The sequence below is a fragment of the Myotis yumanensis genome, unplaced genomic scaffold (genome assembly GCF_028538775.1).
Source record: "Myotis yumanensis isolate MYYU_CA2020_CCGP unplaced genomic scaffold, mMyoYum1.0.hap1 SCAF_4, whole genome shotgun sequence".
NCBI classification, from domain to species: Eukaryota; Metazoa; Chordata; class Mammalia; order Chiroptera; family Vespertilionidae; genus Myotis; species Myotis yumanensis.
In genome coordinates this window covers 24,367,871-25,500,527 of record NW_027223755.1, presented here as the reverse complement: position 1 = coordinate 25,500,527, position 1,132,657 = coordinate 24,367,871, and the positions used below count along the sequence as shown (strand labels likewise).

The 1,132,657-nt window shown below is 42.8% G+C and overlaps 7 protein-coding genes, 1 long non-coding RNA gene, 1 other non-coding gene and 3 pseudogenes across 17 annotated transcripts; 9 read left to right on the top strand and 3 right to left on the bottom strand.

The window, feature by feature from the left end:
- The first annotated feature begins 35,148 nt into the window (after positions 1 to 35,148).
- TENT4A (terminal nucleotidyltransferase 4A) lies at positions 35,149 to 77,922 on the top strand. 2 transcript variants are annotated; one of them, XM_070411959.1, is made up of 13 exons: positions 35,149 to 36,095; positions 57,462 to 57,585; positions 58,623 to 58,669; positions 60,044 to 60,164; positions 62,860 to 62,967; positions 64,006 to 64,134; positions 67,997 to 68,210; positions 70,636 to 70,762; positions 71,756 to 71,856; positions 72,518 to 72,690; positions 73,136 to 73,294; positions 74,331 to 74,495; positions 75,652 to 77,922. In XM_070411959.1, the coding sequence occupies exons 1-13, from the start codon at positions 35,383 to 35,385 to the stop codon at positions 75,841 to 75,843; spliced, it is 2,373 nt and encodes a 790-aa protein (XP_070268060.1). In that variant the 5' UTR covers positions 35,149 to 35,382; the 3' UTR covers positions 75,844 to 77,922. The 2 variants fall into 2 exon arrangements, with proteins under 2 accessions (XP_070268060.1, XP_070268059.1); XM_070411958.1 differs by having other exon boundaries at positions 75,649 to 77,922.
- A 244,075-nt stretch (positions 77,923 to 321,997) lies between these two features.
- Positions 321,998 to 322,896, top strand: LOC139008042 (ADP/ATP translocase 2 pseudogene; annotated as a pseudogene).
- A 31,896-nt stretch (positions 322,897 to 354,792) lies between these two features.
- On the top strand, positions 354,793 to 638,547 carry ADCY2 (adenylate cyclase 2). Of its 2 annotated transcripts, XM_070411955.1 has the most exons (25): positions 354,793 to 355,023; positions 374,436 to 374,633; positions 436,058 to 436,219; positions 497,778 to 497,927; positions 543,455 to 543,603; positions 547,322 to 547,433; positions 549,540 to 549,667; positions 552,504 to 552,662; positions 553,457 to 553,589; positions 554,927 to 555,103; positions 558,713 to 558,756; positions 562,282 to 562,362; positions 567,299 to 567,368; positions 569,662 to 569,759; positions 578,628 to 578,712; positions 591,855 to 591,992; positions 598,071 to 598,190; positions 603,995 to 604,164; positions 617,098 to 617,182; positions 620,317 to 620,475; positions 623,651 to 623,797; positions 625,226 to 625,333; positions 631,104 to 631,218; positions 633,131 to 633,255; positions 637,738 to 638,547. In XM_070411955.1, exons 1-25 carry the CDS (start codon positions 354,793 to 354,795, stop codon positions 637,888 to 637,890), a joined length of 3,297 nt encoding a protein of 1,098 aa, XP_070268056.1. In that variant the 3' UTR covers positions 637,891 to 638,547. The 2 variants fall into 2 exon arrangements, with proteins under 2 accessions (XP_070268056.1, XP_070268057.1); XM_070411956.1 differs by lacking the exons at positions 620,317 to 620,475; positions 623,651 to 623,797; positions 625,226 to 625,333.
- LOC139008041 (histone H1.8 pseudogene) lies at positions 474,600 to 475,514 on the top strand (annotated as a pseudogene).
- On the top strand, positions 611,949 to 612,699 carry LOC139008574 (large ribosomal subunit protein uL30 pseudogene; annotated as a pseudogene).
- A 4,819-nt stretch (positions 638,548 to 643,366) lies between the features above and the next one.
- On the bottom strand, positions 643,367 to 650,375 carry CFAP90 (cilia and flagella associated protein 90). Its single transcript, XM_070411437.1, has 3 exons — positions 650,154 to 650,375; positions 645,702 to 645,818; positions 643,367 to 643,634 (listed from the first exon to the last, which is right to left on the bottom strand). The coding sequence occupies exons 1-3, from the start codon at positions 650,328 to 650,330 to the stop codon at positions 643,455 to 643,457; spliced, it is 474 nt and encodes a 157-aa protein (XP_070267538.1). The 5' UTR covers positions 650,331 to 650,375; the 3' UTR covers positions 643,367 to 643,454.
- A 10,961-nt stretch (positions 650,376 to 661,336) lies between these two features.
- Positions 661,337 to 670,954, bottom strand: FASTKD3 (FAST kinase domains 3). 2 transcript variants are annotated; one of them, XM_070411435.1, is made up of 7 exons: positions 670,889 to 670,954; positions 668,136 to 669,606; positions 667,054 to 667,139; positions 665,135 to 665,309; positions 663,910 to 663,979; positions 663,489 to 663,603; positions 661,337 to 661,649 (listed from the first exon to the last, which is right to left on the bottom strand). In XM_070411435.1, the coding sequence occupies exons 2-7, from the start codon at positions 669,574 to 669,576 to the stop codon at positions 661,551 to 661,553; spliced, it is 1,986 nt and encodes a 661-aa protein (XP_070267536.1). In that variant the 5' UTR covers positions 669,577 to 669,606; positions 670,889 to 670,954; the 3' UTR covers positions 661,337 to 661,550. The 2 variants fall into 2 exon arrangements, with proteins under 2 accessions (XP_070267536.1, XP_070267537.1); XM_070411436.1 differs by lacking the exon at positions 663,489 to 663,603.
- A 138-nt stretch (positions 670,955 to 671,092) lies between these two features.
- On the top strand, positions 671,093 to 700,277 carry MTRR (5-methyltetrahydrofolate-homocysteine methyltransferase reductase). The gene is made up of 15 exons (XM_070411954.1): positions 671,093 to 671,142; positions 673,622 to 673,787; positions 675,409 to 675,562; positions 676,441 to 676,558; positions 679,450 to 679,828; positions 683,574 to 683,696; positions 685,702 to 685,855; positions 687,059 to 687,147; positions 690,356 to 690,536; positions 693,045 to 693,087; positions 693,988 to 694,174; positions 696,953 to 697,071; positions 698,158 to 698,250; positions 698,350 to 698,532; positions 699,480 to 700,277. Exons 2-15 carry the CDS (start codon positions 673,659 to 673,661, stop codon positions 699,622 to 699,624), a joined length of 2,097 nt encoding a protein of 698 aa, XP_070268055.1. The 5' UTR covers positions 671,093 to 671,142; positions 673,622 to 673,658; the 3' UTR covers positions 699,625 to 700,277.
- A 12,196-nt stretch (positions 700,278 to 712,473) lies between these two features.
- GOLPH3 (golgi phosphoprotein 3) lies at positions 712,474 to 750,728 on the top strand. Its single transcript, XM_070411953.1, has 4 exons — positions 712,474 to 712,987; positions 731,789 to 731,920; positions 741,675 to 741,789; positions 748,862 to 750,728. Exons 1-4 carry the CDS (start codon positions 712,763 to 712,765, stop codon positions 749,284 to 749,286), a joined length of 897 nt encoding a protein of 298 aa, XP_070268054.1. The 5' UTR covers positions 712,474 to 712,762; the 3' UTR covers positions 749,287 to 750,728.
- A 2,161-nt stretch (positions 750,729 to 752,889) lies between these two features.
- LOC139008571 (uncharacterized) lies at positions 752,890 to 769,857 on the top strand. The gene is made up of 3 exons (XR_011471161.1): positions 752,890 to 753,028; positions 766,621 to 766,891; positions 768,109 to 769,857. It is a non-coding gene; the product is annotated as an uncharacterized lncRNA (long non-coding RNA).
- On the bottom strand, positions 759,438 to 1,085,752 carry PDZD2 (PDZ domain containing 2). Of its 6 annotated transcripts, none has more exons than XM_070411946.1 (26): positions 1,085,687 to 1,085,752; positions 991,972 to 992,048; positions 964,350 to 965,177; positions 839,875 to 840,376; positions 827,832 to 827,974; positions 825,044 to 825,176; positions 823,418 to 823,573; positions 802,700 to 802,802; positions 795,873 to 796,015; positions 792,833 to 792,952; positions 792,403 to 792,517; positions 789,850 to 789,923; positions 789,478 to 789,703; positions 788,599 to 788,716; positions 786,878 to 787,010; positions 782,713 to 782,794; positions 781,220 to 781,254; positions 780,345 to 780,471; positions 778,359 to 779,155; positions 774,630 to 774,738; positions 770,329 to 774,253; positions 769,541 to 769,658; positions 766,737 to 766,838; positions 765,815 to 766,091; positions 764,690 to 764,824; positions 759,438 to 762,284 (listed from the first exon to the last, which is right to left on the bottom strand). In XM_070411946.1, exons 3-26 carry the CDS (start codon positions 964,823 to 964,825, stop codon positions 762,103 to 762,105), a joined length of 8,331 nt encoding a protein of 2,776 aa, XP_070268047.1. In that variant the 5' UTR covers positions 964,826 to 965,177; positions 991,972 to 992,048; positions 1,085,687 to 1,085,752; the 3' UTR covers positions 759,438 to 762,102. The 6 variants fall into 6 exon arrangements, with proteins under 6 accessions (XP_070268047.1, XP_070268048.1, XP_070268049.1 ...); XM_070411947.1 differs by lacking the exon at positions 1,085,687 to 1,085,752 and adding an exon at positions 1,037,982 to 1,038,026; XM_070411948.1 differs by lacking the exons at positions 991,972 to 992,048; positions 1,085,687 to 1,085,752 and adding an exon at positions 978,375 to 978,397.
- Positions 1,085,753 to 1,113,897: 28,145 nt separating this feature from the next.
- Positions 1,113,898 to 1,113,975, top strand: TRNAI-GAU (transfer RNA isoleucine (anticodon GAU)). Its single transcript has one exon. It is a non-coding gene; the product is annotated as a tRNA-Ile (tRNA).
- The last annotated feature ends 18,682 nt before the right edge of the window (positions 1,113,976 to 1,132,657 follow it).

Sequence of the window (1,132,657 nt, the reverse complement as noted above, 5' to 3'; positions counted from 1 at the left end):
AAGCTCTCAACTTTTTTGTTGTTATTGTTATTCTTAGGTTCTCCAGCTTTGCAGTCATAACATTTGCAAATATCTTTTTATAAACATTTTTAAAATATCTTTTATTGCCGAACCGGTTTGACTCAGTGGATAGAGCGTCGGCCTGTGGACTCAAGGGTCCCGGGTTCGATTCCGGTCAAGGGCATGTACCTTGGTTGCGGGCACATCCCCACTGGGGGGCGTGCAGGAGGCAGCTGATCTCTCTCATCAATGTTTCTGGCTCTCTATCCCTCTCCCTTCTCTGTAAAAAATCAATAAAATATATTTTTAAAAAATATCTTTTATTGATTTTTAGAGAAAGAGAAACATTGATGTGACAATGAAACATCGATTGGCTGCCTCCTCCATGCCCCCTACCAGGGATTGGCTGATAACCTGAGCATGTGCCATGTCAGTGGAATCAAACCCACAACCTTTTGGTGCATGGGATAATGCCCAACCAACTGATCCACACTGTCCAGGGCATCATTTGAAGCTATTCCTTTTGTTTTTGCTTAAATTAGCAAGAAATTTAAGAACAATTTTGATAACAGAGATGATTGTCAGGATTCTCGTCATTTTAACAGGAATGCCTTTTTTTTGAGATTACTATTTTAAGCATTCTTTTCTTTTTCTACATGGTTATTTCTACTTTAGCCATTGGGATTATTTCTTTACTTTTAAAAAAAATTCTCTTTTTTGAGATTTTCAAATGTGTTTCATACAGATCAGAAATGAGAAAGAGGGTTTGCCAACAGACGTAGAGAAGTTAGCAAACTAGAACATGTCCATGTTGACATTCTAATCTTGTAGGTTATTCATTATCTGTTCTCAAAGGTTTTTTTTATTGTTATTCTACTCTAAACTACCTTTTATTATGGTATTTTCCTTATTAACTAGAGGCCTACCACATGACATTCGTGTGCGAGTATGGTCCCTAGGCCTGGCCTGTGATCAAGGCTATCTTCCCCAGCTGCCCACAGCTGGTCCCACCCCCCACTGCCACCCACCCCCAGTTCCCCTTCCGTCATCAGGTGATCAGTGCCTGACAGCCGGGGGAAGGGACTGAGAGTGTTCCTGCCCACTTGCTGGCCCTGCCCCCGCTGCGGGTCACCCTCTGTGTGTGGGGCAACCAGTGGTGCGGGGCCTTGGCCTGGCACCGCCCACATCCATCCACCCCCAGTTCCCTGTTCACCATCAAGCGATCGGAGCCTGCCGGCTGGGAAAAGGAACCAAGAGGTGGTCAGTGCGCCTCATAGTGAATGGTCCAGCGGTTGTTCTGGTCGTTCTGCCTTTAGGGTCAATTTGCATATTACCCTTTTATTATATAGGATAGAGGCCTGGTGCACAGATGGGGGTCGGCTGGCCTACCCTGATGGGGGCCCCAGACCCGGGTGGGGGATCCTGGCTGGGGGTGGGGCCAGCATGGGCAAGGAGCAGCAGGTGGTTTGCAGGCTGGCCACGTCTCCAATCAGGGTGGGGGTCCCCACTGAGGGGCAAGATCAGCCTGGGCCAGGGGCTGCAGTATTCTGGTCTCTGGTCATTAAGGCGTTACGGTCACTGGCTTTTTACCTATACTAATAATATGTAAATTGTCCATCCCTCCGCGGCACCCACAACGAATCAGGAGCAAGTATGCAAATTAACCTGGCAAAGATAGCGGACCTGTGGGGCAGCGCACACATGCTCAGGTGCTGAGCAGCCAGCCGGGTGTGGGGCGGGATGCCTGCCGTTCACAGTGGCGACACAGGGCCTGCTTGGCCATCACCAGCAGTGACTCCAGAGCGGTCAAGCGGGCCCCACAGACAGCAGAGAACCACGGGGAGCAGGCCTACGCCATCAGTAGGACATCCCCTGAGGGCTCCCAGATTTGATAGGGTGCAGGTCGGGCTGAGGGGCCCCTCCCTGCCTCCCTGCATGAATTTCGTGCACTGGGCCTCTAGTATAGATAGATGATAGATAGATAGATAGATGATAGATAGATAGATAGATAGATAGATAGATGTCTGCAAATATATCAAATCTTTTTTTCAAGTAATATTTAAGCTGGGTGATTATGTTATACTTTGTAGTTTTATGTATTTTAAAAATTTTTAAACAGAGATGGGCCATGAAGTGTAGATTGTGAGGAAAGGAAAGCTAGGATGTTATAAATAGAACAGGAGAAAATGGGCAATGAGGAAGGCCAGTCTCTGGAATCTGCGCTGTGCACAGCGGCACTTGCAGGACCATGGAGAGCTCTCAGCAAGCACCAAAGGCCTGTGTTCCCAGGGCAGGGTCTTCCACACTTCTCTGCCAACATTGCTGGGGGGTGGGGGGCTGCACAAGGAGTTCATGAGCCCCGCTGAGATCTGATGACTATCTTCACACTGAATGGGGCAGTTGAACAGAGAATGGGTACTAAATCCAGAGTTGCCTTACCCCAAGGGAGAAGGCTGGGTGGTTATGTTATACTTTGTAGTTTTATGTATTTTTAAAATTTTAAAACAATACAGAGATGGGCCATGGGCTAGGTTCTTTTACTCAGGACAGAGATCCCATAGGTCTGCTTGGGAAATAACAACCTGGGTAGAGGCCATTCATACCTGTAGAGGCCACAGGAGTGAAAGAACAGGGAGGCTTCCTGGGTCTTCATTTAGTCCCCTGTTGGTGAAAAACAAACAAATTAAACAAAAGGGGGAATGGGCGGCACTGGAATAAAACAGGTGAGAAGCACATGAAGAAGTCACCCTCGGGGAGGTTGGAGAGCCTGTCAGGGCCCACTGCACTTGTCTGAGCAGGAGAATGACACATCAGCACATCTAGACATTGGAAGATTTCTCTGGTAGCACTGTGGCAGAGGCAGGGAGGTGGCAGGATAAAGGGCTGGGAGACAGGGAGTCTAGATCAGATAAAATGAGAATTAACTAGAGAAGAGTTCCCAGGGGTAGGGGAAGGAGGCAGATATGAAAACTAGGAGTGTTTTGAAGGCTCTATTTTTTAATGGGCAAAAGATTTGAACAGATGCTCCACTGAAGATGTACCTGTGACAAATAAGCACATGAAAAGATGTTTGCCATCTTTAGTAATTAGGAAAACACATTAAAACCATAAGCATATCACCACACATGTTATGGAACAGTTCCAACCTAAAAAGCCTAAGTGTTGGTTAGGACATGAAGCAACTGAAACTCCCACACATACATCGCTGGTGAGAATGGAAAACAAAGACCAACTTTGGAAAACTAGCAATGTCCTTCCCTTGTTTCCCTTTTTTTTCTTTCTCTTCCTTCCCACCTTTCTTCCTTTCCCTCTTTTATTCTCTCTCTTCCTTTTTTTTTAATTGTCAAATATTTAATGCTAATTAAAGGCCAGATAACTCATGCTCTTGCAATTTTATCACCATTTAATCATAAATAGCAAACACTGTAGGTCTGAATATCATAACATTTTCTCAATCTCTTAACTCTGAGTTTGAAAATTTAGCTTAATGTCTGTTGAAACTTGGGAAATTTTAACTACAAACAATGAAGGAATTTCTTAATTTTGGGCTTGTTCTTTGAAGATTTTTCACAGTGTGAATTTAACAAGTGTACCATTACAAACTTTAGAAATTATATTCCTAACAATCATCTTTTCTGCACTTGAAATTGGTGAAAGCTTTCCTTCATTGTCAAAGCTCAGAAGTGTTTATCACATGGTATACTGTATTACAAATGTGGCATTAGGAGATTTGGAAACAGTTTATCACAGCACTAAATATAGACCATGCCACAAGAAATTCCAGTTCAAGTTGGAGGTCAAAACACAATTTAGACTTCAAGTGCTGTATTTTAAAAGGACATAACTTTTGAATTTGAGTAAAAAAAAGTCATTTCATTTTTCAAAGGCTTGGCACTGCAAAGAATGGAATGCACATACAAGAATTATTACTGTACAATTGTCCTACTTTTCTAGGACAAGTCAAGAAATGATTTGATTTATAATGCAAGAGTTCCCAGGCTTCTACCTCAGTCAACTTTTCACATAGCTCTCTGATGTTCAGTGTTGAAATCTATAAAAATTTCTTCTCAAATTGATAGTCCCCCAAATATGAGCATTATCCCATTAACACTAGTAAGTCATAACTTATTTACTTCCCTCCATTAAATATTGTTACATTTATTTCAAAGTTTAAAAACTACAGGTTTGCTCATAGTGGAGTTTCTCCAGGCACAACTGGTTTGACCAGAAAAAGCAACCATTGACTAATAATGCAATCTTTATTAAAAAAATTTAACCCAATTTTGTCATTTAAAAAAAGTTAGTGAAAAAAAAAAAGGCTGTATAAAGATGTATCTTTTCCAAATCATTGGGAAAGAGACATTAGTAATTATATTTTTATTTTTACTCTATGCCTTAGAATTCCTTACAAAGTCTCTCTGATACACCAGAACAGCATTTGCAAAGCATTATGATAAAGGCAGTCCATGTATGAGGCTGTCAGATACATACTCAACAAAATCAGGAGGCTTATTGTTAATATGTTGCATTGTTCAGGTAGTAAACAGTTATGTGCTCATTATTTGCATAGAACATTGATTTCTATACAAAATAAGAACAGCCAGGAGACTACATCCAATGTTCAGCTGTGCTTCTCACTTTCTGCAGGCAAGTCCTCTTATAGACAGAAATCTTGGGGCCATTCTCTGGCACCTCCCTGAGTTATTGCCTGACAGCATGCTAGCCCCTGTCATAACAGTAGACTTCAACCCCGAGGTTCCTTTCACCCAAATTGATCAGTGCCCAGGAGCTGGGTGCCAAGAATTAGCTGTGGCCTTCATGGCTCGCGTTACAACCCACTGGGCAATGCTTCCCTGGGCTCTGGGGGTTGCCAGAAGTTAAAGCCCCTGTCTGGGTCAGTTTGCCACCACCAGCCCCCGTTCCCCCCGCCCCGTGTCTGCCTCTCCACTCTGATATTTGACCTCATTCTCCAAGTGCTGACACAGCCCTGATAGCTTCACCAGGGAGGAGATGTGGGGATGACCTTGGGCTATGATGGAGTAGGTCCAAGATTGCCAAACAAGTCATGACTTTAGAACCTGCGGTTTAAGCTGATTCAGTAGTTCCTGCTCCCTGTAGCTTCTTCTATGCCCCTGGGGAAGGCCCGCCTGCACCGTGACTAGCTCTCTACTAAGATTCTATGTGGGACCCTGGCACTGACCCCCCAGTGCGGGGCAGAAGGCTGCTCCAAAGGGAAATGGCCCTACTGCTGCTGGGGGCTGCAGCCTCTCCTCGGGGACCCTGGGTCCAACCTCTATCTGCTCAGGGCCAGTGGCCCCTCACTTGCTCCTGTGGTGCGGGGTCCTCGGGCACCAGGTGCGTCCAGGGGCCTAGCCCACAGCTCATCACCTAGCAAAGGGAGCCCTTGGCCACCCTGCCCACTGCTCTGTTTCCTCTTGGCCATCCCCCGCCCCCGCTCCTCCCCCCACAAGTCTGCAGCCTCCTAGGAGCTTGCTGCTCCCCCACACCTGGCCTCCCCTGACAAATGTACTTTGCTGTGGCCAAAAGCCCTTCCTATTGTGCTCTCCTGGCTCATCTGGGCCTCACCCTACCCCTTCGCCGGGCCTCACTGTCCTCTCACTGTCCCCAGGTTCGAAGGGACAGGCTTCCTCCTCTCACTGTCCCTGGCTTCCATCTTGACCTCTGTTGCCTGCTGGGCCTTCTTTCTGACCTCAACCTGTGGTTACACTTGAATGTTGCACAAGGCACAGGATAGAGGGAGGGACTGGCTTAGTGTGAAGGGGTAAGGTCAGGTCATGGTCCAGAAGTGGCCACCTTCTTACCATTGCCAGCTGCCTGGCTTGTTTTAACCCCAAGTGGTTTTCCCTCAGCCCACCAGTCCCTTTCCATTATAGACGCAGAATCCCTGGCTTCTCCCTGTTTAACCTATTAGCATTTTAGCTTCTCCCTGGCAGGGACTTCGTTCCTTACTTTTTACCTGCTTCTCACCGAAACTATCTGCGTGCCAGGCTCCTCCCTCACCTGTTGTCTGCTCTCTGCTCAGTTTGCCACTGTCTGTGGGAAGATCACACCCACCCCTGCCTGGACAAAGGTGAAATCCAGCAAGGCAGAAACGTACTGTACCTGTGTCCTCTTCAGTGGATGCATCTTCGGGGCAAGGTGTCCATTCAACACGATTTACTGAGCACTGAGTATGTGTGTGCCAAGCACAGTCAGAGGTGCTGGGGCAGAGGGCAGATGAAATACTCCCTGCCTAGGCACAGTGACGGGCAAGAAACAGATAAGTAGCTAAAACAATGGCCGGGAGGAAAACGTGACAAAAATAAACACAAGGCCTCGTAGGGGATTATGACCCTCTGTGTTGTCTGAACTTCCACCCAAGGCCACTGTGGTGGTCAAACGCTGCCACCCTTGTCCAGACACGAACCAGCGTGCTCCAGGCTGTCTCCCACTGCCGGTCTCTGGAGATGCAGAAGCCACCTCCACTTCCCTGTCCCCTTGTCCTTTGGCAGCAGGCACAGGCTTCATCATGATAATCCTTTCTTAAACTCCTCCAGCCACTTCCATCTGAAAAGGAATTTTTGGACTGGAACCCGGATTCTTTGTCCGCCAGAGTCAAAGAATGAATCCACGGACAGAGAGTAGTATAGCAAAGGTGGCAATTTATTAAAGAACAAGTACAGACTCCCACGTGGGGAGAGGGAAAGAGCCCCACAGAATGGACTCCCACATGGGGAGGAGGAAAGGGAACCACCCCATCCCTTCTTTCACAGTTTGTAAAGGCTGCAAGTCCCTGTGTCTGGATATCCCCTCTGATTGGCCACTATAGCAACTCCTGAACTCAAAGGTCAAACACCACATGGGACATGTGATGCCCTCCTCCCTCATTGTTTTTTCTTTCTGGCTTTCTTCCTTCTTGTTTATTTTGTAAATATAGATTTTTTTTGGCTACTTCCAGCTCCCTTGTCTTATGTAAATGCACCTGTTGCTGCCCCCTGCACCTGGCTTCCTTGTGTTATGGAGATGTACCTGTTGCTGCTTCCTTGTCTTATGGAAATGTCCCTTCTCCTATCTGTAGCCCTGTGTTTTTCCATGGACCCCAATTCTAAAAATTCCCTAAGCTTGCCTATATTCCCCTAAAATTCCTGTTTCACATCTCTGCTGCCCCCAGGGGAGATTTCTGCTCTGGGTTTCAAGGCACTGCAGTTTGGATCGCTCTGCCCCACTGATTCCATGTCCAGACCCCCTGTCCTGTTGGTAGGACCCCTGTGCATTATGGCTCAAAAAGAGAAATGCCAGAGAGTCTGGACACCCATTGGATTGTTGTATCACAAATCAGCAAGCTGGACAAGACCCCTAATGATCCATTTAGTTAGGAGTCATCTTTATTGCATGCAGGTTCAGAGCAGATTACCTCTGTCAAATTCTGAACAAACACAGGAGGGAGTATTTCCTTTTTATATCCTTCTAGCTCTTTGTGTAAGACAGCTTGTAACCTTGAATACATATCATATCTAACAAACACCTGTCAGACAACTTGTAACTTTGAGTACATATCATATCTATATAGACACCTGTAACCTTGGATGAACAAACACTCGGCAGAATATGTGAATTAATATCAGTATCAGTGTATCAGCCCCTTTAGATGGCTAGCTTGCAAGGTCAGACGGTTAAGTTTATCTTTTCTATTCAAGCAAAAAACAAAGGTATTTTACAGTCTAAAGATAACAGAGTTGTCCTACAGAATAAGAGACTAAGAATAACAGAGTAGTTCAAACAGCAGTTTTCCAAAGAAGGGACTACTATGCTTAAGCATCAGCTTGTGTGGGAAAGCCATCTCCAGTGGCAGCCTCCCTCACCTGGCCAGGCAGGAGAGGATAGGACTACTGTGGATCAAGCCCACCTCTAAAGCAGGCTTGCAACCCGAGTTCTGAGATTTGCAGATACTGTTGGGAATCAGAGAAAGGATTTTCAGCTCTAAAATACTCATTTGAATCAAGTTTTCACAATCTTAAAATAAAATTTAAATCCATAGTTTAGAAATCCAATTATATTTTAGAACAATTGGGGAGGGGGGAGAAGACATCAGATATGACTTCAATAAAAGGAGAATTTATGAGAGATAAACTCACATCCTGCTGTTTTCTAGAGACATTCGGGGGCTGTTTTGAGGACCAGGTGAGTTGGCCCTCTGAGGTCACACCCCTCAGAGGCTTTAGCGCAATTCATCACAAGGAAAGGCACCTTGTGATTCTGCCCCAGCCATCCTGCTGGAGCTTTGTTCTGCGAGTTGCTGCTGCTGCAGCCAGGCACTCTGGTGATCTGCCCTTTGGTCACATGGCTGGCACTGACTTATCATTCTGACGGAGCCACTAGGGTCTCCATCCCAGCTTCTTGGTCACACCTCCTTACTTTGTTTCTCCTTGGGGCTCAGCTGCCTCTCTCCCAGCCCTGATGCAACTCCTTTCTTATCACCAAATCACTATCTTGATCTTCTATCGAGTCCCAACCTGCCCAGCGATTCCGAGCTTCGGTAGCATAAGTTAACATTCACTAGAAGACACTCTTTACCCCTCATGGCTCCAACTTAGGTGAACAGCAGTGGGACACGCAGAGCAGTTAAAAGCACTGGGCTGAATCCTGACTCCACTGTTTCCTACTCACATGACCTTGAGCAAGTCACCTTTGAATTCTGTGCCTCAGTTTTCTCATTTGTGAATCAAAGATAATATAGCCATGCACCACAAAATGATGTTTTGGTCAATGAAGGACCCCGTGTACCATGGTGGTCCCATAAGATAATAATGGAGTTGAAAAATTCCTACCACCCAACACCATAGCCATCCTAATGTCATAGCACAATGCACTATTCATGTGTTTGTGGTGATACTGGTGTAAACAAAAGTACTATGTTGCCAATCGTATAAAAGTATAGCACAGTAGGTCCCCACATATAAAGGTCCCCATATGTGACTTTCTTCCCAAAATTAATAGAATAATTCTCCAAATGGAAGAGTTTCATGCAGTTCTCCTGTCCTGGTCCACCACTGTATTTTGGAGATCGGGAAAGTGGGGTGGCAGATCTTATCCCTCAGATCACAGAAGATCAGACCAAAAAGAACTGCTGCTGTTTTCATGAGGAGGCCTGAACCATGCAGAGATCCTAGGCTCCAAGTTGCCTGCTACAGCTGGGTGGGTGTCTGAGTTCTCTCTCTTGGGAAGAGGGTGAGCAAGTTGTATTATGTGGGAAGAAATACAAAGCAATTTGTTCACTGGAGGGTGGCCAGTGACATAGAAATGCCATAACTTTATTGAACTGCTTCATTTTCTACCTGGGATCCAGGAAACTACACTTCCCTAACCTCTTGCATATGACTGTGACCATATGATTAGTCTTGACCAATGTAATATGGGCAGAAATGACGTGAACACGTATTAGCGTGTGACATATATACAAACTTCTTTTTCTTCCATCCCATGGTGATCTTAGAGGCTATTTGTTGAGGATGGCAGTGCCACGAGATGTTTCCACCACTTGGAGGAGAGCTTCCCAGGGGAACCACCCAAGCAGGAACATCCACATGAGACCTTGCATGAATGAGAAATGAACTGTTATTATGTTCAGCCACTAAGATGTGGGTGTTTTGTAGCTTCTAACATCACTTGCCTGAATAATAGTGTCTTGAATAATACTAGGAGTTCACCTGGATAAGGGGGAAGGAAAAACGGATTTTAGGTGTAGTGAGGATGAAGATGCTGGAGCATATTTATTAGAGTAGGTTTGGAATGGCTGCAGAACTGGGTGATTCTATGAGCCATAAAGAGAATGAAATGATAGCAAGATCAAATGACCAAGAGTCCACTTGTCCAGATGGGAAGTTTAAGATATTATTCTGTAAGTGACATGGAAATAGGAATTTTAAGTTAGATGTAATATGATGCAATATTACCTTTAAAAATACTTCACATGACACAAATTGAGAGACTTTCTGAAATACCTAACTGGTATTCTTCAAATATGTCAGGGTCATGAAAGATAAGGAAAGACTGAGGAACTGTGATAGACTGAAGAAGGCTAAAGAGACAACACAACTAAATAAGAGATGGGATCCTGGGATAATAAAAGCACACTCATGGAAAAAAACAACGAAATTTCAATAAGATCCATGGTTTAGTGATGTGTGCTCTATCGTGGTTAATTTCCTGCTTTGATCATTGCAGGAAGGGCATATGGGAACTCTGTACTATTTTGTAACTTTTCTGTGTTTATCTACACCTATTACAAAATAAAAGTAAGAGAATGTTAAAATATGTTGCGAAGCATGGTATCAGATCGAATACCTAAGGAAGTATCAAAAAGGGCCTCTGGCAAGAGGTGGGAGGGGCCTGGCAAGATAAGTGGGGCAGAAGAAGGAGAGGCAAGTGGGATCTTAGCCAGCAAACAACAAGCTAGAGTCAAGTCCTCAGATTCTAAGGCACCCGATGCCCATGCACTTGTATGGGGCATGAGTCCAGAATCAGATGGATGTCAAAGGTGATTTGATATTCATTCTCAGAAAATGATCTGGTGCTTCTGTAATCCTTTTTTTTAAAAAATATATTTTATTGATTTTTTATAGAGAGTTAGAAACATCGATGAGAGAGAAACATTGATCAGCTGCCTCCTGCACATCTCCTACTGGGGATGTGCCCGCAACCAAGGTACATGCCCTTGACTGGAATCGAACCTGGGACCTTTCAGTCCGCAGGCCGACGCTCTATCCACTGAGCCAGACTGGTTTCGGCTGTAATCCTTTTTGTATTCAATCAAGATTCATCCTTGGAACTAAGACTTGGGTAAACCTGGAGGTGGAGACCTGTGAGGTAAGTAGGGGGAAAGAGGCTGTCTTTGCCAAAAGAGGTTGAAAGTGGCTGAGATTCAGGATTCTGGATACCTAGGCTCTGGTTCCATTGAGTTGTCATCAATGGAGAGCTCCAGGAATACAGATGCACCCTTGTGTACTGGGCACTCTTTATGACCAGTCTTTTTTTTTTTTTTTAATATTTGTATTGATTTCAGGGAGGAAGGGAGAGGGAGGGAGAGATAGAAACTTCAACGATGAGAGAGAATCATTGATCAGCTGCCTCCTGCATGCCCCCCACTGGGGTTCCAGCCCAAAACCCAGGCATGTGCCCTTGACTGGAATCAAACCCAGGACCCTTTAGTCTGCAGGCCGACACTCTATCCACTGAGCCAAACAGGCCACGGCTATGACCAATCTTGATGGTCTTTGTTTCCAAACCTGTATGAGAGCTGGGCCCAGAGCTGAGTATGTTCCTTTCCCACACGCTTCCCTGCTTCATTCATTCAGAAACTACTCATGTGCTCCCTTTTGTGTCAGGCACTATGCTTGGTTCTGGGAATATGAGGGTGAGCCAAGTAACATGATTCCTGTGTTTATGGAGCTAGAGTCCAAGGCCCCACTGTCACTAAACAAATATTGCACAACTTGCCCTAACCAGTTTGGCTCAGTGGATAGAGCGTCGGCCTGAGGACTGAAGGGTCCCGGGTTCGATTCTGGTCAAAGGCAGGTACCTGGGTTGTGGTCACATCCCCAGTAGGGGGTGTGCAGGAGGCAGCTGATCAATGTTTCTCTCTCATGGATGTTTCTAACTCTCTATCCCTCTCCCTTCCCCTCTGTAAAAAATCAATAAAATATATTTTTAAAAAAATATTGCACAACTGGAAACCCTGAGATTTTGCTACAAGTATATTCTGTAAATCACCCTCTAAGCCAGGGGTGGGCAAACTTTTTGACTCAAGGGCCACAATGGGTTCTTAAACTGGACCGGAGGGCCGGAACAAAAGCATGGATGGAGTGTTTGTGTGAACTAATATAAATTCAAAGTAAATATCATTACATAAAAGGGTATGGTCTTTTTTTTTTTTAGTTTTATTCATTTCAAACGGGTCGGATCCGGCCCGCGGGCCGTAGTTTGCCCACGGCTGCTCTAAGCCTTCCCCAAAATGGCCAGCATCCAGTTAGTAGGATGGAAGTGCCGTGGAGAAAGGGAAACTCTCTGATTTTTGTGGGTCACTAGACACTGGCTCTGAATTGATGTTAATCACTGTGTTTCACCAAAGTGAAGACTTATGTTGGTTAAATAATAAATGGGTTGTAATCCAAATCCCACAGTGGGTCCTGTTGGCTGTGGACCCATTTTGTTGTTATTTTTCCAGTGCCTGACAGTAGTGATTGGAATATACACTAGAGTGCTCTTCACTCTGCACATTGGGTCCCTAATGCTCGGACGATAGGAGGCAACAAGTGGAAGTCCCTCAAACGCTTCCTTTCTTCTAGTCCAATAAACAACAAAATACCATGTCTCTGGGTGGACTGCAGAGCTCAGTATGATTACCAAAGACTTGAAAGATACAGGGTGGTGGTCATATAGTATTTCTGCAGAAGTTTTGACCAGAGTACTCTTTTTTTTTATAAGTTGAAAGTATTATATTTTTATTTAACTTACTTCTTGCATCATTTCAAAGGTAATGGAACTATGGACACCATAAATTTAGTTACACAGAGACTTCAATAGCAGCTGCTCTTCCAGATGTGGTACCTTTACTGGAAAATATCAACACAGCTCCTGGCATTTGATATATAGCTATTAATCTCACAAATGCACCCCTTTCTTTCTTTCTTTCTTTCTTTCTTTCTTTCTTTCTTTCTTTCTTTCTTTCTTTCACAAAGAAGTTTGCTCTCACTTGGCAGAGCCAACAATATGCCTTTACAATCTTGCCTCAGAGTTTGTCCACCTTCCTTCTCTGCCATAATCCAGTCTGTGGAGAACTTGATTATTATGATATCCTACCAAATATTACACTCACCCTCTACATTCCTGGAATTGTTCAGATTGAATCTGATGATTAGTAGGTAACAAGTACCTTAGGTGCTATCTTAGTCAGCTTGGGCTGCCATAACAAAATACCACATTAAGTGTGTTAAATAAGATAAATTTACTTTCTCACAGTTTTGGAGGCTAGACGTCTAAGTTTAAAATGCCAGCAGGGTTGGTTTCTGGCAAGACCTCTCTTCATGGTTTGAAGTTGGCTGCCTTCTCTCTATGTCCTCATACAGCCAGCCGTCTGTTTGTGCATGCATGGAGAGAGTTCTAATATCTCCTTCTCGTCTTATAAGGACACCAGTCTTATAGGATTAGGGCCCCACCTTATGATCTTATTTACCCTTAATGACCCCTTTAAAGGCCCTCTCTCAAATACAGTCATATTTGGGGGTTAGATCTTCAATATACTAAGAATTGGGGTGCGAAGACAAACACAACTCAGTCCATAATAGATGCCTTACTAAGATCCATGACAGCCAGAGGGCAAGAGATAAATGCAAGGACAATTCATGGAACCAAAACCTGAATAAAATTCCTAGGCATGTAGTGGTCTGAAGCATGTCAGAAAATTCTTTTCCAGGATAAAGAAAAGTTGCTGCACATTATTCCACCCACAACTAAAGAGGTGCTTCACACTTAGGGGGCCTTCAGGATTTTGGAGGCAGCATATATCACATTTGACTGTGCTTCTCCAACCCATTTACTGAATAACCTGAAAGGTACCAGAGCAAGAGAAGATTCTGTATCAAGTCCAGGTTGCAATGCAATTGCACTGGCACTTGAGCCTTATGATAGAGCAGATCAAATGATACTTTAAGTAAGGGGCATCTCTGGCAAGTCCCAACAATAAAATCATAGGACAGAGCCAGAGGTTTTGAAGCAAAGACCTCTCTTCTGCAGAACAATATTCTCCATTTTGAATAAAAGTTTCTTGCTTGTTACTTGGCCCTGAAAAATACGGATCAAGCTGTCTGATCAAGCGAGTTCATCACCAGGTGGGTGTTGCATCTATGTAACTGGCCTCCAGCAGTTATAGGAGACACAAATAAATTGCATAAGCATGTGTTTCAGACTCTGACACCTGTCCCCACACATTGTGACCTTTTCCTTAAGGAGTTCTTTCTGTGTAGTAGTTGACTGGGAAGGAAAAGCCCTCATGCCTGCTTTATGCTTGGTGCTGCACATCATGGAGGAACCAACTAGAAGTGGACAGCTGCCGCATGTCAACCCAGTCAGGAAAATCCCAGGAAGGCCATGCTGGAGGGAGATCTTCTCAAAAGGCAGAATTTTAGGCAGTTCATTTGCTTATCCATTTTGTATAGACAAGAATGGCAAGAAGGACAGATCTACCCTCAGTTATAGGTGCCAGCCACTGATTTGTGCGGATGCTCAGAGACTTATAAGGCAAAAGATTGAAAGGTTGGTCACAAGGAGTTGTGAGGAAGAGTAATATGCCTGATCCTTTCAAAATTTTATATGAAATCTTTGGGTTTTTAAATGAGACCAACTAATTCAAAAATATCAAAAATGCTGCACAGGCCAAACAATAGATGTCCTTAACTTGGGTCTTGGGACACTTGTAGGTTATAAAAACTAAATTAAACAAAACAAAAATAAGTATTAGAGAGAGAGCTGACATGTGCCCAAGCCTACCAATAATCAAGACAAATAAAAGAGATAAAAGGGTAAACAAGTGAAACTTTTCATCTTATCCCCCAAAAGTTGAGGCTGGGAATTCAGGTGAACAAGTGGTGCTGTGGAAGGGCTATGACACCATCTATGACATGATACACGTCATATTTCTATGGCATTAAATACAGTCAGCTCTTATTCACATTAGCGAGACTCTATAAAGCTGCCACCAACACCAAATTATCAAATACTGAACCATTGCTCCTAAATGAAATGAAGAGCTTCTGTCACAACATTTTTACCAACCAATCAATACATAGCTTTGTTTCATTGTTAAGTAATTATTTATTAAAGACATCTATTTCATATGTATTGTTGATCAATTAATGTTGAATTCATAGCCAGTAGCATTATAATTTATGCTTGAATGCAGCTTATCTAACAAACACATTTGGTTTTCCCAGCATATCTTTTTCTATCCCTTCACATTCAAACTTCCTGTGTCCTGATAGCTAAAGGCTGTCTCTTGTAAGCAGCACATATTTGGATTTTAAAAACTTTGACTGACAGTCTTAATCGTTTTCATGGAATATTTAGACCATTTACATTTAATATACTTACTGACATAGTTGTATTTATATCTACCATCTTATTACTTGCTTTTTATTTGACCCACCTGCCTTATTTTCCTTTCTTCTCTTTTCATGACTTATGTATTAATCAAATATTTGCATCATTTTATTTTTCCTATATTTACATGTTGGATTATTTCACTTAGCATAATAATCCCAGGTCTATTCATGCTGTTGCAAAGGGTATGACATCCTTTATTTTTATGATAGAGTGGTATTTCATTGTGTAAATCTATCACAGCTAACCCTACACCTAAAAGAACTAGAAAAAGAATAACAAATGAAGCACAATGTAAGTAGAAGAAAGAAAAATAAAAACCAGAGCAGTAATAAATGACAGACTAAAAAGCAATACAAAAGATCAATAAAATCACGAGATAAATAAGATTGATGGACCTCTAACTAGATTCATCAAGAAACAAAGAGTACCCAAATAAGTAAAAGCAGAAATAAAAGAGAAGTAATAACTGACACCACAGAAGTACAAAAGAATAGTAAGAAAACACTATGAACAACTATCTGCCAACAAATTGGACAACCTGGGCGAGATGGACAAATTCTTAGAAACATACAATCTTCCAAAACTGAATTAGGAAGAAGCAGAAACTCTGAATAGACTGATTACAACTAATGAAATTGAAGCAGCAATACCTGCCCTCCCCCCCAAAAAAGTCCTGCACTGGCCTCACAAGGCAAATTTTACCAAACATTCAAAGAAGAACTAACACATATCCTTTCCAAACTATTTTTAAAAATTCAAGAGGAGGGAAGATACCCAAGCTCATTTTATGAGCCCAGCATTATCCTAATTCCAAAAGCAATTAAATACATTACAAAGAAAGAAAATTATGGCAAATATCCCTGATGATGTTAAAATCTCCAACAAAATGCTAACAAACAAGATCCAGCAATACATTAAAAACACCATACACCATAATCAAGTGGGATTTGTTCTGGACATGCACGATTGGTACGATATTCGCAGATCAATAAGTGTGATACATCACATAAACAAAATGAAAGATAAAAGTCACATAATCACATCAATGGATGCAGAAAAAACATTTGATGAAATCCAGAACCCATTTATGATAAAAACTCTCAGCAAAGTGGGAATAGAGGGATCACACCTCAACATAATAAAGGCCATATATGACAAACCCACAGCCAACATCAAACCCACTGGGCAAAAAGTAAAAATGTTCCCCTTAAGATCAGGAACTAAACAGGGATGCCTTTTTAACTACTCTTATTCAACATAGTACTGGAAGTATAGCCACAGCAGTCAAACAAGAAGAAGAAATAAAAGGCATGCAAGTTGGAGTGGAGGAAGTAAAACTGTCATTATTTGCAGATGACATGATATTGTACATAGAAAACCCCAAAAATTCTACTAAAAATTCTACTAGATCTAATAAATCAATTTGGCAAAGCAGCAGAATGCAAAATTAATATTCAGAAATGGGTGAGAAAATTCTAAGCATGACTCATAATAAGAAAAAGTAGTCTGTGAGTAGTTCTTTTCTCTTTTGTTCATTATTCTTAAAATATTATACTAACCCACTGGGCCTATTTGAACCATTATTTTATGTTTTGTTACCCACCAAGGTGAAAACAGTATACATGTTTTTCCCTCAAATAATTCTCTCATAAAAACTCACAAACATAAAATATATTTTTCTAGTGTTGGGTTTATATTTACCATACATTCCCCCCCCCCCCCCCATGAACTTATATGACATGAAAAGACTGGGTCCTGAGTCACCACAATTTGAATTTAAACTTGTCTAGCATTTGAAACTTTAACTAGCAGAATATAAATAACTAGAGGCCCAGTGGATGAAATTCGTTCATGGGTAGGGTCTCTAGGCCTACAATTAGGGCCGATCTGTGGGGTGATCAGTGGGGCAATCAGGGCCCCCACTTGCACCCACCTTCGCCTGGTGCTGTCCGCTCACCCGATCCACCATCCTACCATGGTCCCACTCTCGTTGGGGCCCATGGGGGCCGGCAGCGCCTCCACTGCTGCCCGCTGCCAGCACCTTTACTGCTGCCCACTGCCAGCACCTCCACTGCTGCCCGCTGCCAGCACCTTTACTGCTGCCCACTGCCAGCACCTCCACTGCTGCCCGCTGCCAGCACCACATTGCTGATGCCCGCCATGTTTCTGCATCGCCCCCTGGTGGCCAGTGCACGTCTAAGTCCCGGTTGGTCAAACTTCTGCCAGTGGGGACAATTTGCATATTCGCCTTTTATTATATAGGATTTTATAGGATGTGTCAGTGTTGGCAATGATGGCTCACGGCTCTTTTAATATTTTGAATTCTGGAAATGCCTTTGCCTCCACAGCATGCTTTTTTCATTTTAGGCATTTTGCAAATAGGATGATGCTTTTGAAACAGAATTTTCTGTCTCACCCTGAAATAATGTGAAAAACACACCCATGATTTTTCTTTGTCATTTTATTGTTTAGACATGAAATGGATTTATGTCTGTCACTAATCAAGCCTTTATTAACTAATAACATAACTACAGCATTTATGCATATATGTTCTATGACACATCTATTTCACAAACTCATTCTTAGAAATTGGTGGCAAAAGAACAAAGTGAATGTTTCTCCCATCCCACCTCCCACAGTTCTGTGTCTTGTACAAAACATGTGTGATAACCTATGTCTCTAAAATATGCTACGTGCATTGTCTGAAAAAGAGCCAGCTTCTTTTGGGAAAAACAAAAAATAAAAAACAAGATCATTCTCTCTTACTGGACGATAAAATATAGTGTTCCAATTAAAAAGCACATATTCTATTTAAAAAGAAATGGAAATGATTTTATAAATATTATTTGATTGAGCCACAGATGAAGACAAATAAATTAAATATCTTCTTTGCCTCTAAGCGACATTTTCCTTATACGTTTTAGCACCCAGATGTCAGCAATTGTGTTGAGTTCATGAATACTACTTTAATAACTGACTCATTTCGATCTTTTAATTTTTACTTATGTGCTACATTTTTCAAACCAGTGTGAAAAAGCTCTGTGTCTTGCTCTTTCTTTAGTTCCTAAGTTGAGGTCATTGGGAAGGTACTGGCTCAGAGGCTCACACCCTTGGAATGCAGTGGTTACTCCTTAAATCCTTAGACTCAAATGCATGCCTGTCCTCAGACTCCTCCTTTTGCTGGACCGGAGCACTTGGAGGTGAATCGTGTCTGTCTCATGTTAGTTTGGGACTTCGTAATTCTTTTAAAAGATCTATACCCAATTGCTGTTAGGCACATTTCTTCCCCCTTGATTCAGGGCTGCCTGTTGTAGTGCCAGGACCACCCTAGCCCCGCCTTGCGAATTACAAAGGAGCAGAGAGGCGGGCAGGCAAATACAAGTCGCACCCACTGGTATAGAGCGCCTCCTGCCTGCAGGACTCCTGCTATGACACAGCCTGCCGTCCAGTTGGGACACTGAGTAAAATGAATGAAATTTTAAGTAGAGCAAGAGTTACCTAGTTCCAGGCAATGAGAGCAGCCCATCACTCATTTATTTTCCAAATCAGTATGGTAATTTTCCCAATGATTGTAAATCTCTACGTGTGGAGGAAGGACTGTTCTATGAGGTGACCATTGTCTGTCCCAGGAACTAGACACAGGCAAAAATGAAGGTTGCTTTTCACAGCCCCCCTTACAGACTGTCCGATGGTAACTGATGTTCATTCTGACATAAATCAGCACCCGTGCCCTGCCTCCTGCTATGTGCTGGTTCCTGGAACAGGCTGTTGTCTTGACCTGGACAAGCATGTAAAGTAATTTCTGTAGGTGGTAGCCTTCATGTACTAGTTAGTACTTGTAACTGTCCCTTTCCCCTGTATAATTCTCTAGTACCTGCCAAGCAGTGTGGGAAACTATTTTATCTTGCAGCCCTCCAAGATGTGCCTCATATACAGTAGAACCTCGTTTCTCAAACTTAATTCGTTCCATTTCCCATTATTTCTAATGGGAAAAAAATTGTTTTTTTCTCATTAGAAATAATGTAAATTGAATTAATTCATTCCAGACTCCCAAATTCCAGATTCCCTATTTTAACCTTTCTTATATACAGTACATATCTATTATATTGTTGAATCTATAAATAAATACTTTAAAAACAAAAAGGACATGAAATGTAAATGAAAATTTAACAAAAAGGAAAGGAAATGTACAGTAAAAATGAAAATTTAACAATAATTATAAGCAGCAACGAAGGCAAACAACCCAAAAATATTCACAGCATAATATCCTGAGATTTTAACAGTGGTAAAGGAACTCATATTTGTGCATTATCTCCTTTGTTTGTCACCTGAGAGATGTGTGACTGATCACACAGGTATCAGCATGAAAGGGTTGCCAGGTTGAGAAGCGAATTGTTCGAGATGAGAAACATTGGAGAAACGAGGTTCCACTGTATAAGTTTTCCTTAATAATGTCCCAGAGTGAAGTGGCCATCCTCTTTCTTTGGTCTTTCCCTGCCCTCCTGCACAGAGGTAGAGTTTCAGTCTCTGCATATACTAAGACTACCTCCTAATCCTATCACTTTAGGTTGATGTGACCGAGAAAGCTTTGTAAAGGTTTACATTGGACCTCTTCCTGGAAGGTTTGGGCTGCACTGGGAGAGGTAAAGACCCTACTGAGAAAATCTTCCAAAAAACTGGTGCACCCTCAACCAAAGGTCAGAGACAGGAAAGCCAGTGGCTCGCTGAGCAAAGAGTTCTGAGGCCTCAGGCTTCAGCAAACCGTGAGTGGTTGGAAGGAAGGCTGGTCTGGAGACCGAGGCCTGGCAGGGAAGATCTCAAATGTCAGACCTGTTATTCAGCTGACACTGTGTATGGGACACAGCTCTCAGCCAGGCCTTGCTGAGCTCTGTCATATAGAGTGGACCCGGTTGGCACTCTCTCTAACTCCCACGGGGGTTTGCTTATACAGGAACATACGTGTGTAAACCTACAGTGAAAACCAGCATATTAGCGCCATTCAAATAACAGTGTGTGCCAATGGCACGGCTTCTCTGCTGCTTCTGTCCCTTAGAAACTCTGTCCTCAGGACGACTGGTCGAAACACCAACTTCGCGTCCCTCTGAGATGGCTCATATTCCATCCGGTGTGCACGTTGTTCGTCACACTGAGGTTTTCTTCACCCAGAGCATTTAGCACCTGCTCTGAAGGATCTGCCTTTTGCTCAGGGGGGCAGGACCTAGGTTGGTGTCTGACTTCCATCCGGGTGACACTGAGACTCCTTCCATCACACACCTTAAGGCAGGGGTGGGCAAACTTTTTGACTCGAGGGCCACAATGGGTTCTTAAACTGGACCGGAGGGCCAGAACAAAAGCATGGATGGAGTGTTTGTGTGAACTAATATAAATTCAAAGTAAACATCATTACATAAAAGGGTACGGTCTTTTTTTTTTTTTTTAGTTTTTATTCATTTTTTTTATTCATTTCAAACGGGCCTGATCCGGCCGGCGGGTCTGGTTTGCCCACGGCTGCCTTAAGGCAGCCTCCTTCTTCAAAGCGTCTATGTGAGGTCAGGTGTGTATAGTCCCCAGGCAGGAGCAGACCTCCTCATCCCCTTTGTGCAAGGGATTTGCTCACCCAGCCCACCCCCTTTGAACAGCAAACTCCAGTCCAATCAGGAGTCGGGCCCTCAAACTCCATGGAATGACCATATTCTCTGAGCTGCTCTGAGGCACTTCATCGCTGAAATTCAACACTCCTCCCCTTCCAGGAAGTAAATAAATGGGCAATAGCAAGGAAGAACAACCTCTCCTATGTTTTCTTCTTAAATGTTGGCACTTGTCGATTATGTTCTTTGCTGGTAGTGAAAGCCGTGCCTTTTTCACAACTACTGTGTTCTGTTAAGAAGTACTGTAGCATCATTTACTAAATCAAAACGTAGAAATGGACTCCCTCAGTCACAAGTCACACACGCCCTGCCCTGTGCTTTTCCAACCCACCATCTCATTTCTGCTGTGGCTGCCCTTCGAGTTGGGGACCTCCAGCCATTGTCCCTTCATGGCTCGAATTCAGAAAGAAGGCAGCATTATGATGAGCACCTTTTCTCAACAAATAGCCGACTGCTGGACTAGCGAGAGTCCAGCCATCGCCTGCATCTGTTTCACTGGCTGCACAGAATTCACTGGAAAGGTCTCTGCCAGCGAGTCTCTGTGTCCAGCCTCTGTCGGCGCCTCTAAGGGGGGGCTGCCCCTTCCAGCTGCCTGGCTGGGACTTCGAGGCTTCACTGTCATGAGAAAAGAATCCACAGGTCTGTAAACTCGCTATTTTTAGGCCTTGGTGGATTTGAGCCAGTTTACCAAGTGCAGTAATTACCCAAACATTTTATTGAACGGGGCCTTGAACAATGACAACACATCTTAAACCTACTCAGAAATTTAAACAGGCTTAGATGGCCACACAGCTAATTCACAAAGACACACGACAAGCCTCCTGGTCCTGGTCCCACTCACCCTGCTCCTCTGCTCTTGTCACCCCCCCCCCTCGCCCCCGCCCCAACCCAATGGGCGAGCTCATGCAGAGCTGCCAATTGCAGGCCAGCAAGGAAGCGTTCACTCCCAGACACGCCTTTCCAGACCGTCTCTTCCAAACGTAGGACTTGCGTGTCTAATTGCCTCCTGGACATCTCTCCAGGACGTCAAGGGATGTCTCAAATCTAATGTTCCTGAAAGGGACTGCTTCCACTCCCCTCAGCACACTGTGGCCACTAACCAGAGACAGACCCCTTGTTCTCTTTGCCTCACTCCGAAGTCGATCCTGATAACTCTACCTTCAAACTCCATGCTGAATCTGCCTATTGGTCACCCTCAACCTCCATCACCAGGTACCCACACCTGTCTCTTCCCCAAACTGGCTTACTGTCTCTATTCTTCCCTGCCCAGTTAATTAGCTTTCACATAGCCCGATGGTAATCTGTTTGAGAATATAAATTCCATCTTGATTGATAGGCTCAGATCCTCCAGTTTTTCACCTCTTGCCCTGGCCTGTGATGAAAGACACACATGTTTGTGGGTCTCGAGTCTGTGGTTGTCAAATGTCAGGTATAGAAGCTTATGACTTGAGTGATGGTTTAGCAATGATAGGAACTAGAGATGCCTCCCGCTTCCTCTTCATGTCCCGGTTTGCACAACAGAACAAAACAGATGCCAAAAGGGTTCAGCAGGGAGCAGGGAATAGTTAGAGAAATAGAAAAATTAATTAGTTCATTAGACCTGGGGAGCAGTACAATATTCAATTCAATTAACATGGAATTTGGAGCCTGACCAAGAGCAGAAAGTAGGCAGCAGTGCCCTCAACCGTGTCTTCCCCTCAGAGGAGGAGATAAGGAGGACCCAAAAGAAACCAGGGGAATTCCAGCTTTTTTAAAGAACCTCTGAAGGACAGTTGCTGTGTGCTGGTCACTCTGGTAAGTCCCTCATGCCTTTATACAATGCTAAGCATAATTTACAACTATTGTCCCCATTCTGCAGATAAGGAAACTGAGGCCTTTGAGGTTAATCAGCTTGTGCAAGGCCTCACAGTGAGGAAAGGCAGAGTGACTGCAAAGCAAACTGGGTCTGCAGTCCCTGTTCTTAACCAAAGAAACCAATCTGAGTTTGAGATTGGGCTGTGTGCCCTGATTCAAGCCCTAGAACAGGAAAATTTTAGCAAACTCCGTAAGACAGAGAGCCAGGTTTTGTTTACCTAGAACTGCTTCCCTGCACAGAGCCACAGCTTACTAATACCTTGGGCTATGGCAGAAAGGTTTGGATTGGCTGCCAATGAGCTCAGTGGGAGCGGGGCACAGCAGCCCACGGACGACTCCATCTGCAGGTGGTGTCTGGGATGGCAGTGGCAGCTGCGGAGCTGGTGTATAAACAGTCAGTGCTTCTTGCTGTAAATATTAACACCAGGGATCAAGGAGAAATAACGGAGTGAAGGGGTCTTTACTAGATAGAACGAAATACTGAAAAATGAGAATTTTCCTGTTTCACAAAGTCTTTTTACATCGTAGATTTATATTCATTTACATAAAATCCCTACCTTCAACCATGTCCATCACAATTCCATCTGCTATGGCAGAGTAAGCCTCTGAAATATATATATTTGTTTATATGAGAACATTTCTCCTATAAATGGAACACAGGTTGCTCAGTAAAACAGGCAGTCAATGCTAAGTGCCTGTGGTGCTTTAAAAATAGACCTACTGTCCTCCTTGCTAAGGCAGTGGCTCCCGTGCTCACCATCCAGGACGTCCTGCCCCAAGCTCCTCGGTGGAAACCTGGATGCTCTCTGATTCTCCCTCTCCTGTTCCTCCATGTGGAATCAATTATGGGGCCCTGATGATTTTACCCCCGAAACATTTTGTGGCAGAGTCAGTGTTATGTTAGCCAGACCCATTTCCTTTCCGTTCTGAGCGCTCAGCTCAACTATGCTTGCTAGATTCCCTCGTACCAGGGTGGGGCCATGAGTCTGAGTTCTGACAACCAGGATGTGGGCCGAAGGTCCATGTTGGCCACTCCCAGGCCTGGCCTCTAAGCTTCCTACAGGGTCCTCCATCCTATTTCTTCCCTCTCCTGCTGGCCTTCTGCAGAGAACCAAGAGGACTGACAGGCAGGCCCTAGGGAATGGCAGAATTCCTAAACGGAAGAGCCCACATCCCTGCATGACTGCATGGACGGGACCCTCCTTCCTCACACCCAGGCTCCATCACAGACCCACACTGGACTGGGATGGAAGTAGGAAATAAACTCTGACTATACCATGTTCACTGAGCTTTTAGGCTCCTTACCTTAATTGACCTTTTCCTAAATAATTCTTTCTAAACCTAATACTCTACCCATGACTGACTTTCTACTTCTCTCAACAGGCCACATCCTCCCAACCTCTGATCCCAACCTTCAACCTTGTCCATCACAATTCCACCTGCTAAGGCAGAGGGAGCCTCTTGGTGTAAACCTTTTAATAATGACTTCGGATATGGCCTCCAACTGCTATAACGTGACAGATGGTCTCCTCATGCCTGGCTTTGGTCTACAGTGTAACCCTCACATTAGATTTCTGTTGCCACCCACAGGGCCTGGCCACAGGAAGTGCTGGGCATTTCTGTCTCAGGACTGTTTCTCTCACCATGCCTCCTCGGGAACATCCTTCATCTGCCTGCCTTCTACTGCCTTCTGTCGACTTAACCTCTCTGGGCAACACTTCTTCCAGGCTCCCTTCCACTTTAACTCCCGAATCACCCGCACACCATGCGTGCCCCTGTGTATTCTACATTGAGAGCACTTGGGACAGAGATTGTGTTGGTCGTCTAGGCTCCTGACACACAGAAGGTGCTCAAAAGCTACCCCCAGATGTGCCAATCAAAAATGTCTTTAGACATTGCCAAATGCCCCCTGGGAGACAAAATCAGCCCTTGAGAAGCCCTGCTCTGGGTCACGTGGGAGAAGGGACGATCTGTTAACCCTGAAAAGAAAGCACAAGGCACATTATTTTGGTGGAGTCAACCTTGTCAATGCTGACCTGGAACTGGATTTTGTCAAAAAAGGCTCCTGGAAGCAGACTTGTAGGGACCAAATTCAGAAGAGATTGGGCGTGGCAGACATTGGGCTTACACAAACCCACCATCTGCTTTTGGCTAATGACCCCAGTCTTTTACAACATGGCCATATGCCCAGCACAAGCACGTCTTGTGATTGGTCTAAGCCAGGGGTGGGGAATGTCCTGACTCTGGGCCATATAAGGCCTGCAAAATCATTTGGCCTGGCCCTGCCAAGGCATTAGGGGTGTGTTAATTAACTGTTTGACCAAATGTAGCAAATGTATTTTTTTGGTCTATAGCAACTAGATCAAATAATTTTTAAGTTGATAATTTTGTATGGCCTGTAAATGAGGTCAAAATATCCAAATGGCCCTTGACAGAAAAAAGGTTCCCCACCCCAAGTCATTCACAATCATTCTGTGTACCAATATCCCAGCCTCTCTTGCAGGTAGGGGTGGTCTTATAATCAGTTATAGTCAATGTGATATAAGGAGAAATCCAGTGTGAGGGTTTCTTGAAATTTTTGATTTTCTGATAAAAGTGGCCACAAGCAGCAGACACCCCCTCTTCTCCCCTTCCATCCTTGACTGTGGGCATATGGCTAGGGCTGGGACAGCCATGGTGCCAAGCCAGGGGAGTCACAGTGGGTCAGCTCAGACATCCTGAGTGGTGCTTCACCCTGACAAGAGCCCTCTATCTCTTGATTTCTTATTTTGGTAGAAAAAGAACTCTGCTTTGTATAATCCCCTGAAGTGGGTTGAATAGTGCTTCCTCCTTCCCCATTCATGTCTACCTATAACCTCAGAATATGGCGTTATAGTCTACCCAGAACCTCAGAATATGACCTTATAGTATTTGGGAATAAGGTCTTTGCAAGGGTAATTGGTTAAGGATCTTGAGATGAAATCATCCTGGGTTTAGGGTGGGCCCTAAATCCAATGACTGGTGTCCTTATAAGAAGAGGAGAGAACACAAGGAGTCTTGTGAAGAGAAGGCCACTATTATTTTTATTATGTATCATCTAGACATTTAAAATGGAAAATAGCATGCATGCATAACACTCCATTTACCTTATTGTGAAGTAATAAGAATTTCACACGAATTACTATTACAGATACCCGAGGCTTACCATTTTTTATGTTCACAAACTTCTACTATTTTCTAATATATATCTATTTAACATTAACTTTTAAATTATATTTTTTACTTCTCAAAACCCAGATTGTTTTTAACATGATTTAACTTATGTATAAATTTTAAAAAATATTTCATTTATTTATTTCTTTTTCTCTAATTAAATTTGTACACATTTAAGGTATTCAGCATGGTAATTTGATATGACTATACACAGTGAAATGATTATTAGTCAAGCTAATGTATCCATCTCCTCACAAATTTTTTTTTTTTTTTTTTAGGTGGCGCTTTTTGAAAATCTTCCCTGTCCCCCTAGAGTTCACCTTCTGGTGAAGGATCATGTGCTTCCTTGGATAAAGAGAATCAAAGCATAATTGGGGGCTCCCTGTTTATAGATCTCCTACAGACCATCTCCCCAGTTCTGTTACATATTCCTTCCACTGGAATATTCCTTCCACTGGAATATACCTTCCATATTCTGTGTGACTGAATGAAGTTAATTTTTTATGGGGTCTAACTCATAATATGTGCTCTGCTGAGGTCCCCACTCTCGTCATCCTGACTGGGCTATGGTTTCAGACAAACCTCAGAACCCTCACCTAGAAAGTAAGGCGTTAGATCGGAGGATTTGCAGGGTGCTCTGCTTTTCAGATTAGGTGGGTGGAGCAGTCTTGGGATCCTGTGCTGGTTGGATGTGATGACTCAGCTCTGAGGAAACAGTGGACTAGTGTTTTAGGCAATGCTCACCCAAGGCATTAACGTCACCACAAGAGAACACCAGATGCTGGAGCCTCCAGGTGGGACACAGCACCACCTTTGCAGTCGTATTGCCAAAACTAAAAAGACCAAACTGAAATTCCATCAAGACTCCAGATCCAGAGACCAATTCACAGAGAATAGAGATGACAGAAAACATGTTAAATGATACTACATGGAGATATAATTGCAAAATACAGACTGTGGGAAAACAACAACAGACTAAAAAAAAAAGATTAGGCAGAAATCACAGATTAAAAGCCTTAGAAGATATAAATCAACCAATTGTAATGTATAGCTCTTTTTTGAAAAAAACAACAACAACCAATTAAAAATTTTATAAGATACTCAGATATTTATTGTTGGTCAGATATTTGATTAGATTAAGTAAGACAGTAATTATACTTGGATGAGATAATATAGTTATGTTTTAAAACAAGAATGCTTAGAACTTAGAAATATGTACTAAAATATATATGGATGAATCCAGGATTTGCTTCAAAATTGTTGAAGAGGGAGGAAGTGGGTGAGGATTCTGATGAACAAGTATGGCCATGAGTTGATAATTATGAAAGCTGGGTAATGGGTACATAGGGGCTCGTTACATATGTTCTCTCTACTGTTATATAAATTTGAAACTTTCCATAATTAAAAAAAGAGAGAGCATTCATTTTACAGAAAAACTCACTCCAAAGATTTCCTTTAATTGAGTGGCACCACTGCTTGAAACTTCCAAAAATTTCAGCATTCACGTTTGCAGAAAACCTCTCTTCGTGAACACAAAATCAAAATTGCTAGGTGCAGATCTCTTTCTTTCTCTCTCTACCTCCCTTTCTCCCCATCAGTGACAAGAGATTACCCACAAGCTAGACATAACCCATTGACTGTTCTAGTCTGGGTTTCACAGTACATTAGCATTTTCTTTATTTTTTTAAAAAAACAAACAATTTAATTTAAAAATAGGCAGAGGATCTAAAAAGACATTTTTCCAAATATAAATATAACTAGCAGGCACATGAAAATGTACTCAACATCACTAATAATCTGGAAAATGAAAATAAAAAACACCATTTCCCCTAATAAGAGGAACAAGACAGGGATACCTTCTTTCACCATTCTTGTTCAGCACAGTACTGGAAGTCCTAACCATAGCGATAAGACAAGAAGGAGAAATAAAAGGCATCCAAATAAGAAAGGAGGAAGTAAAACTCTCATTATTAGCAGATGACATGATATTGTACATAGAAAACTCTAAAGACTCCACCAAAACACTAGATTTAATACATGAACTTGGCAACATAGCAGGATATAAAATTAATACCCAGAAATCAATGGCATTTGTATACACCAATGATGAACTCTCAGAAAGAGAAACTAAACAAACAATCCCATTTATCATTGCAACAAAAAGTTTAACATATTTAGGAATAAATTTAACCAAGGAGATGAAAGACCTGTACTCAGAAAACTACAGGATGTTGAAAAAAGAAATAGAGGAAGATAAAACAAGTGGAAGAATATACCGTGTTCATGCATTAGTAGAACTAACATCATTAAAATTTCCATACCCAAAGCAATCTATAGATTCTATGTAACCCCTATGAAAATACCAATGGCATATTTCACAGATCTAGAGCAAAAACTCCAAAAAAGTATACGGAACTAAAAAAGACCCCAAATAGCCACAGCAATCTTGATAAAGAAGAACAAAGTTGAAGGGATCACAATACCAGATATTAGTTATACTACAAAGTCACTATACTTAAAACAGCCTGGTTCTGGTGCATAATCAGGAATAAAGATCAATGGGACAGAGCAGAGAACCCAGAAATCGACCCAAGCCATTATACTTAATTAATATTTGACAAAGGAGACAAGAGCATACAATGGAGTCAAAACAGTCTTTTCAATAAATGGTGTTGGGAAATTTGGACAGGTACATGCAAAAAAAATGAAACTAGACCACCAACTTACACCATACACAAAAATAAACTCAAAATGGATAAAATACTTAAATGTAAGATGTGAAACCATAAAAATCTTAGAAGAAACCATGTACAGCAAAGTTTCAGACATCTCGCATAGCTATATGCTTACTGATACATCTCCTAGGGTAAAAGAAACTAAGGAGAAAATAAACAAATGGGATTTCATCAAAATAATTATCAACAAAATAACAAGAAAGTCCACTGCATGGAGAACATATTTGCCAATGTGACATCCGATAAGGGTTTAATCTCCAAAATTTATAGGGAACTCATACAACTTAACAAACGGAAGATAAACAATCCAATAAAAAAAAATGGGCAAAGGACCTAAATAGACACTTTTCAAAAGAAGATATTCGGAAGACATATGAAAACATGCTCAAAGTCACTACTCATCTGAGAGATGCAAATCAAAACAACAATGAGAAAACATCTCACAACTGTCACAATGGCTATCATCAACAAATCGACAAACGACAAGTGCTGGCAAGGATGTGGAGAAAAAGGAACCCTCATGCCTTGCTGGTGGGAATGCAGACTGCTGGAGTCCAACCCCAGCAGGTCCAGGGGTCCCCAAAGGTGTGGACGGAGTCGGCGAAGAAGGAATGACATGAAGACAGCCTTCAGTTGATCAGCAGCCTAGTCAGGACCTCTAACCAGGATCTCCAGCCAAAGTTCTGGTTAGGAACTCCAGCCAAGCTCTGGTTAAGATCTGATCAGGATCTGATGAGGATCTGATGAGGATCTGATCTAGCATTTTCTTAATTAACTGCTATATATCGTGGTGCTTTCGGCAGCAAATCAAAGTGTGACCTGTCCAGAAAATACTTCAACTAGTAAGGAATGTTATCACATCAGATGCCAAAGGGTCTGGGAGCCATGGTGTGGTTAAATCTGCTGCTTGCAGGCAATTGAGAGCATCTTCTTTCCATCATTCGGCCCATCCCCCAAAGGGTTGGTCACGTCTCTCTTCTGGCCTCTAGATGGCTACAGCATTGTGAGGTGTCCTATGCAGATATAAGTATGTTCAGTGGTGAAGAAGGGAGTTTCCTCCTATAAGTCTTTTTTATTCAACTGGGAGACTCCCAGGAGTGTCTTGGCAGCTTTTCCTGAAAGTCTTTTCCTCTAGGATTTAGTTACCTCAGCGCTGGCAGGAAGGATCTGACCACCCGGAACAACACAGACTGTGGTGTGAGGAATGTGGCATCTTCCTTTGTACCTGGCCATGAAGACACCTGGGAAGAATCAGGGCCCTTCCAGCTAGAGCAGAGTAGGGTCAAAAGACTTGGGTGGGCAACCAGCTGCATCTACTTAGGGGATGACATTTCAGATTAGGCGATTTCAGGCTCACAACTGCATTTTCCAGTTGGGTGGGGCCTGCATTCTGGCAGCCTGGAGAGGAGCAGCTTTGGACCCTTTCCACTAGGGTCCCCACCACTCTTCATTCATGTCACTCTGGGGCCCAAATTATTGCCCTTCAGTATCCCACACCCCTTGCAGTAGGAAGCTCCTTGCATCAAGAAGTGAAAGCTATTTCTCTACCACTTGAATCTTGTCAAGGCCTCATCACTTGCTTTGGTGAGGAAGTGAAGGCGTGACAGTTCTGACCTTGTGCATGTCCACTTGCTTTCCCTTTCAGCTATCTTGAGAACAAGCTGGGTCTAGCCTGCTAGATAGTGAGAGGCACGTGGGCCAGTCCGTGGTGCCCCAACTGCCAGCCAGCCAATTGTCGGCCATGTGAGTGTGGCTACTTTAGACCACCAGCCTTCAGCTCACCTGCCAGCTGACTGCAGCATATAAGTGATCTGTAAGCCAAGTTTGGCTGTATCTGACTTAGATCAGCAGAACCACACAGTTGGTCTGTAGACTTGTGAGCAATGGTAAATACCTATTTTAAGTCACTGAGTTTGGGGGTAGCTTACTACTCAGCAGTAGCTGACTAACACACACACACATCCCTGATTTTTTCAGTTACTTACATTACCTATTCAGTTCCTGTGAACAGTTGAGTTTGGGGACCCTATATTAGGCAGAGGTTTCAAACTTTACTGTGTTTAAGAACTGCTCAGGAACTTACTTAAAATACAGATTCCCGGGCCCCACTCCTAGAAAGTCAGGTGAGCGCCAGATATCTGCATTAAACTAATCAGCATATCTAATTCTGGTGCAAGAAGTCCGTTGTAGGCCACACTTTGGAAACCATTTATTTGTGAGAACAAACCATAATGTGATGTCTACTATTACCCCTCCCCTAATATCAGGAGAGAGAGACAAGAGTGGGTTTTGGCCAAAAAGGGAAAATGCTGTGAAACTAGGTAAGCAATGAGAAAGACCTCCCTTGCCCAGAGTCTCAGGAACTGCATTTTACTCTCAGCAGTGCTTCTTGATTTACATTAAGAAATATATTGCTTCTAATTTACATAAAAAGATTTATGACCAAATACACAAGTAATAAAATCCCAGGTCTAATTATAAGAAGTTGAATGGTGGCTGATGAATCAAACTAAGGGAATTAGCTAGAGGCAAACAGCAAAGATGGAGCATCAGGCTATAGAGGGGAAAAGCTTAAAATGTTGAAAAGAAGTAAACAATGGCAATCTATATAATAGATCCTGGAAGCTGGCAAGGTAAGTGCCTGCTTTCATTCCTATTCGGTTGGTCAGTAGACCCTTTGTCATTCCACCAGTGTTCACTGAGGACCTACCATGTGGCAGACACAGTCCTTGAGCTGGCCCACAGCATGGAAAAGGACAAATAAGAATTCTTCTCCTTGTGGATCTTACATTCTACTGGGGTGAGGGAGCACAGCTGATGAAAAAGATAAACAAAATTTATATTAGATGGTGTAGAGGAGTTAAATTGTGTGTCTGCCCAAAAGATATGTTTAAGTCCTAAACTTTGGTACCAGTAGAATGTAACCTCATTTAGAAATAGGCCCTTTGCAGATATAGTCAAGTTAAGATGAGATCATTAGGGTGAGCCCTAATCCAATATGACTTCTGTCCTTATAACAAGAGGAGAAGAGACCCAGGCACAGGGAGAATTCCTTGCCCTGATGGAGGAGGCAGTGATTGGAGATTGGAGTGATGCACCTATAAGCAAGGAATGCCAACTCACTAGAAGCTAAGAGAAAGTAGGAACAGATTCTCTCCTACAGCCCTTAGAGACAGTGGTCCTGACATCTCAGTTTTAGACTTTTAAAAAAAATATATATTTTGCCGAAACCGGTTTGGCTCAGTGGATGGAGCATCAGCCTGTGGACTCAAGGGTCCCAGGTTCAATTCCGGTCAAGGGCATGTACCTGGGTTGCGGGCACATCCCCAGTAGATTTTTTAGGCAGAGGTTTCAAACTTTACCATGTTTAAGAACTCTCAGGAATTTACTTAAAATACAGATTTATTGATTGTAAAAAATCAATAAAATATATTTAAAAATATTTTATTGATTTTTTTACAGAGAGGAAGGGAGAGGGATAGAGAGTTAGAAACATCGATGAGAGAGAAACATCGATCAGCTGCCTCCTGCACACTCCCTACTGGTACATGCCCTTGACCGGAATCGAACCTGGGACCTTTCAGTCTGCAGGCTGACACTCTAGCCACTGAGCCAAACCGGTTAGGGCTCAGTTTTAGACTTTTAGCCTCTAGAACTGTGAGAGAATTTCTGTTGTTTTAAGCCGTCCAATTTGTGGTATTTTGTTTCATGGCTCTAGGAAACTAATGAAGATAAATGCTAAGAGAAAAATAAAGCAAGGGAAGTAGGGAGTGTTGAAGGTTAGGTGGCAGTTTAAGAAGAGTCACTTGGAAGTCCTCACCAAGACCTGAGACTGGAGTGGGGAGCCATGTGGACATCTGGGGGAGGAGCATCCCAAGCATGTAACAGTAAGTGCAAAGGCTCCGAGGGAGTGTGCCAGCTGTGCTGTGGCTGGAGCAGCCTGGGTTAGAGAAAGGCTGGGAAAGGAGGTGGGAGGAAGAGGGAGGACCAGGTAATATAGGGACTTGCAGGTTACAGTAAGGCTGATTGAAAAAGAAAGCCATGGAAGGTTTTGAGTACAAGAGTGATATAATCTGAATTTTTGAAGAGTAGTACTTTTTTTTTTTTTTTTTTTTTTAAGATCTCTCAAGCTGCTGTGTTGAGAAAATGGCAAAAGGGACAAGAATGGAATGTGGGAAACTAGCTAGGAGGCACCGTTTTAAAAAAGGCTAGAAAAAGTGGTGACTTGAAGGGGGTAAAGGTGGGGGAATGAATGAAGCAGGGGATAGCAGTTGGGTTTTGCTGTTTCTTGCAGGTGAAGCCAAGAGGATGTGTTGGTTATGGAGAGGGGAGCCTGGTATGACTGCAAGGATTTTGGTCTGAGTCACTGGAAGCAAAGGGTCCCAGAATAACGATTATTTTTTTTCACTTTTGTGTGATATTTCTGACTTTTGTGTGATTTTTATAGTTTAACACATGTTCTAATCCTTATCATAATTTGCACATGTACAATATACAAGGACTGAAAAATGTATGAACCAAAATGTTCAGTTTTTACATTAACACCATTTGCCAAAAAGCCTTAGTAAGCAACACATGATCTTTCATGTTGGTAAAATGTTTGAAATGTCAAGCATTTAGTAATATGTACTCATCTCTGGTATAGATGAAAAGAGCATCCTATAAAATAAAACCCTAATATGCAAATCCACAGAACAGCAGAAGGACCCATTGTTATGATGCGCACTGACCACCAGGGGGCAGACGCTCAATGCAGGAGCTGCCCTCTAGTGGTCAGTGGGCCACTCAGCCAGAAGCCAGGCTCACACTGCGAGGCTGGAGAGCACAGCAGAGGTGGCCAGGGGAGTCTCTGCCATGGCCTCCGCTGCAGGTGGTAAGGAGCCAGGGGTCCTGGACTGCAGGGTGCAGGCTGGGCTGACACCCCCCCCCCCCCCGCACTAAATTTCGTGCACTGGGCCTCTAGTTTAAAATATAATGCTCTTAAAAAGACCTTGCTCAGGTTATGTTAAAAAGCGGTGGTGCCCTGGTGCTGCTGTGGGAGCAAGGGAAACACCTTTAGGGCCCTGGCTTGGGTTTCTCGAAACTGCCAGCGGGGAGTGAGTGCACTCATTGGGCTTAGACCAGGAAGGGCGGGAGTCCCTCTGAGGCCGGGGAGTGGAGTGGGGCCAGTGATGTCCAGTCAAGCCTTCTGGGCTTGCATGGCACTGCAGGTTTATGTGACACTGGCGTTTGCTGTGGATGTCACAGAATGTGTGGTTAGCCTTGCCTTCCCAACAACACCATTGTCAAACCGGGCTCATAGCCTCCTCTGGACACCGGGAACTCAAACAGCAGACAGCTGGGCGACTCTCTAATAAGTCCTGCCAACACCATGTCAGCTTGAAAAATCAAGGCCACGAGGCCTTACACACAAGTACACGGACTGTTTCTCCCGTGGGCAGCTGGGTAGCACAGCCAGGTTTGCCTCCGGAAATCGCACCAGTGAGCTGACTTGGAAGACTGAACCTCGTTTTCTGCACACGAAACCATTAACAAAAGGAAACAAATTTAAAAACCCGGTAAGGTGGCCCTCAGAGAAGGGTACTGCCAGCCCCCCGCCCTCCTGCTCTGGCACAGCACCGCCCAGGCCGCAGGGGAGCACGTGGGCGGGCGCAGACACCAGTGACTGTAGCGTGACCGACCGGCTGCACAAGGAGCGCTGATGATGGACGGGAGGGGACTTGGGCATTTTTGTCTTCTCCTCGAAGCAGCGGGCGCAGCGCAGTTAGGCTGCTCCGGCCTTTATATAAGGCGGGGGGACGGGCGGACTGCACAGCTCGGGGCGCCCGAGACCCCCACCGGGCTGCGCGGAAACTTCCACGCAGCGGCGGCGACCTCCTGCCGTTGCGCACGCGCAGCGCGGCCTGTTGGCTGACAGGGACCCTCGCCCCAACGCGCACGTCTCCACGCCTCCGCCTCCGCACAGAGGCCGGAGGTGGGACTGGCGGAAGCAGCCGGGCCGAGGACGGCGCACTGGCCTCCCCGTTACTTTCTTTCTCGCCGCAGCCAAGTTTAGGCTGGAAGGGCCCACGCTGCCGCCGCCACCCTTGAGACAGCCCTCCCAGTCGCGTATCCTTCCGACGCCGGCTCTCCCCACCCGCGCGGAGGAGTGCCCAGCGCAGGCGCGGTAACCCGGGCGGCGGTGTCCACTGAGGATTTAAAATTGGCCGCGCGTGCGCACTGGTGCCCCGGCCCACGACGAGAAAGGCCGTGCTTCCTCCGCGCCCGCCCCGCCCCCCTCCCTCTCCGCCCCTCATTGGAGCGGAGGCGGCGGCGCCCCCTCCTTCCCCCGCGCCCTGTCGCCACTGAGAGTGTCTTTTCGCCGCCGCCGCTGCAGGAGCACGGAGCCAGCGGCGCGAGCGTGACCGAGGGCCCGGCGCACGGCGACGGCCCTCCCTCGGGTCCCGGGCCGCGGCGCCGGGGCCCGCCCCCTCAGCCCGCCCCTCTCCCATGGCCTCTCCCCGCGGCCCCTGTGGAACGCCGCCGCCGCGGCCCCCGCGCCCGCCCCGCGCCGCCTGAAGGAGCCCGACAGGCCCGAGCCGACCCGCGGCCTGCTCGGGCCGGCCCGCGCCGCTCCGGGACCCCGCGACCCGCCGCCGCGACCCGGCCGGAGCCGCGGCGCAGGCTCGTCCGCCCGCCCGTCTGTCCACCCGCAGCCCGTCCGTCGGTCCGTGCACGGCGCGGCCGGGTTCGGGGCGCGGCGGGGGCGGGGCCGCGGCGGGGCGGGCGGGCGCGCGGGCCCGCGGGGCGGTGCGTGGATGGATCCGCGCGTGGCCTGGATCCAGCCGGAGCAGAAGGGACCGGCCAATGCCCTGTGGATGCAGATCTGGGAGACCTCGCAGGGCGTGGGCCGCGGAGGCTCGGGCTTCGCGTCCTACTTCTGCCTCAATTCGCCCGCGCTGGACACGGCGGCCGCGGCGGGGGCGGCCGGGCTGGGCGGCGGCAGCCTGGCCGGGCCCGTGCCGCCCGCCGCGTCGCCCCCGCCGCCCGCACCGGGCCCCGCCGCGCTGCCCCCCGCGCTGCTGACGGCGCTCGGGCCCGCGGCCGAGGGTGCTCGGCGCCTGCACAAGTCCCCGTCGCTCTCGTCCTCGTCCTCGTCCTCGTCCAACGCCGAGTCGGGCACCGAGAGCCCGGGCTGCTCGTCGTCGTCCTCGAGCAGCGCCTCCGTGGGACGGGCGGGCGGCGGCCGCGGCGATGCCTTCTTCCACTTCGCCGACGGCCCGCCCAGCACCCCCGGCGCGGCCAACGGGCACCCCGGGGCGCGCGGCCCGGCGCCCGCCGGCTCCCCGCCGCAGCACCAGTTCCACCCGGGCCGCCGGAAACGCGAGAACAAGGCCAGCACGTACGGCCTCAACTACCTGCTGTCGGGCAGCCGCGCGGCCGCGCTGAGCGGAGGGGGCGGCCCGGGGCCCCAGGCGCCGCGGCCCGGCACGCCGTGGAAGAGCCGGGCGTACAGCCCAGGCATCCAGGGGTGAGTGCGCGCGGGCGGCGGCGGGCGCGCCGGCGGGGGAGGGGCCGGGCCCCGGCGGGGTGAGGGCGGTGGGCACCCGGCCTGGCCGGCCAGCGCTCCTGCGGTGGGTGCTACGGGCGCTCAGACATCTCCGTCTGGGCTCCCGTTTTATTTCTGGGGTGGATGTTGGAGGCTCAGGTCCGACTATGCTAGAAGGTTTCCATTTATTTTTTTTAAAATACTAGTCTGAAGGCTCTGGCTATTGCCTAGTTGTGTTTCCATATTTGCAAACCCTTGAGTAAGTCTTTGTTTCTAAAGAAATATTAAGCTCCTTTTATAAACGAGCGATCAATTCGGCTTGTGCAGATGTGTGCTGTTTTTGTCTCTTGAGACTGGAAAGGAGGATCAGATACCCCTTTCCTTCCCCCAGAATGCTTAGGGGCAGACCTTCTGTCAAAGTGAGGTGCAGGTAGGTATGGCGCTTTATGTAAGCTAAGTTGCAGAATGTAGTGTTGCCAGGAACTTGAATCAAGTTGAAGGTAAATATTGTTAATATATATATATATTTTTTGGCAAAGCCCTTCTAAAAGATGACTTTTTTGGGGGGTAGTAAAACAATTTGAGAGGGCTTGTATGTTATGATTTAATTTTGTGCTGAAATTAACAGCATCAACTGCATTTTTTTAAAAACCAATAGTGTTCAAAGAAAATAAAAACGTGTATTGCACACACTTACTTTTTGGAAGATGCCACCTTTATTTTAAATGTTTCCACAACAGGCTCGCTAGAGGGACTTAGAAGTTCTACTTAAGTTTAGGGCAATTACAGATGGCCAGGCCAGATAAAAACGCGTGTGGTTGGATGGAGCTGTCCTAGGTGAGCCTGCTCAGGAACCAGTGTTACTTAGCCAGTCCCTGTGATTTTCTGTGCTTTTCTAAGCATCTAGAAATAACATTTGCACATACGTTTTATTTCAGTATTTCAAGACTTAAATCATAAACTTTCCTTGCACAATTGCATGCTCATTTAAAAGGCACCTAAGGATTTCCCAGGTGTCAGGGTTGTCACAAATATTAGAGTCCTACTAATTTTACAATTGCTAAGTATTGGGATTACTTCTTAAAGGAACTTTCTTATAGGTCTGTTTATTCTCATTGGAAGTGAGAATAAATTGATTCTACTCCAAAGCATGTGTGATACACGTTAAAGCTGCATGTTCTGCAACTTATTTCACCTGATTTGAGTTAAAGGTGTTACTTTCCTAATTACCTGAAGCCTGAGGATGCACTTTGGACCCAAGTAGGAGACCTGTCTCCTTTCCCTCTCTCCTTTCAGTTCTCACTTGTAGAACTTGTTGAAAAGAGGTGGTGGGAGCGCTCTCTTGATGTATGACATTATATCTAAGGGCTCTTTGGGGAATCTTCAGGTTTCCAAACCTGTCATGTAACTGGAGTTGGCTCTGTGTCTTAGTACTAGGAAATGGGAAGATACGTGATCTTCACTGCAGAGCAGTGATGGCGAACCTATGACACGCATGTCAGAGGTGACATGCGAACTCATTTTTTTGGTTGATTTTTCTTTGTTAAATGGCATTTAAATATATAAAATAAATATCAAAAATATAAGTCTTTGTTTTACTATGGTTGCAAATATCAAAACATTTCTAAATGTGACACGGCACCAGAGTTAAGTTAGGGTTTTTCAAAATGCTGACACGCCGAGCTCAAAAGGTTCGCCATCATGGCTGTAGAGCATTTTTGGACCCAGACAGCTGGGAATCCTGTTTCTGCCCTTCATGAGCTTCTAGCAGTGGCAGCATCATGCCTTGTGCAAATCACTTGGACTCTGAACACTGCTTCCTCACTCTTAGGTTTCTATATAGTAAGCCTCAGAAGGTGCCTTGCTGTTGCTTTTCTTAATGAATGAGCCCACCACATGCCAGGTACTTTGCTAGGATCTGGGGCAGTGTTTGGCACAGCCTCATGATCCTGACCCCGGACGCTGGCCCTCCTGAGAGTGACTCTGCCTAGCACACATGAGCACTGTTTGTCCAGGTATGTAGATCTCACGCCCATCACTCTCTCGTATCCAGTGTTTCATCACTGTCCTGTTCAATCTGTCTGTACCTCATCTTCCTTATCCTTCCACAGAACTATTGTTACCTCTAGTGGAGAATGCTCAAGTAGTCCCACGTGGTTGTCTTGCCCCCTCTCTGGGGCCTTTCCCAGCACTGCCAATGGGGTGATATCCTGCTAGGTTTCATCAGGCCCCACCCTCTTGTAACTCTATGATGGCACCTCCCCTGTCTCCCTTAGGTTAAAGACTAAAGCCTTAAGCTTTCAGCAGGCCACAAGGCACTGCTGCTCTGGGCCCAGCCAGGGGGCCCGGCTTGGTTGGCTTCCCCGTTGGCTTTCACCCTGCCCCACCTCCCAGCTTGCCTGTTAGAACTCAGCTCACAGGCCATGTGGTATAGAACTAAGAGTGGGCACTGAAGCAACCAGGTCGTCTGTGTTTTAACCCACCTAGGGGTGATGGGAGCCCTTCCTTGATGGATGACATTATATCTAAGGGGCAGTAATATGCTTTTTCCCCCTCTCTCTTTTATTGGCCATATTTCCTTGCCTGCCTTAGGGGTGGGGGGAAGTGGGGAGAGGCATGTACCTCACCCCCAGTACTGACCTCAGTGTATCTACTTCCTGCTATCTATGCCTGGAGGAGAGCCTGCTAGGTTAGCCGACCATGTTCATGGAAGGGTAGGGTACCCTCTGCTTGGTTTGCTACTCCCAATCCTTCTATCAGACTAACCTTTCAGAGGGGACAAGGGGGAGGAATAGTACAGCCAGTGGTTGAATGGTGCCTATGATTAAAGGAGGAAGGCAACGCTGATGATCATTAACATGGGACCCGCTGGGCTTAAGGGAACTAACCTTTTGATATCAAGAAATAGCTCTGTCTAGAACAGCCGTGGGTAAACTATGGCCCGTGGGCCGGATCCGGCCCGTTTGAAATGAATAAAACTAAAAAAAAAAAAAGACTGTACCCTTTTATGTAATGATGTTTACTTTGAATTTATATTAGTTCACACAAACACTCCATCCATGCTTTTGTTCCGGCCCTCCGATCCAGTTTAAGAACCCATTGTGGCCCTCGAGTCAAAAAGTTTGCCCACCTCTGGTCTAGAACTTGCCCCTGGCTGCTAGCTTACCCAGAATGATGGGGAGGCCACCAAAAACTCTTTTACTTGTGGCTTAGAAAGGGAAAGAGCTGAGATAAGAGAGTCCCTGGCCTGGCCAATAGAAAAAAACCTTGTTGATGAGAAGCTGCTCAGACTTACCTACGCCCAGGACAGGTGTTTCTGGAAAGACAGTGTCTGCAGTCCTCAAGGGATGATAAGCAGTTGCCTGGTGTGGTGGAAGTTTGAGTAGCATTAACTGAACCCAGTTGGGCCTTTGCCTGGTAGTCCATGTAGCAACCTGCACTGTTTGTTCTTTTCTGGAGAGGAGGTTTCTGCCCTTGGAAACCTTGCCTGGTGACCTGGCTTTGTGGGCTTGCCATTCTGCTTTCATCCTTGACTAAGATAAAGAAAAAGCACGTAAGAGGAGAAGGGTTAATGCAAGAACTTTCAGAGTAGTGAAGGTAAAATGCTTGTTTTGGAGTTGCCATTGGCTCTAGATCTTATTCCATCGTTTGGTTGAACTCTCACACTTTTGGGAACAATGTGGACAGTATGAGATATACTCTCTACCTGGGCTTCTGACATAGAGATGTGGACAGGTGTGTGGATAGGTTCCTGGGTCTGTGCATCCTGGCCTCTGGTTGCTGCCATTCTCTCATGCCCTCAACTCCTGACCCCTAACCTTCTGACCCAGAAGTGCTTTGTTACTTTGTTTTTAATTTCTTTCTTTCTTTCTTTCTTTCTTTCTTTCTTTCTTTCTTTCTTTCTTTCTTTCTTTCTTTCTTTCTTTCTTTCATTTCTTTATTGATTTCAAAGAGGAAGGGAGAGGGAGAGAGAGATAGAAACATCATTGATTAGAGAGAATCATTGATCGGCTGCCTCCTGCACACCCCCTACTGGAGATCGAGCCCACAACCTGGGCATGTGCCCTTGGCCAGAATCGAACCTGGGACCCTTCAGTCTACAGACTGACGCTCTATCCACAGAACCAAACCGGCTAGGGCTTGTTACTTTGCTTTTAATAGCTTCGGAAACCTCATCAGTTTATAGGCAAAGAAAAGTCCTGCACAACTAAGGGGGGGAGCATAGACCTCAGATACTTTGCCACAGACTGACTGGTGCCCTTAAAGTCTCAGGAAGAGCATAATGCAACAAGTGAAGTCCTCCAGCCCTTTGGCAGACCCCTACAGGACTGGTCTCTGACAAGGTTGTCCTCTCAGGCATGCTTGCAGTGCAGCATGCTTGCAGTGCAGCAGTCATATGCAGTATTCTCTCTGCAGGTCCCTTGACGATGTTTAATTTTTGACATCTTCCATTCCTCCAAAGAAAATTTTGTTCTTTGTGTGAACTTTATGAGAAATCGGTAGATGCCATTCATAGGACATGGTCAGCCACACCACTCAGGGCCCTGGGCATGGGTTCTTTCTAATTTCAAGTGTGTTCTCTTTCCTCTGTTCTCCTGAGGGAGTCAGAGCTTGGAGGAGCAACCAGGATCCCTTCTCTCTGTGGCTCCAGTCTGACTTGGCACTATCTAAAGTAGAGCCAGTATGACCTCCCCCAGCATATCCTTGGGGATACCATGTGGGAGGGCCCACCTCAGACCACAGCCATCATCACTATAGTTGTCTTTCTTTCACTCTGATCTCTTCCTATAAACATCACAGGATCCAGGGGATAGATTATTGCAAGATCTGCCTCAAAATGTGGAGGTGGCACACTTGGGTCTTGTTTTCTGAGTGTTCATCCTGTCCTGGGCATATAAGTTAAACCAGAAGTATAAGGTTGTAGGGGGAAGCAAAAATGATCACACTTCGCACATATTTGCTGCTGTACTGACCATTTATGAAATGAGCTCAAACACTCCTTCCTACCTAATAATAGCATCACTCATTCCTGCCCATTGTATTACAGCCAGTCTCTCTGCAAAGTGAAATTGAAAATCTAGCACAAGAGGCTGGCTGTGATGAAATTGAGGAAAGTGATACCTGGTTACTGATAAAAGAGATTGGATGAAGATAGGACAGCTAATACTTGGGGAAGGGGCTGCTCATGTGGAGGAAGAGGAGGGTGAGGGCAGGATAGATGCTTTGGAAAAGGAAGATTGGAATATCAAACAGGTTGGGCAGTGTCCTTTGGGAAAATGGAGGTTTTGAATATTTCTGCAAAAAATAGCCTTAATGCTCAGCCCCTAGAAGTCAGAGTGGGGTAAGATGGAGCCTGTCTTGGTGCCACACCAGTTGCTTCCGAGAAAAAAGACATGAATGTGACTTACTGCTTTTGTAAGTAAATATTTTAAGTTAAAAAATTAGTTTTTCATAATTTTAATTTCAAGGTAAAGTTTCAGAGCTTCTTCTGGTCACTAATATGAAATTTTGGTCCCCATTGTAAATGGATTTCTGTAAGTGACGTATGGGAGGAAAGAGAACAGTTATCCCTGGAAAGTGAGAACCTTCTGTGCCTTGGTTAGGTCCTTACAGTTTAGGATCTGGTTTTTCAGTTGTGAAGTAAAAGAGGGCTGTAGTAAATACAACAAAACCCTTGATTTTGATGATGCAGCCAGAATCAGGCTAACAGGAGAGGGATGACTGAATCATACTAACCAGATTCACAGGAAATTGTGTAAGCCACAGCATTACCTAGAAATTGCCACTGGCCAGTGTGACTGAAGAGGCCTATCTAGAAGGCTCTGGCCAGCTTGTTAGTATTTTCTCTTCTCAGAAGGCTGCTGAGTGAGCGTGGCACCTGAGTTAGGGCAGGTAGGAGATGACAATGATGGAGACAGATGCTCAAGATACCTGCCCCCATTGCAAATGTGCCTCCCAAGTAAGGTGGTCAGGGTACATCTCCCCTGACAATTTGGGATTTGCAGTACAAAGTAAGTGTCTTACTCTAAGATTTTTATGCTACGCTAGTTTTCTGTGGCTGTGTAACAAATGGCCACAAATTCAGTGCCTTAAAACAATACTCCTTTTTTGTCTCTCAGTTTCTGTGGGTAGGAAGTCAGGGATGGCTGGATTGAAGTCAAGGTTTTGGCTGCTGTGTTCTCAGCTGGAGCTCAGGGTCCTTTTGCAAGCTCATTCCTGTTATTGGCAGAATTCAGTTCCTTGTACTTGTGTTAGGTCGGATATTTCTCATTCCTTCCTGGCTGCCAGCTGGGGGCCTCTCTCGGCTGCTTTAGGCTATTTGCATTCCTTGGCTTGTGGGCCCTCCTCCCTCTTTAAACTGGCAACAGCTCCCTGAACGCCTGATCATGTCTTCTCCAGCTGGAGGAAGCCCTCTGCATTAAGGGCTCATGTAATTGGGTCAGGCCTACTAGGTACCTTCTCTCCATCTTAAAGGCATGTCACATGAGTGATGATATCATCATAGTCACAGGTTTCAAAGATTAAGGCATAGAATTTTCTGGGGCTGCTTGCCACATGCACGTGTTCTCCTATAGGTAGACTTCCCCTACTGTGGGAAAATGGGTGGTGAGGAGGTGGTAGTTTTCTTCTCCAACACTTTTGTCCCTTGACTGGACTCCAGCTCATAAGGATGACTCTTGCAGATTGCAGGTTTTGTCTTCTGGCTTGGTTGTCACCATTGAACTCAGATAACCAGAGTGACCATTGCTATAAGTGCTTTCCTGTGCCTCTCTCATGTGGACTATTCTTAAAATATGTTATCTAAGAAAAGTTTGCATTAAAGCCATTTAAATAAGCACATTAAAATTATAGTGATTGAAAAGTCCTGTTCACGAGGTATTGTGCATTGGTCATTCCTATGCTGGGAGAAAGGGTGGTTGGTGACTAACCCAAGTCATCTCTTTTTTTAAAAAAATGCCTTTATTGATTTCAGAGAGGAAGGGAGAGGGAAAGAGAGATAGAAACATCAACGATGAGAGAGAATCACTGATCAACTGCCTCCCGCACATCCTCCACTGAGGACCAAGCTCGAAACCCAGGCATGTGCCCTTGACCAGAATTGAACCCGGGACCCTTCAATCCGCAGGCCGATACTCCATCCACTGAGCCAAACCAGCCAGGGCCCAAGTCACCTCTGTAATCTAGTTCTAAGTACATAACAGTCTATCTTTGCAGAAGACCCCATACCACCTGTTTTTCAGCCCAGGGCAGTGTGAGTGAGGGCTTTCTGATAGCCCCGTTCAAAACCCCGTGCTTCCTTCAGGAGAAGGACAAAGAATACCCCTACATGGTTTTCCCATGGTCTCTTCCTGTGGAGTTACTGCTGCTCTTAAAATACTGACCACTGCTCTCCTGCGGCCGCTCAGGGAATGTGGGGCTGTGTCTCAGCCTGCCTTTTCAGAGACAAGCACATGTTATCCACTACCTGTGAATAAGTGTCGGATGGATGGATGGAAGAAGGAAAGGAGGATCTGCCATCTTAGATGAGCAGGTCAGGGGTTGCAAATCTACATAGTTTAAATAAACCAAATTGTTGTTTGTCTTAGATTTCTAAAGATTTGATTGTCATCTCTGAAGTTATTTAAATGCAGAATATTTAGATCTATTGGGGTTTATTGACCTGTCTTTCTAAAGAGAGTGTGTGATGAAGGCAGTTTTATCCCTTCTGATGTGGAATATAAAACAGAAAACAGGAGAGTGGGAGGGGAGACCAAGATGGCGGCATAGGTAAACACCGGAGACCGCTGCCGCAAACAACCATTTCAAAAATACAACTAAAAGACTGAACGGACATCACCCAGAACCACAGGAAGGCTGGCTGAAGAGAGACTCTACAACTAGAAGGAAAAGAGAACAGCAAATCGAGGCTCAGAGGCGGCGCAGTGTGGAAAATACAAAGGTACCGAGGTGCGCGCGCAAAGCGGGCTGGTGGCTGAAGGCGCGGTTGTCGTTTTCTGTCGGGAGTGAGTCTCAGACTCTGGGCTCCAGATCCGGGCGAGTCTCTAGGGACCCAGACTCAAACGGGAGAAGCGGGATTATCCGGCATCAGTTGGAACCTGAGGGCAGCTTTCTCTCCGAAGTTTGCAGCGGCTGCCGGGGTTCTGAGAAGCAGAGCCTCTGGGAACGGGACTGAGCGTGGCCATAACTGCTCCCTCCGCCCGCCCTGTTGAGCCCGCCCTGCCCAAACCCTGCGCACAGCCATTTGCCGATCGCCTCAGGCAAAGGCTGGATTAGCGCCTCCCCAGAAGGCAGACGTTTTCCATACAGCTGATTCCTATAGCCAGTCGGCCTGGTGGTCAAACCCCTCTAGTGTTAACTACAACAATTAAGGCTTGGCTAGAACAAGACTGCGCACAGAGACCACAAGGGGGTGCACCAAGAAAGCATAAAAGATGCGGAGACAAAAAAACATGACAGAAATGGAGGATATGGAGCTAAGAATCGCAATTTTGAGGGCTTGCCATAAATTTGTGCAGAACCTCACGAAAACTAATGAGACCCTCGATGCTACGATAAAGAAATTAGAAAGTAAGCATACACGGACTGAAATAAAGAATATTATACCCAATAGCAGACCAGAGGAGCACAATAATCAAACAAAAGATTCGACAAAAAACACCCAATTGGAAAAGCAAAATGAAAAAAGAATCCGAAAGTGTGAAGATAGTGTAAGGAGCCTCTGGGACAGCTTTAAGCGGTCTAATATCAGAATTATTGGAGTGCCAGAAGATGAGAGACAGCAAGATATTGAAAACCTATTTCAAGAAATAATGGCAGAAAACTTCCCCCATCTGGAGAAAGAAATGGACTTACAGGTCCAAGAAGCGCAGAGAACCCCAAACAAAAGGAATCCAAAGAGGACCACACCAAGACACATCATCATTAAAATGCCAAGAGCAAAAGACAAAGAGAAAATCTTAAAAGCAGCAAGAGAAAGAGGCTCAATTACCTACAAGGGAATACCCATACGACTGTCAGCTGATTTCTCAACAGAAACTTTGCAGGCCAGAAGGGAATGGCAAGAAATATTCAAAGTGCTGAATACCAAGAACCTACAACCAAGATTACTTTATCCAGCAAAGCTATCATTCAGAATTGAAGGTCAGATAAAGAGCTTCACAGATAAGGAAAAGCTAAAGGAGTTCATCACCGCCAAACCAGTATTATATGAAATGCTGAAAGGTATCCTTTAAGAAGAGGAAGAAGAAGAAAAAGGTAAAGATACAAATTATGAACAACAAACATGCATCTATCAACAAATGAATCTAAGAATCAAGTGAATAAATAACCTGATGTACAGAATGAACTGGTGATTATAATAGAATCAGGGACATAGAAAGGGAATAGACTGACTATTCTTGGGGGGAAAAGGGGTGTGGGAGATGCGGGAAGTGACTGGACAAAAATCATGCACCTATGGATGAACACAGTGGGTGGGGAGTGAGGGTGGAGGGTGGGGTGGGAGCTGGAAGGAGGGGAGTTATGGGGGGAAAAAAGAGGAACAAATGTAATAATCTGAACAATAAAGATTTAATAAAAAAAAAATCCTTATTGGAAAAAAAAAAAAAATAAAAAAATAAAACAGAAAACATTCAAAAAATTATACTGAATTTGAGGCATCCCAATTTAGTTTTTTGAATTTTTAAAATTGATCTTGGAGGAAGGGAGGGAGGAAAAAGGGAAGGAGGGGGAGAGAGAGAAAGAACATCGATATGAGTGCCTCAACTGGGGATCGAACCCCCTCCACATTGGCCAGGGCCTCATTTAGTTTTTTTTTTAATATATATTTTATTGATTTCAGAGAGGGAAGGAGAGGGAGAGAGAGAGATAAACGCCAATGATGAGAATCGTTGATTGGCTGCCTCCTGCATTGAGCCCGAAACCCTGACTAGGAATTGAACCGTGACTTCCTGGTTCATAGGTTGATGCTCAATCACTGAGCCACACCGGCCAGGCCTCATTTAATTTTAATTGGTCTGTCTTTATTATTATAAAAGTAATACCTAACATCAGAAGTTAAAAACTTGGCTACCTGGTATGTGTCCTGTGTCCAGTTCATGTGTGTCCTGGGCTTCAGAGGCGTGTGTTCCTTATGCTGGTGACAAGGAGGAGGAGGCAGGGACTGGGCCTGGGCCAGGTGGGTCTCTGCAGAGATTTATCCCTATCCCATTGACAGGTGGACTATATGGAAGCAGTGCAGTGGTTCCCATTGGCAGGGAATGTCTTTGATTAGCATCAAATCAGCTGCTCTGCACAACCCTTAGGCTCTTCTGTAGGTTAAGATCGGAGTTAATTTCCTAAGTGATAAAGTGAATATAGGTCGTTTGTATCTTTTCATGTTTGAAAGAGATTTCAGACTATGGTAATGTTTCTGGAATCCTGTGGATCTGAAGGAATGGCTAGATGCAGGGCTAGAAGGGCAATGAAAAATCAAATTCTATCTTTTTGCTTTGAACCCTATGGCTGGCATTTGTTTCCCAGCATTGGGAAGCATGACCATGGCCTTGTGCTTGCTAGGTTAGCCTGCATCGTGCACTCGAGTAGCCTGGCTGACAAGGCTGGTTTTGGCTGGCTTCATCCTGGCTTCTTACTTCTGAGCCTCAGTTTCCCCATCTGTGAAGCAGGGTCTAGGGCATCCTCCTCATAGGGCATATTATATTTAGAAGATTTGGAAGTGCTATGTGTGTGACTTGTCACATGAGGGATTAGAAAGGCCTCTGCTTTCCTTTCCTTCTTTTTTCGCTGAGGAAATTGAAACCAAAAATTAGATGTTTCTTGTTGCCAGCTGGATAGAAAAAACCTTTTGCTTGGTTTTTGAAAAAATGGACAACTTTCCCTCTCAGACCAAAACATTTCTCTTGGATAAACTGTTAAAGACTGAAGTTCTGAGTCTTCAGGGAAAGCTGTGGACACAGCTGGAGGCCAACATGAAGCTTTGGAAATACTTTTCTCCTTTTGAGTCAAGAGATACTTTTCTATTTTTAAAAATCGAATGTGTTCTCTAGTTTGTAAGGAAGAGCTTTAAGGGTACTCCTGAAGTGTTTTATCAGGTATGTGTGTGTTGCTTGTTTAGTGCACATAGTAGAAGTGCATGTTGTGTTCTTTGAGCTCTTTGCAGCTCTAACATGTTCTGTGTACAGTGGAGAAAACAAAAGTAAGGGATAGGGAAGGTTAGACAGAAGCTAGAGCAGCACTATCTGGGAGATGGTCTGTGAAGATGGGAGAGCTCTAGTTTTGTGTGGTCCAATACAGTAGTCACTGAGCACTTGAAATGTGACCAATGCAACTGAGGAACTGAATTTTAATTGTATTTAACTGAAATTAAAATTTAAATAGCCGTATGTTTGGACAGCATGGAACTGGAGTAATTTTAGACTATTCAAAACAGTGTTTGATTCAGTAACTGTTGCCTAAATAAATTGAAACTCAGACAACAGCAAAAGCTGTGCTACCCAGCAACACCACTAAAAATCTCTAGAAATTGTGTTTCTGAGTTTCTAGAGTAAATCTTTTCAAAGGGCTGCTGGTTCAATAACACATAAAGGATAAAAATAGGTTCACAGCAGAATACGACCTGGCACAACTTTTATGGCTTGGAGTGCCTAGTCCAAGGATGCAGGTGATAGGTACTTTTGCACTCTGGGTTAATGATAGTGTCTGACAGACACTACCTGGTCCTCAGCAACAGCAGTGCACAGTGCGTGGGGCTCTGCCTAAGTGTCCTCCCTGAGTTCTTTGAGCAGGCTTATGAAATGGGTAATGTTACTCCTGTCTTTAGACAGAAAACCAAAGCCTAGACAGGCTAATGTGATTTGGCAAAAAGTGCTGCACTTGGAAATGCCAGTCCAGCGCTAAAGTCAGGGAGCTCCAAGCAGTGTTAAGTGAAGCATATATCCCCAAGATGGGGGTGTTGGAAGCTAGCAACTAACGTGTCCTGCAAACCTGGTTTAAATGTGTTTGTAGAGCCCAGATTTAAGGTGGGTGTGGGCTAGCTCCTCTTGTGAGGACTCTGACAGTCAAGTGCAGAATGAAGATGGGAAGCATTGGTATTGCAGGAGGATTCCAGGGACAGGAAGCCAGTCCTGCACTGCAGTACACTAGAACCTCCTGCTTACCGGGGCATTCCAGAACTGGCCTGGAGGGAAGTTGAGATAGAGGGAGCAGGACTCCCACCATCTGGATTATTCTTAGATATTGCATCCTACCAAAAAAGGAGCATTTGCTGAGTTGCCGTTGTACCTGAAGACAATTGAAAGACCAAAAGCAGGACCAGCGAGCATTCGCTGACCTCCTCCTTGGTGTCCGGTGCTGCATTGTGTGGAACCTGCATTCTCCCTATTCTTCTAGCAATAACTCATTTTAAGGAGAGACAGATTAAGCCTCAGTAAATGTGTCTTGAGTGAGGTGTAGCCAGAAACCAGAAGGAATGGAGGCCTGCTTGATGAGAAAGCCCATGCACTTCACCATTGCCTCCGCAGGGAGTGAATTGGTACACTTGAGTTAAGAGCGAAGCAAGAACCTGGTGAATTGGCGGGAGCCGTGGTGCAGCACCCTAAAAAGTATTTCTGTTATGGGCATCTTCTCTAAATTTAAGCAAACAGATTTTTAAGAATTGAAGGTTAACTCTGAAATGATGGCTGAAAATATTAAAGAGGATAGATAACCTTGCATGGCCTATGAAATGTAAAGAAATTCAAAAGTATTGTTCTAAGTTATCTCATGGAAAAAAGCAGAAAATGAATCTGTCTAAAGAGTTTGTGGCTCTGTCAAAGACTCACAAGAGACTGATGTACTAACCTAAGTAGAAGCATGAAGGATAGAAATGAGAATATAGAACTGAGACCAATGTCCAAAGAATGGGAACTTGTGAGAATTGTCACAGGGTAAGGCTTGGAATGAATTGAAGCTTGCAAAATTGTTGAGTCAAAAGGGCCTTTTAAGGTAGGCCTTAGAGTAAGACCAGAAGAAGTAAAAGCTCTGTGGATGCTGAAGAGGACTCACTGTGCTCTGGGCAGCCATCTGGCTCCAGCCCTTGCATTTGTCATTATCTTTTAGTTGTGTGTGTTGATTGGCCAACTTTCTAGAGGAGCTAATTGGTGCCATATTCTCTGAAGCCTGCAGTGTGCCTGAGTGACAGGTTTCTCTGCCTCCGAGCCTCTGCATATCCCCAGTGTTGCTGGCTTTGAATGTTGTGGAGAAATCTGATGCAAGTCTGATTCCCGCTTTGGGAATGCCTACTGTGTGCATGTCCACAGGCGTATAGAACTGGACATGGTCAGACTTTACCAAGTGCTTTTTTTCAGTCTTGGTGACGTGGAGATGATTGTCAAGTCCTCTACCAGGTGTGTTCCCTGCATGGGCTTTGCTGCTCTGAGGGACTTTGGGACGACTTATCCTATGAGGACAGCAGCACTGGGGAGAGGCTGTGCATGTCTGATGTTACTACTAAATGGTCAAGGCCAGGCCAGTAGATGGTGGGGAAGAAGCAGCTCAATGTGGTGGAGGTAGAATGGGGTTTGGAGATCCCAGAGGTCTGCAGGAAGCAGACAGGGAGGCTTCAGAGCAGTGGTTCTCAACCTTGGCTGCACATTAGAATCACCTGGGAATCTTTTTAAAATCCTGATTTCTGGGCCTCATCCTCCAGAAATTCTGTTTCTTTGTTATGGGGTGGGGCCACAACATTAGTAACAAAGAAACAGAATTTCCGGAGGATGAGGCCCAGAAATCAGGATTTTAAAAAGATTCCCAGGTGATTCTAATGTGCAGCCAAGGTTGAGAACCACTGCTTCAGACAGTGCTTTGAGCAGCAGAGACACCTGCTGTAGAGGTGCTGTCCAGCTCCAGACGTGCTGCTCGGCAGGTTGTTTAACCTCCGCTCCTTCTGTAATCTGGCGATAATGGTGGTTATCAGGTTCATACTTGGTGAAGTGTGTCCAGCGCCTGGACAGAGTAAGCAAGTGGTAAATCTCAGCTAATAATAAGAATATTGATATGATAATATCACTAATGAATTTTAAGTTTTCTTCTAAGTCTGAATGCAGCCTCAGAATTCTGCCCAGCTCAGGCCTCTGGCAGCAGTGCCTTTGGTGAGAGCTGGCACAGGAGAGAAAGCCTGTTAGTTGTAGCTGGTGTGACAAGACCAGAGAGGTGGGGTACTAGAGAGAACCCCCTCTCCCTTGCTCACACGCATCTCCTCTGGGTATGGTCTTCCACAGCTGCAGAAGTTTTACTGGGATTGTGGGGCAGCTTCTTCAGGAGCCCCGTCTTTTTTTTTTTTGAGAGGGGATGTGTATGTTGCAGTGAGGGGTAGCTTCCTAAACAGTGACTGAGAGTGGCACTAGAACCAGAGCCATAGCACTGAGGGGGGCCTATTAGCCTCCTGGGCCTTGGAGCTGAGCAGTCATAGGAGTAGTTCCCAGACCTTCAGGATGCCTGGCCTCACTCACTGTGAGCTGCAACAGAGCCAGAAAGGAAAGTCCTCACTGGTTTGTCCTTACTCTAAAGGCTGAAGGAGGCCAGATTCTTTAAGAAGACCTGAGCACAGTGATATCTGCTCTTTGACCTTTGGAGGTAAAGTCTGTCAGTAAAGCTGAAGTGGTAATACTTTGTTTTGGTTATTATTATAAAATCAATAACATACTTATTGAAGAAATCTGGAAAGTACAGAAAAGAAATTACCCATGATGTTCCTGCTTGAGCATATTTCATTCTGTTATTTTTAATGTGATATCACTGGCTTTTTAAAGCTTTTAAGAAGAATTGGAGGGAGGGAGACAGTAACAGTTGAAGACAATTTCTAGTATTTTCTATTGCATTTTATATCATAACTAGAGGCCTGGTGCACAAAAATTTGTGCATTCAGTGAGGGGGGGCGGTCCCTCAGCCCGGCCTATGCCCTCTTGCAGTCTGGGACCCCTCGGAGGATGTCCACCTGCTGGCTTAGGCCCGCTCCCTGGGGAATCGGGCCCAAGCTGGCAGTCAGACATACCTCTGGCAGCCCGGCAGCCCTCGGGGGATGTCCACTTGCCAGCGGGGAGCAGGCCTAAGCTGCAGTCGGACATCCTTAGCGCTGCTGAGGAGGCAGGAGAGGCGGGAGAGGCTCCCACCACCACTGCTGTACTGGCAGCAGTCAGCCTGGCTTGTGGCTGAGCAGGGCTCCCCCTGTGGGAGCGCACTGACCACCAGGGGGCAGCTCCTGCAGTGAGTGTCTGCCCCCTGGTGGTCAGTGTGTATCATAGTGACCAGTCATTCCCAGTAGTTCTGCTCTTAGGGTCAGTTTGTATATTACCCTTTTATTATATAAGATAGAGGCCTGGTGCATGGGTGGGGGCCGGCTGGTTTGCCCTGAAGGGTGTCCCGGATCAGGGTGGGGGTCCTGCTGGGGTGCCTGGCCAGCCTGGGGGAGGGGCTGATGGGTGTTTGCAGGCTGGTCACACCCCCTTCAGGGTGGGGGTCCCCACTGGGGTGCCTGGCCAATCTGGGTGAGGGGCTGAGGGCCGTTTTCAGGTGACGGAAGCTCCCAGCCTCTCCTTTTTTTCTTTTCTTTTTTTTAATTTTGGGGTTTATTTACCTTCTATAATTGAAACTTTGTAGCCTTGAGAGGAGCTTAGAGCCGGCCAGGGCAAGTGGGAGGAAAGCCTCCTGCTCGCTCCAGCTCCGTGGCCACAGCCGGCTGAAAGCAGGTGTCTGGGGTTTATTTACCTTCTATAATTGAAACTTTGTTGTTTTGAGTGGAGCTTAGAGCCGCTGCGGCAGGCGAGAAGCTTGGCTTCCTTCATCATTGGGGCAACCAAGCCTCCTGCTTGCTCCAGCTCCGTGGCTGCCGGCTGCCATCTTGGTTGGGTTAATTTGCGTATAGTTGCTCTGATTGGCTGGTGGGCGTGGCTTAAGGCATAGCAAAGGTATCGTCAATTTGCATGTTTGTCTTTTATTAGTATAGATGGAAAAGCCTGGTTTTCCTCAAGCATTTAGAATTGACCAGGTTCATGGGGGATGTTAAAGGTAAACTACCAGTAGAATGACACGTGGTTAACACTGGGGACAGGGACTTTGGGGACCAGTGTGGAGAGTTCTAAGAGTTCAATGAGGTGGGAAGATTGGACATTTTCACACGTTAGTGGGTTCCGGTGCTGAAACTTCTTGTAAGTAAACCAGAGGATGGTACGTTCATTCATCTGGCTTTTCTCTTTCCTTAACAAAATGATGAATAAATATCTGAACTCTGACCATAGCTTTTCTCAGAAGTAGCCATGGGATTTACAATTGAGGGGAGCAGGCAAACCCCATCCATCCCTCCTTCACCTCAAAGTGCAGACAACATTCCTAACAGATTGGAGTGTTTTCTTTGCCCCCTTTGTTTCCATACTTTTATTTTAAACACATGTTGTTGTCCTTCTTGGTCAAGCATGAAGAGGTCACCTCTAAACAACTTACAGATTTGGGGAGGGGAGCTAGAAGGTAGGGGCAGGGAGCCAGCTCTGTCTGGGGCTGGATACCAAGTCTCTGGGCTCGGGGAGTCACAGCAACAGGGAGGAATAGGGCTGCTCCCCCTCCCTGCACCCCTTCAGAGCCAGCCAGCCTTCCCTGGCTTTGATTCAAATTTAGACACAGTTGAGAACCTTGAACCCTGCCAGCTGAGCTTCTAAAATAAAAAATAATCCCCTGAAATGGTCATCTGTTTTCATCAGTAGCTTCATTAGCTGTGAAATGAGGTAGTTTGCTTCTCTAACCGGGTAATTCATCTTGTGCTCTTTAAAACAGCTCTTTGAGGTGGGTTTTATAAATATTTACTGCAACCATATACCAGGTACTAAGATAGATACTAAAACATTGCTGATCTTATATTTGGTACTAAGAACAAATTAATTTAGGAAATATACTAAAAATTGAGAAGTCAGTCATTACCTTTTGAATGGGTCTGTACTCTTATAAGAGAGCCATTGTAGATGAGAATGTTTAGTTTAAAAGTACCCTAGAAAATAATGCTTCAGAAGTGGTTCACCAGTAGTTTTGTGAGGATTGTGTTTCTGGAGCTCGGCCACAGGTCAGTGCTCCAATACTGAGAAAGGGGAAGGTAAAAGGGCTGTGGGAACTAACCCCCTTAGGAAACTTCGAGAAATCTCCTGGTAGCTTCGGCCTGGAGCTGCTGGAGAGGATGGTCCATGTGTCCTTTTAGCACACCAGGCAGGCAGCCAGCAGCTTCTGCCACTGAAGCAGGCTTGGAACCGGTCCCAGGGCCCCCTGATAGATGTTCATAGTTTCCTGCTGGTTTTAAGATACCACCTCTGATTCATTTTAGAAATTTTTCTATAATGGTCACAGCCTAAAAGCTTGGAAGATTTGGAGACTGAATTCTAGTGGACTGACATTGAGCTGTAAGAGATAACAATGACTAAATTGTCTTTGGGTTAGGAGATTTAGTGCGGTTTTTATGTAGCTATCTTGTCAGCTGTGAAATGCCTTTGAGGTTTTGTTATTGAGAAGAGTGAACTTCCTCATTTTGGTTTTTGAGGAGAAATGATCAAAATTTTTGTGGACTTAATTCTGTGAAACTGGAGAATTAAGTGTGTGCATATGGGAAGTAATAGATGAAAAAAATGACCTGTGTTATATCTGATGCTGGCAGTTGGACTTGTGGCTGATAGTACCTAATAGTGAAAGTGTTTTGTCCCTACCCATATATGCAGTTTCTTAAAGGGATGAAAACTACTTGTAATGTTAGTATTGAATAAAGTAATCCAAATGCTTTTATTTAGCACTGTTTACATTTCTAAAAGGACAGTTGGCTATTTAAATGGGTTCTGTTAACAAGTTAGGTTAGTCACTACAGGGGTAAAATATTACTTCTTGGAATGCTGATTTTTGATGTCTTTTTGTAGGGAATGTAAATTTTAAATGACAAGGTCATAGCAATATTTATCAAAACTTGATATGATTCATTCCACACGTATTTATTGAATGCTTGCCATAAGCAAACACTGTTCTGGTGCTGGAGATCAGGCAGTGAGCAGGTGAGCCCTTTGAGGTTGATAGGTTCCAACCTGGGTGGAGACAGACTGTAGTCCATTGATACTTGCCCTGAAGAATGCAGGGCGTAGGGGAACAGTGCGTGCTGGGTTTGGCCAGGGAGAGGGTGCTGCCTCACCGTCCTGTGGCTTCTGATGATTGCTGCGATGCCACAGTTCTTCTGGGGCTGAACGGGGGTTCTATCTCACTGCCTAATCCCCTGCCGATCCTTGGTGCTTCCTCTCTCTTTGAGGTTTCAACCTAGAGACCCAGCAGAGGAGGCAGCTGCTGTAGCTTTTCCAGTAGATCCAGAGGTTATGATGGTTGTTAGACCTTCCTATGTCTTTCTGTGCCGAAGGTGTAATCATAGTCCAGAGCCACACAGTCCTCTGGTGGTTCCAGGAGTCACACAGTGCCTTCAGGGCCCCTGCTTGCCTCAACACTTGGCCAGAGAGAGCACCTTCTCGTCCAGCCAATTCGCCAGCAGTATCCCTTCATTCCCAGAAGGCAAAGTCAGAATACTCTTACTATGTAATATTTGTTAGGACAGTTGCAGACTTTGAGATCCAAGTTAATACCTATTTCAGATAGGTGTACTATCAGTGTATCTTACTGGTGGAAGATGCCACTGCCATCAGGAGGCCTGTGTGTTCCACTTGGCACCTTCCTGCTCTGGAAATGTGGGCACGCTGCACCCCCATCATTAATTTCTCCTAAAATATGGGAAGGAGGGAGTGCTAGACAACCTCTCTTATGTCATGAGCCAGTCTACAGACATGTGAGAAAACGGACACTGTCATGCGGATTGGGTAGCGTCTGCAGACAGGCAGCACAGGCTCCCTTCACACCTTTCCTTTTCCTGGTACATCCAGGGTGCTGAGGGTAGGGGTCCTGGGAAGCTGAGGAGGGACTGTCTTATGTTGTTATTTCAGATACATACAACTTAAGAAAACAGTTCTGCTCTGCAAGTGCACACTTACATGACATTTGGAATGCCTGTTAACAAGATGACTTAATATATTATATTTGTGGGATATGGATATTTTAGCATATTAGCTTTGGTATTCTTCTTCCATGACTCTGGGCCAATTGTTTAATTATTCTAGGCTCATATTTTATTTTTGTCTCTAAATTTCTATACTACTGTTGTTATCAGACCAGGACTAAGAGGTGTAGGAGAGCATGTGCCCTTAGTGCATTGATGGCGAACCTATGACACGCATGTCAGAGGTGACACGCGAACTCATTTTTTTGGTTGATTTTTCTTTGTTAAATGGCATTTAAATATACAAAATAAATACCAAAAATATAAGTCTTTGTTTTACTATGGTTGCAAATATCAAAAAATTTCTATATGTGACACGGCACCAGAGTTAAGTTAGGGTTTTTCAAAATGCTGACACGCTGAGCTCAAAAGGTTCGCCATCACTGCGTTAGTGCTTTAAGTGCACTAACTTCTCACCCAGGGTGGCAGCTGGTCCCCCAGCACAAGATGTTCTCAGAGCCCAGTGCTTCTCCCAGGTAGCTCTCTCCAGTGATGTCCTAATAACAGGGAAGGAGTCACCTGTGGCTCTCTTAGCTGGTGTGGGCACTAGCCTGCTAACCAGACACATCTTAGTCATGCTAACCACATTGCCCAGTGGTAAGAAGTTTTAGGTCACACTTCAGACTTTAATGTGTCTGTTGAGCTGTTGAAAGAGATGTGATTGGTGCTCAGTAACTGTTAAAATAATAGAAGCTTTACCCTCACTATCTTGGACTTCAATGATATTTTGGAAAACGTAGTGCATTTTAGTGTTACATGACTCTCTACCTTTTTGTTTTTATTAAAAGACTGATCCTGGCTGGCTGAACTGGCAGCATGCTTGGGTGAGGTTAGCTTTTTTTGATTAAAAAAAAAATTAAACATGGTGAACAAATTGGATTCCAGTGATGGACTGAGATTGATGGCTTAACGAGGGTGTTGAGGATTTATTTCCTACTGGAGGATTTATTTCCCCTGCTTTTAGGGCCTTGAGTAGTCTTCAGACTTGCTGCCGAGTGTCAGGAATGGCCACTCCAAATGAATTTTGGGAGTAGGGAGGCAGTACTTCAGGTAAGAAAGATGACGTCGACTTTAAGCAAGAGCCTATGTAAGATAACATGTAAGATAATATGGTGCTCCTTACCTTCATAACTTGATGTTAAAGATCCTGTTGAGAAGTATTGCCTGCTGTTATGTGGACTATTTTGTTAGCTATTCAGCTGACTTTACTATTATATTATTATTGAGATAATTTTGTTTTGTCTTTTATTTGTTTTTCTAAACAAACTTGGAATGGAAGCAGGTGAATCTGATTTGTTATAACTTCTAGGATTGGACCATCTCCCATCTTCCACCCCAACCCCCATCTTTAATTAATCTAAAGGAAATGGAGAATGACCATCTTTCCTTCCTCCAGAAGGACTTGTTTGCAGAAAAGGTCTTTGGCCCTAAAACTTAACTCCACTGTTGCCACCCCCACAGGGCTGGCTTTTTGCCCATGGCTGACAGTGACAGAAGTGTCTTTTGAGGCAGAGGTGAGATATGAAGTGGCTTTCGGGACTTCTCTCTCCTGAAGACCTCTGTTAGGAAAGAAAGGACGGGCCATACTTCTGCCCACATGGATTTGGTTGTTGACCTCCTTGCCTCTGAGTCATAAGGAGAGGACACATAAGGAGTGTTGAGATAAATAGGGCTGTTCTGCCTCCAGGGACAATGTTTCTGTAACAGGTTGGGAGGCACTGGACACTGGATCCAGCATGTTGTTAACAGTGGGAGGGCAGAGCCTTACTGCTGAGACAACCCTCAGGCCTCCTAAGCACACGTGTCTTTGTCTCTTATGTCCCTGTCTCACTTTGGCCTGTCTTAGACCATCCATGCATAGTATGAGCACCAAAGGTGCCCAGTGGACCTCGGAGCACATCAGAACTGGGGTGACTGTGTTTTAAAAGAAAAACATAGTGACACATCAACCGGAATTATCTTTCATAAATGGAATTCTCTGTACCTTAATGTAAGATCACTGAAATGAATTTCTTTTGAATAAGTCTTAAAGTGCCAGTCAAAAGTTTTGGTATATGGTATTGACAAAAGTCACTCGTGTTAATCTTTGGTGCTATACAATATTGTGTAATTGGTCCATCACAGAGTGTTCAGAGGAGGAGAGAAACTGGTTTATAAGTGGCCAGAAATATATTGTAGTGTCATGCAGATCTAATACCAAAGTGTAACGTGGTTAAGTTTAATTGTAACTCTAGTATGTTTTCTCTTTTGTTTACTAGACTTCATGAGGAAATAATTGACTTCTATAACTTCATGTCCCCTTGTCCTGAAGAAGCAGCCATGAGAAGAGAGGTGGTGAAACGGATCGAAACTGTGGTTAAAGATCTTTGGCCAACAGCTGATGTGGGTATAGTCTTTGTACTTCTTTGTCACATACAAGTAAATGTGAGCACCCAACATTGTAACGTGTCAGTCCTGTCTGTGCAGACCTATGTCTCCCTTATTGGCCCAAGGCAGGGATTTTCCAGATGTGGTCCTGGGCCAGGCAGCAGCATATCTATCACCTGAGAGCTTGTTAGAAATGCACCTGCTGAGTCAGACACCTTGAGAGGAGGGGCAGGAATCTGTGTTTAACATGCCTTCCTGGTGGTCCTGACATATTCAAGTGTGAGAACCACTGGCCTAACAGAAGGTTTTTTGGAATGATGTGATTATTTTTCTTTTAAATTCACCTTAAGGTTAGAAATTTTACCCCTTCCCCACCACTCATCGTAGCATAAGTTCATTTTTGTGAAAATTGAAAGTGCTTCCTCACCTACCACTTTTACAGTAAATGAACTAGAGTCCATTGAGTTGAGGGCCACTGATATTTCTAGTGCTTAGCGCAGGCAGCATGAACATGTCATCTGACCAAGTTATGATGGTCCGCCCACAGGCTCCTGTCCTAATCGGTCAGCCTCTCCTACCAGTGACCAGGGACCATGACTGGTGGCCCACAGTGATAGAGATGAGCTGGCAGCTGAAGAGCATGTGAGCTCCCAATGAGCCAGGCAGCAGCTTGATTCCCCTCCACTTTTGAAGTGACTTATTACAATATCCTTGGCTTTAACTTTAGTGCCCTGGCATAGTGCCCTGCCTCTGTGTCCCAGCTGTGGGTTTGAAAGTTTTTGGAGAGTTTGAACCAGGCTCTAAAAAGTCCTTGGCTTTGGCAGGTGTGGGCAAGGCCAATAATTATTTTGTCTCTTAATTTTGAGTTTTTAAAAATTCCTTTTTGGGGAAGGTCTTTGACTAGATTTCATTGGATTGTTTTTGGATCCTCCCAATGTGCAGGGCAATTTAAATTTTACCCCAAAGTAGGAGTGAGGCCTTTCTTTCAGTGAGAAGTAATCAAAGGATGACTGAATTGTCACCAGTTCTAAGACAATCATTCTTTCTTTCAGGTCCAGATATTTGGCAGCTTTAGTACTGGTCTCTATCTTCCGACAAGGTGAGTGCTGGGTTAGTGTTTATGTTTATTGGAAGCAGGGGGATGGCGGTGTCTCTGACTGTTTTCAGGGCTCATAGTAGGTTTCAAGCCTAAGGCTAGAAGTACGAGCTAAAGGAAAAGACTAGAGAGCACAGAGGGAACATAGGAAATAAAATTTAAATTACTATTGTAATTGATTGCTTTGTATTTTTTTCTTGTATTTAATTTGATGGGGTATGAAAGTGCTGGACACTAGAAACATTAAGAAAATGAGTAAGAGGACCAGGGGAGGAAAATGCAATAGAAAACATTCCGCTTATATTTTTGGATATGTTTTGAAAAATTGATCTTATGTTTTAATGAAGATTCAAGCAAAATTTTAATTAAATAATACTCATTAAGCTGTGTATTTGACAGAAAATTGTCAAACAAATTTACATGCTAAAGTCATTCTTCAGTGTTTCCCTATCTGCTGGAAGCCAATTCCAGCATGACAGCAGGGCGGAATCTGGAGTGGCTGAAGGGCATTTCCCCAAACCTGAAAAGGATGCAAAAATGATTGCTTGCTGCCAGACAGCTAAGGGCATCTCAATCTACATGTTATTGCCTCCTACTGGCCAAACACCTGAACAGCCGAAGGCAATTTCTCCAAAACCTGATAATCTGACAATGGACTCTGTATAGAAACCTGACCCTTTGATATGTATATCTCCACATTGCCTTAGGACAATTTGTGTTAATAAAAAGCAAGGGGTCCTGAGACAAGATCATCTTAGTTTCTTTAGCTAGGCTCCTCTGACTCCCTATAATGCCTTTCAAAATTATGCTTCATCTCTGGACTCTTTATTAAGTTATACACAGCTCTTCTCCAGATGGCTGAACCCTTCTAGATGCTGGAACAAGAACCCCGGCACCTATCAAGGACTCTTTTAATATCCAAATCAATTTATGTACATTGTTTCATTTAAAGTCTATTTTTTTGTTAACCCCCTGTTAGTATTTTGAGACTAAAGAGGCAGTAATCTCAGGGTTTGGAGTTGGCATTGGCAGGGCCAATGGGGAATTGAATAGCTTCAAGGAGTCCAGGAGTCCCGGGTCAGCATGAGTGATATACAGCACAGAGTGAGGGCCCAGAAACCTCAGAGGGGCAGACACTTTGTTTCAGTCCCTTATTACCTCGTGATGTTGGGAGATTCTGTCAGCCTTTTTGTTTTCAGTGTTTATGTTACAAATACTACTTCATAAGCTACATTTTCTCTCCCTGAAAGGGATATCGGTAATAGGGTTACCTTGAGGGAGATGGGAGTGCAGGCTGTGGCACCAGCCCATCCCAGATGTCTGTATAAACGCATGGTGATGTGAGCAGCGGTTTATGGCCACTTTCCTTTTGTCCAGTGACATCGACTTAGTGGTCTTTGGAAAATGGGAGCGTCCTCCTCTCCAACTGTTGGAGCAGGCCCTGAGGAAGCACAACGTGGCTGAGCCAGGCTCCATCAAAGTTCTGGACAAAGCTACGGTAAGTGGAGGCCTGCTCCGATGCCGGGGTGATTAACGGGTTGTCTGCAGCAGGTATTGGTTATGTTTCTGAAGACTTCTCTACTTTTGGTGTAAATATGCTTTCTAGTTGTTGTCACCAGCTGAGAACCGGTTCAGTGACAGTCTGAATCACAAGTTGTGAGAGCATCCAACTGTTCCCGGCACTAAGATACATGACTGTCGACTTCTCTTAGGGCAGTGGTTCTCAACCTTCCTAATGCTGCGACCCTTCCTCATGTTGTGACCCCCAATTTCATTGTTACAAATTGAACATAATTAATGCATAGTGATTAATCACAAAAACAATATGTAATTACATATGTGTTTTCCGATGGTCTTAGGCAACCCCCGTGAAAGGGTCGTTCGACCCCCAAAGGGGTCTCGACCCACAGGTTGAGAACCACTGTCTTAGAGTGTGTGAGGAAAGGATGTTAGTACCTGAAACGAGACGTGTTCAGTTGCTGACCTTTCTGGAGTATGTAACTGAATGATTAAACCATGGCTTTTATTACATAGAAAAAGATTACTATTTGCCAAGTTATACTTCAGAAAGAAATACTTACCTGTTTCATTCTAAAAGTACACATTTATGAAAAACCTCTTATCTTGGGAGGAGTTGGAAGATGAGACTGATTTTGAAGCATGAGTGTCAATGTTTCTCTAAGTCCAAGATTAGAAACAGTGTAGGAACTGTAAGTTACTTGCCTGTTGTGTGATAGTTATTAGCTCACCTAGACTACAGGCTAACATTTCATTTTTAAATGGTTTCAACCTGTATGAAGCCAGACTAAGTCCTTTTAGTTTTAAGAAAGTTGTCAGAAATTAAGCTGTATCTTGCTTATGTAGTGGAGCCATTTGCTCACCTGCCTTCTAGCACCATGGATAAGTTTGGGCCATTTTTAAAACCACTTACAGGCATTATCTCAGTTAATCCTCCAAGGCATTCTCATTGGCAGAAGCTATTATTTTTCACATTTGACAGGTGAGGAAACTGAGGCACAGAGAGGTTAGGTAATTAGCCCAGGGTGGGCTCAACAGCCACGCTTTTTCCTCTGCTGCCAGAGGTCCACTGTCACCAGGTGTCCTTGGCAGTTGGCCTAGGGGAGCATTTTAGATGAGGTTGTGCACTGAAAAGCCTGTGCCTCTATTGACTTCTGGACATTTTAAACCTTTAGCTAGATCCCATTTGTTTTGGTGAAGGGAATGCAGCCTTTTTAGTCCTTAAGGCTGAATGAATAAAACATTGCCTTTTCTTCTGGAAAAACACAATTTTGGGGGTGGGGATGATTTAAATGATTGTTTGGGTATCTTTTATGAGGCCAGTTTTTTTAAAAAAAATGTCTTTTTATTGATTTCAGAGAGGAAGGGAGAGGGAGAGAGAGATGAAACATCAATGCTGAGAGAATCATTGATTGGCTGCCTCCTGTACACCTCCTACTGGGGATCAAGCCTGCAACCCAGGCATGTGTCCTGACTAGGAATTGAACCATGACCTCCTGGTTCATAGGTTGACCTTTAATCATAGAGCCACACTGGCCAGTCTTGAGGCCAGTTTTGAGTGCCTTTTGGTGATAATTTCTATTGATGAGTATTTTCAAAATGGCCTTTTATATTCTGACTAGAAGCCTAGCGCACGATTGAAATCGCATGAGGAGGCACCCCACAGGCTGCCGTGGGAGTCAGGCCGGACTCACACCATGGGCAGCTGGGACCCAGGCCTGACTCGCGCAGCGCCAGCCGCCGCGGGAGTCAGGCCTGACTGGTGCTGCGGGTGGCCGGGACCCGCGCCTGATTTTCGCCCCAGGCCCCCTTGCCCCCTTGCCTGTGTCCACTCTGGGGCTGCCTGAGCCGACGCGGTGGCTCGGCCAGCCCCAGGCCTCCCCGGCCCCCATGCCTGTGTCCGCTCAGGGCCGGCGGAGCCCCTGCGCCGGCTCGGGCAGGCCCCCCTGTGTCTGTCTCCGTCTCCGCTCCGGGCCTCACCTGAACGCACAACCTCCCCCTGTCTAGTCATGACCCATTACGGTGTCCCCGCCTAATTTGCATATTGCCTCTTTATATAAATAGATTTTTAGGGGGGGATTTTTTTTTTTTAGTTTGTTTTAAAGATTGAAACCCATAGTTCAATTGTTTGGAGAAACAACATCAGTACAAATTATAATTCCAAAAATGGCTTTGAAGTTCTCTTGAATGTTTTCAGAAATTCTAGCAAACATAATTTGGGGACAGGAGTTCCTGCTGATAATCAGGCACTTGTGGTGGAACCGGGACTTAGCTGGCCTCTCCATGTGGTAGACAGGTGTGTGGAGCCCAGGCCTTCCACCCCTCTTTCTCCTTCCCTCAGCACCTGTTCCCCTTTGCCCAGAAGCAGATAGTGGCCATGATTGATGCTTGATCACTGGCAAGATGCTGAGTCATGCCAGCAGGGCTGGGCAGAGGTGTTGTTGGGGTGGGGGGGTGTGGGGGGGGGGGTTCTTGGGTTCTAGGAACTAGAGGTTTTAACTCTGGCAAAAAGTCCCTTTTCTTCTCATCTTTAAAATTTTGGGTTTATGATCTCTAAGCCCATTTTGTAAATAATTTTTTAAAAGCCTCTCTGTACAACTTTGGAAACATTTTGATGCCTGACTGTGGAGAATGTTGCATATTGAATCACAATTTTTCAAATTAAACTTTTGCAGGTACCAATAATAAAACTCACAGACCAGGAGACTGAAGTTAAAGTTGACATCAGCTTCAACATGGAGACTGGAGTCCGGGCAGCAGAGTTCATCAAGAATTATATGAAGGTACTGCCATTAGCAAGTTAACACAATAAAAATCAGGGACTTAAGATGTTATGTTGGGTATTGTTTCTCTTACAAATGTTAAAAACTTTAAACTGATTGTTCATAATAATAGAGCCTGTACAGTTGCGTTATTTATCCTCAACTGAAAAACAGCTATGTAGTTTCAATTGCCTGTAGTCTGGGTGTTGCTGCTTCCCACAGTTTCAGGGACCTTGCTCCTTCCGTTTCTCTTTTCCTTTACATCATGTCTTGTCTGAGAGCTCATTTCTACCCCACAGACATGAAAACAACAGAAGTTTCCTCTGTCTCCCACCCCTTCTCCCGCCTGTGCATTTCCTTGTTACCTTCACCCTACTCTCCCCTTGGGAGGTCTGGACACTCATCCTGTTGTTGTCCCCTGCCTCATAAGCGTTCCCCCCTCCAACCTCCTCTGCTTTTCTCTGGGTGCCTCTGAGTGTTGGAGGTTCTTGCATTGGTTCCAGGACCTTCCCTTGATCACTGTCGCATCCTTCCTTCCCTTCACCTGCACAGTCCTCTGCCTGGCAGCAAGCCCTGGGAAGTATTTGAAGGGATGTACTCATTTATTCCCTGAGTTTTTCTTTGTGCAAGTTTCCCCATCTTGTAACTGGGGAGGAGCTCCCCAATGGGATCTTAATGAGCCCTTTGAGGATGAGCCTAGAGCAGTGATGGCGAACCTATGACACGTGTGTCAGAGGTGACACGTGAACTCATTTTTTTGGTTGATTTTTCTTTGTTAAATGGCATTTAAATATATAAAATAAATATCAAAATATTTACTTTGTTTTACTATGGTTGCAAATATCAAAAAATTTCTGGTGACACGGCACCAGAGTTAAGTTAGGGTTTTTCAAAATGCTGACATGCCAAGCTCAAAAGGTTCGCCATCACTGGCCTAGAGCTTTCCAAGGGGCAGGAGGACTGAGGAAGCTTTCTTTGCTACCATGTAAAATTTGCTATATGATAAGTCTTCAAGGTATATAAACTAACCAGTAAATATTTCTCTTTTGGAATTTACAGAAATATTCATTGCTGCCTTACTTGATTTTAGTATTGAAACAGTTCCTCCTGCAGAGGGACCTGAATGAAGTTTTTACCGGTGGAATTAGCTCATATAGCCTAATTTTAATGGCCATTAGCTTTCTACAGGTGAGTGGGCTTTCTCCTCAGTAGGACTAGGTTCTTCCACGGTGGGTGTTCTGACCAGTTGCTGGGTGGGTCCCAGCTGTCCTCTTCTCCCTCCACTACTCTGTTTTGGTTTAGAAGAGATTGACTTCTAATTTTCATAATAAAACCCCATTTTGATGAATACTTCTTTCCTCCTGTTCTTTATAGTTTATTTTGTAGCTGATTTAACAACTGTTAGAGAAGGGAGGGCTTATCTGGTTGTCAGTTAAGTGTATATCAGTCTAAACTCGAGGAAATACCTATACATTTAGAAAACTTTCATACCTTGATATACAATAAAAACATTTTTCTTGGTGCTTGACTATGATTTATACTGAAAACTATCTCAGAAAAAAGTTTGATACCGTATATGGTAAAAAATGTTAAAAAGAGGCTTTTTTTTTCCAGATTGACAGAACTTCAATATTTTGTTGTGCATTATATATTGATAGAACTTCAATATTTTATTGAGTACCAGGGGAACATTTTTCAGTAGAAAACCTACCTAAGGGTTAAATGCTGTGATGTACTGATACACTATACTATAAAATAGTTTCTAAGTTAATTGAAACGTTATTTTATTTATATTTTATTGAATGAAAGGTTCTGTGCTTTACAAAATCTTGCCTATGTATTTTAGCTGCACAACACATTTTCTCCAGGTTTATTATTAATTTTGTATTTGTGTTTGTGCTTAGTGAGGGTTTTATGTCCAGAATTTGGTCATTTTCTCATCAGGAAAATTGCTAGTAGTCAGTACAACTCCTGGTTGCACTGCCTTCAGTTACTTTGACTTCTTTGGTCTGTCTGTGCAGAGATGCTATTCAAAGAGGGAAAATGGAATTTTTCTACAGTTTTAATCCCATTGACGTCTTTCACTCTCGCCTCCACAATGCTGCCCTTATGGCCACTCTTCCCTAGTTTTCGAACATAATTTTGAAGTAACACAACCATCTCTTCTTAGCTTAACTTTGTCATATACAGTACGTCCTCGGGTTACATCGGAGACCCGTTCCTATGGTGTGATGTAACGTGATTTTTGCAGTAAGTCCGAACCCACCTACATAACCACCTACGTCACTCACATGGAGCACATACACAGCAGTAATGAAGTGAAACAGTAAAACAAATTTAAAAGAAAGATAACAATTCCTGACCTTTACTTGTGGTAAATAAATAATAAAAAACAAAGCACATATGTACATACATCAAAATGACGAAACGTTTTTTTTTTTTTATAAATAAATGGGAGATGGCGATGTAACCATGAAATGACATATGTCGAGTCCGATGTAACCCCAGGACTGTCTGTATTCCTGATGTGAACTATTTTAGTAGCCATGTAATAATGACAACTCCTTACTTTTATTGCCCTTGGCTAAGTGCCTTTTGTTGAATTACCCCATGGGATTCTTGCAGCTCTCCTGTGACCTAGGAGCCTTGCCTAGCATGGATGGGATTGTCTTTGTCATCTCCACTTTCTTTAGTGCAGTGGTCCTCAACCTTCCTAATGCTGCGACCCTTTAATACAGTTGCTCATGTTGTGGTGACCCCCAACCATAAAATTATTTTCATTGCTACTTCATAACTGTAATTTTGCTACTATTATGAATCGTAATGTAAATATCTGATATGCAGGATGTATTGTCATTGTTACAAATTGAACATAATTAAAGCATAGTGATTAATCACAAAAACAATATGTAATTATATATGTGTTTTCCGATGGTCTTAGGCGACCCCTGTGAAAGGGTCATTCGACCCCCAAAGGGGTCGCAACCCACAGGTTGAGAACCGCTGCTTTAGTGTCTTGCCCCTCCTGCCTCAAAACTGAATTGTAGCACCTGAGTTCATTTCATGGCTAAGTGAGATAAGAAAACCCAGCCTTGCCCTGGGTAATCCTCAGGTATTTTATTTTGACTAGAAGGCAAGGAATAAGAAAGAGAGTAAGGCAAGGAAAAATAAGAATGCTACACTTGTGCCTTTGGAATATGCAGATCCTCAGAAGTCAAAGTTATGAACCCTAAAAATACTTTTAGGATTCCTCATGGAGCTCTGTGTTGTAAATTGTGCTTCTATCAGGATTTTTATTTTTGTGTGCTATCCAGTATAACTCTATGCAGTTGGCAGTGTTCTCTCTGCCCTTGCAGTCCAGCATGGGCCAATGGGCCAGATGCCTACTGAGCACTGGCCATGTTGCTAGCAAGACCGACAAATGGAATTTTTAATTAATCGGTCTTAATTTATCCTGTATAATAAAAGGTTAATATGCAAATCTACTGTACAGTGGAATATGCAATCTACTGGTTGCTATGACGTGCACTGACACCAGGGGGCAGACGCTCAACACAGGAGCTGCCCCGTGGTGGTCAGTGTGCTCCCATGGGGGGAGCGCCACTTAGCCAGAAGCTGGGCTCACGGCTGGCGAGTGCAGCAGTGGTGGTGGGAGCCTCTCCTGCCTCTGGAGCAGCACTAATGATGTCTGACTGCTAGCTTAGACCTGCTCCCCCTAAGCGGCCTAAGCCAGCAGTTGGGTATCCCCTGAGGGCTCCCAGAATGTGAAAAAAGGCACAGGCCAAGCTGAGGAAACCCCGCGCCCCCCCCCCCCCCCCCCCCCCCCCCCAGTGCATGAATGTCGTGCACCGGGCCTCTAGTTTAAATATAAATAGCCATATGTGGCTCGTGGCTTTCCTTATGGGCAGCACAGGTCTGCATTGCTCAGATTTGGGTCTCTTAAATCAGTTACTCAGGAAGGTGTTAGTAGACAGTGACTTAGGTTAAAAAAAAGTCCATTACCCACTTAAAGAAATTGTGGCGCCAAACTGAGGCTAATGCTAATCTCTATGACAAGTTTGCTATAAATATTATGATAGAATACTAAATTACTATACACAGTTAATGTTAATCCTTTCACATTCTGGTTTTCTGTGATACTGTTTAATCTAATACTGCCCCCTTTTGGTTGTATTTTGGAACAATGAAATTAAGATTAGAATCTGTAAAATCACTTCCACCATCTAGACTAGCAATTTTCAACTTCTTTCATCTCATGGTACACATAAACTAGTTACTAAGTTCTGCAACACACCAAAAATGTTATATTTTTTTGCCAATCTGACAAAAAAAGATAGGTATAATTTTGATTCATTCACATAGGATGACTATTGTTGTGTTGGCTGTTGTAATTTTTTTTTTTTCATTTGACAATCTAAGGCAGGGGTGGGGAACATCGGCCTGTAGGCCATAGAAGGCCTGAGAAATCATTTGATGTGGCCCTGCCAAGGTTTTAGGGGTAAGTTAATTAAATGTTTGACCAAATATAGCAGACTAATTTTTAGGTTGATAATTTTGTATGGCCTACAAATGCTGTTATAAATATCCAAATGGCCTTTGGCAGAAAAAAGGTTCCCCTCCCCTGATCTAAGGGAGAAGAGATCAATGCCCCTGACTGAATAGTTAGGTATTGCATGTTTTAAAAATTCTGTGGCACACCAGTTGAAAATTGCTGATTTAGATGACCCTAAATTGTGCAGAATATGGCCCACTCATCAGTGATTGGGAACTTGTGGTTAATCAGATGTCTGTGTTTGTAGGAAGTTGCTGTATAGATTACCAGTTTCAAAGAATTCAAGTATAATAAAAACATTCAGCTAGAAGGTTTTATTTCTTTTGAATTTTCTTTATTGACCAGGCTCTGTTACTGACTTTTGCAACTGCTCTGAGCGTCCCAATGCCTGTGGGTGAGTGGGTGCTGCTGAGGGCGGTCCTAGAAGAGATCACTAGATAGCAGATTTCATCACATGCAGTCTTCTTTAGAAATGACTTGAATCCATTGCTTTTACAGTTGCATCCAAGAATTGATGCCCGGAGAGCTGATGAAAACCTTGGAATGCTTCTTGTAGAATTTTTTGAACTCTATGGAAGAAATTTTAATTACTTGAAAACTGGTATTAGAATAAAAGAAGGAGGTGCCTATATTGCCAAAGAAGAGATCATGAAAGCCATGACAAGCGGGTATAGACCTTCGATGCTGTGCATTGAGGACCCCTTGCTGCCTGGTAATGGCACTTTGCTCTGAACTTGCCCCAAGCATGCGGGGGCATCCCTTCCCCGGTGTACCGGTGTGGTGGTGGTGGTGGTGGTGGTGGTGTATCCTCAGGCCCTGGCAGCCAAGGGCAGTTCATTAGGACTCCTACTGTCCTAATAGTTAATAGTGACAATTTACAATTCCTTACTTAATGCTTCTAATTACTTATTGCAAAGTTGCAATTTTATTTACATTCTCTAGTCAACCAGAAAGATGTAGAATGTGAAAATTAAGAAAAAAAAGTCTATATTTTATTATAAAACTATTACATATTTATCATAAACCATTTAATTCCCAGAAGAATGTAGTAGAGAAAGAGCAAAGTATGCTATACTCGCCTCCCATTTTGGTGTATATTTCTCCCCTTTTTTTTTTTACATATATTGCAGCATTATCAAAAATGGCATAATATAATACAAACAGATTTGCAATTTGTTTTTTACTTAACAGTGTATCCAAGACCCCCATTTTTTATGTGTGTAGGGTCTGTTCAGTAACAAAGATTGCCAGCCACCTTGAAGAACCCGAACGAAGCAGGTCTCCAGTTTTCCAGTTTTATTCCTTTTATTGTTTTTAAGGGTGCTCATATTCCCAACCTTTGTGACAGTCTTTTAAGTTTTTGCCAATCTGATAAAATCATGCAATATAAATTTTCATTTAATTTACATTTCTTTAATGATAGTGAGGTTAAGCACATTGTTATTTATCAATTCCACAAATGTTTATTGAGCATCTATTAGGTGAGACACTGTTCTTACTGTTGGTGATAAAGTCAGTGACGGACAGGTGACAGAAAAGGTGGTGGAGATGTCAGCTCCAGGTACACTGCCCCTTTGTATGTCTTCTGTGTGAGTTCATGTGCTTTGTCATGTGTCTGCTGGACTGTTCCCTTACCGATTTTGTGAGACTGTTAAGTTAGGGAAGCCTTTCTTTGTTGTACATGCTGTACTTTTATCTCCCAGTTTGTCATTTGCACCTGGATTTATCTTTATTGTTGAAAATGTTACATATGTTCCCCTTTTTTTCCCTATTGACCCCCTCCACCCCACACCTGCCCTCCCCCCAGACCTTCACCCCATTACTGTTTGTGTCCATGGGCTATGCATATACGTTCTTTGGGTTTGGTATTTTTCATTGTTTAGCTTCTATATATTTATTTAATGTCCTCATATTTAATGATTTTTATTTTATGGCTTTTGGGGTACAAAATTTATTTCTTAAAGTTTTTTTAAAGAAAACATACTGACTCTTCTGTTGTTCGTAAATGCCATGATTTATGCCATGCCTAGTGATTTTCCTGGCAGCATGGTGTGGCAGGTTTTCATCATCTGTCCATGTTTGTAAGTTAAACACAGAATAAGTTGAACATTGTCTTGAGTGTTTGCTAAAATGTACTTAAAAAACAAAAACTCCACTATATCACTAGACTATCCTATATAATAAAAGGGTAATATGCAAATTGACCTTAAGGGCTGAACGACCTGGAACGAGCAGTCACTATGATGCGCACTGACCACCAGGGGCCAGACGCTCAACTCAGGAGCTTCCCCCTGGTGGTCAGTGCGCTCCCACAGGGGGAGCTCCTCTCAGCCACAAGCCGGGCTGACAGCTGTGAGCGCATTGGCGATGGTGGGAGCCTCTCCCACCTCCTCGGCAGTTGGACATCCCCCTGAGGGCTCTTAGACTGCAAGAGGGCACAGGCTGGGCTGAGGGAACTTCTCCCCCCCTCTGCCCCCTACCCGGTGCCTGAATTTCATGCACCTGGCCTCTAGTATTATATAATTAAGTATGGAAAAGATACTATTTCAATACTCAGAATACAGTTTCTAAAAAAAAATCCTTATCTGACTTGTGAAGAAATTTCATGTAAATTAAAATTAAGGTTAAGCTCCTTGACTATGACTTGCTTGGTGACTTCAGTGGCAGCTTTATTTGATTTACTACCCAACACCCAGAGTCCAGACCTGAACATTCTATCCGAGAGGATTTGCTCTGTGGGCCTCAGGTTAACTGCCTGCTGCAGTCAGTGTGCTCTCAGTGTGATGGCAGCCTGATTCAGGTTGCTGCTTTGGCCCACTTGTGTTTTTTGCCTCCTGGGGAGTTACTTGACTTTTTCATAAATGGTCACTCTGTCTCTGTGAGTGACATCTCTGTTCATGGAGGTAGACTCTGATCTGATGATGCAGATCAGGCCCCTCAGCTCAAGAACAACGTGGGATGCCATGTGGTGATTAACTAATGTGTGTTTGCAGGTGCGTGATCTGGCTTAGCTCTGGGGGTCTGGATATGTTTGAGTGGTGAGGGCCTGATTCAGAATAACTTTATATGAGAAAATAAAAAACATCGATAATGGCTCAAATGTTTGGTAGAGTTTTACAGCTGCCTTTCTGTTTCAGGAAATGATGTTGGCCGGAGCTCCTATGGGGCCATGCAGGTGAAGCAGGTTTTTGATTACGCGTACATTGTACTCAGTCATGCTGTGTCACCGCTTGCAAGGTCCTATCCAAACAGAGATTCGGAAAGGTAACAGAAGTCATTCGACACCTTTGTTGGGTTCACAGCTGAGGGGCATGGTCCTTGCACCCTTATTAGCCTCTGTCATTTGTTTCCATGAAGTTTTCTAATGTATGTGCCATCAAATTTTAGTAAAACTTGAAAATATCAGAAAAGGAAGACCTTTTAGGAATTCAGGATGGCTCTATTTGATTCATCCAAGGATAAGAGTTGAAAATTTCTTATTTGAGGAGCTAGCATTCCCCCGCCCCCTGGAATATTTTGTTTTGGGGAGGTGATTCTTGGTTTTTAAAACTTTGGAACTTGATGCTTTTTTCTGAGGGAGTCTTCAAAATGTTGGGTAGTCAGCTCTACATGAATGTATATCCCAGTCCGCATGCCCCATCCCATCTCTCTTAGGCACAACTATCCATCATTCTCCATTCTGGAACACTTATAATATACATTTGTTTCTAGTGAGAAATATTTATATTTGCCTGCAGATTATGGTGTTGTGGAGGTGGTGGGATTGGGGGACAGAGGGAGGGAAGTGAGAGCAGGGAATGAAAAGAATAGTGTGATTGTCACAAGTGGTAGTTGGAAGTGCCATTGGCTCTGTTCCTTGGGCAGGTTATGGAATACGTAGGTTTGGAGACCCAGCGCTGGTGGTGGTAGATCTGTCATGGGTTTTGTGCCTCAGTGGGAATTTCAGACCTTTGTGATCATGGCGGGTGAGGAGGGTGGACTTCCCTACTTAGGCATAGGATTTAAATAGTCTTTTGCAGATCATTTAGGTTCAAGAACTTCTACATAAGTGAATCCGCTTTTACTTTACTGTGATCTCAAAGTACATTTGGGCTCAAACATCAGAAGTCATGTATTTTTAAAAATTATTTTAGCTTTTTTCCTGTATTTCACTTAGCAAAGCAATATTTTGTTAAAAGTGTAAGTAGCCAGTGAAAAGGGTTCATGGCTTCCCAGTCCTGTTGTGCTATGTTGATGTCCCTCCTTGTCCTTTTGTAGTACTTTAGGAAGAATCGTCAAGGTAACTCAGGAAGTGATTGACTACCGGCGGTGGATCAAGGAGAAGTGGGGCAGCAAGGTCCACCCAGCTCCCGACCTTGGTGAGAAATTAACTTAGTCAGTCACCTTTCACCTTCTGACCATTCATGCAGGAGTATCCCTTTGTTCCTTCCTGGGACATTGTTCACACTAAGAAAAATACCTAGTTTTTCTTTAAGAGTTTAATTTAAAACTATAAGACTTAGGTCAGCACTACGCAGAAGAAATATAATGTGTGCCACATGGAATTTTAAAGTTTCTAGTAACTGCCTAAAAAATGTAAAACATGATAATATGATTTATTCAATTTAGTGTTCAAATATTAACATTTCAAAATGTAATCAATATAAAAATTATTGAGATATTTTGGAACCTTCTTTCATACAAAATCTGAAATCCAGTGCATATTTATACTTATAGCATATCCCAATTAACATGTTAAATTTCCACCAGAAATATTTGATCTGTATTTAGATTTCATAAAATGTATAGTTGAAAACTCTTTACATAGCAAGTTTCAAGTATATTTAAATGTTTTCTAATAACTAGAATATAATTTTAAAAATTAATTAAAATTAAATAGAATTAGAAATTCAATTTGTCAGCCTCATTAGCATCATTTTAAGGCTCAGTCACATCTGTGGCTGGTGGCTATCCCATCAGGCCCATATGTCTGCGCTCCTAGAAAAATGACTCACCTAGGCTGTGTTTTTCCTTCCACAGACAATAGAATTAAGATAAAAGAGCGAATAAACGCATGTGATGGGGAGCAGCCCCAGCGCCGAGACTCGGAGCCACCCTACACCCAGCACCTGACCTTGTCTCTGCCCTGCCCCCAGCTTCTCTCCTCGGGCTCCTCTGCGTCTTCCGTGTCTTCACTTTCTGGAAGTGACATTGTGAGTATGTCAGCTGGGAGGGCTGTGTCTGTGGAAAGCATCCATAGCAGGGAGTTTTTATCACTCTCTCTGTGTATGTGAGACCCCCCTAGGTCTGCAGTGAGTGGTCCCCACTCTGCTGTGAGCCTCATTCTCAGTGGCCCATGTGGCCCCTTGTAAATGGTAATGCTACTGACGGTAGAATTACAGTGGACTTCCTTGAATAGTTTTTTAAAAACTTATTTGGAAATAAAACAATTAAGTCTAGGCATCCTTTCTGTATTTCCTTTACATTTTCCTTCAGTTTTGAAATGAAGCAAATGTGAGCAGCTTTGGGCTGCCTGTTGTTGAGCAGCAGTAATGGACAGAGTCTAGCAACCTTGCATAGCAAGCATGCTGCAGGCATTTCTTTCGTGACCTTAAGAAGTCGCCTCTGTACAGCCCTCCCTGTTCTTTCTGCTCACAGGATTCTGACACCCCGCCCTGCACAACGCCCAGCGTTTACCAGTTCAGTCTACAAGCACCCACTCCCCTGCTCGCCAGCTTGCCGACCGCCTTGCCCATGCCGAGTGGCAAGCCTCAGTCCACTACTTCCAGAACATTGGTCATGACAACTAACACTCAGGTATGTGGCCACTGGTGCCCATCCTGTGATAGGTCCTTAGGAACTCTGTAGGAGTGGCTGACGCTTTGATTTAGGAAAAGAACTTTAAAGGTCTTTGGAAAGTGCATTTCTGTCTCGTAGGAAATTATCCTCATTTGTGGGTCTCATAGAATATAATTCCTGTCATTCTTTACATTGATACCAGCGTGAGACCACTGTCCTGGGTTGTGTCAGAGAGAGGGACTGATGCTTTCCTCAGGCAGAAATGGACACTTGTCCCTGTTTCCCCTGAGGATCACAGAGTTTACACTCTTACCAAGTGTAATAGACACTTTGACCTTTTCACATTGTTTTCACACAGGCAATATTTATATTGGCTATTGGAATATGTTCTCTCTTTTTTAAATTTAGACAAAGTTAAAAGTCTGAAAGACAATATCCAAAATACAAAATTTTGTTTCAACTTCCCAATTATATATCACTTGAATATGTATGTATAAAAAACCCATCACATTAATTTACTTTAAAGAGTAAAGCCAGTTTCTCCAATGTGGTTATAATTGAGTGTACTAGTAAAGTGACATAGATACATGCAAGGAAGGTCGCACTCATCAGAGGTCGGTGGGGCAAAGGACTAAGACGTGAGTAGTGCAGTTTTGGAAAGTCTGAGGCTTCACGCCAGCACCCTGTGCTGTGACGGAATGGTGATGCAGAAATAGGAGCAGTCCTCAACTACGGAGGAGGGCAGGGATCGCCTGCCTCGGTGCTGGCTGTGGGCTGTTGCTGCTATGGACTGTTTCCAGAGACTCAAGGGACAGTTACTCTGATGGCTGTAGTTTTTGAATTGTTATTTGGTCTTAATAAATATTGAAACGTTCTGACTTGGGTTACTAGCTATATTTCATATTGTGATTGCTGTTTCAGAACATAAAATGTTTCTGATTTAGAACAAAATCTTGTGAGGTTCCAGTCAAACACAAACCGGGCCTCAGACCTGGAATGGTTGACCTGTATTGGCTCTGCGCCTTATGGGTGTCTCTGTTGGTTTTTTCCCTAGACTAGGTTTACTATACCTCCACCGACCCTGGGGGTGGCCCCCATTCCTTGCAGACAAGTTGGTGTTGAAGGAACTTCAGCACTGAAGGCCGTGCACCACATGTCTACCCCGGCCATTCCATCCGCGTCTCCTAACCCGCTCTCCAGCCCTCATCTGTATCATAAGGTAGGTCTCCCATCCAGCCCAGGCCCCTGGCACCCACCACAGCAGGTTCATGATAGGTGTTGCTTAATTGCTACCTCTGCCAAAGAGAGAATTCCAGAGATTTAAATACATACACACACACACACACACACACACACACACACACGTATATATATATTTTTAAAATATATTTTTATTGATTTCAGAAAGGAAGGGAGAGGGAGAGAGAGATAGAAACATCAATGATGAGAGAGAATCATTGATCTGCTGCCTCCTGCACACCTTCTACTGAGGATCGAGCCTGCAGCCTGAGCATGTGCCCTTGACCGGAATCGAACCTGGGACCCTTCAGTCCACGGGCTGATGCTCTATCCACTGAGCCAAACCAGCTAGGGCTAAGTATATTTTTATTGATTTCAGAGAGGAAAGGAGAGGGAGAGAGAGATCTCCTGGGGATCGAGCCCTTAACCCAGGCCATGTGCCCTTGACTGGGATCGAACCCGGGACTCTTCAGTCTGCAGGCGGACACTCGATCCACTAATCCAAACTGGCCAGGGCTCTAGAGACTTTTTAAAAGGGAATTTGTTTTCTGGTCATTCAGCTTCATGTTTGCTTTCCCTTGTAACAAATAAGACTTTAAAAGTGTTAAGAAATTATTTTAAAATTTAATATAGCTTAATTCCTTTCCAAATATATTTCTCTTAATTTGTCTAGTGAAATTTTTAGCATAAAACTGAAATAAATGAAGACTATTTTGTTTTCCCATGTATCAATTTACGTGCTAAAAACTTTGGTTTTCAAGAAGCAAATAGAATTTCCCTGTGGCTCATCTAAGTCCAGATCCCACACATTAGAAACTGTTGCATAATAAGATAACGGGCCATTGTGAAGTTCCTGTGCTCATGAAGTGCCAAGGTGTTTGAAAGAGCTGTGACTGGCATCTTCCAGTAGGAACAGGGTATAGTGTCTGAGGCCAGTGTTCCGCTGGGCTCTCATGGGCTGTATTTGCTACATTTATCACTGACCCTCATCACTCCAGCCAGGTCCTTCGTTGCTTAGGCTCACTGCCCTGAGGCTGAGCTCACAGGAGCTGGGATGGGCGAGTCTTCCATGGCAGTGGTGTTTCTTGTTCCCAAGCCACTCTTCATCGTGCTGTTTCTCTTTATCTCTTCAGCAGCACAGTGGCATGAAGCTGGCCATGAAAGGCTCTCACAACCACAGCCAAGGCGGCAGCTACAGCTCTGTGGGCAGTGGAGGTGTGCGACCCCCTGTGGGCAACCGAGGACACCACCAGTATAACCGTACCAGCTGGAGGAGGAAAAAACACACGCACACGAGGGACAGCCTGCCTGTCAGTCTCAGCAGATAATAGCTCCTGGTGGTGCCTCCTGGCCACCACCCTTCCGAGACTGACCCGGGTGGCCTCGGCGCCTGGCCGGAACTGAGACCAGCATCCAGCACATCAGCCGGGCCCCTCAAACGCCTGCCGCTGATCACTCTGCATGTTCCTTGTGTGGTGGTCACGTCCATCTTAAAGAACAGCTCCTTGTGCTCATCTGTGAAGCCTTATTCCACGTGGATGCTGTTTTCTGCCTTCCCAGGATCCTTCCAGAAGCAGGTCTGGACCTGGAGCTGCAGGGGGTGAAGTCGGCTTGGGCGTTTGTTTCTCAGCTGTGTCTGTTCCTTCGAGGTTGGGTGTTTTCATCTTATGTTTGTCAGAGCCACAGAGATCAACCCTATATCGGCTCTTCCTCGGCGGATGGATAGAGGTCACATTGTTTTACTGCCCTCACGTTTTGTTTCAAGTTTCAGAACTTTTTTCTATGTAAATATTGAAAACTTATCATTTGTGCAATAACTCAGATATTTTTTATTTAATTTCCTATTTTCACATAAGTTATATTTAAGGGAAGAGGGAATTTTTTTTAAACAAGCTTAGGTCCTTTCCCGAGTTGCTTTTCTAAGTTGGGTTCATAGAGTCGGCTGGTTGTCTGGTGAGCACCATTGCAAACACCATGAGTGAGGGGCTTGGGTTTATTTTTATTTTAATTCTTTGGGTCAGAGGGGAAGCCTCTCAATTTATGATGAAGGAGCCGAGTTGCCCCCTAGTTTTCTGAAGGGGTTTGGCCCCCGAGTCTTCTGACCAGCTGCCTGCCGGTTCTGCCGTCCAGCCTGTCTATTGTCTCGCTCTGACCATGGAGTTTTAACGTTTTGGTTTTTGGTTCTTTTAAACTAGACAACAAATCCAGCATTTAAAGTGCCAGAAGTATAACTTTCTAAGGGGAGAAGAGGTTATCACATTATAAAATCCAAAAAAAAAAAAAATGTGAACTACATGCTTCAGTCAGCTTTAGTAATAACAGCCTGTAATGATGGGGCTGGTGAGGATCATGACGGACAATGGTGCCCAGTTTAGGAATGTGGAGAAAGGAATTATGTTGATTCCATTGAGGAATCTGTATAGCAGTATGCATTCGTTCTGTTAAGAGCAAATATAGGAAAAGTACTTCAGCTGCTCAGCAAATATAGGAAAAACGCTTCAGCTGCTCAGCTCGCTGTGGGGAGTATTCCTAATGCTTGCAGGAGAGCACAGCCCAGTGTCGGGCTGGGAGGGCTGGCGCCCAACTTGAGAAGCATACAGGTATACTATGCAAGTGTATTCTGCCATGACAACCACTGTCTTTGTTACCTTTTTTTGAACAAGAATATATCCATCCTGCCTAACCCTGAGTTTCTGGAGCACTACAATTGTCCTGGGATTTAGCTGCATCTCATAGGTCTGACTTCCCATTTCTAACATGGGGTATTGGCCCCGCTGAACACTACAGGGAGGTTGGCCTTTGGAGTCCACTAGTGGAGTATGTTGAGACAAGAAACTTATTACCATGACACCTGATTGATATGCTGAGTGATGTCTGAATGTGATGGACACCCAGCAAGGACAAGCTTTAAAATGTCTACGGTCTGTTTGGTTTTAAGCAGGACTGGCCCACATTATCACTGAGAGCTGCCAGCTGTGACTGCAGCTTCCCTAGGAGGCATTCCAGAATAGAGTAGCACATTTTGTCTACAGTTCTTAATGATCGAAAGTTATCAGAATATTTAAAAATATTTAAATTGTAAACCTATTGATAAAGAGATATTTATAAAACTGATATGTAGGTCTGTACTAATCTCTACATATTAGCAATATTGACTGTAACCCTATACACTAAGGACACTGCAGGGATGGCGGCCAGTGTCCCGTGGGTGCCCATTTTAAAGCTCGATTCACACACACAGGTGCCATGCTCCACCCCGTCATGGTGAAGGAATGAATTGGCCTGGCTACCACTGTGGTCACAAAGGATATCATGTTTCAATTTTTTTTGTGTGCAAACAAAATGGACATATTTTTATGTAAAGTTTTTCTATTCTTTGATTTTTAATAAACTTTGGAAATCATGTAGTGTTTGTGTGTGAACTTTCAAGGGGAAAGGTGCTTTCTACAGTTTCACATTCTGGGATTTTCTAAATTTAGGCAATGGAAAATGATTTCATCCATTGGTTCAGCAAATTCAGAACTTAGTTGAGGTTCCAAGTTATGGATGAGAGAATCGGAATTGAAGAGAGTCTGCTCTCATGCTGTGCTGATGCGGGCTCAGTCAGACCATTCAAATGATACTATGTCTGCGATTTCTGACGCTGATACTGGGATACTATGTACTTAGACTCCCAAATGAAATGTGTTTCTTCTTTTATATTACTTAAACATATGACACATTTTAAGCTGTCAAATAACATTATGTATCTTGAAATGTAACTTACGTGTAGACTTTAAAAAGCAAGTTTATAAAAATTCTTACAAACCAGTGAGTGACACAACTACTTGTCTCAGGCTACACGGCCCCTTTGTGTGTCCAGAGTGATTGACAGTGTGGTGAAGGCAGGTGTCCTTGGCACACTGCACATTCAGTCCGTCCTTCCAGAGGTTTCCGGGGGTGCTCCGAGCAGGTGCGGCTGGAGACCACTGAGGCCCCTCACAGCACTGCATTTCGCAAGGTCGCAGGAAATCTCAGTGTGCCCCAGAAAGTGCGGTGACCTGTGCTGATGTGTGCATGGATGATAGCCCCACTGGGCTCAGGAAATGGGTGATTTCCTGTTGGACTGGGGTTTCATGGTCAGTGTTTATAAGATGCTGGCCCTCATCAAGATGGGACCTGGAAAAGTGTGCTGTGATTGTTTCAAATGCACCAACCTCAGCATCTGGTCACTTGACCTCATTCTTCACTCACCCACGTAAGGCTGTTAGGCCTCCTGTTCGGTCCTCCCTGTCCCCCTGCTGCCTCCTCATCCAGCTATGTGGCCCATGCTTCACAAACCTGCAGCCCCTCATGGTAAAGCCTCTCACCTGCTATCTTTCAATTGATTCTCCTGGCAAAACCCCAATCCTGGGTTCTCGCCCCTGCTACTCCCCTCAGCCCGTGTGCAGGGTAAGGCAGGCTAAGGAATACTGGGGACTTGAGCCAAGACCCTGTAGGTGGCACTGCTGAGATGAGGCTGACATTGGTGAGTGCTTAATGGCTGCCCGGTCCCATGGCACAGGTATGGTTCCCATCTCCAGGTGAGTAAACTGAGGCACAGGGAGGTTAAGAAACTGGGCCTAGGTAATGCAGTGAGTGTCAGCAGAGACAGGACACATATCCTCTGTGCCCCTTTTACACTGACTGCTTTTATCTCCCACGTTGTCCAAACTCCCTCATCCCCCGTTCTCGTTTCCTCTTGGCCATTGGCCTTGGCTCCCTGTCAGCAAGAAAGCTCCTCTGAGCCGCTGCCTCCTCTCAGCTTGAAATCTTCGAACTCCCCCTCATGAATGAGGGCTGTGTGCCCCTCCTCATCTGTGTAGACCTGGACTTGTCCCAGTCACCCCATCCTCACCTCTCCAGGACACCACACTGCCACCCAGCCAGCCTTCAGTCCTCACCTCAGGGTAGCACTGGCCTCGGGGGGGGGGGGGGGGGGGGGGGGGCGGGGGGAGGGTGCAGGGGAGGGGATTCATCACACCCAGGCTGCACCTTCAACCCTCAGACAGCTGTGGCTGCAGCATGGAGATGGCAGTGGCAACCTGTGGGTGGGCCATGTGTCCTCCCATGCATGGAGAAGGCCATGGTTTCCCTTGCCCTCTAAATGCTTGCCTCAAATGCTCAATTGAGAGGCAGCAGGACTTACTTTGTAACATACTATTGGTCATGCGTGAACCAATACTCATGTAAAATATAATAAAATGAATCCACTCGAAAAGTGAAATGAAAACCCTGGAGATACAGCCTGTGTTGTTACCGGATTCGACAGACCCCAGCCGTGCTGTGGGTTACAAGTCTCTGTGCTTCCCATCAGCACCCACGTCCCTGAGCGGCTGGGGTTCTGGAGCCCACCTGGCCCCTCACTCTGAGCAGCAGCTTCCACAGGCTCAGGCCTCTCCAGGCCCTCCCTCTCGGGGAGCATTCCTCCTGCGCCCTGGGAACTAATGACCAGTGGGTCTCAGGCCCCAGCACAGCCCCTAACCACCACACTATCTGTGCTGATTCCTTCCCGTGGGTGGCTAGTGGGAACCCACACTGCGCCACCGTGCTTGACAGAGTAATTCTAAGACCTGTGTGCGTGTCTCCAAGGAGGTATGGCTGCCCGGGCTCCACCTCCGGAGATGTGAATTCATTGGTGCAGACAGAGCTGCATCCAGGGAACTTTACGCCTTGATTCTCTTGCTGAGAGCCTCTGCCAGAAAGCACCATTTTTCCTATTTCTGTGACGCCTCAGCAAAAGGGATGTTTTCCTTTGCTACCGTGTGCATGTAACCGTGCCACTCTTAGGTATAGTGCCTCCTCTGCTCTCTTCTATTTAACTAAACGATGATGAGGGACAGGGAGAGTTGCCTGGGAGAGACGTTAGAGACTGGCAGAGCCTGCCTCCTTCCTCCAGGTCTCCCAGCAGGGCCAGCCGCCTCCGCTGCTTTTCCAGAGGCCCTGAGGGTGGGGTCCATGTGCCCTTTGATGGGAGTGTCTCACTGGCGGGAGGTGACATTGCGTGGTCTGGTCTATATGGTGCTGCACTCTGTCCTGGGTGCAGCACAAAGAGCAGCTGGGACGTGTTTGGGGCTGGTCTCCCTCTCTTCATGCCCTGAGTTTCCAGTTCATCGTGAAGTTTGAGAAGCCCAGGGGTAGGACTGGTGCAGGCAAGGGGGTCCTGCCTAAGTGTGGGAGGTCTCCACCCGTGCGACCCGTCCCTCGAGGGGCACAAGGTGAGTGTTGGCAGGTATTGGGGGGGGCAACCCCTGTTTTTTTGTCCATCTTTTCTAGGGCTGGCTCCTTTGTCCACGTCCATGGGGTCCCTCCTCCCCTCAGAGCCACATGGAAGGGTCTAGATGGTTGTTTTTCTCTTATCTAGTGTTGTGCCCAGAATCTTCAATGGCCAAATAATTTTTTTTTTTACAATATCATAATGAGAAAGTATTTTTCTGTGAGCTTTCTGAGGTGTGTGTGTGTGTGTGTGTGTGTATTTGTGTGTGTGCATGTGTGGGTCCCTCACAGGCTCAGCACCATGCTGGCCACCCAGACCTTGCTGGACAAAGGTTTAAGGGAGGAATCCTGCTCCCCCTGCTCTGGTGTCACATGCCAGATAAAGTCTGGAGCAAATGAACTGCAAAGCTTCAGTGAATAATAATAATAATAATAATAATAATAATAATAATAATAAATGTGTAGAAAAGCAGCAGGAAACAGAGTCAAGACTCCAGTTTTATTTTTTAGAGAATCTAGATGTGTACTAACATTTTTAAAAAAGTGTTTTGTCCTTTCAGCTGAAGCATAGCCTATTCGAGTGTCCCCACCCCAGAGGGGTGTTTGTTTGTTGGTTTGTTTTGACAGAGCGCCTGCCAATCAATCAGCATTGGAGGAAGAAAAGTTGGAGCCAGGAGGAAGCCAGATCATTGCCAAGAATTTGTTTTGTTGTTCTGCTTCGTTTCATTTCATTTCACCTCAAGTTCCTGGATGGGTGTGTCTGCTGCCCCGTCGGTCTCCCTGGCAGATACACAGGCCTCCATCCTTTCCTGCTGCTGACTGTTCAGGGAATCTGCCTTGACACCCCCCTTCAGGACGTCCTGGCTGCTCGGAGCCCAACCGAGAGAAGACAGGGGGCGCTCTCGTCTCACGAGCAGATTTTCTCATCCTGGGAACCTTCTTGGCTGGTGGGTCCCCCCTTCCCGCAGGGGTTGCAGGCCTGCACATCACCAAGGGGCAGGAGGGTCCCTTCCCGGGAGAGGAGGCCCCTGAGGTAGGCTGCGGATTAAGTTAGTATTTGAAAAACCTTGTGCTTGGGTTTAAAAAATAACAGAGAAATAAGGCTGCATTTTTTCTATGAAAAAAAAAAAAAAGAAATAGCTGTAAAATCCCAACAGTGACGATGAGGCTGCATGGTGGGGGACTGAGCCACTCCTGCTGCCCCAGGAGGTGCCCATCAGCTCCATTGGGGGGGGGGGGAGGGGGTTACCCAAATGGGTGAAATCAGACTTCCACCCTCCCCGCCGAACCTGCAGGCAGACGGTCATCAGGATCCCCGTGTGCTGGGAGGGACCTGCAGGACCTGCCTTTAGGGTGCCCTTCTTCCACAGAAGGACTCAGTCTGGGAGCTGGAACAGGAGCTGCTTGTGGGTTGAGGACCGTGTCCTGTCCCATCGCCCTCCCTCATTGGCTGTGTGAGCTCCAGCAAGGCCACGACTGTTAGGTCGGAGGGAGCCCGGGATCGGATACATGCGGACATGGGATGAGACAATGGACTTCCTCTGGAATTTCTCACAGATCTGGAATCTCTCACGGGTCAGCGTGCCAGACACAGATACCTGCTTCTCCTTGAAGTTCACAGAGGTCCCCGCACAAGATACTGACCCATTCCTGAATGTGCCGCCCACCCCCTGCGGCCGAGACTCCCTCAGTTGAATGTGTGATGATCCCTGCTGCGGGCACTTCCTCAGTTCAGGCCCCCGCCCTCACCAAACACCTGAATAAAGAGATGTCCCTCCCTCCCTGAAGTCGCGAAATTCACTGGCCCCACCTTTTGGGCCGGTGGGTCTCGCCCGAGAACGCAAATAAACTTTTCCTTTTTCTTTCTGATTCTCTCGATTCTCTTTGCTTTCCTCGCCGCCGCTTTCCTGGGTCACCTAACAACGACCACCTTTCTCAGCACCTTATCCCTGGACCCGGAACTGGGGGAGCAAAAGCACTTTGTAAACGGCCAGCTGCTCTGCAGGTGCCATCACAGCCACCTTCTCCTCTGACCGCAGCCTTCAGGGTGCAGGCTTCCTCACCTTCGCTTCCTTCTCTCTCCTCGCCCCTCCCCGGGCCTCTCTGTCAGCCGCATTGGCACTGGCTTGCTGGACAGGCCTCTGCTTCTGGGAGCTGCACACCAGCACGCGTGCGTTTACTTAACGGGCACACACACAAGAAAACACCTGGTTAGACTCCACGGAGAACCCGTCACACAGTCCCCTAGGGGCTGGTAATGGGGCTGTTGACTTTAATTACATTTTCCCCTGAAACAATTTTCAGTTAAATGTCTGTTTGGCAAGGTACCGAGTGAAAGCTGATCTGACCTAGAAAATGACAGGAACACTTTTAATCCTTCCAACTTAACCTTTTCATCCTGACTTAACCTTTCCCTTCTGACATAAATGAAGAAATGTTATGGTTTCAGGGGATTACAGGTGTGGCTGTGAAAAATTTAGGAGAGTTTAGCTGAGCCTCAGCCTTGTTCTTGGCCCCGTTAGAGCACACAGACTCCACAACACAGGCTGGACCTCCTCTTGACTGCTGTTAGGGCCGGGCCAGTCTTTATGCTGGTTCACCGGGTGCCCGGCCCCCACTGGGCACTTGGCACATTTGTGGGGTTTTGTTAGGTGACCCTTGTTTACCTGGGCCATTCACTCGCCCTTCATCAAGCTGACCCAGTGCCAGCTTGGGCGGGCAGCACCCCTCCCCATGGTGGTGCCGTGCTGAAGGAACAGGGCATTTGGATGGCCACAGGGAGCAGAGTGCAGGGGCCGGGCTGCTGAGCTGGAGCCCCACGCTGCCCGGCTAATGGGGTCTCAATGGGGGTGGGGGGTGGGTGGTGCCTACACATCTCCTGCCTCCGTCACCCACAGCTGCTGACACCAGGGCCCCTTTCCTGGGATCTCGGGGGCATTAAATAAACCAGTGCTTTATTCAGTGCTGTGCGCACTGAAACAGATGTGGTGAGGAGAATGCATTCCAGTCTGCCTTGTTTTTTCATCCCTATTGAGTGTGTAGTGTAAGAAATAAAAGTACTTTCTTTGACTTCCACACCGCCATGAGATGAGAAAGTCATTTGGGAAACGTACTGGAAAAGAGAATTTCATCCACTCCCCCCGCCCAAATCTGCGTGTGTGTGTGTGTGTGTGTGTGTGTGTGTGTGTGAGTATGTGAGCCTGCACCCAAGTGCCTGCACAGATTAAGGACAAGAAGTAAAGTGAATAAAAATCTCTGTTGGAGCCTCAAAGAAGCCCAGTGGTACCCATTCAATTCCAGGCTCCTTGTAAACAGTGTTTGGTCCACAAGGATCTTTCTCTCCACTGGGGAGTAAACCTCAATCAATAGAGATGATCAGGGCACCAGCCACTAATCACTGCCACTAGCTTAAATCATTTTTCTGATCACAAATACAATGTTCATGTTCATATTAGCACACTTAGAAAATATAGGACAATATAAGGAGTATCAGAACCACCTCGAATTCCAACAGGCATAGATAACCACTGTGATCCATTGGTGTATTTTCAGGCATGGCTTAGTAACTGATGGCCCCTTGGTCAAATCTAGCCCGCTGCCTGGTTTTATAAAAGTTCTGTGAAGGTGTATTAGAACGCGTCCACATTCATCTGCTTACTTATCATCTAGACCAGCCATGGGCAAACTACGGCCCGCGGGCTGGATCCGGCCCGTTTGAAATGAATAAAACTAAAAAAAAAAAGGAGGGAGACCAAGATGGCGGCGTAGGTAAACACCGGAGACCACTGCCGCAAACAACCATTTCAAAAATACAACTAAAAGACTGAACGGACATCACCCAGAACCACAGGAAGGCTGGCTGAAGAGAGACTCTACAACTAGAAGGAAAGAGAACAGCAAATCGAGGCTCAGAGGCGGCGCAGTGTGGAAAATACAAAGGTACCGAGGTGCGCGCGCAAAGCGGGCTGGTGGCTGAGGGCACGGTTGTCGTTTTCGGTCGGGAGTGAGTCTCAGACTCTGGGCTCCAGATCCGGGTGAGTCTCTAGGGACCCAGACTCAAACGGGAGAAGCGGGATTATCCGGCATCAGTTGGAACCTGAGGGCAGCTTTCTCTCCGAGGTTTGCAGCGGCTGCCGGGGTTCTGAGAAGCAGAGCCTCTGGGAACGGGACTGAGCGTGGCCATAACTGCTCCCTCCGCCCGCCCTGTTGATCCCGCCCCGCCCAAACTCTGCGCACAGCCATTTGCCGATCACCTCAGGCAAAGGCTGGATTAGCGCCTCCCCAGAAGGCAGACGTTTTCCACACAGCTGATTTCCACAGCCAGTCGACCTGGGGGTCAAATCCCTCTAGTGTTAACTACAACAATTAAGGCTTGGCTAGAACAAGACTGCGCACAGAGACCACAAGGGGGTGCACCAAGAAAGCATAAAAGATGCGGAGACAAAAAAACATGACAGAAATGGAGGATATGGAGCTAAGAATCGCAATTTTGAGGGCTTGCCATAAATTTGTGCAGAGCCTCACGAAAACTAATGAGACCCTCGATGCTACGATAAAGAAATTAGAAAGTAAGCATACACGGACTGAAATAAAGAATATTATACCCAATAGCAGACCAGAGGAGTACAATAATCAAACCAAAGATTCGACAAAAAACACCCAATTGGAAAAGCAAAATGAAAAAAGAATCCGAAAGTGTGAAGATAGTGTAAGGAGCCTCAGGGACAGTTTTAAGCGGTCTAATATCAGAGTCATTGGAGTCCCAGAAGATGAGAGACAGCAAGATATTGAAAACCTATTTCAAGAAATAATGGCAGAAAACTTCCCCCACCTGGTGAAAGAAATGGACTTACAGGTCCAAGAAGCGCAGAGAACCCCAAACAAAAGGAATCCAAAGAGGACCACACCAAGACACATCATCATTAAAATGCCAAGAGCAAAAGACAAAGAGAAAATCTTAAAAGCAGCAAGAGAAAGAGGCTCAATTACCTACAAGGGAATACCCATACGACTGTCAGCTGATTTCTCAACAGAAACTTTGCAGGCCAGAAGGGAATGGCAAGAAATATTCAAAGTGCTGAATACCAAGAACCTACAACCAAGATTACTTTATCCAGCAAAGCTATCATTCAGAATTGAAGGTCAGATAAAGAGCTTCACAGATAAGGAAAAGCTAAAGGAGTTCATCACCACTAAACCAGTATTATATGAAATGCTGAAAGGTATCCTTTAAGAAGAGGAAGAAGAAGAAAAAGGTAAAGATACAAATTATGAACAACAAACATGCATCTATCAACAAATGAATCTAAGAATCAAGTGAATAAATAACCTGATGTACAGAATGAACTGGTGATTATAATAGAATCAGGGACATAGAAAGGGAATAGACTGACTATTCTTGGGGGGAAAAAGGGGTGTGGGAGATGCGGGAAGTGACTGGACAAAAATCATGCACCTATGGATGAACACAGTGGGTGGGGAGTGAGGGTGGAGGGTGGGGTGGGAGCTGGAAGGAGGGGAGTTATGGGGGGAAAAAAGAGGAACAAATGTAATAATCTGAACAATAAAGATTTAATTTAAAAAAAAAAAAAAAAAAAAAAAAAAAAAAAAAAAAAAAAGACCGTACCCTTTTATGTAATGATGTTTACTTTGAATTTATATTAGTTCACACAAACACTCCATCCATGCTTTTGTTCCGGCCCTCCGGTCCAGTTTAAGAACCCATTGTGGCCCTCGAGTCAAAAAGTTTGCCCACCCCTGGTAGACTCTTGGGCCATGTTCTGGCTTCAGTGGTGGAGCTGAGTCATGACAGGCACTGCACAGCAACCCCAGCTTTGGACAGTTTTTAGTGTGTGTGTGTGTATGTGTGTGTGCACCCATGAGTGTGCATGCCTATGGCAGACCCATTGAGTTGATAGATTCAGTGTGTTTTAGCAAGGGGACTCTGGGAAGAACCCGTTTCAGAGTTTCTGGGGACATAATGAGCTGCGTTTGGCCATGCTGAGTGTGAGGCAGGAGCCTGGGAGAGAGCAGGGGTAGAGATGGGGGCGTGAGGAGGGTGGTCTGGGTGGAAGAGGGTCTTGGTAACCTTGGAAGCTGTGGGCATGAAGTTCAGAGTGAAAGCAAAGACCAGCGATGAGCTATGGGGAGCTATGGTGTGATGCGCTGTTCTTTGTGTGGGACGGGGAGGACTAGAGAGAAAAGAAATGAAGGTCCCACGTCTCCGGAGGAGAGTGTTACCAGCAGTGACAAATGCTTCACAGAAGGCGACGGAGCTGAGGAGTGTGAAGGGGCCACTGGATTGGAAAGTTGGCAGGTGGTTGGTGAGTTGTGTGATCCCACAGGCTATAGAGAAACACAGGCCAGAGAGGGGTGGGGAGGAGGCACACAGATGTTCTGGAAGATAATGGGTGTTTCCTGTAATGAAAAGTGACCTAACAATTTTGTGCACATATGCAACACTAGTTAATGGTAAGTTCTTTTTTCCCCCATTATTTAAATATAAGTCCAAGTAAAATCTTTTCTGTGATTTATAGATTTTTTTTTGAATAAAGATACTGCTTCATATGTATAAGAAATTTTAACATGGTATTACTCATTAATTTATGTAAATGTTATGTTGCCTCAGTGTTCATATAAATAAAATCTATATTTTTAATTGCCACAATGAATCACAGATCCTGGGGAGAGGAATTATAATATGAATAATTTTTAAAGTCAATAATTGCAACCCAATTTTATCTGATTTGTATTGTCAGCTGGCTTGAAGAGATGCATATATTAAGCATCTTAAAGTTTAGGTAGCAAATGCTTACTTTTAAAAAAGCTTAGAAAATAACTTAGTTTAAAATTTAATGAAACATTTCTCTCCATTTAAAATAAACTAGAACTGGATGCCAATATTTTGGATGTCTTGTGGTTTAGAGCCACCTAGTCAGGTAGTTGTGTGATTTTTAACTGTCCCATCATTTTTCTTAGGTCAAGTGTTAGAGGACTAATAGGTTTTTATTAATCATGCCCAACCTCACCCGGCCAAGTAGAGTGGTCTCGGGGGTGATTCTGAGAGAAGAGGAGTGTGAGGGGACAAATGTCTCTACTTGTGGAAAGAGCTTTGTGGGGATGGGAGGTGGGGGGCAAAGCTATGCTGCCCCATCACCCCACCCCACCCCATCCCACCCCAGGCTTCCAGGGAGTGAGGATGTGCAGGAGGGAGCTGGACCACTCCTCCAGGCTCTGCTCCCTCCTGGCTCCACAGAAGAGCCTAGAGAAGATGCTGGGTGGGCCTGTAGGGCTGGGTCCCCTGGAGCAGTAGGGGTGCTCTCAGGACCCCAGAGGCAGAGAGGCTTTGCAGGAGGGGGGAGCCCATGCGGTCTCCAGCCCAGCCCAGAGACCAGCCTTCACAGGAGTGTCATGGCAGAGTCTCCCACACCACCTGCTGAGAATGTTGAGGCTGCCAAGAGCTGACCCTGGCCCAGCCTGCTGCCTTATGCGCGGAGCTGCCCAGCCCTGGAATCATTAGAGGCAGAGAAAACCCAAAGACAGTGTGTGGTGACAGCCCTAGCCCTCCCGTCCCAGAGCAGTGGAAATGGCCCAGACGCTGCCTAACTTGTTTTTGGCTGCGGTGGGATATTTGGGTGTGAATCTCCAGCCCAGGAATCTGTGTGTCAGGATGCATAGCGCCCGCCAGGCGGAGTCGTGCCTCTGCCGGAGCTGTGATCCTGACTAAATTTATCCTGAGTTTCCTGCTGTGCCAGATCCATCTCGACTTTGAACTTTAAGAACAGCTCCTTGGGTTATGCAACTGCACCTCGCGGGATGTGAGCTGAAGGCAGTGGCGGAAATCATGCACGCGGACAGAAGAGCTTTCTTCCTGCTCCAGGCAGCTGGTGTCTGGCTGCAGGCAGGGTAGGGGCGTGTGGGGCGGGGGGCCCCTCTCCCCGCTCCAGCCTCTCTCTGAGGCAGGCCCCACACTATGGGCTGTTCCTCTTCCCACATCCCCTCCACCCCAACAGAATTTACCCCTCTGGGGCCATCGCTGCAGGGCTCTGCAAGGGGCTGGCGGTAGGTTGATGGGAATGAATTGCAGGTAAGATGTGAGCCATGTGAGAAAGCCAGGTGGTCAGCGTTCCACCCTGGCCGCTAATTTCACTCACCTGGGACACTCAGAAAACATCGCTGCTGGGCCCATGCCCACAGATTAGGATTTGGTTGGGTGGAGTCTAGCCTGGATGCCAATATTTTAAAGCTCTCTTGGCATTTTTGAGGTGGGGCCGGAGCTGATGGGAGGCATTACTTTCCCAGGTAACATTTGTGCATGCACAGAGCCTCGGAGCCTTCAATGCAGTGGACACAGATGGTAACTGGAAACTCAATGCAACTGCCGGATGCCCTGTGTTTGCACCGCCCTCTGAGGCTGGTGAGTGGAGGAAACCGAGCTTCCTGTTTCACCTTCCATGTGACCCATCACTGATGCTCAAAGTGCATCTGCTGGATAAATGAATGGCCATCTCAGGCTGCGAGGGGTCGGCCCTTCCCTGACTACGGCAAACCCAGATGAGCCTCTCTTGTTGCTTGCCCTCGATTGAGGGTGGTCTCAGGCAGAAACCCGAGGGTAGTGGCAGTGCCAGGCCAGATGGCAGAGCCTGGCTGTGAGCATGACACGCTGCCCGGAGGCAGCGTCGGCCGCAGGACAGCTGTCCTCATGCCAAGGAATTGAGTTTCCACAGTGAGATAAACCGAGTTACGGAGAACGATGTGATTAGAAGAAAGACATCATCTGTCTTGCAGTTCCCAGGACATGATAGGCTCACGGGTCAGGACTTTTTAAACAAAGAAATAATAATAAAATCCTTAATAAAAACAAATAAACTTACAAATGTTTATAAAATATTTATAAGATGAAGGGCCTTTTCATATGCTAGGATTTATTAACAATTTTTATTCCAGGAAGGGCTATTTTTGGAACCAATAAAATTATTCTGGAGGATTAATTATTGCGATTTAATTATATTTTTTTTGGAGGGGGGCTTACAAAAAGCTATTTGCACTTTAAAAAATATATATAGAGAGATAGAAACATCAGTGATGAGAGAGAATCATTGATTGGCTGCCTCCTGCCCCACACTGGGCACTGAGTCCACAACCCAGGCATGTGCCCTGACCAGGAATTAAACGGTGACCTCGTGGTTTGTAGGTCAATGCTCAACCACTGAGCAGCTCCAGCTGGGCTACATTTAATGAGTTTTTAAAAAAATGGAGACATAAAACATTACAAAAGTAATCATGGTCAGCACAGACAACATAATGAAGGACAAGAGCTGGGGATCTGTCCATTTGTGGATGGTTGTATGTCTGTCCACTCATCCTGAGACCAGCTGGGTCTCAATAACCACCTAAGAACATACATCAGGTAACCTGAAAAGATTATTTATGTAATCCTCACCTAAGGATATGTTTATTGATTTTAGAGAGAGAGAGGAAGAGAAAGAGAGAGAGAGAGAAGCATTGATGTGAGAGAGAAACTTTGACCTCAGATCTAACCCACAGCCTGGGTGTGCCCTGTTCAGGAATCAAACCTGTAACCTTTTGGTGTATGGGGCAACACTCCAACCAACTGAGCCACACCAGCCAGGGCAGAGTGAAAAGATTTTAACATAAAATTGTACAATCTTAGTGTGTGAAGGGCTTTCAGATGACTTAGTCTGACACCAAGAATTACCCATGGGGAAACTGAGGCTCAGAAGAAATGATGCTAACAAGGTCTTATTGTTCTAGTGACACAGATTTGTTCCCCCAAAAGTCACTGCCTGGATACATTGAAAATTATAGGGATGGGTCAGGAAAAAGTTCTGAGAAATGAGGAATACTTGGGAGTGTGGGATAAATGGGAGCTTTGAGACAATTTATTTTCTAAATAACAACATTGAAACTGCTCAGCTGTAGCCTTCCAAATGCTAAGCCAGAGACCAAAATCACTCTTGGCTGGCGCTTCTCAACGTCCTCGCTGGGAACTTTTGGGGACGTAGGGATCTAGGTTATTAATAAGTGATAGCATTGCCTCCAGCAAAAAGGGAGTGGCATGGGATCGGTAGTCAATTAATTTCTGCACACACTAAGTTAAGTACGTTAATTATTTTAAGCCGTGGGACTTTCAGATTCTTTAGTGTGCCAGTGTGCAGTGTTTCCCAAAGTCATTTAAACAGGGTGCCCTTCCCGGACTGTTAGAGAGCAGTGCCCCACAGAATATAGGTCAGGTGGTAAGAAGATATCAGGAGCGGGATCGTACAGGCGTTAAATGAAATAATCGCGTTGCATATAATATACAGCAGAACATTGGATCTTTGCAACAGATCCTCCAGATACCAGATTACAGGTGAGGGAACAGAGCTACAGAAGTCCCCGAGGGCTCATCAATGGTGGCTGCCCCTAAGTGGGGGTCAGGCTCAGCTCCAGAGCCCAAGCTGCTAAGTCCTGGCCTCTGTGGACGCCATCGGCTCCCAGGCCTGCCTCTCTCATTCTGGAGGTCAGTGTTTTCCTCACCTCCCGTCTCTGCATCTTCATTCTCTCCACTCTGAACATTGCAGTTTCTCCAGTGACTCACACAGCAGCCACCTCATGCTAGTCCCTCTTCCTTCTGTTCCCGGTTAATACCCTCTCACTCTTTAGATGTCAGTGGAAGGTCACTTCCTTGGGACGCCTTTCCCTTTTCCATCAGACTAAGTCACCGTCTTCTGTGCTCACCACTATGCCACTCCTCATAGGGCTCATGCACTTCCCTCCACTGCAGGCAGGGGGCAATGTACACACACACGGTGCCAAAGGCAGGGGCTCAGCACAGCAAAGATGAGTCTCCCTGCTCCTGGCTAGTCTCTCACATTTACCGCAGTGCAGAAGACTGGCCAATGCACTTGCTGGGTGCTGGCTCTGTATGTTGACTAGTTAACACATGCTTCATGTTTATGATGGTGTGTGGCCTTCCAGTCTATCTCTTCAAAATGGAGAACACACACACATGTACATTTCTCTGTTTTCAAATAACAAAGCTATGTCCCAAAGTACCAATTCCAGCAGTGGCTTGCCTGGATCTTTACTGTTGATTGTATTTTTAGATACATATTTTGATTATCTGGCTCTCATATAGTCAGAAGAAAAACAAACACCAGCACTCTCTTATTAACACAGCTGACGAAATTTACTTCTCTCTATTAACAACTTTTAAAAGTGGCATTCTTATAGAATGAAAGGGTTGTCACTTATTGCTCGCTTTAGTTGCTGCTATGCTATCTTTCTCTAAGGAGTGTCAAGTTGCTATTTTACCTGCTTCTCTGAGAAAGCCAAAATAATCACATTGACCCCTACCTGCAGCGAGAGTGAGCCATAACGAGCAAAGCTGAGCGACAAGCAAGTTGCAGGTGCCAGATGTTTCCTAGATGCTAAATTATTAACTGCTACCATACACCCCTCCTCCATTGTGAACTCTCTCTGGCAATGGTAATTTTAAGGTGGGAGCTTTTCTTCATATGGCATAGGGAAAGCTCAAAATCAAAATCGAGATTACAAATAGTTTTATATTTGAAAAGGGTCTTTTTAGGATAAGATGGCAAGTTGTTTTGCTCACACATTGAAACCAGAACTATGAGGTTATCAAATGTCCACATTCTTTGCCAGTGTTGACACTTTTGTCTGTCATTTTGCAATGATGGACTCCCTCATTGCTAGTCACTGACCAATGATCAGAACCTAACGGAAAGTGCATTGATGATGCATGTCTATTGGGGGAATAGACCCAAGATTCCTGAATGGGGATCTTCTAGAAGAATGGGATCCATCCTTGGCCTTGGGGAGTGGAGATGGGCATCTTATAAAACTCACCCCTGAGAAAGAGGTTGTCTATACTCTTAGACTTGCCAGTCCTCGACATGTCTTGGAGACTGGAAACCTTCCCTCACCACTAAGCAGGTGAGCAGTATGTGAATTGCTGACCCCGTATCAGCAACAGCTACATTTGGCCCCAACCCATTCACTCTTGCTCTTGGCTGCAGGCCAAGCCCGTGCCCACATGTGTCCCTGGCTCAAGGAGCTGAGATGAGGTCTTTTGGAGCCACTTCAGATGGTTCCTCCTGAGGACATGAACTGGGCACCAACCTTGGAGAACTGATGACTCCTTGGCTAGTCAATCCATTGTAACTGAGTGAGGACCTTAACAACAGAGTTTCTGTCTGGTAGAATGCTGGGGTTCTTGATCCAGCATCTAGAAGGGTTCAGCAATCTGGAGAAGGGCTGTGTGTAACTTAATAAGGAGTTCAGAGATGAAACATAATTTTGAAAGGCATTAGGGAGTCAGAGAAGACTTAGTTAAAGGAACTAGGTTCTCCTTGTCTCAGGACCCCTTGCTTTTTATTAACACAAATTGTCCTAAGGCAGTAGTTGGCAAACTGCGGCCCCTTGAGTGTGGCTCTTCCACAAAATACCACATGGGGGCGCGCACATACAGTGTGATTGAAACTTCGTGGCCACACTCAAGGGGCCAAAGAGCTGCATGTGGCTCAGGAGCTGCAGTTTGCTGGCCACTGTCCTAAGGCAAGGTGGAGATATACACTTCAAAGGGTAGGGTTAGGTACAGAATCCATTGTCAGATTGGAAGAATTTGCCTACGGCTGTTCAGGTGTTTGGCCAGTAGGAGGCAATAACATGTAGATTAAGCTGCCCTGAGCTGTCTGGCAGCAAGCAATCATCCCTTTTCGGGTTTGGGGAAATGCCCTTGCCACTCCAGATGATTCAACCCTTGCTGACATGCTGGAATTGGCTTCCAGCAGTAGAAGGGTCAACTAAAGAACCTTGGAACTGCAAGAACCTTGGGTTAGGCCTCAGGACTTCTGAGATTAACATTGGGCTCATTTAGGTATATAGGAATGTATCCAGGTACACACACACACACTTTTTATATATATTTGTGTGTATATATATATATATATATATATATATATATGTATATGTTTGTGATGTGTGTGTCTATGTATACTAGTATATAACACATATCTATGTAAATGACCCTATTAAAAATTTGCAGATAGAACACCTAAATGCAGAGAAACTATAAAATTAGCAATTTATTAATTTTGAATGTTTAAAATTTATTTCAACTGTTAAGTAAAAAAAATTATATGGCTTTACTCTCACATTCTAGGTCTTGATTAAAGGTTTAATAAAAAATTGTAATTTTGTGCTCTGACCCAGGCACAGGTGTGCTGGAGCCAGCTCCCGTTAGGTAGTTCACCAGAGCCACTGTGACCACCTTCCCAACTCCATGCTCAGTAACAGCAAGTCAGTAAGTAGCTTGACATCTGATATGGTTAGCAGTATTTACACCATGGCAGTCAGCAAAAGCTACAAACCAGGTCCTTTCCAATCCCAGGAGAGCTCTTTGTTCAACATTTACCAGCAACCACTGCTTCTAACTTCCAGCATGGAGGCTATAACTTCTCTATGTAAAACCTGGAAATCTCATTGAGGAAGATGGTGGTGATCATCAAGTGGTATTAGGAGCACCTGCAGCCGAAGGAGCCATTCTAACCAATGGGACACCTTGTCTGAGATCCAGAAGAGGCTGCTGGCATAGACCTTTCTTTCCACAGGTCCAGCAGGGCCGGGCCAATGCTGGGGACATTTGGAACACATAAGTGTGTTATCTTGTGTTTCCAAGCCCCTTTTCAGAGCCCGAATGACAGTGTGAAAGCACATGTTTTAGTACCTGATGAGAACAGGAAATAGGAAATTGGAAAATATAACCTTCTATGCTCTTTGAGCATCACAGGGGCTGTGGCATGTAACCTTCCTGTCTCACTCTGTGGCTGAGCTGCCGATGCAGGTACAAGCTATCTGATAAATAAAATGGAGCCACACCTCTAGAGGCACACATCTGGGATGCAGGGCTGTCTTGGGAGTGCATTTACCGATGGGTACATAGACACTTCCTTTTCCTAACATCAGAATTCAGTAGTACAAACAAGTGAGAGTTAATTTGTTTAAGGAGGAACTCACTAATGCATCTTAAAAGGATTTTATAATGCACTCTTGACTGCATAACCATTGTTTGCAGCATTTGTTTTACAGCTTTATTGAAGTACAGTTTACGTAACACACTTCATCACTGTAAGGATGTAAGTTCAATGGTTTTTAGTAATGTATAATTGTGCAACCATCACCACAACCAGTACACTTTTCGTCACTCTATAGCATCTCCTCCTGAGCATTTGCAGTGACCCCTGCTCCACTCCTAGCCAGTCAGCTCCCGATCTTTCCGTTTCCATGTTTTTTTTTGTCTTTTCTAGAAATTTCTGCATAAATGAAGCAATGTACAATGTACTCTCTCATGTCTAGCTTTATTCACTTTGCATAATGGTTTGAGATTAATCCAGGTTGTTGCCTGTAACTTTGTCCGTTTCTTTTAGCTGCTGAGTAGAATTCCATTGCACGGATATAACCCTTTTTGCTAATTTGCCTATTAATGGGCATTTAGATGGTTTCCAGTTTAGGGGTATAAAGAATGCTGCTGCTGTGAACATTTGTGCAAAAGTCTTTGTGCGGACATGTGTTTTCATTTAGATACCTAGGAGTAGAATGTCTGGGCATAAGTAGATGAGTATAAGTTTAATTTTTAAAGAAACTGCTAAACTGCTTTCCAAAGTAGCCACACCATTTTACATCCCCCAGCACTCTCCCCCCGCCCCCTCCCGCAAGGGATGAGGGTTCCCAGTTCTCCACATCCTTGCTTACACTGGTACTGTTAGTCTTTTTTTTTATTGAAGTCACTCTACTGGGGATATAGCAGCATCTCTCTTCAATTAGGATGGTTTCATTCCTGTGTCAGTGCTTTTCAGCCTAAGGCCACCAGGAGTGCACTATCGGTTAACAAGTTGGATTAATTATTCATGATGGTGAGGGAGACTCGCTCCATGAGAAACAATAGGCAGCTCAGTGTGAGGGTGCTCGAAAGAACTTGGTGTAGGATTCGGGATTTGGGTGGTGATCTGGGGGAGGATGTAAGGAAGCAGGTGTTTGCTCTGGATTGGATGCTGTCACAAAGCAGGGAAGTTCTATGGCTGTGTGTCTCCATACATGTTATCTATGAGCAAGGCAGACTGGCGTGAGGACAAAGCTGTAATTGGTAGAAGAGTGATTACTCATTTTGGCTGAGGGGGGAGAGTTAGGTATTCTGTGGGTGTCATAGGGACCTCTGGTCTGTGCCTAAACAAAATTATGCAGGGGGCTTTCTTGGTTTCACTTTCTTGCTGTCAGAGTAACCTTGTCTGAGGTTACTATTCTGAGAGATTATGTCCAAAAGGAAAATGACATACTTTGATGACAGGGGCTGCTGTCAGTTTTTTCCTTTTTCACCTGCCCACCTCCTCACTGAACCCAATGGTTAGTCATATTCTTGACTCCGTGTGTGTGTGTGTGTGTGTGTGTGTGTGTGTACATGAATGTCTGCAGGGGCTGCAAAAGGGAAAGAAAGTAGGATTTGTTTCATGTCTCATGCAAACTACCAGGAAACAAAACTTCACACCTCTCCCCATTCCACAGACATGTGATCACTCTTTTATGCCATCAGCTCTGGATATATGCAATTTTCTTGTGTGCTATCTCCACAAATCATGTTTTCTTATTCCCTCATCACCTACTTTCCCTCTTCTGTCCTGTTTTGCTGCCTCCCGTGTGGGATATCTCAACAGGAAGGAATGTTACTTGGTTTCAATGCATCTTTCTTAGGGGCACTGATTAGCTCCAAATGTGACTTAAAAATCATCTGTGATAGACGGTTATGTAAGATCATGGCTCCCCAGTTCTTTTGGAAGCAACTTAAAATGCCCAGAAGCACATGAGAGTTCAACTGAGGTGATGAAGCCTGGGAGGGAATTGGAGATATATGAGGAGGCATCACTGGGAGGTGCTATTTCTCCATCAAGGCTATAAGTGGCCGAGCCATCAGACTCTTAGTTCTAGTTAATTTTTCTTCTCTCTGTTCATAAATGTGCTACATTGTTTATGCTCCATGAAGAATTATTGCAACGCTCGCCTGGTGGCTTATTACTGCCTGTTATGTTTTCTTCTTCATCATACCTTGCTTCAGATGTCTGAGCCGATCTCTTTATCTCAGCAGTGGTACCTCGCTAATGTTATTCCTCCAGGAGTTTATTTTGAAGGAAGCTGCTTTCTCCTTATCTTTTTGTATTTATTAAAGTAATACCACAGTTTATAACTGGCTAAGATTGCATTTTCTCATGGATAGTGGCATAAGTGGGGTTGAAATTCTGGGTTAGACCCACTTGTTCCTCAACAACATCAAACTTAAAATATCTTTGAAATATATTGCGTGGCAAGGCATGTACTGCTCAGTGAATACCCCTATGACACTCAATTTTCCCAGCCCCTTGGATTTAGGTAGAGTTATGTGACAGGTTCTGGACCGTGGCCAAGATTACAAGCATCCCTTCTGGACTTTTAAGCACTTAAGAGAGGGTGCATGAGCCTACACTGTCTCTTCCACTGAGGCTGTGAGCTGAAAACCCTGGGACTCAGATGGTGTAGCTCTAAGAAGAAATTCACCTGGACCTCTGAGCCACTGTTTGAAAGTAGGAAGACAAGTAACCCTTATATGCAAAACCACTGAGATTTCTAGATTACTTTGTTACTATAGCATAACCTACCCTATTCTGACTTCTACACAAAGCATTCAAATGCTAGCAAATGCTACACTTACAATAAATAATAAGGATCTAATATACAATCAAAAGAGGTAATCAACAATTTAATAGCTTTTTAAAAAGCCAGAATTCTGGTGCTTAAAAAAAAGGAATTTGTGAAGTTTCTAGGAAGGAACCTTTTAGGGAGAATCAAGGGCTAGCAGTGAGTGATGTTGTTTGATTTTGTGTCAAAAGCCTCCATTTTTGTTACATTGATACAGTTTCCAAACATAATTATAGTAATGTTTATATTTTCACCCATAAGTAGAAATGACAGAGGAAAAATTATTCTCCGTAGACAAGAACACTAAAACAGGAAAAGGAAGTCATTTTCCACTAACGTATGAGAAAAAGATTACCTTAGGAGGAAATACTGTGGGTGTGAGTAGTACCCGAAGAGAAAAGAAAACCTCCGTCCATTCATGATTCTATCCATGATTCATGAATTTTCCAAGTGCGTAGAGATGCTGAAGGGAGTTTAAATCAAACATTTCTCTTTATTAACCTCTAGGGGTCGCCACCACGCACTGCAGCTTGGTTGTTGAGTGTGGTAACAGGTGAGGATGACTGCGAAGACTGGCTGCTATGTATTTTCTTTAGATATTCTGTAACTTTTACAGATATTTCTATAGTTCTTGCACATTTTTTTTGTTAGATGCATACCTGTTTTTTCTCCTGCTGTTGTGACTGGGACCTTCTTTTCCCGATCATGCTTTCTAATAGCTTATGACTAGTACATAGAAAATTGTCTTGGGGAATTTGTGCTAGCTGCTGTATGAAACAGCTAGCATTTCAGTACTTTAACACTAGGACGTTTTGTTTCTTGTTGTTGGACAATGGATGCAAGTTGGTCCATCTTCATTTGAGCCTTGATTTTAAGTCAAGTTCTTTCCATTCCAATCATGCGAGGCTGAGGGTTTTTGGACTCTGTTGCCTAAGATTACTGCTTGCACACTCGGCCCTCCTTTTCTGCACTCATCTCTTTATTATAATTGCTTTCCAAGAGAAGCTATAGCCAGTACACTCTCCTAACATCCTTTGTTCATCTTCCTCTTTAGAACTAAGATACACTGGCATGTGGCCTGCCTTCCAACAAATAAAAGCCAAGGTTTTTATTAAATATATTGCCACAAGATAACATTGATCCACTTTTCCAGCCTTAAGTATCAATGTTCTTGCCATTCAACAGCTATCATAATGCTACATATTTTAGGTTTTATTTTTTTTTAGATTGTAAATACTCTCTTTCAAGTTATTAAGTTTTGTCCTAGGGTAATTAATGAAAGTGAGCTGACGCAACAAACAATTTAAAAATCTCAGTGGTCTCCACATTGAAGCTGTACTTCTTTCTCATATCATAAACCTAATGAATTTGTTCTGTTTTTAAATGTGTTTTTCCTTTGTCATTGGAGCAACATTGAGGGGAGAGAGCAGTATTGTGTTCTGTGTGGTACCTTGAACCAATGCTCTCCTGTGAATTGGATTTGATCACCTTTAAAGTGTGATTCCCAGAATGGAACTCTGTGCTCCTGGCCCCACCAGCATTTGAGTCCTTGGACATAGAGTATGAGGCAGGTAGTGTATCCGCAGCTCCAACCTTACCAGGGTGAGCCTGAAATCACTATGCCTGGATGCCTGTGCCCTTGGTAACTGGCCTTCCCAGCTTAAATGGGAAGCCTTGGGAAACTTGACAGTACAGCTTCCTCTTCCTCGCAAACAACATTGCTTTAGTTGAAAAAACGAGACTGCTCTAATCTTGGCTTCTCAATCCAGTTCTGTGGTGCGAGAAGAGCCTGAGAGTGACCCCAGCTGCCCCCACTGGGAGTGTGGCCGTGGCCTTGTCTCCTAGGTGGAAGCAGCCCCTGACCCCAGGCTCCTGCCAATTCCCCAGGGTATCCCGTGCTCCTGTGGCCTCTCACTGCATATCCTATCCCACTGCCTTGTGGCTCCTGCCCTCCTGCGCTGCTCACATCCTGTCCTTTGCAGACAGGGGCTCAGTATGGCTTTCTGGGGGCATATTGGCTGCAGCTCTTTCTTTTCCTCAGAGGGAGGCATCTTAGAAGAGCTGCTGCTCCCTGGCCTCATGGCTGCTCCTGCTCCTCCTTCAGCTCACTCCTCTGGAGGCCTTGAAACTGAGGTGTGGGGTTCTGTCCCCTCTGGACTCTCTGGGCTGATAATCATCCAGGATGTTGAAGCTCTTGTTAAAGGGCAATGTTCCTGGAGGAGGAGGGAGACAGGTGAAGTCATTCCTTCCCATTAGCACATCAGCTCATATTCATTCTCTCCTATGAATAATGTGATGATGTAAATTGGTACTGATTAAGCTGGGCACACAGGGAGGCCTCCTTTATGCATGGAGAGGATTCCCTTAATTGAATTTTGCATATAACCCAAGGTTACTCCTTCAGTGACTGACTTGTGGAGGCCTTCAGGGTAAGGCTCTGAAATAACAAGAACTCCTGGGATGGAGAGGTGGGTGTTGAGGGACTGTGCCAAAGGGGTTGACTCCAGAGCACACCACGGAGATATCTTGGTTGCTTCTGAGTTTTATTTCCAAGGGCCATCGAGACAATGATGATGTGCCCTCTGATAACACATCCCTCTTGCAGGTACTCTGGGTGAGGGGCATCCGCAATTGATTGTATATCATGTCAAAGCCTTAAGACACCATTCAACACAACGGCATTAGACAGTCTTCATGGGGCTACCTACGATTCTTTTCCACAAGAGGAAATAGCACAGCGTCACCACCGCTGACATGATTGCTCCAGCTGAGTTTCCGGATGCTAACTGGCAACATGAGGCGGGGTCTGCTCCGTCACCTCTCCCTCCCGTGTACTGTAGGAGGTGCTGTCTGTGTGTCACCTGGGAGGGGCGAGCCTCTGCATCCCCAATCACAGAACAAACCGAAACGCAGGCTAGCTCTCAGAAGATTGTGATAGAATGTTCCTTCTCACCTTTTCAGAGCCCTGGAAGTTTACTATGGTAAAGACTAACACTTCATGGAAGACAGTGTATAAAAACGCAGGCACGGAGTATATTTTTATGTAAATCAGCAGAGGATGGAGAGCTTGTCTTGCTTTCACCTGGTTCCTCCAAGAGATGTTTGGAAAAAAGAAAAGCAAAAGACCAGTCAGAAGAGTGAGGGCTGTCAGTAAAAGTGAAAAGAAAAATTAAAACAACCTGCTAACTGTTGGGCTTGAAAAAAAAAGAGTAACAAATCCAAGGAACATTTTTATGTGTTATTTTACATTTGACTGTTTTTCCTCCTGAATTTCATGAATATATATATATATCAGATGGGAGGAATTAAAATCCCAAATATGTGCAGAGTAGATGAGGAGGTAGGAAAGAGGGCTCTTTGGTTTCATGTCTTTTTTTTTTTTTCTCAGAACAATTTATAGTTTAACATTTTTCTCTATTATTTCCACTGGAAATCGGTTTTCCTTAGAAATTAAATGAGTGAGAACTGTGCATTTGCTGAGTGTCTTTTTTAAAACCAGTACTTTGCTGTCTTCTCACTTTCAAACCTGTGTCTTCTGTGATCGTTCGCCTTTCGGTTCTTCAGTCTGTGAATGTTACCAGTTGGCACAGATGGATAAAAGGAAATTAAGAATCAAGTTAGAAAGAAACCGAATCGGGGTTCAGCAAACTTCTCTGTTTTGTGAGTGAGACTGTGTATTGCGGCTCAACTCTGCCCTTAGATGAGATGAAATGAGTGCATATGGCCGAGTTCCAATAAAATTTCATTTGAGGACACTGACATTTCAATGTCATGTAAGTTTTACATGTCACAAAATATTAATCGTGGTTTGAGCTTTTAAAAATCATTTCAAAATGTAAGAAACATTCTCAGCTTATGGGTCATATTACAACGAATGATGGGCTAGATTGACCTTTGGGTTGTTTGCTGACTTACAGACAAAATCCTACATTTGACTTTTAAGGGTTCTAGCAAACATTTAAATATTCAAAAGTAGGAAGTAAATTTATTTGTTTTACTGGATACTTTTACCTTTGATTGCTGACCTCTGTCTTAGCTAAAGATGCCAAGAACTTAGGCGTAACTCCCAGGACTCCTGACTATGGCTGCATGTCCCAGATAAGCAAGGACCACTTACATGAGGGTCAGATGGTGAGTTTGGAGGTAACCATGATAATAACTAATAATGAGGCAGCACTCACTGTGTCACTGGAACTAATTTCCAATGTCAGCCCAGTGAGCCATCACAATAAACCCACAGGAAAGGCCCCAGCACCATCACTGTGGAGATGAGGCCACCCACTGACTGCATGAGGCCACACAGTCTGGTGGTGGCACCTGAGGGCCAGATCCAAGGGCTGTGCCCACCACTGCTTTACAGACGGGAGGACACACGCCTGCAATGGTTCATCTAGGAATAGGAAGCAACTGAATGAAAATCTGAGGAAGGCACCCAGATGTAGCTGCTTCATCAAAGAGCAACCCATGGTTGGTTTTGTGTAGAATTTTACATTTTATAAAATTATTGTCCAATACTCCAAAAGGAACTGTACATTTTGCTTTTAACTCCTCCATGCCCCCCCCCCCCCCCCAATATGTGGCACATGGCAGGGACATCCTACCTATAAGTCCCACATCCTTTTGCCCCTCCTTTGTTGGAAGAATCCTTCCTGAATTTGGTGGGTTCTACCAACTTCCTCGAGCCATGCTGACATTCAGGGTCAACAGCTGGCTTTCTTTATTGGAAATATTCTTGCAAGACTGCCTGCCTAGTGTGGCTATTGACAACCGTGGTCCTCTATAGACAGCTTTCTAATATACAAAGAGGTGTGGCCCTGACATATGAGCATCTGTGTCACTGACATCTAAGCAGACAACAGACAGAGCTCGATGGAGCAGCCAGCCCACAATACTTACGAAATTCTACTAGCAGGTAAATAGCCAGGTCTTCTTTCTCAGGTTCCATTTGTGTCTCCGGGACAGAAATGTCATGGATTAGTGAGTCTCCCTCCCTTCCTCCCTCCCTTCCTCCCTCTCCTTCCTTCCTTCCTTCCTTCCTTCCTTCCTTCCTTCCTTCCTTCCTTCCTTCCTTCCTTCCTTCCTTCCACCAGCATTCTCTCTGCAATATAAAATTTAGAAGTCAGTGTGGACCTTTAGAGTTACTTTGGTTCAAATGCTCCTTTTGAGCTGGGGTGCTAGGTGTCCCAGAGACCTCCAGGTGTGACAGCAGGGTAGCCCCCGCCAGGAGAGAACAGGTGAATCCTCCTCACTGGAATTTGTGGCCCAGGGCATGAGGAGAGTTGAAACTCTCGTGGGCTCTCACTACTACTTGCCTTGATGGATCTGTTTTATTACACATACCAATGAATGGCTCTGCTACCTGTTTCTTGTGAGCCAGGGACAGGAAATGATAAAATCACCATCTTGAGAACAAATAAGTGAGTAATAACAATTACAAATTATTTCACTCAAACTGCATAAACAGGAACATGTATATCCACATGTCTACTTTTTATGGAGTGTCTGTTCTCTCCTCTCAGACAGGACATAATTGATTAGAACAGATTTATAATGTTTCTGTGCAATTAATCAATGCTATGGGTCCATGATCATCATGGTTATTTTAATTTGTATGTGTAATGATCGTATCAGCTAAATACTTACATAGGGCTTACTGTGTGCCAGGAGTTATTCTAGGCTCCTTACATCAGCTAACTTAGTCCAAACAATCATCCAATGCACAGATGTAATTTTCATTCCCATTTTATAGATGAGGACACCTAGGCACAGACTGAGTAAAGAATTTGCCTGAGCTCATACAGCTGGTAATTGGCAGAGTAACGACCGTCTGCTGCTGGATGAGTATTACCTGGTCTCTTCAGGTGCAGACAGAAAATGGGAGACAGGGAGCTCTATGCTTCAGCTGGCCTGACCATTTGGCTGGAGTTAGCTCTGGGCGTATCTTCCCATCAGGAGATGGAGCCGTTTGGGGCTAGGGACATGAAGGTTAAGCTTTTACAAGAAGCAGAATGGATTTCCTTGGGCCTCACTCCTCTACCTGTCTGACTCCCCTGGGCACACAGTGTCACATATGCAGACCCGGGCCATCAGGCAGGACCAGCCCAGAGCTCGGAATCTCACCCGGGTCTGGGTGGAAGTGGGGATACCATCCTCCCTGGGCCATCATAACAGGAGTGAGCCCTCTTCCTGGGAGGGGGTGTAGAGCAGGAGACCTCCCCCTTCACCCCCTAGCTCAGCTCCTCTCAGACCACCCCATCTGTAAGCACACATTGGAGCTGCAGCCTTCATCCAGCGGCCATCAGGAATGTCCCCTCCTCCAGCTCACAGAGAAGCGCTCTGTGTCCACATTCACCTTAAATATGAGTAAACTCATCCTCATTCACCGTTTAGAAATATGCATATGACTTAAAGGACGTGAAACACCCATGGAATCTCCACCAGTGGCTTTGTACTCACTGACCTGGAACGAGAACCCACCAGAGACACCCCAACCTGATTCCTTTGGCTGGAGCCGGCCTTCCCTTCAGAAGGGCAGGCCCTGTGCTGATCTGTGCCATTCCGGCTGCGAGCCCCCGGGGCAGTCTTCCAATCCTTACCCAGTGGAGTGTGCTTTCATTAAAATGAAGTAATTAAAAATAAGGGGAAAGCCTTTCTATTTATAGATGGTTTTACAGGCGTTCTTTAAAAAAACCTGAATTTGGCTCCAGTGATTAGGCATGGTTCTTCTAGGTCTTATATGGGTTTTATTTTTAGCGGCGCAGGACCATTTCTAAAAGCATTCAGCTGTAATAACAGAAGAGGGCAATGGGCGGCCTTTGCAAAACACCGGGCTCCTTATTTCAACTGCAAGTAGAACGAAGGCTGCTTTAGTTATGCTGCTAATTCTCTCAGACGTAACTTGTTCATCAATTTTATATTGTGTGTTAACACACTTTCCACATCATGATTGTTTTTGTCATTGCCTACACTAATCCTCACAGGAAATTGGAGGACATTTTTGTTTTCTTATTTTTATGTTACAGATGGGGAAACTGAGTCACAGCAGGCGAGGATAGAAATGAAAGCTGTGTTGAGAGTTGGTGTCAATATCTGTTCTCCATGGGGCACTACAGGGTCATGAATAATGGTCTGAGAGGAGAAAGCTGGATCTTGGCAGCATTTGCTTCTGTGCTCTTGGCGTCTAATTCTCTGGGAGTTTGGAGGATTCTTGGCTGGTTTATTCACCAGAGAGAACCAGGGTTAGTTTTGGTGTTTGTTTGTTTTTTTTTGGTGGTGAACTGTGCCAGTTAGAGCAGAATAGAAATCTTTCCTTTCTTAGAGCTGTGTTGGTTGGCATATATGTTACATAAACCAATGCCCCCATTTTAGAAGACTAACTTGGGGTTAACTGTTTTCATGGCAATGCACTCAGAGGAGTAAGTGTGGGAGAGGGCTAAAAGGACAGGCTTTTGTTTCAACTTTTTTTTTTCTTGGAGAAGCCCAGGTTAGACAATGGTCAATGTTGTTCTGTGTGGAGCATTAAAGAAATGATCCAATGAGAAAAGTGGTGCCTATGCTGGCTTTGCTCAGGTGGTCTTTGGGCTCATTCAGGCCGTGAAGGCGAGATGGTTCCAAGAGAGGAAAGGAAAGGCTGTTCATTGTCAGGGTCTTAAATACCAAGTAGATGCTAACCACAGCTTGACAGCTTTGGGAAAACGTGCTCTTACTTTCTCTCCTCTTACAAAAAGTCTTTGAGCAAATGTGCTTTCCAAACTTACCTTGGTATCAGGCAGGTCCTCCAGAGAAACAGCATTAGCTGTGTGTGTGTGTGTGTGTGTGTGTGGCAAGAGATTCAGACACAGAGAGATTTACTTTAAGGAATTGACTCACATGGTGTGGAGGCTTGGAGAGTCTAAAATCTGATGGACGAGATCATTAGGTTGGAGACTTAGGGAAGAGTTGCAGCTTAGCATTTCAAGTCCATAGGCCGTCTGCTGCAGAATTTCCTTTTCAAGGAAGGTCAGCCTTTATTCTATCAGGCCTTTGACTGATTTGACAAGGCCCGCCCACAATATGTAGGGTAACCTGCTTTACTCAAAGTTCACTGATTTAAATGTTAATCTCATCCAAAGAACACCTTCATGAAAATATCCAGAATAATATCGGATCTTGGCCCAGTCAACAAAATTAATAAAATGAATCATCACATTTTTACTTGGAAGCACAGAACATATTCATGGACATTGTGGCACAGACACTGCTCACGCAATATCTATGGGCTCCCCCATATTTTCCAGCCCCATTGCTGGTCAGTGAGCTTCTTTTCTGTGTGAAGCATTTCAGTGTCAGAACTCTTCCTCAGTTTATTATTTTTTTGCTTTGGAGATCAAAGCAGAGTTATAGGATTGAAAGTCCTAGTATCTTTAGCCTATCTGAGTGAGAAATAAATTGTTTTTGTATTAAGTCACTGAGATTTTAGGGCACAGCCTGTCCTAGTCTGACCCAGATACTTTCTAAGCTTGTGTGTGTGTGTGTGTGTGTGTGTGTGTGGAAAGTAGATTTGAAGAGCTGTATGCTATAGCTCAGCCAGAGCCACCTCAAAAAATGATTCTTATGCTGAGTAAAAACCTATTTGCCATGTCTTTACTAGCAGATTCTGATTTCTAGAGTTATTTTTTGATGTGTTGTGTGTTTTTTTTCTTATGAGCTGAATGTTATGAGTATTATTACAGGCTCTTCCTGGGTCTTTTGGAAGGCATCAAAAATCCTTTCTTACTCTGCTCTCTGGAGGTTGATCACACCAGTTGTGGAGCCCTCTTTTGCTTTAATCTGCCTCGGATTCCTTCTTTGGAGAAGTGTCATCCTAACCCTTGTGTCCTGTGGACCTGGCAGTCACACCCTCTCCCCCCAGGTATTGAGTTGAGTATTTGATAGGATGGGAAAATACAATGATAGCATCCACAGTGTTTACTCTGGGTGGATATTTTATTAAAGCCAGGCTGCTTGGAGCACCTCACTAGACTTTCCCTGGAATTGGATAGAAAGGAGTGTTTTGTTTTGTTTTTTTCTGAAACTTTTATTTCTTCCCTAGTATTTTTTATTCTTTTTTCTTTATTGATTAAGGTATTACATATTTGTCCTTACCCCCCCCCCCCCCATCCTCCCCCACTCATGCCCTCAACCCCCTGTTGTCTGTGTCCACTGGTTAGGCTTATATGCATGCATACAAATCCTTGGGTTGATCTCTCTCCCTTACCCCCGCCCTCCTCTACCTTCCCTCTTAGGTTTGATGGTCTGATTGATGCTTCTCTGTCTCTGGATCTGTTTTTGTTCATCAGTTTATGTTGTTCATTATATTCCATAAATGAGTAAGATCATGTGATATTTATCTTTCTCTGACTGGCTTATTTCACTTAGCGTAATGCTCTCCAGTGAAAGGAGTGGTTCTTAATCTAGTCATGTAGCCTATAAACATGTGGCCTCACTGTCAGAAGCAATTTTCCCAACCATGTGGACATTGTTTCATTGTAGTGAGAGCCAATAGGATCAACACACAGGGTGGAACAGAGACAGAAAAGATGGGCAGGGTGTCCTGACGGCACTGCTTTAGCCTCTGGATCCGGCCTCTTGGAAATTCACCATAGACTTCCCCCCTTAGGACATTTCTGTCCGTTGCCAGGAATCCTGACATTTATGGCAATATTCCAGGGTGTCGGTGTACAAGTTCTCCCTACCATTGGCTGCTATCAAGGCGGTTACCAAGAGTCAGGTAAAGAGGAAGCCAATTCTAAACAAAAGAGAAGAGAAAAATGGTTCTTTTGAGAAGAGAACAGAAAACATGCAGAAGAGAAAAATGGATTTTTTTGGTCACTTAATCTCCTTTTAATATTTTGAGGGTATTTAGTCAGCACATCTTGGCTTTTGCACTGATTGCATCTGTTGGGTATTGAGTGCAGGTGATATTTGCTTGCCTTTGAGTCTTCGTAAGCAAAGACCTGGCGTAAGTAGCTTAAACATCTTATTTCTATTTAGATCTTATTTCTCAAATTTGTTCCAAAAATAGCCTTCTGGGGCTGTTTTTCTTCTGTTTGGACTATTTGTGGATCCCTTGTGATGGATGGAGATGCTTCCACATTGTCACGTGATGAGGAAATTGTAGCATGTGGCCTCATGCAGATGCTATGAGCTCCTGAAACTCTCTGACCATCTCAGAGAAACTTGGCACCTGCCCAGTAACTGGTCCCTGGGCTGTTCCAGTGCTAAACAATCTTCTTCAAGGGGATGTTGCAAAATCCTTTTTACGAATTGCCAAAGCCCCAGAGACATTGCCTTCTCTGAGCAGTCTCATTGGTAGCTAATATTTTACGGTGACAGTACACTAGGTCTAAAATTCAATTTTCTGGTTCTCAGATGCAAGAGTATAAAGACACAGGTGCTGCTAGGTGAGACCCAGATGCATTTGGCCACGAGCAAGTCTTTGATGGGTTAAAAAGGATGGTCTGAACAGGTGTCATGTAAAGAAAGCTGAAGTGCACGGAGCTAGTGAGCTGTCTCTTCTAAAAGGTGATACTGTCGAACACACTGTTACTAAAGACTTTTAAAACACAATAACTTGATGTTCCTTAGATTTTTAAGTGCTTTGCATGGTTACATTTGCTTGTAATCCGAAGAGAGATTTGTCCATGACCACTTGACAATCCTGGTGTCCCATCTGTCTTGACCGGATTCTATGTCTCATTTTTAAATTATTGCAAACCTTCATGACATCACTGGCATATTTTACGCTGCTCACTGGGTGGCTCTTTGCCCCCACTGCCTGCCAAGGGGAGGTTTTTTAGACACATAAATCATTAACTCCTCGCTCTACATGGAATCGTAGCATTTAGAACTTGAAAGGGTCTTAAGGAATAGTGTCAGAGCTGCTTCCTTATTCACAGGTGACAGAATGAACACCCCGAAAAGGGAAGACATTTGTTGAAGGCCTGTGTTTCCCCAGGCAGAGGATGCAAAGAAACAGAAAAATGAAGAGGGCAGGTATGTGCACCAGTGTTTACAGTGAGGCAGGGACAACAGTGGCAGGCGGTTGGCCTGTCTCTGTCTGTCCCGGGCCTTGGCTGAGCGGTACTGTGAGGTGGCAGGACTGGGGTCCTTCTCACCCCCTTGTCAGTGTGCCCTGATGAGTGAGCATCAGCTGGCTGAAGTCAGGATGGGCTGGCGTCGCTAATGTAGGTTTAGGGGCCTCGGATCCCAAAGCAGCAATGCTCATGCACCTCCACCCACCTCAGCTTTCAGCTGCTTATGGGGGTGGGTGCTGCACAAACAAAAGCTGGGACCCAAAGTCTGAGTGTAAAAGAAAAGTATCCAGTTTCATAGTTGAGGGCACAGGTGGTGGCTGCTCATGTCCAACCATTAAATAAATATGGAAATATTTCAATAAAAATAAAGATGTGCTTTCTTCACCCTCAGTTGTACTCCTCTCCTCAGTATTAACAAATATTAATGGTTATACCTACATTTGCAAAGCAGTTGTTTTTCTGAGGTGACTTTCCTCAGTGTACAGGTTCCCAGGACAGTGCCCAGTTGGCTCTGTGTGGTTTGCCCCGGTCATTTCTCCATGGCCGAGTCAGAGTGTGAAAATGGTGTGAGATATGGAAATGCATTGGAGTTCAGCAATGTATTAACTCGTGCCACAGCTAGTTTAGTGCGGGGTAACTAAGCCTGCCCCCAAGGAACTTGCATTGTCCCAGAGGAGAGTGTAAACATGACAAATAAGGGAACACACGTGTGTGAGTGGTGATGAATGCTTAGAAGAAACATATACCACGGAGGGGTCAGGAGTGTGTATATGGAGAGTTCCATGTATATTCCTGTGGAGGTCAGGGAAAAATTCATGGAAAAAAAAGACCTGATAGGATGGGGGGATGGGGAGACACATGTACAAAGGCCTTGAGGTGGACATACGGCTGGAATCTGAAGGAAAGCAAGAAGGCCAGTGTGATCTCTATGCAGTGAACACAGCAGAGAGGGGGGCAAAGAGATAGCATGTGTGAAGGTATGCAAGTATACCTGTGTGTACATGTGAGTACATGCATGTGTGAGTGTGCAGGTATGGGAATGTGCATGTTCATGCATATGTTTGCATGTGTTGTAGACAGGATTTAAGGGCCTTGCAGACTATTAGAGGGACATTAACTTTTCCTCTGAGGAATATGAGAAGCGTCTGTGGAAGATGTGAGTAGAGGAGCAGCAGAATCTCTCGACATTTTGACAGGCTCCACCAGCTGCTATGAGGAGAACTGGCTGTGAAGGGTGAGCTGTGAGCAGGGAACCAGTCTGGAGGAATCTGAGGGCGATGGTGGCATGCACATTAGAGGCAGCAGTGCAGATGCTGAGAGGTGGGCAGATGCTGAGAGGTGGGCAGACACTGGATGACTTTAAAGGTGGAGCCACCTGGATTTGCTGAGGATAAGAATGAAGATGACAATTGGCTGAGAGTTTCTAATGGACGGATTGTCTGAATTGGCTGTTTTTTTAAAGGGGTAGGAAATGGGGCTGAATCTGCAGGTTAAGATAAGAAAGAGGCAATGAATCACTTTTCAGAATCACACATCTACTCTGTTATCTGCTCGGAGATGCATCGGGAGAAGGCAGAGCGGTCCCTGGCAGCTAAGTGAGGAGTGGGGCTCACCAGAGACACTTTGCTTATCCAGGTTTTTCTCTCTTGAACTTGGCCATGTGACCTTGACTCCAGCTGGACATGGACATTTGATTTGGGTGCTCACCCTCTGAAAGCAAACGTTCTTACTCATGAGCTAAGCTGTCCTCTGAACAAGAGAAGTCTTGCCCCCTATGTACTTGAAGAATAAACTCAGGCAAATCAAGATCTCTGTACTCTCAGAAAATAGTTGTTGTCTTTCTACCAACTTGGAATGTGCTGAAGGTCAAAGGAATGGTGTCTACAGAAGCCTGTAACCACTTACTGATGCCTGTAAATCACTGGATCAGAAGTGTGTCAGATATAAGACCCTGCTCAGGGGTCAAGGACCAAAGGCAGGATCTCTATATGGTGCACTTTAACTAAAGCAAATTCTCTGAGCAGACTTTTGGGAAAAAATTGAGAGAAGTAAGAGCATTTCCTGGGGTTTGGGGATGGGGGTGGCTCACTCAAATGCATGGCTGTTAGCTGCAGACTTCCTTAGTTCTACATAAACAAGCATCATCTTCCCTCCTGTTCTGCTGTCTCCTCAATTGCTCCCAGCTCAGTGCTGAGCCAATACAGGGATATTCAGGATCGTAAGGTCACTTCAGGGCAGATGCTGTCTAGCTTAGGAGGGAACACAATTCATCTTCAGTATCATGTGTGAAAGGTGGGAAGGCAATACAGCCTGTCCTCCTTCAATAAGGACATTACTCACCATTTTACCAGAACTACTGAACAGCTTCAGAAGGTATGACTTGCTCTCATTGAAATGTAGATGCAAATTGCCTTTCCAGGCTAAAAACAATCTTTTGGCATCCTCTCCTTTGAAATATCCATGCCTCTCTTCACCAGCATTAGCGGAGCTAATTGAGAATTGGCAGCACTTAAAGTCATGGTTTCAAGAATGGCTCAGAAAGCCTGTGAATGTCTCAAGACCACTAGAGCACCATTTATTCCTGCCCAGAGGAGTCTTCCAAGCTCTTTCACCAAATGTAGGATCCCAAAATATCTGCCTCCTGGCCCCCAAGTAAGAGACTTCACTCATTTTGTTTTGGATGTGTCTGGAGGTGATTTGCATCCCTCTGTGATCATGAGAGGTTTTCTTTGCATGAGGCCTTTGGGGGCACATTTGAATGACAGGTGGCATTGGATCCACCCCAGGAGTTCTGGTCACCAGTGCTGGTGCCCAGAGGATGCAATGTGCTCCTGCACTGTGGGGGCCTCGCCTCAGTGTGTTCATTCTCTCGCTGGTTCAGCTCAGTGCAGACTGGCAGAGTCAGGCTGGCTTTGAGGCTGGTTTGAGAGAGGAGCATTGGACTACCCTGCCTTTTGAAGGTTTGTCATGTGTTAAGACTCTAAATCACTGAAGCCAAGAACTGCTATTAATTAGAGCTGATAACCGCATTAAAGAAATATTTAGTCCTCCTGATCTGGGAGCTGGAGATTTTCACAGCTTAACATTTGTGCACCGAAACCAGTAGACTTAATAGGTTTAGCATGGCTGCAACTGGTAATTATTAAAGGCACTGCTTGCAGTTCCCAGGGAGCCGTGCTCCCATCCGAGATATCGTTTGGGCTGTTGTTCGAGGACTATCTCTGGCTGTTTTGGGCTGGCTTTTAATGAACACAAACACTCCTGAGAACTTATTGTTCAGAAGGATTTTTCTGAAAACTTGCCCCTGAGCTTTTATTTTTCTGAGGAATAAGAGGTCAGAATTAGTAGTGAACACAGAGCCCAATTCTTAGACTCTTTTCATCATTAAATCTGTTTTCTATGGGTTGATTTTTATTTTTCTCCCTTTCAAACAATTGCCTTTTTATATTACACCATGTTATCAGGTTTTGTAAAATGACTTTCCTTATCAAGTAATTTGCCTGATGTGCTTTTTAAAGTCTGATTTTTTTTTCATAAAGAGTTTTTGAAAAACATTTCATGAATTCAGATTACATTCATCAGTAGATTTGCAGCTAAACCTGCATCTTTAACACTAAGTAAGCATTTGCATGACCTGTATGTGGTGTGAATTCTTAAAGTCAGGAAAAATCAATGTAGCCAGCTGTTGGCTAAGGGATTCAGAGCATGTTCATATCCACGGGGACGTTGGCGAAGACAGTAGGTAGAGGTGGTAATGCATTTTAATGCATGTGCCCGAAGTATGCTCTTCGTTGAGATTGGCTGTGACTCTGGACTTTTGATCACAAGTGCAGTGACACTTTGCCTGGAGAGTCCCCAAGGCTGCACCCTCCCAGCATGAGTGGACTAAGATTTTGGGTCTCTCATTCCTACTTCTTCCCAGCACTCTAGCACCCCACAAATCACAACCCAGGGCTTCAGAAAGAGAAATTCTTCCTTACTCTCTTGTGATGAATGTATAGATGTCATCACCAAGATTGCCTGATAAAAGTCTATTTGGCCAGTCGTTGGTGTTTTTTCATTAGCTGTTACAATTTCTCATGGAATCATTGTAAATGATAGTGCTTATGTTTCATTGTAAGTACTTCAACAAATCTCTTGAGCAGAGTGAGAGAGATCCATCACAACAGGTGCCTGTGTGCCTCTCTGCAACACTGACTTTCCAGAGGCCCATTGTTCCTTAGATTTTTTTGTTAATCCTCATCTAAGGATATTTTTTCCATTAATTTTTAGAGAGAGGGAGAAATGGAGAGAGAGAGAGAGAGAGAGAGAGAGAGAGAGAGAGAGAGGTGAGAGACACACCAATTGGTTGTCTCCAGCACACATGCCTGGACCAAGGCCAGAGATTGAACCTGCAACCCAGGTATGTGCCCTTGACCCGGAATTGAAACCTCAACTCTTTGGTCTAAGGGTCATCACACTAACCACTGAGTAAAACTGGCCAGGGCTGTTTCCTAGCTTTCCAATTTTGTTCACAGATCCTTTAGCAGATCATATAGCATATGACATTCCAGTGGTCTAAGATATTTTAAGAGAAAGACTTAGCAAGAGAGTAAGGCTGGAAATGTTTCATTTCCCCTGGGTCTTTGTTCCTTCTGTTTCTTGCTCTCATCCTTGTTGGTAAGGTGAAGATGCTAAATGGCCAGGAGTGGGAGCTTCCTGACCACAGGAGAAGACTTCACTCAGCCAGAAGAAGGAAACCAGGCATTTCTTTGGTGCTATAACATACGTAATAATGGTGCTTTTTGGACAACTGCTAATGTGCGAGTTTGCCTCAGGGGATAACAGTTTCTATTATTTTCAGCACTAGCAATGCCAGCTGTCTGTCAATCTATCTATCATTTTCTTCTTTGACTCTTGGTCTTTTTATATTTTTAAAGTAATGTCAGATCATTCTTTTAAAACATTTTAAAGGCCTAATTTCTTATCATATTGGGCTTGTTGCCAATTTTCTTCTAGAAAGTTTGGTCTCCCAGCCACCCCCCTCCCCCATTCCCCTCCAAGACCTCTTCTGTTGATGCCCGAGATGTCCGCACACAGTGTCCCTCCAACACACACATCTCTTTTCCTAGTCCCCTGGGGACAAAGGTAGGCAGGGGAGTCCTTCAATAGAAATACTGTGTCTACTGGTGACCTCCTGGAATAAGGAGACAGGTCACCACGGCCCGTGCCTTGAAACTGGCTGTCTGAGTGCTTGTCGCAGCTGCTGGGAGGGCCAGGCGGGATGAAAGGCCCCTTTGAGTTGTCCATCCATTCACAGAGTCAGCTCCCAGCACGGAAGCTGAGCAGTAATCCAAAATTAGATACTGTTGTTCTCACTTGTTAGTTAAAAATAGCTGTTCTGCATCCTTCATGCAATCAGCCCCGGGCTGTTTTCAGCAAATGTTTATGATAGAGAAAGGCATTTGCTAATTCACTGCTTATCCAAGGAGAATAGCACTTATTTGTTGTTCTTAAGCAAACAGACAACCAGGGCTGCTGGTGGCAATTCACTTGCATTTTCTTCAGATTTACAGGGTCATTTTGTTTTGGGAGAATGGCTAGTGAGGAGAGAGGGAAAGCAGGGCACACATTTAACATGATTCTATAAAAGAGGCAATTTACTGGGCTCACCCATCAGGCACATAGTGCTGGGTAGTTTTGATACAAAGGAAAGGACGGGAGCTTTCATTTAGATGGCAGTAAGCCCAAAGAGCTGGCCTCCTTGGAGATTTGCAACCCGCCCCCTCCCCTCCCCGAGTGCCCATGTCCTTCTGTCCTCAGTGCATGCACAGCCTCTGATGGCGGAGCAGGCAGGGAGTTTCTGCCGTTCAGATGCATGCTTTCCCTTTATCTCTGTTCTGAGCCAGCTCTGCCTGCACATCCAAGTGTGAAACCACCCCTTCTGTGCCTGTCAGGTCCCTTTCCTTTCTTGTATTCTCCTCTCCCCTCTCTCATCTTCGCTCTCTCGCTCTCTCCTGCTTCCTACAAGCCTGATTGATGGGGAGAGGCCAGAGGCCTCCAAGCTGAGGATGAACTAGTCATGGTGACCTTACCTGGGAATTTGGATTCTTTCCATCCCTGGCAATAGTAGCATAAAACTATTGCAGGGAAGTCCAAGTCTCAGGAATTTTAAAGTTCAATTTGCTAGGAATAGAGTCTGAAGACATTTATGTTCAAGGCAGCGAGAACACTGCACTTTCAAAAGCCCCCCACAGAGAAAGGCCTCCATAAAACATGGCTCTCGGATCTCAGGGATGGGAAGGGAGCCATTCAGGGCCAAGAGTCTAAGTCTGAGGATGAAAAACAGGGAGGAGTGGACACAACTCCAAGCAGAGGTTTTGGCGAAACATCTGGAATCATCAAAGGTTCTTGCAGGCCTCCTTCTCAGTCTCCATTCAGCAAGTTGTTTTGTTTTACTGAGATAGGATAGAATAGGCTACTGAAAAGCTAAGGTATGTCTGAAAGCATGATGGACCATAGACAGTAATGTGTCATCCTTTAGCCAGTGTCCTGGGGGAAACGTGTTCTCCCCTGAGGAGCGACTACGCTGATTCCGGGCCCCCCGGTGCCTGGTTGGAAGGGCAGAGAATCATGTGCTGCTGGTAAATGACACTTCTGTTTCTTATCTTGTCAGGGCTTGGTCAGCAGCAGGCAGTGTGAGTGACGAAGTCTCCTGAAGCAGGGGGCAGTGATGCAGACCATGGCTGCGGCAGGAGGTGCTGCAGGCAGGGCTGGATTCCTGGGAGGTGCCCTGTGCAGTCACACGGGGCCCCAGGCTCCGTGCAGTCTCTGCTGTCACTGTATTGACATTGCTAAAACTTTTGAAGAAGGAGTTCCACCTTGTCGCTTTGCAGTAGGACCCAAAAATGTTGTGGCAGGTCCTGACTCTAAGAACAGTAGGAAGGAAAGCAGGGAGGAAGGGAAAACAGAGGCAGGTGAAAGTGGACTGGAAAGAAACGGAATATTTAAGGAGGAAGATGACCTGACTGAGAGAGAGAAATGGAGAGAGGGGAGAAGAGAGAGCAAGAGTGGGAGAGGGAATGACTATGTGGTTTTGAATTAGAAAAATGAAAGTCCTCCTATTATGTAGCTTCCAAGGTAATTGCAGTAAAAAAAATGAGTTGAAACTGGTGATTCTTATATCCCGGTGTTGCTTGGGTGGCTGCTCCATTAGAATCGTCTGGAAGTAAAATAAACATGAGAGTGTTTGCATGACTGTCTCTCTTTATTTTCAGTACCAGCCGATTAGGAAATGATTTTCCTCAAACATACCAGCATCTTGGTTTTCTCTTGGGAAAGATTTGGTGGCTAAATGGAAGGGGAGGGTGATGACCAAATCATGTCCCCATTATGTTTAATTCAGGAGCTTTGCATGCTTCAGGTCTCCTTGCAAAAGAGCTTCAGTTACATTTCCCCTTTATTCTCCAGTGGGAGTTGCACAGTCTTCTGATTTACGCTGAGGTCACGAGAGGGTCTGCAAGCTGCTGCAGAGCATAAATTACACAACCTTCTGACGTAATTGTGGGGTCACAAAGGGAACGTGGAAGACATTAGTGAAGGGCGAGATTAATATGCCTTAAAGTGCTCATTTATTTCTCAAATGTACAGCCTGAAGTCTCTCTCTCTTACTGCTTATTAGGCCCAAGGCTAATTTTCCATATTCATCTCTGAGCCGCTGCGGGATCGGGACTCCGAGCCTCCGGGAGAAGTGACTCACTGCTGGTGGGAATTATTCAGCAAAGTGGTTGGGAGGAATGACTGAGCTTCCCCTCTGAGGAAGTGAGTGATGCAATGACAAGGAGCCCATGCGTGGAGCTGCGAGGCTGGCACTCTGTGGTGTGCTCTGTGTAGCCTGGTGAGGTGTGCCCGGAGCTCCAGGGTGTGCAGTCCCATGTTGCAGCGAGTGCCAGCTCTGTCCACTTACCGGATCTGTTTTATTAGTTTGTCTTTATGCCACCTGGTAGACATGGCTGCTGCTGACTATGTCCCCAGGTGCGGGGCAACTGTGAGCAGGATGACAGCCGCAGTGGCAGGGTGCCAGGCCCTGCCAGACTCCAGCGTTTGGTCTTTTGAGCTCATGTTCTGTTTGCATCAAGAAACTGAGAATACCGTCCACCTGATCCAGGCTCAGTGGGCCTCAGGAGGTATAGTTACCCATGGAGATAAACTCTCAGGAGAGATGAGCCAATGACTTTACTGGCACTGGGACCCCAGAAAGCAACAAGGACTTCCAGTAGGCACCCAGGGCACAGAGATGCTGGGGACTGAATATGATGAGGGGAGATAAGTACCCTCCCCTCCTTAGACTTTCTCCTCTGCCTGTCCTCAAGTCCACATTAGCCATCAAGACAGAAATTCTGGAATGGCAGAACCCAAGTTCCTGTTGGGGTGAGCCATGGCCATGAGACCAGTGAACTCCATTGTCCAATTTCAAGCCTCTCACCACCATCTCAGGCACTTGGCCTAATCTCCTACCTGCCTACCCACCTGTCTGACAAGTCATCCTATTCCTCTGAAATTCCTTAATTTCTCTTCAAGCCTTGCAGAACAAACTCAAAGAGTGTCACAGAGACCCCTCCCATCCTGCCTTGCCCACCTCCTCAGAGGCGACCCACATGCACTTCCACACCCCACAGTCATTTATTCAGCCCATATTTCCTGAGCACCATCCTACTACAGGCCTTTGGTGGTACCGAGGATATCAAGGTCAGCCAAAAACAGGCAACGTCTCAGGTTCCTGTGGCTGTTGTAGCAACTTGGTGACTTAACACGACATATTTACTGTCTCACAGGTCTGGAGGCCAGCAGTCCAGGTATGGGCAGGGTGGGTTCCTTCGGGAGGCTCTGATTCAGGTGTGTCCCTTGGCTGGTATCTGCACCCTTGCATCTCTGCCTTTTTCTTCATGTGGGCTTTCCTGGGGAGACTCTCCCACTCCTTCCTCTTCTTAGAGGGACACAGGCCATTGGATTGAGGGCCCACCTGAATCAAGGATGATCTCATCCTGAGAGGATCCTGAACTTAATCACATTTATAGATATACTAGAGGCCCAGTGCACAAATTTGTGCACCAGTGGGGTCTCTCGACCTGGCCTGAGGATTGGCTGAAACTGGCTCTCTGACATCCCCTGAGGGGTCCTGGATTGCGAGAGGGCACAGGCCAGGCCAAGGGACCCCACTGATGCATGATCGGGGCTGGGGAGGACCGTGGGAGGGCTCCAGGGCATGTCCGGCCCATCTCACTCAGTCCTGATTGGTTGGATCCCAGCAGCAAGCTAACCTATGGGTCGGAGTGTCTACCCCCTGGTGATCAGTGCAACAGTCATAGTGACTGGTTGACTGGTCGACTGTCTGCCTCCTGGAGGCTCTGATTCAGGTGGTGTCCCTTGAATCAGAGGGAGCTGTTGAGTGGCCTTAGCATATTATTACACTTTGATTGGTTGAACAAATGATCGGATGACTGGACACTTAGCATATTAGGCTTTTATTATATAGGATTTGGATTTAGAATTCTAAATATGCCGTTTCAATGCTAGTTAAAAACAGTTGCATGAATGACACTATTAACTGTCTTAGCCCTGAAGGTGTCTGAGAAAGATAAAGACATACAATAGTTTGTTACCAAGTAACACGTCATGTTTCCTTTTTAAAGCTTTGTTCTTAAAAACAGTTATTCAAGTTCGTCGATTAAAAAAGTGATGAATGTAATGCATTTTAAATCGGTCTTCTTTATCCAGCCTCACAATGTTGATGAAGAAAAGCCCCAGGGGGAATATAAATGAGAATTTATTTTGGTTCACGCTTCTCCCTGCCCCACTTCTATTTATTGAAGTAACCATCTGTAGGTGGAATGACCCACATGCTGTCATGATGTGTAAACATACGCAGCAGTTTGTCCCATAATTTCTTCTATAGGGAAAGTTTCCTGCAGTCCTGTAGGCTGCATCTGTTGCTATAAATTTTACTGAGGCATTTATAGCTTATTCATGGATTACTAAGTCCTGGGCATTGGTGAGGGTGGCTGTGAGCATTTATGTGCCTCTCTCTGGAGAAACAGCCAAAGTTCTCCCTTCCTCCCATTTGTCCACAAGATGTCGATGCTGTTTCACCTGTCTGTCCCAGAGACAAGCAGAAGAGAAACAAGAGCTCATGCGATTGCTGTTTGTGGAAGAGAGTGAAGAGGAAATGCTTCAAGCTTATTGTATTTGTTTTTAAAAATAGATGCATATTTCCTTTCAATAGTTTCTAAATGCACATAGTGCAACATGCCTGTTACTCAATCATCTTCTATCCTTCTGGAGATAGTCTACACCCCATATCTAAATTGGTGACAAAACCACACACTATTGTGAACTTAGCTCTATTGTCTAACACTATACCTTGGAGCTTAGTCTAAGTTCTGTTTAAGTATAGAATGGCCATATCTTCTTTTACACCCATCTAAGCCTCCTAGCAGGAATATCCCAATGTGTATTAAACAGTTACATGCTAAAGAACATTTGGGTTTTGAATCTTTTGTTCACAGAAATGTGTGCTCTCATGAATGTCCTTGTAGACAGGCCATCTCAAATATGTCTGAGCATTTCTGTAGAATATATGCTAAGAAACAATTTGCTGAGTTAAATTGATGTGCACCTCACATTTTGGATTATGTTGCTAAATTATTCTCTGAAGGATTTGCACGAGTTTATGCTCTCCATCAGCAAAGTGTGACAGTGTCTGTCTTCCCACCTGCTCACCAGCATAGTGTATTACCAAATGGTTAGATTTTTGTCAGTCTGGTAGAGAAAACATTGTATATCACGGAAGTCTTGATTTACAGCTCTATTGGTGAGGTTTGTGCATCCATTCACTTGTTTATCCATTCTGTAATATTAGCTGAGCACCTACTGTGTGCAGGCACCATTCTAGCTGCTCATGATGCAGCACAGGACAGAGCGAACCCCCAATTCAGCTATTCTTATGGAGCAAACGTTTTAGTCAGAGGAGCTAGGCAAAGGAAAGTAAATAAGTAAAATAGCCTCTAAGGTGGTGATAAGTTCTATGAAGACAGAAAAAGCAGGAGAAAAAACTAAAGAGCACAGGGCAGAGGGTTGTAGTTTAAAATGGGGTGAGGGAAGCCCTCTGAGTGACTGAAATTTGTGTAAGGCCCGATGGGATGAGGAAGAGAGCTGGGCAGCGTCAGGGAGGGTGTCCAGGAAGATGGTGCAATGTGGCATCGACCTAATCTCAGAATTCTTTTTTAAAAATATATTTTTATTGATTTCAGGGAGGAAGGGAGAAAGAGAGTTAGAAACATCAATGATAAAAGAGAATCATTGATCAGCTGCCTCCTGCATGCCCCCTACTGGGAGTTGAGCCAGCAACCTGGGCATGCGCCCTTGACCAGAATTGAGCCTGGGACCCTTCAGTCCACAGGCCAGTACTCTATCCACTGAGTCAAACTGGCTAGGACTCAGAATTCTTATTGTTTTTTTAAAAAATACATTTTATTGATTTTTTACAGAGAGGAAGGGAGAGGGATAGAGAGTTAGAAACATCAATAAGAGAGAAACATCAATCAGCTGCCTCCTGCACGCCCTTTTCTGGGGATGTGCCCGCAACCAAGGTACATGTCCTTGACTGGAATCAAACCCAGGACCCTTCAGTCCGCAGGCTGACGCTCTATCCACTGAGCCAAACAGGTTAGAGCAGAATTCTTATTGTTAATCAGACTTGGTTCACACCTAGGGGAGGGCCATGGACTCCACCTCTTTATGGGACGAATGAGAAGGTTATGTTATTGGGCAATGCATTAATGGGGGTTTTCCAGAGAACAGAACCAATAGGCTGTATCTCTCTCAATATATATGCAGATTGTATATCACTCATATATTTATGTATCTATCCACCCCTCCACCTATCTATATATCTACATCCATCTTTGTATATCTCTATTTCTACATCTCATGTCTATATCTATATCTCTAATAAGAAAGAGAGGAGGAAACAGAAATTTATTTTAATAAACTGGCTCAGACAATTGTGGGGGCCAACAAGTCTGAAATTTGCAGGATAGGCCAGAAGGCTTGAGACTCAGGGAAGTGTGGATGTTCCAGCTCAGGTCTGAAGGCTTTCGGGAGGCAGGATTCTGTCTTCCTGTGGGGAGCTCAGTCTTTTTTTCTCTTAAGGTCTTCAAGTGATTGGATGAGGCCCACCCACATTATGAAGGGTAATCTACTTTACTCAGAGCCCACTGATTTAAAGATTAATCCCATCTAAAAAATACTAGTATGTTCACAGCAACATCTAGACCGGTGTTTGACCAACTATCTGTGTACTGGGGTCTAGCCACATTCATACATAAATTTAGCCATGACAGGCAATATTGTTGTTATCATCTTTGGAAAATGCAATCATCCACATCACACTGAAGGAGAATGAAAAGGCCAGGATGAGTGTGAGCATGATAAGGAAAGATAGAGAGGTCATAGGGACCAAATGGATGATGTCCTTGGAGCCACTGGACTTTGGCTTTAACTCTGAGATGGGAAATCAACGTAATGTTACATTTTAAAGGGGTTACCCTGAAAGCCCTCTGGAGAACAGTAAAGGGGAACAGTGTGGAAACAGGGAGCTCAGTGAGGAATTGCAATAACCCAAATTGAGGGGATGGTGGGGAGAAATGGGTAAGATTCTGCATCCTTTCCGAAGACAGAGCCAATAGGATGTGTTGACATATTAGATATGGGGGAGAGAGAAAGAGAAGAATCAGGGTGATTCCAAGTTTGGAGAGAAAGAGGACAGATTCAAGAATCATTTTATATGTTTTAGAGCCATTTTCATTTTTTTTCTGTAAACTCTCTTGTTATTACTGTGCCCTTTTTCTCTATTGTGTTGGCCTGTTTCTTAAAGATTTATGGGAGGTCATTATGTGTTAAGAAGATAAGCTCCTGTTTGTGAAATATTTTTTTCTAGTTCTCCATTTGCTTTATAACTTTGGATAATTTATTTTTCTACTGCTTAGATTTTTTTTTTATTTTCTGCAATCTAATTTATTTATCCACCTTTTATGGCTTCTGGGTTGAGGTTCTTTTATATTTTTATGAGAATGAACAAGATACGATGGCAATTTCTTTGCATAAAAACATTTTCTTTTTTCAGTAAGCTTGGAAAACAGAATTTGTGTAAACCAGGATTTAGGAGTAATAAAGATTTGTATTTCACAAGTTTATGGTCACAATTTAAATCACTACCTTTACTGCTTCTGTTGAAGCCCCATAAACAGAACAAAGCTATCTTAATTGGATTTTTATTCCTACCTTTACTCTTTAATATCACTTTTGATAGTGATTTGGAAAATAAATGAAGTAGGCTAAAGAGAGCCTGAATGACAGAGAAGATAATCTAGAAATGTTTGTTAGTTCTTAAATAACTAGGTTGAAATAATATTTATCTCTCCACCTTATGATTCTTAATATCCTAATAATAATATCCATAATAATTGATTAAACTGTAGTGGATTATACTTTACATAAAACAACCGATGTTAAATATTTATGAATTCAGCTTTATAAGAAAAATAAAGTATTCATTTGGGAATGTGTACTTCTTAAAAACACAGGTACAGACTTTTACCCTTGAAGAACCAAACATTATTTACAAAGGAATTGCCGAATTCTTTCTGGTTTTGAATTGCATAAGACAAGCTGTACTTTTTCTATCAGTTTGATAGGAATTAAGCTCAACTTTTATTCCCAATTAAGAATTTCCATTAACAGCACTTAAGGCACATGATAATGAATCTTGGAAGTTAGGAGGTTCCTCCTGCATCTTATTAACAGTGTTCTAATTCAATAACACAGTTTAGAGTTTGATGAATAATAAACATATGCTTCTCTGTACCATATACTTCATAATTGTGGTTCTTCACACGATACTCACAGTCTACCTCAGTCATTCTCCAGCGTGCATGGACTCTTTTCCCACAATAGGGTCATTGACACAGCTGCTTACAACCCACTCCTGTTTTCTCCTGGACTGACCTTTTGCGAGAAGATTGGGTTCCCAAGAACCATGACTTCCATCTTCTCTTCTTGACTCTTACTTTCATTATTTCTTCAAATAGGTTTTCAATATCTTGCTGTCTCTCATCTTCTGGCACCCCTATAATTCTGATATTGGTGCACTTGAAGCTGTCCCAGAGGCTCCTTACACTATCTTCATATTTTCGGATTCTTTTTTCATTTTGCTTTTCCGTTTGGGTGTTTTTTGCTTCTTCGCATTTCAAATCTTTGACTTGATTCTTGTGCTCCTCTGGTCTGCTATTGGGTGTCTGTATAATATTCTTTATTTCAGTCCATGTATGCTTAATTTCTAGTTGGTTCTTTATTATAGCATCAAGGGTCTCATTAGTTTTCGTGAGGCTCTCATCAAGTTTATTGGCAGCTTCTAGCACATTATTGCAAGCCCTCAAAATTGCGTTTTTTAGCTCTATATCCTCCATTTCTGTCATGTTTTTTATGCTTTCTTGGTGCACCCCCTTGTGGTCTTTGTGCGCAGTCTTGTTCTAGTTGAGCCTTGATTGTTGTAGTTAATACTAGAGGGATTTGACCACCAGGCCGACTGGCTGTGAGAATCAGCTGCGTCTGCCTTGGGAAAACTTCTGTCCTCTGGAGAGGTGCCAATCTAGCCTTTGCCTGAGGCTATCTGGCAAATGGCTCTGTGCAGGGCTTGGGTGGGGCGGGATCAACAGGGCGGGCGGAGGGAGCGGTTATGGCTGTTCTCAGTCCCGTTCCCAGAGGCTCTGCTTCTCAGAACCCCAGCAATGGCTGCAAACCTCGGAGAGAAAGCTGCCCTCACGTTCCAACTGATGCCAGACAATCCCGCTTCTCCTGTTTGAGTCTGAGTCCCTAGAGACTCGCCCGGATCTGGAGCTCAGAGTCTGAGACTCCCTCCTGATCGAAAATGACAACCGCGCCCTTAGCCACCAGCCCGCTTTGCACGCGCACCACCGCACCTTTATATTTTCCACACTGCGCCTCCTCTGAGCCTCGGTATGCTGTTGTCTTTCCTTCTAGTTGAAGAGTCTCTCCTCAGCCAGCCTTCCTGTGGTTCTGGGTGATGTCCGTTCCGTCTTTTAGTTGTATTTTTGAAGTGGTTGTTTGCGGCAGCAATCTCCGGTGTTTACCTATGCCGCCATCTTGGTCTTTCTCAAATGTTGTGGCTTTAAGTAGTTAGGTTTTGGAGTAATTGGTTATACAGTAATAAGTAATTAATACACCTCCATCACCCAATGTACAGTCATGCATCCCGTTGCTGCATGACTCTCTGTGCCCTGAAGCTCAGGTGGGCCATCCTTGGGGAGCCTCCTGTCCAAGTCTTGGTCAGGGGTGTCTACCTGTGTCCCGGTACCTATGCTGAGTGCTTCGGGATGCTCCTCACAGTGAAGTTGCCTGTTCACTTGTTTGTCCCCAGGGCCACAGGCCTCATGAATGGGGTCTCTTCCCTCCTGTTGCTTATTCTGCCTCCTTCTCTTCACCAATACAAATACTGGAGACCACTGTGCTCAGTGAAATAAGCCAGTAAGAGAAAGACAAGGACCCTATGATTTCACTCATGTGGAATTTAATGAACAAAATAAGCTAACAAACAAAATAGAAACAGACTCAGATAGAGAACAGATTGACAGCTGTCAGAGAAGAGGGGGTTTGGGGGGTTGGGTGAAAAAGGTGAAGGGATTAAGCAAAACAAACAAACCCCACAGCAATAAAAACTCAGACACAGACAATGGCATGGTGATTACTAGAGGGGAAGGGGGATGGGGAGAAGTAGAAGACAGTAAAGGGGATAAATGGTGATGAAAGGATACTTGACTTGGGGTGGTGAACACACAATACAATATACAGGTAATTTATTATAGAACTGTACACATGAAACCTATATAATTTTATTAACCAACTAGAGGCCCGGTGCATGAAATTCATGTGGGGGGGGGGGGGTGGTGTCCCCTCAGCCCAGCCAGCACCCTCTCCAATCCAGGACATCCCTCTCACAATCCTAGACTGCTGGCTCCTATTCACTCACCTGCCTGCCTGCCTGGTTGCCCCTAACAGCCCCCTGCTGCCTGCCAGGTCACCCCAACTGCCCCCTCCCTGCCGACCTGGTCGCTCCTAACTGCCCCCCCTTCCCCGCTGGCCTGGTCTCCCCCAACTGGCAATCCCCCTTGCCAGCCTGGTCATAGGCAACCATCTTGTGAGGGTGTGAGTGTTAATTTGCATATTACCTCTTTATTATATAGAATGTCACCCCAATAAATTCAATGAAAAAACCAAATACTAAAAAACAGATGTCAGCTTCGTTAAGAAAACACTGCCACTATGTTCTATGTTTATAGTTGCATCTTTAAAGATGTAACTATCACTGCAGAGCTTCCCAGAAGTGTAGTTGGGGGTGCATGAAAACTTTTGTGAATGTAACCCCCAGAATACCTTCTCTAAATTTGAGACTTCTCACCAGGGTTATTAGGAAACACGAGAACATGGAAAATTGAAAAAGACTATGATTTGTTTATTCAAAGATGTTAGGGGCCCTAGCCAGTTTGGCTCAGTGGGTAAAGTATTGGCCTGCAGACTGAATGGTCTCTGGTTCAATTCTGGTCCAGGGCACATGCCTGGGTTGTGGGCTTGATCCCCGGTAGGGGGGTGCAGGAGGCAGCCAATCAATGATTCTCTCTTATCATTGATGTTTCTATATCTCTCCCTCTCCCTTCCTTTCTGAAATCAATAAAAATATTAAAAAATATATATATCCAAAGATGTTAGGGAAGTAAATGGGAAAGACCTTGCAGAAATACTAGTGGTTAGTTATGAAAAGTTGTCTGAGGGTGACACTTTCTAACTTTCTACACATTTGTTCTCCAACCCCCTGTGGTGCAGGCTCTGTGTCCATTGCTCCCACACCCCTCCTTCTCACCAACACATCCCGCCTCTGTCTGTGATATATGACCCTGGCCCACAGTCACAGCTGATTTATTACAGGCACACTGCAGTGATAATGAGGTTTTCTCAAGAGGAAATTTGTAATTTTGAATGTTGGATCTATAAACAATAATATAAACGAAGCCACTTTAAAATGGAGTTGGAGCTGTTATGCCAGAGGAGCTGCCGTGCACGTCGTATTCCTCAAATCTTGGAATATTAAAAATGGCAAAATAACCTTTGGACTGGGCCTAAGCAATCTTGTGCCTTGCCAAAGAACTGTTTGCAAAGATAACAAGAAAACACTTATTATGACTATTGAACTGATGAGTAGCAGACTGAAAATTTGAAACATTGTTTAGAATTAGCATCACTATGATATCGGCACCAATAGAAATGCCTTCATTCTATTGATGTCATCGTTCCCTTTCCCTTGCTCATGAATACTCATTGCTTTTGTCTCCTAATCGAAACTCTATTTGGGCTTCTGCCTGATTCGGTGTGTGCTGAGTAGCTATGCTTTTTGATTTCAGTAAATGCTGGTTGCCTTTCACTTTGAAAGGCCTTTTATTTTGGGGGCTAACAAAGCTCAGGGATATGGAGGCCCTGGGGCTGAGTCAGTGCATGACACAGGGACACCCCTTTCTCTAGCTGATATGTAGAGCGACTCTACTAAGTTCTTCCACAAAAACTTATGTCTTGGGATTTGGGTGTGGGGATATGCTGGAGACATTCGTCATGGGCAGGTATAGCCAGAGAGCTAAGCTTTGTGTTGAACTCTGTTCTTGAGCACAGTGATGCCAGAATGGAATTAATCCACTGGCAGTTTGAGATCTTGATAAGCCTACAACGTGGTTCCTGCTACTGGAGGTCTTCCCAACCCCTGGGTCTTGTCTGTCTGTTTCTCTGGAATTTTCTTTGACATTGTTAGCCTCTCTACATTCTCTCCACTCCAACCTGTTGTGCTGTCTCCAGGAGGCCATTATTTATTTGAGAGAAGGTGGATTCCATTGGACCTTCTCCATCTTGATGGGGGCAATTCTCTCTCTGAACTGAATGGACACCAATTCTGGGTTTTTAATTGTTTTCTGCCCAGAATGGCTCTGATAGCATGGCTATTGCTGGCCTCACTGAATGCCCTCTCTGGTAGCCAGCAACCTATGTCTGGAGTTTCTCTGGCTGCATGAGGCAGACAGCTGAGTACAAAGCTTAACCAAAAAGGATTCTATTTTCCTCCATGTAATAAGAAGCCTGGAGGGAGGCAGTCTGAGCTGGTGCCATGGTCTCCATGTCCTCAGCTCCTTCCATCTTTCGGCTCCTCTGTCCTTAGTATGTGGCTTTCTTCTTTCTGGTCTCAGATGATATTACAGTCATATTCCAGGCAGGAAGAAGGGGAAAGTTGAGAGGCAAAAGGCATTTATTTGCCAGCTGGGTCTGTCCCTTTTGTTAGGAAAACCATTGGTTTCCTGTCTGTTACAGCTTTACAGCGATAGTTCAGTGATGTCTGTGTCCTGCACTGGAAGGGAAGAGACCGTGCTGGTGTTATCTCTTGTGTGTTCACTACTGACCACAGAGCCTAGTACCCAGAAGGTACTCAATTCATGGGTGGAACGGATGAGGGGCCAGTGACTTCTTTGTTATGATGCCTCTGTGATCTGGCACCAGAGCCCTGGATGGAAGTCTGGAAACATGGGCTTTCATCTTGATTTCATGCCAAGAGCTGGATCCTCCCTGGATCTAGTCTCCGTGTGTGTGTGTGTGTGTGTGTGTGTGTGTGAGAGAGAGAGAGAGAGAGAGAGAGAAAGAGAGAGAGAGAGAGAGAGAGAGACTATTAAGATGTGCATGCATGAGTGTGTGCACATGTGAGTATGTGTGAATGTGTAAGCATATGCACATGTGCGTGTGGGTGCTTGTATGAGTGGTATATGAATTTGTGTAAGCATGGGTGAGTGTGTGTATGTAGATATGTGAGTATCTATTTGTGTGTGTATGCTGTATGTGTATGAGTGTGTGTGCATGCATGTGTTTGGGCATGCATGTGAGTGTGTGCGTGCATGGTTTGTGTATATGCATGAGAGTGTCTGAGTGTACGTCAGCTCTCTGGCTCTGCTTGAATTGTCAAGTGATGATAAGTTAATCATCCTTAAAATGCTTACTAGTAAGTAGCTTATACAGGTTCTAGCCCAGGGAACTTGTTTTTCAGTTTTATTTTGTTGTGCAGAAAAAGGAAAAATGAGAACTAAACTGCAGATGCACAGAATATGCATTGGTGGTGTGGACAGAGCACTTTGGCTGTGGAGGCTGCACACTGCAGTGTCCCTCTGCCCACCCTGTACTCTCAGGCCCAGGCAACAGTGCATCTGCCTGGTCGGCCGCCCCTGTGTCCAGTCCCGCTGACCTCGGCTTCCTGGCCGAGGTGGCCACCAGGGCCTGCCCCACTTGGAGGACTGATTTCTGCCTGCCTGCGAGGCTGGCACAGCGATAGCACCTGACGGAGCTGACCTACTTCTGGTGACGGATCAGCAGGCAGGCCTGGGCTGTGTATTTCCTCCCCGCCTCCACGGCAGCTCGCTGGCCTCTTATTCTTGTCTGGCCACACAAGGGCGGCTGCCATGGGTGTGCTAAGGTTCTGATTGCTGTGGCCACAGCAGGACTGTCCTGACTCAGACCCCAAGGTGTGTGAGTGTGTGTGTGAGCACACATAAATGTGGTTTTTTTTGTTGTTTTAATTCTGGAGCCTGGCCAGTCACTCACTGGTAGCCTGTGAGGGCAGGTAGAAGGTGGTTGTCTTTCCTTCCACAGGGTCATACCCACCTGCTCCCCGACCCCCCGACCCCAATCCTATGGTGGTGCCACAGCCTCTCAGGCAGTAGAGAGGGGCTTTTTCCTTTCTGGCTGAGGGGTGGCCCCTGGAACTGACCAGCCCTCTTGTGTTTCAGGGAAGGCTGCCAGGAGAGCTGGCCAGGGCCCAGAAGTGGCAGCCAGCATGCTGAGCTCTGATGGGAGAGTGGCATGGAGGATTGGTGGCTTTGCAGACTGTCACCAGTGTCTCCATGGCTGATAGGATGGATCTGTTATTGGTGGGGTGCCCTCTATGTCCCCACCCATTGCTGGTGGAAGTGGGCTTCATGTGGTGCCATGGAAACAAGAATTTCCTGAGGCCCCCACGGAGGATGAGGCATTGTGGAAAGCTTTATTGCTGAGATAACATTAAGGGAGTTCCCTGCCAAGGTCCTATCTCTCTCTGTCTACCATGGAAAAGTCCCATTTTGTCCTCAGCAGGCCTAAGTTCAAAGCCACTGACCAGAGTCTTTGCTCCATGTTACAGTCCAGTCCAGTCCAGTCCAGCATCTGACCAGATAGCTGTGTTCCCAGCTGCAGTCCAGTGTGTGTGGGGTACACACCTTCTCTACATCATCCCTCCTTCGTGCACTTAGAGGGGGATCCCTCCGCCCGGCCTGTGCAGTCTCGTAGTCCCAGAGCCCTTGGGGATGTCCGACTGCCAGCTTAGGCCTGCTCCCCATGGAGGTGGAAGAGGCTTCCGCCACTGCCACTGTGCTCGCCAGCCATGAGCCCAGCACTGACCACCAGGGGGCAGCTCCTACATTGAGTGTCTGCCCTCTGGTGGTCAGTGCATATCATGGCGACTGGTTGTTCCTCCATTTGGTTGATTTGCCCATTAGCCTTTTATTACATAGGATTAGTATTATTTACTGCTGCATTTTAGAAAAGTCATTCAAAGTTAGTGTTTACCTAAAACAACAACACTAAAGGACACAAGGAAATTCTGGGGGGAGTTGGATATGTCTATTCCCTTGATTGTGGTAATGGTCCCCCAGGTGTGTGTATATGTCCAAACTCATCAATTTCTACACATGGAATATGTGCAATTCTTTGTCTATTAATCACATGTCAAAGCTGTTAAAATATAAGAAGTAATTTCCAAAGTTAGTGATGGCAAAGGCTATCCCTGGACCTTAAATTATGTTTGTATGTTAGATTCCTTTTTCCTTTTAGAAGTGTATTAATGGTTCAGGAACTATTCCTCAATTCTTTGAATTTGGAATTGAACAAGTGCTACTTACATAGAAATACATCACCTTTTGGAAAAGTGTTGACTGGTGGTTTTGGTGCAAGTCAGATTTCTGAAAAATAAATTGATTTCTTAAAATCATTAGCCGAGATGCATGTCAGCAGGGGATCTGCTGCTAATGGAATATCGAGCACATCAGAAAAAGTTGTTTTCTTGCAGGAAACTTTCTGGACTGCCTGCTTTTTCCTGGTCATGAGTGACCTATTGGACAAACAGGCTGTGTTTTCCTGGAATACTGATTTACACTTTTTGGAAGAATTGAATGATCAAATGGAAGTGGTCAAAACTATTGGGCATGTCTTAGACTTAAAATGTAGCTTTTTATGGAAGAATCTTCAAAAGTTTTCTATTATTTACTCTTTTTATGACCTCAGTGCATGTGCTCACACATGATCACAGAGGTTTCAGTAAGCTGAATAGTGATAGAAGGCTAACAGCCCAGTCCAACAGGCTCCTTGCTCACTGCCCTTTACAATTCTTCCATAGTACATGCTGTGTTATCACTCCTTCTTGGTGTGGCTTCTTTTGCCCTGGTCTATTTCTAACTCCTGCTATTGACTGAATTCCTCTGTTTCTCTTTGCCCCTTTGCCATCTTCACAGAGTCTAATCTCACTCATTTCTTTTTAGACAGGTATTTTATGTTTTCTGTTGATAATTTTTTTCTAGAGTACTTTCTAACAGGTTATTTACTGCTAATATAAAGTTTCATCATTTTATATTTATACTAGAAGCCCAGTGCACGAAATTCGTACACTTGGCTGGGCGGGGGGAGTGTCCTTCAGCCTGGCCTGTGCCCTCTTGCAGTCTGGGAGCCCTTGGGGGATATCTTAAGCCATCAGTCAGACATCCTTAGTGCTGCTGTGGAGGCAGGAGAGGCTCCCGCCATCACTGCTGTGCTTGCCAGTCATGAGCCCAGTCATGAGCCCAGTCATGAGCCCTGTGGGACTGCACTGACCACCATGGGGCAGCTCCTGCATTGAGCGTCTGCCCCCTAGTGGTCAGTGCACTTCATAGCGACAAGTTGTTGCAACTGGTTGTTCTGCCATTTGGTCAATTTGCATATTAGCCTTTTATTATATAGGATTAAACCTGACAAACTTTCTTCACTCCCTCATTAATTCTGCTGCCTTTTTAGAAATAAGTTCTTTCATTTTCCTTAGAAGTATAATATCTTTCACAAATATGATGCTTTTGCCTCTTTTCCAATGTTCCCCGCCCCCCCCCTCTTCTTTCTGATTCTCACCTTTTAATATCTTATGTTCAACTTCTAGGAACATGGTAAACACTAGTGAACTTATCAGGCAAATGGTTTCATTTCTGATTTCAGTGGGAATACTGGTTGAATTTTAGATATAATTTTGCCTATTAATTTAAGATAGACATTCTTCATCATGTTAACCATCTATTATTTTTTAAGTTTCCATTATGCTAAGAATTTAAATCTGTAATAAATATTAAAGTATAAAAAAGCCTTTTAAAGCATTCTGAAATTTTTTTCCTATTTGACCTTTGAAGTGATAGATTAATTTTACAGTAAGATATCAATCTTAAATTCCATATTTTTTGAAATGCTCTTTTGATACAGTTTAATTCAATTTGACAATATTTTTGGATTTTATATCTTTCTATCTATCTATCTATCTATCTATCATCTATCTATCTTCAACCTCTATCAAATTTGGTATCAGATAATTTTAGCTACTTAAAGTGAATATAAAATCTTTTTATCTTTTCTTGTGCTCTATGGCATTGTCATCAGTGATCATTTCCTTGAAATTATAAAAAATCACTTGAAGATTTATTAACATATATTTGTAGTCTTTTCAAAAACCAACTTTTAATTTTAGACGTTTTAGATTTGCAGAAAAACATCACAGATAACAGAGTGTTCCCATATTGTTAGCATCTTACATTGCAATGGTATCTTTTCTCAAGTTGATTTTGATAACTTAAATTTTTTTGAAAACCATAATTTTTTTAACATTTTACATTTAAACAACATACTTTTGTATGAAGTATTTAAAATTACTTGTAAAATGCTATTTCTATATTATTTCTAGCTGTTTTAAAAATCAGCCAGTGGAATAATTTGGCAATTCTACTGATTTCTTCTTTTCAGTTCATTAACTTCTGATTTGATCTATGCTATTTCTTTCCTTCTACTTCCTTGGGATTTCATTTCTCCAACTTTTTAAGTTTATAATTTTTTTTTTAGTAAATGCTTAGTTAACATAGATTTTATTCTTTCTCTTTTAATAGCAAAAGCATTTAGAGAAATAAAATTTGCTTTTAAATATAGCGTTGACTCCATACCTTGAGGTTTGATGTGCCAAAGCCCTAATTAAAATGACAGACATTAGAAAATTTAGTTTTGTTCACTCTTTAACCAAGAGTTATTTGTGAGGATGTTTTAAAGTCTCTGGACTTGTTTAATTTAAGCTGTTATCAAGGTCTAATTCTTCTCCTATCTTAAGATAAGGTCATTTTTTGGTAACAGTATTGTGGGTACGTGTAAGTAATTTGTCTTTTCTTTGTAGAGTCCACAGGATAGATTACATCAGTGAATTCACAATTACATTATTTACATTTCCTGCATCCTTGCTTTTGTATACTTGATCTGTTTGGCACTGAGTCATGTGTCTTTTTCTTTTTAATCAAATAGTCGTTCTATTTCAATCTCCTTTTCTGTACTGGTCTTGAGGATACACTATTTGTGTCTTGGAGATTTTATGATTTTTTCCTTTTATTATGGAATACCCCTTAAATTGATATTATGCTCCTCAGTGTCACATTTAATGTATTTTGTCTTGTATCCTGGTCTGGTGTTAATTGTGTTCTAATTTCTTTTTATATGTGTTTTCCTAACTGATCTTCATTCATATTTTTATTTTTAACTTGTATGCATTATTTTATTCTTTTGTCTGTCTTTTTAAAGCAGCACATAGATTGATATTGCTTATTAATCTGATTGAGAGTTTTTGTCCTGTATTAGGTAAGGGGAGTTGCCTGGTTAAATATATGGTTGCTAAGAATATGGTTAAATTATCTTCAACTTCCTCCTTCTCCTCTTTCTTTTTTGAAAGAGGTCACACTCCCACAAAATAAATGTGGTAGATATATGCTATATTTTCAATCCCAACTTCATTGGAAGCCAACAATCATGTTCCCAGCCTCGCTCAGGCTACGATGCAGGCACATGACCTGGCTCTGCCAATCAGATGTGCCTATGTGATGTTGACTCCAAGGAAGGGGGGAACTTTATGAACTCTACCTTTATGAACTCGACCTCTTTTATTTGGGCAGCAACAGTGGCAGAGGGTCTGGGTCTGAGGCACCTGTGCTCAGCATCATGGGGTCTACACCCAGTGGGTAGCACTGATATTCAGAGCGGCTGACACTTACTGTGGCCTCAGATATTGTCTTGGCTGCCAAGACCTATGCCTGACTCTCTAGCTAGACCCCTGATATCCTTTTACAAATTCCTACCTAAATTAAACTGGCTAGTGGGATGGGGGGTAGGGGTGTGGGAGGTTCTTACTATTAAGAACCTGGATGCTAGCAGAAGCAAAGAGTTAAAGCTCTTAAAGCTTGTAACACATGATGCGTAGTCTGAGCAGGGGAGGGTGTGGGTCTTTCTGCTAGTGAATCCCAGTGCCAGGGACTTCAGCTAGTACAATGGCATCAGCTGCCAATATGTATGAGGGTGTGAGTGCCTCTGCTTTGAATACCAGGAGACAAGTTATGGTGGTTTTCTTCTTGGGTTTTCTGGGTGTATTCATGACTCTCTTGTGAGGCCAAAAACAGAGGCCATCCACTGGCCATCCACTTGTCCCTTAAAAAGAGAACACAAAAGCCAATGACACATTTACATTTCAATTATTGCATTCAAATCAAGTTGTATCAGCCTTTTATTTGCTTAATGCCTCCAGACTTCATTGAAGTTATGGTACCACCTGGTGAATGAAGGGTGAAGGTCTCCTCAAGAAGTGTCAGGATTGGGGTGAGAACATTTTCCTGAGCACAGTCACCCAGGTGCACTAGAGTTGGAAGTGACTGCCCATTTCTGGTTGGTGCAAATGCCTACATTCCAGAATAAGGCAGTCTTTCTTTGGAACTATCCATTTTGTTCTGGAGAGAGGGTGGAACATGTGGTGTGTTCTCTGAGAATCTGCTTTAAATCTATTTCCGTGTTTGCTGTAGGTAGAGAAAATTTTCCCAGACATCAACATATGGCTGTGGTGCTGTTGCCAGTTTTAGTCTCTGTTTTTCTCAAATCCATTGCATCACTCCATTCCAGGGGCACCACTGTACTTTGTATTAGTTTCTTATGGTTGTTCTAACAAATGAGCACACATGTAGTGTCTGAACATAGTACACATCGTTTTATCCAACAGTTCTATAGGTCAGAAGTCTGATGCAGGTCTCACTGGGTTAAAATCCAGGTGTTGGTAGGGTCGCATTCCTTTCTAGAAATCCTTGCCTTTCCCAGCTCCAAGAAGCTGCCCACGTTCCTAGGATCATGGCCCCTCCTTCCATCTTCATAGCTAGAGACTTGGACTTGCCATCTCCCTGGTTTTCTCTTCTAATTTCCTCTTCCACTCTTTGTTCTTGCGATTACATTGGGCCTGTCTGGAAAACCCAGGATAATTTCTTCATCTCAAAGTCAACAGATTAGCAACTTTAATTCCAGCTGCAACCTTAATTCCCCTTTGCCATGTGACATAACATACTCAGAGTTTATGTTAAAATCTAGGGATTAGGATGTGATCATCTTTGGAGAGTTCTTATTCTCCTTCCCACATATGCAATGCTTCATGCAGTTGTGAAACATGGTGGCCTTGCTGAAGCTGGGAGGAGTTACCTTGGTTTTGGTTAGCATGTGACCATAAAACTGTAAAATTTCCTAATTTGATTTTGAAGTGGCACAATTTTTTGGTACTATGCAGTGCTCACAGTGGCTCCACCGAGGCTCCTTGTTGCAATGTTGTCTGCTTCAGAGTGGAATTTGTGTAAGAGGCTTCATCATAGACCCGAGTGAGATCATTTAGGTATGGAAGGACCAGAAGTGTCTGCACTTCTCTAAGACAGCTCACTTCGCACTCATCTTGGTTTTCAATTTTACAATAATTTTGACTTACAGAAAAGTTTCAGAGATAATACAGAGATCTCGTATAACCTTCACCTAACATCTTCTCTTGGATGACCGTAGTACAATAGCAAAACTAGGAAACTGACTTTGGTACATTACTACTAGCTAAATTATAGAATCCAGCCGGATTTCACCAGTTTTTCTCTGTTAATATCCTGTTCTGTTCTGGGATTGAACCCGGGATCCACATTGCACATCTTCTTAGTTTATTCAGTGTGGGACAGAGGCTCAGTCTTTCAGTATCTTATGCTCTTGACATGTTTGAAGATTACTGGTCAGATATTTTATAGAATAGCTTTCAATTTGGGTTTGTCTGATATTTTCTTGTGATTAGATTGAAGTTTTGCATTTTGGAGAATAATACCACACCTATCTTTAACCTGATTTGTATGACTATTTAGATGTTTACTTAGCCTTTCTCATTAATGCTCCTTTGGATTAGCTCCCAACCTTTGCCTGTAGTAGGATCTAACTATTCATAATCTTCCCAACTCAAATGATCCCTTCCTCAACTTCATTTCATTGACACATGCACAAGGCTTGGTTGCCACTCAAAACATCATTCCCCAATGAAGTCTCTTACTCTGATACTTCTATGTTTGCACTCAGCCTAAACTTGGTCTCTTTTCGTCATTCTGACTCTGGTCTCATGTCTTTCCATTTTCTTCCTCCTGCCTCCCCTCCTAAGGTTGTTACAAAGATGACATTAGATGATGAAGGAAGCACATGGTACGGAGCGTAGCCAGCAATCTCTAGACATGAGGTAGCAGTGGTAATGCCAGTCTCTTTCTGGCTTTGTTGGTCTCCTTTTCAGTTCGTCCCTTAATTATCTCTCTTCCATGCTGTCATTGGCAAAGATTTGACCTTTTCCCTCCCATTCTCATTTTCCCTGAGTGAATTCAACCACCCCTTTATTCTTTGGCAATATTATGCAAAAAAAAAAATGTTGTTCTTGCTAATTGGCCCCACTGAAATCAGAAACAAATTGTCTTACCTCAGCTGAGATGCAATCCTGCATGACTCTCCTTTATTTATTTGTAGGCAGATTTTCATTCTGAATACTTTCTCCTTGTTCAAGCCTCTAAATGGATCTCTTTGCTACACATCCAACCAAAAGGTCAAGTAGCATTTTTAAGTCCTCTGGCCCTTGTCTTTTTTCTTCCCTTTTCTGCAGACTTGCAACCACAAATATACGAACGTCTCCTCTATTCCAAAGAGATTCTCTAGCCTGCCATCCACCTCCCTTCTCACCCAAGTTCTCAAAAGAATAAACTCATGGTTTGCCTCCCAGTCCTCATTTCCTTTCACTCCTTATATTAAATCTGACTTTCTTCTCTCCAAGCTACCAGAACTCTGCAACCCAATTGATTGCTGCATGTAATAAAATTTTAAGTTCTGCATGGGTTGACTGTGGCATCTGTCACACTCACCAGACATTCCTTCCCAAGGCTTGTTCTTCCTCCCATTCCCATGGCAGTCTCAGTTTCTGGCAATTTCTCAGCTCTTACTGTTAATTCTCTGCTTCCATTGGAAGCTCAAACTCCATGTCTTCCATTTAAATGCTGTCTGTGGTTCTCTTCTCCTCTCCTTTCCTCTCTCCGTGAGTCCCCTCATTGCTTGTATGGCTCTGACTGTTGCTTCCATGCAAAGGATTCAGAATCTGTATTTCTAGTCCTGGCTCAGTCCTGGGATCCCCAGCTCTCAGCTCCAAACCCATGTATCCCAGAAGCAGATTCATCACCGTCCAGTTGTTTTTCCTGCTCCTACTGCAGGAAGAAGCTGAGCACAGGACAGTGCTCAAGGTTTATGAGACCATCTTTCTACCACAGATACAATGATTAATGGGAGCTTTGAAGCTCTCGAATCTTTCCCAGCATTTTTGCATGGCATTTGGCTCTATTTATTTCCTCTGTAATCTGTTCCTTCCTTGTCTTTTTGTTTCCATTTTTCACGTGGAGGCCGCCTGGTTTCCAATCTCGGTCCCCTCCCTTCATTCTTGTTCCTTTGTCTGGTATCAATACTTCAATGCAGTAAAGCTTTCCAAACGTTAGCTCTGCTGCAGAACTCTCTGTTGTGCTCCAGATCCCCCCACCTGGCCCCTGTCCAGCTCTTTAAGGAGCTGTGTGATTTGGTCGCATCCTGTATTGCCAGCCTGGGGTCAGAATGCTCCCGCCAGGCTGGCTTTCTTGCCTCAGGACTTGAACACCTGCTACCTGTGGTGGAGCAAATCTGCCACACTTTTTCATCTTCATACATCCCACTCATTATCCAAGGATCTGCTGAATCCTCAGGCACCAGTGTCCACCTGTTCATGGAGCAAAGGAAGCTCCTATGGGGCAAGACCTACTCTGAGCACTGGCCATACTGTGTGGGGAAAACAAAGTCCTTGCTCTTGTGATATGTCTATTCTCTAAACACATGTAGAAATCACTTTTTAATGCGCCAGAGGGATGCTTCTGGAGGAAAAGTGAGGCTCATGCCACCACATGCCTGCAGGGCCGGGATGGACCCTTGGCAAGAGCAGACCATCCTTATGATTATATTGAATTGTGATGTAGTTAGATCCAGGCCCCTCTGTACTTCTGGACCCCATGTCCTTCCTCCATCTTTTCTTGCTCATTCTGAAAAAGGTAATAGGAATAGAGGGCAATGGGATGGGAGTTCCATTTAGATAAGGTATCCATGGAAAGCTTATAGACAAAGTGACCTTTGAGTGTGGGGCCTGAAGAAAGGGAAGGAATGAGCCTTGTGTGTGGCTGGAAAGAGTGTTCCAGGCTGAGCGCACAGTTGTGCACAGACCCTGAGGTTGGCACTTGACTGGCATATCCAGGGAACAGGAAGAGACCAGTGTGCCTGGAACAGTGAGTTAAAGATGGTGGGTTGTAGAAGATGAGGTCTGGTGATGGAATCTGATCACACAGGGCCTTGAGGTCTGGTATAAGGACTTTAAGTAAAATGGGAGGCTTTGTCTTTTACCATGAATTGAGTTTCAGCATGAAATCACCAGAAATAGAACCCTTAAATGACTGGGTTTTAGAAATTCCCACTAGAAGTTCAAGGAAGGATTGGGGCACTGCTTTTCTTTAACATCCTTTTCCCTGGTCCCTGGATCCCTCTGCCACGCCCTGCACATGCAGGAAGGGTCACTGTGGACTCTCATGCAAGTCAACTTCATGAGTAGTTTCCCCACTTCTGTTTCTATTAACTCCTATCTCTCTGTTGTCCACTCCTGTGCCAGTCAGCATGTAATTTCCCAAGGTGGCCATTGGGTGAATTATGAATCACTTATCTAAATAGGTGAGTGAATAAGGATTTCCCCCACCCCATTTTGGCAGCATGTAATTGTAGGAGTTTTGGCAAGAGGTTTACTCCACATGAAAGATTTTAATGTTTGCCATTTCAGCTCAATTGTAGACAGGATTTTAGTAGGCACTTTAAATCAGTGTATCCTAATTAATTCACAGACTCCTTGTATTGGAGAAGGTGATCAAGTGGTCTCTGAATTATTTTACAGGTGTTTCCAATGATTAAAACACATTTGCTTGGACAAGAGGCATAGAAATCATTAAAATGTGAAGTTTCATTGCTGGAGTTCTTGATCCAGCATTTAGAAGTGTTCAGGAATCTGGAGAAGCGCTGTGTGTAAATTAATCAAGAGTCCAGAGACAAAACATAATTTTGAAAGGCATTTAGGGGACTAGAGGAGCTTGGCTAAAGAAACCACGTTTTTTTTGTGTGTGTGTGGTTTTTTTGTTTTGTTTTTTGTTCTCAGGACCCCTTGCTTTTTATTAACACAAATTGTCCAAAGGCAAGGTAGATATACACATCAAAGGGTAGGGTTAAGTATATAGAATCCATTGTCAGATTGGGGGAAATTGCCTATGGCTGTTCAGGTGTTTGGCCAGTAGGAGGCAATAACATGTAGATTAAGATGCCCTCAGCTGTCTGGCAGCAAGCAATCATAATGCATTCTTTTCAGGTTTGGGGAAATGCCCTCAGCCATTTCCAGATGATTCAGCCGCACTGACATGCTGGAATTGGCTTTCAGCATTTCATTGTTGACTAGAATTAGAGCAGTTGGATGGGCTTAAACTGGTTTTTCTATATAGATTGGGGACTTGATATCTAACTATGATAAATACAAATGAGCAAAGAAATTTTCATTAATAAAGTTTTGATAAAAGTCTTTTTATAAACTGGAGGATTTGTGTTTCCCTAGATGGTGAGAAGACTGAGTGAGACCCTGATGTGAAAAACTCCTCTGCACAGAGTCAGCCTGAGATGTTCCCAAACATCTTTTTAGAAAAAACTTCTCGCTCTATGGACTCTTTATCCTTCCAAAGACTTTATTTTAAAGTTGCAAAGTATAGCTAGAGATGGAAACATTGGCCAAAGCCTAGAAAATTGAAAGTAACAACTAGCAGTTCATTAATTAAGGTCCTTCCCACTTCAATTATCAACTGTCTTCATGTGCCTTTTTCAGAGCTTTTATGGTTCATTACTCTTATTAGCCCTCTCGGCAAGAGGCAGTGTTTTGAATTTCCAAAGTATGTCTCAATGGCAGGCATTTTTCATCTTTAGCAGACGATTTAGTCTCATTAACATTTGAGAATCATCGATAGGTCTCTTCAAGGTCCAAACTATTATTTATGCTAAAATTGATCAGTGTTCCAACATGAAAGGGCAAATAGCCACACATCTAATTGAATTAAGGTTGTTTTCTAGAGCTTAGCTTGTTTCACATCCTGACATGGAAGTCTCTTTACCAAAGGGTCCCAGAGACGGTGACCCATGCTGGTCTCAGCGGGCAGGGCATGAATACAGAAAGACACTTCTTGCTGACCCCTTCATGGATCTCAGATTCAAATCCAGCAATTTCCTTCCTGCATACATGATCTTTACACTAATCTATATTATGTTACAGGAAATTATTTTAGTTTGACACTTTAGTCATTAATTTCCTTAATAAATTTAGTCCCTTGATTTCCTGCCTGAATTAGGAACCAGTTGAGAAATAAAATAGGTGTCAGGCCGCTGGGGAGCCAACCTTTATTATCAATAACCTTTAGTGTGTGTGTGTGTGTGTGGGTGTGTGTGTTAAATTCTAAATGTCATTATGTGTGTGAGCAGGTAGAATTCTACTTATGCGCGCACCCAGGGACTAAGTGCTCCTTTCTGGGAAAACCTCCCTCTGGCATGGTAGAGAACAGACCACCAGATTGTGTGCTCTGTGTCATGAAAGAAGAGAAAAGGGGCTTCTCAGGTTTGTCCAGTTTCTTCTCTCAGATTCGCCAATAAGAGAAGCCATCCCACTTCCCCTGGGGTGGAATGTATAATGGTGGGATGTGGAGCTCCCTCTGTATGTAAACACAAGGTCAAGGATAAAGGCCTTTCTGACAGTCTCTGAGGGGATTTATGGACCAGCCAGTTATTGGTGTTTTTTTTTTTTAAAAAGCATTTTTGGAAACTTTTGCTTATAAACTCAGATTTCAATCAAAGTTGATCTAAGTCTAGTGGGTCTTCTAATATCACAACATTTTTATCTTTCTTGTTTCCCTGCAGATCCTGTGGATACATTTCATTCTTTACCAGGAACACCAAAACACAGCAGAGTGTATTGGTCAGGTTTTGCTATTGGTCAGGTTTCAAACAAACCCCCAAATCAGTGCTTCTAAGAGCAAATACTTTTTCTTGCTTAAGGATCTGTGGGTTGCCCAGAACTCCCAGGGCTTGGCTGTATTGGGCCCCAGACTATGTTGAATTCAAGTCTTTGTGTGATTTCTCATTCTGGACCAATGAGCACTGGGGACATGTGTTTTTTTCTCCTGGTGGAAGACAGGATATCAAGAGCTGAGCAAAGTTATGCAGTGGCATCTGAACCTTCCACTTGCATCATGCCTGCTCAGATTTCATCAACCAAAACAACTCGAGTGTCCAGACCCTACGTCATGAAGAGGGGATGGGAGGACGAATATTTGCCAAACAATTCAATCTGCCGGAACAAAGGTGAAAAGGAAGTCAGCAAGGACCATGTTTAGTGACCACTTCCTTGTTCTGGTGTCTCCCCTCTTGCTTTGAAATCAGGTAGAACTGTGTTTGAATTCTGGCTGCAGACCTAAGCTTTGGATAAGGTGATTCTTGAGCTGTGACTGAGAGAACCAGCACAGAAAAGCAGGTGTGGGGAGAGAGGGAGAGGGAGCCTGGCACAGGAGAGGCGCTGCTGGCTTTCTAATTAATGAAAGCTGAGAGTATATTACTAAACCATAGTCTGCGGGTTTATCTCTGGGGAAATGAGCTAATGTCGTCTGGCTGAGCTGCTTCCCTACCTTCTAGCTCAGTGCAAAGCCAGAGCTTTGAAAGCCTCATGGGAGGAAGGGTGCACGTCCCGGAGAAGTCCTCTGCCTCCCTCACATCAGTGTTGACAGATGCAGGGACTTTTGTCAGGAGTTGGATGGTGGTGAATTTAGTAGCTCAGAGGGGATGTGTTCTGAGTTGTTAACTAAAGGGCATCCAAGGGCTTGGACTTCAGAAGTATAAGTAATGGTGTTTATTGTTATGTAAATTAAATGGATACACTCCTCCACCCCATCAAGGGTCAACCCACTAGATATGAGGGTCAACCCTCATATGATGATATGAGGAATGGGGTGAGGTGAGTAGCTTTGTAGGGTGCCCACAGGCAAAAGTGGCATCTCCAGGTAAGGCACCCAAAGGATGAAAATGAAACTGTTTTCATGAATAGATTCCAAGGACCATTAAGTGCTTTCCTCTCAAACACAGAGAATGATCTAGAGTAAAGCTAAGCAAAGGCATACGTTCATACTTTAAAACATGTAAGAGGTTAAGCATGCAACTGTTTGTGACGGAAGCAACACAGAATAAACCAGTGAGAAATCGCAGCAGGCATCTTTGAAATAGTAAATATATGGGAACTTTCTTTGGTTGTGTTAAAACACACCTGAAAATACATATATGTATATGTAATGAAATAAATAATATATAACATGTACTATTATAATATGACATTATGTTGATGTAATATTATATATCTTTGAAATATATATGAAAAATATATCTTTACAAGGTAAATCCTAGTGGATTTAAAGGATCTGAAGTAAATCATAGACAGTTCCAGCACCTTCGGGCAGGCGGGGTCTGCCATGGTAACAATCAGGCAACCAAGCAGCACAGAGGAGTGGACAGAACTTCAAGCATTCCCCCCTTTCAGTCTCATGTCCTCCTCTTGTTAGTCTGGTGACCTTGAGTAACTTACGTAACTGTGCCCCATTACTTTTGAAACTGAAGTGGGGATTATAATGTCACTAATCTAACAGGCTGGGAAAGCCCCAGTGGGTTGTCCACAGGAGGCCGATAGAACTGTGCCTGCTACAAGGTCAGCTCCTCAGATTGTTAGCTGCTAAAGCTATATTTAAATCAGTGCTGGGAACCTGTCTGCACACTTAGAAACAAAGCTGTCTACAGAATCCATTTATTTAAAATGCATCTCTGCTTTATAACCTGGTTGAAAATACATTATTGCATTTGGATTTTGAGATAGATATACATTGAAAAAGGCATTGTCTGACTCCTTATAAGTGAACTCGAGGCCCGGTGCATGAATTCATGCATGGTGGGGCTGGAGGGACCATGGCGGGAGGTTGGCTGGGTGGGTAGGGACCCCAGGAGGTTGGCCGCCGGCCCCAAGAAGGGAGCTGGCCCCAAGGAGGGAGCTGGCCCTCGGGCCCCTTGGGAAAGGGGCTGCATCCGCTGTCACCCGCCCCTGGTTCCCTGTCCCAGCCTGGGCCTGATGGCTCCATTGGGGTCGGGAGAGGAGGCAATGATTGCTGGGCCAGGCACAGAAGGAACAGATGCTGGATGCTGCTGCTGCCATTGGTGCCCCACCACTGCGGGTTCCCCGCCTCTTCCCCTCCTCCTTTCCTCACCGCTGTGCCACCACCATGGCAGTATCCTGGGGAAGGGAGAGGATGGAAGCAAGACCCTTGTGTCAAGGGCTGACTTTCAATAGATCACAGCAAGGGAGCTGTTCTACTACTTATAAAACCCTGACCCAGAAGCAGGTCTCTACGAATGGTTTTGCACCAGGGGCCAATGGGGGCTGGCTGGCTGGGGGGAGGGGTCTCAGGAGGTTGGCTATGAGAGCACACTGACCACCAGGGGGCAGCTCCTGCATTGAGCATCTTCCCCCTGGTGATCAGTGCACATCATAGTGACTGGTCATTCTGGTCGTTCGGTCATAATGGTCGCTTAGGCTTTTATATATATAGACTAGAGGCCTGGTGCACAAAAATTTGTGCACTCAGAAGTGGGGGTGGTCCCTCACAGTCTGGGACCCCTCGGGGGATGACCCCTGCTGGTTTGGATCCACTCCCCGGGGGATTGGGCCTAAGCTGGCAATCAGACATCCCTCTGGCAGCCCGGGAGCCGTTGGGGGATGTCCACTTGCCAGCGGGGAGCAGACCTAAGCTGCAGTCGGACATTCTTAGTGCTGCTGAGGAGGCGGGAGAGGCTCCCACCACCACCAATGTGCTGGCAGCCGTCAGCCTGGCTTGTGGCTGAGCAGAGCTCCTTCTGTGGGAGCGCACTGACCACCAGGGGGCAGCTCCTGCATTGAGCGTCTGCCCCCTGGTGGTCAGTGTGTGTCATAGTGACCAGTCATTCCCAGTCTTTCTGCTGTTAGGGTCAGCTTGCATATTACCCTTTTACTATATAGGATAGAGGCCTGGTGCATGGTGGGGGCCAGTTGGTTTGCCCTGAAGGGTGTCCTGGATCAGGGTGGGGGTCCCGCTGGGGTGCCTGGCCAGCCTGGGTGAGGGGCTGATGGCTGTTTTCAGGCTGGCCACACCCCCTTTAGGGTGGGGGTCCCCACTGGGGTGCCTGGCCAGTCTGGATGAGGGGCTGAGGGTTTTCAGGCTGGCCAAGACTCCCCAGCGACAGAAGCTCCCAGCCTCTTCTTTCTTTCTTTCCTTCTTTCTTTCTTTCTTTCTTTCTTTCTTTCTTTCTTTCTCTCTCTCTCTCTCTCTCTCTCTCTCTCTCTCTCTTTCTTTCTTTCTTTCTTTCTTTCTTTCTTTCTTTTTTTCTGGGATTTATTTACCTTCTATAATTGAAACTTTGTAGCTTGGGGCCAGGACTTGGCTTCCTCCATTGCCAAGGGCAACCCAAGGCTCCAGCTCCATGGCCACGGCCGGCTGAAAGCAGGTATCTGGGTTTGTTTAGTTTCTATAATTGCAACATTGTTGCTTAGATTGGAGCTCAGAGCTGGGCTATGTCAGGCAGGGAACCTTGGCTTCCTCCATCACTGGAGCAAGCAAGCCTCCTGCTCGCTTCAGCTGTGTGGCTGAGGGCCACCATCTTTGTTGGCAGTTAATTTGCATATCGCCCTGATTAGGCAATGAGAATCGTAGCGGAGGTATGGTCAATTACCATGTTTGTCTATTATTAGGTAAGATGGGATATATGATTAGTTAGCAAGTTGTGGGGAATTATTAGCCTATATAATAAAGAGGAAATATGCTAATTGACCCTCATGCTGTTGCAAAGATGGCAGCACCTACAGCCAATAAGGAGGGAATATGCTAATTGACCCTCATGCTGTTGCAAATATGGCAGCGCCCACAGCCACAAGATGGCGGCGCCCAGTACCCTCTGCCCCCCAGCTGCCCAGGGCCAGCCCGAGGCACAGGCAAGCCTCGGATGGTGGCTGCCCAGCTGTCCCGGGCCGCCCAAGGTGCAGGCAACCAAGGCTAGCCAAGGCTTGCACTGCCGGCAGTGGCAGCAGCAGAGGTGTGATGGGGCTTTGCCTTCCCCTGATCGCCGGGTTGCCTCCTGCCCCTGAGGGCTCCCAGACTGTGAGAGGGGGCAGGCCAGGTTGAGGGATCCCCTCTCCAGTGCATGAATTTTCATGCACTGGGCCTCTAGTATATACATATTTAGGAAGAAATATCCTGGGTCCATTTTAGTAGACTCAGGTAAAACAATGTAAGGAAAGAAAATTTTGAGAATTGATATGACTGCTTTTGGAATGGAGGAATTGTCGCTGAACAGAGTAAGCTTTAGCTGCAAGCAAGCCTATTTATAGATGCTGCTTCTTCCTGATGCTGAGAGTTATGTGATTATTTTGAGGTTAGAGAATAGATTATCAATTGAACTGAAAAGAAAATTCAATGTAATTTAATAGGCTCAAGTCTTGCTGCTGTTGGTTTTCTTTCTTTCTTTTTTTTTTGTAAAAAAACTACTATATGCAGCTGGCTTTATAACCATCTGTTTGGGGCAGTTTGTCAGCAGAGATGCTAATTAAAGGGGAACAGGATTTGTCATCTTAAGGAATGCTGACAGCTCTTACAATTCTCAAGGGAAGAAAACCTCATGAGAAGACTTTTTTTTATTGCTGTTTATGTGATGTCTAACTTATTCTCTTTTTGATGTGCAAGCTGGATATTTACTTGCTTATTCTTGAAAGGAATGCATATCTTTCTCAGAAAGGAGCAACTCATTCTAAGAGTTTTATTTTTTAATTCTTGTAATTTTTCTTAATTTGCTCAATAGACCATCCTATTGCTGTGGCTTATTTTTTTAAAAACATTTTTATTGTGATTATATTTACATATGTTGTGGTTATACTTATACTAGTAATTATATGTAATATATAATAATATATTATACATAATGTACATTACATGTGTATATATAACTTACATAGTATATCTATACTAATAAAAGGATAATATGCTAATTAGACCAGATGTCCTTCCTAACAAAGCCGAGCACAGGCAAATCCACCCGTGGTCCCGCGTGCCTGAGGCTGCGTCTGGCCCAGGCTAAGCTGTCCGCGGTCCCGGGTGCCTGCGGCCAGTGCAGGCAAAGCTGGCCTGGGTCCCAGGTGCCTGCAGCAGGCCAGAGGGAGGGAAGCCTGGGTCCCCGGTGCAGGGCTGAGGCAGATGTGGTTAGGGGCAATCAGGCTGGCAGGGAGCAGTTAGGGGTGATCAGGCAGGCAGACAGAGGTGGTTAGGGGTGATCAGGCAGGGAGGAAGAAGGGTTAGGAGCCAGCAGTCCCAGATTGTGAGAGGGATGTCACAGGGATCGGGGTCCCCGATTGGAGAGGGTGCAGGCTGGGCTGAGGAACCCCACCTCCCATGTATGAATTTCATGCACTGGGCCTCTAGTATAATAATAATAATAATAATAATAATATGTATAATAGTCCCCCCCTTATTTGCAGTGTCACTTTTCATGGTTTCAGTTACCCTTGGTCAACTGTGGGCCAAAAATATTAAACAGAAAATTCCAGAAATAAACAATTCATACATTTAAAATTGCATGCCATTCTGAGTAGTGTGATGAAATCTTGTGCCGTCCCACATCCCACCCTGTCCCCCCAGAGCAGTGAGTCATCCCGGAGAGCTGTCTTCACAGTGTGTGCTCCCTCTCGCTAGTCACTTAGTCGCTGTCTAGGTTATCAGACTGTTTCCGTATGGCAGAGATTGAGTCCGAGTCACCCTTAATGCACTTAACAGTGGCCCTGATGCAACAGATTAATGGTGCTGACAATTCAGATACACCAAAGAGAATCTGAAAGTGCTTCCTTTAAGTGAAAAGGTGAACGTTCTCCACTTAATAACAAAAGAAAATAATTGTGTGCTGAGGTTGCAAAGATCTATGGTTAGAACAAATCCATCTGTGACACTGGGAAGAAGGAAAAAGAAATTCGAGTTAGTTTTGCTGTCACACCTCAAACTGGAAACGCATCTCATCACATAGTCATTGTATCATCTCACATCATCACAGGAAGAAGGGTGAGTGCAGGACAGTAAGATATTTCGAGAGAAAGAGAGAGACCACATTCACTCACTTTCATCACAGTATATTGTTGTTTTATTAATAGAATAGTAAAATTCCTCTATTTTATCATTATTGTTGTTAATTTCTTACTGTGCCCAGTTTATAAATTTAACTTTATCATAGGTATGTGAGGAAAAAACATACTACATATAGAATTTGGTACTCTTAACGATTTCAGGCATCCACTGGGGTCTTGGAATCTGTCCCCCCATGGATAGGGGAGTCACTGCAACTTTAGTGGGTTAGATGTATATGATTTGCCATTGTAACCATTTTCAAGTATACAATTCAGTGGCGTAAGTTCCATTCACAGTGTTGTGCAACCATCACTATCTATTACTGACACCCTTTAATCACCCCAGCTATGGCCTGTTTTTGCACCATGATCAGTGCACAGGGCCTACTCTGAGCATTTTCAGTGGAGAAGGACCATCCAAGAAGCAGAAGAGGAGGCCTTTGTCCTGAGACAGTGAGCTACTGAGAGATTGACAGGGCGGGCCTGAGCAAGGTCTGAGAGCGGAAGGCTCTGAGCACCAGAGAAGGACCCATTTGTCTGCCATGAGAGGCCCTAGGGGGCCATAGTGGTGTTTCTCTGCTAATTTTTTAGAAAACCAAGTCAGCTTTTTAACCTAGAGTAACCTAATTGTCGTTTCCCGTGCCTTCTCTCCCCCACCAAACAAAGCAAAACACAGCTTTCCTTTGTCGGTTTGGCAAACGGGAGCCAGAGAGCTGAGAAGTGTTGTCAGCTTCCTTTCCAGTTGTACCCCTAGAAGTCTCCACAGTCCTTTAAGGGACCAGGGAGGAAGTTCCTGCCTTAGCATCGTGTGCACATCACGGTGACAGAGAGGAGGCTAAAAGAAGAGGCCTTGCTCTTTAAGGCCTGTTGTTTGCTTTTCATCCAAACGTGGTTAAATTATAACCTACCCCTTCCTCAGGGAAGCTGTGAAGTTTCTAACAGAAATTGTAGGAGACCATCTGCTTCTATTTCATCAGTAAACAAACCGATTAAAAGTGCATTTCTCTCCTCAGGCCTCTAGAATTGGAAATGAACACTAAATAAGTAAAAATTAAAATTATTTTAAAAATAATTTGACCTTATTTGGTCAAACATTTGGCCTATTTGAATTCATTTAAAAATAAAAACAAGGCTTCATAATTATTAGACATAATTGATGTTCAACTTTGATAAGCTCATTTGATGCTAATTAAAATAGAGCTTATAATATCTCTTGCTAGGAGTCTTTTCTTCCCAGAAATCATCTACCATTTATAAATTTTATTAATATTTATTTAGTGATAATTACTTAACCCAATCTTGGAAATCTGATTAAAATAAATGCCTTTAAAAAGAAAAACGAAGAAAGATCTTTTCTGCTCCCAGAGAACTGACCTCCTGGGCTCTTGACATCAACACGGGTAAACATCTGTAGCATGATTCCGGGCTGGAGCTTGTCAACCAGGTGCACCGTCTGTAGAGGAGATGTTCACGAGCGACTGTTGCTGTGGTGCTACATTTGAAATAACCTATGAGAACTTAGATGCACTATAAATTCATAAATGGTAAAGAGAGGATGCATGTGAAATTATGATGCTGTACTGTTTGGCTTCTGTTGTAATTTTTCTGTCTTTTTCTCTGTATCACTAGGATGGAGGTACTATTATAGAGAAGTGTATTTTGAGCTCAAGGATTTAGAAAACATACTGTTAGCATTACAAGACAGAGGAGGAACAAGGGACAAAGGACATGGTAGACACTTGGGACGGGAAAGGAGAAGGTTGGCACACAGGTGGAGCTGTCATCCACAGATGGTCCCATGTGGTGTCAGTCCTCATAGCAATCCCCAGACACCACCACACCACCCCTTGTGAACAAAGACCAACATGTTGGGCAAAGGCCAAATTATTTAAAAAATAATTTTAATTTTGACTTATTCAGTGTTCCTTTCCAATTCTAGAGGCCCGAAGGGAGAAATGCACTTTTAATCGGCTTGTTTACTGATGAAATAGAAACAGATGGTCAGGGATCCTTCTCTGGCTGAGTCTTGGTCCTGAGCTGTCCTGTCTGTCACTTGCCTCAGGTGATGAGGAAAAGGGAAGGACTCAGTGAGCAGGTATCTTGGGCAACAGCAGAGCAGAGACACAAAGACTTGAAACAAACATTTTTTTTGAAGAATACAATACTTAGAATTTAAAAAAATCAATGAGATTTTTTTTTAATCACAGAAGGAATCTGTCAGAGTTGGTATTTTTTAGCTCATGGTTTAGTATTATTTTTATCACCACATGTGTTAGTCAAAATAAGAATAGTATTAAACCGTGAGCTAAAGAAAACCAAGACCAATCACCATCATGACGTCAGTGCTTTGGGCTCTGCAGGTCGCTATCTGGAGCTAGAAGGAACGCGGGTGCCAGCTGCCCCGCAGGCTTTGTGAAGTGCGGTGTTTTGGATGCAGTGCTACAGCGGCTCCATCTGCCAACGTGGCCAATCAGCCGGCCCGGAGAGATACTCCTTGCCCGTCTGTCCTCAGTGGTGATGGGGCATGTCGCCAGCGCCACTCTGTTATATGGTCAATCATGTCACAATGGTATCCTGAGAGTCGCACTGGGCCCCTGTCAGTGGCTGTGGGGGCCTGGTGGAGGGGCTTGTCCCTGCTGTAACTCCATACACATTGGTGGTGTGAAAACAAACACAGCATCAAGGGCCAGTGCAGGGGAGATGACTGAGGATGTGGGGTCTGGATGGATGCCATTGCCTAGGCCTTTTGTGAGCTAACTTTGCACCAACATTGGAAGTAGGAGGTGCAGGAGAGCAGAGAGGAGAGCTGCTGATGGAAGACAAAGAGCCTCCCAGGTTTCCCTAGGAAACTGAAACCGGAAGGAGCAGAGCCTTAGATTCCTAAGTTCCACTAGGGGGCATTATTCTGTGCTTGTCTCCATCCCTGGACCACATTCTGGCTGGAGGGCCTGGGCACCTCAGTCATGTACAAAAGTGTTTCTCAAAGCTGAGGCCCTCTAGTTCTTGTCACATTTTATAATATTTGTGGTGTGTGTGTGTGTGTGTGTGTGTGTGTGTAGAGATATGCACTGAATCTTTCAAAACACCAAAATAAGGTACTCTCAATACCTTTATTGATCCCATTGTAGTTTTCAGATTCTCCCAGCTATGGCACACATTGCACCCGAAATGGAATTTTTAAGCAGGCAGTCATAACACCAAGCCTTTGTTAACAAAGACTTTCAGAACTGGTGAGAGACAGTTGCTAGAGAAGAACAAACATATTTTGCTACTGAAGTCAAGTTGCAGCAAGTTGGCTTGGTGACTGGGAACATTTGAGCATACTTTTGTGTGGGGGCAGTGAATGGTTCTGGGGGTGAGGGTGAACTAGGGGAGTTAATAATTGACAATAAATTATGCACACAAATCTGAGCACTTTGAGGTAGAACTAGTAAGCTAATTCTTTCCCAAAGCCTTGAAGGAAGAAGGTAGAATAGAAATGAGCAAGCAAAGATAGTTACCTTCCCTGGAAGGCTTTCCAGCTGTCAAAGAATACAGTTAACATAGGACATTAAAGAAACATAAAATTAACATTTCATAACTGTAGTGACAGATGTAATTGGTTTAGTGTCTTTCAACACAGATACTTGAATTCAGTGGGAATTGAATAGTTTCTGGATTTAAAACCAGGAGATGGTTCCCAAGTGTAACAGACTCATTTTCCCTGTCCCCCCAATTCTGTCCCTTCGTCTCCGGTGGGGTGTGGCCAAGATGCCGTCACTGGTTCATGGGAACTGGTCATTATGAGTGCTGGGAGATTTGTTCCTGCCAGGTGCTAAGCTGTGCCATCTTGGCTCTCATTTAATTTCTGTGCCTGGGCCTTGCCCTCTCACCAGGAGGGCATCTCAGTGGGCATCCTGGGTAGCCTGGTGGGTGATGTAGCAACACCCTGAGTGGCCCTATCTGGCCCTTCGCCGAGATGACCCAGCACCGACCCCATGCGTCCTAGCCTTTAGAACTCATGGACCACACCAGGTCCTACCTGGAACGAGCCAGGGGGCAAGTCCTGGAAGCTCAGAGGCAGCTGGAGATGGTGACACAGCACTTTTGTCTGTCCTGGATTCCGCATAGATTACCCTCCATCTCAGGGAGGCATCTTTCTTTGTGCGAGGTGGAGGACCATCCTGACAAGCACAGCAATGAGGATGTTTCTGGCATGTCTCCAGGCTGCTACACAGGCGGGCTCCAGAGGAAATGCAGCAACACGCTCTGAGCAATTTCAGCAAAGCCTACCCCGGAGATGCTGCTTTTCATAATAAGACAAAACCTAAATGAAAGTTCCGCAGCAGCAGAAATGAGGGAGGACCAGATCCCTCTGCCGAGGAGCTGTCACCTTTGTTGCCTGGGCCCACGGCCCCTCCAACCTTCTTGCCTCTCACCTTCTGGGTGACATGCAGACCCCGCAATGGGGGCGGGTGGGACCCATCTCCTCCGACCACATCCAACTTGCCCCATTCTCCCCCCTCCTCAGGTTCTCTCTATGAAAAGACTGAAGAAGACTCTTGCCTATAAAAGAGATATTCCTTCAGAACCAGCTACGTCCTCAGAAACAAAATTTTCCCTCTGCCTCAAGTGCCACTTCTGCTTCCATGCCAGTTTTCTTTCCTGTAGGAATCCGCATTCTCTTCACAGTGTCACACATATTCATTTTACAGACTGTCTCTCAGATTATGTGTGGTTGTATCCCGGTGGGAAGTGCAGGGCCTGGCACATGCTGTGTGTCTTTAAATAAGTGTTCAGATGAACCAAATCATTGCCTTCACATCGGAATGGCTCCCACTGTGTGTAGCGCCTGCACAGTCTACCACACAGAGAAGTCTGGAACCATCTCTAATTATGACCTTGATTTGTATATAGTTGAGGTTTTACTATGTTTGCACCTCTTTGGCTCTGAAAAATATCAAACTGAGACACTTTTGAATACCTGTGAATCCAACTGAGTCTCCTCTGTGAATCAAAAGGTGCAACACCTGCCTGAACCCAGGTGGACACGGCCGTGCCAGTCTGTCTCCCCCAAGGTGTGGTTACATGGGAAAGCCAGCAGCCTTCACCTTTGTCCTGCCCTTACTGCCTTTCCCAGGCCCTACTGGGTGACCTGCTCACAGGTGATGATTTTGAAGTCTCCTCAAGAGAAATCACTTGAAACCAGAGTCTAATCTTCCATCATACTTGGGGGAAACATCCTCATTGCTGTGCTTGTCAGGATGGCCTTCCACCTCGCACAAAGAAAGATGCCTCCCTGAGATGGAGGGTAATCTATGCGGAATCCAGGACAGACAAAAGCGCCATGTCACCATCTCCAGCTGCCTCTGAGCTTCCAGGACTTGCCCCCTGGCTCGTTCTAGGAAGGACCTGGTGTGGTCCATGAGTTCTAAAGGCTAGATATCCTTTTGATTCACAGAGGAGACTCAGTTGGATTCACAGGTATTCAAAAGTGTCCCTTTAGATATCCCCAGCTCTGGCCCTGTGTGGATATCAGGGAGGGAACTCACTGGGGCGTCTTCCAAAGGTGCCGTCAGTCTACTTGTTAGGTAGGTAGGAGTGTACACTTAATAGTATGATGGAAGATTAGACTCTGATTTCAAGTGATTTCTCTTGAGGAGACTTCAAAATCATCACCTGTGAGCAGGTCACCCAGTAGAGCCTGGGAAAGGCAGTAAGGGCAGGACAAAGGTGAAGGCTGCTGGCTTTCCCATGTAACCACACCTTGGGGGAGACAGACTGGCACGGCCGTGTCCACCTGGGTTCAGACAGGTGCTGCACCGGGTGCCTGCCTGCCAAGCCTGGGGCTCAGGGTACACTTGTCTGGTTTCCCCCCAAAGCAAAGTCATGCTGAATCCAATACAAACGCTGGGTGCTGCCTGCCTCCCACTTGCTCTCTCTTGGTCACAAGGATGCTCAGGCTGCAGACGTCTGTGTGGGTAGGAGGTGACACCTTGCAAATTCCCTAATAGGTTCTTCTGGATGTTTGCCAAGCAATTTCAGGTTTCTAGGATTCTGTTAAGAGAGTAGATGATTCTGTTAGGTCCAGCAACATTTTTCTAGTACGTTCCAATTCACCAACCTCCCAAACTAAATACAGGAAAGCAATAGTGCTGGGGACCCCTGTGGGCACCTCCCATGTTGTGACTTAGTCTCTGCTCTCTCCTGCAGGCCTTAGAAATCCTCAGAGCGTGGTTTTGAGAACCTTGCTCCCCAGGAAGCTGCTTGGGGGCCTGGGAGCTGAGTCCTTGTCACACAATTGTATGTCTCCCAGTCTCTGTGAGAAATTGAGCACATGCAATCTTTCTCCATCTTTTCCACTGAATTTTAGATTTTGTTAGATGTTTCCTTTCTTTCCTTTTCTTCTTTTTCTTAAATGACAAGCAAAAGGGAATGATTTAGGAGGCCCATGAAAAATGTCTTTCAAAGTTGTCCAACAACAGAAACGTGTTTGAAATACATGGGTTTACAGAAAAGGTTTTATAACAGTGAAGAAATAGACCCTTTAGGCCGGGCTTTGATGAAAACTGGGCTGTTCACTAGGAATTGGGTAGAGGAGAGATCTGTAGCAAGCACACCGCTGTGCTCTCCAGTTGTGCTAATATACCCGCAGCATTTTTTCAGAGTGATTGCGTGCAGAGCAGCAAGGGCACTGCTGTGGTTTGGGATTATCCCATTTCATGGCCCAGTGCTTGGGCCTTCAGTGTGTCTATGGTATTTTTAAAAATGACCTCATGACCTTGTGGAACTTATTCTGACCCCTAAGAAGATGAGGCTGATGGGGCGGGGAAAAGATTCATAGTGAAGGGCCATCTGCCTGTGTACAACCAACCGTTATGGGCTTCCTTTAACATTTGCTGAGATTCTCAGGAATTCAACATCCTTATGTCTCCCTCACAGATAATATTCACCACATACATTCATACAATTTCTAATAAATGCATATTGTTCAATCCAACTTAAAGAATTCAAAGTTCATTGGAAGAATTTGGGCTCTAGCTCATGTGCACAAGATGCACAAGACATGGCTGCCCAAGTGACTGGTGGATCTCAAGCATGTTCATCTCCTAAGGGCTGCAGCCTCCCCAATGGGCTGCTGGAAGCAGATAGCAAGTGGGGAGCAAATAGCAAAAGAGTGTCAATCTCTTGAGTGCTTTTGTTTAATCAGGCACTTCCTGAGCGGAACTTTGCTGTGAGGAATGGTGTTCTCCATTGAGTTGGCTCCAGGGCCCAGTCCAGAGTCTGACAGTATTTATTGAATTGAACTTATTTAAGATCCTTCCTAAGGGGAACCAGCACACATGCTTTCGAATCTGTTAATTCACATCCTTTCCTTGATTAGTACCTAGCACTCTGGGTTCTCCAACAATGGTTTCAGTACACAGGGTACCCTAAGGGGATTGAACCATCTTTAGTACCTTCCCTTCATTGTACCATAAGGAATCACTTCCCTCCAACCTCTACTCCAGTGATGGCGAACCTATGACACGCATGTCAGAGGTGACACACAAACTCATTTTTTTGGTTGATTTTTCTTTGTTAAATGGCATTTAAATATATAAAATAAATATCAAAAATATGTCTTTGTTTTACTATGATTGCAAATATCAAAAAATTTCTGTATGTGACACGGCACCAGAGTTAAGTTAGGGTTTTTCAAAATGCTGACACACGGAGCTCAAAAGGTTCGCCATCACTGCTCTACGCCCCCTCCCCACCCCAGCCTTGTTTCTTCGGCTCTGCCTCTCTCAGATTTTCTGTGGAAATGAGAGTCCTCTCACTTGAAATTTTCCACCTTGAAAGGGTCCCTAGTCAGTGAATTAGCTACACTTTTTAAGGAGTTTCATTGCTTATTGACACTCAAGTGTGAGAACATGTGTTATTTTGGACATAGGAATTGAGAGAAAACTCTCAAGTACTTTTTAAAATTAAATCATTTATTGAGGATCTTTGGGTCATTTCCAGTTTGGACGATTACAAACTAAGCCACAGTAAACATTCATGTACAGGTTTTGTTGTGAACTTCAGCTGATGAATGGATAAGCAAACTGTGGTATATCCACAAAATGGAATACCTCTCAGCAATTTCTTCACAAATTAATCACTGATACATGCAATCCCATGGGTGAATCTCAAGTGCATTATGCTAAATGAAAGAAAGTGAACTCAAAAGACTATATACTGTGTAACTCAACTTTTCATTTACATGCCAGGAAAGGCAAAACTATAAGGAAAGAAAACAGATTGGTGATTGTCAGGAGTGATGGTGGGTGGAGGGGAAAGTGGCATGAGAAAACTTTAGGGTGATGGGATTGTCCTATATTTTAATTGTGGTGGAGGTTTCACAGCCGTGTTTGTAGAGCTGACAAAACTGAAGCACTTTTCTAATAGTCACACATTTCAAGTGAGATAAATAAAAATCAACAGAAGAATACAGCATCAAAGTAAAATCCTAAATCAGTTTGAGAATGGTGTTTTCAGTACAACTGATTTTTTATGATCACCAACAGGATAAGAAGAAGTTTAAAGGGACTAATGTGGGTGCAATATTCTTAGAAATTCATGAGTCTGGCTTACTTGCCAAGATACCAAGTGGCTTGAGGGGAATTTATACTCTGATTAGTGTAAGACTTCAAAAGATAAATCTGTAACGGCTGCAGAGAAGCAACAGAATTAATGGCTGGCCATCTGGCTTGGTTTTATTAACCTATTTGTTCCAACTGTGCTTGTTGGCTTTGGTAGATAGGGCAGATGAAGATGAACTAGCTACAAGAAATTTTTAAAGGACTTCTGAAATTTTTCTCTCTCCTTTCTTAAAATTCTTTGTATAAAACCATAGTGTTGTGTAAGGTGTTTATTTAACAAACATTGGTTCCCTCTATCATGCACCAGGCACTGCTGACCACCAAGCAGGAAACACATGAGAAAGGCGCAACCCTTGTGTCCAAGGGTCTCTATGAGATGAGATTACTCTTGTTTGGGTACTGGGCATGCTCCATGCTGCCGCTTTCTTTGTTTCCAAATCCTTATCCATGTATGGCAAATTCTGTGAGAGCTAAACAAAAATCTTTCATGGGACATGAGTAGGGTTTTCTTTTGAATTTTCTTTCTCTCTCCCCTCTTTTCTTTCTGTCTTTTTTCTTTCTTTTTTCCTTCCTCCTTTCTTTTCTTTTTCCTTTCCTTTCCTTTCCTTTCCTTTCCTTTCCTTTCCTTTCCTTTCTCTCCTTTCTTGTTTACTCCTCTCTTCTCCTCTCCTTTCCTCTCCTCTCTTCTCCTCTCCTTTTCTCTTTTTTCTCCCTCTCCTCCCTCCCTCCCTCTTTCCCTGTCTTCCTTCCTCCCTCCCTTCCTTGTTTCCTTCCTTCCTTCCTTCCTTCCTTCCTTCCTGCCTGCCTGCCTGCCTGCCTTTCCTCCCTCCTTCCTTCCTTCCTTCAAGATGTATTCCTATAATGGCTCCTTCTATGATAAAATAATTTAGGAAAAAGTCCCTAGGTCTGAGGCAGCAGAAGAAAGCACCATGGTACCCTTCAGATTTCCCATCCTGCATTCTGAATTACTTGGCTGGCAAGCAGGGAATTGCAGGTGGAGATTCAGGAAGAGGAAATCAACCAGTTATCAAGATGAGGAGAAAGGTAAGGAGACAAAGTAGACTATACCTGCTACTGTTCTCACATAATTTTAAAACTCTTCCCTTAATCAGGCCTTTGAGATCTGATATTTAACTTCAAAGGATGTCCATAAGCACCCCATCCCATTCTCAGCTATAATTGGAGGCCAGGTAGCCAGCAGGTGGAAAGCAGGATGAATGAAAGGAGGTCAGACTAACATTAAGAGCTTTAGGGTGGGAGGTAAGCACCACGAGTTGGGTAGTGTGAGCAGCATGCAGGGCCATGGAGTTGGGACATTGCGGGGAGGGGTGTGGTGGGAGAAGTTCTTGATTTGCATTTGGAAGCACCAGATTGAGTCTTACCTCTTTCACTTACCAGATGTCTGATAGGGCAAGTCAACTGACTTGGGCCTGTTTCTTTGCCTGTCTAATTTATAGTACTGTGCGTAGATTAAACACTTTCAGCTAAGTAACAGACCTCTTTAGGAAGTGGAGATGACACAGCCATATGGGGTTGGCCTCCCAACAGTTAACTTACCATCTAGGTCACTGGACTTGAGAGACTCATTCCGAAGGGCCTTTCATTTATTTAGGAAAGGAGTGGTTGTAGTTCTTCTTGCTTTTACTGCTGGGCTCCTAGAAGAAATAGGGTGGTGCTTACAGGCTTTATCTCTAGGAGACTGTGGATGAGGTTTGGACTTTTATCTGGACTTCCTCAGGTCTATTTTCTTTTTTCCTTTTCTCTTTCGAACACTGTTCTTGAGAAGATGAATACAATGAAGAAAGGTAGGACAAGGACAGGGAGATATCATTAATGAAACGAGTATTTCCTTTGGCTTCTACTATCTATAAGGGACATAATGGTGGGAAGACATGGGCTTCAAGGAAGGAAGGATGGTGGCTAAATGCGAAAACCAGTAGGTAAGCAGGGAGTTGCAGGTGGAGATTCATGGCATGAAGAATGTGTTAGCTGAGGATTTCCTTTTCTCTACTGCCTTTAATGCTGTGCTTTGTTCATTTCCCAATGGACATGAACTTGTGTAACAATAATAGTGACTACCATCTTTGTCATTCTTTTCTAAAAATATATATATTTTATTGATTTTTTACAGAGAGGAAGGGAGAGGGATAGAGAGTTAGAAACATCAATGAGAGAGAAACATCGATCAGCTGCCTCCTGCACACCTCCTACTGGGGATGTGCCCACAACCAAGGTACATGCCCTTGACCGGAATAGAACCCGGGACCTCTCGGTCCGCAGGCCGATGCTCTATCCACTGAGCCAAACCGGTCAGGGCCATCTTTGTCATTCTTAATGTGTACCTAGAACTGTATGTGCATTTGCCCCTTTACTCCTCACATAATCATATAAGGCAGGTAACATCATTATTCCCATCAGGAAACGGACACATTAGCTAACTTGGGCCATGCTACTAGTGATTAACTAAGCAAGAATTCAAATCTAAGCTTGTCCCCACAGACTGTGTTCCACACAGAGATGAGTTGCACAGAAGTGGGTTTTGGAATCAGTGCATTGAGTGCATGAGGTGAGAGGTCCTCTTCAATTCTGTGAACATGGCCAAGGTTGCTGCATCAGCACATGAGGAGTCTGATGGGAACCCCCAGAAAAACTTAACTGCAAATGATGCCAGGCTTCCTCCCTAGTACCCATGCTTAATGTTCCCTGTGGCTGTATGTTTTATACAGTTGTTTTAGTCAATCATGCTTCCGGTTATAATGTTGCGCTAAGACAGATTACAAAGAATAGTCCATAGTCCTGCTTCTGTATAATTACTATTCTGTGTGTGTCTGTGCCTGTTGTGCTGGGAGGTAGCTTTGGGGAACCCAGGGATCACCCACTTCTTCTCTGAGGCATTGACAGATGGGAGAAGAGTTTCAGTTTTTATTTTTGGCACAGATCTCCATATTTATGTACACGCCTTTGTATGTGTATGTTGTTTACTAAGTATGCATCAGCTGCTAGCCTCAAATAACCCCCTTCTTGACTAATGAGGCCACATTTTGTTTTCTCTGTGAATAAATGAGATCCAAAATTATCCAACATCTGCAGAGCTTGAGTTGACATGATGCTGCCTTCCCCTCCCTTGTCTTTTCCAGAACAAAAACATGTTTGCAATTTACTTTGTTGATTGTACTTTCTGAAATGTCTATAGGACTGCTTTTCTTTCCTAGAGAGTGAATTTTATGCTTTGATGTATCTTTTCTTCAAACTTTTAAGTGGTTTGATAAAAGTGATTGAATCCAATTGAATTTAACAAGTATTTACTGGGGTTCTTCTGAGGCCAGGCTCTGAGGATGGAGAATGACTCCCACATTCCCTTGGCCTTTGGAGCTACTGGAGCCCCAGACCTAATATTTATGCTAATGGGGTGGACAAATATAATTTTCTAAAAAATTAGAAAGTTTGGAAGCACTGTGATAGCCAGATGACCAAATGTATCCACAGTCTTTCCTCAAAGACCATAATTTTAGAGAGAAATTCAGAAGGACCTCAGAAAGATGATAAATATATTTTAACCTCTCATAAAGTGCAAACTCATACATGATTGTGTTTATGCTTCTAAGCATAATGTCAATGTTGACCATGAATGTAGAAGGAATGTCTCATTATATTAAAATGTTATGCAAATATTTAGAAAGAAAATACAGCATATACAAAAGGAAATGTTCAACAGGGAGTGACATTGGTCATTGGCAGTTTTCATGTTATATCTGTGATAAATCTCAGACTCACATGTGTACAATATTTTTAACTGAGTCTATGGACATGAGACTGAGATCAATAGTAACTCTACAGAATAGGGGGCACACAAAATGAGGTGACTTTGTGGGAGCATACATGCCCCAGAGCAGTGATTGAAAGACCATGATCAAAGTGGACCTGGGGGCTATCTGCCAGGACTAGAGAAATGACTCAACTGGACTCACATCACTGGTACTAAGGGTAAGACGAAGCTAATGGCCAAGAGAACAGGCTGGTAGTCTTGTTCAGATTCATCCAACATATGTTCTAGGCACTTGGTGCTTTAACATATCTTAACTCTTAACTCTTACAGCAACCCTGAGAGGTACATATTAGCCTTGTCCCAATTTTGTTAGGTGGAATGGAGTCAGGATTGAATAGATTCCAGGGATCAAAATCTATAGTCCCACTGAAGAATACACTGAAAATGAATAATCTTTTCAGTCAAAGCATTCCTATATTTAACACCTGATCATAGGTACCTCTCACTCTGAGATGGGACAAAAGAGAGATAACACTTATGCCTCCACCTTTGTCAATAGATGGTTCTTCCAGTGGCCCCTTTCTCATATCTGGACCAAGTGTGTCTTCACATAAAGTCCAAAATTTAAAGCATAGGTAACAAATGTTTCTGGGATAAATTCAGAAGTGGTTTAACACCTAATATTTTATTCAGGTGTCCAATTTATCACTCTCCTTTTATCAAATACATGAATATCCTGGTGGATGAAGTGGAAGGGTGCATAATGCCTTTTGAAACTCCTCTTGGAAGCCACACCTTAAAGGCTCAGTGTAGAAATCTATAAAGCTGCCTTGATTGGAAATGGCAAGTATATATGGGGCCTAGTGGGTTTTGTGGAGGAGAAGGTCACTGTCTTAGAAGGAATCAACTTTCCAGCAAGGAGGCTGGCTCCAGGCCTTCTGCATCAACAGGGACTGTTTGGATGTGGTAGGAATTCATTTACATGGGCAAAGGTGGTATCTTCTAGGTTTTGAAGCATCCTGAATATATTGTCATTTATGCAAAAAAGGTTATCCTTAAGGTAGGTTTAGGTAGCTATATCTGTATGTTCTTCAACAATGACAGTGTGGAAGGTAGAGGTGGCCACACATTCTTTGTTATTCTTCCCCTTGAGAGGTGGAATAAATTTATCCTCCCCTTGAATCTGAGCTGGTCTTAACGACTTGCTTGACCAACAGACTGTAGTGAAGTGATGTATTGGAACTCTTGAAGCTAGGTCAGAAGAGATTGTATGGATTCCATGTTTATCCTTCTGGAATGCTTAGGACACTACCTCTTGGAATGTAGCCACCATGATTTGAGAAAGTCCAAAAAGTTCCATGGAGAGGAACTGAGGTTCCTGATTTATGGTCACCTGAGTGAGCATCTTGACATCCAGTACAGTAGAACCATAAGATGACTATAGCCCTGCCAACATCTTATTGCTATTGCCTGGGAAACTCCAATAAAGGCAACCTAGCTGAATGCTTCCTGAATTCCTGACCCACATAAATGTTTTAAACTATAACATTTTGGAGTCATTTGTTACATAGCAATAGATAACCAGAACATATGGCAAAATGTGTTGTCCTATAACAAGGGCCACAGGCACAGAGAGAGGAATTTGAACTAATTCTTCACCATCACTATGGACTGGTCTCAGGCCTGGTGACCTATGATTTCGGTCATGGTTTAGAGGACAACCTTAGGATAATATCAAATTTAGTTATGAGTGGCTTGGGTTAGGTCAAACCAGAATAGAAAACTAGCAGGAATGTTGTGTTGAGCAACTGGCAAGCTACCCAGACTTCCAATTGTGAGGTCATATTCTTCACAACCCATCTGGTCTACTCACCTCATTTCTTTTTTTTAAACTATGTTTTTATTTACTTTGGAGACAGAGAGGAAGGGAGAGGGAGAGAGTGATAGAAACACCAATGAGAGAGAAACATAAACATCGATCAGCTGCCTCCTGCAGGCCCCCTACTGGGGATCTAGCCCACAACCCAGGCATGTGCCCTGACCAGGAATCGATGGTAATCTCTTGATGCATGGGTCTACACTCAACCACTAAGCCACACAGGCTGGGTTCACCTCATTTCTTGAGGGAAGAAACTGAAGCCACAGAAGTAGAAGCCTTGTTCAAGGTTACATACAAGGTTAAGTAGCAAAATCAGATTCATCAACTTCAGATTCAAAGATCTTTCTATAAGCCTTAGCTTTCTTCAAAATGGAGGGAGGGCACAGGTTGTCAGACTAAACCACGGACATAGCCCAAATTAGAAGTCCAAGTTTAAAAATAAACAGTGTAGTGGAAGGAGCACCGGACTAGGAGATGGATATGGGGCTCAAGTTCAGGACCTTATATTTGCCAGATGTGTGACGTGAAATGAGCCACATGCTATCTATTCATTTCTAATTAGCAAAACAAGATAAAGATAACTTACTGAGAGCCTCATTTAAAGGATTAAGATAGTGAACAGAAAGCATCTGGCAGAGAGCTTGGGATATAGGAGGTGATCATGAGTACCTGCTGACACTGCATTGGTTGAGCACCTCTTTATTCCAGCACTGTACACACCCATAACCCCCACAATCATCTTCAATGGATAATAACTTTCTGTTTTTGAGATGAAGAGGCTGAAACTTAATTACATTAGACACTTGGCTCAGGTCCCACAGAGAGTAACTGGCTAGAATTCAAATGTAGGACTCCTCGACTGAAAGCTGAGGTCTCCCACTGCACTGCATGGCCCCTGTCAGACTCAGGGTGAGGAAAGAAAGGTTTGGGTCAAACAGACTGAATTCCATGAAGCATGGCAGGAAGTCACAGGCAGAGTGCAGGGGACTTAAACTTGACCTAAAGATGACTTGCAGAAAGGGATATGAAATCAGAGAATAGAGTTTCAAGGTGCAGGGTGGGTGCTGAGGGCAGAGTAGCATGGCAGCTTTTAGAGTCCTCCTGAGCACTCAGTGCTGGCTCTCAGCAGACTTTCTGGCTTGGAAATGGCTGACTCGCATGTGTTGCCACTAAAAGGAGGGTAGTCATGGTGTATCTGAAGGATAGAAACACACCTAGTCCTCATGGTTCAAGTTCTGCCGTGGTGGATTGAAGAAGGCAGCTGAGGGGTTGGGGACTGTGTAACAGACAAGTCACAGTTATTTCTTGTCTTATCATGGCCATATTAATTTGAATAAAGTCAGTTGCTATTAATAAACCTTCAATTTAAGCATATTAACACAGTAAATACTTATTCCGTATTCCCCAATAGTCCAATGCATTGTTCCTAATATAAAGGCAGTGTTCCTCTCCGTAGTGGTTCAGGGTTCCAAGACTCATCTATCTGTAGTTAGTTCTCCATTCCATGTTGATGAAGGGGGAAAGGAGAGTGAAGGAGGGGCCTCTGCTTCTCACCTTGGGCAGAAAGGGCCATGCAGGGCTTCCCTCACTTTCCATTGGCAAATGCTACCCATGTGGCTCCTTCTGGATACAAAAGAGACTGGAAGACATAGTCCCTTGTCAAGAAGCTATTTCTCAGTGACATAAGTTTGGAGGCCAGTCAGCTATTTCTGCCATAAAGACATTTGCACCTAGATTGACAACCTAATTCAGACACCAAGATCTAAGCCTTCTTCATGCTCATGGTTTGACAGCAGCCATAGTTGTTAAACCTGAGTTTATGGCTTTTTCAACTAACTTATGTAGTACTCAGGGTCCTTTCCTGTTGAAGCCCAGTCATTTACTACCGAGTGTTCTGAGGATCTGCAGTCTCTGTGTCTAAGTATTTCCCTGCATGGCATTTTGTCAGCCACATTCCATATCAGAATGACCCTTTCTGCTGATAGCTTGCTTGGACTCTGATCTGCTGTTTCCTTTCACAGTGGAAATTGTGCTTGGTTGACTAGATAGGATCTTTCTTCTGCAGCCCCTCTCCCCCCATGGCCCCACCTAGCCGAGTGCGTCCCTAGGTCTTTTCTGCATCAGAAGAGGGGTCAGTCCAGGTCCCAGATGCCCTTGATGAGCTCAGCCTCTGTCTTGTTTTTAAGTAGTCAGTCCAGGCTGTAGTCCGGGCCAGGTTCGGGCAGTAGGTCCCCGCAACATTAGCATTGAACATTAGATGTTTTGCCATCTTGGTGACCCACATTACCTCATGGCTACTAATCAATTTCATGACTCTTGCTGCAGTTCAAAAAGAGGATGACCCTTGTCAAAGATCACAATTCTTTGTTTTAAGGCTATGTTGTTAGGGAATCATTACTGTAATTCAACCCAAATAATTGAATAGTAAAATTCAGAAAACAGAGCAAGAATGCCACCCCCACAGAGCTGCTTTGTGGTCTATGCTCAGGACATTCTGAAGCACCTGCTGGACACAGCCACATGAATTTTAGAGACAGTGTTCACAACCACCACCCCACCCAGTAATCCCTTGATTTTCTTGGGCCCCTCCAGTAACTCCGTCAATAATTTTGGATTCTAGCATTTCCTTTGGTCATTTTCCTCTGTCAAAAGAGAGATGGTTCTCACATAGGGTCATCTTGAAAGCTAATGAAATTAATGCATGTGAAAGATGAATATGTAACTACTTTGCAAAGTGTGATTGCCTTTACATTGTAATTTAAATCTTTTTGTATTACTGGCAGGGAAACTCCTTATTGACTACATCAAGTGACTGAGAAGGGCCATTATATACACAATCTAGATTTAAAAAGCCCAGAAATTTGAATTTCCCCAATTCACTTTCCGTGTCCCTCCTGACAGATGTCTCTCATGTTCTCATTGCCCGTGGTGGCTGAGAAGATGGCTCTAGCCCAGTGATGGTGAACCTTTTGAGCTCGGCATGTCAGCATTTTGAAAAACCCTAACTTAACTCTGGTGCCGTGTCACATATAGAAATTTTTTGATATTTGCAATCATAGTAAAACATTTATATTTTTGATTTTTATTTTATATATTTAAATACCATTTAACAAAGAAAAATCAACCAAAAAAATGAGTTCGTGTGTCACCTCTGACACGCGTGTCATAGGTTCACCATCACTGCTCTAGCCCATAAACTAGCTTTCTTTTTCCATCAGAAGCAGGGACAATGGCTACTTGATTCTGGCTCTTGGGCAGGAGTAGAGGTTGTTTCCACTGGAGTAGCACATCAATTTTTAATTGTGACTCTTGGAGCCTCCCCCTTGAGGAAGTTGAGGGGAAGCTGAATTGGTCTGGTTTTCAGCAAATGAGTTGCTGAAAGGAGCTTGATTGGGTGATGTTGACTGCGTGTGCGGCAAGTCCAAGAGGACTGTTCTTCTGCAGCCCTGGCTGTCTGGTGTCTAGGGAGGAGCAGGCTCTTCCTCTCTAGGTTAATAAAGACTGCACTCCCAGAAGTTGCATGACTTGCCTTATTGGACTGAGCTATGATTTCCCCGAATTGGTTCATCCAGATTTATGATGGATATGTTGTGGGGAAATAGAAGTCTATTGCCAATTCATTTACAAAATTGCTCTCCCAGTGTGCCTGGCTGCCGCTGTCTTGAATAAGGAAGCTGATTTGGCTGCAAGTTTTGAGTGAGCAAAGTTAATTCATTTCATGGAAGATTTCAGACAAGAAAGAGCTTTCAGAGCAGCAGTCCCTGAAGTTTTGGAGAAGGCTTATTTTTAGATTAAAACTTGCTTTACTGAATTTCATGCAATGTGTGCATAGCATATTCACAGGTGCCACAAGAAACCTATGAAAATGCCCTTGTCTCTAGGAAGTTCACAAGTTTTAGACCCAAGCAATCTGATGACCTATAGGTAAGAATGGCAGTTAATATTGTAAGGTAATAATTTGTCTTATCTCAATGTATTTGCCTGTCTTTCTTCTCTTTCACTCATCATTTGAGGTCTGTTTCCCCTCCATACACTCACAAGGACCAGAAACAAAGAGTCACAGAACCCACAGATCTAGGGGAAGATTTCTCTCTAGGTGGGAGTAACACAAGAATCTTCTGATATTAAGTTCTGGAAGCAAAGGGCAAGAGACTCAGATAAGTTGCCTTCGTGCATGGGCTCTCTCTCTCTCTCTCTCTCTCTCTCTCTCTTTCTCTCTCCTTTGTATTTCTATCCTCAAGGAGAGTTTACAATCATATGATATTTTGATTGTAACAAGATATTTTCCAAAAAAATTCATCTTGTTTGAAGTTAAGAATATTAAATACTAGAAATTAGCTGGTTTGCATTACTCAAAGGCAGAGAGCAGAGTAGATTCTTAAACGTCTTTCCCCAGAGGATTCCTTTTGTTAGTACAGCTGCCCCTGTATCCAGGGTTATGCTCTTTTGACACTAAACTATTTTTTCCTCAGTTTGTCAACTGGACGGTTGTGTCTTCAGTGGTGACAACTGAGCCCCTTATGTCAGAGCCCAGAGTTTGGCCAACGCCCTAATCTGAAGTACGTGCTTAGTGATGATGGTTGTTGATGATGTTTAGTAAAATTTTCCAAAGGTGTTATTTCTTTGTTCCAGAATATATTTATGAGCAACGTGACTGAGTCTTCAGAAATCCTGAGGAATCTTATAATTTTAAAGTAGAGATATGTTTGAGTGTAGGGAAAGTCAAACGGAAAGCTCCAAGTACTTTCAAACACTGGAAGACAATTTAAAAATCCCAAAGCATTGAACAAGCAGTTTCAGCATCACAGGTAACAAGCAGTGTCTTCTCAGCTCTCGTGCATGAAGCAGACTAGAACAAAGTTCACGTCCCTGTAAGTTCTTTGTAACAAAATTGCAGTGTTTAGATACAAAAATAACTGACCATGACCACCACGGAAAACAATTTTTGACAGCTACTGTAATTGAAATGAAAGTCAGCAGAACTCTCCAAATAATGTGGTCTAGATCACAGAAATCTCATCAAAAACTAGGCCCTTGAGTTAGCAAAGGAGGCAGCTTAGAGCTGGAGCTCACTGTCCTATAGAGTCATTTGAATGGGAAAATTAGTCATTGCAGAAAGAAGTTATTGTTTCAGATGGTCTAACAATATTCCCACATTTACTGATTTAATGCATTTGGAAGCCCAGGAGAGGGGGTGGAGGGCTGCTGTGTGAATGGGTTTTATCAGGTTTCTTTTAATCAGGGACTTGCTCTAAGGACCTGTCAGGTACGTGGTCATTGGCACTTGTCCCCACATGGTGCCTGGTTCATCGTCATGAATGGCAGATTGTGGCCTGATTATCAACATACTGGAAACAATAAAAATGTTCTGAGTTTTCCACTTATTGTTCTTCACCATGGAGTCCATTATGGTGAAGTAAGAATTCAATAACTAAATTAGGTTAGGTTTAAAAAAATGTTTTAATTTTTATCGTTGGTATATAATATTATATTAGTTATTTTAGTTTCTGGTGTACAATATAGTGACTTGACATTTTTGTATCTTACAATGTGATCACCCCACTAATTCTAGTAATCATCTGTCACATGCAAACTTATCACTGTTGTTGACTATATCTCCCTCCCCTTCTTTTAAAGCAGGTTATTCTTACAGTAGGTTATGTGTTAATAGTATTATATGTTATTTAACATATATTTTAAACATTTTAATTAAAAAGATGTGACTTCCTATTTAACTTTATTTTTGAACCCAGGAGCAAATCATTCTTAGTTTGTACTAAAAACCGGAGGTCTACACGTTCAGGTTGCAGTCAGGGTCTCACCAGTGAGGGCTCGAAAGCTTTGGGGACCCATCACTAAACTGATAAGTCAAATGATCTTGTTCTCAAGACTTTACAAATGCTTGCTACAGCATTTTAAATCATCTTTCTGGGCATGTCTTGAAATGTAAAGCATGAGGCTACTATTGTGGAGATCAATACCCATGGGTCCTTGGTCCCTGTTGTCATTTATCTTTCTGGGGTGCCCAATTTCTGTCCAAGTAAAGCTGGACCCACTGGCTGTTTGACCCTGTGCCAGTTATTAAGTTATTGACTCTTAGTTCCAAACTCATCCTTCTGAGCTGTGCTGTGTCCTGGAAACCATGTTCTTTGCCAGATAGACTGCTGATAGGCTTTGCCTATAGGATGTAGAGAAACAGAGACTGGAAGAGGAAGACAAGACCTGCTCCTTTCTGTTTGTTTTCTTTAACCCATCAAATGTCTTTACTCAGGCAGTGGCAGCTTGTTCCCATAGAAAGCGTGGGATCCAGTTTGTGGTATATTTTCAAGACTTGCTGAGTGTATCTTACTGCATCTTCCTTAGCAACACCAGCACCAGCCAACAGGTGACCCTTCTTTGTATGTCTGATTCCCAGGCCAATGGAGCACTCCCTCCAAGCTGAGACACTCGGAGATGTGAGTTTTAGCTCCACAGGGCCCTTTCTCCAAGCTTCCGAGCTCTAATAAATTCCAACCTCTTCCTGGCCCCCCCCCAATCCCCCCCCCGCCCCCCAACCTCACCCACAGCCTTAATGATGATAGCTGCTTTTTTCAGTGTCTACCTGCAGGCCACCTTAGTGATCTCTTTTTGCCTTTTTAGTAACCTAGTTAACAGTTCTTTGTACCTAACTAACAATTCCTTATAATAAATTCTGTTACATTAAGTGTATGATATCTGGATCCTGACTGATTTGGATGACTTCATTAAGTAATATTCCTTTTTCACTAATTTCATAGGCAATAACAAATTAATCCAGTAGAATTTTTTATACTGCATGAAATCATATTCTCAATTTGCTACAAAAGGATAAAAATATTGGCTGTTGTCCAATCCACCATAGCTATTGTTGAAAATAGGTATATCAATCAAAACTCATGGTGGCAAATGACAGAAAATCTAACATAAAAATAAAAGAGGAGACATTGACTCATTGATTAAAGAATCACAATAAATCCCACATTCAGGCATGGCTGGACCAAGGAGCTCAACAGAAATCACCCTGAACCTTTGGCAGTGACAGACACTGTAATGAAAAATTTGTATGCTTTGCTATTTAATAGAAAGTATAAATAGTTGGTAACACCTGTGTGGCTGCTCAAGAAGTCAGAGGCTCCATAAATTCTTGGCTCTGTCCTCACTAGCAGATACAAACCTGATTAAGGCAACAATTCCTGAATCTTTGGTTCCCAACTTTGTTCTCTGTTATATTGTGGTTATTATTACCTAATTAGTACAATTTGCATTCCCATGAACATTTGTGATACACGGTGTATTCCTTAGTGTTGACCTTATTTTTTCTAAACATGAATTAGTCAAGATTTTAAGCAACAATCTGAAATCTGATCATTGAAACTGCCCTAAATAGGAAAAGAACTTGAATAGACATTTCTTCAAAGAAGACATAAAAATGTCCAACAGGCATATGAAAAGTTGCTCATCATCACTAATCATCAGGGGAGTGACAATCAACACCACAATGAGATATCACATCACATTGGTTAGGATGGCTATTATAAAAAAAATGACAAAGGTAACAATTGTTGGTGAGGATGTGGAGAAATTGGAACCTTTGTACACAGTTGGTAGAAATGTAAAATGGTGCAGCTACTCTGGAAACCAGTATAAAAGGCCTTAAAAAATTAAAATAGAACTACCATGTGATCCAGTGATCCCGCTTTGGGGTATATATTCAATGAAATCAGTATCTTAAAGTGATATTTCCACTATCATGTTCATCGCAACATTATTCACAAAGGCCAAGATGAGGAAACAACCTAAGTGTTTGACTATGGGTGAATGGATAAAGAAAATAGGGTGTATACATACAAGGGAATATTATTAAGCCTTTAAAAAAAGGAAATACTGCAATATTTGACAACGTGGATAAAACTTGAGGACATTATGTTAAGCGAAATGAGTCAGTCATAGAAAGACAGATATGACACGGTTCCACTTACAAGAGCTATATAGAGTAGTTACATTTAGAGAAACAGAGACTAGAATGGGGGTTGCCAGGGGCTGGGAGAGGGGGAAGGGGACTGCATTTCAACTCCCCACATTGGTTTATATAAAGTTTAGCTGCACAAGATGAGTTCAAGGGATCTGCTGTACAATAGTGTGCTATAGTTAAGAATATGGCAGTGTACTCATAAATATTTGATAAGAAGGTAGATTTTAATTTAAGTATTTTTACCACAATAGAAAAAAGAAAGAAAAAGAAATGAAGCAAATTCTTGGAAGCTCTCTGTGGGTCACAGTCCCATTTTCTCTTAATTGATGAAAATTTAGCTTTTTGTTTTAGATGATTTTTGTCTTAGCTCTATCTAATGAGGCTCAGTCCATTAGGAAGAGTAATGGGAGAGACTGGAGAAATGAATTCCCATGTATTCTAATGGAAAAACTCTCTCTCTAGGCTAAGAAGGGTTTTTCCTATTTAAGAAGGAGAACATTTCTCCTCTGGGGCCATGAAGCTGTGTCTACTGAAACCCCTGGGGCACTTATGAGGGAAAAATAGAGCATCGGTGATTTAGTAAGAATTCAGAAAACAAAACTTTCTGTCTGAGCCAACAATGGCATTTCTGTTTGTTTGTGTCCTTCCCAAGACTGATTACTTCTGAGGATTATTCAATATTGCATTCTATTGTATTTATTGATTGATTTGAGAGAAAGAGGAAGTTGGGAGGAGAGAGAGAGAGAGAGAGAGAGAGAGAAATATTAATTTGTTTTTCCACTTATTTATTAATTCCTTGGTTGCTTCTTGTATGTGCCCTGATCAGAGATCGAACCCAAAACCTTGACATATCGAGATGACACTCTTACCAACTGACTGAGCTACCTGACCAGGGCCTGTTGCATTTTGTTTTTATTGGTCCAAAATATTTTTGATGATGGTAAAAAATATGTTGTAATAAGTCAGAGAATTCTGTGATATTGTTATTTATCACCACAAACATGGAAAAAAAATCCTAACAGAGTGTGCCAAATGTTGTGTGTGTGTGTGTGTGTGTGTGTGTGTGTGTGTGTGTGTGAGACGGTCAAGGCTCCAATGAGCATAAAAAGTAAAATGATGGTCAATCTGCATATTTTAACTTAAAGCAGCTTTAAATTTTTTATGATTTCACATACTATTTTTTCACATATTGAAAATATAGTCCTGGAAATTAGATTTCTAAAGAAAACAAAGACATCTCTCTCATTGCTAAATTATGATTGTCTTAAACAATTCCTCATCTTCCCAATGTGGAAAAGAAAAATTGACACAATATTTAATTTGAATTCCCTTATCTTTGTCCTTTTTTCATCAATCTTACTTGCAGCTTTCTGATGAGCACGAGTTTTATAATGTGGATATGCTGAGTACAAATAATCTGGAATTAATTTCCTGTTCAAAAATTGCTGGAGTAATTTGATATCCTTGAGGTTCTCTTACTACTGTCTGTAAATAAATTGTTCATCTGTACAGGTTTTTCAAGTACGTATTTTTAATATTATCCTCATAAATGCACTCAGACAATGGCTCAAAATTTTGTGTTTAAAAATTATGGTCAATGCAATAATGGAGAGTCCTTAGTATTGAATAAAGTAGAAATCACAAAAAATTAAAGAGTAAACCCACCTTACCCAGTAATTAGGCATTATTACATAACTTGTCCTAACATTTTACTAGTTCTACTCTGCTTTGTTTATTGCAGTTATATACTCACTATTAATATTCAATAGGGAAAGTTTCCTTCATTAATCTTACAGTATCTTTTAAATTATCTACCTTAGTTTATTTTTTCAAAAGAGCTTCAAGTTCATTTTTTGGTGCTATAAAAATACTCTTGGGATTTTAATTTAATTTTTAAGAACCTTATAAATAACTTCATAGTAGTTATTAACTTTGCAACAGCGATCACTTCCAAAATTTGTCAGTGCATTATTATAGACTTCAAGGAGTATTGTCGGGGGAAATAAATAATAGTTTCCTCAGTTCAACAAATCTCTGAACTCACCACTAGCAGGCTGAATCTGACATCAGTAACATTTTGTGACGAAGTACGGTGTGGATGTGGTGACTGTATATGCATGTGTGCAATGTGTGTGTGTTAAGATAAGTATGCCATATTTATTTAAATAGTTTTGGGACAAGACTTTATGCCGATTTTTAATATATATATTAAATATATATTTTTATTGATTTCAGAGAGGAAGTGAGAAGGAGAGAGAGATAGAAATATCAATGATGAGAAAGAATCATTGATTGGCTGCCTCCTGCCCACCCCTAACTAGGGATTGAGCCCACAACCCCGGGCATCTGCCCTGACTGGGAATCAAACTGTGACCTTCCGGTTCCTAGGTCGATGCTCAACCACTGAGCCATGCCAGCCTTGCTAAAATATATTTTTAATTGATTTAAGAGAGGAAGGGAGAGGGAGAGAGAGATAGAAACATCAATGATGAGAGAGAACCATCAATCGGCTGCCTCCCACACGTCCCCCAATGGGGACCGAACCTACAACTCATACATGTGGCCTGACTGGGAATGGAACCACAACCTCCTGGTTCATAGGTCTATGCTCAACCACTGAACCATGCCGGCCGGGCTATGCTGATTTTATATAAAACACCAACAGCAATTTTCCACGAAACTTCGATAAGCAGGGAAACGGAAAGCAAATATTGATGACTGTCTTTAGGAGAAGGCAGTAACTATATGTGTTGAATAAAATGTGTTATATTAAACAAGTGACTCTGATATTGCTTCTATTTGGACAACTAAATCTTAATCAATTAATATGTATAGATCCACACTACTAGGCTGCACGCATGACTTTTCTCAACTCTGGCTTCTATTCACTAACTAGCATCTTCATTTTTATGCCTCTCTTCAGTTTACAGAACAATACCACATGTACCAGAGGAGGAAACCAAAGACCAGACAGGTCAGGTGACTCATTCGAGGTCATCTCGCTAGAAAACATTACAGCTGGATTTAAACTCAGATTTTCTGCTACTTCTCTAGATATTTAGCAGTATCGATTATGTTAGAGATGCTGGCAATGAGCCTAATTCAGGAAGGTACATTACGTCATGTTTTTAAAATGTGGAGGTTGTTTTACTTGACTTGATTCACATTTTACAGAAGGTAAACCCAGGGCAAAAATCTATTAGAAAAACATTCTATTGATTGCAAGGTACTTAAATGAAAAGGCTGCTTATTAAGCCAGCATTCAGCTGAAGTATCTCAGTGTGGGACTGACACCCAGGCTCCACATTCCTCATCAATGGCCTCCTGAGATTGCAAAATTGGGTTATAAAAAAGCCCTTCAGTTTTACTCAAATGAATCCTTGGGAATTCTTGAAAATGAGTTCATGCATATGAAAGAGTTGTTTCTGATTGACACACTCTAATGAACAACATCTGTGATCTAGGAGTGAAAACAATCGCTCATTATCTCCTTATTCTAAATAAATGTTTGTTTGAAGCTGCTCTAAACTGGAAAGCTCTCATTGTCATATGCCTACTTCTTGAGGCCCTTTGCGCCATCCTGAAAGTGAAGCTGTCAGGCCACAGGGCCACACTGGGAGCCACTCCCTGGGGCTCTGCAGTGCCGGGGCTCCCAGGATAAATTGCTCTACATTCTAAGTCAAACCCAGATGCCAGCTACAGTTCCTCAGTTCCACAGGGTGAGAGAATGTGCCTTGGAGCTACTGGTCCACCCACTGTGCCTCAGCAATTGTATAGCACGTGGGAGGCCAACATCTCCATGCATTTCAATGAAACCTGACAGGCTCACAGGGTCTCCTTGACTCCTGGAGTTGGCTTCTTCTTGCACAGTGTCTGTTCTTAACGTGCACCCAGCCCTTCCTGGGGAGATTTCCTCTACCTGCCTCATCTTTTAACACCTCTCGAACATTCTCTCCCCTGGTTCTTAATGTCCTGGCCTTTGTAGTGGCTGTTCTTTGATAACATCATTCTCCCCCCACCCCACATCCTGCCCTTTGATGGATGCCCTGCCTTTCCTTCTCTGAGATTATTAGTGTGTGGGAAATGTGTTATGTTCCCTGTACCAGGTCAGCTTTCCTTAGTTCCCATTATTGGCTCTTCCTCACCTATTTTTTTTTTAATTCTTTTCTCACATGTTGGATGCTTTCCTCAAATGACTGGTGATGTGGTTGCCCACTTTTATTTGAAAGGGAATTGATGAAAACCTGATTAAACACACCATGTGAGTGCATTTCTCAATGGGGCCATCCTGCAGGTGATCTTTAAATTTAAATTTTATTTATTTATAAAAATCTTTATTATTGAGAGTATTACAGATATCCTGGCTTTTCCCCCATTGCCCCCTCCACCCTGTTCCCACCCGGCCTAATAGAGGCCTCAGTGTTTTGCTGGAGAACCCACAAATGTCTGTCTCTAGATGTTTCTTCTTGAGCTGGTCAATTTTCCCAGGAGGAATTTGCAGTTCTCTCCTGGGTGGGTCACAAGCTGGCTGCTGTCACTGTAGACTCTGGGTGAGGATAAGGGCACGGAACACCAACCTACAGTTTCTAGACCTGTGCTGCCCTGTTTTATTTTTATTTTATTTTTATTTTTTAAATCTTTATTGTTTAGATTATTACATTAGTTACTCTTTTTTCCCACCATAACTCCCCTTCACCCAGTTCCAACCCCACCCTCTGCCCTCACTCCCCACCCACTGTCCTCATCCATAGGTGCACGATTGTTGTCTAATCTCTTCACTCACCCCCACACCCCTTTCTCCGCCCCCCCCCCCCCAAGAATAGTCAGTCCATTCCCTTTCTATGTCCCTGATTCTATTACAATCACCAGTTCATCAGATTATTTATTCACTTGATTTTTAGATTCACTTGTTGATAGATGTGTATTTGTTGTTCATAATTTGTATCTTTACCTTTTTCTTCTTCTTCCTCTTCTTACAGGATACCTTTCAGCATTTCATATAATACTGGTTTGGTGGTGATGAACGCCTTTAGCTTTTTCTTATCTGTGAAGCTCTTTATCTGGCCTTCACTTCTGAATGATAGCTTTGCTGGATAAAGTAGTCTTGGTTGTAGGTTCTTGCTATTCATTTCTTTGAATATTTCTTGCCATTCCCTTCTGGCCTGCAAAGTTTCTGTTGAGAAATCAGCTGACAGTCGTATGGGTACTCCCTTGTAGGTAACTGATTTTCTTTCTCCTGCTGCTTTTAGGATTCTCTCTTTGTCTTTTGCTCTTGGAAATTTAATTATGATGTGTCTTGGTGTGGTCCTCTTTGGATTCCTTTTGTTTGGGGTTCTCTGCGCTTTCTGGACTTGGAAGTCTATTCCTTTCACCAGGTAGGGGAAGTTTTCTGTCATTATTTCTTCAAATATGTTTTCAATATCTTGCTCTCTCTCATCTTCTGGCATCCCTATAATTCGGATGTTGGTACGCTTGAAGCTGTCCCAGAGGCTCCTTACACTATCTTCATTTTGCTTTTCCGGTTGGGTGTTTTTTGCTTCTTCGTATTTCAAATCTTTGACTTGATCCTTGCGACCCTCTGGTCTGCTGTTGGGAGTCTGTATAATATTCTTTATTTCAGTCAGTGTATGCTTAATTTCTAGTTGGTCCTTTATCACAACATCGAGGGTCTCATTAGATTTCTTGAGGATCTCACTACATTTATCGGCGGTCTCACCAGTCTTTTCGAGGGCCTTACTCAATTTACCGGCGGCTTCTAAACAGTTCTTTAAAGACCTTAAAAGTGTGGTTTTGAACTCTATATCCAACAGTTTGCTTTCCTCCAATTCTGTCGTTTGTGTCCTGTTTCTTTGTCTGGGCATTTTTTATGCTTCGCTGTGTCGATAGAGTGCCTTTCTGTGCTAAGTGTCCCAATTACCTGAGGTAGACACTCTTGGTGCACCCCCTTATGGGCTTTGTGCGCAGTCTTGTTGTGGTTAAGCCTTGATTGTTGCAGTTATCACTGTGAGGAATTGACCTCAAGGCCAATTGGCTGTGAGAATCAGCTGTGTCTGCGGTGGGAGAACTTCTGTGCTGGAGACACCCCTCTGGGGCTAGACTTGCTTTGATGGGGCTTTGGTGCTCACTGAGTCTGCCCCCTGAGTGTGTCTTTTATGGTTCCAAGGAGCTGCAAGCTGGATGGTCCCACTCTGACCTCTGGGCTTCCTGGCTCCTGGATCTCTAGGGAGGTGCTAATCTAGCCTTTGCCTGAGGCTATCCAGCAAAAGCCTCCCTGCAGGGCTTGGGCGGGGCGGGTCCCACGGGATCAACAGGGCGGGGTTAGCAATTATGGCTGCTCTAAGTCTTGCCCTCAGAGGCTCTGCTTCTCAGTGTCCCAGTAGTCGCTGCAAGCCCCTCGGAGAGAAAGCTGCCCTCGGGTTCCGACCAATGCCAGACAGTCCCGCTTCTCCCATATGAGTCTGGGTCCCTAGAGACTCGCCCAGAATTGGAGCTCAGAGCCTGAGACTCCCACCCAATTGAAAACAACAACCGCACCCTCAGCCGCCAGCCCTCTCCGCATGCACTCCGCACCTTAGTATTTTACTTCTGCGCCTCCTCTGAGTCTCGGTATGCTGTTCTCTTTCCTTCTAGTTGTAGAATTTCCACTCAGCCAGCCTTCCTGTGGTTCTGGATGATGTCCGTTCCGTCTTTTAGTTGTATTTTTGAAGTGGTTGTGTGAGGCAGCAATCTCCGGTGTTTACCTATGCCGCCATCTTGGTTTCTCTGTGATATCTTTTTAAAAAATACATTTTATTGATTTTTTTATAGAGAGAAAGGGAGAGGGATAGAGCATCAGAAACATTGATGAGAGAGAAACATCAATCAGCTGCCTCCTGCACATCCTCTACTGCCGGGATGTGCCTGCAACCAAGGTACATATTCTTGACTGAAAATGAACCCAGGACCCTTCAGTCTGCAGGCCAATGCTCTATCTACTGAGCCAAACCAGTCAGGGTGGGTTTGTGATATCTTGAAGTTTCTATTTTCAGATGTGAAGAATTTACAAGTGATAACATGACTTGTGAATCAATCACTGTGGTAAAATAGAAAACAAGACCATTGGAGCCAAAAACCAAAAAACTTTGAGGCAAACATATTGGATGGGCTTTCCAAGTGGCATTGAAAAGTGACTCAGGAAGATGATAGTCCTGAGGGAGAAGAAATGATTATGAGCTACACATGGAAGTCTGCACTGACTTTGAAGTGAATCGGAAAGATGGAGAGGTGATTGGGAAAGGATGGTAGTGAATAATAGACCCTGATGTTGATCTGGGAATTTTTCAATGTGGTTAAAGAGAAAGAGTCAAGAGTAGGTATAATTCTTTAGATAACACTAGTTTAATATAAGTAGTTTGGTTACTTATTAGAATTTGCTTCTGTTATTAAATGTTACTTTGAAAGATTGGATCACAGGAAATTTAAGAATTTTTGTCTTTAATTTTTTTTTTCCTTTCTAACCACTCAATTGAGCTAGATCCTCTTTGGACATTTCCAGTGCAGATAAATGGGCATAAAATTGATTGAAACAATGGCAGTCAGATAACAGAATGGGATTTTTGATACACAGGAAAATGTGTTAAAACTTAGAAAAGGAGAATGGAGGAGAATAGAAAGAAATTACTCTTTTCTCCCCATTGCCTGGAGTTAGCAGGTGATCTTTACCACTGGGTACAAAATGCTCTATCATAAACCTGCATTTCAAGTTCTTCCTGGGAAATTTAAAATAAATAAATGCCATAATACTTTGGTCAAACTATTATCAGAGAAATGCATGGGTAGTCTTTCTCTGTTGCCAGTCTGTGGGGTTCTTGGGGTACCACTGGAATAAGCATTTCCGGAGTCCCCCACGGGAGGATAAGATGTGGTAGAAAGCTTTATTTGCATGTAATTACATCCCTTGGTTTTCAAAGTCCCTTTTCTTTTAAACAATTTCTAGAGGAGCTGCAGCTGGAGATTCAGTGGAGCTAGAAGCAAAGTCAGCATCCAAAGTTTCTGTTCCATGGTGAAGTTGAGTACGGTACAGCATTACAGTAGTTGCAATCCATTAGTCCATTGTGTGCGGGGTCCACGTAGCTGTGTGCCATGTGGGCCAATGCAGGGGAGACAGAAGAACAGGCCCCTGCAACAAGAGTCCCAAGAGAGCAAGAGTGCCAAGCATGGGAACTCCTTTGTTTAGGAGCTCATGTAACTCAAATCTTCTGATGCTTGCAGTGGCCACGCCTATTCTGGCCAATGAGACTTATTCCCAGGTGAGACCCTATGTCACCCAGACTTCAGTGGGCATGCGTCTATTATTCCTTTGTGCAGTCCCTTCCCCCAGGATCTTCAGGGAATAGATCAGTGGCTTTGCAGCTTCTTGGCAAAGCTACACAGATGGCAGGCCTATATTTGGCCTTCCCTTTGCTCTTTATCTGTTATTAATAACTGGGTTAATCACAACGGTATCCAAGTCACAAACAAAGTACTCTTAAAACACAAAGCCTAATTTTAACATTTTAATGTTCTCTTTTCAAAAGATTCTTCTATATTTGGCTTAGTCATATATCCATTTAGGAAAGGAATGTACAATTTTATTTTTTGTTTCAGTAATTTTTGAAAAATCAGTTTATAAGTACAAAATTTTGTCTTAGGGAGGAAAAAAAACACACCTTTCCTTATACTTGGCCAGCCTCTTTGTCTTATACTTGATTTTTTTTACAGTAATTTTCTGAGCTTATAATTTGCTAATTATAAAATGGTCCAATTGGAAGTCTAAATTGGATGTTGGTTTTACTGCTTAGTATAACATGGTCAGGATTGGGCAGTAGAAAAGGGAATAATTCTTATATTAATTGCTTATAAGAGCACACTGAGTTTATTTCCAGTATTGATGCAGACATAGACAAGTCTGGAAAATGACTTTGGCCTGTAAAGTACTTCAACAGGCAATTTTTGTTTTATTTATTTTGAATTTTTTTTGAAAAACTCTGAATAATCTACAAGTTAACACTTTGCCTGACCATGATATTTTCTTAGACCTCTAGCCTATAGGACTTGACCTTTTCTTAAGAGTTAAGTGTCTTTCTATAAATGCTATGTCAGGAAATAAAAGAGCAACAGGTTTTATTTTAGACTGTGGGGAAAGTTGACATTCAAGGAACAAAATGCCATTGTGGAGGCCCGGTGAGCCGACTCACTGTCATGCATTAGCTATGACTCCAGATGGGCTCTCTGAAGCTAACCTCAGAGATGACCATGGACTTTTAGACTCATGGGATCTCACTGGGAGGAAATCACTTGGGTCAGTCTTTAATTGCTTTTTTTTTTTGGGGGGGGGGGGGGGAGTTAGATTCTGACCATCCTGTGCAGATTAATCTTTCCTTTAAGATGCCCAATGAAGGAAAACATTTCTGTGTAATGTACTTTTAATAGTTCTTGTCTGGAATGTTGATCAGTTCTGTCTCTATGAGTGGACGGTCCAGCTGCTCCTTTAATGTACATGGTTTCTGCATGTATACAAGATTTATGTACGTATGTGTATATATATATATATATTCCCTGAAGGTCCTGGGGGAAGGATCTTCATATATATATATATACATATATGATATGTATTGTCAATAAAAAAGGTCCAGCCTAAGAAAAGTCTTAGAAGAGTTTATTTGAAGCAAACTGAGGACAATTTCTGGGAAGCAAAATCTCAATGGTTTGAGGAAATTCTCTTGAGAATAACAGTTTTGCAGCTTATTTTGTACATTAGAATATAAGGAGGGTTAAATAAAATGTACTGGTTGTAAATGAAGGGGGTGGGAAAAGCAATGTGGGCAAATCTCTGGGATTGGATTAAAAAATGGAGAGACACATATTTTTACTTTGGTGGGTACAGGATAGTTAACATTTACAGCACATGGGGATAGTGTTCTGGCAACGAGATAACAATGAGGGGTTCTGTGGTCTCCTGTTCTGGTGCTGGCATTGTGCCTGAGAGGTCTGGAAAAGAAGGTTACTCTGACATTTCGAAGGTATGTTGTCTTAAATGCACAAAGACAATAGACAGGCTCACTTAAGGTAAAGATCCACCTTTGTCAAGGAAGCTACAGGCCTAGGGCGTGACTACCCATCATGGTCAGTGTTTGGTTAGAAATTTGTATGCTCAGACCAGTATGTGTGTGTGTGTGTGTGTGTGTGTGTGTGTGTGTGTGTGTGTTTTCAGTTTCTAAGTTTGTAAGGCCCACCATGAGGGCCACCCCTGAGCTAGTCGGCTTTAGTATGTGGCTTCCCATTTTTTATCCATAACATACTTTCAAACTATATGCAATGTAAGAAACCTTAATTTATGTTAATTTCTCAATATTTGCTTTCAGCTCCTGATCTGCAATACATTCATGAATAGCAGAATACATAAATGATAACCCTTAGGTATACAATTAAATTTTCCCTGTTCTAGAACAGGAAAACAGAGCCTAGTTTCCATCTCCCTTAATGTCTCACTGCTGAATAACAATGCACTACATTCCACATAAAACACAGGAAATGACAGTGACAACACTTCAGAGATGACAGGTACCTCCCTGGAGAAGACAGGTGCAGTGGGTGTGGAATGAATATGTATGAAAACTTGGGGTGTATTTATTGCAAGTAATAGAGGAAAACAATAGCGTGGGATGGAAATGCTAAAAACAAGAATGAAGAAACAGGCTGCAAAAGAAAGAAAGAGAAAAAAGTTTAAAAAAAGAAGAAACACAGGCTGATCATAACAAATGCACATGGTATAAGAGAAAGCAGGTATTCAGAAAAAAATTTGTGTGGGTCTGGGGCTGCCTGGTTAAATGGCCTCCAAAGTTCTCTCTCTGAGGACCACCTCAGACCAAAAAAAGAAAAAAAAAATTACACATTTGTAGAGTCTTATGAGCTCCTATCCTCTCTAAATCTTGGAGAATTTTTACTCAGGTATATAACCATGTGTGGCTTCATATTTTCAATATGTGTATGTTTGCCTTTCCCCAGAACATATTAATGAGCCCAAGGAGTCAAAACTACACTCTATATCTCACTCATACAACTGAAGCTCTCTCCCTCCTCTTGTTTCCAGAGGGCCATTCTTCCAAAGGTTGCAGAAGTATGATGGTGGCATTGAATGTTGTTATTGTCCCCTTCCGTGTTTGACCAGTAGATAGACATGGACCAATGATGTGCAGGGTCAGCCACACTGGAAGGTATGAGTGGTTTCAAGGTTTCAGGGTGTTACTCTGATTGTCAGGATGTGTTTTAGGCTCTGCACCAGGTACAATTTATTATGTGACCAGACAAGGTGCTTCCTACTTCTGAATGATTTTCCCGTTGCCTAAACTCAATCTGTAATGATGAAATCCACTTCTTAGCCTAGTTATAAGGAAAGAGAGAACCCTGCTTCAGCCATCTCTTTGTTGGGAAATTGTTATTGAGCTGCTTCCTCAGGCTTCTCTTCTGTTGAGTCTGCCATCCACCACTGTCGAGTGCCCACTATGCCTGACTCAGTGATCGGGCACAGGAGGGTGATACAGAGAAGAGTTGTGGGCATCCAAATAATAAGCATTACACACCAGCTAGGACCCAGAACTATAATGAACCACACAGTATTTTTGTGCAAAAGGAATGTGTGAATGTCGGCACAGAATGGAGGTGCTACTGATGTCTGAGTGGAGACCATCTTTCTTCATCCTCAACCTTACCTCAAGTGAACCTGCTTTATTTCTAGTGTCTCTTGAGGAGTCAAAACAAAAGGATGGGCTTTTCCCTAGATTTCTTTTGCACTTGACAAGCAATAGTCAAATCCTATTGAATCTAGTTCATATATATTCCCTGACAAACTGTATTTCCACTATCATAACATTCATTGCCCTGAATTTAATTTCCTCTTTAGTGGTCCCAATTGCACTGCTGACTATGTTTTTTTAAAAAATATATTTTATTGATTTTTTACAGAGAAGAAGAGAGAGGGATAGAGAGTTAGAAACATCGATGAGAGAGAAACATCAGTCAGCCGCCTCCTGCACACCCCCCACTAGGGATGTGCCCACAACCAAGGTACATGCCCTTGACAGGAATCGAACCCGGGACCCTTCAGTCCACAGGCTGACGCTCTATCCACTGAGCCAAACCGGTTAGGGATGCACTGCTGACTATGGATAAATTCCATCCAGATCATTTCTGGCTCGTCATTTTTTTAAACTTTTTTTTTTTTTTACCTCAGTGCTTGGTATCTACTGGGCACTCAGAAAATAGTGTTTTAAACATTAGGTAATGTTCTTATGTTGTTTGCTATAAATCCTGACACAAACTATCTCTAAACAAACTTAGCAAAACAAAAGTGAGGCTAGTAGAATTTTTAGGGAACAGCTAGATATGAAATTAGCTGTCAATTTACATTCCAAGAAGACTGTTCAGTTTTCCTTTTCATGCTGAAGTCTGAACAGACCTTGTTGTAAATGGGTTGCTCAGAAAGGTGTTCTTTACCTTATGGAATCACTCCTATGGCTGATGCTGAGCCAAGCTAACAGGCTCCCTGAAGGAAAGCAGATTGGGCTTACTTGAAAATTATGAATTTGTGGTCGGAGGATTAAGTAAAACACTTGTTCTTGATACTTTCATGGAGTCGAAGCCAATAACCCAATGATGTGGTCATCTTTCCACTGATATCATTGTGACAGTGTGTGAATGACTTCTAACTGCCCTATGGAAGTTATATATATATATATATATATGTTGACAGCATTACAGAGGTCCCATTCCCCCCCCCTTTACCCTCCTCCCCCCCATCCCTCCCCTTCCCAGGCCTTTACCACCCTATTGCTTGTGTCCATGAGCTATGCATATAAGTATATAAGTTATCTGGTTTATCTCTTCTCACCCCCCATCCCCACCACACACACATACACACATGCCAGTCTGTTTGTTCCATGCCTCCATGTCTTGGGTTTTATTTTGTTGGTCATTTCATTTTGTTCATTAGTTTCCACAAATAAGTGAGATCATCTGATATTTGTCTTTCTCTGATTGGCTTATTTCACTTCTATAGCAGTTATTATTTTTTTAATGCTGGAGGCTAAGAACAGTAGTTAGCGTAATAAATGCGAGAAGTTCCTCAGAAGGCTGATGGGCATTTTCAGTAGGGCTGAAAATCTGCGTATTATTACCTGCTGCTGAACAGCTGTAGGCATTTCCCCTAACCTGATCTTTTCCTGTTTACCAAACTTTACCTTTGATATGCCTGTTTGCATTCCTAAAGGGCCAATGTGTTTTCCAGTAAATAAAAAGCCATGGGTCTGGAGATTTGGGAGCCACCCCTCTAGAGGGTAAAGCCTCTGCCTGGTTCCCCCAAATGCCTTCCAAATTTATATTTCTTGTCTAGTCTCTGTCCATTTATGCACAGCCCGTCTCCAAATTCCTGAACCCTAGCTGCGGAAAGACTGCAGCATTTAAATAATATAATATTATTTATTTCAGAGAAGAAGGGAGAGGAACAGACAGAAACATCAATGATGTGAGAGAATCATTGATCGGTTGCCTCCTGCATGTCTTCTACTGGGGATTGAGCCCCAAACCCCAGGAATGTGCCCTGATGGGGAATGGAACTGTGAACTCCTGATTCACCTGGTTCATAGGTTGACACTCAACCATTGAGCCATACCAGATGGGCTAGCACTTATTCTTGATGGCAGTATGGGATGTAGCCACCTCAACAAACATTTAATAACATGAAAGGCACAATGCTAGACACTTTGGTGGGGGAGGAAAGAAAGATGTAAAGTGGTGGGAATAATATTTGAACTCAAGTTGCTGACAGTCTAACAAGGAAAGGGGAGTGCTAATGCACACACAGGCATTATTATATAGTATGTGAGAACTATTATAAAATACAGATTTCTGGCCATTCATGGCAGGGGAAATTGCATATGGTGGTAGATTCAAGAAAGTCCTCACAGAAAATTGGAAGTTTTGTTGTTCTTGAAGAGGGGCTGGATTTCCATGGGTGGCCACCCTGGTAGGAGGTAGTTGTCACTGGCAAAGATGATAAAAATCACAGATATAAGAAAATGTGGGATAATGCCAGAAAACTGAGTGGCAGTCTTGCATTGTAGCCTGAGGAGTCAGCTGCAGGAGGTAAATCTTTTAAAAGCTCATATTTTATCTTAAAATGTCTACTTCATAATGCACCTGTCTTTAGTTAAAAGCAAATAAATATCTATTACTTATCATTGACTAAAATCAGTACATCAGGAGGATTCTGGAGAGTATCCTGTGGTGCCGAGTTCCCCGTGGCACGTTGCCATGTACACATGGGATAGTAGTCACTAATGTGATAAACATGTCCTTTCATTTACTCATCAAATTCATATGTAAAATTTACTGTAGTAACTCAAAACAAACTTATCCACCTTTTAAAGAAAATCAAACTGAGGCTCAGAGTTGATAAGGTGCTTTCCCGAGATCATATGTCTAGAAGAGAGAGTCCTGGGGTTCAAAACTGGGCAACAGAGCTCCAGGGACTGTGCACTGACTAGAAAGCCTCTAATAAAATTATACAAACTTCGAACTTTTTTGGAAATTAAAATGAGCCATATAGCTAGATTAGTACATACTTATTGAGTCTAGATTTGCCCCTGATATGCAAAGGATATTTTCCCTAATACTGTTTGTACATACTGCCTGTGCAGGTACATATGTGATATGTTTGTATGCCCACATAAGTTGCAGTTTTAAATCGTTCGACTTATCAGTAATTATGATTTTCACTCCAACAATGTAAATTCTGACTATAAATACCATCTGACCAGATGTTTTAGGGTGAGCAGTTGGCTTCAAACACAGGATGTGCCCAAGGCAATCTAACTCTAACTTGCAGCAGAGATGCTCAGAATGTGCGAAGTCAGGGCATGAAATGCGTTCCCTGAGGCTCGTCAGCATCTGCGATAAAACCCTTGGTTAGAATGCTGCTGGAGATGACCTGTCCGGTCACAGTCCCTGAGGAGAAACCACACTGGTTTGCCTGGGGAAGGCGTCAGCAGACAGAGTGTGGTCTTTATAGTCCTGTCTTTTGTTGGACAAGAATCTTGTGAAACTCAGGTATTCTAGTCCCAAAATTTGTCTAGATATAAAGCCAGAAAATGATGCTGCTGACAACCCCTAATGGCCTAACATGTGACTGGCAGAGATCTAAGCCCTACAGAGTGGCCAATAATTGGTTCCTAGATTTTCTTTTCATACTTCTATTGATGACTCTGAAAATATTATCAGTCTCCATGGGTTTTAGTTATTATATTTATGCTTTTGAATATGACTTTCTAAGTTAATTTTGCCAAAACATTTAAAAAGCCATCAAAAAACCCTTGGTCATTTTCCTAATTTTTATCAGTAATTAGGCTATAACAGAACCTCACTTTTGCCTGTTTTGTAGAACGGTTACATTGATTTTCTAGTTCCTTTGAAAATTAAGAATGATTGTTTTCAAATAAGTGGCAAAGATTATTAAAGTTACCCCAGAGAGTGTTTCACATTTGAGAAGAGTGACAAGAACAATCCAATTTTCCTTAACTGAGATGGAGAAAAAAGTAAGGTCAAGTTCAATATTAATTATCACGTGTGAAAATATAGGGCTCAAGAGGTGAATCTTGGTTTGAAGGCCAGGCTGCACAGGTGAAGGAGAGGTTGAGCCTTAGAAATCATTCATGACCAGACTTAAGGTCCTAGGATATGGGATTCTACTTCCCGGAATATTTCCTAAAAACCCTGAAACACCAATCAGAAAGAATATACGTACCCCTATGTTCATAGCAGTGCCATTTGCAATAGCTAGGATCTGAAAATAGCCCAAGTGCCCATCAGTAGATGAGTGAATAAAAAAGCTGTGCTACATTTACACAATGAATGGAATACTATACAGCGATAAAAAAGAAGGATCTCTTACCCCTTGAGGCAGCATGGATAGAGGTGGAGAGTATCATGCTAAGTTAAATAACCAGTCAGAGAAGGACAAATATCACATGATCTCAATAATATGTAGAATCTAATGAACAAAATAAACTGATGAACAAAAATAGGTTCAGAGACATGGAAGCATGGAACAGACTGACATATCTCACAGGGAAGGTGGGGGGAGAGATTCACCAAAGAACTTATATGCATATATACATGGCCTACTAGTATAGACACAAACAATAGTGCAGTGAAGGTCTAGGGTGGGGCCAGAGCCAGATGGAGGAGAGCCAAGAGGGGAAATTGGGGGACATTTAGTAATATTCTCAACAATAAAAAAAAAAAACAAATAAACTCCATGTTTTGCGTACTCACAACTATAGACCTATATTTGCCTACCTTTGTATTTAAATTGTTAATAGGTCAAGGATTTGAAAGCTTCTAGTTTACAATGTCATCCAATCAGGTACTATCCAATGAAAGTTGCACATTGAAGACCATTACATTCTGTCATGTTTCTCTCAGTTTTGTTATTAGTGTATTATCATTATTGTTAATGTCCTCACTGTGAATATGTCTTTCGGACAACATGATTAGAGAAAATAATCTTGGTTCGGCTATATGCTTAACATGACTAATGTTAGAATAATTCTAAACTTAAATGTAATGACTTTCCACTAGGAAATATTAGATTTTCAGAAGCAAATGGATATGTATATACACTTGATATTTCCATAGAGGCTTTTTCTTTAATGGCTTTTTTATATTCTCTGGCTTTGACTAATCGATTTTCATCAGGGAGTGAAATTGAAGAATATATGCTATTATCAATTTAGTCCATATGAATAGTGTAATTTAGGTTTTGAGAACACTCCAATGAGCACATTTATATGGAACATTATGTGGTAAAAATGCTGGGAGGCAAATGAGTCAACCCACAGGAAATGAACATCTCAAACTCTGTGTAGTGCATCTAAAATGTCTTGGAGAGTTGGGATAATTGCTAAATATAATGATTTTTTGATTATTATTTAACCATTGATTAACTATACAGCAATATGGAGACAACCAACAACCACCACATAAGATGAAGGCTGGCAAAACTTAAAAGACATGGAGAAAAGAGTAATTTAAAATGTCAATTGGTACACGTGCACTTTCCAAAAGGGAAGACATGCTATACTTGACTATTTACAGATTTGAGTTATGCTTTTTTTTTTTTTTAATGTATCTTTGGAAGGAAAGAGCTGTATAGGGAGATTTTATTTATTTTCTAGCTTTTTTGATTTCATGAAGAAATAAGAAGAATGAAAAATCACCAGGACTCCTTTTTCTGGTTCAGTGATTTTCCCTTTGTTGATGAAGACAAAAGGCATGTGTGTTTGCGTGCTTGTGTGTGTGCGTGTGTGGATGTGTGTGCATGCACATGCATCAGGTTAGGTAGAGGACGTGGGGGTAGACAGCAGTAGAATGGGGGATTTTCCTCTCTGTGCCCATTTCTCTTACCTTTAACAATGTTTTCTTTCTTTTTTTAATTTTTTTTATTGATTAAGTTATTACATATGTGTTCTTATCCCCACCTTACCCCCTATCCCCCCTGCTCATGCCCTCACCCTCCTGTTGTCTGTGTCCATTTTTTAGGCCTATATGCTTGCATATAAGTCCTTTGGTTGATCTCTCTCCCTTACCCCCACCCTCCCCTACCTTCCCTCTGAGGTTTGACGGTCTATTTGATGCTTCTCTGTCTTTGGATCTGTTTTTGTTCATCAGTTTATGTTGTTCATTATATTCCATAAATGAGTGAGATCATGTGGTATTTATCTTTCTCTGACTGGCTTATTTCACTTAGCATAATGCTCTCCAGTTCCATCCATGCTGTTGGAAATGGTAAGAACTCCTTCTTTTTTACTACAGCAACAATGTTTTCTTAAAGGAATTGAAAATAAAAGGAATTGGACCATGTTTGGAATTGGGGGGGCCTACAATGGTTAATGGAGTAAAGTGGGAAAAAAGAAACCTTGGTGTCCTCAGATGGGACTGGGAGTTGACTGCAAATGCCCCTAGAGGGAAGCTACAAAAGAGAAGCTTCATATTGGGCCTGAAGAGCTCCATGGCCTACCTGTCATGAATAGTTTGGAATCTGTTTTCCCAAGGAGTCAGCCTATTTGCCTTTCTCAGCTCCCCACCTAGAGAGGGAAGAGGCAGCACCCACAACCAATTCACATCCATGTCAGGACTAAAATTAGGGACCCTGGGCAGGGAGCTGCCAGCCATCTGGCTGCACCATCCCATCTGGCCTGGGCCACTTGGGAGGTTTCTGAAGCAAGAGGAGTAGATGGCCAGCACCTCCCTCAGGTCTGCCATTAGAATCATGGGGGGCTGATTAGTTTTCTGGTCTTCAGAGGCTGATCATCACACAACTCAGGAGCCAAAAGAAAAATCCCCTTGGTGGGGGCATAGGCATTAGGAACCGCCTCCCTTCCCAGCAATCTCTTCAAGGACAGGATGAACAGGTAAATACCTCTTACTGGGAAAGAGCAGATGAGCATAAATTATTTTCTTGAATTGCACTTAAATATTCATGGCCCTGTGAATCCTAGTTTGCCACAGGGCAAATTAGATTTATCTGCCTTCTCTGGGAAGAACTTTATGAAAAATGACAACGTGCATGTACAGTGGTTTTAAAATATTGTGGGTAAGAAATCCTGTTTATATTTTACTTTTCCAATATATGATATTGTGAGAGAAGGAAACTCTATCCTTCTAGCTCTGTTTTAAATATGAACCAGCAAAGTGGCCTTGTGTAAGTGGAAAAGTACCAATGTGGAGAGTTGGAAGTTTTCCCTGAAAAAGAGAGGCCATGACCTAATTGTGAAGTATTACATCTTAAAATTATTTTTTCATATTCCTCTAACTCTTGTCTAAAAATTTTATACTACGTCTTCATAAATCTTACTTAAAATGCATGGATACTAAAATCAAACATAAGTTTTTTGATTTTCACATAAAAAACTTATTGTAGCAAGGTAAAAAACATGTAAAAAGGAAAGTGTGCACTAAATGAATGAGAATTTTATCTATTTTGGATCTACAGAGGTATTAGCAATAAATGCATCGTAGCCCAAATCCTCACTGAAACATGATATTAAATTTTAGCTCTTTTGGGAGATAGAGTTTTAGTTCATTGTAGATTTAATTGGCATCTCCCTGATTGTAATGTATCTGGATAACATAAATTACAATATGTTTATTTGAAATTTGATTTCCTCTTTTGCATATGTCTGGTCAATTTGCTTGCCTGTTCTGTATTGAGATACATATCGTTTTGCATATTGATGGGTAGGAGGTCCTTTATTTGAAATAAACACCTTTTCTGATTATATATGTTGCAAATATCTTGTCTTACTCTTTGGATTGTCTTTTCACCTTCTAAAATTTGTGATTTTTATTAATAGAAACTATTAAATTTAGCTGAAATTACCCATCTTTACCTTTACAGTCAGTGAATTTTGTATTCTATTTCGAGATATGTTTCTATTCTGAAGTCATACTGACATTCCTCTCTAGCAATTTCTAAGAGCATACTTGTTTTTGTTCACATCTGGTTCTACAATCCTCTTGAAATTGAGTTTTTTATTCAATTTGAGGTAGGAGTCAGGTTTCATTTTCAGATGGTTGTTCAGCTGACTGAGCACCATTTATTAAAAAGACTCCCTCTTCTCCACTGCATTGCTTCTGTGCCTTGGTCAAAAATCAATTGTCCATGTTTTTGTGGCCTGTTTATGGACTCTATTCTCTTCTATGTATCCATATGTCTATCTTTGCACCAATACAGTACTGTATTTCCTATTGTGGCTTTGTTTGGTTTTCCAGTAAAATAAGTTCCCCCACTTGTGCATTTTTTTCTTCTTCAAGAGTGTCTTTGATATTCTTAGTCCTATGCTTTTCTATAAAAATTTTAAATTGGCTTTTTGGCTCACACACATGCATCCAAAACCTAATTTTTACTTATTTGGGATTGCATTGACTCTATACATTAACTGTGGAAAGTTTTCACTATAAAAATTTATTTTATAACTAGAGGCCTGGTGCACAAAAATTTGTACATTCGGGGAGGCGGGGGTCCCTCAGCCTGGCCTGTGCCCTCTCGCAGTCTGGGACCCCTTGGGGGATGACCACCTGCTTGCTTAGGCCCACTCCCCGGGGGATCGGGCTTAAGCTGGCAGTCAGACATCCCTCTGGCAGCCCAGCAGCCCTCGGGGGATGTCCACTTGCCAGCGGGGAGCAGGCCTAAGCTGCAGTTGGACATCCTTAGTGCTGCTGAGGAGGCGGGAGAAGCTCCTGCCACTATCGCGGTACTGGCAGCCATCAGCCTGGCTTGTGGCTGAACAGAGCTCCCCCTGTGGGAGTGCACTGACCACCAGGGGGCAGCTCCTGCATTGAACGTCTGCCCCCTGGTGGTCAGTGTGTGTCATAGTGACTAGTCATTCCCAGTTGTTCTGCTGTTAGGGTCAATTTGCATATTATCCTTTTATTATATAGGATTGTTAAACATGGAATATATTTTTCATATAATTTTGTGCTCTTTAATTTCTTTAAATAATGTTTTCTTCAAATAAGTCTTACATATATTTTGTTAGATTTGTTTCTTGGCATTAGATTAGATACTTTCATAATGTAGTTAATGACACACACACACACACACACACACATTATTTAAGACATTCAATTCTGCTTATTGCTAGCATATAGAAAGAAATAGGAAGTCTGAACAGGCCTATAAGAAGTAAAAAAAAAATTAAATCAGTAATTTAAAACTCTCCACAAAGTCTAGGCCCACATGGTTTAACTGGTGAATTCAAGCAAACTAGAAGAATTAAAACCAAGTATCCACAAAATCTTCCAACAAAAAGAAAAGGCTGGAGCACTTCCCAACTTATTCTCTGAGGCTGGTTTTACCTTGATACTGAAAGGAGACTATGGCATTGTAAGAAAAGAAAACTACAGGCCAATGCCAAGCAATATCACTTATGAATGTAGATGTAAACATCCTCAAGAAAATACTATCAAACTGAATCCAATAACATATAAAAATAATTATACAGTATGACCAATTGGTATTAATCTCAGGAATGCAATGTTGGAGTAACATCTGGACATCAACAAATATATCATATCAATGGAATGAAATATAAACACCACATTAAAAATAACCTCCCTCAGTAGACATAGAAAATGCATTTAAAACCCCAATATTTCTCCAGGATGAAAACATTCAAGAAAGTAGGTATAAAAGAGAACTTCCTCTTCTGGTAAAGGACACCTACAAAATTCCCACAGATAGCATCAGACGTAATGATGAAAGACAGTGCTTTCCCATATGATCAGGACCAAGACAAGGATTTCTGCTCTCACCACTTATATTTAACATTGTAGTGGAGATTCAAGCTAGAACAATTAGGAAAAAAATGAAAGAAAAGGCATACAGTTTGAAGAAAAAGTAAAATGATCTATATTCAGAGATTACATGATCATGCAGATAAAATAACCTACTGAATCCACTAAAATACTATTATGACTAGTGAATGCCTAAATGAGGCCTGCAAGGTTTCAGGGCACAAGAAAATATGCAAAAACTAATTACATTTCTATATTTAGAAGCAAACAATTTTAAAATAAAATTTTAAGAAATCCCATTTACAGTAGCATCAATAATAATAAAATATTTAAGAATAAGTTTAACGAAGGAAATGCAAAGCATATACTCTGAAAACTACAAATTATTGTTGAAAGAAATTAAAGAAGTTCTATGTAAATAAAAAGATACGCCATACGTACGTATTGCAAAACAATGTTAAGATGATAGCACTCCTGCAGTGGATCTACAGATCCATTGCAATCACTTCCAGAATTCTAGCTCACTCCTTTGCGAAAATTGGAAGACTGACCTAAAATTTATATGAAAATTTAAGAGGACCATATTAACGTAAAAGAAATCTTAAAAAATAAAAAAATAAAAAAATTTGGAAGACTGACATTTCTGGATTTTAAAACTTACCACAAAGTCACAGCAATCAAGTCAGTGTGTTACTGGCATCAGATTGACACGTTGACATACAGAACAATGGAATAGAGTTCAAAGTCCACCCACAAACCTTCACATTTATGACCAATTGATGTTTTACAAGTGTATCAAAACCATTCAATGGGGAAAAATAGTTTTTTCCCACAAATGGTGTTGGAACAAAAACATATCCACATGCAAAAAAAGGAATTGGGCAGCAACTTTACACCATACATAAACACTAACTTGAAATGAGTCTTAGACCTAAATGTAGGAGCTAAAACTTGAAAACTCAAAAGAAAATGTAAAGTATATCAATAAAGTTCTTATATAAAATTAGTAGGACATAAAGAATCACATACGAGTGAACTTTTTTGAAAAGCAAACCATTTGTCAAATACATCATGCATCTGTTGTGCAGCTGGCCATGAGGGGCTTTGTTACTAAATTCAATTACACTAGCCCTTGTTCATTGATATGGATAGGTGCAATTGGCTTTACTGCGTCTCAGCTACACTTTAGGCCCTAAAGTTTAGGGCATTGATAATGGGTTCTGTTTAAGGTATAATGAATGATAATTTCCGGTTAAAAATAATTGGTAGTAGGCTTCTCATTAACATTTTTGTAAAGAGCTTCTGATTATTAGGGACATATTACTGTTACTAAGTCGGTGATAGTTGGATTTTATATGTCCCTCTATAAGTGCAGAAATTATATACAATTTTACTATTTTATTTTTAGTTGTTTCCTCAGAGATTGCAACCTTCAACCTTGATTCATTAATGTCTGACATTCATTGGTGTCTCACCCTCTTGCTTGATGATGCAAAGACCTTAGAATGCTTTATCTCTAACTCATTTTCTTATAAATTTAATTCCATTGCCCTTTGTGTTTCAATTGTACACACGTTAAAAAACTTAAATGTTGTTATTATTTATTATTAAATATTTCTTCAGTTTTACCCATATGTTTGCTCTTTTTATTGATTTGCATTTCTATTCTTTCTTGCATCTTTAACTTTCTACTGAAAACACTTTTCTTCTACCGGAAGGCATTTTAAATATTCCTTGTCCTGCAGATCTGTTAGTAATAAGTTATATATTTTTGTTGTTGTTATAGTTCAAACTGGGAGGAATTTATTTTTTGGATGTAGACTTCTAGTCTGTTGTCTTATTTTTCTTTACACAGCATGAACATATCATTGCATTTTCATCTAGTTTTGTTTGTTATGAAGTGAGTTCCAAGTCTTAGTGCTTCTTCTTTGAAGGTCATCTCTTTTTTCCTAGTATATTTTTTAAAAATGTTTTTGTTCAATTTTCTTTAGCTTTTCTCTGAAATTGTGGCTTTCTTTTTATTTGTCTGGCTTGGGAATTCAGAGGCTTTTTCATTAATTTTTTAAAATCCTCAACCATTCTCTCCTTAAATTTTGTTTCTGCATTATGTTAGGTCTTCTTTCTCTGTGGGACAATTATACATATGTTAGATATTTTCACTTATCCTCTTTCTGTTTTTAATTCCCTCCTTAAAATTATTTGCTTAATTCTGGAGTTTTTTCTATCTTGTCTTTCAGTTCACTGATTTTTCTCTTTATATGTGTCAAATGCTGATAATCCATCTAACGAGTTCTTAATTTAGTCATTTTAGTATTTATATTTTATAGTTTATATTTTCTACTTCTTTTCTCTAGTTCTCATTCTTATTTGAAAATGCAGGTCTGCTTTTATTGTTTGTTTGTTTCTTCATTTTAATTCATGTTATTGGTCTGATTGCATGCTGGTCATTTTTAATTGAGTATAAAGCATTGTATACAGAATTGTTTAAATACTCTTGAGGCCCAAAATAATGGCTCTGTACTCTAGAGAGTACTTAATTTTTTTAAATTTAATTCTGCTTTTGACAGGCATTAGCACTAGATTCTAGCATCACTTTAATTAATCTCAGGGTGTGAGACTTTAAAATTATTCAAAGCTTGGCTAAATTATTCCTAAGGCTAGTTCATGTCTTTTTAAGCATCACAACTTAGGTCATGGATAGCTTGTCAGAACCTCTCTCCACTGTTTGTACTACTCACGATCGATTTTTTCCCCCCATAGTCCTATAAGGTTGTCAGAAGTACTACTTATATTTTCAGTCTCCCCCCCCCCCCACCCACTCCCTAGACTTTCCTTAATTTGGAAGATGCCATTAAGTGAAAGTAGAGTCCAAATCCTCTCCTCCTGAATATGTCACAACCTTATCATCTTTCTCTAATCTCTTCCATCAGACTTTTAAAATTATGTCTAAATTCTCTGGTTGTCCTTAGCAGAAGTGTTGGTCCAAATTTTCTAGTCCACCCTCTATTAATATTAAATCCACAACATTCTGAAATTTTGTTCAATTAACAAATACTCTTGCCTGCTCAAACCACTGGGCTGGATACTGTGAGAGATTCACAGTAGAATCTGTCTGGATTTGACCAGGTCTAGATGAAGTGATTCAACTTGGGCCTGAAAGGGTATAACACAGAGCACATCATCATACATGCCAGTTGAGAGACCCTCAGCATCTATACTTCATCATACCCCTTCATGTCTGAAGTTTCCTGTTTTCCAAACCAGAGGAGTACAGAGGAATGGCCAGTTTTACTGTTCATACTACTGCCTTATAGTATGTTAAAGCAATTTTTAAAATCTATCCAATTAAAATCCAAACTCAATTTCAGATATATTTTTATACAGGTTTTCAATACAAACCTAACTACATTTAGGCCAAAAAGTTTATCTTTTATTTTTAATAAAAGACTAGGTTTAGAATTGAAGAAAATCAGGGTTTCTTTCTTCTTCATCAGGATGCACTTATTGTTCTCACAGATGAAAAACAACTATAAATTTACAGTGTGTGTGTGGGCTTATTCAGTCTAAAAACACTGTGTCATTATTTATATCTTAATGTAAGAAAGACCTTGTCTGGGGAGAAGAAAAACAGCCTTAGGCTGCCAAACCTGGTTGATATAATTATTAGCAAAAAAAAAGAGACAGGTTTTGTTCCTGCTAAACCATAAATATAAATTTATTACTCCACACTTTCAGCATCTCAAAGTCTCTGAACAGTGTTTGTGATGTGTAGAAAAACAGACATTTACCTCTCTTACTGTCACCAAGCTTGCTAGGAGCTTGTCATTTCACTGGACCCAAGGCCTAAGCATGGAGGCCATAAAAAGCACCACCAAGGTCAGTCTTGTCACTTTTTTTTGAAGACAAATCCCTTTGACCTTAAATGTTATTTTCAAGAATTGTGTGGTTTTTCTCTTATTTCAAAGTAAGAAGCAGAAGTAAATAGAACAATAAAGCAACAACCGAAAGTAGGTACTGAATGAATAACGACCCTCACTGTTTCCATGAACATATAGAGTCCCTCCTATGTACTACATATAGTGCATAGTACCTGGCATACAAAGATCAATCATTGTGTAGAGTTCCCGCCCTTTAGAAGCTCAGAGTCTGCAGGACTCTATTGTGATTTAAGCCAATGACAAAGGCTTGTTGATATCAACTGGCTGAGTCATTTTGCCTACTAGGTTGCTAAGAACATCTTCTGTGCTAGATGAATTTATTCTACTTTGTGTCCATTCACTCTTGTTTGCCCTTCCACATTCCTCTATCCAGACTTCCATTATCCTATCTTCTTCTTTCTAGCTAGCTGGTCAGGCGATTCATCTCTGTCCCACTAGTCTTGAATATATATTCCACACTATAGTCACTTTCCTTTCTATATAGAGGATGGCCAAGTACATTGCCCAAAGCTCTGCCCACTGGGTGGATTTCCCTCTTCACTGTCTTCCAAGGTCACACAAAGATGAGACCAAAGAGGGGCTGGGGCCATGGTGAAGAGCTCTGCTCGGGGATTGCAGCTCAAGTGCAATGACCAGCCCTTGACAGTTGGTCAGTAGGTGAGAAATGGCCAGTCTGGTTGTTCATGGAGCTCTCAGCACCTACACATTGCCTGGGCAGGCTAGCAATGTGAAATATTTGATACAAAGGTTGAACACTAGCTTTTCTTCTCTTCACTAATGCAACCTTGGAGATGCTCTTCAAATGATTTGAGTCACTGTTTTTTAAATTTTAAAATATTGAATTGATAATATTTTAAATTATAAAAATTCTGTTGAGAAGTGAAAAAATCTGTAAGAGTTATAGGAACTAGAATTTGGGAGGAGACTTGAAGCATAAACACACTAAATGTGTGTTGGAATGCCCTGATGGCTTTATGAGAGATGGGACTAAACGCTAATTTAAATCAGTTCTTTACAAGTGACTTCTTTTCAAGGGAGCTTTTAACTTGATTGATGCTTAATGGTTCTATGAAACTATAACTTTACTAGGTCCTCTTGATATATATATATATATATCCATAAACATAAAGCTTTATAGTTATAGATATGTAACCATAAAAATAAAGTTCTTGAGGATTTTTATTGGTGCACACACTTGATTTTAAACAGTGATTTTAATGAAGTTTTAAAAGAACACTAATAATCTATTCTGTCTGTCTAATTTTATTCCTATTCCCACTCATTTAGGGAGGTTGGTAATTCTACTGGATAGTTTCAGGCAAAGTACTTGCCCAAGGCCACACAGATACTAAGGGAAAGATCTTGGCTTTACAAATAACAGGAGAGTGTTAGTTTTAAGGCTGGCAAAGGTCCCCATAGCAAAGACAGCTCCATGAGCTGCATGAACAAAGCCCAGCGTCTGTTGACCTGGTATTGATGTTGGTCATCACATAAACACCATGTGCTAGTTGCTGTGACAGCCTCTGACTTTCCTCCTGGAATATGATTCTCAGTTTCATGAGTTAACCCCATTTGAATATTTTCGCTCCATTTGCTTTGCATGAAGCATCTGTGGTAGAAATCCAAATGTTCATTTAGGTTATGTGAAGCAGACATTCTTTTAATTATGAACTGCTCTGTTGCATAATATTTGGAAATGGGCGTTTGAGTTCACATAGCCTTGTTCATTTAAATAAGCACTGCCCTCAGGGGTATAGTTACATTAAATTATTCTGAGGTAGGGAGCTGAATCTTTGCTTAATTAAAAACTCTGGAATCATCAATTGGATCAGGACTCATTTGAACACAGTCAGACACCCACGAAGTAGAAGGAGTTTACAAAGCAAATGAGAGCAGTGCTACTTGGGGATGGTGGGGCTGCTCTTTGCTCAACCAGAACAAAACACCCTGGTTTTCTAATCTAGACCTTTTAAGAATCCAGATAAAGTAAGAAATTTCCTCTCAGCAGTGGTGCCAGGTAAATCTAAGGCAGCATACGCAATCCTCCATTTAGTAGCTGGTGTTTCCAATATTAATAATCTGAGTGACTTGCATTGTTGCCCTGTACCTGCCCACCTCCCTCCCTATGCAGAACTAGGTCTCCCTGGGCGAAAAACAAGTCTCAAAGATGCAAAAGTTGGTACTACTGACATTGTACAAACATCATTTTTTTAAAAATATATTTTATTGATTTTTTACAGAAAGGAAGGGAGAGAGATAGAGAGTTAGAAACATCGATGAGAGAGAAACATCGACCAGCTGCCTCCTGCACATCTCCCACTGGGGATGTGCCCGCAACCCAGGTACATGCCCTTGACCGGAATCGAACCCGGGACCCTTCAGTCCGCAGGCCGACACTCTATCCACTGAGCCAAACCGGTTTCGGCATGTACAAACATCATTTTATCATCTGCTCAGATTCCTGTTCTTTTTTTTTTTTTTAAATATATTTTATTGATTTTTTACAGAGAGGAAGGAAGAGAGATAGAGAGTCAGAAACATCGATGAGAGAGAAACATCGATCAGCTGCCTCCTGCACCACCCCTACTGGGGATGTGCCCGCAACCCAGGTACATGCCCTTGACCGGAATCGAACCTGGGACCCTTCAGTCCGCAGGCCGACGCTCCATCCACTGAGCCAAACCGGTTTCGGCAGATTCCTGTTCTTGAAAATCCATAGAGCACACACTTAGCAAAATGGAAATGTATTTGCATATAGAAAAACATTCCTTTCATATAAAGAAACACTGATATTAAAATGTAAGGAGACTCAAAAATGCAAGTCAGAATATTTTTGAAATTTCTGTCTCCTTTATCTGGCAGGCTCCTTATGGAAGAACAGCTTTTAATAAAAGGCTTGTGCAAAATGACTTTCTCACTGATGTTTTCTGCTCTCTGTTGTTATGAAGCTAATTACTTTAGAATATCAATAATTCTTTCCCAGTGTCTCAGATGGAAGCCAACTCTACTAACGCTCATCCTGCTGGTGGTGGCAAGAATCTGAAACAGCCCTTGGCAGGGGTGGTGGCAGGAACTTCTGCCTCTGCACTTGCTATCATATGATCCTGAGAGGGTGTAGAATGGGAGGGGACGAGATGCACTACAATATTTACTTCTGAAGTATTGGGGGAAATGCCTTACCTTGGACTTGGTTTGTACCCAGTCTCCCCGCCCCCCCGCCCAATATATATTTTTATTGATTTCAGAGAGAAAGGGAGAGCGAGAGAGATAGAAACATCAAAGATGAAAGAGAATCATTCATCAGCTGACTCCTGCACACCTCCTACTGGGGATCGAGCCCTCAACCTGGGCATGTGCTGTGACTGGGAATCGAACTGGGATCTCCTGGTTCATAGGTTGATGCTCATCCACTGAGCCACACCAGCCATGCTGTACCAGTCTTACCGGACTCCTGTGTTTTGGGGTGTATCAGGTTGCTAATAAATTTCTCTCTATTCTTCCAGCACAGATATCGCTACTCTTTTAAATCTACCAGCTGCCTCAGGCACTCACCAGGTTCCAGGCAAAGCTGTGAGCACTTTCTGGAAGGCCTCATTTAAATCACCCCAAAGAACCGCCACTACGCAACACAAGAAACAGGCCCTAAGAGCTTAGCAATTTGTTGGCCAAAATTGCTCCAAAGAATGCTCTCATCTTAATGGGGTTAATGTCTCCTATTTCCAGCTGCAGGCAAAGGGTCTTTAAATACGTGGATTTCTGTCATTACTTACACATCTTTTGAGTCAGTTGCCGCATGAGGGATGGCCTATGTTGCTCTAATTATCATTTGCATTCTACTGAAAACAAAATTGACAGACAGAAACGTAAACGTTTTCTTCTGCGTAGGCCATTTCAGAAATGGGGTGAGCTATTTATCGACCTGCCAATAGCGATCTTTTAAATGAAGGATTCCACTCTTCAGTGAAGGAGACATTTCAAAATTGAGTTAGAGGTTGTGTAGTAACATCAGAATGATGAGGGCAGCCTTTACAGCCACAGGGAAAGAGGGCCCAGTGCAAATAAAAAGCGAGAGGAGAATACTGATCTTCTGCTGTGAAGATGTTGGGTGCAGTGGGGTCACGGACAGGCTGTCAGGTTGGGCTTTCTGCCCAGTGTCCTTCTTCTTTCTAATCCCGACTGAGAAGAAAGGGCGATCTTGGCTGCCTGCCCAGTAGGCGTTGTCATTCACCCAGGACCTACCCTGGGGCCAGAAGAGGCTGACTGTGTGTTCAAATAAGACCTGGGGTATAAAGCCGTATCCTTTGCTTGTCTCGGGGTCCCATGTCTTTAACAATGACCAGAATAAACTTCTGGTTCTAAGAAGGAAATGGAAGCAGATTGTGGCAAATGTCTCAGTTCCCAGTCAATGGCATGAGTGAGACTGCACACCAGAGCGTCTGTACAGATGAAGGGACAGGGGCAGAACAAACCAACCAAGCACTTTGCCCCTTGAAGACTTTCCCCATTAAACACGGAGACGGCTCAGTCTAGCAAGCACAGTTTAAGGATGTTTGAATGCAGAATCACGCTTCTCGAACCTGTATCTCTCCAGAGCGCGCTGGGCAGCATCTCCACATCAGTTCTGCAGGGTCATGAAGAAAGGCTTTAATTTATTACACATTTTATTTATTTTCATCACAAGGATGCTGTATACCTGGCACACTAAAGAGGGAAATTGGGTCCTTTTTAATGAGAGGAAAAGCAGAAAGACTTTCGTGTGAGAACACAGTAGCCAAGGATATGTCATCTTTGCTACTCAGGAGCTGTAATTGCTTCTCTGCCAGACCGCCTGCCGATTTGAGAGCACCAGTCTACTTAATTCAACACAGAGCAATTGAGGATGCTGTTTTGGTCCTTGACTAGAGAGAGAAACTACCTTCAGAACAAAGTTAACTTAACTTCTTAAGACTCCCTTCTAAAATGAGTCCATTGTTTTCTTTTTTGGCAATAGGCTTCTCTACTCTTGCCTCCATTTCTCTCCTATTATGCTCTTTACCAGGTTATTGTTTTTAACTTGGTGTTTTCCTTCATCTCTCTTAAACACAAGTGGTCATGACTGGGTTTCGGTTTACCTGTGAGGCTATGCTTATATGAATCGTATATTTATTTATTTATGGCACAAAACTTCTTGGAATCCATTTATGGGCCAGGAATGGTGATGAAGATGGACAGATAAGCCCCCCAGCAAGGTCTCAGTGGGGGAAACAAAAATAAAACCAGAGGTGTCTATGCAGGGTGGGGCAGGCTGCAATGAGGGTCATAGTCAGTGCGCTGAGACTGGAGAGAAGGGGCGGTCCCTCAGCAAGAGGGCTTCAGAAAGGGCTTCTCTGAGACTTCGTGAGAGTGGAGAAATAGAGGAAGGTGGGATTCACTGGGCAGAGTGGCGGGGGAAGAACATTTCTGACCAAGGAAATAGGAATGTCTTGGTCCCAAACCGGAAGGCAGGAGAGGGCATGCCTCACTCAGGGAATTATAGCTGGGCTGTGTAGTGATGCCAAATGCCTGTCAGGGATGAGGAAAGATAGGGAAAGATCCTGACCAGAGTATTTGTATGGGAACAAAGAAATCTCATTGAAGGACATTAGATTTTGTTTTGGTAAAATTACAAAAGATGAACTGAAGTAGAAGGTGGGGTTGAAACTAGAGAGGGCCCCAGGGGAGCAGGCAAGATGACATCGCAACAACACTGACCCATGGTCAATCACCAGGGCAGGAGAAAAAGCAAGGGCCTGGAGGGAGGTAACTGCCAGCATTTCCTGGCTAATGACCGCATCACTCCAATCTCTGTCTCTGTGGTCAGATTATCTCTTCCTCTTTTTATACATGTGTGAAAATTCACTCTCTCTCTCTTTCTCTCTCTCTTTATCTCTCTCTTTATTATATTTTTATTGATTTCAGAGAGTAAGGGAGAGGAAGAGAGAGATAGAAACATCAATGATGAGAGAGAATCATTGATCGGCTGCCTCCAGCATGCCCCCTACTGGGGATCGAACCTGCAACCTGGGCATGTGCCCTTGACTGGAATCGAACCTGGGACCTTTCAGTCCACAGGCCAATGCTCTAACCACTGAGCAAAACCGGCTAGGGCCACTCTGTCTCTCTTTTATAAGGTTACATGTGATTGCATTTAGGGCCTACATAGATAATCATGGATAATCTTTCCATCCCAAGTTCCTTAATCATATCTGCAAAGTCACTGCCATATAAGGGAACATTTACAGGGGTCAGAGATCAGGATGTTTATATCTTTTGGGGGACATTTCCAGTCTACCACATGACCTCTAGCTGGGTCTCTTATGACCCCTGGTGAGCCCCCCACATGCAGTCCTACTGTCTGCTCAGACCTTTGCTTTCTGCTTTCCAGGACCCAGTCTGTGTCCCCAATGGTCCTCTTCTGTATGTTCTGCTACATTTTTTGGCCTAGAGCTGTAATATAACGTACAGAAAACTGGTTATAGATCCAAGTGCTGTCATTCAGGCTTTAAATGAAGCTCTCACCAGCAGTTTCTCTTGCTCTGCCTACTTTTTCTTTGTAACTGCACAAAACCCACAATTGTGTCTTCCTTCATGCACTTGTGAAGTCCTCTCAGCTCCATGTCCATTCCTAGCCGCTCACCTGGGCACAGCCAAGTCCTCAGAAACTGTAGCAAATTATGACCGGTTTAGTGATGAGCACATCACACTGTCTAGAGACAGATGTGACTATATCAGGAACAGGGTTAGTTAGTCATTTTGTTGCTCTTGCCATTAATTTTCAGCAAATTTGGGATATAAGAGGAAATGGATCCATAAATTATAAAAACCACAAGAAAAATATCAATAGGCACTTTTATTGTCTCTTTGTTTCTGAGCTAAAATGATAGATTCTTGTATAACCTTTAGCCAGGATTAACTTCTCCACAAATCTTCTCTAGCATGGTCAATACTGTTGCAGGTAAACTTGTTCATAATTAACATTTATACATTTGTAAAACTATTGGTACAATATTTCTGATTTGATGCTCTTTTTATCATGTGCAAGGAGTGCTAAATTGCTAAAAAACTGCATTTCATGAATTGTGTGATTTATGAACATTTGCAAATGAGAATGAGTTTGACTCATATGGTGGTTTTATTTGTAAATGTATTTTGTATCTAAGGGAAAGGTGTTGTTGAGGCCTAGTATCGCAGATCTAGTTATGAGCCCACTCAGTGTTTCTTGCCTTCATTTATTGTGACTTGTTGCCCACATGAGCCTTTCCTATCACCTTTCTTCATTTCTGCTGCTTCTGGGACCTTCCACTATCACTGTCCTGCTTCAGGAACAAGTAAGGAGAAGGGGCGTCAGAGTGTGCACCATCACAGTGGGTGACATTGACACTGGCCATCGCTGACAAAAGGACTCCCTTACTTTTCACTCAGGAGGTGATTATAAAACATTCACCCAACATATTCAATGAGAAAAACCTGTGCATCAAAATGCTGCTGTTGAGCTTAGGGACTTCCTTCCAGAGAGAACCATGACATCACCTGTTCTGAAGACCCATGGGGAGAATGTTGAGAGGGGCCTATGAAATGATTGCTTTTGGAAGTGAACCTAATTTCTGCTGAAATGCCAACTACACCAGATTAAAAAATAAGGGAAGAGGACATACAGAAGGCCGAAAGACATATGAAAACATGCTCAAAGTCACTAATTATACGAGAGATGCAAATCAAAACAACAATGCGGTATCATCTCACACCTGCCAGAATGGCTATCATCAACAAATCAACAAACAACAAGTGTTGGAGAGGATGTGAAGAAAAAGGAACCCTTCTGCACTGCTGGTGGGAATGCAGACTCGTGCAGCCACTGTGAAAAACAGTATGGAGTTTCCTCAAAAAACTAAAAATGGAACTTCCATTTGACCCAGTGATCCCACTTCTAGGAATATATCCCGAGAAACCAGAAACACCAATCAGAAAGGATATATGCACCCCTATGTTCATAGCAGCACAATTCACCATAGCTAAGATTTGGAAACAGCCTAAGTGCTCATCAGCAGATGAGTGGATTAGAAAACTGTGGTACATCTACACAATGGAATACTACGCTGCGGTAAAAAAGAAGGAACTCTTGCCATTTGCAACAGCATGGATGGAACTGGAGAGCATTAAGCTAAGTGAAATTAGCCAGTCAGAGAAAGATAAATACCACATGATCTCACTCATTTGTGGAATTTAGAGAACTACATAGACTGATGAACAGGGACAGATGCAAAGCGATCAGACTATCAATCCCCAGAGGGAAAGTAGGGGAGGGTAGGGGTAAGGGGAAGAGATCAACCAAAGGACTTGTATGCATGCATATAAGCTAAACCAATGGACATGGACAACAGGGGGATGAGAACATGAGTGGGGGGGGGGGGAGGTTGGGGGTTAATGGGGGGATGAGGACACATTTGTGATACCTTAACCAATAAAGAAATTTAAAAAAAGACATAAATAAAAAATAAGGGAAAGACACCAAGTTAATATAAGCAAGCAGATAGATTTATTGGTGCTATGCTATGACTGCATATGTGGGCAGCTTCATCTCTTCTCAAATAATTTATTTTGGGGATAGCATGCTGCACACAGTTCTGGGTTATGTTAATTAATTGCCCCAGAAATTAGGTGTGGCTTATGTGATTTGCTAAATTTTCTTAAAAACTAGGATATTAGCACTGGTTTTAGATTTCACTGGGCCTATAATTTGGTCTATAAATTCTATAGTTATTCAGTCTTCAGTAAGTATATTTTATTTTTTTATTATTCCACTAATAAAAGAAATAAATTATGTTTTGAAAAATGAGATTTATTTCTAAGCAGTGTAGATTTCTTAATAATAATAATAATAATAATAATAATAAAACACCAACAGGGGGATAAGGACACATATGTAATACCTTAATCAATAAAGAAATTAAAAAAAAAAATCAACAGAAACGTCCAGATTTTTACCAACGACTCCCTTCAGAAGAAGGCAGAGCATCTTAGAGAAAAGCAGACATTGCACTGTCAATACAAATAAACTGACTTCCCATATAGACTTTGGCATTTTTTAAAATACGGACAAAATAGTGCTAAAATCAGCTAGAGTTTTAGTATACTACACAAAAGTATTGGGATGTTTATATTTTGTTGGGGTTTCTCATGACATTTTAGTAAGTTTTTTTTCTAATTATAAAAAAGAATCATGTTCACTCTAGAAAAAGTGGAAAATTCAGAGGAATATAAGGAAAAAGATAGCCCTAGCTGGTTTGGCTCAGTGGATAGAGCGTTGGCCTGCAGACTGAAGGGTCCCAGGTTTGATTCCAGTAAAGGGCACATGCCCAGGTTGCTGGCTCCATCCCCAGTAGGGGGCATGCAGGAGGCAGCTGGTCAGTGATTTTCTCTCATCATTGATGTTTCTATCTCTCTCTCTCCTTCTCCTACCTCTCTGAAATAAATAGAAACATATTAAAAAAGAAAAGAAAAATACACAAGTCATTCAAAATTCTTCCACTGGATACAAACCATAATGCATATGCAGACTTTTAGGCCTTTGGCTGTATATTTTGAGTTTAGTGTTTTGTTTTATTTATTTTTTGATACATAACACATTTCCAATGATTTGGGAAATGTGACACAATTGCCCAATCTGTATAGTGATATAATTGACATGCCTAAATAATCAAATTCTTCTCCTGTGTCCATCAAGAATGTAGCTGATTTTCTTAGCTATTATTAATAACACGCAATGAACAGTCTTAGCCACACATCTTTTCATCAACTTTTCTAATTAGTCTCCCAGGATAATGGTAATATAAATTTTAAAAAGACCCTGAAACTTTCAGTTCAATTACAGACTCTACTAGAGTTATGGGTTAATTTTACTTCCAGCCATGTGGGGAAGGGATGTGTGCCAATGAGCCTCTGTGGCTTCATAGAGAAACGCATTTGATCCTTTCAGAAAACAGATATGCCAGTTTATGTCTTATTATGAGGACACATGTAAGCTACACAAACAGAGCTTCTGACTCCAAGGTTATCGGTCACGTTTCACAAGATGTAGCAACAATTGCTAAAGTCTTTGTGTCCCTGTTTCATAAACACATTTTCAAGGGCAGTTTTCATAACAGAAACAGAATAGGATTACATATTTTAGCATAAGGCATCACATTGGACAAGAGAATGAGAACTGAATACTTTCTAGATGTTGTCCATTGTTTCTGCTTTATAAAAACCAGACTGTGCATTAGCACGCTCACAGCTCAGTGTTAGTTTTGCTCCAGTCATAGGGAAAAGGGGACATTTTTGTCCTCTTCTTTTTTTCCTGAGATTTTTTCAGCAGCAGCACTTAAGGAGGCCATTGGTTTCCAGGGACATGTAAGGGCATCCCAGTATTTGTTCCTAAAAGAGAGAAAACAATTCAGAGACACTCCAAACTTACAATATGCAAAGGAAATGAAAAATTTTGCAGCTATAATGCAATCTTAAAAATAAAATTCAGGATCAAAATGTATGGAATTGCTTAAAAGCTTTTGCCTCAAAAGCCAAATTAATCTCAAATCATTGCATCAACTTACATTTCCATTAGCAGCCTGTGTGAATTTTCATTTCATTGTATCAGGCTTTTAAAAAATCTTATAATCCCTTGTACTTATTTCTAGCAAAATAATGTTGCATATTTCTGAAAATACTCAGTCTGGGCTGATATGGAGAACCAGAGAAACACATTTAGTTGAGATATTAAATTCTACTTAAGTTTGAAAGACACTGGTTAGCGGCTTCTCTCAGTAGCTTTCACTTCCTCATTAGGTTTGACCCAGGTCATTTAAGAGTTGGTCTCTGTGGGCAAAAACAAGATGTGAAAGTTGGTAGAGTTATTGCCGAAAAAAAAAAAAATCCAGCCCTGACCGGTTTGGCTCAGTGGATAAAGCATCGGCCTACGGACTAAGGGGTCCCGGGTTTGATTCCAGTCAAGGCCATGTACCTTGGTTGCGGGCACATCTCCAGTCGGGGGTGTGCAGGAGGCAGCTGATCGATGTTTCTCTCTCATTGATGTTTCTAAATCTCTATCCCTCTCCCTTCCTCTCTGTAAAAAAACAATAAAATATATTTTTAAAAATCCAATACAAGAAGTTCATGTTATAAATTGTCCATGGAAAAAGCCCAAAGACATCATTCTTACTTTTGATGTTGTTGGTAATGCCAGCTCTGCAGAGCTTTCCTTCCCTGTCTTCCTGTATCCTCCACGGCCATGGTCATCAAGCCAGAATGTGGTGCATCACTTATGTCTGCTACAGTTGAGGAAGTCAGCTTGATTGATTTGCTCTTCCTAGGTGATAAGGGCACTTTCTACACTCTGCCATCACTGGACAATGTATGATGGGACAGCCATCAAGCCTTCGAGCTGCTCTGACAGCCTCTGCCTCCTGCCAAGACTAATATTTGACACTGTCAGACGGGTTGTGGAAAAGCAAAATGGGCTCCCAGAAGGCATTATAAATCTTCAATTCTTTGGCTTCTGGGATCTATTTTACTGCTAATAAAAGTTAACAGGAGAAACACATTTTGAAGGAGATCCAAGCACTTAATTTAAACAAATTAAATGAAAAATAACAACATAATTCAGGAAAGTTGAATGCCAGTATCTCCCTAATCTATATCCCATGTGCCCTGGCTATTCTGTTTTCAAGGGGACATTACAGAATCTGCACCAAAACTTAATCATTGTAAAAAGGGAGCATTTTTTGCAGGAAATGTGCTGCATTGGAAATGTTACATAATGGTCAGATTGTGTTAGATTTTTCTTCTTGAAGTCTATCAGAAAAAAATAAGTGTTATAATATCAGAAAAAAATCACCTTTAAAAAAAAGAATATTTACATGTTAACAAACACTACATATAATGGCTATTTATGTGAGATAATTTTAAGGACTGAACAGTTGAAGGAAGTATTGCTGGGATTAAATTTTAGATCTTTGGCTTTAAGACACAAACCCACAGAACAATAAAAGTGGTGGTTCAAAGTTGAGATAATAACCCCAAATATGAATTTGGCTTCCATTGATATTCTATAAGCCAAAAGTCACTAAAAGGAAAAACATAATAGGTTGTATTATCATTATTATTGGTACTGATGATATGTGGAAGTGGCCAAAGGACTCGGAATGGAAGAAAACCATAAAAGGCTTTAGTGTTATGAGGATGGAAACTGTTTTGTTCCCAACCCTATCAGAATTTTCTACCCTGAGTCTGCTGGATGCTCAGTAAAGATTTACTGGATGAGTGTGTTGAGTGAATAATTGAGTGAATGAATAGATGAATGAATGAATGAGTGGATAATGCCTGGCATGTGTGGGAAAAGCAAAGGACCACAGGAAATATTAGGTCTTCCAAATCCATACTTGAAGGATGACAGTAAGAGCTATATATGATCAGTTGAGATGGACCCCTTGAGGGGCATGGGCCAGATGTTGTAATTAATCATGAAAATCCCTCAGCCCACCTATAATATTTCTCTGCTCTAGTAGAGACCATAACAATATACATACCCCAATACATAGTTACATGTATCACAATATAAGCTGAAATACACTGTGGCAAGTAATTTTAAAACATATAGACTATATCAAGGGTCCTCAAACTATGGCCTGCGGGCCACATGCAAATACAAATATTGTATTTGTTCCCATTTTGTTTTTTTACTTCAAAATAAGATATGTGCAATGTACATAGGAATTTGTTCATAGTTGTTTTTTTTTAAACTATAGTACGGCCCTCCATCGGTCTGAGGGACAGTGAACTGGCCCCCTGTTTAAAAAGTTTAAGGACCCCTGGACTATATGTAAAGTATATGGTCATAGACATTTATCAATATTTGAAATAGTTACCAAGAAACTAAATAGAAATACATATTCACACACAAAGCACAGGAAACTTCTGGTTCTTTGTATCATTTGAACTACTAGCCACAAACATTAGCTACTTACTTTAGCATTGTTTTTGACAATTTAACTTTCGGAGTGTGGCCCTGTAGAAGCATTCACTAGAATGACCAAGATAACTAAGCAGGTAAACTATGGAAGCAAGTGAAATGGGCCTTAGCTCCTTCAGTGCTTTGGTATTATCAACTTTGGAATTCAAGTTGCTGAGCAATTCCTTTTATAAATAGCACTGTTTAGAAATGTGCTGTTGTCTTATTCTCTTTCATCCTGAACAGTTAGGAGGGCCTGTTTCAACCTATAGCCTGGAAGTGGAGCCTGAACATCCATTCACCCTTAGGCTACTTGAGGCCAGACTATTCTCCAGGGTGTTCCTCCAATGAATAAAATTACCCTCTGAAAATGACAGAGGGGACATAGAAATATGAATGTCCCAGTATATTCACTCTCCTCAAGAGCAAAAAATCATATGCCTCAAAGAGAAAGCATACACATTTCTAAAGGCTTCTGTCATTTTTTTCCTTTAGACATCCCACTGTCATCATTGTCAAAACAGATGTCCCTGAGCTTCTGCGACTATCCAATAGGAGCTGATTTATTTCTAAATTGATTTTGCTACATGAAAAACAAGCTCGATAATACCGTCATGTTTGTCTATCTCCCACCCAGGTGCACACTGTTTATACAGATATCTGGGATCAACTTGACAATCTTCCAACTACATATGTTCTCTAGGACTGAGAGCTCAAATAATTTCTGCTAGAGATCTAAATTTTAAGGCTAATAGTGAAGTTATCACCTTACCTGTAATACCCCTGGGTTATTTTTTTTAGAAATTGCGATGTAGATTTAATCAACAGTGCTTCAAGAAATAACCCTATGTGCATCTTCATCCTCAAAAAATATGTTCATATCAAATTGGAATATCCTGTCATGAAAGTGGAACCTGCAAAACCAGAATAAGCAACTCTGAAGTAAATGAAAATCAACATGCCTTGCACCATCGTTGTAGTGTTTGAACTAGCCTACTGGCTTTGACAATTCAGTGGGCTCCACAGAATCCTAAAATGATGCTCAATTTACAAGGTTCAATTCTATTTTTAAACCAAAGAGGAAGATGAGGTTTTAAAGAGAAGAACAAATCTCCCATAAGCACTGACAGTAACTTTCCACATCTTGCTATTCCAATTTGATAGCTAAATCCCAACTGCCTAAGGCAGAAAAAATGCTAACAGCAGAGGAGGGAAGGTTCAAAGCTGGCCCTTGTTTCTGAGCTTTTGAGTTGCAGAAGTCGATCTCTCTGCTAGTTAATGTTTCAGGTCTAGTGACTGAGGACACAGAGGGTCTCGCTGGAGAAAGGCTGGAGAATCACTGGAGGCTTCTTCAAAGGGCTTCTGAAAGCTGCTTTGAGTAGCTGCTGTCACAAGAAAATTGGTAGCAGAGGGTGAAGGGACCATTTTCCTTAAGTTTTAGAATGTGAGTGGGTCCCGAGCTGCATCGCAAAACATTTCAGATATTGGAACTGATCAAAAAGTTTCAAGCCCTGTTCAAAACCCAACAGGTGGGAAAATCAGGAAATACATTAGTGTTGTGTTGGGTAAGCACCTACAATGGAACAACACAAAAAAAGGATGAGCTGATGTTGGTAAGAAATTCTTCACCACTGTGAATGCCAGTTGTGTCAGGGAGTGGTAGCAGAGCTTCCAAATGCCTGCATAGGCAGGAGAGTTGGTGTAAGTCATTGATAGTATCTGTCATTCCCTTCTCGCTAACATCCCGAGAAAATCATTGCCAAGGCTCCTGTGTGATCCCGGTGGATACAGAAACATTTGTGATGGCTGGAGAAGTGTAGCTCCCTCTATTTTAAGACACTGAAGTTATCCTGGAGCCCAGTGACAACTGTGGACTGGTCAACTTTGAGATGCTGCAGGACCCCAGAAAGGCTCAGGACACAGGGACTAGGTGACAGGTTTATTTATTTTTTCTTACAAAACTCTTCTATTACACAAATGTGAGTAGAATAAATAGCATAGAATTTCCTCAAATCCAAAGTCTTTACTGTAGATGAATGAAGAGAGTGGCAAGTATGAGTGGAGACTGAGATCTCTCTCTCTCTCTCTCTCTCTCTCTCTCTCTCTCTCTCTCTCGTCCTGTTTCTCTGGAGAACCCTGACCGATTTAAGCAGTTTATCATACAGATTAAAACTCAAACCAGGTAAGTTATTTGTTATCTTTGAATCCCATCTCCACTGCTGAGGTACAGGAAACATAGAGCAGTTACATAACATCTCTCTACCTCAATTTCTTTGTTTATACAATGGAGGTGATGTTAGCCCCTACCTCACAATTTTTTTTGTGAAGATTAAGTAAGGTCCCACATTTAAAATGTGTATACCAGTTGGGGCCCCATAGTAAACATTTAATATCTGTTAGGTGCCTGTATTAGTGTTGGTACATGCAATCACTCATTAATAACTCAGCAAGAATAACATATGGTGTTGACTATTCTGTGAAATAAGATCAATCTCCTTAACAAATCTGCTTCAGGGATTCCTAGCAGGCTCCAGTACTCCCTAAGACTGACAATTTGTATGCATTACTTTAAAGTGTCAGTCCACACTTTTTTTTTCACTCTTCTGTGAGAAAATTCAGGTGCTGGAAGTCCTGCATAGTGAAATCCCTGTGCAGCCTTGTGACGGTGGAGACAGAGGTTTCCGGATGGGTCTGAGAGCCACACAACCATTTGGAAAAGAAGTCGGTCATGATTTAAAATGTTGTCACCCTTGCCCGGCCAGAGTGGCTCAGTGGTTGAGCGTCGACCTGTGAACCACGAAATCACAGTTCGAATCCCGGTCAGGGCACATGCCCAGGTTTCGGTCTCCATACCCCTTGTGGGGAATGCAGGAGGCAGCTGGTCAATGATACTCTCTCTTCATTGATGTTTCTATCTCTCTGTCCCTCTCCTTTCTGCTCTGAAATCAATAAAAATATATAAAAAATAAAAGAAAATGTTGCCACCCTAAAATTTTTCACCACAATAAAATGATCCCTGCTTACTCACGCATCATTGCTCACTCGTGGAGAAGTAGAAGTCTTTGACAGTTTATCCATATCTTGTCCGATGTTCCACTCCCCTGTATTTTTTTTTATCCAAACCCAAATTTCAGATATGCTTTGAAATGAGGTTTCCTTTTCCAACTTAATTTATAAAAATCATACATGCTTATTATAGAAAAATTAGTAAATGTAGAAAACTTGAAGGTAGAGATATTACAAAGAATTCCAGCCTTTTTCTGTACCTATTAGTAAACACAATTGTATGGTGTTCTCAGGCTAGTACATTTTATTACATTTTAACTTGAATGTTTGTTTTTCTGATTGTAATATATGCCATTGTAGAAAAATGGAAAACCATAGAAAAATATATTAAAAATTACTCAGAAGCTCATTCAACAATAGAAGACCCAGTTTAAATTGGTGTGGAGTTTTAGTTTTTCCCAAGCATTTAAAACTTTTAGAGGTCATAATCAATATTCTGACTGTAAGGGAAGGTTAGCACAGAAAGAAGCACTGGTTTCTGATGAGAGGAGCTGTACAGGGGAGGTATATTCCAGAGGGTAAGTCCTTTTAATCTCAGTAAAAACATTTATTCAACCCGGTAAAATAGTTTTGAATTATGTCTGTGCTCCTCGTCTCTGTTGTAATTGTTCCAGTTCCTTCTATGAAAACAATTTACAATTGTTAGCTTGGATGAAGCCTTCCTTGTCTTTCATCTCTGCCACTTTCTCCATTATTTCTCAACACTTCCTTTTCCTGTTCCTATTCATATAAGATCGCTTGCCAAGTCGGACTCCCCTTCCACTGATTTAACTGCAGCAAACCTTGCCTCAGTCACTCCTCCAGTCCATCTGCACCACTGTTGAGCTTTCGGCTTATCTGAGCCCTTTCTTCTGTGGCTCCCCTGGTCGCCTTTTGCTCTTGAAGGCTTTCCCCTCCTCTAACAGGGCACATATCAACTTGGGTTTTAGTGAGTGCACTCTCCACAGTTCTTGATTATCATCTGTTTATGGTACTAATATTTCTAAGAGACATGCTCTTTCTCTGAGTTTTCATAATACTGCTCTCATTTCATTTCTTTCTTGCAATATTTATTTTCCCTAGGTTCTATTTTTGCAGTCTTTTTTTTTTTCACAAGTTCTATTTTTTTGCAGTATTTTTTTCATATGTTCTACTTTTCCCCAATTACTCTCTGACTCTCTTATACTCCAAAGTCTAAACAGATGATGTTCATTATAATATCCAGCCTCCATTGGCACCAGGATACTTTCTACTCTTGTTCCCACCTACACTCAGGGGACTCAGTCTCTCAGACACAATGTGCTACTTCCTGTCCCCTTTGCTTGCACTGTGCGCATGGCTGTCACCTCTGGGTGGGTGTTGGCAGTGATGGAAATCAGAATCTCAGCCGCTTCTAGGACAAATAACCAAGTTGAAGAGAGACAACTAAATAGTTTTCTGATTGGTAAAAATATTGTATTTTTAAATCCCAGAGCACAGGAGTCCAAAGTGCTTCATGCTATCCTATATAATAAAAGGCCAGCAACTGTAATGGCATAACGACCGGAACGACCGATCGACCAGTTGCCATGAGGTGCATTGACCACCTCTCGGTCCCTCCCCGCAACCCCCGCCCCCCGCACTGCTGCAGGCTCCGATTGCTGAATGGCCAACAAGGAACCACGGGTAACCGGGGGTGGCAGCGGGGTGGGACTGGGGACTGGCGAGTGGGCGGAACGCTGACCTCTTGGTCCTTCCCCCAGCCTGCAGGCTCAGATTGATTGCCCGGCCAACAGGAAACCAGAGTGGGTGGAGGAGGCCGGGTGGGACTGGGGACTGGCAAGCGGGCGGAAGATGGCCCTGATAGCAGGCTAGGCCTAGGACCCTACCCACACACGATTTTGTGCACTGGGCCTCTAGTAGAATTATAAACCCATTTTAAAATGTAGCTAAAAGAATTTTTAACAGAAATAATGCACATTTTGGTAAACATGTTCCTGATATAGTAAGAACAAAATATTGACACAAAGCCTTGACAGAAACATACTCCACAAATTATTACTTTGTTTTATAAATCAGAGTGGTTTTTATTGTGCTATAACATCACAAATGTAGTGGTCTAAACAATATAAATATAATATCTTCAGTTCTTTAAGTTAGAGGTCTGACAAGGATCTTACTGGACTACAATTATGGTATAGACAGCACTGTGTTTCTCTCTGAAGATTTTCTCTTGGGGAGAATTTGTGTGCTTGCCTTTTCCAGCTTCTAGAAGCCCTGCCATCCTTGGTTCTTGGGCCTTCCCTCCATTCAAAGCCAGCAATGACAGTTTAATTTTACATCAAGATGTGTCTGACATCACATTGGCCTGGCCTTTCTTCAGTCAGCATACCTCTCTCTAACCACAGCTGAGACTGGTAAGGACTCATGTGATTACATTGGATCTACCCACATAATCAAGAATAATCCTTTCCTCTCAATGTCCCTTGTCTTAATTGCATCTGCCAAGTCCTTTTTGCCACGTAGGGTAATATACTCATAGATTTGGGGATTAAGCAGTTAACATCTTTGGGTGGCCATTATTCTGTTTATCACAAAGAGTAAAGCTGGAAAACATTAACAACGTAAGAACGACCATGACATTGAAAGGTGAAGAACTCCCCATCAGATTTGTAATTATTCAGTGTCTTGTCTTCATACAAGAGAATTATTTGTTTGTAGGAAGCTCTTCTACAATGGTTGTTATATAACCTCTACCCTGAGTTACTGTGATCTTGCTTACTAGTTTGTTGTTGGAAAGTGTATTTTTTTTCTTCAAAAAAGTTTTAAGCACTTTATTGAGGTATGATTGACATGTAAAAGCTGTATGTATTTAATGTATACAACTCCATGAGATTGGAGATAGGTATATACTCATGCAACTATCTCCATCATCAAATTTCCTCTTGCCTCCCATTTTATTATTATCATTTTGAGTGTGTGTATTAAGAACACTTAACATAAAATCTGCACTCTTAGAAAAGTTTAGGTATACAATATAGTCTTGCTAGGTGTAGGCCTTATGCTATATAGTACATGTCTAGAACATATTTATCTTGCATAACTGAAATGTTATACCTTTTTGCCATTACTACTCCATTATCCCTTCTTTTCAGTCCCTGGCAACCACCTTTCTGTTCCTTGCTTTTATTAATCTTGCATTCTAGTCATTAGTATTCAGTATTTTTTATTTGTTAAAATATATGGAAAAAAATACACACACACACACACAGGATGGGGCAAAAGTAGGTTTACAGTTATTTTTTTTTTAGAAAATAATATAAAAATGAATAATTAATAATACAAGAATAAACTGTTTCGTAACTGTAAAGCTACTTTTTCCCATCCTATATATAATGTAAATTATCTCTCTATATAAAAGCCTAAGCGACCGTCCAACATTCGACAGTTCAACCTATAACACACACTGACCACCAGGGGGCAGATGCTCAATGCACAGGCATGGAAACATGGAACAGACCGATGAATCTCAGAGGGAAAGGGGAGGGTGGAAGGTGGAAAGAGATTAACCAAAGATCTTACATGTATACTAGAGGCCTGGTGCATCGGTGGGGTCCTTCGGTCTGGCCTGCGGGGATCAGGTCAAAACCAGCAGTTCAACATCCCCCGAGATGCAACTGGGGGGTGTGAGAGGGTGCAGGCCAGGCTGAGGGACCCCACTGGTGCACGAATCTGTACACTGGTCCTCTAGTGATATCTATAATTAATTAAATGAAAAATAAATATATATGTAAAAAAAACAGGTAACAAAATAGTATATATAATATATCCCCATGTAAAATATATTAATGTATGAATATTCACAAAATAAATTTACAAATAATCCTCTCAGATGTTTAATAATGGTAGTCTTTGGAAGGGAAGTTATAGGTGACTTTCTTTTCTTTTCCTTCAATTATATTTGTGACTTGGATGGAAAAATATTAGCACAATAGTTACACTTAAAAAGGTTTCTGAAACAAACTTACAGATGGTATAAGTTGTAAAAAAAATACTAGAGGTATTTTAAGGTTAAGGTACTTGTTCTCTGAGATAAGTAGAAATTTAAAAATTTTAAACTTGTTTTTTTAATTGATATTGTTCTGAAAAATAAGCTTTGTCGCTATCTGGCATTTCTAATAAAGATAGATAAAGTATAAAGAATAAATAACTCCAAAATTTTCCATACATTTTAATAATTTGCTAGCATAAATTCAGATATGAATCCATGGCCTTTTGGGTCACACCCATAGCTAGAGAATTCAGCACTATGGGTTGCATTTTGTAACTGATATTGGGGTTATGCAGCACTCCACCCTGTGGAGGAAAATATCAGAAGTCCTATTGGAGGAGATGGTGGAGTGAGACCTCATCTTGGGTGGTGGTAAGCCAGAGGTGTTGATGTGCCAGGTAGGCAAGTTACGTATTTCACATCTCCTTCTCTCTTTTTGATGTACCAAAAACACAGGAATTTCTAGAATTTGATTTTCTAGTGATCTCATGAGAGAGGACTGGAATTATTATGCCAAACAAAACCTCTACCAAAAACTCCCTACCACCTTCCCCATGAGATCCAAAAAAGTCTCGTGAAATGCTGAATCCCAATTTTGAGTGTCTGCAGGGCATCATCCATAGTCAATTGGAACTGTAGTCAAGGCCAAGTTCAGAAAGGCTCTTCCCCCAGGAAAACCACCCAGGAGAGGCACAGTGCATGTGGGTTTTACTCATATGTCACAAAGGCCGTGATAATCCCCTGAAAATATCAATTATTTGGGGGGCTTTGGAAGAAATTACTGAATGAACAAGTTCCCTTTTATATATATTTAAAGAAACGTTTATAACTTTCAAATGACTTGGTGGGTGTTTAGATTCATATAGTCTTATGATTATTGGTTGATTCTTTAAAGTAACTCCATTCTTGTGAGAATCACCAGAGAAATTCCAAGATATATTATCATATGGGGGCTGGTCTCCATGGATGGGTGCTTGTCTGGGGTGTCAGGTCACTATGGGGTGAACCAGATATTTGAAAGGAGATTTAGCACTATGCCTCTCATTAACAAACAAATTTTCAGATGCATTTCACAACTCAACTTCAATCATGATACTTATAATCATGTTGAATACCTTTTGACATCAATAGATTGGGAAAATGCCCTTGTGGAAAAAAATATTACAGAAGGCATCAGTACTAAGATCACTCTTGTGGTCAACTTGACATTCCTTTTTATCCTGAGGATTTTTAACCCTGTATCTTGGTAATAGAACAAGAATTCAATATTTCATTTTTACTTGATAGTGAAGACCATGTGATGCTAAAGAACGATCACTCAGATCACAGTTCCTGGACTTCATCCTAGTGAATCAGATAGGACTTATTTTCTTAAGGAATTCTCTCTTCCTGAAAATAGTCTACATTCTAAAAGTCTGGAGCATGTGTGGGTATACAACTCCATAGATAGACAAGGTTCGGAAAGTCTGAAATGACATTCAAGTATTTCAAATTCAAGTTTGTTCTACAAGCTCCTTCATGTTCTTTCAATATCAAGGGCATTTCATTAGAGGCTGCTACTTTAATTTCTATGACATGTTTGAACCATTTCACTGGCAGTAGCTTCCCTTGAGCCACAATTCATGTCAATCAAGCTGCCTTGAGGAGACATCAATGAATTTATTAATCACTGCTGAATCTACAAGGCAATTCTGACACAGTTCATCACAAAGAACCTAATTTTCAAAACTGAGCATATCATTTAAGATAGGCTAGATTATGCTAAAGTGAAAAATGACATCAAAGTCTCTGTTGAGCAGCATAAGAGTTTCTGCATTGCCACGTGTCTTAGCGCCTGACCAGGGTGTCTTACCTCCGTGCTGTGACTCAGGTTTACAGGCTGTTTGCTTGGATAGTGCGGCATCTCATTTTGACTTGTGCTCCCACAGCCATGGCAATAGGAGAAGAGAGAAACAGGGAGGTAGTACCAGCAACGGTAAGCATCAGCCTGGAAAGAGACACATGTTACTCTTCGCTCTTCACAAGCCAGAAACAGTCACACGGCCAAGACTCACTTTGCAGATGGGGAATTTACTCCCCTGTAAACTTGGAAATAGAAAAGAAAGGTGTGCAAGTCAGTTGAAGAATCTCACCCATCCTGAGAAATAGAATAACGTCTCTGTAAGACACAAGGCAATGACTTCTGCCTTGGATTTGGTGCCCGTAGACTGTGCCTTCAATATCTACGTAAATCTCCCTTTGATGAGATTTTTCAGTGGCAAATACTTTTCCTTAAGAACAAATAAACTTCAATTTAGGATCCTGTCTCAGATATTATAAAAAGCTTCTCAGCATATAAATTCCAGTAAACATGCTGATTAACACGTATTTCTTAAATATAACACCCCCCCCCCCCATGTCAAACAGCAGCTTTGTGTGGTCTACATTGAGCTATTTTTCGAAGTAGATAAAACAGCATTTTATTTACTAGGCTTTAATAAGTTTCTTTGTAGTCTCTAGCCATGTTGTTGTGGGACTTTTTCTTTCTGATTATTAAATAGCTTGTGTTCATTATTGACTTCAAATAAAGAGAAATGTGAAAAATGAAGTAAAAAGCACCCGTGGTTTCACATCTCAGAAATAACCATAGTATTTTGGGCTCTTACAGCATAAATAGGGTGATACTGACCCACCAGTGGTGTAGAAGCCCACACAATAGGTGCTGGGAGTCACAGAACTAACTGCTTTTCAGAATCACAGAAGAGGCATGTATGTTACAAATAGGTCCCTGGGTCACTCGCCAGGTTTAATACACCAAAATTACCAGGTGTGAGACTCAAGAATATGCAATTTTAACAAGCTCCCTAAACATTTCTCATAAAGCCAACTCAGTTCAATTCCAAAAACAGGTATTGGGAAGCCACTGGTATATATCATGATTATTGCTTCTTTATAATTCATTTCTCTCTTTCCCTCACATGCAATATTGGACCCAACTACAAGCTCTGTAGATTCTACCAACATCACATATCTCAAAAAACTGACCAATAACACCACTTGCCCACTCTGTAACCATCATGGGCAAAGCAACCATCATCTCTTGACTGGCCAACAAAAACAGCTTCCTCAGTGGCTTTCGTGGGTTCAGTACTGCCTGGAATCATTGTTGAAGTACAGATGGGCAACATCACCATACTGTCCATTACCATCTACTGGTTCCACTGCAGTGACAATGACCTATAAATCCATTTTCCAGGCTTGTAATATTCTACAATAGTGGTTCTCAAACACCCCCTTTCAGTTTTGCACCCTGGGAGAGCCAGGGATGCTACTAACCATCCTACAAAGCACAGAGCAGCAATGAGAGTGAAAGCTTGCTCTACACAGCCTGGTTCTTCTAACAATCTTGTGTTTATTCACCATTATTGCCATCTTTTTCATTTTCCCATCTGTAGAATTTGCCAAGCTCATTTCCCTATCAGAAATGTCCTAATTTCTTGTAGAAGAGCCAGAGTGGAAAGACACTCCCTGCTCCAGCATGCATTTAGGGTTTGTATGAGCATGAAATAAGCTTTGAGTGTGCAGACCCACTGAGATGCAGGGGCTGTTTGCATACACTGTCCTAACCAAACTCCTACTATTGCACACTTAGTGAAACATAACTTTTAGATGCACTGGGAAAACCTAAAGTTTGTGTGATTCACTTTACTGCACTATTTGCTTTATCATGATGGTCTGGGACCAAACCTGCAGTGTGTCTGAGGTATGCATATATACTGATGCAAATATGTCCGCATACATTTGTCCCAACCCATAGATGTACAGCACCAAGTGTGAACCGTAATATCAACTATGGACTTTGGGGGGATCCTGATGTATGGATGTAGGTCCCTCAACTGTAACAAATGTACCACTCAGGTGGAGGATGTTGATAGTGGGTGGGGTGGGAGGCTGTGCATGTGTGGAGGTGGGGGGGGTGTATGGGAAATCTTTGCCTTTTACTGAATTTTGCTGTGAACCTAACACTACTCTAAAAAAATTAAGTCTTAAAAAAAAGAAAGTCATAGAAGAAGTCGTATTTTCCGCCTGTCTGATCCCTGCGGGGTTAAGGCATATTTTCTTTGTCTCCCAGGTTTGACAGGGAGTTTCCAAAGGCTGGTCTCCTGGGATTTAGTAAACAAACCCATGTTTATATTCCCCATAAATTTCACTGTTTGTAATGTTTGAGCATGAGACAAGGAATGGCCCCGAGCTGCCTGTAATAACATTTCTTAATATTTCTAACCCAAACTGGTAAAAGAGTGTGTTGTCCCTTGCTTCAGTGGGTGGCTGAGGTTAATTGTAGCCAGAGTGCCCAGAGGATTCGTCCCCCGCATCTTGCCCTCGCATATAGCAGCCTCTCTGTAAGTCTCCTGACTTGTGGTCGCTGTGTTTGCAGCTTGGTCTGGTCGGGGCACAGATCAGATTTTCAAGTGCTGAGCAATTGTGGGGAACCAGGGAAGGGAGCCCCCTTTGCTGAGATTTTCTATAGAAAAGGAAAGAGAGAGACAGAATGAAACCCACAAAAACAGAGGGCAAGGAGAAAAGGCTGTGTATTCATTTTGCCTTAGGCAGATGTCAACTGTTTTGAAACCCCCTGAGAGTAATTCAGTCACCCGACTTACTGGTAGATGTTGATGCTGGTGTCCACTTTGTGAGGATTTGAGGTTTTTGGCTACTATCCCAGGAGATTGGAGGGCATGACCATTCAGGTGAGCAGAAATGATACAAATGTTTCAGATGGTGTCCTGCTCTCTCTGTGACCCAGCAGACACCAGCAAGAAATATTTTAAGGCCAATTTCAAAGCAGGACCCTATATCCAATCTCTTCTTTTGCCAATCAAGTGAGCATGACTCGTCTGTAATACTATCTGATGTCAGATAGTTTTATAAAAGGACAAAGTTAAACTAAAATCCTCAGCAAGACAAAGCGACACTTATGATCTAAATTGAAGTGGTTTGCAAGTCATCGGTCATGAACCTTTTTGCAGCTGTAAATTAGAATTTTGTTTGTCTAGGGCATCACAGGAAACTATAAATTGTGTTATGTTCTCCAGCGAGGCAGTTAAACTTAGATGGCTGTGTTGGTTTCAGAGGAGAAAATTGGAGCCATCTAGAAGTTTCAATCAAGTCAAGCTTAAAAGTTTGGCAGAAGTAGACGTGTAATTTGGAATTATACTAACAGAAACCTAAAGTGCACTGAAATCTAAAATGGACATATTTTCAAATTTTCTCCACAAAGGTTTATAAAGTGTTTTGGGCATCTGTCATGTCTATTGCCATGTACAATAAATTTGATAGTTTTGGTTTGGCAATTTGATGGAAAGAAAGCAAATAAATCAGAATAATGTGGGGGGTTTTTTGGTATTCCGTGGGTTGCATTTCTGATACTCCTTCCAGGGGTTTGATTTTGCAACATTTAAGCATCCTAATGAGCTATGAAGAAAGCCTAGAAAACAAGTGAATTTCCATACTGGCACAGAGAATGTCAGCCGAGAGGATGTTGCAAGGGCTCTCAGCCTCGCTGGGTTTTTCCTGACCCAGCATTTTAAAGTGTCCTTATTTTAAAGCATCTAATTGCAGACTATTAGAAAGTTGGCATGGTGCACCTTCTGGAGTGGAATCAGCACCGTGACCTCAGGGCTACCAATGTAAAGAACTTGCTTAACTTCAATCAAAGCATACTGTGGTTTCTTCGTTTTTGTTTTTGTTTTTTGTTTTTGATGGTTTTAAACATTCAGAAAGACATAAGAAGACGTTTTGTAGAACAAAGTAATCTTTGTCACGTTGGTTGAAAAAGGCAAGGCAAGAGAATTAGGTAATGGTGTTAGTCCAGGGACAAAGAAAGCACATGTTTACTTTGAGTGAGTTCAAAAAATTAAAACAGCATAGATAAATAGCCCGTGCATGGATGCTATGATTTATGGCGGTATTTTTTTTTTTCTGGCGAAGGGCAGAAGAGCTCACAGTTTTCATCTCATATAGGATGCACAGCCTCTTGCATATCCTGGGGGTCCAACAGCTCTTAAAATCCCTGTAATAAAGCATGTGCCCCTACTTTTTATAGATGAAGCAACTGAGTTGCTGAGAGGCTGAGGAGTGTGCTGGACCATGCCTCCAGTCGTGCTGGGGACGATCTCTGCTGGGACCCCCTCTTTGTTAGACAGCAGCTTTTTAAGGGACTGGCACCCTCGGGTTGTTGGGGGTCAGGGTTAGTTCAGGCGGCTAATGCACCATTTGTGCAGTGGTCCTCCAAGGCACAGGCCTGGAGGCCATCTGGGAGGGGTTAACAAGGTCATTTTAAAATTCTGCTAATCTTAAGAGCCTCCTTTTTGAAAAGACAGATATTTTTCACCCTATCTCCCAGGACATTTTGGTTCAAGAGGAAAATCAAAATTGTGATCTAGGAATCTGTAATTTTGAATGCCTTCTAGAGACGACCTCCAGTGAGCAGAACATCTCTGGCCTTCATTATGTTTTACTGCTGTGACTTACATCTGGCACCTGTGCCAATGGTTGTCATAGTTCCCTAATCTCCTTTATCCTCTTCATCTTTGCCTTCTCAATCTCTCTCTCAAGTTAATAAATACAAAAATTAAAGAGAATGACAGAACCAACAGTTACCCACACATGACTAGAAATATCACTGTTTCCTCTCCGCATTGCCTAAGACCAGGACAGCATTGGCCACAGAGTTGAAGTGCTGCTGCAATTTGCTCCCCATTTTGGCCCTTTCTCGGCCACAGTTGTCTTCTCAGCGTTATCATACAACCATTGCAAATGAAAAACCAGTCACATGGTTTGCTTAAAAATCAATTTCACTCCTCAAGCCTCATTTGATCGAGGCTTCACCTGCAAAGAAATAGAAGCAACCACAAAAACTCTCACTTCACCCAAACTAGTCCCCACCAAGAATCAGCTGACCACTGAACAATCAGACCCTCCTTCCTGCTGCTCAGAGGAGCCGGAGGGCAAACAGACACCCCAGGAATGATTCAGCCTTTCTACCTGGGGAGAAGATTTCCTAATTGATGGGAGACCAACATAGTTTTGCAATCTCAGCTCTTTGAAAATTTATTTTTGTGGTCTGCTGTTAAATGCACATGTAAACACATACACTCTTCAATTAGCATGGCACAACTCAGGCTGAAGTTTCAAGTCCCTCAAAATATACCTTTGATCAAATCAGCACAAATTTGTGTTACCTCCTGTGGTCAGCCTGAATTCACAGAAATTGCATTTCATGATACCCTGTGGTCACTGAAAATTGCCCACCATTAACCTTCCTTACCAATAAATCACTAAAATTGCTGAAAGTAATTTTAGAGACCTGTGGGTGGGCTAAAGCAATAAAGGTTGAACCAAGGGCCAGCATTTTGCAAGAGGCCCCTTAATGCAGATTTCTTCTAGGGACGCTAAAGAGATCCCATTTTTAAAATCTGAAGCTTGTCACCACCTAACTTACAAGGAAGTGCTGAGCGCTGCCTTCAGAGATGCTTAATACCATGCTTTTCATTTTTCAATGTAAATCTCATGTTACTTATGACACCCGTGCAGATGGAGCAAGGGGAACATTTCCATCCCTTCCATGCCCATAAGGAAGGTAAAGTACAGAGAAGGGACATGACTCAGCTGAGACCACAGTTAATAAATGATAAAAGTCTAAACGTTCTCAAGCTAGTGTTTTTTTTTCCTCCTGGATTGTTATACTTTACTAGAAACTCTCCTTAGATTATCACTATCTGAAAATAGACAAAGATAAAAATTGAGGGACTTTAGCAAGATCGTTCTGAAAAGTTCACTCGATTGTTACTAGAGAACATAGTCGCTGATATCTTACTGTTGCCAGGAAGGACTAAGAATAACCCTTGTAAACACACATTCTTGGTGTTTGCTTTTCTATCTTTGAACTCCTATATGGATAATGATGGGGCAAAGTACCTCATCTGCTTAGCTTTGGTGTGTGTTCCAGGAAGTTGACTATACAGTCCTCACACACGAACACACATATTTACACTCAGATATGCACTCATAGTCATGTACATACATATGCATACCCACATGAACCCACACTCATGCACACACTCTTGCACATTCATGTATCACACACATTCAATACACACATGCACACCATACACACTCAAGGACATATATATGCTCACACCTCACACATACACGTACACTGACACATATACTCACACCATACATAAACATAGTAACACACGCACACAGCATTGGTCATAATAAATGGCATCATCCCAGGGCCATGAGCCTGTTCTGAGGCCTTCATAAGAAAAGGCCTGATGCCCACTGTGGTGCCCACCATGGGGCACCTGAGGCCATTGTGAAGGCATGGATGATGATACGAAGACATGGTACAGAACATCTCTTTCTGATTTCAGTGCCAAGGGTTGATGCCAATCCTCAGGGCTCAGATTGATCTAGATTTACATAATTTATTTATTTGTTTGTTTCTCTTTTATACCTTTGACCCCTTTTACCCATTTCTCCCACCTTCTACCTCCAACCTCTGAAAATCACCAATCTGCTCTCTGTATCTGTAAGTTGTTTTTTGTTTGTTTTTTATTCCAAATAAGAGAGATCATACGTATTAGCCTCTGGGCTTCGGTGAATATTCTTTTTGAGATAAGCCTGAAGCAGATAGCTACACAAATTTAAATATCAAATTTTGACAGGTTTTGGGAAATCTTCTTCCGAGTTATAATATGAGAAGAGATCACCTGTTGAGCAGTAGTTACAAGACTAGATGTTATGATGGCAAATGATGTGCGTTTTCCATAGGAGATCAGTTACCGAGACATAAATATTTCTAACAAGGCAAATCTTGTGTCCTTCTTCTGGCTTCCACTATGGTGAGTGAGGGAAGGAGGCGGGTCAGAGTGGGCTCCCCCTTGTGGACAGGGCTCACCCTTCGAGCCAAGTTCCTCCCTGATCTCTTAGTGCCTTCAGAGTTTTTTCAGTTTAATTTGCTTTGGGATAAGCAAGCCTAAAAACTTTGGTTGTGTGTCCATTGATAGTATTTCTGGGTGTGAACTTGCAGCCAAAGTATGTGTAGCCCCTGTCTATTTTGTAGCTTTCTGCTTTGAGTGTAGGGGTGGCAATGGAGGCCACTGCCTTTGTTTCCAGTGGTCTGCATTGTGTTAGAAAAAAATTGAAACCTTTTGTTTGGATAATTAATCTACTAGGGCCCCAGGGCATTCAAACAGAAGAGGAGGAACCAGGCAGTAGGGATTCTCAGGAGACATTCTTGATTTAACCAGCAGGGGTGGCAGGCAGATCTAGACAGGGTGCTGACAAGGGTAACTGGGCCCCACAGACAAGCTGGTGTAAGCAAAAGGTAATCTGCCTAATGCCTCTCCCCTGGTATGCTCTCCTAAATCATGTCTAATGTCACGAATATCCTTTGAGGGGGCAATGTCCTTTCTCCAAGAAGTTTTTCCTGACTGACTTCACCTGACACTGGCCCCTTCTCTCCTTTTTATTTTATTTTTGCTCATTCTTCTGTATAAATTTCTCATGTCCCACTTTGTGCATATTTTCTAGTCATTTCTTTCACATCAGACATATCCTTCCTACCAGACTGAAAGCTCCTTTGTGCCCCAATTACATCGTATATGTTCTGATTTTCCCCTAACACATTTGCCAGTCCTGCCAGATGTTCTTAGTGTTCATGTTCAATGGCGTTGACTCCCTTCCCTTGCTTTGGCTCCATGGGGAGAGAGGGGGATCCTGTCTGCTTGGCTCAGTACTATATACACAATTCAAGGCACAGGTCAGCACTCAACGGCTTTTCGTTGAATGAGTGATTGACTGACTGAATGAGTAAGTGCATGTCTGTGTGAATGAATGAATGAATGAATGAATGAAAAACTGCAGATTAACTAAACAACACCAGAGTTATCACCAGAGGGCATTAGAGTTTTATGCTTTCCTGGTGATTTCACATCTTCCATTTTAACCATCATTGAAAATCCAGCTCACCTGGGTGGCACCTAACTTTTAATAATTAAAATGGATTATTGTGGCTTATCCAGAAAAGATGGGACTGCACCTTGCAATTTTTGAAAACCAACATCTGTAGCCTGATTTTTTATTTTTTCCTTTGATATATTAATGAATGCTCATTGTTTCTTTGTCTATATTCATTTACACTGTGTGTGCCATTCTTCAGACACATCCTTGGATTCTATTTCTACTCACCAGGTGCTCTTCCAAACCGTTGTATTAGTTAAAATGTTAGATTAATACCAACATGTCAATGCGCCCATTGCTTTAATTTTATTTGGAATCTCAAAGAACTCTGAAAGGTGTGAGCATGCCCAAGAGGCTGCCATCTTCCCTAAAGACAACTTCTCAAAACCTTACAGCCAAAGATTCTTGTGTGGACCAGCGTGGCCACCCCAGTGACCAAGCAGGTTCTGCCACCTGAAGTTCAGAAAATGTGCTTAACCACTGAAATACTAATTTTCTCATCTGCTATTTTTCTGGCAACAGAAATAAATAGTACTCTCCCTTCTAACCAGTCTGCACACTGGAGAACACACATCTGTAATATCTATCCACTTCCCTGACTAGCCTCTAGTTGTTTACTAGGGGAGACTGCAATTCCATGGGAATTGTATAGGGAGAACGTCTCTTCCCAAGCATGAAGAGAAACACCGTCTTTCATCCCTCTTCCTGTTGTTCTGGGAGGTGTTTGTTGTTTATACCCACAATTAGACAGCCTTGTTTTAAACACTGTGTCCTATTTTATAACAACGCTAGACTACATCCCAGAAACATCCATTATAATATTATGGTGGCAGTCCCGTTGGGTACATTTTCTGCATATTTGGGGAAAATGATCCTGGCCAAGTAATTTCATTTATAGCAAAGGCTCTTCGTTAAAATATGATGTAATCTCTTGTATAAACTCTGCTGACAAGTGTGGTTTAATTTTTTCTCTTCTCCTTGGCTTTCCTTTCTTAAAAAAGAAGACACTGCTTTTTTTTTTTCTTCCAATGTTGCTTTCTCTTCAATCTTGTTTTTGGAAAACAACATATTCACATGAGAGCTAAAGGTAATCACAGCAGGAAAACTAACAAGGGGACTAGAGTAGGGAGAAGGGAGTAGGAATAATTTATGGCTCTTTGGGGGTGCATATGAAGAAGTTTAAGCAATAAAGAGTTTATAAGCAAAACATAAAACATCAGTTGCAGAACGCAAGTCCTGGCCTGTGGGTATTCAACTCAGAGGAGGAGCTGCGGTCTCAGAGGTCACAGCCATCATGGTCTTTGCCCAGCTGAGCAACAGTTCCACTCAGAACAGAGAAGTGAAGTCATCCCCCTCTTGCTATTTTAGGTTTGCCAACACCTAGAGTGAATGCTCCTTCATGAGACTGACTGCAAAATAAGCACTTTCTTCATATTCATTAATTCAACAAGGAATCTCTTGAGTGTTATGTACTGTGCTGGGGAAAGGGGACAATGACACCCCCAACTCTGTGGAACTCAAGGAGTAGAGGAGGGCAGTACCTATGCTGCTCAGATTCAACATGGTAAAGACTTTTGCAAGAATGGGAGCAAAATGCCCAAATGACACAGAGGAGAGAGGCGGATCTGGTGAATTCTGACCCTTAAATTCTCAAAGAAAAAATTGATCTCTCCTTATTTGGTTCTCATGATTAGAACTGGGCCTGAGGACCATGAATTTGGAGAAGAGGATGAACAAGTCAACTTAATACTCTAATGATACTGATACTAACACATGAGCCCCCGTCCACTGCTCTAACTCTTGTGTTTTGGTTCAAAAAGGTCTTTGTTCTCCTTTCTTGCTGCTGTGGCTCAAGGCCAGTTTCTCCAGATGCTGGTGAACAGAGAGGACCAGGAAATTTGCTGGGCCCCAGACATCTTTTCCTTCACCTATAAGATGATTCAAACTCAGCTCAACAACTAGCTCCTTTTCCCAGTGTTTTCATCTGCAAAGTGTCAGTTTTCCATTCTGCTGCCCAAGGGTATATGTTTAAATTTAAAGATAATCTATACATAGGCAAAATAAGTTAGATTTACATAGTTTTCCATTACAGTAAATTCCTGTGTTACATATTGACATTCTTAACACAAGCCTATTATTTTCCATTTCATTTTGAAGATTTTTTTAATAAGAATATTTTGGTAATAGGCTTATTGGTAATCAGCATAAGGCCTATGAAAATTTTATTATGCTTTTTTTTTAGTTGACAAAACAAACTTCTTTTCACTCTGATTCAGTTTTATGATCCACGTGGTACAATAGCCAGGGTCCTGCCTGTGTTTCATGCCCACATTCCTCATGGGTTGTGTGAGTTCTTTTCTGAGCTGCTGTGGGGATAAGCATTGGAAGGCTTTGTCGAGTCTTTATATGTAGTAATTTTCTGCAGTGGAGAGGTTGTAATTACTTTCTGAATTTAAATAGTGATTGGTGCCTGTCCCTTGTCCCCACCCCAACATGGCACCCTTGAAACAATGGTGCCACATTTGTCCACATGCTCAGCTGCTCTGTGCATTATTCTTAGTAGGCAGCTGGTGACAATCTAACTCAAATACTGCTTCATTAGCATCATCTGAAATCACAGAAGCACTATCTCACCAACATAAGTGCTGGATGCAGCTGGTCATTACTTCCCTGAAGATGCCTGATAACCAAATACTAATGAAGAATGAGAAATACAGCCAGGGGTTTCAAATTCCATTGGTGCTAAAAATTGAAATTCTCTTTGATGTCTCTATGTCTCTCTCCATCTCCCTTCCTCTCTGAAATCAATAAAAGTAATTTTTTAAAGAAAAAAATAAACAAAAAATGAAGTACGTGCAAATCAATAACATGGGTATTGGGTATTGGTTTTTGACTTTGGAGTTTTGTTTGTTTGTTTTTTAAAACAACCACTCATTTGCCTCCCCAAACCAATACCCAATACCCATGTTATTGATTTGCACATACTTTATTTTTTTGTTTATTTTTTCTTTAAAAAAATGCTTTTATTGATTTCAGAGAGGAAGGGAGGAGAGAGAGATAGAGACATCAACGATGACAGAGAATCATTAATCGGCTGCCTCATGCATACACCACATGGGGGATCGAGTCCACAACCTGGGCATATGCCCTGACCGAGAATTGAACCATGACCTCCTGGTTCATAGGTTGATGCTCAACCAGTGAGCCACACAGGCTGGGAGTGTTTTCTTTGTTTTTATACTATTTCCTGTTTGTGTTTAGTTATATTTATAGACTATTGTTTAAAGTTTTAAAATTCTGATTTTTTTTCTCCAAAAAGCTAACAGGCTCTGAGATTGCAGACATATGTCTTGTTGTGCACATCCCTGTTGTGTCATCTTAGTAACATTTCTTTGGCAGAACCTGACAGTGCTTTAATTGGCATTGCTTGTCATTCAAGTTTCAGTGGTTTGCACAGAATGTCCTGTGGCTAATGTTACTAGGTCCTCTTTCATTTCCACTTCAAAGCCTTTTACTACAAGGATAAAACAAGTCTTTTAGGCAAACCAAACAAGGAGGTGGAGCCCAGATAAAAATCACTCTAGCCACCTGGGCGGTGACATAAATCCCCCTGTTCAAGAACACTTAGGTCAAAGAGACAATCACATTACCAATGTGGATGTTTTCCCTAAATTGCAGGGCCCCTAAATAGACATTGTTCAATATCTGAAATTCAGAGGGATTATTCAGGCTAGCCTTTATTTTGTTCTCCTGAGAAATGTTAGCAATGCTGGTAAATGTTGGACCATTGTTATGTCAAATAAAAGCAAAGGAAAGCAAATCATCAAATCACTCACTTATTCATTCATTAATTCATTCATTTGTTCATGTAATATAACCTGTGCACCTATTCTGTTCCAGGCATTGTTATAGGCTCAGGGGATAAGGTAGAGAATAATAAAGTCTTGGCCTTCATGGCTATGGTACGAAGAGGAGGAAAAATTAAAAATACAGGCATACTTCATTTCACTGAGCTCCATTTTATTGCACTTACAGATACTGTGGTTTTGTTTTGCTTTTTGTTTTTACAAATTAAAGTTTTGTGGCAAGCCTGTGCAGTAATCATGCAGAAACTTCATTTTTTAAATATGATCCATTCTCCTTTTTTGTCTGTCTACTCCCTTCCTTAATTATTAACCCATTAGGACATCAGATTCTGGTCAGCATCAAACTGTCTAAAGAGCAAAGCCTCAGGTCTGTTGACCACAGAAACAGAGTTTTAGTTAAGCTGAAGATAACATCTTCCCTTCAGTTGTGCTTCAGTCCCAGACCCATGAAAACAGAACAACCCTACAGACCACACTCTCAAGAAACTGGACAGAACAATGCCACGGCTGACATCAGGACCTGATACAATGATCCACTTCCTGGGCACCATCCAATCAGCAGAGCCCATGACTCCAACTCCTTTAGTTACCCGGATTAATGATTTTTCCCCTATAAAACTCATCCCCTGGAAGCTATTGGAAAGCACAAATAAATGTCACCCCGGGCTTGACACTATTTCCTCACTAGTGAACCCTTAACTTTCATGGCTACAATCTCCTGTTTGCATTTGTTTGGGCTTTGGTGCATGCAGGCAAAGCGACACCTTTAGCCCAGTAACAGTGTGAAGCAAATCTATTGATGTCATTTTTCCAACAACATCTGCTCACTTACTATCTCTGTGTCACATTTTATCACATATTCTTATAATATTTCAAACTCTTTCATTATTATTATATTTGTTGTGGGGATATGCGATCAATGATTTTTGATGTTACTGTTGTAATTGATTTGGAGCTCCACAGACTGCTGCCAAAACAACTTGGTTGACAAGAGTGATGTATGTTCTGACTCCTCCAACCAACCAAATATTTCCTATCTCTCTCCCTCTCCTCAGGCCTCCCTATTCTTTGAGGCACAATGATATTAAAATTAGGCCAATTAATAACCCCACGATGGCCTCTGAGTGTTCTGTGAAAGGAAGGGTCACATGCTTCTCACTTTAAATAAAAAGTTGGAAATGATTAATCTTAGTAAGGAAGGCATGCTGAAAGCCCAGATAGGCTCTTGCACCAAAGAGCCAAGTTGTCAATGCAAAGAAAAAGGAAATTAAAGGCGTTGTTCCAATAAACACACAAATGATAAAAAAAATAGCCTATTGCTGATATGAAGAAAGTTTTGATCATCTAGAAATATCAAACCAGCCACAACATTCCCTGAAGCCAAAGCCTAATTCAGAGCAGGGTCCTAACCTTTCAATCCTATGAAGTCCAAGAGGTTGGTTCAAGGTAAAGCATCAAGTACGAATGTGGAAGCTGTAGCAAGTTACCCAGAGGACTAGCTAAGATCATTAATGAAGATAGATAAATACAGATGTTACTTAATGATGGGCCTGTATAGAAAATCAAGCCAGTGATCAGAAACTTCAAATTCCACATGCCAGCGTAGAACAGAGGGCTTTGCCACTCAAGAGTCCCTCTCTCAGTGGGGAAAGGCATGTTAGAGGTGGAAAGAAGGACTGGTATTTCTACTAGAATGTCTGTGAGGTATATTGGGAACCCCTGTTCAGGTATTAGGTGGGTTTTTATTTGTAATATTCATGGCAGTATATCATATTGTGGAGGAATGTGTTTTTAAAGCAAGGTCCTCTAATAAAAAAAATTATAAAGAAATATAAAACACTAGTTGATAAAATACATGCTAAAGGATTTAGGCATAACACATATCAATACCAACAATTTACTTTGTAATGCAGAAAAATTAGGGTAGATTGAATAATGGATTAAGAGATGAATAGATAGATAGACAAATGATGAAGAAAATATAGTGAAAAATAAAAAATAGAACTTAGTTGATGGTTATATGGATGTTTCCTATGCAATTCTTTCAACTTGTCTTTGAATATTTTCTAAATAAATATTGGAGAAAATATTAAAAAGACACTTTATATTATAGTTAGGATAAATCAAAATTTTTTTCCACATGGGGTAGAAATCTCATGGCTTAAAATCCAGTAAAGTTGCAAAGAACAATCGTTTCTATTAGAAAATGTATGTGAATAAAATATTCTTTGGACCAGTAAGCTAAGCTATGCTCAGCACCAAGGACAGTAACCAACTCCAAAGATAAAGTTGCCTTCAGCCATTAGTGTAACACTGGAAGCCTGCTACCTTTACAGAAGAAAATACCCAATCTTTAGATTGGATTTTATTTTCAATTCTAATAGAAATATTCTAAGAGCTATTTGTCCAGATTGCCCATTTGCTATACATCTAATGGGAATTGTGATCAGATATTATTTAGTTCCAAAGAACAATAGGACTTGATCCTAAAGGAGCATATAATGAAAAAGAAGAATGAATACATATTAATCAAATGCTCAAGTGCTCAAGGCCCTGTGGGAGACTGGAGCTCTGGACTTACTATGAAGTACAACCTTGTTGTCACTTTGCAAAGCTCATTGCCTGAACATCCCTCTACATGTTAAATGCAAAGTGCATATGGTAGGTCCTCGTATGTGTTTCTGACTGATTTTTATTATATAATAATAATAATAATAATAATAATAATATATACAATAGACATATAATAAGTAATAATATATAATTAATATAATTTATACATATATTACATATAACAGTGTTTGTATTATACACTTGTATTATATATGACAAAATATATATATATTAATAATGTTCAATAATATAGTATAATCTAACAACCAAATTGTATGTTACTCTAGGTATATTATTATATGATTTATAATATTGACATAAATAGATAATATGTAATATACATTATTATGATATAATGTTGTATATGTATAATAAATAACAATGACTATATTTTTGAAAGGTAATCTTGCCAAATAGTTGAGTGTAAACTTTTTAAAAATATTCATTTAATTACAAAGTTCTATATGTTTATGTCATTTTGGTTCTTTGGTCTATGAATGCCAAAAATTGCCTTGAGAGCTCCTTATGTAATTATTTTAAAATGATATGATGTGATTTGGATGAAAAATCTTGAAGTTCAGACCAGGATTTAGTGTTTTTGTTAACAACTAAGAGAATTACAATGTTATAAAATTCTTGTTACTGGAATCAATTTTTTAATTATCACTAAGATTAATGTTTTGATAAATTAATGGGAAATAGATTTGCTTTTAATTTAAATGAAGTGGTATTGTTATTAGAGATGTAATATATATTACACATTATCTATGTTTTGCTATTATATATATACTAGTGGCCTGGTGCACAAAATTCATGCATGGGGGGGAGGGGATCCCCTCAGCCCAGCCTGCACTCTCTCCAACCCAGGACCCCTCAGAGGATGGCCGACTGCCAGTTTTGGCCGATCCCACAGGATCGGCAGTCAGACATCCCTCTTGCAATCTGGGACCGCTGGCTTCTAACTGCTCACCTGCCTGCCTGATCACCCCTAACTGCCTCTGCCTGCCTGCCTGCCTGATAGCCCCTAATTGCCCTCCTCTGCTGGCCTGATCTCGCCCCCAACTGCCTCTGCCTGCCTGATCTCTCCTAACTGCCCTCCCCTGCCGGCCTGATCTCGCCCCAACAGCCCTCCCCTGCCAGCCTGATCTCGCCCCCAACTGCTCTCCCTTGCTGGCCTGATCGCCCCTAACTGCCCTCCCCTTGTGGCCTGATCACCCGTAACTGCCTCTGCCTCGGCCCCCACCACCATGGCTTTGTCTGGAAGGAAGTCGGACATCCAGAAGATGGCCGGTCGACCCGGTCTAATTAGCATATTACCCTTTTATTAGTGTGTGTGTGTGTGTGTGTGTGTGTATATATATATATTATATATGTTATTCATTGACTTTTTCCTTTCAGATTGCCTTTGAGGGAGCTCTCACCTACTGAACTCACAGAAAGGAGAAACCAAAGTTTATTTTATTAGAACAAAGGAAAAGAACAACAAAGTAAATGAATTACCTTCTTCAGTTTGCTAGAAGGTCACCATGTCCCACTTTGATGTTCCCTTAATGTTTAATTCGTCTGGATGCCAAGCAAAGTCTGGCTGAAACTCTTTATCAACAAGATTCAAGCCAGTGAGGTGGGCCAAACAGGATGGTTAAAATTAAATCTGAGTCGGAGAACATTTAGTGGTTGCCAGGGGATAGGGACTGGGTGGAGTGGGTATCATGAGAGAGTGTCTTCTCAGTGACAGCCAGTTCTGCATCTTGACTGTGGTGGTGTCACACATGGGATCAGATGATACAGAACTGCACGTATACACACACACACACACACACACACACACACACATTTGAGTGCATGTAAAATCTGCTGGAAACTGAATATGGTCCCTAGTCTAGTTAATGGGGTTATACTTATACTGAGGTCAATTTCTTGCTTTTGATACTGTCTGACATTAATATAAGATGTTACTTTTCGAAGATCCTGAATAATGGGTTCATGTACTGTTTTTATAAATGCCTGTGAGTCTATAATTAGTTTTTGAAAATTCATAAGTTAATATTCAAAGAAAGTAATGGTATTTAATCCTAAAAATATTACTTTTAATGAAAGAGTGGCAGCCTCCCATCCAATTTTATTTTATTTTAAATATATTTTTATTGATTTCAGAGAGGAAGGGAGAGGGAGAGAGAGAGATAGAAACATCAATGATAAGAGAGAATCATTGATCAGCTGCCTCCGGCACTCCCCCCACCCCAGGGACCAAGCTCGCAACCCAGGCATGTGCCTCCGACTGGAATCAAACCCAGGACCCTTCAGTTCACAGGCCAACACTCCATCCACTGAGCCAAACCAACGAGGGCCTCCCGTCCAATTTTAAAAACTCTGACCATGGAAATTGCTGTGAGGTGAAAATACTTATAACTAGGTGAAGTGTTTTTAAATGATTGCCTAAGCTCATTTGTTTTCTTCTTTAGTTCTTTAGACCTTATTTATCTATTTTAGTTTTTTTATTGCTAAGGTTATCAGTAGCTAAAAAGTTATTTATTTATGATCCAATAAGGAAATATTCTGTTTTAAAACAGAGTTGACAATTTCAATAGCTTATGTAGAAACTTCATGAGTATGTGTGTTTAAAATGATATTCTAAGAAGTGAAAGGTAGATTTATAGTGGCAGTATAAAATATTCTAAGGATGGCATAATAGAATTTCAACATTCAGTTGTCTTTTAATGCAAACAGAACTTCTCAGGTCAAAATTCCTTGTTCTTCACCCTAGCAGGTTTTGCTCAGTGGATAGATCGTTGGCCTGTGGACTGAAGGGTTCCAGGTTTGATTCCCAGGTTCGGTTCCCAAGTTCCATTCCCAGGTTCCATTCCAGTCAAGGGCACGTACCTCAGTTGTAGGCTCTTCCCCAGCTGGGGCCCTTGTCAGAGATCCGTGCAAGAGGCAACCAATCGATGTGTTTCTCTCACATCAATATTTCTCTCTGTCTTTCCCTCTCTCTAAAATTCAGTGGGAAAATATCCTTGGTTGAGGATTAAAACAAAAATTCTTTGTTCTTCATCATTTGTAGTTACCTTGAATAATCTTCACCTGCTAAGTGGTGCAGGCCCTAAAAGTAAGGACACTCAAGTTGTATTTTCATTTTGATGCTCAGTCCCTGGCATAGGACCAGGCACACGATACCGGATCTAAGTGGCATGTTTGCTGAATCCATCCTAGCTTGTGTGAAAGCTCTAGAAGGGAGGCTTTTCTGATTGCTCAGAGGTAACAGTGTTAGAAATTGTCCATCCCCAAATTGCATCAGGCACTAAGAGTGACTTATGTGAAAAATGAGTTTTATAAATAACACAGTACAGGTGACCTGGCTCTCCAGGCAGAGAGCAAGGACTCCCAGTCACTTGAGCCTGACTGTTATTTCTGTGTCTGATCCTGTATTTTCCACCCAAATTTTCCTTCTGAAGCTGATTTCCTGCTGGCAAGTGAAGACTATTTGATTTCTTCAAACATGAGAACTGAAAATAATTTCATGTGAACTTCAAATAATTTCATCCAATCTCTTGGTGCCGGCAGAGAAGGGAGGTGATCCCCTTTTCTCCCCATTTGAGTCCTCTGAGGTCAAGGCACACCCGTCTAACATGGTTTACAGAGACAAAACTCTACAAGAGGAAAATGCCTGTCAATAGGAGAAGAACAAAGGAGGACTTTTTCCGTGGGGATTCCCAACCAGCTGTTCAATTAGACCAGGATTCTTGATCTCATCTCTGTGGTAGGTCACTCTCTCTAGCAAAACTGACAAGCTGATTCCTACTTGGAACAAGGGCGACTCTCAGAGACTGAAGCTCTCCCACTCCTCTGGGGGTCAGACCTGAGCAGGAAAGGACCTGGCCTGGGCTGGACCCCAAAAGGAACAGTTACAAACACCCCAAACAGCCACAAAGCAACCATTAACATTTCTTTCCCAGGTAGCAGTAAGATGCTCCTGCAAAGAAATGCAGACTACAAGAGCAGCAAAACGTGTGCTTTGTTTCTAAAGGTTTTTATAGTAAATATACATGGAGATCTGTTCTAGAAGAGTGGCTAACTCACCTGCTTCCCACACTGGGGAGTTCAGAGCGAGATGGATAAATGGGGCAGTGGGTTGTGCTGAACTGTAGGTTGGAACATTTTCTTCTGTGGCCACAGAACCTTCAAGAATTCAAACTCCAACCACCCACACTATTCCTGAGTGGTCAGGGGTAGAGTTTCAGAAGTGAGCCACAATCAGAGCAATGGGCCACCATGGCTTCTCCTCTGCTTGTCACCCTCTCTTCATTATCTGGGTAGGATCACTTGAGTCTGACAAGACATGGGGAGGTCGGGGTGGATCTGAATGTGTCACTGTGAGATGGGCACAGCCACTGGGATGTCCGTGGTTGGAGGGTCCTCAGAGTGATCACCTCAGTGGGAAGAGCTAGCTGGCGTAGAAGTATAGGGCTGGCAGGACCGCAGGGGAGATCATGAGCCAGGAGAACTGAAAGGCTCTTGAGTCAGAGTTGGGCTTAGGGGCAGAGTGCAGGTGCTAGATGAGAACCTGAGTGCTAAGCAGGAAGCGGGGGCTGAGGACCAGTCCTGCAGACTAGACTGACAAGGTAGCAGTTGCAGATTGCCGGGGTTCTTGTCCCAGCATCAAGAAGGGTTCAGGAATTTGGAAAAGGCTGCGCGTAGATGACATAAGAATCCAGAGACTAATAAAGAGTCCGGAGATGAGATATAATTTTGAAAGGCATTGGGGGTCAGAGGACCTTCAGCTAAAGGAACTGACGACTCCCTCCTTGTCTAGGACCCTTGCTTTTATTAACACAATTTGTCCTAAGCCAAGGTGGAGATAATACACTTCAGAGGGTAAGGTTTCAAAGGGTACAGAAGCATTGTCAGTTTGGGGAATAGCCTACGGCTGTTCAGGTGTTTGGCCAGTAGGAGGCAATAACATGTAGATTAAGATGTCCTTTACCTGCCTGGCAGCCACAATCAGTTTCCTATTCAGGTTTGGGGAAATGCCTTTAGCCATTCCCAACAGATGACTCCATGTGTGACTCAACCCTGTTGAGTCCCCAAGTTTCATCAACCTTTTGATGAAACTCTTGAAATTATGACATGCTGGAATTGGTTCCCGGCAGCAGAACATTTCAAATTAGATCAAAGCCAGCTATAAACAATAGCCCCTAATTGGTTCCTGGCTGGCAGGTGATGAGGAGAATAACATGTGGGTGAAGCAGATTGTCCCCAGAGGGATTACTCCAGCCAGGGTGGTGAGGGGGGCTCTCTGAGAAGGGGCCAAGGAGCAGCTGCTGGAGAGCTGGAGTAGAAAAAAGGAGGGAGAGAGAAGGACCGGAGGCAAAGCTGGGATCTGGGAAAGGCTGTGGCAGTTTTGAGGAGCAGTGAGGAGGCCTGTGTGTTTAAGAAGTCACACACCATCACATATGCAACATTCCGTTTGTAAAAAGCACTAATCTGAATCACAAAGTCCAGCCCAAACTCCAGTGAAGAGGAATAGGCTTGGCCTTTTGAAGGGAGAGTATTAAAGACTTTGCAGACAGATTTTAAGAATACCATGTATTAAATCCAATATTCAGGTTAGACAACAGAAGCTCAGAAATTTGCCCTATCTGCCTAGAGTCACATTGTAGCATCAGAACTTCTTGTCTTTGCTCCTTCCACTCTGGCATGCTTACCATCATCGGTAGAGACACATCGCCTCTCCCTCCATGCCAAACAATCCAGTGTTCATCCTCTGGATAGCATTTAGGGAAGATTCTCCTCTGACTGTTTCTTCTTCAACATTGCCATGCCTTTAAAAAAGTTTCTACTCTAATATAAATATAAGAATTAAAAGTTCAAAATTGTCACTTAATACTTTTTGCAACTGTCTATTGCAAACTTTCCCCCCATGAATAAAAGATTTTTCCATTTCTTCTCTTTTCTGATCCTTCCAGGTTAGCTTTTAAGAAGATTATAATGCCAATAAATTGTTCTTATTGCTAAAGATATCTGAGTTTCTTTTTAGAAGACTTTAAATACACTTTCTGTTGCATGCATTCAGGATTGAGATCAGGGGTTTTATTTTTTATCCTCACCTGAGAACATGTTTGTTTGTTTATTTATTTAGAAAGAAAGAGAGGAAGAAAGGGAGGGAGGGAGAGAGAGATAAAAGATAGACAGACAGATACATAATTGATAGATGATAGATGATAGATAGATAGATGATAGATAGATAGATAGATAGATAGATAGATAGATAGAAACATCAAGGTGAGAAACATCAATCAGTTGCCTCCTATACCTGCCCTGACTGGGGCTCGAACCCAAAACCTAGATATGTGTATTGACTGGAAATTGAACCTGCAACTTTTTGGTGTACAAGGCAACACTTTACCCAACTGAGCCACCAGGCCAGGGCAAAATTCGTTTTTTATACCAGAGAGAAAGCAGAATTAGGATGCCAAGGAAGAAGAATTAGAATATCCAGCTGGAACCTGGACAGTTCCTACTTCAGAGAGATATTAATTGACATGAAATAATGCAAAAGAAAATTCCAGACCCTTGGCTGGAGAAGCTCTCCAAAGGCCCCATCTTTCCTCACTCCAGCCCTGAATGGCGGCCCTAACTACTGACAGAGGGATGCGCTTGAGCAGGGTCTCCAAGGGGCTCTTCAACATGTGCTTGCCTCTGCCCTGCCTCTTTCTTTCTCCTGTGAGTCCTCTACTTTTTCTCATGGCCTGTGTTTAATATGTGAAGGGAGAGGCAGGTAATCACTACCATTTCCTCGCTTTATACTCTAGTATAACCTGATTTTATATAAATTTTATGAACTGGAAAGTGCAATTGATATTGAAAAAACATTGCCATCAACAAGTTGCTTACTATACAGTATTGTCCAGAGTTAAAGTAGAATATTCTCACTCATATATTAGATGGGCTGGGTAAAGAAAACCTAGGATGTATGCAGATATAAACAATAGCCCCGCTTCCATTTTTCTGGCTTTGATCTAATTTGAAATGTTCTGAGTGGTAGAATGATTCATTCTCCTGAGAGCCTTTCTATTAATCAAATACTTCCTATTATCAGGAAACATTTCCTGACATTCAGTCTAAATTTTTATCTTTTTTATGGCATTATATAATCTAGTTAATTATATCATCCTATTAGCAGATCAAAAATGATATTCATCTTGTTGCGCATTTTCTTGTTGTTGCACCATGATTATGTGGATCTAAAGCAAATTGGAAGTGAAGTTACCATCACTGATTTATATTCTTCTTCTGACTCACATATATAGCAAGCCAGACCAATGGAACATCGACTTCAATGTGGTATGTGCCAATGTAAAACTGGTCACTATCAATATCTATGAAGAGGAAATGTGTTTGCCTAGAAAGATTGTTTTCTGCTTCAACAAGCAAACTGTTTGGTTATCTACTCCCATTTGACCAGCTTTCTCCCACTGGCTATTAGTAACTGCCGTAGGGGAGGAACACTGAGAGAAAATCGTAAGAATCAGCCTTAAGATCCTAAAATTAATAACAAAAAGTTCATTTCAGATTGCTTGCATGTACTGCAATGGACCACATAACAATACTTCAGTCAATGACAGGCTGCTTATATGAGGGTGGTCCCATAAGATTATAGTGGAACTAAAAATGTTTTATCACCTAGTGTACTGTGGTACTCTCATAGTGCAACGTGTTATTTATGTGTTTGTGGTGATGCTGGAGGAAACAAACCTACAGTGCCACCAGTCCTGAAAAGATATAGCATGTACAATCGCAGTAGTAGGCTATATACCATCCAGGTTTGTGTAAGTACACTCTGTGTTGTACACACAATGACGAAATCAGTTAAGTATGCATTGCTCAGAACTTATCCCTGTCATTAAGTGGCCCATAACCGGAACACTAATCTAAAGCTTGCTTAGACACCAGTAAACGGTGAGGCTCTGAAAGGACAGGGGTAAGCTGTAAGTTCTCTTATTGTGCTGAATAGGAAAGAAAAGCCCGCCGGCAGAGTCACATGGGCTGTTTCTGTGGCTGGTGCCTGCAGCCACCATTTTCCAAGGGGTGGTTGATAAAAACAGGAGGTGGGAAAAATCAATGCTCGTCACAGCTCATTAAGACAGCAAGCTTGGGACAAGCAAAGGAAAAATATACCTTGTATCCGAAGCATCTGAGTCAGGTTGTCCAGGCTTCTATCTTCTCTTCTAAATCACCGAGTCTCAAAAGTCTCAGACACCTAATAACTGGAGAGTTGGCATCACTTAATGCACTTCTGGGCATATTTAACTTGATGAAATAATAAAATCTCAAGGTATCCCATAAGGCTACTCCATTGCTGCTGTAGACAACCCCACACTCCCCCTTACACATTTAAACATGCCCCTTTTCTTAAAATAGGAATCACAAAAACTTGTTTTAAAATATTTGTAGTAATATTTAGCAGGAATACATTGATATAAATATAATAATCTTGAATTTTAAGGGATGGGTTATTTTTTAAATATATTTTTATTGATTTCAGAGAGGAAGGAAGAGGGAGAGAAATAGAAACATCAATGATGAGAGAAAATCATTGATCAGCTGAATAGGAAATAAGATCCTGCATGCCCCACACTTGGGATCAAGCCTGCAGCCCAGGCATGTGCCCTGACCTGGAATCGAACCATGACATCCTAGTTTATAGGTTAATGCTTAACTACTGAACCATGCCGGCCAGGCAGGGATGGGTTAATTTAATAAAAATCACATTGCGGGTGAGGGAGTAAGAGATCAATCAAAGGACTCGTATGCATGCATATGAGCAAAACCAATGGATACAGACAGTAGCTGGGGTGAGGGCTTGTGCTTGGGTAAGGGGGTGGCGGGGAAGAAGTCAATGGGGGAAAAAAGGAGACTCATGTAATATTTTAAACCAGCGGTTCTCAACCTGTGGGTCTCTACCCCTTTGGGGGTCGAATGACCCTTTCACAGGGGTCGCCTAAGACCATCAGAAAACACATATATAATTACATATTGTTTTTGTGATTAACCACTATGCTTTAATTATGTTCAATTTGTAACAATGAAAATACATCCTGCATATCAGATATTTACATTACAATTCATAACGGTAGCAAAATTACAGTTATGAAGTATTAACGAAAATAATTTTATGGTTTGGGGTCACCACAACATGAGGAACTGTATTAAAGGGTCGCAGCATTAGGAAGGTTGAGAACCACTGCTTTAAACAATAAAGAATTTTTTTAAAAATCACATTGAGTTCATTTTAAAAACTACTTTAACACATGTCTTCTTTATCTTAGTAATTAATTTAACTTTACTAAAAATTCAGAAAAAATGACTTAGCCTATGGTATGAGATGACTCAAACTAGGATAACTTTTGGTTGAACAGAACTCCACTAGTATCCATTTCTGAACACAGGAAATGATGAATATATGAGTATAGTACCATTTACTATATTTGGTGCATAAAACAAAGCATGGCAAACACATTGAATGATGACAAAAGAAATGCCTCAATAGTATGTTTCAGGAGTCTTAGAATCTATGTCAGAGACTTGGTATACTAAGGACTAAATCATAAAAGGAAAGCCCAGGGCAATTTTGTATTTCCTTTTGTAATCATCATTAAAGACATTTTAAAAAGTATTAACTTTAGAGAGCTTAGGTTATTACTCAAGTCCCTCTAATCTCCTATCTTCCCACCTCCCATTGCCTTTTCTGGCACATCCAATGGTAAGGATAATTCCCTTTAAATTAATTTATCTCTGGGAAGCATTTCCTTCCTTGATAAGACTGCATCCTGCTCAATGAGCTGTTCAGACTTCAGAACATTGTAATCTAACAAAAGGCAGAATCATCTCCACCAAATGCAGAAATCTAATTATGTAGTGGGGGAAGGAAGACTTAGCCCCATAGAGTTGTGCTCATCAATATCAACTCCCCTTCTAAGTCCAGTGAGGATGCGTCTAAAGCCCTAAGAGGTGAGACTCCAATTAAGGGAAGACCGTGAGGAGGCTCCAGTAGACCTTTCCTGGGAGGGCCACAGCACCAGGTGGCATCTCAGTCCTGGAGTCATCAGGGAGTCTTCAGAGTGAAGTGCTGATGGGGACAGAACAGCATCATTAGAGGGATCCCACCGTCGGTGTGGAGGGGCCACCCTTCTAGAGTTCTCAAATCATTGGGGAGCATTTCCAACATGTCTCAGTGTCCAACTCCTGGCCCTCACGGTCTAATTTTCTCCTTGAAATGCATTTTCTGGGGTTCTGGAATCTTAAATCAAGGACATTCAGTAAATCATAGAGGCCTGTCCAGTACCTTTTCAGAGCAGACATTTCTAAATTATTTTTCTCTTGGCATACAACTCTTCCATCTTCCAGGGGTTATTTCTGAGGTTTCTAGGTCTCTGATCTTTGGTGACATTAAACCCAGTAAAAAATTTTCTAAGATCATTTTGCCCAACCCAGTTTTTCATTTTTCTTAGAAAAGAAATCAGTATAATGTGATTAGATAAACAGAACTTTCATCCATGTCTTGTGAGATGATGTCACCCTTTTAAAAGAAAACATCAAAGAAGCAACTGACAAAGGCTTGCACTCTGCCTTAAAAAGCAGTTCTGAATCCCCGTCTCTCTAGGCTCTAACAGCTCTGTATTGTTAGACTGCCCTTCTCCTAGTGACCGTCCTCTAGATCTTCTATCTGCTGCCCATCCACCAACCTTTCACTCCCTTCCCTTATCCCACCCTTTATTAAGTGGCAAGAGCCAACTGTATCCATAAAAATACAACACACGTCAGACACAGTCTTTTCTAGTTTAACCATTACTGCCACTAGAACACTCCAAAAATGTTAAAGGCCAGCCCAACCTGATGATTTTTGGAAACTCAATTCAAACACAAACTTTTTTTTCTGGAGAAATAGGAAATGTATCCTGTGAAAACAAATTCAGCTCTTTCACTGGTAAAAAAAATAAAAGGATTCGTGACAATTAAAGTACCAATTGTTGGAGATGGTTATATCTGTTTCAAACATTGGACTGACACCCTCTACAAACTTTAATTGCTTTCACAGCATTCTACTTGGTATTGAGTTTCCTGTTTGTCTTACCAAAGCAGTAAGGAACACCATGTAGTCTCACAGGACATATTCCATTTCACCCACTAATTGTCAAGATTTGCAAAAGGTTAACTAAGATGATCTAAACACCTACTACAAGTAAAAACACTTTTTGAGTGATTATCTTTTCTTTTTTTAAAATATATTTTTATTGATTTCAGAGAGGAAGGGAGAGGGAGAGAGATAGAAACATCAATGATGAGAGAGAATCACTGATCAGCTGCCTCCTGCACACCCCCCATTGGGGATCTAGCCTGCAACCTGGGCATGTGCCCTGAGTGGGAATCGAACCTTGACCTCCTGGTTCATAGGTCCACACTCAACCACCAAGTCACGCCGGCCAGGCTGAATGATCATCTTTTCTAAAAGATAACAAATCAAAGCACATACTAATTATAAAATGTCTTAATAATTTTAGCTAAGAAATTTACATTTCAACAACAATATTAATATACTTGTGGCATTTTAAAACTGTATTTCTGATTAAAAAGTGTATATATGTAACCTTATTTACTCTTAAAACAGCACTTGGAGATAGGTAATATTATTTTTCTTTCATATATATATATATATATATTATTGATTTTTTTTACAGAGAGGAAGGGAGAGGAATAGAGAGTTAGAAACATCGATGAGAGAGAAACATCGATCAGCTGCCTCCTGCACACTCCCTACTGGGTATGTGCCCGCAACCAAGGTACATGCCCTTGACCAGAATCGAACCTGGGACCCTTGAGTCCGCAGGCCGACGCTCTATCCACTGAGCCAAACCGGTTAGGGCTTCTTGTTTTATTATGGGTGACAAAATTATAGTTCAAACAATGTACATAATTGACCCACAAACATCTAGCCAAAGTGGTAAACTGAAGTTTTCATGATATACAACATTATCTCTCATGAAATCTTAGACTGAAGAATGATAGCTCATGGACTTATAAGTAGTGATAAACAGAAGGCTATTGAATCTGAAGCTTGACCCCTCCCTCTTCTTTCCAGAGTGGGGCAGCATTACATCATACCTACCCATCAGGAGCTGATGAGTGGCACAAAATGATGACCACAAGTTGCCCTTCCCACTCTAGTTTCATGGCACATAAGACACAATGGTACATACAGTTTTTAGTATCACAGTAGATAAAAATACAAGGGAGATTCTTAACCTTGTCATCTAGTTGTTTTATTGCTAAAAGTTTAACAGATATAGAATTTAAAGGCATCTAATGCTGGGATTAGAGAGGATCTTCTTTACTTTTTTCTGAAGCAATATTATTCTCCTGTCCCTAAAGCTGTCCCTAAAGCTGCATGTGTCAGAGGGCAAGATATTCTGATTGGCCCTGGAATTGTAGGTGATTCAAGCTCAGCATTTTCCTGTTTGAAGCTATGATCTTCACCCTCCCCTCCACACCTGCTCCTCCTCCATTTCTCACGTTGATAAATCCACTGTAATAGTCTCAGTGACCTGAGCCAGAAACCTGGAAGTTATCCAAGACTGTGTTCCATATTCACTTGGTCACCAGCTCCTCAATGCCGACTCACATGCTTGCTTTTCATTCTTTCAGCTACTACCTTATTTAATTTCTTATCACTTCTTGCCTGAACTTTATCAAGAGTCTTCAAACTGCTTCCAATCCCAGCCTACTTCAGCTTACTCTGCACCTGAAATCAATATTTATCTACAATGGAAGCCTGGACAGATTGCTCTCCTCTCAGCTCCTAAGCTGAGCAGTCTGAGCAGAGGACCTGGACACTGACCAGCTCTTTTGCCTTATCTATTAGCCTTCCTTTTCCTTCTTACATTTTTTCTTTGCAGAAGTTTGAAGTCTGAGACAGTTTTGGGGACAGGCTTTGAGCTCAGATCTGCACCCATCTCCATTGTCTCATTTTCCTCTGAACAGTCTTTGCAATTCAGCAGAACTGCACACCCTGGGAAACTCTCTTGACCCCTAACATTGGAAAGGGGTCAAGTCTTACCATGTGGAATCTATTTGACCAGATTGTGAGCAGTTTAATAGCGGATTCTATCAGCTGCCTCCTACCTCCAGCCTCAAGTATGGAAATTCACATCAAGTGGGTTCTTGAAAGTTAGTTGCTTAAATGAATGTGTAAACTTCCATTTGAATTACCCGTGCCCCTTAGAGAGAGCCATAGTTGGTCAGAATAGGCTTGTTTCTCTCCATTCTCTACCTATTTTCATACTTCAGAAAAAAATGGTAAATGCACGTAGATTTAACACCTTTCTATAGAGAAGTTTCTTTTTTTAAACACATAGTTCCGCAAGTTCTACCTAATTTCTTCTCCCAAAACATGGAACAAAAGCAACATCTCAATCAGGTTCTTTTAAATCTCTATTTTATTTTTAGAGCTCTGGCTTTGTTGATAGACACCTCACAGATGATTAAAAATCAGTGGGAACTGAACATTAAAAATTTTATCTCTTATGAGGCATTCATGCTTGGCATGGCCAACATTATTTGTAATGGTTGACCAAGTACTTATACTGGTAGTCTAAACAAAAAACAGAGCATGGATACACAACTATGAAAACAAACTCACACTCTTTTCAGTGCCCCAGACAACAAGAGTTATCATTATAATCTGTGGGAATCCCTGGCATTAAACCATTAGAGCATGCTTTAGGTTGAAAATGATCATGAACATGTTTTTCTTTACTCCCACTAACTAATCCACTTGTTTGCCTTTAATCACACAGCTTTTTTAAAAAAATAACATTTTTCTTTCAGAAGAGCTTTAGATTTACAGAAAAATTATGGAGTTAGTAGAGAGAAATCTCATATGTCCTACACTTAGCTTCTATTAACATTTTACATTAGTGAGATAGATTTGTCACAATTGATGAACTAATAAGGATGCATTATTATTAACTGAAGTTCGTACTTTATTCAGATTTTCTTAGTTTTTGCCTGATGTCATTTTGCTGTTCTCGGATCCCATCCAGGACACACTACATTTAGTGGTCATATCTCCTTAGGCTCCTCTTGGTTGTAACAGTTTCTCAGACTTTCCTTGATTTGATGACCTTGACAGTTCTGGTCAGGTCAGAATTTCCCTCAAATTGTATTTGTCTGATGTTTTTCAAGTAGGTTTTTTGTCAATGAAATGTGAAGATTGAACTAAGCTATGAAATGAGCATCTCGGATTTCCCCCAATGCTCGCGTTATGATCTACTTAGGAGGCTCCGGGAAATCTTTCTGTAACCCATGTAAAACATTAAAGAGAGATGTGTAATGTACAAGGGACTCTTGTAGCTTGAATCACTAAAGCAACATTTCAGATAGAGCCTGAGCAAGGTGGCATGGGCAGTCACAAGCCTTTTCTTATATTAGGGCATGATATATGGACAGATATACCGTATTAACATAAGTTAATACCTCTCAGCTGTCAGCAATTCAAACATACACCTGGGTTGTTAGACCTTTCATTTCCCATTCTTATAACATGTCTTTCTGCTATTGAACTTCAATGGGTAATTACTGAGTAAAATAACTCTTTTAATATTAAACCGTTCCCAGTCTTAATTCATAATTTTTTAGCACTGACAACTGCATTTTGGATATGAAATCCCCAGAGATAAATGTTGGTAAGGATAGAGCTTAAACAAATGTTAAGATAATGTGGTAATGAACATTATATCCTACCTATCCTAAGGGTTTATAGGACTCTGTGGCTAGAACTCAGAAAAAATTTAAGTAAACAGGTGTCATATATGCTAATGAATAAACGCTAACTCACTAGCTTTCTAAATGATAGAAACCTTTCAATAAATGTTTGCTGAATTGAATTGGACTAAAAAGGAGAAGAGACTATTGCAATGACAATATTGATATTGATATAGATTCTATAATAATAAAAGTGTAGTATGCTAATTAGACCAGATGTCCTTCCAGATGACCTTCCAGATAAAGCTGGGGCTGCAAGGGAAGCCCGGGTGCCTGCCAGTGGCCAAAGGGAAGCCCGGGTCCTGGGTGCTAGAGGGAAACCAGTGCCGGCAGCCAAGGGAAGGAAGGCCTACTCTTGCATAAATTTCATGCATCGGGCCTCTGGAATAGATAATTGTGATCTGGCAATTTTTATAGAAAATGTACTATGTTTGGTCTCTGTACCAATCAAGTGCTTGTCAAGCATGGTTTTATTTAATCATCATGAAAGTCATATGTCTCAGGAACTGTAATTATTCCCATTTCAAGATGAGGAAATAGAGGCTAAGAGGAGTAACTTTCCTGGTCACACAACCGGAATGAAGGACGCAGTCTGAGAGTTCCCTTCCTTCTCAGAGCAGCATTCCTTGCTTCCCTGCTAAGGAACAAATACCTGGATCAAAGGGAAAAAGCCATGAGCAAAATGATGTTCCTTGGGAAATCTCACGGCACCAAGGTAAATCCTTCACCCCAGCTCTGAGTCTAAGGAGCCAGGCCGTTACATAAATGTGGCTACAGAATTTTTCTCAAGTTCCAACATCACAGTTTGAAGACCCAACTAAAGCTCCTAAAACAGAACACATGCCTCCCTCCACCTCTGCCCCAAACTCTCTGTATGCAGAGTTTTGGGATTTAGCTGTTTTCAATTTTTGTGAACAAAAAACTAAACTTCTGCTAGCATTTCTTTAGCTGAGTGTTCCCTCACCCATTTAAAAGTCTGATGTAAGATGGTCAGACATCTGGCAGGTTAGCCCAAGGCTTTGAGGGATCAAAATCATTCATTTCTGAGACTACAATCCAACCCTCGTTTGCTTGTTACACAGAAAATCATATTTGCCATTTCCTGCTTACTTAGGATAAAATGTTGGCTGGTTCCTACATTCCACTAGGGTTGATGAATATTATGAAACTGGCTGCACAGTCTCATGTGGAATAAAGTGGTTGTAATTCTTACTACCATCGACACTGAATTGATGGCCTTTGAATCCGGGCTGGTTCAGTAAAGGCACCCTCCACCCATCCACACCACTCTTACAGCATTTTGCACAGGGTGACAAGTGAGCTTTGATATATCTGGTCTCCAAATCTGCACATTCTGTGATGTTCCCAAGCACATTTGAAAACATCATGCAAATTTTAATAGCCAGCACAATCATTTGTAATAAACTTTGCAAAACAAGATGCTCTTTGTTTAATACTTGAGTGCATTAAAAACCTGGCATCAAGAAGAATGTTTGCTCTCTTGAGATTCACTGTCACATAATCATTCCAGAAATTTTTAAATGGCTTCTTTGTATCCAGTGCCAAGCAGTACCAAGCTCTAAAACCTTTCTTTAAAGCTGATGTTCCTCTAAATTATTTTAAATATCTCACTCAACTATATTTTCTGGATGATAGCTGTAGTTCAAAATTGTTTCCTTTGAACCACTATCCAATTGCCCCTGTAGTTTTAGAGTTCTCAGTATGTTCCAGTTTTTGCCAAATACGACTATTGTTAAAGGAAAAGTAAAAGATTGAGCTTAGTTTTATAGTTCAGGGTTTAGCAACACTGAATGTAGGCTTTCTTTCCCCAAACATACATTTTTTATTTGTTTTTCTTCCTCCTGTCCTCACCCACCCCACTATCCCTCATCCTCAGAGCAGCCCCCATCGTGGATGTGGATGATATAACACAGTCAAATGTGAGATAATGCTCTTCACTCCATTTACAGCTACACATACACACACACACACACACACACACACACAGGCACTAATAAGCAATTTGCATTACAATCCAAAAGTGTGTTGGATTTAATTACACATACTGCTCTTTTTATGTGCTTCTAAGTATATTCAGATATTATATGGGCTAGGGGAGTAAACTGTAGTTAGAGTTGGGTGTATCTTCATTCCCATTGCCTGAGTAATTCACAATGCCCAGAAGAGCCAGTGGGTCTAGATTATCAGGATTCACTCTGCTCCTAGTATTTAACCGCTGTCTGTTTTGTGCTCTATTAATCTAGATCCAACAGCAATAACTTCACCAGTTTCATAAGAAACCCACTTATGCCATTGACTTCATGAGTTTGGCTGACTTTGATGAAACTTTTAGACTTTGTAAGAGGCTCACAGTGGTGGCTTTCCACAGCCTTGCTCTTTCTTCCCTTCGTCATTCACCTCTCCCAGCTCCCTTTAAAGATGACTCTATGAACATCCCTTTCTTTTATCTCTATTATTGAGAATTAGGTCTTCACCCCAAACATGTATATACTAACCCATCAAGAGGCTCTGAAGAATAGAGAGCCTCCATTTATCTGCATGTCTATGAAAGAAGTTGGTAATTTTGCTCTTTACCTGTACAAGTGTGCTTGGGCTGACATAACAAAGTACAACAGACTGGGGGTGCATAGACCACAGACATTTATTGTCTCACAGTTCTGGAAGCTGGAAGTCTGAAATCAAGGTGTCAGCAGATTGGTTTCTCCTGAGGCTTCTGTTCTAGGCTTGCAGATGGTTGCTTTTCCCTTGTATCTTCACATGATGGTTCCTCTGTACATGTCTGTGTCCTAATCTCCTCTTCTTAGAAGGAAACCAGTCTTATTGGATTAGAACTCACCCTAAAGACCTCATTTGGACTGAATCACCTCTTTAAAGACCCTATTTCTAAATACTGTGCAGTTACATTCTGAAGTACTGGGGGTTGGGAGTTTGGGAGGACACAATTCTTCCCATCATACTCTCCTTATATAAGTTGCTGATATAATTTAACAGAGGCCTGGTCTATCTTCTTCACTCTTGTATTCTCCATGCTTATGAGAGTGACTCAAATATGGTAGATACTGAATAAATAGTAACTTTATTGTCATTGATTAAGTTAGAAGTAGGAGGATATGTTTAGCATGAAACAAATAAATCACACCCTATCTTCTGAATTTTCCAAACAGAATTAACATGATGTTTCTTAGTTATGTTTTAGGAAGAAGCGGAGAAGAGCAGGCAAACCACAAACACATATATGTCACTAGAATTAGAAGCTAAAATTAATTTTCTGTTGTTGTTTATTTCTGAAACACTTGCCTCATCTCCCCCAGGCCATGTTCCTAGCAGCACCAATAATCAGCAACAATATTTTCTTGGCATCCATTGCAGAAGACCAGCTTTTCATTTAAATAAACATACTTTTTAAAAGGATATTTGTTTTAGAATTTTGGGTATTTAAGAAATAATGAACCATGATTTATATTGTTAAATTAAAGTTCTTATTTTTTAAAGTTCTGAGTTGCATAAAGATGGCCCTTATGCAATGAGATATTATTAATCAGTTAGGTTAGGCTAAGCAGGTTTGAGAAATTATTACTAATACCAGTATAAGAATTCTTTTTGGTTGATCTGTCTACTTTAGAAATCATTGTGGATGTTATGGTTTTTGACCCATAGGATTAGAAAAACAGCACACTCATGTCTTTGAGAAAAAAATATAAATTACAAGGAAATTGAAAACCCTTCTCATTACAATGTTTGTGATTCTTTCTAAATTTCAGTCCATCACTATAACAACTAAATTTGCTATTGGGTTGTGTCACTTGTCACTTGAACCTTCACCAAAGATGTTTGTTTTCAGAGTTCATGGCATCATCTAGTGTTTAGCATCAGGTGGTTTGGAGTGGTTGGTATGGGTGTGTTCTGGGATCAGTGCCATCCTGGCATGGGATAGAGGCAGGGCCATGTCAGAGGGTGGAGAATTTTTTTTTTTTTTAATTAAATCTTTATTGTTCAGATTATTACATTTGTTCCTCTTTTTTCCCCCCATAACTCCCCTCCTTCCAGCTCCCACCCCACCCTCCACCCTCACTCCCCACCCACTGTGTTCATCCATAGGTGCATGATTTTTGTCCAGTCACTTCCCGCATCTCCCACACCCCTTTTCCCCCCAAGAATAGTCAGTCTATTCCCTTTCTATGTCCCTGATTCTATTATAATCACCAGTTCATTCTGTACATCAGGTTATTTATTCACTTGATTCTTAGATTCATTTGTTGATAGATGCATGTTTGTTGTTCATAATTTGTATCTTTACCTTTTTCTTCTTCTTCCTCTTCTTAAAGGATACCTTTCAGCATTTCATATAATACTGGTTTGGCGGTGATGAACTCCTTTAGCTTTTCCTTATCTGTGAAGCTCTTTATCTGACCTTCAATTCTGAATGATAGCTTTGCTGGATAAAGTAATCTTGGTTGTAGGTTCTTGGTATTCAGCACTTTGAATATTTCTTGCCATTCCCTTCTGGCCTGCAAAGTTTCTGTTGAGAAATCAGCTGACAGTCGTATGGGTATTCCCTTGTAGGTAATTGAGCCTCTTTCTCTTGCTGCTTTTAAGATTTTCTCTTTGTCTTTTGCTCTTGGCATTTTAATGATGATGTGTCTTGGTGTGGTCCTCTTTGGATTCCTTTTGTTTGGGGTTCTCTGCGCTTCTTGGACCTGTAAGTCCATTTCTTTCACCAGGTGGGGGAAGTTTTCTGCCATTATTTCTTCAAATAGGTTTTCAATATCTTGCTGTCTCTCATCTTCTGGCACTCCAATGACTCTGATATTAGACCGCTTAAAGCTGTCCCTGAGGCTCCTTACACTATCTTCACACTTTCGGATTCTTTTTTCATTTTGCTTTTCCAATTGGGTGTTTTTTGTTGAATCTTTGGTTTGATTATTGTACTCCTCTGGTCTGCTATTGGGTATAATATTCTTTATTTCAGTCCGTGTATGCTTACTTTCTAATTTCTTTATCGTAGCATCAAGGGTCTCATTAGTTTTCGTGAGGCTCTGCACAAATTTATGGCAAGCCCTCAAAATTGCGATTCTTAGCTCCATATCCTCCATTTCTGTCATGTTTTTTTGTCTCCGCATCTTTTATGCTTTCTTGGTGCACCCCCTTGTGGTCTCTGTGCGCAGTCTTGTTCTAGCCAAGCCTTAATTGTTGTAGTTAACACTAGAGGGATTTGACCACCAGGCCGACTGGCTATAGGAATCAGCTGTATGGAAAACGTCTGCCTTCTGGGGAGGCGCTAATCCAGCCTTTGCCTGAGGCGATCGGCAAATGGCTGTGCGCAGGGTTTGGGCGGGGCGGGCTCAACAGGGCGGGCGGAGGGAGCAGTTATGGCCGCTCTCAGTCCCGTTCCCAGAGGCTCTGCTTCTCAGAACCCCGGCAGCCGCTGCAAACCTCGGAGAGAAAGCTGCCCTCAGGTTCCAACTGATGCCGGATAATCCCGCTTCTCCCGTTTGAGTCTGGGTCCCTAGAGACTCGCCCGGATCTGGAGCCCAGAGTCTGAGACTCACTCCCGACAGAAAACGACAACCGCGCCCTCAGCCACCAGCCCACTTTGCACGCGCACACCTCGGTACCTTTGTATTTTCCACACTGCGCCGCCTCTGAGCCTCGATTTGCTGTTCTCTTTCCTTCTAGTTGTAGAGTCTCTCTTCAGCCAGCCTTCCTGTGGTTCTGGGTGATGTCCGTTCAGTCTTTTAGTTGTATTTTTGAAATGGTTGTTTGCGGCAGCGGTCTCCGGTGTTTACCTACGCCGCCATCAAGGGTGGAGAATTTTACCAAGAACTTGGGGTATTCTGAGGGCTCCCTACTGTGGACTGAATCAAAGCTGGGAATAAAGGGCACATTAAATTCTGTGAATGAGGGAGGCCATGCTTAAACCCTCACTTTAGTGGACATGAAGTTCCAACTTAGAATTTAATGGTGAGAAAGACTATGAGATATAAGTAAAAAAGAGTTAGCTGCTCATTATTTTTTTCTCTCTCAAAGCAGGGCTTATAATAATCAGATTTTTGTAATGTATTTTCATCATAAATAGTTTTGCCTCTCTCTCTGCTTTTTGCTAACCCTTAGATTTCACGTTGTCACCAGATAATGATCAGGATTTGAGTCCTAAGCAGATATCACTTTTTTTTAACACAATGTCGTTAGGCAGTTATACTCAGGAGAAACTCATGTCTAAATATCAATTTCTGGCTCTAATTAAACCAAAGCATTTAGGATTCAACAACTATAATGGGTACATAACTTCCTGGAGGCTGAGATCCTCCATACCCTTGTCCTGATGGAGCTCAAATATATGATAATGAGAAAGATGTTTGCAACCCTTGGCAGGGTGTGGTTTAGTTATTTGATTTTTCAGAGATTATTTAACTAATCTCTGTGAGTACCCATTCACAGAGATAAATGGAAATGTCATGTGATTTAAAGAGCTGTGTATGGGGCTGGGTGGGGGGGGAAGGGTAGAGGGCAGTGCCCCTGACCTGAAATGTTCTTTTCTAACAGTCTACCAGTGAACCAGAAACACTCACATTGAGATAAATTTAATGGATTAAGGTCGTGAATATCAATCTTTCTTTTTGTCTCTTCAATAGTTCATCCTTATCTTCAAAGAAAATTCTACATGAAAGCCTAATTCAAAATACAAGGGGAAAATGCATTTTTCTCTTCAGCAGGCATTGCATTAGACAGCATGCTTTCCTATTTGATCTTCACAGCAGCCTTGAGCATCAGGAATCATTCACTTTCATGATATACATGAGGAAACTGAAGCTTCAAGTGGATAAGTTTTCTCAGGCCCCACAGCAACTAGATGGCATGTATTTCAGCTCAGGTCTCTTTGGCTCCAAAGAAAGCATGAAAAATCTGTTCAAAAACCTGCAGCAACTCACAGGCTTTCCTGCCAAGCTCTATAGGCTTCATGCTGACCCAGCTCACCTCCACTTGACCAGGACTCCCTAAACCCCTGTGTTTACTCTCATCACATCAATGGAGAGAGAGAGACCAGCCCACACCAGGCTGCCAGGCTTGTTGATCCTTCTACAGCACCCGTGAGGCAGGGGCTCTTGGGTGTGCCCCCTTCCTAGGGTCCAAGTGCAATCTCACCACAGCCACCAATCTTCAGTCCTGAGAGGAGGGGGCTCCACAGGACATACACTCACAATCCCACCCCATCTAGTTTTGCTCATAAAGAGCAGCGGAAGCATGCTTTTGTAGGGGAAAGAAAGAGCTTTATATAATTAAATGCCTGAATGACAGGAGAAAGAAAAAAGTGGATGAAAAGTGGAGCCCAAGCTTGGTTTCTTTCTGGAGCTCTATTTTTAGATTTTAGTTACTTATTAAGGGGCCGGTGTCAGGTAAGCAGGCACCTTGTTGGCGCCCATTTCCTGCTCCATTGACCTCTCCCCAGTCTGACAGTGGCTGACACATCTCCAAAGAGCCTGGTTGACTTCCTGTTCCAGATGGATTTCTGGGACTAAGTGTCCTTTTCCTGACAAACACAAGTTATTTGAGCTTTACTAGCTACGTGGAACTGCCATTTCTTTTACAAAATAAATTACCTAAAATTGGCTTTGACCAGGAAGCTGGAACCAAGCAGTGTTTTCTTCCCTCCTCCTTCCTCTTGGAGCCCAAGTGTACTATCATCAAGGCCATTATCAGCCACTTGGGTTGGGCTGGGCACATTTAATAAGCAGTGAATGGAGTGGCTGAAATTTCAGAATTGCTCCATTAGCAGACAAAGTTGGGGACATAATCGCCATTTTCTAGGATATTTTACTAACACATTCCTCTTGAACATATGGCAAATTTCTTCCTCAGGGACCCATATCTGGTTTTCATAGATTTTAGAACGTTATGAATACACCCAGTTTCCAAAATCAGCCCTTATGCTCTACTCAAGTTTACAGGAAAATCATCTGGAATAGTATAAAATTCACATTTTCAATAGAGTAATGGTTAAGATAGGGAGACACTGGCCTTTGGTCACCAGGGGAGAAGTCCATCCATAGGTCCTTTGCTTGCCCATTTTCCTTACCCAGCTTTGGTAAATGTTTCAATAATGTCTAGTGGGCAGAGTTCATTAACAGTGATCAGTGCCAGCAACTAATTGCAGAAATTCAGAGACCTGAGCTATGGTGTTCAGAATTCATAGAAATAAAATATATACAAAGGCTTGGGAACAAGGGAAATCTAAGACCTGCCAGCCATCTGAGGAGTTGTTAGAACTGCTTATGTTAGCAGGTGTGCAACCACATATTAAACATAATTAACATTATAAAATGCCTCTTTCTTTTTCAATAATATTTCCAAGTTTGAAAGGTAACTTTATTTAATCTTAGTACCCTACTATTCTCATTTCATTAGGTAATCAAATAGAAAAATTGTTGAATACATGAATGTGCATTCCACTGTACATTTTTGAGTGGCTACCTATTTTATACAGCAAGCCATGCATTGAAAAGGGCAATTCCATAATCACCTGCATTGACTTCCAGTAAACCTAGAAAAGACATAATGAAGTCACAGAACTGGTCCTTCTGAAATCAGAGGGTGAGTCAACACCCCTACAATTTTTCTGTATGATGTGGGGGTGATAATAAATTAGTTGTCTGTGTCTAGGTGCAGCTTTGTCTTTCATATTACATGATAAAGTTGAGAGGAAAATGTATTCCCCTTTGTGATACCTGCAGTGCCAGTCCGCTAGAGAAATGGTATCGAGAAAGTGGATCAAAATAGGATCAGAGCGCCTCAGCCTCTGTTAATATTCACCATACAGTGATATTTTGTACATGTGCTCAGCTCACACAGACTGACCACTCCAGGAACGTTCTCACCAAGAGCAATGAGACATTGGATGCCTTCAGATTGTCTCTGGAAGTTCCCACTGTCTGAGGCAGCAAACTTTAGACTCCCGGTGAGGCTGGGGCAGGGGGAGGGTACTGCTCAGGTGAGGGCACAACCTCCTGCCTGGAATAACCACTGGTGTTAGCTCTTCCCTTGAGCAACTGCCCATGTTCTTCTAGTTTCCCTCTTGAATAACTGAAGCTGAGTTGCCTCCCTCCGCTAGCTTTTTTTTTTTTAGTACCTTTAGATATTTGACTGAGCTCTCTGCTTCCCTTAATGGCAGTAGTAGGAAAAGCATGAGTTTATTACTTGGTTTGATTTCCAACTTTCAACGGCTGTATAATCATGAACAATTCTCTTAATTTCTCTGAAACTCGTTTATTTATTTTGTAAAATGGAGATAATAACAGTTATCTTAATAGATAATTGTAAGAATTGAATTGGACAAAATATGGAAAGCACCCAATAATAGCAGGATTTCAGTATATGTATTTCCCCCGTTTTCTATTATCTTATCTAACTTGACACCTGCATTAGTTCCTTGGGTTGATGTAGTAAAGTACCACAAACTTGGTTGGCAAAAACAAAGGTATTATCTAACAATTCTGGAGGCTAAAAGCCCAAAGGCAAGGTATTGGCAGAGCCATGCTCTCTCTGAAGACTCTAGAGAAGACTCTTTCCTTGTCTCTTTCAACTTATGGTGTTGCCAGACATCCTTGGTGTTCCTCGGCTTGTAGCTGTGTCACCCCAATCTCTGCCTCCATCTTCCCTTGGCCTTCTTCCCTGTGTAAATCTGTGGGTCCTCCCTTGTGTTTAGAGGGCTACCAGTTATTAGATTTGGAACCTAACCTCATCTTAACATCACTAATTGCATCTGCAAAAATGCCATTTCCAATTAAGTTCACATTCTGAGGTTCTAGGTGGATGTAAATATTGGGAACCACTATTTAAATTATAATACTGTAAATTTCTATAATTTTTTGGAAGGATGTGACTTTAATCTTCCTTAAAATCCCCACAACACAGCCAAAACATATACATTTTATAAATACCTACTAAAATACTTATTGCTTGTTTTCTGCTTAACTTAGGAAATGTACAATTTGGCATTTCCATCGTTATTAAGGTGCAAAGACCTACTGTTGTGTTTACAATGGCACAGAATGTTTTTTCGCACCTCTATGCAATCCATCTGACATACTGGACAGGTTTCCACTGGGTGTGGATGCCACTATCAGGTTACAGATCTGTGGGGAGGTTTTGAAACAATTCAAATCCTGTGGTCTGTGATACGTTACCATCACTTTCAAAAGATACTTCATGTTCAAATGGTGTTCTAGGAACAGAATTGAAAGTTTTATCATTCCCTATTTGACTCAAAGATGGTACTCCTTTAAAGTAAGCTTTTGGACAGTATCTAACAAGGAAGAGACCAAGATGGCGGCGTAGGTAAACACCGGAGACCGCTGCCGCAAACAACCATTTCAAAAATACAACTAAAAGACGGAACGGACATCACCCAGAACCACAGGAAGGCTGGCTGAAGAGAGACTCTACAACTAGAAGGAAAGAGAACAGCAAACCGAGGCTCAGAGGAGGCGCAGTGTGGAAAATACAAAGGTACCGAGGTGCACGCGAAAGCGGGCTGGTGGCTGAGGGCGCGGTTGTCGTTTTTGGTCAGGAGTGAGTCTCAGACTCTGGGCTCCAGATCCGGGCGAGTCTCTAGGGACCCAGACTCAAACGGGAGAAGCGGGATCTGGCATCAGTTGGAACCTGAGGGCAGCTTTCTCTCCGAGGTTTGCAGCGGCTGCCGGGGTTCTGAGAAGCAGAGCCTCTGGGAACGGGACTGAGAGCAGCCATAACTGCTCCCTCCGCCCGCCCTGTTGAGCCCGCCCCGCCCAAACCCTGCGCACAGCCTTTTGCCGATCGCCTCAGGCAAAGGCTGGATTAGCGCCTCCCCAGAAGGCAGACGTTTTCTGCACAGCTGATTCCTACAGCCAGTCGGCCTGGTGGTCAAATCCCTCTAGTGTTAACTACAACAATTAAGGCTTGGCTAGAACAAGACTGCGCACAAAGACCACAAGGGGGTGCACCAAGAAAGCATAAAAGATGCGGAGACAAAAAAACATGACAGAAATGGAGGATATGGAGCTAAGAATCGCAATTTTGAGGGCTTGCTATAAACTTGTGCAGAGCCTCATGAAAACTAATGAGACCCTCGATGCTACGATAAAGAAATTAGAAAGTAAGCATACACGGACTGAAATAAAGAATATTATACCAAATAGCAGACCAGAGGAGCACAATAATCAAACCAAAGATTTGACAAAAAACACCCAACTGGAAAAGCAAAATGAAAAAAGAATCCGAAAGTGTGAAGATAGTGTAAGGAGCCTCTGGGACAGCTTCAAGCGCACTAATATCAGAATAATAGGGGTGCCAGAAGATGAGAGACAGCAAGATATTGAAAACCTATTTGAAGAAATAATGGCAGAAAACTTCCCCCACCTGGTGAAAAAAATGGACTTACAGGTCCAAGAAGCGAAGAGAACCCCAAACAAAAGGAATCCAAAGAGGACCACACCAAGACACATCATCATTAAAATGCCAAGAGCAAAAGACAAAGAGAGAATCTTAAAAGCAGCAAGAGAAAGAGACTCAATTACCTACAAGGGAATACCCATACGACTGTCAGCTGATTTCTCAACAGAAACTTTGCAGGCCAGAAGGGAATGGCAAGAAATATTCAAAGTACTGAATACCAAGAACCTACAACCAAGATTACTTTATCCAGCAAAGCTATCATTCAGAATTGAAGGTCAGATAAAGAGCTTCACAGATAAGGAAAAGCTAAAGGACTTCATCACCACTAAACCAGTACTATACGAAATGCTGAAAGGTTTCCTTTAAAAGGAGGAAGAAGAAAAAGGTAAAGATACAAATTGTGAACAACAAACATGCATCTATCAACAAGTGAATCTAAGAATCAAGTGAATAAATAATCTGATGTACAGAATGAACTGGTGATTACAATGAATCAGGGACATAGAAGGGGAATGGACTGACTATTCTTGGGGGGGGGGGGGGAAGGGGAATGGGAGATGCGGGAAGAGAATGGACAAAAATCGTGCACCTATGGATGAGGACAGTGGGTGGGGAGTGACGGCGGAGGGTGGGGCGGGAACTGGGAGAAGGGGAGTTATGGGAAAAAAAGAGGAACAAATGTAATCAGAACAATAAAGATTTAATTAAAAAAAAATAATAAAGTAAGCTTTTGAAAAAATTCAGCAGTTAAGCCATTGTCTCAATAGCTAAGCAAGAATTAGTCATTATGACTATCTTTATAAACTTTAAAAAATCTTAATCAATGTTAGATTATGAAATTAGCAGACAACGTGCATCCCTTAAGGCTTAGCCTGTTCATAGCTTATTTAATTCAAAAGGCTTTTATTGGAGTTTCCTCTGGTCTAGGTGCTATCAAGCACAAGGTATAAGACAAATAAGACACTGTATCTGTCATCAAATGGACTATATAACTCAACCCCAGGATTTAGAATTTGATTGGCTTACAAGAACTCATAGTCCAACTCCATTCATTAGCCACCTACAATGGGGAGACCACCACCTGAGTCTCTATCTGGGGAATATCTGTGGGCTGCAGGATCCATGAGAAGTAAATCTGTGCAGATGGGAGAGGAAGAATGTGGAAGGGGCCTTTGGGCATGTGACTGATGAAAACAGAACCCCTGCCACATATGTAGCTGATAATTTTGGTGATGATGATATTTCTTAAATTCCCTTCAGGGCTAATTTAGATGTACCAAGACCCAAATTCTAAAGAGTTCTTTAAGAATAGAAACTACTAAAATAAGATGCAATATTTAAAGAAACTATTTTCCCATTCACAAATACATTAATTTTCTATTGCAGATTACCACAAACTTAGCAGCTTACCACAGCACAAATTAATTACCACTTCCCTTTGGTAGTGTTTGCTAGGACAACTGGAAAGATTACCTAATGACTTGTTCTGTGGGGCAACGACCTCCAAACTTGTGTCAGCATCAGTAAAATTCTAATATCCACACCAGCGATATTGAAGATAAACAGAACTTCTCTCCTCTCATGATAAGTCAAGGTCATTATACATAAAGGTTAATTTCTAGAGGTCTGCCAATAATATAATGCCTACAGTTAACACTATTTCTGTGTGCAACTTTCAAATATACAATACAGTATTATTAAGTATATCCATCAAGCTGTAGATTATATCCCCTGGCTGATTACATCTCACAACTTATTTATTTTACAACCGAAGTTGTACCTTTGACCCCCTTCATCTATTTCAGCCACCCCCCCACCCCGCCAGCCTCTGTTCTCTCTATCTGTGAGCTTGATTTTCCAGGTCCATCCATGTTGTCACAAATGGCAGGGTTTCATTGTTTGTTTTTTATGGCTGAATAATACTTCATTGTGTATGTATATATATACCACATTTTCTTTATGATCATTTTTTTTTTAATTAAACAAGGTTGGCAACTTCTTAAAAACAATTATATTAAACCCCTATTAAGTCTAAAATTATTCAATAAAAACTGTAACAATATCAAAGAGTCAATTCTCTGGCCCGAGTGTTCAGTTATTAGTGCTTGTTCTTTGTACTGGGACTTGGCCTTTAACATTAGATCATTTTGAGCTATGAGCTCTGTATCTGTGTGTCTTCCCATTTATCCTCTATCTATATATCTACCTCCAACCATCCACCTATCCACACAACTACCTATTTTTAACTTTAACCTTTAAAGCACTTGAATCAGCAGGTCTGGATAAATGCAAATGTCATTTACACTCTGTTTACTTGTCTTCTCTGTTATTATCCTGCTTCCCCCTCCTTCAGGCTTCATCTGGATTATCACTATGCACATTCTTCAAAAACTTGCACTTAATTGGATGCTAAAGGTCATTCACCTCCACATTTGACAGCAGAGACTTTAGCAAAGTCAATGTTTATGCTCTTGGAGTTCCTAGGAAGACTTGACCCATGATCCAACATTTCTGCCACATTCGAGTTTACGAACATGGTAGAAATGACATTTTTAATTTAAATATTTAAACACTCACAGAGCCTTCAGTCAATCAGTGACCCATTCAGATGAGAAACTATATTTTAAGCAACATAAGCTTAATAATAATAGAAACTGATTGTTTTAGTTATATAGCCTATTTTTGATGGTCATGATTTTTTGAGTCCTGGCAGAAATTTTATAAAACAAAAGACACAATTCCATCACTGAAGATCTAGAACACATGAAGCAATTGAAGATTTACTGCAGAGGAACAAAGCAGAATAAAAATAGGTTAATTAATACTCAATGGAATTAAGAGGAAGAAAAAGCATAATAGAGGAACCTGAAAACATTTTTTTGCAGAGTAAATTTTCTATCATCCAGGATAAAAAATATCCTTATTCATATTATTTCAATGTTATCTTTTATAATTCATGATAATGTAATATTTCAGGAGATACATGTTTCTATGACCAGTATTGTGGCTCATACCAGATAGGATATAATTTTTATAGTTTAAAATGAATCCTTTAACTTTCTGTTATCACAACCACCTCTCCTAAACTTCTTGATGCTTTAGGAAACAGACTGAGTTCTAAAAAAATGTAGTTGCTCAAAATATACATGTGTGTATGTGTTGTTTTTTCTAGGTTCAAAGCTAGACTATGTTAAACCGAGACATATATAGAGCATTCTTTTCCCAGAGAATTCAGAAATACTTAGATGGCTTCTAACTTAAAAACATTATTTTAAAACTAGTAACTCTTTAATATTCAGAGATTATACACAGACTCTTCTCAAATGTTTTATTATAAACTTATGACCACTTATCAAATAAGCTGTTCAAATATAAGATGAATCATTTTAGTAAAGAAACTTACCCTGCAACTGCACCCACACTACAGCACAAGATTTGGAATAGAGTCACGAGAGACAGACAGGTAGGACAAATAATTTCTGTGTGTTGGCTGGCAGGGTGTCACTAATTTTGGTTTCTAATTCCCCCTCACAGAACTACAACTGACAGAAGGTACTAAGCTCATATCTGTTGAGTAGAGCCAGCATGAACTGGCAGAAACAAGCAGTCATTAGAGGCAGGCAGGCATACAGAAATGACTACAAGTAGATCAGAAGTCTTTTTTTATATATATATATTTTATTGATTTTTCACAGAGAGGAAGGGAGAGAGATAGAGAGTTAGAAACATCGATGGGAGAGAAACATCGATCAGCTGCCTCCTGCACATCTCCTACTGGGGATGTGCCCGCAACCCAGGTACATGCCCTTGACCGGAATCGAACCTGGGACCTTTCAGTCCGCAGGCTGATGCTCTATCCACTGAGCCAAACCGGTTTCGGCTAGATCAGAAGTCTTTAAGTACCAGAAGATGAATGCAAAGTGGTAGAGCATTCGTGGAAGGTAGAAACAAATGATTGGAAAGGGTCAGGAAGAGTTTGATGGAGGAAGTGTTATTATTGCCTAATTTTTATTGTGTTCTGAAAGATAAGACAATAGGCCCTGACAGCATTGGATGGAAGGATTAGGGAAGAGAATGCTTCAATATTGACTCCATTTGAGATGAAGTTATTAGAGGGCCAAGAGCCAGGAGAACCAAGCCATGAAGGGGGGCAATAATAAAAGGCAACTAGATTCAGAAACGTTGAAATGGAATCTCCAAAGAGAACTGGTGGTCAAAATTAATTTGATAGCAAAAGTTCTCTATTTTTACTTCCAAGTTATGTTTCTTGAGCACCTACCACACATCAATCCCTGGGAATAGGACCGAGAAAGAAAACATTCTGTTCTGCCCATAGCAACTCAGACAAGGTGCGAGTGGTGGAGAGGGTGGATACTTGGTGTAGTGGAGGTATGTTTTAGAAACAATTGGCAGATCTTAGAAATAATATAAATGAGAGGGTAGAAGGGGTTTTGGGTGTGGGGCCTGAGCAGCTGGGGGTGCCATTTGCTGAGGAGGAAAAGTCTGAAAAAGAACCAATGAGGGGCAGGAGAAGAGAATAACAACAATACTGAACATAGCCAGCATATCACTTAAGACCTGCCTGTCAGGACTGTTCTAAGCACTCTACATGTATTATCTTCCTACAGCTTCAGTGCCACCTCCATGTTACAAAAGAAAAATACTGAAGCATAATGTGAATAAACAATTTGCCTAAAACCCACAGCCAATGAATAGCAGAGCCAGGTGTCCTTCCAGGATAGCTGGATTTTGAAATGGCCACTTTGAGAAGTATGTGGGACATGAAATTGGAGGGGACAACTTGACACTTAGAGATGATATCATAAACTTTATGGACAGCCTCCATTGAAACGTGCATGTAGATATATATGCACACACATGCACAAATACACACCCTTGCACAGAATCTCAGGGAGGTCACAAGCCCATAGGCAATCCACTCATGGGCTTCCTAGGGGCCCCTGTACTTAGAGGAGGACCCTGAATCTGTTCCCCCATCAATATATGGATGGAGATGTTAGGGAGGGTTACAAAATAGTGCATGGCGCCATCAGAATATTATTTAGATAATTCCTACTTAGAATAGGTATTTGGTTACATGGGTATAGTACGTTTGGAAATATGCACAGGACAAGAATATATTTTATAGAGGCTATATTTAAAAGCCCAGAGTTACTCGCCTTCCAAATTGCTCATGAAACAAAAAACTTGGCCAATGAAACAAAAAATTTGGCTGATGTTGGAATTTAATGTATTCTAATGGAACAAGATTTTTAGCTATCAATTCAAATGCAATATCTGATAAAATAATAAAACACACTAAATATCATGACACATAAAAATGTCTACTATTTTATATAAAAATAGTCATGAATCAATCATTCTATTATGGATGCTCATCATAAATTCTTCAAGTACAAAAAAAAAAATCTTTTCTAACATACTGCACATTAAACACCCATGATTTTTATTTGTTTCTTATTCAGCAAGGTCAGTCAGTGTTCATTTCTTCTTTTAGCTATTAAGTGCTAGCAACCTAACTCACTCTGGTCAGTCAAAAGCAAAACAAAATACAAAGCAAAACAGAAAAAAATAGAAGCCAAGCATCTGAAAAGTAGGGAGCCAGTCTGGACTGGGTCTGGGCCTCACACGTCCGCACCAGAGTCGGGTCTCATTTCTGTATGACTTAGCTCTAGGTTCTCACATGTGGGCTTCTAGAGGCTCCAAGTTTATAACTCAATGTCATTCTGTCTGTTTTCAATCTCAATGTAAGGACAGAGTCAGTTTTCCTGAAAGTTCCACAAAAGTCTAGAAGGAGTCTCTTTTCCTCTGATTAAGCTGGGGATCTTCTTTCAGCAAAACTAGCTAAGAGCATGTGCTGTTGACTGGCTGTGGGTGCCCCACATCTGCCCTTTCTCCAGGCCCCCTCCAGATCCTGGAGGAAAACTGGCTCCACCCTGAAGACATGGAATGAGCTTGGAGATGCTTAGAAGGTACAAATGGTGGCAACTTCTATACAACTTCGGGATGTGTCCATGATTGCCTCCCTGAAGAGGGGCTGTCCAAGTGGAGGCAAGATCAGCATACGATGCTCTGCTCCCGGCTGCTGCTCTCTCACGCTACTTCGCTCTCAGCAGTCTTGGCAACCATGCTGTTTTCTGCCGCATGTAAGGGGACCATGAAGACTATTAAAGTTTTTAATGCAGCCTGAGCCTATTTATGTATATTGACGCAAACATGTAACATTTTATGTTATCAAGCTTAGGAGTGTTCAAATAAATTCAAACTGAAGTTCCATTTTAAGGTGCATTTAAGATACACGAACAGTGTCTTTTAAAAGCTACACATATTCATGACTAATATTTCCACTGGGTTAAAACACAACTGCTAACTTAGGTCTGCAGTCTCCCTCAACTATGAATTTCTTATAGTGTGGGTTAATTGCTACAGAGGATCATATGCTACACACACACACACACACACACACACACACACCCCTCACTCCCCAGGCAGTTTTCTGGGAAATATATATTCTAAATGGTCATAAGAGAATAGAGGATGTCAGAAGAGATTGAGCAGACTGTGGGTACTTGCTGCCTCTTTGAAGTGAGGTCTAATAGTCACTAGCATTGAAACTTGCTGTGCTCTAAAGTTTTGACCCTATTTCTAATAAACAGCCATTTGGATATGGGAATAATTTCCTTCAGCACAAGTAAAATGCCATCGTTTGAGCAATCTCCACCAAACTCATATTATGTCTTACTCCCATTATGGCAGAGTGGAGGAGAAGGGATGCTACTGAAATATTGGGAATAAATATCTAATGTAACTTAGGGTTTGCAGATTTACTTTGTGCTCCACCTGTTTATTAGGTGAGTTGGATATTGAGTTTCCAGGAGGAGCAATGGCCTCTCCAATGTATATGCTGGGAATGGGCCCCACATCCGCAGGGATCCGCAGACCAGAGCAGGGTCAGTGGGCACAGAGGCATTGCATAGTGGAATTCTTCTGGGGTTTTGCTCCAGAGCTTCACTGGCATGCTGGGTTCTCTGACCCTATGCTGCAGAGTCAGGCGAGATTACATTTCCATTCCCATTTATTTCCTCCTCTGGGAGCACATTCCCAGCTGCCCCGGCAGCTCGCTGGAGCTCTCTGTGAGGGGCTTGTGGACAACAGAAGCTGGGGGAACCAATACAAGTGAATTTGAGGCATTTTTGACAGACTGCTCTGCCAGCGCTGAAGGTAAGCGCGAAGGCAGACAAACTCAGAGGCAAAAAGACCCGCGTGAGGTTGCCTATGTAGGGCCAGGGGGCTGCAGAGTGAGAAGGCTTGAAAATTCCAGAGAAGGGCACATCCGTGGGAAATGCAGCTTGAAGAATGCGGGCACACCGGAGTGTCTCTCAGGGTTCTTGATGTGGAACATTAATTGTTTTCTCTTTATAAAAGGAATCCTAACTTGTTAAGAGTCTGGAAAATAATAAAGAAAAAAAGGATATTAACATAATTGATTACAACATTATCAGCATTGCCATTATGAATATTTGGTGGTAGGATGTGCTTCCAACACACATGAGCTTCGGGAGCACTCCTGGGTCGGTTTGCAATAAGCTGTATCATAGTCCTAAACCTAAACCAACACTTGCTTCCTGCTACTAACACTGCGTGTTCTTAGCACAGTGCCCATGAGCCTTAATAACTTCCCAGCAAATTGGTGGGTAATAACCTGAACATTTTTAGGAGGACCTGCTCTTTGCCGAATGATCTTTAATAAGCCAGGTAGAGGGATATCTACAAAGTACTTTAGTAGCTACCAGACTCAGACTCCCTGGCTGTGTAACTCTACCATCCTGAGAATTATTGCTGACTGTTCATTACTCCTTTTATTATATCTAAGACACAAGAAATTGTTTGAAGTGACTTATTGTTCATAATTAGAAGCTATGATTAAAACTGCACTAACGTTACTCTGGGGCGCTCTATTCAATGTGGAATTATTTCAATAAAAGTGTCAGTGGGTGGTTACGTTGGCCTCCTCCCTGGAAAATACTCCATTTATAGAACATCTCAGATTTAATAGGGAGATTCCCTCAAGACCCAGCTCTGTTAATTAAATGAAATGAAACCATCTTATAACTCAACTATTGGGCATTTATTTACAGAACATTCAAAGGAGACAAGAGTGAGAAGAACCCACAGTCAGTTGCATTTTGGGATCCACAATTAAAAGGATTTTTTTATATTATGTAATTTCCTGAATATAAATCTTGGGAATTTTTCTAAATTTTTACTTACTGTATATAAAAATGAGCCTATGATCTTAAAAATGAAGCTGTTGTATATGTTATAAAACTTTTAATTAAAAAATTATCTTTATTGTTGAAAGTTACAGATGTCCCCCCCTTTTTTCTCCATTGACCCCCTACACTCCTCACTAGCCCCTCTCAGGCCTTTACTGTACACTATTGTCTGTGTCCATTGGCTATGCATATACTCATACAAGTTCCCCAGTTAATCTCTCCCCATCCACCACCCACCCCCACCTTCCCTCTGAGATTTCACAGTCTGTTCCATGCTTCTATGTCTCTGGATCTATTTTGTTCATCAGTTTATTTTGTCCATTAGATTCCACATATGAGTGAGATCATGTGACACTTATCTTTCTCTGACTGGCTTATTCTACTTAGCACAATACTCTCCAGGTCCCTGCACGCTGTCTCAAAGGGTAAGAGATCCTTCTTTTTTAAATGAGCACAGGCCAATGCTATAATGCAAGGGTCCTCAAACTTTTTAAACAGGGGGCCAGTTCACTGTCCCTCAGACCGTTGGAGGGCCGGACTATAGTTTAAAAAAAACTATGAACAAATTCCTATGCACACTGCACATATCTTATTTTGAAGTAAAAAAACAAAACAGGAACAAATACAATATTTGTATTTGCATGTGGCCCACGGGCCGTAGTTTGAGGACCCCTGCATAATCCTTATAGTGCTTCAATGATTTCCCAAAAGAGTATAAGAAAAATGTCATCTCCCAAACTAATACGGTCTTACATCTTTCTAATGGTTCACGTGAAAGAATGAAAGGAAATGAAAACAGGTAAGAGAAAGTTCTGGCTATTTGGACTAGTTTTGTATTTGATCTGATTGTTTAGTCCTATAATTGATATTTTTATTCTTCAGGATCAAGAAAAACAATGTTCAAAAGGGGAACTGTGGGGCACTTCCCTTTTGTGCACAGATAAGTCATCGTTCTTGTCTTATCACCACTGTCCTTAGTCAGTGGCACGACACTGGTGGTGGAATCAATGGAGTGACTCTCCCAGGGGCTGGAGCATTGCTCTCATGGGGATAGTGGAGGGAGTGAGATGGAACGTGAAGTGATTGTTTCAGAAGGAGAATAATTGAAATTGCTCTTGTAAACCTTCCTTAGCCTTCTGTCTGAGAAAGCATCTCTCCCAATAACTGGGCAGTTTATTACTCCATTTGTACAAAAAATAGGGGACCTGTGTCTCATCAAATATGCAAATACATGAAAACGTATTTGTACAAGAAAAAAAAAACAAGAAAAAATTCACCAAGATTATTTGTAACCTGAAGAATTCACCACCAAGAGAAAGTATTTATAGGGATGGCTTATATTTCCTTAACTTCCCTCCTACAACTCTGCAGACTCTGCAAATATTTCTTGCCTGCAATTTCATCTCTGTCTAGAGACTCGCCACAGGCAGCAAACCCCTTGTACAGACCAAGGCTCTGAGCAGGCTCTGGGGCCCTCGCCAGCCTCTCTCCTATGCATTTCCCCTCCAGCCATCTGAGAGCAGGTCCCAAATGGACAGAATAAACTTGGTGTGCTCATTGTTTGAAGATTGGGAATTTACCAGAGTCACTGGCATAGTTATTTTAAAGGATAAGAGATGAAAACAGGATGGTCCAAGACCCTTAGGTCTAACAACAAAAAAAGTGGAGGTTTTTTCCACTTTTCAGAATTAATGACATCAATTTAAATGCTGGTACCCATGGTGACCAATTCCGAGAATAAGTCCTAAGAGACTTAATGGTGTAATTCTATAAGAGATACATTAAAGCTCTGAAATTCAGATATCCAAATGGGTTTTTACAAACTTTCCTTGATGAAGTAATTATGTGCAGGCCAGGATTTCTGTGGTTATTAGATACAGAAAAGAATTGTGCTCTTCTAATTTTTTTTCTGACTTCAGTTTTTAAAATAAAGCCTCCTGAATGGCTTTACTGCTTAGCGTTTGATCTTCTGCATCAATAGACCTGTCCTTGTCTGTCCAGAGTTCCGCCCACCAAACTGGGAGGATTAATTTTTTCAAGACTGAGAACACACTGCCAGCATAGGTTAGAACTATGTTATAACGTATGACCTAGTGAGAATAACATGCTAAGCAAAATAAGTCAGGCAGAAAGAGCTAAGACCCATATGATTTCACTTAGGTGTGGGATAGAAAAATGAAAGCCACAAATGAACAAACAAGAAAAACAAACAAAAGCTCATAGACACAGACAACATTATGGTGGTTACCAGAAGGAATGGGGTCTGGGGAGTGGTAAAGGGTAGAAAAGGTCAAGTATATGATGACAGAAGACGACCTGACTCTGGGTAGTGGGCACACAATGCAATATACAGATCATGTATTATAGAAATGTACACTTGAAACCTATATAATCTTATTAACCAATGTAACCCCAACAAATTTAATAGAATTACATTCTTAATATTAATTTTACCTGTTTTTAACAATTTCTTAATGTGGCTACTAGAAAAATTTAAATGACATATGTGGCTCATGTTTTCTTCCTAATAGAGCTTTTAGACTTTCAGGGAAGAGAGATTGGCTTCTAGGACACTGCAATGGCCTCTTTGTCATGCTAACAATGTCAGATTGGCTACTGTTATGAACTGTGTTTAAGTCTGACGATTTTTTTCTCAAGATTATTTTTGTTTTTCCCCCCATAATTTCTGGTTAAAAATGTTCATTCATAAATATCTAAAAAGTTTTCATTTTATACACACACACACACACACACACACACACACACACACACTACTGCAATTCTAAGACTTGAAGAAATAGGAGTTGTATGCATGCATATAAGCATAACCAATGGACACAGACACTAGGGGGGTGAGGGTATGTGCTGGGGGGTGGGAGTGGCTAGGGAGAGGTCAATGGGGGAAAAAGAGACAGATGTAATACTTTGAACAATAAAGAATTTAAAAAAAAAAAGACTGAAGAAATAAGATTTCCAGTACTTGGTAGGATCTCCTTGTATATCTTTCAACTCTATAGCCACAAAGATAACCACTATTTTAACTTCTATAAACATCAGTTCATTTGATGTTTTATTTCTTTTGCAATGATTTTGTTTTGTTTTTATTTCATGTGAATAGAATCATGGAGCCTGCAATTTTGTGCATCTGGTCTTTTTCATTCCATTAATGTATTTAAGAGATTTCTATATTTTTGCATCTACTAGTAGTTTATTTTTATTTTCTACTGCTGCATAATATTCCATTGTGTATTAATTTTGATCTACCTCCCTGTTGGTGAGAGTCTGAGGTTTTTCTTCTTTTTGACTGTTATGGACAGAGCTGCTATGAACATTCCAGTAAATGACTTTTAGACTCTATTTACATTGACTTCTATATACTGGTATATTGAAGAGTAGGATCCCTGAGTCAATTAATTTTAATATTATTTTTAACGGAAACTTCCAGGTAGAGTCTTTCAAAGAGCTCATTCATTTCTCAATTCTAATAGCACTAGAGAGAACTCTCGTGTCCTGTATCCCTGCCACTGCTTGTCTTTGTAATCATGGACTCTGGTGGCTGTGGGTTGTGACTTACTGTGACCTTAGGTCTGCATTTCTCTTGTGAGTATTAAAGCTCCACACCTTTTAATTTTATTTATTGATTTATCCCAACATTGAATTAGGTCTTCTTTAATTTCTTTCAGTAATATTCTGTAGTTTTCAGTAAGGATATCTAGCATGTTCTTGTTAAGTTAGTTCCTATGGTTTTGTATTTTGGGATACTATTAAAAGTGTTGTTTGAAATTTAAAAAACTTTATTACTTTTTCAATTATTTATTGTGACCCTCAGAATATACATTATTTTTGTATATTGACCTTGTATCTTATGGCTTTCCTAAATTACTTATTAGTTCTAATTTTGTTTTTAGCTCATTTTGGATTTTATATGCACAGTCATGTTATCTGAAAATAAAAGGAGTTTGATTTCTTTCTTTCTAATATTAAAAAATGTATTCATTTTTTTCCTATTTCATTCTACTGGCTAAGACCTCCCATACAATGTTGAAGAAACAATGCTAATAAAGAATCTCATCTTCTCCACACCTTAAAAGAAATTATTGAATATTTTATAGTGAACTGTGATGTTAACTCTACATTTCTCGGACATATTCTTTATCAAACTGAGTAATTTCCATTCTTATCCTTATTTTTTTCTGAAAGGTTTCATTATGATTGGATAGTAAATTCTAGCACCTTCTTTTTCTACACATATTGAAATAAATATATGTCTCCCTTATGTGTTCATGAGGCGATTTACAATGATTGAATTTCAAATGTGAAACCAACCTTCTATTTATGGAACATTCCCTGACTGACCATAAAGTATTATCCTTTTAATTTATCCCTGGATTTGATTTGCTAATATTTTCTTATGGACTATTGCATCTGTTCATAGGATATTAATCTGTAACTTTCTTTATTTGCCATGTTCTTATCATTATAACAGATTCTACAGATATTAAAATGATAGAAAAAATACCTTCCGCTTATAAATTCATCAACTTAGGTAAAATATACAAGTTCTTTCCTTAAAAGATAAACTGCAGAAGTTTACTTGAAAGGAAATAAATAATTCAAATAGCCCTATATCTTTTGAAGAAATGGAATTTTTCCTTAAAAAACCTTCCTCAAAAGAAATTTACATCTCAGATGGCTTCAAATGGTGAAATCTATCAAACATTAGAAAATATGGAAAATATTATGTGATCTAGTGATAAAGTTAATAGGAATATACTATGTGAGTTCAGCAAGGTAGCAGGATAGAAAATGAATACACAAAAATCATTAATATTTTTATATCCTAGCAAAATATAAAAATACTAGAGTCCCAAGTGCATGAAATTCGTGCACGGGTGCAGTCCCTAGGCCTTGCCAGTGATTGAAGTGCGAGCATCTGGCATGGAAGGGCAGGTCCCAGCTGACCTCTGAGCCCTGGACAGCACCTGGGCTCCCGGGCCCCCACATGCTCCTCTCTGCCTGAGTCATGATGCCCAAGTCCCCACGCAAAGATGTGGTAAGCATGGCTGAATGCCATGGGCCAGGGCACAACATGAGCCTCTGTGCTGCCCAGCAGTGCCACACAAAAGCCAGGTGGGTAGTGCACTCTCTCCTGGCTGGCCTCACAGACCAGCTCCTGCGTGAAACCATGGGGAACCCGACCGGCCCCTGCGGTCCCTGTGGCTGCGGCCGGCTCACCTGGAAGAGGCCGTGCAGGGAGGATTCCTCACAGCATCCGTTTCCTGAGCGCTGGGAGCTTCCCTGGTGAGCCCTGTCATCCCAGGGGAGGGTAACAGGAGGAGTGAGAGAGAGATCAGTGGACACCCCACATTCTCATGTACCTCCATCCCTGTTATCCCCACCCCCAGGTAGCTGGCTAGAGGTTGCAGTCCCCCACCCAGGCACCACATCACCAATGCCCGCCATGTTCCACACCACCCTCTGGTGGTCAGCACACATCATAGCGAGCTGTCGAACCCCTGGTCCCCCGGTTGAACTCCTGGTCGAATGACTGCCTGAGGGAACAATTTGCATATTAGGCTTTTGTTACATAGGATAAATTAAAATAAGCTTTAAAATACCATTTATAGTAGTGTTGAAAATATGAAATACCTGGGAATGGATTTGACTAAAGTAATATAAGACTTGTACAATGAAAACTACAATATGTTGTTGAGAGAAGTTATAGAAGTCCTAAATAAAAGTATATACCATAGGCATTGGTGGACACCTGCAGGTGATGTGGGAGTTGATCCAGGAAAAAGATATTACCATGAGAGGGCAGTAACACACAACAAGCTTTATTGTGTAGTGTTTGGACAGGGTTGTATGAGGGGAAGTCCCTCTCAGCATGAGACCATCCAGAGGCTTGAGGTTACTGGGACCACCATCCTGAATGCAAGGTGGGCAAGGGAATTCCCAGCAGACAGGGATCCAAGAGGTGGCTAACATGTCTAGGTGACTTCACCCAGCATCACAGCAGGGAGTTTCTGGTTTGGAGAGACTTGAAAGATTCTAGGTGCTTGGAGTCTAAAAACTGCAAGACTCTATCTCATCAATGCCCAACATATGTAAGGTGAGGTTTCATTGGATATGCAAAACAGGCTGGCTCTAAAAGGCTTGTTTGCTATTTGGGGCTATCTATATTATAAAAAGCCAGTGACTATAACACTGGAACACTGTAACGACCAAATGACTGGTCACCAGGAGGTGCATTGATGGGTCCCGTGGCACAGCAGGTCTGGGTCCTCAAGTTGCGGTGGGTCTGGGTCTGCATGATTTCGCCCTCTGGGCCTCTAGTTTTCAAATAACAGGCTCTGTAAAAATTTGAGTCTGGTGCTTGGTGCAGGGGTTTGAGCTAAGAGGTATCAGTCTTCAGTTAAGAAATAAACAACCTAGGGACCAATACTGAGAGGTCATCTTTGGCTCATTTATATAAAAAAGATGATATGATGAAGATCTCCATTTGCTCACATTATTCTATAGATTTGGCATAATCCCTATAACAATTCCAACACGCTTATTGTAGGTATGAAATTCATGTAGAAATGCAAAGGATCTAGAACAGTTATAATAAACATGAAAAAGAAGAACAAGTTAGAAGGCTTGAACCACCTGACTTCAAGTCTTATGATAAAGCTAAGGTAATTAGGATGATATGGTATTTGATTAAATATTAAGAAATAGATAAATAGTACAGGATGGAGTCCAGAAATAGATTTACATATGCATAATATATGCATAAGATATAAAGCCTATTTAAATAACAGTGGTGAAATAATTTGACATCTATATGCCAAAAAACTGATTTCAATTCATCCCTCACTATATACACACAAATGAACTAACAATGGATCATAGACCTATCTAAAATGTAAAACCTTAAACTCTAAAACTTCCAAAAGAAAATGTTAGAGAAAATCTCTGTGGCCTTAAGAGATTTTTAAAAGTCAACACCAAAAATATGATCATTAGAAGAAAAAGAATAAATGAACAATTTCTGCCTTTGAAAGATATTTTTAAGATAAATAAAATATAAGAATCAAATGGGAAGAAAATATGTGCAAATCACATATCCAAAAAAGTTTTCTATATCCTATCTAATAATAGACAAACATGGTAATTGACCATACCTTCGCTATGCCTCCCATTGGCTAATCAGTGCGATATGCAAATTAACCGCCAACAAAGATGGCAGCTAATTTGCATATGCCGGCAGGGAGCGAAGACTGAAGACACCGTAGAAAGAAGCCAAGCAATGGAGTCTAGGTAGTGGAGACGGGTGGGAGAGAAGCGGCAGAGACGGGCAGGGTAGGAGCCGCAGAGACGGGCAGAGTAGGAGCAGCAGAGATGGGAGCAAAGCCCTATTCTTGCAGTAATCCTCCTGCAACGGGCCTCTAGTAGGATATATAAAGATCTCTCAAAACTCAATAATAAAATAAATAATTCAAATGGGTTATAGTATTAAATAAACACTTCACCAAAGAACACATACAGATGTAAAATAAGTACATAAAGAGAAGTTCAATATCATTAGTCATTAAGAAAATGCCAATTAAAATCATAACATGCCATTGTAAACCTATTCGTTAGAATGATAAAATACCATTCCAAGTGTAACTAAGGAGGTGGAGAAATGTAAACTTCCACATGTTGCTGTTTGGGATGGACGGTATAACCACTTTGGAAAACAGTTACTCAATTCCTTCAACTGTTAAACATGATCCTATCCCATGATCCAGACATTTCACTCCCAGCTGTTTCTTCAAGCAAAATAAAAGTACATATCCATAAAGACTTATATATAACTAGAGGCCCGGTGCACAAAAATTTGTGCACTCGGGGGGGGGGGGGTCCCCCAGCCCGGCCTGTGCCCTCTCACAGTCTGGGACCCCTCGGGAGATAACGACCTGCTGGCTTAGGCCTGCTCCTGGGTGGCCGAGGGCAGGCCCAATCCCTAAGTGCAGCCCCTGGTCAGGCTCAGAGCAGGGCCGATTGGGGAGTTGGGGCTCTGCCCTGTCATGCACAGAGCAGGGCGGATCAGGAGGTTGCAATGCCGCCCTCAGTCACGCTCAGGGTAGATTGATTGGGGGGTTGGGGCACCGCCCCGTTACACTCAAGGCAGGGTCGATGGGGAGGTTGCGGTGCCACCCCCATCACGCACAGAGCAGGGCCAATCAGGAGGTTGGGGCGCTGCCCCCTGTCACTCACAGAGCAGGGCCCATCAGGGGGTTGAGGAGCTCCCCCCTGTCACTCACAGAGTAGGGCCGATAGGGGAGTTGGGGCGCTGCACCCTGTCACACTCAGGGCAGGGCCAATGGGGAGGTTATGGCTCTACCCTGTCACACACAGAGCAAGGCCCGTGGAGGGGGGTTGGGGCGCCACCCTCTATCACCCACAGTGCAGGGCCAATCAGGGGGTTGGGGCACCGCCACTGTCACACTCAGGGCAGGGCCGATGGAGAGGTTATGGTTCTACCCTGTCACACACAGAGCAGGGCCCGTGGGGGGTGGGGGGTTGGGTCACCGCACCCTGTCACACACAGAGCAGGGCCGATCAGGGGGTTGGTGCGCTGCACCCTGTCACACACAGAGCCTCAGGGCAATCGGGGGATTGGGGAGCTCCCCCCCCATCAGGCACAGAGCAGGGCTGATCAAGGGGTTTGGGTGCTGCCCCCTGTCACACTGATCCCAGTGCCGGGAGCCTCGCTGCTCCACTGATCCCGGTGCTGGGAGGCATATTACCCTTTTACTATATAGGATAGAGGCCTGGTGCACGGGTGGGGGCCGGCTGGTTTGCCCTGAAGGGTGTCCTGGATCAGGGTGGGGGTCCCCACTGGGGTGCCCGGCCAGGCTGGCTGAGGGGCTGAGGGCTGTTTTCCCGCTGGCAGTTGACTAAAAGCTCCCAAGCGCTCCTTGTTTTCTTTTTTTTTTTTTTTATTCTGGGCCAGCTTTACCTCTGAGGCCTCGCTGCTGAAAACATGGATACAATGTTGCGGTCCGGGGCTGACTGACAGCCGGTTTTGTTTAGCTTCTTATTTGCAACATAGTAATAGTTGCTTAGAGTTGCAGTTGAGAGGTCGGCAAGTGAGGCGGGGAACGTTGGAGTCTGCAGTCCCTGGAGGAAGCAAGCCTCCCTGCTCGCTTCAGTGCATGGCTGCCGGCCGCCATCTTGGCTGACAGTTAATTTGCATAAGGATACGCTGATTAGCCAATGGGGAGGGTAGCGGTCGTACGCCAATTACCATGTTTCTCTTTTATTAGTGTAGATGCTTATAGCAGTTTTGTTTGACATAGTTCTAAATTGAAAACCATTAAAATGTCTACCAACAGGTGAGTGGATAAAAAAAATTGTGCTTTCGCCCTAACTGGTTTGGCTCAGTGGCTAGAGCGTCGGCCTGCAGACTGAAAGGTCTCAGGTTCGATTCCGGTCAAGGGCATGTACCTTGGTTGCAGGCACATCCTCAGTAGAAGGTGTGCAGGAGGCAGCTGATCGATGTCTCTCTCTCTCTCATCGATGTTTCTAACTCTCTATCCTTCTCCCTTCCTCTCTGTAAAAAATCAATAAAATATATATTTTTAAAAAATTGTGCTTTATTCATATAATAGAATACTACTCATCAAATTTAAAAAATTGATTATTGATACATGTATTACATGGATGAATCTCACAACAATTATGCTGAATTAAAGAAGTTGACAAAAAAGTTATACAGTGTATCATTTAACTTGTATAAGATTATAGAAAATACAAACCAGTTGCTATAGTCTGAATGTTCATGCCTCTCCCCAGAACCCATCCTCCACCCCCGCAAAATTTCATATGTTGGAAACCTAATGCCCACAGATTGGATTAGGAAGTGGGCTTTTGAAGGTGATTAGATCATGGGGGTGGAGCCCTCATGACTGGGATTAGTGCCCTCATAAAAGCACTCCAGAGCAGCTCCTTGCCCCTTCTGCCCCATGAGAAATCTGCAACCCAGAAAAGAGCACTTATCTGGCCATGCTTGTACCCTGATCTTAGACCTCCAGCTTCCAGAACAGGGAAGAATACATTCTTATGGCATAAGCTATCCAGTGTGTGGTCTTTTGTTTTAGCAGCTTGAATGAATGAACTGAGACACCAATATAAACTGACAGAAAATAGACCAGTGGTTGTCAGTAGACAGGGGCTGGAGAGGAAGTATATGGGAAAGGAACTACAAAGGGGAGTGAGGAAGCCTGGGGCAGGGGACAGGCTCATTATATTAATTGTAGTGATAATTTCATGGGTGTCAAAACTTATCAAAGGTACACTTTAGATATGTGCAGTTATTGTATGTCAATTATGCTTCAATAAAACTGTTTTTAAAAATTCTATACCTTTATTAGTTTTGTTTCATTATTTTATAAACACACATAAATATATTTGTAAGTAGTACATTAAAATCTTCAATTATGACTGCTTATGTTTCTATTCCTTCATTATATCACCATTTTCATATATGCTTGAAGCTATGCATGAAATCCATGCATATTTACAAATATTATATTTTCCAGTTGCCTGGACTGCTTTCTCATTATGAAATGTTCCTCTTTTATACTCCTTGTCTTAAAGTCTTTGTCTGCTAATAACATAACTTGAATAGCTAGCTAAGGATACTTTTCATTTCTTTGAATCACAGCCCAATTATGTTCTTATATATAAAATGCATCTCCTGTGAACACCACATAGTGTGATCAGCATTTTGTTATCCAGTCTAAAATGTGTGCCATTTAATTGGAACTTTAAGCCATTTGCATTAAGGTTAATTCCTAATGCTATTAGGTTTCAGTTTGCTACCTTGCTATTGTTTCTTAATTGTCACATCTTTTTGTTCTTTTGTTTTTCTTTCCAATTAATGAAACATTTTAAAAATTATATTTTATTTTTTATTTTGCCTTTTAGTTACTTATTTTTTGCATTGTTTTAGTGGATAACTTAGAGGTGACATATTCACCCTCAACTCATCATATCTTTCTTGAATTAGTATTTTACCTCTTAGTGACAATGTAAAAAACTTATAGCAGTATTACTCAATTAATATCTCCTAAACCTATCACAAGTGGTTTCATATATTTATTTCTATGTATGCTTTAAATCTCAAATATGTACAGGCACACCTCAGAGATATTGTGGGTTCAATACCAGACCTCCACTATTAAGCAAATAGTGGAATAAAGAGAGTCACTTTTTTTTGGTTTCCCAGTGCATATAAAGTTATGCTTATACTATATTTTAGACCATTAAGTGTGCCATAACATTATGTCTAAAACCACAATGCACATACCTTAATTAAAAATAATCCATTGCTAAAAAAAATTGCTAACCATCCTCTGAGCCTTCATTGAGTATTAATCTTTTTGTTGGCTGAGGGTCTTGCCTTGATATTGATGTCTGCTGTCTGATTGGGGTAATTGCTGAAGGTTCAGGTGACTGTGGCAATTTTTGAAGATATGACAACAATGAAGTTTGCCACATTGGCTGTTTTTAAACAAACAATTTCTCTGCAGTACGTAATGCTACTGGGCAGCATTTTCAAGATTGGAATCAATCCTCTCAAGCCCTGTTGCTACTTTATCAACTAAGTTTACTTAATATCCTAAACCTTTTGTTGTCATTTCAACAATCTTCACGTTGACTTCTTAAGGGAGTAGGTTCTATCTCAGGACCTTCTTTGCCCATCATAAAAAGCAACTCCTCACCTGTTAAAGCTTTATCATGAGATTTCATCAATTCTTCAGTCACATCTTCAGGCTCCATTTCTAATTCTAGTACTTGTGCTGTTTCCACCACACCTGCAGTTACTTCCCCCACTGAAGTCTCGAACCCCTCAAAGTCATTCATGAGGGTTGAAATAATCCTTTTTCAAATTTATTTTAATATTGATATTTGACCTCTTCCCATACGTCACAAATGTTCCTAATGGCATAAAAATGTATATATGATTTTGTAACATACATGTTTTCTATATTTATGGTGAGTAAAATGGTCAGCCATCGTTATTTGGTTATTCTACTCTATAACCCAAACTGAAAACCCCTTTTTTACCAAACTGAAATATAAGTCTTATCATATCTGACTTACTTTCCTAAATGCCCTAATTGAGTAGAGAAGCTTGGATAATCCCTTTAACATGCCAACTTTTAGGGCTATTTAATTGTACTTTTGAGAAAATTTCTAAGGTCAGCAGAATAATACCAAGTGCCTCCCCATCTATTCTGGAATGTATTAAAAAAAAAATAAGTAAAGTTCTTTGAACATATTTTTAAGTTTAGCACTGTTCAAATAATTTTAAAATATACTTCAAATTTCTAAGTAGTGAACAAAATATTGTTAATTATAAGTTTCATAGCCAGTAAAGTTGGCATGTTTGTATCTGTAATGTGCAATTATTAAAAATAGTATATGCTTTTGATGCCATAAAATGAAAACTGCCCGAAAATATTTCAAGTAAGCTCTGGTAATACTGTTTTTGGAGATGTCATTGTGTTTCTATTTCCTCTGTAACAAAATAGTCCATTACGTCATTGTTATTGAACTTCTTAGATACTAGTAAAATCTCTTTTGTAAATAGAACATTCAAGCAACACTATCAAGGCAGGAAAAATAACATATAGTGCAAAGTCTCATTTTTAGGAAATAGTACCATTAAAACTTGTCCATTTCTCATTGTATTTTAATGTGTTTTCCCCTGTAACTATATATTGCTTTTAGAGACAAAAAACAATAGCAGCTTCCCCTACCCCCCAGTGGCTTCTGTCCATTGGTTATGCTTATATGCATGCATACAAGTCCTTCGGTTGATCTCTTACCCCCACTCCCACCCCCAAACCCTCCCCGGTCTTCCCACTGTAGTTTGACAGTCTGTTCAAGGCTGCTCTGCCTCTGCATCTATTTTTGTTTATCAGTTTATAATGGTCTTTATTATCCATAAATGAGTGAGATCATGTGGTATTTTTCTTTCATTGACTGGCTTATTTCACTTAGCATAATGCTCTCCAGGGCGGGGGGGAAAAAAAGGAGACATATGTAATACTCTTTGTAATACTTTAAACAATAAAAAAAAAAAAACTGAGAAAAACGGAAAAAAAAAAACAATAGCAGGCTTTTTTCTTTGTCAATTTAGCAACTGTGTTTTTCCCCATAATCACATACAAAAATGGTAGTCCCATGAGATAAGAGCTAAGAATTCAAAAGTTCTCTTTACTTTAAATTATTACTTTTGAGTTTTTAGTGTGGTTAGGTTGATGCATGTCTTTACCACAATGAACATCCTTTGAACTGTGTGCAGCTGGGTGTGATTTATAGAAATGTAATAGTGATTTCATAAGTAAGTAGATATTGAATACAAAATACAAGACATTCTCAAATTTGATCATTTTTTTTTAAATTAAATCTTTATTGTTCAGATTATTACATTTGTTCCTCTTTCCACCCCCCATAACTCCCCTCCTCTCAGTTCCCACCCCACCCTCCGCCCTCACTCCCCACCCACTGTCCTCATCCATAGGTGCACGATTATTGTCCAGTCTCTTCCCGCATCCCCCACACCCCTCTCCCCGCCAAGAATAGTCAGTCCATTCCCTTTCTATGTCCCTGATTCTATTATAATCACCAGTTCATTCTGTACATCAGATTATTTATTCACTTGATTCTTAGATTCACTTGTTGATAGATGCATGTTTGTTGTTCATAATTTGTATCTTTACCTTTTTCTTCTTCTTCCTCTTCTTAAAGGATACCTTTCAGCATTTCGTATAATACTGGTTTGGTGGTGATGAACTCCTTTAGCTTTTTCTTATCTGTGAAGCTCTTTATCTGACCTTCAATTCTGAATGATAGCTTTGCTGGATAAAGTAATCTTGGTTGTAGGTTCTTGGTATTCATCACTTTGAATATTTCTTGTCACTCCTTTCAGGCCTGCAAAGTTTCTGTTGAGAAATCAGCTGACAGTCGTATGGGTATTCCCTTGTAGGTAACTGAGTTTCTTTCTCTTGCTACTTTTAAGATTCTCTCTTTGTCTTTTGCTCTTGGCATTTTAATTATGATGTGTCTTGGTGTGGTCCTCTTTGGATTCCTTTTGTTTGGGGTTCTCTGCGCTTCCTGGACCTGTAAGTCTATTTCTTTCACCAGGTGGGGGAAGTTTTCTGTCATTATTTCTTCAAATAGGTTTTCAATATCTTGCTGTCTCTCATCTTCTGGCACCCCTATAATTCTGATGTTTGTACGCTTGAAGCTGTCCCAGAGACTCCTTACACTATCTTCATATTTTGGAATTCTTTTTTCATTTTGCTTTTCTGTTTGGGTGTTTTTTGCTTCTTCGCATTTCAAATCTTTGACTTGATTTTTGAGCTCCTCTGGTCTGCTATTGGGTGTCTGTATAATATTCTTTATTTCAGCCAGTGTATGCTTAATTTCTAGTTGGTCCTTTATCACAACATGGAGGGTCTCATGAGATTTCTTGTAGATCTCATTAAGCTTATTGGCAGTTTCTAGAAAATTATTGAAAGACGTTAAAAGTGCAGTTTTGAGCTCTATATCCTCCATTTCTGTCATGTTTCTTTGTCTCCACATTTTTTTTATGCTTTCTTGGTGCACCCACTTGTGGTCTTTGTGCGCAGTCTTGTTGTAGTTAAGCCTTGATTGTTGTCGGTAATACTGGGGGTGATTTGTCCTCCAGGCTAACTGGCTATGAGAATCAGCTGTGTCTGCAGTGGAAGAACTTCTGTGCTGGATCTCTAGGGCGGTGCTAATCTAGCGTTTGCCTAAGGCTATCCGGCAAATGCCTCTGTGCAGGGCTTGGGCGGGGAGGGTCCCTGGGGATCTACAGGGAGGGCAGAGCAAGCAGTTATGGCTGCTCTCAGTTCCGTCCCCAGGTGCTCTGCCTCTCAGAGTCCCGGCAAACCACGGAGAGAAAGCTGCATTCGGGTTCCGACCGAAGCCAGACAGTCTGGCTTCTCCTGTTTGAGTCTGGGTTCCTAGAGACTCGCCTGGATCTGGAGCTCAGAGTCTGAAACTCCCTCCCGATTGAAAACAACAACCGCGCCCTCTGCCGCCGGCCCACTCCACATGCACTCTGCACCTTAGTATTTCACTTTCACACTGCGCCTCCTCTGAGTCTCAGTATGGATTTCTCTTTCCTTCTAGTTGTAGGATTTTCACTCAGCCAGCCTTCCTGTGGTTCTGGGTGATGTCCGTTCCGTCTTTTAGTTGTATTTTTGAAATGGTTGTTCGAGGCAGCAAACTCTGGTGTTAACCTATGCCGCCATCTTGGTTTCTCCTCTCAAATTTGATCATTTTAAAGAACAACATTTATGGTTTGCTTTTTAAAAAATCATTGCCAATATAATACAATCTAATGCAAGAAAGTTGGAAAACACAGAGAGACACAATATATACATATATAAATGACAAAAATAATATGTAATTCCACCATCCAAAGATAATCTCCCATAATATTAAAGTATATACCTTTGTAGGATATATATATATATATATATATATATATATATATATATACACACACATATATATACACACACACACATTTGGAGTCATACATATGTATGTATATATATATATACTAGTATATATATATTTGGTATCATTCTCTACATATCACTTTATAGTTGCTTTCCCCCTCCTTTTGCAGTTTATTGGGCATATTTTTACATTTCAACAGGTCTTTTTCTCACTTATAAGGACTATTTTGAAATACATAATATGCACAGTAGCACATTTGTTGAACCAATTATTTATTTTGGAATACTACATTTTTCCTATTATGGAATCAAGCATTCCATTATTTAGGTAAAAAAAAACACAAAAATTGTTGATTAGAGAAAGTTAATACAATATTTAAAATAATAGTCATCTCTGTCAAAATTCCAATAAAAAACATAACAAAGACGGAAATAATAAAAAGTTAATTTTAAAGTCTAACCCAGTGATTCTCAGTCAGGGATACTTTTGATTTCCAGGGGAGATGGCAGTAAATGGAGATATTTTCGATTGTCACAACTGAAGGGGTGTTATTGCATCCAGGGGTAGAGGACAGGAATTGTGCTAACCATCGACAATGCACAGGGCAGAATCCACAACCAAGAATGACCTTGTTCATAATGTCAATAGGCTGTGAAACTCTGACACAAGCAGTTCTTGAGCACACAACACTGCTAGCAATGCCCCATGGATGTAATCAACCCTGATCCATACCAGTGGGGGTGGAGGGTAGTTAAGAGTGGTGGTGAAAGGGATGGATTTCTAAAAAGAAAGATAAGCCCATAGAAGCAGCTTATCAGATTGCAGCTGAGAGAGAATGTCCCTCACCCAGTACAACATTTGAAAGGAAGATGAGATAGAAAACCAAAGTAATATCAACTGTAGCTCTGATTTAGGCTCAATGAGATTTTATTACTGCAGCTTTTGAATTTAATGTATAAGTATTTACAGCCTCCATTTACAGATCACTGTATTTGCTTGAAACAGCCTGTTTTCCCTGAAGTGGGGGTATTCAAACTAAGACTTTTAAAGATTTCAATTTTGTCAAAATGTTGCTGCCTTTTTTCTGGCTCTCTGACCAGCCCACATTTCTGATTTTATCCTCAATCTCCAAAATCTTCATTGGCATGGACTTTGTACCTGTAATCTTACAAACGCAGCTTGTACTATTCTCCCTTGTCTTTTAGAGCAGGAATAACTCACTCTTATTGCTTGCCTTCCCATGTAATGCTCCACACAAAACCAGAATAATCATTTTCAGATGTAAACAAGGAGATGTCATCTTTCTGCCTAAAATACACTGATATTCCACTCATTGCTCCTGTGGAATATCAATTAAAACCCTCGGGGTGGCCGGCAGGTCCTGGTGCTCTGCCCTCTGCACACTTCTGCAGTATCACATTCTATTATTTTCCCTCTGAGCGTCTGCCACACAGGTCCTCATTCAGCTCCTCAAAAACGATGTCACTCCTTTCTGCCACCGGATATTCACACACACTCTTGGTCCCGATACACTTGGCTTGCTGCTCACTTACTAGTAACTCCTATATTCCAATTTTCAGATGAGCCATCTCTGACAAGCTGCCCCACAAAGGTATGGTTCTCTGTTATATGCACTTACATAACAAACTTTGTTTCTTCAGGGCAGATATCTGTATTTTTAATATACACTCAATCAGAGTGATCAGAAGCATTTATATAGTTTAGAAAGCTAATGTTTTTTGACTGATAATGGTTGACTGTGATGTTTCTAGATAAAATGGTTTTTCCATGCTGCAAAATCCTGGGTGTCTACTAAAAATTTATCTGCATTCTCAGTATGCTAGATTGGTTCATTTTGAACTGGCCTTTCCGAGTTTGTTTTACATACTTTCAATGAAGGTATTACAAAACAAATAGGAAGTGAGTATCTAGGAGAACAGTGAGATACTAATACGTTTAGCCTTTTAGACTTTATTCCTATATTAGTATAGAGAATCAGAAAATAATATAACTGAAGTTTTATAACACTACCTTAGTAAAAACATTTAATGAGTTATGCTTTAATATTATCCCTGTGACTTTTAAGTTTGGTATCAAAGGGCTTTCAGCTAACTGTCCCAGTCTACCATGAAGAACTAAACACCATGGGCCAAAATACATATAGAGGCCATCTTTAACTTGTTTATTTAAAAGCTCTACAATTTTGTTCTTCCTCTTTTTTCTTTCCTCTTCTTCTTTAAAAGACAGAAAGTTACATAGCAATTAGTATAATAATAGATTATTAATACCTAGGATGTAATACATATAATAGTAATAGCAGCCAAAAAAGGGAAGAACATACACACACACACACACACACACACACATACACACACACACATCTTCCTGGAATGAACTCACTATAAATCTGAAGTAGATTTTGATGAGTAAGCCCTACATTAATCACTAAGAAAATAACTAAAAATATAGTAAAAAATTCATTAAACAATTAAATTATTGCCCTAAAATTATTCACTTAGTTATGAAGAAAACAGTAAATAAGAAATAGAGGAACGGTCACATATGTAATACCTTAATCAATAAAGAAACTAAAGATTGAAAAAAAAGAAATAGAGGAACAAAAAAAGTACTTTATATGTAGAAAACAAAAGGTAAAATGGCAAATGTAAAGCCAATAATATCAATAACAACATTAAACATGAATGGATGAAACCATCAGATCAAAAGGCAGAGATTATAATATTAAGCTAGATTAAAAAAATAAAGTCCAGCTATATGGTGTCTACAGGAGACATGCTTTAATTTACAGATACAAGTAGGTTGAAAGTAGAAGAGATGGAAAAAACTATACCATGCAAACAGCAACAAGAAATTAGGTATATTAGACAAAATAAATATTAAAACAAACAAAAAAATTACTAGAGATAAAGAAGGACATTTTATAACGATAAAGAGTCAAATCTAACAGGAAGATGTGACCATGATAAACATATGTGCATATTACAGCAGAGCCATCAAAATATATAAAGCAAAAGTTGACAAAATTAAAGTAAGAAAGGCAATTTAACAGTAATAGTTGTAAACATTGATAGCTCACTTCCAAAGCTGGATAGAAAAAACTTGTCAGAAGATCACCAAGGAAATAGAAGAACACTATAAGTAAATGCATCTATCAAATATGTATGGAACATTCCACCCAAATACAGAAAAATATGTATTTTTAAAAGAGCACATGGAATATTCTCCAAGGTAGATTATCTTAAGCCATAAAATAAGCTAAACACATTTATAAGCTGGAATTCATTCAAACTATTTTCTCCAAGTGCAACTTAATGATATTAGAAATCAGTAACAGAAAGGTATTTGGGAAATTCATAATGATGTGGAAATTTAAACAACACACAGTTAACCAATGGAAACAAAAAGAAATCCAAAATAAATTAGAAAATACTTTAATATAAATGAAGACACAACATACCAAAATGTAGGGAGTGCTGTTTAAAGTGGTTCTTAGAGGAAAATTTAGAGCTGGAAACCTCTGTATTTTAAAAAAGAAGAAAGATATTAACTAAAAAACAAATATTCTACCTATGACACTAGAAAAAGGAGAGGAACTATACCTAAAGCAAATAATAAAAAAGAAAATAAGAAATGAGTGAAACAGAGAATATTTAAAAAACAAAATTAATAAAAGAAAGAGTAAGCTGACTCTTTGAAAAAAAAATAACAATTTGACAAAGCCTTTAGTTAGATTGACTAGGAAAAAAGAGAGAGAAGATTCAAATACTAAAATCAAGGATGAAAGAGGAACATCGTTACTGACCCTACAGAAATAAAAGATTTAGAAGGAAAAAGTATGATCAACAGAATGTCAACAAATTAAATTTAACTAGATAAAGTGGACAAATTAGAAAGACACAAACTATCAAGGAAGATTTTAAAATGTGAATAGACCTATAGAAAGAGATTGAAATAATCATTCTCTACTACCCTGTTTTCCAAAACTCACTCACTCTCTACTATGCCTCTTGTTTATTTCAGTGTTTTTTTAAAATCTACTCTCTTGCTTTAATAAATGTAGGTTTCAATAAAATTTTATATCACTACCAAAAATAAAAAGCCAACATCATTTGACATATAAATACAGCAAATGTAAAAATAAGTGAAACAGAAGTAAAGAAGTGTGACTAAATTCCCTCAAGTGCTCCTGCCTACTGGAGACAGAGCCTACATTCTATTACAACACACACAGGTGCAGAAGCCAGACTAGCCATGTTCCCTCAACAATCCATTTCAACCATCTCTGGGGCCTGAGTGTAAGAGTCCGTAAAGATAACATGGTTGCTCCTTTTTAAGCACATGACTTGAAGAAAGAATCTCAGATCAAAGGGTCTTTTCTTGGAATAGTTAGGCATGATGAGAAGGTAAATCTGATGATGCCTATTGGAAAAACTAAACACTGCAGATAAAATGGTGAGCCATGGTAATTCCTCTGTTGGCTTCTGTTCAGCTTCCTCGTGGTGCCCGGGCTTCCATAAAGTCTGAACTTAGACTTGGGTGGGTCTCTGCTGTTGTTTGACTTGACAGATTTAGAGACAGAGGCTGCTGTTACTGGGGCAGCAGAGAATAAACTTGGTCGGTCATGGCTGAGTCAAGTGCTGAAGATCTCATCTGTCTCCTAGTGATGCAATTAGATAAGAATAATGAAGGGGGAAAAAAGTTCATAGGGGTAAAGAGTTGTACTTTGTACATTCTCCTCATAAACTGACATTTATTGATATTGCAGAGTAGTAGGTTAATGAGGAGATTCTTTAAAAGAATAATAGGCCAATATGATGAAAACCAGGAGACAAAACTGAGACTAGTTTCTATCAGACTGATGGAGACAGTCCCTCTGAGGTAGCCTTATTTTACACTCAGCTAATGGATTCTGGAGCACTCATTGGTATGTAAGCAAGGTGAAAAGGTTTCGGGTATATTCCCAACAGTTCTGCATGGTAAAAGCAGAGTTCCCTTTATTAGGGGTTGATTGATATCTCCCCAAAAGACAGTTTGAAGTTTTAATCTCTAATACCTATGAATATAATCTGATTTGTTGTTGTTTTAGGTCATCCAGTTTGTGGTACTTTGTTATGGCAAGAACAGGAAACTAATATGGACGCCCATGTCCAATTTCTCATTGTCTTCTACTTGCTTGGGGGCCTGATGACTTCTAGGAGAGTGTTTTCTTGGAGAAGTTGAAATAAGGTTTTTTTAAAAATGTATTTATAGGTCATTATTTAATTTTATATGATTGATTCTTCTTTGCAATTTGTTTTTATTTTCATAATAGCTATAATTAACATGACCTACTAATTAACAGAAAAGAATTATATTTTAAAGCCTAGGTATGCTTCACATAAATAAGATTAAAAATCTTAACAAAAAGAGTTTTAAAAATTAATGGCCAGTCTTAATGAAAAAGTATAAGAAAGACCCCCAAATGTTAGCACATAGAAGTGATAATATGATAGATCTTCTTAAATAAGGGAAAGTGCTTTCTTAATATGTTATTAATATGAATAATAATGAAAATAAGGATGTTGTTTTATAATTTTCAAAGAGTATGCATATATATTACATATTGCATTACATATTGTACTTCATATTTCATAGATAATGGTGTAACTCATGTTATTATCATAGATATGTTATTTATTATACTACTGAAAATTTTGTCAAATAGTAATTGAACCATTCAACTTGGTCCTTGCCCAATAAACTCTACATTTTAAAAATTCTCCTAAATCATTAAAAATTCTGCACTTCTGGAATGAATAAGTTATGCACTTTGGAGAAAATACTAGAATTTACCATTTAAATAAATTAGAGATTAGAAAGCCTAATTTTATATTGTCCTGGAAACACACACACTTTAGGTGAAACACTGTTATTCTGAAGGAAAGGCTCTGGAGGTCTGAGTCTAGTCTGAAAAACCCAGGTCTAAATCCTGACTCCGCTGTGTCCTGGTGGGTGACCTTAAACCCAGCTGCACCTAGATGTCCCATCTGTAAAGTGAGAATAATACTCCTTTCACAATGCATGAGGATTAACCATAATAATTATTGAACTTAAACTGTCTTGTTTCCAGAGCTGAGAAAATAATGTTTTATTATAATTTGTTGTTCTTGTTTTAGGTCATCCAGTTTGTGGCACTTTGTTATGGCAACAACAGGAAACTAATATAGACTCCCATGTCCAATTTCTCATTGTCTTCTACTTGCTTGGGGGCCTTGTCATAGGAGAGAAAAGTTATTGAAACATGATAGATTTTAAATTATTTTAATAACAATTTCTGAAAACAAAATTTCCTCTCCTGATTCTTCAGCTTTTGTTTTGCACTATCCCGGCATCTTTTACACCTTCATTTTGAATAAAAATAGGACAGCTTGATCCTGCATTTTGGAGATTTTTTTTGCCACTCCTTTGTGTAGATTATCTCACCAAGACTCTGAAGAGGTAGTAAGCATAGACATCAAATTCCTTCCCTTAGATTGGTCAGATGTTTTAAATTCATCTTTTATTTATGCCATTTTTCTTTATCTAAGAAACCAAGCTATTCTCTACACACCTATATGTCACTTGATCCTGAGTCTGATCTTTCACCAATTGGATGTATGTTGACAGTATTGCTTTCTCTGTTGGGTACCAGAGGCAATAAGTCACATTTTATTTTGTCTCTTGCTTTCTACTGCTTGGACACCAAGATGAATGACAAACCACAGGTTTCTGCATGTTAGCAGACTCTTAACAATGATTCCCACCAGCTCCAGGGAAAAGAGACCTTATATTGACTCCTGAATTTTTCAAAACAATAAGCATGATTGGATGGGTTTCAGAAAATGTTTAAAGAGGAGTATTAAAACCCTAACCTTTAATGAATAGAAGGTGAAAATTATCTCCATTGTTTTCTCTGGTATTAATGGTTTTGGAATAAATCCTATTTTAAAGACAATACTAGAGGCCTGGCACACGAAATTTGTGTGCAGGCATGGTCTCTAGGCCTGGCCTGTGATCAGGGCCATCTTCCCTGGCTGCCCACAGCCGGCCCCGCCCCCAGCCATCACCCACCCCAGGTTCCTCATTCGCCATCAGGCGATGGGAGCCTGCATGCTGGGGGAAAGGGACAAGAGGTGGTCAGTGTGCCTCATAGTGACTGGTTGAGCAGTCATTCTGGTCATTCTGCCATTAGGGTCAATTTGCATATTACCCTTTTATTATATAGGATTATTTAAAAATTAAACAAGAGTGTCTAATTACCATTGATTCTGTGAATAACCAAAAAAATATTTATTGAGGTAAAACAGTAAGGAGAACAGCTTCTCTGACAACCCAGAACACCCACCTTCAGATTATTATGAGAATAAAATAAAGCTATTCCTTTTTAAGCCATTAAGAGGGTCTACCTATTATAGCAACTTAACATCTATATATAAAAAAGTCTAAGTGACTGACCATACGATCAGCCAGTTCATATGATGCACACTGGCAATTTAAAAATAAACTCTGACTTGCACATGCACGATACATATAAAGCTCTCGCTGGCACCAATCACACGCATTTGTCTCGATCTGTCATTGTCAATCGTGAATTTGGTTGTTTTTGTTGACATTCTGAAAGAAAGTGGAGTCTTCCACAGAATATGTCTGAAGACCATCTATTGGCACAAAAGATTGTGACCTAACATAATCAAAGCTGAAGTATTAACAGGATCTGCAGAAGGAGAGGTTGTTCTGATTCCAAGAATTGATTTGTCTCTGTCTGACACTGGCCTCCCATTTAAATTAATTTGAAGACAGTTTCCTGTGATGCCAGCATTTGCGATGACTATTAATAAATCACAAGGACAAACTCTACAGAGCAGGAATATTCCTACCTGAACCCGTTTTTGGACATGGTCAGTTATATGTAGCTTTCTCTCAAGTTCGAAGAGCGTGTGACATTAAAGTTAAAGTTGTAAATACTTCATCACAAGGGAAATTAGTCAAGCACTCTGAAAGTGTTTTTACTCTTAATATGATATACAGGGAGATATTAGAATAAGTTTAATAAATTTATCAATGATTGTTTTTATCAATGTTGTTTTTATATCATGTTTTTGTTGTTGTTATATCATGCTGTTATTGTTTATTTATTAATCAATTTATATATTACTAGGAAACTAATTAGAAGGTGGCCAGTGGGGCAGGACTGGGCAAGATGGGCTGGAGATACCCTGGAGCCAATCTCAGTGGTCCCTCCCTAGCCGGCCGCACCTGGGTGTCTGCAGAGTGAGCCGGGTCCCTCCAGCAGGTGGGGTCCCTCAGCCTGGCCTGTGGGGATTGTGTGAAACTGGCTCTCTGACATCCTCCAAGGGTTCCCAGATTGCGAGAGGGAAGTTCTCGGGTGACACACCCCAGAATCAGACTCTCTCCTCTCTGGTTCTGGGGTGTGTCACCCAAGAACTGCTGCTGCCAAGTCACCACAGCTCAGTAGCTCCTGTGTTGAGCATCTGCTCCCTAGTGGTCAGTGAATGTCATACCTACCAGCCAGTTGGACAGTCAGATGGTCACTTAGTCTGTTATATATAGAGATTTTCATATACATTTTACTAATTTTCTTTCATCTCTGACACTTCTATTATAGAGAAATGGTGAATAGCGATATTAAAATATTTCTTCTAATTAATTTTCTTTCAATGTGCATGAACCCATGCACCGGGCTACTAGTATCCTAATAAAAACATATATTATAAGATTATATGTGTATTTGGGAACAGAAAAAAGACTTGGTATAGGTATCATTAGAAGGTGTATTTGGTAAAATGCAGTCTTGGTGAAAATTTCATAGAAAAAAATAAACTGTTTATATTTCTAACATTATATTGGTACTAGAGGCCCGGTACACAAAATTCATGCACTGGGGCGGGGGGTGGGGGGGGTGTCCCTCAGCCCAGCCTGCACCCTCTCCAATCTGGGCCCCCTCGGGGAATGTCCCACAGGGATTGAGCCTAAACTGGCAGTTGGACATCCCCCTCACAATCCGGGACTGCTGGCTCACCTGCCTGCCTGCCTGATTGCCCCTAACTGCTTCTGCCTGCCAGCCTGATCACCTCCTAACTACTCCCTTGTCAACCTGATTGACACCTAATTGCTCCCCTGCCAGCCTGATCACCCCTACCTGCCCTCCCCTACTGGCTTGGTTGGCCCCAACTGCCCTCCCCTGCCAGCCCAATAAACCCCAACTGCCCTCCTCTGCAAGCCCGGTAGCCCCCAACTGCCCTGCCTGCTGGCCTGATCACCCACAAATGCCCTCCCCTGCCAGCCATCTTGTGGCTGTGGGTGCCGCCATCTTTGAGGGCATGGCAGTCAATTAGCATATTCCTTCCTTATTGGCTGTGGGCGCCGCCAGCTTTGCAATGGTGTGAGGATCAATTAGCATATTTCCTCTTTATTAGATAGGATAATTATATCTATAGTAGACCTATACTGTAATTCATTGTTATCTTATTTTAGAAGTCCTCTCCCCCCTTGCAATGTATGTTTTCACTTGTATCTCAAGCGTTGATATTCTTTTCTCTCAATTGGCTACCTTTCTAATCTTATGATTGTCCTTATGAAGGAATATAGTTCAGAACAAAGTAGAGTTAATTATCAAATAGGTGAATCTTGAAATCTATGCACTGTTAATAATTTCACATCCCATAGAATTGTTCTTTAACCAATATACAGGTGAATGTTTGAGTACATTTTAATTGAGAAAGGTTGCTCAAAGAGCCCAGTGCTATCAGGGAGTTTTCTGAAGGAGACAGGAAGGCAGGTTTATCTACAGAGGATAAACAGTTACCTGGCGATAACTTGGTGAGGAAATGAGGCTACAATAACTTACTGCAGAGACGGAGGTTTCCTGGTTGATATGATAAAATGGCAACACAGATGTTATAATGCACCAGCACTTCCCTGGAGCACAGAGTAAACACAGATTAGTCACCAATGTGCCATATGTCTTGTAGAACCTCTGTGTAACTAATGGACATGGCAGATTTAGGTAACAATGGTGTAGAATGTGAATTTCAAGGCAGAAATGGGTGCACCCCATACACAATCTCATTTATTCTCTGTGCCTAATTTTTCTTGTTCCAAAGAGAGCAGTATATTTGCATTTGCACAGGAAATAGACCTGTAGAATCTTGATAAAGTCAGGGGATTAACTCCACTAATGAGCGCTTTGTGTTCCTTTCCCCTTTTACCCTGGAGAAGTGATATCTGTGTGCCTCCACATTAGGGATTATGGAGAACATGCAATCCTACTGCTACCTCCTGAACCAGCAGGCCTTCAGGACGTTCCCAAAAGCATATACCAAGGAAGTCGTTTTTCTCCTACAATTAGTTGAGGTGTTTTACACTAGTCAAAAGAGTATTTTTCTTCTTTAAAAAATATTTATTGTTGAGAGTATTACAGATGTTCTCTTTTTCCCCCATTACCCACTGCCACCCGATTCCTGCCCTACCCCTCCTCACTCCCAAATCTCTGTGTTAGCAAAGGAGGCTGAGTGTGTGATAATACTGAAATTTATGTAGGCTCAGGTGGTCAGATGGGCAAAAAAAAATGTTAAACACTGTAGAAGTGATGCCAGTTAGAATGGGCTTTGTCGGCACTGTTTATTATGGAAAGGAGAGTACATGATTGATGTGCATCTGCTAGGGAGACAGCAGCGAATAAAATAGAAAGGAAATCAGAATCTGAAGGTTGGGGTTTCTGACAGTGTTGACATTCAGTTCCAGATACACAGGTTGTCTTCTAGAAAATCCCATTATTATTAAAGTTAGCCCCTGTACAAACTATGTGGAGTTGTTGCTGGCTTTTGGTATCCTAGAACATAAGACACTATACAACCTGCAAAATAAACCCTCTCATTCAAAATGCACCCAGAGCACCTCCATCTCGCTGAACACCAGAGACTCTAGTAGTCAATCCACTTTAACATAGACTATTGGATGTAGACTAGGGGGAAATGTCATTACTTGTCCAATTATGGAAATTGGTTCTGTGATTTCATCATTATCATTAATTATAAGCAATAATTTAGAAAAAAAATCTCAAATGCCAAAGAAAACATCTATTATTCTATTCTAATTGGATGTTGCTTCAGACCTGTATCACTACATCTGTCTCCACTCTTACTCTTTCAATTCTTCTGGCATATTTCCTAATATTCTTTGAATTACATGATTTTTATAGCATCATCTAGCTCAAAGACCTTGATGGCTTCTTATATCTGAGCCAAATTTCTCTGCCTGGCTTTCAGAGCATTTAGGGAAGTCAGTCTTCTCAGCCAGCCTCATATTAATACCTTCCCAAAGAGGATTAGCCACTCAGCCAGGACAGACTCCTCACTAGCTCATAAAATCCTTTTCTTCTTGTGTCTTACCTTGATGATGCTTCTTTCCCTATTACGTGACACATGTCCTTTCTTTCTCTCTGCTGTTCAAATTATACCAATCTTTGAAGAAGTAATTTCTTCCTCTTCTTTAAGACAGTACATGATATGCTTAAGAGCCTGAACTTCAAAAGCAGACAATCTAAAAATCTGTCTTACCTCCTACTAAAAATTACTTAATCCTTTTTATGCTCAGTTTCCTCATCTATAAAGTAGTGGGTAATCAGCCTATCTCATACTATTATTAAAGTTATTAAGTAAGATATATAATATCTGTTTAGTGTAGTGCCTGGTGTATGATAAGTTCCTAAACAAGGAATGAGGTTGGTGAGAGTCCATCCAGAATTGCTAATTGCTTTATAAAGTTCTCAAATGTTCTATATATTTTAATAGTTTGTTTTAATTTCAACGCAGAAAACATTAACATGTTATAATTAATTGATAAATGTCTTACATCACTTTGTGTCAGTAGAATTTTCTCTCCGTGTCATTTTTTTCTTTATTAAATATTTGCAAGAGAAATAAGATCAATTTGTCTTGTAGCATTTTCCACAGACTGGATTTTGTTGTTTTCATCACATGCTACTTAGTCCTCTGTATTTCCTTTACAGAGATCATTACATCTATATGAAGCCAATCAGATTCAGGTTCAATTTTTATGGCAAGAGTGTTTTGATGGTGATACTATGGACCTCTCAGAGGAGGCTGACAGCATCTGACTATCTCTCTTTATGATGTTAGCTGCTGTTGATGTTCATTGACTGAATTCACTAATTATTGGGATAGTGAAATGGTCATATTCTAATTCTACCATAATTTCTTCATTTATTGGCTGGAATACTTCTATAAATAAAAACTTCTCTTCATCCACTATTTGGTTAGCCAGTGGTATCATTCAATTAATGGTGGAGGGGGAAAATAAATGTTTGTTTCTTCTTCTTTAATTACTTGTTTTCAAAATAAGCTGGTCACCAGAATCCTCCAACAACCACTAATTCCTACTAAAGAAAGACTGTTTACAAGTTTCCATTGTGATTTGTGAAGAGAGGTGAAGTAATAGTGCTCAAAACATTTTATGCATCTGCCTCAGCACAGAGACTAGCAATCCTTTCTAAATGACATGACATGTTATAGGCATATTTTAGAAAACCTCGTCTGCTCTACTGGATGATTTTCTTCCAGAACATTACTATTTACAAGAAGATGAATAGCACAGAACTTTATCCGATGTGGCCTTGGAAATTACCTCATCCATATGCCTCACTCATTATAAACTTAGGGAAATGAGGCCAGTTGAAAGAAAGCCACCTGCCCAAAATGACCCCAGTAATTGGTAGAAGGCCTGCTTCCAGAATTCATATTTTCTATTCCAGGAATCTTCCCCACACTCTGACTAAAAGGATGACTCTGTCAGGAATTCTAGTCAAATTCATTAGTAAGTAGGAAGAAACAAATCTCTCACAGACGGTCTTCAAATTAAAATAAGGCATTATTCAAAAGCTCATTTCAAGTCAGACATTTCTGACTCAAAGAATTTTCTCAAAGTAACTCAAATTTCACTGCTGGTGAAAACCCAGGCTGGACTGATAAACTGTACTTTGTTGTAATTCAATATAAATACAGAGCCCTACATGTGAGGCACCATTAGCAATTGCTCCCTTATAGAAATGATGAGTATAAGAAATCTTTCATTTAAAACTTCCTACCATGTTCTGGGAACTTTCTATGGGGTTTCCTTCTTTTCATTTGCCCAACAATCCTGAGAGGTGGGTGCCATCAGTCCCACCCTACCAGGAAGAAGTTGAGGGTCAGAAAAACAAACTTAGCCCTAGCCAGTTTGACTGAGTGGATAGAGCTCAAAAAAGACTCAGAGGATTCATTAACAGAGTTGCCCTTTATTTATTTATTTATTTTTCCACACAAGGTTGTTTTTTAATTTAAATTGTGGTAAAATACACATAACATAAAATTTACCATCTTACCCATTTTTAAGTGTACAGTTCAGTGGCATTAAACGCAGGGTTGTTTTTGAGGATTAAATGAAATAACATATATAAAGCGCCTAGCACATACACTAGACTAGAGCATAGTGGATACGCAGTGAATGTCAGTGCTTTTCTCTCCCTACTTCTCCCACTCAACGTGGGCCACTGCATTGTGAGGCTGCATACGAATTCCTGGGTTGGTTTGCTTTTAAGTTCAAAACCTACGATAAGGGTTTCTCATCCTTATCATAGCCCCCAGCTGTGGCTGCCGCTTATCACTGAGTTGAGTTGGTTCTATGTGGAATCCTTGTCTGGTGAGGAAGTCAAAGCAGCTGGGCCACCTCAGTTTCCCGGGAGATCTGCCTCACATACATGATGACCTGGGACCAGCATGGGAGGGGGAGCTGTTCCTGGACTTGCCACACAGCTGCACCAGGCCAATGGGTGACAGTCACAGAGGGCCAGACTTTAGTCAAATAGGAGGTCATCCCTGTCGTCATTGCCTAAGAAACTAGGACCTGAAGTTTTTCTGTCTTGTCAAAGCAATATGGCACGTGGCTGTTAAGAGTACTTTATCCTGCCCTGACCAGGTGGCCTGGTTGGTTGGAGTGTTGTCCTATGCACCAGAAGGTTGTGGGTTCAATTCCTGATTGGGGCACATATCTAGGTTGGTTTTTTTGTTTGTTTGTTTGTTTGTTTTTTATTATTAGTTAAGGTATTACAAATGTGTCAGAGTTGCCCTTTAAATGGTGGCCCGTAGAAGGAGTGTTAACTCAGATGAGAAAAGGGTTCCAAGCCCTGGAATCAGTTATCAGCAAAGTAAAGTTGAGTCCTGATACTCATTTAAAAAATAAGCTACTGTTTCTATGAAAGAGACCATGGTAAGCAGCTCTTTGATGGTTCCCATGGTCCCTACCTTCTGGTATAATCTCTTCCCACCAAGTGTGGGCAGGTCATGGCCATTCACTTCCATTCAATATAACAGGAGTGATAGACATCACTTCTGAAATCAGATTATGAAAAGTATGTGGTTTCCATCTCTGGTATGCATTCTCTGGCTCTCAGTTCATCACATGCTAGATGAAGTCAGCACCATCTTGTGGGAACAGCCCTAAAAGAATCAATCATGGCTTGGTGAAGCACTGGGGCCTCCATCCAACAGCTCAGCAGGAGCTGAAGTTTTCCCACCCCACGTGAGTGTCTCAGAAGAGAATCCTTTAACGCCAGGCAAGTCCGGAGATGACTGGCGCCTTGGCTGACATCTTGACCATAACCTTGTGAGAGATCTAAGAGCTAGAACTCCTCAACCAGCTAGGCCACTTCTTGAATCCTAGCACAGAAATTGAAAAAATAGCTCTGTTTTTACACTGCTAAGTTTTGGGTAATTTGTTAAACAGCAGAAACAACTAACTCAGCATTATTCCTGAATCAAGGATCTATTCTTTATTAATATAGTTTTGTGTATACATGTGTAGTATATATTTTTTACCTTAAAGAAGATATTAGAGTTTATTTTTTCCAGTTATAATTTTATATCCCCAAAAAAACACCAAAGTCAAAAACTGCATATATAAAATGTATATATCAGTGGTTGTGAGCTGGGGGATATTTTGTCTCCTAAGGGCATTTAGCAATGGCAATGTCTGGAGACATTTTTGTTGTCACACTGGAACTTGTTACTGGAATCTAGTGGGTAGAGGGCAGATATCCTGTCAAACATTCTACGGTGTACAGGACAATCTCCCCACCCCCCGCCCAACACACACCAAAGAATCCTTCTGCCAAAATGTAAATAGGACATTTACATTTACATGGAAATGTAATTCAGAGACAAAGAAATCTTAATATAAAACCATTTAAAGGTATGTACTCAGAAAATGATTGTATTTACAAAATTAAAACTTTAAGATATTACATTGTAACCATAAGAGATGAATGTAAATTTTCTATTAACATTTTTGTTGAATTGAAATGAAAAGCTTTTAATTAAATAAGAGCAATTTTATTTCCATTAGCATAAATAGCTTTCATTTTAATGTGTAAAATAGTGAATAATATAGTGGTATATTCAAATTATTGATTGTTTTTGCTGTTCTAGGAACATGTAAATTAATATTTTGGAAAAGTAATTGTTTGACATTAAATTTGGAACATCGTGTATCACAAAACCCAACACTGACTGATGAAAACAACACTGACTACCCCAGTGTGTGGGTGACTCTAAGTAAATTGAGAACAGATATTTATAGAGAGCCTACAGACAAAACACATTTATTATTGGCAAGTGGCTCCTATCATTCTTTCCTAAATGATGGATTTCCCTTGAGGACTGAAGATGCAATCAGGCTGTAAAGAAGTTGGAAAAATCACAGATTTTTTTCACAACTCTTACAACTGGGAAACAGACCAGTCACAAATTCAGAATGAATGAGGTTGCTGGGATGAGCCATGTAAGGGCCATAGTATCGGGTTTACCCCCAGAAAAAGGCTTTCAGAGATCTAAGCAAGTCATATACCGGAAATAGATAATCTTAGAAAAATTAGTGAATATAGTAGAACTATCAAAATAAGCAGAAGAAGCTAAAATCAAAACAATTTAAAATAATAATGCTGTCTGAGGTGTGATTACCTAGCAAGAATACTGAATTTTTCTTTTATCAGAAGCAATGGCAACATCACACATTATCTGTAAGAACTTAGGGGAACTGTGGTAATAAGGAAATGGTAGCCTTGAGCTGATAAATCACAGATCTGAGTTCAAGTTTTATTTCTGACATATCTAGCTAGTGAAATTAGGTTAAAAATGAAGATTAAATTAGACATAGCATAAAATATTAGTGGTCAAACATAGAAAGAATTCAAAATCTTGTTACCTAATATTGTTATGAATAAAAAATCTGGTATATAATGCTATTTCCATTCTTTATACAGGATTCTCTTCCATTGAAACAAATAATACTCAACCCCTAGCTCACTGAAGTTTGGTGTCTTCTAGGTTCCATTTCTATACATGGACTGATGTTAGGCTTGAGGTGGGTGGAGGCCAGGACAAGTTTTGGCCCAGTGATGGAAGCATGCTGAAAGACACTGGGCCTATTTGCTGAATGTATTAACGCCATCAACAACCCTACAAGTCCACACACAAAACCATTTTCACTTCTTCTACATGATGCTTTTTTAATTTGCAAAGTTGTATTTGTGATATTACACCTACACCTTTGGTATTTATGATGGGATTTATAAGGTGTGAACTTTTCTCTAACAGTCTAGTCCAGATCATTTACCTTTAGCTGTACCCACCACACTTTTATTTCTTACTCTAGTAGCTTGATGCTTACTCTTTATGAGCCTGGATTATTTTCCCAAACAATTGTAGTACATTTTTTAGGGCAAAAAGTGTCTTGAAAATTTGAATTCAAATCTGAACCATCTTCACATCAGTGCTCTAGGTTTTTTCCAGAAGTAGAATGGATTTAGCAATGAAAGAGAAGCTCTTACATTTAAATTCTGCCCCCAGATATTTCATATGGGTTATTGGCTTTCTTTTCTTTGGAGGCATGTTTCTTTCATTTTAAAACTTATATAAAGACCAATATTCTTGTATATGGATATTCCACATGTCATAAAGCAAATTCATTATCTAGCTACTCTGAATAATGGACAAAACGTTAGGGATGTTAGCCTTGCCATTACTTTCCTCTTTGAAGCCTTATCAGAAACTAGGAGAAATTAATGAATAATGAAGTCTCAGAAAGTAGTGTAGATCACAGCATTAGCAGTGTTGAATGGAAAATAACCTCCCAGCACAGGCAACAGATACTTTCCTATACAAAAGAAAGACTATTAAAACAATTGGGCTAAGTTGGAAGTTTTTTCTTAAAGATACACTAAAATGTTATTCTCACAAAAATAAAGTATAAAATATTATAGGCATTTAGTAAACTTTTATTGAGTAAATCAAAATTACTCTTCTATATCAATATTGATAGTGATGAAAATTCTAGGTATTTAATTTCCAGGGACAGATTTAATTTCTAGGTTATCTTTATCACACTTCTTACAGATAACCCAACTACTAAAACATAATTAGGGTCCATACATATTTGCACAAGAATAAATTGAGTATCTACACATAAATGATTCTGATGTCATTCTCTTCTGGGACTGGAGGAATTGGACTGGATCCAAGGGGTGAACATGAAGTGACTGGACACACAAGTCATCAGATTGCCCATGGCATTGAGCAGAGGTTGGCTGAGGGATTTTCTGATTTTGCTCATATTTTGTTCTCTGTGGAATCCTTACTTTCTTGTCAACTCTCTGATTCACTCAAAACACTTTCTGTAGAATGCCTAGACCAATTTGGGAACTGAGGTTGGAGAAAACCCATGTCTCAGTATCTGGAGCCCAGGAAAGTCCCTTTGACACTCAGCATGGTGTCCAATAAAAAAACATTGGGTGAGGGATACTATAGGCTGTAAAGAAGGAAGAGCCTCAAAACTTGTTGCATGACCCAGTGCTGTGTAGAGATTATTGTATAAATTGGCCAAATATGGCCCCTGTGTATTCACCCCAATAAGATTTACTTCTTCATAGCCAGCTATGATCATTAGATCAAAGCCAGAGGGCACCAAACTCAATTTTTTTTAATATATTTTATTGATTTTTTACAGAGAGGAAGGGAGAGGGATAGAGAGTTAGAAACATCGATGAGAGAGAAACATTGATCAGCTGCCTTCTGCACACTCCCTACTGGGGATGTGCCCACAACCAAGGTGCATGCCCTTGACCGGAATTGAACCTAGGACCCTTGAGTCCGAAGGCTGACGCTCTATCCACTGAGCCAAACCGGTTAGGGCCAAACTCAAATATTTACACATCTAGTTGCTTTCAGTAGAATCCAAATAGGCAGATTCTTAGTCATTTAGAGTCTTCTTGTTTTCCATACCCCATGAAACTACTAGTATACCCAGCATCTTCTAGCTATAGGTATGACAAACCCTGTGGCTATGAAAAACACAAACTACTGCTGCCATTTGGAGCTCTCTGACCCAGAGACTCCTCACCTAGCTGCTGAGCAGCAGCATCTAGACATGACCCCCTCCCCACCCCGCCATGATCCCTCCCCCAGGAAGTTTTCTCGCCCTTGTTCTTTTCTGGCCAGTGACCTCATGCGACAGTCTCTGAAAGTTCTCCTGATGGATAGGACTTCTCCTCTCATTCAATCCTGTCCAAATGCTACTCTATACATCTTGTTGTTCAATACCGTCATCTAATAGTCTTGTCTTTTCCTTAATCAGCCCCCTAATTCTCAGACTAATCAAAGAGAGGATCAGAGCTTGATCCTGAAAAAAATCACACCTGGCCAAGCCTTGCCGCTGGACCAAGGACTAGCAGCCAGGAACAGGCAAGGAGACATACCTCTCCCAGGATGCTCGTGTGGAACAAGGACAATCCTTGAAGTGCATCCAAGGAAAGCCAGTGCTGAGAGTTAATAACCTATGACCAAATATTATCTCCCCTTTCTGTCAATCCCCACCATTAGGCTGCAATTTAGACAAGATACTATGGAGGGTTGGAGAGGGAACTATAAAAAGCCTGCATTTGTCCAAGACTGACTAAGATTAAGTTGTGATTATTGATGGAAGAAGACGCTCAAGCTAAAAATAAATTCAGTATAATAAAATTAATTTAAGTGTAGTCAAGTGTTTTATTGTTTGCTCAGCTGAGTTGGTAGCCTGGTAAAATGTACCTACTAGGTCTGTTCTGTATTTTGATCTAATTAAAATTAGATATTCTGTGGCTTCCCCACATGCTGAGCCATGACAATCTACAAATCAGTTCACTGCCTCCAACTGGCTTCAGTCTGTCTGGTCTTACAGATTTCTCCACACAGTCAATGGCTAACATTTTCTTGTTTACAGAAAAGTGTTAAAAAGATCAATGGTGTAAAAACAAAACAAAACAAAAAACAAAAAACCCCACGTTGACTCTATTTAATGAATCTCTATTAAAATTTTCTCAAAATATCTATTGATATTGTTCAAAGAAAAATAAGTACAAATAGCATGAGAAATGAATATATTGTAAAGCTAAGGTCACTTCATTTCATGGCCCTTACTTACAAAGTCCTCTTTCAGAGGTCTGCAATGGGCCCTAGTAATTTCATATTAATAACTGTACGGTCTTTATAACAATGAATAAGGCCTTAATCCAAAAAAACTTGAATTTTCCTCAAATAGCATATTCCAATCAAAGTTAGATTGTTATCAGGTAGAGTTGTGATTCTGTGTCATATGAGATTGACCCCTGAAGAAATGACCTCTTTGTAGCCGCCTCTGTGTCTGATGACCAGAAGTCTCCAAGGGGTTGGAACCTGAGACCATACTTGACTTTCAGGCCTCAGAGAGCATATGACAAGCAGGGTTTTTCTATCTTAAACAATGACTGGAAATCCCTGCCTAATCTGATAAGTTAGCATACTTATGTTGGTTCATTTGGGTTCATAGTTTAATTGTATATGTTGCTTATATGCAACGAGACAAATAAGAAGGTAGGCCTTCCAAATCTACTCAAAATTCAAATAAACGCAGACAATCACTTAACCTTCCAGCTTCAATTTTTCCTCTATGAAATGGAGATAGGTGCCCATTTCATAAGGATGTAGTGAGGATTAAAGGATATAACGTGTGCATAGCCCAAAATATGCCTCCAATTCACCTACTTCTGATTCTTACCTGTGTATTGGATGAGGTCTGGATCAATGATGATACAATGATAGCTTATTCCCTGTCATTACATGCAAGCCCTCAGGTGAAGGAATGACAGTAGTTAACCTCCAACTGCCAAAAGGTTTATTGTGACGAAATCCAAATGCCCATCAAGTGGTGAATGGATAAATAAATGGTGGTACTTCGATGCAATGGAATATGACTCAACAATAAACAGGAATGATCTCTATGCATGAACCATGTGGATGAACCTCAACGGCATTGCATCCAGTGATAGATGCCAGACTCCAAAGGTTATATATTGTGTGATTCTATTTACATGACCTGCTGGAAAAAGACAAAACTACAGAGACAAAAACAAAAACAAAAACATAGATCGGTTGCTGACTACAGAGCTGCACAAGGGACGTTTGTGGGGTGATAGAACTGTTCCATATCTTAATTATGGTAATGTTACATGATTGTAAGCTTTTATCAAATATTCATAGAAATGTACCCTAATGTGAAGAAGTGAAATTTACCCTATGTAAATATTGAGGTATAATTATGCAAATTATACCTCAATGACTCTGACCCAAACAGAAAACACAAGTGAAAAGAAAAGTGATGCCCTGCAGAGAAGCCCATGCAGAGATGGCCTGAGGTTGCCCCAGGCCTCTATTCCTTGACAGCATTCCAGGGTGAGGCCACCTCCCTGCCTGGATGCCTGCTTAGGATCCACCAGTACTGCTGAACCTGCCTCTGTGGGACAGGGCCTAAGAGTAACTCTTCATGTGTCACCCATCTTCCCCATGGGAATGTGAGGCTGGTGAGAATAAATTTGCCTCACATACAGCTCACATCGCCCTTCTGAGCAAGAGTTTCAAGACCACTTTCTATAATTTATACTCTTCATGTGTGTCTCACTCATTCTACCTTAAGCCGTGTTAGGAAGGTGAGAACTCGTTTTTTAGGTCCTATAGTGCCATGCTTAGATGCAGGTACAAAGTCGGCATTCAATTATTTGTGAAAATAAAAGAGTACATAACATCCATTGTCCTGAGGATCACACAGTGTTAAAGCGACCACAGGTTCAGACACCTTTTAGTGTGATTGGGACATCCCCCAACTAACCATTGATTTTGGAGACAAGCTAAGTGGGTATGAATTACACAATGTATGAATCTCCATATCACATTGGAGAAAGGTTCTTCTAGTTCTAAGGGAGACTTAAAAGGAGGCAGTACCCTAACATGAGCTATGAACTTAGAGTGATGATGATGTGTCAATGCAGGTTCATCCTTGGTAAAATATGTACCATTCTGGAGATATTGAGGTATAATTATGCAAATGGAGGAGGCTGTGCATGTGGGGGCAAGGGTATATGGGAAATATCTGTACCTCCTTCTCAATTTTGTTGTAAACATAAAACTGTGAAATCTAATGAACAAAACAAACTGATGAACAAAATGGATCCAGTGACATTGAAGTATGGTACAGACTGACAAATCTCAGAGGGAAGGGGTGGGGCAGGAAGAGATTAATTAAAGGACTTAATATGCATAACCCATGGACAGATAATAGTGCAGTGAAGGCCAGGGAGGGGGTAGAAGGGGGTGGAGGAGGTCAATAGGGATAAAAGGGAGATGTTTATAATACTTTCAACAATAAAAATAAATTTTTAAAAACTGCTCTAAAACAAGATTTTAAGAGAGAAAAAAAGAGGCCGTGATCTAAATCCCTGGAAGAAGTTAGTTCTGGTCTGTACCACCATGGGTCTGACTGTAAGAGAGGGTCCTTCCTCATCCAAAACCAGCTGCAAGAGCCCATGTCTGGTCTATATTGGTTTCTAATGTCTTGGAGTGTGTAGACCCTTAAGAAGGGCCTAAGAACATGTAAACTTAGGCAGCATAAATATTCGATTCTAGGACTGAATTGAATTTATGTGAGGAAAGTATACTTCAGCAAAGAAAGAAGAGGCCATTTACAAAATTGAACTTCACGTGTTTGGCAGAATTGTGGATGTGACTGAAGCAGTCATAGTTTCATGGTGGATGGCAATAGTCATGATGTAGAAATCTGTTGTGAGCAGGTGCAGTACAAAGCTATATATAAATGGCCTTCTTTTGGACTCTAGGTTCAAGAATTGGATTATCCATAAATTCTGCCCCATGACACACTCTCTACATTCACCTATGCATGGTTGGCTTTTCTTTCTCTTTATTTAGTTAGTTATTTTAACAATGCCACCCCCCCACCCCCAAATCTAAGGCTTTAACAATAATTTTTATCTAACATCTATAGGCCTCCAGTTTCCCCACCCAGAATAAGCATATCTTAAATCCTATATTTAATCTTCCCTTCATCACCTTTTCCTAGTTTTCTTGTGATTGTACTAGTATGTATTTTTAAAGTTTATATATATATATATATAATTTTATCTGTTTTGCCTTATTAAAAATACATTCTTACCATTTGCAACAGCATGGATGGAACTGGAGAGCATTATGTTAAGTGAAATAAGCCAGTCAGAGAAGGATAAATACCACATGATCTCACTCATTTGTGGAATATAATGAACAACAAAAACTGATGAACAAGGACAGATCCAGAGACAGAGAGGCATCAGTTGGACTGTCGGGCCTCGGAGGGAAGGCAGGGGAAGGTGGGGGTAAGGGGGAGAGAGCAATCAAAGGACTTACATGCAAGCATATAGGCCTAACCAATGGACACGGACAACAGGGGGGTGAGGGCATGAGTGGGGGGGATAGGGGTAATGTGGGGATAAGGACACATATGTAATAACTTAATCAATAAAAAAAATTAAAAAATAAATAAATAAATAAGTAAACATATTTTCTGTACATAAAAAATACGTTTTATGTAAACTTGGGTACTTACTTTTTTAAACTTCCTATCACTGTGTGCAATTGTGGCTTATTCATTTTGACTGTTGTAGTATGTTCCACTGTAGGTAGTTTATGTTCATCCAGTCTTTTGTGTGTGTGCTGGGGCTGCAGCAAACCTTCTGAAGAAAGGAAGTGGCTCCTCCCCCACCAAGCTATTCATGGAGAAGCCTGGAGATTTCCATCCTTATTCAGCTGTGACCATAATTGCTTGTGTGTCACCAAGGTCTGTGAACAAGTGTGCCCCTAGTACCTCTAAACAAGGTCTGTGCTTCTTATGATCTGCCTCCTCTGTACAGAGAAATATGTGTGTGCACCAAGAGTGGCAAATCTTTCAGTCTTTTGGAATTCATTTCTGGCCAACTCCTTACTTGTGCTCTGATTAGATTCGAGTTGCATGCAGTAATAGCCACTCCGGTCGGTGTAAGTAAAAAGGGACTTAGTATGAAGAAGCATATGTTACAAAATCATTTGAGAAGCTGGGGAAGCAGGCTCTAGTGATGCTCCTAGGAGCAACTCTTAGTCACCAAACCGTACTCTTCTGTAGTAATCAAGGAATTGTCAGCACTGCTGCTGATTGCACAAAGGCACCATCTCTGCCAGAATCAGGGAAATTCCTACCACTGTTGCTGGAGCATCTGGAAGCCACTAGAAGCCACCTACTGAATAATAATTTTTTAAAAAGCAGCTATATTTTCAGGCTACAAATTCCTGCCTTCTGTCCCCAGCTAACACCAACGAACAGGAAATCTTTTCCTTGCTTCCCCCCATGTAACTCAGTTCCAGGTCAGAGTTTCCCACAAGGGCATCAGATTTGCAGAACGGAGGGACAAAGGAGCCAAGGAAATAGAAATCTTAGTTTAGTTCTCAATCTCTGGACTCTAGACGTGTGCTGAGAGCCTGTCCATGGTGTCCACCATAACTGAACCACACATTTTGAAACCCTCCCAGCTGTATTGGGAGTTACTCTCCTCTTCTGTAAGGACAAGAGGTCCTTTATCGAGGGGTTAAAGGTTAAAAACATGACTTCTGACTGTCTCACAGTTGACTCTCATTAAGTCCTGCTCACTATGCAAATTTAAAGTATATTCAAATAAAGCAAAAATTCCACTAAATCATTACAGTGGTGAAATTTAAAACCCACTTAAAAATGAATTCATAAAAGAAACTCCCTAATTTATTGATCTTCACTATATTTTCATAGTGGAAACAACAATTTTCTACATGTGTGTTTTCCTTGCACATTGCCCCAAAATGTAAAAGCTATAATGTGCCACTAGTTTCCCAGAGTGAAAAATGTTTTCTACTCCTACTTTTCCCGAATGCTTTTTAAAAATTCCTTTTCCAATTGCCTTTCAAAATACATGATAAATATCTTTAGCAGGCTAATTATTGTGATTCTGTATTTCCATACAAAAGTTGTTATTGGAATGGGAAAAATATTTTTTAGACTTCTATCCTGAAAGTTTTGCATTTAGTTTGCATCTGAGATTAGATGATGTGTAATTTTGTTCTTTACAAAGCCAGTATGCAATGTCGCTGTTGGCTTTTCTTTAATGGAAGAAACAAAAGGCAATTTGTGAAATATGTGGAGCCATGTTTCTCCATTTCCACAGGAGGATTCATAGAGTCATGGGCACTCTCTCTCTCTGCTGGGCTCTCATCTTCCAGGAACCTTTGCAGTGTTCTCCGCGAGCCCCTCCCGTGAACTCAGGCTGCCCTGGACTGAATTACTGCTGATGGAGCAAAAGCATCTTCAAATTATCATTCTGATGAGTCTGGCTGGCCTCATTATAAAGCATAATGTAGGCTCAGTTTCGAAGTTATTATGCTTGGTTTCATGGGGGCTTTATGACAACGCTTCCTCCAAAGACATAGGGAGAGGGGACTGTGAAGGGTATGCTGTCACTCTTCTTTTCAAAAGATGCTCTCTCCCTGATGTGGTTAACCCGATATTGTGTGCGATAAACGACTGGTCTAATTAAGTGAGCTTAGTGGGAAACAGGCCTGAGAAACTAGAACATGGAATTGCAGGACTCTTGCTACCACTGATTTTGTAGGACTCTGAGTAATTTATCCTTAACTGAGGGGGGAAAAAAACTTCTGATGTGTTTACATTAAAGCTAAACTTATAAAATATAATACTCAAATAAAGATTTATAAACCAATGAACATTCATTAACTGTATGTTGTCTCAAGTCTATTTCTTTCTTCCTCTCCTGCCTCCTGTCCCCTTTCTTCTAACCATATCTTATTTTGCCATCTGTGTTTTGTTGCTTCAGATACTGAGTCCATCTCCCATACCCCTGGAAGAAGAAGGACATTGCATACGCATATTCAAGTGGCCATAATCAGCTGGATTCAGCTTAATAAAAAGCATCCAGCTTGATAAGCCATCCTATTGATACACTTGCCAGCTAAAGTCTCTCTTCTTGGCAAAGCTAGGTTTGTTTGTATGTTTCAACTTGTTTCTTTTGGCAAGTTGTTTTGTCTATCCTGACCCGCCTGCAAACATCTTCAAGAAAATGACACACTTTCTTTCTTTTCTTTTTCTTTTTTAATCCTCACCCGAAGATATTTTCCCATTGATTTTTAAAGAGAATGGAAGATAGAGGGAAAGACAGAGAGAAATTTCGATATGAGAAAAACACATCAATTGGTTGCTTTATGCATGCGCCCCGACCAGGTCCTAGACAGGGAGGAGCCTGTAACCAAAGTACATGCCCTTGACTGGAATTGAACCCAGGACCCTTCAGTCTGAGGCCGACGCTCTATCAAACCAAACCAGTTAGGGCCACACTTTCTTTCTTAATAATAACTTAGCAGGACCCAATACTTAGTAGATACCAGGCACTTAATAAAATGTTGGTGGGATAAATACTTGCAGTTTTGGGAAATGAAGAGTTATAAAAGATGAACCCTAGAGTGTGGAACTGGCAGCAGCAGGATGGGTGGAAGCCAGAAGTTGCTGGTCATCATTACCTCACGAGAGGAAATGGGCTCTATCTGGCCTATGGGTCTGCCCTGCTGGGACTGTAGGGACTTTATTAAAAAATCACTGGATACTGAGTTGTATCAGCTACAGATCCATATTCCAGCTTCTGACTTAACAAGCCCAGTAGCAAAAGGACTTCTCCATGTAAGCAGAAAAAGGCAAGCAAACAAGTGCCTGCAAATTCACACTGATTCCCTGGTTCAATCCCACGTCAACAAGATACTCCACTCCCCCCTCACTGATGGTGAGCTGTCACTGGCCATGAATTCAGGGCAATCAAAGCACAGAAAGTCTCCTGTAATTCCAAGTCTCAGCAATTCTCCTATATTTGAAAAGAGCAAAGGCATCTTTTATCTTAGTCCCTCACACATGGGAGCTCTTGGCAGTTCCCTGATAGTTCCTCATGATAAGTTAGTGCTTTGCCGTAGGGATAATAAGCTTTAGATTCAATGGTGTGGGTGTTTGTGGAACATCCTCTGTGTGTGTGATATTTGCTTGTCCTGAAGGTAAAAACTCAGATGAGGTCCCTCATCCTCCTGGAGATCACAGACCAATCTAAGCAGATTGCCATGTGTCTTAAAGAGAAAGAGCTATGAGGTAGGAATCATAATCACCAAGTTATCAATAAATAAACTGAGGCTGTGAGTGGACACAGGACTTTTCAAAGTCAGGTGGTTTATTGGAAATACCAAGTGCCATTCAGACTCCTCTTTGGCAGAGACTTTCCCCAGCTCATGGGCATACTGCCACGCAGACAGCTCTTCATTGTCAGTCTTCTTTGGGGATTACCTGGGCTGAAAAAATGCCTACTTCCAAAGACCACCACATCCCATGACTGATCAATGTGGGAGGATAATAGTATGGCCCTCTTTCCCCATGTATGGACAACTATAAGGGCTAGTCCATCCTTAGAGCATCCTATAGGGTCTGCCAAGTACATTGTTAGGACTGCATCTCAGTTCAGCCTCCTCCCTCTCCTTTCCATAGGTGTCAATCCCAAGAACAAGTTCCTAATAAGTGTTCTATGCACAAATCTCCATCTCAGAGTCACTTCCAAGAGAACCCAACCTGCAACACACAGCCAACAAATGTTTCTTGCATGAGTAATGGAGTTAGGATTCTGCACCAACACCTATACCCTTTCTGCTTTATTCTCATGTCCCCTGATGGCAGACAATGCATACCTCTATAAGATAGGGCCTTCATCTTTTATGTGAACCAGCAGAGAGAGCTGCTAGTGACAGAGCCTGTGCTAGAGAAAAAAGTTTGCAAGCTCCTCTAGAAAATAGACAACACATCTTCCAGCTCCTTTCTCTGGTGATGAATATTTGTTACTTGAAGCCTGGCTCTCAGATGATATTACAATTGTTCTGAATAGACAGCACATGCTGTCAGAAGAGAAATGCTCATCTGTTCCACTAACTACCTCATTTGCCTGCTGGTGGAGGAACGAGATAGGCTGCACAGCTCACTTACTGGTGGCAGCAATTGACCCCAAGGCTTATCCATCAGGAGAGAGTGGCTTCTTGGAGCCAACAGCAGATTTTTCTTCTTCTTCTTCTTCTCCCCCACCTTCTCCCCCCGCCCCTCCTCCTCCTCCTCCTCTTTCTTCTTCTTCTTAGCTGAAAAATGCCTCTGTAGCCATTTACATTTAATGAAGCTTCACTTCTAATTCTGGGCTTGTTCATTGGCATGACTTCAGTGCACAAAAGTACTGGCTTTAAAGACATAAAACCTTCATCCAGCACTTACCAATCAGGATTGATGATTAGTGATTCATTATTGCATTATTTCCCAAAAAGCTGTGGCAGGTCTTTCTTTTACTCTGTGGAAGATGATTAGTTCTCAAAGAACCAGAGGTTTCCTTACCAGTAAATTGAAAGTTTGGAGTGATCTCTGACCCACCTTGTTTCCAGGGGACAGAATCCCTCCCTCCTGACAGCAATGAGCACTGTGGTCTTACTCTTTCCTGGGTTCTGCAGTAACAAGCTGTAACAGTCATATGCCCAGGCCAACAAAATGGCCTAGAAGATGCAGCTCTGTCAAGAGACTGCGCTATCTCTCAAGTAGGCAACGCCACTCAATTCTTTGCTTCCTAGATATAAATTTGATTTTGATAATATTGTCAACATAAAAATGTAGGGGAGAAAGGTTTTTAGCATTAAATCTTCTACAGAAGTAATTACTACGGACTAATAATACAAATTCCATTAAAGAACAAAATTATTCCATGCCTTAATTTTTCTTTGCTCTGCGTGTATAGATTGATACTGCTGCTAATTGCATCCAGGTGTTCTAAACACTGAAGCCCAGTCCTGCCTTATCAGCCAGAAAAGAACGAGTAGGAACATATCAAAATGTCAAGGTTGGTTAGGGTAAAATTGATTGAACATTTTCTATTGTTATTGGCTTACACGATGCTGTCTTCAATTCTGAGTGTTCTTTAATGTTGATCGCTAAACATTGTTTTCTTTTCTCATTGTAATCCTGAGATTTCCAAAAAATAGGTTGTGATTTTGCAGCTCTTGATAAAGAATACAGTTGAATCAGAAAAAATAAACTAAGCAAGAACTGGCACAGAGAGTAAAAAAAAAAAAGAAAGAAAGAAAGAAAGAAAAATAAAAATGGTGTTCTTTGCTGCAGAGCTAATAGAATGGTTTATTTTGAAGATTTATATCCCTTACCTCATCACTGACAGGTTAGCCAAATTTTCAAGGCACTCACTAGGGGTTGAATTATGTTCCTCAAAAACATATATTCAAGTCCCAACCCCAATACCTGTGGATCTGATCTTTCTTGGAAATTGAATCTATTAGATGTAATCAAATTAAGGTGAGGTTTTTAGAGTGGCTCAAATCCAGTATGACTGGTGTCCTTAACAGAGGGAGAGAAGATGCACAGAGACACAGGGAAGAAGGCTGTGTGAAAAGAGAGGCAGAGACTGGAGTGATGCAGCTACTAGCCAAGGAACACCTAAGATGCCCAGCAACGCAAGGAGCTTGGAGAGAAGCAAGGAACAGAGTGTCCCCTAGAGCCATCAGATTTTGCTCTGATTTTGGACTTCTCACCTCCAGAACTGAGCACGAATAAATTCCTGTTGTATAAGCCACCCCATGTGTGGTACTTTGTTAGGGCAGCCCTGAGAGATTAATATAGCACTTGTCCCTGATTTCATTGTCAAAATTGCTCCAAGGAAAAAAGTTTTTGGTAAAATTTAAATAACTGTCTTAGCTTGATCATTTTTTAGGGCAATCCTATCTAATAATAGATAAACATGGTAATTGACCATACCTTCGCTACGCCTCCCATTGGCTAATCAGCACAATATGCAAATTAACTGCCAACAAAGATGGCAGCTAATTTGCATACTTCAGGCAGGGTGGGACACCGGGAGCCGCCATCAAGGCCCCCATGTGCGACCCCACGAATCCCCGGAAAGCCGGGCCGCAGGCAAGGCGGCCCCTCGGGACCCAGGCGCCTCCTTGTCTGTGGCCCGTGATCCTGATCGCGACCGGAAAGCCGGCCGCAGGCACCCTGGGACCCAGGGACCCAGGAGCACCCCAGGAGCAAGGCGGCCCCCTGGAACCCAGGAGCCCATCTGCGAGGTCTGCAGGCGAAGCAGCGATCAAGCTATGAGGGGGAGGGTGGAAGGTGGAAGGAGCTACAGGAGCAGCTCTGGTCAGAGACTGAAGACTCCCACTGGAGAGAGGAGCAAAGATTGAAGGCTCCAGCAGCAGCGAAGACTGTGTCCAGAGCAAAGATGGAAGGCAGTGGCCAGAGTGAAGGTCTGGGTCCCAGGTGCCAGAGGAAAACTGGTGCTGGCAGCCAGGGGAAAGAAGACCTATTGCATGAATCTTAAAAATATTAAAAAATTAAAAATTAATAAAATATTAATTGAAATGTATCTGCATTACATGAAAAATCTCCAATTGCTTCTAGCATAATTTATTAAATTGTGCTAAAATTTACAAGGGTTCAATTAAAAAATATCTTAATTCTAAATGATATAATAGAAAATATATAATAGTGCAGTTATAAGCGCTTATCTGAAAATAAAAAGTTAAAGAAGTGAATTTAAAGAAGGGATTAGCCAAAGAAAATATATGCACAACCCATGGACACTGACAACAGTATGGTGATGGTCAGAGAGTAGTGGGGGGCAAGAGCTGGGTATAGGGGGTAAAAGGGGGGAAATAGGGACATCCTATATAATAATAATAAAAGGCTAATATGCATATTGACTAAACGGCAGAATGACCGGTTGCTATGATGTGCACTGGCCACCAGGGGGCAGACGCTCAATGCAGGAGCTGCCCCCTGGTGGTCAGTGCACTTCCATATGGGGAGTGTCACTCAGCCAGAAGCTGGCTTATGGCTGGCCAGTGCAGTGGTGGTGGCAGGAGCCTCTCCCACCTCCGTGGCAGCACTAAGAATGTCCAACTAACAGTTTAGACCTGATCCCTTGGGGGCCTAAGCCTTTAGTCAGACATCCCCCGACGGCTCCCTGGCTGCCAGAAGGATGTCTGACTGCAAGCTTAGGCCTGATCCCCCCAGGGAGTGGGCCTAAGTCGACAGGTGGACATCCCCCAAGGGGTCCTGGACTGTGAACGGGCGCAGGCCGGGCTGAGGCCCCCCTCCCCCGCGAGTGCACAAATTTTTGTGCACCAGGCCTCTAGTCCAGATAATAACAATGCCTCCAATTTATTGCCAGGAACTGTGTGATCACATTCCCTGCGCTGTTGCATGTAATCCACATGCAATCACAGGGGCTATCAGTATTGTCACATGCAGGGCAGGAGGTGGGAGCTGAGATTCAGAGACATGCTCTGGCCCATGGTCATCCTATTAGTCAATGGTGACATCCAGACCTATACTGAGGCCAGATGACCACATATTTTGCTTTGGGGAAAATGGGGATAACTTTGAGAATTCTGTAAGATTATAAAATAATCATAAAATGGCAGTATGAATCAAACTTTCCTAAGGCCAGATTGAATGAGCTACCACATGTAAGGACACACAACAGCCTGGATGCAGTTCGTGTCATGTAATGATTAGTTATTGAGGTCACTGTGTTGTTCTATTTTTATTATAGTTGTCTTCTTATTGCTTCTCCCTGTTCCTGAAATTACACTTAAGTGGGCACCCAAAGGTTCTGCTTTATTCCAAAGCCCACCCCACCATTTTTACCCCTTGGGTGGTAGCAATGCAATGCTCTGTGGTTAGACTTTTGCAATCAAAGATACAATTAAGGAAAGTAATAGATTTTTCTTTGTTGCACAACATGACTAATTTCAATGGGATTTATTTGCCAGTGAACAAATTGCTGAAAAATAATGACCAATAAACCTAACTGAAAGCTTATTTTGCTTGAAAATAAAGTCAACAGTGCTTAATATACTTGCTTTTCAAATAAAGTCATAAGCGCTTTTTGCTGAGACTGTTAATGGCAAACGGCACCATATGTAACCAGTGACAATTAGATCTTGGTCCTTGAATTTGACTGAGAAAGAATTCAGAGCCAAGAACTCGAATTATAGAAGAAAATTCATTCAGAATGTCACAGAAGTGAGCCTGCTGGGCTGTGTGGACTCTGCTGATTGATCAATGCTAGGGTAGAGGGTCATTACTCCTTGCAGCTGGTGCTGATGTCAGCCATGGTGTTTCTTCATTTGGTTTTGCTGCTTTTCTGGGCCTGGAACAAAAACACAATGAAGGCCCAAATGTTATTTCTAGTTTGACCTTAACTGTTTCTCTGGTCAACAGACTTGAGGCTTTATTCCTAAGACTAGAGGCCTGGTGCATGAATTTGTGCAAGGGTGGGATCCCTCTGGGTGGCCTGCAGGGATCGGGCCAAAACCCACAGTCCAACACTGCCTGCAGCTCCTACCTGCCACTCCTGCTCATCCTGGCCCCACTGTGTCTGCTGAAGGCTCACGCCCAATCAGTCCCGATCTGCTGCCGCAGCAGCACTTGCCAGCCATGAGCCCTGCATCTGGCACCCTCCCAAGGGGAGTGGCCTGCAGGATTGGGCTGAAACTGGCTCTCCAACATCCCCCAAGGAGTCCTGGATTTCAAGAGGGTGCAGGCCAGGCTGAGGGATCCCACCAGTGCACGATTGGGCCGAGGAGGGACTGCAGGAGGGCTCCAGGGTGTGTCCATCCCATCTTGCTCAGTCCCGATCGGGCCGGACCCCAGCAGCAAGCTAACCTACCAGTTTGGAGCATCTGCCCCCTGGTGGTCAGTGCAGGTCATAGCAAGCATTTGCGTAGCCTTAGCATATCATTAGCATGTTATGCTTTGATTGGTTTGGTTGTTCTGTCATTCAATATATTTGCATATTACCCTTTTATTATATAGGATTATTTTATGTTGGTCAGAACCTTATTGTCCTGAAGTCTTAATGCTTAAGGGAGTGGTCATTCAAGGGCTTGGATGGGAGTCCTATGAGGCTAGTCTCTGGCTTGCATGGACCTCCTCTAAGGGGAACACATGACTAGCAACATGCCAAGGGAGGGAGGTCAGGGGAGGATCTGAACCTGCAGGACTAGTGCTATGAAAGGTCAGGGAGTCAAAACCACATGACCAACAATATTCTAGGGGGGGAAATGTCACCCTGGGAGAGAGGTCCCACACTATAACACTTGTTTTCTTTATTGCTGGGCACCTGGGGCTTTTTATCCTGGTGACATTCTGTACCAGCCTGTCGTTCTTACTCTGCTCATGTCTGTCTAACTTTAACAAAACTACTGCAGTTACTTAATACCCTGCACCAACACTGAACTAATAACTCTAAGGGTTTAAGCTTGGGATTAGGAAAGGGTTGTTCTCTGAGCGAGAAAACTATACAAACTGTTGCTAGTAGAAACAGGACTCTTCCATGAAGTAGCAAGTGAAGCATTTTGGGGACCCACGCATAGGAGGATGTGAGCAATTCTGGTAAGTTTTGTTGAAATGAAAACAAAGGACTGTCCCCAGACGCCCAATGTCTCATCCAGGACCAGGTGGCTCAGCTCTGTCTCAGCCCCTGAAGCAGTAGGCCCACACCCACACCTATTGGCCCCAGAAGGGCCAGGACCCAGAGATGCAGAACTGCTCTGTGTCTCATTTCCCCTCATGTATGTCTGCTGTCAAGGCCTAAGGGCATCCCATCTGTGGCCAGTGCTGCACTTGGGCCTGCACAGCTGTTACGGAGAGAGAACACACAAATGAATGATTAAACAAACGAACCCTGGGCCTTAGTTAAGCTCTGATTATATTATCTTGCACTTGGGAAAGAGTAGGCTCCCTTTCAAACTAAACAATTGCTTTCCAGGCTCTTCGTGGGCTTGTGCTGGGCTTTCCCCTTATCTAATACCCTCCTTTTCTCAGGCTAGACACCTTCCCTTTAAGGTCACCATCTTGGCTCCTACTACGTATGAGGGAATTCCCTTTACTGGTTCTCTCCCCGCAACCCCGTAATCTGGGGGACCGCCCAGGTGATTGTCCTCTTGGGAGATTGGAAAGTCAGTTCTTCCTGCCAGCTCAGGGAATGGGGGGATGTTAATCCCCTTGGCAGGGCAATGCGGTCCTAGAGTGTCTGAAAACTATAGCTTCCTGGTTAATCCAGTTTAAATAGAAGTCTGAAGTCTGGTTCCCTTCTCTTTTGTTAATATCTAACTATCTGCCTACGCTAAAAAAAATAGATCTATATGACATCAATCAATGAAACAGGTTAACAGTGTCTAGCCCAGACTGGGAGTTAGTCTGCCTTGGACCTAAACACTCACCATTAACTCTGAGATCATGAACAATTCACTGATTCATGGGCCTGAGCTTCCTAATCCCTAAAGTGAGGCAGATGGTGTGAGTTTATATATATAACACTAGTGGCCTGGTGCACGAAATTCGTGTGTGTGGGGGGGTATCCCTCAGCCCAGCCTGCACCCTCTCCAATCTGGGGCCCCTTGCGGGATGTCCAACTGCCCACAGGATCAGGCCTAAATTGGCAGTCAGACATCCCTCTCACAATCTGGGACTGCTGGCTCCTAACCGCTCACCTGCCTGCCAGCCTGCTCGCCCCCAACTGCCCCCCCACCAGCCTTCTCACCCCCAACTGCCTCCCCTTGCTGGCCTGATTGCCCCCAACTGCCCCCCTACCAACCTGATCAACCCCACTGCCCCCCCCCCTCCCCCGCCAACCTGATTGCCCCCAACTGCCTCCCCTGCTGGCCTGCTGGCCTGCTGGCTTGCAACCCCCCCCCCCACCTCAGTAGCTTGCTCGCCCCCTACTTCCCCCCTTGCTGGCCTGCTTGGCCCCAACTGACACTCCCCTGCTAGCCTGCTCACCCCCAACTGCCCCCCCCCCCCCCGCTGGCCTGATTGCCCCCAATTGCCCCCCCCCCCCGCCAACCTACCCACTCCCAACTGCCCTCCCCTCCTGACCTGATCACCCCTAACTGCCTCTGCCTCGGCCCTGCCACTATGGCTTTGTCTGGGCATCGGCCACAGAGCCGGCTGGGGCGACCAAGGAAGCCAAGCCTCGGCAACCAAGGAAGTCAAGCCAGTGGGAGAGGAAGCCAAGCCTCCCGCACCTGCTCTCTGGCTGGCTTGGCTCCATGGCCCCAGCCAGCGTTGCCATCTTTGTTGCATCAATTTGCATATTTCCTCCTTATTGGCTGTGGGTGCCGCCATCTTTATCATGAAGTGATGGTTAATTTGCATATTACTATTTTATTAGATAGTATGTTTAGAACAGTGCCTAACACATGGTCAGCAGTAGATAAGTATTGATGTTATCATTATTCAGGTATTTTGGCAAATTATTAATTTTGTTTTTTCAAATGTCTTTTTATAAACATTTTTTGTTTTGTATACTCCTTCCTAGAGGGAACTGAAGTGTGAGCTGGGTAAGACTCTACAGGGAGTTGGTTGCATCCTCACTTCATCCGTGCATATCAGCCTCCTCATGCCCACTCAGGCCCTTCCTAGAGAAGCAGAAAGGACAGGAGAGGGATAGTTCTACTCACTCCAACTTTCTCAGGAGGCCAGCTCACCCATGGCTGAAGCCTCATGGCTCCTCTGTGCTCTGTGCTGAATAATTAAATCAAGGTCCCTGAGGGGAAAAATTCCAGAATTGGGCACCCAAAGATAAAAACGGGGATTGGTTGGTGCATTCCCTTTAGTCAACTTTCTAATGTAAAGTTCATCAGGAAGTCTAGGTTTACATGCCCTTAATGAGTGCTCACTCAATTTTCCAATAAGAATGTAAAGTATACACTAAGTTCTTTCTAAAATAGAAAGTATTTCTAGATACTAGAAATATGAGTTAATGAAACATTGATTTATGTGATGGGGTGTATGCTAAAGAAACAGGTCTAGGGAAGAGATTCATATTTATCAATCACCACCACGTGCTGGGCATTTTATAGTCCTTTTTAATTAATTTCCACGTCAACTTAGTAGAGTAGTTTTCATATCCATTATAAGGAAAGGGCACAGATGCTCAGAGTAGTCAAATAATTTAGCCTGTATTACACAGTCAAATCAGGGAGTCCAGATGACAGTCCAGGGTCTACTGCCCCATCCCTGGCTCTCTTGCCCTCAGAGAAGCCCGACGCCCCACATCCCATACCTCTGAGTAGCTGCAGCCCAGCCTCAGGGGCAGCAGGCCTCCTACATAATCTTTTTGCAACCCACTTATATTAGCTCTCTTGAATCTGCATCAGATTAACATTGAGTCTCTGCAGGACCTCTCTGGTTCCAAATAGATCCCTCCTTTCAGCAGCTCTGCTGTGCTTGGGGCAGTGCCAACATCCTTGGAGCTGAGTTTCAACATCTTCCTCCTACTGTGCAATCAAAATTCTCTGCACACCTTGTAAGCTTATTAGTGTTCTCTGTGACTCCAGAGATGGGAACAAAGTGGATAAAACCACATATGAGTTTAGCTGTTTTTTGTTTTTTGTTTTCTAAACAGTAGGGGGATCTACTCATTTGTCCCAATTTATCCCACATTTTAATCCTGCTTTGTCTTTTTAAATTTTAGACAATAAGCAGCTAACACCTCGTGCTTTCTTTTTTGGACCCAGATTTCCTTAAAGCTGCTCCTTCCCCCACTCTGTGCAGCCTCCTTCTAAAGCTTAGAGGGTGGGCAGGCCTGATTTTTCTTTCTGAGCGGAATGCTGGAATCTGCCCAGCTGTATCATGTTTGAAAGCTTCATTATTCCTTTTTGGCATAATAAGCGCCTTAGATTGAAACAGAATATCTAATTACATTGGAAGGGGAAATATCGATATCCATTTATAAAATATCTTCCTGGTAGTTTCATATACACACATCTGTTTAATGAACCAGAGAAATTGTATAGACAAGACGTTAGGGTCAGCAGAGTTAGGAGGTGGCAGTTATGCAGGGTTTTTGTTCTAGTTTCCTTACATACTGGAGTTATGTTAGAATGAAAGTCTGGAGGACTCGCCCTGGCGGCCACAGGGGTCAGCTCCCAGGAACCCACTGGGACTTACAGGCTAGAAAGTTCACTAGAGAGGCAGCCGGGACCAGAGAAATACCCTACCAAGAAATTGCAAAGCACTAAAGCTCCCCCACTCCCCAAGTTTTAGGATCAAAGCTTAGGTATCTGAACTTCAGTAAAAGGCCAAAAAACAGGGCCACATTGGAGGAGATGAAAAATTCCAGATGATCATCAGAGCATAGTAAATGCTGATCAGGGAATGGTGAGGTGGTCTTAGTTCTCCCCACTTGAGTTGGTGATAAGTCAGGAGGTGTTGGCATCACCACTAGCTTAGTTTTCAGCCTGCCCTATGGAGGACACTTCATCCAACATTATAACAGGAGCTCTCAAGGCAAAGAAGTCTGCCTAATTGCTGAACTGCCTGATATCCTTGAAGCCCTGGAGGAACCTCTGGGGGCAGCCACGCCACTGCTTCTAAATGGGAAGAATAGAACATTACTCAAGGAAATATTATTTTTTTATTTTTCTTCATGAGATAAGAGAAAAAAGAAGAGTGTTGAGGGCTGTGGAATAGAAGTATGTGTAACGAGATACACTAATTGCATTATTCAGGGGAGGCTTACTCTGCAGTTGTATTTATTACTGCAGGAAATTTTTTCTAAACATTTCAAAGTCTATATTGTAGGATCAAATACAAGGATTTTTAAAATTATTATCATGAAAGTGTTGAGAATAGGCTTGCACTTATTATGGTTTTAAAAGTACAAACTGTACTCTGATTTGGGATGAAATTAATGGGCTCAGACACTCATGGACTCTTGAAAACACACTCAAGTGTTCATATACTTTTAAAAAGAAATGTAGTGCTAATACTGAGACAGTTCAATCAAAACATGGGCCTGGTGAGACAGTCAGGGCTTAGGGATTGGCCTACAGAGAGAGAGGAAGCTCTTCACAGGATCTATTTGGGAACCTGGCAGAAAAAGAAAGATTTGGAAACAGCCTAAGTGCCCATCAGCAGAGTGGATTAAAAAACTGTGGTACATCTACACAATGGAATACTATGCAGCTATAAAAAAGAAGGGACTTTTACCATTTGCAACAGCATGGATGGAACTGGAGAGCATTATGCTAAGTGAAATAAGCCAGTCGGGGAAAGACAAATATTACATGATCTCACTCATATGTGGGATATAATGATCAACATAATTTGATGAACAAGAATAGATCCAGAGACAAGTGGTAGGGGATGGGGGAGGGTGGTTAGAGAGCAACCAAAGGACTTGTATGCATGCCTATTAGCATAACCAATGGACACAGACACTAAGACCATGGGAATGGCTGCGGGGTGGGGTCAATTGGGGAAAAAGGAGACATATGTAAAACTTTAGACAATAAAAAAAAACCCTATAAACACATCTGTATACTTCTCCTGAGTGGCTAGCTTCAAGAGGATGATGTCAAGGCTAGGCTGTGATCAATGGGCAGGTTACAGTCAGCATGTGACCACAGCCCTACTGTAAAATCTAACCAAAGACTAAGGGCCAGCCTTGACCAACGGCAACCATTTCCTTCTACTCAATGGAAACACCAACTGAAAATGGCACCTCTCAAGGAAATCAACAATAACAAAAGGATTTTTAAATAATCGAAACATTTATTGAGATAATTGTGCATTCACAGCATCTGTAAGTAATAATACTGAAAGGTCCTATGCATCCTTTTCCCAATCTCCCAGTGGTAGCATATTAGGAAACTATAGTGCAATATTGCCATGAGGCAATAACAGGGTGCAAAGGAAATGTTATCATGTACACAGGCACGCTTACATATTAACATTGATACAAACCACCAATCTTGCTGGGATTTCCCCAGGTTTACTGTGCTCATTCGTGTGTCTGTGCATTCAGTTCTGTTCAATTTTGTCATGTGTATAGGTTTTATATTTACCTTCACAATCTAGTTCTGTGCCCTTGACTTTCTCTTTGAAAACCACACACACCTTTTTGTCAACCCCACTCCACTCCTCCCTCCTCCCAGCTCCTACGCCATGATGACAACTAAGATGTTCTGCATTTCTAATTTTTTGTTATTTCAAAATTGTTACATGAATTTTTGTTTAACATTTTCCTATTGAAGGTGAACATCTGGGTTGTTTCTAGTTTGGAGTTATTATGAATAAAGCTGTGATGAACACTTGTGTTAGTCCTTGGTATAAATCTGGTTTTCATTTCTCTGGGGCAAATGCCCATGGCTGCAGTCATTTAGTTGTCTTGTATTGCAATTGCATGTTTAGTTTTATAAGAAGCCGCTAAAATACTTTCCATAATGTACCATTTTACATCCTCACCAACAGTGTGTGAGCAATCCAGTTTTTCCCTATCCTGGCAGCATTTAATGTTTCTATTTTTTTTTTTTCTGTCATTCTAATAGATGTGTAGTAATAGTTCATTGAAGTTTTAATTTGCCTTTATCTGATAAGTAATGATGTTGAACATATTTCCAGGTTCTCATTTTCCATTCATATGTCCCCTTTGGCAGAATGTATATTAGTGTCATTTTTAAAAATATATATTTTATTGATTTTTTACAGAGAGGAAGGGAGAGGGATAGAGAGTTAGAAACATCAATGAGAGAGAAACATTGATCAGCTGCCTCCTGCACACCTCCTACTGGGGATGTGCCCGCAACCAAGGTACATGCCCTTGACCGGAATCAAACCTGGGACCCTTCAGTCCGCAGGCCGACACTCTGTCCACTGAGCCAAACCGGTTAGGGCTGTATGTTAGTGTCTTACCCATTTTATTTGAATGATGTTTTCCCACTTTTGAGTTCAAGAGTTCTTTCTATATTCTAGGTATCAGTCCTTTGTTGGATATGCAATTTGCAAATATCTTCTCCAAATCTATATCTTGTCTCCCCCCCGCCCCCCTTTATATGGTCTCAGAGCATGTTTTTAATTTTGATAAAGTCTAATTTAGCTGTTTTTCTTTTTATGGATTGTATTTTGGCAGCGGGTCTATGAACTCTTTGCCTAGTCCCCAAATTTTTCTCCTAAAAGTTTTATAGTTTTAGGGTTTATGATAAAGCCCACAACTCATTTTGAATTAATTTTTGTATAAGGTGCACAATTTTGTCAAAGTTCCATTTTTTGCCCATGGATGTCCAGTTTCTCGAGCACCGTTTGTTGAAAAGGCCTCATTCTGCTCCCCCACCACCACTAAGTTGCTTTTGAAACTCAGAAGTCAGTCAAAAGTCAGTCAAATATGTTTGTATCTATTTCTAAGTACTGTGTTCTGTTCCATTGATCTATAAAAGGAGAATCTTAAAAATTTTTTTTAGACTTAAAAAGTCTGCTCAGTTTTATTGTTTATTTGGAGACTTTTGAATAAGCATACTCTGCAGTTTTAGTTTCTCATGTATACTAATTGCAACATGAGTTTGGAAAATAAAGGCACATGTACATACTTCTCTCTGTACATACATATAAATATGTATATATTCAGGTATTTGATAGACATATATTATGATATGCATATATTTTTAAAAAGTTATTTTACATAGAGTAAGAACTCACCATATCACAAGTAATTATTTCAGTTTATGACTTGACATAGTAGAAATAAACTTCCCTACATTATTCTTAAAGTAACAAAATCCAAGTTAGATGTGGTAAATTTGCTGTTACTATTTCCTTTTTTTTTTACTGTCCTAATATTAATAATTAGCAATTGGGGCATAATAGTTTTCTTAATTATATAATTATACATATGTAAAACAAGCTGAGCACCTATTAATCACATTTTATGTCAGAGCAATAAAATTTTTCTTTCTTTTTACAAAATCAAGTTGAAATTTGCAATCTGATAGCAAGTTGACTATGAGCAGTGGAGAATAAGGCTCATATTTTGTGCTGAAAATCATAAGAATATTTATAATCATACAATATAAGGACCTAGATACACACAAATGCACACATTTCTTTAAAAAATGAAATAATCATGCTACCAACATTTTTGAAGTCTGCAAAGAACTTGGGAACAATCAATATTGTCCTCTGAGAACCAAATTAGTGAAATTCATACTTACTGTGTAGAGATTATCTCACTGCACAATTTGTTAAATGACAGAATATTTTCAAAGTCAAAGAATGCTTACTAAATTTTTAACTAAATGTTAAAGACAAATATAACCAATTCAATGTCATTAACAAGGTCTAAGAATGAGTTATCAACGTGAGATTCCAAAGAGAGAGTGAAACTTATCAGCATGTCTCTGGAATTTCCAATAGCACAAACATCCTGATGTGAGTGTGTGTATGTGTGTGTGTCTGTGCACATGCACGGGGAGGGGGGAAATGAATGCATTAAATATTTATATTATTTATAGGTCGAGAACACTGGACATTCCATTTTCTAATGTTCCAATATCATGCTCATGAACTCCCTTCCAATTTCTGTTGGTTTTCCCTACAGCATATCCATCAGAAGAAAATGTACCCACTGGCTTACACAAAATTGGCAGTTTATTGACCATTCAATTCCCCTTTAATTAATAACCTGGCCTTCTGGCTAGGGCCCTGGAGTTCAGCCGGTTACAGTCCCAGGCCTGCAGTCACCCTCTTCTTCTTTCAACATGACAGATGCCACTGTGTCCTTTGCCAAGGACTTCCTGGCAGGTGAAGTGGCCGCAGCCATCTCCAAGACAGCAGTAGCACCCATTGAGCAGGTCAAGCTGCTGCTGTAGGTGCAGCATGCCAGCAAGCAAATCACTGCAGATAAGCAATACAAGGGCATTATAGACTGTGTGGTTCGTATCCCCAAGGAGCAGGGAGTCCTGTCCTTCTGGCATGGTAACCTGGCCAATATCATCAGATACTTCCCCACCCAGACTCTCAACTTTGCCTTCAAAGATAAATACAAGCAGATCTTCCTGGGTGGTGTGAACAAAAGAGCCCAGTTTTGGCGATACTTTGCAGGGAATCTGGCATCAGGTGGTGCCACTGGGGCCACCTCCTTGTGTTTTGTGTGTCCTCTTGATTTTGCCTGTACCTGTCTAGCAGTTGATGTGGGCAAAGCCAGAGTTGAAAGGGAATTCAAAGGCCTTGGTGACTGCCTGGTTAAGATCTACAAATCTGATGGGATTAGAAACCTATACCAAGGTTTTAATGTGTTGGTACAGGATATTGTCATCTATCGAACTGCCTACTTTGGTGTCTATGACACTGCAAAGGGAATGCTTCCAGATCCCAAGAATACTCACGTCTTCATCAGCTGGATGATCGCACAGTCCATCACAGTGGTGGCTGGGTTGACTTCCTATTCATTTGACACTGTTTGTCGCCGCGTGATGATGCACTCAGGGCGCAAAGGAACTGTTATCATGTACACAGGCACACTCAACTGTTGGAGGAAGATTGCTGGTGATGAAGGAGGCAAAGCTTTTTTCAAGGGTGCATGGTCCAATGTTCTCAGAGGCATAGGTGGTGCTTTTGTGCTTGTCTTGTATGATGAAATCAAGAAGTTCACATAAATTATGTCCTAGTCCTCCCTCCCCCAGCCTCCGTGAACAGGCATGTTGTATTATGTAACATATCTTGAGCATTCTTGACAGACTTTTGGTTGTCTGTTTATCAGTGGCAACTATTTACTGGTTGAAAATGGGAAGCAATAATATTCATCTGACCAGTTTTCTCTTAAAGCCATTTCCATGATGATGATGATGATGATGATGATGGGACTCAATTATATTTTTCATTTCAGTCACTCCTGATAAACAACAGATTTGAAGAAATAAAAAATATCTGAAATGTAAATAAATAAAAAAATAAATAAATAAATAAAAATAACCTGGCCTTCTGGTCTGCAAATCAGTTCTTTTTTAATGCTACATAGTTGTTAGTGTGAACCAGTGTCCTTCAACCCTAAGTAAACTCACAAAAATTGCTTTCTGTATCTGCAAAGCTGTGGTAAATGTTTTCCTCCATGTCCCGCGTGGTTCAGGGTTCAGGATCTGGGAGAGGAGCCGCACACAAATGGAAGAGAAAAGACAAGAGATAATTTGGAAATATTGGGAGGCCAGGCAGGTAAGTTCAACTCAAGAGGAAGGACTTCCACTGGTGCTCAGGCTGCGCCAACCTTTTATTGGTTTGGGATACACCCATAGCCCTTAGGCAGGCAATTTCCAGTAACAGGCAGACTAGCCCATCAGCAAGGATTTACATAATAATAAATGGGGAAGTTGCTTCAGCTACCATTGTCTGGACTAACAATGGGTGCACACCCTGACCTTTGCAAGGGCTTCAAGGATCACCAGCCTTCTGGGTTCCTTGTCCACACCTCTCTGCTAGTGAAGACAATAGGTGGTTTCCCACACAAAGCTGAGGATCAGACACCCTGGGTTCTGACTACACCCCAAAGTGGCCATCCTGGGATACCTGCCCTGACATTAGTTCATCTCTGTCCCCTAGTTACCATCTAATTTTATGCCCTCGGTCACCATCACAGGATGTATAATGAGAGTGAAGAAAAGAATGAAAGGCTGTAGAAAGGGGCTCAAACCCTTTAGTCACCACCAATGGATGTTTAGAATTATGGACTTATATAACTGAATTCTATATGCTGTTGACTAGTCAGCTTAACCTGGCTTATTTATCCACTGTCTTGAAAAATTACTTGTCACAAGAAAAACTGGCAGAATCTTCTAGACTTCTTGATCCATTTCATTTTGCACTGAGTGAATTGAATTTGCTACTCGAAACATTTGCATTGACTACTGCTAAGGAACTGTGTCTTCTATAGGTTCCCAACTATCCCACCTTCATTGCCAAGTGCTTCTTTACTAAAGTTTTGCTTTAACAAAATACAATTATTACAGTTTTCCTTATTCCTACTTGTAAGCCGACATAGCAGCTACTTTTCTTGTGCAATTCTTTTGTTACAGTGAAGTCCGTGACTCTGCTGTTCAAAGCATGGCCCAGACATTGTTCGCACCCATGATGCCTGTGTTGTCACTCACCCATGAAATAAGTAGAGAGAGAGGGTAAGCATTTGGGACATTGTATAGCAATTTAACATTACCATGGTATCCATGAGCATGGTTTTGTATTTTATAACAGCATCAGTCCATGATCAATAGAAAATAAAAATTCTGGTCTTTTCAAACACAGATGGTTAAGAAGCATGGTTCTATGACATTTTAAAATTAATTTTTTATAAGACTAGAGGCCCGGTGCATGGATTTGTGCACTGGTGGGGTCCCTCGGCCTGGCCTGCGGACATCCCCTGAGAGGTCCCAGATTGTGAGAGGGCACAGACCAGGCCAAGAGATTCCACCGGTGTACAATTGGGACTGGGAGGGACGCAGGAGGTTGGCCAGCTGGGGAGGGACTGCAGGAAGGCTCCAGAGCATGTCTGGCCCATCTCACGCAGTCCTGATTGGCCAAACCCTAGCAGCAAGCTAACCTACCAGTCGAAGCATCTGCCCCTGGTGGTCAGTGTGTCTTAGCAACTAGTCCAACGGTCAAACCAATGGTCGGACACTTAGCATATTAGGCTTTTATTATATAGGATATCCTCATACAGGTTTGTATTTCCTTTGTGCTAATGTCTATGAATACAAATTTAATGTTATTTTAATTTATACACAATTTTTATCCAATAAAATTTCCTTTGATTTGAACTCTCAATATGTAAATACTTAGATAAAAATAATGATAAAGATATAAGAGGCTTAAAATGAAAAGTCTTCTTTGTCCCCAATCATAGCTAAATATCTCAGTTCCATGTATTCATTTGTTTTCATTAATACTGCTGAGAAACAATATTTGGGTAAGATCTGGCTTTACTCTCAATGCTGGTTCTTTCCATTGAGTACAAATGATGTATCTAATACTAGGGAATTTCCTAGAAACTGAAGTTTTTATACATCATCTTTATTACTTTGCTCACTTTCAGATTAATACTAAAAATTCAGTAAAAAGTTATGTTTGTGAGAGTTATAAAAGGGTAATAAAAATGTCATTCACTGGACAGTCTTTTTTCATGGTATGATGAAAATCCGTTCAATGAGAATGCTCTGAACTCATAGTTTACCAAAGATTTCTACTAGGTGTTGTGAGAGATGCAAAAAAAAAATAAAATAGGTGTGAAGATCCTCCCCTGCAGAAACAAATACACACACAAAAGAAACCAGGTACCAATGAAGAGTCAAATCAATGATAAAGCCCTGCAAGCATGGTGCATAGTGTGTGCACTGATATTGGAAGGTTTCAGCTACAGGAAAGGTGATTCTGAAACTGGATGAATATGATAAGTATGTTTATACAGTCAGAATGCTAAGCTTGGCTTTAAAAGTACCTGCAGGATTTGAACAGGCAGAGGGAGAACAGTTGACAGCCATCCAAAATAGATTTTGGAAGGAGGAGATAGGCTGAGGCTGGAGTTTGGGGATTTGAAGGACACATAATGGAATAAGAGACCAGTTTGATTAGAACTGAAGGTGGAATGGAGAGAATTCGTAAAGGAAAGATTGGATAGTTGTAAGATGAGTTGTTCAATGATAACCTGGATGTCAGAACTGGAGATTTTTAGCATTAAGCCAAAAAGCAAACAGGACACCCTTTTATCAGGAGAGTAGTATAATAAAGGCAGTAAGTAATACACACTCTGTGTGTGCTTCTCACTCAAATCTTCAAATGTAGGTGGTGGTTACTGTAGATTTAAATTCTAAAGTTCTTGAATATGAACCAAGAGTCACTGTCAAAGACCCACTTCTAAATTAAATTATGTTCTGGCAGAATATAAGCATAATCATCAGAACTGTTAGGAGGTATAATTGTTCTCTAGAAAAAGCAGTCAGCTATATAATTATCTTTGCCACATTTTATCATTTGGCAGTAAGGTTATGTATGCTTGACATGACTGGAAAAAAAGAAAGGAAAGGGAAAATAGTCTGGAAGTGAAAAGAAATTGCTAAAATGTCTAATAGAGATCTAACCCCTAGCAGTGAACCTGAGAAGCTTGCTAGAGAATATAAGACAGACCTATTGGAAACTACTAAGAATTCCACTAGCTCAAATAAGACATTGATTCCCCAATGCATACAGTATGTCATATGAATTCCGGGGGTCTTGAAGTGAGGCTACCTCTTAGGTACATATAGAAACTAAAATTGCAGATCCCTGTAAAGTATACTGCCGCAACCTTCGCAGTAGGGTTCAGGATCTGAAGGAGCGGCCGACACACAAATAAAAATGCCATACAATATGAATTTAGAAGGCATGGGGAGGGGCCAGGTGGAGACCTCTTGGAGAGGCACACTGACCTCTGGGTCCCATTTGCATTTTATTCACTTGAATACACATTTGCCCTTTAGCAATGCATACAAGCATATCAAAGGTGAAGTTTGGTAAGCAGTAAAAGGATTATCAGTTAGGGAATTGCCTTGAGCCACCACTATCTCAACACAAACAAAGGGTGCTTAGCATCAGCCCTACTAAAGCCCAAGGTCCATCAGCCTTCCACGTTCCTTGGTGTACTCTCATGACAGTATCACAAGCAGTGGCTTCCCGCAGTATACTAAAAAAACTTCTAACATGCAAGCTCTAGTTTCAAGAGAGGAAAAATTCAGGTAATACATTGGGTTCAAAATCAACTAAGATTAATATAAGTAGTACAGTGGGGCCTTGACTTACGAGTTTAATTCATTCTGTGATGGAGCTCTTAACTCAAATTACTCGTATGTCAAATCTTAAAGTGAACGAGTGAGACATGTGATGCTGGGCTGATGTTGTGGTGTTCACTGTGATGTTCGCTGCGCCAACTAGCAGTGGGGTATCTGAAGCTGGCTCGTAACCCGAATTTTAGCTCACAACTCAAAGCAAAAAATCGGCTGAGAGACGGCTTGTATCTCGAAAAACTCTTTAGTCGGGACACTCGTAAGTCAAGGCCCCACTGTATAGTATATTCATTCCCTGTTACAAGTGTACAAATCATTCTCCAAAATTTTAACAAATTTTCCAATATCCATCTGTGATATAACTACCTTACATTATAGATATAGAAGCTATTTTCAAGAATAAGAAGTTATCTCCATGTCATCTACACTGAAGCCAAGAGAGATCTCAGGACCAAGATTCTTTCTCCAGTTGTTTTTTTTTTGGAAGGTCAGGCTTGGGTCTCTGGAGAAGAGCAGGGAATGCGAATGGAATTACTAGTTGCTGAATGGCACAGTGAAACCAAGGTCCATCCACCAAGCCAGCCACCACTGCTGGAGGGGAGCACTGTGAGTAGAGGGGGAATAGTCAATTCATATTTGAAGGATTAAGAACCGCTGTTCCAACTATTGGTCCATTATAATGTTGCATTAAATAAATATGTGAGCCACCCCAGGTTAATTAACTGCTTCCTAAGCCATTTTCATCAGAATAAACATGTGACTACTTTTACTACATCATAGAATGTACTCACCTTCAGAGTCAGAATTTTATGCCCCCTGTGCAAACCTTGGTGCTCTGCAGCACTACCTGGTACTGGCCACAAAGTTGTCCACATTAGGATACTGCTCTATAAATTCAACCTTTCTGCAGAAACTCTGTTCCCCATGCAACTGAAAAAGGTTTTTTAGTCTCAAAGCATCTGTTGGGTGTTTTCTCTAAAAAGAAAAAAAAAGAGCAAATTTTCACACCTCCTCCTCAAATTCCTCTTCAAATCACACAATTTGTCTGTAGAATGGTGCATAATCCTTGTTCTCTCCTTATACCTGCTTTTAGCTGAGGCGATTTTTAGCACCCTGCTTTTGTGCTTATAGATCATATTAACTACACAGTTTGGGGAGAATTTATAAGTTAAAAAGTGGCAAGTATATTTGTTTCTCTTTTAATATTTCCCATATTGATAGCAAAGATGCCATACACTACAGTTAATGAAAGTACTTTAAATGACAAACTCACTGAAAGACTGACAAGATGAGGACAGTGCTGGAGGAGGTCTTACTATTTCCCTCTCAAGCTGTAAATAAGGTTTTACAAGACATATTTTCTCTCTTTGATGGGGACTCAAATAATTTATCAATTGCTTAATTTAGTTACTGCGGGGCCTACTCTGCTCTTCTGTCTCATGGCAATTGCCATATATGCAAGATGTGAGCAGCAAGCCCTTTTAACTTCCTAGCAAGGAATGATGCATGTGAAGGACCCACCTTATCATCTGGGCATATAGCGGGCACTTTATCTTTCCTTCTCATTTCTTCTTACCTTGGCACTATAAGACTTTCAGCATTGGCATTGTCTAAGAAATTTGAAAGTCTTTCACATAAAATAAAGAGAAAACAATTATTTCCACAGGGGTAGGTAGTTTGGCTTTACTTTATAATGCAAGCACGTCATTCTTGTTTTATTTGCAAATGTTGAAAAGGCATTGTACTAAGTAAGAAATCAAGGCTAAGCATCAACTCAATAGAATTTCCTGAGAGGGATTCCTGGAAAAGCTTCTGAGAGGATAAGAAAAAAAAAAGAGGCATTTGAAGAAATATCATTTGATAGATGTGACACATTAGATACTGGGAAATAAACATGAAAAAAATTCAGCATATCATTTCAAAGTCAAGGGTAAAGTCTGTGTCTGATAAAGCACACAAATCTATAGCCATGTTTCTCTCTCTCTCTCTCCCTCTCTCTCTCTCTCTCTCTCTCTCTCTCCCTGCATCAAGAGAATTCTATTAAAAATGAAGGTATTAACAAGTATCATATTTATTAGTATAATGACTCTCATATATCTTCCATTCATACATTCTTATTTCTTTTTACAATCAAACTAAATTCTTCCTATGAACTTGAATCAGTACTTCAGCTTGAGGGAAAAATGTATTAAATTACTATACAGCACATTGCTTCTGTGGTCAGCCTCTATCTTATCAAATTATTATGCACCCTAGGCTTAAAAGAATGCAAGTTTAAACAAATTTAATAAACTCTGTTTTAAGTTATATTTGGTAAAATTGCTGGCAATATTACAGGTATGGTCTGAGCTGGAACTGAGAAAGGGAGTTAACCATGTATTTTCAAAGGTCTAAGAAAGATATGGAAAGTGAAAGATTGTTCTTAAAAAATAATAATGTAGGTGAGTGCAGCAAGCATGTCTCATTTGTTGAGTGTCAGCCTATGAACCAGGAGGTCACGGTTTAATGCCTGGTCAGGGCACATGCCCGAGTTGCAGGCTCATTCCCCAGTGTGGGACATGCAGGAGGCAGCTGATCAATAATTCTCTCTCATAATTGATGATTCTATCTCTCTCTCTCCCTTCCTCTCTGAAATTAATTTAAAAATATCTATATATAAAAGGCTAAGGGACCACCTGACTGGCCCACCGGCCAGTAGGTATGACTTGCACTGACGACCAGGGGGCAGACGCTCAATGCAGGAGCTGCTGTGACTTACCATCACCCAAGAACCACCCTCTCACAATCCAGGAGCCCTCAGGGGATGTCAGAGAGCCGGTTTTGGCCCAATTCCTGCAGGCCAGGTCAAGGGATCCCACCTGCTGGAAAGACCCCACTCACACTGCAGACACCCTTTGAGCCACAGCGCCACCCTAGGGAGGGACTGCGGAGGTTGGCTCCAGGGTGTGTCCAGCCCGTCTCACCCAGTCCCGCCCCAGTGGCCACCTTCTAATTAATTTCCTTTCAGTGTGCATGAATCCATACACCGGGACACTAGTAAAAAATAATAATGTAGGTGATGCTAGGACATATCCATGGAAAAGTAGGTGTATACATGGAATCCAAGAACCTGAAGCCAATTGTGATAGACAGAAAAATGGTTTCTCAAAGATATCCATGTCGCATTGCCCAGCACCTATGAATATGTTATCTTACACGGCAACGGGACTTTGCAGATATGATTAAGTTAGGTGTTTTGAAATGGGAACTTTATTCTGAATTATCCAGGTGGGTCCAATGCAATCACAAGGTCTTTATAATAGGAAGGCAGGATTATTACATTGAGAGGCAGAGATTTCAAGACGCTACACTACTGGCTTTGAAGATGGAGAAAGGGCCCTTGAACCAAGGAATGCAGGTTGCTTGGACTAGATAAGGGACTTGATTCCCCCTCCCTCAAGACTCCAGAGGGAATTCAGCCTGCTGACTCATTGGTTTTAGCCATGTAAGACCCATGTCAGACTTCCAACCTCCAGAACTGTGGGGTAATAATATGTCTATGATGTTTTAAGCTACTTGAGTTGGTGGTAATTTGTTACAGCAACCATAGGAAACTAAAACATCAATCAAAATGAAAACATGCAGCCCTAGCTGGTTTGGCTCAGTAGCATCAGCCTACAGACCAAAGGGTCCTGGGTTTGGTTTTGATGAGGGCTACGTACCTTGGTTGTCGGCTCTTCCCTTGCCCAGGCTCTGGTCATGGTTTGTGCAGGAGGCAACCAAACTATGTGTTTCTCTCACATGGATGTTTCTCTCTGCCTTTCCCTCTCCCTTCCACCCTTCCTAAAAATCAATGGAGAAATATCCTCGGGTGAGGATTAATAACAAAAAACAAATAAAATAAAAACATGCAAAGTTTGAAAAGCAAATTACTGCTTTACTGTCTTTGTTTGAAGAAATATGCTTTCTACTGAATAGCTAAAGAAAGAAACTTTTTGAAAAATTTCTATTGAATTCTTTCTGTCACAAGTTCTAAGCTTCATTTTAGGAAGAAAAGAGACTAAGGTAGCATCTTCTAATGAGACAGGGAGCCACCATGTTGCTCCAGATGGGGCATTCACAGGGCCACAGTGAACATCAGCTTGGTGGTCTACACAAGAGTAAACTTTGGACTTTAGGAAAGTGGACCTGTGTTGATTTTATGTGTTCAGAATTCTTCTGTTGATAGCACCCTGGTTTTTCTTGAGACAGACTCAGGCTCTTTTTACTGTCCATGTTTACAAACTTGAGACAATCAGAGTCCTGCACTGACCCTGGTCACCATGCTTGGTGTGGGGTATGGTGTGGGATCTAAGCCAGTAGACCGTCCAAGCCCATGACACTTAATTGCCACACTTTTATTGGTGTCATCAGAAAGAGACCTTTTCTTTGTTGTTGAATAGCTAATAAGATAGTACTGAATGTTTATGTCTCCCTAACATTCATGTGTTGAAACCCTAATCCTAAGGTGATGGTTATTGGAAGTGGGCACTTTGGGAGATGATTAGGTCATCAGGGTAGAGCTTTCATGAACGGGATTAGTGCCCTTATAAACGAGGCTCCAGTGAGTGTCCTGGCCCTTTTTACCATGTGAGGATACAGGGAGAAGTCTGTGACCTGGCAGAGGATCCTCACCCTACCATGCGGGCACCCTGATCTCAGACTTCCAGCCTCCTGAACTGTGAGACATAAATCTTCATTGCTTCTAAGCCATGAAGCCTGTGGTGCTTTGTTATAGCAGCCTGAGCTGAGTAAGACAGATTGTAATTCTGGAGCTGGGAGCAGTCATCCTGAGACTATTAGGGAAGATCTTAAATTTGTCTGAAAATGAAGCCAGTGCCAAAGACAGCAGAGCTGCAGAGGAAGAAAGTGAGACAGATGATTCTGATGATGCCCTCTGAGCCCTGGGTCCTGCACAGCAGACCCTGACTCTCAGCTTGTGGTCTGAGATAGCTGTTTGGGTTTTACTTGTGATGAAGAATTCTGTATGAGAAGGAAACAATATGTTTTCTCTTTTCCAATTATACACAGGCAAACACACTCTGTTCCAGGCAGAACGGACATTCACACTTACAAATGAGGCATTCAAAAGGACGAGATAAAAGTCTCTAAAAGAACAAGGGTCAGCAATAGCTCTCTAAATAAATACATAATGAGAAGGCTCTGGAATTTAAGAGTATGAAAGTAAGCCGATTGATGAGGCTAACACAAATCCAGACCCATCACCAGCCTCAGAGAAAAGCTGAGAAATAGTGGCAAATAGGCATGGCAACCACAGGTACGGTCTTTTTTTTTTTTTAGTTTTATTCATTTCAAACGGGCCGGCCGGATCCTGCCCGCGGGCCCTAGTTTGCCCACGGCTGCTCTAGGTTCACAGAGCTCTTACAGCTTCAAAAGTGTTTTCTTCTTATTTTCCAATTTGCTGGAAGGTTCCCGTGGGTTATAGACAGGACAGGATATCATTATCCTCATTTTACAGACAAGGAAGTCTGGAGCTATTACAGGTCCAGGCTATTGATCTAGGCTGTTTGAGGTTTAGCCTTCACACCAAGAACCATCTTCATGATACTCAATCCTTTCCAACACCTAAACTTGTACTCTAAACTGGTGACAGTTCTTTGCATTACAACTGGTACCACCCAAATTATTGTTTTTTAGCTCTGTAATTTTTTTCACGGAGTTCCTCTGGAATATTTGGACACTAAAGTTACTCTGTGTTGGAGATTTTGCAATCAACATTTAGAATGATATAGTTCAGAATCAAATAAAATGTCTTCTGTTCAGTGTTTCCTTAACTCAATAAGTGCTAAATTGCAAATCAATAGAGAGGTGGCTTGTTTCAAAATGGGAAAGAAAGGCATTCGGTTTGTTTTATGCCTACCTCACCATGGAATAGCATGTGGACCCATCAAAACCATGTATTGCTATTATTCACCTTGACTCCATCCAGATCATCCACCTGCTACCTGGCCAGGATCACTGTGTCAGATGGATGATTTAAATGCAGAGACTCCTCGCTGCATCGAAAACTGAGAGTGGACTCTGTAGGTTTTGCAAGAAGTAAGGGAAGCTCAATTTAGAGAGCTTCGGGAACAAGGGCAAATTTTATTTTTGTTTACAACAGACATAAAACATGACCCAAATGTATTAATATAACAATAAATGAGCCTAAATGTCATGAACTTTAATTAATTTCCTTGTAGAATGGGGGCAATGACACCTCCCCTATCTTCTTCCCAGATGTTTGCTTTGTGCATAATGATTCATAAACTGAAAGGAATTATATATGTTATTGCCATTGATGGTGTTGATATTTTGTAAAAACAGAAGAGAGAGACAAATGAGTTTTTACAGCATTCCATAGCATCATTGATCCTTTTTGAACAGGAATGTCATATGTCCTCTGCATTGGGGGCATGATTGTATTGATGGGGGCACTGAAAAAGGACTGTACCTTCTAGACAGATGACCTGTCAGTTAAATATGAATATAAAGAAAACTTCCTAACATGATGAATAAAATGCACAGAAGTTGATTAAAGTCTTGGATTCTTTCCCTGGCAGAAGTTAGAATAATTTATGCATTTTCCATCTAAAGTTTCCTGTCTGATTACACTGTGGAGAACAAAGTCATTAAAGGCAATTACCATGTTAATAGACAAGAGATTGAAAACTGAAATACTTGAAGGATGGGTATGTCCATCTTCCTGTCACACATGGTAGTTTTGTTTCTGCCTCTAGGTTTCCAAATGAATATGAATTGGTAATCAACATGTTTCATATTCATAATGCAATCAAGATGCATATTTGATTTACAGTCTCATTTAATAAACCAAGAAAATATTCCTAACAGTGGTGATGACACCTAGGGTATTTTTATACTTCTTTTGAGGTATAATTACATATAGTAAAATGTGAATATCTTAACTGTACTCTGTGATGGGTTTTTAGAAATGTATGTACCCATGGAACCAAATCCAATCAAGACATAGATCATTGGCTTTAGCCTAGAAAGTTCCTTTATGGCTTTGAATAGTATATTTCCCTCCCTGCACCAAGACTGCCATGCTGAGTTATAGTCCAACAAATTAGTTCTTGAACATCATAAAAATGAGTATATATAGTTCATATTCATGTCTGGTTTCCTTCACACAGCATGATAATTTTTACATTCATCTATGTATGTGCATCAATAGCCCATTTCTACTTCTGAGTAATATTCCATTGTATGAATACACCACAATTTATTCATTCTTTTGTTGATAGACATATGGATTGCTTAAAATTATGAATAAAGCTACAGTAAACACTATTGTACAAATATGTGTGTGGATATATATTTTTATTTCTGCTGGAAAAATATCTTGGAGTGTAATTGCTGGATCATAAAGTAGGTGTACATTTAATTTTTATAAGAAAAGACCTCATAGTTTTGCATACTGGTTGTACCATTTGGCACTCCTACCTGAAAGGGTCAGATATCCAGTCACACTTCTCATTGTCTCCAGCATTTGTTGTTGGAATCATTTAAGTTTAAATTGCTCTAGTGGCTGTTTAGTGATAACCTCACTCTGGTTTTAATTTGCATTTCCCTAATAACCAACACTAGTAAACATTTCCCCACATCTTTTATTGGCCATTCTTATGTTCTTATCTGTGAAGTATCTATCCAAGTCTTTGACAATTTTTAATTGGATTACTTGTCTTTTGTTTTTGATATATATTAGTTCTTTATATAAATTGGATTCAAGTTTTTGTTATATATATTGAGATTGGTAATATTTCTCTAGACAGTGATTTGCCTTTTTTATTTTTTATTTATTTTTAAAATATATTTTATTGATTTTTTACAGAGAGGAAGGGAGAGGGACAGAGAGTTAGAAACATCGATGAGAGAGAAACATCGATCAGCTGCCTCCTGCACACCTCCTATTGGGGATGTGCCCGCAACCAAGGTACATGCCCTTGAGCGGAATCGAACCTGGGACCCTTCAGTCCACAGGCCGACGCTCTATCCACTGAGCCAAACCGGTTAGGGCTGCCTTTTTTATTTTTTAAAAGTCTTTTAAAGAGTAGATATTTCAACTTTGATGAAATCCAGTTTATGTTTTTGTTTTGTTTTATATTTCTGTTAGGGTTGTGCTTTTGCAATCTCTCTAAGAAATATTTGACTATGCAGGTCACAAAGATATTCCATTTTTTTTTAAAAAAAAACAACACAGGCTTTATAATTTTAGCTTTTAAAGTTTGTCTGAAATCTATCAGTGTCTATTAACTTTTATGATAAGTATAAATTAAGGTTCAATATTTTGCATACAGATATGTAGTTGTCCAGCATCATTTGTTGAAAAGACTTTTCTTTCCCATTTAATTTCATCAGCACATTTGCCAAAATGAATTTTGGGGAATATATGCAGATCTAATTATGGGCTCTATTCAATTGCATAGATCTGTTTATCCTTATGCCTGAATCATATTGTCTTGATTATAGGATAGTTTTATAGTAAGCCTTAAAATGAAGAGTATATGTCTCTAAACTTACTCTTCTTTTTCAAGGTTGCCTTGGTTATTCTGAATTTGTTATTTTTCTATATCAATTTTGGTATTTTTTATTATGTCAAAAAAAAAACCTGCTGGGATTGGCAAGCTATTTATGATTTTTAAAAATCTCTCTTTCCTAGACATACCTTCCAAACAACTATACCAAAATGGTAAAACAACAATTCTCTAAGTGCAATATGGGAAAAGCCTTCTGGGATATCTGCAAGGTCAAAACTTTTCTAATACAGAATCCCAAATCAGAGTGTGACATCATCAAGATGGGAACACGGGTCATTTTAAAATTCAGCTCCCTCACAAGAAGACCAACTAACATTTATCCATATTCAGACATCATTGAAAAAATCTCAGCACCTGGGGGAGATGATGAGGCTGAAGCACCCTGTGGACCACAGAGATGGAGAAGGACCACATGAGAAGGGTAAGGGGGTGGGTCTACCCTGACCACATCACCCTTGCACCAGGCAAGGCACTGAGAAACACCCCCTAAACCTATAGTTTCTGCAGAAAGACAAATACTGTATGATCTCACTTATATATAGAATCTAAAAAGCAAACTCATAGAAACATAAAGTAGATTGATGGTTATCAGGGGCAGAGAGTGAGGAAATGAGTGAAGGTGGTCAAAAAATACAAACTTCTAGCCATAAAATGAATAACTTCTGGGGATGTCATGTACAACATGATGACTATAGCTAACAGTACTATATTGTGTGTTTGAAAGCTGCTAAGACAGTAGATCTTAAAATTTCTCATCACAATAAAACCGGCAATTGTAATGATGTGAGGTGATGAAGGTGTTAACTAACCTTATTGAGGCGATCATTCCACAATATATATATTCACCATCACATTGTACCTTAAAGTTACATGCTATATATTGATCATCTATATATGTAAAATCTGAAGCGACCATTCGACCGGTCGACTGTTTAACCGGTCGCTATGATGCATACTGACCACCAGGGGGCAGACGCTCAATGCAGGAGCTGCCCCCTGGTGGTCCACTCCTGGTGGTCCCACAGCAGGAGTGCTGCTCAGCTGACCAGTGGGCGCCAGACGCCAGGCTCACAGCTGGATACGGATGCGGAGGCTGCAGGTGCAGCGGGGCCTGAATGAGCAGGAGCGGCACCTGGCCAGGGCTCTTTCTCCTCACTGGCCGTCTGCCCTCAGGGGATGTTGGACTGCCAGATCCCCCGAGAGGTCCCTGATTGGGAGAGGGCGCAGGCCAGGCTGAGGGACCCCGGGCCTCTAGTAACTCAATAAACCGGGAGGTGGGGGGTGGGGATCCAAAATCATTACTTATTATTTGCCTTCTCATTCTTATTTTCTCATGAGTGTGCCGAGCACAGGAATTTCATTGTTATGGCTTGGTATCACATTACAGTTAACCTCCAAGGAACTACCACTCTTTTAGTTTGGTGCAATAACAAAGAGTATACACAAATACCAGAGAAGACTACTCAAACATTTCTCCCTTTTCCAGCTGTATATCTATATTAAGCCAGATTATCTTTATGTATTTCACCAAAAATGACATGTCATAACAGACTGAGTGTTGAAGCAGATGAAAATCCAGTTGTCTTTCATTAAAAAAGGCATTAAATAAACTTGCAAGAGTGTAAAACAATGCCACTCATCCCACTATTTTATTTTGCTTTGGGAACATAAACTTTTCATGAAATGTTATTTATATACACATGCAATGAACTTAATGTCATATAGAAATACATATTTTAAAATTTTCTGTTTTCATTTCTTATGTGCTAAAAATTGATAGATATAAACCATATCAACCAATGCTCAAGTAGTTTTAACCATATTTGGACAATTATTTAGCATCTTCTAAAATTAACTTGCACAGAAACCAATTTCTGTGTCGATTCTGAGGAGGGTGCTATATCAAGTTGAACAATAACAACAACTCCTTCTTTAGATACTCAGAATCATCATTTTCTCTATTCATTTATTTAACATATAGATTTGTTGCCTCCTGCATTAGCCCTGACTGGGGCCCAGACCCAGGAGGAGTCTGCAACCAAGGTACATGTCCTTAACCAGAATCAAACCTGGGCTCTTTAGTCTGCAGGCCAACGTTCTATCCACTGAGCCAGACTGGCTAAGGCCAAAATAACATGTTAGTGTAACTCTGAGTAGATAAAAACAGACAAGACTGAAAATTTTCCTCTCTCAAATATCTGCTCTCAGAAGAAAACAGTTTTATTTTTTCTTCTTTCATTCTCTTCTCTGACAATCTTTTTTTTAAAAAGAAAAATCAAATAAGATTCAAATTAACTCATGGGTTCTAAAATAGTTTGAATATTTTAAGGAAGATTTACAAATTCATGTCAATCATCCATCCATCTTTCCCATTCTCCAAAAATTTAAAAATAGAGACAACAATATTCTCATTATGGATTTATTTATTAAACAAATACTGAATGACTTATGAAATTTGCTTATAGACTGTATCTGTATTCAATGAAATAAATGTATATTTTATTTTTTAAAACTTGTTTGTTTTTCTCAGTGCATGGGAAACTTGAAAAAAGTAAACCAGCTAGCATACACATGGGTTTCTATGAAGTAAATGCCACTCCTACATAAAATAACTACTTTACCTTTTCATTTGAAATCACCATCTTGCAAAAATTATATGCTTTTCCCAGACTCACATGTTCAAAGTCATATTCTTCATACCTCTGAAAATCTTTTAAAATGCTCCTAACACTTTGTGAAATTCAACTTTAACTTCATTCTAAAAAGAAAAACCTAAGATATAATAATTATTCCCACACAACATGGTAGTGGCCACTCTGGTATATAAGCATATTGTAAGCTCATGTTTCCATGTGCCCTGAAAAGCTGGTATATTTCAATATCCCTAGCCATTTTCTTCCCTAGAACTGAAATGGACAGGTACATTCTCACATATTGATGAGTAAAGAAAGCCTAGAACTGTGGACCCAAGAGATAGATAAAATGCAATGATGCATCAGATTAAAGACACAGTAATGGGAAGAAACCTATGCCTGCAAGGTGATGGCCTATGTCAAGATGAGGACAGTGACATTGCTGAGAACTGTGAGGAGAGAGGAACTTCAGAATCCCAGTCTCTGTGGAAACCCCTGACACAAATCTTACTGATGGAAATGGTCACCTGGCCATCAGCTGAATACCTTAGGCGATGGATATCCAACACTCTGTGAGACAGCCTACTTCATAGTTATAGCTTTCATGGGCTAGCTCAACTTCCTTAAATCTGCCTTCATGCAACTTCTGTCAGCCCTTTCTTTACATATAAAGGAAGCAACGCCAATAACATGGCGTAGGGTCCCTATCCTTTGAGCTGGCCTGGGAACAAAGCTGGGTGTTACATGTGAGTGATCATCCCTGGGTCAGCCACAGTCAAAACAGGAAATAAACCATTAAGCTATTTTCAGTGATAATGGAATCAGAACAGTACTCTTGTCTTTGGAAGAGTAGACATTTAATATGTCCTTCTGAATTAGAGTGTCTGATAGCGTGCTAATAGTTCACACCACCCTCACTTAGGTCCCTCTTTAATTAGCTGAGGAAGATTTTTGGAATAAGACAAACAATTCAGTTATGCCCAGTTCAGGCACATTGGCAACTCCTGCAGCTGCCAGTGGTTTGGCCTCAAAAGAAGCATTGCTCTGAAGAAAAAAAAAAAAAAAGATGAGGAAATGTTTGGGTATTGCTGGATTTCATTTGTGAGTAAAGATGTTCCCACTCATTGCCTTAGGTTCCTCTTACTTATGTAATACTTAGAGATTGCCAAACACATAAATAAATAGATACTGGCCCAGAGTGGCCTTCAGTAAGACGCAGTGTGGTGAAGCAGTAAGAATGAGAGCTTTTCTGGCAGTAAAAGACCCTGAGAACCTCTCTGGCACTCACTAACAAAAATGTGCTGAATCCCCACAAGCCTCGTTCCCACACCTGTAAGTAGATATAAGATGGCTTATGACACAGAGTCCTTGCTGTTTACTCAACCAATAATGGTTGAAAGTTAGGTTGTTTCAGACACATATTAGTTACCGAGGTTAAAGTATTGAACAAAACATATAATTGCAAATAAACAGAATACTGCATAACACTCAGGCAGTACTTCCAAGGGCACCAGGCATTTGTCCAAGCACTTAAACCTCGCAATTACTCCACAAGGAAGACATTTTGGCAGAGACAAAGATTGTGCCTAAGGTTACACATCCAGTAAAAGATGGAGTCTAGCCCTAACTGGTCTGGCTCAGTGGATAGAGCATCGGCCTGTGGACTGAAAGGTCCCAGGTTTGATTCCGGTTAAGGGCATGTACCTTAGTTGCGGGCACATCCCCAGTAAGGGGTGTACAGGAGGCAGCTGATCGATGTTTCTCTCTCATCGATGTTTCTAACTTTCTATCCCTCTCCCTTCCTCTCTGTAAAAAAATCAATAAAATATTTTTTTTAAAAGATGGAGTCTACAACTTAGTAGAATGGCTTTCAAATTTATTTGCTCTCCAATGCAGAATCAGAAATACCTTTTACATCACAACACAACACACACACACACACACACACACACACACACACACGAATAGACACACAGACCACACTTATATATAAAAACAGGGGCTAACATTGTACAAAACAATACTTATTTTTACAAAGTGTAATGCACTCCTAAGCTTTCTATTCTCTTTTAGTGTATTCTAATGTTATTAAAAGTGTCTGTCACCATTCACTGAATTCATTTTATGTGTACCTCCCTAATAGGTCATAAAAGTTTAAGAATCACTGGTTTTGTGGCAGGCATTTGGGAGGATATTAAAGGAATAATTGCAAAATAACTGTAAGATTTGCAGTGTGATATGAAAGACCTAAGGATGAGGGTGGGAAGTCACTGAAGGACAACCTGGGACTGTGGAACAGTTAATTCTCCATGGAGTGAATCCTGAAAGAAGAGAAAAGGGAAGTGGGAAGAACTTTCTCTGGTTAATCCCTCCGGCAGCACCCCACCGGCAGCACCACCACCACCACTTTCTTCCTTCTGTGGACAACTTGAGGTCTGGTTTTTCCTTATAACTAGTTCAGTGATGTCCTTCCAGTGACCATACCTATATTGCATTGCTTCATTGCTTTCCTTACCTCACTTTTTCTTCTCACTCTCCCGCTTGGGCTTGCCCCTCCGCCCTATTCCCCTAGCATCTGGCTCTCTTTGTAGGAAATCTGGGTTACGTTATTTGCCATTGGAAGTTGTTGGAGATTTTTATTCCCAGATCTAAGCCAGTTCCCACAGAGTACACTGATTGACAGGCAGACTATGTCTCCTCAGCAAAGTCTCTGATAACTTCACTGAGGATGATTTATCTACAAGTGCTGCTGGATGTCAAACCAGCAAGAGGAGGTGACTAATGGTGAGCTCTGCCTACAGCAGCATCCCTTGGGAAAACCAGCCACACACTTGATACCCAGGTCCTTTCCACCTTGGAGGGGCAATGGTTGCTTCTCTAAATTACTTTGGAGAAGTGTCTTGTGCCAAGAGTTCTCACCTGCTGAGGAAGCTGCTCTCTCACTTTGTGGAAAACATAAATGAATGACATAGACCAAAGAAGGAGCAGAGAACAAGAATAGTCTAATACATGCGGAAGAAAGGTATTAAAAATGTAGCTGGTGAATTGTTCAAATTTTCAACAAATATATAATTCCTTATTTTATAAATAATGCAACAGAAATTCATTGTACAAAACTAAAATTTACTAAATTATTTAGTAAAATTCTAAAAAAATAATAGTATAAAAATCATCAAAATGCTACTTGCACAAATATCAAAAACTGTGCTGACTTTTAGTATATATTTATGATGTAAAGGCCAGTTATATCTTTATCAAGCAAAAAAGATGTGCCTTTGCCATTTCCCACTTCCCAGGATACCCACACCCAACATAACTCATCCATTGTCCGCTCCCACTAAGTCTCTAAACCTCCCCAAACTCAGATTCCGATGAAAGTCCCATCAAATGGTGGGAGAAATGGAAGGATGAATTAAAGATTTTCCACCTGCTTCCTGAGCTTTTTTAAATCCAATTCCTCATTCATTTTGATGCAGTCAATTCTTTCAATGCTTGGAACTGCATTAATTTATGTGGCTTACTTATTCAGGAAAGCACATCCAATTCTGTGTCTACTTCAGGAAATACACAAAATGTATACATTTTTTGCCTTGTAGACATAGCTCAAATGTGTTTCCTTCTCATTTTATTATAGTAGCATTTTACCATTTCCTTTCAGCAGGAAATGACAGTATACTTTTAAAATAACTTTTATGTGTTAAAAGGATTTGGGTTGCCTTACATGACTGAGATAATTTAAAAGTAGAAAGGAATAAACATATTTGTAATGTAATGTGCTAAAAGCCATCTTTGAATTGCAGACTAAAAGGCCCCGATTCTTATCACACACATTCTTTTTTCTTTCATTTCCAAGGTGATGCATTTCCATCTTGGTGGCAGGTTCCAACAAGTTTAGAAACGAGGATCCGTGTGGCCGTTGGCTCTAAATACTCATGGCAATGACCCTGGGTCCTCCTCACTCTGCAGAGGATGTGGTGGGTGCATTAGAACAGTAGCCTCAAAGTCTTGTGCATGCCTAATGCATTCTCTATGTTCCCCTGATGAAAAGAGGCAAGAGAGGAGGTCAGAGAAGCAAACAACCTTCAAGTACACGTTAACTTATTTAAATCATCTCAACCAGGGACATGGTGTGACCAAGCATATCCTTTTACCACTGAGTCCAGAGAGATGAAGGCATTGCCCAAGCCTGCACAAAGAGTCAAGTAGCCAGTATGGTGTCTAGGTTTGCCTAACTCCAGCGCCCATGATCTTCCACTGATCATCCTTCTTCTCCAGAGTCGCAGGAACCCACGTCTGCCACCTCCCACTGTCATTGCCACAGCCTCCACATTGCCACAAAGGAGATCACACACGATTCTTCATCACTTGAGCTGTTCTCTTGCAGCTCTCCAGCTTGGGCCATCTCTTCTTGGGAACACACATTCTCTGTACCATTGCCACTTTTAATTTTGTCACCTCTTTCAGTTCTAACCAGTTTTCTCAGGATATCTCCACTCTCTCCTTTCTTTCTATTTTCTATTCTTTCTCTTTTTTTCTTATTCTTTCTTTATAACACCACTTTCCCAAGTATGTATTATTTTTGTCATAAAAGAAATGCTGAAAAAAAGTGTTCTTAAATTTAAAATAGTAAGGTCAAATCCAAATAATTAAACAATTAATGATGGCTTACATATAAAGAGACTGTTCATTGTCTAATATGTAGTGATTTTTATTGCCTTACTTGAGCACTAAGTTCCCTGTGTTTCTTCTAATTTGGGTTATAAAACTAGACACACCATTCCAAGAAGATGAATTATGATCATTTTAGTGGTTGTAGAGTATATGCTGACCTTGGAGTTCTCTAAATCACATGAAGTGAACTGAGTGATTATAATGGGCCACACAGCTATTCTCAGGTGACCTAGAACAGGCTGTTAAAAATCTCATACGATAGCTGTTATAAGATCAATTGCTCGGTCTTTCAAATTTCAAACTTCTATGACATTCACAAATCATATTATTTAAAGACAAAGGGTCAGAGGTATATTTCATGTATGATTTAGGTTGACATGAAATGCATGTGCACATAAACACGAAAAGAATTGTCACAGGGTATAGGATGAGTACATAGACCCCAAAGTAGTTATACCTCCAGGCTCACCGGTGCATTTCTGAAAAGGTCTTCAATAAAATCGACCATAGAAGAATGATCTGGAAGAGCCATGATAAACCTGTACCTTTTTTTAAGAATGAGTGGGGGAAGATCACTCCTGTGTGTGTGTCTTCCAGGAAAGCATCATGAATGGACAGTCATGGGTAATTATGCCAATTTATTATATGTTTATATTCTGCTTAAGAATCCAAAGGCAGCATGGGCTCCTGGGTGCACTCTGGATGCAATTGTTAGCTCCTCCGGATTAGCTGCTGCCTGAGGTTTCTGTGAAAAGGATGTTCTCCCACTCATTTCTTTAACTGAATCAGGTGCCTGAGGCTCTCAAGAAGCAAACCTCTGGGAAGAAGAGGGTCCCTATATTCAGGCCTCTGTGTTTTTGCACAGTGACTTTGCTGAAGTAAGGAATGAGAAACAGCATGGGAAAGATTTAGAACAGATCAGAAAGTGAGAGATAAATCTACAGGACTTGAAGTCTAATTACTTGAGGTGTGCACTTCTTAGAGAGACCTACGACTTCATTTTTTAAAATTTTTTAAAATATTTTTTTATTGATTTCAGAGAAGAAAGGAGAGGAAAAGAGAGATAGAAACATCAATGATGAGAGAGAATCATTGATTGGTTACCTCCTGCAAGCCCCACACTGAGGATTGAGCCTAAAACCCAGGCATGTGGCCTGGCCGGGAATTGAACTGTGATTTCCTGATTCATAGGTTGATTGACCACGTTGGCTGGGCCAACTTCATTATTTGAATATATTCATACTTTAGGCCATTACCTAGATCAGGGGTCCTCAAACTTTTTAAACAGGGGGCCAGTTCACTGTCCCTCAGACCGTTGGAGGGCCGGACTATAGTTTAAAAAAAACTATGAACAAATTCCTATGCACACTGCACATATCTTATTTTGAAGTAAAAAAACAAAATGGGAACAAATACAATATTTGTATTTGCATGTGGCCCACAGGCCGTAGTTTGAGGACCCCTGACCTAGATCAAATAAATTAAATATTTACTTCCACATAGACTTATTAAATGAATTTTGAATATGATAAGAGCTTTATTACTAAAAATTGTTACTATTGCATGTTTTAGCATCATATCTATTACATTTCCCCCATTTATTTTGGTATCTATAAGTACAAGAAAATTACTTATATTCTTACTTTTATACATCATATATTAATTGGAGTGGTTTTACTATTATTTTCCTACCTATCCAATTTATCAATATTTTACTTTTATGTCGAATACTTTTGTCACTTCAAAATCATTGCCTACATCAGAGCCTTAAAAGTATCTTCCCATAATTTCTTCCAGCAGCTCCATAGTTTTAACTTTTACATTTAGGTCTCAGATTAATCTTAAACTAAATTTAGTCTTACTTATATGTTATTGATAAAATTAATCTTTTAATATTTAAAAAATATCCTTTATTATCACTGGTAGTACTCCTAATCTTGATATTAACATGATTACACCAACTTCTTCTTTTCTTACTTTTGCATGGTATATATTTTTCCATCCTTATACATTCCTTCATCTGTGACTTAATATTTAAAGGGATGTTTGTCTTCAGCATATAGTTGCATCTTGCTTTTTTATATGGTCTCCCAATCTAGACTTTTAATTGGAGTATTTATTTATATTGAAGGCAATTATTGATACAGTTGGATATAGTTCTACAGCTTTTCAATTTATTTTCTTTTTGTCTCATCTGGTTTTTATTCCTATGTTCATCTCTTCCTGTCTTCTTTCACTATTAGAATTAGTCTATTGCCATTAATATTCCAGTTCAATACCTCTACTGGCTTTTTAGCTTTACCTTGATTTTTAATGGTTATTGTAAGAATTAAAATATGCAATGGTGATTTATCAATGCCTATTTAAACCTAATAAGTATTATTTCAGATAGACTATAAAATCTTGCAAGTTATAATTTAATATACCCACTTATTTTTTGCTACTGTCATGATTTTACCTACCTATTTTTTCTTTTGTTATAAAGTATATGCTATAAACTCCATATTTTAATATAAACACTTTGCTTTAAATATTTAATTTATTTTAGATAACTAAGATCTGCATTTCCATCTGATGTCATTTTCCTTCAGCTTGAAAAACTTCCATTATCATTTCTTATAGTGAAGTTCTGCTGGCAATGAAATTTTTAGACTTTGCCTTAAAAGTCTGTATTTCAAAATCATATTTTGCTTTATGTATAATTCTCAATTAATGTGTAATATTTTCCTCCACTTTAACGACACATCCTACTATCCTATTATCTTCTCAACTCCACTGTTTCTCATGAGTAGTCAGCCATAATTCATGCTTCCCCTGGATATTGTGTGTGCGTGTGTGTGAAAATGTGTATATATATATATATATATATATATCCAAAAATATATATATATATATATCCAGAGTTGTTTGTTATTATCTGCAGAGGGTTGTTCCAATATAGCCATTCTTCCTTTGCAGAAATCAGAAATTTTAGACTACTATTTTAAAATATAATTGAAGATACTGTCAATGAACCTTTATCATTTCCCAAATTTATCTACAAAATATACTAAGCAGATAATACTAACAGATTTAAATATAATTTTAAAGTAAAAATATTTTTTAAATCATCAATATAGATAGGTTCAATTATAGTGCCAATAATTTTGTAGGAGATTGTTTTTATTAACCCTATGGTAAAGTTGGTGTCAGGCCCTTCAGTTAAAGATTGGTGACTGCATTGCATTCAATCTGCTTTCTCTCCTCCTGGCCTGGAGGAATGGGGCTGGGGAAAAAGCTCAAAGCACTTATAGGGAAACAAAGAAGCTACATTGCCTCCTAGCTGAGTGCCAGAGGACCAAACATGTGACTGTGTTGCACCCCAGGGAAGTGTCACTTTTCCAGGTTAAGCTCTGCCAATAGGGCTGCACAGAGCAAACTGTGCAGCATAGCATGATGGTTCTGACTCCCCGGTCCTGCGATGGGTACCATCCTCACTGTGGTCTTAGTTTCTCAGTGCCATTTTGAAAATGTAGCCTTAAAGACTAAATATACACTTCTGGTAATTAAGTCTAGATTTCTCATATGCTCATCAATCATTTAAAATTAGCTATATTTTAATTATTTTTAGTTTCTGTCTCCCACTAACTATTAGATAATTGAAACTGATATCCCACCCATTTCCCAAATAGTTGGAATTAACTTTTTAATTAAGCACGATTTAAAATAGAGCAATCAGAAGACTGTCACTAATTCAATAATCCTTCTTAAGAAGTGGGTAGTTTTTCAATCAATCATCAGACAATTACAAAACAGAAAAGCTTCCAGCTGGTTAAAGAAACAGGGCAACTGAAATAACTACAGGACTACATACGTATTTCAGTAAGTAATAATAATAAAAAAATAAAATAAGATCATGACTATGGGTTTTTATCTTGATCTGAACAGCTTAAGCAGGGGGGATTTCTTCCCCAAAGGTCTTATAGTATAAAGTGTGAGAATTTACTTATGAATCTGGGCCTATGATCAAAAAGAAGATAAACAAGCACAAGTAATCATCCTTTAAATGTTGGATAAAAAATGTTAAACATCCCTAGAGTTTACTCATTCCACAATCACTAAGTTAAAAGATTGGGTGGAACCAATACTAGCTCCTGCTTTGGAGTGTTTCAATGTATTTGATAAGAATTTCACATGGCTGTTCAGTGTTTCTCCATGCAAATCCCTGTTGATGGGCTTTTTAGCACCCAGGGCCCATTCTTAAACTCTGGGCCCTGAAAGGAATCTATGTACCGGATTAACTACAAAAATTATTTTATAATCAATTTTGCACTTTTGATTAGTTGCAATTCAGTGAAAGACTGAATAGACCCCAAAGAAGGAAAGTGCTGACTATTGTTTGGGTCAAGAATAGTTTACTCAGGAAGAATCCAAATAAAAGAAGACATCTGTTGGGTAATGTGTGAGTCATTGCAATGATCTGGTTTTCTTAGGTGCTCACACTTGTGATTCCTAATGTCACACTTCACAATTCCTTTATCTCTTAAATTTTCCTACAAAATGCCATTAAAAGAGGGTAAGAAGGCTAGTGGATATTTTTCTATACCATTAATATAGAAAGTTAGCAAAAGGGACCTATAATTTAGATTTGTAAAATTTTGTCCAGGACGGACATAACTGTATTCATTGTTTGCAAATTTAAAAAGACTAAATATAACTACATATTTTTATCTCTATATAGAAAAGCATATACATTACCATAACTGGATAGCTAATTGCAAACTTCAGATCTTAAGAAAAGTGGCTGCATAATGCTCTAATGAGACTCGCTATAAAGCAAATTGAATCAACATTGAGCAACCTCCATGCCTGACACCCACTTTCTATATTTTAGTCCAAATAGTTTCATATCAACATCTTTAACATTTCTAATTTTTTTTAGATGAACCTTCCATTTGTTGGCTCTCTGGAAGAATATACTTAGAAGTGAAGAGCAACTCTACCCCAGCAGGGAAGACAGATACTTTTTTTTATGTGTTAGTTATCAGACTGTAATGTAATAATGAGTGTCTAGGTTGAAGATTGCCTTTTTATTCCTTTAGCCTGCTGAGCGTGAAAATGTCTTCAACGTTTCCCAGTAACAATGTAAATACAGCCTGTCTAGATAGAGTTGGCACGTTAACCGTATCTGGCCATTTGGAGGTTATTTAATCTAAGGCAATTGGCCCCATGAACTCAGCAACCTCCCCCCAGCTCTTTCCCACGCAGCACCTGGCTCTGAGGGGGGAGCTGGGGACGTGCAGCTCAGGGGGCTGCTGAGCAAGACAAAGCAGATTTTATTGCCTTTGGCAGGACCGATCAATCTCCATTTGAAATATCATTTGTTACCGTGACAGTATTTTCCTTATCAAGTTTTATATTAAAATGCAGTCGCTATATATCTGTATATTTAAACTTGCTATTGAAAAACAATACCGTGTTTAGAAATGCTTGTCTATATTGATAGAAATTATCATGCTTTTATAAAAACAGACTACAAAATAAGCCGGGATGCTTGCCTTTTTAGGATTTGAAAACATGGTGAGATTTTTAGGAATGTGAATATAGTGCCAATAGAAAACATTTATATACATATAACCTCCTCAGGACCTGGGCAACGTTTCTAGCAAATGAAGTTCTGATTAAAATAATCTACTGACATTATTTGCCAATTGTACTCTTTTTTAAAAAGGATGACATTGCCATATATCTTCAGCCATGCAGTCATTCATTCATCGAGCACACATTTGTTAAGCACTTACTATGGGTTTTGCAAATTTCAGGAATGGAGATACCTAACAGTGAAAAAAAGAAACAAAAATCTCCTGCCCTTCATGAGTTTACCTTCTAATGAGGGAAGACAGACCAGCTTCACACAGAAAGAAGGTTGTACCTGTCCACTGAAGCATTCTCTTTCTTGCATTTATCTATAAGGAAATAGAACTTGCTCTCAAATGCTCACATACAACCTAACAAACTTTTTTTGGGGGAGGGGATACAGTTCACTTATTTTTATTGAGTATAATTTCCTCTCCTTTGCCTAAAAATGTTGAATAAAATCCATCCCTTTTCCCAGCCCAGGGTAATATTAACATGTTAGAAAGTTGCTTAAACTAATTGGTCTATTCTTCTTACTTTACAGATAAATAAACTGCATCCCAGTGGTCTTTATGACTTCTGGAAGAATTTGCAGTTGGTATCAGAGCTAAAGCAAAAATCCAGCACTTTAAGAAAGTTATTATAGTTAATAACTTATTTTAACAGTATGGAATAATACAAGAGCAAGTTTTACTTATTTTCAAATATAAAATCATGACTCAAACAGTAGTAGAATGGCTTAAAATCTTAAGCTAAGTTAGCTGAATTGAATGAATTCGGAATTAGGTAAAAATATTGATGAAGTATATCTCAGCTTTGCTTTTTATAGAGACTATTTCTTTTCCTCAAAGTACTTTATCAGTTTCACTGTGTAATTAACCTATTCTTCCATTGACTAGTTGAAGGGACACCTAAAAGGTTATAAAAGTAAAAGTCACAGTATCTGAATGATCCACTTAAGCTTGCTCACTAGGCGCCCTCTTCCTGTGCCTCCCCTAGCAACAGATCCGGAGCACACACCTCTGCTCCATGAGTCATTGCTTTCAGATCCCCTTCTCTGAGCAAGAGCAGGGAAATCGATATTTCTCACAAGTTTGCAGGCATGCTGGAGACTGATTAGTCATTAACGTCTCCTCCCTCCTCCCAGTGCTCATAGAAGGAATTCCAGTGTCTCAGTGGATTTTGAAAAAAAGTACTAGTTATAAGCTTTGGAATGGCAGTGGGGATCCAAAACATTTGTACCATCTTCTCACATATTCAGGACTCTATATCCCAATAAGTCACCTGAACTCATATCTGAAAGATGATTCTGTGAAATATTTATTCCAATTTTGCCACTTGAGAAATAATTTATCAAATCAGTCAAGCAAGTAGGCTCTTTCAAAGATACATAGAGATCATTCCACACTGGATGGGAGAGAAAATGAAAGATGTTAATGTTACATTCAGCCACTTTTTTTTTTTTTATGTTCTAAAAACTGAACTGCAAAAGAGCTCCTTAGTGAGCTCAAAGAGTTAATGAGACTTCTTGGAGCCATAAGCTGACTATGGTTGTGTGGTTTCTGTATCCACAGAGTCTGGTACAATAAAAATGTAAATGTTATCTGGGTACACAAGACATATTTCATGGTGATAATGAATCTGTTGACATACTATTCATACTTTATTATATAAATTTCGGTGATGTATTTGCCAGAGAGGAAAACGAATACACAGGGAAATACTCTGTGCTCAGCCCTTACAATACGCTTGGTGTTGGCACATGTCTGCGTCTGTCCTTGGCACAGTTTGCCTGCCTGCCTTTATTTAATCAAAGCACTGTGACATTGGGAGGAGCATAACAGCTCCCTTATTGACTGAGCTAATCTAACTGGATTTGGAATAGAAACTAGAAGATGAGTCCTTTTAAAGCCCAAAACACTAATTTAAAAACCTGTCCTGCCACATAATCATTTATCGGATTTATCATCCTTCATGTGTGACCCAGTGTGTGTGAAAGATGTCCAGATTGGGAGGGTCCCTGCCTGCTTGTCCTCAAGCCTGCATCCCAGAGGTTCTGAATTCAGGCAGAGATGGGAGGACTGTTTAGTGTCACCAACTGGCAGGATCGGCTCTCTAATTTGCAGGGCCCAGGGCAAAATGAAAATGTGTAACTTCTTGGTAAAAAATTACCAAGAATTTCTGGATGGTGACAGCAGACCCTTAAACCAAGTGTGGAGCCCTGTGCAACAGCACAAGTCACACACCCATATATATATATACCTGCCTGCCTGCTGGGTTCCCAGGATGAAGGGCTGCCCTCTAGTGTTGCAGGAAAAAAAATGAAGTCTTCTTCCCAATGCTTTATTTTGTTTGTTTTTTCTCCCTTAGGCCCAGTTAGAGCTTCCACAGTTGGTGTCTTTGTGCATTTTGTCACAAGTTGATATGGAATACATTTATGGGAACCCCTTTGCTCTCCATGCCTCACCATTGGCATACATCCCTGCTACCCCAAAGACATGGAAATGAAGTAGATGGCACCTTGGGGGCCCCTTTAGTTGCAGGGGTCTGCATTTCACACTCCTGGCTTTGTACCAAAGGACATTATTTTCATTCTACCTCATGCTGCTTCTGGGTTATTACTTTTTTCTTTCATATAGAAACTTTTTTGGTATTTTAAAAAGGCATACTTGATACAGTTAGTTAAAACACACTGATAGAATAATTGTAATGATGGTGCTGATTCACATTTTATTTTGTATTAAACATAATGTAACAATAGAGGTCCCTATAAAAATAAGCACTAAAGCTAAAACCAACAACCAACAAAACCTTAGGGAAGCCTGACATATCCTTGATTTTTACATTATATCCCTCCCATGAACTTTTTTTTTATGACGGTGAGATTTCCATTGTTGGAGGAAGATGGGAATGAATGTTGATTTTTGTTTGTTTTGTTTTTTTGTAGAATTCTTTTTCAAAGTGGTACATTGGAAATTCCTACGAGGGTCCCAGGATAGGCACTTTTTTCCCCCTCAACATCTGGCACATGATAGCAAAAAATAAATATTTGTTGAATGAACTAATGAAAGAATAAGTGATAAAAGGCCATAAGGGTTAAATTATCTCTGTTCAGAGTCTCTCTAATTATGGGTTGCCCCTGCATTTACAAAATTCCCTGAAAGTCTTACAACAACCCCTTTAATATGTGGTGCGTATACATATGGTATAGATACTGGTTGTTAAAAATACCCAACTTCCCCACTAGAACAAAAGAGCAAATAATTAATTAAACCTTTACTTTTCCCTCACAAGTCTTTCATTTCTTTTTTCCAGGCACTTAAATTACAGATTATTTACTTTTTCTTCCTTCTTGACTAGGAGAAAGCAGACATTTATCAATACAAGGGGTGAAGAAGCAGCAAGAATTGGAGAGGAGAAGAAGAAGAAGTATGTTGTTCCAACAGGAAAGGACTGGAAATGTTCAGTTCTGCCCAAACTATGGACTCCGAGAAGAAAGATTCATTTGTTGTGCACCAGGAGAAGGAATTTATCCAGATAGTCTACCCAGGACCCAAATGTTATGAATAATAAAAGTAGCAGCCATTTACTGACAGGATCTTCTCCCACACTCCAGGAAAGAACTTCTGACTGAACTCCTGACTTCTGTACCATGCCCTGCTCATTTTCCCTCACTGAAAACTATTATACTAGTAAAGGGCTTTCTGGTTTCCTCTTTGGACCAATGACTAAGACCTGCCTGCCCAATCAGAACTGTCCCATAACAACCAAATATAATGCTGACCAGTCAGGACTGTGAGAGTCAGACCAATCAGAAGTACAAATTTGGACACCTCATTTCATAAAATGGACCTAATTGGAAACCTGGGCCAGCAGAAGCCAGCTTCCCCTTTGTCTGGGGAAACACAATTTAGGTTGTTGCCTGAATCTGAGCCTCCTGAATTGGAGCTCTATTTCCTCAAATAAGCAGTTTCTTAATATTCTTTATTTCAGTCTAAAATTAATGTTGGTTTACCAAACCCAGAAAGACCTTGGGCAGAGCTGAAGAAAAAAAGAGAATCCACACTATAGAAACTATGGCCAACTTCCCACTCAACTGTGTCTTCTTAGGTGGGATTAGATTCTGGAAGTTTCTAAGTGTGATTTGTCTTTGCATCTTGCTCTCAGAACCACCAAACTCCTAGAATCCCCTGGCCCAAAAGAAAGAACTGAGCCCAGCGGGTGAGTTTAGACCAGCAGGAAAGGCTGAGATTAGATTTCCTGGTTACAGTTGACAGTCTGGGATGGTGTAAAAGGAAAGGCAGGCAAGGTTGTCAGGGAGCTTCAGCCAACCCAACAGATTAGTTTCGGTGAGGGGTGGGAACATGGGCTGTGGGAGGCATTGGGGGGACCTTCTGCCACCTATTTCCTCCTCTCATTTCTCCTTCTCTCCAGGTCTTGGGCAGGAGGGAAGGTCTTGGACCAGGTGGGGCAAGAACCTGGCATGCCCCTGAGCACAGACAGCTCTCTTCTGTTTCCGCCCTACTCTCCCTCACCTCCACGGGTGTGCCTTTCTCTGGTCATAACCCATGGACAGAACAGACATTAACTGCTGCTAAAAATACCCCCCTGGAAGGCTCGCAGTCCCCTCTCCCCGAGTGGCCTGGGTGCTGGCCAGGGGCATACAGCTACCCAGATCAGATATCCCTGCTCGGTGAGAAAGACAGGACAACCTGGGCGGGCACCGGACAGCTCTGGAATAGGTGGCAATAGGTGTGCTAGCGCTCAGAGCCCTGAGCGCCGGGGGCCTGCAGGGGGCAACCACGGGTGCCTAGGAACTCCCCCTGGGCTGTTTGCCGGTGGCAGGAAAGGGGAGGGTCGCTGTGCCTTGCATTCCTTAGGCTTTGGGAGGAGGCGAGATTGGCGGGTCTTCGGGTCAGACAACACATCCTCCAGAAGGACGGGCTCCTTCGGAAGAGCAGCGATGAGATCCCCTGCCACCCGCGCTCGGTGCCAGTGGTCTCCATCCCAGGAGTGTGCAGAGGGGATGCTGCCCCCCCCCCCCCCCGCCCCCAGCTCCAGTCGCTCCAGGTGGTGTGGACCGGGCGAATCCCAGAGCCACGCTCCGAGCCGTTCCCGCCGGTCCGAAGGGGTTCCACGGGACCGTGGCGGCCAGAGAGCTCCCCCTATGCCTCCGATACAGAAAACCCTAGCCCACCGGGCACCTCCAAAGTGTGACTTTAGCTGAAAAGTGCAGGACGCGAGTGTGGCTGCCTCCCCAGGACGCGGCGGGGTCCTGCGCTCCCTCACCGCTGCCTCACCTCTCCATGGCGCATTTGGGGGCTGTTCTCCTAGGACTCCTAGGGCCCCAGCCCCTTTCCTTCCCCGCAGGGAAGTCCCCTGCCCTCTGTGGTAGCGCGGGAAGCCCACCCCACAGTGTTGAGACAGAAGAGGTGGGTGGGGAATTCCTGCCCACTAGGAGAGCGGGGGCGAGGGTAGTAGAACCCCCTTCCAGTGCCCCCAGATAGTGAAAAGGAGGAGTCCCCGCGCTCCTCTGAGTAGGGGCTATTCTAGGATGGGGGGTCTCCTCCCTGATGGCGGGGAAGATTGGGAGCACCTCTCCACCCCCCGCAGCCTGCCCAGAGGCTGGGGCACCGGCGGGTGGGAACACCCCGCCCCGTGGTGCTGGGAGCTAGTGGAGAGGAGGCCAGGCGCCCCCGCAGTGCTCTGAGCGCAGTGGAGAGTGGGGGGGGGGGGGGGGCGGGGGGAGGGGGCAGGGAGAGGGAACCCCCAGGCTGAGCTCTGAGGTCGTGGAGAGGAGGTGGACCGCGCTGTGGCTGAGTGTGGGAGGGCGGAAGGAGGGGACACCCGGGTGGGGCGCGGCCGGTGCCAACCTCCTCCCGGCTCCCCGCACTCCTCCCCTCCGCCGGCCCCCGGCCTCCCCTACACACTGCCGGGCCGTCGGGGGGCGGTGCGCGGAGGCCAGGCTGCGCCGCGCGGAGTGAGGAGAGGCGGGCCGAGGGCCCCGGGTCGCACCCGCTCCCTCCCGCGCGGTGGCGGCAGCGGCGGCGTCGGGAGCTGCCCCCGAGGCCGCCACCCGGCCCTCGCCCGCACGCCAGCGCCCAACCCGGGGCGCTGAGCTCCGCCCGCGCCGAGGCTCCGGCGCGCAGCTCGGGGCGCGGGCGGCGGCGCGGGAGTGGGAAGCGGGCGGCGGCGGGAGAGCGGGCGGCGCAGCCCGGGCCGGGCTCGCTCGGCCGGCGCCCCGCGAGCCGCCCCGATGTGGCAGGAGGCGATGCGGCGCCGCCGCTACCTGCGGGACCGCGCCGAGGCGGTGGCGGCGGCGGCCGCGGGCGGCGGCGGCGACGGCGACGGGCTGCAGCGGTCCCGGGACTGGCTGTATGAGTCCTACTACTGCATGAGCCAGCAGCACCCGCTCATCGTCTTCCTGCTGCTCATCGTCATGGGCGCCTGTGTCGCCCTGCTCGCCGTCTTCTTCTCGCTCCAGCTGGTGAGTGGCTTCCCCCGGGACCTGCCCGGCGCATTCCCGGTCCGGAGAGGAGAGGGACCCAGCCCGCCCAGCCGCGTCCCGCCCGGGGCGGCCCTTCCCTCTCAGCTCCCTGCCCCTCCTGCCTGCCCGCGGCCGGCCTGGCTCTGGCTCGGGCTGCGGGCACGAGAAAAGTTTCCTTGGACGGATCTGCCCAAAATAAAGTTGCCGGGGTGTTCCCCGGGTGGTCCGCGGGCGCGTGCGTTTCCCCTCCCCGCGAACCCGCAGGCAAACTCCGCGGCACTCCGCGCCCGGGCTGCTGCCTGCCACCCCCGCTCCGATGCGTCCCTCTCCGAATCAGCCCGCGGCTTCCGTGGCCACTGCCTGCCTCCTGAGCTGGGGTTTCAGTTTGAATTGGTGTTACTTAACTTTGTAAAAAGCCTGCCTTGAGAAAGTGGTTAATAAGGAGGAAAGTGTTTTGTTTTTAAATATATTATCGTACATCTTTGCCTTTAAATCTGTATGTATTTAGTCCCCTAGACAGAAAGGGATGGGGTGTTGACCGGTTGTGACTCTGCATCCTCTGAGCCTGTAAGTATCAGGCGAGCTGCATTCCCGTTTCTAGAGCGGTAGGTAGTTGACTGTGTGCACTAGCGCTTGTTAAAGTGGATTTCATTACGAGGAGCACCATGCGGCCCAACGGCTGATGTCAATTTTGCCAATTTGTCTTTTTCAAGCAGAAAGCCTTGGCTCACTCCCTTGAGCATCGAGGGGAAAATCTGTAGATGGCAGTAAACTTCCTGTCACCGATCCTTCTGTTTGTGTGGTTCAAACTTTTGCACCTCCTATGATATGTTTGTGCTAGGCATCGATTACCCAGTGAGATATTTTGGGAGCGGTGGTTGATCTGGGGATGTCTTCACTAAGTGTTTATATATATATACACATACATATATACAGTATATAGCTTAGACTATAAATATGCACCACATTTGTGTCCACTGAGCAAAGAAGTAGATGTTTGTGCATGTTTCACCCAGTGTGCAAAATAGCTGTCTTTGGTACTTGGCAGTTTGCTTCTGATATCCTGAGCCAGATGGTGCTCAAACGTTATGCATTGGAAAACTTGCCATCATAGGGTTCTTTCAAAACTAGAGTTTCCTTTTTCCCCCCACACTGGTGAAGGGGTGCTGTCTTCTGCTGAAATCCAGGGAGGTCAAAATTAAAAAGAGTGTAGGAGAGAGCATGATGCCACATATCACACCTGGCTAGTACGTACACGTACATGTAAAGCAGAGAACAGGGAGCGCCCTTTGATCCTGCCTCCTGGGTGTGGGTTCAAGCAGGTCTCACACCCTTATAACCAGCACAGCCTCCAGTGCTCCCTGGAGTGGCATCATTATCTCTCTTCACCACTTTTAGGGCCAAAAAGGACTCTGAGAGAGACAACCTCATTGGCAAGCAGCATTTCTAAAAGCATCTCCTTTTTGTTCCAGAACTTTCAGGGAAGAAAACACGTCAGATTTCCTCTGGAAATCTGTTTTGCCAGGACATAGCTGCTGGTGATTCTGTTGAAGCTGTAATGCAAACCTGTTCTGGCTTGTTCTCTTCTAAGTGGAAAAGGAGGAGCAGGTGATGGCCTATTTATAGCAGCGTTAATATATTTAAAGACAACTGGGGAGTTCATACTTCCCCTACACACACGGCCTTTTTTTTTTTTTGTCTGTCTGTTTGTTTGTTTGTTTTTGCTATGACATAGATCTCTAATTTATTTGACCTCCTTCGTATAGATGTTCCTGAATGGGTCAGTCAGAGATTCGGTGGAGTCGAGCTGAAAGCACCCTTCTCTGACCTCTTGATCTTTGTATTTGTGGTTCTTTACACGATTCCGTCATGTTCCGTTTTAAGTGGTGCAAATGCTTGAGTGGTCTCCTTTTGCAAAGTTTACACAGGCGATTTTACTTTTCCTTGATCAATCAATTATTTTCGCACTTTCCTGCCATTCAGCTAAATCATTTTCAGCACAAAATGGGCACTTCCCATGGCATGGCTGTAGCCCAGGCTGAGGTCCAGATGGATCCCATCCTTTTGCTGTACCTGGTCCATGGTCTGACTACTGTGTAAATCCTTCGAGGTGACAAACTGCACAGAAACATTCCAGATTTTGGGAGGGTGGTGGGAAGGCTAACTTCAGGTGGGAACTCGGGCTGCAGGCCAAGGGAGGAGTGGGAAACCCTGGAGGAATGGGCACATCCTCTGAAACTGGACCTCAGGAGGGACTGGGATAGTTCTAAGCTCCTAACAGTTTATTTCTCTTTTGCTTTTAGTGATGTCATAAACAGCAGTTTCTCTTTCCAAAAATATGTTCTCCATCCAGATAGTCAAAGATGGTTGGGATAGGACCATTGGAAGATGGGACGGTGTTAACATAGAGCAGTGTTTGCATGGATAGGGTTGAGTTAACTTTTGCAGGCTGATCAGAGCCTGACTTCTGAGAGATCTATTCAGGAGATGGGAACAGCTGCTTGGGGCTGGCCCAGGTGTCCACCTTCCAGCACTGTACTAGAATAGCTAGGCTGTGATGTAATTCAGGAGTTCAGCAGATCTATTTTTGCTGCCTGAAATCTTGGATAGATTCCTTCTTTCCCATGAATCTGCCTGATTTTGATTTCCATCAGTTCTTGTAGTAGAAAAAGTCTGGCAGTATTCTTGATGCACATCCATAGATCTGAGAACATTTGGATTGCAAAATGATCTTAGCATCATTCCAATACACAGTGATTTTTTTTTGCTATATTTAATTGCCTTTGTACAAAGCGGTTGGAAATATCTACTAAAAAGGAAAACGTAGGCATTGCCTTGATTTTGTATTTCTCTAACTGACATTATTCAGAACCTAGTTTCACTTAAATTCAATCTACGGTCAATCCATGATTCTGCATCATGAAGTTAATCCTCAAAGTATTTGTATTATACTGTAAAAATAAGTTCTGAATTGAAACTTCACCATCTTGCTTAATTATTTGCTACATAAAAAGCTATTAAGTAGGTTTAACTCCATATTTGTTAAGAATTATCTAGACATGAAACAAAGTTAATAGAACCCATGATAGCATGTCTAGAATTTTAATATTCTGTTTAATAATATGAGAATATTTTCCATTGCTTATCATGGAAATTTTTAATGGTAGTACTGGATATGATGAGCAAAATAAACTTTGCCCCTAGCCTTGGAAAACTGGGAATTAATATGACCAAACCTTAAGTAGTCTAAGTCTTATGATGTCACTTTATTTTCTATGGCTGGTTCTCATTATGAAATGTAAGAAAATCCTTTCTCAGAATTAAATCTTCCCTCTTTTATTATGTCCCGAGTCAGATAGGTTTTCTCAAAATTTGCCTGTCATTGATAGGAAAGGTTTAATTTTTTATTTGTTTGTTTGTCACAATACCAGGTGACTCTAGCCAGGTTTGTTTTGGCTAAAATTTGTAACTAGAAATAGTCAATATTTCAACTGGAATGGAAAAATTTTATTCCCATAAGTTTTAAGAGGCCAGATACTGCAATACAATAGATTTCTGGGTGGTTTTTTTTTTTTTTTTTTTTTGGTATGATGCTGAAAGCCATATGGGTATACTAGTATACTTTTATGAAATATGTATGTACTTTGAATAAATAATGATTTTCACTGAGAAGTGATCTGCTTTCTTCGCTTTTACTGTGATTCAGTGTAAAATCTTTACAATGATAACCATAAGTACTTTTTATTACAAATAAAATTTCCAGTATCTGGTGTTTTCCTAGAGGCTGATAAATCAGTGTTTCTTTTGTCTATACGTAGAGAAAGAATCATAATTCTTCCCAAACCAACCAACCAACCAACCAACCCAATCACTGTAGGATGAACTTGGCTTTATTATTGCAGACAACATTTCAGTAGCCTCAGTTGAAGGATGCCAATGGGAAGAAGTCAATCCTTCAGCCCTTTTGTGGGAGGTGGAACACTGGAGAAGGCAGGTAAATATGCCTGTCATCTCTCCTAAGGAGCAGGAGAGTCAATGCATACTTTCTCTGGTCCTGTAATTCTGGGGATGAAGGCAATAGTGCTTGTTCTTAGGGATTGGAGTAGAGGTAGCTAAAGATACCTCTTTTTGAGCATTTCTATACTTTCAGGAAAATCTTAGTTGACAGGTATTTCTAATTTACAACCAGTAATTCACTAGTTTTTATTTTTACTTTAACTTTGGTATAAACAAAAGAAAAGGAAAACTGTAACTTTCTGCAGAAAGGTGATTACAATTTAGAGGGCTAGCAAGAAAGGACTTTGGAAGCATCCTGTGGATATTAAAGTGCATAATTAAAGTACCTTGCTTTCTTCATTTAACAAAGGCAGAAACTGTAATGGTTAAGAGCATCTATCTGCGTGGCATTTTGGCTTTGTCCCTTTCTGTGATCTTGGAGAAATTGTTTAAGCTCTGTATGCCCCAGTTGTCTTGTTTGTAAATGCAATGATACCTGTCTTCTAATGTGATGGTCCAAATTAGTACATGTGAGGCACTTTGAATAATGTCTGACACAGAATATGCCCCCAGGAACTATTGTTCTTAGTGGGTCTTCTGTATCTGCATTTCCCTTATTGCTATGAAAGAACACATAGCCACATAGTGTTAGGGCTAGAATGGCTCTCATTCTACAGAAGAGGAAACTGACACCAAAAGAGGTGAGCTCATTTCTTCATGGTCATGCCATGGCGGTGGCAGTGATGGCACCAGTGATGATGGCACCCGGTGTAGCACGTTTGACTTTTCCTGGGTGAACTTTTCTAGAGCTCACTGCAGGTCTAGAATGCCCATATCTGGCCCTGGCACAAAATCAGTTTTCTTGTTGAAATTTCATAATGATGTGGACATCCTCAACCTTCATTCTGTGTAAGGGAGTCATTGTCCATTTTATTCTCTTGAATGTTAAAAAAAATCTGGGTAGAGATGCTTCCTCACAATGAACTCACTGAGGTGGGGCATCATTTGTTTTCATTTTGCTGAATATTCCCAGTGTCTTCCCCATTAAGCAGAGTATCCGTTTGTGGCTTTGCCTCTATTGTCTGAGCAGTCCCTGGCATTAAGACTGCGGCATGTAAAATCCATTTCAATTGAACTGTTTGTGCAACTCACTGATATTTTTAAATCAAACATTCTATTTAAGAGATAACAACACAGTTAGAGCTGATCTATTGCTCCATTAAAGGTGTTTATGGTTGTACTAATTGGTATGTTTGATCAGTAACTGTTGGCCAAAGCCAGGTATTTGTATCCAACCTACTGGTACACTCATCCTTTCTAGAACTTGATGTTGGCATGGGCACAAGATCAAGTTCTAGAGCTGACACAGTCCAGCCTTGGCTGAGCACCCTGTCTGCATTGGTTTCTGCCTCTGACATCTGCAAAGCTTATGAACTATACGGAATCAACCACTACATTACTGTCATCTGACGTGCAGGGTAGTTTTGTAAATCCGTCTCGTCTCCTCAACTAATTGTTAGTTCTTAAGGGGAGAAGTGTAGCACTCCCCATATTTAACACAGCACTAACCATTTCACAGGTGCTTAATTAACATTTGTAATTTATGGTGTAGGTATGTTTTCCCCAGCAGCTGTCTTTTCCAGCATGTGGCCTACTGGTTAAGAGCACAAAACTTTGCTGATAGACCTGGATCCAAGTCTCAATTTTGCCACTTAATGTGTGTTCCTGACATATTAATGTATCTGCCCTAGCCTCAGCTGCTTCACCTGTGAAATAAAATGAATAAGATCACTAGGATCAGGGAGCTCTGTTGAGAATTGAGATAGATCATGGAAGCACTTAGCACAGTGATGGACACCTACTGTACCCCCAAAATGTAGGTTATTCTTCTTATATTTGTACCTTGGGGGTTTTCCTGTCAAGGTCTCCTGTAGCTGTGTTTCTCATTGAAAACTAATTGAGTACTAGGATTTTTAAATCTGGGTATGAAAGCACAGGGGATGTGTTTCTATTTATATGATATATGTTGTGCATATAACTGAGTTTTTAAAAAAAAGAGACAGAAGCATAGATTGTTTAACTAAAAGTCACATTTTGACATAATTTAACATTCTCCAGGAGTAAAATTCTTGCCAAGTTGACACTCATATGGATGTTCATATTTTTCAATTTTGTTAGTTTTGATGTTATATAAGATATTTACCATGTGATTCCTCAGTGTCAAACTAGAGAAGTGACACATACCTAGCAGTTCTGGTTTGCACCACCAGGTGCATTTGGGGGGAGAGAAAGGGTTGTTGAATTAGCTCATGTGTTTGGTCCATTTGACCAAATTAAAACTTCACTGATGTTGCTTCAATGCCCTCTTTGTATAAGGATATAATAAAAATCACAAGGAAGGGATCTGAGGAGAGATTCGAATGAAGCCTTCATTAGTCCAACTGTTGCTGGCAATGTTACAAATAATTAATTTAGTTCTTTTGTTTTACTTGGGTTTATACTTTCATTCCCAGGAGTCAGATCTGGGTGACAGAGTGATGGACACAGTAATAGGAGTCTCAGCCTGAAAAACCACTGGGAGCAGCTTTGCCAACCAGTTTTTTGACTTTGCCCGGGGTCCTAGAATGAATGCTGATGCCAATACAAGAGAGAATGCAGACCTGGGCCATGACTATGAGGGATGCATACGGCCAATTTTATCTTAGAGTCAAACCAAGTCACTTAAAAAGACTTTGTTATTGAAATGGGAATCTTCAATGATTAGCACAATTCAATATATTATATGAACAATTTATTGCATTTGAAACATCAAACATAAAGTATAATAACTCGTTTTTAGGTCATTGAAGTTCCTGAGATTTCTCAAGATGGTTATTGTTGTCTGAAAGAGCCTATAAATAAGTCAAGGTTCTAGGGTCACTGTCCTACAGAAGATAGTGCATCAACACTATTGTAAGTGGACCCCTGACTACATGATCTTCGAATTAGAACCTCTGCCTATTTCTACCAACATCCTTTATTATCTACCAGACACAATGAAGTTGAGATATTAGAGCTAGGGCCAGCCAGAGATCAAAGATGCTGGCTCCCATTCCTATGTGCTTATCCTCAAAGACCAATGAAGTATTAGTATGTGTATGTGTTTTTATTTATTTATTTATTTATTTATTTATTTATTTAGAGATTTGTTGTTCCACTTATTTATGCATTCATTAATTGCTTCTTATATGTACCCTGACTGGGAATTGAATTGACAACTTTGGCATATCAGGACTATGCTCCAACCAACTGAGCTGCCTAGCCAGGATTGTATGTGTGTGTTAAATGTCCTGTATTATTTTTTTACAGTTATATAAAAATAGAGGGCAAAATTATTAAGATTTAAAGCTACTAGTGACCCATAAACATTATAAAGGACACAACATTTTAGGCTAGTTTATTACTAGGACCAATAAAAAGCTATTGATGTTTAGTATTAAGAGACCAAAGAGATCAGGTGAATGCAAATGAAAGAGATAATGAAGAAATGTTAACAGAGTTCAAACATATGGCAGATCTAGTGTCTAATTCTTTCCTATCATTGACTTGCAGTTAGTTCAAACATACATAACATCTGTTCTTCGGAATTGGACTTTTAGGTAAACAGAATGGAAGTTATCATTTGATTAATGTGTTTAATTTTTTATTCTTGAGCACAATCCTCATTCATCTCTATCTGGCTCATATATATATTTGTGCTGAAATAAACACTCATGAGACCAGTCCAGCCTAGAGAACTTCCAGTAATGTATTTCTATCTACACGCTGCACCTATCCCATTCCCCTGCCCACCCTCAGAAGTCAGCTTCATATCACACTTGCTGTTTATTATTCTCTTTTTTGTTCATTTTATCACACACATATATCATATATATATACATATCACATATGTCCGATATATATGTGGTGTGAGATTGTGATCAAGATCAATTTCCATATTTTTTCTTTGTGGAGAATGAATTTTTACTGGTCCATTTTAGTTATTCCTTTTTCCACACCAAATTCCCACATATCAATGGTTTTTTATGGACTGTCTATTCTGTTTCATTGCTCAAGTTTTGTCTTGTTTTTTTTTCCCCTTGGTAAAACTGCACACTTGCACACACAAACACACAGATTATAATTACTAAAGCTTTATGATAAGTATTTATATTAATCAGGGCAAATAACATGCACTCCTTTAAATGTTTCTTGATTATTCTTTTGTTCTTCCATATAAACTTTGCAATCACCTATGTCAATCTCCATATAAGACAACTCTATTGGGATCGTAATAGTATCTATGTTGAATATATTGATTCATTGTTGAGAATTTATACTTTATATTGTTTTTCTATCCATGAGCGTGGGCTGTGGGAGGATAGTGACATGCATTGGTTGCGGTTCTAGAGCCTCTACTGCATCCTGGAGGTCATTCTCCCAGCTCCATCAGGTGTTGTCCACAGGCAGGCCTTGTAACTGAGTCTTCAGAAGGTCATTCCCACCTTCAATCAAGGAAGCTGCTTTAGGGTGATGCAGAAAAGGGTAAGACCAGTGAATTCCCATGGTGGTTTGGACAGAAGCATTGTGGACAGGAAATTTCAATTCAAGTGAGAACAAAGTGCTGTACCTTCCATAATGGAAGAAGTCAATTGTAATCAGCTTGCTAGGGATTGTTGCTGGTTCTCCAGAAGATGACACATGTAAGGGGCTCTGAGTTATGGTGCTTTAATTGCCTCCTTGTAGGTGGCCCTAGTGTGTTCTGCAGAACCAGCTGTAATCCAGAACTGGATTTTTATTTCCTCAGGCCTAGGCAATTTTCTACAAGGACTAGGTGCAAGTTTAGAAAGAGGAGACGGTATAGCAGGAGTACAGACTACGTACTATGTGCTCATTCGATTTACTTGTGCTTTCAGACCTATCTGAGCCCTAATTCTTTCATTCCACCTCCACTTGTGTATGAGATGCCTCTGTGCATACCCAGCTTTATTGCCTAGAGGGCTACATAACATTCTGTTAATGACTGACATCTCAGATGGCCTAGGGACTTGGTATCCATGGTCAATATTCAGTCCCTGCTGGGGTTTAGTAACAAGCCAGCTACTGTTTCTCAAATGGAGAATAATTATTTGCAGAATCACTAACAAGTCTTCACAACGTGCTGGTTTGAGTGAAAAAGTGAGAGCAATCTGTGAAGACAAACATGGCTAGGCACTCAAAGGGGGCTCAATAGAAAGGGCTTTGAGAATCTGTGCTTCTGTGTAGCTACTACTTCTGAGCTTCTGCCATCAAGAGTCTGCTGGGCCTCTGTTCACCAGTGGCAGCATTTGGATAGAAGAGCAGGATATGGGGCAGGGGCGAGTGAGGGCCAGCTGGAGCCTGCCTGGAGCTCTGTGCATGCCCATATCGGACTGTGAAGACCTTAGGTGAGAACCACACAAATTCCTCATCTGTTCAACTCTAAGAGCCATACAGAGAAAGGGCTTCTGAGAAATGTAACTCCAAGCAAAACCAAATTGAGCATAGATAATTCAGCTCAACTTTAAAAATGACCAATTTCCCTCCAAGATCCATTTTTTCTTCAAGTACATGACAAGTGTTGATAGGTATTGTTTTAATTATATTTTTCAAATTTATGTAATGATTTATTTTTCAATCCAAAAGTTAAAGTTGTCTTTTTATCCAACAAATAAGTGGTGATTTTGATTTATGCTTTTGTTATATAACCTTCTAATTTAAAATCACCATGATCCAAGAACATGGGTCTTTATGATATCTCTTCTTGGAAAATTCTTGGTACATAATTAAAAATATTCCATGTGCACTTGAGATGAATATTGTTTTTCCTTAGATTAGCTTGGAATTTTGTATTTGTCAATTGGGTCAAGCTTGCTAAATTGTGACATTTAAATCTTTTGCATTATTTGCTTTGTTTTGTTTGCTCAACCTATCAATAGCTGGATGGAGATGTTGAACTCTTCTATTCTTGGTACATTAGTTTACTCTCCCTCTTGTTATATACATTTTAGATTTATACATTTTGAGGCTGTTTTATTGGGTTTTTAGATGTTTAAAATTGTTATAATTGCCCAGGAATTGAGCATTTTATTATTTTACTTTATCCTTAATTTTATTTTTCTTTAATGCATATTTTGTAAGATATTAAACTAGCATATTTTCATCTTTTTATTTTCAATCTTTCTGTCTTTTTAAAATATATTTTTATTGATTTCAGAGAGGAAGGGAAAGGGATAGAGAGATAGAAACACAAGGATGAGAGACGATCATTGATCAGCTAGCTACCTTCTGCACACCCTGCACTGGGAATGGAGCCTGCAACCTGGGCATGCATGTCTGGAAATCAAACCATGACCTCTAGGTTCATAGGTTGACGCTCAACCACTGAGCCATGCCAGCAGGGCATGTGTCTTTTTGCTTAATTCTGTCTGTTCTAAATAGCACATAGTTGGGCTTTGTTTTATAATCCAGTTTTGGAAGGTAGGGGAAGGTGGGGGAGGGTGGGGGTAAGGGGGAGAGATCAACCAAAGGACTTGTATGCATGCATATGAGCCTAACCAATGGACACAGACACCAGGGGGGTGAGGGCATTGAGTGGGGGAGGGGGGCGGAGGGACAATGGGGAGATAAGGATACATATGTAATACCTTAATCAATAAAGAAAAATAATAAATAAATATATATTTTTTTAAAAAAGGAATCTGCCTTTTAATTGGCAAGTTCAAACTACTTATTTCATTGTGATAATTGATAAATTTGCATTTGTTTGTACCATTTTACTTCTTTGATATCTATTTGTCCCAATTCTTTCTTCTCTTTTATTGCTGTTTTGTTTGGCTTGATTTTGTTTACTTCTTTCTCGCTCTCATTTTTTTTTCTCTGATCATTTGGGATTTATATATTAAAAAGTTCATTAAATGACTTTGAAACACTTTATCTGTATTTTTATTTTCCTGACTTTATTATTGTTATTGTTAAATATTTTAATTTTGTTTTTTTAAGCTTAGAAATTATACACTTATTATTATTCTTTCAGATAGACAGTGTGTGTTTGGTTGTACCAAGGTGTTTACCACTATATTTGTTCACTTTCATCTTTCATACTACATGGTCTTTTTAGAATTACTTAAATTTCTTAAAAGTTCTTTTAGAGAAGATTTCGTTTTTAGAAATTTTATTTTTCAATTACAGTTGACATTCAATATTATTTTATATTCATTTCAGGTGTACAGCATAGTGGCTAAACAATAATATAATTTTAAAAATGATCCCCCCAATATTTGCAGTACCCACCTGGCACCATACATAGTTATTACAATACTAGAGGCCCAGTGCACAAAAATTTGTGCACTCGGGGAGGGGGGGGGGAAGAGGGGGACCCTCAGCCCGGCCTGTGCCCTCTCGCAGTCTGGGACCCCTCGGGAGATAACGACCTGCTGGCTTAGGCCTGCTCCCAGGTGGCAGAGGGCAGGCCCAATCCCTAGGTGCAGCCCCTGGTCAGGCTCAGAGCAGGGCTGATTGGGGAGTTGGGGCGCCGCCCCCTGTCATGCACAGAGCAGGGCATATTGGGAGGTTGCGATGCCACCCTCAGTCATGCTCAGGGTATGGCGATTGGGGGGTTGGGGCACCGCCCCCTACCACACTCAAGGCAGGGTCGATGGGGAGGTTGCGGCGCCACCCCCTGTCACTCACAGAGCAGGGACCATCAGGGGGTTGGGCGCTGCCCCCTGTCATGCACAGAACAGGGCCAATCAGGGGGTTGGGGAGCTCCCCCCTGTCACGCACAGAGTAGGGCCGATCAGGGGGTTGGGGCGCAGCCACTGTCACACTCAGGGCAGGGCCGATGGGGAGGTTATGGCTCTACCCTGTCACACACAGAGCAGGGCCTGTGGGGGAGGGGGGATTGGGGCGCCGCCCCCTGTCACACACAGAGCAGGGCTGATCAGGGGGTTGGGGCGCCGCACCCTGTCACACACAGAGCAGGGCCGATCAGGGGGTTGGGACGCCGCACCCTGTCACACACAGAGTCACAGGACGATCAGGGGGTTTGGGCGCTGCCCCCTGTCACGCTGATTCGGTGCCAGGAGGCCTCATGGCTCCGCTGATCCCAGTGCTGGGAGGCATATTACCCTTTTACTATATAGGATAGAGGCCTGGGGGCCAGCTGGTTTTCCCTGAAGGGTGTCCTGGATCAGGGTGGGGGTCCCCACTGGGGTGCCTGGCCAGCCTGGATGAGGTGATGATGGCTGTTTGCAGCTGGTCACACACCCTTCAGGGTGGGGGTCCCCACTGGGGTGCCTGGCCAGTCTGGGTGAGGGGCTGAGGGCTGCTTTCAGGCTGGCGATTGACTGAAGCTCCCAACCGCTCCTTTTTTTCTTTTTTTTAAATTTATTCTGGGCCAGCTTTAGCTCTGGCTCTAGCTCTGAGAGCAGGTATCTGGTTTGTTTAGGTTCTATAATCGAAACAATGTATAACTCCAGCTCTGAGATCCAGGCCTATATTTGTTAGAATGTTTCAAACTGCCAGCTCAGAGGTCAGCAAGTCAGGCGGGGAACATTGGAGTCTGCAGTCACTGGAGCAAGCAGGCCTCATGTTCGCTTCCAGCTGCCTGGCTGCCGGCCGCCATCTTGGCTGACAGTTAATTTGCATAAGGATACGCTGATTAGCCAATGGGAAGGGTAGCGGTCGTACGCCAATTACCATGTTTCTCTTTTATTAGTGTAGATAACTAACTATATTCCCCATGCTGTACTTTACCTCACCGTAACTATTTTGTAACTACCAATTTGAATTTCTTAATCTACTCACATTTTTCACTCAGTCCTCCAAACCCCCTTCCCTCTGGGAACTATCAGTCTTGTTTTCTGTATCTATGGGTTTGTTTTAATTTTGTTTGTTCATTAATTTTGTTCTTTAGATTCCACATATAAGTGAAATCATATGGTATTTGTCTTTCTGTCTGACTTATTTCACTTAGCATAATACCCTGTCGATCCATCCATGCTGTTGCAAATGATAAGATTTTATTCTTTTTCTTTGGCTAAGTAATATTTTGTTGTATATATGTATCACAGCTTTTTTATTCACTCGTCTATTGATGGGCACTTGGATTGTTTCCAGAGCTTGGTTATCTATACTAATAAAAGGGTAATATGCTAATTAGGGTGGACGTCTTCCAGACGTCCTTCTGGACAAAGCCGCAGTGGCTGTCTGAGGCTCAGGCAAGCTGTGGATGGCAGATAGCGGATGGCAGCTGCTGCTGCGAGGGCCAGCCCGAGGCTTAGACAAGCCGCGGTGGCTGCGAGGGCCAAGGCTCAGGCAGCTGCAGTGGCTGGCAGTGGCAGCAGCAGAAGTGTGATGGGGGTGTAGCCTTCCCTTGATCAGCTGGTCGCCTCCCACAGAGGGAGGCCAGACTGCAGCTTCGCGAGCTCCCGTGGGGAGCGAGCCTAAGCCATCAGTAGGACATCCCATGAGGGCTCTTGGACTGTGAGAGGGGTCAGGCCGGACTGAGGGATACCCCACTCCCAGTGCACAAATTTCCATGCACCGGGCCTCTAATTATAAATAATGCTGCAAAGAACATAATAGGAGTGCATATATCATTTTCAAATAGTATTTTGGGTTTCTTCAGATATATACACAGAAGTGGAATTGCTGGAGTACAGGTACTTCTGTTTTTAATTTTTTGAGGATTCTTTATACTGTTTTTGAGAGTGGCAGCACCAATCTGCATTCCTACCAACAGTGTAGGAGGGTTCCCTTTTTTTTCAGATCCTCATCAACACTTCTTGTGGATTTATTGGTGATAGCCATTTTAGCAAGCATGAGGTGATATCTCATTGTGGTTTTAATTTGCCTTTCTCTGATATTGAGCATCTTTTCATATGTCCCTTGGCCACCTTTATGTCATCTTTGGAGAAGTGTCTATTCAGGTCCTCTCCCATTTTTTAATTGGATTCTTTGGTTTTTGGTATTCAGTTTTATGTGTTCTTTATAAATTTTGCATATTAACCTCATTGGCAAATACGTTCTCCCATTCAGTAGGTAGTCTTTTCATTTTGTTGATGGTTTTCTTTGTTGTGCAAAAACTTTTAGTTTGATGTCATTCCATTCTTTATTTTTTCTTTTGTTTCCCTTGCCTGAGGAGATATGTCAGAAAAAAAGTATTTCTAAGAGAAGTGTTAGAATTTACTGCCTATATTTTCTTCTAGGAGGTTTATGGTTTTGAGTCTTACATTTAAATCTTTAATTCATTTTGAGTTTATTCTTGTATATGGTGTAAGAAGGTTTATTTTCACTCTTTTGCATATATCTATCCAATATTCTCAATGCAGTTTATGAAATAGACTATCTTTCCTCCATTGTATGTTCTTGCCTCCTTTGTCATATAATAATTGTCCACATAAGTAGGTTTATTTCTGGGCTCTCTTTTTTTAAAATATGTTTTTATTGATTTTAGAGAGAGAGGAAGGGAAAGGAATACAGAGATAGAAACATTGATGAGAGAGAAACATCAATCACCTGTCCCTGGCATGCCTCCTACTGGGGATTGAGTCTGAAACCCGGACCAGGAATTAAACCGGTGATCGCCTTATTCATGGGCGGACAACCATTGAGCAACACTAGTGGGCTGGGCTCTCTATTTTGTTCCATTGATCTATGTGTCTGTTTTAATTACTATAGGCCTTATAGTATAGTTTAATATCAGGTAGTGTGATGCCTCCAACTTTGTCCTTCTTCCTCAAGATTGTTGTGGCTATTCTTAGTCTTTGTGTTTCTAAAAACTTTTTGGGTTATTTGTTCTAGTTCTATGAAAAATGCAAACGGTATTTTGATAGGGATTGAGTTGAATCTAGCGATGCAATGTTCATACTGCTGTTCACGTGAAAACGTAGGCTAGAGGCTCAGAGCTCCCCCTGAGACACAGCAGTAAGTAATGGGTTGCTACCCGCAGTCTTGGGACTTCAAAGCACTTCACTAAACATCTTTTTATAGAAAAGCAGTGTTTTACATTACAGTGCTCTTTACTATCTAAATGAAAAATAGTTCTGTTTAACAAAAAGCAAAAAAGGCACATGGAAAAGAATGAAAATACAGATAATCCCTTGATCCATGAAAAAGCCTCTAAGAAACAAAGAGGCTGTCACGTAATAAATAAAAGCAATGGGTATTTAATAGGCCTAGCAATTAGAAGCCATCCAAAAGTAACAGAAAATGCATTGAAAAAGAAAGGATAAAATGATCAAAGAGAGTAATAGGAACCTATTATCATTACAGAAGTTTATACTTGACATCTCCCTTTTAAAGGCATTTTAATACATTTCATTCAGTATGTGTTATATGGTAATTTTTTATCTTTTTAAAGGCATATTTTAAAGGCATTTTAGTACTAATAAAAGCAATTTAGCACATTTCATTTAGTTTTTGAATGAAGGGAGAAGGGATTAGGGTACATAAACATATTTATTTAGATTGACAATGTTTTGAATGTTTTAGTTCATTTTATTTTAAGTAACTCTGTTTGCTTTGTATTCTGAATTTTGAAAACTCAACTACTCCAGAAGAAAACAGCCACGGGGTGTGCCTTGTGGCTTCATCCACCTTTCAGTCCACAGGGAATGGAATAGGAGAGGGAGGAGGGCTGTGTCATTCAAGGTCTGAGGGCATTCCTTTATTCAATTTATTTAGCCTTAAGAAAAATGCATGATGCCAACAGTGAGACTAGGAAAGAATGTAGTTTATAAGCTTATACATTTTTTAATGAATACTCTCCTTGACACTCTTATAAAAGATTCTATTTTGTGGAGAAGTCTATATTAAAACTTGCTCAGAGTTAGAGTTCAAAGGCAAATGAAGAATAAATTGATGGCTGTTCTATTTCTAGAAGAGCCCCTGTCTCTCTGTGGGCTCAGGGTTTACGGTGGTTAGGGCCACAGCCTCATGAGCAGCTGCTGACTATCTGAAGCCGTTGGCCATCTCACAATCCTATCACCTGCCTAGGTGGGGGCACTGAAGCTGAAGGAAGGCCGTCCTCTGGGGTGTGGGATTCACCTGGTGACGCCAGGCATCTGGTGAGCAGGAGTATGACACAAGCCCCTAGGATGGCATTGTGACTCAGAGGCTTTCCTATGCTCCTGCCTCCCTAAAAATATGTTCACAATGATAGTTTACAAATGTGTTAGCATGAAGATGTATGTAACCGTTGACCCTAAAAGCTTGGATGTTTTAATTTTTCAAGAAATCAAGGTACTTTTATGGGTCTTTGAAAAGATTTTGGGACTTACGCCCCGGGTACATTGTGTCTAACAGAGGTCTTCTCAGTGATGAAGACCCTGACATTAAAAAAAAAAGTGAGGCAAAGACTGCCATGTTTCAAGCCAGCACAATATCAAGTCTTACCCTATATTGCCCTATACCAGGGGTGGGCAACCTTTTTGTGAGTGCGTGCCAAAAACAGCAAAATCTCTGACTCAAAATTCTTCTGCATGTTAACCCTAATTTTTTGAGAACGTGTTATGCCTACTTGATATCTCTTAAGGTGTACGTATGTGAAGAACCTTGAAGAAATAATAAAATTCACTCAAGCGACAAAAACACAGTATATGATGATGAAAAATACATTTATTTTTTAATGTATACATGTACCATGATAGTCCGACAGAAAACTTTATGACTCTGTTTGATATTATCAGTGGGACTTTTGCTGCTGCATCACTGATGACAGAGATTTTACATCAGGTTTATATTTCGTGACCTTCAGAGATATGCACGAGCTACTACTTTCATCCGTCAGGCTACTCCTATTACGAGACTTAACAAAATTCATCACTGAGAACAAAGATTCACAAGCGTATGTGGATAAAACCAAAACACTGGTCGGATCTAGGAAGGCAGGGAGAGTTAAGGCAGAGGCATAGAAATTGCTCTTCCCCTCTCTCGTCAATCCATGTCTATGGTCTTTAAGATAACTTGTTATGTAAAATTATTTATTTATCTAAGATGCACCTACACTGAATTTATCTGAAAAACAAAAAAAGTCGATATTAAGAAAAAAAAATTGTAAATGGAAGATTATAAGAGAGGGTTTCTCGTGCCAGGAAAAGTTACTGGTGTGCCATATTTGGCACACATGCCAGGGGTTGCCCACCCCTGCCCTATACTGTACCCAATGTAATAGGCCATTGGGTCTTTGTCATGTTCACAGATCTTTTAAGAGAAGTGCAGGGAAAGTGCCTATAGGTATGTCCTCCACTTCCTGGGAGGACTCTATCACAATCTTTCAGTTCCTTTGCCTACTAATTTTCACTTTACAGTTATGCATATTTTTGTACCATTTTCTGGAGAAATAAGAGGCAATAAAATCCACGATGGTTTCTCCCCTACTGGGTTAATGAAGTAAGTGCAAAGTCTTACTGGGAAAACAGCTGTCCTGGCTATTCCCCAGTTAGCTTTCTGCCCATAGCTCAGTTAAGCTCATTTAGGGAGGTTTAAAATAAAACAGGTTTTCAGAGCTCCATGTGTGTAGCGATCACAATCTCAAATTTGATATCCCCAGAGGGCATGCTGTCATGTCCATGCTTACATTGGTTCGCCGTGTCTGAGTGCAGGGGAGCCCTGGCAGCCTGGTGGATATCTGATACCCTTTTGCAATGGTTGTAACATGTGTCTGAGGGGAAGAGTACAACTTAGACACTTAATCATGGACAAAAATAGCAATGGGGGAGAGAATAAGAACATCACATTTAATCCTCTTGTCTCCTGCCAGTTCTGGAAACATACATTCTTTTGGCCACGCTAGGGCTGGCTCCACTTGGTGTGGCTCATCATCTCTGCAAAACTAGAGGGCAGAGTACTGCGGTGGTGACTGGCACAGACCCCCAGCCAGATCCCTGTCCTGAGCTCTGGTTCTCTCTCCCTCATCTGTTTGCTCAACCCATGGCAACTCATTTTCATTCTTGGTGCCTCAGTTTTCCTCCTGCAGAGTATTGCTAACACCAGTGCCCCATCATAGGGTTGTTGTAGTTACTAAAGAGGTTACTATATGTAAGAGTGCTTAGCACGAAAATCTATCTATTAGTATTTCCTATGGTTGTTATACTTGCCAAGTTCCCGGGTATCACTTGACGCATATATAATTGTGAGAAAGAAAGGGACATAAAGTCATCAAGGGTGCCTTTCTTCCTCCTCCATGTCTATCTGGACTCTGGACTTGTGTGGTTAATTGGCTGATCTGCTCCGTGGTTAATGGCTTGATATCTGGATGGGGACATACCTAATGTGAAGCTTCATGGGAGGAGTGAACCTGGGAGCAACCAGAAGACGGGAGGGGCTCACTAGGCTCAAGGAGCTGCTCCATAAGTCTCAGCTTTTACTTTAACTTTAAAAATTCTAAAACCTCAATGGAAGTTCTTAGGGTCCCAGCCATAGGGTGTTTTTTTTTTTTAAATTGAAACTCCTTTGGGTGTTTTGGTAACTAAACATGTTGGGTGAGGATTTAAGATCTTGAACTGTGTTCTCTCCAGAGTACACACTTTTCCTAGCAAGTTCCAGCATGGTGGTTTGCAGAAGCTAAGGCCTACACCCTTGCTTGCATAATCAAAGGAAACATGCTATCTCTTACATTGTGTTGAATTGTGTAGAATTGAAATAGTGTGCCCTGGGAAGGAGCTAGAAAGAGATGTATAGAAAATGAGGATTATTGAGTAAATGTGGATTCTAAAATCATGAATTAGTAAGAGGCTATTAATAAATGCCCATTTTCTTTTTGCTACTAAAGCCCAAGAGAGGTGGGGAAGGAAACCAGCAAAACAGCACAGTCTTCGAAGTATTTCCCGCTCTCTCATCTTCTATATTTAGCACTTTCTGTCCCTATTCTATTAACCTATGATCCTGTTGAAACATTAATCACCATGCATTAAAATAAGAGCTCATCATTTTAGAGACTGAGATCATTTTTAGATTTTTAAAAATAAAAGATTTCAAATCCTTTGCAAGCCTTCATTTTCTATGGTCAGGCCATTTCTTACATCCTGTAATGCAGGCAGTCAAGTTGGTTGTCTTATTTTATCCGGGGATTATGTATTCTTGCATTCACTTCTTAATAAAATTCATTTCTCCATTTTTTCAGGGAAATTTTATTTTTAATGACATAGTTCTTTTGCATACTTTAAATATCGAATACTGGGATATTTCTATAGAAAAACATGGCTATTTAAGAGGAAAATTACATTTTCAAAAGTTCAAACTGTTCTACTTATGAAATAATTTTTAAAACCCAATATATTTTGACACTGATGAATGTTGATGAGATTTTGATAACATAAATCATCGCTTCCACAGTTTTACTAAAGTGCACCTTGCAATATTTTTCTTCCTGTTAGGAAGTGGAAGACCACGTGGCGTTTTTAATAACAGTTCCCACTGCCCTGGCAATTTTCTTTGCGATATTCATCCTCGCCTGCATCGAGTCTGTGTTTAAGAAGCTGCTCCGCCTCTTCTCTGTGGTCATCTGGATCTGTCTTGTGGCCATGGCCTACCTGTTCATGTGTTTCGGAGGCACCGTCTCTCCCTGGGACCAGGTAAGGTGTTAAAATGGCTTTTACATTTTCTTTATGTGCTCTGATTGGTGACATACTTAGTTCTGTAAATTTGGCCCTGGACTGCAAATAAGAGACCTTTAGAAGAAAGTCTTTTGAAATAATTCTCTTCATGGTGACTTCATGCCTGAAGTCATTCGATGCCCATTTTAAGTCATCAGACCTGCTGGCAGCCAGGGCACGGGCCTGGGTCTCACTTGTCGCTGGTTGTAGATGGCCAGGTCTGGGTTTACACCTCACACCATCTTCTCCTGCTTCTCTGAGTTTTCTGTTTTTCCAGGATCCCTCTGGGGTGGGAGCCTTACCTTGTGCCTCTAATTCTCAAACACTAGTAGTTGCCCTTGAACTATTTCTTAATAACTGGACCTTTGTTCTTACAGACAGACTTCTGTGATACTGATTTTGCATCAACATGAACACATCATATCAATAAGGTTGCTTCCTTACCTGTTAGGTAACTCACGGTTCTTTGTGTTGAACCTAGTAATGCTCTCGGCTTAGAAAATGGCTCCACTGGAGGATGTTTTGTCTTTAGGAGAGTGTATTCTGACTAATGGGCTGCCACGTGGGGGAATCCTGCTGACTACTAAATTAGATGGTATATGGTCCAGAGCACAGACAAGTCCGGGCTGCAGATATGGATGTACAAGTTACTAGCTTCAAGCTTGTCATTGAAGCCATGGGGTTCTGTAGCCACCCTAGAGAGAGTGAATTGAGCACCAACAGGGTTATCACAGACTTGGTGGGGACTCAAGAGTTGGGGTAGGAGAGAAATAGGAGCCAGGAATGGAAAGAGGAAAAACCATTTGTGGGAGCAGAGAACCAGTGAGCGAGAATTGCTGTAGAGACCAAAAGAAAAGGGAGACTCAACATGGGAACAGACTAAAGGGTTCAAGTGCCAGGGCGAGGGAAAGAGCATCACGGGTGTGCTTTAGCTGGAGAGAGCCCAGGATGAGGTTTCCAGTGGGTTCTGTTATCCCATGATCTCAGCTAACCACCACCATGTTTGGGCCTCAGTTTCTTCTGCAAAGGGTGAAGACTGGAGTAAGTGAACTCAGGTTGGTCTCTCTGGTTCTAAAGAACACTGTCATAGTGGACACAAGAATCCATGCTTGCATCTTTCCTCTCCTGCAGTTCCCTGAAGAGGCTTTAGGGGTCAGTCTCCTTATCACTCTCACCTTTGGAGGGATGGGCACCCACTTTCATGCCCAGGCCAGTGCCTTCCCTGCCTCAGCACTGCCTCTCTTCATCATGTACCCTGTTCTCTGGCCTCCCCTCCTGCCTTAAGTGGTGCACATGGTCCACGGTCCCTCCCACCTTCACATTGGCGCACACAGAACAGAAGGAGATGGATTAAGAGCCTTGGTTTGCTGGCCTGTGGCATGGACCCACTGGTCTCTCCTCAAACCAATGCTACTTTGGTATAAGGCTATCTATGCTAATAAAAGGGTAATATGCAAATTAACCATCACTCCACAACAAAGATGGTGGCGCCCTTCGCCACACAGATGGTGGCGTCAGCTGGACCCACGGAGCCCGCCGGAGTGGGCAGGACGCTTGGCTTCCTTCGTCACCCCAGCGATGAAGGAAGCCAAGCTTCCCACAAGCCCCAGCCGGCTGCCGAGGGCCAGCCTCTGGGCAGCAGCCACAGAGCCAGCCAGAGCAGGCGGGAGGTGGCTCAGACCCAGAGTGAAGGCAGGGGGCAGCTTGGGCCTGGAGCGAAGGCGGGAAGTGGCAGCCAGAGCGAAGGCCGGGGTCCCGGCTGCCAGAGGGAAGCCGGTGCTGGCAGCCAGGGGAAGGAAGGCCTATTCTTGCACGAATCTTCGTGTATCCGGCCTCTAGTTACTTTATAAGAAGCCTGCTTTCTGGAAGAGCAAGTAGCCCCTCCATGTTCTTCTGTTTTCCTATTCTTTAGACTTTTCTTAGCTTACTTTCTATATAAATTTCAGAATCAGCTTGTTATGTTCAGTGCAAACTCCACCAAGATCTGGATTTAAATTATATGGCATTTCCTATTTTTTGCTCTGAAAGATATTTAACAACTAGGAAATAATAAAAGGACACTATGAAAAACATCCAGAGATATGTTCTTTATAATTTTGTATCTAGTCCTTCCATAGAATGACATGGCATGTCTCTCCAATGATTCTGGGTCTCCTTCCGAGACTTTTTTACTTCCTAAAATCAGTAGTAATGTTCCTTAGACTTGTTCTTAGGTACCTATATTTTTTTGGTGGTTTTATTAAAGGCATTTTTTTCTTATTCCCTTTTCTATTTAATATCTTTGCATAAGGGTACTGCTGCTTTTTATGTTGATCTGTTATGTTGGACTCTTATTATTAGCTCTGTTCATTTGTCTGAGGGTCTCAGTTTATTTATATAGACAGTATCATCATCTCCAGATAATTAACATTTTCTCCCTTTCAAATCCTGAATTCACTCTATTTGCAGGCATTGTGTTGTCTACATGTATTAGCCAGGATTCCTGATACAGAATGGATTAGCATAGTGCAAGTGGCATCAGACCTGTTGTCAACATAATTAGAACATCCATAATTTCACGGGAAATAAAATGTTTGCTCTATGATTAGTAGTTTAATAGAATCAGTTTGTCAGGATAAGGACCTCCATCTGTCTGGATTGCTCTTCTTCCTCACGCAGCTTGGCTCCTGTGTTATCTTCATTGACCTCATGGGTCCCTGTCTCAGAGCAGCATTTCCCGACCTTCAGATGCCACCCCATTGGGCAACACCTCAGCCTACTCCAGTTTTCCATAGCATTGACAAGGATTTATAGCATCTCAAATCATATTCTCTCTTTTTGTCTGTTGACTGTATCTTCTGCAAGAATATAAACTCCTGGGCAGTGATATTCTTTTCACTGTCGTGTCTTTGCACCTATGAGAGTAGACTACAATAAAGGCACCCATGGCTGCTCACTCAGTGTCTCCCTAATGGATGACTTTATTTTGTCATCTCCGTATTTATTGTTGTTGAATTTCTTTTGTATCTGCTTTTTCTGTTTTTGCCCATCTTTAGGTTTTATGACATATATTTTGCTTATATTGATGCTTTTAAAAATGCCTGTAAGCATATTAAACATACCTTTTCCATAGTCATTTTATTTTCATTTTCTTAAGATTGATTTCTCGCAGGATTTGAGTTTGTTGGCTAAATGTCTCAGCGTTAATTGCTCCTGTGAGCTTTGGCATTGCTACTTCCAGGCTCCTATTGAGTGGGATTTTCTTCCTCTGCCCACAGCCATAATCCTACCCATGATGTTGCCTTCCTTATGCAGCCAGGGCCCTGGGCAAAACTAGACTACATGTGGAGCCTCAGCCCAGATGACATTGCAGGTGGGGTGACCAGCCCTGCTTGTGCCTTGGGCCAGCTGTGTCTGCTTGATGCTCAGGAGTGCCATAGCCAGGCAGGTTGCAGCTATTTTTGGCCACTTTTTCTATGTTGGGGATTTGGGCAGGGGTCTGCCTCACACTGTGGACCTGCTCACACATCCGTCCAGAAGAGGGCTACTTTGGGCCCCATTCCTCCACCGGAGCTTCAAATCCTGCCCAAGCCTCTGGCCACAGCTGCTCCATTCCATAGGCAAGCAGATTTAAAATGAAATTATATGCAAACATTAGCAAAAAGCCTGGCATCTTTTAATATTGGCACCACAGATGTAGGCCCCTCAGTGAACACTTCCAGAAGTGTTATAATAGGTTCACTGTGCTTAAGGGATTGTGCTCAAGGGGTGGTTCCCTGTAGGGGATGGTTAAACTAACACTATTATGATAAGGAAATGCAGGAGTGAGCCCACTGCTCAGAAAGAGGGGCCATCCACACGTGACCACCCTCACTGCTGACTCCAATGGCAAGTTTGGGGTTCCCAGGACCACCCTGAGGTTAGGTAACTTCATAAAAGGACTCACAGAACTCACTGAACACCATTATCCTCCCAGTTATGGGTTATTACAAGGAAAAAATAGAGATGAACATCAGCCAAAGGAAGGGGCAGGAAAACTAGCAAGTGTGGAGCTTTCATTGTCTTCTCTGTGCAGTCACGCACAGCGCTGCTCTCTCGACAATGTTACATGTCACCATGCAGGGAGTACTGCCTACCCGGGAAGCTCAGCGGCCCTTCTCTGCCCGGAGATTTTTTCGGGGCTCAATCACCTACTGCCTGCGTGGCTGACCTTTAGTCTCCAGCCTCACAGACGCTGGTCTGACACCTGCAGTCTCCAGCCCTCTGGAGGCAGAACAGATCCTGCATGGCCCTAAGACCCCATCATAAATCATATTTAGACTGCCTCTGACCAAACAAAGGCACTCCTGTCAGGCAGAGCATTCCAGGGGCCTAGAGATGACGTCCCAGGAGCACAGGGCAAGCCCAGACCTCTGTCTGGGTCAGGTTAATTCTTCGCTGCCCAGGTGGCTTCAGTGTAGATCCCAGCCGTTAACATCTCTGGTGCAGAACATACTAGTAGAGTATAAGCAACCAGCACGTGCATCATCTGTTCCGTGCCCGGCCCTGTCCTGAGCACTTTCCCCATGGAACCTCATTGATCCCCACATAAACGCCAAGAGGTGGGCACCATCACACTTATCTTAGTGACACTGAGTAAGTCTTTCCTGCCTGGCACATTGTTGTAATGTCCTTCATTCATCTGTGAAGCCTAAGCTTTTCGATGCCATTTTATTTAATGAATTTATAACAAGACAAATCCATTTCCTCTTAGTTAATAACTACTGACTGGTGACCCTCGATCTGAGATGGGAATGCCGTTCGGAAGGTAGCAGGACAGGAGGGCAAGTGTCTGGATGGGGTGAGGCTTACACACAAGAGATGCTGGATTGGCTGAGTGAGGACAAGAGGGCTTAATTGTATCTGCATTTGATTCCAGTCTTCTGCTTCCCTCACACTGAGAGCTCATTGAATGGAGTTAAATAAACACTTCCATTCCTGACAACCCCATTTCAGGCTTGGCGGGGAGACCATGCTGAAGTTATTGTATAGATTTGTTAAGTTACCTACTCGAAAGGCTAACATTTTGCTCCAGGAAGAAGAGACTTTCTTTGTTCTATTTCCTAACAAGATGCCAGGCATTCAGCATGTGCCTATCTGTGTTTTCTTACAAAAATAGGACATAAGTGTGCAAATATCATTTTCATATTGAAAGTGGGTGAAATGTAAGAAAATAAAGAGCTCTCATAGGCTTTGAAATGATACAGAATTGGTTTGCTTTTCCTTTAGTGCAGTCACCTGGAATGCTATTAAACAATGGGTTTACCATGCGAAGAACCTAGTAGCATATACATGAAAGGAGACAAATCCAGCCTGTCCCTGAGTATCCAAGAAACCATTGCTGTCTGCTTTTGTGTACCAGGTTGATTTCTCAGAGGGTATTTTGGAGTTAATATGAAGAGGCACACACAACTCAGAAAAATAAAAAAGCAATATAAAAATTATTGTAACTAACAACAAAGATGAGAGTTTTTAATATTTTTTGTTGTTTTTAAAAGCAAATAATATACTAACAAAGTGTGAATTTTAAGGAAGTGCAGCAACACAGACCAGCCTGAAGTGTTGTTATTTTGAGATTCCCCCACATTTCTGCTCTTCAGAGCGGAGGTGGCATTTCTGTATTCTCCTTCCTCTCAGTTCCCAGCCAGAGCATGTGAAAGTCATACTGGCTATGCGATGAACTGGGAATTTACCACAACCCTCCCTGGGCCTTCCAGTCCTGACCTTGTTCGAATAGACAGTTCAGTCGGTGTTTCTGGAACAATCTCTCTGCTTCTCTTCCTTCTCTCCTCCTGTGCTTTCCTTTAGAGCAGCGGTTGTCAACCTGTGGGTCGCGCCCCCTTTGGCGGTCGAACGACCCTTTCACAGGGGTCGCCTAAGACCATCCTGCATATCAGATATTTACATTACGATTCATAACAGTAGCAACATTACAGTTATGAAGTAGCAATGAAAATAATTTTATGGTTGGGTCACAACATGAGGAACTGTATTTAAAGGGCCAGAAGGTTGAGAACCACTGCTTTAGGGGCACACAGGCCCTGGTGCTGAGATGGACATTGCAATTAACTGTCATCTGTTCCTTAAATAGGCACAGCCATTTTCACCTTGGCACTTTTGTTGTCCTCCTCAACCTCACATCAAGGTACATTTGAAAGACGGGTGGCTTTGGAGGCATTTTTATTGGCTTCTCTTTTCCCAGTGTCTAGCACAGTGTCACATAGGTAGGATCACACCACAAATACTTATGGAAATACTGAATGAGTGTACACATAGCATATTGGTTTGCTTGCCTCTTCCACCGTAATAGTGATAGAAAACACTTCCATTGCCCTGGTTCTTCCCTTTATATACATCATTCAGTTACTTTATATACATCATTCAGGCATCATTCAGTTACTTTATATACATAAGTTATTTGACCTGTACAACTCTGTGAAGTAAGTACTATTATTACTTGCAATTCCTCAGAGGAGAAAACTGAAGCCCAGAGTGGTTAATCAAGTTCCCCAAAGTCACACAGCAAGAAGAGAGCCAGAATTTGAACGTGGCATTTTGGCACAGTGATCATTGTCCATCATCTTCATATATCCATTATGGTTGACAGCTGTGTGGTGTTTCCTGTTGTGACTTGGAAAATGACAGATTATTGTGTGATGAGGGAGATATTTAGGAATTTTGGATTGTTCTATCTGAACTACTTTGGCTTAGTTGTTATTTGGAAAAACTTCATGAAGAGGTAGCTGTTACTTCAGAGATGACAAAAAATCAATCATGTTGCTGGTTTTGTCAGCACATAATCCTTGTTGGAGATATTTTCACTTCTCAGATGCATCACTAAGAGAAATGACACATATTTGACCCAAGGAATAAATGTTTATGTATCTACTGGTTGCTTTTATAATGAAATTAACATCAATTCTTTATAAACAGATTCCTTATCATTTTATTCCTTTCTGCTGGCATTGTCATCTGGTTCTGTCTTAGCTCCTGACACCTATAATCTACCACTTTCCTCCTCATAGGAAAACCCCATCAGATTCCAAGGGCCCTCGGAAGGCATTCTCTGGGATGCCAGCTCAGGGTGCAGTCCAGCCCAGTACCGGCTTCTCCTTGTGTTGGGAGAAGCTGTGCCGGTTTTGGGTCCTGTCCAATACCTTGCTTGATGTCTGGATAACATGGCTCCTGGGGCTGCCACTGTTGAGAGAGGGGCGGAGGGGGTCGGGGGCGCGGAGACTGGGGATGCTGGCCCTGTTTGTGTTGCTCTCAGGGCATCTGGAAGCACCTCGGGGGAGGTCAGCCTGAAGTTGAAAGATGTTGTGACTGTGATCTGGAATTCGGCGTGTTTTCCTGAAGAAGTTAGAATTATATTTTACAAGGGAGGGAAAATGTTCTGTAGGCTTTCCAAACAAACATCTGTTGTTGACACAGTTTTAATGCAGACATTTTTGATGGTGGTTGTCTTAGGGCTTCCTGCCTTCAGTGTCCCTACTGTTTGCCAGATGATTTTATGAAAGGTTGTGTTTGTAATAGAATTCCAGCTACCTTGGCCTTGAATCCTGGAAGCCGTTGTTATATCCAAAGAAACATACTTATTGGGAACTGGTAAATAGCACAACCTGTCACCGTCACGTTTGGACTGTGTGTGTGTACCCAGGCGAGCATGCAGGCGAGCTGCCGTGAAAGGGAGTGAATTCTAGATTCCGGGCTAGAGCAGCAAGTTCGCAGGAAAAAATAAATCCAGAGTTTAAATTATTTGCTATTAAGAGTTGCTAAGCAACACCTCACTGAGCTTCTCCAATATTCAGAATTTCAAATTTCCTTTTCTCAGCAGCCACTAATAACATCCTCACCCAGCAATTTCACAGAGTTGAAAAATCAGAGTTCAGAGTTTGGAAAGGTGCTGAAATTCTCAGGACAGAAAACCAAAATGGAGAGAGGGGAGAGGACACAAGCTCAGGGATTTGTAAAGGAATCTGTCCAGTATCCACCTGGGACCGATGAGCACTTGCCTGGAAGGAACGTACCACAGATGTGGAAGAACCTCCAAGAAACAGTAGATGGAATAATTCTTGGTCCTGGGCCTGGAGAGCAGGCACCAGAGACAAAGGACATTTCACAATGCGAAAGGCAAGAAGAAAAAATAAAAGGCAGGCAGACTAGAAAATAAGAATTTAGGCTGGCTTTATCTGTCTGCGTGTGGACTGTCCATTATAGTAGCCACTAGCCATATGAGGTTACTGAGCACGTCAGATGTGGCTGTTTTGAATCCAGATGTGCTCCAAGTGTAAACACTGACTTTTAAAGACAAAGTATGAAAAAAGTAAACCATTCCATTCGTAATTGTTTTACTCATAACATGAAACTAGAGGCCCAGTGCATGAAATTCGTGCACGGGTAGAGTCCCTAAGCCTAGCCAGCAATCAGGGCCAATCAGATTCTCTGCTTCCCTGCCTCCCCACCTCCCTGCCTCCTCCTTCCCTCACTCCCTCAGCGCCCCGCTACCGTGGCTGGTCGCCTGCCATGTTCCATGCCACCCCCTGGTGGTCAGCACACATCATAGCGAGCAATCGAAGTTCTGGTCGAACTGGGGGGGGGGCACTTTGCATATTAGCCTTTTATATATAGAAATTATATTTTGGATAAATTGGCTATGTATGATATGTTATTAAAATCAAAATTTAACTACTTTTAATGTGGTTACTAGAAATTGTTTTTTTATGAGAGCTGAACTCATTCAGGTATGAAGAAAGGGGCACATCCTCCCTCCAGCCCAATTTGGGTATTCTTAGGTGACTAAGAATCTTTGGGGGTGTGCAGGAGCCCCATAGGGAAGTCCAAACTCAACTGTAATTAACTAACTAGCTCCTCCAGGGAGCCAGCACAGTCTTGGTCTACCTGGGCCCCAAACCCTTCCAGTTGTTTTTAGACAGCCAGGAGAGAAACTGATGCCACATTTGACCCACTACACAACATGTCTAGAAAATTTGCTGCCGAAACCGGTTTGGCTCAGTGGATAGAGCGTCGGCCTGCGGACTGAAAGGTCCCAGGTTCGATTCCAGTCAAGGGCATGTACTTGAGTTGCGGGCACATCCCCAGTAGGAGATGTGCAGGAGGCAGCTGATCAATGTTTCTCTCTCATCGATGTTTCTAACTCTCTCTCTCTCTCCCTTCCTCCCTGTAAAAAATCAATAAAATATATTTTTTTTTAAAAAAAGAAAGAAAATTTGCTCAGATAACAGATATCCAGAAATAAATAAAAAATTAATATGGGAAATTGTTCTTCCAAGGCCAGAAACTCCCAATTCCCAGCCCTCATTTAATACTCCTGATAGAAAGCCTTTACTTGCAAGTGCTTTATAGAAATGGGAAGATTTAATTAGAAAATATCAACTTAAGAATGGCCAAAATGCAGTTGTCTTTGGGCACCTATATTAATATTTTGCATGTAGAAATCAGAAAAATGCCAGCTCTAAAATTAAACTGAATGACTATATGGGAAGCATATCTTGATTTGGAAATTAGAAGCTTCTAAGGAGAAGCATGGAAAAAAATATTCTTCAAAAAAAAGATGGAAATTAATAAGAAATTTTAGAGACTGTCTCGGAACTATCACTACTAGAAAATTCAATATTATACATGTGGCTTGTGTTGTTTTTCCTTTGTATTGAACAATTGTAGTCTATGTTAAAAATCCTATGAAACCTAAAAAATGCTATCAGAAATGGGTTTACTGAGTTTGAAGTTTACAAAGTTGAGATACAGAAATAAACTGTGTTCTTTTTTTTTAAATATATTTTATTGATTTTTTACAGAGAGGAAGAGAGAGAGATAGAGAGTTAGAAACATCGATGAGAGAGAAACATCGATCAGCTGCCTCCCGCACACCTCCCACTGGGGATGTGCCCGCAACCCAGGCACATGCCCTTGATCGGAATCGAACCTGGGACCCTTCAGTCTGCAGGCGGACGCTCTATCCACTGAGCCAAACCGATTTTGGCAAACTGTGTTCTTATATATTAGAATCTTCCGATCAGAAATAGAAAAAATACCATTTACTATTGCATCAAAAATATAAAACACTTAGGAGTAAATTTGAATAAATGTGTGTAACTCTTCTTTCTACATGGAAAACTATAAAACATTGCTGGCAGAAATGAAGAAATAAGCAGAGGGATAGACTATGTTCATGGACCCACAGACACAATGTGGTTGTCAGTTCCCTTCAAATTCATCCTCTAGATGTAACTCAATTGCAATAAAAATTCCAGCTCTCTTCTAGCATAACAAATGAATTCTAAAATGTATATGGACTTTGCATTTGGTCATTCTTGTGATTTTATATGCTGTATTCTTCAAGAAATAAAATTCTGATATGTTTTATAAAAATAAATAAAAAAATACCTAGAACAGCCAAAACAAATTTGAGAAAGCAGATATTACTCTACTGGATTTCAAGATTTATTATATAACTATGGTACAGTAATCACATATTATGGGATTCATGAAAAATAAATATTTAAGCCACTGGTATACAATTGACTGTCCAAAATTAGTCCCACACGTATGGTCAGTTTATTTTCAACTATGTTCTAAGCCAATTCAGTGGGAAAGTATAAACTTTTCAAAAATAGCTGCTGAAAATATTGGACAGCTGAGTGCAAAAAAACAAACTTCCACCCTCAGCTCATGCAATATACCAAAATTAACTCTAAATGGATCAAAGACTTTAAAAATGTAGTTCCCAAACTGTTAAACTTATAGAAGAAAACATGAGAGACAATTTTTGGCATTCTTGGGTTGAAAGCTTTTTCTGAAATAGAACACACCAAACCTGAACTATTAAAGAAAAAGACCTGATCAATAGGATTGTCCAAAATGAAAAAACTTTTACTATTCAAAGGCACTATTATGAAAGTGAAAAGGCACACCGCAGAGTGGGAAAACTAGTTAAAAAACATATACCTGACAAAAAGTCTATACTTAGAATATATAATAATAGACTCTTACAACTCAATTGTACTCGATGAAGGTGTGAAAATAGTGTATGAGATTTTGTAGCACACAAATAATTTTCACATACTCCATTTCAAATTATTGATATAGTATCCTCAAAGGGGAGGCATAATTTCCATTTTAAACATCGGGGGAAATCCCAAAAACCTGAGATACAAAAAGAGATTTTGTGACTTTCCAAAAACGTGGCGGGTCTCCAGCTGGAACTGACTGTTTCTTCCGTCCTGGTTCTGGCATTCAGATGTGCTGACTCATCAGCTCTTGGCTGTGACCCGCCATGCCTTTATAATGGCTCAAAGGAAGGAGGGATCTATAAGGAGAATAAAGTGACTGAGATGTAAGAGAATGGCAGTATTTCTGTTTTTATCAAGTCTGAGATGATTCTTTAAGCATAGTTTTATTGCATATTAAACTTTCTAAAAGGTTGGCAAATGGATTGCTGAGTTGTTTGAAATTCAATTTCCGTTTAGCCTGTTTTTTAAGACTTTTTTTCATTGAACATGGGAAAAACATACATGCCTGCAAAATGCCTAGGTCACCAGCCTACATTTTCTTTAATGCTCTTGATGTGTAAAAATTATCTTTATTGCTATTTTTACCTCCTGATGGGGGATATAACTAAAGAACCAAATATTCTAAGAAGCATTAAAACACAGATACATTACTCTAAAAATCATGCAGCAATGAAATAAATTTTGGAGTTTGTTTTTGTTGAAAGCTGAATTTCCTGTAGAAGGGAAATAAATAGGGGTTTGTTATAATAAAATAGAAAAATAACCAAATCTAATTTTACTGGATTGGCCCAGCTATAGATAAGTAGACCAAGGGGAAAGAGGGAGCTCAGAAGCACACCTGTCTTGTCTGGCAGAGGTGGAATTAAAACATAGTGGGGCAGGATGGACTATTCAGTAAGTGAAAAATAAATAAATGAAATAATAAATAAATAAGAAAAAATTGGCTATATTATGGTAAAAATCAAATTTCTTCTTCATTCCATATAAAAATACAAATTCAAGGTGGTTTTAAATCTAAATTAGGAAAGCAGACCAAATATGTAGAGGGAAATCTCTTTGTAACAGCAGTATAAGAAAGGGTTTCTTCCTCACTGTGTGTGTGTGTGTGTGTGTGTGTGTGTGTGTGATATGTATCAAAAGCTAGTATGGCATAATGTTCAGTGTATGATGTGTGCTCATGGGTTGTTGTCATATTTGTTGTACTTTTACAAATTTGGGTTTTGGTAGTTTTAGTGTTTTGCATCTTATAGTAGAATAAAAAATGTGAAAAGAACATCAGCTATGCCAAATATAACGTTGCCTTTGAACTGCATTTGCCATTCTGTGCTGTCTGTCCCCAGCCCAGCTTTTAGCCCAGCTTTTAGAATCCGACCTCCTTATCTGCCTCTCAGCCATGTCTCCTTGCGCTCCTTCCCCCATGGCCTTGGTAACAACAGATTGTTGTTCACTGGGGTGAAAAGAAAACCACTTTCCTTTTCCCCTAAATGTGTGTTATTGTCACTAGTTTTAATAAGTGTTCCATTTTCGAAACAAAAAAAAAAATTGTATAGCACTACACAAATGCCAGGGGATGTAATACTGAATGATGGTAAGATTTAGTCACTGGGATCTGTATTTAACAATTAATGAACCTCAATCAAAACATTAAAAGAATATTCTCTTTTAAAAGAAATAGCTAGGCCCAGGCCATACCTCAATTGGTTAGAGCTTAGTCCCAAAATGCCAAGGTTTTGGGTTCGAACCCCAGTCAGGGCACATGCAAGAAACAACTGATGAATGCATAATAAATGGAACAATAAATCAATACTTCTTTCTCTTTTTATCTTTTCCCCTCTCTCTCTAAAAATCAGTCAATAAAATTTTTTAAAAAAATAAAAGAATTAGCTAAAAGGTGATATCATTACATTTACTTGGCATACTTGAGGGATTAATTAGTGGCATATTCCTTAGGCATAAAGTAATTATAATTGAATATTATTGCCGAAACCGGTTTGGCTCAGTGGATAGAGCGTCGGCCTGCGGACCGAAAGGTCCCAGGTTCGATTCCGGTCAAGGGCATGTACCTTGGTTGCGGGCATATCCCCAGTAGGAGATGTGCAGGAGGCAGCTGATCTATGTTTATCTCTCATCGATGTTTCTAACTCTCTATCTCTCTCCCTTCCTCTCTGCAAAAAATCAATAAAATATATTTTTTTTAAAAAATTGAATATTATTGCTTTTCTTCGTTCCCAACTATTCCCCCTCACCCCAAAACTATTGACAAAATATGAGAAATGAAGGATTGAAATGAATGCATCTGATCCTTTTCGCTTTATGGAGGCATGCTGTTAATTATGATATCAATGTATTTTTGACATTTTTATTATGATAATAGCTATTACATTAGCAGACAACTAAATAAAATAATTGCAGATAGATTAAAATTCTGCCACTCTCTTTCTTTTCATTGTCTTCTACATATAAGGCCTGTGCTTTCATTTAACTGCAGAAACTCTAAGTGTGATGCCCACAGGGGCGTGGTCAACACTTACTGCTTGTCAGATTCACGCTACATACATCTTTGAAGAAAATGAAACTCAGAATATAGATATGACAGCCAATAGTTCTTTCTTTCCCTATTGAAAATGTAAAGCCACCAAGACTAAGTAAGTAGGGGATATGTGGATGCTGCACACTCTAAGGATATGAGCACAAATTTGTGAACTAAAAGTGGAATCAGGCCTTTATAATTTGGAGGGCATTGGTCCACTGGTCTCTGGTATAGTCTCTGAAAGCTTTAGTCTGGTTATGTGTGAGTTTCAGGGGGAGCAGAGACCCTAGACTACAGCGAGGAAGTGGGGTCCTGCAAAGGTGTGCTGCACATATTGTGATAATAAAGGGCCAAGGGTTTCAGCCTAGATATCCTGTGGGAGGTCTCCGCGGGTCCAGAATCTGTTTTGTAGCTTTATAGGATGATCTGATTGTGGGGAATTAATTCACTTTTACCCAGAATGCCAATTTATGATTTCATTGCTGTTCAGAGAATGCTCCTGTCTGCTAAACAAAATGCCTTCTTTCTGGTGTTAGGTTACCTGGGAAACCTATTCAATTGGGTGCATGTTGAAGATCAGATCAGAACAAAGAGGGTGATGAGCTCTTCTTGGTATTTTATTCAGGCTTCCACAGAGTCTGAGGAATATCACAATTGCACAAGGGGGACTTTGCTTTTGACAGGTTATATTGGGTAAAAGTTTTGGACTATGTTGCTTGGAGATCCCAGGAGATCAGGATCAACGTCTTGCACATAATCTCAAGTGAACCAATCAAAGATCTCCTATATAGAGTGTGGCCCAGAGAAGAGGATGAGTGACTTTGGAATAAGAGCATTTTTCCCTTCAATTGGAGGAAAACCTAGGCTTGGTTTTCTTTGACATCATCTCTTTTGGATTCCCCTTCGCTTATTATTTAACACTTGTCCCCATATGAGACTGTGTTCTTTGGTCATGTGACATAATCAGAATCTTCAGCAGACCTGGGGTTTGTGGCCATCAGGACTTGCTCAGCAGGGACAGTTCAGGGCATACGACTGCTCATTTGTAAGCACTGGAAAGATTCCCATTGACTATAAGCTATTACTTAGTTACTAGTAAATGAATGCACATTTCCTTAAGAGTCTAAAAGGACTTCTAATCATTTCCAATTAAATAAAGGGTTCCTATGAGTGGCTAGAGAATGTGTCAACTACTAAAAGCACAGCTAAAGTTTCTTTCTCATTTTGAATAGAGGATATTGTGCATGTGTGGTCAGTGATAGGGCCTTTGCCATCTAAACATGGTAGCCAGGCATCTTTAGCTTTACTTGTAACTCTGAGATGTTTATGCCCAACATAATTAAACAGCACAGACTTGAACACCTATAACGATTGGCCAATATTTTCCCCCCAACAGATAGTAAATTGACTTAATGATGATGATTTTTTACAGATAAAAGGCAACTGTTAAAAACTTTAGAAGCCCTTGGATATCTCAGTGTTCTTACCTTGTTTTTTTTTTAGCAGAGTCAGAGTCAGCATGAAACAATTACAGTCAACCCCCATTACTTGTTTATCACAAGTTTGCGATTTTGCCTGCGTGTTAATATTTATTTGTAATCCCCAAATCAATATTCAAGGTCATTTGTGGACATGAGCAGAGCGGGGTCAAATTTGAGTTGCCCAATGTGCATCTTCCCAGCTGAGGTGGATCAAGGTGACACTCTGCCTTCTTGCAGCTCTCACACTGTAAACAAGTGTCCCTTGCATGGTCTATTTCTTGCCACAGTTTTTGCATTTTTGTTGATTTCACTGCTTAAAATGGCCCCCATGCATCAAGCTGAAATACTGTCTAATGTCCTAAGATCAGGGAGGCTATGGTGGGCCCCACAGAGAAAATAATGTGCTGGGTAGGTAAACTTTCTTCAGGTATGAGTTACAGTGCTGTTGGCTGGGAGTTGAATATAATGAATTAACAGTATATAGTGAATGAGGCATCTTTAACAGAAACACAAGAAAACAAGGTTATGTACTGATCGGTTGATAAAAATGTTGTGACCCGTGATGCACAAGAACCTAGCCCTATATTTAATGGCTCAGTATTGGCTGATTCAGTATTTATAGTGATGTTATACACACAACTACCGTGAGTAAGGAGAATGGACTGTACCTTATCTTGGGAGAAGTCAATAACAACATTAATGCGATAACCTATGGAGATGAAATTGCAACCGCTGGTTTCAAGTCTGTCTCTTCCTTTGCCTTTTCCGTTTTCATATTTGAATGCTAAAATTATATATGCCTTGGCCTTGATATTTCCGTGAGCTGTATTTTGGTCCCACTCAATTTCAGCCCATCTTAGAAGTATTGACAACCGGTAATATTATTAGAGAACCAGAAAAACAGGTCCGTGCGAAGGATTAAAGAATTCCAGGATTAACATTCCAAAACAAACGTCCTTAAGTCAGAATGTGCCTGCTCTTCAGCAGCTGGTGCTCTTGGCAACAGCTTGGCTGCAGGTGCCGCCTGGGTGATGCTGTCCCCGGGGCTCTCCTGGGCTCCTGAAAAACAACCTGTGATGAGGAGCAGCAGCAGCGTAAGGACAGCACAACAGGCGTGGGCAGTTTGTCGGGGATGCTTCCAGATAAAACAACTGCCACTTCCTCAGGGAGTATCCTGGGAAACCCAGTGGCTGGCCTGTGAGTCATTTCAGAGCCACTCTGCCTTCACAAGGGGCTGTTTCTGTCCCTTGAGTGGCATTTAGGTGGGAGATTGATCTTCTAAAGAGGCCACGGGGATCAGACACAGCCCACTTCTCAGGTACCAGCTGTGGGACCGGTGCTCACCTCTGACACGCTCACCCTGACAGATTTTCTACAGTAACAATGGTACTATGATTGATATCAGTGAATTCAGAGGGTGACAAACTGATCCCTCCACTGTGGTTTCCCATCTGTTGATGACACTGGCCTGGAGCCATTATTTTGTTTATATTCTTAATTCTAACTTTCTTAAAGGAATTTAAGAAATTTTACTTATGAACCAGGGCTATTTATTTTATTTGAGATAAAACTGTAATAGAAAAGGAAGAATAAATTAACTTTTCTGCTGTAACTGATAGTTTTCAGAGTAAAGAATTTATGCCCTATTATAATTTTGGGGGGATACTTCCTCTTTTGGGATATCATTTGAACTCTTGGATTTATATTCCTGAATATTATTATAAACAATTTTATGTGTTTCAATCAGTTGTAGTCATTATTATTTTTGATGTTCTAATATAGTTATTTAGTTAGTTAAAGCCCCATAATATTTGCTTTTGTGTCAATATTTTTATTGACTTCAGAGAGGAGGTGAGAGGGAGAGAGAGATATCGACATCAATGATGAGACTCATTGATCAGCTGCCTCCTGCATGCCCTCTATTGGGCACTGAGTCTACAACCCAGGCATGTGCCCTGACTGGGAATCAAACTGTGACCTCCTGGTTCATAGGTCAATGCTCAACCATTGAGCCACACTGGCTGGGCTGCTTACGTGTCTGTGACATAAACCCATTTGTCCTTTATAGCTCCACTAGAGGCCCGGTGCATGACATTCATGCACTTGTGTGTGTGGGGGGGGGGGGGCGGGGGAGGGGGTGATCCCTCAGCCCAGCCTGTGTCCTTTCACAGACTGGGAGCCCTCAGGGATGTCTGACTGACAGCTTAGGCCCGCTCTCTGCAATATAATTTTGAAAAGAAAGAAACCATGACTTTACAGTGATATTTCTTATTTAAATTTAGTTCTTTTCTGTTAGAAATAATGCCACAATGAATGGTTTTGTACATTTTTTTGCCTGTATATTGTTTGTAAGCACAGTTTGGCTAGAAATGGTCGCATCTCCCTGTTCTGGACTTGGACCACACTGCCTCCCCAGTCATGCATATGCCACCTGCTAATCAACAGGATATGCTGTTCTCTAGATGGAGGAATCATTTCTCAGTGCATTCCTTTTGTTAGGAGTGTGCTCCTGTTTTCAAAGGACATTTTAATTTCTTCTTCTCTCAACTATTTCTTCATAGTTTTGCCCATTTTTGCATTAGATTATTCTCTTTTATAAGAATTATTTGCTTATTAATAATTTGCCTTTGAAAGAAGTTGCAAATATTTTCCCCACTTTGTCCTTTGTGCTTTTGAGTTTTCTTGTAGTATACTCTGCATGCAAAAGCTTGATTTTATTTTTTTATGTAGTTGAATTAATGTAGCCTTTTAGTTTATAGCTTGTAGATTTTGAGGTACATTGAGGAAGTTTCTCCCAACTTCTGGATCATAAAGATTATGAGTTCATCTTTATGTGGCTCACTGACTCATGTGGCATCATTCATCTTGATAGAAAGTGTGACATGATTTATCTTTTTCCAAATGGCTTCCCAGTTGGCCCAATGCCATTAGTTCATAAGATGCCACTATTTCCTTTCTGCGGGGCCTTTTATTTTTTTTTCACTCTTTTCTCTTCTTTCAGTCTCTTTGTGTGCCAGACCACTTTGTTTTAATTTGGGAGGTCTTACAATATGTTTTATTATTTGGTAGGTCTTTTATGGTATTATATACTTCATAATGTACTTTTCTAGCTCTTCAGAAAAACAAACAAACAAACATGTGCTATTACTATCTAAACTGCACCAAATTTATAACTAACCCTATGGAGAATTGATAGCTCTGTGATCCAAGGACAGATATATTTTCTTTTTATTCATGTCTACTTTTTTTTCCTTTTTCTTTTAGAGGAATTTCACTGACTTATACAGGTGTGGCACCTGTCTCATTTATTTGCCGAGGTGTTGTGTTGTTGTGTTTTGTCATTCAGTTATTTTTCTGTATGAATGAGGTATTTTTCCATTGTCATCTGTCTTTTTATATTTGTGTTATAAATAAGGTTTATTGATTTTTCTTTGTTAAATTTGCATCCTTTTGAATAAATTCTCTTTTTACAAAAGTCTGTAATTCACTTTTGAAGTTTCAGTAAGTTTTATCTGCATATAAAGATTATTTTCTGTCTTTTATTCACCCAATTCTTATGCCTCTGATTGCTTTCTCTTTTTTTCATTGCATTGTCTAATATACCATTACCATTTTTAACAGTAGTGGTGACAGTTGGCATCTGTGTCATTTTTCTCACTTTAGTAGGAATGTCTCCAGTGTTTCCTCATTAAGTAAGATCCTGGCATTTGGACTCATATTTTTATTTACATAGTCACATTCAACGTTAAGTAAGCATCTATCAATTCCTTTTTACTGAGTGTTTTTATAAAGAAAAGTTGTTGGGTACTGTTAACATTGGGTACTGTTAACATTGGGTACTCTTGACATTTTTAGAAATGAATTCTATAGATCTTTAATATAATCACTTATATTTAAGGATTTTGATTGCTCACTATACTCACCAGCATTATAAGGTGCCTGCATTTGTCTGCTTTTAAATAATTTTTGTCCTGAATTCCACCATGTCTGACACCAAAGTTGTAACACTAGATTAAATGTTATTGCTTTTGCTCATCCTTTTGTATATCCTTTCACATCCTTTTATTTTTAATCTTTCTGGGTTATTTTAAGAATTTCTTATCCTCCTATATAATATGCAAATTGGGTAATATGCAAATTGACCCTAACAGCAGAACGACCAGGAAGGACCAATCACTATGAAGCACACTGACCACCAGGGGGCAGATGCTCAATGCAAGAGCTGCGCCCTGGTGGTCAGTGTGCTCCCACAGGGTGAGCTCCACTCAGCCACAAGCTAGGTTGACAGCTGCGAGTGCAGCAGGGGTGGCGGGAGCCTCTCCCGCGTCCTTGGCAGCACTAAGGATGTCCGACTGATGGCTTAGGCCCACTCCCTGCGGGGAGTGGGCCTAAGCCATCAGTCGGACATCCCCCGAGGGCTCCCAGGCTGTCAGAGGGATGTCTGACTGCCAGCTTAGGCCTGATCCCCTGGGGAGCAAGCCTAAGTGGGCAGGTAGACATACCCTAAGACAGTGGTTCTCAATCTTCTGGCCCTTTAAATACAGTTCCTCATGTTGTGACCCAACCATAAAATTATTTTCGTTGCTACTTCATAACTGTAATGTTGCTACTGTTATGAATCATAATGTAAATATCTGATATGTAGGATGGTCTTAGGCGACCCCTGTAAAAGGGTTGTTCGACCGCCAACGGGGTCATGACCCACAGATTGAGAACCACTGCCCTAAGGGGTCCTGGACTGCGAGAGGGCACAGGCCAGGCTGAGGGGAACTCCCCCCCCCCCCCCCACCCCCCCGCATGTGCACGAATTTTCATGTACCGGGACTTTAGTTATAGAATAAAATCATTGTTTTATATCATGGAACTATGTTTTGAAATAGGTAGTTAGGCCGTTTGGATTTATTGATAGCTTTAATATTCTTGGCCTTAGTTCTGCCATATGTAAGCACATGTGTGGACCCATGCACATATGTGTGCATAGCATGTATATACGGGTTTTCCTGTGTGGTCTGTTTGCTTTGCTTTTGTTTTACCCTTCCTTCCTTCCTTCCTTCCTTCCTTGAGGGGATATAGTTTTTCTTCTGGATTTGTGTGTTGTTAGGGTTTGTTGTCCACTGATGAGCTTTTAAATGCATAGGTTTAAGGAGACTGGAAGGAAATAGTATTTATGTGCCTGAGAAGTCAGGAATATCTGCCAATAAAACTCAGAGCTTCAGAGAATGCAAATATATTTCACTTACGGAAAGAAGACATTGAAATGAAAGTGAATACCCTCCATAAGCCATGATGGCATCAGCAACATGAATAATGTCTGAAATATTATTGCGATCAGGCTCAAAGAGATAAATATTCAGAGTGCTGTTATTTTTAAAATTTAAATATTAATAGTATATTGCAACACTTTATTCTGGCTGTTATTTTAAATGTGATTCATATTCTTTACACTATAAGAAAAAAAACTCAGTCTTAAATACAACCATAAATTGTTGCATTGGGGGTAATTCATGAAGTGTGGGTGGCCCTGGATGCAATAATCTATTGTTTTTTATTCTAATGTTCATATTGCCCAGCATGTCTGAATAATAAATATAATTTTTTTCTCTTTATGTTCAAAACTAATACAACTTATTCTTTTAGTTTAGTGAGATAAGTATTCTCTTCAGGAATCTTTTATTTGAAGTATAAGTGATCCTGTAAAAGAATGATCTCAGTGTGTGGTACCCACATCAATAACATTAGCAAAACCTGGAAAATTGTTGGAAAAACAGATTCCCAGGCCTCATCCCTGAACAATTGAATCAGCAACCTTTTAGGTACATTCAGAGTAGCATAATAATTCAATTTAATATTTTGCCTTCCTATAGCTTTTATTTATTTTATAAGCTGCCTTGAAACTATGATTATGTTTCTATATATGTGCTTTTGGCACATCTTAGAATTGGATGTGGCTTCCAAGTTAATCAAACCATATTTTAAAAAAGACCTGGGAATTTAGTTGAATGATACCTTACGTGTGACTTTTTATGGAAAAATTAAATTTGAATTAAAAAAAAAATCCTCATCATTTTGGAGTGGGAATTTATTAGGTAAAACTTTGAGTTTATCTTTGTTGTGGCCTTTTTAAAGTAATGAATGTTGGTTATACTGTTCAAGCAACTTAAACAATGTTTTGGTGTTATATGTAAATTCACATTTGAAACATCGTTTGCTTGCTAATTTAAAAAGTTATTTATGTGAAGATCTTACATGTTGGCATCTATGATAGGAAAGCACTTTAAATGGAAATCATTATTCTTGAATATTTGCCATATATTCAAAATCTCCCAGAGAAGAAAATGCAGTGAAGGGCGAGGTTACTTTCTGACATATGATTTGAACTGTTAACAAGAAGTAAGTGTGGATAGTTTGGTAAAGATACTTTTCCTTTTTATTGGCTTATGGTGTCTGCATATTTTTATGGCAGTGTGTCTACATTCACTGTTTCTCCTTTAAATAGAGCAAGTTGACGAGTAGATGGGATTGTCTACAAAATGCTGCTGAGTATTCGATTATGTCTAATGTGTTTTAATTAACAACATAAGAACCCAAACACTGCATCTTAGTAAGTCTAACCTTATTATTTTCAAGTAGCAGTTGAATAGCACTTGGAAGAGAGTCATAAATCTCTCAGACTAATTAATGGAAATGTTTTAAAAATACTGGCAGATGAAAGTGATAAACATGTCAATCCCAAAATTGTATTTCTCAGCTACTGGTTGATAATACTAGGTCAATCGCCAAGTTTTAATTTCTTGATTAAGTGGCATTCCCAATATTGCTGTGTCATTCAAATTTACTGAAGTTAATTGCTAATGTATCTGACACTTCAAATCTCTCATAGGAAATTTTTTTATTATTAAAAATGCAGACCATCAAAGGTAGCTACAAAAAAATCAAATTATTTGACATTTTTATTAATGACAACTTAGAACTATACTAGTAACTGATGGCCGTTCTTACCAAGAATACCTAAGCATTCTGAAGTTCCTTTTAAATAAACAACTTGGCAAAATTATATTTGGTGTATTTTTAATACTTCCTTTGTTTCGTTTTAGTTTTTTGTGTTTTCTTTTTATCATCAGGTGGGCCTTTGTTATTTAAATGATAATATTCTATTCAGTAGGCTTCTCTATTTGATCCCATGTGTAGGTCAGATTGGAAAATAAATATTAAAAACTTTTTTGTCCCTGGGGCCCTGCTCACTGGCGAAGTGGATGCCAGCTGAAAGGCTGATGCAGTGGTCCAGGTAGCAAAGGGGGCAGATGGAGCCTGCCCTGCAGTGTGCAGTAAATCTGGGAGGGGAGGCCTGGCCTCCAGAGACCTATGGGGCGGGGGGGCGAGGGGGTGGGCAAGCAGAGGACTTAGTGATGCCTATATGGGGTTTGGCAGTCAATGAATCGGAGATTAAAAAAATTTTGATTAAATATCTACACTAATAAAAGAGAAACATGGTAATTGGCGTACGACTGCTACCCTTCCCATTGGCTAATCAGCATATCCTTATGCAAATTAACTGTCAGCCAAGATGGAGGCCGGCAGCCAGGCAGCTGGAAGCGAACATGAGGCCTGCTTGCTCCAGGGACTGCAGACTCCAACGTTCCCCGCCTGACTTGCAGGCCTCTGAGTTGCAACTCTAAGCAACTATATACTATGTTGCAACTAAGAAGGTAAACAAAACCCCAGAAACCAGCTTTCAGCCAGCCGGGATCTCAGAGCTGAAGTCATACATTGTTTCGATTATAGAACAGCAAACAAACCAGATACGAAGCTTCAGAGCTAGAGCCAGAGCTAAAGCTGGCCCAGAATAAAATAAAAAAAAGAGAAAAAAAAGGGGCGGTTGGGAGCTTCAGTCAGTCTGAAAGCAGCCCTCAGCCCCTCACCCAGACTGGCCAGGCACCCCAGTGGAGACCCCCACCCTGATCCAGGACACCATTCAGGGCAAACCAGCCGGCCCCCAGGCCTCTATCCTATATAGTAAAAGGGTAATATGCCTCCCAGGACCGAGATCAATGTGACAGGGGGCAGCGCCCAAACCCCCTGATCGCCCTGCAGCTCTGTGTGTGACAGGGGGCGGGGCCACAACCTCCCTATCCGCCCTGCTCTGTTCATGACAGGGGAAGGCGCCCCAACCCCCTGATCAGCCCTGCTCTGTGTGTGACAGGGTGCGGCGCCCCAACCCCTCCCCCCACGGGCCCTGCTCTGTGTGTGACGGGGTAGAGCCATAACCTCCCCATCGGCCTTGCCCTGAGTTTGACAGTGGCGGTGCCCCAACCCCCTGTTCGGCCCTGCTCTGTGGGTGATAGAGGGCGGTGACCCAACCCCCTGATTGGCCCTGCTCTGTGTGTGACAGGGGGCGGTGCCCTAACTCCCCTATCGGCTCTACTCTGTGCGTGACAGGGGGGAGCTCCTCAACCCCCTGATCGTCCCTGCTCTGTGCATGACAGGGGGGAGCTCCCAACCCCCTGATGGGCCCTGCTCTGTGCGTGACAGGGGGCAGCGCCCCAACCCCTTGATTGGCCCTGCTCTGTGCGTGACAAGGGGTGGCGCCGCAACCTCCCCATCGACCCTGCCTTGAGTGTGACAGGGGGCGGTGCCCCAACCCCCCAATTGGCCCTACCCTGAGCCTGACTGAAGGTGGCATCACAACCTCCTGATCCGCCCTGCTCTGTGCATGACAGGGGGTGGCGCCCCAACTCCCCAATCATCCCTGCTCTGAGCCTGACCATGGGCTGCACCTAGGGATTGGGCCTGCCCTCTGCCGTCCAGGAGCAGGCCTAAGCCAGCAGGTCATTATCTCCCGAGGGGTCCCAGACTGCGAGAGGGCACAGGCCGGACTGAGGTACCCCCCCCCCCACCCCAGTGCACAAATTTTTGTGCACCGGGCCTCTAGTGCATATATAATTGGCTTTAGCTACCAAGTATAGTACTTATATGTGTGCCTATTCTGTGCCATGTTTTGGTTTACCCTCATCATATGGATTTAATCTTGATGCTATCATCACATTCCTACTAATACTGTCCATCAATTCCACGAGGATCTGTTCAGGGTCCACTGCATTGAAATGAAGATGTAGAAGATAGCGATCATTTCCTGGTGGTTTGGTGTGGTGAGCACCATTCCCTGTGCCTTGTGTCAACTGATGGTCATTGGCATCAATTCAATGACAACAGGAATCCCCATTTTGGGGCGTGGTGAAGAAGGAAATGTTACTCAGTGCAAAACAGCTCAACCTTGATACATTAAGTCTATGAAAACAGCACAGCTGTGAGGCAGCCCTGGGGCAAGGGCCCTCTTGGCTAGACAGCTCTGCTCTGCTTCTTACTAGACTGCTTTGTGCTGCACTGGTCTGCTCCCCTCTGCTCTGGTCTAGTCCATTCTGTGCCATTCTGCTCTGGCTGTGCTGGCCTGCTCCATGCTGCTCAGGTGAGACATCTCCTGTGGTTTAGCCTAGCCAGAGAAACTCAGTCATCAGTCCTTGGTGGGAAGGGAAAGTGCACTCCCAGAGCCAGAGGGGAGTTGGCTAATATTCTAGTAGACAGAAGTCCCAGTCCCTGGTTGGTCTGTCTCGTGCAAATGAAGATTCTAAATCCTTGCAGTTTGATTGGTCCAAAAGGCATTGTCTTGATTGGTCAGAATGGAGCTGCTCTGATTAGTTGGTGGAGAAGCTGATGGGGATGTACTAGTAGCTGTGCAGCTCAGAGTGGATGGGGAAAGCCTCAGTCCTGTTGGTTGAAATGGGATTCCAGGAACTCCTTTATAAGGGCTGGTTCAGATGGCAGAAACACATAAAGGCAGGCAGTACAGTGTAGAGGCAGGTAGGTCAGTGCAGGCTTTTCTGTGAAGTGCAGTTTACATGAGAGCCCCTGTACATAAATGGCTGCTAGGATCAGTTTTATCTAATTAATTTACCCATTTATTTATTTTTAAAATTTGAGCCCAGTTAGTAACCACCAGGAGCCCTTCTTAGTACTTTCTTCTTTCTCAGGGTCCACACTTGCCCTTATGAAGGATTTACCAAGCCTCCCCCCCCCCCCCCCACCCCCCAACACACACACACATTTTACAACTAAAATGACTGAGGTCCAAAGAGGTTAACATTCCCAGTGACCAGTGGTCTTTGTTGATGGGGCCCAAATATAGACTTAGAGCTACATCTGAGTCCAGTCCCAGAACTCTACCTGTCAACTTGAAGCTATACTGTCACACTCCATCCATCACGTGGATGTCCTTATGCCCCATACAAAAAGAATGAGACACAGCCTGGAAAAGGAATCGGCTAAGTACATAAACATCTCTATTTTAACCTTCTAAATAAAGGAAATTTCCCTAAATTCTCTTCCCCAGAAATCCATGGAAATTCAAAGGAAGAAGCGGTCAAATTAGGTTGAAGAACTAAGATTGTTTCCTGGAGACAATGCTTTCAAAGGCAGAGCAGGATTACAGGAAGGAAGGGCAAATGGTGTAAGAATAGCAACAGCAAAGCCAAAGAAAAGCAATGGTGGTGACCCTAGGGGAGGGGTTCTGAGTTCCCCATTTTAGCTGCTATTCTAACTATACTAAGAGAGAAGTCAGGTAAGAATGAACATAGATTAACCCAAATATTGTTGCTTAATGAGAATAGAGAAGAAGAGGAAGAAAAAAATTACTACAGTTCTGTAAACCATAATTCTATTAAAAAGAACAGTTGAACGAACTTCTCATTTTCTTTAAATACTCTAAAAATATCCCTGAGTGATTTGTGTATGCTGAGGATTATGATTGTTCTTCAGGAGAATAATAAAAAATATCAATTAGCTATATACAAAATTATACTTACTTATATGGCCCCAGTTTGATCAGAAATAGACCTAAACTTGAATACAAACAAATTAGTCAACAGCCTTTTGAAGAATGTACTGGGGAAGGATCAAATTTTGATGGGATAGGGTAATACCAGAATTAAATAAAGAGATAGGACATAAGAAACTTACAGGAAATGATGTATAAAAATCTGAATAAATAATTCCTTGTGAGGCTTTCTGTCTGAGGACAATGAGGATATAGAGCCTGGGTAGACCAGGGCATACCTAGAGAAAAGATGCTCAGTAGAAGTGAAGAAAAAACATTCTTAAAGAATTTTTCCATATTTTATATTAATTTGACAAATCAAATATATTCATTTGTATGGCCTTTGCAAGTATGATTTTGTGCTTGATTTTTAAATTTTATATATGATGTTATTATTTTTCTATTTTTGCTGTTCTAAAATATGCATCTTTTAGAAAACAATATTATGTCGTCAGTAACAAAAGATTGTTAATTGAAAATGAAAAGGCTAACAGAAAAGGAGGCAGAAAATTATTGCTCTGGATTTATAGCTTGTTGCTCAGCTAAAAATATTTTATTTATCTGCCATGTTTGGCAGTTAGCATACAAAACAAGGACCCAGTAGCTGTGAATTCAGGCTCTATTATAGGAACCCAATTACTTTGTGACTTAAGGCCATTTAACTTCATGTCTTAAACAAATTCATTGGACTCCAAATGCTAAAACCACTGCTTAAATAAATAACACCTTCAAAAAATGTCTGGGTAGTTCATGTCCAGGAAAGGTTACCTACATTTTACACAGCCTTCTAATAAGTACCAGAGCTGAATCAGCCCATAGACTTAACTATCCCATATTATCTCCACAAAGTGAGTGGCCCTTTCATAACTAAACTTGCATTTTCTGGTTATTTTAACAAATAGAATTATTTCCCAATTACAAAAGTAATCTATGAGTTCTTGCAGAGAAGTTGGAACCCAACCAAAAGAGATTAAAAAAGACCAATTAGCCAACCATCCATTCATAACTACTATCATTTTTTGAACATAAGACCCTGCGTGTCTGCTTTATACTTGATACATATAGGGTGAGCCAAAAGTAGGTTACAGTTGTGAGTATGCGAAATACGTAATTTATTGTTGTATTATTATTTGTTGTATTACTACAGGCCCGGTGCATGGATTCGTGCCCAGAGGCCCATCAGCGGCCTCTCCCTACCGCCCCCCTGCTTCCCCCGGCCGCTCCCCGTGCTCGCTGCCCAGAGGCCCTCTGCGGCCGGGATGGAACGCTTGCCTTTCGCCATAGCGACGAAGCAAGCATTCCGCCAGGCCGCTCACGCTGCCCACTCTCAGCAGCTGCCCCCCTGGGACTGGGGGACTCCGGTGGGGCTGAGAGGACGGGGCGCTGCCATCTTGTGGCTATGGGCACCACCATCTTTGTGATGGAGTGACAGTTAATTTGCATATTACCCTTTTATTAGATAGGATTATATCATTCTATTATTTTCCATGCGAGCAACTGTAAACCCACTTTTGCCCCGTTCTTTATGTGTGTGTGTATATACACACATACTTTTTATATTTTTACAAAAACAGAGTAGGAGCAATAGCCAGATATATAAGATCACCAGGGTGAAAAGCCCTGGATGCCTAGCTACAGGTAAAACTGGGAAAACAAGTATTATAGTGTGGGACCTCACACCCAGGGTGACCTTTGCTCTCCAGCATATTGCTGGTTATGCGGTTTGAACCCCCTGACCTTTCATATGGCTGGTCATGCGGTTTGAACCCTCTCCTGACCTTTCCTCCCCGGCATGTCTCTAGTCATGTGGTAGACCACCCTGTTCTCCCTGTAGGGGAACAATGTGGCCAGAGAATGCCCAATAGGTCTCCCATACAAGCCCTTGCACAACCACTCCCTTAAGCATTAAGCCCCACTACAAGGGGGTTCTGGCCTCCATCAATTAATTGTAGGAGCAAAGCCCAGAGTCTGTTGACCACAGAGACAGAGTTTTGGTCAAACTGGAGATAACATCCAGGCCTCAGTTGTGTTTCAGGCCATAGCAAAACCAAAGGAAGCAACACAATGGCTGACATTAGAACCAGCTGCAATGACTAATGACCCCCTACCTAGCATGGACCAATCAGTAGAAACCACAACTCTCAAAGGACACACCTAGAAAGCTGATGAATATTCTATTGAGACCCTCCTCTAAGGAATTCCCTAAAATCCTGCCTTTGGAAAACAGATAAAACCCCTTAAGACAAAGGACCCAGCACACACACTCTGTCTCTCTAGAGCCCTACCCTGCCTTTCCTTCCCCCTTTCTTCCCTCATGGTGTATACTTGGGTTTCTTCCCCTAAGCTCCAAGGGACCTTCTTGTGCCTCTGTAACTTGTTTCCTGAGTCAAGGCAGCCCAGTTGGCTCACTTCTTCTACCTCTGTGACTTTCTAAATAAACTTTCTCTTATATTTGAGTTCTTGGCTCTGAATTCTTTTCTTAGCCAAATGCAAGGACTGAGGTCTAAAATCTGTGGCTGTTCATTGTTAACAGTTCTATTTATAATAGATGATAAGGTTAATGATATTCTTCTAACAATAATGGCTGCATATTGTTCTATCCTATGTCATAACTTAATATTTCCTTATTGTGGATCATCTGAATAGTTTTCAATCTTTTATTGTTTTATTGATTTCTTCATAGAATAAAATCCTCTAAGTGCCATTTCTAGGAGGAAGAGGTTGTATGTATTTTAAGTTCTGGCTTTAGTTTAGGTTCATTTTTCCTGTTCTGATTTTTTACAATTCAAATTATTTCTCATTATTCTATTATTACATGTTTTAAAGCCTTTTAATTTCAGTTTATTATTCCTGAGTCACTTAAGAAATATTTTTCCTAAATTTCTTTATAAATTTTCGTGGCATTGCATAACAGTTACAAATTAATTTGAAAATAATAACAGAATCATCATAATAATCTTTCCTGTATAAGAACACAGTGTTTCTCTTTATTTATTAAGGTCATTGTTTTTCTGACCCTTGGTAAGCCTTTGAGTTTTCTACACATAATTCCTTTATATATATTTATATTTTGCTTCTAGGCATATCTTGAAGAAATCTGCATGAGGAAATTTTAATCAGCTTTTTATATCATTAATTATATGTATGACAGCTATTAATTTTGTGCATAGTTTAATTGGCTAACTTAGCTCTATGGATTCTAATTTTGTTTACTTATTTTGATAGGTCATCTACACACAAGGATACTTTCTTATCCACTTTTTCATAACTTTTCATCTAGTTGCTTTGTCTAGACCTTGGAAAACAATATAAGCAACACTATAACTACTGGTTTTAAGTTCTTGGTGTTAAGACCTGGTAGTGCTGTTAAAGCCTTTAATGGGTGCTCCTCTAGAATATACCTGAAAGTGATTTGATAGTAGTTGTTGATTGTAATTTTATGTAGATACTCTTTTAGTGCAGGGGTGGGCAAACTTTTTGACTCGAGGGCCACAATGGGTTCTTAAACTGACCAGAGGGCTGGAACAAAAGCATGGATGGAGTATTTGTGTGAACTAATATAAATTCAAAGTATACATCATTACATGAAAGGGTACAGTCTTTATTCTTTTTAGTTTTATTCATTTCAAATGGGCCGGATCCGGCCCGCGGGCCGTAGTTTGCCCACGGCTGTTTTAGTGTGTATTTCCTTTCTTATGGCTCACTTTTTACTTCTGCTTGCTTCTCAGCTTCCATTTACATTTGTTTTGCCATATTTTATCATTTTATCTATTGTTTTATAAACTGCATATTCTTAAGAATTATCCTGAAAGCACAAAGTAAATGTGGTTTTATATGTATTTTTTTCAACAATTGGCTTCTCCATTCTTATTGTCACATTTCTTTCTCTTTGTACAGTATTCTAGATAATTTTCACAAGTTACACAATTATTTTTTATGTTTTTATATATTTTGTAGCTTTGTTATTGATTTCTAGTTTATTTGTTTTATGGCCAGGGAACCTACTTTATATGATTTCAATTTACATAAAAATTTTTAATGTATTTTTATTGATTTCAGAGAGGCAGGGAGAGGGAGAGGGAGAGAGAGATGAAACATCAATGATGAGAGAGAATCATGGATCAGCTGCCTCCTGCATGCCCCACACTGGGCATCAAGCCCACAACCTAGGCATGTGCCCTGACCAGGAATAGAACCATGACCTCCTGGTTCATAGGTTGACGCTCAACCACTGAGCCATGCTGGCTGGGCAATTTACTTAAATTTTTGAGGTTTGTTTTATGGCCCAGAATAGAGGAGAAGGAGCAGGTGGTGAGGTAGGTAGGAAACAGGGCCAGTGCCAGGGAAGGGTAGAGAGTGTCAGAATACTGGGAGGATCAACAGGGTCAGAGGCTTCCCAGAGATCCAGGAAGAACAGGATCAAAACGTAGTCCTGTGTTGTTTGCTACAAGCCAGGCTGGCTTCTTCTAGGCCCCCCCCCCTGCCCCCGCTTTTTTTTTGGTGCTATCAGAATGTTCTCAGCTAGTCTGCTCATGGATTTGGTTACTCGGTGACCTCTAGTTGGTACAAACTCCATAGAACCTTCCAAACTCCCAGCAGTGGTTCTCAGCACTGGCTCTCTCTGTGTCGTGCCTGGTGAGGAATAGACATCAAATGGACTATCTCCAGAAAGCTCTTCATTTCCAAAATATTGGGAATTTCCTTTCCTCACATTGCTTCCCTACATAGAAACCAATATCTTATCTTCTAATATATAGATATCGAGTCTAAGGAGAACATGTTTTTAAAGTTTGCTGTCTTTATATTTTTGTAAGCCAGTGTTAGTATCAGAGTGGACTAGACAGAACATGGAGCAACATGAAAAGAAATATCACGTAATTTATTTAATATTACTATACATCCAGGAAATTGAAAAGTGCTTCTTAAAAACCACAAAAGTTTTGTTCTGCCAATGATTTCTCCAGATTTGATTTATCTGTTAAAGCTTGTTCAGCATTTAACATCACTTCTCCCGTTCTTACCCCCACTTCCTTCTATGTTTCCTTGTGTAGGATAATGGCTTATTAAAACAATAGGATCTTTTCACCTTAAAAACTGTGTTCCTCCAGAAAAGGCTCCATGAAAAAAGACAGCCCAAGGCAAGAGGCATTGGATACTGAATTATTTTCAAATGAATCGCAAAGCAATTTTGATATCCTTAACCCCAGCCTAATTTCTCACATGCCCTCACTCTATGTATCAGAGTATTATCTGCGTGATTCTGGAACTGTTATCTTTCAAGAAATAAATATATGCAACTGTGCATTTGTTTATGTCCTACTTGCTGAGATTTTGAGGTTGAGTTGTGGGTAATCTAGACATCATCTGGGGTTCTCTGTCCCGTGTGCTGTCAGTTACCCCTGCAGGTGCCAGAGAGCCCTGCTCCTGACTGCATATCTATTTTGCTCCCACCCAGCGCGCCAACCTTGTGCCAGAGACAACATTGGCTGTTTCTAAAGGCACTGGTGTATGTTTCTTTGGAGAGCTTTTAAAGATTTAATCTTCAGTTTACCTGAATTTCTGTGTTTTCAGGTAAAATGCCTTTGTCTAATACATTGTTTGAGGCCTCATTAGAGCTAAGGGCACAATCTGCAGAGCTGAAACCAGTTTCTGTGTGAAAGTAACTGACCCGTATGGGGACTGAGCCCATCGTCTTCGATGTAAATGATCCATTCTTAACATCCATTTAAATGATGCACCAAAATATTTAGTTGTATCAATTATATGCTTGTACTTTGCCAAGCAGTGATTATTTTTGTGTGTGAATGTACCCACATGTTAATTTAAGGGCATTTAGTTTGCTTTATTTAATTTTTTACCCTACATGACACCTGGGAGATTAAAAATAACAAAGAATTTCTTGACTGACTGACTGACTGAGTGAATGAATAAATATAAAACAATAGCTGGGCCCTAACCAGTTTGGCTCAGTGGATAGAGCGTCAGCCTGTGGACTGAAGGGTCCCAGGTTCGATTCCGGTCAAGGGCATGTACCTTGGTTGTGGGCACATCCCCAGTAGGAGGTGTGCAGAAGGCAGCTGATCGATGTTTTTCTCTCATCAGTGTTTCTAACTCTCTATCCCTCTCCGGTCAAGGGCATGTACCTTGGTTGTGGGCACATCCCCAGTACGGGGTGTGCAGGAGGCAGCTGATCGATGTTTCTTTTTCATCGATGTTTCTAACTCTCTATCCCTCTCTGTAAAAAATCAATAAAATATTTTTAAAAAACAATAGCTGATATAAGTGATGGTGGTGTGGTATTTCTGTAACTTTCTGTGGCAGCTTTATCAATATCACAAGCCCAGGATCCTCTCATTTCTCCTGGTGTGGTCATAACCTACTCAGTAATAACCTGTAAGCATTTCTATAACCTCTCACGTCCAGGTGAGTAGGGTTGTCCTGATGATGGGTTCACTCTCTGAGCGGTTGGGCTCACTATAGGCCTAATTGACTGACAATAAAATTATTAACAACTATCTTGTTTCTACCAAAGGAGAGAACACCAACCAAACATAAAAACTAACATTAGTGAGGCCATCAACCAGCATAAACAATTTGAGTGGAATTAAGAAAATATGCATCCATGTAAAAATAATGCTACTCTTTCTATTAGTTTCTTACACATGTTCTTATATGTGTATATGTTTATACCTATAAATATGTATGTATAATATTAATAAACACAGAATATGTTTGAACATACTGGGCATTCCAATATTTGTTGAATGAATGGTGTGTCTTTGTTGCTCAATAAATATTTATTGAACTGTTTGAGAGAAAATAAAGACAGATGATAAGGTGCAATTGTTTCGTCATCTAATATTTTGTAGGAAGGCTAATCTTTGCAAGCAAACAAAGTTACCTCTATTTGTACAGGATTATTAGACATAATATACTCTGATAGTGTTCTTTTTTTAGAGGTAAAGTTCCTGGCCTGAAATAAATTTTATTCCAAAAATATGTTTATTTTTCACTGATGACACCGTAGAGTAAACCAAAGGGATAATATATTTTTATTATGTATTGTGTGGGGGAAGAAGTTTTCAGTAAAACACTCAGCTTTCTATATGTCCACAGCTGCCATCTACTTCAAGAGTGTTTTTAATTTTAACTTTATATTTAAGGGTGTCATTCAAATTAGAAAAATGCTACCTTATTTTATAACTAATAGGATCTTATAATTAAGTCAGCATTTATCTTTTATTTTGTAAATTCACATTTTTTTCAAACATACTATATAATTATAAGGGTTTGGATGATTAAAACCCAGCAGGAACCATCATTTCCGATGTATTATTGGTGACATCCTTGAAATCTAAAGGAGTTTCTTATATTTAGTATATTGGTCCAAATTCAGCATGAGGACAGACAGAACCAAAGTACATCAATAAGACTCACCTTGTTTATTTCTAAGATGGTGCAATCACTCTAGGAAGCTACTTTTAATGAAGTTCTAAGAGTCATGATTTAATGTGAATTATCATGGTTTCTCGGCCTGTCCGTATGTGTATTTCCCTGCTGATTCAGTAATGGTATAAGACTTGCATTTTCAAAAAGCCCTGCTATCGTGGAAGGCTGTGATAGAAGAACATATTACTTAGGCAATCCCTCAGATGAGAACCCTCCAGCTTTTCTGTGACTAAAAGCTGCAGTACATTTCACGAAGGGATGCATTCCATCTCAGGAAGACCAGTTGCGTTTTGTTTTAAGTTATTATTAACCAGAACACTGAAAACATTTCATTTCATGAGCATCATACAAAAATGTAATAGGGTCTTCCACTACTTAAGGTCATGGGTGGTGAAAGCTCCTTTGCATTAGGTAGTTCTATGCTGCCCAGACAAGACCATGGTTCTGATGTACATGGAGCCCAGACAGGCAACACAGGGTAAGGGTGCCAGGCAGAAGGTACAGGAAGGGGGCAGCAAGCAGGCATTTCAGACTTAGGGGCCTCATGCATCTCCACCCAGGTCACACCTTCTCCTCTGCATCCCCCCCTCCCCGCCCCCTGAGTGGCTTCCTGCCCCATCTTCCCCACTCACCATCCTGATCAATGTGCAAGGTGCAGTTCAGTCATCTTTTACTCTAGAGGCCTTACTCACCTACAGTGTTCTCTCTCTTTACTAATCATAATTGCCATTTGCGTATAACTGCACAATTTACAAATATTTTTATACAAAACTTACATTATTGACATCATTAAAATGCTGATAGAGCAGATTTTATCTTTTCTAGGTCAGGAAGCGAGGGTGAATGATATTTCTGTAGGGCATCAATATCTACTTTTCACCCATCTGTTCATGTATAAGATATTCTTCTCTTTGACAAAATATAGTTCTAAATAAATTATAATTGCCCAAACTTTTATTCCATGTATACGCTACTAAACCGAAAACATGAAATTTAATTCTTGAAAAGTCTTCTAAGTGACCAGTTAAAAAGTAAATATACAGCTTTCAAGGTTTATTTATAATAGAATAACACCGAATTTGAAATGAATTAGGGAGACATGATCCAATTTACAAGATTTATAAAATTGCAAAGTTCTTGGGAAGAACTCCATAAAAATGTGCATAACCTTTGTCAAAACTGTGAAATAGTTTCATTGTACTGACTGAGCTGAAGGAGTGAGGATAGGAAGGAGTTTGAGTGGATAAAGAGCTGTAGCATCCTGCTCGGGGGACTCCATCCTACCCCTGTCCCTGAACTTCATGGAAACTAACTTCTTTCAGATGATGTTTCCAAGCCTTCTCTCCTCTCCCTCCCCACCCTCACTCTCAGCTGGTAACCTTGTACCTTCTATTTTACTGGAAGTTTTAAGCAACCCGAAAAGCTCCCTACACCATATCCACCTCCACACACTTCTGTGCTGAGCCTCCCTGCCCATCATGGCCTTTGACCTGCTGGTGGGTCTCCTATGTGGGCTGACTCTTCCTCTTGGATAGTTTTGGGGTATTTTCAACTACCCAGGGGTGTGCTTTCCTTCTCCTGCATCCTAAAAATCCCCCTCCTTCAACCACTGACATGCTGTCTCTTCCTTCTTACAAAACAACACCCTTGATCCCATTTCCCATTGACTACCATCCCGTTCCTCTGTCTCCATTTATAACAAACTCCTTGAAAGAGTTGTCTGTTCTCTCTGATCACAATTTTCCCTGGACCAAGGTCACACCAGTCCCAGTGGATGAAGTCAGTAATGCAGGAGGAGCAACAAGAGGAGGACAGAGGTCACAGAGTTAATCCATTAGGTGGTAACTGCTCTTGTTAAGGTCACTTCCTCAAGGTCATTGGTTAGTTTCCATGTTGTTAAACCTAGCGGTCAGTTTTCAACCTACCTTTTACCAGGTCTACACAGTGCATCCCTTTTTCTCTCTCTGAAACTTGGATAGATGTGGCTACACACACACATTTAAAATGCTTCTAAGTCTAGAAAGAATGCACAATCATAAACAATCCTAAAAATAAACTATTAATGGAAGAAAATACTCAAAACATCTAAAAGGCAAAAGATTAATGTTCTTGAAATATAGAGAGCTTTTCAGGTTAATAAAAAAAAGATTGAAATCACAAAAGAGGAATTGACAAAGGCATGAATATAAAAATCACAGATAAAATGCTGTGAACATAAAAATTTAAGTTCAGTCTCACCAATAATAAATTCAAACCAACATGCCAATGATTTGTCATTTTCAAAACAGAAAGAATAATACGAAACAAAGCAGGCATGCTTATATCCTGCCAGGGGAGTGTGGGCTGTTACACATCTATGAAAGAGATTTTTGCAGATTTTTCCTTAATTCTTAAAACGTGCATATTCTTTAACACATCAGTTCCACATCTGGTAAATTACCCTAAGAACATAATTGCACAAATATGCAAAAGATGTAACAATCTTCATGGGAACCTAGAGAAATGCTAAGTTATAAAAGATCTATTGGTACAGTCATAAAAAATTTAATATGAACATTTATTAATGCCCTACTTGAGATGTCACTCTGAAATAGTATGTATGGTTCAATCCCAACTTTGTTCTTTATTTTACTTTAGAAAAAATAATGAGGATAAATATCCACCCTCCGCGCCAGACCCTCATTGCCCCATTGTCTGTGTCCATGGGCCAATGCATATATGCATACAAGGTCCTTATTTGATTACCTCCCACCCACCCATCCTCCCCCACCTTCCTTCCGAGATCCCACATTCTGTTCCATGCTTCCATGTCTCTGGATCCACTCCGTTCATCAGTTTATTTTGTTACTTAGGTTCCACATATGAGTGAGATCATGTGATACTTGTCTTTTTCTGACTGACTTATTTCACTTAGCATGATACTCTCCAGGTCCCTCCATGCTATCTCAAAGGGTAAGAGAGTATTCTTTTTTACTGCTGTATAGTATTCCATGATATAAATGTACCACAGCTTTTTTATCCACTTATGTCCTGATGGGCACTTGGGCTGTTTCCAGATCTTGGATATTGTAAATTGTGCTACTATGAACATAGGGGTGCATACATTCTTTCTGATTGGTGTTTCAGGTTTCTTAGGATATATTCCTAGAAGTGGGATCACTGGGTCAAATGGCAGTTCCATATTTAATTTTTTTAGGAAACTCCATACTGTTTTTCATAATGGCTGCACCAGTCTGCATCCCCACTAGCAGTGTACATAGCTGGAGTTTTACTAGTAGATTGTTCTTCTGTTATTTTTGGTTTCTGTGATTTTTTTTATTGAATTTTAAAGACAGGTTTAACATTTCATTTAATGCAGAAGTGAAAACTTTAGGGACTGGAGTGGAAAATTTTTATCATTTGTAGTGGGAAGGTATTTTACTTTTGAAAGAAGGATATTTGATATGTGATTGGAGGTTCATTATTGCTGTTGAGTAAGTAGGTGTTTTCATAGACTAAAATATACATAATTGATGTTAGCTTTTCCCCCCTTATAACTGGTAGGAGTTGTATAATATGAATAGTTTCTAAAAGAGCTGTCATTCAGTTAATGCTATTGTTTATATCTTTCAGAAGTTCTTTTATCATACGTTAAGTGGAATTAGTTTCAAATGGGAATATTTAACGGCTTACAGTTCACTTCAAGCTGACTCCAGTCTGTTCCCATTCACATCCACCTGTAGGGTGAACAGGAAACAGTACACACACAGGGCTCTCTCTGCCTGTTGCTCAGAGGTAAATGGGGTTGACTAGGTGAATTTAGCTTAGATGACAGGAACAATGAGGTATATATAGGGTGCCCCCCAAAATGCGTACACATTTTGAATGATTATAAAGTCAGTGTTTCTTAACATACAGTTCATCTTCAAAATTTAAAAGAATCTACAGAAATGAATATTTTTTTTGTTATCAGTGTCTGTTTTCAAACTGATGACCATTCTGGTCCAGGTGCTGCTGACAACACGGAGCAATGGAATCACAAACATCAAGAATCATTTCATTCGGTATTTTTCCCCCCTCAGTTTGTGACTCTTACAGTTTTGTACCGTAAACTTTATCTTTTATGTATCCCCATAAAAAAAGTTTAGTGGCATTTTGGGATGCATTTTCTTTGTTCAAAGCTTAGAATCACTTCACCCATTATTTCAAATCAGTTGAACCTGAAAAGGAGTGAACATTAAGTGAGTTATCAGCTGTTATAAGTGTATACATTTTGGGGGGAAATCCTATATACACACACACACAAAAATTCTCCTCTGCTGACTTTGTTGACTCCATCTAAAACAAAATCAAGGAAAAAAAATGGAAAGAACAGAAATGTACCTTATAGGGAATTATCACATGCCCTTGAAAGGTTTTATACAACAACAAAATCAGTATGCACATTTACTTATCTACACTTTATAAATATAAATGGCATCACCTTGAGGATGGAATTGCATTGTAATGGCTGCCTGAAATTTGTATGGTCCTGAACAGCTATGTTGCCTCAGCAGCAGTTTAGAGAAGGCACATTATTAATAATGCTATGAATCCCAGTCACCCTACATCAGACATCTGTTGAATAATAGGGCCATTAAATATAATAAATATGATACAAGAAAGAAATGGAGACTTTTCAGGTGAAATAAACATAATTGAGGACATGACCTGGAGGGAAGAGGTGATGCTATTGCATTAAGAAATGCCCTCTACAATCGAAAGGGTAGTACAATAATTACAAAATGAGATTATGTTAAGCAGGAGCACAAGAAGTACACAATTTATATAAAGGGAAACACCTTAAGATGGGTTAACACAGGGCAGCTAAGGGATTTACTTGGTTTATCAACAAATTATAATTTTATCTCATTCATAACTATGGCCATACAATATTCAAGATGTAGTCTCACATATCCATGCTTGGCTGTGAAAATAATTCAATTTGAAAAGGTATTTTGTATCACCTTACTTACTTTCTTCCCTTTATCTTTGTGTTTGTAAGAGGACCTAGAAAACAGTAAAAGCAATAGTTACATAAAACTGATTTCTGGTGAATCTCACAAGGAAAAAACTTTGCTCAATATTACTTTTACTTTGTGCTACCATTTTTTGTTTTTCTTTATGTACATTACATACAGAAGAATATTTCAATAATTTTGCTATATAGTTTAAAAAGTCCATTGATATCTCGATCTAAAGTAAATATTAAATCACTAATTTATTAGTATATATAAAAGAAGTTGTAGCTACTAACAGCATTGTTGACATACTTTTGATTAAAATTAACTTTCTATGTTAGTAATTTTTGTCTTCCTTTAATTATTAGTAATTCCCAGTTGGGACCATTTAGAATATGCTTTTTTATAAGCACAAAAATAACTGAACAATTAATTTTGTTTTCTTCACCTATCCACCCTGTCTCCATGTTCCTCATTGCAGTTATTTATTAAATTTTAAAAAGGACTAATGAGCTGTTGAGGATATGCCCCACTGAGTAAGAAGTAGGCTCTGCCTTGAAGGAGCACAGGTGTCCTGGGAGAGACGAGACGACACATTGCATAGTGTGGCATGTACTGTACAGGGAAAGGTGTAGAAATGTGAATGTCCCCAGTACCAGGAGCTGTCTGCACCTCAGCAGGATGGATCCAGTCCTCACATTGGACCGGGTTTGAGAGTGAGTAAGAAATCTTTGTCCAGGGTTGAGGGCGTGGGGGGCATAGGGAGGGATGGTTCCAAGCCTGGAGGCGAGAAAAATACAGAGCAGTTATGTTATGTGAATTTTACCAGACATTTTTGAAAGAAATATTTCCAATCTGACTAAAACTTTTTCAGAAATTGAGGAAGATGGAATATCACCCAACTCTTTTGAGACTGGCATGACTGACACCAGAACCTGACAATATACTAAAACCATCGAGAGAGACCAGTGCCTCTTAGGATATGTAGGTACACATAGGGACATAGATGCAGAAATCCCAAAGGAAAGAGAAAGGATGAAATGCCAGAGGAACTTACCCGCTCTTAGTGGCCCTTTGAGTGTGATGGCCCATGTCACGTGTGTAGACAACCCTGGTCTCGGTTTCAGTGGGAATGCATCTCCTGTAGGGAGGGCTTCTTGTCACAGGATCCAGTTTCTCTACCAGGCACAAGGCAGTTTCTCCTAGTTCTCTAAGATGATCTCGTTCTTCAGAGGCCCTGGTCTACCTGTAAGGGAACTTGTTCAAGGTCAATTGGACAGCTTCCAGACCAATTCCTCTAATGTCAGGTCCTGCAAATTCAACAGTGAGAAGGTTAGTGCTGTGTCTTAGTCCCCTATCTTATCCGGATGGGGGTCAAAGCACATTTCCTATTTGCTGAAGGGCTGGGCTTCTTAGGAGAGTCACAGAGGCAGTAGGTCTCTCCTTAGCTCATTATCTACAAATAGGATCTACTATTACTGAAAAAGAAGACACTGGTTATGAAGGGAAATCCTGGAGGCCAGCACTGGGGAGGCTGAGAGAACAGGATGGTTTCCCCAGCTGTTTCTTCCAGACTCTGGCAAGACAGGGCTCCATATCTTTCCAGAACACGGAGTATTCTGCTAGTGTTAGTGGATCCCATCCTACCAAGGGCTGTATGTACCACACTGTGTAACTCCTCCTTCCTGAATGGTTAGCCTTTGCCTTTGATTCTGTTGTGGACATATTTCTTTTGTTTTCTCTCTGGTAAAACCCTTATTTTTCTGTATATGTTTTGTGCATATATGTGGAATCATGCCTTACTTATTGAAGGCCACTTTCAGTCCCTTGATATGTATTTCCAACTTCTCAAGTTATAATATGTTCACTATATTACCTGAAACATATATATTATAGCCTATTAGTAAAACTCACAAGTTACATCAATTTTGGGGAAGTATGTGATTTGTTTCCGATTGCCTGTTGAGAACTGTTACTGATCCTTGTGCCTGACCTTGAGACCATACTCTGGGCCCTTTGTGATGCCCTGTGCTTCTCCAATGCTCAGTATTCCCCTTTTCACTGATGCTGTGCCGATTGTACTCCAGGGATCAAGGTTAATATGCAGGAGTTTAATGGGTGGCTCCTGAGATGGACACTGTGGGGAAAGAAAGGAGGCCACTTGGGCTGAGGGAGAGGGTCACTTGTACTGAGGTTCCAGCAAGGACTCAGTTCACCCTGCACAGGGCTTGGAAGCTAGACTCACCCTTCCAAGCTGGGGTGAGAGGACTGGGTCTCATACCCCAGTGGCCACTGGTCATTGATTGGGTCAGTGGCACCAGGAAGAAACAACCCTGGGCAGGTGGTTCTGTTCACGTGAGGCCATTTCAGGAGAGGCAGTGAATCCCAGGTCCTGAAGGGGGGGGAGGGGGGGGGGCGGGCGGGGCGGGGCGGTGTGTGGTTTGCAGGCAGCAATCAGCACAGTTGGGAATCTGCTCTGTACTCATAATAAATCACAGTTGTTTCTGTGATTCTGCCCATTTGCCCAAACCATATGCCAGATAAATCTGTATCCTTGTATCTTTCTTTCAGTGGCTGCCTTAGATCAAAATGAAATACGGCACAGGCTCTCGGCTGCCTTCCCCTCAGGTCTCTGCAGCCCAGTCTGACCAGGGCAGGGTGATCTTCCTGAAGTTCAGGTGTGATTAAATCATCCTTTTGCTTGAAGCCCGTCAGTAGCTTCCCGTACCCCTCATACATGCCTCTGTGAGTTGGCTCTTCTTGTAATTGTTCCTGCTCTTCAAAACTGAGACAGGAGACTCTCACATGAGCTCAAATTCCCCAAGGCAACCCATCCTAGTGAGCAAGGCCTGGAGCCTATGCCCAAGGACTCCTCCAGGCCCTGCAGATGGCGCAGGCTCCTGAGGCAAAGGAGGGCAGCGATGTTGACACGTTTAAACAATTACCTGAGCACTGAGAACCTCTAAGGCTCCATTTTCAAGTCACAATGAGCACTTGAGAGGCACTCTCATAGGCTTCCTGTGAAGTGTAAATTATCTGGAGAGCTACCAAGGTGTCAAGTGACAGAACTCAGCAGAGACTGTTAAGACCAAGAAAAAGAAAGCAACAGAGTTCATTTTGACTAGTTGTACTAGTAGCTTTGACTAAACCTTAGGCAGCAAGAAAAGGTGATGGATGAAAATGTTGACTCCATCCTTGTCAACCATGCTTTTCTGGACCCAAGGCCATACTGTTGCTGCACAGGCCTGAATGGAAGACCCACTCTGCGGACAAGATCAAGGCCACTGTGTGGGCTGCCCCACCTGAGACCCCCACACTCCTGTAGGGGAAATGTCCAGCTGTTTCTTCTCTGCCTTCCCTTCTTTTTTTACTTTTTCTTGCTCAAATCTTCTCTTCCCCACCCTTAAAATAAAACAAAATGCAGGTAACTCATATTTTATTTCTGATGGCCATTTTTAGTTTGGTCTGGTCTGTGGCATATACACACATATGTTAGTTCCAATTGCCCTTGGCATCACACCTGCCTGTTAACTGAATATGCTCTGAATAAAAGGAATCACATCTGCTATGTGGGGACTTTACCACTCTTTCATGATGTGCCAGGAAGCTCATATATCTCTGTGTCAGGCGGCTCAGATTCACTTGTTTGGAAGATCTAGCATGCTCTTGTGAACTCTGAAGATGGGTGAATTAATTACTTTTGGAAATTAATACTCTAGCAGCCCTTCATACTTGAAATTCTATTTTATTCCCAGGAATTTAACTAAATACATTGACAAAGGAGGATAGTTGCTTTTAAATAAAATGGCCTAAACTGAATATATGTATGATTTTTTTTTTTAGGATAATGTACTTCATCTATTGGTAATAAAAAGATTCTTCTTAAATACTATTCTGTTTCCAGTGCAGTTAGGCCCATTTTAAGTAAACCCGGAGCCATCATTCTGTACCTTTTAAATTTCTCTGGAGCTTTGCATGAGTGTGCTAAAACTGAAGATTTTGACATCCTTACCTAAAAATAGATCATGAAATAGTTATTATTTCTTCAATTTAAGTATAGAGTTAGAAGCAGTTGCAATGAATTATTTAGCCAGTCAGTGGGAAGTTTTCACTCATTTCAGAAAAAGGACTAATCACACAAAAGATGACTGAACTGATCAAATTTTTTTTTCTTACTTCTACCAAAATGTGCGTTTCTTCTCTGTAGGGTAACCTGTGGTAGATACTAGGAGTCCTGTGGAAAAAAATAAAGGAGTGTAGTTATTGTTGACCAAAGATAGACTCCAAGGTTAAAATAGGGATGAGATGTTTAAAATTTAGAAATGAAATATTATAACTATCAGGGGTTTTCTCATTAAATTTATGATTGAGTACAAAAAATGCAAAAGAACATGCTTTTAAAAGAGAAGAAATAAAATCATTAAGATATAGATGATGACAACTTAAAAGTTATTTTTTCAGTGCATTTATATATTAATTCACTGAAAAATAAATAGATGAGATAGATGATAAATGATAGAAATATAGATAGATGGATGAGGTAGGTAGGTAGGTAGGTGAGATAGATATGTAGATAGATAGGTAGATATGTAGATGAGTGTTGATCAATGGATTCTTGTTACAACTCTGCAGACAACACACAAATATAGTTGCTGCCCAGATCATCAACACACATCAGAGGACCAAGGATCCCCATAGAGTCTCACCATTTCTGCTTTACAGGTTTTGTTTCCACGTTGGTACTTGAGTGGTATAATTTGACTTGAACTTATGAGATTGTCAGTTTAAAATGATGAGTAGTATATGCATACTCCTGATGATTCATTTATATTTCCTTGGTTTCAAAACTCCCATCAGAGGGATGGGGGAGGATAGAAGGGTACCTTATTTTCCCTTCATGCCTTCTCTACGGCCTTTTATTTCCTTCTTTCACTGTTAACAATACACAACTAGTAGGAAATTGCAAAGCAGACTAAGTACCAATCTATGCTGATAGATCTAAAAATCTAAATGAAATAGATGGATTTTTAATTAAATATATGTTGTCTAAGCAGAATCAAGGCAACTGAAAGAGTAAAATAACCATTTGAGAAATTTAGAAAGAACTTATTTTTTAAAGGGCTCTAGTATCAGAAGAGTTTATTCTAGGACTGGATGGTTTCTGTAATGTTGCACATATTGCGAGTAGGGAAAGAAAAGTTTTCCAATTCATTTTTATGACTCTGGCATTAGCCTACTATCCTAACCTCATAAATACAACAGAAAATAATATTTCTGACAAATCTCATGGCAGTAGAGGCAAAATATTATGAAAAATACTGGCAAATTTAGTCCAATAGTATACAAAATCTATAGTATTAACAGCAGCTAACATTTGCATAGTTCAAGTGCCGGCTTCAACTTCTTACGGATGTGACATTAGAGGAATTTCCACTAAGATGAAGACCAAAGAAGGGTGTATGCTCTCAATTCTGTTGTACTTAACCAAACTTTAGTTGAATGAGAGAAAATTGAAGTATACATATAAGAAAGGATAAGGAAAAGTTATCATTAACTGTAGCTATTATCCATTGACCTTGAAATATAATAGCCTGGTGATCATGGCCAGGTTATTCAACCCCTCCAATCTTAATATCTCAGGTGAGATTATTAATACCATATACTTCACAACTTCGCTATTAAAATAAAGTAGATAATGCATGTAAGGTACCTCTTTTACAGTAGTCAGCAAATAGTAAGCAGCCAGCAAATGTTACTCATTTTTATTATTACTTCCTGAGAAACCAAAGAGACACAATTGAACATCTTTAGCATTAATGAAGAGATTCCATATGTGTGTTATAAGTTCATATATGAGGTTTAAGTGCTTTGCAGTATACAAGTTTGTTTGTTTTTTTAATATATTTTTATTGATTTCACAGAGGAAGGGAGAGGAAGAGAGATAGAAACATCAATGATGAGAGAGAATCATTGATTGTCTGCCTCTTGCACACCCCTCACTGGAGATCGAGCCTGCAACCTGGGCATGTGCCCTTGACCAGAATCGAACCTGGGACCCTTCGGTCCACAGCTGATGCTCTATCCACTAAGCCAAACTGGCCAGGGCTGCAGTATGCAAGTTTTAAAAGTTGGCAAAAAATGGGCAATAACCCTAGTTATAGTAACACTAGTATATCTATGAATATGTTATTGTATTAACATAAAATGTCTAAAGATAGACATGAGAAGAAATGTTCACAACCTCTTGGAAGAAAACAATGAAACTTTAAGGAGTGTCATAGGAGAAGATATTAATGAATCAAGAGGCAGTATATTCTTACATATGAAGCTTCAGTAGTCTAAAAAATATATGTCAAATTTATGCAATCTTTAATCTCACCTAAAATGCACTAAGTCTGGGGAAATTAAGAGCATGTTGCTAATTTAAATATGAAAAAGTAATACACAAACAATAATAACTAGGGAAGTTATATAAATAAGATCCAGAGACAGTTACTTGAATTGTTGTGGTATTAGAATGTGTGAAAGTTACAATAATTAAAAGATTAGGGCCCTGACCGGTTTGGCTCAGTGGATAGAGCATCAGCCTGTGGACTCAAGGGTCCCAGGTTCGATTCCAGTCAAGGGCATGTACCTTGGTTGCGGGCACATCCCCAGTAGGAAGTGTGCAGGAGGCAGCTGATCGATGTTTCTCTCTCATCGATGTTTCTAACTCTCTATCCCTCTCCCTTCCTCTCTGTAAAAAATCAATAAAATATATATATTTAAAAAAGATTAGGTTTCTGCAATAAAAATAGACAGATGGATAGAACAGAAATAGTCATAAGTATATATGTGTCATTTCAAATCAATGGGAAATGAATTGAGCCTTCAAAAATGTTTTATCTTACCATTTGGGGATAAAAACAGAAAATTACAATTTCTGGTATCACTCTTTCTATTTAGATAGCCACATAATCTAAATTTCTCCACACATCACTCCAAAGGCATTCACATTAGTAAAGATGTCAAATTCCAAAAGCACAACTATAATACTGAAATTAACAAATGCTATGTAATCTGTATGCTAGGAAATAAACTTTCATATACCAACTCCCAGCACAGCCAGATGTGGAAACCATGCCTACACAGAATCAGGAAGAAATTACACATAAAATAGTGGCAGTCAGGAAAAAAAAAGATTAAAATTATACCCAGATAGAGGAAAATCCACATATAGAACACTGACTGACTTGTGAACTTTAAGATAAGATAGGCTTAATCCTTAAGTCATGTCAGTTCAATAATCGCATGGTAGTGTGGGGCTGAACTCTGAGGCAGGCCAGGGGTGTGTTAGGGTACAGACTCTGGCACAAACTTTTAGAGTTTCAATCCACATGCTACCACCTGCTGTTAGGGTAGACCTGGGACAGGCACTTCCTGTCTCTGGAACTTGGTTTCCTTATCCATCAGATAATGCTACCTCAGGTTTGTTGGCTGTTTGATGATTATTAACACAAAGAGGAAGGGAGCACCATCCCCTCATGCCGTGAGGATGAGGGTGGAATGGAGAGCATTTCAGTACAGGGATGGGTGCCCATGTGTATGTGGGCATTGCCACAGGAACATGTGCCGCCCAACCAGTGATGGCGAACCTATGACATGCGTGTCAGAGGTGACACGTGAACTCATTTTTTTGGTTGATTTTTCTTTGTTAAATGGCATTTAAATACATAAAATAAATATCAAAAATATAAGTCTTTGTTTTACTATGGTTGCAAATATCAAAAAATTTCTATATGTGACACGGCACCAGAGTTAAGTTAGGGTTTTTCAAAATGCTGACACGCCGAGCTCAAAAGGTTCGCCATCACTGCACCCAACAGTGGAATACAGACATCTTGTAGAATGAGTATAATTTAATCATTTTAAAAGTATGGTATTTCAAGGAGAGAAAACAGCCTGAAGAAAAAGATGTGTGTGTGTGTGTGTGTGTGTGTGTGTGTGTGTGTGTTTTAAAGCAGCATGAACCCACGTCTACTTTCCCTGTGTTTGCCCTTCACAGGAGTTTACAAGCCATGAAAAAAGCTAATAAATGACAAGTCTGACCAAAGTTTTGGCTGGACCCTGATGTAGATGTGCTTTTATGGGAAAATCCATCTCAGTTCCCTGGCTTCTTGGATTGAGATAAACACCTGGCAGGTTTCTGGAGACAATATCAGTCTGGGACATGACATGCTGACTCAGTGTCCTTTACCTTCCTCCATCTTCATGGTGTTCCAGGGGTACTAAACGTGTGTCTTTGGTACCTTTTAGATCAAGGAGCCCATTTATTAAATGACAGAGCAAAAGTCAGTTATGAACCGGAAAGAACACACAAAACAGATTTAACCCTAAATCCAAATATCAAATATTACTGAATCTAGAATCAAATATTTTAAATAACACCTATTGAGTATAATTTCAGCATATTGGTTTTCAATGTGGTAGAATTGTGAAAATACCCAGAGTGTGCAATTTTTCCTTTTTTGTTTAGTTAGCTTGCTCTCGGGAACATATTGCCCATGTACACAAGAATTTACATACACTTATTAATCCTTAGGTAGTACTAGGGCACTTATCACTTCAAAAGTAAATATGTTCAGCCAGAAATAAGTGCAGTGCTCTCTTGTTTTTTTAAGTGACTTTGAGGTCATTCAAAGCCTATTCAAATGTGTAGTTTGCTACTGGTTGTTAGGACACTGGTGATGGAATCACGTTTTATTGGATAGCATGGTACATGCCATAGAGGTGCGATGTAAGCCCCAAATTTAATACCACCAAGACCGTTAAATAATACTTGGAAAAACCATGTTCTGTGGCAAGAATGATGTCCCACGTAAATGAGAGAGCTATTGTTACAATAGGTGGTGGTGGTTTGAACCTTTTACTTCTGTTAAACATATCATTAAAGGAGCCAAATAAAGTAGCTCTGGTGTTCCAGAATGGAATTATTTCTGTGGAACAGACCTGCTCTGAAGACCGTCCAGTTTTCGCTAACAAATAGATGAGAACGTAAGGAATTTGGGCGGCCATCATGCTGATGGGTTGGAGTTGAATACTGTGGCAGGAAGGTGGGTAATTCAAGTGTTGAAAGCCTCACTCAGCCAATGCAGATGCCAAAATAATTCATTTTTAGAGTTCAAGGATATTCATTCTCCCTTTTGAGATTTTTCTCTTTTAGAATGAGAAAATAAAAGCAAACAAAGGCTTTTAGACTTTTTTTTTTTTTTTGGTGTTAAGAGCCCATTGTAGGAACACACTGCCCCACCGGAGGCTGATTTATGTAGATGTTGAATACACAAGTATAAAACGGAGTCTCAAAACAATATTTGTTTTTAGATGAATAATTCACTCATTTTCCCTGCATGAGTTTTTCTCTTCTGAAGCACTGGCCTTTTGAATTAAATAAATATAATGTTTCAAAAGAATATAGGCATGAATATTCATAAAGACCAAAACAGTGAGTATAAATAAAAGTCTTTTTACATAACATTTTTTGAGGACTTTACTTTTTTTTTTTTTTTTTTAAGACTTCTAAACCGGTGTTCTTCAAAGTGACTTTTCAGGACACAATTTCTTCCACCTGTTATTGAGGTGGTGATACTTCTTTTCCAAATGGTTCCATACAGCAGTATTTTCCTTTACATAAATAGATGTAAAGTGGTGCTTGATGCAGCACAGCCCATTAGCCATACATTCAGCCTAGCATGGTGTCAAGCCCTCAATGAAGTGTTTGTCTAATTGGAGGAATATTTTTAAAAATCCAACAAAAGAAAATAAGATCATGTACCTTCAAAATGTAGCTAGTTCATATGCATAAAGTATGGCAGAATATTTTTAGGTGTTTCTATATATAAGCCAATAATGTAAAGTTTACAAACACAGACATGCAAAATGTGTTATTAGATACTGGAAACAGGTAGTGAACATCCTTATCTCAGCTCCATAAGGGCGGGTGGAGCCAAGAGTAGAATGAAATGGCTGACATTTCTCAGAAAGAGAAAGACAAATAAAAATTAAGGGTGTGGTTATTTTTTGCCCAAACAATTGGTTTAAAAGGAGCCAGTATACTGTGATATTTAATTAATTCTTTCAATGGCGTTGTCAGGGTGTCCTTATTTTAAGTAATCTCTGAGATTACTGACAGTTGGAGAGCTTTGTTGTCTGTTGTATGACACTAGCTACCCAAGGCTGTACCTGTTTGTCTTTGAACACGTGACCTCATAATAAATGCTGATTAAATGTCGGTGTATTGTATAATGTAGATCTGAATGTTCAGTTGCAGTAGGAAAGGTTAGATGTGTGATGCCTTGTTATTTTCTGTCCAATATTCACTTGTCAATTCTCCACTTGGATGGGAGGTTCTTTACATGAAAGGTGGGTTTGTGTCATTCTGGGACACACAGAAAGGTGGCCATGAGTGGTGAAAAGGTTCAGGGGGTCACTTTTGTAGAAATCTAATGTCAGGAAGTAGAAAACTATTTACCACTTTTGGAAAAAAAATGATCCAAAAATCATCACAGTGCACATTATTTTTTCCTAATCATGTAACTAGAAAACATGATAAGTAGACATTTTCTAATAAACATTATTTTGCCTGATTGCTTCCATTTAAATGAACTTGGTTTTTTTTGTTTTGTTTTTGCATTTGATGGAAAAAAGATTTTAAGGAAGAGGACTTCCTGGTGTTAGAAGAAGCTGTTTTGAAAGGGCAGATGGATTCTCACGGGTTTTTTTTTATTATTTTGAATAATTTGGACCCCATGCACTGAGAAATGCTCATCTCCTGCAGCTCCGTTAACCTTCAGGGATTATGGCAAATTAATGTGTTAGCTTTAGCAGTACATCAGACCTTGTTTTTATGCTGCTTTATGACTTAAAAAAACACATGCCTTAGCTCCTGGCTTTTCCCTCTTATAAAATAAGGAAATACGTGTCAATGAATCTGGTGTATAATGTATTTTGATATAGACAAAATAGCAATTTTAGGTTGGTGACATTGTTCCTATATCCTGAGAGATGTTTCTGGGAACTCTCTACTTTTTCTCAGTTCTTCTATTGTTTCTAAAGACTATATCATGCAATTCAAAGACCTTATGAAGCCTGAACATTTTCGTAAATGGCTCTCTTAGAAGCCATGCTTATTGGTTTTTTTGCCAGTGGGTTAACATTGTACTGGAGCCCTTCCTTGCCAGTCCCAAAGGCAGTGATTTATGTTAGATTTTCATTACAGAAGCACATCACTTCTGATACCAATTGCTATATTAGTCAGGTTTATGCTCTAATGAGTGGCTTATAATAATAATAGCACATTTCATATTTCATACTCACTAGTCTACAGGTTGGCCAAATTTCTCTGTCAGCCCTACCTTGGCTCAGCGGGTAGTGCAAATTCCAGACTTCATGTTGGATTCAGGTTTGTTTTTATACATACAGTAAAAAGAGGTGTGTCTTTCTGGACCATAGTTTTCTCAATCTGGAATACCAAAACTCTAAGAGGGCAGGCAGAAATGTAATTTGGGCCTCTTAAATCCTCATTCTGAGCTAGCATGCTGTCACTTCAGCCTATGTTCCATGGCTCAAGTCAGTCTCCTGGCCGAGTACAAGTGGGGTAAGGACACATAATGCCATCTGCTGATTTTCTTGACAAGGGCAAGGAGACAAGAAAGAATTGTGGACAGATACGGTATTCCACTGTATCTTCTTTCTACATTAGGAAACTACCCCTACCTGAGTAAAATTTAAAGAATTCTGTTGTATTCTCATTTTAATTTTGTCCACATGACCACCATCAAAACCAAGTCTTTCAAATCTGAATAGATACTCTGGGAAACAGGATTATAAGGTGGGAACACTCTATTATTTTGCCAGGCCCAAGGAATACAGCTTAAATGCTTTAACAATAAAGACAGTTAGACCACATTGAGACATAGTAGTTTGCTAATTACTGGTGGGAAGTTTACAGAGTTTTAACTCTAAACAAATCAGACTTATAGACAGACCCTGCAGTCATTATGTGAGTATGTGGGAAAAAGGAGGTAAGGGTAATAAATTGACAAGTTTGGAAATTGACCTTTACTCCAAATGATTTCAAGTGTCTTAAGAAGAGGGACCTTGTATTATCCATGATAGCTAATAAAGTGCCTTATATATGTTTTGTAGAGATAAAATAAACACTGGTAGATACATGGATACATGAATGGTGACTGAAAAAAGGAAGATGACACATAGAGGCAGTTGGATACCCACAACCAAATGAGGAATCAGGAGGAAGAGAAGGAACTGTGGAAAGAAACAAGGGACATATCCATCATCACCTGGCTCAAAGCAGGGCCGAGAGCTTGGGATAGACAGGGCTGGGAAGACAGCAAGCTGCCTTTGTTCCCTATATCAGGGTTTTTTAAATTCTACTTTTTTTCAAGATTTTAAACATTTATGACATACCTCCTACCCATTTTAGATTTTTAAAAGGAACAGGGAACATTATTGTCTTCTTATTTCATCATTAATCTCTCTAACTCTGAATAACATTTTCAGAAGAATGAAAGGTACCCAGTGATTCATGATTTCATCATTACTCTTCTGAAGCTCAGGCTTTTCATCAGAGAATATAATATGTATTTTTTTACTTAATAATATAAAATTTTTAAAAAATTATAGTTGATACCTTGACCAAAGATAATGATAAAAGAGAAATAAAATCTTTTCAATCATCGAGTCATCATGGTGTCCCTGAGTTTATATCCTGAATTATGTTCATAGAGGTTGTTTTGAAATAGTATAGAGTTCACTTCTGAGAATTTCTAAGTGTATTTTTCATAGTAAGAAAGGTATGGTTCCACTTGAACCATTCAGATATTGAATAAGAGATGGTACTTGATAATTCAATTGGCAATTTAGTTCCCTCCTCTGAAGCAAATGCTCCTGGTCAGTAAAATGGAAAAAGCAGATGGAGGACAGCGTGTGAACAGCCCAGACATCACATGTAATCAGTAATTGTTGGTCTGGCCCTTTTGCTTACTTAGTGGGAATGAAGTTGTGGCGGTGGGGATTGCACACATGTGCAGAGCCAAGCTCATGCCCTTGAGTTACACATCACTGAGCGTAATCACACCTGAAATGTTTCATTCCTTCAGCAAATATTTGTTGAGGTCTTTTAGGTACCATGCTAGTCTCAGATCCATACATGGTCCTTGTCCCCATGGAACCTACATTTGTGTGGGGAAAGATAGAAACTACAAAATTAAAAAATATATAAAATAAACAATCTAATTCCTATAAGGATCTGAAAAATTTAAAGCATAGTGACTAGCTAGAAAGAATGGGGGATCAGTGGGATTCTCTCTGGGGAAGTGGTGTTTGAGTTGTGGGCCCTGAATGACAAGAAGCCAGCCCTGGAAAGATTGGAGGAAGAGTATTTAGACAGAAGAATAGCCAATGCAAATGCTCTGATGTTGTTCAAGGAACAGCAAGAAGGTCCATATGGAAGATATATGAACAGGGTAATGGAAGATGATAAGATATGAAATTAGAGACAATGACAGCCAGACCAGATCATGAGGGACCCTTATCAGCATAATAAAGACTGAATTTTTTCTCAGTGTTATAGGAAGCTCAATCAGTTAAATACATTCAATAATTCTACTTTTTTCTTTGGGCAATTTTTACTACATTTTGGCATTTCTAATTATATTCTAAAACAACAATGAAATACAATGTTAAAAGCGCTGCACTTCGTACTTTAGTTGGGGAGACATAATGTCTATAATTTTTAGTAAAATTTATGTCTTTGAAAATTAAGCCACTACTTTAAATACTATATTTATGATTTCTCAGAGGTTTGTTGGAGAGAAAAATGATTTGAGTAGCTCTGCTTTTGGCTATAAAATAATCTCATATGTTCACTGGGGTGTTATTTCCCTTAACATTATTAGCATAAAAATAGGAGATGTTTCTCTGATGTACATGTATATTTCTCAAGAGCACTGCAGCAATTTACATAACTAATCCTGATTATCTTGCTGATTATGCTTGTTTATGCATTGTAGGAGAGGGTGGACTAGACAGTAAGTCTAGATATAAAGATATTAGAATTGAGGTACCTCTCAAAAGAAAAAACTAAAAGCTCTGTCTTTAAAGCTACTGTTGGCATGTCTGGGAACCTTTTGCTTCTCATTGAACTCTGAAAAAAATGTGAGCCATGACCTGAAAATCGTGGGCTTTGCACCAGATGCCTGAGACAAAAGTGGGACACTGATAGACCCGATTTGTGTCCAGTTAAGACCCATTTCTATGTCTTTCTTACCCTTGCTTAAGCTGTACCTCATCTCTTCTCCTTGTTCATAATGATTTTCTGTTTAAAAATGTATTTTTTTTATTAAATTCTGTTGGAGTCATAACCTAAATAACATGGATATAGGAGTCACATAGTTTTCATTTCTCATGTGGGAATGGAGCATGGTGTGAGGTAGACAGAAAGTACTTGGAATCTAAATTCTGGTTTGAGCTATAGCACAAATTTGATATTGTGGGTTGAATTACTTTACCCCCAAATATGTTGAAGTTTGAACCCCCAGTCCTTGTAAATGTGATCTTATTTGGAAATAGGTCTTTGGAGTTACTAGTAAAGATGAGATCAAATCGAGTTAGGATAGGTCATTAATCCAATGATAGTGTCCTTATAAGAGGGACATTTGTACAGAGAGACACAGACAGGAGCAGGTCATGTGAAGGCACAGACACAAGGGGAACAAGGCCAGGTGAAGATGGAGGCAGAGAATGATGCACCTAAAAGTCAAAGGATGACTGAGATTACAGGAAGCTACTAGAATCTGCTAGAAGAGAAGCATGTAGCAGGCTCTCCCTCAGAGCTGCCAGAAGGAACCAACCCTCCTGACACCTCCATTTCAAATTTTAAGCTTTTGGAACTGTGAGAGAATAAATTTGTGTTGGCTTGTGTCATCCAATTTGTGGTACTTAGTTACAGCAACCACAAGAAACTCATACACTTGACATGATATTCTGAAGAAGTCAGGAAGTCATTGAAGCATCTGGCCCTCCCTGTCCTCTGCTCTTTCTAGCCTACCTCTGAAGGGATGGATCACATGGACCCTTCAGTGCATTCTTGTTCAATTGCACAGTTCTGATCCTATTTCTAAAAATACAGCTCAGGATCTCATTAGCACAATGAGACTGCAGCCCAGGGAATCTCCCTTACTCTCTGCTAACCAAGGAGGGGCGACCACTTTCTGTGAAGATGAGCTTTTCCCTGCAAAAGAGCTACTTCTATGGGAAAGCAGTGACAAAATTGCCACCTCCTTTTTGCTTAGTGAGTTTTCATTGTACCAACATCTCAAGTGGCCACCGTGGGAAGAGCTTGTGTTGTTGGGAAAACAGAATGAGCATCCTTTTTGTCAGCTGCCATATTGGGTGAAGGATAAGTTATGTATGGGAATTGAAAGGCACCAGCTCCTCTGAGCTGACCTCTCAGAAGCCAGAGCAGAGGAGCAGCCTAGGAAATCCAGCTGCTTCAATAAACATCCTTAGCCTGGGTCACCCTTTTCTTCTGTAGATTAACACTGGCTTTATGCCTTCAGTACTAAAAGATGTATTTGTTTGTTTGCTTTCTTGTTTGTGTGTTTTTTGCAGGACACAAGGGCTCCCAGAGTCAGACAACATAGAAGATTCCCTGAGAACAAGAATGTTTCCTATTTAATGCAGTATCTGCTGCTGCCTGCCATAGACATTAACAAATGTCTGTTCACTTGGGTTTTTTAGTGTAATTAGTCTACTAAATAGACAAATGATCATTCAAAACTCATCATGGCTATGGTTTATGGCAAGGCTAATTAGACCAAAGAGGATGACAGAATATTTTTAGAGATGCATTTAATGAGTAGATGCTAATAGAGTGGATATGACTTGGTTCATATTGGGACATGTAATAGAGTTTTTCATGCAGACAGCAAACATTTGTAAAGCACCTACTATGCAAAAGTATTTTCCTAGGCATTGAGATTTTGGCTATGAGTGAATCAAGTCTCTGCCCTCAAAGGTCATTGACCTTTACAATGTGGGGAAAGAAAATTAACAAATCTAGAACTGTAATTTTTGTGAATAAGTAAAGCAGGTCATGAGTACTAGCAAAAAATGAGAGGAAATTCTGGTGGTGGAGAATTTCAGACCTATAGGTGAGCACCCCCATGCTCAAGGCATGGGAATAATCTAGATTTGCTGGAACAGAGGATCCTTCCAGAGCATCATGGAGAAGGATGGAGAGTTTAGTTTGGGGAGATCTTGACTTCCAGGCCATATGGTTTCCACTTTACTCTGTGATCATAATAACCCTCTGATAGATGTATTCAGAGCACAGGGTAAGCCAGAGCAAATGCTCATCCAAGGAAGGAACCAATTTGACCTTTGCATTCAGAATCATGAAGCTGGCAGCTACCTGTTGGCTGGATTGGAGAAAGGAAATGTTGGAGGAAGGGAAATTAGTGAGAGTATGACTGCAGCAGTTGGATATGGGATTCCTATCATGCTATGAATCTCCATAAGTAAGGAAATGCTGGAGTAATTAGTGCATTCATTACTATGGAATATTTTCAACTGATAACATTTTTCACCTAGGTTGTTTGCAGATAGAGACATTGTGGGCAGACTTGGAATGAAGCCCATGATATATAATTCAGTGGTAAGAGCAAATTGTAGAGTTATGCACATAAAAGCATCCTATTTATTTTATCAATAAAACCTCTCTCGTGTGTGTGTGTGTGTGTGTGTGTGTGTGTGTGTGTGTGTGAGCTTGGTATCCCTCAGGATCATCTGAGCTGTGCTTTGGAACTCAGGAGCTTCTCACCACAAAGGATTATGGCTCACTCATGACCACCGGGCTATGTAGATCAGCCGAGGAACTTTGCTCCTCACTTGACCCCAAGGCTCAGAGGAGCTCCAATGTTGTGTCTCCATGACTGCCAGGGAGGGAAGAGGATTTGGCAAGTTGTGCACTAGCTTTGAAAATTCCCACCCACTTCTGCTTACACTTCATTGTCAAAGCAAGTCAACTGGCCTGACTTCACTGAAAAAATGCTGATTGTACCATGTGCCCAGAAGGAGGGAAGCTAGAAATGTTTGCTTATGAGTCCTAATGATTAGCAAAAGCATGGGGAATGGAATGAGCCAAAACAATGACGAGAAAGGACACACACCTTGATATCCATGTTGAGGGATCAGGAGAAGAAGTGAGAGAAAGTATGGAAGCATAGAAGCATGCTTTCTGGCAGTGGGGGAGGGGGGGGCTGGCAGAATGGTGGGAGTAACAAGGTAAAGAAGCATGTTGGAAGCATACATTTTAAACAAATTGAAAGGTAATGGACCAGCCTGGTGGAAGTAGGGTGGACAGGTGCAGTACAGTGGAGTCCTAAAGTAAGAAGACATTATTTTTTAGTGTGGACATAAAGGAGAATTGTCACAGGAGATTCTGAAGTTTTCATCTGGGTTGTCGGAGGACAGAGACATCATGGGCAGAATGACCTGAAAGACAAACAGGTTTAAGAACATAAAGGAGAGGTTCTTGGTTTGAAACCTGTGGAGCTAAGGTTCAAGTAGATCTGATAAATATGCCCTGCAAAATGCAAATGCAGGACGGACGAGAGTGAAGAGAAACACTTGAAACCATCTTATTGGACTGAGTGCTCCCTTTTCAGGTATTCTGTTAATCTGAGTTTCTCTGCAGGTCCCAGTAATCTGACCAATGGCCACTCCTTCTCAGTCCTCCACAGAGATTCATCCTCGAGGAATCTCAGTCACGGAAATGTCCCCATGGTAACATGGAAACCCAAGCGACTGCATTAGACTTCTTGGAGATTTTTACCCACACATTCTTTAGATGTGCCAAATTCATTTTGGTTTACATATGGCCCTATTTGAAGTTTCTTTGGGAAGCAATCTGAAAAAAAAAATTAGAAACCTCTGGGGTTAGTAAGAAGTGAAGAACATTTCCCTGTGAGACTTGGACTGCACTTGACTTTCTTCCTCCCCTTCCAGCCTGTAGATGCTACTCAGGCACCACGAGCTGTGCTCCCAAGATGCTTCCGTGGACATCCAAAACTTAATTTAATGAGACTTATTTAATTGACCTTTAAAAATTCATTTTGTCCTTTAAAAAGGAACACTTAACAGGAGCAATGGTATTTGGAAAACTTAATGTCTATTCTCCATTTGGTTACTGTAGATAAGCCTTCCACATGCTTCCATTTTAAAGCTCACGATGTTTGCAAAATTGTATGCTAATTGAAATAATGTTAGAGGTTTAAAGCTGTCCAAAATTAAGCTGTTCAAAGTACTGATAATTTCAAAGAAGTGTTAACGTTTTTTATATTAGGAGAAAAGTATGTACTTATAAAACAGATACTTTCTTTGGTTCTTGATTATAAATTCTTATACCTGAAAGTATTAATTTAATATCTCTTATAGGATATAAGGGTTTTGCATAAATGCTATGTGTAAAAAATAACAATAAGTTCATTGGAAATATTTCCTGTATATTTGTTGGAGATTGGGGATTCCAAAGAAAATTTAATTTTCTCAGTAAGCCATGACTGTGCAACAGTTGTTTTTCTCGTCTTAACAGAATCTTTTTCTATAGCCTAGTGGTTCTCAACCAGAGGTGATATTACCCCCTGGAAGACATTGTCACAACTTTAAAGGGGGGCAGTGCTACCTGGCATCTAGTGGGTAGGAGCCAGGGATGCTACTATACACCTTGCAATGCACAGAAAGGTGCCCACCACCAAGAGTTACCCAACCCCAAATGTCAGTAGTGCTGCTGCTGAGGCATCCTGCTGCACAGAATCTCGGCACCAGTCCTTTTCCATTGTAGTATGTGATACAGAGTCCTATAACTACGCACGAGGGTAGACAAGCCTAATGCCTACCCACAAGTCCCTCTCATTACATCCATCAGGAGCAGGGCCCTTGGCTTGTCGTCTCATGAACACATATCCCAGCTCTCAGAGCAGCTGGCATGGTGTCTCCAGTCCTTCCTGCAGTGCTAGGATGCAGAATCCTTAAATATGGGTCACGCTGTGAATGTGAGGCACGCTCTGCCCTTAGCTTCCCTTTTGCTTTTTTTTTTTTTTTAAATAAATCGTTATTGTTCAGATTATTACAGATGTTCCTCTTTTTTTCCCCCATAGCTCCCTTCCACCTGGTTCCCACCCTACCCCATACCCTTACCCCCCCACCATTGTCCTCATCCTAGGTGTAAGATTTTTGTCCAATCTCTTCCTGCAGCCCTCACTCCCCCTTACCCTTGAGAATTGTCAGTCCACTCCCTTTCTATGCCCCTGCTTCTATTATATTCACCAGTTTATTTTGTTCATCAGATTTTTTTATTGACTTAATTTTTAGATTCACTCGTTGATAGATATGTATTTGTTGACGCTTTGTTGTTCATAATTTTTATCTTTACCTTTTTCTTCTTCTTCCTCTTCTCAAAGAATACCCTTCAGCATTTCATATAATCCCGGTTTGGTGGTGATGAACTCCTTTAGCTTTCTCTTGTCTGTGAAGCTCTTTATCTGGCCTTCAATTCTGAATGATAGCTTTGCTGGATAAAGTAATCTTGGTTGTAGGTTCTTGCTATTCATCACTTTGAATATTTCTTGCCACTCTCTTCTGGCCTGCATAGTTTCTGTTGAGAAATCAGCTGACAGTCGTATGGGTACTCCCTTGTAGGTAACTGTTTTTCTCTTGCTGCTTTTAAGATTCTCTCTTTATCTTTTTCCTTGGCATTTTAATTATAATGTGTCTTGGTGTGGTCCTCTTTGGATTTCTCCTATTTGGGGTTCTCTTCACTTCCTGGACTTGTAAATCTATTTCTTTCATCAGGTAGGGGAAGTTTTCTGTCATTATTTCTTCTAATAGGCTTTCAATGTCTTGCTCTCTCTCTTCTTCTGGCACCCCCATAATTCAGATGTTGGTACATTTGAAGTTGTCCCAGAGGCTCCTTACAGTATCTTCATATTTTTGGATTCTTTTTTCTTTTTGCTTTTCAGGATGGGTGTTTTTTGCTTCCTCGTATTTCAAATCTTTGACTTGATTCTTGTGATCCTCTAATCTGCTGTTGGATCTCTGTATATTATTCTTTATTTCAGTCAGTGTATGCTTAATTTCTGACTGGTCCTTTTCCATTTTTTTTGGCATTCTCATTAAGATCCTTGAAGGTCTCACTAAGTTCCTTGGAGATCTCACTAAGTTTTTCAGAGGTTTGTAGAAGATTCTTGAGTAACCTTATAACTGTGGTTTTAAACTCTATATCCAGTAGTTTACTTTCCTCCATTTCTTTCATTTGTGACATGTTTCTTTGTCTCCGCATTTTGGCTGCTTCCTTGTGTTGATAGAGTGGCTTTGTGTGGTAGGTGTCCTATTGGGCCCAGTGGCTCAGCCTCCCCAATCACCTGAGGTAGACACTCTTGGTGCACCCCTTTGTGGGCTGGGTGCACAGTCTTGTAGTTAAGCCTTGATTGCTGTTGGTATCCCTGGGAGGAAATGACCTCCAGGACAATTAACTGTGAGGACCCGCTGTGTCTATAGTGGAAGAACTGCTGTGCTGGAGACACCCTTATGGGGCAGGACTTGCTTCAGTGGGGCTTTGATGCTCACTGAGTCTGCCTCTTGAGTGTGTCACTTATAGATGTGAGGAGTTGAAATCTGGTATCTGACCACTGGGTACACTGGCTCCTGGATCTCCAAGGAGGTGGAAAGTCAGCCACTGTGTGAGTCCACCCAGCAGGAGCTACAGTGAGATCTGCATATTTCTCCTCTTTGTTTGGGGTTTGGAAGTTTTGGAGCTCTCTGACCCAGCAGCAGTTTGTTAGGTTAGGCTGCGAAAGGACAGGCAATTCATTTGCACCACTGTGCACAGCTTGGGTGGGGTTGTAAATTGGGTGGGGCAGGGTCTCAGGGAATCACCAGGGCAGAGCAAACAGCAATGGCTGTCAGTCAGCTGTCTCCACATCTCCCGTCTCCGCTTATAGGCATCTCTGCATCCCGGAGTCCCCAAGTCCCGCGCCCCCACAGTAACAATGATCCCTGCAAGCAGCTCTGCGGGAAAGCCACCCTCACTTTCCGACCCACTGCCAGACAGTTGTTTCTCCCCATAGGAGTCTGGGTCCCCAGATTCTCGCCGGAAATGAGTTCAGTGCAGTCAGGAGCTAGTCTCTCACTTCTGATTGAAAAAAACCACGCACCCAGGTGCAGTCATTTCGCGTGCCTCCGTACCTCTGCTCTTGGCGCCTCCACCCAGTCTCAATGCACTTTTTTCTTCCCTTCTAGTTGTAGAACTTCCACTCAACCAGCTTTCCCGTGGTTCTGGCTGATAGCCGTTTTGTCTTTTAGTAGTAGTTTTAATGTGGTTGTGGGGGACTGTACAGGTATACACCTTATGCCGCCATCTTGGTTCTCTCCTCCCTTTCGTTTTTGAGTGAAGAGCTGTGTGGCGAGGCTCACCAAATGCTACTTTCCAAATTTCCCTGTTGTCTGTCCTTTTTCTGCTTTACTTACAACCTTTTTATCCATTTTGATGTTCTTCTGTTTCTACTTCTTTTGTAATGAAATTGGCCTGTTTTATTGCCTATTAATCTATTTTCTATTTCATTACAAACCTTTTTTTAAGCTGTTTCATATTGGTTTTTTAGATAACATTCACATAACAAAAATTAGTCATTTTAAAGGGAAGTATTTAGTAGCCTTTAGTACATCCACAGAGCTGTGCAGCTACCCCCTCTATCTAGTTCCAAATGTTTGTCATCGCCCTAAAATGAATCCCTGTACCTATTAAGCACTTACTTCCCATCCCCTCTTCTCCAGCCTCTGGAAATGACTAATCTGCTTTCTTTCTCTATACATTTACTTATTCTGGATATTTCATATAAATGGAATCATACAATATGGGGTCTCTTGCCCTGGCTTTGACCATGTAGCATAATGTTTTTGAGATCCATCCACATTGTAGCAGGTATCAGTATGCTCTTCCTCTTCATGGCTGAATAGTATTCCATTGTGTGGATATACCACTTGCAGCTTATCCATGAATCTCTTGTTGGACATTTGTGTTGTTCCCACTTTTAGCTATTATGAATAGTGCTATTTTGAGTATGTATGTACATGTATTGGTTTGAGTACCTGTTTTCAGTTCTGTAGGGTATATGCTGAGGAATGGAATTGGTGAGTCACATGGTAATTCCATGTTTAAATTTTTGAGAAACTGCCAAACTGTTTTCATAACAGCTAAACCACCTCTATGCTGTTTTTTTTGTTGTTTGTTTTTTTTTACATGTGCATACTCATTGCAGCCATCTACTTTCACTAACTCCCCCAGAAGGTATCTATTTCCCTTCTTGGGTCTCCTGAAATCATGCCATAGATAACTTAAAGGTTCCAGATGTGCATTCCAAAGCTCAGGTAGCCATCCTTGAGGGTGGAGAACCAGCCTTGCACCCATACCAATGAAGTACTTTGACTAACCTAATGTTTGCCATGGTTTGGATACCAAAACTAAAAATCCCCAAATTTGGAAAAAGGATGATTTTTTTTTACCATTGCAATAGTTATTCCTTTATTGTAATCCAGAGGTGTTTTTGGGTTTTTTTACTGCGCTATTTGGCTTTGTCATAACAGTATTTTCTCTTTTTTTGTATTTTATTGATATTTTTACAGAGAGGAAGGGAGAGGGACAGAGAGTTAGAAACATCGATGAGAGAGAAACATTAATCAGCTGCCTCCTGCACACTCCCTACTGGGGATGTACCCACAACCAAGGTACATGCCCTTGACTGGAATCGAACCTGTGACCCTTCAGTCTGTAGGCCGATGCTCTATCCACTGAGCCAAAACCGGTCAGGGCAACAGTATTTTCTTAAACAAGTGCAGTTCATGATGTTTTACACAGCCTGTAATGGGAAGGACACTGGAAGCACTTGGGAATGGGGATTCTCTGTGACTCTTGCTGTTCTTCTCCACCCACAGGTGTCCTTCTTCCTCTTCATCATCTTTGTGGTCTACACCATGCTGCCCTTCAACATGCGAGATGCCATCATTGCCAGCGTGCTCACCTCCTCCTCCCACACCATTGTGCTGAGCGTCTGCCTGTCTGTGACACCCGGGGCCAAGGAGCACCTGGTCTGGCAGGTAGGTAACCTTCCCCATCCTGCTGGGGGTGCCTGAGGTGCCACACGCCTGCTCAGAGTGTGGCTCTTCATACCTGGCAGGTGCTCAAGTTTTACTCTCTGACCTTGACTCTGAGTATTGTTAATGAGTATCCAGCCACACACACCCCTTCATCAGTGGAACCAACAGTCACTTAGCAATTAGAAACAGTGAAAGTTGGAAATGGCAATTCCATTTTGCTGATTGCTGAATGGCGGTGTGATTTTGATGGTTAAAAGCTATTCTCATTATACATTATAATTTAGTGCTCTTATTTTTAGAGTGAACTGACTTCTGCAATTAAATTCATAATTCTCTCCTACCTGTCTTTACAGAGGACAAAAGATTTATCCATTTCTAATCTTCTGGCAGGTCCATGGACATTTTAAAAAAGTTTTTTAAAAACGTGAGAACAGCAAATTTAGCTTTACTAATAAATGGTATTTCAAAGAAGCCACCCATTTAGTTAGTTAAAAGCATTTGAAAGGCAATTTGATTTTTTGTTATGTGCATCTGTAGACACGAGGGTCAGGAGTTTAGAGTTATTTCTAACAGTCTTTTTATTTTTACCTGTAAAAGGTGTATTTTATTTTGCTCTACTGGAATCAAATGTAAGAGATGCAGCCATGGTGCAAAGTGCATCAGGGAGAGAAGTAGTGACGAACAGTACTATCATCGTAAAGGGGATTTAAGATGTGGGTCACCTGAGCTCTATGGGGTCTTAGGAACTAATTGTCATGTGCTTGATGGAGTTTTTTATTTGGTAACATGAGACAGACCTGGAGGCTGACCTTTGGGTCTGTAGTAATCTCTCTTAGTTGGAAAGCTTTCTAGGGATCGATTTCTTTTCCCAGTACTTCTCTCCCATCATTTAAAACACAATGTTCATGAAGAGCAGCCTGTGTTTGTGAAACTTCCTCTGGGCGCTGAGCCCCTGTGAAGGCGACGGCCCTGATTTTGCACAGTAGGCTCCAGGTTCATGGTGACTTGTTCAGATATTGCTAAGAAGAGTCCACCCCCAGGAAGCAGAGGAAAGCCACGTTTTTCATCAGTGCAATCCCACTGACCGAGCAGAGTAGACACATGCCTGTAACCTGCACGCCTGACACAGATGGAGGCCAGTCAGTAGCTAATCAAATGAAAGAATGAAGGTGGGTGTTTTAAAAGAAGAAACAACCCAGCCGTGCCTGGAGGAGGTGGGAGACGCTCCTCTGCCCCAGGTTTTGCTTCCTTTTTCTGCATTTCTGAGCCTCCCTTGAGGTTATTTATGGGACATTTTTCTTTCTCCCATAAATTCCACTCTTCCACCCACCCTTTACTGGGGTCATTACGCTCAGCCTGAGGTGGTCCCATGCAGGGCCAGGTAGCGGTTGTATTTTTGCCTGTTGACATTATGAAATCATGGCAGGAAAGTCTTCCTCACATTGCAACAAGCGCTCAAACATGTCTCCTGGCCCCCAGCACCTTCCTGGTTTGGGTTACCATGGAATGCATCCCTTGAACATTTTATACCTGCCTTTTCTGCCCCTTGTTGGAGCAGATGTCATAGGAAAATATCTGGGAGATGAAGATTATAATGCCTGTCTACTTACATTTTCAGTGACTATTGATGTATGATTAAATAGGATTTTTTTAAAGGAAAAAGTAAGTTGCTTTGCAAAGAACCTGGCATATTCTAGCTCATAAAGAACCATATGGAGTTTTTTTAAAGCACTTTGATTTTCTTTTATTAGTGAAAATATAATGAAGGGAAAGAATGTAATCTTACATTTTTATTTATTAACTTTCCAAAGCCAACAACAAAAAATACTTGTCACTAGACAGCCAGATAATATAATCCTGAAATAATAAAAAGATTAATACTTCTTCATTTTATAGTATTTCATATAAGAATACCATTGAAAGGAACGGAAGAACATAAGGTCAGTCTTCCATCCTTCTAGGAATACTTTCACTGGGAAAGGCAAAATATGTCAGCAGACTTAAAATGGAAGGTTCCTGGGTAGACATCAAAATAATGAAGAAAAGAGCTGAAACTATAACTGAAAAATAGCACTGGTTTGTGTTGCAGGAAAAACACTTTATTGAATTGTTTTAATGAAAATGTGTGTAAGAATGCTACAGATTGCTGTGGTGTAATTGTTCAGAGAATATTGGTTTGATAGAAGAGCTAACCCATCAGTGATGATCAATATCACCCTGCCTTCTAAACCATCAATGAAAGAGTGTATTTTATTGAGCATGGACCCATACTAAAGAGTTTTGTTTCATTTTATTTTTTGAACATTGTCAGCCCATTGATAACATGTAGTACTTATCTGTTAACCAAAATACTGACTTAATAGGAAATCTAACCTTAGTCCCCTTTCCTGTTGAGTAGCGGAGTTTGCTATTCTAGGGAAATTCATCTTACCAGCATTTGTCCTGAAGTAAAATTCATCCTAAGACTATGATATATCATCTAATTGAGGAAACGTAGTTAATAACTAAAAATTATGAATGATATTTCCTAACATATTTAAATATGATGTTTAATTTTTAGTTTTGTGTCCCAACATACGGTCTATCCTTGAAATGTTCCATGTGCCCTAGAGAATGTATAACCTGGTGTTCTGGGATAAAAGGCTCTGTAAATGTCAATTATGTCCATTTGGTCTAATGTGTCATTTAAGGCCATTATTTCTTTATTGATTTTCTGTCTGAATGATAAATCTATGCCTGTTAATTGGGTATAATTGTTTTTTGTCAGTTTTTCCTTTTAGTTCTGTTAGTAGTTGTTTTATATATTTTGATGCTCCCTGATTGGGTGCATATATATTGAAAAGTGTTATGTCTTCTTGATGTATTATTATAAAATGTCCATCTTTGTTTCTTGTTTTTTATCTTGAAGTCTATTTTGTCAGATATAAGTATGGCTACACTCACTTTTCTCTGGATGCCTTTTGCTTGGAAAATCTTTTTCCATTTTGAATCTATATTTGTCCTTTCAGCTGAAATGTGTCTCCTGAAGGTAGTATGCAGTTGGGGTTTTTTGTTTTTTTTTATCTGCTCTGTGCCTTTTTATTGCTGAATTCAATCCACTTACATTTATGGTGATTATTGATGTATGAGGATTTCCTATAGCCTTTTTATCGCTTGTTTTTCTGATATAATCCTAGTACCTTTTTTACTTTTACTTTGAAACAATCATAGGTCTTCCAATAAGTTGCCAATCCAGTACAGAGAGTGTTTTCTTCCCCGTAAGCCATTTCAAGGTAAGCTGCCAATCTGATATCCCATCACCCAAATGCCTTAGTGTATATTTCCTACAGTGCCATGCTCTACATAACCATACAAAATCCAGAAATTCACATTGTCTATTACTATCACTCAGGTTCCTTCATCTTTCCCATTAATGTCCTTTGAAGCAAAAGACAGAGCAGAAACACACTGCACTGTGATCTCAGGTCTCTTTGGTCTCTTTCAGTCTGGGACGATTGCTTAGTCTTCCTTAGCTTTCATGATCTTACCACTTTTGAAGATTGCAGACCAGCTATTTTGTACAATGTACTTCAGTTTGGAGTGTCTGATGTCTCCTCCCCAAGAGGGGGAGGTCATGCCTTGTTGGCAGGAATCACAGACATGATGGTGTGTCCACATCACATTCTATCAGGGCTGCATAATTCCATTTTGTCCCATTACTTATGGGGGTCATTAGGATGATGGTGCTGTCCATCAGGCATTTCTTCTTTGACATGACTCTTTTCCTCTTTGTAATTAATATATGTGGAGAGGTACTTTGAAACTAGGCAGATGCCGTTTTCTTTACTTATTTATATCTACGCTGTTTTGTGTTTTCTATTTTAGTCAATACATTATAAACCATGGTGAATGTTGATTTTGTTGTCCATATGGTCTCAGATTTGTCCTCTGGGCACCCCTTTAAGCTGGTTTCAGTGTCCTTTTGTTGTGTCCCCATCCTTGCTTTCTGGCATAATACGATGTTGCAGGTTCATCTTGTGCTTTCCCTGCCCTGGCCCTAAAGTCAGCCTCTCTCCAAGGAGTCCTGGTTCTTTTTAGTGAAGAATGACATTTGGAGGCAAGATCTGAACTTTGTGTCTTATCACTGGGTTGTCAATACTCCAAGGCCCAGAGTACATTTACATCTGTGTGTGTGTGTGTGTGTGTGTGTGTGTGTGTATATATATATATATATATATATATATATATATATATATATATATTCATATTCCATTTGGTATAATGTGTCATTTAAGGCTGATATTTCCTTATTGATTTTCTGTTTGAATGATCCATTCTTACCTGTCAATGGGTTAGTTAGTCCCCCATATAAAAGTATATACTGATTTATTAAACACAAGACTTCACACAGATATTTCCATTTTCAGCTCACCATACATTTCACGACAGTTTTCTCCCTTTTTAATATGGCTACCTTGACCAATAGTGAAAAAAAAATGTAGCTCCCTTGATCCTTAATATATTGACTTATCTGATGAATCCAGGTGTATAACCAGTCTCTTATTTCAGTTTCCACCCCTCCATCTGCACTGGTGCCTTGTCACTGGCCCAGCTTCCCATCCCCCAGCCACATCCCACTCCCCCAGCTCAGGCTCTGTTCCCTGTGCTTGGCTCTCCCCTCTGTAGACACTCTGACACCCAGCCCACTTTGTCACTGTGGGTGAATTTGGTTTCCCGTGTCCTGTGGGTACAAATGCTGTGCATTGGCTGAGCAGTGAGTTCTTTGGGAGGGAAGGAAAAGGACAAGAAGGGCAGGGAGAGAGGATGGGACAAGCAAGAGGAAGTGAAGGAGCACATTTTAAACAGGGGTTATTTATTAAAGAGAAAGAGATTCTTTTTAGTTACTTTCTATGATTCCCTTTGTACAGGTTGCAACAACTTTTCTTCTAATTGTTTTCTATTTTTTTTCCCAACTTGGTTTCAAAGAAAAGATTTCTGGAATCTGCATTTATTAAGGGAATCTGGAATCCCTTAATAATAAAGGTTAGAAAATATTTAAGTATCAGGAAACATAAATAAAAGCATTTTTATATTATTTGTGTAAGAACATTTTATCTATCATAAATTTAGCATAAGAATGAAAAGCTCTTACCAATTTATAATTAACTAGGAAATAAGTTTGCTTATATTAGTAGCATAACATGCATTTGACTAAAAGTTCCACAAGAGTAGTGAAGAGTCATTTCTTGTTATTATATCAATGCAAAAGGAGAGGGAGGCTAGGAAAACCCAGTGAAACCTCTCACCCGATGCCCTGGTGGCTGCTCCCTGGTTGAGCCCTTGGAGGTGTCAGTTATGCAGCCCTTAAACCAGTGATGGCGAACCTATGACACGCGTGTCAGAGGTAACATGCGAACTCATTTTTTTGGTTGATTTTTCTTTGTTAAATGGCATTTAAATATATAAAATAAATATCAAAAATATAAGTCTTTGTTTTACTATGGTTGCAAATATCAAAACATTTCTATATGTGACATGGCACCAGAGTTAAGTTAGAGTTTTTCAAAATGCTGACACGCCGAGCTCAAAAGGTTCGCCATCACTGCCTTAAACAATAGTAGGAACCTGGCCAGGAATCTTGCCTCCCAGACAGAGGCAGTGGGTCCATTGATTAGTTGCTTGGTCTGGCCTGCAGCCTGTGCCTGTATAACACTAATTTCATTTTAAATATACATTTTTTTCTATTCTCCATTTGCTAAACTTCTGTACATCAGCATGGCTGTCAGCAGGATGCTGACCCATCCTCAGGAATTTTCAGATATTCCTGTTTATATATCACAGTTGCATTTTATATTTGAAACCGACTTACCCTTCTTAATTTTTATTTCCTTGGTATTTATATGTAATGAGTTTTCATTTCATATAAGTTTTATTTTCCCATGAGAGATGGAGGAATTTGAATATAGATTTAGTGAAGCAAGCCAGTTAAATGAAAATCCATAGTTATTAAAGAAGATAAACTAAGCTGTGTTTATTGATTTTCTAACAGGATTACTCACTCAATTTTACAGAAATTATATGGGATTCTTTTACACGGTGGATACTTTAATATCTTTAAGTTGTGATATAATTGGAAAAATTTAGGTAAGACCTAAAATAGAAAAGATAGCCTCTCGTCTATGGCAGGCGTGTAATCAGTAGTAATGCGGATTTGTTACATAACTGATTCTTTTTCAGTATAATTCAGGAACTGTATATTGGAGTCTGGAATTAAATTGCATTTAGCATCTAATCTGAGAAGCTCAAAGGGAAAACAACAGGTTACCAGCTGCCTGGTTCCTGGCTGTGGAAGAGACTAATCGTTAGGAATTTTGATCTCTGTTCCTACTGTTTTGTTTTTAGAGAAACACAAGATATTAATATGTTCTGCCGGGGGGGAAGGAGACTGTGCCACTGTTCATTCTGTGTAGCATCAAGCTATTGATTGAGTATGATCAACCTTCTATTTTATAAGTTAGCATTTATCTTTTCTAAAAACTATCTTTTATCTGTTCTAAGGATTATTATTTAGAACAGTGGTTCTCAACTTTCCTAATGCCACGACCCTTTAATACAGTTCCTCATGTTGTGGTGACCCCAAACCATAAAATTATTTTCGTTACTACTTCATAACTGTAATTTTGCTACTGTTATGAATTGTAATGTAAATATCTGATATGCAGGATGTATTTTCATTGTTAAAAATTGAACATAATTAAAGCATAGTGATTAATCACAAAAACAATATGTAATTATATATTCAATATGTGTTTTCTGATGGTCTTAGTCGACCCCTGTGAAAGGGTCATTTGACCCCCAAAGGGGTTGCGACCCACAGGTTGAGAACCGTTGATTTAGAAGGAGTGGGAATAAGCATGGAGAAGAGGTAAAAACAAGCAAGTGCTTAATGTGTCTAAATCCTAAAGCAAATCTAAATGCATCTCAGAGTCCTCTCCTTTCTCCTTCCTTATCCTTCCCAAGCCCAGCAGATGAAACCCCTTCTCCTCTAAATGGCAGGAACTGGGTCCCATCGTCCCACCAGGGAAAGTTCAGTTGGCTGGGCAAGTGAACAACAACAAACATTAGTGCTTCCCTGCAGGACACCAAATTACTTTTAAAATGCTCTGGCAATTTTTAGAATGAAACTATCAGAATGTTGGAGACAGAAAATTTTCATGTCATTCATGGACTATTTTACTCTCATGGTGGAATAGTGGAAGTTTATATTCCAGCATTTATGGGGCTGCTTGTGGGAGAGGATAGAAGGATCAGAGGTAAAGGGAAGCCCTATCAGACCATAAGTTTTGTTTTGAAAATATTTGATCAAAGGAGCATCAAAAAGAAAGGTTTCTTGAAAAAATGAACAATGATGGTTTGTCCCCTATCAGCTGCCTCTACTTTTTGTTCAAAGCAATAGTTTCATGTCAAATATGATACATTATTACAGATTTATTAAATGTTCTATCCATCTTGGCCCAATGCAGGGCAGTTCTGATGGGTCATTTTAGCTCTAGAGCTTTTGTTTTTGTCTGAAGTTGTCAAGTCTGCATCACAGCTCAGTGTTTCCCTCTGACCAGATTGGCTTCCTTTCCTTCCCACGGGCATTGAGCCAAAGAGCACTTCCGACTCAATGGTGAACTGTTTCAGAATGTGCTTCATGGAGGACCATATGGCCACATTGCCCGCACTTGGGCTGATTCTTTAGTCAGTTTTCTCATCTGTAAAATGGCAAGGGTAATGCCAGACTCCCTCGATTGTTGCTGGCCTTGGTGCTGAATCAGTGAACTCACATGTGGGAAGAACCTGTTACCAAGCTGGGCTGATCCTTAGCCCTCAGTGAACAGTAGGCAGTGGCAGCAGTCATGTATTTTGCTAGATGTAAATGACTTTTGCAGAAGCTAAGAGAAGTGGAACATAAAATGCTTTGGAGTTGAATTCCAAATGGTCTATAGAGTTGAGTAGGGCAGGAATTGCACATGTAAGTCCCTTAGGGACCACGTCTGGTGTGGTTGACCATCCTGCAGTGTGCCCCACCCAGACTCAAGGCAGTGAGCTTCATCCTCGTGAGGCACTGGAAGCCCACATTCCACTAATGAGTGGAGTTGGAAAGTTTTACTAATGCCCGAAAGTCTGAGCTCCTGTAGGTTAATAGAACACCTGGTATTAAAAACCCTGGAGACACAGTTCGTCTCTTGTCAGAAGTGAGAAGGAGAAATAAAAAATGGGGGATTAACCGAGTCAGTTGCCACTGGGACATCTTGGACTATTTTCGGAAGTGTTCCCCAGAGAAGCCGGATGCTGTTCCCCAGCCTACTTTGGGGTTGCACATTTCTCCTCACTCAGACCAGCACATGGCACCTTTATAGGATGGATCTGACCATCCTATGTCTCAGATTTCTGGTCATGGAGACATGCACGGATACACCTACTTGTCCCCTAGAGGCCTCCCACCAACATTCCCTCAATTGAAGACCAGGGACGTGGCTTTCACACCTCTTGGTGGGCCCTCAGCTTGAAGTGGTCCCCCTCTGCTTCCTTTCTGATGTCTCCAGCCTCCACTGGGAGAGTAGTCAACATGTCTTTTCTCTGCTTCCTGCCACTGGGCCCTACTTACATATGGAGGCCCCCACACCCACTCTGGAGTCTGGTGGTTCTATTGATTTTATAATTTTGTTGAAAATATAAATTACATATGGATATTCCAGGCCCTTTAGTATTCTGGATAAATTGTAGGTAAAGAAGAAATGTTACCTTTGTCTGTCAAGCTGGAAATATTTAGTCTTTAATAATTTCTTTGGTTTCTTACAATTTCACCTTCTATGCCATGTCTGAGCCTCAAACTCTAGGTCAAGATATGGACCAAGAATGGGATGGGAAAGAAAGAAAGGACATATAAAGAGACAAAACAGAGTTTTATTACATGGGTTGGTGTCTTAGAAGGTCAGGTTCCCATAACAAGTTTCCATAGACAGGTTGGCTTAAATAACAGAAATTTTTTCTCACAGTTTTGGAGACTGGAAATCTGAGATTAGGATCCTAACATGGCCAGGTTCAGGTGAGAACTCTTGCTGGGTGGCTGAAAGCTGCTTTCTCATTGTGTCCTCACATGGTGTGTGGGGAGGGGGGGTGGTGTTTCTTTTTATAAGGACAATAGTCCTGTTGGGTCAGAGCTCCACCCTTGTAACCTCATTTTACCTTAATTACTCTGTTACTCCTAATATAGTCCCATAGTCACATCAGGGGTTAGGACTTGAACCATTCAGTCCAAAGCAGTGGGTTTGTCTGTTTTTCTCAACATTTAGCAGGCCTGTCTCAGCGTTATCTGAAGAACTCATGCTACAGTCTTACGTTTGATTCTGCAGCATTCTCACTCTCCTTTCTTCTTTTGATTTGTTATGCCAGGAGACAGACCTGAGTAGACCAGGAGCAGAGCTAAGGTGGTGAAGGGATCAGTACCCTTGGCCCTCAGTGTCCAGGGGGAATCACTGATCTGGAGATGAGGGTTGAGGTGGTGGGAGCCCTCTCCTCACTCCCCATGCTCCCAGAGCACCTGCCCTTTGTTCTTCTTATTATTTTCTACAGGAATTATCACATCATATGTCAACATGCTCATTTGTCTGTATGTCCTCCTACCACACATTCCCTGGGCCTTGAATCTGTGACAGGGTTCAGAGCTTTTTAATATTTGTATTTGTCCCAGCACCAAGAGTACATAATGTTAAATGGATGTGTGCATGAATAAACCCATGAGGGATTGAGTGAATGGGTGCAAAAATGCATGGCCCAGCATAGGGACATTGTAAACATCCAGGTACCTTGGATATCACCAAACAAGGGACAGAATGGACGCTTCCTTCTTGTTGCACCATCTCTGAGCATGATGGCTGTCTGTAAAGAAGGTGAGGTTGTGATGTCTTAAAGAGAATCCAAAAGAGTGACAACAATCCCAATGTCCTTAAACCTTTATGTCATTCTCTGTTTTCAAGGCAAATCAGATCCTGACATGGATTTTAAATCCCTTTCTGAGCTCTTCAAATGTGTACTGTTATAGAGGAATCAGAGAGAAAATGCTAAGATGATTAAAGAACTAGGAGCAGGATATACAAAGAGAAATTCAAGGATCTGGGGTTGCTTGTCATGGGCAGAGAAATGAGATGAAAATTGAACTGGCTCCTGTCTTAGGAGCCCATGTTTGGGCTCTTGGAGCACAGTCATCACGCGTTGTTCTGTGAGCCTCATAAGATGCCCCACTTTTGTCATATCCATAGTGGAGGTGAGGTTAATTTTACCTAGTTGGTCTCAATTCCTCCACTCTGGTGTAAGAATTAGGTTTTTATCCTCTTTCCATCTCTAATTTCTGTGGTGCCCTGGCTGTGTCTAACATCCTCTTCTGGATTTTAAGCAGATGCTTTGAATTTCATGAAACAGTTACATTTTCTGACACTGTTTGATTGGCTGGGCCATTCTGGCACACACCCCATTCATTTTTCACCTCGGGGGGCGAGGGCACTGCTAAACATTTCCCCCCCAAGTCTCCAAAGGAGAGAATGAACAGATTCCAGGATCTGCTGGTCAGAGCCTCTCAAGCCAGTATCCTCACTGGGGTCTGCTTGAAACAGATAGCTGGTGAAGTAAGAACTCCCATTTTACTAAAAGATTATTGATTCGTGACACTCCTGCTTCTCACTCTTACATTTAGTCTAAATGGAAAGAGGGATCAAGGGAAGATTAGAACCTTCTTAGGTGAAAAGGCACTTAAGGATTTTTATCCTGTCCTCTGGGGTCCTCTCAGCTATCTGCCTTTCAACTGTCAGGTTTTGCTGTCTTTGCTGAAAATGTCCCCCAATCTTGTGTTTCACATGTGATTGCCTGTTTACAGTCAACTCTCCTGACCAGTGTGCATGATACAGTTACATAAACAGCAGTTATTTGATCCTTTTCCATTTGCAGCTGCTTTGTTTCTCTTTTTGTGAAATAACCACCAAGTAATTCTCAGCAATTTCAGCTTCTGACACAATTCACTCTCACAGGGTCCAAAAAGACCATTGAGATATTTTGTTTAGAATGTCTAAAAATTTAGCCTGCAGAGTTTTCATGGTCTGCCCAAAGCTGGCATCTAAAAATAAAATTTAAGCTGACTGGCAGCATGAGAAGTACCCAGATTAGCAGATGGTGTGAAATGCAAGACTTGTAAAATGAAAATATGTTCAGGAAAATACAAAACCCTTTCCCATCGAAGATCTGAAGGGAACACATGCTCCTGGTAGACACAGTGGGCTGTGAGATTGGAGACAGAGGGTGTCTGTATTTTTCCTGGGCACTTGATGATATCCTGAAGGAGGGCTTGAGGACAAGATGGAGCAATGTGGCCTGGGAAAGCAATGTCACCTGGAGGGTCCACCCCAATGGAGCAGGCAGATCCAGTGTACCCAGTGATGCCAAGGTCAAGGTGAAAGAAAGTCTTCAGGTAAACCATGCAGGGTCATCTCTGCCTCTACCTATCCTACATTTTAAATCAAAGGCTTGTTTGGTGACAGAGGAGATGCTGAGAGCAGCCCTACAGCAATTTTCATGAGATACTGAATATGATGGAAATAGAATAAACAGCCAAATGTGGTGTTGTCCCATTAGTACATGTGACAGATTACTTAAGATTAGTTTTATTTTGAATGGATGAAAGTCAGACGGTGAGCTCCATAGCCCAAGAAGGGAGAAGCATGATGTTAGAATTTCTCATGGAACAGAATTTAAGATTTTTTAGTTTAATGCACAATGTATGTGATTCATTTAGACTAAAACAGAATTATCAGGGCATGTGCTGTGTGTCCACATGAAATAAAACAAAATGATATCAACAGAAACATGTCGTCATGTCTTTTATAGAGCAGTATATTTTCAGAACATGGGTTGATAATAGCTAATAGATGAACGTTTACTAATTAATTGTCATTGAGTTAACTAAAAATTGCTTTTCCAAGCACTTTATACACCTTGACTAGTTCATCATCCCACACCTGTCCTACTGCAGAGAGGGACCCAATGCAGGGATTGGCAGCAGGTGACTCAGAGTTGCCCATTTTGCAAGTGGTAGGCGTAGGAATCCAACCCATTCAGTCTGACTGCAGACCCCACCCTGTGGAATTCTCTAGGCAAACTCCCCTACTTAATGCTATTGTAAAGCATTAACTAGAAGACTTAGCTTTCCCAGAAGTCACATAATGAAAGCAGAATCTTACATGATTTTCTTTATTTTAATGGTAGACTGAGAAGGAATTAAGTTTTTGACACAGGGCACATAGCTAGACATGATGGATTATAATTTAAAGAAAAGACAGGGAGCCCTAGCCAGGTTTGCTCAGTGCATAGAATGTTGGCCTGCAGACTGAAGGGTCCCAGGTTCAATTCCGGTCAAAGGAACATGCCTGGGTTGTGGGCTCGATCCCCAGTAGGGAGCATGCAGGAGGCAGCCGATCAATAATTCTTTCTCATCATTGATGTTTCTATCTCTCTCTCCCTCTACCTTCCTCTCTGAAATCAATAAAAAAAATATTTTTCTTTAAAAATTTAAAAAATATAAAGGAAAGAAAGGGTAAATATTATAGAAAGAATAGGTCTCTTCAAAGCCTAAAGTGGAACCATTCCCACTTCTGTGATTGATTATGTGTGTGAAGCAGAAATATGGGTATTCAGTCATTTTTCGTGACCGGGACAGTGGGAAGACACCAGCAGGGACACAGGAGAGAGTACTGACCTGGTTGTCTGGGGGTGGACCAGTGCCCACAGCCCTTCGCTGCCCTCCCATGCCAATGACCTAATCTGTAAAATAAGGGGTTTGGAGAAAATGATCCTGAGGACTCTTCCAGCTCTATCCAGTTCTGTTTATATAAAGAAAATGCAGAGCACCCATGTGAAAACAGTACTATAAAATAATGGCAGGGGAAAGAGCATGGCTCACTGAGAAGTAAAGGGAGGTTCCTGGTGGTGGTGTGGTTATGACATTGTTATGGAACTGTGCTGAGAAAATTCAGTTAGAGAAATATAGATGGTAACTAGGAAGACATCAACACACATTCATTTCCCAGAACCAGGTGAAAATCACTTGGAGTTCTCTTTCTTCTTGCCTTCTGTATTTATTTTTTAATGAGAAAAAAAGCAAAAAATTCCTCAAGAACCACAATAAGTTTACTCTGAACAACGCTTGGAAAATCAGAAATCCTTTATGTGAAGTGAATGTGACTAGCTAAAGGCAAAGGACTGATGTGCAAGAAACAGACTAATGCCACACAGGCCACCAATTTAAGGACTTCCTCCTGGATCCCACCATAAAACGGTCCTGAGCTCTTCATCTAACAGCAGTACACAGATCTGTAGGTTTGCTGAGTATATGGCATTTAGCGATATATTTATTTTCACTGTGCTGCTTTAGACCCTGATTCAGTAATCAAACTGGGAAGCAGAGGAGAGTAATTCTTTTAAATTATGAGATATTTGACTCAATAAAACATATGTTTTAAATCCCTCCAGTTATTCTAAGATTGTTAGTTAGCTCAGAGAGAAGTTTATTGATTTTAGATCTTTTCAAAGAACCAGATTTTATTTTTCTTGATTTTCTCTATCATTTTCTTGACTTTAATTTCATTAAGTTCTGCTCTAGTTTTATTATTCCTTCCTTCTGCCTGCTTTATGTTTAATTTGCTCTTCTTTCTATACATTCCTGAGATAGAAGCTTATGTTATAGATATTAGATCTTTACCCTTTACTAACTTGTGAAATTGTTGTCAATTTCCCTCTAAGTACCACGTTTGCTACATCTCACAAATTTTGATAGGTGGAATTTTTATTTTCATTTTGTTCAAAATGTTTTTAAATTTCCCTTGAGACTTCTTTTTTTAACTGATGGAGTACCTAGAAGTATATTGTTTAATTTCCAAATATTTGGGGGATCTTCCAATGACTTTCCTGCTACTAATTTCTAGTATAATTCTTTTATGCTCTAAAAACATACTTTATATGGTTTCTATACTGCCAAATTTAAGGTTGGTTTTATGGCTCAAAATGTGGTTGATTGTGGTGAATTTTTCCTTGTATTTTTTAGAAAAATCTATATACTCCTGTTGTGAGATGGAGTGTTTTCTAAATGTCAATCAGGTCAAGTTGATTGATCATGCTATTCAGATCCTTTCAACCCTTACTGATTTTCTGCCTGCTTGATTTATCAATTCCTAAGAGAGGAATATGAAGTCACCAAGTATAAGAATGGGTTTGTCTGTTCTTTAAGTCTATCAGGTTTTGCCTCATGTGTTTTGACTCACGGTTGTTAGGTGCATACACATTTGAGATTATTATGTATTCTTGCAGAATTTATCCTTCTGCATTATGTAATGTCACTCTCTGTCCTTGATAGTCTTTGTTGTCCTGAAGTCTGCTTTATTGAAATTAGTATGGCTATGACAGCTTTCTTTTGATTAGCATTAACAGGTGTTTCCATCAGTGTTATCCATAAAAACAGAACCAATAGCAGAGATATATATAGTGTGTATACCTCCAGACAGTTACCAGTCCTCTTCACACATAAGAAACTAATTAAGGTTTCAGGAGCACATGCCATATTAGATTCCTCTTTTTTCAGAATCAACTGAGAGATACACTTATGACTCAGAGAGACAGAGATAGAAATATCTCCATTGGACCTGAGAGGAAGTGGCTTATTGGCACTTTACCTAGTCCTTCTGCTTGCCCCACCCATGTTGGGCCCCTTCCCCATGAAAAACAGCTCGCCCATCAGAATCCATGTTCCCTATGGAAGGAAGATCCCACAGAGCCAGCAATGACTGCCTGAGGTGAGCAGGTATTATTGGTTTCCTGTGGCTACTATAAAAATGTACCACAAATTTGACAGCTTACAACACAAATTTATTCTCTTACAATGTGGGGGCCCAAAAGTATAAAATCCGTTTCACTGGGGTAAAGTCAAGATATTGGCAGGGTGGTTCCTTATGTGGGTTCTAGAGAATAATTCTATTTTTTTTTTTTTGCCTTTTCCAGCTTCCAGAAGCCACCCAATTCCTGTCTCATTTCAACCTCTTGCTTTCACCATCACATCTCCTAGACCCTCTTATAAAAATCCCTGTTTAATTCAGCCCACTAAGACAGTTCAGGATGACCTTCCCATCTCAAGATCCTTACCTTAAATCACATCTGCAAAGTCCGTTAGCCAGTTCTAAGGATTCAGATGTGGACATCTTTGGGCCATGGTTCAGTTCCCACACAAGGATTAGGATGTGGAAGTTTGGGGTAAGGGCAGTGCCCAGCCCACCACCCAGGCCAGTCCCTTCTCCAGTCTCACCCACCACATCACTGTCTTCTGTTAATGAAAGAGCTGGCTGTGGGAGAGTATGTGTGCCTGTGAAGCAGAGGGATAAGTGCTCATTCCATTCTGGCGGCTCACAAAAGCTCTAGCAGCTGTGCCCAGATCATCCTACCCAACCCCAACAGTCACACAATTCGGAGCTTAGAAAAGTGGTGCTTGTCTACTAGTATATTTACTTTAATTATCCAAGATTCTGTGCTTGAAGAGCTTGGCTTGACCTTTAGAAGGGCAGTTGCTTCTCCCTGAAGGTCATATTGATTGTGAAATGGCGTCATAATCCTTCAGCCCACAACCCATGGGGTCTGTTCCAGCTGATAAGTGGCCTTCTTGCACATTCACTGTTCTGTACAATTGCTTTTCCTAGAAATCCCACCCTCTGTGTAGTTCAGCCACGGGCACTGAAGGCCTGGAGATTTGATTGGCTTGTGTTATCAGAGCCACCACAGCTGTCTCAAGTGAGGTCTCTGCCCTTCGTCTTTTCAGAGGGGATCATTGCAAAAGCTTGAGGATATTTGCACTTCCAAATTATCAGTTTCCAGAACCACCTGTAGAAACTTACTTTTTCTGCCTTAGGAAGCTATTCATTAAAGATAGGCTTCCTCTTTCCTCTTACTGCTATCTTTCATCTAGAAAATAATAGTACCATAGAGCCCCCCATCAGTAGGTGTGAAATGCCTTAAATGTACACTAAGTAAGCTCTTTTCCCTCTACTGATCCCTGTGGTCTTCCCTACACAAGACAGAGCAGAAATCCAGTTCATCTAACATTTTCTCATAGATCTTCATTTTCACAGTGCCAGGCCCTGAGTAGGCCTTGGATGAGTGATAATGTATGAATAAATATGACAGTAATAGACACAATGATTGATATCAGCATATTTATTTGGGGCTTACTGTGTTTAACATGTTTCATTTTACTTAATCCTGCTAATAATATTCCTCCTTCCTTTTTCCTGATGTGAAAACTGAGCCATGGAGAGAGAAGCAACTTGCCCACAGCCAGACAGCATGTAGGTGGCAGAGCTGGGATGCCAGTGCAGGCACGCTGCCTCCGGCTCCTGTGCCCACGGCCATGCTGCCCCTGCCCTCATTCCCAAGCAGTCCGGCTCCAAGTCCGGGTCAGTTTACATTACATCTAGAAGCCCTACACCTGCTTCCTTCCCTCAGCCCCTTCTCCTATTAGGAGTGATCTTGTAAATCAGACTGCATTTTGCATGCATTATAATGCATACCCACTAGACTGAATTCAAATCTTTGCAAAGCCTTCAGCTGTCTTTGGTGTCCTCCCTGCATACCTGACCTCCTTTAGTTCACAGAATGCACCAAGCCTTGTCCACCTGGAGTGTCCCCGGCTCTTTCTTGTCCCTCGGGTCCCAGCTCAAATTGTTTCTCTTTTTAGAGAAACCTGACTCCTCCGCAACCCAAGTAGGCCCCCATTATCCCTTCTCCCAACCCCTTTATGCATTCGCCATAAAGGACTTTGCATAATTTCAAGGACATATTTCCTTTTTTATCTGTTCAGTGTCTGTTACCTCCTGAACCTTAAGCTCCATGGGCTTAGGATATGATCTATGCTTTCAGCACATGTTAGTTCTGCACACTCTCAAATGCTAACAACCCCACGCTACTGCTACTCGTGGAGAAGCTGCACAGAAGTAGGATGTCTCCTCCAGGAAAGGGATGCTGTGTCACTCTCCCCGGCTTCCTTATTGTGTTCATTCTCTCATCAAATGTCCCTTTGATAAAGACTTGGGTCAGGAACTATTCAGTGTCCTCAATGAACTCGAACCTACTGGACTAGATAGACACTCAGATATTTACATAATTACCAGGTATCAGATAACTATGGTAGTGTGATTTCTGTGCTGCTGGAATTGAGCATAGGGGCTGGGTGGCATGAGTGGGGAGGCCCTCTCTCACTCTAGGAGGTCCCAGAAAGTTTTACTAAAGCAGATCCTGGTCTGAGTCTTGCATCTGTGTCTCTCCTGTGTGAGGGCATCCGCTGGCATGAAGATGTGCCTGGGGAGGTCCAGAGTCTGCCAGGTGCCCGTGGTTCTGCAGCATAAGCAGGAAAGGGTGCTTTCTAGGAATTTCTAACAAGACTCCAAAACTAGACAACTTCTGATCTCATTTGCATTCGTGTTCCTCTTATTATCAGTGACACACCTGGCGTCCACCCCCCCACCCCAGCAGATTGTTCTTAAGCCGTACCCCCTTATAGCTAACACAGCATTTTGCCCTGAGCAAGTGTGTCAGCTGGTGCTTACCTGTTTTCTACTTTAATTTGCTTTAGTTTTTGAAAATAGACTCAATTCCCCTGTCCTCACCACATCTAACTGCTGGCCTTTCACCCCCTCACTGTTGTCTCTGATGAAGCTCATGGACAAGGGTCTACCATTTCCGTATGCTCTGAAATGCATGCTCTTTGTTATGGGAATGGCCACACCAAGTTTCTCCATCATCAATTCCATGGGAGGGAGTTTCTCAAAGTCCCAGCTTCTCCCTCTGAGATTCATGCACTGGTTGGATTGGAACATGCCCATTTTGTGGCTGAACCTAGCAACAAGGAGCAGCATTTGTGAAACTATTTTCATTTCTTCTATGACCAATTAAATAAACATATCACCTTGGGCATGCATCAAAGTAGTGTTTCTAAATTAGGAGGACAGTTTTGCAAGGAAATCTCAATATTAGTAATTGAAGTTTTTCTATATTAATGATTTCTTCATAAAGTGATTTTGTTATCTACTTAAAGTAAAGATAATAAATCTACTTTGTAAAATATATTTATATAATGTTTTATAAATATAGATGCCAATAATTGAAAATTGGGTTAAAAATAAAATCCTGCATAGAAATAATTATGGCAGAAAGAAGATTTGCTATGGATTGGTTTTGCTCAGCTGGCGGAGTACCTACACCATGTACCTGTGGGCCACTGGGGCTGAATGTGTGTTTACAGAAACTGCTTGTACTTCGGTCTTGCGTCAGTGGCTCCTAATTATTCTGTCCCTTCAAGAACAAGCTATTAGAGTCTTAGCTTTTACCAGTAACTTTAATATTTCTTAATAGCAGTGGATCAGAAATCTTTCTTCAGACTCAAGCACTTTAATCATTGAAATATTTTGAAAGTATAGTCAAGACTATATGCTTAGACGTTAGGCCCTACAGAATCTTCTTGGCAACTTGCCCAAAATCCTAAAGCCATCTTTGTTTTACATGTAATGAACTTTGTGAAATTAAAAATAAAGAGGCAGCCATGCTATTTACTCGTCTGAGTTTTTTGCTCGCCCTGGGAGGAGAGGCGGCAGCTGATTGCATTCATGTGCAGTGAAAGCCTGTGCTTGAGCAGCTCTCCTGCCTCTGCAGTCAGCAGCGCACAATGACAAGTGGCGATTTTGTGGGCGAGGATAATGATACTAAAAAAATAAAAGTTAGAAAGGCACTCATAAAACCAACAGTGTTATGTAACAGCGATGGGCTCTGTCCTGCTGGGATTATTTTATAGTTTCTATAAAGGACAATAGATGCTATGAACCTGGCATATTTATCAAGATAGGTAAGGCCCTGCAGGACATCTGGTTTTGTCCAAAACATCCATGGAGACATTTGGTCCGTGCCATAAGGTCCTTGACATCTGGCCCTATCGTTTACAGGAGACAGCACAGCTTCCAGCGTGCCGTCACAGGCCCACCATCGTCACCTACCATTCCACTCACGCTCAGCATCTCAGCCACAAACATCTGCTTAAAAATGCTCCCTGGGGCCCCTGGAACTTTTTGGTTGATACTCTGTGGCGTTCTCTCTTTTCTCTGTCCCTCTTTTTTCTCTCTACCTACAAAATTTCTCTTGATGTTTTGAGTCATCTCAAGAGTTACCTGCTTTAAGAAGTATTTCTTGGCCCCCTCACAGGTAGAATTAAGTCTTTATTTTTGTTTAAACTTATAGATACCGTCAAATTCAAAATCTGCAAAGTTTGTTCTCCAAGATCAGTCTTCCTTACATCACATTTCACTCTATCAGTGCCTCTAAGAATACTGTTCGGCAATGGGGCAAGCAAGGAAGGGAAACTACTCTGAGTTCATGACAGGATTCAGGGATGATTTCATTTACATTCCTAGTTCTTTTAGTCCTCCTGATGGTTGTACAAAATAAATATTATTATCCCATTTTGAATATTGGAAAACTGAGGTTCAGAGAGTTGAAATGACTTGACCGCGTTGAATTGACAGAAGTGTCCAAGTCCGTGTTATTATTTTGCATCGCACTGTCAGTGGGATCAGGCTTCCATCCACAGACCCAAAATGCATGTCATAATGTCCATGATTTTCTTTTAAGCATACATGAATAGGTATGCATCTTCATGTGTTTTTTAAACTATTTAAAATGTTTAAGAAAGCCTGTCATGTGCCAGACACAGGTAATCTCCCAGAGGTTCAGTGATCACTGAGCGTTGCCAATGCTGGTATTTGAACACAAGTAGTCAGTGTTCTCATTAACTCTGGAATATCATATTTTTGGAGGAAGCTTGCTTCAAGAGATTTTGCAGGGAACAGAAAACTCCCATTGCATACTACTATGTATGTACCTTTGAGTGTTCAGAATGTAAGTATCAGGTATGGTTGAAAAAGAGTTGGAGAGTCCTACAGAGGTCATTTACCTTTGAAAACCAGTCCGTAAGTAGACTGTGTCTAAAATTATGCCTAGTATCTTTTATTATTTTTCTGGTTTAAGCCTGTCAGGGATGTATTATTTTTGTTTGCTGTATAAACTTAATTTTATTACCTGAACAGTATGTTAGCTGACATAATGAAATCAGTACAAAGTTGTACCATTTAACTAAAATGTTACTATCAATGGCCTAATGAGAATCTTATAATGCTTTAATAGCAATATTTTAATAGATTTTAATAGAGCTATTGATTAGAAGGAGCAATAACCTTGTCATAATTGCTCTCCTGAATACAGCATCCTATTAGACTTCCAAGAGGCTGTTTCTTATGAAACCAGCTGAAGTACTGGTGTAAACCATTTCCAATAAACTGACTTGTTAAGACAGAGAAAACGAAACTTTTCTCCTTAACCCACATTTTAATTACATTGTTTTTAAAAATGTAATGAGAGTCTGGATTCAGAGTCTTTCATCAGTGAAAATCAGTATTTTGATGGTTGACAGACTTTCTTCCAACGTCTTTGCATGTGCCAGGACTCACAGGAGTGAATCACTGTTTGTTGCAGACCTTTGTATTTCCCTTTCAAAGGGAATAAAATTATCCAAATATCATTTTTTTAAGAATTTTTAACCAAAGTTGGATGTGCTATCTCACATACTTGAAAGCCTTTGAATATAACACAATTTAGTCTCCTAACAAATATTTTCTTGAACATAACACATTTTATAAATGTTGTTTTATAACTTTTTCCAGTCCCCAGAAATCCCCTTTCGATCTGGTCATTAAAATCAGATGGTAGAAAGATGTGTTTATACATAGGTTCTCTTTTATAAAATGTTTTATTGTTTATTATTTTGAACCATAAATAGACCATAATAGATTGGCCTTCTTACTTACTTTTAGGAGATCTCAGAAGCTAAAGAATTTGTAAAGGAAGTTATGTATTTTTTCTATTAATAACCCATATATAATGTTTTTAAATACTTTAATTAAAATACACTATTTATTATTATTCTTTTTTAATGAGAAGAAATTCTATGGCCCACCTTCATTCTACTGAAGAAAAGGGCCAGTGCAGTGCTGGTCAAGCCTCAGGCCATTGGCCACTCCTGGGGTGGTCCTTCCTTGGGACCTAGTTTGAAGGCTATGGAAGAGCATCCGAAATGGCTCTTTTCACAAGGTGAGCAGCCCCATAACCTGTGTTCCTCTAAGACTTCAGGTGAACTTTATTGAGGTAAAGCATACATAGAATGTATATACTATCTCAAATATACATTTTTTATGAACATGTTTTTATTGATTTTTTTAGAAAGAGAGGAAGGGAGAGGGAGAGAGAGATAGAAACATTAATGAGAGAGAAACATCCACTGGCTGCCTCATGCACCCCTCACTGAGGTTCGAGCCCCAAGAAGCAAACCAGCAACCTCTTGGGGCATGGGTCAACCCTCAATCACTGAGCCACACCAGCCAGCCTCAAGTGTACATTTCAGTGAGTTTTGACAAAATTGCTGATCCCTATATAGACACCAGAACATTTAAGACATAGAGCATTTTTCCCTTAATGTATTTTGAAGCTCATAGATTTTGCGTGAAATGCAATAGGGTTCTCTCATCATATTCTTTCAATGGCAGGTTCTTTGTGTATAATTGTGGAAAATTCTCAACCTGGGTTAGGAAAGTTCTAGGTCTTATTAGTAGGCCTTCCAGAAAGGAAAAAGAAAGAAAACAAAATAAAAAGTTAGAATACAAAGCAGTTAGCTTATCTGACCTCTCACCTTCATCTGGTCTAAAATACACCTAACTCATTTGGGCCTGGATACATCAAGAGGCATTGTGAAGGCCTTTCAGACAAGGAGCGCATCCCTTCAGATAGCTCCCTCCTTCAGAGGGAGCACGGTGAGCATGCAATCAGAGCCAGAGAGTATAGAGCAGTTGTTAACTGTGGGGTGGACCAGGGCTTGGGGAGGTGGGGCCCTCCAGGCACATGGACCCCTTAATCATACTGATGGCTGTACTTTCCCGGCCAGCACAGGGGAGCTCTGCAGACCCACAAGAGTGGCACAGAGAACTGTTAACCAAGGGTACTCACCGTGGTGCCCCGACATAGAAGCACGAGAGTAAGCCTCCATTTCTTTCTCAAAACGTGACAAAGTGCAACAAATGATGAGTCCGCTAGTGTTACTATGAAAATCCCACCAAGGCATAAACTATTTAAGAAACAGGGAGGGCTTAGAAGTCAGCCAGTAAAAACAAGTCATTCGAGCATTCTGTGTCTGCAAAGAAAAATAGCATCACATTAAAAAGGTCAGGCTTAAATAAATAAATATGAATTTGCTTATTAGTGATTTTAGTGCTGAAACGAGTTATGACAAGGCTATTTATAGAAAAGAAAATGATTAGTCAAATCACAAATATGCTTAATTTGCATTTTTCTTCTTTCGAATTAAAAATAAATAAATAATAAAGGGATTTGCCTGGCTTTGTAGATAAAAAGCATTAATTAACCCGGGTCCTTTTGCCTCGGGTGAGAGAACTAGAGTGTTCCAATGACATTCTGAAGTGTGAGCATACTTTTGTATTCGACTATAATGAAGACAATGTGCTATTCTTAATGAAGAAGTGGTTCTTTAGGGATGAAGTACATATTTGAATATAATTACAATCATCAAATGTTTACTGGCTGTACATAAGGCTATGGGTGAGGGTTGGTTAACATGTGTATTTCCATAATGTTGTTCCTTCAAAAAAGTGTAATGTGCAAAGCTCTATGAAGCCCACGGAGACTTCAGATGGATCCCTTAAGGCTGAAAACTATGTCAGCTGGGTAACCCTACCAACTTTAATCCTCAGTTTTAGAAAGTCCCAGAAAAGAGGGTCTTGATTCAACCTCCCCCCACCTTGTTCAGCTACTTAAGGCTTCCAATAGGTATCAGACTCTCGCTGGACATTAACGCCTAGAGCAGAGGTTCATAGTAGATGTCATGGGGTCTCAGCAGTCTTCTTAATAATATTTTTGTTTGTATTCAAAAGTTTGAACAGTTTTCATTAGATATTCAAAGAGGTTAATGATTATCCCCAAAGTGTGAAGAAATTGGGTCTGTGGCTAAAAATCATCCATCTGTTTCCTTCTGACCTGGTTCTCCTTCAGCTTCCCAGGTATCACCCTAGTTTCACCTCCCGCAGGTCTCCTCCCAAGATGCTGTAATTAATGGAAGGAAGTGGGGCTTTTATAATCAGTTCATCATCAAATTATAAATCAGGCCTCTTTGTAGGTAATGGGGGTGTGCATTGTATTCCCTGTGTGTCTTTCTGTTCTTGAACTTTTTTAAAAAATACATCTTTCGCCCTAGCTGGTTTGGCTTAGTGGATAGAGCATCAGCCTGTGGACTGAAGGGTTCCTGGTTCGGTTTCAGTTAAGGGCATGTAACTCAGTTGCAGGCTTGATCCTTGGCCCTGGTTGAGGCTAGTGTGGGAGGGAACCAGTCAATGCGTCTTTCTCACATCAATGTTTCTCTCTATATATCTCTCCCTCTCCCTTCTACTCTCTCTAAAAATCAATGGAAAAATATCCCTGGGTGAGAATTAACACAACAACAAAAAATACATCTTTCTAGTCATGTCCAACTCATTGTTATGTGATGGCCCTGTTGAACCCTCCTGTAGCCTGTATGCATCTCTTCCTTGAAAGTTTGTTGTATGCGGAGGGAGATGCCTTTTGTACTGTAACAATGTTTTTATCAATCAACAGATATTGTTGAATGCCTATGATTGCTTTCAAGTACGTTTTCTATTAAAAGTTATGAAAATTTACATAGCACTTGATATTCAGCTTGTTTGTATTTTGAGGGTAGGGCTGTATTTTTGGCAAATTGTTAAGAACTTTTGCTTTTAAATTGGTAAAAGTTGGTTCCTTGCCTAAATTCATGTAGAAAAGATATGCTTCATACACCTGTTTGTATGTCATAGCTATTTATTTAAACATAGTTTTTATATGTGCATAGACAAAAACCATTTTAAATTTAAATAAATAGGAAGTTAATTTAAAAGATGCATTTAAAATAGGGGGGTTAGATACTTTCCAAGCATGTATAATTTATTTCAGGAATATTGTATTTCTCACACTTTAGGCAGCATTTGTATCTTGTGAATATATGTGACTGTATGATTTTCATATACCTTTGCACAGTGGGACTTAATGTTTGTTTGTTTGCTTTATTTTCATTGTTGACACTATTGCAGATGTCCCCATTCCTCCCCTTTATCCCCATTCACCCACCTCCACCCATCTCCCGCCCCTCACCCCCTTCCCTCTGGCCACCACCACACTGTTGTCTGTGTACATGGGCTATGCATATGTGTTCGTTGGCTAATCCCTTCACCTTCTTTCATCCAGTCCCCCTCTCTGCTCTCCTCTGTCAGTTCTGGGTCTGTTCCATGTGTCCATGCCTATGTTTCTATTTTGATCATTATTATGGTCATAAATATGTGCTCCCAGTGTATTATGTAGAAGGTTTTAACATTCTGAGCTTCAGTTTTTTTCTAGTTTTTTTTTCCAGTTTCATTCAGATATCATTGACATATAGCACTTGTAAATTTAATGTATATAACATCATGATTTGACTTACAAATGCTGTGATCACCACAATAAGCTCAGTTAACATTGCTCATCTTATATAGAGAAAAAAGAAAAATAAAAAATGTATTTTTTCTTGTAATGAGAACTCTTAGGATTTACTCTCTTAACAACTCTCATATATATCATACAGCAGTGTTAACGGTAGTCATCATGTCATACAATTCCAGTACTTACTTATAACAGGAAGCATATACCTCTTGACTACCCTCTTTCAATTTCCCTTCCCCACGCCCCCATCTCTGGTAACCACAAATCTGATATCATTTTCTATAAATTGGTTTTTATATTCCACATAAAAGTGAGATCATACAGTATTTGTCTTTCTCTGTCTGACTCATTTCACTTACCATAAGGCCTTCAAGACCATTGATATTTTAACAAATGACAAGGTTTTCTTCTTTATTATGAATGAGTAATATTTTATTGTATGTGTGTGTGTGACATTCTCTTGATTCATCCATTCATTAATGGACACTTAAGTTGTTTCCATGTCTTGGTCGTTGTGAATAATACTGCAGTGAACATGGGGATGCAGCTATGTCTTCAACATAGTGTTTTGCTGGATGATATGGTGGTTCTATCTTTTTAATTTTTTGAAGAAACTTCATACTGTTTTCCATAGTGTTCTCACCAATTTACATTCTCACAACAGTTGTGCTTCAATTTTTAAATCTTTTTCTTTATGGCTCCTGCTTTTGTGAGAACTTTAGACTCCAAAAGCACTAACTAAAAAGGCATGGTTGGTAATTTTAGAACATTGAAATTGAAATTTTCAGTTGTACAAAAACACCATTCAAAAAGTGAAGAGCCCTAGCCAGTTTTGCTCAGTAGCTAGAACGTTGGCTTGCAGACTGAAAGGTCCCACGTTCATTTCTGGTCAAGGGCACGTACCTCAGTTGCAGGTTCCCTGGCCCTGGTTGGGGTGTGTGCAGGAGGCAACCAATTAATGTATCTCTCTCACATCGATGTTTCTCTCTGTCTCTCCCTCTCCCTTCCATTCTCTAAAAATCAATGGGAAAATATTCTCGGCTGAGGATTAACAATAACAACAACAAAAATGAAGAAACACTCAGGTCCAAGAGAAGATGTCTGTCATGAAGAGAGCTGGTAAAAGTTCTCCATTCTACAAATCATGAAATATATACGTTCCATGTATATATGGAAAAGATATAAAAAATGGGAATTGATATTCAGCTTCCCTAGTAATCAGAAGAATACATATTATATAAGCAGTTTCCATTGCACAACCACCAGACTAGTAACATTTTGAGAGTCTCAGATACTTGAAACAAGATTGCATATAAAAGAAGAACTGCTGTACTGCTGCTGGGAGTGAAAATTAAATAACTACTTTAGGAAGATATAATTATACCTACTTTGATGCAGAAATCCCACTGCTTATTCTACTTAGAGAGACTTTAGTGAGTATCCCCAAGGCGACAGGTTCCAGAATGCTTATTTCAGCATCATTTATTCGAGTGAACAATTGAGAACAGCTTACAAATGTCTATGGGTAGGAAAATAAATAATTCACTGAAGCTATATTTAGAGACAAGAAGATTAATCAGAAATTAAGAAAATGAACTGGGTTTGGATATTCTAGCAGAGATGAACATCCCAAACATCAAATTGAATAAAGACTAGCAAATGGCCGAATACAGATGCCATTTCATATGGTTAAAACAGAGAGAGCAACACTGCTTTTGTTTATGGTGACATGTAGACGTGGTGGAAGTATAGAAGACTGGGTGCCAGTTGCCTCTGTGAAGAGAGGAAGAGAGTTTCTTAGAATTGTTGACGTTTGTTTCTGTAGGTGTGGATGGCAGGTTCACTGGTGATTTTACAGTATTATTTTGTATTTTTCTTATCTTTAAAGTGTTTCATTTTTTAAAGTAGTTAAAATGAGTACTAAAATATATCTAGTTTAAGGGGATGTAAAATTATCTAGTATAAAAATGGCCACTTCAAAAATTCTTTATGTATTTCCATTCTGAAGAAACTGCCCGAGTTTCTTTCCATGGTGTTCAGCCTTTATGCACACACTCAACATTCAGATGTCATTTTGAATGTTATGTTTTGAGATTTATGGCCTTGAGACTTCGGAATGAGCCTGAATGGGAGGTATTCAAGTATATTTCTTATGCGCTACAGTGATGTGAAGAAAGGTCTGTCTGAATTCACTGATATTTTTCTAATATTAAACTCTTATCATTTGTTTTATTCTTTCTTTTTAAATATACATATGAGCATTGTGTTCCCATTATTGATACTTTTATTCTCTTGGACTTGTATTCTCTTGGATTTTCAACAGTACATAAGGGAAGTTCTAATTATAATTAAGCATGGCCTAAAAACACATACTTGGCCTCTTTCTGCAATGAGGTACTATATAGTATTTGTTTGTTTGTTTGTTTGTTTGTTTGCTTTCTCAATGACTTGTAAGGCATTTTTCAAGTATAAGATGAAATGTGAATTTTTAAAATGTGACGGCAACTAATAAATGTCTCTTTGCAGAACCATTAGAATGCATACATAATTCAAAGCCCAGATTTCCTTAGCCTTTACATATGGTTATTGTAACGTCATGGGGAATATCCACAGGCTTTAGACAGTGCACATGGTATGTATTTGGCAGCTACATGGCCTTGTGGTGGGCACTCATCCTCTTTCAGGATGAAACTGCATTTTGTTACCATGATCCTGTAGCAGCCACCTTTATGGCGTGCTCTCTTCTTTCCAACCTCCCTGAGTTACTCAGTTTCTCCAAAGTACCGATTTTGATTAGCTCTTCACTAATTCTGATTCTCTGCAGCACCAAGCCTTTATGCCCAAGAATATTATTTTGTACCTTTAGCAACACATCCACGTGCTTTTTTCCCTATACAGCAAGGAAATCCTATAGTTTTGTTTATAGAGGCCTCGTACAGTTCTTGTCAATTTCTAAGTATTTTATATATTTTTAACTCTGTGAATGGGTTTTTAATTTTTACAAATTATACGTACTAATGAATTATTCTGACATATAGGAAAAACTCCCAATTTTAATATTTGCAGCTTCTAACAGGCCAACTAATTGAACACTCTTAATCCTATTTTTTGTTCTATTTCTTCCCCATATGGATGATCATATCAGTGAATAATACTAATTTATAATTACACTAGAACCTGGTGCATGAAATTTGTGCACTCAGGTGGGGGGAGGGGGTCCCTCAGCCCAGATTTCGAGAGGGCACAGGCCAGGCTGAGGGACCCCACTGGTGCATGATTGGGGTCAGGGAGGGACGCAGGAGGTTGGCCAGCTGTGGAGGGATCGCGGGAGGGCTCCAGGGCATGTCTGGCCCATCTCTCTCAGTCCTGATCAGCCAGATCCCAGCAGCAAGCTAACCTACCAGACAGAGCATCTGCCCCCTGATGGTCATAGAGACTGGTCAACCAGTTGACTGTCTGCCCCCTGGTTGTCAGTGCATGTCATAGCAAGCAGTTGAGCAACCTTAGCATATCATTAGCATATTACCCTTTGATTGGCTGAACAGATGACCAGACACAGCATATTAGGCTTTTATTATATAGAACTAGAGGCCCGGTGCACAAAAATTTGTGCACTGGGGGGGGGGGGGGTCCCCCAGCCCGGCCCGTGCCTTCTCACAGTCTGGGACCCCTCGGGAGATAACGACCTGCTGGCTTAGGCCTGCTCCCGGGTGGCAGAGGGCAGGCCCAATCCCTAAGTGCAGCCCCTGGTCAGGCTCAAGAGCAGGGCCAATTGGGGAGTTGGGGCACCGCCCCGTCATGCACAGAGCAGGGCAGATCGGGAGGTTGCAATGCCTCCCTCAGTGTAGACTGATTGGGGGGTTGGGGCACCGCCCCCTGTTACACTCAAGGCAGGGTCGATGGGGAGGTTGCGGCACCACCCCCTGTCACTAACAGAGCAGGGTCCATCAGGGGGGTTGGGGCGCTGCCCCCTGTCACTCACAGAGCAGGGCCCATCAGGGGGTTGAGGAGCTCCCCGCTGTCACTCACAGAGTAGGGCTGATAGGGGAGCTGGGACACCACCCCCTGTCACACACAGAGCAGGGCGGATCAGGGGGTTGGGGCGCTGCACCCTGTCACACTCAGGGCAGGGCCAATGGGGAGGTTATGGCTCTACCCTGTCACACACAGAGCAAGGCCCGTGGAGGGGGGTTGGGGCGCCACCCTCTATCACCCACAGAGCAGGGCCGATCAGGGGATTGGGGCACTGCCACTGTCACACTCAGGGCAGGGCCGATGGAGAAGTTATGGCTCTACCCTGTCACACACAGAGCAGGGCCGATCAGGGGGTTGGTGCACTGCACCCTGTCACACACAGAGCCGCAGGGCAATCGGGGGATTGGGGAGCTCCCCCCCTATCAGGCACAGAGCAGGGCTGATCAGGGGGTTTGGGCGCTGCCCCCTGTCACGCTGATCCTGGTGCCGGGAGCCTCGCTGCTCCACTGATCCCAGTGCCGGGAGCCTCATTGCTTCGCTGATCCCGGTGCCGGGAGGCATATTACCCTTTTACTATATAGAATAGAGGCCTGGTACACGGGTAGGGGCCGGCTGGTTTGCCCTGAAGGGTGTCCTGGATCAGGGTGGGGGTCCCCACTGGGGTGCCTGGCCAGGCTGGCTGAGGGGCTGAGGGCTGTTTTCCCGCTGTCAGTTGACTAAAAGCTCCCAATCGCTCCTTGTTTTCTTTTTTTTTCTTTTTTTAATTCTGGGCCAGCTTTAGCTCTGAGGCCTCGCTGCTGAAAACATGGATACAATGTTGCGGTCCGGGGCTGACTGAAAGCCGGTTTTGTTTAGCTTCTTATTTGCAACATAGTAATAGTTGCTTAGAGTTGCAGTTGAGAGTCCGGCAAGTGAGGTGGGGAACGTTGGAGTCTGCAGTCCCTGGAGGAAGCAAGGCTCCCTGCTCGCTTCAGTGCATGGCTGCCGGCTGCCATCTTGGCTGACAGTTAATTTGCATAAGGATACGCTGATTAGCCAATGGGAAGGGTAGCGGTCGTACGCCAATTACCATGTTTCTCTTTTATTAGTGTAGATTGATGGTACTTTATAATAATTTCAGTATTTATAACTTTTACCTTATTTTCTTTTTATTCAATGAAGTTATTTGTTTTTATTTGATGAGGTTAACTTCTGGAAAGGCACTAAATAAAACGGGGGAGTGTGGACATTCTGTGTCATCTGGTTGTAATGGACAAGCCTGTCTTGCTCACTATCATTATATTCCTTGTGGCATTTTATTTACTGTGATAATTCAGTGTTTAATGTCATTGTTGTTCCCAATGCTGAGCTGTAAATATCTTAGTCTTTCCTATACCACTGAAAGAGTTTCCAAAAGTAATAAATTCCCAAATTCCCTGGGATCATCGCTATCCAGAACACACACACACACACACACACACACACACACAATGAAATTGATTAAAACATGTTTCAAATAGTAGAACCTGTTGGCTGAAAATCTAAGAAACCCCTAAGGCTTTAAATTTTTATAAAATTATTCCCTTTCCTTACATTCTCAGTAGATTTATGAATTATTTTCTCTACTCACCGTAGGAATTCATTAATAAGTCATTAACTTTTCTTTTTTTGTGTTTTACAGAACTGTCTTTATAGGACATTATCAGACACTCAGTTCAGCTAAGAAAAATAATGAGGCATTCGCATTCACTGCATCTCCTTTTATTTTCACTTTATCTTTTGAAATTCTGGGTCTTGGATTTAGTCAGCTTATATTGCTATCCTGCAGATTGCTTTAAATGCATTGTATTGTTCTCATTCTCTTTCCTGACATTTTGGGGACAGATTTAACCTTTGATCTCATCATATTTGGATTCTATTCATAAAAGATGTGATCTGTGATACTTATTTTTTAAGTAAAGTTAAAAATTGATTAGCAAACATACCATTTAAATAGGAACCAATATGAACTAGCTAAATATTTATGAATGCCATTTTGTAAATGTTCTCTGCATTTATGATTGACAGAAATCCTCCATTCTCCACACTTCTCCAGGGTCCAGTGACACAGAACTTCATGTAAGGTAAACAAAAAGTAAAGGATGCAGGTGAGACTTAGAGATGAACCCCAGAAAAGAGGGCCCCACTTTCGCCTTGAGCATCCCTGAATCCAGAGGGCAGCTGCCTGTGCACCCTTCAGGCTCAGGACTCTTTTTTATTAGATCTACTTCAAAGTAGCCCATTTTTTGAAATCTCCTGTTTGATTCTTAAACTTAAAATGTGCAGACTTCTTGTGTTGTGGTCCTCTTGATAGTATATTTATACTATCTGTCTTAATATATGGAGGCTTTTTAAAAACCATAAATGTGACGTAGAATGGCTCTCGTTATGACCTTATATAATCCAGACGAAAAGCAACACCTCCCCCGTGAGCGTGCTTCCTGGGTCAGGGTAAGAAGCACAACTCACGGACATTGTAAATGAGAACGGGGAGCTTCATAGCTTCTTAAGGTCTCCAGTGCTGCCTGGGGGAATACCTGACTTCATTTTCACTGTGTATCTTACAACGTAGAGCACCTAACTCTCTCCATGTTCTAAGGCTTTGGGGAGTGAGGACCCTTGTGTTTTCAACTTCGTGTCTCCACAAGCACCTTACCGATTGTTTATGGTCAGTAAATGTTGGTTGGTTGAGTGAATAATCAAATAGTGCGGGTGTTATCATTTAACAAAGACTCCTCTTGCTCTTATCATAAGTACCACCCCAAGCACAAGCAAAGCAAAAGGGTGTTTTGTTTTGTTTTTTGTTTTTATGACATTGCACCTCAGACAAATTCTGATCACATGCAATTCTTATGGCCACATTTCTATTTGAGTTGAAAGTGAATTTAATTAGATTGTTAAGGATTGATTCTATAAAAGATAGTCTTTGTAGGCACTTTTAAGATGTTCTTTTTCCACCGAAATACCATAGCTTTAGCTACTTACTCAACACTTTTTTTCTAAACACAGTTTAATAAGGTTATCTGTTGATCTGGTGACATTTCTTCCTGAGCCAAGAATCATCGTAAAAATACAACATATGGACACATTTCCAGACTAGGTTAAGGAAATAATGGATTGAAGATTCACTTCTCATTGCAACAGGGAAGGTATTATAATCTGAGTAACATAACTATAGAGAAAGCCAAGGAATTCATTGTAACCTAAGTGAAAAAAGTAAGGATAACACACCCACAAGTTTCACAATATGCCTGGCACTGTTTTAATTCCTCTCTGTACACTAACCCATTTACTCCTTATTGCCTGTGAGGCACAGAGAGGGTAACTGATTTGCCCAAGGCCACCCAGCTGGCACGTGGGAGAGCTGGGGAGCCCCCCTGTGTGGGGTCTTCTGAATGTCATCTTTATGGTGTCATCATGTGGCCTTCATGAGCCACTCTCTGATCATGGTCACTGTTTCTCTGCTGTTATGGACTGCTTTCGTGGGCCCTGACCACGGTACCTGCCAAAGGCCCTGGCTTGGAGGGAGGGTCCATTGTAAGTCATTTCATTGGATTTCATGCACAGCTTCCACCCAACGAAGCTCAAATAAACCACAGTGGCGATCACCCAAAAGAAATGGGAAATTCATTATGAAGATTTACAAAAACAAAACGTAAAGGTATGTAGGACTATTACCAAGAGACATTCAGTAAACATGAACTGATACCACGACTGGTGGTGAATTCAAGAAAGTGCAATATTGAATAAAGGTCTCTCCAGGTTTTAGAGAAAGTGAATTTCCTAGCAGGCATTCGGATGAGAAAATCAACACTTTATTTGCCTTTTTCCAGTGAACGAAGGGAAATGCTGAAGCAGGGGAAGTGAACTTGCTCCTAATGAGGGCAGATACTCAGAACTGGGAATTAACACACAGGGGCGGTACTACCCCACGGGCCAGTGGGTGGACTGGCTCTCATGCTGGACCCAGAGGAAAAGTCCTTCCCTTCTTCTTGCTGGTCTGTGGACACTCTGAAATGAATTGTGAAGTCATACCATTCATGAGCCTGTCAGAGCACACGGAAATGAAATGCTGGGCAACCCATTCAGACTTTTATCAAAAGTGCTTTCAGTTGCTTTTCAACGCCTGAGAAATAAATGCAGAATTGGGGAATTTTCACCAGACTTATCTCAGAACTTGTGCATTCCCTTGATTGTGATCAATGCTTTATGACACCCACTTTATTTACTATTAATAGGGAAATTAGTAATGCCTGGGTTAAAACTATTTTAAAGCCATGTATTTTCTCCAGCCTCAGTTTGCTGCACAAGTTTTGAAAAGAACAGTTTCTTCTCTTCCAGAATATAAAAGTTATTCTCACAGAGTTGTTGGAGCTATAAAATAAAAAAAATGTATATTCCGGGCCAATGGTCTGCCTTAGCATGAGTACAGGGGTCACCTGGATATATAACAACACGGACCAGAGTCTTCCAGATGTCTGTGCACACCCATATCTTCCAAGATGTTCCCCAAAGAAGAAAGGTCTTATGTGCAAATGCACGCTTACATACTGCCTGCTCACCTATGAAATCTCATTCCCAATGAACATCAACAGCTCTGGGAATGCCTGCCACACCGAGCCCTGAGCTTTTCCCAATGTACTTGACCATAGAAACTTATCCATATAACACCTATGAACGTACCTAGTCTGCATGCCTTGGGAAATATAACTGAGCTTTTTTCAAATGAGTGGAAATAATGAATCTAGAAAGTTCTTACATGTCTAATGAGTAAAAAGGAGTTTTCTTCCAGAGGGAAGGGAAGCATTGGCACGAGTGTCTGTGAGTGAAGAAGAATTGAGGTCCAGCAAGGAGTGAGCCGCATTGGGTCAGCACTTCTAAAGGCAGCAGTAAATAGTCACTGAGCAGCAATAAGAGAAAGGGCTGCTTTTCTTATGATTCACTGAACACCCCAAACTCCATGTTCTTCTCACAGTGATTTTGCAGAAATGAGCCTCACTTCGTACATGTGAAATCTGCAGCACCCAGAGCCTCGGTGTATCATGGAAGGCACTAGATTGAGGGACACCCTTCCTGGTCAGGAGCTAAATGTGTCACTGTGTGAACCTCAGATTCCTCAGTGAGGGATTTGGTCATGCATGATCTCGTCTAATATTCTAGAATCTTGGCAGTGAAGTTGCATAGTACCAAATTTGGAAGTTTCCAAGTATTTTAATATGATGATTCTTGCCAAAAAAAAAAAAAAAAATTTAAAATGGTTAAGTCTAGCAGTGGTTCTCAACCTTCCTAATGCCGCAACCCTTTAATATAGTTCCTCATGTTGTGGTGACCCCCAACCATAAAATTATTTTCGTTGCTACTTCATAACTGTAATTTTGCTACTGTTATGAATCGTAATGTAAATATCTGATATGCAGGATGTATTTTTCAGGGGTCGTGACCCACAGGTTGAGAACCACTGGAGGTAACTTTTCATTATAGTTTAGTCTCAAAAATATGTTGATTAGTCTCAGTAAGTTTTTGGTATAATTTACCTTTAAATAATTTTTAATAGTTTATATGAATAATTCTGTCACTTAGCCAACATTTATGTCTGTGAGGTTCTTTTCCATTTGTGTCCATCTGTGGCCACAGCACTTTCTTAGGGGTCATCATGGTCTATAGATAAATTTTTCTCTACTTTTTTGGATAACAACTTAGATAAATTTTTCTGCATGATATGAGTGTCATCTTTATCGAAGAAGACTTTGATTTTTAAAAGTGTTGCTACTGTACTGTCTTTGGACATACAGGGTAGTTAGTGTTGCTGCTGATGTTCTGAATTACTCCCTTGGAAGAATAGGATTATCTCATAAAATTCTTCCCTAGTTTCCATTGTTTCAAGCACAGCAAATTTGGCTGCAATGGATTTTGGCATTTCCTTTTTTTCATCCCTAAAGGAATAGAAAAATGAAACCTCAGGAATTTGTGTCCTTTTTACTTTGATTATCAATGCAACTGACATGTTTTTTCAAAGACTATTCATATCTTTGTGGTCTATATTGTGTAAACCTGGAACTTTGTGCCTTTTAAGGAATGGTTTTGTTAATGAAATTAGTTCTTATTGCAGCTTATATATTCAGCCTCAGCAGTTATATTTATCTCTGGTGTTTTCTAATTCCTTTTTTAATCCTAGTTTTGTTGGATTTCATTGTACAAAAGTATCCAATGTTTATAGTAGTATATTGTTTCATTTCTAAATTTAGTCAATATGCATTTTCTTATTGATGAGTAGCCATGAAATGTCGTTCACTCTGTCAGATAACTGAAACACAAAGACAAGTCTGACCTGGACCTGCCTCTCACAAAACCTGGGACATGTCAATCTCTGTCAAAGGAAGAGCTACCTTTTCTCTTATAATTGACCCTGTTCCTTTAAGAGAGAACAGCATTCTGGATTTTGTTTTTAATATTTTGTGATCTGATCTGATTTTTTAAAATATTCTTTCTTGTCCATTGGGCACTTAATGTAATATGTGATGAGAGCTCAAAATCAAAGTTTTTCTTTTATTAATATGCATTTATCCTAGCACCATTTATTTTATAATTAGTTCATCTCTACAGTATCATAGCAGACTTACTTTATATTCACTGTTTTATGTAACTCAATGTGATCTTTGAATCTTTGGGTTTCGATGGAGTTTAGTTATAGGCATAGCTCTTCATTAAGCTTACAGTAAGATAAATCTGAAGGAAAGTTACAGGACTGCGAATGGTGTTATCCTTGTGGCTGGTAGAATAATTAGCACGTTGAGAGCCCTTTCATTTTTTTAAAGTTCTTTCTATCAGTTTATAGAAATTATTGTTATCTTAGTGCCTAGTCTCACTTCTGAAGGTGTTCTGTAGTTGTTGTTTATATATATATATATATATATATATATATATATATGATTGATTTTTCACAGAGAGGAAGGGAGAGGGATAGAGAGTTAGAAACATCGATGAGAGAGAAATATCGATCAGCTGCCTCCTGCACACCCTCCTACTGGGGATGTGCCCACAACCAAGGTACATGCCCCTGGCCGAATCGAACCTGGGACCTTTCAGTCTGCAGGCTAAAGCTCTATCCACTGAGTCAAACCGGTTAGGGCAGTTCTCTAGTTTTATGGTGGGATTTTTATTAGGATTGAAAAGAAATTCCAAGGTCCATGTGTTGATGTGTGACCTTGGTTTTGCAACTAAGAGCAAGAATTCTTCACCAGAGAGGTCCATGTTGGCTGCTGCTGCCAGAGCTGGAATCAGAGAACATTCACTATCTCTGTTCACAGCACAGTTCATGATCGAGGTGAACTTTTACTTAATTCTATTCAAGTGAGACTGTCCTAGAAAATGGCTTATTTCTTCCAGCTACATAGCTTCCTTTTGTGTGTGTGAAGCCATGATTCATTGGAACAGCATGCAACTAAGTTAACATCTGTAGACTTCCATCCTTTCAAGTTGAATTGGGGCAATAAAACCTGCCATGTCTCCTCATGTGCTGTTGTCAGATGGGCTAGTGATTATGATAGAGCTTTGACTGTAACGTGCTACTAACGCATAAGCTATTTTGCATTAGGAGATTATAGATAAGAGTGTATCTATCATATGCAGGCCACATGGTCTATTGGATGGGTAGACATGGGAACAAGCAATCCCAGGCAGTGTGGTGAGTGCCATGTAGCACCAAAGGGAGAGCTCCTCAATGCTTAGAGTGGGCGAGGAAGGCTTCAGAGAAGAGGGCAGACCAGAACTATATCTGGAAGACTGACACAACCACACACATGAGTCCAGGCATGTTCAAGGATCCTACACCTACTACTAGTGGTTTGACCTGGCTCAGAGGTGTAGGTGAGCACTTAGAGATGATGCTTGAGAAGGGCTCAGAACATATCATTAAAATCATATGTAGTCTATGACAAATAATCTGGCCTTCATTAGATAAGCACTAAAAAGACAAGTAATTTTGAACAATGGAAGGGCATTACCCAAGAGTCCTGGGAAACATAGCCAAGCATCTGTCATTCAGATGCACCACAGCTCCCGTCCTCCCCGCCCCCTCCTACTCTGTGCAGTGAGGTTTCTTCTGTCTCCAAGCTATGTCTTAGCTGACTCCCTAGCATTTCTCTTTTCCTTAGTCACCAAGCTGCTTGGAATGAACAACTTTAGAAGCTTGGTTTTTCATATCTGATTTATTTTCCTAACTTCTCATCTAATTGTTCCTCTGAATTGCTGTCTCAAAGTGGCTCTGGTTTCCCAGACACCAAGCTCATAGTTAAAATGGAGGACATCTCAGATTTAAGGAGAAAATAAAGATTGGTTTCCTGCCTTGGGAGAAGCAAAGAAGATTGGTGCTAATGACCCAAGATACGTTACTGAGAATTAAATCTCCATTTAATTTAGCTATGCTGTTTTAGTCCTCTATTCATTTACAGAAATATAGGAAAGTTTATTCTGGTTTGAACATGAAGATTTTCAATAGGTAAAAATTAATAGAACCATTAATAATTTTGGCAATATAAACCTTGCATATTTTCTAAACCAATATCATTGATTTTATAAAAGAGGAAATAAATTAAGTGACTTTCCCAAGGTCACATGACCTGTTTTCCCCTATAGATATAACTATCTGGCTTCTGCTTGAATACTTCATTTAAGCTTTTCCCTAAAGATTGGATTCCAAACCAGATCAAAATCATGATTTATTAAAGGCTGTGACCACAATGTCTGGCTGCCATATGTTTTTCAGGGACAGAATGAAAACACAGAGAAATACAGATCAAAACTGGTTGGTTTCCTTGACTTTTTGAGCAAAACAACTGAACTGTGGGTTAAATATTACCATAAAGAACTTTAATGGACCTGCTAAAATATTTTAATGGCCTGTAACTTTGTTGTAATAAATATAGTTTGACATAACATTTTTTATTCTATAGCATTTGATGTAACCGTTGCAACTTGGACTTGTGTAGTACTAGGAAGCATGCAATGGAGGCTCCCTCCTAATTCAGTATGCCAGGGCAGTGAAGCAGTGTCTTGTGAGGTTTGGAACATGAAGCAATTGGAGGTGGGCTGTAATGAGGATGAGCTGAAATAGAAATGCAGAAGAAAAAGAAAATAGAGAATCAACAAATAGCTGTGTAAGTTGAGGCATTTAAAAAGTGCTTGTGATTAGAAATCAAAAATTAAGCCACAAAGGGATATATAATATTTTTAACCTCCACACTATAGAATTCACCCTCTCTTCTAGAATGTGAACTTCTTCTCTTCTGGAAACTTTCTTTTAAATCTTAATATGTTAGTCTCAATTCAATATTGTATTATGTCAACTCAGTTTTATGGGAATAATACTGTGAAAACAGGTCATGTGACCTTGGGCAAGTCACTTTTTTTTAAGGTAAGATTTCCTTCTCTTTTTTAAAATATATTTTTATTGATTTCAGAGAGGAAAGGAGAGGGGGAGAGAGAGAGAGAAATATCGATGATGAGAGAGAATCATTGATCGGCTGCCTCCTGAACACCCCACACTGGGGAATGAGCCCACAACCCAGGCATGTGCCCTGACCAGGAATCAAACCATGACCTCCTGGTTCATAGGTCGACGCTCACCCACTGAGCCAAGCTGGCCAGGCTGATGCTACTTTTTTATGTTTAAAAATTATTCTCTGCGTCTGTGCCAGCCTGCGCAATGGCTCCCGGGAGCTTGGCCTCCGGTGACACCTTGATCTCTTCAGCGTCGCTACCCTCCATGACCTCCACCTCCGGATGGTCTGGGACTCTCAAGCCAGGCCCGCGCCAACATGCTGTCCCACCACCACGCCGCAACCCCCCAATGCTGCACATGGTGCTGGAGGTGCTGCAGGCTGGTGAGCAGCGCCGGGGCACCTCGGTGATGGCCATCAAGCTGTACATCCTGCAGAAGTACCCTACGGTGGACGCCATCTGGCTCAAGTACCTGCTGAAGCGGGCCCTGGACACGGGCATGCAGTGCAGCCTCCTCATCAGGCCCATCAACTCCAGGGCCAGGGGGACCACTGGCAGCTTCAAGTTAGTTCCCAAGCAAAAGAAAAAAGTCCAGCCCAGGAAGACAGCCACCGTGTCAGCCCCCCGGAGACCTGGTGAGGCCAAGGAGGAGGCCCCCAAGAAAGATGGCCAGACCAAGGGCGAAGAGGCAAGAGGGGACAAGGCCAGGAAGGCCCCCCAACAGCCAGACAAGGCCACAGAGGCCCCTCCTGGTGCCAGTGGGCCCCATGGGAAGTTAAAGATTAAAGGCAAGGACAGCCCAGCAGATGCCAAGGCCCACAGGAAAACCAAGGCTGGGACTCAGAGCTCAAAACCCACAGTCCCCAAGAGTGAAAATGGTGTGACTTCCCCGGCCAAAAAGAAGACAGGGAACAAGGTTCTTAAAGAGGTCACTGCCCAGGGGGCCAGGAAAGGGTCGAAAGCCAAAGCTGCTGCTACTCCTATGGACAGCGAGTCCAAGATGGTACCTGAACCACTGACCAGGAAGACAGAGGTCCCCAGGGGCCCAAGAAGGCCTGGCATGTCCACCACGGCCTCATCATCCAAAGAGACCAGGGTGAAGGCAGAAGCCAAGAGCTAGAGGCAGGGTAGAGAGACACTAAGACTCAGAGTTTTTATTTCCCCCAAAAAACACATCACTTTATTTTACTGTAACCTATTTATCAATAAGGAATTTTTTCTCCCTCAAAAAAAAAATTATGACATAGAAGGGAAGCAGACTCTGTCCTTGACTGTTGTAATATACTTTCATTAGTCAGCCCTCATCCTTCAGCCTTACAGGGTCCCAGAAACACTCTCTGTGCCCATGCATTCATTGGTTTTTGATTCTATAGAAATTTTCTCAGCTGATATGTCACTAGAGATTTATTACAAAAGGTAAGAAGCAATAACTTGTACTTTGGAAGATACATACTATATGAATCATTTTATTTTATGGAATCTAAAGCTTAGGTTCCATCTGTGAAAAGTAATTTTGCTAGCATTTTCACAAATAGCCAACATATGAGAATATCATATTCACAATATTTAAATATAACTCTTTCTTATAGTTGGTTTTTATTAACCAAAAGGAAAAATATTCAATTTTTTAATATATTTATAAATTTTCTGGGAAACACCTGTGCTGTGGGAGCTTTGAGAGTGGCCCTTTGACTTATGGACCATTGATTCCCAGCTCACTCAAGAGCACATGATCAGAAGAAACTATATTTCTAATAATTCGTAAACACGAACGTTATAAATTACCTTTTTAGGCCTGTGCCAAGACTTTCTCTGTAAAAGTCTATCCACAAAAGTTGTCTTGGAGTTTCTCCTGGAACTGAGGCCCACTGCCAGTCTCCATGACATTGGTGTCAGGGACAGACTCTGAGAGGAGAGGCAAGCCCTGGGAGGAAGTCCAGAAGAGATATCCCTTGCAGAGAAAAATTTTGTGACTGTCTGTTGAACAAGAAAATGAACAAATTGAAATGACTTGGATGGAAGAAAAAGCAGGACTTGGATCTTTTATGACAAAAATATTTTTAAATATACAAGTATGTCAGCAATTAGAAAACTAACATTAAACTAATTCATAAATATAATTCTGAAATAAAAGATTTTTAATAGCTTAAAATTCAAATTAAAAAGTTATTATTCAGTTTTTAAAATCTCTATTTAATTCTGCCTTGCACCATCAGTTTCTTTCCTAAGACATTCTATCATTATATTTATTTCAAAAGTATTTGCCCTTATTTGTTAGATGTTTGTTACAGTAGCCAGTCTAAAGTCTTTGATAATTCTAATATCTGTGACAAAACAGGATTAGTATTTGCTGATTTTACTTTTACTTGTGAGTTTAGAAAATCCTAGCCTTAGTATGCTGAGGAATTTTGGATTGATTTTGGACGTTTTGAGTATTATGTTACTGGATCCTGGGTTTGTTTAAATTCCAGGGAGAATGTTGATGGCTTGTTTTTAGCAAACAATTGAACAGATTATTTATAGGCTTCTGGTCTTTAGAATTTTATTTAATTCATTCTTGGTATTAAGGATTGTGTTAATAATCACTGTTATGGGCTGAATCATGTCCCCCCAGAATTCATATGTTGAAGTTCTAACACCCAGTGCATCGCAGTGTGACTGGATTTGGAGATAAAGTTTTTAAAGAGGTAATTAAGGTTAAATGAGGTCATGTGGGTGGTCCCTAATCCAATATGACTTGATGTCTTTATATGAGAAGAGGATATGAGGGAACAGACACACACACAGAGGAAAATTCATGTGAAGGCCCAAAAGAAGTAGTTTATATACAAGCTAAGGAGAGAGACCTCAGAGGAAACCAACCCTGCTGACTTCTTATCTCAGACATCCAGCCTCCAGAAATATGAGAAAATAACTTTCTACTGTTTAAGCCACCCAGTCTGTAGTAGTTTTTATGGGAGTCTAGAAAATGAATACATTTAGGCTTGATATTAACTATTATTTGATGAAATAATTCTTGTTTTCTTTAAAATCCACCTTATGACATTAGTGGCATGATATTATAATGAATCTATATATATAAAAGCCAAGCGACCAGAATGACCAGAACAGCCAACCTCCCATGGCCCCTCTTGCCAGCCAGCCCAGCCCCAATCGGCCCTGATCGGGGTGGACTGGCCAAACCCCACCCGTGCATGATTTCGTGCACCTGGCCTCTAGTATATAATAAACATGCCAACTCATGTTCACATAAGATACAATAAAATATTGAATGTGTTTCCTGGGGAGGGGAACTAGACGGGGGTTGTAAGGATTATACTCACAGTAGTGACATATTGTAGAGGAAATGGATGATTGATTCTAAAAAGAGAGACATGAGGGAAAAGACATATTTTACTGTATGATTTTTAAATGTCTTTAAGTGAAAGTTATCTTAAGCAATAACATGATCATATAAAAACTGGGAAAGCATTTGAGCATCTAAGTTGATTTCCTTCATGGATAAAGGCATGTTTTCAAATGAATTCAGAAAAGCATAGTAGGCTAAAGGAGGTGGACCCAGAGGCTATGGATATGGAGTAGTTTTTTCTCTCACACACAAACACACAAATAGCCAACAGATGAGAATATCATATTCACAATGATTAAAGCATCTGCCAGCAAAGTGGCCAAGTTTCCAAATACATGTAACACCCATGGTTGGTGAGAACCTGTGCCAATGGACCCTCTCCTACTCTATCCATGACCTTTAAATCTGATCGCATATTTGGAGGGCAATCTGGTAAATATAGCAAAGATTTTCACACATAGAATGCCCTTTGACCCAGCAATGACTCTTGTCATTATGGATCCTAAAAAAGTGCCAATGGACATGTACAAAAATTTAGCTTCCAAAAATGTTCATCACAGTATGTTTTATAATGGAAAAAAAGTGAAGAAAAATAAATATTTGACCATAGGGAATGAGTTAAATAAATTTTGTTACATTTAAGTAAAACAATAAAAAATTTGAAGGTTAAAAATATGGAAAATTATTTATTTACCTTATATGAAAAAAAGTTCCAAAATTATACGAATATTACAATTCCACTTTTGTAAAGAGAAATGACTACATATAAATACAAACCATTGGAAAGATACACATAAAAATACTGAAATGGATTATTTTGAATGATATGTGTTTATAGGTGATTTTTAACATGTTTTTGAATTATCTTTTTTCCATGATTTGAAATAAACATTCAATACTGTTTTTAAAAACTCAGTATAATTAAAAACACAATATAACTTATGTAAACAGAAGAAAGATACCTTGATAAGATATAGTGATGTAATTGCTTCCATTTACAAACATGATGATGTAAAATTTCTGAAATGTTGAGTGCTTTTATATTTATTTCTTAGTGGTTAATGTCTTGCTCTTGTTAACTGATAATTATCATTTATTTTAACTATTCCTAAAACTTAGGATTTCTAGAGTCAGACTAATAGATATTCTGTTGTTATGCATACCTTTGATAAAGCTATTTATTTTATATTAATCTTTTGGAATGAGACTAACTTCTACATACCCAATTCTTTTAAGAAAATTAGATCAATTTGGAGATAATAGACATCTTTGCAATATTGAATCTTTTCATCCATGAATATGATCTATCCCTTCATTTATTAATATAACTAGAGGCCTGGTGCACAAAAATTTGTGCACTTGGGGGAGGGGGGGTCCCTCAGCCCGACCTGTGCCCTCTCGCATTCTGGGACCCCTCGGGGGATGACCACTTGCTGGCTTAGGCCTGCTCCCCAGGGTATTGGGCCTAAGATGGCAATCAGACATCCATCTGGCAGCCCGGCAGCCCTCAGGGGATGTCCACTTGCCAGCGGGGAGCAGACCTAAGCTGCAGTCAGACATTCTTAGCGCTGCTGAGGAGGCAGGAGAGGCTCCCACCACCACCACTGTACTGGAGGCATCAGCCTGGCTTGTGGCTGAGCAGAGCTCCCCCATGTGGGAGTGCACTGACCACCAGAGAGCAGCTCCTACATTGAGCATCTGCCCCCTGGTGGTCAGTGTGTGTCATAGTGACCAGTCATTCCCAGTCTTTCTGCTGTTAGGGTCAGTTTGCATATTACCCTTTTACTATATAAGATAGAGGCCTGGTGCACAGGTGGGGGCTGGCTGGTTTGCCTTGAAGGGTGTCCTGGATCAGGGTGGGGGTCCTGTTGGGTGCCTGGCCAGCCTGGGTGAGGGGCTGATGGCTCTTTTCAGGCTGGCCACACCCCCTTTAGGGTGGGGGTCCCAACTGGGGTGCCTGGCCAGCCTGGATGAGGGGCTGATGGCTGTTTCCAGGCTGGCCACATCCCCTTTAGGGTGGGGGTCCCCACTGGGGGGCCTGGCCAGTCTGGGTGAGGGGCTGAGGGCCATTTTCAGGCTAGCGGGCAACTGAAGCTCCCAGCCTCTCCTTTTTTTCTTGTTTTTTTTTATTCTGAGATTTATTTACCTTCTATAATTGAAACATTGTTGCCTTCACTGATGCTCCCAGCTCTGAGGCCGTGGCCGGCTGAAAGCAGGTATCTGGGGTTTGTTTAGCTTCTATAATTGAAACATTGTTGCTTTCGGGCTCAGAGCCGGGCCATGGCAGGCGGGGAACCTTGGCTTCCTCCATCACTGGAGCAAGCAAGCCTCCTGCTTGCTTCAGCTCCCTGGCTGCTGGCCACCATCTTGGTTGGCAGTTAATTTGCATATCGCCCTGATTAGCCAATGGGAAGCGTAGCGGAGGTATGGTTAATTACCCTTTTTGTCTTTTATTAGATAGGATTATCAATATAATATTAAAAACAAGGCTTTGTAAAAAAATAAATTTCAACTTTATTTTTATAATCAAATAAGTACCATGGACCATCTTTCCCAAAATGTTCTATTTTAAAACCAAGGCTAAAAAGAAATTCCAATGTACTATAAATAATCAAATCTATTGGAAAACAAAATTACTACCTTTAAAATGAACTACCTCTATAATATTGGTGTTTTTTTTAAGAATTCAGTAACATTGAGTCTGTTCATGCAGGTGTGCCCATGTGTCTGCGTGTGCATGCCTGGCTATTTTTGGCACATGGATCTATTCTCTTTCTATTTATGAAAGCAACAAGGAAGTATGATTTAGATTGAAGTGTGTTGGAATTGATCCTCTGGGTACGGTGTCCTGGGGTTAGACTCTACCAGAAGCCGGCCAGGCTGAGCATCCTCTGCCTGCCCTTCTCCGGCCCCCATGGAAGTGGAGCCAGAAATGTTTCTCTCTGGTTCACTGTGCTGTACACAGGCCCTCCCAGGAGAGGGATGGCAGTAACAGAGCTGTCACGGGGCTGCCACAGATGGTTCTGTGCTAAATCTGCAGCCTCAGATGGACCCAGTGAATGCCTCCTTGGGAGAGGGGTGAGGTGGCTGGCAACTGTGTTCATGTCACTCCAGAGACAGCCTTTGTGGGTCAGTGAGCAGAAGGAGGCCCATTAATTACAGATGGCAAAGTCCTCCCTTTCTCCCTCTTGCGTCTGCATTTCTAGATTTGCATCTGGAATCAACAGGACAGTGACATGCTAGATGGTTTAGGTAAAGCAGGATTACCAAAACTAAGGAATCCTCTCATGATGCCTTGCATAAAAGCCTGAAATAAAATCCAATAATTCCATGGGTTCTTGGGTAAATAAAAATAATAGCTACCAGAGAGTTTGCTGTGTGCCAGACACTGTACAAAGCAATATTATTCAGCATATTATTTTGTTTTAAATGTAATATACAAAACTGCAGCATTCCTGCTTTATGGGACATGCAGCTGAGACTCAGATAGTTTAAGGTACTTGCTAAAGGTCACACAATTTAAGTGAAGGCAGAAATTGAACCGTTTTATTCACAAGCACATATATCATCATCATCATCATCATCATTGTTAAGGACTTTCTTAACTAGGGAAATAATTTTAAGCACATCCTGAAATATAAAACAGATTTCATTTACCAAGTAGAAGTAGCAAACCTATTTAAAATGGACAGTCTCTATTTAGGAACTTTGTGTGCAGGTGTGGTTTGCCTGAATAGATTCATCTTCACTGAAAATGCAACTTCTTCATTCCATGGCGCCTCTCAGTGTATGTCTTCATTAAGAAGTTCCCCCTTCTCAGGATGCCCAGTTCCTTTCTCATTAATTTTTATTGAAAATTATTCCCTTTTCCTTTGGTTCATGATAGAGATGTTGTTATTCTCTGTCTCTCGTTTTTTCTTCATAAACTATCTCATTCTCTCGGAACCAGATAAATGGGATCACTGAAGTGTTCAGTGTGGCCAGGGAAAGCCAATCTGGTCACATTTTAGGGCAGACCTCTGGGATTAGGATGGTTATAATACATTAAAGTAAATGAGCGTTTTTCTATTTTAATTTAATATTAGATCTATGATTAAAAAAAACCAAGACAAGACAGCCCTTAGAGCATGTGTGTGAAGCTACCCCGTGATCTGTGGAACACATTAAGCTAGATTAACCCTGCATTTGGGATATTTCAAAGCAATTTACCCTCCATCAAATTGGTTATCACACATATATGTGGTTTTGATATGCATATCACTGGGATGGAGGCTTTTTCTAAAAGGAAAGGGTGTCTGTGATTTGAACTCAAGGAATAAAGTAATATGATGAATTTGGCACATTGTGGGTGGAGCCAGCAGGTGTGAAAACTGTTGACTCTTGGCTTTACCAAGTATCAGAGAACACCCTCCAGCTGGGCTCTTTTCCCCTTGACTTATACTTTCTTATCACTACCAGTATTAAGATAATACAGTGAAAATAATAAATAAGTTAAAGCAAAGCTTAGAAAAATTAAGGAACAGTTTGCCTCCCAAAAAGGAGGGACAAGGAAACTTTGGGAATCTGTAACCAGACTCCAGTGCACCAGAGAAAAGAGAGTGAAAAGCACTTCAATTTTGATGGCTGACAAGAGTGAGAGGAAGGTGGATCCCCAGGGGGTCTGCAGAGAAAGAAGGTAGGAGATATGTAGCTAAGGGCTGGGACAGAGGGCAGGTGTGGACCCACCTACACGTGTCAAAGAAGGAACCTTCCTTGGTTCTCAGCAAAGGCCTCCCACTTTCAGCAGTGCTTTCTCAGCTAACAAGCTGAGGGCTCTCGCTGTGTACTTCTTGCCATCCTGGACAATTTATCCACAAAACACACAGATCAAGACTTCTGAAATAAGAATGCTTCTAATGTGGGTCACTGGCATTTTATTTCCTGGCACGCAGTGTCTCCAAGAGCACTCTGAAGTGTTAGCTTGTGCAGTGTGGTGCCTGTGGTCACAAGGAAAGAAAAGTCTGGAGTCAGCTCCCAGCACTTTTTTATTTAGGAAATTCTATAAATACGGCATTGAGGTCTCCCCAGCGTAACACTTAGCTGTTTATGCTCACCTTTTCCATACACTGAAATATTTTCACGTGTTCCTACATCCTGCCTGGGCATACTATTTTAAAGAGAAGTTACTCCCTTTAGCGAGTTTTTTGTTTTGTCTGGTTGTTTGAGTATTTTTGCAATAACTGTGTTCTTAATTTACCTAATTTCTCTGAAGTCACTATTTTAGAATTGTGGGTGTGTTATTTTCAGAGCTTGCTTTTACATAACTCTACAGTGTGAGCAGTCTTAATTCTGGGGACTCCCCTTCGTGTCCAGGTTTCATATTTGGTGTGCCAGCCTCGGTGCTTGCCCCTCCCCATTCCTTCCACTCCTCCAGGCTCCCCACAGGGTAGAGCTCCTTGGAAACTAATGGTGGAAGGTGATGGGGTACAAAGTCACTATGAGAACCTTGTGGTCTGTCCTAGTGGCCTAGTAGGAGTGTTGGGAGTAAAAGCAGACAGTGGCAACTAGAAGTGGCCCAGACATATTTCCTATCAAAGTGATAAATGCATTGTCTTTTGCTGTAACAATATCCCCTTGGATTGGTGAGTCTTAAAAAAGTTACTTAACCTCAGTGCCTCAGTTTTCTCGTCTGTTCAGTGGGGTAATAGAGAGCCACAGAGGGAGAGCTCCTGATACTAAATATAAACACGGAGACTTCAGGCCCACCCAGTGGTGTTTGGTGCTCATGTGACATTAGGAAGAAAAGTTAGGGATGCATATTGTCATCACTACATCAATCACTCAAGTAGTAAGTCGAAGTGTTATAGCTAAGAATCTATAGATTAACTGAAATGGAATGCACAAGAAGAAAAATCAATTGGCCCAAAAGAAAGAAGAAAAGAGGAAGAGAGGAATATAAAGCAGATGGGACAAGCATAAAACAACTGGTAAGACAGTAGACCTAAACCCACTCCCGTTATTAAAATGAATGGAGGAAACACACTAAGTAAGAGGTAAGTATTATCAGAATAGATAAAAATCAAGATCCAATTATATGCTATTTTCAAGAGATGCACTTTAAATATAAAGACGTACAGGGTAAAGATAAAAGGTAGAACGTACATCATATGAACAAGCACTATAAGGCTGGAGTGGTCATATTAAGGGAGGTTGGAGAGGGCAATGGGGGAAAAAGGGACATATATATAATTAATTATATAGAGATTTATTAAATATATTATTCAAGACCCAGAGAATTACCAGACATTTCAATCATATAATGCTGCTTTCATTAGGAAGACATACACCAACATGTATGTACTTCAAGTAGTTGAAAATAAAACAATAAAATTAAAAAGAGTAGAAGACAAATCCTCTTAGAATGAATTGGTCATACTTAGGGAGGAAATAACATCCATCTTACATAAACCAATTTTTTAAAAGAAATGGAAAGAATACTTCTCAACTCTTTTTTTAAAGTTTATTTTTTTATTGTTGAGGACAGCATAACCCAGATACCAAAACCTGATAAAGATATTCAAAAGAAAGAGACTGATCTGTATGCCTAATGAATTTATATGCAAAATCTTTATTAAAATTTTAGCAATCAAATCCACTAATATATACAAAACATAATATATCTTGACAACCTTGGGTTTATTCCAAGAACATAGGGTTGGTTTAACTTTTGAAAGTAATCAATTTAGTCGACCACATTTACAAAATAAAGGAAAACAACTATTGCAGTGAATGGAAAAAGCACTTGGCAAAATACATTACCATTCTATAATAAAAACGCTCAGCGATTTAGAAGAGAAGGAACACTTTCAAACCATTAGCAGGCATAGGTGAAATACATACAGTTAACATGTTACTCAATGGTCAAGTATTAAAGACTTGCCCTTTCAGATCTGGAACAAGGCACCTCTGTTCAATATTTTACTGCAGGTCATACAAGTGAAATGGGGCAAGAAAAAGAAATAAAAGGCAGAAAATATAGAAAGTAACAAGGAAAACTGTGTCTCTTCATAGAGAACTAATTATTTACATTGAAAAACTGAAAGAAATCAGTTAAACACCTAGGAGAACTAATATGCAAATATACCAAGGTTAAAGAGTGCAAAGAAATATACAAAGAGTAATTGTATTTTTATATAATTGGCAGGAAAAGGTAAAAAAGAGAAGTAAAAATATAATTCCCTTTTTAGTTAAGTTAAAAACCAAAATATTTAATAATAAATTTCAAAAAAGACAAGTGAGATCTCTAAATTTAAAACTACAGTTTTCAAAAGACATTTTAAAACTTTAGTAAATGAAGTAATATATTGTGTTCATAGCTTGGGAACCTCAAAATTATTATAATGTAAATTTTCTCGATTATTGTTTATATTCACTTAATCCCAAGTATAAATTCAGCAGACTTTTTTGTAGAAATACCTAAATATATTATAAAACTTATGTTGAAATATAAAGGACTTAGGATAGTTCAAGTACTTACTTTGGTTAGCTTTAGTATTCAAGACAGGGTGGTGTTACATACAGACCAAGGGGTCAGATAATGGGACAGTATAGGGAATTCCTAAACAGACCTGTATATACACACGGGGAAAAACAAAAAACCCTCTCACTCACCATATAAAGATGTTAAATCCACATGAATCATCTAATTGTAGGTAAATACAAAAATTAAAACTGTAAAGTTTCTAAATGAAAACAAAAATCCATCTTTGTTGGGGGCTAAAATAGATGAGTTTTGAGGGTAAGCCATGGAAAATAATTACTTTGAAGAACCAAAATGTTCTCATCAAAAACACTGTTTAGATCATGAACAAGAAAACCAAAGATAGGAAAACAAACATAGGTCTGACAAAAATCTTTTACCCGGAATATATAAAGAATTTCTATAATTCAATAGGAAAAACGACCAAAATAAAAACAAAGGACAAAAGATCTGAACAGACATCTCACAAAAGATGACATAAGCCCATGAAAGGGGGCTCAGATTCATTAAATTAAAGTCAAAATGATGTAATAGCACCCTCAGACCAAAATGGCTTAGTTTAAAAAAATGACAACACCAACCATTGGTAAGATTGTCCTATGTGACCAGCACCTACTTACTGCCTACAATCACCATGTCTAACATTGGTTCTTCTGGAGTGAAAATATATTCTTCATTTTGTTGTTTTCTAAATACCCACCTTATATTTCAGTAGCTCTAGGATAGAGCAATAATCATAAAGGTGGGCTTTATATATGAAGTGAGGAAATGCAGGCCTCCTTATGAAAGAAAAATACTGTACTCAATTGTGTGTTAGACAAGAATAAGCTTGCCCCCAAAATCAGCCACCTTTATATTTTTTTTCTGTCTCAAGACTGAACAAGAAAACCAAAGATAGGAAAACAAACATAGGTCTGACTGTGATTATATGGCTGTGATTATATTTTGAAAGAAAATGATGTATTGATTTTATCTTATTTTTTGTGGCAAAGCAGCATTGTAAGTTTGGACTGATCCGTAACAAGATGATAGATGAAGTTTCAGGGTTGAGAATAACAATTCTATTAAATTATTGGTGGGGAAATTCACATCAGAATTGTAATTTTAAAAAGCAGTGAGTTTTAAGGTCTCAGATGAGTTTGCAGACCTGCCTGTTTTGTCAGCTTCTCTCCGTCATCTATCTTTATCCTCACTATCTTTTTTTCCCCAGGGTTTCCTCAGCATAGGCATATGTGTGTACCGGGTGATTCTAAGTCAATCCCTGAATTCTGACAAACGTGATAGAAAGAAAAGGCACAGTTAATTCAATTCTGTCATATTTGCTATAGGGCTTGATTTAGGCAAAGAAAACAAACTAATCTAATAAGCAGCAGATAGGGACCTTGAGGGTTCATTTAATTTGCCCCAACTGTCTATATGCACGACCATCAGATAAAGGCCTATAGCCAGGTGGCTCTGTGTCTGCAGACAGCGGTAGGTGATCTGTTATCACACCACACATGTGAATGAAGAGAAATCTTGAAATGATGGCAATGGGCTGTCAGTCTGTTCTCTGTATCTAGAGTCTGTTTCTATTTTGTTTGGTAGTTCATTTTTGTTCATTAGATTCCACATATGAGTGAAATCATATGGTGCTTGTCTCTCTCTGGCTGACTTATTTCACTGAGCATGAGAACTCTGGTGTGGACCTCTCTACAGCACTTCCCTTGTTTGCACTCTGCAGTCTGTAATTAATTATTGACTTAATGAGTTTACACATCCATTGTCCTTGTCCCCACACAGAATTTAATTTGCACAAGAGCATTTTTCCATCTTGTCCTCAATAAAATATTTGCTGCATAAATGACCCCATGAACAGACCTTCACCAGGAAAGTGGGATTTTCTATATTTGGGAAGTATTCACCTAAAAAAACCTGAATTTATTAAAGAAAACAATCAAACTCTTATAAAAAGAACTGGCCTCTTTACCGTCTTCGATCAATAGATCAATATCATGAACCTTGTTTCATAGTAGGAGGAAAGATTATGTCTAAGAAAGAATGGAGCCTCGAGGTCAGTATCTAAGGATGGAATCCAGAGTCTGCTAAATGCTATCTATTTGTGCCCTAACTGCTTCTCTAAGCCAATTATTTGAGACATTGATATATCCTTCTAAATTTATTTGCCTTTATTCCCCTTCTTTTTAATGTTTTCTTTGTCCTTTAAGGCAAAGTAGCTTACAAGCAGATAGTGGTTTTGTTAATCACTTCATTACAATTGTGCTCTTATAATGAATACATGGCAGCCGGCACCCAAACACCTGCCCACACCCAGTGTCAGCTCATGGAAATAAAGTAGGAATCCATTCATGAACAACAGTGTTTTTATTAAAAAGTGGTCAACACTGGAGTTACTTTCTATATTGAACAAGCACATTTCTTACCGACCATTGTCATCACTAACTTCCAATCATTATTTTAATATGTATATGTTAATATTTTAAGGAACCATTTCCCATAAATCTTTATTTATGTTGTTTCTGTTAATCTCATAAGCCTCAGAAATATTTAGGATCATTTCAGTCGTCTTTTTCCAAACCTACGTGAAGTGTTTTTGGTTTCTGGCTTTGTGAAATGGTGAGAACCCTCAAGGAAAGAGCAATCTGTTATTTTTTTTCTCACATATCTTCTGGTTGGAGATAAAAATTTCTCTCTGATGTTCAAAAACAGAAGTACAAGTGTTTGACATCTCCTGAGTTCTGAGTGTCTGCAAGTTACAAACGACTTAAATACTACCAAATTATGTAGGCATGCCAGATATTTTATATAGTGATGCTTTTAAAGCAATACTTTGTCACTTTTCTCAGAGTCTGAGGAGCACAATCTCTCTGGAGGCCTCCCCAGCAGGAAGTCTCTGCAAGGGCCTTGCCCTGTTTTTGAAGTCCCCTCTCCTGCAGAGGGGAGGTGGGGCAAGCCCTGCCTCTACAGGGTGAGAGAGAGAGAGAGAGAGAGAGAGAGAGAGAGAGAAAGAGAGAGATACACCTCCATAAAATTCTCAGTAGGTGTCATTCTGCCACCATATATTTCTTTACATGCTGAGGAATTGATATATTTTTTCTTCCTTCCAGCCTTTCACAGTTGGCAAGCTATATGTCATAGTTGCTTTCGCAAGAAAGTAGAAAGTAATTCTTTAAATGTCCATTTCTCGGATAGATAACCTGAGGCACAAATTTACAGCCTTGCTAGGAGGTATGTTTCCATGATAATCAAGTGCCCTATCATTTGATTTAGCCTATGGTGGGGCATTGGAACCCAAGTCAACACAAAACTTCAAGTTCATGCTCATAAGTAGCTTCTTGTTCCCTCACTAAAGACACAATTGGTATTTATAAGAGGGATCCAATTACCAAGTGAGTAGTTTCTGGAACTGTCTACTAGTTTCTTGAAAACATGTGAACAATGAGAAAAAACCTAAAATGTTGTCCTAAAACTTCATTCTGAGATTTCCTCATCTGTGGGTGGCAGAGAAGTGGAGAGGCTGAGCCTGTGAGCTCTGCATTCTGACCGCCTGGATTCCCAGGGTACCCAGGAGTCAGTCTCTTCCCTCTCTTACCCCACATCTCCATCTATAAAATGGGCCATTAAAGCAATTAAATGGATTAATAAATGGCTTTTACTTGAAACAATGCTTGGTCCGATGTAAATGCCGTGTATACCTGAGCTGGCATTTTAGCTGCTGCTATTATTAATTTTGTTTTTTGTTTTTGTTTTTGTGGTTTTTTTTTAATATATTTTATTGATTTTTTACAGAGAGGAAGGGAGAGAGATAGAGAGTTAGAAATATCGATGAGAGAAAAACATCGATCAGCTGCCTCCTGCACATCTCCCACCGGGGATATGCCCGCAACCCAGGTACTTGCCCTTGCCCAGAATTAAACCTGGGACCTTTCAGTCCGCAGGCCGACGCTCTATCCACTGAGCCAAACCGGTTTCGGCAATTATTAATTTTGTTGTTGTTATTATTATTATTATTTTTAACTAGTGTTCACATAATTATCACAGATGATGTATCCCTGAGGTTATGGTCTCTATTTTGTTGATGAATTGAAGTCATTAATATTTTAAAATCAGTCCTCTCTTTATTTCAAACAGCAATTAAGATGGGCTACATACAAACGATACAGCCATATTATTCTGATTCCACATAGGCCAGGAGAGTGAGGCAAAGGAAAACCAAGGGACTGAGGGAAAGCAAATCAGCTCTATGAGCAGTTTTTGGAGCTCCCTTAACAGCCAAGCTCAAAATACTTGTTTCAGGCCAGAGCTGTACCAGGAGAAAAACCCAGAAATCTCTCTCTTGATCATTTATTTTTTAACTGTCTGAAGGGCAAGGAAATAAAATTCAGCTTTTGCTGTTCCTCCCTTTCTCTGTCAATTGCTATTTCTGGTGTCTGCCTGAAGGTAAGGGAGCAGGATGCAGGGGCCAGGTTAAGGCTGGGATGGTGGTTTGGGCAGGATTCAAAGCAAATGTTCAGGCAGTTTCTGGTGGAAACCACACAGAGCCCTCTTTGAGAAGTAGGTACCCCCAGACTCCATCCTCTAAAGCTCCTTAGCAATTGGGAAGATTCAGAGCTGCTATGAGTAGCTCATGGACCATTAGGGGTCCCAGCACTGCTCCTTGCTGCCCCCTGCACTCAAGTCTCCCTAGTAGAGACTTTCTTTTCCTAATAGTGAAACAAGATAGGATGACATATGCAATAGGAGCATCGAGTTGGTATAGACCATTCATTCATTCATTCATTCATTCTCATTGATTCCTTCAAGGACCATGTATGGGACATCTGTGTGCCTTGCATCATGCTTGATGATGGAAAAGTCACTGCTCTTAATTGCAAAGTCTAATGAAGGAACACCCTGCCTTTCTGCAGAACTCTCATCTTTCCTTAGAAGCAATGATACTGCGCACCAGTGTGTCAGTTTCTCAGGGCTGCTGTAACACATTTCTACAAACTCAATGACTTAAAATTGACTTACTCTCTCACAGTTCAGATGGCCAGAGCCAAAAATCAAAGTGTCCTCAGCATTCCCTTCGAAAGCTGTGGGTGGGAGGAATCCTTTCTCTCTTCCTGCCCCCCCACAACACACACAGCTCCTGGTGGCCCCAGCTGTCCTATCTCACACTACTAATTTCTGCCTCAGTCTTTATACTACTAATTTCTGCCTCAGTCTCCACACTACTTTCCCTGTCTTCTCTCCTTATAAGGACACTTGCCATAGGAGTTAGATTTACCCTAATCCAGGATGATCTCATCTCCTGTCCTTTCTGAGTAGAGTTACATTCACAGATTCTAGGTGGACATACCTTTTTTTTTAAACAGGAGAGTACCATTCAATCCAGTACCATCAAAAAAATAGTACCTGAAAAACTGTGGTACATCTGCACAATGGAATACTATGCTGCTGTAAAAAAGAAAGAACGCTTACCATTTGCAACAGAATGGATGGACATGGAGAACATTATGCTAAGCAAAATAAGCCAGTCGGAGAAAGATAAATATCACATGATTTCACTCATTTGTGGAATATAATGACCAACAAAAACTGATGAACAAAAATAGATCCAGAGACAGAGAAGCATCAAACAGACCGTTAAACCTCAGAGGGAAGGCAGGGGAGGTGGGCGGGGGGTGGGGGGTAAGATCAACCAAAGGACTTGTATGCATGCATATAAGCATAACCTATGGATACAGACAATAGGGGGGTGAGGGCATGTGCTGGGCGGGGTCAATGGAGGGAAAAAGAGACATATGTAATACTTTAAACAATAAAGAATTTTTTAAAATAGTACCTGAGCAAAATCTGCTTTGACATTATTTATTATATTCTCATAACTATACAGTCAGTTCCTTGAGGGAAAGAACATGTCACCTTGTTCATAATGCTCTCTCTTAATCCCTCTAGCTAGTACACTCTGGATGTCTTCCCAGTGTGGCTGGATTTGCTTCTCTCAACTTACAGACCTTCACACATGGAGCAACCTCATTCCCACCTTTTAGTAGTTATTTCAAGGCCAACCTTCTAGAAGTTGCTCCCACACATAACTCAATCTACTTCCCCAACTCAAACCTCTCCTGACATTATTATCTCCATAAAGAGGTTAATTTTTCTCAGATTGGTTTGAACTTCTCCTCTTATTGGTTTGCCAGCGTCGTTACGGTACATTCCATACATAGCTTTTATGTATAATCTTAAGTCATTGGCAGTATACCAAACACACACAGAAAACTACAGGTAACAGAAGCTTATGCCACAACATAGGGAAGGCCATGTTTGCTGACTCAATCGGGATACCCCAGTCACATGAGTCATGCTTACATTTGGCTGCAGGAAACAGAAAACCAGATTACAGAGGTTTAAACAAATGTGAATTTATTTGCCTCAAGTAAAATGAAATATGAAGGTAGAGGACTACTGATGTAGGTCCAGCGGATTAATGAAATCAGTATTGATGCTTCCAGGAGTCCGTTGGCTTTTCTCTCACAGTCATGTGGGAGCTCCTGAAGATCTAGCCATTTCATCTACATTCAGAGCAAGTAGAATGAGTAGGAAAGTGGAAATTTCCCATGAATTACATCTGCTCCTTTTTACTAGGAAATTAAAGCTGGCACAGGGATTCTTCCTCTTCTAAAGCCAATTTCATTCACATCTGCTTTTACTCCTAGTTATATAAAAACTTGGAAACACGAAAGTTTGAATTTCCACCCTTTGTAGTGGGAGGTGTCAGGGGATAAAGAGTGGGAAAGGTCTCGACTAGTTGATCAGAAAGCTCCAGCACAGTCATCCATAAGCTCTTGTTAAACATGAGGAGGATGTATTTAGACAGGGTACACACCATATTTCTGACGGTACCCCCAGGTGTTTTACTACCATATGTTCTGCTACAGCCCCTGCTACAGTGTTCTCCTGTGATCCTGCATCCAGTGATGATGTGGGGTGAAAATGATGGAGAAACCTGAAAAAATTATGCAGATTATATTTTCTGTGCATTCGTTAACTAATCAATTATTAAGCAAAATTTAATAAAAGTAAAAATATTTAATTATTTATATAATTTAATAAAATTTAATATTGTTTATGAAAGATAGAGTTTAACATTTAAATCTAAATTTGGTCAATGATCATGTAAATGCAATGGTTTTTTATTAGTGAAGGCTACACCTGTAAACGCTGAAGTGTTACCCTTAATATTAATCCCATCTTAATCAGGTTTGTTAATCTAAATGCTATCAGATTTAGGATGCTGATTTTCTCTAACAAAGGAACAAAAGAATGAATTATAACTTCAGAATGTTCATTTATTAACTGGTTTCAACTTGCTGATTTCTGTTTTCCAGTTGTCTTAGAAACTACTGAATGTTTGCTATTTGCTTTCAAAATTAAACGTATGCTCACATGAGAGGTAAAAGCCCCATCACTCTGAATGTGCATTTGAGAATATTCCTTTAGAAGTTGCAGGGGAACCTGCCCTTCCTAGAAGTGATGTTACCCTATGCACATAGTCTTCAATCCCTACCTCTGGTCTTAATTCATCCGTTATTACAGGTTGTCTGAGATTCCCTTTGACTATTTAGATGGGAGTAAGTGAGGTTGGCCTTGGCTCATCTCTTACTAATCTCATTCTGTCTCTTTCCCCCCACCATACCCTATCACTTAGTCTCAGCTTTATCTAAGTTAATTTTTTAGCTCTCTTTCTACAGCCTTCACCTCCCTCCCAAATCAGTGTAAGAACCCTCCTAAAAGAGTGGAAGGCTCACTTTCTTTTGGTTTTAAGAATTACACCATACCTCACATTGTTAGTTTGAATAGCAAGGCCCACCTCCTTTGGGAGAAGCTCATCCTCCTTAGCATTATCCATAATTCCCTCTGTTATTAAATCCTCAGCTCTTTCCTAACCTGAATTCTTTCATTGTTCTGGCAGTATTGAAGTTTAGTAGTCTACTTTTTCATCTGAGTTAGTTTCTTCAATGGTAGTACACAGTGTATACACTTGGGGAGATTTATGTTAAAAAAAATAATACCCTACTGACTCTCCAGGAATGGGCTCTGGGCACATATTTTTTAAACTGCCAAGTGATTGTAATGCATAGCCTGTTTCAGAACCATGGTACTGTGAGCCCTTGTGAGGAAAAGACCTTGACGAAGCTTTATCTTTCCAATTGCTAAAAGTGAATCAGAAGATGTATTTGTAAGGCACCTACAATTGACAGCATGCTTTTAAAAGATAAGTCTTTGATTCTCTAAATAAAACACAGTTTGTGCATGAAATTTATATTTGCATATTATGGTGATGTTTTCATTAGATTCATTATAGTTCTAAACAATGGCAAAGGTCATGTGCAGAATTGGATGTAATTTATGTATATTACCAAATAGGAAAGATAAGCAGGTTATGAAAGGTATATTTAAATCCGTGGCTGGTGGAGTTATAAATAAATTGCTCTTAATATAAAGAATGATGTAATCAGACAGAAGACCTGTCTCCTGGGGAAGCCTGTCCACACAGGTAGTGTCTGTCCACCTGGGAGTGTTTACTCCGCAGGGAGTGGCCCTCAGTCAGGGAAGCTCTGAAGTGTGATGTTGTTAGTAATCCAAACTTTACCAGATTTGAAAGGCTGACTTGCTCTAACAAAAGCAAAGAAGAATGATATTTAAACCTAGAATGCTAACTGCTTAATTTATCATGAAGAATAGACCATCAGGTAGACCGGATAGCTGTATGAAACTACCTCCTGGCTTTTCTCTTTGAAGCAAAAATCTACTCTATCTGAAAGTTACCCGTGAGCATGGAGACAGCACAGGTGGCACGAGAACTAAATGTTTAAGGCAATGTTTCTCCACCTACCTCCATTACTATTCCCCTAAGGGGCCTCTTTTAGATATTTTTCTCTACCTCACCGCCGCCCCTGAAATTCTATTGCATATTTATTTATGTGATGTATGCATTTCTGTGTTTTATATATTTAGTACATTTTCTTTTTTTATTTTTCTCTCCCCAAGAACCAATATTTGCCCCCTTGGGAGTGAGATGGCCCATATTGAGAATGCACTGTTTAAGACATCAATTTTCAAAAGCCTAAAGCAGGGGTCCTCAAACTTTTTAAACAGTGGGCCAGTTCACTGTCCCTCAGACCGTTGGAGGGCCAGACTAAAGTTTAAAAATAAACTATGAACAAATTCCTATGCACACTGCACATATCTTATTTTGAAGTAAAAAAACAAAACGGGAACAAATACAATATTTGTATTTACATGTGGCCCTCGGGCCGTAATTTAAGGACCCCTGGCCTAAAGTATAATTCCACTAGAGCAGCGATTCTCAACCGATGGGTCGAGACCCCTATGGGGGTTGAATGACCCTTTCATAGGGGTCGCCTAAGACCATCCTGCATATCAGATATTTACATTACGATTCATAACAGTAGCAAAATTACAGTTACAAAGTAGCAATGAAAATAATTTTATGGTTGGGGGTTACAACATGAGGAACTGTATTTAAAGGGCCAGAAGGTTGAGAACCACTGCACTAGAGGAATGCACCAACCAGATGGGCCAGGTGGGCAATGGCTTTGAGCCTGGAGAGATGGAACCCCAAAAGGGATGAGTGGAGCTGGAGGTAGGACATGCGGTAAAGTTGAATATGCAGATGGGGTGGGATGTATAAAGAGTTCAATGTAAGATAAATCTGTGAGACATTAAAGTGGGGATGCCAGCTCCTCTCAGTCCAGACATCAGAAGGAGGATCTGGGTTAAAGGTCTACCTTTAGGAATTTGTGCTATTTAGATAGTGTTGAAAAAGCCAGGTGTACAGATGACTCTGTGTGAAAGAAATTGGGTGGGGGGGTTTAAAGGGAAGGGGTCATACACAGAAGCCTGGAGAGTAAAGCATTTGAGTCACAGAAGGTGGAGTCACCTAGGCATACTCTAGGGAAAGCAGAGCCTAGGTTGCCAAGAGAGGTCGGTATTCTCGGCCAGAGAAAGGGACCGGCTGCTGCTGAGGGTGTTTGCTCAGGAGTCACGGTAGTGAGGGCACAAAGAAGTTAATGAGTTTGGCAAAATTAAAGGTGATCAGTGACCTTGACAAGAGGAGAGGTGGTATCTTGAGATTGCTACATCATTTGAAGTGAGATATGGACAGTCAGAGGTCACAAAAGTAGAAAGAGCTTAAGTAGACAACCTTTGAGGTTTGGCTTTAAAGAGAAAATGAGAAGTGGAGAAGTAGGAAAGATTGTATGTGTTAAGGGAGGGTACTGCTTGGTTAGGAGCAGGCTTACTTGCTGCTTGGACTGATATAATGAGGGAGAGATTGATGACATAGAAGTTGTCGGGAATGAACTAGAGCCTGGAATCCCTGTTGCCTGGTGACAACTGATTAATCAAGGTCATGGGCCAGGGCTGTGTGTTTTTCTTATGCATGGAAGTTAACAAGTGTTCTTCTTGCAATTGGTGGAATTTGGTGGTCAAATTTCAACTATAAAAAGCAACTTCTAAATGCATATTCTAAAATCTAACTGTTTCCTCCATTCCAATTCTCCCATGTGGTTCTGATGCCTGGCACGTTTTTCCCCATCAGCATCTTTCAGTGCAGTGATTGCCTATAGAAATTTTTGAGGTGTGAAACTATTCCCTAGAGCAAGCCCAGCATTTCAAATGTTCTGCTCAGCGAAACACAACCATCAGGACCCAGGACTATAGGAAGCTCTGCGTCTGCCTGCCTTTTCTTTCTAGTGTTAACGATTATTTATCAGACTACTTTCTCTTTTAGATACTCATTCAACTTTTCTGCTGCTTCTATTTAACTTCATATCTCACATGGTCTTGTTAAATCATAAAGACAGAATTTTCCTCAAATAGCTAAAATGCACAGTGAGATAGTAAATATTGCTCTAATTGGTTAAGCCTGATTTACATATAATACAAAATAAAAAGAACTTCGTTAATTGTTAAGTAGGATTTCCACTCTTTATTATGCTCCTTAAAATTAGTACTTCTGGATTGGTCATCTAATAATTTTGCTCTCGATTTTTTTTTAGTGGACAGGTTTATTACCTAATAATAAACCTGGCCACTAAATGGAAGTGAGTGTTTTTAACTTCTTATACATGTTCTCTGGAATTCTAGTAGCCTTGGGATTTGTTTCATTCCTGGAGTAAAATATGTCTTCACACCATCAGGAAGCATGTTAATTCATCGCAGAAATAACATTTAGACTTGGAATCACTAGAGGGTTTTAAAATATGATTAAGATGGTCCCGGATGAGGGATGGAACTATGTCTCTTATTTTATTTATAGGCTGAAAAAGTGTGTGTGAAGCCCCATCTGGAAGCCTTTGTAAATTATCATTTCATGTGACTTTTTACCTCTCAGGAGGTAAAATGTATACTCCATTTTTGGGGGACGAGACCTTGAATGGAACTGAACTCATGTGGTATGTTAGATTGCTGCTTCTTGTCTCTCAGGAAGACAAGTAGACTGGAAGAGGAAGCTCCTGCTATCGATAATGCCCAGGCAGGACTTTAACCCAGAAGGTTAAACCCATAGCTACTCTGAGATGTGTCTTCTAAAAATTCACACAATACTCCTTTCAGATCAGATTTACTTTGCAGAAACAAACACCTCTGTAGAAGCTGCAAGCAAGTCTCATATATTTTTGATCTAATCAAACATACCTTCTCTGGGTTTACAAAGGTGAAAATAGGTAGTGTGCCCATTATGATTTGAATAGCTTTCTATTCTGTTTAATTAATTAATATATTTATTGACTTTGTTGAAACTGTACTTCTTTGTGATGTGGTTTCCAAACTGTTTCCAAACTGAGGCACCCAGGGTGCCTCATCATATTATAAATGCTCAGGGGAAACACAGCGGCACTTGACATCTGCCAGACATCATAAACCACAAGCTCAAGGTAGCTCATGGTTTCAACATTAGATGACACTGCATTCCTTTTGTTCAAAAGCTGGGTTTTTGGCAGTTGTTGTGACAAAAACCAGTACATGCAGAAATCAGGACAAGAATAAGAAATGTGAGTGGTGATGTCAAATTGGAATCTAAGTCTTGTGATGTTATGCAGTACTCAACAAGCACATATCTACTGAGGGCCCATAATAAGTCACTGGTTATTAAAGAGTGAATTAAAGTATTTTATTTTATTTCAGTATATGTGTTGGCTTCTCCCCCAGCACCCCCAATAACCACAGAGTTGTCATGTCATCAGCAAATCACATGGCTGAGCCCACAGATAAGGGAGGGACTGCCAAGCCAACTATCAAAGGGCATGGATCCCAGAAGGGGATAGAATCCCTAAAGGCAATAGCTGTTCCTGTTAAGTAAATAAGAATGTTCCTTTGGACATAGAAATGAAATTAACTTCCCACAGAGACATCTCTTGGGAGACTGTTGCTAATGTGCATTTTGTTATTGCTGTATCCAAGAGTTAAACACTCACCCTATTGAGTGACTCTTTCTGTGTCCTTAGATCCTGGCCAACGTGATCATCTTCATCTGTGGGAACCTGGCGGGAGCATACCACAAGCACCTCATGGAACTTGCTCTGCAGCAAACATATCAGGACACGTGCAATTGCATTAAGTCCCGGATCAAATTGGAGTTTGAAAAACGTCAGCAGGTAAAATACATTTCAATCTTAATTCCACATTTTTTAGGTATTCTATGGTGATATTGTTACTGTTAATATCAAGTATGCAGTTCACTCATTCACAGGCATCAGAAAGAACCCAGAGTAGCCCATGCCCAGAGTGGCTGTGCACTGAGCAGAGTTATAAAATAAAGAGCAAATTCCAAGCAACAAAAATATATTTTTTTTAAAAAGGCAGAAAGCAAAAAAGGGATATTCTGAAGAAAAATAAGACTTACATTAAAGATGTTTAATAATACTGGGTGTACCAGTTAATAATGGCGGATTTTGTAATAAAAGAAAACACTATAATTTCAAGAGAAACATCAAAAGTGCTTTATTCAAAGTAATGTCCATCGCTAGCTACACATATCCGCCATCTTTCAGGTAATTTGTGGATACCGTCCCAATATAACTTTTCTTGTTTTGAGGCAAACCATTCAGAGACCCAATTTTCCACTTCTTCCTATGTTTTGAAGTGCTGCTCATAAAGTGTGTGTGCCATCGATCAGAACAAGTGGTAATCTGAAGGAGAAAGGTCTGGTGAATATAGCAGATGGGTTAATACTTCCCAGACAAGATCTTTTAACATGTCTTTAACTGGTTTTGAAGTGTGTGATGGTGCGTCATCATGAAGCAAAATTACTTTGCCATGTCTTCTGACACATTCTGGTCATTTCACGATCAAAGCGTGGTTCAAATTGATTATTTGTTGTCAGTAGCGATCAGTATTAACGGTTTCACCTGGTTTTAGAAGCTCATAATACACCACACCTTCCTGATGCCACCAAACGCAGAGCATTGTCTTCTTTCTGAAGCCATTTGGCCTTTCAGTCGATGTTGATGGTTGACCTGGATTAGCCCATATATTGTGCATTTGGGATTCTCAAAATAAATCCACTTTTCATCACCGGTCACAATGCAAAAAAAAGACTTTCATGCCATTGAAGCAACATTTTACTGATGACTTTTCGGTTTTCCATTTGTCTTTGTTCAGTTGATGTGGCACCCATTTTCCTTCCTTTGAAATCTTTCCCATTGCTTGTAAATTATTAGAAATTGTTTGCTAAGCGATGTTTAATTTTTCTGCAAGTTGTTTTTGAGTGTGATACACATCTTCGTCCAATAATGCTTGTAATTGTTGGTCTTCAAACTTTTTCAGTTGACATGGACGTTCTTCACCTTTCACATTGAAATCATCACTTTTAAAGCATTTAAACCAGCATTCACAAGTATCTTGATATGGAGCGTGTTCACCATAAGCTTCCCAAAGTATACGATAACTTTTTCTTCAAAATAATGAATTAAAACTTCCTGCAAATGCTTTTTTTTGGCACGAAATTCAACATTTTTAAGCATAAAAATATCTATGTTAATACCTTCAGAAAATTTGACATATGAAGTTTTGAAGCTTCCTGTCAATACAACAAAATAGCATACATATCAAATCGCATATATATCAATAAATGTGTAACTCCATCTATTGAAAAAATCCGCATTATTAACCGGTACACGTAGTATATAATTTTATACCACCAATGTATTTTATTATCAATATTAGGAGTCAACTCCCAGGGTCTGGTGCCTAGAATGTAGTACTTTTCTTGTTAGGGCTACAGGAAATATGTTTCTAGAATTATAATGAATGCTTGTACTTTTTTCAGACCAACGTTGATGTAAATAAATAGGAATGAAAATTTATCTTAATAAATCTATAATATATGATCTGATAGATATAAGGAGACCAATAAAAATTGACCAGTGGCAATCTGTGTCTTTCATACAAAGGAGCAGGCCCTGAGACCATGAGGAGGACTGGTCCCTCCATAGACCAGTTTAAGCATCTCACAAACCAAATTAATGCCCAAGGGTTCTGAGTGTCACTCCCAGCCCAACGCTTTGCCACATGCCATCTTTGCTTCATCTACAGTCACATGACAAACAGCAGTGCCCTTAAAAGTGCTGCCTTCAGGGGTAGGATGGATTCTAAGCAAAATAATTTGTTTCAGCCTCAATTTGGATAAAATTACTACCATTCATTTTAATATTATATAATCCATTGATTAGAGAAATAAAAGTACATTGGAGTGAAACACAAACGTGCTTAGCATAAGGCAGGGTGCCAGGTGATGGTGCCTTGCCATAGTCTTAGCCCTAACAGCCGCCTACCTAGCTGCCTGAGAGCTCACTGCCACACTAAGGGTCTCAGGGGTCCATTTCCCAGGGTCCTCATCTCTCTAGCATTATCCTGAAACTAGACTGTGAATTGTTTGGTGACAAGGGCCGTCTATTAAATTATTATTTTTCTTTATATTCTTAGAACCTAGTCCAGATCCTTGCATGGAGTAGGCAAGGAGACATGCTTTTAAACACCAAGTGACAAAATGCCTAAATATATTCTACACTGGCTTGCTCTCTTTTTCTCTCTCTATGGTCAATCTTCACAATGCAACCATTAATATAAATGTAGTTATCCATCATCCTACAACTATATCCTTTGACACTTTGGATTCCTCATAGTTTATAGCAATCCCTGGAGTACTACTCACACCCTCACGATGCACTATTCATAATCTCTCCTGACTTCTCTGCAAGTTAAATGTAATCTCTGAACACTCCACCCCTTGTGATTGCTCTGAACAAACTCAGATACTATCTTCCCCTCATGAAGCTCACTTATATCATCATTCACTAAAGTAACACTGGTCATGTTAAATCTGCAAAGAATAAAACAAAGATAAAGAGCAAAAATGTGCACCTCCTTATTCTCCCAGGCCTGTATTCCTCTCTCCAAAAGTTTCAACTATGATTTTGGCTGAAGTATTTGTATGAACTTTTAGGCTTGTTGTCATGGAAGTGATCAATATCCTTCCAGTAGGGAGTGTAGAGACAGAATTTTGAGTGTGTGTGTTATGAATGACACAATTTTAATGTCAAATATAAGATGCAAGCTTGAAATCGCCTGGCCTGTTAACTTGATCCAGATCTGCTAAGACCATACATTTAAACCAGCCTGTATTAAGATGATTGGTTCATGGGTACAGCTGTGATGACAGTCTTCAGGGTAATGGATCTTTAAAGCAGTGCTAGATTTTAACATTGATGAGTATAGCACTTAACATAATTTCTCTTTCATTCTTTTCCAGTAAATTTTATTAACAAGTTGAGGGGGAATATGTTAAGGGGGGTTATTTAGGAGTGAATGTTCCATAAGGTGGGTCAGAACAAAGAGACAAATGTCCACAGCAGATTCTACTCTTTCAAAGGGGGCAGATAGGTCCATAAACACTCAAAACTTGGACTCTGAGGACAAAACTTTCAAATGAGTGCACTTTCTGAAAAGTTATGAGTGGGATTTTGAATGTCTTATTGAAAAACAAAGGGAAATCCTTTCATTAGAGAGCAACATGCTTCATCAGCTGACATAAATGAACAAAAAATATGGCAACTTCCATATGAGAGAGAATTGATGGATCTCTCAAAGTTGGTTGCTAATGAATAATTTAAAACTTAAATTATTTAAAACTTGCCTTTAAATAAAGTTTGCTTTTTATATGCCTTCCTGAAATATGTTCCTATCATTTCCACTGTAAATTAGAATTTTAGCTACTATCTTCTGCCTTTAGTGACATCATGATTTAATTTGATTGGATTGGAAAATGAATAAGAGAATGAAGATTATAGAGGCCAAATAAAGAATATTATTGTGCAAAAAATAGAAAGACACCAATTTTATGGAATTTTGTGGGTATTTTCTCTAGAGAATGATGAGTTTAATTATTTCATCACTTACTATCTTTTTTTTACTGGTGAAGTAGAGCGATGGGCTGGATTTCCTTCTAAATCTAATGAAATAATGGCTAATACAAACTTCCAGCTGAGAGTGCATTTGGAGAACTTGCTTTTCTGTGGCTTCAGAGAAAGTTCTGTACTTGCTCCCTATTTAGCCTTTCTTTACTGGAACACTCCTGGGTAGAGAGAAGAGGAATTTGAAAATCAGATGCTAACATGTATGTCTCCAGTGTCACTTGGACCCTGCAAGGCAGGACCCAGGCCTGATCCTGTCACACCCCCTCTCCCAGGGGAGTGCTCGGGCTTCTGGAAGGCAGGGAACCCGCACACTTCTCTGAACCCCAGAGCCCTTTACATGTGTGCAAGTGGGAGGTTCGGCGCCTGTCAGGGATGTGGTTAGAGCAGTGGTCAGCAAACTGCGGCCCCTTGAGTGTGGCTCTTCCACAAAATACCACGTGCGGGTGCGCACGTACAGTGCGATTGAAACTTCATGGCCACACTCAAGGGGCCAAAGAACTGCATGTGGCTCGCGAGCCACAGTTTGCCGACTGGGTTAGAGGGTTTATATGTTATGAGGGAGCCTAATTGTCCATTACACCTGCCCCAGGATTCTCGAGTTCTATGAATGTTAATGAATTCTGCTGAGATTAGATTTGCAAAAAAAAAATGCAGATGAAAAACACAGACTCCCCAGCACCCCAAGCTTAAAGAAAAACGGTGTAAGATACAAACTTGTTTTTTGTTTTCTTGCTGACAAGATCACAGCGTGAGATGCGAATGTGCCTTTTTCCTTCTTAATGAATTGTCTGTGTTCTGGTATAGAATGATGTTTCCTTTGTTATATGTTTTATAACTTTTTATGCAAAATCTATTTTACCATGATTTTGTCACTATGTCCTTGTCCCGGTAACTTTATGATTGTAATTGCTGTATTTTGCAGTACTTTTGTACCTTAAAAGACTACTGCCACTCTTCTTTTATATATTTTTATATCTTTTTTTTCCTACACAGTTCTCACAGAGTTTTAATATGGGTTTTTTTCTGAAATATTTTTCAATCTTTTTCTGCTCTTATGCAGAGGTTATCTTCTTTTCAACTTGGCTTATATCTGACTATAAATCGTGTTATAAATGCAGGGACACTGTTGGGATAGATGCGGATCTTGTTTCCAGACACTCAGGGAATTCTCTGTTCACTCTAGTCGTGCTTGCTTCCTGAGCCATGTGCATTAATCACCTGCAGACGACATTTTATGTTTTTTTACCTTTAAGTTTTCACGTTGTCTGGTATCAGAAGGCTTCAAAGCTGCACTGAATGACATTATCCTGTTGGGCAGCTTTATTGGTGCCTGTGTTTACAGAAATGGCCAGTGTTTTGTTCAAATGTACATTAAATACATCTTTCAACACTATTTCGATGACTCTTTTCTAGCTTCTTTAAACATTCTTTTCTCTGAGCCACGCCACTTTGATTTTTCTCTTAAACCTAGACTTACCTTGTTGTTGAGAGAGATAAAGCTAGACCATTTGCATTGTTGTCAAAGTCATGATTCCATATCTAGCATCTCTTATTCTGTTTCCTGATACATAGTGTTGTTTCTTAATTTTTTATAGCAATGTCATTCTAGTTTGTATTTCCTTTTTATTTTAAGTAAGATTTGTAAGTCCTCTATTCTATTTCTAACATATCTTATAAGCACTTTATAATATCCACCAGCATTTTAACATTATCATTATTTATCCAAATGGTTCCAATAATGCTATCTATGTTCTTCCTTGCTAATAAATATTCCAGTTTATCTTATTTTAAAATTAATAAACTAAGAAAAAAGTTATCTTCTCTTAGGTATCTCATAATGAGTGTCTTTATTTTTGCTTTTTTTTCCCACTCACCACCAAATTTCTTGAAAAAGTACCTACAATTCTCTTTCTCTCTCCTTACCCGCTTCATAACTTCACTATTCAACTGCTATCACAATTCACCATTCAACTTGCTAAATTTAAAAGCATTTTCCATCCTAGATTTGTGCAGTATTGATGTTTTTGCCCTCATTTTTGTCTATTTGGGGGAAAGTATTCTTGGAGGGAAAAGCCAAACCTCCTTTCCCAGTTCCCACCATCTGGAACCATTCTGGTCTCTGGCAATTTTCTCTCCACATTCTTCAGAGACGCTTTTCTATTCCTACCCACCAGCACACACATGTGTTGCTCAGGGCTTGGCAGAAGCGTCTTTTCTCCATCCTTGTGTTGGTCAGCTTTCAGCTCCTCACATATTTCCAATCGTCCTGTCTGGACTAATCGCTCTCAATGCACTCATCTGCTCTCCACCTTTTCTGGAGTTCAAAACTTATTTTCATTAGCATCACAAACTCAGAGTGTTCAAACTCCATCTTTCCTCACACCACATTCAACTGCCATCCTCTCTATTTCTATTAGTGAGTCCATCCTCTCTCCCTCACCCTAACTCTGAATCTTCTCTCTTGGTGCTTTCTCCTTTATTTCCCCCATAAAATCAATTGCTCTGCAGTAGTTTTTATTTGCCATTCTTAACTGTTGTGGCCTTAGGATTTCACTGCACCTTGTCCTTATCAAATTCATGCCATACAATAGTGTCAGATTAATCTTTCCAAGGTTAGTATCAGGGTGAAGCTAGGCTTGTAAACACCGTGGCTTGATTTATAATGCAGGACCTTTAACAGGTGCTTTTTGAGTTGTTTACTGAGGGGCAGTATTGTGTAATTGTTATGAGCATGCCTCTGGTTCCTCATTGTTTGGTTTTGAGTTCTTTCTGGTCCTCAGTTTCTTCATCTGTAAAATGGAAGTGTTATCCATTCAGGCTGGTATAACAAAATACTATGAACTGAGTGGTTTGTAAATAGGTGATATTTATTGCTTAGAGTTTTTGGAGGCTGGAAATCCAAGGTCAGGGTGCCAGCATGATCAGGTTCTGGTGAGAACCCTCTTCCCGGTTGTAGATGGCTGACTTCTCCTTCTATCTTCACATGGAAGAAGGGGGAGCTCTGTAAGGCCTCCTTTCTAAGAATATTGGTCCCATTTATGCGGGTTCAGCCCTCATGACATAATCACTTCTCAAAGATCTCACTTCCTCAGACTTTCACATTAAGGGGTAGGATTTCAACATATAAATTTTTGGGGGAGGGAACAACATTCACTCCATAGCAATGGAGTAAGGACATTACCTACCTCAGTAGAGTTTTCGGTATCTTATACATTTTTATTATCACTCAAGGAGCAAGTGCTCACTAAAATATAAATATGTGCATATATACAAACATATTTTTATTATTCTCATATATGTGCTTGCTAAAGATATATGTGTGCCCACTATATAAATAAACATATGTGTTTGCTAAATATATATTTATATATTTGCTTATACATTTACTAGAGGCCTGGTGCATGACATTCATGCACCTGGGGTGGAGGGGGTGGCGATCCCTCAGCCCGGCCTGTGCCCTCTCACAGTCCAGGAGCCCTCGGGAGATGTCCAACTGATGGCTTAGGCCCGCTCCCCCTGGGACATCTTTAGCGCTGCCACAGAGGTAAGAGAGGCTCCCGCCACTGCCGCTGTGCTCACCAGCCATGAACCCAGCTCAGGGCTTCTGGCTGAGTGACACTCCCCCTGTGGAAGTGCACTGACCACCAGGGGGCAGCTCCTGCATTGAGTATCTGCCCCCTGGTGGTCAGTGTGTGTCACAGTGACCAATCGTTCCACTGTTTGGTCGATTTGCATATTAGCCTTTTATTATATAGGATTTATAAATATATATTTAGTAGATATGTTTTATGTATTATATTTACCAGTCAACAAATTTCTGACTATGCATGTTATCTTCTTTTTTAATATATATAATATTTAATATATAATAATATATTTAATTCATAATAATATAATATATATCACATATATATGTATGTGTATATATTATATATAGCATGTGTGTATATAATATACATCCTGAATTCCAAGTGGCCTAAAGAGAGTCCACAGAAAGTAGCTGACACTTTATATCAGGGCAGGACAGCTGGCTTCATTTGGAAACTATTAAGAATGATAATAAAGGAGAGCCAGCATCTGCAAATTTAAAGTCCTGAGAAAAGAAAAGCTAGTCCAACCCCTGAAAGTTAGGAGTTACTTTTGCAGACAACAATTATGAAGAAGGGAATGTCAAAAACTGAGAGGATTCAAGGATGTCTCAGTGAGTGTCCAGAGTTCTTAAGCCTTTTGAGAAGGAAGATGCCGCGTTTGAATCACCAAGTTACCAGTCAACAAATTCCTAACTACATGCATTACCTTCTTTTTTAGTAATGTCTTAATCCCCAACTCTTTTAAGTCATTATTTAGAAACATTTTTATACTGAAAAAATAGGAGGAAATGATAAGACACTCAAGTTAAGGCCTGCATCTTCATTTTTTCAACAGATACTCCAAATCTCCTCACTGGACTCATTCTCATGCTGCTAACATTTCAGTATTAAGGATAAAGAGAGAAATCCTGAAAGTTTCCAGAAAGAAATTTTAAAAAACTAGATTAACTGCTGTGGAACAAAAGTCAGATTTGCATTTCTCACAAACACCACCAGATGTTAAAAAACAGTAGAAGAAAATCTTAAAAGTATCCTAAAAATGTATTCCACACTTTGATTTATGCACCAAGTCAAACTATTATTCATAAATGAGGTTTGAGTAAAGACTTTCAGGCATACATGGACTTAAAGTGCAACCCACACACATATTTTATGACATTGGAATTTGAAGATTTTTTTCCCAAGTAAAACACACAAAAATGAATTCAAACAAAAAAGAGAAAAAGTTAAAGGAATAAAGAAATGTTGTGAGCCATGAAACTGGTAAAGCTTGAGAGTTAAGACAAAATAATTGTTATATAATATAAAATAGCACTATTCATTAAAATAGAAAAAAGAATAAAAGTCTTATATTTTAAAAATCAAGTCAGTTCTTGGCAGTTATTGAGTTGATGGCTCTCTTGTCTAGAAGAACCAATTCCTTCTAGGCCATCAGCAACAACATAAGGAATTATTTACCCCACTGCTTTTAGTCATGGTGACTATATTAATTTCAAACACAAAAGAGAGTATTATATTGTTTTGTATATATCAAAATAAATTAAGTTATAAGTTTGAAAACTATCTCAGTGCTATTCGAAATTCAGTGCAGGAGGAAAAAGACATTGCTTATATAAGGACTAACTATCTTGAATTATGCAGTTTGGTACATTGAATCTTTAATATTTTTCTTCCATCATATGCAATAAAATCTCAGCTTAAGGACCAGATAAAATAGTGCTTATTATACTTAAGCTATGGAAGTCAGAATCCTCTGAAGCACATTCTACATTTCAGCATTATTGGTATTTGCATTTACATAACATTTTTCATCTAAGGGAACTGAGTTCTTTAGAAACATCATAAATACCACGTTGCATAGAAATGTCTCATATGGTGGTGCTATTGCCATAACTGCATAGGGTGGGGAATTACTGAGATATAGCAAAAGCTTGTGCTGGTGGGCCATTCACACAGTTTCCTGCACGCAAGGCTCAAGTGTAACTTTTATTTGGGAATAATTAGCTCCTGGGACCATCTATCTTCACCTCATCCTACTGATGCATTCAGTCTAATGCTTTTCCCCTGTAAACAGTTGCTCTAGGAAAGATTGGTGCCCTCAGAAAGGGTGAGGGCCTTCATTCCCCCACCAAGCAGACCCCTCTGCCCTTCTTAGGAATGTATGGGTGTGTCTTTCAACCCCTAACTTAAGGAGCTCTGCCAGGTAATGTGACTGACCCTGGACAGGTGTTGTTTTCTGTTTTAGTTGGTGTTTTAACTTCTCTGTGCCTCTGTTTTGAGGTCTGTAACACGTAAGCAGTCATGGTGTCTGCCCATAGAGATATTCTGGAGATGAAGAGTATATGACCGAGTCTGAAGCAGCCTGACACAGTGAAGTGTGCAGTACACATGGGCCCTTAGCCACTAAGTGGAAATTATATGGAGATTGAAGGTCACAGGCTTTTAGTTTCCAGGAGCTGTAAATCCAAGGCTTTGTACAGAGATCCCATATATTATATGCACACTCAGAAATGCTCTAAATATTACAGGAAAAAAGTAACCACAAACATGCACTTTTGGAAATTTGCAATGCTTTTGACACATTTTAAAAATTAAAGAAATAACAACTCTACTAGTATGAAGGTAAAGAGGTACTGAGAATGAAGGCACTAAACCTGCTAGTGTGTTGCTCAATATTTGGCCTCCTAATTGTGCCTTCTCTTTCCTCTCCACCATCATTTGACAAAATTTTAGAAAAATTTAGGACATCAATTCTAGCTGCTGCAGGTCATGCTGTGCTTGACTTTTGCTGTTTCCTGATGTTCTCTTTCTGTCTGCGTTGAAGTATGTCAGACCTGAAGTGCAAAGCAACGGAATAAATCAGATTCTCTGCCTTCCTTCCCTTGGAGGAACCCTTCCAAAGGCAAGGGTAAAATGCTAAGAGTGATGTCCGTGCTCAATGGGCTTCAGTTTCTTCGTGTGTAAAATAAAGGCTCTGTCTGGCTTATTTTATCTTTTTTAAAGGCTGAGTAGTATTCCATTGTATGTATAAAAAAGATAACTTGTCTGATTTCACTCAGATGTGGGATATAAAACAAACAGTTACAAATGAACAAACAAAATAAACATACAAACCAAATAAACTCGTAGATACAGATAACAAAATGGTAGCTATGAGAGGGGAATGTTGGTGGGGAGGACAAAAAATGTAAAGGGGTTAAGTACATGGTAACAAAAGGAAACTAGACTTTGGGTTGTGAGCACATAATTCAATACAGATGTCATATTATAAAATTGTACCCTGAAATTTATGTAATGTTATTAAACAATGTTACACCAATAAATTTAATAAGGAAATGAGGGCTTTAGCCCCCAATAGATTTACATGAATTATCTTTTCTAATATTACTTTCAGTCTCTCAGAAACTTTCAAAGGAAAACTCTATGACTGGTTTCCTTTTCTTCATTTTTTACTGCATCTCAAATTTTGGCTATGATTTTGTAGTGTTTCCATTAAGCTTTTCACTCCTTGCTCTCTGTGGACCTTCATTTGTATTCTGTGAGCATAGCGCTCATTTCTCATGGCATATTACTCCTATTTTAGCTAATTATCTTCATGAATTATAAATATTCATGCATGCTGGTTACAAGAAACTCTTCAGAGCAAAGCTTAAAGATAAAATAGATTTTAAGTGAACAGTTAGTGTTGTATTTACAATGAAGAGCACTACTATGATATATGAATATCAACAACTGGTGATCCAAAAATATCAATATTCTCCATTCTAGTGGTTTCATTTGCCATTCAGGTTATGTTTCATGGCAATAGAAAAAGGCAGAGTTGTCTAATATTGGTCAAGCAATATGCCTAATTTCAGAAAAACTGACTTATTGTGAGAATTGAAATATATGAAAATACATACAATGAACTAGCCTCAAGTCATTAAACTTAGAAAATTTTAATTATAGATAAAATTAATACAGAGCATTTTGTGTCATTTAATAGAATTTTGATGAGCAAAATGATATTATTTGAAATCTTCAAAGTGAGCTCTTTCTGCCATTGTAAGCAAACTAGATTTCCTGTCAAGTTCTTAAAATTAATGGAATTGGATAAAGGTCTTTTTCTCACAGCTATGGTTGAAACAAACAGTGATGGTTCAGAAGATAAAGCTACTAGACATTACTAAACATAAAACTAGTCTAATAAATTTGAGCGATCTGCTATAAATGCTATCATTTTTACGTCTTCAGAATAATACAAGTGAGATCTACTTAAACTTAGAGATATATCCTAACTGAAGGAATTTCTTTGTTCGTTTATCAAACAATATGATAATAGTGAAGTATGAAAGCAGAGGTAATGTTATTTTCCTGTTTCAATCCTCATTTGCATAACAACTGAGTAAAATGTTTTCCCCAATCTCTTAGAAGTATATATATATATATATTGTGTTGATGTGGAATAGAACATTGATATGAAAATAATTTCCATTATTGACATTATGATCTCATATGGGATTAAGCATGGAAATTTGGGTTCTCCAGACACTGTATGTCTTTCTGGATGTACTGTTAGTTTAGAGCAAGAACCACTAAAATCTGTGTTCTTCATCAAACATGGTAAATATATCAACTTCTGAGTATGGAGAATCTAAGTGTAGCCTTTACTAAACTACTACTATTATATATAAATGCATACATGCAGAGAAAGGGGGGAGATGGAACTATGTATTTTTCTGTTATTCACTTTTTATCTGTGAAGGAATATGAGCTGAAGAACTATAATGTGCAGTACTTCAAGGGAGGGGGACTCGCAGGAAGGCTTGATTACTTGACACCTCTGCATGCTGTGTGTGCCAGGGTTTGGGTCTCCAATTGTTATTTTTCACTTGCTACCTTGGGTTCTCAACCTTTCTCATGGCTTTAAAACTATCCACACACTGAGGACTCTACAACTCTGATCAGTCCCCTGAAATCCAGACTCAAAGTTCAATAACCAAGTCCATGTTTCCATTGGAATGTTTAATGAGCATCTTGAACATAACATGACCAAAATGGAACCTTTGATTTCTCCCAAACCTAGTTTTCTTCTGTAAATGATACCCCATTCACCCAGTTGCTCAGGCCAGACCATAGGAGGAACCATCATGGACTCTGACTTTCAGTACACCCAAACCCAAAGACTGTCACCTTCTCCCTTACCACCCTCATTCATGCTACCTGTCTGCTCCCTGGACTACAGCATTAGAAAATTTTCCTTGATCAAAGTATTGTCCCCTACATTTAACACAACACAAAAACCACACCATCAGATGATGTTGCTCCTCACCTTAACTCCAGAGAATAAAATCTAAATCCCTATCCTTGGTCTATAAGGTCTCAAAAGATCTGGCACTGACTGAGACTTCAACCTTATATTCTACCATTTTTTCAAAGTACTTAAAGGATAAGAAATGGTCAACCAAGAAACTTAAGAAGATAAATAAAACAAACTCTGTAAATATACACTTGTTCTTCTTTCTTCTCTCAGCTTCTTTAATAAACATAAAATTATCCTATATAATAAAGAGCTAATATGCAAATGACCATTGTGCCCTCTCACTGGGGCTGGGGGACCTGAGGCCAGGCCAGGAAACCTGAGGCCACACCCCCCGCCCAGCGGGGCTTGACGGGGGACCTGAGGCTGCACCCCCCACCCGGCGCCAGGCTGGGGAACCTGAGGCTGTGCCCCCACCCTGCAGGGCTTGACGGGGGTGGGGCCAGCCGGGTCTGGTCTCCTGCGATTTCGAGGCACACGTGGTGGGTGGGGACTTGACTCTGGGTCCCACAGCGTGCCCCAGACTCTGACAGGAGGGAGATTTTCATATACATTTTACTAATTTTCTTTCACTTCTGACACTTCTATTATAAAGGGCAAATAGAAATATTAAAATGTTTCCTTTAATTAATTCCCTTTTAATGTGCATGAATTTCATGGACCAGGCCACTAGTATATAATAATAATTATTACAGGGTGTTGTTGACATTTTAACATTTACAGATTTATATGTATACTATGCTATAATATCAATAATTGTATGCAGAAATTATTATTGTGTGCAACAATAATAGCACACAAGGGTAAATAATAAGGGAAAATTGAGAATGTGATCCTAAATTTCATATGCAAACATAAGTGGTCCAGAACAGCCAAAATAATACTGAAAAAGAAAAACAAATTTAAGGATTCACACTTCCTAATTTCAAAACTTCCTACAAAGCAGTAGTAATCAAAAAAGTGTGATGGTGGCATAAGGATAGAAATATTGATCAATGTAATATAATTGAAAGTCCACACATAAACCATCACACTTATAGCCAATTGATTTTTGACAAGAGTGCCAAGTTAATTCAATGAGAAAGAATAGTCTTCAATAAATGGTTCTGTGACAATTGAATATCCACATTTAAAATAACACAATTGCACCTGACCAGTGTGGCTCAGTGGTTGAGAGTTGATCTATGAACCAGGAGGTCGTGGTTAGATTCCTGGTATGGAAACATGCCTGGATTGTGGGCTAGATCCCTAGTGAGGGGGCTTGCAGGAGGCAGCCAATGATCCTTGCTCATCATTGATGTTTTTCTCTCTCTCTCCCTCTCTCTTCCTCTCTGAAATCAATAAAATATAATTTAAAATAAATAAAATAACATAGCTGAACCCTTACCTCACACCATATGCAGAAAATAACTCAAAATTGTTTTTTAAAAAAACTAAATGTAGGAGCTAAAACTATAAAACTCTTGATAGAAAGCATTGCATAAGTCTTCATGACAGGAGTTAAGCAAGGTTTCTCAGATATGAAACCAAAACCATAACAACAATAGGAAAAATAGATAAATTAGACTTCACTAAAATTGAAATCTTTCGTACTTCACATAACCATCATGAAATGAGAAGGGACTTGTATCTATAATATATAGAGAACCCTTACAAATCAATAATTAAAAACCCAAATACTCCAATTAAAAACAGCGAAAAGGATCTTAATACACATTTCTCCAAATATAGTACACAAATGGTCAATGCACACATAAAAAGATGCTTATCATTTACAATCTTGTTTCTAGTGATCTGTGAGTATAAAAACTTCTTCCTCAATGACAATCATTTCTGTATCTCTGTGTCTTACCCCACCTGATTAAAACAACTCTCTCAGATACATTTTAAAACTGACCTTCAGTAAGTGGCAGCTGCCATCACTGTTAAGTTGTGGTCTTTTATCATTTGCACAAAGTGGAAAAGTATGAAGGTAAATTGATTAACTTAAATTCAGGGATAATAATGCTAGAAATAATGTTTTACAGCATTAACTATATAAGTGGAAAATTAGATTAAAGTAGTTCAAGGGCATTTCCAAAAACATGAAACCCAAAGGTGTCCCCCAAGTGTAAACCCAGAGTCTGGGCATCCCCTGGCCTGCCTCTCCATGCCCTTGCCCCTTGTCCACTCTCCAGTACAGCTGCTGCTGCTCTAGGTTAAATGATGACTAGAGACTGAAAAACTTCTTTCCCTAAAAATATTCAATTCTGTAGAGCCTTGTGGAATAAGAGTCCATATAAAAAGAAAACTGAGAGGACTGCGAAGACATGTTCCCATCCTATATAGTAAAAGGCTAATATGCAAATAGACCAAACAGCGGAACTACCAGTGGCTATGGCACACACTGACCACCAGGGAGCAGTAGCTCAATGCAGGAGCTGCCCCCTGGTGGTCATTGCACTCCCACAGAGGGAGTGCCACTCAGCCAGAAGCCCTGACCTGGGCTCATGGCTGGCGAGCACAGCAGTGGTGGCAGGAGCCTCTCCCGCCTCTGTGGCAGCGCTAAAGATGCCTGAAGGCTTAGGCCTGCTCCCCAGGGGGCCTAAGCCATCAGTTGGACAACCCCTGAGGGCTCCTGGACTGTAAGAGGGCGCAGACCAGGCTGAGGGACCCCCCTCCGAGTGCACGAATTTTGTGCACTGGACCTCTAGTATATTAATAAAATACTATTGAGCACCTCCCTGAGAACAGAAATAATTCTCTTTTGTCTGGGGGACAGTTGACCAGGGAGAAATGTTTTCATAAAAAATGCTGACAAAGAGTTGCTCTGTGAATAGTGGACCATTCCTTGGTGACATGGCAAAGACAAGACCTGTAGAGGGTAATGGTGTGTAGGCTTCGTCCAGCATCTTTGCAGCCTCATCCCCATTCTGGATCATGGACCTGTCTGGGTGACCAGCATGGGGGCGTCAGCCCAGGCCCCCAGAGTCCTGATTTGAAACCCAACATCAAAGGGTTCTTCTTTAAAGCCATTTTTCTGGCAAGAATATAGAGGGAATGATGTAAAAAGTGCAATTCCTTTAATGACTGCCTCATCTAGTAAATAAATTGCATGTCCATTAATACCCTACCACCTCCACCTCTCATTTCAACCTGCTGAGGTTTCCAGCTCTGAGCAGAAGATATACAAACATTTATCACAGACATAAAAGCTGATCAACAGAACTATAAGAGGTAAAAGTTTTAAATCATTCTCTGATTATAGCTGTGGGCATTTCCATTACCTTTTTCATTAAGTAGTGACATGTATAAAAATATTGAGCTATTTACATTACTGGAGAGGGAAAAATACAGAAAAAGACAGACTGACTAAAATTGTTATTTCTCCCACAAAATGAAAATCCAGCTTTCAAGTATTAACCATAAATGTTTTTCTGCCCTCGATTATTTTTAAGATGTGGAGATGTGATGAACATTGTAACAATAATATAGATAAATATTCCTTTTATCTACCCTTGAAGGTCGGATACATTTTGGGTATGCTATTCAAAAATTCACATTATGTTTTTTATGTCATTTTTATCAGTGTTGATGGTGAAAAGAAACCTTTGCAGAATGCTCTGCATAACTTCATCTGTTTCTAATACTTTCTTTTATCAGACTAAACCCATTGTTCATATGAAAATATCAAAGAGGTTGTGTCTGGGTCTCAGGGGCTGATGTGAAGGTAGCTCTTGGGACCCTGATGTTATTCTGTTAAGCAAGTGCATGTTACATGAGGAGGCTGAGGCTTGCAGCAGCTTCTTTAGGAATACCTTGGAATTGTTGCTTCCCTTCCTTTCTAGGAAAAGATCTTCCTTCTTCCCGTAATGTGCCCTGACCACGACCTGCCAACCTTCATTGTTATATAAGCTCTGAAGTGAACTTTGTAGTCAAAGCAATAAACTATTACCCAGCGGGAAAAAATTTTTTTTAAAAAAAGGAAAGGAAAATAAACAAGAAGGAAAGAGATTTTAGAAGTGACAGAAAGGAACTTCCAAGATTCTGGGTCCTTTCCATGTGCCTCTGTGTTGGAACTGATACTGTTTTAATTCCTTTGAGCCCACTGTTGCTGTGGATGTAAACAGGGGAGGGCTGGCATTCGAGTGCAGAGTAGTGGTAGCTCTGTTAACAAGGTTTATTTTTTAAACTAAGTATAATTACTAAGAAATTTGGATTTCAAACCATTTCTCTCTCTCTCTCTCCCTCTCTCTCTCTCTCTCTCTCTTTCCCTCCCTCCCTCCCTCCCTCTCTCTCATTTCTGTTTCCCACGACATTTCCCATAAGCCAGGCCTGGAGTGTAGATTCTGGAGCCGGCCAGCTAGGTTTGGGTTTGGCTCTTTTCTGATATATCAGGCAAGTTACTTTTTGTTGAAACATCCAAGATGTAAAAAATGGGGATGGTAATCATCTCCATCCCATGTTTCAGCGTTGCATGAGGATTAAATTAGCAAAAGGTATTAGGATTTCACTCTTGTCCTGGCACGTAGAGCTCAATAAAAATTGGGGAGTTTATTATTCCTTAGATATTCTAAACCTGCCTGATTATTTAGAACACTTAGATGCCATCAGAAATATTTGCTGATCAATTCAAGCAAAAATTACCTTAGATAATCTTCTGCAATTGAGACTGATTATTTTCATATGGCTAATGAGTATAAAATATTCTCATGTGGATATTTTCCCATCATGAGAGACATGAGGTTTCAAAAATGACCAATTCTCACCATCACTCAGGATGAATAGATCTTGATTCCTGGGAGAGGAGCCATTTGTGGGGCAGATTAGGAGTTCAGTTTTGAAGTGTGAGGGTTTGTTATAAATCCAAGGAAAAGTGTTGAGAAGGCAATTGGAGCTATAAGTCTGGAGTTTAGGGTCATGGGCTTGGCCAAGGATGTGCATTTGAGAGTAGTTGGCAGATCGATACTATTTAAGGTCCTGAGATTGGAGTCAACCATCAAGGGAGCCTGACAATTAGAGTCCAGGGAACAAGGAGGCATCAACAAAGGGCATGGAGAAGCTTGTTTCCTGCAGCAGGAGTGTGGTCTCAGAAAGGCAACTGTGTCCATAGTTTCACGAGGAAGGGAAGCAACGAACCATATCCTTACCAACAGCGGTTCTCATGGGGTGGTAGGTTCAACACAAATGAGAGGCGAGGCATCGGGAAAGGGTGCAGAGTTACTCTTTGGGGGAGCTTTGCTGCATAGAGGGCCAAGGAGAAGAAATGGTGTCCAGGAGGGTTATTGTAAGCATGGAGAAAGAGCTGCACATGAGTACCCTGTTGAATGATCCAGTAGAGAAGGGAGTATGGATATTGTAAGAGAGACATGTGTATTGCTGGAGCCATATCTTTGCAGGAAGGAAGTCATGGCTTCTATTGTGCATGAGGGTGGAGCTTACACAGGACAGGACCGTTCTGGACTTACAGGGGGGTGGGGGATGTCAAGTTCATGGTGATAGGTGCTGGCATGTGGTTATCCTTTCCACTTTTATTGCTTCCTTATGCTGTTTGATTTACACATCTTTGTGCCCCTACACACCCCTGCCACTCACACAGGCTAGAGCAGCCGTGGGCAAACTACGGCCCGCGGGCCGGATCCAGCCCGTTTGAAATGAATAAAACTAAAAAAAAAAAAAGACCGTACCTTTTATGTAATGATGTTTACTTTGAATTTATATTAGTTCACACAAACACTCCATCCATGCTTTTGTTCCGGCCCTCGGGTCCAGTTTAAGAACCCATTGTGGCCCTCGAGTCAAAAAGTTTGCCCACCCCTGGGCTAGAGGGTGCAAGATGTGGGCAATCAGTAAACGCTCCTGGGACTGAAAATGTTAATGGTGAGAGAAATGTGATTGCCCAGATACTGACATCAGTAGTATCTTGAGTAACCTGTGAAGTTTTGAAATAGTGAAAAGTGGCTCCAAACCTAGACACATAGAAATGGTCATTTAGGAAAAGAATCCAAATAAGTGTTGCTTATTGACAGTTGTACTGGGAATATGTGCTGATGAGACATTAATGGCCAAAACATACATGATTCCCTCAAGTTTTAAAGATCTTGATTCCTGGGAGAGGAGCCCATTTGTGGGGCAGATTAGGAGTTCAGTTTTGAAGTGTGAGGGCTTGTTATAAACCCAAGGAAAAGTGATTTCTAGATCCCTCTTAGGCTTTGAGACTAAGATATGTAGAGACACACCCCTGGGGATTGATACGCCCTGAGAACGCCCCTTGCTGCCGGGTTGCAGGAGTCCCAGCCATGTCTCCTGTGTCTCAGGGTGGAACCCAGTGATCCAACAGTAACTGAAAATTGATTGTGTCTAGGGGAGATTCCCCTTTGATGGTGGCTTATTGGGTTGTGTTTCTTTGTTGCTTCTATTATTTTTCTGAGTATTTTAGGACCAATTAATATAACTATAAGAAAGTTCAGGTCTTAGTTCCAAGAAGTAACTACATGCTATTTATAATGATGTTTATTAGGGGTTGGGAATTGTAGAAAAGCAGAGGGAAGCCCCACCCACCTGTATCTGAACCCCACTTGGGAGCTGGGAAGTCTGAGTCCAAGGCTTCCCTCGACCCCCATGAGCTGTGTCCTGTACACGAAGGATATCTGTGATGTTACTATGGACAGCACTTAGAACAGCACCTGACCCAGAGAAAGCTCTCTGCAGGTGTGAGTTGCTATCTTTTGAAAGGCTTTCTTAAATATTTTGCATTGATTAGGTACCAATTCTAAGCTCTTACGATGTCCAGGCATGTTTAAAGCAAGAGCCATCAGTGGACTCAGAGGAATAAGCACACTGAGAGAATTAATTGGGGAATATAGATAGTTTTGCTCACTAAATAGTAAGACAGTTGAATGAAGGACTATAGGTGGTTGCCAACATTGTTCATCTGTCACATCAAAGTGAATCTGGGATCCACATCATCTAAATAGCCAGGCAGTCAAGCATCCTTTCCCACCTCACAGCGCCTGGAGGGCCGGCGTGCCCACTTCCAGATGGCAGCATTTCGTTACTTCATGACAAAAGCAGGATGGTGCCAGATGTGATGCAGTTCCTTGTGACTCAGCAAGGTGTGATAGGAATCCTTCAGGAGGAGGAATAACAGAGTTCATGGGTCCATGTATAGTGAGGAGGAAGACAAGCACCTTGTTGTATGGTCTGCAGCCTTCTGTGATGGATCTGTCAAATCTGGGACATGTAATAATGACATACACCCAGGGAAGTTGCGGAGGGAGCAGGAGCCCACAGTAGGACTGGATGGGCAAGGCTAGTGGAGAGTTAAAAATCAGTGAGGCTAATTGAGTTTCTGCCTCCTTTGTCGTGTGCCCTTCACTACAGATGCGTGGAGTAAGGTGGAGCCTTCAGGAAAAACAGGAGGAGCTGTGTGCTAGGAGACTCTGCTTTGAATACTCAGTAACGAGGAGGATTAGGCAGGGTTCAGTAAGTCACAGGATGGTGGGCAGTGGTTCCCCATGCCTCCTGTGCCTTCCACCTGTTCCTGTGCTCTGTCTTTACCCCATCTCCCCCATGCACACACGTATACACACACAGCACTTTTTTTTAAACCAATAAGCAAAGTGCTCAATAGAACTATGTTCTTTTTTTAATTTAACTTTATTGTTGAAAGTGTTATATATGCTCTTTTATTCATTTTTTTCCTAAGAAAGAGGATTAATGACCTAAGTTATTGACTCAAGGACCAAACAGAGGCCCACCCTGTGTCTCTGAAAAGACCCCTTGGTGTGAAGCATCCAGGCAGGGCTCAGAGCAAATGTCCAGATGTGCACAACCAGACCTTTGCTCCCTCAGCTAAAAATCAGATGCCAAAATTCCCAACAAATATATTTTCTGCAAAGTCATACGACCCTGCAAAAGGGGCAGCTGTGATTATGGTGTGATATAGCTGCCTACAGCCCGCAAGGCCAATAGGAAGAATTGCACATTGTGACATTCAGGGCCCCCAACTCCAGGTTCAGTGACCACCCTGCCTTCCTAGGGTTTCCAGTGGTGAATGTGGGGGTCTCTCACCTTACACATGAGCCCTCCTCCAGGTTTAAAGAGGCAGACTTCAAAGCCTGTCCACCAAGACTTTTCTCAACATAGTGATTTTCAGTTGACCAGCAAATGCACTGGCCCCACCCCTGGAGGCAAGGCAGAGAGTAGCAGCATTACTTTTTCTCAGGCCCTCTTTCTGTCTGTCTCCAGACTTTCCTCATGAGCAGGTTCCTGTGACCTCTCTTTGTGAAATTTCTCCACTCTTGGACTGTGATGTTCTTCGCCATGTTTACATTGTTCTTTCTAGGACAAGTTTAATTTGCCTTTTTACCCATGAAGAAAACTGTATTAACTGCAACACTTCTGCTGAGAATACAAAGCTAAGGAACAGAACCATTAGTTATTGTTGATCCTACACATATGAGGCAGGGTTCTCCAGAGAAACAGAACCAATTGAATGTGTGTACATATAGAAAGATTGTTTTGAAAGGAGTGGTACACATGATTATGGAGGCTGGTGAGTCCAAAATCTGCAAGGTGGGCCAGTGTTGTGGTTCAGGTCCAAAGGTTGCTGCTGCAGAATCCCTCCTGCTTGGGGAGATCGGTCTTTGTTCTATGTAGGCCATCAACTGATTGGATGAGGCCCACCCACATTATGAAAGGTACTCCGCTTTACTCAAAGTCTACTGACTTCCATGTAAATCTCATCCATAAACACCCTCACAGAAGTTGACATATACAATGAACTATCACACTGAGTTTTTTTGGTGCTTCAGTTTAAACACTAAGATGCATTTTACACAAAGAATCTTTGGAAAATTAGATATTTCAACATGCTAATCACTCAGATTCTGAGATGAAAGAAAGAAGAAATGCCATTGGCATTAACTTTGCAAGGGTTTGCTTGTCAAAATAGGTACCGTTTTCTTCATTCTGCAGCTATTCACCCTGTTCCATTCAGCCAGTCCCAGTTAAATAATGTGTAATTATGTAGCTCTCTCCAACGCAGTGTAATTTAAGATGTGATTTGACATAAACAAAAGTGTCTTCTTTGTGTGTGTGTGTGTGTGTGTGTGTGTGTGTGTGTGTGTGTGTCCTATTCAAGAACTTTATAATACCCAGATTACCATACTGTGTTGGGTATGTCATCACTTGCCGCTAGCATGGGAATGGAAATGAAAGCAGTCTGGTAAAATTGATACCAAAATCATTGTCATTGCTCTGTAAACGTGCTGAAAACCTCTAGCCATTGGCCTTGAAACCCTCAGCTGTGTGAATTCCAAGAGTTAATCCTCAAGTGTCCAGGGCTTGTAACAGGACCCTTGTGGGAGCAGGACACTGAGTTCTAAGGATAAATAAGGCCTCTGCTGTGAACCAGCTCCACCAGAGTGACCCAATGCGCAGGAAACAGTTTCATTCATCTGATCGGCATGCACGAGAACAGGACTTTCTTCGAGTGCTTGGGAGAGTCCCCTTTATATTTAGAATGGTGGCCCCGCTGCTCACACTGCTCGGGTGCTCACAGGGAGCCTTCATCCACACCCCCCTGGCTTTCCATTCTGAGGTGGGAAGTTAATTGGATCCAATAGGCCTGCGTAAGCACGGCCCTCAAATATGGAGCTATTATATAAATGTGAACACTTAACTTCCGTGCCTCTTGTCCTCACTACCCTGTGCTTTTGTGCTCCCAAATCTAGGCTTTTCAACTTGGGCTATGGTAGCTATGGCAACGCAGGAGCAGGTTACAGGGAGAATGGGAGTAGGGTAAGACCCTCTTCAGTATGTGAACCTCCATCATTAGCCACCACTGCTACCCACAGAGCCCAAATACCTGCAGCTCCCAATGCACAGATGTCTCCCTCACACCTCTGTGCCTGTCATCTCTCTTTCTGCTTCCCTCTACCCGTCCCCGACTTCCCATCAACCTGGCTGACACTGTTAGCCTCAACCGAGGTGGCACTGCCAGGGAAGCCACCCCAAGAACAACAGCAGTCCGTAGCTCTGAGGAAGGAGCAGCTTGTACTGTCTCTCACAGCATTGCCTGTGAAACCCCATGCTTACATTTCACGCCGATATCAACTTCCTGCATGTCGGCCATTCCCAGTGACCTGTGTACTCCGTGCAACATGAGGGGCCCCAGACACAGCCCCTTCATTGTATTGCCTGTGATCAGAATGAACTGATATGTAGACAGAGGTCAAACAGACGGAGATTCAGAATTCCACCTTTATTATTGATGATGCGCTCTGGGAAAGCTTGGCTCAGATGTGACCCCATATGTTATAAGTCAGTTAGCTCCAGTCCCTGGTGGAGCTGAACAGTTGCAGGCACCCCTGCTGGAAAACGTTAGGAGACTGAGGAGCAGATCAAAAGAGATGTGTGGTACCTGAAAGGAAAAGGAGACCAGGGCCTGTACCGAGCATGCTCACATCCTACCCCTCTAAAGAGTGAGAGGCATGGCTGGGGAAAGGTTGTTAACCTCTAGCTTTGGTCCCTCCTATGTGGGTTAGTCAGGGCTCTTCAGGAAAACACAATCAATAAGGTACGTGCCTACAGAGCTATGTGCATTATGGAGGTCAATCTGCTTTACTTAAAATAAACCAATTGTAAATGTTAATAACATCTTTAAAAATACCTTTATGGCAATAGCTAGATTGGTGTTTGGGCAAACAACTGGTCGCCATATTCTTGCCAAGTTGACATATAAAATTAACTGTCACAGCATGGACACAGGCGAGGGAAGTGGGGTGCAAGGTGAGGAGGCACCCTTCCACATGCTCTTACTAATAGAGCCAGAATTCAGCACCATAGGTCCTCATAAATATTCACTGCATGAACAACTTTCCCAGATCCCAAAGAAACATATTTTTTAATTTTTTTCTGCTATTTGGGAGCCAGTGCAGGGTAATTTGGGTAGGGAGGTGTAGCTGTAAGCAGCGGGCATTCAAGTAGTTTTAATTATAAATACCTAAGGGTAAAAGAATTTAACCATGTACCTTGATATATATATTTATATTCTTAAAATATGTTTATTTATGTGTATAATAAAACACATATTAGAATTAAAGGCCAACAACAATGAAAATAATCTTTTAAATTATTTACTTTTTATTAGTTCAAAAATACATTAGGCTTTTTTATTTCATTTTTTTGGTAAGAGCATTATGATGGCATATGCTTCGTTGCTTAAGAAATTTTTGGTTAATACTTTGCAATCTAATGCTCTTAAGCTTAAGCTCAGTTTATCCTGTCACTTGGTTTAATAGCCAAATTATTCCAATGAGAAAATGTTCCAGTGTGGGCCTCTAAATCATGACGCTCATTTTCAATCCTATCTCTACTCATGGAGAGGTTTTTTTATGAAATTCAGCTGTAAACTCTCCAACTTTTTCCTGATGTCAGTCAGTTCTTGCAAATCAACTGGAAGCTACTGCATTCTTATTTTTTAGCAGATGGGTTCAATCTGTACTGAATCTTCATTTGGGAGATTTTTCACTGGATTTTAAAATTCCATTTCTAAGAATCATAAGTACACATATATGAGAGTTTTTATATTGTTTTAGCAAGAAGATCACAAGGGAGATTTCTAAATACCTGCTTTTCAAGTGGTTTCTCTATAGCATGTCTTCTTATAAAAAAAAATTATTTCTCTCTCATGGTGAAAACAACAATCTTACTTTGAAAAAGATTTGTGAGTGTGTGTGTATTCAAAAATATCGCTTAGCTAGTATGATATTAGAAGTTCTTTGTCATGTTAGGAAATATCAATAAATTTGGACTCCATTAATTTTGGACAAAATAGAACAAAGAAACAACACCCCTCTTTACGTTTAATGACGTCATTACTGTGCACAGGATAACCAGAAACTACTGTGTGGTGTGGAAGTGCATCACATTCTGGAGTTTTGTACAGATTTACTCTCTATAGAATTAACCACACAGAGAACATTCTAGAGCATGTGCACACCACATGTTGCAATATGCTATGAGTTAACATACCAGAGAGAGTGCCAGTGCTAGACCTCTGCTCAGGAAGTCTTCTCTTCCAGCCGGTGTGCCCTCTATTGTAGGTGATACAGTCGCCTAAAGAGGGTGCTGTTGCCAATCAAGATATTAAAGAGCTGGATGTCTTTCTTACTTTTAATTTTAAAAGATAGACATAAATAGAAGTTTTAATTTTTTCTTTACACACCCTGTACTGGAGAAAGCCTTGTTCCTAACCCAACCCAGAAATTATCACAGTACCCTCATTAGGAGCATAGTGTGTCCCTCTTTTATCTAGTTTGGTAAATTTTATTAAATTAATCACATTATAAATAAGTGTTAGTAGAAGCAAGATGAGTAGATGTCAAGCTAATAATTTCCCCTGGAAACTTATCCTGGGTCTGAAGTTCATGCTCTGTAACTCAAGGCTGCATCTGATTAATGTAGCCCAGGATGAGGGCTGAAGAGCAGCACTGTCAGCTGAGAAAACCTGCTCACATGCCCACAGCAGCAACATAAGCTGCATCCCACTTTTGTTCAATGACCCTTCCACAGCCCCAACCCTACCATTGGTGCAAAGTTCATGTCAACACCCATCCTTTCCAAGAAGTTCTAGTCCACTGGTTCCATATCCATGTCTTTATACATAGGTATTAGTTTCCTGTTGTTGCTATAACAAATCACTATAGACTTTATGGTTCAAAACAACCCAAATTTATCATCTTACAGTTTTGAAGACTAGATGTCTAAAATGGGTTGGCAGGTCTTATTCCCTTTGAAAGCTGTAGAGGAGGATCTGTTTCCTTGCCCATCCTAGTGTTACACACACACACACACACACACACACACACACACATAAAAGAAGATAATTTATGGCAGACAGTCTCCATTTGGAGAACTGCTAAATGGAGAAGACAGGAAGATATTATAGGATAGAAAACAAGGAAGAGAAATATAGAAAACATCTGATTGACAGGGGCAACATAGTCAACCTTGTTTGGGGTGAGAAGGAACAAGGAAGTAGGTATAGAGCCCAGAGTTGGCTTGGCATTTGAGGAACAGCTGACTGGTTAGACTATGTTTCTGGTCAAGTAGAGCATTTACAGGGACATGAAAGTTGTCTAAGTTTTGGTCTGCTGAGATGGCACCTCAGGCAGGAGTGGCTCCATTTTGGGCCAAGAAATTTATTTCAAAACTAACGTCTACAGGCTGCCCACAAACATTGGCTCATGGCCCCTCCTCCTGCTTCAAAGCCAGCAATGTGCCATCTTCCAGTCCCTCTCTCTCTGCTTCCATCGTCACATCACCTTTTCTCTGTCTTTGCACTTGGCTCCTTCTTTTGAGTCATGTGATTATACTGGGCCCAACTGAATAATCAAAGATAATAACCTCATCCCAAAACTCTTATCTTCATCAGATCTACAAAGTTCCTTTCTCCAAGCAAGTTATTCTTTTCACATGTTCTGAGGATTAGGATGTGGCTGTCTCAGGGAGACCATTATTAAGTCTACCACACGTGGCCTCATAACTTTTATGAATAACTATCAATCAAGTGGTAATATAAAAGTTGCTGGTCCAGCACACACATACACCAAAAGCAAAAGAAAGTGATTGCAGATTTTAGGGATACAATGATGAGGTCAGAAAGATAATAGAACTCCTTAGGCTAGGATATAATTATTTCCCAATCAAGCAAATGTTCAAATTTAATCACAATAAGTCTTCTGGAAGCAAGGGGCCATTGGCAAAGATAACTCTCCCATTCCAAGGCAGAATCACAGCTGAGACTCCTTCCTCCAGCTGTTGCAAGTGCAGAGAACAGCTGCTGCCACCCTACCCCTACCCCGGCCTCCAAGAAGCCTGGTCCCTCCCTTTCCTGCCCTCCCAGCAGACAGATGCCTTATTGCCTCCTGGTGCCCAGCCATCTAGCTGGCAGCCCTGAACCACAGCTGTAGGGCTTTCTGTTCTATTTTTAATTTATTGTTCTGAGGCCATGGTTGTTTTAATAGCATTTCACATGATTTGGAACACACTTTGCATGAGGTCCAGAAGAGCTTTGCCAAGAATGCTATTCCCTTACCTCCAAAAGCCACTCTGGTTGGACTTGTCTTCCCCAAGACCCCACTTACCTGGATGACCTTGCTCACTGATCACCTAATAGACAGTGCTTCCTGGTTGTCAGGTCTGAGTAAGGAATCTCCTAGAAATGAAGATTTGAGATTAAGGGCTTCTCAACAACAAAGAGGACAGAAAAGTTCTGAGTACTCTGCCATCCTCAGAAACATAGTCATAAATTTAGCAAGAGAAGGAACATCATGAATCAGGAGGATGATCACAGATTGTTCATACCTTCTTCTATTTGATGAGTGGTCTCCACATGGACCTTGCTTCTTAGGTCTGCAGTGAAATTTAGGGCAACAGTTCAACACATTCACATATTCAGTTTGAATTAGCAAAATATAACCAAACAGTCTTTAGTATATTAACATATCACACTGGATTAAGTAGATGTTAGAGGCCTAATCGAGTAATCCAAAAGAGTTAAAATCTATAAATATGTCAGTCTGTTCATCTCTTGATTTTTAGAATCACTAGCAGAATTACTAATGCTACTACTGATAGGCATCTATTAAATGGCTATAAAAGACAGAGTTATATACATAACTTTTAGATTGATACAAATTGAGCCATGACAAATAAAGATATGCTGTATACCAGCACCAACCCATTGCCCAGGTTTTTCATGTGGCAGGACACATTGTGGGCCTGTGAAAGCACTTTCTGCAAAAGACCCCAGCGCTATCACCATTCACTCTGATGTCAGAGTTGGCTCATGTCCTTGGGTGCTCTCCCTGTGTTTGGCATCCTGCCATTGCAGTGCCTCATTGTGGAGCTTCTAGACTGGTGCCTGAGGTCCTGGTACCTACCAGGAGACCTCAGGACTGTGCCTTTTAACTGAGAACCTTTGAAAACATCCATGGTTTCGGCATTGGTGGGCCAATGAAATCCCAAGTTGGGGAAGCAAATTAAGGCTCCTTATGAAGTGCCTGGAGTGGTGATCATTTATGAGCCACTTTCATATTCTTGATTCTTAAACATTGGTTCTTCTGGAAGACCAATAGGAACCGCCCATGGGACAGAGCCTGATCCAAGGCTGGTGGAAGGAAGACAGTCAGAGCAGGCCCAAATACCTTGGGTCAGGATTCTGGCAACAGGGAACTTGACACACCCTAAATGTGGTTTTGCATATCCCAGATCTCTTAGAAAGAGATTTGTGTTCCATGTGATCTTGGAACTCTTTAGTGTAAACTGAGAATTGCAAGGGTCAGGGAGGCATCTGAAGGAACTCAGCAAGTTGGGCTAGAGCAGCAGTTCTCAACCTGTGGGCTGTGGGTCTCGACCCCTTTGGCAGTCGAATGACCCTTTCACAGGGGTCGCCTAAGACCATCTCCTGCATATCAGATATTTACATTACAATTCATAACAGTAGCAACATTACAGTTATGAAGTAGCGACGAAAATAATTTTATGGTTGGGTCACAACATGAGGAACTGTATTTAAAGGGCCAGAAGGTTGAGAACCACTGGGCTCGAGGGTGGTTTCCAACGAGTGACTCTTTGGAGAGGCCTCTGTCTGGATCTCTGAGGTTTGAAGTAGCCAGTCCATTCCGGTGAGCTCCAGCTGCAAGCTTCCAGGTTTAATGTGCCAAAGCTCTATAAAGTAGAAATGGTTTTTCAAGGTAACACTAGCAGTTTCTGTTTATGGGAACCATCAAAATTGAAGTTATATGACCATTTGAAAAGAATCTTTTCATAAAGCTTCTAATAAAAACATTTAATACCAACAGAATGGGGCAAAAGAGACATAGCCACAAATTGTTCAATCTGAAAAACAGATGAGTTTTATTTTTCCCTCACTGCTGAATTGAAAAGTCATTTTTAAAATTCCACTTCTATTGTAAAGAACAATTTCTGCTCTCCAGTAAGATTTTTACTTTCAGAGGGGGGATAGCAAAGGCTCTCTTTTTAAACCATTGAGAGGAGACACTCTGAGCCCAGGAGTACTGCCCTCCCATCTGTTCTTCTCTTCCTTTTGCTGCATTTAAATGTACCATGTGATTGCAGCTGTCCCCTGGATGTCCCAGGTGTCTATCTGAATGTCCTCCAAACTAGGTTCCCACATGGTGGCCGATACTTTCTCTCCCACCAGGGTTGACCTCTCACTTTGGAGGCTCAGGGACCTGACCTGTCAGCACCTCAAGCATGTGCTCCACTCCTGTGAGGAATTTCATATGCACTGGGCATCAAAAGCAGAGAACAGATGAATATACCACTATGCCAAGAAATCCCACTGTCACTAAATAAGATACTCATATCTGCAGATCAGCTCATGCTCCATGTGGTGGAGGTCCAGTTATAGTTGTTTATTGTGCCTCCGGAGATAATAGTGCATCAGAATGAGCAGATGAGAGGGGTGGAGGTAGTGGCTGGTCACAATGCTCCCTTGCTGCCTCCATCTCCTCTGTAGAAGCCAAGCGGTCTAGACACTGTGGTCCTGAGCCTGCCTGGCCTCTCCCTGGACGGAGACCATCCCCACTTGCCTCTTTTAATGCCCTCTTCCTTCTGCATCCTGGTTGGTTCTGAAAGGACATTCTGCAGTGTATTATTCTTTAAGATGTCTGTTTGGGTTTATTTGTGTTTGATTTGTGGTATAATTTTTAGAGAAAAATATTGTATCACTTTTTCTGGGCTCCAGGAGAGAAAGGAACCACCTCTCCATGTGCTCATATGCCGCCTACACATTAAAGGCTGCCTGAGAGGATGGCAACTGTGTTTATTTAGTGCCCACATCATGCCAAAAACATTTCATGTTTTTATCAGTAACTTCAATGAAACCATGCAGGGTGGGTGGAAATTTTTTATATTGTTGATGATGAAACTAAAATTTCAAATGCGAAGTCCAGGTTACACAGCAGTGTATAGGGATGGGGATTTTAGCCTGGTTGTCTGGATCTACTTGCCTGGCCATCTCCCCCATATCACAGATCTCAGCGCTGGGGCTCACCCTGCCACTCCTGGCTTCTGCCCCATCCTCTCACACTGTGCATCATGTTCGCTGATTCCATTTCCTGAACTTGTCTTCCAGTGTCTCGCTTGTACTTTGGAACAGAACCCTAGTAAAACAGCCAGCAGAGTCCATTACTGGGATCTATTTCATGCCCGAGCTTCTCTACCCAGACCTAGAACTCCTGCGGCAGGGTCTGTGTTGTAGGCACCTTTCCATCCGCAATAGCTATGGTGTTTGATGAGATAATCAAGTGTATATCAAGAGATGTATTAGACCAACCAAAGGACTTGTATGCATGCATATAAGCCTAACCAATGGACACAGACACCAGGGGGGTGAGGGCATAAGTGGGGGGGGGCGGGCAATGGGGGGGATAAGGACACATATGTAATACCTTAATCAATAAAGAAAAAAAATTTTTAAAAGAGACGTATGGAAGGAGTAAAATACTAATGCCAGGATAAATAAAAGAACTGTTCAAATAAACTGTCTCCGAAGTTGTCTAAGGGGAAGAAGTTTAATTCTCAGATTCCTAGGCTTTTGCATTTCCCTAATGAGCAGCAAAAGAGTAAACCCAAATTAAAGATGGTGTAATGGCAGGGATGCACATGGCTAAGAAAGAAAGGCTTAAGCCCTCTCCATAATAGTCCCACCTTCCAGTTCTAATATGTACAAGATGTTTGGGCAAGAACCACATGATCCGCTGTCAAACCACCCAGGAATACGAGTCCTAATGAGATCACAAAGGTGAGCCAGTGTTCTTGGTAACTATTCATCCGCTTCCAAATCTAAAACATACTACTTTTTTCACTACTTCTCACTATTTACTGCGATTCATTAACTTTTCTTAATACTTTTAACAAAATAATATCCTCTTCTAAAATAATAAAATAACTTGCTAAAGTCTTGTTCAGGAGGAGAGAAACCATTCTCTTGATTTAAATGAATACATTCTATACTGATGTGGATAGAGCAATAAAATGATGTCTTTGGTGTGGAATAATTTTGTGTTTTACTTTTCACTAACTAAAATTAACTAAATTTTTATTACCTTAAAAAAAACTAAAGTATTCAATTGGTATAAAGGTTATAAAAAGTGAAATCACTGCTTGCTAACTTCCCTCCCTTCATTGTAAATGAAATGTTCGAAGTGTTGACCAGGTAGATATGGGGCAGGTCAGCTACAGATGACATCAGGGATGCAGGATGATACATTGGTGATTAGTTTGAATTCTCCAAATTGAGAATTCCCTCTTTGCTTGTGCCATTTCCCAATGATTGTGCAACTTCTCTGGAGAAAAAGAAAGGAAAAATCAAATGTATAATATCTCCCTAGTTTCTACAGAAATACTTCTAATGAAAAGTTGATATAAAGAAAATTAAATACTTTTAATAGCATATTGTGTTTTATATTTAAGTTGTCTAAAACCATGGTGCAATAGTTAATTTTGTGTTAGCTTGGCAAGAACATGGTACCCAGATGTGTGGTCAAACACCTGTGTAGATTTTGTTGTGAAGATATTTTTAAGAGATTAGCATTTTAATGAGTAGCCTTTCAGTAAAGCAGTTAAGCCTCCATAATGTGAGTGAACTTCATGCAATCAGTTGAAGACCTTAAGAGAAAAGACAGATATTCCCAAGAAAGAGATTGCCTTCAAACTGCAGTTGCAACATAATTTCTTCCCTAGGCCTTCAGTCTCCTGGCCTTCCTTTCAGAATTAGGACTTGACAGCCCCCACATTCATGTGATCCAATTCCTTAAAATAAAGATGATTATGATAGATAGATAGATAGATAGATAGATAGATAGATAGATAGAAATGTAGATATAGAGATCTATAAAACTTACAGATCTAGATACACATATCTATTGGTTCTGTTTTCTCTGGAAAAACTTGATTAATGCACACATTTGAAAGTAAACAAAGGTATTTTCTAATTGTAGAAAGAAAAGATACATGACATTGTGTTACAACTGAGAATTTCAGCAGCCAGAGCCCTTCTTATTTTATTCCCCTGGAAGAAGCCAAGTGGTCTGAAATTCTGACCCAAGATGTGAACTGTGATGAGAGAGATGATATTTATCAATGTTCTGTTCAGTCTTTACTAATTCTGGAGAAGCCTAGAATCCATCACATATCTGCTAGTTTTCTAAAACATATTGAAATATACCTGACTCTAACTTCAGCCCAGAATTTGGAGGCAGAGTAAAGAGACATCATGGGTCTCTATTTGCTTGTGCCCTTTTTCAATGATTGTGCAAATAGTGTGTCATGATTTTTGTGGAATCACCTGAACTAGTGGTACATCCTAGAGGGGAAATGACAGAGAATTGGAGGGAATAAACACAGGAAGAGCCAAAGGAATAAAGCATAGCTGAGTCAAACCTAAGCTGTACAAAAGCACTGCCACCTCCAGGTGATGTGAGCTTGGGTCATTTTCGATAATAACATCCCTAATGCACAGGCTTCCTGTGGGAGTAAACAATTAACTTATAGTTAATGCATAGTGCCTGGCACACAGAACCCACTCCAGACAGATGAAGTTGTTAGTATTGTTTTGTCATGTACTGAATGTCCTGGTTTTAAATACATTTAATTCAGAGCCTAGTACATGAGAAACTGCATAGTTAACCTAAAAGCAGGCCTTGTATCCTATGAGATGTGTAGGAGAGAGGGAAGAAAGGTCACATGGCACTTGGGAAGCTGTGGGCTTCCATCCCAGAGTAACAGCTATATGAATAACAGAGAGCCTCAATTTCCCTTGATTCGCATTCCACCTTTCTTGAGCACTCCTCTTCTTTCTAATCTGTTCTATGTGTAACCTATGTAAGAGAGTGCTATAAACCCAAGTAGATGGGACTAAGCTGATGTCTCAAAAATAACATTTATTCTTTCAACATTTATTGAGTGCGTATTATTGGCAAGACATTTGATAATATTTTTAAAAGAAGTTATACAATCATTGTGTGACAAATTATGCGTGTACTGAATGGATTTACTGAAGGCCTATACTATTATACTGTCATTTAACATTATTAGAAAACAAAAGCATGCTTTATATACCAAGAGTATATTTCCCAATGGTATATGAAATGTGTGTACACACCTTCACATTTTCTAAAATGTGCTCCCTCTGTCCCATAGAATAAGTTCTCTAAGATTGGATCTAGTTCTTTTTGCTTGCTGATGAAATCAGCCCTCATATGATTTTAATTATTAACTATCAAATAAGACAGAGAGATGATCAGCAAAGAAGGAACTTTGCAACCAGAAATGAAGTCATAATTAACACTAATTTTCAACTATTAACAGCATATCCATTCTTATTTTAAATCCAGTATTGCAGCACCTTGATTTCTAAGTCAAACATTGGAAAACACTTTGATTCATCTGCTTTTTGATAGAATGACATTATTTTAAAATTTGCTATGTGTTAAGAAGTATTGGGGAAAATGGAAGAAAAAGCTAAGGCATTTTATATTTTGTTCTTTATTTTGCATATTTTACTGCTACTTACTGTGGCAATTTCCCAAGCATAGAATGTTGCAGAGCAAAACACAGTAAAAATGCATGTATTCAGTGGTTTTCCCCCTTAATGATCCACTCACGGAAGTTGCTGCTCGAGTGGGCATGGGGTATTCAAGAAGAAAATGGAGGAGGATTTATGTTTAGTATGAATTACACAACTGAGGACTAGTTCTCTCCATCAAAGAGCTGCCTTGAAAACGTCGTATTGTTCACTGTGTGTGCAGTGGAGACATCCGTGACAGCGTGTGAATCAAGCTAATTGTAAGTCTTACTTGGTTATGAAAAAAAGATGACATGTGCGTTCTTCTAAATTAAGTCTTTCTCACACAAATTACTGGTTGCCACTGAAAATCAAGCAACATGCATTATGAATTCTGACTGCTGGAGTATTAGCTATTGAGTGAGGAAATGAGATACTTTGTTTGCAGCTAAACGCAAGTTGACTTTTACTTTATCTACAAGTAAGTGTTATAGAACGATTGCTTCACCAGCTTCTAGAGCAAGCACACTGGGATGGTTAGTCCAGGCCCTTCATTCAAGGGTGAGGAAAATGAGGCCCAGAGAGGTCAGAGGTGGCCCGAGGTCTCACTCCAAGTAATGACCAGCTCAGGCTTGAATTTCAACCTTCTGGTTCGTGTGCCGTGGTCTTGCTGGCCCACCATCATTCTGAATCATGATGCCAAACAGCCACCTCCAAGCCACCAGCTACGGAAACCCAGGATGTGGCCAGACCCTTGCACAAGTCAGTACCATCAAGACATGAGGAGGTGGAGGAGCTGGGATTTGCTCCCAGACTTGTGATAATCCAAGCCCATGCTCTGAGCCGCTGCACCCTCCTCCTCAGCTGACAACTCAGTAATAACTTGGAAATTATTATTTTCCAAGAAGAGCCATTTGATGGCTTTTATTGTAAAGCCCAGCATGTTAAATAACAGATGAGGGACAGATTCTGGAAATTATAATAACAGTGCCCTTTGGAGGAAGGATATGCCCTCTATTGTTCTTACTTCCATTGTCAAGTGACAGTTGCAATGTGTCTGCAGTACCCTTAAGTGTGGTTTTCCATCAAACTTTCTCTACACCAGGAGTCACCCAACTACAGCCCAAGGGCCAAGTCTGGCCCACCATCTGATTCTGTACAGCCTCCTGAGCTAAGAATGTTGGTTTCTTTTCCCATTGTTAAGTTTAAAAATCAAAAGAGAAATAATATTTCATGAAAATTATATAAAATTAAAGTTTCAGTTGTCACAAATAAAGTATTGGCACACAACGCCCATTCATTTGCTCCTCGCCTATGGCTGTTTCCCTAGTAGGATGGCAGAAGTGAGTAGCTGTGACAGAGGGGGTATAGTGCACAAAGCCTGGGCTATTCATTTCCTGGCCTTTTGCAGAAGGAGTTTGCCCAGCCCTGCTAGAGGCTCTATGTCATGTGCTGGTCCCTCCCAATGGTATAACTCCACTTATTGACTGTGAGGCTACACGACCCTAGAATCACGCAGCTCTCCAGAGAAAATGGCTCCTTGAAACGGTGAGCCTCAGAGCTGTCCAGCAGCCTCTCCTGGTGCATAGGGACTCGAGAAGGCAACAATGCAGGGGCAGGACAGTTAGAGGAGAGATAAGAGAACATTTAAGGATCCTTGAGGGTATTTGAATAAGTGAGGCACTGGCGATGAAGAAGCGGAGGGGAGAAGTCTGCACAAGGCAGGGCAGGAAAAAGTCAGCTCATGAGTCTGCAGCAGCCTGTGGATTGCCTGCCTCCTTCTCTGCCCTACAGACGAAGATTCTGTTTGGGGTGAACTATATCTTCACAAATGCATATGTGGAGGCTCTAACCCACAGTAGCTCAGAGTGTGACAATATTAGAGATGCAGCATTTAAAGAGGGATTTAAGTTAGAAGAGATCAGTAAGCTGGGTGCTAATACAATCTGACTGGGGTGAATATAAAAGGAGACTAGGACACAGAGAAAAGGCCATGTGAAGAAGACACAGGGGAAAGAAGCCATCTACAAGCCAAGGAGAGAGGGCCTGTAGATGTTATTTAACCCTTGGCTCCTCCACGCCTGTGGAACCATGAATGCTGGAAGCAGCTCTCGCTTAGTTTGCATCCGATGGGGACAGTCATTTTTGAATCGGAGGCAGGCTTGTTTCTCACTGTGACTAATGGAAGTTCGGAAGTGGGGCTGTGTGAATTCCAGAGCCCACGCCTTATGAGTCCCTGAAGATCCCTTCTCAACTTTTGGGGACTGCTGCCTTGAGATTGCCATTAGGAAGCCAGTCCTGCCTGAAGGAGGATGAATGGCCATGTGGAGGAGACCAGGGTTCAGCCGCCTGCCAGCAGCTACTGCCAAACGGACATGTAACTGGGGCCACATTGGGCCTTCCAGCCAGGCCACCCGCCTCCAGGTGAATGCATTCAGGTGACTGGCCCACAGCAAAACCAGCGAAGGAACCACCCAGCCGATCCACAGAATCATGAGTGTTCTGAACCACTGGGGATATGTTTTGCAGCAATAAAGTCCTGAAACATTCCTAATCCAAACCAGGCCTGAGCTCAAGTCAGCATGAGCCCAGGAGCTGGTGAGAATAATGTGCTATTTTCCTTAGAAATCATTGCGTCAGATTCAGAGACCAGGCTTTCGTGTGTCAGTTTAGAGCTCTTAAAAATCTTCTTACTATTTGATAAATATTTTTATTGGTATGACAAAGTTGAGAATTCCCAAGCTTATATATGCTGATGTAGTTATTTCAAAGAATAAGTATTTTTAATGCAGTGTGGCCATGGCATTCATTCCCATACTGATCCCAGTTTCTGCTTCTTGGCAGAAACCGTGCCCTCTTTTCACTTTGGCAGGGCTGCAGCTCATAACTTATTCATTCATTCCCTCTTCACTCCTCCACACCGCATCCTGGGCTGTGTGACTTCCATCAGGCCCAGGGCTCGAGTTGGTGACAGGAGGAGCCTGCACCAACATGATTTACATGAACACTTGGATTTGTACCTGCAGAATAATGAAGAGGAGAGTGACAGTTCTTCAGCTCTAGAACGATCAGATATCAGAAAACCTTTAAGAAAAAAATATATAAAAGAATGTAAAGGCCCTTTATTCTCTACAGTTGCCCTAGAAATCCATGCATGCATGCCTACTTAATGCATATGGTGACAAAATTCAAAGATAACTATTTATATGTCTATAGTACATAGATATCTGTAGATATGGATATTATATATTCCACACATATATAATATATACCTATATTTATTATATATATTCTTTCATCTTTTCTTTTAATGGAGAAATCACAGGGTTTTAAAAGTTACCAATAAAATAATTTCTAAAAGTATTTCATTTCTGCTGCCACACTCAAGGATGTCTTCCCATTTCCGCCTGATACCTAACAGAATGGAAGAAACCTGGAAGTGGAACAGGCAGCAGAAATATACTCAGACACCTCCCAGGCCCCAGGGAGGACACTGGGAGCAGAAAGAAGTTACATGACTAAGTCATGTAACCCACTGTCCACTCATTGAGTGGCAGAGCAAGGCCAGAATGTTCTACTGGATAATCATTGAAAATCAAGCTTTTAAATGAGCTGCCCAGTGGAAATCTTATTCAAAGTGTAATGAGGCATTAGTCACACATTCAAGTGTTTCTTCCTGTATTCACTGGACAAATGTTTATTGGGTGTCTTTCTTCTCTGTGCCAGGTTCTGTGTTCCGTACCCAGGACATAATGTTGAAGAAGGCACAGCCTGGGCACACTGGCACCTACAACCTTGGGCAGGAAAGGAAACAGCTGGTTTCAGTAGAGTTTGAGGGTGACAGTGGGTGCCAGAACAGCACTCAGGACCTAACCCCATTGGGGTGGGAAGGCCATGCAGGACAGCTGTCAGGAGGAGGTGATGGAGGAGGCAGTATGTGATTAGAAGTTTGAGGAAGAATTGGCGGGACAGCCTTAGGGAAGGAAGGTGAGCATGAGTGGGAACAGTATGATGGAGCCAGCAGTCCAGGTCCAAGGGTAGCAGGCTTTCCAGCAAGGAGGTGAACACAGTGCCCAGCTGGGGCTCCACAGGATTCAGAAGAGCTGGGCCATGGGCTCAGGAGGCGGGCAGCAAAGTAAAGGAGGTGGAGTTCCCAGGAGTAATTCGAATTTTGTAACATACTGGCAAGCCTCAGATTTGTCAGTAGAAGCAGTCAGCTGGGACTGACCTGATTTGTCTACTTCACCTTTTAGAAAGACCTCTGCTACAGAAGAGAAAGGGTGAGCAAGGGGGTGGACAGCAGGTAGGAAGTCCGGTAGGAAGCGATCAATCATCAGAGGGTGGCACAGGTGGCCAAGACCGGGATAGTGGCAGTAGGTTGGTAGAAGGTGCAGTTTCCTAGCGTGAGGGACAGGAACTGCTGCTTCATTGGATGGGGGAAGGCAAGAGGGAAAGAGCAGTCAAGGATGAGAGCAGGTGGCAGCTGCAGGTCGACTTTTAACTGGATTTAAGTTGGGAGGGAAGGGGCAGCTCTGGGAAGGAAATTGATGGTTTCCTCTTGGAAATGCTGCTTTGCTCGCTCTGCATGGGACAGAGACCACTGCTTGTTTGTTTTTCCAATGTTTACTTTCTTCTTCTTCTTCTTCTTCTTCTTCTTCTTCTTCTTCTTCTTCTTCTCCTTCTCCTTCTCCTTCTCCTTCTCCTTCTCCTTCTCCTTCTCCTTCTCCTTCTCCTTCTCCTTCTCCTTCTCCTTCTCCTTCTCCTTCTCCTTCTCCTTCTCCTTCTCCTTCTCCTTCTCCTTCTCCTTCTCCTTCTCCTTCTCCTTCTCCTTCTCCTTCTCCTTCTCCTTCTCCTTCTCCTTCTCCTTCTCCTTCTCCTTCTCCTTCTCCTTCTCCTTCTCCTTCTCCTTCTCCTTCTCCTTCTCCTCCTTCTCCTTCTCCTTCTCCTTCTCCTTCTCCTTCTCCTTCTCCTTCTCCTTCTCCTTCTCCTTCTCCTTCTTCTTCCTCCTCCTCCTCCTCCTTCTTCTTCCTCCTCCTCCTCCTCCTCCTCCTCCTCCTCCTCCTCCTCCTTCGGATCGTCTTAGCTGGGCACATGACCAGCATCCTTAGAGGTGAGTGTATCCTTGTGACCTCTGGCCAATGGCAGGTGAGCAGAAGTCACAGTGCACTTCTGAGAGATGCCCTAGCTAGTTGTGCTCTTTTATTCTGGAAAACTGGGGGCAAGAGAGTGGTTAAATTATGGACCACATGTAGCTGTTCAGTGCATGACCTACCTAAGGATAATTCGTTTAACTTGCACACACACAAGCATGCTTGTGTTCTCTCTGCAAGCCAATCAGAGCTCAGTCCACAGAGCCTGCCATTTGCTTCCTCTGAACTTAACATTTTCACAGGTCATAAGAACTTACATGCTCAGAGTAAACAAATGAGTTGGGAAATACACCAAATCAAGGCTCCCTTCTACATATATGTATGATTAAACTTGAGTTATCATCATTTGTAACTTGCAATAAAATCTGTTAGAAGGGTTATTTTTTAATTATAGAAGCGCCAAGTCACAACTTATTTATTTCTGTAAGTAGAGGTGCATAGGAGATACTGAACAAGAATTATATTTTTTAACTATTTTGATATGATTCTCTCAAAGCAGACATATTAGTGGAATTTAGATGGGTGAATCCTGGAAGAATATCTATAGTCTGATTACCAAGAAGGTGTTTTCCAAAAGCAGATAAAGCTTTAAAAATACTTCGTGCCAACAATATTAACGCAATCAGGTGTGCAGCAAGTTTACAGTCTGGCAACCTGTAGCAGACAGGCACCTTTGTACTTGAGTGTGAGCCATGGTCATCCCATTTGAGTTACTTTTTAAAAAATATATTTTTATTATTTATTTCAGAGAGGAAGGGAGAGGGAGAGAGGGATAGAAACATCAATGATGAAAATCATTGATTGGCTGCCTTCTGCACACCCCACACTGGGGATTGAGCCTACAACCCCTGGCATATGCCCTGACCAGGAATTGAATCATGACCTGGTTCATAGGTCAACAGTCAACCACTGAGCCACACCAGCTGGGTTCATTTGAGTTACTTTTACAAAAATTCTAGGAATGTGATGGCCCTTGAGCTTTCTGCTGTGCTGATTTTGCTATACAGTTTGCTGCTTGCATCCTTACTTTTTATCTGAGAGAGTTCGGGACATTGCTTGATTAGGGGAATGAGAATGAGTGCTGTTCTGCCGATTCCCTTTCCTCATGTATTATTCTTTCCGTAGAAAGTTGATGTTATGCAGAAATGATGGGTCCCTCTCGCTCTATCAACTACATCGGTGCCCCTGGGGACAATTAGTGTTTGAAGGCAGGCACAATATTTGACCAGTGTTACCTGCGGGATTGTGTCTTGGAAGGCTCTGCTCTGGAGGATGGCATCTGGCACTTCAGGTGTCAGGACAGATAAGCAGAGCTTTAAAGTTCACCTCCGCACTGCAGTGTCCTTGGATCACCCCACCCCTGCCCGCCAGCATTCAGCTTCACATTCCCAGCAATGTAAATGCCCACTTCAGGACTCAGTCATGTGCTCAGGAGAGAAATGTCACTGAGTTTCTTTTAGAAATTGCCTCAATTCACCCCTTCTCAGAGAAAGCCTTATGATATCGCCTGTGATTCAAACTGTGCCCCAATGGTGCCCTGGGAGCACCCTGTCAGGGGTTTGGACAGGATGGGTGGGAAGAGGCTGAGGTCTGCTGAGAGTGGGAGCTGTGAGACTCGCCCTAAGAGCAGTTTTGCTCTGGGGTTCAAGTGTCCCAATTCAGCACAGTTAGGAAAAAGGATCATTCTCCCTCCCAAAAAAAGTTGAGAAGTTTCAATATGCCATCATCCATCACTATGGACATAATTTATAATTGGACTTGATTAGCGCATTGTTCTCTAAGGTCTCTTTAACTGCAGAGTCATCAAAGATGAGTGATAATTTCATTCTTTCACCTTCTATTAATGATTTACTCTCTAAAAGCATCCCTGTCATCTCATTGAGCTTATAAATCAGAGTGAGTGGAAAGAGCCACCAGTGGCTGTGAAGTCCGAAGACACCATTCTATCAGGTCTTAACTCCCTAGTGTCAACCACTCCACTTTACCCTCTCTGAGCCACTCCTATACCTTTTTTTTGCCAAAAATGTTTGAATTTAAATGAAACTATATGTGACCAGGGTTTGTAATATGAGAAAAGAATATATGCATGCAGTGAAAGGACTCAATCTTTTGTAAAAGGGAGTAGTGATTGGTTGAAGTGCATATTGATTTTTACTTGCACAAAGCACTCCAGTTTTCCTAGACTATAAAATAAACAAGCTGATTTTCACTCGCATGCCTACACTGGCCATTAATATGGCACCCCAAACTCTTGGCCATCCTTCTTCATCCTCCTCCCACTCATGGAAGCCACTCTTCAAGAAGATGAACTCAGTCTTCTTTGTCAAGATCCCAATGGTCTCTCCTTACCCACAGTCCTTCTTATAGTTTTGGCATCATGTTCGGATCTGAACACTTGGATTCTTTCCTCTGTGTCACTAATTGTTTGACTCCAAAAGAGTGAGTTTCCCTGCCCGGTTTCTTAGTGGTTAGAGCATCAGCCTGTGGACTGAAGGATCCTGGGTTTGATTCTGGTCAAGGGCACCTACCTTGGTTGCAGGCTCGGTCTCTGGCCAGGTTGGAGTGCATGTGGGAGGCAACCAATTGATGTGTCTCTCTCACATTGATGTTTCTCTCTCTCTGTTTCTCTAAGAAATCAATGGAAAAATATTCTCAGTTGGGAATTAACAACAACAAAAAAAAGGAGAGAGAGGTAACATCTAAAAAGGGCCTCTTGTGGTTCCATAAAATGCTTCGAACTTACACAGACATGGAGACCTTCAACTCACCTGGGTCAATGGATGTAGTTTTTATACAAACAAACTGGGACTCAAAGGCCAGAATGATTTGGTGGAGGTTTTCTAGATGGTGGCAGAGAATGGGTAGGAACCCACATCTCCCATTTCAGTGCTGTTTCTACCACAAAGTGCTGCTGCTCTCCATCATCCATAAATATGAAGACTTTATCTTTTATAAAAGTCAAAGAAAGATAAAGCAAGAATTTCCAAATAATAAGAGTATTCAGTGCCTTCTGATTGAGTGATGAGGAGCAAGATTTCTAAGGAGGGATCTGAGAGAAACAAACTAAATATTATAATGGGAAACAGCACCAATAGCTGTTGTCCCTAGAACTTAAGTTTGGGTACATGCTGGTGATGGAGGTTGGTGCCAACGGAGATGCTTCTTCTCTGAGACCTGCAGACATGAAGCTGGCTGCAGCAGGAGATATGAGAAGGCGTTGACATATTTTCATGTTCCTGGCAGGTATTTTCTAAGAGCAGCGTTTTCAGGTTTGATTCCGAATGGACACCTGGTATTTTCATCCTTCAGGACACTATTGAAGGACATCATCTGTTTCCTCAGCACCACGTGTAACCCATTGGCTGCTCTGGGACCTGGCGTCTGTCCATTCTGCTAGCTACTTTCTATTGGAAGGAGGAACATTTTTTTATTTTTTATTTTTTAATATATTTTATTGATTTTTTACAGAGAGGAAGGGAGAGAGATAGAGAGTCAGAAACATCGATGAGAGAGAAACATTGATCAGCCGCCTCCTGCACATCCCCCACCGGGGATGTGCCCACAACCCAGGTACATGCCCTTGACCGGAATCGAACCTGGGACCTTTCAGTCCGCAGGCCGACGCTCTATCCACTGAGCCAAACCAGTTTCGGCAGAAGGAGGAACATTTATAACAATATGCCTTCTGTTCATGCGTTGGTTTGATATCCTGATGTATTTGAATTGCATTTAAAATAAGAACTAAATAGAAATTTTGAAGGAGAAAAAAAAAGTTTAAATTCTTATGGAAGGAGCATGTCACTGTCATCCTGCCTTTTGTAAAGTGGATTTAAATATTTATTACATGCATGGTTTATTGAAGGGATAAGATAGAATATGCATTACTGAATCTTAGTTCAAAATTTAAATAGAAGTCTTCTTTGCTTAAATTGGATTTTCCTTTCCACCAAAATAATCACAAAAATAGCATACAAATATAAAGTTATAATATCTGCTGTTTTATATTAAAAACACTTCTGAGCTCAGTGTGTCCTGAACTTGGATCAATAGTACAATGAAAAATACTAACTCTGTAGCTCTTTTATGAGGCATAATTGAAAAGAACAAATTCTAGGAAAACTATTGCTAATGAATAATAATTACAGGTTTAATAAAGGGATGTGTTGAAATGGAACCTTCAAACCAAGGCCAAGTTATTCATCAGATAACCTTTGAATATGCCAGAATTAGCCGAATTCTCTGTAATTATACAATTTTTTCTAGCAAGAGAAAGAAGTAATGGTATGCATCAATCAGTCTAATGACAACTTGATTTTCCAAAAGTCCCCTTAAGGAAGGCTTCCAATGTGCTTGGAGAGGTGATGTAAGTAGGCCATATCTGGTATGGAAAGCACTTAGGTTTGTATATTATTTTCAGATAATTTGGCAGCTCACACAGCTAAATTAACAAAAAGTTAAAATATTCATGGGAATATTAACCTTGTCAGATTATGAATTGAGTCAAAATTTAGCATATGTGCCAAAATATTGGGCTTTACTTTCGAAGTATAGCACTTTGTAAAAGAAGAAAGACAAAAATAAAAGTGTCTTGATTCACCACATTTGAGTGTAGGCTTCTATTTGAGGCTCACCCCATTGTCCAAGGCTGTGATCACCGAGTGGACACGTGCTGACCCCATCACACAGATTCTGCTCGTGAGCTCTATAAGAGGTCTCACGGCCTACCAGTGCACCAGAATCACATGGTAATGGGGAACTTTGGGTTCTTTTATTTCTCTAGTTGGCTGTTACCAAAATCTTTATTCCAGTCTAAATTCACACAGATTCATGAACAGTTTTAGAAAGGAAAATCTTAGCACAGTTTAGTTTATTCAACATATATTTTTCAAGCTAGCTTAAAAAAAAACAGCCAGTCATCCATCTACATTTTGGTGTAAAGTATCATAATTTACAGTTGGTCATTAAATGATGCTACAGCCAGGGAGAAGAATTACTATATTTGATTCTTCTTTTTTGTTCATGAAATCTGTCTTTGGGGATTGGCATATTCTTAATATAAAATCCAGGAGGAAGAGAGAAGAAATTTCTTTGTTAGGTTTACCCAAAGAAGACCCTAAGAGAAGGCTCTGAGTTTAGACACTAGGTTGGGAAGTGGTTTCAGGTAGGAGAGTAAGGGAGGGAGATCAGCTATTGAAAGGGGCTGCTGGTGGCAACAGGGGCTCAGTGCTACTAGAGACCCTGGGGAAATGTGTAACATGCTCAAATCTCCCCAAGGAGGGTGATGGGTGTAGAAGGTGGGGACAGTTCCATCAAATTACTTTCTTATTGGTTGGGACACAGGAAACCAGATTTATAAAGAAACAGGCTGCAAGCGACCTCTAAGGAAGGCAGAGGGATTGTGGGTAGGACACTGGCAACGTTGACTACAAGAAGCATAAGTGGAAATGTAAGTAAATGTTGGGAAAGTCTACTGGTTGCTTTAAATTCAACAGAAGACTGCACTGAATCTTCATGCACACACAGGTTATCGTCATAAGATAGCAAAGTAGAACTAGGTCAGCTGAGCATTGTGGCCTGGTGCATTTTATTTTCCTTAGCCCTGGGCTCATCTGTCACCCATCAGAAAGAGGACAAAATTGGTTTTAATCTAGTTGAGCTGATTGTTAGACATCTCTGCAAACACATAGAATCCTCTGGGATTTCTAAATAGATAGGCTAGGTCCAGATTCATAATCTGTGTTCTACATGCTTACATTCCTTATCACCCTTTTAGAAGTTAACAAATTTATATTCAGTGTCTATTTGCTTTGATAACGACAGAGATTTGATGGCATCTCAGAGCAACGGAAGAAAGATCAACACTCAGTTATGCCAGTTCATGGAGAACTGAGGTCCCTCTACAGGCACGTACTCTGTCTCCTGTTGACTTTGCATCTAACTGTACCTGGACCAGGCTGGCATGGGCTTTGGTGAGAGTCATCCCATCTCCATCAAGATGCACTCCTGGACTACCCTCTGCTCCTCAGGGGTAGTTCCCAACAGCCACCTAAGTGGTGTGTATAGGAGATGGACCCCTGGCCCTGTAAACCTGGGAGCAAAGCCCAGTTTCCCCTAAGCCCCTACTCTCTCACCACTTTGTTCATAAACACACACACAAAAGAGAGAGAGAAAATGTGGAAGATGGAGACATATTTCATTCAAAAATGTTTATCAACATGGAATACCACAATAAATATTAAATCTACAATACCTGAAAAACATGGTGTTTTCTACAGTAAATTAACATTTAAAATACTCTAGGATGAATATAAACAGAAAGGTTGCCCATCTGTAATACAGTGTATATATATATATATATATATATATATATCACATTTTTCTTGGAGAAAATGGAAAAGTACAACTCTAAATAAAATAAGTACTTATTAAAATAAGTGTAGTATTGCATGCTATTGTGTACTGAATTTACTGAATTTACAAACCAAACATACAAGAAAAGCTCATAGCAGCTTTTTGCCTTCCACCAGTAGTTTTTTATAGATGACATTTTACAGAAGCCAATATTCCTGATAGTCTGTCTTTATAATAGTTCAAAATCACTAAAGGAGATTGAATGTTCATCATAGAGGAAATGAAATAGTTGAAAATATTTATCTTATTTAGGAAATGTGGAGTATTGGTTGACTTTCTAAAGTGCAATAAAGCTTGTACCTTATCTCTCATATGGGCAAGCCAGCAAAAATGAGTGTTTTCTATCTTAAACCACTGGTTTCTGGCATTCTAAACTTATTTCTGCTTTACTACATTAGAATCAAAGTGGATAAATAATATCCTTGGGGAAATAACTTTGCCTTCCTTTTTTTCTCCACACTGAAGAACACATGATTATAACTCAATAAATAAAATAACACACTCTGACCATAAATATTTTGATTTTTTTCAACATGTAGTCCTAGAATCTGTATTTTTAACTCGTTGAAAATAGTCCTCAAATTGGCTGCGCTACAACTCAGTGATGTTTTTGAATATTACTTGGATGCTCCCTTCGTTATTTGAACTCTCGGCCTTCCTTCCACACCTTGTTTCAGGAGCGGCTGCTACTGTCCCTGCTGCCAGCTCACATAGCCATGGAAATGAAAGCTGAGATTATCCAGAGGCTGCAGGGCCCCAAAGCCGGCCAGATGGAAAACACAAACAACTTTCACAACCTGTACGTCAAGCGCCACACCAACGTCAGGTAAACTGCTCTGTTCTTTCTCAGCAAGTCCGGGGAGCCTGGTCGCTGCAGCAGCGACATTTTTAACTGGAAGCCCATGTCTTGCAATAGCATGTCTCCTTTGCAATCGTTAAACCTTGGCACGTAGAGTAGTTACCCCTTCACCCACCCTTGTGCTGCCTCTTGGAGCCTTCACATTAAGAAAATAGGATCCTCTACTTTATTGTGTTGTCCCTCTTAGCCCTGATTTCTATGCTGACCATCATAACAGGGGGATAGGTGGACAGTGGTCCTCATTCTGGGAACTCCATGGTCTGATCTCATGTTCCCCGAGGCCCAGGACACTCAGCCTTGCAGGGAAATGGAGGATGGGTCGGTGGGCTCTCAGCACCAGAACGAGTTCTCACAGTGGGCTTGACAGACAGGCCTCAGAGAAGCCAGCACTTTCTAGGGAATCTAGATGTTCATCAGGAATGTAGGGTTTCCGGGATGTGGTCAATCAGTGACCAACATCCCAGGAGACTGATGTGCAGCTTAATTATAGTCAAAGTTATTGCTTTTCAAAGTCTGTCGCAGTCATATCTCCTTGGGAACCATTCCTGGAATCACAGTCCCTGGAATCAGATGGGATTGGGGTCAGGAAGGAAAACCCTGTGGGGCGGCTTGTTCTCATCCATGTCTTTGGCCTCATTCATTATGTTTTGATGTTAATACTTAAGCTGTCAGAGTTACCCACCACCCTCTTCAATAGTTCAATCATAACAACTACAAACAACCAAAATTTGTTGAGCATTGACTAGAATTGGGATAATTGGGATCAACCTGTTCTGCCCCACATCCAGACTCTTTCCAATGCATGATGCTGCCTTCTGGTGTGGTTGCTTCTGGTCAAGGATTTTTGAAACTCATTAATAAGAAATAAATTTAATTGCAAAATAAATACATTGCTGAAACAAATCTCACTTTGACAACAGATTTTAGAAAAGGTGCATGGAGCTAGTGATATACATAGAAATGCTTATTGAGAAGGAGATAATTGAAAAATGGTTGCATATTAAGTAAGAACCGTGAAAGCACCTTTGGATAAATGAAAAATCGGGAGTGATTTTTTTTTAAGTCCCACCATTTGGGGAGATAGATTAAAAATTAAAGAACATTTATAGATGTTAAGGAGTAAAATTATTTAAAATACTATCTTCAGGTTCTTAAGTGTTTTACATACATAACTAAAGAAAAAAAACATTTGCAGTATCTGACAAGGTATATTATACTAGAATGAACCTCTTCCAACCTTGACTGTCTGAGAGTCAACGATGCCCTTCCCATTTCAGAAAATACTTTTAAGTCACATATCAGTTATTCAAAACATGTGAAGATACATGCAACTATATCTAACCAGGATCACAAGAATATCTATAAGTAGTTATGACACAATGCAGGAACCACAGACCTATAAAAATGACTAAAGATAATCACCAACTTCAGGTTTCTCCTGCTATGAATTATCAGTTTCTGTGTAATGAATTACCCCCAAAATGTAGTGACTTAAAACAAGAATAAATATTGTCTCCCCCCAGTTTCTATGGGTGGGAATTTGGGAGCATTTTAGCCGGATGATCAGCAGTTGTTGGTCATTTCTGTGGTACCCCACCTGGTGTGAGAGGGGACAGGTCAGGTGTGAGCAGCAGGAGGTGAGGATCCCTGGGGCCACCTTGGAAACTGACTGCCTCACTGGCTAAGACAAAGGGTTGGGGAAGCAGCTTCAATCCCCTTAATTTCCCTCACACATTGTCTGGAATATGTCTGCAGTATTGAATTAAATTTAAATTCATAAAATATATTTGGAATCCAAAAGTAACTTAAATACTTAAAAATGTAAAACCTTAAATGGCATGAAATAGCAATTTTAAAAAAAAAAAATATGAAGACCTGGCTTTTTCGTCCTGCAACAGAACATGTACAAGCAAAGAAGCAGGTCACACAGATAATACCTGAGTGTTTTGGGGTTTTCTTTTAATGAGGATTATTAGGTTGTAGACAGTACCAAAGAGATCAGTTACTTGCTTTTAGTACTGCTTTGACTATTCATTCAACAAAACATTTATTCTCCATTAATAATAATTACTAGCTCTTTGTTATACAATGATAATAACAACAATAATGATGATAAGGAAATGGCAAGGAGGGGGAGGAAAGGACAATTTATAGCCATAAAGGTAAGAACTACCAGCTGCTTCCTGAATCTTCCTGGTCTTCCTCCAAGACCCTCTCACTGGTGCTGAAACATCACAAACCCATCAGACCTTTGAAAATAGACAGACATGGCTCCTAGCCCAATGCCACCATCCTCCTCTGAAATGACCTTTCTGCCTTTCAGAGCTCAGATTCTAGAGATTTTTCCACTCTCTCTGACTAATCTTTATTTCCTCACTCTCCTCAAATCAACACTCTCTGCCTTTAACCTCCCCATGTCACAGAACGCATTCTTGCTAAATTCACCAACTGTCTTGTCCCAGATCTGTGTTTGTCATACTTCCACACCCTTCTCTCAATGATTGCTCAGGTTTCGTGGTCCCTGTCCCTTGCCCTTGAACTCACAGAATTCCCCCATCCCTCATTTTCCAGACATCCTATCCCCTTTGTTTTATTTCTACAGTTTCCTTGGTGGTTTTCTCTTCCCTAAATCTAACTCTCCTGTAAAATTAGTGTCTTCAGAGCTCTCCCCTCACTCTTTGTGTTCTCTCCAGCTCTCTCCCAGGATTTAATTACCATCCACGTGGTGCTGAGACACAGAACGCAACCATAGTTTTCCGTACTCATCTACCTAATGGGCGTCTTCCTCTTGGGTGTTCTGCAGACACCACCATCCAACTCTGTACAACCAAAGCTGAGTTAGACATCTTCCCCTGCTTTGATTTGTCCCACTGGCATGAAGGGAGGCTGCACTGTCATTCCCTAAGAGTGACTTTCCTGGACTCTCACCATCTAATGCCCACCTCCTGCCCAACCCCTCCTCCTCCCCCCCCCACCCCCCCACCCCCCCAGCCCCACACACACACACCACACACACTATTCCTTCTTATAGCAGCCTGTTGTTTTCTTTTATAGAACTTATTATCATTGTATTTGGACATTTTAGGTATCTTTATTTGTTTAATTCACCACCCAACTAAACTCTGAGCTTTAGGAAGATGTACCCTAACTGTTTCATCCCGCAGGTAGTAAGTAATCCAGAATCTTTTGGTAAGAAGACTTTCTTTAAGAAGATTATTATTCCAGGAATTTTTAAATGAATACAAACAGGATTTTGGCTTTTATTATTTTACTGTTTCTACTTTTAGGAATTCTTATAGTACAAATTTATGTAACAGATGGAAGCATACCTATTTGATATCAGGATTAGGACAGTGTAATGGACTGTCAGGATGACTACTAAATAAACAAGAGGGAGAGAAGGGCTGAACCTGAAAGAGACAGGTGATCAGTAAGAATAGACTAGAATAGGAAAAGTGCATCATGTGACTTATTTTCTCTCATTTTAATTATAAAAATTTAACATAAAAATGTACCGGGAACGTTTAGCAAAGTGTTTTTGTATTCCCTTTCCAGGGAAATTACATTTTTCTTCTGAAAATAAAAAATGAAAAAAGAGTATATACTCTTTGAATAGAAAAATCTAGCATTACCTTCTTAATGAATATAAACTTGCAAACACTGCCCCCTTTGTTCATTCCCACAGTATCCTCTATGCTGACATTGTTGGGTTCACCCGGCTGGCCAGTGACTGCTCCCCAGGAGAACTGGTCCACATGCTGAACGAACTTTTTGGGAAGTTTGATCAAATTGCAAAGGTAAGTATTAGTGATTCCCTTTCCCTTTGAAGATATATAAAAATTTGGCTTTCTTTCCCTCCGGCCCCTTATCAACTTTTTGCTGTTTTACAGAAAGCCTCCTTTAGGAATGTTGTTTGTAAATGTGTTGGATTTATTTGCCATTGAGCCCTCCTGATAAGTCTCAAGCCTAACTCAAGGGTGAGAAATGCCATAGCATGTAATTAACACATTTTCATCTATTTTTAAAACTTCTACTTATATATAATTCAGCACACATATAATAAATACATTTTGAATTATGAGATTTAAGTTGCATATCTCTGTGCACTATGCTACTTGAAGGTCCTTTTTTAGGCATTTTGATGTCAAGGAGCTGGAAACATGATTTCCTCTCATCCAGTTATAACTATCATGTTGTAACTGTCATGTATTCTCATTGTTAAGAAACATCCTAAAAGACCCTCTAAAGTAGGATGCATAACTTCTCCCTACGCCCGTTGTTTACTATTGTCTCACTTTTATTCATTGATCCTTGTGCCATTCAAGAAAAAAACAAGTTCAGTAGTTGCTATTTATATGTTCATTTATAAGAAGTTTTATAGAGAAGGAATGGTGACAAGTGATCTAAAACCATATTAAACCTTATTTATTGGAACTGTTAGAGTTTGTGGTGGGAATATTGATAAAACATTTTCTCTCTCCTTTCCTCTCTCTGAAATCGATAACGATAATAATAATAAACTATAGAAAAACAGAGCTAAAGGCAGCACACTTTTTTACTTCAAAACATATTACAAAGCTAAAGCAATCAAAACAGTGTGATACTGGCATAAAAACACACATATAGGCCAATAAAATAGAATAGAGGGCTTAGAAATAAACCCAGGCATATATGGTCAACTAATCTTCGATAAGTGTGTCAAGAATTCACTATGCTTAATATTTCAGATTTCTGTATTCTAGATTGAGAATATCTATGCAGGAAATATGAGAGGGTAGCCTTATCAAAAAATATTTGTTTGCCTTTTTATTACTTAGGATGCTGTTATCAGGAATTACTAGCACACCATCTATAGTTCTGTAGATAAGCATCAAAGTACACCCACTCTCCATCAGACAAGGAAGGAATTATGAAAAATCTTCTACAAACCTATAATATGCTTCAGAACAAAAAAAATTTTATATTCGTTTTATTATTTCAAATGTGTTCAATTTACACATAAGTCTGAGTTGGTGTTAGGAAGGAAAAGAAAATATGTGTTTGGTTTTGGTTTTGGACTTTTTTATTTTAGTGAAGAGTCTATAAGCTAGATGCAAAAATTAAAAGTAAGTGTAAGATTGATGCATATGAATGAAGTTGATCTCCATATTATAAAAACAACCCAGACAAGAAAAATGATGAGTTAGTCTAACTTTATAGTTAACTGGTTGAATCTGTCAGAATTGTTTTATTTATTTTTTATTGGTTGATTTTAGAGAGAAAGAAAAGAGTTGGGAGAGAGAGAGATTTATTATCCTATTTATTTATGCATTCATTGGTTGATCCTTGTATATGCCCTGACCCGGGATCTAACCTGCAACCTTAGCGTACTGGGACAATGCTCTAACCAACTGAGTTACCCAGCCAGGGCAGAATTGTTTTAAATTACTTGACAGTAATGAATGGTGCTTTATTATATGATGGAAATGTATATCAGAAGCTACATGTTTGCAGGTAAGAACCTTTAATATAAACAAAGACTGTGAGCATAGTAGGGAATGACATCGATTCTAATTCCAGTGACGTTCTGGTCATCGTTTTCTGCCCTGGAAGATTCTATTCTGCATAGAATGTTTCATTTTAGCATCAATGTTTGGGGATGTTTACACTAAGGAGAATGACCTGTCTGTATATTCCTCTGCTGGTATTAAGTAGAAATATTTCCAGAACATTCTCTGTTTCCCCTTTCATTCCCTTTCCCTTCTTCTCCTACTTTGGCAAATGGGCAAACTTGTTCTCATTTCTCTCCCCATGAATCCTACTCACTCTGTCAGTAGGATTAGCTCTTGATGATATTCTGCAAATTTAAATTCTCATATAAGTGCTTTAATGCAACTGAAATTCTGTGATTTTTTTTCTTCCAGGAGAATGAATGTATGAGAATAAAAATTTTGGGAGATTGCTACTACTGTGTGTCTGGACTCCCAATATCACTCCCCAACCATGCCAAAAATTGTGTGAAAATGGGACTGGATATGTGTGAAGCCATAAAGTAAGTGTAATGCTTAGTAAGATCTTCTTTAAACAGTTTAATAATTTTAGCTGCAGTTCTCAGATGCCACTATCTGTATTTATCAGTCTACTGGCATTAAATGCATTATTGTACATTTAAATGTAAACATGCAGGGATGGGGGGGGGCGGTAATGTGGGAAAAGGACACATATGTAATAACTTAATCAATAAAGAGATTAAAAATAAATAAATAATAAATAAATAAATAAAAATAAAATAAATATAAACATGCAAAGACCCATTTACTGGTATGTGAGTAACTTGATCCAAAGTATGACTTCTCTGAGTATTTTGTATTATTATTTTTAGTCTTAGATTTTTTGCAAAACTGAGTTAGAAATCTATGGAAAAGGACAACTCTGGGTTTTTTCAAAAGTGATTTTTAAAAATTTAAATATCTTCTCTGATCTTAGGGAAACTGCACTCTTAGGATCCCTCATGATTTCTGACAGATAATATGGCTACATACAAATTGTAAGAAAGAAAGTAGTTTTATCACCAGGCAGCAATTAATATACAAACACAGCCCAAAACTACTTCAGCTAGTCAGCAATTCTCAGCTCTGTGTCGTTTCAGTTATATGTCACCTATTTGGCTCCTTATACAGCTCACAAAGTGATCCTTAATAGGTTGTTTTGTTACACCCCCCAATAAAGGGCATCACAGCCAATTTCAGGAATTCTTTGTTCTCTCTCACATGCCAGGGCAAGCATTTCATTCCTATTTATTAAAGCATAAGGTGAGGATGAATAAAGGAATTTTAAATTTTTAAGATGGTGAGGAGAAAGCACACACTTGGCATCGGAATTTTGCCAGATCATCTCAGGGTTTGTCACAGGAACCAGAAACATGGGTCTGTGAACGTTTGCCTGTGTTTTCCCCTCCGTGTGTGGATCCACACTCACTTACTCAGCTCCTCTCCCCGGTTTGCCGAGGCCCCATGGCGGAAGCACTTCAGCTGCAGTTTTGGAATGTTCCCAAGGCTTAGAGAGCGGTGGTTTTTTTTTTCCTGTCATGAGAATGCAAACTGTTCTTAATCAAGGAAGTGATATTCAGGATCCTGATGTTGTAAGTCATTAAGGTTCCTCTTAAACTAGAAAATGTGTCTACTGCTGTTGCAAGTTTTAAGCAATTGCTTCAACATTTTTCTATAGATCGCATAGATTGCATCTGCATGCATTAAAACACTTGGTCAGTGAATTCATTTGAACCTTTGACCAACTCATTTTTTCTACAAAAGATACATAGGACTTGGAGACTATTTTAAAGAGTCAAATCATCAACCAGTCAATTCTGTCACAATGGCCATTGTAGAGCGCCTCGCCTTCCCTTTTTATGCCCCCCTCGCTCTCTGCTGACCATGTTTCGGTTCAGAAATGCCGCGTGGTTGGAACTGTTCTCTCTCCACGAGGTAAAATCTTAAGAACAATTATGGGTTTTACAACAAATTATTTATCTCCCAAAGATGAAACAAAGTAAATTCTTCCAAGATGACCCAGGTCAAGTAATAAACTTGTATCTTGTATTGAGTGTCTACATTGCCCCAGGCCCTGAACCCACTCATGGGTATACAAACCATTTGGACAAGGTCTGTGTCTTCCCGGGGCTGGCACTCTGAGAGCAGATGTGAACACAAACGGGGGTGTTAGCTGAGCTCTGGGAGGTTGGAGGACCTAGGGAGGGTTCCTATATCAACCAGAAAGCCTTCCTGGATGAGGAGAAGGTCATGCCTAAGCCACAGATGGAAGAACAATGCAAACTGGCCCTGTGACACACACACCCTGTCAGAGAAAGGAGCCTCAGGGGAGTGGGGAGCAGAGAGAGGAATCATCATGAGCAAAGACCCAGAGGTGAGGACCATACAGGGGGCCTGGGCTGCCATAGCACTCTTTGCTGATGGAGGGCAGAGTGTCAGGGGCAGATCTTCTACATTATGTAAATGTTCTGGCTCTCCCTGTGGGCAGGAATGAAGGATTTGGATGGCCTGCATTGTTTGTTGTCTTTGGTGGGGGGCGGTGTACCATAAAAGAAGATAGAGTGAGAGGAAGGGCAGGGAAAGAAAGGAAGAGAAAGGATGGGAAGGGAATAACTTGCTATTTTTTTTTTTAGGAGGCCATTTATTTTTACATTGTAGGTTTGTTTCTTTTTATCTTTTTTAGCATACACCAATGGTGTCATTTTACCATTTAAGCATGACATCTATGCCTAGTCTTTTTGAGCCATTTAAGTTTCATTTACTGCAGCCACACCTGGTAACCCTTCCTCTTTGCTGTGTTGCAACCAACATCATTGTTTCTTTTCACATAGCCTCTGGGGGTGATTCTCTCCGGGTAACTAGGGATACCTTCCTGTATGCTTCTTTTACAATAACATTTTAATTGATTAATGTACTTAGCTGGCAGAAATAAATAAGCATTGCCAAGCATTTTCCCTTAAAGGAAATTTTTCATTTGTCTCTGTTAATGAGTTGAAGACAGTGTCCTAAGGTATTTTTAACAGCTGTTAGAAGAAAAGCGTTGGGGGGATTGGGTGACAAAGTTGAAGGGATTAAATAAAAACCTCATAGACACAGACAACAGTATGATGATTACCAGAGGGCAAGTTGGGGGGGAAGGGGTTGGAAGAGGGTGAAGAAGGATAATCAGAAAGAAAAACCATTTTCTGGCTCAAGGCAGTAATCTGCTACAGAAGAATTCGTGACAATATTTCCAACAGTCTGAGAAATTCTGAGTAATAACATGCCCTGAAAATTGGCCAAGAGTTAAAGGAAGGGGAGGCTGTTCCTGGACGGTGATGTAAGTTTCCTTCTTTTTAGGAAAGTGAGAGATGCTACTGGCGTTGATATCAACATGCGCGTGGGAGTGCACTCCGGGAATGTCCTTTGCGGAGTGATTGGCCTGCAGAAGTGGCAGTACGATGTGTGGTCACATGACGTTACCTTGGCCAATCACATGGAAGCTGGAGGGGTCCCAGGGTATGGCCTGCCGTTGGATTTCTCTCTTTAAGTTGGCTGCATGGTTAGAAATGATAGGTCAGAAGGTTAATAACTTACTTCTCAGTGTTGGATGATTTCTATGGTATTTATGTCCTACAACCTCTTACATTAATCAGATAAACATGACCTGTCAAGTCCCAATTCCACCACCCCCCCCCCCCCGCCCCGCCCCCGTGACCCATGGTTAAGGACTGTGGATATCAGATTCTAATTATAGACTTTTGCTTATTTGCAAATGTATGAATAGGGACGTAAGTTGAAGATGTTTTATACTGCAGTGCAGACATGGCATTTCTCTATTATTGGTGACCTCTGAAACCAGTACTATTAAAATGAGAAAACTGTGGCATCCGTCTCTGGTTAGAGCATATTTCAGACAAGAGGTTTGCAATGCAAATACTTTAATTTAGAGAAAAATGAGAGCAAACTTTGAGAAAGAAAACTCCTATTTGTATACAGATCAGCATGCTTTCTAAAATGCCTCTGGCAGGCATTTCAGAAAATATCCTTATATCCAAAAATTCTTTATGCTACAGCTTTCTTTGCTGTTATTCACCACACCCACCAGACAAAGTTCTGTGAGTGCAGAGACCGCCAAGTAGGAGTAGCTCCTGACCTCCAGAAGCATCTTTCTAAAGCCCTGGTTAATAGGCTGTCAGCCTTATCACAGTCCATTTTCCCAAGAACATACAGCCTTCCCTTCATTTCTGAAGTCACAGAAATAATCTCCCTCCTTATCTATCTTGACTGTGGTTTTAAATGGAATTTTTCAGACGTGTCCATATTTCTTCTGTCACCCTGGAGCATCTGAATGGAGCTTACAAAGTGGAGGAAGGGGACGGTGACATCAGGGACCCATATTTAAAGCAGCACCTGGTGAAAACCTACTTTGTAATCAACCCCAAGGTCAGTATTGTAAAGAGTCTATACTGTAATTGGCCTATGACTTCTGTGATTAAAAGGCAGAGGAGCAAATTACTTGTATAAGTACGTGTTTCAGTTAAGTAAGTCTTTGCCTCTAAAATAGCTTTAAATGCATATGGCATTTTAATTATGGAACGAACGTGTTTTAAAATAATGCATTTAAATGTATTTATTAAAGAAACAATTGAACTAATTGCTCTCTGTGACAGGGTTGTATTGTTAGTCAATGTATATGTTAATTTGTGGTGCTTCTGGGAGCAGCCTGACAGATGGGAAATTAAAGAGAAATATTTTGCTAAGGACCTCAGATGATAAAAAAATCTAATGAGATGAAATAGGATAAACATATAAGAAAAGGGAAAAGAAGGAATTTCTAAAATATTAACAATAAAGTATCACATATATATTTGTGTGAGGACAGGGGTATACAGACACGTTTAACTTTCATACAGTACCACCCTCTGTTACTGGAAGACCTTCCCACCCATCCAGAAGGCTGGGACCCGACTCCTCTGTTCACGCCACATGTCCTCCAGAATGAGGGCCTTAGAGTCCTCATGTCCTTTAGCCTCTCAACTCCTGACAAATGAGTGTTATTGCTATTTAAAGATTCAGATTCCAAGACTCTGAGTGTTTATGTAACTTATCCTAAATCACACAGCTTTAAATGGTGCAAATATAAGCAAGAAACACTCCTAAACTGTCAAAACCAGTATCATAAAGTCAACAGGATCAAGTGTGTGGATGTGTGGATATCTACTCATGGTGGTCTCCTTCAGACCCTAGGTTTACCTTTGGTGGCAAACTTTAGTTCACTGTGACAAGCAGGAAAAACTGTGGGATGATGGGGGGCGGATGGGGTACCATAAGGAAAAGGCAAAAAATAGAACATGAAAACATTGTGTTCAGGCAAAGAACACCAAATCATGGGTAGGTAAGACCATTTAGCATTAGAAAATAGCTTCAATCTCTATTCCCGGCACTTTAGTGAAACTCACCATCAAGAAAAAGTTAGAACAGATCAGCATATCTGTTTAAAAATTTACTTTATAAAAAATGTTTATTAAAATGACTATTTTTCCTAAGTTTAAATTACAGGTAACTTTTGCTGCCTGGGGAAAAAAAATGACTCAGCTCAAACAGCTTATAACACTGCCTGCCAGTAGCACAGAAGGAGTGAGGGCAGAAGCCATAGAGGTGAAGGGGTGATGTTAGAGGAAGATGCTTAGTCAAGGGAAACTTCCTGATGGGGTGGAGCAGGAAGGAGAGGTTGTGCAGCTTTCCCATGCCAAGTGTAATGATTAGTTCCTCACCCCAAGGGAGAACGACGGAGTCCCCAGCACCTCTTCAGAACTCGTCACACCCTCGATGGAGCCAAGATGAGGGCCTCTGTGCGCATGACCCGGTACCTGGAGTCCTGGGGGGCGGCCAAGCCCTTTGCACACCTGCACCACAGAGACAGCATGACCACAGAGAACGGCAAGATCAGCACCACGGTATGTCCTCCACGTTCCAAAGCATCTTAGCGCTAAATGAAGGCTTGTTCCCCAAACCAAAAGGCATCGCCTGCCAAAATAACTTAAAATGAAGCAAGTTTACCATCTCTGACTTCTTGGAGAGGCCCCTTAAAAAATAGCTATTAGGATATGAATGAGTGCCAACCCCACATTGCTAGGGCTTTTAACCCAGAGCGATTTTGCATCAGAACTTTATAACCCTAAGACTGCATTATTGACAACTGACTGTAGCAACTGAATACAGTTGAACTTTTTTGAAAATCCAGGTTTGTGTTTTGTGCTTTGTTTTTGCCATCATTCAGTAGAAAACCTGAGCATCTTAATAAAAGAACAAGTGGAGGCATAATGTCCTTGGAGTTTGAGCAGCATTATTAAGATGGTCTTTTCATCACCCAAATATTCAGGCTGTGGCGGCAGCAATGTACATTCTATTGTTGTAGTTCCTTGTTTATATCACTCCAACTTCCATCAGAGAATAAAGTCTCAAGGTTCTTTACAACAGGGACATTTTCAATAAGATGGCTGCAATGCAGATAGAAAATAGAAAGAACCATAGAGGAGAGAGAAATAAATATAATTAAGCACTTAGACTAATCTCAATGGTATCATTAGATTTTAACATGATCTCTGAGTAAAATTAACTCTAATAGCGATGGAGTTGGGGTAAATAAAGGAAATGGAATGTTATGTATTTTCCATTACTTCTGAGAAGAAACATACCAGGTTGTCAGGTGAAAGTGGGCATTTCCAGTCTTCCTGTGTCCCAAACCTCCCAGCATGTCACGACACACCAACATTTATCTTCCAAAGACAATGGAAGAACAATGCAAACTGGCCCTGCAGGTACTACAGGCACTACAGGTATGGTTCAACATTCTTGTTTGACTTAGTTATGTTTCTCCTCTCAACTTCCCTTGTTCTTTTTCAAACTAAAAAATGAATATGGCTTGACAGAAGACCATGACCTACCAGACCATCAGTAAAGGAGACCACCAGCACAAGTCCTAGAGGAATTTGTATTCTATTGGGAAGAGAGAGAATATAAGTAGGAAACAAAGAAACATGATCATCTTAGGAGCTGCAGAAGGCCATGATAAAGATAAAATGGAGTGATGTTCATGAGAGTGCATGGGTGATTACTCTCGGTAGGATGGCTGGGGACGTCTCAGAGAAGGAGAGGAGGAAATTAGGAAAGGAGGTGGCAGAACAATAAATTCAGTGGTTCTAAGATGGAAATGAATGTGGTCAGAGAGGATCCTGTGTGGCTGTAGTGTCATCAACAATGAGCAAACAATCAGGCTGAGATGCACTAAGGTAACTGTGTTTAATTCACTCTACTAGTAAGTATAGTGGGAGGTCACTAGAGGATCTTAAGTAAGGAACGGGCATGGTAGAATGTGCTTTGCAATAACGGAGCAAGAGTGCAGGGGACCAAGTGAGAATTATGCTCACTTATGCTAATATTTTAGTAGTGTATACAGTGAGAAGCAAATTGAGGGTCTACTTTGAATGTAGAGCAAATCAGACTGTGGTGGAGTGGATATGTGTGAAAACGAGGATCAAAGATGAATTCACACTTCTTTTAGCAGCACAGCTGGAAGAATGATGATGACATTAACTGAGATGACAAATGCTATAGGGAAATCAAAAGATTTAAAATGGAAAAACCAAAACTTTGCTAATGGACATCTTCAAATCAATGTGCCTTTTAGAATCTAAGTGCAGCTAGGAAGTTGGCAGCTGGATGTGCAAGTCTAGAACTCAGGGAAGAGCCCCACGCTGGAGATGTGAATGTGAGAGGGGTCAGGTTTTAGATGGTATTTAAAGCCATGGAGCTGGATGGAATTATCAAGAAGAGAAGAGATCAAAAGAGGAGGGCCTGGAGCATCTGGGACCTTTTAGCATTCAGAGCTGTTAGAGGAAAAGCATCCTAAGATGCTAGTATCAAGTTGTCAGTGAGAGTCGATGCTTTTATCACTCTAATGAAAAATAATAATTTGGATAATTTTATCTCAATGCTACATCTATTATTAATGCTAATGGCTAATAACCATATTTCTCATTGTGTTTGTTGTTCATCAGAAGTTGGTTGGTTGGTTGGTTTTCAAGAAATTAGAACCATGTATAAATATTAGAACATGATTTTCTGTGCTGTTTCTTATGTATACCTGTGAAAACATTATTGTCCAGGTGTTATTGATATTGTTATGGTTGTTTATTTCTCATCAGTCTTATTGTCCCAGGACTCAACAGTGCCTGTCTCCCTCATTATCTCATGGGACCACAGGAAATATTTCACCTGACTTTAATCTGTTATGTTAATGAAGATGCCTCCTTCAAGGGAATGTTGCAAGGTCTAGTGCTTTAAGTTTCCGGAAGTTGTTTATGAAATCAGAGGGACCTCTTGAACAAACTCAATTTTCTTCACTGGCTGGTTTCACTAGTCACAGATACAGAGCCTAGGGGCTGCTTTAGCAGCAAGATAGGATATCTTAAGAAAATTCCAAGGCTTTGTTTAACACATGAAGCCCATATGATGGTTACTTAGCTGTGTTCCTACTCACTTTCAGAAATGATTAATAATCATTCTTATTAATACATCCCAGGATTGAACAGTTGTCATTGCCAGAAGTTAATTCTCTTATCCAATCCCCTATGCAGACCTCCATTGATTCTTGGTTCAACATTTATAGAGCTGGTGAATGATGTGTTATTTTACTTTACATAAGAAAACTTGGAGTTTAGTTTTGTGTTTTTTTTAATGCTTTACCTTTTCCTAGGTAAATGTATTCCCTTAACACATTTCTTACACTAACCTTGGAAATAAATCAGCAAAGAGAAGTTTCTTTAGAACCATTTTGTTTTGATTTTAATTTCCACTATAACTGTATGACGATGAATCTTGTGGTTTTTTAGGTCTACTATTGAACATTAACAGGGGGTGTCCCATTGATAAACCCTGACTGGTGTCTTCCTCTCATTCTGTTTTCAGGAACTCCAGGCACTCATACGTCAAATCTTTATTTTTCAATTACAGTTTACATTCAATAAGATCCTGTATTAGTTTCAGGTATACAGCATAGTGGTTAGACAGTCATATACTTTACAAAGTGGTCCCCCCAATACACATTCTTAACCAATGGCACCATTTCTTCACAGTTTAATGATAAGGATTGACAATAGACTTTGTGGTTATGTTTCTGTTGTAAAGCACTTTTAAATATTTTTCTGATGCCAAACGACAATTTCAAATGATTGTAAGCTGTTTACATAACTCTAATAATGATTTTTCTGTAGGCCATTGTTTGAAATCATATCGTTGAATATTAAGATGTAAATGTTAAAAATCCCGACAACCAGTCTGATACTTTTGACATCCACAGTTTATAGACGACACCAACATTTTAAATATAAACTGAGTTTTTAATCTTGCTTTACATTTATAGTTAAGTCTTTGTTCCACATGGGTAATTATATGTTACCTAACTGAAATTTCTCATGATAAAAGAAGAAATATGTTTTACATAGTTATCATCGCAATGCTATTTTAAAAGTATATTTTTGGCAACTAATATCTTTTTTTTATAGGATGTACCAATGGGCCAGCACAATTTTCAAAATCGCACCTTAAGGTATGGTATATGTTCCATTTTCTAATTTTTAAAAGCTCACTTTTTATTTATTTCTGAAAGTAATTGTCATCAATTATAGTAATTTTGAAGGCTACTTCTTCTAAAATAGCAGCTACTTGTGAAGAGCCCAATTAAATTGCTCTCAAGCTTCTAAAAATAGGATTATTAGTATCATGTTATTAGAATTAAGAGAGGGGGAAAAAGAAAACACCACCTGGTAATCACTGTAGAACTTGAAATTATTTTCTTAAAATGATTCTTCCTGATATTAATATGTAGCAAAAAATGGAATTTTCTTAAAATGAGTATGGTCCTTAAAATTACATTTTTCTGTTTTGAATCTTAGAGATAAAAGCAAAAGAAGTCTAGCTTTTCTATGGTAAAAAGTAGGGCTGCCCAACCTCTCTAAAAAGAAAAAAAAAAACTTCCCACACATGTCTCCAGGCCCCAGTCACCACCCATGGTAGAACTACAGGCACTAATATCTTTTATTTCCACGTTCCTCTAGCTTTGGGAGTTGGAATTATACTGTAGTATTGATTTGGGGATGAAGTATTTCTTATTGAAGTAAGTAGGATAATTCATGGAAGGCCCAAAACTCAAGCCAGTCTTTTTTTTCCCCACAAAGAAGTGGGTTTATTCTTACAGAAAACACATTGTATCCAAGTAAAAAGTAAACACAATTAGGTAGATCATTCCCTGCAAAGCATGGCAAGGAGTGCACATCACCCCAGAATCCCTCTAGGTGACTTTGTTGTAATGAGCTCTACTTTATATTTTGTGTAAAATTTGAAATTTTAACATTGAGATAGAACACCCATAGCCCTCTGTTACAGGGATAATTGGGTTCTTGGGCCTTTGAGGCGTTATGTTTGAAGTGACAAGTGCCACATTAAAGAGAACCCCAGCCAATTTAAGGAATATCATGGACCCCATAGCATACCTTGAGAGTGTGTGACTCTTCCGGCCACGCAGGCACTAGCAGGCCTGCAAGCAACTGTGCACAGAAATTTTGTGACCATCCTTTCACTTTATTCTCGATGTCTCTTCTGTTGTCTATCTGCCCCTCCCTAAAATTGTGCTGCAAGAACCTGTTTTCAGAAATGACAGCAGGAAATGCCTAGTGGACCACCAGGGTTATGTGGGCAGTATCTTCTGGGATGAGTGCTATCTGGAAGACAGTGATCAAAAGCTATCATTTGTATCTGGACTAAGCATGTGGAAAATCTGATTTCGTCCTTAGTATTCTTCCAAGACAGACCCTATGGCCATTATCCTTTAAGAAGGGAAGACACTGAGATGCAGGGGGTTAAGCGAATGCCCAGAGTCAGGCAGCTGGCAGAGGTGAGGCCAGGATGTGTGTCCTGACTCTGTGGTGCCAAAGCCTGTGCTCCTCACTGCTCTCCTGTCCTGTCTGCCTTCTCAAGGGTCCCCTCCATGTCTGTTCCCCTTGCCTCTGTGGTGGGTGATCTCTGGTGACCCTAAGGGCCTCATGGAGATAGACTTTCAAACCAGCCTTACCTGGGCTTCCCTCGAACACCCTGACTTTGTCACATGGCCAACATCATAAAACCTCTCTGAGCCTACAGCCTGGCCATGAGGCAATGTCACATGCTATTGAGGCATCATCTGAGCTAACACACAACCTCCTCCATGTCTCCTTAGATATAAAAGCCCTAGTGTGAGCGTGGGACAGGTTAGAGAAGGAGCTCGGGAGAAAAAATGGAGAGAAATTGGAAAGAAAGAGGGGTTGGGGACAGTGAGCAATGGGGAGGCCATCGGTAAGGACCAGAGGCAGAAGCAAGGACTGGAAGATCAGAAATGCTGAAAGTCAAAGGAACAAAGCCCTGGTTGGCAAGTTAAGAACTCCTGGTGGGTAGATTATGAGACCTAGCGGTATTATTATTTCCCTAGCAGAAGTCACCAAATTACAGAAACAAGAACACTGTCTGTGGGTTAATAATTTTTGTCCAGATAATTAGTGAATACAAAGGTGAAAAATCATATGCATTTATTGACCACTGCATGTGCCATGCTTACTGCATTGACCGCTGTACAGGCATTGCCCAAGCTAATCCCAAAACAGATTCACGAAGGCAATGCCATTGTTAGCCACAGGCATAACATTGAAGGGTTTTGTTTTTCTGTGAATTCAAGGACCTACAACTGTTTCTTCTTAGATTTAGAGAGATTTTGAGAAAAAGAAAGCCACCAAATTGAAGTCAAGAAGCTCAAGTCCAGTGAAGGGCTGATTAAAAACAAAACGAAAAGTCTAAAGTGAAGATAGCTCCTCCCTGTAAATGAGAATTAGCCAGACTAGATGATTGCTAAGTTCCTGGCTTTAAAAAAAAAGAAAAGATAAATAATTTGTCTTCTTCAAGCAGTTTGGAATATGACATGTCAATACCTCTTGACTCTGTATCTGCATCTGGGTCACTTAATATTATTCTGGTTTTGAACCAAGACTGTCCTTGGCCTGTTTAAAGAAGACAGGACTTGAAGACACAAATCCACAGATGCTGATGGAATTGCAATGCTCATCATCTCATTAATGATGATTCCATGAGATTAATTACAGATAACTCTGACATTGCATATTGATTGGCTTTTCTTGTCTATATCTAGAGGCAGTTCTGAACTCATAAAAGTGTTATTTTTATTACAGAATAGAAAGTCTATTCAATCGGTAATTTAACCAACCGGAACACAGAGAAGCCATGTGCTCACTGCACATCCCACTCAGGGACCTGTCACACCTAGACTTAGGCACAGGCTGGTGCAGGCCAGTTGGCGAGGGCCAGCCTGTGTTTTCGTTCTTTGCAGGTGCTTAACTTTTTAAAACATTTATTGTTTTGGTTTTCTCATGCTAATTGTCAAATTAACCTTGTGAAACTCACTATGATTTTGGCTTAATTTATTTACAAAGCATATTACAGCTGAAGGTTATTTGCTTCCACCACCAAGTGAGTGGTCTGCAAATATAAGTGAGGTTTTCTGTGAATTGCGCTTTCAAACACTGAGGGACATTTAAATACATACAAATAAGCTTTGATATGCCTAAAAAAGACTGTAGTTCTTCAAATTCTTGAAAACAGACCAACGAAAACATGAACAAGGAATAACTATTTTGTCAACTAAACTGAATTTTTGCAGGGGAATTTCCAAGCCAGTGTGTTCTGTCATAAACTAAAGTTTATAAAGGCAACCAGTCAAGGGCTAATGTGTCTTGTAGGACAAAAAGTTCTTTCATCTCCAACACCAAGCACCTATCCTTCAGTGTTGCTTTTGATTACCAAGAAAAATTTCACTCTAAGTGAAGTAAGGCCACATTTTACTGCACCAAAAACTCAAGTCAGTTCTGTCGATTCATAGAGTGGCTGCTGTTAATAAAGAAAAGGCTATTCATGGATTCATTCTTTTTACTTGTTTAAGAGAATTAAACAGGTTTTGGCATCATAGAAAAATTGGGTTAATGTTTAGTTTAGTAATAAGATTCTTACCCATTGCATTTCCTTTTTCATGTAGAACCAAGTCACAAAAGAAACGATTTGAAGAAGAATTGAATGAAAGGATGATTCAAGCAATTGATGGCATTAATGCACAAAAGTGAGTTCTTCTTAATCTTTAATTATCATTCATCCTGATAATTTCAGAGATGATATTTCAAACCCTATTATTTAAAAAGATTGTTATTTCCTGCCTAATAAACACTCTCCAAGTAAATTACTAATAAAAAGCATGAGATGTAAACATGGAGAGAAAAATCATAGCAAAATGTGTTCAGGAGGTCATATGAAAGATCAATAGGAATTCCTTGTGGGAAAAACTTTAAGTTATAGTAAGTAGCACTATTCATTCAGAATGCATTTATTCCCATGCAAAACCAGAGAACATGGAGCTACCCATGTTCCAAATTGTGGAAGAGTGTTATGCATTAGAATCTGAATTCATGAGGGCAATGGGAAGAAGACCAGGTTTTTCTGAGGTGGGGGCACAATATTGTTCAGTCTATGAAGTCTATAAATTCTATGAATGTCTATTCAGTCTATGAATTGCTGTTGTAGTTTTAAATAGTCCTAGAAATGCCTTAAAAAATTAAAGAAAGTAGTGGCATTCATGGCCTGGACAGAACAGTCACATCCATTAGCCTCTGAAACCACACCAGGTGCATGTGCATTCAATAAATGTTTGTTGAATTAAGTTGTAGTGTAAACATCAGGAGGTCCAAATGAAAAGCTCCATGGAAAAGTTTCCATCCTTATGGAAACCGGACTAATTTTTATCATGAAAGTTGACTCTTGAAAAATGTAAATGATTTTCACCTAGAACTCTGCCTCCAAAATTAAGCTGCATGTCTTTTCAAACTGTGTGCTTCTTCTACATTGTTCATTTTAAGTATTTGTTTTAAAATATTTATAGGGTTTATGAGAAAATTATATGATTGTGCTTGTGTGTGTGTGTGTGTGTGTGTGTGTGTGTGTGTGTAATTGACTATATACCCAATAAACTATCTTGGTCGGGCTACAGTTGTAATTCAGATATACTGGCACAATGAATTAACACCTGCCTAAAGATCCTTTATGTGCCCTAAATGCAACATGTGGCTTGAATTAAGTCATTTCCTCAAGTATCAGTCCAGTGTTCATGGCTTACAAAACTCAGTGTTAGGTGCTAGGGACACAAGGAAAGAGAAACCTGGTCTTGAGCACTTCCTGCTACCTACAGGACACAGACAGATAGGTAACTGAAATCTGGACTGGAATTAGGGGGCTTTGCAACTTAGGGATGAGCTGGTTTTATTTCCCCTTTATAAATTTCACTCATTTTATTTCCAAGCTTATATAATTCAGGACTATTTTTAAGTTAGATGTTTCTCAATAAAGAAAAAACTTTTAATAAGCTACCTGTATACATGATTCATAGTTTCATAAGTACACAGTTCTGGAAATGAGTATAGTAAAAATATATCTAAATTTTATTTTCTGTCCTTTTTCTATATTAACCAACCTTTGATTCCTACAATTAGTCTCATAAAAGAGGGCAATTACATATTTCTGCAGCTAATGTAATAATAAGAATTGCCAAATATGTCTGTTTCCCTGAATCTAAAGATTATACCCTTGAATCAAAAATTATTATTGCCTGGTCAGCATAGTTCAGTGGTTGAGCATCAACCTATGGACCAGGAGGTCACAGTTCTATTCCCCGTCGGGGCACGTGCCCGGTTATGGGCTCGATCCCCAGTGAGGGGCACACGGAAGGCAGCCGATCGATGATTCTCCCTCATCTTTGATTTTCTATTTCTCTCTCCCTTTCTCCCTTCATCTCTAAAACCAATAAAAATACATATTTTTTAAGTATTGTTATATATAGTTCCCAGTTTTAATGGTGATGGTTCTGGGACACATTACTGACTTCTGTGCCCCGACTGAAAGTGCAAGGCTTGTCGTTGAGTCTTGTGGGACATTCACACTCATCATGGTCGGCACCATGAGAGTCTTCCTAACTCTCCAGGGGTTCCAGGCACAGCATATCCACATAGACCTGGAGATGTCCCTCCTCAGACATGCTGGTCTCCAGGGGTAACTTGTCGTTAACGCAAATCTGAGACCTCATGTACACTTAGGGGCCCTAACCTGAAATCAGTAAGTGACTGATTACTGGATAAAGTGTAACAGTTCACCTGGCTTTTCTCCTGGATCCTCAAAGGCCTTCGCCCTTTATTTCCCGAATGCCTCTCAAGGAGTCCAAATCCATAGGCAGATGCACAATGGATTGGAAAGTTCTATATTAATAAATTCGTGTGAATTGATTTTTGTTTGAACAGATGTAATTTTTTTGGAATTTTATGTAAAATACTAGAGGCCCAGTGCACAAAATTTGTGCATGGGGTGGGGGGTGCGTCCCTCAGCCCAGCCTACACCCTCTCCAATCGGGGATTCCTCAGGGGATGTCCAACTGCCTCTCACAATCCGGGACTGCTGGCTCCTAACTGCTCACCTGCCTGCCTGATCGCCCCTAACCCCTCTGCCTGCCTGCCTGATCGCCCCTAACTGCTCCCATACCTGCCTAATCGCCCCTAACTGCTCCCCTGCTGGCCTGATCACCCCTAAGTGCCTCTGCCTCGCCCCACACCCGGGACCCAGGATTCCCTCCTCCAGCCAGTCACAGGCACCCGGGACCCGGGCTTCCCTCCCTCTGGCCAGCTGCAGGCACCCAGGACCTGGGCCAGTCACAGCTGCAGGAGACCGTGGACAGGCAGCTTTGCCTGGGCCACTTCTGGGCCACAGCCACAGGTGCCCGGGACTGCAGGTCGGGCAGCTTGTCCCTTTCTTGGGCTGCATCCACAGGTGCTGGCACCCAGGACTGCAGGGTGGGCGGCTTGTCCCTCTTCTAGGCCGCAGGCGCAGCCATTGGCACCCAGGACAACAGGGCGGGCGGCTTGTTTCTCCCCTGGGCCACAGGTGCAGATGCAGCTGCTGGTACTCAGGACCACAGGGCAGGCAGCTTGTCCCTCTCCCAGGCCACAGGTGCTGGTGCAGCCACTGGCACCCGGGACCATGGGGCGGGCAGCTTATCCCTCTCCCGGGCCACATCTGCAGACTCAGCTGCTGGTTCTCGGGACCACAGGACTGGCAGCTTGTCCCTCTCCTGGGCCGCAGGCGCTGGCACCTGGGACAACGAGGCGGGTGGCTTGTCCCTCTCCCGGGCCACAGGCATAGGTGCAGCCACTGGCGCTCGGGACCATGGGGCAGGCGACTTGTTCCTCTCCCAGGCTGCAGGCACAGGCACAGCCGCTGGCGCCCGGGCGGGGTGTGCGGCTTGTCCCTCTCCCAGGCCGCAGCCTGGCTGGTCCCCATTCCTCTCTCTCAAGCTCATTTGTGCCTGACTGGTCCCCCTTCCTCTCTCCCCAGTGTTGAGTGTCTGAGCCATTAAGGCATGACAGCATGAGGGTATGGCAACCATTTGCATATTAGCTCTTTATTATATAGGATTTTATCTCTAATGTTTTCATATATGTATATGTTCTCTCTTCCTATATATAGATATAGATGTAGACCTAAGGTTATATATACTTGTAGAAATATACATATCTATGCATATTCATTATAATTCAGATTATTATATTTGTAATTATTAACATACTTAAGAGAAGTTAGGAAAGAAGAAATATAAATTCATCAGTTAATGACTCAAGCCAGTTGGTCATTATTGGTGTTTATTTTTAGATATTTTTCTTGATGCACACATTTCAATTTTTTTATTACTTAACTTTTTTTCAGAAAATATATGTTAATTTTATGGCCAAATGCATTATTATATCAGGCACTGCACACCCGGCTTGCTTGGTCATATGTCTGGTGTCTCCGCTTAGCTTGTGATTATATAGAGCATTCCAATGAAAAGTTCTTTCATTAAACTCTTTCTCTATTTCAACTAATTTCTTAAGATAGATTTTTGTGAGTCAATCAATGAGTAAGCATGCATACTTCCATATAATTTTTATTCTTTTAACATCTGAGTGACATGTATGTATTTATTCACATGTGTTTATGTTAACATAATATTAGTGATCTGAACTGCTTGATTCTTATATTAGTATTTTCAACTGATATTTTGGTAAAACATCTTCAAATACTATTTTTATTTTATAGAAATAAAAAAACATAACGATGATTTTACTTATATGTGAAATCTAAAAAATGAAATAAATGAACAAACAGAACAGAAACAGACTCATAGATACAGAGAACACTTTGATGGTTGCCAAATGGAAGAGGGTTTGAGGGATGAGTGAAAAAGGTGTAGGGATTAAGAAGTACAACTTGGTAGTTACAATAGTCAAGGGGATGTGAAGTACATCATAGGGAATATAGTCAATAATATGTTAATAACTATGTGTGGTGTCAGATGGGTACTAGATTTATCATAGGGACCACTTTATAAGTTATGTAAATGTCTAATCACTAGTCGCACACCTGAAACTAATATAATATTGTATGTCAACTGTAATTATATGTATTTAATTGAAAAAAATATTATAAAGAAAACAAAACATAGCATAACAATGAAAGGATTTTCAGTAAGGGTAAAAAGCAAAATCTCCTTGCCCAGAACTTGAAGGGACTCTAAATGGGTTTGACGTTCTGTGATGTGTTGCTTGGTATAAACGCAGAAATACAGTGCTTCTCTGTGGACCAAATGCTTCAGGACATGACACTACCATGTGATTTCAGTAAAACATCAGGGAACACATTTAATAATGTACTTGAATCCCTAGTTATTTAGTTAGGATAACTTGAGTTTCAAGCTGGTACAACAGATGGTTGCTAATATCAAATTTTCCAAGGAGGGCAGTGTGAATAGGAATATTATATTTGTGGATTCCATATCCAGTTATTTGGCATTGTACCTTTTTTAAAATATTCAATTTTGGATGATTTACAATAAAGAAAGAAGAATGCAAGTCACTTTTTTAAAAGTAGTTCCAGATGTTTGGTTGGAGGTTTGGTTTTATGATGTCTGCCCTTTTTATTTCTAGGCAATGGCTCAAGTCCGAAGACATTCAGAGAATCTCATTGCTTTTCTACAATAAAATACTGGAAAAAGAGGTAAGCTATATTTTTCTTTAAAATCAATCATTTTTTATGACATTTTAGTTTTTCAAATTTCTTCATGAAATTATACTCGTGTTTTTTCTTACTTGTGACATTTAAACTGCCTCTAGCTATATCCAACTCTTTCTACCTTTTCTATAATTCTTCCATGCATATATTGTTTTGTCATAGTTCTTGGAACCAAGCTTCATTTCTGGCTAGTCATCATTCTCAATACTCCTGGTGGTATATGATGTCTGGAACACATCTGAGATTGGGAGCTTAAAGAAAGGAGCGTGATCTAAACAAATTCTTCCTGATAAATTTACAGTGACTTTGCACAAATACTTTTAACTTTTTGACAAAAATATGAGATTTACAGTCAACGTGTTTGGGAGAATTAGAAACCTCAAACTTTTAGGTTTTGTTGCATCTCAATTCTTTCACATTATGAATCATAAAATAAGAGCTATTTCAGGCACACATAATAAGCAGACATTTAATTTTTACATGTCAAGTTTAACATGGATTTTCTAAAATGAATTAAATAATTGTTATAGAAAGGACAACTGCTCTAGGTCAACTTTATTTGATTTGCCTTTTGTTTTGTGTTGATACAAAAAAGGAACAAGTTAGAGGCGATTTTTATTATCCAACCATGTAATTACAGTCTTAGTTTGAACAAAAGCTACTGTATTTAAAATGCTATTAAGGGAATTCAGTTCATTGTTTTATGGATATTGAACAGAAAAAAATCAAATACCAAAATTTCTCCCAAAATTCATCAGGGTTGGATTATGCAGTTACACCAAAATTTTCTTTTTTTACTAGTGGTCAAGAAGATCAATTGTCTGCTTCTAAGTCAACATATTGACTACAGATGGTTTACCATAATGATGTTTTATATAATTCATTACTATTATTTTGACCATTTTTTCCTTGAATAACTTTAACACATACTGATGGTTACTTAATGTGTAAATGGTAAAGTAGTCCCTTCCTGGTAGAAGTCCATCTCCTTTATTAATTCTATAACTCATAGCTCTGCACAAAGCCCAGCAGAAGGGAAAAGATAAGGATGTAATTGAATGCGTAGAATGTAATCACATTTCTGCGCTTTTGCTAATGTAGCTCCTTCATCAACATGTAAATTATCCCGGCTAGTAAGTCACAAAATTCATCAGAAAAACATTCTAGCAAATAGAAGGTGATCGTTGTTTTAAAATGCCACTTTTGCTGACATTGCCCATGAGGACATATTTGCAGAGGCCAACTTTCAGGCGAGGTTGAGAGAGCATTGAGATTTAAGCTTGCTTTTTGTCCATCTATCACCAGCCTGCTCTTCAGCCCTGCAGGAAGGATACAAGGTAGCAAGGAAGAGAAACTTCAATTCAGCACCCAGAGATCCAGCATCCCTCACTAAAACCCCAGTGGCTAAAACCCCAGCAATTCATACTATAACTTCCCATAACTTGGGGAGCAGTCTGTGCAGATACAGCTAATGCAGCCTGCCAGTATTGTCCGGGGGTCTCAATAGCATTGCCACAGAAACTTTATTTCCTTTCATTTTATTATAAAACTCTTTTGAGAAGCAGTATAGTCTCAGCTGCAACTTTGGCTGTCGTTTTTCCTGCATAACTCAGGCAGGGGCAGTCCCAGGTGGGCAGCTACACTGGTCAGTGTACAGTCCTGGGTGGGATCGAAAGCTGCGTGGACAAGTAGAAGGAATGTCCATCAGCCAGGCTCAGACAAGCAAACAGAATGAATGTGGACCTAGACAAAGCCTGCCGGGCTTCCCTAGCTTGTAAATTTACACATTACCTCTAAGTAGCACTAAAATAAATAACAAAATAAACTACTAAAACTAGTAAATTGAAGGAGGAAATTACATTTTCTCAGTAGCATTCAAAAGTGAAATATTAAGTGAAAATTTATTTGCTTTCCCCAAATAACTGTGGGCAACAAGGGAACCAGGGCTCCCGCACAGTTCACTCAGTTCACTGGTCCATCAGTCACTCACTTGTCAGGTGCTCTCTCTCGTTGATGGAGTGATTGATTCAGTTACCTTTAAATGGGTTTCTGAACATGCCGGCTTATATAAGTCACGGTCTTTGGAAGTTACAGCTCATTTGGAGGGAGGAAGTACTCATTGCCGGGGATGAACAGCCATCGTCCTCAGCTCATTTGTGCCACCGTCTATAATGTAGGAGTGTGATGCATGAACTGGGTAGAGTTAGGCTGCTAGATGACTGCTTCAGCCCTTCTCTTACTGAACTGCCACTCACAGTTTCCTCCTTCTCCCCCTTAGTACCGAGCCACGGCACTGCCAGCGTTCAAATATTACGTGACCTGTGCTTGCCTCATTTTCTTCTGCATCTTTATCGTGCAGATTCTCGTGTTACCAAAGTAAGTGCATGTGGTTCTCCATTGGGATTCTCATCTGGTACCATCCTGCTGGCCCATGATGCTTAAGGGTGTGAGGAGATGGTAGTTTCTAAACAGAGGGGTTATGTACCATACCACAGTGATGGTGGAAGGGGTAGACCTCAGGACCTGTGAAGTTAAGTGGTCTCCATGCATCATGTTTAGTTATAGAAATATTGGATTTTCAAAGTGGACATGTGGATTCATGTTCCAGTGTTTCCTTCTGCTTTGATTTTCATATTACTCTGATGCCCAGTTTCAGAAATATCGCCCAGGAAAACTTTACCAAAAAAGGCAAAATTGCCCGATGTTGTTTCTAATATACAAACAACATCATGTATATTGAAAGGACAAAACCTGCTCTGGGCACACTTAGCCCACCCATTCATTCTGATTTCACAGTCTTCTCCATGAAGTCCAGGCCCTGCCCCCATCTCTGATTGTTACAAGTCACTGTCCAACTGGCCTCTCCCAGGACAGACCTGAAACAGACAGGAGAAACTGGGTAAGCTGGATTTCACAGGTTCACACTTTGGGGCGGACTCCTGCTAGTCCCACCTATTGGTGAAAATCCAGTCACTCTGTGATTCCTGGATTGTCTTTCTCCCTCATCTTCTTAATGAATGAAGTGTACACCAACTGACTTCCTTTAAAGAAACAGATGTTTCCCATTCTACAGCCTAAAAGAAAAAGAAAACAAATCTCTTGTCTTTTGATAACTGGGGATATAGAAATAAATTTTAAGATAAATGTTCTTTCCCCTTGTTGTTACCTACTCTGTTAAGGCAAAACAATCATTTTTAATTTAGTATAATTTAGAGCATTTGCGTTTAACTTCTGGGGCACAGCCAGCATTTGTGGGCAACTTGAATTGCTAAGGCTGGGTTACATTTTGTCTCATTGATAGAAAGCAAACTAGAAATGAAAAGTCTGTCTTTCTCTCTGTACTCGAGAGGATATTCTTCTGAACACTGAGCCCATTCTAAGGCTTTATAGAAATATAACAAATCAAAATATTACTCATATATGTACAATCCAAAGCTATCAGACCCCTTTTAGGAAAGTGTTCCCACTAGATTTCCCCTCCCCCATAAGTTAGCATTAAAATGTGTGGGCCAATTGAGTTCTTCTAAAACTTAAGTGAAATTTGCTAATGTCAACTTACAAGTTTTTTACTTTAAAAAAAGTTAACAAATTAAGTTCCTTCTAAGTGCCAGGCCTGTGCTACATGGTTCAAGAGAGAAACAATGGTCCCAGCATGCACAAGGCTTACAGGCTGGGCATTGCCCTGGCCGGGTGGCTCAGTTGGTAAGAGCATCATCCCATACAACAAAAAGGTTGTGAGTTTGATTCCGGTCAGGGCACATACCTAGATTGAAAGTTCAATTCCTGGTCTGGGCATGTGCAGGAGGTGACTGATTGATGTTTCACTCTCCCCCTCTTCCTTTCTCTTTCTCTGAAATCAATGGAAGCATATCCTCAGGTGAGGAAAAAAAAAAAAAGTTCTTACATCTCTGTCATGTATTTGGATTAATAATTTATATAATCTTCTCAAAGAGCAAAATAATAAAACATTCTCTTTTTTAAAAAAGTTACATAGACGATACAAGTACTACCAAGGGAAATGGATCCTTATTATTACTCTCAAGTAGATAAATTCATTCATTTTCTGTATCTTCCTAATAAGTATTTTTTATATTTTCTACATCATAATTAAGATAGTTTATCACCCACGAGAAGGAGTTGGAAGAGAGGAAAGTGAGTCAGCATTTTAAAAGATGATGTCAAAGATGGCCTAGCTGGTTTGGCTCAGTGGATAGAGCATCGGCTTCCAGACCAAAGGGTCCTGGGTTTGATTCAGGTCACAGGCATATATATACCTTGGTTATAGGCTCCTCCCCAGCCCAGGCTCTGGTGGGGACTTATGTAGGAGGCAACCAATCAATGTGTTTCTCTCACATTGATGTTTCTCTGTCTTTCACTCTTTCTTCCACTCTCCCTAAAGATCAATGGAAAAATATCCTCAGGTGAGGATTAACAACAACAAAAAAAAGATGAAGTCAAAGATGACAGACTTCCAGGGACCAAGAAGAACATTTCATGACATTATACTTTTAAAAGGAGATGTCTGTTCTGTCGTTGCTTTTATTTTCGTGTCTCTCTTTTATTGAATTGTTTATTTATGAGGACCCATACATATGTTATTTAATTATGGCAGTCCATTCTCTCCAGTATCATCACCAGTTATTATGTGTTTCTTGAGCAACAAGTTAGACTTCGAGTGTGAACATTGTGAAATCTGTGCTGGTTGCATTTCCCTCTTTGTGTTGGCAGTCAGAAAGTTCAGAGGAAGGCCTGTGGGCTCCTCAAATAAAAAGAGTTGAAACTTGAGTGTGTGTGTGTGTGTGTGTGTGTGTAACTCACTGAATGAGTTATTACAGGGAAAGGATACATTAAAATTAGCCTAAGGAAGAGACACATAGGGCAGAGTCTAGAAGGGGCCCAAATGCAGAGCTTCTGGCTGTTCTCTCCCAGGGGAGCATAGAGGGATTACCTTCTCCCAGCCACCATGTGTGGCAATACCCACCAAGTGTCGTCAACCAGGGAAGCTCACCCAAGCCTTTGGTGTTCAGAATTTTTATTGAGGCTCAATCACATTCTGCCCATGTGACTGCCTGTTGGTCTCCAGCCTCCTCCTGTTATGGGGCTAACATATTGAGTCTCCAGTCCCTTCATAGTTGAGAGCTGCACCTCTTGTACCAGCTTTATGTTGTATTATATTATATTATACTAGAGGCCCGGTACACAAAAATTTGTGCACTCGGGGGGGGTCCCTCAGCCCAGCCTGTGCCCTCTCGCAGGCTCGGACCCCTTGTGGGATGTCCATCTGCTGGCTTAGGCCTGCTCACTGGGGGGATTGGGCCTAAGCTGGCAGTCAGACATCCCTCTGGCAGCCCAGGAGCTCTCAGGGGATGTCCACTTGCCAGTGAGGAGCAGGCCTAGCTGCAGTCGGACATCCTTAGTGCTGCTGAGGAGGCGAGAGAGGCTCCCACCACCACCACTATACTGGCAGCCATCAGCCTGGCTTGTGGCTGAGCAGAGCTCCCCCTGTGGGAGTGCACTGACCACCTGGGGGAAGCTCCTGCATTAAGCGTCTGCCCCCTGGTGGTCAGTATGTATCATAGTGACCAGTCATTCCCAGTCATTCTGCTGTTAGGGTCAATTTGCATATTACCCCTTTATTATATAGGATAGAGGCCTGGTGCATGGGTGGGGGCCAGCTGGTTTGCCCTGAAGGGTGTCCCGGATCAGGGTGGGGGTTCTGCTGAGGTATCTGGCCAGTCTGGGTGAGGGGCTGATGGCTGTTTGCAGGCTGGCAAAGGCCCCCAGCAGGGACCCTCACCCCATGAGGCTGTGGCCATCCTGGGTGAGGGGCTCTTGGCTGTTTGCAGGCTGGCCAAGGCCCCCAGCGGGGACCCTCATCCCATGAGGGTGTGGCCAGCCTGGGTGAGAGGGGCTGGGGGCTGGGACCTGCACCTGACTCGCTCAGCACTGGCCCCCCTGCCTGGGTCTGCTCCGGGACAACCTGAGCCACCACGCCAGCTCGGGCAGGCCCCCCTGCCTCTGTCTTCGTCTCCGTTCCAGGCCTCACCTGCACGCGCAACCTCCTCCTGTCTGGTCGTGACCCATTACAGAGTCCCAGCCTAATTTGCATATTACTATATATATATATATATATATATATATATGCTTTATTTTATTTGTATTTTGATTTTTTCTTTGATATATATAGACCCGCTTTACCCTCTTATTTTCATTTACCTTGCTTTTCTTCCCTTCCTAACTTATTTTTTTCTTTATTAAGTTAAAAGAAAATATATGTATTCTTAACTTAATTAATTTTAAAGGTAATCGTTATATTTCTTCTATAATTATTTCTTATCATTTTAGGTCCAGATAGTAATTATAGTCAATATTTATTTAGATTTACCCATATTGTTTACCAATTCTTTGCTCATTGATGCTTTTTAAAAATTCCTTTCTTCATTTTTCTTCTTACTGATGTATATTATTTATTACTTCTTTTATTGAGGGTCTGTGAGTTCCCTCAGTTCTCATCATCTTTGCTAAATAAATGTGTCAGAGGTTCACAGAGCATTGATGGAGGGACCCATATCACTACTTGGGGGAGGAGAAGTGAGAGCACAGAGGGAAGAGAGCCATGGCACTAACTAGAATTCCAAAGAAAGGCTTTGTTTACCCATTTAAATGGTTTATAACTAATATAACTTTCAGACTTTTTTGGTGGGGGAGGAGTCTGTAATCTCTGCTGGTTTCTTTCTCAGCAAACATGCTTCCTTGCCCCTGTCAGAACCATCTTTAAGCAATGAACTGGCTGGGAAAAACCAGAGAGGAGAAAGGACCTAGTCCTGAATCAGCCTTTTCCATTTACTGTAACAATATACTTGATTAAAGTGCCAAAGTCGAAAATCCTCACTAAAAAAAATGCGACTTTCCTTGCCTCATGACAGGGAGGAGTCAGCTTTGCTTTTCAGTAAGTACATAAATCAGTTATACTTGGGTTTTAAAAAGAAACAGCTTTGCAACCAGAATGTTAATTAAAATTGCTTATGTTATATAACATCATGGTATGCTTAATGGGCCTGAACATGCTTTTGATAGAACAGGCATGATAAATGGTTATAATTAAGAGCTTTTGAGCAGCCATTACTTTGCTTGGTGGTATTTCTGTTCCCTGAGATAAAGGGTACCTCCAACTGAACAAGAGGGTCTGTGCGCCATGGACAGGAACACGGGACAGCCTCAGGTTGAGCATGTCAGTGAGAATTCGAGCCACTCTGGGTCTGAATGCCAGGTTGTGACATCGTATTCTAAATACAAGATCGTATCATCTACAAGTAGAGATAGTTTTACTTGTTTGTTTCCAATCTGATGCCTTTATTTTATTTTTGTGCCTAATTTCCCTGGCTAGCTCTTCCGGTATAATGTTCAATAGGAGTAGCCCCAGCATACATATATTCTTGGAACAATGAGCAAGATTTTTATTGTTTCCATCTTTATTAATAAATCTTTTCAAAATTTATTTCAATCTTTTTATTGTTAAATTATATACATTTGAATACACTAGTCAAATAAGAAATCACAAGAGAAATAGAAAGTGCTTTGTATATCAAAACATAACATCAAATTATCTGGTATGTACTTAAAGCAGTCATTTTAGAGAGGAATTTGTAGCTTTCAAATGCTAAAAAAAAAAGAAAAGAAAAAGAAAGAAAGAAAATGAAACAGTTAAAATAAAAAGTCTCAGTTTCCAATTTAGGAAGCCAGGAAACAAAGAGCAAATCAAGAATGTAGAAGGGAATAATTGGTAAAGGAGGAAGAAAAAATCGATAAAATAGAAGCCAATCAATACAGAAATAGTAAAGCCAAAAGTTGATTTTTTGAAAAAGTTTAATTATTGCTAAACCATTACCAAACTGATCAAGAAAGAAAAAGAGATAATCACAAAGCATCCAAACTAATAATATAGGGAATGCAAGGGAATCCACTACAGAGCCTACAGACATTGGCAGGATAAATATGGAATGTTATAAGTTACTCAAGGCCAGCAAGATTTAAAATTAGATGAAATGGAAAAATTCATTGTAAGGAGAGTCTATCAAACCTGACACATATAGAATAGACCATTTAAATGTGTATGTACATATTAAATTTGATTTTTTTTAAATCTTCACACAAAACTTCACATGCAGGTGATTTTCTGTATGAATCCTACTATACATTTTAAGAAAATAAGATGGAAGGAACTGCTCAAATATTAACGAATTTTATAAGTGTAAATGGATAAAAATATCCTATTCATGGACAGAAGCTCAAAGATTGAGGCTACAAATCAAAGGCCACACTTTTGTATTATATATGGGAGATCAACCTAAAATTAAAAGAGAAAGTTTGGAAATAAAGATGGAAAATAGTTATTTTGAGAAACAGCTTACAGAAAAAAGAAAGCAGCAGTAATATAAATTTCTGACAATACAGAATTCAAATGCAAGGCATTCAACATGACAAAAGACCTATTATGGTACAGTCACCAAGAAAGTTTAACAATCATAAATCTTTGTGCACTCCAGCATCTCTTTGAAGTAAATAAAGAGAAACTATTAAAATGTTCAGATATATTGACAAATCCACAATCCTATTTAGAAATCTTAATGCATTCTAAAATTGACAGACCAAATTGAGTCAATAAGTCAGCCCACTGGGGATTTGAATAGATATATTTAGGCCCTCTGAATAGATATATTTAGAGAACATGCTTTGTTTCCAGAAAAATAGAAAATACATATCATTTTTAAAAAGCCATAAACCATCATAGAAGTAAAGCCTGTTGATCACAGCCTAGAAGAAAAATAAACTGTCAAAGTATAAATAATAAGCACAATCTCTAATCAAATCTGTTGAAATTAGAAATAACAAGAACAGACCAAAAATAGCCTCTTTGTAGAATTTATAAATTAGACTTCTGAATTACTCTTGTATTAAAAGGAAATTGAAATTGAAATTACAGGCCTTTTAGAAAAGAATGACAATTGAGTAGCTATAAATCAAAGCTATGGGATTTGGCTAAAGTGGTAATAATGGGAATATTTATGTGCTTAAATACATTTATTAGAAAATACAAAAGATTAGCAACAAGTAACAATTAAGCAAAAGAACAATTTAAGTTTAAATGAAGACGGATTTTTTTGAAGTTAAATCAGAAACTAATAATCTAAAAAACTATCAGAATGCATAGACTTTAATAATATTCCAAAAGCTTTGAGAAAATCAACAAACATGCAAAGTTTCAAAAGTCTGATTTAAAGAAAAAAGATAAAAATAAGATTTAGTACAAAAAGAAATTACTTCAAATATGGAGACTTTAAAATTTTCAAGAGAATAATATAATATTTTATATTTGAACATCTAAATAAAATGGATAATTTTCTAGGAAAATTTTCCAAATTGACTTAAAAAATAGAACCAGTAAACATGACAGAAATGTGACATATCTACTTCTAATCATGGATCAGGAATACAATTTCATGAACACAAATGTCATCCACACAACTTAATAGAGAAATAGCTTTTAGGCAAGTCTCCTAAGATATCTGGGTTTCAGTTTCTCATCAGTAAAATGAGGTGATAATATTAACTTCTATCCAGGAGTAAATTAACTATACATATGAAGTCCTTAGAAGAGTGCTTGGCATGTAGTAAATGATCTATGGATGTTAATTTGTGTCATCGTATCATCATATCATCACCATCACCTCATCAGATGGTTTTATAGTTGAGATTTACCAAACCTTCAATAAACGATTACTCGTTTGTTATCTAAACAGTTTCGGACCTAAGAAAAAGAAATAATGTTTCTGAACTCAACCTTTTGAGTCTGGCATTACCTTGATATTCAAAAGGAACCAGGTGAACATAGAGTCAAATGAAACTCCTGAGAGCTTATTTTATAAGAATAAAATGGATGAGAAAGGTGGCAAACAAAAGTTCAGCAGAGGAGTTACCGTGTTCCTCTTTAGTCCACCCCTCTGAGGTGTGCACTGCTTCACAGTCCCCTCCTTCCTCACTGTCTTGTCTGAGCAGGAGGCTCTGAGACTGTGTAGGGGAGATGATGAAGCTAGGGCAACTGGTGGAAGCCAGGGCCTCTGTGGCCTCAACCAGGGTCTGAGGACTGGAGTGATGTCTTAAGGAAGGATGTTCTAGAAGGTAAGGAGACAAACAGTGCTTATCTCTACTAGACTGTAAGCAGCTGAAAATATGGTTGACATCTTAATCATCTTTGTGACATTGCAGCCTAACATAGGCCTGGTGCATGAGCTGAGTCAATACTATAGGTGTATTTGGTATATAAACACCTTCCCACTAGAGATTTATTTCAACTTGTTGCTGACTTGCATCTAGATCTTCCATCTGTCTATTGACATTCGGAGTGTTGCTGCTCTTCTCTCTCTCTTCAGTTTCTCTAGCCAGTGTCATTGGCATGAGTTTTATTATGGTCTCAGACACACCTGACCTCTCCTTGGATGTTCCATTTGAATTTCTTCATCTTTGATTATTCATTATAGTTCTGCTCTTTTGATACCCCCCAACCCCTTTTATCTTTGGAATAAATGAAGGCTTACGAGGCTTTCATTTTTTAATTTTTTAAAGGACTGCTCAGAAATGTATATAATTCTTATAAATACTTGTAACCTGTTGGTAGCACAATCTGTAACTCAGTGGGCACATTGTTCACATGATCATAGAAAGCTTGTGTGTTCATTGACTCGTGCAAGAATGTAAAAGCCAAGGCCTGTGAAACCTTGGGAGAACTTCAGAAAAACACTTAGATGCATTTATTTTTTAAGGAAGTTGAATCTGGTTGGATTGTAGTGGGGAGGGTGAAGACTCAGTGTTACCTAAGTGAACAGGAGTAAGAATGCTCTGGAGGCAGCAGCTGCCAAAACATCAACAGCAGGGAAGAGGACACGGTGACGGAAAGTGCTAGTTGCATAGGTGAGTCCAAAAAAAGATAATTTTTTAATAAAGGACTGTGTATAGGGTGGTTTTAATGAGCCATCATCACAAGTCAACCAGACACAACTGTGGACGTAGTTTTCTATGGACATATTTTCAGTTTTGTTTTACGTCCATTTTCATTTCTCAAAAAATTTAGTGAGGATTGAAGTCCTCATTTAATTAAGTCCTAATTAAGATGAAGATATGGCTGACGGCTTTCCAGGATGAGAGAAACTCTCCCCACACTAACCCATTCTTTTCTCTTTCCTGTAGAACCTCCATCCTCGGGATCTCCTTTGGAGCTGCGTTCCTCCTGCTTGCCTTTATCCTTTTTGTCTGCTTTGCTGGACAGCTTTTGGTAGGTACTTCAAATATTGAACTTCTTTGAAAACTGTGCTCATTGAATGAAAACTGATTTCTTACCTAAAACAGGGAGGTTATTGACTTACCATTTCAAGACATACAGATCCCAGTAAAGAAACATGTGTCCTTCCTGTCATCTGCCAAAAATACAAACTGACGCAGCTCACACACAACCAAGACACTAATTTGAAGATTATTTGAGATGTTGGATGTCACATCATAAAATTGTAGTTAGGTCCACTTGCTTCTGTCAGCAACTTTTATCATCTTCTCAACATTTTCAGAATATTTATAACTGTGACCATATAAGTATAATGGGAGACTTTGAGTATACAGGAGAATTAAAACTCAAACCAAATATATCTTTTATATCAACTTTCCAGATATAAAATCTTAGAACATCAAAATGGCAAATGCAAAAATTTTTTTAGTGTTTTAATTTAAGGCAATCATTGCAAGCTCTTATGGTAGATGCTAGTTCTGGATATAAAAAGTAAATCTACTTGAGTCTAAAGCAGTGGTTCTCAACCTTCCTAATGCCGCAACCCTTTAATACAGTTTCTCATGTTGTGGTGACCCCCAATTTCATTGTTACAAATTGAACATAATTAAAGCATAGTGATTAATCACAAAAACAATATGTAATTATATATGTGTTTTCCGATGGTCTCAGGGGACCCCTGTGAAAGGGTCATTCGACCCCCAAAAGGGTTGTGACCCACAGGTTGAGAACCACTGGTCCAAAGCAATGAGAGTATCCTAAGAAGGCCAGCAATGGGATAGAAGTCACAAAAGAGAGCTGATGTTCTATTTTGTTCATTGGAGATGGGTTGAAAGAGGAGAGGCCACTTTTGAGCAGAGTTCATAGGCATCCTCTGTGGAGACACTTCCCTTATTTTTGTTAACCAAAATTTTAATGTCACAAAAAGTTTGTTACACAAAATAAATAGGAATAATCCTTAAAATATCTGCCAATGAATGAATGCATTTTATGAGATGTGTAAGGTTAAGGAAATTTCATATTTTTCATATTTCTGAAGTCATGATTTCTTCTTCCAATTAGACTTTGACAAGAGCAAGTAGATGACACAACCAAGGAAGCAGACCTAGAGTGTGCAGGGCTTCTGGTCACTTCTCAAGGTTGTGCTACACCCATAGGATGCACTGTAGCTTCTAGGAGAGCACTTTTCTCATTCTACCTGGTTTTACCCTTTTCATGTGTTTCTTCATTGTAATGTCATTTTTCTTTTTTAAAACATATGGTAGTATTACCTCCAGCAACATCAGTACAGTGACAGAATAGCCTCTTAATGGTTTGGAGCCCCGGGTGTCCATTGTATTCTAGTCTGTGTTGAAATCTTTTGCCCGAAAAGTGCTAAGATTCCAAAGCATGTCTTTGTCTCCATGTCGCCCTCCTCTTCCTTGTACCTTTACAAACGTGTGTGGGTTTCTATTTGCTGGATCATAGTTTAGATTATTTAAATTGGATTGGAAACTCTCCCACAAGTGAAACTAAGGTTTCTGATTTCCTGGCATGCACACAGCATCTCTTGAAAATCCCCTGAAGATACCATAGGTTGTAGAGAAGAGAGGACTGGGTAAATATTGACCCATGGGAATCCTTGTCAAGTTCTAAAATGCTTCATACACAAAGAAGCCTGATTTTCTACGTTGAAATTTTCCTTAGGTGGAAAGCATTTAGCTCCACCCTCTGTCTTCCTGGCCTCCAGAAGGATGTGGAAGCCCATTTCTCAAGTTTTTAGAACAGGAACTATCATTTGTGCTTCTTTTGAAATCCAAACCTCATTGTAAAGCACCTTAAATCATTTTGCCTCAGGAGCCATAGTTGTCATTTTCTAGTCCAAGGCATCCAGTTGTGGGGTGAGGGGATCATAGTGTATATTTAGGGTTTCAAGTTCATTTTTTTTCCCTTCCCACTAAGTTTCTGTAAAAAAGGAACACAGGGCTGGAGGCTGAAAAATGAATCTGCAGAGCAACTTTGCTGTCTGTGTGGGAATGCTCTGCTCTCATGAAAAGTCTCCCCTCTCGGCCTCAGTATAATCCATCCTCACCATGGAACTTTTCATGGCTCTTGATTCCTCCTGTACCCGCCCTATGGTCCTTCAGGGCAATGGAGAGAGAGCCCACACACACAGTGCCTGCTTCCTCCAGTTCCTGGGGGGGGCTTTTCAGACCTGACATCCACACACCTGATGCTCAGGGGTTCTTTTTAACTCTTTTTTGTCTCAGAGAAAAATTTCAAGGCTACAGAATGAACTGGTGCCTGCCTCAGCCTCACAAGAAGAGCCTATATTTTGACAAAATGGTCAGGAAGGCTAGACTTAAAGACAGCTTGGTCTTTCTAAACTTGAATCAGTAGGACCCGTGAATGAGTCTCCCCCCAGTGGCCAGCTGGAATCCTTGATCCAGAGGTAATCCTGGTAAAATTCAAAAAGGAATTCTTCTCATTCCAATAAGAGGTTCCTTTTACTATTTATGTGATTCTGTAAGGATTTTTTTTTAACTGTAAACATCAAACATTAATGCATAGCCAATCTAAGAAGGCTTTCTGTATGCTTTCTAGTCTACCCTCCAAATTCAAGCAAAATCTATGCATAGCACAAATACTCCTTAATGATCTTGGAAAATACATTGCTACATCCTAACTGCCCATTCCCTGGCCTCCTGAAAACTACCAAGTTGTATGAGGTTTTATTATGCTTTGCATTTAATTACGGATGAAATACTGAGTTTATGAAAAAGTACTTAATAACCCGACTCACCTTCTATTAACTTGTGTTAACTTTCTGAAAACGTAAATGCCAAAGGCAGAATTCATACTAATATTGATATTAAATTCTCTGTGTGAAGAATTAAAGTAAAATACTTTCATATAAAGGAGGTTGATAAAAGGTGAGCCTAACTGATATTTTTCCACCAAGAGCTTTACCTTTGTTACCCTATGTTACACAAAACATACATGGCAAGTAAATAAAATTGATTGGTCATTGTAAGACTGGGTTTGATTTTTTTTAAACAGGTGGAGAAACATCAAAATGGGCACAAAAGTAAGAGTGCTAATGAAATGCAATTCTTTCCTGTTGATTAAAAAATCACACAGGTGTTCATTCAGTGACACATTCTGAAAAAATTTTTCAGGAAAGTATTTGTTAGTGTCAGTATTGCAGTGAGAAGCCCAGACTGCCCCCCACTCACACCCCTGCCTTAGGGGCTAAGGCAGCCGTGCTCCCCCTGCCCTGCCCCCGTGGCCCACTCCTCAGTTCTTGCCCATGCGGGTGCCCTCCATGCTTGCTGGCCTTCCTAGAAAACTTTTCAGAAACGGCCCCGGCCCTTGTAAGGTGTCCTTTTTTGAGCTCCTGAGACTTAGGGTCTGTACCACATAATTTGGCACTTGATTACATGGCAGCTCATTCAACCCCCTTTTTGTGAGTGTGAATGCTTTCTCCCCTGATATATAGCAGGTTCCTTACGACAAGAATTGTTTCCTACACTTGCTTCCTCTCTCCCAGTGAACCCAGCAGAATGCTGACCACGGAACTGTGTTGAATAGCATGTGCTAAGTCCCTGCTGCTGGACTCCTATCATTTCTATCTTCCTTCCTCCCATCCCCCAGCAAGCTCTGTGTAGCATCCCCTTGTCTCACCAACGCCATCATTCCCAGGGGCTCCGAGAGCCCATGTTAATCTTTTCTCAAGACATCCTTGCAAGGGGCAGGTTCTGTGTGTACAAGAATGTGTGAACGAGAGAGCAGTGGTGACAGTGGCCCCATCTTGCTGCTTTGGAACTCTTCCTTACATGCGCCATGATTCCTTGACTCCGACATGCTTCCGGCTGACTCCTCAGTTGGAAATGATCCTCTCACCTTCCTAACCCAGCCCTGTGGAGCCCACGGCCAGCTTTCCCAGTGCCTGCTGACTGGGCTTCCTCTTTGGTATTCTTATTTGTATTATTTTAGATGAAATGATCCTCAGTGAGTTTGCGTCAGCCCTGTTTTGTTCATTGTCGTACTTTAGGCACTTGAACCACAAGATAAATATTTAATATCAGTTAGCTTGAAGGAATGTTGGGTTGCACCCAAATGCAGCCTCCTGGCACCACTGCTCAGAAAATGTCCCACCATGTCCTCACACACCCTCAGTTCTTCCTTGCTGGCAGCTCTGAATTCAGCTACCATCGCTGCATCCCTGCTCCTAATTCTGGCAGGCTGCTGGCCAGGGACATCCTGGCCCATCACCCTGGAGTCCTCTCATGTCATATCTCATTAGGCACCTTGGCATCAGTGCCTCCAGAGGTACTTAGCTTCCAATGGCAGAGGCTGGTTGGCATTTCAGAGTTGGAAGCTCGAGAGCTGAAACAGAACCCAGGACTCTGGGGTGCCATGGGCTTCAGTGAGTTTCCTATTCTGATCATTCAGAAGCTTCCCCCCATGGAAAATAATGCAGAAGGAGTTGTGAGCAGATCTCTTGAGGATGGAAATGGAGACTGGAGCAGGCTCATAATTATCAGTGTGATAATTATAAGACCTGCAAAGGTTTCCTACCCTCGGTTAAGATTCTTTAACAGTGGTTCTCAACCTTCTGGCAGTTCCTCATGTTGTGACCCAACCATAAAATTATTTTCGTTGCTACTTCATAACTGTAATGTTGCTACTGTTATGAATCATAATGTAAATATCTGATATGCAGGATGGTCTTAGGCAACCCCTGTGAAAGGGTCATTCAACTGCCAAAGGAGTCGCGACCCACAGGTTGAGAACCGCTGCCTTAGAAGAAACACACATACTACAGTTAATGAGATAGAACCTTGCATTTGCTACAAACTTGCCCTGCAATGTAGAACAAGTAGGTGTTAGAGCCAGAATCTGAATCTAGCCTGAGAATTCTTAAAATTAATTGGAGACAGGTTCTAGGGGGCTAGTCTATATGTGGAGTCGCCAACAAACAAGTGCCCACCACTAGACAGTGATGTCTATGTTCATGGTCACTGGCCAGCACAGCACTGAGGGTGCCTTGTGTTGACTGCTGAGCACCCATTGATAAAAATCCTATATAATAAAAGCCTAATATGCTAAGTGGCCAGTCATCTGGTCGTCTGTTCAACCAATCAAAGCATAATGTGCTAATGATATGCTAAGGCCACTTAACCACTCACTATGACATGCACTGACCACCAGGGGCAGACAGTCAACCAGTCGACCAGTCGCTATGACATACACTGACCACTAGGTGGCAGACGCTCTGACTGGTAGGTGACCTTGCTGCTGGGGTCCGGACATGCCCTGGAGTCCTCCCTTATCCCTCCCTAGCCCTGATAGTGCACCAGTGGGGTCCCTCAGCCTGGCCTGCACCCTCTTGTAATCCAGGACTCCTCGGGGAATGTCAGAAAGCCGGTTTCGGCCCGATCCTGCAGGCTAGGCCTAGGGACCCCACTGGTGCACAAATTCGTGCACCTGGCCTCTAGTTACATTCATAAGTCAAGATAACCTCACATAGAACCTCATTTGTATTCTCCTCCTCTAGTCTAATTTACTAAAATACATTTTTTCAGATGTTGTCCCATTTGATTTAAAACTGGATTCTGGGGAAAGTATAACTCCATTAAAAGACTTTTGGTAAAATGGAAATAAAATATTAACTTATAAATATATGTAGACTCTAAAATATTCTAGTAAGAAAGTACCTTTAATATTAATACTTTGCAAAACGTTTTCACATATATGAGCCCTTCAAAGGGTTTTCATATATATTATTTGGTAAAACAATCCATTTTATCTAAGAAACTAAGACATAGAATAAGAGATTCAAGTTCATGTTTTCATTACAATCAGCAATTTAAAAAAAACTGTTATAGTAGTAATAATAATAATGTGTACATTTTCTGCCAGGTTTAACTTTCTAAACTACATTAAGTGGGCTTACATCTCGGTAACAAATAGAGCACAGTGATTATAATAAAAAATACTACCCCCAAACACACACACACACACACACACACACACGGAAACAACAACAAAGCACCTTTTAGAACAAGTACGCCAGATACACCAAATGAAAATGTTAGAAAATGTCAGAAGACCTTTTCCTCTCGACATGGTCGTCTTGTGCTTTGTACAGCGGAGATAATATGATGCCAGCCTCCAACCTTGCTGCAGGCAGAGATGAAAGCACAAGTACGAGGTCTCCTGGGGAAGAAAAGTCGGTCACACACCGGCTGGTGGAAAAGCTTTCTGCCCCACAGGAGTGTTTTTCCTTCAAGTCTATTTTCTCTAATGTCAATATAACTACCAGCTTTCTCTTGGTTCGTATTTTCCAAGAGAAAGTGTCCCTTTTCCATCTTTTTTTTCAGCTTGTCCTTGTCCTTATGCAGGTTTAGTTGTGCATGTGATAAGCAACATGCAGCTTTATGTTATTGGCTCAGACACAAAATCCCCCTCTGTTACCTGACAGGTGTCATACACTTCAGTGTATTATAATTACTGCTACAAACTCATTTTGCTTTTTTTTATCCCTCATGTATCTTCTTTGTTTCTACTTCTTTTTTTTCTCCTTTCCTGCCTTCTCTTGAACCAATTGGATTTATTTATTCTCCTATAGTCCCTCTAGCAACTTGGAAATTATAAATTCTGTTTTCTTTTGGTGATTAACTTAAAACATGTAACTGTGCACTTGACTCACAGAATCTATTACTATCTCCATCTTCTTGTTGAAGAATACAGAGACTAAGCTCTAAATCTCTAAATCTAATCCTTCTTTTCCATCTTTCATCTTCTTGAAATTAAAAACTCAATAGAAGCATAACCAATGTATACAGACAGAAGGAGGGTGAGGGCATGTGCTGGGGGTAGAAGTGGCCAGGGAAAGGTCAATTGAGGAGGAAAGGAAACATATGTAATACTTTAAACAATGAAGAAATTATATTTTTTTAAAAACCTCAATAGCTATACTGAAGGAGTGATAAGAGCTGAAGAAATAATGCATAAAATAACACAGAAAGACAAAGAGTACTGTTTAAATTTTTCTAAATTTAAACTGGTTTTATTATTCGTTGTTATTTATTCTTGTTGTTTGCCGATTTCTCACCATTCTCCATGAATATCGTTCCTTCCTCCAGGATTCGGTGTCCATATTCTCAAAGGATTATTCCTTTTCTAATCCTTTCAGAGACAGCCTGTGCATAAAATATCCACTTACCTTTTGTCTTGGAAAATCGTCTGTTTTTGATAGTTTTTATAATAATTTGAAAGCATGAGTCTGTATTTTCCTGGACAATAAATATGCTCAGGAGAAAGCTACAGTCTAGTGGCTGTTCCTTGGTAGATAATGTCTTTTCTTTCTGGTTGTTTTTGTAGTATTTGTTATTTGTCTATCATGGGCAATAGATTTCTTTTGTTAAAGTGTAGGTAGACTTTTATTTTTCCTGTTTGCGACTCAGTGTGTTGCCTCGATCACAGAGCTCATATTCTATCCAGGCCCACAAAATGTTTGTCCATATCTCCTTGTATTTTGCCTCTTTCCCAGTCTTTCTGTCCTGTTTTTCTCAAACATTCATTACAAGTATGTTGAAACTTTTTATTGTAGCTTCCGTGCATCAGTATCTTTTTTATATTTTTCATCTCTTCACCTTTCTGTGCAGTTTTATGTGTAACTCCTCACAGCCATCTTATCCTCTTTAGAATAACTCTCTTGAGTTTTTAATGTCAGTATCCACATTTTAATCTCCAGAGATTCTATAAGGCTCATTTTTTAAAACACCTATTATTTTCTCTTAACTGCTCATTTATTAAAGACTCTAACTCATCCTTATTCCTTCAATCTTATTTTATAGGCTATTTCAGATTGGTATAATATCTACAGATCTTCTTGTGCTAATTCCATAATCTGTTATATCTGTTGAGTATTTCTTGTGAGGTCCATTGTCTTAGGTAGTTTGTAATTTTTTTTTTATTGTGAGGTCATTTTCAGTGGGAATGGCTTCCCCACGACTGGGACATGCCCTGCACCCAGTAAAGTAAAGTATCCTATATAATAAAAGGCTAATATGCAAATTGACCGAATGGCAGAACAACTAATTGCTATGACGTGCACTTACCACCAGAAGGCAGATGCTCAATGCAAGGCTGCCCCCTGGTGGTCAGTGCGGTCCCACAGGGGGAGCACCACTCAGCCAGAAGCTGGGCTCACGGCTGGCAAACCGCTCAGGGGTCCCGGATTGTGAGAGGGCACAGGCCGGGCTGAGGGACCCTCCCCCACCACCCCCGCCCTGCACAAATGTGCACCAGGCGTCATTTATAAGCAGTGTTGTTCTTTCTTCTGCCACAGCCCCAAAGACTTCTTCTGGTTTTTGAACTGATTAACAACCCCTCGACTTGAAATGCTCATTATGAAGCAGATCATGTAATTTCAAATCCAACACCTCCATTTAGAGTTTGAATTTGTCATTAAAGTTTATTAGTGCTTCCCTCAACCAATTCATGGAGTTCTTCTAGACTTGTTTACAGGGAGGGAACAGCCTTTTGAGGCCTCTGGTTTTATTCAGGGGTCTTGGTTCCAGCTGCCCACCATTTGCAGACCCAAGGCAACATCTTCCTCCCTGTGTTCAGTCCCAGGACACTGTTTCTCTAGTACTGAGCTGCTTCTTTGTTTCTGGCCCTTGGGAATTTCCTTTAGGGTTCATCATGAAGACAATGAATATATTGAGTAATCATCTATTGAGTTTCTACTAGCCGCTGAACACAGTGCTGGCCTGTGGGTGTACAAAGACCCGGGTGATGTGGTCACTGTTCTCAACCAGCTCTTCCTGTGGCCAGAGATAAGCATTTCAGCAAAGACAATGCGATGTGGACAGGCTGTGAGTGCCACGAAGTGGGTGAATGACGGAGGAATGTGGCTCACTCAGGAAGTACAAAAGAAACGGGTTGATTTTGTAAAATATGATTGATTGAAATAAAGCATTCTTTCTGAAAGAAATTCAAGTACAATTAAGTAATCAAAGCACACATGGCAGTCTCTGTGACATTAACTGTTACAAGTAATTATCGCTGCCATTCAAAAATACAGTCCTTGGCCAACTAAATGCCAAAGAAGGTGTTCCTTTAGGCAAATACACAAAAGTACATGTTTATCTGATAAATTTCACCATATTTGTCAGGCAAGATTTTAAGATAAGTTTTGTGTTTCTAATAATGCAAGCTTGTTACTCAGCCACTATGACATAGTTATAATTTTTCTGAATGTTGTTCTGAATTAAAACTTCACTTGATATAAGCACCTACTTATTTCCAGGTACTTAGTTTTATTTTTTTTAAATGGACACTAATGAAACCTCAAAAGCTTTTACAATTACTGCATTAAATTATACGGTATTTTAGAGTGAGAGACTACCAATTGTTTCCAGTACAAAACATTAAAAAACAAAAAATAAGAAGAAAGGAAGGGAAACATTTTTGGTGGGAATATTTTTTTAACCCAAATACAGTGCATGAACACTTTATTGTATTTTTCTGTGGAGAATATTTTGCCTTTACTGAATGAAGAACATTGACATTCACCCTATACCCTTTCTAGCAAACCACACTGCTCCTTTTCCCCAGCACCATCTCTATGATAGGGTTTTCATATAAATTTATATTCTTTTTCCTTTACATCTCCCACTGCATTTAGTACTAATACCAAATTTGTCAGTGGGTGTGGCATTGACAACCAAGAGCATTGCTAGAAGGCCCACAGTGAGCTCACTGTAAGTAAGAGGCAAACACAGGATACAGTGAGACCCACTGATGATCAGGAGAGGGAGGAAACAGAGTTGGGTAAAATTATGCCAGTAATTAAGCCAAAGATCAACTAGAGTGACTAACCTGGGCTCATTTCCATAAGTAGCATCTTCTGAATAAATACTGAAATGTTCTTTGAGATATTATTATTTACTAGGGGCCCAGTGCATGAATTTGTGCACCTTTAAAGTAACTGTGGGCCGCAAGGCTGCAGTGTGCATACGGCTGGATCTTGGTCCAACCTCCGTGCCCCCATCCGGACCCTCCCATGCAGCCCCCAGTCCCCTCTCTGCCGGCAGCCCCACTCCCGCTGCTGCTGCTCCCACACACTGATAGTGCCAGCCCCACTCGCACCCACTGATGGTGCAGAGCAATTGGGTTCGGCTCCAGCAGCGGGTGCAAGTGGGGCAGCACCATCAGTGGATGTGAGTGGTGGCTGCCGGCCCCGATCGCCCCTCAGGAGCAGGGGGAGGTGGAGAAGCCCTGAGGGACGATCAGGGCCAGCAGCTGCTGCTTACACCCACTGATGGCGCTGAGCAATCGGGACCAGCATCAGGCGCCAGCAGTGGGTGCAAGTGGCAACTCTGGCACTGGCTGTGGGTGCGAGTGGGGCCGGCGCTGACAGTGGGTGCGAGCGGCGGCTCCAGCGCCAGCAGCAGGTGCAAGCACTGGGCAGGACCTAGGCACGTGGGAGCAAAGAATTTTCAGTAACCAGAGGCTCAACCCGATGACAGCGACCAGTGCCCCACCTTGGTCTGGCGCTCCCGCTCACCTGCTCCACCATCCCACCACGGCTGATGCCCGCCATGTTCCACGCACGCCCCCTGGTGGTCAGCGCACATCATAGCGACCAGTTGTTCGGTTGTTCCACCATTCAGTCTATTTGCATATTAGCCTTTTATTATATAGGATGTTTCATTAGGATGGTATAAATTTTGATAAACTTATTTTTGCACCCAGAACTTTATTTGCATACTTAACCCAAAACAGAATAAACTGAAGTAAATGACCATGTCAAGATCCAATTGTAATTTTTATTCAGGACTTCAAATTGAATCAATGTTCCCATTTTTCCTTAGTCGGATCTTTTCTATTTTAAGATCTTGGTCTTTTTTTCTCCTCTTTTCTTCATTATTGGTTCCTTCTGCTTCCATAATCTTTATCTCCCTCCTCTTCTTCCCCAAATGTCCCTATAGTTCAGCGTACTCATCTCTTATCTTCTGTTTCTTTGTCCTTGCCACCAGCAATGCTTACCAATCTTTATATTTCAGTTCTATTCACTCTGCCTGAACTCGGTCACAGGAGTGAAAAGACTGGGGTGGCTGCCTGCCTCCCTGACCTTAAAAGCAATGAATATTTCTCATAAGTTTAAAAATGCTTGCATGGGGGTACTTTGAGGCATACATGAAGACTGAACAGGAGACTGAATTGAACCTACTACATCCTAAATTCATTATCCTGAACCCAGTGCGTGCCAATCCCATGGTCTTTAGTGAGGTGCCCCAAGTGTTTTCTTTCTAGGGGTAAATAGGAGCGTGAAGGTGTTCCTGGACACCCTGCCACATGTTCAGAAGGCACACGTGGACCCCGATTTGTAATTCTGCCCAGCATGTTGCAGGAACAGAAACAATTTCACGTGTGTCTGCCCACATCTGTCTCAGTAAGCAACTAATCTCATATTCCTATTAGCTCATTTGGCAAGATTATCATCATATATAATTCTAAAATTTAAACAAAGTAATTTAATTTCAAAAATAAGTCTGTGCAATAACTACATAATATTTTACCTAAGAGTGATATGGAATCTGAGCTGGCTTTAAATTTTTCCTAGAGTAATACAATTTTTCATTTCTGCCCTTAAACATATTTATTATCAAATTTTTTGATAACTTCTGTGTACAGACGCAAAATCATTGATTTTAACAATTCTTTCTTAAACAAAAACACTAATTCTAGTTGATTAAGATGCAGATACATATTAATTTACCAAAATCAAACCAAATGCCATCATCTTCTAATAGATGACTACGACATTTTACTGAATCTCTGCTTTTTACACTTTGTTATAGCTTCTCCTCCAGAATATAAGTCTGATTAAGGTCTGTGCTAGTAAATTGTTAAAAGTGGCATGCATTAAATGATAATGATATAAGTAAGCATCCTCGGGTGGGTGTCCTCCAGCTCTGTGACCCTCCAGGACACTGCATGTTCAGAGCATGAAAGTGCATCTTATTGGATGACATATTTAATGCCACCACCAAATCCTGCTCTTTAGAAGCCTGAGGTACAAATCTGGCTCCTCCCCTGGTGCTGGTGGGAAAATGCCCTCCAGAGCCCCACTGTGTGTGCCTTCTGCCACCAGCCAGAGATTCGGCTGCTGGCAGCCCCTGCAGTGCAGGGCAGCTCATGCTTCCAGACAGGCTGTAGGAGAAATCAGAGAAGGACCTGGGAGAATTAGAGGGAAATTAACTTGCAGAAAGTCTCACAACAATGGGGGTGTGATGCTGGGCCGCTGGGCTTGTTCTTTAAGCTCACCTATCGATCTCTCACTTTTTATTATAGAATCTCATTTAATTCTTACATTGGCATTTAACATATTGCAATGCTTATGTTTTTAAGAAATATATATGTACATATGCATATATGTGTGTATATGTGTGTGTGTATATATATATATATATATATATAGAGAGAGAGAGAGAGAGAGAGAGAGAAAGCAGAAAGAAGATGTGAAAAATGTAGAGAAATAAAAGTGCTGCTTATTATAGCTGTCAAGGAGTATTCTCTGTTTGAGTTTTATGGAGCTCACACCAGTTTTACCATTGTATTAACTTAGTAGTATTTGACAGTTGTATTTCTATGATTAGCTACATGTTGGTCTGTTTTCTTTTTTTTTTTTTTTTTTTTTTTTTTTTTTTTTTTTTTTTTTTTTCAAGCCACATGTTGGTCTGTTTTCTACATAGATTGGCTAAATTTATGACAACTGCTTCATCATAGCTGTGATCTGAGCCCCAACACATCCCACAGAATGGTTTAATTAACTGACATATTTGTTTCTTTACCAGATTTTTTTAAAATATAATTTTAGATATATTTTAAAGGACAGATAGTCACAACTTACATTTATTATACAAATTTAATTAACCTATTCTTACTTTGTAACAGTGATGCCAACATAACGTAACAAGGTGTGTGATCTGGTCTGAGCCCCCAGCAGAGGACAGAGCCTACTTGTCTACTCTTGGAAGAATATTGGTGCATCTTGTGGTTTTAAATATCGTTAACAAACTTGAGAGAATACATAAAATAGCAATGCTTTTTCTTTATTTCTTTCTCTCTCTTCCTAGCAATGCAGCAAAAAGGCATCTGCCTCTCTTCTGTGGCTTTTAAAGTCATCAGGCATCATCGCGAACCGCCCCTGGCCGCGGATCTCCCTCACGGTCATCACCACGGCCATCATTTTAACCATGGCCGTTTTCAACATGGTGAGTCACAGCTCCTACCAGGCAGGGACTTCTTTGCTTCCAGGGCCTGTCTTAGTGGGATTTTGAAACCTTGCTTGTAGCTGCTTTGGCAGCACCAATCACTGCCTATTAAATTCAACATCCATCCACAGCAACTGCAGCCTCTGTAAGAAAAAGGATGATCTCTGTTATAGCCACGGAGAGAGGGGCTCCTCCCAGCAGCTCCCAACTTCTTGCTCTGTGGGGCTCTCGGGTATGGAAATGACACTAAATGTCAGCAGATAATCACTGAGGGGTAACAGAACCATCAAATTAAGGAAAGTGCAGTGGCAGAGGCGTCGTGCTCTGGAGTTTAAAAGGACTAATTTCAAACATCAGCTCCCACCTTATCAGCTGTGTGATTTTGGAGAGTTTTCTTAAACTTCCATAGGTTGCATTTCCATTTTTCAAAAATGAGAACTGATACTTCACTGCCAAGGTGGTTGTAGGGTACATGAGCTGATGTTTCTACCACACTTAGGATGGTACCGGGCATTTAGTAAATATTTAACCAATGGTGGCTCTTACTATATTGATATAATCATGACTGCTGTATTCTTAAAATAGGCAGGTGGGTAATCAGTGCACATTGAGACACATCCTTATCATTATCCTGACGTCACCATCATTAACCATAAAGCATAATGTATTTCAAATGTTGGATGCTTTGCTAGTTATTGGAACTGCAGGGTCTTGTGAGGTACAGTCCTCGCCTTTCAGAAGCATAAAATCCGGTTGAGAAGATAGAGTTTATGTATTACACGATAAGACATAGTTTTCATAAGTGAGACAGCATTCATTCAACCAAAAATATTCATTAAGCATAAATTTGTGCCTGATACATTGCTAGATGCTCAGCAGCCAAAGAGAGTTCTGTGCATTCCAGACATTCATGGTGGAGCCTAGGAGAAGGGCAGCAGGTAAACCCGCTATAAAGAGTCTGAGGGCCACAGAGGTGTATAGAGAGGAGACAAGGGGAAGGGACAGCAGGGCCTGCTGGACTGAATTATAAAGGATGGGTAGAAGGAGTTTGTGAGATGGTGCATGAGAGATGAGAAGGAGGGAAGACATTTGCCATCTAGGACTAGAAATAGGGCAGCCATTTGTATTAAGAAGTAGTAGAATATAAAGCTGAGGAAATAGATAAGGATCTTGAATGTTGACTTGGGCTCAATTCTCAACATTAAACTACAGAGCCAATAGCTTCTCCTGACACACACCTGGAGATTCCAATGAGGGTGATGCTAACTGGAAGCCAGATGGACTGGGGTGCCAGCCACAAGTCAGGATAGCCTCTTCATGTGCTTCGAAGATGATCTTAAGGACACCTGCAAAGGGGGAGTCAGAGAGACGCCATAGCTTTCCCTCTTCTGGCTACTTCCAGTGCTATCAGGAGGTGGGTGTATGGATTCCTACGTGTTCAGATTCCTGTATTTTCTCCACATGGTCAACTATAGGACAGGCATGCTAGCTCTCCACACCTCACCTGACCACATGCCCCCCAACTCTATCTGGGAGCTCCCCTGAGAAAGGACATGAGGTCCAGACCTAATGTGGGCCTCCCCAGTCACGGGTTAGTGAGAGGTGTGACTTCTGCCCCCTGCATAGTCTTGGAGATCAGCTCATGGAAGAGGCTTGCCTCTGTAGGCAGTTAGAACTAATGGTGCCTATGGCTCAGCAGTCAAGCCCACACAGCCTCAGGTTCCTCAAGGAATGTGGATTTTCTTGATGTGTCAAGTTCACCTTGGGAACTCCACCATCCTGGGAACTCCACCATAAAATGAGTGAATGGCACTAAGCTCTTCTCCCCTCCTCCTGGACATACACAGCAGCTGAGGCCTATCTTTCTACTGCAGGCATCATGAGACCTCCCTTAAGGAGTGGGGCCTCGTCTTCTAGGTCTCAGGCACACCTGGACCATGACATTTATTTCCAACAAGAGCTTGATCCAGACTGACTAGCAGACAACTGGAAAACTGTGCCATGTCGGGACCTCCAGTAATTCCCTCTAGAATTACCCTGCTTTAGAGGGACTTTAAAATGCAAGGACCTAAGTAGTCAGGCAACCTGAGGCATGTGCTTATGAGGAACCCAGACCTACAGGCTTTCTGTGAGAGGACCCGAGGGGATTGAGATGGTGGCTCCAGAGCTGTCCTCAGAGCACTGGGTGGAGAACGTGAGATGAGGGACTCAAGACTGAGACAAGAGGTATTTCCTGGAGCCTGTCTGCTTATGTATTAGTAGCCATTAGGATACTTAAGCTTTCTGCACAGGCAACGTTATGGTTATTGCAAGGGTGTGAAAGCATCACAGGGGAGAAAGAAGAACAGAGAGGCCAAGGGCAGGGAGGAGTGAGAGCCTGTAGAAACATGAGTGTGTTTCCTAAAATGTCCTCAGGCTCCACTTGGTAGCATGCAAGTGTGCATTAGCCCCGCTGCTCCCAGTTCCAGGAGAGTGACCAACACATTCCAAGGGGAGTTTTGGAAATAAAACTGCAGGAGACAGCTGGGTCAGAATTACTAGTAAATTCCACCATGAGGGACTGGGACAGAACACTACGACCACAGGGCCCACTAGCTAGAGTTCTCAGTAATTCTAACAGACACATGGTGTTCGCTCTGCAAGGGGTGATTGCCGCAATCCCCTTATCATCCCTCTCGTCCCCCAAGAGTGTGTTCACTCACCTGGGCAGGCACAGAGCCGATAAAACACACTTCCTGAGAGTTGACCTTCTCCATTGGCTTCCCATACAAGTTATGAGAACAAGACCTTTAACACACCATCATACACCTAGAAAAGTGCCTTCCATATAAGGGGTGGCTACTTAATAGTTACTGAATAAAAGAATGAGTGAATGAACAGGTAAGCACACAACCCTTCCAGAAAGCAACCATTTATTTTGGTAAAATCCAGTTTGACCTTATAAAATCAAGATGTATCACCTAATTTTTTGATGACAAAATCTACGTGGGAAACAAATCAGTTTTAGAAGCTAATTGTATTTCACAAAGGATAAGTAGTAATGGTTGACAGGTAGTTCGGTCAATGTCTAAATGTTTGATGAGCTGAGCATTTGGGAGATTGGTTTCACAGTAACTATGATCCCTTTGGAAAGAAGAGATACATCTTCCGTACCAGAAATACATCTTCCAGGGCCACTTTTTCCTCACAAAGAAAGGAATTTATTGCCAAGTGAGATAGAGAAGTTTTTAGAAGACATGCTAAAACTATGATGGATGATGTGTGAGAGAGAAAGGAAATAAGGTTTTGCTACACATACTGAGCTCCCTTCTTTGGCAGCCCAGGCTGTGGGGCGAGGAATAAACAAGAGTACTTTTTCTCTGCCCAGTGGAGAGGGAGAGGAAGTCAGAACCACTCAAGCAGGTGCTGTCCCCATCCATGCAGGAGAAACAGCATTTTCCTTGATACCTGGGGCCCTGAAATGAGTGGTTCTTCTCCATCTGAGCTCCTCATATATTTATTTCAAAGAATCATCATAAAACACTATGAAAGCAGACATTTGGTACAGAAAGGAACTAATTTTTCTCTTACTAGAGAATAACTATGGAGCTTACTGATCACAGAAGGGGAAGGGTTTATTCATACGAGGGCTGGCTTTCGTCACAGCTGCAGATTTATAGGGAATGTTGTCCAGCTACCCGGATCCGCGCCTTCTTGAATTAGGACTACATGAAGCAGACGTAGGGTCCTGTCCCCGGCCACACTGTAAGGTGATGTGACTACTCTGGGTCATGCTCGTCACCCAGTGGTGCTGATGCAGATTCAGACACTGGCCAATCAGAACTGAGAACAGTGAGGTGACATGCAAAGGAAGTGGGCTCCCAGGTCACTCACTCATATCCGGGGACATGGCACCTGCATTTTAACAGCACTTAGGGGGTCAGTAGGAACGGTGTCTCAGCGGGGCTGGCTTTTAAAATCTCAACACACAGTGATATAAATGACAAAACACCCAGGTCAGTTGTATTGAAAATGAACTGTAAGGTGTTAACAGGATATTTTAAACACCTGAAACTCATCTATGTAACACCATACACCCCAATAAAAAGTGGAGGAAACAGTTATCCAGGTTTTTATCAAATACAGAGTTTCATCAAACTGCCAGTGACCTGCGTGTTTTGTTCCATTTTAGTTCCAGCTGGCTTAACCTGTATGAGAAGCTCAAATCCTCTGCCATTCTTTTCTGACATTTTGACAGTGTCATCCTGTGACTTCCCCGTCATTTTGCAATCTCTTCTGAGAAACTTCCCAGAGAATGCAATCAATAACAGCTTTATGAACCACCGAGCCCAGGATTAGCCTTAGTCAACTGGTAGTCTAGCCAGACTTCTAATTCCAACCAAATGACAAGCAAAGCACAATGATGTCATCAGGCATAAAATAATATTACATTGCATGTTCATGATTTAATATTGCTTGGAAGACATAATCCTGAGAGGTTTTAAATTTTCTGAAAATTGTAAAATTTGGAAGTGAAGGTAAAAATATGTAGTGTTCATAGGCCCTTTATGAGGACATCTTGTCCAGGATGAAGATATTATTTTCCTAATGACGACAAAGTTTGATGAATGTTAAAATTGATCTAGAGAGGAGTTCCTCAAATAATTATGATTATTAGAAATTCATTCTGTGGAGAACTTTGTGACAGTTTAACCTGGAATGGAGAGAAACGTGGGATTAATAACAATCGAGGTTTTGCCTGGCTATATAGAGGATGACATGAGTTTGTTATTTTAAAGTGACTAAGAAGACAGACTGGGGAAATTGACTCAAAATTGCAGTGTGATGTCATATAGACACAATGAAGAGTTTCTTGATTTGGGGGTAGTTAATAAATACTAGAGAGAGTGTGTGCAAAAAGGGGCTTAATGGAGCATTGTTAGGCATAGTGATTGAAGTTCTCTATTGAATTTCTCTATTGGCTTTCAAATTTAAACCATCATGTTTATTGTAGAACCTCCTTGAAAGACTGCGTTTTCACAGGATGTACTTCTACCCATTGTACAGCAAGAATTTATTTTCTTCTCTATAGAGTGATATAATCAAGATATTTTTGTTAATAATTTTAAGATCCCAGCTCCTTGAGACTAGTAACCTACAAGCTAAACTACCTCCTTCTATTTTTTATTTTTTTTATTCTTTGGTATTTGAATAAATTTTATTTGGGATCTGTCAAATATAAATTTGTAACATTTTGAAGCCCAATGTTTACCTTTGCTGTTCAAACTTTTTTTCTGATATAAGTTTTCCCAAAGAATTAGCACATTTATAGTTCAACGATGGGTTGTGACATTTTTGACAAATTCTTTGGTAGTAAATAAAGAAATCTACAACATTTGAGTTTTCAAATCAGCATTTTGATTTTACCAAATGATATCATGGGTAGAAACACTGTATCTAGTATCATTTTCTCAGAATTACCTTTTTTAAAAAAAAGAAAATAGGATCCTTTTTCCAACAGTGCTAAGACTATGCATCCTCTGAATTTTAATCCCCTGTAACCCTGAGCTGCCAAGCATTCACAAGTAATAGATAAGATGTTGATACCAGTTATTGCATTTTGCTCATAAAATTAATTTTTTTTCTTAAATCAAAAACTCATAAACTTCATTGACTCATTTAATGTTTGAAGCAAGATGGTGAAGAGGCTGCAAACACATCCCAAAGGCTTTCATTTCAGGACAGGGAGTTGGGTGTCTGTATGCGTGGTGATGTCAACCTCAAATGTAATTCTAACCGAGCCAGTTTTAATATAATATTTAACAGAGGTGCTTGTGTGTTCTTTAACATCAATCCTGCAGTTCTATACTTCACTATTAAGTGTATAGCACAACAATGAATAGTCACTTACTTATTCAGTAGAAATTCTCACAGTTTGAAAAGCGGATGGAGCTACTGGCATCTGAAGCATAGGTGCTGGGCTGCCCACATAGTCCTGCTGACTGTGGGTGACACACAGGCACCAATAAACAGCACCGCCTACTAACCCTTCCGTCTCCTTTGCACTGATTCATTGAAAAACAAACATTTTCTTTGCAGTTTTTCCTGAGTGACCCAGAGGAAACAGTCCCTCCAACTACCAACACATCAAACACAAGTCTTTCTGCCTCAAATAATCAGGCAGCCATTCTGCGTGCGCAAAGCTTGTTTTTTCTTCCGGTAAGAGCATTTTCCTCCTTAGTATGGCTTTTATTGCTTTCCTGGGTGGCTTTTATTGTTTTTCACCTATGTGTTGATATGGCCTCCGATTTCTCACCTGTACTGGACTTCACTTTGCTTCTTTGGTGTCAGTACCTGAGTAGATCCAGACCGCTTAAGAACCACCAGCCTTTCTTTTTTATCTTTTTTTTCTTTTTTTTCTTTTTTTTGAAATATATCTTTATTGATTTCAGAGAGGAAGGGAGAGAGAGAGAGAGATAGAAACATCAATGATGAGAGAGAACCACTGATCGGCTGCCTCCTGCAGGCCCCACACTGGGGATGGAGCCCACAACCCTGGCATGTGCCCTTGACCGGAATCAAACCCGGGACCCTTCAGTCCACAGGCCGACACTCTATCTACTGAGCCAAACCGGCTAGGGCCCACCAGCCTTTCTTAAGAGAGGTCCTGGCTGGCTGGCACCGCCAGGCACAAAACCAAAGTCGCAATGTCATTCTGCTGCTCTCACAGGTGACTTGCCTTTATTCTCTAAACTGGTGCATTTCATGGCATGGATCCCAGCATTTGGCATTCAATTACATGTCACTGAATTCCTGGGTTCCTTGCTCATAGATTTTGTGAATTGTTCCAGTGAATTCTTGTTGGCTCCCGGATGCTGTGATCACAGGACCACATCTCCTCTCTCTGCCTCTGCTGCAATACCGTCCAGTGATTATAGCCTCAGATAACCCTTACAAACTGACTCATTTTAACCAATGTCCAAAATGGCTTAGACTGGAATTTTAAAACTGACTAACACGTCAGTGTTTTAAGTAAAAAGAGGTAAATCAGTTATTTACTGCTTAATAGGCCTTACCCATGAATTATTTGTGGGGGGGAAAAAAGTCTCCTTTTCATTTTATGAATAATCATCTGAAAGTAGTATAAATTATTAACAGTTACTTTCTGTGTTGAGGGTGCTGAATGAACTAGTTTGGAGACTGAAATAGGTCATTTAATATGTGCACTTTTAAAATGTCCTGCCAATTTTTAAAACTCCACTAGCACTGGCAATAAAGGTGATTTACTTGCCTCATTCTCTTTTAGCTGATTTGTTCTGTTGACGTTTGGCTTGGATACTTTTTGCCATTTCAGTTTCCTGGGAAGCTCACTGCTCTGCCTACAGAGAGTGGGGGTGTCTGGTGTTCTTTTGAGGCCATGGCTGTTTCAGAGGCAAGGTGACCAGGGTCCCTAGGAATGTCCCTGTGGGCTCGGGAAGAGAGGATAGCATAAGCTTTGTCCCTTATCCAAAGGGTCCTGGCCTTCGCTTTAGGCATTAAACCCCCATGAGGATTAGACACCATCTTTTCTATATTCGTTATGTGACCGGTGAGAGATGGGTCTCATAATGATTTATTGGCTGTGTCCTCACTGGGCATCCTTGAGTGGATGGCATTAGTACACATGGTCCATAGGACAGTGGAGGGAGAGTGACTCCAAGCCGTCCTCATGTGACATTCACAGGGCACTTTAAGTTTAACATTTTAAAGATGCATTTTCATAGGAAGGAAAAGCATAGCCAGCAAAGCACTTTTTTAAATCTCTCCATCCAATATTTTTGGGTAGAATAACTCATCATGCTTGGCACCATGAACTGCAATTGGGTGATCATTCTGAATTTCATTTAGGTAAGTCTATATGACATCTTATTTTCAAAAGGAGAAAATCATTAGAAACCCAAGATGGGGAAAGATAATATTTACTCAACCTTAAAAGGTCCTGAAAAAATACACAATAGGCTCTTTAAAATCTAGGCCCCAATTAGTCAGCAGGCCACTGTTGTTCCAACAGCAAGTCCTCAGGAAGAGGTTTATGGTGAGCTTCGCCCAGGAAGCCCCGCGTGCTCATGGGCTGTCTGTATAGAAACTGCTTTATTAACTGGCAGGTTTAGGTGTTCCAGGGGAGCCGGGAAACACCCCATCTGCCCCCTTAAAAGATTTTTAGAAATAGTAGGAAAGCCATTTTGTGGAAAGGCACAAAGTGTGCCTTATTCCTCTCAAGCCCCATCTTCCTTGATATCTGAGGCTGACAACGGATGGGGAGAGTCCCCTTCATGCTGTGGGTGGTACAAAGTGATACAACCTCTTGGTGGTGATTTAATAGTTCTCGAAAAGCACAACACAGACATACTTTTTATTCTGCAGTACTAATTCTGGAAATTAACTTTAAAGATGCACAGACTTAGCTACAAAGCATTCATTCAAGTGTTTATGTAACATCAACAATAAACAAGAAAGTAAAAGAGCCTTAACTGGTTTGGCTCAGTGGATAGAGCATCAGCCTGTGGACTGAAGGGTCCAGGTTCAATTGCGGTCAAAGGCACATGCCCGGGTTGCGGGTTCAATTCCCAGTAGGAGGGGTGCAAGAGGCAGCCAATCAATGATTCTCTCTCGATGTTTCTATCTCTCCCTGTCCCTTCCTCTCTGAAATCAATAAAAATATATTTGTTTAAAAAAAAAGTAAAAGAAAGAAAGCAACCTGAAATATAAAATAAATGTATTTAAGTAAATTGTTATTTAGTTACATCCGGCCATTACAAAAGATGTTGAAAAATATTTAATGACACAGAAATATATATTTATGATGCTATTAATTGAAAAGTATCATTTAAAAACAACCAAAACAGTATAATCCCAATTTTATAAAATAATTGTACCAATAATAAGTAGAAAAAAAGCTGGAAAGATATAGACAAAATAATTAATAGGCTCAAGTTGGATGTTGGGGATAATAGGAGACCCTTATTTTTATATGTGCGCTTTGTATATTTCCTAATTTTTAACATCAGTTTATAATTGCTGTAGCAGAAAAAAAGCTAGTTGTTAAATACCCAACGAAATCATTCATCAAGGATCTTTGCCATGTAGGCACTCTGTGCTTTACCAGGCATCTATAGCATTTCATTGGGAAACTATCCTTGAGGTAGATATTATTGGAATTTCCATTTTCCAGGTGAGGGAACTGAGGCCAAAGGCATCTTAAGTAGAAGGCCAAGATGCCAGTGGCTGTTCCCTAGGTATTAAAATACAAGTTAATGTCATTGATTAACTATATTAAAAGTGCTTATAACTATATAATCTTAGTTAACTTAATATCAACTAATATTTTTATTTACTTTATGAAATAACCAAAAACTCATAGACACAGACAACAGTATGGTGGTTGCCAGAAGGAAGAGAGTTGTAGGGGGGTAGTAAAGGGTAAAAAGGGTAAAATATTAACTAGTATTAATAAATTATATTATTCAGTAATTAAAATATTAATGATTGCTAATTTAAATATTAATAAACAACAATACAACTATTAACTAATAGTAATATTTTTTTATAAACAAATCCTCAGATGAGGACTTTTATTTTATTTTTTTAAATATATTTCTTTATTGGTTTCAGAGGGGAAGGTAGAAGGAGAGAAAGATAGAAACATCAATGATGAGAAAGAATCATTGATCGGCTGCCTCCTGCACGCCCGGCACTGGGGATCGAGCCCACAACCCAGGCATGTGCCCTTGAGCCAGAATCGAACCTGGGACCCTTCAGTCTGCTGGCTGACTCTCTATCCACTGAGCCAAGCTGGCCAGGGCACTAATAGTAATATTAACTGTACCCAGACTCTATAAAAATAAAGTTACTAGGATAGACCCTAGCAGCAGTCAGCTCACGAGCTACAGCTGGAACTCCTGGCCACCCGGCGCCTCCCTGGCCACTGCCTGATACAGCAGTGGTGGCTGATCTTCAGGCCTCCCACCTGGCCTCCCGGAGCCATTGCCCCTCATTCGCACACGTTTCTGTGGCTAGATTCAGGGTCCCAACTTACCTTTCATTAACTCCCAGCATACCTTGTGCATGGCCTTCAAGACTTCTAGAAAGGTGTTTTAATGAAAATGGACCCAGAGCCTCCTTTCCATTTACATATGTATTTTTGTAGCCATCCCCAAAATGTGAAAGCTTTTTAAAAGCCTACAAATGAATTTTAAAATATGAAACCATAGGCAGGTTTGCATAGGTATTATCTCAAATTAGGGGTGCTCCAGAAAACCTTTACAATCCTATCTGCACCCAAAAAAATACCCATGCACACATTGATACACGTGTTCATATAAGTGGCTCCTTATTCTGCTTGTCATTCCATTAGGCAGAACTGGTCGATCACTTTCATTCTGATAATGGTTTTCAACCTAATTTTCTCAGCCGAATCCTTTTGAAAACCAAACCTTACAGAGAGCCCCAGTTTATCATCCTAACAGCAGAATCGGTACAGAGAAGGAAACATGGGATGACCATGACCCCTGCAGCTCATTTTCAACTTTCCTTTCATCCCCAAGAACAGGACTGATGAGCATCGAGTATCAGTAGCCTCCAGACAGCTCACTGTGGATGACCTCAGCTGGGGAAATAAAAGCAAGAGCTAGAATGACAACAATAAGCAGATTATACATGGCTCTGTTCACACAATGAAACTGGGGTGGAGTAGCTTACAAAGTGGGCTGTTTTATACAGACAGGGTTTATCAGACATCAGTCAGATCTGTGTGTTATTAAAGTTACTAACTTTTCTAGTGCTGTGTCTGTTCCGAGAATGCTGATATAGTAGCAAAACTGCTTGTTCCTAAAAACACCATATTAACAAAAAATAAAACAAGGCTTTGTGAGAATGACAACTGTTTCCAGGGCTCTGGGCTCCAAGCTTTTACTTGTTCTTCTCCATGACCTGCAAGGAGGACACGATTACCCCCATTTCACAGATGACGACGCTGTGCCACAGGCAGGCGAGGTCACTGACCTCACCTGAGTCAGCTGATGAGTGAGGCAGGATGGAATCCGGGGGTGTCCTGACTCAGCAACGTCCACTGTGGTCAGTAGTGAGAACAGTGCTAACAGGCCGGCCTGAGCTGCTTCCAATGGACTAAATGGGTGGCAGGTGCCCGCTTCTCCCTCCCACTTGGTTCTTCCCATTTTTTCCGGTGCCTGTCTGCTTCCAGGATATTCATGGCTCACCCTGGTCAAAGATTCGAGTTTTAAAAATCCTTTCTGTTTTAAATAGTCCTTCTGACAAACAATGTCTCTTTTAGTAAAATGTCTACACTTTCTTAACCTTTTAACAGAACTACCAGCAACGACTTATATCCACTTAAAGAATTAAAGAATTGAAAGGCCAACAAAGAGTCTACGTATTAAAATTTTTAAAAAGATCTGTTCATTTTTTTTTTCACTTTCAAGAAGATGACGCCCTAACCGGTTTGGCTCAGTGGATAGAGCGTCAGCCTGCGGACTGAAAGGTCCCAGGTTCGATTCCGGTCAAGGGCATGTACCTAGGTTGTGGGCATATCCCCAGTAGGGAGTGTGCAGGAGGCAGCTGATCGATGTTTCTCTCTCATCGATGTTTCTAACTCTCTATCCCTCTCCCTTCCTCTCTGTAAAAAAATCAATAAAAATATATTTTTAAAAAAAGAAGATGACACTGGCTTATAATTATATGTCTTCAGTATAGATTTTTAAAGAATTATGTCTGTTTGGCAATATGCCTGATTATTTGTATTAAACATGCTAAGCTGGGTCAGCAAGCCATGTAATGAGTAATCCTTTTCCAAATCAAATATGTGCAGGCATTGACCACTGCATCAAAGAGGAGAAAAAGGCATTTGCTTTCCCATGAAATTTGTAAGATGACCAGTGAGCTTGGTGGTGGTCCCCAATCTTAATCCTTATTTCAGCATTTCTCAAAAGAGATTCTAAGTGTTGATTCAACGCATTTTCCTGTCCCAGTACTTTATATACAGCTGCATTCTGGGGCTGATATCCTGCTCGGTTTTCCTGCGGGTGAACTACGAGTTGAAGATGTTGATCATGCTGGCGGCGTTGGTGGGCTACAACATCATCTTTCTCCACACTCACGCCCATGTCCTAGACGACTACAGCCAGGTCTTATTTGAGAGGTAACCGGCTTCCTCCTTTTTCTCCTTACTTTAGTATGGGATGTCGATAATGTGAGTGTGTTGAGTAAATGCAAATTAACAATAACATTGGAATTGGAATTCATTGTGTGAGAGTTTCTTTGAAGTGATGGTTCAGAAGGGTGATGTGTGGTTTTATTATACATTACACAGAATATGTATTATCATAAAAGGAAGGTATGAAGTGGTTTAGAGATGATTTTGTTATAATCTGTACTATATTACTATATTGATAAGAATAAGCTAGGATTTATCACCCTCAGCGTTATTGATATTTTTCTGAATAATATCAATAGTGTACGGTTGGGTGTGGCTGAATAATTTTCTAATAAGGGGGTTGTCCTGTGCATTGTGGGATATTTAGCAGCATTCCTGGCCTCTTCCCACTAGACACCAGACACAATCCCCTCCCCCAAAGCCATGAAAACCAAAAATGCCTCCAGACATATGTACCCTGCAAGGCAAAATGCCCCCCCTCCCCAGTCCAGAACAACTGAATCAACACACATAAAAATACTGGAAACTAAGTGGATACATTCACAAGTTACAGTACTACATTCCTAAAATACCCTGGTATGGAGGGAGTACTCCTATCACTGTGTCAATTTTCTGTTCTATGAAGAAACTGACTTTCAAGAAAAGATATGACTGTTTACTCTCCCTGCCTTAGGACTGGATGCTGAGAGAATGGTCCTCTCACGGACACTCAGTCGGGTTTATACATGGTTACCTGTGACCAAATTACTTCCATAAGCTTATAATGAATATTTATTCCCTGCTTGAAAAACAATGTTTTAATCATTATGATATCCTCCCTCTCACATTTTAATAGCAAGACAATGTTTTATAGCAAGTGTTCGGTTTATTTCTGGACCCACCAGACTTCACGTGTCTTCTATGAGCAGGTTGTATAATCCTCCATAATATTTCTATGTTCCTTTTAATATAAAGTAAATGCCTTAAGTATTTGCATGGATTTGTTGCTCCAGAAAGATGGTAGTTGCTGACAGTGCATGGCCATGTACGTCTTCGGAGGCCCAGAGCCAGGGACACTGTGTGAACCTTTCGTGCCGATAAGAATGCTTTCAGAAACACAGCCGCACAGCATTCTCTTCACCTAATTTAATTTTCATCATCCTCCACACCATGAAATCCAAATAATCTGTAATCAAGCTCAGGGTAGTGGAGTTGCAAAAAATGTATAATTGTATTAAGGAAATTTTTATGATTCCTTAGCCAAGATGAGAATGAAATCAGAAGTTAATTTTCCAATAAATTCTCAAAAGCGCCCGGCAAACATGCTTCAATATTTCTGTACTGTATCCAGAAAGCCTGTATCAAATCCCTAAGTAAATGCGGCATTACTGATTTTTATGCGCAGCTGATGACGCTACTAAATTCCCTTTATTAAATTTAAAGCTCCCGAATGAGCGACACAGCCGAGGCAGAGGAAGAAATTAGATTAGCAGGTTTCTGATGGGAGAGATTTCCGTGTGGGGTCTGAGAGAGACACCACCGGCCGCAATGGAGCAGGGCTCGGGCTGAAGAAGAGGAGCTTTTACCCTCAGCTTTTACCCCCTTTTGTTTAATTCAAGCTCCTTTGTGTCTGCTCCTTGGTTCTGTCTTTCTATTAGCCTTAAAGCTAGGGAGGGCTGGCAGGAGAGGCCCAGGGGCCTGCCTTCTCTCCCAACAGTAAGCCCGCATCCTCTCCCGGGGGGATGCACCTGTCTCCCTGTTCCTAAACTTGACCTCAAGGTTCTGCCACCTCCAGACCCGATTGCTGAAGGAGCTGCCACAGCACTCCCAGAGCATCCCTCTGCCAAAAGATAAATCTTGCTGACATAACAGCAAATTTTCTCTAATGTCAGCTTAAAACTAACCCCATCTGAGAAACTCCTAAGAGGGCAAGTTTAGAAATCCCTCCTGGTCTCTCAGCCTCTGTGTGTGTTTGATTCAACCCTTCGATTCATGCCAGAGCCCAAATCCACCCATCCCAATGTTTTCTTTCTCTGCTGAGATTCCAGAGATCCCCCATCAAATGACTGATAAAGTTGCCTCATCCTTTGGTTTGTTGATGCTGACACAACGCCTGCAGATAGGAAACTAGGACTAGGATCCTGACATGGATTGGTGCCTTGAGAGTGGATATCCCAAGTCCCAAGCCACAGGTATCCTTCAAGGAGGCAGCTGGCTTAACGAGTGCCAGGCGGCACCTCCTTTAATGACCAAGGGAGTGTGTGTCATTGAAGTCACATCTTGGTCCTTTTCCTCTTCTGACCTGTTTCTGGTCACCGCATCTCTGCCCCCCACACACGCTTTTCATTCCTGGTGTCCTGGTCTTCTTTCTGGGACAGGTGCTTGCCTGTGTGGCAGTCACTGTCCTTGATGCCCACCTCGGCCTCTGGGCTGGCCCCTCATTGGCATTGAAGGTTCCCAGTAGGCCTACTGCAAGCTTTCGGCTTTCACCCCTGGGTGTGCCTGAGGACTGCGCCACACTCCCATCCTGGAAGGGTAGGGAGTATCCCCATGGACAAATCTGTTGCCTCTGATGTCTGCCCATCCCTTTTCTATGGTACATACACTGAAAAGTTTAATAGAAACTCTTGATTTAAGGAAAGAGCAGATCTGAACCAGGTACCACGGTGGTGTCCACAGTGCCTGAAAGTGTGCCTGGCACCTTGTAAACGGGTGCTCAGTGAATATCGACTGAATGAATGAATAAAAACAGGCTGTGCTCCTGAATATCCTGGCTCTAATGACACGTTCACCTCACCTGCTTCCCCGGAGGAAGAGGCTCCTTGGAGATGTGTCTTTCCAGGATCAGCATCCGTTTTGTTTATACCTTAAATGTCAAGAGAAAATATGGGAGGGCATCTCTGTTTATAAGGCAGTGCCCAGCCATCATCTCAATACACAGTTTGGATAGTGTTGTTGTCCTGTACGTGAGTTCACCATGACCCACGTTTCAGAGGGCTTTTTCAAACCAAATTTGACGTGGATAATGGACAAGCCAACAACATGGTACAAACCAACAGGGCAGTTTTTGCCAGCAGGGCTAGCAAAGAAAACAGAGGTATGCACTACAAAGTATACAAGTATGCAACTCCAGATCAATGAGAAATTTAGAAAGTGATATCAAACATATTCTTACAGATTCATGAATGTGGAAAATCAACTTTTCAGGAGAAAAAAAGAAAACTACTTTGAGAGAGTATGACATTAAAAATTCGAAATCTTGCCATTCACGACAACATGAATAGACCTAAAGTATATTATGCTAGGTGAAATAAGCCAGAAAGAGAAAGACAAATACCATATGATTTCAGTTATATGTGGAATCTAAAAAATATAAAACAAATGAACAAGCAAAACCAAACAGAAACAGACCCACAGATAAAGAGAACAAGCCGATGGTTGCCAAAGGGACGGCGGGGGAGAGGAGAGGACTAAAAAGGAAAAGTAAATAAATAAGCAAAAAATGCAAAGTATGAAATGAACATGACAAAAATAGTTTCAACGCTAATGTAGTAGTTTAATTGAATTTAATAGTTTTAACTCATTTTGCCTTAATGACTTGACAGCAAAATAGTAATTACAGATTCTTTTTTTTTCTTTGTAAAGGAATACAGACCTCTAAAATATGTTTTAACAGTTTTGATGTACATTTCAGTTATTGATGATCAGTCATATAAAAATTTGAAAACTAAATCTAGAATGGAGGCCAGCAGCGTCTCCGTATTTAACATTACCTGCCATTCTGTGATTCTGCTAAGTCACCGCAGAAGTTTCTGGTATTTAGAAGAGCCAGAACGAGATATATCTTAATTCTTTGGCATTTACAACACTCCTCCATCTTGTCTGTGAAGACAAGATATTTTGCTGTATCGATCGATAAGGATTCTGGTTCCTGTCCATGACACTGTCTCCCTCAGCCCTCAGCCCTCAGCCCTCAGCCAGGGCCTTCAAGGACACTGAGTGCTCTTCTTGGTGATGGATGGTGATGAGCATTGATATTGCTGGAAGCTGTTTTTGTGTCAGAGACACTTCCCATGACAAATGCTTCTTACAGTGTCTGCAAGACAGTGTCCGGTTTTTCTTGGAAGCTTTTTCCTTGCAGAACTGAAAAATCTCAAGGGATGGATGTTACCATTTCATATCGACCCAGAAATGTGCCATTAAATTCAAAGAGGTGTCAGGCATGGAGAACAGAGGGGATGACCAGGGGCCTGGTAGACTAACCAGCTCTGTTTAAGCACTTAAGCCTCATAAAATAGATACTTTGTGGACAGAGTATAAATAAAGTATATAAATCAGCAGCAGCCATACTGGTGCCTGGCATCATTCAGAGGCTCTGGATTGTTGTTGGTAGAAATGTCTATATAATTTTAACTTCCAGATCAGCAACAGCTTGGTATCAAGGGTAGTGATGCAGATGCTCAAGCAGACATATACCGCTGAGAGCTGTGAGTTAGGCACCTTCGATGTGGAATTGCTCTTCTTTCCGTGTGTCTCATGGAAAATCCAACAGCTAGAATTCAAGATATTGTGACATATTTTGACAATGCCCTGACTTGGGGTCAACTGGTGATGAGCCCACTGAGAGCCTGGAGGAAGAACTGCAGAATTAACCACTAAGGAGACAGGCCAGGGAGCAGGGCAAACTCCCTCTGCGGTAGACAGTCTGGGCGTATTCCAGAGCACCTGAAATTTCCTTGAAGTCTTTTCCTTTAAATTAAAACTGTATTTCAAATTTGCATTCAAACCCATCATATGTCCAAGTTAATGTTGAAATAATATTATTTTCACATTTCCTATCTCAGTTTCTCTTCCCCTTTTGAGTTCCCCCACCCTGTGCCATCTCCAGAAAGCAAGGAACACACATATCTCCCTGTGACTGGCAGTGGGGTTGGAGGTAGGTATATCTGAGATGCCTAATTTAACAAAAAAGCAAGTCATCCTAGGACAACTCAAGCTTTCTTTTCTTCTCCAGAAAGCAGCCATCAGTGCGCAATTTTGTTGTCTAACCTAAAACAGAAAATTTCCTGTGATTTGGACCCACCTGCAAGAAGATACTCAGTTCTGGGCTGTTTTGTTTGATTTTAGAATGAGGGGAGGGAGAAGATTTCCCAGAGCCTGTGCCCACAGACTGTACAGAATTCATACTTCTTATCACCAACTCTCCCATCGGTGGTGCTGAAGCTGTGCACATCCCTTACCGTGTTAGTCTGTTTCAGCCCCTGCATGTTCCGCTGGCCAAGTTTGAACACCACTCTGAAAAGGCATGAGGCTTTGAGCTGTCTGTCTTTGGATGACACTGGCCCATCGTCTCCAGAAGCTTGCACAGGATTTCGGCAAATCTGTGTCCAGCCAGAGGGAGGAAGATTGTCTGGAAATGAAACCACTTAGGTTTCAAACGAGCATGATTATTTGTCCGCTCATTCATTTGTTTCTACAACACACTTGTATTGAACATTCTCCATATGCCCGCCCCAACTCCTGGAGTCGGAGCACACAGAGATGGATAACATATAGTCTCTGTTGTCAAGAAAGTCACACAAACCTGCTATAAGAAAACCATGGTTCAGCAGAAGGCCAAAAGGAGGTTGCCAGGGAGTCGTGGTTACGTTTGTACAGCACACCTAGGAAATGAGTGGCATGCAGGCTGGGAGCTACCTCAGGTAGCCCAGAGTTGACTGCAATATTGGAAAGACTTTGAAGAACCATGGAGATTGAAAAGCACAGGACAAAGCACAGCATCATGGCAGAATAAGATATCTCTCATTTCTGCCCTCCCCCCTCCCCACCTTAATAATTTGAAATCTGTCCACAGACAAAAGTACCTTTGTGAGAGTTGTGGGGTCCAGCAACGATACCAAGGGATCTGGGTGGAGTCTCACCCACCTGTGCATCAGGTAATGTCATATAGACCTTGGTCTTAGCTGTGGGCCCTGCGGTGGCCCAGGCACCTGCTCCAGCCCCTCTCAGCCATGATCTGGGAGGCCGGGAAAACACTCTCAGCCAGTCGCCAGTGGATTAGAGAGCCTTAGGAAAGCCCAGGTTTCCAGAGGAAAGTCCCAGCACATTATGGGAAGAAAAATTAGAATTTGAATGCTTTGAAGTAGGCAATAAGAACAGTTTGACCCTACCCACAGAGCCCCTCCCCCATGATGGCACAGCTTAGGCTCAAGAGACATCCCCTCACCCATGGTCCTGAAGGGGAAACAAGAGCGTGTAAGTGAGCGCAAAGCTTTCTCAGCTGTGCAGGGCACTACAAAGAAGCCCCTGTCCAATTGACCCACCCTGAATACTACATCGGGAGCTGTATGACTGGGGGTCAGGTAGAGGCTGGAAGAGTGGCAGATGGGACTCTCCATGGGCATTAAAGGGATTCCACTAACTGCACTGAGGCCTCCATCAAGCAGCCTGCCCACCATCCATGGGGAACACTTTGCCCGCAGATCCCCCACCTGGCCCACGGGTACCTCCACTGTTCCCTGTGCCTCCCCCACCTCCCACCCCTGCTCTGTGGCCGGCTCCCTGTGTGCATTCCCTATGGCAGCAGAGAGAGTGAGCTTTGGCACACAGCTAGTGAGCACACACAGAAAACTGGTCCAAATATGGGGACATGAACCTTAGTAGGTTTTGTTGGGAAAACTAAAGGGAGGCAGTCAGCACTTGGCCCGATGCATTGTAGAATGGAGAGAAGGAATACAAGCTTAAGAATTCTGCCATTAGAGGGAGCAAGAAGCATGGAGCATTTTTTCATTGAAGCCTTAACAAATGGTCAACATGTACATGAAAAGATGCTCAACATCACTAATCAGGGAGATCAAAACCACAATGAGCCCTAGCTGGGTTGGCTCAGTGGATAGAGCATCAGCCTCCAGACTGAAGGGTCCCAGGTTCAATTCCAGTCAAGGGCACATACCCGGGTTGCAGACCCAATCCCCAGTAGGGGGCGTGCAGGGGGCAACCAATCAATGATTTTTCTCTCTCAGCATTGATGTTTCTCTCTCTCCCTCTCTTAAATCAATAAAAATATACCTTAAAAAAACACAATGAGATATCACCTCACACCTGTTAAAATGGCTATTAGCAAAAAGACAAGCAATAACAAGTGCTGACAAGGGAGTGGAGAAAGGGAACCCTGTGCACTGTTGATGAACGTGTAAATTGCTTCGGCCACTATGGAAAACAGTATGAAAGTCCCTCTAAAAAAATAAAAACAGAACTGCCATATGATCCAGTAATCCCACTACTGGTATACTAGTATAGCTACAGAAATTGAAATCAGGATCTCAAAGAGATATCTGCACTCCCATGTTCATTGCAGCTTATTCACAGTAGCCATGACATGGAAATGACCTAAGTCTGTCAATGTATGAATAGGTAAAGGACATGTCAGATATATAAACATGTGTCGCCGTAACTGGTTTGGCTCAGTGGATAGAACATCGGCCTGTGGACTGAAAGGTCCCTGGTTCGATTCTGGTCAAGGGCATGTACCTTAGTTGCAGACACATCCCCAGTAGGGGGTGTGCAGGAGGCAGCTGATCGATGTTTGTCTCTCATTGATGTTTCTAACTCTCTGTCCCTCTCCCTCCCTTTCTGTAAAAAATCTATAAAATATATTTTTAGAAAAAATAAAAAAATAAACATGTGTCACACTTTTACTTCAGTTTATCAACTATTACCAAAATAACAGATAACTAGATTTCTTGAGATGCTTTTTTTATTTAAAAATAGAGGCTCGCTCTTTTCCGGCTGGAACCATGGAGGGTGCAGAAGAGAAGAAGAAGAAGGTTCCTGTTGTGCCAGAAACTATCAAGAAAAAGCGAAGGAATTTCGCAGAACTGAAGATCAAGCACCTGAGAAAAAAGTTTGCCCAAAAGATGCTTCGAAAGCAAGAAGGAAGCTCATCTATGAAAAAGCTAAGCACTATCACAAGGAATACAGGCTGATGTACAGAACTGAGCTTTGAATGACCAGGATGGCAAGAAAAGCTGGCAACTTCTCTGTACCTGCCGAACCCAAATTGGCATTTGTCATCAGGATCAAAGGTATCAATGGTGTGAGCCCAAAGGTCCAAAAGGTGCTGCATCTTCTTTGTCTTTGCCAAATCTTCAGTGGCACCTTTGTTAAGCTCAGCAAGGCTTCCATGAACGTGCTGAGGACTGTGGAACCATATATTGCATGGGGGTACCCAAACCTGAAGTCGGTAAATGAATTGATCTACAAGCGTGGTTATGGCACAATCAACAAAAAACGAACTGCCCTGACAGATAACTCATTGATTGCTTGATCTCTTGGTAATTATGGCATCACCTGCATGGAAGATCTGACTCATGAGATCTATATTGTTGGAAAGCGCTTCAAAGAAGTAACAACTTCCTGTGGCCCTTCAAGTTATCTTCTCCAGGAGCTGGGGTGAAGAGAAAGACCAACCACTGTGTAGAAGGTAGAGATGCTGGGAACAGGGAAGACCAGATCAATAGGCTTATTAGGAGGATGAGCTAAGGTATCTACCATGGTTATTTTTGTAATCTGGACAATTAATCAACTGAGTCCTTTAAAATTGAAAAAAAAATTAAAAATAGAGGCTCATTTCACCAAGAAAAAAAAATTTAAGGATTATATTTGTGTCCATATGCCTGGGCTGCTTTCTCTCCTCAGAGAATGAAAATGTCATTTTTACCTCACCAGAACTGTTTGCCTTTAGGTTAGAAACTGGTTCGCCAAGTAATCCCTCCATATCTGCCACCCAGTTTGTTAGGTTTCTTTGTTCTTTTGGACTCTCAAAACTTGAGGGCCAGAATGAGTACCCCGTGAACAGCCTCAGGGCGAAAGCCAACTGCAAATTAGTGTGTGGCTGCAGGCGTACTTGGATATCTACATCTCCAGAGTCCAATTTTGAGCTATTAAAGAAAACATATTTGGTCACATTTTGACTGAAACTGTCATCAAGGTAAGAATCATCGAGTTAGAAACTTTCTCAATTATATCAGCTCTGTCTCCCCTACTGTATAACTCGGTGATAGCACAACCCTCACACATGAAAGTCTGAAATGGACCTTATCCTTAAAACTCAAAGGGGGAGAGAGAAAAAGAGGCCTCATACCCAACTAGCTGTCATTTTTTATATAAATGGCTAACATAATCGTTATGGGTAGAACTGTGTCCCCCAAAAGAAGACCTGCTGAAGTCCTAACCCCCCACACCTCACAACATGAATCTACTTGGAATCAGGGTTATTGCAGACATGATTAGTTAAGATGAGGTCCTACTGGAGCAGGGTGGGTGCTAATCCAACATGGTTGGTGTCCTTATAAGAAGATGGCCATGTGAAGAAGGAGACACACTGGGAGGACACATGTGATGATGAAAACAGAGATTGGGGTGATGCAGGAGTGAGCCAAGGAGCGCCAGAGAGTGGTGGCCAACCACCAGAAGCCAGGACGAGGCAAGAAGGATTTCTCAGCAAGTGTCAGAGGGAGCATCGCCCTGCCAGCGCCTGGGTTTCAGACTTCTGGCCTCCAGGACTGTGAGACAATAAATTCCTATTGCGTTAAGCCACCCAGTGTGTGGTACTATGTTTCGGCAGCCCTGTGAAACTAATACAGTGATCCACACAGTTGACTAGACTCTGCCAGGAGGACATCCTACCCTTTTATTCCATCTCTTCCGATGCTCCCTCCACATTACACATTCCTTTTCCTCCCCTCCACCCCACATACAGACAAAGAGCAAGGTAACCAGGAATGGATCTGTGGATGGAGAAGTTCATCATTCAAACTACAGGAGCCCTGGCAGCATGCATCCCTGAGAGGCCCCCATGGAAGAGAAGGGCTCTGGTGGGAGAAGGCAACTCTTTTTTGGCTGGATGAATAAAAGAAGTTTTAAAGACATCTAAATGAAACTCAAGAAAGCAAGGTGCAGTTCTTCCTAGTACAGAGATTTTCAAAAGTGAAAAGGGCATCCATAGGGGGGAAAAAAGGACACATATGTAATACCCTTTGTAGTACTTTAAGCAATAAAACAATTTAAAAAAAAAGAAGAAAAGGGCATCCAGGTGTCGGTACACGAGTCTGCTCTACATCTGGGTTGTGCCTTCTTATGTCTGAGGTCCATTTTTGTCTGTACTTTCAAACCCACTGCCAAGTTCAGCATGAGAGCCCCCCTTACCTTGCTTCCTCCAAGTACCTACGTCCAGCCACCACTATTCCTCACTGAGGCTCAAGATGTGGGAGTGGGGAGCAGGATACTTCCACCCCTAAACCAATGCTCAAGTGCATCGATGTGAGGCGTTCTGGGAAAGGATTGTTCCCATAGGTTGCTTACATATATTTTCTGTGTGAGTAACTGCAAACCCAGGCAGGACCTGGATTACATTAAGAGGGACCTCCTCCCATTCTCCCGCAGTGACAGGGACCTGAGCTGGCATATTTGGGTCATCAGGTCCCTTTCCTTGGCATACCAATGAGACCTGAGTTCTGATTGGTTATGCCAATGATGCTAATGCAAGATCTTGACCTGGGAGTCAACATTTCACTCTTAGTTTGGGGCTTACAGAGGTGGTGAGTGGAAGAGGGGGTGGCATAGCTGCTTTCTCAGACCCCTGGTTCAAAGTAATAAGGTGTTCAAAACACAATATGAAAATTCAAAACTCAGCCTGTGCCAGCTTCTTAGGCTTTTTGGCTGTATTGTACCACTTTTACTAACTGGTCAAGATCATGTCAATATAGTCAGTATAGAAAAAAGATGAGCTTAACATTCATTGCAGTCAGCATTGTTTATAAACAACTGCTCCCCTGAGTCCCTTCAACTGTGCTGTTAGACACAGCTGCCACTGGCTCAAAATGGAGCTTCATTTCTTAAAATCAATATGAGTGAGACAGGAAAATGGCACTTTTCAGCTTACTTCATTCTCAGAGAGAAACTGCTGACCTGCTGGCTGAAGAGCTCAGATTCTTCCAGACATAGCTGGCTTGGTAGGGAGGAGAGAGCCCTGAATGCAACTACTGCCAGTTTCTGGCGAGTTCTCTGCAGTCCTGAGTCTTAAACCACAGGGACTGGGCAACTGTGTCTCATTTATGCAGGAATCCACTTCTCCTTTACACTTGGACCTTTTATTCTGTTAATGATATTCTCCAATCAGCATTGTGTATCCTTCCCAGTCCCATCGCCCACCCCATCTCCCTGTAGTTAATACCTAAAGTCATGAGTGCCCTTTAGGAAGTGCTTCCTCGGTGTCAGGCTCTCTGCCAGGTATAGAACTATTTGATTTAGTTATGGAAGCAGCCCATAAGGTAGGTATTGGTACCCCCTTTGGCTGATGAGGAAAGTGTGGTTTCAAGGGGTTAATCCCAGGGCCCACAGCTTGCCAAAGAAGGAGGAGTCAAGATTATATCCTGGTCCCTAACCGATTTGGCTCAGTGGATAGAGCATCGGCCTGCGGACTGAAGGGTCCCAGGTTCGATTCTGGTCAAGGGCATGTACCTTGGTTGCGGGCACATCCCCAGTAGGCCACTGATAGATGTTTCTCTGTAATCTATGTTTCTAACTCTCTATCCCTCTCCCTTCCTCTCTCTGAAATCAATTTTTTAAAAAAAGAAAAAATCAATAAAATATATTTTAAAAAAGAAAAACTATTGAAAAAATAAAATATTTTTTTAAAAAAAGATTACATGAACCTTCCATAGAGAAACAGAAAAATCTCAAAGCAACTTCAACTCACAAACAGAAAGTGATTACGTGATATTTATACTTGATTAAATACAACCTATGATGCTTATGCGACACGGTGTCATACTAAATCAACTGTTTTTTCAGGTCTTACAGACTATGTGGGAAATTATTCTTTGTCAGCTTATGCAGGACTATCCTGGGATGGCAGTAGATTTTCCTTTGCATGCTGTATTTCTCATTGTTTTCAGGAAAAACAGAACCTATAGGAGGTATAGATATGATTACCACAAGGAATTGGCTCATGTGATTAAGGGGGTTGGCAAATCCAAAATCTGCAAAGCCAGTGTCTTGGTTTGAGTCTGAAGGCCAGGAGCTGCTGTAGAACCAGGAGGAATTGATGTTCCAGTTCAAAGGTAGTCAGGCCAGAGAGAATTCTCTCTTGCTCAAAAGAAGATCAGCCTTTTCTATTGTTGATGCCTTCAACTGTTTGGATGAGGCCCACCCGTATTGCGGAGGACAATGGCTTTACTCAACCTACCAATTTCAATGTTGATCTTACCCAAAAAATATTCTCACAGAAACACCCAGAGTAGTATTTGACTAACTAGCTGGGCACCCTGTGGCCCACTGAAGTTGACACATAAAATTGACCAACCCACATGCCAACTTGGATGTGTGGAAGGTTGCTGCCTGGAATGTTGTGGTAAGGATGTGAGAACTTGAGCAGGGATAATTTACTGATATCTCTCTGGACCTGAGGGGAAGTAGGCCGGTGGATGAAGGGTTTCCATCTTCATTACACTTTTGTGATACAAAGTCATATAAAAAAGGGTCTAAGAATGGGTGCTTTTGAGAAAGGGATAGCGTGTAGAAATGAAGTTCTTTCTAAGAAAAACTTGAAAATTTGAAAAAGTTATATATGAAATTATCCATAATGATCCCCGAACTATAAAGAAAATAAGATTAACATTCCTTCCCCTGATATTTGTTAGAGCTTGGTATAAAATAAGAAACCTTTACCAATTTGGAAGAATGTTTTATGAAGCTCTTAAAATAGGATTGTTTTGTTTTAATGTAATCTGAGTTTGAAAATATATTTGATGTGTGTGTGTGTGTGTGGCCAGAATGGAATGCAGACACAACTAGAATTTCTGAAGTTTGCCGATTCACAGATTCTAAGTCCTGTGTGTATGTTGTTTTGATTTGTTTTTGTCTGTTTGTTTTTAATAGACCAGGCATTTGGAAAGACCTGAAGACCATGGGCTCTGTGTCTCTCTTTATATTCTTCATCACACTGCTTGTTCTGGGTAGACAGGTAAGAAGTCTGGTTTTTTTTACACAATTTCTCTAATGTGTCATATTAATAACACTCTGAGGATGTGCATTGTAGTTACCTTCATGCAAACATCTTATCACAGGAGAAACTGGGTGGCACAGGGTATGTGGGCTTAGATACAGACAGAAGGAAGAAAGTTACTATTTTCCACTAGTGGCAAACTTTGTAAATGATAAAGATGTGAATCAATTCATTTCCTTTAAGTCTCAAAATATATTTTATAGGTTTCCTAAGCCTAAAAACGCTGACACTACTTGGAAAAAACTCCCCTTGGCTGGGTTTTCATTTGCTTTTCAGAATGTGTAATATGCTTCCTTTTCTTTGAAGTGGGTATGAAGACCTGTGCTGTCACTTGTAATCACTCCTAGAAATAGAGTCTTTTGTTCAAAATTTTACTTTATGATGCAAATGAAACTGTGCTTCCTTCCTTGGGCCCTGTACTCCTTCCTGGCCTCCCCGTAGAGGCTGTGGGCGCAGGATTTTTAGGGGCAATACCCTTCCGCTGCCTGGTACCAGGACACTCACTCAAAGAATAAACTCATCTCATTCATCTCATGCCTGGTGGCTCTGCCTCAACCAAAGTTTGCTTTGAGTTCTTTGATGGATAACGTGAAACCAAGTAGTGATTAATGTGGAAATAACCAACTCAGATGCAAATCCATTTACATTATGTACACATCCCGAAACTGTGAACCAATAGGAAGCTGTTAATGGCCAGGGCAGAGACCAGATCTGTGATTGCCAGCCCAGTGGCCGAGGGACACCGTAGTCTCCATCTCCCGGAGCAGTGCTAGTGGCAGCCTGCCCCAGGAGCTCACAGGGCAGCCCTCAGCACTCTGCCTGGAGCTGAGCTGTGGTCCTGCTGCAGAGCCTCGGAGATCCCGGTCTGCCTGCTGCCCTTCCCTGCCTCTGTCCCCGGCACCTGCTTGGTTCTGTTTTCTTTGGCTTGCCTTTTTGACAACCGCACGTTTCTGTAAGCCTTGTTATACCGTGTTGTTCTTTTTCTTGGTTTCATTTGTTTCTCTACTACCCTATTTCCAGTGGAGGTCACAGTCACAGATAGTAGAGATTAGGACTTGGGACTGTCTTTTGGGGCACACCGTTAAATCCATGACAAGTCGTTTGGGGTGGGAACATTTGTCTTCCTTTGGGGGCCTCCCCTCAAGTTTCTAAGGTACCTGCACATAAGGACAGGAATCTGCAGCAGAAAGCACTGGGGAGGGGAGATGTGAAGATTGGGCAAAATGTCACTTTTAGTCCAATGTAGCTGGTCCCAAATCCGGTTCCTTTTATTAAACAACTTGTAAAATGCCCCCCTGTGCTGCAAGAGCGATCACTCGGAAAACCTGAGCAGCCTCTTTGTACAGTTTTCAGAAACCTTTCAAACCTGCATGAATTGGGCTTGCTGCCTGCTCTTCTGGCTCCTTGGTTTCATCTCATGTTCCATTTCTGTCTCACCATTGATTGCTCTGTCATTTTAATTCAAAACCAGCCACATCACTGGATTATTCCCCAAAAGGCCCAAATGAATAATCTATTCTCTAAATGAGAGGTCATTTCTAGTAAGTGCCCAGCATGATTGCCATAAAATAGAATGTGGAAAATTGGCATTAATGTAAAAAGTTAATATAAATAAACTTAAAAATATCCTTTGCAATCTTTTTTTTTTTAATGTCTGGCTATATGAGGCAAAAAATAAATGCCACACCAGAGAAGGAATAACTTTTTAGTGGATCAAACATAATTCGATCAGTTATAATAGATAAGTGGTTCTCAACCTTCCTAATGCCGAAAACCTTTAATACAGTTCCTCATGTTGTGGTGACCCCCAACCATAAAATTATTTTTGTTGCTACTTCATAACTGTAAGTTTGCTACTGTTATGAATCGTAATGTAAATATCTGATATGCAGGATGTATTTTCATTGTTACAAATTGAACATAATTAAAGCATAGTGATTAATCACAAAAACAATATGTAATTATATATGTGTTTTCTGATGGTCTTAGGCGACACCTGTGAAAGGGTCATTCGACCCCCAAAGGGGTCGCGACCCACAGGTTGAGAACCGCTGTAATAGATGAATGATCATTGTCTGTTGGATTCAGGATGTGGATTTATTTTTCATTGTTATTTGTTCATTAGAGGTGTGTGTGTGTGTGTGTGTTGTTGTTGTTGTTGTTGTTGTTTTACATCACTGGCATAATTAACCAAACCATAAAACAAACAAACCCCCTGCATCCAGTTCTTCTTTGCATTTGTTTGTCTATAAATTACTCTCTGTGCTGAAATATACCCTGTGTACTAGGCCCCTCTGCCATAGGAGGATCTACTCAAGTCTATTTTATTCTATTAAGTTATTTACATCACAGCTGGCACAGAATGATGCCAAAACCAGCAAGACCCTTTGACAGTAAACAAGTCTCTCCATTTCTACAATGTTCATAACTTAAAAAACAACATTAAGTTTTAATACATTATAAAGCATTTGCACATGTTTTTATTACCAGGCACCATCTTAATTAAATGATATCAAAATGAACTTTTGTCTAAATATGTCACTCTCTCAGTACAATGAAACACCAAATAAAAAATGCATATTTTTCAATGAATACTTAATTATATAATTTGTGCTAGGGGAAAACGGATTTTTAAATATTAAAGGCAAGTTGCCACAAATGAACACCATTATTTCTCAAATGCAAATCATCAAACAAAGCACTCTCTCTACTAATGTTTTCCATTTTTAGTCATTTAGTCATTATTTACATTCTATTATGCCTCTTTTCAAAAAATAATTCAAGCCACCTTTTATTAACAAAACCGAGCAAGGAGCTTTCCTGTCTTTTTTCCTTGCAAGCCTCCAACATAACTGTTTTCTCTGTTCCTGAGGCTGGTCCTTTCCTGATCTTGCTTTTTGCAAATCCGTGTTAGAGGCTGAGTGAGCGGCATTGGTGGGGAACAGTGGGCTTTGCAGGGAAGGTGACAGTTCTGTTTGGGGGTTCTTTTTTCGGTTTTGTTTTTCGTTCTTTTTATTTTCTCTTTAAAACCTCCACTCTCTGGCAGGACAAGATGCCTATTGTTTCTTTACCTCTGTGTCCTCTTGTAACAGAATGAATATTACTGTAGGTTAGACTTCTTATGGAAGAACAAGTTCAATAAAGAGCGGGAGGAGATAGAAACCATGGAGAACCTGAACCGAGTGCTGCTGGAGAACGTGCTTCCGGCGCACGTGGCCGAGCACTTCCTGGCCAGGAGCCTGAAGAACGAGGTGAGATGAGGTGGGACTGATGGCCAGGACTGGATGGTGGGCCAGGTGAGGGCTGGAAGCTCCAGGCAATCACCTAGATGCCTGTGGTACTACAAACACCTTAGTGTTCAAGTCCAACATTCGAGAGGATGTTGATTAGATGCAAAATGTCAGTCGAGAAGAGTGAGCTAGAATCACCTGTGAACGTCTTAGCATGGAACTGATTCATTATTCCTCATTTTCCCCCAATCACATAACGTTCTGAGGATACACTATGAGGCTCTAGGGTTCCAAATGTGTAGGTCACGGAAGTGGCCAGCACCCTCTCCCTGGCGCCAGAGGAGGCCTTGAGTACCGGCATGTACTAGAGACCCAAGTCCAGAGGCAGAGTCAAACCACACATCCCACATATCCACTCTTTCACTTCTCACAGCTTTCCTGAGAGCCTTTTAAGGGTTTTAGAATCTCAAAGATACGAGATAAAATTTGGAAGTTATCCATACAGGACCAGATCAAAGTCTTGAGTCCATTAATTTAATGGAATTAAATGGAAATTTCACAGAAAATATAAAGGTGTGGATATTTAACTCGCATTAGAAAGGTTGTGGAGATATATCTGCTGACTCTTGTCATGCAGAAATATTTTTTTTAAATCACATTTTATTCCATATGCCGTTTCAACACTGAATTTCAACCTTTCTAAAAATCAGTGTTGAAATGGCATATGGAATAAAATGTGAATTTTTTAAATATTTCTGCTTGACAAGAGTCAGCAGATATATCTCTAATGGGACTATATTAATTGAAGAAACATTAGTTGAGCACCCACTGTGTGCAAAGGCCTGGATTGAGAACAGTGGAGTTCCAATGACGTGTGAGGTACAATCCTGTTCTTAGGAAATTTTTAATGAGGTTAGGAATAGATGAGGGATCAGGGAACCTATATAGATAGATGAACTCCTTAATAAACACGCTCAATTGTGGTGGTGCTAGAGTACAAAGCAACCTCGAGAGAAAAGGCTTGGAACAGTGTTTTTCTGAAGTGCCAGGTGGAGGGGTGAGATGCTGGACACTGTCACTGTCATTTTACTGGAAGTGTGCTGGGCATGTGAGCCAGCCCAGGGTCCCACAGCAGGTATGACTGACCACAGACCATTCACTTTCCTATTTCTCTTGATGTTTTCTACACTCAGTAGGTTACTCAGCAACCAAGTTAGATATTGGTCATAGATGACGGTGTCACTACATCTATCAGGAAGGAACCATCAGTTTTCATTAACGATGTAAGAGCACTCATCCTGTCATACAGCAAGCAGTCAGTGCTGGTGATTTTCATGCTTATTCTTGTCATCATCATTAGCATTCCTCAGAGAGTTACTCTGGTTGATGTCAGCAGACGACAGGGAAATTCAGGATATAAAAAATATACCCTTGCCTTCCTAGACATACCCCTTTTAAGAGCAGGGAGGTAAGTTGAATTTATACTATTTTTTTTAATATGAGTTTATTGATTTCAGAGAGAGAAAGGGAGAGGGAGAGAGGGGTAGAAACATCAATGATGAGACTCATTGATCGGTTGCTTCCTGCATGCCCCCTACTGGGGATCTATCCCACAACCTGGGCATGTGCCCTGATTGGGAATCAAACTGTGACCTCCTGGTTCATGGGTCAATACCACCCACTGCGCCCCATAAGCTGGGCTACCCTGTGTTTATAAAAATTGGTATTTTTAACTAAAACAGGCTCCTAGGGGGTTATCTGTTACCCTGACTCCTTAGCTTAGTCAGCATTACTGGAACCTAAGCTTGGTAATCACATATGCCACCAGTTGTCTTCCCAGGATATGAACGTTCACAAAAACAATTTTAAAGAGGGAGAAAGTACGGGTCTGCACAATAAGCCAGCTCAACCATATTCAGAGCAGAGTAGAAAAGGGAAACCTTGATTCTATCGTCTGTGTATTGTGTGCAGAATTGTGAGGCAGTAACAGAAGGCATTACGAGGTGGTTGGCCCTGAGAACAGGAAGATTACATGAGTCTAGCTTTTCCAGGGAGTAGTTGGGACCTTCAGTGGGTCACCACTGCCCTCATGTATTTGTTATGAGACCTCAGTGGGGGAAGAACGTTCTTCTGAGAGGCCACCTTGGAGCTATGGTGCTGTTGGAGTGCTCACTCTCTACCAGGGATTCATCTGGGTGCCCCAGAGGACAGAACTCACTGATAGCATACATACAGAGTGGATTTCCTCACCCTTCCAGGCACACCGGAAGCACCGGCTGCTAGCATTCTTTCCTCACTCAGATGATGGTCATCTTGTTTTTCAGAACTGGTCTCACATTCCCTAGAGTAAGGAGCGTTTCCCATGATGTGCTACACCACCAAGGCACCTGGCCATCCTGCCTTTGTTGGTTATCCGAGTGCCCTGATGAGCCAGCACTATGGGAAGGGCAGATCCTCATTCCTAGGATTAGCCCCCACACCCTCATAACAACCCTCCCTTTCTGAAACTTTCACTGAACTTGGAGGATTAACTATATGTTGGGAAAATTACAGAAATACCTTGTGTTAACAAGACATTGTAATTTTATTTGTGTCCATGGACAAAGAACTATGAGCCTCTTTCTATTTAAAAACAGATATCTGCATTAAATATTGCTGGTGTCTAATGCAATATGAGACATAGCCTGAGGAGTTTCACTGGTTCCATCTGATCAACTAAGGAGTAACTTGATGAGTTTCATTTGCTCCTTTCAGGAGACCCTAAAAAGAAAAATGCATCAGGACCTCAATACAAAGAATGAAGCCATAAGAGTCATTTTAGGACAATGTAGTGGTTTGGGAAATCATTTTGTTTCCCTTCAGTTGCTTAAAGGAAACTTTTTCCTAAACCAGAAGTCTGTGGTCTCTTGTAAGAGAGAGACCTAAGGTAGAGATGGCAGAGAGCCTGAACTGGAAGGGTTCTTCAAATTAGCTGGTGGTGTCAGCAGATGGAGATTCTGAGCCTACATCCAGCTCATTAGAACCCTTCACCTGTGATCAATGGCCAGTGTCTGGAATGGGCCTGGCATTGGGTGGGACAGGTGGTGTGGGGCACTGGGTGACTTTTTTACCAATCCTAGTGAAAAGAAACACTTTCATTAGGAGCATGTGTTTGAAAGGTTTTCTGGTGCTGAGCTCTTCCTTCTCTCCTGGGCAGGAGTTATACCACCAATCCTATGAATGCGTCTGCGTTATGTTTGCTTCCATTCCGGATTTCAAAGAATTCTACACAGAATCAGATGTCAACAAGGAGGGTTTGGAATGCCTACGGCTCCTGAATGAGATTATTGCTGACTTTGATGATGTAGGTATTTGAGAGCGACCCCTGAAGGACAAGGGTAGCCCTAGTACCACCCTTGGGCAATCCCAAGGCCAGTACATCTGAAGTTGCTCATCATAGTACATCTTAAAACTTTTCCTTTGGTGTAATTTCTCATGGCTGGAGTTAAAGCCTATTGCTCTCTTTAGCTCCTTGAAAAGTTTGGAGTGACAAATGTATTTTATCTGTGAGATGGTATGATTGCTAGGAACAACTACAAAATCTGTTCAATAAAATACCTATCTCGTGTGCTCATGAATTTTCTCAAAAGGCTTTGACTCCAAAGAAAATATTTGTCCATCAATTTTATATAAAATTATAATTAATCTATTAATCATAGATTATTGGCCTGTCTGTGCATATTCCAAGATCTTTGTCAGATATCAACTTGAACTGTGCATGGATGACATGTTTTGTTATTGAAAAAGCAATATGTACCTGGGATAATATATTTTAGAAGGGACAAAGTATACGTTTTAGAATTTGAAATAGATGTCATTTTTCAATTTTTAATATTCTGCCTACATAAAGAATAATGTGTTTTGTTTTCTGGTAAGAACAAACACAACTCTGGTTTTAAGAATGTTGCTGCTACATTATTCTGATAAATATTATGAAAAATATAGGAAAATTGACATCCATGAACATGTTTATCATGATTCATGAAACTTTGAAATACAGTAATGATTTCAGGCCAACTTTCTAAATGTCATGTGGGACATATACATTTCTCTACTACCATCACCTTCTCCATGAGGTTGACTCAAGACTCATGATAAAGTAATGATAACTAGAAATTTCCACTATTATGCCGAGTTCTTAGTGAAAAATGGTGGCATATTTCCTTCAGTTCCCCTCAGCAAAATAAATGTTCCCCAGTACCAGCAGATGAGCGACGGTGGTCTTTTAGATTGGACTGTCTTTTAGATAAATGATATGAGGATTGGCTCACTTACCTTAAATTCTCTTATATGTAATCTTGAAGGAAACTTCTTTGAAAGCAGGAGTACCAAAGAAGGGTCAGAAAGATGTCTCAGACTTTGGTTGATCCCATTGTCCTCCTGAGCAGAGATACATGACCCTCCAGAATTTCTTTCACTTGTTCCCTTATTTAAAGCCACTATCACATGCATCATAATTAATATTGGTTCCTTCACTGGAAAATTTTGAAAGATAATTCATATTAATTAGAAGTAAATCATTATACTGCATTTCCTTCCAAGGACAAGCTCTTTGTGAAATTCATGAAATGTTATTTCCTGGCAAAGCCCAAGATGGAAGGATGAATAAGCAGTGGTTGAAACATCTCATATTACTATTACTGTGAACTAGAATTTGAGGATGTCTCTTGAAAGCACTAGACCTTGGGTAAGCACTCGACTGAATAACTAAATGATTGTCATTGCCTCACAGCTGCTGTCCAAGCCAAAATTCAGTGGAGTTGAAAAGATCAAGACCATCGGCAGCACATATATGGCAGCGACAGGTCTGAGCGCTGTGCCCAGCCAGGAGCATGCCCAGGTACAGACATGTCAGCCACACAGGGCATACGTGAGTCTCAGCTCCGCCCATAGGTCATCCATGAAGCCAAAACAGTCATGCAATGACTATAAACTGTTCTGTGTGGACATGTAAATCTCAATGATTAAGGTCTTATGAGAAAAGATGAGAATTCTGGAGACTTCTGAGGATCTGTCCACTGAACTTTTTCTGGTGGACAGGGAGAGAAAAATCTAACCAATCCAGTAGTTGCTTGATACCAGATAAATATACAAAACCAGGATTAGAGCTGTTTACTTAAAGGTGACTCATCACAGGATGATTGCTGATCTTTTGATTAAAAACATGTGGTCAAAAACAAGGCTGGCCATGAGAAATTTGATTTAAAAGCTGATTGGACAAAATTGAGTATCTTCAGTCATTTAGGATTTTTTAGGGGGTTTTCCATTATGTTGTGTTTTGTTTCTGTGTGTGTGTATGTGTGTATATAGATATGTGTATGTAACTTTTGGGTTCATAAACCAGACCCCCTTTCCCCATAGGACAGTGGGCTCCCTGATGGGACAGAGGTAGTGGGTGCAACACAGACAAGACCTTACCAGAGAACAGCTTACTGAAGGCAGGTGGGGTCCTCCAAAGGGCTGAGCCACATATGCTCAGCTTCCTCTCTCAGACCCACCTCCCATGGGTGGAGTGAGAGAGGGACAGAGGGGCAGCAGTGCTAAAACAGCTCCCTTCTCCAGGAACATCAGTACAGGGTCCTCTTTTCCCTCTTCTCATTCATGGGCAGAGAATAGAGTGTGAAATGTATGTTAGCATTTTTCCAGGTGAACAAGTGGAAATAGTCTAACTTTCAAGTGAGACTACTCATTACTACTATAATAGCTAAGCTTTCTGCACTTTGGTGTCCTTATATATAAAATGAGGATCATACCCATTTCAAAAGACTTAGGAAGACTACATTAACATGCAAAACACTCAGTAGACTCATGAACAGAGTGGTAACGTTAATGCTAATAGCAACAATAATACAGTTGTGGTTTGTGCACTGTTTCTCATGTTGATACCATTGTCTCCTCCAAGAGACCAGTTATAAGGGGCTTTTGGACATAAGTGAAATGTGGTGTGTCATCCTGTCCATGCAGGGAGTTTTTACTCAATCTGAGCTACTTTTGTTTAGAGCATTTAAGTGGAATCTTGTAAGGTCATCCTACAAGTAATTTGAAGTTCAGCAAACATCTTCTAAAAGGGGGACACAATATGCTTGATAAATATTAATATGGATATTAGTTATTTTTATAAGGAATGAAAGTCATTTGTGCATTTTGTAACACATCTACTTGTTTCTCTAGTTGTAAACAAAACATATTCGACTTGATTTTTATAAATGAAACAACTTTCTGTTTGTTGCTTAGCCAAATATTTCATTTGGCAACAAATGACATTTTTTTTTAACAAATGACATTTAATTTGCAAAACACATTGGGTTTCTCGAGGATTGATGTGTTTTCCTTAAATCCCAAGAGAGGCAAAGTTATCTGGATGAAAGCCTTTTGAAATTTCTCTTTATTTGTGACACCTCTGCATTTTCTCCTGTGGTTGCAGCACCCGTATCCACCGGGAGAAGAAATGCAGGGAGCCTATTGCCACCTAGTTGGGTGGGGCTTCCATGCCTGCCTTTGTTTTGCTGCCTTTGTTTTGCTGCCTTTGTTTGTGTTTCTCAGATGAAAAAAAAAAAATGTGTTCTAGTTCTAAGCTTAAACACAGCATGACTACATGTTGGTTGCATAATGTGTAACAAGTGACTGCTGTTTTCACTGGTCAAGAAATGGAATATTAACTTGAGAATGGGCCTGCATTCTAAGCCCGCTCTCATAATTCCACAAATGAACACTTGGTCAGTAGATGTTCTGTGATGAAGTCAGCGGTGGGAAGCAGTGGGGACCCTGCCCATTGTCTGCCCTTCGCTTTACTGTCACTCTCCTCCAGTCCCCACACTGCAGCCCCTGCTTGACCCTTGCTATGACCTTTAGACTTCTGGCAATGATAGCACATGTGTGCTTACAAGTGTTTTCCTTGACTTGAAGACTTTTTTTGTTTTTTTTTAGAAAAGGACATTTCATTTAAAAATATCATTTTCAGCTTCTCCTGAAAATTGGTAGATGAAACCATTAATATATTTGAAAACCAGGCCAAGTCAGGCTAGAGTTGGAAGCTCCACTGGACCCCATTCCAAGTACAAACAGAGGCCCTTGTAACCATGACGATGGGTCTGTGGTGAGCCGTGTGCTCAGTACCTCCCTCATGGAAAATGCTTTAAAATGTTGGGGGCAGAGATGCTTGCCCGTACATCCCTTAATGTGTATTTTAATAAAGCATGTTCTCTGTAGAGTGACATTAGGTGGAGAACAGTGAAAGTCTGATTTAATCCAAGTTGAGTGAATCTAGAGGGATCCATGATGGCATAACAATTGGGCTGCATTGCACAAATGTTATGCAGTGCCTCTGAGTTTTGATAAACACTGGGAAGGTGTTGAGTCCTGTTCTCTGACAGGTGCCTGAATCTCTGGTGTTCAGAGCCACTGAGCGGGCTGATCTCTGTGCTGCAGTCATCAGCTTACCTGGGAGAGGGCTGATGTCCTTTGGAGGACAGAGAGGTCTGGTCAGATCAGCCCAGGAGCCCCAGGCACAGAACATGGTGCTCCTTAGACAGCAATTCTCAATCTTCAGAGTCAGACAAATGCCAGTTTACTTTAAGCAGTTGTGCTTGCTTAAAGCAACTTCCAAAACACACAGCTCACAAAATGTGTTCCACAAAAGCAAACATGTTGTCTCACCGTGCACTGTGCGCCTAGAAGTCATTAAAATATTCCAAGATGGCTAACAAATTGTTTAGATCATGGGAGAAAGGGCTGCTTCTCACTGCCATCCAAGTTTTATCAAAAGCTCAGGTATAGCGACGTCTTGAAATGAACTGAGCTCTTCCAGAGACTGAGCATAATTTTCTCTATTACTAAGCCCAAATGAGTTATTGACGTTGGATTTAAACCCCGCTCCCAGAACACAGTCTCTTCATTTACTACTTGGGTCATGTCAAACCTCCAGTGTAAGGCAGGAAAACAGACCGGGCGATAATTTATCGGGGAGTGGGGCTGCTTTGCTAGCCCTTGGTTGGGAAAAAGCAAATCGGTTGTCCTTGCTAAACTGGTGGCGATTTTTACTGCACAGGGCTCTGCCTGTTGGTTTAACAGTTTGTCCTTCATTAAGGAGCAAGATGTTTTCCAAGTAACTGCATAAACTTCCAAACTGTCTTCTTATAAGTCCTGAGAAAAGAAACATTAGCAAGCCCTGATGGAAAACTGTTCTTAAGAAATGACTGCACTTCCATCAAAGTTAGCTGGCAGTCTGCTTCGTAGCTCCAGTGTTTTAAATTGTTTGGTTTTTCTTCCACAGTTTTAAGTTGTGGTTTTATGGCAACAGTAGGATTTCATTTGACTTTTTGTAGATATATATAATTCACCAAAGGGAAGGAAGAAATCTTCCTGAACGAGAATATTCCTATTTCCTTTATTCAGTGCAATGGTCTCAACTGGGAGCAATTTTGCCTGCCAGGGGCACTTGGCAATGTCTAGAAACACGTTTGGTTGTCACAGCAGGAAGGGTAGAGGCCAGGGATGCTGCTCAACATCCTATAAGGCCCAGGACAGAGAACTATCCCTCCTGAATGTCAGCGGTGGGAACCCTGCCTTCGTGTTCTCTCTTCACTCTTGTTATTAAAATGCTGTGTGGATTCTATGAATAATCCTGTCATTTTCCTTAACTGTTACCTTGGTTTTCTTTATCTCCCTGTCATCTTAAATAGCAGGCTATGTTCAGGGTCCCTGTTTTCTTCTTACACATCCCTATTGGAATCCTCAAAGTCAGTTTTGTCTTTGTTCCCATAGAGAATGCTCCCCCAAGACCACCAGGTGCCTCCTCTTTGGACTCATCTCAAAAGTCATGTGTGACACCCTGGATGCTTGGTGGTCTGTTTCTGCTACTCTTCTCTCAAGCATTTCCAGTGTCCCTTACTGATGCCTGTCCCAACTGAGGGGACTCCCCAGTCTACCCCAGTAATATTCCCTTTCCTTTGCTTCTTCTAGAGCCCTCATCCACCTCAGTGGACTTGTGAATGATCCCTCCTGGGTGTATGCTCCCCAGATGAACATTAGTTGGCTTTGACCTCCCACCAAAGCTTGATGACTTTCTCTGATCCTCCTAGTCACTTCCTCTGCTACCCCATGGCCCACCTAAGTGTAGCTATTCATTGAGCATGTACCAAATGCTTCTTGAATACCAGATACTTTATCCTGGTGTGCAGGCACAAATTACCAGAACATCGTCTCTGCCCTTGTGGAGCCTACAAATGAGTGAATAAGACAGGCTTAAGGGAAAGGCCACATTGATTTTAGGGCTAAGATGGACACATGTCCCATAACCCTGCCACCAGCACTGGGACTTCATTTCATCAGCCAGGCTATGAATGGAAGCTATGCTCCAAACTATCTTAGTGCACCCAACCATTCAACACTGGGGGAGTGGGAACATAAAGGACATGTACATTAAAACATTTTATGGAAGAAAAAAAAAAAAAATATATATATATATATATATATATATATATGATCTATTAACCCAAAATAGACATTTTTAAAAGATGAACTTCAAAAGTAAATATAAATATAATAAGTGTTACAAATTAATGGTAAATATAAACTAGCAGCAGGAATAATAAACATATGTTCAGAGTAAGTGAAATTGAAATTTTCCCCACTGGAAACCTTGGACTTCCCTTCTTTTTCAGCTTTATACATATGATCACTCTCCATTGCCCAAAGCATGAGATGCCACCCAGGGACAGTAAAGGCAGGAAATTGTTGTATTCGTTTGCTGGGGCTACCATAACACAGTAATGCAGACTGGGGGACTCCAACAACAGAAGTCTACTTTCTGACAGTCTGGAGGCCAGAAGTCCAAGATCAAGGTGTCAACAGGACTGGTTTCTCCTGAGGCCTCTCTCCTTGATTTGTAGATGGCTGTCTTCTCCCTATGTCTTCACATGGCCTTTTCTCTGTGTTTGGTTGTGTCCTAATTTCCTCTTTTTATAAGGATATCTGTCATACTGGGTCAGCATACTAATGACCTAATTTGAGCATAATTACTTCTGAAGGCCCTGTCTATAAATACAGACACATTCTGAGGTACTAGGGGCTCATGACTTCTACACATAAGTTTTGTGGGGGGGACACATTTCAGCCCATAACACCCACTCCCCCAAAAGGACAGAGAAGGGAGTGGTGTTTGCAGACTCAGGGAGAACTGTAGCAGGTGTGGAGGGTGTGCCCACCCTCTGTTCTCTCCCTGGCCCTCCCATGGGTCAGTCCAACAGAAAACTAGGGGACAAGGAAGGGGCAGTTCCTACAGGGCAGCATCCCCGTGCCAGAGCCCAGCAGAGAAGGGGGATGACTAGGTGTGAGGATCAAATAGAGAACCAGGAGCCAGCCCCTCCCCAAAATTAAAACAATGTGGGCCTGTGTCTTAGAGTGTTTCACATTTCCTTGTGGCCACAAAACTGAATTCGCACACAATCCTTCCTAGAGATGAGATTTAATTCTCACCAGTATCTGCAGTGCATTGCAGGGCCATAATTTGTATGTGTCTCTTTCTAAGTGGAGCCCCGGTGTGTGACTGGAGGGAATATTCCCCAGCTTGTGAAGCCCTAACCCGCCTGCACGTGTCTCCTTTCCCTCAGGAGCCCGACAGGCAGTACATGCACATCGGCACCATGGTGGAGTTCGCCTTCGCGCTGGTGGCCAAGCTGGACGCCATCAACAAGCACTCCTTCAATGACTTCAAGCTGCGAGTGGGTACGTTGAGCAGAGACTGGGTTTCAGCTGTGGTGGAGGCGTGGCGTAAGGACGAGTTCCCAGGAAATGTGGATATTCCCTGCGTTGAAGTAGGACCGTGACAAATGTGCTTTTAGAGCAGCAGGACTGGGTTGCAGCTGGGAGGGCTCAGGGAAGCTGAGAGCCCCTGAGGCATTTTGGCATAAATTATTAGAACAACAAAAAAATATACTGCCTTAGGTTGGACCCAGGTTTAACAACTGGACCATGAGGTGGATTACATGAGCTCCTCAGGGAGGCTAAGCCACTTTATTATTTCGTAGGCCTCTGCCTGTAAAACTAGGACCCGTCATAAGCTAGAAAATGCCTCTAGACCTCAGAGTTTTAAAAACACTTTTTTTATTTTAATTTTCTAAATTGTTTTTAAGTGCATCTTAGAATTGTTAAAATAGCCACACACCCCTGGAGCTACAACCTACAAGAACGCCAAACATGTGTCCTAGACTCTGAAGTAGCTATAGCTTTTCAGGTTGGATGTTCAAATTTAAGAGAAAAGTCCAACTTTCTTTCAAATAAAATAAAAAATTCTAATAAGTTCTTTCCTTACTTTAAGTTGATTCTTTAGCATGTCTCATGATTATTTGCCTTTTACAAATGTTTATTTAAAAAAAAAATGTGTTCAGCCCTGAGGTTAGCACAGCTGCTTTGTGAGGTTGCCATTACTTCCAGCCGTTCAGGGTTTGTAAGAACTTCTTTGACTATTTTATGTTTTTCTTGGCAATATATTTTATTCCTTCTGAAAGCAAGTCCACATAAGAGTAGATCTTTTAACACATTCCATCTGAATGGCTTTTCACTTCCTTTGCACAGATTTCAGCTATTTAAAAAAATCCTGATATTTAGAGCTATTTTTTCCTTTGCTCTGCATATATCCTTTTCAACTCAAAAATATTTCACATTTTTTGTGTGTCCTATTAATTGTCAGCATCTGGACACACTTCTCTTTATACTTTCTCACCTCCCTGCACAGTGGACTTTACCCAGGCTCTGCTATATACAGAGGTGAGAAGGGCTGCCCATCACGCTGCTGACCACATCAAACTCCAGGTGTCTCTTGCACCCTGGGAATTCTTTATTGTTTGGCAACTTGGAAAATGGGCTCCTCAAACTTTCACACTACCCGCCTTTAAAAGAAAATCTATCACCTTGCAGAATGACCCCTCTATTGTCAGACATTTATGGACCAAAATCACATTGCCCTTCACTGGGAGGGGGAACAGGGACAATTGTTTGCTGGTCCCCTGTGCTACATCAAAGCACAGTGAATTTGGTCTGGACCTTAGCAATGTTTCCAAATTACCGTGAGCAACAGAATGGACCCTCCTTCAGTAGGTATTTATTGCCTACTTCACACTGATTATTGATGAACTAATGAAACATTCACCCCACATGCCAGCTCTTTTGGGTTTCTAGGGTAACCTAAGCTCAGTGTTTCTCTTGGACTTTGCATCTGCGTTTGCCCAAACCCTCAGCCTCTCCTGGGTCAGCTTTCCTGCTCTACCTCTGTGCATGGTGCCATCCAGTGGCAGGTCACAGTAGGAAATCGGAAGGGTAATATTACCCACCCGCCCCCCCAAAAAAGTGATGAAACAAATAGGAGCCAAACTCACTCATAATGCCCTTTTCTGAATGTTAAGCTTCAGTCATTTAATGGGGATCACAAATTGAGCATACGCTTGCAGTTAGGTAGAGATCACCCATTGCCAGCAATAATCCACCCAGGCTCCCTGCTCCCTCCCCCACCCCCTCCAGTTTTAGAGTTATATGGGGTAATGTTCATTTAATAATGATGATTCAAGATGGTCCTGTAAAACTTTTGTGTTTAAGACAGTTGTGATAATGTGAATCTTAATCCAGTTCTGATGCATCACAGGTATGAACCATGGACCTGTAATAGCTGGTGTAATTGGAGCTCAGAAGCCACAGTATGATATCTGGGGCAACACCGTAAACGTGGCCAGTAGGATGGACAGCACTGGAGTCCTGGACAAAATACAGGTAGCTCAGCCTGCACAGTCATCATAGGTCATGTCTGTCCTCTGGGAAACCATGGATAATATAAGAATAATTATACTACTATGTTAAAACAAAGGAAAGAACCTTGAAATTTACTTCAAACTTGACCCAAAAAAAAACTTGAAAAACCTTGAGAATCTTGGAAAAAAGCTTGAAATTTACTTTAAACTTTTTATTGGGGAAATGTTCATTTGTTTCTGCATTCACTGTTAACAACAATAAAAAGTTATGTGATATAAAGATCATGGCTGTTGTGAACGTAGTGATCACAACAACCAGCACGCAGTAGGACAGCCCTAGTGGGACGTGCAGGACTAGAGCCCTTCTTTCCTCTTCCTTCTCTCCACCAACATCTTGAAAGCGTTTTGCAAGGGAGAAGGGCTGTGTGTAACCAAAACTAGACCTAATCAGCCTTTCTTTCCCTGGGTGCTGATGGAGGGGGGAAAGGGAGGGGTCGCCAGGGTAGAGAGATGGAATCGCAGGTGATATGATACGATGGTGGTAAATTGGACTAGAATGGGATTTGGAGATCTGGAAATGACTAGAAAGCTCTGGAATCCACTCAAGGGAGAGAAAGGGAAGACCTAGCCAGTGAAAAGCAGTGGTGAGTGTGTGCACCTGTTTGGGCACCAGACCAGACACCCAGAACAGTGATTTTCAACCGACGTGCTGTGGCAGGCACACTGGGGTGCTGAAAGAGTTTTTAAAACATACAATACCTGACTATTTAGTCAGGGGCACTGACCTCTTTTCCCTTAGATTTTCAAATTTAAAAGTGACAACAACCAACACAACAGTAGCCATCTTGTGTGCATGAATCAAAATGATACCTATTTTTTGTCAAATTGGCAAAAAATGTATTTTTTGTTGTGCCGCAGAATTTTAGGAATTAGTTTATGTGTGTCATGAGATGAAAAGGGTTGAAAAATCGCTGACCTAGAATAATCAGGGGACTAAGTTCTCCCAATGAGAAGGATGCGTGTGTGTGCTGAACTTTCTATTTCCCTCGCCCTCAAATAGCAGTGGTTCCACATTTCACCCCAACTCTGTTGTATTTGGCTAAATAAATCCCTGCCGGATGGCAAATCTGTGTGAAAACCCCTGGACACAAATGAGAGGCTTTATTGGTTTTTAGTCCTCTTCAGAGAAATCCATGAGTCCCTGTTCTGTGTACCTCAAGTTGGCCACAAATAACCTTGCTTCTTAAAATCGTGATAGAGATGTAGAAACTTGATAGATCTGGGTGGAAGTCCACCAGCTCCAGGATCACCAACAATGGGCTTGTGGGCTCTGCCCTCTCACGTGCCTGCCATGCTACTCCACCTCATTCACCCAAGACAATTTTACTGCTGTGGCCTTTTATAAGATGTATTTTTAATTTTTATATGAAATGGCACAAACATTACTTTTAAGTGTCTACCTTCTTAGTCAACAGGTGTTGAAAAGTAAGCAACATCCAACAAAGAGAAGGGAGAGAGAAGATAGTGATGGGGGAGGAGAGGAGGTATTTGGACTTCCCAGACAAATTGGCCAAATGGGGCTCGTCTGACAGCGGGTAGGAGTGGTGCTCAGTGACTGTGCAGACAGCCCAGCGGCTCACCCTTGACAGGAATGGCCTGCCACCTTGGCAGCCTAATCTAATAGTGCCCGGATGGCACCACAGAGTATAAGGCTTTCGGCATGTTCATCAGTAGCCACTCCCAGTGCCCAGGGAGGCGCCAGCATCCTGGACCACCGAGGATCCTCCTTTGAGGAAAGAGGCAAGCTCCTACCCAGGATACACTCTCCCACCTGTAGGCTGACCTGTGTCCCCACCTGGAACCTTCCGAAGGTGGATGGTAGATTTAATAACCTTCACAACTCTCCAAGTGGCCTTCAAGCACTTGGGATAAGTATCAAAAGCCATTTAAGAGAAGCTGGTCAGAGAGACTGCTCCTTCCTGGAGGTCGTAAATCCCCTGCAGGTCAATGTTTAAATGAGTTTGTGCCCATGTGTTACTCTGAGAGGATATCGGGCATCATAAAACTGCATGTGATTTAGTGCAGAGCGGCGACCTGGAAGGTCTCCTCGGAGCCCCAGGGAGGGAGAAAGACAGGCTCTGGCTGTGTAGAGTGAGAGACCTCCGCAGGCCCTTGTGTGTTCATTTCCCCAGCAGGTGGCACGTTTGCATCTGGGTAGATGTCCTTCTGCTGAAGGTGTGGCTCGCTGTAGCTCCAGTAGCCTCTTATTTCCACTTAAGTGCAAAGAAAAAAAATGTAGTGAGATGCCAGGAAACATAAAAATGGATGCAGAGACTATTAAATGCTTCTCTTGGGCCTCAGAAACAGGTTGTTTTTATTAAAGGGCATGAACTCCCACATGCTGTCTAGACTGGGAGCACAAACAGCATAGAGAGCCTGCTGGCACCCAGTAAGGTCTCCCAGGCATGGAGGAATCAGAGCTGGTGTCAATCAGGTGGACGGCTCCCTCCTCCCCGCATCCCTATAATTGTATGCCTGGTGCTACAAATACCAATGGGATAGCTTGAGAATGCTGGTGGTGCTACCCAGCACCAAGAAATATGTCAATTCCAAAATTAAGCTCCAGGGCTCCAGAACATGGGTGTGTTCTCTGTGGAAGGTCAGAAGACAAATCCTATGGGATTCTCTCATCCTAATGGCCCCTGAGAACTCTGAGCATGAGAACATATTTGTCATCTGAGTTTCTTGACTGTGTACTTGCTCTTTTGGTTCTTATCCAGAATCCAAAGTCTTTTCTGTGCCGCTGGCTTCATCCCCAAGCTACACCTGTCCTCCCCGAGGACTTGGGCCCTGCTAGGCATGAGCGCCTGCTTCCCCTTTTCCTTCCTGCTCTCTGTGGGGTGGCGAGGACCCACATGTTGGCCCCTGAGCTAGAAACTGCCACGGGGTCTCATTGCAGGAAGACAGGACAGCGCTGCTGGCTCTTTTGAACAGCGTGCCCTTGGGATCTTTACAGGGAACACTTCAGCCTTACTTCTGGGAGGCCTGATGCTGTCCTGGGTCTCCTGTGGTTTAGATGTCTTTCTGCCTCTGCCCCAAGACAGTGCCTGCTCCTGAGGCCTCTCCAGCCACCAAGCCCAAGGAGGCTGGCTCATTGCTGCCACCACTGTCCCCACCACCGCACCATCCCCGACAGTGCCCATGCCACGGACACCATGGTGTGATAGCATTGCGGTGTTGTCCACAAGCCTACCCTTCACATGGGTGTGTCACCCACATGCGAGGTGGCGGGGGCACAGGTGTCATGTCCATTTTCTCTGATGCAGTGGGAGGAAACCCCTCCTCCTCTGCTTTTCTACATGGTTCCAAAGATGCAGCAGTGTTACCGGGCTTCCTGAGCAAACAGCTCCCTCCCTCTCTGCTCAAAGCCCAGGTCCCTTGTGGGGGGTGGGGTGCTGGTTAGGGAACCATGTACCCCACAGGGGATCTTCCCTCACCTCAGAAGCTGAAATCTCATTCTTGGCCAAGCCTCTGCATGTCACCAATTCTCTGCTTGAGAAAATGTCTCTTGCAGGAGGCTCTTAGGACACTCAAGCAGCCAAACCCAGGCAGGCCTGGGTCTCCTTCCCCAGACATGGGCCCCCCAAGGGAGCACAGGCAGGCCCTAGCTGAAACCGTGTACAGCTCAATGCAGGGCAGGGCATCTCCCCTTGGAGAGAGAAGCTGTCCTACCCAGCAGATGCCTCTGCCCTCTGACCCAGCAGGACCTATGACAGGTCACATGACAGGCTGCAAGGGCGGGGCTCACTCCATTTAGCATTTCATGTCAATCAGTGAACTGAGGAAACTCTCCACACCTGACTCAGTGTTGTGCCCATGCTAAGGACACTGAACATTCCTAGTGTCTTTATTTTCAGGTCATTTTATTCAGATGCATTAAACCAGACACTCATGGCCATTTGCAGGAGTTGCCTCTTCATCTTCTCAGGGTGTCTTCTTCCATTTTTATTAAAATCTACTTTTAACATTTCTTTTTTCCTGAAATGACATTCATGACAACTTGAAAACATCATCAAAAATCCCTCCAGTCCGGCGTGTTTTGATTTGCTTTTTTTTTTCAGGTGTCTTATATGTGCATAGTTAATCCTCAGCTGGTGGAAATTATAGCAGGTACCAGGCTTAACATTTTTGAGAGGGTAACATGGTTCGACATTATCCCATCCTCTTATCCATGATATTGAGCATGATTGCATCATGATTTACTTAACCCTGAAGATTACTGGTGTTTCCAGTTTTTCACTATCACACCACTGAATTAAACCTTGTCCTTAATTTTTTTTTCTCATGGATTTCTCTCTCCTGTACTCATTTCTCAGGAGTAGAATTAATGGAGCAAAGAACACAAACATGTCTCGGCTCTTTATCCTTGAAGGCAAAAGGCCTTTCAAAAGGGTTGTGTTAATATCCTGGCTAAACACTTTTTCATTTGTCGACGTGCTTGTAGGTCACGGAGGAGACGAGCCTCGTCCTGCAGACCCTGGGGTACACGTGCACGTGTCGAGGCATCATCAACGTGAAGGGGAAGGGGGACCTGAAGACGTACTTTGTGAACACGGAAATGTCAAGGTCCCTTTCCCAGAGCAACCTGGCTTCCTGAAGATCGTCTTCGTTTTGGCAAGAAGAATATGTTTTTAGGAAGGTACGATGCACTTTCTGACTGCAACATTTGTCCCTCGTTTTTGATGGCGTGCTCTGTTCTGTCCTCTGGAGCCTCTGCAGACTCGTTCCTGTGACCCGGGGGCACACCGTTTGGGGTGCCAAGATCGTTCTGCCACTCGCACTGTGCTTACTCAGAAGGAAGAGGAAAAAGAGTGTGTGATGGAGAAGAGAAATGCATTCAAAGAACTAACATGGATGATGGAGGTGAAACAAACAAAAATTCTTAAGGCAATAAAACTAGGGGGTGTATATTATCTTCTGGTGCATGTTCTTTTCTGGAAAATATGGTAGCTCGCCAACCGCATCCGCTAGTCTGATATTACAACACACAGTATTCGTGACTAAGTTGAGTCTGTCATCCCACATGGAATTTGACTGTGTTCACCCACGTGTCTCATTGCCAGGGTCTGTCCACGGGCGCCGTTGGGATCCCTGGCTCTGTCCCCTTGCTCTGTTGTGCCGTGCCAGCAGCACGGAGTCATCCATCACCAGAATTAGTTCTCACCACCTAGGACCAGTTTTGTACCAAACGTGTCTGATGTTTTGATGCCATTGTCTTTTGTAAGGTTAACTCATTAAATTTTATGTACTTTGATTTGTGGTGCCTTCTCTCCTCCCTCTCCTCCCCCCTCCCCCCCCTTCTTCTTTCTCTGGTTTGCTCCAGAATGGAGGTTTGTTTCCCATTTATCTCCCTGTTTTGGAAAATGTTCTCCGGAAGCCAGGGATTGGGTCCTTTCAGATCAGGACAAAGACTGTAATGCAGATAATTGATTAGGCAGCTCCCTGGGAAGAAAGGAAGCATGCTGCATGTGTCCTGGGGTCTGCTTTTGATTTTGGCCTCTCTAGAGAGCATTTGCATGGGAAATATTTTAATAGTAAGAAGATTCTCTACTGACAACAGCACCCCTCTGTCCTCACACTCTGGTCTACTCTACCTTTAGTCATCTACCAGACACAGGATGCATACAAGTAACTTGCAACTGACTGTGTAGGTTAGCAACCCCAACGGCTTGAACAAACACGAGAAACTGCCAAGCCACCTATGATGTCTTAGGTGGCGTAAGAAGGCCCAGAGCCTTGAAGATGGAAGACCTGGCAAATTTGGTAGCAGTCAATTCAACTCTAAAGTTTTGGGGGTTTTCTTCACATAAAGAAGTCATACTCTGCCAAAGGATGAAAAATAGTGTAATCATGTGTAGTCTGACGTTTGAAAGCAAACCTGCACATGCCTGTTTGGGCAACCCTGTAAGAGGTAGAAGACCCTGCGACCTATTAGGGAGCAGCCCCTTCCTGGGAGCTGGGACTTAGAGCCTGAGCTTCTGGCCTGACTGCCGACTCTGACCTGTCACCAACTGTGTGACTTTGAACCATCTCTCACTTTCTCTGAGGAGTGTTTTCCTGGTGGGTAGTTTGCCGCAACCTGCACGGCGAGGTTCAGGATCTGAAGGAAGGGCGGACACACAAATGACAATGCTATACAAGAAATATGAATTTAGAAGGCATTGGGGGGCCAGGTGGAACCTCTTTCCTGAAGAGGCTCACTGAGTCCTGGCCTTGTCTGCTTTTTATTCAGTTTTAGATACGCATCTTGCCCTCAGTAAAGCACAGCAAACAGGTAGCAGACAGACAGTCTCAAAGGTCAGTAAAGATCAGTAAAGTCCATTAAACATTTACTTGGAGGCTAACAGGTCAGGAAATTGCTTCAAGCCATCACTATCTCAACACGAACAATCGGTGCCTCGCATAAGCCCTGCTAACGCTCAAGGTCCTTGGTGCACGCTCATGACAGTGTTGGCATGCAGTGGCTCCCCACCGTAGTTCATGGGATCAGGTCTGGTTAAATGAGCTAATGACTGAGTCCTCCTAGCAGGTATGGGGCTTGCTCCTACCAGCACATTCGCAGCATAGACACGGCGGCCCTATGGGGGCCTGGACTCACACTTAGTCAATGTGCTCATGGAAACTAACTACTGGCCCTCATCACCAGAGGAGGTGGGGCTTCAGCTCAGCTTATCAATTGTCTGCCTCCATCAGGAATTTTTTTATTCTGTAATTGTAACTCAGCCTTGGCCTTGATACATCCAAAAAGAAGAAAAAGAGTATAAGGGCATCTCTCGTCACTCTAACCAAAATCTGGATTAGGATGCCCTGGGTTTCAGTGACTTCCATCTGGCCTTGTGAAGCACCTGTGACAACGACCCGCAGCTGCAACTATGGGTCCTTCCTCCCATAGAGCCCATGGCGCCCATCCCAGGGCACTTTATGTCACCTGCCCTTAGCGGACACCCACAGCTGGTGATTCACCAAGCACTCTTAAACGTGCTCCCCCCAGGTGCTGAGTTTGGTGAAAAGAACTCAAAGGAGAATGCTTTTACTCAAAGTCATATCACCACGTCTTCTTAACAAACAATAAACTAAAATAATCAAAGTCATTACCAGAGTTTGCCTTGCAAAGGTCTGTGCATACATGGATCTCTCAAAGTGTGTTCCCCAATCAGCAGCATCAGAATCACCTGGGAACTTGTCAGCAATGCAGATTCTCAGGCCAGGCCCAGATCTACCAGGTCAGAAATCCTGGCAGCAGGGCCTCGCATGCTGCCCATGTTTCAGATACCAAATTCTCTGGGTGATTCTGATCCTAATCCAGCCTGATACCCCCTGCACTTTACAAACAGGTACAGAGAGGTCCATAGGATAATTTGAAGTTTTCCAGGTGATCTGTGACTAAGACTAGACTAGAATGGGAAAGTGCCAGTTCCCAGAAAACTGATAGTGTAGCTTCTGGTCAAAGCCCCTTCATCTCTGGCAACTACAAACCTTCCTATGAGCAAATCATGCAAACAAGACCTGCAGGTCACACCCAGCAGCCCATTGGCCTTGCATCATCAGTAGTAGGTAAGACTCTTCTCAAAGCCTCCTCAACCTCTCATCCAGTCAGAAGCCCTCTCTCTTAAAAAACCCTCAGTTGAGTGCCCTTAAATCTGCAGTGCTTTTAACCCATCTACTTAGAAATGTCTTCATTGTTGTGAATCATCCTTGTTCTTTTTACTAAAGACAACAACTACCCTGCTTTGAAATAACATTGACTAAGGGTGGAAATGTAATCATCTATGTTTCTCTTTGAAAAGATGACTAATGGGCATTTATGGGTCGGTTTTAAGTTGCAAAACTTGACATGCCAAGAGATAGGCATTTATGCAGCCGTGGGCAAACTATGGCCCGTTTGAAATGAATAAAACTAAAAAAAAAAAAAAGACCGTACCCTTTTATGTAATGATGTTTACTTTGAATTTATATTAGTTCACACAAACACTCCATCCATGCTTTGGTTCCAGCCCTCCAGTCCAGTTTAAGAACCCATTGTGGCCCTCGAGTCAAAAAGTTTGCCCACCCCTGCATTTATGTCCAACAAAAGTGAGATCTGAAACCTGGTCTGATTCAAGCCCTGCTTTTTAAAAGTAGTAGAAGTCAAGGGAGTAGAATTTGACTTAAATTAACTGAAAATGATTTAACTTGCCACTAATTTATGGCAGTTACTTTCAGATGAAGGCATTTCATAGAGAAGCCTTGTCTTTCTTAGTAATCAAAACTGAAGAAAGAGTAATTTTACAAATTTCCATAACCCTAACTTTATATATTTTCTATTATGTTATTATAAATACTAGAGGCCTGATGCACGAAGATTCATCCAAGAACAGGCCTTCCTTCCCCTGGCTGCCGACACCGGCTTCCCTCTGGCACCCAGAACCGGGGCCTTGGCTCTGGCCACCACCTCCCACCTTCGCTCCAGCCCTGCAGCCCTCCTGTAGCTCCTCCACCCCCCCGTGCCCCTCATAGCAAGTGCCCTGCCCCGCCCAGCCGCTCCACACCTGCACAAGTATCCTGGCCCGGCCACCGCCATCTTTGTTGTGTCAATTTGCATATTCCCTCCTGATTGGCTGTGGCCACCACCATCTTTGTTGTGAAGTGATGGTCAATTTGCATATTCCATCTTTATTAGATAGACTGGTTTAATGCACCCAAGGGCATTCCAAATAAACTGCTATTTGTTTGGAAAAAATGAAAAACAAAAAGGTGCCTATAGTGAGAAAAAAAAACATTTTCAACAAATAAAGAAATATTTAGGAGTCACTCGGCCTTGAAATTACCAGCAACTTAGTGTCATGTGTCCTTAGAGAATCAAAATAATAAAGCCAGCAACAGAGGAATCAACATTGAAACACATTAGATCACCTTCCCATTAAATGCTCAGCTGTGGGAAATTTAATCATGATAGATGAGGGATGATTTCCTCCAAGGGATCCATTCATTAAAAATACAGCACTATCTGCCGAAACCGGTTTGGCTCAGTGGATAGAGCGTCGGCCTGCGGACTCAAGGGTCCCGGGTTCGATTCCGGTCAAGGGCATGTATCTGGGTTGCGGGCACATCCCCAGTGGGAGATGTGCAGGAGGCAGCTGATCGATGTTTCTCTCTCATCGAGGTTTCTAACTCTCTATCTCTCTCCCTTCCCTTCCTCTCTGTAAAAAATCAATAAAATATATTTAAAAAAAAAAAATACAGCACTATCTTAATACTTGAAAAAGTTCCAAGTTATCTGCAAAGCACACATTTCCAATGTAGCTGCTTCTAAAAAGAAGGCTATTCAAAGGAACAATCCTGGCCCCTGTGGTGCTTGTGTTCCAACCACACTGCAGTGGCTCCTGGACTCCCACACCCACTCCTCAAGCTTGGGAGCCCCTGCTTTGATGCTGAGCTGATGTGGACTCAAACGGGTGAAATCATTTGCCTTACACCAGTGGTCGGCAAACTCATTAGTCAACAGAGCCAAATATCAACAGTACAACGATTGAAATTTCTTTTGAGAGCCAAATTTTTTAAACTTAAACTATATAGGTAGGTACACTGTTATTAACTTAATTAGGGTACTCCTAAGGCTTAGGAAGAGCCACACTCAAGGGGCCAAAGAGCCGCATGTGGTTCACGAGCCGCAGTTTGCCGACCACGGCCCTACACCATGCAGCTAGAAAATTTGAAGCCAGAATTGTACCCAAGTCTGTTAAAGACTCAGGTCCAGTCTCTCCCTGGGACCTGGGACTGCTTCTCCCCTGAGGAGAGACCTGGGCATTGCCAGCCACCAAGGCCACCCATCCCTACTTTTGTCCTCCGCTGTGCAAAATTCTGTTTGCGGTGGCTCAGACCTCTGTGGGGAAAAGTGTTGTGGCATCTAGAGTTCAATTGTGCCAAAAGGCTGTTTCATGATCCCTCCTGGTGGAGAAAGGGAAAATGGAAGAATCAGGCAGTAGTAGTTTCCATGGGTGTTAAGAAAAGTAACTGCACATTGCTCCTGTGAGCGCCTCCCCCAGGAAGACTTGTGAACACCACGAACAAAACTCAACCCAACCACTATCAAGTAAGAACCAAGTTTTCATTTTATTCAGGTGCTCCCAGTGGGTCAGTCCCCAGCGTCATTTCATCTGAAATAATTTCACAGGAGAACTGTCACACTGGAGAAATGTACCCAAAGCCAGGATCCTTGAAGCTGGGGATCTCATTCTTCCTGTAGAAGTCGGCCTTCAAATGGTTGGCACGGCCGTGCTCCAGGTTCAGAGGCTCCACTGGCTGGTGGATGCGCTTGCCGTAGACAGATGACATCAGCACCCCGACAGGCCTCTCCTGCTCCTGTCCAGGGCATCAGACACGCAGGTCAGCACATGCCCGCTTCCTCAGCAGGGCTCACCCTCCCCTCGGCCTGGGATCTGGAAGCTGATTCTGCCTGCGTTACCTGCACACCTGCATCCTATCTGCCTGGGCTTCTTGGAGGTGACTCCACACTGGCGCCAGGGCACTTCTTTACTATGTCAGCCCTGCCCTCTGCTCACAGCCCTCAGGTGTCCTCGGGCCCTTCAGAGGGAAGGCAGAGCTTTTGCACTGGGTGCCCGGTACCTGTGACTTCAGATTCACTTTCTTCCTCCCTCCCCACCCTCTTACCTGCCCTGCTCCTGCCTGCCCTTCTTTTCTATCTTTTCCCAACTTTTTTTTTTCCAGGGTGCACATCCCCCTAGTGACTCCTCACCTTCCTAGTACCCCTCATCTCCACAGCCCACTTCTTATCTCTGTAGTCCTTCTCACCTCCCAAGCCCCCACATAACACTTTCACTTTCCTCATCCTCTTAAAAGGCTTTATGTCTCTGCAAGCCACTTGATACTACCTGGATTCAGTTCATTATTTGTTTGGCTTTTATTTTTCTGTCTCCTCATGGGAATGTCAGGTCCAGGAGGCAGACACTGCTGCCTTACTCCCTGTGTGCTCAGGAGTACACGGGAGGTGCTCAAAATCTGAGTGGATATAAGGAACTCTAGGCATGTTCTCATGGGAGGAAAGCACTGACTTCGCTACCAACTTGGAACGAAGTAACAAACAAAAACACGAGGAAACGCGTTAACGTCCGTGATCTACACAGTAATACCTCATATTGCCTCCATCACTTAATTTCACATTAAAATAATATGTTTCATTGAAAGTGACATGACAACATGCTTAAACAATAACAGCGACAGGCAAATATCCAATGATCTAGAAAGAAAGCCCACTGAAAGCTTTTATGTCCTGATTTCTGTGTATTGGATAAAAGATTATGATAGTGCCGAAACCGGTTTGGCTCAGTGGATAGAGCGTCAGCCTGCGGACTGAAAGGTCCCAGGTTCGATTCCGGTCAAGGGCATGTACCTGGGTTGCGGGCACATCCCCAGTAGGAGATGTGCAGGAGGCAGCTGGTCGATGTTTCTCTCTCATCGATGTTTCTAACTCTCTATATCTCTCCCTTCTTCTCTGTAAAAAATCAATAAAATATATTTTTTTTAAAAAAAGATTATGATAGTAACCAGCACCCAACTTTTCATGATCATACTGTCTTCAGGTCAGAATGTGTGGGCACAAGGTCCGAGTGTGGAAGGGCAGGGGGAGGGTCCAGCCCAGCAGGCAGATGGGCCCAGCCATGCTAAGGAGTACGCCACCTCCTCGCCCTTGTACTGCTGCGATCCTGACCTCCTCACCCTGTGGGTGTTGTGTTCTCTGTTGGTCACCCACCTGTGCAGCTGACTGCAGGCAGAGCCTCCCTTTCTGAAAATCGTGGAGAGATAACGGAGGAGCTGTGCTACGTGCAGTGGCCTGGTAATCAACTTGGGAGATAGATACATCCTTGCCTGTGTGCTTTATCCCTGACAGCCCAGTGTCCCTAGAAGAACTGTGACAGCCTGGACTCTGAGGTTAAGCAAAACCCTACTTTATCTGTTGAAAAGAACTTCTTATTTTGCTTCCATTAAAATTGTTAAATTCTGTAGAACAAAACAGCAGCCATCAAAATTAGTGCACAGCAACACAACAGACCAGCAGTGGTTCTCAACTTTCTGGCCCTTTAAACACAGTTCCTCATGTTGTGACCCAACCATAAAATTATTTTCCTTGCTACTTCATAACTGCAATATTGCTACTGTTATGAATCGTAATGTAAATATCTGATATGCAGGATGGTCTTAGGCAACACCTGTGAAAGGGTCGTTCGACCGCCAAAGGGTCGCGACCCACAGGTTGAGAACCGCTGGACTAGAGTGAGCTAGCAGCAGCATACTCTTCGTAAACTAGAAGAGAGGAGCACAAAGGAGAGTCAGACACACACTGGACACAATAATAAACAATTGTGCATGTGCAGTCCATCTGTCAGAGCCTGTTAATATCCTTAGTCTTACCTCCTCATTAACATGAAGTCCCAGGCTCTTCGCATGTTCTCTGTCATCTCGGTGCAATTTCTGATTATATCCTAGGTCCCTCTTAAAAGTACAGTCATAGAGGGAAGTGATTCCTGTCTGGGAGTAAAAAGAGAAAAACACTGAGGGTTTATTCCCAGGCTGAGCCACTGAAGCTGCACGGCCTCTTCTATTTAGTCTAAGGGGGTGATCATGTAAATCGGCGACTTGTCTCTTTGCTTAAACGTTTTGCATTTCATTTATTCATTCCTCATTCTTTCATGCAGCCGGTCTTTATAAAGCACCAACTATGAGACAGGTACTGTTTGGTGTGCTGAGGATAGAAATAACCACTGCCCTTGTAAGCTCCTATTTTAGTTGCGGGGGGGTGGGGGGTGGGGGGAGGGGAGATAAAATAACTAAGTAAAATATGTAATAGAATAGATACTACTAGGTGTAAAGGGGGGAAGCAGGGAGAGGAAGGACATATATGTGGGGGGTAGTCATGACTTCATTTGCTAGCACACATTTTGATTGGAAGCCATGTGGGTGCAAGAGTCTGCAGGACACCAGAGGTAAACTTGCCTAGATTTTAACCGGTAAAACAGCAACAGAACGGGAGCTTGCCTGTCCATCACAGCCCCTAGGAGTGGCTGAGTGTGTGTGGCAGATGTGCTTGGTGCCTAAGAGGGAAGAGGCTCCACCCGGGGGGGGGGGGGGGGGGGGGGGCCTGGAGAACTCTTACTGCACACCTCCTGTGTACTGGACATGGGCACAGGCCCTCCACATCCCCCTCTGCACCTCTGGACAGTCAACACGCATTGTTATGTTTACAAAGTGCTTGGCTGCATTGGGGAAGGGACATTCAGTCACCAGGAGGGGAAAGAAATTGTCAGGCCCTGGCCTCTGTTCCCACCACACACCTAGAAGGAAAGCCAGCTAATCCCACCAAAGCTAAATTTAGGCTTTTTTTTATTTTTAGTATGTTTTTATTGATTCTAGAGAGAGAGGGAGAGAAACATCAATGTGAGAGAGAACCATCTATTGGCTGCCTCCTGCATGCCCCCTACAGGGGATTGAGCCTGCAACCCTGGCATATGCCCTCACCAGGAATTGAACCTGAACCCTTCGGTGACAACACTCAACCAACTAAGCCACACCGGCCAGGGCTAAATTGGGGCTTTCTAAGCAAAGCTTTGCTCAAAACAGAGCTATCCACAATTCATCTTAGCATGAGTGAAAGCATATTCTAAAACCACTCGGGATTTTTGTTGTTGTTGTAGCTTTTAGAATGAGAAATTTAATCAACCCCTTCATAAAAAGCCATTCTCCTTTGACTTAGCTTTTCCACTTCAGGAGCAGAAATGTTGCACAAGGCAGAAAAGAAGTAATTTAAAAGCACCATTGAACTGAATTTGCTTTGCTGCCCCTGGAATAACATTTTATAGGAAAGCCCATGCAGCTAGAGCCCCCTAGGGAGCAGGCCTGGGGCTGATGGTATTATAGTTGGCAACTTGAGATGACAAATTTGTCTTAAGACCAGGGCATTACTGGGGCTTTGATACGTGTGCGGCATTGATAGAGCTTTACCTTTGGGCTCCCTATGCCCAAGAGGATCATCTACTCACAGATTACCTGCCTCACTGTGTTAATCTCAGACAGTGGATGAGCGTGGGAGATAAGACACTGGCCCCCAGAACCAACCCTCAGAGAAAGGAGCTCTAATAATCACTAACAAAAACAAACAATAGCTATAATAGCTCTATTCACACTGGGCTGTATATACCATTAATTACATTCCTTCTCATAAGAACTCCAGGCGCTTGGTACTGTTTGATCTTTGTTTCACAGATGGCCAAAGTGAGATAGAGAATTTGTGACTTGGACAATTCACACTGCTAGTGACACGAAGCCAATATTTCTACCCAGGACACCTTGGCCATGCTACTAATTTATCACTCAGGGGCCACATGCTAATTGACTTAAGAGCTCATTCTGCAATGTTTTTTCTTAGCTTTGAGTGGGGCCTGGAATTACTTACAACTCTAGGGGCAGCTGAGTACCCCACAAACCTGTGATACAGTTCACCCTGGTTAGCCCAAGTGATCTGCAGGTCAGAGGATCAGCTTCTGGAGCCCTGCAGCTGATTAAATGCCAGTTCAGATAATTCCCAGAGGATTGGATTTAGGTGTTAATATTTCTGTTGCGTCCCTTTCTTCATGTGACACTAAAGGCCTCAGGACTTGAATTTGCCTATGCCCCAGCTATCAAAACTATACTGAAATTTCTTTCCTTAAAATCTGCGTTGCATTACGTTGTTCTAAGGAAGGCCCACCCTGATCTTCCAGTGGCAATACTACATCAGAGCAGGGTTGGCAAACGTTTTCTGTAAGGGACAGATAGTCCCTGTTTTAGGTTTTCAAGTCAAGTGGTCTCTGTTGATACTTCTCAACTCTGTGTGGTAGCCATAGACCATACTAAACCAATGGGCCTGTGGCTCTGTTCTAATAAAACTTTATTAAATCAGGCAGCAGGACATATTTGGCCAACAGGTCTTCATGTGCTCACCCTGCATTAGAGGGGCACACTTCTTGCCCACTTCTAATCTCCTTCCAAGTACAGAGCCCCAGTCACTTAAAACTGCTTGATATCTTTCTGCCCATTGGTTTACTCTGCCCCAGAAAAGTGGAGCCACAGATCAGACTGGTGAAGTTCAGAAAAAATAAGCTGGGCCTGTCAGACTCAACTCAGCCCCTTTCCCCCTGGCAGTGCCTGGCCCACAGGGGGTGGGAGTTCTGCTGGGTCTTTTCTGAGACCCACAGCGGTCCCCAAACCTATTTCCCCAGAGTCCCTAGTATTATCCTGCAACATGGCTTTTATATCTGATAAATATATATTTTGGCCCTTATCTGCTTAGTCTTTTACCTTATCTCCCAATACCCTCAAGGATGGATCTCCCTTACTCTGGTATCTCCCTCAAAGATACCAGATAAAATGGTGTATTGTACATTGTTTCATATGTCAAGAAGCCAAAAATTATATTCTCTCAGTAAAATAATATGGACCAACTTAAAACATGAATACTCCTTGCTCTTTGGCTGGTTCTCTCATGCTGTGCATTAATGCTATGCATGAATCATAAATTAATTAGCAATGATACAGGTTTTACATACTTAAAATGTAAATTCATTTAATAAGCAAAAGCAATTACAGGTATAAATTCTTTCAAAACATATGTCTCATGAGGTCCAGGGTGGCAACGAGGTTGGGAATTATTGCTCTAAACTCCCCTCCTGTCTCAGTACCTGATGGACAATCAAGCCTAGGAGAGTCAGTACACAGGGTTACAAAGACAAATACACTGTCCATGTCCTCTTCTTCAGCCTGTCCTATTGTCCTTCACATTGCTCAAAGTCACGCAGAAAGTTGCTAAGAGATACCAGGGATCCTCCTAGCTGAAGTTTGTTAGTTTGCTCAGGCTGCCAAGACAAAGTACCCAGGCTGAAATTTATTGTGTCCCAGTTCTGGTGCCTGAACTCTGAGATGACGGAGCTAGCAGGCTTGGTTCCGTCCAAGGCTGTGAGGGTGAACCTGTTCCACGCCTCTCTCCTTGGTTCGTAGAAGGCCCTTGTCTCCCCATCTGTTCATGTCGTCTTCCCTCTATGCATCTGTCTGTGTGTCCAGATTTCCCCTTTTTATAAGGACACAAGTCATACTGAATGAGGCCCATCCTAATGACCTCACTTTAATTTGATTGCCTGTCTCCAAGTAAGGTCACATTCTGAGGTACTGGGGTTTAGGACGCTAACAAGAATTTTAGGGAGACAATTCAACCCATAACAAATGCCTAAACTAGGAACTATCGCTTCTGTTTGTAAGGCTGAGCTCTTAACAATGTGAGTTCTACACTTCACCTGCGGCAAGTACTCAACTGTGCGCTGTCTGATCCGAATGGCGGTTCATTTGTGCTCCACGGATTGTGGGTGGGAAGGAGCCAAAGGAGGAACATTTTGTGGGAACACCTTGTACGCCCTGAGGGAAAGCCGTCCTTCCTCCCAGCTGTCGGTTTACCCTCTGGGGCTACTCATCATCGCTGCAGGCTGAGTGTCCCCAAACAATGTGCCTTTTGAATAATGATGCCCCGGCACCCTGAGCTGCAAGACACTGGAGACATTTAGGAAAACAGTCGATCCCTGAAAGTTCTGATTTGCTTCCTTTTCTTTGGCTTCTCTTCCCCCTTTGGCTGCAAGGTGGCCTCCGACGAGCCGCAGGCTCTTCCCGTAACAAGCACGTACCTGGTGGGGCCCCGCCCCCTGAGCGGATCAGCCCCTGGAGTCCTACCTCCAGGCCTCCTCCCCGGCAGGTGGCCAGGTCCCATTCCCTCCAGTCCCGCCCGGATCCCCTCTCTCCCGGCCCGGCCCGGGCCCCCGCCCCGCCCTGCAGCCCGCGGCGCACCTGGCTCTGGCGGTTGAAGTAGCTGTGCTCCTTGGGATCCTGGCGCCGCGGCGGGACGTAGCTGAAGGCGGACAGCGCCGACAGGGGCAGCGGCCGGGGCCTTACCCGCAGCGAGGCGGCTGTGATCTCCTCCTCCTCCAGGGTGCCCCCGACCGCCGTGCTCCGTCCAGCCTCCATCCCGCCGCTGGGAGCCCAGGGCCAAGCCACCAGCTTCAGGCAACCACACCGCGTCGGGGTGTCGCCTGGCAACCGCGGCCTGGCTCAGCCAGGTTGGGCCGAGGGGCGGGGCCGCCCCCCTCCCCTCCCCTGGCCCCGCCACGTCAGCCAGGTACTTTCTGGGCTGTGTATCAGGGTGCGGAGCCCCAGCTGCTACAGCAGCTGGGTTGGGGTTCTGGGTGAGAGACGCCTATGCGGCAGCACTTCCCAACCTGCTCGCCTGTCCCCACGCTGGGTGGGTTCGTCCACTCAGAGGCCGTTCGTTGGGCAGCTGATGACCGGGCACCTACTCCTAGTAAGTGCCAGCGCTGGAGTTGCAGCTTGAACCCGTGTCCCCGCGGAGCGGACAGTCTGGTATAAGACAGGTAACAGACATGGAAAAGACGAGTAACTTAAAGAGCAGCTTTAAGCCTAGAGCAGAGACGCCCAACTCCAATGTAGTGAGACACACACACAGTTAAGTGAAAACTTTCTGGTAACCACACTAAGAGGGTAAAACAACACGGTAAAATGAATTGTAAAATATATTTAACTCCGTATGTTCACACCAGCGTTTCAACATGTGGTACTAGCCATATTTCAAGGGCTTGGTGGCCACCTGTGGCTTTGGCCAGGGCAGTTGTAAAGCTTCCATTAATTAAATCAGCGTGATCTAACAAAATCGGGCAGAACTCAGTTGCTAAGGCTGAGCTCTAGGGACCTTCTGTAAACATGGTTATGTTGTCTCTCTCTGAATGCTAGTTCAATAGGTCTGTTCCCTTGGCTGAAAATTCATTGGGCTGGTGGTTGAGAGGGATGGATGTGTAACTACACATATTTATAACTAGCAGAGGAGAACTGCCTGTTTGTGTACCCAGAGAATGTCAAGGGCATCTGTAACTCAGGGTTATGAATGATGCTCATGCAAGCCCAGACACCTGTCTGCACTGGTGTCCAAATCTCCCATCCGTGCTGATTGTCAGTGAGAATAATAGCATGAGTCTGGGCATGGGCATTGGCCCATGTGGGGTTAGTTAGACAACCCTTTACCTTTTTCTATGCCTCCTTCCTGGTAAAAAGGCATGATAGTTGTCAGCTGATTTAGAAAGCTTTTTAGTCATCAGGTTTTTCCTGTAGGCTGGCTCATGCACTTGATAGAGCCGTGGTTCTCGACCTTGGCTCCACATTAGAATCACCTGGGAATCTTTTTAAAATCCTGATTTCTGGGCCTCATCCTCCGGAAATTCTGTTTCTTTATTATGGGGTGAGGTCACAACATTAGTAACAAAGAAACAGAATTTCTGGAGGATGAGACCCAGAAATCAGGATTTAAAAAAGATTCCCAGGTGATTCTAATGTGCAGCCAAGGTTGAGAACCACTGTGATAGAGTCTTTATGATTAGTCACTTTAAGCATCAAAGTTATGAATCAAGACATATAAATGTAATTTAATTTTGGTTCACCTTGTTGATTTGGAATAAAAATGAACTTGATTTTATATGATGCCTAAAATGAAAAGTCCCCAATACTAACAACTTTAGCAGTGAGCACCCTGCAGGTACCAGGGTTCCTTAGAGAGGGTGACCTAGCGTGGGGAACTTAGGTCTGGAACAGGAAATGGTAAGATGAGCCTGGAACATCTTGTTCTGCCAAGAAATTTTTTAAAACTTATGTGATGAGGTGAAAAGGATGAATGGGCCCATCTGAAAGGTATCCCATTTAAGCATAAAAAAGACAGGGGTACTGGATTGAAACACATCAAATATATAACATTTCATGAGTTTATAAATATCCTAAGGAAATAAAATGACCAGAGCACCAACTGTTTATTCTATAAATTAATACAAGATAGAAAAGATGTATCTTTCTTTCTGTGTAAACATTATATTAGGGTATACAAGTAGTTGATAGGAGAAAGTTCTTTATAGATAAATGTAAGGTAATAAAAGTAGGATTGATAGAATTAGGAAATGATTTTTTAATTAGAAATAATTTTTTATTAGAAATAATGATTGAGGCAACAATCATCAACTGATGCTAAAACCATTAGGTGGAAGGCTGATGGGGACTATATGGTGGATGGCTCATGCATGTAATGCAGCACCCACTGATCAAACTTAGTGACTAGCACTAAGAGGGGACAACCAGACATAGTGTATGATGCAAAGCAAATACACAGCACCACCTCCAAAGCATCCTTGTTGAAAGAAAGAAAGAAAGAAAGAAAGAAAGAAAGAAAGAAAGAAAGAAAAAGAAATCAAGCTGAATCTAAGCAAGCCTCTGGATCTACCTTTTAGTTTAACAGGAATTACAGAAGGTGGAGGAACAAGTTATATAACACCACCAAATCAAACTGTGGGACATTTTACAGGGCAATTTGTCTAATTTCTTCAAAAGGAAGAGACAGGAAAACTAGGTGAGGGTGAGGTGCATTTACAGCAGAAAAGACTCAAAACTTAAGTGGGATAACAGCTAAAAGTAATATGTGCATTTTGTTTGGATCCTGACTCAAACAAACCCACAGTTAAAAAAATATTTTTGAGATAGCATGGGGAACTTAGGATGTAGACTAGATATTTAGGATAAAAGTGTATGATAGCTTAGATTTTTCAACAAGCATTCCAACATAAAAAGGAAGCAAAAAGGAAAAGAATTGAAACATGATTAGAAAATTTCAGTAATTTTTCATGCCAAGTAAAGGGACTCCCATGGATTCATGATACTATTGTTTCTCCTCTTACATGTGTTGGGAGTTTTTCATAATCAAAGTGACAGTAGAGTTATTAAGAGGTATTGTTTCTTACAAACAACAGAACCCAAAATATCAGTTCCAAGCCACAAATAATGTGCACTGTATGCTAGAGACTGTGGGAGGGGTTGAGAGATAGTTGTTTGTTTGTTCTGAGATGGGATTACAAGTGTATTAAGGCAAACTTTCTTATGATGGAGCCCAGCAGGTGAAGAATGCCAACAAAAAGTTAGGCATATTCACTGTTGAGGCAAAAGAGAGGGGTCAACAGAGAAACCAAGAGACAGCCAACCAAGCAGATGGGGAGACTAGTGGAATGGGGAGAAATTGAATGAACTAGGTTGGAGAGATGCACAACAGAGCAAGATTGTGTGTAAAAGGGTTAATGTTAGCCTGGCCTGAGAAGCCAACTCTGGACCCTGTGGGATGATGTATCCAAAACCTTCTTCTATGAAGCTGTGCATCAGGTTGGAAATTGAGGCTACTTCTCCGTGTAAAAATGGCCCATGTGGCTCAGATCCTGTGTAGGTAATAGAGGGATGACCCTTACTTATTGACCCTTTCTTATTCCTTATTTTTATTTCAGTCTACCACACTTATTATTTTAAACTAGAGGCCCGGTGCACAAAAATTTGTGCACTCGGGGGGGAGGGGGGGTCCCTCAGCCCAGCCTGTGCCCTCTCGCAGTCTGGGACCCCTCGGGAGATAACGACATGCTGGCTTAGGCCTGCTCCTGGGTGGCAGAGGGCAGGCCCAATCCCTAGGTGCAGCCCCTGGTCAGGCTCAGAGCAGGGCTGATTGGGGAGTTGGGGCACCGCCCCCTGTCATGCACAGAGCAGGGTGGATTGGGAGGTTGTGATGCCACCCTCAGTCACGCTCAGGGTAGGGCTGATTGGGGGGTTGAGGCACCTCCCCCTATCACACTCAAGGCAGGGTCAATGGGGAGGTTGCGGCACCACCCCCTGTCACGCACAGAGCAGGGCCAATCAGGGGGTTGGGGTGCTGCCCCCTGTCACTCACAGAGCAGGGCCAATCAGGGGGTTGGAGCACTGCCCCCCCCCCCCCCCGTCACACACAGAGCAGGGCCCATCAGGGGGTTGGGGAGCTCCCCCGTCACGCACAGAGTAGGGCCGATAGTGGAGTTAGGGCACCGCCTCCTGTCACACACAGAGCAGGGTGTATCAGGGGGTTGGGGTGCCACCACTGTCACACTCAGGGCAGGGCCGATGGGGAGGTTATGGCTCTACCCTGTCACACACAGAGCAGGGCCCGTGGTGGGGGGGGTTGGGGTGCCGCCCTCTATCACCCACAGAGCAGGGCCAATCAGGGGCTTGGGGCACTGCACCCTGTCACACACAGAGCAGGGCCGATCAGGGGGTTGGGATGCCACACCCTGTCACACACAGAGCCGCAGGGCGATCAGGGAGTTTGGGCGCTGCACCCTGTCATGCTGATCTGGTGCCAGGAGACCTCTCGGCTCTGCTGATCCCAGTGCTGGGAGGCATATTACCCTTTTACTATATAGGATAGAGGCCTGGGGGCCGGCTGGTTTGCCCTGAAGGGTGTCCTGGATCAGGGTGGGGGTCCCCACTGGGGTGCCTGGCCAGTCTGGGTGAGGGGATGATGGCTGTTTGCAGCTGGTCACACACCCTTCAGGGTGGGAGTCCCCACTGGGGTGCCTGGCCAGTCTGGGTGAGGGGCTGAGGGCTGCCTTAAGGCTTGCGATTGATTGAAGCCCCCAACCGCTCCTTTTTTTCTTTTTTCTTTTTTCTTCTGGGCCAGCTTTAGCTCTGGCTCTAGCTCTGAGGCTTCCGCTGCTGGTTTGTTTCGGTTCTATAATCGAAACAATGTATAACTTCAGCTCTGAGATCCCGGCCTTCTATATTTGTTAGAATGTTTCAAACTGCCAGCTCAGAGGTCGGCAAGTCAAGTCAGGCCGGGAATGTTGCAGTCTGCAGTCCCTGGAGCAAGCAAGCCTCATGTTCGCTTCCAGCTGCCTGGCTGCCGGCCGCCATCTTGGCTGACAGTTAATTTGCATAAGGATACGCTGATTAGCCAATGGGAAGGGTAGCGGTTGTACGCCAATTACCATTTTTCTCTTTTATTAGTGTAGATATTTACACTGATCATTGAATTGCCCTCAGGTGTAATGAGTCTATTCTACTGTAATCATATAGGTATTTGATAAAAAGACTGAAAAGTTGGGCTCCTGGGAATCTTTTTAAAATCCTGATTTCTGGGCCTCATACTTCCGGTGATTCCCAGGTAATTCTAATGTGCAGTCAAGGTTGAGAACCACTGCCCTAGGAGTTGTAACCAGCGAGTGAGTCCTGTTCCTTCTTATAGACCGCTAGAGGCCCGGTGCACAAAAATTTGTGCACTTGGGGGGAAGGGGGAGTCCCTCAGCCCCCGGCCTGTGCCCTCTCGCAGTCTGGGACCCCTCGGGAGATAACGACCTGCTGGCTTAGGCCTGCTCCCGGGTGGCAGAGGGCAGGCCCAATACCTAGGTGCAGCCCCTGGTCAGGCTCAGAGCAGGGCCCATTGGGGAGTTGGGGCGCCACCCCCTGTCATGCACAGAGCAGGGCGGATCGGGAGGTTGCGATGCCACCCTCAGTCATGCTCAGGGTAGGGCCGATTGGGGGGTTGGAGCACCGCCCCCTGTCACACTCAAGGCAGGGTCGATGGGGAGGTTGCAGCGCCACCCCCTGTCACGCACAGAGCAGGGCCGATCAGGGGGTTGGGGCACTGCCCCCTGTCACTCACAGAGCAGGGCCAATCAGGGGGTTGGGGCGCTGCCCCCTGTCACTCACAGAGCAGGGCCCATCAGGGGGGTTGGGGCTCCGTACCCTGTCACACACAGAGCAGGGTCAATCAGGGGGTTGGGGAACTCCCCCCTGTCATGCACAGAGTAGGGCTGATAGGGGAGTTGGGGCACCGCCCCCTGTTACACACAGAGCAGGGCGGATCAGGGGGTTGGGGCTCTGCACCCTGTCACACTCAGGGCAGGGCCAATGGGGAGGTTATGGCTCTACCCTGTTACACACAGAGCAAGGCCCATGGAGGGGGGTTGGGACGCCACCCTCTATCACCCACAGAGCAGGGCGGATCAGGGGGTTGGGGCTCTGTACCCTGTCACACTCAGGGCAGGGCCGATGGAGAGGTTATGGCTCTACCCTGTCACACACAGAGCAGGGCCCGTGGGGGGGGCGGGGGGGGGGGGTTTGGGGCGCCTTCCCCTGTCACACACAGAGCCGCAGGGCAATCAGGGGATTGGGGAGCTCCCCCCTATCAGGCACAGAGCAGGGCTGATCAGGGGGTTGGGGCGCCTTCCCCTGTCACGAACAGAACAGGGCAGATAGGGAGGTTGTGGCCCCGCCCCCTGTCACACACAGAGCCGCAGGGTAATCAGGGGGTTTGGGCGCTGCCCCCTGTCACGCTGATCCCGGTGCCGGGAGGCCGCGCTGCTCCGCTGATCCGGTGCCGGGAGGCATATTACCCTTTTACTATATAGAATAGAGGCCTGGTGCACGGGTGGGGGCCGGCTGGTTTGCCCTGAAGGGTGTCCTGGATCAGGGTGGGGGTCCCCACTGGGGTGCCTGGCCAGTCTGGCTGAGGGGCTGAGGGCTGTTTTCAGGCTGGTGGGTTGACTGAAGCTCCCAACCGCTCCTTTTTTTCTTTTTTTTTTTTTATTCTGGCCAGCTTTAGCTCTGAGGCCTCGGCTGCTGAAAGCCAGTTTCTGGCCTTTGTTTTTCCTTCTGTATTTGATACAATGTTGCGGTCCGGCTGGCTGAAGCCTGGCTGACTAACGCAGGTTTCTGGGGTTTTGTTTAGCTTCTATATTTGCAACATAGTTGCTTAGAGTTGCAGCTGAGAGGCCAGCAAGTGAGTCGGGGAACGTTGGAGTCCGCCAGTCACTGGAGCAAGCAAGCCTCCCTGTTCGCTTCAGTGCATGGCTGCCGGCCGCCATCTTGGCTGACAGTTAATTTGCATAAGGATATGCTGATTAGCCAATGGGAAGGGTAGCGGTCATATGCTAATTACCATGTTTCTCTTTTATTAGTGTAGATACCTGACATGCACACTCACCACCAGTTGTAATGTTTAGTTGAGAATGAAACACAACATATGCACCAATGATAACAGCCCACTAGCCTTACTGAGCATTACTGTTTCCCAGGTACTGGCCAAGGATTTACAAAGTGTGTCTCATTTCATGCTTCTACACTAAGTGTTTAGACTCTGAACGGGTCTGGGTATGTTTCCAGCTTAAGGAAATCTCAGCCTTTTGAGGCTAATTCACTTCCTTTACCACAGAGACCCAATAGCCCATCCCTGCATTTGTACACAAAGTCTTCCAGTGTGGGTAACTTTCTAGAGGGAACTGTTTTCTTATTTTCCAAGAAGTCTATTAAATATGCTGAATTCTGCTCCTTCCTATTCTTTTCCCCATTGAACAGATAGATGTTTACCAACTCTCCATATGCACCTCGGCATAGAAAGATTCGGAAGGTAGGATTCTAGTCAAGGAACTCCCACTCCATCAGGCATCTCTTCATCTCAGCACACCACTGACCCTCTCCTGTCTAGGCCTAGTTCAGGCAGAAGAGAAGTGTCTCTGCACCCTTCCACAGCTCCTGCTTCCTCCCTCCACGCCCCCCCCCCCTCTCTCTCACACACACACTGTTCACGTCCTAACCTTTGCTGCCCCCTAGTGGCAGGCCTGAAGAAGAAATATCACTGTGCTTGGAGATACATATCCCTGCTTCAGGGGTTTTGCTTGCAAGTAAAACAATTTTTTTCACCAATTTTTCTTTCTCTGATTTACTTGTCTTTGCTTTTACTCTTGAATACTACAGCAAGGTTAAACCTTATTTGAAAGCATAATGTATGGTATCATGACCTATAAGACTGGATATGTAATTTTTTAAAATATGTTTTTATTGATTTTAGAGAGAGAGGAAGGGAGGAGAGAGAAAAAAAACCATCAATCAGCTGCCTCCTGCACACTCCCTAGTGGGGATCAAGTCCACAATTCAGGCATGTGCCTTGACTGGAATCAAACCAGCAACCTTTCAGTGCATGGGAAAACAACCAACTGAGCCACAGTGGCCAGAGCTGGATATGAAATTTCAACAAGCACAATCACATCACTTTTGCTGGGATAGGTAGACATTAAAATTCGGTGACATGAGAATTCAGCTTATAAGGACTTGGCTTTATAATTTGACAGACTTTGATAAACTCAAGCCAATGGGAAAAATCAGCAATCTTATTAACCTAAATTATTATTTATAATATATACACATGCACATTTTCAGTATGAAAATTTGTTTTAAATCAAACACTGCCAATAAGGTCTCACCTCCTTTCCTATGACTGGCCTATGTGCTTTGCACTGGGTGCTCTGGCCACTGATGCCTGAAATGCTCTTCCCCCACATGGACCCTCCCTGCTTCCTTCTGGAATTCAGCTCACCAATCTCACCAAGAAGCCTCCCTCACTCCCCAGGCAGGCCTGGCCTTCTGCATTCCCAGAGTCTTGCTCATGCTTCAGGAGTGCCTGCTGGCCCATCACTGTCATCATCTGTTCACTTATTTACCTCCCCCAACTCCTAACCCCTCAAGGCAGGGCACTTATCTGCTTCCCACTGGAGCTCCAGCAGTTACTGGGTGCCCAGCACTGTCTGGGCTTAGTGAATGTTTGTTGAATGAAGGAAGTGAGTAGGGGAGAGCCCAAAGGAGCAAAGGCTCAACAGAGGATGTAACGGGAAGTGCAGAGGAAGGAGTATCTGAGTCCAATTAGATCAACCAGTAAAAAAGGTCATGATGGATGAGAGGGAGTTAGATAAATTGAAAAGGTGGAAGAACATGTTAGGCTGTGCTTTCCTTCTTATCATTTACACTAGAGGCCCGGTGCACGACATTTGTGCACTGGGGGCTGGCGGGGGGATGGTGGGGGCCTCAGCCCGGCCTGTGCCCTCTCGCAGTCCAGGACCCCTTGGGGGATGTCCATCTGCTGGTGCTCCCTGCGGGGAGTGGGCCTAAGCCGGCAGTTGGACACCCCCTGAGGGGTCCTTAGTATTGCCGTGGAGGCAGGAGAGGCCTTGAGCCTGTGTGCCCAGCTTCTGGCTGAGGGGTGCTCCCCCTGTGAGAGTGCACTGACCACCAGGGGGCAGCTCCTGCATTGAGCATCTGCCTCCTGGTGGTCAGTGCACGTCATAGTGACTGGTTGTTCCACCGTTTGGTTGATTTGCATATTAGGGTTTTATTATACAGGATAATTTATAACAGACTGTGATTACCTCTATTTTAGCTAAGGCTCTGCCCCCTCTTCAAACTGTAAGGTGTTTACTTCAAGGTTCAGGGTTGTATCATACCCAAGGATGAGCTTAGTTACGAGGGGAGAGGCAGTGCAGTGAGGTTGGCCTAGGAAGGGAGTGACAAGGTCACGTGGGTGCACGGACACATCAGAATCCACAGCACCTCTGTCCTGCTCAATCTCCATTTGCTTCCATGTCTCCTTCCTGCTCTGGTTCAAAGGCATCAACTTTAAAGAATGATCTTAGAGCTTATCTTGTCTCCACTTGCTATTCTGAATATAAACTGACTCAAAAGGGAAAAGTGAAGTATATGGCATGATGGGGTGAAAATTCAGATCAATTGAACTAGCTAACATAGACTGTGCTTATTTTGTGCTAGCTTTCTAAGGGTTTTATATTTATTAACTTAATTTTCATTTTAACCTGTTACAGGTTAAATTGTGTCCCCCTCCCCATCCCCCATCCCCCCAAAAAGGCTATATTGAAGTCCTAACCCCCACTACCTGTAAATGTGACCTTATCTGGACATAGGGTCTTTGCAGATTTAATTGAGATGAGGTCTTTAGGGTGGGTTCTAATCCTATAAAACTGGTAAGACACAGACACACACACACACAAAGGAAAGACAGCCATGTGAACATGGAGGCAAAAATTGGAGTGATGCTGCCACAAACCAAGGAATGTCTGAGGCCACTAAAGCTGAAAGGAAACCTTTGGTTTAAGGCAGCGGTTCTCAACCTGTGGGTCGTGACCCCTTTGGCGGTCGAACGACCCTTTCACAGGGGTCGCCTAAGACCATCCTGCATATCAGATATTTACATTACAATTCATAACTGTAGCAACATTACAATTATGAAGTAGCAACGAAAATAATTTTATGGTTGGGTCACAACATGAGGAACTGTATTTAAAGGCCACAAGGTTGAGAACCACTGGTTTAAGGAAACCTTTGGAGCAACAGTCGCCAACCAGTGCTTCGCAGACAACTGGTGGTCCGTGAGGTCCAAAAGGTTGGCTACCGCTGCTCTAGAGGCTTCGCGGGCACATGGCCCTGTAGACACCTTGATTACGGACTTCCAGTCCCCAGAACTCTGAGGAAATAAATTTAGGTTGTTTCAAGCCACCCATTTGTGGTACTTGGTTGCGGCAGTTCTGGAAACTATTCACAACCCCCTTATTTATGAGCACCCCTGAGGAAACAGGCTCAAGGTCACTCCCTTAGCAAGTGGTGAAGCTAGAACTCTTAGCCACTAAAGTATGTTGCTTCTCAAGACCAGCTTTAAATCTCACTCACCACTTGTGAGGCATGAAATGCTAGGCCGGACAGTCATCCTCTCTGAGCCGGTCCACTCACCCGTGAAAGGGGAGGAGCACCTCAGTCACACAGCCCTTAGACTCACACAACATTGTGCTCCAGTGCTCCACACAGGCTCAGCACAGTGAGTGAGAACAGAGAGATGTTGTCTCCTTGCTCAAGGTTGAAGAACTAACTGGTGGAAGAACCTGTGTCCAACTCCAGATTTGTAGGAGGCCTGCCTCCTCCCCAAAACCCTATCTAACCCTAATAAGTTTTTTCAAGTCTGTAAGCCTTAATTTTTTTAAAAAGATAAAAGCTCCCATATTAATATATTTTATTACTAACTAGAGGGTTATTTCTGCATAATTCTATAATTATATTTATATTCAAAGGACTCTATTCTATTTTTCTCACTCTTCCTCCTTACCATATATCATTTCCTCTAAGAAAATATAAAAGGACAAGGGAGATAAAATTTTTTTCCTTACATTTTTTAGAAAAGGAAACTAAGGTCTCTAAAGAGCATATTTTCAGTTAGCAGATAGCTATTACAAGGCAGAAGATTTAATAATAACAATTTATTCATTACATACTTTATTATACTTGATTAATTCTGTTTATTGTATAAAAGTATGATAATTATATTAAGTTAAAATTTATTTTAAATTTATCACCAGTAATTATATACATGGTATAAGCAAAACTACAGACCACTTCCAGATCATCAGTCCATAAAGAAAGGGCTATTTCACAAATGATATTCTTTTTCTTATACTGAGTCCCATGAAAACACAAGTTCTTTCACGATATGAGTTCTGAAGCCGGTATTCCTTCTCCTTACCAACAAATGCCAGCATTTTGAGAAAATAGTTTCCTTTGTAAATATTCCACCAATTCAAGTTTTGATTTTAGAGTTTCAATATCATAATAGGGGATCTGTAAAGGGAGGAAAATAAAATTTGTCATAATCCTTCACAATCTGAAACTCCCTTGGTTTTTTTGGTTACTTGTTCCTTGCCCTCTTCCACAGCAGAATGTACGCTCCTGCAGGGCAAAGACCACACTAGCTTATTCATCCTGTAGCCCCAGTGCCTATAACAGCACCTAGGTTCAGGAAATACAAAGCAGAGCATGCAAAGAAAATTTGGGCTCTGGTATTGTCAGATTAGGATGAAAGGTGGACTTGACCCGGGAGCTGATGAATGACCACAGATACTCAGAGTGGGAGACCAGTGTGGTGGTGGAAGCAGCTGGACAAAGGGAGAAAGGCCAGAGAGAATGGAGGGGGCTTGAGGGAAGCCCCCGAGCTCAGAGCAGAGAGCGCCTGGCTGCCAGCTCGGGGCTGCTCCCAGAGCAGAGGGCCTGGGACGTTGAGATGCCCAGGAGCTTTGACTTTATCACCTAAGCCCGTGGTTGGCAAACTGTGGCTCGCGAGCCACATGCGGCTCTTTGGCCCCTTAAGTGTGGCTCTTCCTAAGCCTTAGGAGTACCCTAATTAAGTTAATAACAATGTAACTACCCTTATAGTTTAAGTTTAAAAAATTTGGCTCTCTGGGGGGATGAGGGGACATTGGGGGGATAAGGATACATTTGTAATATCTTAATAAAGGGGGGGGGGGAATAAAACACCAAAAAAAAATAATTTGGCTCTCAAAAGAAATTTCAATCGTTGTACTGTTGATATTTGGCTCTGTTGACTAATGAGTTTGCCGACCACTGACCTAAGCAATAAGCAATAAACATAAAGGCTCTGAACACACACTGGCATGATTAATCTTAGGAAAATTAATCTGAGAATGTAGAAAAATAGAGTGGAAAAGAGTAACCAGACAGGAAAGAGAGGGCAGACTGGTAGACAGCTTAGAGCAGTGGTTCTCAACCTGTGGGTTGCGACGCCTTTGGCGGTCGAACGACCCTTTCACAGGGGTCACCTAAGACCATCCTGCATATCAGATATTTACATTATGATTCATAACAGTAGCAACATTACAGTTATGAAGTAGCAATGAAAATAATTTTATGGTTGGGTCATAACATGAGGAACTGTATTTAAAGGGCCAGAAGGTTGAGAACCACTGGCTTAGAGAGTTGGGGAAGCTCCATGTCCACTCACTGTGGCTCCTCACATGAGACCTTCTGCCGTGATTTATGATGTAAATACAGTGGGGCCTTGACTTACGAGTGTCCCGAATAACGAGTTTTTCGAGATACGAGCCGTCTCTCGGCCGATTTTTTGCTTTGAGTTGCGAGCTAAAATTCAGGTTACGAGCCAGCTTCAGATACCCCACGGCTAGTTGGCGCAGCGAACGTCACAGTGAACGCCACATCAGCCCAGCATCACGTGTCATTGTAATGGTGAAAATTGATTTGACATACGAGTAATTTGAGTTACGAGCTCCGTCACGGAACGAATTAAACTCGTAAGTCAAGGCCCCACTACAAGTAAAGCCTTAAACACTAACTGGTGATGAGGATAATGGTTTTAATGGGCTATCTTGTCCACTTTTATTCATAAAGTCGGGTGGAAATTAAAACAGACATTCCAATAATTTTGTAATTGAATACACAATAAAATATACAGCTGATGTATTATAGAACTGTACATTTAAAACCTATAATTTTATTAACCAATGCCCCCCAATAAATTCAATAAAATAAAAGATAAAATAAAATGCTCTCAACCTTAATATAAGTGGACTGGCAGACCACTTAGTAACCTGGAAAAAGCAAATCTAAAGTAGACATTGCTTTGGGAGGGAAAAGACACAAGCATACCTGAACAACCTGATAACCAAGTAAGCGTAGGTGTCTTTGTTTAATAGCTTCCTTTCCCAGTAAGTGTTTGCTATTCAAACAAAATCTTTTTGGACCATCAATACACAGTGCTACCCTAAAAAATCAGAGAGAGAGAGAGTCACTTTTTAAAATAACCCAAAATACTTACATATTTTTAGTTGCCAGAATTTATTTGGGATTTGCTTATTCCTATTTGCCAGTACTAGTTTCAAGTAAATAAAGAATGTGTTATCCTTTAATCTGTTAAGAAAACACTCAATTGAGGTTCATATAATGTTACAAGTATTTTCCAAAACTGGTATGCTGCAAAGTAGTGTTTTAATTTCCAGAATGTTTATTTTTTTCACTTTAAGAAGACAAACAATTATCCTCAGCAAGTAACATTGACAAGTTTTCTTACCTTTTATGTACGTCTTCATGAAATGTAAATGGTAATACAAATCCTTCTTCATCTAATTTAATTTCAACATCTGGTGAGAGAAGAAAGGAAAAATCCTTCGTGTGATACCCTCACAAACACTATCTTCCTTTCCTCCTCGTCTGTTTGAATTCTTCCACACTGCATTTACCAACTGGCTGAAGGCTGCAAAGTAATGACCACACCAGACAACGTTGAGATTTTTAACTTAACCGGGTCTATAATCAACCAAGTCAGCCTGAAACTAAGAACGCTCAACTACACAAAAACAAGGAGTGGGTTCCCAGGTTATTTGGGGGATAACAAGAGTCACTCACACAACTGACTCCTTCAACCCAGTGACGAAAATCCTTTAAATTAAGCGATGCCAGACACCTATGCACAGTGAACCTTTCTTCACTGGAGCGCCCAGAGCCACCAGGGTAGTAAAGCATCCTGCACCCCGACATGTGGTCCCAGAGCATGGACAGACTCCCCTTCCTTCCCACTGATGCTCTGCCATTCCTTTTCTAAAAGGAGCCCATACCGGAGGAGAGTGAGATGTGACCACCTGGAGCCAGTACAACACTATCATCTTTCAGCTGATTTTCTTTTAGACAATAATCTTTACAAATTTGTAAGGGCAGAAGGACTTATCTCTGGTCAGTGCTGTCCAAGAGAACTTTCATGATGATGGAAACATTTATACCTCTGATGTCCAATATGGCAGCCGTGAGCTACCTGTGGCTACCAAACACTTGAAAGTGTGGTTAATATGACTGAGGAGCTGAACTTTGAATTTTTTAAAATTTTAATTATTTTAAATGTAAGTGGCCATGTGTACTAGTGGCTACTCTACTGGACAGCACTGGCCTAGAGTACAGCAGCAGCTAACGATTACTGAGTACTTACTGAATTACTCGCATTATTTCATGTAATCCTTAAACAAGTCTAAGAAGCCACTATTCTCCCATTTTACAGAAAGCAGCAAGCAGAAAAGGCTAAAAACTCTGCCTAAAGACAGTCTGCTACTATGTGGCTAACACTTGGGGACTCAACCCCAGGAAGTCTTAACTCAGCCCTCCTGCACACCCTAGTTCCACTTCACCTTTAGGCAAAAGCAAGTCCATTTTGTATTTCCAGACCTTCTATGGCTACTAAGTTGCAAATATTCCAAATGAGAATGAAGGCTGAAGGTTAGTAAACAACAAAACCCCCTATTACTCACCTATTGTGTAATAATATGGTGTTAACACTTTTGAAGCAAAATATGATCTTGCTCCCAAAAGGTCAATCAATCCAAACATCACATATTTATAAAGATGAAAATCGACAGGCGTCTCCAGGGAGCAGCATGGAGTAAGAAATGATTTCACTTGATATTTAGGAAGAAGTTTTGGACCCTACAAATTGTATATGCAAATATGAGAAAGAAAAATAAGATATAAAACCAACCAGATAATAAAAATTTAGTAGCCCTAGCCAGTTTGGCTCAGTGGATACAGTGTCAGCCTGTGGACTGAAGGGTCCCAGGTTTGATTCTGATCAAGGGCACATGCCCAGGTTGTGGGCTTGATCCCCAATAGGGGGCGTGTAGGAGGCAGCCAATCAATGATTCTCATCATTGATGTTTCTAGCTCTTTCTCCCTCCCCCTTCCTTTCTGAAATCAATAAAAATATGTTTAAAAAGTATAAATAAAAACAAAAATTGAGTAAAACATTGATATTAGCTTATGAGTGATGAAATATTTTTATTTTATTTATTTATTTTTTAAATATATTTTATTGATTTTTTACAGAGAGGAAGGGAGAGGGATAGAGAGTTAGAAACATCGATGAGAGAGGAACATCGACCAGCTGCCTCCTGCACACCTCCTACTGGGGATGTGCCCGCAACCAATGTACATGCCCTTGACCGGAATCGAACCCGGGACCCTTCAGTCCGCAGGCCGACACTCTATCCACTGAGCCAAACCGGTTTCGGCAATGAAATATTTTTAAGCAGGATAGGAAACCTAGAAGCCATAAAAGACGGGATATATTTGACTATAGAAAGCTTAAAAATTTCTATTCACACTCCGGTGTCGGGTGAATTTCCCGCCAAAATATAAGCTGGCGCGGGCAATTATTTAGGTTTCCCGCGCAAAATCAGAGTTAGTTTAAAATTCCTATGTCTTTTGAAGTATGGGTTCGATTGAAATGGGTATGAAACGGTTTGCATACGCAGGTAGGTATCTTTGAAACAAATATTTGGTAATACGCAGTTACAATCGGCCCGAATTTACACGTTTCCCGCACTCCACCGCAAATCTATATGAACCGAGTTAAGACGGCTCCCGCCGAGTACGCGAAATTCACGCGAGCCGACTTAACTCGTTTCCCGCAACCCAAGTGTTCAGCAAGGAGGCATCATAAACATTAAATTAAAAAACTAAGAATTAAAACCACAAGAAAATATGTACAACACACACCATAGCTAAAATCTGTTTTACAGTGACTCCTATGGGAAAAAAATAAACCTATAGAAATATGAGTTAGAGGGTAAAAAGGCAATTCACAGCAAATGTAAATGACCAATAAACGTTTAAAAATATGCTCAACTTCCTTATTGCTCATTAAAATTCAATTTAAAAATGTGATACTGTTTTTCAGAGTCAAATGAAAAATTAAAGGGACTAATGTCACAATACAATAGAAGTGGGGGAGATGTGGCTACCCCCACAGTGCGGAGTACCTGATGGGACACACAAACTCCACCTCCACCGAACTCCATCAGATGACAGCCTGCACTTAAAAATGTACCCCGGACGATTTAGGATGTGTTCAGTCCAGAGCCACACTGCTGTGGGGCTAACACTCCCAGCATGGCTCTCTGAGTACTATTAATCTAACCCTGCAGCATCTTCCAAGAAATCTTACACACCAGGAAATGGGTCCTTCAAGGACAAGAAAACAGGAGTGGTGTTAATTTATCAAAGAAAAGGCTATCTGGTGACCACTAACTCCAAGTGAATGGAAGTTCTAGTTGTTAATGAGATTGAGACAGATCAAAAGAGAAAGAACTAAACAAAAATGTTAGATGGTTGGGGAAAGGGAACAAAAGAAAACTGCCCCCATAGAGACATAAAGCACAGCTCATGCTTTTACCTTATAGAAAGGGCATTCGAGGATCGAGGTTAACAAAAGCTGGGTTAGTTGTGCTAGGCTCAGTCTGTCCAAATATGATTCCTCACCTGAAATAAAAAGCAGCTTAGTCATAGTTAAATTTGAATTTTGATATATGTAATGAGAGAAAAGAATATTAAGAATTTTAAAAAAGAATATTAAGAATATAAAACATTCATTTATTCACTCCAGTAAGTTACTCTTAAATGACACTATGAAAAGAACATGTTGGAATTAATTATGCCTTTATGCCTTCTTGCTTGCCATCAATGCAATCTCATTTTAACTTCCAAGAATTGAAGCTCCTAACTAGAGAATATATAATTAAGAGGGACAAAATATTAGTTGAATTAATGGAAGTTCTTGGAAATTGAGATTGTTGACATATCTGGTGCCCTTCAATTAAGATACTATTGTCTCTCAAAAAAAAAAAAAAAAAAGTTCTACAGTTCTCTTTCACAAAGATTCAAACATGTTGCTGTGACTTTACCAGTTCCATCACCACAGTCCCCTAAGAATACTGTTTCTCAGCTAGGGCAGCAGTCTGTTTACCCGAAACTGTTCTTTCACTCGATGCAATGTTCTAGCATGCTTTAATTCTGCATTTACACTGCTATCTACAACTTCAGATGTCCTCTTTATTTTATCCTATATAATAAAAGGCTAATATGCAAATTGACCAAACTGTGGAACAACTGGTCACTATGATGCACACTGACCACCAGGGGGCAGACACTCAATGCAGGAACTGCCCGCTGGTGGTCAGTGTGCTCCCACATTGGGAGCACCGCTCAGTCAGAAGCCGGGCTCACAGCTGGTAAGTGCAGTGGTGGTAGCGGGAGCCTCTCCCACCTCCAAGGCAGTTGGACATCCTCCCAGACTGCAAGAGGCCGAGCTGAGGGGGAACCCCCACCCCTGCACGAATTTTGTGCACTGGGCCTCTAGTTATGAAATTTTAAGAAAAGGTAAAGCATTGCTCAATGTAAAAGCTACATATGTGACTTGAAAACACCATTAAGTTCAAAGGTTATTTTTTCCACTCACAGAAGTTATAACCAACTCACCTTGCAGCTTTTGAAGAAAATAAGGACTGAATATTTTTCCCATAAAGTTGACTGGATGGCATTCAATAAGCGAACATGAATGGAGAAGTTTCAATAGTGTTTTGGGAGGAAAAGAGTTGAAATGAGTATGTAACGTATCTTCTAGCTTTCTAAATAAAGCAGAGGCATTTGGTGGCAAATAATTGAGTTTTCCAAATGGTTCAATCAACTCAGAAATCTGACTAGGGGAAAATTTTTCGGAATGGCAAACAAAAGTTTCTGCCACTGCATTCAAGATGGGTTTTGAAAGGATCTGTTTTCTGCTGCAGTACTCCATGACTTTGCTGACAACCTCAGGGTCCAAAGTGAGACACAGAGACACTACGTGCTGCTCCAGGGCTGTTATAAAAAATCGGTCATGGTGCCCAAAGTATATGAAAGCCTCTAAGACTTTTCCAAGCTCTTTATTAGTGAAATGAGGGATGTGCCTCACAACATATTTACCCAATTTTATAACCAGAGGAAGTGCCTGAGTTTGATCGAGAACCACCAGGGCAGTGAGCATTTGGCTTATTGATTTAGGACTCAGGGTGTAAACTATTGATAGAGAAAAGCTGTTTATCTTATTTAGAAATGTCTGGTGTTGGTCCACTTTTTCAGTACATGCCTGCAGTATTCTATAAAGGGCCACAATATCCTCGGAGGTAAAATCTTCCAATTTTTCACCTTGCAGTTGATATATAATCAGGTCTAGGGTCACACAACCTGGACTTTGTAGTTTGAGCAGACTTTCCGCAAGAACACAAAGGCTGTGGACTTCCAGGCTGCCCGTTTTGACACGATGTTGGCATTCTGCCACCAGGTTCAGTAACAAGCTACTTTGGGGATCCACAGACAACAGAGTCAGGGCTTGCAACACAGTCACCAAACTGGTGTTTGACAGATTTGAGGGTTCCTGTTCAAACTGAACACATAAAGCTCGAAAGACAGGATTTTCTATTACTTCCTTTGGCAGTCTTTCATCACCATCTTTTTCTCCCACTTCACAAATCCGCTGTAAGGCTCCTGCTGCGAGAGTAAGAGGCAAAGTTTGCAGTGTGCTTATGAAACTTAGCACTTCTTCTGGTGAAGTGCAGTTGTTCAGTCTCCTGTAAAAGAGCTCTTCGTCCATGTTTTTGAGATTTTGCTCAAAACTGTCCCAATCATGTACTTGAGGGAACACTGGCTCACCAACGGGATGAAGGTCATTTCCGTTTTCTGAATGGAACTTTTTACAACAGGCATGATGGAACCTGATCCTGAAAGGCCCAGGTTGTAGTGAACAGAAGAACCATGGGTACAGATGTCCCTTGACTGCCTCGTGAACATGATGTACAGGTTGATTTTTCAGAGCACCCAGAGCTCCATTTATCCGAAAATCAGATAAAAGACAAAGATTCCTCCGCAAGGTAATTAAAGCCATGCCATCAGATTCTCAACTCTTGACTTATAACTAAATATAGGAATAAAAAACATGGTCAAATATATTGAGAACATGCCTCATTCAACATCAATACTTATGGAACTAAGGATGAGTACCCCAAATAAGTGATTAATAAACATTTCCCCTGCCCTGGCTGGTTTGGCTCTGTGGATAGAGCGTCAGCCTGCGGACTGCAAGGTCCCAGGTTCGATTCTGGTCAAGGGCATGTACCTTGGTTGCGGGCACATCCCCAGTGGGGAGTGTGCAAGAGGCAGCTGATCGATGTTTCTCTCCCATTGATGTTTCTAACTCTTTATCCCTCTCCCTTCCTGTCTGTAAAAAAAATCAATAAAATATATTTAAAATAAATAAATAAAATAAACATTTCCCAGCAAAACATAAGTACTAGAGCAGAGCCGCTTAGAAAATTGGCTGGCATCTAATGATGATAATCACTACCATTTGCCTGGTACTGTTGTGCTTTCCCTGTACTAAATTAATGCTCTTGACAGCACAATAAATTAAGCACTTTCATCATCATTTCACAGATGAAGAAACTTAAAAGCACAAAGAAGTAATTTTATCCAGTTTACACAGCTAGTGAGTTGCAGAGCCGGGATGGATTCAAAGTCTAGTCATAACCACAGGTCCTATCAGTTGGTGGATGGAAGGAACTGCGTCTGGTTAAAATCCCCGCATGCGGAGGGCCCACTACAATTAAGTTTTGGGGAGTCAAAAGTTATACCGGATTTTCCAATCCACGAGGGTTGGGGGTAGGGGTGGGGGCAGGGTGTCGGTGCCCCTAATGCCGGCATTGTTCCAATATAAAAAAAAAAAAAGCAACGGGTCAAGCGGCCAAAATTCCTATAGGCCAACGTAAAGCAAAGATTTTTTAAAAGGTGCATAAAAGCTCCCGAGGCGTTGGTTTCCCCTAGTAGCTAGGAATGAGGAAGAATACGGTCTAGGCTGGCAAACCGCAAACAAGCAAGTGAATAAAAAACGTTACAGACATGCAAGTCAGTAAGGGGAGAAGGTGGGCGGCCAGCCCAGATCTAAACACCCCGCTGTGAGATTTAAGAAAACGGATGCGCAGGGCAAGAGGGGACGTCCCGGGCGCCCCGGGAGCCGCGTCCTCTAGGAATGGAAGGACCCCAAAGCCTGGCGCCCTCAAACCCGGCGTCCCTGGGACCTGCGCTCAAGCACCGGCCGGGCGCGGCGGCCTGAGAGGGCTGGGCCGGCCAGTGCAGCACCGCAGCCTAAGCAACGACACGGGCCGTAAAAAACCGAGCCCTACACCCGCACGGACACCTACCGCGCTCAGCCCGCCGGAGTCCCGAGCAGCTCTTGCCGGTTGGCCTTCACTTCGCACGCCTTGGAGGAACCGAGCTATCTGGCGCATGCGCGGGGACAGAAAGCCATACCCCCCCAGCCCGGCGCACTGTGATTGGCCCAGCTCCCTCCGAGCTCTCCATTGGTATTGGTTTGGACTCGGACCGTGTGCGCAGGCGCTGGAGCAAGGCCTGGGAGCCACGCTCTCCGCGGGCGTCCCCAGCTGGGCCCTCGCAGGTGAGTACTGTGCTCGCTGCACCCCTGTTTGGGCCACACACCCAGCACTGGCCACTGGGGAGGCGGTTCCGGGTCGGCGAGGGTACCGGCTTCCGCGCCCCGGCATTCCAAACCTGACCGGGAAGGGCGCGCGCTGGTCGATCCGAAGCCCGGTCCCGCTGGGCTGCGGGCCGAACTCGGGCTGCGCCGGGGCCGGGCGGTCTCCCGGCTTGTGCACCGGCGGAGCTGGCCCCGCAGGTGGCTGTGGACCCCTGTTGGGTCGGTATCTTTGTTCTGAACGCTTTTCTAGGCAGGGTTAGAGAACACAGTGGGGGCGCGGTGGGGACTCGGGAATGTTGGGAGCGTGGACCTGGCTGGCTGGGCTGTCCTGCTCCACCGCTTCTCCGCCTGCCCTTGCTCTGCGTGTGCCGGGGAGCCGCCTCTGAGAAATGCGGGGCCCGTTTAAGGTGGTTGTCGGACGAAGAGGTTCTGTTTGTTCTCTGAAGCGCCTGCCCCCGTGCGCGGCCCCTGGGAAGGGTTGCAGGTGGTCAGCTGTCATAAGAAGCGTGGCGTCCTGTCACTTTCTCGGTTCTCAGTGAGCCCTAAATGTGCGGCGTCCTCGTGTGTACTCATTTACACGCCTGCCTTCATTCCGTACATTTACGGAGCACCCGCCGTGTGCCAGGTGTGTTCTGTTCCCTAAGCATATTCCGTGGCCATTAACATGTTCCCTGACACAGTTCTTTTGTTTTTTAATTTCTTTGTTGCTTAATTTGTCCTAAGATGTAACTGGCCCGAGGAGCATAAAACTGTTGGTGGTTCATTCGCCAAAAAGATTGTGATTTGGGTTTCAGTTTAACTTGTTCCGTACTAATTGACAGTGTCCCCGTTGTAGAGACCGAGTAAGTATGAGGAGAAGTCTGTGAGGGTCCTTTATTTGATTGCTGGTTTCTCTTCAGGAAAGACGTGAACTAGTAAAACGTTGACTGGATTAGAAATATTGGCCTTCCATCAATCCATATTTAAGTGCAGATACGCATGCACTTACCTATATTTAATGTTGAATTAAGTAATAAAACAGTATTTGATTAAGTTCATTACTAGTTTATTTAGCAGTAGGAACCGAGACTCCTACAATTTTTTTTATAATTCTTTATTGTTGAAAGTATAACATGTCCCCTTTTCCCCGCCATTGCCCCCCTCCAGCCCACCCCCGGTCCCCCCCACAGGCCTTCAGCCCCCTATTGTCTGTGTCCATGGGTTATGCATATATGCATACAAGGTTTTTGGTTGATTACCTCCCACCCACCTTCCCTCAGATTCTGTACTCTGTTCCATGATTCCATGTTTCCAGATCCACTCGGTTCATCCGATTATTTTGTTACTTAGATTCCACATATGAATGCAATCGTGATGCTTGTCTTTCTCTGACTGACTTATTTCACTTAGCATGATACTCTCCAGGTCCCTCCATGCTGTCTCAAAGGGTAAGAGATTCTTCTTTTTTTACTGCTGCATAGTATTCCATTGTGTAGATGTACCACAGCTTTTTTATCCACTCATCTACTGATGGGAACTTGGGCTCTTTCCAGATCTTAGCTATTATAAATTATACTGCTATGAACATAGGGGTGTATATCTTCTTTCTGATTGGTGTTTCTGGTTTCTTAGGATATATTCCTAGAAGTGGGATCACTGGGTCAAATGGCAGTTCCATATTTAATTTTCTGAGGAAACGCCGTACTGTTTTCCTTAGTGGCTGCACCAATCTGCATTCCCACCAGCAGTGCACGAGTGTTCCTTTTTCTCTGCATCCTCTCCAGCACTTGTCCTTTGTTGATTTGTTGATGGAAGCCGTTCTGACAAGTGTGAGGTGATCCCGCATTGTCATTTTAGTTTGCATCTCTCTTGATGATCACTGACTTTGAGCGTTTTTTCACATATCCATTGGCCATCCGTATGTCCTCTTTGGAGAAGTGTCTATTTAGGCCCTTTGCCCATGACTCCTACAATTTTAATGCAAGTTTTACTTTTCCCTTTTTTAAAAGAGCAAGCAAAGAAGAATCTGATTGATTGAGCACTGCTGTGTCTCAGTCACTGTTCAAGTGCTGTGTCTCAGTCTTTGTCAGTAGGCATTTCTGTGGTGACCCCCACTTAGAGGGTGAGGGCGCTGAGGCACAGACCCGTTGGGAAGCTTGCCTGCACTTCTGCCGTGTGAGTGACTGACCCAGGATTGAAGCCCAAGTCATCTGAACCCAGAATGATTTCTGAGACGTGGAATTAGAGCTTCATTCCTCTGTTCTCCCTGGTTTGATATATTCTCTTTTTTATGACGCTTTGAGAATTAATGCTGACAAACAGATTCAGAGAAGTGTATTTCATATTTTGTGTGGGTATTGTTGGAATCTTTTTTTTGAAGATTATGAGGGAGAATTAATACCTGCAGTTTGTTACTACTTTATTAGAAAGAAAATCCTCTTTTCTCTTTTACATTTTTCAGTTGTAACTATTGTAGCTATAACGTATGCCTGGAGGAGATGAGAAGGTTTTTGTTACTCTATGCTACGCAGCAAGGACAGGCAAAGGCCATAGCAGAAGAAATATTTGAAAAGGCAGCTGCCCATGGATTTTCTGCAGATCTTCACTGCATCAGTGAATCAGATAAAGTAAGAGCCGTTATTCCTGCATTTTTACTGTTTTATGCTTAGAAGATATTTTGGTTGGGATTGAGGTTGAACAACAAAATAGGACTTTATCCTTTTTTCTTAAATACTCAGAAATTATTATTTTATCAAGGATATTAAGATTCCTACCAGCTTTTCTTCTTTTTTTTTACACTCAAGTATCCATTTGAATTAGATTAAACTCTCTCAAAAACTGAAACAAGTACTTACTCAACCAACATGGAAGCAGCAGTTTTTGCCTTGTTTATCTCATGGGATGGCTGTGAGAACAATGAGATATATGTGTTCGTGTGCATATGTGTGCTTTCCATCTCATGAATCCCAGGGCCCCATTTGTATTTCTCCAAAATAAAGACCTTGTCATTTGTGTCAGAGTTCCTCCAAGTGAAGGGGTACTTAATTCTTTTGTGAAATAGAATTTAAAGCAGGTGTGTAAAGATCAGGACAAGACTCTGCTTCTTTAGGTCAGGGACTACTTGTGCATTCAGTCCCTGCCATAGGCTCCATAAGAACTCAACAGATCTATGTTCTTACAGTTAGTTCTGTTGAGACCTCCAGATTTTACTGTTTTAAATAATCCAGGTCGTAGCAACTAGCAGGGGCTTTCATACAAGCACAAGCTGAAGCCTTAGCCACTAAGCAGTCCAATTCAGTTCAGTACTTCAAAAACTGCCCTGCTGGTACACTCTCACTCAAGTTCACAACTTCCTCTGTTTTTTCCCACATGTCTAGTTCAAAAGAATTATAAACTCGGTTCAAGGAAGGGCCAAGGTGACTCCTGATGTAGTCACTCACCTGATAGGGTGTGTCCTCGAAGACACCCCCAGTGGGCAGGTTTTGTAATTCTGTAGTATCTTCAAAGTAAGTTTACATTATGGGTGCCACAGTCTGAATCTTACAAAAATACGGTCATCATATAACTAATCCTGACTTGGCCCCTTGGGCCACCTCACCACTTAGGTCTGCAGCTATTTGAAAGTTAGGTGAGTAGTTAGTGTTTTTCAATACCAAGTTAGTAACATCTCTTCAGGTGAATGGTTTCTCCAGTTCTTGATCCAAATTTAAACAGATAGCTCTCTACTTCCTAGATCATGTGAGTCCTTTTCAAGGTGAAGTTACTTTAACAGACTGTGTAGAGTTTACTGCATAACTTGTGAAGTGCCGAGTGAATGTTGACTCTCCTATAAAATATTAGCTCAGATTTTTATCTATTAAATCAGCATGAAAAGTAAAGTGAATTCCTTTGAGCCAAACTAGATGCTGTTTGTTAGCAGTAGAGCTCATCGAATCATACATAGAAGTGTAGTGCTCTTTTTGAAATATTTACATTTAGGTGAACATCAGAATGAAGAAGCTTGATTTTAAGACTTGGAAACACCGACGATCCCAATTTATCACTGCTAATGTTCTCAGCTCTCTGATTGCCAAGTGCCCTGATAGTGAAGAGTAACAATTTGCCTTCCCAAGTTGAAAATGTTCTGCGTGCCTCTCTGCCCTTATGCCATAGGCATTACTGATGACAGGTTCAAGACAGGAAACTAAGCTGATTGTAAGTCAAAACTACACATAGCAGTAGAACTGACATGACATTCTTGTTTTGTAGTATGATCTAAAAACTGAAACAGCGCCTCTTGTGGTGGTGGTTTCTACCACGGGCACTGGAGACCCACCTGACACAGCGCGCAAGTTCGTGAAGAAAATACAGGACAAGACGCTGCCAGGAGACTTCTTTGCTCACCTGCGGTATGGGTTATTAGGTATGTACTATATTTTCTGCTCTGACTGTGCTGTCATTACTGGCTTTAATTCTAGTATCTGAATGTATCTTTCTATACAAATGTTATAGTCTATCTTAGACTCATAAATGGACCCTGTTTTTGTTGGGAAAGTACATGGAGATGATTAAAAAACTGAGAAATTTAAGCTTTTACTTTTAAATTTGCAACCAAATCTGAACATGTTAGCCCATTTCCTTACCAGGAAACATAGAAGCAATTCTTAGTTTATCCAACAGAAACGTAGCCAGTGATTGTTTACATTGTAGATGTACCTTGTATGCTCAAGGTCAGGGGTCAGTAAACCCTTAAAGGCCCAGATGGGTATTTTAGGCTTTGCATGCAGGCCATGTGGTCTTGGTAACAGCTCCTCAATTCTGCTGTGAGAGCTTGAAAGCTGCCATTACAGTATGTGAACAAATATATTTGACTGGGTGCCAGTGAAACTATATTTACAAAAAAAAAGGTTTATTTTGCCCACAGGCTATAGTTTGCAGACCCCTGTACCAAATCAGAAAAGTCTGTAAATACAGAAATTATGTTTTTTAAACCTAATCCTTGTTTTAAGATTTCCGTATTTTTCACCCAATTCATGGAAAAAAGAATGTGAAAAAAAATTTCTGTTAACCAGTGGCCAAAAAGTATTTGTTGTTTTAATGTGTCTGGTACTTTTACATTATAAAATAGAAGAAAATTATTTCATACTTAGTATTACTCAAAGAAAAAATAAGAAAATGTGAAGTTATGCATTATTTTTTCTCCATCACAAAGGGAATGAATGGAATTATTTGAAATATTTGTATATATCTTCTTTAAGTCTAAAGCTTATTGTACACTGATAACCTATTGGGGCTCTTTAGGTCTGGGTGATTCAGAATACACGTACTTCTGTAATGGGGGGAAGGTGATTGACAAGCGACTTCAGGAGCTTGGTGCCCGGCATTTCTATGACACTGGACATGCAGATGACTGTGTGGGGTAAGAGCAATGCACTCCTGTCATTTCCGGGAACCCTGTTTGTACATGACGAAAGGTAGCGAGTTTAAGTGCCTCATCCTTCTCAGTATCTGCTAATGGGTGAAATTACAAAAGGTGTCCCAGTACAGTTACCTTTATCTAAAATGTATAGGAATTTGTAAAAATTGGCAATTTGTTTAGGAACTTTGATATCCTGTATGGGTGCCTTTCTCTGACTGCACACGGGAGAGTAACTCAGCAGGGCCCTCTTACATGGAGGGTGACCAGCAGGCCATGCATCACTAATAGGGAACGCAGATCCGGGCCTTCATAGCAGGCTACATTCTTGTCACTCTCTTCCTTATATCTTAATGCCCACCAGAAATACAATTTTTATTTTCATTACTTTTATTTACTCTTGCTTTTATAACTCAGTATTCCACCCTATTGCCTGCCACCCTTTAAATCCTCTTAAAGTGTATTCAAAGATCTGATAGATGTTGATTGTCCTACAACTTGTTCTGTCATTTAACCTTTAACTATTTTAGCCAGATAATAGCACACATACTTAATATTTTTCTATCAGGTGCATACATTAAATGAATTCTCACTTGATTTGTATTTATGAATAATGACAGGTTCAGCCAATGTCTTGCTTTTTTGCATATGACAACCTTGTATGAGTGTGTTAGATACACTTTTATTCCCCTTAACTCCCCCATCACTGCCTGCAGCTCTGGTGCTGTGCCTGTAGCTATGGTGCTGTGGATCTTTTCCATGTCCCAGTGCACATGTTCTTTTTTTTTTTTTAATATATTTTATTGATTTTTTTACAGAGAGGAAGGGAGAGGGATAGAGAGTTAGAAACATCGATGAGAGAGAAACATCGAACAGCTGCCTCCTGCACATCTCCTACTGGGGATGTGCCTGCAACCCAGGTACATGCCCTTGACCGGAATCGAACCCGGGACCCCTCAGTCCGCAGGCCGACGCTCCATCCACTGAGCCAAACCGGTTTCGGCTCAGTGCACATGTTCTTGATGGTGACAAAGCTCTACCACATTTTCTTGCATGTTACCTTTTAGTTTGGTCCCTTTATATTGGGCTTTCTTTCAGAATTTTGTTGACATTAAATGTTTATTGTCTTGTGTGAGCTGTTTAATTCTTAACTCCTTATATAGTTCCTTAGGCCTTTCATTATGTCCATACTTTGCTTCTTTTCAAAGGCCTTTGGTTTCTCTATTCATTTATTGGATCAGGCATTAAAAATTTTAAATCTATATTTCAGTTGCATGTCTTAAATTTTCAGCCTAACTACCTTACTTGAATTTTCCCTTTTCTAAAATTAAAATATTTTCAAGAAAACGCCTGTTTTAATGTACCACCACATTGAAGGGGTTAAGAGCACAGATTGGAGTCCAAATACCTGGTTTAAATCCTTGATCCCTCACTTACTGACTGAAACCTTGGTCAGATCACTTAAGCCTTTTGTGCTTCTGTTTCTCCTTTATGAAATCAATGATGATGGCATATATTGTGTAAGGTTCTCTGGGGATCAAAAGAATTAATACAGGTTGTCCTCTTGGAATAGTGCCTGCCATGTAGTAAGCACTGGTGAACATTCGCTGTCTCTCTGATTATTGTCTTCATATTTCTGAGTTGTGAGACTGGTTTTTCAATGTAGCTGTCATTATTGAACCCAGTATTTTATGTATTTGCTTTTTCAAAGGCTCATGAGGGTTAGATGTACTGTATAACCAAATTTTGAGCTATGTACTGTGTGAGCACCTAATGAATACAATGAAATTAGCAGGAGTCATAATAATACAGAGTCTAAAATGTTATGAATTGGAATTTAATTGGTACCTCCTTTTGAGTTGTGATTAAAGATGACAATAATGTTATTTCCAAGGTCCTGACACAGTTGTTCTTACCTGTTCACTCGTAACTTCTCTGTTCAATGAATGTGGGGAATGTTATTGTGGAGTAACACAGTTCGTTAGGAGTAAGTAGACCAACACATTTCAGATGTACTTGTGATCAATTCAGCTTCCCTGAAGGATGATTGCTTTTTCCGCCTGTGTTTGCCTCCCTGCAAATTTTACCAGAAAAATTGTTCGGAACTGATAGAGGGTTTGAACAATTACTTAGTCAAAAGAGTTAGCATTTGTTTGTGTAGTTTCTTAGCAATATTTTAATATGTAGGAAAAAATATTAGTAAATTGGCTAGACAAAGAAATACACTGCATTCAATTGATAAAATTATCATTTGTATATTAGAGTAAACTTGTCTTTTGGTTAAGTTCTGTTAGCCACATCAGAATTTAGCATGCTGGTTTAAAATTAAAACTTTTTTAAAATAAAGATTACCAACTCTATTTTAGGAAATTTATTAAGAGGAATAACATTCTATTACTACTACTACAATATCTTCATTTCTGTTCTTTAATTTTTATACATGCTCATATTTTTTTACAGCTCAGTGCTAATGAATGGAGAATAATGTTCTGCTTTTAACTTAGTCACCCATCATTCATTCTTGTATCCTGAATAGTCTTCCTACTGTTTTTCACAGTTGCCTAGGATTCTGTGGAATGGACAGACACTGCCATTATCCATTCTTATGTATTTATTATTATTATCTTTTATTGATTTCAGAGAGAAAATGGGAGAGAGAGAAGGAGAAACATCAATGTGAGAGAGAACCATTGGTTACCTCCTGCACGCACCCCAACTGGGGATCAAACCCGAAACCTGGATATGTACCCTGACCGGGAATTGAACCTGCCACCCTTTCGGTGTACAGGAAGACACTCCAACCAACTGAGCCACACCAGCCAGGGCAATTCTTATGTATTTAAATGGCGTACTCAGGCATTTGTTTCTTTTTCCCTTTTTTTACAACAATCCAGTTTAGAACTTGTCGTTGAGCCGTGGATTGACGGGCTCTGGGCTGCCCTCACAAAACATTTTGTGTCAAGTAAAGGAATAGAAGAGATGAGTGTGACTCTCACAACAGCATCGACTGCCTCCCAGAGGATGGACCCTGTGGAACCAGAATTAATACACATCGAATCACAAGTTGAACTTCTCCGATTAGGTGACTCAGGAAGAAAGGATTCTGAGGTTTTGGAACAAAATGCAGTGAACAGAGATCAATCAAGTGCTTTGATAGCAGAGCTTGAGTCCTCACTTACCCGTTCAATACCCCCACTTTCCCAGGCCTCTCTGAATATTCCTGCTTTACCACCGGAATATTTAGAGGTGCATTTGCATGAGTCTCCTGGCCAGGTAAGCAGCCTTGCTTTATGCTATGTATTATCTTATCATAGATGTGGTTTTTTGTTTGTTTTGTTTTGTTTTATTTAACTACATTACAACAGAATTCAACAATCTATGGCCTGCTGGCCAAATGTGACCCACCACCTCTCTCATGGTCTGTAAATAAAGTTTTATTGGAACACAGCCCATCCATTCACAAGCTCACAGCCACACCTATCCATTCACAAGCCTCTGTGGCTGCTTCTGTACTGCAGTGGCAGAGTTGAGTATTTACCTCAGAGGCCTGCCCCCATGCACTGTAGAAGCAGTTGTATTATTACATTACTTGTGTCTTTGAAGAAGTAAATGGTTAAGAGCTCAGTTTCTCCAATATTTTGGAGAATTAACTTCTTGGTTTCTTATTTTAGATGTGATTCAGAGAAGGGCAAATTGTGGGCAGTCAGGATATTATCTCAGCAGCTAATCTTAAAGGAATCCTTTAGAGTAAAATCTTTTCCAGTGTGGATTTAGGTATCCTGGATGCTCCATTGTAGGAATTATTATTTTTCTTGATAATATCTTATAAACCTGTTTTTATCTATAATAAGTCTTTTTATTTGCCTAGACTATTTTTTCTATCGACTAAATGACTTTAAAGTGGTCTGTAAATTTTTGCACTCACATGGAATAATAGCTAACTTCTCCCCACAGCTGCCAGAATATGGTTTCCTGAAATTACAGTGTGCTTATGGTAAATTTTCAGTGCAGCCAATTTGTTAATGCAGAGCCAAGTCTGCTTTCTTAAGATGCCTGATTGGAGTTCAGGGGCTTTCTTACTTAAACCACACCCTCAAAGCTGCAAGCGTGATTTTTAGTTCTTTATTTTCTTTTTAATGAAGAAACACTTAGACATTTGAGAAACAAGTTAAGTACAACTTTCTAATACATTAGAGCAGCAGTTCTCAACCTGTGGGTCGCGACCCCTTTGGCGGTTGAACATCCCTTTCACAGGGGTCGCCTAAGACCATCCTGCTTATCAGATATTTACATTACGATTCATAACAGTAGCAACATTACAGTTATGAAGTAGCAACGAAAATAATTTCATGGTTGGGTCACAACATGAGGAACTGTATTGAAAGGGTCAGAAGGTTGAAAACCACTGCATTAGAGCTATTTGCAAACATCTGATGTAATAGCATTTTTTAGCATCATATTTTGAGCAGGGGAGTTACTGATTTCAAAGAGGAAAAGAGAGGGAGAGAAAGACAGAAACATCAATGATGAGAGAGAATCATTGATTGGCTGCCTCCTGCACACCCCCCACTGGGGATTGGGCCCACAACCCAGGCATGTGCCTTTGACCAGAATTGAACCTGGGACCTTTCAGTCTGCAGGCCAACACTCTATTCACTGACCCAAACCAGCTAGGGCAGCATCATCTATATATATAAAAGCCTAAGTGACCGGCCGACCGGCCTGTAGCTATGACACGCACTGACCACCAGGGGGCAGACGCTCAACGCAGGAGCAGAAACCACAGGAATGGAAACATGGAACAGACTGATGAATCTCAGAGGGGAGGGGATTCGTTCACTGGTGGGGTCCCTCAGTCTGGCTTGTGGGGATCGGGCTGAAACCGGCTCTTCGACATCCCCCAAGGGGTCCCGGGTTGCGAGAGGGCACAAGCCAGGGTGAGGGATGCCACCCATGCATGAATCTGCACTGGGCCTCTAGTATTCTTATAGTGTCTTTCTAAAGCAGGCAGATAAACAAGTGTGTTTTTACATAAATAATTATGGGTTATGACTGGTCCAGACGGAAAGTATAGTGTCAGTCACCAGTGACTGACATGGCGCCTAACATGTTAAATCTCAACTATTTAAGGAAAACTTGTGTAACTCTGCTCAAAGGACACACTTAGAGGGAAAGTGATTGTTAAAGCTTCTCTTATTAAGGCATCCTTTTGGGACCATCACCTACGGGAACAGGTGTGGGGGAGGGGAGAATGTCCCTCTGCCCCACATAATATCTGCGATTCAGGCTGTCAACCCTGACCCTCTTTCAGCTTCCCATACAGCCACTTACCCAAAATGAATTCACTACATTTTGTTAAGTGTAAGTTTCTACTTTTTAAAAATTTAGTTAATAAAATTATTAACTAATTTTAGTTAATAAAATTATATAGTTTCAGGAGTACAGTTCTATAATACATCATTTGCATATTGTACTGTGTGCTCACCATCCCAAATAAAGCCTCCCTCCATCACCAGTTATTCCCCTTTACACTCCTCTAATTCCCCCTACCCCATTTCCCTCTGGTAATCACCATACTGTTGTCTGTGTCTGTGAAATTTCTTTTGCTTAATCCCTTCACCTTTTTTCATCCAGCCTCTAACCCCCTCCCCTCTGATAGCTATCAGTCTGTTTTCTGTATCCATGAGTCTGTCTCCACTTTGTTTGCTAGTTTACTTTGTGCATTCGATTCCAAATGTAAGTGAAATCATATGGTACTTATCTCTGATTGGCCAGGTCCATCCATGCTATCTCAAAAGATAAAGTTTCCTTTTTTTACAGCTGAGTAATATTCCATTGTGTAAATGTACCACAGCTTTTTTATCCACTTATCTACTGATGGACAATTAGGCTGCTTCCAAATCTTGGCTATTATAAAAAATGCTGCAGTGAATATAGGGGTGCATATATTCTTTTGAATTAATGTTTCTGGTTTCTTCGGATATATTCCCAGAAGCAGAATTGCTGGGTCATAAGGCAATATTCCATTTTTAATTATTTAGGTAACTCCATACTGTTTTCCACAGTGGCAGCACTAATCTACATTCCCACCAACAGTGTGCAAGGGTTCCCTTTTCTCCACATACTAGCCAACATTTATTTGTTGATTTATTGGTGGTAGCCATTCTGGTAGGTATGAGGTGATATCTCATTGTGATTTTAATTTGCATTTTTCTGATGATTAGTGACATTGAGCATCTTTTCATATGTCTATTGGCCATCTGTATGTCCTCTTTGGAGAAATGTCAATTAAGGTCCTTTGCCCAATTTTTATTAGATTATTTGTTGTTGTTTTTTTAATTAGAACTTGGAAACGTCAAGTTGGAAAAGGTGTGGTGATGGTACAGAATTGGATTTCTTTACGGTTTCCCAGGATCTGTGCTGTCTAATACAAGCACCACTAGCATGTGTGGCCACTTAAATTTAAATTCTTGAAAATTAAATAAAATTAAGAATCCAGTTTCTTAATTACACTAGCCATATTTTCAGTGTTCAGTGGGTACATGGGACTAGTGGCTCCTGTATTGGCTAGTAGGGAACATTCCTGTTATCAAGAAAGCTCTGTTAAACATCACTGCCCACAACTGAGGGTTCTTGTGACTATCCGGACAGACATCTTCCAGTCTTAAACATCTGTCATTTCCTTCAGAATCACCTCCCTAAAATATGCATGCATGCTGTTTCCTTCTGCATAGCTTATTAGGAAGACTATTGGACATTTACATGAGGATGCTAGTATCTAGTATCCATATATCAGAAATTCTAAAGTCTAACAGACAAGGCGTTTCAAGTGTAGGTGAGCTTCTCTTCTGAAAGATGGAGAAGCATCTGTGTGTAGTCACTTACCTCAGAAAAGAATACTTAAATAGCCCGGATATTTTATAAGATCCTATAGATCTCACCTAGTCATGCAGTGAAGCAATGGTAAGTATTATTGAAAATTGCATTGAGTAATATTTTATCACATTTGTTTCTCAAGGAGGAAAGCCAAGAATCTGTGACTTCAGTGGATCCAGTTTTTCAAGTTCCAGTTTCAAAGGCAGTTCAGCTGACTACAAATGATGCCATAAAAACCACTCTTCTAGTAGAATTGGACATTTCAGTAAGTTTCAGAATTTATTTCTCAGCACAGTTATGTTGTCGAGAAGTGCAGAGAGACTTGTGTGGTGTTCTAGTCTGTACACTCAGGAAGAGTGAGTCTGACAGGACACCTGCCTTTTATCCTTAACCCATCATACTTCTCCCCACTCACACCTGTTTTCTCCTCACTCTGGGAGGGCCTAAAGTGAGCAGCGCCTCTGGAGGGGAATCAGATTGAAAATAGTGTTGCTGCCTTACACATTAAGCCAAGAAAGAATAATGGAATCACAACAGTATTTTCCATATGAGAAGAGCCCTGGAAGAAAGCTGATTACCTGAGATCAGCCAGCTAGCTGGAAATAGAGTTCAGACTACACAGTCATAGAAAAGTTCATTTTTTAGTACTGATTCTCATTCCTTTGAGAATCTGAAGAAAAAAAAATCACTGGCCCCCTTTCCAGAGAAATGATTATATAAATATTTTCTGCAGTTTCAGGAAGCAATATGTACTTTATCTCTGAACTCCATCCACAAGCCCCTCTTCACTGATCCCCCAATCCATTACTCAAGAAACTGATGGATAATCCTGAGACCTCAATGCCTGACTACTTCTTCCAAGTCTTATAACGCAAACCTCTGTTTTGATGAAGGTCCTGAGGAATGCAGTGGGTTGTGATTTCAGAAAAATTAGGGTGCGTCCAGACTTACGTAGATTTAATTGAGTTTCCTAATAGTAAAAAAGAAATACAACAGGTGTCAAGTTTTTGCTTATGTATTTGTTTTGAAAGTTCTTAATATTCCATGTTGTTAAATATTCTGTACACATTAAATAAAATGTTTTGATATGTATAGAATATTTAACAACATGAAATATTAAGAATATTCTGCTGTTCTACACTTTTGTCCTCATAAAGAGGCAAAGGGTTGGCCAATTGGTGGGTCCAGTCTGTCTGCCTCGCAGGCTAGGGGTGTGAGCCTGTGTGGTCAGAGGCCCCTTGCAGGACCCTGACTGTGTAATAGACAGGCGGTGGGAAGTGGCTCCTCTCCAGCCCATGTGTGTTCACAGCCAGATGGTATAGCATTGTCAACTAGTGAAGGAAAGAATAGTGTTCTCTCCCACTCTATTTCTCCCCAAAGGAAAAGAGTAACAGAAGGAAATTGAAAACTAATACAGACGGCCTGGAGTAGTTTCTTTTGTTCATAATGTGTGTGTGTGCCTGTGTATATATGTGTGTATATTTTCTTTTTTTAATATATTTTATTGATTTTTTACAGAGAGGAAGGGAGAGGGATAGAGAGTTAGAAACATCGATGAGAGAGAAACATCGACCAGCTGCCTCCTGCACATCTCCTACTGGGGGTGTGCCCGCAACCAACGTATATGCCCTTGACCGGAATCGAACCCTGGACCTTTCAGTCCGCAAGTCGACGCTCTATCCACTGAGCCAAACCGGTTTCGGCGATGTGTGTGTATATTTTCATAGGAGAGTTTTTTTACATGGATTACTAACTTACTTAGGTCCCTTACTCTTTAGAAAATGAGGAAGGTATTCATTTTTATTCTGTAAATACTCAATGATATAAAGCAAAATATTGGATAAATGTGGAATTTCATTTTTTTTTAAATATACTTTATTGATTTTTTACAGAGAGGAAGGGAGAGGGATAGAGAGCTAGAAACATCGATGAGAAACATCAATCAGCTGCCTCCTGCACACTCCCTACTGGGGATGTGCCCGCAACCAAAGTATATGCCCTTGACCAGAATCGAACCTGGGACCCTTGAGTCCGCAGGCTGAGGCTCTATCCACTGAGCCAAACCGGTTAGGGCTGGAATTTCATTTTTAAAATAACTCCTGATAAAGTATGTTCCTTCAGTTTATTGGTCTTGTTAGCTTTTTTACAATTAGAATTATTTTTTTCTACTTTATGTATTAAAATGGTCATTATAATAAAAAACTATGATTTTGTTGTGCATAACTGAAATCTTTAATTAATTTGGGATTTTTTTGTTGGTTCTTCTCTAGAAAACAGATTTTTCCTACCAGCCTGGGGATGCCTTCAACTTGATCTGTCCCAACAGTGACTCTGAGGTACAAAGCCTACTCCAAAGATTGCAGCTCACAGACCGAAGGAAACACCTTGTCCTCTTGAAAATTAAGGCTGACACCAAGAAGAAAGGTATGTCCCTGATCTCTTTCTTAAGGTGTCCTTGGGCCAACAAATCAGAGGTGGCAAATGCAAGTGCACCTCCTCCCAGGCTCCCATTCAGCACCAGAGGGTCAGCCACATGCCAGGCCCTGGCTGGTGTTACGGGATTCTTGACCTTCACGTCAGTTACAGAGGGAGATGATGGTGCATTTTATGCTTATTGGACACTTACCGACGTTAAAAGGGAATGTAACTGGTCTTAGAGAAGCAGGTTGGTTAGTTGGGCTGATTTGTTGGTTTGCTTTTTGCAATAAACATTATTTTGGGGACCCTTTCCCCCTCCCCACGTGGGAGTCCGTTCTGTGGGACTCTTCCCCCTCCGTATGTGGGAGTCTGTACTTGTTCTTTAATAAATTTCCACCTTTGCTATAAAAAATAAATAAATAAACATCATTTTGTTTCTAAGTTCACATATTAAAATGTCATACAAGAAAAACTTCTTTATTATACGAACTTTTTTAAAAAATTGTTTTCCTATTATGTTTATCATGGCATATTATTTAATATAAATAATTGCTTTTATTCAGAATTAAAGGAAGTTATTTTTGTTGTTGTTGTTATTTCTTTTTTTTTTTTTTTTTTTTAATATATTTTATTGATTTTTTACAGAGAGGAAGGGAGAGAGATAGAGAGTCAGAAACATCGATGAGAGAGAAACACCGATCAGCTGCCTCCTGCACATCTCCCACTGGGGATGTGCCCGCAACCCAGGTACATGCCCCTGACCGGAATCGAACCTGGGACCTTTCAGTCCGCAGGCCGACGCTCCATCCACTGAGCCAAACCGGTTTCGGCTGTTGTTGTTATTTCTTAGTCTTGAACTTGGGCTCAGTCAATTCTACCATTCTTTTTGAGAATCACACGATGTTAACGGACCACTGCCACATTTAGCTTTTTGTTCCTTGGTTTGGGGTAATTTTCTTGCCTTTTTTATTTGGCATACCTAGATTTGGTCGTGATAGCTATTGAATTTGTGATTCTTTTATTTTTTTGGTAAGGTACGTTTTTCTGCTGTATTTATTTTGGGGAAATTTTTTGACTAAATAAACAATGTCGCAAATCCTACTGTAACACTATAATGTAAGGTATTACTGTTACTTGTGTTTTTAGGAATGCAAAACATTTTACTGTTTATTTTCTGTGTCATGAATGCCTTCCTGTCTCCCTGAAAAGGAGCAGCCTTGCCCCAGCATATACCCGAGAGATGTTCTCTCCAGTTCATTCTTACCTGGTGCCTCGAAATACGAGCAGTTCCTAAAAAGGTACTTTTCTTTCTTCTTTGGGAAACTATTTACAAATATGCTTAGCTCTGTGGTCTATTAAATAGACCTGGTAACTGCCCTTTGAAGGCTTAGAAAATAGGATCTTCACAGCATGCTTTCACCAAAGGTGTGTAGAATCTTTACAGTTGTCATAGGCAAATATTTTTATATTGTGATTACATTTAAATTTTATATTTTCTATTGAAACAAGATTTGTTATTTAGGGTTTTTTGTTAGTCTTTTACTGGACATTAACTTGATGTAACACATTAGTGATGAAAGTGACCCTAGAGATGATGATCTTGTGTTATCCAACTTCACATTGACAGCTTGTCTCTCTAAAAGAGGGCAAGAAACTTAGGAGAGTGTAGGCTCCCCACCCCCCCCGCAACTTGTCACCTAATTAATGTTGTTAAGCTTCCTTTTATGTAAAACTATGGACGTATTTATTGTTAAGTCAGGATTCTTCAGGAAGTATTGAAAGGTTTTGGTAGGCTACATTGATATTTAGATGAATTTGGAAATAGAACTATCCACTAGATGTCAGTGTTAGGCCCAGAGCTATATTTTTAGAAAATGTTGTAACAGGTTTCTTCTAACCATTTCCCTCAAATGATGTTAAGGAGTAAAATTTTACAGCCTGTGCTTTGCCAAACTGGTATGACCAGTAAGCATAAACAGTGCTGTTATTAGACTAATGATGCAATTTTTATTCTGTTTTATTAATGTGTTTATTGCATTTGTCACCTTTGGGAAGCAAGCTACTCTAGAGAAAGGTTCAATCCTTGACATGATATGAGCAAATTTAGAATTCACTGTGCTGAAAGCTTTAGAATTTCATAAAGTATGTAAACCTTTATATATATATATATTTTTCTTACTACAAAAGTAATATGCTCATTGTAAACATTCAAGATACAAAAATATCTAGCTCAAGAAGCAAAAGTCCCTTATAATCAAATCCTCAGAGTTAATGCTTGAATTTTGTTTTGTTAAAAAAAAAAAAAAAAATTAGGTCCTATAGTATACTTACCATTCTGTAACATGCGGTTTTTTATCTAAAAAGAAGTCAGGAGTTTGTATACCATAACATGGAAAGATTATTAGAGATAAAATAACAGATGACATGGATGCACCATAATTAAATTACTGACTTAATCATGGGCAGTTGGTTCTTTCCAGTTTTTCACTATTTAAAAAAAAAAAAAAAAAAAAAAAAAGCCCTAACCGGTTTGGCTCAGTGGATAGAGCGTCGGCCTGAGGACTGAAGAGTCCCAGGTTCGATTCCGGTCAAGAGCATGTACCTTGGTTGCGGGCACATCCCCAGTAGGGTATGTGCAGGAGGCAGCTGATTGATGTTTCTCTCATCGATGTTTCTAACTTTCTGTCCCTCTCCCTTCCTCTCTGTAAAAAAATCAATAATATATATTTTAAAAAAACAACAACCAGGTGGCCGTAGCTGGTTTGGCTCAGTGAATAAAGCGTCGGCCTGCCAACTGAAGGGAGCCAGGTTGGATTCCAGTCAAGGGCACATGTCCGGGTTGCAGGCTCTATCCCCAGTAGGGGGTGTGCAGGAGGCTGCTGATCAATGATTCTCTCTCATCATTAATGTTTCTATCTTTCTCTCCCTCTCCCTTCCTCTCTGAAATCAATAAAAATATATATATTTTTAAAAACCCAGGTGAACATTCTTTCACTATATTCATCTTTGCCACCTGTTTGAAATACTGTTTTACACAAATTTTTTGGAGTAGAATTGCTACTTTAAAAATACTTGCATTTTAAATTTTAGTAATGTTTGTCAGCTTATTTTCTACAAACAGTGCCGTATACCCTATTTTAGTGCCAATAAAGTTTCTATAATTCTAAAGTGAAAAATAAAGGATTTATAATTGCCATTATTTTACTGTAATTTAGGATTTTTATTGATTTGAGAAATTGATGCAAAGTATTACTGGTAAATGTTATTACCTTACCATAGATTCCTCCAGAGTCTTGGATGTTTATTCATTCTACAGCGTTTCCCGAGTGCTTGTTGTGTGATTGGCACTGTGTCTGGCACTTTGAGAAAGCCATGTGATGTGTTAGTCTCTGGATCATTTAGGCAAGTTCATAACTGAGCCCGTGGAAACCCGTGACCCCACAAGAACAGCAATCTAGTCTACCCTATTGAGGGAGTCCAGGACACATGATGTCTGAGCTGTGAAATAAAAAGTAGCAGCATCCATTAGCATTTCAGATAGGATTTGATGCAAATAACTTGCTGAAGTGCTTTCATCCTAAATAACCTTGAGTAGTAAGAGCTGTATTTGCCATTGAATGGATAAGCTTGGAATTGTGAGTTGGAATCCTAAGTTGTTATTAGCATATTAGGTCCTTTGCCCAAGTGTTTGGACTTTGGCTTCAAGACTTTGTTTTGCTTTATTTGTTCATATTTTCCTCTTTCTACAATGAATCTGAGTGACTAAGTGTCCACATACTGCAGGGTGTTGGATGTTCTCACCCTCTGTTTCTTCAACCTCATGTCCACATTCCTCTGCACCCAGATTGAACTGCACGTGGTCCCCGTGCCTTCATGTAGCCATGCCATCTGTTCAGCATTACTCACTCCCCTGGTTTCATGTGGCCAGCCTTCAGCTCAGGCTTGCATTCTGTGAAGTCCTAACATCCTGTGTGTGCCCCTTTGGGGGAGGTAGCCTCTTGCACACTAATTACTCCTTGACTTCTGTTGCTCTCACTAGCCGTGAACCCTTACGGGCTAGGTAGGTGTCATTTTGTTCCAGTGCCTATCACATCAAAAGCACTTAACAGTTGCCAAATAAATGTAGAAGTCTAAGTTGTCATCATCAGCTAAGACAAGAACAATGTTGCGCACTGAGACAAAACGTTGAGTTATGAGACTTCTTGGTCATTTTTACTCAGATACACCTGACATGTAATTTGAGATCATACTTTTGACTGAGGAAGTTGGTTTAGGATATAGGAAAGGTAAACAAAAATAGAACATAAAAGTAGGTTTTCTTTAACAGGCTGATGTTAAAGCAAATAAGCAAAGTAAATTTTCTTTTTCTGACCACACTTGTAGTGGCTCTCTCACTTTTCCTTGGATAATCAGGCATATCCCCAGGTAGTTGCTAACAGACAGTTTAATAGCCATAACCCCAGAGCACATGGAAATTTAAGTCTGCTTCCTTTGCTTGGGTCACAGGCATTTCTGCGAGCCCTTGTGGACTGTACCAGTGATGGTGCGGAAAAGCGAAGGCTGCAGGAGCTGTGCAGCCGACAGGGAGCGGCCGATTATAACCGTTTTGTGAGGGATGCCTGTGCCAGCTTGTTAGACCTCCTGCTCGCCTTCTCATCCTGCCAGCCTCCGCTCAGCCTCCTACTCGGTGAGTGGTCACGGTCATGGCCCTGAGCTCCAGGGCAGCTCTTAGTGCTAAAGAACAATGGCTGCTGGCATGTGGCTCTTTGAATTCTATGCGGGACACGTCTGAATGATCTGTGAGCAGGAGGTAAACATCTTACAGTTTGTCTTCCAGGCGCCGTGACATCAGAACTGCCTTCTAGAAGTCAGAAAGAATCCCTCTCCCAAGCTTTTTTCTTTCCTTTTTTCTTCTGTTGTCACCATCATTTTCTCTCTTAATATAGCAACTCTTTTTTATTATTGTTGTCAGTATTATAGACGTCCCCCAAATCTTTTTCGCTCAGCATTCGGTCTATTTTAATTTTACTGTTTTTCAGAAAGCATTTTTCTAAATTTTATCTAAAAACGAGCTTTCTAAGAAAAAAATGATTTAAAAAAATAATGAACATTATATTTAATTGATGGCGGTTGATGAAGCGTGCAGGAAGTGCTTTGTGTGCAGGAAGCAGAAGGAAACATTTTGTGTGCAAGTCCAGATTTAGGGCTCTTCAAGAGCAAAGGACAGACTCATCATGTCCTCCCAGTACAAGGGACATTACTTAGGGTGCTTCTAGGTGTTAAGCTGGGGGAGACCTGTCACAGAATATTCACATGTAAGTTGGTCCTGTTTTTTGTTCACACCGACTATTGGGGTTCTCAAACTCCACAGAAGATTCTCCCTGAGGACCTGGTCCAGGGGAGGAAGGGGCTTTCGGTGGAGTCTCGGTGACTCTTACTTCCCTGCGCTTACAATTTTGTCATCTGCTCTCTGTTTACCTGTAGTGACACGTATAAAATCTCTAAAATTTGCATTTGTCTTTGGTGGCAGGAAAACATGTATTGTACTTTTTACTGTTGGGCCAGCAAGGTGCCTTTTGATGCCCAGTACATTTAAGGGCCCTCTCCTGTACAAGTCAGCCCTGCTTTCTTGTTCTTTACATTTCTTAGTATTTTGATCTCTTTCCTCCTCCTCAAAAGTGTTACCAAATGAGGCTGCTCTTCCCTACTTTTCTGTGTTCACACAAATACTCCCGCCTTTTTATTTGAGTTTTTTAGGCTAATAGAGGGCTTGAGGTAACATTCAGAACACGTGCAGGGAAGTCATATGAAGTCTCGTGAAGCTCTCAATCATAGTAAAGTGTGTTTCTTTTTATGGATTTCCAACTACCTTTTAAAACTTTTATATATCATTTATTACATGCTATTAATAAAAGCCTAATATGCTAAGTGTCCTGTCAGCTGTTCAACCAATTAAAGTGTAATATGTTAATGATATGCTAAAGCCACTCAATCGCTCGCTATGACATGCACTGACCACCAAGGGGCAAACAGTCGACCGGTCGACCAGTTGCTAAGATGTGCACTAACCACCAGGGGGCAGATGCTTCGACCTGTAGGTTAGCTTGCTCCTGGGGTCCAGCCGATCGGGATTGAGCAAGATGGGCCAGACACGCCCTGGAGCCCTCCCGCGGTCCCTCCCCAGCTGTCCACCTCCCACATCCCTCCCCAGCCCTGATCATGCACTGATGGGGTCCCTTGGCCTGGCCTGTGCCCTCTTGCAATCCGGAAGCCCTCGGGGGATGTCGGAGAGCCAGTTTCGGCCCGACCCCGGAACAACCCGTTGCTATGATGCACACTGACCACCAGGGGGGCAGACGCTCAATGCAGGAGCTGCCCCCTCGTGATCAGTGTGCTCCCACAGGGGAAGTGCTGCTCAGCCAGAAGCCGGTCTCACGGCTGGTGAGTGCAGCTGTGGTGGCGGGAGCCTATCCCACCTTCTCAGTAGCACTAAGGATGTCCTACTGATGGCTAAGCCGGACATCCCTCAAGGGCTTCCAGACTGTGAGAGGTCACAGGTCGGGCTGAGGGACACCCACCCACCCCACCCCCATACACAAATTTCGTGCACCAGGCCTTTAGTAGTTATATTAAAAAAATTGAGCCCTGTATGAAACCTTTTTATATTTCTTAAAACTAAGCCATTTTAGAAAGGTCTTTCCAAATTTTTGCTAAGTAACTATAACAAATATGACATTGAAAATTTTTACTATTACCAATATGACTTTGAAAGTTATTACAAAGATAAAATTGAAAAATTCCAAAGCTTGTTAGCACATGATTAGGTATTCAAATACTGATTTCTTTTTTTTTTTTAATATATTTTATTGATTTTTTACAGAGAGGAAGGGAGAGGGATAGAGAGTTAGAAACATCGATGAGAGAGAAACATCAATCAGCTGCCTCCTACACACTCCCTACAGATATGTGCTCACAACCAAGGTATATGCCCTTGACCAGAATCGAACCTGGGACCCTTCAGTACTCAGGCTGATGCTGTATCCACTGAGCCAAACTGGCTAGGGCTAAAACAAATTATTTTTAATATTCTAAATAAAATAAAAATAAAATGAGAACTTGAATTTTTTTATCCCTTATATAGCATTTATTTTCAGTAGCTGTGAATTAATGATTGCTTATTTTTATTTTTTTCTAGAACACCTTCCTAAGCTCCAGCCCAGACCATATTCATGTGCAAGGTACTGATATTTATTAACATGATATATAGTATCTTCCTCCCAAAATATTATGAAAGTCCAACTTCCAAATCCTTCGCATTTATTCAGTGAAATCTTACCTGATTGTGGCGACAATAGCAGACATAATGAGGAGTGAAGCTGACCAGTGTCAAGACTCCTGTCCTCCCGGAGGTCACAGAGTAGGGGCTCTTCAGTGGGGCCATGCTCCCACTTCTCTAGGTCCTCCTCCTGCCGCCGTTGTTGTGTGCCCAGCAGCCTTCATGGGGCAGTGGAGGAGGGTGGGGAGGAGCAGGAAAAGTGTATGAATCTTATCTAGTCTTGAAGGCAAACAGGTTATTAGAAACTTCCCAGAATGTTATCACAAAATGGGGGGGAAGCGGGACTTTTAAGTAGCAACAGAATTCTTCTCTCTGGCCAAACCGGTTTGGCTCAGTGGATAGAGCGTCGGCCTGCGGACTGAAGGGTCCCAGGTTCGATTCCGGTCAAGGGCATGTACCTGGGTTGCGGGCACATCCCCGGTGGGAGATGTGCAGGAGGCGGCTGATCGATGTTTCTCTCTCATCGATGTTTCTAACTCTCTATCTCTCTCCCTTCCTCTCTGTAAAAAATCAATAAAATATATTTAAAAAAAAAAAAAAAAAAAAGAATTCTTCTCTCTGAGGAGTTAGAAGGTACATTCTCGCTCAAGGGAATACAGGGAGGAGCAAAAGTAGGTTTACAGTTGTTCATACGGAAATAATACAATAACTTATCAGTAATAACACAAAAATAATTCTGTTTCTTGTACTCACAACTGAACCTACTTTGTCCCTCCCTGTATTCTCACTGCAATAAAAAAAGCTTAGTTTGGCCTGAATGTTTTAGTCTTAACAGTGTTTAAAAGTGTGTGTGTCTTTGCAGCTCAAGTCTGTCTCACCCAGGGAAGCTTCACTTTGTTTTTAACATCGTGGAGTTTCTGTCCAACACCACACCCGTGGTTCTGCGGCGAGGCGTGTGCACAGGCTGGCTGGCCACGTTGGTTGCATCAGTTCTTCAGCCGAACAGGCATGCATCCCATGCAGACGGTGGGAAAGCCCTTGCTCCACAGGTACTAGGAGTGTGCAGTGCTGGCATCATTGAAATTATGTTCTTTGCCTGGTTAGAAAGAACATATTGTCTCCCTGCATTATCCATTAGATTATGCCATACTTGAATTTTTAAATCCCTGTTGGAAAACATTGCTTTCACTCCCTGTTAAGTGGTCCATGCATTTCGTAAATGTGTAAGCATGAATTTTATATGATACAGTCTTTCTCTTTGCTTGTCATATTCATAGAAGACTTCTGTGAATATTCTTGGTAGATTGGCACAGGATGAGTCAGGTGAATATTAAAAACAGCCTCATTTTATGTTTAGGCTGTATCCTGTGTCCCAAATAATTCTTTTTAGGAATAATAATTCCTAAAATATTTCCTCAATTGACAGACTGATTTTATGTCCTTCAGTCTGGGTGGTAGGAGTTTCACTTGCCCCTGCCCCTACCCTTTTGTCAGCCGTGGTGTGTAGATTCGGAATTAGTGCTGTTAGTGAGGAAACTGTGGAGGATCACTTTTAAAACCCATAGAGGAAAATCTTATTTGATTTATTATAAACAAACTGGACATATTTCTATCTAGATGTAGTGACATCTTTTATATTTTGATACAGCACTCAGCAGAATCTCATTCAAGACCACATGCATAGGCAGCAATTTAAAGTTGTCCCTCCCAGCCCATAAGGATGACTGAAATTTAAAAAACAAAACAAAATAACTTCAGGCTTTATTGTGAAGTCTTCTTTCTCCATGGCATTGAAGAAATGGCTGTGTCATTTGTAGCATTATCTTATGACTGGTGGTTACTACGTTATTGGAGTTGAAAAGGTCACAACCCTTAGGGAATTAAGACCTCTGGTATATACTTGATAGTGCCTACAAGAAGCCTGCTGGTTGAAATTGCCCTTTAGCTTGGTATTTTCTCAGTCTGCTGCCTGAAACAGAGGTGCTTTACTCATCTGTGTCTGTCTATCTGTCTGTCTCCATCTGTTCCTCTCCTCCCCCCTCCAAACTCCTATATTTATTATGTCACAACAAAATATTGAGAACCTGAGAAAATTCCTTTTTTGAAAAAAAATTAGTACTAATGTCAAAGTATTATGTCACTTCATGATCATATGAAAAATAGCTGATAACCTCCAAAGAGTTAAAAAATAAAATATATCCATAATGTATCACAAACACTCAGCAGCGGTGCCTTTCCCCTATTCTTTCTTTCCTCCTGCCCTTTTCCCCCTCTGTCTTTCCCTACTTTAAAAGATTTTTATTGACTACCCAGTATGCAGACGCCAGAGGTACAAGTAGAAAGGATACAATTTAAAACTAAGTTTTATGGTGCTTAGTATACCATATGCTATTAGGAAGTGTGGAGAATGTTAAGGGCATGACCCTCCCCCCGCGGGTAAGTAATACAACTGTTCACTGTTATTCCTGCCCACCCGCCTGTTAATGTTTAGCCTCCGCCACATCCGAGCAGGACCTGGTTGTGTGGTGTGACTTCTTCCCTCAGTCTTCCCTCTGACATAAGGACAGGATCATCCAGGCCAGGCCTGCTCCTTGGGCGAGATCCCAAGTGAAGGAGATGCAGGTAGCAGAGCCTACCTGCAGCCTTTAAAGAGAGCCAGAGTAAGTGTGTGGTGCTGTGGACCCTCTGAGGTTTACTGCAGCAAGAGACGGCTGCTGCTCTGGTCTTCTTGCAGCACCTAGAACATAGAGAGCAGGCCCTCGTTAGCCATCCCTGCCATGCCCATCATGTCCGCCTTATTTTGTTTTGTGAGACTTAATGACTGTCATTCTAGGGATATGTGTTTGTTGATTGTATTTTCCACCCACTAGAATGTGAGTCCCATGAAGATGGATTTGGTTTTCTCCTTTCTCTATTCCTCATCTTTTCATACTGAGTACCTTCAATAAAATTGTTAAATGAGCCAAATGAGTAGACTAATGTGATATTAATTACAGTCTCATTCCAAAATGAGAACAATGATTTGACACAGCTCTGCCAATTCTTCTCTTAAAAAGTAAGTCCTGTCGATGAATTTCATATGATTTTCCTTGAATTCAAGGTTGAAATATATACAGTAAGCTTGGACTATAGAGTGGATTCCTATGTTCTTAACTCTTAGTGTCCACCCAGCATAACTTGGGCATGTGGCAAAGTGAACCTGGAAAGAAGTATATTTACCAACTGATTTCCTTGTAAGCACCCCAGCACGTGATTTAGAAGAAAAATAGTGAAAAGATTTTATCTGTCTCTATCACTTATTCTTTTAGTATTGCACAAACACAAGTAACATTGGACCCAGCATACCATAGCACAATCTCTAAATCTTCAGAGCAAGCGCTACTTTCCCCTTTAGTTCCTTAATTTTCACTTAAAACTTTTCACCCCATCTTAATGTTAATGTTGTGTGTGCAAACTTGAAGAATCGTGTCTTCATTGTTTCTGCTTATCTCCAAAATGCATGCAATGGGTGGCATGCTAGGAAACAGATCTTATTCATGGAACTAGAAAAAGATTATATAAGTCATGTTCTACCTCAGAAATATCATGCCTGTCATTTTTAAAACACCATAGATGTGGATGGAAAATAAAAATGTGTAAGACAGGCTTATTTCTCTGTAGTGACAAATATGTTTGTGGTTTCAGTAAGATGTAATGCTGCTGTTTAATTTCATGATGTTTCTTTTAGGGGAATTTGCACTTTCTAATTTCTTTAGCAAATATCATGTCGGTTATAGGCTTTGTCTAGGTTTTCTTTCATACTTATGACTGTTGGGTTACTGTTGCAGATATCCATCTCTCCTCGCACAGCAAACTCTTTCCACTTGCCGAATGACCCCTCCGTCCCCATCATCATGGTGGGTCCGGGAACTGGCGTAGCGCCCTTCATTGGTTTCCTGCAGCATAGGTAAGCGCTGTCTGGCTGGTGAGCACATGAGCACATGGATGCCGTGTGGTCCTGGGTGGGAATAGAACAGAGAGCATTTTTGTTTCTCCCTTGGTTTTTAGGATAGTACTAGATTTTGCTTATAAAGTTTTTATTTGAAAAATTTATGATCAAATGTGCAATAGCATAACAATTTGTCACCATGGGAAAAGTAAAGATGCCGTCTTCTGGAGATTCACTTTGTGCTGGTGCTTCCCTTCTCACCGCAGCACTTTCCTTTTCTCCCTGGATGCCCTGTGGCTTGGGGCACTCGCCGCTGGAGACACGTTTCCAGCAGAGCTTCATGTTGTGATGCTGTGCAGCCTGTCCCATCTATTAAGTAGATAAAATTGGTGGTAACAGTGTCAATTACACCAGAAGTTTCAAAGTTAAGCCTCAAACATCTATAATGTTCAGTGGATGATACTAATGGATATAATTTTTTCTGAGAACAGAATTGTTTGAAATAAAATGTGTTTCTCTCCCCATATGTAAAATAATAAACAGTTTTTATGTACTGTTCCCCAGATACGAGAGTAATGCAATTTGGACATAATCTGGACATAATCTTGCTGTCATTTTACTGTTTTACCTTAAGAAAGCGGAAGAGTGATGGCAGACACACTCAGCATGTCTCATTGGTGTGCCCAGCATTTCTGACACTCCACAACAGAGCGTTCTTCTTTTCAAAGCCCTGTGCCACTTTCCAGTGTATTAATTGAGAGTTCATTTTGTTCATACGATTGACATTAATATTGAATGTAGAAGTCAGTCTAAGTTTCACAATGTGGTGGTTGCATTTTTCATGTTACTAAGATGTCCTGTAGAGCTCCTAGGTGTCTACAGCTCAGAGACGCTGACTCATTGCAGTGTCTGCTGCAGGGCCGAGGTGCCCTGAGGAGAGTAAGATGTTAAAATGTTAATTCAGTGAGTGAACTTTCAGAGACTTCAAAGGTAGAGTTTACAGACAGTTCTGGGTTGGCTGGTGGAATTTCCTAGCCAAACAGAGAGATTGGTTGTATATACATATTCCTTAAGTTAAACATCTCACCTTTCTCTTTCATGTAGAGAGAAACTCCAAGAACAGCATCCAGACGGACACTATGGGGCGATGTGGTTGTTTTTTGGCTGTAGACATCAGGAGAGGGATTACTTATTCAGGTACTCTACAACTCTAGTATTGTCTGCCTCAACCACGGGGGTGCGATTCTCATTGCAGACTTTTCAACTTTAAATCACAAACCTTCCGGTGTATTTCAGAGAAGAGCTCAGACATTTCCATAAGCATGGAATCCTAACTCACCTGAAGGTTTCCTTCTCAAGAGACTCTCCTGCCAGGGAGGAGCAAGCCCCAGTGAAGTATGTGCAGGACAACATCCAGCTTCACAGCAAGCAGGTGGCAAGGCTCCTCCTTCATGAGAACGGTTACATTTACGTGTGTGGGTAAGCATCCCTCATGCTCAGGTGCCAGGTAGGGAAGGCAGGCAGTGATATTTACTAAAGGAGCAAAGCACCAATCAGGTAATAACCCAGACACGGAGGGAGGAGAGATTAGATGCTTAAGTACAGGAAGAGAAATATAAGTTCTGAAATGACTTCAACATATATTTTACTGTAAGGGGCAGGTCAGATTCAGTTCCTGAAGTGCTAGTGTCCTGTCCAACACTTCTTTCATTTAAACAAATATTCAAGTGCCTACTGAGTATTTGGCATTGTTCAGATGATGAGAGGTATGAAGATAAATGAGATACACTCCCTGCCACCAGACAGGGCATTCCCTGGGCGGGGAGCAGGTGACCAGATGCCTACAATATAGCAAATGCTCTGCAGGGGACTGCAGGGCATTGGGGAGGGGGGCACCTCACTCTTCCTGTAAATGAACAGAGCTGAGACACATCAAAGCATTGAGAGAAGGGCCAGGCACATGGACGTTCTCAGTAAGTGGGTCTGCCAGTGTGTGGGTGTGTGGGTGGGTGGGTGTGCGTGCGCATAGTCACACACACACGTGAAGCCTTAGACCTGTAAAAAATTTTATTGCCGTTGGGATGCAAGTGCCACTCTTTGACTTGAGAATTGGAGAGGGAATGAGAGGTGAGCAGAAGCCAGATGGGAAGGTCCTTCGTCACTTAAGGTTTGGGCCGCTCCCAGGACACGGACATTGAAGGAGAGGAGTGTAAGCTGTGACCAGTGCGTGTTAGAATGGTCACTGTGGGAAGGCCTGGTGTTGGGGGAGTGACGGGACTGGGGCTGGGAGACATCTGGGGACTCTTTCTGGAGAAATGGAAGGAGGACTAAAGTGTAGTGATAGGGGCGCCTTAGGTTCATGAATTAAGGAAGATTTGGTAAAAATTCCTGTGTTAAACATTGGTGCTATTATTTCTTTTTTCTAGAGATGCTAAGAATATGGCCAGGGATGTAAATGACACCCTTGTGGAAATAATAAGCAAAGAGGTTGGCGTTGATAAACTGGAAGCAATGAAAACTTTGGCCACTTTAAAAGAAGAAAAGCGCTATCTGCAGGACATATGGTCCTAAAGTCAGAAAATGAAGAGAGTTCAGGTGTTTTTTGGCTGACAGTACTAAAAGACAACTTCACTGAAGTTTGAGACTTTCGATTTTTAAAATTAAAAAAAAAATTAACTTTTCTTAGGGAGAGTGGGGAGTGGATCACTTAATAGAATAACTAACTTCCAGTTCAGTTTTCCTTATCCACCGCTAATCCTCCTCCCCTCCCCAAACCAGCCTGTGGCCTGTAGGCCCCCTGAGCTGAGGGGCAGCCCTCACTCCTCCACCAGCACCTCCCTCCTGGGGCCACTTCTACATCCTGGGGAACTTCAGAGAGACCTGACCGATCGATCGCAGGGAGCCTGTATCTGTGCATGTGGTGGCTTCCCGATGTGGGAGGTGGGCACCAGAGTCCCCCAGGCAAATAGTTAAATCTGGGAACTCATGTTGCCAGTTTTATAAATAATGTAAAAATAACTTATCATTCTTATATGAAATGTACCATAAAGAGTATGTGTTAAAATGACACATGTATAGCATATCTGATTATGTTTCTATTACGTTATCAAATGTTTATTTTCATTCCCAAAACTATATTTCTGATAACAAATGTTTTAAGGTAATGCTTATAGGGAATTTTTTGTGTGTGATCCTAGAAATGTAAAATATATTTTGAAATTCTACTCTGGCATATGATTTCTTGATCTCAGTTACTTTTTAACATCACAATTCCAGAATTTAGGAAAATTTGCATTCAATTTACAGATGTGAGCAAAAACAGATAGTAAAGCTACAACCTCTTTTTCCTCCCTCACACCCGCCCCCCCCAAATCTTTTTATTTCTCCTTTTGGCATGTTTTGTAGTTTTTCCACATAATTTAACTTACCCCCATGATCACTCAAACTGTATCTTAGGCTTAAAATGTCTACTTAAATTAATGAAAAGAAAAGAAAAACATGTTTAAATTTTACCATTTTCTTAACATGTTATATCTTCACTATGTTAAAATACAGAAACTGGAATACAGAATGTCCCGTATATAACTATCATTCTTTCCTTTTCACTGTTTTTGTTATTTAAAAAAAAAAAAAAAAAAAAAAAAGCTCTTTCTTCATTGTTTAGCTTAGTACAGTGCCTCAGAATCTCCGAGGGTGATGGAGGTTGCTGAAGGGTATTTTCAGTCTACTGTCAGATATTAATCAACATTTGAAGAGGAATTGGTCAGGAAGGTTTTGTTGCCTTTAACTTGCAGTTTGACCACGTGGGTCACAGCATCCCTGGTGAAGCAGTCCGCCATCTAGGGAAACAGATCACTCATGGTAGGCATGCGCCTTCCTGAGTCCTCCCGTGGGCAGCGTGCGCTAGGACCTGTTTTGGGGACTGAAGATACAGCCAGTGTCATCACCACTCCATTTATTGCAAAGCAGACTGCCCAGCATCTTTAAAATCACATTAAATTGAAGAGAAAATGCATAATGTTACTTCTCTGTGTATGAATTATATGTTAATTTCCGAGCATTCACCCTTTTAAATTTCAATTTTCAGATACATATAACCAAAACTGATCTTTGTTCAAATATTGCCAAGGACAAGTGCAATACTCATTCACAGAAGGCATCTTTTATCCCTCCCCTTGAACCCCCTAACTTCACCACACACACACACACACACACACACCACACACACACACACACACACACAATATATGAGGAACCTGGCTTAAAAGTGCTTGAAAACCTTGTGGGTCTTTATGGCTCAAATTCTATTCACAACACCACCACACTTGGGTCTGGGTTTTCTGAAAAGGCCATACACACTCCTCCACCTCCACATGCAAGAGGAGACCTGTGGGGCTGTGTCGGCAGACAAGGCCTGTCCAGGAAGACAGAGGCTTTTGTCGCTTGTTATATTACCCCGCAGGAGCCTGGGATCTCAGGGGACCAAAAGGCCAGTCCCCAGACAAATGGAAATAATTGCTAAGAGATGGGGGCCAAAACAAGTGAATAGGAACACAAAGCAGAGCAGCTTTGCAAAGGGAGCAAGCGGAAAACTGAGGAGGGAGTTGAAGTTCTCCAATTGACCTTAATACTAGATGCAGCTATTTTTTCAGCTTTTAAAATTTAGCCCCGAGGACAATGCAGTTGGAAATGACAGCAGGATCCCATAATGTTGACTTTGAACCTCAAATGCAGGAATGACTCAGGACTGGGTTCTGTTATAAATGCCCACATAAACCTCACATTTCCAACAGCTGTATTCTCTCCACACCCCCAATCGGTTCTGAACCTGGATGCACAGATTGGGGGTGGGGACCATTCCGTGAGATAACGTACATATCAGTGTGAGTATTCATTGCGAAACTGATTGGGGGATAAATATTGTAGGAAATGACATGGGCAGTTGTGTGTCTCAGCTCCTTGGTGTTGCATGACTGGAAAGATTGTGAACGTGCACATTTAGGCTTTTATTTGGAGAGACATGGGACATAAATTTCCAAATCACAGGGCTGGTTAGTGGGCTGTGGCACCAAGTTGGCAAGGGTTACATCCCTCCGAGGCCCTGGTCCTCTTCTGTAGACTCAGTTTCCCTCCTCTGATACACGCTATGATATTTCTCCTTATGTGTGGGTTATGCAAGCTTGAGCTAATATAGACAGAAGAGGGGGGAAACTATCAGCAAATGTTCTGTTGAGACAAAAGATGCATACTATTGTTTTTGAAATTATAAAGTTCTAGGCAAATGCCTGCATTCTTATTGACAATATGCAGTAAGATGGTTTCCATAGCTTAATGACTATGTTTATTTGATCTTAAGAATGAAAGTCTTTCCTTTAATCATTTTAATAATATTGGGGGGGGGTTTTTTTTTGGTTATGTGATTTTATACAAAAAGGGGGAGTCACTTTCTCTAAGAGATTCTGATATTTTTAGGAAAATGGAAACCAGTCATGACTTTTATTTTAGAGAAGAGGGTCCTCATGTCTCAGGCTTTTAAAAAAGAACCATAACATCTACTGGATGCCAGGTCGAGGCACAGGGCCCCGGACATCTGTCATTCGTAGACACCCAGGCTATCATCAGTACCCTGGCGTGAGACAAAGCAAAGGCCAATCTTTGGAAAAATACATTTTAACTCGATTTCTCACTGTTACTTTTATTCCCTTATTTGTAGTGAAAATGGCATTATTCTAGACAGAATTAGTAGCTTTCACCTTTACACCTCAGTAAGATATAGGGACAGAAATGTAAGAGTGTTTCTTGTCTATTTAAACATGATCTACTTTTAATTCTCATTTTCTAAGTGAAAAACCAGGACGGGGGAGGACAAATTTGTACACTCCTAAAACGGTGTTTTATCCTTGGCTGCTAAAACACAGGTGTGTCTGCTCGTTGGCCTCTTCATTGTGGGTTTCATGTGTGACCTGGCAGAGAGCATGCATGAGCTCCAGAAGGAACTTTACTTGTTCTGGCAACTTCCCTTGAGGTCTCCTGGATTGGTTTTTCTCCGCAGGGGATGGACAGCAGTGACTTTGACACGGAAGAGCTGAGGCAGGAGCACGCCAGATCACAGGCAAGCACTGTCCAGGGTTCCACAGCTGGAAGTGAGCATTTAACCTCAAGCTGGGGATTTCGCTGAGGCTGGTGCTATGGTTTCAAATGGAGGGACAGTGCTGGGCAGCTTCCTGCCACTCCTCAAGGCACTCCTGACCAAAAACAACCGTGTGAAAAGATAAAGCACAAAGTGAAAACATCAGCACTACAGACTCTGTGTTTTATCATATAACAAGTTTCTAAAACGCCAAGTCATGCAAAAATAAAGATATTTAGGTATTTTTAAAGAAGGGCTTTGTCACCCCAAATGCAACGGACCTAGTGAATCTGAGGAGCTCTGGGGGTGCTGGGTCAGGCTCAGCGACATGAAGTCACCAAGCTTGGGCGTTTCCTTCCTCATTTGCCCATCCACTTTAGGCATGTTTCTGTGCCACAGCTTCTGAAAACGCACTTGGGCCACCTGAACTCTCCTCCTTCAGGAACTTTTCACTAAGCCCACTTAACTAGATTCTGACTAGAATTGGCATTAATACTGGGGAAATAAAGAGGAGTCCTTGTGTGTGTGAGGGGCAGTCAGAGATTCTAAAGAAACTGAAGAGGAATGAGCAGTGAGAGGGCGTGAGGGTGTCCTAGGTGTTGAGAAGCCTCGGTTCTTAGCAAGGGTTAGTTCACCAGGATCGGGGACAAGCCAGGGGTCTGGCCCCATTGACTTATGGAGTAATGCCCAAGAGAAAGGAAGTAAATGTAGAAAATGGTCAGAGAAGTAGGAGATCTAAAAAGATGGGGACCTGGGCACCCCAAGCTGAGTGTTATGGAGGATCCCAGTGGGGACCCATGATCTGTGTGGGTAGAAAGAACCTTGGACTAGACCGGATCAATTGCTCAGAGTGCAGGGGGAGGGTGGCAGGGGTGGGTTCTGATTTCCTGCAAAATGGTGAAAAAAATCCTAGGAATCAAAGCCTATGTGAGTGTCTCCACTGGAGTCTTTGGTAGTTAGTGGGACTAAGGGAACCAGGAGGCCACGGTGAAGCTTGGAGATACATGAGTGTCTTTACAAACAATGTTTCCCTGGTGGATGCACTATGAAAAGAATTCGAACGGGGATTTGCTTTATTTGTGGTAGCTGTAGGGGCTAAATATTACCTGAAAAAAATGAGCATCACTGAAAACAGTACCTGAAAGTATCTTAGTGGCTTTTTTTTTCTTTTTTTTTGTGTGTGTGGCATCTTAACTATTCTAAAAATAAGACTTCTTCAGTAAAAAAAAAAAAAGGAAGATGATGGGACCTTTTTGTTTATAGCACACCACCTTGTTACTCTCGTTTCTCGCTCCCCACCCCCACCATGAAAACCTAAGCTCAGTGGTAAGATTACAGTGGTGAATGCTCATGCTGGTGAGAAGGCTAACCCCTATTTTTGTAAAAACTACTGTTTGAAATTCTCTGCTACTAGATGATTCTTATTCTGTGAGTCAACTCTGTTATTTTTAGATGGCCCCTTACTCTGTAAATTAACTTTGCTTTCTAGCTACTTGAATAATAGGGAAGATAAACTTGGCTGTCTGACCTTTTAGGCTAGTCATCTGATGTAAGGTCTGGGAAACCCCTTATTTGAGAAACAAAGGGGTTGGAAAGATATAAATAAGGAAAGCTTCCTCCATGTTTTTGCCCAGAAATTTGGGAGACATTTCCCTCTGGGCCCGCTGGTGAATAAACGGTGTAACTCTATTTTTCTGGGCACTGCTTGGTTTTTCTCCGGTCTTCTGTAAGCATCATTTCTTCCATAACACTGGTACTTCATCAACTTTGTTTCAGCCATTAAGTCTCATCAGCCAAAAAACTGATTTCCTCCATCTCATCTTTCTTTTTTTAAATATTTATTGATTTGAGAGAGAGACATCAATTTGTTGTTTCAATTTATTTATGCAGTCATTGGTTACTCCTTGTTTGTGCCCTGACTGGGGATCAAACCCTCCACGTTGGTGTGTCAGGATGATGTTCTAACCAACTGAGCTACCTGGCCAGGGCCTTTAATCTCATCTTTTTAAATCTTCATTCCAAACCAGGCTCTTGTTTGTAGATTAGAATTTTAGTTCAAATTGCAATGGCCTTTATAGGCTTATTTTTCTGTTGTAAACAAAAAACCCCTATATTTTGAAGCTGTACCATTTGAAACATGCCTGCCAATAAGCAAGCAAACAGACCACCACTGGAAGGGAACTTTCCTCATAAGGAGCAAGGGGGACATGGCTGTGGTAACTTGAATGGGAGTGTCACACCCCTTGGGAGTTATGGGTAAGGATGGAAACACATCATAGAATGGCATCGCTCTAAGTGCAGTGGCTTTGCTAACATATTAGGTGGAATACAATTCAATTATGTAAGGCTCATCCAACAAGGATTTATTTAAATTTAGCTTGTGCCCTTGAAACATCCTGCTAGTCTGGCCTTTGTAAAAGACAAACCTAACCTATTTATTTTCCTCCTCCCTCCTTCCCTCCCTCAACCCTTATTGAGACAAATAAATAAAAATAAAACTGGTAGGCCAGACCAGAAGACTGGATATAGCTATGATTTAGACTTGGCTAAATATGTTTGGAGAGACATTTGTGTTTAAGGTCATGAGGGACCAGTTAATACAAGGAGACAAATGTATCTCCAAGAAGAGGCTGATGGTATAAAGGAGTTAATTGATACTTTAACCTGCTGTGGACATATACAGTTGAAACTTCTTACATTTATGTTATAAGGTTTCCTTTATTTTATTTTAAAAGCATGTATTTATAATCAAGTATTAACTTTACCCAAGGAACTAAAAATAGTAGGGGAACCAAGGAAGGTAAACATATTTCAAGGCCGTCTTTATTAAGAAACTCCTTGGGCGAGCAGAAATGCTTTCCAATTGCTCACATCAAATTCTAGGTCCTAGTTAACTTCAGCTTCTGCGGTTGAACTGTCCTGTAACTGGAGTCTTCTGTTTCCTTAGAGAGTAGCCATACCAGAATTCCTTGGGAGACGTCACTAAAAAACACTCCTTAAAAGCACAAGACAAAGGGAGGCCGAGAGCATGTGAATGTTATGTCATAGGGGGAAATCGGGACATTCACCAGTTCATCTTCAACTTAAGACATGGAATCTATCGTATAGAAACACTCGGCATATAGATGTTTGTTGTATAAGGGGTTTATTGTAGTACTGTTGGCATCGTGGACATTTAGGAATAAGTTACATGTCCATCATTACAGAACTGATTCAGTTGTTTGCCCATACTGTGAAATACTTTGCAGCCATTAAAAAGATTGCAATAGCAGCAAATGCCCTGATTCTCAAGGCATATTGTTATGTGGAAAATGCAACTTAATTTTCAAAAGATCATCTGATGCATTCGATTTCTCCTGAAAACAAGAAGTGTTAAATTCGTAAGGATACGTTGAACCCCTTGTGTGGGTAGCTCTTTGGTGTCTGACTTCATCCCTCCCACCCCCTTCAAGAATTAAAAAACAAGAGAGATAACATCTATGACAACCCCACTAATTCATGCTCAGGTGACTTAACTGGTTTAACTTTTTTGTCCTACCCTCGCAATTGGAGGGTTTTTTCCCTGTCCCTTGAGAGCGTATCTACTTCTTTCCATGACTCCTTGAACCTGATTATTTCCCTTAGCCAGGCTGCTCCTGGCCCATATGTCCACTAGGGACTTTATGTCCATAGAATGAGTGTAGGATAAGCTTTCCCTAAATTATTAATATCGATGAGGGAAGCTGATGAAGGGTTCAGAGTTCTATTGGCAGTTAACAACTATTTCTTTTGATAACTGACTTGGTTATTTTACCACAAAAAAAGGAAAGTCCTTGGATCTAACAACTATAATATACTAGAGGCCCCCATGCACAAAATTTGTGCAAGGGGCTTGGCCCTTGCAGCCCCAGCTGCCTCAGCCGGGCCTCGCAGCCCCAGCGGCTTTGTCTGGAAGGTCATCCAGAAGGATGTCCGGAAGGTCATTCAGCTGTTCAGTCTAATTAGCATATTAGCTCTTTATTATATAGGATACCAGACTGTGCTCTAGAGAAGTATGAGCCAAGGAAACTCTTCTTACCCTGTGATTCAGTGATCTATTTTTCACAAATCCATGTTTGCTCCAGTTGAGATGTCCACAGCTGGGACAACTCAACTGGAGGGCTGGAGGATTCACCTTAAAGATGACTCAACCATATGGAGGGGAATTGGTGCTGACTGTGAGCTGGGAGCTCAGCAAGGGTTGTGGGCCAGGGGCCTCAGGTTGTTTCTAGGTGGGCCTCTATACAGGATGGTTGGGTTTCCCTACAGTATAGTTACTAGGTTCCAAAAGCAATGATTCCAAAAGCAATCATCCCATGAAAACAAAGCAGGAGTATATTATATTTTACCTAGAGGCCCGGTGCACAAAATTACTGCACTTGGCAGGGGGTCTCTTAGCCTGGCCTGTGCCCTCTTGCAGTCCAGGAGCCCTCGGGAGATGTCTGACGGCTTAGGCCCGCGGGGAGAGGCTCCCGCCACCGCCGCTGCACTTGCCAGCCGTGAGCCCAGCTTCTGGCTGAGCGGTGCATTGAGCATCTGCCCCCCTGGTGGTCAGTGCATGTCATAGCAACCAGTCATTCTCGTCATGTGGTCAATTTGCATATTAGCCTTTTATTATATAGGATGACCTACCCTTAGAAGTAACGTAGGGTCCATTCCACCATGCCCTATTGGTTGAGGCAGTCTCAAGGCTTACTCAGGGTCAAAAGGAGGGGATCTAGACCCCATCTCTGGATCATGGAAGTAGGCCATGGATTGGCCACACCTTGGTTTTAAGAAATAGTACTGACAGAATTGATTATTGGATCTGAGGAAGAATACAATAGCAGTTGAGCAAATGTAAAGACTGAGAAACTGATCTTCCCAGATCATCCTCAATTAGATCTTCTGCAGTTTGGTTGATAATGAATTTTCCAAAACAAAGTAACACTTACCTTCAAATGCAAATGCAAAAGAATAACAATTTTAAAAAATTAGCCTAACCAATCAAGCAACTCTTCAAAGAAAAATAAAACAACCCAATTTCAATGTCGGATTTAGGATTATTTATTACTAAAATACATTTGACTTACCTAAGCCTCTCTTTCATAAGAGAAGGAAATAGGGAATTATACCACATCATCTTACTAATTAATTAAAGGATGCAAGGTAAAAGTTTATTAATATTTTGAGTTAAAGAAGATATAGTCATTATTAAGATTATTATGAACATTACTATGTTACTTATTAAGGTAACTTTTTGCATCCTCATTTTATTTTGGTGGAAAGAAATAATCCAGCCCTAGCCAGTTTGGCTCAGTGGGTAGAGCGCCGGCCTGCAAACTGAAAGGTCCCAGGTTTGATTCTGGTCAAGGGCACATGCTTGGGTTGTGGGCTCGATCCCCAGTGGGGGACTTGCAGGAGGCAGCCGATCCATGATTCTTTCTCATCATGGATGTTTCTATCTCTCTCCCTCTTCCTTACTTTCTGAAATCAATAAAAATATATTTTAAAAAAAGAAATAATCCAATTGAGATAATAATTCTTATTTTAGTTGATTAAATTCTTATTAAAAGTAGTGTTTTATATATGAACTCTGTTGCTTTTTTGTATGTTTTAAACAGAGCAGCTTTCCTTATGCAGATATAAATTCATTTGGTATAGTTTCTGAATTTTGTTAGTGAATTGATGGGGAGGGAATTTGGTGGTGAAAAGGTAATAGGGATAAATATGGAAGGAAAACTGTTGTGGTAATCCTCATGAGGGTATCATAAAAATGCCATGCAGTACAGGAGAGTGAGTATTGTGAGCTTCTAGAAAAGGGGCTATATAAATGCAAAATACAACAATTTTATCTTTTAAAGGTGGCTAGAGATGGGAAAAGATGATGGCAGATATACTAGTACCTTGGAAAAGATCCCATCACCTGTTGGCAGGAGAGAGAGGGAGCGCTCCACTTCAAGAGGGGTCAGAGCAGAAAGCTCCTTAGGAAATTCCCTGTCAGCTAGGGACAGTGGCATGGACAGTTGGCAGAAAGTCACTCCTTGCTGACACAGAATGTTCATAGAAATGAAGCTAAATGAAGTATGGTGGCCCTTGGAGAGGAACATGTTTGTACTGGCACTGGGGCAAAGTAAGCAGAGATGACTAGATCTATGCACCAGAGAAGAAAAAAGAGGAACCAAACCCCACAGAATAGGCAAATAGGCAAGTTTGCCTTAGACGAGGAGCGAGAGCAAAAGAAATGACTGGGTAGGTGGTTTGGGGCAGCTGAAACAAAGCATGAAGAAGTTCTTAAGTATTGATACAGACAGCTCTCCAATATCAATTAAGTGGGGGGGGGGGGATCGAGATATAAAACAATGTGGATAATGTACTATGATTTGCATTAAAAAGGAAAAATATTATTTTGATATTTGTTTGAATATACATTTAAAAATTCTGGAAGGGTATCTAAGAAAGTAATATTAGTTGTTACCTATTTGTGTGTATATGTGCTCAAATATTTTAGTACCGTTACTACACAACAAATGACCTCAAATTTAGTAGCTTAAGACAACAAATACTTATTATCTCACAGTTTTTGTAGCTCAATAATACAGGAATGGCTTAGCTGGGTGGAACTGGCTCAGAATCTTTCATGAGGTTGCAATCAAGATGTTACTAAAAGCTTGACTGGGGCTGGGGGATCCACTTCCAAGATGACTCACTCACATGGCTGTGGGTAGCGGGCCTCTGTTCCTTCCCAACTGGACCACTCCATAATGCTGCTTGCATCTATCTCTTCATGACATGGCTGTTGGCCTCCCTCAGAATGAATGATCTTGGAACCTGGCCAGGTAGTTCATTTGGTTAGAGCGTTGTCCCAATATGCCAAGGATGTGGGTGGGTTCGATCCCTGTTCAGGGCAAGTATAAGAAACAACCAATGATCGCTTCTTGGCCTTTTGGCTAAGATCAAGTGAAGAAGCAACCAATGAATGCATAAATAAGTGAAACAACAAATCGCTGTTTCTCTCTCCCTCTCTCAAATCGATCAACATAACCAAAAAAAAATTTTTTTTAAAGGGGGTAAAAAAAGAATGATCTGAGAGAAAGAGAGAGAGAGAGATGGAGATGGAGAAAGGGAGAGCAAGGAAGAACCTGAAAAGACTTTTATGACCTAGTCTAAGGAGTCACACTCAGTCACACCTGCCATGTTCTATTCATCCGAAGAGAGCCACTAAGTCTGGGGAGGGGAATTAGGTTTCACCTTTTGAGGGAAGGAGCATCAGAGAATTTGTTGGCATATTTTAAAACCACCAAGGAAGGGTGAATAAGGGCAGATCTGGAAGATTTTCACTTATTAACGTAAAATACCATTGAAACCTGTAAAGATTTTTTGAGTTTATTTGAGCCAAACTGTCAACATATGCCGGGAAGCAGAATCTCAAGGAACTGAGATAATGCTCAGGAGAATGGTGGGTTACATCTGTATTTATACATTGCAATCAAAGGAAAGGGACCTAGGTGGGTTACATGAAATCCATTTGTGATAGACTAGAGAGGCGGGAGAAAGCAAAGCAGGGAAACCCCTGGGATTGGATAAAAAGTAAAATGATAGCCACATACTTAGGTGGGTGCAGGAATAATTAACATGATAATAATGAAGGAATTTGTGTTATCTGTCCTGGCACCCAGCACATTAGGTTGTGCCCCAAGGGGTCCAGAAAAAGGGGAGTTACAAGTTACCCAGACATTTCAAGGATATGTTATCATAGATGCAAAAAGACAGATAGGCTCAGTTAAGGTGAAGGTTGACCTTGTCAGTGAAGATACCAGCCTAGGATGTAACTACCCACCATAACTGCTTTTAGTTAAAGTTTAATCTCAGACCATCCTTTGTGGTTACTTTAGGTTTCTGAGTGTGCAAGACCGCCATGCAGGCCTTCCCTGAGCTGGTCAGGTTAGCACGTAGCACTTTTGTCCACACACTGTATCTATGTTTATCCTTCTTCAACTACTCATTTGACTATATTAACCAATAAAGAAATTAATTACATTATTTTAAAAGGAAACCTATTTAAGCTATTTGGGAAAGAGTTGGGGGATGAAAAAGAAAAAGCTGAACAGGATGTGAGTAGGAGAAATTGTTGGAGGTGAGGTTGACCTTTGTCCAGATAATAGGGAAAATAAAAAGGTCTACTTTGTCCTCACCCTGCCCCTCCTCCCCACACCTGCAGATTCTGCATTCTGGATTGCCAGGGCTTGGGGTGGTGACAGGTATGACCCGTTTTGGACAATGGTTTTGCGAAGCAGGGAGAGCTCTGTAGTCAGAATATTCTACGGGACGGCTTGACAACCGGCGTTTTTCATTTATTACAGCTTAAGTCCTGTTACAACAATATGTTTCTATCTAAACCAGTCTGTGGCCACAGCCCGAGGTCATTGTTAGTGTTCAATAATATTGGATGGCATGCAATGCCATTATTAATAGGTAATGTTCTACTTACACGCTCCACCATGCCGGCCTGTCATTCCTCCAGTCTGGTTTGACATTTATTCTTTAACCTAACTTGCATAAATTGTCAAGCACGCCAAGAGGATGTAACCTTGTGATTAAATTGAGGGAAATTTAACGTGAACAAAGACGTGGCATGATACTCAACAGGTTTATTGTCTCTTTAAAGTTCCTCAAGGGCGAGTGAACCGCCGTGGGCAGCACGAACTGTCCTCCCGGCGCTCCTGGTCACTTTACGAGGCGGGAGGAGAGGGGAAGTGTTACAAACAGAACTAACTAGTCAATGTGTCCTGACCTCTTCCGTACAGTAACACACCTAGAACACACGAAAAGCCCCTTCACGCCGTTAGGTGCGGCTGCTCCTGCAGAAGGGCCAGGGAATGTGGGCAGAGCGCGCCTGCCCTCGCCCCCATCCGCGGCGACCCACGTCCTTTCTGGGTCTCGTGGGGACGCCGGGATTCCAAGCCGGGTCCCCGCAAGCCTGGCCGAGGGCAACTCCGAGGATGGTGGTGTCCGGGAGCTGGGGGCACAGCTGGAGGCGGAGCGGGTGCCCCTCGCTAGGCCCCGTCCCCCCGACTCCTGGCTCCAGCCCTGGTTTCTTGAGAAGCGAAGGGGTAGGCGACGGAGGGAGGACGCCAGCGGGTATGGGGAGCGCTGGGCGGAGACCACGGCCCGGAGCGGGAGGGGCGTGGCCTGTGGGAGGGGGCGTGGCTCGCGGCCCCCGCCGCCGCTTCCGGCACCCTCGGGCCAGCCCCACGCCGGCGTGCCACATCCTCCGGTGACGTCAGCCCGCGCCGCCATATTGGAGAGGCGCCGCCGCCGCCGCCGCCGCCTCGGAGCTCCGGCTGCCTCCCGGCTGCGGCCGCAGGAAGGAAGGAAGCCGCCTCGCGCCGTGCCGACGCCCGGCTGCCCGCCTCGCCCCCGCCGTCTCCCCATGATTGCCCCCGACCCCGCTGCCGTCGGACGTCGCCCCAGCGCCCGGATTTAACACGGAGGCCCGGGTCGGGGGCCGCGGGGGAGGAGGAGGGAAAGCCGGTTGGTCCCGCGTCCCAGTCGGCCCGGCGCGGCGCCTCGGCCGGAGCCATGACCTCGCTGACCCAGCGCAGCTCGGGCCTGGTGCAGCGCCGCACCGAGGCCTCCCGCAGCGCGGCCGACAAGGAGCGCGCGGCCGGCGGCGGAGGCGGCAGCGGTGAGGACGACGCGCAGAGCCGCCGCGACGAACAGGACGACGACGACAAGGGCGACTCCAAGGAAACGCGGCTGACCCTGATGGAGGAGGTGCTCCTGCTGGGCCTCAAGGACCGAGAGGTGCGCGCAGGGCGGGGTGGCCGGCGGGGCCCGAGCGTCTGCCCTCCGAGCTCCCGCGCCCGGGGGCGCCCGGCTGGCCCGGCGCCCCCAGGTCCTCCCCGCACAGATGGCTCGGGTTTTCCCTTCCTCCTTTCACATCGCTCGGTTGTGTCCGACGCCCTGGCTGTGCATTTCCTCCTCGCCCCGCCCCGTCCGCGCGGTTCGTAGCCCTTTGGCCCGCGGACACGCCGGGTCGTAGTCCCCACCTGGAGGCGCGGGTTAGAGCGGAGCACCTGGAGCCGCCAGCCCGAACTCCCGGGCTTTGCGGGTTCCAGCACCTGGGAGGGCTGCGCGGGTCTGCTTTCTGGGAGGTTAAAAAGCTTTAAGGTGAACTGTTTGGGATTTTTAAAAAAAATGTCGGTGAAATGGTAATGGGCAAAGTTGTTTTACTGATAAAGTTAAAAGTCCAACAAAATCCTCATGACACTTGCTGGAAAATGACTCTCTAGGGAACCTTGTTTTGGGTGGAAGGTTATTTTTAATGTTGCTTTTACATTTTTATCAGTTGATGTTCTATTCCTCAGACAATCTGAAGGAAGGGCTTTTTCGTGGGGTGCTTGGGGGCTGGAAGTGCCAGGCTTGTGATCTGATGGAAGGCCTCGCAGCCTTGGGTGGGCTGAAGTTGCCATCGGTGTTTTTGTTCAGACTTTGAAAGATTATATTCACCCAAATATCTTATGAGAGTTTTCACACTTAGAGTTGGGAAAAAAACAAACACGCTAGTGTACACCTTATATATTCATCCTCCTGGGTTCTGTCATTAGCATTTTGCTGTATTTGTTTTTTTTTTATCACATATCCTTCTGTCTACAAAAATGATTTTTTAAAATATATTTTATTGATTTTTTACAGAGAGGAAGGGAGAGAGATAGAGAGTTAGAAACATCAATGAGAGAGAAACATCGATCAGCTGCCCCCTGCACACCCCCTACTGGGGACGTGTCCGCAACCCAGGTACATGCCCTTGACCGGAATCGAACCCGGGACCTTTCAGTCCGCAGGCCGACGCTCTATCCACTGAGCCAAACCGGTTTCGGCCAAAAATGATTATTTTAAGAGGATTCCAGACTGTTGGGGAGATGGTTAGTCTAAATCATATGTGGTAAGGTGGTTTCAGAAGCATGGACACCACAGACATTTTGAGAAGTCATACAAAAAGATATGTGTTTTTTTTCTTTTTTAAGAATTTTAAAATTATAGTTGACATACAAAATTATCTTAGTTTCAGGTGTACCTAAGTTTTGATTGTAAGAACGTTTTGTCAATTCATGAAGGTGGGCAAAAATATTTACTCCTTCTGAAACAACTTAATCTTCACCAAAATGTATCAGATATAGGTGAGGTTACATGGACTGTTGGTGGACTCCTGATATTTAGTAGTCAAGTGAACTAAAGTTTACCTGGATAGAACTGTCTAGAGCAGTGGTTCTCAACCTTTCTAATGCCGCGACCCTTTAATACAGTTCCTCATGTGGTGACCCCTAACCATAAAATTATTTTCATTGCTACTTCATAACTGTAATTTTGCTACTGTTATGAATCGTAATGTAAATATCTGATATGCAGGATGTATTTTCATTGTTACAAATTGAACACAATTAAAGCATAGTGATTAATCACAAAAACAATATTTAATTATATATGTGTTTTCCGATGGTCTTAGGCGACCCCTGTGAAAGGGTCGTTTGATCCCCAAAGGGGTCTCGACCCACAGGTTGAGAACCGCTGGTCTAGAGCATTTGCAATATCCAGATTTTCCATTTGCTGAGGTTTTACTAAGATCACATGAAAAAGGTTATGTCCCTCTGGCTGCGAAGTGGACCTAGGCTGTCTGTGGAATTTTTTTGTTCTTTGGAAAAATAAACTACATGTCTAGTGTCCTAGAAATATGGTTTTTAGAAGGTATTCAACTTGCCTTTTTAGGCTTCACAATTTAGAATCTTGGTAATAAACATTTTTCTTTGTTTATAATAATCATCTTTTTTCTTTGGGACAAAAGTAACATTTTAGACAAAGAAAATGAAAAAGGAAGAAAACAAGTCATCCTCATTCCTGAATTTTGGTTTTATAGTTTTTGAGCGATTTCTATGAGGGAATATCTTGATGTAAAACTAAAACTTAAAAATACTAAAACTAGCTTTTGGACTTTTGGGTTACTCAGAGTGAGAAATTATGGTGTTTCAAGTATGTGTTACTCTAAATGTTTAGCATATCAACATGCTATTGTCCTGTGATAGATTTTCATGAAGGAAATATAAACAATTTGTTTGTTGAACTTATGATTCTCTCTCTCCCTCTCTGAAATCAATAAAAAATATAATTTAAAAAATAGTATTTAGTGGGAGGTGGGGGTGGCCAGAGAGAGGTTAGTGGGCGGGGGGAAGGAGACCTCTTTAATACTATATGTAATACTTTAAACAATAAAGGATTTTAAAAAACATTATTTCAATATTATTTCAGTATATAATCAGTATTAAAAAATAGCACTTAGAAAATTTAGACAAGTTAAAGTTCTTCGGTGGCAGATAATTGAAGCCATCAGTTGTGTTTGTGTCAGGAGTCACAAACTTGGCCAAGGTCCAGACACTAGCTAATTCTGAGTATTTCTTGCTGATTTCAACAACCACCATAGGGAACTTCATATTACCTGTTGTAGGCAGGTCCCAGGAGTTGAAGGTGGGTGTGATTGGGATTTTGCACTACTTTAGATTTAGGTTTTAATGATTAACTTCTGTATTTTTTCCTGTCCTCATGTCTTCACTTCCTAATAACCAGCCCTGTTAACTCATCCATTCATGTATTTCTCCTTTGGAGGTTTCCCCCATGTCTTCAACTTGTATCACTCCTTTTAGAGGGGTAGGAATTACTCTCTTACCCAGAGCCTAGGCATTTATGCTTGTTAGTATTAGATTTTAACGTACTAAATTTGATATTAACAAGCTCATAATACAGGGTGGGGCAGAAGTAGGTTTACAAACCCTGTATATAGTTCAGTGAACTTACTGCTTTAACTTTTTAATTATTTTAACTTAGCATTCATCTTTGTAATATCTGGGTACTTTAAATATATTTAAAAGCTAAATTTTAAGATTAGGCAGGTCATTATGATGGACACATTTTATATATATGTAAGCTAATCTTGTTTGAAATAAAAATAAAAAATTGTGAAATGTTTTATTTTGACTTTCAAAAGGTGAGATTTACAGCTTTTAAAAAATATTTTTCTTGAGCCCTAGCCGGTGGCTCAGTGAATAGAGCGTCGGCCTGTGGACTGAAGGATCCCGGGTTCAGTTCCGGTCAAGAGCACATGCCCAGGTTGTGAGCTTGATCCTCAGTGTGGGCCCTGCAGGAGGTGGCTGATCAGTGATTCTCTCTCATCATTGATGTTTCTATCTCTCTCCCCCTCTCCCTTCCTCTCGGAATTCAATAAAAGTGTATTTAAAAAAAGAAAAAATACTTTTGTTCAATAATAAACCTACAGAAAAGTGCAAATATCACAAATGTGATGCATTTTCAGACTGAACATTCCTGTTAAATTAGCACCTGAGTGTTTTCAGAATGCCTCATTGAGAATTACCTCAAATAACTGGTGTCATGTACTTTTTAAAAAATATATTTTTATTGATTTCAGAGAGGAAAGGAGGGGGAGAGAAAGATAGAAACATTAGTGATGAGAGAGAATCATTGATTGGCCGCCTCCTGCACGCCCCCCATTGCAGATCAAGCCCTCAAGCCAGGCCTCAGAGGTCACCACTATCTTGGCTTTAGAATTCAACATAGGATGATTTTTTAAAAAAATTTTGTATTGATTTCAGAGTGGAAGGGAGAGGGGGAGAGAGCTAGAAACACCAATGATGAGAGAAAATCACCGATCGGCTGCCTCCTACACACACCCCCGGGGACTGAGCCCGCAACCTGGGCATGTGCCCCTGACTGGAATCAAACTCGGGACCCCTGAGTCCACAGGCTGACACTCTATCCACTGAGCCAAACCAGCCAGGTCCAGCATAGAATAATTTTGTTCATTTTTGTATTTTCATTTGTATCTTGCTTTTGTTCAGCATTGTTTGTTCAGCATCCATATTGTGAGATTGTCATTTGTTCATTCTCATTGAGTTATCAACTTGTAACACATTTATAATCTACCATATTTTAAAAGTTTCTTTGACATTATCTGAATCTAAGTGTTCTCCTCCTTCCCCTCTTTACTGAACAGAAGCCTCACTCTGCCAGTAAGCATATGGTCTGGCTTCAGATTACCTATTATGGGTGACTCTAAAGTCATTGTGAAAGATTTTTTTTTTTTTAATTTAAGAACACATTTCAGGGTTTTTTGTTTGTTTGTTTTACCAGTGATGATCTTTTCTGGCTTAAAACAGATGCCTCATGCCCTGGCCGGTTTGGCTCAGTGGATAGAGCGTCAGCCTGCGGACTGAAAGGTCCCAGGTTCGAATCTGGTCTGGGGCACATGCCTGGTGCAGGCTTGATCCCCAGTAGGGGCCGTGCAGGAGGCAGCCAATCAATGATTCTCTCTCATCATTGATGTTTTCTATCTCTCTCTCCCTCTCCCTCTCCCTTCCTGAAATCAATGGAAATACGTTTAAAAAAATAAAATAAAACAGATGCCAGAGCCCTTCTGGGAATTCCTGTGCTCAGTCTGGGCGGAGCATCAAAGACATAGGTATTCAAGTAAATCTTCAGAGGCTACAGCAAGGATGGCAGATAGGTTTAAACTTGAATTCAACTTCCAAATAATTGGCACCATTTCTGTATTCTTTCCTGTTTGAGGGGGAGGGGAAGCAAATGAGCCAGGTGTTTTCCTTTCCCCAACTATTTGATTTTCCATAGATGCCTGAGTGTTTTCAGAATGCCTCATTGAGAATTACCTCAAATAACTGGTGTCATGTACTTTTTAAAAAATATATTTTTATTGATTTCAGAGAGGAAAGGAGGGGGAGAGAGAGATAGAAACATCAGTGATGAGAGAATCATTGATTGGCCACCTCCTGCACGCCCCCCATTGCGGATCAAGCCCTCAAGCCAGGCATGTGCCCCTGACCAGAATCGAACCTGGAACCCTTCAGTCCACAGGCCAGCGCTTTATCCACTGAGCCAAACCAGCTAGGGCGGTGTCATGTACTTTCAAATATCTTTGTTGGTTGCAAATCTTAGTGATTTAAGATTGGATTTGATTATTTTAAATGATCAGGTGTAATTTAGAGTGAGCCTGAGGAATAGCAGAAGTGGAAAGAGGTGCTGTAGTGCTGGTCTGAAGTATATCCTTTATTTTTACATATTTTAAGCTCTCTGAGCCTTAAAGTTCTCAAATTGGAGAGGTAGTCCTCTCTTATGTTTGTTATGTTTGTTCTGATTGGACTGCTACAGACATTTATTGTTTTATTCTCCACCAAGAATTCCCCCAAGTTTTGTCTTGCTTTTAAGGCATTCCCCATTGTGTGTATAGCCCAAGATGCCCTATTGAAGCATTTACACCTTCCCTTTTTGTGGTGCAACCAGGCCTAGGCTTGTCCAATCAGATATTTTCTCCCTGGACTTTGGCTGTTGAGAGCAAACTAGGCCATGAGGTTTTTTTGGAGAACTATCTTAGTAGTGTCAGTATATGCAAGTTTAATTTGATGAGGTTTTTTGGAGACCTATCCAAGTAATGTCAGTGTGTACAAGTTTAAAATGATGGAACGGACTTTGCATGGCTTTTAAACTGGCTCCAAAGATTGATCCCAAAGATAGATGCATTCCATTTTTGGAATAAGTTTTCCAAGTTCACTACTTTGAAATACAATACTTATCAAGATGTATAATTTTTTTAAAAAATTCTCCTTTCTATATATGCAGTGATATACATCTCAGCTAATCAGATTTGATGAGTAATTCATTCAACAAATACTCAATATTTCAAGATGTGCTAAGTTTTGGAATTTTTTGATTCCTTATAAATACAAATAATCGTTCCTTCATAATTTTGAAAGATTTGAAACTTTTTTTTTTCATGTGTTTTAGAGTAGGCACAAAAGTCTGAGAGATACAGAATCTCAAAAATTAGTTTTTGGAGTTCATTGAACCATTTGTACCTTTCAAGTGAGATATTGTACTATTGAAACCATTTTCAGTGCCTCAGGGTTCTTTCACAATGTGGCCAGAAAACTAATATATGATATTTATTAACTTTAAATTTTCTGAGTTGCCCTGAATGAATCATTTGAGATTATCTTTTAGAATGTATTTTGAAATTACTTTGTTCAAATTTTGAAATACTTGGAGAATTTTTTTGATATTTAAGAAATAGTTATAGTAAGTGTCAGCTTTATATGTCTCAAAATACTCTAAAGCAGCGTTCGCCAACCTTGGACCACCTGTTGGCAACGCTGCTCTAAAGACATCATGCTTGTCATGTTAACCTTTTGGCCCAACATTATTTTATATCCAAGCATACTTTTGCTGTTTCCTATTAGCATACTTTTTCTGCAATTAGTCAGAGTAAATGTATCATTCAGAGTTGCTATGGGATTTTATTTTCACAAGAGTCTCCTTTTGAAGCAGCACCTTGAGACTGTGCTTGTCCCCGTGTTTCTTCCATTTAATAAGTGTAGTGACAAGTACCAAAGGTAGGAACCTGGCTTCATTCTGAAATTGATGTACTGGAGTTTTAATTTAGGTATTACAGTGATGTGTAGGAAGTAGGCTGTTTTTCTTTAGATGGTGGTAAATTTCTGATTTGTAAGAATACAATTAATATTAAGGTACATTACGTTACGAAAAAAAAAGTTTCTGGTTAAGTACACATTTAAGTTTAAAAACTAATATTTAGCTCTTACTGTTTGGCTCAGTGGCTCTAGAGCATCAGCCTGTGGACTGGAGGGGTCCCGGGTTCAATTTCGGTCGAGGGCACATGCCTGGATTGCTGGTTCAATCCCCAGTAGGGGGCGTGCAGGAGGCAGCTGATCAATAATTCTCTCATCATTGATGTTTCTCTCCCTCTTCCTTCCTCTCTGAAATAAATATATATATATTTTAAAAAAACTAATTTTTAAATGAAAAAATAATATTTTAAAACTAAACTTAATAAACTGCATTTGGTTTACGTATTCCTTTAATGAAGAAGTTCTTAAATTGGAGTTTACAGATGGTTTTTACAAACTGAACACTCTGCAATTGTATTTTGTGTGTTTTCCTGGAGAAAGAGGACATAGCTTTCATCAGATACTCAAAGCATATCATGAACCAGAAGGTTAAAGATTACTGAATAGGAACTGTTTCTTTGTTTTAGTTTTAAGTTTTTCATTGTCTTGTTTTGTCTTTTTTTCTTCCTGAAAATTGACTAGAAAATTCCAAGTTTCAGGGTTGGCAGTGAGTTGAATTCTGAGTTACTTGAGATCTGAATCCAACATTTCTCTTTTGTGTGTGGTTTAACATAGGAAAGGTTTATTTATCACTCACGAAGATTTTAATACTGGTTGGACAACTCTGCAAGGCAACTACTGATGATTCTTTTTTATTCTTATGCTCATTTTTTAAAGCCAACATTTCTGCAGTCTGGCCATCTTGCTAAAGGGCATTCACAAGCTGTGTAACTACCACATCTATAATTCTAACAATTTCCATGCATTCATCAAATATTTATTGAGCCAGGCCCTTCACTAGGTATAAACACTAGGAAGAAGATCTCTATTTTCATTTTAGTTCTATGGCTCAAAACTCTTACAGTAAAGTACAAAACTAAATTGTGTTGCTATTTTGATAGTAAGTATCTCAGCCTGACATATAGCTACCACTCAATAAATATTAAGTAAATCATGTATTTTCAATGGTTTCCTTAAGGGAGTGAAAACTGGTTCTGGGGATGGTGGTGAAAAGTTCTTGCTCTTTTTATGTATAAAGCATAGATACACATAAGTATCCAAACACATATACAGGGAACCCATCTTATTAAAATGTAATGGGGGAGAGGTTAGGGAAAAAAATGTCTGAAAAAGCTCCTTTAGGGAATGATACTAAAAAAGGTTGAGAAACACTGAAATTAATATTGAAAATAAAAAGTTTGTGTATAGCTGTGGTTTAGAAACCTTTTTCTCTCATAAGAATTTTTATTGTAATAGAATTTGTCTTTAGTAGTTGGAGGAACAGTTGTAGCATACTGAACCGTAGGAAGTTCTGAGTTAAATTTTTTTGTCAAAATGATTTTTACTGGTTGATAATGTGTAGGTAAACTTTTGTGTTCCCTCACCCATTTCCTTATGGGAGGACTGGAAATTAAAGAACTGCATATAAATTGTTAATGGTTATTTTTTAAAAGCTGTAAGCCTCACCTTTTGAAAAAAGTCAAAGTAAAACATTTCGCAATTTTATATTTTTATTTCAAACAAGATTAGCTTACATATATATAAAATATGTCCATCACTAATGACCTGCCTAACCTTAAAATTTAGCTTCTAAATATCTTTAGAGTACCCAGATGTTACAAAGATGAATGCTAAGTTAAAATAATTAAAAAGTTAAAGTGGTAAGTTTACTGAACTATATACAGGGTGGGGCAAAAGTGAGCTGTGGGCTTTTTTCTTATTTAAAATTATTACTTTAGAAATATCTGTTGTTTCAATCATTTGTATCATTAATATTTTAAATATATTTTATTGATTTTTTTTTTACAGAGAGGAAGGGAGAGCCATAGAGAGTTAGAAACATCAGTGAGAGAGAAACAGCTGCCTCCTGCATACCCCCTACTGGGGATGTGCCCAGCAACCAAGGTATATGCCCTTGACTGGAATCGAACCAGGGACCCTTCAGTCCGCAGGCCGATGCTCTATCCACTGAGCTAAACCGGTTAAGGCTTTTTTTTTTTTTTTTTTTTGATGTTCATATATTGTCCCACCTTGCCTGCAGGGAATTCCTTTGGCTTTAGTGTTCTTTTGATATGACTTATTAATCTTTGATAACTACTTTCTTCTGGTCAACACCAGCAAAAGTTCCAGGCTCACCTTGTATGTATCCTGCTCCAGACCTGGAATCAGTCATTCCTTCAAGGAGTCCTAGTTTCTTTTAGTGGGGAATGGACCACAGTCTGGTTACTGGGTGTATTCAGTGTTCCTGGGCTCTCATTGCTTCTAGGACTTTCCAGTATAGAGATAGAAACAAAAAATATATGAAAGGGAAATAATCAGTGCACATGTTTTGGATTCAATTTTAACATGGATTTTTATTTTAGTTACTGGATTTTACAATTCTGTTCTCTTATTGAAAATTATTGGTTCCTAAAATACTAACTTACTTGCATTGGCTTACTACATGTATGAAAATAGTTTTAACCAGTTAACTGCCACGTGTCCAAAATAGAAACCATCCCCACACGCCACGATATTTTGAATTTAGTTTAAAAAATCAATTTTCAATGAATATTATAAAAATAAATATATTGCTCACAATTTGGACGTTCTTGAATATTTTCAGTTGAAAATCCTCACGAAAAATGACTTTTTAAAGTGTCTGTAGACGCTTATGGTGTACAAAGGGTTAAAATAGTCATGTCAGTATTACTACCAACTGACTATTGAGTTCAATCTAAAATTTCTTCGTAGTACTTTTTTAGTTAAAATAATGCATTCTATAGCCAGTTAAAATAATTACTTTTTCTGTGTAGTTGTATCATTAAGAAGTATGTACTTAGGTTAGTTCATTTGTTTTCATTAATTAAAATTTTTTTTTTTCTGTTTTGAATGTGTGTAACTACATTACAAGTTAGAAGTCTGATTTTCATTGTTGTCCCTTCTATCTTATTTCTACCTTCCCTTATTGGTAATTTAAAAAAAAAATAGTTTGGGAAGTGTTTCTTAGCACCTCTCCTCCTTATATAAAAGGTAGCCTACTATATATGTTGCTTGGCATCTTCCTTTTAACCAAAGATTGTTCCACATCATTACATAGACATCTTTTATGGCCCATTGTATTCCATTATGTATATGCAGTGGAACCTTGGTTCTTGAACTTAATTTGTTCTGGAAGACTGTTCAGAAAGTCATTTGTTCGAAACCTGTATCATTTTTTCCCGTTAGAAATAATGTAAATTGGATTAATCTGTTCCAGACCCCCAAATGATTCCATTTTAACCCTTATAAAGAGTGTCCCAAAATTCACGCAAGATTTGAATTTTGCGTGAGCATTAACAACAACAACAAAAAAAAATAAAAACCTAATTTTACTTGGTTTATTGAATCAGATTCTAATATCTGTTGCCCTTTGATTTCAATCCCTTCAATTTGATAAGCATTACCAAGTACCAGTTATGGCCTAGGAGCAGGGACAATGAAGACCAATGAAGACCACGGCTTTGCGTATGTGCCAGCAAAGCCGTGGAGGCCATTTACCCAATGTGCTATTCCATACATAACCCTGTACTGTATACTTTATGAATCAATAAAAAATTTACAATTTTTAATTATAAACCTGTCTTTTCTATCAAAATTACTTCTTGCGTGAATTTTGGGACACCCTATATATAGTACATGTCTAATGTAGTCTTTAATATATAAATACACTTATTAAATTTAAGCACCCTCTGCTAGCATTAAATGAATCACTTTCGGCACTCATTCCAGGGGTGTCTTTGAGGAAGTCAGGATGCGGCATCTTCACTTTTACATACATGGCTACCTCTGAAATACAGTCACTGGTGGCTGTTTTTCTTTCAACAAAAGCATTCTCTGTTTTGTTGCCTGAGAGATGCTTTTTGTCATACTGAGGTATCAGCATGAAAGGGTTGTCAAGTCGAAAGTTTGGTTGACAACAAGAAGTTTGTTTTGACAACATAGACATTTTTCCGTGAACAACTTGGTCGAGAATTGAATTGTTCAAGATGGGAGACAATTGAGAACTGAGGTTTGACTGTGTATCTCCATCTATTAATTTGTCCCTTATTGATGGGTTTATGGGTTTTTCCCCAAGTTTTCGCTACTTTAGATAATGTCACATTTAATAACTTTATGCATATATTGTTTCATATTTATGGGGATGTTTTTCAGAGTAGAGTCCTAGAACTAGGATTGTCAAGTTAACGGGTATGTGTGATTATTCTAGATTTCCAAATTCCCTCAGTAGGGGTGATGTCATTTTTGCATTCTCTTTGCAGTATATGTGAGTGCCCATTGCCTTCATTTTGCCAACAGAGTATGCTGTCAGAATTTTGAATTTTTGCCAGTCTTGATATGTAAGCATTGTCTCATGTAGTTTTAAAAATTGTGGTATAGCCCTACTGGTTTAGCTCAGTGGATCGAACATTGGCCTGCAGACTGAAGGGTCCCAGGTTCTATTCTGGTCAAGGGCATGTACCTTGGTTGCGGGAATATCCCCAGTAGGGGGTGTGCAGGAGGTAGCTGATCGATGTTTCTCTCTCATCGGTGTTTCTAACTCTCTATCCCTCTCCCTTCCTCTCTGTAAAAAACCAATAAAATATATTTTAAAAAATTGTGTAAAATATATACATAACAAAATTATTATTTTAACTGTTTTTAAGTGTGTAGTTCAGTGGCGATAAGGACATTCTAATTGTTGTGCAACCATCACCACAATCTATCTTCAGAACTACTATATCCTCCCATACTGAAACTGTACCCATTAGCTTGCCATTCCTCTTCCACATGCCCCTGTCACCCACCATTCTGTTTTCTATGAATTTTACTGTTGTAGGTACTTCATATAAGTGGAATTATGTAGTGTTTCCCTTTTTGTCCCTTTCTTATTTCACTTAGCATAATGTCCTCCAGGTTCATCAGTGGTATAGCATGTGTCAGAATTTCCTTTCTTTTTAATGTTCTATTGTATGTATGTACTTTGTTTATACATGCATCTTTTGATGGACACTTGTTTTGCCAATTTTTTATTTTTATTTGTGTTTTTTGTTGTTGAGTTCTTAGGTAATTTAAATGTGCATTTTTTTATGAATGAAGGAAGCATTTTTTTTTTTTTAATATATTTTATTGATTTTTTACAGAGAGGAAGGGAGAGGGATAGAGAGTTAGAAACATCGATCAGCTGCCTCCTGCACATCTCCCACTGGGGATGTGCCCGCAACCCAGGCACATGCCCCTGACCGGAATCGAACCCGGGACCCTTGAGTCCGCAGGCCGACGCTCTATCCACTGAGCCAAACCGGCTTCGGCAAGCATTTTTTTATATGTTTGAGTATTCTTTGTTTTTTGTGTGAATTATTCCATTCACATTTTTTGCCCTTCTAAAAATCGAGTATTGATCTTATTTCATTTAAGTTTTAGGAATAATTATGTATTACAGATATTAGCCCTTTATCTGTGATATGTTATAAATACATTTTTCTACATTTTCATTTGCTTATGGTTTTTGCCATGCAAACTGGAAAAAAAAAGTGTATTGTATAATTTATCAGTCTATTTCTTGTAGATTTTGAATAATAGTTGAGAAGTTTTTTTCCCTTCCCACGTTATGAAGGTATTCACCCCCATTTCTTCTTAGCACTATTGCTGCATTTTACATTTCAGTACATTTGCATTTTATTTTGAAGGTTAGTATGAAGAATGAATCCAATTTTTTTTTCTTCTGAATGGCTCTCTAGTTGTCCCAATACTATTGATTAAAATCTCCATCTTTTCATCTTACACTGATAGGAGATAAAACCTTTATCATGTACTAGATTTCAGTATGTTCTTGGATCTACTTTAAGACTTTCTTCTTTTTAAAAAAAATATATTTTATTGATTTTTTACAGAGAAGAAGGGAGAGGGATAGAGAGTTAGAAACATCGATGAGAGAGAAACATCGATCAGCTGCCTCCTGCACACCCTCTACTGGGATTGTGCCCACAACCAAGGTACATGCCCTTGACTGAATCGAACCTGGGACCCTTCAGTCTGCAGGCCGATGCTCTATCCACTGAGCCAAACCGGTTAGGGCTTTCTTCTTCTTTTTTAAAAAAATGTATTGATTTCAGAAAAGAAGGGAGAGGGAGGGAGAGAGAGAAACATCAATGATGAGAGAGAATCATTGATCGGCTGCCTCCTACACGCCCCACACTGGGTATCAAACCCGCAACTCAGGCATATGCTCTTATCAGAATCGAACCTGGGACCCTTCAGTCCGCTGGCCAACGCTCTATCCACTGAGCCAAACCGGCTAGGGCAAGACTTTCTTCTTTTGATCTATTCATGTGCCAGTATCACATCATTTCATTTCTGGAGGCTTTTAAATCTATATTCTTATCTAGTAGGACAGTTTCCACTTCTGTTCCCCAAATATTGCTCCCTCTTCTCCCAAATTTTCTTGGCTAATCTTTTTTATTTTTCTTTAGGAACTTTATTTTTAATTTGTATAGCTCCAGCAAAAAAAAAAAACCCACCAGTAGTTATTATTGTTTTACTATTTTTTTAAATCCTCACCTAAGGATATGTTTTTATGGATTTGATTTTTTTCGAGAGACAGAAAAACATCAAAGTGAGAGAGAAACATTGATTGGCTGCCTCCTGTATGTGCCCCAACTGGTCATCAAACTCGAAACATAGCTATGTGCCCTGAATGGGACTCGAACTCACAACCTTTTTGTGTACCACAATGCTCCAACCAGCTGAGCCACCCAACCAGGGAAACCAGTTTTATTTTTATTGGGATCATATTAAATTTATATTAACTTAGGAAAAACTGATAACTTTATAATGCTGAGTCTTTGTATCTAAGAATAAGATGTTTTCCATTGTCCAAGTCTACTTTTTAGTATTTCAAGAGAGTTGAAGTTTCCTTCATGTAGGTTTGCCTAGATATTTTCTTTTTGGGGGGTTACTATTGTAAATGAGGTTTTTGCAAATATTTTTACCTTTTATATTTTATTGTTTGTATATGATAGCTGTTGATGTCTGTTGATTTTATAATCTTGGTACTTTTCTAAATTCTCTTACTGTTTATAGTAATTTTTCCATTAATTCTTTTTGATTTTTCTGGGTATTCAATTATATCACCTGCAAATGTTGATAGTTTTCCAGTTCTTAAGTCATTATTTGCTTTTTTTAGTCTAGTGTTTTTAAATCTGTGTTTAGCTGAAGTCACCTTCATTCTCTTGATCAATTTTTTTCCCAAAACTTTCCCACTCAATTACTTTGAAATAATTAAAAGTTCATGTAAGATTTCAGAAGTGATTTCACACAAGGGTTGTTAGCTATCTCTTTTTGGTAACAGTTTTATTGAAATGTAATTTACATACCATACAGTGCAAGGATCACAGAATTTTGCAACCGTCACCACGATCAGTTTTAGAACATTTTTATCAACCCCTCCCCCCCAAGGAAACCCCAGACCCTTTAGCCCTCACTTTCCTTTTTCCTCATCACTCCCAGCTCTAGGCACCCATTATGATAGTTTTCTTAAACTGTATAATAAAATTTAGCTTAAAACAGCAAATATATACTATCTCAGTTTTTGTGGATCAGGAATCAGGCATTGCTTAACCGGGTGCTTTTGGGTGAAGATGCCTCATGAGATTGCAGTTAAGTTGTTGGCCAGAGCTTCAGTTTCATCTGAAGGCTCAACTGGAGGAGGATTCTGTTCCTTGCAGGTTGTTGGACTGAGAACCTCCATTCCTTGCCTGATGTGTATCTATATAGAACAACTTGCAGCACGGTAGCTGGCAGAGCAAGGGAGAAGGCCCAAGGTGAACATCACAGTCTTTTTGTAGCCTAATTGCTGAGGTGACATCCTATATAATAAAGAGGTAATATGCAAATTAACCCTCACACCTTCACAAGATAGCTGCCTACGACCAGGCCGGCAGGGGGGTTAGTGAGGGACGATCAAACGACTGAATAGCAGGCTGCATGGGGGGGCCGTGAGGGGCGACCTGGCCGGCAGGAGGGGGCAGTTGGGGGTGACCAGGCCGGCAGGGGGGCAGTTGGGGGCGATGAGGCTGGCAGGGGGGCAGTGAGGGGCGATTAGGCTGGCGGGAGGGAGGGGCAGTTGGGGGTTGGGGTGACCTGGCTGGCAGCGGGGGGTAGTTAGGGGCAACCAAGCTGGCAGGGGAGGCAGTTAGGGCCAATCAGGCCGGCAGGGAGGGGGCAGTTAGGGGTGATCAGGCCGGTGGGGCGCGGGGGGTAGTTGGGGGTGACCTGGCCAGCAGCGGGGGGGTAGTTAGGGGCAACCAGGCAGGCAGGCAGGTGAGCGATTAGGAGCCAACGGTCCAGGATTGTGAGAGGGATGTCTGACTGCCAGTTTAGGCCTGATCCCTGAGGGGTCCTGGATTGGAGAAGGTGCAGGTGGGGTTGAGGGGACCCCCGCTGACCCCGCCCCCCCCCCCTCCGTGCACGAATTTCGTGCACCGGGCCTCTAGTACCATCATATTTGCCATATTTTATTTCTTAGAATCAAGTCTCCAGGTTTAGTGTGTATTCAAGAGCAGGGGATTGCATGAGGGCATGAATACCAAGAGGCAGGGATCATTGGGAACCATTTTAGAAGTTGCTTCTATACAAGGATAGGATAACTCCTTTTTTTTTTTCTTAATCTTTTATTTTTTGGCTTTTTAACCCATATTCTTTTTGATGACAAGCTATCTTTTATAGGCTTCATTAATTATCTCAGCATACCGGAATGTGGGGTTTTTAGGAAATAGTGGTGATTTTTAGGTTTCCGTGTAGTCCAGAATCTATCAACCAGAGAGTCTTTAACTTGGATTTTAAAATCTAAATGTATTACACACTTACCATGACTCTGTAACTATTAACAGTGTGCCAAGATATTTCCAAATTTTCTTAACAGTTTGATATTTAGAAAGATTTCAGTGTCTAGTGAAAACTTGAACTTTTTCTTGTTCTCTTTAAAATTACATGTAATAGTGCCAAACACCAGTTTTCAGGTACTTCATTATAAGTGCTTATATGTTAACATTCACCAGACAGTTTTTTATATGCTGTTAAAGAGTTTTTAAAATACCCTTGAGGATTTGACTTGCAAATGCTTTTTTTTGAAATTAAAATAGGTCATGTATATTGTTTTGCTCTAAGTCACATTTATCCCCTTAGGGAATTCTTAATTGATTAGAGTCATACTTGCTGAGTGCTTGAAGTCTACCTCTGTCATTGTGTAGATGAGAAAATGGAGACTTAAAGAGGATATTAAATGACCACCTTAAAATCCCTTAAGTATTTCTTGTTGGGGTGGGGGGGGGGGGGGGGCGCGGTGTCAGTGTTCAGGTCTTTCAACATCTGGTCCAGCTAGATTCTTCTTAAATCTCAGTGACACTCTGTGAAGATTTTTATTACCTAATCAATTTTTTAAAAAAATATATTTTATTGATTTTTTACAGAGAGGAAGGGAGAGAGATAGAGAGCTAGAAACATCGATGAGAGAGAAACATCGATCAGCTGCCTCCTGCACATCTCCTACTGGGGATGTGCCCGCAACCCAGGTACGTCCCCTTGACCGGAATCGAACCCGGGACCCCCCAGTCCGCAGGCCGACGCTCCATCCACTGAGCCAAACCGGTTTCGGCCAATTTCTCGTTGTAGTTTTAGTCTGATTTTATATTTCTTGTTGAGCCATTTTTGGTAATTTATGTCTTTTTTTCCAGGAACTTGAACATTTTGTCTAGATTGTCTAATTTATTGTCATGAATTGTTTATAGTATTCCCTTCTAATCCTGTAATTTCTGTCCTTTTATTTTTTATTTTGGTAATCTTATTATCTCTTTCCCTTTGATTGCTTTGAATTTTGTTCTTTTTCTAAAAATATATATATTTTTATTGATTTCAGAGAGGAAGGGTGAGGGAGAGGGAGATGGAAACATCAGTGATGAGAGAGAATCATTGATTGGTTGCTTCCTACATGCCCCACACTTGGGGATCAAGCCCGCAACCCAGGCATGTGCCCTGACAGAAAATCAAACCATGACCTCCTGGTTCATAGGTTGATGCTCAACCACTGAACCATGCCGGCCAGGCAAATCTCCCTCTTCAAACTGATATTTTTGTTTATTTCCTTGTTACTCCCTTAATCCAAATTCTCATTTTCCCAAAGCCTTCATTCTCAGGGGTGGTAACTTCCTTAGGCTAAGTCCTTGTGTCAGTAGTGAAGGCCCAAGGATCCTGATGGTCAGTTATCTTCTGAAATACACAGATTAACAACCACTGTGGCCTGACACTGACTTTGAGAAAGTGCCAGAACCAAGGATCTTAGAGTTTAGGCCTTCTTAATCCTAGGCCCTCCATTCTTGAGAGAATGAATTTGCCTGCTCTTCTTTTTACCAAGATGGTCCCAAGGAGATCCTGGGAAAGTATCTGGGGTGTGTATCTAAGCCTTGAGATAAACTTTAACTGTGCAGGTGTGGGACGTTCAAGTAGTTACTAGCGAAGAGACTACGAAAGCAGGACCAGAGGGCAGGCTTAGGACCAACAAAGACCAGAGGCTTTAATTTAAATTTTAAGCGTACGCAAAATAATTCAATTAACTGCCGGAGGAATCACACCACATGAAACATATGCAGTTGCAAATCACACAGCTTTTTTATTACTCACACAAATTCCTGAGCTGTGGGTACAAGCTTAGTTAGGGATCCCCGTGGTGCTGTCCTCTGGGGTCCTACTACAACACAAGATTATGCTATCCTGTTCTGACTTTAACTAGAACCAGTTGTAGCTTCTGCTTCCTCTTCAGAGTTGGGTGCTTTAAGTTGATAGCTGGCAACCTTGCTGGCAAAATTCATGGCGTCATAATTTAGACAACTCCCAGTTATTCACTTTCAAAGAGTGCCCCGACTTCATCTGGTTGATTCCTGATAGACTTGAGTAACCTAGGTGTCTCTATCAATCTCATTGTCTGGCTGTTCTTTCACTTTGGATATAGGCTCTTAAATTTCTCTTTGGAGGCCCATCTGATCGTTTTACTATTTCTCATTCAGAATTTAAGGCATGAGCTCATACATAGATTTTCTAATATAGTCTTCCAAAATTAACTTTGTATTTTCATCGTAGACTGCATTGAATGAATGATATTCTAATTCTTCCTGAGGCCACATTGGGCTAGATCAGTGGTTCCCAAACTTATTTGGCCTACCGCCCCCTTTCCAGAAAAAATATTACTCAGTGCCCCCTGGAAATTAATTTTTTAAAAATTTTAATAGCAATTAAACAGAAAGATATATGTATTAATGTTTCTACCTTTTTCGTAAAATATAGTAAAGAAAGGTGTAAATTAGAAACATTGAAGTTTGAAATTATGAAACTATTTATTGAACTCAGAATAGAAAGGTAATACAGGAAAAGTTAAAACAAATGCACCCGTGGCCATCACCGCCCCCCCGGATCACTGCAGCGCCCACCAGGAGGCGGTAGCGCCCACTTTGGGAATCACTGGGCTAGATGGTTTTTCCTGAGCTGCTTAACTTGCCCATGTATACTGATAATAAACCATTGTAATCTGAGGTAACTGTGTTGTCGAACCCTGGTCCTTGCAATATGGAAGAGTTTAATAAACACATAACTTAATGAAGAATGAAAGATACTATATATTTAAACCTCTGATTTCTAAAGTTATTCATCTGCAGGTAAGGATAAGTAGTGAGAAGATGGTAAACCCCTGAAAATCCTAGATTAGTAATGCATAGTAATTGCATTTTTTTCAATATTGTATTTAAAATTATTATGGCAAGATATGGAAGGTAAAAGGCACCAAATGGTTAAAAATATTTCCATTTTTGTCTCTGAATTAAAAGTAAATTAGCTATTTTGTTTCCTTTTTTTTAAATAGGGTTACACATCATTTTGGAATGACTGTATATCGTCTGGATTACGTGGCTGTATGTTAATTGAATTAGCATTAAGAGGAAGGTTACAACTAGAGGCTTGTGGAATGAGACGTAAAAGTCTATTAACAAGAAAGGTAAGAGGAGTGCTAAATAAATATATCCTTATTAAAGAGTTTGTGCTGCCTAAAATGAAGAGTTTTTCTAATAGCTTTCAAAAATTAAAGAGGAAGTTGATTTTAAAGTTAAATCTTTATTAAATTATGATTCTGTATCTTTTTTTCATTCTTGGTTTCCTGGTTCTTTGTGTGTAACGAGTAATGTAATTCATTGCTATGATCACTGGTCATTGCTTCTCACATATTCAAAAGACTCCACACTTTATTTCCTGCTTCTGAAAGCTGTAATTTGGAAAGACTTGACATAACTTTCATTGTGCTTCTTGGGGCCATGGTGTTTCAAAACTTTTTTCTTTAATAGAGTGTCCTAATGAAATCCAAAACGTTTAGGTCAGAATGGAACCTTTCTTATTTATCCTCACCTGAGGATATGTTTCTATTGATTTTATTATTTTTATTTTTTTAAATTAAATCTTTATTGTTCAGATTATTACAGTTGTTCCTCTTTTGTTCCTCCATAGCTCCCCTCCACCCGGTTCCCACCCCACCCTCTGCCCTTACCACCCCCCCCCCCCCCCCCCCCCCCGTCCTCATCCATAGGTGTATGATTTTTGTCCATTCTCTTCCTGCACCCCCCCTTACCCCTTTCCCCCTGAGAATTGTCAGTCCACTCCCTTTCTATGCCCCTGATTCTGTTATATTCACAGGTTTATTGTGTTCATCAGATTTTTTATTCACTTGATTTTTAGATTCACTTGTTGATAGATATGTACTTGTTCATAATTTTTATCTTTACCTTTTTCTTCTTCTTCTTCTTCTTCTTAAAGAATACCTCTCAGCATTTCATATAATCCCGGTTTGGTGGTGATGAACTCCTTTAGCTTTTTCTTATCTGTGAAGCTCTTTATCTGACCTTCAATTCTGAATGATAGCTTTGCTGGGTAAGGTAATCTTGGTTGTAGGTTCTTGCTATTCATCACTTTGAATATTTCTTGCCACTCCCTTCTGGCCTGCATAGTTTCTGTTGAGAAATCAGCTGACAATCTTATGGGTACTCCCTTGTAGGTAACTACCTATTTTTCTCTTGCTGCTTTTAAGAGTCTCTCTTTGTCTTTTGCTCTTGGCATTTTAATTATGATATGTCTTTGTGTGGTCCTCTTTGGATTCCTTTTGTTTGGGGTTCTCTGCGCTTTCTAGACTTGTAAGTCTATTTCTTTCACCAGGTAGGGGAAGTTTTCTGCCATTATTTCTTCAAATAGGTTTTCAATATTTTGCTCTCTCTCTTCTTCTGGCACCCCCATAATTTGGATGTTAGTACGCTTGAAGTTGTCCCAGAGGCTCCTTACACTATCTTCTTATTTTTGGATTCTTTTTGCTTTTTGCTTTTTGCTTTTCCGGTTGGGTGTTTTTTGCTTCTTCGTATTTCAAATCTTTGACTTGATTCTTGTGATCCTCTAGTCTGCTGTTGGATCTCTGTATATTATTCTTTATTTCAGTCAGTGTATGCTTAATTTCTTGTTGGTCCTTTTTCATATTCTCTAGGGTCTCACTAGATTTTTCACTAAATTTATCGGTGGTTTCTAGAAAATTCTTTTTTAAAAAAAAATATATTTTATTGATTTTTCACACAGAGGAAGGGAGAGGAATAGAGAGTTGGAAACATCGATGAGAGAGAGACATCGATCAGCTGCCTCCTGCACACCCTCTACTGGGTATGTTCCTACAACCAAGGTATATGCCCTTGACCGGAATCAAACCTGGGACCCTTGAATCTGCAGCCTGACACTCTATCCACTGAGCCAAACCGGTTAGGGCTAGAAAATTCTTGAAACACCTTATAACCGTGGTTTTGAACTCTATATCCAGTAGTTTGCTTTCCTCCATTTCTGTCATTTGTTACCTGTTTCTTTGTCTTCGCATTTTGGCTGCTTCCCTGTGTTGATAGACTGGCTTTCTGTGCTAGGTGTCCTATAGGGCCCAGTGGCTCAGCCTCCCCAATTAGCTGAGGTGGACACTCTTGGTGCACCCCTTTGTGGGCTTTGTGCACAGTCTTGTTGTAGTTAAGCCTTGATTGTTGTTTGTATCACTGGGAGGAATTGACCTCCAGGCCAATTGGCTATGAGAATCAGCTGTGTCTACGGTGGGGGAACTTCTGTGCTGGAGATACCCTTATGGTGCAAGACTTGCTTTAGTGGGACTTTGGTGCTCACTGAGTCTGCCCCCTGAGTGTGTCCCTTATGGATCTGAGGAGTTATAATCTGGATGGTCCCACTCTGACCACTGAGTACACTGGCTCTTGGATCTCTAAGGAGGTGCTAATTTATCCTCTGCCTGAGGCTACCCAGCAGGAGCTGCGGAGAGATCTGCAGATTCCTCTTCTTTGTTTGGGACTGGAGTTCAGAGCTGTAGGGAGCTTGTGTCTCCCTCCCGATTGAAAAAGACAACCTTATCCTCAGTTGCCAGCCCTTTCCGTGTGCGCCTCCGTAACTCTGCACTTTACTTCCGCACCTCCTCTGAGTCTCAGTGTGCTTCTTTCTTTCCTTCTAGTTGTAGACTTTCCACTCAGCCAGCCTTCCTGTGGTTCTGGGTGATGTCCTTTTTGTCTTTTAGTTGTAGTTTTGAAGTGGTTGTGCGAGGCAGTAATTTCAGGTGTTTACCTATGCCGCCATCTTGGTTTCTTCCTCTTTTGATTTTAAAGAGACAGGAAGGGGGGGGGGGGGAGAGAGAGAAAGAGAAAGAAAAACATTGATGTGAGAGAGAAACATCGATCAGTTACTCCCTGACCTGGGACTGAACCTGCAACTTAGTATGTTCCCTGACTGGGAATTGAACCCACAACCTTTTTGGTTTATGGGTTGATGTTCCAACCAACTGAGCCACCCAGCAAGGCCCAGAATGGAACATTTTTTTATTGATAATGCGATGGAGATTAATAATCGTATAGGAGACAACCGGGATTTGAGACCAAGATGGCGGCGTAGGTAAACACCGGAGACCGCTGCCGCAAACAACCATTTCAAAAATACAACTAAAAGACTGAACGGACATCACCCAGAACCACAGGAAGGCTGGCTGAAGAGAGACTCTACAACTAGAAGGAAAGAGAACAGCAAATCGAGGCTCAGAGGCGGCGCAGTGTGGAAAATACAAAGGTACCGAGGTGCGCGCGCAAAGCGGGCTGGTGGCTGAGGGCGCGGTTGTCGTTTTCTGTCGGGAGTGAGTCTCAGACTCTGGGCTCCAGATCCGGGCGAGTCTCTAGGGACCCAGACTCAAACGGGAGAAGCGGGATTATCCGGCATCAGTTGGAACCTGAGGGCAGCTTTCTCTCCGAAGTTTGCAGCGGCTGCCGGGGTTCTGAGAAGCAGAGCCTCTGGGAACGGGACTGAGCGTGGCCATAACTGCTCCCTCCGCCCGCCCTGTTGATCCCGCCCCGCCCAAAGCCTGCGCACAGCCATTTGCCGATCGCCTCAGGCAAAGGCTGGATTAGCGCCTCCCCAGAAGGCAGACGTTTTCCATACAGCTGATTCCTATAGCCAGTCGGCCTGGTGGTCAAACCCCTCTAGTGTTAACTACAACAATTAAGGCTTGGCTAGAACAAGACTGCGCACAGAGACCACAAGGGGGTACACCAAGAAAGCATAAAAGATGCGGAGACAAAAAAACATGACAGAAATGGAGGATATGGAGCTAAGAATCGCAATTTTGAGGGCTTGCCATAAATTTGTGCAGAGCCTCACGAAAACTAATGAGACCCTCGATGCTACGATAAAGAAATTAGAAAGTAAGCGTACACGGACTGAAATAAAGAATATTTAAGCGTACACGGACTGAAATAAAGAATATTATACCCAATAGCAGACCAGAGGAGCACAATAATCAAACCAAAGATTCGACAAAAAACACCCAATTGGAAAAGCAAAATGAAAAAAGAATCCGAAAGTGTGAAGATAGTGTAAGGAGCCTCTGGGACAGCTTTAAGCGGTCTAATATCAGAATTATTGGAGTGCCAGAAGATGAGAGACAGCAAGATATTGAAAACCTATTTCAAGAAATAATGGCAGAAAACTTCCCCCATCTGGAGAAAGAAATGGACTTACAGGTCCAAGAAGCGCAGAGAACCCCAAACAAAAGGAATCCAAAGAGGACCACACCAAGACACATCATCATTAAAATGCCAAGAGCAAAAGACAAAGAGAAAATCTTAAAAGCAGCAAGAGAAAGAGGCTCAATTACCTACAAGGGAATACCCATACGACTGTCAGCTGATTTCTCAACAGAAACTTTGCAGGCCAGAAGGGAATGGCAAGAAATATTCAAAGTGCTGAATACCAAGAACCTACAACCAAGATTACTTTATCCAGCAAAGCTATCATTCAGAATTGAAGGTCAGATAAAGAGCTTCACAGATAAGGAAAAGCTAAAGGAGTTCATCACCGCCAAACCAGTATTATATGAAATGCTGAAAGGTATCCTTTAAGAAGAGGAAGAAGAAGAAAAAGGTAAAGATACAAATTATGAACAACAAACATGCATCTATCAACAAATGAATCTAAGAATCAAGTGAATAAATAACCTGATGTACAGAATGAACTGGTGATTATAATAGAATCAGGGACATAGAAAGGGAATAGACTGACTATTCTTGGGGGGAAAAGGGGTGTGGGAGATGCGGGAAGTGACTGGACAAAAATCATGCACCTATGGATGAACACAGTGGGTGGGGAGTGAGGGTGGAGGGTGGGGTGGGAGCTGGAAGGAGGGGACTTATGGGGGGAAAAAAGAGGAACAAATGTAATAATCTGAACAATAAAGATTTAATTAAAAAAAAATAATCGTATAGGAAAGAAAGCCATTAATGATTCTTAAAAGTTATATACAAAGTAAACATAGTATATATAGCAGAAAAATCTTTCTCATGAGACTTTAAAATTAAATTTAATCTAGGCATTTAAAAGTAAAATGAACTGGCATAAGATTAGTTTTAAAATTACTGTTTTAGCTGGACTGGCATGGCTCAGTGATTGAGCATCAACCTATGAACCAGGAGGTCATGGTTCAATTTCCAGTCGGGGCACATGCCCGGGTTGCAGGCTCAACCCTCAGTGTGGGGTGTGCAGGAGGCAGCTAATTGGTGATTCTCTGTCATCGATGTTTATATCTCCTTCTCCCTTCCTCTCTGAAATCAATAAAAATATTTAAAAAAATAAAATTACTGTTTTATATAAATATATCATAAAGCTGAATATAGTTTTGTTTCATTTTACTGTGTAGCCATAGAATTATGGGGGGCGGTCTTTAAGAATCTGCTGTTATAGTTATTGGTGAAATATACACAGAGGTTGCTAGTAATTTTAAGTAATTTTGCCTTAATGTATGGAGCCCAGACCTGGTTAAAAGATATTGATATGGGTTTTTGTACTGATATTGTTACTTTTTTGTTTGGGAACAAGACCAGTTTTGTGTTAGTTATCAACAACTTATATTTATTTAGTGCTTAAGTCTACCATGTGTATCCTGGAGATACAATGTTGATCAGGAGACACATGTTCCCTGCCTGCCTGGGCTTATTGTTTCATTCTACTTGCTTTTGAGATCTTAATTAAGTAGATAATTGATACGTCTTTTGAAAAAATACTCCAATGTAATTTAATTTACACACTTAAAATAATTAATGATTTTATTAAGGTAATATATATATAGTAGTTATAAAGTCAAATTGTACCAAAGGCTTATAACAAAAAAGCAGTCTTCTTTACCTTTCTTCACTCCTTAGTCCTGCTTCTGGGAGGCAACCAGTTTCTGTCTTCATATTAATTTCCTAGAGCTGCCTTAACAAATTCCACACACTTTGTGACTTAAAACAACAGGTAGTTATTATCTCACAGTTGTGGAGGCCAGAATGTGCTGTGCTCTCATTGAAGGCTCTAAGGGAAATTCTGTTCCTTTCCTCTTCTAGCTTCTGGTAATTCCAGGCTTTCCTTGGCTTCTGGCCTCATCTCTCCATACTTTTTTTATATCGCCTTGTCTGTGTGTCCCTCCTTTGTATGCCATTGCAGTTAAGGCCCATCCGGATAATCTAGGACAGTCTCATCTCCAGATCTAATTAACTTAATTTTATCTACAAAAATTTAATGGGGATTAGCTTTGGGGGTTAGGACATGAACACCTTTTAGGGGCCAACCATTTAGCTTGCTACAGTTCTCTTATTTATTTTGGCATTTACCTCCATATTTCTAAACTTATACTGCCATTTCTTGGTAAATCAATTGAGATGCTGTTTACTCTCCGAATAGATGCATATTTGGCTCTCTCACATATCACCTCTATGCCCGCCCCCTTTCTAATAGAGTATGTCATAATTGTTGGGACAACAGTAATGACTGTTTTATATCATTACAACTATGTTGATATTGTTTTCTTTAGTTAGTTATATCCTGTGATATTTTCCTTTCTTGTATTGTTTTTTCCCCCCTAAAGTTAATAATTCTATTTTTAACGTTTTCTATGTAGCTGTCCTTTTTTCTTACATGCTCCATCAGAGAAAACTTAGTAGTATTAATTTTCAAATGTTTAAATTTATAATTCCATTAACTTCCTTAAAATTCACATTTTACTTCAATCTGAGCTGGTAATGCTTTGGTTCTGCTGGAACTTCCTGTCACATTTTTACTGCTTCCAACCCTCTGTTTTCTGGGTCTAATTAATTTTCTTCCATCCTTGTGGGAGGAAACTGTTTTGATACTTTGTGTACTTGAAGATGCTACTTCAGTTTTATTTGACAGTTTAGTTTTATTTGACTGGCAATAGGATGTTAGGTATAAATTATTTTTCCATAGAATTTTTTTTTAACTTATCTGTAGTGTTACAGATGTTCCCTTTTTAATCCACTGGCTCCTTCTAGCCTGTATCGGCTGCCCCCGCCCACCCCCCACCCCCGTCCCAGGCCTTTACCGCACTATTGTCTGTGTCCTTGGGTTATGCATATAATTTTTGAACATATTTCTCTATTGTCCTCTAGTATACAGAGTTGCCATTAAAGTTTGGTGCCCTTCTAATTTTCATTCTTGGTATGATATCTGCTTTTTCCTTTCTGGAAGCATTTGGGATTATCTGTTTATCCCTGGTATTCTGAAATTGTATGATTTGCCTTGATGTGGGTTTTTTAAAGTTCATTATGCACTCCTTCAGTGTGAAAATGTGTGTCTTTTGGTTTTGGAAAGTTTTCTTATATTCTTGTATCTTTTGCCCTCCGTTTTCTTAACTCTGTAAGCTGAATATGGACCTCTTAGCTACTCTTTTTTTTTTTTCCCTTTCTGATTTTTGTTTATTTCCCAGCTTTATTGAGATATAATTGATGTTCTCTGACCTCTCTTATCTTTAAATCTCTATTGAGGGTTTTTTGTTTTTAATCATCACCTTGGCTCATGTTTTTCTTTTCTAGGAGCCCTTTTTTCATTTTTTTAAATCATGGCTTCTCATTCTTGTTTTATGAATGTAATATCTTTAAAATCTCTGAGGATATTATGGCTCTTCTGAAAGTTTTCTTTGTGTTATCTATGACTCATCAGAGTTCTTATTTCCTCTCTTTTTGTCTAATTGCTGCTGAAGGCTTTCCTTCAAATGTCTTGTCATCCTTGGTTAACTGTTCAGGAAGAATGAGACTCCCTCCTCCAAGGGGGAAAAAAAGAACTAAGTAGAAATTATGTGTGTGAGCACAGGATATTTGCTAGTGGGCTATACACTGCTGAATTTTATTATGGAGTTTAGGACGTCCTCTAAGAGTCATTGAAGAGTTTTAAGCAGAAACAATGGAATGTCATGATAAGATTTGCCTTTTATCAGTGAAGAAAACGGATTGAAAATGGCTAAAACTCATTAGGAAACAATCCAAGTGAAAGATAACTAGATTAGGTAGACTAGAATAATTGCAAAGGTGATGGAGAAAAGTGATCCCTCTGAGACAGATTTAGGGGACAGAATTTCCAAAAAAAAAAAAAAAAAAAGATCTTATACCCAGAAGTGGGTGAACGTGGGCATTAAGTGGACATTGAACTTAGATTTTATGGATTTAAGAAGTGATGTGGCATGACCCCAGTTATATAGACATACAGTTCTTTTTCCCAAGGTTCTTCTTTTTTTTTTTTTTTTTTTTTTTTTAAATATATTTTATTGAATTTTTTTACAGAGAAGAAGGGAGAGGGACAGAGAGCCAGAAACATCGATGAGAGAGATCGATCAGCTGCCTCCTGCACGCCCCCCAGTGGGGACGTGCCCGCAACCAAGGTACATGCCCTTGACCGGAATCGAACCTGGGACCCTTGAGTCCGCAGGCCGACGCTCTATCCACTGAGCCAAACCGGTTCGGCCAAGGTTCTTCTTTTTTCTTATTCTCTCAACAGCCCCCTCCCACCACCACACACACACACACACACACACACACACACTAACACACTAACACACTAAAAGCATGGTCTTGAAGAGCACTGTCCAAAGAACTTTCTGTGATGATGAAAATGTTCTGTATCTGCATTGTCCAATATGATAGCCACTAGCCACATTTGTCTGTGAGCCAGACACTTGAAATGTGGCTAGTGCAAATTGAGAAATGCTGTGAATAAAAACACAGTGCATTTTTGAAGATTTACTATGGAAAAAGAAGGATGTAAAATATCTCAATTTAAGAATATTTACTGCATGTTAATATTTTGGCTGTAGTGGGTTAAGTCAAGTATATTAAAATTAATTCTACCTGTATCTTTTCCTTTTTTAATGTAACTAAAATGAAAAAAAAAAATAGCTTTGTGGTTCTTATTATATTTATATTGGGTCACACTGTCAAATAGATATAGTATATATTTTTTAATCTTTCAGAAGAAGGTTACCTTTTTTGACCAAAAATGTAAAGGACACATTGTTGAGGACAGATTTTAAGAGAGGACTGTTATATTTAAAAAATAATACTGTTAAATTTCATAACATTTTAATAGCTAACAGATTCACATTTGATATTATAGAATTTACACTAGAAATTTGTTGCTTAGGCAGCAAGAACATTAATGAAGGCTGTAGAGATCTACTACTTGGCTAAAGCAGTATAGTAATTTTCTGTCTCATCCCCCAACTGGATTTTTCCACTGTTAAGGTGGATTCTGTATCCCAATATAGTTTAGAAAAAAAATTGTAGTATTTAAAAATGTTATGTTATTAAGCCTATTGGTATTTTCTTCAAGTTGTAAGAACTTTGAAAAAACCTTTCTCACCTTCACAATTATATTTCATTATTTAAATCTTTATTGTGGTATAAGCTCTAAGGAGTCATGTCTTACTTAATTTTTACTGCTAATTTGTTAGCCAGTTGTTTTAATAATCATTGACAAATTTAGTTCTCTACTGGTGTAAAATGCCACCTTTTTCATATACAGAATTGTTACATATAATTGTTTCTGCAACTAATAAATGTTTAAAAAATGAATTTCTGGGTCAAATAGCCCAAGGTTTAATAATGAAAGGAATTACAGTTAGTATCTTCCAGCATTTTGCTTTACTAATTAAGATTACTTTCATTCATGATTGTAGCTAATCTGGTTAGGTTAAATACCGGATTTTCTTAATACAGAATTAATTTAAAATCTGAATTTTGCTATTGCAAGTACACTTGGGGCTTTAGCCATAAAGAATTACTTACATAATTATTTAAGTTTTTCATTCAAAGAGCTCAAGTCAGAGAAAAGGTATCAGTGGGTCATTTTTATTCGTGTTGCTTACATTTTAGGTGATCTGTAAGTCTGATGCCCCAACAGGGGATGTTCTTCTTGATGAAGCTCTAAAGCATGTTAAGGAGACTCAGCCTGCAGAAACAGTCCAGAACTGGATCGAATTACTTAGTGGTGAGTTTCTGTGTATAAACTAGAATTTGAATTATGTTCAAAAGTTTTTTTGTGAAAGTTTAAAATCCTTTCGAATGGAACTTAGACACAATAACTAAGAGTTTGTTTAGTTATTTAGTCTAAGTTATAAGTTAGTGACTGAATGGGGAAAATAGTGTTTTTAAAAAGTTCATGCCCTTTAACAAGACTGAGCAGCTGTTGAATGAAATGTAATATTATTCTTTAGAGCTCCCATCATTCTTTATCAGAATTACCTCATGTCACCTTATTCTGGGTAGGTTAGGTTAAACTGTGGTAACAACCCCAAAACCTTAATGGCTCAAAATAATAGTTTATTTCTCACTCATCTGTTGGTCAGTCACAGGCCACTTCATTCTCACTTTGGCAGGCAGTGGGACTGTCACCATCTTGAGCATTCTCACTGTTGGGAAGGGAAGATGAGCATGGCAGATCTCTCAGGCTCTTCAGTTTCTGCTCAGAAATGACACATGGTTCAGATTTCATTGGTCAGAGCAAGTCACATGGCCTCCCCTAAGTTTAAGGAGATAGGAAAGTGTGAATGTAGTGGAGAAGAACCCGAAATATTTGGTTGACAGCACTAATACTACTGTTATATTAAGTTATTTGTGTCTTTGTCTAATCTTCTAGATTGAGAGCTCTTTCTGTATAGGATCTAAGTTACCTTGTTCTTCCTCTCTACTACTCTTATATAAAACATATCTTCTGCACACAGTTAACCTTGAACAACATGGGTTTGAACCCTACGGGTCCAATTATATGTGGGGTTTTTTTCAATAAATGCTGTAAATGTATTTTTTCTTATGACTTTCTTTTTAAAAAAAATATATTTTATTGGTTTTTTTACAGAGAGGAAGGGAGAGGGATAGAGAGTTAGAAACATCAATGAGAGAGAAACATCGAATAGCTGCCTCCTGCACTCCCCCTACTGGGGATGTGCCCACAACCAAGGTACATGCCCTTGACCGGAATCGAACCCTGGACCCTTCAGTCCGCAGGCCAACGCTCTATCCACTGAGCCAAACCGGTTAGGGCTTTTATGACTTTCTTAATATTTTCTTTTTCTGGTATAATTTATTGTAAGAATACAGTATATAATACATATAACATATCAAATATATGTTAATTGACTTTATGTGTTACAAGTAAGTCGTCTGGTCAATAGTAATAAGTGGATTTTAGACTGCTTAGGGTTCAGCACCCCTACCCCATGCATTGTTCAAGGCTCAACTGTACATGTATTGTTATTTCATATTCAAATGTATTGCTGCTTAAAGTAACTGTTTTAAACAACATGTGGACTTTGTCAGAGATCAGTAATTAACATGTCATTTCTCTCAGTTTCTCAAATAATAGTCCTTATTATGAGGATATTCTATTAGTAAAAAATTTTGAGTTTTGCATGTTTGTTTATTTAAAAATTGAATACACATATTACATTCTTAGCTAAGAGGGCAACAATGGGCACTTTATATTTAGGACAGGGTGCATTCTTTTTTTGTTTGTTAATCCTCACAGTAGAAGGGTGGTGAAGGCCTGGGGTGGGGGCTAGCTGGAGGGGATTTATGGGGGGCGGGATGTATGTAATACTTCCAACCATTCAGATTAAAAAACAATCCTCACATGAGGTTATTTTTTCCATTGCTTTTCAGAGGGGAAAGAGGGAGCGGGAGGGGAGAGAGAGCGAGAGCAAGAGCAACCCCACAACCCAGGTACTTGCCCTTATCAAACTTGAGGCATTTAGGTGCGTGGGCCGACACTCTGACCACTGAGCAACACTGGTTAGCTAAACAAACTTATTCACAGGTTGTTTTGATAATTTGAAATTTTGTTTTTGACTGCCTTCTTGTAGATCTGGTAAAATTTTTTACCTCGTTCAGTGAGGAAAAACTTGAATTCTTTCCCTTCTTTGTGCTTTTGATATTGGTGATAATTTATAATTTCTTTTGTAGGGATCTTAAAATTACCTTGCACATTTGATGAGGATTTGTTTGGTTAAAACTAGGTAATATGAACCCACAAATCCACTTACTTAACACATGACAAAACAGTATAGCACTGTGGCCCACCCATTGCCAACCCTCTCTGGTTAGCCTTCTTCCACTTTTGCCTTTTGGGACATCTGACAGACTCACAGAGTTTAACAGTAGGGTTCTCTGAGAGTGAAGGAACTCAAAAAAGAGAAGTCCTTGGAGCTTTAGTAGTTGGAGGAGGAAATAGAACTTGGTTTAGGCTGTGAAGGATCAGAATGAGACAGAAAGAGGGAAGCATTCCTTTTCAGAGGGATTACAAGAGTACTAAAATGGGTGGCCCTATCCACTGTCTTTTTGCTACTTGGTTTTCAAAACGATGTATTGATACTTGCATAGGGCGTAGGGAAAAGAGAATGAGTAACACAAGTTGGTCTGGTGATTACTTCTGAGGCAGAGAAGGACACAGGAGGCATCTAAGGTCCTGACAAAGGTTTCTTCTTTACCTGGATAGAGAGATACTTAGGGGTTAATTTTATTATTACTTACATTACATCATGCACGCTAAAACCTACTGATATATTATAAATATTATTTATATATATATCATTAATTTAAAATTTGATAAATATACATATATTTGAGGCAAAGACTTAAAAAATGTTTTAAAAACTGTTTTTAAGAATAAAAGTTTCTGGCCTGGCCAGTGTTGCTCAGTGGTTGAGTGTCCACACATGCCTGGGTTGCAGGCTTTATCCTCATTTGGGGGTGTGCAGAAGGCAGCCAATCAGTGATTTTCTCTCATCATTGATGTTTCTATCCCTCTCTCCCTCTCCCTTCCTCTCTCTGAAATTAATAAAAACATATTTAAAAATGAAATAAGAGTAAAAGTTTCTGGCTTTTTGAAATCTTAAGATATGTAGTTGATAAATTTGGTCACAAGGTGTCACTAGACAGCTGATTTTAGTTTTGTAATAAGATGTCAAGGAAGAGAGAAGTTTTTTGTAGTGAATTATGTAGGTAGCTGTCAGTATGTCATTTCCACTGAAGTAATTGTTGGGCAGAGGACATAATCTTTGAAGAACTTTGCCTCTCTATATGCTTCTCACAAGTTTGTTTACAAAAAGGTAAATAAATTCTTTAGGGACTGATGAATAATAATATGGATCATAGTAACATCTTTTAATCTAGAATTTTTAGTACTATTTCTTTATCAGGCATTTATTACAAATATTTGAAAGTTATTTAATATTCTGCTTAAATTGAAGCAGCTAAATCTTTAGTAATTAGTATAAATTAAATCTTTATTGTATCTTCCTTTTACTTACACAACTACCCTTCTCCCACCCCAGTTTATACTGTTAAACTATGCTAATCTCAGGGGTGACTTTATTTTTTGTATTTAGCTTACTTAATTTGGTTCTTTTAAAGTAAAAAGCAGAAATGTCAGAATACCAAGATACTTTGACCATTCAGTTATTTTGTGGGGGTGCTTAACACCCCCACTTGCATGTTACACTGTTTCATCAACCTTCTGCTTATGAGATTTATTCATTTTTTTCACATAACTGAGGAGATCTGAATAACAATTTTGTTGGCGTGAATACACAAGGTTTGCCCTTTTCCAGGGAATTGGTACAAAAGAAGATGATGTCTAAATACCTTTTTTTAAAAAATATATTTTTATTGATTTCAGAGAGTAAGGGAGAAGGGAGAGAGAGATAGAAACGTCAGTGATGAGAGAGAATCGTTGATCGGCTGCCTCCTGCATGCCCCGACTGGGGATCGAGCCGGCAACCCAGGCATGTGCCCTTTACCGAAATCGAATCCGGGACCCTTCAGTCCACAAACCAACGCTCTATCCACCGAGCCAAACCAGCAAGGGCAAAATGCCTTTTTATTACTTCCTCTGAGGCAGGAATGATTGCCCATAAGAAAGTCCATTCATAAACGGAGCACCTTATTTGACGGTGGGTCTGTCTGTGTTCAGACTCTTCTCATTTTTAGTAGCAACACTAACGTGTCAGCATATTTTGGAAGTGAGAAATTTCTTACAGCAACTTTGTAAGCATTACTTGTTCCATTGGTTGCAATAGATAAGATTTAATTATAGATAAGTTGTAGATAAACCTTAGTATAACTTTAATATAATAGACAGCCAAAAACTGCTAATCCCATTTATTTCCCATGAAAAAGAAAAAAGTCATTGTATAGCAGCATTGGGGGGCGGGGGGGGCGGGGGTTGTTTTGTTTTTTAGGTCTGCCAAAGAGAAATTTAACTTTGGGTTTCTCAGAATAATCTTATGCACATATCACCCCGTGCCTTTGTTTGGGAATAAATGGCCAAGATATTCTCTGAGGCATAGCTAGGAGATGACCAAGTTGAAATCATATCCACCAGTCTGGCTCCATAACTTGTTATAAGTTAGCATTTCATTTATTATTATATTTTTCTTTTATACAATTAGGTTTTAAAGTCTAAGAGGACCCCTAAATATATTTTAGCTCTTTTTCGAAGTTACCAAGGAAATTGAATGCAGTGGTTGTTTGTCTTTTGTGGAAGCTAATTTGCTAGGTTTTTTTAAATTGGAAAGTGAATGTTTTCTTTAAATGCAGGCAGTAACTTCAATTTACTAATAATTCATGGTACCAACCCTTTATTATTTGATAATTGTTTTCAAGTTCCTAGTTTTACAAAGTTATTCACAAAATGAAAAATCACAATTCAGATCATTTACTCGTTTAAAAAAAAGGTCTTTTCATATTTCCTTTAAATTATTTAGATATTTATAATAGCCATTTTATTATTTTTTAATCCTCTTGAGAATTTTTTCCCCATTAATTTTTAGAGAGTGGAGGGGAGGGAGGGGGACACACACACACACACACACACAAATGTGAGAGAGAGATATTGATCCAATGCCTCCATATGTGTCCTGACTGGGCCTGGGATTGCACCTGCAACCTATATACGTGCCCTTGACGGGAAATCCAACCCATGATCTTTTGGTGCTGAGGCCAACACTAACTGGTGAGCAACACAGGCCAGGGCTGAATTGTAAATATGCTGCAGTGAACATAGAGGGTGCTTATATCCCTTTTTATTAGTGTTTTAGAGTTCTTTGGGTACATACCCAGAAGAGCGATTGTTGGGTTATATGGTAGTTCCATTTTTAATTTCTTGAGGAACCTCTGTACTGTTTTCCATAGTGGCTGCACTAATTTACAATTCCACCAACAATGCATGGGGTTCCCTTATCTCTGCATCCTTGCCAACACTGTTGATTTATTGATGGAAACCATACTCACAGGTGTGTGGTAATATCTCATTGTGGTTTTGATTTGCATTTTCCTGATTTGTAATGTGGAGCATCTTTTCATATGTCTGTTGGCCATCTGTATGTCCTCTCTGGAGAAGTATTTATTCAAGTCCTCTGCCCATTTTTTAGTTGTTGTTGTTTTTTTGTTTGTTTGTTTTTTAGGGGGGGTGGTTCTTACATATTTTGGGTTTTAACCCTTATCAAATGTATCATTGGCGAATATCTTCTTCCATTCAGGAGGTTGTTTTCGATTTGTTGATAATTTCCTTCGCTATGCCAAAACTTTTTAGTTTGATGTAGTTCCATTTGTTTATTTTTTCTTTTGTTTCCTGGGAAGACATTTCCAAATAAATGTTACTGAGAGCGATGTCAGAATTTACTGCCTATATTTTCTTTTGTAAGTTTTATGATTTCAAGTCTGACATTTAAGCCTTTATCCACTTTGAGTTGATTTTTGTATGGTCTAGTTTCACTGATTGTGCCCAGCTTGGGGCTGTTGTCTGGTGGAGCTATGAAATTATCTGCAGTTGGTTGCTGCTTGGGAGTGGCTATTCTGCAAACCAAGCCTGCAACTTGTGTGGGGTTTATGGCTGCTTGTTGAGGCTGTGTTCCAAGGCCAGACTGGTCACTGTGTATGCCAGGCCTGGGGCTACTTGATGGTAGTTACAATGCAAGTTCAAACCTATTGCTGCTTGTGCCAGACTTGGGGTAGCTTAGCTAGAGGTACAGGAAACACCATGGACAGCCACTGCTTGTTTGGGGTTTGTGGACCTGCAAGCTGTTGGATAGAGTAGGGTCTCAGGGAATCACCAGGGCAGGGCAATGGTGTTTCCAGGTTAATGGAGAGCTCTGATTTGGTGCCCATCTATGCTAGACTGGCTGGCTGGGTTGGGGGAGGGCTCAACAAAGGACCAATGGTATCTGCCAGCACTTCATCCCTGGGAGAGAGCTGTCTCAACCCCTGCTCTTCCAGCACTTTCCCTGAAGCTAGTCAATTTAGTTTCTCCCTATATATCCTTGGTGCTTTTCTAGCTGCTGCTCCTACACTGGAGCCATGTGAGTGAGTTTGTGAGCTAGTGCGACTGTGTGCGGCCTCTCAAGAGGAGTGCCTGGGACTCCAGCAGCCCTTGTTCTCACTTGGATGCTGTCCCTGCTGGTTTTCACAGCCAGATGTTATGGGGACTTCTCTTCCCAGCACTGGTGTCTGGGGCTGGGGAGCCCGTGGTGGGGCTGGGACCTCTTACTCTTTAGTGCAGGGGTCCTCAAACTTTTTAAATGGGGGGCCAGTTCACTGTCCCTCAGACCGTTGGAGGGCCGGACTATAGTTTAAAAAACAACAACTATGAACAAATTCCTATGCACACTGCACATATCTTATTTTGAAGTAAAAAAAACAAAACGGGAACAAATACAATATTTGTATTTGCATGTGGCCCGCAGGCCGTAGTTTGAGGACCCCTGCCTTACTGGGTCCTCCACAGCTTGAGTATTCCTCTGATTCTTAATTGCCACCTCATGGGTGTGGGACCAGCTTATTTCATGTCTCTGCCTCCTACCAGTCCCTTTGTAGCTTCTTCTTTATCTCCTCAGGTATAGCGTTTATGTTCAGCTAGTCTTTAGGTGGTTCTCAATGATGTTTGTTTCATAATTTAGTTGCAATTTTGATGTAGTAGTGGGAGGAGGTGAGCACAGCACTTACCTTCTCTTCTATCTTGACTGGAATCCAATACCTATCATTTCTAACTTCTGAAATATTTTGTTTAGGTGAAACATGGAATCCATTAAAACTACATTATCAATTAAGGAATGTACGGGAACGATTAGCTAAAAACCTGGTAGAAAAGGGCGTATTGACAACAGAGAAACAGAACTTCCTACTTTTTGACATGACCACACATCCCCTCACCAACAACAACATTAAGCAGCGCCTCATCAAGAAAGTACAGGAAGCTGTTCTTGACAAATGGGTGAATGACCCTCACCGCATGGACAAGCGCCTGCTGGCCCTCATTTACCTCGCCCACGCCTCGGATGTTCTGGAGAATGCCTTTGCTCCCCTGCTGGATGAGCAGTATGATTTAGCCACCAAGAGAGTGCGGCAGCTCCTCGACTTGGATCCTGAGGTGGAATGTGTGAAGGCCAACGCCAACGAGGTTCTGTGGGCGGTGGTGGCGGCCTTCACCAAGTAACTGCCCAGGGGGAAGCCTCCTCCTCCCTCTCAAGTAACCAGTAGTTTTTCTTCTATTGACTTCTGGTTTTCTGCAATTTATACTTTCCCACACTATAATTGGCTTTTGTTTTATGAAATGGTAGGTGGCTTTTTTTTTTTTTAATATGTATGCAGGATTCTGCTGGTACGAGAGGCCTTCCTCTTTCTGTTTTAAAAAGTTTTACTGCCATATTGGCATTCCATTCCTTCTGTTGCCATGCTCACTGTTACCTGTTCTGGATTTCTGGTATGCTTTGACTTTCAAAGTAACCTCCAGTCTCCTCACATGCAGACCTTCGGATTACCTCAGTTTGAGTTTTCCCCTATGTGCATGTGCATCTCCCATTCTGCCTACAATTCAGACAGAAATCACAAAAAGGCCTTTAACTCACCAAAGGTAAATATCTGTATCTATTAGGATGTTTTATACATAGACCTCAGTTGAGATGTATACTTAGCAAAGTTATTTTTAAATTGAAACAACACAGTAAATAATATAAAATGCCCCTTTGATTTTGTGTCCCATGTAAATCTGTTATACCACTTGTTATAATTTTAACTATTAAATCATAACGGTCCAACTGTTTCACAAAGCCAGTTTGGGATGGGCTGCATTCCAGTTATGCTGTATATAGTTTGAATTATATATAAATTGTCCCTTCTTCTGGCCACACCTGCCTCCATCTTAGTATTTTGCAAGATTTAATTTCTTGTAACACCTGGTGCCCTCACTTGCTTCAGGTACTATTATTTGATGGCAAAATAGACCTTTCACCATTGAAGGAGAGAGAAAAGATGTGTGTCTGGTCCCAAGATTTTTTGAGCTGTGCCATTCTTGGCACTCTTCAGCTGTGCATCTCCTTTTGCAAATATTTTTGTCTTACTGTTTTTACCATTTCTATATGGAAGAGGCTTGTGACCAGTACTAATCTTGAGTACAGTTTTTTTGTTTTTTTGACCACAAGTAAATTAATGTTTGCTCTTAAATGTCATTTATCTACTCACAATTTCTCACAAAGAAATCAAACGTCATTTATAGCAGATGTTGCATGTAAATTGTTATCAAGTAATGACTACAGTTCAGATGATTAAGAATTTTATAACAGAAAGCTCTGCTATGTTTTAATTTTTATGTACAATTATGACAATTAGCACATTATAAAAATATAAACCTTTGCTTTTTACTATTTCTTTATCACTGTTTATCAATAATATCACTATTGGTTTCATAATGTAAATACTATATATTGAACAAATTAAATGTCAAATTTTTTATTACCATAGTTCATGTTAATAGTGAGGCTTTCAGGTGTCTAGAGTTTTTTTGGTTAACATTCAATGCAAAACTACTAGATGGATTCCCTAATATGTATACTATCTTTTTATCTGAAGAAATAAACTATGATCTTGAAAGTGCCTGAATCAGAGCAAGCATGTCATTTGTACTTTTGTATTTTACCTTAGTTTTCTTTCTAAGGAAGTTTTACTGAGCCTTAGTGTAGTGTGGTAATATTTTAATGTAGTTGGAGGGCCCTTTTTTTTTTCTTTCTAATTCTCACCTGAGGATATGTTTTTATTGATTTTAGTGAGAGAGAGGAAGGGAGAAATAGGAGGGGGGGGGGGAGAGAACGAGAGAGAAGGGGGAGAGAAATATCAATTAGCTGCCTCCTATGTGTCCCAACTGGGGATTGTACCACAACCTAGGTGTGCCCTGACTGGGAATCAAACCTACAGCCTTTTTGATGTAGAGAATAACACTCCAACCACCTGAACCACCCAGCTGGGGCAGTAGGTTTTTTTCCTAGGGTCAGATAGTAAATATTTTAGGCTTTAGGCCACATATGATGTCTGTTGCAACTACCCAACTCTGCTGAATGAAGGTTGCCATAGATAATGCAAATAAATGGGTGAGGCTGTGTTCTAATAAATTCTTAGTTACAGAAACAGGCAGCTGGCCATGGGCAGTAGTTTCCAGTCCTTGTTTTAAGACATGAGAAAAGACAGATTTTCTGTCCATTAAGATAAACTCCTTACCTCCCAAAATTATACTACTGGTGGAAACTATCAGTTTATAGTTTCTTCCCATAAAATGCATACTGGAAACTCCTATCAGTATCTTGGCGTTTCTTTTCAGGTGAAGATTTATTATTTTTTCCCTTGAAAAGATTTTAGAAGTAATGGATATTTTTCATTTCAGCAGCAACCATCTCAGGCAAGGGAAAGGCCTGCCTGAACTTCTGCCAGTGTTTTCTCACAGCAGAATGCACACCAGCTCTACCTGTGTGTGGCCCCAACTTGATCACCTGCTTCTGTATTCAGAGAGAAAATGTAGTACTGCCTGGAGGGCAAGCTGATATTTAGAACTCTTTCTCCTGTAAAATGCTGCTGCTCACAGTCCTCTGTATAGCAAGAATGGTGTGGCTCCATGGAAATAATTACTCTATGTGGTAGAAGCAGTATTTATGCTACTTTTTAAAAAGCCTTCTGATCCAAGAATCAGGCAGTGAATTTTAATAGAAAATTGTAGAAAGATCTATTGTGCAAAGAATTAGTTGCTGTGTTTTTTTAAAAAAATATTTTTTATTGATTTTTTTTTACAGAGAGGAAGGGAGAGGGATAGAGAGTTAGAAACATCAATGAGAGAGAAACATCAATCAACTGCCTTCTGCACACCCCCTACTGGGGATGTGCCCGCAACCAAGGTATATGCCCTTGTCCAGAATCGAACCTGGGACCCTTCAGTCCGCAGGCCGACGCTCTATCCACTGAGCCAAACTGATTAGTGCTGCTGTGGTTTTTTGATTTCATATATTGTTTGAGGTGTATTCCTTAAAATAATCAGATCTGGAAAAACGTTCTAACCAGAGGGAGAAAGGAAACACTAAATGTACGTTTTTGTGCCTATTAGTTAAATACTTTATATCTCGTTTTGACCTCCCCAAACTCTAAGAACTATGTATCTTCATTTATTGAAGAACAGGCCTAGAGAGGATGATTTGCCCAATCTTAACATTATCTGGTAAGTGTTTGAGCTTTAAGTCCTAAAATGATTGACAGTGATAACATTCCACTACAGTTTATCCGTTCTTATTTGGGCACTAGGAGGGGGCTTCTTTTCTCTAACAGACAAAAAACAATAGGCATGCAAAAAATTCTCACACTTACGCAAACTACAATGATAAAGGGACATCCCTGCTTTATTACAATATCTTGGTATAACTCACATTTTTGGGGGATGAAAAACTTGAATAATTCTATATGTTCTTAGGAGAAAAAAGCATTACCAGGTGTCAAATGGCCAAGAAAGTCCCTGGACTGCTGAAGCAGAATTGCCCAGTGGTCTCTTAACACATTCCATCATTCAGTTCTTCCCATTGTTTGTGAATAGATGGGTACAATACTCTTTTCCAGTATAACACACCTTTGAATTTGGTCATCACCCAAAGGAAAGAGAGGCTGGTGTCTGACAGTTCAGTGGCAATATTGGGCCAATAAATAATGACTACTTTTGCCCCAGGAGCATGGAAACCACCAGTCACAAGTCTGTAAGGTATTTATTTCATGAAATTCAATTCCAACTCTCCATCTTGTATGCACTTACTATATATTGTCAGATAACATTATTCCATTTCACTTTCATTCAGGTCAAGAAGACTGACAGTCTAAGGTAAATTCCAATTCATCACAGCGCATCAGGTCCCCGAATAATACACCTGGCTCTTGTAAGTTTTGCACAAATGTCATATATTCTTTAATAGTACCAGTTGGGTAGTATTAATATTCATAACCTTGCAGGCTGTCCTTTAAAGGGGTGTGGATAGTAACATGGTTAAATGTTGATATGTATACAGTACTTTCTCAGTCCAATGCTAGAATTACATGGGTGTTTACTTCTGATAGACCAGTGTTGTGCAATTTTTCCAGTAGCATCATCATATACTGGTGTGCAATTTACTTTTTGTACTTATATTTTATATTGTGGAGAGCTTTCAGAATAAGCACACATCATTCTTTTTCATCATTTTTGGCTTCATTTTATAACTTCGTTAAATCTCCCATTAATGGACATTTGGATTAGTCTCATGTTTTTCATATTGCCAACAGTATTTTAATGTACATATGTCTTTTTATTTGTCTGACTTCTGTAGGAGGAATTAATAGAAAGCCAAATTGATTTGTAAGATTGATGTTAACATACATGCCCACCAGTAATATGAATGCTGGTTTCCCTATATCCTGGCCAATACTTAGAGGGTTTCATCAATCCTGGTCTTTGCCAAGCTAATAGATAATTGTCAACTTGTTTTAGTTATTGGGGGGTTGGTTATTTACTGTCTTTGTTTATAAAACCTTTAAAGATAGTTTGTATTTTTCTCTCTGAATTAACCTGTTTGTGTTCTTTATCCGTTGTTCTAATGGGCATCTTTTTAAGTATTGATTCATCAGGACTTTTAATATATTATGGATATTAGCCCTGTGTCTGTGATGCTGTTTGTTTCCCCAGCCTTTGGAATTGGTGTATGATAAGTTTTTCTTCCTTTCCTTTCCTTTCCTTTCCTTTTTCCTTTTTCCTTTTTCCTTTTTCCTTTTTCCTTTTTCCTTTTTCCTTTTTCCTTTTTCCTTTTTCCTTTTTCCTTTCCTTTTTCCTTTCCTTTCCCATTCAGTAAAGTGTAAGGTGCAGTGTTGAGCATGGAATCTGTGGAGACCTTAATTATCCTACTAATGACATTTGCCTAGTATTCAGGTCTGTGATATGTATTACTATAAATTTTGGGGGGGGATATGATTAAATATAACAAGTATAAAAATCATATAAACAATCATATAAACTTACGAATACATATGTATATAAGCATTTCATGTAATTTTTATGATTAAAATACAAATGGAAGATCACATAAACAAATGGTAGGCTAATGAATTATTTTAAGGCAAATATGTTTGCGGCCATCACTCAGGTCAGAAGTAGAACTTGTTGGCTTATCCAGAAGCTGCTCAAGGCTTCCTTCCAATTATAATCTTCTGGTCCCAGCCAGTGTGCATCTCTAATAATTTTGTTCTGTTTAGTTTTGTTTTTCACTTGATAAGTGATTTTAAATTTTTCCTAATTTATAGGTCCCATCCCCTCCCCCCTCCACACACCCCGTCTTGTTTTTTCCCTTATAAAATATTTGTTGATGAAATTGGATCATTGTCCTGAGAGTTTCCCAAAGTTTGGATTTTGCTGATTGCATCTACATGTAGTTTAATGTATCTCTGGCTTTTGTACTTTCCAAGAATTGGTAATTGGATCTAGAGGCTTCGTCAGATTCAGGTTTGTTTGTGTAGGCAACACAGTGTCATCGGTGATATGTGTTCTTCTATCAGGAAATGTATAGCATCTCTACTTTATATAATATCTCTACTTTTATGATGTTAGCGTTCTTGCTGTTCAGTTCTTACTAGATCCTGTTTAATGGGGTTGTTGACTGGTGATGTTTTAATTCCTATCATTTCTTCATGAGAGTTTTTCTATAAAGAGAAACTTCACCTTATCTTTATTACCTTTTAGTAGTTTGTAGAGGAAAGGTAGGATACATTATACATTTTATTTACCAGTTTTCAAAATCAAGTTGGTTTCTCAGCATTCTCCAAAGGTTACTGATTTGGTTTTTTAAGTATTACGATTTTATGGAAATAAACATTGTGTTTTATCAGTTTCATCAGTTTTCTTCATGAGAACCAGGATTCTTTATATGGAAAAATGAAGATACAGCTTAAAGATAGAAGATAGAAAACCTTGTAGTTCTAAATTTGAATAGAAAGTATCAATGTAAACTTAAAAGGTACTTCCCCCAGCCCCTTTTAATATATTTTTATTGACTTCAGAGAGGAAGGGAGAGAGAGAGAGAAACATCAATGATGAGAGAGAATCATCAATTGGCTGCCCCACTAGGGATGGAGCCTGCAACCTGGGCATGTGCCCTGATTGGGAATTAAACTGGGACCCTCCTGGATTATAGGTCAATGCTCAACCACTAAGCCACACCAATCAGGCATCCATTGTTTTTTTAGAGAGAGGAAAACATCGATGTGAGAGACACACATCGATTGGTTGCCTCCCGCATGTGCCCTGATCAGGGTCAGCAGTTGAGCCTGCAATTGAGGTATGTGCCCTTGACCTGAATTGAACCTGGGACCCTTCAGTCCACAGGCCTACGCTCTATCTACTGAGCCAAACTGACTAGGGCTTCTCCCCCTTTTTTATTGTGGTACAATATACATAACAAAAAACTTACCATTTCAACCACTTTTTGTAATTGTGTTGCACCTGCATTGTAAGAACACTGTTTATACAACATAGTCTTTCTCTTTAATTTACCTTAATCTTAACTCTTCAAATAAACACATACTCAATGCTCACCATCATTCCTTATATTATTGTCTATCCAGTCATTTTGGTTGTCTTGCTCATTTGTTAGTTTCTTCAGAAAGGGCTTGTGAGCAAACACTCCATGCGTTTCTGTATGATAACGACAGTGTATCTGAAGCCTTTTATTTGAAAGTCAGTTTGTCTGGATAAATTTCTTGGGTCACAGTCTTTTTCTTTTTTTTGGCATAAGGCATACTGTCAAAGTCTGATTCAAATATGATTTTCTTTCCCTCATGAATGCCTATTCTTTTTGCTTGAAGCCCACAGGATTTCTCCTCCAATTTCCCCCAGTGCTACTACAGTGTGTTGTTCTGGGTTGTTTTGGAATAGGACATGGTGTGTTCTTTCAGTAATGTAGTGTCAATGTCAAGTCTTTTTTCATTCTCAATTTTAGGAAAATTGAAGCTCTGTTTGTTCTGTTCCCTTGTTTAAGTGTTCTTCTTTGGGGACTGCTATTATATATCTTAGTTATTTGTCCGTTTTGCTTGGGTTCTTTTCTCTCTTTTTTTACTGATCTTTAAACATTTCACCCTTTAAAAAAACATATTTTACTGATTTTTTTACAGAGAGGAAGGGAGAGGGATAGAGAGTTAGAAACACCAATGAGAGAGAAACATCAATCAGCTGCCTCCTGCACACCCCCTACTGGGGATGTGCCCGCAACCAAGGTACATGCCCTTGACCGGAATCGAACCTGGGACCCCTCAGTCTACAGGCCGATGCTCTGTCCACTGAGCCAAACCGGTTAGGGCCATTTCACCCTTTTTATCTTAAGAAATTATTGTATTTATTCACTGTGAATAATCTTTTTAATTTAGTATTTTCTGAAATTTTTTCCCTTGAATTTTAATGCCCATTGTAAAATGTTTTCTAATTTGTTTATATTATTCTTATTTTTCTGTCGTTTTCTTGATGTATTTTAATGCGTTTTGAGGTATTGTTATAGTTTTCTTTGGTCTCCCAGCATGTCTCTGTGATGCTTTTGTTGTCATAGGGGTGTATTTGTTCCTTATTCTCTTTTTTCTTTGTGTGGGATTTGACCTAGATTATCTTCTATTGCCCATTTTTACATGAAATTGCCTTTCCTGTTCTGTTAGAAAGGACAAGTGGGTCAGGGTAGCTTTTCTAACTATTCTCTGACCTCTCCCTTCTGTCAAGTGTAAAGAAATATGTCCGCTTACTTTCTGAGATCTGGTTCTGCCCTGCTTTATCTGGGCCTTGTTCGTCTGGACCTCTATTGTTCTTGTTCTGCTCAATTTGGATTCTGTTCGTGTAGTTTCTCCTCAGTTTGAGGAACTAGCAGGTTGATTTTGAGTGTGCATAACCTGCACCAGCCCTCGCTACCTTCTTCAGGGACCTCACACACTTGCCCACATTTTTTCACTAGGTTTTGAAAAATTCCAGTTTCAGCTGCTGCCCAGTTGCTCCTCTGAATTCCTGTTGATTATGGGGTGGGGAGTCAGGGTGTCTCAGGGCTCTAGATGCCCTGTTGCTTCCTTCTACTTGGCCTTGCACAGATCCTGATACCAAATTTGTCTTTTTGGTAGTTTGTCCCCACCCACTTGTATATTTGGGGGATCTTGGGGGTACTTTCACACTAAGTTCTGTTATAGATGTTTACACCAAGGTTTTTCAGTACTAGTTGCTCTCCGTGTATGTGTGTGGTGTTAACAGTAGGGAGTAGGGAATGGGTGGGATGTGAGATTAAAAAACTACATCACTGTTCTGCTCTCTTATCTGAATCTGCTGGGATAGTGCCCAGTGGTTTGTTAAATTATGAGTCTGTGGTTGTATAGCTTCTGAATTGACCATCATATTCACTTTATGATTAAAACAATATATTTGGCTTTTTAGATTTGTTTTCCTTTCTTTTTTTTTTTTTAAAAACATTTTATTGATTTCTTACAGAGAGAAAGGGAGAGGGATAGAGAGAAACATCGATGAGAGAAAAACATCGATCGGCTCCCTCCTGAACACCCCCTACTGGGGATGTGCCTGCAACCAAGGTATATGCCCTTGACTGGAATCGAACCTGGGACCCTTCAGTCCGCAGGCCGACGCTCTATCCACTGAGCCAAACCGGTCAGGGCTTGTTTTCCTTTCTGGCTTTTAAATCTGTGACTACTCTGCTACTTTATTTTGTTGTCAGGGATATACTTGTTGCAAGGATCCAGCTTTCACCTCCACCCAGCCACCCCCAAATAGCTAGCTAATTTATCCAAAACCAGTTATTGAATAATCTTGTTTTCTGCCACCAATTTAGAATGTTACCTTTGAATTTTCTTTGAATTTAGAAATACTATCTATACATATATTTAGCTCTTTTTTCCGGTGGTTTGCATGTCCAGTTCTATGGAAGAAGAGCACTGTTTTAATTATAGTTTCTGATAATGTTGTAATAGTGCTATCTCCCTCCTACAATACTTTCAAAATTCTTCTGGCTATTTTCACATGTTTATCCTACCAAATGGAATTTAGAATAATTTTGTCAGGTTAAAAAATTCTTTTCAGATTATGGTTGGAGTTACATTATAATCATAGATTAGTCTTGGGAGAACTGAAATCGTTATAGCATTGAGTTATTCTATTCACGAATAAGCTGTATCTCCCATTTGTTCAAGTTACCTTTTTTTTTTTTAATATATATATGTTATTGATTTCAGAGAGGAAGGGAGAGGGAAAGAGAGAAACATCAATGATGAGAATCATCGATTGACTGCCTCCTGCACGGCCCCTACTGGGGATCGAGCCCACAACCCCAGGCATGTGCCCTTGACTGGAATTGAATCCGGACCCTTCAGTCCATAGGCCAATGCTCTATCCACTGAGCCAAACCAGCTAGGGCTCGAGTTACCTTTTTTAATGTCTCTTAATAGAATATGTTTGTGTTTAGGTTTGCTGGTTTTGGCTAACTAAGGTTAAATATATTTTTCCATTGCTGTTGTAATTAGGTGTTTTTCCCCATATGTTCTGTTGGTTATTATTTAGGTAAGCTCTTGTTTTGGTGAGTACTTTTTGATAGCCACCTTACTAAATTGTAATATTTTAATCATTTTTACATTGATGTGTTTGAGTTTACATGTACCCCTTTTAAAAATGTTTGTCTAATTGTATTGGCTTGTACTTCCAGAACGTTGTTGTTCAACTTAGTGAACATCTTTTCTGAGTGTATTCCTGACTTTAATGGGAATAATAATGGGTCAGGGTTTAGCGAAAAAAAACGTGGTCATTGTGAAGAATGAGAGAAAAAACTGACAAGGAAACTTTAAGAGCCCAGTTGAGGTTGGAAACCCTGAATTTATAGCAGCATCATTTGCAGTGATTGTGGTATTTTCTGTAGGAATCGGTGTGTAAGAACCAAGTAGTGGGCTCGTTGGAAGGATCTAGGATTTAGTTGGGGTGAGGGAGCTGAGCCTGTGGTCTGGATGGGGATTGTTGTGCTCACCGTGGGGTCTGGTCTGAGTGGATATGGGAATGAAGGGCGGGCTTGTTGAAATTGAAGACAAGAGGTAGTAGTGGGAAGAAGGGTAGTACAATCTGGAAGGTCAGGAGGTTGTGAACAATTTGGATTGTGTGAGATTCTGAGTGTGGTTGTGGGAAAGAGTGGTTGACTTGAGTTCTGTTGCCTTTGTACCTTTCACCCACTTAGGTAACAATAAACATTTACTATCTTGATAATTTAAAAGGTTATTCTATAGTTGCAGAACTAGAAAAACAAGTAATAAGCAGAGTGTTTATTTTTTTAAAATTACTTAAAAAAAGTTGTTTACAGAGATGTGGGTTTACATAACTTGGCGACATTTAAAAATGTACAGGCTATTTCATATTATTGCACTTAACTCTTTAATAATATAAGGCATTTTATTTTACATAAATAAAGGATTATGTATATCATACAACAGGTGTGGTGCCAATTAAGTCAACCATAAAATCAAATGAGATGTGTCTGGTAGAACATAAGTGAAACTCAACCTTCACGGTCTATGCTTGCAACTACAATTTACATGTTATAACACATATTTAGCCTCATAGCTTATTGTGAATGACCAGTTAAAAAACCAAAACAATGAAAGTTTTAGTAGGATAATACCATTAGTGTTCACTTCAGGAAGTATGGGAATTTATTAGACTAATTAGAAATACTAGTCATGCCTGAACACTGAAGATAAATAAATAGCTCTCTATCTTAGGGTCAAAAACAGTTTTGCTTCCTCCCTTATGTTCCAACCGTCAGCCAGGGAACCATTCTGGCAAGATCTACTAGAAATGGCTGATGACTTTAACATTTTAATGAGCCAGAGGTCTACCCTTGCACTCCTCAGATTTGAGTGAGAATCAGGGACTCCCAGGAGGAGACCAGCCCATTGCTCTAGAAATTCCTGTCTGTTCACAAAGAACTGTTTCTTAGGAGGCACAGCTGGAAGAGTAGAGGCAAAAAATAGTTTTCAGTGTTGACTTCAAATAGTTGCATGTCAAGAAAACAGAAACCACACAACTGACTCCAGAGACTTAAAAACAATCTAGCATGCACCTTGTACTGACTTTCTATAGTATCTTACCTGGAATTGTAGTGAAAGTAGAAGCTAAATTAATCAGATCTTTCTAGCTAATTCCTGTACTATGTTTTCTTTTGTAGAACCTGTTAAAAGATGAGAAATCTGGGTTCACACCAATCAGATATTTTACTCCCATTTGAGAGACCTCTCTGGGCAACTCCATAGAGGTTTACTGGGATTAATCACCCAGAAAAATGATGCACAAAGTGACAGCTCAAGTGCTTCCATGATCCGGGGGTATGATGACTTGTGTTGTTCTCTCTAAGCCATAGACACAAGCTATAGTTTTTGAAAGAAGCTCCAACATAAACCTTAGCGTCATCATGCGCACAGGTACACAGTCTCACCTGTATTCCCTGGACTCGGTCAGCTAGTGTGTGCCCCCCCGAGGATCTGGGTTGTAACTACATAGTAGTACTGCTCCTTTACCTTGAAAGTGACTCACTTTCCTCCATTTTCCTCCATTTTGGTAAAGGAAGCTAATGACGGTTTGAAGTATGAGGGGATAAAAGCCAATTTTGTAGCAAGGAACAGCACCTACAAAGTTCATGCTTCGAAAGGAGAGCAGCTGGGACAAGTTTCACAAGCAGCGTGAGTTACAGTGGTCTGCAGGGAAACAGTTTTGACAAAAGGAATAATTTGCAAAACAGAAGCAAAAAACTTCAGTCACTGCAGAGATATGTCATAATACCCAGGTCAGGAAAAGTGATCCAATGCTTAGAAACGATACATTTTATAAGCTTGTTGGGAAAGGGGGGGAAAAACAACAGTCCCCTAAGTGGATTATTTTAATACGTTAAGCGCCCAGTCAGTCACACTATACTTTTCGTCCAGAAGACAAAACAGGCTGGGCGCTTAACGATTCTCTATTTGGAGGGTAAATATAATGCCTATGTTTATAAATCCAAGGATACTAAAAAGATATTTGATTTCTAAAAATTTAAATTACTGTTAAGAGTACATAAAATATAGAAATGGAAACCCAGTGACTGATATTTTTGCCTGCTTTTGTGTTGACCAGTCTTGAATTCAAGCACTTACTCAAGACAAGTTCCAAACTAGATACAAGGTGCTTTCCAAGCTGGAACTTTCTGCTCATTGTAAGCAGCAAGTTCATGGCTATTTAGTACAGTTTATCAGAACTGCATTTCTGAAAACAGCCTTACGATCGACACTTTTAGACCATGACCAACACTTCACTGTGATCAGTAACTCACCGAGTTGAACTCTGCAGCCATATATTGCACTTTACACTCACTAAAATATACCACTTTCTGTATTTTGTTTTTTCATTTTTGGATAATTCCTGAGCTCAGCCTAACCATTAGGTCATAAATTGATTATTATTATATTTTAAAGTCTCATTTTCTTTTCAGGGTAACATACAGACCTACAGTTCTGTCCATTGAATGTGCTTAAAGCATTGGTATTTACTTACAAAATTATAAAAAACTAGAGTCCATTTAGTCATGACATTTGTGTTGCCCCTCAGCCTGTGTAGGCTCCCCAGTTGTCCCGATTGGGATGTTGGGAGAGGTGGCCAAGAGAAGCGAAGGATGTTTGAAATGAAAGAAGGCACCCTGCCACGTCTTATATCCCCATTAGTAACAGCGAAAGGTCGGGGACAGGTACCGGAACAGAACGAACCCTCCTGGCCTAGGCGATCCAGGGAAGGCTTCCAGAGTCGAGCATCATCTGTTAGTAAAAATGTGGAGATTTTTATAGTCCTTGCCTACACCAGTGTTTCTCTGCTGTTTTGAGATGTCCTTCTGACTTGCTGAAATATGAAGGAAACAGAGAAAAGAAGATTCTTATAAAAAATGTGTCACTACTCATGCTTATTGCAGGAAGAATTCCTATGCTTTCTAATTACTAACTGCACAGGTCCCTCCGGGACAGACTTCATAATATTCCAGGCATCGAAGTGCATGAGCCCAACCAGGGGTTTCCCGTTAATGGCAAGGATTTCATCCCCAGCTTCTATTGTTCCAGCCTGTTCAGCTGCACCACCTGTGAGAGTAAATACAGAATGAGGGCTTGATACTTCCATGGTATTCACAATGAAGTCTTAAGTAAGCTAAAACCATCAGTGAGAAAAATCTCAAAATATGTTTATAGTCTTAGGAGAGAGACCCATAAAAAGAAATCTGACTTTAAAAATTCAAATCTGTTACCTTTTCTGTGAAAAATCTAAGCAGCTGAGAAGATACTTCAAAAGAATACAAAATAAAGAGAAACTTGAACAAAGGAAATCAATAGCTAAAATCCAAATGGCCAATAAATGCAGGGAAACAGGTTCAACTTCTGTTAAAGATGTTGGTTACGATATCCAAGTTCGGAGAAGGTGCTTACATGCCCAGCAGTGACTGGAGATTACTTAATTGATTCCTTAGAAGCTATAACATATTTCTGTACTGCAGCTTTGTGTATGGTCTAGCAAGTTTATAAGCTTTCCACATACACATCTAAAACAGTCGTAGTGAAGAAGTGCACACTGGCTGTGCACTTAACATGGAAAAAAGGGCATTGAAAGAAAAATTCCCAAATATTAAAATAATTTTCTCAGAAATTTTAGGGCTCAAAAAACAGATATAGCTATTCCATCCTAAATTTCTGAAAATCATTGTTAAATATTTGATGTCAATATATATATGATTTTAGTCGGTTATAATGATTGATAAAATAATAGAAATATAGCTGGAAGAAAAGTTCAAATCCAACCCACTCAAGGACATAAGCATTTTATGTTAATGATAGTATAACACAACCTAATACTAATTTTTAATAAGACAATGATAATAATTAGTATATTAAATATTAGTGCTGTTTCATTACTAAATTTAATATTAACAGTATCAGTGTTCTATTAAATATGGTATATACACACACACACATTATTGTTAGTTCAAGTTCATGAAAAGACCTACTGTTCCCTCCCATTTCACTTGCTTATAGTCTGGAAATTGCAATCTTAACACATTGTGGACTAGTAGTTTTATTGCTAGCTTTACCCAATGGCCAGATAAGTTTCTATTGAACAAAAAAACATTTTAAATAAATGTTAAAGGCACGCTTTAAAATAAAATACCCATTGCATTTTGAAGTTACTTATTTACATGTTCTTACAAGCTAACATCTTTTTAAAGTATGATACTTTGTAAAACACTGTGTAATATGAAGCGAGAATTCTCGTGATCCGTCTTCAATGTGTTAAATGACTATAATCTTGGTCGATGTTAAGTACCCCTGACTGGCTGTTCTGATGTGAACATACCAAGCTAAGTAATGTCATCAGTAATAACTCAGATTAATTAAGAATAGGGAGACAGGAACGTGGAGTTAGAGATACAGTGTAGAAGTCAGAGGCACAGACTCTAGAGCAGGGGTCCTCAAACTGCGGCCCGCCGAAAACATTTATCCGGCCCGCCGGGTGTTTTTGCCACCACTGCCTGTCCTGCTTAGCAGCCGACTCGTCCCAGGCCTGCAGTGCGCATGTGTGGAATGTCTGAGGGACAGTGAACTGGCCCCCTGCTTAAAAAGTTTGAGGACCTCTGCTCTAGAGCCAGGCTACCCGGGTTCACGCCTGGTCTGCTACTTATACCTGTGACCTTAGGTGCGATATAGTACCTTTATGGTAGGATTGTCATGTGAATGACATGAGTGAATATGTGTAAAACACAACAGGGCTAACACACATTAACCCTGTCCTCCTATATAATAAAAGGCTAATATGCCAGTAGACTGAACGGCAGAACCACTAAACAACCGGTTGCTATGATGTGTCCTTACCACCAGGGGGCATGTGCAGAACATGGCAGGCGTGGGCCACTGTGGGATGGTGGAGCAGGTGAGCAGGGGCGCCAGACCCTGTCATTGGGGCAAGACTCTGGTTTTTACTGAAAATTCTTTGCTCCCGTGCACCGCAGCCCCACCAAACGCTCGCACCTGCTGCCAGCGCTGGCCCCGCTCGCATCCGCTACTGGTGCCCAGCACTGTCCTGATCTCTCGGCGCCATCAGTGGGTGCAAGCGACAGCTGCTGGCCCTGATAGCTCCTGAGGGCTTCTCCACCTCCCCCTGCTCCTGAGGGGCAATTGGGGCTCGCACCCACTGCTGGCGCCGGCTCCAATCACTCCATGCCATCAGTGCATGGGAGCAGCGGCGAAGCCAGCAGACGGGACTAGGGGCCGTGGCGGGAGGGGCTGGGCCAAGACCTGCCCCTGTGCCTACCACAGCCTCGCAGCCCACAGTTCCTTTCAAGGTGCATGAATTGTGCACTGGGGCCCTAGTATGTTATAAAGCATGAAAAAACACTTTAGATCTTTTCAAACAAATTTGATTTCCAAATGGAAGGGGCACTGACATACACAGAAATTGATAGCTAGTGGACGGCGGATTGTGTTTTCTGGGACATTACCTTTGTACACTCTCTTGATGAACAGGGGCCCATCCCCAGACATGGATGATTTTCCTCCATCCAGGCTCAATCCCAGCCCAGCCGAGGTCTTCAGTACTTCAACGCACAGAGCATCCTGTGCAGCTCCTCTTCTCCCTGCAGTGAAGATGGAGACAACAGGGACACTCACTACACTACCTCCTGTCGTGTCCCATTTACCTTGAAGTGCTGATGACAACATTTGAGACCAGTGTTAGGGTTGGTCTCCCCTCCTGGCTGTGTTCCTGCAGTTCCTGCACCTCTGCTCTTCTAATCAACGGTCTTCTAATCAACGGTCTGCAAGCGTGGAGCATGCCTTTATGTCCAAGCAGAAATCTCCAGAGACCCCCCGTGACGGTGCACGTCTCCGTGAAGACTGAAGTCCCACTTGGGACCCAGCCTATGCTTCAGAAGCAGTGCCCATTCAGCGCTTAGTGTGGCTTACTGTGGAGCCTGGGACGACAGTGCAGGGACTGTCTTTAAACACCCTCCTTTCTGGATGTTCCCAGGACAAAGCTCAGCCTGGAGCTTCTCTCACCTTTCAGTCCCCCTGAACAAGGGTTTCTTGTTTTACTTACCAACCACTTAAGCCCTAATAGGATGGAAGTTCAAAAGGGCTTCCTTAGGACATTGAGAAGCTGTTAAATGGTCATTTATGTCTTCAATAGTATGGCTTTAACTACTGGGTCGTTTTTTTTTATTTATTTTTTTTAAAAAAATATATTGATTTTTTACAGAGAGGAAGGGAGAGAGATAGAGAGTTAGAAACATCAATGAGAGAGAAACATCGATCAGCTGCCTCCTACACACTCCCCACTGGGGATGTGCCCGCAACCCAGGTACATGCCCTTGACCGGAATCGAACCTGGGACCTTTCAGTCCGCAGGCCGACGCTCTATCCACTGAGCCAAACCGGTTTCGGCTACTGGGTCGTTTTTAAATAAGTTATTTGTAACACGGCTTTTGCAAGAAGCATCCACAAACACTAGACTTCACTACATTTAATTTCTGTGACCCAACTAATAAGGTAATGGCCATTATTTTCCTTTGTGTTCAGCCCGAGTCTATGCTGCTCACACCCTGCTGGCTGGTGAGGGGGTGTCTTACCCATTCCCATTCCAGGCTCCAGGGAGATGGTGTCTCTGGACAGCGAGCCCTTCCCGTTGGCTATGTGTGGCTCCTGCCAGGTGGAGGGCTTGGGCTGGTCATTTCCTTTCTTGATAACCACGAGGACATCTTTGTGCAGCTGTGCCTGGTGCAGAACCTTCAGGACATCCCCATGGGCCAAGCCAGCCAGTGAGGCACCATTGACTGACAGGAGGATATCCCCTCGGTTCACAGTCCCTTCCTGAGAAGCTGCCCCCTGAGAAAATACCCTGTGGACCTGGGACAAGGACAGGACAAGCCAAAGTCATTTATGACCTCCAGTAAAAGCAAAGAGTCTGCAGTAAAGGAACCTTCTAATGGCAAATTTCCCAGGTCATGCAAACACTTGGTTTATATCAAAAACACATTCAGTGTGAGGGGTGGAATGACAAACGTCAGTGCCCAGCAGCATGTCTGATATGTGCCTAACACTGAAGGGGGCAGTAACACTACAAAGAGGAACAGGACCTGACCTTGTCCAGGAAAGGTGGCATCTCCCTAATGATCTCACAGGCTTGAGTGATGCAAAACTTAAAGGTGGTGGTTCTTAAGAAGTAATTTCATAAGCAAAAGCAGATATGGCCAGCTAATTCTAAGGTCTTTCTGAATAAACAAAATATTTAGGTGAATTTGAGGCTATACATAATTGTGTTTATGTGTATTGGCACCTAATAGGTCACTTAGCCTGTCTATCAGTCAGCTATGTGTGAAAAGGCTTATCTTTGTCAATGAAAATATTACGTACTGCTTTCCCTCCTCTTGTTCAGGTGGCCGTGAACAAACTCCAGCAACCTGTGAACTCACTGATAGGAGTTTTGTCCTACTCGAACTCAGAACTGCTTTAGCATGACTTTCCCGAGAGCGTCTCCACATCCTCACTCACCACAATCGCATTTGGCTCCTCATCCGTCCCTCCTGCCACACTGAATCCCAGACCCGAGCCTTCTTTTTTGGTCAAGACTATGAAGCAGACATCATCTTTATTCTATTGAGAAGAAACAGAAGAAAAAAGTATATTCCCTGTGCCAAGAGTAACAGGTGAGTACTGATACAAACCCCCCTAGTGCTGCAGTTTATCCCCAGGAAACCCAGTGGTTCCTCAGGAGCTTTCACGGGGTTTCAACTAGAGGAGCCACGACTCCACTGTGCTGCGCTTCTGGGTGGTGCCTTTACAGGTTTTCGAGGGTCCAGCCTGTAGCTACAGAACCACGGGTAGGAAGGCATGGATGGGACACTTTAGAAGCCAGTCTAGCCAACAAATGGTGTCCTCCCAAATTTGATCATGAAGGGCATTCCTTATTCTACAGTTATGTCTATAGTTCAGCAGCAAAGGGAGACGCGTAAGTGCCAAGAGCCAGGTAAAAGCACGCTGAGGCTACGTGTTCTATGCCCTCCACCTCCCGTGCTCAGTTCACTGGATTCCACGTGCAGTCAGTGAACCAGTACTCATAAAATACAGAGTATGTTTAAAGGTATAAAGTATGTCACAATATTAGAGTACATTAGAGCTGTCAACTCCTGTATTGGACATTCTTAGTAGTGTTCTAAGGTTAAGAACAAAAGACCGCCCATGTTTCAAGCACTGATCTAAAGATACCTTGATTAGAGATTTTAAAATAAAAATGAGCTGGGCTAATTATACTGAATTTTGAGTTCTTCCACCCACACGCTAGAGATGACTCACAACATTTTAAAGATCTGCTGGGTTTCCCATCAAGTGATATATAATCCATCAATTTCAGGTGCTCTCAAACAGCAATAGAGGAAGAATTTAATAACCTTTAAGGATTGCTTTGACAAGAGAAAGTGAAAACGTTGGAAGAGAAAACCACCTCTGTATTGTGCTGGGAAAGGAACCCAATATTTGAAAAGTGTTGGTTCTATTAGTTAAGTCCTAAGACCTAATCTTAGTCATTTTACATTTCTCTAAAGTTCATTCAAACCAAGGTTCCATATGCTAACAACACAATGTCCTGCAGAACTTTTGGGGTTTGGGAATCTACACGTTATGGGCAAATTCGACCATATGTGTGCTCAGGCACCATTCAATGGAGAGAATGATGATAGCTTAACAAAAACGGGAGATGTGGCCTGCAGATGAGCTCCGTGCATTTGCTCAGAGGTAACGTTTGATGCTGAAAGAGGGCTACTTCTATTTAAATGTATTATTGGAGCAAAGAAACAATACTTGAAAATGGGACTCTCCTGTGTCCCAGGACACATTTTCACCAAAGCTTTATTTAAATTATTTACAGCATACTGAAAGCTGATCGATCGTCAGGCCGGATTTTGCTTCTGAGAAGCTCAGTACAGCATCAGGAAAGCTAGAATCACCATCAGGGACTCCCCAAGGTTTAGCTCTCCAGAAACCAGAAGACCGGGGCTTGTTTTTTGACTCTAGTCTCTCACAGCGCCCTCAGAAGCCAAAGAAACTGTTCTGAACAGTTCCATTTTCAGCACCTACACACCATACTCATTGAGAAAAGGCAAGGCAGGAAACTTCTGGTCTAAAGATGGCAGAGCGAGGACATCTGTACTTGCCCGGAACCAACTGAAGACAGCTGCATATTGATGAAAACAAGCATGATCTTCAACACCACGCATAACACCTGCCTGCCTGGTGGTGAATAGGAACTGAGGTGAGGGAGGCCCCAGATGACTCCAGGTGGCGCTCGGCACCCTGTGCACACACACACAGTCTACCCTGGGGTTCCTCCCTTTTGTGAGGTTGGTTGAGACCATTTTATCTAACATGAGTACAGGTGGCCCCTGGCACAGCGTGATCAGACCTTGACTGGAAATCACCAAGTGAGTCCACGTGCAAAATGCTTGCTTACTGCAACAAGTGGAAGGAGGAAGGAGACAATAGATTAGTCCCTTTTACTGAAAGTGAAAAATGCTAGATGCCTCAGGGTGTTTCCTGGCTGCACAGACCCAGACCAGTGGGCGGAGAACCAGGAGAGGCCGCTAATGGCCACTGGTCTCATCCCACCCACCTCCTCTCCCTCTGGCTCACTCCTCATTGGAGGCCAGCGTCACAGCCCTTCTAGTGTTAGAATTCTGGATGATACCAGTGACCCAGGTACTCAAGGAAAATTGCTTATACTTGCTTTTTTCTCTAAGTAGAAAATTTTCATTTCTTAGGGTTCGAATCTCTGTGGATAGTCCTGAGAAGTATTCTAGATAGGAACCCCTGGTTTCAATTGTTACTGTTACCGTCACATCCAATTTTTTATGACTATTTAGCTTCTTTGTCTGGAACCCCAGGCTTCAGAAACTCTTACACTTGGGGCCAGGGCAAGGCCACACAGGCATTAACTCATCTCCCCAGCAGGTGGCGCCCTTGACAGGTAGTAGTTTATGTCCACCTAGGTGGACAAAGGTGCTTGTGCTCATTCTCCACCACAAGTACCTTTGAGGACTCTCTGCAGACAAACTCCAAATGCAGGGTGGGGTGGGGAGGTCAGTAACTAGTCCCCACTGGGGAATTAAATGAGCAACTGCACCAATCTGGCACCTAAAAACGCAAGACAAGGTTTAGCTTCTAAAGCAGTCTGCAAGCGAGATTGGGCTGTGAGCTCACAACAGGAGACCTGGAGAAGGGCTCACGGACCTCTGAGTGCGTGGCTGTACCTGGGCACTGATGTGGCAGCAGTTCTGTGTCCGTGTTCCCTGCATTTCACTCACCTCTGATTGTGCTTTCGCTTCCTGCATGAGAGTCAGGATGGTAGATTTCGACCTCGCCGATGACAAAACAGACTGTAATCTTTGCTGGTCCCCCGCTGAGACTAGAAGTTGATCCAAACTAAATAATATAAATACATTAGGAGAACATTAAAGAAAAAGCAATTTCTCTATTTTGTAACGACGCATTTAAAACGATCTCCTTTAGATTGTATTGTAGGTATTTTCAGTGGAAATAACTATGGATTCAGGGATTCCCCAAGGTGTTAGGGGACCAATGTGGTAAACAAAAGTTGCTATATTAAAAAATAAACAATGTATAGGCTCAAATGAAATGTTTTAAGATGTTATTGATTTCCTGTTTAATTGCAGTCACCTTCACAGGTCCCAGTTCTTCCCTGAGGCGCAGCCCCGTCCACCACCATCTCTGAGCAGTTCCCTAGTGAGAAGCCTCTCCTGAGCACAACATTAGGACAAACACGCCCCCCTGCAGGCACCATGTCTCTGTAATGGTATTGAAAACAAGGGGCTAAATGTGATGTTGCTATCCTGGGCTGGATGCTGGAGCAAAAAAGGACATTTTGGGGATTTATTCAGTGACGTCTGAATCAAGTCTGTAGTAATTGTGTTCCAGTATTAACTTATTTCGATTAATGGATGGTGGTAGTATATGATGCTAACATTAGGAAGAGCTGGGTGAGCGGTGCATGGAAACTGCATTATCTTTGAAACATTTCTATAAATCTTAAAACTAGTGCATAATAATAATCAAAAAAAGGGCAGATACTTACTTAACTGACCAGCTTTTTCCAGAGGGCAGATCCCGGGTGGTTTCACTCATATTGGCTGAACTGGGTGCCCCAGGCTCACTGGCTTTAGGCCTGCTTCCTCCTGGACAGGCCCTGTCCGCCCCCTGCACAGGACACAAAAGGGCAGTGGCCCCATTGAGGCCTCCGGCAGAGGAGCCAGGGGACCTCCTGGGCACGATCTCCAGCTCTGTCTTGAAGAGCACAGCCGTGGGCCCTGCGGGGAAGTCCTCACTGCACAGCTTGTCGAGGTCGGGCATGCTCAAGGCCCTCAGCTCCTGGAGCTTGGAGCGGGATACCGGCGAGGGCTGGTTGTGGCGCACCGAGGACTTGTTCTTCTTGATGGGAGAGGCCGGGGTCACCATTGGGGTGGGGATTCCGGAAGGACCAAGCGATTGCTTCAGGTCGGAATCAGGGCCCTTGTTTCTGGCCTCCACCGGGTGATGCCGGGGGACGGTCAGTGTCATGCTGGATGGGGACTTGGTCATCTGGGGGATGAGGGTGCTGGCTTCGCCCTGGCTTTCGCTGCAGGAACTCAGGCTGCGTCGCAGTGACCTCGCTGCCAGGTCACTGGGATGGCTGAGGCTCCCTGAAACTACGCTGCCAGAGGACCGTCTCCCAATTGGAGGCTTGGAGCTCACAGACAAAAAAGCAGAAGCCCCAGACTTGGCCAGGGATCGGTCCGAATTGGCCAGGTTCTCAAAGGACTTGATCCTCTGCTTCACCGAGAAGAATGAGGTAGATTCATGGGGCCAGTGCTGCTCCAAGTAGTAGTGTCTTCTGGTGACTCGGATTTTGTCGGTGATGAGGCAGCTCGTGTCCTGCACTGAAAGGACGTCCCCTTCGTCGGTGGTTGGGAGGGCCCTTGACGTCTCCAGCAGGGGCTTCACACTGTAGACGCCCGGTCCGTTAGCCAGGCCGAGACCTCCGCCTCTGCACCCCTTGGCCTCCGGGCTGCTTGTCCCAGGGATCTGGCTGTCCCGGTGGGAGCGCCCTGGGCTGTGCAGGGAAGGCCCTTCCCGTCCAAAATGGCTCGAGAACTGGGCTGGCATGGAGTAGGTCCTGGTTGCCGGCCTTGGCGTGAAATAGGGATGCTCATTCAGCGCTGGGGCCGCTGCTGTGCTGTTCTTGGGCATCTCCGGGGAGGCTGGCACCTGGCTGGACTTCCCCGGGAAGGAGGCGGCCAGCTTTGCCACGCTGAAGGAGCGCTGCATTTCCGGCTCCACCGGGGAGGCGTGGGACGCCAGTGCAGGTGCATGGTTTGGGGACGATTCCACTGGCTGATGGCAGAATCTAAGTTCACTCTTCTGACCGTTGCTCGGGGTCACGAACCCTCCCTGTCTGCCCCTTTCGGCTGGCGTGTCACCACATGCATTCTTTGGGATTCTTTCAGAAGAAATTTCAACTATTTTCAGCTGGTTGGTTCTTTCTGGGGGATCATTAGCAATTGTTTTGCTTCCTTTGTCACCACCAGTCACCCCAGGTTGGGCTGCTTCTGGTACCGAATACGTGAGCTGCTGGCCCTGCCGGGGAGGTGGGGGTTCCCGCCGGTCCACTGCTGTGGACGCGCTGCTCCTCGAGGCGGCAGGACCTGTCCCCGAGGCCGCCTTGCTCTCTGGTCCACACTTAGGTCTGGGGGCGGCCAGGCTGCCTCTGTCGGGTCCGGAGTGCACAGATGCGTGGAACCTGTTGCCCGCACCTTGCTCAGGAAGAGCCCTGGGGGAGGTGAGGGGCGAAACGAGTGGTCTGATGCTCGTGTCAGAGGCTGACAGCCTCAGTGACCCCGAGGCTGCAGGGGGTGGCTTGCTCTCCGGCGCACACTGGGGAGACCTGGCGGTGGCTGTGGCATTTTTGCTGGGTTCCTCGTGGTCAGCTCCGTGGGACCGGTGTGACGTGACCTTGGAGAGCATTTTGTGGGAGGCCTGGGGTGAGACCAGGGACCTCCTGGGGTCCGTCCCTCCGGCCTTAGGCGTGTTAGCTGCAGGGCCCTCGGCGCTGCCTTTGCTTTTGCTCTTGCTGCTCAGCCTCTTCAGCTTAGCACCGGACTTGGGTTTCTGACCGTTACTTACAAGGGTCTCCACGGAGCTTTTTTTAGGTGGGTCTTTATTTTCAAGATTCAGTTTCAGCGGAGGGGGGCTATTCGGCACAGCAACCCCCTTTCTGTGGCTTGTGCTCAGCACCTGACTTTTGGAGTCAGGACTGGTGGCTGGCATGGCGGGTTGCCCCTTGTCAGTCCTGCTCTGCAAATGAGCACCTTGGTTGCTTTTATTGATCTCTTTAAACCAGGCCATGATGGGCCTCCTGGAGACCAGTTTTGGTTTCTGTAGCGGGTCCTCCAGGTCTTGGCTTTCGGAGCTGTGCAGGTTTGCCAGGGCACATTCCCCGTTCTCGGGGGCACCCGCAATTTCAGTTGCATTCACACTTGTTCCTTGTTTTTCATCTGTGGTTTCACCATCCAAGTCGTGTCCCAAACCATTCACCATGTTGGGAGAGCTGAGGGCGACCGGGGCGCTGTGAAGATGCCTGGCGGCTGCCGAGGCCTGGTGGTTTTCCACAGCTGAGCCAGTGCTGGGGACTCCCTGGTGCTGTGGAATCTGTGGGTCCACAGGAGATTCACGCCCTTGAGCACTTCTGCCCCCGAGGGGAGACGGCTGGGCAGAGCTCGGGGTTGGAGGGCACGAGGCTCCCGGCATGAAGTAGGCTCTCTCGCGTGGACTTCCCACGGCCTCACCCAGAGCGCTGTGCCGCAGGGGCAGGCCTCCGGCTGGCACAGGGCAGGGTGCCTCCTGGGCAGGCATGGGCCCCGCCATGGAGGTTGGGGTGGGGAAACTCCCTGTGGAATAGATTTCAATCTGCTCCTCCTCTGATTCCGTAGTGTCTTCCCTGTGAGAAGACCCACGAGAACGAGTAGGTGACCGGGTGTCCCTGGTGCAAGCTCGCAGGGCATCAGGGAGCGACTCGGGGTCAGAGGATGAGTCCTCGGCATCCCCGTACATGGAGGAGAGAGACAGCTCCGTGCTGTCAGCAGGGCCTGACAGGGATGCGCTGTCCTCGTGAAAACTGCTGAGATTTCTAGAATAGTTGCTCAGAAAGTTTTTGTTCACAGTAAAATGTTTGTCAGGATTAACTGAATCCAAAACAGAAGGCTGGGAGGTCCAGGGGGGGTGAGGGGGTTGGCACGCAGCCCAGGCCCTCTTGGGGGTGGGGGCCTGGTTCCCGGTGGCTGGCTCAGCTCGGCGGGCGCTTCCTCCTGCAGCTCCTGTGGGCAGCTGACCCTGAGCACTGCCCTCCGGCCTCGCCCGGTGCCCTCTGTCCGGAGACGGAAGTCTTCCTTCCAAGGCATCCTGCTCCTCGAGGCATCTGTCCACATTGGTCACAGGGCAGCGGTGCTCCGAGGCACCACCACACCCCCCTCTAGCCTGGTCAGTGAGTGAGGTCCAGGAGTGGCTGGCCTGCGGTGCCCTCCCAGGCTCAGAGTCCGTTCCCTCAAGCCCAGCAGACTCCCGGGAGGGTGCATGCACGAGGGTCCCTGCCAGAGTTTGGTTGTGGTCGCCTGCAACTCTTCGTGTGTCCTGGCCTGTGAGGAGGGCTGGTGACAGGACAGTGCTGGCTGCAGCCGCTCCCTCTGCCCCAGGCCCTGCTCCCCCAGGGGCAGCTGCCTTGCTGGTGGTGTCGGGCCCGCCGGTGTCCAGGGGATGAGACCCTGCTGTCTTCCCTGGGGAGGTGCTGTGGATCAGGGCAGGGCTGCCCTGACGTCTGTCCTCAGACTTGGGGGCCCTGGGTGGCACTGGCTCTCTGGGGTCCTCAGGCCGCCTCCCATGTCCTGCGTCCATGGAGGTCTTGCTGGGGTCCGGGTGAGCAGCCCCCTTCTGCCCTGGGGAAGGGACAAGTTCTGGGGAGCCGTCCAGTCCTGTGTCAAGAAGGTAAACAGAAGGTGGAGTGGGAGGGGAGAAGAAAAGGGGGAAATGTGGGAAGAAAAATAAAGTAAAATATGGAAAACTGTAAGCAATCTGTCTTTTTGGTCTTTTCAGAAAGACATTCCACAGGCAGGCAGTCCTTGTGTTCACCACGTGTCTCATGTACTCTGAGGCACACGCCACAAACGGGTGAGGGGTGTCGCCTGGACGGAGAGGCACACTGCCGTGGCGTGAGACACAGGCAGCTTTTACGTATGGTGAACCTGTGTAAGGGTTTTCCCACCTGTCCAAATTCTCCACATGTAATGATTTTTAGGGGAACTTCTACCCTCCCCTGTAGAAGCATAGCGAGTGGTAAACTAATCTTACCCGTCCCGGGGTATTGCCCCTGGTCAGGTCCAGCTTCGGGCAGGCTCTCTGAGAGGCGGCCAGCTCCTGGGTGGGGCCCATGCCCGATGGTCAGCTTCCCCAGGGAGTCCTGGCACAATGACAACAGCAAGTCACTGTCAATAGCTCTCCAAGATGTCATACCCAGAGGAGAGCTGGTTTGGGAAAATTCGGAAATCCCAGACTAGGAGCCGCAGAACGCGACTAGAAACTGCGTGGTCTGGTCACTCTTCCCAAGCCTCAGCTTTTTCAACTTTCCACTGTGGGTGATCAGGGACGTGCAAATCAAAACCACAATGGGATGCCACCTCATACCCATTAGGATGGCTATCAAACAAACAGCCCTGGCTGGGTAGCTCCGTTGGTTAGAGCCTTGTCCGGATATGCAGGTTCAATCCCCGGTTAGGGCACATACAAGAATCAACCAATGAATGCATAAATGAGTGGAACAACAAATCGATATTTCTCCCTCTCTCTCCCTTTCTCCTTTCCTCCCCGCCCCCCCATATTAAAAAGAAAACAAAAACAAAACCAACCAAACCAGAAATAACAAGTGTTGGTCAGGAGATGAAATTAGAACCTTGTGCACTCGTTGGTAGGAATGTAAATTGGTGCAGCCACTTTGAAGAGTGTGAAGGTTCCTTAAAAAAACTACAATAGAACATCACGATCCAGCAATCCCACTTCTGGGTATATTCCCAAAATTTGAAAGCAGGGGCTTGAAGAGACATTAGTTCACCTATGTTCATGGAAGTATTATTCACAGTAGCTAACATATGGAAGCAATGCAAGTGTCCACTGATAGAATTAAGAAACGTGATCTACACGTACAATGGAGTATTAGTCTCAAAAAAGAAAAGGAATTCTGACATGCTACAACATGGATGAGCTTTGAGGACGTCATGCTAAAGTGAAATAAACCAGTCACAAAAAGAACTGTATGATTCTACTTACATGAGGTAGGAAAAAGAGTTAAAATCCTAGAGACAAAGTAACGGTTTCCAGGGGCCAGTGTGTGGGGACCGGGGAGTTACTGTTCAAAGGGCATAGTTCCCATTTTACAAGATGAAGGGTTCTGGAGATGGACGGTGGTGATGGTTTAATAACATTATGACTATTATTACCACTGAACTTTACACTTAAAAATGATTAACGTGGTAAACTATATTATATATATTTTACCACAATTTTAAAAATTGAGAAAAAAAAGGGAGGGGGGATGAGAAGACTTGCCCTGTCTAATTCAGGATTTTAAATAAAAGACAATATTAAGTTATAAAAACAACATGCATCCTACAAAAGACTATATAGATGGAAGGAATTATCGATATCATATCGCATATTGATACCCAAGACTGTCAACTCAGCTCCTCAGTGTGGTAGTTAGGGGGAGAACTCATCTAGATAAATGACATGGGCATTTAATATTTCAGAATTTCACTTTAGCTTCCTTCCTTCCATCTAGTATCTACTGTAGAAAAATGTTGAAACTAACTTTCTAAAAAGTCAAATCATATTTATTTGAAATGTACCCTCTGGGATAGAGTCAGAGAGTGGCCCAAAGGTGGCAGCAGAGGAAAGGGGTGAACCGACAGAGGCTCTCAGCTGCTCTTGTGACATGTCCATCACCTGCTGCGGAACCCACCGGTCAGGCGTGGCTGCAGTGCAGGATGGCAGAGGGTCCTGGCCTAGACGGGGGGCTTCGTAGCACTCAGTGCCCCAGTGCCACTGGGTCGTACGCTTTGCAATGGTTACTTTAGGTCATGCGAATTTCCTCTCAATTTAAGGCATTAAAAAATGGAAGACAACCCACTGACCAAAAGAGAAAGATATCTTTTTCTAGCTTCCAGTATTTGGGAGTAAATACTGTATGGCAATGCATTCTATTTCCTTTCTCACGTGTAAATAAAATCAAATTTTGGAACTTCTTTGGCGCACAAGTTTTAAATGCCGTTCAAAGTTCGTATTGGGAATACGAATCCACAATGGCAAAAGCCCTTATTATTATAGATATAAATCATGAATAAAAATGCCAATTTGGCTTTATATAGTTATCCGGAATTTGTCAATGGTACTTTTTAAAAGGAAAGTATCATTTACCCATTAGCTGAACATTACATTTTTAAACACATGTGCTAGTTGGAGGGACTAATTGTTTAGGAGGGAAAAAATATGCATTTCTACTCTTTCTGTACGATTTGGAAAACCCCTTCTTTTGAGTATAGTTTTTATGACTTTGTATTTTCTGGTCTATTTACACATATGCTATATAAACCACTTGAATACCCATCTTTATAAATATGGCCTTCCAAGTCACCTCAGCTCTGCTCAGACAGAAACCATATAGTTGGGATCTTAAGTAACATTTGTTTCTCTTATTCTCTCCTTGCTAAAGGGAAGATATCCTGAAATTTTTAAAAACGAGCAATTTGGTAATTTTGGGTCATTCTGACCAAGGTGTAACCAAGTAATAACATAATATTAACTTGCATTTCATGTGGTGGCACGATACGTTTCTTTCATGCGACACAAGGCTACGAGTAGCTTTAATTACACATAATCACTGTAGAAAGTTAAATAAGATAGGGACCATTCAGGAGTTAATCACTGTTGCCCTATGTTTGATGGTTAACCCAACTCTGTGAGTGGATCAGGGCACACAGCATCCCGACTTCACGGCCAGACAACTGTGGCTCAGAAAGGTGCGGTAACTTCAAGTGGCCACCCAACCAGTCAGTGAAGACACTGGGCCAGACCAGCGTTTTTCTCTACCTGCCTCGCACTGCCCTTCCATCACTGACCACAGGCCCCATGCATAGGTAAGAGCGATGATATTTTTTGGCCGAATGATCTATGACTGAACACCTGGGCCCTACCCCTCCCAACCTGCTGACACATTCCGGAGCAGTCAGTGCACTGAAATGACTGTTGACAAAAGATAATTCTCCAGCCCTAACCGGTTTGGCTCAGTGGATAGAGCATCAGCCTGTGGACTCAAGGGTCCCGGGTTCGATTCCGGTCAAGGGCATGTACCTCGGCTGCGGGCACATCCCCAGTAGGAGGTGCGCAGGAGGCAGCTGATTGATGTTTCTCTCTCATCGATGTTTCTAACTCTCTATCTCTCTCCCTTCCTCTCTGTCAGAAATCAATAAAATATATTTTTTAAAGAAGATAATTCTCTATAAGCATAACTAATAGACATAAGACACTGGGGGGTAAGGGAGGGCAGGGGTTTGTCAAGGGCGGGGGGGGGGGGGGGGAAAGGACACTTATGTAATACCCCCTGTAATACTTTTAGCGAAAAATTAAAAAAAAAAAAAAAATACATTTAAAAAATAAAAAAAAAATAAAAAATCCCATGAACATTTACACATAAGAAAAGCTCGGTATGACAATTTACTTTGTAAAAATATTCCTACGTATTAAAAATACAACTCAATGGTCTAGTTCACAAAACATCGATTTATATCAATTTTTTAAAGGATATTTGAATTGTGCAATGTGAGATCTTTTTCACTTTATGCTTAGGCCACATAGAAACCCCATCTTTTGAAACCTATGCAAAATAAATTTCAAAGAAAAAAAAAAAAAAGGTAATTCTCCAATCATTGTCCTTGCTTTTAGGCACATGCCCAGTGCCTTATAACACTCTCCACCTTCATTCACACAGCATCCACCTAGATCCCAGGTACCTGGGAGAAACTCAGTTACCTTTTCCACAGCTCCACCTGGTCGGAAGCCAGTCATGGTCTCGTGGACGGAAGCGACCTGGGCCTTAGATTCCAGACCCTGGGGGTCATTACCTCCGGGAGTCAGGTTTACTGTCTCGGATGCGGTGGGCCTGGCCGAGGCCTCCAGCCCCTTGCAGTGTGGGCTGACCCTGGCCACTGGCCTGTGCCTAAACCCCAGGCTTTCACTCCTCTGCCGGGGGGCACTGGCGCTGTCCGCACTCACCAGACTCTGGGTATCAGCTTTGTATTCCAATTTGGGTGAACTCCTGGACCCCGGCAGTTCCTTCCTTCTCAAGCAGCCAGAGCCACCCTGGGGGGCCTCTGCAGAAGACAGCGGGTTGGCTGCATGGGGAGGAGTGTCCCCCAAGTCCCCTGGGACACTCTCCAAGCTCAGGGAGCTGCCGAGGAGAGGCACCGAGGAGGCCTTGCTGACCAGTGTTTTCTGGGGATGGTCCTCTCGGTTGTTGACACCCATGACCTTGGGAGAGGTCAAGCCATGCCTAGAGTCGTCCTCTATCAGAGGCCTGCCGGCACCTGGGAGGCTCCCTGGGAGGGAGATGCAGTCCCCTTCGCCCTGGAACTCCTCCTCATCGCTGGCGTCGTCCGCATAGCAGCCCACCTTCCTCTGGCGGCGGAGAGGGTTGCGGAGGACCTGCGGGCTCCCAGGCAGACTGGCTTGTCTGGCGACTGTCACCTGCTTGTGGAAGAGCCCAGAGCCCCGCTGGCTTCCTAGACACACAAGGCTGTTGGCCCTGGCTTTTCCTGGTTCCTTGGGAGCTGGTGGGGAGAGAAAGTCAGATGAAATAGCTTCCCATCCGGCCTGATCTTAACAACTTAACCCCTGAGCGTTTCCACAGTCACATGGCCCTCTGGTGCCCTCTGGCCGCTGGGCGCCAGGCTTCAACGATAAGGCTTTCTGAGGTCTGCAGGGACAGAGCAGACAGCCCGGACTTTTCCTGCTGGCCGCCCTTTTTGTGTTTTTTATTTTTGTACCTGAACCTCTGAATTGCTTAACTTACATGTGGGCGCTGCCTAGAGACAGGAATGTATAACTTGTCACCATCAGGATCTCTAGTGCGTGGCTGGGGCTCAACCCAGATGCTGCTGCTGCTAATCCTCTTTAGGAGGGTGTCAGGGGACCAACAAGTGCCCCAGGCCTAGGCCTTCTTACCACCGGAGGTCCTTCCTTCATCAGCAAAAAGGCGGCCTGACTGAAGGGCAGGTAAACTCCCAGCCCGTGGGCACAGCTAAGCCTGAGGTTATAATCTACAAATGAGTCCCGCCCCGGAGGGGAAGCAAGGCCTGGGCTGCTAAGCAAACTCTACACATCTTGCTAAATAGAGTGAAAAATGACACATGCTTCCACCTTGAAATGTTCCCATCAGACTAGAGTGAGCTCATCCGCTGCTCCAGACGAGACACAGGGTGATCCTCCCCTGCCTCTCCCAAGACGGGCACTTTCATGTTCACACATCAGAGATAAACTGCAACAGGCCGCCACGGCAGCAAGTCTGAGGAATCACTACCGCTCATGTCAGAGCGTTTTCTCATATTATACTGAGAAGATAATCAATGAGATTAAATGTCTGTCTCTTCTAAATTCCGAATCTTTCACTGCTTTCTAAAAATAATTAGTCAAGGTCTCGGGAGGGAAGGGCCTGACATTTGGCTGGTATTCCCCTCAAACATAGGTCATTGGGGTGCCAAACCCTGGATGCCATGCATTTCAAGACTCCGCTATGTACACAGCACCCAAAGGCCACCTTCACCACTGGGGGTAGAATGTGTGCCCAGCCCATTCACTGCAGAATCAAGTGGCCATTTTAAAAAATAAACTCTGGATTTAGTCAGGCTAGAAAGATGGCTTCTGCTCAGCCAGAGGCCTGGCTTCCCTTTCTCTGCATATCACAGCGCTGTGGTATGCGGTAAGCCAGCGTGGCGGAGCCGGAGAGCAGTCCCTGCTTACTGGAGGCGCTGCAGCCGCTCCCCGCGTGCTCCTCGTCCTCCGAGCCCGCCACCACGAAGTCTGCCAAGGGGCCTGGGACGTCCGGGGCAAAGTACTGGGAGAGGTCGGCTTCAGAGAGCAGGGAGTCCTGTTGAAGAGGACAGTGTTGGACAGTTTGGAAGCGGAATATTCTCAACATTACTTCCTATCTTTCCAAGAACACTTTGTTCTAACCCATGGTCATTCGAAGCAGCTGTGGCGTGAACACCCACTTCCATTTACTTTGGGATGGCTCAATTAAACGTTTAATGAATCAAAAGCCAACAGTTGCTGCCAGACAACATTTTTTAAGGTTCTTTTTTTGTTTTTGTTTTTTTGCCAAATGTTTGGCAATGCTGAGAAAAGCCACAGCAGCCATGTATCAACCCTCCCAGGAAAAACAGCGAGGAAGCGGTAGGAAAACAGAATGGAATTCCAAGCCACTGGTGCAGCCTGTTGATGAAACAGAACCCAGGGGAGCTCGGATCCTGTGCTCAGACCCACTGGGACACAGGAACAGCCAGCCGGGAACAATGCCACCGTCTCCTTAAAGACGCAGGCCCCCCAAATCCAACCAGGGCCCGCCCTCTTCTTATGGAGCATTTAGAAAACTATTTTTCAAATTGCAGTTCGGTTCTTTTATTCCGTTGCTCTATTTCTTTTCCTGAATGAATATTTAACAAAAGAAACACATTCATATTCTTGTTCTCAAATCAGCATTGTTTGCTATTTCCTGTGTAAAGTGGACAAATGACTCATTGGACAGAAATACAGGCTGGGCCCTCACATTTGATTTCTGGGCTCCAGGAATTTGTTCATGGGCTAGCGGAGTGAGGCAGCAGTGCACCCTGACTCACCTTTTTTGCGAGAGAGGGACTCTTCAAGGGGGTACCTGTTGGGGGAAAAATTCACCATGTCGTCAACAAAGCTCCAATCTGTACAAATAGGCTCACATCCTTAACTAGAAAAGGAGGAGCCAAACACACTAAACAAAGCCCTCTCTGCTTGACTAGCACTGATGGGCCAGGTGCACAGGTATCAACATGCATGCGGTCTACCTGGGAACCCCGTCCCTATCCCGCCCCACCTCCCGAGATTCTGCTCATGCTTTAGGACTTAACTCAGGTGCTACCATCTCCATGATGATCCCAGTTGGGAGGAACTTCGTCTGAATCTCAAGAGTATTTTATGCTACTCATACACCAATTCCCAGGCACTCGGTATAATCAAACTATAAGTAGATTCATCTCATCTCCCTTCCTCGGCTCTTTCCCTATGTACAGGGCTGAGACCCTCACTGTGCCGACCCCACGGTGCTCAGCACGGCTCCTGGATAGGAAATGTGTGTTGCGTGGATTACAGGATGAATGAACAAAGGGACACCACCCAGGAAACTCACGCAAGAGCCGGGAAGAGGGTTGAATATCTATTTTAGACTTTAGTTGAAGGATGAAAAGACTCAGCATTGAGACTTTAAATTACATGCCACGAGCCAAGAGATCTTGGGCATGAGGATCATGGCTTAATAACATCTTTTATAAATGACCGAGGGGCTCTGCTGGGAGCATGAGAGGACAGCTTCCAGGCAGGCCGGGAGAACGGGCTGGCTGAATAAAGAGCCCATTATGGCTGTGCCATAATTTTAAACATATTAATGATGGATGCAGATAATCAGGGTATTTCATGGTTTCCAAGAATTCCTATGCCTCTCCTCTGACAACCAGCAACTCATGGCTCAGTGCCCTTTCCTCCCATCAATCCTGATGTGAGTAATATCTCAAGTTCAGACATGTTTGCAGTTCCTTTAGGTTCCATTCTATAGGACTCCATGCTTCCTGTTTTAAATTCATATGAAATTCTTACTATCTCGGTCCTCCTCCGCCTGAACTGTTCCACGTGGGAAGGGGAAAGCGTGATTTCTGCAGCCTCTATTGCCTTTCTGAAGTTGAAACTTTTAATTCATGTCAAGAAACCCCAGGTTTTTGGATACTATACTCTGTACCTAACAACGGACACACCAAACAGCTGATATTTTGGTCTCGCTTCATGTTCAGCGAGCACAGGTCAGATGAGTTGCACATAAAGCCATGGAATGCTGCTAACTCATTTTTGCAAATCATCTTAAAGTGATCTAAGAGGCATGCGTGATTAGAACTCTAATAAAGCAGATGAAACAATTTCAGATATCAGAAGCAGCCGCTAAAGGAAAGCATAGCATCTCTATGACAGCAACTTCTGTCCAACGTGATAATCACAGAGAGAGAACCCAGCCATACTGCACGGGAGTGCCCCGGGGGGGCACCGAATGAGACGCTTCCGAAGGTTGAATGAAAATGTGCGGGTACAGTACCTAAGCCAGGAGAGGAACTGGCCTCTTTGCTGTCCTGGTAAGTGCTGCGTGCTATCACTTCATCCATTTCCTGCTCGGAAACCTGGATTTCAGCAGAAAGCACAAGTTAGATGGGTTTATTTACTTATTTCCCCCAACAAAAAGGAGCTAGAAACAGAGGCAGAAGCTGAGCAGAGGCAAGAGGAAAGAAAACCAGGGGCCAAGGGGCCTGCTCGTCCCCTGAAGCCATCGCTCAGGGCACAGAAGACCCGAGCTGGGCTGACTGGCTGCTGGAAACAATATACTCACAAGACCTTCCGTGTGCTCCCAAGTTCGTTAAGCAAAGCAATCAAGTGCAGGGGCTGGTATCTGCCTCTCTCTGGAACACTCACTTCTAACTCTTTTTTCCTAAACTTTATCGAAACAATGTCAAACTTACATCGTGACCATCACCTGTACGTATTTTATCACATAGCTCCTAAAAACAAGGACATTCCCTTAAATAACCCCGGTACTATTATCAAATTCAGGGAATTCAATGCTGATACAAATGACTGTCTACTACACCTACATTTTGTGTTCCAGTTTAACCAACTGTCCTAGAAGTCTCCTTCAGAAACACCACTCAGACTGGAAGTGGTTCCGGGGAAGTTTGATGCCGGCCTGCGATAAGATAAGGGTTTTCCTGGAGAATGCAAATCACCGAGTCTTTCCTCAACTACATCTCATCTCGCCAGGGAAAAATGTCACGGAGCTAAATGCTGTGCACAGTGATGAACGTGTGCAAGCCCCTTATCTGCTGGACTTCAGTGGGCTGTCACTGACAAACATTTCTGCATAGTTATACTTCACGGAATTCCTTTCCTTTTTTCTTTTTCTTTTTGGCAATCCGGAATTCAGTGCATGATCTAGGGTCATGTCTCTTTTGTCTCCTTTAAGCCAAAGCAATTCAGAGCCCTTCTTTGTCTTTCATGATGCTGATATTTTGGAAGAAATGAGGCCAATCCAAACCCTCAAAGGATGTGCCTAAATAGTTTCTTCATGCTTAGATTTAGATTATGCATTTTTGGGCAGAAAAACTATAAAACTCGTTTCCTTCTCAGTGCATCACAGCAGCACACAGGGTCAGTGTGTTTCATAATTGGTGATAACTTTGATTACGTGATTGGGATGGAGTTCAGCAGATTTCTCCACTGGATTTTTATTTTATTTTAATTTTTGGTCATTAATGGGTCATCTGTAAGGAGATAGCTTGAAACTATGTCAAATCCTGCTCCCCAGTGTATTTTCACTCAATGGTTTTAGCTTCATTGAGTATTCTTGTCTGAATCAATTCTTATAGTGAAGTTTTCAATATAGTGATTTCATAACTCTTCTTTTCCTTCTGTGTTTATTGGTATCACAGTAGGTTCATAGATTCCCCCCCCCCCCCCACCCCATAAGTTGTTATCCACCCTGTCATCATTCATGAGAAGACTTTTTAAAAGCCTGATACATGCTAAACTTTGAGATGTTTTAAAAGACAATTACATAACTTAAGTAACTTTTTTTAAAAGTAAGGCTTATATTTTAAACTTAGAATAATTTTGTATACTAAAATAACATTTAGTCTAAATAATATTTGGCTAAGCATAGCAATTTGTCTTAAGTGTGTAAATATTTCTATACAGGATTTAGCATTACACTGAACCACAATCACATCATGGCCTTTATGTAATACTTTATAGTAGGTTTTTTGGAAATAAAATATGTACACATACATGCACAGTGGCATATACACTTGCTTACACACACACACCTTCATAAAGCAAAGCGTAATTTTGTATAAATAAGTCAGGGAAAATATCAGCTAAAGCAGTGGTTGCAACTTTTTCTTGATATTAGGCCTTCAAGATTTGCAATTGTTTTTCAGAGTGGGGGAAAAAATGGTTGGGGTTTGAAATGAGTGAAAGATTTCCTGGATAATTTGAATCATGCTTGAGAGCCCAGCACCAGTTAAAAACAGACCTCTACTATCAATACTTTCTTCTACTTAACGTAAGCTAGACGCTGCTGCTGAGCGGGTCCAAATCTCAGCTTGTCTAGACCTGGAGGGTTTGAATATCCCAAGCGGGCAGCCACTGCTCCAGCCGTTAGAGAAACAGAAGAAAAGAAAATCCTTGTGGTATTTCTCTTGGAACAACATGAAAACTAAGGAAGCACATACATTCAGTATCAAACTGTACGACTGGTATGAAATGCTGGGTAATAAGCAGCACAAAAATACATTAAACATAAAATGGAACCTTGACCAGAAGAAAAATATGGTATGATGTTACAACTGAGCACGCCACGTTTACCTAGGAGGAAAAGTGAAGTGCGGCCAAACAATTACTGTGGTTTTGCTGGCCATTATCTCCCACACCGTCAGGAGGACCATTTTATTGCGGCTGGAAACACGACTCAACCTGCGTGTTCAAGGATCGCAGACCACAGTCCCTCTGGATCATCATGCTTTGTACTGAAATGCCATCTTTGTTTGCTTGTCTGACTGGGTTAGCAAATCAGGCAGATGCTTTTGGGCTGAGGTGATGTGGACCGCTGAACAGACCGTGGCCTGCGTTGCAGTGGAATGAACTTGAAGTCAGCCGTGCCCTGAAGCCATCAGACTGCCAAGCACTGAGAACTGAACTTCCTATTGCGTTGCTGAGGGATGTGCCAGCTCAGCCACGGCTTAGTGGACTGCTTCCTGAGGTGAGAGGTGGTGTGGCCATGTGGGTGGTGGAACCCAAGAGAGGGCTCTGGAGCAAGAAGCTGAGGCTGGTCAGGCTGTGATGATGAGGCAAAGCAATGTTAGAAGCGACCCAGGGCGTCAAGGGGAGAGCGGGGAAATGGAGTAAACAGGTGCCCAGGGAAAGTGTCAGGACTGCAGAACAGAATGGAGAAAAAGGGGAATGACAAGGAAAAATGGGGGAGAGGTAGAAGAACTTGATTTTATACTAATGATTTCCAGGAAGCTTCTATGGAAGACATTTTTGAGAAGGCACATAGACCAGAGAAAACAATCGGGGGCGGGGGGGAGCAGTGGCGCTGACTCTGAATCAGTTTAATGACAGCCTCTGTCCAAGCACCGTGGCTGACATCACCTCGCAGGCCCAGGCATGGAGGCACAGCCGGAAGCACTTACTGGCACTGGGAGAACCAGGCCACAGTGAACACCAGAGACACTAAGCACGATGCCATGACGTTAATGCACTAAGGAAATCCCGGGCGTGGCCCCTGGGAGGACCCACAGTGTCTCTTGGCACAGACTTCTTATTCTTAAAATGGCATACAAGTCCATCAAGCTCAGCAGCCTGGGACCACTTAGGACATAATCAAATAATCCTGCAAACAATACAAGGGAGAGGCTGGTGGCCACAGAACAGGCAAGGAACGAACTAGCATGACCAATGAGCATTCTGAGTTGTTAAAAGGAAAGGACTAAATGTAAAATACAACCTGATGACAATGTTAGAGACAAACTAATTTTAAACGATTTATACATCGAGTGCTCAAAGTAACAAAAATTAGCATTCAAGGAGGGTTGAATTGAACTTGCTGAGGTGTCTTGTGACTAGCTGAAAAAATTAAAAGCAACTGCACATGTTTAGAAGAGATAACCAAATAACAGCAGAGGCCTAGGGGACAGGGGCTATGATAACCTGCAAGTTCAATATTGGTCAACGGAGTGATATCGATGCTAAAAAATATTAGTGGGCTGTTAAGCCTAATTACAGAAGTATTCTGCTCAGGTCAGGAACGGCCCGGACAAGTCATCTCGTGTAATGCGTTCAGATACTCTGGATGCAGAAACCCAAGATAGGTTAAGTACCTCACCAGAGATCATCACATGGCCAGCTGGGGTTAACCAGACCCAGCACTGCTACCTTCTACCAAATTTTACACTCACCAATAACACTGTCTAATAAATCTTCTAATAAATCTTCCTGAGAACATGAAGACGAAGAAGTCCAGATCAATGATTCGCTTCCCCTGTGTAGCTGTCACCTGGGCCACTGTGTGGCCTCAGGCCGATTCCCATCCCTAGCCGAGTCACCGCCCCACACACCAAAGAGCATGTGGCTCACTGTAATGTGTGTGTCACTGCTCCTGGACAAACAGCCAGGCCGTCTTCCCAAACGCAGAACAGTATGAAGTACTTCACCTTTGGATTAGGGTGCCGGCCGATGACAAGGCGCACGGGTCCTGGGGGGCATTTGCTCAAGATGGCGTGGACTTTGCTTAAAGCAGCGTGGCGGACGTTGACCGAGTTCACTTCCAGGATCTGATCTCCGCGGCTAAGGAGGCAACATAATCAACACTGTGTTAATAGTCAACTTTTCATAAGGTTTTCTTCTGGGAGAGGTTTCTAACAAGGAAACTCTTCTGAATAAAGAAGTAGTTCATCTTTGCATATATGTAAAAGAGCAACACGTTCATATAAACACATTGGATTTTAAATTGGCAAAAGCCATTATGCTTATCTACCCAAATTTTCAGAAGTAGTAAAGGTAAATAAAACAGATAATAAGGACCACAAGGCAGGCTAACATTTCTTGAGCACGTAGTATATGCCAGGCACTGTACAAAGCCATCCACAGAATGGTGCTTGGAGGGGTATTATTAGTCCCATTATGTAGAGAAGACCACAGGCTCAGAGAGGTCAGCTAGAGGTCACACACTGTTGAACTCAGGTCTGTCTACCTCTCAATCATCACGTGATAGCCCCTCGACCACCATCCATTTCTTTTTTCCTACCATCTTGAAATGATTATTGTAATATAATTTAAGGAGGAAATATCTGAAGCTCAAAGGTTACCCAAGAATTTGTAAAAACGTTTCAAATTTGAACAAATGAGAAATTGAAGACAAGATGCCCATTTTTGACTTGAAATTATAGGGAGAGAACTCAGGACGAGAGAACAAAGACTCTTTATATGGGGTTTGAAGAATGTTCATTTGGCAGGCTCCAGACATATGGAACCATTCAAGAAAGAAACATCATCTTGGGATGTCATTAAAGGATGTTTTTTTCCTTGGGTTCTAAAAGTATATTTTCTTTAATGTACTTTGGATGATTTGCTAACTTTTTTTTTCATATGGAAATTCACTCTGATGATTAACTAAAAACATAATATAATCTATTAACAGGGCCCCAAGATGGCAACCTCAAGGAATGTCATTTTGATAATTCCTCAACTGCTCAAGGACTTAGAAGCTTAGTGGGAAGAAAGGTGATACTGTTTGCACAGAGTGCTTTGTGCAATACATGTATGTTCTTGTGAAGTTTAGATGGACACAGACCCATAGCAACTATTATATAACAGAATACCTAGGCATGTCTTGTATAAACAGGATACCCATGCTACCAAGCAGCAGCTAGCTGGATCAAGAAATCAGACACTCAGTGACTTCAGACAGTAAGCATCTCGACATCACCACTCAGAAAGGAATGAAACAACAGAAAACGTTCAAGAGATGACGCTGAGTAATAAAGGCATGATTTGAGGACTCTCTTGTACCCAGTGATCCTGAATCATAATGAGCAAGTCCCGGCATCTCCACTGAATTTCCGATAACTGAATATAGAAGTGAAAGGAAATATTTAGAGAATCACAGTTATCTGTATAGAGTTGTGTTTTGTCATTTCTGAAACTGAACTTCTGTGTCCAAATAGAACACAGGAAAAGCCAAGAATCAGAGTTCTCTAATTCAACTGTTTCATTTTTATTAGCTTTTCACCTTGGAGATGCTATTAATTATAATCCAGGCTATATTTCTGCAACTAATACAAAGATTTAGAATCACATAAAGGAATGTAACAGGGCAGGTATCTGGCGTGTATGTACTCAGAATTTTCACCGACATGCCCGGTTTACTACGCACCTCAGATTGCTCTCCATCTTGGCCACGGATCCCGGGGCAAGGCTGTGAATGTAGATGCCCGGAGGGCTGTTCTCCAGGGCCAGGCAGCAGGCGCCAATGCCCAATCCAACTCTGGGCTCTGCCAGAGGCATCATTCAAAGAAAACAACATCAAAAAACAAGCGTGAGTGATTGGAAACTGCATCAATGGATATTCAGACCAGTAGCCATTTATTTCTTGACCAGACTCAGAATGTGAATCCTGCTTTTCTTTGCCCACATTGTCACATTCTGTTCATTAAATGAGTCCCGGCAGAAACATGGCTGAACCGGACTGGGAATTACTCAATGGTCTACTCTGCTTAGTTTGCAAATCTATTTTTTGGAAATAGGCAGAGTCGAGGTAATATATTTTATTTTGGATATACAACTTTAGGTTTTCTTTTACCTCGTTTTAGCACCTAATCCCTTGATTATTTAATTGCGCCTCATATTTCTACAGCGGGTGGGAGGAAAGAAAACAGAGATGAAAAGCAGTATGATTTGGGGATCACCCGTGACTTAGTTACTGGTGTTAACTGTATTCTTAACTATGATCTTTTCTGCTTTAAATTTTTATATTAGCCCTGGAATTAAGCTGGTTAGTGGTTTCTTTAAACAGGAGTCTTGGACACACAGCGATTCATCTGGGGAGAGCTCATAGGCTTATGGGCTCCTGGTAATTTCCCTTCACTTTAGTAAAATGACTGACATCTCCACTTTTGACCCCACTGTCCATTTAGAGAATATCATATGTTGTTGGTAGCAGGTCGATCCAAAGAAACGATTCAGAGGAAAAGTATAAAAAGTTTACATTGTTATGTGAGAGCATGTAACAAAGGTGAGGAACAGCTGGCATCACCTTTGTTGAGCGTTACTTCCATGACAATTCTGTCCTTGGGCCCATGGGCCTTCCGACCCAGGGATGAGGAGTTGCTTTCATCAGAGCCCACCGCCGAGGTTCCCCCACTGGCATTGAAGCTTGGGGAGCTGGATCTACTCATGTGTGTGGGGGTGGAGCAGGGCGTGAGGCTTGGACTCAGTAACTTTGTGCGGACGGTTAACACAAACAATCCACTCCGGATTTGCTGAGGAGACAAAAAGAAAGTAGGGCTGAAACATTCAGACCGTCCCTATGCCAAAGGGTGAAAAACAACACTAAACCCAAACCCAAACCAGAAGGAGATGAAGAAAAACATCAGAAAATAAAGGAGATCAATAAGAATGTCGTTACCTTAAAGGTATGAATGGCTTCTTGAAACGTCAAGCCCTTTATTGGTATTCCATTTACATCTAGGATTTCATCCCCTAGTGACCAAATAGGAGAATTACATTAACGTCAAGCTTTAATTTAGGGGAATCTGTCAGAATGCGAATAGGATACCACAGGGTCCCTGATTTACAACTCTATAAAGTGAATTTTATCCTTGCATCCACGTTCCTTAGCTTAGCTCCCAGGAATGTCACAAAATGGAGCAATGAATGCATATTTCTTTACAGTAACTCTGTATTTCCACGTTTAATTAAAACAACTATGGGAAGCATCCAAGTCTTATTCTTTAGCCGTTGCCAAGTTTAATATCAGATGTCCTATGTTTAGAGATCAAACTGCAAAAACGGAGTCCCAAGTCTTTCCTCATGGTCTTTGTTTAAAAACTTAAACCCACAGGCAGTGAAGCATGAACGCATACATGTGAGAAGCCACTCCCATCTCTGGGCCCAGAGAATCATCACAGAGCAGGGGAAATCGTCTCAATAACAGAGACAAAAAGAAAACAAACAAAACAAAACCTTGTGAGATATTATTTAGGAATGGCAGCCCCACCTCTAGAAATAGTCTAGATGCCCGGCCTTAGTGGTGCTCCAGGTTCTCCATCATTAAGCGGGCACGCTACTATACGCTTCTGTGTCAGAAATTATTGTAGGCTAATGTCAAACTGCATTCACAGTCTCTCCCCTCAGCCCCCCATCCCGGACTCATCTTCAACTCCAAGAAGGTATAGTTAGGTCATTTTCAAGCTGCTGATAGTGTCTGCTGGGAATAGAAAAGAACTTGAACATCCTGTTGACTTAGCAGAGTCTGTTCTAGTTTGTACTCTTGTAACATAGTCTGTTTTTTTAAAATAACAGTTCATCAAAAACGCTACACAAAGGGGCCCTGAGAGAAGAAGAGGTGGACCTTGCACAGCAGTGTAGGACGGAAGAGGGACTTCCCTTACCTATGACAGAGTGCAAAGCAGCACAAGATCTCTCACATCCCCTCCCTGGGACGGCCAGTCCCAGGAGCACACTGTGCACCTGATCAAAGGAACCCTGTCCATGAGTGTAAAAATGTAGCCACTCCCCATGCATTTGTTGTGTGCCTTCCCTTTAATGCACCTGCAGAAGTTGTAAAATAAGTGACGGAATCTGTTTAAAAATCACCTGGCACAGCTGACTACTCAACGAGGTGAGGTTTTGGGTTTGTTGCCACATGGGAAAAGGATGGAAACATTAAAATGATTGCTCAGCCTTTAAAAATCTTCACACAAGATTTAAAGACGACAGACCATTCAACAGGTTGAAAATCCATTTCAACGACTTGTCTTTATTGTAAATGATACAGATGGGAAAAAAGAGTATTAGGAAGACTCGCGTGCTATAAACCTTTCCTAACTATTGATTTCGCCTCCGTTTTGCTGCAGTCCACCAGCGCTGCAGGGAGACTGTCAATCAAGTGAACACAGGGCACATCCGTTATGAAAATGCTCTGCTGCTAGAACTTTCCGTTGTTCTGTACACAGACATAGACATCACCTGGGAGCCAACCCTTTCTCTAAGAGAGGGAAATAAGTACTCTGCCATCAACATATGAAGCCTGCTCACGTCTCATCATTAGCATCCAGGCTTCCAGGGTCACTCTGCCTGAACAAGGAGACTCCAACTCACTCTATCAGTTAATAAAAAACAACAACTGTATGCTTCATACAGCAGCACCTATACTTTGGGCCAACCGAAATGAGCAGCCACACCATTTTTGAAAGTAACTGGAAATATTGTGATTTAATCATCTCATGAAGGAAGTGTGTTCATAAAGAGGAAGAAAAATCAGAATTCATGAACAAGGTCTGAGGATCTAATGTACAGCATGGTGACCACAGTTAACAATACTAAGTTCTATTCCTGAAAATTGCTCTGAGAGTAGGTCTTAAATGTTCTCGCTCTGCACACACAGAACAGGTGATGTGAGGTGATGGAAGTGTTAACTAACTTAACTGGGGTAATCATTCCACAACATGTCATGTCATACACCTTAAACTTACACAGTTATCTATCAATTACATCTCCGTAAAGTGGTGTGTGGGGGGAAACACGTCTTTAGCATGTTTATGTGAGCGGTACGTAAAATGGTAGGTGCTGTGGAGAACGTAAAAGATGTGTACGTATCCAGTCCACAAACTCTCAGAAATCTTCCAAACAAGAAACCTGATCAAGGATCAAGGGAATAAGGTAGATATTTAAAGACCCGAATAAAAATAGCAAGCCACTTTTCACATATCTCATTTAATCCTCACAACAACTCTTCAAGGTTGGTACTAATTCCCCATGTTTTCCAGTGAGGAAAGTGAAGGTCAGGTTACAACTGTCCAAGGTCATGATGTGGAAAGTGCTGGATTCAGCCCAGGCTACTCCGCTCCCAAGCCCACAGCCCCAACTGCTGTGCATTCACCCTACATCTTGCAAAGGGGCAGATTCCCATGGAAGCAGAGCTCACCCCCACTGAGGACACCAAGAGGCTCTCTCCTACCTTCTTTAAGTCTTCCATCCTCGGCAGCTGATCCATTTGGGAAAATGGTCTTGACAAAAATCCCCATCTGTCCTCGAATGCAGTCCCGACCTCCGGCAATGCTAAAGCCAAGGCCCTGCACCCAAAGCAGACAGAGGTCCAGGTTGTCACTGCAGTACTTACCTGAGGGCATCCTCCCCATTTCAGTATTTAACTGAGGTGTCTTCCCCAGCCACGCCCATAGTTAAGGAAAAAGGGTGTGACCATCTCACTCAGAGGCCCTCAGGAAAGTACACCTGGGAAGCCACTCACATACACATAAGGACACATAATCTATTCCCCTTTAAACGTTTGTTAATTTCATATAAAAACAACAATAATAAAAAGTAACCATTTAGAAAATATATGCTAACTTTCACCTGAGGGCTACAGCGGGCAGAAGAGCGCTCACCTTGCCCTTTTCTTTGTACAGCCCGATGATGGAGATGACCGACGGCCGGATGAGCCTCCACGGAGACTCCACCTGCGTGGTGCTCAGGGAGCGGGTGGACTTCTTCACGATGTGGTATTCCTACAGTCAGCGGACAGAAGGCCAGAGAGTCCCAGCTACCCTCTGGGCCTCTGGCATCAGATACATTCAGATTCTGAAAACCTCAGCTGTCTTTGGGGTGAGGTAGCCATTCCTCCCTGGTCCAGCGGCATTAAGAAAGTTTATTATAAAGAACACTGGAGAGCCCTGGCTAGGTGGCTCAGTTGGTTGGAGGATCGTTCCATACACCAAAAGGCTGCGAGTTCGATTCCTGATAAGGGCATATACCTAGGTTGCGGGTTCGTTACCCAGTCAGGGCATGTATGGGAGGTAACCGATCAATGTTTCTCTCTCACAGAGATCTCTCTCTCTAAAAACATATCTTCAGATGAGGATTTAAATAAAACAAACAAACAAAATGCTTTAAATAGAAGCAGAGGAATAGATCCTCCTGCAATAAATGGCCACACCTTCCTCCTCCACAGAAAGAACGGCTCAGAGGCCGCAGACATCTGTTATTTCTTTCCTTAACTGTACTCCACGGATCCTGCTTCTGGCTTTCTGGAATGGAGTCAGGAACCAGAAACCCAGAGGCCTCAGAGCTGTACGATGACCACCCTGGGTTTAGGGTCCCCCCTGGAAGTCACCCCCTCCCCCAACCCCCACCCCAAGTTCATAATCATGGTTAGGAACCATTCCCCATTTTAAGCTTAATTCTCTCACTCAAAAACTTAGTAAGCCCTTGTTTCTTATAAAACCCAAACCGCAAACCCAGATAACTGTTATTCTGCATAAAACATCCCGCTGAGCAACTGCAGCAGCTTCAGGTCTAATCCCTCACATGTGCACAATAAAATATTTTCCAGCGCAAATCTCCATCTCTATCCTGTCCACCACCCAGTATATACGTGTGCAAGCAGGGCACACCATTATAACCTAAACAAGAGAGTCTACAAATCTATTGCTAAAACACTTCTGCAGTCTAGCTCCTTGTGATTCTTCTTAGAATAAATTTCTTAAATGACAGATATTCCAGTATAAGCAAAAAAAAAAAAAAAAAAAAAAAAAGACGACTTCATATTTAATATGAGAAAAGAGACATCAGAAATAGTTTGTATCCTTAATGGACGTATTCTACAGTCAAAGGTAGAAACGAGATGTCTGCTAACATTTTTATATTCCCAGCAGCTTAGAACAATTATATTTTGCAGTTTTACAAACTATCTGCCAGCTATGTTGGCCTCCCACTCTCTGTCTGATTCAATAAATAAATAAATAAAATAAAAAAAGACGTTGGCTTGGCAAGGTTACCACCCTTTTACTGAAATCACTGTGGAAAAGGTTCAACACAGCCCAAGGGTTTTCAACCCCTGAGTACACAGCTGCATGTGTGGATTCGTAAGGGAACTCTCTCTGATCACCAATCTCCAGCAGCACCAATTCCATCTCCCCCTGGGGAACCAGTGGGAACCGAGGCCTGTGGTACCTTCTAGACCTGTGCTGTCCAGTATGGCAGTCACCAGCCACCTGTGGCCGTCTATGTTCAAATGAAGATAATTAAAATAAAAAACAGCCCTGTCTTGCCAGCCACTTTTTATGTGCTCAGTAGATACCTGCGGCTACTATTCGGGGCAGTACAGGTACAAAACATTCCCATCATCGCAGACAGTTTTAGTGGAGTGCTCTATTCTAGACAATACTTTTTAGTGGAGGAAGAGAGAACAACAAAAAAGAAAGGTGAGAATCCCGAGAGAAAAAGAGAAGGGCAGAACGTAGAAAGAGAAGACAAGAGAAAGGACAACTCAAAGAGGTTAAAAAAGTATTTTCCCTCAATCTTTATTAGCCACGTTTCCTTGTTCCTTGAAGCCTGGTTAGAAATAGGTATTTAGAGGCTATAAATACGGTCAGGTTTCCTCAGTAGGCCACTATCTCAGGGCTAGACCTCCTTGGCTATGATGGCAGCCAACCCTCTCATTTCCACACTAACTGAACCAGCCCGACCACCTGGCTCCTTCACTTTCTGGTCTGATGGTGCCAGGACTCCAAGAACCTTCTACGGGTTCCCCAGAGACTGAGTCTGCTTCCAACTTGGTTATGAGATGTCTACCCAGTTTCCCCTGAGTTGAGGATGATGTAATTGAGGAAGAGTTCCCGTTCAGGGCAGGGGTGAGGACCGTCCATCCTGTGGGCCATATAAGGCCTGCAAAATCATTTGGTCTGGCCCTGCCAAGGCTTTAGGGGTGAGTTAATTATATGTTTGACCAAATATAGCAGGCTAACTTTTAAGTTGATAATTCTGTATGGCCCATGAATGATGTTGTAAATATCCCAATGGCCCTTGACAGAAAAAAGGTTCCCCACCCCTGACTTATGGGACCAGGCCCTGGAATATTAACATCATTGCCCACTTCACCCCTCTCTGCAGCCCCGTCTGACCCTGGCTATTTGAGTCATTACTGTGTAACAGGCAGGATCCCAGGCACAGCATAGGCACACACACACCACACACACACACTTCCCTCTCTCACATGACCCAACGTCCACCCACCCAGTTGTTAAACTGACTCCTGAATGTACACTAAACCAGTGATGGTGGTTCACCAGACCATGAGGTATCATTGTCTTTAGGCAGCTGAAGACAGCTCTTGGTTCTAAAACACATAGTAGGAAGGGGATCAAGATGTCAAGATCCAACAAGGGATTGTTTTCATCTACTGTTTTCAAATAGTAGGCTGACTTCCTTCTAGCCTCCCCAAACAGTCCTCACTGCCTGTATAATAGCTCTAGTCCCAAATACTCCCGGCCCACATAGACGAGCAGTTCTTCAGAACACAGATGCTTTTGCTGTCTTTGAAAGGATAAAAGAAGGTCTAGAGACCCCAGGGTAGAAGTGTACTCTCCCATCCCTGACTGGTCAACTGTGACTGCGTGAGAAAGCAAGAGGCTCCATGGCACTGACTACCTGTGATCCCGAAGACTCCAGTAGCTGGGGTAGAGAGTGCTTCCGGCCATCTCGGGATACCTCCAACATCCTGGCCCGGGGGTCCCCGTTTCGCACCATCAGCTCATTATATTCTTCAACAGACTCTAGACGGTGTACACCCCCTGGAAAATACAGGGGAAAGAAGACATGGCTTGATATGGAATGAAAAGAAGCTTAAGAGCAAACATAGGCACAGATTTGTTGCATTTATATTTTCAGAAGGTCTGCTGTCCAATTCTTTCAAAGCACCAAGCTCACCACATTCTGCCATCAAGCTCTGCGTAAGTTCAGTATGTGTTGAGGCCATTGATGCCAGATTATTAAAAAAAAAAGTGCCAGTTTTTAAAGGAACCAGTTAAGGGCAATGTATATATTTCATCCAAGTAAGATGTAGCCATGGTTGATAAGGCAATAAATAACAGTGAGAATGCTTGAGTGGATGGTTTTCTAATGATGGAGGAATATCACTTTGTGGTTGTAATAGTTCCATTGTTGGGGCAGAGGGGTGTTTTTCATGTATAATAATGACTTTTAAAATAAACTTAAAAGAATTATAACAATTTACAGAACTGTGCACAAATAAATGTACAGTTCCATGAAATTTCACAAAGTGGATGTACCAATAACCAACACTCAAACTAAGAGACAGAATCTTGCCAGAACCCCAAAGCCCATTTTTGTGCAACTAACCACCCCTCGCCCAAGGTAACCATTAAACCTATTTCTAACATCATAGATCACTTTTTTGCCTATTTTCAAACTTTATATAAATGAACACATACAAGATGTACTTTTGTGTGTGTGTTTGTGGCTCTTCATTCTTAGCATTTGTTTGTGAAATTCCACCATGCTGTTGCATGCCCAGAGATCATCCATCCCACTTCTGTGTGCTATTTCATTGTATAAACATACACAATTTATTAACTATTCTTCTGCTGATGGACATTTGGTTTATTTCCAGTTTTTAGATCTAGAACAAGGATCAGCAAGCTTTTTTAATTTTTTTTTGTAAAGGCTAGATAGTCGATGTTTTAGGCTTTATAGGCCACAAATGGTCTCTGTTGCCTATTATTTACAAAACTTTCTAATAACCCACCAAAAATGTAGAAAGCATTTCTAGCTCATGGGCTATACAAATATAGCTGTGGATGGTAGTTTGCTGACCCTGATCTAGAATATGCTATTATTGAAAAATCTTGTAGATGTCGTGTCTGCTGAATGCAGATCTAGGAGTTGCTGGGTTACAGGGACACATGTACCTTACCAATGTCGTATCCCCAGTGTGCCTGAGTTCTAGTTTCTCCACGTCTGTGTCATACTCGGTGGTGGCAGTCTTTTTATTTACTTATTTTATTTATTTATTTATTTTAGTGGTGGCAGTTTTGTAATTTTAGCCACTCTGGTGGACACAGAATGGCATTCCATTGTGGTTTTAATTTACATTTCACTGATGACTAATGAGATTGAGCTTCTTTTAAAATATTCATTGGTGGTTTCTCTTTTGTAAAATTGTCAAGTGCCTTATTAAAGTCTTTTGCTCATTCTTTTATTGGGTTTCTGTCTTTTGTTGTTGATTTATAGACTTTTAATTTTCTTTGTTAATATAGTTTAGATATTGGATAGATCATGGGATCTATGTATTATTGTAAATATCTTCTCTATGTCTGTGACTTGCCTTTTCACTCTCTTAATGTCATTATTTTTTTTTTTTTTGATAGGCCAAAGTTCATAATTTTAACATAGTACAACAAATAGATTTTTTTCTTTTTGGTTAGTACTGTTGGGTCCTGTTTAAAAAAATTTTTATACTGATCATATTTAAAGACACCCTTGCCATTTAAAAATAAGATAATTTAAGGAACTTAAATCTTAAATCATGTTTAATTACATTGAATACAATAGCCATAATCATATTACAATGTTCACATTATACTTGATATCTGCGATTTTCAACTTTTTTCCTTTCATGGCACATATAAACTAATTACTAAGACTCTGTGGCATAACAACAAAAAATCGATTTTTTGCCGATCTGACAAAAGAATAGGCATAATTTTGATTCATTCACATTGAATGGCTATTGTTGTGTTGGCTGTTGTCATTTTTTGACAATTTAAGGGAAAAGAGGTCAGTTCCCCTGACTAATAATCAGGTACTGAATGTTTTAAACATTCTTGCGGCACACCAGTTGAAAATTGCTTCACTATATGTTGTGTGTGTGTGTGTGTGTGTGTGTGTATGTATCTGTGAATATAACTATACACATATACAGATTCTTTGAAATATCAAGCTATTCTAGACCATGCGATGTTTTATTTGAAGACCTAAAATTTCAATTTACCTAAAAGTTTTCATGGGATAAAACAAGTTAATTCTGTATTCTTTTACAACTAATGTATTGATGAATTTCTAATAGCAATGGAAAAAAAAAAAAAACCAGAATAGGACTGACAGTTATTTTTAAATGGACATCACTAAAGGCCTGGCTTTTCAAAGGCTGAATATTAGCTTTGTTATACAGGTTTTCAAACACCTGAAATTCCTTTGCAGTCAAATAAAATTTTCCATTTAAAAAGATCACAAGCCTAAGGCATGAACATGGATAAATCAAAAACACCAAAATTAAAAGGGAACCCTGCTGGCAAAAAAAAAGGGAAGGCATGAAGTAATGAAAACTCAGGTTAGAATTTCAGAAAAAAAATGTTCCATGAAATTGCTTCAGTCATTTTTGGAGCCAGACTGGGCAAAAATCATAGTGTAAATGGCTGGAACCTCTTTACAGAACCTCCTTAATAATTTATGACCAGATCAATCTATCTTGGCATGCTTACTCATCTGAAGCGGATTTATTAGAAGAAAATTCCTTTGGAGCTGACAGGGAGGCATTTGCCATCCACAGAAGAGAAACCACATACGGTAGTGTCTGTAGATAATACACTGATATGTGACGACCACAGTGACTCACTTTAAGAAACTATGAAATAAATACCCAAGTTTACAGGACAGACAAACGAGGAGCTCATCACATTAAAACCTCTGTATTCAAATGTCTGTAGACAGAACATATTTCACAGCACTGAACGCAGACCCAACTCCTTAAGCCTCTTTAACAGGTTTCCAAATTGCTTTTCCAGTCTTATCTCCTGCTACCTGGCTGCACGAATTCATTGCTCTAGCCTGCTGAATCTCAAAGGAGAGGATCTGTCCAAAACCGGCATCCTTTCCAAAACTTGGGAGCATATAAATATCACTTGACGCTTTACCCGACTTCACCGGCACCGGCACCTCCCGCCCCAAGCGTCTCCTTTCCCCTAATCGCTCTGACAAGCTCTGCTGGGTTGCGGCCCTTACTGATGAATTACTGGATCTTGCAGATAGATGAGGAGGGAAAACAGTGGCCCAGAACGTCTCTGACCAGTTTTCCCCATTGCCCCTAAGCATTTCTCATGCATTTTTTCAGGCGTCTAGACCAGGGGTCCTCAAACTTTTTAAACAGGGGGTCAGTTCACTGTCCCTCAGACCGTTGGAGGGCCGGACTATAGTTTAAAAAAAAACTATGAATAAATTCCTATGCACACTGCACATATCTTATTTTGAAGTAAAAAAACAAAACGGGAACAAATACAATATTTGTATTTGCATGTGGCCCGCGGGCCGTAGTTTGAGGACCCCTGGTCTAGACCACTGTTTTCATTCGCTTCTGCTCTACCAAACCCTGCCAAGGTCCTGGCCCTCCTGTGTGTCCTGCATCCGCTGAATGCCTGAGCGCCACAGCCCAGAGACTTCCAGGCTTTGCACCTCTGCATGTACCTTGGCCTCAAGTGCGTGAGCACCTTCCTGTCTGAACCCCCCAGAGCACCTGCCCTCGAGAGGGAAAGAGAACAGTGACGATGACAAGGATGATGTGACATTAACGACAATGGTGACAACAGTGGCAGCTACCACACGGTGCGGGCCTACTGCTCCCACACCTTGGACTGGCACTGCCATATGCATTCCCTCAACTCAGTCTTACACAGGGCCTGGTGCTTAGAAGGCATTCACACTGATCAGCAGAATAAAGGAAGAAACAGAGAAACAGAGACATGAAGCCACCTGTCCCAGGCCACACAGCTAGGAGTGGCAGAGCTGGGCAGTGCTTCTTTCACATTCCTCCATGGCCCTGTCATGGCCCTGAATGTCTGGGAAGGACACAGGAAGAGAGGGTGGCATCCATTTGTGGTGCAGCCAGGCCTGGCTTTACTGTTCAGTTGAGTGCGCTGCTCATTCGAAACAGAATAAACTGAGTTAGGGAGCCATGGCTCTGGAAGGTCCTTGGTGAGATCCCCTCCCCACATCTCTATCAGTGAATCCTCAGACTGGGGAACAGGATTCTTTCCAAGATCCTCAGATCCTGTAAAGACAGGTGGGTGAGAAGACCTGTCTGGGAGCAGATCTTCTGGGTGGCACTGAATGAGTGACCTTTGGGATCCCCTTCACTTCTCTGGTCTCACCCATTAAATGAGGAGCGTGACTGCCCTGGTTTCAAAGGTCCCTCATAGTTCCCCAGGGCTCAGTGCCCTCCCCTGGGAACGGTTTCTAAGGTGCTGATCAGCTCTGCCAAGACAGCTGACCTATAGATCTCCTCTCTGCCCTGGTGACTTCCCGTCCCAAACACACGCAGGATTTCCCTCAGTGGTGCCTTGGGCCGACAGGGAACTGTTCTCTCTCCACGTGAGGAACTTTGGCACCATGTCCCTTCTTAGCCTTACCAGCCTCTGGTCATCACACTGTGCTTGTCACAGACCCACATTCGCGCAGATATATCCTGCCTAATTACTCCGAGTTACAAATGCAAAGCAATCCATTTTGTTATTCAAAAAACAACAGGGATGTGTTTCATGGTGCTAGAATAACTCAATAGAAGGCTAGGCAGTGGGGGAGGAGTGCTCTTGGTCAACAGGCATAGATTTGAGTGGTGGGAAGAGGAAATGGACATTTTTGGATGTTAACATACATGCTCTGTGCTAGTTGCTTTCGTGTGAGTTTATTATCATTATTATTATTATTATTATTATTTTTAAAAAATGGGCTCAACCTTTCAACATCAGTGTTATCATCAGTGAGGAAGTGGAAGTTCAGGGATATTAAGTAACCAGCCCTAGGTAGTTGGGTAACAAGAGCTGAGGGGCAGACTTGGTTCTGCCTAGCTTCCCGACTCTTCCTCTTCCTGTTCTAACAGATGTAATGCGCCGATGGGTAGCCGGTCGACTGTTCCATCAGGCCACACACACAATGCTGAGGGCCCACACCACGTTCAGGGCCCATAAAAAATGGTTTAATTTCTTTTAAATTTAGAAGAACATAATAGTAATGAATAGCTACCAAGTCCAGCTTGTAACTTTACACCAACGCAGTCATAAAACATAATTGTTAGTATACTTTAAAGACAGGAAAGAGCTATCAAGGCGAAAGTGCCTGGGATCCACGGAAGTCATGGGGTCCCAGCACTAACTTTCTCCCTGAGGACACAGGCCAGCTGCTCTAAGGATGTGCCCAGGAAAAGTCAAATCTGCTTGTTCCAAAAGCGGCAACTCTACCCCTCTCCCCACTTAGTTGAAATGCAGATTTCATATTATATAAATAGCTCTTTGCCCCTGGTTCCGGTGGACTAAGGGCTTGGGAGAGAGGTGTGCTTGCTGACAAATAGCCACCAGGAATATTCCACAGCAAAAGGGTCACCTGAAGTCCTATGGAAGTAAATGAACCAAACACACAGGAAATTTAAATCTAAGCAGAGACAAACAGAGATATTGACATTCACTTTATTATTACCCAAAAATATGCACATGGGAAGCCAGGCTGAATGTAGTTTTATGCCTGGGACATGAAGTATCTAAAGGAAAAACAAGCCCTAGCTGGTTTGGCTCAGTGGATAGAGCGTCAGCCTGTGGACTGAAGGGTCCAGGGTTTGATTCCAGTCAGGGGCACATGCCTGGGTTGCGGGCTCGATTTCCAGTAGGAGGCGTGCAGGAGGCAGACGATCAATAATTCTCTTTCACCATTGATGGTTCTATCTCTCTCTCCCTCCACTCTTCCTCTCTGAAATCAATAAAAATCATATATATATATACACACACACACATATATACATATGTATGTGTATATATATATATATATATATATATATATATACATATATACATGTATATATATATACACATATATGAAAGAAAACACAATTTTGGCTCTGGCAGGGTAGCTTAGTTGGTTAGTGTCATCCTGATGTGCCAAGGTTGGGAGTTTGATCCCCAGTCAGGGCACATACATGAATCAACCAAATGCATAAATAAGTGGAACCAAAAAATCCGTGTTTCTCTCTCTCTCTCTCTCTCTCTCTCTCCCCCTCCCTCTCTCTCTCTCTCCCCCTCCCTCCCTCACCTCTCCTCTCTCAAATCAATAAATTTAAACAAAGAAAAGGGTAAAACAATTTTGAGAGTTTTAAAAAATACATTTTTATTGATTTCAGAGAGGAAGGGAGAGGAAGAGAGAGACAGAAACATCAATGATGAGAGGGAATCATTGATTGGCTGCTTCCTGCATGTTGGACCAAGCCCGAAACCCAGGCATGTGCCCCCGACGGAATCGAACCTGGGACCTTTCAGTCCGCAGATTGAGGCTCTATCCACTGAGCCAAACCGGCTAGGGCCAATGTTGAGATTTTTAAGGAAAAAAAGGGGTCATCCTGCTAATGGTTATATATTCCCACTCCTGAGGCTAGAAGTTCATTTTCAGAAAGATGGTGTCAGATAAAGAGCTTCACTTACCCGAAAGACGACTTTTGAGCTTCATTTTACTGTTGCCCTGCTTGGGACTTTCCAGGTTTCCCTTGGAATCCTCAGAGCCACACGAATCACCTGCCCCAGGGATCTGAAATGCAGAGAGCACAGAGCTGATGTGGGAGGTTGGCGCAATCCCTTCCGAGACCTTATCTCAAGGCTCAAGGAGCAGCAATCTAGATATCACGTGAGAAATTAGGATCAAAGCACAGTCTGCTGATAGCCTGGAATCACGCTGGCCAGTTCTTCCTCTGCAGGCACCTCACGGCACAGCACAGAACCAGAGAGGGTTCACAGTCTGTAGGCCTCTAGGGGTCTTTTCATTTCTTGAGAAAACTTGCTGGACAAGATCACCCATTGTGAGCACAAAGCCACAACCAGAGCCCAGGTCTCTTGGCTTGTGGGCTAGTGCTTCTTCCTACAGTGCAAGTCGCAACAAATATTAAACCAGAAATTGAAGCTTAATTCTAAGGTTCTTAAAATACAGCAAAATCTTGATTTTGTGGCAGCCAAATAATCACACCCCTCAGGTCAACCAGATGTCCCATGTGCTACACTTCTGAGGACTGATTACCTCCCGGAAGCCAGCATTGCCCGGGCTATGTGGAGGTGTCCACACAAGGTCAGCCCACACATCGGTGAGGTGCATGTCTACACTCTGGACCTCAGAGTGATGCAGGAAAGAGGATCCCAAGGGCCAGTGGGTCCTCCTCCTGAGAAAAGCCAATCATGCTTAAAAAACAAACAAACAAACAAACAAAAACCCCCCCACAAACTCTGTTTATTAGAGAGGAGACTTATGCACTGAGAGTTTCTAAAATATTTGGGGGATAAATTTACATGTACAAAACTCATGAGATACATCAAGCAGGGAGCCTTCTCATTTGAAATTTTATTTTTCTTTGAGGTCCTGGAGGAAATAAAGTCATATCAATTAAAACAGGTAAGATTCACGTGAAGGAACATGTGTGCATTTTAAAATGACAGCAGGTATCCTTTAACACTTAGCAGTCATTGGAACGTCATGTAATTATAATGTAAAAAATCTCTGAATTTTAATGGGTAATAAGAATTATACATTATGTCTAAAATTCTGTATATAAAAATGTGTAACTAAGCACTGAGAGTAATTTCCCAGGTAAACGACCTTTTAAGAGGGAATTGTTTATATAGATAATGTATGTAATACACACAATTTGGAAGATTTCCTCTTCGCCCTCAAGTTCAAGTATCTTTCTGGATAAGAAACAGAGATAAAAAGGTCTGAGAAATGAGGAGATGCAGGCAAACTGAGGGAGGGGCTTTGGGAAAAGAAATTATTCCTAATATATAAAACCAAGATAAATTTGGTGAGTTCCTATTACAATGTCAGGGATTGGCAGGTCTCCAGGTTTAAATTATGAAGTAAAGGCAAGAATAGGATCCTGAAGATGATTTTAGAGATTCTCTAGAGAGATGCCTTTCCCAGCCCCAAACTGACATTAATTCATACACTGTGTGTGCGCGTGCACGCACACACACACACACACACACACACGCGCGCTCGCACGCACGCACACACACACAAGTCTTGGAGACATGCCAGAGACCTGGGGCACAGAAGGAGACATGCAAATAGAAACAACCTGGGAGAAGCCTGGTTTAAACATGTTATGGAAAGAACCTGTCACCAGACTGTAAACAGCAATTACGGGAGAAGGAGTTAAGTTCCTGGTTCTTACTGGTTCCACCGCCTGACCCTGCAACCAGCCTACAGAGAAAGGTGCTCCTTAGATTTTCAAGTCATTACCTCCTCTGGTACCCATTAGGTGGGCAGTTGTGACACAATGGCCAGGGCCCAACCCATCAGAAAGCCTGTTTGAGAAGCTCATGTTGAGGGAGAAAAACCAGTCTATGGTTTCCGGACTTAAGAAGTTCCCTTCGTCCATTTTCCCCTCTATTTTTTCCCTCCAGCACAGCCCCAGGTTTTCATACAATCAGAAGTTCTGAAGGTGACATCAACACTCATAGGAATAACCAAGAAGAAAAGTGGCCTGCCCATGGTTTCTCAGCTCACCAAAGGTGAAGGCTGTGACTTTGTATTCAGTCTCCTGATTTCCAGCATCATGTATTACCAGGATGTTCTCCCCCTCCATCCTAAGATGCGTTTAAATTAATAACTTGGGATGATCAATACTGAACCATAACTGCATAATTCCATTCACCTCTATTTTTCCCCACTTAATTTTTGCAGCAAACATGTGTCCCAAGGTAAATAACATCTCCATTTGACAGATGAGGAAATAAAACTGAGACCCTTGTATATAACCGAGACCCTTTTGTGTATAAGGTAGATCCAGGATCTAGCACAGACTGTGTGTGAAGAAAGTCAGTCCAAAATGAATGCTGCAGAGTTTTATGAGGGCACACAGGCACTGTGTCCAATCTGAGTCTGTGCGATGCAAACACAAACGCTGTGAACGCTTCTTTATTTTCAGGGAGGTGGTTTAGAAGAATCACAGCCTTAAAGAACAATCTTTTACTCTCTTTTTTAGTCCTCAAATGCACCAGAGAATGAAATGAGACTTGGTTTCTATGATCTATGTAATACCAGTAAGATTTATTATACCAAAGAAATCTCCTGGTAAAGACTGTATGTCATATTACTATGGAAAGCCTATAGCTCAAACCAATTAAGAGTGGACCAGAGATCTTGCAAAGCGCTGCAGAAAGCGTTACAAGAGATACGCTGGAGAGCTCCAGGCAGGGGTGAAATCTCATTTCAGACCCCTCTCAAAGTGTTGGCATAGGGCTCTGGATTTCAATGAAAGCATGTCCTTCTGTAACCGAAAACTGGCCTGACATGATTTTAGGTGGCTGGTAACTCAAAAAACAGGAAGTAGGCTGCTTAGATACATTAGTTCCAGGTTACTGTAGGAGCAGCAGCACACGAAGTGCAATTTTGATTACAACATGCCTCTCGTTAGTCTTAGGACTACTGTCTGAAAAGGTCCACACTCTGAGAAAGTCCCCCCTTTCTTGTTTTTCTGTTTTTGTTTTGTGAAGCACAGAACAAATCAAACTCTTCTGGAAATGATGCCATGTTAGTTATTCTAAAAAGAAATGTGCAAAAAGTTCTCCTGGAAGGCCTTTGGCTCAGAGAAACAGTTAATACAATCTATTATTCATCAGCGATTTCTAATTCACGTATCATACAACAAAGCCATTATATTAATGGACTTGGATAGAACTCGCCAATTTCCAATTAGAGCGTCTCTGTTCCCACACCTGTAACCTATGAGATTTTCTCTCAATGAATAAGAATGTCTAGCTCCTGGTTTTATTGTGAGGTGGTAGGGCAGAGGGGTTAAGAATCCACTTGCCTGGGCACAAATCATTTATTAGCAATTTAGGAACATTAATGTCAACATTTCTGAACTTCAATGTCCTCTCATCTGAAAAATGAGGCTTGATTTAAGAATTAAATGACAAAAAAGAAAGAAACAAAAGAATTAAATGACATCGGCTTCCGATTAAAGATAGGCAGATTTCCATCTTGAAACCATACTAAAATGATAGGGAAGAGATTTTTAAAATGAAAGACATAATCCCCACAAGGACAAAGGGAGTAGACGACAACAGCAACAAAATTCTAGAAGTCAGTAAGCAGACAAATGTGTGGAAATGGATCCAAGCTGAGAAAGCTGAATCCTAAATTGGAATTGAGGAAGACCCCAAAGCAACTCGGTCTGCACACACAACGCATTTGCTGACAGAGGTTCTCTGCAATTGGGAATGAAGGTAAGGCCGGTTGTATAAGAAACAGCTGAAAGCAAATCAGTTTTAACTGATTTTGAGGGAGATTCCCAGGATCGGGATGACCTAGACAAGCCTTGGTGTTCATCAGAGTCAACTAGAGAGTTAATAAAAGCTCAGGCTTATGGTCATGGGACAGGACCTGGGCCTCTGTAACTCACCACTGCCCTAGTCCATGCAGGACTGAGCTGGAACCTCCCCAGTCCTCCCTACCCTCCCCTGAGCTTACCCGGAGATGGAGAATGGGGGAATGAGGGTCTAAGCTGCACCACAGTAGCCCACCAGCCAAAATATGAGGGAGAGTTGTCGTCTATTCAGAATATAGGTATTTAACCAGCAATTGTGGAAGCCTCTGTCTCACTCTCTGTATGAAGTGGACACAGGAAGTGCATGCAGTCTAATGAAATTCACATGTACCACATAAAATAGGAACAAAAGTACTTATTTCTAAACGGTTAAAATTACCTTGTAATTATCTTATAGGCTTACTATGAAGATTAAATAAGAATGCATGTGAGAGTACTAGGAGAGTACCTAATGGGTATAACAGGGGTATAGTGAAGCTTTAGTTAAAAAATACAAAAATAGCCCTGGCTTGGTGGCTTAATTGGTTGAACATCATCCCATGCACCCAAAGGTCACCAGTTTGATTCCTGGTCAGGGCACATGCACAGGTTGATGGCTCGATCCCCAGTAGGGATTCTGCAGGAGGTAGCCAATAGATGGTTCTCTCTCATATGGATGTTTCTCTCTCTCCAAAATTAATAAAAACAAATTTAAAGCAAACAAACAAAAACAAAACCCCAAATCGAAAACCTTAAGCTTTTTCCCTACCAGGTCTTAGGGTGCCTCTGGATTTAGTAATTGCATAGACTATGATTATAGCTCTAGACACCATATACATTTCAACTTCATACCTATAGAAGGTAACAGATTTAATTAACAAATAAAGCAAAAGAAATGGGGAACAAAAAAAACAAAACAAAAAAAGCCAGCTTCTTGGATTGAAGTTGAAGGAAAAAACTCCATAAAGTTACTGAAAACCTAACAGGTAAGAAGACAGCTTTATTTATTTATTTAAAAAAATAAATAGCTTTAATATATTCCAAGAGTCATAAATAACAACTAGACTGGCTAGCGTGGCTCAATGGTAGAGCATCAACCTATGAACTAGGAGGTCACAGTTGATTCCTGGGCAGGGCACATGACTGGGATGTGGGCTCGATCGCCAGTAGGGGGCATGCAGGGGGCAGCTGATCAATGATTATTTTTCATCACTGATGGTTCTATCTCTCTCTCTCCCTTTTCCCTTCCTCTCTGAAATCAATGAAAACATATTAAAAAATAACTATACTAAAAAATACTATTCACTTATATAACCACACTATACAAATTCTATTACTTGACTTAGAGAGTAAAAATGTCCACAGAATTATGCTGAAGAATATACATGATGTATTTGAAGGCATAACGAATTATACTAGGAAGAAGAGTTTCAAAGGCATGTGCTAAGAGAACTCAGCTTTCAGAAATCAGGGTTGCCAGGACACCGCAGAGAATTTGAGGACATGCTCTGGTCTTACAAGCAGAATAGAAGCAGTGCAAGAGAGATAACAAATACTTGATGATTTGCTACAGGAACAGAGCTATTTCCTTAAGAAGATGAGATCTTAGATGACAGACTGGACATATACAAAGGGAAGGTGAGATTGTGAAGTCCAGGGTAGAACAATGTGTAAGGAAAAGAGAGATGTGCCTAACTGTTCTTAAAGTGAGCATTACAAAAGTGGGGAGATACTTAGCCAGTCCTTAGTTAGAGAGCGTGACTGGGACCTAAGGAAATCCAACCAAGGAAGAGAGGCAAAACCACAGAGAACAGAATGCAAGAACTTCCCCACAGGGGTCTCAGGCCTGGAAAACAATGAGAGATGTGATTTATAAACTGCAGATAAAGAGCCCGAGTAAGAGGATTTGGGACAACTATACCCAGAGGGATCAGATTTAAAGGAGAGGAAGACCAGAAAGAGGAAAACAATAAAATAAAAAATTCCTGGGTAAATATATATATGTATATATTTTTTAACTGATTTCAGAGAGGAAGGGAGAGAGAGAGATAGAAACATCAATGATGAGAATCATTGATCAGCTGCCTCCTCTACCCCCTCTCCTGGGGGATCGAGCCTGGAACCCGGGCATGTGCCCTTGACCAGAATCGAACCCAGGACCCTTCAGTCTGCAGGCCGACGCTCTATCCACTGAGACAAACCGGCTAGGGCCCTGGGTAAATTTTAAAAGGACATAGTTATTTTTGTTGCCCTGATGGAAGTGGCCTGAGAAATGGGAGCCAGGAGGGACAATAATAGGCCAGAACTTGATGTTGGTCTGGTGGCAGGCTATTTTCTGAGTGGAATTAACCAAGTCAGAGGTGGTGGTGGTCAAGATACAATTGAACAATGGATACTTTAGTAAACAGGGGAATCACCGATTCATCTCTTTCACAACGATGGGCCCTACATGACAGAGTCTAGAATAGTTTTTAGAAAAACATATCTGCGTCAGAAAGTAAAGGAATAGCAGAAGTAAAAAAGGCACACAGGCTCAGCCAGCAAGGCTAGGAGAGAAAAAAGGGGTCCATCCAAGCAGCAGGTTAAACAGGAACTCAAAGTGAGTCTTCCCAAAAGGAGACAGGTGTGAAACACTAGAGGCATATCCAATTCCTGCCCAAAAATATGTAGCAGAGAGCAATGCGACTTGACCCTGGAACATTCAAAACCCACGGAAGGGCGACTTGCCGAGGAGTGGTGGCAGAGGCATTCGTCCTCACAGGCTCATTTGGGAAGCACGCCTCAGAGTCACCAACAACGGGTCTGGTTCATGAATCCACAGAGGGTGTTTCTCGAGCTGAATAAATAGGGGCGAGAGATGCAGCTTCCTCTGGTCTAAGCCCTTCTATGTCAAAAGGCAGTGGACATGGAAAATGTGGCCCAGGACGGAAAATGGCTGCTTCTGAGAATGTGGAGGCTCTCTCCAGGACACCATCCACACCCAACGCGGCACACCACGGTGCCCCATACTTTTGTCTCAAAGTGTGAGTGCAAAGCAAGAAGCTCTTGAGCTCAGCCGGTGTGGCTCAGTGGTTGAGCATCGACCCATGAACCAGGAGGTCACAGTTCTATTCCTGGTCAGGGTACATGCCTGGGTTGTGGACTAGATCCCCAGTAGAAGGGGTGCAGGAGGTAGCCGATCAATGATCCTCTCTCATCATTGATGTTTCTTTCTTTTTTTAAAAAAAACAAACATATTTTATTGATTTTTTACAGAGAGGGAGAGGGATAGAGAGTTAGAAACATGGATCAGCCGCCCCCTGCACACCACCCACTGGGGATGTGCCCCCAACCAAGGTACATGCCCTTGACCAGAATCGAACCCGGGACCCTTCAGTCCGAAGGCCGACGCTCTATCCATTGAGCCAAACCAGTTAGGGCTCATTGATGTTTCTATCTCTCTCTCTCCCTTTCTCTCTCTGAAATCAATAGAAACATATTTTAAAAAAAAAAGAAGAAGAAGAAGAAGAAAAAGAAGCTCTTGAATATAAATGAAAACCACAGTAAATAGAACCAGGTTGATTCCTCCACCCAGATTGGGAAGATTCCTGCAAGCTGAGTTTAAAAATATATTTTATTGATTTTTTTACAGAGAGGAAGGGAGAGGGATAGAGAGTTAGAAACATCGATGAGAGAGAAACATGGATCAGCTGCCTCCAGCACACTCCCTACTGGGGATGTGCCCACAACCAAGGTACATGCCCTTGACCGGACTCGAACCTGGGACCCTTGAGTCCGCAGGCTGACGCTCTATCCACTGAGCCAAACCAGTTAGGGCCCTGCAAGCTGAGTTTAAATTCATGGTCACAGACTCCAAACAACTGCTATAGACTGACTGGCATCTTTGAGAGAAGAATATTGTCATCACCGACCCTCCTTTGTTTGACATTACTGAGTGTCTGCTGCACCCTGTGGGGAGACATCTCTCCAGGGTCTCTCCCATTTCTGTGTCTTGTGAACAGAAGCACAGGCTCTTTGTACTGTGGATTGTCTATTATTTCACAGATGTTTGTAGAGTGACAATGTCTCAGGAGAAAGCAGTAGATCTGTATACTGTCCGGTAGAATAAAGATAATGCCCCGCTCTGGAGCAAAGAGCAATCAGGTTTGCTCCCAGCCCATCATAGAAGTTTCAGGTTGTCTATGCTCAGGGTTACTCAGCTGTGAAGCAAGTCCACTGTGTGTCCACCTACCTGAGCCCCTCTGCATCACTCCCAAAGGACTTGTGTGTAGGTGGGTGGAGACAAGGAGGAGATTATGCAAACATGAAGCTCTAAACTGGATGGAATCTTAGGCTGGGATTGGAGAAAGCAAAAAACGGCTGTGCCATAACAATGCCATTTGTCTCTGACCCAGGAGACTCATGTCTCCTGCCAACATCCATTCATCTGCGGAAAAATTTCAGACATTTTACAGTTTTTGACATAGCCTTTGGCAAAATTCAGTAAGTTCCTGGGAACAGAATTTTGCCTGAGACCACTGTCCAGGGGCTGGGAATTGTCTCATTTTTCTAAATGTCAAGGGTGTGAGGCCAATGTTTTGATACCATTGTGAGTCTATTTACTCTTTGTTCATTTCTATTTTACTACACAATAAAGCACACAAGAGACCTGCTGTTTAACAAATTCAACTTTCTTGGAGTTGAAAGAGCCATATTTGTTCCAGGGGCAAACAGCCCAGGCTACAGATGCTGAAAACCACTACCTCTCCCCAGCACCCAACATCAAGAATCTCCTTGGTTAATAAGTCAGCCAGAGAAAGACACATACTGCACCATATGATTTCACTTACATGTGGAAACTAAAGAACTAAATAAACAACAAAACTGAAAGAGACTCATAGATACACAGAGAGACTGATGGTTGCCAGAGGGGAAAGGGGTTGGGGCCCTGGGTGAAAGAGGTGAAGGGACTAAGAAGCACACACTGGTAGCTACCAAATAGTCACGGGAAGAAAGTAAAGCATAGGGAATATAGTCAATAATATTGATAACTATGTGTGGTGCCAGTTGGGGTACTAGAAACATCAAGGGGAGCACTAAAGTATGTGATTGTCTAACCACTAAACTGTATACCCCAAAACCAATCTATATATATAAAACCCTAAGCGACCGGTCACTATGACGTGCACTGTGGGGGGCAGGTCGGCCGGCCAACCTCCCATGGCCCCTCCCTCCCCTCTGGCCCCCCGCACCCCGATCGGGGTGGGGCTAGCTGGACCCCACCCGTGCACGAATTCATGCACCGGGCCTCTAGTACATAATAAAATTTAAAAATATATATCCTTAGTTAAGATGGAGCAAAATAAGAAATAGGAGAGATTGAAGGAGGCCATGAAGTGCTTTGGTTTTTAACTCCAAAGGTCAAGGGAATTTAAGCTTGGATGTTAATTACCTTAGATTTTAACATCTCTGGGTTATAATTTGCAAGGGGATTTGACTTGGTTGGCATTTTAACGACCCGAATGTCTTTACGTTGACATTTTTATCTCAGTGCAGAACCTCTGAAAAGCTGCACTGGACAATGTGGCTGGAAATAATTGTGGACGAGAAACAGCACAGAAATTGAGCTTTAGCTTCTGGCAAATGTTAGGCTTTTGGGGGTGGGGAGCAAACATCATCATCTACTATGAGAGAGGCCCTTTGGTCCACACTGAGAGTCTGGTACTTAGAAATGTGCTGTAACCGCTGTCCAAAGCGCTGATGAGGTCTCCGTGAACACACCGTGACTAACACATTGTCGAACTCCGGGGCGTCATCTGTCTTTCTCAGCTAACTCTTGAAGCCTTGCAAACAAACCATGCAAAGCGTGGCTTTTATCTCCAACCATTTCCATTGCACAAGCACATCTGATCCCAAGGAAAACAGGAGGAGGACTGGTTGCACCCAGTTTTTATGACTTCTAACACTTGAAAAAAAAATAATCTGCAGATGTGACAGAAGACATCCAGGCTCCAAATCCCTAGGAAGCCGTGTTGGCTCCTTCCCTGGTCAGTATCTACGGGACAGTGGAGCCTGGTGGTTTCCCTTTCATGCTTTGGCCACACCAGGGTTGTTTGCAGGCTGCCAAAGGAAGCTCGTTTTCCAAGTCCCTGGGGCAGATGTTTGAATGGTCAAAGGAGAACCAGAGGCCGGGGCTGGGAATAAATAACTATTCAGAAAAAGGGAATGAGAACAACCATAAATCGGCCCCAAAGTAGCAAGAAGCCTGCGGGCGGGCTGCAGAAATTAAAACACAAATCTACTGTGACACTAGACACGATGTTTTCCAACAGAGAAACTCAGGACTGAAGAGGAAAACGGTAAAACCGAATAGTCAAACACGCCAAGCACCAGCATGCTCGGTACAAGCAGAGCCTCAGAGGCAGCTGGGTGGAGCGGTGCTGATGTCTACTGAGGCTCTGGGACTGTGGCTCGGCCAGTGAAATAATATTGTCCTTGTTCTAGCTGAGCCCATTTCCGGATTCCTCCCACGTATCATCCCCAAACAATTTGAGCCCACTTTGTGGGTGATTTGGATGATTTTTATTCATGCAAATCAAATAGCTCTCTTGGTCCCTTAGAAAGTCCAGGCAAATAAATCACCTGTAAGAACTAGGCTTGTGATCAGTCATTGGTGCTCTTATCCCCTCCTGCGGTGGATCTGCATGTGTCACCTTCCCAAGGAGAGGTCAGTGTCCTCAAGTGACTCTCAGCTCTTCAAAAACAATAGGAGAGGCAGATGGCGAGAAGGAGAATCTGTCCCTTCTTGGTACTGATTTCAAATCGAAGCTAATACAGACTCTACGAAGCCGGAATCTCACGCTTGCCATGTTCCCATGAGTTAGTGGGTAAGAACACTGTGGAGCCGGCATTTTTCTCTGGGTTTGTGGGCTGGCTACTACAGGCAGACCCCTGGTCACTCAGCAGGAGCTGGCTGCTGGCTCTCAGTGCACACAGCTCTGGGAGCAGGACTAGGATATGCCTTTCCCGAAATTCCAGTGATAAAATTGTGTGTGTGTGTGTGTGTCCATCTCAAGATATACAAAAAGTTGAGGGAGGAAGGCTATCGAAAAGGTACGTAAAAGAGACCAAAGAAGTAAACAGAAGGAATGACAGGAAAGAAAATAAGGGGTGGATGTCAGAGGTGGCCAACTACAGCAGCGGAGTCGACTCCAATTCAGCAGCAACGGTAGACACACGCCAGGCTCTCCCGGGGGTTTTTCTTCTACAAACGTTTCAGGGGAAGTTTTACATGATTACGGGGCTTATTGTAACAGAAAGGGATTGTTTTAATGGGGCACACCACGTAGGCAGGTTTCAGGTGAACAGTAACTGGTCCTGTTGCAGACACTGGGTAAATTTTGGGCGGCTGTTGAAGTACCAGGCATCTTCCCTAAGGCCCTCTGCTGCCTTTTCCAGACCAACTCGAGCTGCACTCTGAATTCTGCCTTTTCCAGGAGTGGTGTCGGGTTCATGCCGATTTGCTGAGAGATATTTCTAAAGGCCTTTAGTTGGTGAAGCAAGTGCTGGGAAGCTGAGATGAGCCTGCGGAGGCCACATGGGCAGCAGTAATAAGAGGCTGTCCCAGGCTCACACATGATCATGGACAGCAGAGATTGGCAAAGGGCTGCCCGGGAGCCAAATCTGGCCCAATACCTGTTTGTGTAAAGTTTTATTAGCACACAGTCATGGCCATTAGTTTACTTATTGCCTGTGGCTGCTTTTGCACTAGGCCCCACATCAGGGAGTTCACAGACGCTGTTCGGCCAGGAGAGCCTGAACTGTTTACAATCTGAGCTTTATAATTGCCAACTTCTCATTTACAGGAATGGCTCATACCCTCATCTACCCATCCCTATGCAAGGTCACTGCAAACAAACGGGAGAGTTTTTAGGAGCCATAATTGAACACGCTGAAGGGAAGGCACTGACAAGTACAGACGTCTTCAAGGAAGCTGCTACCAGAGGGAGGCTTACTGGTCTACCGAGGTATTTCCTCTAAAAACAGCTTTACCATCCAGGCTTTGGAAATTATACTTTTAATTTCATTCTAAAAAGATACCCATAAGAAACTCATTTAAAAAGATTCTCTTTTTAAAATTCACAGATTTTGCTAAGTGTCCTTGTTTTAATCAGATTGATGTACTCACAAATAGAGGGCCTGAGAGAAATGGGAAGGATTTTGTTTGTGTTGTGGTCTTTTTGTTGGTGACGGTACAAGGGGGACAGGGGAGAAAATGACTTGGAGAAGGAGAGGCTGCTTGGGAGCCCGGAACCTTAGGGGATGGAGAGGCTGTGGGTACCACAGCAGGAGTTTAGAACAGTACGAGGGCACTAGGGTCCAGGCAACCTGTGAAGAGGGGGGCCAGCAGGTGAGGAGGAGCGGATAACTGGAGGCTGGAGGGTTCAAAGGTAAATATTGCTTAGGATCAGCCCCGCCTTCTGAATTTAAAAAAAATGAGAAGGAAAGTAATTTCCTCCTTCTCTACCACCACCCTTGGCTCGCCAAGTGGCAAGCCCAAGGCCCAGCACGCCCACTGGCAGTGGGCCATGCTCCCTTCCTCCACTGACCAGTCACAATGCTGCTTCCCACCTTCCCATCTGCATGGCCCCTCTCCCTCTGTCCAGGCTCTGGCTGCTTTTAGGCTAAAGGCTTCCAAACCCACCTCTCCACCTCCAGTGTAGTCTTCGTCTAGCTCACCACGTCAGGGACCTTAAAACAAAAACTGGGGCCCTCAAAAGCTCTGTCACTCAATGTAAAGCCATCAGTGAGTCACAGTACCTGTAAAATATGTCAGAATTCCTTAGTCTGGAACTAAAAGCATGGGCTAAACATTCGCACTTGATAGACTATTTGTTTACTTTTGAACAGGCTTTAAATTTTTCTAATGGTGAACCACTGTACATGTTATTTTTCTGCTCTAGAATGTCACCCATTTTAGTGGGTATTCCTGTGGAAACCCCATGGAATAGTCAAACTCCCCATCCATTGCACCCTCCCTGACCCCTGGAAGGAATAAGATAACCCTCCTTTAGGTTCTATATAGCAGCGGTGGCCAACCTTTTGAACCTCACGGACCACCGGTTGGCGACCGCTGCTATATAGCATATGGCTCCTAAGAATTTATTGCACAGAACAGGGGAATACAAAAAATACAGAAAGAAATGTAATTCACTATGGAATATAATACATTATTACAAGAGAGGAAGACTGTGTGTTGTCTCTTTGTATCCCCCAAAGCACCCGGCTCACATGGTGGCAAAGTCAAGCTGGCTGAGTCCTGTGTTGATTCATACTGAGCCTGGTTGTGGGTACCTGAATGCCAGCTTATCAACTTCTGAGGGTGTATCTGGTATTAGTGGGAAGAGTGTTAGGAAGAATTAGAAATGTTTGCTCTGGTAGCTGAAGGGGATGAGTGGGAGGTGGTGGTGGTGTGTATGTGAGATGCTGGCCACCTACTTGCCACCACTAGCTTACAAGATAATTTCACAAATATTCATGAACATATTTGTTTCTAGGGGAAATAAATTTGAAACAACAGTGTTACCAGCACATTTTGAAAAATCTAGCTACCTTACCCATTTATATAAATTAGGAGGTGTCTTTCTGATTTTTAAGTGCTAAAATGGGACGGATGACAAATGAAACTGGCAATCAGAGAAAGTGAGACGACAGAAGGCTGAGCAATTAGGAAAGTCTCTTTGAGGAATGAGGGGCTTCCGAGTCCCAGTCAGGAGCGGAGGGAAAGTCATTTCAAGTGAAGAAATCCGAGCAAGAGCCAGAAGGGAGAGGCATGGTTTACCTTTTCTGCAAATGTCATTCACTGAGCTAAGTCAGTCACTTATGTAAAAAGCTGAGCAAGGAAAACCAAGCAAACAAACAGCAAACAAAGACCTAGGCAAGCAAACACTTGGGTGGGGAGAATTCTATTCATTTTAAGCAGCTCTATTTCTTTGAGAAATTGCTGCCCTGGATTCCACAGGGCACCTTCTCTCCTCTTGCATTTTGCTTTGTTTTTACTTCTCGGCTGCGTACTACCGTGTTGGGTAAGGTGTGGTGAAAAAGAGAAAGATACCAAAAAACTCCACACCTTCCACTGCTCACGAAATCTTCAGATGAGGTGTGTGTTGTTTTGTTTTGAGCACTCATTGCCTATTAGTCTACCTGACCCATGCACCATCAGAGGTGACTCCATGCACCATCAGAGGTGACTCCGTCATCTGCCTTAAAAAAAACCAGCACAGTAACTGGAATGGAAACTAAGCGGGGAGATCCTGTTTCTCCTACGAGAGTAAGACTCTGTGTATCAGCACCATCTCTATTTCAAGTCTCAAGAGACACATACATCTCAGCGATTCCTGTTCTCTTAAAGACTGAGCGAAGCTCATGAACGAATTAGCTCTATTACCTCAGACAGAGGTGCATAAATGAGTCACATCTACTGCTTTCCCTGTGTAACTGCCATCATTTTGTCTACGGCAGAAGACATTCTTATTTCAGTTTCATTTCTGAATTGCCACTTTCCTTGAAGTCAATATATCCTACTTTACATTCCTATGTGAGAACTAGAGATTTGAACTCCCCCCCTAAAAAAAAAAAAAACCAGATAAACTCAATTTGTCAGGGTGATATAGAAGGAGCATTTGTAACAGGGGGCAGTGCTGAAAGGCATCCTGTAATGGACAGGAAGTAACTTCCCTGAAGGGAGAGGTCCCTTCGAGACTTCTACGGTATTATTTGCATAAAATAAATCAATTGGAGGGCAAAGAGACTTTTTACTTGCTCCAGTAGCTCATGTTTTATTTTCACTGAAATTTGCAGGAATTTTTCAAACCTGAATGACACTAACAAGTTGACTGCACACTAAGGGGATTTCACAACACTCCGCGCTGTGAGGCCAGGAGTCACTCCCGACACAGGTTCATCCATTTAGCCCAAAATTACCGCACTAATGCACACATGCACGATTAAGCACAAAACAATCTCAAAGGAGATGAACATCTCTATTAAGTGCTAGCACTTTCCTCCCACACTCCAAGGGGCCAGCGGGCTCCCCCCACGTGGAAATTGCCATCCGTTCCCAGGGCGCTCACCCCACTTGGAAGACCACTGCCGCACGAGGCTGAAGAACCGCATTTGCTTTTCTGTGCAGATCACATGGGCTGTTTACTTCCTTGAGAAACGCAAACTGCTCGGATGAAAATGCAGCACCGAGCCAGGTAGCGAGTTGGAACAGGCCCCGGAAACTGTGCCATGGGAATAAGCCTAATTCAAACTTCAGCAGTTTCCTGGGCAATTCATCCAGGCCAAATAATTATTCTTATCTTATACTAGTATTCCCTCTCCCACCCATCTAAATAATCACTTCATCTCCTTAAATCTGAAACCAAACCAAACCAAACAAAAGCCACCCCACGCGTAAATCTTATTTTTGTTGGCCAGCAGTGAGTGATTGCAGCCTGGTCTTTCTTATCTCGCTCTGGCAACGCAACATACAGCACTGAGCTTCAAGCAATATCTTCTACAGGGCTGTGCCCTCGGAAGTGTGGCTCAGGGAATGTCTAAGTGAACCGAGACCTACATGGGGGAAGTCTGGGACTTTGAGGGGAATGAGGAGGAAGTTCACAGTTGGGGGCAGTGGAGAGAAAAAGGTACAATTGGGGAATTGGGGTCAGTATGTGTGGCTGCCAGCTTCGGGCTAGTGCCGGGATAATACAGCTTCTGCATCAACAGCTGCAGTCTGTGCACCAGGGTGTCCGACGAGGTGGTGAGATCCTCGATGTGCAAGCAGGTCTGTGCTCACGAAGACCCAGTGTGGCTGGGAGACCTGTGCCTCCAGGTTTCCTGTACGCACCAAGAACACCTTGGCTTCGCACCCCGATCCTAAAGGAGGGATCAGTCGGGAGCCTAAAACCTCCCCTTATCTCAAAACCATGCACATAGAGGTCTTGGCCTCATCCAGTCCTCCGCCAAGAGGAACCCTGTCTCTGCACTGTGTCATGGAAATTGCCATATGGCCAACAGAGGGTGTGCTTGAACCTGCTGCTCCCCGCAGCAGCCACCATCTCCCAAAGGATTGCTTTTCAAAATGTGGGCAAGCATCAGGAGCGCCTGGGATGCTTTTGAAAATGGTCTCCTGGGCCCCATCCCACTCAGACCTGCCGAACAGGCCCCTCCAGTGGGAAAGCTGGGGGTCCGATGGTCAGCTACATCATGGGAATGCTTTTCTTGGTGTGTTCACCTTTCCTTTCCTGTCTCTTTTCTGCTTTTCCCTCGTAGCTGACTAGAGCCATAACGTGACTTGTCCGGGGAACAAGCTTGCTATCAGTGGAGCTCAGGGTTTTTTTCTCTCACCACAGATGTCTAGCCTATAAAATGCAAAGTTTGGACCAGCTAATCCCCAGGGTCTTGTAGCTCTGGCACTGTAGCTCGATTCGCCAGAACCCACATCTTGGAGATGGGCAGGCCCATGGTCCTTTCCCTGGTGCCTTCTGCCTGGTCTTTTCACTCACATCCCACTTCACCAGCTCCCTGGGGATGTTCCGTCCTTTGTCGTTATTGTTGATTTGTTAAAAATCAAGCCCGAAATTCTCTTTGTAGCTGCTCGCAGGTTTCAAAGTTTAACCAATCAAACAACACGAAATCTACTCATTTGTTCATGAGGTGCTGCCACAAATGTCCTACTTCAAAGGAAGAGACCCTGTCCTTCCAATTCCATACTCAGAGAAACGACTGCTACATCACTGCTATTTGTGTCTGAGACGAAACGCCCAGAAGGGAAAGGCAGACAGACTTTCTAGTTTTCAGACACAAATAATAAGCACCTACTATGTGTCATGCCCATTTTAAATTCATGGTGTGCTGGGGAAGATGGGCAAGTCAGTGGAAGACAACCAAATCTTATGAGGAGTCTACAGGTGCATTAGGAATGACAGAAGTTATAGCAACCATCTACCTGTCTGCCCACCTGTCCAACCAACCATCCATCCTATAATACATGCTGAGAGCTGACAGTAAGCACTTGGGATACAGGAGTGAGCAGAGCTGATGTGGGCCCTACCCCCATGGATCCTCTACTAATAGAGAAAGATGACATTAACCAAACTGTCACATGAACAAATGTATCACTAAAATCTGTTAAGAGTCACCTCTTCTAGGAAGTCTTCCCAGATACACACATCCTTCATGCCTAGACCCCATCATGCAATATGTCCTGCCAGTGTCTCTGCATTAGTAGCTTCTCTCTGTGAAGATCAGATTGTCAGTCAGACGCTGGAAGCTTCCTGTTTTAATACTAATGCACATTTGGTGCTCACTGGTCTTTGCATTAAGCTCTAAATTCAATTCACCAGAAAAATCTAGCTCACGCCCACTCCCCATCCAGGGCAGCTTGATTTAACCCAAAATGATACTTTCAGATGCTGCAATACAAGTTCTCAACACCCAGACACTTTTGGAAACATTTACAGTGAACACTTTATCAATTATTCAATTCAAACAACACAGGAGTTCCTCTCCTTTCTCTTTGCATCTGGATAGGTATCTACCCAGAGGATGCTGACTTCTCCTGAAGACTGTTACCCGGGCTCTCACACCTCTCGATGCTGCCAACAAACAAAGACTCAAACCCCAGCGTCAGACTTACAGAGTCGTGAGGTCCAGCTTGGCTCTCCTCTCCTTTCAAGAGGTGAAGTCCTTTATTCCTGCTTAAGCCCTGATCACCTCAAAGTTTTCCAAGATTTTCCCAAACTAGTGATTCCAACAATGTTAGCACTGCTTCCCTGATGTCAGAGGAAGCCGGAGACAGGTCTGCTGATGGATGTGCTAAGCAAACCCTTCCTCACTGAGCTTTGACAACAGCAGATTTGCAAAGGCAATCAGTACTTATTTTTTGTTGTTAAAAATATAAAAAGGGAGACAGGCTCCTAATCATTGAAGAGGTATCACCCATTTCACGCCCTGTTACATTGGACCTCTTCTTCCTCTCTTCATTTTAAAACCAGCCTTTCCCTCAGAAGGCCAGAGCAGGGATCGTTTCCCCCCTGAAAAATCTCATTAAAAAAAAAAAAAAGAACTGTAATCCTTTACACTTGAGAAAGGATACCCTTTTTGAGTAGCCAATAAGAACACAAGTGCCACAGCCATTTCATTGGAGGGCTCTAACATTCTCAAACGTTAGCCCGAGTCCAAACCACCTGGAATGTTTACTGAGAAGCAGACTGCTGGATGCCATCCTCAGAGTTTCTGACTCAGCAGGTCTTCGGTGGGACCTGAGGATTTGTCATGCTTTTTTTGTTTTTTTTTAAATATATCTTTCTAAAAATTCAAATACCATTCTGATCACTCATGGTCCAAGAACATTTAACTAATAAACAACAAAAAAAGGAAGAGATGTTAAAGATTGATCTTCAAACATTATGCCAGTGATGCCACGCTGGCCTGTGATCTCACTGACAGAAAACCACATCCACACCTCACAGGCCATCACACCATTCGGAAGAGCTTCCTTAACTGTGAGCTGCTGGATGCTGCCAGTTTGGGCACTGCTATTTTTTTTCAAGCTCTGAGTAGCTGTAGGGATCTCAGCAGGGGTTGGAGGAACCAACTCCACCTTGGCATAGTGCCAATGCGGCCAGTTGAAGCTTCGAGGAAGTCACAGCGAGGGGGGGGGGGGGGGGGGGGGGCGGGTCTTTCCTTCGAGGGTACGGACAAACTGGGACACGATTCTAGGATGGAAAGTCTGTGGCCTTGAGCAGCCAGCTGAATGTCACCCCCTCCCCTCTGTAAGGTGAGGATTTGTATTTTAACAAGTTTCTAGTTAACACTGCTGCAGCTCCCCCCCCCCCCCCCCCGCCCCCCGCCGCCGACTGCTGCGAGATGGGTGACAATCATGCAGATGACTGGAATTTCACTGCCCATCCCCATTTCCCTTTTGCCTGCCTCCATTCCTCAAACTTGATATTCACCATATGGTTTTATCTGAAGCATGGCTGGGGCTCTTTGAAAGGAAAGTCTCATTTGCTGCGTACTGTAGCCATGAAAAATAAATCACAGGGGGGCTCCTGGCAGGCCTTGCGGTTGTATTACACGTGCTCAGCCTAAGCGCTTGGAGCGCACCACCACGTACAGGTGCAAAACCAGTCAGTGTCTGAGTGGAATTGGCAGCAGGTTTAATCCCTCTCATCTGTGGAATAAAGGGCTTGGTAACCTAGTTGACTAAACAGCACCAGGTTTCTTTCATTTAAGGTGGTTCATTAGTGCTTAAAAATTCTAAAACAAAGAGTCTTGGATTGTACACACAGAACTAAAAGTATGCATATATATAGTACCCCCAAAAATGTACGCACATACTTTGAATAATTATAAAGGCAGTATTCATTAAAATACATTTTATTTCCAAAATTGAGCTATCAGCCGCTAAAGTGTAGATATGTTATTTTGGGACACCCTGTATATATATATATATATATATATTTTTTTTTTTTTCAGTAGTTCAGCATTTTTATAAGGTCCTGAGGGCAGACTGTGACGTCTGGAAGATCTGTTCCAGCTGCCCATCTCCTGGTCTTGCAGGCTCTGTCTCAGGCCCGGTTCTCCTGGTGGAAACCGGACCTCAAGAGAATGGCCCACAAAGGACAGTGTTCAGGCGCAGGGGGTAAGCCAGGGAAGAAGCCCGGTGTCCCCTCCTCTCTGAGTGCTCTACTCCCCTATGGAGTAGAAGCAGAGCCGGGTGAGGTGGCCTCCAAGGTGATTGCGGGTGTGAGATTTAAAGGTCACCTAAAGTTCCCCAAGTAAAGTGTGTTGGGCAGAATGCATTGAAATTCCTTTGGAAAAACCACAATGATCTATAATAATAAAAGCGTAATATGCTAATTAGACCGAACAGCTGAACGACCTTTTGGACATCCTTCCGGACGAAGCCGAGCTGCGAGAGCCGAGGCAAGCCGGGATTGTGAGGACCGAGGCAAGCAGCCGCTGCAAGGGCCAAGCCCCCTTGCACAAATTTCGTGCATCAGGCCTCTAGTAAGCATATAAAACCATATGTGATTAATTGGTAGCTTTTTTAAAAAAAGATAATGACATTGGTGATGATGGGAGCTGGGTACCACCATCATCTATAAATTAGTATAACCTCCCTGGAGAGAGCCTCTGACCAAGCAATTCTGAGGGGTTCCAGATGGCAGAAAGGGAGCACCCTGCCTGGGGCTGGTTGGATGGGGAATAAGGGCTAATGAGAGTTTATACTGAAAATGATACAAAGCAGAGACCACGGAGCCACACGGTGGCCACAGTTAACCGAGAGCCCTCCCGACTGTGCCGGGCAGCGCCTGAAGAGTAGACCACATGGGCTCGAGGCTGTGTAAGGAAGAGCTATGCACCATGGAGAGTTCTGGTTTGATTAAAAATTTAAGACCTATCTATACAACTTTGCATGAATAAATATGGTGTTGTTTTAACATTCCACTTTCAACCAGGAATCACTCAGTCTCAGTTTAAATTCACAAACAACAGTTTTCAAACACTCTATCAAGAGTAGCAATAAAACCCTTGTATATATATTATTAAGCATCCTACCAATTGATATACTCACTGAACTTAACACCCAGTTGCTCTCTTATCGTGTTTCCAGTTTCAATGTTTTTTCCTTAAACAAAAGCCTTGCCCTCATAGATCTTTCTGGAAGATTCTAACATAAAAATAAATAAAGAAAAAAAAATGCAACCATGGTCCTTTGCCGTCCTGGTCCCTATCACACCATCTCAGGCTTTTATCCCTGACCCCAGCACTCCATCCCCAGCAGAGCCACCGGGAAACTGCAGGCACTTACAGCTCCCTGGATGGAGGACGGGCCAGTTCCTTCGTCCTCTTCCCCGTCTGGCTCTTGGTCTTCGTTGTCAGTCCAAGAGGATACGTCCTCTACCGAGCTGGTCAGATCAGGCAAACTCTTAGACGTTAACCTCAGGAGGTCCTCGGCAGAGGTTTCCTATGGGAACAAAGGTCCATGAATTACACGATGGCACCAGCAGTTCCAGGTCAAGGTCAAAGAAAACCAGCAGAGTCTGCTATGGGTGGTCACATGCTCCCAACCTGAACACTATATGGAACATATGTTCCACATTTCCAGGTTTGCAAGGTTACCTCAAATATCAGGGGTGTGCACCCAATTTCAACACAAATCATTTTTCCCCCTGAAGAATCTGTGTTTCTTAGATGAATGTTTCTATGGTTAATTTAAGATCCTTGAACTTGTGATCCTCTGATGCCCTCCCCTGTCTTGCTTTCAGGATACAGTTTAAATCCCTCAGTGAAGAGGACAACATCTTAGAGATCTGGCCTCTGCCCAGCTCTCCAAATTCATCTCCCACCATCTTTCCTTCCATTCCAGCCACATTTACTTCCAAATGCCCAGGCCCTATCACTGCCTTTTCTACCAGCAGCCCTCTCTGCCTAGACCACCCATCCTCTCATGACTAAGGCCTACTTGGGCAAAGCGTGAGTACCCTTTCCCGCAGGCCTTCCTGGATCCCATCAGGAGGCCTTCCATTTCCCCTTTCTTCTCTAATGTCCTTTACTGTTTCTGTTACTGCCTTGCAGTGTATGACTTGTCTATCTCCCCTGCTTATCTGAGAGTTCCCCAAACTGAACACCATTTCTGCTCATCACTGTGGCCCCAGGCCTAGCACAGAGCTCAAATACCCACCATATCCTCCTCTCCCCTCTGCTCATCTCACTGGCATATGTTCATGAGAGAGATCAGATTGTTTATTGAATCACAATGTCAAACTGGAGATGGATGATATCTTTGCAATAAATGCAGCCCTTGAACAACTTTTCAAGGTCAATGAAAATAAATGGAACTAGACTCCATTAAGGTCAGACCTATAAGGGGGCTTCATTGCCCACTGTTTTCTTGCTTTTGCATTCTCAGTTCTATTCACCCTTTGAAGTTGAATGGGAAAAACTTTCCGAACTTTGGGGGGTTTGCTGGGTCTCTAGTTTTTAGAGAGTTTTTGTCAGTATTTTCTAAGAAGAAAGAAGGAGAGGTAAAGTTTTAAAAACTCCTCCCTCCCTAATCACATTTCATAAAACCCTGATGAATTTTGAATATATGAGAGGGCTTAAACATTCCCTAAATATGAATCTGTGGATTCAGTAAATTAACCCCATGGATATACTCCAGCACAAGGAATTCTCTTTTTCTGTTCCTTTTCTCTCACTACAGCCTTGCTCACAGTCCAGGTGTAGCAAGCAAACCCGTTGTTGTTGTTTTTAATTGATTTTTAGAGAGAGAAAGGGAGAGGAATAGAGAGATAGAAACACTGATGAGAGAGAAACATCATCAATCGGCTGCCTCCTGCATCTCCCCGCCTCCCCCCTTACAGGGGATAGTGCTTGGAGAGGGCTCCAAGTTCACACCACCACTGAAATATTAAAAAAGCACAAAATTACCTACCTTGCTGGCCACGACCAGCTGAACCATTCCAGTGGCTGAGCGAAGGATGGCCACAGCTTCCTCGTGGGACAGCCCGACCAGTAAGTGACCATTGATGACCAGCAGCTCATCTCCTAAGGACAGTCTGCCATCCCTGAGGAGACGGAAATGGGAGAAAACTCCCTTATCAAGACATCCTGGGCCTGAGAAGGGACATTGTGCTGGAGCCGGGAGGGTGGTGCCAGAAAACAGTTAAAACCAGGCTAAAAGGAGGCAGGGGCAACCAGAAGTATTGGGATGGGAGTGCTTTATTCTTTGGCCTGGCTCAGTCTGGGTTCCCACTCAGAGGAGTATGTTCCGTCATCTTAGGTGGTCACCTCAGAACAGGCACGTTCGGAAGTCACCACCATGTAACCTGGCATTAATGCCAATGAAATGTCCCCTTTGGGTGGAGACCATGATAGAGGAAGCCAGCCCTGAAGGTTATAGGATAGTCAAGTCATTCTTAATCCTATTTGCCATCCTTCCCTCGGACTCAGTCCTTAGTGTTTCATTGAGCTGAGCGCAAAGAGAGCAAAGGCATCATTCCCTAACCCACGCCCTCTTTCTTCCAGGTGGCATACCCCTAGCCAGATTTCCTCTGTGGCACCTGGGACACCACACTGCATGTGTCTGTCCATCTCCTCCTGCCCACAGGGTTGTAGGACCTTGAGGATAAAGTCTCTCAGTTCCTTTTCATCCTGTGTCCCTAGAGCCAAGCTTCATCAGCAGGAGAATGAACACAAAAATGAAGAAAGAAACTAATCTATTGCTGTTGCAGGTATCAGACTGGTTTACAAACGTAGGTGTACAAATATTCTACTTCTTTCTTTTCTTTCAATTAAATTTCAGCTGACTCAGAGCTTTCTTCCCTGGGCTGGCAGGGGCACAGTTGTCATGGGAACTGGCTCCCATAGGGTGAGTCAAGGGTCTGGGGAGGCACACTCTGCCAGAGGGTTGGGCAGGCCCCTTCATGGTACATCAACAGTCTCATGGGTTCCAACTAAACCCCCCAAGGGTCTGTCTCCCATGATCCTAAAGGAGCCAGGCATTTTTCATCTTCATTGCTAAATAAGGGACAGGAAATCTTGTGAGGCTGAGAAACTCCCGGATTGACTTAACCATAGCACCACCGAGATCATCCTTGTTCCCATCCCCTTATTAGTTTCCCTCTTTCATTCCATCTTGCTCTCCTGTTATTGACCAGAATGCCCACATGTGAACTAAACACCCCAGAGGCAGATAGACAGACACACACACAACTCCCGGCTAAGGGTGAAGAGAAATGAGAAATCCACTATAAACAGCTCACAGAGAAAATAGACAAGAACAGCTCTATGTAAGCTTATCTCTGGGCACAGGAATTTCCTAATTGCCAACTTTCCAAAGACAGACTAGAACCTAAGGCCTAGGATTAGTGGGAAAATGGCTACCCAATGGGAGTTACTTAAAGCATACATCATTTGGGGATTTAATGATGCTCTCCTGGATAAAAATGAGCTTCATTCTTCAATAATTACTGTCACACAGATAAATGACAAGTGTAGTAAATCTTATCTCTACTTTAGTCATTAGCCTACTTTCTAGTTAGAGGACTGATGAGCAGGAAACACTTTGTTAGTCTGTACCCTGGTTCTCTCGTTAGTTTTGCATTCTTTATACTAAATAACCTTCAGCTCCTTCAACTCCACCTCATGAGATCTACTTCTGAGTGCCCTCTTGGCCTTGGGCAGGCCAATACTGTTCGGGTTTGCCATATCTCCCTCAGTATCAGGGTACCTGGCCCGAACAATATAAATTCCAGAACATTACATTCACCTTCCTCACCAGTGAAACTCTATATGCCTACTGTATACATGCAACATGCACATACCCCACCGTGCCTTGCAAACAGTAGATGCCTTATGTACAGCAGGTCCTTGAATAACATTTCATTCAACATCGATTCATTACAATGTTTACAAGGTGCTGTAGGAACTTAACTCTTGTTTACATCAATTAGCCTATGGTAAAACTGGCTTTGTTATACATTGTTCTGCTTAAAGTTGCAGCACCTATCGATGTTAAGAGAGGATTTACTGTACAGGGTAGCAATGAGCTACCATGGCAAGGGTATACCTTAAATTTGGGGACCACTACATCCCTGTAATTACAACAGGACTTCCTTTTTTTGTACGAGCTCTGCCTAAGCACTGTCCCTCTTCCTATTGCAGATGATTGTTCAGACTGGAAAAGTTTTGAGGTATGAATTTTTTTCAGGTCACAAGGAGAAAGGTTCACATTTACTTTTTCTCCGTCACATTTGCAGGACAGAGATACGAGTATATAAGTGTGCGTAGAGTCCTGACACCACATGTGAACTGTGGTCAAATTTAAAACCAATCACTTTCTCAAGTCATTAGCCACTATCTTCTGGAAATTAGGATGTCAGGATGTGGTATTCTGTTATCGGGCACAGTCTTGATAAGAAACCACATATGACTGGCATCCAAAAGTTAGGATAAGTAACATTCGCTTGAAACTCAAAGTGGACTAGAAAGAAATCCCATTTCTCCTTGATGGTTTGGGGAGCCTACAATATCCCCAGCAATTAGCCACTTCCTGTGCTCTGAGGTAGGTTTAAATAGAACCACTCAGGCCTGATGTCCCTCTGTGCTCCAGCATAACCCTTGTGAACTGTAATGGCCAGTGCTTTGACCAAGTGGAAGTTCCAGGGACAGGGAAGGGAGAGGATAAGAAGGAAGAGAAAGTAAGAGAGTTAACTAGTCACCTGTGAGCGGCACCTCCTTCCTTCACTTGAGTGACAACGATAGCGTGAGGTGAGCGCTTTGATCCTCGGCCTCCACTAACCTGAATTCCCAGCCCATCCGATTCTTTAAGCAGTTCCAGCTTCCATATCCGGCCAACTTCCTCCTTGGAAGAAAAAGTGAGCACACCATGAAGTACACAGGCAGATGCACAGCACTGAGGCAGGAGAGGGGAGCTGTTGGATCATGTGTAATACTCATCACTTTTCAACAGACATCGCAGGTGACCACAGGAGACAAAATGCTGTGGATTGGAACAAGTCTCGCTGGCAGTGCTGTCCAATAGAATGTTCTCTGATGATGGGAATGGCCTATGTTTGCACCATCCAACATGGAGTCCCAGCCACAGGTGGCTATTCAGTGCTTGAAGTGTGAGAGGCAACTGACACAATGAATTTTAAACTTCATTTAATTTAAATTAAATAGCCACCCACTTAATGGCTAGCGGCTATGATACTGGACAGCACAGCAAGACTGATTATTGAATTCCCTGAGCAGGATCCTATTAAGTGAAGCTGCTTGTGCCTGAAACCCAGATACCACTGTGCACACAGCTAGTAATTAATAAGGGAAGATGAAAGGGAGACAAGCTAGCTCCTGGCGCCAGGAGACTTCCGCTACATTGAGCCCGGTTCTGCCACTTAGTGCTTCTGAAAGTCACCTGATGCCTAAAAACATCAGTTTCCTTGCCTCTAAAGTGGGGATAATTATTAATATTTCAGGTTTATTATTAAGGTTAAATGAGATATTTATGGAAATAGGTGGCAATGATCCCAACATCTAGTTCCCCATTCTAGGTACATAATAAATGTTGATAGGTAATCAAATATTACTTATAGTAGTAAAATCTGCATATATGTTAAAAATATCACATTGAATTGAATCTAAAACTTCCTTAGAACATACACCAGTAAATGAGATCTTTGGTAGGAGAAACCCAAACAGTAAATTAGTTGATGAATTTGTTATCAACTTCTACAGACATTGGTATATACACTCTTTCAATACATTAAAAAATTCTTCAAGTCACAAAAATTTATCCTCTTAAAAAAACGAATAAATGTCTCTAAGTCCTCTGGACTACTACCTCTGGAACACCTTTCTCTCTTCCCCATTCAGAAACAGCCTCCCTGGCCCTCAACGTCTCACTTACTAGTAGCTCCACTGATTCAAGAAACATCCTTGAGAATCACTTAGCCTTTCTGATTCAGTTCATTCATTCCCCATGGACTTCTCATTTCACTCCAAGGACACAAACATATTCCCACTGCAAAGTGTTTGAGTTCCCTCAGCTACTTAGCTATTCCGAGAAAAGAAAGCAAAACCTGCCCCAGTGGTTTATTCTGAGTCTTATTTGGGCTCACACCTACAGTTCTTTTTAGCTCTAGACACATGGGCATGGGTCCCAATGCATTCTTCATCTGCTTTCTTCATTCATCATGAAGGTCCAATGGAACCATTAAGGTCCCCTATGGACAAAGCCATCATCCCCTTAGAAATAGGCAATCTGCCCATTCAAGCTGCTGGCAATAGAGAAGGAATGTGAAGCATTTAGACAATCTGAAATACATACTGTCAGAAACTAAAATGAAACTTTATGCAATAGTAAAAAAACAGATGCTGAACGGCCACTGATGTGCAGCAATAGGAATGTCTGGGGAAATTATTACCAGACAGAGACCTGTTGGATCCTAACTTTTTCTAGTGCTGCTCAGTGGGGCTCCATTACCCCGGCAACATGCAGTGGGTGCCAACTGTCTCCTTCATCGGCTCACCACAGACACACGAAGCCTGTCTGGCCAAATGTAACTTCAGAAGTCACTGGCTTACCACAGCAGTTCATGAACTTGTCAACAATCTCTATATCATCCCATCAGCTCACTTAGGATTCCACAGTTTTTGGTTTGTTGCCTCTGACCTCTGGAACACCTTTCTCGCTTCCTCATTCAGAAACAGCCTCCCTGGCCCTCAACGTCTCATTTAGCTCCAATGATTCAAGAAACATCCTTGAGAATCAGTGCTACCAGAAGGATGGCAACTTTCAACACTTCCAGGCCATGAGAGCCTGTGGCCTATTAGATGGATGGCCTCAGAGGGAACACATTTAGGGACACACTGGTTCTCTGTTGTCCTGGCTCGCTGGGCATCCCACACCAGCACATGGGTCAGCCTGTGGCTGCCTCCCTGGGCCTCATGGCACAGTTGAGAAACTAGAGTAGACAGTGGCCTGCCTTGCTTTTTCCTTGGAAGATATGCCAATGGCTTCCGGAGTCTTAAAGATGTGGGACAGTGCTCCGCCCTCTCCCAGTAGGAAAAGCCATGGAACTCTTTCCCAAGAGCCACGAGGACCCCTATGAGAGTCTAGAAATATGAAAACTCATTTGGTTTTAGCCCAAATTAGTAAAAGCCTATCCATCCCCACTACTAGTTACACCACCATTTCCCCTGCCCTACTGTTCTTTTGTTAACGTGTCTAAGAACATGTTAGGTATGCCTCATAGATGGTGTGACAATACTAGATTTTTAAATCCTTTCAGAAATAGGACTTGTGATAAGAAACATGCAAAACTATGATAACTGAGAAAGAATAGCCTCATGTATCCTTCACAGAAAGTTAAACACACTTTTTGTCAAAAAGCACCCACACACTCACTTCACACCCTCACTCCATACTCCTGCCCCTGCTCCAAACACATGAGTTAAAAGCAAAATAAAATATATGTCTAATAAAAATTGCTTCAGAGGGCAGAAAAGACCAGTCTGTAATATAGTCTTCAGCTATACCAGTCAAGAAACACACCACCCCTCACCCTTTTATCCAATAACATATTTTGTTTATTTTATTATAAATTATTTTTTTGGATTAAAAATATTTTTATTGATTTCAGAGAGGAAAGGAGAGGGAGAGAGAGATAGAAGCATCAATGATGGAGAGCAAATCATTGATCGGCTACCTCCTGCAGGCCCTCCACTGGGCATTGAGCCTGCAACCCGGGCACGTAGCCTTGACCGGAATCGAACCCAGGACCCTTCAGTCCACAGACACTCTATCCACTGAGCCAAACTGGCGAGGGCTATTTTGTTTTTCAATAATTGAAAGTAGGAACTCTAAGGAGAGAGGTCACAGAAAGCAATGCAAGTTTCCTTGCCTTGGAATTTCTTGGTCATCTAATCAGGAGTTCAGAGGTACACAAAGGAAGGCAGAGACAGGAAGAGGCAGATGTTATCAGTCTCAATTGTACAACTGTCAGTATGGCATTAAATTTATCTGCCTATAGCTGAAAGCAGTGCTCAGTTAAAAATAAAATCAGTGTTTGAAGTTTATTTGGCAAAAGCTGGTACTGGCCAACAACCAACTGGCCAACTTAAATATGATAATATTAAGTATTATTAATATTATTACTGCCTCCTTACAGTTCCTCTTGGGTGTCTTATACACACTTCAGTATGGTCAAAACAGGATTCTCCTCCCCCCACTCCTGACTTACCTATCTCAATGGGAAAAATACTGTCATCTACCCAAGATAAACAGGATACACAACCCAAAAGCCCACGAGTTATCTTTGATTCCTACTTCTACTCCCTAACCCAAACCACGAGCAAGATCTGTAAACTCTACTAGCAAAATAAACCCACATCCATCTCCTTCTGCCCCTCTTCCCTGCCACCATTCTGTCAAAGCCAGAGCATCTTTACCTTGGGTTATCACAATAGTCTCCAATCTGGTCCTTCTTTTTTAATTCCTCACCTCTACAACCCACTACTCTCCATTACACAACTAGGGTGAACTTAAAAAAAAAAAGTCATGATGCACTCAGCTCAAACCTTTCAACAGCTCCCTTAGAATGAGGCTAGCTCCTGGTGATGGCATACACCGCTCTTTGTAATCTAGCCCTACCCACATCTCCTGAGCCACCTCCTAGTGCTTTCCACATCACTCACTGTGCTTCAGTTCCTCTGCTCCTGGAACATTATCATCCTTGCCTTAGGGCAGCTGCATGTGCTGGCTGCTCACAGGGAACATCCTGCTCCCAGATTTCCAGGGCTACCCTTTCTTGACACTCTTCAGCTCAAACACTGCCTCTTGAATGAGGTCTTTGCTAATATCCAGTATCAGTGAGCCCCCCACCCATGACACTGCCCAGCCACCACCTTTCACTTCACCCTGTTTTGTTTCATTTATAGAACTCGTCACCATCTAACTTTCTCATTTGTTTATTTGCTTATTTATTGCTTGTGGCTCCTTCCATGTGATAAACGCCACGGGAACCTTGTCTCTCATTTACCAATGGGTTCTTTCTAACAACTCGAACAGTGCCTCACACATAACAATATGCATAAATGCCATGAAATTAACAGTTCTAAGATGTTTATCCACAAATCTTACAGTTCTCCAGAAGTTATTGAGACTGACATTAAGAGGCTCACTCAGATGCGAGACCTGCGTGTTTGCCAATGTTCAGCGTGTGAACACTGATCCAGCTGTAGACACAATTGAGTTCTGAAACAGATCCCGTCTAGACAGATGGCTCAGGCTGCGGTTCTCTTCACATGGGCTTAAAGGGCAGCGAGACTTTGTCAGTCTGGTGAGAAAAAGCCAAACCACAATACTGGACGCTATGGACTCCTGCATGAATGCCGCCAGAGGCCTACCTATTCTATTAAGAGCCAAGGACTGTGTGAGCATACACGTGCACCTCTTCATGGAGGCAAACAAGGGGGTTTGTTTACCAAACAGGTTGGCACATTAAAGGGAGCTGTCTTGGCAGCATTTAAATGACCTCATCTTCTTCTGGAACCCAAAATAAATTTTTACAACAGCATCTTTGCCCCAAATGTGAGAAGACACATCACCCAACTAGAATTTCACTGCAGTAAATACTCTGGCTCTGATTATAATCCTATTCTGAGACTGCTTGCTTCTCCCTTCTCATTTAGAATAGTCTGTAAGCTCTGAAGAAATGTGTGATCATATTGTCAAAGTGGCCATCCCTTAGTCATCAGACCAAAATGCTGAGGTGAGAAGGTGGAAGCTCAGAGAAAGGACACGGCAGCTGGAGAACTGGGCTGGAACTCGGGTCCATCTCTCAGGCCTGGTGCTCTTGGGTGCTTTTATTAACTAACTAGAGGCCCGGTTAACAAAATTCGTGCACTGGGGGTTGGGGGGTGTCCCTCAGCCTAGCCTGCACCCTCTCCAATCTGGGACCCCACAGGGACTGGGCCTAAACCGGCAGTTGGACATCCCTCTCACAATCCAGGACTGCTGGCTCCCAACCACTAGCCTGCCTGCCTGCCTGATCACCCCCCCCAACCGCTCCCCTGCTGGCCTGGTCGCCCCCAACTGCCCTCCCCTGCAGGCCTGGTCACCCCCAACTGCTGTTCCCTGCAGGCCTGGTCCCCCCCCAACTGCCTGCCCTCCCCTGCCGGCTTGGTCGCCCCTAACTGCCCTCTCCTGCCGGCCATTTTGTGGCAGCCATCTTGTGGACACATGGGGGTGGCCATCTTGTATGAGGATGTGATGGTCATTTTGCATATCACCTCTTTATTATATAGGATAGCTACAGAGCACCTACAGGTGCAAGGCACTGAGCTAGGACAGAGAGATAAATAAGGTCTTTGCCCTTAAAGTCTATTGGGAACACATGGCCAAATGGTATTTGGAATACATGGGATTCATGCATTGATGAAGATAAGCAGGGAGTACTGCAGGAGCCCAGAGAGATGTTTGAAGATGGGGGCAGTTAACAGAGGTGTTATGGAGCCTCCTTGAGAGGGTGTTATTGTGCTTGGTTTCTAAGAAAGGTAGGAAGGGAGAAGACAGTATAGTGAGAGCAGCATCTGCAAAGGCTCACAGACAAGAGTGAGCATGGCCTTTTGGGAAAACAAAAACAAAAACAACAACGATAACTCACCCAGCCCAAATCAAGGAGGCAGAGAGTTAAGGAGGGATCAGATAATGCTGGGCCTAATGCACTATGCAAGCCAAGGTGCTTGGCTGTTACCCCAAAGGCAAGTGGACCCGTCAGAAGTGTTTAAGCGGTAGTGTACTCAGGCCTGCCAGTGCATGCACAATGAGATGTGCCCACTGGTTGCAGTGGGGACAGTGGATGATGCGATGAGAGTGGGGACAGTGAGAGGGGTAGGAGCCTACTGCAACCGCCCAGATGAGACATGAAAGCAGCCTGACCCCGACCTCAGGTTGTGGGAGTGGAGGAAAGAGAAGTGGGGTGAGCAGGGAGATCCTAAAGGAAGCAGAAGTTGACAGGACTCGGTGATTGACTGGACAAGGTGTCAGAAAGAGGGCAGCATTTCAGCTGACTCCAGGACACCACTGTCCCCAGCTTGGGATAAAGGCATTTCCTAGGACATGGGATTGTCATTGCAAAACCAGGGAAAGTTGAGGCAGATTTCTGGTTTGGGCAGCTTGTGGGTGGTGAGACCTGGAATGCCGGGAGCAGACTTAGCGGTGTGGGAAGGGATGCATTGAGGGTTAGGCATGATGTGAAATAACCAAGATAGAGACATCCTGCAGGCAATTGGTAGAAACTCGGGGCTCAGGAGAGAGGTGAAGGTGCAGACACGGACTTAGGAGACATTACCATGTAGGAGGACACAAGTTCACTCAGTGACCATGGGGGCTTCCTAGAAGAGGGTCATCCTGATGCTGCGTTTGCTTGCTGCAAACATCAGGGACCACCGGGAGACGTCCTGCATGTCAATCTCCTGAGTTTCCCATCCTGCCCTGAAGAGTAAGACCTTCCTGAAGTGTCTGCTAAAGGCCTAAGGAAGGTGTGGTGCTGTATAGGGCAGGTTACAAGTACTAGGGGAAGACAAAGGTCCCCAGGGACACATGTGCCAGCGGTGAATAAACTCACCTGCCTGGCAAAGGGTAGGATCGTTTTTGTTAAGTGACTAACTTTGGTTGTATTGGTTTTTACCATGCAGCATTACAAAAATACACATATGTCTAAACAGGCTTGCAAAAACTGTCACCTTGGATGAGTAATGATCTCTACTAGACAGAATAAGTCACTGAACACATTTCTAAAACTGCTTATCTATGTCCTAGGAGATTCTTATGTTTTAGATTATGGGCCCAACTTTTGTGTTTTTAAAATATATATTTTATTGATTTTTTACAGAGAGGAAGGGAGAGGGATAGAGAGTTAGAAACATCGACGAGAGAGAAACATCAGAGAGAAACATCGATCAGCTGCCTCCTGCACAACCCCTACTGGGAATGTGCCTGCAACCAAGGTACATGCCCTTGACCGGAATCGAACCTGGGACCCTTCAGTCCCCAGGCCGACGCTCTATCCAGTAAGCCAAACCGGCTAGGGCTAACTTTTGTATTTTTAAAAATGAATCTGGTTGCATCCTTATCATTATGTGTTAATTTTTTATAGAACCATATAAAATATGTTTTTTTAAATATTTCTTTTTGTTAGAGAAAACATTTTCCTACAGCTCTGGGATACAGGATATAAAAGCATATAAAAATCAGTAACAAATAACAGACTATGAAAAAGGAGCACCTGACAATTAAAAGTGGTCTGAATGATCACTATGAGCCTTCTCTGTAATTTATTAAGTCTTTGTAGATATACTAAATCATTAATAAAGCAGAAACGGAACAGTTCTGACATGTTTAATCTCCCATTATTCAAATGGATGGAATTTTCCCCCTGAAAATTGTGTGAGTGGAGGAAAGAGAAGTGGGGTGAGCAGGGAGATCCTGCAAAGGCTCACAGACATGAGTGAGCATGGCCTTTTGGGAAAACAAAAACAAAAACAACAACGATAACTCACCCAGCCCAAGGACTGGCTTAAGAGGCAAATAGCTAATTTTTGTTTTTTTCTGGAAATTCCATTTTAGCACGACCTTGGGCTCATTCTGGAGTAAAAAATAAAAATCCACCCAGTCCAAGGACCTAAGTAACCTTCTGTGAAGATCTACTGGTTCCAATTTGGGTACTATCTGAGTTGGGGGGGGGGGGCGGTGCGGGGGGAGCCACTTCTATCAATTTTTTGATAAATGTATCTAATGATGACACTTTTGGGGTTGAAAAGGGTGCTAAAATATTCGTGTCTAAGAATATTTTGACTTTCCAAGACCAAGAGTCGGTAATAAAGTATATAGATTATGGACAGGGATGAAGAATGCTAATTCCAGCTGGCAACTCTCTCCTTTCTATAGGCATATGGCTTAAAAAAAAAAATGCCCCAACGGCAATAGATCAAGTTTGTTTTTCCCCCACCATTTTCTTTATATTTTCTTGGATATATGACCTTGAGTGCAAAAGTCAGGTACTCTGATAGTTGTACTCTTCAAGTAGTCTAATGCAGAAATTCAATTTTATGTTATTTGCCTTTAATTAAGATGAGCAGAGGCCCGGCCAGAGTGGCTCAGTGGTTGCGTGTTGACCTATGAACAAAAAGGTCACGGTTTAATTCCGGGTGAGGGCACATGCCTGGTTTGTGGGCTCGATCCCCAGTGAGGGAGGCAGCCGATCGATGATTCCCCCTCATCATCATTGATGTTTCTATCTCTCTCTCCCATCTCCCTTCCTCTCTCTGAAATCAATAAAAAAATATATTTTTTAAAAAGATGAGCAGAGGATGGTACTTTCTGAAAAGTTTGGTGTTTTTCTTTCTTTTAGGAGCATTTCAAATTATTTTCACTTATTCTACAACAAATGAAAACCTGCTCTTTAAATTGTATATGAGAGTCGACCTTAAATTTTTGCTACCTTAAGCCTTCAAAATGATTAAAGATGTCAATACTCTCTAACTTATTTTTTTTCATCTTAGGCTTTCTACATATTTACAATCTAATCATTGGGGGGAAATCCTATCATAATATTGTATATATTGATAAGGAATACACAGGTTGTTCCAAAAACGTGTATACACACTTTAACAGCTGATAGCTCCTTTGTTTTGTTTCGGCCAGACTAAGCTTTGAACAAAGGAAATTCATCCTAAAATGCTACTAGAAGTTTGAAAATGCAGTTGAAGTACAAACACTGCCTTTATAATTATTCAAAGTGTGGATACAAAGGTATGCCCCCCTCAAAATGTATACACACTTTAATAGCGGATAACTCATTAAATTTTCACATTTAACTGATCTGAAATAATGGGTGAAGCCAGACTAAGCTTTGAACAAAGAAAATTTATCTACTAGATTTTTTTAATGGGGATACATAAAAGATAAAGCTTATGGGACAAAACCGGCAACAGTTGATGAACTGAGGGCGCACAAATACTGAACGAAATGATTCTTGATGTTTGCGATTCCACTGCTCCATGTTATCAGCAGTGCCAGGATCAGAACAGGCATCAGTTTGAAAACAGGTGTTGACAAAAAATTATTCATTTCTGTAGATTATTTTAAATTTTGAAAACGAACTGACTTTATAATCGTTCAAAATGTGTATACATTTCTGGGGACACCCTGTATTATAACACAGGCGTTACCTGCTTTTTCTAAAGTTCATGTTATGACACTACGCTTTTACAAAAGGCCTACAGCAGACCTGTTTGCACTCACTGAAAGAAATCCAAAGAGAATTTTTGCTTTTATGAAAAAGATCAAAAAGCGAAAATAGCGTCTAGTGCTTGTTTTCCAGGGGCGGTTACAGAGGCAGTGTGCACCCCGAGCAGCGAGAACGGCACTGCTTTTACTATGTTAATGCTATTTTAGATTTTGTGTGTTATTTGTATGATTTGGTAGGTTATTTTGGGGGCCAGGGAATGAAAAAAAAATGTTTCCATATCAATTAATAGGAATTGCTACTTTGCTTTAGGCCATTTCGGCTTATAAAAGGTTTATAGGAATACTAGAGGCCCGGTGCATGAAATTCATGCACAGGTAGGGTCCCTAGGCCTGGCCAGCGATCAGGGCTGATAGGGGCCTTTAGGCTGCCAGCTGGGACCTTCCTTCCCCGGCTCCTGGCCAGAGCCTTCCTTCATTCCATGCCGCCCCCTGGTGATCAGTGCATGTCATAGTGAGCGAACAAACTCCTGATATCCCAGTCGAACTCCTGAGGGGACACTTTGCATATTAACCTTTTATATATATATAGATTCTACTTTTGGATGGGAGAGGGACTGTATGTTTATTGACCTTAATTTTGGGGGAGGGGATTATAATATTTTCTTTGCCCTTCATCCTTTTTTGGGAGAGCATAACTTGGTAGAAAAGTCATTGATAAAGCCCTGACTGGTTTGGCTCAGTGGATAGAGCGTCGGCCTGGGGACTGAAGGGTCCCAGGTTCGATTCCGGTCAAGGGCATGTACCTTGGTTGCAGGCACATCCCCAGTAGGAGGTGTGCAGGAGGCAGCTGGTCGATGTTTCTCTCTCATCAATGTTTCTAACTCTCTATCCCTTTCCCTTCCTCTCTGTAAAAAATCAATACAATATATATTTAAAAAAAGAAAAGTCATTGATAGAAACATTGATTTTTCTTCTAATCTGTTTACACATTCCATCCACAAAGATGCCTCCCTCTGTGCAAGGCTTTAAGGCAATCACCCGGCTCCTCAAATGAAGGAATGTGGTCCATTAAGAGAGGGTTATTTTGATTATTCTCAACCCATTATACAGATTGGCTACAATTGCAGAAATATACACAAAACAGCCTTTAAATTACATTCATTCATAGGGTTCCACATCCCAACAAAGCTGAACTGGATACTTCCCTCTGGGCTCATTTTCCACCTTTCCAATTCTTTCTCCCATCTTTAAGGTGCCTCCTGAGTCAGAGAAGACACCAATGAGGAACCACTTAGGATCTTATAACTTCATTAAGAATCCACAGGAGCCCTATCCAGTTTGGCTCAATGGTAGAGCATTGGTCTGTGGACTGAAGGGTCCTGGGTTTGATTCCGGTCGGAGGCATGTGCCCAGGTTTCGGGCTCAATCCCCAGTAGAGGGTGTGCAGAAAGCAGCTGATCAATGATTCTCTCTCATCATTGATGTTTCTATCTTTCTCTCCCTCTCCCTTCCTCTCTCTGAAATCAATAAAAATATGTTAAAAAAAAAAAAAAAAGAATCCACAGGAGCCCTAGCTGGTTTGGCTCAGTGGACAGAGTGTTGACCTGTGGACTGAAGGGTCCTGGGTTTGATTTCAGTCAAAGGCACATGCCCAGGTTGCGGGCTCGATCAACAGAAGGGGGCGTAAAGGAGGCAGTTGATCAATGATTCTCTATCATCACTGATGTTTCTATCTTTCTCTCCCTCTCCCTTCCTCTCTAAAATCAATAAAATATATTAAAAAAAAAAAAAAAAAGAATCCACAGGAGTATCTGCCAAGAGGATTCTTGGAAAGAGCATGCTTAGCCTACAGAAATGTAACTTAACGAGAGAGAGCTGGATACAACAGGGGAGACCATTTGAGGCTAGAAGCATGCCCTTCAGAATATAGCACATCTGCTTTGCCTTTAGTTAGTAAGACCAGCCCTGACCATCACAGCTGGATATCATAGTATCAGAGATGTTTGTGAAGTTCCTAAACTTCGCTGGAATTCGGCAGTGTAATAACACAATCCCATGAAAACGTCACTGGTTTTGAAGTGTTAAAAATAAAAGCAGATGCTTCCCTGCATGCTGGACATCCTTCCTGTGTAATACCGAGGCTTGGATATTTATGCTATCAACTGCCACCAGGAATTCTTGGCCTCGCAGTGGCAATTCTCCTGGTGACAGCAGTGATAAATAATGATGCAGTTCAAGTACTTCATCTGGGCCTCATATGACTCAAATTATTCCACAGAAGGCTTGCATTTTCCACTTAGGATCACTCAACTTGTTCTTTATTTAAGTGGGATGAAATGACTTGGACTTTTGGTTGTTATTGCTATGTCCGCTGATCATTTATCTTAATAAATGTGTTGGCTTCTAAATGCAAGTTCACCTTAGACATATTTTCTAAGCTTTAAAAAAGCAACTTCTAAAAAACATTACTTTTACAATTCAGGTTCTGCAATCAAACCAAACCTTACCTTTGCCAGGCAGTCGCTTGATTGGAAGTCCGTTTTCCCTGATTTTGAGAAGTGGCATTTATCATTGCTTGTGGGCAGAGGAGTGTCTGTCTTTGGAACTCTAGGCTCTGTCCCTCTGTCCACTTCAGACCCGTCTAGATGGGATGCAGCCACTTCCTTGAGAGAGTCTGGGCCATTTTCTAGCTGAAAGGCATGGCCATTTCCAAGTTCTGGGTCTGGGCCATTGTCCAGCTCAGAGATGGGGCCATTGTCCAGCTCACAGCCAGTGTGGCTCTTGGATTCTTCAGTGGCCTTGTGGATAGAAGGCCTGGAAATGACTCCAAACTTTCTTGTTCTTTTCCCCTTTTTCACGGTTCGGTCACCCAGCTCCAAGGTCGGTGTCTGTCCTGGCTCTGAGCTGTTGCCACTGTTGCTGCTGTAAGGAGAATGGACCTTGTGCTTGAAGCGGCGCAGCATGATCAGGTAGAGAAAGCCGCCATTCCAGCACTGCTCAGCCAGGTAACTGCCGCAAACACAAACAAAGGAGCAGTTAGGATCCTCCAAGCCGCCCTCTCCACAATGCAGTGGTGGGCACACTCAGTGCCCCACACAGGACCCCTGCGATTAAGCAGATGGAGACTTAACACTCGTTTCATTCTTTTAATCTATATAATTGTGGATGCTAAAAAGGACTCCAAAACAAAGCAGGAAAACCAAGTGAACTAGAACTTACTAATGAAAGTACCCTAGGATAGGTAATCAGAGAAGGATGTTCCTATTAACAGAGCCAATCCTAACACACCATTAAATTAAAAAGGAATCCTCCACTCAGCAATTTCTTGCATCAGAATGATCCCAGCCGCCCATTCATACGGTTCTGATGTAGTAACACTGCAAGCTCCCAGGGTAAAATAGATTGGGGGAAATGCAAAGCTCTGCTCTTACGATCAAAAAATCAACAGCACAGCAACAGGAACCTCTGCCTCACAGCAGTTAAAGGAAAAAGAAGGCGGCGGGCGGAGTGTTGTTGGCTGGTATTAAGATGCAACTGGCAATAAGCACTGGCATGTGTGTCCCGCATTAAAGGGGTGTCAGCTCGTTTCTTGGTAATGTTCTAGTCTGGATTGTCAACAGCACACGTGGATCATCGCTCCCAGTCCGGGCATCGCATGAAAAGGAACACTGATAAAGTGGACAGCACAGACCCAGTGACCAGGACAGAAAGGCTGTGCAAACTGTGTGAACCAGAAATAGTGGGAGGAAAGAGGGACCTTTAGCTTGAAGCAAAGAAGGGCCAGCTCAGTTGTTTTTTTCATGTATTTCAGGGCTGCCAAACACAGAGAAGCAGGAAATAATATAAACGAGACGAAGCACATGAAGCCCGACACACAATACTACTCCAGATCTTAAAGGATAACAAGAAAACAGAACATCAGATGAGATGAATAATTAGCGGTGGTCACACCAAGTCATTGAAGCTTCAGCAAAGAAAATACTTGCTCAAAGTCAGGAAACCAGGCTGGGCTGGACCCTCCACCCGTGCCATCCAAGATAAGGAAGCATGAACCCCAGATGAACCCAGGGACATGCCTTCGCCACTGGAACCTTGCCACATTCTACACATCACCGGTTCCCAAGCAAACAATGTCAACAGCCAACTCCTTAACGAGTCAGACCTGCTGCTGGTCTTCATGCGCCCACCAAGGAAAGGCCTTCATCTCCAATCAGTGAAAAACAGAACTTTCCTAAGTATATCAACACAGTTACACGCCTTCTAGGCCTGAAATCAGCCCTGAGAGTTGGGGCAGTTAGTGCATGGGGAGGGGGCCAGGTGGTAAGGAAAGATGCCCAGCTGTGTTTAAAATGGCCGGAGGCATATATTTCCCATTCCTAATGCAATGACAGTGACTACCTAACTGAAGAAGAGAATAATTCTGAATTTGCCATGGAGTAAAATGAGCAAAACAGAAGGGCCTTTAAACATCAACCAAAGCTAATAGAAACTCTCTTTGATCCTAGGCTATAAACCATGGCAATGAACTTACACATAAAACCCAGGTAGATAAAAGTTATCATACAAGACTCAGACTGTTCTGTGACATACAGTGGGAGGAAGAGGTATAAAGACCAGTCCACTGGAGTTTAGTAATGAAAATGAAACCTGGTTTTCAGCATAAGTTTTCTAGTGTTTAGATTTTATTTCCTTGGATTGTCGTGGTCTCTTTTCTCACATTAGAAAAAATTCTTGTAAAGGTATAAAATCCTAACAGCGGTTGGCCAGGTTTTAAGGGTTTCTTTGAGCAAACCACTACTATGAATACAACGCATATAGTGTACTCAGATGTTATGGAAAAACAGATGTTATGCAGTAGTAAAAACAGTACTAGGTTGAGAATTAGATGCCCAAAGTCCTGCCTTTGGCCCAACCGTGTAAAACAATGGTCACTTCCCCCAATTTTTATCAACTGATGAATATATACACAAAATGTGGTACATCCATATAATGGAATATTACTTGGCGATAAAAAGTAAGAAGTATATGCTACAACTTAGGTGAAGCTTGGAAACATGCTGAGTGAAAGATGCCAGGCCACCTATATGATTCCACTAATTGCCCATGTCCAGAATAGGCAAGCCCATTAAGATGGAAAGTAGATTAGTGGTTGCCAGGAACTAGGAGGAGGGGAAATTGGGACTGACTGCTAATAGGCACAGGGTTGTTTTTTTTGGGGGGGGAGGGGGGAATAATGGGAATGTTCTGGAATTAGGTAGTGGTGAATTAGATATATCCACTTTAAAATGGCGAATTTTGTATTATTTAAATTATGTTTCAATTAAGAAAACAATAGCAAATAAAATAATATTGGCCAAGTTTTGAGTTCACTTTTGAGTAGGTAAGCCCTAAGAACTGTTTACAGAAGAAGAACCTGAGGCTCAGAAATATTGATTCACTTGCCCAGGTTCCCATGACTGCTAAGTGGGAGACCCAGGCCTGTCTGATTCCCAAGTCCGTGTTATGTTTGCTGTGCAATTCTGCTTCTTCCATTGTTACCTTCCCAGGCGCTGCAGTCGCCTCATCTGTAAAATGAGGCATTACAATGGGTCATCGAAGTTACTTTCACGTTCTAACAATTGTGGACGCTACTGTCCCAGGAAGAGTTCTGGGGGTTAAAGGAACAAGCCTCCCAATAATCCCGTACATGCCAAGGACAAAACACCACCCTGGAAAAACAGAAATGTTCTTCTTACATCCAAGTTGTCTAGGCCTCTTGGACATTTCCCAACAAACTGAGAGAGATTTCACCTGAGGTGGGGGCGGGGGGGGGGGGGGGCGGGGAGGAAGCGGAGGGGTGGGCAATTCCTTTGATATTGTTTCTGGGACTCTTCCTTTTATACTGAAACTGAACACAACTTGGTGGGTTGTACATAGGGACCTTCTTTTCAGCATCCAAAAGTCTGGCCCATTGACTCAGAGTATCTTTCCCATCTCTACTCTGCGGAAGCTCTACGAACCTTGGACGGTTCCATGACAGAGGGTATTTTATTCCTTCTGCAGAGTCCACACTCAGCAGCATTACAAAGCAAGAGGAGTTTATCTGTAGTTCAGCACCATCTCCCTGTCCTCTCCTGGCTTCCTAGCAATAAATAAGACCCTGACACCTTCAGGGAACTGTATGACAGGTTGTTTTATTTCTTCCTGGACACAGAATTTTCTAAGGTCACCCCAAAGACAAAGCGTAGTGAATGAATTATGGGCACTCTAGCAAGTTGGTCAGAAAGAGACTTTTAGGCAGAGGGTTATTTTCTTACAATTGTTTGAGAATCACCTTAAATACAATGCCCCCACGTTCCCTATTTCCTAACATTTCCAGCACCTTCCTGGCTAATTTATACTTCCACATCCCCTTTTCTGTTCAGGAGGATTCTTAGCCACTAGTAGAATCTGTAAACTTCCAAGTCAACCTTTGAGAAAGAAGAAATGGAATACAATCACATGACTTAGAAAAAGTCTTGCCCAGGCCAGTATGGCTCAGTGGTAGAAACATATCCAGAAATCAGATTCCGAATTCTAGCTTAGAACCTTGCCCCTGGAATGTGTGTGGTTCTTCATTTCACTCTACCTTTGCAGGCGTCTTTTCGAAACAGATCCTTTCCCTCTCCCTTCCCTTATAAAAGTGCTTTATACAAAGAAAGTTTTGAGTACCTCCTCTGTTCTTGAAGCTCTGTCATAATTCCAGAGTTAGGGCTCTCCAGGGATTGGCAGGTGAGATTGGTGCTTGGAAAAGCTGAAGTCTGGAGTTTGAAGAACATGAAAATGGGGAGGTAGGAGGCAAGAGAGGGAGGTATTGGAAGGCCAAAGACACGCATTATTTATCCATCAAAAGAGGGTTTGAGGGAGCTATAAAAGTTTGATATCCTGGACTGTTTGGCCAAAGCCCTTGGAAGGAGCAATCTCCAGGTGTCTTTGAAAACCATTTTGGGCATTCAGCCCTCGATTCCTGATGCCTGGCACACAGTGTGAACTCACAAAGGGGTGCTGCCAAGCTGAACCACGAGTGTCTGTCCATGTGTAATTGAGAGTAACCTGGCACCACCACCGGGCACTGGCCTGTACCACAATGCCACGAAAACATGGTATAACTCAGAGAACACATAAAAGAATTCTGAACTCGGACTTTTCACCAAAGCAGACATTCATCTGACTATGCCAGGTTCCCAGGGGACAGCAGGAGAATGAACACTGACTACAAGAAGATGTTTATAGACAACAATTATGACAGAGCCTGGGTTTTATGGAATGGAACCAGCTGCTCACAGCACCTGGTCTAACACACAGGACAAATGGAGATCAATTTTTCTTGCCTAAGAAGTAATGGGAGGCTGAAAAGCTGTTTGTGGTCCTCTGAAAACCTGCTAAGCCTAATTAATCCAGAGGGCTGTCTGAGGTGGTGTGTGAATCTGTTGGTTCCCAGAGAACAATGGTTTGAGAGGAAGTGTTAAATACATAGAGATTACTTTCCCAGTGAAGTCTTGGCTGGGAAACAGAGGAAGGCAAGTATGGACAGCTCTATAAGAGAGGATGGGACGATGATGATCATTATTTCCTGGAGTCATTTAGTAACCACATTCCCCCAGGGCAGTCTCTCTCAGGTGTTGCCTCCCAGCTATGTTGAATCTGGGGCATACTTCTCCCAGATTCCACAACCCTCCTTAGTAAGAGCCAAACTATCTTTGGAAGACTCTGAAAGTGGTGCTGATAAGAGTGAATGATATCCTTGGTGCTCATAAGGCCTTTTCTGAAAATCAGTCAATGTACTCCTTTCCTAGAGCAGTGAGGGAGAAAGTCAGCCCTCATCAGATATTGGAAGATAGGCTCAGGCACCAGTGAGGCTTTGAAACTGGATCAGTCAAGGCTTCGAGTAGAAATAAACTGGAACAGTGTTCCAACTGCTGCTTGCAGGAGGGCTACTGATGAAGCCAATTTTTACCACTTCTCACCTCCTCTATTTAGCATGAATGGTTGGGGTTCAGCAACTCTTTCAGTCTCTCCCTTATCTGGAGTCCAGAGTAAAGAATATAAATAAATCAGTATGTTTTCTTTATTATAAAGTATGTATTATTTTTTGCCATAAAATTGAGAGGGGGAACACAAGTTGAGAGTGAAGAACCGGAGTAACTATTTATTTGATTTTCTCCCCTGACCTATCTATAATAATAAAAGGGCAATATGCTAATTAGACCGAACATCCTTCCGGGGATCATTCCAGATGAAGCGGGGACCAGAGTGAAGCAGCCTGGGTCCTGGGTGCCAGAGGGAAGCCGGTACCGGCAGCCAGGGGAAGGAAGTCTATTCCTGCACACATTTTCATGCATCGGGCCTCTAGTCTGTAATAATCTATAATAATAAAAGCATAATATGCAAATCGACCAAACAGAATGACTGTCCAGGTGACCTCCCGGATGACCACGCTATGACACGCACTGGCGCCAGGCCAGCCAAGGAGGGTGAGATGCAATTGGTCAGGGGGGCCACGGCCATCGCCCCATGATAGCCCCACCGAGGGAGGCCCAGGCCACCAGCCAGCAATGTGATGGGTATGCAGGGCCAGCCAGCAATTGCCCTGCAGAGGGAGGCCCTGGCCAGCCAAGCAATCGCACCCCACGCCTGTCACCTGCAGAGGGAGGCAACCGGTGGCGGGAGTGGGGGGATAGTACCGCACAGATGGCAAGCAGTGGCAGTGGCGGGGGTGGGGCCAGCTGCTGGCAGCCAGGGGAAGGAAAGCCCCGATAGACCCTGATCGCCGGCCAGGCCTAGGGACCCTACCCAAGGGGTCCCGGATTGCAAGAGGGCGCAGGCCGGACTGAGAGACACCCCCCCCACACACACACGAATTTTGTGCACTGGGCCTCTGGTAGTACAATATTAGCCTTTCAAACCCAAACCAAAATACCAGCTACCAAAACTTGTTGCCATCACCACACAACAGTGAAATTTAAATCATACCCATATATACACCAGCTCAGAGGTCCACGTTGCCCTCAGGGAGATGGAGCTTGGGGAAATAGCGAGTACAAATAACACTAATACTCTGGCCACTGCTATTTCCATGAATAATAAGCTGTCTTTTCATCTCTGACCCAAGAATAGTGTGTCTTCTGCCGACATCCATGAAACCATGGCAGGCTAAGCTGTTAGCTTACTAGTAAAGTAAAATCACAGTTCTTGACATATATAGCAGGACAATACACAGAACTGGTTTATAATTGGTCGTGTTCCCCAAAATCAAACTTATAAAAAGAGCTCAATGATATATCGTTCTTGACACTAGTCACTTTTAAATAAGTATCACTTTGCACCCTAAATCAAACCAATACTGAAAATAAATCTTTAAATAGAGGAATGATGTGAAGAGGATTAAGAAAGAAGGTGGGTGCTCTACCCTTCGATTCCACAAACACTGATCGAATTCAGTGTGTCAGCCTCGCAGGGAGCAGCTACATTTGTGTCCATCAGCACTAAGTGTACACCCCTCTGGCCTGTCCCTGCTCAGATTCCATCTCTTGTGACCACAGGCTGCGCTATCTGTTCTGTGCTGAAGCAGAGCTATCTCTCTCTGTTTCCTGCTAAGAGCTTCTGGATGTAAAGGGGTGGAGGTGCGGGGAAGACACTGCAGAAAAGCAATGGATAATAAGCACCTACATCATATGGCCAATGAAAACATTATTTTGATTTCCATGCAACGAAATGTCACTGATTTTCATGTTTATCTTGAAAGCTCACCTCTTAAACTAACAAGACTGGTTTGGATTCACAGCTCTCATCGCAGAGAATCGCCACTCTAGGATGCACTGTGCACGCACAACTCCAGGACAGCTTCACAGGAAGGAAACAGAATATCCTGGAGCAGTAAGTTCACATGAACTTTCACTTTTCCTCAAAGATTTCCAGCACCTCATTTCTGCATCAATCAATAAAAGCTTTTCTAACAGCACGCACATCCCTTTTGGAAGCAGGAATTCAGAAGCTAAATTAAGTAAAAATGACTGATCAACAATGAAAATGGACCTCGTAAAACACACTGTGGAGATACTGGCCCTTGAAAGAGAACTCCAAGCTCCTACTTGGAAATGACTGCACTTCTTTATTAAATTGCTTGTGAGAGAAGCAGGGTTTTTAATAACAATATGAGATCAACGTGCAGTCCATACAGAATCAAATTAGAACTCCAGCCACATGGATTTGCTAACTCATCCTGGTGACGGTCACGTTTTCCCAGGGGAGCGAGGGGAGAGCTGGTCAAGTCAGACTCCTCGGTACACGAGTGAGTCAATCTCACCTCACCGGGGAAATGATGAGCACCAGACTGTACCTGGGAACTCGTTTCACTTTTGTTCTCATGACATAATGCTATTTTCTTGTTTATACAATTACTACTTAGTCTTTTCCAATCCATTCGTTCATTGATTCACTCAACAAATCGTTACTGAATACCTCCTATATGGCAAACACTGTTTTAGGCACTTGGGGTGCAGCAGTGAGCAAAATGGCTCCTGTCCCTGTGGAGTTTGTAATCTAGCAGGGGAGAAAGACAGTACGCAGCAGACCTGCTAAAATAAGCATCTGACTCTACAGTGCGTCAGAGGGCGAGACGTGCTGTGGAAAATAGAACACCTTGAACAGGAGAGAGAGGACTGAGCATGCCAGGAGCTGGAAGAGTCAGGCGGACTCTGAAACACTGTGGCAAAGGCAGCAGCCCCGGGAGAGTGCCTGGAGCAGACACTTGAAGATGAAAGAGTTGGCCATGCAGCCGCCTGGAGGAACATTCCAGACGGAGGGAAAGCCAGTGCAAAAGTGGTCCATTGGAAGCCGGTCTGTGTCTAGTGTGTTTGAGGAAAATCAAGGCGGCCTTTGTGGCTGCAGGAGAGTGACGCAAGGAGAGGAGGAAGATTGGAGAGGTAACAGAGACCAGCATATTGCAAGGTCCCATTAGATGTTCCAAGACTTTTGTGCAAAATGGGAGCTGTTGAGTTTTGAGCAGAGGAGTAATGTGATAGACAGTATGTTTTGAAACAACCCTTATGTTTTGTGTTGAGAACTTGGCAAGAGTAGATGGAGGGAGACCAGAGAGACCATCATGTTCGGAAATTCCAGGGAGACACAGCTCAGGTGGAGCAGCAGTGGAGATGGTAAGAAATGGCCCGGATTGTGATCTGCTCTGAAGATCAAGTCAACAACTCTTGCTTTTGGATCACATACAGGGTGTGAGAGAAAGGGAGAGGTCAAGGACGGTGTCCAGGTGTTTGGCTTCAGCAACTGGAAGGATGGGGTCCTATCACCTAGGCTAGTAGAGCATCTCATCCATCCCTACCCCTCACATTATTCCAGCAAATACCCCATTCCATCCGGTTGAGGCTATGGATACCCAGGAAGCCCATCTACCTCCAAAGTTCCTCATGTGACCCACTCGGCATCTATCCCAGTTGGTCTTCTTGATTCTTCCCACTGGTCCCCTATCATCGTAAACCAATGGCTTCAAAAGGAAATCTTTCCTCATTAACATCAACCAGGCAACGGTTCCAAATACCAAGTTAAAGTAATAGTGTAATGTAATATGTACTATATGCTAATATATTCAAGGCTCTGTGCATTCATATTGACTGCATTTAATTTTTTTTCTCCATGTTGTTTCTGTCTAAAACAGTATACTGGTGTCTGCTGGACCCAAAGTCTGTTCTGTACTTTGCATGGATCGATGCTAATGAAGCTCCATTCCTCCCCTATGTCCTGCCCCTGGCCGGCCAAAGACAATGACTTCATATCACAGAGCTCTTTGCTATGACTTGCCCGAGGCTGAAAAAAGGCCAGGTCTGAGAAACAAAAAGTCCAGGTCAGCCCACCACCCTTGCCTGATATCCTGCTGTCCAGTCCTGCCAGGTACATTTCCTAAAGCAATGCCTGTGCTTTCCCACAAATGGCATTGCCCTTGTCCTCCCTGTGGAAGAGGGTACTATCAATGCTCAAGTATAACTGAAGGCAGACCACATCCCACAGATTATGCTCAATTTGGTTTCTAACCTCAGGGCCACCAAGCCCTGAAAAATGTGTCAAAATGTCTCAGACTGCCCTAGCCGGCTTGGCTCAGTGGATAGAGCATTGGCCTGTGGACTATAGAGTCCTGGGTTCGATTCCAGTCAAGGGCACATGTCCGGGTTGCGGACTCAATCCCTAGTAGGGGGCTTGCAGGAGGCAGCCAATCAATGATTCTCATCATTGATGTTTCTCTCTCTTTCTTTCCCTCTCCCTTCCTCTCTGAAATCAGTAAAAATAAAAATAAGAAAAGTCTCAGACCCAGGGACTGAGTTCCACATGGCCCCTGCCATACCCCCTGGTTTCTCCACAATGAAAGCTGCTGGAAACTATGGGAGTTAACACACACTCTCTCCCTTCCTGCTCCCATTTTCCCCAAACCAGCCAAACCTGAGAGCTCACAACCAGCCAGCAATCCTCAAGCCCTCACACTGCACCATTCAAAAGGCGGCCACCTCCTTCCCTTTCCCAAGAGGGGTCTGTAAAGAAGGGAGACAGACTCCGGAGGGTCTGTGGCCCCCAGAACGCACAGGATGCTACTCTCACACTAATTCAAGCATCGATGAAATGTCTGTACCCTCCAGTTCCCTCCCCTTTCAAGTGGATCCAGCTCCGTCTTGAAGCAATTTCCCCAGCTCATTTCAATCCTTCCTGGTCTGGCCCATTGGCTTGGCCACAGCACGCCCCCACCTCGTGCCAAGCCTGGTTTCACTTATGTCAAAACAGCTTCCATCAAAATAGTGGGCTTCTTTTCTGAATTTCTTTCACTGTTTTGAAGTCAGCAGAGAAAAGATACTTAAGAAATTGCAAAATGACTACCTCCATCATTGTGTTCTGGCTAACGTCTAACACCGCTTTTCTCCCGAGTCTCTTCTGTACAGTGTACTGAGGATTTTTTAAAATCTGATTTTCCTTTTTCTTTCCTCTCAAAGGCTCTCTGGCAGGCATGGTTGGCTGAACAGGTTTCATAATCTGTCAAGGTTCATTTCTAAGTTGTGCAACCTTCCTCTCCAAGCAAAGGGTGCTGCCTAAGAAGCTGGCTCTGTGGGATGTTGTCCCTGTGTTCATCCATCTGCCTGATGCTCTAGGATTCTCATTGGTTTGGAGAACTTCAATTACAAGAAAGCCAGATCAACAGAACTCCAGCCTAGGAAAACAGATGAGCCAAGTCCTTACAGATGTGGATAGAACACACTTTATATCTTGGCTTCTAATCAGTGCACTTTTCATGTGTCTGTTGACCAGTTGTGACTGTGACATCATCGAGTATCTCTGTGACCCCTGGTTTAGTTATGTTCAGATGAGAAAAATGCAGAGGCATTTATTTGTCTTTATCTCCGGGGATGTTAAAAATAACTTCAAGCGAAGCATTAAAGAAACTGTAAATTATTGCATGCATAAGCATAAATGTTGATCTCGAAATGCAAAGCCTGCTTTTAATGGTGTGTGTATATTAGAAGCTCCAAAAACTAACATGAGTTAAAATAGACAAGGGGGACAGGTACCAATATTGATTAAGCTGTAACTACATGCTGTGGACTGAGTTAACTGCGCACACACATCATCTCATTTCAATCTAAATCAACCCCATAAAACATTGACATTATGATCCATCTTTTAGAAATGCGATAACTACTAGTAAGGCTTAGTTAGAGAGATTAACTTGCCCAAGGTCACAGAGCTCCTACGGGTGGCGCTGGGATTGAAATCTCCACCTGCTTTTAAACAATCCTGGCAATGACCCTGCGATGCACTGTGGTCAAGTCCCGCCCTATTGTTGTTTATTATGACCAGGTTTGGATCCAAAAGGGCTGCAACTTCTCACAGCCAAGAGGCCTCTCCCCACCTTAACACCACTTTAATGTGTGTTAACACCCAAAATATGTCCCACACCCATTAAAAAAAAAATAAGGGGGGGCCTTAGGGAAAACCAGAAGTATTTCAGACAGGCACAGAACATAGGTGAGTGTTTGGGAGGGGTGAGGTGGTTTCTAAGGGTGTGGGTGGAAGTGGCCAACTGCCCCATCCATCTCAGCTACAAGCTTGAGACAGCCCTCAACTCTGGAAAAGCAGAGGCAATGCTTGCTCAGATTCCCTAGAATCAGAGGACTAAGGTACCAACTTGGCCCCCAGCCCAGCCAAAGCCAAACAAAATGGCAACAGAAGATGCGCCCCTCCAAGGTTGGCCTTTACCCTCAAGTGCACTCTCTCCTCCCTTGCTGCACCCCACACAGTGCCCCGACTCCTAACCAGAGCTTCTCAGGCAGGGCTGTGCACGGGACACCTCTCCCTCCTCAATGAACTGCCTCTTCTGACTGCAGTCAGTCTGCACACCTTCTGGCTATAAGTAAGAGGTGTCTTAATAGGATACCCAGTGTTCCTGTGGATTCTTTTAGAACATAATGTGCTGCCAGGTGGCTATGGGCCAACACAAACCAAAATAAAAGAGAAGCAGTCAAACCCCTGGGGCTTAAGTACCATGTAGATGCCCCTTTAAGTAAGGACCTGATGTCCAGTGGTGAGGAGTTAGTAAGCCCATGGCCTCCAGCTGTGAGCCTCATCAGAACTTTCAAGTCAAGGTCGCGCTCTTCTGGAGTGATCCCTGGCCAATGGCGAACAAGAACAAGACGGGGAGACTAGGCTGGCCATCCCACCTGGGGTAGGGGCACATTTCCTGTTAGCCATTTTGTTGGGACAAGCTTTGCACCAGAGCTCCCTGTGGGGCTGCCCCACTTTATCAGGTCAGCAGCACAGAGTGCCAGCTCCCGCTGCCCAGTCCTGCTGCCCCCTTTCCTTTCACAGGTGTTATCCCAACAAACGCTCTGCACTCTTAGCTCTAACGCAGACCTGCTTCCTGGACGACCTCAGGTGAGAGAGGACAATATAATGAGATTAATAAAATATTTCCCAAAAGGAGATGATGGGAAATAACAGTAGCCATAAAAAGGCCTGGCAGAAATGAATAGGACTCAGCTTCACTGGGCATAGCAGCAGCCGGCAGAACATTCTTGAGAAGTCAAGTTGGATGAATGGTGTTCCCAAGGAGTTCCTTTGAGTCTGTTGTCTGATAGCAGGAAAAACCAATAGCAAAGGCTCAGACTTGGACCCTCTCTACTCAATACCTAAACAGCTTCACCGAAAGTCTCCAAATATATTTGGATATCGTGATACTGAAGTGAGATAACTCTTGGTTCAGGTGTCAGCACTGCCACTTGGTCCCCTTGGGCAGGACACAACTTTAGACTAATCTCTTAGTCTCATGAACTAATGGGGTTGGGGAGGATTAAATGGGATAATGAACTAAGCAGGCTGTTTTGCTGGCTGGTTTCCTGTCTGGCACATGGTAATTGCCAATAAACGATCATTCCTTTCAACCCTTTGGAAATTTGCTGGGTAATCATAGGCCAGCTATTGTCCTGGATGGAATCCTGAGACGGCAAACTTATGGAACAGAGTGGTCAAAGCCGAGTCTGTGGTCAGAACGGGTCAAAGAGAGTCACGGTTAAGGTGGGGAAAAAGGAATCTCTGGAAAAAGCGAGTTCAGGCAGAGAGTCAGAAACAGATTCGAAAACTAAAGATCTGGAGAGGTGGGGCAAATGTGCCTTCAACACAGCCTGGCCTGTCCGGCCCCTCTGAGGGTCTTGTGGCACTGTGTATGTGCGCCCATGTGTTGGAGGATCAGGCTAGTGTAGATATTCAGGAGGGAGAGGAGAAGGGACGGGAGGAGAGGAAAGCTGGGAATCAGGCTAGTGTGGACAACCAGCACAGTGTGTGTGTGCTGGAAGGTTAAGGTTAGTGTAGTCGATCAGCACAGACTCTGACCAACGGCAGGCCTTATTGCCTGCTAGAGAGATGAGACAGATGTCTTTCAAAACACAGATCAGCAATGGCCTCCTGTTTCACCTCCATGTCCATCTGGCCAAGGTCGGACTCCCAGCTCCCAGAGCAATTACAAGCTTTCAGGCCTGCCCTGAACTCCAGATGGTCCCAGCGGTCCTGGAATGGCCCCAGAACTCAGGGTGGAGTCTGGGAGGCTGCCCATCCCACCAAGCTGTGACACGGGCTGACCCCTGAATATTTTGTAAAATATGTGCGCTGCTCACACTGATATAAGCAACTGCCATGAATAAATCAGATGCACGTGTGTGCGAGGAGAGAGACTGCCTCTGCCAGCATCCACTTCTCCCTGACCTACCTTTCCTGCATTTATCCAAATATCTGGATGACAACCCTCCCTTTTGGCTCAGCTATTTCCTTGACAAGGGCGTCTTCCACTTTTCTGAGGCAGGGGTTTCCAAAGCCTGGTTGTTTTAACAGTATATGTTCCAGCATATTAAAGTGCCATGAGATGGTCAACATGATGATGTTTTTTAAATGTCTAGAGAGGGTCTCTGCAGACACACAATTTCAACTCCAGGGGAAAACCCTGCTGGCATGAGTAGTCGGCTCCTCTGCTTTTGCCAGCAGGTGTGGGCACTGGGGTCGCAAGCATGTTTTAGAATATTAGAACTCACTTCCTTTCAGGAGTTCTCAACAGGAAATAGCTGGCAGACAGCACACACTAGACTTGGAACTCTCCTACTCAGAGCAAACGGAAAACATCCAAAAACAAAACCAGAGCCATGAGCTGCCTGGAAAAACAAACACCCCAAAAGGTCTTTCTTGAACTGCACACCAGGAAGAGTGTGATCTGGAAGGATCTGCAAACGGGGAGAAACAAGAGCACGGACCCGAGGACCTCCTCAAACCTCCTCAAACCTCTGGGGGGAGAGCACATGCGTTTTCCACGGTGGCACTGCTCCATTTAAACTCAAATATTTCTCACAGATACAGGGACATCTGAGCTCCCCGAGGTGGGTTGCAAACTGCACCCGTTTCACCCCGGCTGGAGCTCTATGGGGACAGCAGCAGTCCTGGGTCAGGGGTTGGGCATCGAATTCTCCAGATACTGAAGGGCTGCATACGGGCTGCAGGAAAGACCCAGAACATGTGTTGTCAAGAACACAGCAACACACTATTACGAGGGATTTTTTGTTGCTCTTAACGAACACTTTGCATCCTGAGTTCTCTTCAGTGACTTCCTCCTAAGGAGACGTATTGCAGTCTTTTAAAAGGAGCTCCTTATGGCCTGCTGAGAGCATCAAGGTGAAATTTATTTATTACCTTCCTGGTCTAACTTCCTCAAAGGATTTATGTATTATTGCCACCACCTGCTCTCAAAAGGGCCTCCTCCCAGTACTTGGAGCAAAAGGAGAGGATCCCAGATAGGAGGTAAGGAGAAAAAGTTAAGTGTGAGGAAGCAGATCTGTTTCAATACGGCTGTTTCTTAAAGAGCCGGATTTAAATGACCAGGCACAAAGCATATCAGGTCCAGTTTCATTCAAAACATCCTAAAAATATATAAGTAAATATGTGACTAAGTCCAAAGTGGCCTCTCACTTGGACCGTTTCAAATGGCTGACAAGTTGCAGCTCAAAGAGTCTACAGACCTCGTCTAAAGAAAACGTTGTTTTTCAAAGTTTAAACGACCCCCAGGGGCAGAGGTGAAGGACAGAAGGGTAGAAAGTAACTGGGAGGAAGAATAAATAAGAAAAGTGAATTGTCAGATTTCATTCTTTTCTTAAATCCCAACAGGATCTAATTGAAGCTGCATTTTAATGTCCTACCTTGGATTTCAGACAACACATAGATGTCCCTCAGACACCACTGAGCCCAGCCACAGACCTCTCTGCAGCTTCCACGGACAGATGTGGGGGCTGAAGAGAGACAGCACTCAACAGCCCCAGCACCTTCCCCCTGAAAGGGGAGGTCCCGGTGAGACATTCAATAGCAGATCAAGAAGGGAGTCAGTCAGTTTTGTGCCAAAGAACATTTTTTTCTGAAAATTAAGGAGATAATATAAAGAAATAGGTTCAGAAATAAAGTGCATGCCCTAGCTGGTTTGGCTCAGTGGACAGAGCGTTGGCCTGCGGACTGAAGGGTCCCAGGTTTGATTCCCGTCAAGGGCACATGTCCAGGTTGCAGGCTCGATCCCCAGTAGGGGGCATGCAGGAGGCAGCCGATCAATGATTCTCTCTCATCATTGATGTTTCTATCTCTCTCTCCCTCTCCCTCTCTGAAATCAATAAATATATATTTTTAAAAAATAGAGTGTAGGCATTGGGCTCGGTGCCGACAAAGTGGTAAAGAAGGCAGTTGGTTCCTGCACTCACGGGTTTCACAGTCAACTTGAAATTAATTTTAAAAATCAATGTCAATTACATAATTAATTATATAAATCATATTATTGAAATAAAAGTTTATATAATAAAAAATAGTAATACATAAAATGATATTAAAATTTACTAGGGATTGGGTAAATATTTAATAAAATAAATATGCTAGTAGATAAAAATGAAAATATGTAATATAAATTTTTTAAAATGATACTAAATTATATGAAAAATGTTCCAACAGAAGCATATGTTACTTCAGAAGCTTCTACAAGAGGAACTGGCCTAACTCTCATGCACTGTTGGTGGGCATGCAGATTAGTGTTGCCACTGTGGAAAGCAGTATGGGAGATCCTCAAAAAATTAAAAATGGAACTGCTTTATGACCCAGCCATTCCACTTCTGGGTATATATCTGAAGAAACCCAAAACAATAATTTGAAAGAATATATGCACCCCTGTGTTCAATGCTGCATTATTTACAATAGCCAATCTATGGAAACAACCCAAGTGCCCATCAATAGATGAGTGGATAAAAAAAGGCCAGGAATTTGACATGGAAAGTCTCTGGGCTAAACAGTGAGTATCCCCCTAAAATTGATGTCTACCTAGAACCTCAGAATGCTACCTTATTTGGAAATAGGGTCTTTGCAGATGTAATAGGTTAAGGATTAAGATGAGATCAACTGGATTAGGGTGAATCCAAAATCCAATGAAAGTGTCCTTATAAGAGACAGAAAAAACAGACAGAGGCCCACAGGAGAAGGTGATGTGTAGATGAAGGTAGAGACAGGAGTGATGCATCTACAAGACAAGAAATGCTGGGGATCACCCACAACAGGCTGAGAGAGGCACGGGACACCTTCTCCCTCAGAAGGAACCAACTCTGCCTGCAACTTGATTTTGGACTACCAGCCTCCAGAAACATGGGAAAACACATTTCTGTTGTTTTAAGCCAGGAGTGGGGAACGTATAGGTCATAGGTGGTATAACGCCTATGAAATCATTTGTTTGGCCCTGCCAAGGCACTAGGGGTGAGTTAATTAAATGTTTAACCAAATATAGCAGGCTAATTTTTAAGCTGATAATTCTGTATGGCCTGTAAATGATGTTATAAATATCCAAATGGCCCTTGGCAGAAAAAAGGTTTGCTATCCCTTTTTAAACCATTGAATTTGTGGTGCTGTGTTCTGGCAGCCCCAGGAAATGAATACAGCCACCTTCCCTCCCCTTAGCTCTTCCAAGACTTTTTGACTCTTTCACAATAAGATGCAATCTTGCAAAATCTCCAAGATCTGCTTAAAATAATTTAATGATATTTTGCATGATTACATAGGCAAGTGATTTTAAATAAATATATTATGTTGATATGCTATCAAAGTACTTTAACACTATCAAGACGAATTTCCCAACCACACAAGTGATGCACACAGTTCCATTTACTTCAGATTAATCCATTAGAACAAAGATGATGTACCGACTCATACATCATCCAAAAATATTTAAAACATGTATTTTAAAATACAGAGAAAAATTACCTTGTGATACCTTTGGAGTTAATAGAAAAAACAAAAAAAAAAAACCAAAACCCTGCCATCTTAATTCCTGGATGTTAAGAATTTTTGCATTTGAAACATATAAAATGTCATGTTGTGTTTTTAAAAGTATGATGTTTGGAATCTGGATGACAAAATGAGAGATTTGTAGCTGCAACTTTTAATAACTTCTCAAAAAATACATTGCAGGGGTGACTACGTAGTCTTTGCTCCAATAAATAGCAGCTACACTGGCTAGAACAAGACACAGCTGCTATTTATGGCTCTTGATTAGATGAGTGGGCTGAGATCTGGTGAAGACCATCTTGAGAAGAACTACCCCTGTCACGTTCCTCATTAATGTGAGTCACGAGTGTCCCCATACTTCTCATCTTCCATGACTCATTAAAGGCGCAGCAAACAAAGACATCCCCAGGCAGGGAAGGTGATTTTAGGGCAGAACCACTTGTGTGGCTAGAATTGCTCACGGAGTCATGAGAACACCAAGTGTTTTCCTATTGTTCAGACCCGCTTGAGATTCTTAAACCATTTTGGAGGGAAAATGCTTAGCAATTATTTTATTTTCTGATTTTCAGCCACACATTTGAAGTTGACTCCATGACCACCTTTGACAACAGCAAAGGAGTTCCATGAACCAGGAACACCTTTGCCAGCTGTTGGAAACTCACAGGTCTGTAATGAGCGACCTCCTGCCTACAGGTGGGATCTGGTGGTACAGGGAGCTTCACAGAGCTGGAACCACTGGTTGGTTATTTCCCCCTGGGTCAGCGCCAACAGCATGTCAGCCTCTCTCCTCACTGAACACACTTCAGAGGATTTTTTAAAAAGCAAACAAACCCAATAAAGATGTCAACGTGTGTTATCCATGTTTCACACAGGTTTCTAAAGGACCCTAAAGTTTGGAACAAACTTAGTTTTCCTCTTAGTACTTGCTCCTATCATCTGACAGTTTATCAGGGCTCACGTTCTAACTTGGCGATAGCTCCTTCCTCTTCCCACAGCACTGGAGATGGACAGCCATCCTGTCAGCCCATACGGACAGACGTGTCACACAATAGGATAAAAGACTTCTAGACAGGTGGACAAACAAAATGAAACAGAAACTCATAGATACAGAGAACAAATTGACGGTTGCAGGAGGGAAAGGGGGTGGAGGAAGGGGTGGAAAAGGGGAAGGGGATTAAGAAGTACAAACTTCCAGTTATAAAACAAGTCACGGGGAAGCTTAGGGAATAGAGTTAATAACATGGTAATAACTATGTATGGTGACAGATGGTTACTAGATTTATTGTATGCCTTAGGTATACAAATATTGAATCACTGTGTTGTACACCTAAAACTAATATAGTACTGAATGTGAATTATAATTACAAACAAGTAGATTAAAAAAAAAAAAGACAAGTCATTTGCATTGCTCAGACCCCACCTAAAAATTCCTGTGAAGGGAGGAGCCCCCATTCATACCTTCCCTAAGACATGCCCCCATTTCTAATGGGTGCCTTCATCTAACAGGGCTATTTTCCCTATCTGCTACTCCGAACATCATTGTGTAAGGATTTACAGCCTCGTATGGAGGGGAGAGGTCAAGAGAGCAGTGCTTGGGAAAGTGAATCTGTGGAGGGATAAAGGCCCTCAGGACTTCGGGGTTAACATTAGACAGGACAGTTTAGTGCCATGTTACTATTATTAACACTACCTCACTTCGGTATATGTCTTTACATCTCACGAGAGTCACTATTAGTAGAAGTGTGACCACTATATGACCACTGCAAACTTGAGAGGTGGGGAAGGGAGATGTGACTGGCTCCAGTGTACAAGGGATAACATTTAGGAATGGAGATGAAGAAGCTTCAGGACCCATCTGGACTCCTTCCCCCACCCCCCCACCCCTGTCCCCGCCCCAAACCATCGGAGAGGCAGGTCCTCTCTGGAAGTTCCACAGGATACAGGTCTTGGGCATCCTCCAGAACCTGGCCACAGACACCTGACTTGGCACTTGGTGATTAGATTAGCCCAGTGGTTCTCAACCTTCTGGCCCTTTAAATACATGGTGACCCAACCATAAAATTATTTTCGTTGCTACTTCATAACTTTAATGTTGCTACTGTTATGAATCGTAATGTAAATATGTGATATGCAGGATGGTCTTAGGCGACCCCTGAGGAAGGGTCGTTCGACCGCCAAAGGGGTAGCGACCCACAGGTTGAGAACCGCTGGATTAGCCACTAGTGGTTTTCATGTGTATGCCATGCCAATCAACAAGACCGTGTGTACCTTAAAGCGGGTTCACAGTCCTTCTGCAATCCCTTGTCCCTGCCTCCCCCACGTTCTACCCCAGAGTGTAGCATATTTCTAGCCAACAGTCACTATGCATTTAACAACAGAATGGAATCCTGATTTTCAAAACATAAGAGAATTTAAAAAAACAACACACATTTACACATGAAGCCACAATGTGAATCACTGTGAGGAAAGGGTTTAAAAGCAATAATAGCTACTATAATTTATATGTGTGTCTGTCATGGCCCACATGCTATGTTAACCACATAGAGAAAACTATGCAATTCGTGACTACATTCTTACAGAAAGCTCGTATGGTGAAGTCTATTGAGTAAACTGTGAAAATCACTCCTTCGTACACTTTCAGCTTTTATCTGTGTATTGTCTTCTGTAAGTTTACCGTCTCTTTTTCTCCTGACTTCCTGAATTTACAGTGTTGGAGCTTCCCCACCCTAGATAATAGTCTGTTTTCTTTGAATACATTCACAGATTTCAGTTTTATGTTTAGCTCTTTATCCCACCCAAAATATATTTATGTATTTAAGGGCAGGACCTAACTTTATATTCTTCTCTAAAAAGTTTTAGCTATTTTGATAAAATTCACTAAACAGACTGTCATTTATCCTCCAGTTTTGAAATGTCTCCTTTTCATACACCCAATTTCCGGACATATATGGACCTATTTGGGATTCCCTACTCTGTTCCACTGGTCTACTTGTCAATTCCTGTGCCATACTGGTTGAATTACTATAGCTTTAAAGCACAGTTTGCTAGGTGGTAAACAATGCTCCTCATTGTTCTAATTTTTTCCAAAAATCTCTTAGCTATATTTACTCACTTTCAGATGAACTTTAGTTCATCTGATCAAGGTTCCAAAATACATTTTTTCAGATTTTTATGGAAACTGCATTTATTTATAAATAAAGCAGGGAGATACCAGAATCTATTATCTTTAAGGACTGTCTGCAGAGGCCATTTGCTAAGTACAAGAACTGTGGTTGTGATATAAGTTAAGATCGCCCCCATTAAAATGCAAACAACTAATTCACCTAGCCAGCCCTAGTGGTCAGCTTTGAAATTTGAGAGAAAAATCTCAACACTGTAATCAGTACCCCACAGTTTCAACTGAGGTTATGAAATTCAAGAAGGTTTTATTTGAAAGTTATTTCTTACCAAATCATAAATCAAAGGTGTACAGAGGTTACAAATTCAGACATTCCTATCACGTAATTATTTCAAATCACCCTCTCCTCCATTCCAACCTGAATTTCAGAGTGCAGTGTTTATGAAATAACTATAGATCTCTTGGCATAGCTATCACAAAATTATTACCGTAGACATTTAGTGGAACAAATCCAATTTTAAACTGAAAACAGTACTTTAAAAGAGATTTTAAAATCCTGGCATCCTAGTTTATGTAATAATTACAATTCAATAGAGAAGTCATAATATTAGGACAGTAACAAAGTTCCTTTAGAGATGCTTGACCAGACTTTTCTTTAAAGAAAAAAAACAACAACAAACAAAAAACAAGAAATGTTTAAACTTGTTTCAAAGTGCAATAAGAGACAGAAACAAGACCTGTATTCAAAATAGACAAAAATCTAGTGCTGATGCTTGCGGGCAAAAAAAAAAAAAAAAAAAGAAAGAAAGAAAATACACATTTTCTGTGCAAATACTCTACTTTGCATATTTTTTTCAGACTTCATGAGATATAAAGATAGCAACAGAGCATGGCTAAAGGGTAGAGATCATACACAAGAGCACCAATTTCTCTGTCCAACAGACTAAAACCTCTTTCAAGAGATGTTACACAGACCTATAACATCAGATGTAACAGCACATTCAAGGAGTGAATGGAAAAACCAACTGTGCCACATTCATACAATGGAATACTACTCAGCAATGGAAAGGAATGGCCCAGCTGGCGTAGCTCAGTGGTTGAACGTCGACCTATGAACCAGGAGGTCACGGTTCAATTCCAGGTCAGGGCATATGCCCAGTTTGCACGCTCGATCCCCACTGTGGGGTGTGCAGGAGGCAGGTGATCAATGATTCTCTCTCATTGATGTTTCTATCTCTCTCTCCCTCTCCCTTCCTCTCTGAAATCAATAAAAGTATTTTTTAAAAGATGTTTCTCTCTCTCTCTCTTCCTCTCCATTCCTATCTGAAATAATAAAAATATTGTTTTAAAAAGAATGGACTATTGATACATGTAATAACATAGACTTTCAAATGCATTATGCTAAGTGAAAGACGTTAGACTAAAACGGCTACACACAATGTGATTCTATTTATATGCCATCTGGAAAAGGCAAAGCAATAGAATATATCAGTGATTGCCAGAAGCTGGAGGTGAGGGGGTTTGACTACAAAAGAGCACTTTTAAGGGGGATGGAATGGTTCTTCATCTTGAGTATGGTGGTAACTCACATGACTTGTGTTTGTCAGAATTTATAGACTGATACAGCTAGAAAGGTCTTTCTTTGGTTTCTTATGTTAGCATAATGTTTCAATTTTGTACTTACAAGTACACTCCCTTTAATCTTTTCTTCTGAAATTGGGGAAAATTTATTATGTTAAAGAGTGTAAGCAAATTATACCTCAATAAACTTATCATCATCATCATTTAATGATAAAATACTCTTGCAAACCAAACCCTCATCCTGTCTTCCCATACCATCCTCCATCAATCAATAGGGAAAGAGAAAGATGTGGCCACACGGAAAGATGGTGGAGAAAGAGGGGACCAACTCCACTTCCTTTGCCTGCGTAGAAGAAGGGGAGATGAACGTCTGTGTGGCTATCCAGCACCTGATCATCCTTTGGATTTGGGAGATGCTCCCATTCTATGCAAGGTGGTGAAGAAGGGACATTTATTCTGCCCCCACTCCCAGATACCAGTCCACTGGCACGTGCCTTAGACCTGGCCCACCGGAGGCTCTTGCCTGGTTCTCTGGATCATGAAGAAGTGATCTGAAGACTCAGGGGGCAGACAGAGGCTCGTCCCAGGAGTCTAGTAATGGTGGTAGTATGCTAAGGAGACTCTGTACCATGGTCTTGGATGTGTTCTTCGTTCTTGCCCATTCTCTCAAGCTCAGATCTCACTTCCATTGGCTCCGGTGAGCCACCCAATATTATGTCACTAAATTTCTTTTCTGCTTAAATGTGCCAGAATTCTGTTGTTTGCCACTTCAAAATCCTAACTGTTAGGATCACACATATTGGGAAATGGAGGTTTTAAGAGCTACTCTGCATTATCTTCATGTCAAACATGAGGATGAAACTCTTTAAAAATTACACAGTCCCTAATATTGTATATGGAAAACTGTGTGTGTTTAAAAAAAATAAATAAATTAGGTTCTCTACTCTACTTTTACCCCTACCCTGAGTGCTTCCAAGACTGTGAAAAACTAAGTCAGGGTTGATGGTGGTGGTGATAGAAGCTGGCATTTTTTTTTTTTTTTTTTTTTTTAGCCCTAAAGTTTTCTAGGTAACTCTAATGCAGACTCTTAGTCTGACATTTGGGCTTCTAAGCAAATTAAAATGACTTGAACCACTTAGCACAATTTATCTATATTACTAAAGTCTTTTCAATTTCCTCTGTTTCAGACCAAATATGACCAACGTACAAGTATCTACAGGGTAAATCTCACCTCTCGCTCTTCTCCTTGTTGGCACATGGCTCCTCCTACAAAATCCACACAGCCCTGTCACACCCCCATACTTCTACTGTGTACTTTCACCCTCTGGGAATGCTCTTCCCATCTCTCTGCCTACACAGATCCGACTTATGCATCAAGGTCCAATTTCGGAATGGCCTCTCTCATGAACTCTTTCCCATACATTCCAGCCTAGGATTTTCATAGAATTGTCTGATCTCAGAGTTCTCTAGTAAACACAAGCCATCTATGTCATGTCATTAAATTACATATTTCTTTCATTAGAATTAAGTTCGTATATTTTCTTTCAAATTTCATTGTATTTACACCCTGTCTCTCCAAGTCCATACATTTTCGTTAAGCAACTCTAGAGAGACATATGTGATGTTTAATATCATTAGGTTAATTACCATGGACCGAGTTCTCTCATTCTTAAGCAGTGGCATTTCTTGGGGAGAAAAGTGAAGGTCCGTCCATTCTAGGGATATCTCTCTTTTGGAACAGCTGCAGGAACTTTTTACGAATATTAAAATCTATCTGTGTTAGTCTAGTCTGGAACACAAGGTTGGAAATCATCCTCAAAATGACAAATCTTGAAGCACTTTCACTCCTTGGAGCAGCAGGAAAGACAGTCCTTGCCTTCGAGCAGACGGAAAAACATCCTGCGACTTACATGTACCGACGCGCTCACCCAAAAGATTCCTGGCTCTGGAGCACAGTTGGAAAGTGGCCATGAAAAAGGGCATGGGGTGTGAAATGATTCACTAATGGGCCATTAGAGCTACTTTAATCAGGAAATTCAGAAGTGATATATTTCTATGGGAATCCTCATTCTTCCCTCCCCACCAAAAGCAAGCCTTTCATTGGGTTACAACAGAAAAAAGCATTTCTTCTATTTATTGGCACCACTCAGCAGAAATGTAAAGTCTTTGGGGGCAACAGAAAAATACTGGTGATGAGGAGACCAAATACTGGTGATGAGGAGATCATATAATTCTTTGCATCGTCCCCCCACCCCAGCCCCCCAAAGCCGTCCACATATGTTGTTTTGATTTTCACAACAATTTTGTAAGGGAGGTAGCACAGGCAGAATTATCCTCATTTTCCAGATGGGGAGGATGAGGCATTGAAGGATGAAGAGATCTAATGAAGAGGTGGGGGGACCCCTGTGCATTCCAGGGGCCTCAACTGTCCACTGTGGAAGCATCAGATGGCTTCCACAGGATGACATTTTTAGTGCTGGAACTGGGGACAATGTTTGGGTTAAATTTGGTCCACATCCCACATATCTGGGCATTTGATTACTGTTCCTCTAATGTGACACCCCAGAAACAAGGCCCCTGAGAAGCAACGGGTCTGTATTGGGTGTGGCCTCCATACAGGAACCCAGATGGCATCCCCTGAGGTCAGTTCAGCCACTAAACCTGTTTCCATAAAATGAAGCTCTGGGTCTGAGATAACAGGTCTATAAGGAGGGTTTTCAGACTTGGCTGAATATAAGGATAATTTGGGAGCCTTTTATTTGAAAAGGAAGAAGAGAGAGACTACTATGTAAGGTGACACACCTTCATTACATACATAATTTAAGCAAAAAAAAAGGAAAGTATAAATAAGAACTAAAACAGGTCCCCAGTCACCTCTGCCCACTGGGGACAGGACAGCAGTGACACAAAAGCATTCTGCAGCGGGTGGCGCCCATCAGAGGGATCCCACAACTCCTGTGGAATGCTGTACACGCACAACGCTAGACCCTCTCCCGGAACTGGGGCTGGGGGCACTGCACTCTGCACTTTATGAAATGCCTCTTGGAAACCAGGGGCGTCAGTGATCAGTAGGGAGTCTTCTTGGGGAGGCTGGTATGAAACAGCATGTTTTTCAGGAAGAACTCTCCCAGTCCCAAAGTGTCACCTATGTTTCTTCAAAGCTGGGATCACCATGGCTGGAGTTACAGGGAATTGGCCCAGAAAGTAGAAATAGTAAGAAAGAGTTAAAAGAAGAAAAAAAAGATAAAGAGAGTTAGAAATAGTAAGAGAGTCACCCTGTAATGACTTTTCTCCTACAGAAGCCTCACCTGCTACCCAACACCTCCCACAACCCGCCCCCCACCCCCGACACACACACACAGTTCCCCCAGAGACAATGCATGAATGGGCAGGTGGGCAAGGAGACCCAGGAAGCACCTGGATCCAGTCCAGGAGGACAGGTGAGGTTTCAGGCTGGAAGGGCCTGGAAATATGGAAGCTGAAATTGAACATCTGGTGGGTCACTTCGGTGGAGGAAGGAATCATGGAAAAGAAATCGGGGTGAGGGCAGGAATGGTCTTGGGGGACTCTAGTTAAGGTGAGCCCAGAGCATGAGGGAATGGCATGAGGGAAAACCCCGAGTCTGGGTGTCTGGAACATTCCTGCGACTTGTTCCATATTGAGTCCTCATACTCAACTACCTCTCTCCTGAGAAGCTCGGGCTAAGATGGCAAAAACAAACAACAAACAAAGATGGCAGTCACATATTTAATCACTGGAAGGGTCCTTCCTTCACTAGGAATTAGTAAACTGGCTTTAAAAATTTTTTTTTTTATTGATTTCAGAGAGGGAGAGAGAGAGAGACATAGAAACATCAATGATGAGGGGTAATTATTGATTGGCTGTCTCCTGCACATCCCCCACTGGGGATCGAACCTGCAACCCAGCATGTGCCTGGACCAGGAATCAAACCATGACCTCCTGGTTATAGGTCGATGCTCAACCACTGAGCTATGCAGGTCAGGCAGTAAATGGCTTTTGGATGTCAGTCTCCCGGGAGCAGCACATCAGTTCCCTCTGGTACTTACACAGAATTGGATTTCCGGACCTCTGTGGCGACCCTAGGAAGCCACCAGCTACCTGTGCGGCAGAGGAGGCTGACCAAGGCCGGCAGCACACCCTGCGGAGACAGCAGGTGAGAACTGGGGGCGCTGTGGTCCCTGAAGACAGCTGCTTGGGCCTCGGCGGTGCAGTGACGTTTTCCTCTCAGACTCTCTGCCAAGGGCCCTTCCTCTAATTTGCAAATGTGCATGGAAGTCTTACAGTGATATACAACTAGCATCATCTAAGGACACACTTAATAAATCACCCCTGGGGGAAGGAGGGCGCCACACGCTGAGCTCCTCGGAGCAGAGCATATGGTCACGAGGTGTGTGCAGGGATCAGATGGTGAACGCAGGCGGCGGCAGGCGGGCAGCTGTGCCGCGGCTCCCAGTGCACCTGGCCCCAACCAGGGCTGCAGCTGCAACTGCTTCCTGGCAAGGCATTCCCGTGGCAGAGCCACCCGAGTCTGTTACCGTGCCCTTCCGCCTGGCAGCCTCTCCCAGGCCTGGCAGTTACTCCGGGCTCTGGAGCACAGGACACTCTGAAGCAGGTGAGGTTTGCTTGTCTTTTGAGATTCTCCCCCTTTCCCTCTCCTGGGACATCTCTTGCCACTACCAAGTGTTACCATAGTTAAGCCATTTCCTTCAACTAAGATGGATTACAATGACTGGAAGCGAGTTTGGAAAACAGGCATTTACTTGGTTTGCTGTGGGACTACAGCGTGGCCACTGTGAATTTGTTAGAGACACAGAAACCTCAGGCCCCACCTCAGACCCACTGGGTAGGAATCTGCATTTTATCCAGATCCCCAGGTGATGCACAGGTTAGACTAAACGCCGCTGTCCTGGATAAATATTTTTCTCTTGGTAAATAAAGATGTAAATAAATGTCAAACGGGTAGCCTTGAAGACAGGTTTTCTCTGTTCCTTTGTTGGGTCGAATCATTTCCTTCTCCAAGAGCTACCGCATTTGCCTTTTCGGCTTATGTCAGCTGGCTTCCACACAAGTTCCTACCACAGAGCTAAGCACTTAGATGTTTAATAAGTACTTCTGATCGAATCCCGAAGGCTGGGGTCTAAGTGTTTCGGAAACAGACACGCCAGGCTACATTCTGAATCCCATCACCAAGAGTAATGAAAACAATCCCATTTCGCAGGAAGCTGACTGCTCTGTGTGCACAGGCACTTCCAGATGAGTGTGGGTTTAATGTAAATCACTGACACTGTGTTCTGAAAGGCTCCCTCTGCCCTGCCAGAGCCCGGGGCAGGCTCCCTGCCTCTTGGATCATAAACACCTTTTCGAGGTAGTTTTCTTGCCAAGAATAAGCAACAGTTCCCACAGCCATGTCAACTGTGGTTCTCAAAATAAGATCCATTTTCAGAAAAAAGCCAAAATCGATTTGTCCCTGAATTTCAAAACTGTAGATCCAAGGCCCCCACGCTGCTCTGCGGGCTGTTTTCTCCTCACATTCAACCCAAGTGCCCTGAAGGCACAACGGGATCGAGCACAGGAGCCTCGGGAGCTCACCTGGCGCTTGGTTTGAACTCTGGCTGCAAAGGGGCTACGACACAGCGAGGCACTCCTCTCACAAAAACAGATCAAGGGAACACGTTCGGGCCACGTGTTTACCAAAGAGAAGAAAGACCGACAGATGTGAGACACAATGTTACACAGAGAGTTTTGCTAAAAAACAGCCACGTCTCCTGGCCCCTGCGAGCACCACGCATTAATTTCAGCTCGCAACCCTCCTCCCTCACTAACACACTTGTCGCTCATGCTTAGCGTTTCCTTACCCAGGTGTGCTCATCGGGAAAGGATGGCCGAACCCTGCAGTCTGAACAGCCTGTGATGAGTTAGTTGCATTATCTGTATCTGGTTCTCCACCTATCCCGGTTCAGGGCCTGGAAATCTAAGCCACGATCACAAGAAAGAAAATAGGCTGGAAGCCCAGGAAACCTCATTGATTTGAGGGTCAATCTGTGGATAATAAGAGTCTATCATAGCAAACCCTATCAGAGTAAAATTTATTTTAAAAACCAACACAGTGTTATTCACTATCACTGCCCTAAAAGGGGGCTGACTATATGTAATGTTTGATAGCTCTGCTTCAAGACTGTGTAGGTTTTAGATGCCAGTTTCTGCAGAAGATGAAGAACCCACAGTAACAAACAAACAAACAAACAAACAAAAACACTAAAACTGATATCGCCACCTCTCCCTATTCTGAAATCCTAATGGGAACAATGTCATTAATTAAGTCTCCAGAACACCATAGGGACGACTAACGTTTCTTCTAGTGAGACTGGAAATAACTAACTCCACTCACTGTTAAGGTGAGGTGTTCAATTTTTGTTACGGTAAGAAACTCGTTAAGAATGTGTAATTAGTTATAGACATAAGAGTGTCTGATGCCTCAGCATCAGGAAACCATCAGGCTGTCCACCACGCAAAGTTTGGCTGGGCCACTGGGAACCCAATAAAACCTTCACACACCAGGATGTCTCCAGGTATACCACTCGGCTCAGCTCTGGCGCTCCATTCTCTTTCACATTCCTTGACTCACTTGAGGGAGAAACTGAAGTCAAGCAAGTTCTAGCCTGTAAAAAGAGTTGTGCAATGGACTCAGCTTTGCAAACCCCAACTGCAGCCTTCATTTCTGCCACTTTCTTCCCTGCAGTGCTCGGAGGTGATTTTCTGTTTCCCTTCCAGGACTGGATTGCTCCCCTGCCAACACTGTCTTGCATCTGTTATAATAAAATACCTGTGATGTTTTCCAAAGCCAGCAGCTTACTGCCAACAGGCCACCCTCTACCCCACAGGCAGCCGTCTGGGAGCTTAAGTCAAAGGGCTGCAAGGTGAAGTTGACGGGGGCTCCTTGGAAGACAGACCCTCTTGCCGGTAGAGCCAGCCAGCAGGAGAAAAGAAAAACACTTTTGCCAACGGGGCGGAAACAGCAGCAAAGGCAAATTAAAGGGTTTCTGTCCCATGGAGAGCACCATGATGAGGCCCGAGATTCATGCCTTTCAAATGAAGGGCAGGGATGGTGCATTTGAGTTGCCCTGACCCCCACCCGCCCCCCCCTCAGGGCACTTCCATTTATGTTCTGATTTCGGTGGGAATTCTAAATTGTTCACTGCAGGACCACTTTTTTTTTTTTTGGAGGGGTAGGGAGGAGAGCTCACAAAAATATATCAGTTTTTATTAAAAGGGCAAGGCCTGGAGAAATATACTAGATAAACATAAGGCCACCTATCTACTCTTTAAGGAAGCAATCTGTAACTGTTGTTTTGGCCCGAAGTCTGAGGAGTCTCATTGAAATAGCGGCCTTTCAACGGAACTGATGCTCAAGGGCCCCGGTGGCCCTTTCTCAGACTTGCCCTTCTCTGCCAATTTCCAACTTGGTTTCCATCTTCTAAAGTAGGGAGGAAAATAGTGTGGACATGAGAAAGGCAAAAAAAGATGGTCCAAGTGTATCTTGCTCTAAGCCAACCTGATAGCCTCTACACCTCAATATTACAAACAATACAACTGTGGGGCGAGCCTGTCTTTGACCTAAGGAGTCACTTTGGGTCCCTCAGAGTGTGGATTCCCTCTGGTGCATGTGAAACATAGTTGGGGCGCTTCTTCAGGAACGGATGATAAAAAGGAGGCAGACCCAGAGTCCCAGGTCAATTGCTGTTCTGGTCTGACTCACTGTAGAGGGACCTTATATCTAAGCCAAGACCGTACGCTCACATCGTGCCCTGTGGAGTCGTAGTGTGGCTGCACACAATGCACACCTGGATTTCACAAACCAAGGACACATGGGGCCGATGTGCCCGCAGGGACAGCAAAGCCATGGAAAGGTCTCCTAGTGGAGCCCAATCAGCTTCTCCTGCTAAGCCGAACAGGTGCATGTCAATGGAGGAGGAATGCTCTCATCTTTTCTAAGGAAGAGACAGAGCTCCAACAGGGACCTCCAGCGTGAGAGGGATTTTGTGCAACAGCCTCTGATCCCACTGCAGGAAATGTATAGAAACCGGGTCTAGAAGTGAGAGGGTGCATTGCCTACAGAAGTTCTTAAGAGGGGCAGAAGTTATTGACCCTCTTTTATGGAAAAGGTCTCAAGTTTTCTCTTTGTAACTCAGAATCGTAACTTCTTTGTGCTTGGCTGTTCCTCCTCTCTAGGTTTACACACATATGAACACATCTAGCTCAATCTTCTATTCCATTCACCATCAGGACAAAGCTGATACAAGAGGTCACACTCCAGCCCTATTCAGATAGACAAAGGGCAGGTGCTCCAACTCTGAGAACACTCTGCCTTCCCAACATTCTATAAATACGTGGGCTAAGTAGGGGCTGTTCACAGCTTGTCCTCCACTTTAGCTCATGATAAGACTTTGCCTGCCTGACTGCTCTGTCTTTTCATAAGCCAGCTTGGTCGCATGCTTCAGAAGTGAACAGGTCCCTCTTGCTACCTTGAAATACCAGGTAGTTCGAGAGTAAGTGCATGCAGAGAAAGCACTTACTCATCCTCTGATCATGGCCTTCTGGGAACCCAACATGACTCTTCACCCCAGAGCCTGCCCATTGAGCCGGGCCACACAGCAGCACCACACCCTCTTGGGCAATCTTGACATTTCCCCTCACATGTTGAGATTTCTAACTGCCCATCACTTGCCGAGTCCAGGCCTCCATTGGCTTGGTTTCCAGTTGGGTTCCAGCAGTTACGCAAATCAGGTTTCTGAGGGTGTCTGAAATTCCAGTGCATACAGGAATAGCAGGTTGCTTAATCTCTAAACTCAGAGCCAATCCCCTTTCCAAATACAGACAAAGGTGCTGCCTGGCTCAGGAGGTGGATGAAAGGACCCGCCCTTACAGTTGACATCGACAGGTCAAGTGCATTGCTGCCATCTTGTTTCCAGGCGCCAGCTCCCATGGGCACCACGCTGAACATAGCTTCACCCCTCCTCACTTGTTTCCATCCGTCAAACTAGGCCCCACCCCCATTCTTCTCCACTGACAGCATCTAATTTGCAAATACAGGAGGATAGATGACTGAACTGTCCTGTGGGGGAAAAACTATGCCAGCTATTTTATTTTTCTTCTTAAACCGTAATGTTTTTGTGAAAACTTTCCTGTATTCCGCAACAGACTATAGCTTCTTACAGAAGCCAGCTCCATGTCCAGGCCAGCATACTGTGCTGGCTCGCAGAGAATGACATGTTCTGGGGGAAGGCTGGCGGGTCTACAGTAAGCTTTCTTAGACAGCAATAAAGAAACTGTTCTAAATATGAGAAAACATGATATCCACTTAACACTCTCTCTCTCTTATTTTTTTTTTCAAAGTGGCAACACCAAACCATGTAAATTATAGAAGTCTAGCCAGAGACAGTTCTCAAGAGAAAGAAGGAGGTAACTCACTTTTGTGTGAGTTAGCAGAGTGTTGGTCCCCATCAGGTTCTCCCAGCAGGGGACATGGTCAACATGGGTGTGTCTCATAGGTATCTTCATGAGCAGCTGCACCAATGAGGGGGGAGGGGGTGGTGGTGGTGAAGATCTAACCATAGACCCAGAGTTCATGTCCATTGTTCAGACCTTGCAGAAAATCTTCAACTTCCTTGTCCCTAAATCTACCCTTCTGGATAATGCCATTGAACACAGACTGAGTAACTAAAATCATTTTCCAAAATAATAGCCCATTCAACTGTGAAGGACTCAATGAGCTGCATCAGCCCACGGATCCCACAGCTTATGAGTGATGTTAACCGGGGGTTGGCAGCTATTTTCCCTAAAGGCTCAGATAGTAAATGTTTTAGGCTTTGCAGGCCATATCTGGCTGTGTCCTGTATTTTTTGTTTCTTCAATGTTTTAAAATGTAAAACGCATTCTTAGCCCTAGATGGTTTGGCTCAATGGATAGAGCGTCAGTCTACGGACTGAAGGGTCCCAGTTTCGATTCCGGTCAGGGGCACATACCCGGTTGCGGGCTTGATTCCCAGTGGGGGGCAAGCAAGAGGCAGCTGATCGATAATTCTCTCTCATCATTGATGTTTTTCTCTCTCTCTCTTTCCCTCTCCCTTCCTCTCTGAAATCAACAAAGATATATTTTAAAAATAATAAAATAAAATAAAATGCATTTTTAGCTCCAAGACCTACAAAAACAGGTTGAGACAACCTGGATTTGGCCCACAGGCCATAGTTTTCTGACTTCTGACTGATTTCAGAGTGGACCCTGGAAAGGAGCCTATCCCCCAGCTCAGCTTAATCCAATGCAAACAGCACCTGGGACAGACAGTGTGAAGGGTGGGAGACAAAGGGAACCTACCCAACAGGTGGACAGCAGGTGAGAATAAGAGTTTTTTAAAGACCACAGGAGGTGCTGTTGTCCCCCCCCGCCCCCCCACCCCACCCAGACCCCGCCACACACACACAGGAGAGAGATTAGCAATAAAGTACACAGGCCTGCCTTGACTAAGCACAGGCATCTCCCAGCCCTCCAGGCCTAAAAGACAAAGCCACAAGATTTGGCCACCATAGCATGAGGACAGCAGCCAGCCAATGAGCGCCAAGCAAGCAGCTCTCACCTCTGCCTTCTCAGGCACACCCCTGTGGCAAACAGGCATTCTCAAAAGCTCAAATCCAAGAGCGCCAGTATTCAGGTTGGTCTATTTAACTGAAATCAAGTTCTTTACCTAATTCTGATGCTCCTGTCACTCTGACCACACATGCCATTTCTGACCTAACCCATGTTAGCTCCATTCAACAACACTCTGACCACTTCATTAGGGGGAAACCCATGCAAAATTATTCAGGCGCCGATCAGAAGCCAGGCCTGGAAATGGCTCAGAAACCCAGGCTTGAGATGGTCTTCACTCTGCTCTGCTTCTCTTATCCTGAGCCCCCACCATGGCAAGGATGCTCTGAGACTCAGCTACAACCACAGGAACCACAGGAACCACAGACCAGCCTGAATTATCCTCGCGTGTGGCTGCAATCCATGGCCCTCCTCGTTTATTTTCTACTGCTGAGTATGACGTGTCACTGTGACCATTTCTGACTCTCTGCCCCTCTTTCCCTCCCTCCCGCCCCCATAACAAATATTCAGGACCCACACTTTCCTTGGCAATTCCCTGCCTTAATGGAGAAAATGGAGAAAACATTAGTCATTCAGGCTTCACCTTGGACCCGTCAGTTCTGGACATTTTACAGCTGCTATACATCTACTTACAAAAGTAGCAGAAATGAGCACAGCACCGTGTTGGCTCTGAATAGGAAAATATAGCAACGGTCTAGCCTCAAATCAGTTTCTGGCTGATTACCTTCAAAGTATTTGTTCTAAAACAATGTCGGCAGTTCCTTTATCACCCCCAAATTTAAAGTCAGTTTCAATTTAAACACTACATGATTTGGGGTGATTTTTTTTTTTTTTAAAAAAAGCAACCCCTAGAATGTAACTGTCATTTAGCCAAACTAGTAACAGGAAAACTCCTGCTTGGACCGCTAGCACAATTCAGGCTAAGTCTGTTTCCTATGTCAATATCGTCTCCTCGTTTCTCACACACTTCTTGGAAGACAAGTGGTGTTCAGAGAGATAATTCTCTTCGCCTCTCAGGTCTTCTTCCCTCCTACCTGCTTCACGAGCGGGTCAGATGCGTGTTCTCCTCTGTGCTTCACAGCTTCTTCCCTAGGACAGACTCCAAAGTTTGTTGTGGTTCATTTCCCTTCTCCGTTCAGTTCTTTAACATCCTGGGTTATTAACTATCAACAGCGATGTAAGCCATGCCGGTGTGTGCTCCGACACCCCGCCGGCCTCCCATGCTTCTTAACTCAGGAGCCGATTCTCTGTCCCCTCCTCCCGGCTTCACCTCCTGAGCTCGAGGGCCCCACCCACAGCACTCAGATCATTTTTCATTTATGAGTACATCCAGCTAAACTGTGTTTGTAAGAGACTGAGCCAACCCTTGCCCTGCGAGCGGACTGAATCCATGCTACTAAAGACGACTTTAATTTTCTGGGAGTATGGGGCCAGGGGGGGCATTCAGATCCTGGCAGAAGTCATCCGGGGCTTCCTCCTGCAGGCATCGGCAGATCACCTCTTCCATCACCACAGCACGCACACCTTGGTGATGGAATCACGGTAGTTTCATTATACAGACAACCCTACACCCCTTGAGGTGGACTGAAGACTTCAGGCACAAGAAAACAAAAATATAACAAAATGTGCATTTCACATACATAAAAAATGTGAAGCCAGTGCAGGGAAGGCCTGGGGAGGGGAGAGGAGCAGGGAGGGAAGGGGGTCAATGGTGGGAGGGGTTGGGGGGGGACACATCTGTAATACTTTCAACACTGAATATAAGTTAAAAAAAAAAAAAGTGAAGCCAGTATGACAGGCCAAGAAACTTTCTACCCCAAGACCTAACACTTCACAATGAATGAAATATTTTGCACTTATTAACCCTTTTCGGTCCAACCTCGAGGCTGACTCGACAGACCAGGCGCTAGGAGCAGGTCCAACGTCAAGCAATAAGAACATTAAAAAGTTCAACATTCAATCCCGTCAATTAATTTGGACCAGACTGTTTGAATTCCAAAAATAACATTGGACCGCAAAGGGTTAAAGTGCCAGGTTTTTTTATTGCATTCAAATGGGAATCAAAATTGAGACTTTAAATAATTTTAAAGAGAAGCGCATGGGTATATAAGGGCTACTTATCATGATGACTCCAACACATCTACCACATTCCCATCTTGCAACCCAAACCACTACTAGCAAACACAGAGGACCAGCCAGCTGTTGAGAACACTTACTCCTGCTAGAATGTCAGCAACAAAAAGATGATTTGATTTTTACTCCCTACAATTTTGTCAGGAAACAGAATTTTTAAAAATAGTCTCCTCCAAACCAACACACACATACATCGTGACTTCCACTATGTGTAAAACTCATCTTATTTTGCAGCTGGAGCCAAAGGGATCTTTCATGATCCATCAACCAGAGACACAGTCCCCCAAACCCTACGGCCTTCATGGTAGATGTGAAAATTTACAGAAACTATTTAAATGAGAAAAACATATTGTCATTAACGTACAGACAGTCCCCGAGCAGCTACAATCACCAGGAACAAAAGAGGAGCCGTTGGTCTAAGGCAGTGATGGCGAACCTATGACACGTGTGTCAGAGGTGACACGCGAACTCATTTTTTTGGTTGATTTTTCTTTGTTAAATGGCATTTAAATATATAAAATAAATATCAAAAATATAAGTCTTTGTTTTACTATGGCTGCAAATATCAAAAAATTTCTATATGTGACACGGCACCAGAGTTAAGTTAGGGTTTTTCAAAATGCTGACACGCCGAGCTCAAAAGGTTCGCCATCACTGGTCTAAGGCCATGGTCCCAAAAACTGAGGAGGACTGTTAGGTTTTGGGATTAATCTTTGTCTTTTCTAATCTATTCATTTCTTTTAGAGTCTCATCCCATATGGGTTTCCTCCCTATGTTCCCCATACTGTCATAAGCTGGTCCCAATCACCACGGGAAGTTCTCCAGTCCTCAAAATTGTTTTTTAATTTTTCATACATTAAAAAAACATGACTTGCCCTAATCAGTTTGGCTCAGTGGATAGAGCGTCGGCCTGCGGACTGAAGGGTCCCAGGTTTGATTCTGGTCAAGGGCATGTACCTTGGTTGCGGGCACATCCCCAGTGGGGAGTGTGCAGGAGGCAGCTGATCAATGTTTCTCTCTCATCGATGTTTCTAACTCTCTATCCTCTCCCTTTCTCTCTGTAAAAAATCAATAAAATATGTTTTAAAAAAACACACACAAAAAACATGACTTGGTAGTACCAGGACTTAAGGAAAGTCTTATTTTTAAATTAGATGGTTCAAATGTCTCCTAAAAAGACAATGCTATCTATTTCCACACAGGCTCCAAATGGATTCCAGTCACCCTAACCTCCCAACACCACATCCTTAGGGAAAAGGACAACCAAAACAGTCAAGTTTTTTTTCTTTACAGTTTCCCATTGGCCAGTTTAACAAATGAGGGGAAGGAGAAAAGCCAAGACCTCGCTAGGTACACGTTTAGATCTAATGTTTCAATGGTGGGCAGAGAAAGAACCGACGGGAGGATTAGTGCCTGGTCTCCAAACCCAGCCCAGCAACCAGAGGCCATTCCGAGTCTTCCTCTGCCACCCAGGGGTCTGAACGTGATCACACGGGTGACCTCCTAGGACTTAGCTCCTGGTTTAGGAGAGGGTCTTGCTCTGAGTGTAAACTAAGGAGAAGGAAGAAGTCTGTCCTTTACATTTTTTTTAAAGAAATAAGGGAAGAAGGGGGTTAAAACTTTTCTTGGCCCATGACCAAGCTAGTCTTCATCAGAAGTAAAATTTGCCTATAGAGTGTTTTCTCCAGTTGTCAGTTTGTGACATCTGCCAAAAATCTATAGTTGTGAAACCTGTTATTCCACCTCTCTGTCCCATTCTCTCAACAAAGGGTGGGTAATACAGATCACATCGTTTTGCTTTAAGGGATATTACGGCTCCATTTACTTACAAAACTAGCCATGCAGCGCATATCGGAAGGTAGCAAGTACGCAAGCCATCAGAAACATCTAAGCACCTGCGATTTCGGGCGGAGTTTTTGGTTAAAGCACCCAGGTTAGGAGTCTGGAGCTCTGCTTTCCTCTCACCCACCTTGGTTCCTGGGTTTAGGAGGCCACTGTACCTCCCTCTCTGTGATCTGGGAAGGACCCTACATCTTGCTTAGTTCAACCTTGTCACTGTGGGGATGTGGAAACAGAGGCCCAGAGAGAAATTGAGAAAACTTGCCAAGGTCGGCACATGAGTGGAAGTACTGAGATTAGAACTGAAATTAGATCTTCCTGGTGCCAACTCCAGGAGGGCACTGGTGGGCAAGATGTAACACCACAGGCAGGGGCTCAGTCACGGCTCTCCAGGTGGTCAGGAAGCCCGGCCTAGGGACACACCTGAGACTCTCCCATGAGCCAAAGCAGAGGAGTAACAAACAAAGGCAGCATCAGAAGGCTGGGGAGACGGCGAGCGGTTCCAGCAATCCCCAACAGAGAGAGGGATCAACAATGCCACAGAAGCCAGCGGGCACCTCTGGGTCCACACCCAAAGAACGGGAAACGGGGGCATGAACGGGTTTTTATAGCAGCAATGGCCCAAAGGTGGAAGCAACCTAAATTGCCCATGGCCTGATGGGTAGATAAACAAAACGTGGTCTATGTATATACAATGAAATCTTATTCAGCCTTAAAAGGTTAGAAAATTCTACACATTGTACAAGAGAAATGAACCTTGAAGACATTGTGTTAAGGGAAAAAAACCAATCACACAAAGATAAATACTGCATGATTCCACTTATGGGAAGCACCTAGAACTGTCAGATTCACAGAGATAAATATAGAATGGTAGTTGCCAGGGGCTGGGAGAGGGGAGAATGGGCAGTTCTTATCTAATGGGTACAGAGTTTCAGTTTTGCAAGATGAGAAATGTCCTGAGGATGGATGGGGGTGATGGATGCACAACAATGTCAGCAGATTTAATGCTGCAGAATTCTACACTTAAAAATGGTTAAAGTGGGCCCTAGCTGGTTTGGCTCAGTGGATAGAGTGCGGCCTACGGACTGCAGGGTCCCAGGTTCGATTCCAGGCATGGGCACATGCCCGGATTGTGGGCTGGATTCCCAGTAGGGGGCGTGCAAGAGGCAGCCAATCAATGATTCTCTCATCATTGATGTTTCTATCTCTCTCTCCCTCTCCCTTTCTCTCTGAAATCAATTAAAATAGTAGTAATAATAATACTCAAAATAATTTTAAAAAATGGTTAAAGCAGTAATTTTTACATCTTATGTGTACATACATATGTTTCAAAAAGCCAATGGCATCTGGATTTTGTTTCCCTTTGGCCACTTCTGCGGCTCTCATGCTTCGTATTAATTAAAGAGGCAAAGTGCAGACGACCTCTTGCCGTTAGGTAAAGTTCACAAACGACTTGAGAACGACAGGAAGCATGAAAGTTCCCTTCTCTCTTTTCCCATCTCCTCGTCAAAAATAACTCCCAGAAGTTATGAAAGCAAACAAGGTGCTCGGTTTGTTTCCACGTGCTGTGATGGGAGATGATGATGTCGATGGCGGTGGGAACACCCTGCAGCCCGTGCACGCTGGGAAAGCCTGGCCTGCAAACTCAGAGAGCCGGCTCCCTTCTGACTCCTGCATCATCACGAGGGCTCACACACACCTGCAGAAAGCTCGATGCAGCGGCAGCCTGCTTGTTCCTCTGTAAAGCTCCCTTGGAGCTCACACAACCCTCACCTTATGCAAACCAGCAGCATAGACTGATGCCAGCATGCTTTTTTGGTCCTTATATGTGCACAGAACTGTTTCTTAGCTGTTGAATCTGCCCAATTAGACCGTACGGCTAGCTCTCTCAGCCTCCATCCTTGACTTCCCTCCTTCCTCCTGGCTGGCCAGGTGAGACCTGGAGAGGCACCGGCATCTCTCTCTCCCCATCCTGGGTTTCCCCCTCTGCATCCACAGCAACCACCACCAAGAAAGAGTTGCCAACTCCTCCATCTCTTCAGAGCTTCAGCCCAACCTTGGCCGGCCTCCTGCCCTGCTCCAGCTGGCTGTCCTACCGGCATCTGAACTCAGCATGCCCTAAAATAAACCCATCAGGCTCTCTCTCAAGCCAGTGCTCCCTCCTATATTTCCCCTTTTAATTAATGTCAATTCCCAGTCACTCAAGCACAAATGAGTCACCCGACTCCTCTCTTCCCTTCACATTCGGTGGTTAGGTCCTGTCAACTCTACTCCTTAAATCTTTCACCCGTCCCCTTTCCTGTATTCTGTCACACTCGTGGGCCTTGGATCCAAACTAGTCTCTCTTCCTCAGTTGTTCACTCCAATCTATTCTGCACACAGAGATATCTGATAGCAAAGACATGACAACTGCTTGAAATGTTCTAATAACTTCTTATTGCCCAAAGGATAAAGCTCGTTGTCTGGTACCTAAGACCATTGCTGATCCAGCCCCAATGCCCTTATCATGAAACACACTGATTACTGCTCTTTTTCATGTTGTATCTATGCTTCCACATAAACCAGTGTTTCTCAACTGGGGAAGATTTTACCCCTGTGGGAGAGAAAGGGCTTGCTCCTAGCATAGTGGGTAGAGGCCAGATGCTGCTAGCAATGCTCAAGACAGTCCCTTGCAAAAAAGAACAAGCCATATAGGTTCTTAGAGAGCTTGCTTATGCTGTATTTATTATTACCACAATGGCTCCCCATGCTGGGGGCTGCAAACATAAATGTTGTCAGGATGCAGAAAATTAAATGAATGTGAGAAGCAGGTTAGGCAAAAGCAAAGGGTGGTACTGGGGACTGGAGCAGACATGCCCTTCCTAAAGCATTCAGAGCCAAAATTCCAAACACCCTGAGCTGAATCATGCAGCCAGGGGCTGGGTTTGCAGCTTCCACGAGGCTCCTGTGCAGGGTGGAAGTGTTGGATCAATATTTACAGAAAAGTTCCCTCTTGTATTTCCCTCCAGAGCCCTGCCCACTCCTAAGTTCTAGTAAATAAATGGAAAGACAGGAAAAAACTTCCTTGTCTCAGGTCCTCGATACAGTTTCACTGTCCTTTTAAATTTTCATTCCCCAAATGTTCTTTCTTTGTAATCCTTCTAATGACCCTACTCTAGTTTTTCCAAAAATGCTCTCTGCAAATTACCAGTTTGAGGACATGCTTATGGAAGAAGAACTCTAAGGTCAAATACGTTTGCAAAGTGTTGCATGCAAGCCCTTCCTGTGACCGGTGTGTCCACATCTTACTTTATAAGCAGTTCGCACCCCTGCCTTTTTATAAGGTAGCTTATTTATGGGAAACAAGTGATTTGGGGAAGACTCTTTGGAGCACTCCTAGGCATTCTCCTTGGCCATCTGTCTTATCCACCTTCAATTTTTGGTTTAAATTTCCATTTGTGCCCAGCCGGTGTGACTCAGTGGTTGAGCGTCAACCTATGAACCAGGAGGTCACTGTTCAGTTCCTGGTGAGGGCACATGCCCGTGTTGTGGGCTCACAATCTCCAGTAGGGGATGTGCAGGAGGAAGTAGATCCATGATTCTCTCTCATCACTGATGTTTCTATCTCGCTCTCCCTTCTCTCTCTCTGAAATCAATAGAAATATATTTTTAAAAGAATTTCCATTTGTGTGCAGGAAAGTGCCAGCTCTCCTAACTCAGCCCATCCATCAGGATGGGATCCTTCTCTCCTTACTATTCACATCTACATAGCCTGTCTCCATATCTACATGAAGGTGGGCACCTTGAACTTGGCCATTTTGCTTCAGGAAGTGTCATCTTGGGTAATGATGGTGGAGGCGATGAGAGTTACACCAGGTCAGAGAGTACCTGTCACTGAATAGGAAGTGCACATGGGTGAGCCCCAGGGGCTGGGTCCCGGGCAGGGACATGTGTCTCTTAGGGCCATTGGTCACTTCAGCTAGTTTGTCAAGGCCCATTAATGAGGATTGGGTCAATCCATTCAATAAGATGAGCATGTTTCTCCTGGTCATAGATGGAGAAAAGGACCAATCACTTTGGGGCAAGGAAAATCTAAGTTCAGAGGAGCAGAAAGACTTTATGAGTTTCACCACCAAGTGCACCTCTCACAGGCTCCGCACAGAAAGCTGAACCGAACACGCCCAGACTTCAAGGCATTGGCGTCCTTGGCCCCCAGCCGGGGACAAACCACAGACCTACCGGCAGCCGTCTTAGTCATGAGTTAAGTGCCGAGCCCCCACCTTTTAGCCTGGCTTGTCAGTCCAATCGACCCTTTGAATTAGAAGTAGTTTCTTTCTCCAGCCCCATTACAACTTGAACTCACTCTTGGGGATCCTGCCACAGAGCTGAGCAACACTGTCGATCGGGCCCTGAGCATCAGTGGTAACTCACACTCATCTGGGCAGAGGGGACAAATGGTTTCCTTAGCCAACGTCACCAGCCATATGCAGCTTGAGGCCTCTCTCGAATGCCTCTCAGGGCCGCGGGCTCCCTAGGAATCAATTTTTGTGAACATCCCTGCAGACCGTTCCCCAAAACTTCAGTACATGGTCTTGTTGGTGTCAAGAGGTTGGCCATCTTTTAAGACCAGAAACAGACAAGTAATTAGTGAGTGTCTCCTCTAAGCACACGTGCTGTGCAAACTCAGGGGGCAGGTGGGACCCCGTCCACATGAATGATCCCCACCTTTGCAGGGCAACGTGCTAAATGGGAAGCAATGGATAAAAGCAGTCAGGGCTCCAGGATTTCCATGGGGAGGTGTCACCATGGGCTGGTAATCAGAAGCAACTTTCCAGGGGAAGTGGGTCTTTAGAGCCTTAAAGGCTGCCTCTAGGTTTTGACATGTCCCACAATTCCACATTTCCCCTTCCCTGGTGGATAAAAGAAAAGCGGGCAACTCCTCACGGTCACTGCACCTCGAGACAATTGCGTCTAGGCCGATGCACCTGACTTGACACCGCCAGTATGCAGAACATGCCAAACGGCAGGCTTATTAACAGACATTCTGGGAAGGACATGAACTGGACAAGCGTGACTCAGGCCACCATCACGTCCACGAAGACGTCACACAAGGAAACAAAAACAATGGGCCAGGGTTGGGATTGCCAACCCTTTCTGTTTTATTTTTGCTACAGTGACATTGTCAGATAATGAAAGTGTTGCCATTCACTTGGTTTTCAGGAACTTAGGGTGATATGGATGCTTAACGACCCCGCCATGACTCTCGTGCGTGATGTGCGTAGATTGTAGAGACACACATCAGAAGCAGGAGGCAGAGCTCCGGGTGTGGTTCCCAAGCAGCAGGAGAATAAGCTTCAATTTCAACTCTTGCCGAGGTTTTAAGTGACCAAGGGGACCGATCACCCTATGCCGCTAGGTCACCTGACCAGACTGCACAAGCATCACTCACTGGGCTGCGCTGCAGTGTGTTTCAGAAGGGCTGGTGAAACTTGTGTGAACTGGAAATACGGTTTTCTCAAAGCAGTTTCTGTGACTCACCGCCTCCTTCCCTCCCTGTCTCCATCTGCTCGCTCGTGCGAGTAACAGTGGCAATGGGATTCCCTGCGGCACTCAGAGTCTTCAAGGTTTTCTGCGCCCAGGCTGCAATTTCCAGATTTCAAAATAGTTCCTCTTAAAATTGAAAACAACAACAACAACAACAAAAAACCCACCAAGCTTACCAAGTCTACAATCTGATTAAAAATTAGTAGCTTTTCTTATTCAAGTGGGGAAGGGTGGAGTGAACCCTTAGAGGAAGAAATCTATCAAAAACCACACTGTGCTCACAACAATGTGGGCTCGCTGCACTTCTAAGGTGTTTCTCATCTCTACCAGGAAGAATCTTCTCTTGGAATCATGTGTGGTTCTGTGAGGTAGAAGGCGCCTTACAAAACCTTGGCTTTCAGAAGCATGGGTGAGGAAGCTGGGTCATGTATGGAAATTTCTTTCTATAAGCCTCCAAACAATCAGTTATTTGTTTCCCCTCTTTTTTTTCCCACCAGAAGAATTTCTCTCAATAACTGGAGGAGATTTCCCATGGGACTCAGGCAATGGTGACTTCCAGGTCTTAAACTTATCTAAAACAGTTTAAAAACAAAAGACACAGGAATGTGCCTGGCTGGCCTGCAACAATGCAAATCCTGGCAGTAAGACCAGCAGCCACAGCACGAGACTTCTAGGCCTTGCAGGAGGGTGGGCATGAGGGTGAAGTCTCCTCGGTTTTTACTCAACTGACTAAGAATACGGGGTCCTCCCAGCATTGACCAATTCAAATTTGATTTTTAAAACATATGAAGAAAAGTTTGTGCAGGGCTTTCACCATCTAAGTCGCACACATAATATCAGACTCCATAAGGAAATAAACTGGGTTCAAAAGATTCACAAAATTCTGAGATCAGCAGATCAGGCACGATCAGGATGGTATAGTTGCAAGAGGGAGGGGAACTGGGGATCTGGGTAAAAAGGGTGAAGGAATTGAGAAGCACAGATTGGCAGTAATGGGGATGTAAAGTACAGCATAGGGAATATCGTCAATAATATTGTAACAACTATGCTTGGTGCCAGGTGGGTACTGGAAATACCAGGGGCACACTTTGTATAGTATATGATTTATCTTAACTACTATGCTGTACACCTGAAAACACCTGAAACTAATACAAAATAATATTAAGTGTAAACTGTAATTTAAAAAACATTATTTTTAATTTTTAAAGGATTAAAAAAAAGCTTCAAAAATTATTTTAGTCACAACCACTGTGTGTTGCTCACGCAGAGTTCAGAGCGCCTGTGGAGGGCAGAGGCCTCCCGGAGCCCTGCAGGTTATGGCAGAGAGTGTGGAATCTTAGTTTAAGTAACTTCCCTAAGTCACAGAAGGGGGAGATATTCAGGTCTGTCCGGTCCCAAATCCTAGGTTCTTTTCTCCCAAATCCTGTATGTTCTTTCCATTTGTCACAGAGGATCTAAGCCGGTCCTTGATGAAACCTCCTGGGGGGCAGCATATTTTGTAAAAAGAGAGTGAACTTTGATTAGACAACCATGGATTAAACTCACTGTCCCCCGTTTACTAGCCAGATGAATAATACACAGACACTCTTTGCTGCAGCGTCCTCATCTGAAAAAGCATTAGTCACTTACCGAGTTTTTGCTAAAACAGAGAGATGACATGTTTTAGATGGTCCCTGCACTGGCCACACACTGGGCATTCAATAGATGGTGGTTATAGAGTCTATTTGCTCCTCTATTTCTTCATTGAAGTTTCCTCTCTGCTCTTTGCCTTGTTCAGCTCACTAACCGAATCCTACACGGCCTGTCTTGGTTCCCAAGCCCGAGGCTTCACTGAAAGTGACAAAGCGGAAAGTGGGAAGGAGAGCAGTGTGCTCACGAAGGGCAGTGTTCAAAACCCCGGAGTCAGCGCTGTGTGGTCCCCAAAGGGGCTGCCAGCTCCCTTCAGGCCAGTGGCCACTTGACAAGAGGAGGAAAGGGAACCACAGGCCGCCCAGGGTTCTCCCCGAGAAGTCACTCGGAACACCGCCCGGAGTTCCACGGACACCATCTTGGCTATCCTTCAGGGTAACTGCTGTCTTCACCAAGACCAGGGCTTGTAAAGACTGCGGCTTCCCTCAAGGGCCACGGAGAAGCCTGGACCAGCGCCATCAGAGCTGTGCTAGTGAAACAAAGGCTATCCCGAGTCCAGGCACCGCAGGAGACGCTCCTGGAATGCACCTGGGGGAGACTTCTGCAACACCCCAAGCGATGCCCACGTGTGATTCCAGATGGTTCTCTCTCTGCTTTAACCTCTCAATCCCAGGAGTGCTGTACACCCACGTTCCACGCAGAGGCTCACATTTGCAGCTGGAGGTGCCACTAACCTTTTACCCAGCTCAACACCCCTGCTTGCCCCGAGGCACGCCCTTTAGCCCCGTGGGCACCTCTGCTCTGAGCTCTGGGCAAAGCCTTTCAGATGTCTCTTTCCTTCTATACATCCTCCAGTGGAAAGGTTCCCTATTCTGATTTCCTTCCTCACTCTCCTTGACCACAGGTTAACAATATCCCCCACCAATCCTGCGACTCTTGAGTTTCTCTGGATCCAATACAAACCCCTGACCGTGGTCACTGAGCCCTTCACCTGACTGACCCCTCTTCCTCGCCACCCCACGCGTCTCCTCTAACCTTCCAAAGGCTGCTGTGCCCCACCTTTGCTCAAGCGGCAGCGCCTGTCTTCATCAACCTCTTCCTCCCACGCCAGCCACCTCTTTCCCATGTTTGCCAACAGGGCTCCCGAGTTCATAAACTAGTGACATGGACTGTACCGCCCATCACGACAATCAGCACAGGAGCCTCGGTAAAGACCGACTGATATTGGTAGGAGGTCCACACCTCTATCCTATTTCACACTCAAGGAAACGGCCCCTCCTTCCTGGGCCCCCCTCCCTTCCTGGGCATCTGAATTTGTTTTCCCTTTCTGGCCAAATGAAATGCTCTCACCAAGGAACAGCCGGGCACAAGGCCTCCGAACAGGGATCCTTGAAGGAAACAACCGAACACATGCATGTCAGAGCCTTGCAAAAGTGGTGCTCAAATCAGGGCAAGCCCAGGCTAAAAATAGGCGCCCATGAATGAGGACACCAGACGGTATCAGAAGGCACAGCGGTGCCACGCCCAGCTCACACGGTCTGCTTGCTGGGCTGGGACGGCCGGAGCCCCGGGTTTGAGTCAACATGAAGATGGCACAGGTGGACTCGCTTACATCTGGCTCAGAGGTACTTAGGGACCCAATGGGAGCAGAAATCAGGCCTCCATGCCTGGCTGAGTCACACAGAGGCCCCTCCCTTCCCACACAACCGCAACCCCAGCGGGGAAGCCGACCCTCGGATATGGCCAACTGTCGCTGAAGGACCCCGGAGAGGTGTGCCTGCCCCAGGCAGCAGCCGCCAGCTCGGACACCCATGCCCTGTTCTTGGGATGGACCCATTACAAGAGCTTTTTATTTTGTAAACACAGTGTTCTGCATCTAGAAAATATCTGGAAAAAATAAATTCCAGCATGAAAAAAACCGTTTGCCTTCCAAGGATGCAGTGTTGGGTTTCATGAACATCTGTGAGCCACAGGAGCCTATATGGGGCCCGTGCCCTCTTCCCAGAGGCTCTCCTGCACGTGCCCACGGAGACGCCCGCAACCCTTCCAGATCCACCTCCCATACAGTCTGCTCAACAGGCTCTGTAGAAAGGGTCCCTGAACAAAGGGCTGGTCTGAAGGTGCCCAGTGAAAAAGGAAAATTCCTGCTAACTGTGGAAATGGGACTGTGCTCAGGGAGAGGCCAAGCACTCACTAGCCTGTCTGCAGACTGCTGGTCCTTTCAGCTGTTTTTCAAAAACATGTCTGAGAAGAATAATGTTTGTTTCTACCCAGGGTAAGTGTTGAAACAAAAAAACCTAATTAACACATGCACGAGCACACAGGCCAATCACAACTCCCTTCCCCTCACATCCTCAGCGCCGGGCTTGACACGCTCAGCCCTGTACACAGATGAGATGGTGTGCTCAGGGGCCTGCAGTGGTTGCTCAGGGGCCTGCAGGGTGCTGCCTGTCAAACCCAAGATGCCCTTCTCTCCCCACAGGAGTTGTCTGGAGAGTTTGCCTGCCTCTGGGCCGGAATGCCTGGGGATAAGACTCGGACAAAGATGGTTCTCTGGCTAAGCACGGGGAGGACAAGACGCAGGCTGTGGGAGACCCCGGGCACAGAAGGTCTGTGGCTCATTAACAGGAGTACAGATGAAATGTAGGGAAGGCTACAAGGTTGAAACTGATCTAGAAAGGGCCACCTGTGCCCAGGATCAGCTTTTCTAGGGGGGGACTGGACAGCTGCAATCTAAGAAAACCTGGCGATGTCAATTGAGAGATGTTTGCCCAACTAGAGTGCAGGCAACAGGAGGGCAGGTGCTCTGTCTTCCCAATATGCCTTTGCAATAGTGCACAGTTCTGGAAACATCCACTGTGGCTTCCACACCTTCTGTTGAATTTATTGGGTTGACACTGGTTAACACAATTCTATAGGTTTCAGGTGCACAATTCCACAACGCATCGCCTGTACACTGTATTGTATGTTCACCACCCCCAGAGTCAATGCCCTCACCCACCCCAGGCAATCACCACACTGTTGTCCTCATCCATGAGTTGTTTTTTTCTCTCAATTTTTTGGGGGGAGGAGGGTGAAGGTGGAGGGGTTGAGAAAGTAAAGGTATCCAGTGAAGCCCCTCCTAGGCCTTTTAAAAGAAATAAAAATGTATAGGGTGGGGCAAAAGTAGGTTTACAGTTGTGAGCATGCGAAAGTTTATTCTTATATTATCAATTATTGTATTATTTTCCATACAAACCTGTAAACCTACTTTTGCCCCGTCCTGTATATCTGAAATTTTGCCTCTCCCCCAGTGACGACTAGGCACGTTTTCACCACTGAAGTATTTCTCTGTGTCCTACATTTTGCTGAACTCAGCTTCTGCATATGCTCATCCCCGCCAGGCTGACTGAGAATATTTCATGCCGAGCCCACTTCCCTTACATGCACATGTCAGAATATTCTATTGAGCTCAGGTTTGCCTCCCTGCTTTCTATGTCAATTCCGTGTTATATGTACACAGAGCGCCGCCTCGATTTCAACTGAGTTTCCAGCTGGAATAAAGTCAACCTTTGTCACTGAACTGTTGCCTCAGTTTCTTCACTGAAGAAAAGGGCATCGGCCAGGGCACCAGACAGCATTGGGTTACTCTCACATCTGTCCTCCGAAAATGCCAAAGTTGTCCCCTCAGACGTGTCCCATCCTCTCAGAAAAATTTGTTTCAAAATGCGATCCCTGTGTTAAGAACAGAATCTTTAGCATGAATCTCTGGGAATGGCACTGCATGCAGCCAGTCTTTTCACTAGTGAGTTTAATTTACAAAACTCCAAGGGTTTCACGTTTTGGAGCTGCATGGGCATGTGCCACTGGAACTGAGAATTCTCCTCGCTTTTCAGTTCTGGGATCACGTGGCCTTGGAGAAGCTCATTGAGGCCTTCTGGGGCTGGGTTGGCACCACTGAAGACTTACGAACGTTGATGTGTGTGTCACCAAGATGCAGGGAGTGACATCTGGCACCAGCTCTCAGCAGTAGCGAGAGAGTGCTGTGGGTGGGGGGAGGGGGAGGAGAGTGACACAATTAAAATGCAAATGACTCCTCTTCTTGTTGCTGCCAAATGAACTTTGAAGGGAAATGAATACATAGGGTACAAGTCCCTGGCCAAATCAGGACTTCAAGATGACCAGGAAAACGCAAACCAAGATCCTTCCTGCCGACTTTCCCTCGAATCCTAGGTAACCTCTAAACCAGTCACAGGGAAGGAGGGAGTTCAAGACCCCCATTTGGTTTCCTTTCCCCAGCCATCTTGACTTAAACTTTGAACTGCTTATTCACCTGATGACGCAAACTTAGACAGACAGAAACCCATGTGGGCAGCGAGAGCCGTGGAGGGAATGGCCCCACACAGTGGGATTGTGGCTTCTTAAAACTGGAAACCAGTGTGCCAGACACTGTGTCCAGCATCTGAACCTTCACCTGTTACAATAACTCTTAGGGTCTTAGCGTTTGTATGTTTCCCAATCTTGCGGACTAGGTAAGTAGTCAGAGACATGGACTGCATTTGCCTGAGGTCGCCCAGCGGGGAAGCAGACCATCAGAACTTCCTGGGTTCCTGTTCCTTTCACGTCTACACTATTCTGCCAATCAACACATTTCCGAGTCTCTATTACTGTCAGAACTTGGGCCTCCAAGTGATGCTTTTCTCAGGTGGAAACCTGAAGCCTAGAAGAAATACACAATGTATTTCTTTTTCTTTTCATTTGAAATTATTTTTATTGAGTTGTCGTCAAGAAACTCTTATATTTTGATTACAGCTGTTTGACCAGGAGGTAATGGACTGTCATTAAGCTTATTGTAATGAAATATAAAATATGAGGCAAGTCTTTGCACATCACTCAGTCATATGTCTTTAAGGAGAGCAGAACAGTGTGTTTCTTATCAAGAAGGACGATGCCACCCTTTTCTCACATGTTATCATGGTGCTCAGGACGAGGGACCCAGCACACAAAGCCTGAGAGGCTCCAGGGATGGAGGCTGGGGATGGAGCTTCGGCTCCTGCCGGAGCACCCCACCACCCCACCACCAGATGATCTCCAATGAGCACCCCAACCCCAGAGGAAAGGCTTCCGCTGTAAAACATGACTTGGGAAAGTACCGCCATGCTAGATGGACACCTCTACCGAGTGCGTTTCCTTTTGGGAGGTGAGTACTTTTTCTGGAGGACGCTCAGTGTGGCCCCCTGTTGGTTGTACCAGCTACCGTCGGAGCAGCAGAGCAAGGAGAACAAGTCCCAGCACTAAGAGGAACTTGGGACGGTCACTCGTCAGTCTTGATGCAGTGCAGCCAGGGTTGGGCTAGAACTGGGTGAGTTAAGTGCGGTGGACACTGTGCATTGATGCATCAACTCCCAGTTAGTGGAAAATCAGAAAAACATACATTTCTCATCTCCCTCACATCGGGAGAGCAGACAGGGCAGCTTGTTTTCACCGACCAGATCTGGATGCTGAAGTGGGCAGGGTTCGCCCGCTGAGCCCCAGCCGGTGGTGCTCACAGTGGAGGGAGGCACAGTTCGGCGGTTTCCCCTTCAAGTCCCGGCCTGAGCAGCGAGCCGAGGAGCGTGGTTTTCCACTAGAACAGTCCCACCATGTGGCTTGGCTCTTCTCCCGGCTCCACAACATGCGAGTCTGATGCCTGGTCCTTCCCAGAAAGTCTGTGAACCACCTAACATCCTTTAACACGTCCCGCTCTGCTTAAAGGAGCTACAGGAATTTCTGTGGTTTGCAGCCAAAGGCCCTGCTGGCTCAGCAAGGGAGAGAGCAGGGAAAGAAGAGGAAGCTGGAAGGGCGGTGGGAGCCCACTGGCTGGGCAGTGCAGGGCCCACATGTGCCAAGTCAGGGCTTCTATGCCCAGTGCCCTGTGCCCGGAGGCCACCCGGGGTCACCCACAGCCACAGGCTTGAGTTGGTTGGACAGGGTTGAAATCTCATCTCCACTGCCCAATCTCTGTACTGTGCTGGGCAATTTCTCATACCCTCTGAGCCTCAGCGTATTCATCTACAAAATGGGATAATGCTCTCTATCTTACAGGGTTATAGAGAGACTAAAGCTAGGAAATGTGTGTAAGCAGCCTAGCACAGTGTCTAGGAATAAGCTGTTCCAGAAATAATACAGCTACTGCCCCAATCTTCGCCAACTGACTTGGCTGACAGGTTAATACACAGAAACATACCAAATACATTTTTTTATCTAAAATTATCCTCATAAAAGAGGACGTTGTCTTATATTTTCGTCTATATAATTATGTTACGAACCACTCTTTCAATTACTTTAATTTGGGCGAAAAAGCACTATTTGGAGAAGACACAATTATCTCAGACTCAATCAATGTCAATTTTAGATGCTTCTAAACAGAGGTCAGAATTCGTTTAAAATAAAGAGGGTAAAGAAATTCACTGGTGAATTTAACAGTTACTCGTGGGGGAAATGACCTCACGGTTAAATGCTGGACTTCCTTGCAGCAGAGCAGCCTGGTGGTTAAAAGCATGAACTCCGGTCCGTTACAGCCGTGTTTGAGTCCTGGCTCTGCCTTTTGTGGGCCGTGTGACTTTGAGCAAAATACTTGACCTCTCTGGACCTCAGCCCCCATCAGTACAAGGAACTAGAGGTGTCTTTCTCACAAGGCTTGGAGGAGTGCAGGAATTAATACGCGTGAAGCATCTTTGAGCGTTGGGCACCTACTAAATGCATATATAACTATGAGATCTTCTCAATTACAGGGTGAAGGAACTGGAGAATTGTGCTGGGGTTATGTGAATGGGCCCCTTTGGCCGCGGATAAAAGCCCCAGTGACAGCACTATCATATGGACATCACATTGCCATCTCTCACGACAGAAATGAAGGTGATAAGCCCTGAAAAATGGACTTAGATGACGTAAAATGTGGCTCTGAGTGTGAATAAATTTATTTCACAAACTATATACGTGGGAAAAAGAATATCCAAAATTAATGTTGCATTTAAAATTTAAATGTGTGCAAATTAAATTAATAAAGTATATTATTTGTGCACTGAATAGTATACTATTAGTAGACAAAATATACTATTCCGTATATATATTTATGTTGGTCAAAAACCTGTTTATAGAAGATCTTGCTTATGTATGGAACTTGTATTCCATTATATATGGTAAAAAAATGTTTTTACTTTCTTTCTAATCAGCACAGAAATACAAAGTGATATCAAGAAGCATCTTAAACCACATGTCCCTGCTCCTTTAAATTCATGCTCTTATGACCCCAATTCCTGCTTTCTGCTTAGATTTCAAACAGAAATAAGCAGCATCAACCCAAAATAAAATGGAAGGAATATCTCTTCATGTGTCTTAAATATATGTATTCTCCAAAATGGATAAGGATGTTACCCAATTGTACGTACCTGGCACCCTCATCATGCCTTCATTTTCTTGGGATTGGTGTGGGGATAATAAAATCCAACCAGATTTTCTACATTCATAAAGCATGGACCACAGAAAGTATTATATTTCACAGACTCTTCTCTCATCTCTACTTAGCTGGAAATGGAGGATGAATTCAGCCAGATTTTCCATACCAAGAAGTTTTAGTGGTTCTCTCTTTTTAAAAAATTAATCTTAGAGAGGAGAAGGAGAGAGAGGGAGAGAGAGAAACATCGATGTAAGAGAGAAACATGATCAGTTGCCTCCCCTAGGATCAAACCTGAAACCTGGGTATGTATCCTGACCAGGAATTGAACCCACCACCTTTTGGTGAATGGGATGACGTGCCAACCAACTGAGCAACCTGGCCAGGGTGGTGGTTCTCTTGAAGGGAATGAACAGGAAGGCTGGCGGGTGTGCCAGCTGGAACATTTATGTTTGTGATGTAGAGAGGGTAAGGAACAAGACCATTGAAAACACTAAAAGGCAATCAGAACTAAACTGTCAACAGAGACAGTTGTCCATTCTATCAAAATAAACCCCTGTATGTTGACCTTTTTCTCAGTTCTGTTTATGTGCGATTACAAGCTCATGCTAACCAAGCATTCTTCCCTGAATGATAAAGTTTGTACAGGTCTCAAAATTTATATATAACATTAAATATAATTCCTATTGGATATCAGATTATCCAAATGTGGAAAAGTCCAAAATTCTTTTTTTTAAAATATACTTTCATTGATTTCAGAGAGGAAAAGAGAGGGAGAGATAGAAACATCAATGATGAGAGAAAATCATTGATCAGCTGCCTCCTGCATGCCCCCTATTGGGGATTAAGCCCACAACCCAGGCATGTGCCCTTGACCAGAATAAAACCCAAGACCCTTCAGTCCACAATCTGATACTCTATCCACTGAGCCAAACCAGGTAGGGCAAAAAGTCCAAAATTCTGTTCAAGATATTGTAGGCAACTTAATTATTAGATTTATCAAATCATTGATAAAGCCAAACTACATAGACAGCAGTAACACACAGTATGTTTTACTTCTGTGGAATTTCCGTTAAAATTACCCCCGTTTCACACTTAGCAACACACACACACACACACACACACACACACACACACGAAGAGCCCCTGAAATTGGCCCAACTTTGGGGGTGGGGAGATGCTACTGCCAGTAGAGGAGCCATGTTCTCCGGGCTCTGAACGGGCCTTTCCAAGCCTTTCGAGTCACCTGAAATGCTATGAATCAGAGCTGCCAACAATCAGCCGCATCAGAAGGCATCTAGTACCCGAATGAAGCTGCTCTGACTCTGGGAAGCTCTCAGTGGGAGGTATAACTCTGTCTCTAGAAGACACACTGCTGACTAAGAAGAATATTCAGAGAGCCAGCATGAGGTTGTATTTAACAGTGTTTACCTAGGGGTCTGCTGGGTTGGAAAATGCAAGTATCTTTCGATGGTAGACTGAACGCAGCCCCAAAAGGCAGAAAATACAGCCAGAAGCATGCAGACTATTCCATCACCTTCAGTTGCAGTGGTTCTCAACCTTCTGGCCCTTTAAATAGTTCCTCATGTTGTGACCCAACCATAAAATTATTTTCTTTTTTTATTTATTTTATTTTTTTTATTTTTCGCTTAAAGTATTACAAAGGGTATTACATAAGTGTCCTTTTTTTTTCCCCCCCGCCCTTGACAAGCCCCTGCCCTCCCTTACCCCCCAGTGTCTTATGTCCATTAGTTATGGTTATATGGGTGCATACAAGTCCTTCGGTTGATCTCTTACTCCCCCCTCTCCTCCCCCCCAACGCTCCCTGGCCTTCCCACTGCAGTTTGACAATCAGTTTGAGGCAGCTCTGCCTCTGTAGCTATTATTGTTCAAAAGTTTGTAATGGTCTTTATTATCCATAAATGAGTGAGATCATGTGGTATTTTTCCTTCATTGACTGGCTTGTTTCACTTAGCATAATGCTCTCCAGTTCCATCCATGCTGTTGCAAATGGTAGGAGTTCCTTCTTTTTAACAGCAGCATAGTATTCCACCGTGTAGATGTACCACTGTTTTCTAATCCATTCATCTACTGATGGGCACTTAGGCTGTTTCCAGATCTTAGCTATGGTGAATTGTGCTGCTATGAACATCTGGGTACATATATCCTTTCTGATTGGTGTTTCTGGTTTCTTGGGATATATTCCTAGAAGTGGGATCACAGGGTCAAATGGGAGTTCCATTTCCAATTTTTTGAGGAACCTCCATATTGCCTTCCATAGTGGCTGCACCAGTCTGCATTCCCACCAGCAGTGCACAAGTGTTCCTTTTTCTCCACATCCTCTCCAGCACTTGTCGTTTGTTGATTTGTTGATGATGGCCATTCTGACAGGTGTAAGATGGTACCTCATTGTTGTTTTGATTTGCATTTCTCGGATGATTAGTGACTTTGAGCATGTTTTCATATGTCTCTTGGCTTTCTGAATGTCCTCTTTTGAAAGGTGTCTATTTAGGTCCTTTGCCCATTTTTTGATTGGATTGTTTATCCATAAAATTATTTTCGTTGCTACTTCATAACTGTAATGTTGCTACTGTTATGAATCATAATGTAAATATCTGATATGCAGGATGTATTTAGGCGACCCCTGTGAAAGGGTCGTTTGACCCCCAAAGGGGTCGTGACCCATAGGTTGAGAACCGCTGAGTTAGAGGAAGGAAAGTAACACCAGCATCCTCGGGATTTAGGCAGACAGGGAAAGAGATGATCAAACCACTTAGGTTTAAGCTTAGGACACCTGCACGATAGTAGAAAGATTTGCTTGCATTCCTTCATCATTTAGAGAAGGAGAAGGGAGACTGATCAGACGTAACCCCTTAGATAAAAACAGACTCTCGTGTATAATTGTATAGGCCACTAATTGAAAAGACAGGTAGCTACATTTAGCATGTGCTGCTTCTTTTCTGATACTTAACTGTAACCCCAGCTTAATTTGGTGTAATGTAGTATAACTGTGCCCAGAATTCTTTATCTGTACCTTTTCTAATAATATTCATCACCAACCTCCTTGAATTAAACTCTTCAGGCTCAAGTCCCACATCTCAGCTACTAGGTGATGATGACAGTATTGACTAGTATTCTTCAGACAACACACTGGCATGTTTACAAATGCTGGTTCATTTAAAAGGCCTGAGGAAATTACATTTCCTTGACATCAACCATGACCAGCCTTGCCCATCGTAAGCACTCCATAAATAAATGTTTGTTAACTGGATGACTGTTGACTAAATAAACTTGTCCTTGATTTTTAACATCTGTGGCTGATTTCATTAACTCACCAATTTGTAGCTTATAGAAAGTTAAGGTGTAGTAAGTTCTTATTAATAACTAAGCTTATAAGAAATGACATAAGTCATGAATAGGACTTATGGGTTATTATTTTGCTGATTTTTAAATCTGTACTTGGGCTTATTAAAACAGATACACTCGCAATAAACACATTGCTTTAAAATATTCAAAACACATATTTTTAACTTACTGGGAATGACTTTTCCTTAGTTATTCTCTTTTCACCTCTAACTCACATAATAATATTTAAGTTTTATTTTTGAAATGAAAGATTTTTTTCTGAGTACACAGCCCCTTATCAGAAATCTGATATGCAACTATTTTCTCCCATCCTTTTCAGCAACGGTGCTGGAACAACTGGAAATTCACACACAAAGGAATGAAGTTGGGCCCTTCCTTACACCATACACAAAATTTAACACAAAATAAATCATAGACCTAAATATAAGAGCAGAAACTATTAAAAAAAAACACACAAACTAACGACTGAGCAATAAACATACAATCCGATTGAAAAATAGGCTCAGGATGTGAACAGATGATGCTCCAAAGAAGTTACACAAGTGGACAATAAGCACATGAAAAGATGCTAACATTATTAGTCATGGGGGAAATGCAAATCAAACCCATAATGAGATACCACTTCACATCCACTGGGATGGCTAATAAAAAATGCAGATAATAACAGGTGTTGGTGAGGATCTGGAGAAATTGGAACCCTGATGCCTTGCTGGTGGGAATAGTGTGGCCATTTTGGAAAAGTTGACCAGTTATTCAAAATGTTAAACATGGGATTATATCACCCAGCAATTCTACTCCTAAGTATATAAAAACATATGTCCACACAAAAACTTGTACATGGATGTTCACCGCAGTATTACTCATAATAGCCAACAAGTGGAAACCCAAACACCCATCAACTGATAAACAATAGGTAACCTGTGGTATAGTCACACATTGGACTACTGGTGATAAAAGAGGTAAAGTACTAATACAGGCTACAAAGTGGATGAATCTTGACAATATTATACTAAGTAAATGAAGCCAGTCACAAAAGACCATATATTGTACTAGAGGCCTGGTGCACAAATTCATGCACGGGTGGGGTCCGGCCAGCTGGCGGGAGTTTGGGAGGAGGGGGGGACAGACCGCAAGCAGTTGGTGGGCCGGCCCCATCCCCTGGTCGAACTCCCAGTCTAACTCCCGGTCTAATGGACAATTTGCATATTAACCTTTTATTATATAGGATGATTCCATTTATAGGAAATGTCCAAAATAGGAAATTTATAGAGATAGAAAGTGCATTAGTAGTTGCCAAGGGCTAGGAAGATTGGGGGAATAGGAGGAGTGACTGCTAATGGGTTCAGGGTTTCTTTTTGGGGTAATAGAATGCTGTAAAATTTAGATGAATATGCTAAAAACCATTTAATTGTACACTTTAAATGGGGGAATTGTATGTAGGTTAAAAACAAACAAACAGAGCCTAAGAGGACAGAGGACGCGTGCATTCCCTAACACTATACTGTCCCTCACAAAGGCACTGAAGATTGAGGCCAAGCATTAAATTCTCCAATTTTAAACAGGCCAAATCAAGATCAACTAGAACTACCTGGGTAACAAAGTCACCTTTTCTTACAGCAGTTGACCTAAATGCATATTTTAAATGCTTGGCAAGTAGAAAGCGCTTAGAAAGGTCAGCTGTCGCCTCCAATGACCTGTCCCCTTTCCTAACCTAGCTAATGCTTGGGCAATATTAGAGAAAATTATCAAACTATTTTAAAATAAGAATAGTAAACATCTGTCTAGGGAGATTTATGAAGACACATTTTAGTAGAAAATTAATGAGTAAAATAATCTCTCTAAGTAAGCACTCTTGCTGGTTTTTTTCCATCTCTTCACCCGGCATGCCCTCACAAACTTTGGGACCCAGCAAAAAAAAAAAAAAAGACACTTGGTTTCCTACAAGCAAGTCCATTATATAGATAAAGAAACAAAAATTTAGGAAAATAAAACTAGTTATCAAAGTCATAATTAAGAGAGAGCGTCAGTGCTCCTGGAGCTCACATACTCTTCTACCTCTGTCCCCCAAGAAACTACTACAGAGCATTTTACAAGTGAAATCACTTAATTATGGTCTCCAATCTCATTTCCTCTTGGCAGGGCCATGCTTCCTAGGGCCAAGGCAGACAGATGCTCAACATCAGGAATACAGTGAAGAGCATGAAGGTAACTAGGCCCCTCTGGAGGCTGTGTCCCTCCTCGCCTTTCTCGGGGAGCAGACCCCACCTCAGGAAACCTGGAGCAGACCCTCCTTCCAGGCCCCACGCCCTTGACCTTTCACCTTCAGGGCAGGGAGGAAGTCTGACCCCAGCAGCAATAAACAGTGAGCTTACAATTCTGTCTCCATGTAGACGGCTTTCTATAGAGGAAGGGAGAGGCAGCACATCCGTGAATGAGTCCAGCCGAGATTGTACATGTTCATGAGCATTTCCTGACTGCCCAATGGAGTCCCGGGACACCTGCCTGGGAGCCAGAACTGAGAGGAGCCACCGGGGACACACACCACCCATCCCGACTGCTGACCCGCTGCCATTCGCAACTACTGGCACCATTTATGACACCATTTGCTGTGCACCATGTGTCAGCCTGCCGTCGGCTTCAGGTGTATTCTTTCATTTAAGTCCATCAACAAATCTGCGTGGGAAGCATAGCTATGATTGTCAATCTATACTAATAAAAGGGTAATATGCTAATTAGACTGGATAGACTGGACATCTTCTGGACGTCCTTCTGGCAGCTGTGAGGGCTGAGGGCAGGCAGCCACAGTGGTTGCGAGGGTGAAAGGCAGGCAGCCGTGGTGGCTGGCAGTGGCAGCAGCAGCAGGGTGATGGGGGCGGTGCCTTCCCCTGATAGGCCTGGTCGCCTCCCACAGAGAAGCGGGCCTAAGCCGTCAGTAGGACATCCCCTGAGGGCTCCCGGACTGTTAGAGGAGGCAGGCCAGGCTGAGGGACACCCCCACCAGTGCACGAATTTTCATGCACTGGGCCTCTAGTTTCTATATAAACACACATAGGGAAGCTAAATAATTTGCCCAAGGCTCCATCAGACAAGGCAGAGGAGCGATCACAGAGGGCTGAGAGGGCAGCATGAGCATACAGAGTGGATGGGGAAGGATCACAGAGAGAACCAGAGCCGCCAGAGCTGCCCAATGATTCTCTAATGGCAGGAACACAGTTTCCATGTGGGGATAAGGGACACTCGAGACTCATTTTCCCAGGAATATCTTCTGCATCAGCCCAACACGGTCCTGTGGCCCTAAATTCCAAGGTGTGAGTTACGCCAGGTAGTATCATCCCGATATGCCAAGGTTGTGGGTGCAATCCCAGGGTAGGGCACATAGTGGTTTAGGTGTTATTACAGGAAGTATTTTAAAATATAAATATGTTTCTGCAGGAGGGCAAATATTTTAACCCTGCATTTTTCACACAGGACTAATGTATAGGCCCATTTTAAAGAAGAAGAAAAAATTCTTATCAGAGCCATACATCCTTAGTTTGAGTAATATTGACTTAAAAGATAAAATCTTATTTTTAATACTATGTCTTTAATTTGTAAATTATTGCTGCAAAGGAGCATCTTCCATTAGTAACTGGCAAAAATACTTTTGGAAACATTATTGTAACAATTTTCTTTAAAAAATTATGCATCTAAGGATTTAGAAACCCTTAAGAATTATAGCTTTGATCTATTTAACAGCCTCTATCCAACTACTGTACAGCACCAGCACAGGGCTTGGCACACAGATGTTCAAGGAACTTTTTTTGAGCTGGGTAAAGTTCAAAGTGGAAATCACTCCAGGTGGGCAGGCCCAGGCACACACCAAGCTGTGACTCTAGTCAGCTGGGTTTAAGAAAGAACCACAAGAGAACATCAAATAAGAATTTGAGGCATTGGGCAGGTACAGCATCATCCCTACATGCCAAGGCTGTGGGTGCAATCTCAGGTCAGGGCACATACAAGAATCAACCAATGAATGCATAGATAAATGGACCAACAATTGATGTTTCTCTCTCTCTGTCTCTCCTTCCCTCTCTCTTTCGCAAATCAATATATTTTTTAAAAATAAGGCTTTAGAATTGGATAAGATAATTAAGTCACCTGGATGGGCTAACTCTGCCCACGGTCAGCACCAGGAAACTAGCTGATGAGTACTAACGAACCCCTTCCTCACCCCACAAATGCCTCTGTGCCTCGCCTGGTAGAGTAATTTTTACCTTCTGTCACAGTACCTGGGAGTGTCAGAGAGAGAGAGATCAGAGGCTAGCCTGGTCCCATGGGAAAATGACAGGAGATGAGGTCAGCTAGTTTTGGATCCTACCAGTTGCAATGTCTGTGTTCTTGGACACATTTCTTAAATTCCAACTTTTCATCTCCTCATTAGTGCATCGGAACAAACAGCTATGTAGCCGTGTTGCTGGAAGGAGTGCACGCTGAGAATGTACAAGCTCCTGGCCCATCACTGGTGGGTAAGAAAGCTAGTTCTCTAATAGGAGCAGGAGGAGAGAGCCATCAGCCATGGTAACTAAGAAGGAAAAAATTCAGGACATGAAAAAAGCCTAAGGCCAGGAATAAACACGACAGTCTTTGGGGTGGGCTTGCGAGAAGACTGGGAGCGAGGAGAGGAAAAGGGGAGCTGCCTTCTGGGGGGAGGCAGTGAGCTGGTTTCCTGGCTGAGTGAGGAACAGAGGATTTACCACGGGTCCATGGAAGTTCCAGGTAGAATTTAACGTCATTCCATTGGCTCAGAAAAATGAGAGGATCCTCTTTCTGACAAATCTCAACAGAAGACATGTTGGTGAGCAAAAAATGACCTGGCAGAGGAAAGAGGGGAGTGGTAGGTACAAAGCATTTGTACTACCAGCAACGTGGACCAAGTTCAGGCGAAGAGGTGGTTTCTGAAAGGCTCCTGCCTGTGCAGTACCCTTTGGTTAGACTCCTGGGATGGTTCCCTCATCTACCTTCAGGGATTCACTCAACTGAGGATAGAGCCACACTCAGGACATTGCCATTCAATGCATGAGGTCACTCCCGCTCATCCCAGACTTAATTTCAGGCTATGGTAAAACCAGAATAAAATGAAATCAGCATACACTACAATTATTACTATGTTATTATAAGTATGCATGCAGACAGGGCCTAGGAAGTTTGGAAAAGCAAAATAAAGTCCATATGTACTGGGTGGTAGAATTGAGAAGTTTCCCCTTTAAAATTATTTTTTAAGTTGTTCTGATCTTGTTAGTGTAATACTTAAAATCTGGGAAGGTAAAAAACAAACACCCCCACACATCAAGTCAGGAACAGCCCAATCTCATCCATGCCACTTAGCCGACGACAGGAGAATTCGGACTGAGTCCACTGCTGAAACCATACACAACATCACCCTGGCTTCCAAACTATTCCAAGGGGCCACGTCAGACACAGCTGCAACCCATCAAGTCCAGAGCTTCAAACTGAAAGGCTCAAGACTTAATTTCTCTTGGTCAAAACATCAATGCAAATTTCACCCACAGACAGCACCTTATAATGCTCTTTGCTGATCTCAAACTAGACCCGAGAATTTTTCGTCTCTACCACTTCATGCTAACAAACAACGAAATCAATGTTTTCCCTCTGTCTACTCTGAGACTTTTAGTAGTGTCACAGCACATAGACACAGACATACCCACTTCCCAGAGGAGGAACTAAACAGACCCAGTATAGGGAGGAGACTAGGAGGAGAACCTACACAACCTGGCTTTGACCTTAAGACAGACTTCAGGACACAGCCAATCACTTTACATTTACTCCACTGCAAAGTCACCTACACCCACTCCAACTCATTACCCACATCTCTGAGGTTTTGGTTACACAAACCAGTCAATGTTGGACTAGACAGGAATCTGGGGATAGGATGATCTCAAGGATGTATACAGGTCTTACAATATGTGCCTCAACCAAGGCCTATCAAATAACCCCAAGACCAAGCTGCAAGGTTCCCCCCTCGTCAATGGATACATGTTCAATAGTCTCAAGGTTAATTTGACTCTGCTTCCTTCTAAAAAGCCTTTCCTTACCTCCCCTCCAGGGCCTCCACCCACCTCAATACTTTGCTCATACCCGTTTCAACACATATACTGTGGTATTGCATTTCCTCATACACCTATCTCCTGGCCAGACTGCGAGTTCCTTGAGAGAAGAAACCAGACCTTCTTTACCTGTGTGCACCCAACACAAGCGCAGTGCCTGGCACACAGGAGATGCTCTGTGTGCCCTGTGTTCCTTGGGGCATCCTGGTTTAGATGATTGTCCCCGTGTAATGCCTAGTGTCACCTTCACCTTCCCAAAGTGCACGGGTGTATATGATAAAGCCTATGACCACCCTGTCAATAAACAGCAGATGAATGCTGGCTACTGGTTTTATGAAATTAATGCTTGTTCAGCTTTAAAATCACCTCCCCATTATTTGCTCTGGTTATTATAGGTAGATAGGCAGATAGATAGGTGGGTGGGTGGAGGAGTAGGAGATAAACAGACAGCCTGACTGAGAAGCAGGTAACCCATAAATGAGTTTAAGAACAGGATGGCATGATGATAGCTTTGATTTGCCTTCTAAATATCCAGTCAATCATTTGACAACAGTAGAGGGACCGTACTTTTTCTAGCACATTGGCATGGTCTGGGCACTGGGTGAGCTCAGCAGTGGCTAGAGTGTGCTGGTGGCGATGGGCAAAGCCACGCTGGTTTTAAAGCCACACCAGGATGGCGGAGAAGCGATGGTGTTGGCGAGGGTTCACTGCCCCAGGGCCCAGCATCCTGCCCAGGAAGCCACCCCTCTCAACAGGGGCCCCTAAAAATGGAAAAGTCCCTGAGCTTTCCTTACAGTCCTTAAAAACGGACTAGCAAGAACCCTTATAGGCATCTGAGCTGGAACCCGTGAATGGACTCGCAGCAGCAAGGGCCACGTTAACACAGTTGCAGGAAGCACTGGTGAAGTAGGGATTATCCAAGTGTATGCCATTTGTCCTGAGATCTGGCCTTTTCACAGCCCAGGAAGGACAGAACCACAGCCACCCGGGGCTCTCCTCACTTGTAATCGGCACAGACAGAGCCACATAAAGAAGGCCGGGGAGAGGGAGGACTCCACCTGTCTGGCCCATTTCCTCTGGTAACGAAGACGCTGCTCCTTGGATTTAAGGACCCAGAGAGATTTCCCAACTCTCGCTGCTCATTACGCCTGTTTGATTGTAAAGGAGAAGATTAAATACACAGCCCACGGCCAAGGTCCAGATGTGAAGCAAGGCCTCCTTTGTGGTGGGGTCCCCACTAAGTAGTACTTCTAATTAACATCTAAAGCTGGGCTCCGAGGGGCTGTCAGAAGTGGGAGTCAGGCAGAGGGGCCCTGGCCCTGGCCCAGGCCCAGCTCTGCTCTGTGTGTCTGAGCCTCTCCTGTGGCTTTTCTGGGTCTTGGTGTCTTCATTTTTCTGTCCTGGGAGGAGACTGTGTAGCAAACTGCTGAGGTCACAGGGTATTCATTTAGGAGTTCAGGAGCAGTCTAAAGCCTCTGTGCAGCCCGTCCTGTCCAGTGCGAACCCGCTCACCACGAGCAGCTACTTGAACTTGAGCTAATGAAAATTTAAAGTTCAATTCTTTGGCCACACTGGCCACCGTCCAAGGGCTCCGGAGCCACATGTGGCCAGTGGCTGCCACGCTGGCCTCTCAGACAGAGGCCACGGCCTTCATCTGGAACGTCCATAAAAACACTGGAGAGAACACCAACCCTGTCACCGCTCAGGAGGCTATGGTCCAGGTGTAGTTCTATGCCTACAAGGAGGAAGCTCTTCATACCCACATAGTAGGGCCACAACCAGGCTCCCAACTTCTTCAAAGAAAGCAACAGACCCTCCTCCGCACCCCCACACCCCCGCACCCCCGCCATCCACCCCCAGGTGCTGGCAATTGAGGGACTTTTCTCCTGAGAGCTCCCCTGTCTGTTCTACACAGATCACTCTTTCTGATCTAATCTATTATTTACACACTCCTACTTTTAAGAAAATGCATTTTCAAATATTCTCTCAACAAGAGTGTTAGGTCCGTGCAAACCCAGGGACCAGGGAGACCCAGTCAGTCACTTCCTTCCCCCTGCCTGACAGGCCTTCCCATACAGCACCCAAAAATGGCCCACCCCAACCATTTCACAAAACAGAAGGACACAATCCTCCCCAGGGCCAAGTGTTAAAAGCATTCCAAAAGAAAATGGCCCCAAACAGAAGCTCCTCCCCTCCAATCTGTTCTTCATCGGCCACGGATTTATTGGCTCTAGCAATAAATCAATTGCCGAGAGAAAGTAAAACCATGGCCCCAATGTAAATACGTGTTGGTAACAATCCTTCAGTGTGACACTTCGGATTTCAAGTGGCTGGGTGGCCTTCTCAATGCCTCATTAAATGGCAACTTTATAGCATTAAGAGGAAAAGGCTCTGGGATTTTTCTGTAAAAACGTATAAATCAATCTTTTCAAAGACAAACAATAGAACAATTCACAGAATGTGTACGATTGGGGAAGCGGGGAGGAGGGGCAAGCAAACTGAGGAAGGAGAAATTGAGAAGCAGGGAACGGTTGGTCTCTAGTTTTTCCTGGCAGTAGGCTATCTTGACTCTGGACATTTCCATTCTGCCCAATATTTGTTTATCCAACATCAGATGGGACTGCGCTTCCAAATGGTGAGGTCCAGGCCCTGTGTGCCAGCCGGTGTGTGTGTGTGTGTGTGTGTGTGTGTGTGAGAGAGAGAGAGAGAGAGAGAGAGATCTCAAACTAACAATGTCTTTGTTCATCTTCCTATCCTTCACAATATTTATCATAAAGATTTCCAAGAAGTAGACAATTAAAATCAGCCGAGCTTACTGACTCCTCTCAGTGACAGATTTTGTGTTAAGAAAAGCTGTATCATCAAAGTTGTATGCAAGCCACTATAGCAAAGCTTGGAAAAACACTCACCCTTCAGTCCCCCAAATAATTTAACATGCCTTGTGGAGTGTAAACGAGCAAATTAACAGTTAAGCCCACAAGGACACCACAACCTTGCAAATCCTAGCACTTGTTTTTGACCAACCCAACTCCATGTTTTTATTTAAGAAAGTTTCCATGAGCATTATCTGCTCCATCCAAACCCCTCTGCTCTAAATGGCCCGAAACAGCTGCACCCCTGCAACCCAGGCTTGGAAAACAGGGTTGTTTCTGGCTGATGTGCCCCAATAACCAGCGCCTGAGGTCAACCCCACTTTCACTGCCCTAAGCAGCCTTTCAAAGCTATGTGTGGCCCCCCGTAGGCAATCCATTTAGCTTAGAAAAGCTAAAAAACAAACAAACAAAAATACCCCACAAATAAAACTAAAGGTTAAAACCCAAGAGAGTTCTGAAATACAGCACACACATGGCCCTCTGCATCAGTGCTGGTGGCAATCTCAACTCTGTCCTCCTAATTGGCAGTTTTCTGTGTAGCTACACTTAATTCTGTTCAATTCTATGGAAAAATCAGCCCCATTGTTCCAAAAGAACAACAGGCAACTGGTAATGAGCACAGTGAGACAAAGGAAGAAGACTGCAGATCTCAGGAACGGTTTTTTCTGCGGCTGAACCGGTTCCTCTGGGAAAGGCCACCATCTTGGTCCCCCTCCTCCATCCTCAGGTCTGTGCTTCTCCACCTCAAAGAGCAAATGAAACAGGGTGCGTGGATTCATGAACTGCTCAGACTCCTAATGTGGTCCCTCCACCAACATCCTAACTCCCTCCTACAAAGACTGTGTCTCCAGGGCACAAAGTTCGAGGCAAGCATTTTTCAGGCGAGAGTCATTTTCCTAATACAATTCCCACTTTGTCACTGCCTCCGCCTTCACCCCATATATTGTGTGTGTGTGTGTGTGTGTTTGTGTGTGTGTGCGTGTGCACACACACGCAATGTGCTTCAGACTATTTAGAGTCTAACAAGCCCATATTTACAACATCCACCTTTCCCCAGGCATGTGGAATTGCCAGGACATATCAGAGTGGTCCAAATGCAGAAATCCAAAGTAAGAACGAGTCCAGCTCCTATCAAAACATTAAGGACTCAGGCACGGAAGGAATGTGCCCATCCAAACACTCACCAGTAGGCATCCAAGAGACTTTGACAGAATCTAATTGGTGCATTAGTACCTCTGGGCTCGTGTGGGAGTCACTTGGTCCTAATGCAAGCATTGAATTCCACCCCGGGCAGGAGGGCCAGGGACGTGGCAAAGGTCCCGGGCCCTGGCCAGGGGCCCACGCCTCACAGCATCCTTCACAGAAGCAGCTTCCTGCAGGGAGGCTGCTGGTCCCCCGCCAACCCCCAGTTCTCAGAAGGCTGGAAGGGCAAAGGGAGGAATTCTCCAGCTGGCAGACCCTCAACTCGAGAGCAGAGAGGGAGGGAGTCCACGCAAGAGGGAGGAAGGAGAGTCAGGGAAGGAAGAGGCCCACGGGAGGCACGTCAACAACCTGGCGCTGGCAGATCCAACCAGAGCAAACCTCAGAGTTACATGACCAGTCTTAGGGTCCATCTACAGCAGGGACACCCTTTCAACAAATGGGCTCTTAATTGCTTAAGATAGACATGCATGCATTCTTTCTGCGTGTTACTCAAACTACAGAGATAAACTTTCACCTTCTTAATTCCTCTCTCCTCCCCCCCACCCCCCCAGATAACCACTGTTTTCTGGTTTTCATCTAGACCTCTTCTGTTTGCAGTATTTACATAGTGTTATATTCTCCTAGGAAGCAAGTGTGTATCACTTTACGTAAATCGCCATATACTATACTTACCATTCTACACTGTGCTTTTCTCCCCATTTAACAGGGTTGTTCTGTCTCCACAAAGAGACCCACTTACTTCTTTGAAACTGCCACAGAGTAGCCTACACTATGTGGACTTACCATACTTTATTTACTCACTCTTCTTCTGATGCTTCATGTTCATTCCCTTCCCCTTTTCAAACAGTTCTGGAATAAATACATGCTCAGATGCAAGTAGGTCACTAGAACACAATTCTAGAAGTAAAATCACTGGGTCAGAAATATGGATAATGTTAACAGATGCTGACAAAATACCCGTGACAAGTTTGACTCCCAATGACAGTATGTGAAGACAATAGACCACCCTTCGCCAAGATTTTGCTTCCCAAGGTTTCAGTTACTGTTTGTTGGTCAACCACCATTGGAAAATATTAAGTGGAAAATTCCAGAAATAAACAATTCCTAAGTTTTCAATTCCACACCGTTGTGAGTAGCACAGTGAAATCTCCCACTGCCCTGCTCCATCCCACCCAGGACGTGAGTCACCCCTCTGAACAGCTTCTCCCCACTGCAGATGCTACTCTTCCCTCAGTCACTCAGTAGCCAACTGGATTATCAGACCGAGTGTCGCGGTATCGCAGAGCTTGTGCTTAAGTAACCCTTATTTTATTTAATAATGGCCCCAAAGTACAATAGTAGGGATGCTGGCAATTTGAATATGCCAAAAAGAAGCCCTGAAGTGCCTCCTTTCAGTGAGAAGGTATGTGTGTACGGGGGAAAAACAGATACAGGGTTTGGTACTATCCAGGGATTCAGGTATCCACTGGGGGGGTCTTGGAAAGTATCCCCCACAGAAAAGGGAGGACTATTGTTCTCATTTCCCTAAGTTTACCCACACCTGACTCTATCATCCTTTCCATTTTTGCCCAAGTCTAACCTTAACCCTCATTGTCCAGACAGGACAGTGGACATAGTAGGAAAACCCTACTGCTTAAATTTGCCTGTTCCTGATTAACTGAGAGATCAAGCATTTGGTCTTACTGGCCATTTGTATTTTCTCTTCTATGGGTTGCCATTTCCTTCTGCTCATTTGTCTTTGGGGTCATTTGATTTTTCCCCTCATTGATTTATAGGTTGTTTTTTTTTAATATATATTTTTATTGATGTTAGAGAGGAAGGGAGAGGGAGAAAGAGAGATAGAAACATCAATGATGAGAGAAAATCTTTGATCGGCTGCCTCCTGCACACCCCCTACTGGAGATCGAGTCTGCAATCCGGGCACGTGCCCTTGACCAGAATCTAACTCGGGACCCTTCAGTCCACAGGCTGATGCTCTATCCACTGAGCTAACCCAGTTAGGGCAATTTATAGGTTTTAATATGTTCTTTTAATCCATTGTTCTATTTGTCTTGTACATTTCTCTCAGTCTTTTTCAAATGTCCAATTACAGGTCTCAATAAATATCTCCAAAACCATTCACTGTAGCTAAAAACAGAGAGTGATCCAATTGGCACTTTCAAAAAACCTCAACTGCGTTTATTGACTCTGCTACAATAGCTATCCATCAGTGGGTGGCTTAAAAGGTGGGATGCAGGAAGGAACACCTGGATAATCCAAATGGAATCCCTGAAAGCAACACCACTGAGCACAATCCCACCTTCTGCCTCCCTCCTCTGTGGAGTCCTCTGGCCTCTGGTTGTCATGCCTGTTTCCAGGACATCCGGCACATGAGGGCCCCTCTGCAAATACGGCACCGACATGGAGGCAGCCCAAGTCGGTGGCGTGCTGTCTGAGGTCACTCTCACCAGCTGCAGTGCTGATCACCACTGTGGGAACTGGAGAAGGTTAGCTGTTGTGGGACCCAAGTTTCAGGTTCCTCTTCTGTGAAGTGGGCACAATGGGAGGCCCTGCACCTCCTAGATTTTCGAGAGGTTTGGGGTGAATGCATGTATGTTGCTTCACACAATGCTACACGGAGCCACTGGAGTTTGCTTTCTCAGTTACTATGCTGTGCAGAGCTGTCAATGGTTACGATGGGTTTTGCATGCTCCTAACAAGAGGACAGAGTCAAACTAAACATTGTTAAATATGTGGAAATGGGAGGAGATGAGCCAGCATTGTTAAAAATACATTCCTGAGAGAACAACACTAATTTACAGAGCAAGTCCAATGCCACCATAATGGCAAACAGTAGATGTAGGTCTTAGAACTCCTGGACCACAGAGGGAAGGACTGATGGAGAGAGAGCCTTCTGTCAACGCCAACCTGCTGATGACAGATCCCAGTCCCAAACCACAGCCAGAAGCCACCTCTCCAGCTCCAGTCTGAGGTTAGAGGGGCTCTGTTTACTCCACTTGGCTGCAGGGACTTTTACAGCTTCCATCTGCTCCCCAGGCAATCACAAAGAATGCCTTCTGGCCCAGGCCCACCGCCCAGGAACAACAACCATCTCATACATTGGTATTTAGTTACAGGGCTCTGAATGCCTGATAGCCAATCAAAATAGGACTCCTGCGGATCAGATTTTGATCTCTGTCCATGACGATACTGGCTGAAGCCACTCTGGAAAAGCAAAAAAGAGCAAACATTCTGTTCATAGAATTCTGAACACACCTGCTTCCTATCCGTGCTGAGCCGGTCACTGAAGCAGTGACAGAAGGCACTGGGCCGTCGACCCACAGGCAATCCACGTGCCATGGAGTCTGACACATCCTAAAAGATGTAAATAATGATAGGAAAATCTGTGCCTTCAAATTGGCCAAAGCAGGAAAAACCTTCTGGATTTGAAGATAACGTGTAAACAAAAGCACCCATCATCACTTTGGTCTTTGAAAGTCAAGTGTGGTTGGAGAAAGTGGGAGAAGTCTCCTTAGAACCCCTCCCCTCCCCCATTAGCAGCGTTGAAATCAGACCTGGGATTTATCACACACAGTTCAGCTTGGTCTTTTCATCGTTGGGGGGGCGGGGGGGGGGGGCGCTTTCTTTATTTGACAAAGATACTGAAGATAAAGAGAAATGCTCAGCAGAAAAACCTTTCGAAAATTTGCTTTGAAAAGAAAAAATCCCCAATCCTTACAGATCTCCGAATGTTTGCATGCCCAGAACAAGGAGACAGAGTCAAACTAAACATTGTTAAGTATGAGGAAATGGGAGGAGATGAGCCAGCATTGTTAAAAACACATTCCTGAGAGAACAACACTAATTTACAGAGCAAGTCCAATGCCACCATAATGGCAAACAGTAGACGTAGGTCTTAGAACTCCTGGACCAGAGAGGGAAGGACAGATGGAGAGCCTTCAGTTAATGCCAGAGGGGAGAAAGGAAGGGGATGACCCCTGAAATGTAGGCATGAAATGCCAACCAGTCGACAAGCCAAGTTTGCCTCTTGCCAAAACGATCTGACATTCTTGAGTGCTAGGCTCTTAATTGCTACAAGAAGAGCCCTAGAAGAATAACTTTTAGAATAACTCGCATTGCTCTCAATCCTGCCTTCTATTCTCTTAAAAAAAACAAAACAGTGTAAGACAACTTGTTGGGCCATACTTGAGGAGAAATTTCCATTCTTAACACCTGCTCAAGCACACCAGCACCGACAGGACAGACTCCACCAATGGTGGCCGTCCCAAGAATGGTCATGTCAACGTCACAGTCCAGCTACTGTCCACCCTCATCACTGCATAGGGCCATGTCTATGCATCTACAGGCAGCCTTTAAAAACTGGGTGGACCATTTTCTACCAAATTTCAAAATAAGCTGAAGCCACTCGACCACCAGAGGCCCAGAAGCCTTATAGCAGGCTGTGCCATTCAGGGTCTTGAGACTGGCTATGCTCTTCTGAGAGTCAGAAAAAGAGGAAAACAGTGTTTTCCAGCAAAATTCTGGGAAGCCAGGATGGTGGATGGGGACATTGAGAAGGGATGGTGCTAGTTCAGGATTCCCCTTCTCCCCTCAAAATGAACCCACTGTGGGAGGCATGGACCAGAGACCACTTCCGGAGGATGGAGAAGAGGCCCAGGGAGGCCTCCCAGGCACCTGGGCTGCACACGGTTCAGTTCCCACCAGTCCTGAGCGATCTGCACGTGTGAGGTTCTGGGGTGCCTGTTGGGCCCACAAATCAGTCCTAGAATTTTCTCCTCTATCTCATAAAACAAAATGCAAACCACTTCAAATCCCTGGACTCCAGTTTATCCATCTCTTAGGACAGAGGCTAGAGCCCTAGTTAACATCCTCATTAACAAAAACAGGCCTTTCAGCCAAGTTTGTCAAGCAATTCCTGTGAAACAACTTTCCTTCTGACCTGCCCTGTGATGCTAGGCATGATCTTATCAGACGTGATATGATTACAAAGAACACGGCACAGCATTTTAAAAGAAATCATGAAAGACAGAAGGTTAACTTTCTGGCAAAGGACGAATAAGTCTAAACTATTAATAATCCTATGCTTCCCATCGGAAAGATTTCAAAATACCCGACATTTAAAAATACAGTGATGATATTTCATGACAGTTAACACATATTGAAAACTTAAATTAGCAGGTGCATACAATACTTCAATGAAGCCTCACAACCACGAATCGGTATTACTATTACCTCCAGTTTTAAAAAACCTGAGGCCCAGATAGAGTCCAAGGTCGTGCGGACGTGATCGTGTGGGAACCTGGGCAGGCTGGCATCAGAAACCAATGGTCTGCTTATACATCGACAGTTTGTAAGGACTGAATTTGAGGCCATACCTAGCCACCACCCAGAACTGGTGCCCCACTGTCTGTTTTCGTCTTTATCTCCCCTGGCACACAGCCCCACTCCAGAGTCAACGCCCTCTGCATTCCATTACGCTCAGGGCACACTGTGCAATGGTGGATGACAATGTAATTTAACAGTTTATAATTCAAAACATAGTGAAGACCTGCAGTCAGTATTTTACATTTAATTATCAAGACAAACCTCCAAACAATTAGGATTAATAGGAGGAAGTTGCAAATTGCTGGAAACCAAAATCCAAATTCAAAGATCAGTAGTATTCCTTCAACAGCAGGAACCAAGTACAGAGAGAGGCAAAAGTCTAAAAGCAACATCGCCAAGATATTACAAAGCAACATGGAAGGACACAAAAGGTTTGGAATAATGGAGTGATGAAGCTTGTTTATGGACAGGAGAAGACGACATTTTAAAGCTGTCAGCATTTCCCAATTCATCAACAACTTTAGGGAAGTTTCAAAAAGATCTTTTCAAGAATTCTGGAAAATTTGAACAAAGTTCTAATACTTATATGGGAGAACATAGGACTAAGAATAATAACCAAGACAACTTTCAATAACAAGTACAGAGGATGGACTCACCTGATCAGATATTAGAATGCCATGGTAGTTCAGACAGTGTGATACTGATGTAGGACTAGATAAATGATCAGAATGGAATAAAGAGCCCTGAAACCAGCCCATCTATTTTGGGGTTCTGTATGATACTTCGGGGCAAGAACAATCTAATCACTAGGCCAGGTCTGCAATCCATTTGAAATTTATTTTTAATCCCATTTTAATTTGGTTTTCGCTTCTAAATGAGGTAAAGATCAAATTACATGTTTTCTACATAAATGCAAAAAACACCTTAACTATGAACAATTAGTGGAAGAAAAATACAGGAGAATTTTCTTAAGACAAAAAGACAGTTAAAATGACTCCATTAACATTTGTTATGCTCCACAATTTTTCTCAAAAAGTAAAAAAATGTAGAGTATAAAATGTAGGAGGCAATATGATACCATTTATGCCAATTAAAACACACACGATGCATATCTTTATCTCTACATAGATGAGAGTATTTAACATCCAGCACTTAGTCTGGAAGGATATGCACCAAACTGGAGTGAGAGGGGAGGGGCTGAAGGGAACTTTAGTTAGGACTAATTATTTTTTTTGGTTTAAACAAAACCTTAAAGGCAAAAATGGAAAACCACTAATGGCCATTAATTCTGAGTGGCAGGAATACAAATGTTAGATTATTTTTGTATTTTCTATATATTTTATGTTTTTAAAGAAAGAGTTCTAAATATTCAAATATTAAATCTAGAATTTCTTTGTTAACTTTCTTATCAGCCCAGAGAGGGTTTTTTTTCTTTTTCTTTCTTTCTTTTATTTATTCATGAAAGAGAAAGAGAGAGAGAGAGAGAGAGAGAGAGAGAGAAATACCGATTTGTTGTTCCACTTATTTATGCATTCATTGGTCAATTCTTTTTTTTTTTAATATATTTTATTGATTTTTTACAGAGAGGAAGGGAGAGAGATAGAGAGAGTTAGAAACATCGATGAGAGAGAAACATCGATCTGCTGCCTCCTGCACATCTCCCACTGGGGATGTGCCCGAAACCCAGGTACATGCCCTTGACCGGAATCGAACCTGGGACCCTTCAGTCCGCAGGCCGACGCTCTATCCACTGAGCCAAACCGGTTTCGGCCATTGGTCAATTCTTGTATAGGCCCTGACTGGGGATCGAACCCCAAACCGTGGTGCACTGGGACCAACAGAGTTCAGAGTAATTTTTTATCTATAATGTTATTTACTTCAAAAGACAGAATATAAACAGTGAAGACAAATAAATGCAGTTACCGATCCTAACTGTGATGGTTAATTTATGTGTCAACTTGACTAGACTCTGGTGCCTAGATGTTTTAACACCCAGTCTAGATGTTGCTGTGAAGGTAATCTTAGATGTGATTAACACTTAAATCAGCAGACTTTTTGTGAAGAAGACTCTCCATAATGTGGGTGGGCCTCATCCAATCAGGTGAGGCCATAAGAGAAAACTGACTAAGGTTTCCTAAAGAAGTTGTCTTTAGGAGGGTAACATAGAAATCCTGTCTGAATTTCCAGTTTTCCTGAATTACAGATGTCGGACTTGCTAACCCACAATTGTGTGAGCCAATGTCTTAAAATAACACCCCCACCCCCACCCAACACACCTCCAAATACATATATATCTCTCCTCCATTCTGTTTCTCTGGAGAATCCTGACCAATACCAATGTTGCAAGTTTTGGGCTAGCCATGATTTCTCAACAACTGAAAAGGTGCAGAATTTTTACATTTGAAAGGAAAAAAAGCATGCTTTGGGGGGAGGAAGGGGACAATGATAGGCCCATTCGCACTGACACACAGATTAGACACATCTTGTGTTTCTCTTCTAGGAAAATATATATCCTGGGAAGATCAAGTTCTTTGGCTGGTGGCTTCTTGTTGGAGATGTGTGTTTTTTTTCTGAGAGGAAATTTCCCTATTGGCCTATGATTACTTGTTGTCCAGATGCTGTGTGGGGAGGGCACACATCCACACTCCCATGTGGAGGGTGAAGCAGGGCCAGAGCAGTGAGGCCTGGCCTCCTGTGCCTGCGATTTTTCCTGAGAGAAATTCTCCTTGTTTACTTCACCAAAACCACAAGTTGATGGGCTGCCCGAGATGGATGGTGCTCCACAGACTGCTTCTCCCTGGACGGACCCTCTGCGCGGCTGCGCGGCTATCAGCAGGGTCAAGGGCTCCACTTGGTACAAGAGCCCACACTGCTCTTACTCTGCTCATGCCACCTCCTCATGCCCGTACATCCGGATGTAAGGACCCCTAAATATAAGATCTAAACGTCAGTTTAAATCCCTTCCTGATGGTAGAGAAAATATATTTGAGTCACTTTAATGTCTTGCATTTCAGTTCATTTTACTTTTGGTTTGGCCCTTGCAAACCAGAAAATTCAAGTAAGAAACAAAAATGGAGTTACTGAAGCAATGATTCCAGCATATATTGTATAAATACTTCTTGACATCAGTTTGCATTTCTATAGAGTTAGAGGTGGGCAAAGGACATCTCAGCTGGATCACCCGGTGACTTCAAGTATAAGTGACCCCAGACTACCCCAATCAGAGAGAGCTGAAAAGATGGGGGGGAATTTGGTTAGATACATTTAAATGATGTAAATGAAAGAATCTATATCCTTAGATGCAAACTTTCCATCTAAGATACTAAAAATGTAAATTTGAAATATTTACCTTAAGCTATTTAAGATATTAATATAGTAATATACATACTTGTATGTGCATAAATATTACATACACAAATATTATGTAAATGCCATGTAAGTGAATGCTAAGTTAGAAGTATTCCTTTCTTCCTCCCACCCCTGATTTAGGAAAACATTTATTGCCAAGTCCTCAGCGGCGCTGGCACTTTTACACCTGCTCCTGGGATTATGGGCATATTTTGAGTTTTCCAGAACATATCCTCTTCACTTCTACTTTAGTTAGTTGGATAAAGTCCTTAACTTGTTCCATTTTTAAACCGTCTTTAAAAGTCTTGTTTATAAAGAAATCCAACACTTACAACTGTGAGGTCAGACACCCAGGAATATTACTAAATTGTTTTAACCTTTTTTTTTTTTAATACCATTTCCTCAGTTGACCTCTATACTCATCCAAAACCAGCCCTGACTAAGGTCCTTTCGGGCCAATGTGTTCCCTAAGTAATACTTGGAGCTTCAAAATAAAATAATTGTGAGATCCTCTCACAGCATGAGGTGACTTCCTCATTTCTGATAACTGGTTTTTTTTGAGGTGGGGGGTGGGGAGGCAGGCTTTGTTTATAACTTTGTTTATTTGGACATTTGAAGTAAGCTGTGTAACTTCATTTCCCCCTCATCTGCCTTTTTTCCTCAGCAGGTTGCCATGGCAACTCGATACTTAATCACAAGTGGACTTTCTCAGGGTAGAGTTGGGGACTCCAGGGGAATCCAAAACATTGGGTCTAGAGGCCCCAGAAACAGGTGCCTCTGCCACAGGACAGATGGGTGCTGCCACAGGAGCCAGGCCCTGGCTTTCTGTCTTGTATGCCTTCCTTCTTCTTCTAAAAATAATTTACTCTGCTGGGAGGTGGTGCCTGTAGTGATGGCAGGAGAGCATCTGCCATAGGGAGGTCCCCCAGATCCCAGCCCACCTTCTGGAGAGGGTGCAACTCGCCCTCCCTCTTCCCAAAGATGCCCCAGCAACAAGGTTCTGAGCTCAGCTCTGCACTGCTGGGCACTGCCACTGCAAAAGCAGCCAGGGAGGTGCAGGGGGCAGACAGGGAGTTTTCTGGAACATTCTGAAGAAGGGAGTTTCCCTGAGGCCTTACCTATTACGGAAAGAGGGGGCGGGGGATAAGGATGAATACACACCCACAGTGTGATGCTGTGATTTACAATAAGAAATACATATTTGGTCTTTGTCTACTGCTTCCAGCACAGACCTCCTAAAACCCCTGTAATTCCCTCTAGAAGAGCCATACGGCATCTTTTCTTATAATATTTAGTTCCAAAAACAGCTCCAGAGGAATAAAGGTGAAATGGGTATTCTTTTGGTTATTCAATCACATCTGAGTTTATGATAATGTGGTGACTTTCTGGAAACGCCTTAAGGAGGGGAGCTAGTTGCTAGGGAACCCAGGCACAAGTAGAGGGTGGAACTTTCAATCCCAGCTCTAGACCTCCAGGAAGGGGAGAGGGGCTGGAGAGGGAGCCCCATAACCGGGAGGGGGGGGCGATGATTTAATCAGCCGCAGCTAAGGGGAAAGCCTCAGGGTTGGTGAACACAGGGTGATGCTGTACCCCTCCCCCCACACCTTGCCCATGTACCTGCCATCTGGCTGTTCTTTAGTTGTATCCTTTCATAATAAACCAGTAATCTAGTAAGTAAATTGTTTTACTGAGCACTGTGAGCTGCTCTAGCAAATTAATTGAATCTGATTAATAATCCTATTCATTAATAGGAGGAGTCATGGGAACCTATTGACAGCCAGTCAGTCAGAAGTAGAGGTGACACTTGGACTTCTAATGGGCATCTGAACTGTGTTGGGGGGGGGGGGGGGGGATGGTCTTGTGGGACTGACCCCTCACCTGTGGGATCTGACCTCCTCCAGGCAGGCAGTTTCTGGACCGAACTGAACTGGCGCACACCCAGCTGGTGTCCCACAATTGTTTGGGGTGGAAACCTCCCCCAGCACGCACGCTTGGTGACCAGAAGTGCCACAAGTGAAAGAGTACTTTGAGAGTATTGTCTATAATGAAATCGAAAACAATAAACAGAGCTTGCCTTTACAACAGGGACAGTGAGTCATGAGAGAGGAAAAGCAAGCGGCAGGAACTGAGGGAATGTTGCTGGAACTGGGCTGCATTCAGAAAAGCTACCTCCAGGGCAGCTGCCCAAGTCTGGATTCTCACCAACAGACCTGAATGGGTTATGTCCTAAAGTAACACACACACACCCAGCACTTGTGAAAGGGTGACAGTTCTCACATGAAAGATGGGAATGGGCCTTTCTCCTTGGGTTTTCCTCCATTAAAAAGACTAACCTTTGCCCTGGCCAAGTAGCTCAGTTGGTTAGAGCATCATCCTGATACACGAAGGTTGTGGGTTTGATCGCCGGTCAGGGCACATGTAAAGATCAATCAATGAATGCATAAATAAGTGGACCAACAAATCGATGTTTCTTTCTCTTTCTCTCTCCCTTACACTCTCTAAAATCAATCAATAAATTAATTTTTTTTTTAAAGAAAAGAAGACTGGGCTTTAACCCAACCCTTATTTTGTGACTAAGAACAACAACCTAAAGAAATCACCAGTTGACAAAGCACAGCCAGAAAGGAGCAGCAGCAAACCCAGCTCTCAGGGCCCAGGAGCTAAATATCATTAAGGGCTTACGTGCCCAGCACCTTGAGGAGGACTTTACAAGCAATATCTCAGTCCTCACCACTACCCTATGAGGGAGTGACACACTATATTCCCATTTTACAGTTGAGAAAACCAAGGCAGAGAAGCTAGTTAACTTTCCTCGGAGTCATTCATGGCAAGAATGTGGACTAGTTGGGTTTGGAATGTCATTACTTCATTGACAAGGTTTGTTTGTGGAGTCAGACAGAACTGAGAATGTGATCTACCCCCTTATACCAGCTATGCCATTCTGGGTATGTCACAGCCCTTCTGAGCCTCAGTTTCCAGTTCTAGTAAAATGGGCATAACATGTAGCTGTCTGGGTGTGAGTACCTTTAGTTAAGCCCCTAGCACCAAGCCTGACAAACAGCAGGCCCTCAATAAAGATACTATCTCCCCTTCTCATTCCCTAGTCTTCCTGGACCTAAGTCTTACAGGTGAGGGTAACAATTTATCGCCACCCCCGCCCCCAGCTGAGGAACACTAATTACTGACATTCACATTATCACATGCAGACCTGGGCCAATCTGCTTTGCTTCCTTTCACTAAGGAAAGGCTTTTTCTTGTCCATCTCAAACCAACGTGAAGCCGTGACTTAGAGGAGCCAAAGGTTTTTGGTTTTGGGGAACACCTGTCCTCGGGTCCTTGTGCCAAATGAACTCATGCAGGGCCATGGTCACAGGAGCAGCGACCATCGTACACCCCCCAGGAGAGTCTGCAAGCACACTTGGAGATCGACCTGACCTGGAGGTCACACCTCTGCAGAAGAGGCTCAAGACTGGCTCCAGTAACTGCAGCACTTAGTTAACTAACTCACCCAACCCAACCCCAACCCCTCACACACCCACATACATCGCTGCTCCAAGCTTAAAGATGGTGAAGGGAGAGGTCCAAGAGTGGCTGTGGGTGGGTTGGTCAAGTCATCCTCCGTCAGCGATCAACACGTGGGGCTCATGTTGGAGCCGGGGTGAGAATCCACCGTCTGCATCCTATTAGGCCCTTTTATGAGCTCAGAGCATGACTATCTGGTTTGCATTTGCAATACAGAGGGAAGCAATAAGGGGCAACAGAGAGGTTTCCTAAACTTTAGGACCTAAAGCAGCGGTTCTCAACCTGTGGGTCTCGACCCCATTGGCGGTCGAACGACCCTTTCCCAGGGGTCGCCTAAGACCACCCTGCATATCAGATATTACATTATGATTCATAACAGTAGCAACATTACAGTTATGAAATAGCAACGAAAATAATTTTATGGTTGGGTCAGAACATGAGGAACTGTGTTTAAAGGGCCAGAAGGTTGAGAACCACTGCTCTAAAGGATACCTCGTGGAGGTTAGTTTCACCAGAAAGCACCTATGAGACAACCAACCAGCGCGACAAGAGGTAGGTGGGAAAAGGACCCCAAGGCAGAGAGTCAGGGCACCAAGTCTGGCATCACTCATACCACTTACCACCTGGGCTGCAGAACAAAGCAGCGAACCTTTCTGTGGGAGCAGCACCTAAATGATGAATCTCAATTAGGCACACTCCAAGATTCCTTCTAGCTTGAAAATTCTATTATTTCAGTTCTTAATAAACACTGTTTACAGACTCTGAAAAATCGTTAATGCGTACACCTAGCACATTGTGTAACTGGCATTTGGTAATTGTTTACTGCTTAAATTAATGAACCTATGCTGATAAGGATACAAATAAAGATTATTTTTAAAAAATCCAATCACAGATATATCATACCCACATATATTCCACATATACACATGCACTCCTAATTTTACGTCATTATTTGACCTCAAGAGTTGCGAATGGCTGTACCTCTGTATGTAAAGCAATGTACAGGCACACCTCATTTTATTGCGCTTCTCAGATATTGTCTTTTTTTACAAATTGAAGACCCTCGACCAGCAAATAGATTACAGTTGCTGAAGGCTCAGGTGATGGTTAGCATCTTTCAGCAATAAAATATTTTTAAGGTCTTTACATTGTTCTTTGACATAATACTATTTATTGTACACTTAACAGACAACAGTATAGTGTAAACATACAGTTAGTGTACAGAGCACCTGGAAACCAAAAGCTTCATGTGAATCGCTTTATGGGGATATTTGCTTTACTGCGAATAGGTAACTGGTCTGGAACCAAACCTGCAATATCTCGGGGGTACCCTTGTACTAGATGTTGTAGGGAGAGGGCAGAATAATCCACACCCCTGCCTCCCAAGGCTAGTAATCCAATAGGAAAGACAAAAGACGTAAGCATATGATGACAACTCTCCGACAGGATGAGACACAATTCGAATGCAGATGTACTAAAGGATACGGAACTGGCCTTTCTGAGCTAGACACGACCATCAAGATTTTATATGAGGAAGAGATGGGTCCACACAACCCCAACTTGGGTCCCAGCAGGAACAGGGGCACACTCAAAAGGGCTGAACTGGGTGTTTTCTGCAGGGACTATTCCCAGAGGTGCAGGCAGGATGAAGCACCCAGGGGCCCGGAAAGTAGTACTTCTACCAGGTCTGAAAGGCCAGGGGAGGAGGCAGTGCGAGTGGGAGCCACGAAAGGGAGCTTAGAAGAAATCAGTTCTGGTCAGAACCTTCCCAGGTTCCAGGGACAGCGGAGAGGCGGGTAAATGCTCCCACACTGTCTCCTGCCTTGTGACCGGCCTGTGCCTCCCAGTGGCTGAAGCCAACCACAACCAGGACAAAGGGAGGCCAGATGTTGTCGTTCACAGAAGTCGGTCTCCTAGTACAGAGAAGGAAAAGGACACATGGGGGGGGGGGGGGGGGGCGGGGAGGAAGGAGGAAAACACACCCACAACCCACACACACACACACACACACTTTAAATTACACATACATGTATATACATTAGAGATGTATTTAGGACAAGCATGTCTTTAACTTTTCAAAAAAGATTATTTGTTCCACAAAAGGGTTTTGTGTTTTTGTTGGGTGTTTTGTGTGTGTGTTGTTTTTTACCATAGGATTAATCAAAATTTAAATATCAAGGTCATCTAGCATATCCCAGATAATTTAATCTACAAAAGCGGAAACTTCTTGAACTGCGAATGATCATATTGTTTGAGGCATGATGTTTTTTTTTTTTTTTTAATATATTTTTAATTGATTTTTTACAGAGAGGAAAGGAGAGAGATAGAGAGTTAGAAACATCGATGAGAGAGAAACATCGACCAGCTGCCTCCTGCACATCTCCAACTGGGGATGTGCCCACAACCCAGGTACATGCCCTTGACCGGAACCGAACCTGGGACCCTTCAGTCCGCAGGCTGACGCTCTATCCACTGAGCCAAACCGGTTTTGGCAGGCATGGTGTTTGTTGACATAGGGCCTAACAAGTGAAACCACTAAGACAACCGCTGGCCAGACAAAATGGTCTCATAACAGTTTTCCTTAATCCTCTATCCCCAATTTCCCAAAGTAAAACAAACTCCAAACTTTGCACACTAACACATTTTTCCATTTATATTTTCTATCAATTGTCAATTAAGACAAGAATCCAGAGGTCGGCCAAAAGTCTTAAATAACAAATCAAAGAGTCAGATATATTATCTCTGGATGCAAAAGTGCAAAATGCCATGTTATGAGAAACCACCTGGAAAATGGCACTTTGCAGGCGACATCCAGGGATCCGCATTTCAGACGGCAATTCCTGGCCAACTAATGCTTAACCTTTAACGGGGAACCTTGGAAAAAGTTCCAAAAGTAGTAAAGCCTTCATAGCGCCATCTGTTTTTAAGAGTTCTACTGATGGCAACGGGAACCTGAAAGTGGATGAGGGTTAGCATGGCCCTTAAGGATGGGCCCAGCGAAGGCAGAGAAGGGGATGGAAGAGACTTATAAAAATATCTCATGGGCATCTCCCAAATAGCGACCCCATATGTGATGTTTCTCCAGGCCGTCCCAGTCTCAGCTAGCCTAGCCCATACTATTTAATGTCCAATCCTAGGGAAATAGTCACACAAATTATGGTTCTTTAACTCAATGGGGAAATACACTGCCATTAAAATTAATGAGTCTGTAATGACATGAAAAATCCCTGTGTTTATTCATTCACAGTAGCATGTGAATCTCTATTGTATACTACAGATGGTGAAAGGGTGTCCAAACTATGATGATGAAGTACATGACATACATGTCATACAGCACAGAATGGGCTTCAGAACCAGACTGCCAGCATTGGGATCTTTGCTCTGCCACCGAAAAGATGGACAACCTTGAGCGAGTTCCCAAATCCTGTGTGCCTCACGTGACCGCCATCATCAGACAGAGATAACAAGGGCACCTTCTTCACAGGATCATTATGAGGATGAGATCAACTCAAACATGTGAAGCTTATACCTGGCAAGTAGTAAGTGCTCAATAAATCGCAGCTATGTTACAATTTGACGTGGCCGTCCTTACTGTCTTGGGTTACAGATACAAACAGGAAAACAATGGTATGATGCTAAGTGCAATCAAGGGCTTCCCTTCAGGCTAACATTTTATTGGGAATGGAAGAAATTAGGAGGCCTTCCCATTCATAAAAATAGAGTGTGTCATTGCTGAGTGAGTTCACCTGGGGAAAACAGGAATGGACAGACTCCTTTCTCCTGCATCCGGTCTTCCTGACACCATGGAGCCCTTCCGGAGTTTATTTCATCTTCAAAGCTTCCCAAAGGCTAGGATGCACCAGGACAAAGGGGGGACCATGGCAGAAACAATCCCGAGTGTGCAGGCAGACTGGCCAGCCGGCACAATCACAGGAGTGAGAGAGAACCAGCACTCGGCTTTTCACAGGCTGGAATGCAGGTTTCTTCACAGCACTCTCACGTTAAAAACCATCTTCATTTTCGTGACCACCGGGGATGTCCTCTCACTGGGATGAAACAAAGAAAGGAATCCCCTTTTCCCAGCTCAATGTCTTCTTTTGAAGTTGGAAGGATAAAATTACTTTCATCTGCCTGGAAAATAGGCAGAGTAGGGAGGAACGAGGAACCAGGCAGCTCAGAACTTCTGTAAGGTGAGCCCATTGTCTGCCTTCACTCTCTTTGGGAATGAGACAGGGCATTAATAAACACCCACCTGTATCAGTTTGGTAGGAAATGACACCAAACCCTGATTCAAAATGGCCAAACTGGGAGGAAATTAATCACCTCCTGGGGTGGGAAGTGCCGAGGAAAGGTAGGGCTCCAGCCACGTGTCCCAACTACCGGATGGGCTGCCGAGCGACCCCCCACCCCCAGCTGGCTTCACCCTAAGGCAGGAGGCAAGTACTGCTAAGCTGTTCCCCATGGCAATGGCCCAAGGAAGCAATGGAGTCATTTCTTTAGTAACGAGCAAACCTTCCTTAGAACCTCCACAAGAGACTTTCCTTCACACCTCATTGCCCAGACTTGGCTCACACACTTTCCTACACTTGTCTCTGGGGTGTGGGATGGAGGCACCAGATCGGAGTGGGCTAAATATCTCAGGGAACGGATACTTCTGAGGCCACACCAGCACGGAAGCAGCTGATGGGCTCTGGGTGGGGACCACAGAAAGAAATGAAGGTGAACAGATTTCAATGAAGTCAACGTGCAGCACTGTTACTCTCACAGATAGCATTCTGATAGCGTCAGCACCAAACACATTCAGAAACGCCTCTGCCGGATACCCCACACATACAAAGAAGCATAACTAATGACCAGATGGAGAAGACATCAACATACCTCGTATACACGTCCAATAACCACTCTATTCACACCCTTGGGACACTTGTAACGACTTTCCGCTGACGTGACAATACAACCCGGCCCATTGGCATTTCTGCCCCAAGTGGACACTTGCAGGGGTGTAAATACAGAAGAATTGAGAGGAGGGCGAGTTGGGGGCACCAAGCAGGAAGACTCAGTCACCAATACCCAGGATGGAATGAGAGTAAAGGAAAGTTTTAAAGTGTGGGGGAAGGGTTTGCTCAACTCTCAAAGAGAACAGAAGAAACTATGATTGCAACAACATTTTGGAAGCTGGCAAGTAGTCAAACCAGTGGTAACTGTCTTAGCAGATGAGAGAAAGCTGAAACCTAGCCCAGCAGTGCGGGAAGCCGGGAAGCAGGCTGGGACTCATACCACAGCGCTCCAGAGAGCCTCCGGAATTGGGGACACGGGCACTGAGGGGGCAGAGGGGCCCCCTGAAAGCAGGAGGACTGGCTGAAAGTCTGCACTTGAAGCTGTCACACCACTCTGTCCCCTCCTCTCTCAATCCTAGCACCAAAGCGACTGCCTGCATTCTGCAACCTGTTTGCTCTGCTGAACCAGAGACACCACGTGTGGCTGAGGGACCCGGTGCAGCTTTACAAAGGGGAATAAGAGAAAGTCTCAGTACCAAATGGACTCCTGGTCTCCTTCCGCATCTGGCTCGCAGATCCCCGCAGCCCACGGAGTCCCCTCAGTGTGAGGATTTCTCTTCCCCTGGTCACTTTCTCCTGAAAGGAAAGCCCTTCCACCCACAGGCAGGAGCCCTCCAGGAAAAGCACTCAGCAGGATAACCCCGTAGCAGAGGTACTCGGGCCAGCTGCACATTCAAATCACCTAGGGAGCTTTTAATACTCTCTACTGCATGGACCCTAGAAAGATCGTGCACCATTCATTCTGTTACTCAGCAAATACACGTGCAAAGTTCCCTGGGTGGCAGGTGTTGTTCCGGATTCTGAAACCCTGTTCTGGTGTTGTTCTTGGTAAGGAGGAACTATTCCCGGGCACAAGCCCCATGCATGCATGCAGACCTTCCTGTTAGCTGTCCAGGGACCAGTCCAGGGTCAGCAGACATTTGAGGAGAGACTTTAACATGGAAGATTTAAAAACAAAAACAAAACAAAAATACTAAGAAGGAATCAGGACGAGAACCCACTCGGGGAGTGGAGGGATGCTTCAAAGAAGCAGTCACTGCGCTCCATGGAGGCTGGCAATCTTTTCAGCTGGAAACGGAGGACACGATGTTATACAAAGAACACTTCAGAGATATTTCAAGAGTTCCTGACAATTAGAAATTTGATAGTAGTCATATGGTTGGAAGGTAAAATGAGGAAATTTCAAAACGAAAAAGAAAAGAGGAAATTTCCCAGGAAGTGAACATTTTTTCTTAAAAAGGAGACAGACTAAGAAAAAAAGAAAATTAGAGATTCCATCCAAGAGGCCCCCCCTTCTAACTTAACAGGTGTTCCAGAAGAGAAGAAGAAATTTTTCATTCTAGAAAATTGGTCTGAGTTTCTAGATTGAGAAGGTCCACTGAACGCCAAGTAAAATGAATGAAGAAAGACACAGCAAGGTGCATTAAAATGAAATCTCATTACAGAGAGAAAGGGCAGGATAAAGGACAAGGATTCAGAGAGGGGAAAATAACTGTATTTGAAAGCAGCAGGAATTAGAATGATGTCTGACGGCTCAACAGCAATGCTGACCCTGGAAGAGCAGTGCTTTCCAAACTCTGAGGGAAAGGGATTTCCCATGTAGAGTTACCACCCTTTCAAACGATAAGACTTGGAAAGATCTCACAAAACTTATCTCCCATGTACTCTTCCGCAGGAACTGCTACATGTGTTTTACACGAGAGAGAGAGAGAGAGAGAGAGAGAGAGAAGAAGAAGAAAGAGGAAGAAACAAATAAAGAGGAAGATAAGGGGTCTAGAAAACGGGGATGCCACCTGAGATGAGACAACCTGAATCTCAGGGATGACGATGATGAGACCGGATGACACTGTCCATCAGGCCTCATGAACAGCAAACCCAGGGGGAGCAGCAGGCCGAGGGCCTGGGGAGCAGGAAGAACCAGGAAGCACATGGAAACATGTGCGAAGATTTTAAAGTGGTTGTCTCTGGGGCATAGCAGCTGAGTTTGGTGAGGCTAGTTAGTGCAGCCGTGGGCAAACTATGGCCCGCGGGCCGGATCCGGCCCGTTTGAAATGAATAAAACTAAAAAAAAAAAAAAAAAAAAGACCGTACCCTTTTATGTAATGATGTTTACTTTGAATTTATATTAGTTCACACAAACACTCCATCCATGCTTTTGTTCCGGCCCTCCGGTCCAGTTTAAGAACCCATTGTGGCCCTTGAATCAAAAAGTTTGCCCACCCCTGGGCTAGTGATTGATGTTTCCACTTATAAGCCTGGTGGTACTATCTGATATTTCGATGACGTACTGTGTATAGTTTTGATAGAGAAGGAAGGGAAGCTCAGGCTATGAGTCAGACTCCAGAGTGAGAACCCAAACAAGGACCAGGAAGAGGTCCCTTAGTGGTGTCCCGGAGAACCCACTTCCAGAAGTCAGCAAAGGTACTGGTGAACCCTCTGGGCAACGGAAGAGTTGAAGAAGGTAGGGACGGATTTGCGACATCATGGATGGACCTGGAGGGTATTATGCTAAGTTAAGTAAGCCAGACAGAGAAAAACAAATACCATATGATTTCACTTATATGTGTAATCTAAAGCAAACAAAATAAAACGAACAAACAAAACAAAACAGAAACAATCTCATAGATACAGAGAACAAATTGACGGTCACCAGATGGGAAGGGTTTGGGGGGATGGGCAAAAAGGGTGAAGGGGATTAAGAAGTACAAATTGCCAATTATAAAAAGTCACGAGGATGTCAAGTACAGCATAAGGAATATAGTCATTAATACTGTAATAACTATGTATGGTGCCAGGTGAGTGTACTATATTCATAAGGAATATAAATGTCTCATCACTATGTTGTACCCCTGAAACGAATATTGTATATGCCAACTTTAATTAAAAATCAATTTAAAAAACAACAGCAGGGCTGAGCACGTGGAAGAGCAGGTGAGAAGAGAACGCCATGTCCCCAGGAAACAGGCCATAATGGGTCACTACTTCCCTTCAAGGAAACAGTTCCTAAGTGGGACCTGCACGGAGTTACAGAGATCAGTAGGAACAGGATAAAAGGAAGCTCCATGCCAGGCATGGACAATTTATGGGGTGAGAAGACAAGCAGGCAAGCAGTTTTGGGAAATGTTCCTTGCTCTTTCCACTATCTTCCTTTCACTCTAGATTAGGGAGAGGTTGGCTCTGTCTCCTCCATTAACCCAGCAGTGCAGGCTCACACAGCTCAAGGCTGAAAGCCCCACCAAGCCTGAAATCCTGAGTCCACATGGGTTTCCCCAGTCACCTTCCTTGGTACATCCTATTTGTTTCTTCCATGTGTGGCCCACTCTGAGAACTTTTTTCTTTCTTTTATTTATTCTTTTTTAAAATATATTTTTTTATTGATTTCAGACAGAAAGGGAGAGGGAGAGAGAGAAAGAAACATCAATGATGAGAGAGTATAACTGATCGACTGTCTCCTGCATGCCCCACAGTGGGGATGGAGCCTGCAACCTAGACATGTGCCCTGCCTGGGAATTGAACCATGACCTCCTGGTTCATCGGTGAAGGTTCAACCACTGAGCCATGCTGGCCAAGCAGATTTTTTTTCCTTTCTTTTCCCAAAGCCCACCCTACCTCAGGAAGATACCCTGGAAGCAAGGGCTTTGACTAGGGCAGGGGTGGGCAACCCCTGGCACGTGTGCCAAACATGGCACGCCAGTAACTTTTGCTGGCACTCGAAACCCTCTCTTATAATCTTCCATTTACAATTTTTGTCTTAATATCGACTTTTTTATTTTTCAGATAAATTCAGTGTAGATGCATCTTAGATAAATAAATAATTTTACATAACAAGTTATCTTAAAGACCGTAGACCTGGATTGACGAGAGAGGGGAAGAGCAATTTCTATGCCTCTGCCTTAACTCTCCCTGCCTTCCTAGATCTGACCAGTGTTTTGGTTTCATCCACATACGCTTGTGAATCTTTGTTCTCAGTGATGAATTTTGTTGTCTCATATAGGAGTAGCCTGACGGATGAAAGTAGTAACTCATGCATATCTCTGAAGGTCAAGAAATATAAACCTGATGTAAAATCTGTCATCAGTGATGCAGCAGCAAAAGTCCCACTGATAATATCAAATGGAGTCATAAGGTTTTCTGTCGGACTATCAGTGTACATGTATACATTAAAAAATAAATGTATTTTTCATCATCATATACTGTGTTTTTGTCGCTCGAGTGAATTTTATTATTTCTTCAAGGTTCTTCACATATGTACACCTTAAGAGATATCAAATAGGCGTAACATGTTCTCAAAAAATTAGGGTTGGCACGCAGAAGAATTTTGAGTCAGAGATTTTGCTGGTTTTGGCACGCACTCACAAAAAGGTTGCCCACCCCTGGACTAGAGATCCTGAAGGCAATTAATTGGGCGGGTCCAGTATCTTTTCAACTTCATTAACATCTCAGGGGGTAAAATAGAGCCACTGTCCATCTACAGGTTAGGGAGTATTTTATGGTCAGAGTAACACTGCAGGGTGGGACCATCCCCTTGTACCTTACTTTTCAACTTACATGCAAAGTGATTTCCAAGTGCAAAGTCAGAAAGTACTGTATTTTTATGTGTATTTAAAGATACTCCTATATTATTTACAGAGGTAATGCCATCCCTCTTTCTTTCTTTTAAATTATTTTTAATATATATTTTTATTGGTTTCAGAGAGGAAGGGAGAGGTAGAGAGAGAAACATCAATGATGAGAATCATTGATCGGCTGCCTCTTGCACGCCTCAATTTCACCCCTGTATTTATTCACTGCCTACCAGAGAGTAGCAACATGACAGAAAGTATCCTTCTCTTTCCAAACATCTTTCATCTGTAAGATCTTTGATTTGTGGATACTAGAAACGAAACATTTCATGAATCAGTGGTGGGGGGAGCTGCCCAAGCACACTGTTTAGTAGCCCGGGGCTAAGATCCCTCCTCCAAGGGGTTCGTGACCTCCGGAGGGGTCATAAACTGTTCCAGCTGCTGGAAGACGCAGCTCTGCTCTTCCCCAGACCCCTTCCCTGCCAGCCAGCTAGCCAGCTAGCCAGCCACCTGAGGGGCAGGGGAGAGGGCACCGAAACAGACGCGGGGTTCCTGGAACCGCGCCCCCACCCCCCATTCCCATCGTGGGCTTCAACAGCACCTCTCATCAGGTGCCTTGGAGAACCGTGGCCCTGTGGCCCCTCCAGACTTGCCCCGTGAGTCCCCCTTCACACACACTCAGGGAGCCTCCTTCGTCTAGTAATTGACAAACCCGTTCCAGCTCGGCTACTCCTCCCAGGGAACACAGACCGTCTCCAAACACGCCAACCCAACTAAAAGCAAGGCGCTTACTCGTCATTGATCTGTGAGATGCACGGAGCGGAGGCCCTCCGAGGCTGGCTGCTTGCGTTTCTCTGAGGCTGTGGCTCACTTTCCACACTTAGGGATCCAGCCTCAATCTGCACCCCAGCGCGATGGGATGCCGATGCCCGAGGTTTCTGTTTGTTACGCAGATCCCTACCTCCAGTTTTGAAGTCATCTTCGGGGGGGGTCTCCCGTCCGACGCCTTCTGCGGAGCCCGGGCGGGGGCAGCTGGCGGGAGTAAATCCTCGGGGCTGGGCGGGGCGCAGCACGGGTGCGCTGGGCGATCCTGACCCTAATCACCTGCGCGGGGCGGGCTCTCCGCCCGGGACGCGGGCCCGCCGTGCGCCCCGGGGCTGCCCTCCCGCACCATGGCTCCTGCAGGAGTTCTCGGAGGCTGCTCCGTCCGCCGCTGCCCGAGGGAGCACCCCTCCTCCTTGCTGCAGGCCCCGTAGGGGAGGTGGTGGAAAGGCTGTAACGGAATCCCAGCCCGGCTCGTCACTCCCCTGCTCACTTGTCAAAACTCCACAGCATTCCAGACCCTTCCTAGCCACTCCCCTCTCGTGGAAGAGGAAACCGCCCCGGGGAGGGTCTCGGCGGGTTTGGGGGTGCAGATGCAAGTGCTCGGAGCTTCCAGCGGTCACTGGGAGCAGGTCTGAAGGAGAAAATGCCCCATCTAGCTACCCTCGCGGGTTCCAAGGTCTCCTTCCAGCCGCCCCTAGAAGCTCCGCCCCCACCCCCCGCATCAATTCATTTCTTAACCGCACGGTTTCACGCGCGGCGGCGGCGGCGGCGGCGGCAGCAGCATGGTTCTGACTGAGAGTGGGGTGGGTGGGGCGAGCCCCAAACTCGAATCACAACCTTCACATCGGCAGGATGTCAGGAAACTTTCCAGAAATCCCCCGTTAGATTCTGCTGGAGTAACCAAATTCACCGCTGCTGAATTACAATCGCCGGTGACTGCACAACTTAAGCATTTCCTTTATACCTTCTCGGCTCCGCGCCCCTCCCGTCTTCTGGGGGTTCAGTCAACAAGTCATCCCGGGAGAGGCATGAACGGGCTTGGGCTGTGCGGCCATCTCTCCAGCTGCAAACTGATGAGGAAGCCCGACCCATGAGGCTCAATTGTTTACATCACACCCACTGAGGGCTTCCTGTCTTAAATTAATGGGAAGACAAATAAGACAGGAAAAGAATGTTTGCTTTTCTTAAAGCTGGGGTGGGGGGCAGGCAGAGAGAGGAGGAATCGCCCCACATTTCATTGCGCAAAGAGGTTGCTGCAACTGTATTTCATTTCATTTTTCTACTTTACACTTGTTGAAAAGTGAAAGCATTGCTGTGCCAAACCTCAAACCATTAAGGGACTCAGGCTGGAAACATTTTCACCTGGCTTCGGGGAGGGGTCCAGGTTGGAGCTACCAGGGGGGGCTAGAGGTGAGGAGACCTCCTGTGGTGAAATGCACACAGTTCTGCCCAAACTGAAGCTCGGAGCCTGCAGGGACCTGGACGGGTGCACACACTCACCCCACTCCCTGGGGTTCATACCAGAATCTTGCCTTGTCCCACTCCCCAACTCTATGCCTCTAAGCAAGGGTCCCCCTCCTGGGCAGCCAGCAGCCCCTGAAAGTATATTAGCTTTGCAACCAACAGATCTGGTGGAATTCGAAGCAATTAATTACAAAGGAGTTGGCAAAAGAAGGCTTCCTTCCCAGTTCCATTACTGCCATTGGAATGGGTAATTCCAAAAACCTGGGAGGGGCCAACCATGTCAAGACCCGCCTGGACATCTGCCCACTCTCAGAAGCAGCCCACAGAGCGCCTGGTAAGTAATCATCGTAATCACCAGTCTGGAATTACCCCCAGTTGCTTCATTCAGGTTGGCACAAGAGCAAAGCGGGAAGCAGGCAGGACTCAAGCCCTGACATTGCCCCTTTGGAAGTACTGAGAGGAAACAAGCCCTCGATAAAGTGTATCTCAAGGAGGTATGGGTATCGCAGCCAACACTGACACGTGGAGTTAGGAGAACACTGCATGTGCCCAGTGAGAGCTAGCTTTGCAAGTCTCAAAATATTGCAATTCCTGGGCCAAAGCAAGTTAGGCTGATGATTGTAGAAAAAGCCAAGTGTATCAAAAGTCTCTAACAGAAAGTGTGTGCCTTACGAATATCATAAGGGTCTCCGTGAATGCTAGGTCCTCCCCATTCCCTTGTCCCTCTTTTCTGCTCTGAGGTGGTAGCCCTCATGGATTCATTAACATACTTTTTATGAGGCATCTGGGCGTCTGATAAGTTGTATGGGAGTTAAGTACAAATTGAATGATTTTCTAATAATTTCAGATGTGCTCCTTTTCTTCCTTTCTCGTGGCTTTCTGCACTGATAGTTTCTTCATGCTGTACTTCTAACTTTCTCTCCTCCTTCAACCTGGTGTGCAATTTATGATGTGCAAACCAATGCTGTTTAAAGTAAATCCATGATCTCAAGCATAATGCAAATAAATATTACCCCTTCCCCCACCAACTTTGTTGCCTAAGCTCAGTTTAGGGTGTGTATGTGCCGGGAATTAAAATGTAACCACATCTGTAGAAGATCTTAATTTCAGGAAAGCCTTGAATGCATATGACATTCTCATCAGCAAAGGCCAGAAAGATATGATCTGGTCGGTCTTTTCCCTCACGGGGTCTCACTGCTGACTGGAAAAGAGATCAGTGGCTCAGTACACAAAGGGGTGCTTAAAATGTGGCCTCCAATTTTAAACTGGGTCTGGTTTAAATAATACTCAAACTTGCTATATGCACAGCCCCAGAGTCTAAAGATAAAATTAATTTGAATGGGAACTGCTGATGTGTTAGGAGAATCCAAAGTGGACCCAACGCATGAAGGAAATGCTTCATTAAAACCAGTTCCGAGTTCAGCATGATTACAAAAGCAGTATCCTGACGGGTAAGGATCAAAATGACAGGCACAAATGGGTTTAATATCTACATTGGAGGAAACCTGACAAAGACATGAGGATCACAGCAGATCATGCAGTTAATAGGAGTCTGCGCGTTGTACTGATAAGAAATAGGCTGCAAGACACTGGGGTAAATTCACATGGGTGGGAGTCTGACACAAAAGGGAGGTGCCTTTCCCATAATAAAGAATTTGGCAGCAGCCTCTTCTGAGGGTCGTATGTCCAGTCTGAGGCCCCTTATTTTAGGGGAGATGTAGAGACACTGGAAAGGTTCCAAAGGAGAACCTAAATGATTAAAGAGACAGAAAATAGAACCTATGAGGGAAGGTTAAAGGATTTAGAGTTGTTTAGTCTAGAGTGAAAAAGTGCTTAAAGGCAAATGTAACCGTCTCCCATTTGAAGGGTTATTATAAAGAGGATGCGGACCAGCTGTTCTTCATCTCTACAGAAGACAGAAGAGGTAAGAGACTCAAAAGCAAGATTAAAATTTAGGTCAGACACAAAAGCACACTTGCTTGATATAATAGTAACTGACGACATGGACATCACTATGAGGGAGATCTTTACCCATCTGACTCCACCTGAAATGATAGTCCTGCATGCTTAGGCAGAAGCCAGGCTAGAGAATTTCTTTCTTTCCCTTCTAGAGCTGCAATGTTCCTCATTTCTCCACTGTACGAGGGAGAGAAGTTCCTGAGTGTCCAGGTTCCCTAGTTCACGACAAGGTGTCAGGAGAATACAAGGCTGCCCACAAACAGTTGCCCACATCTCATTGGACATTTGTTTACGGGGATGGGCATCTCTAAGAGTGTGTCCAACTTCAGACACTGAATAGATGATAAATATATTTTATAGATCACTCCTCTGTAGAGTTTCTATATAGGCAGCATTGCTTTTCGTTTAGTGGGCATACAAATATGAGTTGATGATAATGATAATAATGATAGCTCTGAACCTTACTATAATTATGTTGGGCACCGTCCTAACTACTTTATGTAAATTATTTCTCTGCCTTGTTGTTGTTTTGCTGTAACCCTGTGAAGTGGTAATAATTAGTAGCCTGAGTCACAACGAGGTTAAGTAATAGCTAGTAAACGGTGTAATCCCAATTCAAACCCATTTAGTGTGACTCAAAGGATGTGCTTAAACATTACACCACTGCCTCCCATCATTAAGTATTTTTAGCTCTTGGGAGGAAGAAACACTGCAAAAAGAAACACTGATGCTTGTTGACCCCAAATGATAAAAAACCAAGCCTTCCACGGGTTTATACTGCCCGAGGAATGCAGTAGTTTTTCCCAGCACAACAGAGGAAGGAAGGACTGACTTTGCCTTCTGACCAGAAGCTATCCCCCACAAAGCTGAAGAATCGGATCAGGGTTCACGTGTATTCTATTAATTAGAAACACTTGGCTGCTATAATCTAACCTCTCAGAGAGTAGGTCTTCCATGAATGTTGAATGAATACAAATGCATTATAACGGTGATGCTTTAAGACAAACTAAACTAAATTGAGTTTTTCCAGCATACTGGTGGTCAAGGCTCTGGTGGGTCATTTATACAGACCTCTTATCAGATGTTCCTAAAATCTTAAATTCCAACTGTTTCCTTTAATTCAGCACCCATGAGAAAGCACATGGATGGGTCACATATTTTCCCAATGTCAACTACTTTCAGATCAAGAAAAGATTTGTAATAGGGTTTATTGAGTGCTGTTGTGTATCAACAATAGATGATTCATGAGAGAAACAGACATCAAAATGATTTTTAGAAAGGCAAACGAGCCACACACAAACAAAAAATTAAAAGCCTTGATGCAAATTACTCCAAAGGAAAGATATTTTCCCATTAGGACAATTTATCCTGAGTCTATAAACAGAGAGGGGCATAATTATCCAAGTGTTTGTTAACAGATCTAAACCTTATGTAGCTATAAAAAGCTGGAGAGAGGAAGAAAGAGGAAATTCCCAGGAGATCCCCAACCACATCCAGGGCCTAACAGAGCTCCATAAATACAAAGGCCAGCAGTGATACCAAAAGAAGAAACCTCAGGGTTTTAACCTAAGCCACAGAAATTGTCTTAAATCTAAACAATGACAATTCTATCCAATACACTTCCAGCCTACACGTGGGCAGGGTGATGACTTACTGGTGTTCCAGATGTAATGAATAGAAACATGTTGCCCAGAATATAAAAGATATTCAATAAAAGCTGGTTGAACAAATGGATGAGTGAACGTATGTCTGAACAGATACCCAGGCTGCCTCTTTCTGTCTCTGACTCTCTGTTGGGAAGATGTCTTTGATGCTTCAAACCCAAAGCTCCCACACAAGGGTTGGACCATTGGACGCTGGTACTCCGGAAACAGTTCATGGAACCAGAGACAGGTTTTCAACCCAAAGATATCCATCTCTGCAGATGTGTTCCCTGACCTCCTTAATGGAATGAGAAAGTGTAAATGAAGTATCTAGGACAGGGATGGCGAACCTATGACACGCGTGTCAGAGGTGACACTCGAACTCATTTTTTTGGTTGATTTTTCTTTGTTAAATGGCATTTAAATATATAAAATAAATATCAAAAATGTAAATCTTTGTTTTACTATGGTTGCAAATATCAAAAAATTTCTATATGTGACACGGCACCAGAGTTAAGTTAGGGTTTTTCAAAATGCTGACACGCCGAGCTCAAAAGGTTCGCCATCACTGGTCTAGGATGATGCCTGATATTGTAGGCCAGTGGTTCTCAACCACCACCTATTATGACCCCAAGGGACATTTGGCAATGTCTGGAGATATTTTTGGTAGTCACAACTGTGGGGAGGGGAGCTACCAGCATCTAGTGGGTAGAAGGCCAGCAATTTGGCTAAGTATTCTAGAAAGCACAGGACAGGCCCCCACAACAAAGGATTATCCAGTCCAAAATGTCCATAACAATAGTGCTGAGGTTAAGAAACCCTGTTATAATCCATTAGAAATGTATTAAAGCCTGGCCAGTGTGGCTTAGTGGTTGAGCATCAACCCATGAACGAAGAGGTCCCTGGTTCCACTCCCGGTCAGGCACATGCCTGAGTTTTGGGCTCGATCCCCAGCGGGGGGCATGCAGAAGGCAGCTGATAGATGTTTCTCCCTCATCGATGTTTGTATCTTTCTATCCCTCTCCCTCCTGCTCTCTCTAAAATCAATAAAAACACATTTTTAAAAATAAAAGTTTCATTTCCTTATTTTTTACAGTACTGTGCTTATGGTAGGTATCTAGTAAATCTTTGTTGAGTAAATCATTGCACAATTGGGCACATGAATGTATGAGTCCTAAAATATTTTGCTAATAAACACCTGACATGAGGGTGAAGTCTAGTCAAGGAAGGGGTCTGGGTGGGAGTTAATTAAACTCGAACCAGAACCTTCAAATATAGGTCCAATGAAAAGAATTCTGAAATAAATCCAATCTACTACTAGGGGCCTGAGCCCAATGGAAGTGATGTCAGAGTTGGTTCTAGGAGAGCTGAAGAACTGAACGGCAGCTCCTCCCCATTTGTCCTCCTCCCATGTGACTTGCTATTTACTCTGCAAATGTCCCTTCATCTGAATCTAATGCCCACTCCAAAGAATAATACAGTAAAGGAGGCAGAAGGCCATGGAAGAATGTGTTCAATCTCTCCTTTCATGTCCACCAGTCATCTCTGCAACAATCACGTGCAACCTGGGGCCTAGTCAAATCAATTCTCATCAAGAATGCAAATTAAAAAACACAGTAGAATCAAAAAGGATGTGCAGTTATTACTTGAAGGTTTAGTAAGATCAGTTGCAAGAATTGGAAACCCAGGAATAAAAAGCCTACATTCCTGGAGATAACATTAATTACTTTAACACAAACCAGAAACAGAGAGATAGAGAACACAATTCCTTCCATCTCCCATTCTCCAGACATGGTGGCAACGTCTGCTTCCATTTCCATCCTTTAGAGCAGTGGTTCTTAACCTTCTGGCCCTTTAAATACAGTTCCTCATGTTGTGACCCAACCATAAAATTCTTTTCGTTGCTACTTCATAACTGTAATGTTGCTACTGTTATGAATCATAATGTAAATTTATGATATGCAGGATGGTCTTAGGCGACCCTGTGAAAGGGTCGTTCGACCGCCAAAGGGGTCGCGACCCACAGGTTGAGAACCGCTGCTTTAGAGTCACAAGAGATTTTTGTGTACTTGTATATGAGAAATGTTAAAACTTAACTGTAGTTTCCAGTCATCTTTAAGCACCTGTGGGAGATATCCTGAACTAAATTACCTGCGTAGAACTGTGAGAACAAGGCAGGTTCTTGTTTGCCTTGGGCCCCTGAATACATCTAAACTGAATTTATCTCCCCACCTCTCCACTCTACCACCTTCACCTGGCTAATCCCTTCTCCCATCTCTGGACTCAGTTTAAAGTCCAGGGATAGGTCATCCTTCTCCAGGGATCCCACTTTGAGCCTCCTCTAGAATATATCCGGGCCCTCCTTGGTGCTACCATAGCATCCCAACTGACCATTCACTGGTCTGCTTACCCTTCCAGACTGTAAAATCTTTTCGGGTGAGGTAATGTGGCCTTCTTACTATTTTATTCCCAGGGCCTAGAATTGTGCCTGGCACATATGGGTGCCCCATGAGTATTTGTGGAATGAATGAGTATAAATCAGGAGACTTCCAAATGCATATTCCCACAACTACTTATTGAGTGCCTACTATGAAACAGATATTGGTTTAGGTGCTGGGAAAACAACTCTTACTACCTTGATATTAAACAACAACAACAACTGTAAAAGTAATCATAGCTAATGTTTACTGGATATTTACTATGTACCAGGCATTAGGCCAAGCTCTTGTATATATTCTCTTTTAATCCTCCCCCTAAAACCTATGTGGCAGACACTATTATTCCCATTGTACTAATGAAGAAAACACCAAGTCGCTCCTATGGGCCTTAATGTGAAAGAATTTCTGACACTGAGGTCCCCTGAGTCCTATTCACATGGGCTTAACTCACAGCAACAAAGAAAAGGTTACCTGTGAATTCACGCATAAACTTTGCTGATAACTATCCCCTTGCCTAGGAAGTCCCTATCCACTCTGCATATTATCTGAAAAATATTTTGATTTGGACTATCAAATGATGACAACTGTTATCTACACTGTAGAGACCGTGCGCTAATGTTTGAAGGACACCGAGGGCAGCAGAAATACCACTGTCTCGATCTGCAGCAGAAGGCTCTGCAGTTAGCAATGGAGGGGAGAAATAGTGTTTCATCTGTGGAATAAGAGACTTTTAGGTGGGTTAGAAAGGTTCGTGCCTCTGTCTTTGTGGGCTGAGCTGTAAGCATCCAGAGAAGCCAGCTCCCTAACACCTCTGAGTGATGCTTCAGGGGTGGAAATCCATAGGTCCAGGGTCCCCCCAGTTACTGGAGGAGTCTGCCTGACAATAAAGTCAGGTGATTCTCTGCACAGAGAACTGTTGCATAGCCCTTCAGAGTAAATCTTCTGGGAAGGGGCTCATTGGAGCCCCTACAAGAACAAGAAGCAGAGATGTCACCACATTTATAAAAGCAGGCTGTGGGGCTATTCTGTGCCCGCTTGCTAATACCCACTCTATGTAGGGCAGGAGGCAAGGACTTGCTTCCATGGTAAACCACTGCTTTGGTAACCTGCAACCATGTCCATCAACAACCTTAATCCCGTTTAAACACATTCCTGTCAACCACATTTGATTTGATGTTTTCTCTTCAAGGACCCCATACGAGAGTATTATAGACCCATGTCCTTGTCTCTGCCTCTTGGGCCTGTGCCACGTACTCAAGCTCCTGTTCCATCCCCCCAAGTCCCTACCCTGTTCCCTGGACCAGAGGAACTTGTCCCAGCCCACAGAGGTCTTCACGTTGACCTGACCCTGAGAACTGGGCTTGGCCATTGCAGCCACTGCCCGCCTGTAGGCCTGGCCCACACCTCCGCCCTGCCAGCTGGCTTTACAATAGTGAGCACCATGTTCCCCAGAAGGGCCTTCCTGGACTCTAAGGAGAGCTAAAGCAGGTTAGGATCACAGGGACTCTTCCTTTCCCCCAAGGTCTCCATCTACCAGGGGCTGGTGCCCTTCCTTCCACAGGCTTGAACAAACGTTGCCAGAGAAAATACAGGAAACCCAGTTAAATTAGAATTTTAGATTAAAAAAAATAATAATACTTTTTAGCATAAGTATGTCTCAAATATTGCATAGGATTTTTCCCCCTAAATCTCACAACCCTATTTGTACTTGCTACTCAGTTTTTATAAAAATCACACCTACATTCATGTAAATAATTATACAGAAAAACATGCATACATTGTTAAAACTTGGAACCCTTGAAAATATCCTTTGTGCTCTGTTTCTCACTCTGATAGACGCCTTCTTACAAGGATAGTATTTTTAGAGAATTTTTATAAAAATGTATTTGAGCCAAACAGAGGATATGCTTGGAAGCAAGATCTTAACAGAATGAGTAAAGTGCTTCCAAGGAGAGGTTTTTAATCATCTTTTTTATAGCTCACTTGGAGTCCTTCACCTCTGCCCAACCTTTCTCACTCGGTTTATAACTCTCCTCCTCTGATCAGTCTTTGCTTCACCTTGACTTGCTGTCTTATGATGATATATCAAAACATCTCTTTACAAGTCAGTGAACCACATTAAGGGAATATCGAATGGCTAGTAAGCCGTTTCCCCAATTCTTCCAAATTAGCCTCAAGAATCAGATTTCTCTTTCTGATTGTCCCATGCTCTCTAACTCCAAGAAAGCCTTCCAGAAGAGCAATACCAGGACTCCAACCCCAGTTTTTATCTGGCCCACCACTGCTGCTCGTCAGCTGGAGAAGGTCCTAATTAGGAAAAGCAAAGAACCAGATAAAACTCCAAACAAAGTTCTCACAAAGGAAAAGACTGGATTCTTCTCTGGGCCCCAGGGGCCACCTCAACCATATTCTTTACAAAAGCTATGCTACTCTCCAGCCAGCATGGCTCAGTGGTTGAGCATTGAGCTATGAACCAGAAGGTCACGGTTCGATTCCCGGTGGGGACATATGCCCAGGTTGCAGCTTGATCCTCATTGTGGAGTGTGCAGGAGGCAGCTGATCAATGGTTCTCTCTCATCATTGATGTTTCTATCTCTCTCTCCCTCTCCCTACCTCTCTGAAGTCAATAAAAAAATATATATATTTTAAAAAGCCATGCTATTTTAGAGAGCACACCAACACCACCCCAAGAAGTGGAGAGTTTAACCCATTTATAAATGCATGTCTGGAGGGAAAGGGCATGAAGGGGCACCAGCCTTGGAATTCCTTTCAGTTTTCACAGAGAGTAACTGGGATTACAAGTGAGAGACTGGGAAGAAGACTCAGAGAGGGAAGAAGGGTAGCCAGCAAGATCTGACAAGACATGGATGCTCCCTGGGTGGGCTGGTTAGGAAAAAAGGAAGGACATTAGTGAGATGAGGAAAGAGTTGTTCACGTATCAAGGTGGAGGGAGAGGGAGGGACACTTTGAATGACCTGAGTCTCAAGGAACATCATTAAAAACAGCCATGGTGGCCCTGACCAGTTTGGCTCAGTGGATAGAGTGTTGGCCTGTGGACCGAAGGGTCCCGGGTTCGATTCCAGTCAAGGGCATGTACCTTGGTTGCGGGCATATCCCCGGTGGGGGGTGTGCAGGAGGCAGCTGATCGATGTTCCTCTCTCATCGATGTTTCTAATTCTCTATCCCTCTCCCTTCCTTGCTGTAAAAAATCAATAAAAAATATTTTAAAAAAAAACAGCCATGGTGGTAGAGAGGTAAGTAATGTCATTACTATTTAAAACTTCCACCATACTATTAGTATTATCATCACTTTCAATGAATTATCACTTCATTTTCCATGAGGAAGGTAAGATCATTATCATACTCACTCCATAGAGCAAAACATGTGATGAGAAGGATGTAGGAATGTCTAGGGACCCAGGTTTCCGGCCTTCTGGTCTAGGGTACCTTCTTTGCCTAGCTGATAGTTGTTGCTCTATTAGGAACCAACTGGACCCTGTCCAGGAAGCTGCTTTCAGACTCATCCTGGGACATCCAGAAGGATGTGCTGGGATTTGGAATGGGGCTGTGTTAGGGTGAGCAGGCCAGTGGGAAGAGGGAGGCGTAGGTTTGGATCTCAGCTCTTCATTGCCAACCTGGATTCTCTCATCTATAACTGGGGAGGATGACAGTTACCTTGCGGAGGTGCTGTAAGCTGTCAATGAGCTGGCGCGTGTAGAGTGCTGGCACAAGACTGCAATAGGCGTAAACGTTATTATTAACAGTGACTCTAATTGCAGGTTCACGAATCTAACTTGTGTAGGGGAGCTCAAATATATGCAAATCCCCACTAAAATAGGGATGAAATGAATGAGAACTGGTGGCTTTTCAAAGCTACCAAAAAGCTTGATGAGTTACATGTTTTTTTTTAAGTGACTAGAGAGAGTTACAAACTAATAATAGTTTGCATCTGTTGATTGCCTGCAGTGTGCAAGCCGAGGTGATAAGCCTTCACTGGCATATCCTCATTTAATTTCCTGTCATCTCATGAGTTTAGGGAGTGTTCTTCTTTTCTCCATTTTACAGCAAGGGAAACCTTGGCTTAGAGGGATTAAGAAATTGCCCAATGTTACACATTTCCTAAGCGGCAGGATCAGGTAGCCCAGCAGTTCTCAACCTGTGGGTCTCGACCCCTTTGGGGGTCGAATGACCCTTTCACAGGGGTCGCCTAAGACCATCGGGAAACACATATATAATTACATATTGTTTTTTTGTGATTAATCACTATGCTTTAATTATGTTCAATTTGTAACAATGAAATTGGGGGTCACCACAACATGAGGAACTATATTAAAGGGTCGCGGCATTAGGAAGGTTGAGAACCACTGAGGTAGCCCAACCAAACCATTCTTGTAGGGGTGTGTGAGTGTGTGTGTATGTGAATCTGAGTGTGTATATGTGTGAGTTTTGCATGTGAATTCAGAATACACCAAATATGAGCAGTGACCACCTTGGGGTGGTGGGATTACAGGTGATGCTCACTCCTTTAGGCCTTACTGAATAGATGAGTATGTACTGCTTTATCATTTAAAATATTTTCCACTTTGATAGAAAATACTAGCTTTAAAAAATAAATGAGGCCATATATATATACATATATATATATATGGTGAAAATGACCACTCCTTGGGAGCATTTGGTGGTGTAGGGGGGAGCAAATAGCCATGGCATTGTCAAGGTCCACTGCAATGAAATGTTCAAGTTTTAATTTCAATCAAAGAAACCTTCAGAATAAAATGAGCATCTTGAAAATAAAATTAGGTTTCTTCCTGCCACCTAAAAGCTCAGGTTCCATTAGCTCTGTGTTTGGGGCAGAAGATCTGAGTTCTAAATCTTAAATCTGCTTATGATTTGAACATCGACATTTATCCAAAGATTTTTTTTCCAATTATTTGCTCTCTAACACCACAATGAGTTCTTAAAATCTGTTTTGTTTTACTTTTTTCCCCTTTGTACAATTATTTATTACTTGCGAGCAAACTCCTTTCTTCTATGGCCATTAGTAAAGAAGATAAAATGATGAAAGATCACCAAACAAACATTCGTCATACTGTTTACTCTGAACTCTGAAGTCTCCTTCAAGGAGAAGAGCGATGATAAATTAAGATTCCCTGTCCCCTGTAAACAGAGCGAGTCTTCAAAGATGACCTCAGTGCGGGGATAACGGAATTGAAAGCAAATAGAAGGAACTAAAAATTGATGGCCTTTCCCTGCATGAGGAGCATGAGAGAGCCGCCTGCCCTCCAGGACTGGGCCCCTGTGTCTTCCTGGTGAGAGCTCCTAGGAGGCCCCCAGATCATGGGAACTGGAGGGCAGAGGGAGCTGTGCTCAGAAACCACAGGGAGGATGGGGGAGGCAGAGGCCATGCCCTCCCTTCCGTCCCATTAGAGATTGCTCGGAAGAGGAGGTTAAGAGGCTCTCCTGTGAGCAAGTGGTTTGGAGCTCAACTAAGCAAAGGGTCCAGGTTGAGTTCACAGACCTCACCACTTGGGAGGCCCACACCTGGAATTATCTGGCTGGGCTAGATGTCCAGGCTGTAACTTGAAGGTGGCAGGGAGCTCTTATAGGCACATTTACATGGACACGAGATCACTAAATTAATGGAAAACCAAGGACTGGGAAGACAACAGAGACGCCTTGTTTGCCTCTGTTCTATTTAATTTAATTGCAGAGAGCAATGCCTCCAGATAAGTTTTAGGAAACTCCCCTGCATAGTTGCATGGCTGTTTACCTGTTGGAATTTTGGTCATTTTCTTTACCAAAGTAGAAAAGTGGGATTTGCTATCAGAGTCTTCCAGACTATGATTCCAGAGACTTGGGATGCTGGCTATTGGAGACACATGCTCATTCATGCCAGGCTCTCTGGATGGCACTTCCAGTTCCACAGGTTTCCAGTTTAAAATATTCCTGGGGTCCATCAAGTCCGGAAACATGGAGTATCATTTTTACTACTGTTGTGTTTATTTACAGATTGAAGACCTTGACAGAATTTTGTATATTTTACCTAAGTTTCCAGAATTAACAGACGCCATATATTCTCACTCATTCTTTCATTTTATTTTTCAGCTCTTCTTTCTACTTCTCTAGCCTCCCTCATTTTATTCTGAGTCACTGTTTCAGTCCGGGGCTGAGCAGAGAAGCAGAACCACTAGGACTAATACATAATGATACACTTGACCTCACACAAGTGGGAGCCAGATAAAGCGTCTACATAGGCCGCTGCTTGTCTGTCTGGGGTGGGGCCCCAATGTCAGGAAGGCAGGCGACCAGGAAGGAAATACACAAGTGAGGGAGAGCCAGGGCCAGGGAAAGTGTCAGGATGAGCTGGACCCCAAGAGGAGGGACCGGGACCATCTACCGCCCCAGCTTCCACTTGGATGGTTTTGCTGACCAGCAGCAGGAGCTGACGTCCTTCACCATGGATCTGAACACACTCTGGCCTGAGGGTCAGGGGAGCTGAGGGAGAGCACCCGGGAGGAGCTGGGATGTGAATTACCAGAGAATGATGCCCAGTGCTCTATACCAACCTTCGGAGTCCACGCCACGCGCACACACAGCTGCTGCTTCACTTACATATTCCAAAGCTTGCAAATCTTGTGCACAGGCTTCCTGCAGCCCATACACACCCAGCATTGTGCTAGGACGACTTGGGAAACGAAGCTCAAGCTGAGTTAGTTCCCTCAAGCCAAAGCAAGCCCACCACAGCCTCCACCTCACACTCCGGTCCTCAGGGCAGCGGCCCCAGAGAGAGACCCCAGAGCGAGGCTGTGCACATTTGATCTCCAGCATATAGGGCAGGGATCTGCAAACCCTTTCCGTGAAGGATCAGAGGATACGTATTCAGGGCTTGCGGGCTACATATGGTCTCTGCCTCATTCTCTTTATGACTTTTACAAATGTAAAACCCATTCTCAGTGGGCAGACGGGAGTTTGCTGTTTCCTGGGAAGAAGGCCCCAGGCCCAGATGGGGAGGCTCTTTCTGGGGACCTAGAGGGAGTCCCTTCACCTGGTGGCTTGGACATTCTCACCTGCAGAATGAGTATTTTGGAATAGTTCGGCATCAAGAATGCACACCAAAGGCATAGTGAGTCTGAATTTTGAGGGGAGGGGTCCCAGCATGTGAATTCTGTTTGTAATTTCAATATAGATTCTTACTGGAATATAGATTACAATATAGATGATTATTATTACAATATATTCTTATTATTGAGAATCAACTTAAAGTATACCTCTCCTCTTCTTTCAAAAGTGAGTTAATATACATAATTTATTTTTTAAGAGACTAACACATTGCCCTAACTGGTTTGGCTCAGTGGATAGAGCGTCGGCCTGCGGACTGAAAGGTCCCAGGTTCGATTCCAGTCAAGGGCATGTACCTTGGTTGCGGGCACATCCCCAGTAGGGGGTGTGCAGGAGGCAGCTGATCAATGTTTCTCTCTCATTGATGTTTCTAACTCTCTATTCCTCTCCCTTCTTCTCTGTAAAAAAAATCAATAAAATTTTTTTTTTTTAAAAAGAGACTAACACATTAAAAAAATTTTTTCCCCTTTATTGATTTTTAGAGAGAGAGGAAGAGAGAGAGATTAGAGAGACAGAAACATTGATGAGAGTGAAACATCATCGATCAGTTGCCTCCCACACATCTCCTACCGGGGATCGAGCCTGAAACCTGGGCATTTGCCCTGACCGGAAATAAAACCAGTGACATCTTAGTTCCTGGGTCAACGTTCAATGGCTGAGCCACTCTGCCTGGGTAAGACTAATACACTTTTAAATTGATGAGAGAGAGAGAGAGAGAGAGAGAGAGAGAGAGAGAGAGAGAGAGAGAGAGAGAAAAGAAGGAGGAGGAGGAGGAGGAGGAGGAGGAGGAGGAGGAGGAGAGAGGAGAGGAGAGAGGGGAGAGGGGAGAGGGAGAAACATCTATCAATTACTTCCCATACACACCCCTACCAGGGATTGAACCCACAACCTGGGTATGTGCCCTGACTGGGAATCAAACCAGTGAACCTTCAATTCATGGGACAATGCTCAATCAACTAAGCCACACCAGCCAGGGCCATGATTTATTTTAATAGTCCTGGATAGATGAGATCCTCTTCAAACAGAATTTCTAGAGTTGATCATAAAAGCCTTTGTCTACACCTCCACACTTACCAGTAGAGCACCGCCATGATAGGAGAGATTTTAAGAGAAAGGATTTAGATTGAGTTGTGAAAATTTGCAAGAATCCTGTTTGTTTGTTTGTTCTTGCAAAAGCAATAAACTTATAACTTGTTTATAGATAAAAGACTGAAACAAGCTTACACAAATACCACCAGTTTGCTATTTTTTGTAAGGATCCATTTCAATCTATTTCAAAACATACAAAATATGGTGAATTGGGAAACACCAACACAGACTGTCTTTTTGCAAACACAGCAACTGAAAAAGCATATAACCTATTATACTTCTATTTATTTTTAGGTGGACAGTTATGGAAATTCCAAATCTGGATCCACTGGGGTTGAACACTACATTCTCGATGACTGATGCTTCTGCCAGAAATAATGGGGCTGGTGCAGGACCAGTCACAGAAGATACACAAACCCAAGGCTCTCATTTTAAGAAGGAACATTTATTTTACTCAGCAAACATTTATTGAGCTTTCATTGTGTGTTATGTGCTGTTCTGGTTAGAGATGCCAACCCAACCCGTGACCACGAGGCTCTGTTTTTCCCCCTGTGCCATGATAAAATGCTAACCATCAGTTTTAGCAATCACTGAGAGGTAAAAGGAGCTACTTTCTGTAACTGTCCCTAGATGAATTCTTCATTCTTGGTCAGCAAGGCAGGGTTCCTGAGGCTAAAAGACAACCTTTTAAAAACTTTAAATAGAGAGAAGCTCATCATGGAGAAGAAAGGTGGAGAAGATAGTTGAGGGATATTAATATGCAATGGTCTCACATGATAATAATCAAGTCAGTGATGCCCACACATCAGTGACCAGCATTCTCCTGCATTGCCCTTGCATTGTGCAAATTAGGAGGAGTCAAACATAGAAACACTCTGAATTGTCTTGCTCTAGATCATAACACATGGAGTGCTCTTTGCCTCAAAGACAGTTTGAGTTCACCTGCCTGGGCTATTACAGTTATGAAATACCAGCTGACATTTCTGAAAAGCAAATATTCTGAAGAGTTCTGGTTTGTTCCCTTTTGACCACTCCTACTTACAGCAACTAGTAACAGAATGTAATGAATCTCTTAAAGATATATTTCCCAATCACAAAACTTTATTTTTCTCCACAAGCTGAGGCCACCCACCACCTTTTACATTTCGAATACCAAAATGAAAAAAATCACCACAGATAAGGACCACGAAATGTTCTGGGGATCAGAAAGATATGCACAAAGATGTCACCATTAAGCCACATCTATTTGTTGTTAATCCTCACCTGAGGCTATTTTTCCATTGATTTTTAGAGAGAGTGGAAAGGAGGGGGGAGCGACCGAGAGGGAGAAACATTAATGTGAGAGAAACATTCTTTTTTGAAAAAAAAAATATTTTTATTAATTTCAGAGAGAAAGGGAGAGAGAGATAGAAACATCAATGATGAGAATCATCAATCGGCTGCCTCCTGCATGCCCCCTACTGGGGATCATGCCCGCAGTCTGGGCATGTGCTCTGACTGGGAATCAAACTGACCTCCTAGTTCATAGGTTGACACTCAACCACTGGCCGGGCATGCACTTTTTTACTCACATTCATAAAGAAAAGAAGAGATGTGAAAAAAACATGTATGTACATATATTGGTTTGGATTCTGGAAAATTTGCCCTCTGTTCTCTTTTAAAGCACTCTTGTATTCTACTATGATGAAAACTTCCTTATAAGGACAGAATTGCTTTTAGTCATTTTTATGAGTTATTTCAAGTCCTTTATCTTTGCTCAACTTTTTCTCTCCACTCACAGGTTTTCTCACCCCTTGGCTATTCTTTATACCATTAGATTCAACCAGATTGACCCCTTTTCACTTCCCAAGCAATTACTCTTAAATGTTCTTAACACTGTGACTTAGTACATCTTGTTTCAATCTCCATCTTAACATCTCCTTTTCCACTAGCTGATGAGCCATGACAACAAAAAACACTAAAAGGGAGCTGGGTCCCCACACCTCATAAATTGTCCCAAGGAAGGTCTTCATCCTCTTTGCTTTCCCACTGGGGGAATTCCTCAAGAGGAGCCACTTTGGATATAAATATTGAGTCTGAATTATCTGGAAAAACCCTGGTCAGGAAAAGCAAAGAAATTTGCATGAATAGATAATGCTTCTTTCTCTCAAAGGCCTCTGAGAAACTCCCTCAATCTGTACAAATCAGAATGTTTGGATATTGTGCAAAAGTCCCACCTCGTTTTATCCTGAAGAGATTCCAGCTTTCTACGTTTATGTTGATGATCAAGTGTGTCTGCATGTCTTGAAAAAAGGGATAGAGGAGAATTATAGCCAATCCTCCAGGGCCTGGTTTAGTGATGGGAGAATGGCTGTGATGATAGAAGAATTTTGGGAGGCAGGAGGAGTTAGACAGAAATAAGTGGGTGCCCTAGATAGGTTAATTAATTTTAAAAGTTAACAATTAAAAACAATAAATCTAACAAGTAAAATAAAGAAAAAATGATATTAGATTAAATGTATAAAGGGAGTGGTTCGGGGGTAAATTTGAATAATTATAGTCAAACAGAGAGTAGGAAAAAAACATGATGGTAACTAGACAGTCAAATTATCTTGTAATAATTAATAACACTTTATTTTGATTGAGGTGTGTTAATAACTGGAAAGGTATGAAGGAGGGTTCTTTGGTACTAGTAAAATTCTGTTGCTTGATTTAGGTTATAGTTAATATAAAAATTCACTAGCTGAACACTTATGATTTGTGCCTTTTTCATTATGTATGTTATACATTTTTTAACCCTCACCTGAGTATGTTTTTATTGATTTTTAGAGAGAGAGGAAGAGAGAGAGAGAGAGAGAGAGAGAGAGAGAGAGAGAGACATCATTGGTTGTCTCCTGTACACACTCTGACCAGGGATCAAATCCTCCACCTCCATCTGTCCATCTGTGCCCTGATCAGAATCCAACCCCAAACTTTCTAGTATACAGGACAATACTCCAACCGACTGAGCCACCTAGCCAGGGCATATGTATGTTATACTTCTTTAAAAAAAATATGTATTTTATTGTTTTTTTGCAGAGAGGAAGGGAGAGGAATAGAGAGTTAGAAACATCGATGAGAGAGAAACATCGATCAGCTGCCTCCTGCACACCCACAACTGGGGATATGCCCACAACCAAGGTACATGCCCTTGACCGGAATCGAACCTGGGACCCTTTAGTTCGCAGGCTGACACTCCATCCACTGAGCCAAACCGGTTACGGCTGTATGTTATACTTTTTAAAAAGTTTATTAGAAGGGCACTTCTGGAATGATAGAATGAGGACGTCCAAAAATCCATTCTATCATAAAAGCAACAAGAACACTGGAAAAAATGACCAAAAGCAACTTTTTCAGAACTCTGGAAATTAATTAAAGGCTTGAAGTAGTCTAAAAAGCACTTATTCAAGAAAAATGGGGAGGGTTGGGGGTGGTAAGAGATTAACCAAAGGACTTGCATGCATGCATATAAGCATAACCAATGGACACAAGACACTGGGGGGCGGGGGCGAGGGGAGAGGCTGGGGGAAGGTCAAGGGGGGAAAAAAGGAGACAAATGTACTACTCTTTGTAATATTTTAAGCAATAAAAAAAAAAATGACTGGAGTTTGGTGTTAACTTACACTATTACTATCCCTGTCTCCCCAGCTCCACATGGCCTTGAAAACCAACAGCCTCACAACTAAACAAGCAGCCTAGCTGTCACTGGGTCCAAACAAGTTTGGAGGTTCTCAAAAACCCTACTCCCAGAAAACTCAGTAATTGTCCTGTCTGGTAGCTTTCTGAAAAGCTCCATTTTCAGGACTTATCTTTATTTGATTTGATTCAGTGCTGACTCTGCAGGAACAGTCCAATCCCTATGTACAGTGGGGCCATGACTTATGAGTGTCCCGACTAACGAGTTTTTCGAGATACGAGCCGTCTCTCGGCCGATTTTTTGCTTTGAGTTGCGAGCTAAAATTCGGGTTACGAGCCAGCTTCAGATACCCCACCGCTAGTTGGCGCAGTGAATGTCACAGTGAACACCACAACATCAGCCCAGCATCATGTGTCTCACTCGTTCACTTTTTGATTTGACATATGAGTAATTTGAGTTATGAGCTCCGTCACGGAACGAATTAAACTTGTAAGTCAAGGCCCCACTGTAATTTGTTGAAAACAATCAGTGACAACTGTTTAACATCTCTAGCTACCTGAGAAAATATTTGCAAATCATATATTCAATAAGGGACTTGTATTTAGAATATATAAAGAACTTTTACAACAACAACAACAAAAAGAACTGACATAATCTTAAAATGTGTAACAAATCTAAATAGACATTTTCCAAAGATACACAAGTAGCCTAAAGCACATGAAAAGATGCTCAACATCATTGGTCATCAGGACATGCAAATAAAAACCACAATGAAATACGTCACATCTACTGGATGGCTGTAATAATAAATAAAGATAATAAGTGTTGGTAAGAAATTAGAATCTTCATAAACTGGGGTGGGAAAGTAAAATGATACAGCCCTTTTGGAACATAGTTTGGCAGTTCCTCAAAAAGTTATGTATAGAGTTACCATATGACCATCCGTTCTATTCCTAGGCCTACACCCAAGAGAACTGAAAACATATGTCCACACAAAAACTTGTACACCAATGTTCACATTACTTGTATTAGTAAAAAAGTGAAGCCCTAGGGTTTGGCTCAGTGGAGAGAGCGTCAGCCTGCGGACTGAAAGATTCCGGGTTTGATTCCGGTGGTCAAGGCATATGCCCAGGTTGTGGGCTTGATCCCCAGAAGGGGGCATGCAGGAGGCAGCCGATCAATGATTCTCTCTCATCGTTGATATTTCTAACTTTCTCTCCCTCACCCTTTCTCTCTGAAATCAATAAAATATATATATATTTTTAAAAAGTGAAAATGACCCAAATGTCTATCAAATGATGGATGGTTAAACAAATGTGGTATATCCATATTATGGAATACTATTTGGCAATTTCTGAAACATGCTACAACATAGGTAAACACTGAAAGCATTATGCTAAGTAAAAGAAGCCAGTCATAAAAACCTTCATATTGAAATGTCTAGAATGGTCCGATCTCTCTAGTCAGAAAGTAGCTTAGCGGTTGCCAGAGGCTAGGAGAAGGGGCAAATGGGGAATGACTGGTGATGGGCATGGGGCTTCTTTTTGGAAGGATGGCCAGGATGGAAGTTGATAGAATTATTCCTGTAGACTCCTTACCAGGGAATAGTATGCTGTCTATTTAGGGCAAAGGTGCTCTCTATTGGGACAGACATTCTATTTGTGATATGGTTATGAGCTGACAGAGCAGCCTAGCAAAAAGAACTCAGGTCTTGGAGGCAAGTAAACCTGGGCTCAATTCCAGGCTCTGTTCCTTCGCAGGTGTGTTTACCTGATCTTTCTCAGCCTAAATTTCCTCATCTCTCAATGGACATAATACGTACCTTTTACATCATGAAGTCGTTGTAAGAATTAACTGAGAACAGTATGTAATGCACATGGTTCACATGGATATTTGGTAAGTAATCTAATTGATCACATCTAATCCATAGTTTTTTCAAATATCTTGTAAAAATATGTAGATGGGCCAGTAGTTGTGTTCAAACCTCTCAGAAGGCCCTGACAAGGTCTGAAACCTCATTCCTACCCTCCCAACTTGGCAGCACTGGGCTGGCTAGAGAAAAGCAATAACTCCTCCCCCTTCCACAGCTCCCACTCCCTAGCAGCCACCGGCCTGACTGGAAACATAATTACCTGGAGTAACAGGTATGAGACAGGAAATACCTCACTGCTAGGAGAGAAGAGGAAAACAAGTAATTTATACCCATGTCAACCAAACACGTTTCCCCCTAACAGTGCCACATTGAATTGTTTTTCCAATTTAAAAGGAGTGCGTGCCCATAAGAAAGTAAATTGTGCCCAAGTACAAACAGGAGAGAAGGGCCGGCAGAATTTGAACTGGTTCCCATCCCAATGAGCTATATCCTCATTAAAAGAGGGAAAAAGTAAAAAGCTTTCATTTCGTTTGACATCTGTAGAAGAAACAAGTTACAACGCTAGAGAGTAATCGACAATTGCTGGGGAAATTTGTGATTAAGACATAATTTATGTAAAGCAATCAGCACAGTGGCTAGAGCACTGTTTATTTCAAACATCCTTTTCGTAACACCTCTCCCTGCAGTGTGCACTAGTGTGGAATAAACTTAACTGAAGAGTGCCCTCCAGAGGTCACTGGGAATTCAATTGTGCTGACAGTTGAAAGTCGAAAAAGACCAGAGACACACAATTTAATTTTATTTTACGTGACGTGAGTCAGCACTCAAATTTGGTGTCCTAAGACTCAGTAGGACCTCACTGATTTGCCACCCACCAGCAGCCTTTGGCCAGCACTTGTTTTTAATATATATATATATATATATATATATATATATATATATATATTTCAGGGGGGGGGGAGAGAGAGAGAGAGAGAGAGCGAGAGAGGAACATCAATGAGAGAGAATCATTGATCGGCTGCCTCCTGCACTCCCACTAGTGATCAAGCCCGCAACCTGGGCATGCACCCTTGATTAGAATCGAAACTGGGACCCTTCAGTCCGCAGGCCGACACTCAATCCACCGAGCCAAACCAGTCAGGGCTGGCCAGAACGTATTTGTTTGCAAGGGATACTTTACGAGGACATGGAAATCTCGAGGAAACAAGCCCGGTTAGGTGCCGTGGGAACTAGGGCTGGGAACCACGGGCCCCCGAGCCCCTGAAAGCTGTTGTCCAGTCCCTCTGTCTCTTGGGACAGTCTCTCAGCCCTGCTCCTCCCTGCATGTCCTCTCTGTGTTCTTCTAACGGGACCAGCTTCCTCTTGCTGCCTGCCCTCTGTAACTTCAGGCATGTGGCTCTGGCTCTCTGGACATGGTTCCCGACCTTTCAGCTCATCTCAAGCAGCTCCGCAGCCTGGTCTCTCGCTGGCCTGATTCCAAATTCCCAGGAGACAAAACTGATTACCAGTCAAGTCCACTGGCTGGATTTAGTTTATCCATCCCTGGTGGATGGCCAGTGGGTGGAGGTAGAGATGTGTGGGAGTGTGTGAGAGTAGAGGGAGGGAGTTAGGGTCAGGGTCACATGGTACAAACTTAGCACATATAGAACATACAGAACTGTGGGAAGCACGTCAAAGAGTCTGTTTTATTAACAGCAATATTTATAGTTTGCCATGTGCTAGAGAGTTTTATAACCATCATTTCATTTAATCCTCATAACCCGATTATCATGTCTCACCTTCAGAAGTAACTAACTGCTGATAACAATGGTTGTCTTTCTTCCAGGAATTAATCTGATGCATTTTATTCCCATTTTAAAAATGAGGGAACCAAGATTTAGAGAGGCTGAGCCAAGATTTAAACCTCCCTGTTAACCATCAACCCCTCCCTGACCCAGCAGTCCCTGGGGCAAGGTAGACAATGGTGAGGCAGAAGAGACACCAGATTTGGTCTTATTTTCAGGGAGTTTATAATCAGATCACAGGAGACAAGACTTCCTGTGAAATGACTAGTAAGTGACATGAGAAGGACTAATATACTAAATTGTATTAGTTTTCTGCTGCTGTGTAACAGATGACCACCAGTGTAGAGGCTCTGGAGCTTTTAGTCGCTCACAGTTCTGTAGGTCAGATGTACAGCACCACCGGGCAGGGCTCACTTTCTTAAGACTGACATCAAGCCTGGCTGGTGTGGCTCAGTGGTTGAGCATTGACTTATGAACCAAATCACAGTTGGATTCCCGGTCAGGGCACATGCCCGGGTTTTGGTCTGGTACTCAATAGGGGGCTTGCCAGAGGCAGCTGATCAATGACTCTCTCTCTTCATTGATGTTTCTATCTCTCTCTACCTCTCCCTCATATCTGAAATCAATAAAAATACATTTTAAAAAAAGATTGATATCAAGGGGTTGGCTGGGGCTGGCGGGCCTCTTCCAAGCTCACTAGTTGTTGTCAGAGTTCAGCTCTTTGCTGTCTTAGGGCTGAGCTTCCTATTTTCCTGCCAGATGTCAACTAGAGATTGCTCTCAACTCCTGGGGGTGGCAGCTTTCCATCACCAGTTCACAATGTGGATGTCTGCTTTCCTCCAGGCCAGCTGACTGCCCCTTCTGCTACCAGCCAGAGAAAACAACACTGCCTTTAACGGGCTCATGTGGTCAGGCCAGGCCCACCCAGACAATCTCCCTTTCTTAAAGTCAACTGTGTCTGATGACATAGCCTGATCCTGGGGAAAATTTGACAAGTTCACAGTCCTGGGGTTATGAGGACCTGTACAAGGTGGGAATCCTGCTGACCACACCCATGGAAATAGATGACATGTGTGTGTGTAGGTCAGAGCTGTTCTCAGGAGGGAAAGAAGAAAAGATTTCATGGAAAGGGATTTGAACTGGGCCTTGAAGGATGGACCACACCAGAAAAGACCGTGTTCCCCTGCGATCGCCTCAGAAACTCAACTCCAAGACTCAAGATAATTTGGAAAATTAATGGGTAAGAATTTCAAATAATATTAGAAGAAATTTCAGCGCTGACATGGAGGAGGGAGCTAGTATGATGAGAAGTTACAACATGATCAAAATACTGATGAGGCACATAAAAATAGACAGAAGAACAAAAATAGAACACCCCGAGATAGAAATGTATGTATGTGTATATGTATGTATCACAATAAAGCAAGCCTCAAAAATTAATTAAGGAAAATTAGTTATTAATAAATGGTGTTTGGATAATTACATAGCAACTTAGTGGGATGGGAGCTAAGAGGGTGAAAATGGGGGACATCTGTAATACTGTCAGCAATACAAAAATTTAGGTATATATTATCCACTATACTACATCAAAGTAAATGCCAGCTACATTAAAAAATTTTATTTATATAGATCAATTTAAAATATAATCATGGAAATTGGTAGAAAAGTGTTTTTAGGTATGAGAAGATGCCCATCAGTTGGTGACCAATTAAATAAATCATGTTAGAATCCTTGGTGTGTTAAAAAGAATGAGGGAAGTGAAGTATTTTTCTGATTTGAAACAGCCTCTAAGATAGGTTCTTAAGTTATTTTTAAAGTTAAGATGCATAATAGTGTGAATAGTGTGTTCCCATCTGTGTAAAAGAGAAATTACACATAGAACTTGATAATGCTTAGAGAATTCTTGGAAAGATACCCCTAAACTAGTAGCAGATTGGGGCCCTGCAGTGCAGTTGGTGGTAGTGACTGGAGAATGGGGTCTGAATTGAGGAGACATACCAGTCACTGTCCTTCTGTCATGTTCAGATGCTTTGCCACGTGCATGCATTACTTTCCAATGAAAATAATTGTTAAGGAAGGTAGCCTAAGATATACATATTGCAGATGAACACAGATGAGATGAAATTAAACCTGTTGCATTAGTATGGTGGTTTGCATGGTCATAGATTAGATCTTAACATAGAAAAATTAAATTGAGAATTAGTGTAGAACTGTAAGCCATTCTTTCTTTTAAAATGCTATTTTCAGTGTTGTTGTAGTGTTGCCACTGAAATAAATTAAGATTAGTGTGCGGGTTGGGCCTGGGTGCCTGAGGAATAAACTAATAGCTTTATAAAATGTTGCTCTGGAATAAATAGGTGGAAGAATAATGAGCCAAGGAGCGCTCACGAAATGATCCAGGGAGCAGGCAGCTAGTGACAGGAGTGAGAGGAGGGAGCCAATGTGTGTGTTTGGTAGGATAGCCAGGCAGGACACTCCACGGTGAGAACTCAGGGGCCACCTGGAAAACACATGAGGAGGAACCGAAAGAGCTTAGGAAGAAGGTTCAGCTAGCAGAGCCCAAGGACACCAGCCCTCTGGAGAGCCCATAGCGGGCACAGGGTGGATGAGAAACATCTAGACCCATAGAATCTCAAGTGAGACATTTCTTTAGGGAGATAAGGCTAACCTCTGTACCTATTGATGACTACTCTAAAAATGTTAATTTCTCATTCCTCTTAGTAAAAAAAAGTGAGCATGCACCTCCATTATATGTACATTTATTTAATGCCTGCATGCATCATTGCACTATACATTATAAAACATATGAAAAAGGTATGTAAAATAGCTATACTTAACCTGAAGTGCTTTAATAAAAAATAATATTCAGTGAACATTATTTTTAGGAAAAGCTATGTTGTTAAATATACATCAAGGTTTTTAAAAACTTGGTTTACCTGGTAAGACTTTGGGATGTAATACCACATAAGTATAATTTAAAGTTCAAAATAAATGGATGTTGGTCTTAAAGGCTGCCACAGCTAAAGACATCTCACAAGGATAGGTGGGTCCAAATGGAAGAAGCATGTCAGTGGCAGCATTCAATCAACCATAATACATATTTATTTTCCAACTCCATCCACCCCTTGAGCAAGGTTTTGGTTGAAATTTTGTGTTAACTTTCAACTTGGTTGAGTTTTTCTAGAGAAGGCATTGAAATGTACTGTCTTTTAAAAATGATTTTTAACATATAAATTCTCAAAAAGTCTTTGGAAGATTGAAAAATTGGAAAATTTTGTCCTCAAGGTTCCAAATATTACTGAGAAACTTTTTGTTGGCAAACAGCATATTTGTAAAAAAAAAACCATTTTTTTGGGGAACATTTCCAAAGTCTGTTTTGAAAATGCTCTTCCCATAGCATGAGTTCCTTTCAAATAGTAATTACCTTCTTATTTGTTGTTACATCATCTTTACCTGGGAGACACAGGTTATGCATGTTGTGTTTTTCTTGATGACCTCCGGAAAGCAGGTCGCTGAAAACCACTGGTTTTCATACACGAGGTGGACAAAGGAAACACTTCTCTTTCAGTAGAAGGAAAAAGTGCACTCACCCTCTAAGTTGGATTCCTCTGGTAAGTGCTGGGCTTCAAGATAAACATCCGACCTCCAAACAGTAAAATATTTTCATGATCATGTCCCATCTTATTACATCGTAAAAATTCTACTAATTCTTTTTAATCCTTACCCGAGGGTGTGTTTATTGATCTTAGAGAGAGAGGAAAGGGCAGAGAAAGAGAAACATTGATGACAGAAACATTGATAGGTTGCTTCCTGTACACATCCCGACCAGAGATCAAACCTGCAACCTAGGTATGTGCCCTGACTGGGGAATCAAACATGAAACCTTTCAGTGTACAGGACGATGCTCCAATCAGCTGAGTCACCTGGCCAGGGCTCTACTAATTGTAAAGGCCTTATTTTTATAAAATTAACCATACTGAGAACATTCTTTAGTATTTTTGGCATTTCTGTCTTTAGTTTCTTTGCTGCATTATCTTTCATTGGGCCAATACGGTCAATCAATTTCATGTTTGGACTACTTCTGTAAACTACTCTGAATTCATTTTTATTCTAGTCAAAGCAGCTGTTATCTTGTATAATTTTCCCCTAAAGCATTATTTTAAGTAGCCACGTCACTGACTTTTGAAAATATATCTGTTCTGATATCTCTTTCCTTTAGTGGCTCACAAATAGGTAGTTGTTCGGTTGCATTATTGAAACAGAATTAAGCAGTGGCCCTGGCTGACATGAAGTTGTTCTGTAAGGTTTGCTATGAACTAATGACTTAGTGATCAAATTGGGCAATACTTTGTGAATTATGTGGATTTTAAAAGTTTTTTTTTTTATTATGCATCGTATCAAATCTACCACCGTATTACTGGAAATTGAGACTTTATGTAATTTTTATATGTTGTAATATTTATTTAAATAAATCATTCCTATAAATAAATAAAAAAAAATCCTCAGCCTGGCCAGCCAGCATGGCCCAGTGGTTGAGCATTGACTTATGAACCAGGAAGTCACAGTTTTATTCCTGGTCAGGGCAAATGCCTAGGTAGGGGGCTCAATCTCCAGTGTGGGGCATGCAGGAGGAGCCGATCAATGATTCTCTTCTCTCTCATCATTGATGTTTCTCTCTCCCTCTCTCCCTCTCTGAAATTAAAAAAAAAAAGTCCTCAGTTAATATCATCCACAGGTCCTGGGACTTTAAGCAAAATGATGTGTAACAAAACCAATTTAACCAGAGGCTAATGGATGTAACAGGAGGTAAGTTGCTCTGGCATCTCATCCATGTTATAATGAAATGACTTTGAAGAAACAACATTGTTCAAGGACCTGCTGTACGCTTATTTGGAACATGTGAGAAGCAGCAGTACTTCCCTCCAATTTCCTAGCAAACCTCCCACACTGCATGCTGTTTCTTTAAAATTCCAACAATGTTTCTATGCATCTTCTCGCAGAATTTGCCGACAAAATTGGGCATTTTATTTTGTAGCTATAGTTTTCCACGCATCATTTTAGCTGTTTTCACCACAGCAGGAAGAATGAGTGATTTCCTAATGGGATAAGATTTTTTGCCTTAAGCAATTAAGTAAAAAAATTTCCAAATAGGCTCTTAAATATTCAGTTTAGTAAAATTCTGGCCTAAATTTAGTACTGCATAATTTTAAACATTTGCCAAACATTCACAACTATGTGTATTCATGTTCCAAAAGGTTAGATTTTATTTTATTTTTCAATTGATTGATTTTAGAGAGAGGAAGGGGGGAGAGAAACGTTGTTGTTCCACCTTTACACACATTCATAGGTTGACTCTGTATGTGCCCTGACCCAGAATCAAACCCAAAACCTTGGCATATCTAGGCTTATGGTAAGGGTTTTCTTTAATGATAGAGGCTGGAAATGCATATTTCACATAGTCTCTTCATAGCTTCCAACTTTGTTTTGTCTGATCTCTTTTCAATCTGAAAAGATTGTCATCATCTTACCTCATACTATGGCTGAGCACATACCAGTAGTAACAAAAGGGTCAACCCAGCCATTTTCTTAAGGTTTGCTTATCTATAATAATAGAAGTGTAATATGCTAATTAGACCGGATGTCCTCCCGGGCCTTCCAAAAGAAGCGGGGCTGTGGGGGAAGCCCAGGTCCCGGGTGCCAGAGGGAAGCCAGTGCCGGCAGCCAGGGGAAGGAAGGCCTACTCCTGCACAAATTTTGTGCATCGGGCCTCTAATTACATATATAATAATGAATTATATACTATTATAATGATCTATCACCAAATAAAAAAATAAAGTTCTTCAGGGAAAAAAAAGAATTCATATATCATTTTATTAATAATACTGGAGGCCCGGTGCACGAATTCATGCATGGGTGGGGTCTGGCCAACCCTCCCCAGTCGGGGCTGATTGGGCCGGACCGGCTGAGGGGAGGGGCCGTGGGTGGTTGGCTAGCTGACTCCGCCCTCAGACAGGAGGGGGACCAATCCGGGGCAGGGCCGACTGGGAGGAGGGGCCGCAGGAGGTTGGCCAGCCAGCCCTGGCCCCTGGTCGAACTCCCGGTTGAACTCCTGGTCGAGAGGATAATTTGCATATTAGCCTTTTACTATTAACTAGAGACCTGGCGCACAAAATTTGTATACAGGTAGGGTCCCTAGGCCTGGCCTGCTATCAGAGCCAATCTTCCCTGGCTGCTGGCAGCTGGCCCCGCCTCCCCCCACTGCTGTTGCCGGTCACCCTCTGTGTGTGGGATGACTGGCGGGGCAATTGGGGCCCCGGCACCACCTGCGTCCACTGCCACCCACCCTCGGTTCCCAGTTCCCCACCGGCCGATCGGAGCCTGGGCCTGCGGGCTGGGGGCAGCTCCTACGTTGAGCATCTGCCCCCTGGTGGTCAGTGCACGTCATAGCCAACCAATCGTTCCACTGTCGGATTTGAATTTTATGCTTTTATATGTATAGGTAATATATTAATTATATACTATATATAATTATAAATATACTATATAACAATGTATAACAATTCACATATTATAAACACATAATATAATAACATATAATCTATATATATAAAACCCTAATATGCAAAAAGGCCAAAACAGCAGAACAACTGAACAACCTAACAACCAGTCACTATGATATGCGCTGACCACCAGGGGGCGCACGCGGAACATGGCTGGCATCGGCAGCAAGCGGCAGAGCAGAGAACATGGTGGGCATTGGCTGTGGCAGGATGGTGGAGATGAACAGGGGTGCCAGACCAAGGCAGGGCGCTGATTGTTGCCATCGGGGTGAGCCTCTGGTGGTTACTGAAAATTCTTTGCTCCTGTGTGCCACAGTCCTGCCCAGCACTCGCACCTGCTGCTGGCACCAGTCCCACTCCCACCTGCTGCTGGCGCCGGAGCTGCCACTCACACCTGCTGCCAGTGCCTGGCGCCAGCCCCAATCGCCCCTCAGGGCTTTTTCACCTCCCCCTGCTCCTGAGGGGCGATTGAGGCCAGCAGCTGCCTCTCGCACCCGCTGCCAGTGACGTACCCACTCGCACCTGCTGCTGGCACCTGAACCACCGCTCTCAACCAATGCCGGCGCTGGCCCCACTTGCACCCACTGTGGGCGCCCAGCACTGGTCCCGATCACCCCTGAGGGCTTCTCCACCTCCCCCTGCTCCTGAGGGGCGATCGGGGCAGCAGCCACTGCTTGCACCTGTTGACAGTGCCAGCCCCAATCTCTCTGAGCCATCAGTGGGTGCAAACGGGGCTGGCACTGTCAGCACATGGAGCAGTGGCGGTGGGAGCAGGGCTGCCGGCAGACAAGGGACCGGGGGCCACAGCGGGAGGGGAGGGGCTGGGCGGAGGCACGGAGGATGGGCCGAGACCCACCCCTGACCCACCGCAGCCTCGCGCCCACAGTTCCTTTCAAGGTGCACGAATTCGTGCATTGGGCCCCTAGTTAATATATAAGTAATACTATTAATACAATAATATATTGATCCTCTTTTATTCCCCTCAAGAATTTTAGTTTATCTGTCCATTTGGTAAAGATCAATTTAAAATGAAAGAATTTAATCCATAAACCTACTTCACTGAGTTATGCTACATGAAATAAGTAAAAAACAAATGAACCAGTGAGGGGCCTTGGTGGGTCGCCCCTTCGTCCTGTAGGACATGTCACATACCACATAGGGCATGGGGAACTCTGACATACAGAGTAAGGACTAAAATATTAGTCAAGCTGTCCAGCTGGTGTGGCTCAGTGGTTGAGTGTCGGCCCATGAACCAAGAGGTCACTGGTTAGATCCACTGGTTGCAGGCTCAATCTCCAGTAGAGGGCTTGCAGGAGGCAGCCAATCAATGCTTCTCTCTCATCAACCTTTCTATCTACCTCTCTCCTACCCTCTCTCTCTAAAATAAATAAAAACATATTAAAAATATTAGTCAAATTCAATTTCCTAATTTTTTTTTTAAGATTAAAAAATGTCTTGGATGCTAATAATTTTTCCCCCTTACCTTCTGTATCTTTTTGGGCTTCCTACCTGGACAATGAACTTTCTAGAGCAGCAATTTTTAATACGAATGAACCAGGAATTTTTTAAACATGCAATACCTGACTGCATAGTCAGGGTCACTGACCTCTTTTACCTTAGATTGTCAAATAAAAAAATGACAACAGCCAACACAACAATAGCCATCCAGTGTGAATGAATCAAAATTATATCTATTTTTTTGTCAGATCATCAAATACTACAATATATTTTTTGGTGAGCTGCAGAATTTTAGCAATTGGTTTATGTGTGCCATGAGATGGAAAAGGTTGAAAATCACTGTTCTAGAGCATGAACCATGTCCTTTGGCTGCCACTTAAGTCCTCCCTGCCCATTCTGCTGGGTCAGACGAGGACTTCACAGGAATGGAGATCTGGATGAATAAAATCCTCGAGTCAGGGAAAATCCTCAAGACGTGCCATGCGACTGGACAGAGACCTGTACTTCATGGAGCTTGAATTGTTAAAAAAAGACACCATTTCCCTTTGCCCTGTAATAGCTCAGGCCTCCTTCAGGGATATTTGTGAAAATATATCTGTGATCCCCAAATCAAAAAGTTTCTTAATAAACCCCAGCCCATTGAAATGGAAGAGCCTTCAAGTTCAGCCTAAAGGGCTGAGCAAACACATTTCAGTTATGGAAATAGCACAGCCCTCCTCTCCATTCCAGCCCCAAAAAAGCAATGGCTAAATTAAGTCCAAAAGACATTGAAGCGATAGAGTCATCCTTTTTCTGGTGAGGAAGGAGCCGTGAATAAGGTAACTGTGGGATGAGTCAGCTACTAGACCACCGCTGACCACTCTGCACCCAGGTTTTCTGTGGCTAAGAGATACAAAAAACCCAGAGATTCACATTTTTGAGTGTTGCTCTGTACATTTCTACATTGCTAAACCCTGTCATCCAAAAAGCCTCTAGTAGTCACACCTCCATTCCCATTTTATATATAGTGTTACTGAAACTCACACCCTCAAAATCTTTGGAGGAGAATCATATTTCAAAGAAGAGTCCCATGAAGGAATCTATATATAACTGTTTAAAACCCATTGTAAATTGCACGAGAGATATACACACGTATACATACTTCTGTCCTGAAAATAACAGATTTTATGCCCCTCTAGGAAGAGGCAGCAACCCTTGGTCAAATACCAAAAGACAGAAATTCAAGTATTTTAACCTCTGTGCTTGGCCAACCAGTTCATTGGGGACAGCTGGGCCAGGCGGTGTGGTTATCTGCCTCTGCTTCAGAAGACAGATGGAGTGAGGGCCGGAGCTTGGAACTCAATGGCCTTTTGGGAAAAACTCAAAAGTCATTTGAGGGCATCTGGTCCTCAAAACAAGAAAGGAAAAATGCTTAGCACTTACTTTAACACCTGGACATAAAAAAATTGAAATACAAGTCAAGATTCCTGAAAATGGTCCAGGAGTGCCCCCAGAGAGAAGGGTATGAAGTCAGGCCCATAACGCTATAATCACATTAAGATGCTTTAATCTTTTTTCTTTTAATGGTTTACAATTACAGTTCCCAAAAGCAGTGCGAAAAGTCTCAAAGCGAGGGTATGAAGTGGGATGTTCGGGTTTTGCATCTATCAAGGCTGGTCAGTCACCAGCGGTGGCTCTGATGGGAGGACCGGAGGTGAGGCAGGTCACTGGGATGAAATTAAAGAGCATCTGTGGATGGACCTCTACAACCTCAACCCCGTTTAAATCCTGGAAAGTGGCTCTTGTCATGTAATCTCTTCCCTCATAGGACGAGTGGTCCTTGAGGAGCCACTCTGGAAGTGGCTCTGGACATCGCTTGCAGGCTGGTACTGAGGGTGTGCCAAAGTGGTCAAGTTTCTGAAAGAATGCACCCATTGTCCAGCAAAGGGTTTGCTATTGCCCAGCTACTCACACTTTTTTTTTTTTTTTTTAGAGAGAGAGAATGGAAGGTAGGGGTGAGACAGAGAGAGAGAAACATTGATGTGAGAGAGACACATTGATTGGTTGCCTCCCGCATGTGCTCCAACCAAGGTACATGCCTTGACTGGGAATCAAACCAGAGACCCTTCAGTCCTCAGGTCAATGCTCTATCCACTGAACCAAACTGGCTAGGGCAACTCACACTTTCTTAAGGCCTTCTGATTCCGGAGGCCTGAGGTGGACTGGGGCAGTTGGAACTTCCCTCCACCAACCATCACAAAGATCTTAGCCTGGTGGGTTTACCAGACTAACCACTCATCTCTCTATAGGGGACCTGAAGGCTATGAGCGTCAGGAGAGGATGCTATGCAGGGAACCGGGATGGGGCACCTCCTGAGGCCATCATGACGACACCAGGCACCCAGAGGAGGGGGATGGTGCCTGAGCGGCTTCCTGCTCAGGGATGGCTCAGGTGTTGCCATTCTAGGAGACCTCTGAGGGCCGAAACCATCATCCTAACAGCACAGTTGAGAAACCCATACAGCCTAATGGGAGATAAACTTGACTCAAGCTCCCAGCACTTTCCCGAACTGTGCTCTGCTTCAACCACAAGAGGGCAGATGTGGGTGGAAGATCCTCTGAAGAGCTAAGGAGAGAGCAAGCTCCCTCTGTCCATGCCAAGGGCCATCGGTTCACATTTAGCTGCTATTAGATAAACTCTTGTGGAGGAGAAACGTTCTAGACGTCATCACCATCCATTTAGAGACTGGCTATAAAAAAAATATGTATAGAACATGTAGAAAATCTTGATTTTCTATTTGTTTTCACTGTCAACAGTAAGTTGTTAAGAAAACACACAAACTATCCTAATGTCATTGGTTACTGTTTGTAGTGTTGAAGAGAAAGTTTTAAAATTTGAGTCAGAGGCTCTGAATTCTAGTCCCCCCTCTATTCTTAAGAAAGATAACTGGACCCGGGAAACCACCTGCTGGAACCTCCGTTTCCTCCTCAGGACAATGAGAGAACAGGACTGGGATGAACTCCGGGATGCCACCCAGAAACGAAGACATGAAATGAACTCGCAGTGGGGAGAGCAGGCTGAGCAGCATGCAGTGGGCACATGCGTAAGGTCTGCACGCTTCATTTGCACAGCACCCTTGGGGAATGGGCTGTTCCACATGACGAATTTTCCAGATAATTGAATTTTAAATGCTGAAACTGGTTCTCCTTTAACCTTTTGTAATGGAAATCCTCCTAAAGTGTATTACATGCTTCTCTGGCCTCTTAAACATCATTTAACCTTTCCTGAATATCTCCAGGTCATCATGATGACCACTTCTTACTACAACGACATGCAAATGACTGGAAATGGGGTAGCCTTTTAACAGCGACAGCAAGACCTCCCCCTGAAGAGAGCGCTGGTGCCTTTGGGCATGTGCAGGTAGGCAGGACCCTCCTGCTAAATGGCCCCAGAGACCATATTAAAAAGCTATAATTGGCAATCCTTCCTTTCTTCCATCTCCTACCTCACCACCTGCAGTCATTTCTCCAAGTAACACCTTCTAGCAGCCTCTTGACACTGGGTTTTAAGTCTGCTATAACCTAGACAGAACTCAAGGTTGCCATGGGTAACCAGGGCCTGAGCTTGTAACAACCCTAAATTTAATTTTACACACAATTTAAAGCCAGTGGGTACTGTGCTGAAGATTGCTTCTGGCCAGGGCTGATCTTCAGCTAGTCCACCCAGTATGCAATGCTTCTAGACCAGTTGGCCAATCACCCTGAGCCCCCAGGCCCTCCAGCCAGCCCAGAAACCGGTTCTTGCATGTGCTGACATTCTTTCCAATTGGCTAGTACCCACGCCATACTGGTTGCTCAATATTGGAACATCAGCCTGGTTTCTGGGTTGAAGATTATTCTCTCCTGCTCAGTGAATTGCCAGGGTTTGAAGCTCTTCTCTGTCCCTCAAACTCAAAGGCCTTTTCTCCGTGACATTGCCAACCAGGTTGGGTGTTAAAACCTTTGCCTGGCTGGTGTGGCTCAGTGGTTGAGCATCAATCCATGAACCAGGAGGTCACGGTTTGATTCCAGGCCAGGACACATGCCCAGGTTGCGAGCTCGATCCCCAGTGGGGGACATGCAGGAAGCAGCCAATCAATGATTCTCTCTCATCATTGATGTTTCTCTCTCTCTCTTTCTGAAATCAATAAAAACATATATTTTTTTTTCATAAAACATATATTTTTAAAAAGCTACCTTTGATTGAAAACCTACCATGTGCCAGATGCCTAGTCAGTACATTATATAAGCCACCTTATCTCATCCACTAAAGGACCCTGTTGAGGTATAGCATCAGCCTCCATAGCTGAGAAGCCTGCCCCTCACACGGCCAGTAAGTGGGTCTGGGAGCCAGGTCCACTCCTCTGAGGCCTGCACTTTGCACTGCCCTCGGCCCGAGTTTATGAACGCACAAGCAAGTCCAGTCAAGGGTCACATCCTGAAAAATATATTTTAAGTGAAACATGGGCCCTTTTACTTTTCAGAAAAGGCTACTTGTTTTTCGTGTGTGGGTTGTTTTAATTAATTCCACATTTTGTTACCAATTTGGAACACTCTGTCCTCTGGGAACAGAGCGGGTGTACTTATAGAAAGCTAGCTGAGGGAGGGAGGGACTAGGCTATAAAGTGTTAGTAGGATCTAATTTAAAAAAGCCTTCGCGGTTCTCCCTGCACCAAACAAAAGTAAACAGAGCATTCTAGAAAGGCCAGTCTTCCCCAGAGTAGGGGTGATAGACTCTCAAACAAAAACTTTCTCTGTGTGTTACCAGCTATCAAACATAACTAAGATCCCTCCCCATTCCCAAAAGTTCTCTGTCAGTCACTCTGGAGCGATGCAGTTCCCACTCAAAAAATGAGGGGCTCTCAGAGCTACTGGGGGACCTGGAAGCAAACTGTAGACCTCAGGAGTCTCAGCCAGTGACAAGGCAGCGATGGGTCTGTGACTTGGGGACAGGCACAGATTTAACTTTGGAGCTGGCTCGGGATACAGAAGGATGCCAAACCCATGGCTATGAATGCTGTTGTCTCCCCCGGGAAGAATTTTTCAAATTGACCCTAAGCTAATTTTTAAAATAAACAAACCATGACCTCATCTTCCACATTTTGCACCTGCTCCTCCCACAGCTAACACAAACACACACAACAATTTTCAATGTTCTCTTCCAAAAACATTCACAGGGCTCTAGTTTCCAGAGTAACTCTTATGGGGGGCGGGGGGGATACTGACGGAAAAACTGACTAGCCATAGGTGATAGGGTCACACATCGGCTGTATTAGTTCCCTAGGGCTGCCATAAAAAAGCACCACAAACTGAGTGGTTTAAGCCACAGAAATGTATTGTCTCACAGTTCTGGAAGCGAAAAGTCCAAGATCAAGGTGTTGGTGGAGCCACACTCCCTCTGGGGGGACAGGGAACGATATACTCCGGGCCCTGATCCCAGCTTCCGAGGGTTCCTCGGCTTGTGACAGCATAACTCCCATCTTCACACATCTTCTCCTGTGAGCAGGTCTTTGCCCTTTTTATAAGGACACTGTCCTACTGGATTAGGGGCCCATCCTTCTACCACCTGGCCTCATGTTAAGTAATTAAATCTGCAATGGCCTTCTTTCCTAGTAAGGCCATGTGCGGAGGTACCAGGGATTAGGATTTCTTCATATAAGTTTTGGGGCAACAGAGTTCAGCCCATAACATCATCTAAGATAGTTCTGAATTCAAAATCGAACTCAAGAGAAGGATCAGAATGAACTGCCCAACGGATCACCTTATATTATGATCGTAAGTAATAGTGTGGATGATTTCTCATGTTGGCAGGGTGGGTGGGAAGTTGGTGTGTTGACCCCTGAAGTCTGTTATCTGCAAGGGTGAATGGAGGAGAACTGTTGGCTGACGTGGGCTCTCTACAGAACCCTAGTTCCTGCTCACCACATTTCAGGACGAAACCTACTAAGGTACGTGCAAACATTTAGCGTTGAAGGAAACCCCGCCACTTACCTGGCCCCACTGACATCAACTCCGACCATCAGCTGCCCATTCAGGGAGAGGATCTCATCGCGCAGGCGGACCTTCCCACTCTTCCCTGCCGGGCTGTTCTTCCTCAGCTCCGTCACCCAGATGCAGCCCACGTCCAGCACAGGGCCCTGGTGGGTCTTCCTCTTCTTGCCCCCCCTGCGCTTTTCTCCATAGTCCCCGAAAACAGGGATGTTCCCGAAACTGAGGCCCACCGTCTCCGTGTCCCCCAGCTCCTTGGTGAGGTACACGGTACAGATCTCCATCCCCGGGGGGCTGCGGTCAGGGGGCACCGCGCTCTCATCCACGGAGAAGTTCAGCTGGATGTACTCGCGCAGCTTCTGGATGGCCGCCTGGCACAGCCGCTGCTCCGGCCCCGCCCCGCCCTCCTGCAGGCTGTTCTCCAGCCACCGGCAGAGCAGGGGCAGGTGCAGCACCGCGTTGTCCTGGGTGATGGGCATGGTGCTCACTCCCAGACACCAGCATCATGAGAGGACCTGCTCCTGGGGGCCGGACCCCGCGGGGCCCCATGTCCCTTGGGGACCCTGGCTGTCATCGGCTGTGTTCATGTTCAGGCTGGCAGACGAGGCGGGGTACCTGCTCGAGACGGGGCTGTTTGCCGTGGCAAGAGGAGGACGGGACACACACCAACAGTAGGACGATCTTTGCAGCTGGAGTGCTCAGCGAGGGACAGAAGGAAGCCTCCGGCAGGTCTTCGCTTGGTTCCTATCACAGCAGGGCCCGTGCAAACGGCCCAGAAATGGGATAGCCCTTCATCAGCGACAGCATGGCCTCCGCCGGATTCATTCACACCTGGAAGAGGAAAAAACAAAAAATTCCTTCCAGTCACAACAGTGGGCCTTCTCACACAGAACACAGGGCCTCTTGTATGACTGAAGGCAATGTTTGCTTTCCGAGCCAGAAGCCTTAATGCCGCTCCCCATCCCCCAGCTCGGCTCCCTCCGCGCAGTATACACAGACACACAGATAGACAGACAGACAGACACACAAACACACACACCCCTCCTTCCCTCAGACAGACACCTCTGGAACACTGGCTTTCTCCAGGAAGTTTCCCTGACCAGTGGCGAAATGAGATGACTTTTGCCAGGACAACCCCCATCAAGCTCACATCCAACAGGAGGCTGTGTGACAAGACATAGAAGATCGCAGAGGGGTTCTGGAAACATTTAAGACCTTACATTCCTAGGAAGTTGAAATCTATCTCCATTTGCCTTGATCTATCCAAGTGCATACACAGGGAGGCTCTCCATTTCAGAACTATGTTCTTACAATGCTACCGAGAGGAGCAATAACAATCAACCGCACAGAGAGACTCTAGGACAGCACCAGTCCTGAGCTCAGCCATTGACTCCACCTTCATCACGTAGGTCCACAGGACATCCTGTCCCTTGGCATCCTACAGCTCTTAGTCTCCTTGCTTCTTTTCCGTTGGAAAGCTGTTAATACCAACCTACCCAAAGCCTTCTCCTCCAGAGAAATGTTTCCCCATGCTTCTGGGTGAAAAGACTCAGCCCCTCCCTGGCTGGCCCTTGAATGCAGGTCTTAGTGCCATGATGCACTCACCAGCCTGCGGGACTGGCTGCAGCAGAGGGCTGGGGCTGTCCTGCCCCCACTGAATTCTGCACAGTGCGGGGCACATCACTGCTCCCCCCGCCACCCCGGGAAAGGTTAATTGAATTTCATCACCAATCCTTCTCCACCAAAGAAAATTTTCACCTTCATCCCCTGTAAATGCAGAAAAATGACCCCTTTCACTCTCTTCTCTGAACCTCACTTTCGCCTGGAGAAAGTCAATATAAACTGTGCCATCAAAGATGGAAAACATTCTTCACCTTCTCAGGAAATGATTTAACAAGAAATAATAATAAATGGGAGAGGTGTCAGAAGCCATGTCAATAATAAATAACCTTATTACTCAGTAACCATAAAGAAATGTCTCGTATCGTAAGTTTTGATTTTCCAGAGAACTCGAGGGCCAGCTATTAATGGGTTCCAAGTAAATTAAAAGTTTAGCAAATATTATCTACATAAGCACATGCCTACTAAAAAGAAATGCAAAAATCAAACAAAAGATAATCCATAAATACACAAAAATGGAATGTTCCCTTTGGCCAAAATAAGTAACACCTCTCACTGAAAAGTAATGCCATACAGACATATTAAGATCCTATGAATAAGTCAGAATATTTTCCATCAGGCCTAGCAACCTTTCCAAGTCTCCCTTTCCTCATCTGTAAAATGAGAAAGTTAAGCTAAGTGATCTCTAAGGTCTCTCAAACACCACAGAGAGATTCTCAAATGCAGTGATCGTGTCGTTTTCAACAACATGCTCCCTACCCCGGCACAGTGCTGTCACCTTGCAGACTCTCGATGACTTCAAACAATTTTTTAAAGATCCTTTGAATTCAAATTTTAATGGTCTATCATTCAAGGTGTTAGTCTCAGTTCCAATGGTTCCATACACATGAAAACAGAGTAAATATCTTGGGCAAGATACTCTTTAAGTAAGTCTGATCGAAGAAAACTGAACGTAAAAGTAATCAAGAATTTTTTTTCCTGATATCAGCTTGTATTCACTCAATATGTATTTATTGAACATCAATTAAGAACCAGGCCTTGATCTTGGCACTAGGAATATACTGTCAACAAGGCAAATTCATTGCCCTGAAAGAATTCATAGACTAGTGGGGAGATGCATAAAGAAATGGAAACTAGCATGTAATAAGTCTATGACAACCCTTTTGACAGAATCGACAGAGGTGCACTCCTACAGCCATGTTCACGTAATCAGCCCCCAGCCCTGGGATGGGGCCAGAACTGGGCATCTCATGCAGGTGGAATAGAGTTCTGCTCTGAGAACTGAACCCCAGGGCCTAGAGAGCAAGGGTCTAGACCAGGGGTGGCCAACCTTTTTGTGAGTGCGTGCCAAAACCAGCAAAATCTCTGACTCAAAATTCTTCTGCATGCCAACCCTAATTTTTTGAGAACATGTTACGCCTACTTGATATCTCTTAAGGTGTACGTATGTGAAGAACCTTGAAGAAATAATAAAATTCATTCAAGAGACAAAAACACAGTATATGATGATGAAAAATACATTTATTTTTTAATGTATACATGTACACTGATAGTCCGACAGAAAACTTTATGACTCCGTTTGATATTATCAATGGAACTTTTGCTGCTGCATCACTGATGACAGAGATTTTACATCAGGTTTATATTTCGTGACCTTCAGAGATATGCACGAGCTACTACTTTCATCTGTCAGGCTACTCCTATTATGAGACTTAACAAAATTCATCACTGAGAACAGAGATTCACAAGCGTATGTGGATGAAACCAAAACACTGGTCGGATCTAGGAAGGCACGGAGAGTTAAGGCAGAGGCATAGAAATTGCTCTTCCCCTCTCTCCTCAATCCATGTCTATGGTCTTTAAGATAACTTGTTATGTAAAATTATTTATTTATCTAAGATGCACCTACACTGAATTTATCTGAAAAATAAAAAAGTCGATATTAAGACAAAAATTGTAAATGGAAGATTATAAGAGAGGGTTTCGAGTGCCAGCAAAAGTTACTGGTGTGCCATGCTTGGCATGCATGCCAGGGGTTGCCCACCCCTGGTCTAGACTCAAGTGTGTGGTGAGAACTGTAACTTGTGAACTAGAGATGGTGGATGGCAATATCCTACCTGCTATGTTAACTGAGTAGCAAAAGGGCCATCTTGCCAAGAAATAAAATTGATCAGTAGAAGGCAAAGGTGCAAGGCTAGGGAAAGAGGGTGCTCTGGTTCCCCGCAGCCACCCTGGTCTTAGCTGCAGCCATCCTGGATGGGGGATGCAGTGCTGACCCTCAATCTGAAAGACCGTATCAATCTTTGCAATAAATTACATTTTTAAAAGTTAACTACTCAAAAGAAAGAAAAATGGTAAAGAAAAACTGAACTAAAAAAAAAACACAACTCACACCTTTTAATGAAAATGAACGCTACCTTGAGTTGTTTTCTATAATTTGCAACTCAAAAGTTGTTAAATGACACATTGGAGGAGCAAAGCTGATTGGCTTAGCTTGGAGCAGTTATCCATCTGTAGTCCAGCCACTTATGGCCAAGGGGGTGGAGTCATGAGATTCCCATATGGTGTCAGAAGCCCACCCTCTGACCTTAAGTATGGTGAGGGCAGGGAAGGAGTTTTCAGAAAAATGAAAAATTATTTCAAGTGTACAGACACCCTCAAGGACCGAAGCTTTTACTTTTTTTATAAAAAAAGATACTTTTATTGATTTCAGAGAGGAAGGGAGAAGGAGAGAGATAGAAACATCAATGATGAGAGAGAATCATTGATCGGCTGTCTCCTGTACCGCCCCCCTTACTGGGCATCGAGCCCACAACCCAGAATCAAATCTAGGGCCCTTCAGTCCCCAGGCCAACGCTCTATCCACTGAGCCAAACTGGTCTTACTTTGATGTTCATGGGCTATACAACTTTTCAACTCCATACCTATAATTGGAAATTTTCCAGTAATCCTTCCAGCCCCCTGTTCTATAAATGGCTTTTCCTGGGATTTTTCTATAAACAAGGGAAGTAGAGGTATTCTGATCCATCTCAATAATTTGAGATGACTCAGGATATAAGGAAAGGTGCACAATTTTTCAACAGTACGTAAAGTCTGGTTCTTCCACAATATCCACGAAACATTCCAGTGAACAAAACGTTGACCCAGAGATGGACAGAACTCTGCAAATGGTTACAGATACTGACATTCCTGTTAGGTTGACTCCGCAATGGTCTCAAAGCCTCTCATCCTGAAGATCAATCCACGTCAACAGCGAGCAGAATTGTGGACGTGGCGGTCCGAGGCTTGGTCCCACTCACTTCTATCATTTATAATTCTCCAGTTAGTCTCATCCCAAGCAAACAACCATGATAATTTAAATTAATGTTGAGTAGCCTGAAGCTGACAGCCTTAGCATTCAAAATAAATGCTTCTGTTACTAAGGTAATTGATTCTGTGTTTAATGTCTACCAACTTTCTTGGATCCCCTTTCAGCTAACTTGTGCACTCACAACAGGGAGATGTTACTCACGCGGGGGTGGAAACTAGTTCGAGGATGGGGGTGCTGAAAAAGTCTTAGCTATTCTAAAGGTCAGTGCCCCATCTCGCAAAGCTCAGTCCTATCTGGGCAAAAAAAATCTTACTCCTTAGTATTTAATTTCTGTGCTCAAGAGAATTCAATTTAATTTTTAATTTTAACTTAAATACATTAAAATCTTTTCCCTGGGGTGAAGAGAGGGGGACAAGAATGAAAATGGCCGGGAAACCCTGAACTAAGTGAAACCAATCATCTGCCCAAAGTCACAGGCCGAATCGCCCAAATGCAGAGGCTAAGCCTTGAACCTGACCACAGTTATCCAGACCTCGCTTCAGAGTCAGATGCACAGTAGGCTGTCTTGTTCGAACTCCCTCTTGCGAAGTGTCCTGGATTCTTGCCGCCCTCCTATGCTGACCTCTGCTAAGTTCCTAGTTCCTAAACCTTCATCTCATCTTCCTCCCTTCTGGACTGGATTCCTCTTTTGACTTCTAGAAAATGCTCCACATTTTAAAAGAAAAAAAGTGTTGATTAAATGCCTACTAGTCATTTATTCAACAGAGGTTCATTGAATGAGTGCCCATCACTTGCTGGGCCCTGAACAAAACAGACAGCGTTCCTACAAACCTTCATGAAATAATGGTGAATTAGTAAAGGTAAAATGCTACAACGTGGGATGGTAATTTGTACCATGAAGAGAACTGTGACTGTGGTCGTGTCAGAGGCTAGTGAGTGACGGGGGATTAGGAGCAGGGGGGCAGCGGGGAGAAGGCCCCTCTGAAAAGAGACCTGAATAAATGAGAGACTGAGGAGAGAGAGTACTTGTGGGAAGGCTGTTCTCTGACAGGGGGCAGAGACTCCAAGGTGAGAGCCTGCTTGGCTGCCTAAGGAGGAGAGATGATGGGTGTGGAAATGCCCCCAGTGAGCTGGATTGGATGCTTCCCCACCATCTTATTCTCTCCTCCAACTCTCACAACCACCTTGTAAAACAAGGGCATCTGACTCCATTTCACCAACACTGGCACGGCTAAATGTTGTTGATTCATAGCTATTACTGAGCTCCTACTTTGACTTGGGGGCACCAAAAACAGCAATAAAAACAACAACAACACAACAACCCAGGGTACCTGGTTGGTGTGGCTCAATGATTGAGTGTCAACCTATGAACCAGGAGGTCACGGTTCGATTCCCAGTCAGGGCACATGCCCAGGTTTTGGGCTCAGTCCCCAGTAGCGAGCATGTGGGAAGCAGCCAATTGATGATTTTCTCTCATTACTGATGTTTCTATCTCTCTCCCTCTCCCTCCCTCTCTAAAATCAATACAAATTATATTTTAAAAACAAACAAATCAGGGCATGTTTCTTAAAGGGCTAAAAGCACACATGAATTCATGCAATGGTTTACTAGCACCATTGTGCAGTCCCAGGTGTTACAGACAAACCCACCACTGCCTGAGAAAGTGTAAATATGAATGACTGACTCCTTTGGGTTGGCTTATATTTTGGAAAAGCAAGGCACTGGCTAAGTTTTAACTCTACATGGCTGACTCTAGACTAACCAGACGGCTGTGCATATGAGACAGAAGAATGTGATCTAGCCTTTATGTCATGCAACAAGGGTTAACTGTGCCAGGCACTGCACTAGGCTGGGGAGGAAAAGATGAAGAGCCCGTGGGGCCTGGGGGGAGAAAGAGCGTTAACTAAAGTGTGCGAAGGGCGACGATGTGGTACATTTGGGGGCACATGACAGATTCTGGAATATGTGGCTTTCCAAGGTCTATGCTGGGATTTTAGGGAATGAGAAAGGTGTTCCCATGTAAATTCCAGAAGGTGAGGAGCTCGAAGGGACCTCAGGAATTGCGGCATCCAGCCTTCAATTTTACAGATGAGAGAAATGCACAGTGAGATAGGACCAAGATCCTTCCATTTCTGGGTCTGATGACCCTTGAAAAACAGGGGAAAAACCTGAATGGAATGAAAAAGGATGATGTGGCAGCTGTTTTGAAAATCTAATACTTGAAGACAGTGTGTATGCTAAAACATGAATCATTTATCCAGGTAGCAAAAATATGGGAATGAGTAGAAATTAAAAGATTCATGAGACATCATGCATGTTCTTTCTCAAGATGAGTGCAAGAAAACAGATGGAGGCCAGAACATCAAAATGAAGATTATACACCATTTGTTTCCTACATTTTTGTAAAATACATTTGCTACGGCTTCAGATACAGAAACAAGTTTGCACGTGTGCAGTTTAAGATTGTTTACTCCGGATTTGGCCAGTCCTGGACTAATAAGATTCCTGGAGTTTCGGTATCTTAGTTCTAAAGGAGCATAATGGTTGGGGAAAGAAGGCATTTATGAGGTACTGTTTATATTGTGAATTGCCAATTTAATACTTTGAAGCAGTTGCTATCTACCAAGTGGGTAATTGGCTGAGACAATCACAGCTTCGGTGTCAGCAGCAAGATAATCATGAGGTCACCGTGGTTGCCCATTTTAATGTGACCTTCCGGTTCACCTTGTATGGACTGGGCAGCCATGATGCCACCAATCTGTCATCCGCAACCCTAGAGATCACGCCCTCAACATACAGCATGCATTACAATAAGTTCTTCTTCAATTAGACTGGAGTTATTGTTTAAAAAATAGTTATTTTACAACATTTTACAAGTGTTCCTTTCAGAACAATTGTGCTGTTGAGATGCTTCCGGTGTTTAGGCTTTTGGGCAAATAATCCACTTAACTGTATTTGAATTCTCAGTATGTAACTGCATAGGCTTTGACCTCATCCTTAATTAAGAATGACTCAAATATTTATAATGGCCAGCAGTATACTCTGCTATTACCTAACTGCAGGTCCCCAGGCAAATCATTTAACATCTTTGAGCCTCAGTTTCCTTATCTGCCAAATGAGGTGATTCTTCTAAGTTTCTTTCCACTTCCAGCATTTTCCTGGACTTTGGAGCTGAGTTAGCAAGTCAGGGAGGGAGTCACTAGCCTCATTAAGAAGCATATACACAACACATGGAAGCTTTAAACTGCAGAAGAGATGGGCCAAACTGCTTTATCAGGTTTTGAGTATCTGCCAAGACAAGGGAGGAAGGGGGCCCCTGGGGTGGTTTTACATTCACGTGCTTAGAACCAGCATTCAGCTTGTCCAGAGGCAAGAAGAAATATATCTTACAGAATCAAAGCTCTTTGGTGCAACAGAAAGAACCAAGGTTTCAAGAAGGGAGGAGGAATCAATAGGAAATCCGGTGTTCCCATTGAGGCCCCACAGATGCTCCGATTTGGCAAGCAACCAGTCTCTACTCCTCCCCCTCCCCACCACTTGCAGGACCCTGGGCTGGAGCGCCTGGTGCAGAGAGAGTATCCTCAGAGGAAACCAAGGGATCACGGAGCACAAAGGTCCAGCCGTGGGCCTCTCGGAGAAGCATCCCGTTTTCCCAGACCTCCCTGTGGGAAAGACCTCAGACAGTGATCCTCAGAAGGCAAGTCCAAGTCCATGGGAGAGAAGAGAATCCTCATCTGACCTCTTCCAGGCAGGAAATCAGAATGAAGAAGGGAAGATGGCGAAGGAGTGCGAGATACCAGTCCCCGCACTCTCAATGGCCCCCACAGCTACTCGTGCTCCATCTTGGTTTTAAAAGGGGTGGGAGAGAAATACAGCAGAGAGAAAGTGAGATGAGATGGCAGAGACGGGAAGGAACTAGGCTGGAAATCATCAAATTGAGATTCAACTCCAGACACTGCCGTGATGCCCTTAGGGAAAGGTCCTCAGATATGAGGAGGTTGTAACCACTATCTTTAAAGACCCTGCTGGCGCTGTGTCAATGTTAATGTGGGGCCTGTGCATAGGTAAAAGATGTGGCTGAGGAAGGCCGCTGGTAGATCAAGGAGATGCTACCAGGAGACCCTGATCTTGGTTGACTCCCCACCATCCAGGTCTACAGGCTCCCAGGCTCAGAAGCATGAATTCTCCCTGCACATTGAAAGAGCACCTGCCTCTCCAGAGTGGATATACTGCTACCAGCAAGAAGGCTCGCTCGTTAATTTCCCATTGAAAACACAGTTATTAAGTGGGCAGGATGTTTGCAGCGACCTGATCAAAGCCTGCTTCTCCTGCAGGCAGGACGCAGAGGAAGGCAAACCTCGGGACAAGGAGAACCAGGTAAGCACAGGGCGGCCCCAGCTGAGGCACCATCTCGGCCTCTCCAGCCTGGGCTTTGCCAAGGACACTGCCCACTTAGCCTAGACTCGCCTGCGCTAGACAGCACCCGAAAAGTCATCGCCAACATCTGGTTCCTGGAGCTTTCCCTTCCTGCTCTCTGCACGAACTCCACCCGGCTTCTATTCACTCCCCTCTCTCCAAACTACATACCACGGCGCCAGTGAGTGTCCCTTTCTACTCTCTGAATTACGGGCACAATCACATTTTAGTCCCTCGTCCCTATGATGACTATAATTCCAGTTTTGTATTCTATTAGTTTTATGGACAGTTTCTTAATTTGGGCATTTCTGGGGCTGACGATTCAGCCACATGTGAGGTATATCCTAGTTTCATTCTCAACACAGCAATTTGTCTTCTGTGTTTCTAAGTTCAGGGCTGTGGGTAAGGGTCTCACTCTTGCCCCCAAGGACCAAGGACACCTTCCAGATTTAACAAAACTGCAGGAACTACAAAGCGGGCACGCAGCGGGCCTCTACAGCGCAGCTCTCACCTGTTCAGAACAGTTCCCGGGGGCAGCGTGCGAGAGGCAGGACAGGAGGGGCAGAACCAGAGGCACCAAGGAAAAGCCAGAGGAGTCCATGTTCTCGTGACCACTCTTGGCCCCAGCCCTGCTGAGGAGCCGTATGCCGCTGAAACTGCAGACAGCTCCGGCATTTCCCAGGGCCCTGCGGCCCTGTGGCTGCCCCCCCTTTACTGTGACACAGATGGGCGAACAGATTGAGAGGGGCCCCCGATTCAGTCGACAGAGCGCTAGGTGCCCGTGGTGTCAGTCGGCAAAAACTCACTTCGGATTGGAAGCAGGTTCTCATCCAGCCGGCAAAGTCTCTTGCCAGGAAAATAGGAAATTGGAATTTAAAAAACAAAGAAACAAAAAACAAACCTTTAGCGTTCTCTGCATTGGAGATAAGGTAGGCACTAGGGCATGTCTCTATTGGGGGGACATGTAGCCAGTTGGGTCCATTATGGGTTTAAAGGTTTAGGACAGAAATCTAGTCTTTACTTGGCTAAGCCTGCGGAGATAGGCGCTGTGGGAAACAGACGCCCCCAGGCACCCTGCTGATCTGGGGAATTACCAACAGGAACAAAAATGGCTATTACCTGCCACCCACCGAGTTCCGCTGAAGCCTTTTCAACAGGCTTTAGGCACCCTGATCTTTTGCCTGCAGGCTCCGCATCACTGCCCCTGGAAGCTGAGCGCCTGGACGGTGCCAAGTCAGGCTCTACAGGAATCCTGCGAAGAGGACTGAAGACCTGCTCTCAACCTGAAATCGTAAGTCTCTTTGCCCGAGGAGGTGATTAAAAACTTGGCCTACCTCCCCGTGCGATGCTCCTGGCCCCTGCCTGGCGGGCCCCAGTGCTGGCCCTGTTCTCTCCTGCTCGGCTAGTCATTCCCACCCCGCAGCTCTCCAAGTCTCTCCATTACACCTTCCACCCGGGCCCTTTCCCATGCGTCTCATGACGGGAAAAGAAATGGAAAGAGAGGCGCCTGTGCTTCTGGGGTTCCTGGGTTCTACAAGATAAACACTGGTTACGCCCATATGGATTCCTCAGGGAGGAATAATTCATTCATTCACTCATTCGTTCAACAAATATTTATCGAGTACAATAAACAGTGACGTTCTTACCCCTCAGGAACTTAAACCCTGAACCAGTCTTCCCAGGCTGAGCAGAGCCTCAGAGTCACTGGAGGCCATTCAGACACCCGCATTTCGGGGAAGGCCGATGTAACAGGGCCTTAGAAACCACTGGCTGGGTGGAAGGAGAGGTGCTGGCCACTCTATGACTCAGAATGGAGACCCCAGGGAGAAAGTCAGCTCTAACATCCTCATGCGAAGGAGACCCTTCATTTCCCACCCCTGCAAGATTGGTAGATTTAACAAATCAGAACACATAGTGCCCAGTTACATATGAATTTCAGATAAATAATAAGACATGTTTTGTTCTTGGATTGGTAGAATCAACATCATTAAAATGTCCATACTACCCAAAGCAATCTATACATTCAACGCACTTCCCATTAAAATACCAATGGCCTTCTTCAAAGATCTAGAACGAACTCTCCAAAAATTCATCTGGAATAAAAAAAGACCCCGAATAGCTGCAACGATCCTGAGAAAGAACAAAGTAGGTGGGATCTCAATGCCAGATATCAAGCTGTATTACAAAGCCACTGTTCTCAAAACTGCCTGGTACTGGCACAAGAACAGACATATAGATCAGTGGAATAGAATAGAGAGTCCAGAAATTAGCCCGAACCAATATGCTCAATTAATTTTTGACAAAGGAGGCATGAACATACAATGGAGCCAAGATAGTCTCTTCAATAAATGGTGTTGGGAAAATTGGACAGATATATGCAAGAAAATGAAACTAGACCACCAACTTACACCATACACAAGAATAAACTCAAAATGGATAAAGGACTTAAATGTACGACAGGAAACCATAAAAATTCTAGAAGAATACAAAGGCAACAAAATCTCAGACATATGCCAAAACAATTTCTTCACTGATACAGCTCCTAGGGCAGTTGAAACTAAAGAGAAAATGAACAAATGGGACTACATCAAAATAAAAAGCTTCTGCACAGCAAAAGAAACCATCAACAAAACAACAAGAAAACCCACCTCGTGGGAAAACATATTTGCCAACGTCATATCTGATAAGGGCTTAATCTCCAAAATTTATAGGGAACTCATACAACTTAACAAAAAGAAGATAAACAATCCAATCAAAAAATGGGCAAAGGATCTAAATAGACACCTTTCAAAAGAGGACATTCAAAAAGCCAAGAGACATATGAAAACACACTCAAAGTCACTAATCATCCGAGAGATGCAAATCAAAACAACAATGAGGTACCATCTCACACCTGTCAGAATGGCCATCATCAACAAATCAACAAACGACAAGTGCTGGAGAGGATGTGGAGAAAAAGGAACACTTGTGCACTGCTGGTGGGAATGCAGACTGGTGCAGCCACTATGGAAGGCAGTATGGAGGTTCCTCAAAAAATTGGAAATGGAACTCCCATTTGACCCTGTGATCCCACTTCTAGGAATATATCCCAAGAAACCAGAAACACCAATCAGAAAAGATATATGTACCCAGATGTTCATAGCAGCACAATTCACCATAGCTAAGATCTGGAAACAGCCTAAGTGCCCATCAGTAGATGAATGGATTAGAAAACTGTGGTACATCTACACGATGGAATACTATGCTGCTGTTAAAAAGAAGGAACTCCTACCATTTGCAGCAGCATGGATGGAACTGGAGAGTATTATGCTAAGTGAAACAAGCCAGTCAATGAGGGAAAAATACCACATGATCTCACTCTTTCATGGATAATTAAGACCATTACAAACTTTTGAACAATAATAAATACAGTGGCAGAGCTACCTCAAACTGATTGTCGGACTGCAGTGGGAAGCCAGGGAGGGTTGGGGGACAGGAGGGAGGGGAGTAAGAGATCAACCGAAGGACTTGTATGCACCCATATAACCATAACTAATGGACATAAGACACTGGGGGGTAAGGGAGGGCAGGGGCTTGTCAAGGGCGGGGGGGAAAAAAGGACACTTATGTAATACCCTTTGTAATACTTTAAGCGAAAAATAAAAAATAAATAAAAAAAAATAAAAAAGACATGTTTTAGTATAAGTATGTCCCAAATATTGTAGTATGTCTTGGTATGTGTATGTCCCATGCAATATTTGGGATATACTTGGATTAAAATGTTATTGTCTATCTGATATTTATGTTGAACTAGGTGGCCTATATTTTATGTGGCAACCCTACACCTACCCCATCCAAAAATGAAGCCCTGAGAGCAGTTGACCTGCATGCCGTGTCCGCCCTTTGTAGAGTAATCCTACGCAGAATCTCTGTCCCTGCCTCAGCAGGCCTCTCACTCCCTCCTGGATGCAAATCTCAGCCGTGGGCCAGGGCACCCACACTCTGCAGGCGGAGAGGGAATGAGTCAGCCCTGGGACAATAGCTCACCAGCCCACTCAGAGGAACTGCTCTTCCCCTCCCTGTCATTGCAGCCTCTGGTCTCATGTGCCCAAACCTGCGGCTCCCAGCCCAGCTGCCTTTCTTGAATGGCCCTGCTTGCCTGGACTCTGTAAATGCTGGTCCTCTCTGGCCGGCTGGCCTCTTGTCCCGAGTACAGAACTGCGTCATTAGGAAGAAAGGAGATAAGGAAGAGAAAGGTGTTTGACGTGAACACAAGAGGTAATCTCCAGGGATTGTCATACCATGATCCTAGGACTGCATTCTCTTGTAGGCTTACAAACAAAACTGCTCTGATTTTATCAGTTTTATTTGTCTATTCCTCTGGGTAAGATTTTATTTGAGCAAAGGTGAGTAGCTGAAACCGATTCAAAATCACTATACAGTTGGCAACCAATTCTACAGCTTATTTTGAGGTGCAGAGGACACTACTGACTGTCTACCCAGCATCCGTTCCCTCTTTTTAACCCCCTAACAGAATTCTGATTTTTGTTCAGGGATTCATCGATCCTCAGCTCTAAAGGTGGGCCTAATTCCGTGGTCAGCAAACTGTGGCTCGTGAGCCACATGCGGCTCTTTGGCCCCTTGAGTGTGGCTCTTCCTAAGCCTTAGGAGTACCCTAATTAAGTTAATAACAATGTACCTACCTATATAGTTTAAGCTTAAAAAATTTGGCTCTCAAAAGAAATTCAATCGTTGTACTGTTGATAGCTCTGTTGACTAATGAGTTTGCCGACTACTGGCCTAATTGATCAATGGAAACATCCTTCCCTTGCAAGCAATGGTTTCAGGAGTGGGCAGGTGACCCAACACTGGCCAGTGAGTCATGAGACTTGCCTCCCAGGGCTCTTCTGGAAAATGCTGCCTCACTCCTAAGAGAAACTGCCAAGACGTGATGGTCTCTCTTCTTCCTCTGGATGTCACTCCAAGTCAGATGTCTAGCGTCGCTGCTGCCATCTTGATACCAGCCTGATGGTCCATGATGCTGAGGTGGCACAAGCGGAGAGAAAAATGAAGCTGGGACCTTGATGACATGTGAACATCCTTCTGTTGAAGCCAGTTTGGGTTGGATTTTTATTACTTGCATCCAGAGATGTGCTTGGAGTGCCTATTAAAAGCTAATGTAAAGCAGACATGAAAATTTAAACTTCTGAGACTTGTGGCAATAAAGGTGGACATACCAGCCTCTATTTCTACCCGGGGGCGGGGGGGGGGGGGGGGGGGCGACACAGAAATTTACTCATCCTTATTTCTGTAGAGCTAGTACCCGTAGTAGGAGTGAAATTGACTAGCTTCCCTTTTCTACAAGTTTCAATAAAAATAACTCTAGTTTAATGTTTGTTGATAAAGTCTAGGTGACCACTTGGAAGTAGATTGGTGGGGAAGGAAAAATAAGTTTAAAATAAAAATATATGTACTCATCCCTCTGGCAAAACCTTCATATTTAAGCATCCCCAGAACCATAAGAAACAGCGCCTGGTGTCTGATTGCCTGATGCGGTTTATCTGTGGAGCAAAAGGCAAAGGTAGAGAGCAGAGTCCCTCGGGCAGTTTTAAACTGCAGACTTGCAGAGCCCTGGTTCAGGCACACCCCACTCCGTCCTCATGCACTTGACTTTTCCTACCCCCTCCCTCCCCAATGAGTGCTGAGCTAGCCCCCTGGTTTTGAGGGTGGATTCCCACTTTCCACTCACACTGCCTTCTCCTGTTTCAAACATTTTCATAAACCTATAAATCAACTCTTCAGAAAAGGGCTGGAGGCCTGACTCTAGGCTGTCGACTCTGAAAAACTGAGCTCGCTTCTCAGTAAAGCCACCAGAAACTATTTCTTCAACCCACCAGCAAAGGCAAAACTAAAGTCATGGATGGCTCTAGGCCAGAAGCTCTTATTTCAGGACAGCAAGACTGAAACATATAAAGGAGGAAAAGAAAATATAATATGGATGAGCCATGGGCACCAACAAAACAAACACGTGAAACTGGCAAGAGGATGAAAACAGACATACCAAATCGAGGCCAATTCATTCCATAAATATTTACTGAGTGCCTACTGCCCCGTGCCAGGCATAACCACGAGTTGCTAAAAATACAAACTGAGTCAGTTCTGTTTCTGCTCTCAAGAGATTCCTAATTTTCCTAGGGATAGACACATAAATAACTTAGGATAAATCTTAAAGAATGGAAGAATTCACAAAGTGGGAACGGTGGGAGATGGGAGTTATTTACACAAGCCACTTTGTACAGAATTCTCAGAGTAAACATGTAGGTAGTGTGTTTATGCAAAGAGAATGAGTGGCAAAGAGGGTGTGCAAGGGTGGTCTGTGCGGGCGGGAGATTAGTGTCAAGGGCACATTTAGCCTTCTCTCCTGCTCCAAGGAGTTTGACCTTCCTCACGTAGGTCATGGGTTTTAATTGGTGGTAGTTTTATTTACTGAATTATTTAAGCAACCAGATTTGGGATTTCATTTGAGAAAATTATCAATATCAGAAAATGTTCACCATAATATGTGAGGAAGTAGGTTATAAAGTGGTTTTGATTATCAATTGTGTTTAAGAATGAAAATAACCTCTGAAGGATATTCACTGAAATAGCTGACTTCATGTCGGGGAATTAAGGCTATGAGTGGTTTTTTGAACCTTTAAATTTCTGGGTTTCCTAAGTGCTTATTAACACATATTATTTTGCTGATTTAAAAAAAATTGTATGTGTAGGGATACAGATTGAGTGAGACTAGACCACAGGGAGGCCAGTTGGCAGACTGTTCTCATAGCTCAGGTGGGATATAATGACTGCCTGGACCATGGCAGTGGGGTGAGGGAAGGAGGTAGCTTCTTGGGCCATTTCTGAGGCAGAGTTGACCAATCTAGGTGGCCACTTGGAAGCAGGTTGGTGGGGAAGGGATAGAGAAGAGCAATCAAAGATGACTCGGGGGATTGGAGAGACTAGGGGGCTTAACCAACTGAGAGGTCCCTTATTCCTGCTGGCTCTGTCCTTTGCCTCTTACACTCCAGGCGTCTGAACTTGACCTTCTTGTCAGGGATCCAAACCAGATTTCTTGCCATCCTCTGTTCACACTGGACATGAGTAGAGGGAAAGGCCATGTCTTTCCTTCTTGCTGTGACAATGGATTCCCTACTTCCCTGCGCCCACCCACAGCAACCTGCTTCCCACACCTATGAAGTCTTAGTTGGAAACTCCCTGTCTCCACTCACTGGGCCTGGGAGAGCCAAGTTTGATATCAGAAACTCATAAAGCTCAGCCTCTTTTAAGGCAATTAAAACTCCAGTGTGGGAGACCTTGGCATCCAGCACTTTTTCCACCTAGCCAACTCTTCCCACAGATCCAGCAGTCTACCAGCTTAGGGAGGCCAACACATTACCCCAGAGCCAAGCAGGAGATGACGCCACACACACACTGCTGCTTAGCGAGTGCAGCTCTCACTCCCCCTTCCCCCTGCAATATCCCAAAGCTCCCATTCAACAAGAAAAACATGGATATGATTAGGAGGTTATTTGTGGGCCAAACAGTTGCAGCCTGATTCTCATCAGACAGACAGGAGGGGGGCCAATTTCCATCAGAAACGCCAGGGGAAATGAGTGACAAGTATAGAAGTGAGCTGGCGGGGCCAGGAGAAGGAGCTGCAAAGGAGAAAATTGCCTCTATTTAAGTCAAATCCGTCCTGGGATAATGGACTGCAGACTCAGTTCCTGGCCACCACACTCTTTTGCTTGATCGCATTAATCTGTCTTTTTTTCCAACTACATTTTTATTCCTGCCACCTAATAAAGTATAGGTCCACTCCCTACTCATATAAGGATCTATGGAACATGAGAAACAGATAAATTCAAACTAGAGGGCAACGTTTACAATCACCGGAACAGGCTAAGACCCAACTCTCGATTCCAAAAGGGAAACAATTTTAATTCAAAAAGTAATTTGACAGTCATATACTTTACAAAGGGTCCCCCTTGACCACAATACTGTACACCTAAAACTACGACAAAATAATATTGAATGTAAACTCTACTTGAAAAATAATTTTTAAAATTAATTTGATAAAGACAACTTTCAAAAGTTTAGGCATAAAGACTTATGCTAGGAGGGAGAAGAGCAAAATAGGATGAAACTTGGTCAATGGTGTACTGGAGCTGGCTCTCGCTGGTTCCTGATGGCTGATTATCACATTTTCAGGAATTTTGCAAGTTGTTGACACAGCGTTGGTAGCTTGAAATCAGCCATGGTGGGAACATTTACACCATGGAAATTGGCAAATGCTGCAAACCAGGACAGCCTCTCCCGTAGCCGTTTGTTAAACACTAACCAGCACACCACTGAGTATGACCTTTTCCTTTAAGGGTCTATTTATATACACAATAATGTGTGTGTGTGTGTGCGCGCGCGCGCGCGTGTGTGTGTGTGTGTGTGTGTGTGTGTGTAAAAAGTCAGGAAGTAACCCTTTTGATTCTAGGTGGTGAGACTAACAAGTACTTTTAAATCTTTCTTTCTTTATTTTTACAATGAACATGAATTCAATGTATAAAAACCAACCTTCTTTTTCCTTCTGAGCTGTCTGATTCACCCCTGTACCCTCCTTCCTCTTTTTTAATCTCTTCCTGCCCTGGCCTCCTAGGTTTTTATTCTCTGCAGAGGGTGGTGCTGAAATCCCAAACTACTGAGATACCCCCAGGCAGAGAGAACTCCTGGTAATAAGAACAGACTTCAGGCTACAGGTGGAGAGAGCCCACATGAGGCTCAGCAGTGGCACTGAGTGGCTTAGGGTCCTCTTCCCTGGGTGCAAAGCTGTTGTTACTGGTGGCTTAACAGAGGAGCAATGACCAGCTAGGGATAGCAGGAATTTCAGCCCATGTGATCCCAGGCTCTGTAGAAGGAACAACATCATCTCTCCAGGTGTTCATATCAGGTTTCACTAGCCGCACATTGGCCATTCCTATTGTTTGTAGAACAGGGTGACCAATCTCAACCTTTCACATCTTAGTGAAATATTACTATATCCTTGCCATAGTTGGGTGTTCTCTCAATTTAACAGACATCAACCCAGCACAGAAAGCCCAACTGACTAGCCCAAAATCACATCGAGCAGAACTGGGACAACAACCCAGGTATTAATATTGAACTTCAGGGTTTTTCCCTCTCAATTATATTGAACGGTTCGTGGGACCCTAAATTTCTAACAGTATTTATATAATAAAACCTAAGCCACCCTTATGGCAGAACGAACAGCTGCTATGATATGCTCAATGCAGGAGCTGCCCCCTGGTGGTCTGTGCGCTGTCACAGGGGGAGCGCCACTCACCCAGAAGCCAGGCTCATGGCTGGCGAGCGCAGCTGCGGTGGCATAGCCTCTCCCACCTCCGCGGCAGTGCTAAGGAGCAGCAAGGCAAGCCATAAGGAGAGAGCAGACGGGCTGAAAGGAGTGAGGGATCCCAGACTGCAAGAGGGTGCAGGCTGGGCTGAGGGACCACCTCACCCCCAGTGCACGAATTCCATGCACTGGGCCTCTAGTAGTTAGAATAAAATTCAAGCTCCCATTTTCTTATGAGTAAAGAAATCCAAGACAGCCTTTTGGAGTAACGGAAAGGGGGCTACTAACCCTAATTTAACTTGGTTTTGGAGCCAGTTTATGGTCTCTACAGGAAGGTAAGATTCCACCAGCTTTCCCTACTTCCCACATACTGCCTGTACAGGAAACTTTGTGTAAATGCTGAAATTATTGCAGGTGTTGCCTCTTGACCACTTTCAATTCTTCCTAGTAGTTCCACAGATTGTGAATCTCAAGGCCCACCTGCTGCCTCCAAATTCCCCTGCCTCACGGGAAGACGAGAAGGCTGGGTCAGGAAGGGCTGTCTAACGCTCCATGGTACCTCCTCAAGCAGACAGTGGACGGCGTGTGTGCCCAGTGTGGTCCAGCTCTGGCCGAGGGCCTCCTTGCTCAGGTTACTCAGCTGGCCTGCAGAAACATCTGGCTGGCCTGTGATTGACAGAGCGGCCTGACCCTGTGCAGATAGGACCCTTCTACAAACAGGAGGGGCTGCCCTCCAGGCAAAAGTATCTGGGAAATCGTGAACAGCTTTAGGAAAAAGGCAGCTGTTGACCAACCTTCTGAGTAGAAGAGTTTTAAAATTTTTATCCAATCCAGTATCTTTTAATGCTGTTGCCAGAGGGTCAAGGAACCACCTAGATATGTAAGTAGCTGGGGCTCAGGTGCCCAGTCCGGCTCCTCCCCGCAGTCCCCAGTGCTGACTGGAGCATGCCCACTTGTATTTGATTTGCCCATTGTGCTTTCTTATCAAAATTTTGTTTCAGAAAAGAGTTCACAGTTGGGTGTTCTCTCAATTTAACAGACATCAGCCCAGCACAGAAAGCCCGAGTGGTCCAAAGTCACATGGCCAGGAGCAGATGGCCACTACTTAAAAAAAGTAAGTAAGTTACTCATCCTATCTAACCATGTTATTTAAGAGGTTGAAGAAACTGAGGCCCAAGGAGGAAAAGTTCAGGCAGAAGTGAGTGGAGGAGCCAGGTCATCCCACTACGCCCACATCCCCTCTTGTTTCAACCGTCCTTGGACTTGGCAGGCAGATGACCTTGGCTTCATGACATACTCCCATTTTTTTGGTCTACCACAGCTCCTGCTTTAACGGTGAGGAAATGATCTAATCGTTTTCAATTTTGGACCTGGCTCCCCTACCTGTACCCGCCTCCTAGTTGACTTAGGTTTCCTGTCCATGGACTCAGGCCAATCCAGCAATAGGCCTGCCAGACCCTGTGCTACCTCCACAGCCTCTGCCTCTCCACACAACGCAAGGCTGTATCGACTTTGGTGGTCCTGGAAACTGCCAAAAAACCCCTATCCACCTGGGGTGTAACACACTGTAATACTTAATGCCCGTGCACAGTCTGTCTGATTCAGTGTGACTAAAGATGCTGATGAAAAACCTAGGAAGACCAGGTAGCTACACACGAGATAAGCACCAAAGTATACTGCAATATGCACACACACTGGGATCGCCAAGAGTCTTCAATCTTCCCATGAAGAGACAATGCCTATGTCATTCTCTATGTCCTCTCCTGTCCAATCCAGAGTGGCAGAACTTCACCTATTGTCATGGAGGTTCCCAACTGGTGAACAGCAAACACATTAGCCTCAAAGCTCATCCCCAAGCAGTTCTATTAAATTGTGCTTATTTGCACAACGAAAGAATTCTTCCCTTTACAAACTGCACCACTGTGGTGTTTCCTTCAACAGCAAGCTTCTCTAATAACCGCACACTCTTCTTTACATACACATACACAAAATGCAGATTTTACAACTTCCGCAAAAAAAAAAAAAAAAAAAAAAAAGGTGCCCTGCATCAGTACTTTGCACAGAAGCCTCCCTCTGCAGGCAAGTGTGTAGAGTGCTCCAAGCCACTAGGTTCCTTTGTACCAGGCTATTCTGGGGTGGCCACTGCTATTCGCACCTCTCTCAAGGAATCTGGCCTGGTCCATGACATCCCACAGGCCTATAAATCAGGGGAGTTGCTGACTCCTCTGGACCATCTGAGTATTCCAGCCCTGTTTCCAATTCCTCACCCAACAGCAGGCAGTGCACTGGGACCTGGGAGTGCCGTAGTGTTACCTGAGGCTGCAACTCTCAGGATGCATCCCCTCACCCCAGAGATGCCCCCAAAACACTCTCTTCAAGTCCAAATGCCTGCCATTCAGCTGCAAATCAAAGGCTCTGAAGCACACACAAGGGACCCATCCATCGGACCCATCCATCGGGCCTTGGCGCCCCGGCTCACTGAGCCCGCCTGGGGAGACTTTCTTCAAGCCTGTGGGAGCCCCAGGGTGTAAAGATGGTGTCAGACCCGAGCCTCTGACACAGATCGGGCTGGCTTAAGAAGCTGTGATAAAACTAAATGATCTGACACTTTCTTCTTCATCCTCTTTTCTTTTCCTTTCACAAACAGAACAGGCTGCAAATGTGACCTACTTTCTCTTTCTTTGTGATTATGCAGAACTCACAAAGCTTTTCCTTGAGCCTGACTAATATTTTCAGTGACATGCTTTTCATCTTTTGGGAAAGGAGAGCCCGCCTCGGCCTGCCAGAGCACATGAGTCTTGGTGAAATGACCGACAAGGGCACGGGAGGTACAAAGACTCCGCTGTGGGACTCATGAGAGACTTTCACTGAGCACAAGGAAAAAAAAAGAAAGAAAGAAAGAAAGAGCCAGATCTGGTCCCTGGAAAGGCATTTGCCCTCTGTGCGAAAGGTTTCATCAACAGGAATCACGATGTTATTGATGAGCGAAGTGCCTCCCAAGGTCCTCAGCACAGCCCAGTCCGGGGACCACAGGCTCCGGGCGGCCTGGAATCTTGCCCGACTCCAAGCCCACTCAGGTACATCCAAACTCTGCATTTTGCATTAAAAATTAATTGCCTTCTTCCAACTCTTCAGTGAATCAGCACACAACGGGGTTTTTTACGTATCAGGAGGAACGATTTAGAGATAAAAACCAAGCACCCAGCAAGGGTGGAAACCTGGCTCTATTATTCAAAATTAAGTTGATATTGACTTCTCCCCGCTCTTTTTACCTTGGAGGCTTTGCACTTTTTCATGTCTGATCTGCTGTCTGTTTCTAAGAGTGAAATTCCAAATTATAACTTATAGTTGGTACACATTTGCTTGGTGACTTTCGAAATGTCGCTGCTGGCCCAACCTCTGGCCCTAGGGTTCTGATCCAAAGCTTCCCCTTCGTCCTCAGTGAGGTGAGAAAGCCCGCTCAACACTTACACAATACATTGTCCAAAATAGAAACAGACTTGCAGCCTTGGACCCAACTGTGTTTGCTTCTATCCAGGTTAGTGCAGCTTCAAGCCACATCCCGGCTGTCTGGTCAACACTGACTCAGACATGAGCTGGACTCACGAGGTCCAGAAAGTCCCTGCGCCAGAGTAAGGAGCACCAGCTGCACGGCCTTCAGCAATGTAAGGGCTGGGTCAGCTCCTGAGTATCACCTCCCGTAATTCCATCTCCACTACTACTAAATAGTTCTCGTTCATTCATTCAGAAAGTAGTTACCAAGCGCCTCTGAGGCAGCACTGTGCTCAGGCAACACAAAGGTGAACAAAACAGCCACTGTCCCACCTTTCAGGAATTTGTGAGAGTGAAGACGAGGACAAGGGCTCCAAGTGTTACAGTGGAGGGAGCAGAGCGTGCTGTTCATCCTCAGCCTCTGCCTCTCCATTCCCCTTACATGCGCCCATGTGATTCCCTCTGGCCCCCCATCCTGGTCCCTGCTCAGCACCATGTGTATTTCTCAGTGCAGTTGTGACATTTAGCAGCAAAGACTGGAGAGCTGCTCAGTGGCATCAATTTATCCTCCTTCCTGTTTAAGTTCTGATCACACTCCTAGTTCTACCCACCGAAGCCTCATCTATCTCTTGCTAGTTTCAGCATCTGGAATCCCGCTCTGTCTCGCACCCGGGCAGGGATGAGCTGCAAGCTGCCAGCCGGCCCGCCACTGAGTTCCACCAGCCTTTGGAGACTCTGGTGCCAGCTGTTTGTCTGCACCACAGTGTGCTGTTGCTGGTCCCCCTGGATATGAAAGCTCACCTGGCGGACAGAGACCTAACTCCAGGTCCAGTTCCATGCGGGTGGCACCACCCATCCTCCTGCCATTGGCTGGCCCGGCCTCTGAATGCAATGACAACTCTGGAAGGAAGAGCTGACCTCACAGGTAAAAAGGTAGACTAGCCAGGAAGAAGGTGTTCCAAAGAGTAGATCTAGTCGTTCCCAATGTATTAGTCCGCCTTCAGGTATGCTACCAAAACTATTTGGCAGAGAATCTCTCTTCTCAAAACTGGACAAAGTGAAAATGGCTAAACAACAGTTGGCATAAGGGCCTGGATAAATCCGCTCAGGAAGAATGCATCAAGAGCAAACAGGAGACAAGCCAGGAGCCATGTCCTCACGGTCGAAGGAGAAGGACCCTGAGCTAGCAGTCAGGACTACACTGCCATCCCGCACGGCCCTACACTGATTGGCCGGGAGTGAGGTCACCGGCAACTGTCTCACTCTCTGAGCCTCGTTTCCTCATTGTTAAAACAGCAGGTGATATGAGGCTATCTGAAACCTTTATTTTATTTTATTTTATTTTATTTGGGGTGGGGGGGCACTTTTCATATATTTTTATTGATTTCAGAGAGGAAGGGAGAGCGAAAAATAGAAACATCAATGATGAGAGAGAATCATCCGTCGGCTGCCTCCTGCATTCCCCACACTGGGGATTGAGCCCACAAGCTGGGCATATGGCCTGACCAGGAATCGAACCGTGAACCTCCGGGTTCATAGGTTATACTCAACCACTGAGCCACGCTGGCTGGGCTGAAATTTTAAATAGTCCTCCTCTTACTTCAAGCTAGCAGATGGATTTTTTAAATAAAACACTGTCAAAATGGGTCAAGTTCTTGAAAAAAACACACACACACAAAAGAAACAACAAACAAAAACAAAGCACCCCACCCCCAGCACATAGAAGAGAAATGAACACAAAATATTGAGTCATCTAGTGTGAAAAGCCAACTGAGACAGACAAGGCCTCTGACCAGAAGAGCAGGCACTGAGCGGGCACGGTTGTTCTATCAAACGACGCCTTCGAGAGCCTCCCTCCTGAAAAGGGCTTCCCTGATCACATACGTGAAAATCGCTGTCCACCGCACACTCTTCTTAAAGTCACCATCCCTACTGCCGTCTCTCATGAGTCCTGGACCACTGAAACCTGTTTAAGCTTAACCCAGAGCTGTTAAAACTCATCTGACCAAGGAATGAGTTTTTTATATTTATTTATTATCATCTTTCAGATGTAGATATACGAGTTTCACATTAGAGGATATAGTACTATAAAATAAAGTTTGGGCTTTAAAAACAACAACATAAAGAAAGTGCCCAGCAAAACCCAAGCAGGCATAATCTTAATTTACCCATTCGACTCTTGAGCAACAGCTCATGGCTGGCTACATAGTCAAAGTCACAGCCCACTAGGCCTTCTCTTTCTTACTCATTGACCCTTGGTCACTGCAAAGATACGGTCCAGCTGGGCAAAGTGGTGACCTCAGTCTTGGCCAGCCACTTCTTATGGGGCCTCAGGACACACAGCACGCTGTCAGCAAACCAGCCAGCACAGAACTAAATCACCGTGATGTCTTCCTGCCTGGGGACGCGCCTCTGCCTGCACGGAGACTGCTGGGGACAGCTAATTGCCTCTCAGCTCAGGCTGCACAGCTTTCTCACATCCGCCACTCCCCAGGGTCAGATTTTCTCGAGCTGCATTTTTCAGAGAATAGGGGGGAGGAAGGGGAAAAGAGAGACAGCAGCGGTGGGCAGGAAATTGCTCTTTATCTTCATTATAACTTAAATCACCATCTTCAAAATCCTTCACTTAAAACAATAAAAAGTCCTTTCCCAATTTTCGGTTTAGGGTGTAAGGATGAAGGCTGAAACTCTAAATTAGGGAAGGAGGTGTTGTTTGGGAGTGAGAAAAGCAGAGTGGCTTCCTCTCTGGGCTCTGACACTCTGGTCCTCGTCAGCAGAAGTGTTGAAGGGGGTGGACAGCAGGTGCCCGCCCTGGACTTCTGTCACTCGTCTCCCTAATGCCCCTCTCCCTAGAATTCCACAGCCAGACCATCCTCCTTTCAGTGAGGTCTCTGCTGGACCTATTACACGTTGGTGTATATTTTACTATCAGTGGGATGTCTCCTTTCCTATATGTCCAAATTCTCTGAAGACGGACTGCATGCAGTTGGCTATTTCCAACTTGTAGTCAGTCCCATGACAGTTTCAATGGGCTGGTCTCGAGTTACTGGCTTGCAGGAACCTCTTAACTGGATTTCTCACAAAGGACTCCGTCCACGTACAGTTGTTGAGCTGATGTCCCCATGGGGACAGGAAGGTCAGAGGCTTCCTAGTCCACCATCACTGACATTACTTCCTCTTGGTCTCCTCAAAGTTTCCATGTTCCTACTTTCAAATTACACTTAAGAGCACACACATGTCATTAACATTCATATGAAGAATTGGCCAGTGGTACGTCCCCTCTTGGTTCTCTCCCTCCAGGCCAGCTCCTGAACAGCATTCTCTCTGTGGAAAGCGGGTGGTTGTGGAGCTTGGTGAGTTTATTTCTTTTTGGTCTGCTCTAATCAAGAAACTGAATAGTGTAAGGGCAGAGCTCCGTGGCTGACGTGGATGGCATGCAGCATGCTGGGGACTGGCCTGAAAGGCTGGGGACTGCTTTCCTTGGGACGCAGGTCAGCCTGATGGCTGGTGGCAGGGCTGGAGGATGGCTGTGGCGCCTGGCATGGGGGTCTCCATGGGGAGGAGCAAGGTCTTGCTGATGCGGGCAGGGTTCACCCTGACACTAAGAGTTACTGAGGGCTCTTCTCAGAGCCTCTCAGCTTCCGAGAACACAGATAAAGATGTCTCAGTCACTGCCCTCACAGACCACTAACTCTTATTCAAACGAAAAACACATTTCTGATTTCTCATAACTCCCTAAGTGCTTTAAGAAACCACATTCTTAATTATCCACTCTACTGAGCTCCACCTTGATTTTAAGTCAAATTATTCCCAGTTTGCTCGTTGCTGAGGGGAAGTGTGTGGTAGAGGGATAAGGGGCAGCAGGGGGGAGGAGGCCTGAAAAATGCCTGTAAATGTCAGGCCAAGTTTAAACAGCTGAGGAGAACACCCCAGGTGGGAAGGACACAAGAGAGAGCAGACTGCATTATCTCTCAAGTTCAGGACTCCCTCCCCAATCCTGATATTATTTACTGCTTCCATCTAATGAGCTTTGATTTGTGGCCAATGACGGCACACAGCCAGCTGCATTCAGCAACCACATGACACGTGGTTTCCACGGAAGTTGATACACAACTGTGAACTAGTTCAAGTGTAGAACAGTCACACCACAGGGAGGGAAAAGCCTGCTCTGGCATCAGATGGAGTGACTGTGCAGAAGGCGGATCCCATGTAAGTGTGGAGGTTGTGAATTGTAAGTGCAGAGTCATGAATTAAGCTTGAGTAACTGAACTTCATGAAGCTTGCCCTCCTATCAGTCACCATCATGGTGGTTATCAGACCAGCATCACAGAGATCTGGGTCTTGAAGACAGTTGAAGGTTGACCCACTAGGGGCAGCGCCTGGTCCTCGAAGAAGCATGTGGCTGTGAAACTCTTACAACAAGAATCAGTCTTGGTCAAACAAACGTTGGTGAAAATGTGGAGAAAATGGAACTCTCTTACATTGCTGGGGGTCATGTAAAATAGTCCATGGCAGTTCCTCAAGAAGTTAAACACAGAGTTATCATATGATCCAGCAATTCCACTCATAGGTATATATCCCAAAGAATGGAAAACAGGTGTGTAAAGAGAACTTGCACACAAATGTTCCTAGCAGCACTGTTCACAATAGCCAAAAAGTAGAAACAATACAAATGCCCATCAACTGATGAATGAATGAACAAAATGCAGAATATCCATACAGTGGAATATTACTCAACCACGAAAAGGAATGATATACTGATACATGGTACAACATGCATTACACTTAAAATCAAAATGCTAAGTAAAAGTAGCCAGTTATAAAAAGCCATATATTGCATGATTCCATTGATATGAAATATCCAGAATATGCTAATCCATTGAGACAAATAGCAAATTATTGGTGCCAGGGGTTGGAAAGAAAGGGAATTGGGAGGAACTACTTCATAGGTATGGGTTTCCTTTTGGGATGATGAAAAAGTTCTGGAATTAGATAGTGGTGATGGTTGCATTACACTGTGAATGTACTTAATGCCACCGAATTGTATTTTAAAATGATGAATTTTATGCTTCATGTATCTTCTGCACACAAGAGAATTAGTCTTGCTCAATTATGTGCCTGCCTTACCCCCAGCACCCTGCCTTGTCCGTATGCCTGCTGGTGTTGACTTCTAACTTTGGCCCATGGCCTGGGCTTCTTGGACTCTATCCGCCAAGTCTTGCTATTATGTCAGTGATTTCCAAGTGTCAGATCCCCAGTACACTCACATTAGGGCCTTCAGATCACCTCTTACCCCAACATACAATCAAGAGAATGTGGTCATCACTTCAGTATGACATTGCTGCTAAATCAGTCTGGTTTTTAAAATAGATATATCAGTATAGTCTATTCTATTATTTTGCTCATGACTTTAAAAATTATCAACTCACATGACAGATATCCAGCAGTTTGTCTGATATCAGTTGGCCAGGGTGCCTCAACACAACTTCCCAGACCTCTCAGTTACCTGTTGGTACAATGAAAAATTACAATGAGTTAACTATTTTCATCCACCTCCAGAAAGTACAAAAGTGCATATTAAGCCAGAATGCATGAATTGATAGACCATTGATATTTAAGTGGGATTTCTCCCACTTAACATTGAACATTGTTACATTGAACTGACTGGCCTGAGATTTGTCAGCCAAGAGACATGGTCTTCAAGGGATCATGTACATAACAATCCCATCAGATGCCTGTTTGAAATCCAGACGTCCAGGCTCCCAGACATTCTGATTCACGAAGTTTCCGTAAGGTCTCTTTGGCTCATATACTTGATCCTTTAATGTCTGCTTCATAGGCTTCAACTTGTGCACAAACTCAGCCTTCCTGCTTCCCCAGAGCTATAGACCCCAGCATCCCTCTACTCTCCCTAGTTGAGATAGAATGCCAGAAAGTATCAGGGGCAGTTCTGAGCCCTTAGCTCTCGTTTTTTTCTCTGAGATCTCTCATGCAAACTTCAACATAGTATTTCCAAGTACCTTTAGGACATCTCTAGTGGGTGGCTCTGCTGTTATCTTCCAACCTAACATATCTAGGAACCACACTGAACTTTGGACTTTTAGGCCTGTCTCCTCCCCCCTTTTCCACTGGGCTTTCTATTGCTCTACAATTCATACTCATCCCATTCTTTGACATCCACCTCTAGTCCCACTTTCTCCCAAATGTCTTCGTGATAACCCTAGGCACGTCCAATTTCTCTCTTATTTCAGCTGTTCATAGCGCTTACTGCTGGCATCATACTCCTTGACTGCCAATCACATCTGCCTGTGTTGCTCCTGATCATCCCTTCCGGCCTGTTTCATGGAAACTCCTAAAGTTATTTCACAGGCACTGTGTTTGGTTCACTATTGTTCAGGCCTAGCATGTTGTCTAAACACTACCTAAGGATTGCAGTGAGTTCACATTAGATGCTCAGTACAAATATTTTTTAATGCAATTGTGCCTGAGTTCAACATAAGAGCCACCACCCCAGTGGCCACTTTCTCCAGTAAGGGCAACCCTCCTCTACTTCTGGTCTGCTTCCTTAAAAAGATGAAATAATGGCCAAGAAACACCCTCCCCATCCCTCCTCCACCTGCCTCACCTAGAGCAGGGTGCCCTCAAGCCTCTCCCAGGGGATGCTTTGCAAATGCAGAGCCCTAAGGTTGGAAGATGCCATAAACCATATCCTTTTTGGGATTTCATGCCGCATATACTCACTTTTGGTCATTTTTAGGCATGGGAATAAACAACAAAGACACAGTCCCTGCCCTCAGCAAACATAGCCTATGAACGCTCCCGAGAAGTCCCTCAGTAGAGATTTTAGGTTTAACTGTATTTTCACAAACTATACTCTCCCTCCCCGCCCTTTTTAAAAAGCACCTAACAGTCCTAAGGGCCACAGGACTCTATAATTCATACTCATCCCATTCTTTGACATCCACCTCTAGTCCCATCAGAACCAACCTTGTCCCTGCCCCACGCCTGGTGAGTCCCGGGCTCACCTGGAGGTCTAAATCACAGCCATTAACATGTGAGTAGCCAGCAATGTAACAGTCAAGATTTTTGAAGAAATCTGTCTGCCTCCCCAGCACATCAGCCTACTCCCAAGTGTTGGGTGAGGAATAAAGAACTGATCTTCTTATTTCCCACTAGGAAGCCCCACGCCCCCCTGAAGCCTCCTGGATGAGCCCAGGGTGTGTGCACTACCAGCTTTTCAACGCATCCTATATAAAACACATGAGTAGGGTGGTCCCAGTACACGTTGATCCTGCAGCAGCTAGTTCAGGCTGTTCCCTCCCAGGCACCCAGAAATAACAGCAGTGAGTAAGAACGTGGGGAGTGGGTGGGCCCCGACAAAGGGAGGTGGGGGCCATGATTAGAAGAGCTGGCGTGGGGGCTCGCCCATCTCGGGTTGTAAGGGTCTTACTAATGGGGTGAGAACTGGGGCAGAGCTAACAGCAGAGAGGGTGAGAAGCTGCTGAAACACTGACGTGGAGGAGGAGGAGGAGGAGGAAGGAGTGGGGTACACAGGCAGGCAGGACCAGAACACGCTGTAACCAGGGAACACGCGGGAGGGAGAGGTGGGAGGCCGCTGGGGAAGAGCAGAATTCTTTCTCTGATACTTGATGACTCTACCGTTTTGCTTTTAGGCAGGGACCCCACACTTCCCATACTTTGGGAAGAAATGGGTAGATTCAGAAATGGACACATTTATCCTCCTGGGGGTGCCTTCTCTGCCCTTCTGCCTCTACAGAGAGAAGATGAAGGAGGTGGTTAAGATGAGGAGGGGAGGGAGGAAGGAAGACCCTCAACTTGAAGATGACGTGATTATGGGCTTGTACCAAGTATCCCTGTCCTGGGCACTCCCATCGCCCTCCCATCATGTCCCCGCTCCCCTGTCGGCCCTCCCCAGCCCAGGAGTGGTACAACCACACCGATGCCATGTCCAGGTGTGGCCTCTCCTCCGTGGTTCCTCTCCATGCTCCCTGTGTCTGCCCAGCTCTGGGACATCCCCTCACTCAGCACCGTCCTGTGCTGAAGGGCTGCCCAACCCTAACTGCACTTCTACTGGGAAAAGGTTAAGGTGTTGCGCTTCCCAGCGGTGGCCAGGTGTGGTTTTAAGGCAGGTAACCTTCCAAGGTGCTCAAACTGATTAAACAAAATTTGTTGAGCCCTGCTAAGTGGCAGAGAAGATATAAAATAGTTGGGCATTGTCCCATGTACAGAAAGGTGGCCAGTTTGATTCCCAGTTAGGGCACATGCCCGGATTGCAGGCTTGATCCCACTGTAGGGGCCTGCAGGAGGGAACTGATTGATGTTCCACTCTCACATAGATGTTTCTCTCTCTTTCTCCCTCTCCCTTTCTTTCTCTCTAAAAATCAATCAATCAATCATAATCTTAAGAAAAAAGAAAAGAAAAAAAGAAGTTGAGGCCCAGGCCCTTGAAAAGTTTAGAATGCAGTGTGATCGAGAGCAGGAGGGGACTCCCCCTGGGAGAGCCGCCTGAGAACCTAGAGGGCTCCTGGACAGAGCTGCCAGCAGACTGGCGGACAAGACGCACAAGACAGATGAGCCCCCAGCCGGGGCAGTCACTGCTGTGGGCAGAGGGACTAGGCATGTGGAATGAATTAGGGAGACAGGCAGGAGCTGGAATTAACAGTGCAATAAAAACAAGAGCTGATTCCCCCTCAGGAGCCAGAGCACTTTATAGGGCGCAAGGCTGGCTGACAGGTCCCGCTGATCCCCCACCCTGTGTGGGGCCCACGGAACACAGCCCAGCACAGCTAGCGGCTCAGCAGGAAAGAAAGGGACTGAGAGTTGATGCTGCTGGTGGGGAATGGCTGCCTGGACATGACTCTCACCGCGGTGCTCTGGCTTGGGTTGAACCCACAACAAAACCACCTTGACCACTCGCTTTCACTTTGAGACTTTTCCTTGAGACTGTGCAGTGTCAACAATCAGCCAGCAAGCTGTCATAGCCCCTGGGAGCTGCCATTAATATATTCTTAATGCCCTATAACCTGCTGGTGCTTGTTGACTCTGATTTGACACAAAATAAAATTCTAAAATATATACAGTGGTGTTTTTATTTCTTCCTTCATGTTTGCTTAATTCACTGGACTATTCATTGCACCAAGGGTTCTTCCAACTCCTGCCTCAGGAGACACTGTGTCTTTGACTTGGCCACCCGGCATGGACACTCTGCTCCATCCTAGCCACAGCAGGGACTGCCAGGACCCAAGTTCACGAGTGGGTGGAGGCATGGTGCTCTCACTCTGGTCTTTGGATCTTCAGGGAGAATATGTAGATGGAGAGCAGTTTAGCAGGAGTCCTCCAGGGGGCAGCACTGAGAGACAGAGCAGGAGGATGAAGGCCCTGGATGCTGACTGGGTGCAGTGTCTCCCAGACTTTCTCTGTTAGTGACCCTGGCTGTCGTCTTCCCAACCACCTTGACTCTCCCTTCCTCAGTTCCCCGTTGGCTCTGTGGAGTGCCCAACATCTTCCGATAAATTATCTTTCTGCTTCAAACAGGCAGAGAAACTGTGTTACTCCACCAAGTAGTATTGTGTACCCACTGCTGACCCAGCCACAGCCCTGCAGTGGCGACAGGACTCCATGTGGGCTTTGAGGGAATGGCTGGTCAGCACTGTGTGAGGTCTTCCCAAGCACCTCTCCCCCTTCCTTTTATTTGATAATCTACCAAATAGGCAATAATAATGATAATACTGGTCGATGGGTGCTGGGATGTGTGAGGACAGAACTGGAAACGGTCCTTGCCCGCAGAGAGCTGTCTCAAGAGTGTACACTGGCCTTTAGAAAAATCCAGGTTTTCTCAACCCCACCTTCACTCCAGGCTCCCTGTCCAGACCACACCAATGGGAAGCATGCGGCCACGACCTTGAGCTCGGCACAGACACCTCCCCCAGTCCCCTTCTCTCACCGCTGTCCCTGCCTTCCCCCATCAGAACCAACCTTGTCCCTGCCCCACGCCTGGTGAGTCCCAGGCTCACCTGGAGGTCTAAATCACAGCCATTAACATGTGAGTAGCCAGCAATGTAACAGTCAAGATTTTTGAAGAAATTTGAAGGCCATAGTCTTCTGTCGTCAAACCTAGACCCCAACATTTTGCCCCTAATTCTCAGAACTGGAGTCGATGTGGGCAGTTGTTTCTGACCACGTCTAACTCTAGCGCAGTAAATACGCAGCCTCTCTGCCGTAGCCTCCACGACTCATTCTCCTCCCCTCCCTCCCTGCACTGCCACACCCTCTGTCTTCACCAGCTGCTAACACTGACCACATAGAAGCTGCTAGTCCATCGCCCCGAGAGATTGGGAGATTGTGGAAAAGGCGGCTCGGTTTCCCTTCCCACTGAATCTATCCTTCCTGTTATGTTCAGTCCTTTTTAAGAATGTGTACTTTGAGCATGGCTGGTGTGGCTGAGTGGTTGAGTGTCGACCTATGAACCAGGAAGTCATAGTTCATTCAATTCCCGGTCAGGGCACATGCCCAGGTTGTGGGCTCGATTGATCTCCAGGGGGGGGGGGTGTGCAGAAGGCAGCCGATCAATGGCTCTCTTTCATCACTGATGTTTCTTTCTCTTTCTCTCTCTCTCTCCCTCTCTCTCTCTCTCTCTCTCTCTCTCCTTTCCTTTCCTTTCTGAAATCAATAAAAAAATATATTTTTAAAAGTGGGGGGGGGGGGGGGAGTGTTTACTTTGAGAGAACAAAGCCTGTTAACTTCTGTTGCTTATCTCCCCCTGCGAAAGATATAGCACACCACCTAAAGATGGGAAAGAAGAAGAGGAAGGTGATCTAGATAGCCAAAGCCTACCGATACACGGGCTTGGAGCCTGCTGGAGCTGAGTGCTTACGGCAGGAGAGAGGGAAGCAAGAATTCAGCTCTCTGATCAGCTCTTTGTAGGTGACATTTGTATAAAATAGGGTGTCCTCCTTGTGCTGCCTTCAAACTTGGCAAATACCAGCTTCCCCCAAACACTGGTCACACGGCCATCGGCCATCGCAGACTTCCAGGCCCAAAGACACTCCAGGCTCATGTTTCCGCTTTCACCCCCAGGCACTCTTCCCACGTTGTAATTTGCTCCCTGTCTACAACAAAAACAAAAAACCCTCCAGAAACGGTGCTGGGAGCCAAGACAGCCCAGAACCCAGCACAAACGAGGAGCTGCTCGCCATCGATGGTGAACTGACCACAAGGTCTGAGCGCCTGTGGTGTGTCCGCAGGGCGGGCACCAGCGGCGGGGCTGCTGCTACCCTGTCATTGCCTGCGCCGCCTGTAATTTTCCGGCAGGACGCCCCACATCACACAGCACCAGCATCCTTCTCCACGCTTTTTATAACACAAATGCCGAGTTTCGCTGAACAAGCCCGCCCTTGTCCAAGCCTCAGCTATCTGTTGTCTAACATATGTAGATTGGTATTTTTATTGCCTCCTGAACACACCGGATTTCCCTCAAGGAAGAGCTTGGTGTCACTTCACAGAGACACGTAAATCATCCACTGCAAGCGCTGGCAGGGACCTTTGTGGCTGCCCTCCGACCTCCTCCTCCATCCGCCATGGAAAGGAGAGGTGAGTCCCCTTTTAAGCTCTTACAGACCATTCCAATGAGAACACCGGCTCTCTGACTTGGAGCCAGAGCCCTTTTCATGTGAAGAAACCAGCGTACGAGGCTGAATCTTTTCAAGACATGCTCTGATGGCCATGGTAAGAGGACAAGAGGAAAAGTTACTTAAAATACAGAAAGAAGCCAGCAGCCTGGCGGTAGCCAATGAAGTTAATACATCCTCCCAATTAAACCTTTGAGGCAGAGCCAAGCAGTGGAATTTGAGTTTCTCTGCTGGTCTTCCAACAGAATTCCTAATGAGCTGCGGGGTGACCCAAAGGCGAAGAAGAGGGAAAAGATAACCAAGAGCCTCAAGGGTCCAGCTCAGACCCCTATGCCTGGGCACAAAGGGATGCCCATCAGCCTCCCTGTCCCCCAGTGGCCCATGGCGAGGGGGCACAGGACCCCCTCACCTGCGGTCTGTCAGGACGGGGAGGGGGGACTCGGTCCCTAACAGCTTTTTCCTCCTGAGGAGAGTGTGCACATCCACCAGCGACTGGCTGCCAGGGCTGCCGGCAGGGGCTGAAAGGCACCACATTAAGCCCAACATCATTATTATTAAACCTGCAATTTAAAACCAATTATGCTTTGCAGAAGACTGCAGCCTCCATTTAAACCACTCCTGGAGGAAAATGAAAAGCTCGTTGCACAGAGTTCAAGGCAAGCTCCAGAAGCCCTTATGCCGCATGAAGCTGGGACTCAAGCACAGATTAATAATAGTAACCCCGGGGTTCCCACTCAGATGGAAAGGGCGATGGAAAGCAAATGCCAGAGAAGAAAAACAAGATGCAAACATCTCCCCTTTACCGAAAAGCAGTTAGAGCTGGAGATTTCAAAAGAAATTTACTTACTTCCCTCAGGGAGGGGAACCTAACATGTAAATAAGTGATACCAAACTGGTAGCCAGGCCCTCCTGTGGCTCGTTGGGGGGAGGGGGGGGAGAGATCACTTGCTAACATCTAGAAATCAGATTTTTCCATGCAAAAAGTCTGACTTTGCAGCTTCTGTTGACAAATCAGAATATCCAGAAATAATACCGTGGCAACAATGTTTAGAGCCAAGGCTCAGTTGTCAACTTTAGATGAACGGATGGGCACATGCTCTCTTGTTCACCCCAGTCTCCACCACTCCCTGCTGCCTCCCACAGAGAACCTGCTTCCATGGCCACTTAGTGTCTTACAAAGGGTTACAAAAAGTTAAATCTTCCTTAGAATGGTGTCTCTATCAAAAATTTTCTTATGCTTGTCCTACTTCATTTATTTGCGTTCTCCGTCTGACATACCGGTAGACATACAATTGATTGATTCCTAACCCTAATCTCTGTTCAAAGACAAGTGTCCTGCAGCTGCTGAAACTATGTCACACAGGAAGTCAATTTCAACTTGAGTAATATTTATCAAGTGCCTTCAGGGTTCAAGGGACTGAGCTGGGCCTCGGGGGAAGGACTCAAATAAAATTAAGGCCCATCACTTCCCCATGGGCATTTGGGCTCAAAGGACTGGGTAAAACCCTGGAGAAGATGACTCATATAAAAGGCAGAAACCACTCTGGGGTTCAGAGGAGGCAGAAACCGCCTCTGGCTGGAACATCAGGAAAAGCTGCATACAAGGAAGAAACAGCATTTGGAATGGGCTTCGAGGAAGGGCTGGGTTTTGCTAAGGGCAGAAGGGAAGTAAGAGATCTGCTCGAGAGAGAACAAGGTGGGTATCTGCAAAGGCAGAGAAGATCCAGGGTGTGTGGGCACCAGGAAGGACCCCTCCCCCAAATATGTCTAAACTTGGAAAGAGAAGGGTTGGGCTGTTGAACGGCTGGGTTTGTTCCCACCTCCTCTCCCGGCCCAACTCCTGCAGTGGCAGAGGCAGCATCTTAACTGCACTGTGCATCTGTCCCATGCACAGATGACAACTGAGTGAAGCAGGGGGCCATCCTCATGACATCCTCTGCCCCTGCACCAGGAACACGCAAACCACCTCCAGATGCAGATACCACAAAACGGGGCTATGTCTGTGTTACCACCTGGCAGTGCTGGCTGCTGTGGACTCCATTATTTAATGCAGCGCCCACTGGGACCCAGGCCCTGCCTAGGGGTGTACCCAGTATATGGCGTGGTCCCTGCCCTCATGGAAAGAGAACTGACAAGTAGGAAATTAGCAAAGACGGGGGTTTAGCATCCTCTTTCCACTCAGTTGCTGAGGAATACGCCTTGGAATTCAGATTTAGCTTCCCACCCTAAAACCCACAGTCTCTGCCCTCAAAATTCACCCCGAGGCCAATCTCTCCTCATTATCTGCATTGATGCCATCTTAGCCCAAGTCCCCTCCCTAGACCTCTGCGAGAGCCTCCAGACTAGTCACTCTCCCTCTGCCCTAAACCCAGAGACTATTCTCCACACTGGAGAAAAGTCCATTTTATCATGATACTCTTCCACCAAACAGCATCTATCATACTTGGAATAAAATCTGAAGTCCTCACAGTGGCTTTCAAAGTGCTAAGTAACCCTGCACCTGACTACCTCTTCCCCTCATCTGCCTCCCCTCTCTCCACTCCGGAGAGCGGCTGTCATTCCAATACTTACTGAGTGCCTACCAAGCACCCAGCCTCAGGCCCCTTGCACTGGCTGTTCCCTCTCCTGTGCCTCAAATCCACGTGGATCCCCACACGTCACTCACTCAGGCCTTCCCAAATATCCTACCGAGAATGGCGGCCCTTGCTATTCAGCTCCTCCTCCGCTTTGGTTGCCTCCTAGCACCCGTCATGAGCAGGAGGGTCTGGGTTATAACTATATTCGTGCATTGTGTTTTCTGCCTGTCTCCTCCACTAGTAGGCAGGCTCCCTGGGCTCAGGGCCTTTGTTTTGTCCACGGTAGTGTTCCCCGCATTGAGATGAGTGTTGGGCACAGCACAACAGCTCACTAACTACTTGCTGGGTGATTGAAATGAGGGCTGATCTGTAGGAGAGCTAGCGGTCCAGGAAAGGAGGAAGCAAGGGTGAGCGGCCCCAGGAGACTCGGGGAGGAACTGGCACCAGAGGCCACCTGTGATGAAGCGACAGGCAGACAGGAGCAAAGACTTCTTCAAGTGGAAGAAAAGCCATGATCCAAAGTGTACAAGTGGGATCTGGCAAGGCAGGGCTGGAGAGGGCAAACTGGCCCACGTAACCCCAACGGTCAGCTCTTGGGGTTTCCTTGCCGAAGATGAAGTTGGAGAGGAAGTGCAGGATTAGTGGCTTTAAACATCACCTGCCCAGGCAGGGCTCATCTCCAGAAATCCCGACTCAGGAGGTCTGGGTGCACACCAGGAATCTATCTTTAACAGGTTTGGGACCACTACGCAAAGATACACAACATCAGAGCAGGGTGCCAATTTCTTACTGAACATTATCTCTTTATCCCCACTGAGAGCCTCTCTGGAGGGGGAGACAGGGAGAGCCAAGAGGGGGAAGGAGCAATGCTAGGGGTGGGAAGCCTGCAGGGCAGCCCAGGGATGCTTAGGGGAGGGCATGAAGGACTAGGTGGGCACCAAGGGGATGGAGACGCTGGAATCACATTCAATGCCTTTTTAACTCCCGAATCAGCCGGGTATGACGGAGACAGATGTCTACCCCAGACCTACTGCCAACCTAATTACTTAACCCTCAGTGCTTCATTTTCTCATTCACTCCCTATCCTACTCATAGAAAACAAACAAAAGTCAGAAGGCCTACTATGTGTCCCTGATCTGGGCAAAGGCACACAGATAAAACATCAGTCCTGCCACTCCAGGCACATGTGATTTCACCAGGTAAACAGGGAAACAACTTCAAAACAGTAAACCCTATACCAGAGTTGCTGCAAAGATTTAAGAAGGGAGTAGAAATGAAGGGCCCATATAAAATAGAAAGTCGAGGAAGGCACTTGCATCTTGCTGGTTTGCATAGAGCTGCTCCTAAATGTAGTAAGTGATGACAAGGGACTGGTGCACCCCAAGATTAGTCCCTATGTGCTGCTCCAGGCCTGGGAATCACTGTCCTAGAGGAGAGAGAGATAGACGAAGACAGTCAACCCATATAAGACACTTGGGCACGCTGAGAGCCCAGCCCCACGGAAATTGCAAGGCACGGAGAACCTAAAACCTTCTCTGTGTCTTTGGTTTCAACCTCCACCCCAACCAAGTGTGTGATGAGAGCTGCTGATGGCAGCAAACTGGAGAGATTTAAATTTCATCTTTTAATTCTCCCACCCACCCCCGCCAGTGCCTACTTGCAGGAACAGCCTACCCAGAAAAATGGCCAGGAGACAGGCAGCAGGAGCGAAACATCACATCTCCTGCTGGGGGTAGGTGTAGGGGGTGTCAGGAAGACCCTGAGGAGGAGCCTGTGGGTAGGACAGGAGTGAGAGGGAGTGAGAGGGAGTGAGAGAAAGCTCTGTGAGGTCTTTGGGGTTTATTTGGGCTTCAATCAGCGCAGCTTCAGCACTCGTGTTGGGGTTATGTTATGTTTTGATAAAAGGGCATCATTTCTAAAAGTTTGATGGCCAGTGATCTGCTCTATCCACCCACATTACAGATGAAGAATGGGGTGCAGAGATGGGCAGTGACATGTCTACAGTCACACAGATCATTTGTGAGGCAGTCAGGACTGGAATCCAAGTCTCTGACTCCAAACTCTCATCTCATATTGTAGCTGAACACCACCACCACCAAAACAAAAACTGGCCACATTGTAGCAGGCCAAGGACATGGCTTGTCAGATCAAATATCTTGAAACTCAGCCTGGGAAATGGGGCCAGCTCTCAGGTGGCTTGTCTGAGCCAGGCCAACAAGCTGAGCAGGAAAACAGATAAACAGACGTTTCCAAGAAGGAGTCTCTGCCATCAGGAGTCAGCTGCCCGTTGCACCAGTTTTAATTTGTGATTTCAGTGCCACACAGCCCAAGTTTATTCATGGCAACCTAGAGAACGGGGGGGGGGGGGGGGGGGGGGGGGGGGACCTTCTTGGAAATAAAAATAGATCCAGAGTTTTTAATAAAGAAAAAATGTCTAAATACCTAGGGAATCCCAACTCTCTCATGCACAGTAAACAGACGCCTGCAGTCATTCACTCCTGGAGTGTAGACCGTGGTGAGAACACATGGTGGAGAATGATGGCCAGCAGGTCTCGGGGGCAGGCTCATGGGCAGGGTTTCTGGAAAGCTAGCTCCCCGAGGTCAGGTTGCACAGCCATTCGCACCACAGGGCATGGGGAAGGCAACCCCGGTGTTTGGAAAAACAAAATGAGTAGATGGATTTGATGGTCCTGCAATGGGGAGCAGAAGCCAGCACCGAGATGACCTGGAGGCCTGCCATCACTGGCAGCAGAGTCTCCACGCCACGAGCTCTCTCTGTGAGCCCCCTGCACAGTGTGCTGAGGACAAAAGGGGGTGGGTGCTGGGGTCACTCATCGTCATGTTGGGGTGTTAAGACAAACATGCCCCAATCAAAGGGCTCCTTGGAAATCGTTTAGAGCACAATGGGAAGAGAAAATTTGCCCAAGTGGCTCCTGAAACTCAGGGTGAGGATGTTTCCAGAGAAGGGTTGTTTGCAATGAACAAAGTGCCATGGGTCTTTGTTTACTCCTATTGTCCTAGGATCATAGCAACTCTTTTACTCTCAAAAGTATCCTAACTTGATTTTTTTTAAAAAATCATATGATCCCACTAGTCCGAGGGCCCTTTATAACACACTTTCCTACGGGTGATCATTTACTAGTAAAATACCATTTTTGAGCACAATTGCTTGTCTGTACAAAGGATGACAAACCACTGGCAAACCTGTCCCCTTCCCACAACCATTCCCATGACAGACATTGTTAATGGATCACAGATGACTTTCCCTCTGATCCTAAACAAAGCCATAGAATCTTCTCAAAACAGCTCCCCAGATAATGAGTTGACTCCTGAGTTGATACTGATTTGCCCTCACTGGTCTGTATCTCATGTAGTCAGGAAGCCACTCAAAAGGGCTGCAACTTCCTGAGGCCACGAACACAAAGGCATGAAGGCCTTGCCCCAGATGCACTAGACATTGGTCTCGGTCAAAGCCACGACTATGCTCTTGTTTCTTTGGGGACTGGCAGTGACTCCGCCCAGGATGGCAGGAATCCAACCAACAGTCCCTGACTTTCAAGCAGACCCAACCAGCCGGAGCCCCACAGCTGTATTTAGAGCCCTCTATTTGGTCACGTAGGCTGCCCTGAAGGACCATCTGTTCAGTGGCTTGCTATAATGCAGGCCCTCCACTTGGCTTTATGGATCAAGTTTCACTCGTTTTTGGTTCTTCCTCCCAGATTTTGGTAATGGTAGAGGCACAGTTCAGACAAATATTGCTACAGTTTAACAGGCTGCCTCGTAGGACATAGCCTGTAGTTCCTGCAGGAGAAAACACACACACTTTCATTCACATAAATTAGGGGCTACCTTACTTCAAAAGTACATGGTGAACACTGAATATTTTCATTTTCACTACGACAGACAGGACACGAGTGTAACTTGAAACAGAAGAAATGTAACCGTACAAGAACTCTTCTCCTCGAAAGACGCAAGACACTAAGATGGACAGGCTGAAGGCTAATGGCACACTTCTCCAGGAGTGGTCAAGATGCTAATGAGCACAGGTAGGTGCTCAGTGAAAACGCGTGTGAAGGTAGCTTTGGCCGCATGTTTACTGAGAGGATGTTTCCCCAGGCTGTATGTGAGAGCTCCTGGGGGCCGGGCGGGGGGGGGGGGGGGGGGGGGGGGGGCGGGGTAGAGAGACCTTTAACTTCTTGAATCATTTATTTTTTTTCAGCAAATTTATTGACCACCTACTATGTATCAGGCACTATTCTAGGTGCTGGAAATAAAATCATAGACAAAACAGAGATAAAAGTTTCCCTGTATCTCCATCTCTAGCTCTTTCTTCACACACACACACACACACACACACGCATGAACAGCATTTTCATCTGCATGGTGGGATTATTGGTCTTTATGCCCCTTTTGGGCCAACCATATTTTCTCATTTTTATACGACAAACATGCAACACTTGCTAAAAGAGGCAAAAATGCTCTTTATTGTTATTTTAATTTTTTGAAAATATGTTTTTATTGATTTTAGAGAGAGGAAGGGAGATAGAAACATCGATTGGCTGCCTCCTACACACCCCCTACTGGGGATCAAGCCTGCAACCCGTGCATGTGCCCTGACCAGGAATCGAACCAGTGACCTCTTGGTACATGGGTCAATGCTCAACCACTGAGTCACACCAGCCGGGCCCCTTTATTGTTTTTTAAGGTGTCTGGAGAGTGAATCCCTCCCCACACAGAAATCTAGATGGCCAGGCCTGAAGGAGAAGCATTCCAGTTGAAAGGGCAGCTGTGGTTTAGAGCTGTGTGGCCCAAATGCCCAAGAGCTGTGTGTCAGGAATATTTTTAGAAAGTGCAGGACCAGACGGTGTGGAGAATCGGGCTGCAGTGTGGCCGTCTCCCCAGGAAGCAGCCACAGCCTTCAGGAGCCGCCCGGGGCCAGCTGTGCTCCCCGCACTGACACACCGCACGCCCCCTCCAACAGCATCGAAGGCTCGGCCCAGCAAGAACACGTGGCTGCCCAACAGGCTCCCAAGGATCAGCAAGATTTGCAGTTACTGCAGGCAAATAATTTCTGTTATCAGACTCTACAGGCGGGAGAAAGTGAGAGGTTAAAGCCGAGGGCCGCATCTGTGGTGAGGTGGACTGTCTTTTTTCAGATCTCTGAAACGCACAGCTTCTGGGGGAAATCCCGTGATCTACAAATAGTTGCAATCTTGCTCACATTCCCAAAGTGTCATTGTCATGCTGTTCTTCAGGTCTGTGGTCTTCCGTTGTGAATGAAACTTGTGCTTAGGGGTCGGGCAGAACTGGGTGACCTTGAGCAAGTTACTTAACCTCTCTGGACCTGTTTCTTTGTCAGAAACATGGGTCAATGTCTGGGGGTTTTGTGAGAATTAAGCAAAACAATCCATATAAAGCATTCAGCAGAATACCTGGCCTGTAACATGCTCCGTGCGTGCTAATTGTCACACTAGTTGTCACAGGATAGTTCAAAAGCAGATTTACTCAGCTAAAATTATTGGCGCATTTTACTTCTGGAAGCCACTGCTCACTAGCCTCCCCACCAGAGGAAGGGAAAGAAAAGAAATGAAACCTAAAGAGTCACATTTGCATTATGTTAGCTACTCCTACGAGCCACATAATGGGAGGAAGAACTGTAACAAGTGCTAAATATGAAATTATGAAATGACCTGTGGCTATTTCTGTCCCCACTTAGTATCTGTCAAAGGATAGGAAGACACACAAAGGATGTACAAGTGTGAGCTCTGCCCAGTGTCAGATTTCCCTCTGATTCTACCCACCCCTCTTCTAACCACGAGCTGGCTTCCCCGAAGCTTCAGGAAATAAATGGCCGAGGCTCTCCCAGCTCAGGGTGTGAGGGGGCTTACCTTCAGGTTAGGCAGCACCAGGGCCCTGGAATCCAGCCCCATTCTGCCACTGACTAAACAAGTCCCTGCCTCTCTCCAAAAAACAAGGCGACTGAACTAGGGATCATCTCTGACCTCTTATTCAGTGACATGAGAGTATGTGGTTCTATTCTCATAAGCAAGGTTAAGGCCTAAACTATCTTTGCCTGTGGGTTTTGTAAAAGTCTCATCTCTTTGATGGTGCAGTTGTTCACATCAGGATGAGCAAATGAGCCCAATGTCAAGTTGAAACAAGGTTATATGGCTGCTGGCAGACTTGTGAGAGTCAGTGCAAAACGCCTGCATTGGATTAGGTCAAGTCAACAGGTATTTATTGAACAGCTACTCACAGTCAGGCACTGTAGCAGACTCCCATGCAATATCAAGATATCCACCAGCTCCATATGGGCGTGAGCAGTGATAGGAAGAGAAGCCAAAAGCAAAAAAAAGCCTACAGATTATTTTAATGATAGTTCTTTGTTTAATCACAAAGTTACCATAAATCGTCAAATGTTTTATTGAAGAATATTTTCCATCCCATGAATAGCTAAAAATCCATACCTATAGCAAAACACAAACACAGAATCACCTCCATTTTAGATTCTGATTTAGTGAATTCCTCTATACCCCCGGTAAAACCATTTTAACAGTTTTATTCCTAAAACTGCAACCTTAAATCTCCTTTGTGTACTTTATAATTTGGGATATTTATTTATTATTTATTTGTTTGTTTGTTTGTTTATTTATTTATTTATTTATTTTGTTGTTAATCCTCACCTGTGAATATGTTTCCATTGATTTTTAGAGAGAGAGAAATATCAATGTGAGAGACACATCAATTGGTTGTCTTTGCACATGCCCCGACAGGGGATCGAACCTGCAACTGAGGTACATGCCCTTGATCAGAATCGAACCCAGGACCCTTCAGTCCCCAGGCCGATGCTCTTTATACTGAGTCAAACCAGCTAGGCAATTTGGGATATTTTTAAATAGAGAGTTTATGTAAATTGGTAATGGAAGGTCACTAGTGGGCCCTTCTTGGTTATCTCTGTTAGGCTGGTAGGCTCCCATCAAGCTATGTGCTCTCATCTCTTCTGCTTCTGTTTCATAGTGAGAAAAAGACACACTATACGAGCCAAGTACCAGGAGGATGGCAGGAAGCAGTGAGCCAGTGACTGCACTAAGTGCCCCATGCCATCCCAAATGAGCACACGAGGCAAAAACAGTGTGTGAGCGATGCCAACACAACTTCAGAACAAGTCCCCATCCTTCCAACCCAAAAGCAACTTCTAAAGTCCCCCCAGTCTCTCCACCTTCACCCCCCACAGTCTGGAGCTGCCACTGTACCCAACAGGGCTGGCAGAGGGACTGAATGCTCCACTGGAAAGAGTCAAATTTGTGCCGAAACCGGTTTGGCTCAGTGGATAGAGCGTCGGCCTGCGGTCTGAAGGGTCCCGGGTTCGATTCCGGTCAAGGGCATGTACGTTGGTTGCAGGCACACCCCCAGTAGGAGATGTGCAGGAGGCAGCTGGTCGATGTTTCTCTCTCATCGATGTTTCTAACTCTCTATCACTCTCTCTTCCTCTCTGTAAAAAAAAATCAATAAAATATATTAAAAAAAAAAAAGTCAAATTTGGACAAGTATATCTATTGGGTTTGATTGACTCAGAAATGTTTCAATCAGTAAAACCCTTGGAGGAAGGGATGGAAACTCAACCTGAAGAACAGGGAAGAAAAGGAAATTTATCGACACATATAAATTAAAAATCCACGGGGAACGGAATTAGTTCTCAACATGGCTGGACCCATTCATACCGTCACCAGCAATCTTGATTTTCCTGTCTTCTGTGCTGGCTTCAATTCCAGTTGGTACTGCATATGGGAGCAAAGACGGCCACCAGCAGTCGAAGCTTATGTCCTACCAGTTTAGAAACCCCAGCTGAGAACATGTGGAGTCTTTCTTAGGGGTTCCAGCAAATGGACTCTCCTCATCTGACTTATATCACCCGCCCATCACTTAACAAGACTCGGAGTTACACAGGCTCCTGGAGTCAGAGGGTGGGCAGACCACTTCGGCACATGGATAGGGGTGACAAGGGCATGCTCTGGAGGAAGACAGGGGGAAGGATGCCAGGAAGACAAACCAAGGATACCTCCCAACCCTTCCACAATCAGAGGCTTAGCAGTCTGACCATATTAACCCCGGGATTTTTCTATTCTCAGTTCGGTGCATACTAAGTACTATTTGAGGTGCTGTTAAAACATGCAGAGTTGTTCCCAACCAAGAAATGGAATGTGATCAGCACCTTGGGGACCCCCTGTGCTCCCTTCAGGCACTAACCCCCTAATTTTAACCAACATCCTGACTTCTAACACCGTAGATACGTTTTACCTGCTATTATACTTCATACAAACAGAATCACATAGGATGTACTGCTTTATAATTGTGCAATTTTCTGTATGTACATTATATACTTCAATCAAAAGTTTCCTTAAAAACAATTCTTTAAACAACAAAGAATTTAAATTTTAAAAAAAGAGCTGGTTGGATAGTTCTCCCACCGTATCAACATCATAAACTGTGTAACTTTCAAGGATTTTCTCAGCTCTTCCAGAAATGACCTTCTCTCCAAACAAAACAATCTCTTCGATAGCAAATTCTCCCAGCATCTGCAGTAAACCACAGGTGGCCAAGGTCACGGGCAGTGGGGCCCATGTGAGGGACGTGCCATGCTCTTCAGCCTCCCACCTCATCTGCACAGCCTTCCAGCCTGGAGTCTGTCCTCTCACATCAGCCTTTGCTGGCCTTTGCCTCTGGATGGCAGAGGTAAGCAGAGAGTAGCTGTCAATCAACCAAGCGAGGGTCTGCCAGCAAACCTTTGAAAGCTCACGGGTAGGGGAGAGAGATGGCTTTATTGGGTCATTCCAGAACAGTGGTCAGGAGCCCCTTGAAGAGGAATGACAGTTACACACTCTTCCCCTGCCTCTCCACACTGAAGCTCATCTGTGGATAAACCCCAAGAGTCTGGATTCCAGGTGAAAAACTTCTCTATGGGGCACACCAACAGGTGGCACTGGCCAAAAATGGTGGCCATCCTCAGAGGTAGATGTGCGTGCACAGCAGACCAGGAGCTACATCATCCAAACCTATGCTGGTGTTCCTCAAAAAGCTTTTCCCTATAACTGAGCCATCCCACTCAACCAAATATTCACAGCTGCACTATTCGCAACAGCCAAAAAGTAGAAGCAAACCAAATGTCCATCAACAGATAAACGGGTGAATAAATGTGGTACATCCATACCATGGAACATAATTCAGCTTTGAAAACGAATCCAGTTCTGATATACGCTACAATAGGAATGAACCTCAAAAACATTATGCTGCCCTGACCAGTGTGGCTCAGTTGTTTGGAGCATCGGCCTGTACATGAAAAGGTGACGGGTTTGATTCCTGGTCAGGGCACATACCTAGGTTGTAGGTTTGATTCCCAGCCGAGACGCATACGGGAGGCAACTGATCCATCGATGTCTCTCCGTCTCTCTGTCTCTCTCTCAAAATCAAGGAACATGTCCTCAAGTGAGGATTAAAATAAACAAAAACAAACATTAATGTAAGTGGAAGAAGCCAGATATAGAAGGCCACATAGTGAGTAAATGATTCCATTGATATGAAATACCTGGAATAGTTGAATCCACAGAGTGCAGATCACTGGTTGCCAGAGGCTGGGGGTAGGGGAACATGGGGAGTGATTCCTAACGGGTACAGAATCCTTCAGAGGGGTGATAAAAAAATTTCGGAACTAGAAAGAGATGATGGTTACACAACATTATAAACGTATTAAATGTCATCGAATTGCAATTTTATGTTTTGTGAATTTTACCTAAATAAAAGATAATAAATAAAACCAATGCTGAGTAAGCACCCAGATTGCCAGGAAATATGGACCCCCCTCATTCTAGTTCTATTAATCAGGCATGTCCACCCCACAGCCACCTCCTGGGGTTTGGAAATTTAAAACAAGGCCAAACAACAACAACATCAACAAAAACACTAGCCACTCAGAATACCACATCTCCAGGCTGGAAACAGGAGAGGCAAATACAAATCAACTACCTATGTCAAAAGGCCAGGGGCATTCAGCTTGAAAACACCTTGGGAGTTCAAACAGAGGCTGGCAGTAGTGTTTTCCCCTAAACTCAAAACATTGCAAAGGAATTCATCCTAGACCTATTAGGACACACATGACCTTGAGAAAACCTGGCGGTGTTTGAAGGCCTCAAAATAATCTATTTCATTTAGACAGACCCAGCAATTGGCCTGGCCATGAGAACCATTACCCAAATACCCACCCCCTATTTCTTTCTTTAAAAGTTTATTGATTTCAGAGAGAAAGGGAGAGGAAGAGAGTGATAAAAACACCAATGATGAGAGAATCATTGATTGGCTGCCTCCCACACGCCCCACACTGGGATCCAGCCCACAACCCGGGCATGTGCCCTTGACTGGAATCGAACCTGGGACCCTTCAGTCTGCAGGCCTATGCTCTATCCACTGAGCCAAACCCACCAGGGCTACTCCCTTGTTTCTTTATGCTTCTTTTCCTGTTGAGAGCAAGAACACATCAGTAGAACCAGATAACCAAGCCATTCTCAAATTTCAGAGTGTTATAAAGTGTAAAAGATTTCACGGTCTACACTATGACAAAGCTGGCGACTTCCCCATTCATTGTGAGACTCGTGCCAGGACACTCCTGAGAACACTGGTCCCCAAGGTCTGTTGTGTGGGAGGGCCCCTTAGCCATTTACTAGGTAGAGATTTCTTCCCCCCCCAATCCCCCCCCCCCCATACACACACACACACACACACACACACTTAGTGATGGCTTGGCTTCCTGGAAGTCTCTCCTTTCTTAGATGAATTGTCCTTATGACAGAGGGGAGGTTGTGACCCTCCCCTGTGGCCCAGCTGAACAGAGGTGCACTTCGTGTCAGAACCACGTGCACCCACGACTCAAAGGTAATACAGTTGGGTCCTGCAGGAACCAGAGGGATGTGCGTGCAAAGGGACAATATTACTTAAGCACTCTTGTCAAAGCTGCTCCGCGTGGTGCCCAGAACCAGAGGGCAACAAGAAATACGTCATCTCCCTAGCTAACTGTAAAATAGAAATTCCCATTCCTTTAGAGGCAAGAAGAGTTTTTACTCCTCCTCAACTCAGTCTTTGCTAGAAGTGTGGTAGGCAGTTAGACAGGAGCAGAGCAAGGGCAATGGGGCAGATACAGAAGGTCACCAGGGCAGGAAGCCTGGGTGCCTAGCAAAGGACAAATGTATGGTGGGACCCTGCCCCCAGAGTGGCCTTTCTTCCCCTAGCACGTCGCTAGTCATGCAGTTTGAACCTCTGGCCTTTCCTCCCTATAGATAACATCTAGGCCTCAGTTGTATTTCAGCTCCAGGACCAGAAAAGCAGCAAATCCAGGCCAGTGACCCCATGGCTGACCTCAGGACCAGTTGCATTGGATAATAACCCCCTGCCCTGGTGCCAACCAATCAAATAGTGGAGACCCGGACCCTCAAAGGACACACCCGGAAAGCTGCTGAATATTCCATTGAGATCTTCCCCTGGGACCTCCCCTAAAATCTCCACCTTAAAACCCTTAGGACAGCGGACCCAGTGCACTCTCCCTCCCAGGAGCACCCCCAAGCCTTCCCCTTCTCCCTCTCCCTTTCCCTCCTCTAGACTCATTACCATTACCTTCCTCACTCCCAGGCTCCTAGGGCCCTTCCTTTGCCTCGATATCATGTTTCCTAAGCCCATTTCTGCTACGAATTACTTCTTCTACCTCTGTGATTTTCCAAATGAATGTTCTCTTATAGTTTGAGTCTTGGCTCTGAATTCTTTCTGAGCCAGAACTTAACTACTGAGATTGCTGACCTCACTGGTCTAACATAGTCTAACACCTGGTGCTGTTCGGACGCCCACAACAGAAGTACATAGGATTTAAGAAAAATCAAACAGTAAGTATTGATGAAACACCAACTCTGAGTATGACACTTGAGATGGGAAGAGTTAGTTACACGACACACTCTTGTTCTTAGAATGTAGACTCACTTTGGGTGGGGAAGCCACATATATTGAGAATAGACATACACATTTTGTCAAAATAACCCTGAGGTAAAAAGAGATTGTTCTTAACTTGGTGGATGGATGGAAAAAACTGGGGACAGACCTCAAACTCCTAGCCTCACATTCCTTCCAGTGTCATGGAAAAAGCAGTCCCTGAAAACAGAACAATCTGAATTTGAATACCATCTTCACCCTCTAGGCTTTGTGACCCTAACAAGATACTAAACCTTCTCAAACCTCACTCTTTCCATCTACAAAATGGGCAGCATGCCACCTGTGTAGGCAGGGTGGTTGTCGGCATCAAATGAGATATAAAGGTAACAGACCACAGAAGCTGTGCATCTTATACTAGTTGCAAATTAAATACCATGTGACAGATAAATTAGCCCATAATAATTCCTAAAAACAGCTATGGATTGGAGCTGAGAATGCTACATGAACTATCTCAATTAATCTTCCCAACAATCCTGTTATCAGTCATTTTACAAATGAAGTTTAATTTCATGGACATTGCATTTGTTAAGGCAAACTAATGTTTCAAGAAGCATGCAACTCTTGCCCTGGCCTGTGTTGTTCAGTGGTTAGAGTGTTGGTCCCTGCACCAAAGGGCCTTGTGTTCAATTCCCAGTTAAGGCCACCTCCCTGGGTTGCAGGTTCCACTCCCGGGTGCGTGTAGGAGGCAACCAATTGAAGTGTCTCTCTCAAATAAATGTTTCAATGTCTCTCTCTCTCCTCCCTCCCTTCCATTCTTTCTAAAAATAATCAATGGAAAAAATATCCTCAGGTGAAGAGTAACAAAAAAACCCCACAACGAAACAAAACAGAAGCATGAACTAACACACTCTCTCTCTCTCTCTCTCTCTCTCTTTCTCTCTCTCTCTCTCTCAGTTTTCTTAGGCTTGACAGATGCTATAAAGAAGCATCCTAGGGGGTGTGATCAATTATCATATCCACCCCACCACCATCAGCACTTGACAAGGAGCATCCAAAAACAAGAGCCCTTAGATACCCAGACTGCTAGGTGACCTGCACCAATGCATTTGTGTTTTGTATTCAGCTTACAGTGCACTCCTCTGACGTCTTTATGTCCATCCCGTGCACAGGACAATTACTTCCCTCAAAGAGGGGGAGGGATTCTGCCCCTACAGGTCATTTGGCAATGTCTGGAGATGTGTTTGGCTGTCACAAGTGCATGTGTGGGCAGGGAGGGGTTGTGATGCTACTGGCCTTTGGTGGATAGAGGCCAGAGATGCAGGTGGGCATCCTACACAACCCAGGACAACCCTCCTCCCTCCACCCCCACAGAGACGTATCTGGCCCAAAATGTCAGTGGTGCTGAGGTTGAGAAACCCTGACTTAGGGGCAGAGAGAGAAGCTTAGGTTTATTTCCTTCTAACTATTGCACTTGCCCATAGGTGGTTTGTGACCTTTCCTGGGTGATCTTATAGCAAGAGCCCAGCTTCATGAAGTGCAGGCTTGCACATTTACAGCAGGAGACAGCACTGGAGGGAGAATGAAATGTGGGTCATCCATATTAGGGGAATCACAGGAGAAGCGCAGAGCCTGGGAATCCATCCCCAGGGTGTGCTGCAGGCGGTGGGGGTGGGGCAGCCTGGGCCAAGTCTGAGACAGCCAGTAACAGGAGCAGAGAGAGTGCTCCTCAAAGGTGGAGGGAAGCGGTCTGGCAGAGCGCTTGAAGATGCTCTATCCCCTAGCAAAACACTTACGGAGCACTTCTGGGCCAGATGCTGTGGCTACTGAGTGAACTAGGAGGACCAGAACCCTGCCTCCTCAGAACTCATATTCTAGGAGAGAGGGATGATAAGCAAACAAATGCACGGTTCAGTGGCAGAAGAGAAATAAACAGGAAGCTGCAAGAAGAAAATGCCAGGTTGGGGAGAGCACTATTTAGACAGAAGATCATGGAAATGCACGTGGAGGAAGTGTCATTTAAGCTCCAGACCTGAAAGATAAGAAATCAGCTCCCTAGAAGGGAGAGGGTGGGAGGTCACAGGCGCAGGGGCATCCTCTCTGTCCAGGCATCGGGCAGGGGTCCCAAGTCAGGAACCTAAGGGAATGGCCACTGTGGCTGGCCGACGGCCGGAAGGAGGAGAACGGTGTGCAGTGTAGTCAGGGGCCTTGAATTTGACCTCAGAGCAGTGGGAAGCCGGCCCTGGAAAACTTTATGCAACAGAGAGATATTTCTGCTCTGAAATATCAGTTGGCCACAGGGAGAAGAGGGACTTGAGCTGACCCAGCCTGGAGCAGAGCGCTGGTCAGCAAGCCTTGGTCCAGGCACGAGATGGAGGGGCCTTGCTTGGGATGGCGCAGGGCACCTGGAGAGGAGACAAATGCGAGGTACATGTGGATGGAGAGCCCACAGGACTTGCTGGTGGAGGCTGGTGGCCAGGCTTCCGCACTAAGGCAATGGCCAAGGGCTGCCTAACTTACCGAGATGGGAAAATGTAGAAGAGAAACAGATTTAGGGGTAAGTAGGGTCCCATACTCCAACTCTCTAACCAATGTGTCTTAAAAATATCCTCGTTCTTCTCCTCCTCCTTATTAATAAATACTAATTTGTCAAATACAACATTAAAGCACTGCTACTAAGATTCACTTTTTAAGTAATCTAAGGTACGAAATTTGCAAAGCAGGTGTAATTTGATTGCATTTGAGATGTTATAAAAAACAATCTACACTAATAAAAGAGAAACATGGTAATTGGCGTACGACCGCTACCCTTCCCATTGGCTAATCAGCGTATCCTTATGCAAATTAACTGTCAGCCAAGATGGCGGCCGGCAGCCATGCACTGAAGTGAACAGGGAGGCTTGCTTCCTCCAGGAGCTGCAGATTCCAACGTTCCCCGCCTCACTTGCCGGACTCTCAACTGCAACTCTAAGCAACTATTACTATGTTGCAAATAAGAAGCTAAACAAAACCGGCTGTCAGTCAGCCCCGGACCGCAACATTGTATCCATGTTTTCAGCAGCGAAGCCTCAGAGCTAAAGCTGGCCCAGAATAAAAAAAAAAAAGAAAACAAGGAGCGGTTGGGAGCTTTTAATCAACTGCCAGCAGGAAAACAGCCCTCAGCAACTCAGCCAGCCTGGCCAGGCACCCCAGTGGGGACCCCCACCCTGATCCAGGACACCTTTCAGGGCAAACCAGCCAGCCCCTACCCATGCACCAGGCCTCTGTTCTATATAGTAAAAGGGTAATATGCCTCCCGGCACCGGGATCAGCGGAGCAGCGAGGCTCCCGGCACCGGGATCAGCGTGACAGGGGCAGCGCCCAAACCCCCTGATCAGCCCTGCTCTGTGCCTGATAGGGGGGAGCTCCCCAATCCCCCGATTGCCCTGCGGCTCTGTGTGTGACAGGGTGCAGCGCACCAACCCCCTGATCGACCCTGCTCTGTGTGTGACGGGGTAGAACCATAACCTCTCCATCGGCCCTGCCCTGAGTGTGACAGTGGCGGTGCCCCAACCCCCTGATCGGCCCTGCTCTGTGGGTAATAGAGGGTGGTGCCCCAACCCCCCCCCCCCACGGGCCTTGCTCTGTGTGTGACAGGGTAGAGCCATAACCTCCCCATTGGCCCTGCCCTGAGTGTAATAGGGTGCAGCGCCCCAACCCCTTGATCCGCCCTGCTCTGTGTGTGACAGGGGGCGGTGCCCCAGCTCCCCTATCGGCCCTACTCTGTGAGTGACAGGGGGCAGCGCCCCAACCCCCTGATCGGCCCTGCTCTGTGCGTGACAGGGGGTGGTGCCGCAATCTCCCCATCGACCCTGCCTTGAGTGTAACAGGGGGCGGTGCCCCAACCCCCCAATCAGTCTACCCTGAGCGTGACTGAGGGTGGCATTGCAACCTCCCGATCTGACCCTGCTCTGTGCATGATGGGGTGGCGCCCCAACTCCCCAATCGGCCCTGCTCTGAGCCTGACCAGGGGCTGCACTTAGGGATTAGGCCTGCCCTCTGCCACCCGGGAGCAGGCCTAAGCCAGCAGGTTGTTATCTCCCGAGGGGTCCCAGACTGTGAGAGGGCACAGGCCGGGCTGGGGGACCCCCCCCCCCCCCCGCCAAGTGCACAAATTTTTGTGCACCGGGCCTCTAGTCTATAATAATAAAAGAATATGCTAATTAGACTGGACGTCCTTCCGGATGAAGCCAGGGCAGAGGGAGTGAAGCCTGGGTCCTGGGTGCCTGTCGGCAGCCAGAGTGAAGCCCAGGTCCTGGGTGCCAGAGGGAAGCCAATGCCGGTGGCCAGGGGAAGGAAGGCCTACTCTTGCACGAATTTCATGCATCAGGCCTCTAGTATATCAATATAAATCCTACTTATCATGGGTCTTGTACTTTATATTTTCATTAATGCTTTTATCATAACATTTTTTAAAGAAAAAAAAGTCACTCCTTTGGAGTCAGGCTTTGTAGTTCCCAACAGCCCCCCTGAAAACGCACAGCATGTTTCCTGCTGGAAGCCCTAACCTCTTAGGACATTTGAGGGGAGCAGAATTGGGAGGGAATAGGACACGAGCCGAGTGGATTATGCCAGCCCCATGCAGGATGCCCTGACCACTTTCCAGCCAGCTCCCACATCAGTCCTCACTAACGCATTCAGATTCCAATCTGCCTTTTCTTCTTGTTCCATCAGTTTCTGTCTATGAAATCTGGTACACTCACTGCGGAGGCATGCTTAAAGTCAGACGTGAGGGTCCCTGTTCTTTAGCTCTGAGCTGTTCCTCTTTTGCCTCAACCATCAAGATGAGCTCAGTCATCAATCAACTCCTCCAGGAAGCCTTCCTGGACCACCCCAGGCTGTTAATACCTTTTCTGATCTCTATCATGCCATAAGCATGTCTTGATTTTAGAACTTGTCCTGCTACAATTTTTAAAATATACTTCTGTTTCCTCCATTAGACTGGGAGCTTAGAGTGGACACCTGCCATACTTTTTGTCTACCCAATGAAAACTTTCCCATGTTTGCAGAATTTCCCATCCCGTGATCTCATACCTTTAAGGTAGAAGGCAGAAACTTGCTTTCTCAGCTTCCCTTCCCAGCCAGGCATGTGACCTGGACTCTGCCAATAAGACATAAGGGACACGAAGCTGTGGTTCCTCGTGGAAGCCATTTGGGCAAAGGCAGCTGCAGACACCCAACTTTCAAAGACACCAGGAGCAGATGTCTTGTGCTCCATGTCCAGCACTGGTGCCCAGGCACCAATAGGGACAAGGTCTCCACTGGAGCAGGGCTTTGTCTGACTGGCACTTTGCTTCCAAGCCAGTTCTGCCTGCACTGAAGCTAATGTAATAAATCACCTCTCTGCTTAAACCAGCTGGAGTGGATTCTGTTGTTTGCAGCCAAAATTCTTCACTGATAACTGGGGTCCTCGAGGTAGGGGTGGAATCTCATTCATTTCTCTATCACTGGCCAGCAACGTGTTATGCACATCCCCCATCCACCTGCCAGATTGAATTTAAGCAAGAATATTGATTTAAGCATTATTGAAGGTGCTCCATCAATTATGTTAAATAAATGAACAAATGGAGGGAGAAGCCAGATTGCAGATGGCTAGCCTCTGGAATCACCTTTCTTTCATTAGAATGTGTTCTTTGTCCTCTAAGTCTTGCGACTAATTAGAGAAGACACACAGGAGTGTTGCTTCCCGTCGAGATTCTCAATGTTCCCCTGGAATACGGGTGATGCTTCCTTTCCTAAAAGCAAGTAATAGTGAGTTTTTCCCAATACATATAGAAAATGTATTCAATACATGGAATTTTACCAGCTTCAAGTTTTCACAAAGTTTTTAAAGCTCTGGCACCTGCTACTGTTTTGTCAGCAAGTACAGTAGATGAAAAAATGATTGAGCAAGTAAGCAAATATTATCGCAAAAACTCAAAATTGCTCGTCTGCTTAGTTCAGCAGTTTCCGCTGCCACGTGCCCATTTTATTTGAGATCCACACTTACATAGTATCCTAATTTTCTGCTACTAAAGTTGTTCTTACTTAGTTCATACAATGGAATCTGGCGATTTAGCATGTTACTGAATGGGCACCACTGACTCACAAAATCTTGGCCACCTGACATTTTTGAGAACTGCAGCTCTAGGTCCCCACCACCGTGCAATCCTGTTATGCTGTGTCCTCCCCAAATTCAGCGTTGAAGCCACCCCCCCCCCCCCCCCCCGCCAATACTCAGAATGTGACTGTATATGGAGCTATGGCCTTTGAGGAGGTCACTTAGTTAAAACGAGGCCATCAGAGTGTGGCCCTTATCCTTATAAGAAGAAGAAATATGCCTGGCATCCTCATGAGAAGAGAAATGTGGACACACCAAGAGACACCAGGGGTGTGCACACCCAGAGGGAAGGCCACGCGAGGAGGACACAGGCGGAAGACATCCATCTGCAAGCCAAGGGGAGAGGCGTCAGGAGAAACTAAACCTGCCGACAGGTTGAGCTTGAACCACTGGCCTCCAGAACTGTGGGAAATCAGTTTCTGTTGTTTAATAAGATACCTACCAAGTGTATGGTAGGTATCTCATTAGGGCAGGCCTAGCAAACTAATACACCGTCCTTGTAGCTTCCTAGCCTCAAATCAGACACACCCGGAGCCTGAACTGGTTTATCCCCCACACTCCAGGCTGGGAAGGTGGAGGAACAACTCGTGACTGTGCTGTGGGACACACACATGGATGTTCTCTGTGAATCACAGACCCCCACCTGCGTTCCCCATCAGAAAGTCATCCTCAATGTGCTCTCCTTCCCATCTCTTTTCTAAAAATATATTTTTAATGATTTCAGAGAGGAAGGGAGGAGAGAGAGACAGAAACATCAATGATGAGAGAGAATCATTGATCGGCTGCCTCCTGCACACCCATTACTGGGGATAGAGCCCGCAACCAGGCATGTGCCCCAACCGGGAATCGAACTGAGACCTCCTGGTTCATAGGTCGATGCTCAACCACTGAGCCACGCCGGCTGGGCTCTTTTTTTTTTTTTCTTAAAATATATTTTTAATTGATTTCAGAGAGGAAAAGAGAGGGAGAGAGAAATAGAAACATCAATGATGAGAGAGAATCATTGATTGGCTGCCTCCTGCCTGCCCCCCACTGGGGATTGAGCCCACAACCCCAGCATGTGTTCTGACCTTCTGGTTTATAGGTCAACACTCAACCACTGAGCCATGCCAGCTGGGCTTCTTCCCATCTCTTTAGAGCACAATTTCATCGGAAAAAGTGACCTTTAAATTCCACTAACGTGACAGTTACCCAGAGGAGCTGACAGCAGCCAGACAGCACTGGCCCCTTGGGAAGGCCCTGAGGCAAATCGGGAGGAGGAAAGACCCACAAGGAGATGGGAAGGGCCTGGGACAAACTGTCTACCTCCTATTGCCTCTGGCCTTGTGCTGGCTCCAGGCCCCTGCCAGATACACAGTTTCTAGGGATAAGAGAGCATCTTAAAAGGGACTCCGGGTGGTTAAGCCCCTGGGAGGTGAAGAGGCTCCTGCCTCACCCCACCAGGCCCCTCCCAGATGCCCACCAGGGGCTGGTGCACAGCTGCTCTGAATTAGCGCCCAGAGCTCTGCTGTGTAGACAGAAATGGGGGAAGGGGGGCTCTGGCTCTGACTCTAACCAGGCTTCCAGGAGGGGCATGAGGGAAAGCCGGGAGGCAGTGGTTTTCCTTCCGTGAAACCACATGGCGTCTCCTTGCAGTCAGTGGAAATGAAGAAGGGGGACAAACTTGGTGATAACTGTGGAAGGTGGAAGGAGCAGATCCTGAATGCTGAAGGGTAAGGAGTAAGGAGGTGGGGGCAGGGAGAAGCAAGGATCACAAGTTCTGGCTTAAATGGCCGGGCACACCAGGAGGTCATCTCTGGCAGAAGAAACTCTAGGAGGAGCAGGTTTGGAGATGACTGTGGCCGTCAGTAATGGCAATCATCGTGTTATAATAAATATATTTATGTGCTTCTATCTCTACTAGACTGTGTGCTCCTGGAGCGCAGAGGCGGCATTTCGGGCACTTCCATGGACTCCTGGCACAAGTGTGGAGCATTCCTTCAGCACTTTCAGAACAAACATCAACTGAGGGCCTCCGTACCCAGGCCTGTCTCCAGGACTACACGAGCTCTAGGTCACAAAGGCCAGACACCGAGCTAGCACTCAATATGTGTTTATTACCTCTTGGGTAAATACTTTATTTTTTTTTTTTTTTTTTTTTTTTTTTTTTTTTTTTTTTTTTTTTTTTAGGGTTTTATTATATAGGGTTTTATTATAAAAGTATAAAATATACTTTTGATTAAGTATATTTGACAACTTTCCCAAAGTTTAAATTTCTTTTTCTTTTTTTGTTAATTCCGTGAGGATATTTTTCTATTGATTTTTAGAGAGAGTGGAAGGGAGGGAGAGAGAGACAGAGAGAAAGAAGCATCAATGTAAGACACATCTATTGGTTGTCTCCCGCACGCCCCAACAGGGTCGGGGGATCGAGCTTGCAACTGAGGTATGTGCCCTTGACCGGAACCAAACCCATGGCCCTACAGTCCATGGGCTGACACTCTATCCCCTGAGCCAAACTGGCTAAGGCCCAAAGTTTAAATTTCAAAAGACTTTTTTTTTTTCTTTTACCATAGAAATGACTTCGAGTTATTACAATGGGCCCTGAAATATCTCAAGGATTCATTCTCTCTCCTAAGTTTCTAAACTAATTAGGCCTATTTAATATACTTGAAAAATTACATGGGAAGACTCCTAGCGCCCCAGGGTCTCCGAGGGTCCTGTCTTCAGCCCTGGCAGGCCATTTGGGGCAGCAAGTGAAGAGGGCTGTAACCAACTGGGGTTGAGAGAGGTGGCTGCTGATGTCCATCCAGGGCCCCACAATAAGAAGTGTTATGTGGATGTGAGGGCTTGGTATCCTTCAGACAGTACCATTTGAGGTCATGATTCCCCATCTGGGAGCTGATACTGTGGCCAGACCCTATTACAATAGAAAATTACTCTTTTCTTTTTGAAGGTCCGGGAGTCAAATCATGCCCAGTTAGCCAAGATATAGGCCAGGGGACTCCCGCCTGGTATAGCTTGTCTCTTCCCCATCTGGAAGGAAGAAAATTGGGAATTAGACAGCCCAGCATCCTGGGGTCAGTTGTGGAGCTTGGGGTCCCAGGGCTCAAAGACTAGTATCTAAAGTCTCAGGCTTCTAGCAGGGATGATGAGAGACTAAGGGCACCACCTATTCTCACCATAATCGGAGAGGAGGGGAAATCAAGCCTTTCCCAGTGATGGGTGTCTCTGCAGACCTGGTTGGGGTGGGATATGCCCAGGAATCCAGGAGCAGGCAAGTCTTCTCGACCAGGGCAAAGGAGCAGGAAAAAAAAAATAGAGCTAGTGTGTCCAGAGGAGACAGCAGAGTAAAGGGGTTTTATAGATAGAGGAGGGTTTTGCTAAAAGGCTCTTGATGTAATGAGGTAGTAGACAGTAAATGGAAGGACTAATGGTTTGAGGTGAATTTAGGGTGCCCTTGACTTCCTAGTTGTCTCATACCGTGGCCTTCTGCATGGTATCTTATGTATTCCTTTGATGATGTCTCTGCCATTTCCGCTGCACCCCTCTGTGACCCACTCTGACAGGTAGACGCCTATTCTGAGAGTTATTACATTGTCCAGATTGTGGGAACGCTGTGCCTCCATAACCCCTGATACCGTAGAAATTCTACCACAGTACTTCCCGCCAAGTGCTGTAGAGACTTGACCCGTTAAACCCCGAGAGCTTTTGCAGGTGATAGACAAAGAGATTTACCCAATAGGTCTGGCTGGAAGAGGACAGACAGATTTCCCATTTCAGAGTTGGCCCATGAATGTCATCCGCCCAGATCCTGTGGGGTTTCATACGAAGTCAACGCCTAAATAGATGTGGAAGGCCTCCAGGGCGGGGTAGAAAAGTAGACAATAAGGACCCTGGGAGGATTCCGAAATATGCCCGATAGTTCCAAACTAGACATCTCCTATCCCTTCCACCGGCTTCACCTCTTGGGTAAATACTTTAAAGGATGCTGCCTTCCCTATAATTCCTAATTTTCTCTATCCTTGATGCTCTGGCATCTGGGACTTGCTGACTCGAGAGAAACTCCTCCTCCCAGGGCTACAAAGTGGTAGATAGCAAAACAACTGGATGGCACACCTCCCCTTTCATATGCAAACCAACCAATCCAGAGTCCGCACCCACAACCAGCTCCTTCAGGAGCTCTTACAGGCTGTCCCCTGCCCTAATCACCCAGGACCTCATCACTACAGTTGTACCAGACACCTGGGGCAGTCTGACACCTTGGAGCCCTTCATTCAAATTAGTCTCCGCACCTCATCCATGCCTTCCCGCAAAAATCACAATAAAGGCTTGTACCCCCACTTTCCCTTTGCTCTCCTGCTTCCTGCCTCCTGAGCCACCCTATTGCTTCCCCATGTGGCCCTGTGCCGTGTGGTGTGCCTCCCGTCTCCAGGGTCTGTGTGTATATGCTTTCATCACGACAGTCATTGCCGTGTCTGCATCTCTCATCAGACATCATTAAAACAAATCCGGGTACATTTTTAAACAGATGGCTAAATGTGAATCAGCATTCAGTAACTATAAATTCACAACTGATCCTTTCCAAGCAGCGCAAAGTACATCTTCTTCAAAGGACCGAAGAGAGGTGTTAGCTCCCTCTACCATTATGTCCAAAATGGATGGAAGTGAGAAAGGCAGCTAGTTTGGAGAGATGGACCATATACAAGTAGCTCCCAGTCTAATGTGAGGTCATGGGTTTAGGACCAGAATGAAGAATGGCCCCCACCACACGCCCTGCAGGGCTCTGCACGGGCTGGGACAGCAGAACTCAGGTGATCAGTTAACACCAGCTGCACCATGACCAGGAATCTTCCTTTCCAGTTATGATTTGGTCAGAGCCATGCAAACCCACAGAACAAGGTGTGGGAAGCATCCCTTTGATGATATTTCTTTCTTAACAGTGGCATTAGAAACTCCCATTAATCCAGAAAGATGACATGAGATCATGAATACATAAAGCTTGCTGCACAACATCTGGTAGCAAGTGAACCCTTGAAGAATTATAGTTGTTATTGTGGTTGTTCTTGGCGATTGCTAAAAGGAATTCTCTAAGAGGCTTTTCTAGTAAACAGTATTTAGATGACCAATTATCACAAAGACAGTAAAGTGAAATTCAACCTTATGACTGGGCTGCACATACTTTCACCTTCCTTTGATGCCTTGATGATTCTGAATGCACTTTAAGATCTGGCCCAGCATCCAATATGTTATAAATAACATTAACTGTCTTTGTATCTTAATGATCATAAAATAGACCCTGATTATATTTGGATGTACATGAGATAATTCAGTGGGGATGCTGGGGATCACAGAACCACTGGGCCAGGAGGAAGGGTGACTTACCTATGGGGCATATCTGTAGAGCTAAGACCTTCCCAGGTACGTCAGGTATGTGTATTAGAGATAAAGTTACACAAATTGTGATGTTCGCTTCTTCACATTGGTGTCCAGGGATTTCATATGCCTAGACAGATGAACTCAGACACAGCAATACACAACTCAAAGGAATTCTGCCAAATCCAGTTTTGAGCTCCAGATATGGGAGCTGCGTGCCAACACACACAAGCCGTCCAGAGGCAAGAAGGAAGTGGGAGTGGGCGAGGTTGAAAAACAGGGACACTTCATCACCCGTTTCCATTCCCACAAGACCCCTGAGAGCTTCTCCTTTCTCCTCCATCTCACTATTTCCCCTCTAGGGTCTTTACACATCCCCCCTCACCTACCAGAACATTAAGCATTTTCAGACTGATAATTCAAACTACTGATCCTTTCCAAGCAGTGCAAAGTTCATCTTCTTCAAAAGACAGAAGAGAGGTTTAGTTATATCTACCATTACATCCAGAATGGATGGAAGTGAGAGAGGCAGCTAGTTTGGGGAGATGGACCAAAGCCATATATAGGTAGCCCCCAGGCTAATGTGAGGTCATGGGTTTGGGGCAGGCATGAAGAATGGCCCCACCACATGCCCTGCAGACCTCTGCACAGGCAACAACAAGGACCATGGGAACCCAGACACATGGAACCCGTGGACACGTTGTCAGGAATTACCTGAGCAGCAGCACAGGCCTCAGCCGGAACTGGCACCTGAGGCTACCTGGCCAACAGCTCTGCTTTGGCCCTGGATGGCCACCCCTGATCCAGGCAAACTCCCCTGGCAAAGCGCCCCCAATGTCTGCTGGCAGGGAAATAGAGAGTCAATAGTATATTCAAATCCTCTTCTGATGCTCCTCTTAAGTCACTACCATCACGAGACACACCGACTAAAGGAAAGATACCAAGGTGTATAAGAACCTGACTTGACTTCAATGATCTAATAGCCTCGTTAGGAATAATTAGTATGCTGATGTGAAGATAATGAACAATGTATGGCAGTATCTAATGGAAACAATGCATGACAGAATCTAGAGATAAAAACTCCCTCAGCCTAACTTAGAGAAATCCAGAAACTAGGGCAGCCCAGCAAAGGTTGTGGGAGGAGGCAGGCCTTGAAGGCCAGGCAACCACTGAGAAGGCAATGAGCCCTGCAAATGGGGGCAGGTGGGAAAACACATGGCAAATTTAGAGACTAATTAATACACCTGTCTCACTTCCGTTAAGAGCATGGCATCGTCAGACTCCGATTTAGAATAAATCTACTCCTCCGACCCACACAGATGCGACTAATACACCATGGCGGTTGCAGGATCCTTCTCAACACTGTGCTCTAGGAAGCTGCTAAGAGCCAATGAGAGTTGGCGCTCGTGATAAAAACCATTTCACTCTCCCTGAGAGAGGATGAGGTAAACTTAGCTGGTCGAGGAATTTAGGGACTGGGAGTGTCCAGATCACCGAGTCAGGATGGTTTCCTGGAGGTAAGAGCAAAGAGGGCTCATCATGCTGGTTACCTCTCACTTCTGGGACCAGAAGGAGGTGTGATCTTGAGGGACTGTTAGGACGACACTCTGGCAACCACAAAGGCCGTCTGGGCATCGTTACTGCTGATGTGACCCCAGACTCCAAATTCTTCCAAAGTCTGCCAAAGGAGCCTGTAGTTAGTTATTCCCAAAAATAGCCACTTCAGTTCCTTCTGTTCCTGTCACACAGGCACGCCCCCACTGAGAATGAGTCTCTTCCTCCATCCCTTGATCTAAGCTGCTCCGTGACCTCTCAGTGGGATGTGGCAGAACATGGCTGTACCGGGTCTGGCCCTAGCCTTTAAGAGGATTAGCAAGTCCCGCTTCCTCTCTCCTGGGGGTTCAGAACTGGAACCTGGCAAAATGGCACATGGAGAGACCAGATGGAGAGGAAGAAGCCCTGGGGGAGGGGGGAAGAGGCCCAGCCAGCCATCCCAGTGCCCCGGCTGACCCTAGCCTTCCAGCTCTTCAATGCCAAGGTTCTGACGGGAGAGTAAAGCCTTCCTGGACCCTCCGGACCAGCCCAGCCACTGAATCCCAGTCCATGTGGAGCAGAAATTGCCCAGCTAAATTCTGCCCAAATTCCTGGCCCAAAGAATCACGAACAATAATAAAATGATTGTTCCCGTAAGCCACTAGGTGGGGAATGGGTTGTACTGCAGCAACAGATAACCAGGGTAATTTGTGCACAGGTTCCCCTTCACAGACAACTGCAAGCACTTTTTGGGGATCCTGGTTCTCGTACTGATCCCTGCCAGCCCCTGGGCCTTACCGTGTCCAAGACAAGTCAGGGACCTGCCGTCTGAGCAAGATGCCACACTTCTGATCACTCACAGCCTTGGTCTCAGCTCACCGCTCACTTTTCTCCTTCGCGTCACCAGGTACAATTCCTGAAGAGCTCAAGTTAATCACTGACTTCAAGACTCAAAGGTTCCAAGTGTGGTCTATTTGTTATTCTTTTTCTAAAGGATACAAAGGGCAAACCTCTCCACCTTCTGAGGCTGGTGCCTTGGAGAGCTGCAGCCGGTGCTTGGCCTAGAGGGGTGGTTCAGGTTCACCAGGGAAAGCCTGTGAGCCAGCTACAGATAACCCTCACCTGCTCCAGCCACGCGCAATCGCAGACTGGGGATGCACCTGGCCTACCGCAGCTCAATGTGGCCCGAAAGCTCACAGTGTCCAACCAGCTCATTTGTCAGAGGATGGGACGCAGGCCTGAAGATGAGATGTGGCTTGTTCAGGGTCAAAGACTGTTTCAGCACAGACTGTAGCCAGGCCCCCAGGTCACGGTCCAGGAATGACCCACTCCTTGCTAGTACTGACAGCAACGGGTAAGAGGCCAATAGCCCCAGGGAAACACTTTCATTGCACTCCCTCTGGTTCGTGTGTGTGTGTGTGTGTGTGTGTGCGCGCGCGTGTGGTCTTTGCACCATCATCCTTAAAACCACTCTTGTTTTAAGGCGATGCGCATAGCCAAGCACAGCTTGCTTCTGCTTTCGGGTCTCTCCAAGAGCTCAAGGAAAACTGAACCCAAGGCAGGAGCAAAAAGGCCCTCTCTATTTTTTACTCTCCTTCCTACTCCCCAACACACACACACACACACACACACACACACACAGTATCTCTGGGTATAGTACATTTTCTGGCTTAGTAGTGTGCATGTACATCCTCTGCCCTTTAATTAGGATGGGTTGCATATTCTGGTGCAAAGCCACAAGGGTTGAACCTTGCTGATTCCTGTTTTAGCAAAAAATGCAAACCCAGATAGCTCTACCCAGATTTACCTACTGATGACCATTCTGCATGGACCCTGACACCCGCAAATGCCCTTTGCTGCTCTGACCTCAGCTTGAAGACTGAGGCGTGGGGGCATCCCAGAGGGACTTAGCAGGTAGGTCTCCTCGAACAGCAGTTATTTTCTTAGGGCATCGTTGGAAATTGTTGCGACACGTACTTCTGATTACCAACGATGACGTCCTACCTGCCAGACACTCCGAGGTGCTTTCCAAATGGGTTATCTCTTTTAATCCCCACAACAAACTGATGAAACAGTAGCCACTAATCTCTATTCTTTATCTATAAAACAATTGGGGCTCCAAGAAATTTAGAAACAAGCTCAAGGTGACCAGCAAGTAAGCTGCAGAGATGGAATTTGAACAGAAGTCCAGCCAACTCCAAAATCCATAATCTGAACACCATACTACATTGACTTATGTCAATTTATCGCCATATGGTAAAACCATCACCCATATGACAGTCTCAGAGTGGTCCTGGGATTATAGAAATAGCCCGGCAACCAAGTGGAAGTTTAAATAGTTCACTTTTCCAAAAATTGGGATATAATTTCTATTTGTTATAGAACATAATATTAGTTTCAGGCATACAACATAATGATTTGATATTTGTATATATTGAGAAATACAATTCATGTTCTTTACATGCATTTTCCAAACACCACAGAGGCTTTTCGTAGACCACAGCGACGACTCCTAAATCTCCCGTTCACCTGTAAACCATCTCCATGTGCTGCTTCTGCACTTCTGTCTCCAAGATTTGCCTCAAAGCTTCCCCAGATCAAAACAGAACTCAGAGGGAGCAGCTGTTTCCTTGTGCACGCTCTCCCAAAGTGGCGAGTTTCAACCAGCTTTTAAAGGAACGTTTTGACGTTATGGCTTTGGGAAAGGTACTAGAGCAGCGGTTCTCAACCTTGGCTGCACATTAGAATCACCTGGGAATCTTTTTAAAATCCTGATTTCTGGGCCTCACCCTCTGGAAACTCTGTTTCTTTGTTATGGGGTGGGGACACAACATTAGTAACAAAGAAACAGAATTTCCAGAGGGTGAGGCCCAGGAATCAGGATTTTAAAAAGATTCCCAGGTGATTCTAATGTGCAGCCACGGTTGAGAACCCCCTGTACTAGAGGCAGCTTGATGGAACGGAGGCATGGAGAGGGTGCTTTTCCTAAATGTGTGTTTCTCAGCCATTCAAGTTATGTTGGCCCCAGGTGTGCATCCTCCGAAGCGAAAACCTGTTCCTGTTCAGACCAACCTGGCCTTAGCCCTTACAAAGACCTAACAGAACCAGTCAGGGGAGGCAGGGCCCTCCGCATAGGTGGGCCAGGAGAAGAAACGTGTGCCCTCCCTGGGTAGGCAGGGAGGCAAATGGGAGAGAGGCTGGGAACACAGCCTATTAATACTTTTGTTCTGTCATGTTTCCATCCTGGGTTCGTTTATCTGATTGACTGATTGAGTGACTGTTTTCTTTCCAGAGTCCACGGTGAGAATGCTCTGAAAAGTTCAGGAGGATATAAACCCACAGAAGCTTGGCATAGGTTTTGTATGCTGGCTTCTCTAAAGGGGAAGATGAAAACATCTAGGCCAGTGGTTCTCAACCTTCTGGCCCTTTAAATACAGTTCCTCACGTTGTGACCCAACCATAAAATTATTTTCGTTGCTACTTCATAACTGTAATGTTGCTACTGTTATGAATTGTAATGTAAATATCTTATATGCAGGATGGTCTTAGGCGACCCCTGTGAAAGGGTCGTTCGACCACCAAAGGGGTCGCGACCCACAGGTTGAGAACCGCTGATCTAGGCGAAAAAGAGCTGCCGTCCATTTAACAGCAACCCAAGCTAAAAAATGGTTTTCCATCACAAGACTTATTTTTTTCCAGTCACTAAATGCTTTTTTTAAAAGCAAGAGTTGGTATAGATAAAAGTTAAGAGAATAAATCCTAAGAGTTCTCATCATAAGGAAATATATTTTTCTTTTTGGTATCTATATGACAGTGATGGCGAACCTATGACACACGAACTCATTTTTTTGGTTGATTTTTCTTTGTTAAATTGCATTTAAATATATAAAATAAATATCAAAAATATAAGTCTTTGTTTTACTATGGTTGCAAATATCAAAAAATTTCTATATGTGACACGGCACCAGAGTTAGGGTTTTTCAAAATGCTGACACGCCGAGCTCAAAAGGTTTGCCATCACTGCTATATGAGATGATGGATGTTGACTACACTTATTGTGGTCATCATTTTACAACATACACACGTAAGTCAAATCATTAGGCTGAACCCCTTAATGGTATACAGTGCTGCATGTCAATGATATCTCAATAAAAGGTGGGGGAAGCAAAATAGTTAAATTTTTCTTGGTATTATTACTGGCTACAGGTTCATGATTTTAGACGATAGAATGGAATTAGTACAGTTATTCCTATAGCTTCTTGGAAAAACATCGAGAAATCCCTAATTTCATTTTATCAGAATCATTTAGAAATAATCCGTGAAAATGACTAAGGCCATCAGGACTCGAGTTTAGGCAATGAAGGTTGGAAAAAGAAAATCCAAGCTGAAGGCTTTCCTGAATGTCTCATCTAAGCATGAGGTTAGGCCTGAGCCGTAGGTGACCCCCAAATGACCTTGGCCTGCTGTCAGGTGAGAGCCCAGGCGTAGGTGCGCCAGGTGCACAGTTCTCTGGGAGTGACTGGTGCTCCCCTGACTCGATCAATGCACACTCTGTACATGGCAGCCTGACTTTACAGATAATGATGTTCAGAGATAGTATTTCCTCTTATGACAAAACAGAAGCAACAATTTTGCCTTAAAAATAGATTTGGAGTCTGCAGAGTCAGTTGAGAAACAATAAACAGAATCCAAGCCCAGAAGAGCCGAAGAAAACCACATGCCCCTGGTCCTGCCACGTGGCCCCTCCCCTAGGACACCAGTTTCCCCTGGGCCGGTTATGGTTTGGACCAGATGCCTTAAATGAGGGGTGTGCAATGACTACTGCTGTCCCCCTACCATCTACCCCGTGATGTGCAATTTCAATTCATAATTGTGGGTGAGTTATATCTGTGCTCACAGTGGGGCAGGGAGGGGCCATGGGGGTCAGGGACATAGATAAATATGTTGCAAAAGATGGAGTGAAAAATGCCAGACCAAAATTGAAGAGATTGAAGTCGATGGGTTCAAACTGTCCCACTGAACATGCCCTTCCCTGCCACCCAGTCTGGGACCATTACATCCCTCAGAACAAGGGCCACCGTGAGCCACCTTCACTCCCAGATACGTGAAGGCAAACTGACGATGTTTCATTTCTCTTCTAGCAATGGAAAGCGCTGTGAGGTCTGGGGGTGTAGTAGCCAGCTTCAGGCTGTCGTAACAAAACACCAGACCCGGTGGCTTAAACAACAGAAATGCATTTTCTCACAGTGCTGGAGGCTGGGAGTCCGAGATCAAGAAAGACGCCTGGCCACCGAAGCCCCTTCTCACTGGGTCCTCTTGTGGCCTTCTCTCTGTGTCCTCTTGGAGAGGGAGATCTCTGGAGTCTCTTCCTCTGTTTGTAAGGACACCAGTCCTGTCAGATTAGGTTCCCACCCTTCCTACCTCATTTCATCTTAGTCGCCTCTTTCAAGACCCATTTTCCAAGTAGTCACGTCAGGGGTGAGGGCTTCAACATATGAATTTGGGCGGGACATGATTCAGTCTATAACAGAGGTTTTAGTTCTGGACAGCAAATGATGGGAGTATTTTGCTTTTAAATAAATCTGCCTTCTGCCCGGGCTCTTACAGCTCTCTCCTGTGCCCTCTGCAAAATCAGGAGGCTGCTCTTCACACCCCCCTGGTCTACCTGAAGAATATGCCTTGCTGTCACGCCCACTTAGCAGCTGGCCCTTCTAACAGTTGCCCATGGCAGTCCTGCCCCACTTTTCAAAGACACAGCCTGGTCAAATCCTGCCCCACTGCCTGCTAAACCTCTTCTCTATTTATAAATCGAGGCCATTTCTGAATATGTTACCCTACATGTCTACAAGGAAACTCAGAGTCAAAACTCCTTCTCACCACTAGTAACATATACAGGACCATATGGCACACATCTTGCCTAGCCTTTTCATTCATTCATTAATACAAAAAATATTTACTGAGCATCTACTATATGCAGTCATTAACCCAGTTGTATAGAATCCACCAGTAAACAAAACAGACGAAGAATCCATCCTTCATTCATCCTATCCATATATTTTCCTTTGTCCTGATTTTGTCTGTTTTTAAAACATTTATTACTCTGTGCCTATTTCAATCATATTGTACCTGTAAATATTTCCAATCTTATACTATATAAGTCTATAGTCTTATTGTACTGTATATTTTTTGCAAGGGTCCAATTGCTTTAACAAGAAATTGCTAGGGACATTATAAGGAAAAAGTCGATGATATGTACAAAGTCCCAAGCACACTGTAAGGGCTCAATACTACGTAGCCTTCTATCTTTTTAAATCCCAGATACTCTTGAAGATCAACCTCAAATCCCCTCTCTCTCTCCAAAAGTCTTTAATGGTGCCAGAAAAATGTCAGAATTTTCTCTACTTTTACTGTCTCCCTTTAGTACATATTCATCCACCTTGTTATAGTCTTTTCTAGTTCTTTTCTGTATGCAAAAACAGGCTTCCTTGGGAGTAAATTGTAAACTCATTAATGTGTATTCACTAGGTTTACACAAGAGAAGTAGTGTATGAACATTTCTCTCGAACATTCTCTCTTGCCTTCTCACTCTCCATTTTATTTGTAAAATCTGGGCCCTCTTTACAAAACAGGACATGGTTCCTTAATTGGGGTGAGGGGAGTTCTTCTGCTAGAACATCCATCATTTAACGTGGGGGAAAAGCAATACTTCAAACAAAAGAAACATTCATGTAATTAAGAGGAAAGGACAAGAATGTCGCAGTCTGTTCTATAATAGGAAAAATCTGCAGTCAAAACGTTGGAGGAAAAGAGCACTGGCTAAATCAATTGGGGTGAATCCACTGGAAGGAGAATTAGGCATTCACTTAAAAAAACACATTTGAAGGCTCTTTAATGAAATGGGAAGAAGCATACAATGTGTGATTGGGTGGAGGGAGAGCAGTATTCAAAACTGTAGCATATTCTATATACATATTCTATATACATATTCTATATACATATCTACAAACACATAGAAAAAAGATGGAAAAGAAATGTCTCAAAAATGACAGTATCTATATGGACGGTTAAATTCTTGATGGAACTTTATACAGATATTTCTTTGAGTAAGGGTTGCCAGCTATCCTGTGTGTGTGGGGTCAGGCCCTTGCCCCTGGTCCTAGAGTTCAGAAAGTATCCCTTTAAGTAATGAGGGCTGCATTCTTTTAAAGCACCCTGTAATTTAGGCTTCCCAAAAAGCCAATGGATGCTCTTCACAACTAAGGAAAACGCTTCTCTGGAAATAAACACTTCCATTCAGAAAGGACAAAGCCCACTGCTATCCCACGTATGGGTGGGGCTGACAAGACCAGCCAGTGGCAGTGGTCATATCCAAAGAGAACAGGGAGGGCCACCCATCTGAAATAAAGTGAATGTGAGGGCACAGGCCACCCTGCCTCCGTTCCTCTTCTCTGTCCCTGTAGCCTGAGAAGAGAATGCATAGCGGCTCTGTGACATCCCGCCTCATTCCCCCAGCCAGCATCTATGTTGGTATTTTTAACAAGGCATAAAACTTGCAATTCTATTAAAAACACATGTCTCTTGTTTCAAAGCATGGTTAGCGACAGCCACTGATATTCAGTAAACACACCATCCACCAGAGGAACATGCTCATTGAACTCCAACTCTCAAACTCTGAGTCTTATAATTTTACAAAGAAACACAGGATCTTCTGGCTGGAATGAGGTTTGAGATAATCTCTTGGGTCTTCTCCAGAAGACTGTTCAATCTGCTTGAAAACAGCATTTCTCAAAGAGAAGAGAGAAGTTGAGTAGGGCAGAATTTTGAAGAGTGGGAGAAAGGCAGAAAAGAGATGGCTAATGAACTAGAGTGGAAAAGTGGGAGCAGAGAGTTGGGAGGCTAGGTCAGCTCCTAGATCTATTGTCAGCCGACACGTGTCAATGAAAAGTCCCAATTCAAGCAAGGGTTTTGGATAGACACTGCATGGACTGAAAGTTTGTGCCCCCTCAAAATTCACACGTTGAAGCCCTAACCCCCGGGGTGGTATTATTGGAGGTAGGGCCTTTGGGAGGTTATGAAGATTAGGTCATGAGGGAAGGGCACTCATAACAGAATTAATGCCCTTGTAAAAGGAGGTAGAGACACAGGGTACCTCTCTCTTTCTCCCCAAATGCACCAAGGAAAGCCATGTGAAGACATAAGGAGAAGACGGCCGTCTGCAACCCAGGAAGAGGGCCCTCACTAGGCACCAAATCCGCAGGCACCTTGATCTTAGACTGCCCAGCCTCCAGAACTGTGAGAAATGAATGCTGTGTAAGCCACCCAATTTATGGTGTTTATTTGTTTGTTTGTTTTTTATGGCAGTCTGAGCTTACTAAGACAGACACCGTTAATATAAGGGAAGATTTGAGCCCGACCAATGTGACCCAGTGGTTGAGCATCGACGCCTGATGGTTCAATTCCCAGTCAGGGCACATGCCCAGGTTGTAGGCTCGATCCCCAGTAGGGAGCTGGCAGGAGGCAGCCGATCAATGATTCTCTCCCATCACTGATGTTTCTATATCTCTCTCCCTCTCTCTGAATCAATAAAAATAAATAAATAAATAAAATGAATAAAAGAAGGGAATATTTGAATTTGCTGCATGCTAAGGTTCATTCATTGGTGAAGGCTTGGATCTTGCCATTAGACAAACTTGACTTCCAACCGTTTCTCCACTTGACAGGGTAACTTGTCTAAGACTTACTTTTCCCATCTGCACAGTAGGGGTAACAGGGATGCCTCCTTCATGGGGTTACTTGAAAATTAATGAAACCAGGAATGGGCCACTAAGAGAGGGCTTGGCATGTAGTACTCCATAACTCCTCCCCTCCTGCTAATGCCCAGTAATGCTGTGATAAAGTTCATGAGAAAGTCAATGTGAAAAACATATAAGGGTGGGGAGAGACAGACAACCAGCCAGCAAGTCACTGAGAACTGACCGTGTGTCTGAGCTGGAGTTGCTGTAGGAACTCGGGCCATGTGGCTGCTTGGAAGGCAGCTCCGTACACGCAGATTACCAGGCACTTAATCGCTTCCCCAAATCCTGATGCCAGGGAGGGTGGGAGAAAAGGGAGGGAACCTCCCGATCAGATATTTTAGACTCCAGGAAAGGAGACAGAAAGCTTTATTTATCTGGGCTCCCCAGCTTGCTAATTAACTTGGGACTGGAAACTATTCTCATGTGTCAGCGCCTGCACATCTTCCCGTTATTAGAAAAACATCTGCTCATTATCCCCATGGTTTCCAATGTGAGAGAGGGCGAGAGCTGCGTTCCCAGATGCAAATGGGTGACATCAAAGCTGCCTGAGGCACTGGTGGTCCCGGGGTGGGGAGATTAGAACAGGTACTGGGTTTTTCTAAATAAAGCAGGAAGAAGGCTTTCATCTTTAGGCTTCAGAAGGGATTGTGAGCAGCAGATACCTGTGTGTATACCAGAGGCTGCCATTTAATTGGTGAAGAGGAAGCCCTTGTCCTCAACTCTGCCCCCTTTCCGTGTATACCCTAGGCTGCAGTCACCGGACAGATATTTAGAGGATCTACTGTGTGCTCAGTACTGGGTCTGCACCACTCATCCAGGGGCCGGGGACGGGGGGGGGGGGGGGGCTCAGATGGCAGGTGGCTCTGGCATAAGAAGGACATCAATCTCAGAGGCAGCCCGTGTGCGACCTGGCTCCTGTGTCCAGGTCCAGAGGGACTGGGAGCCTGTGGCCCTGTAGGCCCCCTGCCCCCCCCCCCCCCCCCCCAAGATGGGAGCCCAACCAGAGAGCATGTCTCGCTCCTAACACCGTGGGAAGATTCCCTCCGCTTTCCCCACCCAACCTAAGGTGGCCAACCATCTAGGTTTCCCAAGGTCTCGAGTGTTTCCTGGGATGTGGGGCTCCCAGTGCTGGGATGTGGGGCTCCCAGCGCGGGGATGCGGGACAACCCTGGCACACTAGAATGAGGTGATCATCCTGCTCTCGTCCCCTCCCCTTTCCCTTCTCCCCCGCTTGGTTGGGCAATGGGTTCACCCTTCCCTCACTGAGAGACTGATAGATAGCAGCTTAAAAAAAATTTTTTTGGTGGTGGTAGTGGTGGGGAGGGATTGGGTTTCCTCATATATAAAATGAAAAGAAAATCTCCCTTCTCAGGGATGCTGGGGGTTTTGTCAGGGCTTTGCAGGGAATGCTGCTACCCTGGCTGAAACGAAGGGCGCAGAGGAATGAGGCCAGGGGCCTCCAAATACCAGGCCTGACAGCCGGAGGCAGGGTGGGGGGAAAGGGCGTAGGAACACAGGGAGGGAGCAAGGGGAGAGGGATCAAAGCAGGGTCTTCAGATCCGAGATTTCCATCCATTGAAAAGCATCTGTTTAACTCATGGGCTCCTCAGCTCTTCTCCTCCCACTGTCTACCCACCCTTTCCTTCCAAACTTGGCCTCCACCTCTCTCTCTGTTTCCGCCTGCCTCCTGAAAGGCCCCACCATCCACCCTGGCCCCAGCCTGAAGTCAGGCATTAGCTTTCTCCCTCTCCTCGCCCTGAGAGGAGCTCGTCACCACCTCTTTGTGTGGACTGGAGTCTTCCTCCTGGTCTGCACCTCATCCCCTCCAGTGCAATCCTCTCCTCTGACTTGGGCCAAGTCACTTCCCCCTCCAAGGGACTCTTGCCTCCAGTCTGTCCCTGTCCGACCGGCCTCCACTCAGAAGCCAACATATGGTCTTCCCAGAGCACAGTGCTGATCCTCAAAAACCTTCCAAGTTGGGGGGATTACATTCAGACTTGCTCATGCATCACCCTCTTTCTAGCCTGGCAGCTCTGGGCCCTCTGGATTACATCCTTTCCCCCTCCCTCCTCACCCTCTATTTTAACCACAACGAACCACGTGTGGTTTCCTGGACACTTCGTGCTATGTGATGCCTCCATGCCTTCAAAATTCAGCTCAAAAATGGCTTCCTCTGGGAAGCGTCCCTGACCCCCACCCCTCGTTCTACTGGGCAGCTTTGCGTCTCGATGCTTTCTCTCTGCCCCCGCCCTCTCTACCACTGCTGCTTCCACAGTACAGCATTGACTTGTCTGCCTCCCCCACCAGAATATAAACCCGCCGAGGGCAGGGACCTCACATCACTTTACTTCCCATCCCTCAGGGCAGGTCGGCACTGGGAGCACACTAGGCACTTATAAAAGCAGTGAATGGAGAAATGAAAACAGCAGCCTCGTGCACACAACGCAGTAGCACAGCCCAGAGCCAGGGGATGTTCCGGAGCAGGTCTTCCCCATCGAGAGAACAGAAACTACTCCAAGACGAGATAAACCAGCCTTCTGCCATCCCAGCGCTGCACAACCAGGTGGGGGAAGAAGGGGATAGCGAGCAGCTTGGGCTTTGGCCCCAGAGGACCCCGGGCTGCTATCTTTGCAGGTGGTCTTTGTGTGACCCTGGGCCACCTGCTTACCCTCCTGAGCCCTGGGTTCCTCCTTTATCACACAGGGATCATAATAACATTGCCTGTGTGGTTTTTTTTTTTTTGGGGGGGGGGGGGGGGGATGGGTAAATGAAATTAGGCACGTAAAACGGTCAGCATTCTGCAGACATGAGGGCTGACCTGGCCCCCTTCCTTTCAGTGTTACCAAAACAGAGTCTGAGCCTAATAAAATCTGTGTTCCCAACACAGACAGCTCCTGCTGGGGAGACACAATCCAAGAAACAGGGAAGGAGGCAAAGGCTCGCTTCCAGATTGTAAACCTGGAGGTGCCGGGCATGGCCCAGAGCACCCCGACATGGGTCAAAGGTCTTCAGGCTCCTTGACTTGGAACACAGGCAGCTCACAGGGCTCCATGCCAACGTCCCCCTCCCCTGCCCCATTGGGTTGGTGCCAGAGGAACAGATTAGAAAGTAAGCTCAGCTGGCATGGCTCAGTGGTTGAGTATTGACCTAGGGACCAGGAGGTCACGGTTTAATTCCCGGTCAGGGCACATGCCCGGGTTGCGGGCTTGATCCTTAGTTGGGGGCCTGCAGGAGGCAGCTGATCAATGATTCTTTCATTATTGATGTTTCTATCTCTCTCTCCCTCTCCCTTCCTCTCTGAAATTAGTAAAAATATATTTTTTTTAAAAAGAAAACAGGCTCTTCCCTGCCTTCCCCACTTTGAAGATCACCATTTTCTGCAAAGAGAAGCAGAAGAAAGTCTGAAAGAGAACATGAAGAAATGGAAACAATTACCTCCAGGGACAAGACTCCAGGCGATCGTTTTATCTTCTCAATATTCTCTTCTATTTTCCAAACTTTCTGCAGTGAATTGCTTCTCTAGTCTGCAAACATTGACAATGCCTGTGTTATACTTAATAGAGGACCCATTCCCTGAGCCCCGCAGAGTCATGCCCCTGTGAGCACAATCACACTGACACATCCAGTCCTGCTCTGGAACCTCTGAGGCCCGGGTTCAAGGATCCTTTCGACCATCAAGCAGAATCACTCCAGCCTTTGAGAGGTGAGCTGAATAAAGAGCTCCCCCAACACAAGATGTAGGCTCACTCGGGACCCCATAGTTGTCTCTCTCATCAGTGCTTGTGGGTAAGAAGAGCCCAGAACTGGGGACAGATGATGGGAAGGGAGAGGCTGAGGCTAAGACACTTCATAGAACAGGTTTCTAAGGGAAATTTACCCCTTGTTGAAAGAAAGCAGTGAGAGAAACGTTGCAACTTGCCAAAGCCCCCAAGTTTAGTCTTTCGGGCTCAGTTAAGACGAGGTGTGGAAGAACTCTCCTAGTAGAATCCCCTTTCCTGCACCTGGGCTCTGTTCATCCACTTGTTCATTCATTTGTTCGTTCATTCATTCACTCACTCATTCTTTCATTAGTCACTCACTAAGCCCTTCTAGGTACCAGGCATTGTGTCTATGGGGCAGTATGAACAACTAAAACTATCTTCCCATTATTCCCACCACCGCCACTCAAGAGGAAATCTTAAGGAGCAATAATAGTAGCTGGGCATTTGTCTTGATCAGGAATGTGGAAATGAAAAGAAGGACAAGGAAAGATAAGGCATCTGGCAGGAGAGAAGAACTCTGGAGAAGAGAATGAGAAGATGTCTACGTAAGATTTTGAAGATAGTAGGTTCCTCTCTCTTCCCCATGAAATCTTCAGTAAAACGCACACCCTTCACCAAATGCTTTTGAAGCTGGATTGTGCAGGATCTCAAGATGGGAAGCAGTTGAAAGCAAAGGGTGACCCAAGAGGTCCGACAAGTCCTTATTGCACCCAAATAGAAAGACACTATCCCTGCCCTCCAGTGGGAGGGACCCAGCAGAGACATGGGTACCATAGGTGATGTATGCTCAGGGAGTCGCCAGGGCCTCCAGCACAGCACTTCAGGGGCTTAAAAAAACTCGGTAATCAAGACTAATGAAGTGTTTCATAACATCAAAATTAGTGCAAAAATGTATGCTAAAAAAAAAGTCAAATTTTCAAATAAAGAGGAGAATCGAAGATGGCGGCATAGGTAAACACCGGAGACTGCCGCCGTGGACAACCACTTCAAAAATACAACTAAAAGTCGGAGCGGACATCAACCAGAACCACGGGAAGGCTGGCTGAGGAGAGTCTCTTCAACTAGAAGCAAAAACAACAGCATTCCGACGCTCAGCAGAGGCGCAGTGTGGAAAATTTAAAGGTACGGAGGTGCGGTAGTGAGGGTGCACGCGCAAAGCGGGCTGGCGGCTGAGGGCGCGATTGTCGTTTTCAATCAGGAGCGAATCTCAGACTCTGGGCTACAGATCCGGGCGAGTCTCTAGGGACCCAGACTCAAACGGGAGAAGCGGGACTGTCTGGCTACGGCTCCTCCGAGGTTTGCAGCGATTGCTGGGACAGAGAGGCAGAGCCCCTGGGGATGGACTGAGAGCGGCCATAGCTGCTCCCTCCCCCCCCGCCCTGTTGAGCCCGCCCCGCCCAAACCATTTGCCGACCGCCTCAGGCAAGGGCTGGACTAGCACCTCCCCTGAGGACTGAAGTTTTCCCACAGCTGATTTCCACCTCCAGTCGGCCTGATGGTCAAATCCCTCTAGTGTTAACTACAATTAAGGCTTCGCTAGAACAAGACTGCGCACAGAGACCACAAGGGGGTGCACCAAGAAAGCATAAAAGATGCGGAGACAAAAAAACATGACAGAAATGGAGGATATGGAGCTAAGAATCGCAATTTTGAGGGCTTGCCATAAATTCGTGCAGAGCCTCACGAAAACTAATGAGACCCTCGATGCTACGATAAAGAAATTAGAAAGTAAGCATACACGGACTGAAATAAAGAATATTATACCCAATAGCAGACCAGAGGAGCTCAAGAATCAAACCAAAGATTCGACAAAAAACACCCAATTGGAAAAGCATAATGAAAAAAGAATCCGAAAGTGTGAAGATAGTGTAAGGAGCCTCTGGGACAGCTTTAAGCGGACTAATATCAGAGTCATTGGAGTCCCAGAAGATGAGAGACAGCAAGATATTGAAAACCTATTTCAAGAAATAATGGCAGAAAACTTCCCCCACCTGGAGAAAGAAATGGACTTACAGGTCCAAGAAGCGCAGAGAACCCCAAACAAAAGGAATCCAAAGAGGACCACCCCAAGACACATCATCATTAAAATGCCAAGAGCAAAAGACAAAGAGAAAATCTTAAAAGCAGCAAGAGAAAGAGGCTCAATTACCTACAAGGGAATACCCATACGACTGTCAGCTGATTTCTCAACAGAAACTTTGCAGGCCAGAAGGGAATGGCAAGAAATATTCAAAGTGCTGAATACCAAGAACCTACAACCAAGATTACTTTATCCAGCAAAGCTATCATTCAGAATTGAAGGTCAGATAAAGAGCTTCACAGATAAGGAAAAACTAAAGGAGTTCATCACCGCCAAACCAGTATTATATGAAATGCTGAAAGGTATCCTTTAAGAAGAGGAAGAAGAAGAAAAAGGTAAAGATACAAATTATGAACAACAAATATGCATCTATCAACAAATGAATCTAAGAATCAAGTGAATAAATAACCTGATGTACAGAATGAACTGGTGACTATAATGAATCAGGGACATAGAAAGGGAATGGACTGACTATTCTTGGGGGGGAAAGGGGAATGGGAGATTCGGGAAGAGACTGGACAAAAATCATGCACCTATGGATGAACTCAGTGGGTGGGGAGTGAGGGTGGAGGGTGGGGTGGGAGCTGGAAGGAGGGGAGTTATGGGGGGAAAAAAGAGGAACAAATGTAATAATCTGAACAATAAAGATTTAAAAAAAAAAATTTTTCAAATAAAGACAAGATCTGTGGACAGGGCTAGGACAGGTGAAGGTGAATGAGGCTGAGTCATGTAAGACAGGGTCGGATTTTGTCTTTATTTCCAAATGTTGATATTTGGTTCAAGGTAGACTTTGTTTCATTACATTTCATTTTTTTTAAACGATTGCACTAAAATATCATTTCTCTTGATTACTGCGTATGTTGGTGCTCCTTTATTCTGTGCCTAAAGCGAGGGCCTCACTGTCCTCACCTTAGCCTGGCCCAAGGGAGCCACTGGGAAGGAGGGAAACAAATTGGCCTGAGAGACCAGAGAATGTTTCTCTGAGAACCCAGCACTCAAGGTGCATTCTGTAAAATAAATGGAATCTAACGTATGCAAAAAAAATAAAATAAATAAAGGCACTCTAGCCTGAGAGCATAGCCTGCAGGGAAGTGAAAGAGCATGGCTTGCTGGAGGGAAGGGCCACCAGCAGCACGTAAGGGAAGTGCCCAGTCTCATTTCATCTCACAGGTACGACAGCAGGCTGAGCAGGCGACCACTGAGTCATTCAGCACTTACAGAGTAAGCCCTATGAGTAAATACGAGAAAATGCAAAAGTTATAAGCTCTCCCCTGTAAGAGCTCATGTCAGCCAAGACACCCTATGTAATTTCCGGCTTTTCAAACACACATTGTTTTTGTTTTTGACATTTTAAATGTAACCGTCGTTACAAAAGCATGATTTAGGAGTTGCCCACATATTCCCTAAAAACAATATTCAATCTGACAGTTAGGTGGTTTCACTTCCGTTTCAAAAAGGGCCTTCACAAGGGAGGGAGAGGTGAAAATAAATGAATGGGACTACATCAAACTAAAAAGCATCGGCACAACAAAAGAAACTGACAATGAAACAAAGAGGCAGCCAACCAGATGGGAGATGGTATTTGTCAACAGTAGCTCCAACAAAGGTTTAATTTTCAAAATATATATAGAACTCAACACCAAACAAACAACCCAGTCAAAAAGTGGGCAAAAGACCTGAAAATACACCTTTCCCAAGAAGATATACAAATAGTCAATGGATATATGAAAAGAAGTTCAACCTCACTGGCAATTAGGGGAATGCAAATCAAAACTACAATATTACACCTATTACAATGGCTACTATTAATGATAGGTAATAACAAGTGTTGGAGAGGCTTTGGAGAAAAGGGAACCTTCATTCACTGCTGGTGGGAATGTAGATTGGTGCAACCACTATGGAAAGCAATCTGGCGATTCCTCAAAAAGTTAAGAATAGAGCTATCATACGACCCGGCAATCCCTCTTCTGGGTATATACCCCGAAAACTCGAAAACATATATTCACAAAGATATATGCACCCCTATGTTCATTGCAGCATTATTCATAGTGGCCAAGACATGGAAGCAACCAAAGTGTCCTGCAATAAAGGCCTGGATAAAAAAGATGTGGTACAACCTGGCCGGTGTGGCTCAGTGGTTGAGCTTCGACCCATGAAGCAGGAGGTCACGGTTCGATTCCCAGTCAGGGTACATGCAGGGTTTCCGGCTCGATCCCTGGTAGGGGGTGTGTGAGAGGAAGCTGATCAATGATTCTCTGTCATTGATGTGTCTATCTCTCACTCTCTCTGAAATCAATAACAACAACAAAAAGATGTGATACATATACCCAATGGAATACTACTCAGCCATAAGAAAAGATGAAATACTGCCATTTGCAACAACATGGATGGACCTCGAGAATATTATACTAAGTGAAATAAGTCAGTCAGAAAAAGCTAAGAACCATATGATTTTACTCATCTGTGGGATATAAAACTGAAACTCGTGAACAGAAACAGCAGTGTGGTGGTTGCCAACGGGAAGGGAGTCAGGGCAGAAGGAGGCTCTAATATATGATGGCAGGAGAAGATTTGACTTTGGGTGGTGGGCACACGATGCAATATACAGATCTTGTAACATAAAAACCCATGCCTGAGACCTAACCTATATGATCATGTTGACCAATGTCACCCCAATAAATTTAATTTTTTAAAAAGGGGGCCTTCACAGGTGATATCTCATTTGCTCCTCTAACTTGGGCAGCATGTTGGGATTAGTTTTCCACATCTCTCATTTTCCAAAAGGAATCGGAAACTCGGAGCATTTAAGCAACTATCTCAAAGTTTTCTGACCAAAGGGCAAAAGTGGGACTGGCATCCAGGTCCCCTGAACTCCTGTCCCTTCACTGCTTGTGTAGGGGGAATAGGCCAGCAACCTGAGAGCAATTTCTCTCCAATTCCACCCGAACTTTGCTAGGAAAGCAACTCCTGGCTTCGAGCTCTCGGCTGGGGGTTGTAAAAGAATGGCCAGGCCCAAAGCTTCTTCAGTGCAGTAGACAGAAAGAAAACAAAGCAAAGGCTTTCCCCACTCTCCCCCACCCCCACCTCTATCTCCAGATTCAACCCTCCCCCCAGCCTCCAGCAACCATTAACTCCACAGCAGGCCCCTGTCACTCGAAGCCTCTCAACAGGGATTTCACCTGCACACCAAGGTCCCTGCCAGATCCAAAGGCTGCCTCTTCCCAGCCTGAAGGTAAGAAACAAACAAGCTGCCAAACCTTAGTCAGGCAGGGCCTGGGGAACAGCAGCATTTCCGGCTGCAAGGGGTGCCATCCCAGCAGCAGCCTGGGGGAAAGCCCTGGGGGAAACGCTGCCTCCCAGCCTGAACATCTAACCTCAAAAGGCTTGGGGGGCAGCCGGTGACTATTTGGATGCAATCACCAGATCCTGCACAGCATCACGGCTCCTCTCAGCCGGGCCTGGATGCAGGCGATGGGCCTGCTGGACATATCATGCTGAGCCCTCACAGAAGGCCCCGCGCCTCATGGGGGAGGCAGGCCACTGTGAGGAAGGGCACAGGCCTAACAGACCTGGGGCAGAAGGCCACGGGGGTGTCAGAGCGATGGACCAAGGGGCTGTCCAGAAGGCAGTGAAGGGTAGGAACCAAGTCAGGCCAGAGCCCAGTCCCCTCTTCTGTGCCACCCTAACCGCTCCCCCACTTGCCTGCACTTCTTTACTGATTTGTATTGTCATTGCCATTATCATCATCATCACCACAGGTCCCATTTACTGAGTGGAGTGGGTGAGACTGTGGCCCCCCAAAGATATAGCCACGCCCTCATCCCAGGAACCTATGAGTGGGACCTTAGTTGGTAGAACACTGGGTCTTTGCAGGTGTGACGAAGGATCTTGAGAAGATGCACATAGCCTGGGTTATGCAGGCAGGCAGACCCTAAAACGCAATCCCACACATCCTTACCATTGAGAGGCAGGGGGAGATTAGAACGGGACACACAAAGGAGAAGGCAGAGGAGAGGAGGAAGCAATGGGACCACGAGGCAGAGACTGGGATGACGCTGCCCAGCCAAGAACGCATCCAGCAGCCAGAGCTACAAGAAGCGAACGAAGATCCTCCCCCAGAGCCTTCTGAGGCAGCCCGGCTCTGCCAAGGCTTTGATTTTGGACATCTGGCCTCCAGAGCTGGGAGAAAAGAAGTATCTGTTGTTTTGAGGCACCCAGTTGTTATGACAGCCCCAGGAGAGGAATCCACTGGGCACCGCTCCACCACCATCATCCCAGGTGGCACTATACTGCACACACCGAGCCTCCACCACCATACTCCAGGCACCAGGCAGTGTGTTAGGCACTTTGCAAGGTGGTCAACAGCTCCATGAGTTATTTCCATTTATCAGATGAGGAAACTGAGGTGTCATGATATTAAGGCACTTGCCAGGATCTTTGAGGACTCGGCTGAAACCCCATCCCATCTGGACTGCTCTTTCCAGCAAGAAGACCACAAATGCAGTCTTACTTCGCTGCACCCACCTCAAGAATTGGCACATAGGAGTCCAACTCATTTTTTATCCCAAATGATGATATTTTTACCAGAGTTATCTCTGATTCGTGCTCTTTCCAAAAGTCAGGGGATGACTCAGTGTGGGGCCGTGGGAAGACGTTTCAAATGACCCGAGCGGCCTTCTGATGCGTTTGCCAGCACCTCAATAGCTCCGATGGGCCCACGGGAATTTCCTGTTCTCCTTTCTAAGGATGGACTTCGAGTCCAACACCCCACCAAGAGACGCCTCCGCAATGACTACTGGAACTTCTGTCCTCCTTTGGAAGAAATGAAGATAAACCACACACACAGGAGAGAACATTATAACCTTCCAGAAGCCTCCTTGGCCCAGAGAACAGAACACCCGAGAAGATCCTGAGGCTTCTGCAGCCACGGGGAGCAGAAGGGAGGCGGCCACTCAGCAATGCAATCACCACCACAGGGCTCAGCAGACCCAGTCAGGAGGGGCGGGGCTGCAGGACTCAATTTCACAGCATTACCTTTAACTCATTTAATTAGACACACCACATGTATGGGAGGACTGGCTGGCCTGGCCCACAGTTTCGCTTGCACAGCAACATACCTCACGCGGGATGTGGCTGCATTTAGAAATGGGTCTCAACAAGTCCATCCTGAACCCCACAGATGCTGGGCCACGCAGCTCCCAGGCCCCGGCCAGTCCACGCAGACAGAGCAGTGGCCTGATGCTTCCAGGACTGCTGCCTGCGTAACCAGAAATGCTAATTACCCCAGGGAGGCTGTACACTCAGTAGAAACTGCTGAGAGAGTAGCTTTGCCTTACTGTGACCCAGCTAACTACCTCATTCCCTTAAGTAGAGCAAATATTACGCCAGCCTTGCAATCTATTCATTCAATCTTCATTGAGAAGAAAGGAAGGGAGGGGCCCTGAGAGGTCATTACCACCTTCCACCTCAGAGGGGTTCCCCTGAGGATCCAGGAGTGAGAAGACAGCTATCAACCCCTGGATGTCCCAGCACAGGGTGCCTGTGGCCTGCTCAGCACCCGCCCTTGTCACCTGGTTGGGAAAAGTGGGCCAGAGGCTCAGCATCAATTCCTTGGGTTTTGCTACAAGATTGGGGGATGGGGGTGGGAGTAGGGTAGTGAGGAGAATAAGGGGCATTAAGAAGCATGGGCTGTTAGCAAGCCTAAGGTTCTGGCATGTTCTATGGAGGTCAACTAAGTCAATGGCAGCCAATCCCATGAGAAGGGGCCAGCACTGCCGATCTCTTTACTGCCTCCCCAGGGGACTTATTGAGTCTCACCAGGGCCTTTGCTTACATGGGTCCACACTTCCTATTTGCAACTCCCAAATCCAAAGAACTTTGGCAACTGAGTTTGTTTTGTAAGGCATTCGACAGCAAAACTTTGCTGATCTGAACTGACTTGAGGCCATTTGGAGTCTTCCTTCATCCTACTCTTGTGATATTCCTATATTTTTCTGCTGAGACATCAATTCATTTGATTTTGAGGGGCTACTCCAAACCCTAAAGGAAATGGTATACAACAGATTATATGCATTGCGTGACCTTTCTAAAGATCCATAACAAAGCTGAGTTCGGAAGCACATCTGGCCTGGAGGTCCCAATGAGGAATCGGATGCGCAGGTCCAGGCTGAATGAGCTGCTGTGCTTCTCTCACCCCTGGGAACCCTTTACCGATGAGTCTGACCTTGCTGTGACCTCCTGTACTCGGAAGGCTTTCTTGAAACTGGGTGACTTAGTGTGAACTTGCTGATGGACTTCCTGTGCATTGTCAGTGGACGCGTATGATTTTGTCTATTTTTATGTCTCAAATGAATTCCCAAATGATCTCTGGGATCTAAAAGCCTGTGTGAGTTCCTTTAGCCTCATGCACCAGGTCCACAACCCTGGTCTGGCAGGTGTGCATGGACTCTGAGTGTACAGGCCCTCACAGCCCAGGTTTAAGAGCCCTGCAACTGCAGGCAGGTGACTAGGAAAGTCTGGAAACAGTAAGAAAATTCAACAAGGTGACAGATTGCGGAATTAATACATGAAAATTGTTAGTTTTAATAAATATCAAAATAACTGTTTGAAAAATACAATGGAAACCAATATCCTCATTTTCAATAGAAACTAAGAATGATTTTTTAAACTTTGATATATTGATATTTAGTAAGAAATATGACTGACCTAATAGAGGATAACTTTAAAATTATCAATAAAGAAATATTGTTAGTTTTTGGGTATAATAATAGTATTAATGTCTTGAGGCCATTTGGAGTCTTTCTATTAAACAGAGTATGTTTACTTTTGTGGATGTTCAAAATTCTACATATTAAAAGTTTTTAAAAAAATTATAGAGGGACTAGGAGAATATTTGAAGTTAAGGAAAGGCCTCACTTGCTTTTAGACAAAGAAGTTCAATGATTCCCACCCCCCTCCAAATTAATCTATAAATTCAATGTGAACCCAATTAAAATACCAACAAGGAGCACTTTTAGAAAGTTCTTCTGGAAAAATAAACATAAATAGCTAGGAAATTTATGAAAGAGAAGGGGGTGATGGGAGTTAGGGCAGAGAAAGTCTGGTCTTAGAAGCATTCAAACTTATTATGAAGCTACAATAATTAAAACGATATTTAGTAATGGAGAACAACAGGTAGGGCAATGGTACAAAATGAAATTCCAGAAACAGGCTCAAGTGCTTACTATGTGCCAAGCACTGGTCAAGATGTTGGAAATCAGCACCCAAAAGAACAAATATTCTAAACTTAAAACAAGTAAATGAATAAGGAAAGTAATGTAGTGTTAAGTGTTGCAGAGAAAATCAAGCAGGACAATGAGGTAAAGAGTGATGAGGGTGATGTTGGAGTTGAGACCCGAGGAACTGGCCATGACAAAGACCTAGAGCAGCGGTTCTCAACCTGTGGGTCACAACCCCTTTGGGGGTCGAACGACCCTTTCACAGGGGTCGCCTAAGACCATCGGAAAACACACATATAATTACATATTGTTTTTGTGATTAATCACTATGCTTTAATTATGTTCAATTTGTAACAATGAAATTGGGGGTCACCACAACATGAGGAACTGTATTAAAGGGTCGCCGCATTAGGAAGTTTGAGAACCACTGACCTAGAAGGTGCCCATTCCAGGCAACCAGAAAAGGAAAAGCAAAGCCCCTGAGGCTGGAACGAGCTTCAAGTGGTTAAGAGACAGAAAGAAGGTCTTAGGTGACAGAGAAGAAGGCCAGGAAGACAAGCAGGGCCAGAGGAATCAGGATTTTTTTTTTTAAATATATTTTATTGATTTTTCACAGAGAGGAAGGAAAAGGGATAGAGAGTTAGAAACATCGATGAGAGAGAAACATCGATCGGCTGCCTCCTGCACACCCACAACTGGGGATGTGACCACAACCAAGGTACATGCCCTTGACCAGAATCGAACCCGGGACCTTTCAGTCCGCAGGCTGACGCTCTATCCACTGAGCCAAACCGGTTAGGGCAGGAATCAGGATTTTAATCTAATTGAGATGGAAACCCATTAGAGGGTTTTAGTCTGTAGATCTGATCTGAGGAGCATTTTTAACAATTTATTCTGCCTACCATGTAGGGAGAGGACTCTACAAATACAAGAACAGAAATGCAGTTCTGGGTTTTCCCAGCAATGGCCTACCCAAGAGATAATGTTGGCAAAAACTAGGTGGAAATGGTAGAAATGTTCACCAGTGGTCTGATAAGGGATACTGTTTTGACATAGTGCCATTTTGCTGATGGGTTAGGAGTGAAGAAGGAAAACAGACAGGAATCCAGGATTACACCCAGTGTTTTGGTCTGAGTCACTGGGTAGACGATGGTGCCATTTACTGAGAAAGAGTAAATGAGCAGGAGCAGGTTTGGCAGTGACAGCAGGAAATCAAGGACTCTATTAGCCTGTCTGCTCATCACTGGAGATTCCTGTCAGACCTCCGGAAAGAGCTGGTAGTAGGCAGGTGGCTGCCACATGAGGATGGAGCGGAATTCCAAATTCAAACTCAGAGTAAAGTAATTTCCAAAGCGGTAAAGCAATGTTTTAAATATTGGTGCATGTACATAGAATATGGCCCTTCTTACTGGCAGTGTAAATTTGTGCAACCTTTCTTAGGGACAATATGGCAGTGTTTATCAAATTCACAATGCATGTGTCCTTTGTTCTGGTATCATACTATCTGTATTAAGTTACCCAACAGATACACACGGAAGAAATGGTATGTACAAGTATGTGCACTGCATACTCACTGCAGTAATGTATTAAAAACAAACAGTATATCTCAACGGAGGGCTGGTTAAATAGATGATCAACATCCATATGATGGACTACTTTGCAGATGATACAAAAGGCAAAGGAAATCTTTATGAGCTGATAGCAAACTATCTCCAAGATACATGCAGGAAAAAAACATCAAAGTGCAGAACTCCTTGTGTTTTATTATCCGTCTGCGTAAATATGTGTATATCAACATATAACGGCTCTGGGGTTCATTGTTTTAATTACTCTGCACTATTTGAATTTTGTAAGCATGTTCATATTTTCCATTAAGAAAACACCCCAAAAATCTATCTGAACAGTGAAGTTGTCACCTTTTTGTTTTCTTTATACTGTGTATACTTTTTAAAAAGCAACCTAACAAGTGTTATTAGAAACATAAACTTCACAGAATATGGTCCCACATCCTACCTTCTAAGACTGCAGACAAGTCACTTTAAATCAGCATGAAAATCTTATAACCTTGTTTCTAATTCTTTCCCCCCCATGACATCCTGACCTGAGATGTTGCACCTCCAGGCTCTGTTGGAAGCAGCCGGTACCCAAAGCAAAGCTGTAAAAGTTGCAGGAGCTACAGAGCTGCCAAAGAGGGTGTTTAAGGAGCAAACTTGAGGGTCAATGCAAATTGCTCACACACACCAGATGGTAGGGGTCAGGCAGGGGATCACCTCAAAGAGATAAAGTCTGGGCTCTGGTCATATCTGGAGAAAGAAAGGACTCGCATCTGATCTGGAGGGAGAGTCTATGGGACTTCTGCAGTCTCAGTGCGCACTCACACAAGAGCAGAAGGGGGTCTTTCTACTCGGCTCACGGACAGGGCGCCGGGGGAAAGGCAGGAGAGGAGTGAAGGATTCAAGGAGTAAGGCAGCTTGTGGTGAACATGGAATGTCTTGGCCTGTGTGAAATTCACCTGTGGGGCTTCTGAGGCTTAGCTACTTGGAAATCATCAAATGTCCAAGCCATGTACCTGTGTTTTATACACACGCACACGCACACGCACAGAGCCTTAAAGACTGACCATGTGGGTCAAATGGGGGAAAAGGAGACATATGTAAAACTTTGGACAATAAAAAAAAAAGACTGACAATGTGCTAGTCTTAGTCATCCATGCAGGAGAGGGAAAAGACTCCAGAACTCAATTAAATGGTTATTAAGAATTTTAAATGGACAAGGAAAGTACCCAATTAGCCCTTCTTTTTACATTTCTCAACCTTTAAAATGACACACCTTATTTAAATACAAGTTAAGAGTATCAGTTAGTGCAAAGTCTTCTTTGTTGTAATAGAGGCTTGCTTTTAATAGGAATTCCACCCTCCCAATGAAATGCCTTTATGGGAAGCCAGGCTGTGGGTCATTCAGGCACTGAGACCCTCCAGAGGGGCAGTCTGTCCTGACAGTGGACATAACACCTTGGCGGGAATACACCAATTAACACTGGCCTTGCAGACCCTACCTTAAAGTACCCACAGACACGAGAGCATCCTATTCAAAGGTGGACCCCTCTCACAGCCACGTCTAACCTCCCTGCCTCCGACTCAGCCTGAGTGGTTCTCCCCTCCTCCTCAGACCTGCAGGAAGTGCCTACATGCCCAACAGTAGCATCAGCCCCTCGTTTCTACCCCTCTCTCTCACCTCCTCAGCCTTCACCAATCCCAGTCCCTTCAAACTTTCCTCTGGGGTCTAATTTTCCAATCGTATAATTATCTCCATGGGACTTAGGGAGAAGAAAGAATGTGGTGTTCCAAAAAAAAATTACACCCTTCCTTTGGTCCTCTATATTTTCTGCCCCAGTAAAGGGATCTAAGCGATGCTACTACAATATATTTACTTGGAGTAAGCACGTCTCCCGCAGACTTTGAAATTTACTGTTGCCTTCTAGGGAGAAACTGTGGCTCAGGGGAGCTGGGTTTTTCAAATGGAGGTTCCATGTGCACCCAGAGCCTCAGATGCCCCGAGAGCACCAGAGGAGTCACAGCAGGGCACGGGCTGTGATGTGAGTAGTTACCAAGTGGGCATGAGATAAGGTGCCCCAGGCTGAGGTTGCAGGAGATGGGGCTGTCCGAACGCCAAATAACTCAAGCTTATCCACACTGTCCCAGAGCCAGGACACAGGAGTCAAGGTTTAACGAAGCCCAAATGATCAAGGAAGAAAACATCTACTCCTGGATTCAAACAGTTGCTAAAATCAGCTTATAAATATCTTTTTTAAATGTCTAATTAGCCATATTTTCAGGTACAGTTTTTATTATAAGGACTCATTTTGGAAAGAGTTTTATAGTTTTGAAATTTTTTAACATAGCATTTTGTGATCCAACAAGGTAGGAAAACCAAGCAGTGATAGGGAGACAGACAGACACATTTACTAGTATATTATATACATATATTATTTTATACATGTTTTATAAGTATAGTAGGAGCCCAGCGCACGATTCGAAATCGCACTGCGCTGCCCACCCTCAAGTCACGGGTCCAGCCCTGCCTCCCTCTCCAGCCCTTGAAGCAGCCACGGCCGCTGCTGATCAGGCCCTCCCCCAGCGCAGGTGCTCGGAGGCCCCTGCCGCCCTGCCCCAACGCTGCGCACGCAACCTCCTCCTGTCAGGTCGACCCATTACGGAGTCCCGCTTAATTAGCATATTTCTCTATTTTTATATATAGATTATATAGAGAGATACAGAGAGATAATATATATATTACAGGAGGAACATGAAGCTCAGAGAACATTCATTTCTTTTCTAAATTTTTTCTTATTGAATTTATTGGGGTGACATTGGTTAATAAAATAATATAGGTTTCAGATGTACAATTCATCTGTATATCATATTGTGTGTTCACCACCCCAAGTCAAGTCTCCTTCCATCACCTTCTATCCCTCCTCTACCCTCTTCTACCTCCTCTAAACCACTTTCCCTTTGGTAATCACCATACTCTTGTCTGTGTCTATGAGTTCTTGTGTTTCTGTTTTTATTTTCTTGATCCCTTCACCTTTTTCACCCAGCCCTGGAGTTTTGGGTTCTACAGGGTATAACATAAATAGAGACATACCTCATTTTATTGCACCTCACCTTACTGGACTTCACAGATATTGTGTTTTTACAAATTGAAAGCAAGACCCACCACCAGCAAAAGGATTGTGACTCGCTTTGTTGCAGTGGCCTGGAACTGAACCCGCAATATCTCTGAGGTATGCCTGTAAACAGAAGTCCCTGGATTCACACCCAAGCTGGACAACAAGTCCTGTGAAATTTCTATGACAGCTATGATATCAAATGAGTCAATACCATCTGCTGTTCACAACCCAAGATGACAGATGACAGTCAAGTCTTAGCTGTTATTAGAGAGGGAAAATGTACTCCTGTAGGAGAACCCCACAATCAACACGATTCACTCTGTCTTGCTTTTTTAATGCCCTGAGCTAAGATATTCTGATATTAAACAGCGATGTTACTAAGTGCACTGTGGTATCCTGGATCGGATTCTGGCACAGACAAAGGCCATTAGTGAAATCGGAATAAAGCGTGTGGCTTAGTTCATAGAAATGTGCACCATGGTTACTCGCGATGTTAACAATAGGGGAAACAGGGTGAAGGGTATATGGGAACTCTTACTATCTTGGCAGTTTTTCTGTTCATCTAAAATTTTTCCAGAATTAAAAGTTCATTAAATAGATAAGTATCGAAAAACTGACAGTCTTAAACCTTTCATGTTTATCACGTCAAAGGAAGAAAACCAGTAATTTTCCACCCAAGTGGTAGCTCCATACTCAGAAGCACTTAGTGATAACCCAACAATGCTATCCATTCGTTTATGGAAAAGGCAAAATCATTTGCATGGATGGTGGCGATTATTTTGCAGGTTTGACCTTGAGGGGGAAATCCTGGGAAAGAGTTCAGAGTTGGCCAGTTCCCCAAATAGACATCAACTATTGTCTCCGAAGCCAAGACGAGCTGGAGAAGCACAGGCTGGACCGGTTGCCTCCGTGATCTCTCCAAACTGCCAGACCGGGCACAGGCTCCCTGCGCCCACAACAGGAGGTATTTACAAACCCAGCAGGGCCTGGCGCCTGGTCAGGGATTTCAAGGACAAGCCGGCAGCATGTGTTTCCAGAGAGCAGCAGAGTCATTAAGCCCTCACGTCCAGATGAGACGCCTGGCAGGCCCAGGCTGCAGAGCCATGGGCTTGCTCCTGTCTGTCTGCCTGTGTGCACGCACCACCGGGGTCTGGCCGCAAGAAACGGACGGCATGCCGGTCAATTCCAGGCGGCACAGGAAGACTTATCTTCCCGAGGCTGACATGTATGAGAACTATTTTTAAAAATAGGTTTTCTAAGAGCAAATTTCCTCCCAATCCTCAGGGGGCTGAATCCACAGCCAGCTCACTCTACCTTCTGTTAGCAGTTGGCCTGGAAGGTTTGATTTGGACATTGCACTATTCTGATTTCCTCTCTGATGACATGAATGGGTGGGAGCCTTTCTCTCATACTGTCTGCAAAGCAAAGGTTTGCAATATGTAATAATAATATATATATAATATATAATGATAAAGCAGATTCCCAACATCTATTCTGTTCCTTTGATCTGACAAGAAGCTTGGCTATGAAAGGAAGCTGGAGTGACCAACAGACTTGTCCCCTAGGATCCAGGCAAATTTTGCTGACAGGTGGCCAGTGGAAGGTCTTTTCCTCTCCAGGCTCACCCTCCATTCAGCTTTTCCATGACACCTGCTCCAACAGTGAATGAATGAATGAATGAATGAATAGGAACTTGACAAGTCTTCTCCACCATCTCATGAGTGCAAAGCACATCATAAACATAAAATACATGAAATAATTCTGTCAGTTACCTAAGAAAGATGTTGTGGAACAGTGGTTGTCAACCTTTCGAACTTCATGGGCCACCATCCATGTCAGTGTGGAAGATATATTTAAAATCTTTAGAGCTGAACAGTTAAGGGTATGATGATAATTGAGGATTTGATAAAATTTTACAAATCTTCGGTGGTTATATAAGTTTAGGCATTCCACAGAGCCCTTGAAGGTGAGTTTAACAATCCTTGGTTGATGTCTTGGTACTATGAGACCTAAGAGACTTAATAAAAAGAGGAAATTTCAAAATTTTCGTATTTATTTATGAGAGGAAATAGTTAAAAAAAAAAAAATATGTAGAGCCCTAGCTGGTTTGGCTCAGTGGATAGAGCGTCAGCCTGTGGAATGAAGGGTCCTGGGGTTCCATTCCGGTCAAGGACACAGGTTGCAGGCTCGATCCCCAGTGGGGGCATGCAGGAGGTAGCTGATAAATGATTTTCTCTCATCATTGATGTTTCTACCTCTCTCTCCCTCTCCCTTTCTCTCTGAAATCAATAAAAATATATTTTTAAAAAATTAAAAATAAATAAATATATAGATATAAGTGCCTGACTCTCCAAATTTACAGCCCATTAGCTGGAGGTCAAAAATACCTATTTCCTTATCTGTAAAAAGGTTCTGTTTCATAGGGCTGCTAGACAGAGTAAATTAAACGAGCTAATGCTGTATTTATAAACCATGGGGACAATGCCTGGCACATAGTAAGCAGTGCCTAAGTGCTTGTTACCAAAAAATACAATTCAGCACAACACAATACACTCCCTCACAATACAAGGACATGTGTCGTAACAGGTCACAACACCCCAAGATACTTGTGGTGAGTCTCAAGTGTCCTCAGACACAACATCTCTTGAAAGAGCAGCTGTCTCACCCACTTTTTAATACCCTCAGTTTTTAAGAGGGAAACTTTTGAAAGCATAAGCTACTGGAAATGTCTTTAAGCATAAGCCGCTTTGCAAAAGTGAAGAAATGTTTTGCCTTCCAGAAGAAACCTTGGAATCTGTGCCAAACCAGCAAAGATCTTTCAGTCAAGTGCAATGAAAATAAGCAGCACCTGTGAAGTCATGTTAATGGGAAGACAATGCTCTGGTAAGTACGTCTGCACACAAGGCAGAGTCCCTCTCCTTGGTCAGTTCAGTGAACAGTGGCTTTGTAACCGGAGACCACCATCTTGCCCACCTCTCTTCCCCTCAAACAGTCTGGCAGGGCAACATTTTTTTTTTTTAACATCACCAATGAGGAGGAGGGGGAGGAAGAGAAGGAAAAGAGGAGGAGGAGGAGGAGAAGGAGAAGAAGAGTTACCTAATGAGGCAGGATCCTAGTTAATTTTCCCTGACATAACTTAAAAGCAAAAATAAGAAACACAATTTAAAACACCAGGACTACAGGGGGTGCTGTGATGCAGGACTGAAGTCCAGCCGAGGAGGGCCCTCAGCACTCGGCCCTCAGCCAGCTGCTTCCAAAGTGGGACAGAGGCCTGGCTCCCGGATCACAACTCAGAGGGGTTGCCTGAGACCCTGGCTGAGACCACATGGCAGCTCAGCTCCACTTCCTGCCTCTCACCGATGGGTTCTGGTCATGAGATATGCCCTGGAGTTTCCCAGGGAATCCAACTTGCAACACTCGGTATAACTGGCATACAATAAACTGCACATATTTAAAGCATTCAATTTGAAAACTTTTAACATTATGTATAAATTCATGAAGCCATCATCACAATGAAAATGATTCTCACAGGGATGGGGTCTCACAGGGAAGGTAGGTCTCACAGGGATGGGGTCTCACAGGGATGGGGTCTCACAGGGATGGCGGGTCTCACAGGGATGGGGTCTCAGTGATGGGGTCTCACAGGGATGGGGTCTCACAGGGATGGGGTCTCACAGGGATGGCGAGTCTCACAGGGATGGGGTCTCTCAGGGATGGGGTCTCACAGGGATGGGGGTCTCACAGGGATGGGGTCTCACAGGGATGGCGGGTCTCACAGGGATGGGGTCTCACAGGGATGGGGGTCTCACAGGGATGGGGTCTCACAGGGATGGGGTCTCACAGGGATGGGGTCTCACAGGGATGGCGGGTCTCACAGGGATGGGGTCTCACAGGGATGGGGGTCTCACAGGGATGGGTTCTCACAGGGATGGGGTCTCACAGGGATGGGGTCTCACAGGGATGGCGGGTCTCACAGGGATGGGGTCTCACAGGGATGGGGTCTCACAGGGATGGGGTCTCACAGGGATGGCGGGTCTCACAGGGATGGGGTCTCACAGGGATGGGGTCTCACAGGGATGGGGTCTCACAGGGATGGGGTCTCTCAGGGATGGGGTCTCACAGGGATGGGGATCTCACAGGGATGGGTCTCTCAGGGATAGGGTCTCACAGGGATGGCGGGTCTCACAGGGATGGGGTCTTTCAGGGATGGGGTCTCACAGGGATGGGGTCTCACAGGGATGGCGGGTCTCACAGGGATGGGGTCTCTCAGGGATGGGGTCTCACAGGGATGGGGATCTCACAGGGATGGGTCTCTCAGGGATAGGGTCTCACAGGGATGGCGGGTCTCACAGGGATGGGGTCTTTCAGGGATGGGGTCTCACAGGGATGGGGTCTCACAGGGATGGGGTCTCACAGGGATGGCGGGTCTCACAGGGATGGGGTCTCACAGGGATGGGGTCTCACAGGGATGGGGTCTCTCAGGGATGGGGTCTCACAGGGATGGGGATCTCACAGGGATGGGTCTCTCAGGGATGGGGTCTCACAGGGATGGCGGGTCTCACAGGGATGGGGTCTCACAGGGATGGGGTCTCACAGGGATGGGGTCTCACAGGGATGGCGGGTCTCACAGGGATGGGGTCTCACAGGGATGGGGGTCTCACAGGGATGGGGTCTCACAGGGATGGGGGTCTCACAGGGATGGGGTCTCACAGGAATGGGGTCTCACAGGGATGGGTCTCTCAGGGATGGGGTCTCACAGGGATGGCGGGTCTCACAGGGATGGGGTCTCACAGGGATGGGGTCTCACAGGGATGGGGTCTCACAGGGATGGCGGGTCTCACAGGGATGGGGTCTCACAGGGATGGGGGTCTCACAGGGATGGGGTCTCACAGGGATGGGGGTCTCACAGGGATGGGGTCTCACAGGGATGGCGGGTCTCACAGGGTTGGAGTCTCACAGGGATGGGGGCGGGATCTCACAGAACAGTGATTTGGTTCTTTCTTGGGCTTTAGGCTCCCATAGTCCCAAGTATGAACCCTCCATGACTTTTGGCTCTGACCGAAGACAGTGTTACTGAACCTCTCTCTGCCCTCATCTGTCCTACTAAGGCAACAATAGCATCAACCTCAAAGGGCTGTTGCATTGATTAAATGAAATCATGGAAATTAAGCTCCCAGTACTATGCCCTCAACAAATTACAGTCGTTAATGTTTTATGATTATGACTCCCAAATGTTTCATCTGTCCCAGAACCCTTCCCACTCCAACTTCTGCCTTTCTCTAAAAGATCCCACCATCACCCTCGAAGTCACCCCTATTCAGAGGCATCCAGTCAGCAGCTATGTTTGTCTGATCCTTCTCCCGCTCCCTCCCCCCACCATGGCCACCACCCTAATCCAGGCTCTCATCTCTCAATTTCACTTTTATAATTGTCCAATTCGGTGGTTTCTAGACATCTGGATCTCATAGACAATAAAAATCTTACAAATTATTTTTGGAACTAAAGTATTTCTAACCTGGTGTGTGTGTGTGAGTGTATGTGTGTGTGTGTGTGTGTGTGTGTGTGCGCACGCGTGCCAATAAAGATACTAAATAAATAAATATCATTGAGAAACACCATAGTTTAATGACAAGACAGTTTAACCTCTTCCAAAGTAGGAAGACCATAAGTGCAGCATAAATCTGTTTTTAAAATGAATACATCTAGCTTTAAGAAAAGCTAGCTGCATTCATCTTATTTTCCTCATTTATCACCCAAGTGATAGAAACTCCTGTACTGACCAGCACCTGTCATTTCAGACTGCATTTGGAATCTGTTAGTCTAAGTCAGGGGTGGGGAACCTTCATTGGGATATTTATAACATCATTCGTAGCCCTAGCTGGTTAGGCTCAGTGGATAGAGCATCGCCCTGTAGATCGAAGGGTCCCAAGTTGGATTCTGGTCAAGGGCACGTATCTCGGTTGCAGGCTTCTGGCCCTGATCAGGATGCATGCAGGAGGCAACCGATCGATGTCTTTCTCTCACATCTGTGTTTCTGTCTCTCCCTCTTTCTTCCACTTTCTCTATAAATCAATGGAAAAATATCCTTGGGTGAGGATTTAAAAAAAAAATTAGCCTGCTATATTGGCTAAACATTTAGTTAACTCACCCCTAATGCCTTGGAAGGGTGAGACCAAATGATTTCCAAGGGCCAGATGTTCCCCAACCCTCATCTAAGTCATCTTCTCCAATGTCTTAGTCTAGGTTGCTAGAACAAAAATACCGTAGACTAGGTGGCTTAAACCACAGATTTATTTGTCACAGTTCTGAAGGCTTGGAAATCCCAGGTCAAGGTGCCTGCAGATTTAGCTCATGGTGACGGCTCTCTTCGTGGTAATGTCCTCACATAGCAGAGAGAAGGGGAGAGAGAGAGAGAGGGGTCACTGGCTCTAAGGTCTCTTCTTATAAGGCCACCGATCCCATCCTGAGGGCTCCACCCCGTGACCTAATGACCTCTCCAAAGCCCCATCTCCAAATATGATCACATTAAGGATTAGGGTTTCAACATATGATTGGGGGTGGGGCACAAGCATTCAGTCCACAGCGCTGACAAATCACCCCCCTCTCCTTTCCACACAAATCTTTCTACAACTCGCCTTATACACACAACCTTCCTGCTGGACATCCAAAGGTCACATCCTGTTGTCCTGGGTAGGGCTCACCTAACACAACATCCCAAACACAGCCGGAGGGAGACATCCATGTAGCAGTGGCATTTTAGAGCTCAAAGGGCATCCTCCCCTAGAAGCAGGGATGCATGCAGTGGGGACACCCCACCGTCACCCCAATAGTCTGTACTGAGGAGAGCACAGTCCTGTCCTCACAGAGAGTGGCTGTGGAGAAGAGCTGGCATTCCCATCTGAGATGCCTCAGCGGGGACCCTGGCCACCCCCATTCAGAGACCAGGGTGGCAGTCCCCTGCTGCCCTCCTTTCCTGACACTGGGACGCCTCCTTTGGGCGACTGGCCCAGTACAGCACCCACTCTTCCTTCCCCACACTGTCTCAAGCCTCCTCACTAAGGCATGGAGAAAAGGTTGCCTCAGAATTTGTACTGCTGGTACAATAGGAAACAGACAATGGCTAAAAATAACAATGGGCAAGGTGACAGCATTTCTAGAAGTCTACAGAGTTCGTTACCGGAATAATTCCTGGATTCCGTGGTATGCAAAGGCCCCACCCCAACCCCCCACATCTGCCTTAGGCTTTCCTGCTCCACAATTGCAGCTGCTTCTTGGGCTCTGAGAACCATCCCCTGAACCCTAGCCGCCCTCCTATAAAGCTCCTAGAAGTTCAGGTTGGCACACCAGGGCTCCTTACCTTCCATAAAGCAGGTTCCCTCCTCCTTTCTCCCTTTAAAATACAAAGTTAAAATACACAAAAGACTCAAAAGTGCAAAGTGGGCTCTTTGGGAACTGAGAAGGCCCTAGTGAAATGTGTGTGTGTATCGAAGGCACACTCAGATCTGCTGTCACCCACAGAGGAGGGCTAACTCCTCCCTGGACAAGCGCTGCTGGAGGGACTGCTGGGGGAGGGAGAGCAGCCCCCACAGCTTTCATTGACCTGGGGGAGTAAGAGGGAACTAGAGGAACCATCCAACGTTATCAGCAATTGCAGGGGACATCTTTGCCCCTTTGGGTCCAGCCAGAGCTCTCCATCACTGGGGTGAGGACCACTGCTACTCAAAGTGTGGTCACCCAGCCAGCGGTATTAGCATTACCTAGGAGCCCAACAGAAATACCAACTCTCCGGCCCCAATGCAGACAGACCTACTGAGTTAGAATCTTCCTCTTAGCACGTTCCCCGTGATTTGTCTGTGCATTAAGATCTGAGAAAACTGTTCTAAATCACTACGTCATTCGACCTCAAGCTGGAGTGATCTGCCTCCCAGGGGCCATTTGGCAATGTCTGAAGACGCTTTGGGTTGTCACTACTGGGAATTGCTACCGGCATCGAGTGGGAAGAGACCAGGGATGCTGCTAAACCTCCTGCCATGCACAGGGGGGTACCCACAACAAAGAATTATCTGGCCCCAAATGTCACTGGTGCCAACTGAGAAACTAGCTGCAAACAGCCAGGTGAGAGTTGGTGAAACATCCTAGAACCTCGCTCCTCCACGTGTGGGCTGCAGGCCAGCAGCAGCCAAGGGGGTCTCTGATTCAGAACCTCGGCGGGTGGGGCCAGAAATCTGTTTCTACAAGCTCTCCACGTGAACTGCCTGCATGCTTCTTGCTCCTTGAATTTTGCAGACCATGGGCCCCTGCCCTCGGGATGGCGATCAGGAAACATGGGCTCAGCCAGGCCAGCCATTCGTCCAAGATTTCACACCAATCGCAACAGCCATTTGAAGGGCTGGCTCTAGTGAATGTGGGCGGCGTGCGGCTGGCACCAGCCTCTTTGCTACACAACTTCAAGGACAATGGATTAAAGGTTCTCACTGCTGTGAGCACACGTGCCAGGCTCATGATCCTGATGCTGACCATAAGAGTATGCTGGCATGACTGCATGCAAGAAAAAGGGAATTCAAAGCTCTCAGAATCAGAGGCCAGGCAACACTCGATGTGGCATTACTGCACTATGTCCTAGCGATGAAAATAAGGAAGATGCTGGTAATAGAGAACTATATTAAATATATCCGCAGCTCTTCAGGGGAAGCCTTCCCAGATTTCCCCTTGTTTTTCTGTTCTCCATTCATTGTGCTCATCTCCCTCTGCCTGCTGTACTGTGAATTCTGAGAATCCCCCTGCCCATCGCAGGATGAGCTCCTTGAGGACAGGAACTGTATTGTAGCAGATGTTGTGGTCACAGCCCCTGGCCGGCCCTCCCTGGAGTTCAGTACTCTGGTCCCAAACGTGCTCTAGGCTTCATCTCTCTGTGCCTGAAGGAAATGCCAGGGAGTGTGAGTCCCCAGAAGCAACCTGCGCACAGGAGGCATAGAGTGGGAATGGGTAGATGAATAACCCCGCATCCACTCACCTCGGTGGGAGAATTCTGAGGTGCACTCTGCATATGGCTCTTAGAGACCCACAGAGGGAATGAGCCTCCATCCTCACAACAGTAACCTCATTAGCACACCTTTTATCAGCTCTCCCTTCCCCTCTCACCTCCCCATTCCTCACTAGGATTCCTGTACCCGAATGAACTGTCTGCATCCAAATCCTTGTCTCAGGGTCTGCTTTAGTGGGAACCCAAACTAAGACAAGTATTTTCTTCATTGAATCCCTGGTATTTAGTCACCTCCCTAACACAGTAAGTGCTCACAAAGCTAAGTATTTATGGACGTTTCTTAAAAAATTCCTGATATGTATAGAAAATCCAAAAGCAACAGCAACCAAAATATTAGCAAAAAACCCCTGGTAGCCTGGCCAATAGAATCCAAAATGTATCTACATTTCTTCTCCTTGAATTTTGGTCAAGGAGAGTCTCCTAACTACAGTAACAATGTAATTTGTTACCATCATGTAGGAAAAGAGGAAAGCTGGTGGCCAGGAGGTGAAGCCCTAGCTACAACTCACATTCCTAGCCCTGGTAACTGCCAAGTGACTTGAGCCTCCATGTTGTCACCTGTGAAGGGGGAAATCATAATAGTACCTGTTTGCAGGGTTGTGGGGAGGATTTCATAAGATAAAGGATTTATTAAATGACTTCGTCCTGGCCCAGCTTAAACCCTCAACCAATGTTCTCAGCATTAGTGTTACTATCCTTGTAACTGTGTTGCCCATGTCAGGTGACAGATGGGAGCAGAGTGCCAGGTACATAACACTCAGCAGACAGTTACTGTGTGAATGAATGAATGAATGATATTCCAGAGTGGAAGGTAAAAAGCCTGCAACCACTCCTTTTGCAAGAGCTCCTAAAATGTTTTCGTGTTCATTAACCCCACCTCTGTTACTAAAACCGTATGAGCTCAGGACACTCCCTCAGTCTCGTCCTATAGGCACCACCTGTGAAACAGGTTAGCACAGACCTTCACTTGGAGATGAAATAAATCCCAGGAAAGGAAGGCAGGAGCCACTCCACAGCTGGAGGCTGAACAGAACAGCACAGGCCGCCACAGGCAGGCAGAAGTGCTCAGCCTGGGCACACTGACAATTAAGGTGGGTGATCCTTTGCTGTGGGGCTGTCCTTTGCATTGTAGCAAGTTTAGTTGCATATCTGGCCTTACTCACTAGATGCCCCCAGAACCACCAGTGACAACCAAAATGTCTCCAGACATTGCCAGTATCCACTGGGACAAAATCACCCTTGATAGAGAACCCTGTGGTAGAGGTTTACCTCCCTCAGTGACCCAATGTTGCAGGGAAGGGCAACATTGTTCTCTTTCGTCAGTTGGCCTGGGTTTTTATTTACTGGAGGCCCAGTGCACGAAATCTGTGCACTGGTAGGGTCCCTGGCGGCTGCCACTGCTGGCCGGGTACTCCCTCTCTTCCCCTGGCCGGCCCCCCCCCCGCCCCCCTCCCCCCGTCGAACTCCTGATTGAGGGGACAATTTGCATACTACGCTTTTATTATATAGGATTTTAATCTTCTGGAATGCTATTTCTACCTGTTTCCATCTTATCCTTCATTTTCTACTGCACTTCATTACAAAGCAAGCCCTCTGGAAACAACCAAGCACTCACATAGATTTTGAACTATTTTGTTTTCCCCAGTCTATCATTAGCCTTATTTGCAAATAAGATTGATGTTTTTAAAGCTCATCTGCTTGCAACCCCAGAACACAATCCCCTCCCAGGTTGTTACCATCCATTTATGACACGAGGAACAGCAGGAGACCTAAACTCCAAACCCAAATGATCTTGACATGCAAATGTGTCATAAAAGCCCAACCTCGGCAGAAGATTTCAAAGGATTTATTAGCAATAGAGCTGCTGTTAAGGAGACTGATCTGAGCGGCTTTCCAGGCGATGGTCAGAGCTGCTCTACAATGGGCAATTAGGCCCAAAGTTCTCGGCTCAGAGTCGGAATCCTCCCGCGGGGCAGAGCGCTGGCCCGGTTGTGGGCTCTGAGGAACAGTGGTGCTTACCATTCCACCGACTTCCCAATGGCTTTCTCCAAACAAGCATGTCGGCTGCATTCATCAGTTCCTTCCTCTACACCAAAAGCAAATTCCTGTGCACTGGAAACTAGGCCTGCATACATGCATGCATTAGACCAGTGGTCTCCAACTGGTGGAGGTCCGAAAGGTTGGCGACCACTACATTAGACTACAGCGGTGAGAAGTTAAATCCACAGGGAACTCCAATCTCTCTACAGCCTTCCCTTCCCTCCTTCAAGCAGGGGTCACACTTCTCTAATGTAGCCTCACCCCCACACCTCCTGCCCTCCGGTGGTCCACTATTGCCTTTCCCTGGGTGAGCCAGCAGCCAGTCCCACTGCCTACGTGCTCCACCCCATGCCACTGGCCCTGCTGGTTTCTCTTCCTCAGGGCCCTTGCACGTGCTGTTCCTTCTCCACAGATCCCTTATCCCTTGGATCAGTGCCTGGCTGACTGCCCTTCTCAGGTCTCTGCCTAAATGTCATGTTCTCAGAGCAGCCTTCCTGTGCAAACTACCTAGCCAAGCTCCCTCCATCTTTGTAGCCCCTGAAGTTGCTTTATTTTTCTTCTAGAAGCATGCAGTTCCTGAAGTTATGCTATATATTCATTAGCTTACTTGTGGCATGTTTGTCCGCCCCTCTCCTGCTCCTGGAACACGAGTGCTGTGTGGCACCAGGGCTTTGAATGCCTCGCTCACCCCTACAGCCCTGTGCCTAGAAGGGTGTGTGGTGGGTGCTCTGTAAATAGTTGGTCCATGCAATTTACACTAGCTAAGATCTGGAAACAGCCCAAGTGCCCATCAGTAGATGAGTGGATAAAAAAGCTGTGGTACATTTACACCATGGAATACTATGCAGCAGTAAAAAAAAAGAATCTCCTACCCTTTGAGACAGCATGGAGGGACCTGGAGAGTATCATGCGAAGTGAAATAAGTCAGTCAGAGAAAGACAAGTATCATATGATTGCATTCATATGTGGAAACTAAGCAACAAAAGAATCTGATGAACGAGTGGATCTAGAGACAAGGAAGCATGGAACAGAGTGCAGAATCTCAGAGGGGAGGTGGGGGAGGGTGGGTGGGAGGTAATCAACCAAGGACCTTGTATGCATATATGCATTGGCCCATGGACACAGACAATGGGGCAGTGAGGATCTGGTGGCGATGGGCGGGGGCCAGCTGGAGGGGGTCAATGGGGGAAAAAAGGGGTCATGTGTAATACTTTCAACAATAAAAAATTAGTAAAAAAATAAATTAAATTAAATTAAATAGCTGGTGCATGAATGAATATCTGCACTTGGACTGACAAAACACAAGACACAGGGTGGACCCCTGGGAGGCAGAATCTGAGGGCTCCTGTAGGGCTGCTAGACAGGTACTGCTCCATCGACCTCAGGGACCTCGCCCATCCCTTGGGTTCCCTGCCTTCAGTTTCTGCACCTGTGACTATTCTCCCACTGGAGATTCCCTTCCCCCACCCCCCACCCCTGGCCCCCAGCTTCAGAAAACCACGCCTTCAGGCCAGTGCGGGGAAGAACAGAGAAGCAGACGGAATTCTGAGGAGAGCCAGTGGAGTTAATCCTTCCTACAGCATCCTGCCAAGGTTTTTTCCTGAGCACCCAGCTCACCGGTCTATTTTTAGGTCCCTCTATTAGGAACCTAAACAGTAAAAGCAGCCATTGCCTCATAAACGCAGGAACGCAGGATCAGCAGGCCCCTCGCATGTAGGAACTTGTTAGGATAATCACAAAAGGCACTTTTCCTTGAGATCATTAAAAATAATTAGTAAGAAAATATTTTTGAACAAGGAGATGAGTTCTGCTGCAAGACAAGCATGCTCATTTCTTATACCCAAAAAATGAAAATTCCATCTTCCTTCACAAGGTCCCGGGCCTGTTGGAACAGGAAGATGCGTTCCATGATTGCTTCCGCTCTGGAAGGTTCTACATGCCCTCCGGCATCCACACAGAGACTGAAGCTGGCTGGGTATCCTTCTCCCCGTCCTGGTCAGAGACGATGCCTCCCCAGAGGCGGTCTCTACCCTGTTTGGGTGGCCCATCCTTAACCAGCATTTTTCTCATTTATTCTCTAGAAACGCGCCCTGAAAAACAGGTCCTGAAACCTGTTAGAAGAGTAGGTTCCTGAGCTGAGGTGGCCTGGAAGCCCCATGCTGCTGCCCCACCTCCAAAGGGCTGGAGCTCTCAACTCCAAGCCATTGAAAGGTTGTAAGGGTCCCTGCTCCCCTCCACCATCATCCTAGGCCTTCCTTACCTCCCTCGGCTCCCATGGCAAACTTCCTTTCATCAGCAGGAGGGCCTCCTGTAGGTAATCAAATCCAATAAATAGAAATCTTCTTGCTTTGCCTTCCTCTGAGGCCTGAACACATGCGTGCACACTGGAGTTGAGGGTTGAGGAGAGGCTTCTTGGGAGACGTGCCCTGCGAGTCGGGAACACTGACTTAGCCCAGGGAAGGGCAAGGTGGGCTGGGAGGAGAGTTCTAGGGGAGGAGAGAGCACGTGTAACGGTGTGAGAGGCAGAGAGAGAGTGGTGCACTAGGAACTGAAACCAAGTTCAGGAGGAAGAGCGGGGAAGGGAAGAATAAGAAGCGGCGACTCCCCCACCCCCAAATCCAGATAAGGTGCCTCTCTTCTGTGCCTGTGTATTGTCCTAATTGGCCTCCCCTGCGCCTCCCCGCCGCCCCCCAAAGTACTCATCAGACAATAGCAGAGATGGCCAGCCAAACGCCACAGTCCCACATGGTCCCCTTCCAGATTGCAGACTCTCCGTGGGCTGCTCCTCCCAGTCCTCTGGGCATCCACGCGGGGCTGTGTGCTTAGTTCTTGCCAAGGAAATGTGAGAAGTGACGTGTGCCACTTTCAAACCAAAGCATTTCAGAAATAAATGTACCTTCTTTCCCTTTCCACCAGTTGGACACAGAGTACACTGCAGTCCTAGGAAACTGTGGGGATGCAAGATGGAAGGAGCCCAGAGCCCTGAATCACTGTGTGGAGGAGAGCTACCCGCTGACGGAGAATTCTTGCCCTGGGCTTTTAGGTGAGGAAGGGAGAATTCTGTGGTATAGTAAGCTACTAAAACCTGGGGGGTTAATTGTTACAGCAGCTAATATCACCCTAATACACAGACCAGGTAACCCTTACTTATTTAATTATAGGTAACCTCCTCTAGATGGTAGGAGTCCCCATTGTGCTACCAGCACCTGGGATAGTAAATAAACATTAGTTGAATGGAAATAGTCTATTTGATGAGAAGGAGGGCCATCCCGGAATCCCTGAAATCCCAATTAAAAAAACCTTCTTACTTTGTCAAGGGCCACACACACACACACACACACACACCTAAGTTCCTGCACCAGAGCCACATGCAGCTGATGACAAAACCTGCTCCGGCTGTCTTGTGATTCATCTGACAGCAGAGACCATCCTAGAAATAACCCTTGCAGGATTCTGTTCCCCAGCATGGGTGTCTATCACACAGAGCCAAATACCGCAAAAGAAAATTGGAATAGGAAAGAAAAAGTCATCAAGGAAAATAGGCCAGATTTCTCATGATCTCACCCGTGAGTCAGATCTGCGTTTGGGATAACAACTAACCAAGTAGACTGGAACAGTCTGTCTGCAAGATGTTGGCCTGCCAACGGCAACAGCACAGAGAAGGCACACCGTTCAAATGGACTTAAAAGGACGAATCTAGTGCCCTTGTTTCTTTCTTTTTCCTTCAAAAAAATATTCCAAAGTGAAGCAGCCTCCTATTTAAAAATAACTCTCTTGGCAATTAAACTATAATTAAACAAACACACACACACAAAGCACTGATTGCCTAGTACCTGCATCTTGCCATGACGGGAGGTAGGAAACAGTCCTACAGAAGAGTGTTTGCTGTGTGACACTTAGAAAGCTGCCTCACCTCTCTGGGCCTCGATCTGTTCATTTATAAAATGAGATTATAATTGATGATCTCTGACAGTCTACAGAAGAAATAATTGTCGGTGGAAGGGAAACTGAATTTTTCATGCCTTGCAGGTTTTTTAATATTCATGGAAATGATTCCCAACAGAAACAAGGTATTTTTTTATGGGTAGCTTAATTTAAGGGAATGTATTCACTTAGAAGAGAACACGAGGTCCAAGGCATTGCAGACACAGTGGGTCTTGCGTAATGAGAGGCAGAAATAGGATGATTTGTTCTCAAGTAACAGGCAATATGTGGACTATTGAGCCATGATGGTGTCAGGACATTTCCTTTTAGAGATCAAGGAAACTTTAAGAATCATTAAGCACAACTGCTTCATTCTAAGTGTGGAGAAACGAGGACCTAAAGATGCTACTGCCAACGCTGAACAGTGAGGTACCTGGGCTCACACCGTGCTGGCTGCTGGTCTGTTCCTCTTTTCGCTCTGCCCCCATCCTCCCTCCCAATCCTGCTTGGTGCCTCGTACAATGACAACATTAACCTCCGCGCCCCTCTGAAAACTCTCCCTGGAAAAGGACCCATAGAGGAGCTGGTCATTCTATCTAACGTGAGGCTTGAGATTGCTTGCTAGATTTTAATTCCCGACGCCTCGCCTAACCCTCAAACCCACAGGCTAAGAGTGCTTTCTGAGAATTCAAACAATAAAGCTGGGATCAGGTGAAGGATGGAGAGGTAATCGCATACCTCAGAGTAAGAGGATAAGTGTTCTTAGAGTTCTGGGACTGGCAGCTACCTAGGGCTATAAAAATAGCCTCTCACGGGTTATCGCCAGCCGAGTCTCTATAACTTGGATTTCAGGTCCTTGACTCAACTGTCCCCTTGGACCCCTTGCTCCCGCCCAGGCACTGTCCTAGACGGATTGCTTCCCATTTTGATACTTATCTGCAGTTTGAACCACATCTCTGGTCCTTCCAGGACAATGCAGTAAAGGCAAAAATGGAAATGAGGTAAATATTTGCTTATCTATTCTTTCTCTACCTCAGCCAACTCCCTCTCCTTCAAGTTTGTAAAAGAAAGCCCAGGATTGCCCCTTCAGCATCTGTCACACAGCAGGATCCTATTTTAGGCAACCCAGGGCCTCTGGAGCTGGGACCTGCATTTCATTAAAGGCAGTTCTAAGGAAATGGAAGAGTAAACCCCTTTACATGCGTTCCTTTCCAAGCCTCTGGGAAATGGAAGTGGTGGCCTAGAAAGAAAATTGCATCTGATTATTAGGATTGCTAGTTATAATAATAAAGGGGAAGGGTAATGGGCCAATAAATGTGGGGGCATCGTTAAGAAGAACTTAAGCTCCAAACTTAGTTAAGCTCTGGATTTAAAAAAAAAAAAAATTGGTCCTTTCTATTACCCTTAAAGGTCTCCTGTGCCAATGAGGGTATAGAGCCGACTAGACTCTACTGAGCTGAAGTCTGTTTCCAATGCCAGCTGGAAGGCAGTGGCTTCTCAAAAACAGTGGGCTTTGGGGACAGAGGACCTGCCTTGGAAGCCTGGCCCTAACACTGACTACCCAGCTGGGTCACCTCAGAAACATTGCCTTGACCCTCTGAGCTACTGATTCCTCATCCATACAATTGGACCAATCATCTACTAGGAAGCAGAAATGAGATGCTGGAGACAAAGTATACAGGAGTGACTTACTAGCTGTTGAATTAAATCTCCGAGTTGTCAGAGGCATTAGAAGCCCCCCAGCCCAGTCCAGCAAAACCAGTCCTCGGCCTGATGCCTGCAGTGAAGGGACGCTTCTACTCCTCTAGGCAGTCCATGCCACTCTGAGACTGTAATATTAGAAAAAATGCCCAAGTGTGGAGCTGTCTCTGCTTCCCTCAATCCAGTGGTTCTCAACCTTCTGGCCCTTTAAATACAGTTCCTCATGTTGTAACCCAACCATAAAATTATTTTCGTTGCTACTTCATAACTGTAATGTTGCTACTGTTATGAATCGTAATGTAAATATCTGATATGTAGGATGGTCTTAGGCGACCCCTGTGAAAGGGTTGTTCGACCGCCAAAGGGGTCGCGACCCAAAGGTTGAGAACCGCTGCCTTAATCTGAATGCTTTGGCTCTAGTTCCAGCTTCTGGACCAGAAATGCAAATAAGCCTTAGCAGCCCCGCACAAGGGAGCCACTGAAATGCTTTCCTCGGTCACCCACTGGATCTTTGTGGCAAACCTCCCATCTGCAGGTTGACAGAAGCACAGAGAAGTGAGGGGTGAGTCCAGATTCCTGGTTTGCAGGGCTGGTTCCGAAGGCATGCCATTGGCCAAGACAGGGAACAGAGGAGAAGGAGCGGGTTTGCATGGGAAAGGTGGTGGGTGAGCTTTGGAGTAGCAGAGGGTCACCCAGGTGGAACGGTAGGTAGACACTGTACAAGGGAGTCCAGAGCTCAGGAGGAAGGTTGGGATACAGATTTCGGAGTGATCAGGACATAGATGGGGCTGAAGTTGAAATGTGTCTGAAATGCCCATGGGCAGAATGAGAATATCAATGTGTAAGAGGCAAAGTATAAAACCCAATAAACAGTGGAGGGAGACATACGTTGTTGCAAAATAAATTAAAGGGCTCCATGGAGAGGAGCTCAGAGGAAGGTTAAGACAAAGTATGAGTTGAAGAGGTAGGAAGAAAACCGGAAGAGAAGAGTTGTGAGAGAAGCGAAGAATGGTGTCTCTTTAAGGAGGACCTGGGCAGCAGCGTTGACTGCATTAACTACCGAAAAGCTCCCCGTGGATTTGGCTCTGGAGGCCCACTCGTGATCACAGCGAGGGTATTTCAGTGACGGGCTGGGAATGGAACTCGGAATGCAGTCCATCGAGGAATGAATGCGAGATTAGTGAAAACAGCCAATACAGACCACGTTTCCAGGGACCAGGGTTGTTAAGGAGATAAAGGCCAAGGGGTCTTGCAGAGGGGTGAGATTTGCAGATGGCAGAGAGGAACCGAGGAGAGCCAGGGAGAAGTTAAAGACAGAGGGGGAAAATACACGAATCAAGTATGACAGTTAAGCTGAGCCTGGAAAGAAAATGTTCGATGAAAAGAGGGCCATTTTCTGAGGCAGGAAGGAAAGAGTACAGACTGGATGTGGAAACAGCTGGGAAGGGAGGAAGCAGAACAGAGGGTTGTCCACTGATTCTCTCTGCATAGAAAACATTAAGGTCCCAGCTTGGAGGGAGAGAGGAGAGTTAGAATAGACCCTGGGGGGAGGGGGTGGCATGGGAAGGCAACTGAGATCCTGTGAAGAGACGGTGCACCTGTCTGCCCGTCTGTGGGGCTGATGAGTTTAGAGGCCCTCGTTTTATAAGTTCACCTACCCAAACAGATGAGTGGGGTTTTTTTCACTCACAGAAATGCTTATCAGTCAGGATACAGGGGTAGGAAATGCAGGTGGTTGAACTTATTTGGTGTAGGGATTTTAGATGGTGGGGAGAGCAAAAGGAAAAAAAAAAAGATTTAAGGAGTTTAAAATATTAGCAAATGAGCGGATAAAGCCTGTAGGGGTGTGGGCTGGAAGGGGACAGCCTTGGAAGGCAGCTATGATCTCTCCTGCAAATCTCTCCCACTACCTTCTCGGTCCTGGACCCCTGCCTCTCAGTATGTTACATTAGACCAGTGGTTCTCAACCTTCCTAATGCCACAACCCTTTAATACAGTTCCTCATGTTGTGGTGACCCCCAACCATAAAATTATTTTCGTTGCTACTTCATAACTATAATTTTACTACTGTTATGAATCGTAATGTAAATATCTGATATGCAGGATGTATTTTCATTGTTACAAATTGAACATAATTAAAGCATAGTGATTAATCACAAAAACAATATGTAATTATATAGGTGTTTTCTTTTTTTTTTTTAATATATTTTACTGATTCTTTACAGAGAGGAAGGGAGAGGGACAGAGAGTCAGAAACATCGATGAGAGAGAAACATCGATCAGCTGCCTCCTGCACACCCCGCACTGGGGATGTGCCCACAACCAAGGTACATGCTCTTGACTGGAATCGAACCGGGGACCCTTGAGTCCGCAGGCTGATGCTCTATCCAATGAGCCAAACCAGTCAGGGCATAAGTGTTTTCTGATGGTCTTAGGTGACCCCTGTGAAAGGGTCGTTCGACCCCCAAAGGGGTCTCGACCCACAGGTTGAGAACTGCTGCTTTAGACCATGCATTGCCTGGAGCAGCACATGGTAGCTAGAGGTGTGGGACTAGGGCAGAGGGTCAGCGCGCTGTTTCGGGGCCCCTGCTGTCTGGAATTTACCTCGATGTAAATCACATCACAGGGTTGTACACACTGATCATATGAACGTCCCACGTTTACACAAAGATCTCCATGAAAGCAGGTTCCTGGTGATCCCGTAATAAATGCCATTGGTTTTTTTCAGACACAAGTGCAGGGCTTTCCTTGAGTCCCTTGGCTGACTCTTGAGCGTCTTGGCCTATCCCGGGAGTCTATTTTGGTTCTGATTCTGGTGTGAAATGAGGTCACTGTGCTTCCCAGATCTGGGTCATGAGCAAATGGGATAAACATGTCACCCACATTTCATTCAAGTTGATAACAAGGCTGAACAGGAGCAGGATAAATCCAGTGGCAAAACTGTACCGATTGTCACTGTTAGAACCTTCTCTCTGGATGGACACCCACCCATCAACCCCTTCGCCCAGGCATTTAGCCAGCTGGCTACGAATCACCAGGTGCTGCTACTGTCCTGTTCACATTTCTCCATCTTGCCCACAAAGATGTCCCAAGGGGCCATCCAAACACCTTGCTGAAAAGTCCAGATACGCTGTGTCAACAGCTTTCCCATGATCTACGGGTCTGTAACCTTATCCCCATTGGATAAAAACACAATGAGCTTTTCTTTGCTTGTGTCTTGTACACCTACGACCAGATGGAAATCGGTTTATGACATTTTGCAGCTTTATACCATTTCCTGTCTCACCATGACATCACTTTTCCCCAGGCCCAGGCCTTCAAAAGGCCACAAAGGTGCTAAGAACTTAGTTTCTAAACCTTCCTCCTACTCTAGTGGATCAGGTTACCTGATCGCCAGGGCTGCTGAAATGAAGAATGCTAGCTTGCTAATGAGACTAGAATAGAAAAGCCCCTAAAACAGAGAGGAAAGGGCCCCATGAGGTGGACCCACTTTGCCTGTCTTGGAGCTTCCGCCCAGCAGCCCTAAAAGGCAGTTTAAATTATATTTCCTTGAATCTAATTTTGAATAAAAAGCCAAATATGATTGTATCTGAGCTTCCTTGGGTACGTCATTTTCAAACAGGGTGCTGAAATCTTAGGATTTTAAATCTTACAAGATATGTATTCAGTTGCCATTTAAAATGAGAAAGATATAGAGCAACAATGAACCAGAGTGAAAAATGCCAGGGTGTTTACAAAGCGTATCATCCCGAATTACACCGAGGGTGACACCCCTTTCTGTAGGCACTCCTTAGATCCTGCTGAAACATTCAACAAGAATAGTTTAAGCAATTCATCAACATCGGTTTACTGTCTGCTGCTGGGGATACAAAGAGGTGACAGCACGGTCAGGAACCTCAGAGAGTTTGCAGTCTGGGCTGGGTGGGCACCAAGAAAAAGAAGGCACTTTGTGCCCTGGCTGGTGGCTCAGTTGATTGGAAAGTCGTCCTGTACACAAAACGTTATGGCTTTGATTCCCAGTCAGGGCACATACCTAGGTTGTGGGTTCTGGGTTCCATTCCTGGTCGGGGCGTGTACAGGAGACAACCAATCATTGTTTCTCTCTCCTTCTCCTCCCCCCTAAAAAGGAAGGAAGGAAGGAAGGAAGGAAGGAAGGAAGGAAGGAAGGAAGGGAGGAAGGGAGGGGGGAAGGGGAAAGGGGGAAGGAGAAGGGGAAAGGGGAAGAGAGAAGGGGAAGGACGGGAGGGAGAGAAAGAGAGAGGGAGAGAAAAAGAAAGAAAGAAAGAAAGAAAGAAAGAAAGAAAGAAAGAAAGAAAGAAAGAAAGAAAGAAAGAAAGAAAGAAAGAAAGAAAGAAAGAAAGAAAGAAGAAGGAAGGAAGGAAGGAAGGAAGGAAGGAAGGAAGGAAGGAAGGAAGGAAGGAAGGAAGGGAGAAAGAAAGAAAGAAAGAAAGAAAGAAAGAAAGAAAGAAAGAAAGAAAGAAAGAAAGAAAGAGTAAAGACACTTTGAGCAAAAGGTTCACCAACCAGAGCAGCATGTGCTGGATGCCAAGTGAATGTGCCAAGCAGTGTGTGCACCAGACAGACGTTCCAAGAAGCTGCCTGCTGGATGGGGGAGGGAGCGCGGAGAACACTTTTCAAAGGGAATGAGACTTCTCCTGGATCTTAAGGGACAGACAGAATTCAGGCAATGGGTAGGTGGGCATTCTGGGTGGAGAGTGTGGAGTAAATTATACTACTCCTGTAGATGAAAGGAGTTGAAGCTGTATCCAAATACCCTTTTATTTTTCAAACATCAATATAAAGAGAAAAGCCTTATGATCACCTGGGAAATGAACAAAGAAAACACTTGACTGTAATATGGGGTCTGTGCCTCCCCACAAAGTTCAGTCAAGGTCATGCAGGAATGAATGTCTACCACATTCCCTCTAATGAGATTCTCCGATGAAAACCCTAATATGCTATCATACACAGCAACAAATTTCACTAAGTCATCCTCTGCAATTTAAGTCTTGAGACTAATGGATTTTCTAAGAATGCAACAACATATGCCACAGAGGTAAAGTGCAAAGGAAGAAAAACAAATAGTGGTTTGCAACCCTGGCTCCACATGAGAACCACCTGGGAGCGTTCAGAAAATACCAAGGCTTGGACTGTACCTCCTACCAATTACATCACAATCCCTGAGGCACCAGCATGTCAATGAAAAACACCAATGATTCTAATTCATTCTCTCATCAAATATTTTGAGTGTCTATTGTATGCCAAGCATTGTTTTAAGTGTTGAAGATACACAAGTGAATCAAAAAGGACCCCCCCTTAAAAAATGCCTTCAGAATTTACATTATAGGGGGAAAGCAGGCAGGAAAGCAAAGTATGTCACTAAAATATATGTTAAGAAAGCTGACAGTGTGCTAAGGAGAAAATAAAGCTGAGAGGGAGACAGAAGTCTCAGGCTGAAGTAGAGTGACATGGAAGATTTCTCCGAAGATGACATTTGAACCAAGACTTGAAGACTTGAAGGAAGCGAGGGAGCAACTCAGCTACATCAAAGAACCTGCCAGGCACAGGGTATGGTAGGTGCAAAGGCCCTGAGGCAGAAGCATGTCAGTGTGGCTTGAGCTGAGTGGGAAGGAATAGAGGTGAAGTCAGAGAGGGAAGGAGAAGGGGAAGGGGGAGAACACCAGGTCCTGGCAATCTGTGTAATGAGTATGGCTTTACTGAGTGAGATGGAAAGCTACTGGGAAGGTTTGAGCCGAGAAGTGACGTGATCTGATTTCCATTTTACTAGAATCATTCTGGCTGCTCTGCTGAGAACAGACAGTGAGCGAAGAGGCAAAGCAATAGCAATTGAGCGATTCCTAAAATAGTCCAATTGAGAGATGAGGACAGTTTGGATAAGGGGAGAGGTGATGAGCAATGGTCAGACTGGGTATATGTTAAAGAACTGACCACAGACAAATCATCTGGAAGGGGCAGGGTGGGAACCTCGATTTAGACATTAAAAGCTGACCATCAGACGTTCAGTGTTATATTACCTGAATTATGGTTCTCCCCACCCAGACATGCCGGTCTGACACTAGTTTCATTCATTTAAAAAACTTTCATAAAGGATCTACTGTGGTCCAGGCACCGCCATAGGGGCTTGAGTCACAGCATCAACCAGACATTGTCTCTGCCTGGAAGGAGCTTCCAGTCTAGTGTTTCTGAACCACAGCTGATACCAACTCAAGGGGCGGCTCTGGCTTCACTGGACTATAGTTCACACCCCAGCCAAACCCACAGCACGAGGTGATGTCGCCCAGGTTCACCCAGGCCTCGATCTGTATCCATCAGCCAATATGCCAAGGGGATGCTTAGCCAGCTCCAAGTTTCCATCGGAAGTGGGCTCACTGTGTTCTTGAAGGAATGCTTTTTCCATTGTTTCTTCCCCGTCCCCGAAGACAGGTAAATAATTTGATACAACTGATAGTTCAAGACGATCAGAATTTTATTTTTATCCTCCATGCACAGAATATGAAATAACATACACATATATACATATGTACACATTTTTTTCCTCTGTGCCAAGTGCTAAACAAATATTATTTGAATGAAAAAAAGACCAAAAATAGGCAATGAGGACAAAATAAAAGCTCTGAGAGAGACCTGAGCATAACTGATAAGACTACCCTCTTTCAAATGTTTGCTGAGCTTTCATATTTTTCAATGCTTCTGTGGGAAGCTACCTACCTCCTATGTGCAGGACCACTATCGTTAGCAAAGTTTACGTGCTGTGTCAAAATGAAGATGGGGAAGAAGAAAGAGTTATACAAAATAATCAGTACAACTACCCCAGTTCCAGCATAGATGGTAACCAATGGTAATCCAGAAGCACTTCTTGATTGTGGGGGGAGGGTACAGGGAGAGGTGATATTTCACATGAGAGCAGACACATACAATTCCACCAGGGCTCCATTGTGACTACTCATCTCTCTGTTAGCAGGAACAATGAGCAGCTCCTCTTTGTTTTATGCTAAAAATAAAGGAGACTGCCAATGAATGACACTTTACATGCACAACCCTCCAGGTAAAGTTCTGGTTACCATGGCAAACCCTACTCATGACAGCAGAGGCAAAGCGCATGATGGATCAAATGGCCAGGGTCCTGCCTTCCTGCAGGAAAGCAGTTATAGTTGCCAGATACACTCACCAGCCACTATAGCCCTTTCTATGAATAAAAGCCCAACCTATATTTGTGGGTCTTGGCCATTCTCACCATTACTATTTGCCTGAAATAGTAGCCTTTTGTCTGATGTTTACTTCTCAGGATGCTGATGTCATTCTTAAGATAGAACTTATTTTTAAAAAGAGGTTCAACAACAGGGAAGGAAACAAATCGTGGCTGTCTCCTTCTCCCCGGCCGACAACCGTGACCGCAGTCCCTCTGCACTCCATACCTGGCGAGAACCTGCCCTTTGGTGTCTGCCATGACTGGTGATGGAGAAATGGACTAATCTTCAAGTAAGACCTAATGGTGACTGTGGTTTAAGGAAAATAAAACTGACTACGTTTTACCTTCAAAATAAAATTTTAAAAAAGACCTAATGACGAGGGTCTTGTACCAACTGAACTAAAAATGTGCTCACCCTAGGTTTCTATCAGCTGGGTTAGGGATGTGGAGGCAGAAAAGACCAGACTATATAAAAGTGCTGGTGTGTAAGGAAAAACCAGGAGGAAAATCTTAGGGCTTCTTATGAATGCAAATAAATTCCACTTTTGAATATCAGGAGGCAACCTAGTCATCTCTGCCTTTCCTTTAAGGCAGTGGTTCTCAACCTTCTGGCCCTTTAAAACAGTTCCTCATGTTGTGACCCCCAACCATAAAATTATTTTCGTTGCTACTTCATAACTGTAATGTTGCTACTGTTATGAATCGGATTGTAAATCTCTGATATGCAGGATGGTCTTAGGCGACCCCTGTGAAAGGGTCGTTCGACCGCCAAAGGGGTCGCAACCCACAGGTTGAGAACCGCTGCTAAAGGTTCAAGGAAGAGGGTTTAAACCATGAAGTCTCCAGCTGGGTCAGAACAAGTCTTGAGCCTATATGCCCAAGTAGAGAAGAAAAAGAAATGAACTTCTTAGCTTCTCACGCCTAAGCCCCAGGGCCACGTTTTCAGAGAAACAGTGCATTTAGAACTTAAGTAACTATATTTCTTCAGTGTTTTAACAATCTGTGTCCTAGGTTTATGAGCAGGAAAATGAATTAGAAAACTCAGACTCAGAGCTCTGTAGGGACTTTGGGGATCCTGGGCATTCTGGCTTCTCCAAAGTTCTGTATGGAATAATGGATAAGAACACAAGCCTGTGAGTCAGAGAGATGAGGTTCAAATTCTTGCTCCAACTCTTAATAGATGTGTCACCTCAAGCAAGCAATTTAAACTATCTGAGCCTACTTTTCATCATCTAGTAAGTGCTCAATTTGTTCAACGGCTATTTATTGAGTGCCAGGCACTGGAGAAACAGTGAGCAAGACAAGGGCCCTGCTTTGATGGAGCTTACATTCTGACAAATAAATCAAAACTTCATTTTAAACAGAAACAATGTGAGAGCGTGCCTGGGGTGGCCATTTTAGATTACATGGTTGTGGAGAAGGAGGCCTGAGAAGGTCTGGGGAGAGAAGCTTCCAAGCACAGGCAGGGCCCTGCTGAGGGGCAGAGCGTGGCATGTTCCAGACAGAAAGAAGGACGGTGTTTCTGGGCTCAGAGCGTGAGTGCAGTGAGTGTAACTAACAGAGGAAATCACTGGTGATGTGGGCTAGGGGAAGCGGCCTGGGTCGTATTCAAATGGCAAAGAAAAAACCCCAGTTTTAAGCTTGGGAGTGACATGACTTGATTTGTGTTTTAAAAACTCGCCTCTAGGTTTTCTGAGGAGAAAGGAGTAGGGGTCAAGAGTGCTATCTGGAGACCCAGTTAGAAGACTACTGCAGGAGGGGTCCAGGGACAAGGCACTGGTGACTTCAACTAGGGTGGCTGCCAGGGAAGGGGGAGAGGAGGCTGGAGACTGGAGGAAGGGCCAAAAGGACTTAGAGATTTAGTTGCTGGGGGTGAGGCAAAGAGAAGAATGAAGGGTGGTTTCCAGGTGCTTGAAATGAGCCTTTGGGTGGATGTGGTGCCATTTACAGAAAGAAGGAGGAAGAGAAGGAAAGAACTAGCCTAAGGGAGAAATACCCAGGATTCCATTTGTATCATGCTAGGTCTGAGATGCCGATTACACGCCCACGAGGAGATGCCAAGCTGGCAGTGGTGTATATTATCTGGAACTCAGTGGAGAGGTCAAGGCTGGAGACATAAATTTGGGAGATAACAGTGCATAGAGGTAGGTAATGCCTTGAGGCAGGTGAGATTTCCCTAGGTGGGTGGGGAGGAATAGTTCAAGGTCAAGTCCTGAGGCAACATCATAAAACAATGACTATTTGTTGTTATTTTCAGTACACTGGGAAGGACAACGTTAGTCAATTGTTAGTATCAGCATCTTTTTATCCATCTATCTACCCACCTATCCCACCATCCGTTAATACCATAAACAGCCCTAGCTGTTTTGGCTCAGTGGATAGAGTGTCAGCCTGTGGACGGAAGGCCCTGGGTTCGATTCAGGTCAAGGACATGTACCTTGGTTGCAGGTTCCCTCCCTGCCCGGGCCCTGTTTGGGGCTCGTCAATCGATGTGTTTCTCTCACATGGATATTTCTCTTTGTCTTTCCCTCTCTCTCCCACTTTCTCTAAAACTCAATGGAAAAATATCCTCAGGTGAGGATTAAAAAACAAAACAAAACCATAAACTATCATTGAGCACATTTAATTATTGAGAGGCAGGAAAGAGTAGTGGTCATGCATGCAAATTGTAGAGCCAGTCTGCGTTATTTAAATCCCAGCTCCTCCCACTCCTGTTATCTTGGAGAATTTGCTCAACTATATTGCACCACCACTTCTCCATCTACAAAACGAGAAGTAGTAAGTTGAATGGTGGTCCCCCAAGAGATATGTCCATGTCCTGGTACCTCTGAATATGACCTTATTTGGCAAAAGGGTCTTGGCAGATGTAATTACGTGAAGATTTGAGGTGAGATCATCCTGGGTTATCTGGGTGGCCCTAAATCCAATGATTTATAAGTGTCCTTATAAAAGACACACAAAATAGTGACACGCAGACATAACAGGAGACATAGATACACAAAAGAGAAGGCAATGTGAAGACAGAGACAGAGAGGAACAGCTGCAAGGAATGTCCAGTTACCAGAAGCTAGACAAGAACCTCTACAGGGAGCATGGCCCCACCAACACCTTGAATTCAGACTCCTGACCTCCAGAACTGTGAGAGAACAAATTTATGCTGCTTTAAGCCACCAAGTTTGTGGTAATTTGTTATAGGAAATGCATATGGAGGTAATAACAATACGCACCTCATCGTTATGAGAATTAAATGAGTTAATATATGCGAAGTGTCTAGACTAGTTCCTGCCAATTAGGGAACATTCAAACAATGTTAATTTTTGCCCATGTACTGGACATTGTGCTGGATCCTGAAGAGTATGGGGAGGAGGTAGGTCATCTTCAGAGACCCTCAGGATAAAGATGGTACCCAGGCAGCTGAGCAGGGGAGGGATTAGCAGGTGGAAAGGGTGCTCAGGTGCCAAAAATTGCTGAATGCTGCTCCCCAGCAGTCACCAATACAGAAATTAATAAGGCTACCATCTGCTCAGGTTTTTAAAGACAAGTAGTGGGTCCAGAGAGGGGTTAATGCAACCCTTTACGGTACCTCCCTCTCCTCGCATCATCTCGCCGCCTGCTCCCTCCTGAGGATCCATGCTGCTGAGGATGCTCGCAGCACATTTTCTGGGGACAGCTGTCTCTACTTTGAGCCTAATGATATTGGGAATAACGATGACCAGGACGGGGCAGGGCTGGAGAGTGGGCAGTGACAAACCGTGGAGGAGGGCGATGCAATTTTGTATGCTGAGTGATTTTGTAATAATATTTGCATGGCTACTTTAGCCTTGGAAGTTAATATTCTTCACCAAGAGACCCATATAGCACAATCTAGTTTTACCCAAATATCTATAAAATACACTTTGCCAAAGTGGGTAGGGGGCAGAATCCAACTGAAACACAGCTGAAATCAGGCATTTTATATGTGTCCATTGGCCAATGCACAAAAATGTACAGAGTTTATTGACATCTTGCTTTACTAAACTCGGCTCCATTTTCACCTTTGTAGGTGTAACAAAAAGAATCTTTCAAAAACTTGAAGAGATTTTAATTGCTGTATTTGGTCACCTGCATGCAAATATAAGCAATGTTAGGAACAAGTTAATGTTCCTGGTGATGAAGGGCCTTACTGGGTGTTCAAACTTGTACACAGTAACCTAATGTAGTACAGCTAACCTGAGAAGCGCGGCCTCGCCACCCTCCAGAAACAGAGGCTTCTGTGATATGGGAATTACAACACTACCTGAGGCCATGCAAGCAGGACAGGCAGGTTCCCATGAGACAGGCATCTGCAAAGTGTTGGCCTTTGGTGAAAAGGACAAAAGAGTGGTGTTTATTCTGTTTCCCCCTAGGTATGGCAATATCTCATTAGGAGTGAAGTAGCTAGACAGGATTCCCAGGGGTCCCAAGAAAGCCACACTCCCAGGCAGGTGTCTCCTCCTACCACTTTCCTCTGGATGCCCAGAGGCTGCCCCTGTGAGCAGCCCAGTCCCCCACCCTCTACTGCATCCACCATGATCCAAAATTACCTCTCTCCCACCCCTTCCCAGCACACTGCTATTCCCTTAGCAGGCTGGTCTCAGCCAGGGACCCGAGTGGATTTCCACTGCACTAAGTGTGGCCCTGCTTGGGATAGGAGTCACATTCTGCATTGTATCACTATGTCTTTATTTTTAGCAAAGCAAGATGACACTCTTTGGAGGCCAGGACAACAGGGCAGGGGCTGGGGGGGGGGGGGGGGGGGGGGGGTGGCGGGTGTTTGAACTCAGATGATTGGGTTGAGATAGCAGAGTTAAAGTCTAGTGCATATACTAGTAAAGCCAAGTACTAGAGGGGTCCAGGTGTTGATAAAAAAAGAGTCCATCCCCCCTCTCCGGCATGGCTCCGTGGTTGAGCGTCAACCTGTAGACCAGGAGGTTGGGGTTCAATTCCCAGTCAGGGTATGTGCCCAAGGTTGCGGGCTCGATCCCCAGTGTGGGGCATGCAGGACCCAGCCGATTAATGATTCTCTCTCATCATTTATGTCGTTTTCAATCTCTCTCTCCCTTCCTCTCTTAAATCAATAAAAATAAAAGGAGCCCATAATGTGCTCAGGTCAAGTCCATGTCCACTCGGGCTAAAACTTCAAAAGTCCCCACATTCTGTTAAGGGCCACATATACCATGGAAGCCCCGGGTGCCTCAGGAGGCTGTTCCAACACGCCAGGTCCTAGCTGGAATGAGCCAAATTTACTTCAACCTCAAGGCAAGGAATGGACTGGATCCTTCAGGGACTTGCAAATCCTTAAGAGTTTGCAGTTTCTTTACCCTCATGTGGATTGCTAGGCATTTCAGGCTGCTTCAGACAACAGAACTTCCCCCTTCTCCTTGCTATGATTTCACCTAAAGTTTGAGACAATAGTGTGTGCAAAATTAGTCCTCTTTGCTCTAAGTCAGTTCCCCAAGCCCCACTTCTCCAAAACCTCCTCATGTGTCCTAGAGTGCTTTATGAGCCACAGAAATGCTTTAAAACCTACAAACAAATCATCTGAGAATAACTTCATCAGCCAGATGTTCAATGCTCTCTGGTTTCATGGGATGGCTTCGCCAACGGGAGTTAATTCTTCAGTTTCTGACTTTCTGTTCGCTCAGTGTGTTCATGTAGGGAATGCACGGCTCAGGAGGCCAGCAGGCACTCTCAGAATGGGGACTGTCTCCTGGCCCGATTGAGAAGGCCGGGTGGAGAGGATGCTGGGCATGGGCAGGAGGTCACAGCCAGGGGCAGGCGTCTTCCCGGAGCTGGAGAGACTTAAAAGACAAATGTGTCTTCTCCGCACACTTAGTGCCTTAACAAACCATCTCTCGGCTCAGCCGCCTTATCAGACCACAAAGGGCCTCTTCAACTATTGAATTTTCAAACCGTAAATGCTCCCAGTGTTTTCTTGAACACATTTGTAAACAGAATGCAGGGCTCTTTGGATCCCAGGCAATTCAAATCTGGACCAGCCGACCTACCTGGCTTCAAGTCCTGCCTCTGCCCAGAATTGCAGAGCCCATGGGAAATATATGCTTTCCTGATTCTCTCTCCTTCTCTCTCTTATTTTCCCCCAGATCTATAATATGGCTATTATAACATGAATATAACATTTTTAAATGCCATAAAAGGATCTATCATTTTATATGCAACCAAAGGACAACATAATCTAGACATAGACCATCCAGGTGGAAAATAATTTGAGAAGATACTTTTTCCTTAAAAATCTTTTTTCTTAAAAAAAAAAAAACCAACCCTGCACATATTCCCCTGATACCTTTTAATTTGGCACACATCTATTAAATGTTTACTAACTCCAGCTAAGTGCTCCTTTCCTCCCCTCTTCACTAATAAGTGAGAATATTTATTTAATCTTTCTAGGTTTAATCATAAGTGTATTAATGAAACCAATGGGACACACAGATTTTTCATTCTTCTTCACCCACATGCATCTTGTACAACTGCCATGAAAAGACAACTGAAAATTGTGCTTTTAGCTCCAGCTGTACTGGAATAAGGCAAGTTCTCAGCTTTTCTGGGCCGCAGCTTCCTAAGTGCAGGAATTAGCAAGTGTGAATGCATCACCTCTTCCAAACCACAGATGAGCCAGGAGACTGGGCAGGCTCTCCCAGCTCTGAGTGCTGGCAACTTGACCTCTGCATAAGAAAGGGAAGTGGAATGCAGATGTATCCACTGAACCAAACCAATAGATAAAAGGGCAGACATCCTGAAAGATTCCTTAAAGGGGAGGCCAGGCTGCTTAGAGCAGTCCAGTTTTTCACCCAAAACTAAAAGCAAGCATTGGTTGGGTCCACTAAAAAGCCCTGCGTTCAACTGAGCTGTCCCAGACTTCGAGAGAGGCGAATTCATTTCTCAGCACACTGTCAGAGGGACCACCACCACGTACCAGACAGTATTATGGAGGTGTGTGCACATACCTCAGTACCTCTTTTTATTCCTCCTTAATGACAACCCTATTGTACCAGTTTTTCACATGAGGAAACTGAGGCTGCAGAACTGCGAGTGACCTGGCCAATGAGAAGTTCTCTGCAACTGGGCTAGATTCCAGCTCAAGTCTCTGACCTCAATTCCAGAATCCTTCCTTTCCCTCTGGCTGCCTCAGCTGGTGCCTGGTGGCCGCGCCAGATGCCAGGTTCACCTCCCCTGACTGACAGCTGCACATCGGCCTTTCCCCAACACTCCTCCAGGATGGTGCAGTGACCTCCCCTCCCAGCAGGTGCTCCTCCCATTCCACCAAGACTAATTCTTCCCTCCCCTCCACAGCACTGCGGGCTCTATCCAGGCCTCGCCCAAACCTGGCTTCCCTCCTCCCTTCCAGGGAAGGCAGATGCCAGCTTCTCTTCCCCTGCACCTGCCCTGGCCTCTTCCCTCCCAAACGCTCCTTATCTCGTCTCCATTCTCTCCCACTTCTCTTCTGTTTACCACACATGCCTGGGAGGGGGGAATAAACCTTCCCACAGCACTACCACCTCCTCCAGCTATTCTCCGATTATGTTTAACTGGCACAGAACTGAGTTCCTCCAAGTCTTTAGCTCCCCCTCTTCTTCCATCATCCTCCTGAGGATCCACCTCTCAGCACGCACCTGATCTACCTGGGTTCTCCTCCACAAAGCCTTTCCCATCTCCTCAGTCAAAAGTGATTCTGTCTCCTCCCTACTCCTAAAATGTTTTATTGAGACCACTCTTCAGGTGCTTTATTCATTGCATCATCCCGTCATTCCTTCATCCAATAAACACAGGACACAGCCTATGGCACACATGCACTGGTTTGGATCTGAGCTCCCAGTACACTTACCTCACTTCTCCTGAGAGACTGGAAGTCTGACAGCAAGGAGGGAGCCCCATTCATCTCTGTGTGCCCCCAGAACCTTTAGGCCCCTGTGCACAGCAAACCACAGGTACTCCCAAAATAAATTGCTTGAAATGAATAGAGAAATTATCATGTTTCCCTAAATAGTAAACTGCCTTAAGTGCATGCAAAATCAATTTCAATGATAGAGATTTAAAGTATAATTCAATAGTTTTTTCCAGGAGCACATTAACAATGTCAAGGGAGGTGCATTTATATACTTTACAAGGTTCTGATTCTTCCTCTCTTAGCACCTGCCATGCCTTTACTCCTACATCTCTCCCTCCTCCCCATACACACACTCCCAGTGGTTCGTGGCCCATTCTAATGGAAGGAGGAATTGATGAAGCTAGAACCACCTACAGCCACAAGTGTGTTCTGAGACATTCTATTGCCCCCACAAGCAGCCCTCCCATAACGCACCTGCCAACCTGTACCAATTTGACACCCACCCAGAAGTCAGACCAGAAAAGCTGGCCCTGTAGAAATACCAGGGCCCTAGAGCCCAAGTCCAAGGCAGGCTGAGTGTGGGATGCCCCACTGGGGAAGGACCAGCACTGAAGGTCCAGGAGGGGCTCTTCTTAAAGCAGATCCAGGTATCCCTTTCTGCAGCCATTCTGCCACCACCTCCAGCAGCCTCATCATGATTCCTTGAGGGGAACACATCCACCCCAGGCACCAAGGGGCAGATGCCAAGCCTTCCTGTCCCCATCACTCCACCTGCAGTCCCAGCGCAGGTCTGCAGCTCTGGAATGCCCTCGCGCCTGCTATTCCACTCTCCTCGCCAGTCCCTGCCAGACCTCGTCCTCTTCACACTCAGGGTCCCTTATCAAGATCTCTGCACCTACCAGAGCTGCTAAGGTCCGGCTTCTGGCAAACTCCAGCCAAGGGCCCTGGACCCTCCTCCTACTCAGTTCAGCATTGCGGGAAGGCAAGCAGCCCCAAGTCCTAAAATGCCAACGCAAATCCAAAGAGAGAGAGAAGGGGAGGCGCCAGGTCTTCGGAGGAACTCCACTTAAGAGGGAGAACAGGATTTCCCCATCGGTGCGGTCCCTACCTCCCTGGCAGATGCCAATAGCCGCCCCAAAGATGCCCTTGCTCTTTTCGAGCCCCCCCCCTCCCCCCTCCCGCCCCACTCCCTGGCCCCGCGCACCCCTTCGCCAGGCAGGGGCGGGCGAGGTCTGAGGAAGCGCGGGAGGTGGACCCCATGCGGTACCGGAGGCCGGCGCACCTGAGTGCCTCTGCCCCGGAGGAAAGGACCAGGCGACGGCCCAGGGATGGGGACACGAAGCGCAGGGGCTCCGGGCCCTGCCCTACGGGTGCCCAGCAGTGCGTCTCGGGTGGTCCCGCGGTCCCGACCCGCTCGGTCCGGCCTCCGGCCGCGGCCGCGTCCTCCCCACCCCCGGGCCGACACCAGGGGAGTTCGCGCCGCGCCACCTGGGACCCGGCTTCGGCTCCCCACTGGCCGCCCGGCCGCGGCTGGGATTCCCGCACCGGCATCTGTCACTAAACTTTCCCGGCGCACGCAGTCTCGGAGGCGGTCACCGCCGCCCCCACCTCCGAAGCCCAGGTCCCTTCACCTGCTCTCGGCCCGTCGGAGGTTCCCGCTGCTTCTCGCTCGCTCGGACTCCGGCGCCGCCCGGCGGGACCCGCGCCGCCGCTGACGCCGCCGCTGCCACCGCCGGTGCCGCCGCCGCCCGCCCGGAGCTGCAGCGCCGCGGCTCCCCCGCAGCCGTGGGAGGCGCAATCCGGACGCCCGCGGCCCGGCGGGTCCCCGCAGCCGCCGCGCCCCGCGTCTCCCCGCCCGGGGCCGCACGCTCGGCGCCGGGAGCCCGCTCCCTGCTCGGCTCTCCCGGCGGCGCGGCGCTGGGGATGCGCGGAGCCCCGAGGATGGGCGGGGATTCCCTCCCACTGGTGGACGCGAGGGGCGGGAACTCCCTTCCCAGAGTGACAGAGGCGGGGGGCGGGGATTCCCCGGCTGGAGTGACAAGGTGGGCGGGGGTTCCCCGAGCGCGGCGCCCCGCGGGCAGCGCGTTCCCGGGATCAACCCGGAGTCCTGGTGCGTTGGCTTCAGAAACCTGAGTGTCTGGGAAGGAACGGATCCGGGGAGATGGCAGCTCAGAATTTCCAAATGGTGGGGCTTTGGGCGCCATCTAGGTGGAGGAGAGCGAGCCAGGGGACTTGGAGTTGCCTTTCCACAGCACCGAGAAAAATGCCAGTTGCTTTAGAAAAGAATGGGGCGGAGGCCAAAGAAGACGGGGTACGACTCACCCCAAGCCACCCTTGGGCTCGGGTCCTTGGGGTGCCAAAGTATATCTGACCCTGGTATAAGAATTTGGGGGGAATCTCTTGACACCTCAGAGCTACTTAACCCCCACCCCCACCCCCAGTTAAGCCTCTGAGGGAAATCCTCAGAGGCCAGTTTCGTGGCCCTGGGGGGAGGTGTTGGTCCTTGTGCTGAGTGGACTGTGATGCGCACGCCATTAGCCCTTGGCCTTGTTCCAGGTCACCGGAGGACCAAAAACCTCGGGCTTTTCGGATCCTTCATGCCCATGGATTTTCAGGAAGACCTTCAAATATTGTTGGTTCTTTTTTTGTCATCCTTGTCATTCTGTCTACCACAGGGAGAGGATGATAAGAACATAATAGGGAGACTGCACAGCTCTGCAAATTAAGCTCTTAAGAGGAAAAAGCTGGTCTTTTTCAAGTGCTAGCAGATAAGAGTAAAAACATATGAAAAATTACAAAACCCGGGATAATGAATAGTTGAATAATGCTTTTGACATTTTCTGCAGAGCAGTAATTGGAAATCTTTGCTTTGTGGGGGGATGGGGTGGGGCAGGGATCTGCTGCCGCTTTGCCCAGCAAGGCAATAAGCTCTGGTCTCTTGGAAGAGAGAAAAGCATAAATCACCTGCACAGACTCTGCAGAGCCGGCCGGCAGCGTCAGGGACCAGGGGGGGGTCCCAAGGCATTTCGAGATGGTATTTTTGGCAGAGGTTGGGGCGGGAGAATACTTGAATTCAGCTGTTCTTCAGCTTTTATAATTTCCAGGCCACTGAGATCAGTGTCTGCACCAAACCAGGCTGCATGTGTTACACGCTGTGCAGTCTCAGGCACCCAGGGCTTCTCTTCCTCTCTGTAAATAGAGAAAATACTGACCATGCAGGATTGTTGCAAGGATGGGCGGTAACATAGCTACTCAGCACAGCATGTAGAAGGTACTCGATGAAGTGGCACCTATTCTCTGGAAAGGCAGCATTGGGACACCACAGAAGAAAATCCTTCCAGAATCAAACAGTGGTTTCTGTTAGTCCAAGTCCCAGCTCCATTTTCCACCGCTGTCTCCCAGTCACACAAGCCATGAAGGACATATCCCCTGAGCTTCTGTACCCAGCACCTACCTCCTTCGCTCAAACCATAAAGCATTGCTACTTCTCACCCAATCCATCCCCAACCCCTTCATTCCAGCCATGGGCTCCTAACCTAGAACTTCTGTTCCCTCTGCCAAGGCATTCTCACCCTCCTGTGTCTGCTGAAATCCCAGTTAAATGTCACTGCTTCAGTGAAGGCTTTTCTGATCACTGGCACCAACAGCAGTTTTCTTCTTTCCCATTAATTGTTGCAATGGTAGCACTTTCTACAAGTTGCTAATATAACCCTTGTTGTAGGCTGTAGGAATCAGAGTGATAAAGCAGGCAGTTAGACAGCCATGAGTAGAGTAGGAACATAGGACCTCGCCCCCAGGGTAATCTTTCTGCCCCTAGCATATTGCTGGTAATGTGGTTCTGACCCACCTAGGACCTTTCCTCCCCTGGTACATCACTAGTCATTCAGTAGACCCCCTTAGAGGAGGAACAAGGGGGCTGGACGATAGTCTCATAGGACTCCCTTGCACGACCACTTCCTTAAGCATTAAACCCTCAGAACAATGAGGTTCTGACCCTCACACATCAAGTAATCTTAGGAACAAAGCCCCCCCGTTCTGTTGACCACAGAATTTCGGTCAAACTAGAGGTAACATCTAGGCCTCAGTTGTGTTTCAGCTCCAGGCCCAGAAAAGCAGTAAGGCCAGGTGGGGTGACTCCATGGCTGACACCAGGACCAGCTGCGATGACTAATGACCCCTGTCCTGGCACCAACCAATCAGTGGAGACCAAGACCCTGAAAGGATACACCTGGAAAGCTGATGAATATTCTGTTGAAATTCTCCCTTGGGACCTCCCCTAAAACCATGGCCTTTGAAAAGTAAAAAACAAAACAAAACAAAAAACACCTCAGGATAAGAACTAGCACTGGTTCTCTCTCTTTCTCTCTCTCTGGAGCACACCTGAGTCTTTCCCCGCTCCTTCCCCAGGTGCATTGCCTTTACCTCTCTTTCTCCTAAGTTCCAAGGGCCCTTCTTTTGCCTCTGTAATTTGTTTCCTGGGCCCACGCAGCCCAGCTGACTCACTTCTTTCTACCTCTGTGACTTTGTAAATAAACTTTCTCCTCCAATTTGAGTTCCTTGGCTCTGAATTCTTTCTTTGCTGAATTCAAGTACCCAGGTTGCTGAACCAAGATCCAATCACCAGTAACTCCTGGTGCCATTTCTCCGCTGACAATAGTGTTCCCTCTCACAGGTGGTCAGCTTGTGAGTTCCTGGAGGTAAGAGAACCTAGACGTTGTTATAGAATAGTAAGAAGCTAGGAAAATTCCAGGACAAGTGAAATGGGGAAGCTGAGACATAAACAGCAGTTTGTATCTACCTAGTAAATCCCTAAACCAAGGACACTTAAGAGTAAATGGTTTGCACTTCTCCTTCCTAACCACAGGGTAAATAGTTTAACCCACCCTACTCAGGGAGACAGATAACAGAAATCCAATTAAGTGCCATTTACCAACCACACCCAAGGACAAATTAAGAGAATAAAGCACACCTGTACCATTCCCTTTCCCCTCCCGCCCATCTTCTCCCCACGCCTATCTCCTAACCAACTAACCTCTTAGGGACCCCATCAGACTTGCAGCCAGGGGAGCAATGGACAGTGGCAGCTCGTCCCAGGCTAACCCCCTGAACCTCTCTCCAAGGCCTCCTTTTCCCTCTTTCCTCTGATTTCCCAGTGAGCCAAGGCAGCCCAGCCTAGGATCTCTTGTTGCTTCATCCACACTCTTCCTTGTTTCACTGCCCTAAGTATGTTTCTGCTGTGGTCAATAAATTCTTGCTTGCTTTTCTACACTTTGTCTCTTGACTGAAATGTTACCCTCAAGAATACAAAAACCGAGGTCTCCTTATCTCTTCTCGTCATCTCCCTGGTAACAATATTGTGTCCCCAAAACCTAGTGTGACATAGTATCTAGCCCAATAGCCTCTCAATAAATATTTGCTGAATTAAAATGAATTGTTAAATATACAGATGTATATGATATATATATACAATAGATGCATACGTTATATTTTATTTTCTGTCTCCTTTGGACATGGCTCTGCTTACCAGCTTAAAGTACTTCTAATTTCAATCACTTTTCATCTAATATTTTGCAGAGAGTGTTTGGCAGGTTCAGGTTCTGGCCTGCTAATAATAGCTCACCTCGAAAGGGGTCAATCAAATGCATGAAAATTTTGTTTTGCCCTTGCAGTCTTGCCAATTTGAAAAGCTCATCACTGAGGGCATTTATTTCCCAATGTTTGAAGTTCAAAATTAAGTTCTTTCTGCCCCCTTGTTAAATATTTAGTCACAGATAAGTACTTCCTTCCAACTTGTCATATTAATTTATTGCTCATCCTACATAATAAAAGCCTAATATGCAAATTGTCCCCTCGGGCAGTTGTTGGACTGGGAGTTCGACCAGGATCCCAGGAGTTTGACAGCTCACTATGACGTGCACTGACCACCAGAGAACGGCATGGAACATGGCGGATGTTGGCGATGCAGAGCTGGCAGCGGGCAGCAGTGGAGGCACTGCTGGCCCCAATGGGTCCCGATGAGAGAAGGACTGCAGCGGGATGGTGGAGCAGGTGAGTGGGCAGCGTGGCAGGTGGGGCTGTGGGGCTGGGAGGCTAGGGGCACAAGCTGGGGCCCGATCTCCGCAGGCCACCTTGAGGGACCCTTCCCTTGCCCGCCCCCCCAAATTTGTGCACCGGGCCTCTAGTAAATACATGATATGGAAAAGGATGTTGGATATAGGAAGTCTAAGGCTTAGTTAGGGACAAGAGAAGATTAAAATAATGAACCAAGAAAGCATATTTTCCTGGGAGACACGATGTCAGCGATAAGTAAAAGAATGCAGCACATTGAGTCCAGGTCAATTCTCAGGGCCTGCAGTGGCATTTGGTTTACCTGTGAGCTTTCCCTCTATGAAGAAGAATCTACCCACCAGGCAGCTGGAACTAAATGGGAAGTCTCATCACCAACTCAAATGAAATCTTGAAGACTGACCTCCATCTTTTTTGCTCAATGGCTCTTCCAAGCATGTTACTTTTATTGATTTCAGAGAGGAAGGGAGAGATGGAAACATCAATGTTGAGAGAGAATCAGTCATTAGCAGCATGCCCCACTTTGGGGATTGAGCCCACAACCTGGGCATGTGCTCTGACAGGGAATTGAACCGTGATCTCCTGGTTCAGAGGTCGACACTCAACCACTGAGCCACTCCAGCCAGGTCCTCCTTTCTTTCTCCTACAAATTCCTGGCCACTAAAACTTCAATTCATGAACTCATATTGGAATGAGCCCTCCCCTGGTCAAGGAAGGCCTTAAAAGAAACACATGAGGAACAGTGACAGTAAAACATTAATTCAGTGGATCCTAATCCCGAATGTGTTTAAGGATCCACAGGAGATTTGAAAAAATTCAGATTCCCTGGTGCCTCAACCCCTCACCCCCATTATCACACACTGAATCTTTCTCTAGGCTCTGATTCTGCATTTTTCACCAGTGCCCCAGTGATTGTGACTTGGATGGCCTACACATGTAGAAACACCAAAATAGAGTGACATTTAAAACTGAGAGGGAGCCAGGCCTGTTGTGAGTCAGTGGTTGAGCATCAACCTATGAACCAGGAGGTCACGGTTCGATTCCTGGTCAGGGCACATGCCTGGGTTGTGGGCTCGATCCCCAGTGGGGGGCATGCAAGAAGCAGTCAATCAATAATTATCTCTCATCGTTGATGTTTCTATCTCCATCTCCCTTCCTCTCTGAAATAAATAAAAATATATTAAAAAAACAAACAAAAGAAACTAATAAGGCAACTAAAAGAGAGGAAGAGCAGTTCAGCTCCGATTAACATAACCACTGCTTTGCAATCAGCATATCTAAAGAGCAGCTATTTTAGTTCCACATACACACAGGTTTTGTTTTATAGTTAGCTGGTGTCTTTATTTTGAATTTACACAAGAGATGGGACATGGGATTTCCCTTGGGACTCAGACCATCTATAGCACTGGCACAATCCCCAGAGGTTGGGAAGCTTGTGTCCTCCCCAATTGCCTGTCCCCACCCTGTTGCAATTCAGTCAAACCACCGTGTTTCTACATTTGTAGACTCTTTAGGTAAGATGCTCCCTAACTCCTCATTTTGTGCACAACACATTCCCATTCCTAACTTCTATCTCCACTGCTGATTATTCTCCTTGTTGTGTTCTGCTCTACTTACAAAAAGGCATCGTTCTAAGTCAATCATATGCTATTTTTACTCCATCATCAGATACTTCTACTTCCAGATATCTTTATGTTAATAACCTTGAAAAAAGCAATTATAAAAATAAACTTATTGCTCGTCTCTCTTCTACTTTCTTTTTCTAATTGTACAGCTTCGCTTCTCATTGTCTCTTGCTAATCTTAGCACTCGTCTTTACTAGAACAGCTAAAATGGACATGGAAATAAAAGTCAGGTAATGATACCCAGCCTACTGTGGTCCATTGCTGCAACACAATAAAGTGCAGAGCAACCTCAGGCAATCTTCTCTAAAACGGGGATAATAACTCCTGCCTCTAAAGGTCTCATCAGGATCTTGAGTCCCCAGTGAGATCATAGATGTGAAAGTATTTTGAAAATATTTAAATACCTCTTCAAAGGAAATAGAGTGAGAGCAATAGCAATTTAAATGGCTATTTCAGCCCTGCTGGCATGGCTCGGTGGTTGAGTGTTGACCTATGAACCAGGATATCACGGTTCAATTCCCAGCCAGGGCACATGCCCAGGTTGTGGGCTCGACCTCGGGGGGGGGGGGGGGGGGGGGGGGGGGGGATGTGTGCAGGAGGCAGCCAATCAATGATTCTCTCTCATTATTAATGTTTCTATGTCTCTCTCCCTCTCTCTTCCTCTCTGAAATCAATTAAAAATATTTTAAAAAATAAGTGGTGATTTCAGTTCATCATATAATGTACATGAATAAGATGACTTACAATGTACAGCAAGATTCACCAAGGCGGGGTTGATAAGCAGTCGATCAGTTCATCATTAGGGATGTATTTGCAGGATGTATGAATTTGTGGGCCAAGCATCACACATACATTTTGTGTCTCTGCTGCCTTCAGGAGAGATGAACCCACCAAAGAAGTCCCCAGAACGTAGAACCTTCGTAGGAATAATAGGGTGAAAAAGCCATATGTGGTAAAAACACAGACATTGTCTATTGGAAAATATGTAAAAACATCTTACTTTTGTTTGGTTTTGGCAAATGCTAATAGTGACCTCCTTCTGTCTAATTGCCCATTGGAATGGGTTCCTCATAGGGGCTGCCTCTTGAAAAACAAATCCAGGGATCAGGCTCTTTCCTGGTCGGCCTTTATTTAAGTCATGGGGTCCTTCTGGTTGATAGAGCACCCTGAGAAATATTTAAATGCCCATTGTTTTCTGTTTCTTAAATTTTATCATGAATCCAGAGAGAAGTGGATCATCTTTTCTGCTTTACCATGTGCTTATCAACAAAGCAAACAACCTAAGTTGTTTTTAAATAATTTGCTTTTGTAACTTAGGCATTCAGACCACCTGGAAACAAAGAGAGAAGAAACAAAAGAATGAAGGCTGACACAAGATGACAAGATCTTACAATTCTAGGGCCCAAAGGGGACTCCTGAGGAATCACCTTGCTTGGCTTGGTTCTGAGACTTGCCTGGAAGTGCTCCTGTGGGGGGGCAGGGGGGGGGGGGGCACAGTGTCCTTGGAAAACAGCGGAGAAAGATTCTGTGGTTCAGGGGCCTCTCTTTCTGCCCATCATTTTGGAAATGCTAATTCTATCCAGTGCATAAAATATAATGCCCGGGGTTCATAATCAAGATGCGATGTCTCAGGACTATGGGCTCTGGGATAGACTGACTTCACAGACGGAGGGTATCCACATTCCCTTGTCATTGAAGGGTGCACACATATCTGTCTCATGCCAGAGTAGAAGAAATATTCTCCAGTGAAGGCAGCAGACTTATAAATTAATTCCTTATGATAAATTCCAAATGCTCCTAAAAGAATGATGTTTTTCTTATTAAAGTCTTTTGAGATGTGCATCATCAGTCAGAATGTCATGGGGCTTATCAATATTGTATCTGCTGCAAAGTGTTTTTAGAGATCAAAAAAGTTCATAGAAAGTGTAGCAGTGCAGAACATCGTATCGCAGAGTTTCTCAAAGTTGGTTTCTCTGTGCATACATATTGTTTTCTATCAAGGACTCACAACTGACTCCAAAACTCATTCCCCCCTGGAGTTCCTAATGGCAAACATTTTTCTAAAATCATAATGAGTGATCCCAGAGATATCATTTCACATTAGAGTTTGCTGCTAGGCCAGAACCAGGGTGAGTTGGGAGAGGTGCCTAAGCTTCAAAATGTAAAGGCTGCACACTCACTCTCAGGGGTGTGGGCTCACTCTGGGCTGTGCCTGATCCTGAGAGGGAGGACCTCCTTAATGTACCCTCAGTGCCTCTCTGGCCTCATCCTGGCCCTGGCCCAGGTTCCCTGACAGAACATCTAGAATGCAGAAGACACCTGACAGTTTTGGGCGCTGATTCAGCAGGGGGAAGTGTAGCAATCGTGATTAACAGCACAACTGTTGAAGACCCGTGTAGGCTTTGCTAGTGACCACAGGGGTGACCTGGGGCAAGCTGGGCCCAGACAGCACATCCCATGATGCAATGCTGCACTCCCTGCTCAGAGCCCCACCTCAAGGATGACCAACACATGCTGCTATGCACAACTGTCAACACTTTGCAGACAATTAGCGGAGGCAGGTCTGACACGCCTACATCCACTTTCCACTTTCTACACCTCAACTGGTAAACTTCAGGCCTCAGAAGCCTCTAGGAGACATGGGAGATGAGGTAAATAATTCTGACTTCTTTACTTTTTCATTGGTCCATCCCCACTGGACGCCCCTTTTGGTTATTTGACATTTGTGCTGCTCTCAGACCCAGAATATTCTGCCTCCATTTCAACACAGTTTCCTCTCCACACTGCCTCCCACACGGCCCACTCCATCATCAAGCAGCATCCACATTCCCTCAGCCTCTTCTCTAGACTCTCCTTCCTCCAGACTGTCACCCTCCAACGGTGACAGCTTTGCCTGCCGCTCACTCTAGTGCAGTCTATTTGGTCACAACAAACATTAACTGACAACTCAAGGTCAGGTATGGTGTGAGGGCCCCGTGCTTTTATTGTATGGCCCATCATTGTCATCACTTTCTTATCTAAACTGTCTTGTGCTTTGGTTGTATCTACTCGGAAAACTCCAAGCCAGGGTGAAACTGGCCAATACCTTTCAGTTGAAGTACTGACAGAAACAAAAAACAAACAAACAAACAAACAAAAAAACATGGCTGGGTAGATGGTGAATTCCTGGTTGCCCATCTCCACAGGCTCTGAATGGTATCCACTTCTATTTCTCTAGTCAACTCACTCTCCTACTTATACAACAAGTATTTCAAACATTCTCCACTTTGTTCCAGTTTTTTACTTTTCTAGTCTTATCGTTGTCTTGCCATCTGAAGATGATCTTACTTTCTAATTCTCAGATAAAATTTAAATGTTATGACATAGGAGCTCCTTTAACTTCCTACCTCTAGATTAATAGTTCTTTCCTAAATCAGCACACACCTTCCTCTTCCTTCTTCAATATTCCACAGATACCTCAATCTATGTAAGTACAAATTGAATTTATGCTCTTTCCCTCACACTTCTCCTCTATTGTTAACCATCCCAGTATACAGAGCTCTAAATGTTCCTCACTCCTCATCTCCAAAAAGTATACTTTTTTTCTGAGAGAGAGAGAGAGAAACATTGAGTTGTTGTTTCACTTAGTTATGCATTCATTGGTTGCTTCTTGTATGTGTCCTGATCTGAGATTGAACCCATAACCTTGATGTATTGAGATGATGCTCTAACCAACTGAGCTACCAGGCCAGGGCCTATCAACACTTTCTCAAGTACCTGTAGGCTCTGCTCTGGCCCAAGCTACCTTTATCTTTTGTGAACACTAGGGGTTGGTAAACAAGTTCATTGGAACACAGCCACGCTCTTCCATTTACAGATCATCTATGGCTGCTTGCCCTACAAGCGCAGAGTTGAGTAGGTGCCACAGAAACCTTACAATCCACAAAGCAGAAAATATGTGCTTTCTGGTTCTTTACAGTGACAGTTTTCCATCCTGTCCTTGATCTCCACTATTGCAAGAACCTCCTAAAGGCACCCTGCCTGGTACTCTAGTCTCAGGCTCCTGCCCCCCTAGTACAGCTGGTCATCACATCCCCATGCCTGGAAGCCTTCAAAGCTTGAGCATCATGCTCGGGATAAAATGCGGTGTCCTTAGCTGGCTACTTGGGTCTTGTGATCGGCCCATCTACCTCTCTCACCCTCACCTTGTCCCATTCTCCTCCTTGTTCACCATGCCCAGCAGTGCTTTCTACCTCTTGGTTCTGCCAATGCACCCTTTCATGCCTCAGAATTTGGGAAATTTGCCGAAACCGGTTTGGCTCAGTGGATAGAGCGTCGGCCTGCGGACTCAAGGGTCCCGGTTCGATTCCGGTCGAGGGCATGTACCTGGGTTGTGGGCACATCCCCAGTGGGAGATGTGCAGGGGGCAGCTGATCAATGTTTCTCTCTCATCGATGTTTCTAGCTCTCTATCTCTCCCTTCCTCTCTGTAAAAAATCAATAAAATATATTTTAAAAAAAGAATTTGGGAAATTCAATTTTCTCAGCCTTGGAGGACCTTTTTCTCCCTCGATTTGCCCCTCCCCCGATCCCTACTTTTTCTTCAGGACTCTGCTAGGCCTCCCCTCCCCTAGGAAGCCTCTCCTTCCTCCCGGATGAGGTTAGGTGCTCTGTTTCACAGCACCGTGTATTTTTCTTTTAAAGAGTTTATCGCCAACTGCTCTTAATTCTTTGTGAAATCATTTGTGTAATGTTTGCTTTTTTAGATAGACGGCAAGCGTTATGATAGAAAATCTCCGACTATCTGGTTCAGAAATATTTTCTTCAGGACATGACACAGTGCCTGGCACAACATAAGAACTCAGAAAATATTTTTTAAATAAATGGATGAATAAGATTGTGCTGATGATACGGAGAGGTAATATACACATGCCATTTAGTTACTTGCCTGGTACTGGCAAAAGTTAGATAATATTCATATTATCTAACTTTGAAATGCTTCTAGGCTTCTTGATTCAACAAAAAAGAAGGTACCTTAAAAGGCATTTTATTCTTGTAACACATAGCATGAATCATTTTTATTGATTTCTTCTGTTTGGTTGCCTATAACAAGCATATCTGACTTTTTATAGTGCAAGGCCTCTAAAACACCTCTGTATCCAATCCTAGAAGCCAAAAATCACACCAGTGTGTGTATCCTCGGCGGCACAGTCCTTGCTGCCTTCCAGATCTACATTCCATCACTCTCCCCTTGCTCCATGCCTCAGGAGGCTGACCTCCTGTGAGCTCTGTGCCTTCTGCCTTCTGCTGGGTTTGACCAATGGGCACCACCAACCAGAGACTAAAGGCAGGGCAGCAAGAAAAAGGCACTCTCCACGCCCCCCCACCCTCCCACGCCCCCCCCCTACTTCCCCCCTCCCCCCCATGCTGCGGTTGACAGCGACTCTGTTTCTCTACCCAAGGCTGTAGGTAGCTCCTTCTAGGGGACATCTCTAACCTGCCACTCTCACCGAGCCCTCTCTGTTACTCTTGCTTCTTCTGGCCTAGGGTACTTACAGCTCCTGCTGCTGCTAGCCTTGGCATGCTTCATTATCCCTTAACTTCGTCAATTAAAATCTCCTCAATTATTCCTGTCTCTGTGTGCAGTCTGTTTTCTGATAGGATCCTGACTCATTCAATTCCATCGCCTAAATCAGGGGTGGGAAACCTTTTTGCTGCCAAGGGCCATTTGGATATTCAGAACATCATTCATGGGCCATACACAAATATCAACTTAAAAAGTAGCCTGCTGTATGTGGTCAAACATTTAATTAACTCACCCCTAGTGCCTTGCAGGGCCAGACCAAATGATTCCATGGGCCTTATACAGCCTTCGGGCTGGCCGTTCCCCACTCCTGACCTAAATAAATAGAATGAAAGCACGTTAAGTGTTCTTACGTGCTTCTCTGGGTCTGTCAGCGACCGCTAAGTAGGTCTGCAAGCTTGGCTGATATGGCTTACGTGCTATTGCCCCCATTTCTCAGGCGGACAGCAGGATCTGGAAGCCCTCAAAGGAAGGGATGTAGCCACACTTTCAGAGCCTGGAGGTGGCAGAGGCAGAGGCAGAGGCAAAGCTGCACCTCAGCGCTGAAACTGGCACATGGAATGCAGAGCTCTATCCCGGCTACTTCCCTCCCAGAGGACTACCTGGACAGCAAGGATCCCAGATCAATCATTCTTGGAGACAGAGCTCCTGCGTGAGTCTGAGCCAGGTGAATTCTGCAGCCGGTGGATGTGCAGCTGGCTCTGTGCCCCCTTCTGGAGCAGGTCTGGGAAGCATTCCCAGATGGCTTCTGAATGCCATGGCTTTTTCTGGCTGCATTCCTGAGGGAGGTGAGAAAACACACATAGGTCTCCTAGCTGCAAACCCAAGCAAAGAGCACACTGTCATATCTTTAGCAAATGATAGCACACAAACACGGAAAGCCAAAGCACTGGAGAGAGCCATATCCACCCAGCTAAGTAATTTGCTCTTTAGAGCCACGGGGCAGCCAGGATAGAAGATTTTCTATCCTCTTATGGAGCAATTGTCCTTAAAAACGACCACATGGGTCTTTGAACAAATCACAGATTAACCCTTCATTATAGTCTCTTAATTTCCTCTTCTGGGAAGTGGGGTTCTGTCCATTGGTAAGAAGGGGAGCAATTACTCACTAAGGTAAGCAAAACTATGGGCCTTGAATTTTAAAATCCTAAAATACAAAACTATTACTGATTTATCTCCTTTTGTTTAGGTAGGAGGCACCTCCCATAACAAGGCAGCATGAGTCCTAGTTGAGAGTATAGACCAGGGGTGGGCAAACTTTTTGACTCAAGGGCCACAATGGGTTCTTTTTTTTTTTTAATATATTTTATTGATTTTTTACAGAGAGGAAGGGAGAGAGATAGAGAGAAACATCGATGAGAGAGAAACATCGATCAGCTGCCTCCTGCACATCTCCCACTGGGGATGTGCCCGCAACCTAGGTACATGCCCTTGACCGGAATCGAACCTGGGACCTTTCAGTCCGCAGGCCGACGCTCTAGCCACTGAGCCAAACCGGTCTTGGCCACAATGGGTTCTTAAACTGGACCGGAGGGCCGGAACAAAAGAATGGATGGAGTGTTTGTGTGAACTGATATAAATTCAAAGTAAACATCATTACATAAAAGGGTACGGTCTTTTTTTTTTTTAGTTTTATTCATTTCAAACGGGCTGTAGTTTGCCCACGGCTGGTATAGACTCTGGAGTCAGACTACCTGGGTTGGAATCCCAGTTCTGCCACTAACTAGCTGTGATTTGGGTAAAGTAACTTAACCTTGCTGTGCCTGTTTTCTTACCTGTAACAAAGGGATAATGATAGTATCTACTCCATTGGCTTGACATGAAATTAAATGAGTTATTATGTGGAAAGCACTTTGAACAAGGTCTCATGTGTGATAGACTACCTATCGGAGGTAGTGGGAAGTGAAGTTATTTCAGTGATTATATCCATGTATCGTTAGATAGACACCTCTGGAGTATTGATCATTCCATAATTTTATATCTTTTTTATTTGTTTGTTTGTCTGTTGCCCAAATAGCTTCCAGGGTGAAACAACAGATCCTAGGGAAGCTTTGCAGCACTGACAATCCTTAGGTCAAGGGGACTTGGCTGTGTCTTAGCTGTCATCAGGAAGAGACGCTACCTGGAATGCTAATGTTTGGAAAAGCACATTCTGGCACACAGATTCTGCCTGGCAAATCCATCAGTTATGCCCCAAGAATAAGGGGAGCGCCAGGTGTCTTACCTGTAGGACTGATCTAGGTGATGAGATGCCTTTTCAGCAGACCATCCATCACTGATAACTGAAGCCTAGTCCAGGTCCCCATCCATCACTCACAAAAGCCTTTATTTAGGCTGTCCCATAAGGCAAGCACAGCTTTGTACTTCTCGGAGGCTGGAGTAGTGTGTGTTCTTCCCTCTCCTTTTGTCTTTTTCAAATTCCTATTGGAAATCAGTATCCCGCCAGGTTTTCCATAAACGAGCGTTGGCTTCCTCTGCTGGCTTTCAATTAAAACACGAGTCTTCCAGGTCTGAGGAGCAGCTCATTCTCCAGCAGGCTGTCCTCCTCTTAGGGGAATCTTGATTGACTGATGTTCTTAAAGAAAACACTTCAGCTCCCCTGAGAAGACAAGTGACTGTCCTTCAATAACTCAGTAATAATGGCCGTTTCCTATTGAGTACTTACTATATGCTAGGCACTGTGCCAAACACTTTATATACCATTTTCACTTAATTCTCACAATCATCCTATGTGACAGGCACAAGAGTTCATTGTCTGAGTCTATAGGGCAGTGGTGTCCTGTAGAAATGTAATATGAGCCACCCATTGATCACATATATCATTTGAGTTTTCTAGTAGCCACATTATTAAAAGAAACAAGGAAAGCTAATTTTAAGAATATATTTTGTTTAATCTAATATACCTGAAAATAGACATTTCAACATACAATCAATATAAAAGTTAATAATGAGATATATTACATTTTTTGTATTAGCTCTTCAAAATCTTACTTCCAAATAATAATGTAGAAGGAATAAGGGAAGCGGAAAATCACTATTTGTCAAAATCACAGTAATAATTGTTACACACAAGATCCTCCTATGAATGCTAAAATTAGAGAATGAGAAGTTGAGGAAAAGTAGAATGTTTTCATACTCTGAAAATCTCTCTCTCGAGGTATTTATTAATATCAAAGGGAGAAGCCAAAGCCGGTTTGGCTCAGTGGATGGAGCGTCGGCCTGCAGACTGAGGGGTCCCAGGTTCGATTCCGGTCAAGGGCATGTGCCTGGGTTGCGGGCACATCCCCAGTGGGAGATGTGCAGGAGGCAGCTGGTCAATGTTTCTCTCTCATCGATGTTTCTAACTCTCTGTCCCTCTCCCTTCCTCTCTGTGAGGAATCAATAAAATATATTAAAAAAAAACACACAAAAAAACAAAGGGAGAAACAGTGACTTGACAGGGGAGAAACCCAACAGACACCATCTTAACAAAGCGAGCAGAATTAGCATCACCAGTAATAGGACATGTCAACATTGTATGCACCCAGGTAGGATGCACAGAAGGGTACATCACTTCTGAGATCTTACCCAAAATCTAAACCTCAATCTAATCAGGAGCACCCCGAATTGAGAGACAGGATACAAATAACTGTCCAGCACTTTTCATGAAAGGCAAGGAGAGATTGAGGCACCCTCACAGATTGGGAGAGACTGAGGAGTTGTAACAACCAAATGTCGTATGCAGAGGATCCTGGATTGGATCCTGAAGCAGAAAAACGATATTAGTGGGAAAAACTGGTGCAAATTCTTTTTCCCCTGCCTCAGGTTTATTTGAACAAATAGCACAGGAGGACACCTCCATGCAGACAGTGGCCCAGCGGTCCTTCCGTCCTTCCATCGGCAGACAGAGGCCTCTACTGTGGCGCTTTCATGGGGGGCCTGAGCACCACTGGGGGCCTGAGCCAGAGCCAGAGCCTGAGCAGGAGCTATAGCCATAGCCTGGGGATCGGTTTGAGTGTTGGCCTTGGACTTTGGCCAGCAGAGCCTGAAACCCTTGGCTACGCTGCATGAGCATGTTTCTCAAGCTTGAAGTGAGCAATGTAGGCAAGTTGACTGAGCTTGTGGTTGCTGCCCTTTGGGGTCTTGACCTTGACCTTTTGGGGCTTTACAAGGGCCTTGATAACCTCAATGCGAGCGCTCATGGCCCAGGCATTGTTGGCCTGCATCTTCTCCAGGCTCTTCTTATTGTAAGTGTATATTCCTCAGGAACGCAGGGTCCATCCCCTTAAGAGATTCACATTTTTGTGATTGGGGTTTCTCGATGCCGTTTCTGTGACATTTCAGGACTGGTTGTGCATGCTGTGGTTCTTGGCCTTGGCCATATCTGCACCGAAGCCCATGACTCCCCACAACTGGTGCAATTTGAATAGGTCTATCGTTAAAAAAAATCATGTGCCAATGTTGATTTCCTGGTTTTGACCATTTACCCTAGTTGTGTAAGTTGCTAACATTAAGGAAATCTGGGTAAAGGTTGTGCAGGAACTCTGTACTAGTTTGGCAATTTTTTCTGTAAGTCTAAAACTATTTCCAATTAAAAAAATAAAAGAACACAGTGCAAGGAAAATAAAAAAGCAAATTGCTTACAAAGTATCTTTGCAATTATTTCAAAAGATGCAGGAGTCTATGAAGTTGATGAAAATATGGAAGTATTGCTAAAAATACATGAAAAACCACGGACAAACTAGGTAAAACAGCATTTGGAGAAGAAAAATCAAGGATGGTAACAGGATGTGGGTTTCAAAAAAAACCAATGATTTAAATGTCAAGGAATTTTGAGAGATCTTTGGGAAAATGAACGAAGCTTTTTAATATTGTTGCCAAAAAATTCTGCTATAAAATCATCCATTGAGAGAAGGCTGTTGTAGCCTGCCACAAATCATTTTAGTTTAAAAATTATGCCAAACCTCCACGTGATATTTACTTGTGTTCATTCTAAGAATGAACACATAGTTGCAATTTTAATTTATGTTCTGTTGCAGAAGATACCATTTTATTTTCATAACTTCATTTTTTAAAATATGTATTTTTATTTATTTCAGAGAGGAAGGGAGAAGAGGGAGATAGAAACATCAATGATGAGTGAGAGTTATTGATGGGCTGCCTCCTGCACACCCCTACTGGGGATCGAGCCCACAACCTGGCCATGTGCCCTGTTCAGGAATCAAACCATGAACTCCTGGTTCATAGGTCAATGCTCAACCACTGAGCCATACCAGCTGGACTGTAGCTTCATTTTTAAAAATTTTAAATAAAAACCTCACTTAAAATTTTAATCATCTTCAATGGCTTGACCTTGATTTATGCCAGCCTCGATTATCCTTGAACTCTGTGCATTTCCCATCAGTTGGTAGGAGATCCAGGACCGAAACCCAATGACCTGACCCTTCAGCCCAGGTTCCACGCTCCACGCTCCTGTCTCCTGCAGTGAACACGGGCACTTTCCACCCTGCACTGTGCTCCCGTCCCAAAAAGGGGCCATCTCTTTGTTCCCATTACCTGATCAAAGTCACGCAAAACAAGTTCATGTCCTTGGTGAGGAAAAATCGCCCTAGAATGTCTTATTTTTTTTTTTTTATTATAGTCCAGGAATTTGTTGAGGATGGGCAACTCAATGAAGAGAATGGATATGAATGAGGCCATTTGCCTCTAAGACCATGAAACCTGCAGATGGCATTCATTTTGAAATAAACTCACTGAATCCTAATTGAGAAACAAAACCGATAGCCAATAAAGTTATTCAAAATATTTATAGTGTCCAACCTGTGCTCTTGGGAAATGAGACTTGAAGAGGCTGGGAGACTGAAGAAGGGAGACACATGTCATCAGAAACGAACTTCCTACATTTGAAACTCAGTAGTGAATGATATGAACAGAAAACTAATAAGTTACCGTGAGGGGTGAGAGGATGGGTGCAGAACAGGTGGAAGAACCCTGGAGAAGCCAGGCGCGAGAACATTCTCAAATGGCCCCCTGCTACCCAGGAGCAAGCACTGCTTTCCAGTGATACACACACTCACACTCACAAAGGAAACAGGTGATCTCTATGGGTCATTAGTAAAGTGCAATGTGTTATCAGTCTGTCCCTAGCCTTGAGGTGGGGAGGTTTGCCTTGGAGAGAAGCTCTCGGTCATAGGAATGAAGCCAGGCATGGCTATTTTCTGTGTGTACACAGGCTGGCATACGGGTCCGTTTAGATGCATCTTTATCCTGAAAAGACCCTCAAGACAATTGGAAAGTGGCCAATCTCCTAGTGCCCTATTGTGCTGACAGTTGGAAAGATTCCAAACTGGGGCCAAGCCAATGTCAGGAACCTGTGGTCTGATCTGTTCTTTTTCCTGAAAGTTGCAAGAAGATTGGGACCCTTTCTATTGGCCTCAAGTGGGCTGAAATCCTGGTAGGGCCACTCTCATCCCAACCACAGCGCTACTGCCACAATTACCGAGGAAAAGAAGGGACGGTGGGAATGAGGAGGGTGACAGCGGACCCTTTCTTGTTCTATGCTTGTAGCTCTTTGTTAATTCTTCACAGAGCTTCTAGTCTAGAGATTTCCTTTTGCTGAGTGTCCTGGCTGTGATTCCTCAGATGGTAGTTTAGTGGACACCACCATGCACCACTTGCTATGTTCCCCCTTCAGGGAGAGTACTCAGCTGGCAGCCCTTTTTGGGAGATGCCTTCGCTAAAAAGAGCTGCACACCCCCTTCTTGAGTCAGAATCAAGATCTAGGCCACTTGCCCAACTCAGGACAACTCTGAAGAGTTACTCCGGCCTCCGAGTGCCCCACGGGAGTGGCTGAGGCTTCCAAGAAACTGTCACAGGCCACCTCCTCCCACTGCCCCACTCGGGGGTGTTGATCCCAGCAGCACCCCCGATCAACTCGCCACACTCAGATCTCCATCTGGGAGTCAGCTTCCTGGAGCTCCCAGCTCACAGCATACCCTCTCCTGCATCTTACTGTCCCCCACTGCCTGCCAGGATGGTCCCCTTGTCAGCCGATCCTCGGCCCCTCTTGGCATTTCTTCTCTACTTTGGCTTCTCAGCACCCCTGAGGAATGAGGTCACTTGGTCCTTGGTCACTTGGGTCTCTGGTTCCCAGGGAAAAGTCCCCATCCTTTTACACATGAATATTTACCTCATTCTGCCAAAGGGAATACAAAATCAGCCTGCTGTCACCATACATACCCATCCCCTCTCCACCTGCAGCTCCCCGGGAGACTGGCAGCATCAGGTGGGGGCTCAGAAGAGAAATGCCAATGTGAGCCTCTACCTTCCAGTGGCTCAGCCGTCCCAGAAACCCCAGCTGACTAGGAGGTGGGGTACCCTGACTTTAGTCACTCCTGGGCCTCAGGTTACACGCAGCCTTAGTTGCTCCCATGGTATATCTTTGGCCGAGATGCTCTGCTACCCACCCAGGTAGCGGTGTCAGGTGAGCACAGCAGTGAAGAGCCATGCATCCTCTCCTCTTTTTTTTTTTTTTTTTTTGGTTAACCCTCACCTCCATTGACTTCTAGAGAGTGGAAGGGAGGGGGAGAGACAGAGAGAGAGAGAGAGAAACATCAATATGAGAGAGACACATCGATTGGTTGCCTCCTGCAAGTGCCCCAACAAGGGCTGGGGATTGAGCCTGCAACCGAAGTATGTGCCCTCGACTGGGGAATCGAACCCAGGACCCTTCTGTTCTTGCCTGGAGAGGCAGCAGAGTAGACTTGAAGGGTAACTGTGCTGCCTTCATGAGGATCAAGTCTAAGGGGTGAGAAGAGAGCAAGCAGGGCCAGAGAGAGGTGTGCATTCAGAATGACAGTGTGGAAGGGAGGAAAAATGAGCTCAGAAACCAAAAGAAGCTAGGTTGACTCTGAGCAGAGAGGGGAGGGGAGGGGAGGGGAAGGGAGGGGAGGGGAGGCCAAGCACTGAGCAGAGAGGGGAGGGGAGGGAGAGGAAGGGAGGGGAGGGGAGGGGAGGGCAGGCACTGAGCAGAGAGGTGGGGAAGAAGTTGCTGTAGGTAGATGACCCAGGGGGAATAAGATAAGACGTGGGCTAGTTACGGTGGTTCAGTAAACCAAAGGCACAAACCCTGGACACAAAACAGGGTTTCTTTTTTTTTTTTTTTTTTTTCCGAGCCTCTGAGGAATTCTGCTAGGTGTGGGCAACACCTCAAAGCTACTCTGAAAACAAAGAGCTGCACAGACTCTTCCAAATTCAAAACAAGGCGCTTGTTATAACCAGCCTCAGCCAAGGTGCCAGTGTCTCATGGCACCGGAGTATAAGAGGTATCAATGGTTTGGCCCCAGGAGCTCAGCCCTGACACTCTCCATCCTCACTGCTGGCCATAGGGGCCATCCCACACTCCTCATGGGGGTTGAGGGCCCTGTGTATTTTCCTGTGGGATCTACAAGCCCAGCCCAGCCCCTCTGGCAGCCCTTGCCTGCGCCTGGCACAGTGCGTTCTGCCCCACGCGTATCCCCACACAATCCCACCAAGACCAGGGAGCACACAGCGCTCAGCTGCAGTTTGTTCTTGATTTTCTCAAGAAATAACTCTTGGCTCTTGGCTCCTGAGCATTGGGAGAGCTTCCTAGAGAAAGAGAAATGCAGGATGCTGCCCAGGCTCCAGGCTTCTGGCGCGATTATAAATATAGGAAGCAACAGCTGCTGGGGCCGCTGTCGGCAGTGGCTGTGACCTGGGAACACTGCTGAAGCCACACCGCACTCTGCCCGAGTCGGAAGGCCTGGCTGCTAGGATGCACTTGGGGTCCGGCTTTGTCTCAGTGGCTATGTGCTTTCTAGCACTCACATGACACTGATGTTCAGGAGGTCTCCCCACGGTGGGTCATACAGGCACCAAGGGCTGTGGCTGAGGCTCATGCATGTCTATTAATTAAACATTAAGGCTTCCTAAAAGAAAACCACTGACCCAGAAATGAAGATGAGCACTGTGGGGAAATGTGTTTAAAAAGCACATCTTTTCCATCCACTTGTCCATTTTCTAACAGTCCTTCCAAGTGTGTTTCATGCCCATCGTATCCACATAGGAGTTGTGTTGCCCGGATTTTTTTTTTTAAGGATGAAAAGAGTAACCTATGAGGGAAGACGAAAGTCAATAACTGTATGCCAGTAGTAATTGCTAGGAATGTCACAATGTGAAGACACGAGTATAATGCCTCAGTAACTGAAATAACTTAAAAAGCGTTATCTACGCTGCATAAACGCGGGGAGGGTGCCACCCTGAAGCGGGAGAAAGACTGTCAAACACTCTCGGCGACTTGGAATTGGTCTCCGCACACAGGGTGAAGCTGGTTGATGGCACAGGCATATTTCATCGAGTCTGCCTGGCAGTCAGTGATCTAGGACGCGGTGCCATGCAAGGTAAAAGGAGAAGTCGGGGCGATGGAGGAGGGAGCGTTCTCCCGATGCTGTGAGCTCTTCCGTGAAGGAGACGCTTCTTGCTGAGTTAGGTTGGCAGAAGCAGATGCTGCTCACGCTCCCACGGCCCCCCACGCAACTCTCCCATAACATCAAGCCACTGCCGGGCGAGGCCTCACGCTCTCATCTCATAGTAACAACAAGACCCTTGAGACTGACTAGACAAAGCCACATTTCTGAATGAATGAAAACGTACTCAATGGATGTCCTTCATTTTCCACGCGGCTGGCAGAACTTGGGGAGTGGTGAAACAAGTCAACATTACTCGCCCCTGGTTAAACAGGAACACAAGCCTTCCAGCCCCTTGTACAGGAAGTGAGGCCTCTTGGGTTGACAAAAAGTAGGTCTACTCATGAGTGTTACCATCTGAAGACTGTAATTGTTGCCTCCACCAGTGGGTGAGCTGAGTAGCTGGGTCAGTGCTCTATTATGCCTTGGCAACACTCAGGGTCTTCATTCAAACATCTGCAGGGTGCCTTGTACGTGCATGCACTGAACTAGTAACCAGAGCATATACCAAGAGGCCCCAAGTCCTGTTTCTGCACCAGGGTAGGTAACAGGCTCATATGCTCAAGTGGGATTTTCCCTTACGGTGGCCCAGCTGGTTGCCATGGTGGCCACAGGCCCAGTATAGAGCCAGCCTTGTTGCCCGATGGGCCTGAGGTCGGGCCTCTCCAGCCTCCACGTCTTTGCTCACTACTGTAGAGCAGTGTAGAACTACTGAGAGCTGAGTGACCCGGGGTATCCTCAGCTCCACCTGGGCAGAATCCCTCAACCTGCCTGAGTCATAGGTTCCTCATCTATAAAAAGCAGGTAAAAAAAAATACCCTGGGTCCCACACTGGGATAGGGTGTGGAAAAGTGTTTTTAATAACTATCAGCACTGTGTGACTACACAGTTTTACACAGATCTGGACTCATCACTTGAATAGATCCTGTCATTTAATACATTTCTGGTCTCTGCACAAGCACTTGCCATAACATTTCCCACAAAGATAAATACCAAGGGCAGAAGGTGAGGGAGACTCATTACCAGGCAGAATATCCCTCTTTTTGCCTCTCTTTTAACCTAAAAGGGGCCCGTGCTTGCGTCCCCAGATAGTGAGATGAGTGTGGATCCCCTGGCACAGTTCTGTCTGACACAGCAGAGACCTGACCTTATGGAGTGAATTAGTGTAGCTTCTTATGTTTTTTTCATCAGCCACAAATATGTCTGCCCCTGGCACAGAGATATAAAATTACATGCTTTCAGCTCTTCTGGTGTTTTTATTTTGTTTTGTTTTACTGCTTATATTTAGGTGCAACTTAACATTGTCACATTGTGTGACCTATTTTCTATCTCTATGGGGTAGGTTGGGGGTGGGGGGCAAGCTCAAAAGAAAGGTATTTACATTGCTTAATAACATGATCTGGCCACGAACTAATATGAGGTCTGACACATACTCATGCCTTTAGATGTCATGAATAATTTCTTAACAATCAGGCCATAATTTATACATCCACATGAATATTTTTCTTCCAGAAATATCTGAGGGGAAATTTTTTAATGTTGTTTTTAAAATGTTCTGAAGAATACTCTTACAAGAGGGCTATTTGAAGTTTGTTACTTTGAAAGTACAAATTTGAGTGTGTCTAGAAAAGTCAATGGCCTTATTTTATTCTCATACATCACGCACTTATCTTTCTTTTGTTAATATAGCAGGGTTTATATTCAAATTATTCAACAATTGGTACAGTGAGTATACCCACTAGGCAGAAGAGACTGGCTTACATGTGGTGTCAGAGCAGTGATATGGACAAAAGGATCCATATGCCTTGAGTGGTTTGGGACATTAAAACCCTATGATTACATATGGAGGACACATTCTACCTTCGAGAACTCTTGATCTTAGACTATGTGGTAAACTCGGATGAACTGAGGGAAGGACAAGATCACTCAGGCAACAAATAGTTCCAGCAAGAGTTCTTGTCCTCCATCCAGAGAAAACGCAACCAGAGGGCTTAGGATCGCTTCCAATATTAAAGATTTGTTTAAGCTCGTTGCCCCACTCATAATGACATATTGCGATAACAGCGACGGCCCTGCTTTTCATAATGGCAATACAAAGGTGACCGACTGCTTGGACACTTCTACCTATCATAAGTGAAGTCCCTAAGCCATTTAGCCAAAACCCAAGGTTTCGCTTCTATTGCTCTAAGTAATTACTTTTGGGTAAACTTCATTTAATGGCTCTAGTTGCATTTTGTGCTTTTCCAGATCATCGCTCTTCACAATTAACCAGTTGGCTCCACACTTGCTATTTTGAAAGGAAGTCTACTGCTCTATTCCTGACCTTGAGCCCAGGCTCTCTTTTGCCTAGTGACATTCCATGTGGCCCAATAGCACCCTCTTTTGCTCGGCCAAAAGAACAGACTCACCTCTTTGGTGTGTCATATTCCAGACATTTCTGAGTTGTAAGAATCTATTTTCCATCCACTATTTTGTTCTTTTTTGGCTTCATTCAGGTTCTTTCTTCAGCTGGGTTCAGTCTGGATGTAAGAAGTTTAGAGGCTATTTCAACACAGGAGGGTGACCAAGATTAAAACAATAATATTACAGCCTTAGATCTAACAACAACCAAAATGCTCTTCATCCCTGTTGCTTTTTATCTTTGTTGTAAAGTCATCATTAAATAAAAAAGGACTTATCCATAATCTCTAAACAATCGTCTCTTATATGAATGTATGTCATTCCCTCAATTTTGTATCTCTATCATTGCATTTATTACATCATATTATTTGTTCAACTTCTAGAATATGAGTTCCTCAAGGGTAAGGTCTGTGTTTCATTGTTTTTTATGCCTAACACAGGGCCTGGTATAGCATATGAATTATAAATATAGGTGCATGTGTACGTGCACAAATGTATGTAAGAAAGCAAGAGACTCAAGTCACTGTGATACTCACTTCTAACGGTTACATGTCTCTTATAGTTCTAAGAAGTCATTACCAAGGGACTTTGTCCTGAGATCTGTTAGTGTCCGTTCAGGATTAGAAACCCTGGTTATCTCATAGCATGAGCTACCTCCTTTATGCAAATGTCAGCCAAACCTATGCATTCCAGAAGCAGCCCTAGCCTTTATTATTATCCTAAGAGCCACATAGAGACTATAAAATACCCAATTAGATTTATACTACAGAAAAATAAAAGTTACCTTGTTGGACCACTTTAAAATCCAATCCATGTGTCCCTGGGGGATTCATTAACTGTTCATGACTACAGAAGAGATTTCTGGGCACCAAGCCACACCTTCTGCAGGGTCACTTTACTCTCATCTTGGACCAGCAATTATTACTCACTCAGCTTGGTCTTACCTTACTTAGGATCTCCATAAACCTGCCTTAGAGTAAACAATTCTTAACATTACCTACAATGCTTTCTCCTAAATTATTTTATGATATTTGTACCTAAATGTCTGGCTTTTTTTTAAAAAAAATTTAGAATGTTCTGAATCCCAAGAGTTCAGATTTTTGAATTTGCACTCAATTACAAGGCCTGAAGCCCATAACCTTAGGGTTCTTTCTGTCTTGTCTCTCTGGATTTTTATCCCACTGTATGCTGTTTGAATAGAGTAAGAAGCGTGCATTGACTAGGGTTGAGTGGCTGTGTTGACTACTGTCCTAGTTAGATAATGTCACACTGTTGGGCAGAGTGTCATGTCTACACTTAGTCAAGGTCAGATCAAAACTCGTCTATACTTTTAAGCAAAGAGAAAACTTCTCTGCTGTGAGCCATCACTGCCTTTCTCTTCTTTTAACCATTAAGATACATTACAAATACCAAAGAACATGTTCCAACCTAATGATAATTACTGCATTAAGAGGAATTCCATATAATTAAAAGGGAAAAGTAGACTGCAAACTAGAGATATATTATATATATCTGGGAGGATAACTCTTTTTTTTTAAAAATATATTTTATTGATTTTTCACAGAGAGGAAGGGAGAGAGATAGAGAGTTAGAAACATCGATGAGAGAGAAACATCGACCAGCTGCCTCCTGCACATCTTCTACTGGGGATGTGCCCGCAACCCAGGTACATGCCCTTGACCGGAATCGAACCCGGGACCTTTCAGTCCGAAGGCCGACGCTCTATCCACTGAGCCAAACCGGTTTCGGCGGGAGGATAACTCTTTTTTTTTTTTTTTTTTTGGTCCCTAAGCAGTCTCTAAAAGGATGAGATAAATTTATTTTTTTTTTATTTTTTTATTTATTTTTTTATTTTTTTTTAAATCTTTATTGTTCAGATTATTACATTTGTTCCTCTTTTTTCCCCCCATAACTCCCCTCCTTCCAGCTCCCACCCCACCCTCCACCCTCACTCCCCACCCACTGAGTTCATCCATAGGTGCATGATTTTTGTCCAGTCACTTCCCGCATCTCCCACACCCCTTTTCCCCCAAGAATAGTCAGTCCATTCCCTTTCTATGTCCCTGATTCATTATAGTCACCAGTTCATTCTGTACATCAGATTATTTATTCACTTGATTCTTAGATTCATTTGTTGATAGATGCATATTTGTTGTTCATAATTTGTATCTTTACCTTTTTCTTCTTCTTCCTCCTCTTAAAGGATACCTTTCAGCATTTCATATAATACTGGTTTGGCGGTGATGAACTCCTTTAGTTTTTCCTTATCTGTGAAGCTCTTTATCTGACCTTCAATTCTGAATGATAGCTTTGCTGGATAAAGTAATCTTGGTTGTAGGTTCTTGGTATTCAGCACTTTGAATATTTCTTGCCATTCCCTTCTGGCCTGCAAAGTTTCTGTTGAGAAATCAGCTGATAGTCGTATGGGTATTCCCTTGTAGGTAATTGAGCCTCTTTCTCTTGCTGCTTTTAAGATTTTCTCTTTGTCTTTTGCTCTTGGCATTTTAATGATGATGTGTCTTGGTGTGGTCCTCTTTGGATTCCTTTTGTTTGGAGTTCTCTGCGCTTCTTGGACCTGTAAGTCCATTTCTTTCTCCAGGTGGGGGAAGTTTTCTGCCATTATTTCTTGAAATAGGTTTTCAATATCTTGCTGTCTCTCATCTTCTGGCACTCCAATGACTCTGATATTAGTCCGCTTAAAGCTGTCCCAGAGGCTCCTTACACTATCTTCACACTTTCGGATTCTTTTTTCATTTTGCTTTTCCAATTGGGTGTTTTTTGTCGAATCTTTGGTTTGATTCTTGTGCTCCTCTGGTCTACTATTGGGTATAATATTCTTTATTTCAGTCCGTGTATGCTTACTTTCTAATTTCTTTATCGTAGCATCGAGGGTCTCATTAGTTTTCATGAGGCTCTGCACGAATTTATGGCAAGCCCTCAAAATTGCGATTCTTAGCTCCATATCCTCCATTTCTGTCATGTTTTTTTGTCTCTGCATCTTTTATGCTTTCTTGGTGCACCCCCTTGTGGTCTCTGTGCGCAGTCTTGTTCTAGCCAAGCCTTAATTGTTGTAGTTAACACTAGAGGGATTTGACCACCAGGCCGACATGGGAGGATAACTCTTGAAAGCTGCCTGAGCCAATTTTTTAGCTCCACTTCATTTCATGAATAATTTAAAAACAAAACAGAGGGCTTGACATATAGAAAAAAGTGGGTAAATATTTGTCCAATGGTTGCATGAATACTTTTACACTCTAAAATCTTCATGGCTACTAATTAATCACATTAGGTGAACATCTCTCTTTGTTAGTGTATAGACCCATGTGGCCAATTTGGAAATGTTTTATTCTATACTAATAATTACCACTCCCTCGAAATATCAGAATCCCACATGAACGGCTTAAAAGATTCAAAAGTTCTCTTGACCCATATGACTTTATAGGGTCCACCTGGATAGTCCAGGCTGCCATCCCCAGGCAGGGCTGACCAGTAGAACTCTCAATGATGGAAATGCTCTACATCTGCACCATCCAGTGCAGGAGCCACAAGCCACAGGTGGCCACTTAGCACTTGAAATGTGGCTAGTGCAACTAATGCACTGAATTTTAAATTTTATTTAATTTTCATTAATTTAAATTTAAGTAGCCACATGTGGTGAGGCTACTATACTGGAAGGCATGGCTCCATAAAAAGATCATAAAAACCAAATCTGTAACACGGGAGAACACGTTTAAAGGTATTCCTAAAAGCCTCACCAAGTTTCCTCCTCCATGGGGACAGTTTGTTCATTTCTCTTCTGCCTTCCTTTATTGTGATCATTTTTGAATTTTGTAGTTTTAAGGATGGTAAATGCTACTACATCTGCCAATTCTTTGCTCTCGTGGTTCTTAAACTTGGCTGTGCATCAGCATCACCCCTCGAGATGAGATTCAGCAAGTTTGGGAGGAGACTGGGCATCTGTGTTTTTTAAGCTCCATGGACAATTCTGATCTGCAGCCAGGCTTGGGAACGACTGCTTTACACCAGAGATCCCAAACCGGCAGCCCCTGGGCCAAGTACACCCTCAAAACATATGGTCATTCCACATTGTGTTTTAAAATGTTTTGAATTAGTTGCCAACTTCCACAAATTATAATTTTTTATCTAAAAAAAGTGGAGTAGAGTAAAGGCTGCCCCCTTTGGATAGAAAGCATAACATCTGTGGTTCAACACTACTTACCCACCAGGACAGCTCCCAATAGGCACTGAGTTTGAGACCCCTTCCTTACTCCATATCTATGGAATACTTGCCCCAACAGGCAGCAATTCCTTTACATCAGTGCTCCTGCTGGCTGGAGCACCAACTACTTTAGCCATGGGCTGCCTGTAATCATCTTGGCAGGCTCAAGAATATTCTCCTACCATCCTGTAAAACCCCTGAATAAATGGTGGGAGATTCAGTAAGACAATGGGTCTCAAACTAGGACGGAGGCCAATCCTGTTCAGGGACACATCATTAAATTTAGGGAAAAGATTGTCTTATTTTTTATATTGTACACACCAAAGTCTCTCACCTGATGTACCAAAAGGCCAGCCAATAAGACTGTCAGGGAGGGTATTTCTGATATGGATTTTTATCTCTATTTTGAAAAGAAAACTTTTTATAACTCTCTCATTCTCTACCCAGCTTTCCTTCCAATATATTTGTATTCAGCCATGGTTCTCAACAGGGAAAGCAATTGATCAGCCCTGACCAAATAGCTCAGTTGGTTAGAGCATTGTCCTGATATGCCAAGGCGGCAGGTTCAATCCCTGTTCAGGGCACATACAAGAATCAACCAATGAATGCACAAGTAAGTGGAACAACAAATAGATGTTTCTCTCTCCTTCCTCTGTAAAAATTAATCAATAAAAAAATTTAAAACAAAAAAAAATAGTTGAACATACTTGTTTGCCTTTTCTCTCTTGAGAATCCTCTATAATGAATGAAAGTGTGTAAACCCAAACGATGAGATGAAATGGAGGAGGGCCATCAGTTAGTTGATGAAAACCAGATAGAGGAGTGCTAATTGATTTAGAAAGGCAGAGGAAGGCATAACTTCAGAATATTTGTGGAAACAATAGATCTTCCCAGAAAAAAACATATGTATGCCAAACATCTTGCCATCAGTTTTAGGGATTTCACAGGCCTCTGAATCCCACCCACTGCTTCCCAGTAGAAGAAAGCATCAACGTGAAATAAGACATACTATTTGATAAACACTTATACTGGATACAATGCGCCAAAATGTGAGCTGCCTGGGACAAACCCTATGACTCAAGTCAAATACTATGATTAGGCTTTATTATCACAAGGCACACCTTTAGGCTTTAAGTAAAATGCAAGGAACACAGTCTCACTCCCAGGCTCATGTTAAACTAAGTGTCATCTAAAACTTAGTAGATATCTCAGCACACGATAAATCTGTGGCATTTGAATTTTTAAACAAATCCTCAGAGACATCCATGAAGAGCCGAGACACTTCCTGAAATTGCACCCATGCACACATTGCAAACAGTCCCCGATGCCTTAGCCTGGTCAGTCTCACTAATTCGGGGCTATTTTGCTCCTGTTCTTTCCCCCTGAGTGGCAGCTGGTGCTGTCATGGAGGTGATGAATTAGGATTCACCCTTAGGCAGGAAACATGCAACATGAAACAATCCTCCTTTCTACCTGGAAATGCCTGCATCTGTTTCTACATCTGACAGGTCTCAGAGGTAAAGTGAAGAAGTTCGTTGTTGTTTTTTCACAAGATGACTTGCAGTTTTCTGTTTCAGCCACTTTCAATCATTGAGAATGTTTAGACTTTTCACACATCTCAATTTCCCTCCAAGTAATGCAACAGATATTCCTTAGAATCTCCCTGTGCTCATCATTCTCTGTTTTGCTGCCTGTGGCTGCACTCTCCATCTGCGCTGGGCCCTGGCAGGCTGGCCACTGTGCACTGCCCCTTCCAGGCTCCCCTGACAACTGGCTCCCAGTAGCCAAGGGGATGGGAAGGTGGGAGAAGAAAGGAATATTGGGTTATTTCTTTCTCTCTTCCTTCCTGTTTGGCTAAGTCTCAGTAAGTCGTTGCATTCTTCCACAACCAGAGGTTCTGCTGATGGCCCCTCAGTTCTCTTGGGCTTCAGGAATTCTATTTCTCCTCGTGTCCCTCTTGTCCTTGGTGTGGTAATGGCTGCCTGCTATTGCTTGCCTGGGTATGCCTCGCTATCCTTTTTTCATTCCCTATGTATAGCTCTGAAGAAATTCCTTAATTAAAGTCCTATCTCTGGAACAAGTTGAAGTCAAATCAGCTTCCTGCTGAGACCATGGCTGACATACTTGATCTGTCTTCTTCTCGAACAGGTAAGACTGGTGAGGCAGAAAGGAGAGAGGAGAAAATGCTTGAAGAAGAGAAAGAAACTGTATGGTTTTTAAAGATGAGACTTAACCGGATAGTAGAGAGACTAAAACCCATCAGAAGTGCTCTTTTCTTTGCAATAGATCCCCTAGTAGGATGTCACTAACCTACTTTGCAACTTTGCTTTTAACAAAAACCAGTCTTGATAAACATTTCACTAATTTCCATCTTTTGTTTGTTCATTTCAAAGCAAAAATGGAACTTATCTTTATTGAGCATATTGTATGTGCTGTTTTAAAAATATATATTTTATTGATTTTTTTTCCAGAGAGGAAGGGAGAGGGAATGGATAGTTAGAAACATCGGTGAGAGAGAAACATCAATTAGCTGCCTCTTGCACACCCCCTACTGGGGATGTGCCCGCAACTAAGGTATATGCTCTTGACCAGAATTGAACCTGGGATCCTTCAGTCTGCAGGCCAACGCTCTACCCACTGAGCCAATCTGGTTAGGGCTGTATGTGCTCTTAACTCTTAATTCTTAAGGTTTTATTAATCCCATTTTAGACAAGAGAAAACTGAGGCTCTGAGAGATAAAATAATTTGCTCCAAATCATATAGCTAGCAGGTAATAAAGCCAGAATTAATAACCTAGCATATATGATTTCATATTGATATTGCTTTTTTACATTATTGCAAAGTATTTCTCTTTGATTTGACTACAATCTTAAAATGCTTTTGACCCTCTGCATAAAGAGCTTATTGTGCCTACATATTTTTCATTAAAAACAGTTGATCCATACTTGTTGATTTTTTTGTCTATCCATTGAGACTTCTCTATGGTCATAGTTAATGAATGAAAAATATGTAAGCCCAAATGATGCCATCAGTTGATGAAAACTAGACAGATGAGTGTTCATTGATTTAGGAAGGCAGAGAAGGGCCAGAGGAAAATTTGGTCAGGAAGGAAGGAAGATAATTGACTGACAGAAACCTAGAGAACTTTGGAACCAAAGATTGACCACACACTGGGGAGCAAGAATGAGAAATAGGGCTGAAACAGAACTGATGGAAAACCAGATATCTGTGATCCTTAATGATGTTTATATTTTTAAACGAGGCACTGAAAAGATGATTGGGAAGTCTGGGTCTGTTATCAGGGCTTATAGTTTTGTCTACTTTGTGTAGGATGATCAAGATTAATATTTTTCCTCCTGTTTCCAGCCCAACTCACAATCTCTCTGAGAATACCTATACCATGTAGGCAAGAAATTAGAGGTTTCTCCCTGGAGAAAAGGAATGGCCTATAGAACAGAGCTCCACATTCCGTAATATGAATTTAATAATAAATCCATAGCTTTATTCATGCAACTCAAAACTGGAAACAACCAAATGGTTCCACAACAAGATAATTGTTAAGTAAATTTCACCATGTTCAGGTGATGGATACTACTCAGAAAAAAAAGGAGAGAGAAAAGAAAAAGAGACAAACTACTGATTACTTAACCCAATTCAAAAAATCAAAAGGTTGGTTGTCTCAGAGGTAATAGGAATACTTGGAAGGACATAAGCAAATTTTCTAGGGTTAGGAGAATACTCTTTAGCTTGAGAGGGGTGTGTGGCATATGCATATCAAGGCTCTCTAAAGTAGGCCTGGCCAGGGAGCTCAGTTGGTTAGAGCATCCTCCGATATGCGAAGATTGAGGGTTCAATCTCAGGTCAGAGCACATACAGGAAGCAACCAATGAATGCATCAATAAGTAGAACAACAAATTGATGTTTCTCTCTCTATCTAAAGTCAGTAAATAAAATTTTTTTAAAAAGACATTGGTTAGTAAAATTATATAAGTTTCAGGTGTACAATTCAATAAATAATCTGTATATTATATTGTGTATTTACCACCACCAATCAAATCTCCTTATATCACCATTTATCCCCTCTTTACCCTCTCCTCAAAGTTAAAAGGCCAAAAAAAAAAAAAAAGGATAAAATTCTATTCTCAATCATGATAAGCTCTCAGCAGTTTAAACATAGAAGCTAACTTCCTTAATCTGATGAATTTAATATCTCTTTCATGGGTGGGTGGGTGGGAAGAAATCAACTAAAGAACTTGTATGCATATATATGCATAACCCACGGACACAGACAATAGTGTGGTGAAGGCCTGGGGCAGGGGTCAGGGTAGGCTAGAAGGGGTCAATGGGGACAAAAGGGGGACATAAAATCCTATAGAAAACATCACAACTTTAATGACAAAATTTAGAAACATTTTTATCAAAGGCAGCTAAAATACAGGGACATCTGCTAATATCTGTATCGGTCAATATTATATTCATCATTGTGATAAGACAAAGAAATGGAGATACAGCAAAAATTTTCACTATACACCTTTTATTATTTCATGAAAAATGTGAATGTAACACCTATCCCCAAATTAAATAAAAATAACATAAAAAATAAATGTTGCTGAGTTAGTGCAGGAAAAGAAATTGAACTATAATAATCTGAAATGAACACAATCCTTTTTGATAATATTATTTATATAAAAAATCCAAGAACACCTACAGACAGGTTATTTGATCTCTTCCATTTATAAGGACACCAATTCTCTCAGATTAGGGCCTCACTCCTATGACCTCATTTAACTTTAATTACCTCCCTAAGGCCCTACCTCCAAATACAAACACACTAGAGTTAGGGCTTCAAAACACGCTTTTTGAGAGGACACAATTCAGATTCACAAATCATTAATGTCTCAATTATCTTTTATATGACACCATCCCAAAACTTATTCTCTTAATGCAACAATAATTCAATATTTCTCATGATTTTATGGGTTGGCCAGGTGGCTCTTCCGCTTTATGTAGTGTTGGCAAAAGTTTTGCCAATTTTTTTTTCACTAGCACAAAACACGACTTACCATCCTTCCAGACTTCAATAGTAGTTCTCTCACTGCTTTTTCAGCTTCCACTAAACAGTCTTCTTACTGCCCTTCCAGACTCTATCCACTAGCCAGTCCCAAGGCCATGCCACATGTATTGGGTTTTTATTATGGAGAACCTCATTTTTAGGTACCATTTTCTCTTTCAACTAGTCTTTATTGGAATAAAATATCCCAAAGTTTAGTGGCTTAAATCAACACGAATTCATCATTTCACATAATTCTGGGTTGGCTGAGCAGGTCTCTGCTGCTCTAGGCTCATACACACAGGTGCATCCAGCTGGTAGGCCTCTTTCCATACGCTCTTTTATCCTGGACTTCCTGATGCCGTGGTGGTCTTGAGGCAGCATTCCAAGAGAATGAAGGCAGGAACTATATCACATCAAGTGTCCCAAACTCTGGAACTTGCAAGACATCACTTCGGCTGCCTTCTACTGGACAAAGCAAAGAGCAAAGCCAGCCCAGATGCACGAGGTCAGAACACAGACTCAGCCCCTTGATAGAGGAGCTGCAAAGACTCTGTGGCCGTATTTAATTTACCACAGAGAATTATGCCATGTTTCTTGATGGAAAGACCCAATGTCATAAAGATGCCAGTTCCTCCTAGTAAGTCTTCACAGATGCCAGTTCCTCCAAGTAAGTCTGCACAGTCAATGTCATACCAATCAAAATCCCAGCAGGGTATTTCAGGAGACGTGATAAGGTGTTCCTAAATTTCCCATGGAGGAGCACGGGGCTCAGAATCACCAACACAATTTTGAGGAAGGACTGGTCCTCACAGTTATCAAGATTTATTAGGAAACCATGGTAACAGCAATTTGAGGAACAATTCATGTGAGGTCCACACTCTATACAGCAGAAATGGGATGTATCACAAACCCAAGCAGCTTTATGGAGCAATTTACCTTTATGATTTAATAGTTAAAATATACAAATATAAGGTTGTGGAAAGCAATTTCCCCCCAGTTTTATTGAGCTACAATTGACATACACAATATGTATTATATATTTTAATATATATATACATTTTTTATATTGGAAAATGTTTACACTGTAGCCTTAGCTAACACCTCTATCCTATCACATAATTACCATTTCTTTTTTGTGATGAGAGCAATTAATATCTGCTCTCTTAGTAACTCTCAAGTATATAGTACAGTGTTGTTAACGACAATTGCCACACTGTACACTAGATCCCAGAACTTACTCATCTTATACCTGGAATTTTGTGCTCTTCAACCAACATCTCCCCAGTTACCCCACCCCCCAGTCCCTGGCAACCACCACTCTAGTCTCTGTTTCCATGAGTTTGGCTCTTTTAGTGCATCACGTAGTATTTGTCTTTCTCTGCCTGACTTATGTCACTGAGCATAATGCCAGGAAAAGAGATGTTAATGTATGCATCTCTATTGAGCTCTAGCATCAAGTACCCTAATAGTTACAGCTTTTGCTTTTGGTGAGTTAAAAACTTGGTGTATCAACAATAAAGAATTATTAAAAACAAACAAACAAAACAACAATAAAAAATGTGTGTATGATTTCTGCCTTAATTTGTTAAGAATATAGAAAAAAGTTTTTTTCCTTTTTTATTGTATTTAATGGGGTGAGATTGTTTAATAAAATTATATATGTTTCAGGTGTACAATTCTATAATACATGATCTGTATATTGTATTGTGTTTACCACCACAAATCAAATCTCCTTTTATCACCATTTATACCCCCTTTAACCTCTTTTTCTCTTTTAAAAATATATTTTATTGATTTCAGAGAAGAAGGAAGAGGAAGAGAGAGATAGAAATGGCAATGATGAGAGAGAATCATTGATTGGCTGCCTCCTGCATGCCTCCACTGGGGATCATGTGTCCTGACCAGGAATTGAACTGGGTTCATAGGTCAACCCTCAACCACTGAACCACACTGGTCAGGCCCCCCTTTACTCTATTCTACCTCCAAGAATTTGTACTGGATGACAGTTTTAAACTGAGTAGATACTAATGATGTGTATTTGGAACTGAAGGTAGTTTGAAAGTCAGCATTATAGAATTCCAAAACCTGTTAGGGTGAGAATGGCAAATGATTTAAATTCAAGAAGGAATGAAGTGCCAACAGGCAGTGAAACTATTTGTCTAAATCTAAAAAGAAACGTCTTACCAGCAGATTCCTGTACACACACACACACACACACACACACACGGAAAAACCACCTATTATGTTGCAAAACAAAAGCCAGTTCTAGTGTGGGAAAGTATAAATTGCAGAAAACCAGAAGTCAATAGAAGAAAAACTACTGGTTACTTGAGAGGGAGGAGGAGGCTTCCCCCTGGGCAGTTACTTGGTGAAGGCCGCCACCACCGCCCACAGAACCTCGTTGGCGTTGGCCTTCACACATTCCACCTCAGGATCCAAGTCGAGGAGCTGCCGCACTCTCTCTCTTTTTTTTAAAAAATATATTTTATTGATTTTTTACAGAGAGGAAGGAAGAGGGATAGAGAGTCAAAAACATCGATCAGCCGCCTCCTGCACATCCCCCACCGGGGATGTGCCCGCAACCCAGGTACAGGCCCTTGATCAGAATCAAACCTGGGACCTTTCAGTCCGAGGCCAACGGTCTATCCACTGAGCCAAACCGGTTTCGGCATGCCGCACTCTCTTGGTGGCTAAATCATACTGCTCATCCAGCAGGGGAGCAAAGGCATTCTCCAGAACATCCGAGGCGTGGGCGAGGTAAATGAGGGCCAGCAGGCGCTTGTCCATGCGGTGAGGGTCATTCACCCATTTGTCAAGAACAGCTTCCTGTACCTTCTTGATGAGGCGCTGCTTAATGTTGTTGTTGGTGAGGGGATGTGTGGTCATGTTAAAAAGTAGGAAGTTCTGTTTCTCTGTTGTCAATACGCCCTTTTCTACCAGGTTTTTAGTCATTCTTGTATATTTCATAACTGGTACTGTGATTCTAGGGGACTCCATGTCTCACCTAAACAAAAGCTTTGAATTTCAGCTGTTATCTTCTTTGTATTCAAAATATGAATAGCACACAATGTGTTCGTCATAGCTGGTGTGTCTCTAGCGAAGTGGAAAACAAGAAGTGCTCTATGGTGGCCCATGTTCCCACTAGACTGTGAACCGCTAGTGGGACAGGAGTTCTATTTTATTATTCTCTGTAGTTCTGGCACTAGGTAGTATCCTGAAACACAGTACTTGTTCAGTACATATTTGGAAAAGGGAATGAATACTCTAGTACATAAATTGGAACAGACTGTGATAGTTTTAGTATGAGGTAGAAATGAGCCAAATTGTAAAATGATCATTTCTGGCACATTTCTATTGACATAAAGGTGTCGATAAAAAGCCAAAGGAGAAACGAGCAGGGTTTATTTATTTTTATTGTTTAATGAACGTTTTCAAAGAATAATTTTAGATTTACAGAAGAGTTGCAAAGATAGTAGAGCTCACAGTGAACTATACTGATACATTACTACTAACGGAAGTCCATACATTATTCAGGTTTCCTTAGTTTGTTGCCTGATGTTCTTTTTCTGTTCCCGGGCCTCACCCACATCACCGTATTATCTTTATTCATCTTGTCTCTTCAGGTCCCTCCTGGCTGTGATGGTTCTCCAGACCCTCCTCTTTTCTGATGACTTTGACAGTTTTGAGAAGTACCAGTCAGGTACCTCGTAGGTTGTTCCTCAGTTGGGATTTGTCTTATGTTTTTCTCATGATTAGGCTGAGGTTATACATGTTTGGGAGCAGACCACGAAGGGTCTATCCATGATTCATCACTGCTGATGTTGACCTTAACCTCCTGCCTGAGGTGTGTCACTGCTAAGCTCCTCCTCCCCACACCTTCCGTTCTGTACTCTTGGAAGGAAGTCACACGTTTAAAGGGTGGTGAGTTATGATGCACTTCCTTGAGAGTGAGGTATTCACATAACTTATTTGGAACTGAAAGCTTCCTTTCTCATTAAGAATGAAATTGAGATTCTCATTAAAGATGGCCGGTTGAATAAATACTCTGTTCCTGGTGAAAATGAGAGTAAGAGGATTTTTGTAGAAGCACAAATCCATAATGAGACCAGGAAAGAAAACAATGGCAGTAAAATGTTGGATGCTGCAACGTAGTTGGAATAGTGGTAGATAGATTAGTGGGTCCAAGAAAGCTAATCCCAAAGTGGCAGTGGGCAGAGCAGAGTGGTAACCCATTTTACACCGCAGAACTCCAAAGGCTCAGAAATTGGCACCAGGTAGCCGTGGGAATGGGGGAGGAGGAGCAGGGGATGGTAGGGCTAAAAATAGATTGTTTGAGAGTCTATGTGAAAAGATCTCCAGATCCCTTCCTGTGCTCTGTGCCGCCACCCCAGTAGAAGAGAATGAGACAGAGGGTCTCTCATCTCGGGGACACAGGCACAGCTGACGGAGGCCAGGATCTCCCACTGGAAATGGGGATCAAGTAAAAGTTAATGTCCTAAAAGTTGTGACATCTTAGCCTTCTCCTTCCTCTCCACTCCGGGGACACTGGAAGCTGGGATTACCTCCCCCCACCCCCACCCCACCCAGAGAAAACACTGAAGAGTCTTCTATGGAAAATTCCACCGGCCCAAGAGACAAGGATGCAAAACACCGATGTGAGGATTTCCCCAGAGAATGGCAATCAAGCCCCCACTTCACCACCTCCCAACAAATACATACAGCTTCCAAATAACTTGTTTGGCTTTGCTTTCTAAGCATGAGTGGACTGCCAGAGTGCCATACATTTGGGGAAAACCTTCTAATGTGAAACAGAGTTCAAAATAAAATATTAAAATAAAAATATGTTCCCTAGCCGGTTTTGCTCAGTGGCTAGAGCATCAACCTGGGGACTGAAGGGTCCCGGCTTCGATTCCAGTCAAGGGCACACGCCTGGCTTGTGGGCTTGATCCCCAATAGGGGGCATGCAGGAGGCAGCCAATCAATGATTCTCTCATCATTGATGTTTCTATTTCTCTCTCTTCCTCTTTCTTCCTCTCTGAAATCAATAAAAATATATCTTAAAAAATAAAAATATGTTTATACTTTCTCTGAAGTGTAAACAGCCCAAATGTCTAGTCAACTGTTGAATGACGAAGCAAAATAGCCACAATGAAATCTTCTTCAATAATTAAAAAAAATGAACTCCTGACTTGTGCAATAGGATGACCTTCAAAAACATCACGGGAAGTGAAAGAAAGCAGACACAGAAGAACACATATTGTATGATCCTATTTATATGAAATGTCTAGGCCCGGCAAATGTGTAGCGATAAAAAGCAGATCAGCCCAGCCAGCATGGCTCACTGGTTTTGTCTACCAGATTGGGACTAGGGTTGGGAGTGGAGATGACCTACAAATTTGCCTAAGAGATCTTTTTGGGGTGATGAAAATATTCTAAAACTGAATTGCAGGAATGGTGAAATGACTCAATAAATATACTAAGCATCAGTGAATTAGACACTAAAATGTGTGAATTGTATGGCATATAAAATATGCTCCAAATAAGCCTTTTTTTTTTTTTGAGAAACTCAAACTATGAAGGGAGAAGAAAAATAGAAAGAGTCATTACTCTTTTCAGATGATTAAGAGAGGATATTGTATCCACAAAACAGAAACAAAATGGTAGGTTTAAAAAGAATATTCAGAGAATAACAACAAAAACACTAGGAAAATACACTGAGTGGCCAGATTATTATGACCGGCCAGATTATTATGACCACCCCATCAGTACAATGAAGTGAATTAGTTATGCAAATAATAATAATAATAAAACCTTGAGAGTATTTGCTTAGGAAGTTTTCAATATTCAGTATTTTTGGAAGTGTCAATGAAGTGACCACTGATGGGGTGGTCATAATAATCTGGCCATTCAGTGTACATTTGGATGGCAGAAATAAAAAACGCAGTTAGAAAAGCTAGAGAATCCAAACTGGAGTGCAAATTGGCAAACAATTGGGCAATAAGAGAAAATTTAAGAAATTAGTTGACCAATGGAGGAGGCTTACTGGCTAAATAATTTGAGCTCCAGAGGAAGCAGAAAAAAATGGTGAAGAAAAGTATTAATAAAATAACATAAAAGAATTTTCCTGAGCTGAAGAACACGAGCATCTCCACAAAAAGGCCTTTTGGGTACTCAGCTCAAAGAATAAAATCAAACAAACAAACAAACAAACAAAACCCCCTACAGACAATAAAATAACACCACCACCACCAACAGCAAAGGCTCATTTTCTTGAAATTTCAAACCGGGGGGATAAAAAGAAGACTCTAAAAGCATTTGGTGGGGGTGAGGAGAAGCGTGGGGAGAGGTAATGAACAGAAGATGGTGAATAATAATGGCATCAAATTTCTCGAATGGGAGGGAGCCAATAACGGAGCTAGACCTTCAAATTTCTAAGGGAAAATTATGTTTTAACCAAGAGTTCTAAATGTACTTCCCAATCGCCTTTCTTAGGAAGCTACTAGAGGATGTGCATGCACTCGCACTCACACACTCACACAAAAGGGCTCAACTTCAAAGGAGGATGGTGAGATACCAGGATACATGGGAGTGAGCAAACAGAGAGTCCAATAAAGGCAAAGAGAATCCCAGAGCAATGGCAAATTCCAGGCCCACTGAGCCACCCAGATTGCAGTAGGAGGCAGTAGATAATTCTCCAATTATCTAACATGTTTTGTATAAAATTTAACTTTATACAAAAAATTTAACTGCTGAGGATGTGGGAATATTTAGTCAGATGTTCAGAGAAAATTAAGAAAATGTTTTAAAATGAGATAATGATGAACTCTAGAAAAAACAAGTTATGTAAGAGAGGACATATAATCAAGCTACTTGGCTCAAAAAATAATGACATACTACATTTATACACTGTCAAATTATAAAAACACTGAATATAGATTTGACAAATATTTGAGATATAATTTTATTGAGAAGATGGTGGAAGGGAGAAAGGACATATACATGAGCTAAAATCCTTATTATTTATAATTGGAAATCAACACATAAGTCTATTCAGATGAGTCGAAGGATAGCAGGATATATATATATATATATATATATATATATATATATATATATATTGAGTGGCCAGATTATTATGACCACCCCATCAGTACTTCATTGACACTTTCAAAAATACTGAATATTGAAAACTTCCTAAGCAAATACTCTCAAGGTTTTATTATTATTATTTACATAACTAATTCACTTCATTGTACTGATGGGGTGGTCATAATAATCTGGCCAGTCATAATAATCTGGCCACTCAGTGTATATTATCTAGGAATAAGAAAGTAAAATCTGAGAAAATAGCTAATAAAATTTAAGTTGGTTGCTTGGTGGATAATGGGGGTAGGAAGGTGAACAGAAGGGGCTGCTGTTTTGTAAAAATTACTTTTAGCAATATTTGATGATTTATGCTATTCAACGATAGCACTTTGATATAAATAAATTTGGCTAAAATAATAATCGTAGTTAGTATATTGAATGCAGAAATATATAGTTGATATGGTAAGAAATAAGAAACTTTATAGTATTAATACTCAATTTAATATACATACCATTTCATTTAATCATATGAATTAATACCAGAAGAAGACCTGAGTTGGAAAAGCCTTTTTGCTCTTTATGATTTGCTTTGTATAATTGGAGTTTTAAAGTTGTGAGAAATTAATTGATGAAAAGTTGAGGATTTGATTTCTACTTTCTGAGGTTTATTAATAGTTAAAGCCCGAGTCCTTATTTGAAGTCTAAAGAGCTTTATCAAATTAAAAAGTGGCAAATCAGTCCTCTTTGAAGAAAAACATTACAATTTACATTCAAATTCCTTCCTTATCTTTTTAAAAGAAAGCAGACAGCATTGATTTTAGGCCTCATTATATTTACTCTCCTAAGAGTTTATAAAAGGAAATTATACCCAGATGACAAATGTAATCCTGATTACTTCTTGCTTCTGGGTTAAACATATGTGCACACAGCCATACGTAAACATTAAGAAATCAGTTATATTATCCACCTGCCGTCTGAGCCCAACAACGGGGCGCTTCCTGCCTCCAGCAGCACTTACGCTGTTCCCAGTATTGGCCACTTGTTGAGATACAAGAAAAAAGTCCCACAAAAATAAGCCCTATAATCTTTTTCTACAGAAAAATTAGACAAGCAAGAATAAAACAATGTGAAAAGGGAGAGAACACAGCACTACAAGAGCAGAGAAGAATCAGAATTTGCAGGTGTCTGCGGACGGAGTACACTGGAAGAACTCTCCAAAAGGGACACTTCCTCGCTTGGACTTGGAGAGTCAGACAAGCCCGGGAAGAGGGCCTAATGCCCCAGGGTGGAGGGAGCAGCCGGTGCCAAGCACCCAAGACCATGGGCAGGTACAGAGAGATACGCAGGTTACCTAAAACCCTGCCTCCCAAGGCCGTTCTGCCTTAGAACTGGACTCACCTGGTGGAGGGAAGGGAGGGCGTATAAAACAAGGAATGGCTGTTTCCGTTTCTAGCACAAAGAGGAATGCATTGTGAGCACATTCAAATAAATGAGTACTCTATGAATGGTGCTAAATTTAAAACTCTTGGACAAAAGGATTTCCTTCAAGTTCCAGGTTATTCAGGTTAATGTTAGAAAAGACAATTTATATATGCAAATTGGACATGAGATGTTGGATCATTGAACAGTTATTGGGTACCTGCTATGAGCAGCTGTCAGTGTTGTAGGCACTGGGAACAAAGAACACTCTATACTTGTGACATTTATTTTTATTTTTATTTTTTTAAAATATGTTTTATTGATTCTTTACAGAGAGGAAGGGAGGATAGAGAGTTAGAAACATTGATGAGAGAAAAACATCGATCAGCTGCCTCCCGCACACTCCCCACTGGGGATGTGCCCGCAACCAAGGTACATGCCCTTGACCGGAATCGAACCTGGAACCCTTCAGTCCGCAGGCCGACGCTCTATCCACTGAGCCAAACCAGTCAGGGCAATATACTTGTGACATTTATTCTAGTAGATTAAAAAAAAATCATTGCCAGAAATCAAATAAAAAATTCATCAGGGCCCGGCCAGTGTGGCTCAGTGATTGTTGACTTATGAACCAGGAGGTCACAGTTCAATTCCTGCTCAGGGCACATACCCAGGTGCAGGCTTTGTCAGCTCATTAATGATTCTCTCTCATCATCGATGTTTCTCTCTCTCTCCCCGCTCCCTTCCTCTCTGAAATTAATAAAGATGTATTTAAAAAATTCATCAGGACCAATTTAAGGAATTTACCAACAATAATGGTGAGAGCTTAGATGCATATGTGATGAGATGACTTAAAAAAATTCACCCTAACCGGTTTGGCTCAGTGGATAGAGCGTTGGCCTGTGGACTGAAGGGTCCCAGGTTCGATTCTGGTCAAGGGCATGTACCTTGGTTGCGGGCACATCCCCAGTAGGGGGTGTGCAGGAGGCGGCTGATCGATGTTTCTCTCTCATTGATATTTCTAACTCTATCCCTCTCCCTTCCTCTCTGTAAAAAATCAATAAAATTTATTTTAAAAAAATTCTATCATTGCCTTCAGTATCATAAAATTGAAGGGGCTTTTTTTTTTTTGTCTCTGTGTGATAAATCTGATAGTCTATTGCCACCTTGTGCCCAAAATACTTAATTACATGCTTTAACATTAAAGATTCTGTACGAATTTTCTACTGAGGCTGCAACAAATTACTAGAAATTCAGTGGCTCACAAACAACACAGATTTATTATTTTACAATCCTGGAGGTTCTAAGTTAGGGGTGGATCTCAATAAGGTAAAATGAAGGTGTGGGCAGGGCTGTGTTCCTTCAAGGCCCGGGAGAAGAATGTTTTCTTACCTTTCACACCTTTCCCAGGCTCCTGAATTCCTGAGTGGGTGGTCTCTTCCCATCTTCAGACCAGCAAAGGCCAGCGAGTGTTCTCATGACGAACCACTCTGGCACTGCTTCCCCTCTTGCACTTACAAGAACCTACGTGATTATATAGGGTTCACCTGGATAATCGAGGCTCCAGTCCCTGCCTCAGCCTCAGGTGACTAGCAAACTCAATTCCAGCTGCAACCTTAATTCTCGCTTGCTGTGAACCAACATATGCACAGGTTTGGGGGATTAGGATGAGGACATCTTTGAGAAGGGACATTCTGCCTACCATAGAGTCTATTAGTGTTTTTTTTCCCTGGGGGAAAATATGATACTTTTTAAATGTTTCAATCAAATGGTAAAGACATTAAACTGTTTCTCAGACCTTATTTGTATCTTGGAATTGATGAACAGAAAAAAAATCTCTTTTGCTAATGTCTGTAAAATAAACTGTTTAAACATCCTCCCAGTGAACCTTCTCTTATGCTTTACCAATCTTAGCCTAAAAACTCCAAACTACATATAAAAATATTGTTAAAGGAATCTTAAAATGATTTCAAGTTCATGAAGCCCAAATATTGCTTAATAATATGCAAAATATACAAACTGTGAGGACTGGCCAGTTCTGCTGCAAGTCTTCCCAGGGCCCGTGTAAGGCTTTTGTTCAGCTTGAGGAAAGCTTCATCAAAACATGCAAGTGCCTCCAACACAACTTCCTTACAGAGCATTTTAATAAATAGCAATCAGTCAGTTGCAGCTGATGTCTTGGCGGTAATGTGTTAGTTTTCCTCTATTCTCCTATAATTCTTCAAGGTGGATTAGCTCGTATGATGTTGGAAAGCAGGGAAATGAGGTCAGTATGCCATGGAAACTATCTTGATTCATCTGCAACATTTCCCAGCACGTACTATTTTGTGCCAAGTAGAGCAGCGAGATGCAAGCACATTAGCAGGACTAAATGCAACAGAGTACTGAAAACAGTGCCCCTTCCCTCCATGTTCTTTGACTCTCCCAGGCAGGCATGCTTATTTATCAAAAGGCCCCTCCTTTTCTCCTGTGTTTTCTAAAAGTTTTGTTCTTTTCACTTACATTTGATTCCATTGTAATTTATTTTGTTGTAAGGAGTAGATTGGGAATCCAGCTTCATTTTTTTGATTTCTTCAGCATCATTTATTGTGTAATTCATCTCTCCCCATTAATATAAAATGCCACCCTGATTATACATTCAATACTAGTAAGAATTTGGGTCTTGTGGGAGAAAATGCTAGGTATTTACCAAATCTGTTCCCTCTTCTTTCTAGACACACACACCAGGGCAATTTCCCGGCCTCTGCTGCATTAGGAGTGATGGGCAGGGCCCATAACAGCCTCTGCATGTGACACCCCTCCACCCCCATCCTCTCTGCCTTGTGGTAGATGGAGTGGAGATGTCCTCCAGAAAGACTTGGGAAGACACACACTGCGGATGGCGGAGCTGAAGATGCAAGGAGCCTGATCCCAGCATCCTGGCTCCAAGAGCCTGATGAGCAGAAACATGTTTTGTTGGACTTTATGAAGATGAAGTAATCTTTCACTTTATCTAAGCCATTAGTTTTCTATTTTTCCTTTTTTTTTTAAATATTTTTTTTATTGATTTTTTTTTTACAGAGAGTAAGGGAGAGGGATAGAGAGTTAGAAACATCGATCAGCTGCCTCCTGCACACCCCCCACTGGGGATGTTCCCGCAACCAAGGTACATGCCCCTGACCAGAATCGAACCTGGGACCCTTGAGTCCGCAGGCCGACACTCTATCCACTGAGCCAAACCGGTCAGGGCTATTTTTCCTTCTTAAGCCACATATCCTTACTCTAACTGACCTAGGTCCATTTCTGGACACTATTATGTTCCACTTACCTATTTGCCTGCTCACATTAGCTATAACCTAATATGCTAGTAATGCACTATTTTTAACTAATATAATAGTTTTATAATGTATTTTGGTACATAGTATAATTAATACCTTAAGTTTTACTTGACATTTTTTTTCTGTTTTCTCTTGCATAGTTATTTTCCCATATGAACTTTAGAACCAGTGTCACAAGTTAAAGTAAAATCTCATTGGTATGTTTATTGAAATTGCATTATATGTGGTTTGATATCGGAAGGGTTGACATCTTTATAACAATGAATTTTCTTATATAAACACATCCCTTTCCCCTTCATGTATATTCTTCAATAACTTGGTAATGTTTCCTTTAAAGAATAGGTGGTAATTTTTAAATTTCTTCACAAGGTATCTTTTTGGGGGCAAAGTTATGCTATTATAAGGTTTATTATACTAGTATTTTATAACTGGCTGTTGCTTGTGTAGGACGTCTACGAGGATGCTGTGTCAAATAAAAGTAAACCACCAGTCTGACATCCAAGAAAGACACTTAACAAGCAAAATAAGTCTTTAACGACGTTTTAACACATCTAACTCATAGCAGAAGAACAGACTGTATAGTGAGAAGGTATGTGTATGTTTGTCCAGGATAGGTCACAGAATGTCCTCCTTTCTTTCTTTCTTTTTTTTTTAAAATATATTTTATTGATTTTTTACAGAGAGGAAGGGAGAGGGATAGAGAGTTAGAAACATTGATGAGAGAGAAACATCGACCAGCTGCCTCCTGCACACCTCCTACTGGGGGATGTGCCCGCAACCAAGGTACATGCCCTTGACCAGAATTGAACCTGGGACCCTTCAGTCCGCAGGCCAACGCTCTATCCACTGAGCCAAACCGGTTTGGCGTCCTCCTTCTTGATTGGAATTCCAAAGAGCTCCTGTGTTTATGGAGTTTCCATGCAAGCACTGTCATGTTGGATGTGAAGAAGCCCAGGGGACATCACCGTTCTCCACTAAATTCCTAAACATCCTAAAAATAGGCACAGGCATTCAGGCAGATGGAGAAAAAAATGTTATTACTGATAAAACTGGTATTAAGAGAACGTGGCTTAAGTCTGTGGCAACAACTGGCTTCTAACACTGCACCCCAGAGAGACTCTGCCATCTGCTGGCACCGCTGGACAACTGTAAGCCTCTCCCAGTCTATGGCCATACCACCCTGAACACGCCCGATCTCGTCTGTAAGCCTCCCCCATAGGACGCACCCTACAATTCCCCTCTCACTCCTCCTCGCCTAGGGAGGGGTGGATGAAAGGGAGAGCAAGGCTGGGGCTGTGATGGAAGGTGCTTCCACATGGCAGGGAAATCAGGAGTGAGAAAGTGTTGCTCTTCCAACAGTCAGCAAAGCTATAACCTAAGAGCAATACCTTTAAGGGACCAAAAGTTCATATCCACAGTTTTTGGCAATAAGGTCAAATGTTAGATGTGAGTTTTAGGCAGAAAATCAAACTACCTATGTTTTAAAGTCACACTGACACAAGCATTGTGGAACACGGTTCTTACAGGTTTTCCCTGGGAGAGAACAGATGACAAATCGTGGGAAAAGGACACGATGGCCTTTCTCTTATGACTTACTCAATGGACACAACCATTCAATTACAGGTATTATACTCTTGTGGACTTATGTACGTAACACCTAATCCTTGGTAACTGTTATGTGTAATACCTGTTTGTTATTTGTTCAATCTGATCTCAAAGATAGCATGCTCACGAGAGCATGTATAATGTAGGGCACATAATGAGGTTTTTTATTGCCAAGCCCCAAATGACCGCTATTTTCTGTACTCATTATTAGTTCATTAAACATTTTTTGAGGCCCTATGATAGAAACTGTGCCAGAGACCAGGGCTACGAAGATGTACAATGCCCTTGTTGGGCTCATGGTCCACTGGGGAGATGTAAACAGGTAATGGGCAATGCTGGGGCACAGTACAGTCGAGGAACACAGGGCCTCGAACCACCTCTGAGACAAGGGACTCTGACAAGTTAGTTGCCCACCTTCACAGCACTTGTAACTGGCTAAGGTAGCATTTGAACATGGTCTGATTTCAAAGCCACCAATCCCCCCAGTGCCACTTTGTGGTGACGGGCCCACTTCTGCCTGTGCCTGCTCCAGGTGGGGCGATGCTGCAGGCGGGGGTGGTGCTGCTACACAGGCAGATCTCAGGGTAGCTCTGTCCAAAAGCCGGCATCCAAGCCTAGCTCCAAGCCTGACCTCATCCCTGCCTCCCTCCTGGAGTGATCAGGGTCATGTCTGAAGGGCTGCTACATACCCTTATTAGGCCAAGCTGACAGGGACAGTCCCACTTTCTGGAATGATCCCACTTTCCTGAATCCTGTACAAGCAGGGGCCGCTCTGTGGTAAGCCCGAGG

Excerpts from the sequence above, each read along its gene's own strand:
- TENT4A (XM_070411958.1), top strand. The coding sequence starts at position 35,383 with ATGGATCCGCGCGTGGCCTGGATCCAGCCGGAGCAGAAGGGACCGGCC. Across the intron at positions 36,096-57,461 it reads TACAGCCCAGGCATCCAGGG|ACTTCATGAGGAAATAATTG; the intron begins GTGAGTGCGCGC and ends TTTGTTTACTAG. Across the intron at positions 70,763-71,755 it reads CCAAACAGAGATTCGGAAAG|TACTTTAGGAAGAATCGTCA; the intron begins GTAACAGAAGTC and ends GTCCTTTTGTAG.
- ADCY2 (XM_070411955.1), top strand. The coding sequence starts at position 354,793 with ATGTGGCAGGAGGCGATGCGGCGCCGCCGCTACCTGCGGGACCGCGCC. Across the intron at positions 355,024-374,435 it reads TCTTCTTCTCGCTCCAGCTG|GAAGTGGAAGACCACGTGGC; the intron begins GTGAGTGGCTTC and ends TCTTCCTGTTAG. Across the intron at positions 555,104-558,712 it reads ACGGCAAGATCAGCACCACG|GATGTACCAATGGGCCAGCA; the intron begins GTATGTCCTCCA and ends TTTTTTTTATAG.
- CFAP90 (XM_070411437.1), bottom strand. The coding sequence starts at position 650,330 with ATGGAGGCTGGACGGAGCACGGCGGTCGGGGGCACCCTGGAGGAGGAG. Across the intron at positions 645,819-650,153 it reads ACTTCAACCGCCAGAGCCAG|ACAGGAATCACTTCCCTCTA; the intron begins GTGCGCCGCGGG and ends TTTTACTCCCAG. Across the intron at positions 643,635-645,701 it reads GACTTCATGTTAATGAGGAG|GAGCAGGAGAGGCCTGTCGG; the intron begins GTAAGACTAAGG and ends TGCCCTGGACAG.
- FASTKD3 (XM_070411435.1), bottom strand. The coding sequence starts at position 669,576 with ATGGCTTTAATTACCTTGCGGAGGAATCTTTGTCTTTTATCTGATTTT. Across the intron at positions 663,980-665,134 it reads ACCATATTATTACACAATAG|ATGTTGAAATTAAATTAGAT; the intron begins GTGAGTAATAGG and ends TTCTCTCACCAG. Across the intron at positions 661,650-663,488 it reads TTGGTTATCAGGTTGTTCAG|ATCCCCTATTATGATATTGA; the intron begins GTATGCTTGTGT and ends CTCCCTTTACAG.
- MTRR (XM_070411954.1), top strand. The coding sequence starts at position 673,659 with ATGAGAAGGTTTTTGTTACTCTATGCTACGCAGCAAGGACAGGCAAAG. Across the intron at positions 676,559-679,449 it reads CATGCAGATGACTGTGTGGG|TTTAGAACTTGTCGTTGAGC; the intron begins GTAAGAGCAATG and ends ACAACAATCCAG. Across the intron at positions 694,175-696,952 it reads GGAAAGCCCTTGCTCCACAG|ATATCCATCTCTCCTCGCAC; the intron begins GTACTAGGAGTG and ends TTACTGTTGCAG.
- GOLPH3 (XM_070411953.1), top strand. The coding sequence starts at position 712,763 with ATGACCTCGCTGACCCAGCGCAGCTCGGGCCTGGTGCAGCGCCGCACC. Across the intron at positions 712,988-731,788 it reads TGGGCCTCAAGGACCGAGAG|GGTTACACATCATTTTGGAA; the intron begins GTGCGCGCAGGG and ends TTTTTTAAATAG. Across the intron at positions 741,790-748,861 it reads CTGGATCGAATTACTTAGTG|GTGAAACATGGAATCCATTA; the intron begins GTGAGTTTCTGT and ends TATTTTGTTTAG.
- PDZD2 (XM_070411946.1), bottom strand. The coding sequence starts at position 964,825 with ATGCCCATCACCCAGGACAACGCGGTGCTGCACCTGCCCCTGCTCTGC. Across the intron at positions 774,739-778,358 it reads CAGGTGGAGCTGTGGAAAAG|GACTCCCTGGGGAAGCTGAC; the intron begins GTAACTGAGTTT and ends TCATTGTGCCAG. Across the intron at positions 774,254-774,629 it reads GGGGCAATACCCCGGGACGG|GACTGGACGGCTCCCCAGAA; the intron begins GTAAGATTAGTT and ends TTCTTGACACAG.